The sequence below is a fragment of the Globicephala melas genome, chromosome 9, assembly GCF_963455315.2.
Source record: "Globicephala melas chromosome 9, mGloMel1.2, whole genome shotgun sequence".
NCBI lineage: Eukaryota > Metazoa > Chordata > Mammalia > Artiodactyla > Delphinidae > Globicephala > Globicephala melas.
The window spans coordinates 24,189,034-25,342,466 of NC_083322.1; the positions used below are offsets into that span (position 1 = coordinate 24,189,034).

General features: G+C 38.5%; 3 protein-coding genes, 1 non-coding gene and 3 pseudogenes across 9 annotated transcripts; 5 read left to right on the forward strand and 2 right to left on the reverse strand.

Moving 5' to 3' along the window:
• The first annotated feature begins 9,046 nt into the window (after positions 1-9,046).
• ZNF800 (zinc finger protein 800) lies at positions 9,047-58,308 on the forward strand. 2 transcript variants are annotated; one of them, XM_030853691.3, is made up of 6 exons: positions 9,047-9,699; positions 10,189-10,307; positions 15,381-15,476; positions 28,743-28,886; positions 31,061-32,753; positions 58,122-58,308. In XM_030853691.3, exons 2-6 carry the CDS (start codon positions 10,247-10,249, stop codon positions 58,306-58,308), a joined length of 2,181 nt encoding a protein of 726 aa, XP_030709551.1. In that variant the 5' UTR covers positions 9,047-9,699; positions 10,189-10,246. The 2 variants fall into 2 exon arrangements, with proteins under 2 accessions (XP_030709551.1, XP_030709553.1); XM_030853693.3 differs by lacking the exon at positions 58,122-58,308 and adding an exon at positions 33,980-35,738.
• LOC115851627 (tubulin alpha-1A chain-like) lies at positions 22,120-23,440 on the forward strand (annotated as a pseudogene).
• A 23,780-nt stretch (positions 58,309-82,088) lies between the features above and the next one.
• On the forward strand, positions 82,089-876,432 carry GRM8 (glutamate metabotropic receptor 8). Of its 5 annotated transcripts, none has more exons than XM_060305370.1 (11): positions 82,089-82,161; positions 135,797-136,619; positions 266,972-267,188; positions 460,417-460,552; positions 461,021-461,175; positions 462,253-462,390; positions 596,729-596,929; positions 731,263-731,399; positions 785,968-786,903; positions 869,133-869,379; positions 875,731-876,431. In XM_060305370.1, the coding sequence occupies exons 2-11, from the start codon at positions 136,110-136,112 to the stop codon at positions 875,778-875,780; spliced, it is 2,727 nt and encodes a 908-aa protein (XP_060161353.1). In that variant the 5' UTR covers positions 82,089-82,161; positions 135,797-136,109; the 3' UTR covers positions 875,781-876,431. The 5 variants fall into 5 exon arrangements, with proteins under 5 accessions (XP_060161353.1, XP_060161350.1, XP_060161349.1 ...); XM_060305367.1 differs by lacking the exon at positions 82,089-82,161 and adding an exon at positions 125,406-125,868 and having other exon boundaries at positions 869,133-869,434; positions 875,731-876,432; XM_060305366.1 differs by lacking the exon at positions 82,089-82,161 and adding an exon at positions 125,406-125,868.
• On the reverse strand, positions 224,942-225,513 carry LOC115851624 (chromobox protein homolog 3 pseudogene; annotated as a pseudogene).
• On the forward strand, positions 345,931-346,457 carry LOC115851625 (translation machinery-associated protein 7-like). Its single transcript, XM_060305378.1, has one exon. It carries the CDS (start codon positions 346,209-346,211, stop codon positions 346,401-346,403), a length of 195 nt encoding a protein of 64 aa, XP_060161361.1. The 5' UTR covers positions 345,931-346,208; the 3' UTR covers positions 346,404-346,457.
• Positions 385,126-385,634, reverse strand: LOC115851622 (ATP synthase F(0) complex subunit C2, mitochondrial pseudogene; annotated as a pseudogene).
• LOC115851972 (small nucleolar RNA SNORA43) lies at positions 671,890-672,023 on the forward strand. The gene has a single exon (XR_004038987.1). It is a non-coding gene; the product is annotated as a small nucleolar RNA SNORA43 (small nucleolar RNA).
• Positions 876,433-1,153,433: the final 277,001 nt, after the last annotated feature.

The window sequence follows — 1,153,433 nt, forward strand, 5'->3', positions numbered from 1 at the left end:
CAGCGGCCACGGCTCACGGGCCCAGCCGCTCCGCGGCATGTGGGATCTTCCCAGACCAGGGCACGAACCTGTGTCCCCTGCATCGGCAGGCGGACTCTCAACCACTGCACCACCAGGGAATCCCCCAGACTGTCTTTTTGATGGTACAATATCAAATACAAAGCCCTTCATGACTGTTGTTCAACCTGAATCACAAAACATTTACAACTTCCGATTTAGGATGAATGATTCTGTTAATATATAATAATAGGTAATCTGTTAGTCAGCTGGCCTAAAGAAATAGGTCTTAGTAACATTTTAATATTTACTTGGAAAAACCCAACATATTATTATTCATCATCTATTATTATGGCTTTCTAACTCGAGATGAAAACATGCTGCAAACACCCCCTTCCCCCTGCCCCCGTGCTTCTGTTGTGAATAGACCTTATAAGTCCATGGTTTCAGTCATCTCTCATGTGCTTGTCTTATGTGATTATCATGAAACAATACAGGTTTTTACTGCGTCACAGTTACTAGATTGGGAGCTCCTCAATAATTAGACTATAAACTCCAAGTAGGTAAGAACTTCCCAAATTATTCATGGATGTATTCCTAGAACCCAGTGCATAGGCACTAAAGAAATTTTTGTTTACTAAAGGGAAGAGACCTGGTCTTACTCATCAATGTATTCTCAGCTTGACATGATGTTTGGAATATTACAGATACTCAGCAAATGTTGGTTGAATGGATTTACTGATAATAAATTAACACCCAGGGTAATAACAAATACTTTTCTAACTTTTTATCATATAAGAGTAAACCAAAAAACAGCTTCCAGTTACATAATTGACCATAGTTTCTAATTATATTACAGTCAGTTCAATTAACTTTTACTCTCTTTAATTTTGCTTTGATAGTTTCTAAAACCTAAGCAAGATTACTGAGATCACTAGTTGAAAGGAGTCTCTATAATAAAACCATTGTTATCTACACACAAATTACTTATTCATAACAACAGGAAAAACAGTAACTATACGGTGGAGAAGCTGAATAACGTCTTAAACCTGTGATCAAGATTAATATCAAACATATATGCACCACCGTGTTCATTGTAGCATTATTAACGATACCCAAGACATGCAAACAACGTAAGTCTCCATTGATGTGCATATATATACACACAGTGGAATATTATCCAGCCATGAAAAGAAAGATATCTTGCCATTTGTGACAATGTGATGGACCTAGAGGGCATTATGCTAAGTGAAATAAGTCAGACAAAGACAAATACCATATGGTCTAACTTATATATGGAATCTTAAGAAAAACAAAAACAAAACAAAACTGAACTCATAGATACAGAGAACAGATTGGTGGTTGCTGCAGGCGGGGGGTTGTGGGGGTGGGAAGGAGTGAGTGAAATGTGTGAAGGGGGTCAAAATTACAAACTTCCAGTTATAAAATAATAAGTCCTGGGGTTGTAACGTATCGCGTGGTGACTATAGTTAATAATACTGTATTATATATTTGAAAGTTGATAAGGAGTAGATCTTAGAAGTTCTCATCATAAGAAAAAAAGTTTCATAATTCTGTGGTGATGGATATTAACTAGACTTATTGCGGGGATCATTTTGCAATATATACGAATATATTTGAATAGTTGTGCTGTACACCTGAAACTAATATAGCGTTATATGTCAATTATATCTCAAGAAAAAGGATTACTGGGAGTTCTCTGGTGGCCTAATGGTTAGGGCAAGCCACGTGGCTAGGTGCAAAAAAAAAAAAAAAAAAAGCCTATCAACCAGGCATTCCATGCCTTGAGAAAGACACCACATCAAGTATTACATACCATTCAAAAAAGGTAAAACTTCAATCTAATCATGAAGTAACATCAGACAAGTCCAAATTGACTCATTCTATAAAACAACTGGCCCGTATTGAACAAAATGTCATTGTCATGAAAGACGAAGAAAGGCTGAGGAACTATTGCAGGTTAAAGGAAAGCAAAGAGACACGACAACTAAATGCAATATGTGATCCTGGATAGGGTCTTAGATTGGAGGAAAAAAAATCCATAAAAGGCATTATCAGGATAACTGACAAAATTATAACATAGACCTTAGTCTAAATAAAAGTATCGTATCAGTGTTAAACTTGCTGAATATGATAACTGTATTGCACTTATGTAAGATAATAAAATCCTTGCTTTCAGAAAATACACACTGAGGTAATTAAGGATAAAGGGGCAGGATGTACATTTGAATCTACCCTCAGATGGTTCAAAAAATCAGATATGTATATGGATTGAGAGAGAGAGCAAGTGAGCAAATATGACGAAATGTTAAAAATTGGTGAATCTGAGTAGAGTATGGGAATTATTTGTGTTCTTTCCATTTGCTTTTAAATTTGAAACTATTTCAAAATTAAAAGTTAAAAAAGTCAAAGATGATATCTAAAAAAGGCAGAAATTGCTTAAAATACAATCCCATTTATTTGCAAGTTAAAAAAAAAGTTAAAAAAACCAACCAAACCAAAATAACCACCCCTCATAAAAACAAAAACACAATCCTGATGAATGGTTTTACATGATGAATGGTTAGTAGTTTCAAGTGTCCAGCTATGGCATATAGTCTACAGCACTACTAATTCTATGCAATAGTGGTTCCTTTAATTGTCCTCGTATGGTTGTTCTCTACATTGAAAATGAGTGTCCTATTAGGCCAGGGGCCTAATTAAACTAAACCAGTAAAATTGATTTTCCCCACTAAACTTTTTCTTATGATGTTTATTGCAAAGAATGAACGTTGTCATTATTTCTTCTTTAGCCCAATTGAAATGAAAATTTGTTCACTCAAGCCCATCTAGTAACTTTTAATTGTTGCCTATCGTGTGCCATGTAGTGGGCTAGGTGATGGCAAAACAAAAGAGGAATAAGTTATGATGTGTTTCTTGACGAATTCAGACTAATGGGAGAGTCAGCCATTTAATCAGAATGATTTATTACAGGAGCAGGAAAATGGAGCAGTTATTTGTCTGTGGGAGCTAGTTTCTCAGAAGAAGTGACATCTGAAGGATGAATAGGAGCTTTCCAGGTGGAGGGGAAGGATATTTATTTCCAGGTGTAAGGAGTAGCATGTGCAAAGGCTCAAAGCCTTGAAAAGTTCAATACTCATTTCTGATTTATGCCAGATGTAGTTCAGAGGCATTAAAACCTACGTCAGCTGCTTTAAAAAAATTTTTTATTGTGAAATATTATACACATTCATAAAAGTGCATAAAACATAACTATCAGCTTGCTGAATTATTACAAGGCAAATATACATGTAACGATCATTAGGTCAAAATCTATAAAATGGCCAGTAGCCCCCAAATTGGCACCCCTCCCCTCCCAGTACACTTCCCAACCTTCTACCCAAACCACTGTTCTATTATTTAACAGTTGCTTTAGCTAATGGATGCAGCCACATAACCTACAACTCTATCATCTCTCTCTAAAATTCCCTCGTGTCCCACACTCCCTCCCCACCCAGTTAAACTACTGTTTGCTTTGTTGATTTCTGCAAAGGGTGAGAAATCCAGCAAGTTTCTTTGGAGCATAAAGTTGTGAAATTGTGGGAGGGACAAGTATAATAGTAAGTATTTATTATTGTTATACCTGAACTGTGTTCCAGGTCCTTCTGGGCACTTTATTCATTCACTGATTTCCCACAACACTGAAAGTAGCAGACAGCCGAGGAAACTGAGTTTCAAGACAGGTTCTCACTTGTTTAGAGACACAAAACTCATGAATGGTGGAGATGGGACTAAGACCTAGATTTTTCTGGCTCCAAAACAAATGCTTTTTTTTTTTTTTTTCCAACACAGCTTGTGGGATCTTAGTTCCCCAACCGGGGATCGAACCCTGGCCCCCTGCAGTGGAAGCGTAGAGCCCTAACCACTGGACCACCAGGGATTCCCCATGTGCTCTTTCTACTAATGGTTTTTGTTGAGATTTGACTTCTTCATATGGAAAATGAGTAGTCAACAGAAATTTTAAATTGGGAAGTAATATTATATTTGTTTGGACTATAGTTCTGTTGATAGTGTGGAATAATGGAGAGAGGGAGAGATGGTGGTAGGGAGACCATGGAGGTAGTTATTGAAATGGTTCAGAGATGAGGTTTTGGACTAGAAGATTGATGGTGCCCACGGAGAGAGGACACTATTTTCTAGACTTTTCTGAGGTATAACCAATGGTGCTAGGTTAGACGCTGGGGATAAGTGAGATGAGAAACCTTGTACACAGGTAACTTGCATTATTTGAATCTCTGCATGTGCTCCTCTCTATGACTCCAAGGCCTCTACCTTGATAGCCTGAAGAGATAGCAACACTGTTGATTAAAATTTGGAAGAGGAAGAACAGGTTTCGTGAGAAGGTAGGTTCAGTTTGGACCCTGCTAATTTTGAGATGCCTGGGAAAATTCATATTATCTGCCTCCTGGGTAGTTAGAAATAGAGCTTAGAGGCTTCAGGGACAGGTCTGAGCTGAAGATAAAATTTTAGAAATAATCAGAATATATAATCCGAACGCATGTAACTTGAGGTATAGGACCTGGACTCAGACCTACGTTTAAATCTTAGGTCAAACACAAATTATCTGTGTCCTAATTTGTAAAATGGGATAATATCTAACCCAGGAACTTGGTAAGGATTCAGTGAAAAACCAGAAAGCACTTAGCACCTTGTCTGAGTTCAATAAGTGACAAAATTATCTTTAGCTATTATTATTAGATTATAATACAGACTTACGTATGAACATACTCCCCTATAACAAAAAACATTTTTAAAAATGGAATTCACTTAAATGCTATCTGAAATGCATTTGAATGGAAGACCTGTAAGGCATGGTTTGGTGCCGTGTCACATGGCACCATGGTACATGCTCTGTGTCACCTGGCCAGGAAGACCTAAGTGTGCTTTTAGCACCAGGAATGGAAACTTCAAGTCCATGTTCGGGGTGTGGGGTGGGGGGGTGGTTCCTAGTAGGTGACTTGCCTCCAGGGCAGCAGGTACAACCTACTCCCTACTGTCCTTAAAATAAACATCTTAGGGAAAGCATTATCATCCCTTTTCATATTATGTTGCTTGCTTAGATGTTAAGTTCTAGAATTGATAATAGATCAACAGTTTAATATTTGCCCTTCTAAATCAATTTTCCATGACACTTTCTAAACTTTCAGCCTCTATTTTGGTCCATAATTTGATTTGTAAATAATTATGTATTTAATTATTTGTGTTGTAAAATGCCACATCATAATCAAAGCTGGAAAAATCTGGACCGGAATATGTATGTCCTATAGGAACTATAAGTGCTTCTACTTGTTGTTAGGTTTTTATACTGTGTTTTAGAGAGATTTGTTTAGAACACATGGGAAAATCTTAAAGAAAGCAACAAAATGATGAGGAAAGTAAAGGAATCACTAAGGTTTATTTATACAAGGCCAGCAAATTGACCCACTTAGTTTAAAGAATTGGTCTGACTAGTGTTTCCTTGTTATGCTCTTCTTAAAGGCATCATCAAGCATTAAGAAAAAGAAAAGCAATCCAGCAGCTTTAGTTAGTATCATTCTTGAAATAATTGTATATTGTGATAGACTACATGCAAAGATCATCACAATAATTGCTTCCATTCCTATATGCGTATCCCTTTGAAATGTGACTTGGCTACTCCTCCCATCAAGGAGGGAAATTTAAAATATGGCACAAGTGAACTTATCTACAAAACAGAGACTCACAGACATAGAGATCAGACCTGTAGTTGCCAAGGGGGAGGGAGGGAGGGAGAGGGGTGGACTGGGAATTTGGGGTTGGTAGATGCAAACTATTACATTTAGAATGCATAAACAACAAGGTCCTACTGTATAGCACAGGGAACTATATCCAGTCTCCTGGAATAAACCATAATGGAAAAGAATATTAAAAAAAGAATGTATATATGTATAAAACGGAGTCACTGCTATACAGCAGAGATTGGCACAATATTGTAAATCAACTATACTTCAATTAAAAAAATTTAAAAAGAAGGGAAATTTATCTCCCAAGTTTCTGAATATGTGCTGACCTTTTGACTTTCTTTGACCAATAGAGTGTGGTGGAAGTGATGCCAAGTTTCTGCTTCAAGAGGTCTTGCAGTTCCCACTCTGTATTTGCTTGGCATGCTGCCACAATGTGAAGATGCCCAGGATAATATTGAGGATGAAAGGCTACAAGGGGAGAGAGAGGTCCAGCCAATAGTCAGCACTAGCTGCCATCCATGAGTGCACCCAGTCAAGCTGCCAGATGACTGTAGCAGCTACATGCATGATCCCAGACAAGGCCAGAGAGCACATAAAATAGCTTTAAGGCACTGATTCTAGGGTGGTTTGCTACGCAGTAATAGTATATATGTGTATGTGTGTGTGTGTGTGTGTGTATGTGTATATGTAATATATACACATACACACACTCACATATATATTCTCTAGCCTTGAAGATGAGGGAATATTTTTAAACTGTAAGAGGGTCTTAGGTTAATCATTAGGATGCACTTGCAGACTTTAAGGATCAAAAATTTCCTTAAAGCTGTAATGATGTATCACCTAGGTTGCTGCAGTGAACAACGAAAAGGGAAGACAATTTTTCTGTGATGGTTTGTGCATAGTGTTTTTAGAGGTAGGGTGAAAATTCTAGAAGATGTTCAAAGTCTCTTTAAACTCTAGGGCCCTGTGAAATTCAGTTGTGATTTCAGCAACTCCATTCCCGCTTCGTGAACTTGTACGTGGCATTTTAACACCTTTCACAAATGACAGGATCCACTGGCTCATCTTTCACATACAATGTGATCTAAAACAGCTGTGGTACAGTGTAGGCAACACAGTATATAGCCAGCATAACATAGTGACTAAGGTCATGAGTTCCAGAGCCATACCGTTTGGGTTCAAATGCTGGTTCAGTTGCCTATCAGCTGTAACCTTGATGAGTTATTTAACTATTCTTTGCCTCAGTTTCTCCCCCTGAAGAATGGAATGATAACAAAATCTCATTGAATTGTTGTTAGGATTAAATGAGTTAATGCTTGAGCTTAAAACATATTACGCAAAACATGTCAGATACTAGCATTGTTATTTTATAAAGGGAATGATCTAGGTCCTAGACCCAGTTCTGTTACTGTGTGACCTTCAGCAAATCAGTTAACCTATCTGGGTTTCAGTTTTCTGCCTATAAAGTAAGGTTTACTATGTAACTTCCATGGTTTCTTTTCCTCTTTAAAATTCTATGATTCAGGGTTCAATATTTGTTCTACCCACATGCACATTACAATCTTGTCTATAATTCTAATTTTTCAAAAATTGTTTAAAACTTATTCTATTAACAAGCAATTTTGAGGACCCTCTAGTAATGACCACTTTGAAGTACAATATAAATAATACTGCATTTACTCAGGAAACTAAACATTTTTTATTCACATCTGGTCAGCAAACATTTACAACTCTTACATATCCAAAGAGATGCCTTTTCAGGTTTATGAAAACTTAAAATTGTATATTCATTTTTTAAACCTATGATAAATTTGCTTATTAAAGTAGGAAAAGATCTTCCAAAAGTGAAGACAATATTTCACCTCAAATTTTACCAAAGATCTCCACTGTTAAATAAAATCCACTGTTAAGGGTCACGTTTAAAATTTTTTTCTATTTTTTTGCTTAAGCATATTACACACAATATTATAAAAATGTGATTTTTTAAATTGGCTTCATAACACCATCATGTGGACGTAGTTTATTTTACACTGGTTTATAAATTGTGGCATTTCATTTTAGTTTGATGTTTTGTATTGCTTCTTGACAATGGGACAGATAAAGAGATCAAACATACTAAGGTAACCAGTTAGTATGTAGAATGTACAGTACGTGGAATTCCTTTTAAAAAGTTTTTCATTTTCCTATCCTTTTCCTGTCACCCCTATAACCAAGCTGCTACAGTCCCTTAGGACCTATGCAAATGTTCCATTCAATATTTTTACAGTAACAAATTTATCAATTACTGGGTCTACTACAAACTTAACTTTTAATTCTGAAAATAGATTTCAGTCACTCATTTGTTTTTCCAAAAGCCTATCTACGAAACTTTGTTTTTCAGGGATCCGAAAACTGGCAAGCTAACTACGAAGTGGATCTTGGGGGTGGCGGGGGGGAGAGATGGAGATAAACAAAGCAAAGGGGCTTCTTCTGTCTTAAAATTTTCATATTTGCTTCTGGAGCAAGAATTCCATCCTAGGCGTTGGGGGAGAAGGCGGGGGAGGCGTCTCTCCTGCCCCCGAGCAGCGGCACACGGGTTTGCTGAATTTGACAGACCACTGCGATCTTGGGGGATTTTCCAAGCTGGAAGAGAGCGCCGATGAGAAAAAGTGCGTACAGCCCACGTGACCCAACTTCACTTTCAGGTGCCAGAAGCGGAGCGCAGCTGCAATCAATACCGATCTTCCACCAACTAGGTTGTATTCCTCCCAAGGACCTGCTAAAACCCCCGAAGTTCTGAGAGACACACTTCGGAAATTGTTGGGTTTAAAAAAAAAAAAGTTCCACTTGTACCATTTATGACAACTTTTTCGGAATCACCACGATTTACGGCTTACGCATTTGCCAAGCCTTTTCCTACAGTTCCCTCCCTTGCTTTTACAAGCCTCCCGTTTCGGTTCCACCGAAAGAAGAAAAGCGATAGCAACAGTTTGGTTGCCCAGCAGTCCGTCTCCCGGGCGCAATCACCGCACCAGGGGCCTCACACCTCTCGGCCCGCGAAGCCCAGGACTTCGGCTCCCAGTCCGCCGGGGACGTGCGGGAGTACGGCCGCTTCGAGACCCGGGCCGCGCCACCCGCCCCGGCTCCCTCCCCGCGCCCGGCCGCAGAGCGTCGCCACCCCACCGTCGGGGGCGCCGGGCTGGGCGCATGCGCGCGGCGCTCCCGGGCGTGCCGGCCACACTCCCCCCACCCACTCCGAGAGCTTGTCACTTCCTGCCCTCGCCCCATCTCCGTCCGGGGTCAGTCAGTCGCTCCCTGTCGCAGCCGGCGAGTCTCTGCTTCCCCCTTCCTACCCGCTCTGCGGCGGCAGCTCAGGCTCTTCGTGGAGGGGCAGACAGAGAAAGAGAGAGACTGACTTAATAAAGTTTCCTGAAACAACAACTATTACCAAAAGGAGCCCAAGGCGGGGGAAACCCCCATCCTTCCCCGCCCCTCTCCAAAAGCCTGAGGGACCGTCGCAGGTGGAGCGGCGCTGAGGGGAGCCGGGCTCCGGCGGCAGCCGTTGCCCTGGCAAGGGGCGCCTCGGGTCCTGCCCGCTCCGGTTCCGGCTCCTTCGGTGGCGGCGGCAGCGGCTGCGGGGCGGTACCTCCTGTCAACTGCCTGCGCCCGCGCGCCGTCAGCCCGCCCGCCAGCTCCACAGCGCGGAGGGACGCCGTGAGCCGCCGCCACAGCCGTCGCCTCGGGCCGCGGAGGGACGTGGTGAGCTGCGGCGCTTCCGCGTCAGCGCCGGCGGGGAATCTCTGGGAGCGCGTCTGGCCCGAACCCCGGTACCTTCGCGCGGTCCGGCGAGGCTGCGCCAGGTGGGGCCCGAAGCCGCCTCTCACGCCAGGCTGTCCCCGCGGCCGTCCGGCCTGCCTTCCTTCCTTCCGCCCGCCCGTCGGCCCGCCCTAAGAGTTCAGTAAGTTGGGCGCACTTGGTTGGGGGGACGGGGGTTCAGCCGGGGAGACCCTGGCGCACGTGCGTCGCGGGAGGGCGCGACGTGGGCCGGCCGCCGGCGGGAGCTACACCTCGGCCGCCCGGCCGCCGCGCCCCCCGCCCCACGGGCCCCGGCGCCGGCCGTGCCCGCTGCGCTCCGCGCCACCGTCTCCGCGCGCGCCCGCCCGGGAAGGCGAGGCCGCCACCGCCGCCGCCGCCCGCGCAGCCGGCCAGGCCCTTGCCCTGCGCGCCCGGGGCTGCGTTTCCGGGTAGGGCGGTGAACCTGTGCGGGAGTTCGGGCTGAAGAAGCCTTCGTGCGTTTTTCTTTCTCAGTTCGAGAGGAGGGTGCAGGGCTGTGGAGGGCAAGCGGAGGGCAAGCGGAGGGCGGGTGAGGGGAACGTTTCTGGAAAATGCAGCCAGAACCCCCCCAGGAAGTTCAGGCTGAGTGACGGGTTTGTGCTTCTTTCAACAGCCAAGCCGCAATGAAGAGCTTCTTACAGTGAAAGGAAAGTAGGTCGCGCCCACTGAAAATGCCTTTAAGGGACAAATACTGTCAGACTGACCACCATCATCACGGATGCTGTGAACCAGGTATACGCCTTTCTTCAGTTACTTTGCCCTCCACCAGAGCCGCTCTGCCTTCTGTTTTCTTTTAGTTCTCCTTACCTCCTGCCCAAGAAGACATTCCTAACTAAGCAGGCTATAATTTCCCCCAGCATAAAACCAGTTATGAAGCTAAAAGCTTGTACAAACAAGAGATCTCCCCTGCTTGATCTCTTAAAAAAAGTACTGCAAGTGTCACCTTAAATCTTTTCCACAAGATCAATTACTCAATCCCCTTTCCTTTTCTTTCAAGGCAGCCTGCAGTTAGTAGTATACCCTCATGTTCTGTGAATGTTTAAAACTGAAGAGAAAGGAAAAACTGGGTAGTAGAATACTGGCATTATTTTCGAGGAAGCTGTTTCATGTAAATTTTTAAAAACTAAAAGTTTCTCGTGCTTTGATAGTGCTTAGAGACAGAATAATGCTTAAACTTAAAAATGAGTTTAGTTTGGGCTAAGAAAAGTTTGCTGAAGTCAACTTGTTGGAAGAATCAGGTTTTGTTAAGTGGAACCTCTTAAAGAAATTTCTTGGACAGAGCACATTGTTGCAAAATCTGAATATTTAGATAGAATACATAAATATTTTTAGGATAGTTTGTTCAGTGGAACTCTTTTGAGTTGAATTTATGAAATGAAGAAGTTGCTTTTTGAAGGCTCATGAAGAGTATTACAACCCTTTAATAAATGTGATATATAAACTCTTAATAGTTTCTCTGCTTATTAGAAGTATGATGTGCTTTGTCACAAACATTTAGAGATACAGCTTAAAAAGGGAATCCTTGAATACACAGTCACTAAACCAGCTAAGGGCTCTTCTGTTACAGTTCAAAGGCAGTTGTTTATCATTATTTTTGACCTAAAAGTTATTAGGACTTTTTAATACTTTTGCTTGTTGTTTTGTTGGAGTATTTTAACTGCACTAATGTACTTGGTTTTGTCACAGTAGAGTTCATGTAAAGTAGAGTACTTTTTTTGTATAATGGGAAAAAATGGCAATGGTAAAAGGGGAAGAACTATTTTCGGAACACTTTGGTACACATGAGAATAAAATTTGTACTATGACCCTATCCCCACTGATTTGCTGAAAATAATACCTCTTCTAGTAAAACAGGCAATCCCAGGGTGGAATCCAGTGTTTATTCAACTGTTCCTGATCTACCTACCTTTCACCATCCTTTCTGCTGCATATTTTGTATCTTTGAAGTGATGATATATCACTTAACGTTTTGCCAAATGTTGAATGGATTTTGCTAGTTTTGAAGTACAAAGCTGTGAATGACTTCTTATACTTGTGTTCCACTGTCTTTTTATTCCATTTTTTTCTGAGAAGTCATTTGAGTTGCATTAGTTAATTAAATCATCATATTAAAACTTCTTATTTAGGAAGAAATTTATTTGGTCACTCATTTCTTTATTTCTTTGACAAATCTTTATGGAGCACCGGTTAGGGGCTAGGCACTATTCAAGGCAATGGGGATATAAGTGGTGAACAAAACAGATAAAGCTCACCCCCTCATGGAACGTTTGAGTGGGAAGAGATAGACGTAAGTAAACAAGTAAGATAATTTGTGACCATACCTTATTTATAAAGTATATATTCTGGTAATTAAAGTTTTCTAGATACTTTAATGTCTTTTTAAAGAGGTTTTCCAGAGTTGAACTTTTAAATATGTGTTGGAACTTTTCTGCTTTTTCTCCCTCATTAACACAAATTCAGATAAGTTGCATTAATTGAAAAATTTCAACTTTATTTTGCCAGGAACTTTTCCCATGCAACTTATTTTTCAGACTGTCATGTCAAAAGTGGTTGGTATTTCTTCACTTTCTTAGTTAGAAGTAGACACTTCCTGAGGATTTAGTTCAGTGGAAAGCCAAAAGTTTAACTTACGGGGTAGTTAATTGTCATTATTTCAGAGGAAGGTATGGGCCATTATTGAGAGGAGTATGTTATGGTAGTTTTAAAAAGAGGATGCCCTCAGATGGAGGAAAGACGGTGACATGATGTTTGAGAAGATCTTTTAATGAGCTGTCCCAAGAGGTCTGACCTCCTTTGGATTATGAACGATAGGTGAGTTCTGAATGAGAGCAGTGTGTTCCTGAGCAGGTTTTGATAGGATGGATCAATTTGTATTGAGGGGTGGTGTTATAAGTCTATCAGTGTATGTAAAATATTCTTAGTTATGTTTTAAGAAAGTTTTTTGTTAGAGAAATTTTCAGATGTTCAGAAGTAGAGAGAATGGTATAAGGAACCTGATGTAGCCATTACACAACTCCATCAGTTATCAATATGTGGACAAGCTCTTTTGATCTGTATTCTCCCCTCCCCACAGTTCCCTTCTCTATCCTCCAACTGCTCCCCTACTCTCTACTGTTTGAAAGCAAATCTCAGACATCATAGGTAGAAGGATATTTTAAGGGGCTTATTTTAAGGTAGGAGAGACTTAAAAAAGTGGGTGTTTTATTCTGGGAAGTGTGTTCTTGGAAGGATGTAAAGAAAGGTGTTAACTTCTGAGCGTTTGTGTTTTTTGGCTGGAGAGAGATGCTCCTTTTTTCCTGAATGGTCATGTAACCTGATCTTGGGAGGGATGTTAGGATATGTAAGAGGAAATTTTATAAAATACTAACATATAAAGTTTTTTTAGGATTGAGAGTATGTTTTCATGAAGAAAGAAAAGTTTCTTACAAGGGGACCTACACAGATGTGTATACCAAATGAATGTGTCCACTCATAACTGAACTAACCCTGGGGTTATTTTGAATGGTATCTCAGGATGTGTATGTATTCTGGTGGTACCAGTGATGGTTATGGGTAACAAAATTTTGCTCTAGCTTTAAAATCAGATGTTGTTATGTGGAAGTGGAAGTTAGTGTATTACAGGAAGTTTTCTGGAGCATATACCTAAATGAAGAAAGGGGGCTCTAAGGAGAAGTTTCCATTTTTTTCCCCCATATTTCTCCCTTATTCATTACTCTTTTTTTCATTCTTCCTTTCTAGAATTCTTGTCACTTACAGAGCCAGGCCTTCGAGCTTTTTAGTTCTTTAAAATTGTATAACTTCTACCCTATCTTCTGTAGTTGTTATTTTTTATAATCAGTTATTGGTTGTTACAGTGTACAAATACTGGAAAGAACATCTAACCTAAATAAATGATATCATCAGTCTACTTACAAACTTCTACTGTTGTTTCTCTAAGGGGTTGCATTCTACTTCTCTTAGATTTTGGAAAAGATTTTTCAGTTTTTGGTGTCAGGAAGGCAGTTGATTTGTAGATTATGATGATGATGGTGCTAGAACATTTATTGAGTCTTTACTATATTCCAGGCTCTGATATAACCAGGTACCTGCATTAGCCAATTTAATCCTCGCACAACCCTATGATTTGGGTACTTTTATTATCTGCATTTTAGAGGTGAGAACAGAGAAATCAGAGAGTGTAATTTGCCCTAGTGGTATCTAGTTATTGGTAGCAAAAGAATTTCAGCGCAATCAGTCCAGGTCTGGAGTCTTCTGTTCTTAACCACTGCAGTTAGTGCCAATGTCAGATATTCCCAAAATGAGTTGTATTTGTGTGTATGTTCTTAAAAACACCTCAGAGTTTCTCTTAAAATTGGGAAAATTTTGCTTAATGGAATGATTTGGTCCTGAGACATAGTTCCTCCCCTTTGTGTACGCTGAACTTAAGAGTTGAAACCAAAATGAGAATCTAAGGCTGTGTCTCTACACATAACCTAGCAGGCCTTATCAGACAGCTAAATGCTGTCCAAGCCTGGGCCCTGAAGCAGTAGCAGCACACATTACTGAAGTAACCCTCCTTATCTTCTCACACTGAGCAGATGATGGTAAAATATCATCTAGGTTAAGACGGTAAAACATTATAACATATTGAAAAAAAAGAGGTAATTAAAATGGCCAATTTTTCTCCACCACAACTATCTCTTTATTTGATATCTGATGGGAAACTTCAGTTTTCCTTTTCACTTACCTTGTTTCTTATTACCATAATCTTATTTATATTATATATTTATACTGCTACTCTGGGAATTTTGGAAAGCAGGCATGATATAGACCTCTGTATATGAAAATTTTTACTTTTACAATGGGAATATTATTTTTACTTATTATAAAAATGCTTACTTTCTAAAGTGCACACTTCCAAAAGCCCAGGCTAGTGAAGTGTGAGGCAGAAAGTGAAAATCACCCCTATAAACCCACCCTGATGGAAAGAACCATTGTTAAATTTCGTTGGTATTCCATCAGACTTTCTGTGTTTATATTAGCATTTATACATAGACACACATATACCTTAAATTTATTTCTTTCTGTAGCTACTGAAATATATATTAATATAATTGAGGTCATATTCTATAACCTGTTTTTGTTGCTTAGCAATGTAGTATTGACATCCTTTGTTGTCAGTACATGTAGACCTAGCTCATGCTGTGTAAGAGCCATGAGAGATTCTGTTGTATGGATATTTCATAGTTTATTTAGTCTGGTTCCTTTTGAGAGACTTCTAAGTTGTTTGAAATTTTTCTCAATTATTTACAGTACTGCAGAGTGCTGCAGTGAACTTTCTTGTACATCTGTCGTTGTGCACTTGACCAGTTCTTTCCTTAGGTAGTGGTTTTTGAGTTTTGCTCTCTTAATTGCCCAGAGAGCTGTACTAGATTGTCCGGAGAGTTTTGGAATGGTTTATGAGGTGTGGCTAGGTTATCATTGCCCTAGAATTTTGGTTAAATATAGTGGTTCCTCTTCAAGGGGAATAAAAAGGCAAACATGACTAATATGTACTAACTAACACCAAAATAGTAAGATCTTTGCATTTGAACTTAATGCATAGTCTCAGTAGCCTTAGTTTCACCTTGAATTGAGAAAAATTTTAGTTACATTTTTCCCATTATTTCATTTTGCCTTACAAAGATAATGGTGGAGTATATACAAAAAAGTGTGATTGTCATTAACATGATTATAGCAAACCATTGTTTTACTTCAATAGTAAATGATTTAAATAAATAACCCTTTTTTTGTGGGGATTGGGTTGGGTGTTTGTCTTCCATGTAGTTTATATCCTGGAACCTGGAGATGCTCCTTTGTTACAGCAACCACTACAGACATCCAAATCTGGTATTCAGCAAATAATTGAGTGCTTTCGATCAGGTATGAATGTTTTAGGATGTATTTTCAATCTTCACATAGTAGCTAAAAACTACCTAGAAATCCTTAGAAATAATTTTTTAAAAATAAAATGTATACATTGGTTTTCTTTACAGAATACTTTTGATTGTCATTTTTAAAAAGTGGATGAGTAAATATTGACTTGATAGAGATTCCTTTTCAGTACTATATATTATATACTAATTTAAAAAGTATTTAGTATGGTTTAAAGAAATATGTGGTATATTTGCTGGCAAAGATTCATTGTTATTTTTTGGCATGTTCTTTATAAACTCTCAAAGGACGGTAGTAGATTATACAGGGTCTTTATGAGCTTTGACAGAGTAGATTATTTACTCAGAATGTCTGAGATGTCCCTTGTTCTAGATTAATTACTTTATCATCTCTGTTTATGTGACTCACCATCTCCTACCTAACCCTGGAGTTTCAATATCTTTAGTAGAGCACAGATAGAAAAAAGATTATTCCAGCCCTGATATTTAGATATATTTGTTTAGCTTTTCTTTCCATTAGATTGCTATAATAATGGATATATAATAAGTATATTTGTGCAGTTACAATCCAGTGCTCTAAAGTAGGTGTTGCTCACTAAGTATAAATGGTTGAGAACTGTTAGAACTACAGTGTTTTGTAAAGTCTTAGGTTGCTGTGATTCTTATGATCCACTTGTCCACCTCTTGTGGATTTGGCTTCTCTGACATTGCAGGCTATTAAATCAAATATGAACAAGCAAACATACATGACTGATGGACACCTAAGTGGTGGGCAATTAAAGGGTTAGACTATCTTTTGTTATTATTTTAAAGCTTATTATATCATAATGAAAAATTTCTGAGATTCAAAGAAAAAGATAATTTATATGAAACCATTTGTTTTGTATTGAGAAATTTTTTGAGGTGCTTGTTTTTAAATCATTTTAAAGGGAAGTAGTATCTATTTGATTTACTTTAGGATTCTAAGAAATAGATTGTTCTTTAATCTAAAATAAATTTCTGAGTCTAAGATTCATTTCTTACACTTTTCATCTGTAGTCCTTATGGCATTGCTTTTATGTATATTTAAGTCAGTAAATATTTCGTGTATACCATATGCCTATGCTTAATGTTGGATGGTGGTATAACATATTTTACTGTGTTTTTTGTTGTTGTTTTTTACTTTTGATAATTGCCCTTGGTTAACAGAAATAAATAATACGTCAAATTCTCCTGTGGTAAATACAATTAAAATTTTTCTAATTAGAGGCAGTATTTAAATACATTTCTGGCATAACAGAAGAATGGTTAGTTTTTATTTGTAGTTAGAGTTTCTGTTAGCTACTTTTAGTATAGAGATAAAAATTCTTTTTGTTCTTTCTCATATCATGGAAATGAAGGTAATAGCTTCACATAGTCATATTCCTTGCTATATAGGTTTCTTTTTTAAAAATTCATAATTTGGGATTAACGAAGTTATTTTATACTGCTTCAGTTTATTATAGTGTTATTTGATTAAGAAGTTAGAATTGTTTCATTTATTTGTGCTTTGTCTTGTAAAAAATACCTTCTCAATAAGCTCCTGTACCCAAAATCTATATATTTTTTTAACTTTGGAAGGTGAATATTTAAAAAGGAAATTACGTGTTTTTCCATTGCACTGTGGTTGTATCTGTTTTCTGTGTTTATTGTTTCTTTGCAAAGCTGAAGGAAAGGGACTGTGAAATGGGTAATATGTTCTTTCTTAAATGTCCCTGGTAAATTTGCCTTCTGAGTTTTTTTTTTTTCCCCAAACAAATTTTGAAAATACTATAATTTAAATTCTCTAAGTACCCTATCATTTAAATTAGAGATGATTTAGAAATATGCTGAATGGTACAAAGAAACTAATTTTGGATTAAAAAAGGAATTCTTTTACTTCATTAGTGTATCTCATAGCTAAGTAATTCTAATTTCCTCAAGATAGTAATCTCTTACGTATCTGGATAATCTCAAGTCTCCTAAGGTAGCTCTTCTTTAGCACTGAGGTATTTAAGCCTTGGCTGACTGAAACCTTGAGAGGATGAGCTGGAAGTTGGGGCCTCATGACTTAGGGTCTAAGATCCCTTCTCATCCTGAGACTCGTGTAAGTTTCTCCCGGTCTCATTCTACTCCCAAGCAGCCCCTCAATGACTCCTCTCTTTCTAGACTCTTTCCATTACAGCTGGGTCACACACATTGCATTTAAAGAACAATCTTGGTGGTGTTTTGTATCTGACAGGTATTTGAAGATAGAACTTTGAAGTCTATGCTTTTGCTCTTGTTAACCTTCACAGGGTAAACCAGGTTGGGCAGTAGTAATGTGTTAGGATATCTGCCTTTGTCTTCAAGCTCAAGATAGTTGTCTTCAGTTCCGGTATCAGCTTTGCTTAAAGGATTCATGGTCTCCTGCCTAAACTGGGCTCTCTTTGGCCTGGTATTAATTCCTACCCAAGCTGGAAGTTCGTAAAAGGCTGAGGAAGGAGTTGACTCATTTTTTAGGTCCACCAACCCCATGTGTGCTGTACTGACTGCTTGACCAGTTTTGACTCATTTTCTTTGCTTCACACTTTAGCTTTTGCTTTGGACTGTTTTCCTGGCTTTAAATTACAAATACTTCTTAACCTCTAATCTCTCTCTATTTCTATCTGCTTAACTTGTAATCTGAATAGACTTTTCTTTTTGGAATAAGTTGTTTAAAAAAATAATAAAGAGGTATAAAAGGGTATACAGAAATACAAAAGTAAGTGTCTTTGTTCAGACAGCACGGCTACATGGTTTGTGTCTTCTTCTAGAGACCTTCTACACACATATGAGCATATATTCCTCACTTTCTTCCTAATACAAGGAGTAGCTGACTCTGCATAGTTAGGTATCTTTGGTTTTTTAACAGTACTTTCCACTGTTGTTTGACATCTGTCCATAGATAGATACCTCATTTTTTTTAGAAGGCTGCCTGTTTTGCCCCTACTTGCAGATTTTCTACTCTGAAATCCCTGATGGTTGGGTGACTTGAGACATGCTGTTTGCTTTGAATCCTGGCTTCAGGTACTACCTTGACTGTGCCCTGCCCTTTGCTCGAGCCTTTCCTTAGTTGTGTCAGTCCTTCCAGGATCACGTCTGTGACTTTTTGTCTTCAAATTTCCCTCGTATCTATTAACTTTTTTTAAGAAATAGTTGATTTACAATGTTATGTTAGTTTCTGGTGTACAGCAGAGTGATTCAGTTATATGCATATATTAATTCTTTTTCATATTCTTTTCCATTTTAATTTATTACCAGATACTGAATATAGTTCCCTGTGCTATACAATAGGATCTTGTTGTTTATCTGTCCTCTATATATTAGTTTGTATCTGCTAGTCCCAAACTCCCAATCCAACCCTCCCTCTATTAACTTTTATTTTAGCTTCCTTCTTTTCCCAACCTCTCTCCCCAAATGGAAACAAAATTTTAAATAACAAAAAAGGTGTACTTCCATGAGGTATTTATAAATAATTGATTAATTGAGCTTAATATTCTTTCTTAGTCGCTTAGTCTTCTGGTAGAGGCAAAGGAGCTGTGGAATGCCCTAAGGTTAGAAGCAGAAAAATGGGAAATTGTCCAGTATTCATAACTGGTCTTTAATATGAAGTTGACATCTTTTTTTGAATTCTTGAAATATATATTATCTCTTTTTACAATATTATACTGTTGATTCTTGAACATTCACCATGGGTGTGAACTGCGCAGGTCTATTTTTTGCAGAGTTTTTCAATAGTAAATATTACAGTATCAGACGATCTTGGTTGATTGAATCCAAGGATGCAGAAGTGAGGATATGGAGGAAGGGAGTATAAGGAGGACTGTAGGTTATATGCAGATTTTTGACTGTGCAGAGTGTTGGCATCCCTAACCCCTGTGTTTGTTCAAGGGTCAACTGTATTATAGAAAAAAGATTCTACCTGTAGAACACATTACTACTATTTGCAAGTAGCATCTTTTTTGAATCTTAGGGAGGAATAAATTGCAGTGAAAAATGAGAATTGGCTTTGTGTGATGTTTGCTATTGTCATTAATTAAATTTAAGTTTGGTCATTTACTTTCTTAGAAGAGTTTTTGTTTATTTTTTATTGCTTAAAGCAACATTTCTTGGAGTTAGTGTAAGCTATGACTGGATGGTGATACCTCTGTCCTGGAAGTGTGATTTATCAGAGATACATAAGATAGTGCCATATTATATGATGGATTTTTTGGGGTTTTTTTTTGGTTGATACATAGCAACTGTAGGAAGTTTTAAATCAGAGTGCATATTTTGGGAATGAATAAGAAAAATGTAGATTTGTTTTATTGTTCTTACATTCATCTTCAAAGCATCTCATCTGGGGCTGTGTTCCTAGGAGAGCAGCCGTTTATATTAGGGAATTTCTCAAGGGTGCAGATCATATCCTTCACTTCTCATGTCTTCAGTGAATAACATTGTACCTGGTATTTAATAGGTGTTCAATAAATGTGTGTAAGACTAAACGAAAGATTCACCAAGTAGGCACTAAAATAATTTTATTCTACTTATAAATTTATTGTAGTATGTGGCAGTGTTCCATAATTTAGTAATTTTTTTTTAACCAACCTTTGTAGGTGGTGGTTTTAAGATAACAATATCAGTTTTCCTAAGTTTTCTTACGTTAAGGATGATCAGTACGAAATTCCCTTCGTACTGGTCTTCGAACTCAGGAGGTATGACACGAGTTACAGATTTGCTTGCAGTGTTGGGATGATATTGTGGTTAAACAGTCATCCTAAAGAAACTGAGCTCATGTGTGAGTCAGCAATAAAGCATGCAGTATACTATTTAAAAATCATTATTGCTGCAACTTATCATTGATCAACATATCAGTATATTAAGGGAGAAAAGGAAAGTTTATCTTTGTCTAGCACTGAAGAGTTAGAATTAATATTATGTCATGTCAACTGACTGCCACCGAACCTAATGTAAAATTGAATATTGATTCCTTTTGAAAATAATTTTTTAAACATTTTTATCAGTGTATACAATGTGTTTGGCATTAATTCATAGCACAGGAGAAACCCTTGATGAGGTTTAACTAAATTTTATTGAGCATCCATTATGCGTGATAATCTGAAATATTCATTAATTAGTTAATTTCTAGGCATCAAAAGCTTTCCCTTTGGAGGGCTGGTTTTTTGAAAGATACTGATTGATGATCTATGTAAGCAGTATGTAAGCAGTATGTAGTGACTTCTAAGATAATTTAAAAACCTAAGGCAAGAAAAAGAGTTAAATATAGGAAAAGGAATAATTAGGGGTAAGGCAGCATGGCTCGCTCTCTCTCTCAGAGTTAGGAGTTGTGGAAGAACTTTTGTGGCTGTCTAGATGAACTTTTGCTGCTGTCTTGTCTCGTGTTTCAGGTTATAGAAAGTTTTAACTGTTGACAGAGGCACAGTTGGTTGCTGTGTCTAATTGTCAGTGAGCAAAGCAATCAGTTAAAAAGGTAGCTGATTAGAATAAAGCAGTTATGTCCCCATGGGAAACCAACAAAACCTTAAATGGTAACTGAAACTAACTTAGGGAGTAACTTTTGCCTGTATTTATGGAATGAGGGCACATCTTATTTTTCTCATTTGGAAAGTATGTAAGCAGAATTGGAAAATCATTCAGGTCCCTTTTTTGACTTTCTGGTCAACTTTACATAGACTTAATAGAAATCTTACTTATAGGGAAGTTTTCTGAAACATAGAGAAGGCTCTTCAGTATGTCATTTAACAAATGCCCATCAGGCCTGGTCCTGAAAGCTGGGAGTACAGTGGTGAGCATCAAAGATATCTTCTCTGTCTTCTTAAAGCCTCCAGTCTAATGGGGATACAGAAAAGTAACTAATTACAAGATAGCGGGGTTATGTAGTATAGATGTATAGGGTGCTCTGGGGAATATAGGAGAAGAATTTTTTTTTTTTTTTTTTGCGGTACGCGGGCCTCTCACTGTTGCGGCCGCTCCCGTTTTGCGGAGCACAGGCTCCAGACGCGCAGGCTTAGTGGCCATGACTCACGGGCCCAGCCGCTCCGCGGCATGTAGCATCTTCCTGGACCGGGGCACAAATCCGTGTCCCCTGCATCGGCAGGCGGACTCTCAACCACTGTGCCACCAGGGAAGCCTGAGGGAAAGAATTCTTAACAAAAAACAGGAGGAGTCTGAGAAGGCTTCCTGGAGGAAATGACATCTAACCTGGAATCTGAAGGATTGCTAGAAGTGAGCCAGACCAGGGAAATGAGAGAATGTTATAGGCAGAGAGAAAAAAAACATAGGTGAAGCCCTGAAAAGTAAGTGAGAGAGAATTTGGTGAATCCAAGGACCTGAAAGAATTTTGGTATGCCTGGATCAAAACAACTGTGTTTGTATGTGTGTATGTGCATAGGTGACGTGAGGGTGGTGGAGCATTTGTGATTGATAAGTCAGGCAGTTTCTCTTACATCGACTGCCTAAGAGTCGCGCTGTAAGAAGCAACAGCCTCTCCTCCTCCTGTCTGCCATCTGCTTGGCAGCCACAAAACAGCAGCTATCATCTCCATCCATGTTGTCCAGGCTGGTGTCCAGATCGGCAGTGTTTGCTGGGAGCTCTGCTACCTGGAACACGGCATCCAGCCCGATGGCCAGATGTCAAGTGACAAGACGATTGGGGGAGGAGATGACTCCTTTAACACCTTCTTCAGTGAGACAGGCACTGGCAAGCATGTGCCCAGGGCAGTGTTTGTAGACCTGGAACCCACGGTCATTGATGAAGTTTGCATTGGCACCTACCGCCAGCTCTTCCACCCTGAGCAGCTCATCACAGGCAAGGAAGATGCTGCCAATAACTATACCTGAGGTCACTACACCATTGGCAAGGAGATCATTGACCTCGTCTTAGATCCAATTCAGAAACCGGCTGACGAGTGCACAAGTCTTCAGGGCTTCTTGGTTTTCCACAGCTTTGGTGGGTGAACTGGTTCTGGGTTCACCTCCCTGCTGGTGGAGCATCTGTCTGTCGATTATGGCAAGAAGTCCAAGATGGAGTTCTCCATTTACCCAGCCCCTCAGGTTTCCACAGCTGTAGTTGAACCCTATAATTCCATCCTCACCACCCACACCACCCTGGAGCACTCTGATTGTGCCTTCACGGTAGACAGTGTGAGGCCATCTATCATCTGTTGTAGAAACCTTGATGTTGAGTGCCCAACCTATACTAACCTGAATAGGTTGATAGGTCAAATAGTGTGGAGCCCTGAATGTTGATCTGACAGAATTCCAGACCAACCTGGTACCCTATCCCCTTATCCACTTCCCTCTGGCCACATATGCCCCTGTCACCTCTGCTGAGAAAGCCTACCATGAACAGCTTTCTGTAGCACACATCACCAATGCTTGCCTTGAGCCAGCCAACTAGATGGTGAAATGCGACCCTCTCCGTGGTAAATACATGGCTTGCTGCCTGTTGTACCATGGTGGGACATGGTTCCCAAAGATGTCAGTGCTGCCATTGCCACCATCAAGACCAAGCATACCATCCAGTTTGTGGACTGGTGCCCCACTGGCTTCAAAGTTGGCATTAATTACCAGCCTTCCACTATGGTACCTGGTGGAGACCTGGCCAAAGTACAGCGAGCTATGTGCATGCTGAGCAACACCACAGCCATCACTGAGGCCTGGGCTCACCTGGACCACAAGTTTGACCTGATGTATGGCAAGTGTGCCTTTGTTCACTGGTACGTGGGTGAGGGCATGGAGGAAGGAGAGTTTTCTGAGGCCCGTGAGGACATGACTGCCCTGGGGAAGGATTATGAGGAGGTTGGTGTGGATTCTGTTGAAGGAGAGGGAGAGGAAAAAGGAGAGGAGTACTAAAGTTAAAATGTCACAAAGGTGCTGCTTTTACAGGGAAGCTTACTCTGCTTTAAACATTGAAAAGTTGTGGTCTGACCAGTTGATTTGTTCAAACATTTAGAGAAGAACTAACACCTATCCTTCTCAAACTCTTCCAAAATATAGCAGAGGGAGGACACTCCCAAACTCATTCTACGAGGCCACCATCACCCTGATACCAAAACCAGACAAAGATGTCACAAAAAAAACAAAACTACAGACCAATATCACTGATGAACATAGATGCAAAAATCCTCAACAAAATACTAGCAAACAGAATCCAACAGCACATTAAAAGTATTGTAAACCATGATCAAGTGGGGTTTATTCCAGGGATGCAAGGATTCTTCAGTACATGCAAGTCAATCAATGTGATACACCATATTAACAAATTGAAGGAGGAAAACCATATAATCATCTCAATAGATGCAGAAAAAGCTTTCAACAAAATTCAACACCCATTTATGATAAAAACTCTCCAGAAAGTAGGCATAGAGGGAACTTACCTCAACATAATAAAGGCCATATATGACAAACCCATAGCCAACATCGTTCTCAGTGGTGAAAAACTGAAACCATTTCCACTAAGATCAGGAACAAGACAAGGTTGCCCACTCTCACCACTATTATTCAACACAGTTTTGGAAGTCCTAGCCACAGCAATCAGAGAAGAAGAAGAAATAAAAGCAATCCAAGTCAGAAAAGAAGTAAAACTATCACTGTTTGCAGATGACATGATACTATACATAGAGAATCCCAGAGATGCTACCAGAAAACTACTAGAGCTAATCAGTGAATTTGGTAATTTAGCTATAAAATTTGGTAAAGTAGGATATAAAATTAATGCCCAGAAATCTCTTGTATTCCTATACACTAATGATGAAAAATCTGAAAGATAAATTAAGGAAACACTCCCATTTACCATTGCAACAAGAAGAATAAAATACCTAGGAATAAACCTCCCTAAGGAGACAAAAGACCTGTATGCAGAAAACTGTAAGACACTGATGGAAGAAATTAAAGATGATACAAACAGATGGAGAGATATACCATGTTCTTGGATTGGAAGAATCAACATTGTGAAAATGACTCTACTACCCAAAGCAATCTACAGATTCAATGCAATCCCTATGAAACTACCAATGGCATTTTTCACAGAACTAGAACAAAAATTTCACAATTTGTATAGAAACACAAAAGACCCCGAATAACCAAAGCAATCTTGAGAAAGAAAAACAGAGCTGCAGGAATCAGGCTCCCTGACTTCAGACTATACTACAAAGCTACAGTAATCAAGACAGTATGGTACTGGCACAGAAACAGAAAGATAGATCAATGGAACAGGATAGAAAGCCCAGAGATAAACCCACTCACATATGGTCACCTTATCTTTGATAAAGGAGGCAAGAATATACAATGGAGAAAAGACAGCCTCTTCAATAAGTGGTGCTGGGAAGACTGGACAGCTACATGTAAAAGAATGAAATTAGAACACTCCCTAACACCATACACAAAAATAAACTCAAAATGGATTAAAGACCTAAATGTAAGGCCAGACACTATAAAACTCTTAGAGGAAAACATAGGCAGAACACTCTGTGACATAAATCACAGCAAGATCCTTTTTGACCCACCTCCTAGAGAAATGAAAAATAAAACAAAAATAAACAAATGGGACCTAATGAAATTTAAAAGCTTTTGCACAGCAAAGGAAACCATAAACAAGGCAAAAAGACAACCCTCAGAATGGGAGAAAATATTTGCAAATGAAGCAACTGACAAAGGATTAATCTCCAAAATATACAGGCAGCTCATGCAGCTCAATATCAAAAAAACAGCCCAATCCAAAAACGGGCAGAAGATCTAAATAGACATTTCTCCAAAGAAAATATACAGATTGCCAACAAACACATGAAAGGATGCTCATCATCACTAATCATTAGAGAAATGCAAATCAAAACTACAATGAGGTATCACCTCACACCAGTCAGAATGGCCATCATCAAAAAATCTACAAACAATAAATGCTGGAGAGGGTGTGGAGAAAAGGGAACCCTCTCGCACTGTTGGTGGGAATGTAAATTGATACAGCCACTATGGAGAACAGTGTGGAGGTTCCTTAAGAGACTAAAAATAGAACTACCATACGACCCAGTAATGCCACTACTGGGCATATACCCTGAGAAAACCATAATTCAAAAAGAGTCATGTACCACAATGTTCGTTGCAGCTCTATTTACAATAGCCAGGACATGGAAGCAACCTAAGTGTCTATCGACAGATGAATGGATAAAGAAGATGTGCCACATATATACATGAAATATTACTCAGCCATAAAAAGAAATGAAATTGAGTTATTTGTAATGAGGTGGATGGACCTAGAGACTGTCACACAGAGTGAAGTAAGTCAGAAAGAGGAAAACAAATACTGTATGCTAACACATATATATGGAATCTTAAAAAAAAAAATGGTTCTGAAGAACCTAGGCCCGGACAGGAATAAAAACGCAGAAGTAGAGAATGGCCTTGGGGACATGGGGAGGGGGAAGGGTAAGCTGAGACAAAATGAGAGAGTGGCATGAACATATATACACTACCAAATGTAAAATAGATAGCTAATGGGAAGCAGCCGCATAGCACAGGGAGATCAGCTCCGTGCTTTGTGTCCACCTAGGGGGTGGGATAGGATGGGGGGAGGGAGATGCAAGAGGGAGGAGATATGGGGATATATGTTTATGTATAGCTGATTCACTTTGTTATACCGCAGAAACTAACACACCATTGTAAAGCAGTTATACTCCAATAAAGATGTTAAAAAAAAAAAAAGATTGATGAGTCAAGGTTAGCCCCAACTCGTTTTTTTTTGGGGGGGGGATGCTTACTGGGAATAAATATATACTCTCTACTGAATATAACTGTGTAACTGGGACTAAAGAAGAAATTGATACTGTTTTTGTTTTTTTATGGTTGACTGAGAGAACCTGATTTCGAGATGCAGTTTTACGCTTTTACAAATAACTTTATGTTGTACGTTCTAGTTATATCTTCAGTAGAATTCTTAAGCTAATCCTAGTTCAGATTATTTCTGTGTCCCTCTTCAATCCTTTTTAACTACCTTTAGAGGCAGAATTGAATTTGTAGTATGGGTCTAGCTGGTCTTTTAATTTATAATTAAAGTGCAGAATTTTCCCATGTTTTCTTCCGTCTGGTAACACACCCACCTACACTTACCGAGAACTATATGTAGATCAATTGGAGAGGTTTATCTAAAGTGTTTTTTTATCTTCAGCCTACCTCTCATAGTTTGTCAGTGACTTATGAGGTTAACTATGAACTAAATATATTAGCACTTTATTGCCAATGTATTTTGTAATGTGAAATAAACTAGAGAAGTGTGTGCGTGTGTGTGTGTGTGTGTGTGTGAGTGTGAACTTACTTTTATACAAAGTATAATACCCAAGCTATCCTCTGAATCTTTAAAAATGTGTGTTTTCTGATTTTGCAGTAGTATGGTCTAGTGGACCAAATTAAACCTTGAGTTGGATTGGGAAATAGTGGAAGTTATTTTTTATATATATATATATATATTTATTTTTTCTCAGTAGAAACCTGGATTTATAATTTAGTTCTTCTAGAATTTAGGTTCATATTTTCTTTCATAACTCTCCAAGATAGGTTTGGTTTGTTTGTTTTAAAAGATGAATAAACCAAGGTGCAAAGATTATATAGCCCTTTAAGGTCACACGACTAGGTGATAATCAAAATTGGAATCTCTAAAGACTTCGTAAAGTTCTGATAATGTGGTAATCTTGTTGCAGTAGAAATTTGAGGGCTGGCTTGTCTTCAAAATGATAAAATGCAACATGATGATTAATACAATAATTAAATATAAACAGATTGCAAAAGATTGAATCAGAAATGCTTAACCTTTATGGATCCTACAGTATTAATTATGCTACTGAGATGGTGTTTATTCTCTAGTAGTCTTGGAGCTTAATAGTCACGTGCTTGTTGAACTTAATGATGGAACACTGTGCACCTAGATAGTCTTAAGTATTTTTCAGGACGCTTTTTTTCCCCTCCTTTTTTTTTTTTTTTTTTTTGCGGTACTCGGGCCCCCCACCACCGCGGCCTCTCCCATTGCGGAGCACAGGCTCCGGACGCGCAGGCCCAGCAGCCATGGCTCACGGGCCCAGCTGCTCCGCAGCACGTGGGATCCTCCCGGACCGGGGCACGAACCCGTATCCCCTGCATCGTCAGGCGGACTCCCAACCACTGCGCCACCAGGGAAGCCCTCCCTTCTTTAATTTAAGTCAATATTATTATCATTTTTTGAGGAAACCAAAGGCTCCTTAATTAGTGAACACTGCAGATCACTTTTGTCAATTTACCTGCGTCAAAGACCTGTAGGAAGTAGTGACAGAAGATCTTGTATTTGTGTTTTATTTTGAAGATTTAAAGAGTACTTGTTGCTGTTTATTTTTTCTCTGCCTTTTGATCTTCCATCATAATAATGCTTAGATTCCATAGATCGGTGGCAATTCTTCAACGAATATTTATTGAGCATTATTAGAGCTGAACACTTTTTAGCTGTAAATAAGGCAGGCTTGATCTTGGCTGCCTTGGAATTTATAATCTAGTGGAAAAGACAGGCTTTAAAGTAGTAATTATATCAATATTTAATTTATTGCAATTAGGGTGAGTTTTTGAGGGAGAAAGGCTTTGAATAAATTTCTAGTGGTATTAAGAGACCTAAGCAAAATTCAAAACCGTGGACAAGGATTCTTTACTCTCACTGAATGGCCATAATCCCACGTTGCCCCAGAACCCGAAGTAATTTAAGCTGAATTTAAAAAAAGTCACAGACAATCCTGTGACACAGTTTTGACCTTCTTTAAGGAATCGGGGAAAGTGTATTACTCATGTTTACTTCCTAATGTGAAAGAGAGCTGGAAGAACCAGCCAAAAACTTGGGTTGGGGTGGCATTTAATTCTTCTGTTCACACTCCAGGTCTGTTGAATCAGAATCTCCAGGAGTGGGTCATGTACATCTTTATTCCTCGGTCATTGTGATGATCAACCAGATGTTGGAACCACTGTTAAGATAGCCCAGGAATTGTTTGGCTGCTGAATTAGAAAAAGACCATCAATTTCAGCTGTCCTAATATCCAGATGATAGTAGAATTTTGCTTAAAACTTAGTTTATAACTTAGTTCTGAGTATAGTATGGTAGACATTGGCAATGCCCGTATTTTGTTTTTAAAGAGTAAAACTGCACCTTTGGATTGTCAACAGTGGTTGCCCAGTTTAAAACTGCATGTTAAAGTTACCTTTTGTGTTAAGTTTTCTTTTCTTTTTTCCTTCAGGAACTAAACAACTTAAGCATATTTTATTAAAAGATGTGGATACTATTTTTGAATGTAAATTATGCCGCAGTCTCTTCAGAGGATTACCAAATTTAATTACCCATAAAAAATTCTACTGCCCACCAAGTCTCCAGATGGATGACAGTAAGTTTTATTCATATATTTAATTATGCATTTTGCTATGTATTCTTATACTACAGCTATACATTTATGTTAAAATAGTATCGATGTCTAGTTACAGATAATATAGTGATAGAGAATAAGGTAAAATACTTGACTCAATGTTATATTCAGTTTCTTAAATAGATATTTTAATATCAGTGTTTTTCATTTGGATTTTGCTAAAGATATATGAGGTTAGATTTTTGAGTATATTTGTATTAAAGTATTGGATATATTTGAATGTTTATATGGACTATACAGTTTATATCCAGGATTTTTGTAATTTAAAATATTAATGCTCGATGAGGGTGTTGGTATTTTTCCTCCTTACTTCTTAAAAACTTGTTACCAGATATGACTCATCATTTACTTAGATTCTCCTTAAGTAAGTGAGAAAGTTGGAAATAGAGCAAAGAATGAGTAAATGAGTTGATTTTTTTGGTAATTGTAGAGAGCATTAAAAAATACTTGTTGATCTTTCGAGTGTTTTCTGGGTCTTGATTTGAAGATCAGTTTTATTCTCAGTGAAGTTTATTAGATAAGTCATTTTATCAGAAATTAGATTGTGTTATGGGCTAACCTGAGATCTGAAATAGCTTTATGTGGTAAAGGCAGGAAGTAGCCTAACAAAGTCTTTGTGGAACCAAATGTTTGTTGAATTAAGCATATTGTCTCTTCTCTGTATGATTAAGTTGCAGTATATATAATGGTATTATTTTCTTGCTTTAAAGAATAATGTAAATTCCTTAAAATATTTTAATAAGTAATAGGTTACTTTCATTATTTCTTGTTCAGGGATTTAACTTTTGTGGACTTACAAAATATAGAATTTATTTTGTTAGCTTGATATTACAGTTGCATTATGGATTTTGTGCATTTTTCCACTTAACCTTTTTGGGATGGAAATGGCATGCAGAGCTCCAAATATCAAAAGTACTGCTTTAATTATTAGCATGAAGCTGATTTAAAGTATATTATAGGACATAGATGAAACAGAAATTTCATATTTGTCTGGAAACTTTCCCTACCACTGTTAAATCTTATTACACTTCTTTTTATCCTTGAAATATAAACGAAAAGGTAGTCTATAGAGATTAGTTTCAAATCTAACCTTTTAATTAAAGAACTAGTAGGAATTTAATTTTCTGGTAGTCATTCTTTGTTACTTTTTGGTGTGAAATAAAGTTTAGTTGAATTTTAGAGGGAAATAGATAAATGGATTTGCTGTATTATTGTGCACTGCAATACTTATTCTAGAAATACTTCTGTGAAAGTATAATTCTTCTTATAGATACCACTTTATCCATTTTAAAAAAGAAAGATTAGTAGACTAGAAGAGCTATGATGAGTCATTTCTTGATTTATAATTAGATACCAGATTTGATGCTATACTTGTAGCTAGATTTTAACATTTTAGGTAGAAACATAACCAGTGTTAGACAACTCTGTTACAATAGGAATATTAGGTTGCCTACAGATGGTGTAATTATTGCACAGATAAATAAAACTAGCTCTGTTTTTGGAGTTAATCTGTAGTTTTTAATCATTTGTTTTAATAGGTTGCCATGTTAAGAAGACATGTAATAGGACTGAATTTAGCAAACACTTCTATACATCCTGTCATTCATGTTTATGTATTTTCCTTCCGTATATAGGGACATTTTCAAATGTCCCTATACAATTAGATGAGATTATTTATTATGGATTAAGTTAATAGGAATGCTGTTATATTTTCTAAAAAAAGAATTATTTTTATATGTAGTAACATTCTTCATGGTGTTTTATCCATCTTGGGTTATGAGAACTTTGATTTGCCTTTGCTAGCCTAAAAATATGAAATACTATTTTTATTGTTTATTGTACCCATGTGCTTAAATATTTTATATTAAGGGCCCTTATTAAAAGTAACTCTTCAGATTGCATCTATTCCTTAACATTTGTGTACCATGATGAGATTGTAAATTAAAGCAAATTTTAATTTAATTAATACTTGTTTTTATACTCATAAAATACTGAGAAGTAGATAATGCTCTTGTAAAAATGCAAACCAGTAATATAATAAATTTTAAAATAGAGGTTCATAATACATTTAAAAATATTAGACGGCTAGAGCAGGCTAATTATTTCAGATTAAAATGTTGTTTTTTCCTTAACAGACCTTCCTGATGTAAATGATAAACAAAGCCAAGCCATAAGTGATCTCCTAGAAGCCATATATCCAAGTGTGGACAAGCGAGAATACATTATTAAGCTAGAACCCATAGAAACGAATCAGAATGCAGTTTTTCAATATATTTCAAGGACTGATAATCCTACTGAAGTCACAGAGTCAAGCAGTACTCCTGAACAGCCTGAAGTTCAAATACAGGAAACTAGCACTGAACAGTCTAAGACAGTTCCAGTTACAGACACAGAGGTGGAAACTGTAGAGCCCCCTCCTGTTGAAATTGTTGCAGATGAAGTTGCACCTACATCTGATGAACAACTGCAGGAATCACAGGCTGACTTGGAAACTTCTGACAATTCTGATTTTGGTCACCAGTTGATATGTTGTCTTTGTAGAAAAGAATTCAATTCCAGACGAGGTGTTCGTCGTCACATTCGAAAAGTACACAAGAAAAAAATGGAAGAACTAAAAAAGTACATTGAAACACGAAAGAATCCAAACCAATCCTCTAAAGGACGCAGTAAGAATGTTCTAGTTCCATTAAGTAGGAGTTGTCCAGTATGTTGTAAATCATTTGCTACAAAAGCGAATGTAAGGAGGCATTTTGATGAAGTTCATAGAGGACTAAGGAGGGATTCAATTACTCCTGATATAGCAACAAAGCCTGGGCAACCTTTGTTCCTGGATTCTGTTTCTCCTAAAAAATCTTTTAAGGCTCGAAAACAAAAGTCGTCTTCAAAGGCTGAATACAATTTAACTGCATGCAAATGCCTCCTTTGCAAGAGGAAATATAGTTCACAAATAATGCTTAAAAGACATATGCAAATTGTCCACAAGATAACTCTTTCTGGAACAAACTCTAAAAGAGAGAAAGGCCCCAATAATACTGCCAACAGTTCAGAAATAAAAGTTAAAGTTGAACCAGCAGATTCTGTAGAATCTTCACCCCCTTCCATTATCCATTCTCCACAGAATGAATTAAAGGGAACAAATCATTCAAATGAAAAAAAGAACGCACCGGCAGCACAGAAAAATAAAGTTAAACAAGACTCTGAAAGCCCTAAATCAACTAGTCCGTCTGCTGCAGGTGGCCAGCAAAAAACCAGGAAGCCAAAACTTTCAGCTGGCTTTGACTTTAAGCAACTTTACTGTAAACTTTGTAAACGTCAGTTTACTTCCAAACAGAACTTGACTAAACATATTGAATTGCACACAGATGGGAATAACATTTATGTTAAATTCTACAAGTGTCCTCTTTGCACTTATGAAACTCGTCGGAAGCGCGATGTGATACGACATATAACTGTGGTTCATAAAAAGTCATCCCGTTATCTTGGGAAAATAACAGCCAGTTTAGAGATCAGAGCTATAAAAAAGCCCATTGATTTTGTTCTAAATAAAGTGGCAAAAAGAGGCCCTTCAAGAGACGAAGCAAAACATAGTGATTCAAAACACGATGGCACTTCTAACTCTCCTAGTAAAAAGTATGAAGTAGCTGATGTTGGTATTGAAGTAAAAGTCACAAAAAACTTTTCTCTTCACAGATGCAATAAATGTGGAAAGGCATTTGCCAAAAAGACTTATCTTGAACATCATAAGAAAACTCATAAGGCAAATGCTTCCAATTCACCTGAAGGAAACAAAACCAAAGGCCGAAGTACAAGATCTAAGGCTCTTGTCTGGTGAGGAACAGTTACAGAGTTTTGCTTTTTTCCCCCCATCGAACTAAAAAAATCATTTGACCATAATTTATAGCTGGTTCCATTTTAACACATTTGCTTCCATATATCTTACGGCAGTGGGAACTGCAAGAGTAATGTGCATATCGCATTTACCTCTTCAGTGACCTTTATTCCAGTGGCTTGGGAACAAAAGTTAACTTCAGAACTTATCTTCCACAGGACAATGCAATATAGTTATAGGTAGATGGCACAGGGTCAGTGATTTCCTCTCAATGTTGTAAAATATATACATTTATATTGGCTTATGTTTACAATAGAAGTCTTCTGTTTAACTAACTTTGCACAGGTTTAATTTGATTCAGTGACTTAGTCTACTAATTAATACATTGTAGGAAGTTAAGTATATTAGAATGAATTTGTGAAGGCAATAATTATAGGAAAAAAGTCTTTTGAGGCACTGTAATTATTGTTAAATTAATCTGTGACGGCTAAATAAAGTGCTGCACTCAGAAAAAACAATCCCCAAATTGAATTTAGAACAATTAGCATTTATTATTTACGTTTAACATAGTGCTTCCAGGCAAAGGGGGAAACGATAAACAAAAGTTTGGGTTTATTTTTCCTTCTCCTTGGGAGTATGTGTTAGTTCCTGTTTTTTAGTTTTTACCTTTGGAAAAAGTGATTGTTTAGGTCCCTGATCCTCTTATTTTTACCTTTTTGTTTAAATAAAGTTTTGGTGATCATTTCAACATAGGTAATATTATTAAGGAGGTTTTTTTTTTTTTTTTCTCCTGTGGTTGTGTGTTGCAAGAAAAATAAAATTCCTATTGGGAAGAAAGAAAAAAATACTAGTTTTTTAGAGGGTTTTGGAACAAATGTAGATTTTTAAAATGCAATATGAACTAAGGAGTAGACTCCCTGTACTTGTTTTTGCAAGTCTCTCTATATTTTTAAAGTTTACCTTCAGTACCTGTGTCCCTTGTATTAATGCATTTAATATATTTAATTAGTATTAAATTAGTTTTGGATTCAGATTCTAAAGCAGTATACTTAGTTTGAGTGCTCAGTAGGTTAAATGTTGTGGTTTGATTATCACACATTTTTTTATTTGTGTGGAAAACTTGAGATGAAACCATCCTTTAGAAGTCATTTACTATTGTATTATTTTGAAAATAAGGTTTTATTGGTAAACTCAAAAGTGTTCATTTATTCCCATTTCTCCTCAGATAACTTCAAGTGATGTACGAAAAGGTTTGGAGTTCATTTTTGTGGAAAGACTTTAAATTGGTGTTAGAACCACTAAACATCTTCAAATGGTACTATGAGGAAAAAAAAAGAAAAAAATTTGATAAATATATGACTGTAACTGCTGTTTTCTGACTAAAATAATAACCATCTAACCACTTGTTTCTAAGGCACTGCCTCTTCCAGCACTTTCAAGTAGCTGTGACATTTTGTATTGTCATCACAGTCCATCAGCTAACCACCCCTGTGCATTTGGTCTACAGTTTCTACAAAAATGTTGCAAATTTTGTTTTCCAGCAGTTTGTTGATTAAGTGATCAACAATCTGAAGAAAATACCACCACTGGTGATTTTTAATTATCAAAGACTTTATAAGTTAGCGATTTTAGTTTTGTTCCACTTTATTTGGCAGAATTTTTATTGGATTGTACAGATATATAATTTCCTAGTGAGCGTATGTTAGGACCAAAAGACAAATCTCAACACATTATAAATATTTAGCCTACTAAATATTTGTAATTATTTTTACATCCATTTATTTCTAACTTGTTCTATAGCACTTAAATGTTTGAAAATTTCATTCTAAAATATATACTATAGGAAACTTCCGGTTCATTTTCATCCATGGATCATCACATTCTTCATTTGTAAACATCTGAGGTTTTTATGAAAATTAAACATTCCCCTATTTTTCTTTAAGTTTCATACAAAGCACTTTAATGATAGAAGCAACTTAATTTTTCAGTTTTTTTTTAAAAGACCCCGCATTTACTAATGTTAATATGAAGGTAATAAATAGCTTACTGCTATTTTATGGATGCAGACAATCCCTGCACAACCACTTCTTATAATACTAGTTTATTTCTTTACATATTGCTAAAAAAGGAAGATTGGGGTATAAACCCTGATTCTTTTTCTCTCCCAAGTAAAATCTTAAATGACCACTTTAGATAATATTTGATCCCTACTGTAAAATTTAGAAAATAATGAATTTTTGTCCATTTTTGTAATCAAGATTTTAGGGAAAACAGAAGTACATCTATCTTTAATGAAATACTGGACAGGTTTTTGTGTAATCAATATTTTGTACTTTTTAGGGAATATTTTATTTTTTAGTAATTTTTGTCAAATTATAATTTTAAAAGGTACAGCAGAGAATATACCATGTTTTTATATAGGTTCATCCCTGTACTTAGGAGGGACCCTGTCCATCTATATACTTTTTGTATAAAATTTTAAAATGTTGAAGATCCACAAGGTCATAATAAAATGCTTTCATAGCTAGAAAAACATTTACCCTTCCCAGTGCTTTGCACTAAAATATACTGTGAAAGGAAACTAGAAAGACTGTAACTGTTGCTGGAAATGTTCTATATTGAATGTACATGCTCTTGTTGGAAAAATGTACTATATGTGATGGAAATAAACCAGACTCGAAGTTATTTCAGCTAAATGTGCTTCAACGAAGGTGCATTGGTTGAAACTTAAATGTTTTATTATCAAATTTAAATTTATTCAGTGACTATGAGCAGCTACACTTGAAATTTATCCTGATAGTTTTATTTTTAAGAATTAGAGTAATAATTTCTCTTTAATTTAAAAACAGATTTACTTTTCCACATATGGAAAACTTGTACTTATAGGTCTAACTTTAATGATTAATAGTGTAATATATTTAGGGAACTAAATGTGTAGGTGTTATTTCATTTATAAACCATCTTCATTAGTTGCACGTTATTAAACCTGTATGTTTGACTTTTGCAAGGTGTTATCTTTTATGCATTCCTACACACAAGACATATTCCAAAGATATTTTCCAGACTTAGGTACCTATAACAAATGGAAAGATATGAGGATTCCTAAAAAGCTTGGGGTAGCTCTTTGCTGCAGCCTCTCTTGTGTATGCTGGCCTTTTCCTTTCTGCTTTACTTGTTAAATACTGTAGGGAAGAAAGAGAAATATCCTGATGGTGGTGGTGGAGAGCCCAATTGCTGCAGTTCCCTTACTTTACTCACCTGTTTCCACAGGACCTTTCACATACAGTTTGTCTCCACTGTCGTAACTTAGAGCCACAGAGCAGGAATTTAGGAGGGGGCATCAAGGGTTCCAAGGACTATAAAAATATTTCATCTGGGTCATAGAGAAAAAAATAGCATTATGTCAGGACTTGTCTAAATTAGAAGGGCTTAGAGAGATTAAGAATATTTTATCATAATAGCCAAATTAATGGATCATGGGAAGCATAGAGACTAAACTAGGACCAGTTAAGTAGAATGAACAAGTAAGAAGTGATTAGAAATTCTTTGTTCTTCCTATTCCTTTCTGGTCTTCATCCTTTTTGGTTTTATTTTGACTCTTGAGGTTTGTCATCTCAGAGGATCAGGCTTGAGGGTCTTGAGAAGAGGCCTAAGAAATTTGTGCCAGAAGCTTTTCTATACACAGGCTGTATAAGCAAGTATTTATAGTACTTTTTGTTGTCGTTGGGGGGAGTAGTGAAGCAGGTAAAGAACCATCAGAAACTCCTTATTTTATATTAAGACCTATTTCTGGCTACAAATTACATCCACTTTTGCTGCAATTTGATCAATTGAGAGTTCTTCTATAGAATTCAAATCATCTTCCTTCCTGAAGATACCTTTTATTCCTAAATTTGGTGGAAGAGGAGAAACAGTAAAAGGTATGGCTTGTGCTTCAACTTCATAAGTTTGTATAGTGCAAGCAAAAGCTGGATGAAGTATGGCTGATACTAAGCAGGTGGTTTTTTTTTTTTTTTTTTATGGCCACGCTGCCCAGCTTGTGGGATTTTAGTTCCCCCATCAGGGATCGAACCCTGGCCTTCGGTAGTGAGAGTACGGAGTTCTAGCCACTGGACTGCCAGGGAATTCCCTAAGCAGGTGTTGATTATAACATGCAGATATACCTTGAATACACAATAACCATTTTGGGGGTTCATGTCTCTTTCCCCTCTTTACTCCCTACTTCAAGAAGAAAACCTTGAATGTATACATTCTTGAGCAATATATAAATTATCCATCCTTAACTTTTAGCCTAGTTTTATATATATATATATATATATATGAGCCAAATTTTTGGTTGACACAGATTGCTTGTATTGTTGAAAAGTACCTTCACATTTTTTAGGAATATGTATTTGTTACATTGCCTTATGGTCAGTAGGCTGTTCTATTCAGTTTGCTTTAGAGAGCCTGTGGATGCAGTAGTGGGGAGTTTTGTGGTTTTGCTACAGTTTGAGGCTGCAGGTATAGAAAGAGGAGTTTCCCAGTAGGTATTATGGCAAGTAGGTATAGAGATAGAAGCACAAGTGAATATCATTTCCTGCTGTGAAGTTGTAAAAGATCTCTTTGAATAGCATGACCACTGAAAATGAGATTTGAAATGCTTCTAAAACTTCAGAAATTAGGTCTTCAGGTTTCCTGTAGTGGCCCTTGGAAATATTCTAGTTCCTTAGTTAGGAGTTTTAGAATTTACTTTTCTAATGGAATCCTTAGATTATCAGGATTATGATTCAGACACAGTCTCGTAGTTGATCAGTGGCCGAGCTCTAAGATATGGGCAGCATGATGTTGGCTGTGGTGTTAGACAGAATCCTTCTGTACTCTATGCTATTCTTTTTCTCTTCTCTGACTTCAAGAGCTAGCGGAAGCCTCAAGATTGAAAAGGAGTAAGGATCAGCAATCTTAAGTATGGCTGTTAGTTGTTTGGTTTCTAAGGCATAAAGCACATGTTAGATGGCAGAATAAAATGTGTTTCATTTAAAGTCACCTACAATTATTTTGGCTTTTCTAACTTTCTAAATTGCTTCCTTCTCTCTTATAATTTGTTTCTGTACCCTTTTTCTTTGACCTCAGTTCTGAGCTTCCAGCTCTTTCCTTTTTTCTCTTCTGGTTAATTAACAGATCATTAGTACCAAGATAGCTAAAATATTTTTTTGAGAAGGTAAGAGTGTGGAAAAACAGCTCATTTCTTCCTGAATCTTTATCATTCTACACTTGTCAGGTTTATTATTTATTTTGAAGTTTCTTTCTCTACATATGTTCACCACTATCATACCACAAACAGAGGGGAACATAATGAGCACCATAGGTGCATCTGGTTCAGAAAGTGCCCGGAGTTGGAGATTGTGCTGTTGTGCCCACTCAGCAGAATTAATTTGCTTGATTGTGTATTTTTGAGGTCAGGGACTATGTCTTGATAATTCTGTTTAGTGCCTAGCACGTTTTCATGTATATCCAGACACTAAATAAATGTTTGCTAATGATGTTGAAGTAAGTAGTAGCCTTTTCCATCTGAATTGTGCTGTCATACTCTTTGAGGCTTTGGGTCTTACTTTCCTAAACTTTTATTATCTCGATAGATTTAATTTATTTTAGAAAGTGCCACCAGTACTGAAATGAGAGTTTATGATAATAAAGAGAATTCTTAGTATTAGTTGATAGTAATTAACGTGTATAGAGTGCTTACTATATACCAAGTGCTTTGCTAATCCTTTATATGCATGATGCCCCTAATCCACCAACAGCCCTGTGGAGTAAGAACTGCTCCTTCATCATGCCCACTTTACAGAGCAGAAAAATTGAAGCTTAGGGAAGTTCAGTGGTTTACTCCAGTTCACATAGCTAGTAAATTATAGAATTGAGACTTGACACTAAGTCTGACCACAAAGCATGTTCCCTTAATCAGTGCACCTTATATATGCGGATTTTATCATTTGCAAAGTACAGTCACTACATTACTTGTTGGCAGTTTGGTGTAATGATCTGGAGCTAGATTCGTTGGTGAAATTTTTGTATCCACCATTTATTTCCTGTGTGACCTTGGGCAAGTTCAGTTACTTAAGCATTCTGTAAAATGAGAATAATATTTCTTACCTGATAGGGTTGTTCTGAGGAGAAAATGAAAAATACATGTAAAACAGGGTGGTCCTTGTCATGTTACAATAAACGTTAGATAGGATTACTATAAGTCATTTTCACAGTATAAATGTGCAACTTTTTATTACCTTGTAAAGTTAAGTTTAAATGGAAATGTGTGCATTAGAAGAGAGTTTATTGCTACGCATCAGATTTTAACTGCTGCTTTTGTGTTTAACTGGGAAATGAGGACAACCAACTATATTATTATTTGCCACCAATTTTCTTCTAAGCAGCTATTACTAGTTTATCATTCCTACTCAAGTTTTTCATTTATCTTGAAAAGGTATTAGGTAGTTTTAAGCACATTCATTGTTTAGGCTTTGTTTTTATCATTACTCCTTAGGACAACCCATCTGTCTTAAAATTCTCTTAGTATCTGTTCTATCACACAATATTTTGGTTTTGGTCATGTGTAAAGTTGACATGGAGCAAATATTAACTGAGTAACATAGTTCAAATATTTCTATGAAACTAAAGTAGATATGCATTACTATTTGAAAGCAAGCATTTGGTTGTGGAAAGAGTGGATTCTTCAGGAGAGCATTATTTGGGCTAAGTCAGGAATTTCTTTGGTGAATGTGTCATGAAGAAATAAGAAATGGTACTTTTCAAAAGTCTTGCCAATAATAGGCATTAGTGACAGTACTCCACATTTCACTTGAGGCCCAAGTACTGTTAAATTATCTACCAACAGGGTTTACCCGTACATCTCCCTGTTCTTGATCTTGTTTTTTTTAACCTTAAGATGACGATTTTAGAAATTTTTGTGTCTAGGGTTAATTTGCAACACCAGAGAACCTTTGTCCCTAGGTTTGGATGAACTTTCATATCTTGATCTGCAGATCAAGTGCTGGGGTCCCAATACCTGGGTTGTGTGGTTTCTTAATGATTCTGATACTCAAATTCTTATGTCAGGTATCTGAGCATGTTTCTGGCACACAAAACATAGTAATGTTTAAACAGTAGAATGAGGTGGTTGGAAAAAATAGGCAAACCAAAACAAAAAAAAAAACGCTTTGAATGCTTGAGCAATAATGACTTGCAGCCTCTCTGGGTGTCCTGCTCCTGTATAATCTGGTAACACTTTCGATGCAAGAGCATGTAATAATGTTATGTTCAGAGGAGAAATTATTACACAAAAATGAACACTAAATGCATAGAACTCTCTTTACAACCCAGGTTTTGAATATTAGTTTTTAATTCCTTCTATCCGTGGAATTATCCTGAGAATAAATTAGCTCTGAGAAACGGAACTGTTGCTTTTAGTCAGTCTTTCTAAGCTGTGCAAAAATATATTTTTTAAAAAGTTGAGACTCTTCTTGGCTAAATTGATGCTTTGGTAGACTTAAACCCCAAAGTACTGGTTGTGTCTGGTAGTTTTTATTTTGGATGGGAAGAGAAAGTGAGGAATAGTTTTCTTCTAAGAAAAAAAAATAGCCAAGTACTAGGAACATTGTGTGCACAAGTGATTGAATTACATGAAAAGAAATTAACTTTTAGGGAAAAGATTTTTATGTAGTGTTCTTGGGTTTTTGTCATATAAGTTGTTAGGGTCGTTCTGTATAAGCTTCTGCAGGAGAGTGGCCATGCCATTTTCATGCCTTTTGCTCATTAGATATTTACTAAGTTCCTTTACTAAGAATTAGTATTAGTTCCTTTACTAAGAATTACTAAGAATCCAACATGCTGGACATTTGTAGATGTTTGAGACTTTCTGAGCCTTATTCTCCTTTCCTTTGAATGGGCAGCCTTTGAGGACATAAGGTAGGCTCATGGGGCTGTCATAAAGATAGAGGGAACACGCTTAGTGAAATTTGTGAGTCGTCATCAATATTTATATCCTCAAGTTAAACTTTCCTCAAAACGTTTTCATGATTTTCCAGTTTGCCCTTTCTTTGCCTTGCTGTCTTGACTAGTCAGCTGTTGTTTCTTATGATTGTAAGTGAACACAATCACTTAGTTACCATGAAATTTGGATACAAACACACACCAGAGGAAGAAACTTTTCAAGGAAATGGTTTTGTTGCTGTAACTGCCCTGGATCTCTTTTCAGTTTCTAAGTGTATAATTGTAATGATATGAATTGTTAATTTTTAAGGTTTAAGATACTTCTTTGAAGGTCATTTCTTTCTAAAACAGTTAACTAGAGCTAAAGAACACAATGTCTTCAAACCACAGATTCTACAAGATGGAAGTAAGACCCACAGTACTTGGATTACCAGTCACCACCCAGCTTGCCATGCCATCTCATTGCAGGTGTGTGAGTGCATGTGTGCCCGTGATAGAGCATTGTGCTATGTGCTTGCTGCTGCGAGTGCAGGGTTTTAGTTGGTGTGTAGCTGGTCAAGAGAGGTTCGTTAGAGAGTGCTGTGTGGGGAACTAAGACAGAAGGGGCCAGGCCTTAAGGGAACCTAGCAGTAATTGTACAAACCGGCTTCACCATATGGATTTCAACCAGTTAAAGAAGCCGGAAAAAATAATGCAACTCTAGGGACTGGGTGTTGCCTTCTTAGGAGCAGGAGTATGGCTTCTCTGCTGCTATTAGCCCTTCTCAGACTCTGCTTTTTTTTTTTTTTAACATCTTTATTGGAGTATAATCGCTTTACAATGGTGTGTTAGTTTCTGCTGTATAACAAAGTGAATCAGCTATACATATACATATATCCCCATATCCCCTCCCTCTTGTGTCTCCCTCCCACCCTCCCTATCCCAGCCCTCCAGGTGGTCACAAAGCACTGAGCTGATCTCCCTGTGCTGTGCGGTTGCTTACCACTAACTATTTTACATTTGGTGGTGTATATGTGTCCATGCCACTATATCACTTCGTCCCAGCTTACCCTTCCCCCTCCCCGTGTCAGACTCTGCTTTTACTTTAAAAAAAAAGACACTAATTACATCATTTGATATCTTCTCGGTGTGGTTATGTAACTGCCTCATTATTTCCACTGCTTGCCTCTTCTGTGTCTTTCAAGTATTTTCTTTCTCCATATAGCTTGAATTTAGACTTCTGTAAGAGAAAATCTGATTGGTTCAGTTAGGTGCATTCTTGTTGGGCAAATCTCCCATGCTACGCCTCTTCGTAGGTTGCTGGTCATAGGTTGCTCTTCAGAGGTTGGCTGTTCCTGGGACAGGTGCTCTCTGTGGGTCCTGTCGTTGGTGATCATGGTAGCAGAGTCAGTGCCATAAAACATGGCCCTGGACCTAGTAAGAGGAATCTTTTGGTGCCAGTCTTTTAAAAGAGGGATCTGGATAGTTCTAGAATGTACTAATCTTTCCAGTACACATCATTTTCTTTCATTTTAAAGGTGATAGAATTAAAGGTAACCTGTGGGCTTGACTGTTCGTCAGTGCAGCACCAGTGATCCTTTCCATACTGAGAAAATGTGGGGAAGAGTTTTCTAATGAGCACCTGCAGTTCCTTTTCTGAACTGCCTGGTGCTGTTTCTGTCTTTGGCTTTGTAGATTCATAGGCAGCCTGAAGTTTTCACTCAAAAAGAGCCATTACATTTCCTGTAACAGCATATTAGGCCATTCTGTCAGTTGCTGTGATTTTCCAGACACCCACAATTATGCTGCACAATTTGAGTTGGTGATTTAGTGAAACCTTAAAGTATTGCTTCTGCTCTTGTATTTTCCGCATTTGGGCTTACTCTGCAATAGCTGCTTTATATCGTCTCATTCATTCCTTCAACGACAGGCACTACTGAGTGTTAATCATGTGTCTGGCACCATTCCATTCTTCTGGGAAAACAGAATCACACAGTGGTTAAAGCATGGGTTTTTAAGAATCATGCATACCTGAGTTCAGGTCCTGGCTCCTTTGCTTACTAACTGTGTATGTTGGGCAAGTTACTTAGTTTTTCTAAGCTTCAGTTTTCTTGTCTGTATAATGATGGTATTAGGAAATGCGGTATAGGTCGGTTTATTGTGGGAATTTATAAAAGTTTAATGATATATTGTATGTAATATACTTAGCACAATGCCTGGCTCAAGAGCTCAATAAATATGTATTAATACTGTTACAGTGATCACTAAAATTGCTATCAGTTTGCTGCCAAAATACTTTCTGGCACTTGCCAAATAGTTTCTGGTTATCTTGCTTTGCCATTTGATGTTCGTTGCCTTTTTGTTGGTATTAATCCAGCCATTTAAGGAAAAGTCAGATGTAACGTCTGTGATAAAGCCAAGATGGACAGCAGTTTATTAAGTTAGAACATATTATTTTATGGGTACTTAACCTGCTGCCGTTTTTGGCAGCACCTTTTGCTAATTGTTCAAGAAGTTGTTGAACTTTTTATGATGTAATTGTGCTTCCTTGTGATTAATGTCTTATAGAACAATGCATAGTTTTGAGTAGCAAAACTCAGAACAGCTTTCAGTTTTATTATTTTTTGTAAAAATTAGGCTATGGGTACAAGAACATATTCTGAATTTATAAGCAAGAATTATGTCTTCTCTTTGTATCACTAATGCCTCACAATGTACCTGGCATAAAAGAGCTAGGAGAATGTGGAAAGAAGGAGAGAAGGAAAGCAGCAACATTACATCAGTTATCTTTAGGCTTATATTAGTCCACAATATGTCTTTGCTTTTAAGCGTCTTTTCCCATTACCTCATCTTCTAATGTATATAGCTTCTCTACCTGTGAATTCCTCTTCGTTTCTATTGCTGATGGCTTCTGTTTCCTGACTTTTTAATTTGAGCCTCCTAGCTTCTGCCATTGCTACTAAGTAGTGGTGACAGTTTCAAATTCATGGGAGTGCTGTACTGATTGTATACCCTGGTAAATAATCCATAATCAGTTATACACTGGGTGTACATTTAGTGATTTTTGATAATTCTTTTTTTTTAAGACTTACCTTTGTTTAATTCATCCCTATTCAGTTCTATGAAATGCATCTCACATTTCACTTTCATATTCCACTCCCAGATCTAAACAAACTAAGCATACAATTGTTGATTGCCTCTTCTGTCATTTGTGTAATCTTAGGAATTAGAATTAGTTATTTCATTTATCCAATTCTCACATTGCTACTTCAGAACTTTTACACTGCCCTTAAAGCCTCCAGTCCTATTTTGCTTCCTTGATAAGAGGCAGCCTTGCCTATATCATGACAAAGGGTAGAAGACATTTCTTTATGCTCCCCTTCTGCATCACAGTTTTGTCTTCGGTTCCTTCTTTGGTTCTTTGAAGGAAGAAGTCCAAGTCCAACACTTCTGCCGTTGCCAGTCTTCTTCCTCAGACCTTCCTCCAACCGTCCTCTCCTTCCTCCTCCTCATCTCTGTCACCCTTTCCACAAACTTCTCCCCTCAAGACATGCTCAAATTCCTTTCAGCCAAAAGGTAAACTTCCCCTCCAGACTACCTTCAGTCTAGTTACTGCCATCTGTTCCTCCTTCCTTTCACTGTCAAACTTCATGTCCTCTCATACTGTGCTTTAGCACTAATTTCACTATACTGTAATTGTCTATTTTGTTGTCTCCTTTCTCCATTAAGCTCTTAGGAGACCTGTGCCTTGGTCACCATTGATTCCCCAGGGCCTAGGGTAGTTCCTGGTACATGGTAGGCATTCAATAAATATTTGTTGAGTGAATGAACAATATTGAGCCATGCCTATACCATTCACATGTGAACCATATAGTTTTTCCCTACCCCTACATTTCTATTGAGAGTTCACTTGAAGGCCATCAGTGACCACAGAAATGCTAAATCTAGTGCCTTCTTGCTTCCCATCATGCTTGAACTCTCTATGACCATTAATGCTTACAAAAATATACCTTTCCAAGATTTTCATGGTTACTTGTAACTAAGTCACTTTGGGCTGGTCTCAGCGTGGTATTGCATCCAAAAGAAACAGACAAGTTTCCAAATCTTTGGAAAATAATGAACTTTTTACTATTTTACAGAAATCTTCTAAGGAGATAGAAAGGTACAATTACGTTAAGCTCAGCAAGCTTCATACAAGTTCTCTTTGCTCATCTCTTCCCAGATCCTCATACAGCTTGGCAACTTCCCTCAATCTCCCTTCTGTAACATTTCCCCCAGAATCTTCTGTAAACTTCCTACCAAAACCTCTTGTCTACTTTTTTCATCTTCTGGTTCTCTTAACTTTGTTCTTTCCAATTTAAATCACTTTAGCCTCTCAGCTTCTTGCAGTTCTTTTCTATAACCTGTTATCCTATTCAGCATTCCAAAAGTCTAGGAGCATTCTCATGATTTCATCTGGTTTGTCCTTACCAATTTTCTTTGCATGATTTTACTTAATTTTAGAGCCTTAGATCATACACTGTCTTCTCCAGTGAGTATTTCTTAATCTGGGTTTGGCTGGGTTTCCCCCTTGTGTGTTTCTGTAGTGCCCCATCTATAACTATATTGAATTTATCTATTTGTGTCTCTCCCCATAGTCTGTAAGCATCTTGAGAACTCCTGTCTTTTCTTTATACCCCTAGCATCTAGCACAGTACCTGGAACATGGTGGATGTTGATAAATATTTCTTGAACTGATGGTCCTGTGAACTCTGATTCTTCCTCTCTTGCCACTGACTTTTATTTTATTTCTACGTCTTTAAATATGATCAGAGTTTCCTTCCTCCTTTTTCTTTTCTTTTTTTAATACTCTTACTGATTCCTGCACTCCTAAAGCATCACTTATTACTTCTGTGAAGATGACCCCAGACCTATTTTCTAGCCTGGCGATTCTGATTATTAGACCATTTGTTTTCAAAGTTACATGTCAAACATCTCCACATGGATGTTTCTCCATATCTTACCAGCAACGAAACTCAGTAAGCCAAACTTACCTTCTTTTTAAACTTGCTTCTCCTTTATTGTTCCCTGTTTCAATTATTCACACTCCTACCTTCTTGGTTACCTAGGCTAATTAGAATCCTAGGAAATACCTTGACTTCTTTCTCTCTCTTACACTCTTTACCTTATCAGTGATCAATGCCTGTTCATCCTGCAATTCAGTGTTTCTCACATTTGGGTCCTCCTTGCCATCTCCACCTTTAATAGTTAGGTTAGGACTATCTCTTATTTATACTACTGCAATAATCTGTTAACCGACCTCCTCTCTAATCTGTCTTCCATGCTGCTGTCAGAACTACCTACCTAAAACACAGATCTGTTGTTACTGTAGGTTCATTGCTTGACTGACTTACTCATTGTCAGGTCTCAGCTTAAATGTCACTTCTAAAGACAATCTAGAGTAGTCTCCCTTATAGTTCTGTTTCATGTTCCTTTCCATATTGTCATCGAATACAGTTTTTAGTTATGTTTATATTTGTGCATTGATTTGTTTAATGTCTGTCTTCGCACTGGAGAGATTTATGTAACAGACTGGGGAGAGTTATGTAGACCCTGTGCCTAGCACAATGCTTGGGACATAGTAGTCCTTAAAAAATATTTGTTGAATGAGTGGATCGATAATAGATAGCTTATCAGTATAGGAAAACAGGAGATAGCAAAGGCAGAAAAGTTACGGGGTCCTAGAATCTTCCTACATTTTCACAGACCTTGGTCTGTAGTTCTGGCCTTTCTGAAATAGTAATGGGCTTCTGCCTTCTGTCGTTTGCATTTATTTCCCTAAGGATGAGAGTCAACAATTATATTACCCCACACTCACATTAATGCTGATGTGACTGTAGTTGATTTGGGGGCTGTAGAGTAGTGGCAGCTAGATTTGTTGACCTGTTGTTAATACATAGGTGGTACCCTAGCCATGCAGACAAACAGGTATTTGCTAAGTTGACTTAACCCAGATTCCTTTTTAGCCTCTTGAGTGATGCAGGCCTTTGTACCACATGTTAATTAATGTGTTCATTACTTGTAGGACTAGTTGTGTTTGACATGAGGAATTTATTTGCCTTTTAAAGATTAAAGATTTTAATTTAGCAAACTTTTATTGAATGGAAAATGAAAGAATTATTTAAAAATATTATCTAGAAACAGATTAGTGAGTAATAAGCAAATTAATCTCCCTCTCCCTGTGGAGCCTGCTCAGGTTTCAGAAGTCAGAATTTCATCAATATTCTTGAGATTTCACTGTCTTAGGTTGACTCGCTTCATCCATTCAGTAGACATTTTGAGCTCCTGCTTTGTGTGAGGCACTTAGTTAGGTGCTAGGGTTACAGAGATAAGAAATGCAGTTCCTTTTCTCAAATACTGTGAAAGAAGAACATGTTACAAGGATACACAGAAGTGGAATATTAAGGCACACTGAGGGTTTAGTGAAGGCTTTTCATCATTCATTCATTCATTTTTAAGTTGAGTTTTGAAAGAGTTAGCTAGGCAGACAAACTTTCCAGGTAGGTACAGAGGACATGAGACCACATGTAGACCAAGGGAAGGAATTATGGCCGAATCAAGAAAGGTCTTATATACCAAGTGAGTAGTTTGAATCATATTTTCAAAATTAGGAGTAGCTGTTGAAGGATTTTAAGCCAGGGGCATCTGATAGCATTGAGAAGACTGAATTGGAGATGGGATAAGGGTAAGATTTGTGGTGGGGAAATCAAACAGAAACCAGTTTCAGAAATTTAAGAAGTGATAAGGACCTAATTTTAGGTAATGGCACTGAGGCTATGGAGATGGATACAGATACTATAATTATTTCAGAAGTGGAATTTCTGAAGTGGAGTTGAAGATGGCATCTAGTTTGGGCCTTCTGGTTGGGCAGGTAGGTGGTACCATTCTTCAAGGTAGGGATTAATTTGCTTATTACTCACAGGAGGAGGAACACTTTTCCAGGGAAGTGTTGAATTAAAGTTTAGACATGTTGAGTTTGAGGTGCTTGTGGGACATCATATTGGAGATGCTTAGTGTGAGTAGGATATACAGACTAGAGGTCAGGAGAGAGATTGCACAGGGGCTGGAGATTTAGGGATCATTCGTGTACCTGTGGTGGTTGAAAATGTAGAGATTACTGGCAAGAATAGAGTCAACATACCATACTAATTCTCACATTCTTTTGGTTTATTTTACAGTTTAGGTCAGTGCCTTCCTATTTCAGTTTTTCATTTGGGAAATGATGTTTAGCTAGCACCGGTTCTCCTCCCCACTGCCACTCCGCACCCCCATTGCAACGTATGAAATCTATAATATAGCATGTATTTGATACTACTTTAAGAAGTGCTAGATAATTAAATTGTAATAGTATTAGGCAATGTGAACTAATCCATCTTGTATTTTGAGGGCTTTTTCAAAACTCTGTAAGACCTATTTTTAAAAGATTATTTCTTTAAAAAGGAAATATCCTACTTTTAAAAATAAAACAATCAGTGTTCTTGGACTGAAGAAGATGTGTTTGTTGACTCCCATGGCTTTGGTCTATCCAGGAGTTGTTTGTGACTTAGTCCCTATGTCTCTGACTAAGGCAGAAACTATTTCTGAAAACTGGGAGGAAGCCATCTGGGTAAACTAATAGAATCTGACATAATCCATATGATAAACTTAAGTAATTTAGTATCCATAGCCAGATTCTGAGGGCAAAAATATGCTATTAAACATTGAACAGATTATTGAAATAAATTACAGTAATTTTACTTTGCCAAGCTGCACTATTTGGACTGGTGAATATTTAAAATAACAATGAAATGAAAACTAGGCCCTGCATTGTCATGTATGTTCCTGTGTTCCGCACTGGTTTCTCTCTTTTTACCTCCTTTCTGAAGGGAGAACCTAACAATAAAACTTTAGGTCTTGCCATCTAGCTAACCACTAGAGTTCAAGTAGAGATTTTTGTCTTCTTGGAACTGAAATGAAGCAGCCTGTTTACCCTGCCCTGGCCAGCGTATACTTAGGAGGGTATGCAGAATGACTTTTAAGAAGTCAGTCCTGCTTGGGATCGAAACCAATGATTTAATACTGAAAGTGTAGGTCTGTATACCATTTAAGCTATCCAACTTTTGATTAACTTTTAAAGTCTGCCTTTAAAGGGAAGAATTCCCAGGAGACTGTGTGTCAGGTTTCAATAGAGCAGATTTTATGGTTGAGTTATGAAACTTAAAACGGAAGTCAGTAATAGAAATGCTGACAGACTTGAACTAGAAGAGGATAACTATAATAAAACAACGTTTTATTATAATCTTATAATCTATAGTAAAATGAGAAAAAAAACTTAAAAGTTTTCTGTTTTAATGCTTTGAAAATGGTTTCATTTTCTTGTTATTTGAACTTTAAATTAATCAACAGCATAAACCTAACAACCATGTCAAAATAACACAGGGCACATTGCTATAGCACAGAATTATTTTAAATCATAAACTTTTAACTAACACCTGTTTCAGATCTTCCTTTTTAAATAAATTTGTTTCTAAACATTGATTTTTCCCTCCCCCCAGCAAGCCTCTGTATACTCATTCTCACATCAGTAAATCACTAAGCGATTACTAAAAAAAAGGTAATATGTGTATTTAGGTGTTTGAAGGATTGTAACAAAAATGAATGGTAGAGTAGAATTTTAGAATTTATATTTTCTGCACTGAGGACTTCATTTGTTTAATAACCTTCTTTATATTTGTTGATATTCTTTCTTGCCCAACATTTTAGAGATAAATTTTGTTTAGAAATTTCTTACAAGATTTATCAGTATGTCACCAATAACAACACACACACACACACTCATACACATACATGCACACTCTTTATTCATAAGATAATACCTTGAATATGTATCTTGCCAAAAGTTATTACATGGTTATATATTATTCGTTTAGCTTCACAAGGTTACTAGATCGTTGAGAGAGAGGTGAGTTTTTTTGACATTTTTTTCATGTAGTAAAACACACAGAACTCTTTCAGCAGACCCAACTCACAATCTTAATCAATGGAAAGGTAGAACCGGCACCTCTTGATTTCCTCATTTTGTTGTATTTTGGGTGGAGCTGACTCTTGCGTATGAAGGTTGTGATAGGAAATAATACTAGGTACTTGAAAGAAAATACTGGAAGAGGGTTGCCAAGCCTCCTGTATAGGTATGATTTTCTCATACTTCAGAGCCCTGCCCTATTAAAAGTTGTATCTAGATGCATATTAATCTTATATTTGAGCCTGTTCAGTCACTTTTGATATATCTCTATCATGTCATCACTTCTGTATTCTATCAAGAAAACTTGGCAACCCAATATTTGAAAAATAATTTCTGACATTTTTTTTGCCAAGTTACTATTTAAAATCAAACTGTGACTAAAACTAAATTTATCATCCTACTACCAGCACTGATTCCCCTTGCTGACTTTATTTTGTCCATGCTGTCATCATTTTGCTTATCACACAGATTTAAAGTGCTGTTTCTTCTATGAATCTATTCTTGGTAGCTCCAACCCATGGTGACCTCTTCCTCTGATGAACTCACATTTACCAGTTTTTTTCACTTTCATCCTTTTTGTTATTAATGCATTATTATTTAATTACAGTGTCCCCATGATTAGACTGTAAGCCCTCTGAGTCTCAAGACTAACAGTTTTGCTCTACAGCATGTAAGGTCATGAATGAATGGATCATCAGGCCTGTCCCCATTTTCTGTTCTCCAGATGTCAGTATCCTCTTCATGTCCTGTTTTTACTGGTCTAAACCTTCTGTTGCTCTACCCTTGGCTACCCTGCCTGGTCTGCTAGTATCTTGTGTTTATGAAGATTATGGATGATTTTTAGGAGGTTCTTGGGCTAATTTTAGGGGAATACAGGGGTGATTTTTCGACTTTTTCCTTATCCAGGATCCATTTTTAAACTCTACCACAAGATTCTGCCTCTTTATAATTATTTTTAATATTTACTCATGTATCAAAATATGTTTTGAGAGTCTGTATCTTAGAAGCAATAGTTTGTGTGTGTGTGTGTGTGTGTGTGTGTATAAAGAGGAGTAGCCAGATTATTATTTATTTATTTATTTATTAATTGGCTGCGGCTTGTGGGATCTCAGTTCGCCAACCAGGGATTGAACCCAGGCCACAGCAGTGAAAGCCTGGAATCCTAACCAACTAGGCCATCAGGGAACTCCCAGGACTAACCAGATTTTTTACTTTTGATAAAGAATAAAAACAAAGAAGAGAAACATTATCAAGTTCACAAACATGAATTTTCTTCCCAGATTCTTTTGCTTACTATGCTGCTTTTGTAGCCTGGTGGGAACAGAGCAGGCAGAGTATAAATAATTATAATATCATGTATGTAAGTCACTGCAAAGTCAGGCTTATAGTTATTTTATTTAGCCATCTGGTATATACATTTTGTATATACCTTCTTTTGAGCCAAAATTCTGTTGAATTGTAGATGGGAACTATAGAGATGTAGTATAACCTCATTTTAAAATGGAGAAAATTGAGGTAAGTGATTGCACAAGGTCAGTGAAGAAGTCAGAAATAGAGACCAGCTATCTCTTAAAGATTATTTTAGTAGGTAATAACATGTACATGTTAACAAAATTAAACAGTACAGAGAGATGTACTGTGAAAGGTAAGTTTTCTTCCCACCCCATCTCTTGGTTTTCTCATTCTCTTCCCCAGAGTTAAGAAGTTAGTTTCCAGTTTCTTGGGCTTTTGAGATCTGTTTTATGTATATATAATCATATAAATGTATATATTCCCCTTCACGCAAATGGTAGCATACTATACTGTACCTTGTTTTTTTTCACTTTTTAACATTATGTCTGAAAATTGTAGAACACAGATGTTTTTATCCCTTGGTCCATGAACTTTCCATTTTACTTTACTTCCTATCATTTAGACAACCAGTTTTAGTTAATGTGAACAAAGTGTTAAATTATTCTTTGCTTCTAGCATATCGTATTGAGTACATCATGTGCAACATAATGTAGTATTTCACATTTCTTTCAGAAAGAGAGCATGGTCATGGATTTATTTTATGATAAATGCTAAAGTGAAATGTACATAATAATTATTACTACTAGTTACCCAAAATAGCTGATTGGGATATTTTCTTTAATATATGAAAAAGAAATGGCAGGTGAAATTTTCAGGGAAATCATTTACTTTTAAACTTGTGTAAAAACTTGTATGGTATGTACAAAGCAGTTTAATATCTTAGTGCCAGTGACAAGCAGTGGTGTTATAAATATTAAAGCACAAATGTTTATTTTCTAATCTCCAAACTCATATGCAAATCAGAAAAAAATTTTCATTTGTTTCTCAAAACAGGTTTTAACTATGTGCTTTAATCTTCTTGAGATGACTCATGGTCATCTGCATAAAAATACACCCTTAATTTTGATCATTCAGGGTTTATTTTGGCTAGCTTCTCTGTCAATGCAATTATTGCTTTATTTTTCAGAGATTAATGGGGACTATTAAAACTGCTTGATTTTACATCTTTTGGACCAGCCTATATTACAAAAGACAAATCCATTAAAAAAAAATGTGAACCATACCAAATGTCCATGTTAAGAGTCATAGAGGCCAAGTACTTATACTTGAATTTTACTTTAGATAATTAGTAATCCTGCATTCTCCCTAAAGATGGCAGTACTTCTTCATGTATCATTTACTGAGTAATTCTGTTTGAAAATAGTATTAATTATAATTCCATTATTGATTGGAAAAAAGTTAATCAGACTAAAAGTATATTTTCATAATATCACAATAGTTAAAATTCAGTAGTAGAACAAATAAAATTGTATCCTTGAGGTTCATAGCATTAGCACAACTTTTATGTGTGTTATCCTTGACCCTGGATACAGGGTCTTAATGGTTCTTACTGCATTCTGACTTTGGAATTCTTGATGTGACATCATGAACTCAAGTCTTGTCAAGAATTGTGATAAGTCATGTTAGGACCTTGCTGTATTTATATAGATCTCGCCTGTAGAGGTATCATCAGAAAACAAAAACTGACAAAAAACCCCAAACAGAAACAAAACCCTTAAGTAACTGCGTATTGTGCATATTTTTGGATGTGAGAAATGTTTTAATCTTTATTCTTTGGTAAAAGTTTATATGTCCAAGTTCTACTCGAACTTTTTCTTTTTTGCTTAGGTGACTAATTGTTTTAATAAATGAAATAATTACTTATTGGTGCCATAAACAAACAAACCAAAAAAAAAAAAAACCACACAAATCTTCAGCCTTCTCTGCTGTAGAAACTAAGCTCTAAATTCACAAGGTAGTGCTCTGGAACATGGAGAAACAACTCTGTATCTTGTTCCTCCATTTTCCATTATTCCTGTTTTGAATTAAATGGTTCTTCCTTGCATGCATGTGTTTGAAATCATGTGGCATTGTAGTTTGAAGATGGTGAACAGCAAGACAGAGGGCAGGCTAGCCTCCCTGCTAGGCCTCACAAGTAACTTTCACATGGTCACTACTTTCTAAGGCTGGCCCTATTGGTTCATCTAGGGGCATTACTGGTTCACCTAGCAAGGTGACTAGGTGCTTGAGGACTGTGTCACTCTGACCAGCCTCATAGATACTGGTGTATAAATACAATACTACTTTTTAAATTTGTCATGAGATGTATCAGGGACACTGGCTTCTCATGTTTATGGTTCAGTGTATTTTCTCCCAGTAGGCAGATATACTAAATTATAATGAGAAGGTTTCTTGATGAGCATTGAATCAGCTCTTAGTGACCAGTATCAGCAAGCTCTGGTAGTATGATACATTCATCTTTCCCATAGGAATATACTTGCCACTCAGACCAGATATTCATCAATTTTCAGAGAATCCTTTCTCGTAGACCAGGATGCAGACAGATGGCCAGCTTTTGCTTTCTTGATTTCTTTTCTTACAGATACTATAGATTGTCTCCTTTAGCACATTTTTTTTCCCCATTAGAGTTTAATAAAATTGCACCAATGTATGTAAAACACTTAGCCCAATGCCTGGCATACAGTAAATAAATGATAACTAATATTAATAAATGTAACTGGTATTAAGTTCAGGTTACCTTGGTACTTGTAATGTCAAAGACAATCTTTTAAAGGGCCATTTCTTTAGATGACTGATCAATCTCATCTTTCACATTTTGAGGTATTTTCATTGTTTAATTCCTGATTCTTTTAACTCAATTGCATTTATCATTCATGTTGAATCCCTTTTGACTCTGCATGATTTTGCTACCATTTTGTTGAGATTTTGATACTTCTAAAATTTAAGTTTCTTGCTCCAAAATACCCCATTCCCCACAGTTCTTCTGTCTGTAATGTGAATCTGTTGGAAGAGATAATCTTCAAGTTACTGCTCAGCTCTAGGATATAGGTAATTTTATATCTTATTTGAGTGGATGACGTTGATTGTAGGCCTTTCCATCTAATCAGGTTACCTTAACTTCAAATCTGCTTAACTTCTTTCTCATAGAGTGTAAAGTTATTTTGAAAATGGTCTGAATCCTTAGAATAGCAGGTGGCCGTGGAACTGGGAGGCAATGATTGAACAATCCAGGGGTAGAGTTATGATGGTGGTAAATTCAACAGTCAACAATGGCATTACCGATCTGGTGAACACACACTTGACAAATCAAACTTCTTGTGTGAAAATGAGTACAGAACGGAATAATTGAGATGAGTTGATCTGTCACTCGGGCAACAATAAGCATTGTTGTCAGCCTTCTCCTCTCCATCCATCTGGGGATAAGTTTTTTTTTTTTAAGAATGGCAAAATAGGTTTAGGAAAACAGTGGAGAAATTGCTACAACTCTTTCTGGTGTTTGTAAAAATACAGATTATGGTGCATTTTTGAAGCTGGTGGTCTCATAACCACACTTTGAGGACAGTTATAAATAGTAAACATTGTGGGAGTTCATAAAAATGGATAGATCATTTCAGACTGCAGTAATCAGGGAAAGCTAATTAGAATGGCTGAGGGTCTTGAGGGACGGGCAGTGTTTGAATACATGAGAGGAGGGAGAAGACATTTTTTGATGGATGAAATGCCAAGAACAAAAGCATAGAGGTGGGAAATAATAGTGTATGTTAGGGGAGTGGAGAGTCAAGTAGTTTGGCGCAAAGTTTCTTAAATATGGCCCATGAAAGAGAATTGAGGCAGTGTTTGTCAAATGGTATCATTCATTCCAGGGTTGGAAAAAAATGGGCGCCATGCCATTTCCGTTCATCATGCAACTGGATAACACTACTGATGCCTCTCAGTGCATCAACCTTCACGTTTTCATGGGCTCTCTGGTGTCATCAACAAAGAATTTCATTTTAGGACTCTTTTTGGAAACTGGAAAGGCTGTCAATATCTTCAAGATAATATCTCTCCCTCTCTCTCTGATAATTATTCAGATGGCAGGAAAAAAATGATAGCACTCTGAGGTCAGATGTACACTTGTGATGTCAGGCATACATCATGGTTTTCCTGCTTTGATGAGGGATAGCCACATGTCATTGTGCCTCATTACTTTCCATGTCAGCAGCTGTCACCACCTTTCCAAGAGGTATTGCCAAGAAATGGGAACAGAACATGATGTTTTTCTCTACTAGACAGAAAGAAATGTTCTGCCTTTCCAGAGGTCTTAATTGAACTTGAAGGCAGAGGAAATAATGTGACTTGACTTCAACTTGAAAGCCTTAGAGGAATTTAGTGTTCTAGTACACAGGCTACCTTAACCTGACAAAGCATTCTATGAAATTCTGCTTTGGTTCTGTGTACCTTTGTGAGTCAAGGATTTCAACAATTGTTGCCATGGAGAAAAAGTTATAATTGATTATCCAAGATTATGTATGTGTTGCTGTGTCAAAGTCCATGTTACAATTTCAACTCAAGCCAAATCTCAGATCTACTACTAAGCAGTTAGAATTTTAAAATTTCTTTCAGGAAGTCACCAGTTTTCTTTCATGAAAAATAACAATGTGAGGGAGGGATTCCTTTCTTTGTAAATATTTGTTTTTGTATATTGCTTATGTTGAAGAAATCAGTTTCTAGTGCAGTGAAATAAAGTATATGGTGTATGCATTTCTGTGCATGCTTCTGGAGGACAAAGTCCATGTCTAAGCAGAATCTCGGACTATTATTTGATTCCCCTAAAAGGTTAAGAACTAATAATTTTGCTAGTGTGGAGACAATGGGACGCTCTGGATGAATTTGAGCAAAGGAATGACAGGAAATTAGAAAGTGCTCATTTGAAGGATATGAGAAGGAAAGCTTTGGCAGGACTGCAGCGTGATTTAGGGATTCAGGTTAGCCTTAGGGTTGGAGTTATCTGAATAATCTGAAGGTAATTTTCTAGATAGAACTTTTCAAAGGAAGGAATCTCATGTCTTTTTTTTTGGTTCTTAGTGTCTGAGCACAGTGAGACATAATAGGCACTCAAAAATGTTGAATTAAATTGAAATTGCTGTGTGGACAAAACCCTTATTTTACACCAAATGAAAGTTAGATGATAGCGTCCCAAAAATGTTCTTCTGTCTTATCTGCATTTAATACTGTTATGTTAAATCATTTGGTGTAAAATAAGGGTTTTGGAGAAACACTGCTTTATAAAAACCTCATGCACACTTTTTGTTTGAGCAGTTGGTTAACACAAAGTTTTGACCACTTAGGATTTGTTCTTTTTGTATATTTTATTTCTGATAATTTTTTTTACTACAGGTATGTCTCTAGACATGATCATTTTATCCAGTACCTGCAGAGGGAAGGAAACTTTTAGGATGGTGTGGTTGATTAGGTCATCATCTGTTTAAGCAGCATTCTAATAAACATCTAAGCTTGGATTTACTCATCATTAAGGAAAATCAATCTGACAACTCTGAGGTCACTTTGGCTTAAAATATCATTGGAACTTATGTATTAAATGGATCTTCTATCAGTTTAATAACAAAGCCCTGGAATCCCATCCCTATGTTACATTAGTATAATTTTATTGTCATCGTACACATTTTTCTGGAACAAGGTTTAGCAAAACAGATTCCCTTGGTATTAATGAGTGCTAAAAATTTAAATTTGTTATGACTGGAAGACCAAGATGTAAAGTTTAGACTCTCGTTTATTGCAGTATTTTAGTTTTGCTCCCACTAAGTTCTTTCAACTTAAAGAGCAAATTATTGAATACATTGTGAAAACATTGGTATTATCTAAAACATTTGTTCCAAAAGTATGGTAATTTTTTTTCGGAAAACTTTGTGTTCCTAAGTCTGTGGAGATTACAAATCAAATTAGGTTCGTTAGCAGCCCAGAAAGCTTTTTTTTTTTTCTTCCTGAAGTAGAAATGCTTAATAGAGTAAAATAAGGTATAACTTCACAGAAGACAGTGGTTTTGATTAACTGCATAACGTTTAAGGCATAAACTGCTCTGAAATACTGTGATTTACTCAGAACTTTTGAGGAAGATAAACTACTTCTGTGGACCATTCATTCATTCTTAAAATCTTTTGATGTCCACCACTTTGCTACACAATATAAAATATAATTTTGAATTGGTAGAAAGTTAGAATGGGTACATAAGAATGAACTAAAATGCCTTTTATTAAGTTACTTGATTTTTTTATTATAAAGATATGCTTATTGTATACAATTTGGGAAATATATAAATAAAGATTACCTGCAGCCTCATCACCTGAAGATAACCACTTAACATTTTGGAGTGTTTCTCTCCATTGTTTTATACATGTGTGGTGTGTTGTGTGTGTATACACATGTACGCACATAAAGTATACACACATCCCACCACTACAAATGGGGAGGAACCTAATTTTTTTCATTCTATTTAGTATGCCTTTCCATATGAATAGTTATATCCCAGCATTGTTTTAATAGCAGGTTAGTATCAACTATAAGAGAAAGACTATAATTGTATTTTTGGATATAGGATATTCCCGGTTTCTCCTTAAATTTTTTTTTCCATTTTCTTTGCCTGTTGTTTTTTGCTGTTACAGATACTGCACTGAATACCCCATATGAAATTTTTGCATGTGTTCGTAATTACTCCTTAAGGGAAAACTCTAAAATTAGAATTTCTGGGTCAAAGAGTATTAAAAAATTTAAGGGTTTTGGTACATTTCCCTAAATTTCTAAAAACGTGTATAATGACACTTCAATCGGATGCTGTTTTCCTCTGATCAACACAGGTTTATCTCCTGTGTTTACGTGACAGACAACCTGTTGGGCGGAAATGTGGCATCGCGCCGAGTTTGGGTTGGCGGCTCCTTGATTAGCTGGGAGGCGCCGGCGCGTTCGGCCCGTTTCTAACCGGCGTGTCTTTGTCTCTCTCCCTGGGGACCGCTGCCGCCCGTGCGGGCCGAAGCCTCGGGAAGCCGTCGCCCCGCAGTGCCGCCGCCCTGCGCCCGGCCGCCCCGGGGAGCCGCTGCCCTCCCGCGGGCGCCGTCACCACGCGCCAGGCCGCCGCCAGCTGCCGCGCCAAGCTCCGCGGCGGCGCCGCTCGGGAGCGCCAGCACGCCGCCCGCGGCCTGGGGAAGCCCGCGCCCCCGTGAGCGCCGCCGCCCGGCCGCCGGCCGCCGGCGGACGCTGCCGCGCCCGGCACAGCCCATACCTCAAGCCTCGCCCGTCGCGCCTCTCCTTCCCGCCGCACCCGCCGGAGCTCTCGAAGTCCACTCGGGCGTCGGCGATCTCCCTGGGGTCCTCAGCCATCGCAGACCTGCCGTCCCCCCGCGCTTTACCGAACTCTGTCCCACGCAGCCCCTCAGGCGGACCGTGTGCCTTAGGGCCGGCGGGTGGGGAGGAAGGCCTCCCTGCTAGTCGCTGCTACTTGCTGAGCAGCACTTCCTCATCCCGTCTGCCACAATCCCGGCTTCTCTGAGAATCTTGCCACTGGACAATACCATCCTCTTTCCCTCCTCCTCGTAATTTGTCAAGTTCCTAGTCAGCTTCTTTCATTATTAGTTCTTAAAAGACTAGCTCCCACATGAGTCTTCACCTCAAATCCCATCATTGGCAAGCTGGTGACCCGCACTGTCTGGAGTCGTGTGACGCATAACTGTGGTTAAACTTGAACTCCAACCTCCAGTCCACTCCTTGTAGCTTCATCCCCAATGACCATTTCTTCCCTTCGGAATCAGCCCTTGCTCCCACGTTCTAGACTGCCATCCCAGGGCATCCTCAACTGGGTCTGCGCTGAGGCCGGTGCGTCTCCTGGGCTACCCTTAGTCCATGACTGAGCACAGTCGGGGTATTAGTGAGACGCCGGGACTCCTCTCACGAGCAGCTTGGGCATGGGGACTCCTCAGCAGCCTGGCTGAAACTTTCTTAGAACCCTGCTGCATGCAGTCTAAGGCTCTTCTTGCCCAATTTCCCTCTCCTTTCCTAGGTGCCAGACTTGAATTATGATATGAAGACCCCGCCCTGCTCCTGATTCCTTTCCTTTGTCCTTCACAGATGTTCCCTCAATAAAACTCTTCTAAGTTGAACCCTGCCTTGGTGTCTGCTTCTAGGAGGACCTGAGCTAACACATTATCAGACATTCCACTCTGATTACCATCTTCCTATCCTCCTGGATCCCTTGTTCACTGACAGCTAATTCATTAACCTCATTTTTTCCAGTATTTATCAGCCTATGTTTTGGATTCACTTCCTTTCTTGTCTAGCCTAGATCCCATGATCCATCACTGTTATCATCATCCTTGAAATACAGTGCCCTCGGTAGTCTTGAGCCTCAGTTTACTTTCCTGGTAAAATCCCCACTCCAGATGAACCTTACCATCTCCTTCCACTGGCCTGACTGGGACAATTGGACATTTTCTTTAAGAAAAATCACACAACACAATCAACTAGTTTTACTTTGAATCAATTATCTCAAACCTCAAATTGGTGCTATTGTTCCTACTGTAGTCTTAGTTTCCCACTTCTAAAATGACTGTTTATACCTTTTCAACTCTCCTCAAATTTTCGGATCCCCTCCTCCCTGTTTACTTTAAATTTCCCTTGGAAAATAGAAGATGTTACATACAAACTTCATCTTCCCAGCACAAGACCCCTCCACCCCCAACCCAGCTAGCTTGGCAACCACCAACTTCCTTTTTGTGACTATGGAGGAAGTTGCAAAGTCCAGCCCCTCCTCTTGTGCTCTGGATCCCAACCCTTCCTGCCTTTTCATGGACTTTTCTCCTTAGCTTTTCCCTTTTCTTCTGCATTATTAATCTGTGTCTTGAATGGATCATTCTCATCAGCCTGCAAACATGCTCCAGTGTTTTCCAAATTAACCAAAGCTTCCCTTGTGCACATCTTTCCCATCTATTAGCCATTTCTCAGCTGTCCTTCATAACCAGACTTCTTTATGGAGTTATCCTTATAGATTGTCTTCATTTTCTAATCTTCTATTCACTTTTCAATTCACAATGTGACTTCCCCACGACCACTACTGAAAGTGCCCATTTCAAAGTCACCAGGCACTTCCATATTACCCTGTCCAAAAGGATACTTTCCTGTCCTCATCTTGACCACTTCCTGCTTCTTTAAAGATTATCTCTTCATATCCAAGACACTATTCTGTCCAGGTTTTCTTCCTGCTTCACTGTTCACTCCTAATGTTATGCTCTATCTCCCACCTAACTTTGAAAAGTTGAGGTTTTTCACCTCCACTGGGTTCCTCTTTTTTTCTATGTGCTTTCCCAGGAGGATCTTTTCCATTTCCATGGATTTAGATACTGGCTTTATGCTAATGAGTTACAAATTTATGTTTCCCACTTTGACCTTTCCTCTAAGTTTTAGACTCACATATCTAATTGCTTGCTTGGTATCTTCCTTTGAATGACTCAGATCTTTCAAACTTAACATGGCCAAAATCGAATTCCTCATTCTCACCCCAAACCTGTTTACCACATCTTCCCTATTACAGTAAAGAGTACCACCATACAACCAATTGCTCAAGCCAGAAACCTACGCATCATCCTAGATTCTTTTCATCTCTCCCCTACATCAGATAGACTGGCATAATATATCCATTTTGTCCCCCAAATAAATCTTTAATCTGTCTGCTTCTTTCCATCTTCAATGCCAACACTTACTTCTAATCACTATTTTTTCTCACTTGTTTATTATGACAGCCAGCCTACCTGTTTTCTCTGCTTCCACTCTTGACCCATGACCCACTTCAATACATTCTTCATAGAGTTGCAACAGTGACCTTACTCCTAAATTGAATTGAGTAAATTGTAAGATAAAATCTAAACCCTTTACCGTGACTCACAGAGTTCTGCGCAATCTGATCCCTACCTATCTCTCCAAACCTATGTTCCTCTCTTTATTGCTCACCATGATGTAGCCACACTGGTTCCTCCAACATGCCAAGATCTTTTCTGCACTTCAGGGGCTTAGTAAATGCTGTTATCTTTGCTTAAGCTGCTCTCCTTGGCTATCCTCTCCCCAACCACAACCCTTTAGATAACTTCTTAAATACAACATCTTAAAAAAGGCCTGCCCAGAGCATTGTTTGCAAATAGTCCTCACCTCTCTCCTATTTGCTATCTCACTTTTTTGTTTCTTTGAATTCCTTATCTCAATTTGTAACATTATTTATTTGTTTATTTACTTTTTATGTATGTGTTTCCCATATTGGAAAGAATGAAAGAGGCTGTGTCTGGATGTCTAGGTTCTTCCACATTGTATTCCTAGCCCCTAGCACAATACCTAACACATACTAGTTGAACAATAAATATCTGTTAAAGGAATAAATGAACACATTTGCTCATTTTTCTGTTGGGAGTTCACTTTTTATTGATTTGTAAGAACTCTTTATACATTAAAACCACTAACCACTAATAATTTGTTTATTCCATTTGCTGCAGATATTTTGCCGCTTGTCATATATGTGCCAATTTAATTCATGATGTCTTTGATATATAGAAATATTACATTTTTTATTTAGGTGAATCTATCTTTTCTTTCATGATTTCTACTTTTGGTGATATGTTTGAAAAACTCTTCTTCCAGCTCAATGTTATATAAATAGTTGTCTATTTTTTTAGTTTTAATTTTTTTAGATTTAAATCTTTACTCCAAATGGAATTTATTTTTGATATAGATGTGATTAAGGCTCTAAATATTTATTTAGTTGCTGCATCATCACTTATTGAAAAAGCCCTCTTCCACTGTTTTAAAAATTCCACATTTATCAAAATTAAATTCTTACATGTACTTGGAGTGGTTTCTGGATATATTAGTTATTTGTTTATTTGTTTTGTTTTGGTATCCTCTATTCCTGAACCATGTTGTTTTAATTATTGTCATTTTATAATTTGCTTTATTGTGTGATTAACTTTTTTATGGGGTAAACATTACTCTTCTTTTTCAAAATGTTTTCAGCTATATTTGTGCATTTATTCTCCCAGGTAAACTTTAGTTATAGTTTGGCCAGTTTCCAAAAGAAATTGGCATTTTGTTTAGAATTGCTTTAACATTATAGATTAATTGGGGGAAAATTGCCATCTTTGTAATAATAATTTTCCCATTCAGGAACTTGTCGCATGTCAAGGTTATTGAAGGCTTCCTATATATTTTTCAGTAATTTTGTAGGTCCTGCATATTTCTTGTTAATTATATTATTAGATATTTTATATCTTTGTTGGGATCATTTTCACATTATGTTTTATAACTGGTTGCTCCTTGTTGGGTCAAGCTATTGATTTCTGTAATTGGTAACTTTTCTGAACTCTTTCATTAATTTTTCTAGGTGATTCTCTTCTAAGTAGACAATCATTTGAAGTATAATTAATAGTAATTTTCTCTCTTTCTTTACAATATTAATACCTCATATGTTTAATATATGATGGTATTAATTTTGTTCTTATTCCTGACTTTTTAGGAATACCAGTAATATTTCACCAGCTTTTAATATTAGCTGTTTGATTGAAATAGAGTTCTTTATCAGGCTAAAGAAGTGGTCTCCTTGTTCAAGTACACTAAGCATTTTATTAAAAGTTGTTGTTGAATTATGTTAAACATATTCTGGGCACTAGAGAAGATCATGTGGCCTATTTTTATAATAAATTATATTACTAGATATCTCAATATTGGATTATTTTCTGCATGAGATGTATCCTATTTCATCATGGGTTTTTTTGTTTTCTTTTTCCTCTTTTAGTACAATCATGTTGAATTCAGTTCCTTACATTTTATTTAGGATAATTGCATTTATATTCATGAATAAGATTGGACTATAGTTTTACATTTTTAAATTCTATCTTAAACAGCTTCAAAAAAATGTTGTTCTGTACCCTAGATTAGTATAGAGTGTAGGAATTGCCTGTTCTTTGAAGGTTTGGAGGAACTCACCCATAGCACAGTTTAGGCCCCAAGCTTTTTTCAGGGTAAGTGTGTGGAAGATAATTATCTGAAAAAATTTAAATTTTCTTCTATGGTTTTGGCTTAGACAGGTTAACTACTATTTCTTGAGTATCAATTTAAAAAAATAACAGTTTTAAAGAAAATCATGCATTTTCATAGAATTTAAAAATTTGGGGCTTCCCTAGTGGCACAGGGGTTGAGAGTCCGCCTGCAGATGCAGGGGACACGGGTTCGTGCCCTGGTCCAGGAAGTTCCCACATGCCGCGGAGCGGCTGGGCCCATGAGCCATGGCCACTGGGCCTGCACATCTGGAGCCTGTGCTCTGTGGCAGGAGAGGCCACAACAGTGAGAGGCCCACATACCGCCAAAAAAAAAAAAAAAGAAAAAATTTGTTAGCAGTCCTCAACATATAATCTTATAATTGGAAATATTTTTCTCTATATTAATAGTTATAGCTCTTTTCTCACTTCTAATATTTTTAGTTGCATTTTTCTTTCTTTTTTTAGACTTGGTAGTCTTCTAAAGGAACCAACATTTAACTATTTTTTCTGTTTTGTACATCATTAATATAACTTTTAATCGTTTAAAATTCCTTCTTTATTTTCTTAAGTTTGTTTTGTGTTTTCTGAATATTTCTTTGTAATTAATGATTTAGTTCATTGATTTTTACTTCTTTCTTATTTAATAATAGGACACATAAGGCTATACATTTACCTCTGAGCACAATTTTGACTGCATCTCCAAAGTTTTTGTATGTAGTCTCTTAATTGTTGCTATTTTTAAAATAATGGATTATAATTGCTGTTTTTATTTCATTTTGACTGGTGTTATTTAGGGTAGTGTTGTGAGGTTTTTTTCCTTGTTAATTCTTATTTCTTTTTAATAAAGAATAAATTTATTAATATTTATGTTGCTATTTTAATAAAGAGGTAATTTTGATTGGAAAAAGTGAAATTATGTGTGAAGTTGAATTATCCCAAGTTATATGCAAGCATTATCTAGAGTTTCTCATTATGAGATCCTATCAATAGTGTTGACTAGTGGTGACTATACTAGTTACTGACAACAGGGATTTGGTATACCATTAGTGTCAATAATTTACTGGAATTGTGATTTCTATATAATATCCTAGTTACTCATGTAAAAGGTGTAAAAAGAGCTTTAATACTGTTTACTGCTTCAAAAATCCTCAGGTAATATGGAACTTAAATGATCATCTAATAATTAGAAAAACTCATTATCAAAGTTTATGAAATCCAGAAGGATTTGAAAATTGTGAACAGGGAGTTTGAAAATTTTGGCCTTGGGACAAGTTTTCTTTTATATTTGGAAAGATTCATTTTAAAAATATTTATTTTTATACTTACAAATGTAATTCATGTACCTAAATAAAATTAAAATTACCTATAAGCTATCAAGCAGTAAAAAAAGCACTGTTAACATTTTGTTGTATTTCCTTCTAGGACTTTCTGTACATCTCTTTTTTCTTTCTTTCTTTTTTTTTTTTGTTGGTGGAGAGGGACTCATGTTCTTTTGCATCTTGGTTTTGCTTTTTTACTTATTATTTGTTAGCATTTCCCTATGACATAAGGAAGTAGTGATGGTTGGGAATTAATTTATTTCAGTATTAGTAGCATAAGGATTGGGTTCTTCCTGCTGTGGTTTCTACTGCCCAGACTACTTGCTTTCCAAGCCTGGTTCTTGAAGACTTCCCTGATAATCTTCCATTTAATTATTTTATTTCTGTCACTTGCACTCAAGAACTCTGGCTGTTATAGTGATTTTGTTTTATTTGATTCATAGCATTTTCAGAATGCCAAGAGATATATTATGCATGTGTGTACAGGTGTGTGCTTGAGCACACACATACCTAGGCATACACACACCCATACAAGTTTGGAAAATGTCACCTACTTTATTTGCCTACTTGAAGATTCACAGGCCACATTCTTACATTAAAGGCTCTGAGAAGTTCTGCATTAAAGAAAAAATTTGCTTTAAAATATGTATTTCAAACATTTCATTACAGAATACTGTACTTTTTCCTGGTAAAACTGGTAATATTTTTTTATGAAATTTCATGAAACACTGATTTTGTTTCTTAGCTTAGCAACAGCTTGGTGGCCCTTCCTCTTGGTTTCCACACATCAGTATTAGTTGAACTAATACTGATTTAGCATATTGAATAAGTTTATTTTCTGGTGTCTCGTCTTGTGTGCTGACAAGTTAGTCCCAGCAAGGCCTAAGGATCTGATCTCAGGATTGCCCTCAGACCCAGGTAAGAGAGGCCCTTGCTTGGGCCCCACGCTTTGCAGAGCCCTGCTCTGGCTCTCTTTCGGTCACTCTTGAAGAGTCTGTGGATCTGAGGGAATATGCCCACCTAGACCCTGAGCACTCTTCTTTAGACTGCATTCTGGGTGCCTGGGATCCAGCATTCTCAATCCAAACAGCCTCACCTTCTAGAGCATCTTCTGGTCCATCCTATCCTGCCAGTTGAGTACCTTAGTCCTGAAGGGTGGCCAAAGGATGGCTATTTGCAGGGGTGTGATACAGCTTGGTTTTGCAGGCTGGGGAGTCCACATAGTTGCATGTGAGGCCCCTCACAGTGTGGGATGCAGCTGGGGGTATGGGGTAAGGACCAATTATGATTAGGCCACCATGTTCCAGTATGGGACACTGAGGAATCCAAGGATTCTTAACTTGAATGTGGCCTTCCAGGAAATTATGAAGGTATATATGTTATCATAGAACAATAGAACTCATTGAATAGTTTGTTGGCTTGGTTTGTAACTTTGAAAATATTTGGATGTATGATACATAAGCCTCTACTTTTCTCTTGTTCTGGCCCCTGTGAATATTAGGGGTGAGATTGGTGCTCAGAGGGCTAGAAGCAAACGTTACAGTCCTGGGGGCAGTGGCACATTGGAAAGTCTTGGGGCCTCGGAGGAAGGTGGCTGTAGGGGGCCACTTGGGTGATAGAGCCCTGGATGTCATGAGATAGGTAGATAGATAGATAGGAAGAACTCTAGGGCCTCACGGAGCCCAAAAGCTTGGCGTGAAGCACCAGGGCCTTCTGTATTTGAATGAACCACAAACTGGATGATGAGTATCTTAGCAGTGATCATGGGTCACAGTGGCTTAAAGACTAGAGTCCCTTACTCCAAGTCCTAGGCATTCCAGAGGCCTTCAGAATTCTGTACTCTAACAGTCTTGCAAAAACATGACTGACTTTGATATTTCCTCCCCACACACTGGTGAGTGGGAAGTTCAGAATCAGATTTAATTTTACTTAGAAAATTAAATAATAGCACATCTCTTATACCTGAGTGAAGTGGTATGAGTCACACGATTGCAATAAGTGCAAAATGGTGCAGGAAGAAGCACAGAATGTCTTGGAAGAGTAAAACAGAGGGACCTCCCTTGGTCTGGAAGTTCAGATTAAGTTTTTGGAAGAAGTAACATTTAGCTGAGGGACAGACAAAGAGCAGAGTTTTCAGGGACAGTGTTCAAGGGGGCAAAAAAGGGCACTGCAAGCAGGAGGGAAGACTGTATGGGGAGGTTGGAAGTGGGGGAGCACATGATGAGTTGGAACTGAATAAATGTCTGTGTGGTATGGGAGTTGAAAGCAAGATGCACAGTGTGGCCAGATAAGACAGGAGAGGAATACAGAGGCCTGATCACACAGGGCTCTGTAAACCATGCTGTGAATTTCAGGAAAACAACAGACCATGGTTTCTACCTTCAACGAACTCATCATGGTCTAGAGGAGAAAAAAAGTCTAGTAAAACGATAATTAAACACAAAGAGGTAAGTGCTACACTAAAGATATGCTCACTGTTATCTGGAATCCTGGGAAAAGGAGCAACTTAATTATTGCTGAGTGGATCAGAGAAGGATTTTTCAAGGACTTGAGTGCTTGAGTTGAAACTGCAGGTTTGAGTGGGAGTTTTCCAGTAAACAAAGAAATGTGAAAGAAAGAGAAAGAGAAAGGGAAGAGCAAGGGTAAAGACATGGGTGTTAGAAATCATTCACATGGATGGAAGTAGGGTGCATGCCTTGTTAAGAGCTTGGATGTTTTCCTTCAGATGATAGCAAGTCTTTGAAGACTTATGAGTTAGGACATGGCATGATTAGAAAGATCATTCCAAGGACAATGCAGAAGATGAGTTTGAGGGACATGAAACTGGTGCAGGAGGACATGGTAAAAATTTATTGCCATAATACAGGTGAGAAGCCGAGTTCCTGAAAGAGAGAATTGGTAATGGGGGTAGGGAGAAGATCAGAGGATGTTTTGGAAATGGAAGGAACAAACTGGTTTTCCCAGATCTTTGTGCCTTACTCTCACCTTGGCTTCAGACAACCAGTATATTAAAAATGGGCCAATCTGTGAAAGAAAGGAGTCTGATGACCCAATTACAGTAATGCATCAATGACTGATAACAGCTAGATGTCCTTTCTCAGAGGACTTTGAATTTAAAATTATACGTCTGGGAGTTCTCTGGCGGTCGTCTAGTGGTTAGGATCCGGCATTTTCCCTGCCAAGGCTGGGTTCAGTATCTGGTCGGGGAACTGAGATTCCTGAAAGCTGCTCAGTGTGGCAAAAAAAAAAAAAAAAAAAGTCTGAAAAAGAATGAAAAATGAATATATATATATAAATATAACTGAATCACTTTGCTGTACACCTGAAGGTAACACAACATTGTAAATCAACTATACTCCAATAAAATTTTTAAAAAATGCCTGGAATGGGCAATGAATGTGGAATGATGGAATTTAGATGCTTTGGATCTTGGTAGGGAGGTATTTACTGGGTGGGAAAAGGAAACAGAATCTCATTGCTCCTCTTAACATCAGTGGTTTTCAACTGGGGGCAATTTTGCCCTCTCAGCAGACATTTGGCTGTCTGGAGACATTTTTGGTTTTCACAACTTGGGGTGGGAGTGCTAAGGGTTAGAGATAAGGTATAGATGCCGCTAAACATCCTGTAATGCACAGGACAGTTCCCCTTCCCGCTCCTAAAACAAAAAATTATCCAGCTCAATAGGCAATATTGCCAGGGTTGAGAAACCCTGCCTTAAACCATGGCATGAGTGGCTCTATATTGAGACTTGCCCTATCTCTAAGAGTTACATAATTATTAGATTGAACAATCATGACTTGAGGGATGAAACCATAAAGTGACTTCTTGTCTTTAAACTCTTGCTTTAAAATGGTCTGCGGGGCTTGTTCTGGCCCTGACCCTGGATGAAAACGGGCCGATCTCATGAATTTTCTGGTCACTGTTATACAATGAAAAATGTCCTTTATTCATTTTAAACAACAGAGCACATTCTCAGTTCAGTAATTAAAATGTCTAGTCCCTTGTAATAATCAAAACTCCAAGTTTGACTTAAGAGGACAATGGTGTGGCAAGCTTCTTTCCCCTTTCCTGGTAGTGGTCCTACCCCTCTCCTAGCTTGTCCAACCTTGGGGTTGGAGCATAGGGTGGAGAAAGGGAATGGGGCCGGGACAGTTCTTAGTGAGCTGATAGTGTTGTGAGTTGGTGTGGAACTCGCTGGAGTGCCTGGCAAGTGTTTACAGCTGATTCTGGCTCCTTGGAGATTTCCAGGGGACCTCTCACCTGGAATTCCCTTCTGTAAGTTATGCACTTTCCTCTAGCTCAGGGCTTCTTGAAAAATCATCAGTGGTGGGACTTCCCTGGTAGTGCAGTGGTTGAGAGTCCGCCTACCGATGCAGGGGACACGGGCTCGTGCCCCGGTCCGGGAAGATCCCACAAGCCACGGAGCCTGCACATCCAGAGCCTGTGCTCCGCAACGGAAGCGGCCACAACAGTGAGAGTACCGCAAAAAAAAAAAAAAAAAAAAAGAATTGCTAATAAAATGAAATGGAAAGAAAAGACATACAAAAAATAAACCTGCATTTTAAATAATCACATTCTACAACAGAAAATTACTCTGTCAAACTGCTCTAAAATTTTCCTAAGGCTTATTCTCAATTTCTGTCCTTTTTCAACATTGTAGATTGGTCACAGTGTGTGCACCAGCACCAGTCCTGACCTCGCTCATTGAGCACTGATCTAGCTCACTGTTTGCTCCTTCCCTCATGCCTGAGAGATGTTGACGTTTGGCTTCTTTCTTCTGAGGCCTGTCACTCCTTAGGCTGCCTGAATATCCTTTCTCTCTCACTTGCGTTGCCCACATCATTTGGTCAATGGAAAACACTAGGAATCCTTTGCTCTGACTTGGTCTTGGAGCACAGACTGCCCAGTGGGGCTGCTTCTTCTGGCTCACCTCACAGCTGCTAGCCCGCAGGTATTCCCCAGGTGGGGCCGACAGAATTATGAGCCCTCCATCCCCAGCCCCCTGTAAGACATTCATGCCTAATCCCCAGAACTTATGTATATAATTGCTTTACATGGCAAGAAGGACTGTGCGAAAGGGAAGTGATTAAGTTAAGGATCTTAACATGGAGAGATTAGCTTGCATTTCCCAGGTGGGCCTAATGTAATCAGAGGGGGTCCTTATAAGTAAAAGAGGAGACAGGAGAGTCAGAGGTGTGATGACAGAGGCAGAGGTTGGAGTGATACACCAAACAACGTGGGAAGCCTCTAGAAGCTGGAACAGGCAAGGAACTTGGTTCTCCTTTAGAGTCTCCAGAAGGAACACAGTCCTGCTGGCACCTCGATTTTAGCCTACTGAGACTTCTTACCTCCAGAACGGTAAGATAATAAATTTGTGTTGTTTTAAGCCACTAAGTTTGTGATGATTTGTTACAGCAGCACTGGAAACTAATACAAGCAAGAGTCGGACCCAAAGCAAGAGTAGCCCAAAACTTGAAGAGACAGATAATAACTGGGTGCTCTCTCTTTTTTTTGTGGTATGCGGGCCTCTCAGTGTTGTGGCCTCTCCCGGTGCGGAGCACAGGCTCCGGACGCACAGGCTCCGGACGCGCAGGCTCAGCGGCCATGGCTCACGGGCCCAGCCGCTCTGCGGCACGTTGGATCCTCCCGGATCAGGGCGTGAACCCGCGTCCCCTACATCGGCAGGCGGACCCTCAACCACTGTGCCACCAGGGAAGCCCTGGGTGCTCTCTTTAAAGTCCCTCTACTTTGACTTATCAGTCAGATTTCATTTTCATTTTTTAAACAGCGTGGTGCTTAAATGCTTGACATAACTCCCTTTTAAGCAGCTTCATTTCTTGTTTGTGGGGGAAAAAGAAAGGACTAAAGCCTCAACTTTAACGGCAGTGCTTAATGACCAGTTTATCAGTTTTGAGCTGAAGGAAAAACATTCCCCAAATTACAAGCCTTAAATTTTGTAATTTTACTTCTATGCCGTTTTTTGGCAGAGTGAATTATTTCTAACTAAAAGGGATGTGCAATTAGCAATTTAATTTATTTGATTGCTTTGATGATTTTCTCTGACACTTTTTTTCATCCAAATACTGTAAAGTGCTTTGTAGAAATCAGATTTCATGCAAATAGTGTAATTAATCCTTCTTTGTAGGCTTTTGCTTGTAATGTTAGCAGAAATCTGAAAACGATATATGCAAACCCAAGTTTCCTACGATAAAACAACACTTAAGAGCAGTTTGCTGTTGTTTTACTTACCTGACTTTTCACTATCCTGTGGTATATGATTGTTTATCATTGTGCATAATAAGTCAAACACCATGGCCTAATGCTAATCTTCTGAAAGTACTTCAGCTATTGTATGGTTCTGTTTCTTTGTTTTGTTTTGTTTTTCTCAGTAGAAGCTCTGTTACTTAATGAAGGTAGACAGGTTCAGAAAGAAAGGACAGTGAGGGAAAGACTTAAGTTCACAGCCCTCAAATGTTCCCATTCATCCTTTATAAGGTAGATATTTGCTGACTACTTAAAATGTAAGATGGCATATTAAATTCCATGGAATGTCAGAAATTATTTCTCTTGATTAATTGCCCAGGAAATATCTCTAAGTAATTGGGTGATCATCCCCTTGAATATAACTATTCCCAGTAGTTGCCCACATCAGCACCATATCATATACATAGAATCAAAGAAACCGAATGAAGAATGAGAGATGTGTAACTTGAGAAAATCCATGATGAAAGGACTGATTTTCTGGCTGAAGCAAATGATTTAGAATAGTCAAACTTAAAAAAAAAATGTCATGCTTTCTTTAAAATTTTCTCTTTTAGTCCTCTGGGTTCTCATGTAAGTTGAAAAGATGATAAAGGAACTCAAAGAAGAGAAATGGTTTGCTTTTTTGAGCTGTCTCTGTACTGGGGCCCCCATCAAAGAAACTCAGTTCATTTTGATCAAATAAGCTAACAAATGAATGGAAAGAACTGAATTGAAGTACAAATGGAACGAGAGTGTTAATAGGATGAGCAAAAGACTGGGGCATGGATTGGATACATAATAGTTTTTGGCCACTGACACTAATCTTTTAATGCTGACTTCTTGGTTGTAAATAAAGTGGAATCCATGGAACTCATTTAACTCATTGTTCTTGGAAAACATAAGTCAATAAAAATGAAGCATTCATAACGAGGCATAGAAAGTCCAACTACAATATACATTGTGGTTGAAAATGGAAAGAAGGCTAATGTTGACAATTGGGAAAAACAGAATGAAACCTTGAATTCATCAGTTAGGGTACTGTTTATACTCTTTTCAAGACTAATCTTTCATTTGTTTTAGGTAAGATTTTTTCTTAATTACTTTGGAAACTTGGCGTAATTGGTAACATATCTGAATATCTACTAGTAGATTTGTATTTCACATCTTTTTATTGCAGATATGCAAGTCATTAATACTTTTCTAGGCTGCCACCAGAAACCATATTTTAAGTTGTCCCTTAAATTAAAAAAAAAATTTCTCTTTCTCATTAGAAGAGTAAACATAACTCTAAATAAGGTCCACTGTTATTTCCAGCAATGTACATTGGTGTTGTCTTTAAGCTTCAACCTACATTAAATGTATTCCCATTTTAGCTGTATAACAGGAAAGAGGAAATTTTAAAGATAATTTTCACTTATTTATAACCATGACACCTGAAATGACAGCTGAATCTGCTCTTTTCAGGGAGCATGGAGACTCACAGGAGGTGAGCCCTGGTACTTCCTGAAATCAAGGCAGTTCTCTCCAGAGTTCATTCATTTCTAGGTGAGTTGTTCCACTTTTGTTTGTTTAATTTACATTTTACAACCTGACATTGGTGGCAGTAGTGATGTAGTGTCCTTGGCTTTGCAGCACACACATGGTCACTGCTCTTCATACAGTTTCCTCATCAATCACGTGATGTACATTGTTGGCGCTACATGTTGAGTTTAATTTAAACAAAAGACAGTTAAAATTATCTTCAAAAACCTTGTCCTTTGTAGCATTGCAAAGCCTTCAGGTCTGTATCAAGTCATGAATATGGAAGGATAGGCTTATTACAGTTGTTAAGAAATACAACGTGAAATTTAGAAGGTAGAGGAGGGGAAAAGTATGATTTCCATGCTTGAGCACTTGGTAGTCCAGGCTAAAAACAAGTACACCTCACCCAAATGAAGGATGAGACTTTGTGTCTCCATCAGAGGCTTACTCTGCCAGATTGCTTACACCTGAATAAAAGAGGATATGTTAGTCTATGCAGCTTCTGCTCACAAACTTCCATGCTTGTGAAGGTTGGTTTCCAAGCCACACTGCAGCAGAGTTCACTGGTGTGGACAAGTTCTGTGAAGGCCCAGTAAGGTGCAGGAGAGCGGAGAGGAATGGAATGTGGAAAACACTGGTGGTCAGCCTGCTGCCTTCACGTGCCTTTCAGATGTGGGCCTTGCCAGACTCCTTTGGGAACGAAGTTTTTGGGGCTCTGAGGGAGCTGAGGATTGGCGGGGGGCGAGGGGCGAGTTGTTCTATCCCCCACAGGTACCAAATGATTCCTTGGTTACGACTGAGAACGTGAAAAATTCCATGTGGCAGTACATGATCAACATATGGGTTGGATGCTTATAAGAAATAATTATTTCAATAGTTAAAGAAAAATGTAACTCCAGGCATGATGGAAGCGGTATATTGGAAAGCTCATGTTGCTACAGAGAGAGTCCAGTCTGTAAAAGAAACTTGACAGAGTTTAAAAGAAAAGGTAGGATTGTCCTAAAATCTGTCTTGTCTGGAAGAAAGATGAGGTTGCTCAGAAGGTGGCCAGCTTCCTTAGGGCTCAGGAATAGGCCTAAACAGAACAATACACTCTCAATTCTCCATCAAGTTATTTTGGTTAAGACAATACATTTATTGATGAAGAAAAAAAAATGTTACTCTCCGATTCAGCATTGAAAGGTCATTATGTTCAAAGAAAGGCACAGAAACAGAGCAATAGGACATACATTTGATATTAATGAATCAGGTATTCATTGTTGGAGGAATAACTGCAATTCCATACTTTCTTGCAAAGCAAAACCAAATGCTCTACGGTACCTAAGAGAGGAAGTCCCCACAAACAGATGAAGCTGTGGTATGTTTCTTCCTCAGATATGTGCAGAAGAACTCTGTTTGCAGGCCAAGCAAAATCCCTGGAGGCAGAAAAATCACATCCTTTAGATGAGTGATAGAATTTTAAAGCAATGAGAGAAGCTGCTGGGGTCAGTTATGCCTGGTGCAGGCCTACCATTAAGGCATCAAACATGAATTTATCAGAAACTTCTTGCTACCTTTGAATAGAAACTCCTTAACTTCCAGCAACATGTGATTTTTGTTGAGGGAGAAAATCAAACTATGAGTTTAGTCAAAGTGGCAATGCTAATAAAGTCCAGGTGCTCTTTGACCATCTTGAAATTACACTGTCAAAGCAAAGGCGCTATAAAATATCAAGATCCAGTGACCACAGCTTATTTGACACCTGCCTCTAAATATAAAAATAATTCTTTTAATAAGTATAAGGTAAAAATTCCAAATGATAAGAAAGCAGTGTTATTTATTTCTTAGTAATACAGAAAAGAGTGGCATCTTAGGTTTTGTGAAATGCACTCATTTTTCTGGAATCCTGAGTCTAGTACAGTATCGGGCACCTTGGGGCACCCAGTAAGAGGCTATTGACTGACTGGATGAATGAATGGTGCAGTGGCCCCCGGAAATGGATGCACTTCTCATGGGCACTCAGGTGGGTTCCCTGCGGCTCGATGGATTCCTGTTAAGCTTTGAATTTGCTCCAGTTATTTCACATTCTAACCTAAGAGGACTTGTGTGTCTCATGGGAGGAGACTTAATTATGCAGAAGAAAGGAGAGGCCGTAGCGCCAAAGTGAAATCACTTTCTGTCCTAGCACCAGCCTTGGGATGTGGTACACCAGAAAGGTTAAAACCATGGCCTTCAGAGTCAGGCAAGTATGGGGGTACTGATGGCTTGGTGTGTGGCCTTGATGGAGCTACTGTCTTAAGTCTCAGTAGCTTCATCTATAAAATGATAATAATAAAGGAGTGCCTATACAATGGGGTCATGTGCTTAGCACAGCATCGGGCACATAATAAGCGTCCAGTGAATAATGCTATAATGAGCGTTAAAGACAGAAAGAATGACTGTTTCCCCCTCTAAATTATAGGAGGAGGAAATGGGTGGAAAATTACGTGAATAAATTTTAGTCACCGGAATGGCCAAAACTATAAAAACTGGCAGTACCAAAGGTCGGCGAGCCTGTGGAACCACCAGAACTCTTTTATGTTCAGTGTCGCTGGGGGCATAAAGTGGTTCAATTACTTTGGGAAAAAATCTGGCAGTTTCTTTTAAAATTAAACATACATCTACCCAATGACCCAGAAATTTCATTCCTAAGTATTTACCTAAGGGAAATTAATATACCTACCCCAAGACACGTAACTTGTACAAGTATCTTCATAACAGCCTTATGCATAATAGCTAAATACTGGAAACATCTGAGGTGTTCTTTAAGAGGAGAGTGGTCAAACTGTGATATATTACATACAACGAGATATTACTCAGCAATATAAAGGAATGAATTTCTGGTACTCAAAAAAACATGCATGAATCTCAAAAACACTGTACTGAGTAAAAGAAGAAGCCTTACATGAAAGAATACATAAAGTATGATGCCATTTTTAAAAAGTTTTAGAACGGGCCAAACTGATCTATGGTGAAAAAAACTCAGAGCAGTGGTTGCCTCTGGTGTGGAGGATGGGTTTTGACTGGAGTGGAGCCTGAGGCGACTTTCTGGGATGATGGAGTGTCCTGTACCTTGATAGGGGTTTGGGTTAGACAGGTGCATGCATTTGTCAACATACAACAAATGAATTAAAATTTGTGCCTTTCACTGAATGTAAACTTTATATCAAAAAGAGAAAATAACTATGAATATTGAACTCTAGTTGATGGTATGCCTGCTGATGTGTTAAGGAGTGAAGTGTACTGATGTCTGCAGCTTACTTTGAAATGCATCAGAAATAACACGGACTGATGGATGGGTAGAAGGATGGAGAGAGGGATCAATATCTTATAATGCAAATGTAGTGAAACATGAATTGTCAAATTTAGGTGGGAGTATACAGGTGTGTATTGTACAGTTATTTCACCTTTTCTGTATGTTTGAAAATTTTGAGTACAAAATGATAGGAAACTACAGCATCTTTACAGTTGCTCCCCTCCCTGGAGGTGGGAGATCAGGGCATTCGTCCTCCGGTTAGGCCTGCTACTCTTCTGTTTTCCTTCTTCCCACAAAGTTCTATTCTACTTCCGGTTTTCTACTTTCAGGGTTTGATTTCTGGTATTTCCTATGCACTCTGCAGCATTTGAATGCTCTAGATGGTCTGGCCTCTCAGCTTCTCAGGAACTGACGGCAGCTGTTTGGGTCACTTAAATTCCTGCCCTCGGCCCATCCCCCCTGTGTTTCCTGTGTCTCCGGAATTCTCCCAGAGCTGCCCTGCGCGGATGGGTCCTCTGTCCACAGACATCGCCTGAAAGGGCAGGTGGAGGGGAGAAGCCGGTACCCCCGGTTGCTGAGCCTATTCAATGCCCCTTCTTAACGATCGCGTGAAAGTGAGTGCTTGACGCTGTTATACGTGGCAGCATCTCTCTTTTTACTCTAGGGATTGGAATATGAGACCTATCTCACAAGGGGTATGGGCTGGGCTGTTATACTGGCTTTGTATAGTATAAAGAACGCTGATCTGGAAGAGAGGCTACCTGACTTCTCGCTCTGCTTTTTCTTCTAACTCTGCCCATACAACTCTGAATGAATCATTTTTGGCCTCAGTCCCTTAATCCGTAAAATGAGGGATTGGATTAGACACTGTGTAAAGATGGCTTCAGTCCTAAAATTCTGAGTCCAGGTATTTAGATCAATGACTGGGCTCAAATCCTGCCTTGCTGCTTACTAATTATGTGGCTTTAGGCAAGTTACTTATATTTTTTGAAACTTTAGTTTTCTTATCTGCAAAATGGGAATAATAATAACAACAATTATTTATCTCTTAGAGACTTCCTTAAGGATTAAGTTACATAAAGCATATAGAGACCTTGCACAGGTGTCGGCACATAGCAAGCAGTCCAATGTTAGCTGCTACCACTGTCACTACTACTGTTACTACTCCCTCTACTGCCCCTCCTCCTCTTCCAACACCAGCGTGGACTGGAAAGCTACCACAAATATATTTAGTTGTAAAAGTCCTCCAAAGGCTTTATGTTTCTTTTTTTCTCTTCGAATTTTACCGTTATTTTGTTTTTTTCAACTTAATGTTAGCTTAACTATTTTCTCTCCGACTTAGATTTTCCAGATATATTTGCAGTAACTTTAGGGGGTGCGCCCTTTTATTTTTTAGTGATATTGATTTTTCAGAAAGGATATCCTGTTGAAAATAAGGATCCATTTTAATTCTACATTCTCTTCCTGATCTTTCATCTTCTAAAGACAAAAATCTTCATATTCTTTCTTCTCTGAATCATAAGGACTAAACTGAAAAATCAGTTCTTCCTAAGAAGGGAGAGAAAGAGCTATTATTAAGAAGTAAAGAGGGGCATCCCTGGTGGCGCAGTGGTTGAAAGTCCGCCTGCCGATGCGGGGGACACGGGTTCGTGACCCGGTCCGGGAAGATCCCACATGCCGCAGAGCCCGTGAGCTCCGGGCTCCGTGAGCCATGGCCGCTGAGCCTGCGCGTCCGGAGCCTGTGCTCCGCAACGGGAGAGGCCACGGCAGTGAGAGGCCCGCGTACCGCAAAAAAAAAAAAAAAAAAAAAGAAGTAAAGAATAGTCTGAGGATGGCCTGAGCAGATCAGTGGAACCATCGGCGATATCATTCGTTCCTCGCCATAAACTAAGCCATCACCTCAGGCTGTTGCTGATGAACATCTGTCCCCACCGGAATCAATCCACGGAAATACAGGGAGGTACCTGTCAGCTTCAGCTCGTGGGATCTCTGGACCTTTCACTTTTCTCTCTTAAAAATCCCCAACAACTGAGAATATTAATCTAGTTAGATAAATGCAATTAAAAAATAATTCTAGCATAAAGCATGAACTGCTTTTAGCTATCCAATATTCTATACTAATTAGAAACATGTAACTAGAACTTTTAGAAGCCAGAGAGTACAACTTTTAACCCAAAAGATGAATCATATTTATAACATAAATAATAATAATTTTTCCAGAAAGCTAGGGATCTAGAATAAATGAGTGAACATAAGATAGTAGTGTTTAATCAGAAGTCCGTGATATATATAATCTTTGTCTTAAAGCAATCTGCCACATCTTCAAGGAACTTGTGGGAAATACAGGCACAGGAGACAAAAGTCTGCCAAATGTATACTTGTTACCACTTCTGCGCGAAACCCTGATGTAAAATCTTAGAGTGCAGGATTCATTTGGCTGCCACAAGAGGCAGCTATGCATCTAGTACCAAGCAGGCTGAAAGACTACTCCTTCTCTTAAGCTCATTTCTAAGTCTCAGGCCTCACCAAAATAGCAAGGCAAGGCTGGTTAGAGCAAGCCGGCCCCTGGACTCCTTGCTAGGCCTTGTCAGGTTTGCACGGAAGTTCCCTGGCTAGGAGGGAGGTTGCATTTCATCTTGGGAGTTACCCAGACCCCAAGTTTCCCCCAGTTCACTAGATCCAATTGGGAGTAAAGGAAACATGGGGCAGGGAGTGGAGATAAAGATGGTACCCAAGAGCCCCGTAGCTGTAGCTAGGCTGCTGGATCCTGAGTGAGACCTAATCCCATGGCCCACTGAGGGAGAAGGATTGCAACTAATGCTATTATTAATACAGCTCTGGACACCTCCTGAGCTTACAGGTGAAGACTCTCAGTGAATCTGCTTGGAAAGGGGCAACAGAAAAAGTGAAGCAGGGACAATTCCATCCCAACAACCTCTTTGCTTTGTTTTTTCATTTTCGTTGCTCCCCCAGGAACTTGAGAGCAATGGTGACAGTATTCTAAAAGGGACCCCAAGAAGAGCCTCAGAAGAAAATGCAGAACTTCTCTGACAATCAGTCTGAGAAGGCGATCTTCAATCAGCGTTATAAGGCTAAAAATGGCCACGTAGTATGTTACTTCTATTGCTAAGGCATCAGATTGGTAACATCAGCATGTTTTCTGAGGAGGCTGACATAAGTGTAACTTATATAGATTTATAAAAGCAACAAATATGAGATTTTTTCTTTTATAAAAGATTCAGTGTAGAGTATCTTTAAGAAACAAACTTCCCAAGTGCAGTTGAATCATTTTACATTCAGCTTTTCAGGAATAAATGTATATCACATATGACGAGAATTATTCCTATGAGACACTGTTATGGAAACATACTTTAGGTCTTGGTGAAAAAAACCTACCAGTAAATCAAAAGGTAAGACTTATGCGTTTCAGAGAAGTCAAATCAAAACTTAGGTTCCAATCACAGATACAATATCTAGACTAGTTTTCCTAGAGACATAGATCACCAGGAATCAGAATGAGGTGACCAATAGTAAGATTCTTTTGTTGAACCAGTTATAAAATGAGAGGGTTTGTGTTAGATCCACAAAGAGGACTGGTGACAGCAGAATTCCCATATTATTTTTAAATGCTAAGTCCAGTCAATCTTGTTTTTTGTTAAGAATATTAATGCCTTTTATTTTACTTTTGTAAAGTTATTTTATTGTTTGGCATGTTTATACTATTTGAGACTTTTATCAGAATGCTTACTTTTCACCATTAAGTAGGATACAATTTATTCTTTTTGTGTATGTTTATACTATTAATTTTATTGAATTTCTAAAAAAAAATCAGGATCTAATGCTTTTTTGTTTTTTGTTTTTGTTTTCTTTTAGTTAAGAAAATGTTAGGCAGTGTTTTTGGTTCCTCCTCACACCCACCACCACGCCGCGTGTCCTGCGGGATCTCAATTCCCCGACCAGGGACTGAACCTGGACCACGGCAGTGAAAGCGCCAAATCTTAACCACTAGACCATCAGGGAGCTCCCTGTTGGGCAGTTTTAATTAACATAATTTTGTGTACACCAGTTAAGTCAATAATCCCTTATTTGTTACCTTCTGCCCATTAGGCTAGGTAGTAGGGAAGATAAGACAGTCCCTAACTTCAAAGAATTTTAAAGCTTATTAAAGACCAAGCTTAAATATGAAACTAGTGTGGTTCACAGATGGGCTCTAAACTCACTTACTAGCTGTGTGACCTTATTTAACCTATCTATGCCTCAGTTTTCCCATCTATAAAATGGGACTAATTATGGTAGTTGTCTCATAGAGTTGCAAGAATTAAATGAGCTAATTTATTCAGAGGTATTAGACTAGTTCCTTGACATAAATAAATGCTCAATAAATTTTCACAATTATTATAAAACAATCCCACAGCACATTAGGCTAGCGCTAGATTATGTGAAAGAAGATGACATGAAAGGTCCTGAATTGTGTTAAAGCCACTGCCTGGGTACAGAAGGCAGTTAAACTACTCCTTTTCAGAAATAATCTACATTTTGCAGTTGTTTCATATTGTATTCCTCAAGTTAGATAGTACACACCATAGACTCCACACTTTACCTGATCACTCTCATCTTGGGAAAGGAGAAGAACTTGGTTCTTCAGTGGAGAACTTGGTTCAAGCCCCAGGACTGTCGTGATGAAGAAGCTCTCCCTGGAACACTGGTCATTCCTTCACTGTCACATTGGATACATGTGGCTGGGAACAGGTCCTCTGTTGTCTACCACAAATCTGGAACACAACTTGGTTACTAATCCCCTTTACTGTATTCTAGTTTCCTAAATAACTGTGTGTGATTAGGTTTCTCTAAATATTTTACCACAAGTTACTCTATGAGAACAGACAGGATAAAATAAATGGGGAAAGTCTACCGTTAAAAAGCAAAAGTCTGAAGTTTTACAAGGCTAAATGTCTCCTTTGAGGCTATGAAATTCAAATCCCCAGCCTGCAGCTACAAGAGAGGTGAGAAGCAGGGAGAAGGAGACATCTGAGAAATGCTTAATGAGTGTTTCATTTGTGGCAGGCATGATATTCACACAGTTACAAAATTCAAGTGGTCAAAAAAAATATATAGCCGTCTTTAGAACAAAATGAATAGGGGAAAGGTAATCTTGCCAATTCAAGGTAACGTCATCACTGTTAAATAGAGTCCTCCTTCCTCCTCTTCTCCCCTGGCTGTGATCTCCAAGGGATCTGCAAGGGATCCAAGGGATCTCCAAGGGATTAAAACTGGGGATTTGACTCTTTGTTCATGCTGGACTTGATGATGGATAAAAGAGAAACGGTTCTTGGTGGTGAAAAGATGGGGAACCACAGTTCTTGGCCCAGGGGAGATAGATAAAGAACCCATTCTGATATAAACAGCAAGGTCCTACTGTTATAGCACAGGGAACTTTACCAAATATCCTGTAATAAACCATAATGGAAAAGAATATCATAAAGAATATATATGCACATATATATGTGTATAACTGAATCACTTTGCTGTACAGCAGAAATTAACACAACATTGTAAATCAACTAGACTTCAATAAAATAAATTAAAAAAAAAAAAGACCGAAGGAACCCATTCTCCACACTTGAGCTAATAAAGCTGTGAGGGGGACTGAGAGAGCCACTGACCAGTAATAGAGGCAAGGTGCCTTCGGCTGGTGGGGTGGCAGGGGCGTCCTTTGTGCTATGTCTCACAAGAGTTCATTCAGAGCAGGGCAGATCTGGACCAAGAATCGAGGGCCACCGCAATGATCCCAGCTCAGTTCAAGCTCTGTTTACACCCATCAGACCTTGACACATGACCACTGGCTTCTGGGAAACAGCCCTGTATGGAGACATGGCCATAGAAGCAGGGTCTTTCTCAGCACAGGTCTGAGCAGTTTGAGAAACGGGGAGGAACAGCTATGAACAGAAGCGGAGCTTGTTACAGCTTCCGAGGCTCACTGAGGGATGTGTTAAATCTGCACGCAGGATAGAACAGGCAGCAGGCTGCTTGTGACCTTTGATCTCCTTCTTGCCTTTCGGAAACCACATTGCCAGAAGTTTCTTCCTCTGGATTAGGTTAAGACAAGACATAATCACCTCTCTGTAAGACCTCTGTAAGAGCCCAGCCTGAGTGCTGCTCAGCTTGCCACCTAGGTTTGTGAACAGCGTAGTCCTGCTTCCTTTATCTCTGTTTTCTCTGCTTTGTTCCTGCTGAACCACAATGCGCACAGCTGAGCTGCACTTTCTGGCCACACCACCTCCGCGCCAGCCTGGGAGGGAAGTGAACTTTGAGAGCTTCATTATTATCTATAATCCCAAAGAACTACAGAAACCCTGCTGCGCCGCCACTAAAGTTTGCTCTAGGACCATAACAGCCTTTTTAAGAAGATAAGATTAAAAAAAAAAAAAAACGGCAGAAAACCTATAATATTTTAACTATTGTTCTTTGCAATTTTTACTTCTATAATCTATGGAAACAAACAATAATAAGACTTTAAAGTTATAGCTAGAAGGTTAAGGTTAACCTCTTCTATCTTATTTAGGAATGCCAAGTATGTCATGAATCTCTGCAAGTACAACTTCCATATATTGCTGTCCTCTGAGTTCATGTCAGTGGAGTCCCTTTCTGGTGAGATGCCCTCATGTGGGCCTAATTTTATTATTCTGGTAACTGTATTTGTTTCCATGGGGAGGAGAGAAGGGAAGAGAACTAATATGCATTGAGTTCCTAATATGTGTGAGCTGCTGTGCTCATGTTTATTATCTCATTTATTATCCCCAACAGTTTTGACAAGTCTATGTTATTATGCCATTTTATACATGAGGAAAAGGGAACTTTTCTGGGAACTTACATGACTGGATCAAGGTAACACAACCAGTAAGTAGGGCTTGAATCCAGGACTGTCTGATTCCAAAGACACCTGTGGCCTTGGCTGCCCCAAATGGGCCAAACTTATTCCAGTGTATAGTGATACTTTAGCACAACTTTGGAAAAACATCAGTTTCCCCATTTCTACTTGATTCACAAAATTCATGTTAGCTCTCTCTTCTATTAGTGGTACTGCCCACTCATCCTCCTAAACCTCGCCAACTCTTATCTTTTAAAGACTAACCTAAGCCTCCACTTACAGCATACACGGTGTCACATCACACAGGTCTATGGGATTATCTATAAATGTCACCAAAGAAAGCTAGTAACACTTCTTTTTATTTTTATTTATGTACGTATGTATTTATTTATTTGGTTGTGCTGGGTCTTAGTTGCGGCTCGCCGGCTCCTTAGTTGCGGCACGTGGGCTCCTTAGTTGCAGCAGGAGGCCTCCTTAGTTGTGGCGTGCATGTGAGATCTAGTTCCCTGACCAGGGATTGAACCTGGGGCCCCTGCATTGGGAGCGCAGAGTCTTAACCACTGTGCCACCAGGGAAGTCCTGTAACACTGCTTTTTAGGTTTGTTTTTTAATTAGGTCACTGATGTTTCTATATTAATGGCTAGACTTCCTTCAATAATACCTCTTACACAATAATACCTATTATACAATAATACCTATTACACAACAATACCTCTTGAACATATTTTGTTTCTTCAGTGCAGCACTGATAATGATTCCCCCATTACCTAAAAATATTCACTAAGATCCTGAAAAGATACAAATCTGGAGACTTCTGGAGGGTCTTTCCTGTCCTCTTTTAATAGCTTAGAAAGAAGTTGCTTCTAGGATCCAAGACAGCTCCACAGAGGAGCAGGCCATCCCAGAGGCTGATGTCAGGAGAGTTCCCCTTTCTAAGAAGGCCATCACACCTACCATGCAGTTCCCATGATTTTATAGGTGTCTAGAGCTTTCCTGGCCCCTTTCAATGCTTCTATAACTAGGTAAAGGGGCACAGACACAGAGGTGTCCTTCATTTGGTGCACTTTCCATGGTGTGTCTGACTCTGCATGACCCAAGACTGTCTCCTTGCAGGATGGCAAGAGGATGGGGCTCATGACCTCTGCTGCTTCTTTGCCTGTAGGTTTTTCTTAAAAACCTTATTTTGTACTTACGTCATGTAGTGTCCATGCTCTGCTTTGACAGCAGATCACCAATGCAACCTTATCATTTAGATATATTCCTGTAATAATTTTAAAGAATATTAAAAGTTGCCTCATGAGGAAATGATTACAAGTACCTCACGAGACTTAAGCTGTGAAAGTTTTAACAATATTACATGTTATATTCTATATTGATTTAAAGTATTTCTACATTTTAATGGTATAAAAATGAACAACTACTCAAGCATAATATTATGAAAGAGTGAAAAATGGATGAAAGTGACAGTAAGTACAATTAATCTAAGTACATTGTACAGTGAAAAATTACCTAGCCCAAATTAAGTTTTGGGGAATTTTAAATTAGATTATTTCAAGCATGGCTTATTAAGAAGCAAATATCAATACAAATTTACTAGTTTTTATGATAAAATATTTTGTTCAATTTAACTACTTTTAATTTTTCATTATTTATTTATTGGGGCTCACTTTTTACTTTATTTTTTTTAACATCTTTATTGGGGTATAATTGCTTTACAATGGTGTGTTAGTTTCTGCTTTATAACAAAGTGAATCAGTTATACATATACATATGTTCCCGTATCTCTTCCCTCTTGCGTCTCCCTCCCTCCCACCCTCCCTATCCCACCCCTCTAGGTGGTCACAAAGCACCGAGCTGATATCCCTGTGCTATGCGGCTGCTTCCCACTAGCTATCTAGCTTATGTTTTTTAGTGTATATATGTCCATGCCTCTCTCTCGCTTTGTCACAGCTCACCCTTCCCCCTCCCCATATCCTCAAGTCCGTGTCTTTATTCCTGTCTTACCCCTAGGTCTTCATGACATTTTTCTTCTTAAATTCCATATATATGTGTTAGCATACGGTATTTGTCTTTCTCTTTCTGACTTACTTCACTCTGTATGACAGACTCTAGGTCTATCCACCTCATTACAAATAGCTCAATTTCGTTTCTTTTTATGGCTGAGTAATATTCCATTGTATATATGTGCCACATCTTCTTTATCCATTCATCCGATGATGGGCTCTTAGGTTGTTTCCATCTCCGGGCTATTGTAAATAGAGCTGCAATGAACATTTTGGTACATGACTCTTTTTGAATTTTGGTTTTCTCAGGGTATATGCCCAGTAGTGGGATTGCTGGGTCATATGGTAGTTCTATTTGTAGTTTTTTAAGGAACCTCCATACTGTTCTCCATAGTGGCTGAACCAATTCACATTCCCACCAGCAGTGCAAGCGTGTTCCCTTTTCTCCACACCCTCTCCAGCATTTATTGTTTCTAGATTTTTTTGATGATGGCCATTCTGACTGGTGTGAGATGATATCTCATTGTAGTTTTGATTTGCATTTCTCTAATGATTAATGATGTTGAGCATTCTTTCATGTGTTTGTTGGCAATCTGTATATTTTCTTTGGAGAAATGTCTATTTAGGTCTTCTGCCCATTTTTGTATTGGGTTGTTTGTTTTTTTGTTATTGAGCTGCATGAGCTGCTTGTAAATTTTGGAAATTAATCCTTTGTCAGTTGCTTCATTTGCAAATATTTTCTCCCATTCTGAGGGTTGTCTTTTGGTCTTGTTTATGGTTTCCTTTGCTGTGCAAAAGCTTTGAAGTTTCATTAGGTCCCATTTGTTTATTTTTGTTTTTATTTCCATTACTCTAGGAGGTGGGTCAAAAAGGATCTTGCTGTGATTTATGTCATAGAGTATTCTTCCTATGTTTTCCTCTAAGGGTTTGATAGTTTCTGGCCTTACATTTAGGTCTTTAATCCATTTTGAGCTTATTTTTGTGTATGGTGTTAGGGAGTGATCTAATTTCATACTTTTACATGTACCTGTCCAGTTTTCCCAGCACCACTTATTGAAGAGGCTGTCCTTTCTCCACTGTACATTCCTGCCTCCTTTATCAAAGATAAGGTGAGCATATGTGCGTGGGTTTATCTCTGGGCTTTCTACCCTGTTCCATTGATCTATCTTTCTGTTTTTGTGGGGCTCACTTTTTAAAACAAATTTTTTTAAGAGTTGAGAAGGATTGCAATAATAAATTCTTTCTCTATAACAATATTCATATTCCGTAAAGACTTGCTTTAGTTATTCAAGTGCTTTATAGACCTTAATGAATATGCTGTATTACTGTAGAGGCGGTCTGTGAGGGGAGAGCTTGAGACTCTCGGCATTTAAAGGGGCCAGAGGTTTTGTAAAGTGAATGGAAACAAAGAGATATGCTAAGAGGGGAAGGAGGAAAAGAGGGAAAGACATTTCATGGAGGTAAATTTAATATCTATTCAGGGTCGAAGTCATATTTGAGTCTCTCAGGGCTGAAAGTTGAGAATGCCGTCTCATTTTGATTGGATTATGTAGTACATGCGGTGGTGTGGCCTGGTGGGGTTGAGCTGAGGCTCTGAGATCAAGCAGACTTGAGTTTAGTCCCAGTTCCACACTCCTGAGCTGTGTGACCTCAGACAAACTCCCGACCCTTCAGGAGGCTTATGTAAAATGACAATGTTTGTGGCACCAAATTGGATAATACTCATAAATAGCTTAGCACGGTGAGTGGGCCATAATGAACCCTCTGTAAGTATGAGCTATTACCATTACCTGAGACCAAACAATTGGGCAGTCATTTAATTATACATTTAATATCAGCCTAAGACGATTAGCATGGAAGTGATGCCAATGAAAGTGATCAATGCTTTTGTGGCTTTACAGAAATGTGAACAGTTTCCATTTACATATACAAATGAATCTGAGGTTTTGAAGGCTCCGTGCCTGGGGCATTCTCAAGGATCCTGCCCCTCATAGATCATAAGGAACTCAGCGGTGACCACTGTGCTGAATCTGTGGAATCATTAGTGCCTGAAAAGCTGACATATAAAACACGTGTCTGAAGATGCTCAGAGGATAGAAGGATGTCATACTGAGGTAGGACAGAACCACTGAGAAAGCGGTGTTACCTTTTCTCACACAAAGTTTGATCACTTGAAGTTCAAATGGATGTGGGTCGATTTAAAATGCCTAGTGGCATCATTTAGCTGTTTCTTAAAAAGGCTTTTGAGGACTTGCCTTTAAGCTGTAACTTTAGAGCCTGTAGCCAAACTGATGCTTTCGGGGACTCGGTGTGAGTAATGTCCTCCTGTAGCTGGGGTCATAACTCATCAAATATTGCTCTAGTGGCCTGGAAGAGGCAATATATCTCTGAGTATGCACAGGGGATATACTTTAATGCCAGAGGATCTGGTTCAGTAAGCAAAAACATATTTAGAGCTTAAAATAAAGATCCCAGTGGGAAATCCACGACTGAAATACATTTCTAGAGGATCCTCCTCAGATTGGCTAACCGTCACCTCCCGAGGTGTTGATGCCACTTGTGCTCAGAACAAAGCTCTTGTGGGGACAAAATTATTACTGATTTTAATTTTTCATGAACGGCATTAACATCTTGGGAAAAGCATTAACATCTTGACTCCTACAGCAGTCAAGCAGCCACAGCGGTAGCAGTCCAGTCCTCGTGGTATGCGTTGTTTTTGTGTTGTTGCAGATGGCTACGACACACGTGTTTTAATGTATTTCTGCATTTTTCCATGAGTTGCCTCAAGTAATTAGTTTAGCAGGCTGTTGCGTTGGCTAGCATTTAACTGCCCTCATGATTCCTGGAAGTATTTGAAGCATGGGACAGGCATGGCCAGCCTAGCCACCTTGTTATTCTTCTCCCTACAGAGTGCTCAGACTTGCAGGTCAGTTAAGAGGAATGCTAACTTTTTAACTCACAATTTTTCCATTACATATACCTGATCACAGGGCTCAGGGCTATTACCTTAGGGGAGAGACTAGTGTCGAAGACAAATTCTTTTTTTTTTTTCATAACATAAAATGGTTTATTTTAAATTAAAAGTTACATGATTAATAAAATGCGAGTGATATAATTTAGGCTTTTTGTTGGCTACCTCTGTTGTTCTAGCGAGAGATTACGATGTTTATACTTAGTGATCTGGTTCAGACCTAGTATCATCAGACTTTGCGTCTTTATAGCCACAAAGATTTGTAAAAGATGTTGGACTAAGTCAGTCCAAAGATTTTGAGAATATCTGTTAAAGCAAACAGAAAAGAAATTCACTCAGTTTCTTAATATTCTTCAACTTGTAAGGAGAGACTGGCACTTTTTTTTTTTTAACATCTTTATTGGAGTATAATTGCTTTACAATGGTGTGTTAGTTTCTGCTTTATAACAAAGTGAATCAGCTATACATATACATATATCCCCATATCTCCTCCCTTTTGCATCTCCCTCCCTCCCACCTTCCCTATCCCACCCCTCTAGGTGGTCACAAAGCACCGAGCTGATCTCCCTGTGCTATTTTGTTAGTATATATAAGTCCATGCCGCTCTCTCACTTTGTCCCAGCTTACTCTTCCCCCTCCCCGTGTCCTCAAGTCCATTCTCTACGTCTGTGTCTTTATTCCTGTCCTGCCCCTAGGTTCTTCAGAACCTTCCTTTTTAGATTCTAAGTTCTTGACTTTGGACGTCCAGTAGTTCAATAATTTCTTGATGTTGATGGCAGAGTCAAGGATTTAAATTACAGAAGTCCAGGTTTTTGAAAGAGAAAAGGTATTTTGAGTTCCAGAAAGCTAAGAGACTGAAGGATTCAGAGCACAAAGTTCATACAATAGACAATAGACTTGGAAAGACAGCATGAGGGTGATAGCTAGTTCTTCTCCTAAAAGGATGGGTGGGAGATGCTGATATGATTCTAGGAGAGGGAATGCCCCATCCCAGTCTCCATCATAGACTAGTAGCAATAACACTAACCAACACACCTAGTACTTCCTATGTGCCAAGCATTATTCTAAGTGCATTACATATTTTGATTCATTTACCCATCTCAACAACCTTATGAGATCCCATTTTGCAGATGAGAAAACAGGCACAGAGGGGCAAGTGATGGGCCCAAAGTCACACAGTAAGTGGTACAGCCAGTGTTTGTACATAGGCAGTATGGCTTTAGAGTCCTTGTTTAGCAGTGACAAAACCCTGGTTGAGGATGATAGAAAGCTCAGCTTTGTTTGGAGGGTTCCAAGAGCAGGGAAGACCTTTGCCGTTCCTGGGTGAAACCTGAGTGCACAGCAAACCTCATGAGCACTTTGGAACAGCAGCAAAGCAGAGACAGTGGCTAGGCCAATCTAGGCTAGCAGGGATCTGACAGTTTTGAGTCTCCTGCATCCCAGAGGAGAGCCCACAGGAATTTTTATTGTCCCTAAGAGGACTGTGGACATAGCTGAGAGATTTGTGATGAGAGTTCACTGTTAACACGAGCAGCACGGAAAAGCCAGAGGCCATAGTGGACCCGTGCACAAGGGCAGGGCATGCTGTGGAGAGAGAAAGAGACCAGCAGGTGGAGTTGCCTTCACTGGGTGCCAGTGGAGAAGCTGCCTCACTCTCCAGTGCCATGACATGTGCAAACCCACAGACATTCACTGCCATCTCAAGAGAATGAAAGGGAAAGGGTGAAACACCTGAAATTGCTTGATTTTATCCATGAAATGATTGAAGAATCACTAACTTGAATTAACTTAGGGAGATTAACTTTTCTGCTACGGAGAAGAGCACGAGCTTGAGATTGAAGTTAAATTCAATTATAGGAAACGTAAAGGCTATGTTTTTGCACCCTTGCTTATTGGCTTGTAAAACTGTATTCAGTATGTCCTTCTACTGAAATCATGCACATTCAACACAGGAAGCCACCTTATGAACTTTTCGTCATGTTTTCAAATAGAAGGTGCTCCCTCTTGGGCCTGGATAGATGAGAAGGACTCTCCGATCCCTCATTTCACATTTCTAGTGCAGACACAGCTCCTTGAAAAGCAATTTCCACTCAACTGCATCTACTTTTCCGTGGTTCGGAAGCAGTTAAGGGAAATGAAGGACGTTTCGGTGCCAGTGTTATATTGGTTACCGATATCAAATTATTTCTGGATTAGAAACACTGTGGTCCATATTGTGGCAGTAAAAGTACTTTGCACCCGGTCTATGGATGAGGCTAATGCGTCAGTTTATAGACTTGTATCCTCTAGAGGGCCTTGTAAATCTATGAGCTTTTCCCAAGTGCTCTGTTTTACATCTGGATCCCTGAAAGAGCTGGAAAATCAAACAAATAAATGCACACGCATGCAAAGAGGTACCTGGTTAATTATGTGTTGCAGGAGCTAGCCATGCTCCCTGACTTTTTTCTGTTTCTCTCCTAAGTTTTTCTTTTTTTGGGGGGTGGGGTGGGGAGTTGAATTTTTGTCAGAGAAACAAGAGAGGCTTGCATTTTCTGAATAGAGGTGAACAAAGTACCTCCATAAGAACTGATCGGCCTTGAAAAGAAGTTTAAATGGCCAAAGAGGGTTTGAGGTGGGCTCCTAAGCAAAGAACAACCAGACTCTTATCACTGCTGCGGTCACTTGATATTTATTGAGACTCATCAATGCAAATAGCTCTGTTTGGGGTTTAACACATAATTACGTCTTAGTTTCGTTGCTAGTAAATAAGTGCATTTGAAGTCTTTTCTGTCAAAATGCTCTTCATGGAACTTAGGTGCCCGGTCCTTTGCTAAGTCAGCCTGCTGCCTGGAAGCAAGGGGAGGCTCCAAGTTGTTCTGTGATTCTGTGCTTCAGTTTCCTCCTCATTTTGCTAAAATGGAGATGATCTCTGCCACAGACACATATCAGAGAGATGTTAGGGTAATTTGTGAGTTATTACCTGAAAAGTACTTTAAGCATCTTAGGAGAAAAGAATCATAAAGTGTAGGCCAGCATTACTTGCACACTGCCAACTAGGAGAGATTTCATCACCTAACAGGCCTCCCTGGGAACATCCACTTAGGACAGGAAGTGGTGATTCACATGGTTCTGAACATAGCTCCCATTTTTTACCGTCTCCTCTTCCTAACGCTTGAAGCTGCAGGATCCAGGAGGTGCAGGCTCTCAGCCTGTGACATAATCGCAGTGTTTTACTTCTCTGTCACTTTAGAAAAGGTAATTCACAGGATTGCCATATGGAGTGAGTAACCAGGGTGATCGCAAAGCCCTGTGCAAATAAAAAGCGAAGCCCTTGGCAAATATAAGGCACATTTAAGTGAAGACTAATACTCAAATACATGCATTTTGTATGTGGAGATATGGGTATTTGTCTGTTCCACCCTTTATCTACAGGAAATGAGTATGTTGGCTGAAGGAAAGCTGTCTACAGCTCTTAAGACGACAGCTGTGAGATACTTAAAAACATATGCTGCTTAAAATATTTGCAAATGAAGCAACTGACAAAGGATTAATCTCCAGAACGTAAAAGCAACTCATGCAGCTCAATATCAAAAAAACAAACAGCCCAATCCAAAAATGGGCAGAAGACCTAAATAGACATTTCTCCAAAGAAGATATACAGATTGCCAACAAACACATGAAAGAATGCTCATGATTAATCATTAGAGAAATGCAAATCAAAACTACAATGCGATATCATCTCACACCGGTCATCATCAAAAAATCTACAACAATAAATGCTGGAGAGGGTGTGGAGAAAAGGGAACACTCTTGCACTGCTGGTGGGAATGTAAATTGATACAGCCACTATGGAGAACAGTGTGGAGGTTCCTTAAAAAACTAAAAATAGAATTACTATATGACCCAGCAATCCCACTACTGGGCATATACCCTGAGAAAAGCAAAATTCAAAAAGAGTCATGTATCAAAATGTTCATTGCAGCTCTATTTACAATAGCCAGGACATGGAAGCAACCTAAGTGTCCATCAACAGATGAATGGATAAAGAAGATGTGGCACATATATACATTGGAATATTACTCAGCCATAAAAATGAGCGAAACTGAGTTATTTGTAGTGAGGTGGATGGATCTAGAGTCTGTCATACAGAGTGAAGTAAGTCAGAAAGAAAAAAACAAATACCGTATGCTAACATATGTATGGAATCTAAAAAAAGAAAAAAAAATGGTCATGAAGAATCTAGGGGCAAGACGGGAATAAAGATGCAGACCTACTAGAGAATGGACTTGAGGATACAGGGAGGGGGAAGGGTAAACTGGGACAAAGTGAGAGAGTGGCATGGACATATATACACTACCAAACGTAAAATAGCTAGCTAGTGGGAAGCAGCCGCATAGCACAGGGAGATCAGTTCGGTGCTTTGTGACCACCTGGAGGGGTGGGATAGGGATGGTGGGAGGGAGGGAGACGCAAGAGGGAAGAGATATGGGGATATATGTATATGTATAACTGATTCACTTTGTTATAATGCAGAAACTAGCACACCATTTTTAAGCAATTATACTCTAATAAAGATGTTAAAAAAAAGAATTTGAATTTAGACATTAGGAACTGATAAATGAAAATAATAAAAGCAAGTTTAAAATTATAAAATAAAAGTAAAACATGCTGCTCCACATTTTGTCTGCTTAACGCTGCCAGATTGAAGATTTAAAAATGAGTTTCCAAGAATTTCCATGGCATTGCATATCCTTTTTCATAAAGGACACATTTATTAACAGTCTATTTTGACAAGCCACCTCTATGCCATGCCTGATATGGAAGATCCTCCCAAAAGAACAGTAGGTGAGCAGAGGTTTCCTGGACATGGAAGGATGCCTTCAGTCTACAGCAGCGACCACTGTAGTCCCAGACCTGTAACAGGCCCCCAAAGGTAGCACAGATCTGAATATTGTAAGTTGGCCAAACCATGGCTCATTCTCAATCCCTTTTTGGGGTTATAAACACAATAATATTTTCTCCATTGTTTTTCTTAAGAGTTGGGGGTACACATTATCTGCATTCTGGGGAGCTAATCAATACCTGAATGTTATGGTTACCTAGTAAATCCTGAAGCGCACACCACCATTGATAAAAAATAGGCACGAGCTTCCTTTGACTCTTCCAGTTTCCCCTCAAGTAAAGCCCAACGTCATCAGTGAAGATATTTTTACTCCCTAAGTAGGCGTATGTCATCTGACACATCATCAGAGTTCCAAAAAAGAGGTACTTTTGGGGTTAGTGTTAGGTGGAAATTCCCTGACAGCAGACTCTGGGAGGCCAAAGTCCCTCCTGGAAGGTCCAGGCCATTCCTCCTGCCTGGGTTGCCCTTGTTGGAGAGCTCCAGCCCTGAGCCTAGGAGGCGCGTTACTAAGCAGTCAGTCATGGCGACATCAGCCAGCAAGGGGTGAAGGAAATGGACTGGCGAGTGAGGAGGCAGAGGGGCAGGTAAACTGGGGAACTAACGCTGACAGCAAGATGTGATCAAATGTGAGGATGGGGAGAAGACCCTGCATACGGAGTGCCAAGATTGGGAGGAGGCATGGGTGCAGAGCAGGAGTGGTCCAATGAAAGAAACAGCCTTCAAACACGTTAGAAACGTGGCCAGTGGTGGGAGAGGGAGATGGAGACAGGGATGGGGACAGGAACTAAATTCACAAGTAAAATAAAAGAGAGACCGTTTCTTGGAGTCAAGGAAAACAATGTGCCATCAGCTATGGGGTATGATTAATTAAACCCTCTGCTCTGCAGTTCAATAAAAAAGACAAATGAAAACAACCTCAAGGATGTGGGATTCCAGCCGTTGAATCCTTCGCATATGCACCTATGAGTGTGCCCAGGAATGGGGATTCTAGATTCCCCTGATACATGCAAGAAGGAAGCAAGCTCTCTTGGACCAGGTCTTAGATGCCACTTCTAAGATAAAATAGCTTGAAATAGTCACCTTCTTTGTTCCAACCTATGCTTAATACTAAAACATTAGGACGCAGCTATTAGCTGCAAATCTATACCTGAACCAAATGGACCATGTGTAGGATTTAGACTAAATGACCAATCAGAGTAACATTTCTATTATTTTTGAGGTTTTAAATACCACCCTTTTTGAAGCTGCCTCAGATTGAGGAGTAATGGTGAAAACAATAATTAAAATCTATAAAACCAGGAAAGAGCAACTTTGTTAAAAGGAGTTCAAATGGCAGACAAAGGTCCATTAAATAACATATTAATATGAGTGAGCATATTAATCGGAGTTGGACCAGGATGGGATTCTATTCTGACATTTCATTTGAGGGTCTGAATCATTTTCCTTAATGTTTAGTGTCTTCTGAGATTCTTGGAGGACAAGAATCCATCTTCTTCGCTTTTTCCCTCTTTCAACTCTTTCTGTCATCACTTAGAACAGTTTCCCGTAGAATAATTTGGGTCCTGGACAAAGGTGGATAGGAATCAGAATAAGATAAGAGCCTTTTTTTTTTTTTTTTTTTTGGTGCTTAAGTTGACTTGTTTTTTCATTTCTTCCCATTTCAAAAAAAAAAAAAAAAAAAAAGAAAGAAAAGGAAACAGTGAAAATCATTCCGGTGACATGTGGACAATATTATCTTCTTTCACTTGAGTGATGGTCTCTCCATTTTCAGTTTTTGTTCCATCAAAAGTTGACATTTTAATACCAAGTGATATTTCCTCCCACTCTCTGCCATACAACTGGAAAAAGGTCTCTTTTTGCAAGTAATTTGATGGCCAACATTTTGTGAAAGGATATTGTATCTAACACAGCCACACATTTTAGGTATTTATCCATGCTTTTCTAAATCTGTGAGAAGCTAAAAGCAGTAATGTTTATGTTTTAATATCATAAGAAAACCAAACATTTAAATATAGAAACAGGGATTCGTAACAATTTCAGCCTGGAAAGAAGGAATTAGATGTTTCAAGCTTAAGGAGATCACCAGGGCAGCTAATTAGGTGCATTGGTGAGTTTGTACCCATGCTTGTCTTTCCAAAGACGTGCTATATGGCAGGCTCAGAGTCCTTGTTACACAGTTCACATGGGAGCCAGAGTTGGATGAGGTGAGTTAGTTTTTGTGCCTAATTTCTATCCTCTTTGTCTCATTAGAAAGATAAAAAACGTTCTTAACTCATTCCCTTGTTTTGAATTTCTGATGAAGAGCCGGGAACCTAGTTGAACTGACTTTTATATCACATACAGGAAAGGGTTTTGTGGCACCACAAGTGAACCTCCAGTGGGAGCAGAAGGCTTCCCCCCTTGAGGAAGGGAGCTGTGATGTGGACCAGGGCTGTAAGACACAGATATTGATTCGTGAGGGAAGTAATGTCATCAATGTCACCAAGGTGTCTCAGGCTACGTTTGTCATTAGGGGATAAGCTATGGTAGCTGGAGATCCCACCTGCCTGACTCTGGTGGCCTCTTGAGGTCACTTGTGTTATTTCTGGGGTTTTATGCATGTCTTTGGACTAGCCTGGCAGTGGTGGTCACTGCACCTTCCATTTGGATCGTCTCTATTCTATCTCCCATATGTTTCCACTGCTTCTGGGGTTCAGGAGTTCCTGCCTTCTTTTTTTTTTTTTTTGCGGTACGCGGACCTCTCACTGTTGTGGCCTCTCCCGTTACGGAGCACAGGCTCCGGACGCACAGGCTCAGCAGCCATGGCTCACGGGCCCAGCCGCTCCGCGGCATGTGGGATCTTCCCGGACCGGGGCACGAACCCGTGTCCCCTGCATCTGCAGGCAGACTCTCAACCACTGCGCCACCAGGGAAGCCCGGTCCTGCCTTCTTAAAGGGGCTGGGAGAATGGCCTCCACAGCTCTGAATGTTGCCCCCTGAGCCGGGTAGCAGCTCTGCTGGTCTGGAGCTACACCAGCTCTCTCTTGAACTCTTCCACTAGTTTCTGGCCCTTTCTCCCTCCGAGAATGGGGAGGAAGAGCAGGAGGCAGAGACAGAACAAAAACCTTTTACCCTTTGCTCTTTCCTCTTCTTTTCTCTTCTTCATCCTCCTCCTGTCTCATCATCCCAAGTCTCTCCCAGGTGGAAAATATAAATGCTATGCATAATGCGTACATATGGCAGAAACAAATCTTGGGCTGGGAAGACCGAAGGTTTAACTAAGAGGAGGGAGAGTTGAGGTTTGGCTGCACTCGGTGTTGGAGGCTCCACTTGGTCAGGTGAGAATATTGTCAAAATTAATAGGCACATAGATGGAGAATCACTGGATTCCATCCTCCACCTCCTCTCTCTCTGCTTCTCCTTATTTAATCTCCAGTGACCTCTGTGTTAGGATGGGCCTGCAGGAACCCCTTGCTTTGGTTCCCTTAAAGTTTTGAAGCCGAGGGAAACCAGGGAAAGTCTCTGGCTGGCAGATTGGGCCGTCTCCTCACTAGACCCGAGGAAAGCAGGTCTGTGTCTCTTTTGCTCAGACCCAAGCCTTGAATGACGGGGGCATCTCTGAGGCTCACACAGTCCAAGGCCGCCCAACAAGCAGCTCCCGAACTTGGGCTTTTGAGAAAAACAGAGCGGACGATTGCCTTTATGTCTTTGGCCGGACCTTCCCCAGAGGCCGGTGGCTACCACAGTGTCCAAAACACCTTGATGAGATCTGGCAGGTACAAATAATATCTCAGAGAGTATGTTGAAACTGTTTAAATAGATGTACTTCTCTGGCATCAAAGAAATGCTCATTTGTGGAAGGTCGATAGGCGCATTATTCTTAGCCATTTATACAAAGACTCCCAAGGGAAGATATCTACTTGGCAGCATTTTGGTGGAGCATCGTATTTACTAAATGATAAGAAAACAAAATTTCTTCTAAAAGCATCTTAGAATTTTTATTGTCCTTCCCTCAGCAAGAGAAAAATAGTATTGCTGGACTTGACGGCTGTATTGTAACATCCACAGAAATTATAGTTGGCAAAGAGCTTTCCAATACACCATCTTGTTTAACCTTGACAACAGCCCTGTCTTATGATGAGGCACAGGCCAGCCAAGGGCTTCGCTCAGGGTCACACAGACAGCAGGGAACAGAGCAGGATCATCAGCTTTCAAATCTTATTTCATGGTCCTTTGGTGGATCTTAAACTTAGAGTGAACTTGAACAAGGTGAATGTAAAGTCCTTAGCTCTTCCAGGCTCCGTAATTTGTCGCATCACCAGCCGTGATGGTTTTAGCCCCTTCATAGCCCTTTCCTTTTCTTTGGGAAATGCCCCAACACCTTTCTCATTGTTTTCGGGTTTTTTTCTGTGAGAATTTTGAGAGATTTCTATAATTTTGTTTTTGAGTTATTTGGCTATGAGTAACTCATTTAATGTAAAAGTTGGCAGTGATGTCTTAGCAAGCACCATGAATATGCTCAGGGATTCCCGCAAGTGAGAAAAATCTATCCTACAAATTGTTTTCAGGTACAATAAGGATTTTAAGTATGTTAGATTCAATAATTAATAGAACCTATGTAAGGCTATACATGCTAGACATTTTATTAAGCATTTGTTTTTGTTTTGCAGCATTTTATTCATATGTTTTTAGGGATTACGTATGTTCGTAGGTCTTCAAAAAGCATTTTCAGTTTCTCATCCATAAATTGGATATAATAATAGCACCTGCCTCATACGGCTGTTAATGAGATCAAGTCAATTTCAATTAATAAACTTAAAGCTCTCAGAACACACCTAGCACATCATATTCAATGTGATTAGTTAGTATTATTTTCCTATTAGACAAAAGAGCTTTCATTCTATACCTCATGACGGAACTAATTTATAGGGAGCCAGTAATTTCACAATTTGAATCCTAATGTAACCCATGACTACTAGTTTACACTGAATACCAAAATAATTTTGGAATATAGCTCTTAAGAAATGATACGGTTTAAGAGAAGAGACTATATAAAGTAATTCCAGTCAAATATAGCAACAGGATTAATGGGAATGTTTTTTTGTTTTTGTTTTTTTAATTTTTAAAATTTATTTATTTATTTTTGCCTGCGTTCGGTCTTCATTGCAGTACACGGGCTTCTCATTGCGGTGGCTTCTCTTGTTGCGGAGCATGGGCTCTAGGTGCACGGGCTTCAGTAGTTGTGGCTCACGGGCTCTAGAGCGCAGGCTCAGTAGTTGTGGTGCATGGACTTAGTTGCTCCGCGGCATGCGGGATCGTCCCGGGCCAGGGCTCGAACCCGTGTCCCCTGTATTGGCAGGTGGATTCTTAACCACTGTGCCACCAGGGAAGTCCGGGAATGTTTTAATGAAAGGCAGAAATCAACCCTTTCCAGTAGAGTAGAATAGAGTAAGATGATTAAGAACATGGATGTCTTTTCTCAAATTTTGGCTTTGAGTTTCCTCCCTGTGTGATCTTGGGTAAGTTATCTGAGCCCCTGAAGCATCCATTCCTTCATCCGTAAAATGAGGTTTTAATAGTATGTACATTGAGGGTCAGGGGAGGATTAAATGAGATGGTGCCAAAGCGCTCAGCCCAGGGCCTGGCACAGAGTGATGGTCAAATGTTGATGTTACAATCATGAGCTCAGGACAGGAGCCCAGAGACTGGTCCCTTTAGCCCAAACAGCCCTGATGCTCACTTACCCTCATTATATCCCCCAGACACCAATGTTTTGCAGCTCTTTAACAATCTTGCCTACAGTTGATATAAAAAATTTACATCTTCCTCTCCCTTTTGTCTGAAGTTCCAACACGCCCCTAGGGGTGAACCTCTATTTGAGAATCACTGGGTATTCTGCATATTTCTTCCAGCCAAGGAAATGTTGCCAAGCATTGGTTTGCTTTCTGTAGTTTCTATTATAAAAAATATACACACACGTATATATTTATATTTGAATGATATAATCACAATTTCTATAATATAAAAATATAATATTGAATAAAAATTTCAAAACTCCACAGTTAACACTTTCTGACTCTGCTATCCAGTTTGTCTGGAACATAGGCTCCCTGCAGTAGGAGACAAAGTACAAAGAATACAGTTTGGTTGGCCACAGGTTGGGAAAAAACCTCAAGTTTTCCAAGGCAATTGAGCAAAAAAACCCCACTCATATTTTAATGCATAACTAATATTTTCATAAGTCACTTGTTTGAATACTTTTGTCAAAAGTAAGTTATTTTCCTTTTAAGAGAAATATACCTGCCCTTGATAATTAAATTTCTATTAAGTACTTTTCTTTTTCCCTCATGTAATGGTTTTCTATTTCAACCCCAACTTCTTTTATTTAAATGTGAAATTTGTGAGTCAAATATGGCAAATGGTATAAAATACAAAATTATCTTTTAATTCATTACTCTACAGTTTTATTCATTTCCATAATAGGCTTCCATGGTGGGAAAGTACTGACTTTAAGTCAATTAATTTAGAAATGATTCCTATTTCCAAGACACAGCACTGGTTTTAACCTGTTCTGTGGTTCATCACTTTTATTTTATTTTTTATTTTTTTTAGTTTTAAATGGTTTTAATTTTTAAAATTTAATGGTACAAAACACTTTTGCTATCATGTTTTAGAAGTTTGCCTTTACTTTTCAAATACTCTGTTTTGTAAGAGCACTTCATTCTGAATTAATAATGCTTTTAAAATGTAAAAAAATGCCTTACTTACAGCCACGGACCATAGTTTGCTGACCCCTACATAAGACTTGAATTTTATAAGTGATAGATTCTCGGTCTCCTCTCGGGCCTCATGTGGTTCATCACTTTAAAGCGTGGGTACACCTCAAAGAAATTTTGAAAATCTGAAAATGGGGTAAAGAAACAGGGTAGAGATTGGTATACCACTGGGAGGGGAACTGGACAAGTAAAAGAAAGTGCTCTGAGAACGAGGAAACGGAGAAGTCAGGGCTTCCTGTAGTTGAGTGGGTAGAAAATAAAAGAATGTTGGCATTAGAGGCCCAAACAGCATAATTAGATCTGAATCACACAGGACATTGAGATTTTTAACCCATGTCAGTAGTTCCAGAAAACAACCAAAGGTTAAAAGTGGTTAATTGCTACAAGAAGCCCTCTGTGCTTAAAATTCACTTTCACATTGATCTTAAATATAAAAATACCCCTTAGCTCAACACTGGTGTGTTTCTGAGCCTTTCCTTAAAATATCCTAGACCATAGAAAGGTTATGTGCTCATAAACTTACCTGCAGATTTTACATTTATTTGCTTTATGCAACAAAGACTTTTCTGAAAAATGAGTTGCAAAATAAATTTTTATAAATAGAAACATTTTTGAAAAACACCAGAGGAACTTTCAACTTATAAGAACTCAAATAATAATTCTTTGATTTGGTAATTCTGTAAGCTCAACTATACTCGGTTTTAAAAGTAGGCAAAACACAAAGCAAAGTTATAAGAGCTCTGGGAAAACAGAGCAAGACAACAGAAGATTGTTTAAAAGGGTCACAGATGAGGCAGGGAGAACAGACTATATATATACTGGTCGGCAAATGCAAATATCTCTGTAGGATACACAAGAAACTGAGAATATCAGTTGCTTCTGGGAGGAGAAGAGGACAAATGGGGGTTAAGGATATAGGAGATTTTTCACTGTAAATCCTTTTGTATTACTGAATTTTGAACCATGTAAGTGTGTTACCTCCCCTCAAAAAAAAGATGATGAGACTGTCTTTTTGGCTTTGTGAAGAAACAGATCATTCTTTCATCTCTGTGTAACTGTTTTAGTTATCTATCATGTGCTAGCCACTGTTGTGGGCATTAGTTTGATCACAGACAGTCTTTCTGAGGAGGGAACTTGTGAGCTGGACCAGACTGTGCCAGGCAATGGGAGTATGTGCAGCACCTTCAGGGAGGAAAGGGTGGAAGGACAAACTATTTTGGGTGAGTGGCCACTGTGTGTGTATTTATAGGCACTTCTGTATATATGCACATCCCTCTGCCTTTGGTCCACTTCATCACTGACCCCCATCCCTGTGGATGGCAGGGTCAGCATTTCACCAAGATGCCAGAGAGCTGTGGACCTGTGAAACCATTTCTGGATTCTATTTTTTCACGGCCCCAGGGTTTGCTGTTCCGTGGAGCCCCCGTAAGTACCACAGATAACGCTTGGAAGGGGCGCATTAAGTTCCTCTCACAGAGGCAAGCCTGAGGTATTTCTCCCCCAGAATCAGAGAGACTGTCAAAAAGGAAGAGAAGAGATGAGAGTTTTGGCCTCATGCCCAGAATCACCTGTATGGATGCTACCTTTGCAGGGGGAGGGTGTGGTTCCCCCACATAGGAGGATTTTGGAGAGATGCAGTGAGACCAGGTGAACTATGAAAGTAGCTGGTAAAATAACGCTCAAGGTAGTGATTTTCTTGTCCCCCCATCATTATTATTATTATTATTATTATTATTATTTTTTTTTTTGTGGTACACGGGCCTCTCACTGTTGTGGCCTCTCCCGTTGCAGAGCACAGGCTCCAGACACGCAGGCCCAGCGGCCATGGCTCACAGGCCCAGCCGCTCCACGGCATGTGGGATCTTCCCAGACCGGGACACGAACCCGTGTCCCCTGCATCGGCAGGCGGACTCTCAACCACTGCGCCACCAGGGAAGACCTATTATTTTTTTTTCTTTACAGTAAGTCATAAGAGAGTCATTTGATTTTTTTTTTCTGTTTATTTAACAACTTATCATAACATGTCAGGTACTGTTCTAAATGCTTTCAGTTATTAATTCATTTTATCCTCTTAACATCTTTGCTGCTAGTCCCACTTCATTGACAATGAAACAGTCACAGAGTTTAGACAACCTGCCGTCATCACATAGCTGGTGGGTACAGAGCTGGGTTTCTAACCCAGGCACTTAGGCTCCAGAGTCCTGCCCTTATTGAGTATATTGGCAAAGGAATACATTTAAACATTAAACATTAAATCCTTTCCATCTCAAAGGATTTCCATTCAATTTGAATATTGATGCAAACACCCTTAGAAAAATAATTTGACGATAACGAGTGCCGGCGTTTAGATTACATTACAGTTATACGGGAGATAGAGAAGGAAGTTTATTAGCTTGTACGTTCAATCAGAAGATTTGACCTGGCTTAATTAAATTTTCCAGATGAATCCCAAAAAGGAAATGAACACAGGGTAATAATTGGTTGAACTCATTTCTTATTAGGTAAACATGTTAATATAGTGCAATTTTGTCCCTTTTGGGCATGAAGTTTTAATAGTAAAAACACCCATGAAGTTCACCATACAGTTCTCAGGGAAGAGCAAGCAAAAGGTGGAGGGCTCAAGGTGCCCATTCAGCAGCTGGGGGTTTATTCGTTCCGTTGGACACATTTTACCTTATTGTGCCGTTACACTTTATTCAGGCACTATTAGCGAGTACAGTGGCCTGTAAAGAAAAATTAACTTTCAATAAAGATATGAGCAATGAAGTGAAATATGGGAAGTTCATACTCTTGCTGCTAGGATCTCTAAAATGTACCACAAAGTTCTAATAGTAAAATTTCTTTGAACTGCATGATGCTTCCTGACAGGGCTTTCGTGGAAAAATAAAATGGGAAAGGATACCCTTTTGCCCTTGTTACCTGTTTCCAAACCTATTGAAGAGTGTGTGGTTCCTCCTAAATGCCTGCCCATTTCCTTCAAGCACAGGTCTAACATATACCATCTCTCACTTAACTATGCAGAGCTGGGAAAATGCATCACTTATAAAATCTTTCACTAGGGTGTCAAGTGGCCTGAGTTGTGTGTGTGTAGAGCTGAACTCTGATCTCTTGCAGCAGTGTAATGGCTCACGACTAGAGGTCAAGGCCTATTGCGTCTTCCTCAGACCCTGCTCCACACCCAGGAACACAGGTTTGCACCTCAGTGCCAGAGTAGGGTGGGATTTGGCCTGCGATCCAGGTAGAGTTGGCAGCAGCATTTAGGGATTAGCTTGAGAGTGTGCACGTGCACCCATCCACACACATGTACACATACACAACTCACATATACACACACACATACAATGCTCTCCAGAGACGTCATGTTTAAAGATGGTTTTGCAAATGTAGGAGAGCAAGTTGGTAAATTTTGTCCTGTTTTATAGTTCTGTTATAAAGAAGAATTACTGTAAGCCCAGGCAGAATCTATTCCTCTTGGAAAGGACTCATCTGTTAATACATGTTGGACTTAAGGTACTGTCTTAGGATGTATAATTGAAGTGCATCATCTCTCATGATAGGTAAGGAATCATGATGCTCTTGTCACCCCTCTGTTCAAAACCCTGCAGCTACTCGCCATTTCACTCTGAGTTGAAGCCAAAGTCCTCACGGAGGCCCACAAGGCACCCCTCCTCCCCCCTTGTCTTAGGGCCTTTGCTCCAGCTGTCCTCTGCCTGGAACATTCTTCCTCTGGCTCCCTCCGTCACCTCCATCAAGTCAGCTCAAATCTCACTTTCCTGAAGAAACCTGACACGACTTTCTTCCTCACCTCTGCTGTCCTGATCCCACTTACACTGCCCTTACTTTTCCTTTTTTTCCGTTATATTTAGCACTTCTATTTATTTTATTTATTGTTTACCATTTAGCTCCTCTTTCTAAAATCGCAAGCTCCATGAGGACAGGGATCCTTGTTCCTCTCTGATGGGTCCCAAGGGCCTAGAAGGAGTATTCGGCAGACTGTGGGTGCTCAGTATATGTTGAATGCACGATTGAACTCACTGAACCACCGCATCACAGAAACTATCTTTAGTTCTCTTCACAATCCCAAGCACTATGATTCCTGTTTTCTAGATGAGGAAACCATAGCTCAGACAGATGAAGTATCTCGTCCAAATAAAAGGAGTCACCAAGGGCCGGTGACAGGATGTGCGATGGGTCTGCCTGCCATCAGAGCCATGTGCTTTCTTCAGCGCCAGCATCACATCTTCTGAAATGGAATTATAGTTGATAAAAGCAGACTGAATTATAGTTTGTCATGATATGATGGAGGTAACCCCAGACAAGAGAAGCTTGTGTTTTCTTGTGATTCTAGGCTTAGACATAACCTTTTATGTAGTTTTAAGGTCTTTGGGGTGGAGTGAGGTTGAGGATCAGAGAGAGAGGGGATGATCCCAGAAAGCTGAATGACAACATCCTTGAATTTATATGTGAAATAAACTAACCTAGAGAAGAAGGGAGAGAGGGTAAGTAGATGTAGGTCAGAAAGGATCTGTTGTGAGCAATATGTGTTCAGTTTGGGTTTTATTTTTAGGTTCCTATTCACCCAACATCTCTTAAGATAGTGTCTTTCAAACTTGAGTGTGCTGAGAAACTTCCTGGGGAGTATGTAAAAATGCAGATTCCTAGGCTCCACTGCTTCTGGCATTTTGTCAATCTGTGGACCCAAATCTGCATTCTCAGCAAGTTCTTCTGCAATTTCAAAACAGGTGACTCAGAGATCACAGCCAGAAATCTGTCCCTAAGGTTTATAAGTGAAAAAAATGACCTTATAGAGACTTGTCAAGTCCCTAAAATATTCAATATCTCAGTTTTAATCTCTTTCCTCTAAAAAACGGAGGAGTCTGTCATATTAAGACATGCGAATGGGCTTAACAGTTGCTCCCTTAAGGAGCCTTTGCCATTTGGCTGGTTAGTGATTGGAGCCTACTGACAGGGTGGCGATTGAAATGCACCGTTCTTGGGTGCAACGTGCCTTCTGAAAATATTCATTGATGTGAAATGCAAGTGCTCTATAGCCTTTCTGGGAGAGCTCTCTATAATGAAATGTAACAGTTATTCTCACTACTGTAGTTAAGTTTAAATGCTAACGTCTTAAGCATCTATATCCCTAGGCTGATCTCCCAAGTCCCATGACCTATGAAGAGTCTAGAGATGCTAGGGCATTGAATCAATGCCTTTTACTGTATAGAAAAATCCTACTTTTTCTTGAAATCTCTTTGTTGTTACCACATAGGTGGGAGCTGTGCCTCAGTGAATATATGACTAAAATGAAGCCTAATCCATGAGTTTGCTAATAGTATTTCCCTGTTTACAGCTAAATTCTGCTTCAAATCCCACACATGCACTCTCGTTGCAGCTAAGGGTATGGCTGGCTACCTGTTTCAGGTAGAAGCTCATGGGTTTCAGTTTTAGAGTTATATTACTTTAGTTCAGGGTGAGATCCTCATTTTTATTTGTATTTATTTATTTAAAAAATAAATTTATTTGCTGCGCGCGGGCTTTCTCTAGCTGTGGTGACCCGGGGCTACTCTTTGTTGTGGTGTGCGGCCTTCTCATTGTGGTGGCTTCTCTTGTTGCGGAGCACGGGCTCTAGGTGCGTGGGCTTCAGTAGTGGTGGCACGTGGGCTCAGTAGTTGTGGCTCATGGGCTCTAGAGTGCAGGCTCAGTAGTTGTGGAGCACGGGCTTAGTTGCTCCATGGCATGTGGGATCTAAATCACCTAATCTTTCTCTAATGATGTGTCATGAAGATCTTTGATAATTTTTGTAAAAGGAAATCATGACTCTCACAGAAATATAAAATGAACGTTTGTATCAAAGGTTTTATTTAAATCATTAGTTAATGAGGGAACCAATAAGATGTTAAAACTGGTTCAAAGAACATTTGAGTAGCTATGCATTTATAGGCAATACTAAGATAAGTTGGTTAATATCCAACTGAGCCTTAACCTCTCTGGTTATCTATTCCACCAAACAAAAATCTACAAGTTAACCTCCATTCTGCAGAGTTGTAAACCGACCCAGACAATAAAAAGCCAAGCCCAGCATTGCACTGAAAGGCTTCTCAGTATTCTCTTTTTGCCTATTTCCAAGTTTTAGATAGCTTTATGATACCCTGGTATGTTTAGGTTTTCTTACCATCACCACTTTCTTACTGCCTAGGCTGCTTCTTCCACTGATCCTTTATTCCTCCTTTTCTTCCCCCTTTACTGTCTCCAATATATATATTTCCTTTTAATTGAAACGCTACTAAAGTTTTGTCTTGAGTGAAAGTGAACTGTGGCGTTTAATTTGTGACTTCCCTTCTAGGCCGTTGATACTCTCCTCTTTTCTTTCATCCGTCTAATCATCCATCCATCCAACCATCCAGCCTTCCATCCACCCTTCCGTCCATCCATTTTTCTATCCCATTTTTATTCATTTGTCCTCACATCTATTCAGCAAGTACTGCTGAATTCTAATTACAAGTGAGGCATATAGTAGGAGCTGTGGAAAATAAGATATCATATCCATGTCTTCTTTGAATTCAAGTTTATTAACTAGTCGGTGAGACAAGTCATCCATGAAAATTATATTACAAGAGTTATTCTGTTTGCCTAGACTCAAATATTTCAATCAAAGATTTTTCCAAATGCCTACCTCGTTATCCAAGACTCTAGCACCCTTCTATATGAACTATTATCAATAGAGAAAGTTATCACTCTGAAAGGAATTTGATTTTGAAACAGTTTGATTTGGAAATCTTTAATTTTGCCCATTGAGCTAACTGTCAATTCAACAAAAATTTGGAGAGTCTGTTAGTCCCTGGGAACTGTATGGGCACTGGGCATACATCTTCACAGAACTTTGCTAAAAGGCAAATCCTTTCCTGGGAGATATATCATTTTTAGCTGCTGGTAGTCATTTCGGTTTTAGTGTAGTGTACTCTTTGACTGAGATAGAGAATGTGAGGGTATTTGAGTACCCGAGAAACACAAAGAGGAGCTCACCTTGAAACAAGAAAATGAAGAAAATGGATGATGGAATTTCAGTCATTCTTAAGAATGGGGGGTGGTTTTGAGGGAATTAGTTATAGGTTGTTGTTTGGAGAGAAGAGGATTGCTTAGTTATTTGTTGGTTGGTTGGTTAAGGAGAGAGAGAGAGAGGAATAGAAGGGAGGGAAGGACATTACAGAAATTTCCCCATACCTTTCCATAGCTATCTGGGCCCTGACTGGGGAAAGGAAACCAGTGCTAGAAATGCAGAGGGTCTCATTGTCTCAATATAAATAGGCACTAGCCTAAACATGCCACAGAGGTTGCAAAATAAGTTACTTAGGAGCCATGTTTGAGAAGCCAGGTAGCTTAACCCTAGCTGAGGGCAAAATCTAGGAAATCCTATTTCCTTGTCTTCCCGATTAACATACAGCTGCTTTCAGCACTGCCTTATTTGTCCTGACACAGTTTAGTGATCTGAATAGTCCTCATAATGAAGAAATAGCCTGCATATGCCAAGCATTAAGAGTTTCCACTATTGTCCCTTTGTTAAAATGTTCATAATTTTGCTCCTGAAGGAGAGGGTGTGGTGGGCTGGGAGGAAGAAGGCTGGGGACTAAGGTCAGGTTCACTTGGGGAGATGAGAGTTAGCCATGTTTGCCAATGTGTTGACATCGCCTGGAATTCATCCCATTCCCAGGGAGGAGTCTAAACTGTTATAGATGCCACATCTCTTATTCATAGGTCTTGAAAATGAAACTGACTGTAGAAAGCTGTAGCTAAGATAATGCTGTGCTCAAGAGTAGGTAATCCTTAATTCATGCTTTTGGGAAATGTAAATAAACGGCAATATTCACTTTCTTTGTTTCCGTCATTTGAATGTACTTCATTTGAATGAGTTTAAGATGTTTGGCGAGAGAAATTTAAATACCCAGTAAATGTTAGAGCATTATTTAGTAGAAAACATATTATTATCTTAATCTGAAAAATATATTGAATAGAATAATCTACAAACACGGAGAAAAAGAAATCTGTAATACTGTAAACATATATACCATATATGCGTATCCAAAAATGTAACCCTAAACACTCCTGTCTGAGTGTTGGGTGGTGTGCCAACGACTGGACCCGGCATCAGCAGGCCAGCTTCTACTCCCATCTCCTCCTCTAACCCACCAGGGACTTTGGGCAAGTCCCTGCCCTGCTCTGGGCATCAGCTTCCTCACCATGTTTTTGAAAGATTTGGACAAGATCATCGCAACAGTTTTTCCAGCTCAGTGATTCTAGGTTTGGCCAAAATTTGAGTTCCTTAGGAACAACGGTCCTGGTTTTGCGGTGATTTAATTCTCTTCCTTCATTCTGAAGCAAACTTTTGGCTTCCCTTCCTGCCTTCTCCCCTTCCTCTCTTCTTCCTCTTCGCTTTTTTGTTTTCTTAACTCCTTTGCCCCCTCTCAAAGCCCAGGTGAGAGTGGTGGTCCTTGCTGATAGAAGGAAGACCCAAATCTCCTCCCCCTACACCTATGAACTTTTACAAAAGAAAATCTTAGACCTTACATGATTAATTTTAGCTTCTGAGATGAATGTGTGAGAATATATTTGTCTGAAAACAATTCCTCAGAAGGAGCCACCCTGGCAAGATGGCTGGTCCTGTCAGACGGTAAAATGACCACCTCTACACGCTTCTGGTTGGACGCGAAGACATGCTAGTATTGTCTGTCTATTTCGTAGGGAGTTTACAAAATCCTCACCTGATTAATTTGAACTTGAGCACAGCGAACTATCCGGATGTCTTTATGGTAGGACGCTGGGTGTGCCTGGAAGGTTTGCTGGCTTGAGGGGATGTTTTGGCCTTGCCTGGGGCTGGGGGGGGGGACAGGTGAGACCTCTCCTCACTTGTGGCAGCTGGAACACCATCCAGTGACACCCAAGTATGTCTGAGAGTCCTTTTAGTCAAGGCATGACTGTGACACAGTCCTCCTTAAACTGTGACAGTGACAGGATCACACCTCAGAGTGTAGCAGCTGGAGGCCTTTATACATGCATCTAAAATAGTATCAGAACTGAGGTAAAAGGTTTAATTTTAGGCTTTGAGAGCTAGGGTTTTTTTTTTTCAAGTCTGTTGTTGCTTATCACCTTCCCCTCCCCCCCAGTGCCCCAATGCTGCCAATAAAACTCTTTACTGTCTTTTGTCAGGATGTAGCAATATATTCACAATATAGATTACTGAAACCAGTAATCTTGGTGCTGCCGCGACCAAGAAGCCTGTGTGCAAGGCCAGGTCACTCTCCACACCTCCCCTCCCGGGAGCCTGTGCAGCCCGCCACTGCCAGGGTCCCGTGATCCAGGGACAACTTCCCCGGGAGAACGCACGGCGCGCCTCAGGCTGGTGCAATGTCACGTCGGCCTCTGCCGCCGCAGGCTCGCCCCGCACTCCGTGCCCCTCCCTCCCCCCGGCCTAAGGGAGCCAGAGCCCCCGAATCAGCGGCTCCTCTAACCCCATCCTGTCTGAGCGAAGAACAGGTGCCCTCAGGTGACCTACACGCAGAGGCGGGTCCAAATCCAAAGCTGAACCCTGGGAGCTGTGCGAACAAAGAAGAGAAAGGGAAATCTCTCTCAGCAGCCTCAGGAGCAGTGGATTAAAGCTCCACAATCAACCTGATGTACCTGCATCTGTGGAATACCTGAATAGAAAACGAATCATCCCAAATTGAGGAGGTGGACTTCGGGAGCAACTATATATATATATATATATATATATATATATATATATATATATATATTTTCCCCCCCTTTTCCTCTTTTTGTGAGTGTGTATGTGTTTGCTTCTGTGTGTGATTTTGTCTGTATAGCTTTGCTTTTACCATTTGTCCTAGGGTTCTGTCTGTCTGTTTGGGGAGTTTTTTGTATAGTTTTTAGCACTTGTTATCACTGGTGGATTTGTTTTTTGGTTTGGTTGCTCTCTTCTTTCTTTCTTTTTTTTTTTATTACTTAAAAAAATTTTTTTAACAATTATTTTTTATTTTATTTTATATTCTTCTTTCTTTCTTTCCTTTTTTCTCCCTTATATTCTGAGCTGTGTAGATGACAGGCTCTTGGTGCTCCAGCCAGGTGTCAGGGCTGTGCCTCTGAGGTGAGAGACCCAAGTTCAGGACACTGGTCCACAAGAGACCTCCCCGCTCCACATAATATCAAACGGCCAAAATCTCCCAGAGATCTCCATCTCAATGCCAAGACCCAGCTCCACTCAACGAGCAGCAAGCTACAGTGCTGGACACCCTACACCAAACAACTAGCAAGACAGGAACACAACCCCATCCATTAGCACAGAGGCTGCCTAAAATCGTAATAAGGCCACAGACACCCCAAAACACACCACGAGACGTGGACCTGCCCACCAGAAAGAAAGATCCAGCCTCATCCACCAGAACACAGGCACTAGTGCCCTCCACCAGGAAGTCTGCACAACCCACTGAACCAACCTTAGCCACTGGGGACAGACACCAAAAACAACGGGAACTACGAACCTGCAGCCTGCAAAAAGGAGACCCCAAAGACAGTAAGTTAAGCAAAATGAGAAGACAGAGAATCATGCAGCAGATGAAGGAGCAAGGGAAAACCCTACCAGACCAAACAAATGAAGAGGAAATAGGCAGTCTACCTGAAAAAGAATTCAGAATAATGATAGTAAAGATAATCCAAAATCTTGGAAATAGAATGGAGAATATACAAGAAACGTTTAAGAAGGACCTAGAAAAACTGAAGAGCAAACAAACAGTCATGAACAACACAATAACTGAAATTAAAAATTCTCTAGAAGGAATCAGTAGCAGAATAACTGAGGCAGAAGAATGGATAAGTGACCTGGAAAATAAAATAGTGGAAATAACTACTGCAGAGCAGAATAAAGAAAAAAGAATGAAAAGAATTGAGGACGGTCTCAGAGATCTCTGGGACAACATTAAATGCAACAACATTCGAATTATAGGGGTCCCAGAAGAAGAAGAGAAAAAGAAAGGGACTGAGAAAATATTTGAAGAGATTATAGTTGAAAACTTCCCTAATATGGGAAAGGAAATAGTTAATCAAGTCCAGGAAGCACAGAGAGTGCTTACAGACACATATTAATCAAACTATCAAAAATTAAATACAAAGAAAAAATACTAAAAGAAGCAAGGGAAAAACAACAAATAACATACAAGGCAATCCCCATAAGGTTAACAGCTGATCTTTCAGCAGAAACTCAGCAAGCCAGAAGCGAGTGGCAGGACATATTTAAAGTGATGAAGAAGAAAAACCTACAACCAAGATCACTCTACCCAGCAAGGATCTCATTCAGATTGGATGGAGAAGTTAAAACCTTTACAGACAAACAAAAGCTAAGAGAATTCAACACCACCAAACCAGCTTTACAACAAATGTTAAAGGAACTTCTCTAGGCAGGAAACACAAGAGAAGTAAAAAACCTACAATAACAAACCCAAAACAATTAAGAAAATGGTAATAGGAACATACATATCGATAATTACCTTAAATGTAAATGGATTAAATGCTCCAACCAAAAGACATAGACTGGCTGAATGGATACAAAAACAAGACCCATATATATGCTGTCTGCAAGAGATCTATTTCAGACCTAGGGACACATAAAGACTGAAAGTGAGGGGATAGCAAAAGATATTCCATGCAAATGGAAATCAAAAGAAAGCTGGAGTAGCAATTCTCATATCAGACAAAATAGACTTTAAAGCAAAGACTATTACAAGAGAGAAAGAAGGACACTACATAATGATCAAGGGATTAATCCAAGAAGAAGATATAACAATTGTAAATATTTATGCACCCAACATAGGAGCACCTCAATACATAAGGCAAATACTAACAGCCATAAAAGGGGAAATCGACAGTAACACAATCATAGTAGGGGACTTTAACACCCCACTTTCACCAATGGACAAATCATCCAAAATGCAAATAAATAAGGAAACACAAGCTTTAAATGATACACTAAACAAGATGGATTTAATTGATATTTATAGGACATTCCATCCAAAAACAACAGAATACACATTCTTCTCAAGTGCTCATGGACCATTCTCCAGGATAGATCGTATCTTGAGTCACAAATCAAGCCTTGGTAAATTTAAGAAAATTGAAATCGTATCAAGTATCTTTTCTGACCACAACACTATGAGACTAGATATCAATTACAGGAAAAAATCTGTAAAAAATACAAACACATGGAGGCTAAACAATACACTACTTAATAACCAAGAGGTCACTGAAGAAATCAAAGAGGAAATAAAAAAATACCTAGAAACAAATGACAATGAAAACACAATGACCCAAAGCATATGGGATGCAGCAAAAGCTGTTCTAAGAGGGAAGTTTATAGCAATACTATCCTACCTTAAGAAACAAGAGGGCTTCCCTGGTGATGCAGTGGTTGAGAGTCTGCCTGCCAATGCAGGGCACACGGGTTCGTGCCCCAGTCTGGGAAGATCCCACATGCCGCGGAGCAGCTGGGCCCGTGAGCCATGGCTGCTGAGCCTGCATGTCCGGAGCCTGTGCTCCACAACGGGAGAGGCCACAACAGTGAGAGGCCCGCATACTGCAAGAAAAAAAAGAAACAAGAAACATCTCAAACAACCTAACCTTTCACCTAAAGCAATTAGAGAAAGAGAACAAAAAAAACCCAAAGTTAGCAGAAGAAAAGAAATCATAAAGATCAGATCAGAAATAAATGAAAAAGAAATGAAGGAAATGATAGCAAAGATCAATAAAACTAAAAGCTGGTTCTTTGAGAAGATAAACAAAATTGATAAACCATTAGCCAGACTCATCAAGAAAAACAGGGAGAAGACTCAAATCAATAGAATTAGAAATGAAAAAGGAGAAGTAACAACTGTCGCTGCAGAAATATAAAGGATCATGAGAGATTACTACAAGCAACTCTATGCCAATAAAATGGACAACCTGGAAGAAATGGACAAATTCTTGGAAATGCACAATGTTCCAAGACTGAACCAGGAAGAAATAGAAAATATGAACAGACCAATCACAAGGACTGAAATTGAAACTGTGATTAAAAATCTTCCAACAAACAAAAGCCCAGGACCAGATGGCTTCACAGGCAAATTCTATCAAACATTTAGCGAAGAGCTAACATCTATCCTTCTCAAACTCTTCCAAAATATAGCAGAGGGAGGACCACTCCCAAACTCATTCTATGAGGCCACCATCACCCTGATATCAAAACCAGACAAAGATGTCACAAAGAAAGACAACTACAGTCCAGTATCACTGGTGAACATAGATGCAAAAATGCTCAACAAAATACTAGCAAACAGAATCCAACAGCACATTAAAAGTATCATACACCATGATCAAGTGGGGTTTATCCCAGGGATGCAAGGATTCTTCAATATATGCAAAGCAATCAATGTGATACACCACATTAACAAATTGAAGGAGAAAAACCATATGATTGTCACAATAGGTGCAGAGAAAGATTTCGACAAAATTCAACGATTTATGATAAAAACCCTCCAGAAAGTAGGCATAGAGGGAACTTACCTCAACATCATAAAGGCCATATATGACAAGCCCACAGCCTACATCGTCCTTAATGGTGAAAAACTGAAACCATTTCCACTAAGATCAGGAACAAGACAAGGTTGCCAACTCTTACCACTATTATTAAACGTAGTTTTGGAAATTTTAGCCACAGTAATCAGAGAAGAAAAAGAAATAAAAGGAATCCAAATTGGAAAAGAAGAAGTAAAGCCGTCACTGTTTGCTGATGACATGATACTATACATAGAGAATCCTAAAGATGCTACCGGAAAACTACTAGAGCTAATCAATGAATTTGGTAAAGTAGCAGGATACAAAATTAATGCACAGAAATCTCTTGCATTCCTATACACTAATGATGAAAAATCTGAAAGTGTAATTAAGAAAACACTCCCATTTACCATTGCGACAAAAACAATAGAGGACTTCCCTGGTGGCGCAGTTGTTGAGTGTCCACCTGCCGATGCAGGGGATGCAGGTTCGTGACCTGGTCCGCGAGGATCCCACGTACCGCAGAGCGGCTAGGCCCGTGAGCCATGGCCGCTGAGCCTGTGCGTCCGGAGCCTGTGCTCCACAATGGGAGAGGCCACAATAGTGAGAGGCCCACGTACCACAAAGAAAAAACAAAACAAACAAACAAACAAATAGAATATTTAGGAATAAACCTACCTTAGGAGACAGAAGACCTGTATGCAGAAAAGTATAAGGCACTGATGAAAGAAATTAAAGATGATACAAATAGATGGAGAGATATACCATCTTCTTGGATTGGAAGAATCAATACTGTGAAAATGACTCTACTACCCACAGCAATCCACAGATTCAATGCAATCCCTATGAAACTACTACTGGCAATTTTCACAGAGCTAGAACAAAAAATTTCACAATTTGTATGGAAACACAAAAGATCCCAAATAGCCAAAGCAATCTTGAGAACGAAAAACAGAGCTGCAGGAATCAGGCTCCCTGACTTCAGACTATACTACAAAGCTACAGTAATCAACACAGTATGGTACTGGCACAAAAACAGAAAGACAGATCAATAGAACAGGATAGAAAGCCCAGAGATAAACCCACACACATATGGTCACCTTATCTCTGATAAAGGAGGCAAGAATATACAGTGGAGAAAAGACAGCCTCTTCAATAAGTGGTGCTAGGAAAACTGGACAGCTACATGTAAAAGAATGAAATTAGAACACTCTCTAACACCATACACAAAAATAAACTCAAAATGGATTAAAGACCTGAATGTAAGGCCGGACACTTTCAAACTCTTAGAGGAAAACAGGCAGAACAGTCTATGACATAAATCACAGCAAGATCCTTTTTGATCCACCTCCTAGAGAAATAAAACAAAAATAAACAAATAGGACCTAATGAAACTTAAAAGCTTTTGCACAACAGAGGAAACCATAAACAAGGCGAAAAGACAACCCTCAGAGTGGGAGAAAATATTTGCAAATGAAGCAACTGACAAAGGATTAATCTCCAAAATTTACAAGCAGCTCATACAGCTCAATATCAAAAAAAGAAACAACCCAATCCAAAAGTGGGCAGAAGACCTAAATAGACATTTCTCCAAAGAAGATATACAGATTGCCAACAAACAAATGAAAGAATGCTCAGCACCATTAATCATTAGAGAAATGCAAATCAAAACTACAATAAGGTATCACCTCACACCAGTTAGAATGGCCATCATCAAAAAATCTAGAAACAATAAATGCTGGAGAGAGTGTGGAGAAAAGGGGACCCACTCACACTGTTGGTGGGAATGTAAATTGATACAGCCACTATGGAGAACAGTATGGAGGTTCCTTAAAAAACTAAAAATAGAACTACCATACAACCCAGCAATCCCACTACTGGGCATATAACCTGAGAAAACCATAATTCAAAACGAGTCATGTATCAAAATATTCATTGCAGCTCTATTTACAATAGCCAGGACATGGAAGCAACCTAAGTGTCCATCGACAGATGAATGGATAAAGAAGATGTGGCACATATATACAATGGAATATTACTCAGCCATAAAAAGAAATGAAATTGAATTATTTTTAGTGAGGTGGATGGACCTAGAGTCTGTCATGCAGAGTGAAGTAAGTCAGAATGAAAAAAACAAATACCGTATGCTAACACATACATATGGAATTAAAAAAAAAAAAAAAAGGTCATGAAGAACCTAGGGGCAAGATGAGAATAAAGACACAAACCTACTAGAGAATGGACTTGAGGTTACTGGGAAGGGGAAGTGTAAGCAGGGACAAAGTGAGAGAGTGACATGGACATATATACACCAGCAAACGTAAAATGGAAAGCTAGTGGGAAGCAGCCGCATAGCACAGGGTGATCAGCTCAGTGCTTTGAGACCACCTAGAGGGGTGAGATAGGGAGGGTGGGAGGGAGGGAGATGCAAGAGGGAAGAGATGTGGGGACATTTTTTTATGTATAACTGATTCACTTTGTTATAAAGTAGAAACTAACACACCATTGTAAAACAATTATACTCTAATAAAGATGTTAAATAAATAAATTCACACACACAAAAATAAAAACAGTGCAGTTAAAACTCAGTTTTTTTTTTAAACAAATAACCATTTCTTAATGTTCTAAACACAAAACAGAGAACAGGATATTCTATTCTGGAAGTATAACGTAATGAATATCCTTCTGTTCAGTAATAACGTCACTTAAGAAGTAAGGATTGAAAGAGAGATGGGAAGGAAGGAAGGTGAACAGAGAAAGGGTAGTGTTAGGAGACAAAGGTAGAGAAGTCAGGGGAAGGAAAGGAGAGAGAAGTGAGCAGGTCCAGGAGTTAGGGATACGGACTTTCCATGGGCCTGTTTAAACACCCTCTCAGTTCTGAGCAACCATTAATATGTCCTTGGGGAAAGATTACTCCTCCATCTCTTGTTTAAGTTCTCACTTTTCACATCCCCTTTTCTGGACCTGGACCTTCTCACCAGCTGCTGTTCTGGGCACCATTCCCTTCTCTGCGAGGTCTCACCACTCCTCATAGCTGTGTGCTGCCCTCCTGTCTGCAGCCTGAGTGTTCCCACCAGCCTGCACACCTGCCTCTATCAGTATTTACTTTCCCACTAGGAAAACTGCTCCCACAACTTGCCCCTGGACGTTCTCTCGGATTCTGTTTCTCAGAAAGGTGAGCTGGGAATTCCTCCCTCACTTCTAATTTAAAACAATAAAACTCCAGATGGCTAGAGTCTTTCCTGGAAACTTCATCTTCTCTCCTCTCTCCTTCTCTCCTTCCTTCTTTGATTCCTTTTCTGCTTTTCTTTCTCCCTTCTCTCAGCTTGAAATTGGAAAAAAAATATTAAGAAGTACAATAATGCTTCTAAACAATGATCATCTTTTTCACTCTTCTTTCTTCCAATAAAGTCACCACTAAGTATCTGAATATGGAAGAAGGAGAGAGGAAAAGGAGGAAAAAGGGGAAAATCAGACTGCTGTCCAGTACAGGCAGGAGAAAACCTTTAGCGTGCTGTGTGATCATCAAGAAATAAAAGAATCAAATTAAAGCTGTTAATCACTAGTTTGTTCTCTATATCTATAAATCTGCTGCTTTTTTGTTATATTCACTAGTTTGTTGTATTTTTTAGATTCCACATATAAGTGATATCATACAGTATTTGTCTTTCTCTGTCTGACTTATTTCACTTAGCATAATGCCCTCCAAGTCCATCCATGTTGCTGCAAATGGCACAATTTCATTCTTTTTTATGGCTGAGTAGTATTCCATTGTATATATATACCACATCTTTTTTATCCATCTGTTTATGGATAGATTGCTTCCATATCTTGGCAATTGTAAATAATGTGAATATGAACATTGGGATGCATATATTGTTTCAAATTAGTGTTTTTGGTTTTTTCAGATATACACTCAGGAGTGGAATTGCTGGTCATATGGTAGTGAATATAACAAAAAAGCAGCAAACTCACAGATATAGAGAACAAACTAGTGGTTACCAGTGGGGAGAGGGAAGCGGAGAGGGGCAATGTAGGGGTAGAGGATTAAGAGGTACAAACTATTATACGTAAAATAAGCTATAATGATATATTGTACAACATGGGGAATATAGCTAATATTTTATAGTAATTATAAGTGGAATATAACCTTTAAAAATTGTGACTCACTATATTGTACACCTGTAACTTATATAACACTGTATATCAACTATACTTCAATTTTTAAAAAAAGCTGTTAAAAAGCAATGGAATCCCTGCCCACTGTTGTTTCTCTACCTCACACACATGTGGTATATATATATATATATATATATATATATATATATATATATATATATATATATACCACATCTTTTTTATCCTTTCATTATTTAGGTTCTGTATCTTGGCTACTGTGAATAGTGCTGCTATGAACATAGGTGTGCATGTACCATTTTGAATTATAGTTTTCTCCAGCTGTATGCCCAGGAGTGGTCAGACAGAGAAAGACAAATACCATATGATATCACTTATATATGGAATCTAAAGTAAGACACAAATGAATTTATCTACAAAAGAGAAACAGACTCACAGAAATAGAGAACAGACTTGTGGTTGCCAAGGGGGTGTGTTGGTGGGGGAGGGATGGATTGGGAGTTTGGGATTAGCAGATGCAAACGATTATATATAGAATGGATAAATGACAAAGTCCTACTGTATAGAACAAAGAACTATATTCAATATCCTATGATAATGGAAAAGAATATTAAAAAAGAATGTATACATATATGTATAACTGAATCACTTTGCTGTACAGTAGAAATGAACACAGCATTGTAAATCAGCTACACTTCAGTTTAAAAAAGAACAGAAAAACAAAAAACAAAAAAAACAACTGCTCTGAGTGTCTGACAAGGTATAGAATGCATGTTTAAATCTCTGCAAGCTCCCTTGTATTAGGATCTTTAAAGCAACAACCGCAGACCCACCTGTAGGAGGTGGATTTCTAAGATGGCCCCCAAAGATCCCTGCATCCTGGAGTTCATGCCCTTGTGTAATCTCTCCCTCTCCCTTGAGTGGGGGTTAGACCTAGTGACTCACCTCTGATGAATATGACAAATATGATGGGATGTCACTTCCAAGATGAGGTTATAAAGACTGTGACGTCATCTGGCTGCACTCTCCCGCATTCTCTCTCACTTGCTCACTCTGAGGAAGCCAGGTGCCATGTTGTCAGCTGCCTTACAGAGAAGCCCATGGGCCAAGGAACTAGGGGTGGCCTGTGGCCAACAGTCAGCAAGGAACTGAAGCTGTCAGTCCAACATCCCCCAAGGAACTAAATTCCACCAGTGACCCCTGAGTAAGCTTGGAAGCAGATCCTGCCCCAGTCAAGTCTTGAGTTGGCTGAGACCCCAGTCAACACTTTGACTGCAGCCTTGTGAGAGAACCTGAGCTGGAGACTTAGGTGAGCCAGGCCTGGATTTCTGACCAATAGAAACTGCAAGATAACATATGTGTGCTATTTAAAGTTGCTAAGTTTGGGGGTAATTTGTTACACAGCAATAAACACCTAGTGTGCTACCTTCTAAGTTAACGTTTCCTTTAACGGGGTCCTCTTGATATCTCAATATACCTAGGTGGGTCTCATGATTTGCTTACCATAAGCCACATTTTGCACCTAGAAAATAATATTTTAGTAAGATTCTTTTGAAGTACCTGGGAAGGGAAAGCTGTGTTTCCTACAAGCACTAGAACACAATCATTATTCCTTCTCTACCCATCCTTCCTAGACCAGCTTGGTCCTATCTCTTCACAACATTCCCAGACTTGTAGAACACCCTATTCTGACCTATATAATTTGTTATTACATGTTCTCTATATGACTACACATCCGTCAGGCTGGATTGTATTGTTTTATGATGTAGTGACTGTGATTTCATTTAGTTCCCTGGACCAAGCAGGTAATTATGAGTTACTTGATTATTAACCTTGGAAAAAAATCGAGTAGTTTATGTGGACTCCTTATTGAGTTCGTGCTCGTCTGTATACTTGTGTTTGCTTATTCCTGCCTGGTCAGTTGATGACAAGTTTCAAAACAAGCCAAAACGTCCTCTCACTGGAAGTCTCGTGAAACTAATGCTCATTTCTAATGTCAAGATTATAACAAGAAGTTTTTTTTTTTAATGAATTGAAACCCATGTGAAATGTAATACAAATTGTTTTCTGGACAATAGCAACCAGTAGCTAACATTTCTATTCTTTCTGTTTGCCCAACATCGTTTTAAGTGTTTTTCTTGTAAGAACCCAGGTTTCTGAGATTCAGATGAAAAATCTAGTGAATAATTGAAGAATAAGGTTCAAATAATTTTTAAACCTAAGGAGCTGAAATATATAAATCAAATCATGTTAGGGGTTGGGTTATGCCCAGCAATTTTTACAAAGTGATTTTAAAAATATGATATATAGTAAGCTGTCTCTAGTGTAATATATTAGCTTTAGAGGGAGCTAAATTGCATGTGTGAGTGGTAGTAACGGTGGTGGTGATGGTGGTGGTGGTGATGCTCGTGGTGGTGTGGCTATTTCATCCTTTCCAAGGTTAACAGTCAAGTAATTCATGATTACTTACCGTATTCCCAGGGACCCAAATGAAGTCTGTTACTCCACCATAAGACAATACAGTCAGCCTGACAGATGTGCAAAAAGAAAGCATGAGCATATAAAGAAGTTGAACTGCATGGGTGATACTGGGTTGCTCCAGAAGGTTGGGAAGATTTTTGCGAAAGATAGGACTGAGTTGGTCAGGGAAGGACGGGTAGAGAAGAAATAATGAGCGTGTTTCAGTACTGGGAAACACAGTTTTCCTTTCCCAGGTAGTTCAAAAGAATATTTTTTTTTGATGCTTGAAGGAGGTTATATAAGAAGAAGTGAAAAGCAATTTCTCTCTCATGAGTGCAGTCCCCTTGGCTTGAAGGTGTCCTAGGGAGTGACTATTCTAGCACGAGGCAAACACCAGCGATGCAGAGGAGCTGCATTAGTTATCTTTTCCTTCTCTCCGGCCAGGCTATGGGAGGGGTAGGGAGGATTGGGCTTGCGAAGGATGTCAACGTGGCCTCATGCCTCTGGGTGCATAAATGTTGCTGAGGAAGGGCATGTGACTGTGCTCAGCTTGACCTCAGGTGGTCTTTAGAGAAGCAGGAACGTTTCCCCTGTGTGTCTCCTAGGTGAGTGGGAACAACCGTCACCATGTCCACTTGCTGACTCACAACCCTGGGTGAGATCTGAAACTGGACCTATAAACGGAGGGCAAGGAGAGACCAAAGAAAGAGGAGGCCCACTCCAGATTGGTAGGTGGCAGGTTTACTAAGCAGGGGAACATTCGAGGCTTGTCTTAGGCAGCTGTGAGAGGAGTACATCTCAGCATCCACTCGCCAGAATCTTAAAAGTTTATATAGAAGCCTTAACTGGGTTCGGTTACGTCTTTAGTCCAACAGGCTCAGCAGCACTTTACCCTCTCACAGCTACATTCTTGAAACGGCTGCTAGAATGGGAATAGGAGGCAGCTATACATCCCAAGGACAGGGGAGGCGGGTGAGGGATCTCTGATCGCCCGGGGTCAGCTTGCCGGTCAAGCAGTCATGTCCTTTTGATGACCTCCTCCAACACCACCTTAATAAAGTAACAACTAGGTACTGTAACAATTGAATCCTTAAATTTCAGTGACAGCACATGAAAGTTTCTCACTCACCTAACAATGCAGCATGGATGTTCTCGTAGGCAGGGAGCTTTCCTCAGCTTGGCCATTTGAGGACCCAGGGCCCATCCGTCTTGAGCTGCCAATCCCAGGACCATGGAGATCTCTGCTTCTGGCTGGAAGAAGGGGAAAGAGAGAGTGAGGAAGCGTTTTCTTCTTAATTTCCTTGGCCCACAAGTGACCTGATCATTTCTGTTCATTCTACAAGAAGTACATACATGACCCCACCTAGATCCTAGATGCAAGGAAGGTAGGGAAATGCAGCCCCTGTGTGTGTGTGTGTGTGTGTGTGTGTGCCACTTTCTGGTGACAAGTCTATACTATTGATAGGGGAACATGAATCTCGGTTGGACAGGTGGCTGTCTTTGGCAGACCCACATTACAGGTAAAATATTGAGGTGCATAAATGTTAAAAGTTCAAGATGATATGACTTGTTAATGGCAAAGTTAGGGCTGGAACTCAGCTTCTTTTTTTTCCCTCAGAAAACAGGGTGGAAATATCTGGGTATAAAAACAGTGGACAGCCATAAAAAGAAATGAAATTGAGTTATTTGTAGTGAGGTGGGTGGACCTAGAGTCTGTCATACAGAGTGAAGTAAGTCAGAAAGAGAAAAACAAATACCATATGCTAACACATATATGGAATCTAAAAAAAAAAATGGTGCTGAAGAACCTAGGGGCAGGACAAGAATAAAGACGCAGACGTAGAGAATGGACTTGAGGACACGGGGAGGGGGAAGGGTAAGCTGGGACGAAGTGAGAGAGTGGTGTGGACATATATACACTACCAAATGTAAAATAGATAGCTAGTGGGAAGCAGCCGCATAGCACAGGGAGATCAGCTCGGTGCTTTGTGTCCACCTAGAGGGGTGGGATAGGGAGGGTGGGAGGGAGACGCAAGAGGGAGGAGATATGGGGATATACGTGTACGTATAGCTGATTCACTTTGTTATACAGCAGAAACTAACACACCACTGTAAAGCAATTATACTCCAATAAAGATGTTAAAAAAAAAAAGAGAGAGAGACAGGCATTACAAAAGCATAAAAAAAAATGAAAAGAGTGGAAAAGAGAGGATAGGAGCTTCTGTGACCACAGACATGGGCAGCATGGGCCTCCCCTCCCTGGACTCCTATTTCTAAGGTCTGCCTCCCTAGGCTTTGCAAGTAAGTTTTTATATATTTAAATGTGCCACCTGCTGATTGCTTGTGAGAATGATTTCCTGAAAGCAGCGGGTTTCACATTTTAGTGAATGGCATCAGAATCACCTGGAATGTTTGCAAAACATGCAGATCCCCAGGCCCCACAGGGGCAGCTGGCTTGATAACACATTCTTTCTTGGCTCTGTTGCCCACTCCACTACTGGGCCCTCCTTCACCTCTTAAATAACCTACCTGCCCTTAAATCCTTGTCTCAGGTTGTGCTTCTGGGGGAGCCCAGCTGAAGCCAGCAGGATGCATGTACACTGTGCCATAGATTCCCCTCTCAGGAAATCCCTCCCCGTGGCTTCTGCATGCAGGGGTGAGCTGACGGTGCAGGGAGGGGCGCTCTGCTGTCATGCCCCTCACTGGCCCTGTCGATAGGTCTCACACGTCTGATCTTGCTTCCAGGAGCCAGGGCTTTCATAAACTGAGCAAAACCCACATGGTACACTCACCACTACTTGCAGATGGTCTAGTAAAAAACATATATGGATTGTCTGAGTTTCCAGAAGAAACAAATTGTATTCCCACTTTGCCCTGTTAGCTGTGCTCCATGTGGGAGCTTCACGCTGTCAGTATGCCTCCTGGGTGAGTAGCCTGCAAAAGTTTGAGTCTCAATGATTACCCCAAAGCAGGAGTTGTGGCATAAGTCTCCATGTGTAATGTGTGAAATACACATCACAGCTTGAGTTAAATGGACCCCAAACATATGGCATTGTTTTTTGCATTATCTAACACACGGGCAGTTTTTCACGTGGAAATCAATGGAAATCATTGGAAATCAATGGAAAAATGAGATTATAGGCAAATCTCCTTTGAGGATTAACTGTCTGGAAATAGATTTGGTGTGCATAAATATTTGGGGGTGGGATGGATGATGAGGTCAGACACTTTCCAAAGACACATTTCATATCGTGGTGGGGTAGCCCGAGGTGAGACCAGGCTGGTGACTCTGGAATCAGCTGCTGACACAGGCTGCAGCAGAGGGTGAGTGGAGCCCTGGGGTCTGAGCCTGATGAGTCCGGGCTGGACTGCCTAGTGTAACCATGTGAGTGTTCCTGGCAGGGACCAATGACTTGTGGAGACAGTCTCGCTTCCTGTGCCCTGATGTGGCTATCAGTCTGGCTGGATTCTGACCTGTATATGAGCTTGTCGCTTGCTCAGGGGCCACCAGATAAAGTCATTGGAAACACTCTGGAATATGTAGAATGAATTTATTCCGTATTGACCAGATTCCATGTCAGATTGGGATGATGGCCCCGTTCTCACTTTCAAGAGTTAAAGGTGATGTAAAACCGAACGTCAGAATTATACTTTTCCTAGGAGAGACCAATTCTGCTCATCTCTCAGAGGGCTGCACCGGAAAAGCCCACGATGTGCACGCAGGACCCCAGTTCTCTGCAGGTAGCGATCAGTAGGGGAAGGGGAAGAGCAGGCTCATTAGGCATTTCTCTCCTGAGCAGCTCACTCAGTCTTGTCAGGCCTCCAAAGCCACAACCGGCTGTGCTGTCCTTGTTCCTGAGATGGGCCCACCAGAGTGCCAGGGTGCTGCCCTCCATGCTCACCTGGGTGACAATACTCCTGGGGCCAGAGCTGGCCTCTAGCAGACGCTGAGGACTACGGTGCTGTCAGCAGCTCTGTGGGTACAGGGTACCTTTGGGTTTGCTCTGCCTGCCCTCTCCTTCATGTCCTTTTCCCCCCCAATTTTTTTTTTTTTTAAGAAGAGACATATGTTTCCTTCTTCCCTTCCTCCTTTCTTTCTTTCAATATTTATTTATTTATTTTTGGCTGCGTCGGGTCTTAGTTGTGGCATTTGGGCTCTCTAGTTGTGGCGTGGGCTTAGTTGCCCCGCGGCATATGGGATCTTTGTTCTCTGACCAGGGATCGAACCACCGGAGTTGCCTGCATTGCAGGACGGATTCTTAACCACTGGACCACCAGGGAAGTCCCTCCCCCCAAAGGTATTAAGGCACACATAGAAAAGGGTTTACAGAGGGACTTATTCACACACCTGCATTGCTCTGCTGAGCCAGATGGCGCCAGTCTGCAGTGTGTGGCGGGGGTGGGCTGTCTACTACGGACATCAGGCTGCTCAGCTTACCTTCACACTTCTGGGGGAAGACGGAGCCCTTCCAGTTCATAAGAAAGTTCCCCAAACTTCATGGGCAGGCATGTGACCCATGAGCCCTCCCAGCTCCATCTCTGTATCAATGAAGCCGCCTTCTCTGTTTGCACCTTCCCTGCCCCAGGCTGCACTGCCCCCTGGTCACTCCCTCAAGGCTGTGCTGTGCGTTCACAGTGAATTGAGGATCCCGGTATAAAAACTTGAGGACAGGGGATCCAGCCTATTTTATCTCTCCAAACTCTCCATCCTCCCTCCAGGCGGTTGCAGCCCTAAAGTCATGATTCTACAATCGAATAGCTAGCTCCTCATGTGGTGATGAGAGAGGGAAGGGAAAGGAATGCGAAGACATGGAAATGAAAGGAGAAGAGATCTCCTGGGTTGGAAACCTGTAGATTTTTTTCCTAAGTGACATAGGGCGAGGGTGGCTTTATGAAAGAGGAAACTTGGTACCCTAACACCAGCCTTGGGAAAAGCAACAGCCCCAGAGAGAAAGTGTGTATGGGGCTTGGAAGCCAGGGTGCTCTGATTTCTGGCTCTAGTGCTTTCTAGCTGTGTCTCTAAGCCTCGGTTTCCTTCTTCATCTGTAGAGTGGACTTAATAATTTTGATCACCTCAGAGTTGGTGTGAGAATGAAAGAAGCCCACGCCGGATAAGCAATATACAGAATAACGCAAGGTACCTGTCACGATGCTTATGAAGTTCATGATGCTTAGGAAGTTGGAATTCATTGCAGAGATGCGACAGGGGGTAGAGGGCCTGCCATGCACCGGGCCTGTCCTCCCCTCCTCCATCCTCCCCATCTCCTGCTGGCTGTCCCCCTCTGCCCCAGCGTTCCCACGCTGTCTGGGAGGTGGGGAGAGGCGGCACTCCCTCCCTGGCTCACCGGGCGGCCAAGGCAGGAGGTCAGGCCTGGGGCGCCGGCTGCAGTTGCGCGCGGCCGCCTCTAGATGGAACTTTCTCACCAACACAAGGTCGGGCGGGCCGCAGCTTCCCGGGCGCTGGGCGGCGAGCGGCTCCTTTCCTTCGCCCCGGGCAGGTGCGGGGCGCCTGGGCAGTAACTCGTGGAGAGTGCCTCTGGGCCGTGCCCGTCGAGTCCGGCGGGCTTCCATCGGTTGAGTTACCCCTCGGGAACCCAGGAGCTGCGTGGCGTGGGTCCCCAGGATTTTCCCGCCCCGTATCTGCAGCTGCTTGAATCAGCTCAATAAGATGCCGGTCACCGTGCCGGCCCGCGCCCCCTTCTGCGCAGGGCCCGCAGCGGCCCGATCTTCCGTCCATGCTCGGGCTGCGGGGGTTCTGTAGACTGCGCCCCGAGAGCCGCGGGCTGGGGGCGGGGAGACGATCGCCCGGTGCCGCGGGGCAGGATAAATGGCCGAGCGGTAGCGCGGCGCGAGCAAACTTTGCAGGGGAAGCGCGCAGCTGAAGGCTTTACTCTGAGCATCCCCAACAAGAAAGCGTGGGGCGGGACACGTGCCGTCTACCGTGTATTCTTCACGGTGACCCTTTTCGTGACCCATTGCTCACGAAGGCAAGCCCCGGGCTCGTGGTCCCGACTACGTGCTCCGGGTGGCCTTCGTGCTGCGCTTCCCGCGCGTGTCCCGGGCTCGTCTGGCAGTCGGAGGCGCTCCTCTCCTTCACAGCCTTACTCCTACTTACAGCCACCCGTACTTCTTCCTACCCTCCCCGCCCCACCCCCAGTCTTTGGGTCCTCCCTTTTTTTGTCGGGGCGGGGCGGATGCAGTGATTTTTAAAATCAGAACTGTTGACATTTCTGGTCCCCGCATCGCTGAGGGCTGATGTAGCGCGGAGGGGAATCCGCCGCCGGTCGAGTGTCCCTCTCCCTGCCCGTATCCGGGCAGAACCGAGACACCGAAATCCGAAATCCAGGGGCTCCCACCCCTCGGGGTTCCTCCTCCTGCTTTCCGAAGTGACTGGTTGGCGCAAAGCGATTGGCGATCCCGGGCGCGATCCCGGCCGCGGCTCCCCGCACCGCGCCGGGTGAATGGCCGCGGGCGGAGGATCTGGAGGCGCCGGGCGCAGGCCAATCGCGGCCGCCGGTGGGAGTATTTGTTATTCACATGGAAGAGACCTGGCGCCGGCTGGGCCAGCTCAGCCCCCTCAGCCCCGAGACCAGCCACAAGTGCGGCCGCGGTGCTCTCCTAGAGCGGCGGCGGCGGCGTTGGCGGCGCTGACATGGAGCTGCGGGCCCCCCGCGGGCTTCCTCACCGCGCCCTCTGTGGGGAGCAGGGTAAGGCTCGCCGAGCAGCGGAGAGAGGAAAAGAGAAGAGCAAGTGCCGAACCACAGGCAAAAAAAAGCCCCCATCCCCGAACTCTCCCCAAAGGCTGTGCTTGAGGAAAAAAGAGAATTCCCCCGTTTTGATTCCCCTTTTCGTTTTCTTCCCTAAAACCGTTCAGTGGACAACCAGGTGCACCGTTCCTTCCCAGATCACTTTAGTGATTTGCTTTTCCTGGGCACAAGTAGATGGCCTTGCACACCCGGGGTCCGGGAGAGAACTGGTGGGCGGAGGTGACGGGAATGAGAGGCGAGGGAGAGTGGGCACCAGGGGGCGAGGGGCTGGCCGGGCATCGGAGCTTGATTGGGTGTCTGTTGATTTTACGTCGCAAAGAACAAGGCAGCCACCCCTCTTATCTTCCCATGATTACATTCCAGTGAGGAGGTTCAGAAAAGAGGCAGGCTTAGCATGGAACTCCCAGGGCTTGGAGATGTGGTCCCCCAAAAGTTTAGTCGGCGAATGGGAGACTGAAGGGTGACGGGAAGGGGCAGGCGCGCCTAGGGTCCTCGGATGGGGCGTGCGGCGGCAGGATTGTAAAGCGCTCCTTCCGCGGATTGCCTGCCCCGTGTGACCTCCTGGATCTGCCCTGGCGGAATCCGGACTTGCCCCGCCGAGATGACGAGGTACCTCCGTTCCGCGAACTAACGGGAGGGATTTCCGAAGTTAGAGGCTTCCGGGATGAGTTGGGGTAACCCCCGCCTTCCTGAGCGTGGGGCTGGATGAATGTCTAAGCAGGATCTAGGGAAGATGGGGGTCGCGGGGGAAGCCGGGTGGTTTGGGGGTTCTCGAGACCCCACATCCCCACACAGCGTACGCGTGGTATGCCTGAGCTTGCGTTCCCCGAGTTAGACCGGCGAGGTTGGGGTTTCCGCGCCCCCCTTTTGCGGCTTTCAGGAAAACACTGGAGTTCCGTGTCCTGCTGGGGGTGGGAGGAGGAGTAATGGTCTCGGGGATCTTGAGTTTAAACGACAAAGGCAATGCCCCCGACAGCACCTCCGAAGCACCTACGGCCAGCGTGGCCCCAGTTTGGCTGGGACCCGCGCGGGGTGTGGGCGCTCGCGGCGGCCAGGTGCGGCGGGGGCGGAGGCGCTCCCTGCCCTGCAGCGCGCGGAGCCCGGATCCCCGGGCGCGCCGGGGGACTGGGGCGGCGCCGGAATACCCCGGCGGCGCGGGAAAGGCAAGAGGAACCGGGTACTTCTCCTAAGGCCCTGGCTCTACCCGGAGCCGGGGTTCAACAGACGAAGGAACAGAGAAGAAAAAGGAAGATGCGGCAGGGAAGAGGGGAGCGGGGGCGGGGTGAGTGGCTGCGGGCTGAGATAGAGGCAGAGGCGGAGAACCCTCTGAGCCGCGCTGAGAGCGAGCCCAGGGGCTCTGCAAAGCAGCTCGGAGATCCTCTGAGGTTCGTACAGTTGGTGAAAATGTAACAGAGTCCCCCGCCCCCCAAAACCCCGTCTGACACGCTTCCTCGGTGCACATGAAATGCGGAGGGGTGTGCGAGTCAGCCAACTGCGCAAGACGGCGCCCTCGACGCTTCCCTGCAGAATTGTTTCCCCCGGGGCCCGGGATCAGAGGGTGTCTGCGCGCCCGGGAGGGCAGGGGTGAAAATAGACCCACCCGCCAGCTGCAGAAGCCCCAAACCCTCAGTCCCCGGAGCGAGTCCCGACCGAGGAGGAAATGCCCTATTTGCCATTTGGGGGGTGATCCTTTCCCACAGACCTGACGGCGTGGGAGTCTCGCAAACATCCAAGAATACACTACCGTCTCGGCCACGACCGCGATTGAATACAAATCCTGCCAACATCAGAACTGGAAAACAGGGTTGGTGGTGGAGGTATCGATAAGGAAAATCATAAACGGGAGAAATGCATTCCGATGATAGCTGGTATTTTGCTTGAAAGAAAAAATAAAAAGAGAAAAAAGAGCCACCAGCAGGTAGATCTTGGATAAACAGTTTATTGCACTTGACTATAATTTCCATTTTCCGTTATGAAATTGTCAGTAATTGCAAATGGCTACAGAAACCACTTTAGTGTACCTTGGTCCCTTGCTTGTGAATAATGTCCTCAAAGATCTCTGTCGGAGACAGAACCAGCTGTGTGGAGTTCATTGCCTGTTTCTTGAAAATATGTGGTTTGATAATTTTGAAAAGCCTTACCCATCGGGGAAGATGAAGTAAGCTTTTTAAATGCAATTTTCCCATTTCAAAGTCAACTACAGGTTGTATCATACTTGAGATAAAGACAAAGAATTCTTGCTTTTAAATCAGGGATATGGGGAGAAATAGGTGAGGGGAGGCTCCCCAGGAGAGGATTTATCCAGAATAAAGAAAAAGATGCTGAGAACACAGCTCTGTACTGTTACTTAGGCTCCATTTGTTCTACTTGGTTTGTGCTAGCTAGTTCTGCCCTCCTGCTCCTTTTGCTAATTATTACTACTTAATAATGCTAAAAATATCTAAATCCAAAAGGAATAGATAAAAGGAAGAGTTGAGCTCTAATGAGTGCAGGAGAAAGTTAGAGGTCTGGAGAGATGTGCTCTTTTCAAAGTTGGCTGGGCAGGTTGAATCGGCTGCAGGGCTTGTTTAATTGGTATTTATGCAGCAAACAACCCGTAGACGTTCACTTTGGCAACATCTAGTGCCAATCATTGTGTAAGAGCGTTTCGCTGTCTTCAGGGCATGAGGCACAGAACACTGTATACATGTGCTCGTGGTAGCAATGCTTTTTTCCTTCCAAGTTCTTTTCTCACGGTCTTCCTCCTGTAGTTAGAATACTCAACAGAAAGAGGACTTTGCTTTAGTCCAGGGAATGGGGTTGCCCTGTCGCAGTGTCTTAAAAAGAAATGGTTGCCTGGAGTAATCTCTTAGCTGGACCCACAGCAAAGATCTGGCCATATCTCGATGCTTGTCAAATAGGCTGGCTTTTGAAGGTTCAGGAAACTGTTGCTGTTTTCTTGATAGAACCTGATTGGACATGACCAGACTCACTCATGTAGTTTGCTCAGGGGGGACAGCCACCCCATGTTGTGTGGGAGAAAAGGATATGAACGGAGAGCCAGCTGGATTATAATGTTTCCATCCCAAGGGGGGTCTTCTGTCTGCTAGAAATTTATATTTGAACTATCTTCCTCCCTTCCTTCCTTCCCCCCTCCTTTCCTCCCTCCCTCCCTCCCTCCCTCCCTCCCTCCCTCCCTCCCTTCCTTCCTTCCTTCCTTCCTTCCTTCCTTCCTTCCTTCCTTCTTTCCTTCCTTCCTTCCTTCCTTCCTTCCTTCCACCTTCCCTCTCCCTCCCTCCCTCTCTCCCTCCCTCCCTTCTTCTTTCCTTCCTTCCTTCCCTCAGAGAGTTCTTTGGTTTGATTGTTATTTCTACTTGGTACTTGGACAACTTGTGATGAACTCACCCACTGACTGAGGACCTTGAGCATGATGCATTTTTCTCCCAGGACCTGCCTTCTGAGTGGTGGGCATTGCCATGGGATGGATTTGAGAGGCTCCTGACTTATGATAACTCCCGGCTTTGGTTTGTTACAGTGCCAGTCTTAACCACTATTAGAGACATTTCTTTGGTAAAGAAATTATGGATCTCCTGGAAATGGTCTTATAAATGCAGATGTTCCAGTTGGGGGATGACAGTAATTCATCTTCAGGTTGTGATACCTGTTGATGAATTTACTCACTCCCTGGGGAGGGCCACGGTAACAGGAAACCAGCTCTTAAGGTTGTGACCTGTAGGACACATCAGCCGTGAGGGAGGGGGGAGATCCAGGTCTGGGGGAGGAGGGAGCAGGTGCGCAGAAGTGGGAAGATGTAGGAGAGGCTGAAGAGGAGTATGTGCAAATTATTGAGCACATACTTTTCCAGGCAAGGGTATCCCTGCAGATAGAAATCTTCTGGCTGTTTACTGGCTAACTTTTCTAGTGGTAATGAGCCGTAGTGGTAGAAGCTCTGCATCTTGTCCTGCATACAACTTAGGAAGGCATCCTATTGTCCTCTTCTCACTACAGAAGAATATCTTGTCACCACTTTCTTCAGAACAGAACTTTGGGTGCTCCAAGTGTCCATGAACTTCAGCTTTCCAGCCAGATGTTGATTTCCATTGACTTTTCCTCTTGTGTCCTTCTTTCCAGTTTTCCCTTTGATTTCTTGGACGCATGACTTGTTAAGGTCTGACCAGCCCTGTGTATGATGGGAAAGTGTTTTTTTAGGGTCTTCTAAGCACAGTACACCAGTAAAATATTTGAATTGTAGGACTGATTTTTTTTTAAATAAATTTATTTTTTATTTATTTATTTGTTTTTGGCTGAGTTGGGTCTTCGTTGCTGCGCCCTGGCTTTCTCTAGTTGCAGCGAGTGGGGACTACTCTTCATTGCGGTGCTCGGGCTTCTCATTGCGGTGGCTTCTCTTGTTGCGGAGCACGGGCTCTAGGTGTGCGGGCTTCAGTAGTTGTGGCACGTGGGCTCAGTAGTTGTGGTTCTCGGGCTCTAGAACGCAGGCTTAGTAGTTGTGGTGCATGGGCTTAGTCTCTCCACGGCATGTGGCATCTTCCCAGACCAGGGACTGAACCCGTGTCCCCTGTATTGGCAGGCGGATTCTTAACCACTGCACCACTAGGGAAGTCCCAGCGGGACTGATTGTTAAATGATAGTTTCCCTGTACATTCTTATAGCACTTGCCAGTTTATAAAGTACTTTGACATATATCATTTCATTTCACAACCGTAGGAGGTGGCCAGAAATCATTCCTCAGTTTAGAAACAAAGAAACTGATCCCAGGTTAAGTGACTTGCCCAGTGCCATGGAGTGAGTACTGGGGGGTACTTCTCAGAACCTAGGATGCCACACTCACAGCCCACATCATCAAATCAGGGTCAGCTTGACATTCTTCATGGTCTGCTGCACCCAAGGGGTGTGCGGTAAGGGAAAGAACATATCACAGTCCTGCATTTGAGTTCCGGCCCAAGATTTTAGACACATTCATATAATCTTTCTGTTTTTAGGTTCCTTATATACCAAATGGGGGCCGTGATACCAACCTCATTGGTGTATCTTGTAATGCAAATGAGGTAACCTGCTCCAGGCACGCTGTAGCGTTCAGTAAATGTTTGTTTCAGCCCCTTTCCCTCTTCTTATATGATACATACTATAAAAGTTGCTTCTCATTACTTTAAATGTGGTCTTTTTATGCAATAGCTGTGTTATTGAAAAAAATGGTGCAAATTGAATTCTAAATCAAATTGCATTTTTTTTGCCTCTTTTTTAAAAAAAAATATCTCAGATTGCATTTTAAATGCACGGGGGATTTAGCTATTTAAAGGAAACCTGTGGTGAATTTTTTTGTAATGCAAATAATCACCTTCTAATTTATCTGTTTAGTAAATTGAGCCTCTCATGTATCAGATTTTCTTAATATGGGGCCTGCTTGTAGAGAAGAGCTTTTACAACCCTCTCTCACCGATGGGGAAAAGCCACTCAGCTTGCAAACGAAATCATTTATTGTGTTCAGTTGGCAAAGCCTTGCTCTGGTGTTTTGAGCATAATCTCATATTTCCTTATCATTAAATAATAGAACCTCAGAACAGGAAGCTGGAAGACACCTTAGAGATTATATGGTCCATCTCACTCATTTCACAGATGAGGAAATGGAAGCACACAGAGGTGAAGTGACGTGCTCAGTGTCACCAGCCAGCGACTGTCAGACAAGGATCCAATTCCAGGCCTCTGTTGCCAGGGGAGTCTCTGTCTAGCCCATCCTCATTCTGTCCCCACCAAGATTCCAGGGCTATGCATACCTGTGGTGGCACAGGAGATGATAAACAAATAGGATGCATTTTCTAAAACAACCAAAAAGAGCTGCAAACGTGGGCTGTTTCAAGAAAAACTGCCGGATTTGCAATTTTGTGAATTGATGACGATATTGAGCTTAACCTATTTGTTAAAGAGCTGAATGGAACACAGCAGAGGGAGGCTGTTTGGCCTTTTTCTGAGAAAACGATTACAGTTCTTGGCTATTGCTATCCCTGTAAGGATTTTACCACACCGTGTCTTAAAAGCACTTGCCAGGTTGCTGGAGGAAGACCTGGTGACAGACCCAGATAGATCCCACATGGCGTGGTGGGTTTGTTCTCACTGGTGTCAGGCTGTCTGGGAAACCGGATTTGAAGCAGAGGGGTTTGGACAAACTACATTTGATATTCTCAACTCGTTGAAACCTTCAGAAATCACCCTGCCCGGGAAATGCCCCCAGATTGTCCCCTCCTAATTAGTTCATTATTTTTCTTAAAGAGCTAACGCTCAAAGATATGCACATTTCTGAAAGATTTCAGTGGAGGGGCAGGGCCTTCCCCCTTGCTTGTGCTGTCCCAATCAGCCTCTGCAGAGACTGGGGGCTTTCTCAAAGGGCAGGACCCACCTGGAGGTCCTGAGGGCTTCAACCGTGGTGCCGTTTACTAGCTGAGGGCTTTGGGCCATACTCAACCTCTTGGAGCCTTTTTTTCTCATTTACAAGACCTAATGATTGGTGTATGAAAATTCAGTGAGATTCTCTGTTAGGTGCTTGAGACTTTGGTTCAGAGAAGGTACCTAGAAGGTAAAAAGCAGCAGAATTCAGGGCCCTGGTCCTTGAGGAGCTGTCCATGTTCCTGGCCTTTCAGGAAATAGCTAGAGCCTGTGAGGGAGCCACTGACTCATGTCCCAGCTGGGGGGGGCCTGCTCCCCAGCAGACCCAGGCCACAGAGGTGGGTAATGGAAGTGCTAATGATCTACAAGGTACCCATTTACCGTGTACTTAGGACCAGCTGGGAGGGAATGAATGAACAGGAAGGGCTGAGCGAGAGCATTTAATGGTTAAGCCTCCTGGAAGCCCTCCGCCTGAGGGCTCAGAAATAGTGGAAGGTGTCTTCTCCCCTCAGAGGTCGCTTTCAGGAGTGTGGACCTCACGCCTCCTTGAAGAAGTCCATCATCTCAGGTGAGGTTTCTATCAAAGCCCAGAGGAAGGTCCGTTTGAGAGAAAAACTGATTTTAAATCAAGCACGGAACATGAAGTAGAGCTGTCTGGCTCGATAGCACAAAAAGGTCATTTTGTTAAAATTCATTGACGCCCACTAGGATGAGTTCAGATTAAAGCTCACAAGAATTGCCCAAGAGCAAGATTAGGCCCTGCAAGATTATGCGATGCCACCAGATTTATGTAGTTTTCTACAAACTTTCAAATATACGTTTCCTTAGAATTTTAAAGGGAAACTAAGCCTTCCGGTCATCAAGAATCTGATTTGTATGACAGTGTATCAGAGTTTGAAATAACTGCTGTATTTCGACATTTTGTAAGTAGCTCTGATTTTACTTTCAAAGTGACAAAAGTTTTCAGTAACAATCTCACCAACTGGGCAAATACGGAAAAAGTTGCTGTGCTTTAGTGGAAAATGAGTTGCAGACTAGCTTAGCAACGATCGCTCCTGTTTACCGAGCACTTACCCTGTGCCAGCTACCGCGCTTTCCGTGTGTGCCTTGTGGCATCCCTTTACAGACAAGAAAACCGAGCTTCAGAGCGGTTATGTGCCTTTAATTCTGTATTGCAAAGGAGGAAATTTAAGCAAAAATCCAAGTAAACTGCCCAGTAAATCCCAACCAAAATGGTACCTCTTGTTTTCCATTTAAGTGCATTCATCCCCTAAACAAGACTAACTCCTGTCTCTCTGTTATTTACTCCCCAATCTTTCCCTAACTTAAAGCTCTAAACAGACCTATGAGATGCTAAAGAGACTAAAAAGTATTGCAGACATGAATACCTTTAAAAGAAACTCAATTTTACTACCTCCAGGGCTGTACAACAAGTGGAACTAGGTTAATGCCACATGAGTAGCATAGGTAAGGATGATTTGTAATTAACAGACTGAGTTTATGGTCGTCTATAATTGAAAACCATTTATTCTCTGAAGTGTGTTAAGTACTTGGGAGGTGGCTTGAAGAACGGCATGTCCCCTTCCTTTTCCCCTTCATCATTTCTCCTTCGAGTATCCATTCATTCTGTGCTCTGCCAGAAAGGATACGCTCAGGGTCAGCCCAGCCCTGTGGACTTGGTCACAAGCCCTGAATTAGTCATCAGAGTTAATGAGATTTTACTGTCTTCTAACTGTTCTTCCTCGTGAAACTGTAAAGCACAGTCCTGCTTCTCTTAATGGGTGGTTGGTGTAATACATGGTCCATCACTTAAATGGTTTCATACAGAAAGTCAAGTTAACTTTCTAAGTGTTTCCTTTTGTGGAATGCCTGAGGTCAGGCTGTTGCCAAATCACAGATTTTCTGAGGGAGAAGCAGCTGCTAAGAGAATCACGTGTGCCGGAATATTAGTCAAGTCATGAGAAAAGTCAGAAAAGGACGAAGTATTTTGAGGCCGAATATGGGAAATCCAGGGCTTAGCGTGTGCCAGGAGGCAGGAAATGCTTGTCATAGGCAGATGAGGACTGTCCCAGCAGACTGGGCCATGGACTGTATTTCTGAGTGTGCTCCAGGTGTATACTCAGAAATCCCAGGCAGTGGGCTACAACAAGCCCCCTTTCCTCATCTAAAAGTGAAAAAAGTGCAGCTTTCTCTGAAGGCTTTTGGATATATGTTCAGTTGGCCTCTAGAGAGGCACCATCCTTTCCTTTGGGTTGGGGAGGAACGAAAATTTTATGAACTGGAAATTGAACAAGTGAATGGAAAGCACAACCAGATGTTGGTTGGCTAGGGTAGAGGAGAGTTGTCCAAATTTCAGGTTTCAAACCCATATGTATAAATAGGTGAGCAATGAACATTAGATTAACTATCCTACCAAAATACGCTGGTGCTGTTTATTCTCTTAACCGCATGTGCATTTCAAACATCAGATTCCCTTATGTGAAGTCAGTTCTTGTTTTCAGTTAAACCTCCACAAAAGTCCTTTGAAAGAATCTCATGGCATTCTTTAACAGTGAAGGTCCTAGAATAAAATTTTCCTATAGATTTGCTTGTAGATGTTTTCACTCTAGGTTATTTCTAGTCTTGATGAAATAACTGTTTTCCCCACTGAGTCTGACAAAATTAAGAAGCTCTTCAATAGACCTCTAGCTCTGATTTTCTCTAGTGATTCTAGGATCAAGAAGCGTTTGCTTCAGAACTGTAATCATACCCATTGCTTCCACTCCGACAAATTAATGGGAAACTCTGACAATGGTAATAGGAGTATTTTCACACATAACCTACCCTATGTGTTTAATTTTCAAGTCATTCTTTTGTTATCAGAGAACAATAAGATAATTTACACAAAATAGCCGACATTCTATGTTTAATCTTTTCACAAGCTCTAAAACTCATACATTTTGGGCTCCTTGGGTGGATTCCTTTCTCTTTTTTTGTGTGTGATTGAGTAATCACTTTTTCCCATTGGGAAATCTGAGGCACCAAAAATGTCATTAACGAATGACTGGCTTGTTGAATACATCACAGAAAACAGCCTTTCTTTCTGATTTTGTGGACGAAATTTAAATGCTAAATTCAGACAGCTGTAAAAAGTAAAAACAGATTTGAAAAGAACTCATGCCATCAATCTCGGGATTTTTACCTTCACAGAAATTGGATTTATTGAAATGAAATTGTACATAAAAATGCTTTCTGATTTGGGAGAATCAACCTAGTTTCTGATACGTTTCTGTTTCCCTTGCTCCACAAGTGTCATCAATCTCTCTGTTTAGCTGCAGTGCAGCCAGGTGTTCATTTGTCCCTAATCATAAGGGGACAAAAAGAATTAGTTTCTTACTGAATAGGGAAAATTAAACAATAAAAAAGAGGTCGGTGCAAACAGGGCTTAAAATATGAAAAATGTAGACCCTTTGAACTGAACCCTTTCTTTTTTTTGCTTCCGGCCTCCCAGGAATAATTCTGCTACACGGCTGACTTTAAGGATGTGAATTGGTGACCTCATCCCAACATCAGAACCTCAGCTGTTCCTCTAATTTTTGCATCATTCCAGGCAAGTTGACTTTATACGGAAATAAAATTGAACCTTGGGGTCTGATGGAAATTCACTGTGACATTCAAATCAAGAACACCTGCTGAAACCCACAGAGCCTTTTCCCCATGGGCCCTGATGGTAGCCTCCAGAAGGTACAGCCTCAGGTGGTCCCCCTTCTTCTGTGGCAAGAGTAAACTTTGGGTCTTGGATTGCAACACCACCTGTGGAGAAAATGGTATTCGAGGGAAAGCGATCCGCCTCGTGTCCTTGTTTCTTCCTCCTGACTGCCAAGTTCTACTGGATCCTCACGATGACGCAAAGAGCTCACAGTCAAGAGCATGCCCATTCCATACGAGTGGACGGGGACATCATTTTGGGAGGTCTCTTTCCTGTCCACGCAAAGGGAGAGAGGGGGGTGCCTTGTGGGGAGCTGAAGAAGGAAAAAGGGATCCACAGATTGGAGGCCATGCTTTATGCAATTGACCAGATTAATAAGGACCCTGATCTCCTCTCCAATATCACTCTGGGTGTCCGGATCCTCGACACCTGCTCCAGGGACACCTACGCTTTGGAGCAGTCACTAACGTTCGTGCAGGCTTTGATAGAGAAAGATGCTTCTGACGTGAAGTGTGCTAATGGCGATCCACCCATTTTCACCAAGCCCGACAAGATTTCTGGCGTCATAGGTGCTGCTGCGAGCTCCGTGTCCATCATGGTGGCTAACATTTTAAGACTTTTTAAGGTAGGTAAAGGCACTAGGCAATTCTGACCGTTGTGGAAAGACAATAAATTGTCCTGACTCCAGCTGCAGGTTTAAGAGGAAAGTGAATGTGGTGAAGATGCTCGTAGACCCTCTCAGGGCCACAGTTTCCTCACAGAGAGGCGTTTGTGTCTAGGTTTCTACAAGTGTTGATTTAGTTCCATTTTTAAAAAGAATGAATTGGATTAACTGTGACTTTTTTTTTCTGAACAAACAGAAAGGTGATAATTTCTATGACATGTTGGGTCCTCAGTATCTTGGGATATGCTATTTATTGAGGCTTATTTTAAAGCAAAGCAAGTGTTTTTCGAGGGTCTGATGAACTCTTAGCTCATTTATCAGATCAGACATTTCTATAGTATTTGAGATTTAAGATAATTTACTTGGTGAAATTTCTTTAACGTGGGATGCTGTGTTATGACAAAAGTTCCTGTGTGGAGAAATAGTATTTATTACCAATGGGTAGATGGGAGTGACACTCTGGGCTAGAAGATGGCCATAAAGTTGTCAGGTTTGTGATAGCTACAGTAGAGCAGAACCTCATTAATTCAGACTGCTCTGAGGCAGACTTAGAATAATTATAGGTAATTCTTGTTGAATTAAAAGTTCAGATTTAGCAGGATAATTTGAGACTTTTTGGTTTAGGTTGGATGATCTATTATCTATAGATTACATTTTGAATAAAATTGGCAAAATAAAACAACACATGGAACAATATTTTGAAAGCATAAAGTCCCATAAACATAAAGTTATTGTAATTCATCTTTCATTAACTTTCTCATTTTATTTATTAACATCCGTTATGTAGTCCTTTGTAATAGACATAATTTTAAAAATGGAAAATACTTTTCACTCTGATTTTTTACTCAACGGAACATGACTTTTCCAGCTTACTCTGAATTAATGAGTCTTCGTTTAATATTGTGAGAAGCTGTTTCTGTGCATATTAGATTTAAAAATATTAAAAGAATATGGAGAAGTTGGACAGATGACAGATATAGTGACAACAATGAACAAAGTGATGGAAAACTTACTTCAGAAAATAGAAGGGTTCGAATCAAAAGCTTTCCGCTTTGAAAGCTGTCTTGGGGGACCATCTAGTCCGGTTCACGTCTGTAACATCCCCCCAGCTTCTGTATGAATTCCCTAAGTTTGGAGGAGAGAATGGTAAGAGGCCCCTTAGTGACTATTTTCAGATGGATGAAATTTTCTCAGATGAGGAGGCTGCTGAGCAGGAGCTCTCTGTGTCTAAGGAGTGCCGAGGAGTCACACACAGGCGTCAGGGAATGCCTGAGATATCTGAGCCAGACGTTAGGAAGAGCCCCTTGGCAAGGAAGAGGACACAAGATTAAAATAGGCAGCCAAGGGTGCTCTAATTGTCCATCTCTGGAAACTTTCAAGGGAAACTGGAAAGTTGTTAGTGATTTCTCTTGGGCTAATTGACCCCTTGCCTGGAGGCAAGATTCAGAACCAGAAGCTCCAGGTTTACCCCAACATCCTGGGATCTTGGATTTCTCTCGCATCCTGATTCTGAGCCGCATGGCATTTTCGGCTCTGGGGTGATGTCCAGCTCCAGCCAGTTTCCCAGTTCTCTTCTCCTCTCTGACTTGATCTCCCTCCCCTGATGCTCCAAAGCATCTCTTTTCTGTTCTTAACTCATCAACACCCACTTTTAGGGAAGGGGAAACTTTCGTGAGGATCATCTCCCTCCTGTTACTCTCCCCTTATAAACTAATTCTGGTTCCCATCAATCCCATCGTAATTCCCGTGAATCCTGTCTCTTTCCTGGAGTCTGGTGCCAAAAGTGGGCAAGGATTTGAGGAGTGGGATGGAGGTGATAATTGCTCAGTTGAGGTTTTCAAAACTTGTTTACATTAATTTTGCTACAGAATCAGCTTATCTGTAAAATGGGGATGTTAACACTGTGTTAGGTTGTTGGATGATTTAATGAGATAATGCAGGTGAAGGATTCCACCAGGACCTGACCGTGTCCTTCGTCTGCTTGGGCTGCCAAAGGGGACCTCGGGCCAACTGAAGGGTAGGTTTTGTTTTTATGCATTCTAGACCTGGCTTCTCTTTACTTTGTTCTTCTCTCACTGACTGGCCAATTCTTGGGTAACTCTGGAGGGACCTTATTTGATCATGTGGGAGAATTACAATACCATTGACTCTGGGCAGAGTCCAGGGCTATAGGTCAAGTCTCGAGACTGTGGTCTGCACATGAATGGGGCTGCCACCCTTTACCAAAGCACAGGGACTGGGTGACTTTTAGCCAGGAGGAGATGTTGGTTATGGTAGATGTCATGACTAAGACCGGTATGCTGGCCTGGAATGAGCATTGAATATATGGAAGCAGATATATTTATGAACCAAATAAGCGGGGCTTGAAAAATCTGTCTTTTACAAGTAAGTGAGAAAATGTAAGTGGTCAGCCCATCTTCCAGCTGAACCTGGAGCCACATGACTGTGAATTGATAATTACAACTTAATCGCTGTTGTGCCACTTTAGTTTACTTTGACGATTCACATGAGACCTCCAGCCAGCACTCCACACTGATATTAATTATGAAATGGTGATGGTCACTCTTGGAATAGAAAACGTTTCACTTTATGTGTGAATATATATTCTGTTTAAACACATATGCTAGGACTGACATGAAATATTAGAATAGTTATCAAAGGAATGATTAGCAAATTAATGCTTTGGGGATTCGCTTACCGTTCCATTTTGAAAGATAATAATTTGATTAAACAAATGCTATGACCTGAATAAAATTAAACATTTAGGACAGTTTTATGGCGCTTGGGCCCCTCCAGGACAGCATATGACCCATAGTATCTAAAACGATGGCTGGATATCAGTATAGCGCCACTTATTCCTGGATTAATGGAGTCACAGAAGGTCGAGCATCTTGGTTTGGAAAAACACAATTAACCTTGACCATGAGGGATGTAAACAAGGTCTTGATTAATGAATTTACTTATTGTCCTGCTCAACAATAAGCATTAATTGGGGTTTTTAGAATGTAGCTGGAATCTGTTTAAAATTGTATGGAAAATATTTGGGCTGAAATCAGAAGTAGTCTCCAAAGGTCCCAGTTCTCTTTTTCTGGACAGTCCTGTTAAAGCCATGTGTTATCTGCCTGGGCTACATTGTGAAGGAGACAAAGTCCCCCAGGCATGCCCATCTTCCTCTTCCTTCAGTCTGGCCCTCCTGTGCCAGCCTGTCCTGGCCTCGTAACCCTCTCCATTCTCCTGATTGAAGCCTTGTTTCAGGAAAGGAGCTATGCATGTGTTGTCAGTCATCTGCATATAACATGTCTGTGTTTAAGTCAGAGGAGGATTCTGTTTTCCATGGGATCGCTAATTGTGGTGCAATGAAATGATTTGTCTTTGTTAAGGGGATTCAGGCATTGGGGGGAGGTTCATTTAGCCCCCCAGATCCTGCACCTTGTCGGCGTGAGGGGCAACTCCTCTGCTGTGGTGTATAGCTGGTCCTGCTTTTCTCTAGAGGGAAGGAATGTTGCCCTATCCTTGTTTCTCTTCCTATCAAAGCTCAGGGGCAAATGGTAAAATCAGCCCTTTAACTTCAGCGGAGAATTCGGCAGGGGGTGGAGCCAGACTTCATTGTGGGGTGGGTGTGGGGCGGAAGCTGGCCTGTGGCCTCGCCCCTTGGGGCACTGAATGCCATACTAAACCAGTGATTGTCAACCCTGAGTGTGGGCGGGGCTTACACCCTCTCTCCTCATGCCCTGGAGGGGGGGGTGTAGGCTATCAAAACTACCTCAGAGGCTTTTCATGTGACAGACACAGTGAGTGAGTGTGTGTCTCCCAACCCCCTCCCTAGAACCATTTTTACTGATTGAAGTATCTCATTTGTCAGGTGTGTTGGGAGTGAAAACAAGTTTGAGAGTCACAGAACAAGACTTCAATGATCTGAACTTTTTAGAAGCACTACACGCAGCCTTGACACACACACACGTACACACACACGTGTCATATATGGGTTAACATGGTGGCAGAGTGGTCACCTAGGTGACTGTTTAATCCCTATACCAAGTTAATGGTTTTAGATAACAGTAGAATCGATTAGGATAATGTGACCCATAACTGCAGAGTAGCAAACCCAGAGAACCCAGAACTGCTCCAACCTACATGAAGGTTAATATGCCATTTCAGTGGCTCCTGTGTTGCAGACAGACCAAAGAAAAGAGGGGTCCAGCTCTCAGATGGAGACTGCTTAGTTTGAAAAGAATTAAAAAAGAATGAGAGGGCCTTTTGGAAATGTTGACTGGGAAGCCCATAATTTAAATTTGTTTTATAAAGCAGTTTCAAGGAATTTGCATATGTTTTATAAAGCGCTCGGATTTTTTCCCCTTTCTAGAACATTTCCACCCCTCTCTTTTAAATTAGAGCAAATCTGTTCCTCAAAACACTAATCATATGTCTTACTTTGAGCAAAGATTGAACATTATAAGTTAAAAATAGCACATTGATAGTAGGAGGTAACACATATTGATGTCCACATAGATGCATTGGGGTTAGAAAAGGACAGTGTCAGATATAATTTCTCTTTCTCATGTTTTTCTGGTGAACTTTACCTAGAGAATTAATTTTCAACTCTTGAAGGATGGGGTTTAGATAGTCTGTGGTGTATACTTCCCAAAGCAATCAAATAGAAATCCACGTGTGGATTATTCTATAATTATCTAGAATTACTTCTAGATAATTTCTCACCATGCGGAAGTGTCCTGGTTATAAGTGGCTAAAACTGACCTTCATGTTAAGTAAGTGAAGTACAGTGAAGCATCCCATTACCCTGGATGTGCTCGCCTACCTGCTATGTTTACAAAGATATATTTTCTTCCAAGAGACTCTACTAGTTGCAGTAACCATTCCCACAAAGCCAAGCATTTTGCGAGTTATTTATTGCATACAATGGGCTTTCTTAACTGTAAACTCTGAACAGGTATATCTGCCGTATTCAGGCTCATCTAGTTAGATGGGCAGAAAAATGAGCCCAATCAATAAACTCAGCAAGAGGTAACATTTCACGCTTAATCTTATTTGATGGCAAACAGACAATGGAAAATTGAAAGATAGATTCCTTTAGTCAATGCTCTGCTCCTGTAGCAAGCTCTAATTTAGTTTTGTAAAGAGCCTATTCACCTCGGACGAGAGACGATGGATGGTCTCTCTTAGTGGACTTAAGTTGGGGTAGAGGGGGAAATGGGCATGGCCCATGGTCACTGACACAACTCGAAGCCATAGAGACACGTAAGTATGCAGACGTGGTCATGCCACTCCTCTTCTTAAAGTTCTAGTGGCCGCTATTTCTCCCAAGATGAAGGTCTACCTCCACTTCGGGAAGTCTTTTCTTACTTCTCTCCACTACATTAAGTTTCTTTGTTACATGTAACAGAGCTCCACGAGGGCAGGATGATATCCATGATAACCATGAGGGCATATATATCTTGTTTGTTGCTGTTATCTCCAGCACCTAGTATGGGCCTATCTGGGAACCCAATAAATGTTTGCTGAATAAATGAATGAATGAACCATATCTCTCTGCCCCTTCCACTTCCTCCACCTCCCTCACCCCAATCCCAGATATTGGAAATAGTAGGTGTTGGGTAGATAGAACAGAAATGGGATTTTGTGTCTTTTACTTTTGTACTCATTGACAAAAAGGAACAGAAGGAAGGAGAAGGGGAGAAAGGACAGGTGGTATATTTTGGGGGTTCCTATATTTTCATGTGCTGCCTCATTTTCCTACCAATTCACATTTTCTCTAAACAGATTTTTAAGATTAAAAATTAAATAAGTAAAAGACACGAGCACATTCTCATTTTGAAAAGTCTAAGCAATGAATAAGTAAATAGTGTAAAATGGAAAGAGACCACATCCAAACACATATCTATTCGTGACGTCACATACATACACAGAATTTTATTAATAGATATGTCTTATGGCTTTCTTTTTCATATAACAATATGCCTGGGAGAGATTTCCATGTTGGCTAATATAGATTCATCTCAGTAATTCTCAACCCTAGCTGCCTGTTAGCATCACCTGGATAGGTTTCAAAAAAGCCCAAACCCTACCCAAGACCAATGAAACTGGGGTGGAGCCCTGGCATTGGTATATTTTAAATGATCATTAGATGATTCTGTTATTTGTCCAGGGCTGAGAACTGTAAAACTTTAACTGCTTGGTTTTTAACTATATGAAGAGAGCATCATTTATTTAATAAATCCCTTACTGATAGGTTACTTGACTTTGATTTCTTAAGGTCATTTATCATTTGAAAAAAAAGTGAAAACAATGCTAGAGGCATTCCAAGCACTATTAGCTCTAGAGTGAATTTTGGTCTCATAGAGCCCCTTCTTGGACCAACAAAGGGGCTGAATTAATGAGTTACCAAAAACACCTTGCTATAAGGCAGACTCACGTGATACAGGCCCACCTCACAGGTGTTGCCTCTTTATGACATGCAGTAACTTAGAACCAGTGTAGTGGTCATGTGCTCAGACCATTAAAGGAGCATCGTGACTTGTTGGGTGAAGCAGATTTTAAACTTGGTGAATTTAAGTATTTCTTACTTTCCCTTTTCCTAACCTCGAAAGGTCTGACATCCTACAGTGAATACTGAAGACCTCTTAAGACGTTACGTAGTGATTAATGCCTATCTTTTGAGTGTTTTAAATAATAAGTTTGTTTTAACTAGCGGCTATGAGTGAGGAGAGGGAAGAGGGGAGAGGCAATAAAGGGGGAGGGGAAAAAAGGGTTATTATGGGATTATATGAAATCGTGTGTGAAACTTTTGAAAGTCGTAAAGCACTATAGAATTTAAAGAATCTTTGATCCAATTTAAATAAATAAATAAATAATAACGAGGTTGTTTTGAAAGTAGTGAGGAGTCTTTCCAAGAGAATGGCTTGTGACAGTGCTATACACTTTTTTTTTTTTTTTTTTTTTGCGGCACGGGGGCGTCTCACTATTGTGGCCTCTCCCATTGCGGAGCACAGGCTCCAGACGCGCAGGCTCCGGACGCGCAGACTCCAGACGCGCAGACTCCAGACGCGCAGGCTCAGCGGCCATGGCTCACGGGCCCAGCCGCTCCGCGGCATGTGGGATCTTCCCAGACCGGGGCACGAACCCGTGTCCCCTGCATCGGCAGGAGGACTCTCAACCACTGTGCCATCAGAGAAGCCCAAGACTTGATTTTTTTTTTAAAGAGAAGTTTTAGCTTACAGCACAATTGAAGACGGCAGTGGTTTTATTTGGTTTCAGGACTGGTTTCTTCCCAGACTCTTCAGAAGATAACTTTTTACAACCAACAGCTGTACTTTCTGCGGGAAGACTTAGCATCCGAGGGCTGCCCCTGGCTCCTGCCCAGTAGCTCTCAAACTCTAGCATGCATCCAAATCGCCCAGAGGCTTTGTGAAGCGTGGAAGCTGAGTCCGCACCCCACCCCCGCCGGCAGAGCTTCTGAGTCGGTAAGTCTGGGTTGGGGTCTGAGACCTGGCACTGCTAACGGTAACCGGGTGATGCTGATGCTGCCGTTTCGCAGACCACACTTTGAGAAACTCTGCTCCGTGCAAATCGTCCGCTGGCTGACTTAGCAAGTCAAAGTACACAAGACAAAAATGAGGTTGAACAATGTTCTGTCTGGCAGCGGCCTTTTTTCTTTTGATTCATGCCTGGTTGAATTTCTGTTCTTATTGGTCATAATCACAGCAGCTGCTGTATGGATCTATTTTTAATTGTGTGCTCTTTTGGAAGTTGTGTTCCTTATTAAATAATGTGTGGCTCAGGAGTGATGGTCAGCAGAATGGTCACTTGAACAGGGTTCCTAAAGCAGGGTCACTCAGATGGTCACTTTGCCTCATTTTTATTACCTGTGACAGTGGAGCAGACCGATTTAAGAAACCTGGACTTAAGATACACATTGACAGGGGATTGAGAAGAGTAAGTGACGAAAGAGGCTGCGATTTGTCTCAGCTACCAGCGATTTGTCTTCAGAAACCATGACAGCTACCTCCTGATTTCCATTATGCAATGAGATTGCAAATAACATTCCACAGCAGTCTTAATCAACAGAGGGTCACAAGAGGCCCTTTACCCACAGTGGGGGAAAAGGGCCTATTTACCCATTTAATTGGTAAAACACATTCTCTGGCAAAAGACAGAGACATCTCTTTCAGCTGTAATAGGGACTTTCCCTATCTCTAAGCACCGTTAATAACATAAAAATATACATGTAATCTTCATGTATTTTAAATACATAATGAGCACCAGGCTGGTGGGGTGGGAAGGGGTCCAGGTATAGCATTGTCCAAAGCCACCTTTATCTGTTTCCAGAACGAGGCCAATCTCTGCTGCTTTATTTCATTTGGCCCAGCAAGCTGATAGACATGTGTTTTCAATGTTGGCCATTTGTCTCCTTCCAAGACTCTCCCAGGCTCCCTCTGTGCTTGGGGAGGCTGGGTTCCTTGGTACAATGTTGCCCCAGATCTACTGGTTAGGCCCACCTTCGAAGTCATAAAGTGCCACCCTGGGCTCCCATGGGATGTGAGGATGGTGATGTATTCTTGCTCCAGCTCACCCTTGCTTCCCTTTACATGAATCGAGAGTGAATTCTAACTTTTATTAGTGTTTGTGCTATTTCTTACATTTTAACTTTAAGTATTTAATATTGTGACAATTCTATGTAGTAGAGTTCTGAAAGTGATTTGTCATCTCAGCTCTGAGACTGTTTGCATTTATATTGTTTAGAGAACAAATGGCATATCATTCCTATGCAGATATATTGTAGAGATATTTGTGTCCTATAGATATTCATCCTCAGGAGCTGTCTTTTCAAATTATAGATTATTGTAATATTTATCTAGTGGTTTTTGATACTCTTTGGAGTAGAACAGATTAATGTGAATTATATGAAATAGGTCAGGCTTTGTAGTCAGACTTCTGGGTTCAAATTCTGATGTAACACTTATTAGCTATGTTACCTTAAGTACACTAGTTAATCTCTCTAAATCTTAGCTTTCTTTTCTGTGTGTGTGTGTGTTTAAATTAAAAAATTTTTTATTGGAGTACAGTTGATTTACAATGTTGTGTTAGTTTCAGGTGTACAGCAAAGTGATCTAAACGTTAGCTTTCTTACATCTGAAGAGTAGATAATGATAGTACCTCCTTCATAAGGTCTTAAATGAAGATAAGGTAAAGTGCGTGAAGTCCTAAGTAGGATCCCTGATACATAGTTGTGATGATGATAGTGAGGAGGGAGATGTTGACGTCCACGTTAGTAGGATATTCATCTTGAGTTAGACCTCTACTTCAGTACTCAAGCGGCCATACTGATTTGCCTTATTTTGTAAACAATGGCAGGTTAGCATTAAAGATGCTGTCACTGACCAAGAAACAATGCAATCAATAGGTCCAAATAGGCTCTGGCATGGAGCTAAGCTGTCTCGTTTGCCTGAAGGCCAAGCATGAGACTGGGACCTCACCAACCTCATGCTCCAACCAGTTGAGCTAAGGAAGCAGTGGGCTTCTGTTCTTTGCAAATCCATGTCTTAGGTGGTAAGAGTCAGTTTTGTTTAATGAACAAACAGCCAAGGGAAAGATTGGATGACCCAAAGACAAGCTGTGCTAAATTTTAAGGTTGTATCAGCACGCAAAAGTGCCACTGGGGTTCAGTTGTGGAAAACAATGAAAACAACAACAAATTCTGGCTCCTTTGGACTCTTTCCCAGTACCCCTGGTTTGATGGTTAAGAGGTGAAGCCGTGGTGTGGACGAGCGGCTGACTAACCCTCAAGGCTGCAGGCAGTGTTTAAGTCTGTCTTTTGGGTTGGAATTCCCTTTCTTTCTTTCTTTTTTTTTCACACACACACACTGTATTTTATTTTTACAAGAGATAAATAAACTGACAGCAAGCATTGTAAATGGATGACCACAACAAAAGCAACAGTGATTGCGATGACCAAACAAGAAACACACTCATGCTATGTCATAATATTGACATTCAGTCCTGGAATCTTCCACTGTAACAGCTCCTTTACTTTGCAGTGAAAATTGATTTGTATATTTTTTGCCTCTGAATCCTTGTGGGATTTTTTTTTTTTATTCAAACAGAAAGTCACAAAAATAATCATCCTCATCAGTTCACTCAGTCCCATGTAATTAATTTTTTTTTTTCATCTTGATCTTTTGTTAGTGAAATTCCCTTTCTTTGCCATGTTTGGTACAATGATCCAATGTAGATGGAAACATAGGCCCACTGTGGGCAAAGAACACTATCCTTTTATTGAGGGAATACTTTTATGGACTACATAATACTTACACCCATTACCTTCTGATACAAATGTCAGAAATGGAAGCACTAAAAAGATTCAGAAGTACTTTCTCTAGAAGTCACATTCATTTTTGGACAACCAGAAAAATAGTGGGACTAAACATATAAAACTTTGACTAACACTAGGACCTCTCATGTTCCACCTGTTGAAAATATAAATAATTCAGTCAAACATATCAATTATGGCCTGGTACATTTTCATTTTAATCAAACATGGATAGTTTACTGAAATGTGAAAAGACTCCTCAGGGAAAGAGAAGTGGTATTTATTTTTTTTAATTTTATTTATTTTTTTATTCAAACAGAAAGTCACCAAAATTATAATCAGCCTCATCAGTTCACTCAGTCCCATGTAATTAATTTTTTTCATCTTGATCTTTTGTTAGCACTTTTATGAGTTTATCACTTTTCCATTAGAGTTCTGAAAATGCTTATTCATTCAGTTCAGCAGTACAGTCAGTTACCAGAAACCTGTACTTGTCAGAGTCTTTTCCATGCATTCCTTGAAGATGAAACCCTTTTATAGGAACATATTTGCAAAAGCATCAGAGTACACCCAGAACTGTCTGTAAATGACAAAAGACTTAAAAATGACCACGGAGAAGTGGTAGTTTTGCAATGCAGAATTCTGCCGTCTTTGCAGGAAGGACAGAATCCTATCACAGTGTTACTTGCTGAATAGTTCTTGGTATTGTTCTTTGACCTCAGTAAGTGTGAAAGCTCTTTTTTTCCCACCAAGACAAGCAGAATACGGTGAAGAAATACCAATATATTACCCACTTATTCTCGTTCTTTAACTTAGCAGGTGAACTAGGTACTAGCCAATCCCCAGCAGGTGTTTGGGTTTATTCAGCATCCTGGAAGTATATGGTGTTTGACACTCCTGGGGATAACTAAGCAATAAATAGAAGATTCAAAGCTTTTACATCGCTTAGAATCTCATTGGGGAGAAATCACTAACACATATACAATAGCAACGAACAGTATAAAACGATGTGATAAGGCTGTGATATGGTGCCAGGGTTTAGAAGAGAGGCCGACTTCACCTGAGGAAGCTGCAGCTATGAGTCGAGTTACCCGTGGTAATGTGGGATCGGCCTGGGCCTAGAGGGATGGGTAGGAGTGTATAAACCAGAGGCCAGGGGAGGAGAAGGGCTCTTCCAGGTGTGGGGAATCCCAGAACCTTTGACCTGATGCCTTCAGCTCCGTGAAGACGGAAGTAAGTGGAAACCTTATTTCTTCTGCTTAGCATCTCTCTGCTATGGCAAAACTTCAAAGGGCCCCTTTAAGAGTCTTCTAGGAGGACTGAAAACGGGGAGGGTTGGAGGGTTATGTCCCGAAAGTCGGGACCTCAGTTAAAATCCAAGCAAGTGGGTACTGAGCATCCAGAGGCCAGAAATCTAAGCCCTCTAGTTCAGGGTAGGAGTAGATACAGGAGGTGAATTGCTCTGCGATTCAAGCAAGGAGCTAGTGGACCCCAGAGAATTCCTACCCCCAGCCCCCATTTTTGCACTTTGGAAATCCATGTAGCTTAAGATCAAAAAAAATTTTTTTCATCTGCCACCTGCCTATCTTGACTGTTTATACTGTTCTCATTAAACATAGATACACAATTAATTGCTGAGAGAGAAATTAAACGCATTATCAGTGAATCGATTTTATTTGCCTCAATCCAATAAGGAAAGCCAGTGTTCTCGAGAGGGTCACAGCTTCTCCTTGCTGTCTTCTTGAGCCTTGAGTAAACTGGGAGTAATCATATCTGCACTTTCTCCATTTCACAAAGTGGTAATAGATCTCAGTAAGGTAAAAAAATTTGGAGAATTTACAATATTCGAAGTGTAAAGAATTTTGAGTGACTTGGAAATAGGTTCTGTATTGAAAATGGCATAACTGCTTATTTTTTTTCTTCATGCTGTGGTACTTTAACTTGTAATTTCTACTCTCCTTACCCCACCGATTTAAATGGGAGCTCGATGGGAGATGTTTTGTTGTCTTTGAAACCACTGGGTTGGAATTTTAAATCCTTGGGTATTTTTTTCCCCTCTGCCTGAGGAGAAAAGATACCGGAAATTCCATTTTTTAGTTTGGATTACCTCGTTTCATTTATATGCATACAGCTAAAGTACCTAGTGAGTTTTGCATGTGTGTAACTTAATATTTACAGGTAACACCTTGATGCAAGTAAAATAGATTAAGTGGAGAATATTTTCCCCACAGTATCCTTCTCTAACAAAAATAAGATAACCCAGCACCACTCCTTAAATGAATGCCCCATCTGTCACCTCCATGCTGATCTGAGCCAACACGGTCCTGAGAGCAGTGCCCGGCCGAGGGTCTGCATGTGAAGCAGGGTGAGTTTAAGCACATGCTGGGAGAATCAGGATTTTAAGCTCCAAACTTGTATTTACCCTTAAGTGTTTCTCTGAACTATGAGGAACTAAAATGAAAACCTGTCTTTTTGGACTGTAATTACAGTTAAATTTCAGCCTCACCTGATCAGTGTCAGGCATAGAATGTGATAAGAAGAAATTTAGTTGTTAAATCAGTGATCTAAAATACTGTAGTAGTCCAAGGTTGATGAATAAATATTATTTTAACATCTTATTTAAAACATTTCATGGTGTTTAATAGCATCAATATTTCGTTCTAGTAAAGTGGTACAAGTTTAGGATTTGACGTGAAAGAAATGTAAAACCTATAAATAATGCTGATCACGTCTACATGATGAGAATTACCCTTAAAAAGCTATGTCCAGTTAGAAAACTGATCTTATGAAGGAAAAGTACACAATTTTGCATTGTACTTTGTTTTATATAACTCAGTTAAATTCAGTAGAAGACTTAACACCATTTTAAGATATCGTATCCACTAATAAACATTTAAAAAATGTTTTGGGAAGCTTGGCACAGAGTAATTTATTTATTATTTTACAGTTGTTTTCCCTAGTTCCCCAAATACTTGGCTTTGTGGAACCTCAGGGATGGAAGGCATTTCTGAGATCGTCTATTGAAGCCTTTCATCCAAAGCAGAATCTCATCTATTAAGCTCCTTAATACTTAGTGATTCAGTGCTGCCTTTTGTACCACTTAATTGTGTTTAACATCCATCTCCACTCAATCCCCCTGTAGAGAATAATGCTCTTGAGGGCAGGAAACATGTCTTACTCATCTTTATGTCTCTGAGAGTACCTGGCATGGTCCTTGGCACAGAGAGGTACGAAAAGAATGCATCCTGACGATGCATTTAAACACTTGATGCTAATAATCTCACAAACTGGCCCACTCCGTTTTGTAATGGCATTCTTTTTTTTTTCTCTCTTCTGACTTGAAATCTTCTTCCCCCTTGAGCAGTTTTAGGAATGGCTTTAATTCCGTAAGGGATGTGGAAGCCCACCCAGTCATTTGGAGGGTGAGGCAATCCTGATGCTCAAGGTGGGAACAGAGGTCATGGTCAATCACTTCTACCCATTGGCCCTGCTCCTGTCTTCTGATGCGTCTCTTTTTTTTATGGGACAGTTCTTCAGATGTTTGAAGGTCCTGGTTGTCCTGAGTCTTGAGTTCTCCAGGCTAAAAGTTTCTACTGTTTAATCTGCTCCTGACAGTAACAGCATAAGAGCTAACATTTACTGAGAGCTTCTTAAATGCCAGCCAGGCATTGTGCTAAACACTTAGCATGCCTGATCTTATTTGATCCCAGGTACAAATCCATCAGATAAGTATGGTTTTCAGATGAGGAAATGAGGCTTCCCTAAGCTTCCTTACATAACTTAGAAAGTCATAGTCAAGCCATAGTCATACCTTGGTCTGACAGATGCAAAAGCTCATGCTTTCAACCACTGCTTTGCACAGTCTTCCATACAGTATGATTTCAAATCCTTTCTGTTATGGTTTCTTTCCCCTGAATATACTCCTGTTGTTAGTTTAACCCTACTCTAAGTGAAATTCGTTTTTCCTTGCCATTCTAAAAGATTGCCTTTGAGCAGGGAAGTTAACGTGGAGGGCTTCAACTCTCTAAGCCTCATACTCTCAGAGTGGAAGTGGCCAGGATGGCAGGTGGCCTGGCCCAGCACATCCTCAGTGGGCAGTGGCCTGGATATAAGAATGGAGTCTGACCGCCATGACCCCGTGTGCCTTTCCTGCTCCTGGGAAATGTTAGGAAACGTGTTCTCCTTCAGCACTGTGGATGGGAGCTTCCTACTGCACCAGATGTTTTTTGAGGAGGAGGCTGGATGGGAAGAATTTGTATTTTTACAGATGGCCGGAGCAGTTTATGTATCAGGAAGTTTTCCATGGAAGGACTAACACATCCAAAATTGTTCTTTGAAGTTAATGGCAGGATGTGGTGAAACTACTTGGACCTCAGGAAAACACAGAGACACTAAAACAAATGCATGTGGTTTGTACCTACTCCCTTCCCAAACTAAAATATGACCCATGACAGCGTTTCCTCAACACACGGGATCAATTTCTAGATCAGATGGAGAGATGATACAATGAACATATTTGTGTTAAGGTTCCTTCCTTTAGTCCTCATTTCCACTGAGTCTAGTCTAGAATGGTCGGCTGGAGATGTTGGGACCAAAGTTTGTATGATATTATCAATGTCGGAAAAGCAGACGACTCATTTTCACATACGTGAGGAGAGACCAGAGTTCTAATCCTATTTCGTGTACCTTGGCAGAGGAAGAGAGTTGGGTTTTTAAAGCCACTTTTGGGGGGTAGACTTGGTGAGCAGCCCCAGGTGTCCACCGTTTGTCCAGCTGCTGTGTGTTTGCTGTCATCCTACCACCCTCATTTTTCCTCTGTTAACCTGCCTTGTTATTTCACCCCAAGGCTTTTTTAACCCGAGCTAGAATGGATTTAGCCCTACAAACCTTTGCTTTGAAAACACTTTTGATCTTTTTAGAGTTCCTGTAGGTTTTCCTGTGAGATAAAAATAGCTCTTTGTACCTTTTGTTTCCATGGTAATGGATTCCAGGACTACCTTAGAAAACCGCTAACTTCATGTGCCAGTGGGAAGTTGGAGCGTGATGGTCTAATACAGTAAACACCAACCCACCTGTATGAGGAGAGAAATACCGTAGAACCACGGTCAAGACATGATGTGACCGTATATATTTTTACTGCAGTCAGCGGAATTTGGAAAGTGACTCCCGCATTGCAGGCAAATGGCTTGGGAGCGTTAGCATGAAATTTAGTGTTCACTAATCAGCTCAAGGCGGAAAGAGCCAAATTAACTTGAGGCATTGATTTCAAATTTAACAGTATTTAAAAAGCCGTGAAACCCTGTTTCTGAATTTTCAGCAATCTTCCAGAGTTTTCCAAGTTGCCAGGCCTGCTCTTGGGAAGTCAAAGGAGGATGTAGGTGTAGGAGAGCCTTCCTTGAGCTGTTTGCCTTTCGGTGAAAGGAAGATTGTATCCAGAAACTCAAGGGAATCTACCTGGTATTGTCTTCAAATACACCTTTTAGGAACCTGGGATACAGACCAGAACTCAGTAGAAAAATCTATTAGAGTTCGCTAAAGACAAGGCAAACATAAACAGCAGAGATTTTGGGGGGAAAAAATAGAACTACTACTTTTATGAAAAGCCTTAGGTTTCTGAGTTTGTGGAAGGAGAAGGAATAATTAGATTTTTTTGGGTCAACTTCGACTCTGCCCCTACAACCCTGCTCTTCGTTATCTACCTCCTAAGGGAGAAAAGCAAGAGGAAAGAGAAAAGACAAAAGGAAGGAAAGACGAGGGGAGAGGAGAAAGGAAGATTGGAGGTGTGTGCCAAGCTGATTGTGCTTATTTGGAAGGAGAGGATGAATCCGAGCCCCTTTTTTTTCCTAACGTGGATTTTAATATTTAAAATTACCGGTGCCATCATCGAGAATATTAAGATACTTTTATGCTGAACTGATTAAAATTACATTTGCAATAATGAATGACATGAAATGTACACATATCATCCCCAGGATATTTGTACATTTTTCTTTTTTTAAAGCTTAAAAATAATAAACAACTGTAATGGAAGGTTTTCAGAAGCATTCTTCTAAGAGACACAGGGCCGGCAGGTCCTATGAAGTGGTTTACCGTAACACTGGGGGCTCCCCACCTGCCTGGAAGGATTCGGGAGTCCTGCCTCTAATACAATGAAAGGGAGGTTGAACTGCACTGGAACTCAGGATTCATTTTCTTTTTAGTATTTCTAAGACTGAAGATGCCTGTGAAAGTAAGTCTTTATATCTGGTAGGGAGAGTTTACCAAGGCTGCCTCTCTGAACTCAGCTCATTTCTTTCAGCATTTGGGGCGTGGCCCCACATGACACACACTTGCTTCTTTCCTCTGTCCAAGCTGCATCCAACCTTCATCAAAGCCACCTGAATTAATTTTTTCCAGCAGTATAGGTTGTAGAGTGGGGCTTTTGGCTTTTGTAACTGGCATGTAAATATACCATACTCCCCCTGCAGGGGGCCTCCACTGTGCTGAAGGTTAGCGGAGACCCAGCCCCGGGCAAGGAGCCCCTTTGGGTGTGCTGGCAGGTCAGCCTGATGGCTTTGACAAGGGCCTTCCATGATTGTCAGTACGAACGTCCCCAACCCACTGTAATTCCTGAGGCAAAGCTCTGTGGAATTGCCTGGAGGGTTCCTCCCCTTGGCCCTGCCCCAAAGGTACACCCCTGAGCAGCAGGGAGACTGCTCTCCTCCATGAAAAGGGTCTAGTTAGCTCGGGAGTAACTCTGGCATAGGAGGTGGAGGTGCCTCTACCCACCCCCACTCCCTCCTCCTCAGTCTCTCCTTTGCCCTCTTCCTGCTTCCCTGTGGGCTGCTTGAACATTTTATAGAATTCCATTTTGATTTATCGGTTGTGTGGTTTTTTTAAAAAAATTAATTTATTTTTATGTTCGGCTGCGTTGGGTCTTCGTTGCTGCACACGGGCTTTCTCTAGTTGCGGTGAGCGGGGGCTACTCTTTGTTGTGGTGCGCGGGCTTCTCATTGCCATGGCTTGTTGCGGAGCACAGGCTCTGGGCTCACAGGCTTCAGTAGTTGTGGTACACGGGCTCAGTAGCTGTGGCTCGCAGACTCTAGAGCACAGGCTCAGTAGTTGTGGCCCACAGGCTTAGTTGCTCCACGGCATGTGGGATCTTCCTGGAGCAGGGCTCGAACCCGTGTCCCCTGCATTGGTTTAGGGTGTATCTCTTTATGTAGCTTTTTTTATTGGTTGTTCTGTGTATTACATTTATATACAGATGATTTATCACAGTCTCCTAGGGCTGACATTTTACCAGTTCCACTGAAATGTAGAAACTTACCTCCCTTTACCCTCCTCCTTTTATGATTGTTTTAAATATTTCCTCTGCATACCTTGAAAACCACAATAGACAGTGCTATGATTTTTGCTTTAATCATAAACTAAATTTAGAAAACAAAAGAGCAGTCAAGTCTGTTGTATTTTACCCATGTTTTTGCTCTGTCTGTTCTTTCTTCCTTCCTAGTGTCCCAAGACTCCTTTTATCTTTTCCTTTCTGTTTAGAGAGCTTCCTTTAGCCATTCTTTCAGGGTAGGTCTGGCAATGGATTGTCTTAGTTTTCCTTCTTCTGAGAGTGTCGTCTCTGAAGAATATTTTCTCTGGATATAGAGTCCTGGGTTGACTGTTTTATCTTTTAGCGCTTGAAAAATGTTGGGCCACTTCCTCCTGGCCTCTTATTACAAGTCCTGTATTATTCAAATTGCTTTTCCCTTATAGTTAATGCATCATTTCTCTCTGGCTACTTTTTTTTTTGTCTTTGTTTTTAGTTTTCAGAAGTGTGACCATGATGTGTCTTGATATGAATTTCTTTGGTTTGCCCTGTTTGGTGTTCACTGAAATTCTTGAATTTGTCTTTTTGCCGAGTTTGGGAAGTTTTCAGCCGTTATTTCTTCAAATACTTTTTTGGGCCCACCCTCTTTTCCCTCTCCTGGGAGCCAGAAGACCTATATTTTAGATCTTTCATTATAATCCCACAGGTCTCTGAGGCTCTGCTCATTTTTTTCAGTCTACTTTCTGTTTAATTTCTATTCTTCTATCCACAAATTTATGGATTCTTTCCTCTCTCTGCTCCATTTTGCTGTTGAGCCCATCTCAATGGCAAAATGGAGTGAGAGCTTTTTTTTTTTTTTTTTTTAGTTTCAGTTATGGTATATTTTAGTTCCAAAATTTCCATTTGGTTCTTCTTTCTATCTTCCCTTTGCTGAGAATTCCTACTTCTTTGTCATATCGTTCCAATTTTTCATTTGTTTCAAGAAAGTAATTGCTCATTGAAGCTACAGCACTCTGGCTGCGAGAAGGAGGGGTGCTTGGACACTGCTCCCTACATGAGCTTACCCGACACTCCTGGGGATGGTTACTGCTGAGTGTGGGTGGTAAAGTCCTGAATCTCCACTAGGTTCCTCTGACAGCTCCTCAGCTGGGATTGCACCTGGAGGAGATGAAAGTCCACTCTCCTCACTCAGGCGTCTCTGACATCATCCTGGAGGGGGTGTTGGGACACCTCGGTAGAGTCTATGCTCCTGTCTAGGCCTTTGCTGGTGGGGTGGCGGTGGGACTGCAGGTTTTTCCTGTAGTATTTAGCTGGAGTAGAGTGATTATTATCTAAAAGTTTTCTATCTGAAAGGGACTAGGCTGCCTCTTTCTTGGCTCTTGGGTTAGAGACAGGAGTTCTTTATTTTTGTCTATGACTGTTGGCATTTCCAGGTTGCTGGCTTCTCCAGTATCTAGTCTGGAATATATGAAGAAAAAAGAACATCTAGGAACTCACCACCATGTCATTCCTTGGGTCCTGAGGTCCTTAACTTTCTTGACTTCTCTTACCTTTTGGAGTTTTGCTGTGTTTGTTTTAGATGAAATGTCCCCATTTTTAGTTATACCCATGGGAGGAAGACGGAAGAGTATATTTACTGCATCTTCCCATCAGAGCCCCCTTTGATCCTCATCTTTATCCACCCCAGTCACCCTTTATATTGCTTCACTTTCTCAAGATCAGAGAATGTGGTACAGTTTCAAGAACATAAATAATTGTATAGGAAGCTTAGCTTGGAACAGGCATTACTGCAGGGTAGAACCAGCCTCAAATATTGGAGCAATGGCAAGCACAGTTCGGGGAGCTGGCCCAATCACACGTTCTGTGGTTAGCTGAACCTGGGTTCAAATCCTGTTTCTACCATGTAATTGTTACATGACATTGACGTATTATTTAGCTTCCCTGAGCCTCATTTTCCCTACCTGTTATGAGGATTAGAAGTAGCATATTCCTAGTGCCTCTGGCACATACTAGGTCCTGTAAAAGAACAGCTATTATCGTTACAAAGAAGGTTATAAATTCTCCAGATATTTTGTCAATAATCTGACCTTTGCCAGGAAGGAAACACGTCCAAACTCAGTGAGGATGCTGTTTTTTCTAAACAAGTCATAGTTGAATAAGAAGCCCCAGAAATGATGTCTTCCCATCCCCAATACTGCATCCGGATGAGAGCATCAGTTAGAACACGGAGCAAGCACAGTGATTCCTCTAAGGAAGTGGAGTAGAGTCATTTCAGGGGCAATGGGTAGCTTGTTAATGCTGTGATGAGACCCCCATTCTCTGTTTAAAAGATTTCGCACTGCAGGAAGCAAGTTAAGGGACCTTGGGGGAGGCTTCTCTCCTCCCTAAAGAGAACCGGAAGAATGACTCATTGATTGTCTTTTAGGCAATGTTCTGCTGCTGATAACTGCAGTATGATTGTTTACTGACTTCAGAATATGTCTTTCAGCTTCTGTTTCCAAGTCAGGTGAGATCTAGGATGGCAGGAAGGAGGGGCTTGGTGCTATTCCCTGGGGAAGGGTGGACTTCTAAGCTGAAAGGGACAAGGGAGCTCTTCCTGGCTGGCTGAGCACTGGATTTCATATTGATGGGCTCTGGATAAAGACAGTCCATGGAGGCCTTTGGACCACTGTGGGGTCTGAACCAGGATGCCAGCTTGGAACACTCATGGAGAAGCACAGCATCAGGTTCCCTAGATGTAGATGGGGATTCTTATGCAAGTGACTTATTAAAGAGCAACCTCAGGAGAAAGAATGTAGTTTCAGGTGAAGCCTAGTGTCAGCTTGATCCCATGGGGTGCTCTGTAGCATCCACTGAATTAGAGTCTGTTCTGTCTCAAGGCAAGGAAGTGGGGATTTTGTATCCTTGTACCAATCAGTCCTGAGCTAGGGACAGCCTAGTCCTAAGTTAGGGATAATTCCCAGGCACCTTTGGTCAAGGTGGCTCTATCACCCAAGGCCAGTTCTCTGGAGAAGGTTATAGGTGTGAGGTTAGGAGTAGCATTGTCAGCAGCTAGAATAGGGATCCCTGGGAACACGAGCAGGGCTCAACAGGGTCTATAGCCCCAGGCTTCATCAGTGGCACCAAGTGAAAACCATTGGCTTGGGTAACAGAAGGCCTGGCTAAGTTGCCATGACCTTGAGCAAGACATTCAATCTGTCTGCCTTCCATGCAAAAAAAAAAAAAAAAAAAAAAAAGGATTGGCACAGATGGACGCTTAAGGCCTGATTGACTCAGGTGAGTTGCTTGAGAACGCTGGGTCTAGTAAGACCTGGGCCTCCTGGCCTATGGCCCACAGAGACCTCCAACAAAAGCAAAGAAGGCAACCGCGAGGTCATTGTCATGTGGCCTGAAGCCCAGAGGCTTCCTTCCCTTGGGGGCTGAGGACTAGAATTAGACCCACATAGGCCTAGGGCTGGGGCAGAAGGGCTGCATGGCTTGGTGACCGAGGGGATGGCAAGAAGGTCCACATCAGGGACTTAGTCTAGACAGAAGATTCTAGGAGGTACCAAGGGTCTTTGCTCCTTGTCTAAGTGGTTGCAGTGGGAATCTACTCTAGTTAGACGTTTGGATAAATGTGTTCAGTATCTGGACTTCAGTTCCTTCAATTCTGTAAACTTTTTCTTGATTTTAATTCCATCCATCTCATAAGAGCCCTTTTTGTAATAGGATTGCGTTATTCATAATACTTTGCAATAATTCTTTGACTCATTATTGCAGTTTGTGCCCTGGTCAGGGGCAGAGGCAGCTGTTTCTGTATTTTCGTATGTTTCATGTGCAGAAACTGGACAGCTCCAGGAGCAGCTGGAGCGGGTGAAGGTGGAGAACAGTGAAGCCTCAGCCGCGTTGGTCCTGGGGCTCTCAGGATAGTGAAGTTCCTCCTTATAATTCTAATTCTAATTTAAACAATTAAAAAAAATTTAAATGGTTCCTTATTCATAAACTTGATGCAAGTTTACAACATTTACTGTCCATTGCCAAGTGAATCTGCAATGAAAAATAAGGTCCAAAAACCCCTCCAAAAACAAAAAACAAAAAAGCATGCCAGATGTGTAGCTGTCAATCTGCTAGGCATCAGGATATTAAAGAATTCAATAATGTATTCAAGATTTAGCCTTAGATTTAAGGAACTTTAATGCTTTAAAGAATTCTGCCTTGTCACTTGTTATCTGAGCAACTGGCAATCAGAACTTTATACAAATGTAACCAAGTGAACAAGAATGCCAGAAAAATCTTTTCCTACGGTCCTTTTAACCAAAATAGAAAAAAAATTAAACATAGTAATGCAGAAGTGCCAAGCCTCTTGGATGTGGTTTACAAAGTTAAAAGCTGAGTGTTAAAGCACAAGAAACACTTCTGAACTTTGTAACTGGTTTCTGCAGAAAAAACTTCTAATTCAGACAGTTTCCTTCTCTAGGATGGAGGTTTCTAATGAGAACATTTTGTTGTTATATGACATGCATCATATTTTGCTCAGCTGCTCTTGTTGAAATAGTTGCATAGATTCAGTGTTGGTCCCTGAAACTTGTTTGGTGTTTCAGAAAATTATAGGTCACCATGCATCAAAATAAACTTCTGAGGAGGTCCCTTCTTTCATGCAGAACTTTTGATTACAAAGCTTTTACCACTCACACTTTAGCTCATACTGGACACCCTCCCAGGCTAGAAAACATCATCACTGTAGAGTTGGATCTCAGGTCAAATCAACTGGCTTCACAGCAGGTTATGGAGGAAAGCTTGAGACAAGCATTTACTGTCTGGAGTTGGATGTTTCTGAGAAGGTTTCAAGCTTGATTAATTTACTGATAAAAAGACCAGATTCTTATGGGACCAGTGTCTTTTCCCCATTTGTTTAAAGCATTCTGCATCTGAGAAAGCTGCAGTCCCCTTCAGAGGGAGGAAGGTCTCAGCTTGGTACAGCAAAAGGCATCCTGTCCAGGAGTGAGCTGCCTGTTTGTGTGGGTCCTGCCATGTTTGGGTGTTGCTTAGTGGATTGGCTTTTCCAAAGGAGGAGACAATTTGCTGCGTGGTCAGCAGATCCATGGTCTGCGGGGCTTGTGCCTTGTGCACCTCACATGCGTCATCTCCTCTGGGTGGAGCTTTGGGGATGGACGTGGAAGCTCACAGGCACATCACTGGATCTGCATGAGGATAGTGTGGCAATGCTACTTTTTCTGCTGACTCTCCTTTCTCTGGGCTCTTGAAATATCTGTGGTCATAAATAGTGGCTTATTTAAAATTCTATGCGTGACTGTAAAAATAGTTTCATTTAGAAAGAAAAATGAATAATTTTAAGTACCTCCTTAGGAGATTTAGTAAAAACATGACTTACGGAATAATTTTTGCCACAGAAGAAGAAAAGCCTTCACTGTACTTCACTGTACTTTCAGTCTTGCAGTAGCTGACATTCTAAAGATGAGACTTCCTTCCCTGGCTGAGATGTCACCTGGACAGGTAGCACCATTCGCTACTAATGATGATTGATGGTAGTCAAAAAAGTTCTTCCGTGTCAAGAGGGCACTTGGAAGGCAGGTTATAGAGAGCAGTTCTCACCGCCTGAAAGCACTTGTTATCACGCATGCTTTGATGAAGTAACACATTGCCATTCTTGACATAATGAGAGCCGGGTTTCAGGAGTTACTTCTGCAACCTTCTCTTACCTGCCGAACTATAAAGACAAACTATTTTGAGGATTAAAGGATGGAATCCCTTTGTGCTTTGTTGAAGCAGAACTGAAAGGTTCATAATGACAGACAGAACCATTAGGAAGCCTGAAAGAAAAAGCAGCAGCAGGGCTGAAAGTGTTCTGTGTAGAAAGGAGTTGATGCCCTTTGAACATTTAAGTTCAAATAACGTGCAGTCCTTTATCTCCAAAGACCACATTACTGACCCACTGTTGGTAGAGCATGTGCTATGGGCTGTTTTCCAGCAGAGGGGATAGATTTTATTCAGATCTGTCTTCTCATGCTTGCCAGAGACCTCCTTAGGGACCAGTGACAGCCACCAAGGAGCCTGAAGGCGGGAGAAAGGGGAGGCTGGATTGTAATGGCTAGCGCTTACTGAGTGCTTGTGATGTGCTGGATTCCTTCTTAAACACTACGTGAATCACCTCAGTTATTCTTCACAACCAACCACGTTAGGAGGCAGGAATGCTTATTAGTCCCACCTTACAAATGGGGAAACTGAGGCTAAAGAACTTGCCCATGGCACACAGCTAGTAAATGGTGCAGCTGGGATTTGAACTCACTGAGGCCGATGCTGAGGCTGCAGCCCTTAAGCACTATATCCTGCTGCGGTTTAGTTAGCAGCTGGGAACATAGACTCTGGAGTCAGAGAAACATGCACTCAAATCCTGACTCCCCCCACTGACTGTGTTATGAACTTGAATGAGTTATTTAACATTGTTGGGGCAAGAAAAGAAGTCAGCCAGAGAAGCCTGCTACAGATCGCGGCACAGAATACGCGCTCAATAAATGCTAGCCGCCATTGTTGTTAGCATTTTGTTTATTGTTTTCATTTTGCCGGAGAACAGAGTGAAGCTAAGAGGTGGAAGCTTTCTACTTGAGGGTGCGTAAGAAAGAATTACCTTGACGTTCTTATTAACAGTACAGATTTCTGGGCCCCTCTCATGAGAGATTCTAATTCGGTAGGGTCTGGAGGAGTGGTGGATAATTGGACCCAGAAACCTTTATTTTTAGCAAGGACTTTAGGTGATATGGAATGGCTGGTCCACGGAGCCCACATTGAGAAGCTCAATGGTGTGGCAGTCACAGAACTGCCCTGTTCTTATCCTGGCTGGGCTGACTGGCCAGATGGTATGCATAAGGCTTGAAATGTACCCAAATCCAGAGCAGCATTTCGTAATTGATTCGTGCACTGGGCCATAGGCAAGCAATAGAGTGGCGCACAGACATTCTGTAGACCCTCTCTTAATCATTAAAAAACAAATCAACAAAAACAACCATCAAAATGAATTTATAATTTCTGTATTGGCAATTTTAGAACGTGCGCTGGAGCAAACATAGGAGAAAATAACAGACTTTTAGAGCTGGTTCTAGAGGTGCTGCAGCTGGAGGACCAGAGGGGGAAACAACTTGCTTAAAAATCACACAATTAATTGGCGGCAAAGTCTACGATAGGACTTTGATGTTTGGATACCTGGGCTACCTCTGGACAGGGAGCCAAACCTTGAACTCTTTTGGAGGTTCTGCATTCCCTGAATTTAGGGTGACAGCATAAAGGAAGCAGGAGTCTCTTACCTGCTTGCCATTCGCGCCTTTTCTGTCTGGATGCTGTTCTCCACCACATGCAGCCAGTAGCTGCCTACTCATTCTTCAGGGTCTTTTGTAAGCTGCTGGGACAGTCTGTCTGCCTGTCTCCCACAGTTGCTGCCACCAGAATTCATTACTCCCCCTTTGGCCACTACTGAACCTTAGGGCATTTATTGCACTTAATGGGGATTTGTTTTGCTACTTGTCTTATTTCCTGATACACAATTGGGGGCACAAGTGAAATCCACTCTCATTTTCCACACTTGCAGACATTGTTAACCACTTATTCATTTATTCTCATATGTGAATGGAACACCCACTATATACGCCAAGTACCTTTAGAGAATACAGGGAAAGCAAAGTATGGATTTAATGAGGAAATCCATTAGAAAAAACTAGATAATGTAAGTGACTGATATGTAATGTGAAGAAGATAGAAAAAGGGTGATGTGATAGATAAATGAAATAGTGGTGGGGCTTCTTTCGACTGGGTGGTCAGGGGAGGGCCTCTCAAAGGGTCTCTCATTTGAGCTGAGACCCAGATGATGAGACGCGGGATCCATATAAAGATCTGAAAGAAGAGTCTTCTAGACGAAAGGAAGAGTATGTGCCAATAAGCTAAAAGGAGAATGAACTCAGCATCTTTGGAGAACAGAAGGAAGCCAGTGTGAAGAGACGAGAGTAAGAAGAAGAGGGTGTGAGACGAAGACTAGGAGACAGGCAGGGCTGCATCTTGTACAGCCTTGGAGACCATGAAGGAGTCTGGATCCTAGTCTAGGGATGATGGGAAGCTAGTAGAGGTGCTGAAGCAGGAACGTGACGGGGTAACGTTCACATTTTTCACAGATCACTTTTATCTACTGAAGTTTGACTTGTGCTCAGATTCTTAACACAATACTCTAGACAATCTCTACTTATTGATCAGTTTGCACTTAAGGAAAAAAACAAAACTTTTAGGCACTCTTGCTAAACTCTTTGAGGATCAAGTTCATGTTTCAATCACTTTTGTATGTCTAACACTTTGTACTGTGCCTGGCTAAGAGTAGGTTCTTGGTGAATATTTGTTGTATAAATGAATAGTTTCTAAATTATTTTGTCCTTTGGAATAAAGAAGTAGCAAAGTTCTCTCTGTTGGGTGACCTTTTAGCGAGTCCACTAAGTGGTAAGTGGTAGCGTATTTTGAAAATGGATTGGTTGACATCCCAGCTTATTTCAGTTCACTTCAAACACTTTTTAGTTCTATAAAATTCAGATATAGCTAAGCTGGGAGGTAACAGCGGGGGCTTTGGAGAGGCAAAGTGATAGCCGTAATGTCTCACTAGCCTTTAAGCATCAGATAGGGAAGGCCTGATGGACTTCTGCCTCTGGTATCATGACAGACTGAGAGTTTTGAGAAACTCTCCTAATTATGCACACTGAGAAATGCTGGATATCATACAAATATGTGTAGCCAAGCTCATAAAAATTGAAGGTAGATCCATAGGGGCTGAAAATGAGGAGAGAGCTGACATCACAGTGGTAAGTGAGCAGTATGAGCTATGGGCTGCCTTGTGGGTACCTGAAGATTATAGAAACCCGGAGCCTTGGTTTTCAACTGCTGTAGAGCAGGGGGTGAGTGAGGGTAAGTGCGTGTCGCCCATTATGGGATTGGAGACGAGGTCTTGGGCACTTTAAGATGGGGAGTTAGGACTCATTAAGACCCTGCAAAAGCCAGGAGTCTTGAAGATCTGTACCCTCGATGAAAAGATGGACCAGAATAACCCATCTGGCAATGAAAGTTGCTATGAAAAGTTGTTTGTTCAAGCCTTGGCTGGGAATGGAGGAATTAAAAAAGAGTCTCTCCTGAGAATTTGGACCTCATGAGGATTTGGGGTTTAAATTTACATTTTCTACATATGCTGTCCAGGAAACCTCAAGTGAATTAAGATGATTCTAGCGTGGAAGAGGCTCAGCATGCCTGGCAGAATCAGATGAGGATCTTCTCTGGAGGAATGCAGGCACAGCCGAAGCTCTTTAGAATCCCCACAGATTGCGATCAGTCCTGAGTTCACAATAAAAAGTTACCAGTTACACAGAGTACACAAGCCATTAAGTAGAAACAAAAACCAGTAGAATCACATGTTCCAAGAACCTCAACATAAGAATGATCAGAGCCAGAAAATAAACTAAGTATCCTTAAAATGTTTATAGACATAAAAGACAATTTTTAAAGCATGGACAAGGGACAAGAAGCTATTAAAAATGACTAGGCAGAATTTTAAAAAGAATCAAGGTGAAATTCTGGAAATAAAGATTATTATATTTGAAATTGAAAAAAAGGATTTGAACCACCAAGTATTTTGTTTTGATAATCTGATAGAAAGTTAGAGTTTACAATATTCTTAAAGGAATACACATAGAAAGGTATAAAAATCCTAAGTGTAAAACCTTACGAATTTTCACAAATGAAATGTACCACATAACCAGTATTCAACTTAAGAAACAGAATGTTATCAGCATCTTAGAAGCCCCTTCATGTGCTCCTCTAGGTAAGCTCCCCACTCCAAAGGCAACACTCTCTGGAATTCTTTTCTTTTTTAACATCTTTATTGGAGTATAATTGCTTTACAATGTTACGTTAGTTTCTGCTGTATAACAAAGTGAATCAGCTATACTTATATACATATATCCCCATATCTCCTCCCTCTTGCATGTTCCTTCCACCCTCCCTATCCCACCCGCTAGGTGATCACAAATATCCTGAATTCTAATACCATACTTAGTGTTGCCTGTTTTTTTTTAAAAAATAATAAATAGATTTATATAGTATATACTGTTTTGCATATGACCTTTATCTCTCAACATATGAAAATAATAAAAAACATGAAATTCATTTATATTTTTCTATTATTTGTCGTTCGCTTCTTGTTATTTAACATAGTATTCCATTGGGTACATATACCACACTTTGTTGCTGATGGGCATTGGGTAATTTCTAGTTTTTGGCTATTACTTATCCATTCCTGTTGGTTTATATGTAGGAGTGGAATGGCTAGGTCCTAGAGTATACGTGTGGACAGCATTAGTAGAACTGCCTAACCATTCCCAACTTTTTCTAATCTAGGTGAAATCTTGTGTAAAAACACAACAAATAAAACAGTATTCAAAATGTCAGAACAAAACAAACATACTAATGAAATGGATGGATTAACAGATTAGACCCAGTGAAGAAAGAATCAGTGATTTGGAAGATAAATATGAGAAATTACCCAGGGTGCAGCATAGAAAGACAAGAGGATTGAAAAAGAGAGAAATCGAGACATAAAGTATAAAATTAGAAGATGCAACGTATGTCTAATTGAAAAAGGCTCAGTGGAACTGAGTTAGAAAGAGCCTGAAATGATCTAACTCAACATTATCCAATAGATATATAATGTGAGCCACACATGTAGAAAATTTAAAATTTCTATTATATATGTTTTATTTAACCCAATATATAAAAATATTTTTATTTCAGCAGGTAATTGATATAAAAATTATGAATGATATTTCACATTCTTTTTTTTATACTAGGTCTTCAAAATCTGGTGTGTACTCCTACACTTATAGACTGTCTTAATTTAGACTAGTCACATTTCACGTACTCTGTAGCCATACATGGCTAGTGACTACCATATTAGTGTAGATCTAACCAATGAAGGTGTATAGGGAAGAGAAATTGACTGAAGGTCACTAGGTACGTGGAGAAGTGAGCCAGTTGTAGCAGGAGGATGTGTTGGGAGGTTGGGAGGAATGTGGGTTAGTGTAACATCACAGTGGTGGCATCAAGCTTTGGGTTTACACGCGTTCATATCCCTCTGTACACTTATTATGCCCTTCAACATCCAGTGAGTTGTAAAATTACAGCTGTTGAGTCATTCAGAGCAAAATGGTTTAGTACTAGAAGAGAAATATATCATATCTGTTGAATTTACAGAGGTGATTTGGAAATTCAGAATTTAATTATCCTCATGCAAATTTGACCAGCAGCCTAAAGTGAGCATGTCTGACATTTACATCAAAGTTCACTGTGTTTATTAATAGAAGCAGGCAGGTTGGAAGTGGTTTTCATTTCTTTGGCTGTAATGATATGAAAACTTGACAGTGAATATAAGTAGGTTGTTACCTTGGTTTTTATGTCTCAATTAAAAGAGAGCACCAGGTCCTAGTGTGCTCCTATAACACAAAAGCTATGTTATCAGGCTCTGAATCAAATACCTTATGAACTTGACCCAAATAACCTCAGACTTCCTGGGAAATTCTATGTTTGGGTAAGATACATGACTGCAGTCAGTTGGGTCACTGTTGTAACAGCTTCAAAAGCAGTGAAGCAAGGAACTTGGAACCTCTGTCTAGCCTCTGCTATTTGAAAAGTAGTAATAACACTGCTATATTTAAAATAGATAACCAACAAGGACCAACTGTATAGCACAGGGAACTCTGCTCAATACTCTGTAATAACCTAAATGGGAAAAGAATTTGAAAAAGAATAGATACATGTATATAACTGAATCACTTCGCTGTACACCTGAAACTAACACAACATTGTCAATCAACTATACTCCAATATAAAATAAAAATTAAAAAAAATAGTTATAAAGTTGAAAATGTATTTTTGTCCTTAAAAATACCTCTTAAAGTGCTGTATTTATTTGTGTAATCATAACACTTTTTAGCCTGGCTCTGCCAGTCCAAAAATAGGGGTGTGACTATTACGTGAGGGAGACCATTATGTAAGGTTGGGATCTTTATAATGGAAAAAAATTCTTCTTTTTTCCCTTGGTCTAAGTATGAGACCGACTCAGCCAAATAAGCGCTGCCATTATGTTTGATTATGAGGCTAGCAGTGAAATTATTAGTTTAATCCAATTATCCCAAATACTGGCACATAGAGATCTAGAATGTTCTACTCTACTAACTTTGAGATACTCCTTATGTTGGCTTTCACAAGTTTATGAAACAGTCTCAGTCTAACGTAGAACTTACATCAAGTTGATCATCTTAAAAGGTATGTGAAGGCATATCCATCAGATGTTGAACCTGTTATTTGTGCCTATTATCTATGACGCCAAAGGGAACTATTCAAAGCCAATGCCAGTGTCCTTCTGGTGTCGTGAGATTGAGTTTTCTGGTGATGCTGAAGATCATCCGGTGGAAAGGACAGTCAGCCCTCTGTATCTGTGGGTTCCTCGGATTGAAAATATTCAGAAAAAAAATTCGAAAATTTGTTGGATGCAGGCAACTATTTATATAGTATTTACATTGTATCAGTTATTTTAAGTAATCTAGAGATGATTTAAAATGTTGGATTTCTCAGCTTGGATTTCTATGGGTTTGCAGAATGCTGAGGTGCTTTCTTTCTCTCCTGCTGAATTATGCACAGGAAGACTGTTGCTGAAGCTGGTCGGACAGGCATTTGAGGTACATATGCCTTGAAGTTTTTCTGAAGTTTGCTGTTATCATGGAGGCATATTAATTCCAAGGAAATAAAACTTCTCAGGATTACAGAAGATCTAGCTGTGGAAAATCCCAACATAAAAAGATTTTTATGTATATTAGAAAAAGATGACTTACTCAATCCAAATTTATTTAGCCAAGCCCACATGTATCTTGAGGCTACCCTGCTTAGGGCAGTTCTTAGGCAGGGAGAATCATATAGGACTATAGAATCGATCTTTCAGAATACAGAGGCTAAAAGTTTCTATATTGATTAGGAAAACCCAAGTTAAATGGATTAATAGTCTCAACTCAGCTGTTCTAAGAGATGACTTTACCACATTGGGGCAGGCATATTTACCACATTGGGGCAGGCGTACCAGAATGGTAGGGAAAGCCAGCTTCAGAAGGAATCATAAGCACATTGGTGGGACAGCATGACTGTACATCACCCACAGGAGCCATTTATTCTAACTCTGTAGGTACAGGTTGAGGAAGACGCTAGGATTTAGCGGTTGGGTGGAGAAGTACATTTGTCAGGAAGTCAAATTGAGTGGTTTAAAGACCGATTCTGGGAGTCACTCCATTTTCCTTGGTCTCTCCCGGGTACACATGTTCTTAAACTTTTGTTTGATTTTCTTCAAATCAAATAACTGATTCTGGTACTGATGTCCTATATGCCAATGGCTCTCATCCACCCATAGCTGGCAGGGCTTCCTCTTGGAGCCCGGCATCGAGCCTCATCAGGCTAGTCACTCTGATGGGGATGTAATCGCCTGAGATGCTGGTCATCAACTCTTCTGTTTCAGAAGGAAAAAGAGGGATCTGTTTTGTTCATAGGTGCCTGGAGACAGGTGAGAAGAGAGGGAAACACGTGGAGTCTAGCTGGAGAGAAGTAAAGGCCAGAAGAGAAAGGAGTAGTGTCTGTGAAAGACCACATAAAAGTTTGGGCAGGAAAGAACTGCAGGGCCCAGGTAACATTAGAAAGCAGGTTGAGCCTCCATCTTCCTCTCCTCACTGGCGGTGGACCCCAGGGGAGATTGACACCATGGATCCTCCTGTGCCCCCGGCCGAGTGCACTGGAGAGCTGCAGAGCAGCAGGGGAGAGGACGACTCCAGAAAGTCGGTGATCCTGAAGACATGGCAGCCTGCCAGGTCTCCACCTGGCTCCGAGGAGAGGCCTCGCAGAAAGGCCAGGGTGGAGGAACCGAAGTGGTTAGTTTTTGTGCTTGTTGGTTATGAAGCAGCATCTGATCGTCCCCCTGAAATAACTGAGGAAGACTTCAAAGGAGGCCTGAGTAATTCAGGCATGAATGGAAATGTGACTACATCTGTATCCATGGGCTGGTGAAACTTGCAATATTTGGAATATATACAATCCTTTATTTCTAAAATGGCTATGATTATGGTATATTTAATAGCATTCACACATGTGAGGCCAAAAAATTACTTAGCACTAATTTACAAATCAATCACAGAACTTTCTGCCCAGGAAGGAACTTTAGGAAAAATCGACTGCAACCCCCATGATTTAGAATCAGAGAGCAAAAATAGGAAGCGACTTAGCTCTGTGATATCGGGCATGTTGGTGGCAGTTAGGACTGTATCTAGAGCTCCCAGGTCCTAGACTTAACCATTTTAGAACAGAAAGGAAGAGGCAGGGGTGAAATAGAAAAGAAAAATCAGTAAAACATACGACGGACAACTTGGTTTTACATCAAGTTGGAATGCCAAAAAGTCACATTTTAACACTAGTTATGTACCAAACCCATCAGTAGTCCTCTAGTTCTCTGAACAGTACATGTGTACATTTAAGAAAAAGGTTCTGAAATTTCAGTTCTATTAGGTATCAATGTGAATCCTGTCTTTGATCACTGTATCTTTGGTGTCCCCACCCTGTAGGTTTTATAATGGGAGAAATTTAGTGGTGGTTGGTTTCCCTGTGGGAGGGAACATGAGTCAGCCCACTCCCAGCTCAGAGCCTTGCTCTGGCAACTTCCTTTACCTTAGATGTTCTTCCTCTAAATCATCCGAAAACTGTCTCCTTCTCATCTTTTAAGTCTCAGCTCAAGAATCGCCTCTCTTGAGAAACTGTCACTCCTCACCCTCCCTTCCCCAGGCTGGCTATCTCTATCCCACTGACTCTCAAATTTTGTCCCCTAAGAAACATTTACCGAAGTCTGCAGACATTTTTGACTGTCATGACTGGGGTTCGGGGGTGCTAGTGGGTGGTGGTCAGTGATGATGCTAAATATCTTATCATGCACGAGACAGTTCCCCACAACAAGGAATTATCTCATCCAAAATGTCACTAGTGCCAAAGTTGAGAACCCTGCTCTCACCCTTTGCCTTACCTTTGATTTTCTAACATTGTACCACAATCTTATTTGTTTACGTTTTTCCATCTGTCTTCTCCCATCCCACCCCCTTGAATGAAAGCTCTACAAAGCCAGGAACTGGGTTTTGCTCATTATCATAGAGGCTTCTGGAACAGTCCTGGGCATCGAGTAGTGCTCCATAAATGTGGATTGAATTGATTGAATGAATGGTTCTATCGCTACCACTGGACAAATCACTTACAGGGCCAGCTGTGCTACGGTGCAGCATTCTCATTGATGAAAGAAACCAAGGCAGAACCACCAGGGAAAATAGAATGGCTTTTTTCTTTTGGGTCTCATACAATCAGGATCAGCACAATTTTGTCTTTCAGAAAACCAACAAATGAAAAAAGGCGAGGGTTATTGAAAACGAGTGGGTCCTGCCTGTGTGACAGCTGTCGGTGTAATCCTGTGGCTTCTATGACAGTGGTTATCTAGGCTCACGGCAAAGGGGAATGGAAATGAAGCCATTTGTATGGGAGCTACATTTGGCAAAGAGTAACAACTTATTGATTCAGGCTGTCCAAGAAACCCATGTTTCTTTTCCATGTCTTTTCATTCCCAGTCTGGGTTGAATTGAAAACACAAATTCTACTCAAATGTATTAACAGCTCTCTAATGTAAGCTATCAGGCACGAAGAAATGAAAAGAATTATTTGAGGCACTCCAGAAGGCCAGAGTTTCAAGCTGGTTTATTTTACCTGATGTGTTATCAAAAAAGAAAGAGCAACGCTGCCCTAATGCCAAATCAGGGATGCATCTGTACCGTTTTCTCAATAGAACTGGATAATACAGAGTGAGTGCATCTAACTAGCAAAATGTGATCAGGAGCATCGTGGAAATAAAGACTGAAAAGTGCCTTAATGGCTTTAAAATTCGCAGATGGCAAATCAAGTAAAAGATCTGTTTATCACCCTCCGAATGCTCTCTGTAAAACGCACATCTGAGGGCTGGGAAGTTTCTAATGGCAGCTGCTGCACGTTAGGAAACCTCACTGGAATCCTTGGCTCTCGGAACCCAAGCTCTCCTGGTGTCTTGCTGCAGGATGGGGCAGCTGCTTTCCTGACCACACAGCTTCTGGACGCTAAAACTGAGAAGCCATTGTGCTTTGCCCGGAGTGTTTGAAAGCAAACATGAGAGCATCAGATCTGTATAATAATGCACTGGAGATTGTGATGTCATGTTCTAGGTTTCATAAAGTCTTGCATAAACAGTTTGATATAGAATATTACAGAGTAGTAAAAGCTGCTTTCTAGTGTTTGGGCTCTTTCTGTCTACAATTCAGTGAATGTGACATACATTAACTGCACAGCTCGGCTACCGCATTTATTTATGCTATGGAAATGTAACTTAATTAATGAACTCCATAATCAATTAGCACGCCAGTATATTTTGACCACTACTCTTATATTTAGCCTATGTTCTATTTTTAAAATATTTAAGTTAATCCCTCTTTATTTGCATTACTTACATTTCAACTGTTTTTTTTTTTTTTTTTTTGGCGGTACGCGGGCCTCTCACTGCTGTGGCCTCTCCCGTTGCGGAGCACAGGCTCCGAACGCGCAGGCTCAGCGGCCATGGCTCACGGGCCCAGCCGCTCCGTGGCATGTGGGATCCTCCCGGACCGGGGCACGAACCCGCGTCCCCTGCATCGGTAGGCAGACTCCCAACCACTGCGCCACCAGGGAAGCCCTCAACAGTTTTATTAAAATAAAATTTAAAAAATTCTGCAATCCAGACATTTCTTTTATAGCTATGAGGAGTTTCTGCTTTCTTTTTCCTTCTCTCCCTCTTCTGTCTCCCCTACTCTGTTTTCCTTTCTCTGTTAAACCAATTCATGCTTAGTTCAACCCTTTAAAATCCCAAATTTAATCACCTGATTTCTTAAAAATTTGTTATCTAATAAAAAATACAGAAATATACTTGATAATATTTACCTGTCTATAAAATAAATATAATTTCATTTATAACATGGATCTCTACTAGGTGTCCAGTTATAATATGGATCAAACCATGTCTCATGAAACATAATTTATGGTGAAAACCTGATGCGAGCATTTGGCCTCTAAGACAAGTGTTAGCTCTGTTTTCTAACTAACTTCTAAATAGCATAGGCCTAAAAGCTGTGGCTTCATTGAGCTTAAAAGACAACTCTGTCTGAAGATGAGGATTCTTGATCCTACCTCTTTGAATCACCATTATGTCAGAGGGATCTCAAAAGAAGAGAATGGCTGGGTAATTTTTAAGGAGTCTAGGATGAAACAGGGCATACTTGAAGAGGTTCATGATCTTATATAAATGAATGAGTGAACATTTTATTTGAGTAGAGACAGGCTTTGGAGTTATGTGAACTAGAGTCCAAATTCTGGCTCATCCATTTACTAGCTCTTTTTTCTTTTTTTAAACATCTTTATTGGGGTATAATTGCTTTACAATGGTGTGTTAGTTTCTGCTTTATAACAAAGTGAATCAGTTATATATATACATATGTTCCCATATCTCTTCCCTCTTGCGTCTCCCTCCCTCCCACCCTCCCTATCCCACCCCTCCAGGTGGTCACAAAGCACCGAGCTGATCTCCCTGTGCTATGCGGCTGCTTCCCACTAGCTATCTACCATACGTTTGGTAGTGTATATATGTCCATGCCTCTCTCTCGCTTTGTCACAGCTCACCCTTCCCCCTCCCCATATCCTCAAGTCCCTTCTCTAGTAGGTCTGTGTCTTTATTCCTGTCTTACCCCTAGGTTCTTCATGACATTTTTTTCCCCCTTAGATTCCATATATATGTGTTAGCATACGGTACTTGTCTTTGTCTTTCTGACTTACTTCACTCTGTATGACAGACTCTAGGTCCATCCACCGCATTACAAATAGCTCAGTTTCGTTTCTTTTTATGGCTGAGTAATATTCCATTGTATATATGTGCCACATCTTCTTTATCCATTCATCCGATGATGGGCACTTAGGTTGTTTCCATCTCCGGGCTATTGTAAATAGAGCTGCAATGAACATTTACTAGCTCTTGAATGACTTTAGCTACTTAAATTTTTCAGAGTCTATACTGGTAAAATGGGGCTTAGTAATAAGTACCTTGTAGGATTATTTAATAATAAGACTAGGAATATGTACAGAAAGTGCTTTGTTGCCTGGTACCCAATAGGCATTAATAGATGGTAGCTATTAGCAATATCTATTTGTAAACAAGTAAAATGGACTGCATTAAGAATCTGGAAAGTTCTGTTTTTGTGGTAATGTTTATAATATTTATGAGATAGAACTGATGATGTAAATATAATACACACAACACACATATACAAACACATACACGCACACACATTCTCAGCCAGAGTTTGCTCCTGAGACATCAGATTCAAGAAGGCATCTTTGAGCCTTTCTGCCTCTGGCTTCCCAGTGAAGGTACAGCTATCTAATGGCAGGGTCCGAATTGTACATTTTATCCAGTGCCTCATCAGGTACAAAGAATGTGCTTAACAGGTATAGAAAGGTTAAAGTATGTTTCTAAATAGCCTACATTTGGGACAAGGTTTATTCCTACTTTTTCTTTCTTAAGGTTTTGACAATTTCTTTTCCTTCCTTTTTTCTTATGAGTTGGGGTACAAGAAGAGATGGGCCTGGAGCAATTTTTCTCCACAGCCTCATTCACACACACACTGGGCAGAAGAAGAAAGGGAAAATGGGTTCCTGGGTGGGCCCTCAGAATTCCCATGCTTTTCTTCCAGGCATGAGGGAGTTGTTTCACCATTTCATCTTCTTGGCACTCACACAAAAGAAAGAATGGAGGTCCCGGAGGGTTACTGTGTTTGAAGCTATTCAAAACATGTTTAGGTATACTTTTGACTGTTCTTACTACCATAATGCTTCCTCTATTTTCACAGTTGGGAAAATATATGTACTTTATTGCAATATAAAGAATAACTACAACAAGCAATAAAACCATGGTCCCCTACATATGCTGTGATAAGTGACTCTGGGTCCCTCTGGGTCAATCCTTTAATCGGATCATGGAATCTCTGCCTTGACTGTCAAGGGAGTCATGGAATAAGACGGTTAAACATATTTTAGCAAATTCTGACCCTGAATAAGGTTAAAGATTTATTAGGAAGGTTTAATTGAGAGGGAAGCATGAAAAAGCATGGACTTCGAACACAGATACACTTGAGAAGATCTGCCTCTTACTAGCTATGTGACCTTGGGTGACTTATTTAGTGCTATTTTACGCATCTTTATAATGGGAATACAACCACTTACACTTAAAGTTTTTATATGGATCAGATGAGACAGTCCATGAAGCACTGAGAACAATATATGTCCAGCACAGTGTAGGTATTTGACAAAAGATAAACTGCCTTCGCCTCTTCCTCATTTTATTTTTAGAAAGAGACTAGTCACCCTGCCTGCCTGTCTCAGGGTGGGTATTTGCATTTGTGACTATCGAATGAGACAACATGAAAGCACTTTGTAAACTTAAGCACAGTATCAGTATAAACAATGGAGACAATCGATGTTATGATCCAGGATATGACAAAGCTGTGCATATGTTGAGAAGTTGGTGAAGATTCCAAATGAACTTTGACTACCTTTGAAAGTTACTAGTAATGGAGAGGTGAGTAGCTTTTGCACCATATATCTTCTGGGTCCAGTAGTGTTCCCCCAAATTCTTGTCTGCCTGGAACCTCAGAATGTGACTTTATTTGGAAATAGGGGTCTTTAGAGATGTCATTAGTTAAGGTGAAGTCGTACTAGACTAGGATGGGCTCTAATCTAATGACTTGTATTCTTATAAGAAGAGGAAACATATGTACAGACACACACAGAGAAGAAGGCCATGTGAATAAGGAGGTAGAGATTGGAGGGATGCATCTGAGAGCCAAGGAGTACCAGGAATTGCCAGCAACCAATAGGAGCCGGAAGAAGCAAGGAAGGATGCTTTCCTAGAAACTTCAGAGAGAGCATGGCCCTATGGACACCTTGATTTGAGACTTCCAGCCTCCAGAACTGTGAGAGAATAAATCTCTGTTGTTTCAAGCCACTTGGTTTGTGATATTTGTTACAGCAGCCCTAGGAAGTCAATACCGTATGCCTCGCTCTTTTTTATTGGTTAGAATTTTGCCTAATGTAAAATGATGTAAAGGTGTTGCTTTAACTTGAAAATAAAGCTTAGTAAGAGGTCTCAGAACTTCATTCAAATCCTGCTGCGTGTGGAAATTAAATCTGACATTATCTATATCTAAGAGCTCTCAAAGTATTGATTATTTTTGGAAATCCACCAAAGAAGTTGGGATGAACTCTGAGCTGGGGCAAAGCTTTGAACTTCTCATGAGTCAGTCCTATCTATTTGCTAAAGAAGTGAATGTACATAGACCAGAAAAGGGGAGGATGGGGTGGGGAAGGGGGAGCCTAATGAAACTTGGGAGATTTTCATAAGGGAATTATCACTTGTAGGATTAAAATCATGTTGGGGTCTTGAGCATGGCCACATAACTGGTCTGAGAGTTCTATTTTACTTCCCAGACAATTTTGGGCCATCATGTAGGCTGCAGAAGGCAGACAGGTTTAGTCTATGATTGTGTTAGCATTTTCACCAAGGGATTTTATTTTCTTCTTGGTGGACCCCACACCCCCAAACCAAGTGTAGGGTCTCCCCCAGGCCTCTGGTTATCGTTTGCTGAGTCAGTGTGTGGTTGGATATAGAGAATGGGCAACTGAATTGCATGGATACTTCCTGTGGGAATTGAACCACACATCCAGAACATCTCAATTACTGCTTCATTTTAACTCACTGTAGAAGACCAAAGAAACACATAGCGTTCGGTGAGGTTTAAATCTGTGTAGTCTTTCTTTGTTTCCCCAAGCTCAGCCTCACAGCGCCTGTGGTGAGTACGAAAGCTGTTTCTTTCTCTTCTCTAGGAAAAATGTACATGCGATAGTACTCCCCCATGTAACTTAAAGCACTCCTGGTTATTTGACCCATACCTACAAAGAAGCAAAAGCTGAAGTGAAATATTCTAGAAATCAGTAGTGTAATGAACCGAATAGTATTTTGTCTGCAGGCTTTTGTTCTTCCATTTAGAGGATCTTTCCGCTTACAATAGGTGCTGCCGTTTTTAGCGTGGTCCTCTGGCTAATTAAGGTCCTGTGCAGCGCTGGGACCTGGGCGAACGGGAATGACTTGTGTTTTTCTACGTGGAGCACAACTTTGCATCATTTGAAAGACTAGGCAGCTTGGTTTGAGACAAGCCTGCTGAAAGGTGGAGGGATGGTTTCAGGACAGAGTGGAAAGAAGTCCTATCCTCATGGGCCTCTGTTTTCTCCTAATGTGGCATGACATTTTAAAATCCAAGGCCGGAAACTGCCTGTGTTGGTCATCCTGGAGGGCAGAGCTACATCTAAAAAAGTGGAATCTGACTTTTATCGCATGCAATCTGTGCACATTACAGAGAGGAACACATCTGTCAAAGAAGGGACTCGCTAACTACTAGCAGTGGTTTCAAGGTAATTTGTCACAAACTTGCAGTAGGCCCGACTTTCTTCACCCATGACACGTTTGCATTTTATTTGAAAGCAATTTTAATTTCTACTTAATAAGCATTGAACGGGCTGTCCACTAGCAATCATCTTTTTTTAAATTTAATTTTTATTTTATATTGGAGTATAGTTGATTTACAATGTTGTGTTACAGCAAAGTGTACAGGTGTACAGCAAAGTGATTCAGTTATACGTATACATATATTCTTTTTCAGATTCTTTTCCCATATAGGTTATTACAGAGTATTGAGTAGAGTTCCCTGTGCTATACAGTAGGTCCTTGTTTATTATCTATTTTGTATATAGTAGTGTGTATATGTTAATCCCAAACTCCTGATTTATCCCATCATCAAAAAGTCTACAAACAATAAATGCTGGAGAGGGTGTGGAGAAAAGAGAATCCTCCTCGGGCTTCCCTGGTAGCTCAGTGGTTAAGAATCCGCCTGCCAGTGCAGGGGACACGAGTTTGAGCCCTGATCCGGGAAGATCCCACCTGCCGCGGAGCAGCTACACCCGTGCTTCACAACTACTGAGCCTGCGCTCTACAGCCCACGAGCCATAACTACTGAAGCCCGCACGCCTAGAGCCCGTGCTCTGCAACAAGAGAAGCCACCGCAATGAGAAGCCCGTGCACCACAACGAAGAGTAGCCGCCGCTCACCGCAACTAGAGAAAGCCCGTGCGCAGCAATGAACACCCAACGCAGCCAACAATACAATAAATAAATTTATTAAAAAAATAAAAAAGAAAATCCTCCTGCATAGTTGGTGGGAATGTAAATTGGTACAGCCACTATGGAGAACACTGTGGAGGTTTCTTAAAAAACTAAACATAGAGTTACCAGATGATCTAGAGATCCCACTCCTGGGTGTATATCTGGAGAAAACCATAATTCAAAAAGATTCATGCACCTCAGTGTTCATTGCAGCACTATTTACAATAGCCAAGACATGGAAGCAACCTAAATGTCCATCAACAGAGGAATGGATAAAGAAGATGTGGTACATATACATAATGGAATATTAATCAGCCATAAAGAAGAATGAAATAATGTGATTTGCAGCAACATGGGTGGACCTAGAGATTATCATACTAAGTGAAGTAAGTTGGATAAATGAACAATCATCTTTAAACTGGGTTAAGTTGAAAATCCATCAGAGAGGACGAAATGAAAGATAGCATATTTCTTGAGCGCCAGACAGCATAAGCCAGAGGTCAAGTCCTAGAATAGGATAACAACAACAACAAAAAAATGCACATAGCATCTCGATGAAAGAAGCCATAACAACAATAGCTCGCGTTTATTAGGGGCTTACTGTGCACCTGTGTGCCGGGTGCTTTACGTGAATGAGCTCCTTTGGCCGTACAAGGACATGTACCACAATTGCTATCCTTTTCATTTCACAGGAGATCGCTGCTCAGATTGGTTCAGCAACTTGACTAAGGCCACAGAGCAGATACGGGTTTCCAGTTCAGTGCTGTCTGGCTGCACACATTTAGCTCGTCGTGGCATAAAGACCTGCTGACTTTTGTCCCGTTTGCACGCATCAGGTTGGGATCAGTGCCTGAAATAACATAACTATTGCTTTAACAAATTAGCTATTTGATAGTCAAGAATGAAGGAAAACCTCATAAGGCTCAGATAAACAAAAATATCTCTTTCGGTGATTTCACCTCTAGAAAGCAAAAATGTAGAGTATGCATATGATTTGGAGTTTGGATTTCAAATGCTTTCTGCTAAAGAAATAGTACTGAGTCTACATGTGTCATTGCCCAGAAGAGAGAAATTTATAGAGCACAAACCTTTCCTTTGGCCACTCTCTGTGCCCCAAATCTTTTAATACTAGAGGCACCTGAAATAAGAAAAATGACAAGTGATATCGTCCTCTTTGTCTTATGCCGACTCCCTCTTCAGCTCTCCCTGTGCTCACTGCTTGGTTCCCACCGGTAGATACGTGATATCAAAGACATAACTGGCATGTTTTATTGTTTTCTGTCCTACTGTTTTCTCCTTTCTCTTTTTCTGACAGATATATTGCCTTTCTCATTGAGGGAGATGAAAGAAACTATTTCTGTTTAGTGACAGCAAAAACAAACGAACAAACAAAAAACCTAACAAAGCAAAACGAAATACACACATAAATCAATGAATTTTGAGTTGTGAAGCAAGTTATGAAAAAAGTATTCTTCCTTTGGTCACAACCCTCTGTCTCTCACTAGGATGTATGTAGAGACGGTTAATTAATGATTCCTCTGAGATAAAAAGCTTGAAATGAAAACCAAAGTTTTGGGCCCTTCTGATTTCTTTGTCAGTTGTCTCTCTGCACAAGTTGTTGACTTTTTGTGAAAATATCTTTAGTTTACAAGTAAACATATAAAATTAAGTAATTTTGCATTTGAGCACTTAAAAATTGAATTAGAAGCCCTTTTGGACATGGGTGGTAGTCCTGGGGATTTGTTCTAAGGAAATAATCCTGTGGAAGTAAAAGCAACCAACTAATCAAATAACCATCCTCAAATCCATATGCATAGAGGTGCTATTGTGATATAAATAAACAATCTAGAAACAACCTAAAGTATCAATAATAGCACATGAATTCCTAATTACAATAATTATTATAAAGCTAAACTTACAATATTTATGATACGTCAAGCACTCTTAATTATTTTACACATTAACTCATTTAGTCTAAACAAAAACCTCATAAAATGGGTATGATCTTGCAGATGAGGAAACTGGGGCACAGAGAAGTTAAGTGACTTGTCCAAGGTCAAACAGCTACAAAATGATACAGTTAACATTCAAACCCAGGCAATCTTGCTCAAGGATGTGCTCTTAAGCACTCACTTTATTGCCTTCAAATTATGGTAAATTAACAGACAGGTTATTAGGTTACACTAAAGATGCTAAGTATGAAGAAAGTGTAAAAATGTGGACCATATACAAAATACTGTACCAGGAACCTATAACTCTGGAATTTCTGAAGATGACAAAATCATTTGTTTTGCATCACTGATCTTAAGCTCCATAAAGAAGACTACCTATACATATGTAGACTACATATAAAATAACTTACACACATGCACACACACACACACGCTTTATTTTTCTATCATCTGTCAATTATCTATATCTATCTATCTCTATATTTAAACAGTAATAGAAGATGAACCAAACTTAAGGAATATATAGTAGGCTTTGTTATCAGTTTCCAGTTCCTCATTAACATATTGGTGATAAGACTTCACCAGTGTAGTTAAGAGAATATTTGTGTTACAGCCTATGTTTTCCTTCTGACTTGCTGCCTACTTCTTACTTCTGGGCCATTATTACGAAGTGTCTGTTTTTCTACCTACTCAGAGCTCAGTCTTTCCTAAGTTTTTATTTCTGATTTTTATTAAAAGATTTGTTTTTTGAGTTTATTTTGCACTCATGAGCAATAATGTTCTGCTGAGCATACTGTACTAGGCAGAATAATGCCCTTACCCCCAACGATATCCATGCCCTGATCCTTGGGGCCTGTGAATATGTTACCTTACATGGTGAAAGGGACTTTGTAGATGTAATTAAGTTAAAGGACCTTGAGGTGGGGAGATTATCTGGTGGGCCCAATGCAATCACATGAGTCCGTAAAAGCAGAAAACTTTTCCCAGCTGTGGTCAGAGAGAGCTTGAAGATGGACTGAGACATGTAGTGTTGCTAGCTGTAAAGATGGAGGAGGTAGGAACATGAGCCACAGGATGTGGGCTTCTGGAACTGGAAAAGGCAAAGCAGTAGATTCTCCCCCAGCTCCAGGGAGGAACACAGCCTTGCTAACACTTTGATTTGCTCCCAGTAAGATCTCCAGAACTGTAAGATAATAAATTTGTGTTGTTTTAAGCTACTAAATTTGTGACAATCTGTTACAGCAGAATAGGAAACTAATACGTATACTGACAAAGAATAATATTATGAAGATATTTTTGAAATCCTGTCTTCTCAAGAGAAGTACTCCATTGATTACCTATAGTAGATCAGATTGCATTATTTACAATTAATTTTACCAATGAAACAAATAAATCAATGTCCCTGCTCTAGTACCTTACATATTAATTAAAAAGTTGCTACTTTGTCTCTTAAGGCATTTATAAAAACAAAACCTGAACTGTACATTATTAAGGGGCTGTTTATCAGTGTCACTATTTCCCAATTCTTAATAGAGAAATTATACACTACCAGTTTGGATGAGGTAAAATGCCATTTTAAGCAACAGTTTGCCTTCTTTTTTACCCGTTTGCAAATCTAAACAAGGCTATTTTTTCTTTTTAAAATTTGATTGACCTTACTTTTTTCCTTTAAAAGATTGTTAGTTTAGAAGCTATTTTCTTCCATTCCTATTTCAATGCATTGAGCATTTCAATTTTGGGGGTGATTGCCCACCCCAGATTAGATTAAAATCATCATCTATCTCTAAAGGGCTCATCTCTTTTTTGGCCAGCACCTTGGATACCACATGGTCTTTAGTGATAGTTTTAGGACTCACCACATCTCAGAACCCTAGATACCCTCTCTGATGGCTTTGGCCCAAGGACAGTCATGCTTAATGCAGATGTTGGGATGTGATATATGGTAGATCCATTGACCACAGAGTTGACCTCACTTCTGGGACTTTTCACTATTACATGGAGTCTGATCTACCGCAGGTCAGAATGTACCTTTCCTCAGAAATAACCACACATGATAGGACTGAGTTGAACATTATTCTGCTACAAAGCAGGTGTTGATTCTGAATCCCAGGAGTAGCTTCATAAAGGGATTTTGTTGACTCTTTTCCAGAGGCCTTTATTTGCCTGAAGCTTGTCTTAATTATTTCAGAATTTTTGATTTTTGTCACCATAATATGCTGAGAATAATGGTGTTTCTTGGGCTTGACATGCAAAATTAGCATAATGTGAACTATAAAATTAATCTTCTTGTGGAGAATTGTGTCATTATCATCATCATCATAATTGCCCATTATTGAGAAGAAAAAATGTAGAGCCTCTCATCTATTTTTTGATTAATTAATTAATTAAGAGCTCTAGTCAGGAAGATCTCAAAGGAACATCAGAACCATTGTGAAGCTTTATAAGCAGAAGCAAACACAGTTTTTATCCTGTAGAAAGTTTAGTTCTGTTGGGGGCGGGGAATCACACTGAAATAGAAGATAAATGAATTCCATTGTAGGAACAAAGTCATTGATATATGAAATTTTACTGTTGTGAAATTTGAATACAGGGGGACAATATTCCAGGACAGTAAGGCTAAGTGGGCAGAATCAGGCTTTTCATAGGGTGAAAGCCTTGAATTACTTCTTAAGGAAAGTGATGTATTTTGAAATCAGAAAGTACATTACATTTCCTGATTTTGAAATATATTACAAACTACAATAATTAAAACAGTGTGGTACTGGCATGAAGACAGATGTATAAATAAATGGAACAGAAGAGAGAGCCCAGAAATAAATCCATGTATGTATAAGAAGAATGCCAAAGATATACAGTGGGGAAAAATAGTCTCTGCAACAAATGGTGTTGAGAAAAGTGGATAACCATATGCAAAAGGATGAATTTGGACCCTGATCTTGCACCATACACAAAAATCCACTCAAACTGGATTGAAGACTTAAACATAAGACCTGAAACTGTAAAACTCCTAGAAGAAAACATAGGGGAAAATCTTCATGACACTGATGTTGGTTATGATTTTATGGATATGACACCAAAAGCACAGGCTACACAAGGAAAAATAGGTACATGGGACTACATCAAACTAAACAAACTTATTCAAAGCAGAGGAAACAATCAACAGAGTGAAAAGGCAGCCTATGGAGTGAGTGAAATATTTGCAAACCATAGACCTGTTAAAGGGCTAATCTCCAAAATGTATAAGGAACTTCTACAACTCAATAGCAAAACCCCCAAATAACTTAATTGAAAAAATGGGCAAAGGACTTGAATAGACATTTCTCCAGAGAAGACACACAAACAGCCAACAGGTACATGAAAAATTGCTCAACATGACTAATCATCAGAGAAATTGAAATCAAACTCCACAATGAGATATCAACTCGCACCAGTTAGGATGGCTATTATCAAAATAACAAAAGATGGCATGTGTTGGGAGGATACAGAGAAATTAGAACTCTTGTACATTGTTGGTGAGAATGTAAAATGGTGCAGTCACTATGGAAACCGTATGGAGGTTCTTCAAAAAATTAAAAATAGAACTGCCATGTGATCCAGCAGTGCAACTTCTGGGTATATATCCAAAGAATTGCAGTCAGGATCTGGAAGAGACAGCTACACTCCCGTGTGTATTGCAGCATTGCTCACAGTGGCCAAGATTTGGAAACAATCCAAATGTCCATCAGCAGACAAATGGATAAAGAAAAAGTGCTGTCTACATACAATAGAATATTATTCAGCCTTTAAAAAGAAGGAAGTCTTGCCATTTGTGACAACGTGGCTAGACCTGGAAAACATTATGCTAAGTGAAATGTGTCACAAAAGAACAAATACTCCATGATTCCACTTCTATGAGGGATCTAAAATAGTCAAATTCATAGAAGCAGAGAACAGATGGTGGATTCCAGGGGGTGGGGGAAGGGTGAAATGGGGAGTTGTTCAATGGTATAAAGCAACAGTTACACAAGGTGAATGAATGATAGAGATTGCTGTACAACATATGCCTATTGTTAACAATAAGGTGTTGTGCACTTAAAAATTTAAGAGAGCAAATCTCATGCTAAGTGTTCTCAACACACATACACGCTTGCCAGGGGACACAAGCCATCTTTTGGAGGTGATAAATATGTTTATTACCTTGTTTGTGCCGATAGTATCACCATGTATGCATGTATCCAAACTCATAAAAATGTGTACATTAAATATGTGAAACTTTTTGTATATTACATACACCTCAGTAAAGCTGAAAAAAGGGAAAGTGATAAAGATGAATGAATGGAGTGGAGGTTGAAGCACTCATTGTGAGAAGAGCAGCAAAGAGATTTCAGCAAGAAGGACCAAGGCTGACGTGCGAGTTTTGTGCTAAGGACAAAACTGGGAGCCATCTACAATATCATTTTGATCCCAATAACTAGAATGCCTAATAATATTAGGAAAGTCAGAAGCAAAGCTTTATTTTGACATTTTAATATTCCATTTATCATTTCAATTGGGATCTGGGAGGGAAGGAGATTTTGACACCTGTGCATACATACCAAGTTGCATGAAAGTCCCTGGAAAAAGTGAATTGACTTGTGTTTATTAATCCTTTTGACATAGTCTCTTAAAATGACTTTCCTTATGTAAGTGTGATAAGGAGTAATTCATGCTGATTTCCCTGGATGTCTTGCCAAAATCAGTCTCATTACTTGGTATTCACATTTTCTATATCCCATATAATCAGTCTATCAGGAAAGCTAGTTAAATGAGGGAGTTAGGATCACTGGTTATAGATTAACCATCAAGGACTTTGTTGAAATGGGGCCATTTTCCAAGTGTTACTTATGTTCTTAATTTTAAAAATAGAATGTATCTGATTCTTGAGCAGGGATGCCCGAAAGCCAACAAGGGTGCCTCACCTTTTCATTATGGTGCAGGAGGAGCAAATTAATCTCTATGGCAATGAAAGTTAGAGGTTGGCTGGGGCTTACTTCAAAGTTTTCTACTATTATTTCATAAACTCTTAGGAGTGGAACAAATATTTAGAAGATAACCTAATCCAACTCCCTTATAATAACAATGCAGACATTAATGATGATAAAGCTACAGTTTACTGCCATCCATACACCAACTTACTTAATTTTTATCATAATCCCATGAGCAGTACTCTCATTTTAGTGATGAAGAAACCAAAGCGTAGATTGATTAACTTGTTCAAGGTCATACAGCAGGTCGATGTCACAGATGACGTTTGAACCTAGGTTTGTTGAACTCTCACTTAAAGCCCACATCCTTCACTATTATCCTCTACTGCCACATTATACATGGAGGAAACTGAGGCAGAGAAGAGCTAATTGCATTACTGAAAGCACAGGACTAGTCACTTGTAGTGTTGGGGGTAGAAGCTATGTCTTTAAGAGTCCTTGGAGGAACTCTGAACTTGTGTGTCAGGTGGTGGTATGAGCTGGTCTCACTCCTCCCTGGTTGCCCTCTCACACCTTTGAGGTGGGGGCTTGTGTGGCTTGCTCATGCTTCAAGTATAATTCATGTTATGCCAGGGATGGGCTGTTAATGCTCTTGGGGTTTTAATTAAGTTGTGTACGTTCTCCATTTCTGTTTTCTGATGCTTGGATCAATGATGGAAATGTTTTCTGAAAATGTATTTCAGAAAGAGCTTTTTGGATGACTGAGCTGTAACTTTTAGAGATGGAGAAGCTTATAGAAGCAACTTCCTAAACTATGATAGTGTCCTCCCACCCCCATCTTCTCTGCAAGTTGCAAGATGCTGTAATATTTAAGAAACTGATTATGAGGATATGATTCATAACCACTGTTCTTGACCCATAGTATTAACAATTGCTCAGGAAAAGCCACTATCTCACTCTTTAAGCCTCAGGAAGACTTAGAGCCTCTTGAAATGCCCTGGGATTGTGGCTTCAAATTAGAGTTGACTTGGGGATTTACTCTATCTAGCATTCACTTTGACATTTCGTCCGGAGGAGTTAACCCACTCAGGGATCCACTGATAAGCGAGAGTAGGTTTTGACTGAATTGGGTCTTTCAACAAATGATATGAACATTTCAAGCTTCACTGTAGCCTGAGACACCTGCCTGGGTCAATGGTGCAAATGCTTCCTCTTCAATTGATTAACTTATTGATTAACTTAACACTTCTGAATGGATATTGATAAGAGTTATGGCTTTTACATTATCATTTATGTTTGAAGGTTGTATATATGAAAACATTGTATTATTTTTGTAAGAAGAAAAATATTAAAAATATTAAAAGCATAAAAGACATATTTGTATTATACATTTTCTTTGAATAAGGCACAGTGTTAGCCATTTAGGGGCATTGTTGAATATATTGACATGGTTTCATCCTTGTAAAATGTATAGCCTATTAGGGAAACAGTGACTATTTACGTAAGTCTTATGGTAGATAGATAGATGGTAGAGAAAATGAAAGCTGTAATTTCTCTAAAGGGAGAGGACTAACTTTGCATTGGAGTACTCAGGGAAGGCTACGAGGTAGGAAATGAGTTGGACCTTAAAATATGGGTAAAATTTAAGTGTGAGAGGCTTGAAGGTGGGAAGTACAGGATACATTCAGGGAATATGTCGGTTAGTCTGGCCAGAGCAGGGACAGTATTGAGTGTTCAGAAGGGGAGTTGGGAGGGAAAGTGGGAGATGTGTACTGTCTGTGCTCCAGCCTGATACCTCTTCTCCAACACAAGGCTTTGGGAAACTTTAAGTTGTTCTAATAACATGAAGAATGTGAGGATTGCAACAAAGTCTCCATATTTGTTCAGCCCATGACCTCAGTACCAAGGGTTCGTCCTGTGCTGTGTGTCATATGAAAGGCTCCCTGGCTCGGTGTCAAATGTTTTTATGTCTCTCAGATTTCCGTGCCTTTGTAAGCCGGGATGGGCTCCCTGAGACTGGTGGTAAAGTGCAAACCTAGCAGGTGAAAGCAGATACCTCATAAATTAGCGAACAGGAGCGTCGAGAGCTTTGTTTGGAACAGTCTGGAATCTGAGACCACGATTTGCAGTATCTCTCAGAAACAGATTTTAGAGTTCAGCTCCGTAGGAAAGCCACCCCCCACCTCCACCCTGCCTTGGGAAATTGAAAAAAACTGCAAATGGACTAAAATTTAAATGAAGCTTTAGTACCTCTAACACATTTTGGTTAGCTATTCAAAATGATGATGCGTAATTTGGTAACATAAAACATATGTTCCTCTTTTATGCATTTGTTCTATTTATTTCCTCCAGGTTTTTATTTGAAAAGGTACTTCACGTGTATTCGATGCCCCAGGTAGTACTTCCTAATCAGAATATTGTGCAGATCTTTTCATGTTGAGTTTACTTGTGATGTGGCAATACAATAATAGTAGCACCCGTTGTTAAATAGTATTTTACAAAAAGGGGAAAGAAACGCGTTTTATCAGTTTGGTACCACAAATTGAAACATACATGCACAGCCATGAGTTTTAATCAATGTGACATAAGTTAACAGAGCATGGAAGAAAGAAGAATGGAAAATGGTGTCCCTAAATCAATTTAATATGGTAACACCCCCAAACAAAAAACAGATTGGGCCTCTTCAGCAAAACACACTAGAGAAACGAAGGTTGTCAGAGATTGCTCGCAGTATATTCATCAAATTTCAGAGGAGATTATCTGACAGAATGAAGTACAAAGTCAGTTATGAGAAATTGGTCCTCTTGGTAGCTAACGTTGAGAATATTATTTATATTAACAGGCAAAATAGGCTGGCTGTACACAGGCAATCATCTAAATTTTGTGGAGGTGGTTCTGCCCATAAATCTGGGTAATGATGGCGTATCTCTTACGGGACTCCATTAACTTATGGGTTAGCATAATTGTATTGAATCAGGGCAATGACCACTTGAAGATTTAGGCATCCCCGGTCTTCAACAACCAAAGAAACTTTCCAATTAACTATAAACGAATGTAACTTGAATATTGACCTCCTTTATATTCCTTAGATGCTCCAGGACTATTTCATTGCTGGAAGGTTAAGGGATGTGAAATTAAAGTAGTCTCCTTTTTCATATGATGAAAACAATGTAGGTAGTTAGACTGTCAAAGGCATTGAACCCAGAAATAGAGATTCTGATTTCTGCAGAGATGTAATTTCATTTCGACCTTCTTTTAATCTGAAACTTCTTCTGATATTGTAGAGTGAGTCTTGGTTCTAATGTGAATGAGTTGATGTTTCCAAAATATAAGCTTACATAATTGAATCAGATGAGAACTACAAATCTAGGAATCAGATATCTTTCTGCCTTTGTTTTGTCAAAACTGTTACGTGAAAGTATTTACTAACTTTAAAATACTGAAATGAATTTCTAATTTATTCATAATCTTTGTTATATCAGATAGGATATTTCAATTCTCTTTCTCTCCAAAATTTGAAAAATTTATCATTGTCATAGACTTACAAAAATGCTTAAAACTTTTATTAGCTCATAAAAATGTTTTACCAGGCCACTTGAATAAAGAACAACCAGAGAGGAAAGAAATCAATTCATTCTCAGCATAAACGTTACTTACCTCAAGCTAATATTTAACTAATTATAATAATAGTAAGCCTGGAGTTAAAAATAACACTGTCTGAACTAGGCATTTATTAGAAAAAATAGGCACCCTCTTTCAGATTGGTTTCCTAGTTTAAGACTTGCCAATATGCCTGGTTTCCATCTTTGTAATTAAAAATAGTGTAGTGTAGTTTTAATTTTTATGTAAATATATTTATTGTTATAAATATATTGGTATAAATAATATATATGTGGTATACACTGCATTGTTGGCCTCAATTCTCCATCTCTCTCTGTAGCATCTCTCTCTCTGTCATTTAATCTTATAGTCCATTTCCACCGAGGGTATATAATTCCCTGTCCCTAGTTTCTGCCACATGACTTGCTTTGACCAATAGAATGAGGTAGAGGGAAGGGCACAGTCACCTCTGAGTTTAGGCCTCAAGAATCCTGTGTATTTCTGACGGCAAGCCCCTCCTCCGTTGCCATGAGACCCTGCTGGTGGAGAAGAGACATATGGAACAGAGCTGAGTATTCCCAGTTGTCCTAGCCATGGCCAGCTGATGTCAGCCAACAGCCAGTGACTACAGACATGTGAGCAAGCCTAGCTGAGACCAGCAGAGACATCTAGCCAACGCCCAGCTGACCCAGGCATAAACAATAAGTGTTTATTGCTGAATGTTACTGAGGTTCTCGTGGCTGTTTGTTATGCAGTACTACTGTGGCAGTAGATAGCCGATAAAATACTTATGCTGATTTATTTTCAGAGGTAAAATTTGCTGGCTTGTATATTTCTAGCAGTGGGGATGTAGTTCTTTAAGCTGGTTGCTCTCTTTCTAAAGGTTCTCCTAGTAGTAAAATTCAAGAGCAGATTGATTGGCATGTGAGGTCACAGAAAGATGCTAAGTCCTGTAAAGTTCAGTAGCTCATGAACCTGACAGAGATGTAGTCTTTAACCTTGACTTCTTTTCAACTGCAATGACAAACTTTACCTCCCTCCCTTTCTTGCTTTTATTTTTTCCCTTTATTGCTCAGCAAATATTAATTAAACATTTATTTACTGTCTCCTATGTGTCATTGTGGGGCAACACAGACTAGACTGAGGGAGGGTGTGCAAAGTGCACTTTGAACCAATTAAGAAGAAATCATTTAGGTAAAGCATCAATTTGGGGCTGTTTGCTTAATATCTCCCAATATTTACATGCAATTCTTACAGCAGGAGAAAGAAAAAGGAATAAGCTGGAACTGCCGCACGGGGCAAAGGAGACAGAATTCTGCAGATCCTCTGTCAAATGGAATATGATGTTGCCCCTCCCCCTCTGGCCAATTCTAAATAAAGCCATTTCTCTGCGCTGGAGATGAATCACTGCATTCATGATAAGGCCCTTGAGAATTACCGTTGTTTACAGAAAGCATCACCAGCAGCAGGGTTTAAGAATACTCTCCAGTTAGAACACAAACACATTTACAAAGAGGAGTGATGGAAAATAGCTCAAACCTGCTTATGTGTGCAGGTCTTCCTAACGCACCCAGTGTACTCGCGTTAGGTACTAGGGGAGGACATTCCACCACTGCAGAGAGAACAGTGAGGGTAGATGTTTAACTGCAATCCAAATTCTTACAAAGTCACTTTCAAAGTTTCTAACTTTGATGGCAGTTTTGGATTTACAATACAGTATAAAAACCTGGGCAATGGAAACCATGAGAAAATAAAAGTTTATTTCACTACTTTGGAGCCTTAGAGTTTATATTATCATTTAAGACAAGATACAAATCAAGGGGATGAGAGTGTAGAGTGCTGATTGGAGAACTGTCAACTTAGCCCTGGTAGATTGATAGAGGAGGCTCTGCCAGGTCAAGGTGAATGAGTGTCCTCAGATTGGTCTGAATGGTTTTGATTTGACTCCCTGGATAAAGTGATTATTTGCTTTATTAACAAAGTTTGCTTGCTATTTGATAAGCACTGTACCAAGCTTGGCTGGAGGTGCCCTTGGTAGATTAGCTGGGGAGATTAAACACGGCAATGAGACCAAGTCAGAAAAAAATGATGTCAGCTGTAGTATATGTATAAATTAACAATAGTATCAGGCACAAAATAATAAAGCACAGACGGGAGTCAGTTCATTGAAGATAGCTCTTTGGAGGTGAGTGGGCCTTTGAGCAACGCTTGAGATGGAGGTGACTTGGCTAAGGGTGTATGACGAGGACTCCTGATGGGGTCATGTCATGGGCGTGGGGTGGGGGGTGGAAAGCATCTTGAGCCCAAGTAGCCCCTCGTCCTGGAAATCTTAGCAGAGCTAAGCTCTTCTATCCAGTGTTTTATTCCTATCTTTAAATAGGAACTTTCTACTGTTATATTTAAGAAGCAGTGTCATTTAGTTTACCTAGGTAAACCAAATTACCTAGGTTTGATTTTTGGCTCTGCCATTTACTAGTTGTGTGACTTGGGACATACTATTAATATCTGTGTCTCAGTTTTCTCATCTGTAAAATGGTGCCTCATCATAGGATTCTCATAAGGATACAGAGAGCCCAGTTTAAATACCCAAGTAGATGTGCTCAGACATGGTAACTGCTCTTACATGTCAAAAGCAGGGATGCTTTTTGTATTCCTAGAACCTAGCACGATGCTCTTCCCATTGCAGGCACTCGGTAAATGTTAGACGGATGTGAGAAGAATGGCTGACACCAAGGGGGCCAAGATCAGATGAGTTCAGTGGAGGAATAATAACATCAGAGCTAAAAGAGCGTGTCGATTTTGCTTAGTCCCATTCTATTATCATTTTTACAGATGAGAAAACAGGTCTGAGTCCATTCATGTTAACCTGGGCCATTTGGATGGGGCAGATAGGAAAATGATATGAAGATAATGTATTGGAGAAAAACGGGGTTTGGGTGTAGAGATGAAAGGAGTCAAGGAAGTGAAGGGAGTGAGAGAAGAAACTGTGGGCTCCTTGGCCTGTGGCAGGGAGACCTGACACAGAAGGGGCTGTGAAGGCAGAATATACCCAAGAATCACACAGAGGAAGGTCCAGGAGTTCACAATTCGGAAGGGGGAAGATGAGAACACCAAATGCAGATTTATGACCAGGGAGTTGGTGCCAGTTATGGCCCATTAGCTGATGGCTTCAGAGGTCATCTGGGTGCACTGCCATTTGCTATTTGAACGGAACACCATAAATTTAATGTTCTGACTTCTGGGGTTGGAGACTCACTCTGATTTTACAGATAGACCTGCAGTTCCTTTTTGAGTTTAAAAGAGCCACTCCTGCTTGCATTGACATGAGCATTCTTCCTTTAAAAATAAATCCTCTCTCAAAATAGTTTGGTCTTGGCAATGGAAAAAACAGAAGTGCGTATATATAACATATCAGGGTACATGATGTTGGGGTTATTGTAACCTAGACGTTTTGCTATTGAATGGTGTTCTTTTAAATAGCTTGTACTTGTCTTTGTCAGGAAACATGACTTGGAAGGCAGTTCTGAGCTCATTGATAAATGCGGATTGTGTCCTGACTGTGTGTTCTCAACTACAGTAGGACATCAGCAGATGTGTATTGAGCAATGGGCTAGAACTGGGAATAAAGAGATGATGGAAACTCTCCTCTTGATCTCACTATCTGATGGGAAAGACAGATGTATTAAGAGGGTCCTCACTGAATTGTGCATCACTTGCTATCTCTTGGTTGTGTGTGACTATGCAAGCCAACTGCAAGTTCTTGAGTTGACATCAGTCCAACTGTCAGATCAGATCTCTAGGCATTCCTGTACTTCTCAGATTCCCTCACTTCATGAAGCTTTTCCCAAATGAAGCCCCCTTGTCTAACCTTCTTTCATGCCCACCACAATCCCGTGATATTATACGCTATGTACAGAAAGCGAGAAGAACAAAGAGGAAATCATAGCCAGCTTGTGGGGTCGGTATTTCCACAGAGGAGGTAAATCCTATTTTCCCTTATTTTGTATAAGTTAGAAGATCTATTTTATTAAAACTGAAAAGTCCTTGTCAGCAGTTAACATATTTCATATTCTCTCTTTGTGTCCACACGTATTTTATACCTGTATCAATTAGGGTCTAGGCAGGTAACAGATGGGGAGAAATAAACAAATGGACTGTTTCAAAGATGTGGGCAGGGTGAAGGGAAACTAACAAGGGCTGGTGCAGAGCCTAGAATGATGCCACTCATATAAGTGAAGGCACCCCTGGAGGGGCTGTGAGAGGTGGCTGTTTGCCAGGAGCTGTGGTCTCTGCTAGAGAAATGTGGGCGTTGTCCACCCACAGCATAGCTGAGAGGAAGCTAAGAAAATACTACTCCCGTCTCACTCTCCTCCTGCCTTCTGCTCTCCTGCAACTTGGTTTTCATGGGAAGTCATAGTGATGGCACCCTTTAATGCAGACCATAAAAGTGAGACCCCTGGGGCAGCATGGAGGAGGTAGAGTGTACATTTCTTGGTTAGAAACTTCATATGTGGACATGTCTAATTAAGACATAGGGCCATTTCCCCCTTCCCTCCAAGACAGTAATAATGAAATGTATTTCTGATTTATAAGTTATCTAATTGGTTTTCTTTGCCCAGATATCTTCCCTGGTTATCTCTTTAGCCATCGTTTATACAATTTCCACGTCTCTGTTCTCCACATCATCCCCTTCACTTGTCTGATCCGGAGCTCTTTTTGTTTTATGCTGTCATAGCATATCCATCATTCATTCTACTATCTTCTTGCTTACCTGGTTTCTGATGAGAAATGTGCTGTATTTCTTAATCTTGTTCCTCAATAGGTAAGGTTTGTTTCTTTCTTTTTTTTTTCTAGCTTCTTTCAAGATTTTCTCATTGTATTTGGTTTTCTGCAGTTTGAATATGATATACCTAGATGTGGAAGGTTTTGGTGTTTATTCTGCTTGGTATTCTCTGAATCTCATGGATGTGGTTTGGTGTCTGTCATTAATTTTGGAAAATCTGTCACTATCATTTCAAATATTTCTTCTACTCCCTTTTTTCTTCTCCTTCTGGTATTACAATTCCATATATATTGCACCTTTTGAAATGGTTCCACAGTTCTTGGATATTCTGTTCTTTTTTTTTCCCCCATACTTTTTTCTCTTTGCGTATCAGTTTGGAAAGTTTCTATTGATATAGCTTCAAGCTCACTGGTTCTTTCACTGGCCGTGTCCAGTCTACTGATGTGCCCATTAAAGGCATTCTTCATTTCTGTTAGTGTTTCTGATTTCTAGAATTCCCTTTTGATTCTTTCTCAGAGTCCATAGCTTTGCTTACATTACCCATCTGTTCTTGAATGCTGTCTGATTTTTGTATTATAACTTTTAACATATTAATTATAAATTATTTAAAATTCCCATGCGATAGTTCCAAAATCTGTGCCATATCTGAATTTGGTTCTGATGCTTGCTTTGTGTCTTCAGACTATTTATTTCTTGTCTTTTAGCATTCCTTCTACTTTTTTGCTGAAAGCCAAACATGGGTCAGGAAAGACATCAGGAAGTATTCGGGTAGTTTTGTATGGTGCATAGGATTTTGACATGTGGAGTTAGGAATGGATAATCTGGACTAAAGTATTATAACAAAGTTCAGTAATTTAAAAAGAGGGAGATTTTAATACTCCCAAATGATCCTGTTTGGCTAAAATGAGGGAATAATAGGAATAGTAGGGCAGAGTAGGGTAGTAGTGGAAGTTATGGCTGGAGTACATTGAGGGCTCAATTTATAAAGGGTCTTGAAAAACAGGCTTAGGAATCTCTATAATGTATCCTTGCCTCCTTGAACAGTTACAGATTTATACTTGGGTAGTTGAAAGGGCAAAAATCTGGGGTTGAAGGTTGGGCTAATGGCAGTGTCAGCAAGGCAAACTGGAGGGGGCTCCATTGCCCACCAGGCAGTGATGAATATGCACAAGGTGTCCACTGCCTTATCTTCTTTCTCAAGGAATTTTTTTCGCTTCTTTTAATTTTCTTTGCTATAGAGCTATATTTCTGATTTTAAGATGGAAATTATAAAAATCAGGTTTTGTTCTTTTTAGTAATATTTAGAAATTTGTAATACAGTTAGTGCTGTAAGAATAACCCATCCTTTGGAAAGTTTGAATAGGAATGGAGATGAGATGGAGGGGAGTATTCTAGGATTTAAGTGCTGATTGTGGTAACAAAAGCCACCCTCAGGACATATCTTCAGGAGGGTTCCGTCCATTTTACCTTTCCTAGTGGGTTTTAAGCTATCGCAGGCTTGTGGTCTTTTATTTTTTTCTTTTTTTTCAATGTGAGTATGTATTCCTTTGGATCTTTTTATTTTTTTTTACATCTTTATTGGAGTATAATTGCTTTACAACGGTGTGTTAGTTTCTGCTTTATAACAAAGTGAATCAGTTATATATGTACATATGTTCCCATATTTCTTCCCTCTTGCGTCTCCCTCCCTCCCACCCTCCCTGTCCCACACCTCTAGGTGGTCACAAACCACCTAGCTGATCTCCCTGCGCTATGCGGTTGCTTCCCACTAGCTATCTGTTTTACGTTTGATGGTGTATATATGTCCATGCCACTCTCTCGCTTTGTCACAGCTTACCCTTCCCCCTCCCCATTATCCTCAAGGGCTTGTGGTCTTACTTGTCAATGTTCTTCTTCCCTTTTGAAATCTGCATCTCCTTCTGGGTTCTTTCTACTCTATTCTATACAAACTTGCTTTAAGGGAGGTGTAGGACACTAGTCATTTACACCTTAGTATAAATTTATTAATTTTCCCCCTGGGTGTAATAACTTTATATTGTAAGGGTCAATCCTTACTGTACAATTTTTCTCCATATTAACGATGTCAAGGCAACAGTGTTTGGTGGGGAAACTTTGTGGGTGGTAGAGTCAGGATAAGCTTCCTAGTGTCTTCAAATTATATCAGATAGGGAATTTGTGGTTAATCTTCATGAGTCTTGCTTGGATGGAAGCTGTCAAGTGTGGAAAAGAGGCTGTTCTATTACTCTTGATACAAAACTCACTGTGCACCCATAGCTGATTGTCGTAAGGGATAGAAGACATTTGTAATTTGAGCATTCAGATCTGGGCTTCTGAAGTATGGGTTGACACTGGGAAATTACCAGCTCAGAGCTGTGAGCACTGGCAAGATACTTGGTGTTAGCAAACATCAGAGAAGACTTTTAAAACACATTTTCTACATTGCTAGGAAATAATGTTTCTTATATTTGTTCATTCCTAGCCTCAAATTCAACTTTCAGTGGGAAGGGTGGGTAAAAATTGGTACCCAGCTTGGTGCTTTTCATCTTGCTTCTGACAGTGCTATCCTTGGAGGATACCTTAAAAAATAGTTGAGAAGTTAAAGGTCTTCCATTGTGACAAAGAAATGTTTAGAAGTTTTACTGCCAGAAGATTTAAGCAGAATGAACGTAATAATAGTCTTAACAAAACAGAGTTCAGGGACCAAGAGGTCCAATTAAGCTACCAAGAGGCATCCTTCAGTCACCTTTCCTGTGGGAGAGGGTCAGGGACAGGAAAGGGCATACCGCCTCAGATGTTTGATCAAAAGTCATCTTCCCAATGGCCAATAACTACCCTATTTAAAACTACAACTTCCTGACACTCTCAATCCCCCATAACATGGTGCATTTATCATTTTCCCCATGGCACTTAATTGCTTTCTAACATACTACATAATTTACCTGTGCATTATGTTTGTGCTTTCCATTACAACATAAGCGCCCACGGGGCATGAAGCTTATCCCAACTGTATTCTTAGTGCCTAGATGAGAACTTAACACAATGCTGGATATTTACTAGCTATCTATTGAATGTATGGAGGAGTGAATACGTGGATGAATGAATGCACATCATAGTTGTCCTATTCCCTCTTTCTGTACCTTCCTAGGAGGTATTTTCTTTGAGCTGTCCTAGAATCCACCACACTAGGCCAGCTCACAATTTTGATGCAAAGTTGTGTTAGAACTGAGTGGTAATAATCCAAAGGTAGACCTGCTTTTTTTTAGTTGGTTTGACTATTGTTCTTAAGTTTTCTGCAGACAGCAACCCCCTTTTGGCCTGCATCTTAGTCAAATTTCCTACCTTTTTTTCTAATACCTTTGGCATGCCCTGGAAACACCAGACCTTTTTTTTAAACCCTCAGTCTGTAGATTTTCAAAAGGTTGTTTTAGAGTTAGTGATTTTCTCCTTTAATAAAGTAAACTTTCAATTTCATTCAACTCGGCCCTGCAGATCATAATTTTTAATCCAAACACAAAAGGAGAAAAAAAAAATCCTTTCCTTTGATCAGGAAAAAGTATGGTCTAGGAGATTAAAACACGTCAGTCTCACCAGAGGCTACTTGAAGGTGAACCAATATTAATTTTACCATGCCATTTAAGAGGAAATATCAAGATCCTTGTGTTAAAGAAAACCCCTTAAACTAGAATAATGCAGCATATTTTTATGAAGCATATTTTTATGACGGAAATTTCTGTATCAGGATGTGAGAGAGCAAAAAGCTGGAACTCTCATGCATTTTTTCTCCTCTGTGATATTTTTACTTGTGAGATAATGAAACTATTTTTATTATTGCTAAAAAGAAAGCAGTCTTCTCTCTCAGGTTAACTTTTTTCCTATTTGGAACATTCAGTGTTGCCCACGCCAGAGTACCACCTGCACAGACGGTAATGTGGTACCTGGGAAAGTTTTGTGTACCAGCCCATCTTTGGACGGTGGCTCCATCCTAGCGCTCACGTGGGATGTGCAACCGGATGAAAACCAAGCCGATTCCGTGTGGCCCTCATTCGTCACAACTTCAGAAAGCAGGAACATTAATCCGAGTTGCTGAGTTCCTGGTGAAAAAAGCCTCTAAATTTATGTGGTCTGAAGTGAATTCCTCAGAAGTTCATCTTAAGCATTTAATTTCTTGGCTTTTTGTTTGTTTGTTTGTTTGCAGTACGCGGGCCTCTCACTGTTGTGGCCTCTCCCGTTGCGGAGCACAGGCTCCGGACGCGCAGGGTCAGCGGCCATGGCTCACGGGTCCAGCCGCTCCGCGGCACGTGGGATCTTCCCGGACCGGGACACGAACCCGTGTCCCCTGCATCGGCAGGCGGGCTCTCAACCACTGAGCCACCAGGGAAGCCCTTAATTTCTTGGCTTTTTATGTTTTCTTCTCTTGACTGACTTTGGGCCCCATGTATGAAGGAGAAGGAAATAAAAAATCACAGCAAAGGAGCAAAAGGTAAAGAGGAATATTCAGATACCCAGATATTTGCCTGTGTATATTGGTTCATGAGGGGAAGAGTCCGGGGACTCAGTATTAAACTGTCCACTGTTATTTTAATTAGGTAGAATTAAAAAAATTCAATCCATTAACTCACTTACAAAGGTCTCCTAAGGTGACAATTTTCATTACTAGAATTTTTTTCCCCTTGGTGGAAATAAGCATAATGTTTATCTTCCTGAATCTCCCGATACTTCCGGACACAAATCCTTGTTTTATTAATTCTCAGATGCTGAAATTGTCAGAAAAATAATAGTGGGGCTCTTAGATCATGTTACTTCTTCTTTTTTTTTTTCCCATATGTATTGTCATTTTAATTCACATCCGGAGAGGCAAGATTTCCTACCCATAGTTTATGAATAAGAATGCAGATTAAGGGTGTCTGTGTAATTTACTTGAGATCACATAGTCAGGAAGTACTACAGGGTAAGTCCAATTCTTATGGTTTCTTTTTTTAGGTCTTTATTGGAGTATAATTGCTTTACAATGGTGTGTTAGTTCCTGCTTTATAACAAAGTGAATCAGTTATACATATGTTCCCTTCTCTGAATCCTCCACTCCTATCAGTGTAACCTTCCTCCTCTCCCTCCCTCCAAACTCACACCAATCCCCAGGGCCTGGCAGCTTCCTTTGGAATCGCCTCTCCTTCTGGCTATAAATGGGAGTGAAGAGACAAAGAAGAAAGAGTTAAAAAAAAAAGCAGAAGAAGGTGAAAGAATTCAGTGACAGTGACTCTGAGAGAAAAGGATAAAACAGGTGAACAGAAGCCTGAAAGCAGTTTAAAGGTGTAATTCAGACTGGAGATGATTTCTTAGGAAACAATTAAAGGTGAAGAAATTAAAAGGCCGGGTCTGTGAAACAGTGGCAAGAGAAGAATCTGTTAACAGTGTGAAGAAGTTGTGATGACAAAGCACTGTGTTTGAAAAATGAGGTCAATATGAAAAAGACAATATGGGAAGGTGATCACATGTAAAACGGCAGTTGAAGACAGCTTCGGAATGGCAGCTTAGGTCCAGAATGTGAATTTGTTCATTAATGGGTCTACTTATCCAGGGTGGGATTCTGGATTATCATTACTACTTAGTTGGAAAACACAGACTTCCCAAACCTTTGCAGTGTTTTTGATATTTATCTAAGAGATTTTTCTCTGGCAGTGAAACTGGTTTAAAAACTAATTTCAATATGTGTCTATTCATCAAAATGTCACCTTCTTAGGCCATTCCAGACCACCTTATCTAAAAATAATATCTCCCATTGTTTTTACTCTGTTTTAGTTTCTTCATAGCACGTAGCACTATTTGAAACCTTAATATTTATCTGTTTAGGTGTTTATTATCTGTCTCTTCTGCTAAAAGGAAGCTTAAGAGCGCAAGGTTTAATTTTGTTTACTGTTGTATCCTCAGGTCTTAAAAAACCAGATACAAAGTGGAAGCTCTGTATATATATTTGTTGGATACATGATCATTACCGTAGCTAACACTGATTAAATGCTAAGGGTCAGCCAATCCCAAATAGACTCCCATAACAGTCATGCAAATCCCAGCAAACACATCCTGTCATGAGCTCCATTTTACAGCTGATAAAACTGAGACACTGAGGGGGTAAGTACTTGTCCAAAGTCACCCAGTAACTGGTGAAGCAGAGATAATAATCCTAAAAAGGAGAGTTCATTTTGGGCCAATAGGGTCAAGACAGACTTTAAAGAAGAGGTAAACTAAGCTGAGTTTTGAGATGGGTGAGTTTTGAACTGGAGAGGAAAGGGCCAGGAACTTTATGTTAGTATGAGGAGGAAAAGCATGTCCAAGACAGCTATAAAAGAAAATTTCCATCAAGATTTGCAAAAAGGTACATTGTGAGATAACACTGGAGAGTGCATGAAGGCCAGTCTGAGGCTGAAGGTAAATAACTTGTTCAAGTATTAAAATTAAAAAAAAATAATCCATAGATCTTTTCTGAGTCTGATTGAATTGTTCTCCTAATCAAGATGAATTAGTGAGATTTTACTGTCTAGTTCCAGTTCAGAAATGACCACGAACAGATTATTTGGGGCCCTTTTTATTTATTTATTTATTTATTTTTTGCAGTACATGGGCCTCTCACTGTTGTGGCCTCTCCCGTTGCGGAGCACAGGCTTCAGACGCGCAGGCTCAGCGGCCATGGCTCACGGGCCCAGCTGCTCCGCGGCATGTGGGATCTTCCCAGACCGGGGCACGAACCCGTGTCCCCTGCATCGGCAGGAGGACTCTCAACCACTGCGCCACCAGGGAAGCCCTTGGGGCCCTTTTTAGTGACAGCTCCAGGCAACATTATGTAATGGGCCATATTCGTCTTGCTGACCGTTGTATATCAGCTCCTCCTCTACCCCTGTATCAGTTCAGGTCCCCATGGGAAACAGATAGCACACCCCAAAGGGGTGATTCAAAGGAGGTTTTTCCCATTAAAATCTTTTTATGATGGAAAAACGTAAACGTGTACAAAAGTAGAGACAAAATTGTAAAGGAGACCCAAGTACTCATTTACCAATCTCTTAGCTTTGACAGTTATCAACTCATGGCCAAACAGGCTTCATTTAAATATCATTTTATCCCTACATATTTCCGGATGTATCTCTAACAGATAAAGACCACTTTCAAAAATAATCACGAATATCATTATCATGCCCAAAGAAATGAGTATTTCCGAAGAAAGTTGCTACTGCAGGGCAAATTTACCAAGGGTTAAGGGTTGGTGGAATTAAGCAAGGGTTGGTGAAGTGCCCAAGGGTTAGCTACATGAAGAGCTACTTTGACCTCTACCCAGGCTTGAAGAGTTTCCTGAAACCCACGGAGACCTGGAGCTGGAGGACAGGTTTACCTGGCAGGAGCTGTAGCCTTGGGCAGAGAAACACAAGCACTGCCAACCCAGCAGGGAGAGAATGGGGGCTATAAGTATCCCAACTTTACTTCCCTCCTACCTTCTCAGCCTTGGCAAGTCCTTTCCATTGACTAAACTCAACAGGCTCGTATGGTTCGTAGAAGTCAGCCGCCCAGGCACACAGCACACAGTGGGATGGAGAAGGATAGAGTAGATTTGGAGCTGCAATTCCCTCTTCCTAGCACCACCCATGTGTTTCCATGCCACACCTTCTTCTAAGGATGCCTTGGAGGCTTGCCTTCACCGCACTGTACCCCAGACCCTGGCTCTATCACTTTGGGCCCCACCCACTACCTACACAGCTAAAGAAAATAATCTCCTCTGTCAACACTGATAGAGTTGGGAGTTAGATATCTTGGTAAAGGAACACCTTTCCTTTTTCCCTTTCCAAACCATTCCTATCTTCAGCTGATCTTGATGCTATGAAACAAGAGCTATATTTCAATATACAAGCCTCAGACATTGATAAATCATAAAGATAAAGCATAAGGAAACTCCCCTAACTGCTTTTCGAATTTGCTTTGCTTTGCTGTGTTCTAATTAGGTTTAAAATATTTAGATGAGAAAAAGTAGTTCTGGTTCATTTAAGATAAGCCTCCAGTAAGAGGCAGTTTGGAGTTTACTGTTGGAAGCCAGCAGGGGTTATACAATGAAGAGTCTAGTTAAGTAAATCCTTTTACTGTTAACTCCCTAGTAAGACAGGAGGGAGGAACCGGAAGAATGGTTAGTCTAAAAAACAGAATAGGAATTACTTTCAGTTAATACTTGGTTACCTAGGCAACCACTCCGAGACTGGAAGAAAGCCAAAGTCTTGATTGGATGAGAGACCTGGGGTCTTCCTTTCTGTATCTTTCTCTTCTGGTCTGGGAGAAAAAGGACCAGGAAGTAGGCACATAGGACAAAGCAAGTGGGGACCAGCCCTGATTGGAGGTATTGGTGAGAGGGGTGGTGACTTGGGGCGGGGGATGCCTCCCTGTTGGAGCTGAGGTTGGTGTACCAACAAGGCTCGGAGCCCCCCGAGGCTCTTCAAGTAGCAAAACCCACCCGGACCTCCTGCTCGTCACAGTGTGAAAGGCTTCAGGGCCGCAGACTATCTTAGTTCTTGGAGAAAAACAGAGATCTGAAGCTACAGAATTTTTACAACATAAAGGAATCTTATACATTATATATATATGTATGTATATATATGTATACACACACATATATATATATATGTGTGTGTGTGTGTGTGTGTGTGTGTGTGTGTGTATATAAAAACCTAACACTTTTATAGTTGAAGAAGCAGACCAGGAATGTTAAGGGCTCCGTCAGGAATCACACAGCTAATGATGAGAGTGAGTGATGAGAGGTATAGGTATTGCATTCCATCTGCTTTAAAGAGCCACATTTGAACATCCCAGGGACCAGAACTGTCCTACAGTTGATGTGATAAGAAGGTACCGAGTTCCAGTTGACTTGGTAACATTGTTTTTTCATAATGACATAAAATGATGGTCTAATCTAAGGTGATACCTTAGATCCGCTGAAATACGGTCAAGAGTGACAGGAGAATGCATCATTCTTCTGCGCTTTCTGTAAATATTTAAATATATTTCTTTCTTTAAATATATTTCCTTAAATATTATTATTATGATTGTCTTGTTTATTCACATTTTATAGGGATTAGTTATTTAATTTAATTATTTAAATTAACAGGTTTTTCATTGGTAGAAAAAGTACATTCAAGTAAAGACTGTATGTTTTCTTTCAGATATCAGCTGTTCACGTTTGGAGTAAATCTATCTGTTCTGCTTAAGCAGCATTACTATGAATACATGCACACACACAACACGCACCCACAATGCGGACACAGGGACACACATGCATTTCCCTGTAACCCAACGCTCACGTCAGCCCCCTTCAATTGCTGTCCTGACTATAGATGACCGAAACTGGGTGTCAGGGCTTGGTGATGACTGGGGTGATGGGAGAGTCAACTCGGAGGAGTGTGGGGAGGGAAAAACTTGGACCAGAAGACAGAGTCCGTCTCCCCCAGCTGTTCTAGGATGGGTCTACCTCTCCGTGTCTCACAGACCTGTTTCCTCCTTTGCTCTTCTTGTTTTTCTTCTTACTACTTCCCACCTCTTTCTTTTCTTTTCTCCTCTCAAAGGCCAAAGTACCAAATGGGTTGGGTGTTTTTGGTGACGATGGGAATGTTGTATGGTTTGTCATAACCCTACTTCAGGTTCATGGTTCTTAAAAATCTGTGTGGGAAGCTAAATGTCACAGTCGCATTTCTTGCTTTCATTACTTTTTAAAGAAAAAAATTATTTTTCTTTTGTACAGAAATCTCAAGTTCATTATAAAGACTACTTAAGCCAATCAGAAAAGTGTAGAGAAGAAAGTAAAAATGATGCCCTCAATCCCATCATCCAGAAGTAACCACCATGCTTGACTCTCTTTCTCCCATGATCGAGACCCACTTGTTTCTGCTAAGAAAAGGCAGCTCAGGCTTTGGCTTTTTGGGGGGGTTTGATCCGCTTTACTAAGTGCTGAGAACGTGACAGAGAGCAGGCAGGTGCAGCAGAGGTGGGGCAGTTGCTAGCTTGTCTGGATCCCATTTTCACTTCCGAGCCAGGTGATGCTAAATGTCTAATGCTTGTGAGGAGATCTCCATTCCCAGAAGGGGGTCCCCGCATGCTTTAGATCCTCCCCCAATTCATCCTGTAGCCCAGAGGCTTTTCTTTTGCCAGAGAACTTCTATTTTTCTCCCAGCGGCCTTTCCATCGCTCTCCAGAGGAGGGAGAAAAAAAAAGGGCAGCCCATTCAGCTTGCCTCTCCGCAGATTTATCACTAATGTGAGGACTCGGGATTTTACAGCTCCCCAGGGGAACTTGTGAGGGCTGTGTGTGTGTGTGTGTGTGTGTGTGTGTGTGTGTCTGGCAGGGGTGACTGAACCTTCTTACACCGTGCCCCTCTGCTGCACTCCAGAATCTTCTCTTTCCTCACTCACTGTTTTCTGAGGTAATAGCCTTAGGTTGTAGACTTTTCTTTGTTTGCCACGTGTTGGTCAATTTTTGTTTTCCTTTTTTCCCCCTAGTTATTATTTCATTAAGTTTGGGAGAGGGAAAAGACATAAGCCAGTTTATTCTATCATCCAAGCCCAGAAACACCATTGGCAGGTCCCCATGTCCAGTTTGGTGTGACTCTGGAAAGCTCGCTGATTACCCTTCTCTCAAGGATGAAGGGCAAGTATCTGAGAGCTATAACGCTGGCCGGCGTTTTGCCTAAGCAGAAAGTGTATACATGCTACCTCTCCTTTGCTGTGATATTAGATTAGTGTTTTCTTGAAAGAGATGTATGTTAATAGGCTTTAAGATACCATTTTCTAGTTTTCTCATGCTTAGCCAAGGCTTTTATAAAATCTCCCTCCTAAATATGTTCTTTTATGTTCCATTAGTGTATTTGTTCTTTAGTTTAGCTTTGCTTTCCGACTGTGGAAGTAAAGCCAATTTTCAGAATCATCTTTTATTTGCAAAGATAACAAAGTAGTATGCTTCAGCCTTTCAAGCGTGTTTTCTTGCACTGAAGTGCGATATCAGTCCTTCAGGGGGAAATCCAGCATTTGGATTTTGTTTAAATTTTAGAATGCTTTAATTTGATAAAGAGGCGAGTCCTCTCTATCTTTGATCTAGTTTCCACTTAAATAACATTAACGCTCATAAAAAAAAAACAACATAAAAATCAATGGCTCTGTACACAGGTACAGTAGGGGAAAATGCCTGTGGCAAAATGACTAGACTCTGATTTACTAAACGGGAAGTATGTTGAGGAGACACACACAGATTAATAATTACTACGGAATTTTTTAAGGTCACTTTTCAACTCCATCCTTTTTTTTCTCCCCAGAGACTTCAATGGTTTTCTACCCTTATGTATTCTTCCTGGCATGTTTGACAAGTGTATTAACAACATGCTATAAGCTTTTGTAAAATTGCTTCAGCAATGGTATACATTTAAAGTCAGTAGCGGTTTATCTAAAAGCTTTGCCTGTGTTTCTTTTCTCACCATATTCTATGTAACAATTAATTAGGTCATCTTTAAAAATAGATGCTGTAGGCTAAATTCAGCATACACTCAGACAGTGTTTCCTTTCCATTAATTTTCTGTGTTCACAAGTACTTTATCTTGCATCTTATTATCAAACAGTGACTAAAAGACTTAACTTAGATAAGTCATCTTAGAAAAGAGAACCTTGTGGATCAGATGTGTTCATAAAAAAATGACTTGAGGAATACCTAGCACAGCCAAAAGCAAAGGCTTCATTTCCCGTCTCTGTGTCCTGCTATAGCCAAGCAGCTATATGCCCTGCTCCCCTCTGCTGTCTACCCTTCCCAAACTTGAATGCAGGAAAGTATGTGTCTGCGTTATTTCCACACGACCTTTCTATTGTGAAGTGTGCTTTATGGCCTGTTGGGGGACCAAGATGACTGGTTTGGAGAGTTTGGTGTGCTGTCATCCTAGTTTTGGTTAGGGCCCTTCAGGGAGCCTGAGTCACAGATACAGAGACGGAAGGGGGACCACCAATTAGCTATGTATTGCCGCTACCTACAGCTAGAGGGTGCTAAAAAGATCAGAAGACTGTATTCAGCCATCCTTTGGGTATGGATGGGATGTCCCATCTTCGCCAAATGTCTGGACAACCACTGGATTCCTGAGTCTTCCCTGGGTCCCACTGACAAGAGAGTGGATAGGCACAGGGAGTGTCATATATCTGAACTGGAAAAGACAATCTGTGTCGAGCCTTCCAGAAACCTGTTCTGGGTGCCATCCCATGTCCTCTCCAGCCTGTCAGGCTCTTATCCCTGATCTGGCCTCAATGGCATACTCTCTTGAGATGGGGTAAGGGCATCTCTGCAAACAGCAGTTTTAGGGCTGTTAGACCTGACAAAGTCTCTGTTGATCTGTGCAAACTCTTTAGGTGCTATCTTTTTTCTATCTATTCAAATCGATGCCAGTTACTTTTATTTTCAGCCTCCAATCATCTATCATGGTGGTATTTGTTTGTTTGAATCAGATCTCAGGTCCAGAGAGTTAAGTTAATCATCCTCCTTAGTTTATAACGCATTGTCATCATTGATGGGTGCAAAGCCCTCTTCTTGTTTTATTTTCTTTCTCTTTCATCTTCTCTAATCACTGCTCCAATTCCCTTCTCTCCTTTAGCATTCACTCTGGTGTCTGATCTATGTCTTAAATGTATTGTGTCTTAAATATGTGTGTATTCTTGTTAAGTCTGCAGTGTTGTTTTGCAGTGAATGTGTTCTTAATGTCCATCAATGGTATCCGACTGTAAACCTTGGCCTGTTTTCTACTTTTATCACTCAGCTCGACCCACAACCAATTCCCTAAATTTCAGTGTCAGCAACAGCACAGGTGTTCTTATTTCATGCTACATGCTTGTTGTGATTTGGCTGTGGTTCTGTTTAAAATTACAGTAGTTATTGGACCTCCCACTAAATCTGGTTATGTGATCCATTAGTAAAGGAGAACATATAGTACTGGCCAAAGACAGATCCTAGCCTGTGTCACACCTGGTGGGTTTAAGGAGGGGAGGCCGGTGGTGTGCCCTGGCTTAGAGAGTTCATAGCACTGAGGTCTGGACTTGAATGTCACATTTGCTCCCTCTAACTAAGAAACTGCCCAAGGGAACCTCTGTGTGCCTCTGCTCTGAGTCTTTTCTCTTCTTACATCTTCTCTATGTTGGTTGTCTAGTCCTAAGCTAAGGCTGTGGAGGGGACAGGTACAGGGACCCTTCAGGGGCAGGCTACTCAGCCTGCACCTGCTTTTAGCCTCTGCCAACAGCAACCAGACCCCAGCTCTCCCCTGAGTTACCCCAGGATGGCTGCAGGGTGGGCTGGTGCTGCCGTTCTTCTGGTAAAGGGCAAGTAAACTCTCACAGAATAAAAAGAACGCAACTCGTACGCATACCCCCAGCCTATCTGTCCATACGTGGCCCCTCCCTCCTGCACACGGGCTGACATTTTTCTTCCACATGTGGTTACTACCAATCTTTTTCTCCTCAGAGTTTCTTCAGAGTCTTTATGTTCGGTCTTCAGATGCATGCACTTTTCTTTCCCTTTGTGGCTTCTCTAGGGTTGGGCCCAGGGAGGAATTCAGTAGCTCTTGCATGCTGGAAGTAAAACCTTTAAAGTTTACACATAGGTGTCATTATAGAGGAACAGTTATTTCACAGAATTCCTGAACTGTGTGGGCTAATACATGATTTTGTCGATGAGAGGTGAAGGATCTTAGTACATGGTTACTTCTTCTCAGAAATCTTTCTTATGACATGGCAACCCTATAGACATAGCTAATCCCTGCTAGAATTAGCCACTTCCTGTAACAGTGGGCACTGGTGGTTGTTAAATGCCTGTTAGCCATCAAGAGTGCCTCAGTCGTCAGTTTTCACCACCCTCCTCTCCTGTGCTGAGCCCCATGTTACAAGCTCAGGGACCCCTTGACTTTCTTCCAGTTGCACAGGTCATGCATTAAATTAAAATGAGCACAAGAAGGATTAATTCACTGTGTTTCTCTACCTCCTTAAGTAATCCTGACATGCGACTCCGGCCCATTTGTGTGCACGTTGGCTGAAAATTATGTTTATTGAGTGAATTTTGAGGACTCTGCATGACAAAATTTGTGAATAAAACTTCAGTGAACCAAACTTGCCATTTGGTTCTAGATAACTTCTTTCCGCTTTTTCCTTTTCCTCCCTCCATGGGCCAGCATTAGCACACCACACATCTACTCCAGTGCACTCAGTGGCAGTTTTTCCCTCCCCAAGGACAGATGGCTTAGAAAGACATTCAGCTCATGGCCGGGGTATACTCTTCTTTGACCTCCCTCATGTCCTTGTTCAATGAACTATTTTAGAAGAGATTTTATTTTCAATGATTGATGACAGTTATGTAAGATGAATCACAGAAAGAACTGCATCCTGTTTCAAGCAAGTAAGTATTCCCCAAACAACAGAGCTGTGATTTTGGAGTATAAAAGCACCAGAAATGCCATGCTGGGTTAGATCCAACCAAACTGGATGTATCCTGCTCGGTGCTAGGGCTGTGGCTAGGATGCAGGTGGCACTTTTGTGGTAAGTGAGGGGTGGGTGCACCTTGCCGACAAGGTAAATAGCTCTAATTTCTACTCAATAGCATGCTGGAACCATCATCCTAGATTATAGCTAAGTCCTTCTTGGAATCTACTTATATTTTCAAGTCTGTACCAATTAAAGAGTTTCATGTTTACCTCCTGCTGTGTAAAGTAGCATTCCCTTTTATTTGTTCTTCAGCCTTCAAGGGGTGCCTCTAATTCTAATACTCCTGAATTGAATTTGGAGAACGAGCAAAGTCTTATTTCTGTAACCCCTCGTGTCTTTTGTAGTATGTTAGGCATCTTTTTATCAATACCAACCTTCACATTTCTAGACTGTTTGAGTTAACAAAAGCTGATAGAACAAAGTAATCAGTATTCATTTTTTTCATCTTCATTATATATACGTATAAATATTCTTTTCTAGATTTTTTCCCATTATACGTCATTACAAGATATTGAATGTAGTTCCCTGTGCTATACAGTAGGTACTTGTTGTTTGTCTATTTTATATATAGTGGTGTGTATCTGTTAATTCCAAATTCCCAATTTATCTCTTTCCCCCTTTCCCCTTTGGTCACCATAAATTTGTTTTCTATGTCTGTGGGTCTATTTCTGTTTCGTAAACAAGTTCATTTGTATCATTTTTAAAGATTCTACATATAAGCAATATGATATTTGTCTTTCTCTGTCTGGCTTACTTCACTTAGTGTGATAATCTCCAGGTCCATCCATGTTGCTGCAAATGACATTATTTCATTTTCTATGGCTGGGTAATATTCCATTATGTGTGTGTGTGTGTATTATATATATATACACACCACATCTTCTTTATCCATGCATCTCTCAATGGACTTTTAGGTTGCTGCTTCCATGTCTTGGCTATTGTAAGTAGTGCCGCTAGTATTCATTTTAAAATCTATCTTTCAGAAGTTTTATTCAAAACCCAATAGTGTATATATAATAAGAGGTTCTGGAATCAGTTTAAAAAGAAAAAAAAAGATTTAGTCCATAGGTTGGAAAAAGGAGATAGCTAAGAAATAGCCATTTGTCTGCAAGGTAGGTGAATGGCAAGACTAAATTTAACAAACACTCACTGATTATCTTACTATGTGCAAGTCACTTTTCAAGTCACTGGGAGCAAAGGTTAAGTAAAGTGTGGTTTCTTCCAGGCCCACAGGTGTGGGCAAGGACTGAGTAGGGGTGGCCTTCAGTACTCTGGGAAAGACAGCTTTGCGGAGGAGGTGGCACCTGAGAAGGGAGAGGAGTTTATAATGGATGGGATGGGGAGAGAGACAAAGACCTTTCACTGAGAGGGCACATCCCGTACAAGGCTTGGATCTTAAAACAACATGGAAATACTTTGGAAGAAACCAGGAAATAATTCAGAAAAGCTGAAACATAATGTGCCAGGATGGAAGCAGCAAGAAGAAGCTGGAAGGGCTGCAGGTGTGGGCAGGAGCTGGATCCTGAGAAAGACAGCTAGGTTTGCACTATTTTTTTTCTGAGTTCCAGGGAAGAGTGCTCTTTGCAAACCTAGAAAGCTGTACTGTCAGAATGATGGGTTTCCTTCAAAGCTTTTCTCCTGATTCCAGCCTGCAAAGCATCATTTTCCTAGAGAATCAGGGTCGTGTGGTGCCTCTGCTGATTCCCTTGACCCTGTTTCTGGAACCCCGCTGCCCTCAAGGTGGCATTTGGTAGAGGTGACTGGGCAGCCATCTAACCTTCACACCCATGCTCACCGGGTCCCCTGCACTTGGACCTCTCCTCCCTTGGCCTCCCTTGGACCACTGACTAACCTTGAATACAAAGTCTAGGCCTCGGGTTTTCCTTCGTGTATGCATTGGATTTCACTAACAAGCCAGTTGTATTTTGCAAAGGTTAAAAAAGTCTAGCATTTAGTCTGTTTATAGTCAGACAATTCAGGTATCTGTCATATCTAATTAAAATCAAATTACAGTTATGAATAACTGCTTTGTGCCAGGAGCTGTCCTAGGTGCTGGTGACACAAAATGAATTATGGCCTCAGGAGTCCAGTCTAGGAGGAGAAATGGACAGAAGTGACTTGAGATGTTTGAGGCTGCTCTTACTTCATACTCAGCACCTTCAAATAGACTGACAGTTCTCGGCTTCCCGGTGAATGTGCCCTAACACCTCCACCGTGTCTATTTCCAATCACACTCTCTCCACCTCTCATCTTTCAACAAATGACTTTCTACTACTTCACAGAGAAAACAGATGATATCCACCTACAACCATCTCAAAGTCCCCCAGATCTTTTAACCGCCCTATAGCCAAACCCACCTTTGCTCTTTCCTTCCTCTTTTGGTGGCAAAGTTGTCTTTCCCATGAAAGTTCTACTCATGGTCTGGATTTGACTTTCTACCACATTCTCATAGTTCCTCGGTTATCAATTTTTTAAAAACGAATTTCTCTCTCCTTTACTGTTTGTCTGATTGCCAGGGACACGGGGATGGGAATTGCACTAGCTTGGCGTGGTGCTTGGATTAACCGTGATTTCCTGTCGGCAGAAGTGCTTCTGTGGCCGTGAAATATGCCTTTCCCATGGACTATAAATAAAATGAGTCCCACACTTGGGACTTTCAATGTCCCAAGCGATCCAAATGCTAAAGATACAGTATTTCACAGTAGGTTGTGCGACCTTTTATGTAATATATGCTTTAAGTAAGTGGGTTATGGTCTTGTGATTTAATGTGACCTAATATTCACATTGAGAAAACGGAAGGTGTTAAACTCCTTAAGAAACCCAAGAGCTTTAGGAGATTTTTGTAATTCATGCTAATAAGATTGACTGATTTGTTATTCTGCAAATGCAATGCCTATAATTTAACTTTGACTGACAAATGGTTCCAAATTGTTAAGAACATCAGTGTCATACAGGATTTGAACTCTAGTTCTATTGAACATGTCTGAAAAATAATTTTATTCATGATTTTCCTCTTTGGAAAATTTCTTCAGGGATCTTTTAATTGTTTTCTCCAAGTGTCATTAGCTGTGCTTCCAATTTAAAGAAATAATTTCTGTTTCATAATACCTATGTTCATTTATAAAAAAGACTCAAAAACAAACTTGCAAAGGAAAGTTCCACCTAAGGACACTCTAGACCACTTTCCCCTGGAATTTATTACTCTGGAGTTTGAATACAGAGATAAACTGAAGTCAGGTTAGAGAGTATGTAGATCCCAGTGGAATTTTCAATCTAGCTCAAGTGTCTTTGAAAACAGAATGAAGTTGTTAATCAGGTTGGTGGACTCTTTCCTTTGTTTTAGGTATTCAGTGATGACCATTTCTTTTTTTTTTTTTTGCGGTATGCGGGCCTCTCACTGTTGTGGTCTCTCCAGTTGTGGAGCACAGGCTCCGGATGCGCAGGCTCAGTGGGATCTTCCCGGACCGGGGCACGAACCCGTGTCCCCTGCATCGGCAGGCAGACTCTCAACCACTGCGCCACCAGGGAAGCCCAGTGATGACCATTTCTTGATTTTAGGGAAACCTGTATCCAGTGTTGTTTTCTTACTTTGCTGCCCTCGCCCTCTTTCTTTTGCTTACCACCCTCATCATCACCATCACCATCACCATCACTACCACTATCATCATCATCTTTGTCATAATTTGAATTTCGACACTGTGCCAAGTGCTTTACCTCCATTGCTTCTTACCCTCAGACCAGCCCTGCAAGGTGGGTATTATGCTTATTTAACAAGTGATGAAAACAAGAGTCAAAGAGATTGATGAACTTGTTCAAGTTTACGCAGTAAGTGGTAAAAGCCACACGAGAACTTGGGCCTGAAAGATTTAAAATATCTACCTTGTTCCCCTCCCATTGCGTCCATGTGTCCTACCAGTCTTCCTTGTTCTTGTAGTTTCTACACTATGTTTATTCACTTTTTCCCTAAGGTGATGAGAGGTGGAGGAAAGCTAGCAGTTTCCCTATTTTCAAGATTAAAAATAAACATGAAAATTCAGTAATTAGCAAGTGAGAAATAGTAAGAGTAATTTAAAAGTGGCCTAGGAAATCTGATAGTAAAACTTTTTTGATCTGCAGAATTAAAAGGCTTTGGAATGCAAACAAGAAACCAATAAACATTCATAATATAAAATACAACTTACATGTAATACTGCCAAGAGAAGAAAAGGGTAGTGTCTAGCTTTCTAAAGACCCCTCAAGGTCTATATTAGCCTGTCTTCAGGTTTGTCAACATGAACTAAATGGAAGCAGCTTTCCCCTCTATGTGTTTCCTATACCTCCTATCGCACTTTTTATGTCTCTACGTGTATCTTTAAAAGCCCAATAGAGAGCTCTAAACTCAGAGAGTCAAAGAACATGGGATGGCAGTGGTGATGAAGGGCAGAAGTTGCAATGTGACTGAACACCTTTCAGAAAATCGCCTGATGTATTTAGAAAATGTTGTTGATGACTTGTTAGTGTGATGTGGCTTTTCACCATCACCCATAATTGAGTTTTGGGGTGTTTTCTCTTTTATGACACAAGCAGATTCTTAGCAGGGTGCTGTGAGTGGGGAATTTTTCTGCAGGTGGTTGGTCTGGTCTGTCTACTAAGGGTGACCATAGCCTTTGGGTGACTGCGTTTATTATAGAAGTGTGTACAATGTCATTTCCTCTAGAGAGGCCAAGGCTGGAGAAGGGTCAGGGATAGCACAGACTCTGAGGACTAAAGTCGACCCCCCTGGGCCAGGCTGGGAGACCTTCAGTCTATAGGGTCTCCAGTGCTGCCCTAATGGGACCTGACCTCCCACGAAGTCCTCTGTACCACAGGGCCAGGTGGCCAACCTCTTAGCCATGCCGGCATATGCTCTTCTCCAAGGAAGGAAAAGTGTTTCGTTTTTGCTAAAACCTGATGCTCATTGTAATATATAGCAGGTACCAACTGGGAAGGGAAAAAACCACCTTGTTAAGACAGCATTTCATAATGCCAGCCTCCTACGCTCACTGTGATGGCCATCTTGTTTTTGAGGTAGGGTCTCCCTCCTTCAGACATGAGTGGGTAGTGATATCCGAAGGGCTTCTTGAATTCTGGATTTAGGAAGCCAACCAAAGGGTTAATTGAGAATGACTGAGTCCACACTATGTAATGAAGACCATACACTCTTTACTCACCTTGAGTAGAAGGAGGTGGAGAACAGAGGCTGAAGTAGGGCTTGGGAGCCAGATTGGTTTCGAGTCCTGTGAGGTCACTTTCAGTGATGTTTCTTGGGTTAATTTCACAGTCTTTCTGGTTTTTAGTTATACAATCTGTGGAATGGGATAATAACATTCATTGTCTATTATAGTTGTGGTTGAATGAGGTAATGTAGGTGGAGTGGTTCGTCTAACTCCTGGCACATCGATACTAGGCACAAATGAGCCAGTGGGGCTGTGATGTAAGTTTCCTGTTTTTCCCCATTGAGACTCGGGACAGTCCGCACCTTTGTCTTCTTTTCTGGTCTGGTTCTGATGACCCTCAGCCTCTGCTGGGTGCTCCTGTGTATCCATGTGCAGCTGTTCTACTGTCTGAAGGACGCACCCTGGCTTCAGGAGCCTGCCCCTGGCTCTGTGAGCCCTGCTATTGCAATGCCTTCAGTGTTAAGTACCAGTTCTTCATCAATTGGTTTCTAGGAAGCGATTTGTTCTTTCTAATCTGAGTCCTGTATCCTAGGCCTGTCTTCTTTCCTGTTTCACTGAGGCAATGTGAAGAGGATTTCAAACTCCTTTGGTAGAAAAGTTGCTTCCTAATGGATAGGTTTGATTGGGCAAAATTAGAGATGCTTGAATGGACAGTGATGTTACGGCCATTCAAGGGATATTCCTTGTAGATTATTTCATGCTGGGTATGGGGGAAGTCAGTGCTTCTCAAAGTTTGTTGTGCATACAAATCACTCCGAGGAATCTTGTTAAAATGCAGATTCCGATGTGGTGGGTTTGGGGTGGAGCCTGAGACTGCATCTCCAATGAATTTCCAGGTGATGCTGGTTCACGGACCATACTTAAGAGTATCAAGTGGAAGGGCTACATTCATGTGTTGAACACTTGAGTTCAAAGATGGGTAAGAGTAGATACATTATATCTTAGAACAACAGAGCTTTCTATGCTCCTCTGCACCAGTTTTCATTCACTTACTTTTTAAAGCTACATTTGGAGCACCAATAATATACAAAGCTCTGACATTCTTTCTCTGAGTAAATAACATAAAAATATATGGTAAAGACCTGACATGTAAGTGTGTAAGGGTTCAGATAAACGGAGAAAACAGTAAAATTGGATTCCATGAGCTAATTCGGAGACGCTTCTACAAAGAGGTGTTTTGAGCCCAGTTTGAAAGATATGGCAATTGAAGACTGGAGGATATTGGAAATATGCTGTCAGTGTACTTGTAAGGGGCGGAGGGTGGACTTAACCCCTAGGTTAAGAAAAGTGGGGAGGGGGACTTGTTTAAAGCTGAAAGCAAGAGAGAATTGCAGCTCATTTGTAGTTAACAGAAAAGTCACCAGCCAAGCTTGCATAGGGCCGTAGGAGAGAGCTTAACAATAAGTATTAGGAAACAAGATCTCTTTAAAATACACCCTCTGTTAGTGGGGCCTGTCAGAGGACCTTCATCCACAGCAGTAGGAAGGCAGTATCCTTACTCTCTGCACTTCTGCCAGGACACTTGAACTTCCAGCTTTGCCTGGTAAGGAGGGGAGGACCTTCAGACCTCTTGGGCAGCATCGATTAGCTCTCTCTGAGGTTTTCTGTGGGCTGCCCAAGTTTCATTCACTGGTCCATCTATTCATACATTCAATATTGTTGAATTGAGTGCTCAGTATACTTGAACCTCACATCAAGGTTGCGCTAAATGCATTGTGCTAATAGCAACAATAACAACTGCATACTAAGGAAGATTGCCTCTAACAGAGACAGATGCCTGCCGAAGGCCTTACATTCCAGGTAAACAATGGTGTTAGGTGATTACTTTCTGTTTGCCTTTCATTTCCACAAGCAAACTCATTTGTAAGCTGGAGACCCTTTCTTTGAGTTGAAGAGTAGCCAGGGTCTTCTTTAAGGCTATGGAAGTTTCTCTCAAGAGATGTGGAGATTGCAGAGGTTGGGTGGGGTAGAGAGTTACTGTACAATGAGTGACTCCAAAATTATAACGGGATTGTTGAGTAACTGGAGGTGAAGAGGGGATATTTTTGAAAAGAGGGGCTTACTAACCCTAGATATCTCCTGTTGGAACTGCTACTTCTCTTTGGTGAAATATCTGGGTAATTGAATTAAAATATTCAGTTCTAATCTTGTTGATGAAAAAATACAGATTTCAAGGAGACCATTTATCCTAATCATCATATCCCTTCAGCATTCTCAGCTAGGAAGAAACACTTGAACTTCCCAAAGCTGGAAGTTCTTGGGAAAAACTCCCCTCTCTTGATCTCTCAGCCTGTGGACGTCTCTGTCCCCCTGTCCTTCTCTGTCCCCCTGTCCTTCTCTACCCTGAGCCCCACTTCTTTGTCTGAGGCTCACTTTGCACTGGAGAGAAGCTGCCTCTTCCAGCCATATCTCTGGGAATTGTGTTGTCTTCCAGGAATTCCCCTGCAGGAAACCATGCAGAGTCTGTGATAGAGTCTGTGAATGTTTCTCAAGGTGAGTTTATCTTACAGATACTGCTCTTTTAAAAGTAGGGTTACCAGGGAATTCCCTGGTGGTCTAGTGGTTAGGATTCTGGGCTTTCACGGCCACGGCCCAGGTTCAATCCCTGGTTGGGGAACTGAGATCCCATAAGCCATGTGACATGGCCAAAAAAAGAAAAAAGAAGGAAAGAAAAGAAAATTAACAAGGCACGTGTGGAATCTAAAATATGACACAAATGAAATTACGAAACAGAAACATACTCACAGACATAGAGAACAGAGTTGTGACTGCTAAGGGGGAGGGTGGGGGTGCGGTGGGATGGATTGGCAGTTTGCGATTAGCCAATGCAAACCATTATATATATGTATAACTGAATCACTTTGCTATACAGCAGAAGCTAACACAAATTGTAAATCATCTATACTTCAATAAAATAAATTTTTAAAAAAGGAGGGCTGCCAGATAAAATACAGAACCCCCAGTTAAATTTGACTTTCTGATAAATAATGGACCATCTTTTAGTATAAGTATGTTACAATATGGGACAAAAGAGCAAAACCAAAAATTAATTAATGAATGAATGCCAGTCTGGCGACCTTGCTAGCAGGGCTTATTCTGTTTTCTTGACAGTTCACTATCTAATATCTTAGGCATCATTTGCTATGCTGTCGTTCCACTCTGCTACAAAGTGCTGAGTGGCCCACATTTATTTTCAAAACCAAAATGAATTAAATCTCATTTTGCTTTGAGAAATTAATAATGCCACTTGGGACAATTAGCAACCCCTTCTGTGTTGCAAAACCAGGGACAGGTCTCAGGAATCTATGGCAATATGAAAACTGGATTTCATGGAATTGGGTTGCCAAGCTTGGCAGAACAGCTTCTCTGGATTTAATGACCAAGCATGAATCTGTAACTGTAGTATTCAACCCAGAGGTACTTTAGTGCTATGTTTTTGCACAAGACATAAACAAGTGCCTTGAAAGACATAATTATATAGAGCTACACTGTTGGTTGCATACCAAGTGAAGAGAACAGGGTTGATAACACTGAGAAACTTTACTTGGAAATTTATTTATGGCTACGACATTGTGACCATATAAGTACATAAGAGGGAAACGTTTTTGATCATGGGTAGTTTGAGGTCACTGTTTTTGCAAGGAGACATATTTAAATTAGATTTAACAATAATTTCCATCAGGCTATTTACAGTTGAGAAAATTAATTAAAATGTCATCTGTTTAATTATTGTTTGTTATCCTTAATTAAAATGTTAACTGAGTACATTTGTATGTGCAGCATATTTAATATGTTGACTTTTTGACGAAGGCAATGACAATGTTATCTACCTTCTACAATCAGATGTTTAGTTGTTCACTTAAATATTTTGGAAGAGAAGAGATGAATATATTTAAGCAACATGGCAGCATAGATTGAAAGATCATTTTTCTGCCAGGGCTATAGATAGCAGATCTGTAGGAAATCAGCACCTGAATCAGCAGGAAGGAAATCTACCAGAAGTATGCATTTTGGTCTTGTATTTGCATGTGAGAAAAAGGGACAAAAATTAATCAGCTGTAAAATGTCCATTCAGAATGACATTTGTAAGTAAAGAAATTGATTATGAGGAGATGCACTTTAAATGTGTTTTTGCCTCACTAACAGAACAGGCTAAGGGATAGTGAGGACCTTTATATTCTTTTATATTGATGTACACTTGACCTTTTCATTTGACCAACATTTGAGACAGTTGTTAAAAACAACATATAGACCTTTGCTGCAAAATTGGTTTGAATCTTCTTTTGACAATGGTTATGATTTCTCTTTTCATACAAACTTATGGTACCGACCTTTGTTCAGTAAATAAACATGCTGGTTGTGTTTTGCAAAGCGAAGAGATCTCGTATATCAGCATTAAAACAAAATGGTTCCTTTTCAAATAAGTTATGAAGTGTAATGCTTTCCAAAAACATAAATTAGGCAATAGCATCTACTGTGCACCTTTCAGCAACTCAAGCAACTGGGGAATGAAGGGACAGATGATGGAACAGACATAATTCTCTGTCTTGACAGAGTTTCAAGTTTAATGATTGATTTCTTTTCCCCACCACCCAGAACTGACTCTTTTTTTTTCACAATTATAATCAAAGACTTTAATATTCCACTCTCAGTAATTGATAGTAGTAAGCAGAAAATCAACAAGGATACAGAACTGAACTCCACCAGCAACCAGCTGGATCTAACTGACGTTTATAGAATACTTCACTCAAAAACAATATACACGTCACTCAAAAACAAAATACACATTCTTTCTTTTTGTTTTTATTCCTGTTGGGATTTTTTTTTAACATCTTTATTGGAGTACAATTGCTTTACAATGGTGTGTTAGTTTCTGCTTTATAACAAAGTGAATCAGTTAGTTTTTTCTTGATAAACTCCAAGACGTTAATGCTTAGTAGAATGAGATGAGCTAGTGCTTCTTAGGAAGTAATAATCGTAAGGATAACAAATACATAGCGTTTATTCAGTGTCCACACTGTTCTAAGTGCATTGCTCATGGTATCTCATTTAACCCTCAAAATAACCTCCTAGGTAAATACTATTATTATTTTCATTTTACAGATGAGGGAACTGAGGCACGGTTTTCCCAAGGCTATACAGCTGTATATAAGCTTCATATAAATTGTGGGGCTGGTAGTTGAGACCACACATTCTGGACCCAGAGTCTGTCCTCTTATCCTCCCACTATCCTTATGGCGATTAAAAGGGGTTAGTGCGAGAAATGTCACAATATTTTGAGCAACCACATATTTAAACCTACTGCACTGAAGGAAGGAAAAAGTACTTGTGCTGACACTTCAGTTCTAAACCTAATGGTTTGTTTATTTATAGACTTTATTAATGATTATGAAAATAGTAAAGAATGATTAAGAGCAAGTCAGGGGAAGCAGAGGCTTGTAGAGTAAGTTTTCTGAGCAGAGTTTATATTTTTTTCATACATAATAAACCTTCTGCCCTTAATGGATATGCAGTCAGTCATTTTGTGGAGCTATATGGCATTTGTTAAAATTTTAGCTCTGCCACTTACTAGCTGAATGATCCTGGACAAATTACTTAACTTCTAGAAGCTTTAACATCTTCTCTTACAGAAGGCAGATAATAATTCTGCCCTCACCGGATCATTGTGAAGATGATGATGAAAGACGAGGCACATAGCACAACGTTGGGCTCATCCTGGAGAACTACTAAATGTGGGCTATGGCGGCTTCAGATTAAATAAGCAAATCATTATGTTGAGAAATATCAGATTGGACCCTAGTTAATACCTATTAGGATGTTTCTGAAGACATTTAAGGAGAATATATGTAGATATGTTGTTTAACGGGTTAAAGAGAATCTGCTATCACAATTTCGATGCTATGCCTGTTACTAGTAGTTAATATTTAATAAAAATATAAACAGAACTTCTCCACCTGTTACACTTCTAGGGGATATCCACTGAGAACTGGTTCATTTAGCTGTTTTCATTCCCTTTCAAGAGGCTTATCTTATCAGAACTGTGGGAAAGAAACAAAATTAAAGGGGAAGATGCAAAACAGCAAACAGAGAATGGCTTCAAGAAGACAGGCTTGACCTTGAAGGCGGATTTGCAAGCGGGGAGGGGGGATGATTTGGGCTATTCCTTCCACTTCATTCCTGTCTGGGGCTTCCCAGAGTGGCTGGGCAATTACTGGGTGGGTCTGTCTTGATGGAGTGGTAGGGAGGATGCTTGGGCACCTCTGTATTATAAATAGTGTCTTTCAAACTTAAAAAAAGTCTATGACTTACACTAAGAAATCCATTTTACATTTCTATCTAAAATGTTATGGATAAGCACCACAAGAATTTTTCTGTTTTAGTCATTGGTGTATCTGTCTAGAAAAGCACGTGGTGCATTGTAGGTGCTCAGTAAATAGCTGTTGAACTACTGTCTCTATCTATCTATCTGTCTATCTACCTATCTATCATCTATCTATGAAAAAAGTTTCATGAAACATTTTTACCGTTACTATTTGCTTGTAATGCATTCTGAAATTTTCTATTCCATTCCTAAAAAGGAAAAAATTGCAGTCAAGACCTATTAGTTAATTTCAGTGCATTCACTGGGGAGAGAGCCTTAATAGGTCATTCTTTCCAGTGCTTTGGGTTATGATCTGCAATTTGAAAAACACTGCTTGTCACTGGGAGCAATTGGCTTTATGTGTAAATAGGCTTGTGTCACTGAGACTTATCTTTCTTGCTGTCATAGTGCCTTCATTTAGCTTGTGTGTTTCCCTAGTCCATGCACTAGCTTGCCGCGGGCTGGTAGAATAAGCCGAGTAGTATTGAGGATTCTGGCCCAGCTACTGGGAAGTTCTGAAAGTATTTGCTGCACTCTAATGGGTCTTGTTTTTGTAAAGCTCATAAAAACATAATTTTTAACTGTGGGTAGTGCTATTGCCTAGCCAGGGTCAACGCCTGACTTGAATGGTTTGGACGCCTCTCTCCATAAAGGCAGAAGATTGGAAGGAGTGACCCGTTAAGTTTCCCTTCATAATGAGCAGACTTTTAGTCCCTGAAGATATTTAAGTGAAAATTAATTAGTGGGAGGATTTCGACACTTTTAAAGTCTTTTTATTTCTCATTTCTTTCTGAGGTATTTGTGCTTACGTTTTATACTTCCTGTAGTTATGAAGAAGGTGGGAGATGAGGTAAAGAAATTGAGGCAATCAAGCACTTTGATTGGAGTGAGAATTGCAAAGGGCTTTCCTTTCCTGAGAAAATATGTGGGAGTAAAAAGGATTATGGGGCTTCCCTGGTGGCGCAGTGGTTGAGAGTCCGCCTGCCGATGCAGGGCACACGGATTCGTGCCCCGGCCCGGGAAGCTCCCACATGCCGCAGAGCGGCTGGGCCCGTGAGCCATGGCCGCTGAGCCTGCGCGGCGGGAGCCTGTGCTCCGCAACGGGAGAGGCCACAACAGTGAGAGGCCCGCGTACCCCACCCCCACAAAAAAAAAAAAGAGGATTATGTACCCAAATGTAACGTTCATTGTGAGGGAGCACTGGAGATCCTGTTTCTGTTCGTTATCTAAGCTCCACCCCTTTCTGGGTGATGTAACTGGAAAAGCAATATTCTGGCTTAAGGTTTAAGTAAAATTGAGTGAACTACCTAGAAGAGCTAATCAAATATTAATTCCAGTATCCAGTCTTGGTCTGAGTGCCATAGCCTAGCTAGGGTAACAACCATCTCATGAGCAAAGACTTGGATCTGGACACCCCCCGCAATTGTGTGTGTGGGATGGGCACTGGGGAGGGGGCAACAGGGTTACAGAACGAGACTGACAGACTGAGGATTGTGTCCAGAGAGCTGATGAAGTCGTGGATGGTAGCAGCCTAGTACAGTCATTGGCATCTTGTAGGTGTAACAAGGTCAAATGAGCATGTGTTGATTGTCGTAGAAGCTCAGTGATGGCCAACATCAAAGCAGGTGATATTTGAAATTCCAAGGAGCAGACAAAATAATATTGGGCCAACGATTCCATGAGCATACAGATAGTCACAAATTCTGAGGCAGGACTGCAAGAATAATTTAGGGTCCTGGTTCTAGAGGATCGTGGCATCATGAGACCAATTATAAAAGTATAAGACACAACTTGAATTATCAACGTTGAATGGTGAGTGGGAACTTTGTTCCCAGTTCAAGGCACATACCTGGTTTTCAAAACTGGATCGCCAGGATGTGGTTTAATGACAGATAGTGGGAGTAACAGGAAATTGATTATGAGAACATTAGGCTAGTATCCCTCCTTGCCAAATCAAGATCAGTCCTTGAACATGTCTACACTACCAAACGTAAGGTAGAGAGCTAGTGGGAAGCAGCCGCATAGCACAGGGAGATCAGCTCGGTGCTGTGTGACCACCTAGAGGGGTGGGATAGGGAGGGTGGGAGGGAGGGAGACGCAAGATGGAAGAGATATGGGAACATATCCATATGTATAACTGATTCACTTTGTTATAAAGCAGAAACTAACGTACCATTGTAAAGCAATTATACTCCAATAAAGAGGTAAAACAAAACAAAAAAACCCGTCCTTGGTGCACTGTATATACTCAATAAATATATTATTATATAACTCAGAAAAAAAAAAAAGATCAGTCCTTGAGAGACAAAGTTGGAGGCGTGTCTAAAGCTGGGTGGAATTCAGGGGTCTCAGGTTGTCAGAAAAGGAAGGTGGAGAGATGGAAACCAGGCAGGGTCTGGCACTTGAGCCAAGGGAATTTTAATACAGTAACAATGCCAGAATAAGAAAGGCAGGCCACTTGGATGTCTGAATAATCATCAGAGAATCACAGAGACTGACAGTCACAGGGTATATGAAATATCTTTTAAAACAGTTGCATTGTAGTACAGAAGTATTACTTTTGCCTTTTAGAGACAAATGGGACAAATTGAGCAAATAGAGCAGTGATTCTTAGCTAGGGGTGATTTGCTCTCCCAGAGATAGTTTTTGGTTGTTACAACTTGGGGAAAGGGTTTGCTATTGGCATCTAGTGAGTAGAGGCCAGGGATGCTGCTAAACCTACCATGCACAGGACAGCCCTTCACAGCAAAGAATTATCTGGTCCAAAATGTCATTAGTGCAGACTGAGGAAACTGGAAATAGAGTAAGATTACTACTATACTGTCTTGATTGAATATTGAATTTGTATGAGCAATGAAATGTATTTCGGTGTGTAGATAAATTAGTTCTCCCTTTGTTGTTGGCAAACTGTGACTCTACCAGAGAGGAAGTATGTATAAAGGAAGTATACTAGGAGTATTTTGCCCTCAAGATTCAAGCAGAGTGGGGGCAGCCTAGAGAGCATCTGGACGTTTCTCTGTGGACCTGGGAGGGAACCTGCTCTAACAGCGCGAGTGGCCAGCTGTCCCAGTTGTGGGCTGGCGTCTGTGGGATCTTGTGTAGTGTGTTTATAAAGGTCACTTGACTTTGCCAGCCACTTTAAGGTCTGCCCTCTTTCTTACTTCTGATGGAAAGAGCCTAAAGTTAAGGACTTGTGTCTTTTTTTCCATGAACTTCTGCCCAGGGCCTCAGTCTTGATCTACTCTGACACAGGCTTTCCATGAGCTACAGAGATTCAGTGTGTACATGAGGCAAGATAATGGTGTTGAAGCACTTGCAGTGGGGAGCGCTGAGGAGGGGTTGATAATTATCTCAAGACGGTCTGGTACATTTAAAACAAGCAACGGATTCCAAAGCTGAAACTTAAATTCATTGTTCTGCAGTGAGTAAATATTGCTTGAAGAATATATGCCAGGATTATTTCTCAACCAGTAAGTCTATTTAGACTTCATTATCAGGCAGTTTGCTCATACTATGTCCTTTCTGATATTCAAGATGGTACCATGTTGATGTGACTATTGTGAGTTACAGTGAATGGTAGAGTTTGCCTCAAGGCCTGATGTACTCAGGTTACACTTTGTAATCTTTCTGGTGGGGAAGGAGGAAAATGAGCCCCTCAGTAGGTCTGTGAGACAGACTAGGCATCCAAACTGCAGTGTCCAGTCCATGGGAGAGGTTTCTAGATAACGCACCATCAAGTTATTTTCCCATTGTCCACCAAATCTGGGCTGATGGGCTGGAAGTCAGCACAGCAAAGTTGTTAAGAGTTTATGGAGCTTGAAGTCAGAGAAACCTAGATTGTGGGGTCCCAGCTCTGCCACTTAAGATCTCTAAGACCTTGGGCAGGTTGCTTAACATCTCTGTGCCTCAGTTTCCTTATCTGTGAAATGGGAAAAGTTGTTGTGAGGATTAAATAATACACGTGGCTCATTTGACAAAGTGCCTATGTCAGTAAGGACAAAATAAATGTTGTTTTTGTTATCAACATATATGTTGATATATGTAACAACATATATGTTACTGCTACTTGCACTGAACCGTCCATATTCTCCATTCCGATTTTCTCATTGTTAGAGAGAGTGAACTGAGAGTTGGGTTTCAGGTAGGTAGGGCTTTTGGACCCTCTGCAGTGCTTTCCCCACTAAAGACAGATGTTTTGCCTTTTTTCCTTTGGGTTTCTCCTTCAAATTGCCTTGGTTGCGTGTGGATGTGTGTGATACAAATAAAATTTAAAAATCTGTAGTGAGGTAGTTCAAATTCCAAGAGACAAAGACTTTATTCACCCAAACATTAGTTATTATGAAATGGAAATGTTGTGACTTCTATCAGAATTGTACTTAAACATTAAGTCACTCAAATCCTGGCCCTGGGAACAGTCAGATGATTGGGGATCTTCAGTATGTTTATAAGAACAAAAAGTCATGAAAAATATCTGCCAGTCTGGGCCCCATCCTGAAAGGCTGGAGCAGAGGTTTCCAACCTTGGGCGCATGTCAGGACCACCTGGAGGGCTTGTGAAAACACAGGTTTCAGGCTCCCTGCAGGGAACATAAAGGTTCTGCAGGTTGCTTACTTATTTGATGCTCTACCAGATCCAGTGAGTAGGAAAAGCAGTGGACCCTCTGCCCCCACTGCTTCTGCATCGGGCGGTTCAACCAACCACAGTTCAATTCATTTGGTTGAATCCGCAGATGCAGAACCCAGGAATATGGAGGGCTGACTGTACTGTGCCATTTATATAAGGGACTTGAGCACCCACGGATTTTGGTATCCACAGAGGTCCTGGAACAAATTCCCCACGGATACTGAGGGATGACTCTGGGTATATGGGGCTCATTGTATTAAAAACAAACAAACAAATAAAAAACAAAGAGAAAAATGTATCAAAAGGAGAATGGATGTGAGGTTGGGGGTGTGGGGTGGAATTAGATTACATGGTTTATTTGTTTGGAAAAGGTAAATCGAAGAAGAGCTTTGCAGTTGTGGACTGAGGGTATCACAAAGGTTCAAAGTAAGGGTGGTGGTACCTCTTCTGTGCTACTTGTTTCTGGCACACTTCGTGGAGAGGAGACTGGAGGTGCTGCTTAGACTTCTGACTGAGATTGGCCACCAGTTGGAGCAAGAAAAAGAGGAAATATGAAAATCTGAGTTGTACCAAATAGGTTGCTGTAATCTTGTCAAGTTGTTAAAAATTAGGATCTCCTTTTTGAAAAAGAAATGAGCTTGAGCAATTAGTGCAAACTCTAATCTGTAACTTTCCTATGGGCTTACAATCTGGCAAAAATATTTTCATTTCTTTCCTTTTTAGCAAAGAAGTGTAAACAGGGAATCTTTCCACTAGGCAGAAATCAGCTATTTAAGTTTTTACCCAGAAAGGTTGTTTCATTTTGAATCACAAAAAGAAACTCACCTGTGTTCGAGACCTACAATTCTATTTGTATCTTTTTTTTGAATATAAAACTATTTATTGACCACTGTTCACCACTATTTACCATAAAGTAAACAATATACAGTTGAATAACATTCTGATTACTACGAAGTTATGGTTTTTCCTGGCTTCTGCTGAACCAGTAACCCAAAATACGGAGAAGATTGAGCCTACGTGTAAGGAATGGGTTGGGGTAAAGTTTGAAAAAACATGCAGGTCAAGTTTAGATTAGAAAAGTTTGTTTACTCATTTATTCCTGCAGATCCTAAATTGCCAACGTCTCTAACCATCTGATTAGGTTTCCATTAACAAGTCTGAGACATTCCATGTATCGCAGTCTTTCAGTAAATACAGCACAGGGATTTCAACTTCTTATAAAGGAATGGTTTGCCAAAAGGAAGCTTTAAATGTCCATTTAACTAAGTCTTGCTTGGCTAATTAAAACATACCAGAATTTTTCTCGTTTTTTCATTTGGGTGTCATTTGTTGACAGTGATAACATTTTCCTTTCAGGGGTTTTGCATATAAAACTGCATTTATATGACGGTAGATATGGATGCAAATTCTGATAGGGCTGCTTTAAAAAATTATCTAATTTGGGGCTTCCCTGGTGGCGCAGTGGTTGAGAGTCCGCCTGCCGATGCAGGAGACACGGGTTCGTGCCCTGGTCTGGGAAGATCCCACATGCCGCAGAGCGGCTGGGCCCGTGAGCCATGGCCGCTGAGCCTGCGCGTCCGGAGCCTGTGCTCCACAACGGGAGAGGCCACAACAGTGAGAGGCCCACGTACCGAAAAAAAAAAAAAAAAATCCAATTTAAATTACTTACATTAATTTGCCTAATTAATTACAAAATTATTTAATTTGAAAGGTTAAGACTTAAATTTTCAATTTAAGTTGAACGTGATTTCTTATATTGCTTAAAATGATAGAATCCCAGAAACATGGGTTTATCCATGGCTGTGAAAGGCTGTTTTTGTTTTGGTAAATGTATTTAAACAATAACCAAAAATCCCCCAAACCATTTACATATGTATTTTATGTATACACATACAAAAAACCCCAGAAAGGTCCTTAGACATATATGAGTTAAATGCAAATTCTGAATTCTGATTGAGTAATGACTATGGAGATTTTCCCCAACATTTAGAAAAGCTGTTCTCTAATGCAGAGGAAATAATATACCGTGGTATCAAATGTTCTTTTCTGCTAAAGGAAGCAACTACAGAAAGCTTTTATTTGTTCAAAGTAACCAGTGGTACAGATGCAAAAAAAAAAACAAAGCCCCCCCCCAAAGACCCCAAAACCCAACAACTTCCCCAATACTACTTCAAAACGAACGTATCAAATTTGATTTTCATTAGAATGTAGTTATTTCTTCACACTAATAAATCAAAAAACCAAGACCCAGATTTTATATATATATAAATGTATATAAAAAGCAATGCAGACTATTATTGAGCTTCATCTTCTGGACAAGAATGCCAATAGTCTCTTTTCATAAAAAGCAATTACAATTTGAGGACACTTCATATTTGCCTCCTTTGCCATCACCAAGTCCGCCTCATCTGAATCTTTCCATTTCCTGAGAAACATGAATTCTCCGCTGCTGTCTGTGGCACCAGTTATCGCTCTGGGTCGAGACCTCTGGCTAAACCTCGTAGTTTATCAGCAGCATCTCTTTTCTTCTTTGATTTGCTATCATCAGATTCACTGTCAGGTAAAGATTTTCTTTTTGTTCCATCTTTTTCTTTACCAGCGTTTTGAGAATTAAGAAATGCTTCAGTCAACTCTGGACAATCTCAATTTTCTTTGGGTTCCCAAGTATTGTCTGCATCTGTAAATCCCTTCCACTTCAGGAAACACCCCACCTTCCCATTCACTACACGTCGGTCCAGTACTTTTTCTACCACAAATTCTTCAGGTTCTGCCTCTTCGACTTTTTTACTCTTTGCATTCTGTTTCTTTCCCGTTTTTTGCAATGTAGTTTTATTGGAGGCCATTTTTTATTGCAGACTTGAAGAGCTGTTATTCACTGCCTCTGAGCTGCTCTGGGTCCCAGGTCTGTGGTGTCCCAGGCCCTGCGCGCCTCCAGCCACATCAAGGTGGACGGGGCTGGGCTAGTATTTTTTTTTTTAATAACAAAGCAAATTAAATTTTTGGAATGGTACCCAGATGAACCCCATGATGGTGAAACAATGGGGGAACTTCAAGTTTCACATTTTAAATAGAAAATCAGCAGCTGATGGTTACAGCTAAATAAGGGTCTACCTATGTAAATTTAACAAAAACAGAGGGAGAAAGTTTAATAGGTTAAGAATGAGCACTTCATTTTTCATTTGACTTACTTGATAAAATATGTTAACATATATGAGGAGCCAGCTGCTCTCGCCAAACATAAGTAGCAGTTGACTGGTTTACACAATATGCCAGGTGTGTGTCAAATCCTGCAGTTATAGAATTGAATACGACACAGCTTCTGCCTGTAATGGTCCATAATGCAGAAAGGAGGAGAGAACATGAGCAGATAATGCCTGTTTAATGTGGGAAGTAGGACGTAGGGACAGCTATAGAGTGTCCACGTGGTATTATGCATGTACAGCTACATATCATGCAGTGCCTGATCATGGGATTGTGCTGGAGACGTGGCATGTGTGGTGTGTGTGTAAACTTCAACTCCCACAGCAGTGCTATTTTTATCCCCACTTTTCACATGAGGGAAACGAGGTTTCGCAAGATTAAGTTGTTTAAGATCAGGCAGCTAGTTTTTTTTTTCAGAACTGAGATTTGAACTTGGACATCTGAATGACCTTGAAACCTCTTTGCATTGGAATGCTGTGACTTTTACCCTCTGATCTAATTCTTGTATACTGTCTGTCAAACTGGTATGCAGTTGTTCATTTTTCCAGGTACATCTGGAAACCTCCTTAGATTGCAGATATTTTAGAAATGGCTTATATGTGATGGAGAATTTTCTCAGGAGTGAAATATTAAAAAGGAGAACTAGAACTCATAGCCCTCTCAACTGGAGCTTTACTGCGTAGTACACATTTATCTGGAGGAAGAAATGTGAATGTCCATTACATTCTCAATTGCAGACGCATCCTCCACGTTAAATGAATGATAAATTTGCTCTTTGTAGAAACGTCCATGCTTGTGTATGTACGTGTTTATAGAGATGGTGAGTTGAGTCTTAGGAGTACAAAGCAGAGGCTGACACATTTTTCCACAGTCCTGGGTAAGTTTTGTAGCTGATCTCAGGTCCTAGGATTTGAAAGCCTTGAATCAAAAATATATCCCTTTAGTGGAAAGAGAGAAGGCTCTGGTCTGCCACAACCTGCAAAGTTTATGTTTTAAATATCTTCACATTTTATGTTATAAACGTTCTGCTGGGCTGTGCTTTGTAACACACAGTTGAATGCTGCTCTTATGGATGTTAGCTTCCTTCCTGTAGGTAGAATGAATATGACATAATCCATTCTGCCATAACACAAACTATTTGAAGTGATGCTTCTGGCTGTTAAGGGTAAATCATATCTGTGGAACGAAGTAAGAGTTGGGCTGTTTGCAGTATATTGGATTTGCCCATTTCACAGCTGCATTCATTAAATACAAATTTGATGAAAGCTGTTCATATTAAATTTGATAACCCCAATTCTAGCAAGTTATACAAATGATAAAGCTCCTTTGAAAATTCTATGACATTTGTGTTATTTTTGTCTTTTAATAACTAAGTCATTTTAAAAGTAGGTCCCCTGACTTAACCATATATTGGTGGAAGCACTTCATAATTTATGACTCTTACTGAATTAATTTAGAATTCAGTGCTCTTATCTGATTCTGTCTTTATACTTTGACATTGAAGAAGCTAAGGTTAGTGAATAATCTTAGTTTTTCAATGGAATTCACCGAACTTTTGAGGAATTCCTATGATGTGCACAGCACTGTGCAAGATGTAGTTAGTTTGAATAGGAGAAAGAACTAATCCTCACTCTCTAGAAGTTACTGTCTACCGAGATAATAACAGGCAAGGGTTCTGTGTTGGATATTTCCCCTGTTATTTGTCAGAGAGGGGCAACCTCCTTGGAGCTAGCCAGGTGGGAAAAATGGCCTATCTTATCATATTTAAATTTTCCTTGGGAATAAGAACAACAATTCTAGATGAATGTAAAAGAGTATCTTTGCCTAATACTTCCTAACGGTCTTATACTTGGTTCATTTTTTGAAAAATAAATTACCTATTCATTCTTTATCTCCCAAATCTGACTTTCAAAGTGGATAATTCTCATCTATTCCCTCAGTCCAGTCCCATCCAAAGCTGCAGAACAAAGTCACTTCTGGAAGGAAGAGTGGAGAAAGCTCAGTTGGAATTAGTAAAAAGCCTTCATTATGAATATTTTTAAAAAATATTTATTTGGTTGTGCCGGGTCTTATGGCAGGCAGGCTCCTAGTTGTGGCTTGCTGGCTCCTTAGTTGTGGCAGGTGAACTCTTAGTTGTGACATGTAGGATCTTGTTCCCTGACCAGGGATCAAACATGGGCCCCCTGCATTGGGAGTGTGGAGTCTTAACCACTGTGCCACCAGGGAAGTCCCGAATATTTTTTTATTGTGGGCAGGAATGCTTTTTTTAAAAAAATTGGAGTATAGTTGCTTTACAATGTTGTGTTAGTTTCTGCTGTACAGTGAAGTGAATCTGCTATAAGTATACATATATCCCCTCCTTTTTGGATTTCCTTTCCATTTAGGTCACCACAGAGCACTGAGTAGAGAGTTCCCTGTGCTATACAGCAGTTTCTCATTAGTTATCTATTTTATACATAGTGGTGTATATATGTCAATCCCAATCTCCCTTCATCCCACCCCCTCCTTCCCCCCATGGTGTCCATACGTTTGCTCTCTACGTATGAGTCTCTATTTCTGCTCTGAAAATAGGTTCATCTGTACCATTTTTCTAGATTCCACATATATGCGTTAATATACGATATTTGTTTTTCTCTTTCTGACTTGCTTCACTCTGTATCACAGTCTCTAGGTCCATCCACATCTCTACAAATGACCCAGTTTCATTCCTTTTTACAGCTGAGTAATATTCCATTGTATATATGTACCACATCTTCTTTATCCATTCATCTGTCAGTGGACATTCAGGTTGCTTCCGTGTTCTGGCTACTGTAAATAGTGCTGCAATGAACATTGGGGTGCAGGTGTCTTTCTGAATTATGGTTTTCTCAGGGTATGTGCCCAGTAGTGGGATTGCTCGGTCACATGGTAGTTCTACTTTTAGTTTCTAAAGGAACCTCCATACTGTTCTCCATAATGACTGTATCAATTTACATTGCCACCAACAGTGCAGGAGGGTCCCCTTTTCTCCACACCCTATCCAGCTTTTATTGTTTGTAGATTTTGTGATGATGGCCATTCTGACCGGTGTGAGGTGATACCTCATTGTAGTTTTGATTTGCATTTCTCTAATAATTAGTGATGTTGAGCATCTTTTCATGAGCCTGCTGGCCATCTGTATGACTTCTTTGGAGAAATGTCTAGTTAGGTCTTCTGCCCATTTTTGGATTGAGTTGTTTGTTTTTTTGATATTGAGCTCATGAGCTATTTGTATATTTTGGAGATGAATCGCTTATCAGTTGCTTCATTTGCAAATATTTTTTCCCATTCTGAGGGTTGTCTTTTTTTTTTTTTTTTTTTTTTTGCGGTACACGGGCCTCTCACTGTTGTGGCCTCTCCCGTTGCGGAGCACAGGCTCCAGATGCGCAGGCTCAGTGGCCATGGCTCACGGGCATAGCCGCTCTGCGGCATGTGGGATCTTCCCAGACCGGGGCACGAACCTGTGTCCCCTGCATCGGCAGGCGGACTCTCAACCACTGTGCCACCAGGGAAGCCCGAGGGTTGTCTTTTTTGTCTTGTTTATTATTATGAATATTTTAAATTTAGTTTTGTTATTTTCAAACATCTGTAATAGCTCAAACAATGCCTAAAAGGAATTGCTTGGAATTTTTTCAGTTAGAGATTTCTGTGGACCTGCTTTGATGAACAGCTAAAAAATTGATTTATAATTAGTTTTACATAATGTTCACATTTATTTATATGGAAATGGGCATGCTTAGACTTTTCAAAATAGTTTTTCTCTTTTAAATGGGTTAAATACTGTTTTCTAAAAATGGTTCCAACATATTAATTTACTGAGTAAACTTCTCCATTAAAGAACGAATGACAAATACATAAACCCCAACACAACCAAGCATCTTCTTAATCTGAATCGGTGATTTTCTTTAATACAACAGGTAGTACCACTGATGAGTTAAATGTAAAAATCCCCTTGCCTATTAAATTTTAATCACATTATATTTCTAAACTGGTCATACATTTAGTATTAAAAAAAATTTTTTTTCCTGAAGTTTGTAAGAAATGTTAGCCTGTTACAAGGTCTTTGTGAAAGTTCAGACCTATGTGTAACAGACCCAGAGGAAAGCTAGCTGAAATTTGGATAGACTCTTCAATTAGCTGAAATATTTTATATATCTAGAAGATTTATATCTTGCCTGCATTTTTTTAACCTATTGTATGATTCCATTTATGTAAAATACAAACACAGGCTCAAGAAGTCTCTGTTGTGAGGCTTTGCACATGATGCTTCGCCTCCCTGGGAAACTGTCCCCCCCCAGCCTGCTGCCCTGCTCTTCCCTGTCTACTCATCCTGCCATTCTTTTGCCTGCATTTTATAGTTAAGAGCTTAAAGTTGTTTCTTTTTTTTCCCCATAGGTAATAAAATGCTTATCAGTTAACAGACCAGGAAATGTCATGAGCGTTGCTCTGACAGTTATAAAGTTTCAAAATATTATGGTAACAAGCTGAATAATATTGCATTTTATTTTTTCTTCTTAAAATTGTTTTGACTTTTTTTATAATGCGAATTCTATTACAGCTCCATTTACCTTTGATAACAAATGTTTTACTTTATTCTTGAAATAATCCCACTTGGTTCTCACACTTCCTTCATTGAATCACAGCAGGTTTTTTTTTTTTTTTTTTTTTTTTTTTTTCCCTGTACGCGGGCCTCTCGCTGTGGTGGCCTCTCCCGTTGCGGAGCACAGGCTCCGGACGCGCAGGCTCAGCAGCCATGACTCACGGGCCCAGCCGCTCCGCGGTATGTGGGATCTTCCCGGACCGGGGCACGAACCCGTGACCCCTGCATCGGCAGGCGGACTCTCAACCACTGTGCCACCAGGGGAGCCCCACAGCAGGTTTTAAGGCTAAATCAGGCCCATTGGAATTTATGTAGTGGTAGTTTGTCAAGTTGAGGTGGTATTTCATGGAGGTGAGATCTGTAGCAAGATGTGATTGTTTTAAATTGGTCTTTGAAGTGTTGAACAACTTTATCTATTGCAAAGTTGTAGATATTTTCTCACTCATTTTTTTCTCAAGAAAGGAAACTTTCTGTGAGTAAATGTACTTAGCAGTGAGTTCTTGATTTTCCCAAAGCCTTCTAGATAGTCATCTTTTCCCTGCCTGCATGTCTCTTCATATCATCTTCCTTCTAGGCCTGTCTGTCTCTGTGTTCAAATTTCCTCTTTTTTATAAGTACGCCAATCAAGTTGGATTAGGGCCAACCCTAATGACCTCATTTTAACTTTAACTTCCATAAAGGCCCTATCTCCAAATAAGATAACATTCTTAGGTACTGGGAGTTAGGACTTTGGATCTAGGACTCCAACATAACTTTTTTTGAAAATTAATTAATTGATTTTTGAATATTTTAAACTTTTTATTTTATATTGGAGTATAGCCAATTAACAATGTTGTGGTAGTTTCAGGTGCACAGCAAAACGACTCAGCCATACATATACATGTATCCATTCTCCTGCAGACTCCCCTCCCATCCAGGCTGTTGCATAACATTGAGCAGAGTTCCCTGTGCTATACAGTAGGTCCTTGTTGGTTATCCTTTTTAAATATAGAAGTACGTACATGTCAATCCCACAATCCCAAACTCCCTAACTATCCCTTCCCCCACTCTTCCCCCCGGTAACCATAAGTTTGTTCTCTAAGTCTGTGAGCCTGTTTCTGTTTTGTAAATACGTTCATTTGTATCATTTCTTCTTAGATTCCACATATAAGTGATATCATATCATATTTCTCTTTCTCTGTCTGACTTACTTCACTTAGTATGACAATCTCTAGGTCCATCCATGTTGCTGCAAATGGCATTATTTCATTCTTTTTTATGGCTGAGTAATATTCCATTATATATATGTACTGCATCTTCTTTATCCATTCCTCTGTCGATGGACATTTAGGTTGCTTCCATGTCTTGGCTATTGTAAACAGTGCTGCAATCAACATTGGGGTGCATGTATCCTTTCGGACCATATTCTTCTCTGGATATAAGCCCAGGAGTGGGATTGCAGGGTCATATGGTAGTTCTATTTTTTAGTTTTTTAAGGAACCTCCATACTGTTCTCCATAGTGGCTCTACCAATTTACATTCCCACCAACAGTGTAGGAAAGTTTCCTTCTCTCCACATCATCTCCAGCATTTATAGTTTGTGGATTTTGGATGATAACCTTTTTGACTGGTGTGAGGTTATATCTTATTGTAGTTTTGATTTGCATTTCTCTAATCATTCAGCATTAGCGACGTTGAACATCTTTTCGTGTGCCTCTTGGCCATCTGTATGTCTTCCTTGGAAAAATGTCTATTTAGGTCTTCTGCCCATTTTTTGACTGCGTTGTTTGTTTTGGTGTTATTAAGCTGAATGAGCTATTTGTAAATTTTGGAGACTAATCCTTTTTCAGTCACATCATTTGCAAATATTTTCTCCCAATCTGTGGGTTGTCTTTTCGTTTCATTTATGGTTTCCTTTGCTGTACAAAAGCTTTTGAGGTTAGTTAGGTCCCATTTGCTTATTTTTGTTTTTATTTCCATTACTCTGGTAGATGGGTCAGAAAAGATACTGCTACGATTTATGTCAGAGAGTGTTCTGCCTTTGTTTTCCTCTAGGAGTTTTATAGTGTCCGGTCTCACATTTAGGTCTTTAATCCATTTTTAGTTTATTTTTGTGTATGGTCTTAAAGAATGATCTAATTTCATTTTCTTACATGTAGCTGTCAAGTTTTCCCAGCACCATTTGTTGAAGAGACTGTCTTTCCACCATTGTATACTCTTGCCTCCTTTATCATAGATTAATTGACCAGAGGTGTGTGGGTTTATTTCTGGGCTTTCTATCCTGTTCCATTGGTCTATATTTCTGTTTTTGTGCCAATACCATACTGTTTTGATGACTCTAGCTTTGTAGGATAGTCTGAAGTCAGGGAGCCTCATTCCTCCAGCTCTGTTTTTCTTTCTCAAGATTGCTTTGGCTATTCGGGGTCTTTTGTGTCTTCATACAAATTTTAATATTATTTGTTCTAGTTCTGTGAAAAATGCCATCGGTAATTTGACAGAGATGTCATTGAATCTGTAGATTGCCTTGGGTAGTATAGTCATTTTGACAGTATTTATTCTTCCAGTCCAAGAACATGGTATAGCTTTCTATCTGTTTGTGTCTTCTTTGATTTCTTTCATCAGCGTCTTATAGTTTTCAGAGTACAGGTCTTTTGTCTCCTTAGGTAGTATCCAACATATCTTTATTGGAGTATACCACATATCTTCTTTGGGAGAACACAATTCAGCCCATAATAATCCACTACTTTTTTTTAACTAGATACATGAAGACTGTGCCTATAGAATTCAAAATCAACTCAAAAGTAGTTAAGTACAGTAATGATTCATGACTACAATGAATGTTTGTTGTTTTAAGCCACTGAGCTTTGGGCTGGTTTGTTACACAGCAATAGATAACCGATACCATGATCATGCAAAAGCTTGCTCCAGAGATTTCTCAAAGTTTAGAGGAAAGGGATCAATGTTTCTGTGCTACTGTATATTACAAATAAGGGAAATTTTACAAACAGCCTTATTGAGGTATACTTGACAAACGAAGAATTGCACATGTTTAATGTGTACAAATTTTTTTAAAAATAAATTTATTTATTTATTTTTGGCTGCATTGGGTCTTCGTTGTTGCACACAAGCTTTCTCTAGTTGTGGCGAGCGGGGGCTTCTCATTGCAGTGGCTTCTCTTGTTATGGAGCACGGGCTCTAGGTGTGCGGGCTTCAGTAGTTGTGGCACGTGGGCTCAGTAGTTGTGGCTCGCGGGCTCTAGAGTGCAGTCTCAGTAGTTGTGGCACATGGGCTTAGTTGCTCTGCAGCACGTGGGATCTTCCTGGACCAGGGCTTGAACCTGTGTCCACTGCAATGGCAGGCAGATTTTTAACCACTGTGCCACCAGGGAAGCCCTAATGTGTACAATTTGTTGAGTTTGGACATAAGTGAACTGATACCATCACCACAGTTAAGGTAATAGAAATATCCAACACTTTCCCACAAAAACAAAAACAGACAAACAAATGGGACCTAATGAAACTTAAAAGCTTTTGCACATCAAAGGAAACCATAAACAAAATGAAAAGACAACCTACCGAATGGGAGAAAATATTTGCAAACAGTGTGACTGACAAGGCCTTAATTTTCAAACTATACAAACAGGTCATACAACTCAACAACAAAAAAACAAACAACCCAATCAAAAAATGCGCAGAAGACCTAAATACACATTTCTCCAAAGAAGAAATACAAATGGCCAATAGGCACATGAAAGGATGCTCAACATCGCTAATCATTAGAGAAATGCAAATCAAAACTACAATGAGGTACCACCTCACACTGGTCAGAATGGCCATCATTAAAAAGTCTACAGATAACAAATGCTGATGAGGATGTGGAGAAAAAGGAACCCTCCGACACTGTTGCTGGGAATGTAAGTTGGTGCAGCCACTATGGAAAACAGTATGGAGGTTCTGCAGAAAACTAAAAATAAAATTACCATATGAGGGCTTCCCTGTTGGTGCAGTGGTTGAGAGTCCGCCTGCCGATGCAGGGCACACGGGTTCGTGCCCCGGTCCGGGAAGATCCCGCGTGCCGCCGAGCGGCTGGGCCCGTGAGCTATGGCGGCTGAGCCTGCGCGTCCGGAGCCTGTGCTCCGCAACGGGAGAGGCCACAACAGTGAGAGGCCCGCATACAGGAAAAAAAAAGAAAAAAAAAAATTACCATATGATCCAGCAACCCCAGTCCTGGGCATATATCTAGACAAAACTCTAGTTGAAAAAGATACATGCACCCCTGTAGTTCATAGGAGCACTATCCACAGTATCCAAGACATGGAAACAACCTAAATGTCCATCGACAGAGGAATGGATAAAGACGAGGTGGTTAGCAGGTGTAAGCTATTATATATAGAATGGATAAAAAACAAGGTCCTGCTGTATAGAACAGAGAACTATATTAAATATCCTATGATAAACCACAATGGAAAAGAATATTGAAAAAACAATGTCTATATATGTATAACTGAATCACTTTGCTGTACAGAAGAAATTAACACAACATTGTAGATCAACTATACTATAAAACTATACTTTTTATACTTCAATAAAAAAAACAAAATAGAAACAATGGGACAGAAGCAAACACGGGGATTTTCACAGGCTGAGTTCAGGAGCTCAGATGTTAGTGTTTCAATCTTGTTCCCAAGCCAATTTCTACTTTTTGTTATTTTTGAGAAATCTTGTCTTGAATATGGAAGGGGGTTCTGGTTAGGGATAGAGCTTTGGAGAAGAGAGGAGACTAGAATTAATGAAGGTGTGGCATGATATCTTTTGTTTTTTGTCCCTTGCTTGGGTTTGACCTGACAGAATGCAAGTTGCTCTATAAGACTTTGTAAGATTCTAGGTATATCTAGAATCTGCTTAGGACCCCAGCTGACACAATGGGACCCTGAGTTGGTCCTGGAACCTTGAGAGCGTGGTTCAGGAGTATCAGGAGAATAGAGACATTGGCTTTCTTGAAGTGGGTACCACCACAGGGGCATGAGGGGTGAGCATCCTTCTAATGGCTTTGTGGGCGGAGCTGGATATTCACAGGTGTGAGCCAGTACAGAAGGGAGGGCAGGGCAGTTGCCTTGGGCCACTTCAAAGGCAGACTGAATTGTGGGCACCCATGAGACTTTTCTTTGGGGACTTCTCAGAGTGTGGTGCCAGGACCAGCCGCACTAGCATCACCTGGGAACTTGTTAAGAATTTAAATGCTTAGGACTTTCTCCAAAGTCATGGGAGCATGTTCTAGTGTAGAGAGAGTGGGAGAATTAATGCATTGGGCAGAACCCTCAACCAATGGAGTAAGAAGTTGGCAAATAAATGCCTCAGACTCCTGTCATTTAGAAGGACAATTCCAAGGTAGACTTTTTATAGTTCCCGAGGATCCCCTACAGAGATCCAGATCCCCACAGTGGTAACCAGGTAGTAATACATCCTTTAACTTTTCCATCTCACATTCCCAACTCCTTCTTGCTTTCTGGAAACAAGCTGAAAAAACTATCTGCACACAAGTTCTTCTCTCAGACTCTTTTTGGGGGATAATAATAATAATAAACCAATAATAATAATGATACCCACAAACACATGTGTTGGTCTGTGAAAATATTCTGATTTGTGCTAAGTATATGGGTTCTAAAAAGTATTTTTAAGTTCCATGCTGCACTGAGGAGCTCTATGGGAGGGACATAGGATCTCTGTCACCTTGGTGAATGTCCACTGTTGCTTAGGAAGAAATAAACTCTCTACAAAGATACCGGCACAGAGGAAAATAACTTCATTTATGGCTGCCAAGGGTAGTCTTTCAGATTGATTCTCTCATTGGTTTAGCTTCCTGTGGCCGGGGAATTAAACCCCCTACTATGTGCAATTTTCACTTACTGAGAAATTTAGTCTCTTGGCAAGCTGTTCCTTGGTGTGTCTGGATAAGGATGAGAAAGGAAGTCTTTGGCAGTTTAGCACAAGTGTTTGGGAATTTGATTTTTGGTTACTGTGAATACTTAATTTTATGAGTGCTGGAGGAGGTCATGGAGAGGATGTGACCACTGGTCGACCTGTGAGCTGGACTCAGACAGTTGGAGGCTTTTCACTTCCTCCTCTGTCTTTGTAATGGACGTCTGCCTGCTGTTCCCACACTAGGAGCTCTTTCAAGGATGCAGCCTTGAGAGATTGATGTGCTATTGAGACCATCTGGACTGAAGACATGTCTGAACCCCATTAAGGCCTCCATATAAACTTTTAAGATTCTAGCATGGTGCAGATATCTACTTGTCTTGCAGCTGCTCAAGACAAGCCTCATATGTAAGTTCCCTTTCTTGCTAAACCTGCCACCTACCAATTTGGAGTAGCCTGCATCTTTCTTCGGTCTCTCCTTGCTCTCCATGTATGGAGGCCAGTTTCAGATCTCGCCTGGGGAACTCCGAGTATTGTGAACCAACAATGAGCATATTTTTTTCAGTGTATAATAAATTGATTGTTCAAATTATACTAAAGAACAGGGAGTTTGGTTTTATGCCCAGCAATTTAGTTTCTCAAGGATATTGAATACTTTTGCTTTGATGTGGGGGAAAGCAGTTCAAAGGAAATGAATATCTTTTTCATAAAGTAAGGCTGTTAGCTAATAGCTGCAGCAGAGAAAGGTAAATAAAAGCATTGTCTCGTTTATGCTTTGACTGAAAGCGTAATAATTTTTTTTGGTTTATACCTATGATTCTATAGATTTATCAGAGATGTCAGGACTTGAAAATGTTGATTTTACCTGGGTTCCTGCTATGAAATACATCATGCATGAATTCTGACGTACTTATGGTTTTTATATGCATCATTTATTTCTAGGAAGATATAATTCCAATATATCAGGTCAGACATGGTAAAGAAGGAGTTGTTTTGAAGTCATATGATTAATATTAACAATTCAGTTATTACAGGACTTTAATTCACGTGGGTTTTTTCTTGTTTGTTTTTTCTTTGTTTTACTCAGATATTAGCTGGTGCTCAGCCTTTTTTTTTTTTAATAATCTTAGTTTGGTTGCACCATGTGGCACGCAGGATCTTAGTTCCCCAACCAGGCTTCCAACCTGCACCCCCTGCAGTGGAAGCGCAGAGTGTTAAACACTGGACCACCAGGGAAGTCCCTATTGCTCAGTCTTTTGCTGGGTCTTCTGCTGCGGGAGCTGCCATCCACCAGCTGACTGGGGAAGAAGAAATTCTCAATGAAAATATAAAGGAATGTAGACATAAAGGATATAAATGGCAGGAAAATTTTTTCCTGCTATTCTTAGGGAAGTTATATAGTATCATGGAAAGAATGTGGTCTTTGAAATCCAACAGATTCTAGCTTAAACCTTAGCCCTTCATCATTAACTGTTTATAATCAAAGGACAATTATTTAACTTTCTATGCCTCAGTTTTCTTACCTATAAAAGAGATGCTATCCGCCTAAGAAGATTGTTACAAAAGTTAGAGGTAGTATACATAAAGTGCCTAGGAGACTTACAACAAATGGTAAATATTATTACTGTTACTTTACTACATTGAAAGGAACTTTCAGAGAAAGATCACTTTGGTCAGAGCGAGTGATAAACCTTGTACTTGGTGGGCAGGTTTCCAGGCTGTATAGATATAGTGGTGTAAACAAAAATGACTCAGCTTGAAGGTCTTGACATGGGACTTTCCTCCAAATAGCCCCACTGACTTTATAATATGATATTCAAACCTGGATGATTTTTAGGATATTTAGAAGAACTGTTTCATGTCACCCCAAAGCAGTGAATATGAATTTTTAAAAGTGGTTTAAGGTGATTCTGATAATGAGTCAGCTTTGGGAACCACTTCTTAACATTCAGACCCAGCTCTTGCAGACCAACTTTGTGCATTATTGGGTGAATAGCTACAAATTAGTCTTAAGACCTTTTATCTTTAAAAAAAAAAAACTGTTATGCTTTTCTGCTCTGAACAAAATTAATGTAATATCATCTAAAATCCAGTCCATGTTTGAGTTGCCCAAATTGTCTCCAAAATACCTTTTATGTTTGGTTTGTTTTAATCAATATCCAAACAAGGTCTACATGTTGCATTTGGTTGATACGTCCGTTAACTCTTTCTTCTTTTTTTATATCACTGATTTGTTGGAGACACTGTGATTTATACTTTAGAGTGTTCCGCCTTTTGGATTTGATGGACTGCTTCTCATGGTATTTAACTTGTTGCTCTATCCTGTGTTTACTATAAACTGGTAATTTGATATAGAGGCTTGATTAGATTCAGGTTCAATTTATTTTCAGTTTGTTATATATATTTTATGTGTTCAATTCACAGCAGTCATTATTCTTTTTGATGAAATTTGTCCCATCTTAGGTCAGTGGGAATTTCATCACATTGGCTCCAGTGTCCTTTGCCAAAACACTAGTAGCTCTTGAGAACGTTGTTGCTTTCTGGCTCAATAAGACGTCCCAGGTTCATCTTTCTGTATGTCTAGAATCAGTGATTCCTAGAAGGAGCCATGCTTTATTTCAGTGGGGAATGGTATTTAGAGACCACAATCTGAGTGCCAGGGGAGTTCATTACTCCTGCATTGTCATTGCATTTAGCAATTTCCGTAGATAGAGTTGGGAAATACATGTTTAAAAATAAAAGAAATCATCAGTGTGCGTTGACATTTCCAATTCAAATTTAAGGTTACAGAATATTTACGTAATTTGTTTGATTTTATATTTGTATCTCTTTAGTCTTGGGCTGGAAATTTGAAGGCTTTCACCCTGACCTGTGTAGCTGTGCTGGTCCTGAGTGTCCCTGCTCTTATATCCTTTCTTCACCTATCCTCCGATTTGCCCTGTATTACAGGAGGCTGACGCCTACAGTCTGCATTTCCTTGGCTCCCCTGTCAGCTGGCTTCTGGTATATCTTTGTCAGTGGGGAACACTGGTAGGAAGTTGGCAGATGAGAAGGGGAGAGGTTTCAAATTATTTCTCCCCTTCCATCTTTGCTTTGAAAATCATCTGTGGCAGTGGCCATGTCTCCTCTGAAGGCTCAACTCCCATGGGTACTGGCTTGCCAAGGTTTCAGCTTTCATTGGGTGACCCTGGCCCCTGGCTCTGGTTCTACCACCTCGCTCCCCCTTCTCTCTATATGCTAGTGGCTTCCTCTTGGTGCTAAGCTCCGGGTTGTATCACTGTTCTCTGGGTTTTCACCTCTCCTGTCACCTGTGTAACGAATTCCGTATATTATAGTAGCGCTGCTTTAAATACTCAAGTGGCTTCTACTATATGGTTGGACTCTGATGCTTAATAATAATGTTGCTTAATCATTGAACATATTATTTTACCAACAAAGTCTTATGAATTTTTGACTGATTGGAGCTTGCAAACTGAATCCTGAGAGTCATTACTGTCATTATCACAAGTCATTTATTTACTTAATTAATTTATTAACATCTTTATTGGAGTGTAATGGCTTTACATTGTTGTGTTAGTTGCTGCTGTATAACAAAGTGAATCAGCTATACATATACATATATCCCCACATCCCTTCCCTCTTGCGTCTCCCTCCCACCCTTCCCACCCCACCCCGCTAGGTGGTTACAGAGCACTGAGCTGATCTCCCTGTGCTATGCGGCTGCTTCCCACTAGCTATTGATTTTACATCTGGTAGTGTATATATGTCCATGCCACAATCTCACTTCGTCTCAGTTTACCCTTCCACCTCCCATGTCCTCAAGTCCATTCTCTACGTCTGCATCTTTATTCCTGTCCTGCCCCTACGTTCTTCAGAACCACTTATTTTTAGGTTCCATATATATGTGTTAGCATACGGTATTTGTTTTTCTCTTTCTGACTTACTTCACTTTGTATGACAGTCTCTAGGTCCACCCACCTCACTACAAATAACTCAATTTCGTTTCTTTTTATGGCTGAGTAATATTCCATTGTATATATGTGCCACATCTTCTTTATCCATTCATCTTTCAATGGACAATTAGGTTGTTTCCATGTCCTGGCCATTGTAAATACAGCTTCAATGAACATTGTGGTACATGACTCTTTTTGAATTATGGTTTTCTCAGGGTATATGCCCAGCAGTGGGATTGCTGGGTCATATGGTAGTTCTATTTTTAGTTTTTTAAGGAACCTCCATACTGTTGTCCATAGTGGCTGTATCAATTTACATTTCCACCAACAATGCAAGAGGGTTTGCTTTTCTCTACACATTTATTGTTTGTAGATTTTTTTGTTGATGGCCATTCTGACTGGTGTGAGGTGATATCTCATTGTAGTTTTGGTTTGCATTTCTCTAATGATTAGTGATGTTGAACATCCTTTCATGTGTTTGTTGGCAACCTGTATATCTTCTTTGGAGAAATGTCTATTTAAGTCTTCTGCCCATTATTGGATTGGGTTGTTTGTTTTTTTGATAGTGAGCTGTATGAGCTGCTTGTGTATTTTGGAGATTAATCCTTTGTCAGGTGCTTCATTTGCAAATATTTTCTCCCATTCTGAGAGTTGTCTTTTCATCTTCTTTATGGCTTCCTTTGCTGTGCAAGCGCTTTTAAGTTTCATTAGGTCCCATTTGTTTATTTTTGTTTTTATTGCCCTTTCTCTAGGAGGTGGGTCAAAAAGGATCTTGCTGTGATTTATGTCATAGAGTGTTCTGCCTATGTTTTCCTCTAAGAGTGTTTGGCCTTACATTTAGGTCTTTAATCCATTTTGAGTTCAGTTTTGTGTATGGTGTTAGGGAGTGTTCTAATTTCATTCTTTTACATGTAGCTGTCCAGTTTTCCCAGCACCACTTATTGAAGAGGCTGTCTTTTCTCCATTGTATATTCTTGCCTCCTTTATCAAAGATAAGATGACCATAGGTGCATGGGGTTATCTCTGGGCTTTCTATCCTGTTCTGTTGATCTATCTTTCTGTTTTTGTGCCAGTACCATACTGTCTTGATTACTGTAGCTTTGTAACATAGTCTGAAGTCAGGGAGCCTGGCTCCTCCAGCTCCATTTTTCGTTCTCAAGATCGCTTTGGCTATTCGGGATCTTTCGTGTTTCCATACAAATTGTGAAATTTTTTGTTCTAGTTAGGTAAAAAATGCCACTGGTAGTTTCATAGGGATTGCATTGAATCTGTGTATTGCTTTGGGTAGTATAGTCATTTTCACAACATTGATTCTTCCAATCCAAGAACATGGTGTATCTCTCCATCTGTTTGTACCATCTTTAATTTCTTTCATCAGTGTCTTATAGTTTTCTTCATACAGGTCTTTTGTCTCCTTAGGTAGGTTTATTCCTAGGTATTTTATTCTTTTTGTTGCAATGGTAAATGGGAGTGTTTTCTTAATTACACTTGCAGATTTTTCATCATTAGTGTATAGGAATGCAAGAGATTTCTGGGCATTAATTTTGTATTCTGCTGCTCTACCAAATTCATTGATTAGCTCTAGTAGTTTTATCGTAGCATCTTTAGGATTCTCTATATGTAGTATCATGTCATCTGCAAATAGTGACAGCTTTACTTCTTCCTTTCTGATTTGTATTCCTTTTATTTCTTTTTCTTCTCTGATTGCTCTGGCTAAAACTTCCAAAACTATGTTGAATAATAGTGAGAGCGGGCAACCTTGTCTTGTTCCTGATCTTAGTGAAAATGGTTTCAAGTTTTCACTATTGAGAACGATGTTGGCTGTGGGTTTGTCCTATATGACCTTTATTATATTGAGGTAAGTTCCCTCTATGCCTACTTTTTGGAGAGTTTTTATCATAAATGGGTGTTGAATTTTGTCAAAAGCTTTTTCTGTTACTATTGGGATGTTCATATGGTTTTTCTCCTTCAGTTTGTTAATATGGTGTATCACACTTGATTGATTTGCATATATTGAAAAATTCTTGCATTGCTGGGATAAACTCCACTTGATCATGGTGTATGATCCTTTTAATGTCCGGTTGGATTCTGTTTGCTAGTATTTTGTTGAGGATTTTTGCAACTATATTCATCAGTGATATTGGCCTTTAGTTTTCATTTTTTTGTAACATCTTTGCCTGGTTTTGGTATCAGGGTTATGGTGGCCTCGTAGAATGAGTTTGGGAGTGTTCCTCTCTCTGCCATATTTTGGAAGAGTTTGAGAATGATAGGTGTTAGCTCTTCTCTAAATGTTCGATAGAATTTTCTTGTGAAGCCATCTGGTCCTGGGCTTTTGTTTGTTAGAAGATTTAAAATCAGAGTTTCAATTTCACTACTTGTGATTGGTCTGTTCATATTTTCTATTTCTTTGTGGTTCAGTCTTGGAAGGTTGTGCTTTTCTAAGAATTTGTCCATTTCTTCTAGGTTGTCCATTTTATTGGCATATAGTTGCTTGTAGTAATCTCTCATGATCCTTTGTATTTCTGCCATGTCAGTTGTTACTTCTCTTGTTTCATGTCTAATTCTGTTGATTTGAGTCTTCACCCTTTTTTTCCTGATGAGTCTCGTTAATGGTTTATCAATTTTGTTTATCTTCTCAAAGAACCAGCTTTTAGTTTTATTGATCTTTGCTATTGTGTCCTTCATTTCTTTTTCATTTATTTCTGATCTGATTTTTGTGATTTCTTTCATTCTCCCAACTTTGAGGTTTTTTGTTCTTCTTTCTCTAATTGCTTTAGGTATAAGGTTAGGTTGTTCATTTGAGATTTTTCTTGTTTCTCGAGGTAGGATTGTACTGCTGTAAACTTCCCTCTTATAACTGCTTTTGCTGCATCCCATAGGTTTGGGGTTGTCGTGTTTTCATTGTCATTTGTTTCTAGGTAATTTTTGAGTCCCTCTTTGATTTAGCAGCATATTGTTTAGCCTCCTGTGTTTGTACTTTTTACAGTTTATTTCCTGTAATTGATATCTAGTCTCATAGCATTGTGGTTGGAAAAGAAACTTGATATGATTTCAATTTTCTTAAATTTACCAAGGCTTGATTTGTGACCCAAGATATGATCTATCCTGGAGAATGGTCCATGAGCACTTGAGAAGAAAGTGTATTCTGTTGTTTTTGGATGGAATGTCCTATAAATATCAATTGAGTCCATCTTGTTTAATGTATCATTTAAAGCTTGTGTTTCCTTATTTATTTTCATTTTGGTTGATCTGTCCATTGGTGAAAGTGAGGTGTTAAAGTTCCCTACTGTGATTGTGTTACTGTTGATTTCCCCTTTTATGGATGTTAGCATTTGCCTATGTATTGAGGTGCTCCTATGTTGGATTCATAAATATTTACCATTGTTATATCTTCTTCTTGGATTGATCCCTTGATAATTATATAGTATCCTTCTTTGTCTCTTGTAATAGTCTTTATTTTAAAGTGTATTTTGTTTGTTATGAGAATTGCTACTCCAGCTTTCTTTTGATTTCCATTAGCAGGGAATATCTTTTTCCATCCCCTCACTTTCAGTCTGTATGTTTCCCTAGGTCTGAAGGTAGTCTTTTGTAGACAGCATATATACGGGTCTTTTTTCTGGATCCATTCAGCCAGTGTATGTCTTTGGTTGGAGCATTTAATCCATTTACACTTGAGGTAATTATCAGTATGCACATTCCTATTCCCATTTTCTAAATTGTTTTGGGTTCATTATTGTAGGTCTTTTCCTTCTCTTGTGTTTCTTGCCTAGAGAAGTTCCTTTATCATTTGTTGTAAAGCTGGTTTGGTGGTGTTGAACTCTCTCAGCTTTTAGTTGTCTGTAAAGGTTTTAATTTCTCCATCAAATCTGAATGATATCCTTGCTGGGTAGAGTAATCTTGGTTGCAGGTTTTTCTCCTTCATCACTTTCAGTATGTCCTGCCACTCCCTTCTGACTTGCAGAGGTTCTGCTGAAAGATCAGCTGTTAACCTTATGGGGATTCCCTTGTATGTTATTTGTTGCTTTTCCTTTGCTGCTTTTAGTATTTTTTCTGTATATTTAATTTTTGATAGTTTAATTAATGTGTCTTGGTGTGTTTCTCCTTGGATTTATCCTTTATGGGGCTCTCTGTGCTTCTTGGTCTTGACTGACTATTTATTTTCCCATATTAGGGAAGTTTTCAACTATAATCTCTTCAAATATTTTCTCAGTCCCTTTCTTTTTCTCTTCTTCTTCTGGGACCCCTATAATTCGAATGTTGGTGCGTTTAATATTGTCCCAGAGGTCTCTGAGACTGTCCTCAATTCTTTTCACTGTTTTTTCTTTATTCTGCTCTGAGTAGTTATTTCCACTATTTTATCTTCCAGGTCATTTATCCGTTCTTCTCCCTCAGTTATTCTGCTATTGATCCCTTCTAGAGAATTTTTAATTTCATTTATTGTGTTTTTCATCATTGTTCGTTTGCTTTTTAGTTCTTTGAGGTCCTTGTTCGATGTTTCTTGTATTTTCTCCATTCTATTTGCAAGATTTTGGATCATCTTTACTATCATTACTCTGAATTCTTTTTCAGGTAGACTGCCTATTTCCTTTTCATTTGTTTGGTCTGGTGGGTTTTTACATTGCTCCTTCATCTGCTGTGTATTTCTCTGTGTTCTCGTTTTTCTTAACTTACTGTTTTGGGGGTCTCCTTTTTGCAGGCTGCATGTCTGTAGTTCCTTTTGTTTTTGCTGTCTTCCCCCAGTAGATGAGGTTGGTTCAGTGGGTTATGTAGTCTTCCTGGTGGAGGGGAGTGGTGCCTGTGTTCTGGTGGATGAGGCTGGATCTTGTCTTTCTGGTGGGCAGGACTGCTTCTGGTGGTGTGTTTTGAGGTGTCTGTAAACTTATTATGATTTTAGGCAGCCTCTCTGCTAATGGGTGGGGTTGTGTTCCTGTCTTGCTAGTTGTTTGGCATGGGGTGTCCAGCACTTGAGCTTGCTGGTCGGTGAGTGGATCTGGGTCTTAGCGTTGAGATGGAGATCTCTGGGAGATTCTCGCTGATTGTTATTACGTGGGGCCAGAAGGTCTCTGGTGGTCCAGGGTCCTGAACTCGGCTCTCCCACCTCAGAGGCTCAGGCCTGACACCCAGCTGGAGCACCAAGACCCTGTCAGCCACACAGCCAGGTATGTGGGCGGTTTCTTGCCTTTTGGGAAGTCTGAGGTCTTCTGCCAGCATTCAGTAGGTGTTCTGTAGGAGTTGTTCCGCATGTAAATGTATTTTTGATGTATTTGTTGGGAGGAAGGTGATGTCCACGTCTCACTCCTCTGCCATCTTGAAGATCCCACAATTCATTTATTAATCATCACACTGTGGGTATCATTTCATACATTTCTACTTTTCTTTTTTAATCATAACTGTTAGCCTTTGTCGAATTATACTTCCCCTCTGGCTTCTGGATCTGCCATTCCCACAGCTATGACCCCACTTCAGGCCATTATGAAAGCCTCCTTAGATTTTGCAGTAACTTCACAACTCTCTCCCCACCTCCAGTCCCTTCATTCTCCAGTGTATTTTAATATATCCTGCCAGGTTTAATTTTATAAAGCACAGCTCTGATAATGTCACACCATCACTAAGAAAGGAAATCTCCTGTGGCTGCCCCTCACCTACCAAATTAAGCACCAACTCTTTGTACTGGCCTTCAACATTTTCCACAAAACATCCCCAAACTTACCTCTGTGTTCAGTCTCATCCTACAAAGCATGCTTCAACCTGTTGATCCATTGGCATGGAAGATCCTTGGAAGTAAGAAAGTTACCTTTGACTTTGCCATGTGGGCTGTGCTCTTTGAAATGTCTTGTGGAGAGACCAAGTCAAATTAGGTGTAAAAGTAGTAAAGAACTTTGGGTGTTACTATCATAGAAAGTATTCCTTCTGCATTTATGAGATATACTTTTTCTATCTAATAAAAAACTTTCCCTCATTCACTACTTAATTAGTCTGAACTACCGAAAGGCAAGTTAAATATTGATTTTTTCCCCCCGTTTGTTATCAAGTTTTAGTGTAATGATTCAGTGTCCAGCTAACTTCCAGGGGTGACCAGTGAATTTCTGAGTAGTATTATGAATTCGTGCATCATCATATACTTACATTCATTTTAGTTATTTTCCTTCTTGATGCACGTTGTCCCATGCCAGGTAATGAATCCATTTCTTTTAGATTTTAGAACATAGAGATGACAACGAATAAGCCATTAAAGATAAAATGACATTCACCCTTTATAGGCTTATTTATTTTAGTCTGAGCTCTGGGTCCCTCTGGACTCATTTGAGAAACAAAATGGTAGTGATTAAAGAAACTTCTTGTTCTCAGTGAAGGTCATTATTGACACTTTATTTTATTGTTTCTGTAGGCTTCCTTGGTCTTACTTTGTTCTTTGTTGTAGGCTATGTTCATTCATTTATTCATGTTTGTTGACTCTTTTAATACTAGGTACTGGGGACATGACGCTGAATACGATGGACAGCACTACTGATTTTTTTGTTGTTGTTTTCTTGGCTATGCCAAGTGGCTTGTGGGATTTTAATTCCCTGACGACCTGGGATTGAACCCAAGCGCTTGGCAGTGAGAGCATGGAGTCCTAACCACTGGACCACCAGGGAATTCCCCAGGGCTACTGTTCTTGTGAAGCTGAAATCCTACAGGAGATACAGACATTAAACAATAAATTACACAAATAATAACACAATTCCAATAGAAGTGGGTGTTGTGGAGGAGAAACTCAAGAGTGTTATAAGCAGCTGTGTCAGGGGGTTCTGACCTGTTGGAGGAAAGGGGCAGGGAAGGTTTCCCTGAGGAACTGCTGTTTGAGCAGAGATCTGAAGGATGAGCAAGGATTTAGGTGAAGGGGGTAGATGAGCACAGAACATAGCAAGTGAGAAGGGCTTAAAAAGAGAAGAAACATAGACCCTTTGAGGGCTGAAAGAAAGGCCACTGTGGCTGGAGTGTGGAGACCTAAAGGATGATTGAAACAGTTTGGAGATCATGTAGGGAGCAGGCCACACAAGGCCTTCTAGATCATGGTAACGATGGTACAGTTTTTTAAATAGAGGGCTATCATAATCAGATCTGCATTTGGCTGGAGAGTGGGAAATACATTAGGAGGACACAAGAGTGTCCACACAAGAGATGCCACCAGAGATCCAGGTGAGAAATGTCTGTCTTTATTTCAGAAAGTATTCCTTGTTTTAAAGTCTTCTTTGTCTAGTCATAGCTATTTTAGCTTTCACATGATTAGTATGTCTATGGTATATATATATAATTTAATATTTTATTTATTATTTATTTATTTATTTTTGGCTGTGTTGGTCTTAGTTGCGGCACACGGGATCTTTGTTGAGGCATGTGGGATCTTTCGTTGTGGCACGTGGGCTCTTCCTTGCGGCGCGCGGGCTTCTCTCTAGTTGTGGTGTGCGGGTTTTCTCTTCTCTAGTTGTGGTGCACAGGCTCCAGAGCTCGTGGGCTCTGCAGCTTGCGGCATGCAGGCTCTCTCGTTGAGGTGTGTGAGCTCAGTAGTTGTGGCACACGGGCTTAGTTGCCCCAGAGCATGGGGGATCTTAATTCCCCAATCAGGGATCGAACCTGCGTCCCCTGTATTGGAAGGCGGATTCTTTACCACTGGACCACCAGGGAAGTCCCTGGTATATATTTTATCTTCTTACTTCGAACTTCTCTGTGCTTTCATATTAAAGTGAATTTCTTTTTTTTTCAGCTTTATCGTTGTATAATTGACAAATAAAATTATAATATATTTAAAACGAACAAGGTTCTTAGTATTTAGCAACAGAGTCAAGGGGAAACTTGTACAGATTTCTGGAGCTTTTTCTCTGCTTAGCTGCCTCTTCTCTGGTTCTTTGACCTACAAATTACTGTCACTTCAGTTTCTTTGAACTCTGTTTTCTCAACTCAGTGGGATCACCTTGTTTGGTTTGAGATGTCCCTCCCTACTCCACAGTCCAGAAGGTGCCTCTGGCAGAAAGCCAGGGCAGTCAGAGGGCTCACATCATTTGTTTCCCTTTCTCAGAGATAGCAGTCCTGAACTGCTTCTTGTCTAAAGTAGTTATTTCATGTATTTTGTCCAGTTTTCTAGTTGTTTACAGTGTGTGTGTGGGTACATCTAGTCCCAGTTATGTATTTATTTATTTTTGGTTTAAATGATCTGTGATTAGAACACAAAATAAAACACGTGTAAAATAGAGATTCGACCAACATGGTTGAATAATAATTTTGATGTAATTGAATCCTATTTTTCATTTCTTGCTACAGAAATTTTTTAACTACATCTGGGAATTTTCTAGAAATTTGTGAAATGCCTCTTTTCTTTTTTAACAACTTTATTGGAGTATAATTGCTTTACAATGGTGTGTTAGTTTCTGCTTTATAACAAAGTGAATCATTTATACATATACATATGTTCCCATATCTCTTCCCTCTTGTTTCTCCCTCCCTCCCACTCTCCCTATCCTACCCCTCTACGTGGTCACAAAGCACTGAGCTGATCTCCCTGTGCTATACGGCTGCTTCCCACTAGCTATCTATTTTACATTTGGTAGTGTATATATGTCCATGCCACTCTCTCACTTTGTCCCAGCTTACCCTTCCCCCTCCCCGTATCCTCAAGTCCATTCTCTAGTAGGTCTGCGTCTCTATTCCCATCTTACCCCTAGGTTATTCATGACCGTTTTTTTTTTTTTTCTTAGATTCCATATATATGTGTTAGCATACGGTATTTGTTGGGACCTAATGAAACTTAAAAGCTTTTGCACAGCAAAGGAAGCCGTAAACAAGACCAAAAGACAACCCTCATAATGGGGGAAAATATTTGCAAATGAAGCAACTGACAAAGAATTAATCTCCAAAATTTACAAGGAGCTCATGCAGCTCAATAACAAAAAAACAAACAACCCAATCCAAAAATGGGCAGAAGACCTAAATAGACATTTCTCCAAAGAAGATATACAGATTGCCAACAAACACATGAAAGAATAGTCCCAGTTATTTTATCATGGCTAGAAGCTCGAGTCTGTGCATTCAGTTTTGATCATGTTGAACTTAAGGTAAGTTTGAAATTTCTAAGTGGAAGTCCATTATCCAGTTGGTGTTAGATTTGCACTTTAGAGAAGAAATCTGGGTTGAAGAGAAAAATTTGGGAATTGTAGTAGTATGGATGGTGAACAGAGTCATAAGCATAATTGGATGTTATCACTTGTGAGAATGAAAGTATGTGAAGAAAACTGGGCTTTGGGTCAGGCCTCAAGGAACTTCACTTTCAAGTCCCAGGCAGAGAAAGATGAACTAGAGGGATGACAGAGAAGGAACTTCTAGAGAGGTAGGAGAAAACCAGGAGAGCCTGTTGCAGAAGCCAGGGAAAGTATTGTTAAGATTTTCATGATAATGATTGTCAAGATTTTAATGATGCTGGTTCAGGTGAAAGAAGGACTGAGAATTGGCCATTGGATTTTATGACATGAAAAGTTTGAGTGGCCTTGCCCAGAGCAGTTTCAGGAGAGCACTGGACAGAAACCAGGTTTAATGATGAGGAGACAGTGGGAGGTAAGACAGTAGAGAGGTTAAGTTTAGACCATTTTTAAAAGTTGAGTTGTAAATGGAAGCCAAGAATTAGCTTGAGAGCTGTAACTGGATGAGAATATCAGAAATGGTTTCATTTCTTTTCTTTTTTAAAAAAAGTTTTCATTTTAAATAGGGGAGCATTGAGTGTACAGAAATGCTGGTGGGAAGGACCTGGCTGAGAGTATAAGGTTAATGATTAGAGAGAGAGACAATAATCTATAGTATCAGGAGCAGAAAGGCTGCTGCACGTTCAATTCATGAGTTGAGACTTGACATTACATAGAAAAAGTGATATATCTTCTCGCAACAGAAGGAAAGGAGAGAAAATGGGTGCACAGGAAGTCAGGTTTGTTGATTTGGTGGTGGGAAATTGAGAGCTATCTTTAACTGATGGCTTCTACTTCTTATGGAGAATGTTTGAAAAATATGTGTCCCATATTGACATAGATCTGAAGAACTTTTGAAGAGAATTTGGTAATGTTTAACCAGAAACAATGGACAGAATAATGCAGTTAAGTCTGTGTAGGCCCAGACATTTTAATTACAACATCTGGCTGATGATTAGTCATGAAGGGACTCAGTGACCCAGAAGACTAGAATGGATGGAATGAGACTGTTACTGAATTCAGGTTTAGCTGCTCATGGCTCAAGAATCCAATACTGAGAGACAAATGTTGGGTGAAAGGAAAGATAGCTTTATTGAGGAAGCTGGCAATTCTGGGGAGAAGGTGGACTCGTGTCCCAAAGAACCAACTCCCCACTGCTGCTCAGTGGGCAAGAGGTTTTAAAGGGGAGTTTCAGGGGTGCACAGGTGGGTTGGGGGGGTCCTATGTGCAGAACAGCACAGTTAGCTCATGTGTTGGTCTGATCAGCTTCATCTTGATTGTTTTAAGTACAGTTAATCTTCAATCCCAGGGTTGGTTTGCTCCCTTTTCCGTGAGGTGGGTTCTTGGAATTGTGCAAGATGGAGCAGCTTATGTCATGGCTACAGTCTGGTCATCACGTAGTTAACTTCTTCCACCTGGTGGGGGTTTCGGTGTCTACAAGACAGCTAAAAACTATTCTGATATGGCTCAGAATATTATCTGTAGCCCTTGAGGAGGAACCAAAGGTCCTTGACTCTGTTTAATGGCTAAACTATTGTTATTTTGTCTTGCTTTACTATTTTCCTTTGTGTCTGTATTTTCTTACTTCTCTGATTAAATTTATTCTTTGGAACTTGGGAGTTGGGGAGGGGAGGTCTGTCCTAGGAAGGCCCCATAAGGTCTTGCTCAGTTACAAGACAACCCTGAACCAAGTCTCCACCAGTCCAGAAAGATGCCTGCCAGATCATTATGTCAATGGTAGCCCCTGAGCAAGGAAGGAGAGAAAACAGTGGCTTCTTTGCCTGTTCCATCCTCTGCTAGAGGCTCCCATTTCTCTCCTCTTTCCAGCTTTCTTTCCCTATTTCTGACATTCAGTTCTCAAGCCTCACTGCTGTGTCTATCCATCCTCTTCTCCTCAATCTCTAGCTTTATTTTTCTAATTCTGGTTTCTCATCCAATCCTTAACATTCTTCTCACTCTTCTTGATCCCTCTCCTGAAAATAGTGTCTTCATTACTTATTGAAAACTTCCCCCCCATATTTCAGCATTTCCACATCCTTATCTTCTTGTGTGTTTGTCCTCTTGCTTGCTTTTTTGTAGCCACCTTGAGTCCCACTTGTTCTCCCACTCTATATTTGTTTACAAAAGAAAAGTCTACATTTTCAGTATGCAGTTTCAATTTGAGATTGATTATATTCTTAAAAGCCATCTGAGCTGCTTTAAATTTTCTCAAATTTTATTCCTTAGAATGGAAAAAAAAAGGGCATCTAAAGAGCAGTATGTAAGTCTCATCAAGTTTGAGGTTGAAATGGTATTTTTTTTTAAAGACAGAAGTGCCTGAAATGTTTTTGTTTTGTTTTTCGCTTCTTTTTTAAAAAGCGGGGCCAGTGATATTTACATATAGTCTGGCAAACCATTATGAAAACATTTACATATTTAGATTACTTAGAAAAGGAGAAAGAATTGGAAAAACAGTGAACGTCTTCGTATCTCTAAATTATGGTCTATGAAAAAGGATGTAGCTCTGCATAAAAAGAGAAAAGTATATTTTCACTTAAGCACCAAAAATGTGGGAAGATTTTGAGAAGTACTTTTATCAGGTAGGCTGCAGATATTAAAAGCTAGGAATCTGAGTTGTCTTACTGTGACTAGTAGGCAGTTAATCCACAGCACACCTGGATCATCTACCATGGACCAAGTACTTTCCTAGCATCTGTGAAAGGATACCAGGGTAAACCCGAGCCTAAGCTCTCAAGCCAACCCTCTGATAGGGAGTAGGCATTAGGAATACATTTGATCTTCAAAACTCAAGTGCAAGAAACTTTTTTCTTCTGTATCAGATAACTCTGGCACTGAGCCACATTGACTAGGATGTTAAGAAATTCAATCACTGTCATATTTTGGGCCTGTACTTCAGTGTCCAGTGCTGTGGAGGTGTTTGCTGTAGAGACGCTCACTGTAGTCCCCATGGGCTATTTAAAGGTGGTGACTCCAATCCTCCCATGGCAAGAATAGGAAAGGGGCTTCTTTGATAAGGTTTCTGGGTTCCTGGGCACTAGGAGGGAGCAAAATGGAGATCTCTATCATTCTGAGTCCCAGATGAAGCACCTCTCTCTCTCTCCATTTCCATTTCCTCCTCTTCAAACCTTGCGTGATCCTCTTTCTCTAGATAATTCAGCTGTACAGTCTCTGTAAACGAAGGCTTCTGAAAACAAGGCGTGTCTATTCTCTAGGGCATACAGGCTTGATCGCTCTTGGGGAGGGCACAAAAGGGAAAAAAAGGAAAAAAGTTTTTTCATGGGTCTTCTGAAACAACAATAATTAGATTTAAAAAGTCTTAATAAATTGTCATGCTGCATATGAATACTATGGGAAACATTGATAACAAGGTACATTGCATCGTATATTTGACATTCAATCATGCAGCCTTTGTCAAATTTTTATTTTTCCAAAACTCATTACTTATTTGCAAATAAGTAAGAAACATATTTAAAAACCTCTTACTGACTCAATACCGCCGTGATGTATTCACTGGTCTATAGATTTGCCAGGACACTAAAAATAAACTTTATGCCAAAATTTCATGCAAGAATTGAAACACAGTACTCTTAAATATAATTTTTGAGTAGTTGGATATTTTTGAAAAGAAATGTCTACCTGTAAGGAGATGTTGTTCACCTTAGGGGACGGGAACATCGGTTCAAGGCACCACCTTCTTCATCAAGTGAACCTAGAGAGCGCTTGTATATCTACCCGTGATGGCAACATCAGATCTACCAAAATCATCCTTGCAATTGATGCATTTAAATCCCTCTGAGCATGATATGGAAAAATTTCAAAAGAAGATATAGGGCTGCTGAGTACACATTCAATGCTTTAGACTAGAGCAGTACTTCTCCAACTTTATTGTTGGAGCACTACCTGGAGATCTTGTTAAAATACAGATTCTCATTCAGTATGTCTGGGGTGGGGCCTGAGGTTCTGCATTTCTAAGAAAAGCTCCCAGGTGATGCTGATGCTGTGGGTTTGTTGACAATGCTGAGCAGCAAGGTTGTAGAGACTCCAGTTTCTGTAGTCAGTGCTGATAAATTGACTTTTTTGCAATGTGAATGTATCTTTTATACCAAATCACATGGATACTTTTTTTTCCTTTCAAGGCATTTTGTACCTAAATTTAATTTTTGAAAAAATCTTCATTTGTGGTGGCTAACCTGACCAATGAAAGATAAAAGAAAGATGAGGGCCGGACAAGGTAGACCAAAGTCATGCATTGTGTGCTGTAGATGGAACACACCCAATGCTGTATAGACAAAAACTGTTACAATGAAGTATGTAGTAGTCACATACATTTGGAGCCAGGCTGATGGGCTTGCTGTATTTTGAGACCCTTGGTGCACCAGTTGGTTTCCAGTTTATGCTGCGGGAGAGATGGCAAGTTTTGGATGTGTGGTTTTGACATACCAGTTGGACACTCAAGAGGAGATTTCAAATAAGTAGAACTTGGGTGTGGAGCTCAGCAAAGAGATTTAGTCTGGATGTATAGTTGGTGGGGTCCAAGCTCCAGCTGAACCATGAAATATGACCCCGAGGGAGTTGTGTATGGGACCAGAGGAAGTAAGGACAGGGAACTATGGTTGCTTCCTCAGAAATGTGAGTGCTCATGGAAGGCAAACCTACTAGAATGAACATTTAAAAATGGACTTGAGGTAGTGGAGGGCAGAGGTGCTTAAGAGATGAGTCAGGAGTCAGACTGCCTAGATCTGAATCCCATTCTGCCATTCACAAATTATTCAGCCTCAGAAAAGTTACTTAACTTCTTCAGATCTCAGTTTTCTCATCTGTAAAATGGGGACAGAGCATGTAGCACAGTTCTTGGCCAATACAACATGTTAAATAAATGTTGGCAAAACCAACCAAACACATGAACACACATACATGGGCACACATAGTGTTTCATGAGTTAGGTGTGCAGATGGGATCTGACACATAAAGGAGGTTTGTCAAGGGCAGTAAGCTGGCTTTCTCAAAAAAAGATTGTGGGTGGGGCAAAGATGGGCAGAAAGGCTAATCAGTCCACTTTGGGGAAACTTAATGTGATGCCCTTTGTATACTAAGATGATGAGATGATGTTAGTCAGGCGAACGTGGGCTTGGCACATTCTCCAGTGTGGAGTGGAATAATGGAATCTGAGTCATTTACATTATTTCATCTACGGTTCCTCTTATCCAATCATGGCCATTTATGAAGTTGGCTATTTGTTTTTTGGATACGGAGTGGTTTTTCTTTTTCCTGTGAAAATGGAGCTCTAAGTAAGACCTTTAATCTCATCTGTACCCTCTTGTAACATACGGAATTCACCAGCTTAGACAACATCAAGGAAATGAAAATTTCCAGTGGTATTTAGTATTCAGAATCAGTACCTGGAGGATGCCAGCTGGTGGATAAATAGTCAGTTGGAGACCAGGATATCAATCAAGGTGGATAATCACTGAAAGTCCAAGAAATCGTCAACTGAGAAACTTATTTGCACAGACAAATGTCCCTATCAAATTCTGCCTTATTTCTGGGATTCAAATCATGTATTATTGAGTGGCAAAATGCCAGTCTAAATGGAATATTTGCTAGATTAAGTTTTATTGACTTCGATTCATTGGTTATAATTGCTAACTTTTTATTCTTTAGTGTTTGAGTGCTGTCATGGTTGGGGGGAAAGTTGAAACACAGTGGTGATTGCACAGCAAGGAAATCAGCAGAAGAGGAAAATTAAATGCTAGGTGATGGTTTGAAGTCAGCAGTGAAGGGAATGAGTTGGGGGAAGAGTTAAATTTTTAAGTGATTTAGCAAGTGATGCTAAGAAAGTGCCATGCCATCATTGGTTTTTCTAATATAACAAATCATAATTGATCATTTTTTTTGTATTCATGTAAGAGAACCTCGTTACAGAAAATCTTCGCTGTCCTAAACAACTCATTGCAAAATTCTCCTTCCCTTTTGTTTGAAAGAATACTTAGAGATAGATTTCACTTTGAAATCCCAAGCTGCTTGAAAACTTTGTTGAGAACGTATCAGAGAAGTATCTTTTACTCTGAAATGCAGTAGAATCCTGGCAGTAGTGGTTAGAAATAGTGAAATCAGGGAGTGACATTCTCCAGGTCTCTCTGGGATGCTGGGTCACTGAGCACAGTCTTTAGAGGTGGACAGATCCGTTTATTTCTCTTTCCTCCTCCTGAGAAGTGCCGAAAATGTGTATCATCTTGAAAGCAAAAAAAAAAAAAAAAAGCTAGATTATTCTCCTGGGTCAGTTCTAACCTGCTTCTCATGTCTTTTGAAATACTATCCCAAAGCTTTCACTGTCTGCGTAAAAATGAAGAGAGAGTTTCTTTTTAGTTTTCAATCACTTTTTTTTTAAACTTTTTAAAGGAAACAAATATTTGAGCTTATAAGTAATATTAAGTATACATTTATTTTTTCCTGGGTTCTTGTGTTAAAGTTGTTTCTCTTCTATGGGCTTAGTTTCTGCTGGATTCATTCATTCTTTCATCGTCCACCTATCCATTTATTTGTTCATTCATTCCGGACCCCTACAAACCTCAGGATCTATGAGAACATGATGCAGTTGCCTGCTGATAATTACATAGTTATTTTCTTAAATAGTTCCGGTATGAGAATCCCAGTTAGGCATACGCTAGTTAATAGTAGTATGTGTAAAAAGCAGGGGAGCAGTGGTCTTTGCTTTAATATTATTCCGCCTTTAGCAAGTTTCTAAAATTAAGTACCTGTCAGTCGACTGCCCCTCCTACTCACTTGTACACATTGGGTGGTTTACACATTTGAAGGAAGGCAATCTGTGGCTGGTATTCCATTTCCTGTTCGCCCTCATTTTTCGTGTGTCAGCTTAATGCCATTCCTCAGGGAAGCCTGCCCAATGCCCACCCCCGCCCCCCAGATGAGTTACTCTTCGCAGCCTGTGCTCCTTTTTCACAGCAGTCATCACAAGTGCTGTTCAGTGTTTATTTGGGTGATTGTTTATTTAATGCCTATCTTTTCCATCTGACCATATGCTCTGTGAGGGTGGGGGGAACCATGTGTTGTCTATGGCCCAATTCCCAGAGCCTGTCATGGTGTCTGGCACATAGTGTGAGCTAATTTGTTGAATGAACTAATCAAAAAGTAACCATTAAAAAGACATTAAATTTAATGTAACCACTAATCAGAAAAAGTGTGCATATTGAATTAACCTTTTTCATCTGTGTGTAATACTGCATAGGTACTGGTTATCATTTCCTAGAAATTACAGCATACTGAAGTGTGTGGAAATTAGAAAAAAATACGGTGTTCACTTTTTTTTTTTATAAGGGAAAATTGAAGATCAGGAGAAACCATAAACTAGAGGAACTGTAGAACTAGCTGGAATATTAAAGTCCCTTCCTTAAAAATTATAAAAAAATAAAGGTTTTAAATTCAACTTGCTATTAGAACTTTTGAATGTATATACGCAGGGTAGTTAGGCTTAAAAACTCCCACATTGCTAGTGATTTGATAGATTATAACAACTCTTTCCCCTAGGGGCTGCTGTGCTTTCTCATTGTAAAATGTAATTAGCAGATGTAAAGAAAGGTTTATTAATCTTATAGGATATAACTATGGCTGTTTATATGTAAATTCTTTCATGTTCACGGATTGCTTGTCTTTCATTTTAAATAAACAGGTTAGAAGTCAAATGTCATTACCAATTTGATTAAAATCATTACAATTCTTTTTTTTTTAACAGGTCACTACTTATTTTATTTATCAAAAGGTAACGCTAACTTAATTGGCCTAGTTTTAGGGTTGGAATTTCCAATAGCCAAACCAAAATGTCTTAGTGTAGATGTTCTGCCAAAAGTATTTGAAAGCATCAAGTTATAAAAAGAAAAAAAAGCAAAATAACATAGGAGACTGGATATCTGCACCGCCATCCGTCGGTTTATTTAAAGTGTCTAATGATCAATGATGAAAGAGGCTGGGGATGGGTAGCTTCTGCTCGCCCCTCCCGTTTACCTTCTCTCTTGCGCTGTCTGTTCACTCTCCTGGGAGGCAACTCTGTCCAGACAATGTCAATAGGTTCTTTGGCCCCTTGGTTTCCTGTGGATTTGGTCAAGGGGAGAGCCAGCAGGAGGTCAGGGAGGGCAGAGTTTGGGATATAATTTCCTGGATCCCACCCTGTAGTGTCGCCAGGGGGTGGCTGTGTCCCTCCCTCTGGCGGGGGTGGGTGGTCGCTGCTTCTCTCAAATGATTTCTGTCCGTGACTCCTTCTGGTTTCTGTAACTCCTCCTTCCTCTGGTTCTTAGGGCACAGGGGTGGCAACTGACCCCTTTTGACTCTACTTGACTATGGCTTTCCACTGTCACTCCCTCTATACTACCCCTGCCTTGAAAATAGACCCCTTATTAACTCCCCTGAGTTACCTGAATTCAAGAGTGCCCTTGAATTCAGGTAACTCAGGGGAGTTTTCTCCCGAGTTTTCTTCGCTTCCCAGACTCATACAATACCCTTGAACAAGTGGTGATAAATGCACCCTTTTAAAACTCAGTAGAATACATCCAAGTGGATCATGTGAAACCCAGAGATGACATTGTAGTGTAACATATATGTCTACTTTCAGGCATACATACATATGTACAAAAATGCATTATTCATCTTTTGAAGAAAGTGTACCTCCTATGACTTCGTGTTCTTCATATTTGCCTCTGAAATTTCAGATTCACCATCAGCAGCAAACCCTCTTTGAATTATTTATCTGCTAGTGAGAATGGATTGACCTTGTCTCATCCTTCTCTGGTTGGCTCTGTTATGGGTGCTGTGCGTTTGTGAGAAGGAAGTTTCTGGTGAGAGGTAAGGTCTGTATCCTGGATCATAATAGAATTACACTTATGACCTTAAATGTTCTAACCATTGCTCTATACTTAGTTGTGTTAACTGACCACAGGCCCTTTCACTGCGCGTGTATAATTAGATGTTGCTTTCTCTGGATGAGCTGATGTTGCGGAGAAGGATAATGTTACGGTACAATGAAATCATTCTCTCTCTCCGTGGCCTCCACAATTTCCCGTTTCAATAGACCACCTCTCCTTTTCTCTTGCTAAACCCCACAGTGCATCAAAACACAAAAACTTGGGTCCTTCTCTGAATCAACGGTGGGAATTCAACTGAGAAGAGAGTCATGGACTAATTTCACATTTGGCATTAACTTATACAAACAGGAAATTTACTCTCTGTCCACTGTGTGGATTTCTTTGAGCAGGTCTTGGTTTGGGAGGGGAATAGTACTTCAGAAACAAATTCAGGATAGTCGTCACTCTTATTATTACTTCACGCTTTAGCCCCATGTTCCTTTCTCCTTTTCCCTCTCCTTATTCCATTTTCATGAATCTGAGAGGAGCATGAAAGCTCAGGGTAGTGTGAGGAGGGGAAGGTGTGTGCTGAACATTGACTTCTAGCCCCAACTCCTCATTTTTATCCAATTTCTAATTAAATACTCACGTTTTGCCGCAAGCAACTAGTAGTTTCAATACCAGAGAGCAGTCGAATTTGAAAAGACAAAGTTAATGGCTGTAATCATTATGCTTTTCTGGACCTGGTTCTGCAGTGAAAACAAATCCATCCCAAGACCAGGTGGCAGGAAGCTATCATAGCGATGGCTGCTGTTGCTAAGGCCAGCATCACTGAAGAAGTGCTCAGACAAGCACTACCCCCTGAGGAAGAGCATGGCTTCAAGCTGATCTTTCACTGGGGAAAACCAATGATGATATTGAAAAGCACCAAGAACCCAACCCGCCAACCTCTTCTACCATTAAGGTCGACAATCAATGGATGAGGTTTTTGTAGAGATGAAAAAGCACAAAAACCTTTTTAGTAGGAATTGATGGTGAAGATGTGTGTGGCTCAGGTCTTAAATTGTCTTCTGTCTGCAAATCTGTCCTCAGATGTATGTGAGTTTCTTGCAGGAAGGCTTACGTTTCCTATGATCCTCAGGGGCTTCCTCTGAGCTGTGCTTTAGGGCTCATTGCCTGTCAGGGGTGTCTTGGCTTCCTATGGGATCCTTGGCAAACCAGAAACTGGGGAAAATGGACACGGGATTCATGTCACTTTAGGCAGATGTGGAAAGTTTCAAACTTAACGTAGTATTTTAATGTGCAAACAGTAGGGAACTTTAAAGAGGCACCTGGGGTGGAATTGTAATCTTCTTGGGCCATGAAAGAGTATTTAGGGTGGTAAAAGTCTCTCGGCCCCTTTGCATCTCAGTAACATCCCATCTCACCCTGTCAGTCGTGTGGAGTTAGATTCAGTGACTTCAACAGGGAGAGGCACAGTCTACCTGAGGAAGCTGTAAGCACTCTCAGCTCTGTCTAGAAAGTGTATGAAGCAATGGGCATGAGGCCTGGGGAAGAAATAGGGCTTGGCTGGGCCAGGGAACAGAAAGGAAGCCAGTCCACTGAGTCAGGTTAGCAAGGGGAAAAGAGGTCAGATGCTGAATTGCAGGGTCCTGTGGAAAGAGTTTTAGGCTTTATTTTAAGATTATTGGGGAAATGACTGAAGGGCTTTCAGCAAGATTTTGGTATTACCTGATTATTATTATTTTGTTTAAGATCAGTTTGGTTGCTGGTGTAGAATGGATTTGAGAGGGACAGGAATGGAAGCTGGAAGACCATCAGGTGGTTTCAGGAATCCAGATACCACAGTGGGTTGGACTAGGTCAGGGCATGCCGTTTTGTTCTACCATCCCTACGGCATGGCCTGAGATGACTTGCTGAATATTAGATTATGTCTAAGTTCTGGCCAGTAGGAAAGGGGGAGGGGCATGAGAAAGGCCTGCTGTCTCCCTTTAAGGACATGTTTTCAGAAGTTACACTCACCGCTATACTAATGATCATAGCTGCAAAGAAGGCTGGGAAATGTAGTTTTCTTCTAAGTGGCCAAGTCCTAGGTAAAAGTCTGGGGTTCTATCTGGAAGAAGTAGAAAACAGACACTGGAGGACAATAATATCTGCTAACTACTATTTAAAAAGAAAAAATATATATATATGTTTGTTTTTATCTTTAACAAAATAGCTAAGAAACTGTACATGAATTTCTTTTGAAATAGAACTAGGTTGAGATCTAAGTTAAACTTTTGGAATATATTAGAGTATGTCAGTCCAAGATTCACAGAATACCTAGCTAATGCAGATCAAGTAATTAGTTTTATTAAGAGCTGGGCAAACACCAGATAACTTCCCAGACACATGGCTGGATTAGAAGGGATCCAGCGTGGACCTGAGGCCGAAATGGGGCCTCCTACTCCTACATCACATCTCAAGCTTGGGACCCGCTTCTGCCTGCACAGAAGACTTGACGTCTCTTATTCAACCAGTGGCATGGACTTCATGCTCTCACTCACCTGTTGTCAGTAGAATATGGAAAGCGGTGGGCTTCTGTCCCAAGAAAGGAGACCCTACCTGTTCTTCTTACCACACAGGGAAAAGAAACAAGCCTGGGCTGTGTGTGGGCAGGTCAGAGAATGAAGGCAGAGCATTATCCACTCTTGCCCAGTAAGCACGGAACTCTGACCTCTCGTTCAGTTTCTCCTCCCCTTTGGGAGAATACATAAGAGGAGGAGGTCTGGGTAGGAAACATGCATTCTGGAACTCCCCAAGAGGGATTAGGCTGAGGGTAGGAATCTCTTCTTTTATAGACTGAAGTGAAAATATAGTGGGAGAAGGAGCGGGTTTTTTTTCGAACCAAAACAATTATCAGAAAATGGAAGCTCAAGCAATTTTTAAAGCAGGGTATGGTGATGGGTATCTTGAGTCGTGCAACTGATTGCTGCAGATATGCTTTATCTGGGTAATGGAAACTGGCCATATTTTAAGCACACATCATATTCTTATGAAACCTCAGCACAAGGAAAAGAAGAAATGGGAAAAAAAGGCAAAATGACAGGTGTTTCCAAATGGTGCAATTTGATGCCTTAAAGCGCTGAACCAAGAAAGGGAAGGGAAACATCCTGTAAGTACAAGTGATGGAGGAGGCTTGGGAGGGAAAGTGGATGGAGAAGAGCTAGGAGGTTAAGGCAGGGCTGAGGGTGGGGAGGCAGGGCAGCGATGTCCCTTCTGCAGAGACCTGGAAGAGTGGGTGGACTGGTAGGGTTCCGGCACACTCACGGGATAATAGAAGAGAGGTGAATAAAAGGACCATTTATAAGGCGTGGGCACAGTTAAAGTCCCAAACCTGAGATGGGGAGAACTCGGGAACTAGCAACCGTGGGAAGACCTGAAGGGCCACGGGCAGTGACTCATCATGGGAACCTGGTGAGGGCCTCAGCTGCGGATAAGGACTCAGGTAGAGAAACACGGAGTGAGGGCTGTGGCGGGGGAAGGAGATGGGGACTTCACTACTCCCTTCTGTCTTCTCCTGCCCTCACATCTTCTGTAGGTGCCTTCCACGGGCCAAATTCAACTGAAAGCCTAAAGTGAGGGAGCCCAGGTGAGACAGTCACAAAGCAACCTCCTAGGACATACAGCAAGATGGAGAAGATCGAGAGGCACAAATGGAGAAGAGCCCACATGACATTTTGGTGGAATGTAGGGTAGGGGGCCATGGGGAAGAGGCTGTATCAAAATTCCTGCCGCAGTTTGAGTAATTAATTGCCTCCAAACATTCATTGAGTACTTGCTCTATTAGGTGCTGATGACACCAAATAAATCAACAGAGACCTTGTCCCTGAGGGGCTCCTAAGCCAGCACACAATTGTGGTTATGATGACAGATGATGGAGGCTGCGGGACAAGGGGCAACAAAAGACAGCTCTGCCTGAGAGTGTTAGTGAGAGCTTCCCAGGGAGGAGGGGGTGGATGGATGGATGGATGGATGGATTGATTGAAGTACAGTCTATTTACAATGTTGTGTTAGTTTCAGGTGTACAGCAAAGTGATTCAGTTATACATATATGTATCTATTCTTTTTCAGGTTCTTTTCCCTTATAGGTTATTACAAGATATACAGTATATAGTTCCCTGTGCTATACAGTAGGTCCTTGTTGGTTATCTGTTGTATATACAGTAGTGTGTATATGTTAATCCCAGACTTTGAGCTGGATATTGCATTTGTGCAGAAGACCACCAGGTGGAGGAGAGGGGTCTCTCTACACAGAGAACAGCGTGGGCAGGGATGCAAGGTGCCATCAGGGTATGACAGCAAAGGCTTGAAGTTGGGAAAGAGGATGGGACAGAATCCGACACCAGGGCTTCAGGAGCCAGACTGAAGAGTTGGGATATTATCCCTTGAATGGGCAAGTGGGACTTAACAGAGGCTTACAAAGAATGTGACATCTTACAAAGGATGAGCTGAGGCAGAATGCATTCCTTAATGCCTCTCTTCTTGGTACACTCTCCTTTTCCCTCTCATTTCCCTCTTTACTTCTATGCCCCATCCACTACATTTTTTTTTTTTAATTGTTGTTTTTGTTTCTAGTAGCTGAAACCTCCAGGGTGAAGGGATTAGTTAGGATGGATTCAGTGTAGGGAAAAGAAAAAGAAACATTCCAGGTTTAAAAATAATTCCCACTTTAGTTGCCAGTAGGAGTTTAATTTGAGGGTAGTGGAAATATTGGGGATACCAACACAGAAATTAAAATACTGAATGAGCCAATGCTTAGTGGTCGACCACAATAAACTAAAAATGAGATGCGACTCCATGACAATTTGAAAAGTCTTGAAATATGCTCTGTATACCCTGGTGTCTATTATTGTAGGCTGAGACATAGCAAGAACTGAACAAATGAAAATACAAACACATACTCTCACGTTACTTTTCCGCACATTGATCCGCAAAGAGAAAACTCTCCAAGACTTTGCGGAGAAAGTCCTTTACCTAATTATTCAAACAATCATTTCTTATCTGCACTTTTATTTTATATACACTTTACACCTGTTTAATTAATCCTACACATGATGCTGACTGCTAATTAAACAGCCCTGAAAGTGACTGACTGAAGGTAGTAATTTGAGATAATTAGTTTTGGTTTCAAACACTAGATTTTCACACTTTGTGCTCATTTTTAGAAAAGGGTGACTCATTATTATAGGCAGGGTGGGGGCTGTGTAGGGCATTTTCCTGCTGGACTCTGGGCAGCTGAGGAAGTGGGAGGATTATTATACATCCAAATAGGACAAGGAAATGGTAGAGTGCTGTAGAATTTGCTAGAGAATGCTCCCCATCCCCTCCTACACACACACACACACACACACACACACACACACACACACACACACACACACACACACACACACACACACACACAGAATCCCTTCCAAAATGAAGGTCACGGGCTTCTCTGGTGGCGCAGTGGTTGAGAGTCCACCTGCTGATGCAGGGGACATGGGTTTGTGCCCCGGTCCGGGAAGATCCCACATGCCGCGGAGCGGCTAGGCCCGTGAGCCATGGTCACTGAGCCTGCGCACCCGGAGCCTGTGCTCCGCAACGGGAGAGGCCACAGCAGTGAGAAGCCCACGTACCGCAAAAAAAAACCAACCAAACAAACAAAATGAAGGTCAGGCTCATGGATCTTTTTCATGAGAACATAGAAATGAACATGCTCTTGATCTCTGGGAAAGTTTTACCTAGTAAAGTGTAGACCTCACTGAATCATCCATTGTCTCTTTCCCTGGTCCTCTAGAAGCAAGCAAGAAAAGGTAAAAAAAATCCAAGATTTGGTGTGTGGTTAGAGATTTGGACGGGTGTCCTTGCTAAGTAGTTATCTGCTACAAAGACACAAAGCCTAATCAAGGGAACAGTCTATCAAGAGATGGCTGGTGTATCTGGCAGAGAAAGCGAAAGGGCAAAAAGGAGGCAGGTCGGGACTAGTTTTCATGATCCCACAGTGTTAACAGGCAAGTTATTTTGGTCCTACCGGAAGAATTGGGTGTGAAATAGGCTAAATCATTTTTTGTAGGCAATATAGATAGACACAGGTTACACAGAAGCGGAACAAATCCTGCAGCACCCTGGAGAGCTCCAAGCACATTCCTTTACTTCTCTTCCCGGGGCAAGGAGGCTTTCATGTCTTAGGATGTTCAATGTCACTTCACTGGCTACCAATACGGAGTAGGACTCTAGACCTAAGAAAGGTTTGGATACAGATGTTGAGGGTTTATAAAGGTGTCAGGAGGAGAGTCAAAACCTCCTTGTGGCTTGGGAATCATCTGGCCAGGGAGTGATAAGTGATGGTTGGATCCCAGAGTGTGTAGCCCTGTTTAGGAAGATGGAACGGCAGCTTCTTTGACATCAGAGCACTGACATTAGCTGCAGGATCTGATGGAGAGCAGGATTAATGGTTTTATGTACAAGTCAAACCTGCATCTTCAACCAAGCAACCTGAGTTAGTGCATCGTGGAATCATTTTGACCTCTGAACTTTCACAACACAGCAAGGCAGCAGAGGAGTAACGAGATGCACATCTCTTAAACTCCAGATCCCACAGTATTATTGCCCACTTTTTAGTTGTTTTCATTCATCTCACAGGAACCTCAAAAGAAACAAATCAAAAATTGAACACATCATTTTTGTCTTCCAGAATCTCTCTTGTTTTTCTGTCTTGGTAAATAGCAAACATCGTCTACTCAGATACCAAAGCCATAAAACTGAGAGTCAGTACACATTCTTCTTACACATTTCCTTGTCTTTTAGATACTTACAGCTTCTACACCCTTCCTTTTTCCACCTGCCACTGCCTTATTTCAGTTTTTATACTTTCTTACATAGATTTCTGTAGTAGTTTTCTAACTGGTTGTCCTGCATGTAGTATGGTTTCCCTTTAGTTCAGTTTATCTCTAAGCATAGCGTGAGTCCACCTGCATCAGATTCTTCTGGAGGGCATATTAAAATGCAGATTCCTAGATCTCTAGACATACTAAGTCAGAATCTTTGGGAATGGGGCTGCCCAGGTGGACACTGAAATTTGAGGGTTGCTACTCTCCCCACTGCTGCCAATGTGATCTTTCTAAACCAAAAATTTGATTATGTCATTTCCTTGGTTACAATCATGCTGTGGTTCCCCATGGCCTTGGTAATAAAATCCACACTCCTTGTCATACCTGACTAGCCCTTCATCCTCTGGTTTCTGTCCAGCTTTGCAGTTTTCCTTCCTGACATTCCCCCCTTGGTATCCTGCATTCCCACCATGTGAAATGCTGCAATACCATACCATGCCCTTTCTTTTTTTTTTTTTTTTTTTTTGATGTGGACCATTTTTAAAATCTTTATTGAATTTGTTACAATATTGCTTCTGTTTTATGTTTTGGTTTTTTGGCTGCAAGGCATGTGGGATCTTAGCTCTCCCACCGGGGATTGAACCCTCACCCCCTGCATTGGAAGGCGAAGTCTTAACCACTGGACCACCAGGGAAGTCCCACCATGCCCTTTCTTGACTCTATGGCCTTGGACATGCAGTTTCGTGTGGCTGAAATGTCCTTCCTGGCCTATATGCCAGATTTCCTGCATCTTCCATGCTCCGTCTAGCCTGCATGTCCTTCTGCCATACTTCTTTAACATCCCTGTATTCTTCTATCCTAGCACTTTTCACTGGTAGAGTAAGAGTCTTCACTTGTTTATACGAGTGAATATTGCATTTCAAACATTTTTAGGGGTAGATTTATGGCATGCAGTTAATTTGTTTCTCAGCTTGAATTTATTTAGGAGAAATGACATACGATCTCTAATTTTGAATATCTTCTAGCAATTCACCCTTTTTATGTCAGAAAATAGTCTCTTTTCCTAAAGCAATTGTGGTATGGATTCCTGTTTTGTGATTTTTCTTTTTTGAGGGTGGGAAGGCTGGAAAGATGTTATAATTAAAAGATACATGGTTAGCTATTCCCAAATCTTATTGTGGTATGTAGTGATTATATCAATAAGCAGTGGCTAGACTTGCAAAACTATATATTTAAAATACTTTACCAAAAATATAATCTTAAGGCTGAAATGGTATCAAGCATAAAAATAGCCTCATGTTAAATTCTCTGTTCATTATTATGTAGCCTTTATGTCCTAAAGCCAAAGATGATTTCAGAGGTGACTTTTTCTGAAGCATGTATGTACATTTCATGTTCATTTCTGCCTCATTTCCACACCAGAACTTATCATGTACAGAATAAAAAAGCAACAAAAACAAAAAGCACAAATGCTTTGCTTTGGCTTCTGAAACAATGGGACCTGAACCCAAACTAAATCCTTTCTTACTGTTTAGAAATGTGCTTTGAAAGAAAGCGAGTCCACAGACCCTTATAAAATACGTTCTAATTAAATTGGTGGTCATGAAACCATATTTTGGCTGCAGGCTGATCTGTCTAGGTTTCTGGTATCGCTTTGGCTATTTAGTCTCTTGTGTGACGATCCATCATTTGACAGCATTCCTCATGGGTTGAAATGACCTGTCATTTGTTTCGCAGATACCTCAAATCAGCTATGCATCCACAGCCCCAGAGCTAAGTGATAACACCAGGTATGACTTCTTCTCTCGGGTGGTCCCCCCTGACTCCTACCAAGCGCAAGCCATGGTGGACATTGTGACGGCACTGGGGTGGAACTATGTGTCAACACTGGCTTCTGAGGGCAACTATGGAGAGAGCGGTGTGGAGGCCTTCACTCAGATCTCGCGGGAGATCGGTAAGCGTATATTTATCAGATTATCGCATTTGGAGATGACAGGTTGCAGAAGTCTGAGCACCCCCAAGAGCTCTCTGATCTGTATGGGATAATTAGAGCTCCTAGAGATACGTGACCCAGGCTGTCCACTCTAGGGGGAAGCTGGGTTTATTATAAATGATTTTGTTGTTCTTGGTCTATCAAGGTGACACTTTGGTGCTAATTTAGGAATTAGAGCTCCTGACTCAGGCGAACATTTTTTAAAGCTGTCTGTTTTGACGAGGGACTTCGCTGGCACATTAGAGCCACTGTAAATTTGAATAAATGACATGCTATTTGATTGTTCTAGATGGAGGTTTACATTAGCGAGTCATTAAGTTTTTTTAAAAAGGCAGTGGAATTTAACATCCAACACTAGAGGGAATTAACACTGGTAATCATCTTAAAACAGTACTGAAGTAGCCCCCAAGGCTATACATAAGCGATATTCTTATTCTCATATTTCACTTTTTGAATTTTTATTCTTACCTCAAACTCTGAGGTAAGGGCAAGATGTGAAAACTTGGTTAAAACAGGGTGCTCGTGAACTCTGTCCCCGGTTTTTTCAAGGTTCTCATCCAAATCTCTGTAGGCGTTTTACTACGTGTATGTTTAACCATGAGGCTTACACTGCGTGGGAAAACCAGAAAACAAAAACAACTTAGGGCATAAATATTATTGCTGACTGGCCAACAATATAACTTTGTGGATGAAAGGAGACATGTTACCATTACTTAACAAATGCTATTGTTCTTACTAAGAATTACTGAATAAAATTTGCATATTTTTCTATAAAAGTAATAACAATGTTTTGTCGAAAATTTAACGTGCCCTTTAGCTGTTTTTGAGTAATTTTGAGCTTGCAGGAAATTATATTGATAATTTATTGTTTTTCTTAGAAGCTTCAGTGCAGGAAAAGACCATGGGAGTGATTTGGGCTTATTCCCTAATTAGCAAAGACAAAGTTATTGGAATAAGGTTTTCTCTCGAAACACTTGAAGATGCCTGCGATCTGTTCTTCTGCATATAACAGAACATGGAAACTTATTATACATAATATTTGGTGTGGTTAACATTTGTTCCAGTGCTATGCTGTTACAGAAAATGTAGAAAAGACCTGGTTTTGTTGGAAAGATTGGCTTAATTTATTTAAGGGACAACTATTCATTCCTGTTGTGGCATCCATGATGCCATAATCTGTGCTGTTTGGAATTTTAATTTATATCACTACTGCTATAAAGATGATTCAAAACATTCAATTGAACTTTAAATGAGGGTAAATTACATTACCTTCTTGGAAAAGAATCCCAAGTTTATCCTTAGGAGAAATGCCCACTCAAATGAAAACAATAGCTTCTGAAAGCAGGGTTAATGCATTATTTAAGCAGCTGATGTCGGTTCTCACCAAAGTGGTAATTCAACGACAGAAGGAAACTAAATAGAGCATGTATTGAAATGAGAAGTTTTCTGCAGTGATCCTATACATTCTCAACTATAGGGCACATTTTGTGTGCACGAAACAGATTACTATGAAAAATTCAGTACAGGACATGAGTTGCCAGTTGTTGAAGCATCTGATAAAATGCATTGTTCTAGAAGTTAAGTGAGATCGCAGTTTTACTCTTCTTACTAAAAAAGAAATATTTTGTTTTCACTTTTAAGGAGCATTGCTCTTCTTAGGTAACTGTCACCTAAAAGGATTCAGACGATACCATTAATTATTGCTGTCTCTATCTTAGTCATTAGTACGGGAGAAAATAATTTTAGTGCCTTGTGTAGGATGCTCTTGATAGAGCAACCTGTTTCTTCTGTGTTGATCCTTTCAGTATTCTGTGACGTGATTGGCTTTCCATTCTATTTCAGTTCTCATTTATCTGGGGAATGGAGGAGGGCTGGGTTGTCAATTAATATGCAGAATACTGAAAAGGCCAAATTAGTACCACACTAGAGTATGCCATGGAATATATTAAATATCAAAATCATCCCTCATTTTAATGACAAAGATTTTATCCAGAACAAAAATAGCTGAAAATGAAACCTTTTACATGACAGTGATATTAATGGGAATGGCATAGGGTAGCAACTTAACCCATTCTGAAATGATCTGATGCCTCTAATGAAAATTCATTAGTTCTATAACATTTGCTCCTCTTACTACGACGTTAAGACATCTCTGTCAATGTGTTACTAGTGTTTTTAAAAATCTTAGTCTCTTGACTGAGAAGGAGAGCATACATTCATTTTTTGGAGTGTCTGCCTATTAATGAAATTGTATATTTTCCCGACTCTTCTAAATTTTCCTGGACTCTGTTCAGGATTTCTCTCTTCAAGAACGTTGATTGCCAAGAAATTTCAGTGTAAATTGAGGCTTCCTATGTTTTGTCTCTGATTAATTCTGACAGATCATAATGGAATGATAGTGAAAGGAAAATCTGTTTAGGGATACAATGCCTGTACGGTTTGTTTAGAACGTTTTTCATTTTAACAAAATCTGAGACGTGGGGAAGTGTCCTTCGTGAGTCTTGGAGAACGAAGTTTATGAGTGAATGATGGTCATGAACACAGATGCCCGTGATGTCTCTTCTCTGGTCGGGATCCTTCTCAGGGAGAGAGGGACAGGAATTATTTGATAAAATAAGACAAATAGCCCCTTGATATCCTAGCTGTTATAATCTCAGCCCCTTGACTATAGCATTTTTATTGGAGAAGTCAAAAGAAAAATATTTGGGATCAACAAATAGCACAATTTGACTGGATCATAGTTTGTGTAGTGAGGTATGGAAGACAAAACTGGAAGGCTTTGTGACAAGGACACATAGGTGAGCACTTTACCTCATAGGATAGTAATTTTATCCTTTATTTTCTAGACAGTGGAGGAAACTACCGAGGAGAGAGGGGTCTACTAGGATATGTATTTAAGACTTTGCTAATGAGAAGCGAAAGATGGGGAGACCAGTTGAGAGGCCTCTGTAATATCAGTCTTAGCCTCACATGGGGTAGTGGTAATAGAAGTGGAAGAGGGAACAGACCTGAGAGGCACTTGGAGGTGGAGTCTCTGGAACTTAGCAATTGATTGGAATTAGAGGTCGAAGGTAAGAAAAAAATGAAGCTTGAAATTCTGAACCTGGGCAATTGGGAAAATGCAAGTACCATGAATAGAAAAGAGACAGTGAAGTGGAAAGGTTGGTTTGGGGTGGGAAGCATAGTTTGGTTATGAACCCAAGAAACTGTCAGTACTGGTACATACCTTTGTGGAGAAGAGCAGCAAAGAACATTGATCTAAAGCCAAGCCAGGAATTGAGCTATAGATCTGAAGCTCATTCAAATTGATAATTGAGGTGGGAAGGGTAATTGCTGAGGTAGAACATGTAGTAGAGTGTGAATTAAAGGGGGTGGAAGATACACCCTTGGGGAGAAACTTTACATAAAGGTGTGGGATGACAAGCATTGGTGAAGATGTAAAGGAAAGGGAAGCCTTGCACACAGTTGATAGGAGTGTAAATTGGTACAGTCATTATGGAAGATAATATGGAGTTTCCTCAAAAATTAAAAACTGAACTACCACATGATCCAGTGATTCCACTTCTAAGTATATGTCCAGAGAAAATGAAATCAATATCTTGAAGAGATATCTGCACTCTTGTGTTCATTGTAGCATTATTTACAATAACCAAGATATGGAAACAAACTGAGTGTCCGTTGATGGATGAATGGATAAAGAAAATATATGTTAAATGGGATATTATTTAGCCTTAAAAAAGAAGGAAATCCTGCCACTTGTGACAACATGGATGAACCTGGAGGACATTATGCTAAGTGAAATAAACCAGACACAGAAAGATAAATACTGCATGCTGTCACTTATATGTGCTCTCACTTATAGGTAGAATTTTAAAAAGTCAAACTCATGAAAGCAGAGTGTAGAATGCTAGGAGCTGGTGGGGGGTGGTAGGAGAAATGGGAAGACGTTAGCCAAAGGAAATAAACTTTCAGTTAAACAGGATGAATAAATTCTGAAGATCTAATGTACAGAATGGTAACTATAGTTAGTAATACTGTATTGTATACTTGAAATTTGCTAAGAGTTGATCTCAAGTGTTCTCACTACACACACACACACACACACACACATACAACTATGTGAGATGATGGAGATGTGAATTAGCTTGATTGTGGGTAATTATTTCACAGTGTGTACATATATCAGAACATCATGTTGTACACCTTAAATATATACAAGTTTTATTTGTCAATTATACCTCAAAAAAGCTGGAAAAATAAAATTAGTATAAATGAAAAAAAATGAAGATTTGGGAATAATGGGCTAGATTTAGTAAGGGAAAGCTAAGAATAGGGCAGAGTGTTCTCTTTTCTCTTCTCTTGATGGGTTTGTGGCCATGGGAGGGCTCTCAGTCTTCTTTGACGTTTTCCATGATAGGCGATGGTAGGAGTTCTTGAGGAAAAAGTCAAGGTTATTGAGCAGATATTCATAAGAGAACAGGAACTTTGCCAGAGGGCACAGCTGAACGTGTGTGGTACAGTGGCAGAGAATCAAGGAATGTCCCTGAGAGCGCGTATATTAGGGCTGCCATAACAAAACACCACGAACTGGGTGGCTGAAAGCAACAGAAACATACTGTCTCACAGTTCTGGAGGCTAGAAATCTGAAATCAAGGTGTCGGCAGAGCCATGCTGATTCTGAAACCTATAGGGGAGAATCCTTTCCTGCCTCGGTAGCTTCTTGTATTTGCTGGTGATCATTTGTGTTCATTAGCTTCATCCGTCAATCCAGTCTCTGCGTCCATCATCACATTGCTGTCTTTTCCCTTCTTGTTTCTGTCTCTGTCTTCTCTTCTTATAAGAATGCCAGTCATATTGGATTAAAGGCCCCACCCTACTCCAGTATGACCTCATCTTAGCTAATTATATCTGCAATAACCCTATTTCCAAATGAGGTCACATTGTGAGGTACTTGCTGTATCTTTTGGGGAGACACAATTTAATACCCATAACAGGGGGTGGTAGTGATGAAGGGTGTACTTAGGGAGATAACTCCCAGTGACAGGGATGGGAGGTCGACCAGGAGGACAAACAGTTAGCAATAAAGATGAGGGGGGTGCTCTGTAGACAGAATTTGGTAGCGGAGCAGACCATAATATAACCAGCTCAAAAGTTCCTTTTGAAGTGCTGCAGAAGTTTACTCTCCCAGTCTTGACTACTTGGGTAGATGAGGCAACCTAATGGATGACTCAGGGTTCCAGACGGGGGTGGGCGGTGGGATCCTTGTGTCTAGCTTTCCCAGGATTCTAAGTGGTCAGGAGCCTCCTAGTAGGATCACAGTGGACACTCCCTCTACAGTGGTGTACCGGCTGTTCAGCCTCCCTGCTTTGTGTAATTCCAAGCTATTGTTCTTTTCAATGACACCTGGGAAATTTTGGACATCTAGAGTCTTTTCTGGCCTAATTTATTTTTATTTCCCCCTTTGGTCTCTTTTGGCTTGAGGGAAGGGAATAGCTTAGTTGCTGCTGGTGGTTAAGACTTCTCCATCACCTATGTTACACATCCTCAGTTGTTAGCACCACAGTCCTCTATGTCTGTCTTGTTTTAATGCTTTGATATGATGTTTTCATTGATATTATAATAAGAAGGTTAATAATACATACCCATGCTTTTCTGTCATAAGCTCTGGAACTTGTAGTTTGTGACTCAATAAATGACTTCCTTGAGGCTTTAGACAGATTCTTTCCCTTCTTTGTCTTACCTTATTATATTATTTAAAAAAGAAGACAGGATAATAAATGTTAATGCTGCCAAGGGGCAAGGAAGCTAAAGCTTTATCTTTGAAGATAAAAGGAATCTGTGATAGCATTTTATCTTTTCACTGTGGATTTGCACAGTATGGCAACACACCTCCTTTAATCAGTCATCGTGTTTATGAATGCCTTATTGAAGATGACAGGCCTGCGAGTCGTCATCCCACACATTACAAGGGGCAGAACAGACCTGATTCTGTCAAATCTACCATACGTGACTCTTTTTCTTCTAATTTGCAAATGCTGGAAGCTTCTGACTATTGTCTGACGTGTTCAGAATCTTAAAATCTCAGACTTGGAAGGGATCACAGAGGTCTTTGGATTGGCACAATCTGTTTGAAATGTTAATGCAATAAATCAATTTAATTAATTCATTTTTGTGTGTATGAAATGACCGACACTTGCCAAAACATTTGATAGTAATTTATTTTCGGTGTGGGTCAAGAAATAAAGTAAGGGAAATTTCATTCCACCTCTACAATGGAAAAGTGTCCTCTGATCATTTTAAGCTATCTCAGTACAGTTTTAAAATAAAGCGTTTTTTCCTCTTGGGTTATAAACGAGAATCAAGTTTCTATTAACTGCAATGAATTTGCTTCAAGAATAAAACAAAGTATTTTAAGTGAGAGAAAGAAAAAAGTACATAAAAAGCAGCTTTTTCCCATAGATGTTCATTGCTTTGGAAAAATGACTTCCAGCAGGCAAAAATCAATTTGACAAAAGTATTAATGTTGTAAAATACTGTGAATGAAAGGAAACATTTTAATTCAATTGAAATTTTTACTTTATGTTCCTACAGCTGACTTCCACTGATAGCACATTTCAAGTTGCAAATCATGTTTAATTAATATTAACACCAGGTAATTGGCAAGAATAACTTCAAAGGAGGGCTGAGGAAATTGCAAATTGGAACTGCAGGTGCAGCGATCCTGCGGAAGCTTTATAGGAATCCAAAGAAAGTGTATACGGTTTTGACAATTACTGCCGAACTTGATCAAATGGAACATCATTTCAAAGCCGTTCTTCATTCTGGCCTTGCTTAATATTTAGGGCTTAGGAACTGCTAAGTAGCAACAGCTGCTATTAATGTGAAATGGCAAATAGCATTCCATAGATGCTTTTAAACCTATGATTCTAACGCCGTAGTTAAGTATTTAGTAAACAATGGCAGTTTGATGCGGTGGAACACACCTGGGAGTCAAAAACGTGTCTAAATCCCCCTTCTTCAATTATGAGACTTTGTCTGAAGATTAATTTCCTTGTCTATAAAATGGTGGCCCTCTGCTCAGTGATCATCGTGTGCTAGAATACTTGTGAAATGTTCTTTATAAACTCTAAAGTGCTATTTGATATCAGGTATTACTAGTGAAAGGAATGGGGATTATACAGATTTTTTTTCCAGAATGTGTGGCAAAGCTGTAGATTATTATGAAGGTGGTGGATGTGCTGCCAGTGTGTAGGATACATAGCCAGGGAAGGCTTTGCTTGATTCATTAATTACCTTCAAACTTAGTCATATTCTGCCTGAAAGATCAGAGAGGAGATTTTGAGTGGCTCCTGACCGCCTACCCTCTCCGTTCTCTTTACTAGCCCTCCACAACTGCTGTGGTACATCTTCTACCCTGTCTTAATCTTGTCACCCCTGGCTGTTGAATATTGCTTATGGTGTCACCAACAGTTGTGTTTGCTTGGGTCTGATTGTTCAGGTAGCACATTGTTCAGATATCAGGACAAGCTTGAGGTACCTTGCCTCATCCTTAGTGATGTGCTCTCATGAGTCCCTGAGCTTAACCCTGTGGATTCACTTGCCACTCTGATCGTAATGCCAATTTCTCTGTATACCTCTTCCTCCAGAATGTGTTTTTCTCAATGGAAGGACACTCCCCTACCCCAACACCCAGTGCAGTGCCTGGCATATGCCAGGTGTTTCATGAATTTCTGTTGAATGACCATTGTCACCAATTCATGGCTGTGTTGGCGCTGTGAGCCTAGTGGTCAGGCTTCCTCAGGCTCTGGGAACCGAAGGGCAGAGATGGTCCCAACAATGGCCTATGCATTTTCTTTGCTAACACGTAACCTATATGGGAAGCTTTGGTCTTCCACATTGTTGAACCACTCAGAATTCAATTTTTTATTACTGGAAAATACCAAAGCCCGTAATCTATAGGTTCAGCCCACCCTGGATTCCCTCAGGCCAAACAGTGCTGGGGAGTGGCTAAGAGCTTCTTATCAGCTGGGTTTGACTTCCAGATCTGTCACAGCTTAGCTATAAGACCTTGGGTAAATTACTTACTCTTGTTGTGCCTCAATGTTCTTATCTGTACAATGGGGATAGCAATTGTATAAGAATCAAAAGAAATCATACAGAACAACGTGTAGCTCGAGGTAAGTGGTCAACAACTGCCAACTCATATTGTGTTAGGCATCCTCGCTGATGGGTGATCCAGGGTTGTCTTATTGCCCAGAACCTGTGCCCTGTTAGCTCAGTGAGCGAATAAGAAAGCAGAGTGAGGCCTACATAAGAGCTCAAATAAAAGCAGCCAGTCCTCCTCATTCCTAAAACTTGCTTTGTACCTCCTAGCAGAGACCAATCCTATTATTATTTTTTCTTAGCATGACTCATATACTACATAGAATAGTGTTGGCACCTAGTTGAATGCATGAATTAATTAAATGCCGGTCAGCGTTGGCTCACCAAATATGCTTTCTCCTCTTCCTTTTGAGCCTTCTATATATTAACTGACTCAGCCAGCATCTATTGTGTACCCACCATGGATCAGGGCATCCTTGTTCTAGGCTTTCAGGGTCTAGAGATGAATCACGGCCTCTGCTTCCTAGCTGGTTACTGTATCAGAGGATACAGAGATGTAAACAAACTCTTTCAAATGAATGTGATCATTGCCTTCATGGAGGCATCATTCAGAGGCATTGCCAAGAACACAGTGCCCAAGAGAGGGCATCCTGCAGTTCATGTAACGAAAAGACCTGCCATGAGGCAGTGGAGGGTGACAGTTTATGGACCCCAAGCTCAAAGGGAGTATGCTGTGTGATGTGAGTGGAATGAATTTAGGTAAGTTCAACACAAGTTCTTGAGAAAAAGAGACAAAAAAATGCATGTAGAATATGATGCCAACTTTGTAACGTGTGTATCTGTGAACATATAGTTTTGACAATCCTCATTTCTTGATGTATGGATGGATACCCAGATGTGTCCGTCCATAGATAATCGGTGTCTGACTTGCTCTACGGCTTTAGCCCCTGTTCCCCCCGGTCACTCCCACCCAGCATCACCGATGCCCTAGGCAGCAGTTTCGGTTTTGTTCAGTTCCCGAGTCTTAATCAGGGCCAATAGTTTGTCCTGACCTTAGCTTACAAGTTTCTGGGCTTTGGAATGATTTTGCCAAGACGGACCCTGTACCTGGTGGTCCCAGGGTGAGCCCTGAGCTCCCTTCTAGGTTGCAGCAAACTTACAGAGCTGTCTCACCCTGACTCTGGATCCCTAGGAGTGGGGCTCTGCCCCAGACTCTGACCTCTGAGGTTGAACCACGACACACTGCCTATTCCTTGTCAACTCTTTCCCCTGACTGGGTGGAGGCATCTGGTCCTCTGCATGATTCATGCACTTGTTGAGATCTGACTATGCGTGAAGCCATTGAACAGAGTCCTGTCTATGGGGTCCCTAGTGTGTGCGGGGGTCCTGACCCTGTCTAGCTTGTTGTCTTTATATTTCTCACATCCTTTTAGTGTCGTATCCCTAGAATAAAAGGAGTTCAGTCTCAGAGGATGGTTTGAGTTTCTCTCTCAGAAATTCCCATTTAAATGCTTAGGAAGGGTCAGGGTATGTCATCAACAGGGTTGTCCCAGTTTTGAGTTATTCTTTTCCTGCTCCCTAACTCTTATTGCCAACTGTATGAGTTTCCTAGGGTTTCTGTAACAAAGTACAACAAACTGGGTGGCTTAAATGACACACACACACACACACACACACACACATATATATATATATATATATATTTTTTTTTTGGCTGGCTCTGTGGCTTGTGGGATCTTAGTTCCCTGACCAGGGATGGAACCTGGGCCCTAGGCGGTGAAAGTGTGGAATCCTAACCACTGGACCGCCAGGGAATTCCCACATAAATCTATTGTGTCATGGTTCTGGAGGCTGGAAATCCGGGATCAAGGTGTCAGAAGGGGTGGTTCCTTCTGAGGGACCCACCCTAATCCAATATGACCTCATATTAGATGATCTCATATAAGTATGACCTCATCTTCATTAATCATATCTGTAATGACCCTTCATTAATTACATCTGCAATGAAAATAAGGTCACATTCTGAAGTACTGGGAGTTAGGACTTCAACATGTGAATTTTGAGGGGGGGACACAATTCAGCCATAACACCAACCCTAACTGCTGGATTGAACCCTGATTCGTGGAGTTCTGTCTGAACTGAACCCACATGTGCCCCGGTTCTTTAGGTGGATTTGGGGCCCTGGACTCCCCTGTGTCTCCTGAGGCCTCAGCTTCTGTAACCAAGGTAGCCAGCCCCGTTTCCCCTTGTCCTTGCCGGCTGGGCTCTGCCTGCCTCAGAGCTGAATGCCTGCGTCACGGCAGGCGTGTGCTTCTCCGCCTGCGCTTAGCCCCAAAGAAATTGCATTCTTTCATTTCCCTTTCCAAAGTCATTTTCTTGTTCAAGCTCTTCTGTTTGGAAACTCCAGCACTAGATGAGCGTGCCATCCGCACTTTACTGTGTTGATAGAACATAATATAAAAACATCTTTCTGCAGAAATGAAGCAACATCAGAATCCCTTCCTGTCACTTTTTGTAGGTGCTAAAAGAGTTGGCCTGAGAATGAGTGTGTTTTCCCGCTTTCCGTCATAACTTATCAACTAAGCAATAATTATGGTTTCCTTGAAAAGAAATGGCTCAAGAATAGTGCAATCAGGAAGGTATAAGATGAATAGTTTATTGGAAAAGGCGCCAATTATTTCAAGGGTCACATCCCTTGGCAAAACTGGGCCACATGGTCCTTCTGCTCTAACATCTGTATGTTTGACAGATCCCGGGCTTCTTTCTTTGCTTCTTTGCATGCTGCCTGGTCAGAGGCATTTCATGATTCACTGGGGACTCCACAAGGGGAAGGCAGGGGAAAGGAGGCAAAATGAAACTCGAGTCAGCACATTTTGTTTCCTGTTAACAGCTCTGGGAAGAGGTTTGGTCGAGAAAGGAATTTTAAGTAATGATTTAAACATATCTCTGGCAGTTCCACTAGTGAGAAAAAAAATGCCTCGTGTAGCAGCTCAGACCTACTTCTGAAGCAGTGGCACACAGGGCCATGTGACTCAGGGGCCACATGTGCATCATGAATCACCGCTGGCACCCACATAATGGGCAATTAAGGGAAAGAGGCAAGTGCAGAGTACATTGTTAGCCTATTGTGTTTAGTATCGTGGAGGGCAACCACTGTGCTCCCCTTCAGAATGGGTTTGATGTGACTGCCAGGAGGAATCCTAGGGTGGATGGGAATATTCATGGGAGTTGATGTGACACTTCATTCAAGAAATATTTGAGCACGTATTGTACGTTTGGGCCCCCTTCTAGGAGGTTGGGGATATGGCACTGGGTGAGTCCAACCTGATTCCCGCCCTTGTAGGCTTTCCTGTCAAGCTTACGGTCTTTACATTTCTCGTGTTCTTTTAGTCTCCTACCTCTGGGCTATGGGAACTCAACCTAAGCCTACAGTGTGAAATGCCTCAGACCGAGAGTCCATGAAAATAACGAGAGAGGGTCTGTAACTGTCACATCAACAACTTGATCCCTTGGGTGTTCTGGAGATACCAGAGTTCAGTCCATGTCCATGGCATGCTGGGTGAAAGAATACATAGTTGAAGGAAAAGTGTGCCTGTGTGGGCACACAGAGGGATAAATCTGGACTTAGGAAGCTCACCGGGTACAGATGTTTGGGAGCAACACCAAATGCAGGATGGGACAAGAAGTGCATCTAGCCCTGCAGAGCATAGATCAAGAGATTATGGTTCTGGGTGATAACCTGAACCGACTGCCCTGTGGCAAGAGATCCGCTCACGCCACATCTCGGCCCGGAATTCCTGTCCTCCCCCTACGTAGGTCTGGTTTACATTTCCTTATCCTTCAGTTCTTGGATTATTTCCAGGAAGCCTTCTCAGATCTCTACCTTCTCATCCTCCCAGACAAACGTAAGTGAGGTTTCTCTTCTGTGTGTTCTCTCAAGTAAAAAACCAATCCAGACTTAGACAAGGAGAGGCTTTATTCAGAATTAAGACGATTGCAAGAGAGAGAAGACTTGAATTCAAAAATCCACAAGTATCGCAAAGTCAAAGGGAAGAAGGGTTTTCTTTTATATGGTAGGTAGCGGTAAGCAACAGCTTAATAGAAACTTTTAAGGGAAGTCTGGGTCGGCAAAGGGGAAATGACCAGGAAAGTGTCCTGCTCTGATCAGCCGCTTTCCAGAGGCAGCTGATAATGGGGACATGGTCCATTTTCCAGTGCTTGCTCAGATTTGGGGGCAGACAGAGTTCAGGGGCATGTAGGAAGGAGAGAAGCCTGAGTACACTTGTGTCGAGACAAAGTAGCGGGTGAGAAGTGGGCAACTGTGAACCCTTGGTCCGTTTCTAGGGAACCATGAAGATATCTTACCACTGTGGATTTTAATGACTTCTCTCTTCCTTCGGAGGTGGAGAGCATACCTTATTTATCTCAAGTCCAAGGAGGAGGTCGTTGGAACCCCCAATCGATAACCAGTTGGTCAGAAGTACAGGTGATAACTCGGGCTTGCAATTGGCATCTGCATTGTGGGCCAGGGGTGGGGGGTAGTCTTGTAGGACTGAGCCCTCAACTTGTGGAATCTGATAGTCTCTCTGGGTGGACAGTGTCAGAGTTGAGTTGAATTGTAGGAAACTTGTTGGTGTCCTGAGAACTGCTTGTCGGTGTGGGGAGCCCCTCGCCAGCACTGGAATTGATATCAGAGCCTATTAGTCTTTGTATAGTACTGTAGTTGCAAGGTCTAGAAGATGCTCTAAAAATGTTGAATGAGTGAGTAAATGAACACACAGCAGGTGAGTGAATCCTGGCAGACAGGACACCAGGAAGCAGGTAGTTTGGAGGAGGAGGTAGGTAGATGGACAGGCTAGCAGTCCACATGAAAGTGCTCAGTGGAAGAGGGTAAAACCCTGCCCAGGGTAAGAATTCACAACATACCTGCTGTTACTTGGGAGGCATGGGGTCTGGGGGCATGGCTGGGTCTACAACAGGAAGTTGCATGGGAAGGAGAGAGAACCAAGAAACCAATTCAGGGCCAGGATTAAGTTGGGAAACAGAAGCAGTAGCTTAAGTAGGTGACAGCGAGTTTGATGCCCAGATGGCTAAACTTGATTCGCAGAACCAGAACCAGATGGCGGATCTGCACTTCCGGTGGGGCAAAGCTGAGTTAAGGGCTAGAGCTTTGCTAGGTCTGACAAATAGGGGGGATGCAAAATCAGAAAGGAGGTAAATATGCTGAATGTACTATTCTCCTTTCAACTGGCTTTGAGTCTTCCAGGTGTATAAGTGTGTGATGTGTTTCATGACTGCAAGATGTCCTAAAGGTATAGGGTTTCTGATGTTTAGACTCATGACTCCAGGCCCCGAGGAGCTTGTTCATTGATGACCCTTTTGACAGATGGTCGATGTCCATGTGAAGTTGGACTGTGCTAGGTGCTGGGAATTCACAGCTCTGGTCTCTGGCCTTAAGGGGCTTAGATTCTGATGGGGAGACCGATTTAAAAAGAAAACAAGTAAACAAACTAATGATTATAAATTCAAGCTAAAAATTATGAAGTGTATCTTATTACGAAAGGAATAAGTGTGTGTTTTTGATTTATTTGAGAGATATCCAGGAAGCCAGTGTGGCTAGAACCCAGCAAGGGGCGGGGCGGCAGCACAGGAGGTGAAAAGCAGTCAAAGGTGTGATTGACTAGTGTCATAGGTCATGGCAGGAAGTGTGGATTTTATTCTCAAGCAATGGAAAGTCTTTGGAGGGTTTGGAGAGTGACATGGTACAATTCAGGTTTTAAGGGGATCGTGTGCAAAAACTGGATTGTAGGGATGGAACCAGAATATGAGTTAGAAATTTCTTGGGGTTGACTTGGACTTGGGTGGAGGTAAAGGCAGGGAGGTGTGTGACTTGGCCTAGGTACAGATAGGATCAAAGTCCCAGGCCTGGGAAAATGAGGTGACTTGATGCTATGGGGATCTAAGCCATTGAAGCAAAACTCCTTTAAGACTTGTTGGTCAACAGCAGGGTGTGTCCTAGAGCCCTTAGACTGGAATGGGTGTGTCCCAAGTGACAGTATGGTTCCCTTAAATGGATGATTCAGGGGTGGGAGATCAAGTGAATTATTTCCTGGCAAAATTTCACTCCAACTGATGCTTCAGTGAAAAAGAGTTAAAATGGTAAGTGTCTCCCAGGTTTTTGTTACTTTTTTTTTTTTAAACAAAGTCCGCTAGAGACCTTTATTGCTCTTTTTCCTGTGTTCTAGGAGGACCTGAAGTTTAGAGTTTTCTTGTTAATTGTTCTGAATATTTTCCTCTTAACTCATTTCTTGTTGCTTTTATACTTTTGTGTTACTGATTCATTTGAAGGCTCATTAATCATTATGCAGTTTTCTGAACATTTTTATGCTTTCATAATACAATGGTGATTCTGGAAACACTTCTGAATCCACATAGTCCAGGGTCATAGAAATGGGTGATTTGACATGTTGGCCTCTAAAAATTAGGTTTAGTGCAACTTTCATTTAAAGTATGTATAACTGTGATTTGACCTAATTATTTTTGATTTGTAAATTCCAACATACACCATATTCTATTAAATGTGAATGTTTGCTTTCCAAAGTCTCTCTCTCTCCCTCCCTCTCTCTCTTTCTCTCTCTGTCTGTCTGTCTTATTGTCCCCAAGTCCAAGATAATTCATTGAAAGGAGAGGGAACTATTAGTGCTTACTTTGTATGTACCATATAACTGAGTTTTCATTAGGCTATGAGGCATATATTATACCTATTTTACAGATGGGAAAACTAAGGCTCAAAAAAAGTACATAACAGCCCAAGATAACCTAATTAATTAGTAAGTGGTAGCATGGAATATAAACCCAGAGTTCTGTGGCTCCAAAGTTCATGTTCTTTTTACTGCCTCTTGCTATTTCTCTTTTGAGGTTACAGACTTTGGTTTCTGCAGTCATGTTTCCCATCCTTGTCCTGCGATACTGTAGGGAGGACAAAGAGAACATGCTCTTTCTTTAAACAGCCTGATTTCTTGCCTTTCCCTCCGTCTCCCCTCACCCGTTGTGCTTTTGTGCCTCGTCTTACGACCTGAGCATTTTCTAATGCACCTGCGTGGATCCTCTTCCCTTTTCTGGAAATGCAGCATCCCCAGTGTCTGCCTGGAGCTATTTTCATACTTTAAGACCCAGCATCAATGATACCTCCTTAGTGAAACCTTCCTAGATACCCAGAAGGGGTTAGCCGAGCTCTTTTCTGCAATTGCAACCCTTTGTACACGTCGTTAGTGAAGAAAGTGTTGACCTGAAACACTTAGAAGAAAAATAGACATTCTTCCAGCAAAGATGGGTTTATTAGGGATCAGCAGGGCATTGCAATTTGGGGTCTGCAATCACGGTGAGCCGCAGGCAAGTCCCCACATGGCAAGGGAAGGAGCAAGCTTTTATAAAGGGGAAAAGGAAGTCGGGAGGGCGCTGGTAAACAGAGTCCACGGCTTTTCATTGGCTGAGTCCTTGCCAAAAGAGGAGACTTTCTTCTCCCTGTTGGGCTCTGCTATCCTCACAGGGCTTGAGAGCTCCCCCTTCTGGTCTCCCAACGCTCTTTAACTGAGGTTCCTTTTTATTAACTTTTTTACAAAAACATTTATTTCACTGTCTTGGTCAGGACTCAGACTTAAGCCAACGAGAAAATTTGGGGTTCAGAAACTTAAAAAGTCTAGGAGTAAATCTGACCTCAGGTTGGCTTAGCTCCACATTTTAAAATGAAGTTGACAGGAATGCATCCTGTTCCAGCTCTGGCTTCTGCTTACTTGCATGTTGGCTTTATCCTCAGGTTTCTTCCACGTGATGGGAAGAGGGCTGCCAGCAGCTGTGGGCTTGTGTACTGCCAGCTTAGCAACTGTATTCCTTTCCTAGAGCTGCTTTAACAAATCACCACACTGTGTGACTTGAAACAACAAAAACTTATTCTCCTGCCATTGTGGAGGCGGAAGTCTGAAATTAAGGTGTTAGCAGGCTTGACTTCTTCTGGGGCTCTGAGGGGTAGTCTGTTCCACGCCCCTCTCCTGGCTTTCGGTGGCTGCCAGCAATTCTTGGCATCCCTTGGCTTGTGGCTGCATAACTCGGATCCCTGTCTCCACGGTCACATCACCTTCTTCTCTGTGTGTCTGAGCCTTTTCTTTTTCTGTCTCTTATGAGGACACTTGTCATTGGATTTAGGGCCCACTCTCATCCAAGGTGACCTCATTTTGAGTTCCTTCCCTTTGTTAAAGCTGCGAAGACCTTTATTCCAAATTAGGTCCCATTCTGAGTTCCAGACAGTTATCTCTTCTGGGGGGATACCTTCAACCTACTAAGGCAACTGTAGTGGGACGGGTGTGTTTCATTCCCATTGGTTCCGGCAAAGGCCCAGACTTGGCTCCACCAAGTTGGGTTTCAGTCCATGACTCAAGCAACCACTTTGGTCTAAGGAAGGCACGGTTCACAGTGGCCAGACATGGGTCACATGCCCTCTGGAGCTGAGGAGAGGTAGGTGGGGAGAGGCCCACTTGAAACAAATGGTCAAAGCCACAGGGAGGGATCATGCCTCAATGCTAAATTAAGATGCTCGTCTAGAACAAGGAGAAAAGCCTGCCGGGCAGGCAGGCACTGTGCATATTGTGTGCTGTCAGCCTGTCGACTTCTGTGCCTCCCGCCTACACCGTGACCTTCTCAGGGTGGCAGCAACCTGGTCTTATTCATCAGTGCCTGGGGCATGAGAGCGCTCTATCAACATATGTTAAATTGTTACAGTAGCTAAAATTTCCCTGAAAAATAAGATTTAAATGTAGCCATGAATCATAATATTTGTCAAAAATAGTTTTGGCCTCTATCTAAATGGTAACAAGCAAAGCAGTTTCAAGGACAAGAAAAGGCTTCTGTTGAGTGTTCTCCTCTACTTTGAAAAGGCTCTCCTTTCTGTCCTGCCTCTCTTTTAGCCAAGTGTGTTGGCAACCAGAGGAAAGAAGCCAGGGGCTTCACACTCCTGGAGGGTGTCCACGTCCACCTCCCCAGCAGTTATCTGTGGCAAGATGCACGCTCCCCCCCCCACCAGTGGAGTCCCCTCTGTGAAAATAGCGCAGATCACACAGTGGCCAAGGAGCTGCCTTCCCAGCCATGGGTCAGTTCTGACCACTAGCTGACTGGACAACCATCAGAGGATCCCAGAGCCTAAGGAAAGAACTAGTATATTTTGTTTGGCTGTTTTAAACATGGCTGAATTCTCTATTTTCAAAGAAGATATTTTAGTTCTTTTTATGGTTTCTAAATCAAGGAGTTTTTCTTTTCTCCATTTAAAAAAAAAAAAAAAAGGGATTCCCTGCAGGACTGTCAGGAAGCATGGAAGTCTGTGTTCTATGCGTCTTAAAGGGAGAAAGGCACTCTGGGAAAGCCCCGTCATTGAGAACTGACTTAAAAAGTGTAAATGTCATTGGTGTGTTGACTGTCCTCCATAGTGCCACTTCTTTATTTTTAAAATGCAGCTCCTTTATTTTAAGCAAATTCTTTAAGCAACGTCTTTATTATTTTTTTTCTTCCTACTGATTCTTCACTTGTGATGGTCTAGCTCCCCCCACACCCTCCTCTGGAGGATAGCTTGGCTTCAGACTCTTAGTCCTTTAGTCACTTCTAAATATATGAAAAGTCTCATTTTAGTTATTAAAATGGCCAGCCCAGTGGAATAAAACTGAATTTCAGCCAAACTGAAAGTTTCTCCCCTCCCACAGCTTGGAGCTGCTTTTGCCTGGAGCCCTGCAGTGGGGAGGGGTAGGGCTGTGGCTGGCAGCTGCTCCTCTGCCCCTTTGTCCCCTTTGTCCCCCCCGCCCCAGCTGCTTGGGCTTGCTTTAACATCTTGCAGCAGTTACCAAAGCACCGACACATGTATGCCTGGTGTGGGCTGGCTGCAGTATCCAGCCTTGATTGAGGGTGTTTTCTCCTCTTTTCCCCACTTATATTTTTCCTTGGAGAAACTTTGGTTTCCTCCCTGGCTTTTGGCATTGGGCCCTCCATTTGGGTCAACATATGCTTCGGGTCTTGATCTCAGCAGCATGAACTTGTGAGTTCAGCTTTTCTCTCCCCTGCTTGTAAGTAAAAAGCTGGAGGTAGGACTTGATTAATGACGGGGGAACAGGAACAGAGCTCTGGTTTCTTTTATTTATGCTACAAGAGGAGCTGTCCGGAGGTCACACTGGATTAGGCGTACTGCACGTTGGCTACAGACAAGGCACTGTGATAGGCACTGGGGAGGGACGTAAAGAAGGACGTGACGGGACAGTGACCATCACATCGCTTAGAGCCAAGATGAGAGAAAATAATTGCTCCCTAGAAGTACAGGTCATGAGCTGTGTGAGTGCAGAGGATGAGACGATCGGTTCCAACCAGGAGCATTCCCCTTCCTTAAAAGGGGAGGCACTGGGCGAGGTAGTGAAGGAAGAGGAGATGCATGTAGGTGGAGACCTGGGAGACAGACATTAGCATTTCAAACTATGTTTCACAGAGCTAAAAATTTTCATCGATAAAGGCGCAAGATTGCTTTGAAATTCTCAATTATAAAAATAAAAGTTTGCCTGCTTCCTGTGGCATACATGCCTTTATTTTTCCCTTAGTTCAATTTTATGACCAAGAAGGACCTGCTCCGTTGATGAGGTTTATATTTCTGAGCTCCCAACGTTCTTGGTATGCATTGTTTTGTCCCATACCTTTTCCACGTCCATGGTGATAAAGATTTGTCACCCTGTTCTTACTCTGAAACATTCAGTGGTCTGAACGTCATTGTCATAGGAACGGTGGTGTCTCCTTCACTGGCCTTCAGTAGCAGTGATTCCTAAACAGGGACCAGGACGGGTGGGTAAGTGAGTGACCGGACAGAAACATTTCTTAATATCCTCAGACCTGGCCAAGGCGACTGAGGCTTAGAACCTCTGTCTCCCTCAACAATTACCTTCTTTCCCTTTGTGTATCTTTAATATGACACAATTACGGCACGGCTTTGTTTTAATGACTTATAAGATATAAGGTTTATAATAACCTCATCTCCCCCAGATTTTCAGTGGTCTTGTGTTCACTGAGAACCATAAAGCTTGTCTCCTCTGTAATGTTGGTGCCTTGTGGTTTCATGTCTTATTTATTATAACAAACACAGACTAGCGTACGCCCAGAAGTCCCCAGTCTCCTCTCACGGTTCCGGTACTCATGTGCACAGCTGCTGGGGACAAGAAGATGACAGTTCAGCCTATCTCCTTAAAAGAATCCATCCCCTAATCTGTCTTGTGTCTGAAAATCCTTTTGTTTGCAAGTATCTTGAAGTGCAGCTCAGTCTGCCTCTGTCCTTTTTCACTGTTGTAGCCATCATTTCTTCCTTGGTTACCAGTTCTCCTTAGCGGTTGGGAAACATTTTTTTAACTCTTGAAAAACAGCAACAAAAAAAATCCTATAATCTTTTGCAAGGAAAATGGGGCTGCTTTTTATTTCTTGGTACCTTTGGTGGTTTCTAGGCCCTGTGTTACATTATGAAATGATAGGCCCTTTTTTTTTTACTAAGGGGGAAACCACAAATGTGACCTCTAGAAGGTCATGTTTATGCTAAATACATTTATAAAGTACCTGATCTTGTATATCCAGGTACTATGTTGTTAAGTGTTCGTGAACACAGCACTGTCTCCCAGGAATTTATATTCTAGGGGGGAAGTTACTTACAGTGGTTGGCAAATTCTCTATTAAGGCTCTGGGAAGGCAGGTATGTAGTACTTTATTTTGCCCAGATCTCGGGAAACACTTTCACAAAATGATGATTTTGAACTGATTTGGGGAGAAAGGGAGCTGGCATTTGAGGCAGAGGGGAAGCAGCATTTGCCAAGAAAAGATACGGCAGTTTTAAGGGAGTGCAATTATTTTTGTAAGGGGGCGCTGCAGTGAGTGTAGGGGTTTATTGGAGGGATGACAGGAGATGAGACTGGAAAATAAATGAAGACAGGACTGTAAAGGACCTTTTCACCAAACTAAGGAGATAGGTCTACTGAAGGATTTAAAATAAGGCAGCAGCATGACCAGATTTGTGTTTTAGGAAGAGCCCTCTGACAGTAGGTTGAACAATGGGTGGAGAGACTCAATCTATCTGTAGGCAGCAAGATGAGTTAGCAGGTTATTGCAATAGTCCAGGCAACAAGTTACAAGGTCTTAAATAAAGCTGTGGTTGTGAGGATGGAGGTGAGGTGATAAATAGGAGCACTGTTAGGAAGTAGAATCAATAGATCTTTGCAAGCAGTTGGAAGTACAGAGTGAGGAAAAAGGAAGAGTCAGGGATAACTCCCAAACTCCTGGTTTGGACACCTAGGTAGAGAATTCTGTTGTTAACCAAAATGAGAAAAACAAAAGGAAGTGTTTGGCAGTGAACCAATAATTTAAAAAATATTTATTAAGTACCCCATTGTGTTGAGTGCACAGATACGATGGTCAATTTTATATGTCACCTTGGCTGGGCCATGGCACTCAAATACATGGTCAAACATTATTGTAGATGTTTCTGTGGGTTTGTTTTTTTTTAATGTGATTGAGATTTTAATCAGTGGACTTTGAGTAAAGCAGATTGCTCACCCTGAGGTGGGTGGGCCTCACCCAATCAGTTGAAGGCCTGAATTGAACAAAAGATCGACTTTCCCCAAGCAAGGGGAAATTCTGCAGCAGACATTCTTCAGGCTTGAACTGTACTATGGGGGTGGGGGGAGGTCTTTCATGGATCCCCAGCCTGCCGGTCCACCCTGCAGATTTTGGATTTGCCAGCTTCCCATACTGCATGAGCCAATTTCTAAAAATTAATCTCTTTCCATGTGTTTCTACATCCTACTGGTTCTGTTCCTTTGGAGAACCCTGACTATACAACAGGCTTTGGGGTCACCCTGCATGGCTCTGAATCCTGTTCTAGTGATCTCACTATGTGACAACATTAGTGACTTCTCGGAGCCCAACTTGCCTCATTTGCAAACTGAGAATAACGATATTCTTCACTTCTGTTGTTCTTGTGATGATTAAAAGAGAAAATCCATGTAAAGTTTTAAGCTTAGGATCTAGCAGGCAGTAAGCTCCTAATAAATGTTTGCCATTATTATAAACAAGGAAACATTTACAGATTAGTGTTAATGACTAATGACAGCTCAGATTGTTACCTTTCCCAGGAGGGATTTAGTGACATTGGGGATCAGAGTTTTCCATTAGAAGAATTAGCCTCTTAGCTTAATGCTTTGCTCATTGAACTAATAGGTAAATATGCGTTGAACGGTTGAATTACTTCCTGGTACCAGTGAGGGGGATCAGAGAAACACAGTGGGTTAGAAAGGGAGAAACAGGTCCAGAGAGATGCATGACTTAGTAAAGGTCGTAGAATGAGTTAGTAGAAAGTCTAGTACCAGAACTCAGATGTTCTGGCTCTTGTGCCCTTCTCTTGGAGCAAAGGGCATCTGCCCCCAAAACCACACTGTGTGGCCCATCTCCAGGCTGCCAAGTCAGCCCTTGCAGAGCAAACTATGTTATACCCTTCTTTGTGTAGCAAAGTATAGGATAGTCATCTGGCAGCTGGTTTGGTCCAATCCTTAAAGGGCTTATTCCTAAATGGACCAAAACATGTAAAGGCATTAGAATTTTTAAAAAAATAAAAATATTTTCAGGCTTATCAGCCTATGTGAATATGGAACAAAAGAAGACAGAGTCGTATATTTTGTTCTCTTTCTTTTCTGGTCCAGCCACTTGCACATGTAGGTGTGGTCAGTGTGGACACACTGATTCTTTGTTTACTCTCTCTCAATCCCCTGTCATTCGGCCTCTTTTCTACTCATTCTTGTGAAATTACTCTCTTGGAGTCTGTCTCTCTGAGGCCAAGTCCAAGGCCTTTACCAGCCCTCTTCCTTCTTGACCCTCTGCATCTTCCGCTGCGGCCGATATCTTCTTCTGGAAACTGTCTTTTTTAATAGCGGGCAGAGCTCCTTCTGCTATGTTTCCCTCTTGGCACCTTTATCTCCTCCCACCCCAGTGGTAATGTTTCTGAAGGAGCTGTTCTTGGCAATCTTGCCCAGGTTTTCACTTTGAACCATCATCTGTGTGTTGATGACTCCCCAGATGAGATGTTTGTCCTGGTGTCTCATCGAAGCTCCAGACTCAATCTCTCTCATTGATATTCACCCTCACTCTCTTTCTTCTTCCCCCTCCTCCCTCCCAGTGTGGGCCAGGCACAGAACTAGGTAGAGGGGTTACATATGAAGACCACAGGTTTTGCCTTCAGAGCGCAGGTTAGTGGAGGGGAGAGATGGGTGTTGACTCACACAATCACAGCAGTTCTAACAGTTTGAAAGTGCAGATGAAGGGCTTCCCTGGTGGCGCAGTGGTTAGGAATCTGCCTGCCAATGCAGGGGACACGGGTTCGAGCTCTGGTCTGGGAAGATCCCACATGACACAGAGTAACTAAGCCCGTGCGCCACAGCTACTGAGCCTGTGCTCTAGAGCCCGTGAGCCACAACTGCTGAAGCCCGCGTGCCTAGAGCCCGTGCTCCACAACAAGAGAAGCCGCGGCAATGAGAAGCCCGTGCACCACAACAGAGAGTAGCCCCTGCTCGACGCAACTAAAGAAATCCCGTGTGCAGGGACGAAGACCCAACACAGCCAAAAATAAATAAATAAATAAATTTATTTTTAAAAAAAAAAGTGCAGATGAAGATGTGCGTAAGATGCTGGGGGAGCAAAGGTAAAGTAAGATCACAAATGCTTAATTCTCTCAGGGTAGGGGTGATGCCAGGCTTGGTTCCGTGAAGCCAGTATGAGTTGAACTGTGAAGAATGAGAAGGCGTTAGCCAGGAGAAAGGGCTCTAGGGACTACCCTGCACAGTTGCACAGGGATGGAGAGGCACGCGTTTGCAGTGGCTGGAGTACAGGCTACATGGAGTGTAGGGATGGAATAAGTAAGAGGGAATAGGCTTGGAATATGGGCAAAGGCTAGCTCAGAAAGGACCTTCTGTGCTATTCTAGGGTTTTGTTGTTTTTTTAAAACTATCTGCTCAACATCTCTAATTAGCATTTCATTGTTATAATCTCTGTGACTGAAATGATCTTTTACTTCCAATATTTCTGTTCACCACATTAAATTTCAGCTAATGAGGGGATACCTAGTGGTGGGTGTTTTGCTTACAGAATGAGTTCATTTCTGGTAAAGGGAAGAAGGGCTGCTTTTGCTAGCAAGCCTTGGACCCAATCCAAAACTGGCTTAAATAATAAGGGCATTTTTCTTCTTCCATCACGAGAAGGTTGGAGGTATGTCAACTCCACAGTTGGTTATGTCAATGTCCAACTAAGGCAGCATGGGTTCTGCTCTGCTGTCCTTAGAAGGTGGGGTTTCTCGTCATCCTTCTGCCCTCATTGTCTCATTGTAGGAGGTCCAGGTATCACATGCAGATGGCAACATCTATAGAGAAACAAAGGGAAATTTCCCTTTACAAATATATCCATTTTTTTAAGAGCAATAATCCTTTTTCAGAAACCTCCAGAAGAAACCCCCCTCCCTGCAACATGTTTTTTTTGGCCAGAATTCTGTCATAAGCCTATTCCTAAATCAGTAGGGAAGTGGAAGCACAATGAGAGAGTTAGACGATGCATGCTCACTGGTGACAGAATTGCCACACAGGGACAAGAATTGGTTTGGGGTGCGGGGAGGGTTAGTTTCTCATGCTGCTATTAGAAAGTACCACCAACTTAGGGGCTTAAAAACAACACAGATTTATGATCTTATAATTCTGGATGGCAGAAGCTCAAAATGTGTCTCACTGGGCCAGAACTGAGGTGTCAGCAGGGTTGTATCCCTCTAGAGGCTCTAGGAGAAAACCCTTGCTTTTTTCCTCTTCTGGAGGCTGCCTGCATTTCTTGGCTTATGGCCCCCTTCCTCCGTCTTCAAAACCAATAATGACCAACTGAGCGTTTTCAAGATGCCCTTTCTCTTTCTGATCTTCTGCCTCCTTTTCCCCATTTAAGGAACTTTGTGATTCCACTGGATGTACCAGGATAATTCAGGATAATCTCCCCATCTGAAATTCAGCAGAATAGCAACCTCAATTCCATCTGCAACCCTACTTCCCCTTTGCTGTATAACCAAACATATTTACAGAATCCAGAGATTAGCATGTGGAAATGCTTAGGGGGCCATTATTCTGCCTGCCACAGGGACAAAAAGACTTAGATGTTACAGCGGTTCATGGTCCTCCAAAGGGCTACATAAACAGCTGTACAGTATATCTGTGGTATTAAAATATCATGGGAGGAGTTTGGGGAGTATTTGAGTAGAAACACGTCTACAAAGATTTCATGAGGGGACAGTGAAAGAAAGAAGGTTGAGAAATACTGAGGTAGACTAATTAAACCAAGATCTACCAGTGGGGCACGGGAGGGGCCATTGTGCCCCGAGGCAAGTGGCCTGTGCTACCTGAACAGTCCACTGGCAAGGGGGAAGGGGAAATGGCTGTTGGGTCTACAGGTAGGGAGGATCTGCTCCAGGGGAGTGACCTGAAGCCGAGGCAAGAAAAAGGGTGATCAGTAATTGGACAACTGGCAGAGAGCCCTTAACTTTGGCGGGGATGAAGCCATGAAAAATCCAGATGGTTTCTGCCACCGTTTCTTCTGCCTCTCCAGAGGCAGATATATTTTTTTAAATTTGCTTTCATTTTATCTTTAAATAAACAAAATGATGCAGTATCTTATCCTTAGAAAGCATCAAAGTTTGCCACTGGCTTTAAAAAAATATATAAATGATGTTGCATAATACTTCAGTTGTGCTTATATATGTCACCATTGGACGGCTTGATGTCAGAACATTTGGAAGACGAGATCAAAATGGTTGATTAGAAATGTGATAATGAAATTTCCTATTTCTTTCATACATGCTTTTCTTTGTATGGGTATCGTTTTTTTTTTCTTTTTCACTAACCAATTGTTTATCTAGAAGTTACCATTAGAAATTCCATTACTTCGTGAACTGCTCACAAAGCCTTGGAAAATTACTGCTAATTCTAAAATAATTGTACCATTTACCATTACTCAGTCAGGAAAAATGGGCATTTCTGTATGCTTTTGCAATATTTAGATAGGCTGTTACATCTCTTCCTTTAAAATAGTCCTGATTGCAATGCAAATTGCAAGCTGTGATGCCCTCACTAAAAATTGGAATGGCGACAACTTCGTCTGGTTGATATCCTGTGTTGACAGCGGGTGCTTCTGAGAGCTGTGCTCAGTCATTGGGTCTCTTCACTAAGGGGACCAGCGTGTGGTCTTTGCAACTAAGGCTGGACTTTGCATCATCATATAGTCATTCCCGGGACACACGTGCCTTCTCTATCAGGAGTTATGATTGCCCTCTGCTGCCAATTGTCTCCACCATTCTGTCAGGCTTGGTACTGAGATGGGGGAAGCTGCTCATTGAACACTGAATTCAGTTCCACAAACAGTATTAAACGCCTGTTCTATGCCAGGGTCTGTGCTGGTGCGGGGGCTAAAAGGCCTTGATCTAATGTCGCTGGACAGCTGTAGTCTAACAAAATGGATGAACGACAGGACGGTGGTGCAGAAGTGCCGTGAAGGCACAGATGGAGGAGTGGAAAGAAGGATCAAGGAAGTCTGCAAAGAGCAGATGATGTTTCATCTGCATCTTGTTAGTGCAGCGGATTAAGAACATGCTATTTTAAATAAAAGCCTCTTTCTAAGGTGGGCCGAAGGAATTTGGATAAGCCTAGAACTGCATTTAAGAATAGAACTTGCGAGGGCTTCCCTGGTGGCGCAGTGGTTGAGAGTCCGCCTGCCGATTCAGGGGACACGGGTTCGTGCCCCGGTCCGGGAAGATCCCACATGCCGCGGAGCGGCTGCGCCCGTGGGCCGTGGTCGCTGAGCCTGCGCGTCCGGAGCCTGTGCTCCGCACCGAGAGAGGCCACAACAGTGAGAGGCCCACGTACCGCAAAGAAAAAAAAAGAAAAGAATAGAACTTGCAACAACTAAGTTTCTCTGGATAAGAGTTCCTCAACCCCATGACGTTTGGGGCTGGATAACTGGCTGTTGCGGAAGCCTGTCCTGAGCACTGTGATGTTTAGCAGCATCCCTGGTCTCCACCTTCTAGGTACCAGCAGCACCCGACTCATGACAGCCCAAAATGTCTCCAGACATTGTTGAATGTCCCCTGGGTGGGGGGGAGAATCACTGCAGCTGAGGATCGCTGCTCTAGACAGTAGGTTGAGAATACAGAATCCCAAATACCCTAAAAAGAGAAGGAAGGGATAACAAGAAAATGGGAAAGAAGAGGAAAGAGGAGTCAGGGAGAGGGTACAAAGTTAGGTTAACGAGGAGCTTACCTTGCCAGTACAAAGATCGCTGAAGGAAGGCACTTGAAAAACAGGCATGTCTGCTGGCCAGTTTGAAGTGATTTTCCTTGTTTCATAGGAAACAGCTTCACCCAAAGCTTCTCGTACACAAGGTGGTCTTCTGTGAGCGGTTTTGTTTTGGGTGGGAGGCTTTTTTTTTTTTTTTTTTGCGGTACACGGACCTCTCACTGTTGTGGCCTCTCCCGTTGCGGAGCACAAGTGCCGGACGCGCAGGCCCAGCGGCCGTGGTTCACGGGCCCAGCCGCTCCACAGCATGTGGGATCTTCCCGGACCGGGGCACGAACCCGTGTGCCCTGCATCGGCAGGCGGACTCTCAACCACTGCGCCACCAGGGAAGCCCTGGGTGGGAGTTTTTGAAATAGATTTGACTTCCACATACAGTGTAGAACAGGAAAGGTCACATTTGCCCCAGTAGCTAATCTGTAACTGGAATTATTTGTTAGAAGAGAATTTAGGATCATAGGTAACCACAATGCTAGAAGCTGCTCCAGAAATCATAGCAATCTGGGCACAGTCCATGAAGGTACACAGAGAATAAAATGGAGGTTTAGGCTAATACAGTTGAGATCTCAAAGGGGGAGGAGCACCTCTGGTTGAGATCCGGTTTATAGGGGAGAATGCACCAGTTAGAAGAATATTACTTATGAAGAGCCCTAGCATTTGCCCAGAACACCAGAGGGCCAGAGTGAGCACGTGTGCACTCCTAGACATCTGCGTGCTCTAGTTGCAGCCCAGGTGCCCTGCTCAGCACAGACACACACTTACACACACACATATGCATGCTGCATTAAAGATCTGGTCTGGGAAGCTAGTATGGACAGAGAACAATGCAGAAAAGCACAGGCTGTCTAAAGGGAGAACAGCACATGCATACAACGTGCGAATAGTGGTTGGAGCACTCGATGGGGGGTCAGGAAACAGGGCTTCTCCCAGTTCACCCTCTAATTCTCCGTGTGACCCTAAGGAATCATTCCCCCTCTCATATAGTTTCTTCCTCTTTAAAGACTTTGCTGGACTAAGTGTTCCAACCATAGACCCTTCCTGTTCTAACATCCTATGAATCCATAAAAAACCTGAAGTGTAACTGGTGTGACTCCGGTTGTTCACTTGGATGGGACATCTGTTTATAGTGCCTGAGCCAGACCAGCTCAACTAATGTCAAACCCACATCTGGGAGGGACACCAGGGCCAGACCTGGAGCGAAGGACCCCATGACAGCCTGAGGCTCCCATCAGCTACCCGACCTCGGGAGGAGCCCTGCCACATCTTGCTCTTCAGGGACTCCTTAAAGGGCGTTAAAGTCAGGGTGCTGTTGTAGGAGGAAACAGAAGGGACACGAGAATGCAGTAGCCTGGGTGTCCTAGAAGCTTCCTAAAGCTGCTTCTGCCTCGTCTCCTTGTGGACACTCTCTGTTCTCTCTGTTTTCCTGGGCTTGGAGCCACACCCATTTTACTATCTATTCACTGTTGATAATGATGACTCAAAAGTGGCCTTCTGCTCTTGAGTGCCTGACTGTTGGCTGTGCTTTCAAGACGGGTTTGAACGTGGAACAGAAGTAGAGGATTTGTGTTCCTGTTGCATATTAAAGCATTACAAGTCTGTTTGTGCACAGAGCAGAGAGGATTTTTAGGCCAGTGAAACTACTCTGTATGATGTCTTAATGGTGGGTGCAGGTTATTATACATTTGTCCAAACCCAAAGAACGTCCAACACCAAGAGTGCACCCTAATGTAAGCTATGGGCTGCTGGTGATGATGTGTCAGTGTAGGTCATCAGGTGTAACCAGTGCACCACTCTGGTGGGAGTTGTTGGTAATGCAGGGGCTGTGCACGTTGAGGGCAGGGATATATGGGAAATGTCTGTCATTTCTGTTCAGTTTTGCTGGGAGCCTAAAACTGCTCTAAAAAAATGAAGTTCACTTTTAAAAAGTCAAGTTGCCTTTATTTTTGGTTTCTTTCGGCTTTTCCATCCCTCTCTGAGACGCAGAGCTGTCTTAATGAATCTTTTACCACGCTGTGGGAAGTTGCTTACCAATTTCTGCTTTAATGCAGCTGTTGGACACTCAAGCTGTCTGTTAGCCAAACTGGCTTTCCACGAACCACCTTTTCCAAGCTTCTGTCTCTTAAATACAATGTTTTTGACTAGACTAAGCATACCAGTCTTTTAACACTTTTAAAGCATGTATTTGCCACCATACAATTCGATTCAATAAATATCTTAGCACTTTCTCTGCAGAAGGCCTTCTGCTAGGTGCTTCTGGGTTGTATAAAGATGACAAGAAGCTATGCTGCCCTTTTCAGTTTGAACTCCAGTGGGAGCTTAAGAGGTAAGTGTGAGTGGGCCTCCCTTCTTCAGGATCATACCTCCAGCCCAACTGCTGACTCTTTGCATGCCTGCCCCTCCTCCCCCAATAATGGGAAGAGTCCCCTTGGCAGTTGCTTCAAAAACAGGACAGGGGGCTTCCCTGGTGGCGCAGTGGTTGGGAGTCCGCCTGCCGATGCAGGGGACACGGGTTCGTGCCCCGGTCCGGGAAGATCCCACATGCCGCGGAGAGGCTGGGCCTGTGAGCCGTGGCCGCTGAGCCTGCGCGTCTGGAGCCTGTGCTCCGCAACGGGAGAGGCCGCGGCATTGAGAGGCCCGCGTACCACAAAAAACAAAACAAAACAAAACAGGATAGGACTATGTTCATAAACTAGGTTCAACAAGTTCTTAGCAGGCTCTGTAGGTCACTGCTACCCTCCTCCACTTACTCCATCTGAAAACCAAGAAGGTAGATTTAAATCATGGACAATGGGACAAATAACCCTATTTATTTCTGGTTTCTCTGTTTTTGTCATACCACTTCCCCCACTGCTTTCCAATGAAAACAATATATGAATGCATTTATCCAGTAAATATATTATTGTATTTCCACCAATTAAAAAAAAAATTATTTATTTATTTTTGGTTGCATTGGGTCTTCATTGCCTCACGCATGCCTTCTCTAGTTGAGGTGAGCGGGGACTACTCTTCGTTGCGGTGCGTGGGCTTCTCATTGTGGTGGCTTCTCTTGTTGCGGAGCACGGGCTCTAGGTGCGTGGCCTTCAGTAGTTGTGGCACATGGGCTCAGTAGTTGTGGCTCGCGGGCTCTAGAGCGCGGGCTCAGTAGTTGTTGTGCACGGGCTTAGTGGCTCCGCGGCATGTGGGATCTTCCCGGGCCAGGGCTTGAACCCGTGTCCCCTCGGCAGGTGGATTCATAACACTGAACCACCAGGAAAGTCCCATTTCCACCAATTTTATTTTAATCCATTCATTTCATTTTATTAGACTACTGGTACAGCCATATTTTGTGCACTGTGGTCCATTAGCTATGTCATAGTAGGGACTATCTAATTCGAATGGATTTTAGGCTTAACTCCAGGTAATGCTGCATTTTACTATGGAAAACAATATTTGTTGCCCATGATTTCTCATTTTAGGGGTCCACAATCTGTAGCTGGGCAACCTATAGATTGAACTTCAGTCTTACCTGGTGAAAATGTACGAAGCTGGCTGTCACCATTCCATTTCCCACCTCTGCCACTAGATCTTTCCCAGCAACATGACTGTGGGCAGTGTTTCCTACCCCAGCAACCTCGGGAAAATAAAATAAGCCTTCATACAAAATCAGTAGGGACCCTCACATTAGGTGTGGCTATCTGGGGTAGGAAATACACCTGTAATGCTGAGAGTACAATGAATTTCAAGAATACACGAAGGGGGAAGCTGGCTTTCTGTTGGAACACGCCACCGGCAGGGCAGGGGTGCTATCAGTAAATGGGACACTAACGAGAACCCGAAGAGTATCCGGAATTCCAGAATTTCCAGTGAAGAGATCAGGGTATAGCCTTAGACAGAGCTTGACTGTGTCAGTGGATTCAAAACCATGGCAGGCTCGAAGGTACTAACGTTCAAGAGAGGAAGGTGCCAACAGATGATGGAATTAGTGTGATGTTTAAAGGAGGGAGGAGAACATGTAGAAGGCGGTTAGTGTATATCCAGCAGTGTTAGGAGAGAGGGCGAGTAGGTAGGATGGAACCTTATGGCCCTATGGGCGAGGCAACTTGTGTAATGGGAAAGGATGCTTTACGTTATCTCAAGAGGCATATCCCAAAGCCATGTTTTCATTTCGAGTGATAGTGAAGTGTGTGAGCATTGATTAGTGTGAGCCAGTTCCCAGGTGTGTGTCAAAGTTGCTGGACGTACAAAGCTGAGGATCATTGCTCGGAACAGGGCAAGTGGGGACATCCCAGAAGCTGTGTCCCCAGAGGAGGAGCAATACTCTACTTCATTCCCTTTCAACACACACATCTGTGACCCTCTGCTGTCCTTGTCCTTTGCCTATATTGCACAATTTCATGCTCAGATGCGATGCGTGAATGAGAATTGGAAATGTAAAAAATGGACGATGTGGAATTAAATTTTCATAAATGGCAAAAAGGCTGAGTCTTACATGGAAGTCCCCAAAGCCTTCCTGTACCCCACTAATGGTGCCTGTACTCTGGATCATAATTAATCAGAATATTATTTTATTTCTACCTTCTATTATTTAAAAAGCCCAATATTATTTGGAATATCTGATGAATGCAGCATACTATTGTATTGCCATCTGGGCTTATCATCTTGGGCTTCCATTTCCAAGTCTTATTGAACCAAACACATTACAGCAATTTGTACGTGAAACATTCCAGCGTCACTAAAACTTCTATAGTCCTGAAAGCGCAAGTTAAATTAAAGCATATGCCTTTGCTTACTTAAGGTTTTATTAATGTTACAGTCCTATCTGCAGAAGACTTTTCAAGGACAAAGATTCGTTACAGAAACTTCAAATTATTTAAGAGCTAGTGACTCATACTTGACAGGATTTTCTGTCTAGTTAGAGGAGCACAGTTTTACCATGTGCATAAAAATGTGTGAGGGAGACGTCATGCTTCAGAATCTGGGCTGGGTCTTTCATTGGGTCCCTGATCTGGTGGGTTACTCCTTCCCCATGACCACGGAGAGCCTGGGTGGCTCATAAAGTTTGAACTCAATGCTTTCATGCTGCTTCTACCAAAACCAGTCTTTGCTTGATCAGCTTTCGTTTGGCTTGGGGAAAACCAAACCAACCCGCCTATGCCATGAGACAAAATAAATTCCCTTGGCCCATACTTTTGCCTCTCCTGAAAGAGTAAGTGGAAACTTCTAAGCTAACAGCAAACTCCGAAGCCCTTTGAAAGTGTTCATCTGCTCAAAACCCATTCCCATCGTAAGCATCCTGAGCAGCCTTCCTCGGGGTTTCACGGGTGGGATGCAGGCCGTCTTTCTCTGTGCTAACTCATCTACCCCCTTTGGATTCATGGTCCATTACTCCGTTCTTCCTGTTCATGTGGTCAGACTGACCCAGAGGCAGGCCTCCACCCTGAAGGCCTTTTGTGTGGCTGACGCTCTTCAGCTGTTAAGTGATTTCTCCCCCAATAGGTCCCTCCAGTCCCTAGAAGTGTTATCCTCTGCAAATGTTTTCTCAGTGGCCTGGAAGGCGGTGATATTTGTTCCTGCCTCTTGGGCAGAGGAAGGCTGCCTTCCTCCAGCTGTGGCAGTGATGAATGACTGACTTCTCTCTCCTTATTCCCCCTTCACTTTCCCTCCCCTCCTCTTGGAGCTGTCTCTATAGAATACTACTTTTTGAAGCAATTGGTGGTCTAGCTTCACCTCCCTTGGTCCCCTGCCAAAATAAAAGAAAGAAGCTAGAAGAGCATCTGACTTTACCTCACCCTTCTTCAAAACCCGCTTAAAAATAATGTTTAAGGTTTAACATGTGGGCTGGAAAAACACCTAGAGCTTTCTACCTTCAATTGTACTTTTTACCTCTCTATGAAACATTCTTTGTGTTTCTTTATGTTTCAGGGTAGCTGTGTGTTTTATTCATTCAATCTTGCTGAATTAATAATCATTTGTTGGGTGTCTATACATGTGGTGATACATGTGGTGTTGAGCCAGGAGCTAAAAAAGAGATATGATAAGAGGATTCAGCATTTAGTAGGTAGGACAGGCAAGAAACACACATAAAATCCTTTTGAAACAGTACAAGGAAGCATATAATTCGGTTCAAGAGCAAATGATACAGATATAAACGCTAAAATGTTTCTGAGTAAAGGAGACCAGTATAATCTGGAGTGAGTGGGAAAAAAAAAATCCGCAAACACAGGGAGACCTTGGAGAGTCTTAGATGCTGGGCTCAGGGGATGTACTTTATTCTATAAAAGTGGGAAACTTTTTGGAAGTATGTGAGCATCCTCAAAGCATCTTGTGGGAAGAGATGAGCAGGCAAGAACTCTTTGTGGCTGTGAAGGAAGTGGTTCCATAACATGTAAATTAAAAGCCTGTTCAGACAGGGAGAGCCTTTTGAGACTTTCAAATCAAGTGACAACGAAGGAGGGAAAACGCTTGCCGAAGCCCAGAGGGTTGGTTGGGTAGACATAGATCGTACAGGGTGATGTTTGAGGGGACCAGGTGTTGAGCAGGTGAGCATGGAAACCGTAGACAGAATGGGGGATGCCAGGTGAAAGCCGTGGAAACAGCATAAGCCTCAGTACATCTCGATGACCAGAGTGCCAGCACTGAAGACATCTTAAGAACTGAGACATCAAAGGGAATGGAGAAAAACTGATGAATTCAGGAGATATTTATGAGCAGTATCCATGGCATTCCACAGCTGAGCATGTGGGAACAGAGAGGGAAAACCCTCAACAGTAAGGATTTTCTATTTTTACCAGATTTAGTTTCCATTGTGGGGTCTGATATTCAATTTGAAATATCTTGAACAGAGAGAAGGCCAATGTGACTTATTTCTGTCCAAAGAAAAAAGGTATAGAAAAAGTCAACCATGAATCTCAACAGTGGCCATATTTTAATCTACTAATTTGAGTTCTCTTTTGAGTTACAGTGTTTCGCATTATCTCTGAACTGACCTCTACAAATATGAAGAGGAATAGGAAAGACTTCTGAGTTGCCAGGCTGGGTTGTTTCCATCTAGCTTTTGATCTGTTCCGACTAATGAAGGCCCCATCAGGGGCTGGTAAAGGAGGCTTGTTGTGGGTGATGCAGAGAAGGTAGCTCTAAATGGTCTTAAATTAATATCTGTTCACCTTCATGCTTGACTTTGACTGAGCCTAATGGCATCAATGCACAAAGAAGACAGGATGAGGTGGTCTTCAATCATTATCTGAAAGCCAAGTCTGTAAGAAAAAAGTCCAGTTTTAAGCTCATTAAGGGATACCGCTGAATACTCTAGGATATCAAATCAACCATTGAAAACCTTTGAAAGTTGAGTTGAAAATGAGAACATTTTTTGAAATCTTTTTAGATTCAGTTTTTGAAGTGAGTAAAACTCAGAGCTTTAAAAATTTTTTCCCCAGCCATGATGAAGAGAACATTAAAGGCCATTTGCTTAAACTACTTACGTCAAGTCTAAGAAGTTAGTTTGGAGAAAAAAATGTCCTTGGCAGTAATGTTATTTTCTGTAGTATAGTAAGTGTGATTCAGAGCCTGAAACTCATAGGAAACACAGTCTACAGATCCTGGTATATGGATACATTGGGGGGTAAAACCAAGGTACCTATTATGATACATCATTGAATGCTATTGGAACCTCAAGAAGTAATTAACTTGTCCAACATCTTTTTGGTTAGGATTATAATGTTACCCAAAAGGAAAAAACTTCCTTTTCTTATACAGTTTAATGGCTAAAGAGTGTGGGCTTTGGAGAAAGATAGACATAGGTTCAAGCCTTATCCCTGCTGTTACCAACTCTGGGACCTTGGGCTACTTTCTAAGTTTTAGTTTCTTCATCTGTGACATGGGGATAGTCATAGTTTCTACAGCCCAGAATTATTGTGAGTGTTCAACTGTATCTCTATCTATCTACCTACCTATCTAATGTGCTTGGGTTAGTCCTGGCATTTGGTAACAGTTCTTAATTTTCAGCAATAATAAACATCAAAGTTAAGGAAAATAATCCCTGTGCTAGCTCCTTTTATCCAACAAGCTCCTAGGATGGATCCTAGTTTCCAGTGACTTGGAAAGTCTTTACATGGACAAAAGGTATGAGAAGAATTATTGACTGTATTGACTTTTACACACTATTAGGAGAGGACTCCCGATTTCTGTCATTTTTATTATTGTTCAAAAATGGTGGTGAACTCTGTTATCATCCACTTGATACTTGTGTTGGGGATATAAGTAAAAATCAACTTCAGAGCTTTTTAAATGTAGTCTTCATCCTCCTACCTGAAAATCATGACTTTTACTTAGAGGACAGTCAAATCCAGTGAGGTGTTCAGAATGGAGCTTGTTGTCTAGAACGATCCCTGTGTAGAAACAAGCTTACTTGTAGATGGACACACACATAAGTGAGGAGATGAATTGGATCTCCAAGTGCATTTTAGAACTTTTCAAGTACAAATATCAGGTTGTCTCTACCAGATATCCATTTATTCTGATAAATGGTATTTTAAAAAGACATTTCAATTTTGAAGGTTAAGATAAATGTAAAAGACAAAGAAAATGACCCGAATTACTTCCCATCAGGCTGCTGCTGAGATTGTTAATAAATGGTGATAATGAACAATTTTTTCCAAATTTGAGTGACCTATTTGTTCATTTGCAGACAGGATATTGGCAGGGAAAAAAGAAAGGAAAATTACTAACATTTGTTGAATATCTACCAGTGTCAGACGTAGCATTCTCCATTTGTCATCTTATGTCATTCTCACAAAAGCCCTGCCGATTGTGAGCTATGCTGCCTATTTTCCAGATGACGAAAGTTTGTCTCGTGGTGATTATGAAACAAGTCAAGATCCTGTATTTACAAGTAGAGTAAATGGGTGCCCCAGTCATGACACATGTGAGGGAATGTTGTCTCCTTTAGTGAAAACGTATGAGTGTTTTGAGTGTCACTGATGTGTAGTTCCAAGAGAGGAAACTTCTGGTGGGAGGAACTGAATGTTGACAGTTCTGCTTTCCCCTTGGGGTTCTCTCATCATCTGCTCCTCTGACTACACAACCAACACCCAGACCCCCAAGTCATATTCTCAGGTTCCGGTCTTTGCAGAAAACAGGATTTCCTAAGCACGAGGGGGAGGTTTCTTGATATTGGTTATAACAGGTGCAGCAGTGTACTCTGGCTGCCTGTGGAGAGAGTGGAAAAGAACTCCGGTTGCCTTTTAATGAAAAGCGCTTCAGTATAATAGAAACTCCGAGTGCAGACACCCTATAACTCTGGTGCGGTCCTTATCTCCTTATGTCAGTGCTTCAGGGGGAGGGCTATTCTCCACACCCACATTCAAGTCTGAAGCGGTGCCTCTGGGTTTAAATGAAGGCATAAGAACAGCTGACCCATCAGCCTAGCAGAGGAGCACAAAGGGAAGCTGGGTGCGGGGACTGGGCTTCCGGATGTCTTCTCCCCATGTTGCTCCAAGCTCTGTTGTGTGGGACCATCTGTGCCCCAGCTGCAGACTCAGCCTGTCTCCAGCTCTGGGGCCAATCCTGTCCTCAGTGGGGCAGTGGGGTGGGTCTTAAAAGCTTTCATACTCTTGTATTAAACCAAGCATGGCATCAAGGTGTCTAGTCCAGCTCCAACCTCGTGTTCTGGCTCCAGGGATGCAGCTTTTGCCCTGTTCCCAGGAGCGAGTTCTCCTACATATGTGCTCCAGTTCCAGGGGGAGGTTTTCCCTCAACCTGAATCTAGGGCAACCAACCTGGTTTGTCCAGGGCTGTCTCAGTTTTAGCACCAAAGGTCCCATGTCCTGGGATATCTTGCAGTCCTAGGCATTCCAGAAAGGTCAGTCACCCTACCAGCCCCCACGTGGGTAACGTGGCTAGCATCCCCATGGCACAAGGCCTGGCACGTTTCTTGTTTCTTGTTCAGTTTGAAGCCTCAGACTACATTGCTGCAATACTCTTTGGTTGTTGCTGAGTGCGTTAATAAACCGAACGTGGCATTCTGGCTGCAAGTTCCCCTAAAGAATGTGATTTTGCTTATCAAAGCACCCACATCTTTTGAACACGAATTCTAAGTGACTAAAATTTCAATTCATTAAAGAGTACTGTTAATACCACGTATTTTGGGACGTTATCCTTGACTAATATGAGGCGGGAGGAAGGGGTGGGGAAATCTCATGTTTGACTATATTAGGGTAAATGTTTTATTTAGTGGGAAAGCATTCTGCTCTGTTGTTTGCTTTCATTGGTCTAAAGGGATCAGATGTGTACAGTTATCTAACTATGTGCAATTATAAATCATATCTCCCCCTGTTGTTCTCCCTAAATCACAAGTCACCTTTGCTGGAGCTTTGTCTAAAAGCATGTTTTATGTGATCCTTAGAGTGTTATTTGTAAGTAAAACAATAATAGCGATTGAGATGAAAATAAAAATTATTGTAACAAAATGATTTACTATGGAGCTGGTAAAGAAGGGACCTGACATATTCTAAATTGGATGGAGTTTACATTTGCTATAAAAGAAATGTCAGTTTTTTCTAATGACACTTTTAATTGCTTGCATCTAATGTGGGATAATATCCTTTAAAGCAAAGGGGAGACATTGAAGCATAATGAGGAACTCTCAAGAGCAGATTATAGAACTAAAGCATAGCTTTTATCCATCATAGGCAGTCTTGGCGAGAGAGGGAAGGAGAGGGAGGAGGAGAGAAAGCTAAAGAGAATATTCCAGATAGTTTCTCAAATCAAGCTAAATACTGAATGGGCAAAACGAACTCTCACAAAATTAGCTTACAGTGAGGCGAGTCTCCTTTAAGAATTTGAAATAAAGAGTAATTCTTTTTTTTTTTTTTTGCCGCTCCGGTGCGCAGTCTCAGTGACCATGGCTCACGGGCCCAGCCGCTCCGCGGCATGCGGGATCTTCCCGGACCGGGGCATGAACCTGTGTCCCCTGCATTGGCAGGCGGACTCTCAACCACTGCGCCACCAGGGAAGCCCAAAGAGTAGTTCTTGATTGGGTAGAAATCTGTTTGCTGTTTACATGAACTGTCACATGGCAGGAATCATTTTACGCAGAATAAATCCAGCACCTGTTATTACTAGATGTGCAGCTTCCTTGGCTCACAGAGAGGACGGATATGTATTGCAGAAATGCTTGCAGGTGATTTGGTTCCTGAGACAATGAGCATTCTCCCTCTGGAAGTGGTAGCTTATGATGTTCCTTTAGCAGGGACTCCCGTGAGAACCCCTGGCCACTGGTGGCAGGCGGCCAAGAAACATGGAGAGAAGAGCTGAACCATGGCATGGATGGGTGTGGGAGCTGCGTGCGGAGCACAGCGACTGTTTTAAAAAGCCATTGGCATCAATGTTGATCACGCTGCTAGAGAATTGTGGGTGCTGAGGACAGAGCAGATATTTTGGGGGGAGAATCTCAGTGCCACCACTAAACAGCTCGGCAGCTTTAGGCAAATCACTTCCCCTCTCTGTGCCTGGTTGTCTTCACCTATAACATAGGCTGGGTTAATATTACCTCTCTCCCAGGATTGTTTTGAGCATCAGATGAGATGATGTCTGAGAAAGTACTTTGTAAACTCTTAAATGCTACACAAAGGTTAACTATTTTCCCATAATGTGGTTTATAATTGCATGTGTTTAGGTATCCATGAGTCACAACGTTACCTCCAAAAGTTAGGGCCTGATAGAAGTTGTTCTGTGACACAGATATTAGTCCTCTCCCTGGGTAGAAGCATTATAAAAGGTTAGCACTACATTAAGTAATAGATCTATTGCTCTACTAAATTATTCATGATTATGTGTTCAGTGAATGATCAGTCTGATTGAAAAAATTGTCAGGTGTTCTCAGGGCTCTGGAGAGGAAGCTGATAAATGACGTAAGGTTTCTTCAATGGGATGACTTTGCTACTATTAAAGATTAAGAAAAGCCAATTAATGTAATCTCTGTGAAAAAAAATGTCATCAAGTTATAGTCTGGAATGTTAAAGGAATTATCCCTTTTTGAAGATTTTTTTTTTTTTTAGCTAATCAAAGCTTTTCAGTAAAAGTTTCAGAGTGATGAATGATTTCAACCATTTTCTGAAGATTAGTTTTTTGAGTACAAAAGAGAAAAACCTATTTCTTTTTCATAAGGAAATATGTTAATTTTTTGTTGTTGTGACATGAATAAATGAATGGGTTTGGTGAATTTTGGTTAGGAATTTTAATAACTGTTGAAAAGTTTTGTGTGAGCCTCTTTTCGGGAACCAGATGCCTGCCCCCTCATCGCTATCTCTGATTTCTCCTGTGGCTCCGGAACCTTGACAGTGACAATGAACATGAGAATCCTACTTGGGTACCCTGTTGTCATCTCAAACTCTTCACATCTAAAGTGAAACTAATTTCCTTCTTCACCACCTCCATCACCACAACGACCTGACATTCCCATTTCTGTCAGTAGCCCAACATTCTTCCCATTTCTCTTGCTGAAACTTTTTGGAGTTGTATTTGTCTTCCAGTACCCTCCAATATTTCTTTTAACCAATATCTTCGTGAGTCCTGACTTTTATCCTGCTGAGAATATCTCTGGTTGGAGCCCCACGTTCCCTGCCACCGGCCTAACCCCAGCTTTCATGCTCGCAGTGTCATGGCACCTCTGACTCCAACAGATGGCTTCCTCCAATTCCTCCTGAATCTTTCCATAATACCTCTTTCATTAGACTCTCTCTTTCTTTCTTTCCTTCTTCCTCCCTCCCTCCCTCCCTTCCTTCCTTCCTTCCTATTTATGTATGTATTTATTTATTTTTTAACATCTTTATTGGAGTATAATTGATTTACATTGGTGTGTTAGTTTCTACTGTATAACAAAGTGAATCAGTTATATGTATACATATATCCCCATATCTCCTCCCTCTTGCATCTCCCTCCCACCCTCCCTATCCCACCTCTCTAGGGGGACACAAAACAACGAGCTGATCTCCCTGTGCTATGCAGCTGCTTCCCACTAGCTAGCTATTTTACATTTGGTAGTGTATATGTGTCAATGCCACTCTCTCACTTTGTCCCAGCTTCCCCTTCCCCCTCCCCGTGTCCTCAAGTCCATTCTCTACGTCTGCGTTTTTATTCCTGTCCTGCCCCTAGGTTCTTCAGAACCATCTTTTTTTTTTTTAGATTCCATATATATGTGTTAGCATAGAGACTGTCATACAGAGTGAAGTAAGTCAGAAAGAGAAAAACAAATACCGTATGCTTTCTATTTATTTTTATCTAAATTTATTTTTCAATTGAAGTATTGTTCACCTACAGTATTATATTAGTTATGACTTCTGTGTAAAGAGCAGTAGCTCTCTAGTGTGTGCTGCTTCAAGCCCAACTCCTCTCTCGGTGGAGCGTTTTTCTGGTCATGTGATGTTTCACCAGATTTGCTGGGCCTCTGCCCCTGCACACCTGGGCTTAACCAGTTCAGCCACCTGCCTATTGCTTGCAGCTCTGATTATCTGAATTACTTGGTATTAGCCTTTCCCCTGCAGGGAACTTGGGAAAGGCCAGAAGGAGTGGGGCAAGAAGGTATTTCAAAAGTACAGGTTCACCAACCCCCAACTTCAATTCGTGCCTCTTTTATATGTATACATATAGCTGATTCACTTCATTGTACAGCAGAAACGAACACAACATTGTAAAGCAATTATACTCCAATTAAAAAAAATGAAAACAAAAAACCCAACAAATTGGTAACTCGATTTGTGCCTACTCACCTAGAAACTGCAGTAAAATGATAGTAAGTTGGGATAATTTTAATATAACAATACCCAGCTCATAGAGGCACTTAAAAATGTTAATATGTCTATTGGTAAAAAAACTGTTGAGCTATTGGGTTAATTCAAACAGCTGAAGTTTGTAGTTTGTACTCATGTTCCTCTTCAAGAGCATTAAGGATGTGATTGAATTAAATAGCATATGTAAAGCTCCAAACACAGTTTCTAGCAGCTAGCAGGTCCTTAATAAATGGGAGTGCTTTCACCCTTCCCTTTCCCTGAATTCAGTAATTTAAAGAAAATTATTCATGTAGATAAATAAAATTTAAACTCTTCCTATGAGCTGTTTTGCTCCAGTTCATGGGAATCTGAAAAGTCCTCAAGAAGTTGAAGAAAAGATTTGGGGGTAGGAAGAATGAGTACAGGTGTTTGTTACACCTGTCTCAGATATAGGGGTAGGATATACCTCTCCAGGTAGGCATAGAATATGAAGGCAGACAGGCTCATGTGAACACTTCTAAGCCCCTACTCCCGGGGCCCAATGCATCATTATATAACTGAGACATATTTGCAGAAATGGGTTCCAGTTTGAGAAAGCTAGTATTGAACTTGTAAAACAGGCAAGTTATGGGTGATTATTGTACTGCAAAAATTCTTTGCTCTAAAAGGTACAAATCAAGTAAAAATTTTTTTCCACATGTATCTGTTGCATAAAATAAATTCTATCTGGATGAAAGGTACATTAATACCCATCTGAATAAATCTGCAAAGACAAGGAATTTTTGTTTTTCTTCTGGAGTTGGAATTTTTAAAAAAGATATACTTAAAATTCTCAAGGAAATAAGTCTTGAGAAATTCATTAACTCCATAGCCTACTGTTGTATACATTTGAGTTCCTATCTTCTGCAGATCTTTCCCCTCATATTCTCTATATTTTATTTCCTAAAATGTATCACTTATTCAAGTTAAATTTCTGACTACATTTTGTTTATTTACTCTCATATTCATGATAAAGTTTTATATGTTCTATACGTAAGAAAGAGTGGGTATTTAGAAATTTTCTTTTCTCTCTCATCAATTACTACTTATTGCATGTCTTCACAGGAGTCTATGTGCTAATTCTCTGCTTTTTATTATTCATTTTATTAAGGTAGATATGTTAATGAATATATATGTATGTATGTGTATATTTGACATAGGTTAAAAACCACATTTAAAGATTTCATCAAGGTTTTTTTTTTTTAATTGGGGTATAGTTGCTTTACAATGTGTGTTAGTTTCTGCTATACAATGAACTGAATCAGCTATATGTATACATATATCCCCTCCCTCTTGGACCTCCCTCCCTCCCCCACCCCCAATCCCACCCATCTAGGTCACCACAGAGCACCAAGTAGAGTTCCCTGCATTATACAGCAGGTTCCCACTAGCCATCTATTTTACACATGGCAGTGTAGATATGTCAATCCCAATCTCTCAATTCACCCCACGCCCCCTTCCCTCTTTCCATGTCCACACATCCATTCTCTACAGCTACATCTCTATTCCTGCCCTGCAAATAGATTCTTCTATACCATTTTTCTACATTCCACATATATGAGTTAATATACGATATTTGTTTTTCTCTTTCTGACTTACTTCACTCTGTATGACAGACTCTAGGTCCATCCCTGTCTCTACAAATGACCCAATTTCATTCCTTTTCATGGCTGAGTAATATTCCATTGTATATATGTACCACATCTTCTTTATCCATTCCTCTGTTGATGGAAGTTTAGGTTGCTTCCATATCTGGGCTATTGGAAATAGTGCTGCAATGAACATTGGGGTGCATGTGTCTTTTTAAATTACGGTTTTCTCAGGGTATATGCCCAGTAGTGGGATTGCTGGGTCATATGGTAGTTCTACTATTAGTTTTTTAAGGGACCTCCATAGTGTTCTCCATAGTGGCTGTATCAATTTACATTCCCACCAACAGTGCAAGAGGGTTCCCTTTTCTCCACACCCTCTCCAGCATTTATTGTTTCTAGATTTTTTGATGATGGCCATTCTGACCCGTGTGAGGGGATAACTCATTGTAGTTTTGATCTGCATTTCTCTAATAATTAGTGATGTCAAGCATCTTTTCAGGTGCCTCTTGGCCATCGATGTGTCTTCTTTGGAGACATGTCTATTTAGGTCTTCTGCCCATTGTTTGATTGGGTTGTTTGTCTTTTTGATATTGAGCTGCATGAGCTGTTTGTATATTCTGGAGATTAATCCCTTGTCAGTTGCTTCATTTGCAAATATTTTCTCCCATTCTGAGGGCTGTCTTTTCATCTCATTTATGGTTTCCTTTGCTGTGTGAACGCTGTTAAATTTAATCAGATCCCATTTGTTTTTTTATTTATTTTTATTTTCATTACTCTAGGAGGTGGGTCAAAAAAGATCTTGCTGTGATTTATGTCAAAGAGCATTCTTCCTATGTTTTTCTCTAAGAGTTTTATAGTGTCTGGCCTTACATTTAGGTCTTTAATCCATTTTGAGTTTATTTTTGTGTATGGTGTTAAAGAGTATTCTAATTTTATTCTTTTACGTGTAGCTGTCCAGTTTTCCCAGCACCACTTATTGAAGAGACTGTCTTTTTTCCATTGTATATTCTTGCCTCCTTTGTCATAGATTAGGTGACCATAGGTGAGTGGGTTTCATCAAGTTTTAATGAAATAATTGCTGACTTCCAAGAGGATTTGTGTATATCTAGCTTAGATATGACATTTTAGAAACTTGTTTGAAAACTTGCCTCTCAAGATCATGTACTTTTCAGAGCGATGAAGGCAAGTCTTTTGGGGTTGAAATCCCCTAGAGTTTTTATTCTCTTGTCATGTCTAGTTTTTAAACACCTCTTGAGGATTATGGCAGCAGTAGAAAATACCTAACAGTGGCTTTCATATGGGACTGAATGTCAGAATATATAACCACGTACCATTGACTAGGCTGAGTCGTTTCTCCCATAGTATATGAAAAAACAAATATTCTTCAATGCCTATTTTAAAAAAGTGAACCATCAGTAGGGATTTTTCTAATCCATCTTTACGTACATATCAGAAATGAAGTTAGGGAGATCTTTGTGGCCAGTCAAGTGCTTTCAAGAAAACACAAGTGACTTGGATTTCCAATTTTTATTTGGTTAGGAAGAGAGAATAACATATTTAGCCTCATGGAAGAAAACTCTCCTACAGAATAAGTCTGCTGAATTGATGTAGTATATTTCAGGATCATCTAGAAGCTATTTGTAATTATGATGGATTATGGTGATCTTAGTGTGTGAGTCAGTGCCCCTCAAAATAGCATTTACATGAACGGCTCATGTTGAGAAAATATCTACAAAAGGATTAATTAGTCTAATACTTTGGGGTCTCCCACATGCCCATTTAAAAAATTTTGAGTCTGGAATTTTTCTCTCCTCTGCCTACTCATTTTTCAAGATTCAAAAACATGCTACCTTCCCTGTAGTATCCTCCTGGCAACTCCAGATATTCGTTTCCTGTCTTATCATCATTAGAGGCCTTAGCGGATTGTCATGAAATCTGTTGCCCACCTGTCATCCTTACTGCTCTGTGAGCTCCTCAAGGTGACACTGCTTCTTCTGCTTGACGTGAGCCCTTGTACCTAGAACAGTGCCAGGCACATAGTGACTGAGTTCATGAATGAGAGGTCATGCCCTGACAGTATGCACAAACAAATGTCATGTTTAATGAACTGGTAACTACAATGTTTCGGGAAGGGTTTATAAGTAAATTCAGAAATGTTCAGGTGTCGTTTGGATAATGTCTGGATGAGATGTGTCTCATCCAGATGTCCCACGTTTATAATGGATGCTGACATGGAGACCCTGTTCATCATCAAGGCTCTGATGGCCAGAGGCCCCCTATCTCAGTTTTCAGCACTCCTTCCATCCTTAAATGTTTCTAGTCAAAACTATTGACTGTCTCCGCCTCCTGCTCTCCCATGACTTGCTATTTCAGAATATTATAGAAGAATGTGGAGGAAGAGGAAAAAGAATTGGAAGAATGTGGATGATGAGGACAAGAAATGAGGAACCAAAGAGTTAGGTTTTGTTTTTTTTTCCCACCAGCCCAAATACGATCCTATCTTATGACCTGAAAAAAGGGGAGACTAATATATGTAAACATTTCTCTCTCAAATGGGATTTGGGTGTCATTGGTTATGGGGCAAAGCAAGGAACAACCCATGAAAACCATCCCCATAAACTCTCTCTTGTAACTTTCAAACATGGCTAATTTGAGATCCAGGAAGTTTTAGGAGACCAGGAAGTAATTTGTGAAGTCCGCTGTTCTCTCCTACTTACCAGGAGTGTTGACAAGAGCAAAGGAAATCTTTTAATCCCTTTTGCCCTTCCTGGGGCCAGGCTGATGAATTTAATTTGATGATATTATGCCATGACATTGTGTCAGTATGCGATGATGTGTGTGATGGCACAGCGTCATCACGTGGTGACGCAACATCATGACGTAAAACGTCACAACGCCAATTAAAGACGTGACTCCAGGAAGGTTTTTAAATTGAGCAACAAATCTGCAATTATTTGAGTAAGGGCTTGAGATATAAGGCAGTGAGGCAACCGAATTGTAAATTACAGTTTAGAAAATGCTTTTTTGCATGAATTATGGCTCTTTTTTGTATATGGCTTCTTCCAGAAGTTGTAACCCCTGTTCTTTAAAGGCAGGTTTAAAATAAAAATATAATTTCATTTAAAAGACTGCTCCTATCAGAGGTTGTACCTCTATTAGTTTTCTTTTGTCTGTGGAATATGAGTTGGTGCTAAATTTAAATATAATTTCAGAATGAGATTAAGAAAATATAATCTCTTAATTTGCATATTTGTTAAAAATTATTTAGTACCTCATAGAGCTCCTGATAAAATGATTTATAATTGAAATTACATTGTAACTAATACCTTTTGTAGGCATACATTTCATAATAATAATCTTTCACTGAGATTCTAATAATATGAAAATGTTAAAAAGGAGAAATGAATTGCAAAATATAGTTTACTCTGTGTGTGTGTGTGTGTGTGATCATAAGCAAGCTTTTAGCTATTCTGTGCCCCAGTTCTACCATTTAGAAAATGAGGATAATGCATTTTTCCTGATTTTTATAGGGATATCATATGGACAAGTTATATACTGTATGTGAATACTCTGTGTACTCTTTGGAACAAATGTTGTTATATAAATCTAGGGCACTATTAAATACCTTCTCCTGGGATACGTAAACTCTACTTATGAACTTGAAATCGACTAGGGAAAATTTTGGTAAGTTCAAACTAAGATGGGTTTCATATTTGATATTTCATCTTAACTTTTTTCCTGATTGATTCATTTATAGATTTATGTGTCCAGAAATGAATTAGATTTATTTCTGATCTTTAACGTTTTGGTAACTCTTTCTGTCCTGTAAGTGTGGATTCAAGGTGTTTGTTTTTCACTGGTGGAGGGAGCTTTACAACCCACATCAAGGAAAATATAATTTGAGCAAAGGTTCAGAATTCCCCCATTCTCATGTAGTTTTGGCAGTTCACAGTCTAGAGAATACTGAAAAAGGCTGAAGTGCTACAAGGGTTCTTTGCTGATTCTAATTTCAGTGGTGAAGTGAAGAGATTGTTTGTTGTCTTAAAATTCACACTTGCTTCCTCACTCCTTCTATAACTCCAGTAAAAATGTACCAAAATTCTGTGCCTTCTGAAAGGGATACATGACTTTTTGATGGCGTTTGAAATGGTGGCTGATTACTTTTGAATACTCAAGCTCCACTGGTTGGCAGCTCACATCTGCAGCAGAGAAAAACACTTAGCAAATTTGTGAATTAGCTTTGGTTTACACATTAAACAAGCAAAGTAATTCTTTATAACTTTAACCAGCAGGCTGTGTCTTGATTACAGGATATTGGTGCACATTAATAAGTGGAACTATTTTTCAATCTTGCCAGTGCATATGCATTTCATTTGCTTGCCTTTCGTATTTCCCATGATGTACCAGTCTTCAGGACCACCTACGTAGTCTGTAGGGCCCAGTGTTAAAAAATTAGTAAGATTTTACTGTATAGCACAGGAACTATATTTGATATCTTATAATAGCCTGTAATGGAAAAGAAGCTGAAAAAAATATATATGTATAACTGAATCACTTTGCTCTATACCCGAAACTTACACAATATTGTAAAACAGCTATTAAGACTTTCAAGACATTGAGAGTAGAGCATTAAAGCAAGTGCACAGCCATTCTGAGCACAAGGCCATTTTAACTGCGGGGCCTTGTGCAAGTGCGTAGGTCACATGCCCACGTGACCCTGCCAGTCATGCTTTTGAACAGCACTGGGTCCTATGTGCTGACTCACAGTTTCTATAATTTATGGCCAGTTTGTGTGATCTCTAGCTTTGGTTGGATTCTTTCAGGTAAGTTTCAGACTGCTTATAATACTCAATTTTATCTCTCTCTAGATTATAATTACTTAGTTTTGGTTAATAATGATCTATCCTCATTTCTTGCTTATCTGTAACCAAGAAGAACTCAAAGCAACATATCATCAAAAAAGTCCCTTAATAACTTGAAGTAATGGGGCTTAATTTAAACTTGGGTACGGTCTAGTTCACCCGAAAGCTGAATTTCTTAGCATTGAGAAAATTAACTTTATTATTTTCAAGTTTGTACAGTATTCAGAATAAGTGCTGCTAACAAGTACTTACAACTGGTAAGTCTTACCTGACTCAAGGTGAAGAATGGGTCATTAAGAAATTGGAGGGCTTCCCTAGTGGTGCAGTGGTTGAGAGTCCGTCTGCCTGCAGGGGACGCGGCTTCGTGCCCTGGTCCGGGAGGATCCCACATGCCGCGGAGCGGCTGGGCCTGTGGGCCATGGCCGCTGAGCCTGCGCGTCCAGAGCCTGTGCTCCGCAGCAGGAAAGGCCACAACAGTGAGAGGCCCGCGTACCGCAAAAAATAATAATAATAATAATTAGTTTATGATTTCTGTACAAAGAAATCTTTCCAATTTCTTTTTTTTGTTTGTTTTTTTTGCGGTACGCGGGCCTCTCACTGTTGTCGTCTCTCCCGTTGCAGACGCGGCGGTTCAGCGGCCATGGCCCACGGGCCCAGCTGCTCCATGGCATGTGGGATCCTCCCGGACCGGGGCACGAACCCGTGTTCCCTGCATTGGCAGGCAGACTCACAACCACTGCACCACCAGGGAAGCCCATAAACTAATTATTTTTAATGGTGTGTTTTCTTGACTTTAGATGTAAGGCCAAGCTTTCCTCCCAGAATCTTGTTTACACTAACAATTTACTTCGCAAACATGTTTTCCCCTAGAGATGGCAAACTTTGATCCTATTCCCCTCTGAATTATTACAAATTCCAAATAGTAGAATCTGGACTTATGAGACTTTGGTGTTTATTCCACTTTGACAAGAATCATATTTTCTTTATATATGTGTGTATGCGTATTTGGGAAGTGGGTGGGTAGCAGATTTAACTTCAGACCATATTTTGCGGAGACTATTAGCAACAAGAGTAAGTGAGTAAGTCTTTAACAGTCACTTTTTTTCTGGGCAACTTGTAGATTGTTAATTCATTTTCCTTCAGGTTTGCATGGGGATCTCAAAATTCACTGAGATGAAACTCCCTCTGATGTGTTCCCCTGTACAACATCCCACCAGTAGACTGTTTAGTTTGTTACTGATCTATCTAACATGGGGAAACTCGCAATCTCATCATCCTGTACATAATTTCCTTGATATGCCAAGTTACAACCTGTTTTCTTTGAACCTGCTAATTCTCATTTGACCTCTTTGGGTCCTTCAGAGTGTTTAAAAATAGCTATCATATCCTTCTTTCCTTCGGACTAAACAGATCTTTGAAAAAAATTTATTATTACTTTTTTTAATGTCTCTTCATCTGACATGGGACTCTTCTGGTGTGAGAAACTGAATGTCCATTTTGTCCACATCTTTAAGTTTCAACACCACTTTGTCTATATCTTTAAGATTCAACATCACAATCCATATGCAATATGGAAGTAAATTACCAGAGCCAAGAAGATTAAGCCGATGGCTCCACTTCTATGAGATACTTTTCTTATTTCTGTTATTGCAGAAATGTCTTATTTCTATTATTGCTACAGGTGGCTCCAGCTTTCGGGTAGTCATATTGTTGATTCATATTGAATTTACTATCAACCAAAGTTCCTATGTCTCTTTTACGGTAGCTGCCAAACCATTTTTCTTTAAACATCCTGTACTTAAGTTTATTTTTTGGATCTTCAACTTATTTCTGTTAAATTTCAATTTGTTTGACTTGACTCATCGCATCACCCTGTCAAATCTATTTTGGTTTATATAATCCATTTATTATCCCACTCAATTTTTTGTCATCTTCACATTTTAGGACCTTGCTCTCTGTTCATCTAAACCACTGATAATATTTCAGAACAGAAAAAGGTCAAGGACAGAACCCTGCAGCATGATTCTCTGTCCAGGTTGAGATTCTTTTCTTAATCACTAGCTCTTTATTTTTCTCTCTCTTTTTTTTCATTAAAAAATATTTATTTATTTGGTTGCAGCAGATCTTAGTTGCAGCAGGCAAGCACCTTAGTTGTGGCTTGCAGGCTCCTTAGTTCTGGCATGCGAACTCTTGGTTGCAGAATGCATGTGGGATCTAGTTCCCTGACCAGGGATCAAACCCAGGCCCCCTGTATTGGGAGCTTAGAGTCTTAACACCAGGGAAGTCCCAATCACTAGCCGTTTGAGTATAGCTCTTGATCTAATTACTGGTTGTCCTAACATCCAGTCCACATTTCTCCATTTACTCCATTTGGGTATGAAAGGGCCTGCCAGATGTTTTGCTGTAATCTAATGCACATTACTGGCTGCATTTTCTGACCAGACTACTAGTCCCCTCAAAGAAAATTATGAAGTTAAGGTATGTAACATTATATATTAAGAAGTTTGGTGAAGATAAAATAGGTACCACAGGTAATTCACAAAGTCAGTCACCCACAAGGTAGGAAAAGCCAACTATATTTATCTAAGTGAGAATAGGGTCTAGGTGGGTCCCACTGACTAATTCTCATTCTAGGCTTCATTATTGTAGCTTTGTTTTTCACCACCAGAGAGGCATATCCTCATAACAATGAATAATAGAAGATGTCAGGGGACTACCTGAGTAAGAAGTATTAAATTGTAGGTAAATGTTGAATGGAGGCTGGAAGTTGTTAAAGTGATATGCAAGGTGAAGCTCGTAAAAAGCTCGTTTACAAAGCAGGAGTCTATCTTTGGGGTATTAGTATTGTTGCTGAAATGGGCTAAGACAGACTTAGAATTCTGACTGGTATTTAATAGTACTGTGTTCCATACCAGGTAGGGAGTATCTGCCTCTCAGAGTTGCTGTAAGGATAACGAGAAATTGTCATAAGTACCTAACATAGTCCCTGGCATAGTATGAGCTTAATAATTTATCCTATTAATTCAGTAAGCATTAACTATATGCTGTTATGTAATAGTGACTGGGCAATTTTTTGTGCAATAACTGAGCAGTGTGTATTTTTCCTATCTGTTGAAATATATACATTATATATAAATAAGTAAATATGTATACACACATACTGCATTGGGTCTAGCTGGAGTCTACATGATTCATGAATGACTTTTTCACTTTTTAGCCAAAAAGTTTGAAAACTTAAGACTGAGACTATATATACAAGGCCAGAACAATTGGTTTATTTGGTCATTCCATAGAACCAAAGGATTTCAGAGATTGGAGGGACTTTATAAACAATAAAGTCCAATCTGTGCATAGCATAGATTATGAGGCCAAGAGATGATTTCCCAAGACTACTACATCTTAGAGTGAGAACCAGATTTGCTTGTTTTTGCCTCATAATCCTAGTCAGTCAACAGTAGATATGTTTCCTGCCATATTACACAGAACAAATGCCTCAAAAGGGGCCTGGGACCCTCAAACTTGTGATTTGGTGTCACAAACCCTGAAGCGGAAAATGCCATCTCAACCTGCCCGGCTGATTTGAATATGCAAACTAGTAAAACTTAAAAAGGTATGACAAATCTTGGTGGTGGGTATACTTTTTTGTGTATTTGAAATATTTTATAGTAAATAATAAATTAGTTAAAGTTGGTCACTCTTCGTAGGCATAGTTCATCAATATGATGTCCATGTTACTGGAATATTGATCACATTTAAAGGATCAACAAACAAACCTATTTGGAAAGGGAATTGCTCTTGTAAGGCAAAACTTGAGAGAAGCTCAAAAGAATCCATGGAAAATGAGAAGCTAAGCTTTCCTTTGTGGAAAAAGTCAACTACTTAGTTGTGTTGAATCATATCTGGTGTCAAAATGGTGGATGAGGATGTGGAAGTGATGTCCAAAGAATAGGGATAAAGCAGTGAATGTCACTGTAATGCTGATTCGAAATTCTCTTCAGCTTGGTGAAATCCATGCTTAGGGATAAGATTCTCCTTCAAGGAAAGGTTGCTTACAAATTTGAGGTATTTTCTGAATCCCACACAGCTTGTCTGTGTGCCAAAGTTTTCCGGTTTTATTTTTACTCTTTTTGCCTTAAAAATATATCTTAGAACACAGGTTCTCTGATTCCTGCTTTGTGATATGTTATTAGTGTCCATCCCAGTTGCTGAGGCAATTGTAAACAGGGGGCTATTAGGGCAGACATCCAGACAATGACCAAGGCCTGAGAAGGCTGCAGCCTATGTATAGAGACCAAAACAGCAAGGGGCTGGGGATTTTTCCCTTTGAGAACAAAAATGGATCGAGAATGAATTCAACCTTCTCTATTTTGCAAAATGAGGAAACTGAGGGCCCGAGAGAGAAATATAATCTGTCGAGTGCCAAAGATCTGTTATCAGAGTTGGCCTTAAAACTCAGGTAATTTCATAGCAGATTCCAACTGATTTTTTTTCTTATCAAATTTTTAATGAGCTATTTCATGTATACAAAAAAGTATGAAAAGTAATATAAGAAACACCAGTGTACCCATTCCCCCTCACGTCAAATTTAACTTACTGCTACATTTTCTTTAGATTTTTTTTTAAGAAATAAAATTGATGAAGCCCTGTTAGTATACATCCCTGGTCCCCTTTCCTCTTACCATCCTTCTCCAGAGCTAACTCCTGTCCCGAACAGGCTGCTTGTCATTCCTATGCTTGTCTTTATGACTTTACTACATGCAGACGTGCCACACATAATACCCAATATTATTCAGCATGTTATAAACATTGCATAAACATTATCAAGCTCTGTGCATTTTTCTAGAACCTGCTTTTCTGGCTCAACATAATGTTCTTGAGATTTCTCTGTGCTAAAACGTAGCTCCAGTTAATTCATTGTAACTTCAAGTGGCATTCCAATGCACAAACGTACAGCAATTTCTCCATTCTTCTCTGTTGATAGGTATTCTGGTGAGTCCTGATTTTTTGTTATGAGAGACAAAGCCGTGGTGAACATTCATATATATCTCCTTTTGCATTGGTGTGAGTTTCTGTATGTCAGAGTTTCCCTCCTGGTGGGCCTGTGAGAGGGTGATAGTGAGGTGCTCAGGCCACACTACTGAACAGGGCTTGGACTGGTGGCTTCAGGCCTCTGGCAGTTTCATCCTCTTAACATGGGGCGCTGTGCAGATACCATCTCTTTCTGTGTTTGCCTGAGATGTGCAAAGGTTGGGAAGAAACGTGTTAAGGCAGTGGCTCTTAAATATTAGCATGCATCAGAATCACCTGGAGACCTTGTTAAACTGATTGCTGGTCCCTCCCACTCCTGAGTTTCTGATTCAGTAGGTTTAGAGTGGGACCCATGTATTTGCATTCTAACAAAATCCCAAGTGACGTTAATGCTCTTGGTCTGGGGACCACATTTGAGAGCCACTAGGGTATATATTTAGGAGGTGCATAGGAAGTTCCAACTGATTATTCAAATGCCTTTGCATTATTGTGAAATGTTTGATCGTAATTAGTATATTATATAATCTAGGATATAAGTTAAAAATAGAAATGATACGATTCTGTAATCGAATAGCTTGGTATTTGCAAGCTTTTGCCTGAAAGGATGATGAAGAGCATTTCATCATGCTCAGAAGCAACTTCACCTTAACTGTAAATTCTGTATTCCCTTTTGGGTGTTTGGAACCAGGAAGAAGGCTTTAAAAAGACAATTGAGGGCTTCCCTGGTGGCGCAGTGGTTGAGAGTCCGCCTGCCGATGCAGGGGACACGGGTTCGTGCCCCGGTCCGGGAAGATCCCGCATGCCGCGGAGCGGCTGGGCCCGTGAGCCATGGCCGCTGAGCCTGCGCGTCCGGAGCCTGTGCTCCGCAACGGGAGAGGCCACAGCAGTGAGAGGCCCGCGTACCGCAAAAAAAAAAAAAAGACAAATGAATGAGAAAAGCAGTCCTCCCTTCCTTCTCCTATTATCTTTATGGTGTAATCAATAGGTACATCACCCATCGCCAAGGAAGCAAAGCAAAATGGGAAATGTTATGATGAGAACATTGTCAGCCCTCAGCAAAGACGTAAAGTAATCAGAATGTTCTTCTCTGTGCACCTTCTTTGGTTCAGTTGCGTCCCTCCTGAGGTCCATCCGGTTTCTGTCTCTTCTGGTATTCTGAGCACCCAGTTTCAACGTGGGTGTTGAGGGGGTTTCGTACACAGTACCAAGCAATTCTCAGGACACCAGCTGGGTGTCCTACAGTTCAATTCAAATCTGACACTATCTACCTGGAGATAGATTCCGATTCTACAGGTTACGGGCTCAGTTTCATCAAGACTAAATCCCTCCACCCACCCACAATTTCAGACATCAGTTGCAAGCCCAGGTTGTTACCTGTACTTCTGACCAACTGGCTATAGATCAAAGATTCCCACGACCCCTTCTCTCCTTGGGTTTGATTAATTTGCCAGAGTGGCTCACAGAACTCAGGCAAACATTTTACTTACTAGATTACTGGTTTATTATAAAAGAATATAACTCAGGAACAGCCTGAGTTGCAGGAAGAGATGCATGGGGCGAGGTATGGGGAAAGGGCACGGAGCTTTCCATGCTGTCTTCAGGTGCACCATGCTCCTCAAATCTCCATGTCTTCGCCACCCTGGAAGCTCTCCAAACCCCATCCTTTTTGAGTTTTTATGGTGGCTTCAGTACATAGTCATGGTTGACCAACTCATTGGCCATTGGTGATTGAACTCAGTCTCCAGACCCTCTTCCCTCCCCAGTGGTCAGGAGATGGGACTGGAAGTTCCAACCCTTTAATCACTTGGTTGACTCTCTTGGCAACCAGCCCCCATCTTTAGGTACATCCCAAAAGTCACCTCATTTACATAACAAAAGACAACTTTATCGCTCTCATCAGCGTCTTAGGAGCGCTGCACCAGAAATGGGACGAGGACCAAATATGTATTTCTTATTATAAATCACGGTTTCACACTGTTCCTCCTCCTGCACTGCATTCAGTGCTCAGCCTTCTCTGGAAAGTTCTGCCTTCAGAACTTTTGTCTTTTCAGAACTTTCCCCCTGCTCTTCTCAGAAGACATCTGTTTCTTTCCTTCTGCAGGAATGACACTCTTCTTATACCTTCAGTAAGAAGGGGCCAAGGACATAAAATCTTTCACAAGCAATGATTCAGGTTGGTAGGGAGAAGGGGTGCTGAAGCTGACGTTCACCCCGACCTCCCTCCACCCCTAAGGGATACTTGACTCGGACTCACACCTGGGCCAAAGCAGCGCTCCCATCGTGTCCCCTATCTCAGTGAACCGCCCTTACATCCACCCAGCTGGAAAATGAGGGATCATCATTGCCTCTTTCTTCTCGCTCATCCCCCCTCCACAGTCCCTGCTGATTTGAATCTGTCACCTTTGCCCACCGCCCTGCTTCCGGCTCCGTCCACATCCCCGCAGCCTCTCATCTGGATGATTACGACAGCCTCCTAAAGTGCTCTCTATTCTTGTTCTGTTCTGATTTATTCTTCACAGAGTAGGCTGACTGACCTTTAAAAAATGAGAACTAGACATGTCACTCCCTGGCTAAAAATCCCCCTAGTGGCTTCTCTTTGCGCTTAGAGTTAAATCTGCACTTTTTAGCCTCACTTGACCGGGCCCCTGCCTGTCTCAAGCTCCACTTCATGCAGTCCCCACCCTGTCCTGGTGGCCAGTAGGCACACCAGACTGCTCGCTGTTTTTTCCCCCAAGGCATTGGATTCACTGCTGTATCAAGCCCTTCACACAGGTTCTTCTCTTTACTTGAAAAGTTCTTTCCTCCTTCACCTCTTTGCACTTCTCTTTGCTCAGTTGTCTTCAGTGGAGCTGAAACATCCCTTTCGCGGGGCAGGCTTCCCTGCCATCCTCTCCTATCACGCTGGGTTTGGCCCATGTTAAGAGCAGCCCTGCACCCTCCCTCCTCCTTCAAGGCTCTCCTAATATTTTTATTTATGTATGTATTGTTTGGTTTCTCTTGAGGACTATAAGTTTAATGAGGGCAGGGGTCCTGGACTTTTTATTCTCAGCACCGAACCCCCAGGCCCTAAGACGGTGCCTAGGGAACACTCAGTAAATGTAATACATGTCTGTGGCTGATTGATTTAAATCCCCGACTGCATTTCTGTGTATTGATTGTACACACACGCACGCACATAGACACATTTAAACTTCTCAGCATCATTTACCTGTAAACCTGGGTCAGTGTGGCTGGTTTAAAAACTCACCAAGTGTCTCGAGATCAAATTTGCATGAACTATTTTTGTGTTGCTTTTGTTTTGTGTTGAGTGGCTAGAGCCACCCAGTTTGTCACTGAAGAATAAATAGAAACATTTCATTTAGCAAATCCTTCTATCTGACTATCTTTCTTACCAGTGATATTACAGAAGACAGCATTTCCGGTGTGCAAGATGGGAATTGAACTTGGGAAGGTACCTGTCAGTTGGCAGATTTTAAAAAGAAGACTCAGCACTCAAGTGGTGAAGTGAATTTTAAAGAATACATCCTGAGACTCTATAGGGGAGTAGGAACATAATCTTGAGTTTCTCATTTCTAGGGCTAGTGTAAAAAATCGCCAGGTCCTGAAGTTTATTGGAAGCAAACTAATATTTGCAAATCTAGGTTTAATTTTTTTTTGATAAGAACAAAGAACAAAACCTAGGAATCTAGACCTATAGCATCCAAGCAGTTTTTAAAAAGAAATGTGATTTATTTAAAAGGTTAGGAATCGGGCTTCCCTGGTGGCGCAGTGGTTGAGAGTCCGCCTGCCAATGCAGGGGACACGAGTTCGTGCCCCGGTCCAGGGAGATCCCACATGCCGCGGAGCGGCTGGGCCGGTGAGCCATGGCTGCTGAGCCTGTGCGTCCAGAGCCTGTGCTCCGCAACGGGAGAGGCCACGGCAGTGAGAGGTCTGCGTACCGCAAAATAATAAAATAAAATAAAAGTTTAGGAGTCAAAAATAACATATGATTAATCTAAAATCATGAAACTATGGAAATAACTCTAATGTCCTATATCACTGAATATATAGAGGTTATTTATGAAGCACTTTCACATAGCAAAGTCCAAGTCGGTCTGACTCCAGATACCATCCTTTGACCTTGGACAGACTCCAGGTTTGAACCAGCTATGCCTTCTGGTAGCTGTGTGACCTGGCAGGTTATCCTTTTGCAGTCTTAGTTTCCTCATCTATAATAATAGTTGCCACCTCATCCAGCTGTTGGGGATTAAATGACATGAACTCTCCCTGAAGAATATCATGGCCCCTGAGATGGCCTTGCAGCTTCTACGATGGTCCTCATCACAATAGCCAGAGTGATTCTTTTTAAAATCAGGCAGATCACTTAACTCCTCTGCTCGAAACCTTTCAGTGGCTTCTCATTTCCATCAGAGTAAGGCCTACCAGGGCCTCCACCCTCTGGCCCCTATAAGCTCTCTGACCTTAACTCCTGTTTTCTCTGCTTCATCTGTCGCAGAAACACTGGCCTCCTTGCTGTTCCCTGAACACATCAGGAACACTCTGGCCACGGGCCTTTGTGCTCCATCCCTACCTCTTTCAAGGCTTTGCTCATGGACCTTCTCAAGGGGACCTGCTGACCACTTTGTACAGCACTGGACTCGTGCCCACTCTCCGACCCCCCATGCCCTCCTCTATCTACCCTTCTCCTCTCATGTATTATTTGCTCTATTTTTTATTGTTTGCTTCCCTCTGTTAAATGGTGAGCTTCATGAGAGCAGGAATCTTTGTTTGGTTCACTGATATATTTCTAGCACCCAGAACAGTACCTGGTGTATAGTGTTCAGTAGGTATTGGGCGAATGAATGAATTCAGAATGAAGTAATTTAGTACAGCATCTGGCACATCCTAGGCGTTGAAGAAACGTTGGCCAGTTTTCTTTTTGATTTAATGAGAGGATGAGATTTTGCATTGCTTTTAAAGAACATATAACAGCAATTTAAGAAAAAAGAATAAGAGAAGGAAAAGGGAAAAAGGAAAGGGGGAAGGAGAGAGAAGAGGACAGAGACCCATGGACATGAGAGATGGTAGAGGGATCAGAGATGAGGGAGCTAGAAAAGAGATTTCTAAAAAAGCTGCTTTGGCCTGCTTCCCTGCTTGTTCCCCAGACCCTCAAAGTAGAATGAAAGTTGTAAGATTTAATATGGTGTATATCAGGGTGGGCAGACTTCTGTAAAGGGCCAGACGGTAAATATTTCAAGCTTTGTGGGCCATTTGGTCTCTGTCAACTACTCCACTCTGCCATTATAGTTTGCAAGCAATGTATGTAAGCAAATGGGTGTGGCTATGTTCTGATAAGCTTTTTCTTTTTTTAGTTTTATTTTTCTGCAAAGCAGGTTGTCTAGTTTGCTGACTTCTGGCCCAATTTATATTGTTGCTAAATATTCAATATAAACCACAGTGTAGGGATTAAATGAAGGAAAATCTAAGTATCTATATCAAGACCCAGTCATGATAAGAACTAACATCAAACTAGGAATGCAAGGGGCCTTCCTTACCCTGATAAAAGAGTATCTGACAAAAAATTAAGGCAACATAAATCTTAAAGGTGAAACTTTAGAATATATCTGTCAAAGAGAGTAAGACAGGAATGTTCCTATTTCCTGCTCCACTTATCATGATACTGTTAGTCCTGGATAACATACTAAGACAAGAAAGAGAAATATTTACAGGAAGAAGGAAGAAACTCAATTTGTTATTTCTGGTGGGTTATATCATTATTAAAATGAATTTGAAGATTATCTACAAACTATTTGAACTCACAAGAGAGTCTGCAAGGCTGCCAGATATAACATCAATTTATGCAAATTAATAATATTCTTATAATAATAAAAGCTAACCTTTACATTGGATTATTATGCACCAGGCATATGTTAACTTATTTACTTCTCACAACCACCTTATGAGGTAGCACTGTTATTATTTCCATTTGAAATTTGAGAAAACTGAGTCACAGAGAGTTTAAAGAATTTGTCCATGGTGACAGTTGGTATGTGATGAAATTCGGGTAAACTGACTCTAGAATTCGTGATAATGCTTCTCTTCCTCTTATACACCAGAAATAGAGAAATAGCCCATTAAAAATGTAATAGAATAAATACTTTTCATGATATCAACTAAAACGATATGGTCCTTTGGAATAAACGTAAGAAAAATCTGTAGAATCATTATGGAGAAAATATAAACATTACTGAGAGATGAAGAAGAAGACGTGAATAATCAGTGAGATAACATTATGTTTATTTAAATTCACATATTCGATGTTTCAACACTGCAAGGTTGTGTTAATGGTGTGTGTGTGTGTGTGTGTGTGTGTGTGTGATATTTGACAGATTCTAAAACTCAGATGCAAACGTAACATTGCAAGAATAGACAGACAATTCTGAAATAAACAAGTAAAAAGGAAAAAACCAAGGATTTGCTTGTATATTGATCTATAAAAAGGTTTTAGCACATGGCAAAGTTTGGAATTTGGAATTAGCACAGGGATAGACAAATATATCAAATAGAATATGTAGCTTGACAAGGTGCTCACACACATATGGGACCTTGGTATATGATGGAAGTGGGATTGCCTATAAGTACAGAAAGAATGAATTCTTCATTGTTTTTTGTTGTTGTTGTTAAGAAATTAAACTAGGTCACTGCCTTACACCATTTATTTTTACTTAAGATGTATTCAGGAGCATAAGTGAAAAAGAAAACTTTATAACTGTGTGTAGGAAATACAGTTGTAACACAGATGATAGATAAAGATGTTGGAGGATATCTTTATGAAATCAGAGTAAGGAAAAACCAATGGATTGGACTACTTGAAATTAGAGATCTGAATGACTAAAGACCCCATGACGAGTGTAAAAGTAGGCCACATCCTGGTAGAAGATATTGACATAAATGTCAGACCAAAGACTCCTTCCCAGAGGTTATTTTTAAAAAGGCAAATAATAGTCAAATAGAAAGATGGGCAAAGAATATGTCCCACATAGAAGAGGAAGTCCAGAGAGTCAGGACATGTATGAAGATCAGTCACACTAGTGAGTAATCAGGGAAATGTAAATTAACAGAAAACTGAGATACCATTTTACTCTTATCTGATAGGAAAAAGAAAAAAAAACCCTGATAATGCCAAGTGCTAATGAGCAAGTAGGAAAGCAGTGAGAGTGAAAGGTGGTCAACCTCTTTGGAGAGAAATTTGATAGTATCTCGTACGGTTTAATGTACACATATCCCATGACCTAGTAGTTCTACTCTAGGTAAATGCTTTAGGGCGACTTTTGCATATGTATACAAGGATTTCATGCAATATTGTTTATAATTTCAGAAACTTAGGGAAAATTCCAATAAACCTTAACATAGAAATGGATAAATAAATTCTGAAGTATGCATAAAATAGGTTATTCTAGAAGTTAAATTAACTGAATTTCTATTACTCATTCAACAAATATTGAAGGCATTGTTTATATGCTCAGGATACATTATGGAATAAAACAAAAAAATCCCTCTATTTCTTTTGCAGTCTAATGGTGAGAAGGCAACGTACTATAAACAAAACGAATGAGTAAATATAATAGCATGTTCAAAGTTGATAAGTGCAATGGACCAGATTAATCAATAGTAATAGATTTTGAAGTCATACATTTGAACTGATAAAAGAGGATTTCAGGAAATAAAACAAAAATCTGAAAAAATCCCCTGTAATACTTACAGGTACATAGAAATGGAGTAAAACATGAAAATAGTACTGAATATGCAGACAGAGAGAGGGAAAAATGGGATTCAGGAAATATAAATTACTTCATCTGTAACTTTTTTAAATAAAAAAAATCTGAAGCAAATATGACAAAATATGATTTTTAAATTTTGGATGGTGGATACATAGGTATGGCTATATTTTCCCTGTGCTTTTTGGAATATTGAAAGAAGTGATTGAATAAGAAAATGCCCAACTCACAGAAGCAGACAGTGAATGTGAGACTTTGCTGCTATTATTGTGATATTGTTCCTATTTAATTCTCTGCCCACAGTGGCCTTACATAACCCTCAACCTACCTGACTCCATTCCTGGCTGGACTTTGCCACTGAATTAGCTCTACTGCCCTACTTGACAAGAAGGAATTTGGCATTTTGAGCCAAACTTTGTTACTTAAATTAAACTTTGTTACTAAAATGAAACTTGCTTGTTTTTTTGTTTTGTTTTGTTGTTTTTGGCTAAACTCTAGTTCTAAAGAGCATCTGCAGAGAGACACTGCATCATTTAGGTAAATTGCTAGTAAAGGATTTGTTTTAATTACTTTTAATACCTAAAGTGTACTAGGACTTTTAAATAGACTGCATTTGAAGGTCCACGTGGAGAGGCTGATATGTCTTTTTAGGCTTGATTACTCCAGGGCAAAGCATGTTAGCTACCCAGGTGGATCTTCCTTCCCTACAGCAGGCAGGTAGAGTTAGGGGGACGGTGGGTTCCCCACTCTTCACTGGGGGACGGGGACTCTCCAGCCCATGAGCTTGCTTCAGCTTCACAGGTGTGTGTGTGTGTGTGTGTGTGTGTGTGTGTGTGTGACAGAGCTACTGCTTGCCTCTCTACTCTGAGCAAGGGGCTTGGGCATGGCTCAAGAAAGTTAGGTCCCAAGAAGAGTTTAAAAGCATAAACTTAACATGGCATGTGAAAAGGATAAAGAACAGAAGTCAAGCTTGTCTTGGGTATTCTCCAACTCCCTTTTCAGGGCTCCGTGCCCCTCATCTCCTGCAACTTCTTAGCCACTGCTCTTCTAGAAGCCCAGTGCCTCACCATGCCCTGGCTACCCAGCTTTTCCTTCAGGTGACTCCAGAGCCACCTGTCTGTCATGGATTTTGTCTTTAAAATTATTCCTTTTTCCATTTGCAGCAACATGGATGGACCTAGAGATTGTCATACTGAGTGAAGTCAGACATAGAAAGACAAGTATCATATGATATCGCTTATATGTGGAATCTGAAAAAAAAAAAGTGTACAAGTGAACTTATTTACAAAACAGAAGTAGGATCACGGATGTAAAAAACAAACTTATGGTTACCAGGGGATAAGGTGGGGAGGGATAAATTGGGAGATTGGGACTGACGTATACACACTACTATATATAAAATAGATAACAAATAGGAACCTGTTGTATAACACAGGAAACTCTACTCAATACTCTGTAATGACCTATATGGAAAAAGAATCTAAAAAAAAAGAGCGGCTATATTATATGTATAACTGGTTCATTTTGCTGTACACCTGAAACTAACACAACATTGTAAATCAACAATACTCCAATAAAAATTGAACAAACAAAAAACATATCTTGTACAACTTGTATGAAGAAATATAGAGCTACCTCATTTAATTTAAAAGAAATTAAAAAAAATTTTTTTAAATAAGTTTATTTATTTATTTGTTTTTATTTTTGACTGTGTTGGGTCTTTGTTGCTGCACGTGGGCTTTCTCTAGTTGCAGTGAGTTGGGGCTTCTTAGTTGCGGTGGCTTCTCTTGTTGCGGAGCACGCTCTAGGCGCGCGGGCTTCAGTAGTTATGGCACGCGGGCTCAGTAGCTGTGGTGCACAGGCTTAGTTGCTCCGCGACATATGGGATCTTCCTGAACCAGGACTTGAACCCGTGTGCCCTGCATTGGCAGGCAGATTCTTAACCACTGTGCCACCAGGGAAGCCCAGACCTACCTCATTTTATAACATGGTTGTATGATGTTTCATTGTGTGGATATGCTGTATTTTATTTGATTAGTTCCTTTTTGATTAACATTTAGGTTGTTTTCAGTTCTGTGCTATAATAAACAGTGCTTCAATGAAAAAAAATTATTCCTTTTTCTTTCCCTTCGCACAACCTTATCGCCCCTCAAACCTTCCCACTTTATCTCAATCAAAACTATTGCGCCTCTGTGTCTTCGCACCTGCCATTTCTCAGCTCTCCCGTCTAGATAGAATACGTGTCCTTGCTTTCTGTTGCTCCACTCCGCCAGGCTCAGATGTTGACCTGTTGTGATCCCATTACTTACGCTGCAGCCACTTATTCTTCCCTGTCTCTGCTCTGGGAGCTCTTTATACATAAACTCTATTACCACATCTCACACTATTGATACATTTAAGTTCCTCTTTAATGGTAGAGAATACGTTTTATTCATTTGTGTTTCTCTGGCACATAGCATAGTGCCTGATCATGAGTACTGAATGAATGAATGAATGAATAGAAACTTCTGTTTTATCCATATCAGGAAGAAATCTGAACTGAGATGATACAGGTTTGCAGCCCTGCCCTAAAATCTGCTGATCCCAGCCTACTGTCTGAGCCTCATTCTTGTTTCCCCACTTTTGGGGTTGACTCTGGATTCTGGGGATTTCAGAAGAGGCTCCTTGTAACTTTCTGCTCTGGGCGATTTACCCCCTCCTTTACCTGACCACAGACATGCTAATTATGATCATTTACAGGAACTACTTTCATTTATTATTATCACTATAAAACTCTATAATTCAATATGAGGGTCATTATTTATTCCTCTAACGTGAATTGAACATCTACTCTCAGCCCCTGTGCTAGGTATTGGAGATAAAATGATTGAATTTTCATGTTAGATGAACTTGGTTGCATTTTGGACTTGATTGGAAGCTGACAAATTCTCCATTCATGCAAGCTTGTTTTTTATCTTCTTTTCCTCCCATAGCCTGTTAGACAGCTCACAGCATTAAAAAAAAAAACAAAAAAACAGGCATTTTGATTTTTCCATCCCAAGGAAAGAAGGCAGGATCAAAAGGTATGGGGTTGAGTGAGTCTGTAGCATCTTGGGGCCAAACCTCAAACACTACCTTTGATCTTCCCACTCCAGGGTCAGCCAAGCTAGGCTGTACCACCTGTTGTTCCCTGCTTTGGAAACTCCTCGGCAGGGTCATCACTATCTTTATTAACATTATTAAGTCCGGTAGCTAGCCTGTCTTTTCACACATAATAAAGAGACCATTTGCAGGACAGTTATCCACGTGGCCAGAATTCTTCAGTCAATGGAGTCTGACTACAATGGTTTTTACTCTACGGAGCCTGGAACAATATTTGTTTCTGAAGGCAAAAGAGAATGTTCTGTAGCTTCGTGTGATAACCACATTGGAAAACTGTCTATGGGCATTTGTGTTGTCTGATTGGAAAGTCCTTCCTGAAATGTCCAGAACTGTGGAGGCCTTCCAGTGTGGACAGCCATGAGAATGCACTACTCAGATTTCTGGATGTAGGGAGTATAATAAACTGACACATTCAATTGCTGTGCTCTGAAATCCATCACTGATGCTGCCTGTAAGCAGTTCTCAGCCAGTGACTGAGCATGGCAGGGGTACCAAAGCAGCCCATTCCCGGGAGATATCGGGCTCTTCTATGGTTTTGCCAGGCTTGCCTTAGATCTGCACTATAGCCTCAGACCTTCCATTCACTCTTCCTTCTCTTTCTCCTTCACTCAAGGTCAGACCAGCTTTACTCCCAGCCTCCACCAGCTCCCTCCTCATTTCCTCTCATAGGAGTATTCGTTTGCTTGGGCTGCCATACAAATACTACAGTCTGGATGGGCTTAAACTATTTATTTTCTCATAATTCTGGTGGCTAACAGTTGAAGATCAGGGGGTAGGAAGTGTTGCTTTCTTTCTGAGGCCCCTCTCCTTGGCTGGGAGATGACATTTTCTCCCTGCATCTCCATGTGGTCTTCCTTCTGTGTCTGTCTGTGTCCTAATTTCTTCTTCCTATGAGGACACAAGTCCTATTGGACTAGGGCCCATCCTAATAATTTCATTTTAACTTAGAGACCCTTTAAGCTCTTTAAAATCCTTTTCTGTCTTTAAAGATCTCCAAACGCAGTCACATTCTGAGGTATCAGGGCTTAGGACTTCAGCATGTGAATTTGGGTTGGGGGGACACAATTCGGCCCATAACACCTAATAAGTACTTTTCACATTTAATCCTGTCTTGGTGTTTGCTTTTTGGAGGACATGGATCAATACTTCCAGCCTCCCCACTGGTCTCACGGAGTTCAGAGAAGCCTCCAGCAAGTAGAGGGAGAGCTCTCCTTGCCCACGAGAAGTTTTGGTGAGTTCCCAAAGTCTTCAGCATTAACTTAGACTTTCAAACATTTCATTCATTTTTGGCATACACAGTATAGTAAGTTTTGCTCTGATTATCATGATTAGAAGAATTTACTAACAACTGTCATTTATTTTAGTTGTTATCTGACCAAGTATAGTCATTAGTAGGCTTAAACCAAGACGAAGAAATACCTTTCCTCAACCTACTACTTTATTTAAGCAAGGAATAGAAAGTTTGGTTGTGTCACCCACCACTGGTGATTTTATTATTCCATTTTTATAATAAATTATATTTCATTATTTAAACTTTATAGGCAGCTTTATGGCTATTGAATTTTTCATTGGCTTTTAAAATAAGGAACAACCAAGATACGAATGTATATTTCTATGGGTAAATAAATAAAAATAATGTTTTAAAGTTCTTCTTTATAAGAGTTCATTCAAAGCTTACCTTCATTATAATACAGTGGGAACATTAATATGAACTAAAGCATTCTTTAAAATCTTGAATATTTTCTACGTCACAGAAAACAATTCTTTCCTGCCTGGACTGGCATGACCTTCTACCATATTCTTATCCTAGATTTTCTTTAAGACTAAGTTCCAAACCCACTTTCTTCATGTAGCCTTACTTTGGCTGCTTGTTGCAAGTCACCCCCATTTTTCTGTAAATCGTGCGTACTATAACCCTCTCACATGTTGTCTTGGATTTTTCTCCAGTGGTCTCAGATACAACCACTATGCAAGCTGTAGTCTCCGTAGCGAGATTATCAATTTCCAGGCATCTCTTGCTGTGTTACTTAGATGATAAGGGAAAAACAAAGGATTACAAGATATGGTTCCTGTCACTGTACCCCTTAATGTTGGAAATTGTAAGCAGCAAATCTTGAGGCCCGATTGACAGAAAAAGACTTCTAGCATGCAAATCAAATGCCATTTATAACAAAATTAACGATATATATGTATACTGCCATCCTAGTTATTTTGCATATGGTAATTAGCTGTACATGGTAAATATATTTCGTAGATAACTGTAATTGCCATTTCTTTTACAGAGTCAAACCATGTTTTCAGTTTTTCTTCTCTTCATGAAGTCTTAGGTATATATTAAAAGCATCAGAGTTGGCAGATTTTGCTGATACTATATATAGTGTAATGTTAAACACACGTACACCAGCTGGAATTCAGCATCTGTCCAGCCATGCTTCCTTGGGAGTCTTGTGCTCTGTGGGGCTGAGACACTCTTCAGTCTCTGCCTCCGAAAGCTCCTCAGTCTGCCTCTCTTGTCCTCTCATTCGCAAGCCTCCGATAACCCCTGCTCCTTGCTTACTTCTGTCCACCACTGAACTTGTGCGGCAGCAAAACTTTGGGACCTGAGGCCTGGACTAGTAGACCCAGCAGAAAGTCATACTTTGAGAAAAAGGAGGCAGGTGGGTCGCTGGGAGGCCAGTTAAGGTTGTGGCACGAAGTGGGGCAAGGACATAGCAAGAGGTTCTGAAGGGACCATTATTTCACAGTCTTTGGGCAGAAAAGGCAGAAATGGAGGTGGGGGCTTTGGGGGACTCAGATGGGTGGGAGGCCTTGGTAACGGGGCTTGGAAAAATCCCTTCTGTGGGGCTTGCAGCAAGTCCTGAGAGGTGACTTCTGAAGTCTTGTGCATTCACTCAAGCAAGGCTTTATTCCCTGCAATCCATGGACCAGGACCCAACTTCAGATATTCAAGAGCTCCTGGATATGTGTTCAAGCATTTTCCGCGGGATACTTTTCTGGAGAGAAAGATCTGTGCTTTTAGCAAAGGGGTCTGTGACTCAACAAATGGTTAAAAACCATTTCACCAACTTGTAGAATAATGTTTAAAAATCTGTTTTTTTGAGCTGATGATGTTGGGGGAGAGATAGAGAAGGGCATGAAGCGCTAAGAGTTGGCACTGGGGAAGGTTGAGAGAAGCAGAGGGATAAGCAGTATTCCATCTCCTCTCTGAAGGTTTCTCCGTCTGTTTATTTATTTTAAATTAAAAGCAGGGGGAAAAGGAAAGTAAATGTGAGTCATTAAATGGAACCAGGGACAAGATTAAGATGGCCATAAAACCTGTTTACTTGCCTGGGATGGTGACAAATTCAGCTCTAACCAAAAACGGAAAACTGGTTGTTTAAAAATGCCATAGGGTCCATAAGAAAAGATAAGAACAATTGCTTTGGAGAAGTTCTGTCCTTGGTACTGAAACCAGACAGGACTGTCTCCCAAGCATCTTAATGAAGGGGATTCTGCAATGTAACCGTGTCCTCACAACCTCCTAATCGTGGACCCATAGTCGAATCCCAAAGAGATGGCTGACTGTCAAGTTGCCATTTGGCTTGGTCAGTAGTAGAGACAGCTCTGCGGCTCTAATGGGTTCATACTGTGAGGGTCCAACTGCCTGATTCCCTGTTGCTCTTGCTTGTACGTGGCCAGTAGAGTTTCCAGCATGTGGAGAGTCTGCATGCCTCAAGCAATCCTGTCAGATAAAGGATTCTTTCCACCTAGTTGATGAGGCATTGGGTAGCTATATGTTTGTGTTAAGATTGTAGAGTCTATGTTAAGACTCATATTTATGCCTTAACAGTTATGCTAGGGAAAGGGTAAACATCTTCCTAGGAAAGCTGATGAGCTTTGGTTAGAATATATGCCTGAGTAGAAAACTACCCCACTTCCACTAAGAAGGATCCAAGAGAGATTTCCTATCTGTATCATCATAACCATGCTCCTTAACTTCTCCAGGCCTGAGTTTTCTAATATGTTAATGTCCTTATGAGTGAAATAAAGCATAGAACACTGGGCAACTGTTAGTTGTCATTTATTATTTAATTAATCACCAAAAAACCCTGCAACAGCTGGACACAGTTTAAAAGATGTACTGGTCCAAATCTCAAAGAGTTGAATAATCTTTGTTGTAGGTGATACAAAACATATACTGATGAATACCGAGCAAGCCAGCAGATTGTAATTGAATGCTCAGATATCTGGGGTAAACAGTAGAGGAAGTCAGAAGGGGGAAACATCTGTCACATTGTCAGGGAATGCTTCGTGGAAAGCGTGGCCTATGAAATTGGAAGAGGGAAAGGCTCAAGTGGAGAGAACAGGGTAGAGAAGGTACCCTGATAGGTAGGCATGTAGAGATGGGAAACTGTGCAGCGTCTTTGGGGGAAACACTTAACTAACCTTTTTTATAGGGCCCTCTACAAAGGATGAGACAAATAATGTTTAGGGATTAAGAAATGGGACAAATTCGATCACCATCCTCCCCCCCGGCCCCGCCCTCGCCGCCCCCCCCACTCCGCCACCCAAGGCAGCTTGCCAGTAGCCGTGCTATTGACTCATTCCCCACACTATACAGATCCTGATAACTCAACTAGGTGGTAGAAAATGGAGAGGAAGCCTCCTGTGCCCTTTGAGCAAAGAGCTCAGTGTTTAGTGAGGGAGGTAGACTTGTAACTAGGTAATGACCCTGTAGACTGTAGAGATGGGAAGTGAGAGTTGTGAGTGACTGCCCCAAGTGGCCAAAGGAGACATGGGAGAGCAGACGGGATACAGCAATGTGACCAGCCAATCAAACATGCCAATCACTCGGTTAATGTAGGCAAATAACAAGGGCTTGAGTAAATGTTTCACTGAATTAACTGGTTGCTTGAGTGCATCAACCTAATCAAATGTTTGCTGGCATCATATAGACACAACCTTAACAATGTAAATATTATACTCCCTTGGCTTTGAAATGATTTGATGGGACTGGCCAAGGAATCTGAGCTCCTAGTGGTCTCCAGCCTTGTTTTGACTTTCTGCCCATGGTGAGAAGAGAATTGTTTTTTATGGACTATTATTCACTGTCTAAAATACAGCTCTGCAAATATTTCCAACATTGACATTAATTCTATGATTTAGAAGGATATATTTGAAATCTCTTTTTGAAGGCTGAAGTTCTTTGCCTGGCTCTTCACTGGAAACTGATCTAAACCAAGCTGCTTTAGTTTATGACCATAACCACCTAGGTTCTGCTTTCAAAGCTCTGCAGATTTTTTTTTCCCATGCCCGTCCTATCCAAGCACTTTTAAAATGACTGGAGTGAAAGTTCAGAGTTTTACGGGCTTTCTTACAGTAGTGCTAATTTTAGGATATTCAGTTCTTTTCCAAAAATCCAATTTTGTCTCCATGATCCACTCTACAGCAGTGTTCAAGGTTATTCGAGGGATGAAGTGAGTGCAATTTTGCTTTTATCCCCTGGAGCTCGTACTATGCACCGCACAGTGAAAACACTGGATTTATGGAAGGTCAGGGATGTACCTCTGTGATGTAGATTGCGTAACCAATTTTGTAATCTAACTGTGCAGCCTCCTGGTCTGAGCTTGAGTCAACAGCAAGTACACCTATAAACCTTGCTATTTTGGACTTGGTAGGGAGAAAGACAGGAGAAGGAGCAGGGAGAATTAGGGTTAGGATAACAGAGTGACGATTGATTGTACAGTTGGGATAGTGGCTTTACCTGTTAAGTTTATTTCAGGGGCAGTATGCCTGTAGTAGGCTCAGATTATAAGGTCTCTAATATGGGCTTTTGTCTCACTATCTTTGCGATCACGTGATCAATTCAGTGACTATAAACTCAAATGCCTCTGGAGGAGGGACCAGGTATGTAAATGTATCGCATCAGGCCAGTTGTGATACAATAGGGAATAGTAGTGCTTGTGGCAAACTGGAGAAGGTACACTCATTTGCGTAGAACAATTAAGGCTTTTGGGCAGGCTGATTTTGGCTACTGAGCATTACCAGTTTGCAACTACTGAATTAAAGTGCATGAGAAGAAACTATATTTATATGTAACTGCTGAAGAGACGTGCAAATTAATTATACAGCTATGTCCCTGTGTAGTTTGCCTTCTGTGTCCATCTCCGATTTGATTAACAGAATGAGGAAACAGTGGATAGGGACATTCCATCTTGGAGATTCAAAATTTCCATTCTCTCAGAAAACTATTCCATTAAACCATGGCAATGAATCTTCCAAGATTTAAGTTTTGTGGTATGTCTTCTAGACAGCATAATTTGTGATGCACTGTTAGTACTTATGGGGAAATAACTGAATAGATTAAAAGCAATGTGTTTACACATGTGATTTTAGCTTTCATTATTAATGGAGTCTATTCTTTTTAATGTATGTGTCCAGAATTTATATGAGGGAGAACTATTCTGTGGGTCATCAGTACTATACTTCCTAACACTTAAAAGTTGTGGTTTAGTGTTTAGGAAAGTCCCTTCTAGCTAGAGGTTTGTGGGGGAAATGGGCACGCTTTTTTTCATACTCACTAAAATGCCATGATTATGCACATGGGTTTCGGAAACAGAAAACCCAAGTTCCCAGGTTTAAATTCTGGTTCTAGCATTTATGGCTTGTACAACCTTGGGCAAACTACTTCACTTCTTTGATCTTGAGTTTCTTCATATATAAAATGAAGTTTTTATAAGGCTTCAATGAGGTGGTGCAGATAAAATAACCAGATCAGTCCATGGTCCATAATAGCTGTTCAGTAGATGATTAGATATTGCTATTATTACAGTTACAATTAATATTATTAGAGATACAAGTGTTAAAATCTGATACAAGGGCCATGGAGATTATTTGGAGTAAGTCTCAAGGATGATATAAGGCTTAAAATATAGAACCCTGGGGAAAAAACTGGAAAAAAATAAAAGGTTTAAGATTCTTAGGCCAGAGAAGGTGAGGCTGAAGAAAGAGTATATTGTTTTTCTATTGGATCAAAGCATATGTTACTCAGTTCTATAGGTTAAAATAATTTGAAGTTGACATAGAAGAATATTTTTACAATTTTTAGGTGGGGAAAACATTGTTTAAAAAAAGTCAAAAGACAAGGAACAGACTAGGAGACAAAAATCACATACATATACCAAACAGAGAGTTAGTGAATATAAATAATCTTTATGATCAATTAAAAAACACATGCAAATAGCATGTGTCCTCACATGGCAGAAAGAGATAGAAGCAGAGCTAAAACAAGTTACCCTATTGTCAAAAATCAAGAAAAGAAAGACCTTAAGGCAATTTCTAAAGACCCACTGATTAGGGATATTTAGAATGGCCTTTGAGAGAAGTTTTGGATAAAAGCTCTCCAGATTGTACAGTAAAAATCTTCCCCAGTTCAGCCTTCGGTAGAAATAAAACAACAAAAAGCAAAAGCAAAATTTAAAAATAGAAAACTCTTATCCTCCTTATAGAAGAAAACCACAGCTATTTCTCTCATCCCCTCTCATACCCAAATCTGGATGCCGTCCAGTTTGGGAAAAGTGGAGTTCTGAGAAGGGAATGGATGATTTGAGGGCTAACCAGTCTTTTTATATTTTCTTAAATTTCCCATGTTCATGCATAGTTACAGATTTGAGCTATTTATCTCCAGTGGGAATTACGATTGCTATTGATTTTTTTTGAGTACCCCAAATTGAGGCCGTAAACGAACCTTTCCAAAGTACAGGGCTTCGATTTTCTTTAAGGAGCATTGCTAGAAAGATGGCAGGAAGACTGTTCTTTGGTGGTGGCCTGCAGAACTCAGCTCTTGCAGAGAGTGCATCCTGAGTGGGTGAGGAGCAGGGGTGGAGCAATGCCTTTCTGAAATGCTGCTAGAGGCCAGTAAACCAACAATGCAAAGGAATTGAATGTGATAGGTTTGCCAGGCAGGAATCTTGGGGCAAGTAGGGATGCACGATTAGGTGAAATGCCAAAGGAAAAGTGTGAGAGATCTGTTAGAGCATGTCTGTGAGGACTAAGTTCCTAGCAGGAGCCCAGTGATGTCAAGAAGGGCTCACAATGCTGGACTCTTGAAACTGTAGCTCTGAAAATGCTGGACTATAAAATTTTTTTTCAAGATTTAAATTTGGAATAAGAAATAATGAAAAACTAGGCTCTCTAATTAGAGAGGATGGTATTATAGGATAGATTATGGAGAAAAGGAAGAAAACTCAATCTTAATTTTCTTCTATTTCATCCTTTCCAGCAGAACAAATAATCTTCAAATTGGAAAAGGGCAGGACAAGTAGTATAAATAATATGACCGGGCTTCCCTAGCGGCACAGTGGTTGGGAGTCTGCCTGCCGTTGCAGGGGACACGGGTTCGTGCCCCGGTCCGGGAAGATCCCACATGCTGCGAAGTGGCTGGGCCCGTGAGCCATGGCCACTGAGCCTGTGCGTCTGGAGTCTGTGCTCCGCAATGGGAGAGGCCACAACAGTGAGAGGCCCGCATACCGCAAAAAAAAAAAAAAAAAAAAAGAAAAGAAATAAAAATATGACCAACTAGTTAATTCCTGCTATGCACTGAATTATATCCCTCCAAGATCCATAGGTTGAAACCCTAACTCTTAGTGTAATGGTATTTGGAGGAGGGGTCTTTGGGGGATAATTAGGTTTAGATGAGGTCATGAGGGTGGGGCCCTCATGATGGGATTAGTGCCCTTATAAGAAGAGATGCCAGAGAGCTTGCTCTGCTTCTATCTCTTTCTGCCATGTGAGGACACATGCTATTTGTAAGCTAGGAAGAGAGTCCTCACCAGAACCCAACTGTGCTGGCACCGTGATCTGGGGCTTCCAGCCTCCAGAACTGGGAAAAAAATAAATTTCTGTTGTTTAAGCTACCCAGGCTGTGGTATTTTGTCATGGCAGTCTGAGATGATACAATTTCTAAAAGAGATGAGGAGGTAATAGAAGAAAATCTAGGCATTGTCAGTGCTCTGGGCTCAGACATAGGACTTCCCCAATACTAAAGGAATGTGAAGATTTGACACTGGAAATGGGGGGGCAGGTTGGGGATGTTTTGCAGGCATTTATGGAGCTTAAGAGGAGCCTGAAGATGGAAAGGTAGCCAGATTTTCAAAAATGATATAAAGAATTTTGAAAAATTAGAACAACCATATCGATGTTAATCAGGATAATCTGATAATTTATAAAATAATTCACTAGTTGTTTTTATGAGGAAAGGAAGCAAACTATCTATATATCATACTAACATAAACATACCTTCAAGAATAAGGTGATCTTATCTATAGATCATGGGACTGTTGTAGATGTCATATTTTTATTTCTCCAGAGTATTCTTTTTTATAAATTTATTTTATTTATTTATTTTTGGCTATGTTGGGTTTTTGTTGCTGTGCGTGGGCTTTCTCTAGTTGAGGCGAGTGGGGGCTACTCTTCGTTGCGGTGCATGGGCTTATTGTGGTGGCTTCTCTTGTTGTGGAGCACAGGCTCTAGGCGCGTGGGCTTCAGTAGTTGTGGCTCGCAGGCTCAGTAGTTGTGGCGCACGAGCTCTGCGCCACAGTTGCTCTGCGGCATGTGGACCTGGACCAGGGCTCGAACCCATGTCCCCTGCATTGGCAGGCAGATTCTTAACCACTGCACCACCAAGGAAGCCCTCCAGAGTATTTCTTAAAAGCTCTAGAGTTTTATAAAAACAAAGGTGGTGGCAGGGATTAGAATGTGGGCTGCAAGAGGGCAACATTAGGCAGATTTAGGTGGATTTGCAGTTGGGTGAGCGGCCATATGCAGAAAGTGCCAGTCCAAATGGATGTCCCTAGAACACCCCAAGGCTCTGATTTGGTTCCATTCTCTGCAGGTCACTGAAAACAATTGTCTAAGTGAAGACATTGCAAATGTGTTTGTCATATTGCAGGTAATAACAACTTGAATACGTCAGTAGGATATCAAGATTAAAAACAAACCTCCGGAGACTGGAACAAAAGGGCAAAAACAAAAGGGAGAAATGTTACAGAGCTAAATGTAAGATTCAACATTTACATGTGAAAAAGTCACTTAAGCCAGTGTAGGAGAGGAAGGTGTGACATTTGTCCATCCATAGAAAGGAATCTGAGGTCTGTTGACCATACATTTAACGTGAGCCAACTATGTAGATCCTCTGCTGAAAAAATTAACCCCACACAGCAAATACCCAAATCCTAATGCAAGTGCAGCTGCGTTAACAGAAAAGGAGGGTCCAACTCTGAGGAAGTGCTAGTCCGACTGCTTATCACTGGTAGAGCACTTCTTAAACACGCTATTAGTGCTTCAAAGAAAGGCAACCAAGATGGTCAGTGCAGGTCTGGAAACCATGGGGCATGAGAACCCTGGAGAAGAAAAGGAGTCAGGGTCATCATCTCTATCTGGGAACATTTGAAAGGGATGCTATGAAGAAAAAAAAGGGGTTATTCTGTTGTTGTATTGGGCAGAGATACATAAAATGGATAAACATTCTCTTGATTTCAAACCACTAGGGCTCCTCAGTATGTAATGGGCTTCATTATGATGTAACTTCTTGTTTTAGAAGCGTTCAAAACAGGATTCACTTAACAAATCTTTAATGAGCACCTACTAAGTATCCAATGCTTTTCTGGGTGCTGAGGGTAGACCGAGATGGTGGAGAGTAACAAAGGAGCGAGTTGAGACCGACAGAGAGTAAAGCATTACATGGCAGTGGTATTTTCCCCCTTAGTCCTGGAATTGGAGCTTCAGCTCAAAGCTGAGGACCTGAAGAACTCAGTGCGACTCTGTGTTCAAGGTGCTGCTAGCCCCTGGAACAGCCCTCCTGCAGTGCTTCTGAGAGGCACCAAATAAGAACGAGCTTTACCACTACACCCACTCTCACCAGCCAATGTAAGGAGGCTGAAAGTGGTAGGAGTCAGCATTTTGGCGATGCCTACTCAGAGCTTGGCTATTCCCTTCCCTCCCTGTGACAGAGAGGTAGGAGGGCCTTTCCCTTGCTTGGAGCTAGGTGAGTAGGGCTTAGAGTGAACCGACCCTGGGGCTGTCTCCAGAATGGTGGAGTAGCATCTCATTCCCTGGTAGAATCTGTAGGTCTTTTTTGATGCTGTCTCTGGAGTAGAGCAGGAGAATTTTTGGAGAATATTCGTGGAGCCTAGCAGTGAGGCTGCATCCCTGACTTCTCTCTAAAGAGAGTAAGAAGTGAGTATTTGATCTGTACCCTTGAAGATGAAAGGACATGTGTCTAAAGGCAGAGCCCAGAGGTCCACTGGAAGAATCCAGGACAGGGGAGCGTGGTGTGGCTGGGGAGAGGGGGCAGTGTTTACGCCATGCTGGTTAGTGGCAGCTGATAAGATGGGGAGCACGAAGCCTCCAGTAGTTAGGTTGGCTCCACTTGCAGTATTTGGGGAGTAGCTGGGTACAGGAACTGCACCAAGTCTTGGGGCTCTTAACTTGGGAAAAGGCAAAGGTACCGTGGCTGCTCTCCTGGAAAGGTAGGGGGAAGAGTGTTTCCCTCAGAAAACCCCACTTCTCATCTCAGCAGATTCATTAGAACCATCCTGAATCACAGTAAGACAGAGAAAACCTTTACCACCAATGCATGTCCAGGCACATAAAAAGTTCTCTTCAATGATAGTGGCGGAGGCTGTGTCTGTGTGTCTCTATGAGAACTCTCTGCACTTTCGGCTCAATTTTGCTGTAGACCTAAAACTTCTCTGAAAATTAAAGTCTATTAAAAAAATGATAGCTTATCTGACAGGAGGCTCCGTCTCTCAGAGTTGTCGAGGATTGATATGATTTTAATTGCTGAGTGAAAGCAGCTATAGCCGTTTCTACTGAGAGCAATCCTAGCTCCTCTATTTTTCAGAATTACAGAGGTTTGGCTAAACAGAGATAATAGAGTTTGCTCCTGGGCAGCTATCTTGTGGACTGTCTTTGGAAAGGATATTGACTGCCACTGAGCTGTACATGACTTGCAAGAGAAAAAAGAGGTAAATGTTGAAGGTACAGGAGACTCAGAGAAATGTTTACATGTATGCCCGCCGCAGCCCTGGGGAACATACCAAACGCTTAACACATGGTTGCTCATGTGAATGAATGAACAGATGGACCGGTGAACTAAAGAGGACTCTTATTTTATTATTATTATTATTATTGGCTGCACTGCACGGCATGTGGGACCTTAGCTCCCTGACCAGGGATCGAACCTGCATCCCCTGCATTGGAAGGTAGAGTCTTAACCACTGGACCACCAGGGAAGTCCCTAAAGAGGAGGCAGCTCTTGATCCCTGAAGTAACACATAGTGGAACTAAAAACTCATGCTCTGGTGGGGAGGAGGATGGGGGAAAATGCTGTCATACTCCAAAAGTCAAACAAAATAGGAGAGAGAAAGAGAGAGAGACTAGCTTCCTTCTCCTGGGTGTGGTGGGTGAGACTGAGGTTCTCTGAGAGTCCAGTGTCTGGGAGCAGAAGAGTGAGGGAACTGAAAGAAAGAAAAGTGTGTAAACATAGTGGATTTCACTCCAGTCTCTCCCATAAGACCCTATGGTCTAGCCTGTGATGGGGGCAGGGAAGAGAGTAGCTTTGAATTAACTTTGAGATGAGTAGTATTTGCAAATGAAGAGGCTCAAGTCTTAAAGACCAAAGTGAGACAGCTCTCAACCACGGGTGGCTGAGAAGCTATGGATTTGGGCCAAGATGCCATACAGGACCGATTTCTTCTCGAGAAAGGGGGATTGACATGGCACTGTTAGGGACACTCTTTCGTATTTATATCCCAGTAAGTGGAGATTTCTCCAGAAATTGGTTACATAAAAAAAGAGTCATAAGGAGAAGTGAAGGAAATACAATTGAATGGGTACTAGAGCCAGACGGGGGTGGGGGCAGTGGGATGGCAGGACTGAGATGCTTTTCTAGGCATGGGGTGGGGGGCATAGCCCTGAGGATGTAGGCTTTGAGCTGAAGAGTTTGTGGGAAGAGATAACAGGTAGTGAGCTTTGTAGGCAAAGGCAACAGCAGGTGCTAAGGCCCTGAGGTGGGAACAGGCTTGGACAAGGCAAGGGACAGAAAAAAGGACAGTTTGACTGGAAGTGGGGAAGACATGGCATGAGACAAGGTCATGGATTAGTTCCTGGGAGGCGTCATGCCCACAGGACAAAGTTGGGTTTTATTCTCCGTGTGAAGTTAAGTTTTTGGAGGGTTCATTCAGGAGAGGGATGTGGTCTGATGTATGTGAGATGACGTGAGTGCTGTGTGGAGAATAGGGAGAATGAGGGCAGGAGTGGAAGCAGGGAGACCAATTCAACAGCAACTCTCTCCATTTTCTCAGTTGAAAGAGACAAAAAAGTATTAAATCTCAGTTGTTGGGGTCATCAGTAATGATGATTAGAGAAAAGATCAAGGAAACACTGGAAACTCCTGCTGGCCAATGCTGGATAGGTCACTTTCTTTCTCTTTCAGTTCAATAGCACTTGTAAAATAATTGCTATTAAAATATTAACAGCTGCCATGTATTGAGCGCTTACTCTGTGCCACCCTGTGCTAGGCATGTTAATTACTCTTACGTTATTTAATCCTCACAAGAATATGCACCAGAAATGCTGTAGAAGAAATGGCAGCTGTTAATAACCAAATATAAGACTTGACAAGCTATCAGCTTAGTCAAGCAAACGTTCAGCCATGCAGTGATTTAAAACCAATTCCATATTTGACTAAATTCCATCTTTGTAAACAACTACTTTATTTACAGACTTTCGTATCAAAAGGAGCACTTGACATATTCTTCTCTAGTTGCAGAGATATTTTGAAGTCACAGGCATTGTCAGGAATACATCTCAGAAAAATTACCAAATCATTTTCTAAAATGCCCTTCAGATGTTATGGGTTTTAATAGGCTGAAATGTTATGGTATAGAGAAAAAACACGCTGGGACCCACTCTTTATGGAGGACCTTGCTTCAATAAGCAAACAAGATTCCGTGGAGCTGTGCAAACGTTGAATGAGGGATGACCACGGATTTAAATTGGAAATTTTTTGTCAGCCAAGGAGAGTTTTTTGGTCTGTCTCCATGAAATCAATTTTACAGGTTTTACTTGATGAAATGATCAAAGCCTTTTGCTTCTGAGCAAACATTCCTTCGAAATGTAAAATTAATAGTTTAAAACTTAAAGGAGAAATAATCATGGTTTTAGATTTCAGAAGATGACCAGTTATTGTGAATATTTGGAAAGAGAAATTTCTGATTTAAAAACACGTTTCCAGGCTTAGAAATTAACTTATCTTTTTTCTGTATAGGTAGAAAGTATTCTCAGTGTTTGTCCCCTTTGCACATACTATGCCATTCTCCAAACAGCATGAGGGTTGTTGGCACAAACTGATAATGAAGACTTAAAAATATGTTTTGCAGGCTTCCCTGGTGGCGCAGTGGTTGAGAGTCTGCCTGCCAGTGCAGGGGACACGGGTTTGTGCCCTGGTCCGGGAAGATCCCACATGCCGCCGAGCGGCTGGGCCCGTGAGCGATGGCCGGTGAGCCTGCGCGTCTGGAGCCTGTGCTCCGCAACGGGAGAGGCCACAATAGTGAGAGACCCGCGTACCGCAAAAAAAAAAAAAAAAAAGAAAAAAAAATATATATGTTTTGCCATAATAAGAAACTATAAATAATTCATAAACATTTATTTTTTATTCTAAATAAAGAAAAAATTCACGATGAAAGCAGAGAAAGCCTGTTATGAAGAAAATAGTTTGTAAAACCAAAGTAAGGCTGAAACATAAAAGAAGTATTCCTTCTGAGTATTAGAAAAAAATATCCTTTAAGTGAAATTGTACAACTACTCAAATGGTTGCACATGCAAAAATAAGGGCACAGGTGGGTTTCTAGAAATCAGTTAATATTTTTATATCTAATACATTATGTTATTGCCATGAATTGAGTGCCTACCTCATGGCAGGTTTTTTGCAAGGCACTTAAAAACATGTTTTCATATTATAGATATTATTATTCCCGTTTTATAGATGGGGAAACTGAGGCTTAGAGAAATTAAGTGGGAGAGTTAGGTTTTGAACTCAGGTCACTATACTACACTGCCTTTTAGGTGTTATAAAAAGCTGTAAAATTTAGGTGTTGGTGAAATAAAAATGTATAGAAAGGTGTAATATTCTTGCAATAAAATCAGTGGGATTTTATTGACTAGTAAAAATGCCTCGGTCGCTAATGTCTTTTTTCCTGGTTCACATGCTGCTTCCCAAGAAGAAATGATCTTGGAAACTGATTTTGATCTATTCTTGCTTGCCTTTTTGCCAGTGACCAAATCCTTTGCTCTCCCCTGACCCCAGGACTCCCCTCCCCCCCAGCCTCTTCCTCTCTCTTTCCCATGCCAAAGGTGGGTGAGGGTGCTTTGGGTTGGGTAAAGAGTCATTATAGTATTTTTTTTCATTTTTGTATTTTATATTAGAAAGTGTCATTTGCAGTAGAAACTGTATTCTATACTTTAAATATATTTTTTAACATCTCTTTTGGAATATAATTGCTTTACAGTGGTGTGTTAGTTTCTGCTTTATAACAAAGTGAATCAGCTATACTTTAAATATTTTTTAATGAATTAGAGTTTGGACTAATCCCCCAAACATCTAGAAGATCCTTATAGGTTACAGTGGAACTATACTTGAAGAACTACTCCTTCAAAGATTACTTAGAAATCAGATATTTCCCATACAGTGATCTATGCATCCATAATAAAATTTCTGTTGGAAAAAGAAAAGAAAAAACATCAATGCAGAGTAGGATAATAAGTGGTATTATTCTAAGAAGATCCAAACACAGTTTTAACTATTAATTACTATCATGTTTGGACTGTAAGCCAGCTAGTTCCTAGACAGAAAAGTTAGAACTCGTAAGTGCAATTTTAAGCTTGTTGCCAATTATTAATTGCCCAAAACATAGGACTTAGGTTTGGAGGACAAACTTTTATCAGATTGAACTCAATTATAAGCTGGAATAGAAGGAAACAACAAAATCTTCCAAAAGCAGGGGAGAGAAAAATGGTCCATATCTTTTCATTATATTTTGCAGTATTTGTTCTAATCTGAATCTAGTCTTGTACTTCCTACCTTAAAAAAATATGGTGGGATTTAGTCCATCAAACTTAATAACTAGACATTATTAACTGTGGGGCTAAATTCGTCTATTTTCTAAAAATGTTTTTGTGTGAATAGCCGACGTCTCTGTGTTAAAATACCATGACAGCCGCATCCGGTGGCAGGGTCTGGGGAAGGGGCGGCAGGTGCCATGTCGGGCCGCAAAGGTGGCAAGAAGAAGCCCCTGAAGCAGCCCAAGAAGCATGCCAAGGAGATGGACGAGGAAGATAAGACATTCAAGCAGAAACAGAAGGAGGAGCAAAAGAAACTTCAGGAGCTAAAAGCGAAGGCCGCTGGGAAAGGCCCCCTGGCCACAGGAGGAATTAAGAAATCTGGCAAAAACTAAGCTGTTCCTTGTGCCTGAGGCAATGATGATCCTTAGTTCCATTCCTGTTTAAACATCTGGGCTAAACATCTGGATTCCCTGCCATAACATCTGTTGCCACCTATAGCTAGAATGAAATGTTGTCTTGGAACCTATTGTACATTTAAGAATAAACTTTTGTAAAAAAAAAAAAAAAAACATGACAGGTAATAGATTTTCTAGAAAAATTATAAGATAGATGTTGCCTTTTTCGAAACAAAGTCTACTTTGGGATATTTAATTTAGGTATAATTTCACAGGGTTACCGCTTTGATTTATTGATTGAACTGTCCAAGCAACCGGATTGCTTCACTTGTTTCTTTTACACCACCTACAGCTATAGTGACTAAATTGACTCATATGCAGTTGACCTGCTGGACGTTAGTATCACTTAGTTGCTACCTTTATTAGCAGAAAAAGAAAAATTACCAAAGAAAGAAAATAATTTAAGAGTTTAGGTTTGGCTTATTATATTTCTTAGAAGTTCATTTCTTTGAAGAAAAACATTTCCCTCTGCTGTAGCTCTCTGGCTTGAGGTCCTTAAAGAAGCAGTTGGTGAGGTATGGGAGCCCTGAGCCTGGAGCTGAGGGCAGGGTTTTGTTGAAACCTGGCCATGGCACCCTAAGAGACTTCAGTCACTCAAAGACACTTCAGTCTCTTTGTCTCTCTTGGTCTCTGTCTCTGTGTCTCTTCTTTAAATAATAACTGCTGTATTTACAATACTTGTGAATGTGAGTGTAAGTGGCTTTCTCCTGTAGCAGCCTTTGAAAAATGTGAAGATATTATTCCTCGTAAGCATTTAGAACTAGAGTTGAAAGACAAGAAAGTGTTGGCAATTGTACATCACACAATTGCTTATCTCTTTTCAATAATGTTCAGCACAGTGTACATTCCCTGAGGAAGCTCTGTGGAATTGCCCTTTCTTCCACTTAGAAAGAAAGCTTTAATTCCTTTCCTGTATCTACTCTGAATGGTAATTGGACATTGAGATTCTTATTTCATGATTTATCATGATGATTAGGGCAACAGAGAAATAATACAAATTTGGCCACTCTAACATAAAATAAAATGAAACATCCTCTGAATAATTATAGGGTGACAATAATGATTCTCCTCTCCCCCCCTCACTCCTCTCAACGTTCCTGTCAGAGAACGAATGAGGCAATGCATTTGTATTAACAAACAAATGAATTGACATTTTTGAGACTGGCCAAGGAAACGTTATCACTCATATTTCCTGCAAGAAAAAGAAATTAATTCTCAGTATCCATAAATATTGCTACTGTTTTTATCACTAGGGTCCTGCTTATAAATGTTTTGTTCTCACTGTCCCTTGCTTGCCAGACTGCCCTTAAAGGAGTGAAGTAGTCAGAGAGATGACTCATCGGGGAGGTGATGGAGACAGGGAGAACTGAGAGGCTCTCTGCTTTCCTTGAGGAGATATTTGCTTTATCTCTGGACTGGTCCAAGGTGAGGGAGACAGACAGCTGTGGGGCAGACAGCTGTGGATGTAAGGGTCACAGGGTGATGGGAGCAAACATATTCATCAGGAAGCATCTTCCATTCTTAACCCTTTCTGCTCAGGGCTGTACCCAGGCATATCCACCACCCCACCTCTATAGGACAAGGAGGCATATGTACGATTTGGCCGTTACGTAATACTCAGTCTTTCAAAAATGGAAACGGTCCTTAAAATATTCTTTTTATGGTCTGCATGATATTCCAAAAACGGGTGCAAGTGATTTTTACCACCCTCTGTATGTGGATAATTTTTGCTTCAGAATTTAAGGTTCTGTATGTTGTATCTTTGCTTCAGAATTTAAGTAGAAACCTTCATGTTATGCTTAATTAGGTTGGGATCTGTTCTGTAGGAACGGATTTTACTAGCTTAATGAAAATTCTTCAAATGCAGTGCAGTATAGGAATGGGCAAAAGAGAAAGGAGATAATATTTGCAGAGGGCTTATAGTCGTGTAGACCTTTGTGTGGACTGTTTGTTTTTAAAGGATCTCATTTAATATTCACAAAATGTAGGTATTCAGGAAACCAAAACTCAGATAGATTCGGTAACGTGCTTCAGGTAAAACAGCATGTTCTAGAGATAGGATTGAAATCCTAAGGGTTTGGGCTTCAAAGCTGCATCAGATTGGGCACACTTTACAGTAAAATTTGTGCTACAGTGAACAACATTGTAGAATGTGCCAGCATAATGATTCTTGATCAGGCTGGCCAGAGCTGACTTTACAATACCCTTCAAAGTGGGAGCGTCATGACAAATCAATGTGTCTAATTAGGGAAAGGAAAGTGTGGGAAACCTATTTATGCTTTAATAACTAAAACAGCACTGGTCTCTCGCCAAATTGACATACATTTTTGGAATCAGAGACTCTAAGATACTCCTTAAATGCTACTTATGATAAATAATGCCATTTAAATGTCCACCACCTGCTACAGCACATGGCTGAGTTCTCAGAACATTTTCATTTCTTCCTTAGATAGTCTTGATTAATGTACAATGATGGAGAAAGTTTTTTTTTTTTTGGAAAATGTTATGGGGGGCTTCCCTGGTGGCGCAGTGGTTGAGAGTCTGCCTGCTAATGCCGGGGACGCGGGTTCAAACCCTGGTCTGGGAAGATCCCACATGCCGCGGAGCGACTGGGCCCGTGAGCCACAACTGCTGAGCCTGCGCGTCTGGAGCCTGTGCTCCGCAACAGGAGAGGCCGTGATAGTGAGAGGCCTGCGCACCGCGATGAAGAGTGGCCCCCGCTTGCCGCAACTAGAGAAAGCCCTTGCACAGAAACGAAGACCCAACACAGCAAAAACAATTAATTAATTAATTAATTAACTCCTACCCACAGCATTTAAAAAAAAAAATGTTATGATGTGACAACTAGATGTCTTTTTTTTTTTGCGGTACGCGGGCCTCTCACTGTTGTGGCCTCTCCCGTTGCTGAGCACAGTCTCCGGACGCGCAGGCTCAGCGGCCATGGCTCACGGGCCCAGCCGCTCCGCGGCACGTGGGATCTTCCCGGACGGGGGCACGAACCCGTGTCCCCTGCATCGGCAGGCGGACTCTCAACCACTGCGCCACCAGGGAAGCCCAGATGTCTTTAAATATACCAGTTTTCTGTATAAGCTAAACAGTTTCCAGGGGATAACTTTTACAGTTCCAAAGCATTATCCTGAATAAGGTAGTATTTATGTTATTGAAGAGCTTGATTATCCCATGTATTTGTGGCACTAACAATGTCTGTGTTGTAAAATGGGACTGGGAATAGTTTTTGATTCCTATTTCTGTCCGGGTCATCATCTCTACTTTGATCACCTTTAAGAAGATAACGCCCCTACTTTGATCGCTTTTAACAAGATAACACCCTTTCCCACCCCACTACAACCCTGGGTCAATTAGGAATTATATTTGACTGCAGGTCACAGAAAGTGGTCTACCTTGGCTTACCCAAATAAGAGTTAGCTTTTCTCACATAACAAAAAGCCCATAGGTAGAGAGTCTGGAATTGGTCCAGTGGTTCCAGGATACCCTCAAAATTCCAGCCACCCTTTATGTTCCAGTGTTCTGTCATCCTTAGTATGAAACTTACAATTGCTTCACATTGCACGATGGCTGCTTCACTTCCAGACTCATGGTGTCATTCAAGGTAGGAAAAAGAAAACCAGGTGTCACTCAGGAAGGGCCTGTGTTGCTCTTGCAAAAGCAAAACTTTCTGGAAATCCCCAGCAGCATTCTGCTTATGTCTTACTGCTCAGAACTGTCATGAAGTCAACCGTCAAGGCAGTCTGGAGAAATGAGTATTTTAGCTGGGCTCACTGTCACCCTAAAGAACTTAGGGTTCTATTAGTAAGGCAGAACTGGCGAGTAGTTTTGGGGTAAGACAGCTGTGTCCATGCTAACCCCAACACCAACGCCAGCCCTGAACTGTCCCAAGTGGCTTTGGGATTAGAGTAGAAAGTGCAGAGGAAAGAAGAAAAGGAGGCTTCTTCAAGGTCGCCAGTGGCCTCTTTATAGCTATGCACTGTGTGTTTTACTCTTCTCTTCCTTAGTGTTGGGGTATCTTTGCTCACTCTGTCTTTGGTGATCACTTTCTCTCTCTCTCTTTTTCTAATTACTCATTTGCCAGGTAATGTCATTTCCTTAGAGTAATCATCCCTGACACTTCAGAAAGATTAGACAGCTCCCTTTTATATATGCCCCCAGCACCTGGACCTGTTTTTTTTTTCCTTCTTTTTGGAACACTTATCACAATTATACTTACTTATGGGAGCTGGGGTACAGATTTTTTATTTGTTCAATGTCTTGCTTTCTTTTCCACCAGACTGTAAACTCCCCCTAGGCTATATTCTCCCTCCCGTCTGTGTCTAGCACAGTGCCTATGACAGAGTAGACCCTCAATAAATATTTGTTGAATGAATTAACAATGAATGAATAAATTTCAAGGCTCTTCTCTCACCTGCTGTTCGTTCTTTTCTTTAGGCATCATTTTTTGTCCTCTTCTTCCATTCTAACTTTAAACATTCTCTAAGTGCTCTCATACATATTTATCCATTCATTTATATTTCTTTTTTTTTTTTCTGTCCATGTCTCTCTCTCTAGATTATTCTTCCTGTCTCTCAGATAGGTATTATCTTTACTCAAACTCTATATGTCCACACCAATTCTCTTACTCAGGTATCTGTATCCCACTTCCAGTTGCCTGCTACTTTTTAACCAGAATGCCTTTCCATTGCCCTACACCCAACAAGTTTCAAATGACCTTCATCAGACACACATCTCAATTTTCTAGTCTCAAAGTGATGACACCTTCTTCTAGTTACTTGAGCTTGAAAACTTTGTGTCGTTTGTGGGATCATTTATTTATATCATTAAGTTGCATTTTCCTTGGCAAATAGCTCTAGCTGTTCTCTATTCTTGTTGCTGCCACCCCAGTACACAGTGTGCAGGGTTTGTGGGTACTGGTACGTGTGAGGTGGCAAGATGAAAGGTGACGGGGTCAACTGACCAAATGCTCCCAATCAAGAATGAGGCAGAGCTGAGGCTTTTGCCAGTTTATGTTGCAGTATACTCTTTTTTTTTTTTTTTTTTTTGCGTTACGCGGGCCTCTCACTGCTGTGACCTCTCCCGTTGCGGAGCACAGGCTCCAGACGCGCAGGCTCAGCGGCCATGGCTCACGGGCCCAGCCGCTCCGCGGCATGTGGGATCCTCCCAGACCGGGGCACGAACCCACGTCCCCTGCATCGGCAGGCGGACTCTCAACCACTGCGCCACCAGGGAAGCCCTGCAGTATACTCCTTTAAACACCAGTTCTGGTGCTCATGACTCGTGGCACAATCAACTTGATAACCTGGGATTACTGTGCAGTAAAATTTGAGAGGACTTAGCTACTTAAAATGGGGGGGGACATTTTATGATGGTAGGTATGGATGACTTTTGCAGTATTTATAAAAAGATCACAAAATGGTATTAAAAACTGCAGAAGTATAGTAGCAGTAGTAAAGCATTTTGTAAAGACATTAGATATTCCCACTCAATTTCATGATGCAGAAATTAGTGGAAATTTATTAACATTAATAGGTATGAAATTTAGAAAAGTTAGCACAGTTGATTCACAGATTATCCCATTAATCAAGATGGCCATTTTTCTTTTACAGGAAGATAGTAAATCATATGGATATATTGTATGAATAAATGAATACAGCAGTGTATCTATGAGGCCAGAATGATTGATTTAATAGTGACAAATTTTGATACTTTCTGTTTAGCATTTGCAGTCTAAAACTCTATTAGTTGTTGAAAAAACCCCTAGTGTTTGAAAAAACTATAGGCAAGCAAAGTTACATTTTAACACGAAACTTTTCAAACCATTTTGTGAAAGGATAATTTCTGCATCGCTTTAGGTCGATTGGCCATGCAGTATGCAGGAATTTAGTGAGCACTTCCACATTACCCTGGTTGTTTCCTACAGAGAATGTAAGGTTATTTAGGATTCTTTGTTTGAGAAGGAGGAAAGTTTATGATATAGTTCATTTTTTAGTTCATGGCTTTTGTCAGATTGAAATTCATCTCTGCACCATGTTGTTCTTTAGGATATGTTCTTTTGATAGGTAGATGTTTAGGTATATAGGGCACAGAGGCAAAGCAACACAGCTGCTATCAATAACAGGCTCACATCACTCTTAATTTCCCTGATTTTATACCTTTTCCCTTGCTTTATCATTCAAGTATTCATTTGATCGTGGGGATTACATACAGAGAAATGTGTCATAGACAGGATCTATGAAGCAATGTTTTCCTTTCCAATTTATTTCAGCTAATTCTGGTCCCTTTAATGTATCTAGCATTGGGATGTAGGAATTAAGGCATGTTTAGATTTCTGCCATAGTCTTTTTCCCACAGGAAGAGTAATGCTGGAAAAGGAGACCAGAGATCTATATTCTATTCCCCTTTATTGGTGGATATATTTCATTTATTGCTTTTAGAGATTCTTCTCCTCTGGACATTTTCATGGTTTTCTCCCAATAGGATAGAATAAATATTATTTGGGTTTTCATCCATCATAATAATAAAAAGCTACTGTCATAAGGAGAAACTTGAGGCTTTAGAGCTGGTGCAGCGTTAAGTCAAAAATCTAAGCTTGCGGGCTTCCCTGGTGGCGCGGCGGTTGAGAGTCCGCCTGCCGATGCAGGGGACACGGGTTCGTGCCCCGGTCCGGGAAGATCCCGCATGCCGCGGAGCAGCTGGGCCTGTGAGCCATGGCCGCTGAGCCTGCGCGTCCGGAGCGTGTGCTCCGCAACGGGAGAGGCCACAACAGTGAGAGGCCCACGTACCGCAAAAAAAAAAAAAAAAAAAAAAAAAAAATCTAAGCTTGTTTTTAATGATAAAAGCAGTGAGTAAAAGGCATGCAAGAGCTACAAAAAAAAAAAAAAAAAAAAAAATGTGCCTAATCTTTTTCTTTGGATTTCACCTTCATGGATGTCTTAAAACAAGTGGTTATAATTCAGTTCATCAATTTGACTAACATGATTCAAATTGGTTGTCATTATTCAGTGATAAAACTGAGTAAGTTCTTCCTTTTTTAGCTGCTTGGGCTGGTGTGTTTTTATATATCCAACTAACCTCAGTACTGTGGTATATGTCACTATAAGAAAATAGGAAAATCAGCTCTATCAAAAAGGTACAGTAACGACCAATATTGGAGCTAGTAAGTTCTGTTTATATGGAACTTTTTCTTTCTCTACCATTTTTGTGGAGGTAGAAGATCCTGTGGTTATTAGAGTGGATAGTGGCCAACGTCGTGTTTTCATTGTAATATGACATGAACCAGAGCTAGAAGCGGTCAAAGTTCAAATCATGTCTGTTGTTGAATGGCCTGTATCTTATGGTTGGAAGGCAGTAGGTGAGTAAAGAAAACGGTTTTGAAACCATAGGAACCTTTTGTAGGTTACCTGCCTAGTATCCACCTTCCTCCTTCCTTTTTCCCACCTAGACCACTAATTTCCCAAACATTCCAGTTCTAGCCAATCAACATTTTGTAACCCTCTGGCATAGAAATTGGTCTCAGGATGATCATGTGACCTGATAGGAGGAGACAGGTGTTGGAGAGTCAGAAGGACTCTTCTCTCTTCCTTGGGTCTCTCTCTCTCTCTCTCTCCCCTTCCTTCCCTCCCATGTCAGATGTGCAGGAAGTATTAAGCAGCTTTCTTGCTACTGATCAACAAACTTTCAGTCACAAGAAGGCCAGTTGTAAGGTGAAGCTGACACCTTAAGTGGTAGAAAGAAAGCCTTCTCGATGATTTAAAACCATCTCATTTAAAAACTGGTGGTAACACTAATTTAAATGCCTATTATTTATTTTTTATTTAAAATTTTTCTCATCCAAATTTTGAATGTGATGCTTTTAAAATCAATAATAACAGCATCTATCAGCTATTGAGTTCTTACCATGTGCTAAGCATTGTACCAGATACTTTATGTGCCTTAGTTCATTTAACCTGCAAAACCACATTATGAGGTAAAAACTACCATCTCCAAGTACAGATGCGGAAGCCGAGGCACCAGAAGTTTAAGTTGCTGGCACAAGGCACACAACTAGTAAGTGGTAGAGTCAGAATTTTTGTCCCAAAGGCCATGCTTCTACCCTACAAAACCATCCATAGCCAGACCTTGAATTTGGAGAAGACTATTCTCAAGGTCATTCAGGTCTTTAATCGTGAATAGCCTAAAAACAGCCCTTTGAGGTCAATTTTGCAGATTTCTGAGGCCTTAGAGGAATTAATGTCTTGGTCATGGTTGCATAATAAATGGGACGAAAAAGGCAGTGGTGATGTGGTAGGAAATAATCTGGCTCTTTGAACACAATTCATCCACTGTGTGAGGTCGGTGGGCTTGGTTTCTGCTCTGTCTTCCCAGTATCCCTAGGCATCCTGCTTTTCCATCTTTGACCTTGTCATCATCAATTACTGTGTTCTGAGAGCCCAGATGTTGCCTTGTCGGATTGGAGCCTCACTCCACTCTGTGAGGAATGATCCTTTACGTTTCTGTAGCGGCCTGTAACTCACCAAGGTCTTCTCATCTGTGATCTCACTTGACCCTTTCAACCACCCTAGGAGATGGACTGTTATACTCATTTCCTTTACATCTTAGGTGCTTAGATACCACTTTGCTTTCAGTTAATTTGCATTTATTAATATGTTGCCTTAGAAGTGATTTTTACTTCTGTCTTACAAATGTTGCTGAACTTGCAGCTAAACTATAAGCTCCATGAGAGAAGAATTGATTATGAGTTTGGTGTGCTTGACTTTCCTTCAGCAATGCCTCCTGTTGGTACAGAGTGTTTTCTCAGGGAAAAAAAAAAAGATAACTCATTAATATCCAGCACTGACTTTCCAGAGCTGATTGTCAAATATTCAGAAATTTTGTTAGCTGGTTATTAAATTGGTAGTTTGAAATCTGTGGTGGGATTATTTTATAGCAGGAAAATTGGCAAAGGCTACGTAGCAAGGCTACCCTCCATCTACTCCCACCGTCAGAGAGCCAGTTTACAAGGACATCGTTGTTTACAAACTTTCCTTTGGTCCACAGACAACTGCTCTTCTTTATCCTTTGTAAATTAGCTAATGGCCATGACCCAAATGTCTTCACCGGGGAGAAGGTAGAGATGAGAACACTGAGTCAGTCTCCATGTCTTTGCTGTCCTGAGGCTCTGAGCAGAAGATGACAGTTTCTGTTCACTGTAGAAAGCAACTACAGAAAACCGTCAGAGAAAACTTGATCAGGAAGCCCGGAAATGGCATTACCAGGAGTCTGCCTCCTTTCCTGTTCCATCTGTGTCTCTTTCCATCCATTCTTGATTGAACCAGTAAGCTGGTCAAGCTATGCTTGGAGGGATCTCAGAGCCTGTAAGAGGATGGTTTGGGTTGCCGGTAAAAGAACTCCTGATTAAAGTGGTATAAACCACAGGAATCATTATTGTTTACTTAATAGAAAGCCTGGAAATAAGAGGCCCAGAGTTAGTTCACTGTCCTATCAATGGCCTCAATGATTCCAGGCTGTTTCTTTTTCCCTCTCTGTCACCCTCAGTGTGTGAGTAAGTGGTAGTTCCCCTTCTGGCTGTAAGAAGGCATCAGTAGTTCTAAACAGCAGGAAGTTAATTCACCCCCCAAACCCTCAAGGATATCCTGGATTTGTGATAGGAAACCCTTGTTTGTCTCTCTCTCTCTCTCTCTTTTTGGCCGTGCTGCATGGCATGTGGGATTTTAGTTTCCCGACCAGGGATTGAACCCATGCCTCCTGCAATGGAAGCATGGAGCCCTAATGCCAGGGAATTCCTGTTTTTTTTTTTTTTTTTCCTGAAGGAAAGACATTCTCTAACCTTAAATAGAGGGTTTAAGGAATAAAAGGGAAATGGTGCATCTTAACGAATACTAAAAAAAGCCCTTTATGGTAAAAATAATTTTGAGGTATTCATTTCCAATTAGCAGGATTCTCCAGTGATTCTATGTGATGAGAAGTTAATTAAGGAAACCAGCAACCCAAGACCATCATAGAAGCTGTAGGAAGAACTAAAGGAAAAATATCGCAAGAAGAAAAAGCAAAAGCGTTCATTGTAGCATCTGAGGCAGTAAAATGCTATTTAAGTGGAATTGAAGACCCAAATGGCTGCAGTTATGGAATATTGCAAAATTTTTCACATTAAGGAAAAAATAACAATATTTTTACTTTTGTAGGAAGCAAAATTAAATGAAGCTGCCACAGGAGATAGGATATCTGAAATCATAGGAATTAGTGAGCACCCCTGTCCTGAGGGGCTTGTTCTTTGTTTCCCATTGCTAACACAGTACCTGAGATACCATGTGAGTGTTGACTGAGAAGAAAGGACAGGAAATGATTCAGATAATAGAATTGTGCTACGGGGGATGGGGGGTGTGTGGGATTGGCCATGGAGGAAGGAGCCCAGGCACGTTATCAGAGCCGAAGTGGACAGGCTTCAGATGGAGTTGAGGGTTACTAGTGTTTGGACCGGTGTTTCCCTCATTTGCTGCAGCGGGAACAGAACTGGCCCCAGAAGCTGGTGAAATGACTGCCAGGGGCCGAGACCTGCAGAGCTGGATCACTGCGCCCTCATTCCCTTGTAGGACCACCTTTCTGGCTCAATCTCTTTGACACCAAATATTACCTCTCCTTCCATACTATTGGGTGAAATTAAGTAATGAAATGGTTAAAGTGGATTCACAGGTGACTGATATTTGTATTGAATGGCTTGATTAGTTGTTTTATAATCCTTTTGGGGAAAGTTGGGCAGTTGATACAGATGTAAGGCTGTATTATCCACAGTATTCATGCCAGTTACATCATCAGCTTAAAATGCATTGGGAAGGCATCCCATGCCATGATGGTACAGAAAATACTGTCACACAGAATGCAGGGTATGAAGAAAGTCTTGTAATCTTTCTTTAACATTTTTCTGTTTTAAAATAGTGAAGTGTGAGTACATATGGTACAGAACTTTTTTTGGAAATCTGCCTTTAGTGCATCAGAAATGAAAATGTCCTTTAAGCCTTAAACATCAAAATCCATTTTCATATTAAAAAACTATCACCCTTCCTTAGAACCCAGTAGATTTGTTTTTTTCCTGTAGGAGAAATCCTCACAGGCTTCAGACACAGAGTAAAGGGGAAGAAAAGAATATAAGTTCAAGTAGTATAATAAATATATTGCAACATCACAACTCCATTCATCCTAAGTGAGATGTATAAATCTAGTAAAATTGGAAGCATCATGTTTGTGAAGGATAGCAGCTTCCTTCCACCAATTTTAATTTATATAATTAAGCCTCAAATCACATGTGGGTTTTCATAATAAATGCATATTTTCAAGTTAGTACTGTGACTTTATTTTACTATTTTTTTTTAAATTTTACTAAATTTTGAGTCTTTTCCTTTCTGGGGCAGCATCACCTCTTTCACAAAGAATGTGTGAAAGGCCAAGTCTGCAGTATTTTATAAACATTGCTGTGGTCGTGCTGTTTTGTATTCCATGAATTTGCTATTGAGTTTCATAGAATCTGACACTCAAAGGAAATGTCTCTTAAATATTACCTCTGGCTGAATAATACATTGACTTTTTTTAAAAAAGGCAATATGTGGGGCTTCCCTGGTGGCGCAGTGGTTGAGAGTCCGCCTGCCGAGGCAGGGGACACGGGTTCGTGCCCCGGTCCGGGAAGATCCCACATGCCGCGGAGCGGCTGGGCCCGTGAGCCATGGCCGCTGAGCCTGCGCGTCCGGAGCCTGTGCTCTGCAATGGGAGAGGCCACAACAGTGAGAGGCCCGCGTACCGCAAAAAAAAAAAAAAAAAGGCAATATGTGAGAAAATGAAATAGTATCTAGGACAATAAGTAAAATTCAAGGACGGTAATAAGTAATGATGAATGAGATGCTAATCTCCTTGAGTTCAGGATCCTCCTCATCTTCCTCCTCCTCTGCATTTTCCTTGTTCTCTTCCTTTAATTACATCCTATACAGCAAGTGACTTTGAAACTCATAATGACTCAAAAAAATAGCTTTTGAATAATGAGTGGACACATAAATCTTTTTATCCTTCCCTAAATCTGGCTTGCCATGTCGGAGGTAATGAGTGATTGATAAGCAGTTGTTTTGTTTAAGATGTTTTATTTTTTTTTGATGTGGACCATTTTTAAAGTCTTTATTAAATTTGTTACAATACTGCTTCTGTTTCATGTTTTAGTTTTTGGCCCTGAGGCATGTGGGATATCTTAGCTCCCTGACCAGGGATCGAACCTGCACCCCCTGTGTTGGAAGGCAAAGTCTTAACCACTGGACTACCAGGGAAGTCCCGATAAGCATTTGTTGAATGAGGTTTTTGAAGTACAAACTTTTTTTCTCTAAGGCGTGCAGTCTTACAACTTTTGAGCTTGTACTGTACTGAAGAAGCAGCTATTAAAATGTTGTTGGATAAAGGTTTCAATGGGCCCACTTTAATAGAGGAGTCATTTCGAATTAACACAATGGTTTACAAATAAATACTGGGAAAGAGATTGAAATTAATTTGTTCACCCAAGTAGATGGTTTTCTTCTTATAGTTTTGTTCATAATTTTTTAATGTATTTGCTTTTACGTATATTTACTTCCTAACATCTAACCATTTTTACCACTTCCATGATTTTTAGACATACTTTCTTACCACCTGTACAGTTATTACTCCACATTTTCCTTAAATTGATTCACTTTGCAATCTAAATTTATTTAAAGAGAAAACTTTATATTAGTACTGTGAATAGAAAACCAGTATCCTCTCCTGAAAACAGAAGGCATCTATAAAAATAAATATAATGTGATGAAAATGGCGTTATTAAATTTTAGCCAGCTTCTGTTGGGAGAAAGACTGAGCCTGATTTAAATGTTTGAGGTTGTCGAACGTTAGAGAAGAGTAAAAGACATACAAACGCCAAACTGAGCCTTTTTTTCTGGCCATGTTATAAGGGTTGAAAAAGAATCCAGAGAAGAATAACTTATCTCTACACTGAGTCAAATATAAACTTCAACCAAGAAAAAAAATCTAGATTTTTTTTTTATGGTTCCAAATTAGTGGGGCTGTAATTTGTGAAATTTTAGGGCCCTATAGTTTTTGTGATAAAGTAAAACGTTCTCTTTATCTTAAACTTTGTTTAAAACGTTTGATTTAACACATACAAAATTAAGAATATAATTTAGAGTGAAGCTTCCGTTTTCCTTCCGTGAATTTATTTCCTGCCCTATGGGTCATATAAGCAATGTTTGGGTGTTCTATGAAGGTACCATATGCTGAGTCGGGTTTATACTTTTTATACCATTAATGTTTCATAGGGAATGTCATTCTAGATAGTGTTCATGAAATTACGATACATGCATGTGTAAACTTTATTAATACTTTAGTGTCTCACGGAACTAACTTAGCAGAGAATAGGTCTACTTGTTCAAAATTCGAAATTAATGTAGTCATAGATAATGAGTTTTAGTATGTAAGTTTTGAAATACTTCATTCTTTAGCGATTGCTTTGGGCTGGTTATCTCAACATTGATAAAGATCATTTCAGGTCATAACTGACACACAATCAGATTGACCCTCTTGATTGAAAGAATTGATTTTCTAACAAGTAAAGTAATAGTCTATCAATTCAGTCAAACCCCTGGTGGTTGGTCACTTTAATCAAAGTCAGAGTGATTTTGTGCAGAGATGGGAAAGAAAACTTGTAAGTTCCGCATCATTGGTTTCCCCTGTCAATTCAGGAAAAGCTATGTGGCTCAAAACTCAGCCTGGCAAATTTAAATAAGGAAGAAGGCAAATGAAAGACAGGCTTTAGAAATTTCAGCCATGATGATGACATGTGTTATGTAATACTTTCTAATGAGAGTTTCAGAAGTGATCTATCCCAGTGTTATAGGTAGAAATACACTTGAAACACTGAAAAATCAAAGCAGTTGATCTTTAACTGCTTTTTCTGGATGAGCAATGGATATGTTCTTTATTTATGCCACATAAAAGGCAACTTAAAAATATATGGAAAACACTCTTCATGACAAATGCTTGATGCTTTATAATAGCTGGGAACAGAGGCTGTTTTTAAAGTGGCCTTGAAATTTTTGAATATTGTTTTTGTAACTACTAATTGATTTTAAGATAATATTTAAATTAAATCAAGCAGAAATGCTTTTACAAACAAAAACAAGGTTTAGTAAATGTTTTACTTTTAATAGTCAATCTGAACAAACACTGAGAGATTAGATTTCAACATAAAACATAAATAGTTTTAAATAATTTAGAGAACAGCACATACTTTTCACAAATGCATCACAGATAATTTAGTACCTATGTCCTGAAGCATGAGGAAGAATTTTAATAGTGCTGTATTTATAAAGATGAATTTGCTTTAAAGTGTGGATGGTTGAAATTTTGGCCTGTTTTTCTTCTCCTTTCACATTTTTTTGGTCCAAGCTTTTCTAAGATTTTCTAGAAGAATCCTCCTTTGAATCAGTCAGATGCAAGGTGGAGCGAGATGAAGGTTACAGTTAAAATCCTTCCTATGTATCATGTTAATGTTAAAAGGTTATAGTCAGTCTTAGCTAGATATTTGGGCCCACATGAGGAATTCCAAACAGAAGCCATTTACTCTTTGTTGCATACAATCGAGTACATCTTTAAAACCTCTGCCTAAAAATCAAAAATGGAGATGACTGGTAGGGACCATAACTCTTAGATTGACTTTCTTTCTTTTCTTGTCTTTCTTTGCTTCATTGTCTTTATAATTTCAGGTCAAATCCAAAGAAACAATTAATCCTGACAAGGAGTGTGGGTGATCTTCAAAAACTGAGTGATTCCTATAAATTAAAAAAAAATCGACATAGTGACTCCTTCAGGTATAAATACAACATTTTATGGCAATGTAGGAGCCTGGCAATGCTCTGAACATTCTTTGTTAAATCTGCAGAAGCTACTAGGAGTTAAGGACTTTAGCTTTGTTATAATGAATTCTCCGTTGGGGCATCTTTGACTTCTGAGTCCTATAATCTTGTTGAAGTTGCTTAAGCAATAGCTATGTGTATGGATTTATGTTAAGGAGGTACTTGATAACAAGTTTTTTAAGACAGAGTTTCATTTGGCATCTTTATAAAAGCCATGAAAAAGCTTTTCTTAACTATGATTATAAGAAAATTATCTTGGCCTTGAGCTTTCTAAGAATGCAAGAAATTATTCTCCTTTATTAAGATGTTAATTCTTACCATATCACCCTACGGTTGTCTGAAAGAATTCACTAGTGATAAAACATGGCTAGAAGTCAAAAGTTAATAGTAAAATTAATGAAAAAAGTTATTAATATAAAGTAAAGCAGAGTGATGGGAAGAATCAAGGATTCTTCCCTAAGGGGTAAAATGTTTTCTTACGGGAGGATTAACGTATTTTAAGAAATAGAGCATATAATGGTATTAGAAACTCTTATATTTTTACCACCTGTATTGAGATAAAATCTCTCCTATAGTCATGAGTGATCAATATATTCTCTATTTTTTAAAAAGTGTAAGTAGAAATTAAACAAAAATGCAACCCATTCTCATAAGTGAAAACAACTGCTGTATCTACCATACAAACCACAATTTGTATTAATTTCATGTACCAATAGTTCTGAGATTATCTGGGGGAAAATGATGATCCTGGAAAGAAGAGAATGAAGAGTTTGCAGCTCTCCATCTTTGCTAGAGGGAGGAGTTGGAATTATTTCTCTCTGAGATAGAATTTTAGGGAAAGATGGGATTTACTTTATACCAAGGATCCCAGTGTCTCCCCTACTCTAGGTGACACCCTTAGGCTGGCTGAATACCATGAAGGTCTCTTAATAAGAAAGAAGGAAAGACTCGTCACTGGTGAGGCATCTCCACAATAAATTTGATTCCAGAGCTTCTTAAAGAACTAAGGTTATTGTATTAGTCAGCGTACTTCAGAGACACAGACAAATGGACTTTATCCATGTCTGTCTGTCTGTCTATCTATCTATTTATCTATCTATCTATCTATCTAACTATCCATCTTGTAACAAGATATTTGTTTAGAGGAATTGGCTCACAGGATGGTTATAGAGGCTGAGAAATCCCAGGATCTGCAGTCTGAGGGCCTGAGAAACATGAAAGTCCATGGTGTGAGTTCCAGCTCGAGTCTGAGGTCCTGAACACCAGGAAAGCTGATGGTGTAAGTCAGCCTGGGTTTGAAGACAGGAGGAGACCCATGTCCCAGCTCAAGATTATCAGGCAGAGAGAGTGAATTCTCTTACTCAGACTTTTGTTCTCTTCAGGCCTTCAACACATCGGATGTGGCCCACCCACGTGGGGGTGGGCAATCTGCTTTACTTAGTCTGTCAATTCAGATGTTAATCTCACTCAGAAATACCTGCATAGTCACACCCAGAATAATGTTCAATTAAATATCTGGACTCCCTATAACCTATTTAGCTTGACACATATAATTAACCATCACAGTTATGCTTTAACACTTATTTAAAATTTTCATGAAGATTTTTAGCACCTAGAAGTCACTGGAAGTCTCCATCAAAGGGAGAAATGGGGAGGCTGAAATGACAGGGCATAAAAGCAGCTACGTTTGGGGCACTGCTACGTTTGGGGCACTGCTACATCTTTCCATGACGTGACTGAAATATGCCTGTTCTCATGGCAGAGAAGCTCTAAAGGTAACAGGGGCCCTGATGAGGGTTGTGTGTGCATGTAGACAGCGATCAGGCAGCATGAAGGTGCCGGACGCCAGTGGGTGAGGGAGAAGGGACATTAGAAAATAGGACAGTGGTTCAAAAATTCTCAGGTCGAGCATTGCCTACATTGAAATTTCACCTGGTTTACTCTGTTGCCACATGGAAGACAGAGTAATTGTCCTTTAACACTGTCAGAAACCTGCCCTCCCCAAGCCAGCAGTGAGCTAAATCAGCCAGGTCGTTTCAGCAGGCAAAGGACATTCATTCATGTATTTATTCAGGAAGTATCTCTTGAAGGCTTTCTGTGGAACCAATACTGGTTTTGGCAGGTGCGGGGATACAGCAGCAAATACAGCAGAGTCCCTACCTGAAGCGGTTACATTCTAGTGGAGAAGACATCTAATAAACATTGTAAAGTGTTATGAAGAAAAGAAAGCAGAATAAAAGAACATTGAGTGATGGGGAGGTGAGGTGGGGGGTGTCTTACACAGACTGGTCAGACAAGACCTCTTTGTAACAGTGAAGTTAGAGAGGATATCTGAGTGATGTAAAGGGTCCATTCATGAGAAGATATTAGGGGAGAGAATTCTAGGAGACAGCATGTGTAAATGACCTGAGAGAGATGGATATTTTGTTTTTGGAGGCAAGAAGACAGGTGTGGCTGGGATGGAGTGATCTGGAGATGAAGTCCAAGTGGTAGGTACAGGCCAGATTATGTGGAACCCTGTGAACCATGTAAGGAGTTAAATTTCATCAAGAATCAATGGATAGATACCAATTATAGTTTTCAAAAAGGGAATAACACAATCTAATCCCTGTTTTTAAAAGTTCAATTTGACTATTAAATGGAGAATAGATACAGAAGGTAAAAATGGAAACAGGGAGATCAGTTATTAAGCACTGCAGTTGTCTAGGTGAGAAATGATGTAGTTTGGACAAAGGTGATAGCATTGGAAGTTATGATAAATGTTGGACTTGGGATATTTTGAAAATGAAGACCACAGAATTTGCTGATGGCTTGGAGCAGGGTGGAGGGAAAGGGATAATTAAAATTATTTGGTAATCAAAATTATGAGTAATCAGTGATTACACTTAGATTTTTGTCATGGTGCTGGTAACTGAGATGGACGTAATTGGGGGGAGGTTCAAAATTTGCGGAAGATAGAAATGAAGAGTTTTCCTTTAGCCATTAGTTTAAGAGTCTATTAGACCTCCTAGTGGAGATGTTGAAGAGGAAGCAGTAGGACATCAAGAGTTGTGAGCTTAGGGCACAGGTAGGAACCTGGAAGTAGAATACAAAGGTTAGAATATGGAGTATGGGGACTATATAATATCTGTGTGGTCTGGTAATATTTAGCCTATTGGTAATTATATAATGTCATGGAACTAGATGAGATTATCTAGGAAGAAGTAAATATAGAAGAAAAGAGAGCCAAGGACTGAACTCTGGAGAATGCTAACGTTGAGAGAAGGAGGAGCCAGCAATGGAAACTGAGAAAAAATGCCAAAGAATTAAGAGGAAAACCAGTAAAGCATCCTTCACTGGAAGCCAAGCGAAGCAAGTGTTTCAAGAACAAAGCTATTATCCATTAAGTTAACACTTTGGAGAGGCTGAGTAATTTGGAGACAGATGTGGCAAGATAGAAGTTTTTAATGACCTTGATTTGAGCAGCTCCGTGGGAGTGGTGGAGACAGAGCTTGATTGGAGTTGATTAAAGAGCAAATGGGAGTAAGTGGAGACACTTTTTCCCAGAGGAGAAGCAGAGAAATGGGCAGAAGCTGGAGGACATATACGGTCAAGGAAGTTTGGTTTATTTGTTTGCTTTCAAGGTGAGAGACTTTTTATAACATGTTTACATGCTGATGGAAACGATCCAGTTAAGAGAGGGAAAATGAGGAGGGAGCAGAAAAGGAGGGTAGAAGAATTTCAGTAACAAAATTTCTCAATATGGGAGAAGGAATGGAATCCAGCGCACTGTGGAGGGTTGGTTTAAATGGACCAAGGAGAGGTCATCCATTGTATCAGGAAGAAAGACAGAGTGGATGGGTCCGATGCAATTAGGTTGGAAGATTCAGTGATAAGAAAATGAGGACTTCTTTTTCTGATTGCTTTTCATTTTTCAGTGAACTACAGATCAAGGTCATCAGCCCAGAGTGAGAGGCAGAGGGAGGGCAGAGTGTTGAGGGTTTGAAGTGAGAGGAAAAAATACATAAAATAAATTTTTGGTAGAGTAGGAAAATGAATTTACTATGAAAGATAGAAGGATGCTGACGGGGTGTTTCTTGAGGTTTATGGTCATAAATTTATTTTTAAAAAATGAATAGTTTTCTTAAAATTATTTCTTAAAACTTATGTGAGATCTGGTAACTCAAGTGTGTGTTTTTCTCCAGCCACTTTCAGGTACTGGGGTGCAAGTGGGGAGCAGATAGGTTTTGGTTTTTGCTAGGTAGATAGGTTTTGGTTTTCTCTCAGATACTTTAAATTAGAGACAGATAGGCAAAAATCACTGAGTAAAATTCTAATTTTAGAATTAGAAAGAGAGAGAGAAAGATAGAACAAGACATATTCAAGTTACTAAAAACAGTGCCTGGCATAGTGGAGGAGAGGTTTCCAATGAGCCGGTTGCTAAAATTCTAAGTGAAATGCCAAGAGAGGGATTGGGGAGATAGTAGATAATTGTAAGAGACTCATTGCAAACAGAATTGTGCTTGGCAAAGTCTCTTAGATCTGAAACTTAGTGGAGATATATCTGGTTAAGATAGTTCACAGCCTGGCCTTAGCGAGTTCGAAACAATATCATCACCATGACTGTCAATTAGCTTACAATTTTTATTTTTTATTTTTAGTACTTCTACCATGCAAAGCCCTGCATTATCTGTAACGAAGAGAAAGCACAGTCCATGTCTTCGGGGAATTGACATTCTACCAGAGATCTGGTAGAAAAGATAATTCGATGTAGAAAATGATCCAGAATGGTTTTGTTGAGTAGTCTGTTTTAGTGGGAAAGCAACAGGCCCACTAAGTTGTTTCTGTGCTCTCCTAAACTGGAATGTAAATATTTATGGAACACAGACCTCTTTTAATCAGTAGCACAGTTGGGTCTCTACAAATATGGAGTTCTCCTTCAGATACTTCAAATTAGAGACAGATATCAGGAAAAAAATCACTGAGCGAAATTCTAATATATCAGATATAAGCAGATATTCCCAAGAATTCACGTATATGATTTGTGATCAATACAAAATGAATGATTTTTCTCTTTCTCTTCCTCCTTCTCTCCTTCTTCCTCTTCTTTTTTTGGTAAAGATTAGGTAACAAGAAAAGAGATAAAATAGTGTCTTGCAGATCCATAGTCTCTTTCCTTTCTCCCTCCCTCCCTCCCTCCCTCCCCCCCCTCCCCCCCTTCCTTCCTTCCTTCCTATAATGAGTTTTGCTTTTGTTAAAGTAGCCCAAGTTCATTATAAATATAAAAACAATAGAAGAAGGTACAAAGAAAAATGTGATTGCCCACCTCAAATTCCACCTCCCAGAAATAATCATTATAATTTTGACGATTATCATTCTAGAAATCTCTCTATGCTTATGCGTGTAGGTAGAATAATAGACAGCAAGAACTGATAACTAAGTTGTTGTTCTTCATCCTTGAACTTGGGGGAAAATTTGTAGCCAAGGTCTTTCTTGCAGATGATCACCACTTATCAATGTTTCTTGGAATTGCATGTGCCCTTTCAATATACACATTTATTTTCCCCTTAATTATCAGAGAAGCTTAGCTGCACTATATCTTTGAATACTTTCTCTGTTGCATTTATTGTGTTATCTACCTTCTATATATGTTACTTTTTTTATAATTGTGTTAGGTTTTGTATCTTTTCTCTGCCTTTACTTGATTTTCTCAAGTGTTTCCTCTAGTGAGTAATTTAATTTTCAACCTTGTCTATTCAGTTCTTTGATCCTGCTAATGTGTTTGTTATTTTATTAATTTAATTTATACCGACCATCAACTTCTTTCCTTACTTGTGCAATCCCTTTTTCTAAAACTTATTTTGAGTTCCACCATCTGGTTTTGAGCTTGTTTAATTGAATTCATATTCAAATAATTTATTTTGTAGATTAAAGCACTCACAACGAATTTTCTTTAAAATCTTTCCTAGAAGTTAAGAGCCACTAATAAAAAGAGATGCTCTTATCATTACAATTATTGATTGGATTCACCTAGTTTGAATACCTTTTCTTAATAATGAAAGTGGTTTTAAAGTCCTTAAAAGGAATTACTGAGAATGGGAGGCCACACCCTGCAAAATAAACTGTTTAAACTGAAACAAATAGTTCATTAGCTTAGGCATATATAAAGAAAAATCTATAAATAAATTACATATAAGCATGACTACATATTGTTCGGGGGTTAACTGTCAGCTTGACTCATTAAGGTGTTCGTGAACCCTTAACCGTGAGAGGCTAGGAGGGTCTCTGGCTAGTTGTGATTGATCCTCTCCTGTTGTCATCCTTGTTCCCTTCCATTTACTGATCGTCTTCTGCATCGCATGTTGACCCAAGTGGGCTCATGTTGGACTGGTCATTTTCAAGACCAAAACCAGGCATAGTCGTGGAAATGTTTCAGTCTGTCTACCTTTGTTCAAAGTTAGACTTTGACATATTGCTTCTCCGTGAACTCAATTTCTGTAGTTTAGTTATCTGTTCTGTTCGACACTACACGGTTACACGTAATATGGATTGCTCCCAAGAGGTGCAGCACTCTTCCAATGCACAAGTTGCAAAATTTCCTGGCACAAAACGTCTTCCCCTTCTTCCACAGTTGTCGAAGACATTTTATAGACTTTCTGCCTGTGGATGAGAAGGGACTAATTCCCCATCTGGATACCACCTGTAAGAGTTCACACCTTTTCTCAGAAGAAATTTAATCGATAGCAGCAAGCTATTTCATGTCTTTTTAAGCAATCCATGCTGCCATTCTCTAAGAGTTAAGTATAAAGATTCTTTATGGGTTGTTTTCCTAGGATGTTATTATTTATAGAATCAGTGCCATTTGTATTTAAAATTTGTTTAACAGAAGCAAAGTCAACAATCAAATATATATTTCCCCATGCAAAAATAATCATGTTGTATCTTCATGAGGGACTGTTTGAAGAAAGTATATAGTGACTAAAGTGACTTTGATTATGTATTTTGGTTATTATCTAGCCTGTCAACTCACTCCAACCTAATTGGAGGAATAAAAAGTCGTGTCTGTGGCAAAGCAATGAAACAGTGAACCCATTAAAGCAGTGTTTCTTAAATTATGTTTGAAGACTATCTACACTAGAATCATCAGGGAGATGTTAAAATGCATATCTTTGGACCCTAATTCCAGGCCCATCAGAGACCTCTGAGGATTTGGTTAAGACCATGAAGTGTTTGAGAACCATAGTATTAGTATTAGAAGTTGCCTGTATGATCATCAGTGAAAATGAACTTCACTAAGAAATTTAGAGAACAGGATGAATTTTTATCTGTGCAAAGAAAATATAAGCCACCACTTTAGTTATGCTTTCAATGTTTTAAAATCATTTCTGAGCTATCTTCAAGGTGGGGGATGGAGAATTAGTGGGCTCTCCTGGTTAGGGAAGCAGTGGAAGTGACAAAAATGCACAAACATCTAATCGTTCACAGATAAAAAATGCTTAATTATTAAAGCATATACCTTCTGGAGAGCTGGCCATAGCAAAGGTTTCCTGAGTCCTGTCTCAAGTACCCACTGCCAAGAGCAGCTGTCTTCTTCTAGGAGGAAGATGCACCATCGTCTTTCTCCTGGCTCTCGAGCTGTTGACCTGGGATATGTACACTGCTGGTGGAAAAGAATGTGGACATTTCCCAGCTGGGCATGAGGGAGAGCTCGCCCCTGAGTCTGCCAGTGACTCGGGAGTCTGTTTATTCTGAAATTGAATTTACACCCACACTTTAGCTTACCTGTGTGTGAGCTTGGCTGTATTGCTCTGACAATCCATTTCATCACAGCTTCAGCAAGTACATGATGTGATTCAGTAATGGGTGCAGGTATTTATTTCAATTTTTTACACCTTTATCAAAGTATAATTTACATGCAATAAAATGCACCCATTCTCAGTATAAAGTTCAATGAGTTTTGACAGATGTATGCAACTTTGTAATCACCATCACAATCAAGTTACAGAACATTTCTATCACCCAAAAACGTTCCCTCATGCCACTTTGCAGTCACCCCCCTCTCCTACCAGCCACAGTCCTGGGCAAACACTGATCTGTTTTCTGTCATTTTTGAATAGTTTTGCTTTACTGGAATTCCAGATAAATGGAATGATATAGTATGCATGTCTTCTTTAGCTCAGTAAAATGTTTTTGAAATTTATCCATGTCGTTACATGTAACAATAGTAAAATAGTCTATTTCTTTGTAATGTTAAGTGGTAGTCCATTGAATGGATGTACCACAATTTGGTTATCCATTCACTTATTGATGGATAGTTGGCTTGTTTTCCAGTTTTGGGGCTACTATGATTAAATCTGCTATGGATATTCTTGTAAGGTAGGCATATAATTTAATCAGTTTTGGGATTAATGACTTAATTTGACTTAATTTGGGATTAATGACAAAATTAATTTGGGTCAAATGACAGATGTATGTTGAACTTTATACGAATCTGCCAAACTATTTACAAAGTAGTTATACCACTTTACTGTCCCACCAGGATTGCATGAGATTTCCATTTGCTCCAGTCTTTTAATTTTTAGCCATTCTAATGGATTTGCGATGGTATCTTAATGTGGTTTAAATTTGCCTTTTTCTTTTGACTGATGTAGTTATGCATTTTTGGATGTATTTAGAGGCCATTTGTATATCTTCTTTTGTAAAGTGTTCAAACCTTTTGAAAAGTTTTTAAAATGGGATTTTGTTGTCTTGTTATTAAGTTCTGAATACAAGTCCTTTGTCAGATATACCTGCACACACAATTCATATATATATATGAATTCATATATATATACATACACACATTCATATATATACACATATATACATACAAATGAATGTGTACGTACATTCACGTATATATGCTCATATATACACAAATATATGTGTCTATGTATACGTGTGTATATATATACACATATATATAAACATTTCATCCCAGTTCCTCCCATTTTGGTGCTTAACTTTTTATTTTCTTAATGGAGTCTGTGAAGATCAGATTTTAATTTTGGTGAAATTCAATTGATTAATGTCAGGTTTTTGCAAAGTTTTCTCCCTTTGGAAGATTTATCGTTTGGGTTTTTACATTTAGGTCTATGATCCAGTTTGAGTTAATTTGGTGTATAATCTGAGGAAAGGTCAAAGTTCATTTATTCGTGTGCATATCCAGATGTTCTCCACCATTCAATGAAAATACTACTCTCCATATTGAACTACCATGGTACTTTGTCAAAAATTAATTGATTGTATATGAATCTATTTCCAGACTCAGTGGAGGAGACTCTGTTCTCCTCCATTGATCTGTATATCTACCCTTTACGAAGAGTACACTATCTTGATTATTGTAGCATTATAGTGAGTCTTCAGATCAGGTAATGTAAGTCCTCCAACTTAGTTATTCTTTTCAAAATGATTTTGACTATTCTAAGTCCTTCACATAGTCATGTATATTTTACAATCAACTTGTTTTCTACAAAAAGCTTCCTAGGATTTTTTTGTAAATAATTTTCTTTCCTGTAATAATACATATATAACGTAAAGTTTGCCATTTTAACCATTTTAAGGTATAAAATTCAATGACATTAATTACATTCGTGATATTATGCAACCATTGCCACTACTTCTGAAATTTTTCATGGTCCCAAAAAGAAACTCTGTAGCCATTAAGGAGTAACACTCAATACTCCCCAGCCCCTGGTAATCTCTAATCTACTTTCTGCCTCTATGAATTTGTCTATTCTAGGCATCACATATAAATGGAATCATATAGTATTTGTTCTTTTGTGACTTATTTCACTTAACATAATGTTTTCAAGATTCATTCATATTGTAGCATGCATCAGAACTGCATTCCTTTTTATGGCTGAATAATATTCCATTGTATGTATGTACCAAAAACATCTTACTGAGCAAAAGAAGACATGCATACTATATCATTCCATTTATCCAGAATTTCAGAATAAGCAAAAGTATTCAAAAATGACAGAAAAATTTATCCATGTCATTGCATGTAACAATAGTAGAATAGTCTATTTCTTTCTAATGTTAAGTAGTAGTCTACTGAATGGATGTATCCCAATTTGGTTATATATTCACTTATTGATGGATAGCTGGCTTGTTTTCCAGTTTTTTGGCTATTATGAATAAATCTGCTATGGACATTCTTGTAGGGTAGGTATATAATTTAATCAGTCTTGGGATGGTTGGGTCAAATGACAGATGTATGTTGAACTTTATAAAAATCTACTGTAGTAAACATTGACATGCAAGTATGTTTGAGTACCTGTTTTCAATTATTTTAGCTATATATCTAGGAGTGGAATTGCTGGGCCATATGGGCCTGCTTGGCTTTCAGTTGAGATTGTGCTGAATTTGTAGAACAATTTGGAGTGAATTGATATCTTAATCTTAACAATGTTAAGTCAACTGACCCATGAACATGGTATATCTCTGTCATAGTGTGGGCTGGCTTAACCAAATACCATAGACTGAGTGGCTTAAAAAACAGTTTTATTTTCTTACAGTTCTGTAGGCTGGGAAGTCCAACATCAAATCAGTAAAGTAGATGTAATGCTGATGCTTCTTTTTTCTTGACTTGTAGGCAGCTGCCATCTTACTGTGTGCTTGCATGATCTCTTGTGTGCAGAGAGAGAGAAACAAATTCTCTCATGTCCCTTCTGTGAGGGACATAAGACTAATTTCATCATAAGGGCTTCACCCTCATTATCTCGTCTAAACCCAATTACCTCCCCAAGGTCCCATTACCAAATTCCATTACATTGGGAATTAGGACTCCAACATATGAATTTAAGTGGGGGTACGCCTCAACTACTTCCTTATTTAAGACTTTAACTTTTCTCAGTAATATTTTGTAGTTTTAAGTATACTTCTTGTGCACACATTTTGTTAAATTTATTTCTTAGTATTTCATGGTTTTTTGATGCTATTGCAAATGTATATTTGTTTCATTTCCAATTTTCTGTTGTTTATATATAGAAATACAAGTGATTTTTGTTACTGATCTTGTATCCTGCAACCTTGCTTAGTTCTAGTGGCTTTTTTTTTTTGGTAGATTCTTAAGATTTTCTACATACCCAATACCCAGACAGGTTGTCTGTGAATAAAGATAGTTTTGCCTTTTCTTTTCCTATCTGTATGCCTGGTATTTCCTCTCCCTCCGCCCTTGCTTTATTTCACTGGCTGGAACCTCCTGTGTAAGGTTCAATGGCACTGATATAGATAAACATCCTTGCCTTGTCTGCAGTCATATGGAGAGGACATGCAATCTTTTACCATTAAGTATGATATGAACTGTAGGAAATTTAATTCCATTTTAATATTTGTAACTAATATGATCAGTTTATTGGCTACACAGGCTTTTGCCTTATCCAGAGTCTGTAGTCAGTGATGATGGTAGCTTCAGGCCCTTTAATTGTGTTTCAATTAGAGCAGTGCTTATTTACCTGTGTTACATATGATAGCTGCTACATAACATTTTATTTTCCAGATTCCATGGCTAAAAATAATTTTAAAATTACTGGCATAACGTCATGCTATTGACTTTTTTTTTTTTTTTTTTGCGGTATGCAGGCCTCTCACTGTTGTGGCCTCTCCCGTTGTGGAGCACAGCCTCCGGACGCGCAGGCCCAGCGGCCATGGCTCACGGGCCCAGCCGCTCCGCGGCATGTGGGATCTTCCCGGACCAGGGCATGAACCCGTGTCCCCTGCATTGGCAGGCGGACTCTCAACCACTGCGACACCAGGGAAGCCCTATTGAATTTTATTGATGTTCAAAGCAGCTACTGAACCCTATGGATGAAAACACTATGTACTATGAAACTTGATTTTCCTTGAAGTAGGGCGCATAAGATAAATTCCTAATGGAATTTAGTACCAAGACCACACTTGGAATTAGTATATAAAAGTATTACAGATCTGCTATATATAGTCATGAGAAATTGCTTAATCAACTATATATCCATTTTCCCCTTAGTCTTATGGAAGCTCAGAGCTAAATTTTGTGCATAATCACATCAATGATGACTTTTATATTTGCACCCACTTTTCCAGCGCTTTGGTATGTTTTGATTTATTTTCATCTTAATCTATTTATGTCTTTTTTTGCAGGTCATTTGAAATCCTATTAGAAAGGATTTAGAAGTTTAAATAATTATCTCTTTTTAAATTAATAAAAAAGCTACTTCATAAAAGGACCTACCTTTTAAATATTTAATTGGAATAATATCTACCTTTAAGTAGCTTAATGGAAAGCTATAAATGGAAAGTCTCTAGGCTTAGGAACACTATCTTTTATTAGCCTTGTGAGATAAGCTTCCAAAGAGAAACATTGGGAATGATGATCTCGTTGAAGTGAAACTGAAATGCTTGTGACTAAAACAAAGGAAAACAAAACCCAGAGACCTGTTGTTTTCTTCAGTGATCCAAGAGAAATTGTTGAATATCCTGAAAATAACCTAATAAATGAAACACTAAAGATTCACAATGACTCAGGTTTCTGGGTGAGGTGGGAAAAGAAAGTTGGGGGTGCCTGAACCAAGATGGCGCAGTAGAAGGATGTGCTCTCACTCCCTCTTGTGAGAACACCAGAATCACAGCTAGCTACTGGACAATCATCAACAGGAAGACACTGGACCTCACCAGAAAAGATACCCCACACCCAAAGACAAAGGAGAAGCCACAAGGAGATGGTAGGAGGGGCACAATCACAGTAAAATCAAATCCCATAACTGCTGGGTGGGTGACTCACAGACTGGAGAACACTTATACCACAGAAGTCCGCCCACTGGAGAGAAGGTTCTGAGCCCCATGTCAGCCTTCCCAACCTGGGGGTCCGGCAACGGGAGGAGGAATTCCTAGAGAATCAGACTTTGAAGGCTAGTAGGATTTCGTTGCATGACTCTGACAGGACTGGGGGAAACAGAGACTCCACTCTTGGAGGGCACACACAAAGTAGTGTGTGCATCTGGAGCCAGGGGAAGGAACAGTGACCCTGGGGGAGACTGAACCAGACCTACCTGCTAGTGTTGGAGGGTCTCCTGCAGAGGCAGGAGGTGGCTGTGGCTCACCGTGGGGACAAGGACACTGGCAGAAGAAGTTCTGGGAAGTACTCCTTGGCATGAGCCCTCCTGGAGTCTGCCATTAGCTCCACCAGGTAGGTTCCAGTGTTGGGTTGCCTAAGGACAAACAACCAACAGGGAGGCAACCCAGCCCCACCCATCAGCAGTCAAGCAGATTAAAGTTTTACTGAGCTCTGCCAACCAGAGCAACAACCAGCTCTCCCCACCACCAGTCCCTCCCATCAGAAAACTTGCACAAGCCTCCTAGATAGCCTCATCCACCAAAGGGCAGACAGCAGAAGCAAGAAGAACTACAATCCTGCAGCCTGTGGAACAAACACCACATTCACAGAAAGATAGACAAGATGAAAAGGCAGAGGGCTATGTACCAGATGAAGGAACAAGGTAAAACCCCAGAAAAACAACTAAATGAAGTGGAGATAGGCAACCTTGCAGAAAAAGAATTCAGAATAATGATAGTGAAGATGATCCAGGACCTCGGAAAAAGAATGGAGGGAAAGATCGAGAAGATGCAAGAAATGTTTAACAAAGACCTAGAAGAATTAAAGAACAAACAGAGACGAACAATACAATAACTGAAATGAAAACTACACTAGAAGGAATCAATAGCAGAATAACTGAAGCAGAAGAACGAATAAGTGACCTGAAGACAGAATGGTGGAATTCACTGCTGTGGAACAGAGTAAAGAAAAAAGAATGAAAAGAAATGAAGGCAGCCTAAGAGACCTCTGGGACAACATTAAATGCAAAAACATTTGCATTATAGGAGTCCCAGAAGGAGAAGAGAGAGAAAAAGGACCTGAGAAAATATTTGAAGAGATTACAGTTGAAAACTTCCCTAAAATGGGAAAGGCAATAGCCACCCAAGTCCAGGAAGCGCAGTGAGTCCCATACAGGATAAACCCAAGGAGAAACACGCCGAGACACATAGTAATCAAATTGGCAAAAATTAAAGACAAAGAAAAATTATTGAAAGCAGCAAGGGAAGAACGACAAATAACATACAAGGGAACTCCCATAAGGTTAACAGCTGATTTCTCAGCAGAAACTCTACAAGACAGAAGGCAGTGGCATGATATACTTGAAGTGATGAAAGGGAAGAACCTACAACCAATATTACTCTACCCGGCAAGGCTCTCATTCAGATTCGATGGAGAAATCAAAAGCTTTACAGGCAAGTAAAAGCTAAGAGAATTCAGCACCACCAAACCAGCTCTACAATGAATGCTAAAGGAACTTCTCTAAGTGGGAAACACAAGAGAAGAAAAGGAGCTACAAAAACAAACCCAAAACAATTAAGAAAATGGTAATAGGAACATACATATCGGTAATTACCTTAAGCGTGAATTGATTAAATGCTCCAACCAAAAGACACAGGCTTGCTGAATGGGTACAAAAACAAGACCCATATATATGCTGTCTACAAGAGACCCACTTCAGACCTAGAGACACATACAGACTGAAAGTGAGGTGATGGAAAAAGATATTCCATGCAAATGGAAATAAAAGAAAGCTGGAGTAGCAATACTCATCTCAGATAAAATGGACTTTAAAATAAAGAATGTTACAAGAGACAAGGAAGGACACTACATAATGATCGAGGGATCAATCCAAGAAGAAGATATAACAATTATAAATATATATGCACCCAACATAGGAGCACCTCCATACATAAGGCAACTGCTAACAGCTATAAAAGAGGAAATCAACAGCAACACAATAATAGTGGAGCACTTTAACACTTCACTTACACCAATGGACATATCATCCAAACAGAAAATTAATAAGGAAACAGAAGCTTTAAATGACACAGTAGGCCAGATAGATTTAATTGATATTTATGGGACAGTCCATCCAAAAACAGCAGATTACATTTTCTTCTCAAGTGCACATGGAATATTCTCCAGGATAGATCACATCTTGGGTCACAAGTCAAGCCTCAGTAAATTTAAGAAAACTGAAATCATATCAAGCATCTCTTCTGACCACAACACTATGAGATTAGAAATGAACTACAGGGAAAAAAACGTAAAAAACACGAACATTTGGAAGCTAAATAATACGTTACTAAATAACCAAGAGATCACTAAAGAAATCAAAGAGGAAATCAAAAAATACCTAGAGACCAATGACAATGAAAACACGATGATCCAAAACCTATGGGATGCAGCAAAAGTAGTTCTAAGAGGGAAGTTTATAACTATACAAGCCTACCTCAAGAAACAAGAAAAATCTCAAATAAACAATCTAACCTTACACCTAAAGGAACTAGAGAAAGAAGAACAAACAAAAACCAAAGTTAGCAGAAGGAAAGAAATCATAAAGATCAGAGCAGAAATAGAAACAAAGAAAACAATAGCAAACACCAATAAAACTAAAAGCTTGTTCTTTGAGAAGATAAACAAAATTGATAAACACTTAGCCAGACTCATCAAGAAAAAGAGGAAGAGGACTCAAATCAATAAAAGCAGAAATGAAAAAGGAGAAGTTACAACAGACACTGCAGAAATACAAAGCATCCTAAGAGTCTACTACCAGCAACTCTTTGCCAATAAAATGGACAACCTGGAAGAAATGGACAAATTCTTAGAAAGGTATAACCTTCCAAGACTGAACCAGGAAGAAATAGAAAATATGAACAAACCAATCACAAGTAATGAAATTGAAACTGTGATTTAAAATCTTCCAACAAACAAAAGTCCAGGACCAGATGGCTTCACAGGTGAATTCTATCAAATATTTAGAGAAGAGCTAACCCCCCTCCTTCTCAAACTCTTCCAAAAAATTGCAGAGGAAGGAACACTCCCAAACTCATTCTATGAGGCCACCATCACTCTGATACCAAAACCAGACAAAGATACTACAAAACAAGAAAATTACAGACAAATGTCACTGATGAATATAGATGCAAAAATTCTCAACAAAATACTAGCAAACAGAATCCAACAACACATTCAAGGGATCATACACCATGATCAAGTGGGATTTATCCAGGGATGCAAGGTTTCTTCAGTATACTCAAATCAATCAATGTGATACACCATATTAACAAATTGAAGAATAAAAACCATATGATCATCTCAATAGATGCAGAAAAAGCTTTTGACAAAATTCAACACCAGTTTATGATAAAAACTCTCCAGAAAGTGGGCATAGAGGGAACCTACCTCAGCATAATAAAGGCCATATACGACAAACCCACAGCAAACATCATTCTCAATGGTGAAAAACTGAAAGCATTTCCTCTAAGATCAGGAATGAGACAAGGATGTCTATTCTCACCACTATTATTCAACATAGTTTTGGAAGTCCTAGCCACGGCAATCAGAGAAGAAAAAGAAATACAAATCGGAAAAGAAGAAGTAAAACTGTCACTGTTTGTGGATGACATGATACTATACATAGAGAATCCTAAAGATGCCACCAGAAAACTACTAGAGCTAATCAATGACTCTGGTAAAGTAGCAGGATACAAAATTAATGCACAGAAATCTCTTGCATTGCTATACACTAATGATGAGAAATCTGAAAGAGAAATTAAGGAAACACTGCCATTTACAATTGCAACAAAAAGAATAAAATACCTAGGAATAAACCTACCTAGGGAGACAAAAGACCTGTATGCAGAAAACTATAAGACACTGATGAAAGAAATTAAAGGTGATACCAACAGATGGAGAGATATACCATGTTCTTGGATTGGAAGAATCAATATTGTGAAAATGACTATACTACCCAAAGCAATCTACAGATTCAATGCAATCCCTATCAAATTACCAATGGCATTTTTTACAGAACTAGAATAAAAAATCTTAAAATTTGTATGAAGACACAAAAGACCCTGAATAGCCAAAGCAGTCTTGAGGGAAAAAAACGGGGCTGGAGGAATCAGACACCCTCACTTCAGTCTATACTACAAAGCTGTAGTAATCAAGACAATATGGTACTGGCACAAAAACAGAAACACAGATCAATGTGAAAGCCCAGAGATAAACCCACGCACCTATGGTCACCTAATCTATGACAAAGAAGGCAAGGATATACCATGGAGAAAAGACAGTCTCTTCAATAAGTGGTGCTGGGAAAACTGGACAGCTACATGTAGAAGAATGAAATTAGAACATTCCCTAACACCATACACAAAAATAAACTCAAAATGGATTAAAGACCTGAATGTAAGACCGGACACTCTATAAATCTTAGAGGAAAACATAGGAAGAACACTGTTTGACATAAATCACAGCAAGATCTTTTTTGATCCACCTCATAGAGTAATGGAAATAAAAACAAAAATAAACAAATGGGACCTAATGAAACTTCAAAGCTTTTGCACAGCAAAGGAAACCATAAACAAGATGAAAAGACAACCCTCAGAATGGGGGAAAATATTTACAAAAGAATCACCAGACAAAGGATTAATCTCCAAAATATATAAACAGCTCATGCAGCTCAATATCAAAAAAACAAACAACCCAATCCAAAAATGGGCAGAAGACCTAAATAGACATTTCTGCAAAGAAGACATACAGATGGCCTAGAAACACATGAAAGGCTGCTCAACCTCACTAATTATTAGAGAAATGCAAATCAAAACTACAATGAGGTATCACCTCACACTGGTTAGAATGGGCATCATCAGAAAATCTACAAACAATTAATGCTAGAGAGGGTGTGGAGAAAAGGGAACCCTCTTGCACTCTTGGTGGGAATGTAAACTGATACAGCCACTGTGGAGAACACTATGGAGGGTCCTTAAAAAACTAAAAATAGAACTACCCTATGATCCAGGATACCAACTACTGGGCATATACCCAGAGAATACCATAATTCAAAAAGACACATGCACCCCAGTGTTCATTGCATCACTATTTACAATAGCCAGGTCATGGAAACAACCTAAATGCCCATCGACAGACAGATGGATAAAGAAGATGTGGTACATATATACAATGGAATATTACTCAGCCATAAAAAGGAACGAAATTGGGTCATTTGTTGAGATGTGTATGGATCTAGAGACTGTCATACAGAGTGAAGTAAGTCAGAAAGAGAAAAACAAATATCACATTGTAACGCATATATGTTTAACCTAGAAAAATGGTACAGATGTACTGGTTTTCAGGGCAGAAGTTGAGACACAGATGTAGAGAACGAACGTATGGACACGAAGGGGGGAAAGCCGTGGGGGGGTGGTGGTGGTGGTGTGATGAATTGGGTGATTGGGATTGACATGTATACAGTGATGTGTATAAAATGGATGACTAATAAGAACCTGATGTATAAAAAAATCAGTTAAATAAAATTCAAAAATTCAAGAAAAAAAAGTTGGGGGTCACTGTGAGCCATTTCAGTCTATCCTTATGCTTGTGGAAGTAGTTTATTTTTCTGTGGCAATAACCAGAACAAAAACATTTTAATCATAGTGATTATAGTACCACCTAATGTAATCACACATGAGTGTATTAATGCTAATTGTAGATGTCTTGACCTAAAAGATACAGTGAGAATTATTTTATAAAACATTGAATTCTCTACCACCCTAAATATTTAATTTTTTTATATGCAATGTTTTGGGAATAAAGACACATTTACTTTAAAAACATTCCTGTGTCTTTATATTTTAATATTAGTATGTACCTTTAACATTTGAGAGTAATATTAAAGTTCTGCTAATTACGTGGATTATTTCATATTTCTCACAATAATTCGCAAAAATTCTCTAATGGCAATTACACTTATGTCCATTTCACGGATGAGAAACTGAACTTAGAGACGTTTAGTAATTTGCCCAAAGTCATAGTTAGTAAAAGGTAAAATCAGGATTTAAACCGTACCTGCCTTAATCAATGTCTGAGTTGGAAGGCATTTGGCTGTAGCAGTGGCTTACACAAGCAAAAAGTCTTTTCCTCGCATCGAGTGTTCTGAAAGAAGGAGACTACTTGCATTGGTTTGCTTGCATTGCTCGATAATGCTATTTTATCCTCGGTTTCACTGTTCCCAACAAGTTGGTTTTTCGTTTTCACATTTTTTTGCTTCATGGTTGCAAAATGCAAAATGCACAATGCAGGCCCAGACATCATATGTCCAAGACAGGAAGAATGGGGAAGTGGCAGTGCCAGCCAGAATTGTGTCAATGGGCATCCTCGGCTGCAAGAAAAGCAGGGAAAGTAAGCAAAAGGTGACTGGGGCCTGGGAATTGCTCTTTGGCTGGCCAAAGAGTGCCTGACACAATAAATATTTCATCATGTCATTGCTGTCAGGTTGTAGTGGAATTTGATTATGTGTAAGTTTTAAAAGTGGTGATTAAAAGAGGGAGAGTGAAAGAGAATATTTCACTTCTCTTAGAAGTTTTCATTCAATTTTCCATCAGAGAGCTTTGGGATACTCTTCTCTGCCACCTCCTTGCCCCATTTTTGCAGTACTGTATTATCTTTCCCCAACATGCCCCTGTAGTGGATACAGTCATGTGTATCCTGTCAGGGTGTGGGGATGGCAAGAAAGAGGGACGCGAACCTGGACCCTGCTCTAGCTTACGGTTTAGTTGGGAGATAAGGCAAACATTCATTATAGTAGAAAGGGTACAGGACACCATGATGAGAGGTGCACATTTCATATTATAATATTATCAACGTTATGAAAAGGAGATAAGCTTGAATAATCATGCACTGTTGAGAGAATTTAAGCTGGTAACCAAGAAGCAGAGTTATAATTTATTATTTTGTTAACTTCTAACTTAATAATTAGAGTACCCCAGAAGATAACAAAAAAGTAAAAAACCAAAGCCCAAAATAAAACGGTATCAGGGATGAACAGTTAAGAGAATGAAGGAAAACTCACTGAAATGAGCAGCTGTTAGTAACGTTAGAGCTTGTCTTGGTGAATTAATCTAGTTAGTTTCAAATCATTTTGCTTTAAGAGCCCCAGTATGATCTCTGCATCTAGGTAGGGTTAATATTATAAGGGTAATTACCAAGTGACCATCTTAATGTCTGGTACCTCTGGAAATTTTTATTAATGGGATATAATTTTATAGGCTTGAAAGAGGTTATGTGGGGTCCTTTATTTAAAAAATCATATATCAATGTCTGGTCTGTGCTGGGAAATACATCCAACCCCAGAGCCATAGAAATCACGGTTCTTATACTCAGGAGCTTGTGGTCCAGGGGGGCCGGTCTTCCAATGCCCATTCAGCTCTCTTATTTTATGGACCTACAGCCGATCCTATTTAAATGCCAAAGGCAATTTGGCTGTTTCAGTGAACTGAGTGATCAAATTAGGCAAAAATGCAAAATGGACAGTTAATCAGAACAGTCCAGCTACATGTGTGAGCTGACGCATACCTACATATGTTCCTGCCATTCAAGATAAAATGTAGATTTATGTATGTCAGTTAAAATGCTGCTTTCGTCCCATGAATACGAAGAACTCACTATCTACTGTTGTTAAATTTGACAAAGTATCTGGAAATTACTAACCCAATTTAAAAATACGGTTTTATTGGCAGAAAAATGATTCCTATAAGTACACTCAATAGAGTGCCTGGCACTAATAGGTACATAATTAACAATTTGACGAGTGAATGTTCCTGGATGAAAGCAAATAAATCACCATCTCTCTGCAGAACTTTATTTTCTAAGAGTTAGTAGGACTCTTCTAACAAATCCTTACGCTTATAAAGAAATAGACATTTTAGAAAAGTTATGGTTTGTGTTGGTTAATAAGTCTAGTTAGGTTCAAATTATTGTGCCTTAAGAGCTTCTATAGCAGTTTTCCTAGGAATGCTTAAAGTGATATGTGAAAGTCTTCTCCTGGTGTATCTAAATCCTCTGTTAAACTGACAAGTTGTTTTGATGTCCTTTGCACAAAATGACATAACGTCATTTCTTGTGCAGAGCAATGTGCTGGCTGGCGGTTGTTCGCTTGCTGTGAGGTTTTGATGGAAGTGTTTTGTTATAGTAGCTTGGTATATATTCCTCGGCTTTCAGCTTGAAAAGCTCAGTGCCGCTGGGCTGCCACTTCTTCAAATTAGGGACTCCAGTGTCTTTCACATTTTGAAATCTCTATGCCAAGAGGAAAGTGGGCCATTCATTTACCTGTTTTTCTGCAGTATCATTTCCTTCAAATCCCAAGCCTATTTCCACACACTTGCTAATTTAAAAAAAAGGAATGGGTGTCTACTCCCGTGGGTAGAGGAGAAATCTGTTTATGACAGGTGTCAGAACTTGATCAGAAAGTTATTTAACTCTTTGGCTGCTGGACGATTTATAACGATGTTTTATCTGCACAGGTGCATGTTCGAGATGTACCTGTGAAAAGATGTACTCCCTGCCCTTAAAGAACTTGGCATTTAATATGCAGAAATCGTGTTAGGATCTGCTATAGGAGAAGGCACAGAGCTGGATGGTGCACAGCAAGAGGGCACCTGGGCCGGTGTGTTGGGGAGCAGGGAGACCTTGGGTGCCTGTGTGGAAGCAGCCACAAAATGATTTCAGATATGAAAGCGAAAATGTTATACTTTTTTCACAAAATTAAAAGCTTTAATATTCTTAATATTGAAATTAGATTCCAAATATGGAAATAATTTTGAAGATGGAGAGGCAGCCTGGCAGAGTGCTGAAGAGCTCAGACTCTGGAGCCAGATTTCTAGGTTTGCATTCTGAATTTACCATTTATTAGCTCTGTGGACTTGGGCAAGAGCCTTAACCTGTTTATGCTGCAGTTTCTCTGTCTGTAAAATGGAGATCATGATACTACCTAACTCATGAGGTTGTTAGGAGGATTAAATGGATTAACATATATAAAAGGCTTCGAACATAGCAAGTACCATATGTGTCTGTTAAGTAAATATTGCCATAGAAATACAGAAGGGTTTAAGCACAATTATTTGCCTGTGACCTGTGATATAACCTATGTCTTCTGTACTCTTCCAAGTCAATGAAATTAATTCTGGTAGCCTGAAGCTCCTATAAAATGGTATTGAGAAGTGGGTTAAACATTGATTGGCTATGATCTCATCTAGTGAAATTGCTTATGCATGTTAATGTATATTGTATTACATGTATGTATGTTAATAATTTTGAATATTTTTCAAGGGATCTTGAAAAATATAAAACTAACAAATATAAAAGTCTACAGATGGACTTCCCTGGTGGTCCAGTGGTTAAGACTTTGCCTTCCAATGCAGGGGGTGTGGGTTCGATCCCTGGTCGGGGAGCTAAGATCCCACATGCCTCACAGCCAAAAAAAAAAAAAAAAAACCCAAAAAACCTAAAACAGAAGCAATATTGTAATGAATTCAATAAAGACTTTAAAAGTGGTTTGCATCCAAAAGAATGTAAAAAAAAAAGTCTACTGAGTTTCTCAGAGTCTAGTATATTTATGATAATAGAAACTAATTATGAAAAAGAAGGAAAAAATGTTGGACTTTAGTTACTTTAAGCATCAGTTAACCTGTATTAGAGACATAATACAACTACAAGAATTAATTTAACTGCAATAAAATATGACAGAAAGATACATTTCCTTTCCCTTGATTGCTAGAGCAAGTTATGATAATAATAAAAGAGACTTGAACTTTCTTTTATACATCTAATCTTCATGAAAAAGGACATAGATATTTTTGAAAAGGTAACTAGAACATTCCAATAAAGAATCTTTCATTAGTTCTGCTTCAATTCCTAATAAACTCAAATTGCAGTCATGTTCTTTGGGCATGTAAAATACATAGAAGATAAACATTTAGGTTTGAAATCACAATAAAGTAATGAGTTTGCTCTTTTTATTTGTTATCCTCCTGGCCAGTGGTGAAATTATTAATCACTACTAGATCCTGTGTTCAAAGGCTGGGCTGATTTTAGTTTGTGGGTGTTGAACCAAAAGTTGCCTGTAGAATGTCAGTCTGTGATTAATTCAAGCTACTGAGCTTTGGATCCTATGGAAAAAGGCATAGTGTAGGCTTCAAATGGGTGTAAAGGAAATGGGAAAGGTATACACAATTGGCTGAAATAGTTTGCTTGTGCTTCTTAAAACTCCCATTTATGTCAGTGAACTCAGTAAATTATCTCTAGAAGCTTTTTTTCTTCCTTCCCTCGTGTGTGTGTGTGTGTGTGTGTGTGTGTGTGTGTGCACGCACGCGTGTGTGCTCTGTGGAAGAAGAGTTTGGTGGAAACTTGGGAGGAAGATAATTAGAAAAATTTTAACTAGATAAAATGAGGAGACATATGCAGGTACATAATAAGTCATAGGAGCCAGTGGTATAGCAGCCTGAAAAATCTAAAATCATTTTCAGAGACCAAATAGGTTATTTATAATATGTGTAACTGAAAAGGTCACTTTAATAATAGAATTATTCAGTTTTAGCATTATTTTTTCAAAGCAATAAGTGCATGAAAAAGAAATTTGATTCTATGATATTAGGGATATTAGGGAGCCAAGGTGGGTTCGTAGGTAGGGTAATGACAAGCTATAATTTTTCTTATTCAAACAGTGTTTATTTGTCTTCCCTCTGTCAAACCTTGAGTCAAACACTTTTCCTGGCCTGCTTGGGAAGATACAAGGAAAGGAACATACAGAGCAGATGAGATGTGGAAGAAAGAACGCTGGGAGACGGAGATAGCTCTTTCACATGGCAAAAAGGATGAGAAAGGCCATCATCAGGCAAAAGACCCCCATGGTCTCCAAGAGGGCAAAGCCCAGAATGGCATTAAGAGCAGAACTGTTGCTTCAGAGAAGAATTCCTGGCATAATCAATGATGAGGCTCCCAAACACAGTCCTAATCCTAGCCCCAGAGCCAACCCTCTGACCATGGCAGCTCCAACCTCAATGAACTTGGCTGCTGTGTCAATGTTCCTTGCAATGGCGCCATTTTGGAAGCTGCTGCTAGGGATAAGTAAGGTCAGGGGGCATGGGGCTGCCAAGCTGCTGAGGCTCTCATCTGTCAGCGCCACCTCAGAGAGTGGTTGGCTCACCAGCTGAGACATGATCCTGACCAGTGAGAGGATGGAGATGAAGTTGGGGCAAGCATATGTTTTCTGGGGGTGGGGACGTGGCAAGAGCTGCTCCCAGGGCAGAGAAGACAGAGAGGGGCAATGACAGACTGTTTTAAGATTAACCATGATTTAGTGTACATGATCAATTGCAAGGAAGAGAAATTGAGACATTAAACCTTTTGGGGAGGTTGCTTTAGTAATCCAGGTATGAGTAGTGACAGCCTAGATGGTATAGCCCACTGGGAATAGAATAAAGATTTTAGTTCAAGAGACAGTCTGAAGATCTAATGACAAGGTGAAGAAGCTGGAGGTGGAGGTCTTCCAGGAGGGAATGTCTAGTAGTTTTTGCTGTACTATTTGGGAATAGAAATAGTTAAGACTAGCCACACCTAAAAATGTGATCACTGAAACTATAAAGCCTGGAGAACCCTTGATGATGGAATAAAGCATACAGAATTAACTGTGGGTAGACAGTTAAATGAGAAAAAGGCAGAAAAAATAGTAAAATAGTAAACAGTACTGTGGAAAATGGTTATTTTGACAATTTAAAATAATTAGTTTCAAGTATTTTTGTAATGGTATCTTTCTTTATGAAAAAAATCTTGATTTATGATGGGAACACAACAAGCTCTTTTTCCTCAAGAAGGGACAAAGTTAAATAAAGCTTTGAAATCAGAAGTCTTAAGATGAAAAAAAAAAAAAAAAAGCTGTCGGTAGAAATTCTAAAGAAAAAAGGAGACTGAACAAAACAACAGTAGATTCAAGGAAATCCTAAAACCATCAGTGTTTGCGCTATGAAGACTGTCAAGGGAGAGCAGGCTGGTGACTGGAGGGATGGGCCCACTTGAATGAAACAAAAATTCCTTGTTGCCATGGGGCTGAAAGGGAGATACACTAGCATTAAAATTCAAAACTTAGGGAGTTCACTGGTGGTCCAGTGGTTAAGACTCCGTGCTTCCACTGCAGGGGGTGTGGGTTCGATCCCTGATTGGGGAACCATAATAAGATCCAACATGCTGTGCGGGGTGTGGCCAAAAAAAAGAAAGAAAAAAATCGTTAACTTAAATAATCTTTTCCATTAGCTGTTTACCTGTTATTGTTGGTTTTTCCACTAGAATGACAGCTCCATGAGAGCAGGTACATATCTGTTTTGTTCATGGTGATATATCCAGCAGCTAGAAAAGAAACTGATAAATATGTGTTGAATGAAGAAATGAGTAAACAGTGTCACACTCTGATCTTTAGCAGGGGATGAGTCTGCCCAACTCCAAGAAGAAAGTTGGCCAAAGTCAAGAACAAAATGGCATCCTAGTCACTGGCCACATGTGGCTATTCAGCAGTTGAAATGTGGCTAGTACACCAAGGAACTGAATTTTAACTTTAACTTTAATTTACTTAAAATTAAATTTAAATAGCCCTATGTGGCTAGTGGCTGCATTGGACAACACAGGTGTATAGAAAGACTTCACTCATTAGGAAAACCTGCCTCCTCTGGGCAGATGTAATCTGTGTGAGAGCAGTGGCTTTGTCAGGAACTAGAATCAGACTGGGACTTGTGAAGGAATCAAGGATCAGCTTCTAGGGCTATTTTTAAAAATTAATCTGTAGCCCAAGGGACAGAAAGAGTCTGCCAAACTCACATGAGGTCCCAGGTCACTTCACCAGGAAAGGAGACCAGAGAGGTATTTGGGGCCAAATCAGTGGTAATAAAGTTGTGCTTACTCAGTGTCTTTATGAACATGTCTGTTAGGAAATTCACTGTCTGTGAGAGAGATCTCTGTAGATGACTAGAATGAATTCAAGATTTAGGGATTTTGGTCACTTTCGTTGTGACACGATCAACAATAATTGCATTCAATCATTAAAACATGGACTAGGCATATATGATAAACTCATAACAAGCGCTCGAACACCCAGGAACTCACAGTTTGGAAAAGCAACATCTTTGAATATTAAAGTATAGCAGAGAGTAAAAAGTACTTATATATGTAAAAATATTTATTAAATTAGAGAAACATTTGTCATACTTATACTTACCTAATTTATGTTAGATTTTGGAATGGTCTACTGTGGTTTTTGTTTTAGCAGATTTACCTGCTTAGTTGTAGCTTGCTTGGGCAAATATTAGAATTATTCTGATTTCCTTGAGCTTTCTGTGACTGGGCCATGGGAGGAAGAAGGAGTTGTTCAGGAGTGTGTTAAATTGGCCTTGTATTCAGAATTCACCCAGTAATAATACGTATCAATATCATGTATTGAACTGTGTGTAGGAGCAGATGTTTGGCATGTTTCAGGCTGCTTTTGGGAATAGTCTCTACTGAATAAAGGAAAGTACAGTTCACATCCATTCATGTAATTTATGAAAGTGAATAGGGATTTCGCACAAAGAAAGAATGCTAGATGGACTATTATATTTAGCAAGATAAAGCACGCTGTGCGCAAATTCCCAGAGTCAACCGGTATAGAAGAGGACAAAGAGATATTAATACATTCCTGGGGAAGGAGATAATCAGTTCTCTAGAGAGCAAACACGTGGTTCTCTTAGGATTTCCTGAAGGCTTGGTTCCCGTCTCCAGGCTAACCATTTGTTTTCATTGTTTTTATTAGAGAAAATCTTTTGCAAGAACTTAATTTGCACCACAAGAAAATGTTTGAATATTGGAATATCGGGGCTGGGAGGGACTTCCAGAGATTATCTAGTCCTATCACCTATCTGATGCTTGAATTAATTTTGCAAAAGCTCTGCCAAGGATCTTCCAGTCAGGGCTCCAGTACATCCTGGAGAGCGTGGCCAGTAGCTCCATCCTTGGAGAACTTCGACACTGAGATATTAGTACAGAATCTAATTCTGCTGCTTTGTGCCTTCCATTCATTATCTTATTTGTAACTATTGGGTCCAAACAACAACACCTCCAATTCTTTTTCCCATGAAAGTCCTTAGGATATTTAAGCATAATTATCGGGTCTCCAAGGCTAAAGATGCCTGATTCCTTCAAGAATTCCTTGAATGGTGCTGATTTGACACCATCGCGGATCACTCCTGAGTGTACCCAGTTTGTCCATCCATACTTATACTGCAGTACGTCTAGGATGGTCTGGGCTGCACAGAGACAAATGGAGTTTTTCTTCTTTTCATATAGATTCTCTCCTCTCCCTCTTTTCCTCCTCTCCTTTCTCTTTCCCTCCTCTTCCCTTCTTTCTTCATCCCTCCTATTATTCTATACTACACTTATTCATTCATTCAACAAACGTTCTGTTTACTGTTGATTCATATTAACCTTTCTATAGACTAAAATCTCTAAGCCTTAGCTGCATGGATTGTTTCTAAGCCATTGCTACTGTCCAGTGTGTACAAAACAATTGTCCCTTTGGACTTAATCACCTCATTTTACATTTATGTCTATTACTTTTCATCTTATTGGATTTAGCCTTTGTTTCTAACATGTCAGCTTCTTTCTTGATCCTGATTCAGTCATCCAACATGGTCACTGGCCGGTCTACAAAAGTTATGATGTCCTCTCCAGTCTCATCCAGGACATTGACGAGAATGTAAAATGTTGAAGCAAATGGAACCCAGGAAAGAATCCTTCTATGATGTTGGAAACCTAGAACCAGGTGGATGTTACTCTATTAATTAGCACCCTCTGGGTATAGCTGTTGAAGCTGTTACTAATCTGCCCTAATATTCATGCACTCAGCTTCTCCTTACTCCATTTTGTCCACAAGGATAAGTTGAAAGATCTTCTAAAGGTCTCTCTCAAGGTGATGTGTGCTTGGTCTCTACATTTTCTATAATCCCAAGACTTATACCAAAGAAGGAAAGGGCGTTTGTCTGTTATTCTTCCCTCCTGAAATTGTTGTGTCATCCTCTCTTTAGCACATTTCTTCTTAGGCAAGCAAAACCTTTTGATTCCCTAACAGACATACAAGACTGAGAGAAGGATATTGGAAAAAGTTGAACATTCAGATTATTATTAGAAATGGCAAGGCATTTTATGGGAGTGCAAAACGTAAGATCAAAATGCTTTGACTGTCAAGTGAGATCCACTACTTTCTGATCAGCAAAGAACTTGAACTAATGGATGTTTTTGTTAAAACAAATCAGAATCTTCAAAACTCTGCTAATGCTTATTTCTTAAGATTTTTCTTATGTCTTCCAAAGAACTGAAAATACTTCAAATCATCATATACACTGATATCATGAAAATTTAGGAAGTTTATGCATGTTTTGGTCAAAATAGATAAAGTACACAGAGAATTCTTTAATAAAGATAAACCCTTGTGGAAAGGTGTATGCAAATGAGCGAGTTGGATGTTACAGTGGCAGATGGGATTGAAGAATTACAAGACCAGTCTTTGTCTTTTTCTTTGGAAAATAGGGGTGGGGTTACATTCATTGTGCAACCCAACCGTGAAAGACAGAATCAATTGAACAAATACTGTCCTCTATAGTAAAATAGGAATGAATTTTCTATAAAGATATTGCTGCTTCCTCCTCACTTAAGTTGACAGATATTCTCTATGACCAGTGTGACTGTGTCTAAGATGTCCTTATTCTGGTGACTGTGTTTTATATGAAATTATATTCTACATGTGCAGTCATTTAAATTATGTAGACATTTTTGTAGAGTTTCATGATATCTTGTATTTCCTATTCTGTAATTAGAAACATGAAAAATTTTCAACATCACAGTTTTAAAAACATCATTTTTGTAAACCTTTAATATATAACAATAGAAAGGAATTTAATATGAGCCCGGAACAAAAGAGGTTTCCAAGGTACAAAAAAATTTTTTCGGAAGTATAGATTTCATTGGTTGTTTGTGTTTGTGTGTGTGTGTGTGTGTGTGTGTGTTCCTAATACAGTGAGAAAATGAGAAAATCGTCTATACTAGTGTATTTTAAAATTTTAATTATCATTGCTATAGTTTGTCACTATTTGAACCTTCAAAAAATGTTCTTGATACTCTCTGACTTACATCTTATGTTTGTTTATCCATCTGCATTGAGTATTTGCTATCAATTCCATCCATTAAAGGAGCAACTGGGTAGTGACAAGATAGGAAAGAGTTCAAATGAAATTTTCATTGCTGGAAAATTGCAAATGCAGCTATGATTTTATTTCAACATTTCACTGAAGATTTGCATTCTTAGAATTTTCAGAAGCTAAAATGAATATTATTTTATTTTCTCGTTATAATTAACTCATGTGCACGGAGACTACCAGAGGCCGTTTATTGAAGTTATTAGAAATCTTGAGGTCCCAAATAAAAATGTCAGAAGATATTGCCCTGTTCTATGTTGCATTACAGACAGATGCACTTCCTGTGGGTGAGAGCATTAGTATTAACGTTGAAGGAAGTTATGTGCTGCTCCTGCCTTCACACAAAATTCCTAGAGTGAAGGGAAATTGCAATTACCTATTGATAAAACAGTTATACAAAATCAGGTTTTTTTTGCAACACTTTACAAACTGCAGTTTAAAAATCAAGATGGAAAACAAAAATTTACTACGGCAAGTCCCAGTAATGTGACTTCCACCACCCTCCCTTCTCCCCCAAATGTAAATCATGGTTTTTCCCTTAAGAGTCTCCCCAAGTACTCCTCAAATCTCAGCATTGGAATTCATGTTTATGAAGGAAAAACTCTCTTGGCCTGACAACTTCCTGATCTGATTGGCTCTATCAATGGACTTATTTGTTCGCATTATGTGGGGAAATGCTATCCAATGGGAGAAGCTTAGAGGGTGCATGCTATCAAACCAAGATGAAATATTTTTGTTTCATTAGCAGCCTAGGGAATTGTGTGGTGGATTATGATATTAGGCTGTGTTGTAGTTCTAAGGATGGGGCTTCCAACCTGTGGGCTCTCAGTTTCAAGGCATCTGAACTTTGAGTCCCCCTTGCAGCTGCCACACTGACTAGGTTAGTGTTTTTTAACCAGAATTGCACGTCACAATAATCTGTGAAGCAAGCCCAAATTCACCTCTGTACCTACTGTATTTTATCAATCCCAAGATGCACATTTTTTCACGTTTGCTCATTTCTGAAATCTGGTTGCTCTCACTTTTCATTAGTTTAGTCATGGTATAATTGCAGAATTTTCTTTCTTAGTGGTACCTAAAATAATGGTGCATCTTATAATCAATGGCATCTTAGTAGTTAATGAAATATGGACTATATCAGAATCTTTGAGGGGGCAGGTATTGCATTAATTTTACAAAAGCTCTCCAGGTGGGTCCGATGCACACTGCTGGCTATAAATACACTGTACCAGCTTTGGCCTATTTCTCCAATTAACAATAATAATAAACTGATCACTGCCATGCATTGATTTTTCCCCTGCCAGGCACTGGGCTAAGCACAGTCCATATTTTCATCTCATTTTATTCCCACAACAAACCTATTGGATAAGTATTATTGTCCCCACTAAATGGATTAAGAAACTGAGGTTAAGAGATGAAGTCATCTGCCCAAGGACATAAAGAGTAGAAGAGCAGGATATGAGCCCAGGTGAGCTGACTCCAAAGCTCTAACCATGACATTATATAGCAGTGGTTCCTGAAGTGTGGTCTGCAGACCAGCAGCATCAGCATCCCCTAGGGGCATATTAGAAATGCAAATTTTAGGGCCCTACCCCAGATGTAAAGAAACTCCGAAAGCGGAGCTCAGAAGTGTGTTTTAAAAAGCCCTGCAGGTTATTCCGAGGCAGCCTAAAGTTTGAGAAACATTGTTATATAGCATAGGAGTCTCCTACAATAGGGATAGGAGCCATTGCTAATAAAGACAGGACCTAATAAAGTTTATTAGCTAGCTGGCTGGCTCATATTTTAATCCTAAAATAATGCCATATTTGCAAGGTTGACTAAGCTTTTAGTTGCTTAATAACAAATAAAATTGCATTTGCTCAAATGTGCTTTAATTATAGTTCCCAGTAGGCGAACTATGGTAACAAAATATACTAGGCTCTAATGCTTTTTGCATAATGAGCGTAGTCAAAGCGTTTAACATGAATGGATTATAATTCCCCATATTAGATGGGAAAACTCTAGAAGGACCACATACCTTTCTTGGGTCTGACCTCCTCTTGTTCTCAAATCTTAGTCTAATCTTATTATTTCCTTTCTTCAAAACTACAGAATACAGTATCTTTGTTCCTGAGAGGAAAGGACGAACTAACAAGATCCCTCTTTGTATTATCCTGGGTTGATAGATTGGTTAAAGCTAGCATTTGTAATGCAGTCAGAAATAAACAGTTTCTGAACAAAAGCTGCCTAAAAAATTTAGCTGCAAAACAAAGAACTTGCTTTCGTGAAAAAAATTGATTGACATTAAGGTATTAAGCATTCCAAAAGGATAAATAAATTTGATTCCAAGGAAAAAAGGCAGTTTAAAAAATAATATACCAAAGAGACAAAGTGCAGAGATGCCTGGTGAATATGATTATGTCTACCCAACATCAGTACAGCTATTTGAAAAACACAACATTCAAATTGTAATGTTTTTGCTCTGTGTGCTGCAAAATAAGCAATTTGATTGTTCTTTTCCCACTAAATTGATTGGTTTTTGAATGCATTATTTGACCCACAGTACTGTATTATCCGTGGCATTTGCCAGATGACTGAACTAAGTAGATGTCTTATTGTTTTTTTCTAATAGGCATGTATGGGGATGAAGATAGGGATAATTGGAAAAGAGGAAAGCATAGCGTTTGGAACTTGGCAGTGGAGATTTTAGAAGCGTGAGTGGTCTTCAGCAGAGAAGACCTGGTGTTTGGCTGCAGTGAGCTGCAGGCCCTGTCTCTGCCTGCATAGGCTTGTACACACTTATTAGCACAGATTAGTGCCTTATAAATAAGGCAAAAGTGTCCGGGGTCTTGTTCCAAATCCTGAAATGCCCCCTTTTTGGTATCTGTTTGCTTGGCCTTGCAATAGCAGTCAGCCAATCTAAGCGATTTGTCACTCATAACAAGAATGCAAAGGAAGACCCAAAAGTGGTAAATGTGTTTGGAAGTCATTGTAGCTAAAACCTGACGGAGTTAGAGGATTGATTAGACTATGACTGACACAGACATGCTTTACTGACCATGATTTAATGGCTTCACAATTTTCTTTTCATTTCTGGAGCGTTTACACACTTCTGAGTTGCCTAATAGATGAATCTTAGACTATGGCATTATACTATGATGATGGTACAGTGGTAAACTCATAGATTACCTCTAATGGATATTAAAGTGGTAGTTTCTCCACGACCAATACGTGTCTATAAGACACTTCATAAGCTGAAGTCATAAAACACATTTACTTCTGCCTATGAATCCTGTGCATTTATAGGTGTACATTTAACTATGCATGAATATTTATATTTTCACACACATGAACTGGGATTTATTGTAAGTGCTGAATATGGAAATTTAAAGTCATGGAGGCTTAAGGCAGATTCCTCAAGACCTACTTTTGCTTGATTATGATTTATTAGTTTAAACTTAACCAGTTGTATATTAATAGTACTGTTCTCTTTGAAGAGAAGACTATTATCTCAAAGCTTTTTAGGACAATATATGAATTTTGGACCTATTTAAGATTTGACAAATTGAATTAAAGAAATAGTATATGAAATATTGTAAGTTTCAAAATGTGAAGGCTGCTCTCTGTTTTATGTAATTGAACATTTTACAATGCTTTCAGGCATTGTTAGGGACATATTTGTATTTGGGGACAAAAGGGAGAGGATAGTCTAAAGAAAGATGAAAATGAAGAAGCAAGGCCTGTGTAATGCATCTGAAATTGCTGTATGTTTTTTTCCCAAGGAGGGTGGATTTAAGAGGTTCACAGATAACCTTAGCTTGTGGAATTCTTATTCTGGCACAGGTCACTGTTATCCACTGAATTTGCAGAATTATGTGGGTTATTTTTTCACATATATATGAAATAAATATATGTGAATAAATGAAGCAATGCTAATAACTACCAGAAACTCATCTCACCATGGTCCCAATGTAAGATGGTCCAGGTTTTCTGTGTCTCAGGATAAGGTGAGTCCAAAAGCAGATGTAGTGTGAAGGAGTCTTAGGGACCAGGGCTCTGTAAGTTTTTTCTGCCCTGGGGAGATTGGAGTGGTAGGGTTGGACCGTACGAGTGACATTAAAACATCACAATGCAAAGCCAACAGCCCCAGTCTGAACAATGTGTGTTCCCCCCTGTCCCCACCCTTGTCCCTGCCCCATGACTCTTGTCCTTCAGAGCAGACCAGAGTCACTCTTGTTTGTAGCTCTCAAAGGTAATTCTATTTCTCATTGACTTATTTTTTTCTGAAGGTCTAGGGAGAGCCTTGGGCAGCGCAATATTATTTCTATTTGTCCAATTAGCTTTGTTTTACTTAGGAAGACAAGTTTACTAAATCAAAACTATTCTGGCTGGGTCATACTGACCAGTACAATAGTATCTCCAATTATTTCGCTATTAGAACAAAACATGTTCACTCCCTAAACCCTCAGTGTAGAAATCGTGATATATGTTTCTCTCTTTCAAGGGGAGGTAATAATATTGTTTGTAGGAAAATTTTCAGGGCACAAGCTGACACCTTGTGTTGGTTCCTTTTCCTTTTAAGGTGACGTAATCACAAACAACTTTAAGAAATCTCTGTACTTCCTTACTTGGTGCATAAATCTTTTCTATTATTCTTTTTTTAAATTTTATTTATTTACTTATAAATTTTTATTGGAGTATAGTTGATTTAAAATGTTGTGTTAGTTTCTGCTGTACAGCAAAGTGAATCGGTTATACATATACATATATCCACACTTTTTTAGATTCTTTTCCCATATAGATCATTGCAGAGTATTGAGTAGAGTTCCCTGCTATACAGTAAGTCCTTATTAGTTATCTATTTTGTAGATAGTAATGTATATAAAAGTTGAGGCTAAAGATGTTGAGTATTTTGGCGCTTGCTTTGATTCTACAAGGTGCCATTTCCTCTGTTTTAATCTAACTTGAGCAATATTTTTGAGCGCTAAGTGCCACACATAGTGCTGGTGGCTGGAAATAAGAAACTGAAAAGACATGAAATGCCCTCAAGCAGATCACAATCTTTCAAGAAAAAAATCACTCAGTTTTGTGCTTATTTGTTGATATACATAAGCGTAATGAGAAGCTTGTCCACAGCATATCAGATGACACAGAGGGAGGGGTCATGTGGGTATAGTCAGGGAGGGCTTCAGGAAGGAGAAACATTCTGAGCTCATTTTTGAGCAAATAAAGAAATAAGGATATATCAGTCAGAAAAAGACAAAAAACTTAAAGTAGGGTGCAGGAGGCATATTTTTATTTTGCAACCACAGTAGAATATATGGTAGAAAACCTCAAAAATTTATCCTACTAAGAAGCATATCCGACAGTGGAAGGACAGATTCAAGAACATTTGTATTCATATCACAAAAAGGCTTATACAATTGGAATAAATCTGAAATACTATGCTTTTCTTTAAAAATAGAATTGAATAACTTTGATGTTTTAATACAGCACAGTAAACTAATTTAGATTCAGAGAGCTTCACTTGTGAGCATGTCAGTTTTTAAAAATTGTTTAGATAATGTATTGAGAATTTTAAATAATCTGTTAAAATCTTCTTTTTCTCAGCAAAGCTTTTTTTTTTTTTTTCTCCTCCCCAGATGTAGGGCAAAAGTAATTCTGCCCCAACGTCTCTCAGAAATTATAAAATCTGAATTAGTTAGGTTCTGATGAAAGAGGCTTTTATGACACCAACTAAAATGCCTTTCGGAAACTTCCTTATCGCCCTATTAAAAAAATACCCTCCACTCCTAATGTGATGACATTTACCAATCTCTACCAGCCAACACACGAGGAGCCTTTCATCAGGCATTATTGCTCATTCTCTCTCTAGTATCCTGTTGTATATTTTGTTTTACATTTTTATTTGCGTGGTTATCACAGCATTGGGAATATTTGTTGGTGTGTGTGTGTGTGTGTGTGTGTGTGTGTGTCTCACACAAGTTATAAGCTTTTTGATGTCACACACCATCGCACCCCCTGACATTTAAATGACCAAAATGACAAAGTTCATGTTCAACCTCCTCCATACTGTTTTTGACAAGTGCTTGTCAACTTTGGCTGCTCATTGCAATTGCCTGGGAGCTTTAAAAAATATTGATGTTTGGGTCTTACTCCCAGAGATTCTGAGTTAATTGGGTTGGGGAGTGGCCTAAGAATCAAAATTTATAGAGCCTCCCCAGGTGAGCAGTGAGGCTGAAAACCACTGATCTGGACCCATGCTGTCCAGTGCAGTAGCCACTGGCCACATGCGGCACCAAACACTTGAAATGTGCTAGTCTGAACTGAGTGTAGGTGTAAATATATACACCAGATTTTGAAGACTTAATGCAAAATGATGTAAAACGTATCTCAATGGTTTTTATATGATTACATATTGAACTGCTAATATTCAGATATGCTGGGTTAAATAAAATTCATGTACTTTATATTAACGCTTTAAGTAATGTTATGATAGAAATTAATCTCACTTGTTTCTTTTTGCCTTTTTAAATGTGGCTACTAGAAAATTTAAATTACATATGTGACTTGCATTGTATTTCTATTGAGCAGTACTGATCTAGATGATGTCTCTACGTGGAAGGGACAGAGATGTTTAATTAGCAAAATAAAAGCTTAATAAGTGCCTTCTGGCAAACTAATTGGTAGTGTTCATGTTTTGGACCATATTTGGTACAAATAGTTCCTCTTCATAACGATCTATATTTAAAATAATTCAGATTCAATTAATATTCATTAATTGCATGAGTTGTAGAAATAACTGTGCTAAGAAAGCAGTAATGCTCATGTCATAAATGGGAATAACTGGTGAATCAGTCAACTGTATCAGGTGTGTAACAATGCAATAGCACTACTGAAAATGAAATAGTCCCTTGAAACTGGTTAGAATAAGGGGGAATTGAGAATACAGAGTGTTATTTTTGTCATTACCATTGTACTATAGGCCAAGAAAAAATACTCTTAAACTGGAGTCTAGCTGGTCTTAACTCAAAAACCAAAACCAAAACCAAACCCTGAGTGAGTTATTTGGTTTGCATGCAGAAGAGATGAATAAGTTATTCGTATAGACATATGTGTTTATTTACGTATGTTTACAAAGGTTGGAAAGTGATATGTTGAAAGAGAAGCCAAGGTCAAAGATGTCTAAGGTTTTCATGAATGGAGAAATGACTATAGGATTGAAATCATTAGACAACATAAGCACCTTGAATACTGAGCGTGAAGCTCAGTTTGTGGGAAGTGTACACAGGAACGATTTGACGTGTAGGGCAAACCACTGGGCACAGCAAATATGTGGACGGCAGGAGTAAAAGACTTACTGTAGGCTTAGCTGATTGGGTTATCGTGGTGGGCAACATTTGCTGTAACCACAGGTATTCAAAGAAAACGACGTTAAGTGTTTTGAGCAAGCTCTTATTGAAGGGGATTGGTTAAAATTGGAAATTGCTAACTGTGAGTTATTAAGAGACACAGTGTCCATAAATCAATTAAGGTACCTTATATTCTGTTCCATTACCGGCATTCATTTAAACATAAACTACTGTAAGTTCTACTCCCAGTAGTACAGATCAAAAGTTTAGGCTACTTTCACTTATACTACAGTGTTTGTCTTTCGTTGGAGTAAAATGAAATACTTCTTTCTGTTTTGGTTTCCAACAAGCTTGAAAGGAAACAAATTTGTATTCAACAAATACCTCGTACTGTAATCTTATTTTTGCTTTGCTTCTCACACCTTGACCTTATGAAGCAGCATAAGGGCATTTTGAAAGCTGGGCTTTGGCGTCTGAGCAGACCTGTTTGCATATTGTCTCTCGTCACTTGCTGTTTGACCTTGGCCAAGTCACTTAACCTACACAAGCCTCAATTTGCCTGACCCTGATACCTGCCTCGCAGGGCCCTTTAGGGGAGGAAATGTAACATCCATTACCAAGCATATGGTAAGTCTTTTGAATATTGTTATTCTTCTTATTATATGGTTGAAAAGCATTCTGAGCAGGACAGATAGTTTTTGTGTAATCAAAAATTATGATGGAAACTAGTATTTTATATGTGAACTGTGTTATGACTACTTCTAGCCCACAGAGTTTGGAAGGGGGAGAGAGGGAGTACAGAGGAGAAGGATTGGGGAAGGGAGAGAGGGGGTACATGGTATCAGCAAGAAAGCTTCCCTGTTTATAGTTGGGGCCATGGGGGAGTTAAATTCCTCTACCGTGGATATGGAAGAATCTTTAAAACAAGAACAGATGAGTGAGGAGCTATAGCAGAGCTGGGTGATCCTCCTCTGATGGGGAAGAAGAGCTCAGCTGTGCTTGACTAGCAGATGTCCAAGCATAAAGGACGTGTACAAGGAAGTGCAAGCCGGGGGACAGTGCTTTCCTTCAGACTCCTGGACTCTATTAATGTAGGTCCTGATAGATAGTTTGTGGTCAGAATATTCCAAAGCATCTATCTTGGGGTCTGCAGAGTCTGAGACGTGTCAGAAAGCACCCACTGTGTGGTGTTCAGGGGCAGGGGCAGAGCCAGCACCAGCCTGCTTAACCAGAGCCCAGCCCAGAGTAGGGAGGCCATGGTGTTGGTAGGATCTGAATGAATGCACACATCCTGCACTTTACAGCCCCCATGAGTATCTGCATTGTGAACAATTCAAGCTAAGTTCTAGACAAATTAGAATCTTGTTATATTCTCTTATATGTGGTGACGGTGTAAGAGGGGAAAAGAGAATGGGAATCAATGATAAATTAAGCAAAGGGAATTAACTTCCAAAAGACAAGCCCTTTAAATGCCTCTCAAAATTTTGCATTTGCTTGTTTTACAAAATGCTTTGTTCAATGAAATGCAGTAGGTGAGGAGTTTCACACTTAGCGATTCTTTCTCCAAAGCCTATTTGGAACGAACCAGAACATCTTTCACTTTTTTTCCCCTAAGCTTAATCCTTTTACATAGAGAAAGGATTTCTGTTATCTTCATTTAGAGTTAGACTTAGATAACTAAGATCAATTGAACTTTGAGAGCGTTATACTTTGTCCTTTAGCTATGATAATATGGTCAGAACTGTCTTTATGAAAATGAAGAAAGAGCATTGTTTGATGTGTGAATATTTGCAAGAGAAGAACTGACTCCAGTTCTAGGCATCACATTTTTTATATGTCAGTCATCCATAATGATGAAGGAGGTATCTCCTGGAGGTGGGAATGTTGTTTGCTGAATTTTAAGTATTGCTAAACCAGTTTTGGGGGGGGTGGATCTGGAATATCCCTCGATGCATACAGAAAGTGCGAGTAGCAGGAAAAAAACAAAATTAAATGGTACCGTTTTCAATGTAGGAATAGTTTGGGTTTTAACATTTACTTGCTTGGAAGTGACATAGTCCAGTGCCATTCCTATATTTCAGTTCAATTCAATTCCTTTTTTAAAATATGTATCTGAGAAATATCATGCACAAATAATTTTTCTAGGTTTAGAACACAGCCAAACCTAGGTCTCAGTCTAAGACTCCAATATTTCCTTGCATCTGCCCAAAATATATCAAGATGATTGCCTCGACTTCTCCCCTGTTAGTCATCTTCTCTTCATGTATAACTTCACAAACTAAAAATAATTTCATTTTCAATTGTAAGCAAACATTCTAAGAACAGTGTTGTCTTTGGGCCAGAATAATGTTATTCATTAGTTTATTAATTTTCATTCTTGTTCTAATAAAATATTGTCTCTTTTTTGATAACTAAAGCTATGTTTTCTGTTTTCTACATTTCTTCAAAAGCCAAGACATCTCAATTATTTTCAGGGGGAGTATTTTCCATTTACTTATTTTTTTGCTTGAATCTTTGAAGAAGGCGGAATAGCATAGCATTGTATTATTAGTAGAATTGTCTTCATTTGTAAAGACTTCTGCTAACTGTGACATCATCTGAGTCTGTTTCGATAATGAAGAGGATGCATCTTTGCCGCAGATTTTGTTTCCCCCTCACTACCAGTTGCCAGGATCTTGTCAGAATAGAAAAATTGGAAGATTGATTGGTGTTCTTTTCTTATTCATTGATTTACTTGGGTTTCTGGCTGACTGATGTTTGTGGAGCTTCAGACACCGTGGATTGCGTGTGTGAGAAAAAAAAATAAAGAGCTCAATAATAAAAATAATGAGCACTACCATTTGTTAAATGCTTGTAATTTGCTAGTCACCGTGGTAAGTACTTTATACACATTATCTCTTTTAATCTTCTCAACAATTGGATCTTAAGGATGAAGAAGCTGAGTGTAGAGAATATTTAATTTATTCAATGTCATTCAGCTACGTGATGAAGCTGATTTCGACCTAGTTTTATATGACTTAAGAACTCAGACCAGATGGCTTCTGATAAAATTATGATTTATGATCGAGTTAAGTTTAAGATATTTGAGTCAGGCATTTCACTAGGCACCATGAAAGATGCAAAGACCACAAGAAGTTTAGAGATCTTTAGAGGAAAAAGACATGGACTGATAATGATTGTAAGCAAGTGAACTTTAGGATTTTCCGTTTTGCTAGAAATTTTTCAACACCAGAAAGTGTACCCTTTCCAAAGTGTTCCTCCAGAATTTGGGTCCCATGTCCATTGGTTCCATTGGAATATAACGCAGACAAAATTTCTATGACTTCCACCCAATCCCAGGACAATGTTGTCATCTCTCAGCTAAGGAATCAAAAGTAGTCTTTAAATGATTTTAAATTCACTTTTGTCAAATTTTGTCTGTAAGCACACCATCTTTCCCTCTCTCCCAGGCCCCTGCCAGAGCTTTAGCTCGGGGACTTTCCATCTTTGGTCTGGTCAATTGTAGTTTTCCTTCTTCCAGCCTTTGGTACCACCTTCTGTAGTCTGTCCTTCTTGCCTCTTATCCTGGCATTTTCCTCTCAATTAAACATCACACCAAGCCAGCCCTTAGAGCTCTGTGGATTCCCAGAACCTTCTGTATTAGAGCTAACAGCCTTCACTTTCCTTCAAAGTCTTTTCCCAGGGTTAATGTTACAATCTCACTGCCCTCTTCTTTCATCTTCCAGCTTTCTCCTTCCATCTGCCCACATTAAATTTCACTGTGTTTCAGAAGCTTATTAAGGAGTCAGTGAAGTAAATTTCAAGTCTAAATGTATGTTCCATGCAGGTCACTCCCTCACAGTTTTGATGACATCAGATGACTTTACTGAATGTACTTCTTCATGAAATAAACTGGGTCATGTTGACTATTTGCTGTTTCAGTACATGGGTTGAGGATGGGGACAGGTGGAGAAAACCCTTAATACAATAGACATGGCTCTTTTTATGTAGATTTTTTTCTTTAAGGGAAGAGATCCCATGGTTATCTAATCCTTTGGGGGACATGGAAGGAACTCTTCTATTATAGGTGTTCTACTTCTTTTCAGCTAATATTTGAGTACTTAACTAATTTTGTTCAGCTCCCTGATTAAGAGCTTCCTTACCTTCCAGGCACAGGCCCCTCTGCACCAGTGCGGTGGTCTAACCTCGTCAGGCACCAGAATCATCTGTGGAACCTTTAAGAAGTGTTCACACAAGGTCCCACCTCTGTGCTTCTGATTCTGTACTTTGTCACCCAGGGCTGAGGAAGATGCATGCATTCATTAGAAGGTCCTCCATTGCTAAGATTATTTTTCTTTTTCCAGATCTGTCTTCATGATTCATTTTCAGAGTTATAGTAGGCTCTGTTTTAAGTGAAGAATTCCATTATGAGAGAGAAGAAAAGATAAACTTTGCAAGTTTAATTAGGCCTAAGAATAAACTTTGCTCCTCGTGTGTTTGTTCTATGGTGAATTCTGACAAAAAGATTCATCTCTCCTCATCACAAGTTATTGATCCCTTCCTGCCATGTGCTTCTTGTTTTTCCCTGTTCATGTTCCTGCCAGGCTAATAAAGAAAATGTTAGGAAGTAATAAAGAAATCAATTTGTGGCCTCTTCAGTTACATTGTCATTTCGAAAGGGAATGCTGAAGAGAGCATGATGGGAATTAGCATTTGTTGAACTTCTACTAAGTGTCAGACACTATGCTTGGTGGTCTTGCATATACTATTATGCTTAATCAAACAACAAACTGAGTTAGGCATGGTTATTTGTCTTTTATAGATGAAATGGAGGCTCAGACTATAAAATAATAGTAAGTAATAGAGTGGGGTCCTTCTAACTCCACAATATATTTTTTCCTTCATCGTGTTTCCTCTTCGGAAACTTTCGAACCTCAGAGGTATTTATATCTTTCTCCCATTTCTTCTCAAAATAATACTAATAAAGCCCTAATTTTATAGTGATGAACTCAGATTTTATAAAATATTTTCATGTGCACATCTTTGTTCCCATTGCTTTAAAGTGCCATTTATTTTTAGGTAATTGATAATATCCTCAAATTGACTGAGTGTGGCCCTCTGTGCTGAGAAGTCACACATACATGTGCAAAGGCTGCTTTTTAATGTACTCGGCTCTCAACTTGACCGTCTCAAGTTCATTTTTAAAATTGCTGTTGAAGGGCTTCCCCAGTGGCGCAGTGGTTGAGAGTCTGCCTGCCGATGCAGGGGACGCGGGTTCGTGCCCCGGTCCGGGAAGATCCCACATGCCGCGGAGCGGCTGGGCCCGTGAGCTATGGCCGCTGAGCCTGCGCGTCCGGAGCCTGTGCTCCGCAACGGGAGAGGCCACAACAGTGAGAGGCCCGCGTACTGCAAAAAACAAACAAGCAAACAAAAATTGCTGTTGAAAATGGAAATGGGGTGACTAGAAGAGAGCTCTTATAATCATTGAGAAAATCCTCCACAAAAAATATCAGTGTATGCTCATGAAATTGACAAAGTTGTCAGACTGGTCTCTTATTAAGGAAATTAGGGGGAGAAAAGGAAAATGTTACGGAGATCTACATATTCTTTAGAGGTGGTGGCAATGTAATGTAGAAAAAATTTTCCTTCAAATGTTTGAATCTGGAGTTTATCTGATTAAGTAGGGAAAGAACCCCACTGGGATTTGTTAACAGGGAGACAGACTTGAATTGACAGGAATAATTAACCTCTTGGGGCTAGACAGAGAAAAAGGACTCATCTGAGTCTGTGGAACACCCTCAAATACCCATGAATACCAGTTAAAAAGAAAATGAATCATTTATGTTGATCCTGGCTCTTGGGAAAGAGGAAATGCTCTTTGGAAACTGCTGGTGTAACTGGAGACTGAGAACCACTTTTATTTATATAATTTTTACCCCTCTAGTCAGCAGAAAGAATGAGTTGATAGTGATTCAAACAAACAGTTTTCACTGAGAACCTTTCTGCTTTTTTGCATCCAGCCAAGAGGAAAATGTTACCTTCCAGCCTTTGTATTGGTGTTGAGGGGTTCTTAGGCGACTTCTTAAGGAAATGAAGGTGGAAGAGGCAGATAGGGCACTTCTAAGAGAAAGGCTTAAATATTGGCTCTTATCCAGGCATAGGTAATCTTGGAAAGGGATTGTCAACCAGCCTCTACACAGAAATATCTTAGCAGAGGTCACTGCCAATTCTTTTTTTGAAGGGTTTGTAATAAGTGTGTTCTTAATTTACATATACAGCTTTTCCTCATTTTTGTTTGGGTTTATCTCAGTTGTTTCACTCCAATTCTTCTGCCTTTATTCTGAATCGAAGTGAAAAATGAAATGTATAAAACATTGCAAGAACATTCGGTAAGCGTTCCTCATTCTGAAGCTTGACAGTAATTAATATTAAGGGATTACAGGAAAATCTTACAACGTAATTTAGTGATTCTCAGTTTATTCACAGACTCTTCTTCTCCCTCTACCTTGCTTAGCAAAGACATTTTCTACCTTTCGGATGAAATCTAAACTTATTGACCTGTTTGCTCTCCCAACAATATTTTATTCAGTACAAACAATAATAATAAGGTAACTACAATAATAAGAGCGAGCATTACCGTGCCAAGCACTGGGCAGGTTATTGGATTTACAACAACCCAAGAAGGAAGTTATTATTTTTATTATCCCGTTTTACAGATGGGGAAATACAGACATTAAATAAATTACCTGAGCCCCACAGTGAGGAAGTGGTGGATTTATAGAAAAATCTGAACCTGGAAGTTAAATGGTAGCATTATTTATCCATTTCTCAGAAGGGGAAGGGGAGATGCTGGACAAAATACAGGACACTCAGTTAAATTTGAATTCCAACTAAACAACAAATGATTTTTAAGGTATGTCCCAAATATTGCATGGGTTGTGGACATCATGTATTTTTATTTGTTAGATCTGGCAACACTAAGAACACTTGACTACTGGCAGAATCATTTTTAGCCAGAAATTTCACCGGAGCCCATCTACCTCCAGTGTCTTAGTACACAGATGAAGAAAGCCTCAGAAATCTTAAGATTGTCATGTTCCCATGACTGGCAACAAAGTGAGGCTTAGGGCTTTGCCATTGCTGCAGCTGGATTAATTCCTCAGCAGTTTTCCATTTGACCACCAGGTGAGATTTCCCCTGTTATTTCTAAGGGTATTTATCTCCTGCCTATTTTCTGAATTGTTGTCTGGAAAGCAAATCTTTGTAAACACTCTACCAATAACAACATGAGGAGATGTGGAGGCCGGGAAGGAGGAAGCAACAAGTCAAATTCCTGACTGCTCCTGTGTGCCCACGACACCATCCTTTCCATATGGCGTCTCCTTTGGTAGAAACAAGAGGCGTGAGTATGATGGCACGTATTAAATAGCTACTTGTCCTAGCAGTGTTTCTTTTAAGACCTTGGCCAGGGGGGTCCTATTTGAATGACGACTGTTGTTATCAGAGAATGAATAAACAGGAATGCATCTTATGAAGGAGTCATCCTTTTAGCAGATAGTAAATTAAAATGCTGTATATTTCACTGGAGTTCAATATTGGGTCATTTTCTTCAAAGAAGAGAGAGCTATTAATTAGTCTGTTGGTTGGAGGCTTCATTATACAGGCTTCATGCCCTCTGCAGTTGTAACAAACAGCTCCTGGGTGCTGAGGCCCTGACTGATTAATTTGCACAGCTGCCTCTTGATAGCTCTTCTTCTGACAGACACTTAAATAGGGGAGAATGGGATAGAGGAGTAGAAAAAAGAAAAAAAAATAACCTGGCTCTTTTCATGATGTGGGAAAGGAAATAAATACAACACCTCAGCAGACAGAAGTGAAATAAACTGCTTGAGTTGTCCATCTTAGCCATGGGGTTCTTTTAGGCTGAAAATCAAATGTACTAGAGGCTTTTCACAGTTGGAGTTGTAAACAGCTAAGAGATGACAAAAAGCTGTTTGAGGTCCCGTCTGTGGGAAAAATAAAGATGCCTCTGCTGCAACTGGAAAATTAAGATGGATTCTAGTTGAAGAATAAAAACTCCTAAGTGTGTCGAATACAAGGGACAGAAATGTTGATACAGATTCTTAAGTTATAACTATCCAAAGGTGGGAATTTTTAACCAAATTGTTTTCATGTTAGAGTTCCCCGCTCACCCCGCCAAATTTGGTCTTAACCCTCGAAAGAGATTTACTTCTTCAAAAGCATTTTCAATTCTGTTGGAGTAAAGACAATACCTTTTCTTTTCACTTTTGATTTTGAACTGATTTCAGAGGTAGAGAAAATTTGCAAAACTAGTACAGAGAGTTTCCATATATCCCTGCCCTCCCCTCCCCCAGTGTTAAAATCTTACTTAACAATAATGCAATGAGTAGAACCAAGCAATTAACATTGGTATCATACCAATAACTAAATTAAGTCCTCATTCAAATGTCACTGGTTTTTTTCATTAATGTCTTGTTTTTTCTGGGATTCTATTCAGGATCCCACATTGCATTTTGTTGTTATTTCTCCTTAGCCTCCTGAAATCTGTAACAGTTCTTCTTTCCTTAACCATTATGACTTTGCCATTTTTGAAGAGTATAGGGCAGTTATTTTGCCAAATGTCCCTCAGGTTGGGTGTGTCTGGTCTTTTCTCATGATTGGATTGAGGAAGCTATTTTTGGAAAGCATTCCACAGAAATTATGTTGTGTTCTTCTTAATGCATCATATCATGGGATTCATGATGTCAAAATGTTTCATTGGTAATGTTGACCTTGATCACTTGGTTAAGATGGTTTCTGCTGGATTTCTTCACTTGACAGTTACTATCTTTTCCCTTGCTGTTAACAAATATCGTGGAGGAAATGCTTTGAGATGATGCAAATCCTGTTTCTCTTCAACTTTCACCCACTGCTTTTTAGCATACGTCAGTGAATCTCAGTTCTGTAGCGGTTGTTACTATGGTATTTGCTTAACAGTGATTTTCTATTCTTCTCTTTCTTCAACATTTATAAATTGGAATTCTATAGCAAGGAAGAGCCCTCTTTCTCTCCCATCTATCTAGATAATTGATCATCATTTGATATAAAAACAGCTAAAAAAATAGCAGTTTTTATATCAAGGTGATGCTAACAGAGAGCACAAGAAAAAGCAAGAAGGGGGGAGAGAAAGAAAGAAACAGAATACATAAAAAGAAAATGAAAATTATCCCCTAATTTTACACTCCATTTATAGTTATTACAAAATATTGGCTATATTCCCCATGTTGTACAATACATCATTGTAGCCTATCTCCATTTTATTATGAAGATTTATCATTTTTTCCACAGTACTTTTCTTCCTACCAGAAGGCTCGACCAGATCATTTGGTCATTTCAGTCTAAGGTCTGATTAATCAAATGTAAAACAAAATTGAAAAAGCAGGTGGACAAACGAACCAAAAAAAAGCTCAATAAATTTGGGTGTTTGAATTACCTGGGTGCTCAACTGAACCAACTATATTTTTGTAAGTGTAACATTTGCCAAACACTTACCCGGAAAATACAGAGTTAAATTCAAGGAATCAATCCCTTGCTTCTTAAACCTTTGTTTATGATGTTCGTTTTAGTGGTATTACAAAGTGAGGGAATTAACCTCAACTTCAAACCCACAAAAACCCATCTTGATCTAAAATGCTCGACAGAAGTCTCCAAACTCCCTATCAGCCTGCAGTTCTAAAGGAAGAACTTCCATCATGACTATAGTTTGTAAAAGTCATCAGTAAAGTTTCAGAGTTTTGAAGAATTATTTGGGCAAAGCCTCCTTAAAGGTCTCCTTTGCCCCCTTCCTCTTTCCTACCCTTCCACCTTCCTCTGGCTTCAATATGCAAGAAGTATTTATTGCTGATCTCTTAATATTGTCAACATTTTAGATGGTGCTGAGATTAATGAAAATTTCCAGCAGTGTAGAAGATTTAACTTTATTTTCATTTTTTAATTCATGAAGGCAAGAAGTGAGTGGATGAAAATTCATCAAATTTCCCATCTAAAGGGACATTCTTAACCCCAGCTCAACTCACAAAACCACCATGAGATAGGAGGAATAGCGGTAGATATACTGTTTTTTTCTATATGAATTATACACCTGTAATATATATTTTGATTCTAATATTCTTTGCTCTTTTTGAAAAGAGGGTCTACTCAGTGGTAGAAGGAAGAAAATAATTTTTTAAAATTTTATTAGCTACTCCAAGAGTAGATCTGATCCTTTATGGAGTTTAGCATAAATATGCTTCCTTAAGAATGTAAGAAATGCTAGTATGGAACAGAGAAGAGGCCCTTTGAATGTAACGTTTTCTCTGTGGGATCTCTAGAGGGGAAGCAAAGGGATGAGATATTGAGGAAGAGCGTTTTTAGAAACGTCTGCCATGTTACAAACTCCTTTAGGAATAGTCAAGGTGCTTGAGTGCGTGATGCTAAGTGATAATAATCATCATCATGGATTGTGGAGTGCTTACCATGTGCTAGATGTGTGCTGAGTGCCTCACGTGTATCATTCATTTAATATATCCATGATACAAGGCAGGTGTTACTGTCATCTGCGTCTCGTAGATGAGGACCCTGAGTCTTGGAGAAGTGAAATAACTTTCTCAAAGTTACACAGTAAGTAAGTTAGTAAACCACCTGATGAGACTTAACCCAGATGTGTGGACTCCTACTTCAGTGACATCTGTGATTGAGTCTTCGGGTGTCTGGATTCCCTGGGGCCATGGTTTTCTTCTCAGCCTTTACTCACTGATCCAGCTGTGAGCAGCAGTGGGCTCTGGTCCTAGGCCTGGCCCCTCCAGGAATCTTGAGCATCTCCAAAGCCTTCCCCAGGGGACCAGGGTTTATGTGGCAAATGGCACTTTAGGCTGGAGGGAATGAAATCCAACAGAAACTAGTGGAAAGAGCAGTAGACATGTATTAGCCTCCCAGTGCTCTCGTTTCTGTGCTGATAATCACTTTTTTCTCTAAGTCATTAGCTGGGCTGTCTTGTCTCCTCTTTTATGGGGGCATGCTCTTATTGAAAGCAAGGATAACGTTGTCCTTTACCTGTTTACGGTCTTCTAGTGGCTCATTCCTCATCTCCTAGGCAAAAGTCAAAGCTCTTTTTGTTGCATTATTTATTCTTGCCTTTTTCTTCTTTCATGTCTCCTTACATTCCCAGCCTGCATCCTAGGTTCAAGCTTATCCAACTGCCTATAGTCTCCCAAACACACGTGTATGTGTGTGTTTTATTTAATTTATTTATGTATTTTTGACGTGGGCCATTTTTAAAGTCTTTATTGAATTTGTCACAATATTGCTTGTGTTTTATGTTTTGGCTTTTTGGCCTCGAGGCATGTGGCATCTTAACTCCCCAACCAGGGATCGAACCCGCACCCCCTGCATTGGAAGGGGAGGTCTTAACCACTGGACCGCCAGGGAAGTCCCATGTGTGTGTTTTTATTTTTATTTATTTATTTATTATTTTATTTTATTATTATTATTTTTTTTTGCGGTGCGCGGGCCTCTCACTGTTGTGGCCTCTCCCGCTGCGGCCTCTCCCGCTGCGGAGCACAGGCTCCGGATGCGCAGGCTCAGCGGCCGTGGCTCACGGGCCCAGCCGCTCCGCGGCATGTGGGATCTTCCCGGACCGGGGCACGAACCCGTGTCCCCTGCATCGGCAGGCGGACTCTCAACCACTGCACCACCAGGGAAGCCCCCATGTGTGTGTTTTAAATGTCTTTGCATATGCTGTGCTCTCTGCCTTTTCCTCCCATGCCCTAAATGCCTTACGGACTCCTTATTTTTCAAAATGCAGCTCAGTTGTCTCCTCCTACATGAAACTTTCCACGTCTCTTTAAGCAAAGTGAGGTAGTCCTTCCTCTGGATTCTCAGAGGATCCCACAAATACCTCTGCCTTGGCATGTGTGTTAGGGTTTGGCAACTGTTCCTTCCTTCTTCACTTCCACTGGACTGTGATCTCCATGAGGGCAATGAATTTGTCTTAGTACTCTGTGTTTCCTGAGTGCCTAGCAATGTCTGGTAAAGGTTCATTTAGTCTTGCTTGAATGCATTCACGGGTGGATAAGGAGTTAGAAAGCATAAAATTACAACTTACCCCGCCCACCGAAACACTGTATGGCATTGGTAAATTATAGGACCTTTCAGGGCCTTGGTTTCCTCATCTGTGAGATGAAGTTATTGACCATAATTTTCAAAGTCTTTTCCTTGGAGGACATTTACAATTTAGCCAGTTTAACAACGAGGCCATAAGGAGCTTCTGATTTTCAGCTTACTTTTGGCTGAAATCTTCACTTCAGTCCAAGTTTTTCAAATGAGTGATTTGGACTGAGAGAAAGGACATCAAAACCTGTGGAGACTGAAGTGGAATGAAAAGGTTGCTTTTATGATAGGAACGCCTTGGGGCTTGTCTCACTGTCACAGGATCATGGAATGTTCAGATTGGGAGGAATCTAAGAGAGAAGTCATTCAACCTCTTTGTTTCATTAAAAAACTGAAGGCCTGGAGAGTTTAAGCCACTTGCTCAGAGTCAGAGCACTCAGGTTTGTACCCCTCAGCCACACCAATCACTTGATCTGTGTCACTAAATCAAGATACAGAGTGACATTGTGCTCAGATGTGCTTTTGGGTCACAGTTGACTCAGTTCAGGGCAGACTTAGGGAAAGCTTAGAACTTTTGATTTCTCTCTCTATTCACATTGGCTTGTAATCTACTGCCAAATAGAGCACATGTTTATGAGCAATTTGCTGTTTGTTGTCTTTTTTCTTTTTGCAGAATTGATTAAAGAAGGTTCATGAAGGGTAAATGAAGGCATAGGGTACACCATGCTAGATCATATGATGAAAGATTCCACTTGCTTGCTGGGGTTCCCACTTCATAAAAGAAGAAAAAAGTATCTTCTAAATAAGAAACTGGACAGTGTGTGGGAAGAATAGAGCAAGTTTTGAAGTCAGACCCTAATGATGACATTAATGATAGAGGCTCGGAGTTGTTACATGTGCGTCTAGGTATGAGTCAGCAGGTCAACTTTGCTAGAATGGATGGACCTTTTCTCTACTCTTAAAAATCTCATATGTGGCGAATGCATGTGTTAGCTATTAAGGCATGATAAAACTACTCCAAAACTCAGTGGCTTGAAACACTAAGTAGTTATTATTGTTCATGAGTTGATGGGTCAGCTGGACATTTCTTCTGGTGTCAGCTAGGCTTCTGCAGTCACTGTGGGTCAGGTAGGCAGATTTGCGGATTTTGACTGGGTTCTTTTATATGTTTGGGGGTTAACTATCTGTTGGCAGGTGTAGAATAGCTTTGGTTGGGATAACTAGACTCTCTTTCACTTGGTTTTTTTTATTCTCCAGCAGGCTAGTCAAGGCTTTCTCTAGGAAATGTTAGCCCAGCTGTGGAAGAGAGGGAACAAGGAGAAGCCTGCCAGCCTCTTGATACCCAATGCGTACTTGGCACACCATTATTTCATTTGCATTCTATAGGCCAAAGCAAGTCACAAGGCCAGCCAGAGTCAGATGGAAGAAGATTATGAAGTTACAGGGTGAAGGCTGTAGATAGAGAGAAAGGTCATTAACCGGGGCCTCAGTGCAATCAATATATTACAGCATGTGAGCACATGTTCATAAATATGAAAACAATACAGAGTTAGATAGAGTAAAAGGGGAAAATCCCCTCTTGGCATTTTTCTTCTATCCTACTTTCTCCCCAAGGTTAACACTATCAAAAGTTCTCTGTTTTCCCAGGCCTATATGTATGTATGTATAATGTATACATATACTATCTTGATAGATATGAAATAACATCATGTCATTAGTCATTTTGCCTTTCTCTGATTATTATTGAATTGAGCAACTTCTCGTATGCTTATTGGAATTTGGGGTCTTATTTTTTTTTTTTTTGCGATACGCGGGCCTCTCACTGTTGGGGCCTCTCCCGCTGCGGAGCACAGGCTCCAGACGCGCAGGCTCAGCGGCCACGGCTCACGGGCCTAGCCGCTCCGCGGCATGTGGGATCCTCCCAGACCGGGGCACGAACCCGTGTCCCCTGCATCGGCAGGCGGACTCTCAACCACTGCGCCACCAGGGAGGCCCTGGGGTCTTATTTTTGGTGAAATAGCTATATGTATCTTTTGTTCATTTTTCCATGAGATTGTTTGACTTTCTCTTACTGATTGTTATAAATCCTTTATATATTCTTGATACTAACTCTGTATTTTATGTACATTCACTTATCTTCTTTCAGTCTGTAGTTTGTCTTTTAGCTTTGTTTAGTTATCCTATGGGTAGCAAGGTCAGAAAAAGTTTGGCTAATTTTTTTTTCTGTTTCCTGGAACAGTTTGAATTTAAGATGGGTAATGGCAAATAGCACTTCTAAATTTCTTTTTATTACTAGTTTAACAGCTTTAATCCTTTAAGTCTATTTAGGGTAGAGCTTAGGCTTTGCTTCAGGCTCTCTGGGCAGGGGTAGGGATTTTCCTGTCCTCTCTTCAAGGCCTGGGCAGCCCCAGTGGGCCAGGTGTTCAGTTCTCCACTGGGCCAAGATCCAAGGCCTGGCCTTCACAGCCCATATTCTCATAATACCCCTTTGGGATACCACGGCCCCAGTTCCTGCTTACATCCCAACTTTGACTTTCCTATTTGCTTATGACTCCTGAGAATCTTCGATCTTTCCTTCAAGTTCAGATTACATTATAATATTTATTTCAGTTGTATTTGCTCCAACTTTCCATGTGTTCGTAGTCTGAAGAAGGTCTGTATCTGCTTTCTCTGTCGTGTTGCTGGAAAGGCTCCACGGTTACATTCATGATCCTGATGAGGGCTGTTAGTGTCTCTTGGGTACAATAGCGAACCCGAGGATCTCGGTTTTATTTGCATCTAATAGTATTCAGACCAGGAAGGGGATCAGCTGAGCTATCTGGGAAGATACAGAAGGTATTAATGCACATTTTCAGATTAAGCATTTAGTGTTTAACTTTTGTCAAACTCACCAGTAAAATGAGTCCTTTACAAAGAAAAATATTAGGGCTATGCCTTCCTTAGACAAGGGAAAAGCTCTTTTGGCAAATATTTGACAAATGCCGAAATCAATCCATATATGAACGTATTAAATTTGTCTATTTATGCCCCATTGAACTCATGGCTGACTCACCTTCATTTGTAACACTTCTGTGAACATGACTCTATAAGCCTAATTTCAGCTGCCTTACCACATTTTACATAGGAGACCTCAACTAGAGAGGGAAAAACGGATAGGGTTTCACCTTGGGTTAGCCAAAGAGATATGCCACCCTGTTCCACACAAATGGACGCTGGCACCATGATTTAATGGATTTGAGGTGGAGAAGACGGCCCACGAGGCCCCAGACATCCTCTAACTTTTGTGTATAATGATCTGTTTAAGCCTTGTGCCAACCTTTGGCCAATAGCTGCACAACTCCGATCTTAGCCTTACAGCGGCGATCTGAGATTTGAACGTCTTTTAAATTCCTTGCCTCCCATCAGCTTCCAGCCTCCTCTTAGTGCCTCCGCACCTGTCTCTTTAGCATCAGCTGCAGCAACTGCTCTCTGCCAATGCCCTCAAGATCAGGCCCCTGTCCTGTGTCCCACGGTCCCTGGCCGCCCGCTCTGGATAGCAGAGACAGGGGAACACCTGACTCAGAGCCCTTAACACTCACTGAGACTTAATTCTGACTCTCCTGAGTGATTGCAAGTGGTCTGATCTTTGGATTCCTGAAAACTTGGTGACCCTGACCCCTAGTATTTGTCAGTTTCTTAAAACTTTTCCTGGCTGTCTGGACTCCTGAGGTCCGGGATTCCTATACACGTGCCAATCTGAGAAACTCTCAAATCTTGCTACTTAAAATGAGGTCCAAGGAGGACCCTTCAGCTTGGCACCACTTGCCAGCTTATTTACAGATGTGGAATCTCAGGTCCCACCCCAGACCTACAGAATCAGAAACTATTTTAACCAGATCCTGAAGGGATTGGTATGCACTGCTCCACTTGACTTAATTTCAATTCAGTGCTGGGTTTCATTATCAACCAGGGTCCTGTTTTTCAAAATATGTGCCCCACAAATGATGGAGATAGCCCTCTTCACCTGCCCAGTGAGTGTACTCTCTGTTTGATGGTCAGTGCTGATGAGTCTGTGTTCCTGATGGAAGTGTGGCTCCCACTTCGGTGTGTTAAGAGAAAGAAACAGAGGTGAGAACCACTGTACCTGCTTCTGACCTTGACCACAACCCGATCCTTCTGGGCTTCACAATGTTTGATTGTACCTCCCCAGCCCTGGTCGTGTTGGGGACTTGAGCTAGAACATTCATTCACATACTCCTCATATGGTCCACACTTTCTTCCCCCCAAACACACTGGGTAAACAACAGCACCGACCAAGGCATTTGGCTTATTGTTACGGAGCAAAGCAAACGTCCACTCACGTCAGGTCCAGGACCTTGGCCTTCTTAGCACCGACCTACATACTGAGCTTGTTATTGCGATGTTCCCCATCAGGTAATGAGTGCTTAAGCACCTACTGCTTCCAATTAGAGTGAACTATTGGCAATATGGTCTCAGCCCTCAAGCGACTTTTGCAGTCTGAAATGGGGAAATGATGTAAGGAAGGAAGGAAGGACAAAAGACATGTGGAATGAAAAAAATAATAGCATAGGGGCCTTCAGGGTGGTTGTCTTGACCACATGGTGACTATTTCATTACCAGGAGATTTTGGGTTTTTAAAAATAGACACATTCTCAATATAGTAACAAAGGGCTTCCATGCTGTTCTCTTCAGTTGGGAATGTGGGTGTTTGGAGGTTTCTTTGCTTACATAATCAAACCATTCAGAAAGCAGTTTTCTAACTTAACATTTTTTTTCCAAGATTAGAGGAATTACCTCCTCAATTTCACTACCTAGAAAACAATTTGTGAGTTCAACAGGCTTTACTAATTCTGTCAAATTTTTACTCCAACCCAGATGAGAAGTATTACAGAAAGATATGCCAAAGTGCATTTTAATTATAAATCACATGTAAACTTTTAAAGAAAAGGAAAGTTTTCACTTGACCTACATTTTTAGAAGAGATTATTTATACCCTGTTTGATATAAGATTGGAGGAACTTGACAACAGATTTTTTTTCTTCAAAAGAAATGTTTCTAGGTAGATCCAATGTTTGCATTTAATAGTGATTATTTGTAAATCTAACAAACTTCAGAGTTTATAGCTTTTGCCACCACTGTTGTATTTGAATGTTATCTTGTTTGCTAGTTTTCTGGACGTAAAATTAATATTTAAAAAATTATGTGAACTTGTCGTGCTGTAGTACAGATTCGATTCTTAGGAATGGTTCTAATTTGCTTGCTTTGATTATAGCAAGATCCTGTTCCAGAAGGTGAAGAATTAGAATTGCTTCTGCTCAGGTTGAAGAGACCCACTGGCTATGCTGTGTGTTCTTTGGCTCAGTGTTTCCTGAGCGCATGGCAAAGGTAGTGCAGGGTCCTGGGTAGCGCAGGCTCCATGGGTGAAGCAGGCATGCAGATTGCTGTCAAAGAGCTTGTGAGTGAGTAGGGGAGACAAAAAATTATGTGAACCATTTTAATGCGTGGTTGGAATTAGCTGTCACGGGAGATATAAAGAGAAGTGCTGTGGTTATCCAGAGAAAGAAACGGGAGTGAGGCGGTGAGGGAAGGCTCTGTGCAGGAGGGATAAATGGACTGGGTTTGGATAGATGGGTAGAATTTGAACGTGGATCACATTCCTGTGTAAATCCTGCTGCGGAGATAATGAACTAAAATGTGTAAAACTCTGAGCCTCATTATCATTGCCTTTGTCTCAAGGTGGATGCAAACAAATAGCCTGAAAACTGGCCAAGCAAGCAAATAATGATACACAAAGCCCCCTATTCAGTCATGTAATCTGCAATGATTACACAGTGGGCACTGGCTCTAGGCTGGGCTCTTAGCTGGGACAACCAGCCAGGCAGCAAACAATCCAACTGGACAAAGTCAAAAACATTCTCACAGGGAGAGAAAGAACAAAAAAATGGACCCAAATGACAATCATTAAAAAAGAGCCAGACTTCACAAGGAGATATTATGGCATAGCCAGGAGTCCTGGACTAAGACTGTGCCTACATGAGGCCACCCAGTAGGCTACTTCAGTTGGAGTTCCTTTTCCATCTCTTTTTTGATTTGTAGAGGTTCAAGGGCTCTTGTCTGCTTGGTGACAACAAAGACCATGGATTCTGGTCTTAGGTTTGCCACCATTAAGCAGTGTGGCCTGGGCCTACATACTCCCCTGGGGCCTGTGTGCAGAAGGGCAACGGTAGTGACCGTTTCATGAAGTGCCCACCAGATGCAGCCGAGAAGGTTCCAGGGACTATGGCATAAAGGAATGGAAGCAGATGAACCGTGAAGCCACGCAGCCAGCACCTCCACAGCAGAGAAAAATCAGCTTGGAAAACTGGGTCAGACTAGGGTGGTGACTATAATCAGAAACCTGCGGGAGGAAACACTATCAACATGTTAGCCTGGGCAAAATTGATTGTTTTAAAAATAAAGACGAAACAATGGCTTAAAGGAAGCGATGCTACACATCTTCTGCCCTGATAGAAATGGGGTGAAGAATTGGAATCTGAGGTGGAGGAGAAAAGGTTCTATTTTAATCCAGAAAAGAAAAGGCTTATTTTCCCTTCAGTTTCAAGCATGTTTTTTTTAGTTCCAGTCTTATCTACATGTTATGGGTGAAAGAGAAAGGGCCCTGCTCCACCCCCAGATATTGAGTTAGCTGATGACACTAATTGTCCCAGTCAGCTCCCTGAAAGCTAAGAGGGCATTTTCTAAATTTTAGTTTTCTAACTAAAACTTAATTTTAGTTCTGTGAAATCATTAAGTCTTGGAGGGTGCTGCGTGACACACACTGCTGTAATTATTGCTTAGCCAAGGCTGGCATGGTCAGGTTAGTTGGATAGAATGTGGCACTAATAAGAAACCACATCGAGAATACAATCTCTTGTGAAGCATTTAGCTTGACAGAGGGGAGAATGTATGTTTCATTAGTGCATCTCATCCCCAGACAACAGCCTTGCAAAAATAATGTTTTGGTATCGATGAAAATTGGGAGAGAACATGCTTGAGTGGCCAGTGGGATACATTAGTGTGATGAGGAAAATAGCACAAAGCGTGTGCCTGACAACCAGTGGGTCTCAAACTCATGTGAGGGTGTTATTGTCTTATATGGACAGCATTTTACTATTTTGTGTAATGGTAACTATACCAAAGAAAGTTTTCATTGTCTGTTCTCTGAATGCTTCCTGTATGCTAGACATTGTAGTAAGCATCTTGTGTGTATTATCTCAGTTAATACTCATAGCAATCAATGAACTGGACATTGTCTCCATGTTACAGATGAGGAAACCTAGTCTCAAAGATGTCTGGGGAGGGCTTCCCTGGTGGCGCAGTGGTTGAGAGTCTGCCTGCCGATGCAGGGGACACGGGTTCGTGTCCCGGTCCGGGAAGATCCCACATGCCGCAGAGCGGCTGGGCCCGTGAGCCATGGCCGCTGAGCCTGCGCGTCCGGAGCCTGTGCTCCACAACGGGAGAGGCCACAACAGTGAGAGGCCCGCGTACCGCAAAAAAAAAAAAAAGACATCTGGGGACATGCCCAATATCACACAATTAGGAAATAATAATTCAGAGACCTAGTGTTCCTTATTTAGGTAAGCATAGCACAGGGAAATGGGAGTTCTTTTGTTGTTGTTATTTATTTAAATTTTTATTGGAATATAGTTGATTTACAATGTTGTGTTAGTTTCAGGTGTACACAAAGTGAATCAGCTATACATATACATATATCCACTCTTTTTTAGATTCTTTTCCCGTATAGGCCATTACAGAGTATTGAGTAGAGTTCCCTGTGCTATACCGTAGGTCCTTATATTAGTTATCTATTTTATATATAGCAGTGTGTATATGTTAATCCCAATCTTCCAATTTATCCCTCCCCAAAATGGGAGTTCTTAAATCTAGAAGTTGTTTTTTTTGGTTTGTTTGTTTTGTTTTGTTTTGTTTTGCAGTACATGGGCCTCTCACTGTTGTGGCCTGTCCCGTTGCGGAGCACAGGCTCCGGACGCGCAGGCTCAGTGGCCATGGCTCACGGGCATGTGGGATCTTTCCGGACCGGGGCACGAACCCGTGTCCCCTGCATCGGCAGGCGGACTCTCGACCACTGCGCCACCAGGGAAGCCCTAGAAGTTGTTTTTAACAAAATCTGTGAATCTGATTTTTCATCAGTATATTTATTTTATTACATTAATCATTCATTTCATGCTAAGGTATGAACACACTGGTGTATAAATAAATTCCCTGACTGAGCTGCCGCCTTTCCTTAAAACCCAAGGCATTAAACATTTTGTGACTTGCCGACCTGAGAAAGAATTCAGTCTCAGAGAAGACAGAAGGTTAAGATGCCTGGCTTCTAATAGTGACCTTTTTACAATCAGGTGGTAATAATTTGAGATGGTGAAAGGTTCACTGAAATCTTACTATGAACTGGGTATTGCTCCGAGTGCTTTGTGCGTCTCATTTAATCCACAGGACATTGAAACAAGGGCAGCTGAGACTTAGACAGTCTAGGTAAGAGTTCAAGGTCAGACAGCTAGGAATTGGGGAGTTAGGATGCATGACCAGTCCATTTGTCTGCAGGATCAGAGCTCTTAACCACTTACATTTATTTCCTCTATACTATGTGATTACTTTTCTCATATTTGGTACTAAATATTTGGGCATGTGACCATTCATTTTTCAAGTGAGTTGCCCTTTCTTTATGGGATTTCTTCTTGACTAGATCAAGTGACCTATTATTACCTCTAAACTATTGAAATAAAAGATATATGACTTAACTTTACAATTTTTTTTAAAAGATAGAGTGTTTTCAGACTGAATGTGGTTTCACTTATTCACATGAATTTTCTTAGCTGAACTTTGATGAGGGCTACTGGGTTTCAGTGCACTCATTACTTCATCTTATGACCTCTTCTACTTTTTAAAGTGACAGAGTTTCCATTTCCTCACTTTTAGCTCATGTCTCCGGATATACAGTGTATACTTTGTCCTCAAATCACTTTTAGTTCTGGTTTTCTTCTGTATTAATTTTAGGGTCAGGCTTTGTTGCTATAAAAATGAGACTGCAATATATAGTGCCTCATGCAACACAGACATTGTTTAGGAAGGCAGTTCAAGGAGAGTAGCAGGCTTGACTCCAGGAGGTCACCCAGAGACCCAGGTTCTCTCTGTCTTGTTGTTCTGCACCCCCTATGGCACTGTTTCCACCTGTGTGCCCAGTGGTGGCACACGCCTTCACATCTGCATTCTAACTCACAGGAAGGGGGAAGAGACAGTAAGTTGAGGACAGGCAATTTCCCCTTATAAGCATGTACTCCATTCGTCAAAATCTACGTCCCATTGGCCAAAATCTAGTCATGTATCCATGCCTAGTCAGCTACAAGAAGGGCTGTGGAGTGCAGGCTTGGTCTGGGGGAGTTCACAGCTCTCTTGACCTAAAAGGACACGAGGAGAACAGACACTGGAGGTAATTAACAACCTCCGTCACAGTTTGCTCCTCTAGCATCCAGTATCCCTTCTCACCCTTCCTCCCTTGTGGAGGAAATGCTTACTTTCTTCCCAAAGGAGACAAACCAAGTTACTGCACCCAGCTGAGAGCCCAGGATCCCTGGGAGGGGTTCAGCTGCTATCAGGTCAGATGTGGTTCCAGCGACCTCTGCACTAAAACATGACTTATCTGCTACAATAACCCCAGTTGGAAAGTAGGAGAATGGAAAGTATCCAACTGAGTCTCATTAGCAGCAGTTAGCAAATTTTGCTGGGCAGGAAATGCTTGGCCGTCCTTGGCAGGCCTTCTTGGCCATCCAGATTTGCCCTCTGGGAGTGACCTTTTGCCATTAATCTTGGCGGCCCCTGTCTTTTGTGGCCACATCTGTGGTGAGTATTGAAGACTGTCCCTCCTTGGGAGCTGCTCTCATTTGACAGCCTGCTTTCTACTGCTGCAGGTTTGGGGACCTGAGATTTGCTTTAGTGATTGTAGGATCACTGACTTTGTCAGCTAGGCTTTTGTTTTCTTTGACAACACAATTTCCTTCAAAATTCCAGTCTGTGTGCTTCCAGTCTGTTCCATATGAAAGTAACCTTTGGCTATAGTTCTTAAGCTTGCAGATTCTAGCTTTTCACTTACTGGCTGCAGTGCACAGCCCACCCCTAGTTCTCTCTCTCAGTTTAAGGGCTTCTACCTTGATGTGCTCTGGAGCCATGGGCTTGTATGGGGAAGGTACACCTTTGTCATCTGAATCTTTGCAGCAGGGCTGGCTCCCATTGTGTGGCTCGGGATAATGTCTCATAGGAGGTTCTTGAAGTAGGCTCTGAGTGACTAGCTTATCTTCTGCTACTTGGAGAGGAGAAGCAGTTGGCTTTACTAGCAGGGGTCATGAGCTTTGCAGCCTGCAATATCTGTGTTCTTATCACCTGCCACCTGGTCACTAAGCCCCTGCCCGGTATTTTCAGTTTTGGTATGTACTGACCCTGCATCTAGGTAGCAACTCTATACTAGGACAAGCTAAGCTGCTATAACAAAGAGACCCAAAATACACTGGCTTACGCAAGATAGGAGTTTATTTCTCTTTCATCTGATGGTCTCCATGTAGGCAGGTAGTCCAGGATGGGTCAACACTTCTGCGCTACATCGATTGGAGACCAGGTTCCTTCTGTTTGTTACTCTGCCTGGTCCTGAGGTGCTGTCCTCAGCTTAGCACTGAAGCTGGAACACCGTCTCGTCCACATTCCAGATTGCGGGAGGTAGGAGAGTGGGAGACAGAGTGGAGGGTAAATAATGTCCTTATGGAAACTGAACCAGAAGTTATACACATCCTTCCCAGTGACACCTCACTGGCCAAAAACATACTTCTGTAGCCACACCTAGATGCAAAGGATACTGGGAACAGGGAGGGTGGGGTAGTGGACTCTAGTGGGGCAGCCACTATTTTTCTTTTCTGGATTTTTTTTTGTTAAGGTTTCTGCTCCCTTGAATACATACCCATGCCATGTATAAAATGAAATATACTTAAAAATTGTTTTAGCTTTATTGCGGTATAAATGACATGTAAAATTGTAAGATATTTAAAGTGTACATCATGGTAATTTGATATGCATATACACTGTGAAAGGATCCGTCCCATCTAGTTAATTAACACATCCATCACCTCACATATTTCTCTCTCTCTCTCTCTTTATTTTTTTGTGAGAACTTCTACGTTCTACTCTCTTAGCAAATTTCAATATATAATATAATGCTATCGACTATATAAAAGGAAATTTACTTTAAGTCTCTGTTTTGGTGCCACTGGCCAGGATTAAATCTCTGCTTTACGTGAGGTGAATCGAGCTTTTTTTTGTTTGTTTGTTTTAAACGCCTGCCTCTGGGGTATGTAGAAATGGGAGACAAGTTGGAAATCTGGGTCTAAGAGGAATTGGAATGAGATCTCTCTAAATAAAATTCAGGGGATTCTACAATCCCCCTGAAGGAAGAGGGATGAATGGTTACTGGGAAGTCAGAGAGTTCTTACCACAACCCTGCTGACTAATAACAGAATGAGGTTAAATGTGATGCGACTTCTGGCATTTTCTTAGAAACTTGTTCCTTCACAAGGAGTCTATCCACCACGGAAATGCTAGGAACAAAAAACATCCTCCTACTCTTTTTGATCATTTAGCTCTCTTCCTGTGTTCTTACAAATACAATGTGAATTGAGTTTTAAGGGGAAAAAAAACATAGGACAAATGATCAACTGCTTGAAGTTCAAATATCCATCATTTGTTGAGTTCCTTTCAGCCGATCACATCGTAATTCCATCAAGGGAACTTATTCGTGTGTCTAAAAAGGTATATTCGTAACTGATTGCAAGCAGCATGGTTTAGGTGATTTTCATCTTTTCTTAATACTGACAACGTTGCCAGCCCAGATGGAGTAATTCAGGCTTGTTAGGAGTCCTATGTGCATGAAAGCAAGCACGCTTGTGTTCTGTTGTATGAAGATGTAAAAATAATGAGCTGAGTGTCATTGCCTCAGCTCAGTCTCATTGTCTATTGCCTCTGATAGCACTGAGCTTGTAGGCAAAACTGCTTCCCAAGTTTATATTAGGGAACGAGGTTTATTTAAGGTGAGAGGAAAAGGAAAATACAGAAGAGTCATTGTACCTGGAAAAGTTACGATGCTGGGAAATACGGTTTGGAGGTTACATGCATGTATTGTTTTCTGATATGGTAGGTTCATCTGGGCACCTGTGAGCAGTTCCCCCTTTATGCTTGCTGAACTCTGTTTTCTTCCCCTACAAACACAATTATCAACATTAATTTCTGGGTTCATATGAGTGTACACGTGTGTGTCTTTGCTTCCCTTTCCATTCGCTGAGTCAACAAGTAGCTGCAGTTCTGATAGTCTGGCCCTTGTTCACCCCAACCTTGAAGCTTTTCTCCTCTCCGTTCCCACACAGCATCTCCTCGGCCTGATGATCTACTTTGCTAGGGTCTTGTCAGTTTTAGTTGCTGCTTTCCTGTTTGGGTGTTGAGACTTTCTGGTTTTGGTATGTCTGGCTTTCCCAGACCCCCTTGCTCCTGAGCAGGTCTTGGTCTCAACCAAATTGTGAACTTTGCCTTTATGCGCTCTTCTTTCTGAATCATTCTCAGTGACATCTCCCTCTTCAGTACAAACTCCTCAGGAGCTTAAAATGATCTACGACAAGCATGATGCTTCTTTGCAGTTTCCTGTTTTGTTTTTTTTTTAACATCTTTATTGGAGTATAATTGCTTTACAATAGTGTGTTAGTTTCTGCTGTATAACAAAGTGAATCAGCTATACATATACATACATCCCCATATCCCCTCCCTCTTGTGTCTCCCTCCCACCCTCCCTATCCCACCCCTCTAAGTGGTCACAAAGCACTGAGCTGATCTCCCTGTGCTATGCAGCTGCTTCCCACTAGCTGTCTATTTTAATTTGGTAGTGTATATATGTCCATGCCATGTTTTAAAAATGAGTGCAAATCTTGGATTCTGCAGCACAATTGATCCATTCTTTTAAATAAACAAATGATTTAAATTGAGGGTTAAAACATTTGCCTCCCTCTGCCTCAAATCTTCAAGTAAGACTTAATTTGCAGGAAAATAAGCCATGTTTATATGTGGCTTTGCACAACCTTTAGGCACTTGGCTCCAAACCTCCAGGGAGTCAAAGTTTTCTAGTTTGAGAAATACATATTTTCTTAGTCAAAGAAATTGAGCTCTAAAATTGGAATTTGAGTTTAAGGGATTAAAAAAAAATCCCTTTATTTTATTTTATTTTACTTTTTATTTTTCCAGCTTCACTGAAGGATAATTGACAAATAAAAATTAAATATAAAATTAAAAATAAAAATTCTATATATTTAAGGTATACAACTTGATGTTTTGAAATACATATACATTGCAAAATAATTACCACAATCAAGTTAATTAATATATCCATCACCTCACATAGTTACCATTTTCATTTCTTTTGGTCTTTTTTAAAAATTGAAATACAGTTGATTTGCAATGTTGTGCTAGTTTCAGGTTATAGCAGAGTGATTCATATATATATATATATATATGAAGATATATTCATATATGTGTGTGTATATATATATATATGTAGTTTTCAGATTCTTTTCCATTATAGGTTATTACAAAATATTGAATATAGTTCCCTGTGCTATACAGTAGATCTTTGTTGTTTATATACCATTTTCTTTTTCTTCTTTTTTTTGTAGTGAGAACACTAGATCTATCCTCTTAGCAAATTTTGAGTATACAATGCTGTGCTATTAACTATAGTCACAGTGCTGTATTTTAGATCTCCAGAATTTGTTTATCTTGCATAACTGAAACTTTGTACCTTTTGACCAACATCTCCCCAATTCCCCCTTCCGCCTGCCCCCAGCCCCTGGCAACCACCATTCTCCTCTCTGTTTCTATGAGTTTGCCTATTTTAGATTTTACACATAAGTGAGATTGTGCAGTATTTGTCTTTCTGTGACGGGCTTATTTCACTTAGTGTGATGTGCTCCAGATCTATCCATGTTCTTGCAAACTGCAGGATTTCCTTCTATTCTAAGTCTGAATAATACTGTATTGTGTGTGTGCATGTGGGGTGTGAGTGTGTGTTTGTGTGTGTATGTGTATCTTTATCCATTCACCCACTGATGGAAATTTAGGTTGTTTCTTGGCTACTGTGAAGGGAAAGGGTCTCTCTGAAGCCTAGGAATAATACTATACAAAAGATGACTCATAGGTCCGGTCTAACCAACAGTTCTAGTCTCCTGCCATGTCTTGTTTGACCCATAAAAGTGTAATTGCCTTCCTCATAACCTTAACTGCAGGCACAAAGAGCTGGGATTTCTATCCTTGACCCTCAAGGGGAACCTCATACTGTTTAGTGGTCTGTTGACTTTAATATCTCTAGTCATTTGAAGATACAATTTCTTTATATTGCTCCTTTCTCTGGCCTAGGAATGACTGGTATGTCCATTTTTAACTCTTGTGGTTTAATCTTTGTGTATGCCATTATTAAAATCAATTTTAGGGCTTCCCTGGTGGCTCAGTGGTTGAGAGTCCGCCTGCCGATGCAGGGGACACGGGTTCATGCCCGGGTCCGGGAAGATCCCACATGCCGCGGAGCGGCTGGGCCCGTGAGCCATGGTCGCTGAGCCTGCGCGTCCGGAGCCTGTGCTCCTCAACGGGAGAGGCCACAACAGTGAGAGGCCCGCGTACCGCAAAAAAAAAAAAAAAAAAAAAAATCAATTTTAGAAAGTTACAAGCATGCTGTGGAGACCCATCCCTAAACATTTTTACGAATGATTTAGAGCAGGGCTAGATAATTACATTTTGTGGCTGAAAGACTCACAGTTGGTAAGTTAGAGGAATTGACTCTCTCTTTGCCTTTCTTAAATATATACTAAAATTATGAATGTTTATACATTTCTAGTGTAAAATCATTTTGATAGCATAGTTGAGAGCTCTAGGGGATTTTGCCTCTGCCCACATTTTTCTAAATTTGCCTTCTTAAGTATTGGGAAAGTACTGGCTTAAGTTTAAGTCTGATACATAAGGCATACAAAAGGGCATACGAAAGGAATGCTGTCCTGTCCCTAGTCCCTTGAGAGCAAGGGGACAGAATGAATGTGTATCTACATATATATCAAGGGTTTGATGGGTGACAAAGTATGGAGTGATGATTTATTCATTCACTCCATATATACTCACTAAGCTCCCCCTACATCCCAAACACTGTGCTATGTCCTACAGAGGAGGTGGTAGATGCAATAGACACGGTCCCTGCTCTCATGGATCCAGTGGGAATGATGACATATTTATTGCAATGTGATTATATGCCAGACACTGTTCTGCCATCTTCACATGTACTAACTCTTGATCTTTACAGTACCCATTACGAGGCATGGGATATATTTACAACTAATGTGTTGGAACCAAGATTTGAACCCTAGCAACTATCTCCATAACACAGAGTGTTGGCTTCCACAGCTCCCTCTTACATAATCCACCAGTATGTACAATCTGTAAACTGTGATAAGTGCTAAGAAAGAAGAGTACAAGATGCTAACTGGGAGCAGCAAGGGATGTGGGGTTAGAGAAGAACACATGAAGAATGATGAAGTTGCCAGTTAAGTGTGAACAGAAGAGAGACTGGGCCAAGCGAAAGAGCTTGGTGTGTCCAGCTAGGCTTTTACCTGGCTAGAGTCAATTTCCAGATAACCCCAGTCCAATCATTAATCTCCACGCTCTTAACTATTTTCAAGATGCACTATTTGCTTGCATTGCCCTTAACACCTGAATGATTGTGTACAACTTAATTGAAACTGCTACTTTCTTTCATTTAAAAGCTTTTGAAGCCTGCCCTTTTTACAGTGTTTTCTTGAGAAGAGGTAGGGAAGTATGTTTCCATTAATTGCATCCTGATTGGGGCCAATCCACCTTGCAGCTCTGCTTGGTGTCCAGGTGTGATTCTGAGGGCTTCATTGTTGCAACCATGAGAGGATGGGTCTTTCTAAGAGATCGTGGAGGGGGGGGGGCTTCCCTGGTGGCGCAGTGGTTGAGAGTCTGCCTGCCGATGCGGGGGACGTGGGTTCGTGCCCCGGTCTGGGAAGATCCCACATGCCGCCGAGCGGCTGGGCCCGTGAGCCATGGCCGCAAAAAAAAAAAAAAAAAAAAAAGAGGTCATGGGACATAGTTCCTAAGGGAAAGTATCTTGAGCTTTTCACCATCAGCATCATGATCATCCTGGTTCTAACCCTTTCCTGGATAGATAATGGGGCTCCTGGAACCCTGACAGATCTCTTATTGCTTTTCCATATTGTTCAACTCTAGAAACTGGACTCTTTATTTCATTTCATAGCAAATCTAGTCTTAGTCAAACCGTTGAAGTATCCATATTTACCGTTCCTTCTTGCCTCCCCAATCCAAACTGTACAAATTCATTTCTGATAATGTTCACCCCTTCCTGAACATAGGGCATTCTCATTCTTTTTGAAAAAATGTATTTTAATTTGTAAGGCCTCTTCAAGAAGGTCTTCTTTGATTAACTCAATTCATTAAACTTTATTCCTGTCTCCAGGCATTTTTGTTTGCTGTTTACGTGCTATCCTTTGAACTCAATAATACAGCTTTATGCATATGCCTGCTTATGTTCTCTAGCCAGATGGTGTACTCTTCAAGGATGAGAACTGTGCCTTTTCTTTATAATTCTTCCACAGAGTCCTGTGTGTTGGCTGACTGTGAATACTCAAAAAGATTTCCTAAATAAGGAATTCAGTATCAATTCTTTATTAGTTGTCTGTGATTTGCTCTGTGTGGTGTCAACCTTGACTTTAGTTTGCCAACTGAAAATATGCCATTTATGTGGTATTAACTATGGATAAACAATGTGTTCGTTGATTGACTTTCTTACCTTCCAGTCTGTAGTGCTGGCGTGGAGAAGAGTTAGCCTTCACATACTTGGGATTTCCACTGTCCTTAAAATAAAAGCCCAAATGATGAAATGAACATAATACATTCTTTTTTTTTAACATCATTATTGGAGTATAACTGCTTTACAATGGTGTGTTAGTTTCTGCTTTACAACAAAGTGAGTCAGTTATACATATACATATGTCCGCATATCTCTTCCCTCTTGCATCTCCCTCCCTCCCACTCTCCCTATCCCACCCCTCTACGTGGTCACGAAGAACCAAGCTGTTCTCTCTGTGCTATGCGGCTGCTTCCCACTAGCTATCTATTTTACGTTTGGAAGTGTATATATGTCCATGCGACTCTCACTTTGTCCCAGCTTACCCTTCCTCCTCCCCGTATCCTCAAGTCCATTCTCTAGTAGGTCTGCATCTTTTTCCCGTCTTGCCCCTAGGTTCTTCATCACCATTTTTTTTTCATTTCTTAGATTCCATATATATGTGTTAGCATACGGTATTTGTTTTTCTCTTTCTGACTTACTTCACTCTGAATGACAGTATCTAGGTCCACCCACCTCATTACAAATAACTCATTTTCGTTCCTTTTTATGGCTGAGGAATATTCCATTGTATATATGTGCCACATCTTCTTTATCCATTCATCTGTTGATGGACACTTAGGTTGCTTCCATGTCCTGGCTATTGTAAATAGAGCTGCAGTGAACATTTTGGTACATGACTTTTTGAATTATGGTTTTCTAAGGGTATATGCCCAGTAGTGGGATTGCTGGGTCATATGGTAGTTCTATTTTTAGTTTTTTAAGGAACCTCCATACTGTTCTTCATAGTGGCTGTATCAGTTTACATTCCCACCAACAGTGCAAGAGGGTTCCCTTTTCTCCACACCCTCTCCAGCATTTATTGTTTGTAGATATTTTGATGATGGCCATTCTGACTGGTGTGAGATGATACCTCATTGTAGTTTTGATTTGCATTTTTCTAATGATTAATGATGTTGAGCATTGTTTCATGTGGTTGTTGGCAACCTGTATATCTTCTTTGGAGAAATGTCTATTTAGGTCTTCTGCCCGCTTTTGGACTGGGTTGTTTGTTTTTTTGATATTGAGCTGCATGAGCTGCTTGTCAATTTTGGAGATTAATCCTTTGTCAGCTGCTTCATTGGCAAATATTTTCTCCCATTCTGAGGGTTGTCTTTTGGTCTTGTTTATGGTTTCCTTTGCTGTGCAACAGCTTTTAATTTTCATTAGGTCCCATTTGTTTATTTTTGTTATTATTTTCATTTCTCTAGGAGGTGGGTCAAAAAGGATCTTGCTGTGATTTATGTCATAGAATGTTCTGCCTATGTTTTCCTCTAAGAGTTTGATGGTGTCTGGCCTTACATTTAGGTCTTTAATCCATTTTCAGTTTATTTTTGTGTATGGTGTTAGGGAGTGTTCTAATTTAATTCTTTTACATGTAGCTGTCCAGTTTTCCCAGCACCACTTATTGAAGAGGCTGTCTTTTCTCTACTGTATATTCTTGCCTCCTTTATCAAAGATAAGGTGACCATATGTGCGTGGGCTTATCTCTGGGCTTTCTATCCTGTTCCATTGATTTATATTTCTGTTTCTGTGCCAGTACCATACTGCCTTGATTACTGTAGTTTTGTAGTATAGTCTGAAGTCAGGGAACCTGATTCCTCCAGCTCCATTTTTCTTTCTCAAGATTGCTTTGGCTATTCGGGGTCTTTTGTGTTTCCATACAAATTGTGAAATTTTTTGTCCTAGTTCTGTGAAAAATGCTGGTGGTGCTTTGATAGGGATTGCATTGAATCTGTAGATTGCTTTGGGCAGTAGAGTCATTTTCACAATGTTGATTCTTCCAATCCGAGGACATGGTATATCTCTCCATCTGTTTGCATCATCTTTAATTTCTTTCATCAGTGTCTTATAATTTTCTGCATACAGGTCTTTTGTCTCCTTAGGTAGGTTTATTCCTAGATATTTTATTCTTTTTGTTGCAGTGGTAAATGGGAGTGTTTTCTTAATTTCACTTTCAGATTTTTCATCATTAGTGTATAGGAATGCCAGATATTTCTGTGCATTAATTTTGTATCCTGCTACTTTACCAAATTCATTGATTAGCCCTAGTAGTTTTCTGGTAGCGTCTGGTAGCATTCTCTATGTAGAGTATCATGTCATTGGCAAACAGTGACAGCTTTACTTCTTCTTTTCCGACTTGGATTCCTTTTATTTCCTTTTCTTCTCTGATTGCTGTGGCTAAAACTTCCAAAACTATGTTGAATAATAGTGGTGAGAGTGGGCAACATTGTCTTGTTCCTGATCTTAGTGAAAATGGTTTCAAGTTTTCACCATTGAGGATGATGTTGGCTGTGGGTTTGTCATATATGGCTTTAATTATGTTGAGGAAAGTTCCCTCTATGCCTACTTTCTGGAGGCTTTTTATCATAAATGGGTGTTGAAAAAATAAAAAAAATAAATGGGTGTTGAAATTTGTCAAAAGCTTTCTCTGTGTCTGTTGAGATGATCATATGGTTTTTCTTCTTCAATTTGTTAATATGGTGTATCACGTTGATTGATGTGTGTATATTGAAGAATCCTTCCATTACTGGGATAAACCCCACTTGATCATAGTGTATGATCCTTTTAATTTGCTGTTGGATTCTGTTTGCTAGTATTTTGTGGAGGATTTTTGCATCTATGTTCATCAGGGATATTGGCCTGTAGTTTTCTTTCTTTGTGACATCTTTTTCTGGTTTTGGTATCAGGGTGATGGTGGCCTCCTAGAATGAGTTTGGGAGTGTTCCTCCCTCTGCTATATTTTGGAAGAGTTTGAGAAGGTTAGGTGTTAGCTCTTCTCTAAATGTTTGATAGAATTCACCTGTGAAGCCATCTGGTCCTGGACTTTTGTTTGTTGGAAGATTTTTAATCACAGTTTCAATTTCAATGCTTGTGATTGGTCTGTTCATATTTTCTATTTCTTCCGGGTTCAGTCTCAGAAGGTTGTGCTTTTCTAAGAATTTGTCCATTTCTTCCAGGTTGTCCATTTTATTGACATAGAGTTGCTTGTAGTAGTCTCTCATGATCCTCTGTATTTCTTCAGTGTCAGTTGTTATTCTCCTTTCTCATTTCTAATTCTAGTGATTTGAGTCTTCTCCCTTTTTTTCTTGATGAGTCTGGCTAGTGGTTTATCAATTTTGTTTATCTTCTCAAAGAACAAGCTTTTAGTTTTATTGATCTTTGGTATCATGTCCTTCATTTCTTTTTCATTTATTTCTGATCTGATCTTTATGATTTCTTTCCTTCTGCTAACTTTGGGTCTTTTTTGTTCTTCTTTCTCTAATTGCTTTAGGTGTAAGTTTAGGTTTTCCATTTGAGATATTTCTTGTTTCTTAAGGTAGGATTGTATTGCTATAAACTTCCCTCATAGAACTGCTTCTGCTGCATCCCATAGGTTTTGGGTTGTCGTGTTTTCATTGTCATTTGTTTCTAGGTATTTTTTGATTTCCTCTTTGATTTGTTAAGTGATCTCTTAGTTTTTAAGTAGTGTGTTGTTTAGCCTCTATTTTTTTTTTTATTTCTTACACATTTTTTCCTGTAATGGATACCTAGTCTCATAGCGTTGTGGTCGGAAAAGATACTTGATACGATTTCAATTTTCTTAAATTTACCAAGGCTTGATTTGTGACCCAAGATATGATCTATCCTGGAGAATGTTCCATGATCACTTGAGAAGAATGTGTATTCTGTTGTTTTTGGATGGAATGTCCTATAAATATCAATTAAGTCCATCTTGTTTAATGTATCATTTAAAGCTTGTGTTTCCTTATTTATTTTCATTTTGGGTAATCTGTCCATTGGTGAAACTGGGGTGTTAAGGTCCCCTACTATGATTGTGTTACTGTCGATTTCCCCTTTTATGGCTGTTAGTATTTGCCTTATGTATTGAGGTGCTCCTATGTTGGGTGCATAAATATTTACAATTGTTATATCTTCTTCTTGGATTGAACCCTTGATCATTATGTAGTGTCCTTCTTTGTGTCTTGTAATAGTCTTTGTTCTAAAGTGTATTTTGTCTGATATGAGAATTGCTATTCCAGCTTTCTTTTGATTTCCATTAGCATGGAATATCTTTTTCCATCCCCTCACTTTCAGTCTGTATGTGTCCCTGGTTCTGAAGTGGGTCTCTTGTAGACAGCATATACACGGGTCTAGTTTTTGTATCCATTCAGCCAATCTGTGTATTTTGGTTGGAGCATTTAATCCATTTACAGTTAAGGTAATTATCGATATGTATGTTCCTATTACCATTTTCTTAATTGTTTTGGGTTTATTATTGTAGGTCTTTTCCTTCTCTTGTGTTTCCTGCCTAGAGAAGTTCCTTTAGCGTTTGTTGTAAAGCTGGTTTGGTGGTGCTGAATTCTCTTAGCTGTTGCTTGTCTGTAAAGGTTTCAATTTCTCTGTGAAATCTGAATGAGATCCTTGCTGGGTAGAGTAATCTTGGTTGTAGGTTTTTCCTTTTCATCACTTTAAATATGTCCTGCCACTCCCTTCTGGCTTGCAGAGTTTCTGCTGACAGATCAGCTGTTATCTTTATGGGGATTCCCTTATGTGTTATTTATTGTTTTTCCATTGCTGCTTTTCATATTTGTTCTTTGTATTTAATTTTTGATAGTTGGATTAATATGTGTCTTGGTGTGTTTCTCCTTGGATTTATCCAGTATGGGACTCTCTGTGCTTCCTGGACTTGATTAACTATTTCCTTGCTCATATTAGGGAAGTTTTCAACTATAATCAATTCAAATATTTTCTCAGTCCCTTTCTTTTTCTCTTCTTCTTCTGGGAGCCCTATAATTCGAATGTGGGTGCATTTAATGTTGTCCCAGAGGTCTCTGAGACTGTTCTCAATTCTTTTCAATCTGTTTTCTTTATTCTGCTCTGCAGTAGTTATTTCCACTGTTTTATCTTCCAGGTCACTTATCCGTTCTTCTGCCTCAGTTATTCTGCTATTGATCCCTTGTAGAGAATTTTTAATTTCATTTATTGTGTTGTTCATCACTGTTTATTTGCTCTTTAGTTCTTCTAGGTCCTTGTTAAACACTTCTTGTATTTTCTCCATTCTGTTTCCAAAATTTTGGATCGCCTTTACTATCATTATTCTGAATTCCTTTTCAGGTAGACTGCCTATTTCCTCTTAATTTGTTTGGTCTGATGGGTTTTTGCCTTGCTCCTTCATCTGCTGCATGATTCTCTGTCTTCTCATTTTGCTTAACTTACTGTGTTTGGGGTCTCCTTTTTGCAAGCTACAGGTTCGTAGTTCCCGTTGTTTTTGGTGTCTGTCCCCAGTGGCTAAGGTTGGTTCAGTGGGTTGTGTAGGCTTCCTGGTGGAGGGGACTAGTGCCTGTGTTCTGGTGGATGAGGCTGGATCTTTCTTTCTGGTGGGCAGGTCCACGTCTGGTGGTGTGTTTTGGGGTGTCTGTGGGCTTATTATGATTTTAGGCAGCCTGTGTGCTAATGGATGGGCTTTCGTTCCTGTCTTGCTAGTTGTTTGGTGTAGGGTGTCCAGCACTGTAGCTTGCTGGTCGTTGAGTGGACCTGGGTCTTGGCGTTGAGATGGAGATCTCTGGGAGATTTTCGGTGTTTGATATTACATAGAGCTGGGAGGTCTCTTGTGGACCAGTGTTCTGAACTTGGCTCTCCCACCCCAGGGGCACAGCCCTGATGCCTGGCTGGAGCAACAAGAGCCTGTCCTCCACATGGCTCAGAATAAAAGGGAGTAAAAAAGACAGAAAGAAGAAGATAAAATAAAGTAAAATAAATTTATTAAAATAAAAAATAATTGTTAAGTTTTTTTTTTAAAAAAAAGTTTTTTAAGTAATAGAAAAAAAGAGAAAGAAAGAAAGAAGAGAGCAACCAAACCAAAAAACAAATCCAGCAATAATAACAAGTGCTAAAAACTATACAAAAAAACAAAAACGGACAGACGGAACCCTGGGACAAATGGTAAAAGCAAAGCTATACAGACAAAATCACACACAGAAGCATACACATACACACTCACAAAAAGAGAAAAGGGTAAAAAAAAAATATATATATCGTTGCTCCCAAAGTCCACCTCCTCAATTTGGGATGATTCGTTGTCTATTCATGTATTCCACAGATGCAGGATACATCAAGTTGATTGTGGAGCTTTAATCCGCTGCTTCTGAGGCTGCTGGGAGGTGTTTCCCTTTCTCTTCTTTGTTCTCACAGCTCCCAGGGGCTCAGCTTTGGATTTGGCCCCGCCTCTGCGTGTAGGTCGCCGGAGGGCGTCTGTTCTTCGCTCAGACAGGTCAGGGTTAAAGGAGCCGCTGATTCGGAGGCTCTGGCTCACTCAGGCCGGGGGGGAGGGAGGGGCACGTAGTGTGGGGCGTGTCTGCGGCGGCAGAGGCCGGCCTGACGTTGCAGCAGACTGAGGCGCGCCGTGTGTTCTCCCGGGGAAGTTGTCCCTGGATCCCGGGACCCTGGCAGTGGCGGGCTGCACAGGCTCCCCGGAAGGGGGGTGTGGATAGTGACCTGTGCTCGCACACAGGCTTATTGGTGGCGGCAGCAGCAGCCTTAGCGTCTCATGCCCGTCTCTGGGGTCCGCGCTTTTAGCCGCGGCTTGCGCCCGTCTCTGGAGCTCCTTTAAGCGGCGCTCTTAGTCCCCTCTCCTCGCGCAGCAGGAAACAAAGAGGTAAGAAAAAGTCTCTTGCCTCTTCGGCAGGTCCAGACTTTTCCCCGGACTCCCTCCCGGCTAGCCGTGGCGCACTAATCCCCTGCAGGCTGTGTTCACACCGCCAACCCCAGTCCTCTCCCGGTGCTCCGACCGAAGCCCGAGCCTCAGCTCCCAGCCCCGCCCGCCCCGGCGGGTGAGCAGACAAGCCTCTCGGGCTGGTGAGTGCTGGTCGGCACCGATCCTCTGTGCGGGAATCTCCCTGCTTTGCCCTCTGCACACCTGTTGCTGTGCTCTCCTCCGCGGCTCCAAAGCTTCCGCCTCCGCCACCCGCAGTCTCCGCCCGCGAAGGGGCTTCTAGTGTGTGGAAAACTTTCCTCCTTCACAGCTCCCTCCCACTGGTGCGGGTCCCGTCCCTATTCTTTTGTCTCTTTTGTTTCTTTTTTCTTTTGCCCTACCCAAGTATGTGGGAAGTTTCTTGCCTTTTGGGAGGTCTGAGGTCTTCTGCCAGCGTTCAGTAGGTGTTCTGTAGGAGTTGTTCCACGTGTAGATGTATTTCTGATGTATATGTGGGGAGGAAGATGATCTCCTCCTCTTACTGTTCCGCCATCTTGAAACTCCTGTCAATAGATTCTTAAAGAAAGGCCCAACAACAAAGCCAAACCAAACAAAGTAGCCGACCTGCCAATGGACAAACAAAACAGTGTTTCAGAGATGTTCAGGGAAAGAGAAAAATCATTTGTAGCCATCCGTTGGAGATGCTAGAAAAATTCTTACATTGGGAGGGTTGACCTTAGATAACCCAGAAGTCACTTCCCACCTAAGATGCTAATGTAAAGTTTAGAGGCAAAATTAAAGAAGAGGATTAAAAGGAACGTTAGTAAGTGAATATAAAAATGAGGACTTGGGAATTTTTGTGAGAAGGTCAATAGTTATTTTCTGTTGAGTTAGATGCTGAGTGCCTTGTGATGCTTTCAAAACAACCATGATAAATTATTAAGTATTTGTAATTTATTACACATATCAGGGAATAATATATTGCAGTGTGAGCTGATGACACCGAGCAGTGCTGGCTGAAGCATGTGTCTAGATACTGCACAAGATTGTCTGAAAAGCAATGGGCTCATTAGTAACTCAGATTTTTGCATGAGACTGTGTTTTCCTTCTTATGAGTTTATTAGAAAGATTGTTGAGGAGACTGTGTTTTCCTTCTTATGAGTTTATTAGTAACTCAGCTTGTTGCAGGAGACTGTGTTTTCCTTTTATGAGTTTTTCTATTTCTAAGTAGAAAATGAAGATTTGTAAAGACACATTTACATTAGTCAAGTGTCCTGGTGAGACGTCTACCCTCTGAAATTATTGGGATAATCACCAGTGTTTTCCAAGTGTAAGAAATGAAGGCCAGAGCATGACTTCTATTTAAAACAGATGTTTTTTGAATTCTTGATAAATATATATTTGGGCTTTTGACTTTTCAGTTATCTATGTCTGACATGAAATGCTATTAATCTATTGTTTGTTAAGCTAGTTACAAACTACATTTTCTATTCTTCTCAGTGTAATTTTATAAAGAATAATTCACACTAAGCATGCAGAAGCATGCCTCAGGTAAGGATTAATTCATAAAGTCCCTAGAGATGACCATTTTTCATAGCATCTTCACAACCTGAGTATGTTCTTCTACTGATTCGAAGCACATCATTGAATTTGTTATTTGGAGGACAATAAAGAATACTCTTGCATTTTCCTTCCTAGCAATTATAGGAGCCCTTGTCATATGCTGTGGCGTGTTAGCTCTGTAACACCTTGAAAATCTTTAATTTATTTCACATCTTCACATCACTCCTGGAAATTATTATTATTCTCTATTTTAATAATGCTTTTCTTCTGAGCTATTCTAAATTTTACCTCCATTCTAATATGTTCAACATCAGCTCTACTTATAGACAAATTATTTCACTGCTCTTGAGAGCTTTCCATAAAACTTTAAAAGCTTCTATCCACCTGCACCAAGCAGTGTGCTGGCTGGAGAGAGGAGGAACGAGAGGTGAGGGGTGGATGAGTGACAGCTGGAAGAGGATGGTGGAGGCTTCGAAAAGCAGAACAAGTTCAGAAACAGGCTAGGGTGTAACCAAGAGCAAGATTGTGAATACAAAGTACCTGCCAGTTACAAGCTGAAAAGTAGGGGATCTTCAAGAATTCTGTCTGTGAATAGCATTTACTATGTTATGTTCACATGAAAACATTTAATAGTCGATAGGATTCATCAGCTCATAACTTACCTATAGTTTGTAACCTGTTAGGAAGTTGAAAGTAAAAGTGGCCATGCAAACGAAATAGAATAACCATTAGGCTGATAGGGTGTTGGAACTGGATTATCAGGAGGAAGGGAAAACTTGGTTGTACACCGTCTATTATTATTGGTTTAATGTTATGCTTTCCTTTGTCTGGGACCCCGTCTGAGACCCCATCTGACAATCATGAGGCAAAGACGTATCAGAGTCAGAAGAAGGACCAGCCAAGACCAGAGCAGTGCGTCCTTCCAAAAGACCATGTGTAGCTGGGGCGGGGGGTGGGGGGGGGACTGCTGAGCCCTTGGTTAATTGCTCACCCATTAAGAGCAATTTACTATGTATGTCAGGCTCTGTTCTAAGTGTTTTGCATGCGTTAACTCGTATCAATCCTATGAGGTCAGTACTGCTACTGTTCCCATTAAGGTGTGGAGGAAAATGAGGCAGAGAGAAGTTAAGTAATTTGACTAAGGTCACACAGAACTGGGTTTGGGCACAGGCAGTGTGGCTCCAGCGTCTGCATTCCTAGTCACTATCGTTCCCTGCCTGTCCAGTGTGGCTCAGTAAGGTCTTTACTCCACAGGAGCCTCATTCAGTTAAGTGAGGACATGGGGCCCTGATTCCTTTCTCATTGCCTCTGTCAACTCGGACTCCACTTTCATCTTCAGCTTCTATACTCCTGTTAAATAAAACACACGAAAGTACGTTATAAATTGCAAAGACCAATAAAAATATGATTTCATTTTCTCCCAAACAGGTAACCTTGCCCCTTAAGTCCTCTTCCTTCTTAAATTGAAAAGTTGTCTTATTTTTTAAAGCTTGTAGGGCTATAGAATTCTGCTCTGCCCCAAAGGGCACTAGCCACATGTGGCTGTTTACATTTAAACTTAAATCCAATACAATGAAAAGTGCAGTTGCTCAGTCATACAGCCACTTTGCATGTCGCTCAGTGGCCTCACATTGCTGGCTCCTACTGTCCTGGACAGTGTGGCAATAGGACATGTCCATCACTGTAGAAAGTTCTGTTGGGCAGCACTAGACAGATCACACAAGGTAGTATTTCCTTTCAAATGAAGCAACGTAGTAATTGAATCACTTTGGTATTGGAGCATCTCACTTTTTCATCACTGTCTTCATGCTTATAGAATAAATAGGACACCATGTCACCTCCCCTCACTCCTCTTGTTTATTTACTTGTCCCTTTAAACAAATACACTTGGTCCTGTTTCTTTTTTTTTTTCTCTAATTCTCTTGCTTCAATTCATTCTTCCATACTGAAAATGTGTGAAAGCAGCTGCCTGAGCCCATTAAATGCATCAACACCTTTGCCTCTGGGCAGCCTCCTTCCAGACTCACTCCCTTCAGACAGCTTTCCTGACCTGCAGGAGGACCTTCTGAGACAGCCAGCTTGGACCTGAGGCTCTGCATCACCCTTGCATTCAGTTTTTCCTTAAAAGGCATTCATATGCTATATATTTATTTGCATTTTCCCTACTATGTATTTGTTTATTATTAGGATAGAACTCACTTTTAATGCATATGTCAAAGAGCATCCAGGATTCTATTTAGTAAATCACCCTGGATGACCAATTTCATGTATCTTTCTGGCCATCCCGTACTTTAACAGTGCCTTGCACATTTCAACAGACCACTGGCCCAGTCATATGTAGCAGAAATTTAGTAGCAGCTCTCTAGTTTTTAAAAGTCAGAACAAACAGGATGGGCTGTTTGTTAGATACTGTCGCTGGAAGATATTGAACAGAGACTGGATCATTCACTCATTTATTAATTAATAAATAATAACAGACGTTTGTTCCCTATCACTAAGAGCTCACACTTTGCAGGGCACTGAGGATTCAGAGCTAAAGACACATCTTGAACCTGAAGGAGCCAATAGGCTAGCTGGGAAAATCAGCAGCTAAATAAGCAACTGTAATACAGTGGAATAAATGCTTAGATTAGAGATTTCTAATCTGTGTTGATGGAATTATGAATGACCAACCAACACTGAGAGGATGTGGAGTTAGGAAAGTCTTCTGGAGGAGTGGACCCCTGAGACAAGTCTTACAAGACAATAGTTGTCTAAGTGAAGGCTTGTAAGAGCATGGCCTTTGTGGATGTTGAATGGGTGTGGGGTTATTGGTGAGAAATGAGACTAAAGGCTGAGCTAGATTATGAAGAGCCTTGTATGCTATGTCACAAAATTCAGATTTTGTCCTGAAAAAAAAAAAAGGTGTGCTGTTGGAGTACTTAAGCAAGGAGTAACACTCACCATCGGATTAATATTTCAGACCACACACAATGCCAACCATTGAACTGGAGGCAGAAATACTGGAGAAGAGGTAATTGTAGTAATCCAGGTGAGGGCTAAGGAGGGCTTGAACTAAGGCCGTGCAGGGGAGACAGAGAAGAGCGGGCAGATTTAAGAGGGATTTGGGGTTTGAAACAGCAGGACTTAGTAACATTGAATGAGGGCAATTAAGCACAGTGAGGAGTCTAGGTTAATGGCCAGGTTTCAATCATAGATATTGCTGCAAAAATTTCTCCGTGGGTGCAGGACTAGGTTAAATTATATCTGTAGTTCTTTACAGGACTGTGGGTCATAATTTAAAATTTTATTAACTTTCAGGACTCCCGAAAACTTCCACTAATTATCATAAAATATAATAAAGTTAACACTTAACGTCTGCATAATATGGTGGTATATCCCTCCCTTTTCAGATATGTTAGCAAACGTTAAGCATCAAACACTCAACATTGGCAAGGATGCTGTATAATCATATTTTTAGTGTATTATTTTTTTTGAAATATAGTTCATGTACAATATTATATAAGTTACAGATGTATAATATAGTGATTCACAATTTTTAAAGGTAATCCTCCGTTTATAGTTTTTATAAGATATTGGCTATATTCCCTATGTTGTACAAGATATTGCCTATATTGCCTATGTTGTACAATAAGCTACAAATATATCCTTGTAGCTTATTTTATACCTAATAGTTTGTACCTCTTTTTTTTTAAATTGGGGTATAGTTGTTTTATAATGTTATGTTAGTTTCTATTGTACAGCGAAGTGGAGTTCCCTGTGCTATACAGCAAGTTCTCATTAGTTATCTCTTTTATACATATTAGTGTATATATGTCATTCCCAATCTCCCAATTCATCCCACCCCTGCTTTCTCCCATTGGTGTCCATACCTTTGTTCTCTACATCTGTGTCTCTGTTTCTGCCTTGCAAACTGGTTCATCTGTACCATTTTTCTAGATTCCACATATATGCGTTAATGTACGATATTTGTTTTTCTCTTTCTGACTTACTTGACTCTGTATGACAGTCTCTAGGTCCATCCACGTCTCTACAAATGACCCAATTTCATTCCTTTCTATGGCTGAGTAATATTCCATTGTATATGTGTACCACACCTTCTTTATCCGTTCATCTGTCGATGGACATTTAGGTCGCTTCCATGACCTGGCTATTGTAAATAGTGCTGCAGTGAACACTGGGGTGCATGTGTCTTTTTGAATTATGGTTGTCTCTGGGTATATGCCCAGTAGTGGGATTATTGGATCCTATGGTAATTCTATTTTTAGTTTTTTAAGGAACCTCCATACTGTTCTCCATAGTGGCTGTATCAATTTACATTCCCACCAACAGTGCGAGAGGGTTCCCTTTTCTCCACACCCTCTCCAGCATTTGTTGTTTGTAGATTTTCTGATGATGGCCATTCTGACCGGTGTGAGGTGATACCTCACTGTAGTTTTGATTTGCATTTCTCTAATGATTAGTGATGTTGAGCGGCTTTTCATGTGCCTCTTGGCCGTCTGTGTGTCTTCTCTGGGGAAACGTCTATTTAGTCTTCCGCCCATTTTTTGACTGGGTTGTTTGTTTTTTGATATTGACCTGCATGAGCTGTCTGTATATTTTGGAGATTAATCCTTTGTCCGTTGCTTTGTTTGCAAATATTTTCTCCCATTCTGAGGGTTGTCTTTTCATTTTGTTTATGGTTTCCTTTGCTGTGCAAAAGCTTTGAAGTTTCATTAGGTCCCATTTGTTTATTTATTTTTTTATTTCCATTACTCTACGAGGTGGGTCAAAAACGCTCTTGCTGTGATTTACGTCAGAGTGTTTTTCCTATGTTTTCCTCTAAGAGTTTTATAGTGTCTGGTCTTACATTTAGGTCTCTAATCCATTTTGAGTTTATTTTTGTGTATGGTGTTGGGGAGTGTTGTAATTTCATTCTTTTACATGTAGCTGTCCAGTCTTCCCAGCACCACTTATTGAAGAGACTTTTTCCCATTGTATATCCTTGCCTCCTTTGTCATAGATTAGTTGACCATAGGTGTATGGGTTTATCTCTGGGCTTTCTATCCTGTTCCATTGATCTATATTGCTGTTTCATTTGTACCTCTTAAGCCCCTACCCCTACAGTGACCTTGCTCCCCTCCCTCTCCCCACCGATAACCACTAGTTTGTTTTCTATATCTGTGAGTCTGTTTCTTTCTTGTTATATTCACTAGTTTGTTGTATTTTTTAGATTCCACACATAAGTGATATCATACAGTATTTGTTTTTCTCTGTCTGACTTATTTCACTTAGCATAATACCCTCCAAGTCCATCCATGTTGTTGCAAATGGCAAAGTTTCATTCTTTTTTATGGCTGAGTAGTATTCTGTTGTGTGTGTGTGTATGTGTGTGTGTGTATATATATATATATATATATATATATATATATATATACACACCACATCTTCTTTATCCATTCTTCTGTTTGTGGACACTTAAGTTGCTTCCTTATCTTAGCAGTTATAAGTAATTCTACTGTGAACATTGGGGTGCATGTATCTTTTCTAACTACTGTCTTTGTTTTTTTCGTATATATGTATATACCCTGGAGTGGAATTGCTGGGTCATATGGTAGTTCTGTTTTTAGTTTATTGAGAAACTTGCATACTGTTTTCCACAGTGGCTGTACCAATTTATACATTCTCAGCAATAGTGTGTGAGGGTTTCCTTTTCTCCACATCCTTGCCAACATTTGTTATTTGTGTTCTTTTTGATGATAGCCATTCTGACAGGTGTGAGGTGATATCTCATTGTAGGTTTGATTTGCATTTCCCTGATGATTAGCAATGTTGAGCATCTTTTCATGTGCCTGTTGGTCATATGCATGTCTTCTCTGGAGAAATGTCTATTCAGATCTTCTGCCCATTTTTAGTTGGTTTTTCTGGATATTGAATTGTATGAGCTGTTGATATATTTCGGATATTAACGCCTTATTTGCAAATATTTTCTCTCATCCTGTAGGTTGTGTACAATCATATTTGTATTGCTGGTAACAGTATAACTTGGTATACATCTTTTGGAAAACAATTTGGTAGTATGTACCAAAAGGAATAAAGCATATAAAAATATGTTCACCTGCCATGAAATTATATCAAGGATAGTCTTCAAAAGAAGAAAAAAGCTATGTTAAGGAAGTGTGTATTGCAGTGATACTTAGGCCTGTGAACTGTTGCTCATGCTCGAGAACAAGGAGCAGAGTAAGTAAAATTGCTTATATCAATTCCAAGGAAGATTGAATAGCTACGAAAATGATGACTCTCTGGACAGTACAAGGAACTCATGTGTGCTAAGACCTAAAGCACATCTTGCTAGTAACCCAGTGTTCTTTCTGCTGCTTCTCTTGGAATAGCATGGAAGAATACTAACAGTACAATGCTCAGTGGAAAACCAAACACAAAAAAGTATATGCACATTAATAAAAACTGATTATTATGGTTTTATGTGGATAAAGCCTGAAATATGTTGAAAAAAATGTTAACGCCAGGATAGTAAGCTTCTGGGGAGTATTCTTTTCCATGCTCTTCTTTAGCTGTTGTTCTGTTTTTGTGCTATGATGCCACGGTGATATTTTAACAATTATAAAAATAAAAAAATAACAAAACAGTTTTATTTTGGTTTCAGAATCATATTGTTTAGGTCTTCAGCTTTCCCGCAAGACTGCTTGTTATCATCCTTCCCAATTTAGAAGAGTTAGATATTTAATAATAGAACACATGTGCAGCAATTTTAGTACCGCATTCTACTTTCTAAAAATTCATTCAGCACAAATTTCACAGAAGCCCACCTACACTTTTGAGCGATTTAATTTTTCACTGTTTTATGCCCATGTTGTGCTATAGCACCCGTGGAAAAATAAACTGAATGCTAACCATGCTGCCGAAAATAGAGGAAATGTATGCTCGGAGCTCTGAAAGTGACAAACCAAGTGTTATTTTGGCTTAATAGTAATAAATGGAAAACAGGAAGAAACATTTGAGTTCTTGATGTTCTCTTATGTCACATCTCACCTGAAGCTATTCAGAAACATATCCTTTTTTTTTTTTTTAACATCTTCATTGGGGTATAATTGCTTTACAATGGTGTGTTAGTTTCTGCTTTATAACAAAGTGAATCAGTTATACATATACATATGTTCCCATATCTCTTCCCTCTTGCGTCTCCCTCCCTCCCACCCTCCCTATCCCACCCCTCCAGGCTGTCACAAAGCACCGAGCCAATATCCCTGTGCCATGCAGCTGCTTCCCACTAGCTATCTACCTTACTACGTTTGTTAGTGTGTATATGTCCATGACTCTCTCTCGCCCTGTCACAGCTCACCCTTCCCCCTCCCCATAACCTCAAGTCCGTTCTCTAGGAGGTCTGCATCTTTATTCCTGCCTTACCCCTAGGTTCTTCATGACATTTTTTTTCCCTTAAATTCCATATATATGTGTTAGTATACGGTATTTGTCTTTTGCTTTCTGACTTACTTCTCTCTGTATGACAGACTCTAGGTCTATCCACCTCATTATAGATAGCTCAATTTCGTTTCTTTTTATGGCTGAGTAATATTCCATTGTATATATGTGCCACATCTTCTTTATCCATTCATCCGATGATGGGCACTTAGGTTGTTTCCATCTCCGGGCTATTGTAAATAGAGCTGCAATGAACATTTTGGTACATGACTCTTTTTGAATTTCGGTTTTCTCAGGGTATATGCCCAGTAGTGGGATTGCTGGGTCATATGGTAGTTCTATTTGTAGTTTTTTAAGGAACCTCCATACTGTTCTCCATAGTGGCTGAACCAATTCACATTCCCACCAGCAGTGCAAGAGTGTTCCCTTTTCTCCACACCCTCTCCAGCATTTATTGTCAGAAACATCTCCTTTTCATCCAGATGCTATAGCCCCTTCCCTTTCCTTCTTCACTTTCCTCTTAGCCACTTTTTGCCTTCTCTCACGTAAATTGTGATCTTGCCTACCTGAGCCCCACAGACACTCACTGGAGACTTACTTTCCTGGAGGACAGTGAGCTAGCATTTATTTGCCTCTGGATTTGGTCCTCATGAAAGGCACTGGCCTCTTTCTCCCTCTGTTTCCTCATTAAGCTTCTCACGTAAAATGTCAGCTCTGAGGGCTTCCCTGGTGGCGCAGTGGTTGAGGGTCCGCCTGCCGGTGCGGGGGACACGGGTTCGTGCCCCGGTCTGGGAGGATCCCACATGCCACGGAGCGGCTGGGCCCGTGAGCCATGGCTGCTGAGCCTGCGCGTCCGGAGCCTGTGCTCCGCAATGGGAGAGGCCGTGGCGGTGAGATGCCCGCGTACCGCTAAAAAACAAAAACAAAAACAAAAAAAATGTCAGCTCTGAGAGGCTCCCATGTCCATTAATTTCCTTTGCATAAAGCTATGTCCAATTAGAGACTGATAAGAACCTGGTTCCTATTGACACCATCGACATCTAAGAAGATTAGTGAATATTTTTTTCTAAAATAAAAAAAGATAAATCACACAGATGTCATTTCAATAGGACAAAAAACAAAGAGGGAAAGAAAGGTAATATCACCCTTGTGAGGGTTATAGATATGAGTTGGTGGAGGGTGAGAAAAACCTGTTACCAGAAAACAATGTCATCACCTGATTTCACATAAATCACCACATCTGGGACACCTGTGACCCCCAGAGGGATGACAGTATAATCCCTGTTGCACAGTGATGATCGCAGGAGAAGAACTTAACACTTTGCGAGTTACATTGTTAGGTTGCATGATTGTTCACAATTTTATGCCCAGTTGGTGTTACAAAATCCATGAGATTTAAAATGAATATTTATTATTTGGTATTAAAATGAAGGAATGACTTATGGATCCAATCCCTTTTCTTTCTTTCACCCCTTGGATCCCAAATTCTGTGAAAACCAGGTTGTGGTCTCTCATCCCCCATGCCTGGTGCAGTGCTGGCAGGAGACTTTGTCCCCATTGTTGCTGTTTGCTTCACCTTTGTCTCCTGTGAGTGTTGAGTAGGGGCGTCTTTCACATAGTCTAAAGGGAGGCCACCCATTCGTGGTTGGAAAAGAAATCACTGCAAATCTTTTCTGGAGAACTATGACATACAGATTAGTTTCCAGTGCCTCCGTGTACAACATATATTAAAAATGTAGATGTATTCAAATCACAGATTATTGAAATCTGTGATTTATCCCCCACTTAGGACTCATCAAGTTTCAATTCCGCATGGATTAGCTAAAATTTGGCCAAGGAGTTCCTTCAAATCTCCTCATATCTTCCTGAAACCACCTTTGCCAAGGCTTCAAAGCCTAACTGGAAGGGTTTGGATGATGACAGCCTCTGGTATATTTCTCATTTCCGCCTCCTTCTCTTGTGAAGTATGATTGAGCACCTACCAAAGCTACCATAAATTCATGTGCCTGATAGAGAGAACACTAGAGTCACCTACACCAATGCCCTTGTCTGCACATACCCACCTCTGGGTGCCCGTGTGCTCCCCTCTACTCCGCAGCCACTTTGCCCATAGAGCTTCATTCCCTTGTGGTCCTTGAAATACTCAAATAAGATTACCTGGGTGACAATTATATCCTTCTGTGAGAGAACTCATTTTCTTTAACATAACAACAAACATTATTTTAAATTGCAAATAGTGTCCAGATAAAGTGTCAGCTGTGGTTTTGTTTAAATGATAGGTCTTTTTTGTCATTGAAAACAGTTACTGGTATATCTTTGGAGTTTGGGTAGGAAACACCTATGGACAGGTTAGCTTTAACTGAGATGAAATCTGGTGCTTGAAACTCTGGCAACGTGGGTTGTCATGTTGTTTGTATTAATTATTATTTTTGTCATTATGCATTGTTGTCCGGGTTTTGGTCCCAAGAAGATTAAACAAGCATCTGCAATGCCACCAAAAAGCAAACAAACAAAACCCCCAGTTAGGTAAGGTAACACAGGTCTAGGTGTAAACATGCAGAAACATCTTTAAGAGAAACCAAGTTACAGGAGAGGCTTCTCTTAACAGATAGAAAGCCATCTTTCAGCTCTTTTTCTTTCTTCCCACTTTATGACTATAAAAGGCAGTGCCCTAAGCACGCACTTTAACTGAGCGATTTCCTGTATAGTGCAACCAGGCTTAACAAAAACAGCAATCACACAGTCACACACCTCAGTCCTCCCACTTTTGAATCTAGAAAATTTGTTTTCAATTTCTTTAGTTGTTTTTTTTCCCCTGGTTTTTGTCTCCATTTTTCCACACAACATGTTTATGCTGCTATCTTGATTTTTTTTTTTTTTCTTTTGTGCTACGCGGGCCTCTCACTGTTGTGGCCTCTCCCGTTGCGGAGCACAGGCTCCGGACGCGCAGGCCCAGCGGCCATGGCTCACGGGCCCAGCCGCTCCGCAGCATGTAGGATCTTCCCGGACCAGGGCACGAACCCGTGTCCCCTGCATCGGCAGGCGGACTCTCAACCACTGCGCCACCAGGGAAGCCCTGCTATCTTGATTTTTTAACTTTCATCTTTCTGGTCTTCCTACTCTGGAAGATGATGACAACTCATACACAAATACACACCATACACAAATTGCACGTGCATGTGCACATAGACACACACTTCTCCAATCCTTCCAGCAGGATTGTATCGCCATTTTGGTCCAGTTAATATTCAGTGTTTATATTATCATGACTCTACACATGACATTACAATTGATCTAGATAGGGTACTAAAATAACATTTCTCTTCTATACACATTTTGTTTTTCCTGGAATTAATTCCTTGCTTTGTCATAAGCTTCATTTTTCTATGTATCTATTATGAATTCATCTTCAAACTCTTGCAGAACTATACATATTCTTTCGGTACATCCAAACACAGCAAATAATCCACCAATTCTGGTTCTTTTTTTTTTTTTTTTCTTGGAGATATTCTGGAGTCTTCCATCTTCCTGCTCTAACCTGGACTGGGTGATCTCTAGACGAGTTCCATCCTGTTAACTCTGACCTCACTTTATCATCACTTGGAGAAATCCCTTTACCTTCCCAGGTTGGATTACCTGTTACCTGGATTCGGAGTCTTCTCCTTTCTTGTTTCCTTCCTGGTTTGGATGCTGTACATCCTTCAGAGGCTTCCTAAAAAGGGCGCATGGAAGGCAAATCGTTTTTTGAGATTTCTGCATCTCCAAAATAGACTTTATTTTACTCATACATTTGATTTATAGTTTGGTGGTTATGTTTGCCTGGAATAAAGCTTATCTTTTCTCATCATTTTGAACGTGTTGCTCTGTTTTCTTCTGACCAGTGGTTCTGCCGTTCAGGACCCAGAAGCCATTCTGAGCCCTAACCCTTTTTCTATAATCTGTTTTCACTCTCAAGTGATTTTAAAATCTTGTGTGAATGTTCCTTCGTGTGGGTCTTTCCCTTCCTCATCCTTCTCTTTTCTTTTTGCTAGAAATTTGACAGGTGTTTTCAAGTCAAAAACTCGTGTTCTTCAGTTCTCAGAAATATTCTTTTATTTCTTTGGTAATGGCCTCTCTATTTCTTTTTGAGACTTCAGAGTTTGAATGTTGAACCTCCTGGATACATTCCCTAATTTCATGACGATTTTTCATTTGTTTTACTTTCTGAAATATTCCCTTGACTTTCTCTTATGTCTTATCTATTGAGGTATTTCTATCTCACTTATCTTTTTTAATATCCAGGAGCTCTTCCTTGTTCTCTGAATGCTCCTGTGTTTATAGCCTCCTGTTCTTGTTGCGTGGACAGAATGTCTTCTCTCTGAGGTTATTAATATTCTTGAAGTCATCTTCTGCTTCTGTCTTGTTTCTGTGTCCGCTGAGTTCTTCTCCTCTGTTTGGTGTGACATTAAGAATGTGGTCCTGGTGCTGTTTGGAAGCTTGCGACTTGTGGGTCAGGTTCCCTGACTGTGGCTTTACTTTAAAATGAGCAAGTAGACATGATTACCTAATTGGGAGACATCCATCAATGAGTATCAGTACGGTGTCACCCTTTGGCCAGTTTCTCCCAAGAAGACTCTTCCAGTTTCCTGCCTGGGAGATGAAAGTTAGGCAGCTGGAGTCTGGGTGCTAAGCAGGGAAGGGGGACCAGGACCAGGGGATCCCCATTCAGCATACAGGCTTTCACTTTATAGAAACCTGCTCAGTCCTTGCTGGGTCTGGTGTCCTTGAGTTCATCCTCTACAGTGACCCTCTGATCTTCTGTGCAGAGGGTCTGTAGTTGGAGGAAGACACAGAGATTTTCACCCAATTCTGTTTTCACCTCCACCTCTGGAGTCTCTGGCGCCTCCCCTCCTAGAGCCTTCCTGATGTTGGGTGGAGTGGCTGCTTTGTTTCTCTTCATATCAGCTGCATCCCCATGCCCTGAGGGCTTTCCTTTCAGTTTTTTTTTTTTTTTTTTTCTGCCTGGCAAGATCATCATGTGCTTTTCAGCTTTCCAAATATTGAATACATTTCTTTCCTGTTTTCTCCATTTGATACTCACCTCCATTTGATACTCAGTTGGATATTTGGAGGAAGTGGAGATAAATGAATGTGTTCTCGTTTCCTTGCTTAACCAAACTCCAGGCCACACAGCAGTTCTTTTTTGCTGCTCTGTCCTGTTAGTGAATCTTAGGGAACAGCGGGACAGGCAGACTTGGAAGGGTGCTGCATCAGGTGACCTGTCACCACATTCTGGTTTTTGAAAGGGGAGAGGGGGGAGTAAGAGAGGAGCAAAGAAAAAGAAGAAAAGGAAAGTGGAGTAGAATAAAGAAATGAGAGGGAAATTAAAAGATGAGAGGAGAAGGGAGGCTTATGGAATAGTGAAATGAAAGCTATTAATGGACAAATCTGCATGGATGTCTCCATCATGACTATGCTGAACCCCCTGTCTCATTTCCTTTTCAATCAACTGAGAAGGAATGAGAGTGCTTCGACAAACTGGTCTCTAGACCCAAAGCACCTGGCTGAGACCCTAATACCCTCATAAAAATTAGTTTTTAAGCTACCCAGGCTTCATAATTTTGAATTGAATAAATTTTCTTATGTCTCTTCTAGTTCTTCTCCTTTAGGCTTTTAAACAAGTGATTTATTGTATTTTACATGATATTCTTTCTATTTCCATATTAGAACTTACTTACATAATTCACAGTACTCATGGGAGGCAGTATATGTGTATATTCATAGAAATACAAAATGCTGAAATTCAAAGGAATCTTGAGGTCGTCCCATCAAGCACCCTTCTTTGTACAAATGACGAAACTGATAGCCAGAGAGGGTCCTACAGAGGGGACATGGGCATAATCCAATGTAGGAATGAGAAATTATATCATGGCTTGAGTGAACTTGTTGTTAGAATGGTAGAGCCAGTACGTCTGTCATACTATTCATATTTCAGGAATTTTTTCCCACAAGCCGAACTGCTTTTTATTTTATAGATATTCACTTGCTATAGTATATTGTTAAGATATAATGCATTTGTAAAGAGAATGAGTTTTATCTGGGAGTCACGGCATGAATGGATATTGTAGAAATTATACCATAGAAATTTATGAGGTAACAAACGGTTATCCTTTTGTCATTTGCAGTTCTGATCTGCAGTTTTCATTTTTGTGCTTGAATGATGTTAGGATTATTGAAAGCTTAATGTTCTTTCCTAAGAACACCCTTAGATAAATGATATAATTTAATGCAAAATGTTATAACATACCTGCTCTGTTCCTGTAACACCGCGGGTATAGACGTTTCTTGGTTTCAGTGAAAGAATGTTTGATAGTGAATCTCTAGATGATTCAGATTTTGCCTTGGCCTGTGCATTCACAGTTTGCAATAATAGGAATAAACTTTTAAAAAACTATTCTTGCAAGTTCTGACGTGTTTTAACATTGAAATAAACAAAGCCGTGTATAAACTGTTTGATTAGTTGTGATTAAAATGCATTGAACCCAACTAAAATCCTTGGTTCTTAGAACTGATGCTTTGTTCTAACCCTTTCAAATGGCCATTTTAATGGTTATTTAATTTTTTTTCTCTGTATTCCTTCCACTTCAAGATGTGTGGTCTGTTTCTTATTGTGGAAAAGTAAAATTAAATCCCCCTTGTACATAAACGCAAGGTATTTATTACATCGTATTTAAATTATTAAGGACAATCACATTTTCACTGGAAATACTGGATATATCTGATGACTGGTAGTTTCCATTAGAAATAGACTTTGCTGGTTTCTGGATGGCTAAATCAATCATAAGCTTACTTCTGCAATGTTTTCTGACTTTGTTGATCCTGGTGTGTCTGAATGTACCATACAGCTACTTTTTACGCTTCTTTGACCATGTATTCCTACGGTCACTGGCAGGAGCTGGTGAATCTTATTCATAGTTAACTAGATTCTGTTTTCTTGGTCCCATACCCCTAGGCTACCCTGCATTGTAGCATTTCTCACATGAAATTGTAATACTGTTTACATATTGTGTTATTTATTGTGAGTGCCTCAAGACCAGGGACTGTGGCTTCTTACTCATTTTTGTATCTCCAGACTTCAACAGAGCACTCAGCATATAGTAAGCACACAGTGAATGCTCCAGGAGTGTTGGTGGGCATGCCTGGGTTCATGTAGAGAAGAAGCCTGCAGGACACTCTTTTGAGAGGATGTTAATGAATGAGACTTTTGTCCAACCTGAACCAGAACAAAATCCATTTTCCTAAGTTATTCGGTCTTGATGGTATAAAACTTTGGAGTTCGCATTTTGGTCATACTACCTTACCTGTTGATGCTGTTTAATTATTTATATTGAGGAGTTTTAATGATCAAGGGGACAATTATGAGAGATAGTAGCAAAGTACAATGAATATACTTGGCTACTAGGATAAGGGTCACAGGTCTGCACTTGACTCCTTCCTAGCTGTGTGACCTCGGGGACAGTTTCCTCAAGTTTATGATGTTTACCTTACATATTCAGTAGCACTGAGATATTATGAGGGTGAAATGAGATATTAAAGCATGGTGAACTAGTATTCAATACACTATATTATTATTATTATTTTCTATTTGTTCTAAATGGGTTTTTAGTTAAGGAAAAGGTAATAGAGTTAATTTCTTTTGTGTATGGGGAGTCTTGCTTCTCAAGTTACTAACTGCCTTCTATTTTGAGTAAAATCTAGTCTAAAATTTATTTTAACAAGAGTCCTTAAACTCCTACCGTGCAATAGCAAAAGCTCAAGTGACTCAATTTAAAAATGGTCAAAAACACTATATTGTAAATAAACTATACTTTAATAAAATTTAAAAATAAATAAATAAAAATGGTCAAAGGACTTAGGTATTTCTCCCAAGAAAACATACAAGTGGCCACTATGTACATGAAAAGTTACTCAATATCACTAATCATCAGGGAAATTCAAATCAAAACTACAATGAGATATCACCTTGCACATGTTAAGATGACGATTATCAAACAAACAACAAAATATAACAACTGTTGTCAAGGATGTGGAGAAAATGGAGCCCTTGTACACTGTTAGTGGGAATGTAAAGTGGTACAACCACTATGGCAAATAGTAGAGCTTCCTCAAAAAAATTAAAAAGAGGACTACCATATAATCCAGCAATCTCATGACTGGGTACTTAACCAAAAGAATTGAAACAGGGTCTGGAGGAGTTATTGGCATTCCTGTGTTCTCTGAAGCATTATTCACAATAGGCAAGATATGGAAGCAACCCAAATGTCTATTGACAGATGAATGGATAAAGAAAATGTGGAATACACATAAAATGGAATATTATTCAGCCTTAACAAAGAAGGAAATCCTACTATGTGAGACAACATGGACAGACCTGGAGGATGTTATGCTAAGTAAAATATGCCAGTCTCAGAAGAACAGATGCCGTATGGTTCTACTTATGTGAGGAGTCTGAAGTAGTCAAACCATAGATGCAGAGAGAATGGTGGTTACCAGGGGCTGGAGGAAGGGGAAATGGGAAGTTGTTATTCAATGGGGGTAAAGTTCCAGTTATGCAAGAGGAATAAGGTCTAGAGAGCTGCTGTACAAAGTAGTGCCTATAGTTAACAGCATGGTATTCACTTAAAATTTTGTTAAGAGGATAGATCTCATGTTAAGTGTTCTTACCACACACACACACACACAAAGGGGACATGAGACACAAGGAAACTTGGAAATGATGGATATGTTTGTTACCTTGATTGTGATGATAGTATCATAGGTGTATGCGTATGTCCAGACTCATCAAATTGTATGCATTAAACATATGTAGGTTTTTTTTGATATATCAATTACACTTCAGTAAAACTGTTAAAAATTTTTTTAAAAAGAGTTCTTTAACTGTACAATGGCTTGCTATAAAAAACATGTCATTTTACTCTCCTCTCTTTTTAGTTCTATTTGAATCCAAAGAGTTAAATATATAATTATATTTTTAACTTTTATATGCCTCAAACACATAGATCAAATCTTGCCATGGAAAATTATTGTGAACTGCCTACAGAAATACTACAAGTACTTGCATTTGCTTGAAAGATGGAGTTTTTAAATGCTTTTGGTGCTTTATTTTTGTTCTCTGAAGTCCACTTCTTAGCTTAGTCACTGTTGTACGTTGGTTGTGGTGCAAGCCTTGCTCTGAAGAGTTATACAACTAAAGCAATAATGATCTTTCAGCTATTAGTTCCTTCTTCTTTAAATCAAGAATGTCAGCCCCCTTTGAGTATCTGTTAAAATGCTGCACTGAAAGCCAATATATAGCAGAATTCAGGTAATGCTGGTAAGTAGACGAAGATATTACTTGTGTAGAAGAATGTTCATAGTTTGCAGGCTCTGATAGCTACTGCTGAGATACTATTGAGAGTGTCCTATTTGCAGAAGGTATTTGGAAATGACTTTATGTTACATACATATATAACGTAGATGCAGAGATGCTTAGCCTTACCTGAATGATGGTATTTTTAATACATGGATATGCTTAGTATCTCTTTATTAGATCATTCTGCTACATCATGAAATAAGAATTTCTTGTTTATTCGCTTATTTATCACACATCCAATGAATGCCCACTGGTATCAGGCTTCACAAGACCCTAGGGATTTACTGAGATGTGAGCTCTGTGAAGTCAGAGACCTTCTCTATATTATTCACTCTTGTATACTCTGTGTCTAAAAAGTATCTGACCTGTAACAGTGCTCAATAAATATTTGTTGAATGATTGAAGAAGGGCGGATGCCACGATTGTCTACTCTCCCCCTCACTAATTTAATTGGCATGATTCTGTAATGAATTCCTCATCTGTAACTGAATTACTAATTTCTCATCTGTAACTGTAATGAGCTTAATCCTAAATCCAGTACTGTGTTTTTCCTAATCCAGAAGGGTGAGAAATTTAACCAGTGCTCACTTTGATTCTAGTGGTCATTGGCATGATGGTTTTTCCAAGCAATGGGCTAGAAAATATGAAATTTCTCTTTTCTTAGAGAGTTTATTCATATTGAGCATTTGAGCATTTACAGGGAGTTAGTTTTATCTTTCAAAACCTTCCTGTCATACTTTTGGCCCCAGTATCTGGGAATCCACTTTGAAATAGCAAACAAAACAAAACAAAAAAACAGACAAAACAAAATAAAAATCCCAAAACACTCCAAAAATAGTACTCAGAAAATAATTCATGTAAATACAAATGCACACAACACAGTAGTAAAATTTATTTAAACCTCATCAAGTTCTCCTTCTCCAAATGTTCCTAACTCCACGTTTGCTGTTTTGACCCTGAAGAGAATGGATTTTTTGCCCAGCTCCGAAGATACTTCTGGTGTGGATGGTCTGCCCTCTAGTCTCTCCTCTTGTTCTTTTCCCTCTTCTATTTCTTCCCCCAAGTCATGTCATTTCCCTTCTCACCCTCTCCCCACCCCCCTTCTTCTTCTTCTTCTTCCTCATCCTTTCTTTTCCTGAATTTTTCCCATCTACTGTACCCATGTCTCCTTAGACATTTCCAGTTTTCAAGAGGGGAAGAGGCAACACATTAGACGTTTAGTTCAAGTGGTGATGGGCACAAGTTTCCCTTCTAACGTAGAACCTTTTGTACTTAGCATCCCCGTTGACTGGACTTGCTAGTAAGAGTTGTTACTCTGTGTACATTTGGGGAATGAAATTTAAGGAGTCTAGAATTAATGTTATAGGTAAGTATTGCTTGGTGAAAGTGCGTTACTGTTTCTGTTTGGGGTTTGTCAATTTTTATTTTAAACAATTTACAATGAATGTGTTTTCTGAGGAAACAAATTAATCTGTTGAGTGATTATTTAATCTTTTCACAATAACCCATTGGGAAGATACTAGCATCCTCTCAATCTTTAGATTGAGGGACAGAGGCACAGAGAAGTCACACAACTTCCCCGGCATCACAGCTAGTCAGAGAAGGGCCGGGATTTGGAGCTAGAAAGTGTAGCCCCAGAGACAATGTTCATAACCGCCATACTGCTCTGTGCCTCTGAGTGGATCTGTGATGAAATGAGGGCATGTTAGAAAGCCTAGCATGTAGGAAACTGACCCTGTGAACCTGTTCCAGCCCAATCTGCCTTCCAAGCACGAGCATCTCTGAGTCACATGGAGACTGGCAGGAAAGGGGCTCTCTGAGCCAGTCCTCTCCCTACAGTCCTCTCCCTACTGCCACTCTTAGGGGACAAAGAGGGGAGTAGCAAGGCACTCATGCCCCTCCTGTACCAGGACTTTCATTCCCTCATTTCATTGCTGTTCAGTCTCTTTAAGGGTGAATTGGCATTTGATAGAGGAAAAAGCATAACAGGTTTGGTGGTGGTGGGGGGGGGGGAATGAGCACAGATTTAAGTGCAGTTTTGCTCTTTTAATGCATGTTGTTCAAGATAACACTTTTACTTCACTGCGATGTGTGAGGTAAATCTCTTTCACAAAGTGCACTTGAAGCTGACAAAGAGACAAACTTTCATCACACTGTATACTTTGCTGCTAAGTCCCAGATGTACACCACATAAGGAGGTGAAAGTACTGTTACAAAAGGCGTGATTACACTTGTTCAAACCTTAGAACAAATTTTACTGAACTACCACTAAAGGGCCAATTACATTAGGGCCAAATTGTCATTTTACTTATGTCTCCAGAAAGGTGGAAAGAAATGACGTCAAGAGTAATTAGGTTGCTTCCATGTCCTGGCTATTGTAAATAGTGCTGCAGTGAACATTGTGGTACATGACTCTTTTTGAATTATGGTTTTCTCAGGGTCTATGCCCAGTAGTGGGATTGCTGGGCCGTCTGGTAGTTCTATTTTTAGTCTCTTAAGGAACCTCCATACTGTTCTCCATAGTGGCTGTATCAATTTACATTCTCACCAACAGTGCAAGAGGGTTCCCTTTTCTCCACACCCTCTCCAGCATTTGTTGTAAAGCAATTATGCTGCAATAAAGATGTTAAAAAAAAAAGAAAAGAAAAGAGTAGGGCATAGAGTTGTGATATTGTGACGTATAATAAGAAATAGTATTTGGTCTTTATCCAGTTTTTGGCACGGAGATCCTAAAATACTTGGAATTTCCTAAGTGATGAGAGTGAAAAAGGTGTCTTTTGTTATGTTAAGGGATGACTTTAGGAAAGCCTGTAGGTAACCTAAGGTTGGGGCTGGTTGTCAGGAAGACCAGCCACAGGATTAGAGGGTTAGAACTTTCAGTCTCACCCCCCAACCTGCAGGGAGGGGAGAGGGGCTGGAAATTGAGTTCAACCACCAATGGCCATTTCAATCATGCCTATGTAATGAAGCCTCCATCAAAACTGGAAAGGATGGGGTTTGGAGAGCTTCAGGTTGGTGAACACTTGGAGATTCAGAGAGAGCATGGAAGCTCTGTGCCCTTTCCCCATGCCTTGCCCTGTACATCTCTTATTTGGCTGTTCCCGAGTTACATTCTTTTATAATAAACCAGTGATCTGGTAAGTACAATGTTTCTCTGAGTTCTGTTAGCCTCTCTAGCAAATTAATTGAACCCAAGGAAGAGATTTTGGGAACCTCTGATCTGTAACCAGTTGGTCAGAAGCACAGGTAACAAGCAGAGCTTGTGACTGACATCTGAAGTGGGGCAGGGGCTGGGCAGACAGTCTTGTAGGACTTGAACCCTTAACCTGTGGAATCTGACAATATCCAGGTAGATAGTATCAGAAATGAGTTGAATTGTAGGACACCCAGTTTTTGTCAGAGGATTGCCTGGTGATGGTGGGGAAATTCCTCACTCCCTAAGAATTGGAATTGGGATCGCGGCACTTTGAAGAGTTAACGTGTTTCTATTGTCTTTAAGAGAGGAACAAAAAAACTGGTTATTTGGTTTTGCTCATTGCTATTATTTGCAAGTGCATTCATAAGAAATAATTTAATAATAGTTGACTGACTATATTACATTCTCATTAGGGTCAATTATAAACAATCTCTTACGGTTAACCAACAATTTTGACCAATCACTTTTTTACCAATAGCTTAACCATTGATTAAATGGTAACTTTGTTGATTTGTTTATGTATCAAAACCATTCTGTCATGCAGATCTAACAAGTTATATAACCAGGGACTCGATTTGATTTACTTAGAACTTGACAGAAATTGTGAACCAACTTGAGACACTGGTCAATTGGGTAAGTGATGGAAAAGATGAAGAAAAAAGGCTAGTCTTGGAGTCAGATCTGACTTTGAACCTGGGTTCCAACCTCTTGCCAGCTGTTGACACCCCTTGTTTCTCAGTTTCCTCATCAGAAATGTGGTGATAATGCCAATCTTAGAGCGCTTTCGCTACGACTAGGGAGGTAAGAGTGAATGAGACTGGGAAGGAGTGATCACGTGTGTTGTAGAGTGAATGTAAAATGTTTTGTTCAACAAATGATCTTTTAATTATCACTAAATAATCAAAAGGAAAACATTGACACAAATGAGGAAGTCAGAAGATTCTAGAGAACAGCCAATTATAAATTCCTCCGTACAACATTCCTAAGCGCTAAGCTTTCAAAATTATTTCTTGCAGAACTGGGGACAGCTGTAGAATAAGAAAGTTAGTGTTCCTTGAATTGCACACAATCAGTACTCTTCCAGAGTGAGGTATGAAGAAATAGATGCAATAGACATGTGCTTTGATGGAGAGCAGCTCCTCTTCCTTCTCCCACCCCAGGAGTCTAAATCAAGTCAGAGAGTCTCTTTAAAAATTGCAACAACATATAATGAGTATTGAAGGAAGCACGTCTTTGATAAAGCCTGAATGTTTGACTAAATTTCATCGGTACTTTACCTCAACTCTAACAGTATATAAAGACCTCTTGTTCTCATGAAATCATTGGACTATTTGGTGGGGGGCGGGGGGGACTTGTCATTTATTACTGCAGTTGATCTTCTGCTATTATTTTTTAGCAGTCCATCGTTTTACATTCTTATCTGGCTTTTCTTATGTGTACATCTTGTCATTCAATTATAAGACTTTTTTGGACAGAATGGGAGACAATGTCCATAGCTCCGGAAATGCAGTAGACGATATGTGCTTTTATGATTGCTTATGAGTGTGGCTTCTTGACTGATGTGAAGACAGAAATTGTGAATTAGTTTCAAGGTTAAGAAAAAAATCCTAATCTTCTAACTCCAATTACCTGAGAGTAACACACTCCACAATTTAATAAAATATCTATAAGGCACCAAACAGCACAATGCCATGTGGTGCAGGATCTTCATAAGGATTTACTCAGCTGAAATAAATTAATTGTGCAGTCCCTCTTTCCAGGAAAATACCGATTGACCAGGCTGACAAATAAAAGGTGAGGTAAAGGAATAAAAACATATGAATAGATTATGTAAAATTCCAGCCCAACTCAGCTTTTTACAAACAAAAATGTTCACTAGATCTGTAGTAAATGAATACATCAATGAATTCAGACTAAACCATATGTCTGGATGGCATTGCCTGTTTGCCTCATCTGAAATAGTCATAATAAAAATTTTCTGGCCTTCATTTCTTCTGGCAATGGAGTCAGGATTAATCTCAGAATGATATTTTGGATATGACATGTCTTTAATAGGATCCTTAAGTAATCAGAGGAATTTTCTTAAAAGAGCAGTCATATTTTGAAACAGCTATTGTTCCCCAGAGAGTGTTACAGTTTGGGTCTTGCATTTCTGTGGTTACCTAATGCTTCCACTCACCACAGTTTTTTGTTTGTTTGTTTGATTTTTAAACACATTATGCATAGTCTTCAACTTAAGACTTTGTCCCCAAAGTTTTCTCCTCAAAATGTGTAATCACTTTTGTCCAGTCTCTTTCACTAGCTCCCTTCCCCTAGCTGGTGGGTTTTCTGAGAGCTCTGTCACTCACCTTTTCCTGTTGTTGATTTCAGTATTCTCTTTGAGTGATCTCTTCGTTCCCAACACTTCAACTTCTTACTGTATCTGCATCAGGCAACATTGTGATTACAACTCCCTTCTCTCTCCTTAGCTCCAGACTTACTTTTTCTCAGTTCGATGTTCCATGGGTACTTTGAAAACAACTTATCCTAAATCAAAATCATTCTTTCCTCCTCTCCAAACCTGTTCACCCTCCTGTGTTTCCTACTTGTTTAATAGTGTCATCACACAAACTGATCACCAAGGCCAAAACCTTAGAGTCATGCTTAATGGTTTCCCACTACCTCACTACTTAGATCCAATCAGTACAACCTAAATATATACAATTTTTATTTGTCATTCATGTCTCAATAAAGGTGAGAAAAATATTACAAAGCCCTACTGATTCTAACTCAAATTCTTACAGGTCCACCTGCCCCTCCTCAGTACCAGCAGCATTACCCTAGTCATCATTTCCCATTGCCTGTTCTGATAACCTCCTAACTGGGCTCATGGCCTCCTATTCTTTTCACTCCAGGTTGCCCTCTTACGTAATTCAATGGTCCTCATTCATTTTTCTCCCATGAAATGCGGCGGTCATAGACAAGACGTATTCCTATGGGCTACTAAATGTCAGGCACTTTAATTACACATAATCTTCTGCAGGCTGTGCATGCCATGCATGATTTGGCCCCCAAATTACCTCTCATTTTTGTCTCACACTTCTCTCCCCTTCACTCATTAACTCCACTGGCTCTTTCCTGCACTTTCCCATGTGATGCTCTCGCATTCTCTCTTCTTTCTGACCTTAACCAAGTGATACCAACTTTAGGGACACTTTTCCCAAACGTTCCTCAATCTAAATTAAATGTCCTTGCTCTTCCTCCTAGGACTTGCCATAACTTATATACTTATTTTGCGGGTTTGTTTTGCATTAAGCCTGTTTTACCCATAACATCTCTAAACTCTGTGAAGGCAAGGGCCGTGTCTATTTTATTCACCATTGTAAATCCACATGCCCCACATGGTATCTGACAGATAGTGGGCACGCCATAAATATTTACTGAACAAATGAATCAGTCATCACAACTATTCATGGCATATCAGTAGACTAACTAACTACAGGCTCTGTCTGTGGATTATGGGCAATTCCCACCCCTGAAGAGCATAGTGTAGGGTTAGTGAGGGTATTTCTGTTGCAGGGATAACTTTGGCAGTGCTCTAACTTATACAGAAAATAACCTTCAGTACTCTAGCACTGTTATTCATACAATATTGTCACGTATGTTAAATCTGATCACAACACACGGGACACCCCTTGTCTGGCTACCACATGGTTCTTCTTTGTTTGCCTACTTGAGGTTTCTTCCCAAAGTGCACAGCTCATCATGTAATTCTCCTGCTCATGAGCTTTCAGTGGGTTCCCATCCTTTTCAAGATAAAATCCAAATTCTTTGGTGTGTATAACAAAGTCATTGTCAAGCTGGACCTGTCCATTCTTTCCAACCTCAGCCCCAGCCAGTCTCAACCATAGGTCACGATCAAGCAAGGTTCTTTCATACCTTGGCTTCTACCAGAAATGTCCCATTTTTGTCCCTATGTTTATGTATATTTGCCATTTAAAATCCAGCTCTCTCAAGCACTTGAGTTACTCCTTCCTCTGTGCTCCCAAAGTGTGGTATATTCTCTCCATTCTAAAATTTATTACATGTTCCATGATAATTTATTGGAATGCCCCTCTCCCAGACTAGCTGGTAACTGCTGGATTAGACTACTCATTCCCAGTGTCCAGCCCAATGCATAGCATATAATGGCATCCAGTAATGTTTGGGTGACTGAATGCATTGTCAACTGTTTAGAAGAAAACATGCCTTTGCCTACTGAAGCAATACTATAAATAAATGATGATTTTCTTGTCAAGCGACTCAAAAAGCCTGCTTAAACCGTAATGCAGTTGAAACATCTTGCTAATATTGCTTTTTCTCCTAGTATCAGAATATGCTATAACTGTACCACTGAAACAAAGGAAACCTCCTTCTTCTCCTCCTAGCCCAGCCCATCGGCAGGGGGCAGAGATCTTTTCTAAACTTTTCTTTTTGGCTTCATGTTGCTTTAAAAGGAGAGGCCAAAAGAAGAGTTCTTGTCTTTTTCCATGTGAGTGGGACGGGATTTCTGCCATTTTGATTTTCATGGTGAAGATATATGTCAACTGAGGGTTTGTGTCTTGAAACTTGGCTAGTGTCTCAGTCTTGAAGACCACTTGTCTCGTAACATATTATGGTGCTGCATAAGAATCTTGCTGCAATACTATGAGCTCAAAAAAGGAAATTAACCTTAAAGGAAGTCTACTGATAAATAAAATTAGCAAAAGGACCTTCCTTCCTCACAGGTGGTCTCACCTATAAGACATACTCATACCTTTTATTAATCCAGACTCTTATCCTTGGACTTAGGTTAAATGAATTAAAAGAGCCTTCTTTCCACTCTTTCTCTCTTGTCCCACATTTTGTACACTTTGGTTTTTTTAAAGACATCCACAAAAATAATGTTTAAACTTGGAAAAAACCTCTGATGTATGATTAAGTTATTGATGTCATTTATTTGATACATATAATGCAAAAAAGTGATTGCTTTTAGTAGGTGAGAATGACAGATACTTTGAGAAACAGTATCCTTTACTGAGTCACGTGTTTTATAAAGTAGCTAACCTCATTAAGTGTGTTAAGTAAATGTCTTTTCCTAATCACTTTCTCTGTTTCTTTCTTTTTTTTTTAAATAGGTGGTGTTTGCATTGCTCAATCACAGAAAATCCCACGTGAACCAAGACCTGGAGAATTTGAAAAAATAATCAAGCGTCTGCTAGAAACACCTAATGCTCGGGCAGTGATTATGTTTGCTAATGAAGATGACATCAGGTGCTGATTGCTTTTCTTCCTCATGTAGGATCAGATTGGCAGCCCACATCCTTTTTCTGACATATTTCATGTTCAATGTAAAATCTTGTGAGATTTCATAGGAATTGCAACATTCTCATGCAATTACAGACTGCCTTCTGCTACATAGAGACAACAGCCTTCTAGTTTCTCAGTCCAATCTGTTTATCAAGTAAAGCCTGGGGACTGAAAGAAATGAGACAAATAACGATGATAAACAGAATGATGTGAATGAGGTTAAGGATAAGGCTAATTATCAGCTGCTGGAGTTAAAGTCTCCAATATATTCCTTTTAGGAGATGATAAGACTCAGGCAGTTAGAATGATTGACTGGTTGTTTAATGGTGACCTACTGAGTGTTTATGACTTCATATAGCTGGTCTTGTAACATTCACAAGTGTAGAGTTTCTTGGTAAATGTGGTATGTTTTATTTCTTTTTATTCCAATAGGAGGATATTGGAAGCAGCGAAAAAATTAAACCAAAGTGGGCATTTTCTCTGGATTGGCTCAGATAGTTGGGGATCCAAAATAGCACCTGTTTATCAGCAGGAGGAGATTGCAGAAGGGGCTGTGACAATTTTGCCCAAAAGAGCGTCAATTGATGGTAAGGATGCACTGTAGAGAATTTGCTTCATTCCAACTGAATCTAAACTCAAAAGCAAAATCAGGGTATCAGCATACGGTGAGATGAATCCATTATTAATGACTCGATAGAATTTTTAGGACTGATGGCAGAATGGTCAAGACAGTAACTATTTAACTCAACATATTGTATATATATATATATATTTTTATTAGAAAAGAGTACCCACTAGATATTTTTTTAGGGGGCACTGCTGTTGGCCTTGGATATCTCTGTGATGTTAGTAGTCGCCCTCTAAGTTTGCATATTTCCATGGGTGTATACAGTGGTTATAGCATTGTTGGAAGGAGAGTGCTTGCTTTATAGCAAATGAAGACATGATGCTGGCCTGGCTCTATGGGTAAATAAATGCAACAGCAAAGATGTGGAACATCTCTGAAAGGCAGTCTGTCTCCCAAATATCTTTTCCAATGATCTCGACAGTGATTGAAATTCCTACCTTTGCCATTATCCTTGGGAATAAGGCACTATTTCCAGGTGGTCTCCCTTCAGTGAGTTGGTTACCTGAGCAGAATGACACTAGCCCATTACCCATGACTCCAGAAGATTACATTAGTAGTGATTAGTTTATTGAATTAGCTGAAAATGGAACATGCGGGACAGATAAACCTTGAGGCAAGTAGAAGCACGGAAGCCTGGAACACTGACTCGTGCTAGGGGAGAGAGAGGAGAATGAGAAAAGTCTGAGTTGGTTTTGAATATTCAGCACGAGGTCACTGCTTGCTGCCGCTGGGAGACACAGAGGAGAGACAGAGGTGGTGCGGATGCCACCCAACAGGCTTACCTGCTGTGTACATCCCTAGAGTCAGGTGCCTGAATGGTGAATGGTGGGAGTGGAGATATTGTCCACTGATCCCCATTGACTCTTGCCACAAGGGAAGCCTTAATGCTGGGTTATTGGCTGCCCTCCCCCATCTGTTATACATATTTTTTCATGCAATGATCACAACATCATATAATATCTATTCAAAAGCTCTGATGGTATTTGGTTTTGATTTTGGACGAATATTAAAATCATACCTTTCTCCTTTAAAATAGGGTTCGATCGATACTTTAGAAGCCGAACGCTTGCCAATAATCGAAGAAATGTATGGTTTGCGGAATTCTGGGAGGAGAATTTTGGATGCAAGTTAGGATCACATGGAAAAAGGAACAGTCACGTAAAGAAATGCACAGGTAGCCACTTCAATGTTTTCCTTGGTGCATTCGTTTTATCATTATCTGAGAAATGAAGTTTTTCTATGTGGATAATGATGACGGTATCTTCTACTTCCTCACGTCTCTTGTTATAGTTTCTCAGTGGGGCTGAGCTTACATTGATCGTTCAACAGACTTAGGTGTGCTCACTGGTTCTTACAGTCAACGGACAAGTATGTACTGAACATGGGGCATGTGTCCAACACTGGGATATTTTAATTCTATTTAAGAAAACATTTATTGAGTGCCTACTTTAGGCAAAGTACTTTATTAGGTTTGGTGGGATACTTACAAATAAGCAAGATATGATTTTGCTCACCAGGAGCTCAAAATGTAGTGAGGATGACAGATCATAACAAATGGCTCTAAGATAGTGTTTTTCAACTATTTCAGTCCATGTTCCCCATATCTTGCACAGCTCTATCAGCTATGATTTTTTTTGATGCTCTACTTTCTATATCTTGTGCTGAAAACTAATAGTGATATTAAATGTGCATTTTTTGAGTGTTAGAATGAAACGTTTTATTTGCAGAAACATGATTATGTACGTAGAAACATCTATGGAGTTTTAAAAATGACTTAGAACTAAGTAGTACATTTAGGGAGATCAATTCAAGATACAAGGTCAATATAAACATCCTTTTAATCCATTTATATATATATATATTAGAAACTAACACATAGAAAATGAAATATGTACAGCATGATTAAAAAGAACATAAAAAGTTAGGGGTAATTTTAACAAAGACGCATAAGTCTTCTACACTAAAATCTTTTACACTGAATGAGCATCTTATAACCAGACACCCCTCCCTTGCTTACCCCTGGCCCGGACATTTTGATATGACCTCCTTGCCCGTGATTCACTTCCTTTGGAAATAGCTGTTCAAATAAGAGATGTAATCTGATAAGTGCTAGAGCAGCCATATAAATGGAGCAAGGATGGGGATGTGAAAATAGGGGCCCCCCTGTGGAGGATGTGACTTCCAGGAACTGGGGTAAGTGAAGTGAGGCAGAGTTCCTGCTCACAGGGCTTACATCTGAGTGTGAAAAGACAGACACTAAATACGTAAATGTATAAAGGAACAGAGACTTCCAGGTGCCTCGGAGAAATACAACAGAGTAAATGTGAAAAGAGTGACCAGGTGGTCTCGGGAGGGACGGTGGCAGTTACTGTAGATCGTTTGGTCAGGATGCTTTAGAGGTGACATTTGAGACCAGACCTGAGTGGCCGGTGTCGTCAGCCACGTGAAGATATGAGGGCAGCCCATTCTAGGATCCAGGGCAAGCCTCTTTGGTTCAAGGTACAGGTACAAAAAGGTCAGGGAGGCCGGAGTGAGTGAGAGTGAAGATAGGGAGTGAGAGGGGAAGTGAGGAAAGAAGAGGATAAAGAGACAGGCCAGCTCATGCAGGACCTTGGAGTTCTTCCTAGAAGCTCCAGAGCTGAGGAGTTGGGGCTTTATCCTACCTGTAGGGTAGAATTACATGAGACTTTTCATTTAAGGCACTGCTCAGATACCTGTTTCAAAAAGATTCCTCTGGCGGAAGGGTAGGGAGGGTTGGAGATCAGGGGAGAGAAAGGAGAAAGGTCAATCAGGGCCCATCCAGTAGCCCCTGTAATGGGCAGTCACAGCTTAAATGAGGTGTGCTAGTTAGGGGTGGAACACAGAGTGCAGAGATTGTAGTAGGTAGTATTTACAGTACACAGTGAGTGATTAATGCGGGGGAGATGGTGGTAAGTGATGGAGGTTCTGAATGTTAAATCTTTGACAACTAGGTCTAGGAGAATTACTTAACAGAAAGGACAGCACTGATGGTAGATGTGGAGGGACGACCCTGAATTTGGTTCTAAGCTCGCCTCATGGAACTCGCCAGCAGGTGGCAGCATAAGGTCTGGCACCCCACATTGTGTGCTGCACTAAAAATACAGATTAGGGAGTGGCAGGTGGAGACCTGGAAGTTAAAGACGAGGACAGAGAGGCAGTTGCTGAAGGAAATTGTGCAGATACGATGGATGACAACTTGAGCCTCTAGGGGATGAGGCAGAAGAGGAAATGAGCATTGCGGTTGGGGAAGGAGATGAACTGGGAGTCAGGAGAGAAGATGGGGTGCGCGCAGGTGGAGACTCAGGTTGAGAGGGCTGGAGACAGAGTGCGCACAGAAGTAGAGGAAAGAATGCTTTTCAAAGAAGTTTGACAGAGAAAGAAAGTAGATACGGTGGGAGAGCTTGAGAAAGAAGCAGGCTTTCAGAAGTTTCTTTAAGACAGGGCACATTTAAGCATTTTTTTTTTTTTTTTTTTGCGGTACGCGGGCCTCTCACTGTTGTGGCCTCTCCCGCTGCGGAGCACAGGCTCCGGACGCGCAGGCCCAGCGGCCATGGCTCACGGGCCCAGCCGCTCCGCGGCATGTGGGATCTTCCCAGCCCGGGGCACGAACCCGTGTCCCCTGCATTGGCAGGTGGACTCTCAACCACTGCACCACCAGCGAAACCCTCAGCATGTTTTCAGATAAACGTAGCAGTCAGAAGAACTATCAAGGGAAAGCGAAGTTAAATGTGGAGTAGGATCTTGACAGAAACTTCAGGGAGAGGCTTAAGAGGGAGGTGTTACCTTTCAATCATGTGATTTAATTGGGAAAAAGGGATACACATACACGTACATAAGCAGAGAGCAAAACAATCCTACGATTAAGTGTTAAATTTGGACATAGATATTGAGGAAGTTCAGAAAATGTATGACTGTAAGTTCAAGTAAAATTCAAAGCTTCATGGAGGAGGCGAGTGTTTGATAACAAGAAAGATTTGAGAAAGCATCCGAAATGAGGGCAAGGATGGGCCAGCAGAGAGTGGCATGGAGGTGTGTGAAGAACAGTGCAGAGGTTCATCTTATTGGAGAGGAGTTTGCGTGTCAATGAATAATGGGATATAAAGAGCAGGCAGTTTATAGAAAGGTTTGAAAGGAGAAGTTACACACAGAGTACCTGATGTGTTTCTCATTCAGGTATATGTTACAAGGTGCTTAGCTTTTGTGTGTGTTTTTTTTAACGTTTTGTTTTTAATTTATTTAATTAATTTATTTATTTTGGCTGCATTAGGTCTTCGGTGCTGCGTGCAGGCTTTCTCTAGTTGTGGCGAGCGGGAGCTACTCTTCGTTGCGGTGTGCAGGCTTCTCATTGCGGTGGCTTCTCTTGTTGCGGAGCACGGGCTCTAGGAGTGCGGGCTTCAGTAGCTGTGGCATACAGGCTAAGTAGTTGCGGCTCGGGGGCTCTAGAGCGCAGGCTCAGTAGTTGTGGCACATGGGCTTAGTTGCTCCGCGGCGTGTGGGATCTTCCCGCACCAGGGTTTGAACACACGTCCCCTGCATTGGCAGGCAGATTCTTAATCACTGCGCCACCAGGGAAGCCCCAAGATGCTTCGTTTTGAATTCTGAATGTTATTGTTTGATCATCCACATGTTTAGATCATATTAATGAAAATTTACCAGTTAGTGAAATGAATGAATTCCATTCTTTATATATATTTGTATATATGATATATATGTACATATATACTATATATATGATAAAATTAGCAATTAATCAAATAACTCTTTAACATACTGTTTTCAGAATCATCAGTTTCTCGAAACTCATATTTTCCAAAAAATTTTGATGTCTCCAGATGTTCTTTTAGCATTTGTTGATGGTGTATAAGGAATCCTTATTTCAGGCATACTGAACTGGGTTGCTGTATAATCCAGACTTGGTGGCATGTCTGCTGCATATTCCTTTGATTTATTTGGGTGTTGCTAAAATTGTAACAATCTGCCCAATTAGAACTACTTCTAGTGCAATGAAAATGGTGTTTACTCCAAGTGCTAGGGCAAATGCACCCTTATGGAATGGGGTCAGTAAACAGATTTTCATGCAAATTCCATTGTGAGTGATACTAAAATAACTTGTCCCTGGGTAGAAAATAAATAAAGAACGCAATATTCTAACTTATTTTTTTGGGAAACAGTAACACATGAATGTTTCCAGATGGTGAGAGAAGATACTTGTACCCCAAATTGCCATCAGCACCCAGTTTTTATCTCTATTTCTGGGAAGCAAAGAAGATGGTCAGCACGTTAATGGTCAAAGAGGAAATGTACGTAAGAGGAAAAACCTACAGGATATTCATGACTAGAGGTGTCCAGGGTTTGAACATTATATTTCCAATTTGCCCAATTCCACCTAATTCAGAAATGAATGTGTACAGTTGTGCGTGTTTCAAAATCTAGCCTTACAAGGTTTACATCTTAACCATTCACAATGAGTCCAAAAGTTAGAGAACTCTGAAAGTGGGATATCCACAGGTCCTTTCTGCGGCATTTAGAGCATCCTTTGTGGGTTATGTTTTGAGTCAAATTTTACATTAGGCGATGGTAATCTGTAAACATAATTGCATCCGTTGGGGGCAATATTGGCAATGTATTTACGTGGATAAGAGAGTGCTTCCAGCAGGCTAGAACTTCTGTCTTATCAATTTTCGGGAGATAGAATGTCTTCAAGCAGTGAGGAGCATCCTCTTCCTAAAATTAACTTGGTACAGTTTTTCTGAGATGATCTCCCCCCTAGAATCTCAGGAAAGCTTTCAAAAAGATGTGATATTACTGTTAACTTTGATATGCTGGCCGAATTCCAAAGTGAAGTAATTCCTGCCATCCACTTAGCTATTTATGTAGTTATTATTGCTTCTGCTGAGTTCTGAAAGCTACTACTACTTAATCCTACTTAAAATTCCCTTTGTCTTTCTCAAAAAGGAAGAAAGATTCTTTTATACTTGTTATCATTGTTGATGGGTATTATTTCATAGACATTTATCTGACCTCTTCTCTTTTCCTCCCTCCCTGTCTTCTCCCAGACTTAATGCCTTTCTGCTCCTCTCTACCCAAACACCCACACCCTCCCTTGAGGACTGTGGGTCTAACTCTGCTCTCCTTGTTTTGGCGCATTTTTTTTTTTTTTTTTTGGTACGCGGGCCTCTCACTGTTGTGGCCTCTCCCGCTGCGGAGCACAGGCTCCGGACACGCAGGCTCAGCGGCCATGGCTCAGGGGCCCAGCCACTCCACGGCATGTGGGATCTGCCTGGACCGGGGCACGAACCCACGTCCCCTGCATCGGCAGGCGGGCTCTCAACCACTGCGCCACCAGGGAAGCCGATGGTGCATTTTTTTCACCCACCTATTCTCCCACTCACACCTCTGCCTGAACTCCTCTTCCGCTGCTCCCCTTCAACATCTCGTTTTCTCTTTTTCCTGCTTTTCCTCTGATCAGTCCCTTACCTGACATTGTTTTGTCCAGCAAGACCCTCACTGACAGCAGAGAGTTTTTCTTTGGAGGTCTCAATTGAATTTTGTAATGGCCATCATTCATTCTGATTTCCTGTCTTTCCTAGTGAGGCCTCATAGTGAATATTGCAGGGAAACTTGAGCACGTGCAGAGCAACTGCTAATCAAAGGCAGTCTCTCTCTTGGGTCACACTGTGTCTTGGCCTTCATTTCTCCATCATGAATTGTAAATAGCTCTGCCCTTACCAAAACAACATTCTCTGACCAACCCTCAAAATCCGGTCGGTATAGCATCTTAAAACATTTTGCCTTGCTGGGCTTCCCCGGTGGCGTAGTGGTTGGGAGTCCGCCTGCCAATGCAGGAGACACGGGTTCGTGCCCCGGTCCGGGAGGATCCCACATGCCGCGGAGCGGCTGGGCCCGTGAGCCGTGGTCGCTGGGCCTGCGCGTCCGGAGCCTGTGCTCCGCGACGGGAGAGGCCACAGCAGTGAGAGGCTCGCGTACCGCAAAACATTTTGCCTCGTTCAACAATTTGTTCATTCGTTCATTCATTCTTCATTCACTTATTTATTCATTTTGGATAGCCAGCCTCGTGCCAGAGATTGCTAGAGACACAGACAAAGAGCAGATCACCTTTGCCTTCAAGTTGCTCACACAGACATATACACCATCTTAATGAATTTGAAGTGCTTTCCTTGTCTCGTGGGTTTGAATTCTCAGCCAGGAGGTTGGGGCACTGTTGCTTAGCTTGTGTACGGCTGACACTCAGACACTAAATGGTGGGGAGCATATGCTACTTGAAATGGCCTGTTGATTCTTATTTATGACGATAGAAATAGTGGTAATGGAAAAAAGCAGTGCTCAGATATGTTTCTTCCCACAAACAAGAAATTCTGTCACTGAACCAAATAGCAGGCTCAGTAATTAGCTTCTAAAAGGCCTGTCAGTTTACTTTTGGTGCCAGAGTAACTATGTCACTTTTCAGGTGTGACTCTCCCTCAACTTTTCCCTGTTTTGGGTGCCTATGAAAGGTGGAAGCTCTCACCCATTCACTCAGATTCATGGAGTCCATATGAGTGAACTGGGGGAGGGATCGCACCATTGGAAATGGTGATTCAGAATGAAAGGAAACTAAGATAACTTTCCCAGCATGAAAATGTGTTCTGTCCTACCCATTTGCTCCTTGCATAGAGAAGAAGTCTGTGGGGGACAATATCTTTACATTTGCACCACAGAGTGGCCATTTAGCTCGTATGCTCCTGTTCTTAACTTATTTAGGCCACTTCTGAGATTTCATACTGAATTTCAGTACATGAATTTGAGATGACAAATGGGCATTGATTTCAGACATACTGGATTTCAGAATTTTAGAGCTGGGACATAAAATCAGGATCCTTCTTTCATTTTGTAGATGAAGAAACTGGAACCCAGAGAAGTTTAGTGTATGGCTGAAGAATCACAGTGTTAGAGCTGCAGCTTGAATCCTTGTTTTATTTGAACTTATACTTTCATTTTATATCCTTGATTTATTTTACTATTTACTTATTTTAGAGTTCTTAACCACATAGTTGAAAAGTGTTTTTTTTCTCTTTATGATATTTTATGTATGACAGCAATGCATTATGAAATTTAAAACCACCAGCTATTAAGTGAAACAAAAATTGCACATTGGTTGTTATCTAATCCTATAGAAAAGAGTCTAATATTTTAATATCCTTCATGTTGATTTTCAGTGTGTATGTAGTATTTGTGAGTGGGTCTTGAACAGAATAAGGCTCTTCCTCCAGTTCCCTGGCCCTCCGCCATTTCTAAGGGTAGACCTAGGACTATATTAAAAAGAAATGACACAGACTTACTAGAGAATGGACTTGAGGCTATGGGGAGGGGGAAGGGTAAACGGTGACAAAGCGATAAAGAGGCATGGACATATATACACTACCAAACGTAAGGTAGATAGCTAGTGGGAAGTAGCCGCATAGCACAGGGAGATCAGCTCGGTGCTTTGTGACCGCCTGGAGGGGTGGGATAGGGAGGGTGGGAGGGAGGGAGATGCAAGCGGGAAGAGATATGGGAATATATGTATATATATAACTGATTCATTTTGTTGTGAAGCTGAAACTAACATACCATTGTAAAGCAATTATACTCCAATAAAGATGTTAAAAAAAAAAAAAAAGAAATGGAGAAACTATCAACCATAAGCTTCTATAACTCTTAAGTCCAGTGGCATTGAATTGTAGAATTCACTTTGCTGAATTACAGTTAGTTTGCCCATTTATTTATTCCCTTATAGGAACCTCCCCCCCCCACCATGTATTTTAAAGCAGTGCAGGAAGTACTGTAATGTATAATAGCACTTCTAGAAGTTCAGTGAGCACATAAATCACCTGCGAACCTGGTTAAATGCAGATTTTGATTTCATAGGTCTGGGGTGAGGCAGTCTACATTTCTGACCAGTCCCAGGTCATGCAAAGTCCATGGGCCCTGAGACACAACTGAGTAACAGGTGGGCATTAGAGTTAGTTTATAGAGATAACAGAAGTACCTGACATTTAATTAGCATAATAGATAGGCAGCTGTGCTAAAGATTACTGATTAAACTCAAGATGTCTTAAAGAAGATCATCTAAATGACTTTAAATTTTCAAATACAAAAATTTACAATCACTAGCCTATGTTATGTATACTATCTTCAATAAGTGTTTAATTAGTAAAGTATAAAGATATTGCAATGTGTGTGTGTGTGTGTGTGTGTGTATTTGTCTTCTCATTAGGAAATTTGAAAGTGGGAAGCTTAATTACTAAATTTAAAGAAACGTACACAGTTTCACCTGTATCTCTAAAATCTGCAAAGTAGATAGCAAAGCTTGCCATATCAGGATCCAAAAATATTCTGAAAACTTAAAAAAACTGCACTGTCAGTCATAAACACACATAGAGTAAAGGAGTTGGAAATGTCCATAGAGATCATTTTGCTCAGTTCTTTCATTTCTCGGTAAAGGAAATTGAGGCCCATCTGGCCTAAGTGAGTTGTCTAAAGCCCCATAGCTACCTGAAGGTGATGGTAGGGCTGAAATCTGACGTGACACTTGATTCTTTTCTTAATCCTTTCCTGCTCTGAAAGCCTTTCCCAGCGAGGGGCTGAGTTGCATTGATCCGTTCCACTATTTTTCCCTGGCATAGCCGCCTGAATGTTTTCATACATATACATACTTAGCCCATCTAGGGTTAAGTATTCCCTCTGTGTGAAGCTCCCTGACTTCTAAGGGGGTCACATTGATGCTCTTGGTCTGAGAAGCACTAATACTGCTGGAAGTGTGGAAGTATAAGGAAGTGACCTTGAAGAGTGAACTTTAAGTGTACATAAACTCTTACATTTTTCAGACAGTAACTTAAAACAGAAGGACATCCATTCTATAGAATCACAATGAATTTAGGAGTCTAGAAATCTATTCCTGTAAAATATACAATGGATTCTGGCATTAGCTTGATTGATTAGGGAGTCACACTTATCTCTGGAGAACATGATAAACATGATCTCTGGAATATTAGGCTGAAGGACTTAGAAATGGACAAGAGAATAAAAGCAAGTAAGTGACAGCTAAGCATTTTTAAGAACCAATTATTTGAAAACCCATAATAAAGCTCAAGCCAGTGAGAATGAGAGAGGGATTAGAAAAGTATAGAAACATTAGAAAAAATTGTCTTTCCCTCAAGGCTTATTAAACTTCAATTGAAGGGACCACTTCATTAAAACAAAGCAAAACAAAGAAAGAAAGAAAATACAGATGGCCCAGTATTAAGAAAATTTGATGTTCTTCCTCTCCCTCAGAAAACATACAAGACAGATAAATGTAGGGCCCAACTATTTACATTACAAAAGGAATATTTATTTTCTAAGAAATTTTATCTTGGGATTCCTTTAAACCCATGATATTTGAAGGAATTCTATGGCTACCACCATGACTTGATGAAATAAAAGAGATTTACACAAATTCTGATGAACACATACAAACAAAAAGAACTACATATTCAACTGAATAAGGAATTGGTTACATTAGGGCAAGGGAGACATCAGAGGAGGTGTGATCAGAGTTTACTAAGGCTAACTGAGAAAACCTTCTGGAGAGTCTTATTTTTTGGTTACTTGTAGCTTTTGTTAAAACTCTATAACATGCTAAACTTCTCTAGTCCTTCCCCTCAAGGAGCTTATATTTTATGAAAAAGACAGTAGTTAGAAAAGTGAAGATACTAGTCTGTAAGCTTCTAGTAGGCAGGACCTGTATCCTCAGGACTTAGCGCAGGCTTAGCATTCATTATATGTTTGTTAGTTAATTGGTAAAAAATGATGGCCAATAGCCCACTTGCTCTTCATTTGAATCGTGTAGCTATGATGATGGGGCCTAGTTTGGCATAACTTGGACAAGTATTTTAATTGTTGGAATGGCATTTTCAATGAAAGGAAAAGCTTAATACAAATGATCATATTAAAAGAGCCTTTACTGTAATTTAAGAATAAAATGTACTCTTCTGGTAGTTTATTTGTCTTTAAATTTCTGACTGCACTGCTAATATGGAGATGAGAATATAATTCTATAAACACATATAGTCCTGTGTCTTTCAGTTAAATCTAACTGGAATATTTGGTTTCATGATTATAAAAGCCATGACTCTGTAGTGTTGTATTTTTTTTTAATTATATTTATGCTATGTGGGCAGAGCATAGTATATATCCATACTACCGCTAATGTAACAGAATAATAAAAAGAAAATTTGGAAAATATGATAGAAAATGTCAGTTAAGAACGTGTTTAATAATTCCATTTAAGGAATAGTACTCAGCCATAAAAAATGAAATTGAGTTATTTGCTGTGAGGTGGATGGCCCTAGAGACTGTCATGCAGAGTGAAGTGGATCAGAAGGAGAGAAACAAATGCCGTATGCTAACACATATATATGGAACCAAAAAAAAAAAAAAAAGGTTCTCAAGAACCTAGGGCAGGACAGGAATAAAGACACAGATGTAGAGAGTGGACTTGGGGACTCGGGGAGGGGAAAGGGTGGGCTGGGACAAAGTGAGAGAGTGACATGGACATATATACACTACCCAGTGTAAAATAGATAGTTGGTGGGAAGCAGCCACATGGCACAGGGAGATCAGCTCGGTGCTTTGTGACCACCTAGAGGGGTGGGATGGGAAGGGTGGGAGGGAGAGAGACACAAGAGGGAGGAGATATGGGGACATGTGTATATGTATAGCTGATTTACTTTGTTATACAGTAGAAACTAATGCACCATTGTGGGGCAATTGTACTCCAGTAAAGATGTTAAAAAAATTTCCATTTAAGCATGTTTATTTGTTTATTTGTCTATCATTGGTTTTCTTTCCCCACAAGAACATAGGCTTCATGAAGCAGGGACCTTGTTTTGTTCTCTGTTGCATCCCAGTGCTTAGGAAGCCATTTGGCACAAGTAGGCTTCCTCAAAATACCTGTTGAATGAATGAATGAATTGAATCCAGCTTATTTATTACCTAATTTTCCTCAGGTACTATTAGATGTTGGGGGCATATTAGCGAAGGAAACAGAAATGGTCTTTGCCCTCATGAGGCTTATAGTTTGAGAAGATGAATAATTAAGTTGCGTCCCTGCAATGAAATGTGTTATGGCTGGTGAGTGGGAGTGCGTATCAGGGAGACCTAATGTGGCGTAGGGGAGAAGAGTGGTGTCCTTTAAGTTGAGACTAAAACATAAGCAGCATTTAGACAGGACAAAGAGGTGATCAGTAGGATTGTTATTTCAAATAGATGGAAGCACAAAGACCAGTAGGCAAGAGAGAGGATGGCGGTTTGAGGAAATGAACAAGTTCAGTAGGGCTGTGATAGAGAGTAGGGGGTAAAAGAGAAGGATAGAGACCTAGGAAAAGGATGGGCCATGTAAGATTTTATATGCCACACCAGGGAGTTAACATTTGTTTTGAAAGGCAGTGAACAGGCACTAAAAGGTTTTAAACAGATCAGTGACATGATCGGATTTCCATTTTAGAAAGATTATTCTGACTGTAGCATAACACTGGCAAGGTGTAACGCTGGAGGAAGGAGACCAGTTGGATATTACAGTAATTCCCCCAGGGATGATAGTGACCCAGGTTATGATGGCTGTACCGCACTGGGGTGTGGAGAGAAGTAGATGGATATATTTTAAGAGATAGATTTAGGATTTGGCAATTAATTATTTACTGAGTGGAAAAATCATGGATGACAACTTGATTCTTGGATTGGGAAATTGGGTCATTGGTTGAGAGAGTGTTCCTGACATACGGATGATTGGGGAAGAGGGGGAAGGAGAGGATGATGAATTCTGTTTGGGATATGTTGAATTTAAGGAAGCTGAGAGATATTCAGCTGCAGGTGTCTGGGAAGCAGTTAGTTGGTTATGTGAGTCTGAAGCTGAGGAAAGAGGTTTGCCAGAAATTATGTGGACAGCAAATTGCAGAGGGCCTGAGCCAGAGCTTGATGGACTCAGCCTTAGGGAATGTGTTGAAGGAGAGGACCCTGGAATTCTAGTTTCTCTATGAATTGTTTTCAGTAACCATGAGTGGACCCTCTAAGGTCATATTGCTGATCTATAGCCCTAGACCCTACTTCCCTCCCTAATGTCTCTGCAGCTACAACTGACTAGTCCAGGCCTGGGTGCTTGACCCAACCTGTACCACCAGAGTCTCTCCAAAGGGTATTTAGACCTGTAAGTGAAGGAGGAATACCATTTTCCCTTGGGCGGGAGGGTGTGTGGTGAGGCTGTGAGAGGTAAGGCTGGGGAGACTGTCAAGTTCTTTACTGTGAGGAGAAAGTTGGCCTGGGATAATGATATTGACATGTAGCCAGAACAGAGATGGCAAATGGAAAGAGTTCTGACTGTGATCAAAACCTTAACCATGCCCTTCCTGCAGGTATGTGAGATAGTTCAAGACCCTTCTAATTAAATTTTCCCATCCTTAGCTAGCAACCTAAAGACCAGACTAACATATGATAATAATACGTAGGAAGATTAGAAGACGTAATACACATAAAGTTTATTGCTTGCTACATAGGGAGTACAGCAGGCACTATAACCTATCCAACAGCAATTTCCCTTTCTGCTAGGCTGGTGTCATGCAATAGAATTTTCTGAGATAAGGACGGTTTTCTGTATCTATGTTGTCCAATGGAGTAGCCACATGTGGCTAACATGTGGCTGTTAGGCACTTGAATGCAACTAGTGCAACTGAAAAACTGAATTTTAAAATTAAAATTTAATTAGTTTACATTTACACGTGAATAGCTACATGTGGCTACTGGCTATTTTATTGGACAGCAGAGGTCTAGGCTGACAGACCTACAGAACAAGAATTTTATTTTATTTTATTTATTTATTTATTTTTTTGTGGTACGTGGGCCTCTCCCTGTTGTGGCCTCTCCCGTTGCGGAGCACAGGCTCCAGACGCGCAGGCTCAGCGGCCATGGCTCACGGGCGCAGCCGCTCCGCGGCATGTGGGATCTTCCCAGACCGGGGCACGAACCCGTGTCGCCTGCATTGGCAGGCGGACTCTCAACCACTGCGCCACCAGGGAAGCCCAACACAGATAATTCTGATTGGTCTGGTTCATTTATGGTGGTCCTGTCCTGTTTTGCCAGTGTTTAGTTAAAAGGGTAACTTGTAATATAGTTCTGGTCGATGAGATAGATGGGAAAGACTTCCAGGATCCTTTAGAGAGTGGGGAGTCTTTGTTCTTTTGGTTGTTGTTAAATTTGTAATTGGTGCTGGACCTGCAGCAGGGAAATCATGCTGAGGGTAGCACAATAGAAGAGTAGAAGGAACCTCAGTCTGATGAACTGCTGATGTCTTTGAACCTCTGAATTAACCAGCCCTGGAGTCCCCTTCCATTCTTGTGATATGAGATAATGATAAACCCTCTCAATCTGAAAGCCATTTTGCACTGGATTTTCTCCTATTTGCAACTGAAAGCATACTAACTAATACAATATATTATCAATGAGTGGGAATGATTTATTTAACATGACATGAACATGCCTCATTTTAAGAAGATATGACAAAAATTAAAATTCTAAGATAAATCAGGAGTTTAATGTTTCCAACACAGACAAATTGTTTATATTAAATGGATTTGCCACAGGTTTCTTAAATACTGACTTCCCAGTCAGTGAATATAAAATGTGATTTGATTTATTAAAATTAAAATGATATACAGCTTTTCAGCAATCTTTTACTGAGACATGTTTCTATATAAGTTGCAGAATTATGAAACACAAGTATTAGAGAATGCTCCTTAATTTGTCAAAATCAATTCGCCTCTGGGTTCTGTTAAGCAACATGCCCTAGAGCCTACCAACATGTTATTTTACAGATGGTGGGGTGTGCTACTTACCACCCAGACAGACAGTAATTTAGCTAAGCATTTCTCTTTGCAGTGTAAGTGAAAACCTATTCAAAGTGCTTGTAAGTTTATCAACTAAATCATAAGACCTAAGAGGAACTAGGTGTTTATTATGCTTCCTGTGTCTAGTAAAATTATCAGCCTCGTTGGTAGACATTCCAACATGCATCTTAGCTGTGTGATCTTGGGCAAGTAACTTAACCTCTAAGAATTCTTGCTAAATTAATTTTTCCTATCTCTAGATTTTGGTGGTGACAGTGGTGGCTGTTATTGGTATACAGACTTTTCACAAAGGCCATTCAATTGCTCTGTTTCTCCCTTATGTTACCAAAATGCTCTCTGGCTAAAACATTGAGCTTAAATGTAGAACTTATATTGTTTTTAGAAGTGGTGCTTATTTCTTTAAATAAGCTGAGTTAGGATGTGACTATTCATTGGGAAAGGAATTAGTATTCTGACCAATAGGTGATGTCATTTCACCCCTGTGTTACCTTCCATTAGCCCATTGGCCCACACAGAACCTATTAGCTGCAGGTTTATTTGCTTACATCACTGTGGTCAAATGCTTAGAACTGTAGTTTCATTTGGGAAAATGATTAATATCTTTCATTAAGGACATTACAATGCTGGTTTAGGATGACCATTCTCGCCACTATTATTCAACATAGTTTTGGAAGTCCTAGCCATGGCAATCAGAGAAGAAAAAGAAACAAAAGGAATCCAAATTGCAAAAGAAGAAGTAAAACTGTCACTGTTTGTAGACGACATGATACTATATGTAGAAAACCCTAAGGATGCTACCAGAAAACTACTAGAGCTCATCAATGAATTTGGTAAAGTTGTAGGAAACAAAATTAATACACAGAAATCTCTTGCATTCCTATACACAAACAACAAAAGATCAGAAAGAGAAATCAAGGAAACAGGGCTTCCCTGGTGGTGCAGTGGTTAAGAATCCTCCTGCCAATGCAGGGGACACAGGTTCGATCCCTAGTCTTGGAAGATCCCACACGCCACAGAGCAACTAAGCCCATGCACCACAACTACTGAGCCTGTGCTCTAGAGCCCGCCAGCCACAACTATTGAGCCCACGTGCCACAACTACTGAAGCCCATGTGCCTAGAGCCCATGCTCCACAACAAGAGAAGCCACTGCAATAAGCTCATGCACCACAATGAAGAGTAGCCCCTGCTCGCCGCAACTAGAGAAAGCCCGTGCACAGCAACGAAAACCCAACACAGCCAAAGATAAATAAATAAATAAATTTTAAAAAAGAATAAAATACCTAGGAATAAACCTGCCTAAAGAGACAAAAAACCTATACTTAGAGAACTATAATATACTGATTATAGAAATAAAGGATGACACAAATAGATGGAGAGATATACCATGTTCTTGGATTGGAAGAATCAATATTGCAAAAATGAGTGTACCACCCAAAGCAATCTACAGATTCAATTCAATCCCTATCAAATTACCAAGGACATTTTTTACAGAATTAGGACAAAAAATTTTACAATTTGTATGGAAACACAAAAGACCCCAAATAGCCAAGGCAATCTTGAGAAAGAAAATCAAAGCTGGAGGAATAAGCTGAGGCTCTCGGACTTCAGACTATACTACAAAGCTACAGTAATCAAAACAGTATGTACTGGCACAAAAACAGAAATATAGATCAATGGAACAGGATAGACAGTCCAGCGATAAACCCACGCACCTATGGTCAACTAATCTATGACAATAGAGACAAGGATATACAATGGAGAAAAGACAGTCTCTTCAATAAGTGGTGCTGGGAAAACACATAAAAGAATGAAATTAGAACACTCTTTAACACCACACACAAAAATAAACTCAAAATGGGTTAAGGATCTAAATGTAAGGCCAGATACTATAAAACCCTTAGAGGAAAACATAAAGAGAATACTCTTTGACATAAGTCACAGCAAGATCTTTTTCAATCCACCTCCTAGAGTAATGAAAATAAAAACAAAAATAAATAAACGGGACCTAATTAAACTTAAAAGCTTTTGCACGGTAAAGGAAACCATGGTTCCCGAAACACTTCAGAAGTCTTTCTGTGGGCGGTCGGAATATGCTGTACGTCTGTCTCCCACCCAGATCTCTTCCAGAAGGAATATCGGCAATGCTAGCTAAGCTGTTACATGGCAGCAACGTTCAGTTCTTTGCCAAGAGAGATCCAAGATTCCAAATATGCTGATTCAGCAGAGCACAGAGATGAAAACTGATGAAAGTCTCAGGTATCCATCAGAATATGTGATCATTTAAATAAGATTCAAATCCCACTAGCCCACAGAGAATCAGAGGACATCAGATGAGGAAGGAAGCTTAGAGGTCAACACATCCAACATTTTGCTGAGCTTCACCTCGCAGCCTGATGTAAAATGAGGACAGGGAGGGCACAGACACATTTTGGTTTTACTGATTCAGTAGAACTCGTGAAGGCTTTATTTGGTGCAAAATGAGGCTTTCTCATTGACTCTAAATAGGCTTATTAGCAGCACACAGAAGGATTTCCACCGTGATCTTCTTTTTGTCCCCAGTCAGAGTGAAGGCATAGGTCTGACGCAGGCTGATAGCTTGGAAGACAAAAGTACCAGCAGACCAGAGCCCAGAGAATGGGCTGGCTGCCAGGTCTGGGTCCAGCACCCTGAGGAGTATCATTTGTCTGAGCTACTTTTATGAGACAGAAGCCTTCTTTTCTGTATTTGTACCTGTGAAAGGCAGCTGTGGTGTAACTGATCAAAAGAAGCAGAAAAACAAATAATTCATACTGGTTTAGGATGCCCACCTACCCCTCCCTTTTTCAGGAGTCTTCATTTATATCTCAGCACGTGGCCAACGTTCTGGGAATTGTGGCTTAATGCATCCCAGAGGGGTTTCCTTAATAGATATGAAGGTTTAATTCAGTAGAACCCAGAAATCTGTTTAGCTTTTTCTCCCCTGCCCCATGACAGAAAATGTCCCTGTTACTGATTTCTTTGTGGGGTCATCTGCATAATCCCAACGGCTGACACAAAGCCCGACTTCAGTGTGCTGTGCTGGCTGCACGACTCACATCTTCCCCCGAGGGCTGCAGGTTTGATTAAATGTTTAAATGACCTTTTAGGACAGATTATTATGAGATTGGGCAAACAATTTGTTCTTCCAATTCTGAATAACTTTGGTGTGTATTTGGGGTAAATGTAGAGAGAGTTGGGAAGAGTGTGAACAAGATACTTGGGTAGTCCTTGCAGATGAGGTGGTGATGATGTTGATAATTTTGATATAAATAGCGAGTAACATTTGTCAAAAGACGGACAAACTCAACACAGTTCCTCATTGCCAGCTCCCTCCCTTCCCTCTCAAAGACAGACACATGTTCAATCACTGGTGACTTTCTAACCATTCAAGCGCTCCAGTGCTTCCCAAGGACCACAGCCCTGTGGTCAGGGAACTTTCTGCTGATGGCTCTCTGGGAAGCTCAGTACTATCTTTAACATGGCAAGTATAATTTGAGAGTAGATTTCCTTCAGGGACATCTCTAAATACTGTATGCATTTGTAAACTACACACAACCTCATCGCTCTGTATGTCCCTCCGGAATCTTATAATCTGGCCATAGGTTTCACTTCCTAGAGCTTAGTTATCTATCTCCAGTTGATTCTTTCATCTAACGCTAGTTCTTGGAAAAGAAGTCTCTCCTCGTTTGATTTTCAGCTGTATCTCATGCTCATTTTAGGTTCCCGATTGAAAACTTCCTTTTTTTGAGACACCCAGATGGACCACATCTTAGTCCACTGGGCTTTTATCATCTGGATCCCTTGAATGAGTCTACTTGGTTTGGACACATTTCCAGAATAATGCTTCTCTGTCCTTACAGAACGCAGCCTTCCGCTCTTTTGGCTTCCCCTCTTTTGACTCTGCTTCTCTAGTACATTCATTCATTGCAACTTAGAATAAACACTAGATAAATATCTAAGATTGAATTCCACATTTTATATGTTTTATTATCTGGGAATCTGGCTGCATAGAAACTATAGTCACTTAGGGATGGGAGGTATTACTCAAGAAAGTCTCCACACATATATATTTTGGAAAATGAAATTTTGACTCTATAAGATGAATTAACTATGACTTTTCTTCAGAAAAAATGTATTTCAGTGACCTTTCATTTATATGGCCATGCTATTAATCTGTTGGCATGAATGAATTCACGCAGCCTGCTCAGAAATTAATGGAGCCTGTTTATCCTATGGATTTTCTCATTCACTCCTTTTAGCTCTTCTTGTCTTCTTGGCAACACTGCTGACATCATAAAAGATGTTGCACATCCCACTGCTACAGCCTTTGCAAGTTTTTTTTATGATTATCACACATTTAGGGACTTGTATAGTACTGGATCTCTGGTCAAATTATTTTGAAATTGTAATACAAAATGGACAGGAGAAAACTGAAAATGTGCAGAAGTAGGCATGCTTTTCTTGGAAAAAACTGAAGTCAAAATAAAAAGTAAGAAGTATAAAATGTGTCTGGAATTTTGCTGCTCTATTTTCTTAATTTGTTGGTTTACGTACTTAACTGGTTGATCTCAAGTTGTGTTAATAGGTATGACAAGGGTCCATGTAAGTTCTGGCAATAATGTGGGGAAGCTCAGATTTGATTTTGCAAGTTACGTGAGTATGCAGAATGATCCTATCATCAAAGTCCCTGCCTTGTAAAACATGCTTTGGCATGTGTTCATGAGAGTGCCCTTGTTCTGGAACAAACCAATTGAGTAGAGCAGAACATCACTGTACCTGCACGGAATTACCTGGATAACTTTGTAGTTATAAAGAGTAAGATAAAAACTACATCATTATAATCACTCCATGCTCTTTATATGACTGAAATAATACTGTGCCAAGTGCCACAAAGAATAAGAAAATGCAGCCCTTGCCCTTCAGGAACTTTCATTTCCAAGGAGAAAAACAAGCTTGATTTTGGATTCAGATAAGAATCTTTATTATGATTACAAATTGGGTTTCCTTATTTTATTTCAGAAATGTTCCATTTGAAGGTGGAAGTTAGCTCGAAATGCACCCCCCAGCTCCCTGAAGATTTAAAACCATTCTTGAATTAGTAAATGTATTCAAAAATTAAAAAATCAGATTTGTTGTATGAAATCATCTAAACCTAATTTCTCTATTAAGACTATTTTAAGTTTACTGAAAATAGCCTTAATAGGCTGTTTTTTAAGTTTTAAGTTTCATATGCTTAAATGTCCCATGATTTCCTGCTACAGAAAACAATTTCCCTGCTGGTGTGAAAGACGTGGGCTCTTTTTCCAGCTTTTGATCATAGACCTCTAAGTACTGAGTAAGACAATTATGGCTGGGGTACTCCTCTGACTATTCTCAGGGTACAGGGAACAGGAAGGAGCAAGGTGGGACCGTGGACTAATCTTGGGTTGATTTTTTAAGTCTTTTGAGGTTGAACCTCTATTTTTAGAAGTTAGGACTTAGTTTGTGGTTGGATGTGTGCTTCTCAACTGTAGAAAGTTTGAGTTTATTTAGTTCTTCCCTTGATTTATTTACTGAGGCTCTTAAACTACATTCTGTGTCACTGTAGGAATATGGTGGAGGAGAGGGCAGTGGGTCCTACTGGGGTCCCTGCAAAGCCAGCCATGATGCTGCAAGCATCCCTCATAGATAAGGACCAAGACTGAGCTGCTCTGGTTTGAAGATGTTGGATGATGTGGGGTTTGTGCCAGAGTGTTGCTTCATCTCTCATGTTGAGCTCAATCTCAGCAAGGCCAGTTGAAAAGCAGGGTCAGCTTTGGATACAGAGGTATATAGTAAGTGGCTGCCCTCAGGACAGGACTTTAGGGTGTCCAGAAGAAATTCTCTTCTTGGAAATACTTCCCTCACCTAGTTGCTGATGAAAGAGCTCCAGGAATAAGACACAAAGCCTCCAACTTGTCTTACCTCTCTGTCTAGGGCAGATCTCCTTGCTATATGCCCATAGAGCACTATACTCACTTTTACATCATCACTCACTTGTACATTTCTGTACAAGTTGATGTTGATTCCCTGTTAAATTGTAAGCTCCAAGAGCATAAGAAGTGTGTTTTCGTTGCTCACCTTTGTGTTCACTCTGTCTGCCACTTAGAAGGCACTGGATAAGTATTTGTTGAGTGAATAATGATGTAAAAAAATACTTCTGTGGTAGGTGAGGCATTCATTAAGTTTACACTACAATGAAAGACATTTCTCCCCAATAGAACATGATCTCCATTTTCTCTATGTCATTTCTAGTTGCTAAATTGACTTTGAAGTTGAGAGATGGGGCTGTGACTCAGTATGCATAAACTCTTCAAGAAAGAATGTGCTTCATTTTCTTTTTTTGTCATTGAATAAGAATGAAAAAAGAATGATAAGAATGAAAAAAAGAGACAAAAGTGAGAGGCTTCTTAAGCTACTGATATCCAGTAGTTGGTTGGAAATATCGATATTTGTGTTGTTTGCCTTTTGTTTAGTTGCAAAACTCCTATATTTCTATCTTTGACAAAGTTTTATGCAATCAATCTGGATGCTCAGATTTTTTTACTTTGATTTTCTTTGTTTAATCCACTGCTGAATGACATTCAGCTTTTAGTTGTGGAAAATGTTTCCATGTCTCCATCTTTTAAGGAAATGTTCCTAAATGGCTCAGTCATTTTGAATACAGTTTTTTTCTGTTTGTTTTTAATTTATAGCACCAGTAAATGGTTTATATTATACTGTTAACTAGTGCTCATTGACGATCATGATTTTTAAATTCTAGGGAGCTAAAAGGAGAAATCACAGCTCATTTTATTACTATGCAGGATCTTATGACAGATATTTAATACTATTATTCACCCTTGATCTTTTCTTTGCTAAACTGTCTGCATTATCTCTATTCTGATTTTTTATTTTTTCATTGGATATACATATGTTTTTTACAACTGTTGTTTTTTAAAAAAACATGGTTGAGAAATATGTCGTTTTCCATCTCTCTATTGATCATCTATCCATCTAGCTATCTATCAATGTATCTATCTCTAAACCAAAATTTTTGAAACATATCTAACAAGTGGGTGTGGGATATATCAACAATATGACTTCAGATATGAGCTATTCTTGGTGAAAGGATTTATTTCATCTCTGTGACTTGGATTCTTCAACTTGGAATGATTCTGGCTGGGCCCTTCTTTTATCTGACGTTAAAGTTTTTGAATACACATTTGGTTGCTTCATACCCACCTGAAATGCAGCCTCATTGAAATATAGGTGTGCAATTCATAAAATTATATTTTTACCCTTCTTGATACATTAAAAAAAGCAGCTTTTTTTGTGTGTGTAGAGTTGGAAGAAATATTTATCCTGGATTATATTGTGAAGAGACTATTTATCCTGGATTAGTTTCTACAGATTAGAAAACTGGAATCATTTGGGATAACTTGTCTAAGGGCCAGAGAAAGGAACCAGGACCAGATATCCCATATATCTTTTTATCTTACAATGAATTGCTGTTGATGTGGTCGCCTAGTCTGAGTGATTTATGCATGCCATTCTATTTGTCTTTCTGGCATCAAAACAAAAGAAAGCCCAGTTTGTTTTCTTCTTCTTCTACCCATTGCATAGTTGAAGTGAGGCTCAATATTCTGTTGTAAATTCAGAATCAGTTGCGCCTGAGAAGATGAAGGGGACTTTGAATCAGCTATCTAATCCAAACACCTGAATTAGCTGTGTAATTATTTGTATGTGAAGCTTCTTGAGTTTTGCTGTGTTTTGGATTGAGGCCAATCAGAAATGACCCTTGAGTTCTGATTTTATCTAGTCAGCCTCTCCTTGGCCAAGGAGAACATTTGGGCAGAACGGTAATTTTTATTATCCTGTGAATGACTCCCATTAGAAATAGCTACCTGAGGCCAGCCTTCAGTTCTATTTTGATCTAATTATATCATAGACATAGCCTTTGGTGTTCTCTTTGACCTCTAGAGACTGCACCTGGGCACAGGGAAATTACAAATACTATTGAGGTCTCAGTAATGAGGATGCCATTTTATATACTTAGAAATAGATGCTTTTTCTCTGTGGGATGCCTGAGTAGGAAATTTTTATGGCTCCAAATGTAGCCACAACATTCAAACGTCAGGGGAGAGTCTCCTATTACAGAAATTCCCCTGAAACATTCGATCTCAGGAGGATCAAAGTGCACCCAGTGCAGACACTTGACCTCCTAAGAATAAAGCCTTTATCTCTCTTTCTATCTATCTTTCTATCTATTATTCATTTATTTTTATTCTCATAGCAGAGATCAGTGTAGAATCTTATTCCTTTCTAGGGAATTTTTGTAAATTCTCTCAGCTTTTGTGTTCCTTTTTCTAGTTGAGTGGAATTGCCTACATATTTTTATAAGCTCTCTCTTAGTATTCTTGTTTCTTATTATTTAAAATATTAACATTTTAATGAGAGGAACTCAAAAAGAGCAGACTACCCTCTATCTAACATCCTTAGTGATACAGAAATGACAGGTAGAGTACTTTATCATATTTTCACTTGCCTTTTTTCTTTTAATCAAAGAGGTTGAATTAAATATATAAAGCAAAATAAGCAAAAACCCAGAGCTGTAAATTTCGGGGTTAGTCCAACTACATAAAGCACTAAAAAATGTCAGATACAAAGCTGGATGCAAACTGACAGGGAGAAAAAAAATGTGTACTGAAAGCCCCAAATCAAAAGCAAAATTAAAATTTGTGCTGACCCTTCTCCCTTGGGGCTGCAGATGTCACTGCTGTCCAGGGCACCGTCTGTTACTGAGTGGGAAGGAAGAGAAATGGCATCCAAGTCACTAGTGTAAAATTAAGTCGTCTGTCTGCCAAGTCCTGAAGATGTCCTGCCATAGTTTTTAAGGCAAGGGGATGTGGGGTAGAGGCGAGCTACAAAGGTGACCACTAACATTCAGGGATTCCTATCTTTTTTTTTTTTTTTTTTTGCGGTACGCGGGCCTCTCACTGTTGTGGCCTCTCCCGCTGCGGAGCACAGGCTCCGGACGCACAGGCTCAGCGGCCATGGCTCACGGGCCCAGCCGCTCCGTGGCATGTGGGATCTTCCCGGACCGGGGCACAAACCCGTGTCCCCTACATCGGCAGGCGGACTCTCAACCACTGCGCCACCAGGGAAGCCCAGGGATTCCTATTTTTGATGGTTCATTCTTTTATTATAAGATGTTTTATAAGAGTCAGTTTATTATAAGACTGAAAATAGGACTTAAATTTTATTTATTTATTTTATAAATATATCATTAAAATTTTATTTTATTATGTATACACATTTATTTATTTTAAGACTAATTTTCATTGTGGGTAACAGTAGTTAGCACTTACTTAGAGCTTGTTGTGCTAGAGAGTTTATAGACTGTTTTTCATTTAATATTCAAAATAATTCTATAAACTGAGTGTTACTGTCATTTTAAAGGTAAGGAAGCTGAGCCTCTAAGTACAGTTGCTCAAAGTAACACATAGCTGCGACTTCAGGGAGTTCTGTAGCTGTTTCCTCACTCCAAATGCCGGTGATCACAGAAACTGCCACCCTTTAGAAGGCTGCAGTGAGCTGGGGACTGTGCAAGCTGTTCTCCACTTGCTGGGCCCCCATCCATTCTCCACTGTTCTGTGTCCTCCCTGCGTCCTGGGAAGCTGGCCTTTACAGCTTCCACACAGATTGCATGTCCAGGACTCTCCTCCCCTCTGTCTTCATCTTGGGCTTGGCCAATGGGAAACCTTAGCAAGATATTGGACGGTGAGAGGAGAAAGAGGTGGGAATGTTTCCTCTCCATGTCCTGTTTGACTCTGTGCCCTGGCTGTGGTGGTGTCCTTTCGGGCTTTCACTCCCTCCAGGCTGCCCTCTTCCATGCGTCCAGCTTTAACTGGGCTCCTGTGGAAATGCTACTCCTTCTCCTCTCTCTCCATTTCTACGGGTAGTACTGTCTTCTCACCACTGTTAGTCTCACTGTTGCCTCACCATCTTGTTTGCTCCTTAACTCTGTCTACACTTTGGTAAATAACTCCTTCATTAAAATCTCTTCATTTGAACCATCTGGGATGAATCTGTTTCCTTATGGGACCCTGACTGATACAGAGACTGATAGTACACCCATATGAAAATACGTCATAGACAATTTGCAAAGCAATTTCAAAAGCTCTAAATTAGGATCACTAACATGCCAAAGAGCACAGATAAGAAAATAAATTTATTTCATACAGGGCATGGCAGGTTTTTTTTTTTTTAAATTAATGGTGAATCTGCCTCAGAGAGATATGAGAGACTAGGATGGTGAGGGGTAAAGACTTTAAGAGTCTGTTATATACCAGGTTTCAGAGAACTGTGATAGGTTTTGAGCTTGTGATAAAAGCTGTCTTTGGGGAAGATTTTTCTAGCAGCCATTTGTAGGAAGAGAGGACGTGAGTAGAAAGGTTGGCATCAGGGAGAAGAATTACAACGCTTTTAAACAAGCCCGTGGTAAAGTGACGGGAGGCAGGTTTGCATAGTGACTGCAGGTATGATAAAAAACATGGAATGAAACATATCGAAGGAAACATCACTACTACGTGACTGCGTTCTTGCTTGTGTGATGCGTTTACTTTAAGTTGGTATAAGCTCTTCACATGCGGAGGCCCCATATGCCTTGATGTAACATTAGATCAAATTGCAGAAGTTAAATTTGGAATTAAGGCAACAGTTGGTTGTAGTGAATATCATTCCTGTGTCTATCTCTTGGACATTATGTGGAAGCACTTAAAGTTCTAAGAGGCTAATTTCAGTTCAATCTATTCATTTAACAATATTTCAGGTTTTTTAGTTTTCTGTTTCCAGTTGATCAGACTCCTCAACTTGAAATCCAAGGGCATTATAGACTTCAAGCAAATTGCTTGTGCATTAAGACTATTGAACTTGGAAAGAGTTATCCTGTAAAAGCCCTGTCATTGCTGAAACATTTTCCTAATCGTGTATTCCTGAATGTTTATTTGAAAATGTTCTCTTTTGGTGGGGAGGTAAATGAGCTGATGTGTATTGAGCTCTATCTACCCATTTGTTTATTTATTCATCTAATAAACATTTTAGGGAATAGTTATCAGACACATTTATGTTTTACCCAAGAGGTCTTTCATTTAATATTCAGCCATTCAACCATTTGGTCATTCATAGTGAAAAGGTCACAAGGTTAGGAATGAGGCAGGCCTGGGTTTGAAACTGACCTTTGCCACTTTCTGGCAGGGCAAATCATTTTTTAGGCTCCTTTTCAGATGAGATAAAGTAATTTTTGTAAAGAATCTGCGTGTGACTGAAGAAAGACACTCAAAGTAGGTGAGTTTAATCCTCCTATATCTCACTCCCAACTAACCTCAAATATACACAAAAATACACGAGGCTTGGGCTTCCCTGTGGCACAGTGGTTGAGAGTCCGCCTGCCGATGCAGGGTACACGGGTTCGTGCCCCGGTCCGGGAAGATCCCACATGCCGCGGAGAGGCTGGGCCCTTGAGCCATGGCCACTGAGCCTGCGCTTCTGGAGCCTGTGCTTCTGGAGCCTGTGCTCCACAACGGGAGAGGCCACAACAGTGAGAGGCCTGCGTACCGCAAAAAAAAAAAAAAATACACGAGGCTTAAAGATGAATATGAAGTAAGTGGAAGTATAGTACTCTTAAGTGTAATTGCAGATACAAGACAAAATGCAAAACTGTTTAAGTATATGAGAAAATTAATATAATAAGAAAATACAGCATAACTTTTCTTCTGTTATTTAATTGGTATAAAATTAATTCCTTGAATCTCACATTTTGTCGACAAATATGATAATGTATGTTGTGATATACTGCTTTGCCTTGAGAAGGAAAAAATAATTATAGCCATAAAACATTTAAGAAAATTCTAGAAAATAACAGTACTAGAATTAATTTTTTTGAACATTACATTTCCCAAATGCATTCTAAATGGCTTTCCTGAAGGAGAGAGAAAGAGAAAAAAAAAATCATGCAGATATAATTACAGATAAGACCTGTGCATATTATTAGTGGACTTAAAAATAATCATGCATATTCATAGCTAAATTGCTAATTACCGTTCCCAGAATTGTGTTTAATATCAGCAAGTTATTTTAATGGGGTTAGGGCGAAAACAATATGATGAAGATCTAAATTTGCAGCTATTTAACCAGCACTTAACCAGCACAAAACTGCCTCTCCCCCTCCCATAGACATTAGAATTAAGCCTCATTTTCATGTTTTTTAAAGAATAAATAGGGTAAGTATCAATAGAAAGCATTATATTGAGATATAACACTTTAAGTCTTTGTTGATTATTGATGAGTTTCCCTTAGGGGGTTTGAAAGAAAGGCTGATGGAACTTGGGGGCAAAAGTCATGGGCTAAAGTCCTATCGCTCTCACTAAATAGCAATGTGAACTTCAGGAGGCCTCTGAACTCTCTCAGCCTCTGGAAAATGGAGATAACATTTCCTGCAGAGCTGCCTTAGAGCTGTTGGGGAAATTATATGGAAATAAATTATGGCTGTCAACAAGTTTTATGAACTGTGAATTACCTGTTACATATAAGGCATTATTCACTATTAACTTATTCACCAGTGGAGCCATGTCTAGTATCATGAGACCTGTGGGGTGGACATTAATATGGAATGAGATGGAGGAAACAGTGTGTCCCTGGGATTAAGGGTATGAGTATGAGACCAACCCAGGGTGACTCAGGGCTCACCACTTCATGCCCAGCAATCACCCCCTGTCTTGAGGCCTTCATTTGGCCAATCACTTCATCATCTTAAATCCCGGCTTCCTTAATGTTAATATGGTAAAACACCGCATGTTTCATAGTGGAGTTATAAAGACCTGAGAAGCTTAGCACATTGAAAGCGCTCACTGACAGTTGACAAATATCAGCTTTTAGACACTTTAATATCTAATCAGGAAGAGCAGATATTCACACACCAATAATGACAGAACAGAGGGTAAGAGTGGTACAAAGAACTTCGGGAGTCCAGAGTAGGGCTGCAACACTTTCAGTTAGAGTGAACAGAAAAGATTTTGGGAGAGGTAAGTATTTAGAATAAATCTTGAAGAAAGGGTCCTATTTCAATAGGAAGAGGTATGGTTGGTGGAGAGGATTCCAGGTATAGGGAGTGGAATGGATTGAAGTTTAGAGGTGAGGAAGTCAAGTAGTCAGCTGTCTAGATTAGCACTGCCCAACAGAATCTTCTGCCATGGTTTAACTAGTCTAGAAATGTGTTGTACAATATGGTAGCCACTAGCCACATGTAGCTATTGAGCACTCGACATGTGGATGGTGTGACTGAGGAATTTTTAATTTCATTTAATTTTAATTAATTTAAAGGCCCTATGTGACTAGTGCTGGTCTAGACCATAGGGTACGTGGAGAAGAGTTTTGTGTGCTGAGGCCAAAACATTTTGTCAAATCTGGTAGAACTTAACTGCTAGACCAACATGTTTCGATTTCAAAGTGGAACTGAACATATTTAGAAGCTGGAGAAGCAAAAGAATTAATTAGCAAAGGAGACGCAAAAGCAACAGAGAGAGAAATTGGAAAACCAGGAACCGCTGAGGAATGGGTGTTGAAGAGAGGCTTGCCCTGCACTGTTAGTTTAGAGGCCAGCAGATACCAAGAAGTTTGTTGGACTTGGCAATTCAGAGATTATTAGTGATCTTCAAAAGAAAGGTTTCCATTGAGTCGTGGAGGTGAAGAGATTACTACAAGGGTTAACGAGTGAGGTATGTCAAGTAGGTGGCAACATGGAGCACAGTCTTCTTTTGAACTAGTTTGTGTTCCTAGAATTAAAGAAGAAAACATTACACACTAAATTAGTTCCGGTAAGTACCGTATAATCGCCAAGTAAGTGGAGTTCTTGCAGGCAAACTAGGTAGTTTCAGTGCCAGGTATGAAATTACAGTGGCTTAGATAAAATTTTGAAGCAATTCTACAAATAACTACTCTAAGTCATGATATTTTTAGGCCACATTGAAAACACTAGCTGAAAGAATACAATGTTGAAATCATAATCAGGCCCCTTGCCTAGTTTATATTCTGAGCTAAGGCTAGATTATCCTCATGCCCTTTTATTTATATGATGAAAAACTGTTTTTTTCTGACTTGCACAGCACAGATAGGTACCAGGTAGAGGGGGAGGGTGAAGTGTCCTGTGGATACCTCAAAGGCAAACCAAGGGCAGACATATTTTATACAAAGACATAGGTTTTCTTACCTCTCATGATTAAATGACTATAGTAAATCTCCCCTTTCCTCATTCGCCCTTCTGAAAATCACTTGGAACATCTGATAAACATACATAATCTTTTGCCCTAATTCAAGATGCTCAACATGAATCTCCAAAGGATTAGTTTGGGGATCTGCATTTTTAAATTAGCATCCAAGTGATTCTTAAGATCAGACTATTTTGGGACATTCTGATCTATTTCATTTATTCACCTTTTCAACAAACATCACTTGAGCAATTTCCATGTTCTAGGCACTCAGCTAGATACAGGGACAGAAACATAAATAGGATACACAGGTATCCCCCACTTTTCTGAAGTTGGCTTATGCCACTTTGCTTTTACAAAACACCTACATTAGTACCTGTTTTCCCTAAATGAGAGAAATCGGAAGAGGATTTTCGATTTTATGTAAAAAGGTGAAAATTAAAATAGTGTTCAGTGTTTGTTTTGCAGTAGTCTTATAGAGACAGGGTACCATCCAGTACCGAGAGTGACACCGCTGAGCTCCTTCCCTTCACTCAGCATCTCAGCATCAAGCTGCCATAGCTTTGAACTGTGTCTGTGAGCATCTGTGCTTTATCTCGATTGATTTTGTGCATCTATTAGCAAGATGTGTCCTAAGGTAGTTGCTTCTTCCCTTTATGCCTTTTCGGTTTATGAAGGGTTCATAGGAATGCTCTACTTTCAGATAGCAGGGGAAACCTGTAGTCTTTGGCCTCAAGAAATCATTCTGATTGGGGAGACAGTACATGCCATTGGGGAATAAATGGTTTGGTAGGTGTTCAAAGGGAGCATACAGGAGGAGCATCTCAGCCTGGGGAAGGTCATGGAAAGCCTTATTCGGGGAAGATAAAGCTTGAGTAGGGTGTCAAAGGAGATGTCAGTCAAGTGATGGAAAGAGAAGAATTCTGCTCAGGAAATGTCACATTAAAAGGAAGGAGAAAGAGTATGTTGGGTCTGGGAATAGCACTGAATTTAATGTGGCTGGAAAATAGGTTTCCCATGAGAGAGTGATTGGTGTGGCTAGAGAATAAAGCCATTGGCCAGAGCACAAAAAGGAGTTTCTAGTTAATCTCAAAGTGATGAGAAGTCGTTAAAGGATAATATAGGGTCATTGAGATTGGAGGTAGGGAGATCCATTAAAAGTTTAGTATAGTAACTCAGGTGAGAGGTGATGGTGTCTGACCTAAGGCAATATCCATAAAGGAAGAATGGAAAGGACATTTTGGATAAATCGTTGGTGATTTATTATGCATGGCACAACCAGATGATAGTTTACTTGATTCTTCTATTAAGATTGTCTTAATGAGATGAACTGGATTGCTGAACAATTTGTTGTGTAGATGGCCCACATCGTGCATTTTCACCATGATGGAGAACATACAATTGCTTGTTCATAGCTATAGTCACTGCTTAAATTGGACTTTTATTGGACAAAGTTTCCAAAATTATCCCACTGGTTTAGGACTATACCATCCCCAATGATGGTACAGAGGTTTCCACAGTTGCCTCTATGAGTATCTCAAACTCTGTGACTTCATGTAAGTGAGAAAGTGCTTGTTGTTTACTACCTATTTAAATTCTTCCTGGTATGCTGGCCCTTTAATAATTTGTCTTGTTTGTTTTTCCTTCTATGGTTACTTACAGCTGTAATACTATTTTAAAACGTATTTTATATCTCTTCTTGACCCATTCCAAGTTTAAATTACTATAAAGAATATGCAGATTTCCAGAATATAAGTATTCAAATATAAGTGAACTAAAATCATTTTTGAGATTTTTTTGACACTCACTAAAATATTTTAATATATCTTGAGTTGTCGTGAAACTAAGGTGCTGATTTATAGTGATAATATCTTTGGTGACTCAGGAAAAGAGGCACTGGACATCTTAATAAACAGTTTAATAGAATTCAAATAGACTACACCTAATTACTGACAAATAGAACACAAAGCATAATAAAATACTTGGCTACCTTACCATTTGCAGACATATTTCACAAGCTGGAACAATTTGAGGAGTCATAGAATTTGCATAAAATGTGTGGCAGTTAACATATTTTAATACATTGATTCTGTTTTGGAACGCCTTACCCTAATGGTTATGGTCAAATGTATTTCTGTTTATACAGTTTGCATTCACAGGAGGGAAGTGGGTTACTCAGGAGCACTGGTCTAGAGAAGCTGACTAAAGCCAAGGGATTTACGGGGAAACAGACAAGATTTGGGATCCTGACTCTTCCAGGGTATGAACCTGGATGAGCCTGTCTTCCCTCATTTGTAATGTGGGATAATATTGCTTACTTTACAGTAGGGTCATTTTGAGGATTAAATGAGATAATGCAAGTAAAACACTCAGTAGTGTGGCTGGCTCATATTATGCCCATGTCAACAAAAAATTAGTAGTCTATCTAAGAAACAAATGGAAAATTTTATTTAAGCCAATCTGAGGATTATAACCTGGAGATGCACATTAGAGGTCAAAGCACAGTTATATAGGTTTTTGAGACAAGGGCTTGTGTCAAGTGGCATATTATTGACAGTTTACACAATTCAGGTCTACACGTACAAAGCAAGTAGGTCATGGGTCATGGGACCCCTTACACGATTAGGGAGGAAGGTTATCTTCTAAGGAGTTGTGACCCTTTATGAGATTAAGACTGTTATCTCTTAAGGAGGTCTAATTAATGCAGATGTACAACACACACTAAAAGGGAGAGAGGAGGCCCAAACAGGCAAAGAAAAATTTTATGTTTAAATTTTTCTCATCTTGCCGTAAAACATGAATTTTATTTCATCACTCAGTATAAAAATAATAGCAATTACCAAAAAAGAGGAGTCAAGATTCTAGTTGCTGCTCAGCTACTAATTCATGATTATCTGGGACAAGTCATGTTTTCTCTCAGGGTCTGAGTCTCCTTATCAGTAAAACGAAGCAGGTGGATTGGATGAGTTCTAAATTTGGTGATCAGGGTTAGGATTTGATGACTAATATGAGTCACATCTGAATTTTTGCCGTCAGAAAATGTATCATTTAAGAAGTTTTATTTTACCCTGAGTCATGCACCCCTGCATTAGTATTGAGAATATATTTGATCAAAGCACATTTAGAAGCTTCAGGAAAGATGACATGTTGATTTTGAAAGCATGCTAGATATCCGAGTGAAGAATTCCATGAGGTAGTCAGAGATAAAACTCAAGGAGGAGGATAGAGCTTTAAAAAAACATGGAATTTAACAATGCAAATGACATGGAAGGAATGAAAGTGATTGACAACTCCTTAGACATAAACAAAGGAAAAGTATGCAGGCAAATTTCACATATATATTTATTTATTCATTTATTTTCTAATATTTGTAACAGGGATAACTCATTAAGAAATCAATGCTCAACTAGACTGTTTACTTAAAAAATTTTTTACTGTTAAATTTTTTTTAACATTTTTATTGGAGTATAATTGCTTTACAATGGTGTGTTAGTTTCTGCTTTACAACAAAGTGAATCAGTTATACATATACATATGTCCCCATATCTCTTCCCTCTTGCATCTCCCTCCCTCCCACCATCCCTACCCCACCCCTTTAGGTGGACACAAAGCACCGAGCTGATCTCCCTGTGCTATGTGGCTGCTTCCCACTAGCTATCTACCTTACGTTTGGTAGTGTATATATGTCCATGCCACTCTCTCACTTTGTCCCAGCTTACCCTCCCCCCTCCCCGTATCCTCAAGTCCATTCTCTACGTCTGCATCTTTATTCCGGTCCTGCCCCTAGGTTCTTCATTACCATTTTTTTTTTTTTTTTTTAGATTCCATATCTATGTGTTAACATACAGTATTTCTTTTTCTCTTTCTGACTTACTTCACTCAGTATAACACTCTCTAAGTCCATCCACCTCACTACAGACAATTCAGTTTCGTTCCTCTTTATGGCTGGGTAATATTCCATTATATATATGTGCCACATATTCTTTATCCATTCATCTGTTGATGGACACTTAGGTTGCTTCCATGTCCTGGCTATTGTAAATAGAGCTGCAGTGAACATTTTGGTACATGACTCTTTTTGAATTATGGTTTTCTCAGGGTATATGCCCAGTAGTGGGATTGCTGGGTCATATGGTAGTTCTATTTTTAGTTCTTTAAGGAACCTCCATACTGTTCTCCATAGTGGCTGTATCAATTTACATTCCCACCAACAGTGCAAGAGGGTTCCCTTTCTTCCACACCCTCTCCAGCATTTATTGTTTGTGGATATTTTGAGGATGGCCATTCTGACTGGTGTGAGATGATATCTCATTGTGGTTTTGATTTGCATTTCTCTAATGATTAATGATGTTGAGCATTCTTTCATGTGTTTGTTGGCAATCTGTATATCTTCTTTGGAGAAATGTCTATTTAGGTCTTCTGCCCATTTTTGGACTAGGTTGTTTGTTTTTTTGATATTGAGCTGCATGAACTGCTTGTAAATTTTGGAGATTAATCCTCTGTCTGTTGATTCACTTGCAAATATTTTCTCCCATTCTGAGGGTTGTCTTTTTGTCTTGTTTATGGTTTCCTTTGCTGTGCAAAAGCTTTGAAGTTTCATTAGGTCCCATTTGTTTATTTTTGTTATTATTTCCATTACTCTAGGAGGTGGGTCAAAAAGGATCTTGCTGTGATTTATGTCATAAAGTGTTCTGCCTTGTTTTCCTCTAAGAGTTTGATGGTGTCTGGCCTTATATTTAGGTCTTTAATCCATTTGGAGTTTATTTTTGTGTATGGTATTAGGGAGTGTTCTAATTTCATTCTTTAACATGTAGCTGTCCAATTTTCCCAGCACCACTTATTGAAGAGGCTGTCTTATCTCCACTGTATATTCTAGCCTCCTTTATCAAAGATAAGGTGACCATATGTACGTGGGTTTATCTCTGGGCTTTCTATCCTGTTCCATTGATTTATATATCTGTTTCTGTGCCAGTACCATACTGTCTTGATTACTGTAGCTTTGTAGTATAGTCTGAAGCCAGGGAACCTGATTCCTCCAGCTCTGTTTTTCTTTCTCAAGATTTCTTTGGCTATTCAGGGTCTTTTGTGTTTCCATACAAATTGTAAAATTTTTGTTCTAGTTCTGTGAAAAATGCCAGTGGTAATTTGATACGGATTGCATTGAATCTGCAGATTGCTTTGGGTAGTAGAGTCATTTTCACAATGTTGATTCTTCCAATCCAAGAAGATGGTATATCTCTCCATCTATTTGTATCATCTTTAATTTCTTTCATCAGTGTCTTATATTTTTCTGCATACAGGTCTTTTGTCTCCTTAGGTAGGTTTATTCCTAGATATTTTATTCTTTTTGTTGCAGTGGTAAATGGGAGTGTTTTCTTAATTTCACTTTCAGATTTTTCATCATTAGTGTATAGGAATGCTAGAGATTTCTGTGCATTAATTTTGTATCCTGCTGCTTTAACAAATTCATTGATTAGCTCTAGTAGTTTTCTGGTAGCATCTTTAGAATTCTCTTTGTGTAGTATCATGTCATTGCAAACAGTGACAGCTTTACTTCTTCTTTTCCATTTGGATTCCTTTTATTTCTTCTTCTTCTCTGATTGCTGTGTCTAAAACTTCCGAAACTATGTTGAATAATAGTGGTGAGTGTGGGAACCTTGTCTTGTTCCTGATCTTAGTGGAAATGGTTCCAGTATTTCACCATTGAGGACGATGTTGGCTGTGGGTTTGTCATATATGGCCTTTATTATGTTGAGGAAAGTTTCCTCTATGCCTACTTTCTGGAGAGTTTTTATCATAAATGGGTGTTGAATTTTGTCAAAAGCTTTCTCTGCATCTATTGAGATGATCCTATGGTTTTTCTCCTTCAATTTGTTAATATGGTGTATCACCTTGATTGATTTGCATATATTGAAGAATCCTTGCATTCCTGGGATAAATGCCACTTGGATCATAGTGTATGATCCTTTTAATGTGCTTTTGGATTCTGTTTACTAGTATTTTGTTGAGGATTTTTGCATCTATGTTCACCAGTGATATTGGCTTGTAGTTTTCTTTCTTTATGACATGTTTGTCTGGTTTTGGTATCAGAGTGATGTTGGCCTCCTAGAATGAGTTAGGGAGTGTTCCTCCCTCTGCTATATTTTGGAAGAGTTTCAGAAGATAGGTGTTAGCTCTTCTCTAAATGTTTGATAGAATGCACCTGTGAGGCCATCTGGTTCTGGGCTTTAGTTTGTTGGAAGATTTTTAATCACTGTTTCAATTTCAGTGCTTGTGATTGGTCTGTTCATATTTTCTATTTCTTTCTGGTTCAGTCTCGGAAGGTTGTGCCTTTCTAAGAATTTGTCCATTTCTTCCAGGTTGTCCATTTTATTGGCATAGAGTTGCTTGTAGTAATCTCTCATGATCCTCTGTATTTCTTCAGTGTCAGTTGTTATTCTCCTTTCTCATTTCTAATTCTAGTGATTTGAGTCTTCTCCCTTTTTTTCTTGATGAGTCTGGCTAATGGTTTATCAATTTTGTTTATTTTCTCAAAGAACCAGCTTTTAGTTTTATTGATCTTTGGTATCATGTCCTTCATTTCTTTTTCATTTATTTCTGATCGATCTTTATGATTTCTTTCCTTCTGCTAACTTTGGGGTTTTTTTGTTCTTCTTTCTCTAATTGCTTTAGGTGTAAGTTTAGGTTGTCCATTTGAGATATTTCTTGTTTCTTAAGGTAGGATTGTATTGCTATAAACACGCCTCGTAGAACTGCTTCTGCTGCATCCCATAGATTTTGCGTCGTCGTGTTTTCATTGTCATTTGTTTCTAGGTATTTTTTGATTTCCTCTTTGATTTCTTCAGTGATCTCTTGGTTTTTAAGTAGTGTTTTGTTTAGCCTCCATGTGTTTTTATTTCTTTCAGATTTTTTCCTGTAATGGATACCTAGTCTCATAGTGTTGTGGTCGGAAAAGATACCTGATACGATTTCAATTTTCTTAAATTTACCAAAGCTTGATTTGTGACCCAAGATATGGTCTGTCCTGGAGAATGTTCCTTGATCACTTGAGAAGAATGTGTATTCTGTTGTTTTGGGATGGAATGTCCTATAAATATCAATTAAGTCCATCTTGTTTAATATATCATTTAAAGCTTGTGTTTCCTTATTTATTTTCATTTTGGATGATCTGTCCATTGGTGAAAGTGGGGTGTTAAGGTCCCCTACTGTGATTGTGTTACTGTCGATTTCCCCGTTTATGGCTGTTAGTTTTTGCTTTATGTATTGAGGTGCTCCTATGTTGGGTGCATAAATATTTACAATTGTTATATCTTCTTCTTGGATGGATCCCTTGATCCTTACGTAGTGTCCTTCTTTGTCTCTTGTAATAGTCTTTATTTTAAAGTCTATTTTGTTTCATTTGAGAATTGCTACTCTAGCTTTCTTTTGATTTCCATTAGCATGGAATATCTTTTTCCATCCCCTCACTTTCAGTCTGTATGTCTCCCTAGATCTGAAGTGGGTCTCTTGTAGACAGCATATACAGGGGTCTTGTTTTTGTATCCATTCAGCCAATCTATGTGTTTTTGTTGGAGCATTTAATCCATTTACATTTAAGGTAACTATTCATATGTATGTTCCTATTACCATTTTCTTAATTGTTTTGGGTTTATTATTGTAGGTCTTTTCCTTCTCTTGTGTTTCCTGCCTAAAGAAGTTCCTTTAGCATTTGTTGTAAAGCTGGTTTGGTGGTGCTGAATTCTCTTAGCTTTTGCTTGTCTGTAAAAGTTTTAATCTCTCTATCAAATCTGAATGAGATCCTTGCTGGGTAGAGTAATCTTGGTTGTAGGTTTTTCTCCTTCATCACATTAAATATGTTCTGCCAGTCCCTTCTGGCTTGCAGAGTTTCTGCTGAAAGATCAACTGTTAACCGTGTGGGGATCCCCTTATGTGTTATTTGTTGATTTTCCCTTGCTGCTTTTAATATTTGTTCTTTGTATTCAATTTTTGATATTTTGATTAATATGTTTCTTGGCATGTTTCTCCTTGGATTTATCCTGTAAGGGACTCTCTGTGCTTCCTGGACTTGATTAACTATTTCCTTTCCCATATTAGGGAAGTTTTCAACTATAATCTCTTCAATATTTTCTCAGTCCCTTTCTTTTTCTCTTCTTCTTCTTGGACCCCTATAATTTGAATGTTGGTACGTTTAATGTTGTACCAGAGTTCTCTGGGACTGTCCTCAATTCTTTTCATTCTTTTCTCTTTAGTCTGCTCTGCAGTAGTAATTTCCACTATTTTATCTTCCAGGTCACTTATCTGTTCTTCTGCCTCAGATATTCTGCTATTGATTCCTTCTAGAGAATTTTCAATTTCATTTATTGTGTTGTTTATCACTGTTTGTTTGCTCTTTAGTTCTTCTAGGTCCTTGTTAAACGTTTCTTGTATTTTCTCCATTCTATTTCCAAGATTTTGGATCATCTTTACTATCATTATTCTGAATTCTTTTTCAGGTAGGCTGCCTATTTCCTCTTCATTTGTTAGGTCTGGTGGGTTTTTCCCTTGCTCCTTCATCTGCTGTGTTTTTCTCTGTCTTCTCGTTTTGCTTAACTTACTGTGTTTGGGGTCTCCTTTTTGCAGGCTGCAGGTTCGTAGTTCCTGTTGTTTTTGGTGTCTGTCCCCAGTCGCTAAGGTTGGTTCAGTGCATTGCGTAAGCTTCCTGGTGGAGGGGAGTGGTGCCTGTGTTCTGGTGGATGAGGCTGGATCTTTCTTTCTGGTGGGCAGGTCCACGTCTGGTGGTGTGTTTTGGGGTGTCTTTGGCCTTATTATGTGTTTGGGAAGCCTCTCTGCTAATGGCTGGGGTTGTGTTCCTGTCTTGCTAGTTGTTTGGCATAGGGTGTCCAGCACTGTAGCTTGCTGGTCGTTGAGAGGAGCTGGGTCTTGGCATTGAGATGGAGATATCTGGGAGATTTTCACCTTTTGATATTACATAGAGCTGGGATGTCTCATGTGGACCAGTGTCCTGAACTTGGCTCTCCCACTTCAGAGGCACAGCACTGACGCCTGGCTGGAGCATCAAGAGCCTGTCCTTCACACGGAAAAAGAGAATAAGGGGAAAAAAAATATATATATATCGTTGCTCCCAAAGTAAACCTCCTCAATTCAGGTATTCCACAGATGCAGGGTACATCAGGTTGATTGTGGAGCTTTAATCCGCTGCTCCTGAGGCTGCTGGGAGAGATTTCCCTTTCTCTTCTTTGTTAGCACAGCTCCCGGGGTTCAGCTTTGGATTTGGCCCCGCCTCTGCGTGTAGGTCGCCTGAGGGCATCTGTTCTTTGCTCAGACTGGACGTGGTTAAAGGAGCAGCTGATTCGGGAGCTCTGGCTCACTCAGGCTGGGGGAGGGAAGGGCACGGAATGCGGGGCGAGCCTGCGGAGGCAGAGGCCGGCGTGACGTTGCACCAGCCTGAGGCGCGCCGTGCGTTCTCCCAGGGAAGTTTTCCCTGGATCACGGGAACATGGCAGTGGCGGGCCGCACAGGCTCCCCGGAAGGGAGGTGTGGACAGTGACCTGTGCTCGCGCACAGGCTTCTTGGTGGCGGCAGCAGCAGCCTTAGCATCTCATGCCCGTCTCTGGGGTCCGCGCTGTTACCCGCAGCTCGCGCCCATCTCTGGAGCTCCTTTAAGCAGCGCCCTTAATCCCCTGTCCACGCGCACCAGGAAACAGAGGCAAGAAAAAGTCTCTTGCCTCTTCAGCAGGTCCAGACTTTTCCCCGGACTCCCTCCCGGCTAGCCGTGGCGCACTAACCCCTTCAGGCTGCGTTCACGCCGCCAACCCCAGTCGTCTCCCGGCGCTCCGACCGAAGCTCGAGCCTCAGCTCCCAGCTCCGCCCACCCCAGTGGGTGAGCAGACAAGCCTCTCGGGCTGGTGAGTGCCGGTCGGCACCGATCCTCTGTGCGGGAATCTCTCCGCTTTACCCTCCGCACCCCGGTTGCTGTGCTCTCCTCCGTGGCTCCGAAGCTTCCCCCCTTTGCCACCCGCAGTCTCCGCCCACGAAGGGGCTTCCTAGTGTGTGGAAACCTTTCCTCCTTCACAGCTCCCTCCCACTGGTGCAGGTCCAGTCCCTATTCTTTTGTCTCTGTTTTTTATTTTTTCTTTTGCCCTATCCAGGTTCGTGGGGAGTTTCTTGCCTTTTGGGAGGTCTGAGGTCTTCTGCCAGCGTTCAGTAGGTGTTCTGTAGGAGTTGTTCCACGTGTAGATGTATTTCTGATGTATTTGTGGGGAGGAGGATGATCTCCTCGTCTTACTCTTCTGCCATCTTGAAGCCTTCCCTCTAGACTGTTTATTATTAATTACAAAAGTTTTACTTAGAAGGCATATAAAAACTTGGAAACAATTTGAATTCCCTTGAATTTTTGTTATGATAGTTAGCAAATGTTTGACATATCTGTAATAGGTGAGGCCAATTGTGTTTTGAGAGCATTGTTGAATTTTGCATGTCTCAGTCAGAGAGCCTGGACATAGAATTCTGCTCATGACAGAGACAACTTTGGAAAATGTTGAGATCAGGAACAGAGAGATTCATATTTTTGGTTTATTTGTCCTCAGTTACATCTAGTTAATTTGAATTAGTGCATTTCTCTGCTTATACTCTGTGTTATACACAGTTAGAGTCTGAGTATAGAGTAGAGGTGGGCATTTAACTCTTGAGCTAGACTTCCTAGGTTCAAGTCCTAGCTCTGTATCATTGGGAAAGTTATTTCACTATCTGAGTGTTAGTTTCCCCAAGTGGGTCATGGACATAATAATAGTGCCCACCTTATAAGGGTTTGTGAGAGTTAAATTAAATAATATATACAAAACACTTAGGCTAATACCTAATATACAGTGTATAAGCGTCAGTTGGTTTTCCCCTCTCAGTTATTAAAGTAAGTTTTGCTTTTTCCAAGCCCAAATTTAAAAAGTTCTGTATCTTAAAAACAAACAAACAAAAAACAACTATGCTCAGTAGATTTGCTCATGTACAGAATAAAAAAAAAATGCAATGAGTGTGGTTGCTTTTGAATTGACTTGTCAATATCATCAAAAAGCCAGATAGAGTGCACTATGAAGATACAATTTAGGTTAAAAACTCCTCAAGGGAAAAAAACAAAGCAAAACAAAACTCCTCAGTGAAAGTTATCAAAGGTGAAACAATAGTGATACATGCAGAAGAGGAAAACTACACTTTATAAAGTTATGTGTGTGTGCATGCGTGTGTGTGTGTGTGTGTGTGTTTTGAACTGTAGGAGAAAGCCTAAATATCTAGCATAATACTAGACACTTGATAACTATTTAGTAGATTCTTTTCATTAATACAAAATGAATTTTAAGTTTTTTATAATCTGAATGCTTGATAACTGTGTTTAAAGAAAAAAGAAATTTCTCAAAAGTCATCTCAGTTTTCTCCCTCTGAAAACTCTGACATATGCCTGATGGATATAGATTTTCACTTTAAAAATTAAAGAGGGGCTCAAATGAGTTTAGTTATTTTCTTCGATGATGAAATGCTCCACGGAGGTGGACCAAGAAGAGTGATAAACCTTTGACGCACCTGTGTAATATATGCGGTACACTGCTGAGAATATCTGGTTCTGAGGTTTCAGTAGCAGAAAACCAACTGCAGAGAATCTGGATATTCTAGTACAGCTCTGACCTTAAATGTTTTACCCACCGAAAAGAATAATGCGCACTTTCAAAAAAGTTAACATGGTCCCAAAAGAAGGTGAGGGTTTTTTTCCCCTTTCCATACAACTTTAATTACACTGTATTAAACAGGTACTAACCCTAATCCTAACCCTAGCCCTAACTAGTATCACCTACTTTTAAAACAGAGGGCTCTTTAAAGTACTGCTACTTGAGACAATCTAAACAGTCTTAGCAGTGAAAAGAGTTAATGCTCCTAATATTCCTTTTGGGAAGTAGCCTCCACGGATGACAAGCAGGTCTGGACTGAAGAAGCTATGGGATGGGAACGGCTTTCTTCCTCCAGGATCCTAATCATGTGATCTCTTGCTTAGCACACTTGACCAGCATTTCAGAATGAAGAGGAAAAAAGGGAAAAAAACAGGAGAATAGGGAAAAAAGAGGGCAGAACAACCCTTAGAAGAGTTTGCTCATCTTCAGAACTAAAGGCAGAGAGTAGAAGTTCCCCAAGAATAGCAGAGTTGCTTTCCTTCCCTCCATCTTATGCAAACACAAAGACCAGGAGCAGAAGCAGTTTTTCATGCCAAGCCAAAGGCCAAGCTCCCAGGTCATTTAAAGACATAGACAGATTTACTCTCTGAGTGTCATTTGTTGTGGGCTGGCAATGCTGACAAATGCTTTATGCAAAGGATAAAGCATAAAGGATAATTTGGATCCATGAACATAATATGTCTTATGAATCATATGTATTAGAAGTATTTTAATTTTTCATTGTTATCAAACCAAACTTGGGTCTGCTCACCTAACATGCAGCAAAGCCAATCTACTGATACTGGGTTGTGGTGAAGGAAAGTGTAGAGTTTATTGCAGGGCCAAGCGAGGAGAATAGGCATCTCATGCTCAAAAGACTTGAACTCCCTGATGGCTTTTGGGGAAGGGTCTTTAAAGACAGTGTGAGGAGAGAGAGTCGCAGGGTTCATGATCAGCTCGTGCACAATTCTCTGATTGGTTGATGGTGAGGTAACAGCATAATGTTAGGGGAATCTCAGTCATCAACCTTCTGGTTTCAACTACTCTGGGGTCTACTTGATGGTGGTCAGCATACAGTTAGCTTTTTCCCCTGGGTAGGGGTTTTAGTATTTGCAAAATAACTCAAGGATATGACTCAGGATACTACCTGTAGCCCTTGAGGAGGAGCTAAAAGTCCTTGACTTTATTTTATGGCTAAACTATTATTATTTTGTCCTGCTTGGCTCCTTTCCTTTGTTTCTGCATTTTTTTTTTCTCTTCTCTGATTAAATTTGTTCTTTGGAACTCAGGGAAGGCCTAGGGAGGTTAAAGCTTTCCTACAAACAAGAGGTGGGGGACACAGGGGGGTCTGTGCCCAGGAAGGCCCCACAGGGTTCTCTCTATTTCATCATGATCAACCACAAAATTATCTATTTAACACTTCGCCTTTTAGTTAGTAATTCTGGTGTTTACTGTGGATAAGTATAATATCTATAATGCTTAGAGATGAATTTAATTTTACTTCTACAAGTCATTTTCTGAAGACAGTCATTCCTATAAGTTTTAATGCAATATACACAAAATAGTTTACTAACCACTTTTGTCACGTGCTGGCAACCTCTGTAACATCAGAATGTCTAGATGTTGTAATCTTAGGACTCATTTGTCCATTAGATACTCAGCAAAGTAAAATGAAATGCACAGAACATACAGGACAATGGTTAATCTTGTCTTATGGTGAAACTGCTGACATGGACCCCTCTGCACTGCCTTCTCCCCGCCCAACCGGTTCACACGCACAGGGCGTACTTCTCAGAGGTGGTTTGGCCAGTCCATTTCCAAAAGACAAATTTCATATGATTTTTATCAAAGGGATATTTATAAAATGTGTTATTTTACTGTCTCTAAACATAAATCAGGCACTTCATAGCAGCTACAAAGATTAGATATTTCAAAAAAGTACTTAGCATGGTTAACTGTCTATATAGTTGTGAGTAATAAAATGCACACATAGGAGGACGGGCATCATATGAAAATATTTCCGAAGTCTGACCAGTTTGGCATAGTGAACCACCATCCTGTTCCTCTTCATGGCCTTGGGCTCCACCTCCTCTAACCTATGAACAGACATGGATGTGGGTGATTCGTAGTGTCTCTTCTAGTGGTGGTCTAAACATTCCATTTCCGAAAGTCATTCTCAGAAAACATTTCTTTCCTAAGATTGTTTTCTTCCTTTTTCTTTCAAAAGGGCACATTTAAGATGTGGGATTTTCTATCAGATGTCAGAACTTCTTTACATCTAGAAGGCCCAGACGTAGCAAAATAAGACTTAAAAAAATTCAGCTTTACGGAGGTATAGTTGACAAATAAAATTAAGATATTTAAAGTGTACATCGTGATGATTTGGTATTCCTATACATTGTGAAAGGATTCCTCCCATAGAGTGAATTAGCACATCCATCACTCCACATTTTTATTTTTATGCATTTATTTATTTATTTTGGCAAGAACTTTCAAATTCTTTTCTCTTAGCAAATTTCCATTGTACGATACAGTGTTTTCTTTTAAAACGTTGGGGGAAACTTGAGAGCACCTGCTTCATATTATATATGCAGGCCTTCTATAAGTGGCCAACAAAATTTGCCCGAGGGTGGTGGGCACTTCGTGTGGGCCCAGTGGGGGATGCTGTTCTATCATTTCCCTCTTCCAGGGTCAAGGTCTGGTGGAATAGACTCCAACCATTTCCGCTTTCTGCTCCTTCTGGCCCCTTAAGGGGTGGGACGGGGTAGCATCTTGCTCACTAGGGGACAGAGGGGTCACCCCAGGCCCAGGACCTGCGTGGCTCCACGGCTTGAGACTGAGGTGGCCGAGCTCAAATTCTTTCTGGTGTCTGGGTGCTGCCTCTCTTCTCCGCCTGCCACGCCCCCCCGCCCCCCCCCCCCCCACCGGTGCCCTTTCCTGGAACGTGGAGGGCTCAGCGACTGCCCCAGGGCTGGAGCCGGAGCCCAGAGACCCGCGGGCTCTACAGGGGTGAGGTCACAGGAGGGCTGGGCTGCTGCTGCCTCAGGGCCTGGGCCTGGGCCTGGCCGCCCTGCTCTGGGCCCTCGGCTTACTCAGGCCAAGAGGGCCCCAGGCGGCGCTCCACTAATGACCACTTCTCGACTGGAACTCCTTTATTGTCACATTTCACTTTTTCTGATTAACATTTTAAGATGGATAAGTATCCTAGAGGTCCTGATTATATGATTTTTCTGCTGCAAACTGTTACTAAGATGGAGACACTTTAAAAATACTTTTAGATGTATTTTTTTAATTAATTTTTATTGGAGTATAGTTGCTTTACAATGTTGTGTTAGTTTCTACTGTACAGCAAAATGAATCAGCTATATGTATACATATATCCCCTAATTTTTGGATTTCTTTCCCATTTAGGTCACCACAGAGCACTGAGTAGAGTTCCCTGTGCTATACAGTAGGGTCTCATTAGTTATCTACAGATGTGTTGTTGATGGATTATGTCTCATGAATTCCATTTAAGATCGCATCCCTGGTTTGCAGATTGCATCCTTTCTAATACAGTATTTTGTCCCCCTCTGCTTGTCTTTGTCTCTCCTTTTACCACCTCGGTTTTCCTGTCCTCCCATCTCTGTTCGCTGGCTTTCCTCTCTTGCTTTCACTCCTCTCGTTTCTGTGTTAGCATTCCTACCACAGTCTTTGTTCCCCCAGACCCTTTTTTGACAGGGTCCTTTTTTCCCCCTCACTTCTCCTTTTAATCTCTCTTTCTGATATTGCAATAAATATAGAGAGAAATGCAAAGAATTACATACTGGGATTTACCATATTATAAAGAATTTCTGTTCTTTCTCCTTTGCCAATGATTCATGACTTGAAAATATTGACATCAGTTTCCAGATATTCATAAATGTCTCTAGTCAATACATATACATTTCAAATAAACCTCTAGTGGTTTTGGTGAGAAAGTGCCCAATTTATTTCTTTCATTTCTTGTAAATCACAGCAGTGAGAGTTTGGAACATGGCTGCATCGGGAGGTTGTAAGAAATCAGCCTATGCAAATGAGTTTTTTATTTCCTTAGAACCCCTCATACTAGTGACTCAAGTTGGTTAAAGCTGTTTAGTTCCTGGTGTTTCAGTACTGCCTCCTGATCGTGTATCAAAAGTACAGCAATGATGGTTTCTTTTAGTTCTGTTAACCATAGAAAAACATACACGCCTGGAAATATGTAAAAGAACCAATCTCTCTGAACTAAGACTTTATAATCCCATGCTTTTTAGAGAGATCAAAATATCAAAGAGGCTGGTGTCTCATACCATTTAATATAGCTGTGATAATAATTATTCATAGTGACCCCAAATCATGTCAATTTTTGGTCAGATCTTTAATTCCTAGAGAAGACCTTTCCAGGTGGTAGTCACCTTAAAAAATACCACTGTGCTCACACCATATGAAAAAGTAATTGAAAATGATTGAAGACTTAAATGTAAGCTCTAAAACTATAAAACTCTAAAGCAGGAGTTCCAGAAGTAGAGCATAGAAAGAATGAAGGAGAAGCAATAACTAAATATGTAACGATAGAGAATAACCCCGATATAAAGAATGAAACGGGTCCTTGGGCTCAATGAATAAGCAGGCCCACTTGGACACATCAGAGTGAAAATGGGAAATGCAGAGACAAAAGGAAAGCTTTAAAGATGCCAAAGAGAAAAGAAATTATCCATAATAGTTCAGCAATAAAACTAACAGCAGCAGAAAAATATTTTTAAATGTTGAAGGAAGAATAACAGTAGTTATAAATCTATACTCAAACTATCATATAAGAATAGAAGGAAATGAAGATATTTTATATCATTTAAGACTTAGAGAATTTGCCTCTTAGAGTCTTTTTGAAGGAGCTACTAACCTTAAAAGAAGAAAATAGATTCTACAAGTAAGCAATATAAGAAGCAATGATTTTCAAAAAGTGGCTAGCATTGGAAATAAAGTTCTCAACAACAATGATGTGTTTGAGAGGCTGGAATTAAGCCTTCCCAAACTCCTTGCATTGTTCAGAAGAAATATAAAAATATTAATTATCCTAACACATCATTTTATAATTATGCATGTTCAAAATTTAAGGTTAATAATTAAAAGAATAAAAGTGCAATTATAGCTTAGAAAACCCTAGAGGCATAAAAGGATGTGTGGTACTGAAAAGTTGATCAATCCAATGGGGGTGAGAAAAGGAGAAAAAATAGAAACAACCAAAAGGATGGTAAATAGGTAATGCAAAATACATTGGTGGAAATAGATGTCAAATATCAATAGTTACAGTAAAACTCAACAATTAAAACACAGAAAAATATCAGGTTAAAATCCATCTAAAAAGTGGCAGATTACCCACAGAAATACACTTACATGTGATTGTATATGTATGTATGCCTATGTGTACTTCTATATATGTCATATAATTAAAAATAAAAAGTGATATCCAGGCAAATTCGAGCAAAAAGAAAAAAGAAAGGTGGTATAGTCAATTAAAATCAGAAAAAAATAAATTTTATTGTAAAGTATTAGTAGATATAAAGAGAAATATAAATTAATAAAAAATCATTCATCAAAAGATATGACAATTATGAACTTACAGAACAAAAACCACAGTAAGGTGACATTAACAAAACTATAATCCAAATGGGAGATGTTATTAACACATCTCTCAGAAATTAATAAATGAATCAGACCAAAATATTTAGAAAGGATATAGAAGATTTAAATAACTCAATTAACAAAGTTGGTCTGACAGTTGTATATATAAGCACACACTCAACAAATGTGAACGTCTATTTTCTTTATGCATGGGAATTCAAGGCAGTTTCTTATGGAGTTAGAAGTGCACACTCTGGAGTTTCACTGACTAAGTTTGAATCTTAGCACCACAATGTACTAGGTGTGCTACATGGTTAAGTTACTTTATCTTGCTATGCCCCAGGTTCCTTATTTGTAAATTATAGGTAATAATAGTACTTATGACTTTTGTGAGTTTTAACAAGTTAAACATGTAAACTGTTTACAATAGTGCGTAACACATGGTAAACATTTAACCAACGTGAGTTGGTATTATCATTATATGATGCTGCAAAAAAAGTAGCACAAAATTCTATGAAATAATTCAATAAAATTAGGCAGCAACTATACAAAATAGCCCAAACTCTCCCATAGGGCTGGAAATTGAAAAATATGCCTCTAAATAATTAATGAGTTAATGAAGAACATAAAATAGATATCATACAATATTTATAATTGAATGATAGTGAATATAGTACTTATAATAACTTGTGGGATGCAGTAATGACTTAAAGGGGAGTTTCTAATTATAAATGTATACATTAGAAAATAATTCATTTGAAAATCAATGAATGAGGGTTCAATACAGGCAGTTAGAAAATAAACAGCAGAGAACCTACAAAGAAGTGGGAGGAGGAAAATCGTATGAAAAGGAGCACAAAGTAATAAAATGACAAACAAAAACAATAGTGGTATTACTAATAAAATACAAAGGATACATTTTTGAAAAGGATGTTAAAATAGGCAAGCCCATGGTGAAATTGATCATTGAAAAAGGGCATGCATAGACACATATAGGCAATTAGAGGAATAAAAATGGATAAAATTTCAGATCTAGTGAAGATTTTAAAATCCTGAGAGACTATTCGGAACATGTTATGCAAAATAACTTAAGTAACTTGCTATCTTAGATTAACCGAACAGTTTTTTAAGAAAATATAAATTTTCAATATCAACACAGGAAGAAAGAGAAAATCTGAATTTACTAATAACAATTTAAAATGTTAAGTTTATAGTAAGAATGCTGCTCTCTTCCTCAAGGATGCATGCCATCAGTTATTATTTATTGTAGCTAGGTCCTAGCCTATGCAATAAGACAAGAGGAACATATAGGGATTGGAATAAAAAAGAGCATATAGGGATTAGAAAATAAGTAACAAAATTATTGTTTGAAGAATATAAGTTTATTGTAAGAAAATTACAGACAGATTTTTTTTTGCTGTAGATCATTTTTAAAGTCTTTATTGAATTTGTTACAATATTGTTTCTGTTTTATGTTTTGTTTTTTTTGGCTGTGAGGCATGTGGGATCTTAGCTCCCTGACCAGGGATTGAACCTGCACCCCCTGAACTGGAAGGCATAGTCTTAACCACTGGACCACCAGGGAAGTCCCCAGACAGATTTTAGAAGTAATAATTTTGTTGGATATAAGAATTATTTAAGAATCCTTTTATGTTACAGAAACAAACAGAAATGTCATTACAGGTTTTAAAATTCAAAATGATTCCAGGAAGGTACCTAGTTATTAATTTATTTTTTGTACCTTTATTGCAAAATAGAACAGACATCTCAGAAACTGACCACATAGGAAGTCAAATAAATGGGATATTAAAAATCATTGTGGAGAGAATAGGCTATTGATTGTATTGAAGTAATTTGCTATAGAAATGGAAAAAGAAAATAAATAAATTTTGTTTTCCACATATATCTCTAAATCTGTCAGGATTTTTTGTTTTAAAATGTGAAACGTGAAACAAAAGGGGGAAAATTGATCAACTTGACTACAACAAAACAACTTAAAATGGCTATATATATATTAAAAGAAAAAGTTAAAAGACCAGCTACAGACCAAGAAATGATAATTGCGTTACATACATTTGAGTCTTTCTATACAACAAACAAAAGAAAACAAGACAAAAAACAAAAAGATTATGTTCCAGGCTATATAAATAACTCCAACAAATCAGTGAGAAATGAAAAACAACTTATGGAGTGGGATAAGACATAAAGAATAGGAACAGGCAGTTTATAAAAGTGGATAAGTAAAGAGCCAAATAAACATGAGAATGTTCAAGCTCACCAGTAATCAAGATAGTACAAATTAAAAAAAATCAAAGACATATAATTTTATACCCATCAGGTAAGAAAAATAATTTTTACAAATACCGGCAATATCAAACACAGGAGAGGTTATAGGGAATTGGAAACTCTTACACACTCTTACGCACATTGCAGGGAGAATACATTGGTAAAATCACATTACAGGGCACTTTAGCAATATCCAGTAATATCAAAAATTTACATTCAATACTAGTAATTCCACTTCTATGCATACACTATAGTAATTCTCACATATGTGCCCATGAATATTCATTGCTGTGTTGATTTTAATAGTGAAAGATTGGAAACAATATAAATGGCCATTTATAGTGGAAAGGATAAGTAAATTGCGGTATATTATATAAGACTTAAGATAAATAAACTAGATCTTCATTATCCACATTGGCCAAATCTTGAGAGCATAATGGTGGATAGAAAAAATAAAAGTATGGCACGATACTTTTATTCCTTATGAATAGATATATATGAGAGAAAACAAAAATATGGATGGGGAAGGATACACAGCAACTTCAGTATTGGGATTATGTCTGGGGAGGAAGGGGATTATAAATTCTTGGTGGTGGGTGTGTGTTTCATATAACCTTCTCTATGTATTTTTGCATGTTAGAAATATTTCAGATTAAAAAGGTCCCAGCCAGCATGGTGTCCTTATGAGATGCTGACATCAAACAGTGGGAGAATAGCTGGCTGGTGTGGAATAAGAAAGACATGTTTGAGCATGGCTGAAGGCCACAAAGGGAGAATTCACCAATAAAAGATTTATAATAATTGCTGCAGTCACAAACCATAGAACAACCTTAACATGTTCCCATATCAAATGGATGCTTCATTATTTATGTCTTTTCAGTTCTATGCTGATCTTCACAGGTCATGAGGACTAAAAGTGATTTTATTTTCAGAAAAGCAAAAGGATATCAATATATAAAATTATATATTTGAAAAAACAAAACAGCACAGATTTTTCTAAAACTGCAATATTACCCCAATATTTCCAACTTAAGATACATGTTTTGACCAGTAAATGTTATATAACATGGAGTAGAATATCTGAACTCATATGCTTGCAATTTCCATAAATATATCTGTTGAGGTTTTATTAATTCTTTAAAGAATGAGTTAATGTCTACAAACTGGGTAAGATATTAATACATTTTTTATGAGGTTATGTTTATGCTTTTATTATAACACTATTTGTCCTGTCGTCATTTTAATTAGTAGTTGTTTCTTCATAATTGATTATATTCTTTCATTTAACAAATATATCTGTATTGCTATATCTTATTTGAGGCAATCATCTTCTAAATAAAATTACCAAAAAACATTTCTTAAAAAGGCATAGATTCTTACTTATACATAGAAATCATTATATATCACAGTAGGACTACTGACTCTATTAATTGCTGTCATAGCTGAATTTTGTTTAAGAAACTTAGTTTAAGAAATAAATTATAGGGAAAAAAACATAAAAAACACAAACACATGGAGGCTCAACAATACGTTACTAAATAACCAAGAGATCACTGAAGGAACCAAAGAGGAAATTGAAAAATACCTAGAGACAAATGACAATGAAAACATGACGATCCAAAGCCTATGGGATGCAGCAAAAGCAGTTCTAAGAGGGAAGTTTATAACAATACAAGCCTACCTCAAGAAACAAGAAAAATCTCAAACAATCTAACCTTACACCTAAAGGAACTAGAGAAAGAAGAACAAACAAAACCCAAAGTTAGTAGCAGGAAAGAAATCATAAAGATCAGAGCAGAAATAAATGAAATAGAAAGAACAAGCAACTATATGCCAATAATATGGACAACCTGGAAGAAATGGTCAAATTCTTGGAAATGTATAACCTTCCAAGACTGAACCAGGAAGAAATAGAAAATATGAACAGACCAATCACAAGTAATGAAATTGAAACTGTGATTAAAAGCCTTCCAACGAAAAAAAGTCCAGGACCAGATGGCTTCACAGGTGAATTCTATCAAACATTTAGAGAACAGCTAACACCCATCCTTCTCAAACTCTTCCAAAAAATTGCAGAGGAAGGAACACTCCCAAACTCATTCTACGAGGCCACCATCACCCTGATACCAAAACCAGACAAAGATACTACAAAACAAGAAAATTACAGGCCAATATCACTGATGAATATAGATGCCAAAATCCTCAACAAAATACTAGCGAACAGAATCCAACAACACATTAAAAGGATCATACACCATGATCAAGCAGGATTTATTCAAGGGATGCAAGGATTCTTCAATATACACAAATCAACCAATATGATACACTATATTAACAAGCTGAAGAATAAAAACCATATGATCATCTTGATACATACAGAAAAAGCTTTTGACAAAATTCAACACCCATTTATGATAAAACTCCCCAGAAAGTGGGCATAGAGGGAACTTACCTCAACATAATAAAGGCTGTATACGACAAACCCACAGCAAACATCATTGTCAATGGTGAAAAACTGAAAGCATTTCCTCTAAGATCAGGAACAAGACAAGATTGTCCACTCTTGCCACTATTATTCAACATAGTTTTGGAAGTCCTAGCCACAGCAATCAGAGAAGAAAAAGAAATAAAAGGAATCCAAATTGGAAAAAAAGAAGTAAAACTGTCACTGTTTGCAGATGATATGGTACTATACATAGAAAATCCTAAAGATGCCACCAGAAAACTACTAGAGGTAATCAATGAATTTGATAAAGTTGCAGGATACAAAATTTATGCACAGAAATCTCTTGCATTCCTCTACACTAACAACAAAAGTAAGAAAGAGAAATTAAGGAAACAATCCCATTCACCACTGCAACAAAAAGAATAAAATACCTAGGAATAAACCTACCTAAGGAGGTAAAAGACCTGTACTCAGAAAACTGTAAGACACTGATGAAAGAAATCAAAGATGACACAAATAGATGGAGAGATATACCATGTTCTTGGACTGGAAGAATCAATATTGTGAAAATGACTGTACTACCCAATCTGCAGATTCAATGCAATCCCTATCAAACTACCACTGGCATTTTTCACAGAAGTAGAACAAAAAATTTTACAATTTGTATGGAAACACAAAAGACCCCAAATAGCCAAAGCAATCTTGAGAAAGTAAAATGGAGCTGGAGGAATCAGGCTTCCTGACTTCAGACTATACTACAAGGCTATAGTAATCAAGACAATATGGTACTGGCACAAAAACAGAAATATAGATCAATGGAACAGGATAGAAAGCCCAGAGATAAATCCATGCACCTATGATCAATTAATCTATGACAACGGAGGCAAGGATATACAATGGAGAAAAGACAGTCTCTTCAATAAGTGGTGCTGGGAAAACTGGACAGCTACATGTAAAAGAATGAAATTAGAACATTCCCTAACAACATACACAAAAATAAACTCAAAATGGATTGAAGACCTAAATGTAAGACCGGACACTATAAAACTCTTAGAGGAAAATATAGGAAGAACACTCTTTAACATAAATCACAGCAAGATCTTTTTTGACCCATCTCTTAGAGTAATGGAATTGAAAAGAAAACTAAACAAATGGGACCTAATGAAACTTCAAAGCTTTTGCACAGCAAAGGAAACTATAAACAAGACGAAAAGACAACCCTCAGAATGGGAGAAAATATTTGCAAACGAATCAACAGACAAAGGATTAATCTCCAAAATATATAAACAGCTCATGCAGCTCAATATTAAAAAAAGAAAAACAACCCAATCCAAAAATGGGCAGATGACCTAAATAGACATTTCTCCAAAGAAGACATACAGATGGCCAAGAGCCACATGAAAAGCTGCTCAACATCACTAAGTATTAGAGAAATGCAAATCAAAAGTACAGTGAGGTATCACCTCATACCAGTTAGAATGGGCATCATCAGAAAATCTACAAACAACAAATGCTGGAGAGGGTGTGGAGAAAAGGGAACCCTCTCGCACTGTTGGTGGGAATGTAAATTGATACAGCTACTATAGAGAACAGTATGGAGGTTTCTTAAAAAACTAAAAATAGAACTGCCATATGACCCAGCAATCCCACTCCTGGGCCTATGCCCAGAGAAAGCCATAATTCAAAAAGACACATGCACCCCAATATTCATTGCAGCACTATTTACAGTAGCCAGGTCATGGAAGCAACCTAAATGCCCATTGACAGACAAATGGATAAAGAAGATGTGTCACATATATACAATGGAATATTACTCAGCCATAAAAAGGAATGAAATTGGTTCATTTGTAGAGACATGGATGGACCTAGAGTCTGTCATACAGAGTAAAGGAAGTCAGAAAGAGCAAAACAAATATTGTATATTAACTCATATATGTGGAATGTAGAAAAATGGTAAAGATGAACTGGTTTGCAAGGCAGAAATAGAGACACAGATGAAGAGAACAAACGTATGGACACCAATGGGGAAGAGCGGGGTGGGGGTGGTGGGATGAATTGGAAGGTTGTTATTAACATATATACACTAATACGTATAAAATAGATATCTAATAAGAATCTGCTGTATAAAAAAATAAATAAAAATAATAGAAAAAAAGATGATATATACCTGTAGTGGAATAAAAAAAAAAAGGAACTTAGTTTAAGGAATAGCTCTATGTGGAGTCTAAAAAATACAACAAACTAGTCAATATAAAATAAAAGAAGCAGACTCTCAGATATAGAGAACAAACTAGTGGTTGCCAGTGGGAGGCAGAGAGGGGCAATATAGGCATTGAGGAGTGGGAGGTACAAACTGTTGGGTGTACAATAGGCTCAAGGACGTATTTTACAACACGGTGAATACAGCCAATATTTTGTAATAACTGTAAATGAAAAGTAACCTTTAAAGCTGTATATATAAAAAAAAGGAATTGTAAGGAAGCCCATGTGGCTCAGATCAAGTGGGCAAAGGTGATAGTAACAGAAGATGAAGTCAGAGAGTTAACGCGAGTGTGTAGATCATTAGTTAAATGAAAGACTAAGTCAGCCATTTTAAAAGCTTAAATATATGCTACAACATAGAGAAAATGAATTTACCATCTGGATATGAATCTAGGCTCCATTCTGGACTTCTGCAAAAATGGGGCTTATTGACCTTACAGGGTTGTTTTGAGAATTAAATGTAGTAATCCGTGGAAGGTATACTGCAGAGTGCTGGACACATATTAGTGTCCAGTAAATGTTAGTATTCCTTCCTTTCACTCCTTCCCCCAATTTATAGATTCTTTCTCTTCAGTCTGTAAGCGCAATGAGGCAGTTCAAATTGCTAAAGGAAGAATTTTAAGCAAAACCAGCAATGACCCAAGATTTACAGTGGAGGGAAATGGAATCTTGTTTTTCAAGTAAATATAAGAATTATTATTATTATTTTTTAAATTCTTAACAACCTTATTTTTCAGAGAACTGTAAATCAGATATAAGCATTTTCTTTAAAATTTCTTTTTTTAAATATCTTTATTGGAGTGTAATTGATTTACTATGTTGTGTTAGTTTCTGCTGTATCACGAAGTGAATCAGCTATACGTATACATATGTCCCCATATCCCCTCCCTCTTGCGTCTCCCTCCCACCCTCCCCATCCCACCCCTCTAGGTGGTCACGAAGCACCGAGCTGATCTCCCTGTGCTAAGAGGCTGCTTCCCATTAGCTATCTATTTTACATTTGGTAGTGTATATAAGTCCATGCCACTCTCTCACTTCGTCCCAAGTTACCCTTCCCCCACCCCATGTCCTCAAGTCTATTCTCTACATCTGCATCTTTATTCCTGTCTTGCCCCTGGGTTCATCAGAAAGTTGTTGTTTTTTTGTTTTTTGTTTTTTTAGATTCCATATATATGTGCTAGTATATTGTATTTGTTTTTCTCTTTCTGACTTACTTCACTCTGTATGACAGACTCTAGGTTGGTCCACCTCACTACAAATAACTCAATTTCGTTTCTTTTTATGGCTGAGTAATATTCCATTGTATGTGCCACATCTTCTTTATCCATTCATCTGTCGATGGACACTTAGGTTGCTTCTATGTCCTGGCTATTGTAAATAGTGCTGCAATGAACATTTTGGTACATGACTCTTTTTGAATTATGGTTTTCTCAGGGTACATGTCCAGTAGTGGGATTGCTGTGTCATATGGCAGTTCTACTTTTAGTTTTTTAAGGAACCTCCATACTGTTCTCCATAGTGGCTGTATCAATTTACATTCTCACCAACAGTGCAAGAGGGTTCCCTTTTCTCCACACAGAGTGCATAATGAATAGACTTCAAGGGACCCATGTATCATTTCAAATTATATGTAATTTTTTTGCATATGTGAAATTTTTCCAGATGTTTTGATCCAACCTTGGCATCAGACTCTCAAAAGTACCCGTGACTCTCAAAAGTACCCATGACCTCCTAAAATATTAATATGCACTGGCTCTTAAACATGAGTGGAAGGGCTTCCCTGGTGGCGCAGTGGTTGAGAGTCCGCCTGCCGATGCAGGGGACACAAGTTCGTGCCCCGGTCCGGGAAGATCCCACATGCCGCGGAGCGGCTGGGCCCGTGAGCCATGGCCGCTGAACCTGTGCGTCCGGAGCCTGTGCTCCGCAACGGGAGAGGCCACAACAGTGAGAGGCCCGCGTACCGCAAAAAAAAAAAAAAAAACAACAACAAAAAAACACATGAGTGGAATATCCTTCATAAAATAGTGTGTGGTATACAATCTGTTTAATGAAGGATATTCTATTTACTCCAATGTGATACCTTTCACATTGGATTAAACTAAGCCTTCAATTCCAAAATGCTAATTGCACATACATTAAAAAAAAAAGCTGCCTCTTTCTCTTCCCTACCATTAAAATGCAAAAAGCCTGGGGAAAATACAACTTATCTTGGTCAGTCAGTCTTCAGTGTAAGTTAGTTCACTGGGAGTGTAAGATGGTGTAATAAAGAGCTTATGACGTGGAGCTGGTTCCATTTTTTCAGATTTGGTCAGGACAAGCCTAGCTTTCGTTCATTTGTATAGTAAGTTTCAATTGAAAACCCTTTATGTGCCAGAATCTATACTAGGCACTGGAGCTGCTGTGGTGAATACGAGAAGTAAGCAAACAACCTGACAAGAAGATTTTTAAATCACAGGGATGGGGGTTTGGTGGGAGGTGGAAATGTGCTGGGAGAGGTGTGTGGCCCTGATGAAAACCAACTGAGCTGCTGTGAGAGAGGTCCTTTATGACGTGGTGGGCGGGGAAGGCCTCTCTCTAAGGGAGATGTTAGACTATCGGCCATGTAAAGAACAGGGGACGGGCACCCAAGGGAGAGGACCCAGCAGAGGCCTTGGACCAGTGGGAAAATGTATGCCATGTTCAAAGAATAGGGAGGGGCTGGTGCAGCTGAAGCATCCTGAGTGAGAGGGAGACAGGTAAGAGGCAGGACTGAGGGGCAGGCTAGTCCAATCATGCAAATACATATGGCCAGGGTTAGGAATTTGAGTTTTGCTAGGAGAGTAATAGGAATGAATTAAAGAATTCTGAGTAGAAGAGTGATTTAAGTGTGGAAATTACGACTCCTGTGACTCTCTGTGGAAAATGGATTGTAGTAGCCAATAGTGGATGCAGGGACTTTCCCCATATCCAAACCACTGAGTTATTATGTAAGTTCTATCACCACCATATATATAACAGATCCAGCCTCTTTGGCATTGGGGTCTGAGGGAAGGGGTTAATTACCAAGTTTTGGGCTTTAATAACTGGGTGAGTGGTAGTATTTTTTTTTTTAATGGAAAACATTAGGAAGGCTCTGATTTGAACGTGTAGAGGGTGGGAAATTCTGCTTTGCACATATTGTTAAACCTACTGAACATCCATGTAGTGATGGCATTGCATATAGGAGTCTGAAATGCAGAGGAAATGTAGCCTGGAGGTGAATATTGAGAATTGATAGTCTACAGTGGCATTTAAACCATGGGACTTAATAAGGCAGAGAAGCAAAGAGGAGCTGGCTAGTACCTCTCACCCGATGAGTTTTGCTCTGAAGGAAAGCATGGAAATGACAGTGTAGGTAGCAGTGGGTGTAAGTCAAGCCTGGGAGTTTTTTTGTTTTTGTTTGTTTTTTAAGATGAACTGTATTGGAACATTCTTGTTTGTGAATGGAAATGATCGATTTTTAGGGAGTAAATGATGGTGCTATGAGAAGATGGCTCATTGCAGTTTTCAGAATTGAGGCATTTCCTTTATCAATGGGTCTCACATTGCTCTATCTATCTATCTATCATCTATTTTTATGCTGAGTAGTTACAAACCCCACACCTTGACTCCCTTTAGCCGGGTAACTAAGTGGAAAATGATTGCTTATAAATGTAGCTGCCACCTCTGTCTGTAGAAGCACAGGCAATAACACCATAAGGCTTGGACAGAGTTCTATAGGCACTGAGAAAAGCAAAGATACCATCTCATGTAGTTGTTGTGGTAGTCCACAGAAATTTTCCTATTATTTGTATTTCTCCCCTGCCCCTTTTTCTAGAAAAGGCATGGTTTCTGTTTCATGAGTAATTAGGTAAATTTTCATGATCCTTGGAGTAAAGATCTCCCTGCTCACAGAAAGTGTACCTTGCTTTTGCCACAGAGCAAATGTACCATGTAATTACAAAGAACTTGCTTATCATTAAGACCTGTGCATCGGAATCTAGTTGGAGAGACCTTTCGCAAAGGAGGGGAAGAAAAGAATGCTTATTTTCCAAATACCATGAGATAAGAGCTAATGGATGCAACTGAGAAGACTACCTTCTAAAGGGCAGAATGAAAGAATGCATGAATCTTGTAGTGTGTCATGTTTGATGGGCATTCCTCATAACAAGAATTGCACAGCAGTGTAGAACTTGGCAACTTCTTCCCGATCTAAGGGCTTTGAAATTTCTTCATTGCCTGGTTTAGGTGGTGATGAGCATTGTTGTATATTTTCTCCCATTTCCAAATCCTTGCATAAAGAAGTCACCTCCAAGTGAGTTAGCTAAAATATTCCCAGGTTCAGCTACATCATTATGAATTTTTCCACTGGTCTTACTGACCTCTAAACTTAGTGGTATAAAGGAAGATATCACCATATAACAGAACTCATTCCTGAAGCTACCCCTGAAAAATTAGGAGAATAACAAGTAGATGCAGATGAAAGGCAAGTAGAAATACCACTGTTTTTCCTGTGAGTTTAATCACTTGAGCTCCAACTCCATATTTCAACTGCATCTACTCGGATCCTTCAGAAGGGATTGCTAAAAAAAAAAAATTGTGGCAATGTTATTTTTGTTATCTGATTTTTTAATTTATAGGCATTCCCTGCAGATATCACACTGACAGCAAATTTGTAGGGTGCTAATAAAAAGGATGTACTGGCTGGAAATATTTTAATATATGATATTTCTTAAAGTAATTACTCAAACTAGTAAGGTCCATAGCTATAACATTCTGTTTATTAGCCTGATCTTTCATTAATTATTTGAGTTCAGGCAAAAAAAAACCCCAAAAAAACAAAAACTGAGAGGGAATTTACTTCTGGGGAAAAAAAAAAGTGAATTTTAGCAATACTCGGGAACAGATTAAAAGAAGCTGGAGAAACTTCATACTTTTTAATCATTAAGGCCATTTTTCTCCTTTAAAGAAAGACTCTGTGTTCTCTTGTTCTGAAATGTTTTAAATTTCTTGAGGTCAGTGTCTGCATTTTTAATTCAGTTAGAAATATTTATTAAATATCTTTGATGCACTATGGAAGATACAAATTACTAACGTTACTCTTAAGGAATATTCACTTACAAATTAGCTCTAATGCAAGGTAGGTGACAGTCCAAGAGAAGTCCAACTACCTACAGAAGCCCAAAGTAGAGATAAATTAGTTTTGGATTAACAACTAAAGAAGACTTCAGGTAAGACACAGCACTTAAGAATGCAGTGAGTGTAGCATTCACATAAGTGTAGATGAGTAGAAGAGCATTCCTGAGAAATTCAACCAGTGATTCTCCAAGTGTGACCCCGGGACCAGCGTCTCAGCAGCACCTAGGAATTTGTTAGAAGTGTAAAATCTTGAGCTCTACCCCAGACCTACTGAATGAGAAACTCAGTGGTTCCGGTGATCTGCGTTCTAATAAGTCTTCCAGGCGATTCTGATGCATGCTAAAATTGAGAACCATGGGATTAAACTAGTCAAGTGAAAGTAAGAAGGTGGGAAAGATAAAGCCATTTCAGGGATAAAAGATATCTTTATTTTTCTGGGCTTTATGATAGAAGAGAGGCCATAATGAAAGAAAAAGGTGGGTTGGTATAATCTACATTAGGGACTTCCATGTTACGCTTTGGAGTTCTGGCTTTATTCCGTTGGCAGAGGGGATCCATTGAAGGCTGATGAGTAGGAGAGTGACATCAAACCTGATTTCAGCGATTCTTCTGGCATCAGAGTATAGGCTGGAGAAGAGATTACCAACAGAGAGTCCACTGAGGAAGGACCATTTAGGAGATTATTGCAGTCGTCCAGGTAGAAATTAATTATGGTGGAACTATGATGCCAGGGATGGAAAGAAATGGACTCCAAGGTGTTCTGACCCTTTTCTCAGTGGAAAACAAAGGAAAGAGGGAAGTAAAATAGAAATTAAATAAAGACAGTAAAAGGAAAAGATATAAGTGGATATCATTAATTTGGTTTTGGAAAATTTCAATTATCCTTGCAGATTTTGAGGTAGGGGTGTCCATGGGGCAATTGAAAATGAGAGTCTAGAGTTGCACTGTCCAGTAAGGCCACATATGGTTACTGAGCACTTGAAATGTGGCTGGCTCGAACTGAGATGTGCTATAAGGATAAAGTACGCACTGAATTTTGAAAGCACAAAAGATGTAAAAATATCTCAATAAGTTTTACATTATTTTTTGAAATGATAATATTTTGACATCAAAATATCTTGAAAGAGTTGGCTGTACATGCTACTTCTAATTTCTCTTCCTTATTCTCTCCTGAATCTACATCAATTATAATTTCCACCATTCAGCTGTCCTTATCAAGGTCACTAATAACTTCCAAGTTGCCAAATCCAATGATCAGTTCTAAGTACTCATCTTACTCGACGGGTCAAAAGTACCAAACATAGTTAATCGTTCTTATCTCCCCTTGGCTTCCAGGACAGCTCACATTCCTGGTCTAAATTCTGTGCCCCTAGCTGTTCTCAGTGTCCTTGACCGGTCCCTTTTTATTTGCAACATTTACATGTTGGAATACTCCAGGGCCCAGTCCTTAGAGTTCTTCAATTGTGTATGTATATTTACTCATGTCAATGATCTCCAGCCAAAGACCACCTGGAACACACTTATAGCTGAACAAGTTGGGTTTGTTTATTACTTGCTAGAGCAAGGAGAACCCACAGCATGGACAACGGTGAGGCGTTTAGTAAGATGGTGTTAGAAAGGATTTATTATAGGGTTTGGGATTTTGTTGGGTGACTTTGGGGAAGGTCCAAAGAAGTGGTAGTTCACTCTGGATTGGGTGCTGTCGGACAATTCTGTGACTGAGTATCTTAACAAACCTTACCTATAGTGACAGAAGACTGAGGCAAGGCTAAAGGTATAACTGGTAAAGAAGCAATTTGCTCATGTTAGACAGATAGGATATTTAGGGTTTTTTGTGGTTTGAACAATGATGTTTTGTCTCTGTTCAGACATAATTATGGAATGGTCGTATTCCTGTCTTGATCCATCATGGTCACAGAGTGGCCTTGTCTGATGTCAGTGTTCTATGAAGTTGTTTATGGTCAACAAGTGAACATCAAGGCCTAGGTGAGAGTATTGGGCTGGCTCCTGGAAATAAGGGGCTGCTCTTTTCTTTCTTCCTCATTGGGTAATCTCATCTAAACTCATGACTTTAAATTCCATTAATATGTTCAATATTCTAAACATTTTATGCATAGCCCTTATAACCACATATTGACATGAGAGCCCAATAGCCTTTGTCTAGAAGGCTTTTAAACTGAGCATATCTGAATCTGGGGTTCTGAAAGTCTCCTCCAAGCCTGTTTCTCATGGTAGACTTCTCCATGATGGTTTAGACAACTCTGTCCTTTGTAGTTGTTCAGACCCCAAACTGCTCCCTTCCTTGACTCTTACATACCTTATATTTCTCTTATATCCCAAATCTGGTATTTGGCAAATCCTATTGGCTGCACTTGCAAAATTCACCGAGAATCTGGCTACTTCTCACCTCTCCAGGGCTAACCCTCTGTCTGAGTCACCATCATCCCTCTCCTGGATTTTTGGAATAACTCCTAACTGTTCTCCATGCTTCTGCCTTTTCTCCACTTCAGTCAGTTCTCAACTTGTCAGCCAGAGTGATCCTGTTAAAAAGTAAGTCAGATCATGTCACTTATCTATGGAAAACCCTTCACTAGCTTCCCATCTCACCCAGCGTAAACACCAGTGCTCTTGCTATGACATCGTGATCTGGACCTTCTCTCTGAACACACTTCCTGCTACTCTCACCCCTACTCACTCTGCGTCAGCCACACTGGCTTCTTTGCTGTCCTTTGAACACCCTAGAAAATCACCCAGTTCCTCTGCATTGTCTCCTCTGCCCGGAATGCTGTTCTCTGTGTATCTCTGTGTATTACTATCTCTGTGTATTACTTCTTCATTTCCCACAGTGTTTTACTCCAAAGTCATATTAGAGTGTTCCTTCCTGACCTTTCTCTCTAAACTTAATGTCCCACATCTGACATTTCTTCTCCACATTTCTTGCTTTATTTTTTTCTCCTTAGCACTTTTTACTGTCTAGTATACTTTATACTTACCTGTTTTTATTTGTTGTTTCTTTCCCCACTGGAGTATAACTTCCACAGGAGCAGGATTTTTGTTTGTTTTGTTCACTGCTGTATAAAGAGTCTCAGTAAGAATTTGTTGTATGAATGGTATATTGACGTGCTGGGGACAGTGGACACTGGCAACGGGGGACCCAGAGGGGGTAGCAGCCTGGAAGAGCAGTCTGGGTCACGCCTCGCCCCTCCATGGGCTGGAGGTGTTGATGTTAAGTACTCTCAGGTGTGGTACTGTGGGTGGCACCGTATCCTCTTCCTGCTTTTATCCTTGTTTGTGGATGGAGTTAACTATCTCTGGCATGGGCTCAGGCCAGGGGAGCCCTATCCTTCTGAGTTCCTCTCCCTGCCCTGTGGAGTGACCCACTCTGGCCACTCCACGTGCTTGTTTCTAAGCATCACAGATCCTAGGCAGCCAGGCCTGGGATGACCCCCAACGCCTTTGTTTGAGATAGACATTGGTACGTGGCATTTTGTTTCTCCTTTCTTAGATATCATTAGACAGAAATTGAGCTAGGGAAATGGCAGAGTGTACCACTGAGGGAAAAACGTCTAAGATGGTAGCAGTTCTTCCGTCAGTAGCTTAAAGGGCCACAGATGATAGGGGCAGGGTGGCATGGAGTAAGCACTACTCATATTTTTTTCCCCATATTAAATTATCCTAGTTCCTCATTAATAAAAAGAAAAAAATGAAAAGAAAGAGCTTACAGTAAGTCGATTTATAGAACTGAACCAGAAAGATTAGACCTTGCTTTTGTACTAAACTGTGACATTTAATAAACCTTTTTAGAGATCTAAAAGTGTATTGAGGGTGTTTTCTTAAAACAATTTTCAGTTGTTGTGTTTGCAAAATCTGGTGTCACGTGGCTTATCCCTCACACAGTCCAGCTTGCATAACTAATCTTTGAACCGGGATATTTGGGCATTACAGAATTATACTTCTATATATTTCGATATTATATTTATTTGTATATATTTATACATTTATATATTTAAATACTTACATTTATACAAGACTAGATAAAATTCCACCTTCTTGAGTATTTTTTAAGTTTTGGGCTGACCCTAATAATGATTGATCGACATTTTTAATTTGCTGTTCAGATGACCTAATGGTGCTCCAGATAGTTTGCAAGTAAACGGATTGACTTTGCGAATGTCTGCATGTTTTTTCAAAGTCAAGACATCAGAGATGACAATTTTCTGATAGATGGAATGTTTTATAAATATAGACCTGAAGCCCGGGTTCTTGGAAAAGGATGAATCACCTGGAGTAGTAGCAGTACTACCTGCCTCCTCTGTTTCTTTCCGCTGTTTTAAGTTAAATGAACAGTGACGTTACTTGACTGGCCTTAGAGCATGAAAGATTCAGATCACTGCAGACAGTGCATGTTGGATTAGGCATCAGCTTTTCCCTTCATCATCAGTTACCTGTGTTTTGTTTGATCCACCTGTAATATGTAATAACAGATGATGATTTTTTAAAACTCTTTGTTCCCTTTACTGTGGCAAATTTCTAGCTACCTGATTTGTACTTACTTTAAGAGGCCCCAGGTCACAGTAAGAAAAGATAAGCCTCTGGTTAGTGGGCCAGACTTATAGAGGCCCATCTTCTAGAGACAGGCAGACAGTTTCTGACTTCACTTGTGTATTTTTAGGACTCTTTCTGGACCTAGAAAAACTTATAAGGTGACCAGCCTCTTTCATGCGTGGTCCATCCTGCATAACTAACCTTTGACACAAGCTTTACACATAAATAAATAAATAAAGGAAGGAAGGAAGAAAACAAGCAAGCCTCTGAATTACCTTTTGTGTCATTAAGTTTTTGAGTGAAGGAGCTTCATGTTGAATTTGAGTTTTAATAGATATCCAAAGTTTCCTTCAAAAATTCCTAAACCTAAAATATTATGCCCTACTACTCCGTAGTTTGCTGTAATTCCTGGTACCACATTAATATCTATATGACTTGGACAAATTAATTGATCTTCCTGAGCCCTAATTATCTATACAATATTCAAGAATTTTATGAAGGAGATAGATATGTATATACATATAAAATAAATAATACATTTTACATGTAGAATGTATATATTTAAATATTATATAATGTTGGACGTATAATGGGGGTACAATTAATAATTATTATGTTCATTTTTTTCCTAGGAGGAGTAGCAGAGGTAGTGATGATAGTCTCCCCTCCCCCAAACCCATCCATCCACTCCTACATTTTCTTCCATCTCCCTCCCTATAATATTCTAAGGGTCTCACCCTTGGCGTAAACCTCTCTCCAACAAACGCCTACCTTTACATGGCATTTTGAAGTCTAAATGTTCTCCATGAGAACAGATACTTCACTAGTGACAAATTAGCAGGAATAAAATAGTCGTAGCCAACAGGTACAATGTGGTCTTCAAAGCTTAATAAAGTAATCTGGATTATATTAAAGTCAATTCTCAGTTAATTGAAAACTGATTATTCATCCTAGCCAACCTCCATGCCCCTATCCGTAAGTGACCAATCACTATTCCTTGCCCATGGCCCAGAATGGAGGGGGAGAATTGGCAAGGTAGGGTAAGGTAGTCGTGTGGGTTCCGTTCAGGCCAACTTGGGTGTGAAGCCTGCATCCCACTTATTAGTTGTAATAGGCAAGTGTGATAGACTGAATTGTGTGCCCCCCACCAGATTCATCTGTTGAAGCCTTAACCCTCACATGGCTTATTTGGAGATGGGGCTTTTAGGAGATAACTAAGGTTAAATGAGGTTGTAAGGGTAGGTATCTAATTTGATAGGATTGGGGGGCTTTATAAGAAGAGGAAGAGAGAGAGCTTTTTTTCTCTCTCGGAGCACACGGAGAAAAGGCCATGTGAGCACACAGCAAGAAGGTGGCTATCTGCACACCAGGAAGAGAGCCTCACCAGAACCTGACCCTGCCAGCACCCTGATCTCAGCCTTCCATCCTCCAGCACTATGAGAAAATAAATTTCTGCTGTTTAAGCTACTCAATTTATGGTATTTCATTATGGCAGTCTGAGAAGACTAATACAGAAAGTGACTGAAACTTCTGCTCTTCATCAGAATAGGGATCATGGTAACACCTAAATCACAAGACCATTGTGAGGAGTAAAGGGCTGGAAATTTATGTAAGGGCTTGGAAATTTAAAGAAAGGAGCAAAGGAGTTTGAGCAACAGTATCATTGTCCAGATTTTTCTATGATTGCAAAGCAGATCTGGTTACATATACCTTATCCTATGAATCAGAGTCTCCCAGAATGCTTGTTAAAAATACAGGTTCCTGGACCCCACATTAGACCTAAATAATTAGAATCTCTCTGATAGGGCCCAGGAATCCAGCAGTTCAGGTGATCTGTACTCTTAAATTTAGGGACACTACCTCAAAGGAATGGTATGCCAATCAGTGTCTCTAAATGTTGTTCTATAAATGCTTACTGCCAGGAACTGTGACTAAATGAATTTACGTCAGTAGATGCCAATCGACGAGGAGAAGATTAACAGAAGTCTTATTCTGAAAGCTGCTATCAGAGTCTGCCTTGGCTATTGTTAATCTGCACGTGAATCTTTTAGATTTACCACAAAGGACAGGGGTTGAGTGCTGGCCATAAAATTAATTAAGATAATATAACAAGATTACTGGGTAATTTTACAAATGGCCATCACTTTAAATATCACTTTTTGATCAATAATATATGAGAACATATTGTGTTTGAGGAAATGAGCTAAAGGAAGGTGGTGCTCATATTTCTTTATCTTGTGCTGTCTCGAATAAATAACTAGTAGGTGAAGCTGACTCTTGTAGGCCCCGGGTAACAGCCAAACTAAAGGAAAACATCAGTGCTATTCTCTCCTCCGGCTCACAGAAATACTGACTTCTTTTTTAGAGACACTGAGCCTCATCTAAATGGTTAAATCTTTAAAAAGAATGCCAGATGCCCAGCAAATGGAAGTTACAATGCCTAATCCACCTCCTCACATCTTCGTGCAAGACAATATTTACTCTGGGTTATGTGTTTGCCCGAACAACCATAGCCCAGCTTTAGCTGGTGGGAGTTCAGCTGCATCTTTGCCGTGCGTGTTTGCAAGACGTTATGAAGAACGAACTGAAATTCAGAAGCTTTGTCAATGGTTAAAAATGTCTCACTAGGAAAGTATTAGCATTTGCACTTAAATCTCAGTTGGACTTCTATTTTTATTCCAGTTAATTTTAGCTCTCTTCTCTCTTCCTTCCTTTGCAAATGTAACCAATCTCACAAGCCATATGTGATAGTGAGTTTTGTTATTTTATAGCCCCATTTAGTTTAAATAATGGATTTATTCCTTACTGAGCTTCTGTGTACCAGGCAATGTGCTAGTTACTGAAGTCCAGAGCTGCCAAAATTGACGTTAAACAAAACAGGAAGGGGACTGATATTCCAAACAATACATAGAGCTTATTTGTTTTGAATCTGATGGAGTTATGTCAAGCATTATGTGTTATAAACAGTTATCTTCCTTTATAATATACCTGTAAGTCTCGCTATCATTTTTGTCATCCTTGAGCAACTGTTTGTAAAGTAAATGCTTTTACGTTTCTCTTCCAAGTCCCCCGTACATTTTTCATAATTGCATTAGTTTCCTATTGCTACTGTAATACATTACCACATACTTAATGCCTTAAAACAACACAAATGCATTATCTTCCAGTTCTGGAGGTAGGTCGGAAGTCTGAAATGGGTCTCATGGGGCTAGAACCAAGGTGTCAGCAGGGTTGCATTCCTTTCTGGAGGTTTCAAGGGAGAATCTGTTTTCTTGCCTTTTCCAGTTTCTAGAGGCTGCTAATGTACATTCCTTGGCTTATGGCCCCCTTGCTTCTTCAAAGCCAGCAATGACCAATCAAGTCTTTCTCATGAATGTTTGTGTTGCCCCAAATTCGTATGTTGAAGTCCTAGCTGCCCAAGTGACTGTATTTATAGAATTGGGCCTGTAATGAAATAAAGGTTAAATGAGGTTATAAGGGTAGGGCTTGATCTAGTAGGATTAGTGTCCTTACCAGAAAAGACAGAGAGAGCTTGCTCCCCCTTTTTCTCTCTCTACTCAAATGCATCGAGGAAAGTTCATGTGAGCACACAGCAGAAAGGTGTCTGTCTGCAACCCAGAGGAGAGGTCTCACCAGACCCCAACTCTGCTGGCATCTTGATCTTGAACTTCCAGCCTCCAGAACTGTGAGAAATAAATTTGTGTTATTGAAGCCACCCGCTCTGTGGTGTTCTGTTATGCTAGCCCGAGCAGACCAGTATACCATCTCTCTGATCCTGGCTCTTCTGTGTCCCTCTTCCCCGCTTAAGGACACTTGTGATGATATTGGGTCCACCTAGATGATCCAGGATAATCTCCTTTTTAAAATTTAGCTGATTAACAATTTAAATTCCATCTGCAACCTTAATACCCCTATGTAACGTACCGTATTCATGAGTTCTAAGGAGTAGGATGTGGGCATATTTGGGGAGCCGTTATTCTGCCTGCCACAATACATATTTTCTGTCTCTCTGCTTTCAGAGGTTAAGTGTTATTTACTCAGTCTTTTTCCTTTTGTTGCATCGTTTTGGGTGGGAGTGCTTCTTCTTTTCAGCAATTTGTGATTTAGAAATCAGTTGTTTGCCTTCATGGTCCTATAAACAGATTATAAAGGCCTATAGTGGTTTTCAGTAACCTATATCCTCTTAAACATCTTTTTGGCAACCCTCATCCTCATTTATCCTGGTATTCTTCTGTGTAAGGCTGTCCTGGTTTTCCTCCTGGGTCTGCTGCTCTGCCTTTGTAGTTTCCCTTTGCCACGTAGAACCTTTTGTTCTCTTCTGAGAGCATTCTTTTCTCTATTCCATTTCAACATAGGCAGATAAAATTACATTTAAAGTTTTCCTCCAGATTATTGCGGTCACTCTTTTTAGCAATAAATCACAAAAATGTATAATGACTAAGCCATTTGTTGGTCATATCTAACTTTTTTCTGTCCACGTAGGTGTGTGAGCTTCCTTTTTATATGAACTATCTTATTTATGCTTTCTAGCGACAATTTTTTTAAAGTAAAGACCACACTTCGTTCAAATTTCTTTGGTTGTACCTAGAATACGTTTTCTGTCTGCGGATCCACATTCTATTTAGTCATGGTGTCCCCTTAGGCTCCTCTAGTTGGTGACAGCTTCTCAGACTTCCCTTGTTTTGGATGACCTTGACAATTTGATGAGTACTGGTAAAGGTAGAGTCCTTCAGTATGAGTTTGCATCATGTTTCCTCATGATTAGACCGGGGTCATGGGTTTTTGAGGAGGAGACTATGGAGGTTAAATGCCATGCTCTTCACAGTGTATTAAGGGTGCATGCTATCAACGTGACTTATCAGTGGATGTTAACTCTGATGAGCTGGCTGATGTGGGGTATGTCAGGTTTCTCCACAGTAAAGTTACTCTCTTTCCTGCTTTCCATACTGTGCCCTTTGGAGGGAGTCACTGTGCACAGACCACACTTAACGAGTAGGCAGCTGTGCACTCCCTCTTTGAGGGCAGAGTGTCACAGAAATTATTTGGAATTCTGTGCAGGGGATTTCCCCCCTCCCTCCAACTTATTTATTTATTTAGTCATTTATTTTTATCAGTATTGACTCATGAACATTTATTTTATACTTTGAGTTATAACTCAATACTACATTATTGATTTTGTTGCTCAAATTGTTCCATCTTTGGCCACAGAAGTTCTTAAAGTTGGCTCCTGTGTCCCTTTGACATACCACCATCAGTTTGTTTTTGCGCACTTCCTTATTTTCTGGCATGACAAGATATCCCAGGATTATCCGGTATGTTTCCTGGCCATCACTAGAATAGTCATTTCTCCAAGGAGTTCTGGTTCTTTTCATTGGAGAATGAAATTAGAAACCAAGAGATGGGTGCCAGGGGTACTCATTGCTACTGGGGTGTTGTTAGTTCTAAACCCTTGCAGTCAGTGCACAGGGCTTGGAAATATACGGGTATACACTAACTGACGTACATACATATATCTATAATTATTTCTGTTTATCCATCTGCATTTATATTAAACTGAATGTGAGTTCATACTGATGTTTCAAACTGTAATCAATCACTCCATGGATCATTCTAGCCTCCTCCTCTTGCTTCTCTGTAACCAGTTTTTGGGGTCCAGTTTTTGGTGATTATGAATAGACCTGCTATAAACATTCACATATGCTTTTGTGTACATAAGTTGTCATATCATCATGGTAAATCCAGCAATTGCTGAGTCATATAGTAAGACAATTTTTAGTTTTATAATAAAGTACAAAACTGTCTCTAAAGTGACTATACCATTTTGCATTCCCACCAGTAATGAATGAGAGTTTCTGTTGCTCCACATTCTTGCCAGCAATTGGTACTGTCAGTTTTGTTTTAATTTTAACCATTCTGATAGGTGTGTAAGAGTATCTGATTGTTGTCCTCTTAGCCACATCTGGAAGATGTGCTATGCAGCTATAAATGGTCAAAAGAAGAGAAGAGAGAATGATGGTGGTGGTGTATATGCTTTAATGTGGATAATTAGTTTTGGGATAATCAAATTTTCTACATTGTATTATTTATTCCACTTATTTTCCAGGTCTGGACTCAATGAGAACATTACATTTAGGAAAGTGGGGCCTTTATAAATCATACTAAGTTGGAAATTTACTGTTATACATATATACACATGTCTTCATTTTTCTTTATCTATCTATCTACAAGTACAACTCCACTTACTAGTTGAGCAAAAAGAAAAAAAAAAGCATAGCGATCTAAGTGGTTAGCTATAATGGATCAAAGATGGCTGCACACGTTTTGTTACCCCTCTCATTGAGAAATGGAGTCTAATTTCATTCCCCTTGAATTTAGACTGGTTTTGTGGCTTGTATGATCAGTATACACATTGCAAGTGACATTCTGGGACTTCTGAGGCTAAATCAGAAGAAGCCTTATACCTTCTGTCCAGGACTCTTAGGACGTTTTCTCTGGGAATCCTAGACTGCTAAGTAAGATACCTGACTACTCTGAGACCATCCTATTGCAGAGACCACATGTAGGTGCTGCAGTCAGCTGTCCAGCTGAGCCTATGCTTCTAGCCATTCCCACCAAGATTCCAGAAATGTAGTGAAGCTGGCTTGGGCTCTCTGGAGCAGCCCAGCCACCTGCTGAATACCATCAAGTGGCTTCTGTCAATGCCTTATGGCACAGAAGAATTGCTCAGACAGCCTCTTCTTGAATTCTTGATCCATCAAATTATAATGAGTGATAAAACAGTTGTTGTTTTAAGAGATGACCAGAATGGTACCCAATAGCTTTCTAGGTCTGAAAGTGAACCACACAGTATGTGTTAAGGCTCATCCTATGAGAATTTACAGCAGCCAGAGAGCCGATGCATGCATCATTCTATTAAAAGGACTGCATTTTCAGACCCTGCCAGTGCCTTTAATCTTCACATACACCGCTGCTTACACAAAATGAAATATATCTTCTTTATTAAATTTCCACATCTTTCTCTGATAGGAGCTAGAATTCTCTAACAAATATTGACTATAAAAACAGAAGGTCTAATCTCATCTGTGACATAAAATTAGTGTATACTTTTCACTATTAAAATGAAAGTTCAATGAAAAATTATAATCTTCCTTTCAAAAATGAGTTGCCCTTGTATTCCCTTTCATTCATATTAAAAACGCACACAAAGCTCATTTTTTTCCCTCTGTGGAAATGTATTCATTAGCAAGTCATGCTATGATGTGGAATTTGGAAAAGTTTTCACAATGAAAAACCATATGGCCAAAAATTCATTTTAAAATAAAGAAGCTCAAAGTCACAGATATTGACACAACATGAGTGTCTCCTTGAGTCACCTGGTTACAATGACACACTGTAATGAACAAGAAAAAATACTCTTAAAAATAGCACTAAATTCTCCTCCAAGAAAAGATGAAAATACTGTCTCATTAAAGTGTTAAAAAATTAGATATTGTGAAGACATTTACTAAAAGATTCTAGTACAAGAGGAAGGAAATATAATGGGATCTAGTTAGTTTTTAATGAAAAAGCAATAGAACTAAACCTAATTAATTATGATAACTTGAATTGTGGATGACCTGCAGTTTAACTTTCTATTCTGGGGAACAGAAAGTTTTGCTTAAAAAAGTTGATAGTATAAATAAGACTGTAGCAGAAATGCTTAACTAACTTAAGGGAAATTGTTTTCAAGATCAGATGCTAATTCACAGGAAAATGACGTATTTTGATTCCTTCTTAGGTTTGAATTCCATCAGAGCAGATCTCAGATGGATGCCTGATGGGTTAATATAGTTTGATTTATTATCTATGGTGGAAAAAACTAAAATTGCATTTTAAAAAATGCAATATACCTCGTATAGGTATTTCCATCTGTCAGACTTAGTGAAGTAGTTGATATCTCTAGAAAGCTCGATATTGGGCTGATTGTCTGATATTAGAACCTGAAGAATAAGTATGTACATTTGGAAAAGGAATGTTTCTGGAACCTTATTCATAGGATAGGGAATGTCATGGTTCGTGAGAAAGTGATCCTGTGCATCATTTAATAAAGGACTGCTTGAGCTTCTCGATGAGGTTATTCGACGTCAGGCACCATTTCAGGTTAACTGGAACCATGTTAGTAACAGAGTCAGTTGCCAACTGACTCAGTCCTTAGCCAAACTGTGACATGAATAAAGTGTGTTTTTAGACCTATTAGCTTTCCCAGTGGTTCTTGCCTACTCCTCTGTCAAGGGTATCTACTGCCTTCCTGATTCCCAGCTCACTCTTTCCTTCTCCAAAATTTATAATTCTCTGTATCGGATTTTGTCAGCTAATGGAAAAATCATGTCTGAGTGTAAATATACTCAATGTTTTCACTTTTTAGCTATAATTGCATCATCAAGAAGAGCCGACTATTTTAATACCTGGATTTTCGAGTTAGATACACCGCACTTGAATCTCAGTAATTCAGTTTACCTTAGAGCAGTGTTTCTCAATATTCATATGCATATAAATCACCTGGAAATCTTATTAAAATGTAGATTCTTATTCGGTCATCTGGGGTTGGGCCTGAGAGTCTGCATTTCCAACAAATTAATAGGTGACGCTGTAGCTGCTATTCCGTGGACTGTACTCCAAGTAGCAAAAACCTTGACTGTGTTACCTGCCTCTGTTTCCTCACCTGTTACTTGAAAATAATGCCTAACCTCCTACAGTTGTTGCAGGTGTTGTATGAGTTGCCGTATGCAAGGTGCCTGGTACAGTTCCCTCCAAGAATCATCTAATGCACTATGGTAGTGGTGGTAGTAGTAATGATGATAATAAGAGTTTTAATAATACGTTGGAGAATTTCAGGCTGAAGGTTTTAGAAATAAGTTTTAGGTGTAGAGTCTTCCTTGGATACCAAACGCTGCCCTCAGAAGCAACCCATCAAACCACCTGCACCTAGAGCTTTCCCTGATGGACCCAGCAGCACCTGCATTGTTCCACAGTTGTCCTCCAATAACTTTCAAGATCACAGAGGCTTCTGAGAGATCATGTCTAGGCTTTGTGGTACAGTCACCACAAGATACTAGCTGTGAATTAACATTTTCTCTTATAGCTTGACTTAGATGTTTTAAGTGGAGAATTCAGGGGTTGGGGGAGACATGGGAGAGGGATTTTGTTTTATTTTGTTTGTTAGTATCTACAGGTCTGGAGAACTCTTTGAGTATTTCAGGAAAGGGAGAACTCAAGTGCAACTTTACAATGCTTCTAAGCATTAATAAAATTCTATGTGGGAAATAGAAGTACGGCATGATGTTCATTGCACCTTTATCTCAAGGGGTCTCCAAGAACTTAAGATGGAACCGTTTCTCTCCCCTTGGTGAGAGATAGTGGCTGGGAAAGGTTATGAACCACTTCTTTACTGTCTCTGGTTGCTTACACTACTCTGTAATTTCAGGAAACTCTGCATACAATTGCCTCGATGCTGAACAAGCAGAATAGAGAAACAAAAGAAGGAAGGTGATATGACCAATACTTGGCTGTGTCACTGGAGTCTTACTGTCCATGTTTTATTGGCTGATTTTTCAGGAAAACACTTTTTCTCTTGGGTCTTTTTTCGGTTTCAGATGCTATTTCTAAAAGGTCACTTATTTGTCATATCACTACTACTGCATATGAAAATGCAGAATTCATCAAATTAGAATAAGCTAAAAAATATTCCAGCAGTTCACTCAGTACACATTTTTAATATTATTTTTAAGATTAATATGTTTAACGGCACAGGTAGTATTGACGACTGAGTATCTGTCAAAATTTTCATTTCTGTGGCAATGGTTATCTTTCATAATCCATTTGAAATAGCCTTCATGGTCCCTTTAACTTCAAGAGGATATGGCTTCCTTCTTGGATTTTTTTAAGGGAAGCACTACAAGTCTTTGATTTTCTGCAGTACCGCTTGAAAGATGAAGATGTCAAGATGGATAACAGCTAATGAACTGAATGCTCAATAGTTCATCACCTTGGTTTTTCCTGAAACCATTTCTTGTCCTTGCTTGGTAAATTGAAATCACTTAATTTTGTTGCAGTACCTGACAGGAGTCAGATCCTCCAAAATATCCAGACAGAAGTAAATTCTTTCAGCATCACAAACCTGTTGTCCAGGACCGTTAGGCCAGTGGGTTAAGGTATATAAAAGAGGAGACCATGGTCATGTTTCATCTGGCACTGGTTGGCTCCCTTCTGATAAAAAGTGCTCTAGGACCATATATCCTCTCACCTTCTCATTTGAAAAAGGAACGAGGTGAGAATTGTGCATATATCAGCATAAATGGATCTCTACTCTTGGAAAAATAGCTCAGACAGTAAGTCCACTCATGATTGGCAAGTCATATCATTTTGGTGTATAAAGTGTGTTTCCAATTTTCATGTTCATTCAAAGGCATATTTTGTAGTGACGTGGATGGACTTAGAGTCTGTCATACAGAGTGAAGTATGTCAGAAAGGGAAAAACAAATACCGTATGCTAACACATATATATGGAATCTAAAAAAAAAAAAAAAGGTACTGATGAACCTAGTTGCAGGGCAGCAATAAAAATGTAGATGTAGAGAATGGACTTGAGGGCACGGGGTGGGAGGGGGAAGCTGGGGCGAAGTGAGAGTAGCATCGACATATATACACTACCGAATGTAAAATAGTTAGCTAGTGGGAAGCAGCAGCATAGCACAGAGAGATCAGCTCAGTGCTTTGTGATGACCTAGAGGGGTGGGATAGGGAGGATGGGAGGGAGGCTCAAGAGGGAGGGAATATGGGGACATGTGTATGCATATGGCTGATTCACTTTAGTTAGTACAACAGAAACTAACACAGTATTGTGAAGCAATGATACTCCAGTAAAGCTCTATTAAAAAAATAAGGCAGGGCTTCCCTGGTGGCGCAGTGGTTGAGAGTCCGCCTGCCGATGCAGGGGACACGGGTTCGTGCCCCGGTCCGGGAAGATCCCACGTGCCGTGGAGCGGCTGGGCCCGTGAGCCATGGCCGCTGGGCCTGCACGTCCGGAGCCTGTGCTCCACAACGGGAGAGGCCACAACAGTGAGAGGCCCGTGAAACGCAAAAAAAAAATAATAATAATAAAATAAAATAAGGCATATTTAAATTATAAAGTGGCATGTACCTTGTATTGTTTTCTAAACCACTGAAGTGGTTGACATAAATAGAACAACTAAGTAATACCAATTGTTTTCTTTTTATGTGACATCTTGGCATAAACTGTATTAAAGGAAATAGTGTTAATCGAGATTTTGATATACCTAATGCGGCATCAGCTTTACCTATAAATTACAAAGCATCATTGTTTGTTATTCACAGTCTATAATATTCCTTAACTACCAAGCTTTATTAGTATTAAATGTGAGGCTTTTCTAGATACATCTATACAGTGTCATATCAACTAAATGAAGACTATAATGGTCACTTAAACAGTTCTTTGGTTTATAATCTTGATATCATAAAGATAATAATACCTAAAGTTTGAATGGCACTTTCCAATTTGCAAAATGCTTTTGTAAATATAACCCAGATAAAATAGATAGAGGTTATGGAGTTGTTGCCCATATTTATAGATCAGAAAACTGAAGCTCAGAGAGTTAGATGACTTGTCTAAAATAACATAATTAGTAAGTGTCAGAAATGGGATTTTATCAATTTAACATCATTTATTGAGTATTTACTATATGCTCGTCACCATATGTAAACGGTCAGAAATCTTATGGTCTAATGAGGGAGAGAGAAATTCAATAAATAATTACACAGAAGTATTATAATCACACATGTTGATAAATGTTTCAAAGGGAAAGTAAAGTGTGCTCTGAAAGAGAATGGGTGCCTGATTAAGAGTGTGAGTTAGGCAAGGACGAAGTTTGAGGAGTGACGTGTATGGTCTGGGTCACGTGATTGAGGGAGAGCCAATGGTTGCCAAGGTTGGGAGGGGCCACACATATTAGAGATTGGACAGAAAGACAGCGGAAAGCACGTGCAGGACATTGCTGGGCATGTCACAGAATTTTAATTTCATGTAAGTTACACGGGAAGTAGGGGAACCACAGGTATTCTGCTTCCAAGTTTAGTGCCCATTTCCATCATACACCATCATTCTTTGGTTGTGCCCTCATAGAATTCTTATTCTCTTGTCTTTATTTGCCTAGTGTCTAAATATACTATTTTCCATATAGACTATCTGTATCTGGGAGTTTGATCTGTCGGTTGCCATAACCTGTGGCTCCTGCATTTTTTTTTTTTTAACTTTTGCAAAGACATAATTCAGGCCAGGAGATTAATATCAGGTTCTAAGAAGGCTGTGTTTAAATCTCTGTGAACTTCAGTCATGTGGAATTCAGCTTAGCTTTTGACATAAGTTCTTCATTGTATTAAACAAGTGGTTGCATAGTGCTTTGGATCAAAATGGAATGTGCTGACCAAAGAGGGAATTATTTTTTAAGACATGGGATAATGCCCTTGACTGTCATCTTTTTCTCTTGCCTCCATGCTCATTAATCAGTCCTAACAGCTTGTATCTAGATGTTGAACAAGTCTTTGGCTTTAAAGATGGCCTAACCCTTTTAGAGGTGAGTTTGTGTGTATGTTTTAAAGCAGAGAAATGTATTCACTTTGAAGTTGTTTGCTTTAAAACAACCCAGGCTTCTGTCTTTTGAATTAATTTACTAAAATTTTAGAGAAGCATTTAGGACACATAGATGGAATCATCCGCATAATTTTTGTTTTCCTGAGGGAATCTGTTTCTGTATCAAATGGCATTTTGAGACCAGTACTTACAAATCACCTGAGACCAAATCCAGAATAAATCGAAATCTTTGGAAAATTTCACATTTTCAAAGAAATTAAAAAGATATTTTAAAGATAACTATTCAATTTAATTTCAATAATAGTTAATCATTTATCATTACAAACATTTTTTATGGTTATCAAAATACTCCACAGTGTACCAGTGATAACAGTTCCTAGGCATTTGGAACTTGGCTAATTGATTTTTATTGTAGTTCCTGAGCCCTGCTTTTAACCTGGAATATTCCTGGTGAAATGGGGGAGATTTCAGTTGGTATCAAGAAGGTCTTTACTTTTAAAGAGTAGTGACCTGTAGGAATTAGACTTCATTTTCTACAGGCTTGTTCTTTTACTAAAGCATAGCTTGAGTAAATCCAATATATAAATAATTTACTAATAATCAGCACTGTGAAGGCATTCATTTTTCTTTTATTTGAAACATCAATAAGTTTCATATATTCATATTTGAAGGACAACTTGAACTTTTATAGGGAAATAGACTACACACTAAAAGTAATTTTGATTTTGTCAGCATTATAATTCTGTTTCTTTTTGTTCTTCCCTCTTATGCTTATGAACAATAATAGTTTTAAAAATCATCATAATATCTGTGTTGTGAAATACTTTGAAGCTGTTAATCTTATGATTTCAGTGTTTTAAAATTTAAGCCCCAGCAGTTAATTCTGTCAAAGCCTTGTCCATTAAGATTTTTTAGCTGACCATCCTGCATTATCTTTAGGACAACTGAGTTATCAGTTCTCCTATGACTTTTTTCTGGACGTTATTTTTTGTTTGTTGGTTTGAACCATTTATGACCATAGATTTCCTTTCATGTTTAGCAGAGAAGACAAATTGAACCAATAAATTTAAAAATATTGTATGTATTTAAAAATAGCCTCAAAAGTTTTTGTTCTTACTGTTTGTTTTTCCAAAGTCTTTTCCTTGGTGTCACACTGTCAGGGAGATGCCTTCTTGCTCAGGGTGAGCTCTCTTTGGCTAGACTGTTTCCATTGGCTTACACACTGATGTATTCCCCCAGTTGGCAGTCAGTTGCCTTCTACTGCCCCTCTCAAAATCCATCTTAAAAACTCATCTTTAGGTTAGATATGAGGATACTATCCAAGTTTTTCCTTTTTTATTTCTCTTTTGCTCAGAAACAGTTTTCCAAAGGTCATGGAAATGGCAGTGTGAGTGGGGATTGGGCGGTGAGTATGTCTACATTACTCAGATATACATTATTCAGCACCACTTTACTGACATTTATGTAGATGTGCCTCTGTTGGCACTTCCTGGTTCTGGCTCTTACCATTCATAGGACAGTCTGATCTCTGAGTACTTCCTTTCACCCCTCCAGGTATGGCACAGGGACCTGTGAGCAATCCCTTCTTTCCAAAGCTAATCTAGGGCAGATCTCTCACACTGTGGCCAGTGGACCTTTGCAGCAGAATTCCCTGGATTGCTTTTGAAAGTATTTCCTGGCCACCTCTCAGACAGAATGAATCAGAATCTCAAGTGTTGCAGGACTGGTGCTCTGCATTCCTCCTATATCTCTCCAAGTGGTTTGTGGACACACTATAGTTCGATGACCAGTATTGGATTGAGTGTTTGTGTCCTGCTCAGTTTCATATGTTCTAGCCATAGCCTGCAGTGTGATGGTATTAAGAGGGGGTATTGGGGAGGTAATTAGGCTTAGATGAGGTTATTAGGGTAGAGCCCTCATAATGGGATTGGTGCCCAGGTAAGAGGGGCAGACACCAGAGCTTCCTGTCTCCATCATGTGAGGATACCGCAAGAAGGCAGCTGTCTGCAAGCCCTCACCAGAACTCAGCCCATGCTGGCACCCTGATCTCAGACGTCCCAGTCTCCAGAACTGTGAGAAATAAAGGTCTGTTGTTTAAGTCACCCAGTTGATGGTATTTTGTTACAGCAGCCCAAGCAGACTAGGACAGCCAGGGTCCTAGGGAAAACTTCCCATATCTAGACATAAGAGGTAGTTTCATCTTTTAGGATGAGAATGAAGACCTGGGGTACAAAGAATGGTTACTTGGAGATTAGTTCTTGCATAGAGTTGCTGTCTCAATTTTTCTACTGTAGAGACTATTGTCTGTTATCAGGTGTCTTTGTACCCGTCCTTTATTACCCCTCAAACTGCTCCTTCCACAAGCTGCGTTTAGTGCAGAAAAGTTTACAAAGCATGTCTCAGGTGTTGGATTTAAACTCTTAAATGTCCTGATTCCTAGCCTGCCCTTGGCTAGCCAAGAGATTGTGTAAGACTCCTTATGTTTCTGCAGAGTTAACTAAATTTGCTTTACCATTAAATTTGAGACTATCATGTGACCTCCCAGTGTGCATTAAAATTAACAACATCCCTTTAGTCTTCAACACAAAATCATATCCTTTTTTTGGAGGTTCTGTAAAATTCATGAACTATCATTGAATTTTCTGAAATTAAAACAGCATGTTAACAAATGGCAGTAAATATGATTTCTGGGGTGATGGGGCCATTCAACATATGCTGTAGCTTTTAATTCTTGGTTATTATCATTAACCAGGGAATCAGTGCAAAATGCTTGAGAAAGCGAACTAATAGAAGAGCGTTTTCTATAAAATGGAAGTACCAAAAGTACGTGTTTCTTCCTAAGTTTTGTTGGGAATCATAGTCACATGGTGTGGAAAATTGAAAGTCTGCAGCCACTTTGCTCTTCCTTCTTTTACAATAAAGTTTTCATACTCAACAGCTTCTTAGTTAATATCAGGGCTATACTTGATGGTGTAACATATAAATCTAAGTTAAAAAGTGAAAAGTGTAGGTAAACAAATTATTTAATTATAAGTTAAGAAAAAAATAAGTTGTTATCTCAACTCAGCTTTATCATGTTTGATTGTATTAGGTTTCTTCTTGCTTTAACTGAATGGAGATTGAGTTTAGATACTGAATACGTAAATAAGTTTAAGAACAGTCTAAATATATTCAAGCAAGATGCATTCCAAATTATGATAGGTGGAAGGTGTTTGGATGCCCATTCCTTGCTTTATGAGATTATATGCTACAGCAATTATCCCTTCCAGTGTGAACCATTGTCATGACAGAGCACAGGAATCTGATCCACTCACTATGGCATTATTTTGGAATACAGTATGTTGTGTGTGTGTACCAGCTCCTGGACAAAAGAGAGGCAGTGATCTAGGTTTAGTCATGACTCTGCCCCAATCTTGAGGTTCTTTGGGCTTTTGGCACATAGTAGGTACATGACAAATGCTTGAACGTGGATTTATACAGTTATGAAAGCCTATACTTCTTATTGAGATGGCTTTCTCCCCTGCCGAGGAAAAAGACAACTACTCTACTAAACTTCCAGAGATGGAAACTCTTAAAACGAAATAGAAAAGAAGTTCAACTGTTCAAATATAGTATAACACACAAGGGATTATTTTATCTATGGACATTTCATTTGTGTGTAACTATTTCAAAGTTTTGATTTTTAAATCAATGTTTAAGTTTCCATTTTGTAAGTTTTCATTTAAAGGTACAAATTCAGAGTCTGTTCTTGGCCTGGTTCTCTCATTTTACAAGATCTTGTAACAGTATTTAAGTACACTTCCAAAAGCATAGGCTTTCTGCCATCTTCTGAGGCCGTTTGTGGCGAGACCTCTGGACTTGAATTGAGAAATCTGGTAATCTGCCACTTATTAGCTGTGTGACTCTGGACAAGTTGTTTAATGTCTCTAAACCTTAGGTTTCCTATTTAGTAATAAAGAAACAGTAATAAAGAACAAAATAGTAATAAAGAAAATAATAATACCTCATTAATTTGTTGTACATTTTAAAGGTCATGTTGTGTAATTGCTTTCTAAACTCTGATGCGGCAACAGACATGAAGGACTGCCCAAGTGGCCTTCCCAGGTTCTGCTGTTTTTAAACTAGTCTCATGAGAAAGAGGGGGCTCCTGGAGAGAGTTATGTAGTACAGAGGTTTTTATGACTCTATTCCTAATGCTCGTTCAGCTCACTTTGTTGTCTTCCGTAATTTCACTACATATGGATTAAGGAGGGAGGATACAATATGATGGGACTGCTAAGTCATGAAATCAGAAATATTTCAAAATATTTCTTAGTCTCTAACCAAGAAGGTAAATAAAAATCTTATATTCCATTTTTTTCTAAAAAAAGATACTTGCACTGGTATCTCAAGCTATATTGCATAGATAATTCTATAGGTTTGGGACAGGTGCCATTAGCAGTGCTTATTGTGACACACCAAATAGGGCGTCAGAGGCTGAGCCACAGGCTGTGGCCAGATGCAGCCCTTTAATGGGATGTGTTGGCCTGCCAACAGGCACAGCCCTTTATGTGGCAAGGCACCCTTCTCCCAGTCAACCACATGGGGAAGTGAGAGGGAGAGCTGGCATCATAGGACAGTAATAACTTCCTGGGAAGTAGATCAATGAACTTTTGGAGTCAAGGGTGTTCTATTGATCGACTTGTTCTTTGGCTCCTTTCTTTCCTCATATGTGCCTGTGATTTATACATAAAATATATTTTTTATTCATAACACAATGCCAAAGCCATGATTGAAACCAACTGTGCAACATCCCCTTGTTATTAATTCACCCAGACTGTCTGTCATTGGAGAACATGCAGTGACTCACTGAGGGATGGGCATTGGTGACCCCAGCCTGGGAAAGAATAACGGTCGCAGTGATGATGAGAATTTCAACATGAAATACCTTCCTTAGTCTTATGGAAAAATGAATAGAAGTATTTTTAGAAGTCCTTTTTTTAATATATACATTTATTTATTTATTTATTTTTGGCTGCCTTGGGTCTTCGTTGCGGTGCGCGGGCTTCTCGTTGCGGTGGCTTCTCTTGTTGCAGAGCTCGGGCTCTAGGGACACGGGCTTCAGTAGTTGTGGCGCACAAGCTTAGTTGTTCCACGGCATGTGGGATCTTCCCGGACCAGGGGTCGAACCCGTGTCCCCTGCATCGACTGGCAGATTCTTAACCACTGCGCCACCAGAGAAGTCCCGAAATCCTGCTTGATTATTTGTGACGTGCAATCTAAACAAATAAGGTGTTCTTTTTATGCACATAGAAATTTAAGACAGGTTCCCTTTTGTATTCCCCAGCCCCTGCTACACACACACACACACACACACACACACACACACACACACACACACACACACACACACACACACACACACACACACGATATAAATATATTCTGTCTAGAAATCCCGGAAACCCACCAACCACTAGCACTCTTGGTTAATATCCACCGTGCTGTAAGTGGTCATTGGCAGTGACCCAATCCCTTAGTCATTATCACTTTTCCTTAGGTGAGGATGGGGGTACATTGTGACACAGAAAACACCATTGAGGAGTTTCTGGGAATTGACTCCTTGAGAGATGGCAGAATAAGCTCAGAAATGTCGAGAGATGTACTGGAGAGGCTGCAGGACCAAACAAATAAGTCTCCTAATTCCTCAGCCATAATGGTAGGACAGTTTGCATCTAACCTGTAGTTCTCCAATGGCCGTACCAGAGGGCTGCTGACTAATGGATTGCTATAGCCTGTGTATGTAAGTCCCCAGTTGTGTGTGGCAGACCTCTGTTCTGCTTTTTCCTGTTTTCTTTTGTTTTTTCTCACTGCATTTGGATCTCATGTTTAAGATGAGGATAAACAAGATATGCTCATCAAATTTGCAGATGGGCAGGATGGCAAACTCAGGGCCTGGAATGCGGTTGCTTTTTAATTCTTGTATACTTTAGGTTAAGGTTTAAGCTGCTATATTAGAGCCTGCAATATACAAGCAGTTTTCTTTTAAGCAAATGAAGCTTAAATTGCAAGTGTAACTTCCATGCACATTCCGTTGGCAAGAACACGGCTACACCTTGTAGGGAAATGCAGTCTCTTCACCTCTCCACTATAAAATACAGTAGCCATGGCTCTGTGAGGCTGCTGAGCCCTTGAAATGTGGCTGGTCTGGATTGAGATGTGCTCTGAGTGTAACATACATGTCGATTTCAAAAACTTAGAGTGAAAAAAGAAAGCATGCCATCTCAAATGTTTTATATTAATTACGTGTTGACATGATCATATTTGGGATATATTGGGCTAATTAAGATATGTTATTAAAGTGAATTTCACCTTTTTAAAAAATTTCATTTAATATGACCAATAAAAACTCCAAAAGCACGTTCGTGGCTCCTATAATATTTCTGCTGCCTAGTGTTGCATCTAGCTGATGGCCAGGAACCCAGAGGAACCTGCAATACTATAGAAGAAGAGAAAATGGATTGAGGTGACAGCTAGCCCTCTATCTCACTACAGTACCTTCCGTGTCTCACAGAAGTTTAGTGCTTGCTCAGTATTTGTTGATTCCACGAATAATTGAATTACTGTGTTTGGATCCCAGAATATATCAGTCTTGAGTGATGGGCCAAATGCAACAGAGTGACATAGTGTGTCTTAAGTTTTATCTGTACAACTACGGGACTGGGGAAGAACAACTACAGCAATATATTTATATAGAAACTTGGGGACCAATGTGTGTCAATTATGGGATGTGGCCACCACAAAATCGAATGCAATTTTAGACTGCATTAATAAAAATCAAAATCTGTTCTTCCAAAAAACAGATGACGTTCTTGACCTACTCTTTACTTTGTTGAGTTTATAGCTATAGTGGCTTAGTAGGTTTGGGAGGTCCTCCTGAAATGTAAAATAAGTCTTACTTCACAAGGGGAAACTTTAGATCTCTGGTAGGATTGTTTGGAGGATATGTTCAGTGTATGACTCCTATAAGCTATTTTATGGAGATGTTTAGAATGCAGTGGTATATATGGCTATAAAAATTAGGAGAGAGAAGTGTGTTGAAGGTGTAGATGTGGGAATTGTCTGTAAATGGATGGCCAGTAACACCGGAGATGGAGCTGCAATTGTGCCAGAAGAGTGCATAGTTAGAAATCAGCACTGACATGTACAGGTAGGATATCAGAAAAGGAGCCAGGGGAGGGGACTGAGAAAAGCATCCAGAAAGGTTAGTAATAAATCAGGCAACTGTGGCGTTGTTGCTGCTGAGCACACGTGTCGAGAAGGAGAGAGTACTCAGCAGTGTCGAGGCTGCCATGTGGTCCAGGAGTAAAGGACCAAGAAGTTTTTTTTAAATCAAACAACTAGAGAGTTCTTGGTGTCCTTGATAAGAGGAGTTTCACTACACTGACAGGAAGTGAAGCCACTGAACAGGGGATCGCAAAGCAAGAGAAAAGAGATGAAGTGAGGTCACAGAGAGGAGATTAATTCTTACAAAAAGTTTTGCTCTGACATATTGCTATCATGAATCTCTTGATGTGATGTCCCGAGAAGGACACAATAAGAGATCTATGGTATCCTTGCTAAAAATGCAAGAAATTTTCAAATTGTAACCCTGAGAAAATAACAGACAACCCCCAAGTGATGGACAGTCTACAAAATAACTGATTAATTCTCTTCAGAAGTGTTAGGTCATGACTAGGGTAGACAAAGGAAGATTACAGAGCACCAAGAAGAAATAACAACTAGTTGCAGTGTGGGATCCGGATTGGGTCCTGTAACAGCAAAATGATGTTAGTGGAAAAACTGGCAAAACTTGTATAAGGTCTGTAGTTTAACAGTCTTGCACCAATGATAATTTCCTGGTTTTGATCCCTGTACCATGGTTATGCAATGTAGTGAACATTAGAGGAACCTAGGTGAGGGGTATATGGAAACTTTCTGTACTACTTTTGCAATTTTTCTCTAAGTGTAAAGTTAGTTCAGAAAAAGAAAAGTTTTAAGTTTTGCTCTGAAGGGAAGGACGGGGGTTGGGGATGATGGCTGGAAAGAATATGAGGCTGAGGAGGATTCAAAATTAGCAATAGTTGTGAAAATGATCGACAATATTTTCTAAGAGCTTTGTGGAAATTTTTCACTCAGTGTTCATAACTATGTGACGGAGGAAACGGCGCTGTTTTGTTGTTGTGATCCTACATTTTCAGATCCTACATTTTCAGGGGAAAAGGAGACATGAACAAGGTTAAACATGATCACAAAGCAGTAAGGGGCAGAGCTGGGATTTGAAGCTAATTTCTTAAGTCACTGCATTCAATACTGTCTTTGAAATTGGAGAGAAATTAGGTGTGCTTAAATGCTTGTTAGATGGGGAGACAGAGACAAGTCAAGAAAAAGAGGGAGTAGAAGATAGAGGATGGAATTCAGAATATGAGTGGAATATAGACTTGGACCCGAAGGGGGGACACTATGATAAAGAATAAGTAAAAAGGTAGGAAGTGTGTAGATGACTGGCTGGAGACTGAGAAAGTTCTTCTCAGTGGTTTTTAATTTCTCTGTGAAGTAGGAGGGGAGGTTGGAAGTTTGAAATAGTAGAAGGGTTTTAGGAGACCCAGTGTAGAGAAAAGGGGAGGGAGCTGGTAACGTATATGCAGGGTAGCCAGGGTGTGCTGAGAAGGAGCTGGTGAGACCACATGCCCGTGGTTCCATCATCTCTGCGGTGGACAGCTTTCTCCGGTGTGTTCTGTAGGCTGCAGACTGTTGAGTTTATCCAAGATGGAGTTTTTGCAGGGTCGGTGCCACAAAAATAATTGATCAAGGAAGAGAATGATGTTAAGAGTAAAATGGGTAGACTCAAATCTGACTAATGGGAATGGGGTGAAGACAGGGTGGGACTGATAGGGAGGAGTTGGAGCAGTCAGTGCATTTTTTTAGTTCATATTTCTCTGATAACTAGTGACTGGTGAATGCTTTCCATATATTTATTGGCCATTTTTATTTCTCCTTTTTGTATATTGTCGGTAACTGTCTTTTGTTTTTCCAGTAGGGAATTTTTTTCCTTTCCAGCTATTTATTTATTTATTTTAATTGAAGTATAGTTGATTTACAATGTGTTAGTTGCCGGTGTACAGCAAAGTGATTCAGTTGTATGAATGGATAAAGAAGATGTGGTATATATATACACAGTTGAATACTACTCAGCCATAAAAAGAATGAAATAATGCCATTGCAGCAACATGATTGGGCCTAGAGATTATCATACTAAGTATAAGTCAGAAAGAGAAAGACAAATACCATATTATATCACATATATGTGGAATTTAAAATATGACCCAAAAGAACTTATTTATGAAACAGAAACAGAGTCACAGACATAGAAAACAAATTTATGGTTACCAAAGGGGAAAAGGGTTGGGGGAGGGATAAATTAGGAATTTGGGATTAGCAGATACAAACTACTATATAAAATAGATAAGCAACAAGGGAATTTTTATTCAACCAACAGATATGTTTCACATATTTTTTTCAATTTTGTGGTTTGCATTTTTGTTTTCTTTCTGTAAGATTTTATTTGGACCTGTAGATCCATGTCATCCAAAAGAGCAACCATTAGCTATAAGTGACTATTAAATTTAAAAGTAATTTGAATTGTAGTTAAATTGATTAAAATGAAATAAAATTAAAAATTAAGTCTTGTGGTCTCCCTAGTTAAATTTGTAGTGTCCCGTATCTACGTGGCTAGTGGCTACTGCATTGGAAAGTGTAGCCAGGGGACATTTCCATCAATGCTGAAAATTACATTGGGCAGCACTGCTAGAGAATTATTTTTTAATTGGAAAAGCCGTCACTGCTTTCCTGATTGATGTCTGCCTTTGGAGTCATACCTAGGAAGGCCTTTTCCATCCTTCAACATAATATAAATGTTAATTTTTATTTTTTCTAGTATTTCTATAGTTTTTTTTAAAAGCTATTTACATTGTTTAATGTATCTGGAATATATGCTTTTGTATTGTATGAGCTAAAGTCTGACTCATAGTCTCTTCAAACTTTTTACCACCAATCCCAATAACATTAAATGAAGTTGAAATGACATCTTTTAATGGATACTGAAATCATTTAATGGATACTTAAATATTCATAGTTTATTTATTGAATATTATATTACTTTGATTTGTCCTTTGGAATCAATTTCACCTCAATGCGTATTTATCAAGGAGATAAATACAATAAAGACTAAGACATGATTTATAGTTTAGCAAGGAGGTAGTAGACAGAATAAATGTTTATAATATATGTGAGTTTATTGATAGGAATACGAGAAAGTCCAGTGTTATTTCAAAGATGATTAAAGTGGGCTATGTGTCTCGGGAGTTGTGAGGAGGTGAGGGTTAATGTGATGTGATATGTATGTGTGTGAACAGGAAGGGGGAGTGGGAAAGAGGAAGGAGGGAGGAGTAAGGAGAGGAAACATGATAAAGTGTATGAAAATAAATTGTGAAATAGTTTGTGTGTGACACTCTAGTTTATTAGCCATCTGAAGATTTGTTCCCTAAGAGGATAGATCTTCTGGGTTGTTCTGCCAAGCATCAATGACTGGGTGGGTGGACACAGAAGCAGGGAGCCCCCTCAGATAACCAGTCTAGTTATAATTCAGGCGAGAGCTAACGAGGGCCAGAACTAAGGCATTAGCGGTGGGCTGAATTAGAGAGACTTTTAGGAGATAGAAGTGACAGGAGTTGGTAATAATTGGTTGTGGAGGGAATCGCTGACTGAGTGATATTCCAAGGTCTACCTGCAGACTAGAGCAAAGCATGCCTCCAGTTCTGCCAAAAACGAATCAGTTTCCTGACATGGGGAAGCTGAATATTAGGCCATATGCCATTCACCTTATTACTGTCGTTTCCTTGTCAGAGTTCTCAGTTAACTTGGTGTGATTTCCTTCAGTTTGAGTATAGTTGGAATTTAGCTTCCAAGAGTGAATATCTTAATGCTGGAGAAAAAGTTACTTACCTTGGTTCATCATAATGCCAAGATTAATTCTGGTAAGAGTTGTGAAAATTCACAACTTTAAAAATTTTAAAGGAATAGCTTAGAGCATCTTCCCTCTTACAGAATTTATTTGAGGCACACCGAATAAGACAAGAAGCCTGGAATTATTATAGTTGAAAGAGTTGACATTTGATATTTTCTGTTGGCACTAAAGGCCTAAAAGTTAGTTTAATGACAACAAGCAGGAAGAGATTATCTTTGCATCCTTCAATTATATCTTCTGGTTGTTCTTCCTGGAAAATATTTAACAGAACAGTTAATGTTACTCACTTAAGATAATCAAGCCCTAAGTCAATACCACAGAAAATTAAGTTTAGATTTAACTGGTTGTAGAACATGCTTATACTAAGGAGCTCAAATTATAGCTCCTAAAATTTTTTTGGGGGGGTATCTCATTTAGAAGCCAATTTTATTGTTTGACAGGGGAAAATAAGACATTTCTGTTAATATTACATTGACTAATACATTTTATATTTAAGTTAAAAATGTCAGTTTTTTAGAAGTTTCTTCTTTCTTTAGCATCCTTTTTTCTAATTTGAAAAAAAATCTCTTTAGGATTTAAAAAATTTCATCATTGTTGCTATTTCCCAGAGTTAAAGACTATGATTCACTAGTTGAATTACCTCTGATTCTGTGTTTTATCCATAAGGCTTGTAAAAATTTTGGGATGCTGTGGTATTTACTATAGTTTGGGAAAAAAGATGTGTCAAGAGAAATGGAAATAAAAAGAATCTAATAAAATACTATATAGAATGAATCTAAGATATTTTCTCTTTATCCTCTTAAAGGGATACTTGGTGAAAAGGATACTTGGTGAAATTAAATCTTTTTCATTAAAATAAGTTATTGACTCATAAAAATGGGAACCCTCAAACAACCTCCTGTTCATCCACTCCCCTCAAATGTTTACTTCTGAAAATCAATTGCTCAAAACTGATGATGGCAGAAGTAGTCAGGATGTGTGTAGAGGATGATAAATGATCGGGAAGGACTTTTCGTAAATATGCAACCTACAGGATATTTTCTCAATTTATAGGTAACTGTACATCGATAATCTTCAGTAAATAAACTGAGCCTTACAAATGAATCAGACAAGCAAAAACTCATCATCCCTCAGGTAAATTATTTCTGAGGAAACTGGTAAATATTTTGAAAATATTTAAATGAATGTTCATGGCATTGATTTAGTGAATCGTCATATATATTTCCCATGGTATCATCTTGCTATAATTCCTCTTACTGTGTTAAAATGAACTAAATAGTAAATATTACACAACCTACTTTGGGTTGTTTGGATGTTAAAATACCAAGAAATTGAAAAGGAAACTCACCTAAGGTAGTGAAAATAGGTATTAATAGAGACAAAATTCAGTTCTATTCCAAATCTTCCATCTTGACAAAAATAGAGGAGTAATTCAATAACTCACCATTTATTTTTATGCACACCATTTAAAGAAAAGTGAAAATGAAAAAAGGAGCCCTAAATGTGTGGAAACAACCAAAGTGTGTATAAATCAATGTTGAACTTCTCACCGTATTAGATTCAAAGTACAAGCAACTGGTATTGGATAATGTTAAGGAATTTTTAGGGGTGATAATGGTATTACAGTTATAGTTTATGAGTGAGTCCTTATTTTTTAGAGATACATAATGGAATATTAAGAATGAAATTATATGTTGTTTGGGATTTGCTTCAGATAAAATAAAAGGGAGAATTGGGGGACTATGGATGGAAAAGATTGTCCACGAGTTGATAATTGGTGAAACTGGGTGATGAATATACGGATGTTTATCATATGTTCTGTGTACTTCTGTATACGCTGTATATATACTATGTATATAACCCACTGTATATGCAGTTCCTTAACATCACTGTGAGGTAGCAAATGGCAAGGCATGATTACAATCCAGATTGCAGAACTTAGCAAGTACAGGAAACCATCATCTTCACTATCACTGTACTCCCTGCTTATTGGCCACCTATGGGCCAGACAATAGGATAAATATGTTCCATATTTTGTCAGATTTAATCGTCACACCACATCCATTTAGGTAATATTTTGATGCTTAGTTTTCAGATGAGAAAACTGAGGCTTGGAGATATTAAGTAACTTTCGATAATATACATAGCCTGAATGGCAGAACTAGTAATTAGTAAGCTCTATTTCCTTTTTATGCTATAGGTATGCCTGCTAAAGTTTGGTGTGCTGTGCTGCCTATGGACAGTGTACAACTAGGTGAAAATAAATGAAGAAACTCAAATGAGAACAAACAAAGCTATTTCTACTGGGCTTGCTATATCTCCTGCTACCACCACTTGTATTTGTCAGAGACAGAGACAGGCAGGAGAGGAGGAAAACTTTACACTGAAAAACAAAACAAAACAAAGGCTCTAGGTAATCTCTGATTGGACATTGTTGACATCGACTAGTAGTGGGGCATCTTACGGGATTGGTTTCAGGAGCGTATTTGGCTTTTCTGGGTTGGTCCTGTGCTGGAAGGGAGAACAAAAATAGGGCAACTGGCTGAAGCTTTCTGTAGAGGTTATGCTTTGGTTCCCGGGCTGGTTACTACAGAGCTTGCGGGTCAGAGTTCTGTTGTCATATATGGCTGGTCACTATCCATTTGTATACTCTGTCTCTCACTGGGTATTTCTCTCACTCGAGAGAGGTTGGCCAATTCATGGGAAGCTAGAGATCCAGATCATTGCCACTCAGGGAATGTTTGTTTGTCTCCATAATCACTGTAGGCCAAGATCTTTAAGTTTATGTTGTTATAGCATTATGGCTAGCACCTGATAAGAGACTTGCTTAAATACAGATGTATTCAAGGCTCTAGATAAAGTGCAACAGACCAGCATCATGATCACCCTGACTACAACAAGAAAAATTAATAGTCCCTGTAAGATACTTTGGAACCAGGAACCCCAGTTGCCCAAATCAGGTAACGAGAACAAATTTTGTACAGCATGAGGATCACATTAGAGATCCAAATAGCTTTTTCTTAAGGCAAAATCTAGGCTTGCCTACCTTGTCTGCTTCATTGATCCACGTACAGCAAGCAGTATTAGTAATGGCACAGAGGCCACCAGGACCAGCAAACAAATCTAGAGCAATGAGATTGTCCATTACTGATTCTTCCAATGAGTTGAGAGTGTTGTATATTTTATGTAGGTTACAGATGATATTGTTAATAACTCCTGCTAGAATTAATGTTAAGTTTCTAACAGTCTTTTCTATTTGTATGACTCCTTCTGTTGGGAGCACTGCTCTGATTGTTCATATAAACAATGAGTCAGTGATTCTCCTAGGTAGAGTGCCTGAATAATCAAAGGTGGCCTCTTTTTTGGAGCTTGTGTTTGAGTTGGAATTTCAAGCCTTGATGATGTATAGAGTTAGGGTTCCTACGTGCAGAAAAGTCTCAGAATATTATTCCCAAAGTATATGAGGTGTCAGTTGGAGGCAAACATAACCAGGCATCCTGGTCACACAGGATTTAATAACCAGTAGGGGCACATGGAGAGCCATGAGAAATAGAGTTATGCATGACATGAGGTTGGAACCAAGGCCTTACATTAGCTGGATTATGTATTTAAATATCAATTACTATCTTCCAGGTATCAAGTAATTGGCCCATCATTCAGGGAAGATTATGAAATTCAAATTTAAAATTATTTAGGGTCTGATCAATAGATGGTAATCATTGGTTCTTTTTCTAGGATAGAGGGACAGTAGCAAAGTCACAGGTTGATTTATTTAAGGTCATTTGTCCATGTAGGTGCAAGTGGAAATGTCACTGGAACAATTCCTTATCATCTTATTTGATGAGACCAGGATTGCTCAGAGGTTTTTATCAGGAGATCTGGTTATGGATGGCCTATACAGTACTCTGTAAGATTGAAGGCAGTGGCCACTGTTTAGGAGAATCTAATAATGATATTAGAATGACTATGTTCTGATTTAACAATTATAATAAAGAGAGAGAAAAACAGAGAAGAGTGCCATTATGAGTAGATGACAAACTGGGATCTTTAGAAAATGAGAAGAATGGTTATAGGCAAGAAGATAAAACAAAACAAGACAGGAATTAGATAGAGGTCTTGATCTGATATCTTAGACAGAAGCTGCCTACTATCTGAGGTTATATCCCTTTTCTGAAGGTTTTGGGTCCACTCTCTATATCTGAAGACCATTTGCTTCTGTTAGATCTCCAAGAATCTTCAGTTTAACATCTCCTACTGAAGTAGCCTCCTAATTGTGTGGAAGAGTGAATGGTGACCCGAGGATTGGCTTCCTGGAGTTCCTCTGCTGTATTTTTGTTAAGCGTATCTGATAAGGTCCTTTAGAAAGAGGATTCAGAGCTGTTTTTTCTGATGTCTGTTCCAGTGGTTGGAATCTCATGGTTGAAGATCACGAAGAGGTTGTAGGAAGGCAGCCGTAACTTGTTGGTGATAAGACTGGGTATAACTACATGAGTCCTTTGCAATATTTTGTCATATCTTTGTGCAGCAGGTCTAGTATCAGAGGCACCTGAATGAAAGGGCCTTCAAGTGACCAGTTCCTAGGTAGAAAACCGTTATGTTCCTGAGGGACAGGTAGTGAAAGTAAATTTGGCTTCCCAAAGGAGGCTGGCTTATGGGTTTCTGAAATTTTTGTTAATTTTAGTTTAAAGATGCCATTGGTTTTTTCGGTCATTCTAGAAGATTGTGGCCGTTTTTGAGTAAGGGGGTAATGCCTTGCGGATTTCTTTTATAATGGTTCCCACAAAGTATGTGCCTTGGTCACTTGATATAAAAGTTAATATGCCCCATGTTAGAAACATGTAATCAAGGAGCTTTTTAGTGACTATGAAGGATGTAGCTTTTCAACAAGGAAGTGTTTCAACCCATGCTAAAAATAAACACACATTAAAATATATTCAAATCTGGTGGAGGATGGAAGTTGGATAAAACCATCTGAAGGTATTTAAGGGGTCCTTGAGGCTTTAGTTCCTGGCCATATTCACCTTTATAGTTTTTCCAGGATTGTGTTGTTAACAAGTGACACATAACCTGAAAATAGCCTCAGCTGTCTTTATAAAATTTCCCCAAAATGTTGATGTAAGCTAGTAACCAATTTGTCTGTACCATGATGAGTAACTTAATAGAGAAATTTAGCTGGTATTCACTTGAAATTATCTTGTGGCCCCCAAGCCTCCTTGTTGGGAGTGCCGGAGATGATCTGAGTAAAAGGTACAACCCGACTCTTTTCATTTTTCCTTTTCATGGACTTAATGTTGTTATTTCCTAATGGACTCTCTGAATCCCTTAAGGGATTTATCTTTTCATGGTTTAATTAGGATCATAACTTTGATGAGGGCTGCCTGTTTGGTAGAATGATCTGTTTTAGCATCTCCCTTATTTCTTTTTGCATCAACCTCAACCTTTATAATAGCCACCTAGCTAGGAAACATCTAAAAGTTCCTTAACTTGTCCATTTCTGATAGAAGTTCCAGCAGAGGTGAGAAACCCCTTTGGATCTAAAGCATTCAAAAGTCATGTACTATTCCAAAAGCATACCTGCTCTCTGTATATGTTTCTTCTCCAGTCTTTGGTGGGATGACAAGCTCTAATAAGCATAATAAATTCTGCCACCTGAGCTTATTTTAGCCCGACCAGAGGACTCTGTGCTGAAGGAGAACTTAAATTAGTGATAACACATCGTGCTTGATAACCCCCCGTTTTAATTTTGAGATATAATCTATCAACAAGTAACATTAGGTCAAGGTTCTCAATGGGAGCCTTTACTGAATCTGAGTGAGGTACAGAAAGTTCCTAACTTAGATAAAATAATCATAAAGTAATCCCACCTTCTGGCAGCGGCAGGACTAGGATTCTGCAGTGGTGAAGAGTAACGTGAGAAAAGAGGGAGTAGCAGAGTCTCCTGAGCAGTTAATTGACCGGCTAAGAATGTCGTTTGCTCTCAGTCAGTAGCAGTGCCGGTACTGTGTGAGGACCCATGAGATCAAGCAGGGAGCCTGGAACTAATTCAGAAGAAGCCTTGACAGGTTTTGCAGGGGCTGCTATTGCCTTGGGACAAGGAGGTTAAGCCTTGGCACCCAGGTCAAGGGTGAGGCCATACTAGCAATGGGTTTTTGATGCTCTCATGAGATTGAGTTAAAAACTTCACCTTAGGGCTTCCCTGGTGGCACAGTGGTTGAGAGTCCACCTGCCGATGAAGGGGACACGGGTTCGTGCCCCGGTCCGGGAAGATCCCATATGCCGTGGAGCGCCTGGGCCTGTGAGCCATGGCCGCTGAGCCTGCGCGTCCGGAGCCTGTGCTCCGCAACGGGAGAGGCCACAACAGTGAGAGGCCTGCGTACCACAAAAAAAAAAAAAAAAAAAAAACACCAAAAAACAAAAACCCTTCACCTTGTCCAGATCACTCATGTACAAATAGATAAAAGGGTTTTTTCTAGCAAAGGATGCCTAGGGAAAGGAGGCTTTTGAAGAGCCTTCTTCAGGTTATAGAAGGCTTGTGCTTGGCTTCTCCAAGGAGAGGATCTCTTTATCTGAGGCTTTAGCCAATTCATGGAGAGATGTTGCAATCCCAGGAAAATTTGGTGCCTATTATCTGCAATGTCACTTAAATCTAGAAATGCTCTCTAAACTGTCATGTTGTGAGGGGGCTAGGATAAGTTAGGATAGTCTTTAGTCTACCAGGGGAGTGTGTTTTCCACTTCATAGATAACTCATATCCTAAATAATGGACTCTGTTTTGACAAAACAGTAATTTATTTTGTGATACATTATGTCCTTTTCTGCCAAGGCTTAGAGCAAGTCAAAGGAATTCTTTGTATAGGCTTTAGTGTCCTCTGGAAAAAGTAGATCATCTACATACTGCATCATAACTAACTCACAAGAGGAGTTTAGATCTTTTAAGCCTTATTTGAGAATCAGGGAAAATAGAGAGGTTTTCCGTGAACCCTCAAGGCATGACTGTCCAGGTATTCTTGTCCTCTCCAGGTGAAGGCATAAAAGTATTGGCTGTACTGGTCTAGAGGCACACTGTAAAAGGTAGATCAGATATCCACCGCAGTGCAGCAAGTGACTTCATTGGAATCGTTGATAGGATGGTGTTTGGGTTCGGTACTACTGGGCAGCAAGGCATAATAATTTTGTTGATGGCCTTGGGGTCTTGAAAAATCAGTATCTTCTCTTGTTTGTTTTTTTTTTGCTGGCAGGACAAGTATTACGAAGGCTAGTGTAGGAAATGAAAAGGCCTTTGGATATAAGTCTTTTACCTGCAGACTCGAGCCCTTCCTTTGCTTCTGGCTTCAAGTGATATTGGGGAAGTTTGGGTAACTGGTTGGATCTATCCGAACTTTAATAGATTCTCCTCCAGTGATTTCTTTCTATGTCAATATTAGCCGTTAGTGTTAGGTACCAGGTTGTAACAAGCAGAATGATAAACCCTCAAAGATGGCCATATCCTAATCTCTGGAACTTGTGAATATGTTAGGCCGCATGATGAGGGGGAATTAAATTTGCAGGTGGAATTAAGGTTGCTAATCATGTAGCCTAGCAACAGGCGGTTAGCCGAGACTATCCAGGTGAGCCCAGTGTAATCACAAGCGTCCTTATAAGTAGAAGAAGAAAGCCTGAGAGATCTGAGGACGCCACACTGCTCATTTTGAAGGTGGAGGAAGCGGCCGGCCATGAGCCTGGGAATTTAGGTGACCTCTAAAAGCTGGGACATGCAAGGTAATGAGTTCTTGTCTAGAGCCTCTGGAAGAAATGCAGCTCCACCTCTCTAAAATACCTTGATTTTAGTCTCCTAAGACTCATTTTGGATTTATGGCCTCCAGAACTGTAAAATGATAAACATATACTGTTTTAAGCCACTAAGTTTGTGGTAATATGTTACAAAAGCGGTTGGAAATTGAAATAATCCGTGTATCAAGACCTCTATCAAGTATAATGAAGGAGACAAAGATGTGTCTATAGTGTTTACGACTTGATTATGAAGAGAGGAGTCCTCTGGAACCTCAAGAAATCGTCCCTCTGGTTTGCATACAATTTCATTTTCAAAGTAAGTCTCTCCTTATTCAATTTGGAGGGTAGTAGGATCACAGAGCGGGAAGAAATGTTTTTCATTCCAGGGCCCAAGGGTTTCACTTAAAGGCTAAAAGCCAGGGGAAACCTGTACATTATTTGAAATACCTACCACCTGTGTGGTATGTTTACTCTGAGGAAGAGGTTGAGCGAAAGTATACGGGTTAATGAAGAAAGAGTAGCTCTTGGATCCAGCAGGAGGTCGACCATCTATATTTATAGTAATTCATCTTGAGTGTTTAAAGGTAAGGCAGGGTATTGGGTACTTTTTCCTTTCTCAGAGCATCCTTACGTACCTGAGTTGAGGGAATTTTTTTCTTCAACTTGGCGTTTCTTTGGTAAGATGGGACAGTCTTTTTCCCAGCGTCCTTTCTTCTTTTGTGGTTTACGGTATCTACAAGTGTCCTTAGCAGTAGGTGATCTGTCGGAAAGTGGGCTGCTTAGCTGTTGGATCTGCAGGGCCATAAGTTTATTTTGGATCCCGTCTCATTTTTGTTCCAAACCCTTTCAAAATGTTCTGTAGGATGTTGTAATTCAGGTAAAGGGGGATTTTCTAATTTCTATTTATAAATTGGTTCCCTAACTTCAGGTGTAATTCTGACAAAATTAGATGGAAGGGTGGCTGTTACATCAGCACCTTTAACTCCCCAGTATTGCTGAAGATATTTTCTAGTCTATTCTGAAAATGTCCTAACGTTTCATCCTTTCTGTTTGCATGACTGAATTATGGCCCAATCAATTTTTATTGGAAATGTTCAGCTATGGTTTTTATGAGACCTTGCCCTACTTCTTCATCCGTTTTTGACTCGCAGGTTTATTGTGGAAAGAGGGATCCTGTCAGTCCCTTTTTGGGTGAGTCCAATCAGCTATTGCCATTTAGGGTTTAACATCTGAGGTGTTCTGACCAACATGTATTTAAGCTGAAATAAGTCAGGTATCCATGGTTCACATGTACTCAGAAGAATTCTAAATTCTTCTAGGAATAATTGCTAGTCTTGCCTGGGTTTAGAGAAATCCTTAATTATTGCTTGTAATTCAGCTCACATGTGAGATACCAATTTTAGAGTTGCCTGCATAACTGACTTTGGAGGCGATCGATCTGTGGAGGCAACTGGCACTTTAGGACCTTAGGAGAAGCACTGGGAAAGCAGAGGGGTCTGGACAAGAGGAAGAGGAAGGAGGAGATGAAGAGGGGCAGTTGGAGAGGGGGAAGAGGGGACCCTGGATTCAGGGAGGCAGTGGGGGACAAGGAGGACATGGATTTACCAGGGAAATAAGTCGAGCTTGTTTTTTTTTTTTTTTTGCTTATGTCTGTCAAGTTGCTCATTAGCCTTGGCCAAAGATTCTTTTTTTTTTTTTTTTTTCTTTTTCTTTTTTGCGGTATGCGGGCCTCTCACTGTTGTGGCCTCTCCCGTTGCGGAGCACAGGCTCCGGACGCGCAGGCTCAGCGGCCATGACTCACGGGCCCAGCCGCTCCGCGGCATATGGGATCTTCCCGGACCGGGGCACGAAGCCATGTTCCCTGCATCGGCAGGCGGACTCTCAACCACTGCACCACCAGGGAAGCCCGGCCAAAGATTCTTTTTAAGAATTTTTGGAGCAGAATTTCACTTGAAGGCCTCTGCACACCAATTAAGAAATGCTGCGCATTGGGCCTGAGAAATCTTGTTCCCCTTTTCACTAAGTCACTGCTGAAATGAACAATTTTGTTCAAGTCAAAATTTCCCTGTAGTGGCCTCTGAAGGCTCAAATAACCTTTGAAGTTATGCCATTTAGAGAGAGATGCCGGAGAATTAGGAGTGTACTGAGAGTACGTAAAAGAAGCAGGGATTTTTCTTGGAGGAGAAGATTTAGACTTGATGACCCTGTGAGATCTGACGATGATCAGCCAAAGGTGACGCTTGTGTACTTCATGTATCAGACCCCCAACTAGTTGGTTGCCTATAAAACAAAAAACAGACGTGACAATCTCTGCCTCCTGGCAGGCAGAAAAGTGGAGAGAACTCTCTCTCTAGACCAAAGCCAAGCTCTCAGGACAGAAAATTGAAATAGAAGCAAGACGTCATTCATTTTAATCGGCGACTTACAGCAAAGTTTGTCCAAATGGAAGCTGGTCTGATGAAAACCTGCAGACTCACTGGTCTGTGACACTGGCTCTGACAACAGGCTTCTGGGGTCTGTGCCTGTGTTCTAGCCTGTGATGCTCCTTCACAATGTTGTTAGGTTGTTAAGTGGTGTTATGATAAACAACACTTTTAGACAGCACTGCACAAACAAGCACAGAAGAAAGCACAAAGGGATGAAAAGGAATTGCCTTCTGAGGATGTCAAACAAATGGGAGCTGATAGTAAAACTTAGGTACCAAACAATAAACAGCTGAGGAACTCAATGAAAAACAGTTCAGCTGGTACTGATTTACTGCACCTGTATGGGCTCAGTAAGCCACAGGTAGCAAGGCACGAGGGATACCCGTGGGCAACGCCCCTGATGAATCAGCAGAAGTAGGCAGTGTGGACGGTACCTCAGTGGAAAGTTCAGGAATACTGTGGAAATGACAAAGACTACCCAAATGAGAATAAACGGAGGTATTTCTTCAGAGCTTGCTCTAGCAAGGGGGTCAGCCGTAATCATTTGCATTTGTCAGAGACTCAGGCAGGAGGATGAGAAAGCTTTATACTAAAAAAAAAAAAACAGGTTTTTTTTAGGTTTTAGGTTTAGGTTTGCTCTGATTGGACATTACTGGCATGGAGAAGCTGCAAATAGGCTGTCTAGAGGTGGGGCATCTTATGTGACTGGTTTGGGAGCATATTCGGCTTTCTCTAATTTGTCCTGATTTGGAAGCAGAACAGGAACAAAAAACAGGAAACTGGCCAGTCATTGACTCGGTCAAGTTCTGATCTTTCTGGGCCAATTTGTGCAGCGGTTGTGGTCTGGCTTCCCAAGCTGATTACTGCGGGGGTTATGGGTGTGAGTTCTGTTGTCATTTATGGTCTGGGCATTGTCTGTGTACTCAGGCTCTCAGATGGAAGGAGAGTATCAGCATAGGTTCATGTCAATTATCAAGTGGTGGGAGGACCATAGTCTAGGCCAAAAATTCACTCCTACCTTTGATTGACTGATTGACTGAGGGTGGTGGTGGTGGAAGGGGTTCCTTGTAGAATACTTTCTAGCAGAGCAGGACAGAGCTGGCTAAGATTCTAAAAGACCCACAAACTGTTAATAAGCCTTAGCATAATAGGATAGATCTTGATAGAAACTTGATTCAGTCCATTCCATCTCCTCTCCCGGGTTATAAACACATAGAGGCAGTTCAGCTACCACTACCAAGTTGCTATAATGCAGCCCTAAAGAGAGGGTCACTATTTCCAGTTCAGGCTGCAATATTTTTGGATTGTAAAACAGAACGGTACATTGACAATGAGGATAAAATGCAGGTGTCTTTGTTGAATGGATTGTGAAATGGAATTACAGTTGAGCTGTGACCGGTAGATAAAAGGGGAGGGGAAGTTTCTGAGATCAGTAGGTTAATGACATAACATTTATTCGAACTGGCTAACTAACCTGGCCGACTAAGGCAGGAGAGTAAACTGAGGAAAGAGGGAAATGGAATAGAGTTGGAGGGGATTTGTACAAAATAAAATGCTTGTGTACAGTCATTTCAGTATGTCTTGGTCATGTTTGGAATATGTTTAGAAAGATTAAAAGAAGAAATGACCCTGCTAAGTGAGAAATTTGTTAAAGGTTTAGAAGTGGAAGGGGGAAAATAACCCCACTTATCTGCCAGACAGCTTCAGGAAAAGCCGTGGAGCTGGTAAACCAGGCCAATATAAAAAAGCATTGATAAGAGCTGTAATTGCAGAATGCGGCAGAGAGGAAGTTGGAGAGGAGATTGAAATCAGTTTTAAAAGGGAGCGTGCACACCGTTGCTAATGTGGCAGCCTTGTCCTGCATCCTTTGTGATTAGGGTGGGAAGAAGCCAAGGTGGGTCAGTGGCTGCTGTTTTTCATCTGAACTTTCAAACAGAGGGAACGGTGCTCAGTCAAGGACTTATCGTGAGTAATGGTAATAGAGCGTTAGTGAGGGCTCACTATGCTTCAGGCACGGTGCTTTAAATGTAGCACTTTATTTTTTATTATTTTTAAACATCTTTATTGGAATATAATTGTTTTACAATGGTGTATTAGTTTCTGCTTTATAACAAAGTGAATCAGTTATACATATACATATGTCCCCATATCTCTTCCCTCTTGCGTCTCCCTCCCAATCCCACCCCTCTAGGTGGTCATAGAGCACCGAACTGATCTCCCTGTGCTATGCGGCTGCCTCCCACTAGCTATCTATTTTACATTTGGAAGTGTATATATGTCCATGCCACTCTTTCACTTTGTCCCAGCTTACCTTTCCCCCTCCCTGTATCCTCAAGTCCATTCTCTAGTAGGTCTGTGTCTTTATTCCTGTCTTGCCCCTAGGTTCTTCATGACCATTTTTTTTTTTTAGATTCCATATATATGTGTTAGAATATGGCATTTGTTTCTCTCTTTCTGACTTACTTCGCTCAGTATGACACTCTAGGTCCATCCACCTCACTACAAATAATTTCGTTTCTTTTTGTGGCTGAGTAATATTCCATTGTATATATATGCCACATCTTCTTTATCCATTCGTCTGTCGATGGACACTTAGGTTGCTTCCATGTCCTGGCTATTGTAAATAGAGCTGCAATGAACATTTTGGTACATGACTCTTTTCGAATTATGGTTTTCTCAGGGTGTATGCCCAGTAGTGGGATTGCTGGGTCATATGGTAGTTCTGTTTTTAGTTTTTTAAGGAACCTCCATACTGTTCTTCATAGTGGCTGTGTCAATTTACATTCCCACCAACAGTGCAAGAGGGTTCTCTTCTGTCCACACCCTCTCCAGCATTTATTGTTTGTAGATTTTTTGATGATGGCCATTCTGACTGGTGTGAGATGATACCTCATTGTAGTTTTGATTTGCATTTCTCTAATGATTAGTGATGTTGAGCATTCTTTCATGTGTCTGTTGGCAATCTGTATAGCTTCTTTGGAGAAATGTCTATTTAGGTCTTTTGCCCATTGTTGTATTGGGTTTAAACACGTATTCTCTCATTTAATCCTAGGAGTCAGGTGTATTGTTAACACCATTTTACAGATGAGGATACTGAGGTTTAATAAGATTAAATCATCTGCCCAAGTTAATGGTGAACAATTTAAACCCATGGCTTTTTGACCCCCGGGCCATAGCTCTTGACCATAGTGGTCAGCATCCTTACTTAGGGATAATTAAGGACTCAGTTTACTTGGTTGTGGGGGCCATGGTCATAGAGTGATGTTTAAATCTCAAGAACTAGAATATGAAGGGCTGGAAGAAACACAACTAAGGCTGTGTTTTAGAATGTAGAAGAATATAAATTCCGGTTATGGAATTTACCAAAAAATTGATTAAAAGGTATTGGATAACTGGGAGACTAAAAAATTCCTGTAGTTTTCTTTTTTTTTTCAACTTTGAATTTGAAAATGAAACCTCACTTATAATCTTTCCATAGTACTTATACACATTGATTGCTAAATGTTCCTACTTTTCTCTAAGTGCTGGAATCTTCACAAATACTTTTTGTATTTAGAAAGAATTAAACATTTTAGGGAGACTATCTAAGGGACTACCAATGGTTTGTGCCTGGAGGCTGGTACCTGCTCAATTAACCAATGTTGCCATCTGCTGGTAGCTTCTCTGAACTGCAGGCACAATGTTCCAGGGCCCTTACTGGTTAGTAGGAGCCTCAGGGTTGGCGTCCTACAGGGAAACGAATCATGACACCACCAAAAATTTACAATGAGAAGTCAAAATAATTTTGGACCTCATGAGCACCAAGAGAACCACCAACTTATTCAAAGAGGATTTTTATTTAGTAGTAGGGAACTGACCATTTGGAAACCTTTCCCTTTGACCTGCCTCTATTAATATCTGCCTGGATCTCTCTTTCAAGGTTAGTATATCCTAGCAAGAGCTACCTGAAAACCTGTGCCCATACACTAAATTCAGGTTCCCCAGTCTAAAAGTGTAATTCACATGATGGTTTGATTATGTCAACAAGCAACATTCTTCCTTCACGTGCTCATAGTCACCATTCCCTGCACATTTTGACCTTGGTGATTTCAAATGACAAAGGTTTTTCTTTTTGAATAAAAAAAAATGTTATGACTTTATCCTGGTTTCCAGCATGGCTTTTAGTGATATTGTCATTTCTGCTCCAGATTTTGAGGAACATGGGCCATGTTTAGGAGAGGCTGTCATTGGAGGGGTTAAATAGGAGTTCTGAAGAGATGGGAGGGAGGCCAGATGCAGAGATGGGCCAGAGAAGTCGTAGAGGGGCGCCCACTCATAGTTCTTCTACCATAATAGGGGAAAATCAGAGCTATCACAGTCCTTTGAAATCTCACATAAATAAGTATATTGGTCCGTATTGCTTACATTAACCAGATGAAGCATTAGGAGACTCTTACTTGCTAGAATCCCATTGTAACTCATGTTGACATTTAACTCTATATTTCCTCGAATAGTTGAGAAAGTGGACCAAGTGATGGAATGTGAATTAGAGCAAAGGAGACACCACCACCAGTGCCTGTCTTCCCTCTGTAATAGTCACTCTGAAAGGATGGGCCTCTCCACTTAACAAAACAAGAGGGAGCCTCTTCTGACTAGTTTGTATGCTGGGTCCTGCTCTTTCCCCATCCTAAAATTGTAAACATTAATTTATTTTAAATTTTAGCCAATATGTATTATAATAGCTAACACATACATATTATAGAAAATTATATAATACAGATAAGAAACAATTTAATTAATAACTCATTAAATACCACCTAGATATTAATGCTGAATATTTTGGTGTCCTATATAAACATGCATATCATTCTTTTCATTTTACACAAAATAAATTGTAAGAAAAAATTACCATGTAGTCACCTGCTTTATTGCTAATATAGCAATATATCATGAGCAACCTTTAAATTAATAATTATAGATTTAGGTAACAAATTTTTATGATCACAAAGTATTTCATTATACATGTCCCCTATTGTTGGTTGGCTTTAATAAGCAACAGCCTTACATCTAATTAAGATTTATTTCTACAAGTGGCATTGCTGTGTGAAGCATGTACACATTTTTAAAGTTTAAAAAAAAATATTAGCCATTTGTCTTCAGAAAATGTGACTCAACTTATGCTTTCACTAGCAGTGTGTGGGGTATTAATAGGTGAACAATATAGTGTTATAGTGTCACTTCGATTGGTATCTGTTTGGCACAAATGAGGTTGAACAATTTTTGTATGCATATTGGCTGATTGTATTTCACTTCTTAAAATATCCTTTTTGTAGCCTTTGCCATTAATTTTTTTTACTTATTTCAAGCATTTCTCATTTTTTTCTTATCTGATTTATTTCAAACAGTTTTTTTCCTGATACATACAATGTTATATCTTTTGTTCATCATATGTTGCAAATATTTACCCAGAGACTTACTTGCCTTTTAATATTGCTGGTAAAATATGGCTTTTTTGCACTTAATGAGTTTTGTATTTTTATTCCATTAAATGTATTAATCATATTTTTAAGGTTTCTGACTTTGGTATCATGCTTTTAAAAGTTCTTCCTTAAGTCAGGGCATATTTGCACTCTGTTTTCTTTTAAACAATTTATTAATTTTTACGTTAAATTTGTTAATTCATCTAGAATTTATTTTGAGGTACATTTAAGACAAATATTTAACACTTTTTTCCCCCTAAATCATTGACTGGAACACCACTTAAATGATCCCAGGGAGCTGGATAGTCTACAAACTTCACGCACTTCAAGTACTGACTATCCTCTGGTGGCAGACTTGGGATGATGTGAACAGCAAGCTCAGAGGCCAGTTAAAGAAACAAATCATCATGTAGTGAGAGAGACAGAAGCATTAACTTTGTATTTAATGGTCCGCATTTCTCTGTCATTAAATATAAGAAGAATTACTATTGATGAACTGGGGCATAGCTACATTACACTTATACATATTTAAATAAGAAAAACAGGGAAAAAATCTCTTGAAGGCAGTGATTTCATAGAAAGAGGAGTGAGAAGGAAGGCTGCCTGGTGTGCAGATGAGGGATTTCTAAGGGGAACCTAGAATGCATTAGGAAAGACACTTTGATGAATGACAGAGGCTGGTCTCCTTCCTGGGTCTGTACAAAGCAATGCATTAGGATATGATAAGATTTGTAAGGCTTATGGTTTTTAAGGTACCAGAAAATAATTTGGTAAGGTAGACTCTTGTCAGCAGCATGAGTTATAATTATCATCATGGCCATCATCTACAAAAAAAAAAAAAAAATCAGAAACAGTTTGCAAGTTAGAGCTCGTATTTGAGGATGATCACGTCATTGAACCTGAGAAAAGAATATGTCTGCTTTCTGATTTTGTAATGTGAGATGATTTCCAATTCCAGGCATGTCTTTTGGAGAGACATTAGGGTTCATCTCTTCCTTTCCCTGGCTTCTCTTTCCTTGGGTTGGGAAGGGGGAGACGACTCGATTCTGCAACTTCGGGCTGGTTTGCCTCAAATTCAGGTCTGTCTCACTCAGGTTCTTGAGCAACTATCAAGGAACTAAGTAAACCCAACCTTTATGGAGCAGGCTGGATAGATGAGGAGGTACAACCAAGGTACTAGTAATAATTCTTATTATTATTATAAAAACAACAGTAACCATATTTATGGAACACCTAGTGTATGCCAGGCAATGTTCCTTGTACTCTACAGAAGCACTGTTCTAGCTACTAGCAGCTGAGTCTCCCAGCTGGGGCATCTGCCTCCTACAATCCAGGGAAGGAAGATAAAAGGATGGAGGTGCTACCTTTGGATGAATTTCCTAAGTGCAAAGAGGGCTCCTTGATACTTTATCCATCCTATGTTCTTATGTACCAAGCTAGGAATCAAAGAGGGAGTTTTAAGTTGCTTTGGCTAACCCTACTGCATAGGCACAATCATGTATACATTATTGTTACCATCCTTTGAATGATTGCTGCTTGTCCCTTTACCCTTATATCCATCCTGCCCACCTGTATCAGATTAATGTTCCTCAACTACTTGGTAGTTGCCATCCTCTTATTTGTCTCAACCCAGATGTTTGTTGACTTTGGAGATTCCTGAGCTCACCGTTAGCTTTAGTACCCCGGGTGATTCAAATAAATACAAAAGCAGTGCTTCTTTAGCATCCATGTGTGCAAGAATCGTATGAGGATCTTGTCAAAATGCAGGTTCTGACCCAAGAGATCTGAGGGAGTCCTGAAACTACATTTCTCTGAGCTTCCACAGGGTGTTAGTGCTGCTGGTCTACAGATCACACTTTGGGTAGAAAAGGGCTAGAGTGTCTACACTAGATATTCTGGCATTCTAGTCCTTCCATATATTGGACCTCTTTTCAGCTCTCCAGATGACGCCTACCTAGCATCTCTGAGGCAGTCAAAGCTCCTCTAGCATCTCTGAGGCAGTCAAAGCAGTGTCTGGAATGTTCTCCAATAGAGCCGCATAGATTGAACTTTTGCTCCAAGGTTTCATCACTGCCATTCTTTCTCATTCCCATCGGCAAAAACAGATCTTTCTTGGAGGACCTTTCCGGGTTAGGTCACGGGTAAGGCTCTTTCCAACAGCTCCAGCCCTCCGAAGCCCCCTGACCTTCTGTGGGAACATAAATCGTCTGCCCTTGATATTGTGTCAGGGACAGTAAGCCCTCTGACCTCACTCTGGGATATAGGAGGAGCTCTGTTAAGTTCATCCAGGCTGCTTTATTTTCCCTTGCTATCAGGCAGGAGTCAAGGTTGTCATAGAGCCAGCACAGCCCTTTTTCAAAGCCAAAGCTCTCTTTACCATCCCTGCTTGATGCAAAGGATACCCATCCCTGTAGTTACCTCTGACTTGAGCTGATCATTCAAATTAATCCTAGCAGTGGGCAGGGGGAGCCCATTGAAGTGACCCCATCCCTATGAGGTGGGCATAATCACATCTGCCCCTCTCCCCAAAGGAGAGGAAATGTTCATGTTTTTACTCAGTTTTCCTTGGCCTTACACTTCCAGGCTAACTTGTGTGGATCTGTATTTTCCCCGTCGGAACATTCCTTGATGTCTTCATTCCATCTTGGTAAGATGCAAACGCCGAAGCCTCTCCCCTAATCCTTAGTTACGCACTTCAGATCTGTCCTTGAGTCTGTGAAGGTGATGAACGCTACACAGTGGGAGAAAATGCTCTAAAATATTAATCCTGATGTAATGCACGGCAAGTTGAAGACAGTGCACTTGGCACTGTGTAAATCTGGAAAGAAATTCTGACACATTCTGTGATGCAGAGCTTAGAGTATTGTGATGTCACTTGGTTCTTCCCACAGAGCTGTTTTCTTCTTGCACTTCTTTTCTGGAGATGTAAATTTATCCCCAAAGAAGACAATCCTGAATCTCTTTCAAAGGCTCTGTCGGTGCTTAGCTGTACTTCTATGCATTAGACTTGCCCAATATTGATCTCCGTATTCTTACTTTTAATGTGGATATAAAAATATATCTTTAGGTAGTATCAGGCTTAAACCAGACACAAGTTTACATCGGTATTTAAGGTAGAAGAGGAGGGGCAGCAAATTTGGAATGCCATTGTTGTTTTACACTATCTTAGTGCTACTTACGGATTTTGGAATAATATTTCATGTTCTAAGAGTAGTTTTTATCCAATGATTAGACATTCACTTTTTCAACACTTTTCCCCTAAATCTCTTAAGGTCAAAAATCATGAATAAATCCATGCTTGAGAGACTGAAAGGTTTTAGCTTCAGAGAGTTGTCAGTAGACTTCAAACTGGAGCCGCCTTTCAGCTCTCTTACTTGCACATCACTTGCTGCAGACTAATGAATATATTCATGGACCATAGGGCAGGGCTTGGTATTTAGAGGAATATAAAATTGTGATTAAAAGAAAAAAGTTAAATTCAGTCATGAATGTTATTTATGATTGACTATTTTAAATAAATAGGAATATGTGTGGCTGTACTTTTAATTCCAGGTTAAGTGTAAAAAATGTAAATAATAAATGACAAATCATAAATGATATTCTTAGGCCATTCAGTTCAAGCCATCTTTACTAATGCTAATCACAACACAGATGAAGTATTTATAAAAATTAAGAGGTTTAGCGTGATAACTGATTAAATCCTAACCTTTATACTGACAGAAAAGCTAGGGGAATTATAAACTGTGAAAATCTCAGGGATTAATGATGTGCAATTCTGATAATAACTCCTAGGGTGGGGCTAGGAAACCTCCAGATTTAATGACCATTTCTATGGTCTAGAATGCAGTTTGAACTTTTTTTCTCAGTAAACAAATGAGCATTTTTAAATGTCCTATTTAATTCTCCCACTCAAGGGGAAAGAACAGAGCACTCCCTTTCCTGAAGGCATGTCTTGAAGAGAAGCAAGATGGTGAGCTTAGAGCAGGACTGGGTCTAGAATTCATCTGAACCCTAACTGATCCTCCAAAAATGTTTCTTGGAATGATGAATACTTATTTGCTGATAAAGAATATAATATCTATGATAAGAGAGTTATTCTTTTTGAAGTTTCCTTTAAAAGGAGAATCCTAGTAAACTGATTCTATGCCATGCATTCAAAAAGATCAACCTGCTAGTGCCTTCCTAGACCCAAAATGGAAAAATGGGCACATTGTGAACCTCAGATGAGGTGGCGTCTTACACACAGTTTATTTTTAACTTAAAGGAATTTGGTGTGTCAACACAAAGTCAGCAAATTCCAGTTTGTTATAATTATTAATGGGAAACGCTTACCAGGAGCTTTGTTAAATGATCATCTTAAACACTGCCATTGTAAATACCACCAAATCCTTCGAGACATGTAGGTTGGTGTGATGACCGGCTTGCCCAGTGTATCATTATTGTCGCAGGTCAGTAAAGGTCATTTCAATCATCTGCTGGTCATTTTTATTTCCTTCTTTGATAAACACCACACTTTGAAGAGGTGGATTAATAATTACCAAATCTGGAGCTATACTCATAGACAGCAAGATAACTTTAAAATTCCATTTTAAGTTGCTGGCTGATAGGTGTTTCCTGGACATACACCTTCTTAGGACATTTTCATGGAATTTGATATGTGGACAATCTTACAGAGATAAACTTGAGGAAAAAAGCTTAAAATGGGCATGTGCCTTTCCTGCATTGATTTTTCTGTGCTCTTTCTTCAATTTACAAAGGTGCATTCTCACTAAAATTTATTAGCCCCTGAAATCATTTATCTGATTAGAATTCAGCTTTATGTAAATGTCGATCTTTAAAATTTTAACTCATTCACGTTGAGAAAGCTTGCAAGCTGAAATTCTTTTAAAGATAATGCTATCGGTTCAATGGTAATATATTCATCATTTTAAAGTATTGGTATTTATAGTTTAGGTTAATGTTTTAAATTTGGGGTGACTAATGAGAGAACTCTACAGAAATTTTAGGGTTATTTATCAATCTTACTCTATTGTTTCCACTTCACCAGCTACAGTAACATATTCAATAATCTTAATCTTCTCCCTCACTGTGTAAACCTGTGAATGATTTTGCACCTGTGTTTATTCCATCAGGATCCCCATTTGGACAACTGGGTAATGTCTAAAGGCTCCCAACCTTTTTCTGAGGGGAAATGGCATTACTTTTCAGCTGCTTTATAAACAGCAGATAGTGAATATCATTGAAAGACGTGGCTGTTATCCAGGACTTTTCTCTTGCTGGGAATCCTGGGGATCTGGAGAGGGGTTTGTGACAGTAGAAGCCAGTTTACCCATTAGGAAAGAGTTTAACTAACCATGGAAACGAACTTCTTGGAGGCCCCCCTTTTATGTAGTATCTTCTAAGAGAATATTTCAATGTAAAAAAGATAGATTGTTCCACATGTGAAACCTGTCTTGCCTTTTATTTATATTTATGTACCTAATGTAAAATTAGTCAACTCTTATGAAATTTTTGGGAAAACAAGAGTATATGAAGTAGTCAAGGATGGGACAGATATTCCTCTTTTTTAGCCTGCTTTTGAGCTATATTATCTCAATTCTACCCGTATTGCCTGCGTGTTTCTGTAGAGTTTATATTCCAATGTCTTTAAAGCCTTGGTTTAGAATTAGTTGTTTTCAACCTCAACTGCCCAGTTGACTCAAAGAGAAGAAATTTTGTGCTGAGGCTCCATAACTCAGATTGCCAGATTTATTAAACAAAAATATAGGATTCCTAGTTAAATTTAAATTTCAGATAAATAACAAGTAATTCTGTAATATAAGTTTGTTAAATAAGCATGTCCTGAATTTTATCTGGCAACCTTATTTATAGTATGTGTGTGTGTGTGTGTGTGTGTAATTTTGTGTCTCATTTATTGTGTAACTGAAAATTTGTGCCTCTTAATCTCCCTCCCCTATTTCTCTCTCCTGCCTACCTTCCTTCCCTCTGGCAACCACCTATTTGTACTCTGAATCTATGACTCTTTCTGTCTAGTTATGTTTGTTCATTTTTTCTGTTTTTTAAATTCCACATATAAGTGAAATCATATAGTATTTGTCTTTCTCTGACTTATTTCACTTAATGTAATACCCTCTAGGTCTATTCATGTTGTCACAGATGACAATATTTCATTCTTTTTTATGGCCAAGTAATATTCGTGTGTGTGTGTGTATACTACATCTTCTTTATCCATTTATCTATTGATGGACAGTTAGGGTGCTTCCATATCTTGGCTGTTGTAAATTATGTTGCATTGAATGAAGAGGTGCATATATCTTTTCAAATTAGTGTTTCCATTTTCTTTGGATAAATACCCAGGAGTGGAATTGCTGGATCGTGTGGTAGTTTTATTTTTAATTTTTTGAAGAATCCTCACACTTTTCCATAGCGGCTGCACCAATTTACATTCTCACCAACAGTGCATGTGGGTTCCTTTTTTCCATATCCTCACCAACACTTGTTATTTCTTGTCTTTTTGATGATGGCCATCCTGACAGGTGTGAGGTGATATCCCATTGTAGTTTCAATTTGCGTTTCCGTGATGATTAGTGTTTTTGAGCATCCTTTCATGTGCCTGTTGGCCATCTCTATTTCTTCTTTGGAAAAATGTCTACTTGGGTCCTCTGTCAACGTTTTAATTGGGCTTTTTTTTTTGGCCTGGGTTGAGTTCTGGCCATTGGTGTTTTTATAAGTTCCCCAGGTGTATATAATGTGCAGTGACTTGGGAATTATTGGCTAAGAATAACAGTGTTTCTCAAACTGTAGTGTGCATAGAACTCAACAGCAGGGTTTGTGAAGATGAAACTTCTCAGTTCTTCCTCTCCCAAGTCTAATTCACCTGGATGGAGTTGAGGAACCCAAACAAGTGTCCTAGTTCTGTTGCAGGTGATTTGTGGACCACACATTGAAAACTCTGTTTTAGGGCATATTAACAAGCACTGATGTTTCTTAAAAAAAAATTAATCCTATGCTTTTATGTTATTTAAAGAAAATCTCAGAATAATAAAATCACAGGGTATAGCATAACACGCTGGATAAGAATGAATACTTTATTTTCATATATTAGGATAAGTGATATGGATTAGAAAGATGTTTTTCAGAAGAAAAAGAAAAATCAATGTGAATTGTGTTCTGTTGTTTGCTATCATTTCTTATGTTACAAGTTAAAGACATTTATCTTCTGAATTGGAAAGCAAGTCTTTGCGATGACTTTGTATGTTAACTTTAAGGACCCTGCTTTGCTAAAGGACTCTGATCTTCGGTAACTAAAGAAAGTGACCTTAGGGAGGCACTAAACCTGGGGAATTGACACTAACAATTTGGGGTTGGTTGTAAGCTCATGCTGAGCAAAATGTTTATGAGAATGCACTCTACAAGGTTAATAGGCTGATTTTCTTCAAGGTTATATACTAGGAAAAATAATGTAGACAACTAATACTGCTAGTGCTGAGGGCTGCTTTTTGTTTTTGTTTTTCCATTTCTTATGTGGTTTCAGTAATAAAGAGAGCAAAGACATTCTTATGTTAGCCTCTTTGTTTTGGTGATTTCTGAGTTCCAAATCGATATTTTTTCCTAAGATTTAAAAAAAAAACACACACAGGGAGATAAATATTATGCCTTATTTTCAAGATCCATTTAAGTTGATGGACATCTATACTGCTGTTAATGATCCAGTGTAATTTCTTATGGGTGTGATTTGCCCCATAGCTATTGATGCATTACTGATTAATCACAAAGCCTATTTTATATTAGTAAACATTTCTGTGTGGGATCATTGGCCCCAAATCCCTTTCCATGGTTGTTTAGGTTGTGTGGTCTTTGGTAGGTTGACTCCTTTTGTTCCAGTTTTTCTCCAAATGTGGAAATATCTTAGGCAATACTTTCTTTCTCTACTTACAACTGCTTCAGCAAAACTGAACAATTACTATTTGCTTTTCATTACAGACATTTACTAGTTAATCAATTGCATCAACATGTCTGAATAGTTTGTGGTATTCTGACTCTGTAGATTAAAAGGCCACCCAATCTGAAGAGACATGTTATGATTTTCAAGTCCTAGTTCTATCGGCTTTCACTTTGCGTCCGTAAGCTCTGTCACTGATACTGGTAACTCAGGTTTACTGTGGCCACAATGACTTCACATTCATTTATTTTGTTGTTAATCACCTTATGTATAGGAAGTTTTATTTGGTTGCTCAACATTTTTTTTAAATATGTTTTTTAAAATTGAAGTCTAGTTAATTTACAATGTGTTAGTTTCAAGTGTACAGCAAAGTGATTCAGTTATACATATATACACACACATATATATTCTTTTTCAGATTCTTTTCCATTATAGGTTATTATAAGATACTGAGTATAGTTCCCTGTGCTATCTGGTAGGTCCTTATTGTTTACCTATTTTGTATATAGTAGTATCTGTTAACCCTATACTTTTTTTTTTGTTTTGTTTTTGCGGTACACGGGCCTCTCACTGTTGTGGCCTCTCCCGTTGTGGAGCACAGGCTCCGGACGCACAGGCTCAGCGGCCATGGCTCACGGGCCCAGCCGCTCCGCGGCATGTGGGACCTTCCCGGACCGGGGCACGAACCCGCGTCCCCTGCATCGTCAGGCGGACTCCCAACCACTGCGCCACCAGGGAAGCCCAATCCTATACGTTTTTAAATTTGGTCTTAAGAGTTGTATGGATCATGCAAGGCAGGGGTCATTATTAATTCCATTGTCCAAATCAGGAGACCATGGCTCAGAGTTTTAAGTGGCATGTGCTGATCAGTCTGTAAGTGCTAGAAATGTCCTTTGAACACAGACCTTCTGACCTGTAGTGACCTTTCCACTCTACCATAACCATCTTTTATTAGACCAACCAGGCAAAAGAAGATAAAAGTGCAGTGGGAGGGTAGCTGTTACCAAGGAAACCATTACTTTAAATTTTAAAGTATGGATCAGAAAGGAAGTCGATAAAGAGGGCACTTTTTATTACAAGTAGAGAAATAAAACAACCGAGTGAAGATTTGAAAGCTGACTGGTAGAACTATCATGCAAAAACTTCACGCAGCAGCTTGATTATGTAGGATACACCCTTCCCAACTTCTGCTTCCGGGAGGGGAAAGGAGGTGTAGGGGTTTAGCATGAAAGTCAAAGAGTATTCTGCAGTACAAGTTATATTGCAGGGAAGAATGTGCTGTAAATTCTATGGAGTGGACCTCAACAAGGAGGAAGATGAGAGAGGGAGTGAGGAATGAAGAAGGAACTTGCACCTCCTGTACCAAGAGGCAGTGCAGGAGGGCCCCGGAAAAAGTAGGCACACGGGCAGTGGCCAGACATCATGTTGACAGCTGGCAAATACTGCTCTGTTTCCCTCAGTCACCGAAACAGCTTTGACAGAGTCAGTGTACGGTTCGTGGCTGGAATGGTAAACTCACCTGATAACTTACATGGAGGGCTTTTTCAAAAAATCAGAAAAACAGCTTTATTGTCTAGAATGATGGATGTGTTTTAGGTTGAAACTCTTTGAAATGTAAGGCCTGTGATAGTCAAGTCAGGGAGACAAGCAGGTTCAGATTAATTATGGATTAGAGTTGAGAGTAAGGTAGAATAACTACACCTAGTTGCTCACAGTTTAAACTTTGCAGTGAATCAGAATCCCTTTGTTAAAACACAGGTTGCTGGGCCCCAGTCCCAAGTTTCTGATTCCATGGAACTGGGGTGAGACCTGACGACTTATTTTCTAACAAGTTCCCTGACAGGCACTGCTGCTGGTGCCCGTCCAGGGTCCACACACTACGTTTAGACGTCACCTTGATTACTTTGGTTTCCAGCAGCAATGGATATTGGTAAAAGGAGAACACAGCCAATCACGGTGAAGTTTTTAAATATTCTCATCAAGGAAACATACTGCTCAGATGCGGAAAGGCCACCGTGTCTGGAGCAACCTGAAATTCCCCTGCCGGCCTCCCCCAGTTCTCTGTTCCTAAGGGACACACTGTGGCCATGAACCTGGCCCTCCAGACTACCATCCTGCCAGACGCTAGAAATTATAGCAGCATTTTGCACGTGCCACAAGTCTTTTAAGTCGCTCCTCTGGAAACATTTCATTTATAATCTGTGAGCTTTCTTTGAAAGGGTGTTGACAAATACCAGGCACTCCTAATTTCTGAAGACAACTCAGCATCGTCTTACACTGCGTTGAGGAAGATCATAGAATGCTCAGGTGTGCTATTCAGTACCTCTGTCTCCATCTCTCCATCTTTCCAAAAAACCTGTTTCCCTGCAAATACGTGTTCAATTTCAGCACAGTGGTTAATGGCCTGATTAAAATTGACGTTCATCTGTTTTAGAGTTTTTTTTTTTTAATGGGATTCAGTTAACCACTCTTATGGTTCTTTTACCCACAAGCTGCACCCAAGAGGCTGTTTTTCACCTGATGGCAACAAATACTAATTATCAGCAAAATACTTTGAAAGATTGTGTAAGGGCTATGCTTTTGAACACAATCCTGTGAATGGGCAGTAGACATTACAAGTCAGTTTCTCCTTCAGGGCTCCTACACAAGGAGAAAAGGGAATGCCCTCCTGCTTGATTCTGTACTTGAATGTATGCAGAGCTCGACGTGCGAGTCACCTCCTGGAGTTGGCAGCCTCCCTGGTTACAGCAGGACTTAAACAAAAAAACCTGGTCTGGGAAAGTTGCCTCAGATGAAACAATACAGACAATGCTTTACATTAAAAATATGAATATAGTACAGAAGGTAGAAAATAATAACACTAATAGTAAATGCAAGTCCAAGTAAATGTAGACAAAGCTGGTAGCAATGAAGATATTCAGTTATCTAAACCTGAGATCTCAAATTAAGTCCTTTTGGGCTTCCCTGGTGGCGCAGTGGTTGAGGGTCCGCCTGCCGATGCAGGGGACACGGATTCTTGCCCCTGTCCGGGAGGATCCCACATGCCTCGGAGCGGCTGGGCCCGTGAGCCATGGCCGCTGAGCCTGTGCGTCCGGAGCCTATGCTCCGCAAAGGGAGAGGCCACAACAGTGAGAGGCCCGCGTACCGCAAAAAAAAAAAAAAAAAAATTAAGTCCTTTTTTAAAAAAGTAAGAATGTAGTAGTGGAGTGTTTAAGAACTGCACGCTAGACTTGAATATCTCTCTTTCGGCTTCTCTCTCTCTTTAGTAACTGCATGTAGACATGTACCAGTCATTATCACTCGGGTGCATTCTTTGGGTGGGGTCACACTCTATTTTAATAAGCCGGCTGCTGCAGGATGTACGTTTATTCCAACAGATGCTTGGGCTCCACTTAGAACACCAGAACGCCGGCACTGCCATTTATCAAATGGCACCCTGGTGATCTCAAAGAGTTAATGAGAATCTCAAACTTCCTACTTGCTCCCCCGCAGGAGAGGCATCTGACTCACATTGTGCAGTCTAGCAAAGCAGCTGGCACCCCCTGAATTCAGGTCAAGTCTTCCTACTCAGAGCCCGTTCTCACCTGCCGAGTCTCCATTCTTTCCTGTCTTCCTGTCTGCATCTACAGTTTATGGGGCCTCACTGCCGCTCTTTGCCATTCACCTTCACCTGTTGGGACTCTGAACCATCCTCGCCATATGTTCCTTTCTCCATTAGTTCAGCCCTGACTCCAGAGGTAGCCTGGCTCTGATCGCCTTGGCACAAGCATCTGAACACATAGCTAATTCACCTCTAGGACTTATAACCGTAGTTTTTAATGAAAAGAAACAATCTTTTAAATAAAATGCTGATACTATGGTTTAATACAATGACAAATACAACTGTGTGAATAAATACTAATGCAAATCCCAGTACCCAACATTTAATTTAAAATGTAGGTGTGAGGTATATTATCTCTTGCATCCTTATGAAGCTACAGAAAAGATTTCTCTTTAGGAAGTACAGTATCTCCATATTTATTAAATGAAAAGAAATCTCAATACATATTTTGATTATGCTAACGATGTGCATTTTTGTTGTTGTTTAAAAAAAGGTAGAATTTCATTGACAATGCCTTTAAGGATATGCTGTTACACAGACTGATTTTAGAATTAAACAGGTAGTGAATTCCATACTCTGAAATGCCAGTTAGAAAAAAGATTATTCAACTCTTTAAATTAATTAAGAGAGCGTTTATGGTCTTCCTTTTGCAGATAAGTTGATCTCTGAGTCTGTATGACATAATCTATATAGCAAACCTTCTCTAGAAAGTCACTGTATAAAAGATGTAAATGGTTAGACTAGCAGAAGGCAACTCACACTTTCTGTTCCACTAAGATAAAATAATTTTAGCAAGCCATAATATTAGATGATATCAACATATTTTAGAAAGAGCATGTTTCATGTTTCTTTAGGCTTGTTATTTGTTACAAATAAGAAGCTACTTTTCTGCTGATGCTTAGTTTTAATTATATTTTCAACCTGTGTTATTTGTCATGCTCTATGAGGTTTTAACATTAAAAAAAAAATTAGCTTCTTTGGAACATTAACTTGTACATCTGGTCTGGATGCTGGTGCTGATGAAGGGAGAACTTTGGAGTCCCCATCATCTGTCAGGGCAATGAAGATAAAAAGCTTCAAGGCACCATAAATTTATAACATGGAAGCTGACTGGGAGTTTCTTGCTGTTTCTTTATGTGTTGCCTTGTTTGCAGGGCCATAATTATAAACTGATTACAGCCAGAGAAAAGATGCTTCCATTGTTCTCCTCGCTGAATAGTAATTACTCTGTGATTGTGTTTCATTGCCATTTTTTGTTCTTGTTAGTCTTTTGAACATGATTAGGCTATCTTAGATTTCGGTATGGCTTCTGGCAACTAGGAGATGCAAAATAAGTGTAAAATATGTAAGATGTTTATAGTGATTATCTTACTGTATGTTTATAAATCATACTGTGGAAAAACTAAGTGTTTACTAGAAACAAAGCATCTTATTTTTCTGTCTGTATTCATTTGTACCATGTTTGATGCTATTCCCCTTTGCTCTTCTACTTCTCTTTCTTCCTTGTCATGTAGGTGGTTCAGAAAAGGCTGTTTCAAAGTTAGAATGCCATATGTTACAAGATTTTGAATACGATCGGGATAACATGAAATCTATTTCCATGTGAAGAGTAGCTTATATTTCATTAAGGCTGCATTTACATCAGCTGAAAAGCAGAGCTATCGACAGTTTTTTCCTTCTGTCTCTGAGCTGATTTATCTTTTTGTTTTAAATTGACCAAATCGACCTGAATGATGTCTCACAGGCATAATCTGTGAACTCATTTCCTAGAGTCTAGGCCTGATTAGTCTAAATGCTTTCTTGGTTTGCTACTAATTGCATGTTTAACTGTATACTTATGCTAAAGCCCATTTAAAGGGTAAGATAGAATTCATTCTTCATGTCCTTTAATGTAATTGTATTTTATTTTACCATTGCAATAGATAGGGAAACCAAATTTTCCCACGTTCTAAGGCCTAAGAGATATTTGAGTGACTCTGGGAAATGGGAATATTCAGGAAGATTGTAGTATCAGTAGGATGGAAAATGTTGTAAAGCATGTAAAATTTGGAGTACAAGGAATAAGATAAATATAAAGGATATCTTAAAGAGACTTTTGAATGATAGATTAGCCATACATTCTTCAGATGACTTTTGCTGTTTTTGTTGGTTTTGACCAAAGATTCCCTGGAGAAAGTAAATGGAGCAAGTGGATTTTCTAATGATACTTTGAAATAGAAAGAATTAGGTGGGGATTTCCCCCTCATCTTTAGTCATTTGTATATGACTCTCAGCTGAGATCTTTTAGCTAAGAGAATGAAATTGATTATAAAAGTTTTAGGAATTTCTTTGAAAATTAGTGAAGCTACTAAGAATTATATTTCAGTAGAATTTACCTTATTTGAGGAAGTTGCGTAATTGAGGTATGATGATCTACAAATATGTACAAGAGATGAAATCGAATACCCAAAAACAGAACTAAAAGGCCTACCAAATTATTAAAGCACACAGGTCTGTGCCACAGCCAGTAAAAGCTGGGGATGATTATGAAGAAGTTAAAGAGCAAAACATAATAAATAGTGAATTATTTAATAAAGAAGATGAGCTACCACTTGGAAAATTGATCAAAGTGAATAGAAAATTCTCTTTGTCAATTTGTAAATATAACAGGAATAAAAGATTTTGATAGGCTGTTTTTTTAAATTAGATTGAGAGGAAAAGATAGCACTTGATTTGATAATATTTTTTCTGTGTTGGGCCTCTCACTGCTGTGGCCTCTCCCGCTGCGGAGCACAGGCTCCGGATGCGCAGGCTCAGCGGCCATGGCTCACGGGCCCAGCCGCTCCGCGGCATGTGGGATCCTCCCAAACCGGGGCACGAACCCGCGTCCCCTGCATCGGCAGGCAGACTCTCAACCACTGCGCCACCAGGGAAGCCCTTTTCTGTGTTTTTTAAGAGTGAATTTTTACCTTTGAAGAAAGGTAGAATTTTTATTAACAAAGTATGCAAAGGTAATGTTTCTTAAAGCTAAATGTGTTTACATATTTAATTTCAGTTGACTAGTATCCAATAAAAAAGGAATACTGTAGGATTTGGCTGAAGTTATTATTACTTCCTCCCCTCTTTTTGTTGACTCCTGGAAATCTGGGAGGAGGATCATTCCTGGGATAGTAGTTGAAATAAATGGCCATCTAAATTGGCTATTCTTTCCTACACACAACATGCTGATAACATACATTCCAGAAGTGAAGGCATGTTAACAGAATATACTCGGGGTGGTGACACCTTGAACATTATCAGCCATTAATATCTCTTTGTGAATCAGTTTATCTTGCTGGTATCAGGCACTTGTGGTAGGGATGAAGGGACAGGAGCATGGCTATTTAAAGGAGAAACATGATCAAGAACTACAGAAGCAAGAGGAATTGAAAATGAACTTAGTCTCCCTCATAACTTGGTTAGACATAGCCCCTAACTGTGGGGGCAGAAGAGAGCCAATATTGTGAGCAAAACAGCATTTGCAAATTGAGAAGGATTTACAATTACTCCATCTGTGAACTTAACTGAGAAAGAGTTTAAAACAGTCATGCAGGGCTCCCCTGGTGGCGCAGTGGTTGAGAGTCTGCCTGCCGATGCAGGGGACGCGGGTTCGTGCCCCGGTCCGGGAGGATCCCACGTGCAGCGGAGCGGCTGGGCCCGTGAGCCATGGCCGCTGAGCCTGCGCGTCCGGAGCCTGTGCTCCGCAGCGGGAGGGGCCGCAGCAGTGAGAGGCCCGCGTACCACAAAACAAAAAAAAAACAAAACAAAGAAACAGTCATGCAGTTCACAAACACTTTGTCACATTAATCTGATTTTTGCTCAATTAGACCAACACATCCAGTTGATCGACAGAAAGTCTATACATGCTAATTATAATAACTAGAGAGCCTTTGAGTCTGTTTTACTTATCATATTTATTATTAAGCCATAAGAATGTGGGGTAGAACATAATTGGCTATAGGATTGTACTTAGAAAGTAAAGGATAAGAGGTTGCCACAAGAGATAGCCAGTAGAGGTAGGGCGTAAATCTGTTCATAACTTTTCATTATGTGGCAGAAGAAAGGACCCTTTGATACTGGGATTACTAGCATGGCAGGATGGGAAATAGGGTACATTTACTGAGATGTTACCATGTGCATGGAAGTAAAATGACATGAAAATAAACATGGTCCCTGCCTTTGTGGACCATTAGTGACACTATCTTAAAATAAGATAGGATACAGAGATGATTTTAGAAGCAACAAAAAGAGGAGTGCCTTGAACAGATTTCTTTTTCCTTGTTTATTTTATAAACAATTGACTTATCTGAAGAAAACCAGAATGTCCATTAATTCAGTGGTACGTAAAACTAGAAAAGGGGTACTTCGGTTGAAGGGTACTTTAAACTTAAAGGTATAAAATTTATAATTCTAAAGTCCTTACACCCTGTGAAAAAGGACACAAGAAATCGTAGCTTCCATTTGATTGACTACTTGTAACAACACTTTGAGGTACGTGGTCATTTTCCCCCATTCACCAATAAAGACACTGAGACCAAGAGAGGTTAAGTCATTTGCCATAGATCACAGAGCTAGTAAGTAGAGGAATTTTTATTATAAATTTTGTATTTTTCCTACTGTTCCGTGCTACCTCGTAAAAAGACTGGTACAATTAAAAGTCAAAATGTGGTAAACTGTCCTTGGGTTTAGACACAAAGAGACAACGGGTGTTTATTATTTAGGATTATATCCAGCTATAAGTAACAGACAGGGAAAATAACACTGGTTTAAAGAGGCCAGAGTTTTATTTTTCTGTCTGGTAAAATGTGGAGGAGGCAGTCCAGGAATGGTGCAATGGCTCGGCTTTACTCAGGACTCGAGGACCTAATGCTTCTAGTTTGCTACTCTGCCATCTCTAGGATGTGGCTCTAATTCCTCCTGGTTCCAGATGGCTGGTGGAGTTCCCATTATAACATTTGCCTTTCAGGTGTCAGGATGGAGGAAAGTTTGAAAAATGATAGGGACAAAGGGCAGATGTCCATGTCTTTATTCTGGTCAACTCTGTGCCCTGATAAAAATCATGAGTTCTAATACTATGGAAAAAGTGGTGAGCTAGTATTGAGGTACAACTAACGGTCTCTGCCCAGATAGCCTTGATGTGTGGTTGGGCTGAGAGACAACTTGCAGGAGTCAAGATGTGAATGGAAATGAGGAAGTGGGAGCATAAATACTCTTTTAAGAGCCTTGGCTTTGAAAGAGGGTGGTTTACCAGATGGCTTCCGTACCCGAGTCTGTCTTATTCCTAAAATCATTTATTGAAAAACTATCAGAAACCTCATTAGTGAGCAGAAATAAATCCATGCATATATGGTCAATTAATTTATGACAAAGGAGCCAAGAATATACAACGGGGAAAGGACAGTCTCTTGGTGCTGGGAAAATTGCAAAATGCAAAAGAATGAAACTGGACCACTATCTTACAGCACAAACAAAAATTAACTCAAAATGGATTAAAGACTTGAACATAAGACCTGAAACCATGAAACTTTTAGAAAATAACATCAGCAGTAAACTCCTTGAGATAGGTTTTGGCAATGGTGTTTTGAATCTGACACCAAAAGCAAAAGCAACAAAAGCAAAAGTAAATAAGTGGGACTACATCAAACTAAAAACCTTCTGCACAGCAAAGGAAAGCATCAATAAAATGAAAAGGCAACCTACTGAATAGGAGGAAATAATTGCAAATTATATATCTGTTAAAGGGCTAATATCCAAAATATATAAAGAACTCATACAACTCAATACTAAAAAAAAAGTCTGATTAAAAAATGAGCAGATATGAATAGACATTTTTTCAAAGAAGACATACAGATAGCCGACAGGTGTGTGAAAAGATGCTTAACATCATTAATCAGGGAAATGCAAATCAAACACAACGAGATAATACTTCACACCTGTTAGAATGGGTATTGTCAAAAATACAAGCAATAACAAGTGTTGGTGAGGATGTGGAGAAAAGGGAATCCTTGTGCACTGTTGGTGGGAATGTAAATAGGTACAACCACAATGGAAAACAGTATGGAGCCTCCCCTCAAAATTAAAAACAGAAATACCATATGATCTATCACGTCCATTCCTGGGTATTTATCCAAAGGAAACGAAAACAGTAATTTGAAAAGATATACGCAGCCCCTTGTTTATTGCAGCATTATTTACAATAGCCAAGAAATGGAAACAATCTAAGTGTCCATCTATGGATAAATGGATAAAGTGATTATAGAATATTATTCAGCCATAAAAAGAGGTAACATCTTGCTGCTTGGGACAGCATGGATGGACCTTAAGGGCACTGTGCTAAGTGAAATAAGTCAGACAGAGAAAGGCAAATACTGTTATGATCTCTCTTAAATGTGGAATCAAAACAGCAACAACAACAAACTAAGGTCACATATAGAGAACAGATTGGTGATTGCAAAAGGCAAGGGGTGGCAGATGGGAAAACGGGTGAGTTTTTTGTTTAGTTTAAATAAATCAAATAAAAATGTTTTGAAAAAAGAAACTCATATATTAAAAATTGCTTCTCATACAGAAGCTGAACACACAAGACTGTCATAGGAAGTCAAAGGCCAAATGTTTACCAGGTACTTAGAGTGCAAGTGAGACAGGTCTATTCAAGGGCCTGGTAGCAGGTTTGTATCTTAATCTAAATCCATTTGCTGTACCTGGGCACATTCTTCACTGTTTAGACTTGAGTTATAAGGAAAAAACAAGACAGTTTGAATAGACACAGTTTGGAGTCTTGGCTTTACAGCTTACTATGCCTGTGATAACAGGCAGATTTTTAACCTGTCTGAGACTCCGTATCCTCATCTAAAAAAATGGGAAGAATAATAAAACCTGCTTCATGGAGTTATTACAGGGATTATGTAAGAACACATGCGCCTTGTCTAGTATGGACGCTGGCTCACAGTAGATCCCAGTAAATCTTATGTCTTCCCCTTAGCTTCTAAAAAGAAGGCTGTTTATGAAAATTTGTACACTTGAGCCATTATGTCTACATGTTTCCTTTATCATATCTCCCTGTTTTCTACTCAAGTCCTTGATGCTAGTAACATAATTTGGGGAGTAAAAATAAACCACTGAGAACAGACTCCAAAAAGCAGATTTGTTAGAAATAAATTTAAAGTGCATCTCAGGCTATGATTTTCACATTGGTTCTAAATATATCAAATTTCTATTTATAATTTTCTTACAAAATGTGTTTTGGTATTTAAAGCGTATGATGAAAGTTTAAAGATGAAAATATTTTCAATTCTTTTTTGCATTTGCATGCATTGAAACTTTAAAGATGAAAATATTTTCAATTTTTTTTTTTTGCATTCGCATACAGGGGTAATTAATGGGAGATTCCAACTGGTCAGGCTCCATCTTTCCAGTTGAAATCAGAGGTGGTTGCCAGAACAGACCCTTGGTGGTTATAGGGCCAGAATTCCACCTTTGTCTTGGAAAGTTTACTAGGTCCATGTAAGAGTCACACTAAATCATGCACTATAATTTAGTTTATATGTAATGTTGGAGGAAATCCCAGTTTATACTAGTAAGATTTTTTTTTTTTTAAAGATGTCAAATCTACTTTCTGTTGTAAATTCCTAGTCAAAAGCCACAATTTTTGATCTTGGGCAACTGTGTGTATAAGTTTGGCTTAATGAATACTGGTGTTTTATTGATTGTTTAGGAAGGGAAGAAATACAGCCACAGGCGTATTATGAGGGGGTTGAAATGAACACTTACCTCATCTTGGATCTGTTGTTTCAACACTGTCTAATGCAGTTAGTCTCAGACATTCTGTTGACTCTATTATGGAAATTATCCTGCCAGTCCGAGTGGAGAGAAACAAAACACCCCTACCGATTCCATCTTTTGTGTACATTTACTTGAACATAAAAATAAAAGGCATAACTTCAGTTTATTTGACAAGAGCCTTCCCAGTTGTACTTTATTATATCCCATAATAGTTTCCTAGAGTGGCACTTCATAGAATATTAAAGCAAAGGGGATGGACGCTTTACGCACAGCTAATTGGGATTATGTTATTGGTGTAAACCCTTCTTTAAAAAGAAACTTGATGTGAGTTGTTTTAACAAACATTGATACTCACCCAAGACGTATTTAGGCACCATACTATGCCCAGTGGGTGTTCAGAGGAGGCAGATCCGGCCACCGTCCTTCATGAGGTTTTAGATTATTGGAAGAGAAAATAATATTTAGAAGCAGGCTGTAAATCAAGGATGATGACTGAAAGATGAATCCTGGTTATTCATTAAACACAGTCTGCAGCGTCTGTGTTTACTGATTCCTGGTGAGGACTTGGAATGAGTGGATGGTTTGCATCCCTGAAGGTGTCTGATGGAAGCAGAGGCTGATTGAATTAATTGGAAGGCAACATGAGAGGTCATCTTGTCTGGTCCCTGTCCCAGTGAAGGATGGCATAGAAACTCTCCCAGACAGATTGCGACCTGTTTTAATCAGCCACTGGCATTATACCTACGCCTGTGCTCTGACCCCTAAAGCTGGGAAGAGAAGTGAAAAACCCAGTCAGTCACCCAGAGGATGGACCACATTGTACAGAGGCAACGATTGTTTTCCTTTTGCATCTGGGTGGTCCAGTACCACAGAAAGATACCCTAAAATTTCCATTTTAAGGGTATGCATATTATCCTCAAAGTACTTCAGATTTTCTTTTTTTTTTTAATTTTAAGTTTCTGTTATAAAATCCTTTGCTTTTATATTTTTGGCATTTTCAACCAAAAGACATGGTTCTCTGAATGTTGTTGGTTTCCACTGATACTCCTATTAAGTTGGCGTGAGAGAGAGCCTTACCATAACTCACACCTTCTTGTTATTCATTTCCTCCCATAATTCATTTAACTAATTCTTTCAAGGCTTTTAGTTCCGCACGGGCAAACTCATTTAGTGAGTCCCTCAAGTTTTACTTATCCTCAATGGAACTCAATTACAAAGGGAGAGAACGTGAAGCTGGAAAGAGGAAACATGATATAAAGGGAAGAGTCATGGAATTAGATGGTTAAGGTTCTATCCCTGGCTCTGCCTCTTCATGAGCTGTCAGACCTGGAAAAATCACTCAGTGTTCCTCTACCCTAGTTTCACCATTTGTAAAATAAGAAGATTGGACTAGGTCAGTGAGTTTCAATTTTTTTTGACTTCACTGCAGATTAATAATTTGTTGTATATGGCAACCCGGTAGACACATGCCTTGCAAGTGAAACAAAAGTTTCAAGAAATAATTCATCCTGTTCCTATATGTGATGCACTTGATTTCTATCTGTTTTCTTTATTTTAAAGATATGCTGTTTGTGACTTACTACATTGATTTGAAGAACCAGTAATAGGTCATGTCATGAAGTTGAAAAACATTAGATAGGATGATTTTTAGGGTTGCTTTAGCGTGAGCATTCCTCTTTTATTAATTGCAAGTTATAGGTCTCTTCTATCACTGGACCTTCGCTATTACTGTCACCCTGCCTTTTGTGCTTCCCCTGCTTCCCTTTCTCACCTAATTCACTCCTGTTTATCCTTTAAATCTTAGTCCTAGTGTCATTCCATGACATCGGGGACTAGGTGAGTTTTGGTTTGCCATTGTATCCAGCTCAGTGCTTAATATATCATACAATGATGAATGATGATAGATAATAAAGAAGATAATAGCAACATCCCCTTATATATTCCTATTTCAACAGACTTCTGCCTTATATATATTAACTCATTTAATTATGACAACCCCAGTGGGGTGAGATACTATTATTATCCTCATTTTATGGATGAGGAAACTGAGGCATGAGATATTAGGGGACTTAATCAAAGTCCCATAAATAGTAAATGGTGGTGCTGAGATTTGAACCCAGGCAGATTGGCTGCAGGGTGGTTGTTCCTAATCATTGAAGTACATTGCCTTTATCATGCTTATTGAATGAGTACGTGAACATATATCCTGGGTTTATATTGTGATCTCTTCTGTTTGTGTAATTGGAAAAGTGTTGCACGTTATAGAAGGTTAAATATTTTATAGCCCTACATAACAAATAATGGTGTCCATTTATTCACTATGTAATGCACAGATGCTCTACATTATCTCAATGCTCAAAACAACTATGCAACATAGGTATAAATTCCCATTTTCTGAGTAAAGAATAAGAGACGCAGAGGCAGGGTCTCAGATTTTCATCTGTCTGATCTCAGAGCCCATGCTTTTTTGCATTTTTCTTGTTTTGTAGAAGACAGAGGACTTAATCTGGGCCTTCTTGAATGCATAGAGTTTAAATAAGGGGAGAAGAAAATGTTGAGCATTAAAAGTGAATTGAGATTTAGGAAGTATACCATGAATAACCAATTAAAAATCGAATGAAAAAATTCTATTTTATAAAGCTTGAAAACACAAAATATTGAGGTATTACTTAAAAAGAAATGAGCAAGTGACATATATTTCTGAGGATTCCAAAAGAAGATTGGAATAAGTGGAGATCCTGTGTCTCCAGATGGGAACACTGAATATTGTAGCTATGTCAAGTCTTCTGCCACTAACTTTAAAAATTGATGCAATTCTAATAAAAGCTTCAATTTCTGAAACTAGTTTAAATAATTCTAAAGTTTATTTGTGAGAATAATCAAGAATTTTAAAAAATAAGAGTACGGATAGAATTTGTGTGAACAGATGGTACAACCTATAGAATTACAATATTTGTGAAAAACGGAGTATTGGCATGTTAAGAGACAAGCAGACTAGAGCAGAAATTTCACATTTATATATCTAATAATGTATGCGTCTGATACGTGTTAAAAGTGACTTTATGTAAATTAATGGGGAAAAGAACGTTCATTCAGTAGTCTGGGAGAATAGGTTCACAATTTAGAAAGCATAAAGTTAGATCCCTACCTTGCACCAAATATCATGTTGGGTATCAGGAGTTAAATGCAAAATCCTGAGTCCATTAAGTGAGCTATATATAATACAAGTGCTATAAAAACCATGCTTTCCTACAATACGGGGAAATTCTCACTATAGGTGAAGTGAATATTGTATATTTTAAAAGTATATACAGAGTTATCTTAATTTTTATAAATAGGGAAAGAAATGCTGTAAGGCAGTAGACCAGCGTGCAAGTAGTGGTTAACACAATGGGCCAATAGATATTCTCTATTTTCTTCTTTATATTGGGCTGGCCAAAAAGTTCCTTTGGCTTTTAAGTAAAAATAAAAGACACATTTTTCATTTTCACCAAGAACTTTATTGAACAATGTATTCACTCTTTTGTTCCAATACCTTCTGCCATTTTTCAGGCAACTTCATAATTCCATCTTCCCAAAACTTTTTATCTTTTTGAGCAAAGAACTGTTCCAGGTGCCTTTTACAGTCTTCCAGGGAATTGAAATTTTTTCCATTAAGGGAATTTTATAAAGACTGAAATAAATGGAAATCTGAAGGTGCAATGTCTGGTGATTACAGCAGATGAGTCAGAACTTCCCAGCCAAGCTGTAACAGTTTTTTGCCTGGTCATCAAAGAAACGTGCGGTCTTGCTTTATCCTGATGGAAGATTATGCGTTTTCTGTTGACTAATGCTGTACAGTTTTCATCCAGTGCTGCTTTTAGTTGGTCTCATTGGGAGCAGTACTTGGAATTAACCGTTTGGTTTTCCGGAAGGAGCTCCTAATAGAGGACTCCCTTCCAATCCCACCATACACACAGCATCACCTTCTTCGGATGAAGACCGGCCTTTGGTTTGGTTGGTGGTGGTTCATTTCACTTGCCCCACGATCTCTTAAGTTCCACATTATTGTGCAGTATCCACTTTTCATCGCCCGTCAAAATCTGTTTCAAAAACGGAGTGTTTTCATTATGTTTAAGTAGAGAATCGCATGCAGAAATACGGTCAAGAAGGTTTTTTTCAATTAACTTATGTTGAACCCAAACATCAACGACATGAATATAACCAAGCTGGTGCAAATGATTTTCAGTGCTTGATTTGGATATTTTGAGTATATCGGCTATCTCCTGCGTGGTATAATGTTGATTGTTCTCAATTAATGTCTCTATTTGATCGCTTCCACTTCAACTGGTCTACCTGACATTGTGGAGCATCGTCCAGCGACAAATGTCCAGCACAAAACTTTGCAAACCACTTTTGACATGTTCGATCAGTCATAGCACCTTCTCCGTACACTGCACAAATCTTTTGTTGAGTTTCGGTGGTTTTTTTTTTTTTTTTTTTTGACATTAGAAACCTTTTTTTGAGTGAGACAAGGCAAACATGGGATGAAAATATTACAGGATGAAGGAAGGCTGAGGAAACCAATATAATTTCTTTTTCCTCTGTGGAAGAATGAGCCGCCCAAATGATGAACTGAAACCACTCCAAGATTACTATTTATACTTAAAGCAATGTAAAAAGCAAGGTTTTAACCAAAAAGCCTGTATCTGGCGTTAAAAAAAAAATTACGTCTTTTGGATGGATCGGTTGCATTTTTACCTTCCTTGAAATAATAAAGCATAATATGCCGAAAACATTTCTTTTTTCTTCCATTTTCAATATTAAAATGGCTACACAAAAATTCACCAATTTTGATAAGGTTTTTTTTTTAAATGCACGCTGATGTGGCAGCTGTCACATACAATCTAACAAAATTGTTTCGAATGAAGTTAAAGACAACTAAGCACTACTAGAGAGCCATCTTAGGGAAAAAATGAAGGAACTTGTTGGCCAACCCAATACTTTTCCCCTCACATTTCTACAAAGGCTGTGATTTACTTCTGTAACTGGAAAAAAAAATTTTTTAAGGCAAATCCTAAGCCGTATCATAGGGTCTGCAATGACAAGTATAACATATTTTGGAATGGAAGGTGGGGCATTAGAAATCCTACCCACTGAAGGGGGAATTATGAAGGGAAAATTTGAATCCTCCTTCAATGGAGGAACTTTAATATGCTTTAAAGAGAAAAGCTGTTCTCTTAACTATGAACTCTACTATTAAGAGTTTTACACACTATTTTCTATCAAAATTTGTCTCTAATGTGTATGATCTAAGATGGTTATGTAGAAAAATGCAACTGTTTGAATTTAATCAACTGCGTTTTCTTTGGGGACCTAGGGATATACCTATGAAATGACTTTCTCTTCTGAACATCTTTCTTTTAAACTGGTAGTTTTGCCTGAAGATACACTCTTAATCTTATTTGCCACTTACCTTAGGTTTTTCAGTGTTTTAAAAGCCCTAGGACATTGCATGGAAAATGTAACTCCTGAAGGGGACGCCTGGCACCTGCCGGGAGCATCTTCCATTTCCTGTCAGGCACAAAGGAGAGAAGTTATTGTGGGCTACTGTAACACTCTTCACTGATTGATTTACAAGTGTCTCCTGACGTGTCCTCAGGCAGCCAAGAGCCTTCAGTTCTTGGGACTACATTTAAATTACAGAAGAAGATGGAGAGCAGGTGATTTTCAGCGGGAGGACCCTTCTCATTTTCTCTGTTCTGTGTAAATAGGTAAAACCAAGGCTCAAGCTAGTTGGTTAGTCTAATACATGTATTTACAGGTCCTTGAGAAAGCCTACTATAGAATCTATGAATCAGGACCTTAGGTGTCGAATTCTCTTTTGAGCTTGACGTTATTTTCCTATAGAAATTCTCTAGACATATAAATATACTCTCACTCTCCAATGCTAAAATACCCTTTTTAATTTTTATAAATATAAAGTTATAGGCCTTATTAGCTTGGATTTCACTACAAATATCCAATCATCTTGCTTATGAGTTTCAGCCATTTTATGCCAATTTTATCTCAGGTGTGTGGTTGAAATTCACAAACAAAAATTTTCTCTGTAGTTCAGGAAAATGCTCAAAATGTTATAGAAATGTATTCCCCCCCTTTTAGCATTTCAATGTAGATATTGTCATTTGTTAATATTTGTTAGTATTTATTAGTTACTATTTTTGTAAAAATATGTATTATTTTATAATATTCTTTAATCCCTGCTCCACTGCCCTCTTTAAAGTTTCACACACACACACACTCACACACACACACACACACACACAAACACACAATCTTTATACTTAACTAGGAGACAAACAAATCATGGATACAATGACTGAACGTTAAACAGGAGTTCGAAGAAGTGAAAGTTAAGCCCGAGCTGGAAGAATCAAAGAAAACTTCAGGAGGAGAGGAAGTGAAGCAGTAAATGGCAGAGGTTTGGGGTCAGGCTTGACTTGACTGTTTCTGCCATAACTGTGTGATATTTGGTAAATGATTCAACTTTTTGAGTCTTAGTTCCGTTATCTTTAAAAAAAAAAAAAAAAGATGAAAGGAGTAATAATAATTTACGATCAAAGAGAAGCTATCTGTGAAGAGTCCTGCCCATTTTAATTATTTGTGTCCTCCCTCTTCCCTTTCATGTCTTCATAATTGATTTTCCATAAATGATTCTTTTAACCATTGGATAAAAATAAAAAGATAAATGAAAAACATTTCTCCTTTGTGAGGAACCAGATTCGATATATAGCTCAAGTCTAAGAATAATGAAAATGTAGTGACGCAGTTAATCAGTCTGAGAATTCAAGAAGAAAAATCCAGGCTGACATTTGGTTTTTGTTTTCTTTTTTGTTTGTTTTTAGTGCAGAATTTCCAGGTCTTGGTTACTGGATAGTCCTAGCTATTTTGGAGAATTGAGTTTAGTGGTATTTGTTCAGTCACACCCTAATGCAATCTTCAAGTGATCTTAGTGTAAGAAGGAAACAGAAATAAAAGAAGCTGCCCTAGAATCTAGAATTTTAGAACTGAAGGGACCCTGATTGATCATCGTGTTCAGTCCTCTAACTTCTACTGAGAAGTAAATAAATGCCAGAGAGATCATGACTTGACCAAGGACAAAATTCAGTTGGTCACCGTGTTAGAACTGGAACGTAGGTCTTTGAATTCTCAAACCACTGGTCTTAAGGCAGTACCGCATAAGGTATTTCACTCCAAGGTGGCATAAATTATTGCAGTGTTATAAATAAATAATCAACCATATCACTGTTATATGATTACTCTAAACAGTTGGACCTTTATTCTTTAAATAACTCAACAAATTTATATAAAGTTTATATTTTGTTAGAGGATACAATACTATAGAATCTTAAAAATCAGTCTTTTTAACTGCCATAAATGGAGGCTTCCTGTTCACCTGATTTTCCAAATTCTGTTAGTGGTGCCAATATTCTACTACCTATCCTCAAAACTGCTGAGTTGTTGATTGCCTCCGACTCCTACTCTCATATTTAATTAGGTATCCAAGGACTGTTAATCTGACATCTGAAATACATTTTCTGTCATTCTTTTTCTTTTCCACTGTTTCGACCTGTTGCTGCCCTGCCTCCCAACCTGTATCTCTACCTTCAACTTATGTTTGTTTCCATTTACTTTACACATAATTCCCAGAAATAATTTTAAATACCAGTATTGGCTCTCTGTTTCCAACCAAACAATATTTAGTACTTAAACCTAGCATTTAATATGCTCTTTGACTTGATCTGAGCTGTTAAATCGAAAATAAAATGATTAACTATCACTACTGCAGCCGAATTTGAGTTGACATCTTACTTGAAGCTTGGAGGTTGAGAAGGAGACCTCTGGGAAGCAGTGAAGAAAGGTACAGAGTGAACATCTAAGTGAAGTCCCGTGGTTTGAAGATCTCAGGTTATATTCAAGGACCTGAAAGTGGAGAAGAGAGAGGTAGGGTGCTACCAGCAGTTGAGGCTGGAGAGATGGGGACCCTGTCTTGGAAGTCCCTGCGGGCAACCTTTCCAGTTGAAGAACTAGGCTTGGTGAGGTTCAGGAAAGTGTCCCGGGCCTGTTGAGTTGTGCAACTGGGATTTGAATGCACGTCTGTCTGACTGGCCCGTCCTCTTCTCCCGTGCCGGCAGCCTCCTTTACTCAGTCTGTCCTTCTGCCTTACAGGGCCCATGTTTTCATCCCTCTGCGGTTTGGGAGGTGCACACATCTCCTTTGCATATCCTAGTGCCTAGGAGATATTCCTGAATTACTGAACACGCTAATCTTTCTTTTCCATCCTCCCTCTACTGTGTCCTTGAACCCAAACCAGTTTAAATTCAGTATAAGATGACTTACGTTTGCTAACCTGATAGCGATTACTTTTTAGTGTGAAGAGCAGTTCTTGGCATCATTCTCAAGCGTGTAAGAATTTTACCCTCTCTGCGTCACTACATACATATGCGGTATCGGGAAAGCTCAATGCAGGGTGTGACAGTCTCATCTCTGGTGTATCAAGGAGTAAGGCAGATGGAGTTTTTGTGGAATTCAGAATGACTTTTCTATTTGGTCCTGTATGCGTAAATGTGTTTATTCATAGCAACTGACAAATTCTCTCCTTCCCTCTTACCATCCTCCTCACAGCAACTGCAAGAAAATGATTGAATTATTTAAAATACTTGCTACATACTTAAGAAAAAGTATGGGGGAGCTAAATAAAGAAGTCATTTTTAACCTACAAATTTAGAGTGTGGGATTATTTCTACTACCTGGTAAGACTGTAGTAAAAAATTCAACCAATTGGATGTTTGCTTTCCTGGGAATAAAAGGGCTAATTTGACTTACATTTTTTTCCCACTTAATTGACCACTGTTTTTTTAGATCATCCCTGCAGTAACATTATGAGTTTTATAATAATTTCAGGAAAAGGAAAATAGCCCCTAGTATCTCAGTTTATAAAACTAAGCTATCTTCTGAGAAATGAGAAATTCTTAGAAAGCAAAGCTCAAAAACTATGTGTCAGTCAAAGAATTTAAAATTCATGTCAGGTTCATCTTAGGAACTCACATTATAAAATATACAGCACTTTGCAAACTTGAGTAGATTTGCTTTTCGCTAAGAAGGAACAAAACCAAAAAAGATACACCCTGATGTGCAGAAGACCTTAACTGAGGTCCATGTGGTATTGCTCGGACCAATAAGAATTTACTGTGTGTTCCAGGGACAGAGATGCTGTCAGGGTTTTAGATTTCATTAATGAAAACATAAAACAATCTTGCTATAAGATTTATGAGGCTGACTTCGTCTCCTACCACACAAACTCTTAGCTATATGTTGTTAATTTTAAGCTATGCACTAAAACACATCACAACTTTACAATCAGTGTTTTAAATGGATGGCTGACATACAGGCTTTAACAGTGTTTAGCACTTTGTAGCAATACAGTAAGGCTAACTTTAGAAACGATAGCATAATGAAATTTTACAGGCAATTAAGTTGATGATTCACTGTCAGCTTCCTAAATTATTCTCTTAGATGATCAAGGGAAGCAGATATAGGAAGTGAGGGGCAAACTCTAGATCCTGTAAAATCTTAAGTGTCATTATGTTTGAAGTTTTAGGAAATAGAAAAATACCTTGTCTAAACAGCCTGAAAAGAAATCAGATAATTTCCTTTTAAATTTAGAAATGGTAATAGTGATCAGTCTTTCAGTTTGTCACCACGTACATACATTGATTTATGAAAAATGTCTTATAGTGTCCATTGACTTGTGTGGCAATAGTTACTAGAGAGCCTTATGAACTTTTACTTTAAAAGAAAACAAAGTTGTATATATTTAACCTTGACTCAAACTAATTGTAGTTTAGAACTAGCAAGGAAATAAATAGTTTGACTAGTGAAAATTTACATATTTTCCTTTAATAAGATGGTGTGGTGTTTCAGAATTAATATAAATCCATTATACATGAAGGTGGAAAAATATTGGGGAGGAATCCAAGGAAGAGTATGTCTATTAAGTTGGGGTATCTATATTAAAAGTATATCAGGAAATTGTTGTATATAACTTTATCTCAGTTATTGAATGGTCAGAAATATCTTACAGACTTCTAGGAGGTTGCAGTAGCATTAAAATAAAATCCTAGTATGTCAAATTCAGAACATTTGGGGATAGAGTAAATTTAAAAATATAAAATATTCATACACATCTAGCTTGTCCATATATCCCATGGATTGTGGAAAATTTCCAAATGTCTTAAGTTCTCATGGTCATTACTTTCTTTGAATCAATTTGGCTTTGCCATTTTCTGCCAATCCTATGCCTGCTGACCATACTCCTTTAGTAATGGAGACATGGAATTCCTCTTTTTTCTTTAAAGTGTGTGTGTGTGTGTGTGTGTGTGTGTGCACGTGAGCATGCTACAGAAGAGTTTACAGAGCAGCAATACGATCAACATAACCTGGAATATGAGTGCTATAGATTGAATGCTTGTGTTCCCCCCCCACCATAGTCCTATGTTGAAACCCTACTCCCTAATATGATGGTATTAGAGGTGGGCCTTTGGGAGGTCATTAGGATCAGATACTGTCTTGAGGGTAGAGCCCTCATGAATGAGATTAGTGCCCTTCTAAGAGTCATAAGAGAGCTTGCTTCCTCTCTGCGTTCTGCCATATTGAGGATGTAAGAAAACAGCCACCTGCAACCCAGAAGAGAGCCTTCACCAGAACCTGTCCATGCTGGCATCCTGAGCCTGGAAGTCCAGACTCAGAGCTCTGAGAAATAAATTCCTGCCACCCAGTCTGTGGCACTTTGTTATAGTGGCCTAAACTGAATAAGACAGTTAGATATCTATGACAGTTCTATCTAAGACAGTATCTATCTAAGACAGATATCTAAGACAGTTAGATATCTCTGTTTTGAAATTACAGAGTATTCATGTCGTCAAGTTGGGAGATTCTGATTCATTAAGTCTGGATGGCACTGCAGAATCTGTACTTAAGAAGATAACTAAGATGGGAACAACTGCTCTGGGATGCCTAGTCTTCCTTTTCAGTTATCAAGTTCAGTGATGCAAAATAAATGAAACACAAGGATCTCTCCATATAGACCTAGGGACCTACCCTCAGTGTAGTTATTTCAGTCTTTTATCATCAAGTTTCCCTCACCATTTGCCTCCTTGTTCATAAGAAACCATGCTGGTCTGCCCAGGACTGTCCAGGTTGTGATCCTACATCCTGAAAAACTCCTCAGTCCTGGACTAACCAGAGCCATTTGTCACCAGATAAGGTCTTTAAAGATATAACTGAATGTTGGTTTCTGCGACCACTCATCAGTATTTATTTATGAATTGTCTATTTTGTGGTTAAAACTATGGAAAGCTGAAAGTGCTGCTTCCATAGGTTACTTGGTGATGTTCTGCACATACACAGTACTGTCCTAGGATCCCCATATCCGCATGGATCTTAGCTTAGATCACTCAACTAAGGCAGGTTGAAAGAGACAGTATACCTTTTGGCACCTCAAAGAGGTTCTTTGTTAGAAATGCCTTCTCTCTTTGTGTTCCTAAGCCTGCCAAATCCTCAATAGGAGGTTTTAAGAAAATAATAATGTAATTCCCTACAATGATAGCCTGGTTTTGGATCTTATGAGTTTGATATGGAAGGAGACTAAATAGAAATATGGCATGCAATTGGAAATGTGGGTTGGAAGTTAGGTGACAGTAAAGTCCAGAAAGCTAGATTCCACAATGAATTAAATTGATGCTATAAGTTGATCTAATGTTTTGGACTCTATAATTAAAATTTTGGATTCCAGTTTCTATTTCTAGACCCTACCAATAGTAATAGTTGAGAATGAATGGATTCTGAGGTTGGGAAAAATAAAAGAGGACTCAATCTTGGGGAATGGAATGTTGAGTCATCAAAAAAGTCTGAAAAGGTGTGTTGAAAAGGGAGGAGCAGAATTTAGCATCACAAAAGACTGCAGGGAGTAGAGCACCAACAAACAGCATTTAAAGGGTCTGAGTGGAACAAGTGATTGAGACCAGAGGAAAAAAGGTTCAATGATCTGATTAATGAAAATGAATGAATTGACCACTACATTTGTCTAGAAGAAAGTCACTGGTTTTGTCAGAGTGTAAAAACCCAAATATAAGACAACCATCTTAATTCACATCTCTAAATTTAGAGGAAATATGCATTTTTGTGAAGAAAGGAAATATTTGTTGAACTTAAAGACTTTTATTAAAGTTTACTAACTGACATTTATGGGAAGATTTAAAGTGCTTGCTTTTGGTCTCTCCCAGTGGTACCAGATGTATAAAGTTTGTGGGAATGTGGAAATGATAGATCCTTTTCGATCTCCTTAGTAAGTCCTCAATGTCCTACCTGTCGTTTTTTTTCCTTGCATGTCCAACATTCTTGCCATCTACCCCATTTTCCTGGAGATTGAGAGAATATTGGATTTCAATATCTGAGACCTGGCAGTGGTTCCTGTGTCTGCATTGTGTGTCCTAAGTGAATTTCACCTCCACAAACTGAGTTTCCTCATCCTCAAAATGAGAATGTTGGATTATAACTAATTATACACCATCTAACTTTTAACATCAATTTTATCTTCCATTTTTAATTCTATGTTTCTGTTACATGTTAAATGATAAAGGCCAAGCTAAAGGTAATCTCCAATGCCAGTTCTCAGCCCTAAATATACCTAAAAACAGGTACAATTATTCTGAATGACATTCATTTTGAGAGCTCTACATCTTTTATCTAATGTACAGCAAGATGACTATAGGTAACAACACAGTGTTGTATACTTGAAAGTTTCTAAGCAATTGGATCTTAAAAGTTCTCACCACAAGGAATAAAAAAGGCAACGATGTGAGGTGGTGGATATGTTAACTAACCTTATGGCGGTAATCATTTCACAATATGTATGTGTATTAAATCATCGTGTTGTATTAAACTTACACAGTGTTATATGTCAATTATATATCAATAAGCTGGAAAAAATTAAACAATAGAAACAAGTAAAAAGTTGAGTTCAAGAAGAAAATAAATTGAATGATTCTTCTAAAGATAAGCAGTTCATTTAAGGAAATACTGTCATTTAATATTTACAAAAAGAGCTCCCAAACAGAGCACATTCTAAACAAGGACAGACGTGGGATGGAGGGGGAGATCTTACTTTGGGCCACTTATTAAGTGATGCCGTTGGAGCTAAGGTGGTTGAGAAGAACAACAGTGTACACATTTTACTTAAAAGATCAACGCACTACCAAAATGCTAGGTAATTACCAGCATGTACAGTATAATAGAGCTCATAAGGTAGAAATGAAGATAATGAAACTATATGTCTTTTATTTACTTTATATCATTTTGTTGCTAATAAAATAGTTTCTGTTCTTTCACAATAAAAAATTCAATACTCAGTTTAAAAACCTGACTCAGTAAGTATAGGACTAAAATAATCAGGAGTAAAATCAAATAGTTTTGTCTCATTTCTGTGTGCCTCCAATGATGAAAATCTTAGCCCTCATGCCAAATTTTTAGTGAAATCTAACCCCAGTTGATGGTTTCCCTTTTCTTTCACAGGCCTGGAGCGAATTGCTCGGGATTCATCTTACGAACAGGAAGGAAAGGTCCAGTTTGTAATTGATGCTGTGTATTCCATGGCTTACGCCCTGCACAATATGCACAAAGATCTCTGCCCTGGATACATTGGCCTTTGCCCACGAATGAGTACCATTGATGGGAAAGAACTACTCGGTTATATTCGGGCTGTAAATTTTAATGGTAAGTCACAACTTTTTTTTTTTAAATCTAAATCCTTTAGAAGGGACAGGGTGTGTTTTTTTCCCCCTATATAGAGTATACTCAAGCAGAGTGGAAAGTACAGGATTAGAAGCAGTTCCCCTTTTAATCAGAAGTGTGAGTTTTTCCACCTGCTTTTAAATCTCAACCATATTTTTTTTGGTGCTACCATTAATCTGCTGAAAGAAGCAGAAGTTAAAAATAAGCCTCTATCAATCAAAATATCACTATTTCAGAAGTAACTTAGGAGACTCATTTGGAACCACTGACAACAGATTAGATTTCTTTGAAAATGTTTTGTTAATGCCGTTATTAAAGAAGGAATTGTAGACATTTTGTTTTGAAACCTATTTTAAGCATTTTAAACAGTAAGATGACTTGAGGAGAGTGGATGATTTGGAGCTGCTGTATATTTTTACATTCTAAGAGTGCCGTGTTAAGTTTCTGCATCTTCTTTTTCATTGTATTTCTTTCAATGATTGGGTCAGTTTGAAGCAGTGAGCTGCATCGTGTAAGGCAGAATTACATACAATCAAGTGTAGATGAGATTTGCCTACTGCAGAAGCAGAAATGCTGCTTCGGTGAGCGTCACAAGAAATTGGTACAGCATACACTGGCTTCATAGTGTTCGGCTGAGAATAGCCAAATTGCCTGTCTCAAGTGATGGAACTATTGAATTCTGCTGTTCTTTCATGAAAGCAGTAATGGTTGCTGCCCATGACTTTGACCGTTATTTTCAAATGAAATGATAGAATGCTCTGAGCTGTCTAATTCTTTCTGTTTGGCTGTAATCCACACAATGGACATGCCTCCAAGCAGGACGCATGGCGCTGCACTGTCCATCATAATACACTCCAGTGACCTCAGCTGCCAGCCTTTCTCAAAACACAAGGTCATCTTCAATTTAGAATTCAAGTGGAAACTTCTTCTTTTGCTTTGTTCAGGCAACATGAGACACAATTTGGTTTACATTCGTATCCTCTTGAATTTCACCAGAATTTTGGTGAAACATTACATAACATAGTTCCTTTTGTTAAGAATATAAATAGTAAGGGGAATTTGAAAATAATTTTCTTACAATTATTAAATGGAGCGAAAGAGGAGTGTTACAATACAAGTGTTATAATACAATACGTTATTTACCCTAACATGACGTTGGGGAGCACTTTATTTATCCAAATTGCTAAGAAGTGGGAAGAGGAATGCAAATGAATATATTTTTTCATTAACTGAAGCTCATCTCCAGAAGACAGGGAAGTCTTTTAAAGAAACACTGGATTAAAGTATTCTAAAGTTGAATTATCAATTTCTCTCTTAACCATAGACCTAACCCTTCCTTGATGATTTTAATTATTATACTATACTGTAATATAATGATGCCGTTAAAGACTACTGAAAAAGTCATAATGTCTCATGATTATTAAGACAATTTGCCTCTAGAGTCCAATGATTTTTGAGTTCTTCTGACCACTTTTTATAGTTATATTCCCCTTCTACATTATCAGACTACTGTTGCTGTGATTGTTTTTTGGACTGATCCCTTCCATAATTTGCTTTTTTCAATCTACCACGGACACAGAAACGCACATAAAATTTCATTAACTTAGTCAAGCGATATTTATTGAGCACATAGGATGTGGTAAGCATTATGATAGGTACTAAAGATATATTACTGTTAAAAAGAGTCAAAACAGACATGTTTCTTGGGGAACTTAGATATCAATCAAATAAGCACACAAAGGTGTAATCATATAATCCGCAATGAGTATTGAAAGAAGAGGTGTGTTGGACTAAAAGTTTATAATAGGGAAATATGTCCCTATTCTAGGGAGTTAGAGACAGCTGGAATCTGGAGATGAGGGTCAGAGACAAGGGTAAAGCACTAGACAGGACCAGATAGATCCTGAGATGTCTTACAGGTCATTCTTAAGATTTGTTCTTCATCTTGAAAGCAGTAGGAACCCACTGAAGCATAATAGAACTGTGTCTGATACAAGAGTAAGTGTACTCCGGATGAGGACCATGGAAAATACATGAATTTTAGTGTATGAACTTAAAAGAGAATCTCTCTGAACTCCTTGGAGATTTATTTTGCAAATAGCTTGAAATTTTTCTGTGTCCCAGTAGCTGGTAATAATAGTACGGTTATAATAATAGGGTAGGGAACCTGAGCATAAGCAGATTATCATGGGATATATAATTTGCTTTTCAGTAATTTTCAGGATGTTTATCAATTTTTTGATTTCATTATTGGCTTACTGTTAGTATTCATTTATTATTAATACCTTGCCTGCTTCTGATAAAAAAAGGCACATAGGGCTATTCAAGTAGAAGTACACCATCAAAACCATTGAAGGGGGAAGAAACAAATTTGGTAACCAGAATGAAGGACTACGTTAAGTTCTGAGCTTCCTAAGCGCTAAAATATAAGGGGACATTCAATGGAATATATGTTACATTACATGAGAGAAGCAAACTTACCTATTTCTAAGGAGAGAATGAATTTTCTTACAGCCTAATAAGCAATGTTTTTAACAAAATTTTACTTGGGAATCTGGAGGGAAACAAAGGCCTGCCTTTTAGGATTACTTTTATTGCTACCATTTGAACAAAATGCTATTTCTATAAATTTTTTAAATGCAAAGATTTATCAAAAGAAAAACATAAAATAAAAAGTTCAGATTTTTCAGGTACTTAAGCAACAATGTCAATTCCTTACTCTGGTGTGTTCTATAGGCAATAAAATATTAATACTGTACATCTTGTATAGAATCAAAGATTCTTCTGTTGCCGTGAGAACCTTATGCATCATAAAGAAAAAGTGTTGGACAGAATTCCAGAGATGTCTCCTTACTTTCTCTATAGTTGAGCAGGGCAGTGTAGGCACAGCGGCATACTAATCAGGGTTGTTTGACTGTAGGTAACAGAAACCAACTTAAGCTTGCTTTAAGCTAAAAGGAACGATTTATGAGGGTGTGTCAAGAAACCTCATGGCAGACTGTAGAAAGGTCTAAGAAAAGAAGTGGTTATAAGTACTAAAACCTCTCAGAAATCCAAATATCCCTCTGTCTGCTTTGTTTGGCTCTCTTTATATTGGTTTTCTCTACGTCTAGGTCCACAGGGTAGGTAGCAGGAGACCATCTACATTTCTAGAATTTAGTTGCTGTTTGTTCAGGACATGTGCTAAGATTAACATATATGTATTTTAGGTCCCAGTTCTAACTTCTTGGAAACTTGAATCTCATTAGCTAAACTTAGGTTGGATGTCAGACCTGTTCCAAATTATCAGTGGCAAGGATCAAGTAAGTACAAACTTACTTGTCATGAGGCACTCCCAGCGGGTGAAAGCGACATGGGTGAAAGGGACATTTAGGAAGCTTCTATCATTGACTTAGGGGGAAAGTTTAAACAAAGTGAGCAGAGAGGTGCAAACCTGAGAAAGGGGTGATGCCGTGGTCTCTGAATCTCTTTGCTTCTCTCGGTGGGTGAATTTTTGTTAGGCTAGAGGGCACAATTAAAATCATATAGAATTTGTGGGAATCTGCGAGAGGAATCAGTTTTGGAATTATTTAATGCAAACAAACCTTCATGCTGTGATTGAATTCCCTGAATGAAGCAGCTTCCCTAAACTCACAGTGAGGTAGTGGTCTAACCATTTCAATGCTCAATATTCTAAGAAACATACCTAAACACTTGCCTGATTACAGAGACTGATATAGAGATGGAATTTAGCAGCACTTCCTTTTCTTTAGAAACCTTATTGATTTTAGGGACTTACTGCAAATTTTCCAAATATCCAATTTTGAGAGTCTCTGAACACTGCAGACGGTTTTAAAGCAAATTTCTTCACGTAAAGTACCTTTAAGCTATCTAAAAGAAATAAATACTGCTTAATATTAGGAAGTGCATTACAAATTCACTAAGAAGTCAAATAAGACAATGAAAAATATAAGATTCTGTAAAAGCATTTGATTAAAATATAACCCTCATTTCTGTTACAAGTACAAAACAAACTAGAAATGGAATAAATGTTTAACGTGATAAGCACATCTCTCTCAGCCTATGACTGGTTATATATTTATAGTTATTCCTATTACAGAGCTGGATTAGTCCTATTAGCACTATTATTAATATTCTATAAATTTTAACCAATGTGATAAAACAACAAACAAAAATAAGAGATTACTACTAAAAAGGAAAAAGTATTATGGTTATTTTCAAATGATTTGATCTCAAGACAATAAATTGAAAACTAGGAGTACTTACTTTAAGATGATCAAATATAAAATTAATATTAAAACATTAAGAACTTTCCTACATACAATGTTAGAAATCATTGACAATTATGGGAAATGAGACTCTTTTCTTTGCAAAAATATATAGAAAATATCTTTGAATAAATTGAGCCAAAAATATTAAAGACATATGAAGACAACTTTATTGAGAGACATCCCTTGTTTGTAGACAGAAAAACTAATTAGAGGAAACATGTTAATCTTTTCTGAATTAATCTGTATTCGGGCTTAGTATAGTTCCAACCAAAATGACAAAGGAGTATTTTCTGGAATTTGAAATAATATTTAAAATTTTAATTGTGAGAATAAATGAGTAAAAATAACTAAAATGATTTTGAAGAAAAAATATTCCTACCAAACAGTTAACATTTAAGCATAACAATCAATCCAGCATGGAACTATTACCAGAACAGACATATGGTAAATAGAACCAGATAGAAATAGCCAGAAATATCAATATATAATAATAAATCAGTTTGTACATGTATTTGTATATACACACATATGAACTTATGATGTGATAAAGATGAGTTAGAACTCAGTGGGAAAGTAATTTTATTCATTGATTATCAATTTACAGTAAAATCAAGTGATCATGATTTCTCCCTATAAGAGAGTATAATCCATTTGGAATTTATTTTAGAGTTAGGTGAAAAGGAGAAGCAAAAAAAAAAAAAAAGAAAATATAGAAGATAGAAGATGGTTCATCTTTTAGATGGAAGGATTATACTAAAATATTCTAAACACTGAGGTCTCTTCCAGCTCTATATTCACTGCAGATTATTTTAAAGATAAAGGTATATTTTTAAAACATAGATGCCTATCAGTGTTCTTACTGTTGTTGTTTTTTTAGTTGTTTATTTTTATTTTTTATGAATCATTCCTTTAGCCCACATACATTTTATTGAGAATCTTACAAAGTATCTAATAAAAGGGCTCTTTGCCAGGCATCAAAAATACAAAGATTAATAAAATGTGGTTCTATGAGTTTTCAGATGTCATAGCTTAACAGAGGAGAGACACAAACATGTTACCAACAATAATTCAATTTGATAAGTGATATGATAGAGGCATGGGCATGGCATGTACAAACCCAACGTAAGGCTGAGATTAGGAAACTGCATAAGGGAGACTCAAAGAATACAACACAGAACAGGTGACATCTGATTTAAATTACAAATAGAAAGTGACATTTCTTTAGGTGGACAAGATGGGAAAAACTATTCATGGCAGACTAAACAGTTTAATAGTAGATGGAAGACAGGCAAGAGTACGCGTTCTGAGAAAGTGAGCATCCACGGTGTAAGAATTCAAAGGAGTGACGTGGGAGCCGCCTGGAGATGAGACCAGCAACGTGAACTTGGGCCTGGTTAGAAATCCCTGCCAAACTCTGATGTTTGACTGTGACACAGGGAACTGAAGCTTTCTGAGCAGGACAGTGAAGTGCTAGGATTTGTGTTTTAGAAAAATAACTATGGCAGCAATTTGCAGACAGGAGGGAGAGACTGAAGACAGGGATGACAAGTTAAGAGACGGTTCCAATCATCTCCAGGAGAGAAGAGTGCCTGAAATGGGAAAATGAAAGTACAAATGGAAGGTAAAGAAGTGAAAGAGGGAGGAAGGGAACAAAGAATCATTTCAGTGCTGGCTCTGTTCTAGACACTGTGCTTTGATTAGAAGCCAGAAGGTTTTGAGACATATCTTTACTTCCCCAAATGATCTTTCTTTGTAACTGTTTGTGACAATCCCATTCCTAGAGCTAATTCATTATTTTTGTGTGTGCATAAATCATTTTTATTTAGTGTTTTCATTTTATTTTTTTAATTTTTTTTTGGAGTATAGTTGCTTTGCAGTGTTGTGTTAGTTTCTGCTGTACAGCAAAGTGAATCAGTGATACATGTACATATATCTACTCTTTTTTAGATTCCCTTCCCATTTAGGTCACCACAGAGTCCTGAGGAGAATGTTTTAGCATATATACCATTGATGAAATTGGCTTGACACTACTTTGTTTTATCCACCTTTATAAGTAGAAAATGAGACATAAAATGCCAATATATGGAAAAACTGACATAAAATGTCAACTGTAGAATTTATGATGCGTAATATCCTTGTGACTAGATATTACTTATTTGGTAAATAGAGATGGAGCAAAGTCAAATGTGATGAAGCGGTTCTATGTTAACCTTAAAGATAAATATTCTTTTTGATAATTACCGTATGTGAAATAAAATTTAGAAAATCATTATTAATAATTTGGAAGTACATTATATAATTTATGCTTGATGATAGAGGTTTGCAAGTCATGAAGTAATTCCTGGAAATATTTTTACATTTAAAAGAAAGTGAACGGCATGTGTAGCGATATTGAATTTGTAGAGATAAATAAACAGACTGATTTGAATTAGGTAATATTTCAGTTTCTGATTAAGGAAACTTCAGGCTGCTTATAAAATAGCAATCCTACAAATGAAGCCATCATGAAATTTAGTAGCATAATTATACCGGCCTCTTGTTTTCTGAGTAAGTTGATAAACTGGGGGAGTTTTTTTTTTTTTAATCTTTATTGGAGTATAATTGCTTTACAATGTTGTGTTAGTTTCTGCTATATAACAAAGTGAATCAGCTATATGTATACATATATCCCCATATCCCCTCCCTCTTGCATATCCCTCCCCCCCCAACCTATCCCACCCCTCTAGGTGGACACAAAGCACGGAGCTGATCTCCCTGTGCTATGCAGCTGCTTCCCACTAGCTATCTATTTTACATTTGGTAGTGTATGTATGTCAATGCTACTCTCTCACTTCGTCCCAGTTTACCCTTCCCCCTCCCCTTGTCCTCAAGTCCATTCTCTACATCTGCATCTTTATTCCTGTCCTGCCCCTAGGTTCATTAAAACCTTTGTTTTTTAGATTCCATATGTATGTATTAGCATACAGCATTTGTTTTTCTCTTTCTGACTTACTTTACTCTGTATGACAGACTCTAGGTCAGTCTACCTCACTACAAATAACTCAATTTCCTTTCCTTTTATGGCTGAGTAATATTCCATTGTATATATGTGCCACATCTTCTTCATCCATTCATCTGTCGATGGACACTTAGGTTGATTCCATGTCCTGGCTATTGTAAATAGAGCCTGCAATGAACATTGTGGTACATGACTCTTTTTGAATTATGCTTTTCTCAGGGTATATACCCAGCTGTGGGATTGCTGGGTCATACGGTAGTTCTATTTTTAGTTTTTTAAGGAACCTCCATACTGATCTAAGTTTAATTTCTTTTATAGTCATGAAGAACAAGGGCTTTCACTTCCTCCCTTAATATATAAAGACTTATGTGTGGACCAAGATGGAGCCAGCATCCTTCAAAGCTTCAGGCAAATCAGTAGAGTTGCCTTAGTTCTTCCTTGGATCCCACTCAACTTCACCCACTGCACTGGGTTTCTTTTACTCCTTCTTTATTCTTGTAATTCATGAACTTCATCATGTGCCAAAAATTAGGGATAAATGATAAGCAAACCCCAGAAACAGATGGGATGCCATAGGCTCACTAACTGTGGGTTAAGTGTGGGCATTAGGTTCAAACCAGGGATGCAGCAGTGAGCCTTGGATGAGGGATGGGGACAGAAATGAAGGAGCAGAGAGGATCTGAGGTGGTGGGGAGTTTCTGCAGGAGTTCACATTTAATGTTTTGTATTTATCATAGTGATCAGAAACCCAGACTTTATACTCAGAGTTTGAATCCAGTTTCAGCACTCACTGCTTTGTGATCTTGGTCAGGTAACAGAACCTCTTTAAATCTTTGTTTCCTCATCTGTACAATGGGGATGTTAATAGTATATACATTTTAGAGTTCCTGTGAAATCTAAATATAAGGTGATAATATATAGAAAGTACTTAATAAGTGATGTACTGTATTATATGTGGAGGATATTTTATCAATAGAGAATTAATGAAGTTAGTACTTGGATCACCTTATAAAGGTGATGAGATGAGTGGGATGGGACTGAGAGCTTGAAAACAAGACACAAGTTGGAAAAGATGCTTCTTCCAGGGCACCAATCAACAAGGTTTCCCCAGCAGTGTCAGCTTCTTAGATAAAGGAACAGAAACGTGAATATTTTCACAACCTTCTCAAAGTACATGGCAAAGTATATTGATATTGGCATCTGATGAGTCTAGTGTAGATCAAATGGGGCTCATTCTCTCCCTGTTTCTTCTGTTTCCTTCAAAATTATGTACTTTTTTAATGAAAGAAAGTATTTGTTAGAATAGCTCCCATGTTATTAAGGGTAATTATTTTCTAGTGATATTTTGCTTCAGAAAGAATCTACCCGAAAATTATAATGGAGACTTGATTATTATTCTCTTTAAGGTTATTAACTCTTATAATTACATTAAAGTTTAATCAAGAAATTAGTTTGAAAGTGAAGGATATGAATGAGAAAATTATTTTTAATTCAGATGCCTAATTGTTACACTTTGGGGATTTGGGTTTTGAATGTATTAAATTTGGCCTTTTGAATGTATTAAAAAAAATGACTATAAAATAACTTTTGAACCATATAAACACCTTTGTAGCTAAGTTAAGGGAAAATTATCAAATATAATTTTTAAAAAAACTTAGAGTGTATTTATAGCATTTATTTGTATATGTCATATACATCCATTCAACAAACATTTATTGAACGTTTGTTATGTACCTGAACTGTGCTATTTGTATTTTGTCCCTCTTCCAGTTCTCACTTCTCCTTTTTCTTACTTCATATTCCTTTAGATATTAAACTTCTTTTCCTCTTCTTTTGTCCTCTTTTCTTGCCCAGTGTTTCTCTACTTGCTCTTGTGATCATTCAGTAATCAAGATAGCAGCAGTGGGTAAGAGTATGAGCTTTTGAGTTGAAACAGAGATGAACTAAAGTTGTAACTCTCGCACTTAGGTGAAGAGACCTTGGATAAGCCACTTAAATTTTATAAACCTCTATGTTCTCACCTTTGCATGGGAGTAATAATCATACCTACCTTGTAGTGTTATTATGAGCATTTAATGAGATAATTCACAACTCCTGGCAATTGTGAATAATCAATGAATGACAACTATTATTTTTTCCTCTACCCCATGACAAGAGTAAATCTTCTGCATATGTTTACTGGGTTTCAAACATACACACATAAATACCCCCCCAAATACACACTCATTCACATACGTTCCCTTACACACCTTAGATTCCAAAGCATCTGATAAATTTCTTAAAATCAGTAATATTGTGTTGTCTGAAATTAACTTCTTATTTCTTCAAGGCTTAACTCATCTATTCTCAAGGTTGAATAGGCTTTTTTTTTCACTTTTTCTCTCTTCTCTTTTAATCACCTTCTGAGCCCTTCATTTTTTATTAGCACTTATTAGGAATAAGAGGACGTAAAGCCCATTCTAATCCATTTTGCCTTGAGTAAAATGACCTGATAGGTAAAGAGATGGAGGCTGCTGCTTGAAATAGTGTTCACGGAATGTGTACGGGAGTATAATACACCTACTGTGTTAAGAAACTTGTTGGAAACTCACTTAGACATGGGCTATAAAAGAGACATCTATGACTTGTGCAAAAAATTTAGCTGAAGGTCATTGTTTGCAACCGGCTGAACTAGAGGAAACTGTTATACCAGTGTACAGCCCACTTGAGTTGTCCATGCCCACAGAACAGAGAAAAGTGGACTCTGCATGATAGAATTGTTTAATAGCCGTAAGCCCTATCATTTAAAAAAGTAATTCAAATAAAAATGACAATGCACATTTTGGCAGGCAAAAGGGATGTGGTACGAGTCTCCCAGAAGGATATTTATCAATTCCTACCTTACTTGTAATCCTTAATCCTGCTTAAGAAAGCTCTAACTTTCCTCCGATCTTACGTTTTTCTTTGCCGGCTGTCTAGGTTATATAGACGTCCCTATGATTTATATTAGCTCACTGAGAAATTCTAACCTGTTTAACAATACAGCCAAAAGGCCATTCCTCCCAGCTCCTTTAAGCTCTCTTAACTTCCTTTTCATTCTTCCCTGTCCTTATATAAACCACAGGCTTATGTAAGAATGTATATGCCCTCATCTCAATTCCCTCTTTGCTTCAGTCAAAACTTCATGAAATGAAGAACCATGTTTATGGCCTTTTTTTGACTTTTAAAAAAGTATAACATATATATAGAAAAGTGCAATAAGTCTACAGCTCCATGAATTTTTACAAACTGAAAACACCTAACTCAGTATCCAGAACAGCCAATCAAACCCCCAAATCCCCAACTGGCACCTCAAAACCTTACTGTGCTCTTCCAGTCAGTATACCTCTCTCTAGGAAGTCACTGTCCTAGCTCTGAACAACACAGACTAGGGTTGCCAGCTTTTGTGCTCATATAAATGAAATTACATAATCTGTACTCATTTATGCCTGGCTTCATTTCACTGTAATTTTTGATAAAGAGGAAGGAAAGCACATTCCCACCATTATCTCTCTCTATTACCATAAGATTCAATTATTTAATTTACTTTATTACATATTAAGAATTTAATTTTTAAAGCCTAATGAATTATTTTATGAAATAATAACATTTAATATCTATTAATGAGGTTTAAAATATATGAAAAATTTTAATACAATACCTACAATTTCTTAGAAAGTGATAAAAAATATTACTTCCAATAATATTCTCATCTTGGTCATGTTCCCATCATTTAAAAAAAATAATAGACTGTGTCTTTTAGAGCCATTCTAGGTCCACAGCAAAGTTGAGGGGAAAGTACAGAGAGTTCCCATATACCGCCTGACCTCATACACACAGCTTCTCCCACTATCAACATCCTGAATCAGAGTGGCACATGTGTTACAGTTGATTAACCTGCATTGACACAACATTGTCATCCGAAGTCCATAGTTTACATTAGGATTTTTGACGTGCATTCTATGGGTTCTGACAAATGTACAATTATATATATATATTTCACCTTCCAGGAAACAGCATTCTCATAACTGTTTCAATTTTAATCAACATCATGAAAAAATACTCCTAATTCCATCAGCCTCAGTCCTAGGCACTAAAGAGAAGGAAATTAGGCTCTTCCAGCTAGTCCTCTAGGATAATTCCCAAATACCCAAAACGTCAGTGTAGAACTTAGCAAAAGGATTTTAGCGTGTAATCCTTTTATTTTTACCAGGAAAGAAAACACATTTGCTTTCCTTACTTAGCTATCAATGACAATATGTCAGAGCTGTCACACATTCTAGAGCCAATAAATTCTAGAGGGCTCAGAGGCATTTGAGAAAACAGCAGTGTTCTAGATTGCACGTTGCATCCATTTCTGGAAATAAGTGACATCTGATTTTTCTATCCCCATGTTTATCTTTTGAAATAATATTGGCCTTCTGTAAAAAAAAAAAAGCTTCAGACTGACATTTCAAGAATTAGTTGAGTATATCTTTCTGATCCTACTATATATGCTTTAACCCAAGCCAAGGAGAGAACTGATACTTTTTATACACAGAAACTAGCTTGTGGTGAAGGAGGGGGAAGTCATTTTTCCGTTGTTAAACACTGTAATTAACTAGTAGTTTGGGGTGAGAAAGTTTTTCTTTTCTTCTTAAATACGGTCTATCTACATAGGCACAAACTATCAGATATTGTTAAAAAAATAATGAGATTTTTATTGCAATGTTTGCATAATACTTTATACCTTTACGGGTGTGCTTCATCAGTTTGAACCATCTTAGCCTTTAAAGTTGGCTGTAAATGCAAAATTTAAATGATACTACTTTGGGCGATTACATGCTAATATATGAATAAACAAATACGATTTCATATTGGATTTTTTTTCTTTTCAGCGTTACTTGAAGCCACCTTTTGGCTCTTGAGCATGATAGCAATCTACTTCACTGGTATTGAAGCAGAAAATAACCAGTTCATAAATTTTCTAGCAACCTCCACACACAAAATGTTTATAGAAATAAAGTAACATATTTAGCAAACTCAAGGATGGTTTCAGCTGAGCACCTTTAAGTCCTGCAACAGATCTAAGTAGAAAGTGAATTTCTAATACCAAGAGCTTTTAAGTGCATGAGTGCACACACACACACAGACACACACACACCCCTCTCTTTCTATAGAAATAGAGGAAGTGAATAAAAATAGTAAAATGATGGAAAGAAAGGATTTGTTTCCTTGCCAATGTCTAGGTAAATTTTCTAACTTTACGGAGACTGAGTAAGAGTAGAAATTTTGAATCGCTTCATATCTCTGAACAGGGACTTGGATAAACCAAATGACATTTGAGCTTGTGTTGACTTTGGCTGGCATTTACCGAAAATGTTTTCAGAGTCAGTTCACTACCTATATTATTTTATTATTTTTTAATCTTAAGAATTCATAAGAACAAGAATCAGAAATGTACCGAGTACTGTGATCAACATCTATCTTCTTTACTACATTCTTAGACCACCATAATTTCGCCATGATGTGGTTGCAGATTAGTGTAATATGCTATTTTAAAATCTTAGCGATCTACTGCAGGTTTTAGACCCTCTGGAAAGGCCCCGTTGTGAGTTTAGGTGATCTGTGGTCCCGTTTGATAGCCCAGTGGCTGTGCTAGGAGATTCAACCTAACACAAAATTAACCCTGTGTATTTCAAGAGTTCTTTGACATAATTTCTGACTAGCCTATCCATCTCTATCATTTGATTTGAATTAGTGATAAAATATTAAATGCCATTATTCAGTGATAGTTCTCTAAGATTTTAAATACATCCCTCTGTGGATAAGGGAATATGATTACTTAATCACTGTGATTAAAAAGACTTTTCATAGTTTCCTGGCAAAGACAATGATGTCACAAATACAGATAATTCTAGGGTGGGTTCAGATCACTTCACTTAAAATGTACAGCAGGAAGGGTCAAATAAAATTAGCTCTATGCTGTTTAGGAAAAAAAAAAATAATTGCTGAAAACTTCTGAGTATTGTTTTCTGTCATCATAGACTCTGAATTGTCAAAATCCTATTAGAATTTTAGGTAAAAAATAATCTTTTCATTTGGGATTTATATTCAAACAAATGTGTATGTGTAAAGATGATAAGCCTCTAATAATCATTCCCCAAGTTTTCTTATTTTGTGTCTCAGTGAAAGATTTCTTTTGATGATAAATTTATCCATATTAAGTCTTTTTAGTGCTAATTACCTTGAATTCCACCGTATTACAATAACAATCCCAGGCATCTTAATGCTTTTCACTTTAAAGTACTTTCATATATATTCTCTCATTAGCCCTAACAGTCTTACGTGGGAGGGCAAGTAAGTAGATGTTATTACGCCATTTGACTACAGAGATGTATAAAAGTTAAGTAATATATTCAAGACTTGGAGATACTGAATCAAGGAATTGAGACTAGACCCAGAATTTTCAATTCTATGTTTAGTGCTCCAAGTTTCAAAGGAGCTGAGATAGGATATTGCTTTGAAGGTAGCCTATTAAAATTGCTAAATCTGCATACATTCATCAAGTTATTCATTCAACAGATTACTACATGCCTACTATGTACTAGTCTTTATCAGGAACTGGACCCGCAATGGTGAGTAAAAGACAGTCGCTGCCCTCAGGAAGATGCAGTTTAATAGGGCAAGCAGTCAAGTACCAAACAACTACAAAATGTTAAGTATTACAATGCTAAAGTAGAGAATATGGTGGAAAAGGGAGAGTGGGACTGTAGGGAAGATGGTGAAATCATCACGAAGGTGGTGATATTTAAACTGAGACCCGAATTATATGAGAAGGATAAGAGCCTAGGAAAAAACTGGTGCAAAAGCCTCAAGACAGAATAGAGATTTGTGTCACTATCATGCTAACTGCCTCCCTTCTGTCTCTGGAGTCACAAACCTTTTTACTGAAAAGTATGCTATTTCCTGAAATTCTTGAAATGGCACATTATCTTGTAAACACTTTGTAGAGACCCATGGAAGCCCATGCAGCTATTCTCATAGGATTTATGGTCCAGGTATGTCCTCCATGTGAGCCTGCACCACACCCCACTGTAGTTGGGAAGTACCAACGTTTTTAAAAAGGTTTTCTTTGAAGTTCACGCTGTGAACATGTTGCTACTGAACGTTGAAGAAATATTTTGTCTTGCAAATACTTCCCAGATTATAACAGCGGCAGCAGGGGAGTATATAGCACAGCAAACTACATCAGATAATAACTAGTCACGTTTTAATTTTCAAAGATTTTAACAACTGCTGTGGGCTTATGGGAAAATAGACGCTCTCCACTCTGTATCATCGAGTGTTCCCCAACCCCCGAGGAGGAGGTTGATTTGGATGGGTCAGATGTGAAGTTTGCCTGCTGTGCTCCTGAGAAGGGGTCATCTTCTGGCTAAGAATGAGTGGACAGGGCTATCATTGGAGCAGTCCCTGAAGGAAGAGCGATAGACAGGAGCTGGGATGCTCTCTCTAAACAGGCCAGGCCATCTAGCTTTGGCACTGTGGCTGTGCTTTCTCACATGTGGCCACTGTCCAAAGATCACTGTTTTAGTCTGAGAAGGCCTGGGGCATGTTGGCTTAGTTTGACTCAAAATTGCACCCTGCTTGTGTAACTGGTTCATTTTCTTAACTAACGTAGAGACAAGGAACTCTCCATTTTCTCCCCTGGTTTATGAAGTTCCACCACGGAGTTTGAGGCCAAAGTCACAGCTAAGAAGCAAATCAAATCAAATCATAAAGTACTTTCTTTTGCCTTCTTTATGCGTATGTTTCCTTGGAGGCCTCCATAGGAGGATTGGTTAAACCAAGACAGGACTTGGGTATACCTAGTTTTTCTATCCAAATAATATATTCAACGCAAGTCCTTTAAAGAGTCCCAAATTGAATTTAGGATACAATAAAGTACATACATACATTTATAATGCAAACACACATACATTGATATAGAAGGTTGTAATAGGTATAAGAAATATCATCATAGGACAATCTTTAATTGACCCCTCTCTGTTGTAATATAAACCAGAAAATTAAGAATGCAGTGATAACAAGAAAAAATAAAGAAGCCACCCAAAACTGAGAAGCAGAGGATGGCTTTTCTGTTGAGTTTTGAAATTATAGTTGAGTGCAATTCTTGCATTTAAAATTCCAGTTTGGCATTTTATTCAATCACATTGGTTTCACTTCTTTTTTCTGGAATTTTCAATGGAAAATATGAGGCTGATACAAATGCTAACATTTATTGAGTCTGTATGATGTTCCAGATATATTTCTAAGCATCGTTTGTGTACTATCTCGTTTAATCCTCAAAACAATCTGAAGAAGCAGGAACAGTTTTTATCCCTGTTCCTGCAGATGAGGAAACTGAAACACATATTTAGTTCACTTACCTAGTCAAGTGGTGGCACCAGGGTTTGAGCCCTTGAAGCCTTAGCTCAGAGTTGCACACCGAATTACTATGGTGATTACTGTGATTATGGTAATTACTATGTTAATTAAGGTATACCACCTCTGATGATAAGTGCTATTGCAGAAGCAGGGGAAAACTTGTTAGTGAAAAAACCATGTGTCTAAAAGAGAAAACAAAGAACCTTTATAATTTTGATAGAACACTGGGACTCACAGAGTCAAGTTAGTTCTCTGTGACTACACAGATAATGTGAAACAAAGTGCAAATAGCAATTGAGCAGCAAAAACCAAAAGCAAGTTGTTTCCAAGAGTTGGAACACAATGAATATAACAAATACGAAGTCAAGGTAAATCTTTTGAAAGCTCATTACAATCATATATGAGTCTTGTATATTAACACCCATGGGTTTCTTGAGGCTGGGAAGTGGGCATTAAGCTTCCTGCCAGCCCAGTAATTTTTACTTAGTGAGCTTCATTGAGGTAAAATATACAGACAGTAAAACCAACTAGTTTTAAGTGTACAATTTGATGTGTTTTTTATGAATATATACAGTTGTATAACCACCACCACAGTCATGGTCTAGAACATTTGCATCACCTCAAATGCTTCTTCCTGCCTCTTTTCAGTCAACTCCTTCCTCACAATATCATTCCCTGGAAGCCAGTGGTCTCCTTTCTGTCAGTATGTTTTTGCTTTCTTAAAAATTAATATGAATGGATCATATATTTTGAAATTTTTGTGTCTGTTTTTTCCACTTAGCATAAAGTTTTTGAAATTTACCCATGATGTTGTATTTATCAGTAGCTCACTGCCTTTTTTTTTTTTTTTTTGCGGTACACGGGCCTCTCACCGTTGTGGCCTCTCCCGTTGTTTAGCACAGGCTCTGGACGCGCAGGCTCAGCGGCCATGGCTCGCGGGCCCAGCCGCTCCGCGGCATGTGGGATCTTCCCGGACCGGGGCACGAACCCACGTCCCCTGCATCGGCAGGCGGACTCTCAACCACTGCCCCACCAGGGAAGCCCTCACTGCCTTTTTATTTTCATGAATATATCACAATTTGTTCATTCATCAGTTGATGGAATTTGGATTATTTTCAGCTTTTTCCATTATGAAAAGAGCTTCTAGGAATATATAAGTACAACTCTTCGTGAGGACATATGCTTTTGTTTCTCCTGGGTAAACACTTGGGAATGGGATTGCTGCATTGTATGGGAAGAATATGTTTAACTTTATAAGAAACTGCCAAACTTTTTTTCTAAAGTGACTGTACCATTTTGCATCCCTAAGAGCAGTGTATGAGGGTTTCAGTTACTCCATTCCTCTTCAACAATTAATATTGTCAGTCATTTTAATTTTAGCCATACTAGTGGGTATATAGTGATTTCTCATTGTGGCTCTAATCTGCGTTTCTGTGATCACTAATCATCTTTGTATATTTTTTCATATGCTTATTTGCCATTTTTATATCTTCTTTGATTGTCTCTTCAAATCTTTTACTCATCTTAAAAATGAATTGTTTGATTTCTTGTTATTGAGTTGTAAAAGTTCTTTATTCATTCTAAAAACAAGTTATTTTATATATGCATTTGTATATGTATACAAATATATAATATTTGTATTATAAAAATATTTTCTCTTTTTATTTTCATAATGTTGTCTTTTGATAAACGTTTTTAATTTTGATGAAGGCCAACTTATCAACATTTTCTTTTACTGTCCTAGCTAAAATAATCGTGTCTAACTCAAGATTACAAAATTTTTCTCCTGGAAGTTTTATATTTTTACTTTTTACATTTAAATATGATCAATAGAAATGCAATTTTAAAATACGGTATGAAGTAAGGGCTGGTTTCATTTTTTAAAATATGGATATCCAATTGTTCTCCTAACATTTTTTTTGAAAAGCTACCCATTTCCTGTTGAATAACTTTATACTTTTGCTGGAAGTCATTTGAACACATATGCATGGGTCTATTTCTTGAATCGTGATCTTGTTCTATAAATTTATAAGCTTATGATTATGCTAATACCACACTGTCTTTGATTACTATAGCTTTATATTAGGTCTTGAAATAAGGTAGTACATAAATTCTCTTTGTTTTTATTTCTAAAAATTGCTTTGCTAGTCTATGCCTTTTTTTTTTTTTTTTTTTTTTTGCGGTACGCGGGCCTCTCACTGTTGTGACCTCTTCCGTTGTGGAGCACAGGCTCTGGACGCGCAGGCTCAGCGGCCATGGCTCATGGGCCCAGCCGCTCCACGGCATGTGGGATCTTCCCGGACCGGGGCACGAACCCACGTCCCCTGCATCGGCAGGCGGACTCTCAACCACTGCGCCACCAGGGAAGCCCTAGTCTATGCCTTTTGCATCTACATATCAATTTTAAAATCTATTGGTCAATTTCTAAAAAAAAAAAAATCTCCTGCTCTGATTTTGATTGGAATTGCATTGCATCTGTAGGTCAGTTTGGAGACAACTGGCATCTTAACTACATTGTCTTCCCATCTGTGAACATGGTTTTTCTTTCCATTCATTTAGATATTTTTAAATTTCTCTCTACAGTATTTGTAGTTTTCAGTGTAAAGGTATTGCACATAGCTTGTTAAATTTGCCTCTAATTATTTCATATGTTAGATAGTCTTGTAAGTGCAGTTATTTTTAAATTTCCATTTCTAAATTATTGCTAGTAGAAAATTGATTTTTATATGTTCACTTTCTATAAAGCAACCTTTATTAACTCATATTTTAGCTATTTTTTGTAGTTTCCTTAGGCTTTTCTACATAAACAATCATGTTGTCTGCAAAAACAGTATTACTTCTCTTGCCAATATGTATGTGTTCAATTCTTCTTCCTGCTTTGTCGTATTAGCTAGGACCTTCAGTACAATGTTGAATAAAAGTGGTAAAAGCAAGCATCCTTCTCTTTTTCTCTGTCTTAGTCAGAAATAAGTCCATCTTTTACCATTTAGATGTGTGCCAACCTGGATAAATATAGAAAATATGAGTGATATAAACTAGCTGCAGAAGAGTATAACATATGATACAATAAAACATAATATTATATAAATAATACATATTATATACTTTTAAAGACACAAACATGTATATAAAATGAATAAAAACATACATAGAAATGATAAATACCTGGGATAGTGGTTATCTCTGGAAAGCAAGGAGGAGAGGAAGAGGGGTTGGGAAAAGTTCATAATTCTTCAGTTGTATTTGTGTGGTTTTATTAGTTGAAATAAAACTGAAGGAAAGAGAAAAGAACAGGTAATATTTACACAAAGGAAGGAAATAGGAAGAACTTCATAGGTCTTTAATTAGCATCATGAGAAATGTAATCATAAAGAAATTGGAAAGAATACTGTAAATATTTTTGTTGGTGGGTAATGAAAAATATGATTGGTTAATATGTTGGCATCAGAATATGGATATTAGTGAAATAGAATAGAATAATTTAGATTTGATAGTGTAGGCAAAAGGGAGACATTGTAGTTTCTTGCTGTGCTACTAAGCCTTTATTTCTAGTAAGTTACCATCAAATGGATTATTTGGTCTTGATTATAAAATCTTTATCAAAGCAAAACAGTGAAAACAATAACAACAGCTGACTATAGACAAGTAATCTGTCTCTGAAAAAGTAACATCAATACATATGATTATCCTCTTGTAATCAAGTATAGCCATACTTTGAAGGTTAGCTTTTATCATTTTTTTCTAATTCACAGGGATTGGGATATTTTGAAAAATATGACTCAATTCTTCTACATTTTTCTTTTGATGTTTTCCATGGTGATTATTTTAAATAATCACATTAAAACTCATAGTATTTTATGATAAGGGCCTCTTTGCCACTTCAAGAAGCAGCACTTCCTCAGCTTTCTTTAGGGAAATGAATGTGTGCAAATAATAGAATTTTCAGAAGATGTAAATTTACTATCTATTTCTGAGTTGCTAATGAATTAAGTAGAATATATACTGAATATATAAAATATATTCTGAATTGCTTTTTATTTTGAGGATGACATTTAATTTACTCTTTGGAAGGAGAAAAGCACAGAATAAGAGGAACAATCTTGTGAAAATTCAGTTTACAGGAAGAAAGTCAATCATGAGTTAGGGAGAATAGGTTTATAAGCAGAGGTTGTACTATGGAATAGAATCAAAAAGGAATGAAATTTCACAGCTATGGTTTGCCATTACAAAAGTTAAAAAAGTAGCTTTTCATATTTTATGCTTAGTGTTAATATTAGGGAAGAAAACCCAAAGCATACGAAGGTAGTAATTACCATTAATGAGTATATGCAGTTTAGTGAATGATTTCAGTTTTGGACCATTTAGAGCTCTTTGTGGAAAATCCAAGTGAAGATATTTATGAGGCAGCTGGACACACCCACACAAAGGCACACAAAGACACATACACACGAGTTTCAATGCAGAAGAGAGATGGGAATAAATATATCAATATATCACTATATGGACAACAATGGAAACTGTAAATGCTCTGATGACAGGACCCATGTCTTATGTTTTTGTTTTTTCCCATTGCACTTGACCTATAGCAGGGACTGAGAAATGGTTCTTGAATAAATGACATAAAGATCATTGAATCTGTATAGTGAAAAATTCCAAACTCAACAGAGTGAAAAATAACATTGCCAGAGAATTTGTATTTTTTTCTTTCAAATTATGTAGATTCCTAATGTATTTTCTAAATCAGCAGTGTTCTCAAACACTTTGGTCCCAGCATCTTTTACACTTAAAATTATTAAGAACCCCCCAAAGCTTTTGTTTATATGCATTGTATCTGTTGATTAGCCATATTAGAAATTTAAAGAGTTAAAAATTTAAAACATTTATTTATTAATTCATTTAAAAATAACAGTAAACCGATTACATGTTGATGTAAATAACATTTTGATGAAAACAACTATTATAAAAGAAGAAAAAAATTTCTGAGAAGAGTAGCATTGTTTTACATGTTTACAAATCTCTTTAATTTTATGGATTAATAGAACATAGCCTGCTGTCTCATATCTTTTGCACTAAATCTGTTGCAATATGAAGTTTTAGGTGAAGAATATTAAAAAGTTCGGTTTCACACAGATACATAGTGGCAGGGAAGATTATTTTAATAGTATTTTCACATTATCTTTGATACTACACCAAAACTTGACAAATATTTTTTCATAAAAGATGATTCCAATATAGAATCTGAGACTATAGCAATAAACTTAAAATCCGTTGGTCTATGTGGTTGTTTGATTGAATCTTTTAACTAGGGAAGATTTTGAAATTTTTGGATCATATTGGTTCATTGAGTTTATATATCTGTTTCAAATATTGGAACATTTTATTATATAATAGCAAAACATAACGTTTGCTAATATCACCACCAGTATAATCAGAAAAGTGATCAGAAAAGCCTGATTAGATTTGTGGAAGATTTAAATTTTCCAAAATATTAATTTTCACTCGAAAGCTCAAGTTCGATCATTGGCCAAAATTTCTAAGTTTTTCTTTAGTTAACAGGTTTATTTTGTTCATTTTTGTGAAAAAAATCTTCCACACACACAAGTCTTAATAAACGTAGTTTATCTATCAGTAGACTTTTCAAGTAAAAATCACGTGCCGTCAAAAAGGTGGCTAGTTCGGCTCACAACTGAAATTATTGTTTAATGCTACCCCCGACCCCTCCCCAAGTCAAGCATCATCTGTCAGTCTGTAACAGAAGTGCTTCTGTCAGTCTGTAACAGAAGTGCTTTACGTGCACTTTACATTTTATCATACAGGATATTAAGAAGATCTTTACTCCAATCAAGATTTTAAAAATCAATAGATTTTACTGCTTCATCAAGGCTATTCTCAAGTGAAACTAGCAATTTTTCTTTAACTGCGAGTGTGTAGCCGTGGAAGATATACTGACACCTAGTATAGTTTAGCTCCTGTGCCTTCTTCATGGTAAGAGGTCAGCAGTTTTACCCACCATCACTTTTTGTTATCATCAGGGCAAATATCAACATGGCGGGAGAGACAGATACAATTTTAATATTACTATGAAAACAGTTTTCACCTGGTGGATCACCTGAAAGGGAACACCAGGGCCCCGTAGGCTACACTGAGAGACACTCTTCTGAATAATATTTCTCCATAAGTACTGTTGTGTGAAGGAGGAAGAAAAAACTATTGTAAAAACGTACAGGCAAACTATACTGTTACAGAAGCAGCTCAAATAATATTTCATTTGAAAATGTCAGTACCCTCACTTGGTATAATTTCTTTAAGGAATACCAAGGTAGAGAAAATGTTACGTTTGGCCATGGCTGGATTTCCTCTCTGTTTTCACTCCAGGTATATATATTCTTTCTTCCTTCCTTCCTCTTTCCCCATGCTCCAACTTTCTTTCTTTCTTTCTTTCTCTCCCTTCCTTCCTTCCTTCCTTCCTTCTTTCCTTCTTTCCTTCCTTCCTTCTTTCCTCTCTCTCTCTCCCTCTCTCACTTTCTGTAAGATTATGATTGAAATCTAATTTAGTATAGTTTTAAAAACTTGTCAAAAGTGTCAGTGTAGGTTTTGATATGAAAAGTGAATAACTTTAATAGCACATGCACTGAAAATTAATTTCTGTTCCTGGGACATTACCCTGACATTCAAATATTTAAAAATGAAAATGGCAAAGGTTTTATTGGATCTGCATTACAGTACATTAAACTATAATATCTCTATACGGGAGAATGATTTTTTAAACTGCCAGTTAGTTGCATCCTTTCACTGAAATTTTACTACATATGTCCCAGGCTCAGTTTTGCACTAGTCTATTTTTTTCAGATATTAAAGACTTCATGCTTTATTTTTCAGGGCACTGTTTCATTTAATGTCTGCCATACACTGAATTAAAGGCATCATGGCAGGAACCACGTGATTGAGACAAGTTTTGCTGTGGGCTCCATCCATGGCCGTGGCAATCTGCAGTGGCCCCATATTATTCCAGCAAATTTGTGTTGAATACCTACTATATGCAAGACAGTAGTTCAGCCTCTATGGGAAAAAATAAAGATATGTAAGATAAACTCCCATCAGAAAACTTGAAATCTAGTGGAGAGTCAAGTTTTATAAATTAAATTATTAAGATCTATCAGAATGAATTAGTAACTAGAATTAATAATGAAGGTATACACAGGTAATTGTTTTGTAGGAGTGCAGGGAAAGACGCATTCTGACTGAGAAACTTAGGGAAAGGAGAAATAGTATTTGGTCAGATCTTGTGTGAGTTATATTTTGCTGGGTGATGATGTGGTTTGTAGATTACATTCCGGGCAGAAAGAAGGGCAAGAGTGTAGACACTGAGGAACAAGATACTCAGTGTGTTTGATTAATGGCGAGTTGGCAGTAGGACACAGTGGGAGAGGTAGCTGGGAAGGGTGGTCTTTTTAGTAGTGGCATGTGTGGTTTCGGTGGAGGCTGTGATTAAAAAGCAGAGGGTCATCTTTGAAATGCTAACCCTAGGTCTTTTTCTCAGATTTATTGAGATAAATTGCGTAAGTTTAAGGTGTATAGCATGATCATTTGATATATGTCTGTATTGCAAAATGATGACCACAGTTAGGTTAATACATCTGTTGCCTCACATAGTTTTGTCTGTGTGTATGTGTTGAGATCTTTAAAATCTCTTTTAAGAAAAAACTTTCAAATATACACTACAGCATTGTTAACTATAGCCGCATTACATCCCCAGAACTTACTCATTTTATAGCTGGAAGTTTGTACCCTTTGACCACATTCACGTGTTTCTCCCCTCCCCTCAGCAACCACCAGTCTACTTTCTGTTTCCATGAGTTTGTTTGTTTGTTTGTTTGTTTTAGATTCCACATATAAGTAAGATCTTACATTATTTGCCTTTCTCTTTCTGACTTACTCCACTTAGCACCAGGTTTCATCCATGTTGTCATGTATGGCAGGATCTCGTTTTTAAGGCTGAATAATATTCGATTGTGTGTATATAGCACATTTTTTCTATCCTGTCATCCATCAGTAGACACTTAGGTTGTTTCTATGTCTTGGCTATTGCAAATAATGCTGCAATGAACGTGAGGGTGCAGACATCTCTTTGAGATAGTGATTTCATTTCCTTCAGATATATACCCAGAAATGGAATTGCTGGATCACTTACTAGTTCTATTTTTAATTTTTTGAGGAACCTCCGTACTACTTTTCACCTAGGTCTTCTTAAAGTCCCCCTTCAAACTGTCCTTCTTCCTTGTTTCTTCAGTCTTTCTGATGGTGTATGGGTTTCTGAGCACGTTCAGTGTATATGGTTTCTTCTGACATTCAACCTGCAGATGAGGTTTAAAAATGAGAAAGTAACGTTTACAAATCCTTTACTGGGCCAGTTTCATTGCAGAGGTTTAACTTAAATCCTTGCAGCAGTCCCAGTACGAATAGCAGTAATGCATGCGTTACCTCATTTACTCTTCCTCACCCCTCTCTAAGGAGTCTCAGAATCCCAATTTATGGATGAGGAGCTCAGTCTTAAAGAGAAGAAGGTGGCAGAATTGGGATTTGAATCTACCCTTAACTGTCAAGCTGTACTGCTTCCCACAATCTCGTGGAAGTGGCTCCTATTATTATATTCCTTATTTATAAATAAGGAAACTAAAGCACAGGGAGATTAAATAATTTGCCGGTATTCATTTACTTTCACAAATGGCAAGCTGGGATTTTAGCTTCTATCTGCTGTGCCCCCAAGGCTTTGTTCTTTTCATGACATCATGCTGTCAGCTTGTGTTGGACTGGTCTGATTTCCCAAGGACATTTCAGTTCTCTCACATTTGGGACGAGATTTGCAAGAAAAAGAAATCCTGGCCTGTTCTTAGGGTAAGCGGAAAGAGAGCAACTGATGCTTAGAAAATTGTGTGCCCTTGCAGGCATATTAAGTGCATCTCTGAAGTAAGCAAATCTATTGTATGACAGTCCTCTCAACAGAAGACCAAATGTTTGGATGCAGACTTCTTCTACTTACAGATAGAGGGTGTTTTTTTTCTTTTTTGAAAGTAGTCTAGCAGCCCCGTTAGAATCACCTTGGGAACACCGAACACACACACACAGACACAAAACAAATATGTTCCTGGAATTCTGACTCATGAGGTATCAGGTGGTACCCAGTCAACTGTTTTCGAAAAGCTTCTTGGTTGAGGCAGTATAATGCAGTGGTAAAAGGCTGGGTCTCCGGAGCCAGATCTCATTGGCTTTTTCCCAGCTATGAAGCTTTGGCAAGTTAGGTAGCCTTTCTGTGCCTTAATTCTTCATCTCTATTTGAGTTCCCCATATACTATGATTATTATGTACAATCTGGTTTTGAGAGACACTGGTCTAGAAGAAAGATATCAAGAGATGGGTGAGAAAATTCCGTAAATCTAAGGTACTATTTCCCTAGTTTTGTGAAGAACAGGATAATTATAACTGAATAAACCCAGGACAATTCTATCGTGGATCGCACCTATATTCAGTGTGCACTGTTCAAATATTACAGTGAAACAGCATAAGTTTAAACCTATTAAATTAAAATCAGGGTGATGTAGATGTATGGAATACACTGAAGTTCATTCTTAAAATGTTTACAGCACAAGTGCTTAGTAAGCACATGAATATTGTAATCCAATTGCATGAGGGGCGTTTGACCTGATTAGATGAACAACACGACAAATCTTAATTACCTCGCAGCATATATTTGTACACAGTCACATACACAGCTTTTCCTGGCAGTGAATCTCTGTTTAGCAACACTTTCATAGACCATTAGGACCTTGGAGCTCCTTAAACCCTGATGAATTTTTCCTTTTTATGGACAAAGACATTGAATCCCAGAAAGGTTAAGATGACTTTCTAAAAACCTCACACCTGGTTAGTTGCCAAATCAAGGCGAGGGGTCAGATTTTAAAATCTTTTGTTCCAGTCCAAACTACAGTAAAACTAGTTTTCATTAAAGTAGTTCCAAGAATTCAGACCATTCACTATGCCAGACTGACTGGGAGTTGTTCAAAAGAAAAACCGGCTGTGGAGTTCTCCAGACCTTAGTTGAAAGGCTCTGTCATTTACTGGATGTGTGGCTGGGGTGTATTACTTAGTTTTACTGAGCTTCGGCTTCCTCTTTTCTGTGAATTCAGATTACAGTAAAATTGACCCTTGCCATTCACGGGTCTAGCACTCATATGTTTCTCCATTTGAGAGCAACTTCCAAGTTCCATGATGGGTAGCAAACCATGTGCTTCGGAGCAGTGAATTCCTTAGCTATTGAGTGAGCATAATCAACTATGCAGATTTTCTCTTGAAGCTATACAAATCTCTATTTCTTTATAAAGAAATGAGCCTGAAAAGAAAGTCAGCTGCTGGTGACCATGCTGAAAAGGAAAATAAATGAGAGGAGATCTAATAAAGTGATGTTTCTTAGCAGATCGAAGGTTGGGGTATACTAAAGGGTAGCATGTCAAATTCTCTACTGAGTCAGGTCCAAGATACGACTAGTTCTGCCCTAAGGTACACATACAGAAACTAGAGAAAGTGCTTCCTAAAACTGTTTTAGTAAATGCTGTCATCTTTGCAAAACAACTTCAAGAAAAGCTTTAATGCAAATTGAAATGTAGGTTACACTGTGAAGAGATGAACAGGAAATAATTGAATTAAACATGAATGTGGTTTTAAAGACCAGAAGCTTGCATAAAAAGGTCCATATTTGAAAATTCAGCTATTTGCAAGAGTATTGAATATTTTGCTAACAAATATAAGACTCTACTGTAACTACTTAATAAAGTGGTTACGAGGATCATGTGAGATAAAAAATCTAATACATTTAACATATTGTCTAGTATATGCTATGTCAATATTAATAATAGTAGTAATTTCTCAAGTTAATCTGTACAAGTAAAGTTTTACCATTTGGCAAACATGTTTTATACTTGCTATCATTTTCTATATAAAGGATTAATCAATTACCCTTATTGGTTTTATTTATCACTAACTCTTAACTTACCCCACTTTCAACTTCTCGCTTTCATGGCAAAAGTTATTAAGATCTTATGTGCTTTACTGGAGGAAGATGTTAATCGGGTGGTAAATATTTAGCCTTACAATTTTTTTTAGTATTTTCGCAAAAATTTTCATTACCCACTATTACGACTGGTTGACGTGCATGCCTGAAACAACATGAGGTGACAGGACTCCTCTGTCAAAATCTCCTGTGGCTAGAGGAATCTTTCAGCACATTTTCATGGTCTTTCAAATGAAGAATTGCTGAGTTCAAGTCAGGAATAATAGAGTTTTCCTTCTGAGCCTATGAAACAAAGAGGTAGTGTAAGTAATTTGTTCAAGGTCATGCAAGGAGTGCTTCTTTGAGTCGAGACTTATAACTTGGGAGCCACATTTTGTGTCAACCATTAACACAAAGTTCCCTGTTTAGCAGTAAAAGCTTAGGTTAAGAAAGAAACGGTTTTTTTAAGTATGCTTAAAGTACCTGCATTTTATTCAAGCATTTTTATTATTCAAGCGTTTTTAAACAGCCATTGATCTTTTTGGCAAAACTAATTCTGTTTGACTCGATAAGAGTTATATCCCAGCGCATAAAAAATGGCCCATGTTAACAGTCACAGGTCATATCAGCTTGTGGCATGGTGTTCAGTGGAGCATCTCCTGTGACTGATACTAGCTCAAGTCTTATGAAGCATCTTTAGTGTTCGGGAGCTGAGTAAACAGCATGCTAATTGTGTGACTGGCTGTTTCATCATCCTTAATGTTGCCTAGCATTTATTTATGTGAGCAGTTTGGAAAGGTGCTCTGGGATCTCTCAGGGTGAATAATGCTATATAAATGTAAGTCACCATAATTATTAAATATTTATAGCTGATATTAAATTAGAGTTAGAAACAAACATTAGTAAGAACTGAAAATATTTATACAAAGGGGTTATGGGAGAATTACCAGTCTAAAAAGGGAATAGTGAGAGGAGATTTCACTAGGAAAACAGAGGAAAATTGAAAATATAAAGCTCTTTGGAAGAATTAATCTAAAACACTAGTGTTAAATGTTAGGTGACTAAACAGAACACCATGATCTTAAAGGAAATATAAGATGCAATGAAGTGAGTACTGGTAGGATAAACTTTGCTTTGTGTGAATGGCATGTATCTGTACCAACATGATTTTGAATAACTTCGGAAGGAAACGTCAAGGTGATTCACTCTAATTCCCAACGGCTGCTCCTGCTGTTGACACTATTTATTTTAAAATTTGACATCAGAGTAGAAACAAAAACAAAGTTTATCTTCTATTCCATTAAAACTGCTTGCAAAAGACTTAATTTCTGGGGGCTTCCCTGGTGGCGCAGTGGTTGAGAGTCCGCCTGCCGATGCAGGGGACACGGGTTCGTGCCCGGTCTGGAAGGATCCCACGTGCCGCAGAGCAGCTGGGCCCGTGACCCATGGCCGTTGGGCCTGCGCGTCCCGAGCCTGTGCTCCGCAGCGGGAGAGGCCACAGCAGTGAGAGGCCCAAGTACCGCAAAAAAAAAAAAAAAAAAAAGACTTAATTTCTGTTTGAAAAGGATGTTGTCAAAACATGCATTGTGGAATAATTAGATGTGATAATGATTATTTATTTTAAAACCAGTGGTTGATATGGAGTATGTCTGCATCGTTCTTTTCTTCCTTTGATAAAGTATTAGGAAAATTGGTCCCCACTGCCCATTTCCCTCCATAGCCTTCTGGAGTCTGGTTACTTCTCTCTTCCTTTTTCTTCCTACCACTGTTTCCTTCAGTTCTGATTTCCACATTGCTAAAGGCTCTGAACATTTGTCTTGTTCATACTAAATGACCTCTTTGAAGCATCTGAAACACTTGACCTTCTTGGAGTTCTTCTTCATCGACCTGTTTAGCTCTCTTCTCCTCATCTGTTCCTCTAGTAATTAAGTATTTGTAGTTTGCTTAATGCTCTCCTCTCAGTTTAGAGTTTCCCAGGGTTCTATGCTGGTACCTCTGTTCTTCTTTCTGAGTAACATCCCACCTTCTGCCCCCGCCCCCCATAACCTTGACCACTCCCATGACTTCAACTACCTCTTTGTACAGTTAAGTCCTGTATCTCTGACCAAGACCTTTCACTTATCCAGCTATATTCTGCATGAATCCACTTGGATTTTGAACTCATTAAGTTCAAAATGAAGCTTACCATCTCTTACTTCAAGTTTATTCCTTCACTTGAATTTCTCATCTTAGTGAGTTAAATGGCATTCACTTAGTACTCCAAATCAGAAATCCAGAGCCAGTTTAGGTCCCTTTCCCTATGTACAGTTTTTCACCAGTACTGAAATATATTCCAAATCTGTTCTCCCCCTTAGATCTCTCCTACCTTAATTGAAGCTGTTAAGGTTTCTTCCCTGGATTATTGCAACGGCATCCCATTTCCCTCTCTGTAGTTGTCTCTCCTTTCAGTGTATCCTCCATAGAATAGCCAGAGGGCTTGTTTTCAAAGCACTTATCGCATGATATTTTTCTCTCAGAGTCATGCAGTGGCTCCCTGCGGCTTTCAGCATCAGGGAAAATCCTTGGCTTTAGCACATCTCATCCTTCCTGAAAAGGTTTTTATTCTCTCTCTACCACATGTGCCCTTTACTCTGGCTATGCCGGACTTGTGATTCTGTAAATGAATCATACCACGTCACATCTTTGTGATGACTCATATGTCATTCCCATTTTCTGGAGAATTCTCCCTCCTGTCTTTGACATGTCACCTTTTCCTCATCCTATTTCCCAACTCAGTTCAAAGGTCACTTCTGGAAAGACTTCCCTGACTTGAGCCCATCCTCATAAGCATTAGATTGGTTTCCATGCTCCTCCTCCATGTCCCTTAGTCAGTAGGTAATACTCACTAAACTGTGGTTGAATTGCTAATTTACTTGTCTGCCTCTACCTAGACTATAATTTTCTTGAGGGCAGGGGTCATGACTTATTTGACTTTATATTATCATGGCTTGGTTCAGTGCTAAGTTAAGTACTGTTCAATAAATATTTTCTGAATAAATGAAGAAATTAATGGGCCTTGGGAATGGCTCTTTTGTAAGTCTAGCTATTGGTCAAGAAAGGAATGGAAAAATTGAACACCAGTGAATATTTAGTCTAGAGTTAAATGTAGCATGTGAGCGTTATCATTAGAGGGAAAATGAGAAAGACTATATTTTATTGAAGTGGTACTAAGTTGGGACATAATTCTGAACCTTTAAGAAACTCGACAGCATTGCTGTAATGACAAGATTTTCCAATCAGATAAATCTTTGGATATTTAGAAATATGAGCATGTTTGGTTTCTTACAGGAAAGCTATTTAGAATAGTGACGGACCACACTTTTTCATTTCTATTAAGATATTTTGGCATCATGTAGCCTCAGAGGATAAATAGTAGCAAAGGTTAGAAATACTTAAGACACTTTATTCCCTAAATAATAATGAGAGAAGCACAAAATCATCCAGATTGCAGTTATAGACTCGTTGATGCACATAATGAATGACCTTGTCCAATTACAGGATGGATTGAACATATCAAACATGGAAATGGAAACGCTTTTGCTTGGTTCAGTAGGTTATGTTTACAAAGTCTAGAACACTGCTGATCCCTATTTTAGAGGGTTATGTTTATACAGTTTAAGCAGTTGAAAATTTCAATAGGTGCATAGTTGTAAAGATGTTGCACATTTCCAGTTAGTGAGAAGAGCCCATAATATGTTCCCATACATTCACACATGTTGTAAATTAGGTTAAGTTTCCGATCTAACCCAGCATATTTTGGTGGAGTCCTTCCTGGCCCCTGGTTCCCAAATAGATCACAGAACTGCTGCTGCGGTTACCCATACTGAGTAGAGCAATGCTTGATATGTGAAGATGTTCAGTTTGTGCTGAACCCCAAGTCTTTGGACCCAGAGCTTACATCAGCCTGCTGGAAGAACCTAACATGAACAATCTGTGCACTTCTGTTTAACGTATTATATTCAGATACTGGGCTCTTCTGGTTCTTGAATTGAATTTAGCATTGGCGTGGCTTCTTTCACATGCAGGGAAGGAAGGATAGTGCCCACGTGTCCCTGTTTCTGCCTCCAGTTTTTTAGTGATAGAACCCATTCCCTTCAGGTGCACGAGTGGGATTCACATGGTCTCCATCTGTCTCTTTATTCAGTGTCTCTCTTTTTTCTTGTGTTTAGAGCTTTTGAATTATCGGTACCATCTAAAAAATGAATCTTTGCGTTTTCTTGATTTGGGTATACTGTGAGGATGGGATCTTTACAATACTAAACAGCTTTTTATTCTGAAAAATATATAATTCATCAGAATCTTGGTAATAACACGGTGTCCTTTGTAGATGAGGAAGATGACAACACTCTGTTTACTTGCTCAATTATTTTCTTAGGAAGAATTCTTAGATGTATAATTGCTACCCTTAAGATTCTTGACAGATGTTATCAAATTGCCCTTCATAGTTATACAGACAGTAGTAGTGGATAAATTTACCTATCTTCCCATACATTCACCAAAATTGGGTATTATTAATTTTTCATCTTTATCAATACCAGAGGTAAAATTTATTCTATTATTTTATTTTATTTTTAAACATCTTTATTGGAGTATAATTGCTTTACAGTGGTGTGTTAGTTTCTGCTGTATAACAAAGTGAATCAGCTATACGTACACATATATCCTCATATCCCCTCCCTTTTGCGTCTCCCTTCCACCCTCCGTCTCCCACCCCTCTGGGTGGTCACAAAGCACCAAGCTGATCTCCCCAGGCAATGCAGCTGCTTCCCACTAGCTATCTATTTTACATTTGGTAGTGTATATATGTCAATGCTTCTCTCTCACTTCTCCCAGCTTATACTTCCCCCTCCCCATGTCCTCAAGAGTCCATTCTCTACATCTGAGTCTTTATTCCTGTCCTGCCCCTAGGTTCATCAGAACCTTTTTTTTTTTTTTTTTTTTACTTTAGATTCCATATATATGTGTTAGCAGACGGTATTTGTTTTTCTCTTTCTGAGTTACTTCACTTTGTATGACAGACTCTAGGCCCATCCGCCTCACTACAAAAAACTCAATTTCGTTTCTTTTTATGGCTGAGTCATATTCCATTGTATATGTGTGACACTTCTTTCTCCATTCATCTGTCGATGGGAACTTAGGTTGCTTCCATGTCCTCACTATTGTAAACAGAGCTGCAATGAACATTGTGGTACATGACTCTTTTTGAATTACGGTTTTCTCAGGGTATATGCCCAGTAGTAGGATTGCTGGGTCATTTGGTAGTTGTATTTTTAGTTTTCTAGTTTTTAAGGAACCTCCATACTGTTCTCCATGGTGGCTGTATCAATTTACATTCCCACCAGCAGTGCAAGAGGGTTCCCTTTTCTCCACACCCTCTCCAGCATTTATCTTTTGTAGATTTTTTGATGATGGCCATTCTGACTGGTGTGAGGTGATACCTCATTGTAGTTTTGATTTGCATTTCTCTAATGATTAGTGATGATGAGCATCCTTTCATGTGTTTGTTGGCAATCTGTATATTTTCTTTGGAGAAATGTCTATTTAGATCTTCTGCCCATTTTTGGATTGGGTTGTTTTTTTGATATTGAGCTGCATGAGCTGCCTGTATATTTTGGAGATTAATCCTTTGTCAGTTACTTCGTTTGCAAAAATTTTCTCCCATTCTGAGGGTTGTCTTTTCGTCTTGTTTATGGTTTCTTTTTGCTATGCAAAAGCTTTTGTTTCATTAGGTCCCATTTGTTTATTTTTGTTTTTATTTCCATTTCTCTAGGAGGTGGGTCAAAAATGATCTTGCTGTGATTTATGTTATAGAGTGTTCTGCCTGTGTTTTCTTCTAAGAGTTTTATGGTGTCTGGCCTTGCATTTAGTTCTTTAATACATTTTGAGTTCAGTTTTGTGTATGGTGTTAGGGAGTGTTCTAACTTCACTCTTTTACATGTAGCTGTCCAGTTTTCCCAGCACCACTTACTGAAGAGGCTGTCTTTTCCCCATTGTATTTTCTTGCCTCCTTTATCAAAGAAAAGGTGACCATATGTGTGTGGCTTTATTTCTGGTTTTCCTATCCTGTTCCATTGATCTATATTTCTGTTTTTGTGCCAGTACCATACTGTCTTGATTACTGTAGCTTTGTAGTATAGTCTGAAGTCACGGAGCCTGATTCGTCCAGCTCTGTTTTTCTTTCTCACGATTGCTTTGGCTATTCGGGGTCTTTTGTGTTTCCATACAAACTGTGAAATTTTTTGTTCTAGTTCTGTGAAAAATGCCATGGGTAGTTTGATAGGGATTGAGTTGAATCTGTAGATTGCTTAGAGTAGTAGAGTCATTTTCACAATGTTGATTCTTTCATTCCAAGAACATGGTATATCTCTCCATCTGTTTCTATCATGTTTAATTTCTTTCATCAGTGTCTTATAGTTTTCTGCATACAGCTCTGTTGTCTCCTTAGGTAGGTTTATTCCTAGGTATTTTATTCTTTCTGTTGCAATGGTAAATGGGAGTGTTTCCTTAATTTCTATTTCATATTTTTCATCATTAGTGTATAGGAATGCAAAAGGTTTCTGTGCATTAATTTTGTATCCTGCTACTTTACCACATTCATTGATTAGCTCTAGTAGGTTTCTCGTAGCATCTTTAGGATTCTCTATGTAGAGTATCATGTCATCTGCAAACAGTGACAGCTTTACTTCTATTTTTCTGATTTGGATTCCTTTTATTTCTTTTTCTTCTCTGATTGCTGTGGTTAAAACTTCCAAAACTATGTTGAATAATAGTGGTGAGAGTGGGCATCCTTGACTTGTTCCTGATTTTAGAGGAAATGGTTTCAGTTTTTCACCACTGAGAATGATGTTGGGTGTGGGTTTGTCATATATGGCCTTTATTATGTTGAGGTAGGTTCCCTCTATGCCTACTTTCTGGGGAACTTTTATCATAAATGGGTGTTCAATTTTGTCAAAAGCTTTTTCTGCATCTATTGAGATTATCATGAGGTTTTTATTCTTCAGTTTGTTAATATGGTGTATCACATTGATTGATTTGCATTTATTGAAGAATCCTTGCATTCCTTTGATAAACCACACTTGATCATGGTGTATGATCCTTTTAATGTGCCATAGGATTCTGTTTGCTAGTATTTTCTTGACGATTTTTGCATCTGTGTTCATCAGTGATATTGGTCTATAGTTTTCTTTCTTTGTGACAGCTTTGTCTGGTTTTGGTATCAGGGTGATGGTGGCCTCGTAGGATGAGTTTGGGAGTGTTCCTCCCTCTGCTATATTTTGGAAGAGTTTGAGAAGGACAGGTGTTAACTCTTCTCTAAATGTTTGATAGAATTTGCCTGTGAATACATCTTGTCCTGGGCTTTGGTTTGTTGGAAGATTGTTAATCACAGTTTTAATTTCAGTGTTTATGATTGGTCTGTTTATATTTTCTATTTCTTCCTGGTTCAGTCTCGGAAGGTTGTGCTTTTCTAAGAATTTGTCCATTTCCTCCACGTTGTCCATTTTATTGGCATAGAGTTGCTTGTAGTAATCCCTCATGATTCCTTGTATTTCTGCAGTGTCAGTTGTTACTTCTCCCTTTTCATATCTAATTCTGTTGATTTGAGTCATCTCCCTTTTTTTCTTGATGAGTTTGGCTAGTGGTTTATCAATTTTGTTTTTCATGTCAAAGAACCAGCTTTTAGTTTTATTGATCTTTGCTATTGTTTTATTTATTTCTTTTTCATTTATTTCTGATCTGATCTTTATGATTTCTTTCCTTCTGCTAACTTTGGGGTTTTTTTGTTCTTCTTTCTCTAATTGCTTTAGGTATAAGGTTAGGTTACTTATTTGAGATTTTTCTTGTTTCTTGAGGTAGGATCATATTGCTAGAAACTTCCATCTTAGAACTGCTTTTGCTTCATCCCATAGGTTTTGGGTCATCATGTTTTCATTGTCATTTGCTTCTAGGTATTTTTTGATTTCTTCAGTGATCTCTTAGTTATTTAGTAGTGTATTATTTAGCCTCCATGTTTTTGTAGTTTTTACAGTTTTTTTCCTATAATTGATATCTAGTCTCATAGCATTGTGGTCAGAAAACATACTTGGTATGATTTCAATTTTCTTAAATTTACCAAGGCTTGATTTGTGACCCAAGGTATGATCTATCCTAAGAATGTTCCATGAGCACTTGAGAAGAATGTGTATTCTGTTGTTTTTGGATGGAATGTCCTATAACTATCAATTAAGTCCATCTTGTTTAATGTATCATTTAAAGCTTGTGTTTCCTTATTTATTTTCATTTTGGATGATCTGTCCAATGGTGAAAGTGGGGTGTTAAAGTCCCCTACTTTTATTGTGTTACTGTCGATTTCTCCTTTTATGGCTGTTAGCATTTGCCTTAGGTATTGAAGTACTCCCATGTTGGGTGCATGTATATTTACAATTGTTATAACTTCTTCTTGGATTGATCTCTTGATCATTATGTAGTGTCCTTCTCTGCCTCTTGTAATTATCTTTATTTTAAAGTCTATTTTTTCTGATATGAAAATTGCTACTCCAGCTTTCTTTTGATTTCCATTTGCATGGAATATCTTTGTCCATCCCCTCACTTTCAGTCTGTATGTGTCCCTAGGTCTGAAGTGGGTCTGTTGTAGACAACATATATACAGAGCTTGTTTTTGTATCCAATCAGCCAGTCTGTGTCTTTTGGTTGGAGCATTTAATCCATTTGCCTTTAAGGTAATTATCAATATGTATGTTCCTATTACCATCTTCTTAACTGTTTTGGGTTTGTTATTGTAGGTCTTTTCCTTCTCTTGTGTCTCCTGCCTAGAGAAGTTCCTTTAACATTTGTTGTAAAGCTGGTTCAGTGGTGCTCATTCAATGTGTATTTTGTCAGATGCCATTTTTTGTCACTGACATGAAAATATATATTTGTTCTTTATTAGACATTAGGATTTTTATCTAATAAAAATCTGCTTTTATCTGTGCATCAAATACTCTTTATATATGATGTATTATTCTTTTAATATATTACTAGGTCTAATATTATTTAATTTTTAGTATTTTATTGAGGAATTTTTGCATTCATATTTATAAATGAGATTTAGTTGTAGGACTTTTTAAAATAAACCTTTTTCCTAGCAAGTCCTTTTTTTAAATCGGAAGAAACACTGCTCATTGCCAAAGATATAGGCTGACATCATAATACGTTATATATTATGATGTCAGTTTCATGTGTATTATATATAATAATGTGAAGAAAATACTTTAACAAAGTAAAAGCAAGAAAAATCTGTACTCCATTGATCTTTTCTTTTCTCCCATTAGGACAATTCAGTGAGTGTTAGAAATATTCTTTAATAATTCTAATGTTTTTATTTTACTTTGTTCATCACAAAGACATTGCCCTTTATAAGATAATTAGTGAAGGAGAAAAAAAGGACAATCACTAAGATAATTTAAACATAATTGTCTGTATTATGTTTACATAATAATTACATAATTATGACAATTACATAATTGTCATAATTTAAACATAACATGCCTTCAAAATAAATTGGGTTATTCTTCACTCTTCATTCTTAAGAAAACTTTTATTTTCCATTTCTTGAGATTTTGGTTTAGAAGAGAGTGATTCATTGGAAACTAGAAAGCTCCTATGTGAAAAGGCATAATTCCTCATTTTAAAAAAAATTAAGGGTGATAAAGCAAAAAGAAAGTACTTTCCTCATACAACTATTTTTCATGTGTAGGTGTGCTATAATATATTTGACCAGGCTTTCAACTAGGCAGAAATTACTAACTCAAATGAACTGCATAAAGTAGGATGAGTCAATTTTTAAAATATATTTTATAAAGCTCTCTTTATGCTATATTAATAGTTTTTATGAAACAGAAGAAAAATATGTTTTCTTCTTTCGTGATTCGTCACTGTAACTAGCTAGAGAGAATGACTTCACTAATATACATTCCTTTAAGTTAGGGTATGGGTAGATTTTCCTACTAACTCAAAGTGATACTTATACAAGATGTAAAGTTCAGGAGAATAAAAATAATTTGTTCACTGGAGTCTTTGAATTTTTCTTAGATAACTTAGAGATAGTTGCTATTGCTCTGAATAGATACAGAAGACTTAATTACATAATTTCTTAGATTTCTTAATGGGTCTTTTAATTTTTACAACAGATGTTCTTTTACACCTGGTCTTTTATCATCCTTAATAACCTGCCTGCAGTTTTTCAGTTACATTTTAAATTAGTTTATTTAAAATTATATCAAACATCTAATGTGGTGAAAAAACATATGATGATATTTGTTCTGGCTACACACTAAATTTGGTTTATGACTGTATAAAAGGAATAACTGCTGACACTTTAAACTAATTAGGGTTTTGGTAGTACTTTTATTCTGACGGATTGTCCTTATGGTAGCTTCCTAGATTTTATACCCCATGGCAATTCTTCTCATATCAAATAAAGTTAGTTCCCAAATAGGAAATGTATATTATGTCTTATTTAGAGGAAGCTTTTACAGCGCTGCAGTATAAAAACTTCATTTAAAACAACAAAACCAAAAAATTCCATTCTTGAGGTACAAACGATGTACCTAATTGATTACCTAGAGTTATTTTCTATTTTCAGATATTTATTAGAGAAAATGAGAAAATAATATATTCTCGTCTCTGGGAAAGTATTTGTATTCATAATTTACATGAATATATATGCATTTATCACAATGCAATGATTATCATAACGATGGTACGTATCGTAGTGAAATATGCAAATCTGAGTGTTTCTACTGACTTATTACTGGTATGAAATTGTGGAATATGAGAGTATATTAAATGAAGAAATTTTAAGTAGAAGTTTTGGGATGCCTAGAAATAGTCCATATTGATAATAAAATGTCAGAGAATGCCTAAGTTCAAATGAGAAATTTCTGGAATGGATTTTGTTTCTCTCCTGTTTACTGCCATTGGGAATATCCAGGCAATGTTCTTTCAATTTCTTTTTTTTTTTTTTTTAAGATTTTTTGATGTGGACCATTTTTAAAGTCTTTATTGAGTTTCTTACAATCTTGCTTCTGTTTCATGTTTTGGTTTTTTGGCCCCGAAGCACATGGGATCTTAGCTCCCCAACCAGGGATCAAACCTGCAACCCCCTGCATTGGAAGGTGAAGACTCAACCACTGGACCACCAGGAGAGTCCCTCAGTTTCTTCTTATAACAAGTTTAGAAAATTAAGGGTTAAAGAAGTATTGGAAAGGGAAAGGTAGCTGGTGGAAATAGAAGTCGGGGAACCCATAAAGTCATTCTTCAAACTAGAGATGATTCAAACCCCAGGGTAAATATTTAGGTCAAGTTTAGGTCTATACTTAACCTAGTTACACAGCAAGTTCTCAGGATATCCAGTGTTTCTTTCACATCTTGCTGATAATGGCCAAGGTATCAGACTAATCAAATGTGACCTCAGTGTAATTAATCAATCCATATTAAGCCTTACCATCAGTACCTCAGGAGAGCACACAGTTAAAGAATGATCACATCGTTTTTACCCTCACAAATTTCTTTCCAATTGACAAAGTTAGTTTAATATAAAAAAATTAATCTAAAACCTCCATTATTTGAGGTCCCTTTAAACAAATAATTGTATTTGAAAACATATTCTTAAAATAATAGTTATAATTTAATTAAATTTATAACTTTTAGCCACGTTCATTACTAAAGTATTGTGGTGTTTATCAAATGATTATATACAAGAGGAGAGACATTGTACATCATTATCGAAAGGTGAATTTGATAACTAAATTAACTATGTAGCTACTACCCCCAAATGTGCATAGTTAATAGATAACCTAATCCCTTTTGTGCTCTGTACGTAAAATACCTCTGTTTCCTTAATTTTCTAATTTAATTAATAACCTGAACATTATACTACTTTTGGTACTTTAGAATAGTATCTTTCTCCATATCGAGCTTCATATTTAAGCAGGAACCAACCATCATACTATTTCTTCCATTATCTCTTCTCTTTTAAAACTTTTGTGGTAACTTTGTATCCTGTCTCCCTCTTGCATGGATACACAGGTTAATGCCCCTTAGCTACTCCATTTTTCATGCTCAAAAGTTTTCAATAGGGCTTCCCTGGTGGTGCAGTGGTTGAGAGTCCACCTGCCGATGCAGGGGACACGGGTTCGTGCCCCGTTCCGGGAGGATCCCACATGCCGCGGAGCGGCTGGGCCCATGAGCCATGGCCTCTGAGCCTGCACGTCCGGAGCCTGTGCTCCGCAACGGGAGAGGCCACAACAGTGAGAGGCCCGCGTACCAAAAAAAAAAAAAAAAAAAAGTTTTCAACAGTTCTGCATTATTTACAAAAAGATTCATAAATTTCCTGGACTGACATCCAGAATCCTTCATGATCTACCCAAATTCACTTCCAAATTTACTTTCCAATAACTCTAAAGCGACTCTTGTATTTCTAATCCAACTGTATATTTACTGTTGCACAAATTGACCTTATAACTTCCCATATTTGGACCTTGGCTTAGGCATTTTCCAACGTCAAAAGTGCTCTTATTTTGTATTCTGTACCCATGTAAGCCTTAAGCTTTTTTTCAAATCTCTGCTCAAGCTCTATAGCCTTCATTATATTTTCTGCTTCTAAATCAGTGCTTGCCAATACCATTTCTTTGACACATATATGGTTTATGTGTGGATCTATTTCTAATCTTCTCAACTACTTCCATAAGCCTTAGATCATGATCTGAACTGAATAGAAGAGACTCAAACATTTCTCTTACATTATTGCTTCCTTATTCGTAAGTCTTTTTACTTTTGATTCAGCTCTCATTTGGTCTAGCTATTCCGTTTTGTTTTTCCTACTGAACTTTCTCAGTAAAAAGATTGTCTTCCTAAACTCTTAAATATTTGAGACTATATTTCTCTTCCCTTAGCTTAGCTGGGTATAAACCCTTGAGTCTCGGACTTCTACTCCAGAACCTTTATATTTGTTACATTGTCTCCTGACATTTAATGTAGTGGAAATATCTTAGAACAATCAGATTTTCTTAACCTTAACTCTCTAGAAGGTCTTGTGTTTTGCCTCAAAGCTTGAGAGACTTTTACTTCCTTATCCTTGTAATTCCAAAAGTAATGGCCAGAGCACGTTTAGGTGTGAGTTGTTAGGGGTCCAGTGGGATTTCAGGGCCTGAATTCTTCTCTCTGAGATCTTGGATGAGGAAAAATCACAAAAGAAACAAGGTCATCACATGAAAACTGATGCATCACTTTCTTTGGGGCTAGTCCAGCATTTGGTATCCCCCAAATGTGGAATTTCTAAACTGGAATGCACAACTTATTGGATGGGACTTAGTGAAGTTATCTGCTTACTTGAGTCCACATATCCAGCCAGCCACAAGGATGATGGCATCCCCCAAAGCGCCAAGCTCCAGGAGTCCCCTACCACATAGCAGTGGGAAATGAGCACTTGGGCAGGCTTCTTCACTTTTAAGGCACAGGAACCCCCTTCTCCCATTAGTAAAAGAATGTCTTGGGTTCCCTCCAGACAGATGAGTGCCTGCCTTTTTGTGAAGAGCTATGAAGTGGATGAAGAAAGTGGAAATGACCCTTTGCATGCTTAGGTCCCCTCCCCCCTTTCATTTAATGTTGAACCTATTCTTCCATTGGTCATTATTACATTCCTAAAGAGAACCTTGGATTTCTTCCTTAGGAGCTCCTAAAATTCTTAGCTTTGATTTTCGTTCTTTGTCCTCCATATTCATCATATTCACTCCGGTCACTTTCACCTCCTTGTCTCTTTTCTTTATATTCTGGAATAGCTTCTCAAGTCTGCTTTGATATTCTTAACAGGATTTTTCTTCATGTCATTTCAGGCGCTTACTACCCTCTAATTTGAATTATAATAGAATGGCCACATATACATTTTTATGGGTCTTTATTTATCTCATCTCCCTTTTCTCTCATACTATTGTCCTTTTATTCATCTTTAAAAATTCGTTCCATAAAGTATTCATTAAACATGCATCTTTTACCAGGCATCGTTCTAGATACCAAGATACAACAATGAATAATACAATTAATACTTGCTGAATGCTTACTGTGTTCCAGGTACCGTTTTAAATATTTGCTTATATCAACTCATTTAACCTACCCAATTACCCTATCATGTAGGTTTCATAGGTTGGGTTCCCTCAGAGGCAAACCCTTAGGCTAGCATTTGAGGGGGACTAATTTAGATGGGAAGGGATCTCGGGAAGGACTGGTAAGGGAGTGGAGAACTGAGACAGGGAAGGAAAAGAGGAGAAGAAAGTCATTAGCAGGTGTATGGGCTGTGGTTGCAGAACTCTGGTGTAGAGCTGGCTTCCGTTGTTCCACCAAACAGGTGAGGAAGCTGAGATGTTTATCTTCAGACTTTGATTCATCATAGCGTGGAGACCATTTTAACCCCTTGGCACTTCCGGCCTGCCCCACATGTAGACCGGGTATCCTCTCTGGGCCAGAGGATGCTTTTTGGCTGAAGACTGTAGTTGCTGCAATGGGAGGCCATCTGAGGGCACAAGAATCCTAAGTGTTGAGGGAGTGAAGCACTAATACCGTTGGCTACAGTTAGTACCAAATGAGAAAGATGAAGCAAAGGTGAAGCAAAGAGCGGGTAAGTCACACAGCCAGGAAGTGGTAGCTCTGGGGTTTGAACCCAGGCCCTTGATCACTAAGATAGACTGCCCTTGTGCTCAAGTGCTGTAAAGACCACCTACTTTAAAGCAGGGTAAGGTAATGAAGAGTAAAGGAAGTTGCCGTTTCACAGGAAAAGCCTTTCTGAAGAGGGCACCTGTGAACAGAAACCTGAATGAGGTGAGGAGGAAGTGAGCATAGGGATAAGCTTAGGAAAGAACCTTCCAGCTTGGAAAGTGTCTGGAGTGTTTAAGGTACAGCAAGGAGACCAGGGCGGCTGGAACAGGGTGAGTGCAGGGAAGAATGACAGGCATCCAAGGGCCATATCATGTAGGGCCCAGAAGCCCACGTATGACTTCCTGTGCTTTCGGCTCCTGTATCATTAATGCTGTTGCTTCTTGTCTCCTGTTGAGTCTATCAGTTTTCTAAGATGTTCATCAAGTTCCTCTACTGAAAGGTTTTCAAAGTCTTTTCCTATGACTTTTCAGAATCAGGTTCTTTATCCTTGTGGATTTGGAGTGTTCTCCAATGGCACCGTGTGTTTTTATCTACTTGTTTGTGCATTTGTGTAACAGCAGCAACCTCTCCAGAGCCAGTGTGGGTGTGTTGCTTCTGTGTGATTCCTTCTCTACTCCTTTGCTTGGTCTTTCACAGACGGAAAAGACAGTGGAGGAATGCACAAAGCTCCAAGCCCAAGCCCTGTCCTAGTAGCAAGGAGGCTTTCCTTTTCTGTAACGTTACTTCTCTGCACTGGGATCTCGTCTTCTGCTCCCACTGTGAGCCAGCCAGTTGTGGTGCATGTTTCTTCCAGAAGTAAAGGGGAGTTAGTGGCAAACAGCATCCCGAGCAGTACTGCAGGCAAGGGCACAGACAGGAGTTCTCTGGCAGGGTCTTGGATCTGTGAAGAGGATCCCTGATGGCGGGGGTGGGGTGGGGTGCAGGGCAGTGGTGGCAGATTTAGATTGTTCCTGTTGCTTCAAAAAGCAGTGGCTCTGCAGTAGACAGCTTCTCAACAATTATTGTCTTCCTGGCATTTCTTAAAATGATATTCACGTGCACAACCCACTTTTCTGTGTGTCTACAGGGGTTCGTGCAATTTCTAATGTGATAGAGGTGACTTCACCCTTTCTTTCCAAATTTGTGAATTGTGTCAGAATGCAAGCACTAATGTAATTTAGGTGTAATTGTGTTCAAGTGTCTATAAAATATTGGTAAGAAACGACTTTCTATACACCTCACAGCTGGTCTCAACGCCCAGTTACTCAGTTTCAGGTGGTCAAAAATCTATCATGTCTTAAAGGTTATGGAGTCTAGGAAGGCAGACATCAGAGGGAGGACCTTTGGTCCGTTGGCATAATTTCAGGTGAGTAGGCAGTCTCTCTCCTGGGCACCCCACTGGGAATGGGAATACTCTTAAATCCACTTTAAGCCATTTAAAAATTTGCTTCAGATCCTGGAATTAGCCTTATTGTTAGTACTTTCTTTAGATGATATATTTGCTTTTCACTTTTTCTTAGTGTTCATAGTTAATTTAGTGGGAGATTAGAAAAGTGTATATGAGAGACATCTACCTAGATGACAATTTATTTCAGAGTTTTAACTTGTACCAATTTAATAAAGTTTTATTTTTCATTTAAATTGCTTTAGATTCAAAAACTATATTTAAACACCTATATTATTCTGAGGCAATAAAATTCTGAATCAGATATTGTTTCTGTATTTATATAGCTCATATATTAATTTCTGAATAGCAACGGTTAGAGTTCTTTTAAAAGTATGTTCTTAATGTACCCTCATACCTCATACTCCAACCCACAGAATTTTATAGAATATTTTAAATACTGTCTTATCGAACTTATGTATTGATACTCATTAACATTTAATTTTATATATGTCATTGTGTATTTAACTATTTTACTTGAATACATTTAGGTACTAGCTAAAATTACTTGATTTTTGTGATTCAATAATTATATATGTATGTATATATTTCTATAGTTATATTATTAAATAAAATATTTAACATATAAATATATATACATGTTTACTAATAGTATAAATAGTACTTAAAATACTATTTGAACCAGGAGCGGGCCGTACTGAGTTCTTCTGTATTCCCCCTTCTCTTAGCCACGTTATTAAGCAACATAGGGATTGTGGACCTTTAACAGGGGTGGGGTAAGGCTTGGAAGGGACAGACAGGGCCTCCTGCTGCTGTTCCTGAGGTCCTGAGCATCACCGTCAGGGGCCTAATGCATGTACTTTGCACCCCAAGTTTTAAAGAGAGATGCCCTGGATTGAAATATGCATGGGTCATATGTATTTATGCATGTGATAATTGACAATCTAAATCGAAGGTGGCACAGACAGCAGATCGCTGTCTTTGATGACTGAGTATAATGAGATTACTCCTAGAGAGGCCAACTTTGTTGAAGATGTAAATCTGGGGGTTTGTGACTCGCTTCGATCTGCCTGGCTGTTGATAACTTGTAGACTCCAGTTGGCATGAGTGAACATCTGCTCTTACTTCCTTTACAATTCTTTTTCACAGCTTGTACCTCATCTGCGAGAACCCACAGACTATAGGCTGACATGAGGTACTGTTTCTAGCTACATGTAAGAATGTACATCAGTTTAAGTAACTTTGGATATCTTTTTATTTCATTTCCTTTTCTTCCCCAAGCCTCATTATATGCTGACATTGATTTTTCACTTCTTTTTAAAGTGCTGCTTAAAATTTTGAAGATGGTTACAGGAGACTTGTATGAAAACAACCAAAATCCCCAACCATTTTTTTTCTAAAACAGATGCTTATTATGCATGTGTGCATATTTCCAGCTTCCCCTTTTCAGGCACATATTTTAAAATGTGCTTTAAGCAAGCGTGTCTTTAAGTTATACACATTTACATTCAAAAAGGAGGCAAAATAAATGAATCATCATGAAGCATTCCCGAGATACACGTATTTGTTAGGATAACCAATTGTTGTAATAAGCAACACCAGAATCTCAGTGGGTTAACATGATAAAGGTTGATTTCTTTTTTTTTTCTTATTTGTCATCAATTTTATACACATCAGTGTATACGTTGTCAATCCCAATCGCCCAATTCATCACACCACCATCCCCACCCCCCCGCAGCTTTCCCCCCTTGGTATCCATACGTTTGTTCTCTACATCTGTGTCTCAACTTCTGCCCTGCAAACTGGTTCATCTGTACCATTTTTCTAGGTTCCACATACATGCGTTAATATACGATATTTGTTTTTCTCTTTCTGACTTACTTCACTCTGTATGACAGTCTCTAGATCCATCCACATCTCAACAAATGACCCAATTTCGTTCCTTTTTATGGCTGAGTAATATTCCATTGTATATATGTACCAAAAGTTCTTTATCCATTTGTCTATCGATGGGCATTTAGGTTGCTTCCATGACCTGGCTATTGTAAATAGTGCTGCAATGAACATTGGGGTGCATATGTCTTTTTGAATTATGGTTTTCTCTGGGTATAAGAAAGGTTGATTTCTTTATCGATGCTGTGGTCCAGTACAGGTTAGTGAGGCTGAGGGAGGGCACTCTGCTCCATGCATTCATTTAAGGACTCAGATTCCTTTCACACATTGACTTTGCCATTCCCTAGGGCCTCACGGTTCCCTTCTGGATCTTTGTACCTGTCTAATCAATAAGGGAAGAGAGAAAGCATGGCAGATCCAGCAGGAGATCTTTCAGAGGCAAGCCTGGAAGGATCATGCAACACTTCTGTGCAAATTTCATTGACTAGAACTGTGGTCATGGCCACACCTCACTGCAAGGGATGCTGGGAAATGTCATTGCCCACCCAGGAGGAAAGAGATACTGTCTGGGGAACAACAAGCTAGTCTGATTTGTCTCATTAAAGAGAACTCACTCTAGTGGCTGAGTTGGATCCCTTCCTCTAACCTGAGAGTAGGTCTAGTGAATGAAGGGTAGCTCCTAGCAGAGTAAACATAAGAACACATTCACAAAATCCCCTCCCACACACACCTGTTCAAACCTGTATACCCTCCATGTAAATGTGAATTCCTGGAGGCCAGAGGTGGTCTCTTATCTATAGGCCCTTCCTTTAGTAAAATTAACTGTTTTGGTTTTTATTTTTCTTTCTTGTTATCATTCCTGATCACTTGTGTTTTTTACCCTGACCCCAGTTTCTTCAATGCTCTCACTTTTCGCCCACCGCCCAGAACTTTGGTAGATGTTAGGAGAAAAACAATTTGATTAGCTGATTTGCACTGAGATATAGTTAATTGTAAAATTCTCTTTAACTCCCAAATGTAAAATCCACCTGACATTCTCATTCTTACTCCTTATTCAGATATGTTATAGTGCCCCCTAGACCACTGTTTTCAGTGTAACTGTACTTGAAGTGGCCCACACCTGTGAGTCCAAAGTTGCCCAAGTGTTGCTGTTAATGCAAACACTGGTTCCCTTCATCTCTTTGACCTGTTGTTATCCTCTTGTTAAAATTAGGCTCTTTTGGTTTCCCTCTGAGCATTAATAACTGCAAATTCCTGGGCCATTGTTCTGATTCGGTGGCATTCTGACTTCTAGTATCTGTGGGGCTCTTTAATGCTTGGCTTATTCTTTAACCCAGATCGGTTCTTGGAAATCCATTTCCCACCCCTGGTCTATTCTGGTGGCTTCCAGTCCCAGAGCTGGGGTAACTTTTCAACTGAAGACAGTAGTTAACAACAAAAGGGAGTCATCAATTGATAGAAATTTAAATATTTATTAATGATTTATTTTCTTTATTTTTTGGCTGTGTCAGGTCTTCGTTAAGGACGTGGGCTTCCCTCTAGCTGAAGTGCGCAGGCTTCTCTCTAGTTGAGGCGCACGAGCTCAGTAGTTGTGGCATGTGGGCTTAGTTGCCCCATGGCATGTGGGATCTCAGTTCCCTGACCAGGGATCGAACCTGTGTCCCCTGCATTGGAAGGTGGATTCTTTACCACTGGACCACCAGGGAAGTTCCTGATAGAATTTTTTAAATGAAGAAATGTAGATGGTTTCATGAAGGAGGCATAATTGTGAAGAAGATCTCTGCCATGCTCCTTCACACCGTATCCTTGACTACCACCAGAAGTGTTAGATTTGCTTTCATCTGTCACTTACCTAGCCCTAGATAAGGGCATAGGGAAAGGAGGGTTCTTACAGCTAGCCTTTCAATTTCTATCTCTTTCTGAGGAGACAGGGAAGCAGTTCTTTTAATAAGGCGGCAAGTGTGCCCAAAGGAGGGCCTACAAGATGGGCAGCCTGACCTAACTTTACTCATCCATACATCATCCCAATTTCAATCTCCACATCCTTGTGAAAAGGAGGCCTGACTCTTCACACACTTAGGCTACTAGAGACTTTTGCTGGAAAATGAAGGAAGTTCAGGTCCTAAATGTTCCAGTGATCTTCAGATAGATGTCAGAGATCATCGATCATACCTCATTCTTCCTAAAACTAATTTCAGAAATTCCTCCCTCATTCTAATTTCCTTAGACCCTCATCTCCCCCACCAATCCCAGCCCTTAACCTGTTCCTTCATGCTGTGAGACTATATCAGGGACCACTCATTGTCCATCAGTTTATTCTTTCTTCATCATGGGCACAGGCTAGACTGTATTTCCCAGCTTCCCTTGTATGTAAATGTTCCCATGCCCTGAGTTCCATCTTCTGCCTGAACTGACCTTTGCCATGTGATGTAATACAGTCACAGTTTCTGGGGATTAGGATGTGGACATCTTTGGGAGGGGACATTATTCAGCCTACAAAAAGCACTGTACCAAAAAGCACTGTACCAAAAGTTGGGTGATAGCTCTATTCCTAAGGATTTTAAAGTCCGCTTGAGAGAATAATTAATGATGCTGTGATAGAGGCAAATCACAAATTAGTATTATAATACATTAGAAGACTGCTCAAAACAGACTGAAGACAAAGAGAGAAGATATTGTCATGGATGCATTATTAGTTGAGCTTGGTTGATTTAGTGAGAAAAGGTAGCATTAACTAAATATAACCAGTGGCGAAGAGTTTGAAAATTATCTTGAAGGCCCTAAGAATCAACAAAGGCTTTTCGGATTGTACGGTGACAGGAATAGTTTAAAAAGATCATCCTCATAGCCCTATGGAGGACTGATTGGAGAGAGATAAGCCTAGAAGTAAGAAGATCTGAAATGCTCTGACAAACATCCAAGCGTGATGATGGGAGCAGTGGCAGTAGAGACGGAGCCTGGGGCATATTCGAGAGCAATACAGGGATAGATTCTACAGCACTTGGTAATTCTTGGCTAAAGGAAGGAGAAAGAAAATAGGATCTAGGATAGCTCATTTTTTAAGGTGACAGAAGTGTAATAATTAAAATAAGTGTAAGAGGAGGAGCAGGTCTGTAGAGAGAAAGTCTGTTCTTAGATGTGTTGCATTGAATTTCCCATGGGGCATTCAGGTAGAGGTCCAGTTGCAAATAAAATAAATAAGTGTGGTGCTCAGGAGCAAACTTAAGGAAATAGTTTAAGTGCAGATGTGATGGTCCAGTGCCTTCCAATGGTTCCTGATACCCAGTCAGAGGCATAATGTTGTCAGATACACATGGATCGGTTACCCACTCCGTCCGAAGGTGCTTCTCCTAAGGAGGCCTTGGGTACCATTTAGCCTTTCAAATCTATGATTATTAAGTTTGGGCCTAGCCCATTCCTCAGAAAAGCAAACAACAAAAAAATCAAAACAACAATAAGCTCTACAAAATGAGGTGAGGATTAGAAGTGGAAAAGAAAAGAAGCTCCATTACCGATATTTTCTCTTTAAATGTTGGAGAATGGGGTAGAGGGCAAAAAGAGGAAATATTTGACAGTAGAGTTTAATGAATGTGTGGAAAAGTCTTGTTCACGAGCGTGTCTCTAAATGAATGTTCATTAAATGAAAGTGGATCATCATTCAGAGGGGAGTGCGTGACAGGACAAGTCCAAGTAGAGAGAGACGGAAAAAGAACGAGAGGAAGAAAATATATTAGGCCAGCTGAATGCATTGTGAAAGTGAATTGATGATGTTGATATTTTGATGGACCTAGGAAACTATCTTTGAAGTCAATTCCAAAGAGGAATTCCAGTGACCACAGCACCAAGGAAGTGTTTAAACTTCCAGGGGGTCACAAAAGGACATGTTTCTTTAGATGCATTTATTATAGTAAAATGGGTACAAAAATCTGTTTCATTTCTTTATAACCTTAATGTGTTCATTTTTTAAAAGCTTAAAGGAGAAAGCAGTGCTTTACTGCTGGCTGCACTTTACTATTCTAAGGCAAAGCGCAGGGTATGAATGAGAATTGAAAAGATTTTTGATTGTATAGATTTGGGATCAGACCCAAAATTGCGTGCCTTTGAGTTTGATCACCATTCAAGCCAAGCTGAGGCTTTTGACATTGTGAAGAAATAGTGACAGATCAAAGGATAAAAAGAAAAATCACTGCAGATAAAATTCAGTTCACACATTTTAAAGGCAGGTATATCCTATATACCACCGGGGTATAAGGTGAAGCTGTTAGTGCTGATGAGGTGGCGGCTCAAGAGAGCAGAAAACATTTTATGTTTGGATGACAGTAGAATGACCAACACACTGATCTTTAATCCCTGTGTTTGCTAGAGGGAAAAAGTGAAGGAGGGCAGCAAAACAAACACTCACAAAGCAGTTTACCAAAAAGCCATTTGTAAGCTTGGAGTCTCCTCAAACTTTTCTTAGAGATGAAAATTCTACCCACATCCAGTGAAAATGTTGTTTCCCTTCATTTATAAAAATAAAGAAATACCTTTGGTCAAGGCGGTATTACTATATTATATATATTAAATTCAGTTTTATATAAGATAGTGATATGTTTTTCCTAATTTATATTGTAACCATCCATAGTTTTATGTTTTATCAGCATATTCCTTATAATCAAAAATTACAAAATCTTATAATTTTAAAGGTGGTAGGATGTCTTAAAAATCATTTAGTTATCTTTCTATGTCATCCCTTTTAAATAATCATACAGTGTGACAGTTTGGGTTAAAAATCAAATTTTGCTTGCTTTATAGTCACATATAGTGCCCTTGTCAGGAAGTAATCTGTCATAAGAATGACAATGGCTCTACTCTCCAGCTACTTATTTCAGAGATAACTTTTGAGGATCAAGTGAGTTAAATGGAGGTAAGGAAGGATGAAAAAGAAGAGAGAAGGAGGGCCTTCAAGATGGCAGAGGAGTAAGACATGGAGATCACCTTCCTCCCCACAAATACATCAAAAATGCATCCACATATGGAACAACTCCTACAGAACACCTACTAAGTGCTGACAAAAGACCTCAGAATTCCCAAAAGGCAGGAAAATCCCAATGTACCTGGGTAAGGCAAAAGAAAAAAGAAAAAACAGAGACAAAAGAATAGGGATGGGACCTGAACTTCTGGGAGGGAGCTGTGAAGGAGGAAAAGTTTCCATACACTAGAAAGCCCTTTCACTGGCAGAGATGAGGGTTGAGTGGGGAGGAAGCTTCAGAGCCATGGAGGAGAGCGCAGCAACAGGGCTGCAGAGGACAAAGTGGAGAGATTCTCACACAGAGGATTGGTGCCAACCAGCACTCACCAGCCTGAGAGGCCTGTCTGCTCACCCACTGGAGCAGGTGGGAGCTAGGAGCTGAGGCTTAGCTTTCGGAGGCAAGAGACCATTGTTACGGGGTGCACGAGGAGAGGGGATTCAGACCACCACCTGAAAGAGCTCCAGAGATGGGTAGGAGCTGTGGCTATCAGCACAGACACCAGAGATGGGCATGAAATGCTAAGGCTGCTACTGCAGCCACCAAGAACCCTGTATGCAAGCACAGGGCACTATCCACACCTCCCCTCCCATGTGCCTGTGCAGTCCGCCCCTGCCAGGGTCCCGTGATCCAGAGACAACTTCGCCAGGAGAACACAGGGCGTGCCTCAGGCTGTTGCAACGTCATGCTGGCCTCTGCCGCCACAGACTCGCTCCACATTCCATACCCCTCCCTTCCCCCCAGCCTGAGTGAGCCATAGCCCCCTAATCAGCTGCTCCTTTAAACCCCTCCTGTCTGAGTGAAGAACAGATGCCCTCAGTCGACCTACACACAGAGGCGGGGCCAAATCCAAAGCTGAACCCAGGGAGCTGTGTGAACAAAAAAAAGAAAGGGAAATCTTTCCCAGCAGCCTCAGGAGCAGCAGATTAAATCTCCACAATCAACTTGATGTACCCTGCATCTCTGCAACCTGAATACACAATGAATCATCCCCAAATTGAGGTGGTGGACTTTGGGAGCAACTGTAGACTTGGGGTTTGCTTTCTACATCTAATTTGTTTCTGGTTTTATGTTTATCTTACTTTAGTATTTAGAGCTTATTATCGTTGGTAGATTATTGATTTGGTTGCTTTCATCCTTTTGTTATACATATATATTTTTTTTTCCTTTTTCTCTTTTTGTGAGTGTGTATGTTTATACTTCTTTGTGTGATGTTGTCTCTATAGCTTTGCTTTTACCATTTATCCTAGGGTTCTGTATGTTGTTTTTTTTTTTTGTTGTTTTTTTGCATAGTTTTTAGTGCTTGCTATCACTGGTGGATTTGTTTATTGGTTTGGTTGCTCTCTTCTTTCTTTCTATTTTTTTATTACTTACTAATTTTTTTATTTTTAATAATTTTTTAAATTTTATTTTATTTATTTTTTAATCTCCCTTTTCTTCTTCTGAGACATGTGGTGGACAGGGTCTTGGTGCTCCAGCTGGGTGTCAGGCCTGAGCCTCTTAGGTGGGAGAGCTGAGTTCAAGACATTGGTCCACCAGAGATCTCCCTGCTCTATGTAATATCAAACAGTGAAAGCTTTCCCAGAGATCACCATCTCAATGCTAAGACCCAGGTCCACTCAACCACCAGCAAGTTACAGTGCTGGACACCGCATGGCAATCAACTAGCAAGAGAGGAACACACCACCACTCATTAGCAGAGAGGCTGCCTAAAATCATACTAAGTTCACAGACACCCCAAAACACAACACCGGATGTGTCCTGCACACCAGGAAGACAAGGTCCAGCCTCATCCACCAGAACACAGGCACCAGATCCCTCCACCAGGAAGTCTACACAACCCACTGAACCAACCTTACCCACTGGGGGCAGACACCAAAAACAACAGGAACTATGAACCTGCAGCCTGCAAAAAGGAGACCCCAAATGCAATAAGTTAAGCAAAATGGGAAGACAGAGAAATATGCAGCAGATGAAGCAGCAAGTTAAAAACTCACCAGACCAAACAAATGAAGAAACAGGCAGTCTACCTGAAAAAGAATTCAAAAAAGAATGATGGTAAAGATGGTCCAATATCTTGCTAATAGAATGGGGAAAATACAAGAAAAGTTTAACAGGGACCTAGAAGAGCTAAACAGCAAACAAACAATGATGAACAACACAATAAATGAAATGAAAAATTGTCTAGAAGGAATCAATAGCAGAATAACTGAGGCAGAAGAACAGATAAGTGACCTGGAAGATAAAATAGTGGAAATAACTACCACAGAGCAGAATAAAGAAAAAAGAATGAAAGGAATTGAGGACAGTCTCAGAGGTCTCTGGGACAACATTAAACACACCAAACATTCGAATTATAGGGGTCCCAGAAGAAGAAAAGTAAAAGAAAGGGACTGAGAAAATATTTGAAGAGATTATAGTTGAAAACTTTCCTAATATGGGAAAGGAAATAGGCAATCAAATCCAGGAAGTGCAGAGAGTCCCATACAGGATAAATCCAAGGAGAAACATGCCAAGACACATATTAAACTATCAAAAATTAAATACAAAGAAAAAATATTAAAAGCAGCAAGGGAAAAGCAACAAATAACATACAAGGGAGTCCCCATAAGGTTAACATCTGATTTCTCAGCAGAAACTGCAAGCCAGAAGGGTGTGGCAGGACATATTTAAAGTGATGAAGGAGAAAAACCTACAACCAAGATTACTCTACCCAGCAAGGATCTCATTCAGATTTGACGAAGAAATTAAAACTTTTACAGACAAGCGAAAGCTAAGAGAATTCACCACCACCAAAGCAGCTTTACAACAAATGCTAAAGGAACTTCTCTAGGCAGGAAACACAAAAGAAGGAAAAGAACTACAATAACAAAACCAAAACTATTAAGAAAATGGTAATAGGAATATACATATCGATAATTACCTTAAATGTAAATGGATTAAATGCTCCAAACAAAAGACATAGACTGGCTGAATGCATACAAAAACAAGATCCGTATATGCTCTCTAGAAGACACCCACATCAGACCTAGGGACACCTACAGACTGAAAGTGAGGGGATGGAAAAAGATATTTGATGGAAATGGACATCAAAAGAAAGCTGGAGTACCAATTCTTATATCAGACAAAATAGACTTTAAAATAAAGACTATTACAAGAGACAAAGAAGGACACTACATAATGATCAAGGGATCAATCCAAGAAGAGGATATAACAAATGTAAATATTTATGCACACAAGTTAGGAGCACTTCAATACATAAAGCAAATGCTAACAGCCATAAAAGGGGAAATCGACAGTAACACAATAATAGTAGGGGATCTTAATACCCCACATCCACCAATGGACAGATCATCCAAAATGAAAATAAATAAGGAAACACAAGCTTTAAATGATACATTAAACAAGATGGACTTAACTGATATTTCTAGGACATTCCATCCAAAAACAACAGAATTACTTTCTTCTCCATTGCTCATGGAACATTCTCCAGGATAGCTCATATCTTGGAACACAAAACAAGCATTGGTAAATTTAAGAAAATTGAAATTGTGTCAAATATCTTTTTCACCACAAGGCTATGAGACTAGATATCAATTACAGGAAAAAATCTGTAAAAAATACAAACACATGGAGGCTAAATAATACACTACTACTAAATAACCAAGAGATCACTGAAGAAATCAAAGAGGAAATCAAAAAATATCTAGAAACAATTGACAAGGAGAACACAATGACCCAAAACCTATGGGATGCAGCAAAAGCAGTTCTAAGAGTAAAGTTTATAGCAATACCATCCTACCTCAAGTTTATAACAATACAATCCTACCATACAAACAAGAAACATCTCAAATAAACAACCTAACCTTACACCTAAAGCAATTAGAGATAGAACAACAACAACAAAAACCCAAGGTTAGCAGAAGGAAAGAAATCATAAAGATCAGATCAGAAGTAAATGGAAAAGAAATGCAGGAAATGATAGCAAAGATCAATAAAACTAAAAGCTGGTTCTTTGAGAAGATAAACAAAATTGATAACCCATTAGCCAGACTCATCAAGAAAAAAAGGAGAAGACTCAAATCAATAGAATTAGAAATGAAAAAAGAGGGGTAACAACTGAAAATGAAGAAATACAAAGGATCATGAGGGATTCCTACAAGCAACTATATGCCAGTAAAATGGACAACCTGGAAGAAATGGACAAATTCTTAGAAAAGCACAACTTTCTGAGACTGAACCAGGAAGAAATAAAAATATAAACAGACCAATCACAAGCACTGAAATTGAAACTGTGATTAAAAATCTTCCAATAAACAAAAGCCCAGGACCAGATGTATTCACAGGCAAATTCTATCAAACATTTACAAAAGAGCTAACACCTATCCTTCTCAAATTCTTCCTAAATATAGCAGAGGAAGGAATACTCCAAAACTCATTGTACAAGGCCTCCATCACCCTGATACCAAAGCCAGACAAAGATGTCACAAGAAAACTACAGGCCAATATCACTGATGAACATAGATGCAATAGTCCTCAACAAAATACTAGGAAACAGAATCCAACAGCACATTAGGAATTATACACCCTGATCAAGTGGGGTTTATCTCAGAAATGCAAGGATTCTTCAATATATGCAAATCAGTCAATGTGATACACCATATTAACAAATTCAAGGAGAAGAACTATATGATAATCTCAATAGATGCAGGAAAAGCTTTTGACAAAATTCAACACCCATTTATGATAAAAAAAAAAAAACCTCCAGAAAGTAGGCATAGAGGGAGCTTACCTCAGCATAATAAAAGCCATATATGACAAACCCATAGCCAACATCATTCTCAGTGGTGAAAAGCTGAAACCATTTCCACTAAGAACAGAAACAAGACAAGGTTGCCCACTATCACCACTATTATTCAACATAGTTTTGGAAGTTTTAGCCACAGCATCAGAGAAGAAAAAGAAATAGAAGGAATCCAAATTGGAAAAGAAGAAGTAAAACTGTCACTGTTTGCAGATGACATGATACTATACATAGAGAATCCTAAAGATGCTACCAGAAAACTAGTAGAGCTAATCAATGAATTTGGTCAAGTTGCAGGATACAAAATTAATGTGCAGAAATCTCTTGCATTCCTATACACTAATGATGAAATATCTGAAAGTGAAATTAAGAAAACACTCCCATTTACCATTGCAACAAAAAGAATAAAATACCTAGGAATAAACCTACCTAACGAGACAAAAAACATGTATGCAGAAAACTATAAGACACTGATGAAAGAAATTAAACATGATACAAACAGATGGAGAGATATACCATGTTCTTGGAATGGAAGTATCAACATTGTGAAAATGACTATACTGTCCAAAGCAATCTACAGATTCAGTGTAATCCTTATCAAACTACCAATGGCATTTTTCACAGAACTAGAACAAAAAACTTCATAGTTTGTATGGAAACACAAAATATCCCGAATAGCCAAAGCAATCTTGAGGAAGAAGAATGGAGCTGGAGGAATCAGGCTTCCTGACTTCAGACTATACTACAAAGCTACAGTAATCAAGACAGTATGGTACTGGCACAAAAACAGAAATATAGATCAATGCAACGGGATAGAAAGCCCAGAAATAAACCCATGCATGTATGGTCACCTTTTCTTTGATAAGGAAGGCAAGAATATACAATGGAGAAAAGACAGCCTCTTCAATAAGTGGTGCTGGGAAACTGGACAGCTACATTTAAAAGAATGAAATTAGAACACTCCCTAACAGCATATACAAAATTAAAGTCAAAATGGATTAAAGACCTAAACGTTAAGGCCAGACACTATAAAACTCTTAGAGGAAAACATAGGCAGAACACTCTATGACATAAATCACAGCAAGATCCTTTTTGACCCACCTCCTAGAAAAATGGAAATACAAATAAAAATAAATAAATGGGACCTAAAGAAACTTAAAAGCTTTTGCACAGTAAAAGAAACCATAAACAAGATGAAAAGATAACCTTCAGAATGGGAGAAAATATTTGCAAATGAAGCAACTGACAAAAGATTAGTCTCTGAAATATACAAGCAGCTCATTCAGGTCAGTATCAAAGAAACAAACAACCCAAACCAAAAATGGGCAGAAACCTAAATAGACATTTCTCCAAAGAAGATATACAGATTGCCAACAAACACATGAAAGGATGCTCAACGTCCGTAATCACTAGAGAAATGCAAATCAAAATTACAATGAGGTATCACCTCACACCGGTCAGAATGGCCATCATTAAAAAATCTACAATCATTAAATCCTGGAGAGGGTGTGGAGAAAAGGGAACCCTCTTGCACTGTTGGTGGGAATGTAAATTTATACAGCCACTATGGAGAACAGCATGGAGGTTCCTTAAAAAACTACAAATAGAATTACCATATGACCCAGCAATCCCACTACTGGGCATATACCCTTAGGAAACCATAATTCAAAAAGAGTCATGTACCTCAGTGTTCATTGCAGCACTATTTATAATAGCCAGGACATGGAGACAACCTAAGTGTCCATAAACATGAATGGATAAAGAAGATGTGGCACGTATATACAATGGAATATCACTCAGCCACAGTCATAACGCAGAAACAAAACTGCGTTATTTGTAGTGAGGTGGGTGGACCTAGAGTCTGTCATACAGAGTGAAGTAAGTCAGAAAGAGAAAAACACCGTATGCTAGCACACATATATGGAATCTAAAAAAAACAAACCGTTCTGAATAACATCGGGGCAGGACAGGAATAAATACAGAGACGTAGAGAATGGACTTGAGGACACGGGGAGGGGCAAGGGTAAGCTGGGACGAAGTGAGAGAGTGGCCCGGACATATATACACTCCCAAATGTAAAATAGGTTCTAGTGGGAAGCAGCTGCATAGCACAGGGAGATCAGCTCGGTGCTCTGTGTCCACCTAGAGGGGTGGGATATGGAGGATGGGAGGGAGACGCCAGAGGGAGGAGTTGTGGGGATATATGTATGCGTATAGCTGGTTCACTTTGTTATACAACAGAAACTAACGCGCCATTGTAAAGCAGTTATACTCCAATAAAGATGATGTCACAAGAGAGAAATGTAAAAATTTTCAAATAATTTTTACATTGTCAGAAATTTATGATGGAAAGAACTCTAGGGAAATTTGCTTGGTGAATTATAAGCACAAATTTATAGTTATTATAATTCTAAGAAAATTTGAAAGATTCCATAGTATTTGGAAAGATTTTAATCAGTGATGATGGCTTCTTGGAGGGTGAAAATGATTGTGAAATATTAATGTGCTAACCTATAACTGTAAGTACAATTAAAATTATGCTTAATTGGAAAAAAAAAAGAAATGTGAGTCCATATTCCTGAGGGAATAATACATTATGGAGAGATCACTAACAAATAGCTTTTGCAGTATTCTAGGCAAAACACTGTTAGAGTTTGATACATGTTTGGGGGAAAGATTAAGAAATTTGTTCTTTATCTCATCAGTCTGAGTTTATACACTGTTGTAATTTGACCCCATCTGTAGCCTCCATTTATTTGCTGCAAATTCATAGTCAAACTGCTCAAATGAATTGATTACATATGCAGTATCCTCACACTCATCTCCTATTAAATATGGAAACTGCATAATTTCACACTCACTACTTGTTATAATCACAAGATACCGCCATACTACAAAATTCATTGAATTATTTTTTGTCATCTTATTTCACATCTAAACTGCATATGACTAAGTTGACCAATGATTTATTCAACAAATGCATTTTTCATTCAATAAACACATATTGAGCTTCTACTATGTAACATTCATTACATTAATATGTTTTACTGGGTATACAAAAAAGACATGAGACTAGTGATTGAAACAGTCATATAAATAAATGAAGAATTTCAACTGAAATTAATTTTATGAAAATTACTGGGAACTCATTTTCTCAAGAGAATCAACATGTTTATCTCTTGACTCTCATCACATCATATTCTCCTACATCCCTGGCTGCTCTTGACATCTATCTATCTACCTATTTATCTATCTATCTATCATCTTCCATCCATCTATTCATCTATCTTATTCAAATCACAAAGAGTTCAAAGGTAATAGGGAATAAGAAATTGGAGGCAATGAGTATATAAGTAATGTGAAAGAGAAGAGACTGGGTGAGAGGATTTTAAAAATGTTTTTAAAGAACAGTGGATATTTGATGTACCATTGAGGAGGCAGGGGAAAGGGAAGGATTGAAGATGCAGGAAAAGAAGTTTACTGTTGATAGAATAAAGATATAGGCGAGATGAGAGACTGTTAGGAAGGGCAGAGGTGAATGGATGCTTCATTTTATAAAGAAAAACACCTCATATTCTGTAATAAGAGGAAAGATATCAAAGTGCTAAATTTTTATTTTATAACTATAGTAATATGGTATGGTAAAAACATTAATGGGTAACATTAGGCAAATGGTGACTGCAGTAGAATTATAATTTAAATTAATAATATTAGAGCAAATACAGTAACAAATAGATTTTAATATATTTTCCTGTTTAAAAGATGAAGCTGGTCTATGAAAGTGTCTCATATTCAACCCTCTCTGCAACAATGCTGTGAACAGCTGAATTCAAAATACTCAAAACAAAACCCACCCATTCCCATTTTAACAAAGATTGTATTGACAGATTAATTTTTTTCAACAATTTTCTCAATAATTCTTAAATATCTCAGATTTCATTATCAATTCTGAATTTTTTTGTATTGATTGGTTGATTAGCTAGGTAACAATAAACTCTATATTTATTTTTTCCTTCTTTTGTTTTATATCTGTTGTTTCCTTCTGTGCGTGCATACACTTGCGTACACACACACAAGCACACACACACACACTGAATCCTTTCCTAATTTCTGAGGTTAGATGTTTGGTCCATTTATTTTCTTTCTTTATCCTTTAATGTATAACACATTTAAAGCTATGTATTTATCTCCAGGTATAGATTTTATTATAACAAGTTTATTTTTATATATAATGTAATTTGTCCTCAAAAATATTGTCTGTAAATATAATTTTATCTAATCTATGTAACAATAGTAGTTTAAGGTAGTTTAAGTAGTGTAAGCATTCTAACTCTTTCATCTACAAAGGGTTAGAGTACTTTTATATATTTATTTTTTTGTTTCATCATAATCTAAGAACGTCCCTGAGTGATGTCTGCTTTTTTTCAAATTTATATGCAGCCTAGTTTATGATCATACTTTGCATTTTTTCTAAGGGAATTTAAAGTAATTATTCTTTCTACGGTAAAAACTACCTATATGTGAACATTTATAAACATGCTCATCAGATATGCTTATCAGAGACAAATGGTAATCTCTTAGTAAAGTGATATTTCTTTATGCAACTTTGTTATTTATACATATTAATATATACCTTATTTTTGTTGTATTTTTTGCTTCTTGTATAGGTTCTCAATTCATACAGATTTATGACTATTATCTTTATGATGCTATATATCCTTACTTTAAAGGTACTTTTAATACAAGTAGAATGCATTTTAATTTTGCCTTTTAACTCAATCTGATAATATCTAACTTTTAATTCAGTGATAAACATAGTTTCATTGACCTAACATATGTTTGGTATTATTTGTTTATTATACATCTTTTTATATTTTTGTCATTTTTTTTGTTTTCTATTATTTTCTTTATTTCTCTCATCATATGAATCATATTTTTTTAATTAATTAATTCATTTGCTCTTATTTTTGGCTGTGTTGGGTCTTCATTGCTGCGAACGGGCTTTCTCTATTTGTAGCGAGTGGGGGCTACTCTTCATCGCGGTGTGTGGGCTTCTCGTTGTTGTGACTTCTCTTGTTGCGGAGCCTGGGCTCTAGGCGCGCAGGCTTAAGTAGTTGTGGCGTGTGGGCTCAGTAGTTGTGGCGCAGAGGCTCAGTAGGTGTGGCTCGCAGGCTCTAGAGTGCAGGCTCAGTAGTTGTGGCTCACGGGCTTAGTTGCTCCGCGGCATGTGGGATTTTCCCAGACCAGGGCTTGAACCCGTGTCTCCTGCATTGGTAGATGGATTCTTAACCACTGCGCCACCAGGGAAGCCCCATGAATCATATTTAATTTTATTTTCCTATTGAGTACTAAATTTTATTGGTATGAAATTATTTGACTGTTGAACAAATAGGAGATCTAGATTTAAATTATCAAAGTTAAGGGAAAAATCAATACTGCTTTCCCCATTACATGAAAAAGATTTTAATTGTTAATTTTTATTGTACTCTTTTTCAATTAACACAGACCTGTGAATAATATTTTTCAGAAAGGGTATATATGAGGATATCTTTTTTTTTTTTTTTTTTACAGCTTTTTTTTTTTTTTTGCGGTACGTGGGCTTCTCACTGTTGTGGCATCTCCCGTTGCGGAGCACAGGCTCCAGACGCGCAGGCTCAGCGGCCATGGCTCACGGGCCCAGCCGCTCCGCGGCATGTGGGATCTTCCCGGACTGGGACACGAACCCGTGTCCCCTGCATCAGCAGGCGGACTCTCAACCACTGCGCCACCAGGGAAGCCCTGAGGATATCTTTTTTATTTTGACATATGCTTCCAAGTTTGGGTGAGATGCAGCCTTCTTTGCATACATTCTGTATATCCTTGCCTGTTAGTATTAAATATTAGAGAGATGGATAAAAAATAATAATACATTTAAAAAAGACATAAAGAGAGAGAAAGAAAGAAGGAAGGAAAGAAGAGAGAGAGGGGAAGAGGGAAGGAGGACGAGGAAAGAAAGGGTATGTTTATGATGTAGAGATACATCCACTCCTTTTCTAGAGGTGTTATAAATTAGGAAGAAGTAAAAATTATGAATGTTGCTTTAAAAAATATCACGTTGGAATTTAGAGAGAAGTAAAGGAAGAGAAAAAGTAGAACTTGCTAAAGAAATCAGTAAACACCTTGTATTTCTTGATTTCCTTTTTAAAGACTCAAGATTGCCTTTTATCATAACAGCTGCTGCTTTGAAGGAAAGAAAAATCCACCCACTCCTCAAGTCTCTATTTGTAATTTCCCAGCTCCCTGGAGGCTGGTGAATTGTGTGCATTTTTCCAGAGGAAGATTGCCCAGCTAAGTACTATGGTGGATCGCAGCCTGGGTAGACTTGAACTATCACAAGGCCTTCCCAATAACACACCTCTGTAAGTTCTCTCAGTGGTTCCAAGGCCCTTGTATCTTTCACACATGGTGACTGTCACAGACTGTAATAGTGTAATTTCATGGGAACGAACTGAAGGCTTGACGAAAGCATTTACAACCTTCTTTATGCCTCCTTTTCCTTTTAGTACCATACCTGAACTGTGCCTCCCGGGTTACTGGTATTTGATCGCAGTAGAATTCCTATGGGATTAAAACCATTCATACTGATGAATACTTTATTGAATAAACATTTCAACTTTGACCACTTAATAAAGTTTAGAAAATAAAATCTATATTTATTTTATGTTAAAAGAATTACTTTCAAAATATGCCTCTTTGTTGCAAGGACCAATAAGTTAAAAATGAGTAATGCCTACTGTGACCATTTATTGACCATGTGCCAAGAATTATGCAAAATGATCAAATATATTATCTCACTTATTGATTTATTTTTCACAGTAACTTTGTAAAGTGCGTGTCACCCACTTTATGGGTAAAAAAATATCTGAGGTTCACAGAGGTTAAGTAACTTCCTAAAACCTCCTACCTTTTAAGTGACTAGTCTAGGAATTGGACTCACATCTTTTGACTCCAAAAGCCAGGTATTTACATTCTCTCACAGCATATAATATTGATTATATGTTCATTTTCTTTTGAGGTGGAGAAAAGTAAGATGACCCTAGAAAGTTAAACATTTTCCTTGAAGAAGTAGGGAGTAAGATCCTTTGCTTGGCAAGTGCAGCAAATTTCTCCATGAGAAATGTCTTTGAGCATCTGTAAAAAGTTAATAATTGTGGTGAGAGCCCAAAGGAAAGTAAATGGCACAAATGTATAATGGTATAGTCACCAGAATCCTGTAGCTCTCAGTCAAGTCTGGACAGGGAAGAGGTAGAACACATGAACAACAGAGCTGATTCCAGAGACAAACAATTCTAGAGATTGGAAATGGAAAGCAAATGGAAAATCTAAAGTTAGCGTCTGGTTACGTCTACATCTGACTCTCAGTGGCCATGATGCCCTTGCAAAGTAGCCAATGGAGACTACCCTGACAAGTCCTGACCTCCACCTCTGACCAGCAGAGGAACTCACCAGCAGAGGCAGAGCTCATCATTGCAAATTCTTTTACCTGATTCATGGCAGGTTGTGGAATTTCTGAATCAAAACCCAAAACCTCTGTGAATCAGCTCTTTTCCCCTGTTCCAGAACCTGATTCTGAAATAGTCAGGTATGAACACATTTGGTCCCTGAAGAATGCATTTTTTTAAACTTCCCTATATGGAGCAAGTTTAGCCTTTCCTCTGGAAAAATGAGAAAACAGAAATAACTCGCTGCAATTCTGAAAGGCATCACTGTTCAAATTAAGAGATCCACTCAACTATGTTCTTTTGAAAGAGTTATTTCTAGAAATAGAAAACAGTTTTTAGATAATCATAAATTTTTGTTCTCAGCATGGTTTCTATGTAAAGAGATGTTTCCATAAAATTCTTCAGATATTAACCAAAAGAACTGCTAACTTAAGGTCTATTATTAATTTGATTAAATAATTGCTTTGTGAATTTTAATTTTTATAAACGTAGGTTGGTAATATATAATATGGGGTATAATATATAATATGGGGTAAAATTCTCAGATATTCGATGTCACAATCTTTGAAGTAGAAGTAAAGGCTATATTGAAAATATGTAGAGAAAATTGTATTAGAGACAGCATGGTTATTGACCTGCTTTATTTTTCTCAATTGTCTCTTTTTGAGAAAACCTGTTCACAGCTGTGTATCTCAGCCAAGTTTGACCTGCTCTCCCAGCATAAAGGAGGGCAACGGTTGGCTGTGTCTATGAACTCTTTTACCCCTGCCACTCACGTCCCTGGACGGCTCACACTAATGGTACATGCAGGCTCCTGTTTGTCCCACCAGCTTCCTAGGCCTGGGCCTGTCAGTCATGCTAAGGCTTTCCATTTCCGGTCCCTAGAATTATTTGTCTCCAGGATCAGGTCTGTTGTTCACACTTTTGACCTCTTCCCTGTCCAGAATTGGATGAGAGCTATAGAGTTCTGGTGACTACACCATTATACATTTGTGCCGTCCACTTTCCTTTGGGCTCTCACCACAATTATTAACATTTTATACGTGGCCAAAGACATCTTGGAAGTGGCCTTAAGTCTTTTTCGTAATCAGCTGCACTTCCCAAGTGAATGATCTCACGCCCTACTTCTTTAAGGAGAATGTGTAGACTCGCTAGGGTCTCCTGTAGTTACTTTTTTCCACCTCACAAAATTTTTAAAGAAACTATTATCTTTTTCCTTCTCCCCTTGACATGTTTATTGCCGCTCTTCTTTGATGGAGGAGGAGCTCAGTGGCCTTGTTTGGAGAATAACCCCTGCACTCATGTTCATGATCCTTCCTCTTCTCTCTCATGCTTTCCTCTCTCAATTGCTGCCATTTCTTTAGTCTCTCCCTCTTCACTGATACTTTGTCTTCTGCCTACAAATGTTCTCAAATATTCTGTCTGTGCATGAGAGTAGAGTGATACTTTAAAACACCCTCAGGGAGAATGAAGTTTCTTGGCTTTTGAAGTTTCTGGGCACAGATGGAATAGAAGATGCATTAGAAGTTTTGGACCAGAGGGAGGAGGTGAGAACCAACGTTCCATAGGGGCATTTAAGAAGGGGTTACTGCATCTAGATTTTTTGATGATGGTCATTCTGACTGGTGTGAGATGATATCTTATTGTAGTTTTGATTTGCATTTCTCTAATGATTAATGATGTTGAGCATTCTTTCTTGCGTTTGTTGGCAGTCTGTATATCTCCTTTGAAGAAATGTCTATTTAGGTCTTCTGCCCATTTCTGGATTGGGTTGTTTGTTTTCTTGTTATTGAGCTGCATGAGCTGCTTGTAAATTTTGGAGATTAATCCTTTGTCAGTTGCTTCATTTGCAAATATTTTCTCCCATTCTGAGGGTTGTCTTTTGGTCTTGTTTATGGTTTCGTTTGCTGTGCAAAAGCTTTGAAGTTTCATTAGGTCCCAGAAACAATAAATGCTGGAGAGGGTGTGGAGAAAAGGGAACTCTCTTGCACTGCTGGTGGGAATGTGAATTGGTACAGCCACTATGGAGAACAGTATGGAGGTTCCTTAAAAAACTATAGATAGAACTACCATATGACACAGCAATCCCACTACTGGGTGTATACCCTGAGAAAACCATAATTCAAAAAGAGTCATGTACCAAAATGTTCATTGCAGCTCTATTTACAATAGCCAGGAGATGGAAACAACCTAAGTGCCCATCATCGGATGAATGGATAAAGAAGATGTGGCACATATATACAATGAAATATTACTCAGCCATAAAAAGAAACGAAATTGAGCTATTTGTAATGAGGTGAATGGACCTAGAGTCTGTCATACAGAGTGAAGTAAGTCAGAAAGAGAAAGACAAATACCGTATGCTAACACATATATATGGAATTTAAGAAAAAAAATGTCATGAAGAACCTAGGAGTAAGACAGGAATAAAGACACAGACGTACTAGAGAATGGACTTGAGAATATGGGGGGGGGGAAGGGTGAGCTATGACAAAACAAGAGAGAGGCATGGACATATATACACTACCAAACGTCAGGTAGATAGCTAGTGGGAAGCAGCCGCATAGCACAGGGAGATCAGCTCCGTGCTTTGTGACCACCTAGAGGGGTGGGGTAGGGAGGGTGTGAGGGAGGGAGATGCAAGAGGGAAGAGATATGGGAACATATGTATATGTATAACTGATTCACTTTGTTATAAAGCAGAAACTAACACACCATTGTAAAGCAATTATACTCCAATAAAGATGTAAAAAAAAAAAAAGAAGGGGTTACTGCAAAAGTGGGTAGGTCACATCATGAAGTCATACTTTCTAGCAGCTCTCACATTCGGGACTCTGAGAGAATGACGTGGGCAGACACCACAGGGGAGTAAAAGATAGTATAGAAAAACTGTGGTTATTACAAGCCTAACTGATCTCTTTCTAAATTTCAGTGCATTTCTGTAGAGAAATAACTTAGCTGTCAAATACACTTCTCTGGGTAACTTCTTTATAACTCCACATAGTTATGGAAAATACTGCTGCCAACATGATTTTTAAATTAGGCCAATTAGACTGAAAAGTCAGGAGTCTAAGACGGACTATATATAAGGAAGGAAAAAAAAACTGTTTTAAGAAAGAGATCAGGCTAGCCTTTTCGAAAGGAAAAATAAATACATTTATTAAATTCAAATGCCTAAATTTAAATGTGTCCTAATCTAATTCAATTGTATCACATAGATTATTATTAAACACCTACTGTGTGTCTAGCTATGCTAGAGAATGCAAATGTCTGGCTTAAAGTTAGCCTTCTATAAGTGGATACTGTCATTATTGAATTACTTTTGCTAGTTTTCTGAGTTCCATAAGGTCAGGGGCTGTGCCTTTAACGGTTTGAAACCCCAGTCCTAGTGTAGACTAGGGTGTAGAAGACACTAAATAAACGGTTGTTGAAGGAAAGAAAGACCACTAAGATGACATATTTACTGGTACTCCATTTCCCCCAATACACACAGCTGATGGCAGTCACAGTTTGCTTCTAATGCACACCCCATGTACCATTAGAATACTCATTTTGTTTCCACTTTGCTTACAATTCTGACTCCTCTTTGAAATTCTAAAGGTGAATATAGGGACTTTAACTTTTAATTTTTGTAATGTCTAATACATAATAATAGCCATAGCCTCTTTGGAGAGATGAAAGTTAATCTGCCTTTGCTGCTCTGGTGAGACATTGTAGGTTCTTGACTATGGGAGGGTTGTGACGTTAGTAATGTTTGGGGAAGATTTATCAAGTAATTGTGTAGAAATGGATTGTTATGAAGAAAGACTGGTGATAGGACTGCCAGGTAGGCACGAGGTAACAAGGACCAAGGTCTTAGTGAGCGTTTTATTGACTTTTGCAGTTGATACGGCAGGTATTGGGTATGGGTGAAGCATCTTGAATAATGGGAGTCTTTGGAAATAAGGATCTGAGGAAAATGCACATAATACTTTTTACAAGCAGACTTAGAGTGGTTTGTACTCTCTCTGTCAGTTACTATTCATGTTAGTCTTTTCTTTAGTATGGAGTTTTAGAAAAGACAAAAGATCCTGTATCCTGAGAGAATGTTGACCTACTGTGATGATCAGTTTTATGTGTTAACTTGACTGGGGCACACAAGGAGTCAAGGTATTTGGTCAAACATTATTCCCGGTGTTTCTATGAGGGTATTTTTAGACTTACACTTAAATTTGTAGACTGAGTAAAGCAGATTGCCTTCCCCAATGTTGATGAGCCATATCCGATCAGTTGAAGGTCTGACCTTCCCATGAGTAAGAGAGGATTTTTCCTGCCTGAATGCCTCTGAACTGGGACATTGGCTTTTACCTGCCTTAAGACTTGAACTGAAATATTGACTCTTCCTGTATCTTGAGCCTGACAGCCTTTAAACTGGAACTCCACCAGTGGCTGTCTTGGGTCTCCAGCTTGCTGACTTGGGACTTGTTGAACTCCATAATTGTTGGCTCATAAGTGCATGAGCCAATTCCTTATAAAACTCTTTCAATATATATATTGAAATACATACATACATATATATATATATATATATATATGTATACACACACACACACATCCTATTGGTTCTGTTTCTCTGGAGGGCCCTAACTAATCACCTTCTTTATACATTTTCCCAGTGTAATAGGTGATTTCTCTCAGGTTCACATGGATATTAAAACAAAAAGAAACAACACTTGATATCACTTGCATATTCTTTCTACTAAATACACTGTCAATGACATTAAAATTAATACCAACCCTTGCAATTTTGTGTTCTCTCCTATCTTAAAATAATGGAACTTTTATCTAAAATTCATTTCCTAGTGATATATTTAATGATTGCTTGGATCTTCTTTACTTGCATTAGGTTTTAGCAAACCAGACAACATGTAAAATAATAAGTAGTTTGAAGTTAACATAGTGAAATTTCCTAAAAGAAACGGTCCTTTGGTTACTTACTGCCATCCCTAAATATGCCAAGATCTTTTTTTTCTTTTTTTTTATGATGAATACTTTCATCTTAAAGGTTGAACACTTAAACATTTTGGAGCTCTCCCATATTTTCAGATAGTGAAATCCTAAAAGTTTTGTACGTTTCAATGGCTGTGAATTAAAATAACATTGATGATAAAATGCTGGTTTTATATATATACATGTACGTATACATACATACATACGTATACACATACATTCATGTATACATACATATGTATATATACATAACATAGGTGTGTCAACACAGATATCTGTATGTATTCTCCCTGTAAAGATTTCATGCATGCAAATACACTTAGGTGGAAATAAAGCATACTTTCAAAGAATGACTGATATAGCCAGTTTTCAATATTTAATAATTATGAAAACAACTACCACCACAATGACGTTGATAATTGTGATGATAAAACGTGCATATGGGATGGGCAAGTTTACACAACAACAAGGAGATTGGCATCGTGGCACATCATAGCTAATGATGTCGTGAGTGTATTTGTAAAGAAGAGCAAGTCAGCTTCTCTAGGTAGTTATCAGAGAAAATTGAGAAGACTGGAGGTTACTGTCTCAGGGTCTGTGTTAGAAGTATGAAGCAAACATGCAGTAAGAGGCTTGTAGATGACCAGAGAGCCTGATTTAGTTTTTTGTTGATGGTAACTAGGCAGGAGAGGTCCAGACCTTACTGGATCTGAGGAAGTGGTCATGAATTTCAGAGAAAACACAGGGGAGGTGGTAGTAGGGTTAATAGAGTGGAACTGCCTATGGTCTATGATAATAGCCAACATAAGAAATGGGCGCTTGGATGTGCTGTGCTCAGAGGGTTTTTTCCTGACTCTTGTAGTAAAAAAAATTTGACCTGGTTCAGATGAGGGTCTCCAGATGGAAAACTGTTCTTTTATAGACTCTTATTTACAACCTCTCCTTGACATAGGCTCTTAGATGTCCAGTTAGCATCTCAAATTCAAGTTGTGCAAAAAAATTCTTGATGTCTTAAACACAAACTTATTCTATCCCAAGAGTTCCCATTTCAGTGAATTGTACAACATCTATCCTTTGATTCAGCTAAAAGCTGAGGACTCACCTTTTTTTTTAAATTTATTTATTTTATTTATTTTTGGCTGTGTTGGGTCTTCGTTGCTGTGCATGGGCTTTCTCTAGTTGCGGTGAGTGGAGGCTACTCTTTGTTGTGGTGCACGGGCTTCTCGTTGCTGTGGCTTCTCTTGTTGCGGAGCACAGGCTCTAGGCATGTGGGCTTCAGTAGTTGTGGCACGAGGGCTCAGTAGTTGTGGCTCACGGGCTCTAGAGTGCAGGCTCAGTAGTTGTGGCACACGGGCTTAGTTGCTCTGCAGCATGTGGGATCTTCCCGGAGCAGGGCTCGAACCCGTGTCCCCTGCATTGGCAGATGGATTCTTAACCACTGTGCCACCACGGAAGGCCGAGGACTCATCTTTAATTCCTCCTTTCCCTCTCTGCTGCTGCTACTACTACCATTGCTATCACTACGCCTACTACTGTCACCACCACTACTGCTGAAACAGCCTCATAACTAGTCTTCCTGCTTTCTTTTTCTACAAGGCATCCAGAGTAAGTTTTTAAAACTAGATCATGCCTGATTGAAACTCTTAATTGATTTTCCAGTATACTTGGGAAAAAAAGTCTGAACTTGATCTCACTGGCATAGACCTTATCTGCCTTCTGCTATATCTCATCCTTCCCATTCCCACCTGTTTGTTCCAACACCAATGATCTTTCTGTTCCTTGAACGTGCCAAGCCCTTTTCCAGCCTCACTACCCTTTGCACCTGCTGTTCTCTCTGCCTAGAATTCTCTTTTCCTGGTTTGTCACCTGCCTCCTTTTCATTCTTCATGTCCTTATCACTTGCTATTCTTCAACAGACAGCAGAAACCACTCCATTTTTAGCAGGAAGGAATCTCACACGATAGATTAGTGCTTACAGTTTTTTGGGAAGAGCTCCAGATTGGACCTTCAAGGGTGAACCCAAGAACACCACCCCAGAACTGGTCCACCAGCACTGCCTCATCAGGAAGTGGGGGAATCAGGAAACCACTGTCCCAACTTCTGGCTTCAGGTTGTACTGCTGTCACCATGCCACAAGCAGGGCATGGGAGATGGGCTTGTCCAAAACATACCAGGAGATACAGGCAGCCCACTTATAATGATCACTGTCCTCTGGCAGACTCACTTCTTAGGTTGTCTCAGAGGGGTCCAGATTCCGTACCCTAGCCTACTTGGTTACTCTGTTTGCTTCTGTCATCTCCAATGGCTGGGATTACGTGGACTAGAAGCCATTTTCTACTGCTGGTGGTATTTCCAAGACTAAACAGAAGCATTTCTCACAAAACCTGACCATTTGAACTCAATTCTAGATCGTGTAATAATAAAAATCAAAAGCAAGACTGTAGTGTAAGTTTTCCAATACCCTTTTAAACAGGCTACTCAGAAGTCACTGGGAGAGTTTACTAGAAACACAGATTTATTTTTTTAATTCCTTCCTGGAAATAATGAAGTCCTTGGTGAAGCTCAAGAATCTGTTCCTTATAAAAACCACCAGTGCCTCTGGTACATGGTTAGATTTGAGAACCAGGAGACGAGAAGTATCTTGAGGTCCCTTCCATATTTTGTATGATAATTCATAAGTACCTTTTACATATATAAGCAGTGGTATTAACTAAGGTAAGAGCTATAAATGGACCTGCAGTGTGAACTGACAGGTCCACTGTGCTCCTACGGTGCTGCATTGCATGTGGTTGCAATTCAGGGCAGCCCAACCCAACACTCTGAGCCTGCAGCTGGGAGCGACTATGACTAACTGATTCCCATACTAGCTGACTCATTGCATTGCTTCCTGTTTCTCTTATTGTAGTTTAAAATGTTTGCCTTGGAGAGCCTAGCGCACTGCCCAGTGCATTGCAAGTGCTTGGTAATTACTAGTTATATATACATGTTTATTAAAAGAAGGAAGGGAGGGAGGGAGGAAGGGATGGAGAGAGGGAGCCTGGAGTTCTTAGAGGCCCCTTTACCACGCTTATCAAATTATGTAATTTATTTCTCTCAACTTTTTAAACTCTAAAATGTAGATTATGATAACTTTTAAATTATAGGATTCTTAAGAGAATCAATTGAGCTAACGAATGAGAACATGGTAAGAAATATTTAAAAGTGAGCTCTAAAAAAGATTACTTGGCATTCTTGCAGAAATAGGTTTTCTTAAAAGTCAATCATTAATTGCTAGAATGTAGAGGTATGAGGTACTTGATTCTGATACAGTCTTCAGCTCTATTTTCTTTGAATTGAATTCTTGGATTCCTGATTTCCTTTAAGTCCAACATGATTTCTTTCAAACACTGAACATGAAATGGCTTTTTATGTTCATTAGTGGTCCCAATATCGTGCAATTACGGTTGTTCTGTCTGCTCTATACCAACCTCCCACATATTAAATCGATTTATAAAGTCAAGTGGGTGATTAAAAGGACACTATGAACTATCTGAACAGAGTGTGCTTTGGTTCTGATGTTCTTCTATTTCACTGTGGACCCAACACCAGTTCAGTTAATGTACTCTATCCCCTTATGCAGCGATGCTTAGTTACCCTGAACAGATGTCACAGTGCCTGGAAAAAAAAATCAGTTTTCCAGTAGACGCAGATCTTATTTCTCTGAGGAATACTTTCCATCGCTCTCCGTTGAGCCAGTATTTATCATTGCCCTGAAACATATGCATTGCAGCTAGAAGGATACAAGCAGCTCAGGCAATCAAGCCCCCAGAGGGCTTAGGGCACTTCTGGGGCACCCTGGCTCTTTATCTGGAGCCTGGAGGTGATTTTTTGACACACATCGAAGGGATAACCTCATCAGACACTGAAAACGGCACCCTGGAGTCTGCAAAAACCTTCCAACTGCTTCAGATGCAGAAACATAAAAGTCAAATTCAAAATGTAGTAGAAAAATGAAAGGAAATAGAAGAGGAAAAAGGTGATAAAAAGAAATGTATGAATTGCTTTTCTAGTTAGCCGTCTTTGCAAAGTCATAGGGGGTGTGTTTTGTCCATTGAAGTCTAGAGTCCTTGGGCATCTAATGAAAATATGAATTTTCCAATTGCTTTCCGTGTTAAATTTTTGAAAGCAACAGGATTGACATCTGGCATCAATCCAGCAGATACAAAACAGCACGACAGAGCTCTTACAAGCTTATTTTTCTTGAATTCGATCCTCATAAAAGCAGCACAGTTACACTTGAGGGACAGTATGGAAAATGGCTTTGCCCTGAATTTTGATAGCACTGTTGAATCTTTAAATCTACTGTCATTTCGGTTATTCTATCATTAGTCTTTTCCTCTGAAGTCCTTTGATGGCAATCGTGTTTTACAGATGAACCCATTAATTCACTGGAACTTAAGTGATTAGCTATGCTTGGCAGTCAGGTGCAGAGTTAAGGTTAGATAAAAGTCCCTCGGGTTCAGGTGATTGCTAAGCCTTGAGGACAGCAACCAGACATTCAGAAATCATCCACCAGCATCTCCCACAGCATTTAAAAGAAAGTTTATTTACCATTACAGAAAAAGTGCTTCTGAAGATTTTAAGGATCAGGTTGATGGGAAATATATGCTTTTCTCCTCAGAAGCTATGATTATAATTCAGGGAGAATTCCTTGAAGTAAAATGTATTCCAATCTGTGCGATACACACATAATTAATAATTTGGTAAATATCTATTTCACTTGCTAATGTTCCAGACACTGTGGTAGGCTCCACTGGGGTTACAAAGATATGTAGCCCATAGAATCTGACCACATTGATCAGTTAATTCATTTCTTCATTGTTTTATCCATTGATTTATGATAGTCAATAACTGTTTGATAAATTAAAGAAAAAATAGCTTATCAGGTAAGGCTGGATGTTGTAGGAAGCATCAGATGGATAAAGTATTAACAGGCAGATAAGTCTGGGTCATTCCAGGTATAGAAAAATAACATGACACTTTTCCTTCCCAAATAGATCCCAGAGGTGGAAAAGCATTACTAAACATATACTTAACGTTTAGTGAGTAGCACATACCCTGATATGCCTGAAGTGTTTTGTGACATGGATGCAACTGAAAAATAATATAAGTTAAATACTGATAAAATAATACAAAAGATAAGCATTGCTTTTGTTAATTTTCCTGCAAATTTATGTTTATTTGTTAGTTTTCCTTCAACGGGGGAAAATAGAACAATTTATTATATCTCAATCTTTGTAACATACTCCTCTAAATAAAATTACAACAAAGAGGAAGCCACTACATACACTTTAAAAATTCCCCTTCCGTTCACTGGAGGAGAAAAACAACTCTTAAGATTAATTGTGAGGGTTCCAGCAGAGTATCGCCTAATTAGAGATGACCAGAGAAGCACCAGCCTTGGAGACTCCTTTAATTTGACAGCCTGGTTACTTAGCATGTTTGAGAAGTAGTTCTGCAATCCATTCCATTAGTATCAACCTCTGGAACTTAGCTCAAACAATGGTAGGGCACGAAGGAATAACTTGCTTCTCCGAATAACAAACATTTACTGCATTTGCTTGCATTGTTTTTCACCCTTTTAGTAGATATTCTATTACTAAAATAAAAGAACTGTTTTATGGAAAAATTGCTCTAAGGTGCAGACTGTGGTGAACTTGGGGATCCAGCCATTGCAGCCTTGAGTATAATTTCCACCTGAAGGTTGGGTAAGAGCGTTTTTGAAACGATGTGGGCAGCACTTAAGCACTGCTTCTATTATTTTCATCAAACAGTTTTTAATGCTTCTTTGTTCTTCCGTTGTTGAAGCTTCACATTAGTAACTGCTGATTGATGCTCAGAAGAGAGGAGGATTGTGGGAGATAAGTATGGCATACTAATTCCTCTAAATTTGGGGATGGGAAAAAATGCAGAAAGATGTGAGGAAATGTTATAAACATTACAAAAGATAAAAAGAGTGATCTGCAGAGGGATGATATGCTGATGTGTTACCAGACAATAAAAGCTCTTTCCTTCACTGTCAGTTCCTAAGTGGAAACTCCCTTAGTTCTGAAGACCTTTACTAACTTACCTACATCGGTCCCCATCTTCCTCTCCTTCCCTCCAGCCCCATCTCTCCCTGTGCTTCTCTACCTTCCTGCTCCCAAAGCCCTCCTTCCATCGCCAGCCCTTTTTAACCTAGAAAGCAGATATGTTCAAGTTTCTTCTCTCATAAAAGAAGAGTAAAAAGAAATAAGGACACCTTCCTTGTGTTAAACAACTAGGTGGGAGGAACTCTTTTCAATGTATACATATGTCAGATTACTACAGTGTGCACTTTAAATATCTTACGATTTTATTTTTAAATTATACCTCAATAAAGCTGGGGGGAAACCCACAAAACACACCTTCTGTAAACCTCCTGCCCAGCTGAGGACTATCCGATCTCTTTCAATCACAGCTTCCTTTAAGGAGCCAGGGCTTCCGGGTTTGGCCACTGCATCCTGTACCAGGATAGGTATTCCTGATTTTTCTTTTCCTCCAAGGTGGCTCTATGTGGTGGCATGCCACTGGTACTGATGCTGCCTTTATTTAATATTTTGATATTTTGTTCATGAATTTCTGCCTTAATTTTGCTTTAATTTTTTTTTCATTAATGTAGTATTTATTCTGATTACTGAGTTTTTTTGCCCCTTAATATTTGCATCCAATTGAGTGCCTCACTCACCTCACCCTAGTCGTGGCCCTGTGTTTCCACCAGGACATTTGGTCGGTAACTCAAGATAGTTGTATCTACCTTGAGCCAAGTCTCCTCTCACACTGTTGCTCTCCGTTTCTGTGAATGTCATCACGTTTTACCTGGTTGCCAAAGCCAGAAATCTAGGGCATCCTGGACCTGCCTTCACTCTTTCCCTTATCCCCATCTCCTTAACCATGTAATCAACAATCATATTTTGCCTCCTTAGCTCTTTAATATCTTTCTTCAGAGTAAGATAAGACCCTCATAATTTCTTTCCTGAATTGCTATAATCGTCCTCTATTTGTTTTGTATTGTTATGTCCCCCCCATCCTTCCCCAGTTATATGGTTGCAGCCAGAGAAATCGTTCTAAAATGCAAATCTGATCATTCCCCTTGACTACTTAAAATCCTTCAGTACCTCTCCACAGCCTAGGATAGAATCCAGAATCCTTAGCAAGACATATAAGAACCTTAATCATTTGGCTCTATTAAACCCTTCATTTCCATCTTCTGCCACTAACCAATTAAGACCTTTGCTGGAGTGCTTGCAGGGCTGTAAGTGGGCTATTTCCTCACAGCTTTGAGCCTTCTAGTGTGCTATTCCATCTGCCTGAAATTCTCTTCCTTTAAAATTCAGTTCGTAGGTCACCGTCTCCAAGAAGTCTTCCAGCTGTTTACAGTCTGAGCTAGGCATCCATTCCGTCTGCTCCCTATCATTTAGTGCTTCCCTCTCATAGCTTTTATACTACTTACTAGTAAGTCTGCTCGCCATGCCATGAGCTCCTTGGGGGCAGGGACTATATCTTTTAACCCTTTGTCTCTAGTGCATGATACAGTTCTTGGCACAAAGTGGGTATTGCCCAAATTATAGAAGATACCAGTCTGGCGATCATTTTTCTTCTCTTATTTTATTTATAAGATAAACAACATTTCCTTTAAAAACATTTTCATATATTACTAACCTTGTATTGGGGTAGTTCATGATGTGTTGTAGTGGCCTAGAATTTGTTATTCTTGAATATAGACACCTCAATCCCTCCCTACCCTACCCTACCCGCTCCTGGAGAAGTTACCCCATCCGGCTAATCCTAGTAGGAACAGAGATCCTTAAAAATCATGACTTTTTCTGGGTGGGTGGGAGGGAGGGGACGCTGCCCTGCAGATGCTGGACCTGCCGGCATCATGGGTACAGCTGCCCTGCTGCACCTGTGACACTGGGGCAGAGAGGGAACAGCTATTTCTACACTCAGTGCTCAGAACAGTGGGCACTAAGAATGGTTTGTAGCCGGACATTGCAAAGCAAACAAACAAACAAAAATCATGACTTTACATAGGAGATCCATGAGGCAAGCCCAGGGGTGCAGGCAAAAGCTAGAGTTCAGCATCAGACAGGACCATACAAATTCTGTTTCTCATTCTTAAGCTTAGACCTCCAGATACAAGACTTTATCAAAGCAAGAGACCATTGTTGGCCAGCTTAAATGCCTCTGGCTTAGGAGCTGGACAGAAATTGCATGGACATCTAGTCTGGGCAAGGATCCTAGAGGGGCAAACATATCTCAAGGGTCTGATTGACCCAGATCAATACAATTTAACAGCAACTGTGTGACAGCATCATTAACTCTAACTAGGTTTGCCTAAGCAGAATCCAGATGAGACACAAAGATCTAAAAATAAAATAGTATATTTCAACACCCAAGAGCTTTCTTGATCACTTTAAGGCATGCTAAGAATTTTCCATAGATATGACAGTTACGAGGCAATTAATGGAATACTTTGCAAATCAATTGCAGAAAAAGGAGAAAAAAATGAGTAAGAAACAGCTAAAGTAAAAAATGAAACTGCTATAAATATAGATAATAGCTTCCATTAAAAGTGTCTTCCAACATTGGAAAGTTTAATCACAGTTACACTCAGATCGTTGGTTACACTCTATTTCACAGCTCTCCAGCTTGGGAAAATCTATGCACCATTAAACATGATAGGTTCAATGTTTTTTATAATATCTGGTCAGCAGTGGAAAATTTTGTTAGCTAATTTTATTAACAAGTTTTAGTTTCATTTAATTTTAACAATAACAAAAAGCAAGTACAATTTTTTTTTAAATCCGTAGACAACCTTTAAAATAAGATTAGACTGGCCTATGCAAAAGTAGATCCTGGAATATAGTAGAATTGAATTTCTGGAAAAAAATAATGTGTTTTCCTATTTGAAAAAGACAAGTTTAACTTTTACCTCAAGCCGTACACCAATATAATCACAGTGAGATCAGATCAGGGTCTTACGTGTAGTAGCCAACCATAAATCAATTATTTAAAAAATGTAGATAATGCATATCTAATCTGTAGAAGAGGAAGAATTTTTCTAAACTTAAAGGAACTGAGGGAAAAAAATCACATAGGGAAGTAATAGATTTAACTAAATAAAAAGCTTAAACACTATGAACAAAGTTAAGGAGAAATAGTGGGGAGAAAGATTTGCTTCAAATATAAAAGAAAACATTAATGTATTGAATATTTATAATGGTTATACAAATTTCTAACAACCTCCCTCAGAATCCTAAAATATCAATCAACAAAGAACATATTGAAACAATTCACACAAGAAACTGCACTTGACTATGAAAACAATTAAGCTTTAGAAGTGATCGATTAAACATAACTTGAGGCATCATTTTTCACCTATTGAATTAGAATATATATGCAGGAGAAATATTTTGGGTTGATGAGAGGGCAGAGAGATGATAGTGCTCTTTTATATGTCTGGCAAAGAATTAAATAGGTTATAAAATAAAGAAAACTTCCTGGAAAATAACTTGCCAGTTATTCTCTTCTTACACTTTGGTTCAGAAATACCTCTTCCAAGAGTTTTACGCTAACAATCTGAAGTAAAAAGTATCTGTGTGTGAAGATTTTTGTTAAGGCTTTTACTGTTAGAAAAAATACACAAATGGCAGTAAAATGGAATATAATACAGGCATTAATATTACAGTAGTTTAATGAAAAGAGAACATCCTTTTAAGTATAAAATGCAAATCCTATACATGGTCTGATGGATAGGATATACATATACCAAAAGACTGAAAGAAGAATGCTGGTCTGTTAAAATGAGTGTGTATGGTTGGTAACTTTATTATTAATTACTATTGTTTTCTTGTATTTTTCTCTATCTCCTTGATTTTCCAAAAGGGGCATTTATTATTTTCAAAATCAGGAAAATAAACATTGCTAATAAAAGGATTCGGTTGAAAATGGATCACAAGGGAGTAATGTTAATATAACACTTCCTATTATTTACCAACCTTCAATAAATTAGCAGATTCTTTGTACCCATGTTGACAATTTGGTTTCTTGTCTTGTCACTTGTTATTCCAGTCAGTGACTACTGTGATCTTTAGGGGAGATGCCATATCTAATTAACATGAGTGAAGTTTAAGGCAGTTATTAAGTTATTTACTTCTCCAGACAACTCTTCCCTGTTGAGGGCTTGGGTAGTGGAGCAAGGGGAGGGGAACACCATTCTTTGTGATAATTTCATGAGGGGTGGTTAAATAAACCAATCATTAGCTACAAAAAGAATTTGCCCATAAAGTATGACCTACTAATTTGCTGATCGTGCGTCTGTTTTACAAGGTTGATATTTGGAAGGCGATTATTTTACTTTTGTGGGATTTGACATTTGTTAGGAATCAACTCCTGAAAGAATAATGCATCTAAAGTAACCTTAACTAAATTCAGAGTTAGTAAGGAACTCTTCCATGGTAGGGAAGAGAAAACTTGCAGCTGTTGTTGTTGTTGTTGTTAGGACAGTGTAAACTCCTATATTCTGCAGTTAGGAGAAGCAATGGAAGTAGTTTTTGAGATTCTGAAATATTCTCAGTTTATTGCTCAGGGCCACAGTATTTTCCCATTATGTGCTGCTGGAAGAGTTCACCCTTCCCAGGATGGCATATTGAACACATCTTCCAAGTAGAGAGTTATACTGTGTCCTGAAGACAGACAGCTCCCTTCCCAACACTTTTTTTTTTTTTTTTTTTTTTTAAACACAGGTCACCCAATGTTGCCAGCAAGGACATAGACAGTGGCCTTAGCAGTCACTATCCTTGGTGGGTGACAACTAGAGGCCTTTGGGACTCAACGATGAGGCATTTCCTCACCATTCTGTTTACCTCTTACTCTACAGCAAATCTGTGTATCTGTCATTACTACAGAGTTTGATACAATTATAGCAAAACTTCAAAGATTGCAGTGTGAAAATTTAAATGCTGGTTCTCAGGGGTGTCTTCTGACTTTAAAGATACAGAGAGTGTTGGTTAGGCCTCCCACTCCTCTGTCAAGGCCCTCCTCCCAGGGAAAGCCTGACGTCCTCTTGTGATTAGGCAACATGGTCTTTTCCATCCCCGCCTTTCACTTTTGGCTCCATCTCCTCCCAGCCTGTTTCTCCCTCCCTCAGAGTACCAGGGCTCTTGTCTTCTCTCCATCCTACCCCACAACTGCCATGGAGAAAAGCTGCCTACATTCCTTTACCCTCAGATCCAAATATTAGTTCATTTATAGTAAGATTTCCGTCATTCTTGGTTCCATTTGCATTTAAAAGGCCCCAAGGGTCTGAGTAGTCTACAGGATTAAATTCTGATAGAGTAGAATTCCTTGAGTTGTCCGGAGAGTCCTGTGGGGATTGGTGCCCCTTCCTATCCAACTGACTCTTTTCTTGAACAAGGACGCATAATGAAATTGATCAGCTCCACTCTTACTCTCCTGCTCCCATGCTCACCTTCTCCCTTCCCAGTCTCATCTCTACAGGTACACAGGCTGCATCTCAGTGGGCCCAAGTGGGATTTCATTTCTCCAATATTGTCCATAACTGAAGTTTTGGTCCTTCTGGCCAGCGCTAGTAGCAGTAGCAATAAATTCAGAAGCAGCTCCAACACAAGAATTTGTCTTTGCTTTGACTGCCTTATTTACACAATTAGAGCTTATCTTTTATTGTTTCCTCTGGCCAGCTTCTTTATAATAACCTACTTTATAGAGAACCTCCCACCTCACAGTTCCCTGTCCTTGTCATCTTAAACAGAGGAAAACGGACCCCCCCAAATTATATTCAATCAGTCCAACAATGGCGATAGATACATATATCCTCTCAGAGTTCAGTCATATAGCAAGAGTTTTACTCCTGATAATTCAGAGACTTCTCATATATTTGGTATATACATAAATTGTATGTATATATACAAACACAAGTATTGAGTTATTATTACAAGTGAAAATACAATCTACAATTGTTAGTGGGATAAATTTGCAGAGGTAGATCTACTTCTGGCCAGTCCCTCCCTTTTTGTAAATATCCTTTCCAGCCACACTACCCCCAATCACACCCCACACACACTCTATTGTCATTCTCTATTTCATTATCTTGAGGGTGGTTTTATTGAGGCCAGAACCATGACTTATCATTCAGTTGGGAAACTGAGGCTATTTAGTTTCATTCTACCCATAAGTAAATTTTCTTCTATTAGTCATATAAAATAGACCCTGTGCTAAGTATCTTAAACACATTATCTTGTTCCGTCATCACAATAACTCATTACTGTAGTTGGCATAGTTCCTATTTTACAGGTAAGGATATCAAAACTAAGGATGGTTGTTACCTGTCTCAGGTTGCTATTGTGCAGCAGGGCTCAGGGAGAATTCTGTAGAATCGCATGGTCAAGGAATTGGCTTTATTGGAGAATCTTACAGGCCGATGTCAGTAAGAGAAGAACATGCTCCTGGAGGCTCAACATCCCACAGAGCAGTGGGTAAGGAGCAACCCCGTGCTGGATACAGAGCGGGCTTATGTTCTAGTGGAAGAACATTGCCCTAACTGAGGCCAGGGTATGAGCCTCTTGTTAAGATAGTGCAGATATATTGTTTTGGATGGCAGGCAATCTGCATTTAGTCGTCAGCAATGTGAGAAAACCAGCTGCTCCACATCTGGGCACCCTGGAACCCAGGGCGAAGTGGTAGCCCCTCTTCTGAGAACACTGTGACCCTAACCCTTGGGAAAAGTGAGGGCTCCAACTCTAGCTATTTTATTGTTCAGGTGATTGAAAGAGCATTTAGGGTTACTTTTTGAAAATTCTGCTTCATACCCCAGTCACACAGGTTGTAAGTGTGTGTGTATTAGGTGAATGCAGAATTTAAACCCAGATCTCTGTGACTCCAAAGCTGATATGCTATCCATTGCCTATAATACTTAACAACCTTCTATTTTCTTCTTCTTTATCCACAACTTCTGAAACTCTCTTTCATTGCCATCCCGCTCAGCTCTACTTCGCCACAGGATAACCACACATCTGCCCTTAAATCTTTTTTTAAAACCACAGGGAATATTTATTTTAAGTGAAAATATCCTTCTAAATCTTAGACACTCCTTTTACCTTTTCTCAATGATACCTAGGGTTCTATTGATCACTGAATAGATGATGAATAGGCCTTTCTTGGGAAAGTTTCTTCATCTAAAAGTACTGCTCTCTCTTGCATTTATAGGGCGAGAGAGGAATCATAGTATTCGTTTGCCTTGAGACTCCCATTCTACCACCACTAGAAAATTACCCTTCTTTAAAAGTCCATGCAGTCCGTATATATTAATGCCACTCTCCCCCAATTCTTGTTGGCATCATTTATTCCCATTTTAAATATTGATTTTTCTTGATAACTTCAATTGCTAAACATATAACTTCTCCCATTATCTCCTCATTAGTTTTGAAATTAATCTGAGCATCATATTGCAACGATTTTCTTAATCCTAATAAATTTTCCTTCCAACCCTGTTCAGCTACACATTGGCATGGGTATATTTAGGACCTCTGTGTTATCTGGTGTGTTTTTTAGGGTTCTCCAGGGAAACAGTACCAATGGTATATATAGAGAGAGGTTTATTTTAAGGAATTGGCTCACATGATTTCAAGGGCCGGCAGGTCCAAAATCTGTAGGGCAGGCCAGTGAGCAGAGACCTGGCAGACTGAAAAGGGTTGAAGTTATAGTCTGGAGTCCAAAGCCAGACTGGAGACAGAATTCCTTTCTTCTCTGGGGAATCTCAGTGTTTCCTCCTAAGGCTTTTTACTGATTGGCTAAGACCTGCTCACATCATGAAGCATAATCTGCTTTACTCAGTCTACTGATTTATACATTAATCACAACTAAAAATTACCTCACAACAACATCTAGACCAGTGTTTGATCAAACAGCTGGACCCCATCCCACAGACTATTCAAGTTGACACTGAAAATTTAATATCCCATTTGGTATTTGGTATGGTTCTGCCTTTGAGATTATTAATGACACTCTCCTGGTTTGATTTTCTTCCTGCTTCAGGGGCCACTCTTCAACTCTTGTCTCATTGTTCCTTTTTTTTTTTTTTTTTTGGATAGCTCCTTTAAATATGGCTACCAAGATTTGATCCTTTGCTTTTCTATTACTCATTCTTTCTTCGCAATCCCATATACTCCCAAAGTATCAATATCACCTGTGACCCTTAGATTGTGTTCTCTTTCGCTTTGTTCTCACTTCCTTCTACTCATGAGGGCCCCTTTAATTTTCTGGAAAATATGAACGTATATTTTCAAGATTTACCTTCGTATGACATTTTTAGAGTTCCCACTCCTCATAGGTTTAATTGGCAATTCTTCCTGTGTACTCTAACGGTACTCTGAATATATGTCTATCAGAGAACCTGCCACAAAGACTTTAATATATGTCTCCTATTGGATTTAGTGCAGAGAGTTAAAAGGCAAGCTACAGAATGGGACGGGACATTTACAATATACATAACAATCAAAGTGCTTGTATATAGTCTGGAATACCTATTAAGAAAAAAAGTCCTACAAAGCAATGAGAAAAAGGCAGACAACCCAATAGGAAAAAACCCCACAAAACAACCACGTAATTTGAATATATACTTCACAAATTAAAAAAGTTAAAATGATTTTAAATTCCATTAATAAGCTAGGAAATTCAAGCTAAAACCACAATAAGGTAGTGATATCTACCTTATCTACCTTTTGAGAATGGCTAAATTTGAACAAACTGAGACTATCAAGTATTGGTAAGGATGTAAAGCTACAAGGATTATCATATACTGCTGGCAGGAGTATAACTGGCTCAACCGCTCTGTAAACCAGATAGGCATTTTCTCCTGTGTTTGAAGACATTCATACGGGCCAATCTACCCGTTCCATTCTTAGTTATATACTCAATGGAAATACACATCCATTTGTAGCATGACATATATAAAAGAATGTTTATAACCATAATGTGTGTAATAGCCAAACCAGAAATAACCCAAATGTTCATCAATGCTAGCATGAATACACAAATGATAGCGTCTCTATATAGTGAAATACTATTCAGCAATGAAAGCAAATGAATTACACATAACCATAACAGTGAAGGTAATTCTCATAAGCAAAATCAAAAGTAACCAGGTAGATAAACTGATTCCATTATATAAAGTTCAAATAGGGAAATAAGAATGTTTGATTTTATTTACATAAAGTTCCAAAAAAACCAGGCAAAACTAAACTAACAGGTTTAAAAGTGCACATCATGCACATTTAAGTGGAAATGATAAGAAGTAAATCAAGGAAAATATCGTCAAAGTGGTTACCTTTAGACAAGAGGATAGATTCGTGATTGGGAGAAGGTACAGAAGGGTCAATGATGGTACACGGGGTGGAGAGCAGTTGTCTGAAACTGCCAGCAGTGCTCTATCTCCTGACCCATGTGGTGATTACCCAGTAATAATTCATTAAAGTCTATGATTAGGCTTTGTTCAGTTTTCTGTATGTGTATTATATTTTATAGTGAAAATCTCTCTATCTATAGATATATAAAGATGAAAACAGGTAGAAGTGAGCTGGTGGGGTTGTAGGGTGATAGGCACCCTGACGGGGACGAGGCAAGCCAGTGATTTCTGGCTCGTTTGTCACATGCTTTGGGGCTGAAGGAATTAGTACCACATTAGTCCAGATGTCATGTATTGTTTTCCACTGAGCTCACAGTAGAGAAAGGCAATCAAGGGTGACAGGAAAGTGCTGAGCTTTTAGACTTCAACAACCTGGGACTAACACAGTCAGGCTAACAAGAATGCACAGGACATAAGGTGCATGGGCTCCCAGTTCTCAAATGAGTAGAAAGAAAAAACCAAACAGGCTTTCCCAGACATTCTTTATCCACATAATCCTGAGAACCTGCAATATTGGTCACATTTGACCATGAATCCATCCCTCTTGTCATGGATCTGGTTCCATATTCTGGAAAGCAGCAGAACCTCTCCAGGTCAGACTCTTCAGACGCTGCCCCTGCACAGGGCACTTAGGGCGTGTTTTTTTTTTTTTTTTTTTGCCGTACGCGGGCCTCCCACTGTTGTGGCCTCTCCCGTTGTGGAGCACAGGCTCCGGACGCGCAGGCTAAGCGGCCATGGCTCACGGGCCCAGCTGCTCTGCGGCATGTGGGATCCTCCCAGACCGAGGCATGAACCCACGTCCCCTGCATCGGCAGGCAGACTCTCAACTGCTGCGCCACCAGGGAAGCCCCTACTTAGTGGGTTTTGATGCCCTGGATGGAGTTGCGGTGCAGTTAAAGTCTGACAGGCCTACAGACAGGGGGACCACCAAGCCACCTTCTCCTGATAACTTCAGTGTGTTGCTTGAGGACGCCTCTGCCCGAGGTGCAGAGCTCTGCCCCTCTCCCTAAACCTCATCTATCAAAGCGAGGAGGGGGATATTCTCTTCCATAGCATCATGTCAGAAAGAAACAAGTCATAGCAAAAATCACTGGGAGCCGGGTGGTAATACACAAAACAGGCCATTTCCCCAAGCTGAGCCCATGTGCCAGGAGGGACTCCAGCATCCGTCACAGTCCGCTGACACTACCTCCACTCTTCCTTCAAGAATCAGGTGCTAAGTCCATAATCTCAGCCTAGATCATCCACTCCATTATGGTGGGTGTGCTCAAAAGGACTCCCTTTTTTTTCTCTCTGATCTTCTCTTTATCTTCTTTCCCTCCATCATTGCCCCACTCCCATCCCTTCTCCTTCCTTCCCTTCTGCTCACCTTCCCTTTATCCACATATACTTACGTGCCAGGCACTGTGCTAGGCAATGAAGAACACGGTAGCAAAAAAATGCAACACGTTCCTTCTTTCATGAAGGTCACAATTTCCTGACTCCTGGCCTTAGTGTGGATTATCTAACAACCTCAGAAATGTTTGAATAACTATCTCACAGAAAAGGGAATGCAGTCCAAATTTATTTTCTTCTAGGGGGACTTTAATCTACTATTAACTCATAATTCATAGTAAAAAGAGCAATGGAAGAGAAGGACCCGCCCAATCACCTAAAGACCATAAGTCTTTCCAACAAAAGCGACTAATGTCTAGGCCCTTGCCTGGGCCAAAATACCCTGTTTGTGTAATATCTATCATATGTAACATATTTAAAAAGCTTGGTTTAATTAAGAAAGGAACATTGACTTTTAAAAAGTAAATACAACACATACTTGACATTTGATAAGTTCTACGGATGAACAGTTAAGTAGAGATATGAGTGGAGGGAGAGAAGTATCAATAGAAAAGGGAGAAAATGACACCTTAAAGAAGAGAAGAGAAAGGCTTACTAAATTCTGAAATGTTTTCACACTTTATATTGAGAGCTGAAGATAGTGATTACTTTATCTCTGCCCTTTGAAAGTCTAATTAATTGTTTAACAGAAACTTCAGCTCTCCAGCTGCTCTCATCTCAAACAGAGACTTCACTGGGGATGAGTTAACCACAGCACCAAACAGGGTCCAATAGGAGATAAGGCGGCAGCACAGACCAGACCAACGTTGACCTAAGGCTGGTTGAATTTAAATTAGGACCTTGCCTGGGTGTTTTTCAATCCCACAATAACCCAGTTGTGTTGGAGTGGAGAGTCGGATAAAACTGAATTAAGCAAACACGGAAATCCAATCTCTCCCCTGGGCAGGAGTCCCTGCTTTTCTTTTCACCATTCTTCTCACCACTGTGGTCTGATCCTTCAGTATATCCTAGGGCAGGGATCACACTCTTTTTCAGTAAAGGGCCAGATATCCCAGCCTTTCAGGCTAGACAGTTTTCTTTGCAACTACTCAGCTTTTTCATTGCAGCCCTGAAGCAGCCAGAGATAATATGTAAATGAATGGGTGAGGCTGTGTTGCAACAAAACGTCGTTTACGCCAACCGTGGCAGGCAAGAGGAGTGTGGACCATACTTTGCTGACCCCTGTCCTAGTGACTAAGACTGACAGCCTTGAGTCCCACTTAAAGCTGTCGTTTACGACATTTATAAGCTTCACCAAGTCTCAACCTCTCTCGGTAGCTATTTGCTCATCTGTTAATTGGGGATAGTAATGCCTGCCTTACGGTAGCGGGAGAATTAAATCGAATCATTTATAAAAACTGTCCAAACACTGTACCTGATTCATATTAAGTCTTCAGTAAAGGGAAGGTGTCTTTAATAGTCACTCACTAATTCATTTGTCCCTTCATTCATTCCATGAGTTCGCAGACATTTAGTGAGTGCCTATCATGAGTTACATATTTGGTAAGGTTGGGATACCAGAATAACGTCTATCCCTAATCTAAGGACTCACATAGTATAGGAGGGAAAATGAACATGTGAATAAGCATTTATAGTGTAAGATCAGTGCTAAGGAAGATACCATAATTCAAAAATGCTTTGAAAACTAGGAAGGGTGCATCTAGTTTAGCTGTGAAGCTTCCTGGCTTTGAATGATGCTCTTTACACTTAGAGCCGTTGAAAATTTATTTCTCTGTATTGGGTTTGGGATAGCTCATAAAATCTAAGTAGAACATATTCATAAAGTGGGGAGAATGGAGTTACCCATGAGAATCGACTAAAAATAATGAATGCAGGGAATGAAGGAGAAAGGGAAAAAATAATCTCCAAGGTTAAAAAAATGTGTCTTTGTGGAATAACTGCCTGGATACTAAACTTTTTTTTTTTTTTTTCCTGCGGTACGCGGGCCTCTCACTGTTGTGGCCTCTCCCATTGTGGAGCACAGGCTCCGGACGCACAGGCCCAGCGACCATGGCTCACGGGCCCAGCCGCTCCGCGGCATGTGGGATCCTCCCGGACCAGGGCACGAACCCGTGTCCCCTGCATCGGCAGGCGGACTCCCAACCACTGTGCCACCAGGGAAGCTCCTCAACCATTTTTGATTCGAAATATGGATTTGAGGAAGGGTCATCATTCAAGCTAATGAGCCCCTGAGCTTACCATCTGAGAGGGATCTTCCTGTATCTGCCTCCAAGAAGGCAGATGTATGTATCTAGCAATTGAAAGTAAAACACAGGTCAGCATGATGCCTGGAAATCTGTGTTCCCGGGAAAGAGGCAAGGGCCCTGCTCTGTCATAAGTGATTGCTTCAGGAGGAAACTCCTAAAATCTCCAAATCTTTGAATTTCAGCCAAGCTTTTCTTTTCCTTGATAAGGAATAGGTGCGCAGATAAAATGCGTGCACAGTACCTTCCGTCCAGTTTGTAATCTCACGTGAACGCGTCACTGTGAGGGGTGCATCTGTAGCTGTGCAGTCATCGGGAGAGCAGCTCTGGCGGACTCAGCTCCCGTGATGGGCAGATGACTGCAAGTGGGCAGCAACTTTCAGGGGCTGTGGACATAGATGGTGGACAGCTGTCTGAAGGGGGCAAAGCTGGTGGAGAAGACAAGCCTGCTGCCACAGAGCAGTAGAGATCACCTTTGGTTAAGTAATGACGTATCTGATGGGGAACCCTAAAATAATGGTGTGGGCATGTTGTCAGGGGCTGGTTGTTCTGCACAAGGATGTGCTGAAGATGAGGCATAATCAACATAGGAGTTAAGAAGTCAAAACACCGGCTACCTAACCTTTTCTTTTCTCTACCTGCTCACTGTTCCTTCAAATACTTCTAAAGTACTTATGTATTAGTTCCAGAATCACTTCTCAGTGAATTCTAAAGATAAGTGAGTTTTTTTCTTGTCCCAAAGCAACCATAGAAGCGAACGAGGCAAAATATTGTACTGTAACTCAGACGCATGTGTGTTTGTTTTGTGTGTGTGTGTGTGTGTGTGTGTGTGTGTGTCTGTCTGTCTGTCTGTGTGAGGGTTTGTAGGAATTACTAAGGGTAAATTGATAACATAAAGAGGAACAAACATTCCAGGTGTCAGATGTCTGTGCTCTTTTGAAAAGCACTGAGGGTGTTGCTCATTACCATGAACGGTACCTGAATATTAACAAAAAGTTAGAAGTAACAAATATTTGCAGAATGGGTTATCCCCTTGCATCTTCCTAGGCAAAGCACACTGCTAATAATGTTAGTTGGCAGTACACCAGGGCAGATAGACAATGATAAAATGGGTATATTAGGGGCAAACAGCTTACTGACAAGAGTTCTAAATCTAAAACACCCCTTCCTTAATTAGCTTATTAAATAGATTGTATCGTAAGGCACAGAAGAGCAAGACCTCACTGTCAGAAAGAAATAACTGGAAAAATATACACACAAATATTTAATGTATGTATATTTATTGCATTTCCTCAATTCTATTATGATTTATTACAAAATAAATTTGATTAAGAATCATTTTTTTCTGGACCTAATAGGTATTAAAGATACATAACAGCTAAAAAGCAAGTTCCAGTTATTTGGAAACTTCAGTATGTGGCAATAAGTGTTTCTTGATCAAGGAAATGTGTGTTATATATATATATTGTTGGCACTCTTGTTGAAGGACGAGCACACTGGCCAGGCAAGGCTAGAGGTGAGCTTATAAACTAAGTAGACAGTCTTCTACTGACAATCTCATTGTCAGTGGGCAATAAATAACCACCAGTAGGGAACTTGCCAGTGTATAGTAGAGGGTGTGCCTCTCATGCTATAAAAAACTTTGGTTCCAGTTCCAGTTGTGCCTCTAACTGGCTATGTGACCTGAGGCAAGCCTTCTATACAGTAAGTCCCATCTTTAATTAGACCCTCTGAGAAAAATAGCCCCTGGCTGTATAGACGGGGTTTTATCACCCTATTTTATACTCTTTCAGCATCTCCTACTTCTCGCTTATAGAATTATTACAATTATAATTCAGTTATTTGTATAATTATATATTAATTACACAATCTAGTGTGGATCTCATTCATCACTCTCTCCAGCTTCTACCTCAGTGCCTGGCATATGGTTGATGCTCCCATTATATTTATTGAGCAAAGAAAATTATTTCACTCTCTAGGCACCAGTGTTTCCATTAGTAAGGTGAGAACATTATACTAAAAGATCTCGGCAGAGCCCTTTTCACCCTAAAATCCTTTGATTAACTTTATTTTAATGTATCCTCATTTAAAATTTTATATCAGAGGAAATTCTAGGTTTCAATGATAAATTGTTTGTTCATGCATCCAAAAATAATAGTAGGGAAAGATTTCCTCTAATATGCACATTATATATGGTAATTTTAGAGGTATAAAAATTAGCTAGTGAACTAATTTTTAAAAATGGACTAGCAGAGTATTCTCCATTGGACTCTAAGCCCCTTGAGGGGAGGGATCACGCTTTACTCATCTTTTTGATTCTAGTTTCTAGCATAGGCCCTGGCACGCATCTCTATTGAATCAATAAGGGAGGTTGAGTGAATAAAGTAGTAGGAAAATAGAAAGAAACAACCAAAGTAATGGAGAGCTTTGTAAGCAGAAGTCTCAGGAATTTGAAGGAAAAACAGGACTAGATAAACGTAGTCAGGTGGGAAGCATTCATGAGAATGAGTTACAGAGTATCAGACACAGACATTTCTGATTTTAAAATCAGTTTTCAAACTGTTAGTTACAATCGTATTTTTTATCACCTGCATTTAAGACAGTGGAGGAGACCTAGTGCTTGATGGGAGGCCTCTCCACCCCCACTGTGAGTCAGTTTTGAAAAACTCTTTCTATTCCTGAAATTGAGATACTAGATGCAACCGTAGCCAGGACCTGAGTGTCAGTCAAAAAGAAGGCAGCAGACGCACACTGAAGAGGCGTAAAGTTTTCCAGGTGCCTGAGTACCTCTTAATGGAAGATCACTTACAAAATAAATGTTGACGGGTTTTTTTAATCTTTTTTCGGGTTGTGTACTTCTAAGGAATGCTCTCGGTTTATCAGAAAGAGGAGACACACTGGTTTAAAAGTGCCTTAAGAAGCTCAAATAAAGATATTTCCTTCGCACTATATTATTATTTTTCCTCCCCTTGCCTGGAGAATCTTTCAGAATCAACACATTTTTCCTCCCAACTTCATACAAATGCAGCACTCAATGGCTCTTTAGGGATGAAAAGCTGCATTTACTCAAGAATTTTAATAGGACCAAAGATACTTCAAAATCAGATTCCTCCATGATATTATTTGATTATTTTCCTTGAAATCAGGACACCAGTCTATATCTATTTATCATTATTAACATGTAAAAGATACTGCTTAAATATAAAAAACAAATAGGAAGAGCAGAAGTCAATATCTTTTTTTAGATCTATGTAGCTCCTATGCCCAGAAGCAGTTTTCAAAGAGAAGTGATCAAATCACAATGTTAAATATGAAATCTTAGTGTTGTGCATGTTTTGGTTTCATCAGTGTTGCTGCTTCAAACCAATGACACCCACTAATACCTTTACCAAGGAAAAAATAAATCAGTAAGTCACTTAACTGGTTTGATTTTAATCATCCCTAAATTTCCAAGGCTTATCCTTCCAGGGCGTCCCACTTCCCACATTCATGTCATGACACCCATAGAAAGTGATGACATTTACACGGCTCCCTGGGACAAAAAGAAGAGGCTGTTTGAGCCTGAGGGGATTGGCCTGTAAGCTCCTTTCCTCTTCTCGTACCAGGGCATGGACCTGAAAGCTTGACCCACATCCATCCATGCATTTACAGCACATCAGTGGCTTTAGATCTCTGGCTAGCCATGTGACCAGAACTCCGATTCATTTATTTTTTTCTTTTTCGGTTATTTGTCCTGACCCAGGTTTTGCACTCAGTCACGTACTAACCTAATGACAATTGCTAGATGACTTTCACCTATGTAATTTGGGTAAACGTTAAGCGACTGTTCTCTTTGCCATGGTAACTTGCTCAGAACAAATGATGTTTCCTCCTGTCTGGGGGTCATGTGACCCTCTTGAGCTTGTCAGTTGCACCTCTCTCCTTTATTGTATTTATTATATTAAATTCTAGTTATTTTTTATTTTTTTTATTGTGAGTTCTTGGGCACCAGCAACTACATCTCATTATTTCCTCAGTACCTCAAAGTGCACAGCACCTGGTAGATTTCCTAGAAACCTACATTTGATTCACTCAACAGTCTGACTGAACATAACTGATGTGAAGCTGGTACCACTGAGATGCTTTGAATATAGATGCAAACTTATAGTTACAGATTTGGGGACATAAGCACCCACTGCAGGAAGACAATGTACTTCCTTATTTAAATGAGAAAGAATCCCAAAGAGATCACAGAAAATGCTGTCACCTGCATTTGAGGATTATGACTACGGAAAAACACACTGCCTTTTATATCCCTCAGTCATTATGACACAGACAACTACAGATCCCTCCGTTGCTATTGATATTTGGGGTTTATCAAATCTCTGGTAAGCAGCACAGTAGAGCTGGAACATGGATTTTGTTGAGTCTGAAGCATGAGTAGGAGAAGGAAGTAAATGGGAAGAGGCCGGCAAGTCGAAAGATGGAATAAGAATCAGAAGAGACTGAACTGTAGTGTTTGAGTTAGGTAGAAATGATGTTCAACCGGAGTGCAGTTTATAATGCACTGAACCAGTTAATAGACTTGAGGACAAAGGTCTATATTGATACACTGAAGTTCTTTATTCACTGTGCAGTATCAGGGAAGAAAGCTAATAGAATGCCAACTAAGATTAGGGGAAATATTAATAATATGTAATACTTCTCCAGAGCATCTCATAAAACCAAAGACACTCTGAGTTGCAAAGTATCTTAGAGGTCATGCAGTCTACTTTTCCAGCTAATGTCTCTTTAAACTTTTATGTTTAAGACACACTTCTGAGCGTTAGAAATTGGATGGTTTAAAGCACTCAAGATAACTACTCTTTGTGTGACATTGTAGAATGTGTCCCCTGTCCTGCTACATATCATGGCTACCTTGAAGAGACGTACCTTGCAAGACAGCCCTGTATATCCTGCAAGTTCATTATCTCCCCTTTGAGATCTTTTCCTTAAACTGACCACAAAGGGCATGAACTCTGCTTCCAACAGCAGGTATATAGGGAGGCAGAAGTCTAACAGTCTACCCTTGTTGCTTCTTGTGGCCACATGTGGCTCTTGGATGGGTCCTGACCTCTGCCACCATGATGCCCTTGCCGGTCTGGATGCTGTCACAGCCCAGTGGTACATAGTGCTGTTTAGCTGCTACCTATTATTACTATTGTTATCATTATTATTTTAGTGATATTATATCATATATACTGTTATATTATGAATATATTTATGTAATTATTATATCAATAATTATGATTGTTGTTGTTATTTCCATTATTATTTGTTCACAGTCCTTTACCTCAATCCCTTGAGGCCTGATGTTTTTTGAAGGTCTTATTGGATTTTTATTTAAAAGGCAATATGGACATATTATGTAATATCCCCAGTGGGGCATAGGGCAGAATCTCATAATTAGGTACATTAATATTTTTGCAAATAACCATGTGAATACTCACATAAGTTGGAGTAGATAAAGACAGCCTCTCTCTCCTTGTTTCAGGTTAGGATTTGGCAACAACTGAGTTAAACGTATTTTGGTTTTCTACCTTTTTGGATTTTGGAACTGCAAAGAGCTGAAATTTTGTGTTATTATTATCGATATTGTATTTGTTATTCTTTTTGAAAATGACTGTTACAGTTTACTACCCCAATTATTCTCTGCCTGGCTCCCAGTTTGCCACTATCTTGCTTAAGCTTGAGGTTCCTGGGTAGAACTTGTTACTTTGGGTGTGATATGCTGGGCTCAGAGTAGAATTGATACATTACCCTCTTGATGTTGATATTAATGCTTTTGTAGCCAAGTCACCACACTATGATTTTCAGTCAACAAAACCTTTATTTCTTTTTCATTTGTATTACTATATAATCTCACGTCCTCTCTTGTTGTTTTTGTCAGCTGGTTTCTGGAAAATAAATTTCTCCCTGTGAAATTGTTTCTCCCCATGAAATTTAATTTTTAAGTCTTGGCCCATTTTCTCAGTCTGATGAGATAATTTTGGATCCTGACTCTGACATCTCAGTATCTGATATTGCCATGCGTCAGATGTAACTTTGATTAGCATGTCTTAATCCAATTTGGTGAGAAAAATATTGAAAAGGACAGTGCCAAGAGCAGAGTTAATGTTGCTCATTAGTGAACTTTAGTCAACATTATTTGGAATAGTCATTCAGCCAATTAAAATCCATCAAATTGTATGACAATTTGTATTTCTACCCTTGTCTATAAGAATATCAAAAAGATCTTTTCTGAGGTCTAGTTAAAATCCACATTCCATCTGTCAACAGCTGTCCCATGGCAAGTACTAGAGTAGCCTGAAAACAGAAGGAATGAAGGTGAATCTCACCTAGTTTAGTCTTTATGAAACCATGTTCCCTCTTAGTGGTTGCTTGTTCTCTCTCAAAGTCATCACAAAATCTGTACGGTAATCTGTCCCTCTGCTTATCAAGTCTATAGTCTTTGGTCAGGATATAATAACATATTCCTTCTTTCCACTTTTGAAAATCAGAACATATGCTCATCTCAACTTTCATGGTACCACTTCCATTCTCCATAGATTCTCAAAGATGACTGAAAACAATTCAATGTGAAATACCTTTCTGATATATGTTAAAGATGACCATATCATTTATCATCCAAGTAAAGCTATTTTTAAAAGAGAAGGGAGGTCCATTAATAAGTATGGCAGAAAGGCAGGCATAAACTGGGACTATCTTAGGCAAACCAGGATGTTCACCAGTAAGTTAACATGGCTAAGAGTCTTTGATTCGTTCAGAATTAGAAAGCACCTGTTACGGTCTCCTCGCCTGGCAAGCTTCATGCCGGCATTGGCCCTAACCATCTTTAATCAACATTTGTCTTCCACTGCAGAAGAGAATAAGTAGAGCAGCACCCCACTCTCTACCCCAAGCATTCACTAATCATTCCCTCTGGGAGGAACAAAGACATTTGCCTTTTTCTGGCCCTTCTGGATCTGAATGGCATGTAAAAAAAAAAAAAAAAAAAAAAAGGAGGAGGAAGATGAGAAGGAGAATATATTTTCTGCCATATATATATATATTTTTTCAAGTCAGCTTATTATGTGCTTCTGCATTTCCGACTCTGTATTTTACAAATATTCTCTTCTTAACTCTTTGCCCTTCTATCGAGTGCACAGATTCTCATGAAATTTGATGCCATCACAGATTCCTATTGATCTTTTTAGATATGCCTTCCTGCCCTTTTCTTTTTCCTTTTTAAAAATTATTTTCAGAAGAAAAACTGAAATTTCGTTTTGTATAGCCTAATAAACCTCCTGAGCTTTTTTTTCCCTTCCAGAATCTCAGCCATGGTTTCATCCTTCCCTTTATCAGGACCTTTGGAATGCTCCTTTCCTGACTTTTATACTCTGGCTAAACTTAACATTCCTCTCACTAGCTCTCAGGGGCTTTAAGATGTCATAGACACTTTTTCCTATGGTTTTTGTCATTTTCACACTCCCAATCTACTTGACGGCCAGAATTAATTTGAAAAAATAGCACTTTTCCTCATCGTTTATTCTATGTTTAGCATAATTTATACATTTCTATTAAAAGATCCCTTTTCAGTTTTCTTTTCCTTTCAGCTTCCCAATCCCTGGAGTAGGTAAAAAGTACCCAAAGAACCTATTATGAGATGTAAATTTAGAGTAATTTGGAAAACCTTAAGGCATTTATTGTGACATAAAAACCAAGTAGAGTAGGTATGTGGGCATGACATTTTAACAGTCAACAGTGATCTACCAAAACGTATGCTTTGCACACAGAACCCCCAAAGTAGGAGATGGGGCAGAAATCAGGCTGCTGTGACTTGGGAGCTTTCTCTCATTCAAAGGGCACATATTGATTTGAAGCAAGTTGCTAGGGAGCTCCTTTTTTGTTCTTATGTTTCTGTGGGGGGGCGGATTTTAAGTTTACTCTCTTGGAAGGAGCAGTAGGACAGTAACACTTCTGGCACTGGTCTTCCCACTTCATTAGGTTGCTACTCCGCAGGAATGATGACTGATCAGATAGTGAGGCGGGTCAGACTCACAGCCACCAACCCATCCACTGCAGGGCAGAGACATTACCAGGAAGAGCTGGCACTTGGACTGCCCATTCTCAGGCTCTGCAGGTGTTTGATTTCTTCTTCCTTGAGGTAATGGCTGGAGCAGTATCAGCTTGGGTTGGCTGACCACAGTCCTGTGATGAATCAGGATTCCGTGGGTCCTGGGGCTAGGTTTGGGAAGGCTCAATGTATCCTTCAATCTGGTCTTTACAAAGATGCTTTTAAAGCCTGATTGTTTTTAAACAATTGATACTGACCTTTGTACACTTATACTCTACTGGACAGAACCCAGGAGGTGATGAGGGTTCAGGTAAATTTTAAACAGAAAAGTTCACCTTGGACTTTCCCTGCAAATATTAGAGGGAGCCCTAAAAGCGTTCTTTAGAGGAATGGCATCTTCATATACTTTTGTTAATTTCCTCTTGGAGACTTAACCAGAAGTTTTGGCAGCTTGGTTAGTCAAGGGCATTTTCTGAAAAAAGAATAATTATGGAGGGGTAATTGCACTAAAAGTAATTAAAACATTAGTCAGCCATACTGATTTTAATATTGTAGCAGCATTGCCGTACTATTCAGGCAGATCAATGGACTTCAATAAAAAGTCTAGAAACGTATCCAAACACCTGTAGTCATTTAGTATATAATAGTGGTGGCATTTCAAATTAGTGGAACACAACATGCATTATTCAAAATATAGTGTTGGGACGAAGTTGGAAACATTTAAATTTAAGTTCAGTTTTTATTGTATTCTGCAAAGCGATGTTCATTTGTAGTAGGGAGTTAAATAATCTCTAGAGTTCATCGGGTGTTTATTATATTCCAGGCACTAGACCATGTACATTACGTGGATTATCCCACTTATTGCTTTTAAGTGTCCTACCAGGTAGATGCTACTGTTAATCATATTTTATGACGAAGAAATTAAAGCAGAGATCAGATTACCCCTCAGATCAGTGGAGGCAGATTAGAGCACAGGGTTAAGGTAAGGGTTAGGCATAGCTTCACAACTCCAAGCCCCAAGCTCGTTACACCTTGAAAGAACTACAAGACACCACTGGTGAATATATATGTGTGGTTTTAGCATAGAGGAGATCTTTCAGAACTTGACACCAAAAACAAAAACCAGGAAGGAAAACATTTAACTACATACAAATTTAAAGCCTCCTATATGTCAGAAATACCATAAATGACATAATGCCATAAATGAAATAAGACAAATCAATAAGAAAATACCATAAATGAAATAAGACAAATCAACTTTAAATATGTATTCCAGAGGATGGATTAATATATTTAATATAGAGAGCTCTTTTACAAAGCTTAATACCTCGGGGAAAAAAATGGACCGTAGACTTGAAGGCCATGCACACAAAAAATGCAAATAGTCCAAAACATGAAAAATGATCAGTCTCATCAGTAACCAAATAATGCAAGTAAAACCAAAGGTATTAATTCATAACTTTATTTGAAATAGTGGTAATTGGAAGACCTAACTTTTTGATTTCAGGAAATTTATTAAAAGTAATAGAGTTCCATGCAGCCTTTAAAATAATGTTTTAAGATTATAATGAAATGGCGAAGTACACAATGTGTTGACAAGTAAAAAGGAAGTTTTAGGGTCCCAGTTTTGTTCATAAACAAGGCACAGATGTAACAAAAGAATAAAGCCGTGTATATGTGATGCACGAAACTGTTGAAAGTGGTCATCTCTAAGGGGAGGGTTTAAGGTTGAACAGTTCTCTTTTTTTAATCGTTTCCCCTATGTTCCAAATATTCTGTAATGTATATCTGTCATATTTATATTCAGGAAAAATATATATATACACGCATACTTTGTGAACTAAGGACTGAAATCCAGGGCCACTTCAGAGTATTATTTTCCTTTTCTAGTTATCTTTAGTTTACAAAACTCAATCACATACACGTTCTCATTTAACAGAAACTCAACCCCAGGTAGGTTCCCACTACCACTTGTAATAGCTTAATTTTCCATTCAACAGATTTGGGGAATACCGTAATTAGTTTCCAAAAACTTCATTATTGGAATTCCTGGCCTTCCTTCTTTACTTAAATGTATTCCTCCCCTCCAGTTCTTTAGAGCACATCATCCATGGCTCCCCTTTTGTAAAGAACCAAAGTATTTTACTACAGTTGATCTAGAAGGCAGCCTTCATATTGTACAAAGCAGTCTAGTAACCCAGTGCCCAGGTCTGAAGCATCAGATAGACTGTGGGCAGAGCTAACAGGTGATAGGTGTGCTTCAAATGTATCATCCCCAAACTTCCGGGATTAGATGACACTCTCTTGGGTCTGACAGTTTCCAATTCTGTTCTCTGCTCATCCAGTCGTGATCATTGGTTCCAGTCGCTAGTTCCTGTCCTTCTTTGTGATTCATTTTACTTCCTCCCTCATGTCCAAGAGCAGGCCATTCTCTTTATATTCTCTCTGGTCCCTGGAAAGGCATGCCTTATCCTTTTTGGAATCTGGGTTCACCACGTTTAACTTCCACTGGGAATGGCCTTCTGTGGCTCAGTGAGCCTTAACTCAGCCTGTGGCTTGTGAACTGCCTGCTAACATTGTGTGGTCTCGGCAGTATTATGCCATCACCTCCATTGAGCTGAATCTCACCTGTGCTTCCTGCCGGCTTCTCTTTACTTTCCTGCCTTTTTTTCTCCTTTTGAGTTCATGCAACCCTTAAAAGCTCTAGTTCCATTCAGTTCTTTCTCAGCAGACAGACTAGCCTCCAGGTCATCAAGCTATTGTTTCTTCTCAAAAAATTAATATAACCAGTAGCACCTCTTGACTTAATTTTAGGTCGTTGTTTCCTGCCTGAGAGAAAGATCTGTAGACAGATCTATAACAAAGATCAGGGAGAAGTTTTTCCCGCTGGCTGCAGGCCTTCCTTCCAGCACCCTTGCTGTCAGCCTGTGTAGGTGCTTCTTCTGCTGGTTTTACCCATCTCACCCCGCTCTGGACTGGATGGTTGGTTCACTAATTAAATGACTACATTCAAGGGTTCTGATGCGTTCCCAGCTCAGACACTATTGCATTATGTGTACACATGCATATCAGTTTCATTGAATGTATAATTCCTCACTGTTAGGTTAAGCGAATATTTCCCCCCTATAGCTAGTGGTCCTGTGGTCGGTGGAGTTCACGAGTTCTGAAATTCACAGATGCTGAGGGTGATAGATGCCTGGAACTATTATCCATGCTCTCTGATTCAAATTTTTATATTCATAAAAACATTAATTGCCCTAATAATTAGTAAATGTTAGAAAATGTTAGTAAAATTCTACTAATACAGTGCAGTTGTTTTCTTGTTTATAAGGAATTGTGTGTAACATTATTTTGAAAAAAAAAGTAGTTTTACTGCTTAGAAATTATCTCAATGCCACTGGTCTATTTAATGTCAAGAAAACATTTTAGGCTCATTTTTATTTCCCAAAAGGTTGTTTTTGTTTGTATAGACACAGTCTGACTCAATCTACATGATACCATATTAACTACTTGATGTCTTATTTTCCTTATCTAAAAAAATTAGAGATAATACCTCATGGATCTGTCTTGAAGAATAAATAATGGAAATCATTGTAGCAGTCAGTAAATATACATTGCAGTGTGAACATACTGAATCACAGCCATGCTGCATAGCCACAGTATGGCTCATGCACATAGCCATACTGTGTGCATAAGCACTTTTCATTTGGGCTCCTTGCTAATGCATTAATCCGTTGGCAAAGGTTAGACCCTGCCACCAATGTCAGATGTGGATGAATTTGTTTCTTTAAGTACACATTGCCTTCAAAGGCAGTGCTACCAAATGTAAAATAGATAGCTAGTGGGAAGCAGCCGCATAGCACAGGGAGATCAGCTCGGTGCTTTGTGACCACCTAGAGGGGTGGGATAGGGAGGGTGGGAGGGAGATGCAAGAGGGAGGAGATATGGGGATGTATGTATATGTATAGCTGATTCACTTTGTTATACAGCAGAAACTCACACACCAGTGTAAAGCAATTATACTCCAATAAAGACGTTAGAAAAAAAATATTTTAATAGTAAACACAGCTTGTCTGTGAAAGCAACCGTCTCTAACAACTAAAGGGATTCCCCATCAGTCCCAGCTGTTACCTGTGACCCCTTCTCATGGCTGCTCCAAGATGGTGACATGAAGAAGGGTCAAAGTTATTAGATCCCTTCCCAACTGGCATGCCGTTAGATGCCTGAGGAGATCAAGGCTGGTCTTAGACTATGCCCATCCTTCACATCCCTCACTGTTTTGACTGCCAGAGGGGGGACCAGGAATGAGGCATAGTCCCTCACAACTCATTCTGATTATCATGGCCACCATTAGCCCTTATATCACTCTCCAAATCCCCAAAACTTTGGCATTTAATCCCCCTTGGCATTGTTTTATGGTTATTATTTCTAGTTTATATTTTGTTACCCCTACCTCCCTCCCAAAAGGAAAGTCAACACTAAAAGTTCAGTGGGCAGTTCCCTGACTTGGATAACTATGTGGTAGACTACTAAGGATAGATTTTAGTATTTATATTACATTGCCAACAATGGAGAAATAGCTGAACACAATATTTATTTTCTGCAATAGGAGAGAGTACCAACGTTAGCCCAATTTCTGTGCATTTCTGTAAACATAGTTTTCCTGGCAGGTGATTTTAATGCTATGTTACTCTCTGGTGCCGTGCTTTGGAAATATATCCATCTCGGGATTCAGCTAAATCACACGTGGATAGATTGATAAATCCTATAGTGATTGAGCAAAAGAAAGTGACTTCTTTAGGTTTGGACCAGCTATTTAGTTTCTGTTATCTGTGCATTTTGGATATTATTTGATAAATCAAAACACCACCACAGATTCAAGTGCCTAATATATATTTACAGTAAGATATTCCAGAAAATGTTATATTATGTGGTCATTGAAGGATAGTATATCAGTCAGGGATAACCTTGGTTCCAGATGAGTAACCAGTAACTGAGACCAAGAAGGATGAGGTGTTTAAAATTTTGCATTTTATTTCATAGGATTATGGGATGCAACTGGGATCTCTTCTCATAGGAGAGGGGGTTAGTGAATTTCATGGTACAGAACTCAGCCAGATGTTCTAATAGACTGAGCTCCAAATATAATATTAAATGAATGAGTGAACGAATATTAAGAGCTGAGGATATTCTGATTGTCTTTATGATAGTATGAAAGTTAGGAAAAGCACATTTAAGCAGAATCAATATTCTGTCTGAAAAACATAAGCCATGTTGCACCCTCCCTTTTACATATCTCCCTTTTACATATCTCCCTTACTTTTCCTTTTCTACCCTCATTTTCTCAGTCTGTTTCTTCAGGTCACTTCCTGTGTTTGCCAGAGCCCTTTCCTCCTGTCAGTGATAATTAGCATCAGTTCCCTGTGGCTCTTCCCGGATTTTTTTTTTCAACCGAATAGTCATTTTTTTCTTAAATGTTTCCTACTGCTTTAAATTCTTCATTAAGTGTGATTAAGTTTACCCAAGGCATAAATACCTGTAAAACTTTCTGAAACTTAATCATTTGATTTGCCTGCTCAGCTTTCCTAGTCTTGCCTAGTTTTAAGACCATTACATCTAAAATTGCGCCTGGGAGACGGTGTGATCACAGAGGGCAAAAGAAATGATGGCATTGTTAGTGAAAGTTTAATGATGAGTTCCGCTGGAAGAATCTCACACTTCAGTGTTCTTTGTGTGTCATGCTGATAAGTGGCTAATAATTTTAAATGCCCTCATTTTAGGTTTAATTCATCAAAAACACGGTTTTCAAGTCAACGTAAATACTGGGTACAAACTCAGTCTAGAAGAAAATTAACCTCACATTGTCCTTTGTAAACTTCGTTGCTTACCTCAGCAAGTCTCTTTGATTTTTAATTCTGTAGATGATGATTTTCTTAAACCTGCCATAATTTTTCTGATGAAGAAGGTAGAACTGAAGGTTGATCTTCAGGATGAAGTATTCCATTTTTTTTTGCAATTTTTAGAACCTGAAGCCAGGAGAGGTTAAATATGCAGAAATGGATAGTAGCAAAGCCAGACCAGAACCAAGGGATTTGTCTGTTTTTGGAGTCTGGCTATACACTGGTTACCAGGGACATTCATTATAACCATAAACCGTATTGTCATATCAATTGGTCTGAAAACCACTCTTGTCACCTAATGTCAACTCAAGTCCAGATGTAGAGGAAGTATTGGAATACACATACACCTGCTTAGGGCTCTGGTTGTTATTAGAAATGATTATAGAGTTCACTTTAGTTCAGATGGATGGTACTTTCTCTTGATTCTAGGGAAAGTTGTAACCCTCTTACAATCCTGCTATATGAACTCTAAGACTATGTATGCCATTGTGACTTTTAAATCCAGCAGTTGTTCATAGTCAGTGTTACAGGGTCTACTGAGAATCATCAAAGGGAATGTTTTGCATCATCTGAGATAGTCCTGGGTCCAGCTGTTTCCCCTTCTTCCCCACAATGGATATTACCAAAATAAGCTCTGTTACTACTTCTGATAAATGGAAATGTAGATTGCTCTTTGATTAGAAAGCAAACAACCCTACTGAACTGAACTATATTAAAATAAATACCAAGCATATTCATGGGTATTCTTGTTACAGATTGCCCTAGAATATTATTTTTACTTAGTTTTGTTTATATTGAGGTTTTCATATCCAACATAATTCTTTTTTTTTAAAATTGTAAGCCATAGAGGCAGCTCAAAAGTGGACTGCTTTGATATGGGTAAGTACATTCTCTGATAAGGTTTTATGCTTTTAGGAACTGTAATTCTTATCTACGTAATCAATGTAATTGTCTCCTTATTTCTGTTGGGGTTCCCTTATTTAATAAAATTTGAGATGAAATTAGTTATTTCATACCATTGGAAAAGAGTTTGATTTTCTTATTTAACAAGTCAACTTATTTGGCCATTTCATGATAAGTGGTTTGCATCTTTCACTCTGATTGAATTACCTGTTTTGGTTGAGTTCACCCCTCCACCTCCTGTACACACCCCCGCTCCTGGGGTGATTGTAAGGGGTTGCAGTAGAGATAAATGTCATAAAACCACATTGATATCACATGTGTCTCTTGACCACTTTTGAACCCTTTTGATTCTTACATATTTTAGAGAATTCTCCTTAAAATTCAAAACTCGCTATCCCTCAGGGAGTCCTTATTATGCTTCAGGACCCCCACTGAATTGTAGGTGAGGTCAGTGTTGCTGTGACTAATCACTAACTGGGGCACGTGTGTCACTAGGGAGGTGTGTCAAAGCTAAAGTGACTCCCAACCTTGGGAAGAGGGAGGTACATAGAATTGCTCTTAAACCTCTAAAATAAAGAATGTAAGCCCTCATAAGTGGTTCTTCCTCCTTTGTTTCTGTCATCACATCTAGATGTTCACATTTGGGATCCACAGCTTTATACACAGATGAAGATAGTATGATTTACTTAATATGAAATGCACCAAGCTAACGTGGCTTCTAAAAGCCTGAGGCCATCTTCGCACAACCATTTTGAAAGTAATTTGCCAATGAAGTCCTCAGATTATATTGTCACTGTAGGGATAACCCAGGAATAATATAGACCTACGAAAAGTGCTTCAGTAACTATGGTGGGAATACAGTGTTTCCCTGAATTTTCCTTCTAAGGATTACGTCATCCTAATAATCACGCTTTGGACATTACAATCATTGTTCAGCATTTGTTCATTTAAAAGTTTGTTTAAATCCTAGTATTTTTTTCTGTTTGTTATTTGTATGTTTGAGATAATAGAGTTTCAAAATACCTGACTTGTTAGTATCTACCAATTCATCCCTGGTCCTGAAGCATAAATGCATGTAGTCATCTGAGAATATAGGCAGGTTGGGCTTTTGGTTTGGGGTCTTCAGCTATCACATTAGTCCTGTTTGACAGTCCCATCATTCCTGCCCTTCTATTTAAAGCTGTGACAGGAACCACATAAAGGAAGGCCCACAGACTGCAGAGCAATCGAGGGCATTACCATTTGAAATGATTAATTCAAATATTGGACAGATGTTTTTGAACAGTGACTCTGTGTCAGGTGCTACAGTAGGCATGAAGCATTAGAGAGAAACAAATCGGACTAGTTATCATCCTTACGAAAACCAGATAAACAGGGAATAGAGAAAATTAAAAATCGCATCAAGAAATAGGTAGTTTCCAAGTGTGATAAGTGACATGAAGGAAAAGTCGAGCATGACTCCAGAGAGTATAGTCAGAACTAATTCTTCACTGACGTTGGCAGGATAAGAAGGTGTTTTCAAAGTTTGACATGAGGTCATGCTGGCTTGGCAGAGAGAGGAAGCAGCATGTGTAAAGGTCCTGATACAGAAAACCCCTTCTGTTTTAAAGAGGTGAAGTGAGGTCATAATGTAAACTAATGTACATGTAAAGCCTCGGTCAGAAAGAAGAGGTTAAGGAAGCAGTAAGAGATGTGATGAACTATGAAGGCAGGGTCCTGAGCAATGACCGGATTGTGTGGAGTGGGGTTGACCTTTAATGGAACAGACACTTTCTCTACTTTAGCTGGAGAGATGGAGAGGGAGGGGTGGGTAAGAGACCTTGAAAATTCAGCTGTGGACTAAAAGCAGGGGCTATGCTTTAGGACTTCTATGTTTTTCTAGTGAAGTATAGGATAGGATCATCAGCAGAGGCAAGAGGAAGGTGGGGACAACCCGAGACTTAGTAGAGGGGAGAAGACAGGCAATATTTGTTGAAGACAAATAAGAGAGAGCCAGCTGACAGAGAAACGTGGAGAGATTTGCAGGCAGTGCTGAAGTCTTTTGAATGTTACTGATCATGAATTTAAAGTGATACTAAGGAGATAAGTTGCATTATCCCTCTCACTCCCAGAAAGATATTTTAAAACTATAATAGATTGAGGACTGAATAAGCCTTGTAGCAGAGAGACATCAGCATCCTCATAGAGAATAACTCTTTCCTTTGGGAAAATGCTTATCTGTTGCGCCTTTTTCTGGGCGTGATTCTGTGGACCCTGGTCGTGACTATCACTGTACAAAACATATGGTTCACACACTGAAATAGATGCTCCCAGTTAAAGGCAAAAACAGAAACACACAGGTAATTATAGTGCAGTATATGAAATGTGACTCACTAGAGACGGCTGGGTAAGCTTTCTTTCTGAAGTTCTTCCCTCAATTCCTTTATCCTATATATACTCATATATACTCACTAGCCAAGCATCCAGGCTAGTTCCCTCATCACTTTGAGGAATTCATTTACTTTAAATGTATAGAGGTATCTTTTGAAGGTACATTAAGTATTTGGCACTCAGTGTAATGTAAACATATGGTTAAATAAATAGTCCCAGCTAATCTCCATAGAGGAAGAAGAGTAAGAAAAATAAGGAAATGTTTCCATTGTGTTATTTTTCCGTTCCCCAGGGTAAACAAAACATTTTGCCTTGATTTAAGTATTTAGCATAAGAAAACGATCCCTATAAAATACCTGTGAAACTGAAACTACTTGTGAAATCTGTTCACATTTTCATTTACCAAGTTTCGTCATCAGGGCATAATGCTTTCTTTAACAACCAGCTGTTTATCTTGAGAACGGCATGTTAAACTGGAATAATTCACTGTGTTACCAATTTTTCTTTCCCCACTGTGGGAGTTAGAAGGCATTTGGATATTGGCTGTAACATATCACACTTGTATGGTATATACAGTGTTGCAGAATAAGGACGATTCAGGCAACAGACAACTCCAAGTGAAGTACCAGCTATACACAGAAAACCAGTCGTTATTTCCATGAGATTTTGATGAACAGGCTAATTTTCAGAAGGAGAAAAATTATCCTCCTTTGCGGCATGGCTTATCTGCTTAGGGATATATCATCTATGTCCATGGGAAGCACTGCCATATGGCCATGGCATCAGACACTTTTTATTCTTAAAAATTAGATCTTTAGAAAAGCCAAGGGATGATGTGAGTTCTCACACTTTGCCCACATTCCTTCCAAAACTTAACCAGATTATCATGAAAAAAAAGAACATTTTTTGGGTGAGGAATAGGCTGCTATTAATATAATTGGAATGATTTATGATTAAAAATTTAAATTTCATGACAAAATGTATATCATATTGAACTTTATTCTAAAAATATTATTATTTATTCTAAAAATAAAGTTCAATCTGATTTATTCTCAAGCAGCCCTTATGGCCAAGTTTTGGAATTGTAACATTGTTCCAAGATACCACCTAATGTAAGATTCACAACTGACTTAATAAGTGTATTTCTGGAAAAAAGAAAAAAGAAACACTACATTAAATGTGCATTGTGTTTCTCCACCAATCTCACTTTTCTATAAATTCATTCAATTGATTTCATTTGACTAATTTCTTTTGTATCACAGCCAACATTTGGGTCTAAGCCTTCCTCGTATTCATGGTCTACATATTTTACATGACTTTGACCTTTGGCAGCACAGTGACTACCTGCTCTCCAAAACCCGTGCTTATAATCATGACCTCTTTACCTGCCTTAGGACTGACAAAATAATTTTGAAGCATATCTAAAAACACCAGTTTTTGTTTGCATTTCCGATTTGGTTGAATTTACAGTTTTGATTTTTCCACAATAGAAGTATGTATTACTGGATATTAAACAGTGTCTTTTGAATACCAACCAGAAGCTTTTGACATTTGCTGAGTTTTAGTCACTAATGAAACTCTATGGGTGTATGGAATTTCTCTTAGTTTTTCAAATCCTATGATATATCTGAAGATATTTGACAGTTTTTATTGTCTTTAGTTATCCTTCTTCATACGTTTTAAGTGATTTTTAAATTTGAATAACTATGCATACACACATACGTACGTATATACATATACACACATACATACAGTTTTATTTGCTTGTGTATATCTTTCTTTCTGAGAAACTAGAAAGCACTTGATTTTGGACTCGAAAGAAAATACGAGAAGACATTTATTCCCCTACAGTGATACATTGCCTCAAACGATATTAATAATAATGACAGCTAATATTTATGGAGTACTTCTTGTGTGCCAGGCATAATCTCTAGCATTCTAATCAGCATTAACTCACTAAATCCTCACACTGACCTCCTTGTCACCCCCATTTTATAGATGAGCCCCAGGGGATGAAGTAAGTTCTCCAAGGTCACATAGCTCCCAAGTGATGGAACCAGAACAAGCTTCTGATTCTAGCACCTGTATTCTTGACCATTAGCAATACTGCCTCTAAAAGAAAATGTACTTCCTTCAACTCTACTTTTGTCTTGTTTGGTATAACAACCCTTTGCTTGACTACTATATCATGACATCATCTTTTTGTTGACGTTTTAAATCACAACTAGAAATAAAAAATTTAAAGTTCAATCATGTGTAGTGCTGCCAGTGAAAACACCTTCACTGTGGTGACGCGTGGATGAGCATCAAATACCTTCAACAAAAGGTATTTGTGCAAGTTTCTCTTAATAGTAATTGTAGAACACATACTGATTTAACAAATGTTAATATGTGGGAAATGTATGCCTTAGACTCTAAAAAATGCAGTAATAATAATTAAGAGCTACAATTCATTCATTGCTTTCTGCGAGTGGCCAATAATGTTAGTACCTGCCCAGTATCCAGTCATCACGTCCATTTTAATACAGTCCAGTTTGCCTTTGAGGTAACAATATGCTCACCTAACCTCAGACTAGAGGTGGTCCTGTGACCATTCTGGCCAGGGAGGTACAGCTGGGAGTCAGAAGCTTACGGTCTGGGGAGGGGTTTTTTTCCTCCATATAAAAAGGAACATTTTTGCCACAAGAGACATATATTCCAGTTCCTTGAACGTGTCTTGCCTTCGTGCTTCAGCTCATGTGGTAAACTCTGTTCATTTCACTTCCCCGAGTCCCACCTACTTTTCTGCCTCAGCTGCAGAATTTCAGGTTGTGGTGGAAATGTTACCGAATCTAAGCTCATTCTGCTTCTTGCATGACAGACCAGTAAATTGGGAGACCAAGTGTTGGGACAAGGAATGATGACTTTATTTGGAAAGCCAGGAGTCCAAGAAGATGACAGACTAATATCTTAGAGAACCATCCTACCCAAGTCAGAATTCAGGCTTCTTTTATACTGAAAAGGGGTGGGAGTGCGGTTAGTTGTTGCAAACTTCTTGGTGTTGGAATCCTTTGTTCTTGCAGCTGTCCATGTAGGTCAGGTAAACCTCAACAAGACACATGTTATTCTGTTCTGCAACTTTTTATCTCTATATGAATGGAAAAGTGTTATACCCTTAAAGGTCAGAGCCTTGAGAATGAGCTATCTTGTATATTTCAGGCTATAGGCAACATTCTTAACTTGTAGCGAAAGCAATAGAATACAAAGGTTAAAGTAAAAGAAACAGATCCAATATGGAGTCAGATTTGTTCTTCCCGATTACAGAAAGAGGCCTGGTGAACAAATGATCATGGGTGTTTTACTTTTTTTTTTTTTTTTTTTACCAAATCAATCATCTTGCTAAACGTTATTTATTTATTTTCTCCCCAACAAAGTAGTAATTAAAACCATCTACTCGTCAGGAATGTGAGGATTAAATGGAATAATGTATGAAAGCCGCCTCTCATGGCACCTGGCACAAAACAGCAGCTTCTTAAAGACACTTTCTCATGTATACACTCAGCAGAAATGATCTTGCTGTTTCTCCCCTGAGAGTTACTCTGTACCATGCTTATCCCATGTCTCTTACTATTTTTTATGTCTTTTGATTAATAGTATCTGTGCCTTCATTACCAAATAAAGGATGCTTCTTGAAGCCACAGGCCCTTGCCTATAGGATTTATGTTTTTATTGAACTAAAGATATATGTTGTGAGCAACATGGATGGACCTAGAGGTTGTCATACAGAGTGAAGTAAGTCAGACAGAGAAAGAAACATCATATGATATCACTTATGTGCAGCATAAGAAGAGAAATGATACAAATGAACTTATTTATAAAACAGAAACAGACTCACAGACTTAGAGAATGAATTTATGGTTGCGGGGGGGAGGGATAGTTAGGGAGTTTGGGATTGACATGTACACACTGCTATATTTAAAATGGATAACGAACAAGGACCTACTGTATAGCACAGAGAACTCTGCTCAATATTATGTAACAAACTATATGGGAGAAGAATTTGAAGAAGCTCAGATACATGTATATGTATAACTGAATCACTTTGCTGTACACCTGAAACTATCACAACATTGTTAATCGACTCTACTCCAGTATAAAATAAAAAGTTAAAAAATATATATATATATATATGTTGTGAGACTTCCAGTTTCCAGTTCTGCATATAAGGAGCTTGGAAGTCAGCACTCTGCCCTAGGAACAAGTAAAACGCTGAACAGACTGAAAAAGCAATACTACTTCTACAAGCCATAAGAGAGAGGGGGTTATAGGGTAGAACGGAGGCACCAATAGGCACATACAGGAATGCAGGCAGGCAGGACTTACAGTATCAGAGGCTTAGGAATGGAAACCACTGCAGGAACCAGGGCCAGGGTAGGAAAACCTGAACTGTAATCGATAAATCGCTGGAGATGCAGTGTGGAAAATTCTGAGAGTTAAAAATTCTTGCCGGAGCAGGACATAGGGGAGGCCCGGCAATTTTGTCAGATTTACCTCCAGGGGCTCAATCAGGTCTCCACAGTAAATATGAGAGAAAATTTTCTTTGTGCTTCTGGCAGAGGGAGGGGAAAAGAAACGATTCTGAAATATGCCCGAACACTCTGTTATTAACAAGGCCTGCCCTCAAGGGAAACTACTTCACCAAAACCTAACCTCCTGGGGTTTTGTCAGAGACTGACTGACCTGGGGAAAGGAAACACACAACCCCAGCCCACTGGAGCCATCCTGTTCGACCTAAGGAAAGAGAAAAAAAATGGAAACACACTTGTGAAGTTCACGGTCCAGAGGCACAGGCTCACTAAAAAACTGAAGCCTAATCATAGGACTATAAAATGCTTCCCCTCCCCCTGCATCTCACCACCACAATACTAAAGGCCTGTTTACAATAGTTCCTTTTACATGTACATGAGAGCTAGTACATTGTGTCTAGCTCTCAAGAAAAAAAATCACAAGGCATACCAAAAGGCAAGGAACACAATTTGAAGAGACAGAGTATCAGGACCAGACATGGCATGAATATAGGAATTACCAGGCAGGGAATTAAAAATAACTCTGATTAATATGCTAGTGCTCTAATGGATAAGGCAGACAGTGTGCAAGAACAGTTGGGAAACATATAAAAGATATGGTAATCCTAAAAAATAATCAAAAGGAAATGCTAGAAATAACAACAAAAATAAACACTAATGAATAATGCCTTTGACAGGCTCCTTAGTAGACTGGAGATGGCAGAGGAAAGAATCTTTGAATAGAGGATATATCAATAGAAACTTGCAAAACTGAAACACAAAGAGAACAGACACTGACAAAAACAGAACAGAATAGCCAGAGACTGTGGGACAACTACAAAAGCATAACATATGCTTAATGGGAATACCAGAAAGAGAAGAAAGAGGGATAGGAACAGAGGAAATATTTGACAATAATGCTGGAGAATTTCCCCAAATTAATGTCAGACTACAAATCACAGATCCAGGAAGCTCAGAGAACGCCAAGAAAGAAAAATGCCCCCAAAATCGATTTCTAGGCATATCATTTTCAAACTACAGAAAATTACAGATAAATAAAAAGTCTTATCTCCAGAAACCATGCAAGCCAGAAGGGAGGGCAATGAAATATTTAAAGTTTTGAGAGGGGAAAAAAATACCTCCAACCTAGAATTCTGTACTCTGAGAAATTATCCTTTCAAAGTGGAGAAATAAAGAATTTCTCAAATTGAGGGAATGTGTTGCCAGTAGACCAGCCTTGCCAAGAAATGTTAAAATAAGTTAGAGAGGAAGAAAAATAATATAGGTTAAAAACAATCTACAAAAAGAAAGGAAGGACATCAAAGAAGGAATAAATGAAGGTAAAATAACAACTTTTATTTTTCTTATGCTTAATTGATCTAAGTGATAAAGTTTGTTCAAAATAATAATAGTGACAATGTATCCAATTATGGATGCTTATATATGTAATATGTATATATGTATACATATATAGACACAGAAGATACATATATAAACATACATTTGTATCTATTGTGTGTGTGTGTGTGTGTATATATATATATATATGAGTGTGTGTGTGTGTGTGTGTATACGACTTTAGACCTTAAGCCAACCCGAATTTATTTCATAGATTTGCAGATTTTTTTTTTGTTTGTTTGGGGCTCAGAATAGTGGATGGTCAGTTTAAAAGTTTTTAAAGAGATCAAGTAAATAGATCTAGGCTAGAGAAACTTTGATAATGTATTTCCGTTGCCAACAGAGCAGTATAACAGTATGATTCTAAATGAATTATAAATTGATGTTGACTATGCAGTTTTTTTTTACAGTAATGAGTAATAAGTCAGTCGATATGGCATTTTATGGTGCATTTACACCAGTTTTCTTTAAAAATTGCTAACAGTGATAATAGGATATACTGATCCACACTAGAAAATGAAAAACCCACTTGGTTAGAAGTAATTAAACTCTGTGATGACACATTCCCCAGCAGGATATTTTTCTAGTTATTATTATGATGACGGGTATGAAAAGAACTAAAATATAACTCAGGGCCTCTCTCTTCTTCATGAGCCTTCCTCACCTGTATACACCTGAGATAAGGAAGGTGGGAGCAGGAGAGAGGGAGAAGGGCAAAAGGAGGGAGGAAAGGTGTGTAGGAATGTTGTTCTAGAACAGTTCTCCAGTTTCAAAGATGACAGGCATGGTAAGGAGAGTGAAAAGAGGGAGTAGACATATTGGTGAGAAGTCAAATCAGAGAGGTTTACTCAACTCAAAAAATTACAGAAATCATACGTGTGCACATCTTAATACATATTCTTATCGGTCCACAGAAAGAGATACACAGAGAGACAGACCCAAAATACAAATACACAACTTTATACAAAAATCGATAAATATGCATTGATATTAGAAGAGTTCATCTCCTTTCAGACATCAATCCGTCCCATTCATGTGATTCTAGAAAACAGACTAGCTTGGTTTTATCGCAATTTGAAATAATATTTTCTTCTTAATTATCCTGGTTAATTCTCACAAAACACTTTTGCCCCCATGACAGATGGACTTCTGAGCCAATCATAAATGTCTTCATCTCTCATCCTCACCATCCTGTCAAATAGAATCGCAGCCATCAATTGCAGAAAAGGCTATCTTAGGTTCCAATTAATTTTATTGATAGGTTACAAAATTCTTTTAAAAGTGTTTGTTTTTTGTTTTTCCCTAAGATGTACTCTTCTGAAGAGTACTTAGGCTCTAAGTGAGGCAATTGGAAAGACTTCATATCCCACTTTCCTTCAACTACTCTTACAGCTTGTATGCTCTGGTTATGTGTTAATAGTTTTCTGACATCTGAAATCACAGCCCCATTGAGCCACATGGAGTGCTTTTCTCTCATAGGGATTCAGCCTTAAATACAGATGGGCTTGTCGGCATGGTCTAGATGACATTTTTGTAACCCATAATGTTCTTCAGCAAGACGTGGTTAATGATCCTTCACTGATATCATCCAACCAGAGCGCCCTGGGTTCCTGGCGGAAGGTCGTGTTCACATCATAGCTTCTGAGGCTGCGCAACACAAAGCTATTACTGTAGGAACTGGCTAATGAAAATCTAGGTGTTGCTATTATACATTATTTGTTTTATCATGATTGGTATTAATATTGTCTCCTATTTGTGCCCTTGTCTTGCTACTTTAATTTAGCCCAGTTTTACCTTTTGCTTTTGTTTTGTTTTGTATTGTTTTTTAATTTATTTTATTCAAGTATAGTTGATTTACAATGTTGTGTTAATTCCTGCTGTGTAGCAAAGTGATTCAGAATATATACATATATATATATTCTTTTTCATATTCTTCCCCATTATGGTTTATCACAGGATTTTGAATATACTTCCCTGTGCTGTAGTAGGGCCTTGTTGTGTATCCATTCTATATATAATAGTTTGCATCTGCTAATCCCAAACTCCCAGTTCATCCCTCCCTCACCCCTCCCTCCTCCTTGGCATCCACAAGTCTGTTATCTGTATCTGTGAGTCTGTTTCGTAGATAAGTTCATCTGTGTCACATTTTAGATTCCACAGATAAGTGACATCATATGGTATTTGTCTTTCTCTTTCTGACTTACTTCACTTAGTATGATAATCTCTAGTTCCATCCATGTTGCTGCAAATGCTATTATTTTATTCTTTTTAATGGGTGAGTAATATTCCATCATATATATGTACCACATCTTTTTTATCCATTCACCTGTTGTTACCTTTTGCTTTCGGAATGCCACTCTTCCTAGGCTTGGAGGGAAAGGAATATCCTCCTGCCAGTGCCTCCTCTTGCTTGACTATAACTCCAAAATGACCTAGTCCTCCTGGAGACCGACTTCCAGAAGGTTTATTGACCCCTTACTAATGTAATGAGACTATTCAGAAAACTGTCATGGAAGGTACAATGAAGCCTGGATATAATCCTATGGAATACCCATGACACATTGTCTCTAAGTCCCTTCGATTTGTCTCTACTGTTTTTGGATTACTCTTCTCTTGGCCTTTGGACCCTACACTGCTGGAAATAAATTCAATAAATGTCTCTTAAGCATCTGCTTTGTGTAAGGCACGATGGCTTCTGATGATAGGGTACATCCTTACTTCATACAGTTCGTAGTATGTGAGATAGTAGACGTCCTACATGGTCAGTAGTTACACTTCCATGCAAAATTAAATAGATCTAATAAAGAGAGAGGCAAGCAAAGGGCTAAAGTTATTTCCAAATGGCAGGAAAAAAGAAAGCACCAAGGAGGTGGCGTTCGGACAGGAACTTGAAAAAGGTTAGGAGTTTGATAGCAGAAGAAAAGACAGACATGCATTTCGGGTTGTTCAAAAAACTTCAGCCATTTTGGGAGAGCGGATGCTGCGCCAGGGGTATCTAGTGTGTATGTTGAGTGGCTAGAGTAGATTGTGCAGTGGGATTCAGTGGCAAGTGAGATGGAAAAGGCAGTGAGACCAGATTAGTGTGCAAAGGTGGGCATGGGGGTGCTTTCAATGCCAGCTAAACAAAACTGACCTTTATCTGATTGGCAGTTAGGAGGCATTCTAGGTTTGTTGTTGTTGTTTAATATTTATTTATTTATTTGGCCGCGCCAGCTTTTAGTTGCAGCAGGCGGGATCTAGTTCCCTGACCAGGGATCAAACCTGGACCTACTGCATTGGGAGCACGGCGTCTTAATCACTGGACCACCAGGGAAGTCCTATCCTAGGTTTTTGAGTAAATGATTTGACTAGTGTTTCAGAGCCATCACTCTGCTGGTTGGAGGACCACAGAGACCATTTCGAAAGTTCATGGGCTAGATCAGGTTTCAAGGGGGTACATTCAAGGGACTGGAAAAAAACAAAGATACATGGGAAATTTTTCAGAAGTCAAAGATCATACTTCGTGAAGAAACTGAGATGAATATACAGGGAAAGAATGAGAATAACTCTAGAGTGTCTAGACTGGGATGTTGCTGACTTATTAAGGAGACTAGCACCTAGAAGTATAGCAGAGACGCAAGACAGACTACGTGATGAAGCAGGTAAACGTCATCCCAGGCACATGCTAATGAACAATACCTGACAATTCCTCTTCGATCCCGCTGGCAGTATTTATGACTCTCCATCTGGCTCTGTAGTGCCTTCTGTATGTCTGTCCATACATGCTCACCCAGGCTGCCTTCCGATACTCTGAATTACCTTTCTGAAGAAACCTGCTTGTTCATATGCATCAAACCATCAGAATCTTGCACTGATCGAATTAACAGATACAGTTTTCTGTGCCGATGTATAAAAAAGTTAGTAGGTTAACCTGCCAGAGCAATACTGTTGCATTTTACACATAACCTTCTGCTTAATCTAAATAATTATGCTAATAGTAGGAATTCGCTGCCTTGTGCTGGAGCAGTAAGAAGATTTCTGGAGGCGTCTGGGTCACATAAGATGTATTTCTTCTGCTTCTGGATGGAGTTGGCCCTATACAGAGCTGTAACGGGGGGAAGGAAAGTATTAAAATTAAACAGTGATATTTAGGGAATCCAGGATTATAAGACAAAACAAAAAATATATTTTAGCACCTAATACAAGTTTATTTTCAAAAGGTAGATGTATCATTTCTTTCAAAATATAATAGTAAACGTACTCATGTTACAGAAAAGTCTTACATAAAATGCTCTTTTAAAATTTTTTACAAAGTGTACTTCCATCCTGAAAGAGTATTGATTAAACCAAACTTCAGGAGTTAGGAAGAACAGGGGGCTAATTTGATCACTTCTAACAATGACCTGTCTTTATGGAGACTTCCCATTTCTTTCCCAGGTGCTTCCAGGTAAATTTGCATCAGCAACCTTCCGGGGGATAATTGTTCATGTTGGGTACTTCTGTAATAGGAATAATGTCCCCTCCTGCTGAAATGCAGCCACCTTAGGGGCAGATGGTAATGACCTCTTGAAAGAGCGTGGACTGCTGTAAACAGATTAAGCATAGAAGTGACACAGATTATGAGAGACTTTAGGGGACTTTGAGGCAGCTAGAACACAATTACCCAAATTACATTTGGCTTAAACAACAGGCTAATGCTTCTTTTCTAGCCACATGTTTCAGAGAGACATTAATGTTCTATGTTGTAGTTTTCTGTACAAGGAAAGACAGGCATTTTTGAGCAAAGCAACAGTTTCTAAGCCGTTATTGTATTTGCTTTTTGGGTTTTTGGTATCTGGAAATATCTGAAGTCTTTATTTATTTGTTTATTCTTTTATTTGTTTGTTTAAAATTGTGAAATGTACATAACAAAGTGTATCATTTTGATCATTTTTAAGTGAACAGTGGCATTAACTGCATTGGCAGAGCTGTGCAACTCTCACCACCATCCATCTCCAGAAGAGTCCTTATTTATTTTTGTTCCATAGAGATTTTAGTTTATTTGATTATGTATACTTAAAGAACTGTGTTTTTCTTTTTCTTTGGTTATCACAGCCTCTTTCCCCCCAAATTTTGTGACTGTTTCAAAAATAGGTTTTCAATTCACAATGTGTTTCTCTCAGGGAGATAAATCATACACCCCACTATTCTCAAAAGGACTGACATCTCAATTGGAAAAATACAGGAATGCTTGGCTTCTCCAACACCGTGTTGCTAATGCTTTAACCAGAAGCCAGTTAACAATTATGGCAATTCCGAGTCAACAGTATTGAGCTGACATCCTTATGTTTCACAGCAGCTTCACAGGGGGCTGCTTTAAGAGCAGTTTTAATTATCCCAAATGTTTTGAAAATTCATTTATTCCTTACGCCAATAAATACCCTTTTTTAGATTATCTGTGCTGTGCTACACAAATGCACTGAGAGAGAAGGCTGCAATGATTGTGGACTAGTCAACTGCCGTGGTGTTTCTTTGGGAAAGACCTTGGGAGGAGGGATCTGGCACGTAGATGGAATTTTGGAGCACACCTTGATCAGTCCGTAAAGCAGAATAAAAAAAATCATCAACAAGCTATTTGGTGTCATGACCCCTTTGAATTTTAGATTAAAGTACTTGTTCTCTCCAGAATAATGCATTTTCACATGCACCCTGTTTACTAACTATTGCAGGTGGTATAAACATTTCATAAAGCTCTTTTATAGAGCCCTTAGAAGTCGGTGGAATTTAGGTTAACCATCAGTGATGTGCAGACGTGGAGATGAAAAACTTTCCTGATTGTCTTGTAACAATACATTGTTAAATCTGTAAGCTTTTGCTACTCAAAACATGGTATGCAGATCAGCAAGGCTGTTATCACCTGGGAGCTTGTTAGACATGTTACAGATGGAGACATTTTGACTCCACCCCAGACCCACTAAATTAGAGTCTGCTTTTGAAAAAATATCATGGGTAATTTGTGTGAACATTAAGCACTGCACACAAATAGGCCAGAGAAAAAAGTGTGTGTGTGTGTTTGCATCCTAGAATAATTCTTAAGGCTTTTTCATATTATATAAATATTAGCAATTATTCATAGGCACTGCCATTTGGATGTAAAATTCCTAGAAGGAGATTACTCACATCAGAATTTGAAATATTTGTTCACTTTGACACAGCAAGCCCAGATAAAGAAATTTTTTAAAAAGCAGACTATTAGACAAAGTAATAAGCATGAGATTTTTGGGGGCAATATTGTTATATGGCCAAATAATTGGCAATGATATAAGTATCCACCACTATGAAATTGGTTAAGTAAAATATGGTAGATATAGAAACAGAATAAATGTATAGCCAATAAAATTATATTAGTGATCGTTATATATTGACATATAGAGTTTTCCATAATTATTGTTAATTGAAAAAGGAAGGCTTTAAAACTGCATAGATAGTATTATATCATTGTTTCTTTAATAGATAGCTGTAGATATAATAGGAAAAAATGTAGTTCAAATAATAACTATTTTCACTAAATTATAGTAGGATGATGGGCCAATATTCATTTTTTATTCTATCTTTCTTTTGCTTATCTTGACTTTCAAATTTTTTACGATAAATATGAATATCTCTATAATGAATATTTTGTTAAAAATAGAAACAGCATTGTTCTCCAACACTAACATTCAGCTCATTTCATCTGGTATTTGACAATATTCTGCTTCCTCCTATTTTCGATGATAAAGGTGGTCAATTACATGAGCTTGGTTTTGAAAAGGCAATGACTAGATGGAGCATATCTTATTGGGTGTTGGCCCTTGGATACAGTTTCCTTCTGTATACTCAGCAGACTAGACTATGGACCAAGAAAATGTGAACACTAATTTTTCCCCTTCCTCAATGAGACAATCTGATTATTGGTTGTTGCCAGGTAACATTACAACTTATCCTTTAGATCTGGTATAACTGTTGCAATAAGTTCATTTTCACTGAGAAGCTGAGGAACTTTAGAAACTAGTGTGACAAAAGTTAAATGTAATGAAAAATGAATAGAAAGATGTGTCATTACAAAGGCATCCAAGTTTTTAAAGCTACTTTCCACAATTGTGCTTTTGTTATTTTTTCTAATTTCCCATTTTGTATTTGAACTTAATTAGGGTATAAGAACAAATTAATTAATTATGGGGTAGCTAACAGATATAGATAGAATTTCTACAGGCTTTCAGATGACTGAAAAGAAAAACCAGACCAGAAGTATGTCTTCTGATTTTGTTTTTCTTCAGATACGAGACTTGAAGGGTCTTGCTGTCTAGTATCTATTATAGACAGTATTCTCCTAGGCTATTCTCAGGACTACAAAATACAAAATATATATTTTACATAAGTTTCTGAGGGTTTTTTAGTCATAAAGTTTAGTGCTTCTATAAACTTCTGAGAGCTCAGTATCTGGAGACATTTAAATAAGAAAGCATAAAACATTCAGCAATTTCAAAGGAAGAAAAACAGAGCTTCATGAAAATTCCAAATAATAGTTTTGTTATTACTATTTTCAGACATTTGTTTGGGAACATTTAGAACTTCATCTTACGAATTAAAAAAAATTTGGAGAGCTATCACCATTAATCTGGGATGTCCAGCTTTCTAAAAGAGGAATGCTTATGGTTTTGGTAGTGAATTTTTAAAAACCACTTTATTGAGGTGTGATTGACATACAAAACAAAAAGCTGTACATATTTAATGTATACTGCTTAATGAGTTTAGAGATAAGTATATACTAGTGAAACCATACCACAGTCAAGGCCATAAATTTATTCATTACCTCCAAAAGTTTCCTCTTGCCCCTTTTATTTATTTATACTTTTTGCAAAATTATTTTGTTTGTGTGGTAAGAGGATTTATAGGAGCTACGCTCTGAGCAGATGTTCAAGCATATAATGCAGTACTGTTTTTAAATTGTTACTGAAGTATAGTTGATTTACGATGTTGTGTTAGTTTCTGCTGTACAACAAAGTGAATCCGTTATACAATATACATATATCCACTCTTTTTTAGATTCTTTTCCCAGATAGGTCATTACAGAGTACTGAGTAGAGTTCCCTGTGCTATACAGTTGGTCCATATTAGTTATCTATTTTATATACAGTAGTGTGTATGTGTCGATTCCAATCTCCCATTTATCCCCCCCTCCCTTTCCTCCTGGTAACCATAAGATTGTTTTCTACATCTGTAACTCTGTTTCTGTTTTGTAAATAAGTTCACATGTACGATTTTTTTAGATTCCACATATAAGTGATATCATATGATATTTGTCCTTCTCTGACTTATTCACTCAGTATGACAATCTCTAGGTCCATCCATGTCGCCGCAAATGGCATTATTTCATTCTTTTTTATGACTGAGTAATATTCCATTGTATATATGTACCACTTCTTTTTTTTTTTTTTTTATATGCTATTTTTGTAGACTTTATTTTTTGGAGCAGTTTTAGGTTTACAGAAAAATTGAGCAAAAAGTGAAGTCCCCATTTATTACCCCTCTCCCTGCTGGCCCTCAGTTTTGCCTATTAGTAACATTTTGCATTGGTGTGATATATGTGTTATATTCAATGAACCATTATTGATACATTATTATTAATTAAAGTCCATAGTTTACATTAGAGTCAACTCTTGCAGTATTGTTAACCAAATGCCATATGTTATACATTAGATTTCTACAACTTATTCATCTTGCATAACTGAAACTTTGTACTCTTTGACCAACACCTCCCCATTTCCCCCATCCCCCTAACCCCTAATAACCACTATTTGACTCTCTGATTTTATGACTTTATGATATGTAAATGCTTGTCTGTATTTAGGAAGTCTAATATTATTTGAGTAGAGGAGTAAATTAATTATTTAATCATGTTATTATTACAGTGAGTGAGTAAACTCATGGTTAAGCTGAATGACATTAATTTAGAACTCTGAAAGGTGCCCCTGTAATCCCAGTGTCATGCAGTGCAATGAAGGGATCAACTTGTCTCCCTGTATGTGACGTGATGAACACATACATCACATGTATTATGCATGTTGACATGCTACTTTACTAACTGTGCTAATTCTAGTGATATGCCAGAGTTCTCAGGTAAAGGTATTTTTTTTAATGTGAGATTCATAACAGGAAATAAAAAAATATATTCCTCAGAGTTTATCTGGTGTAAAATTTTAATTTTGAAAGAATATATTTGGTAATGTACTGAAATTTTAGTTTTATGCACAGAAACAAATAATTACATTAAACCTCCATGAAGCTTGGTCTTCAAAGCTCAGAGTAACGGGTTAGTTGGGTTTAATGTTTTTGATTATTACATATTCATAATTTTGGCGGTAGTCAACAGATCAATTCTCAATTAGCTAAATATAGAGTGAAATGCAGAAATTTGATATTAATCACCACTATGAACATAAATAGCTATAAGGCATTAACTCCTTTCAAATGGAAATTCATGTTGACAAAAATGAAATGTCACCTTGTTTAATTTTTTTACACCCTTAATTGATTATATCAATGGGAGAAATAGATTTTTAGTTAATTAATTTTTTGGTTGAACAAAGTTATTGATTTATTCTACTTTTTTATAGACATGGCACTGAGGGATGGGGTCTATGATAATTATTAACATGATTTTTTAAAAATGTTATATCTTTTAATCCTCCAGCTACCTTATGATGTAAGTGATATTCACCTCATGCAGAAGAGGGAACATATGCAGTGACACTTTCTCAGTGGTCCATGAGCTATGGCATGATTGATTCTAAAGCTTTGCTCTTTCAACCACTAGACCCTTCTCCCTTTGGAGAGATGTCTGATCCTGCCACTCATGTTCATTATTTAACATTCCATCATTAAAAGTCAACATTAACAACACTGCTTTAAAGAAAGATAAAATCACTAAGATCTCATGGATCAACTTAAGTAAAGGGTAACCTTATGTTTGTGTATATCCACAATGTTCAGCAAGTACTAAGGACTCAAAGCTGGTTGATGATGTTGGTGATGATGTCAATGGAGACAACGATGAGGTACGATTGCCCTGGAAGGGCAGAAAGGCCAAGGGGGGAAAGTTGACGAGGGCCAGGTTCTAGGTGACTAGAAGGACTAGGTTGGGTTAGAAAGCAGCCTGCGATACTAATTTGGAGCTTGTAGTCAGTAGCAAATATGAGAGGCAGATCCCTATAGGGGTGTAAATCAACACTGAGATTAAATAGTCTGGAGCTGAGTTTTGAAATGCAAAGGTAACAAGGAAAATGAGAAACCATTCACAGCTTGTGGAATTAGGAAACCCCTTCAGTTGATGAATGAAAAGGAGGAAATAGGCAAAGCCTAGAGAAATTCCCAAGGTAGGGTCAGATATTCCTTAGGACATATTTTTTGTGGTGCTGTGACCTGGGTAATGGGAAGCAGTTAAAAAGAGAGAGAGCTGCTGATGTCCTGGGCAGAGAACTAACTTTTTATGTTCACAGACATATTTAGAACCACTTTAAAATACTTCTATTTGCTCTTAATTCCTTAATTAGTTTTTTAACCCAGTGTGTTTCCATAAAATAGAACTTTAAAATGACAACAGATTGTTTCTCTAATGATCATGAATAATACACCCACTTCTCTTTTTAAATGGAACCAAGAAGTTTATTCCTAATTAAAACTAATTTCTATATAGCATTCCAATACAAAACTATAATAATTAATATACCAGGAAATTTTTATAAACATAGATTTAAAACATATAGCGTTATTCTTTCCTATACTTTTGATCCATGTACTAGAACATATGAGAAATTGATTGTTTGTAATTGATGTAAAGGCTAAACTAAACTAATTGTAAAATGGAGACTTAAATCCCTTGTTAATATGGATACTCCTTATGAACCACATAGTTATTAAAAAGGAAGTTATTTTAATACACATTTTTTTGGATATGGAGCTTAAGAATTCCTAATGCTTTTTAGGAAAAAAAATGTGTTTTTAGCTATTTAAAGGTCTTCAAAAATTAAGATTAAATTATACAAGAATATCAGTGTAATGAATACTATCTCAACCATTTGTTTTAGTACAAAGTTGTTTTCATTTTAACCAAAAAGATTTTGTCATTCAAGAGTTCCGAGTATTTGCAGACCCAGGCCCAAAGTGTATAATATCAAAATCTTCAGAAACATCAGTGTTAGCTATCATTAATTATTCAACATACACCTCCATTTTTTTTCAGGTGCTAACATTTTTTAGACAAAAATGCAGGAATACTATTGGGGATCTTCTCAGAGATAAGCTACCCGACTGACCTGCGCTGAACTCATTGGTGAACTGCAATTTTTTTTTTTTTTTTTACAGAATCAGAGTAACTTAACCAGACTCTCCCATATTACTTCTCAGTTGTGTAGGGGAGAACATTGCTATCAGCAGACTCTGAGAGCTACTTCTCTCTCTGCTAATATCTGTGTGTTTTAGCCATTGATATGAAGTGTAGATTTTACCAAAAGACACCTTATTTTTTTCTTCCAAGGTCTTTACTATATTTTAAAGAAAACACAGTTTTTTGGTTTGGGTTTTTGTTTGTTTTTTAATAAAAATAAGACATTTATTTCAGGAAATAGAGAAAATAATAAAGAAGAAAATGTAGGTCAGTTTTCATTTCACTGACCAAAGATAACTTTTTAGGTGCTTATCTTTCAAAATATGTACTTACATCCTATTCTTCCTATCTATCTATCTATCTATCTATCTATCTATCTATCTATCTATCTATCTATCTATATCTATCATATGTCCATTATCCATCCATCTATCATCCACCTACATTACACATATATAATATAAAATGAGATAATGTTATATGTTAACCTGTAATTTTAAAAAATTGAGACCTAATTCACACACCATAAAATTCATCATTTTAAATTATACAATTTAGAAGTTTTTAGCTTGTCCATAGGGTTGTATAACCATCATCACTATAATTCCAGAATGTTTTCATCACCCCAGAAAGAAGCTCAATGCCTATTAACAGAACCTCCCCATTTTGTCCCCCATCCAGCCCCTGACAAGCACTAATCTACTTTCTGACTCTATGGATTTGCTATTGTGGATATTTCATACAAATGGAAGCATACATGACCTTTTGTGACTGGCGTCTTTACTTAACATAATGATTTCAAGGTTCATGCCTATTGTAGCACATATGATTCTTCTTAAAGCTGAATATTGTATGAATATATTATATTGCATTTTTCCATTCATCATTTAGTGTCTTTAGGATTGTTTCCACTCTTTGGCTATTATGAATAATGCTGCCGTAAATCTGTGTGTACAAGTTTTTATGTGAACATGTTTTCAGTTCTCTTGGGTGTATACCAAGAAGCGGAATTGCTGGATCATACAGTAACTTTATGTTAAACTTTCTGAGGAATCACCAAATCCTTTTCCACAGTGGCTACACTGTTTTACGTTCCCACCAGCAGTATATGAAGGTTCCAATTTCTCCACATTCTCAAAAACACTTGTTAATTTCCATTTTTGACAAATATAGCCATCCTAGTGGGTGTGTGTAATCCTTCTTAAAGTAAAAGTATACCATGGAATCTCTCCATAATAATAATAACTATTTATATTATAATTTTAATGGCTATATCATTATATTCCATTGTATGGATGTGTCATTATTTATCCATGCCTTGATTGATATATGTTTACATTGTTTCTATTTTTTATTTAAAAAAAAATAAGTTTTTTTGGTATTCAGAAACTTTAAATTTTATGTTGTTAAAATTATTATTTCCTTAGTAGTTTTTACTTGATGTCATGCTTAAAAAGCCATTTATCATTTCACGATTATAAAGATCTTTTTCTATAAATACATCTAGGTCGTGTGCAACAATAAAAACTTTCAATTCTTTTTTAAAAATTTTTATTGGAGTATAATTGATTTACAATGTTGTGTTAGTTTCAGGTGTACAGCAAAGTGAATTTGTTATACAAATACATATATCTGCTCTTTTTTAGCTTCTTTTCCCACATAAGCCATTACAGAGTATTGAGTAGAGTTCCCTGTGCTATACAGCAGATTCTCATTAGTTATCTATTTCATATATAGTAGTGTGTATGTGTCAATCCTAATCTTCCAGTTTATCCCTCCCTCCCCCTCTTACCCCCCCCGCCCCCGGTAACCATAGTTTATTTTCTACATCTGTAACTCTATTTTGGTTTTGTAGATATGTTCATTTGTAGCCTTTTTTAAGATTCAACATATAAGCGATATCATATGATATTTGTCTTTCTCTGTCTGACTTCACTCAGTATGAGAATCTCTAGGTCCATCCATGTTGCTGCAAATGGCGTTATTTTGTTCTTTTTATGGCTGGGTAATATTCCATTGTTTATATGTACCACATCTTTATCCATTCCTCTGTTGATGGACATTAGGTTGCTTCCATGTCCTGGCTATTATAAATAGTGCTGCAATGAACACTGGGGTGCATGTATCTCTTTGAATTATGGTTTTCTCCAGATATATGCCCAGGAGTGGGATTGCTGGATCATATGGTAGCTCTATTTTCAGTTTTTTAAGGAACCTCCATACTGTTCTCCATAGTGGCTGTACCAGTTTGCATTCCCACCAACAGTGTAGGAGGGTTCTCTTTTCTCCACACCCTCTCCAGCATTTGTTGTTTGTAGATTTTTTGATGATGGCCATTCTGACCGGTGAGGTGATACCTCCTTGTAGTTTTGATTTGCATTTCTTTAATAATTAGTGATGTTGAGCATCTTTTCATGTGCTTTTTAACCTCAATCCTTTAAATTTCTCTCTGAAGACAGGCTTGACCATATCTTCTAGTTTTGAAATATATTAGTATCTGTTAAATAGTACTCTATAATTTTAGTTTTATTTCTCTTTGACTTAAGGATTAATTAACATGAGTACTTAATTGTTTTTTCTAAATCTTTAGGAGTTTTTGATGTTTATCTTCCTTAGTCTTGCTTTAACATTTTACTCTCTTTAAAGCTTTAGTTAAAAATTTCAGATTCTTGAATAGTGGTCAGAGAATATGAATTGAGAGTTCTAGTTTATGGTAATCATTCATATTTTATTTTTGGCAGAAAATAATTTTTGTAAGTATTCGATATATATTTGAAATAAAATATATTATTTAGTAGTTATTGTTTTAATCCATTTAATGGATCAGCCTCTAAAAGGGATATGTGAAAGTCAAACTACACTTTTTAAAAAAATTTATGATGGTTTTTTTACTTACATATTTCAGTGTTTCTTTTGATTATGCTCCACATTGTTATGCATGCAGTGTTGAATAGAAACACCTCAAATCACCATGGTAACATAGACAAGTCACATTTATCACAGTGGCATAATATACATTGACAGTTTGTGTAATTACAGAAAATCAGATCCATTATAAATAAATGATTTGGTATCCTTTTTAATTCAATATATAAATTATTGTCAGAAATGAGTAGATCTCTCTAGTTTGATATTTTATTTCTTTAGACACTTTGACATTTGTTCCTATAGAATTATCTGTATTTGACTGGCTTACTGTAATTTTGCAAATATTAACAAAATATTAATTCCAAACCATATTGAAAGGCTGTGTGTTTAATGATATTTCAAACAATGAATTATCACAAAGGCATGCATAACCCAAGATAAAAGAACAATCTGATATTGAGCAAGAAATGAAGTAATAACTCAACTGGTAAGAGGTGAATTTTAGCTTTATTTTACTCTTCAGAGAAATCGTCATAATAAAAAGTGAATTAAGCTTTTTGGCTTAAAAATATAATGTAATTCTAATCCCAGACATTATATTTTATAAACTGGGAATTCTTACAGAAGCTTGACTTGTTCTGTTTGTGACCTATTTTGTTTGGGTTCATAGACCCTTAGGAAGTATTTGTATTCTCCAAGGGCATAATAGCAGAGCTATTTTATAATTTTTAATATATCTCTCTTTTCTTTTTTTTATTCATTTTTTTCTCCCTTTTCTTCATTCTGCTTCCTTACTTCCTTTCTTCCTCCCTCCCTCCCTTCTCTCTGTCTCTCTTTTTCTCTTTTCTCCTCTTGGTTCCTTGGCTAGTGACACATGCTCATAATTGTTCTATGCAAGGTCCATTTTCATCTATTTAATTAGTTATTTAGTTATTTGGTTGTTTCAAAGAACGTAATAAGCATCTATGAAAATACTCCCCTGTCCCTCAAAACTAGAATTGTGATAAAAAGCTGTATCCAAACATGTATTTCCATCACCAACCCATTCTCACATTACTCCCAAACAGTCAACATTGCTACCTTTTAAAATAGATTTGTCTTGCATATGTATTCCCAAAAAAGCACACAAATTTTTAAAATGTTAATCATTTATACCTTTGTAAAATGTATATTTGGTACTTTCGTTTTTCACTTAATGTTATATTGCTAAGATTCATCCAGATTTATGGCTGTCTCTGTAGTTCATTCATTTTGACTGCAGTATAATATTCCATTGTGTAAATATTCCATATGCCACAATTGATTTATTCACTCTCTTGATGGTATCTGGGGTAATTCCAGGTGAGTTCTATAAAACTTTCAAGGAAGATATTATTACAATTTTACACAAACTCTTGCAGAGAAAAGAAAAAAAAGGATTATTTTCCAATTTATTCTATGTGGCCAGTATAACCCTGGAACCAAAACGAAAAGGAAATTATAAGAAAGAAAATTATAGTTCCATCTCACTTATGAGTATGAATATAAAGATTCTAAACAAAATATTAACTGATTGAATCCAGCAGTGCAAAAAATATTGAAACCAAGTTGGATCCATCCCAAGCTTCCATGACATAACTGAAAAATGTATAAATGTAACTCACTATAGTAACAGATTAAAAGAAAAATATTTTGTCTCAAAAGATGTATAAAATACATTGCTAACACTAAAAATATACTCATGATAAAAAAAATCTAGTACATGTAGGATAAAAGGGACTTTCCTAAATTGATAAGAAACACCTACAAAATGCCTAGATCAAACATAATCCTAAATGAAGAATGTGGGAAATATTCTTTAAAGGTTAGAAGAAGTATAAGAATGTGCACTATTGCCACTTCATGTCAAAATTGCATTGAAAGTCCTAGATAGTGCAGTAAAAAAGGAAGAAAGAAAAAGATTGGAGGCATAAGAATTGTTAAGGATAAAATGAAATTGTAATTATTTGCAGTTAACATGATTCTTTACATAGAAATTAAAGAAGTTTTAAGAATTTATAGAGATAAATCCTTAAGTATAATAAAAAGAGTTTCACAAGGGTTTTTCAACCTTAAAACTACTGACATTTTGAACTAGATAATTCTTTATTGGAGGTGGATGTCCTGTGCATTGTAGAATGTTTAGTAGCACCCCGGCCTCTTCCACAAGTCACCAGTAGTTGCACTCCCCCAGCGGCAAAATCCAAAAATGTCTCCATACATTTCTAAATACCCCTGGGTGATAGAATCACCTCTGGACTGGATAAAAGAGTAACACAAAACAAAACAAAACAAAAGCAAACAAGCAAAAAAACAACCTTCAGCTGAATTCTCTATACTAGCAGCAGAGTAGTAGATAATATAATTTAGGCCACCATTTACAATGGCATCAGAGAATATTAATTACCTAGGAGTAAGTCTACAAAAAAATGGTTAAGTGCTGTGGAAAGAAAATTATAAGACTCCATTAGATCTTGCAGAAGAAGATCCAAACAACCAAGAGACAACTTATGCTCATGGATAGGAAGATATTATAAAGGTATCAAATCTTCCCCAATTGATTTATAGATATTATATATTTTCCAATCATAATCTAAATAGGATTGTTCAGGGAACTTAAAAAGATGGTTCTGCATTGTATACAGAAGAGTCTAAAGCAAAGACAAGTCAGAATACTTCTGAGAAAGAAGAATAGGGAGTGGGGGCTTGCCATACCATTATCAGTCTTATTATGGAATTTAGTAATTTATACAGTATGATGTTGGGTCAAAGAGAGACAAATGAATTAATGGAATAGGAGGGAAAGGCCAGAAAAAGACACATTCTCTATGTAACAGGTATAAAAGAGAAGCATCTGTCTAGTCATTCAGAAAAGGGGAGTAGTGCTGATAAAATGATAATCAGTATAGGAAAAAGGTGAATTGTATACCGACCTCACACCATAAGTCAACTGTGGGTAAATTAAAAATGTGAATGTTGAAAGCAAAATTTTAAACTTCTTAGTAAGCATTCATTATAAAAATTAATAAATTTGACAATTTTAAATCTAGATGGTAAAAGCATCTTTTTTTCTTTTCCAGCAACACATTGGACTAGATAGTCAGAGACATCCTCCTGGTACACAGCAGATTTGAAAAAGCAAGAATATATGTACACACACACACACACACACACACACACACACACACACTCTCACACTTTCATAAAGGTACTCATAAATGTAGCACTGTTAGAAATACAATGATTAATTAAAACTTATAATGGAAGTTATATATACAAATAAAGATCTATTAGGTATTAAATACCCCCACGAAGGAAACAATAAAAGGCTGAACTTGCTCTAGATAAAGAGAGGTTTTCTGTCAGGAAATGAAAATATACTGAGATCCGAGGATTGCAACACATTTCGGTTTGTTCCCAAATTCCTCTTAAAATGTATTACTTAATATCGCCTAATTATTACATATTCTTTCGCATTTCTTTCCTTTAAACATTTGATATTTTTATCATCTCTTCGGTCACTTTTCTTATAAGAGATTTTATTTAAACCTCTTAATTCATCTGCTTCCCTGAAATGTGCATCACTAAATAATGGATTTTTTCTTATTTTAAACATTCAATTAGCTTATTTGAGTACCATCAGTACAATTACAGGTTGTATTTCTACTTCTCAAATTGTGCTATTCATTCCTGATAATGACACTTTTCATTCTTAAAACACCTTTAAGGCAAGATCATAAAGACATTTCCAGAAGAGAAAGTACAATTGTCAGTTCAGTTTCTTCTCAGCGTCCATGGCTCAAGGGCCTAGCTGCTCCGCGGCATGTGGGATCTTCGCGGACCGGGGCACGAACCCGTGTCCCCTGCATCGGCAGGCGGACTCTCAACCACTGCGCCACCAGGGAAGCCCGTCAGTTCAGTTTCTTGATGGAAAAATCAAGAAGGAGGGTTGGCTGAGAGAATTAGAAATGCCATTCAACAGCATTCCTTGTCCTATTTGTTTCACACACTAAAATAATCAGATAAAGAAAACCATTTCAGATTCTTTTCCCTTATAGGTTATTACAAAATATCGAGTATAGTTCCCTGTGCTATGCAGTAGGTCCTTTCTATTTCTATGCAGTAGGTTCGTTATCTATTTTATATTTAGTAGTGTGTGTGTGTTAAACGATGAGAAGGAGCCCAGCCATGCAAAGATCCAGGGGGGAAGAGCATTGGAGAAAGTGAGAAGGAGAGAGAGAACAAGAAACACCAAAATACTGAAATAGAGCAAACGTCATGTGTTTGAGGAACGGAAGGATCCCAGGGTGGATGAAGTATAGAAACAAGTGACTGGAGAATTAACAAGGCCTTAAGGGCCGTGATAAACACTTTATGTTTTATTTTAGTGAAATGGGAAGCCACTGCATGATTTTAGGGAGAGGAGCCGTCTGACTTGATGTGCGTTTCACAGTATCACTCTGGCCGCAGGACGGAGAGTGGATTGTTGTTACCACTGTGAACATAGATATGGGCTAGGAGTTCAGGGAGAGATCACAGTAGCTTGGACCAGTGCAGAGAAGAGGAAATGGAGAGAATGGGGAAATTCTGGATATGTTTTGGCGACAGGACCTGTTAATGTCTTAGATGTGGGCTGTTTGTTTGTTTTTACCACTGGGGCAATTTGAATTTTATTTTAGGATCTTATCTCCAGTTCTGGCCTCCAGTGAGCCATGGGTCAGACTTGGATGAATCCACACCTTTTTAGGGGAGAAACTGTTGAAGGCGGGGGTGGGGAGTCGGTCCAGTTGAAATTGAAGTGGAGGCCAGATCAGAAAGGCTCAGCCATGGACTTCTTCCCCAGTGGCTGGAGGGTTAGAGCAATAACTGCTGAAATCATTAGTCTTTTAGGCCTGCACTATTAAATAGGGATGTGGCTATTGAGCTTTGAAATACAGCTAGTCCAAATAGCAATTATCTGTGAGTCTAAGATACACAGGAGTTTGAAGATGTGATATATAAAAAAGTATAAAGTATCTCATTAATGTTTGTATATTGTTTATATTTTGATGTCATAATGCTTTGCATATATTGGGTTACACAAATGCTTTAATGAAAATAATTTTCTTATTTCTTTTACTTTTTAAAACTTCTTTGAAGAACAACTTTATATTTACAGAAAAATTGAGCAGATAGTACAGAAGGTTCCCATGTTCCACACTTCCACACACACAGTTTCTCCAGTTATTAATGTTTTGTATTAATGTAGTACATTCGTTACAATTAATGAACCAATATTGATATACATTGCTATTAGCTAAAGTCCATAGTTTATGTTCACTCTGTGTTTTACACTTATATGTGGGGTTTTAACTTAGGTTTTTGAATTGATTGAATGGATAGACAGCCCTCAGCTCCTTACTAAGAGGAAAAAGACTGTGGGGAACGTGTTTTGAGTGAGGACTGTTGTGTCTGGATATGTAAAGTGTAAGATGGTTATCAAAAAACCAAGTGGAGATACAGTTAATTGGTAAGTCTGCACTCAGGGCTAGGTGTATACATTTGAGACTCATCAGTGGAGGTATGAAGTTACATTTCAAATTAACATGGTCTGACGTGTTAATGGGAAATAAGAAAACAGAGTGAGGACAGCTCACTCAAAAAGTTTTATTTTACTGCTAAGGAGAGTAGATAAATGAGGCAGTAAGGTTAGTAATGGGATTTGCTTGCTTGCTTTTTTTTTTTTTTAAAGATGAGAGCTATGAGAACTCAGTTGTAAACTGAAGGGACCACTGCAGACAGTCTAAATCTGCTGATGTAAAAGAAAGAAGATAACTGTGAGACAAAGTGCACAGAGAGTGAGAGTGAAGGGGGGTCCTAGCACTAGAGGAGGAATACGCCTTTGATTGGATGAGGGACGTGTGTTTCAGCAGGAGGGAAGCGATCATATGAGCATAGATGCAGGTAGGCTGTAGGTTTTGTTGGGGAGTGAGGAGGGGGTCTTTGTCCTGTTGCTGCTTTTCCTCCGTGAGAAAGTCTGAGACAAGCTGAAGCGACGGGGAGGAAAATGTTGGATGTGTGCGACATGAAACTGTTAGTCATCCAGAGTGGGGGAAGTGGATTCTGATGAAAGTTGCTATTTCCTATGGCATTTGGTCAATGACTTTAATCTCATATATTCATTCTTCTTTTAAGGGTGCTAAAAATGACTAAATTAACTGATTGTATTTTTACCTTTCTTATTTTTTCCTGCTTACCCAATAGCACAGGTGGTTATGAGAAGGAAAAGGGATAGTTTTGTAGCAAGAAAGAGAAATGAAAGTAATAAACATGACAATACACTGAGTGGCTTATACTTATAAATATATTTATATCTAATATTTGCACATAAAGGTGAATGAATTACTCTTGCATTGCCTTTTGCATTGTGGAAACAAGAAAATGTAGATCAAGGGAGCATAAGTGTAGGCAGAGAATGGATAATGATGATGGTAGTTTTCACATATTCCACACCTGTTGTGTGCCAGTCACATAGTAAGTGCTTCCCATGCATCGTCTCATGCAGCCCTTGTGATAGCCCAGGGAGGTTGGGGTTATAATGTTCTCTTGACAGTTGACAAAACAGGTTTTTGGAGAGTAACTTGCCCAGATTACACAGGGAAACTGGCAGAGCCAGAAAGCAAATGCCAGTCCCTGAATCCCAAGCTCATAATCTTCCCCAGAACAATATTCAACAGAGCCAATATTTTCAAATAAAATCTTCATTGAATAGGTCATTTTTACTACAAAAGCACGTTGGAGTGCTTGACATGCCTAGTAACGAAAATACAGTTTTTTCCATGCATTTCATATTGAACAGAAAATATCCAAAGTGATATATGGACTCTGAGCACAGTATCTGACTAGTAAAAGTTACCTCCACCTCCATGTTGTTTGTTTCCATTTCTCCACTAACCCACATTGATTAAAGAGTATGTAAAAAATTAGTGCACTTCAAAATTTCTGAAATAACTAAAGTCTAGAATGGAAAGAAGCACAAGAAAACTTGCTGGAGCATAATTTACTATATATATATATATATATATATGAATTTAGCCTAACAAAATATATTTCTTACTTGTGTTGTTAGTAAACCATAGTACATTGATGGATATATCGAGACGTTTGTCATTTCAATTTTTTTTCTGGACAAAATGCCACTTAATTCTGTTTTTCAGGGTGCCCAGTTTCAGTACAAAGGGTGATCATTCAAATTTCTACTTGTTGAAATTAATAAACGACATAGCCTCTCATGGTTACTCAAGGGTGTTCTTTGTTACGTAGACCACAGTACCAGGGCAATTACTTGAGATAAGCCAATATGCAATTGAATCAGTTCTTTGTTGAAAGGGTTGAAGTAATTCAACTGCAAGCCTAGCCCAAGATCAGAAATCAGATTACTAAAACAAGTTGCAAGAGTGGTTTCTAACATCACACTGATAACAGTGTAAAAGGGACTGTTTGGTCCCTTCATTTGTGAACATAAAAGATGAGAGCTGATAGAAGTGAAGTTCATAATGCTATGAAGAAGCTGAATATGGATTTGCTTGGAATCGTTCGTGGGTGCCTCTTTCACGCTCTACTGTAATTTATTGATTGCACACTCAATATCAAGCAGTCTTTGGTGCCGTGCCCACAAAGATAAGAAATGCACTCTGCCTTTATTAAGGAGACCACGGCCTTGTGAGGAAGGCAGAGGGTCCAACCAGTACTGAGCACGTAATAGGCTCTCAATAAATATCTGTTGAACGAATGTTTTGATCAGGAATGGGGATGGATAGTACAAGTGTACAGAGAGCACTGAGTGCCATGATAGAGAAGGACAGGACACGAAGAGGCACTTGGGTCCCTGCTCCAGATTTAGAAGATAAGGATCCTTATAGGTGTGCCTTTAAGACACATCTTGAAGGAATTATATAGAGAAGAAAGGTTAGGATAAAGGAGGAAGTGAACTTATAGAAAATAACATGCGAAACAGGGTCGTGAGAAAGTGCATGGTGAATTTAAAGAACTGGATTTTAGGTATATTTGGCTTTGTGTTAGTAGAGGAGAGCAAGGGTTAGAAAGGGTGACTCCGGAAAAGCCATACATGCTCACTGAGAAGTCCTTATGCTCTCATATAGACCCTGGATCTCAAACACAGCACTGCCATAAAACAATAAGGGAAATAAGAGTTAATATTTATATAATGCTTACTATTTACTGAAAGGTTTCTGTATGTTGATTCACTGAACCCTCATATCCCTCTGAGATGGGAATTACAATTAGCCCATTTTAAAAATGAGCCAAGTGAGGGACAGACAGATCAAGTACCTCACCTGAGATCATCTATCTAAGAAGTGCGATGACCTGGCCCCCAAACCCACATTTCCAGTGTATTATACTTATATATAGTATGTATACTTTAGTATATTGCCTCTTGGTGCAATGCCAAATTTAGTGTAACTTGCTATTAATAATTATATTGAAGTATCCAAGTTGGACAATTATGTTTGTGGTAATACAGCTCTCATTAGCTTCCTTTCCAGTATACCTTCTTGAGTTGGAGAAAAGAGAGATAGAAACAGCTAGCACACTACGAATTATATATAACTCAGAGTACATTCATGAGAATGTGTTACACAAGTGACATTCTCCTAGCCTGGGTATCATTATGGTAAAAAAGATCGGGATGCTGTTGTAGGAGATACGGAGCCATTCAGTGAGGAGTATGACAATATTGGGGAATTTAGTTAGACAAAAGTAAATAATACTTTATTCATGGAGTATATGACATCAGAATTTTGAAATGGTATGTAAATGTCAGGACTTGTTGATGATGTTAATGTGAAATTCATAACTGATGTGTATTTTTCCATCCAGTAATCTCTTACCCATTGAATTTCCATAATCCTTTGTCTAGATATTACTTAAAAGAATGTTTAATATCCTGTCTATTACTCTACACTGGTATGCACTGAATAATGAATCATCATCATCATCATCATAATATTTAATTACCACCGGCATTGTTCTTTGCAACTATTTGTTTAATTTTCATAGCAACTCTATGAGTGTTATTATTACTCCCATTTTACAGATGAGGAATCTGAGGATTTAAAAGTTAACCTACTCACATTCACTTGGAGTTAGAAAAGGTTTTGATCCGTTATAGCACGTGGGTTTCCACTTGAGTATCTAAGGAGTAGTTAAGATAGTGGTTGATTGGAGAGCTCCTATTTTTTTCTCTAATTCCCTATTTCTTTCTTGATTTATATATAAAGTCATTTCCCATGTGAACTAATAATAATAATTTAAATGCATATAGATCTTTTGAGACTTAAAAATATGTTCATCTTTATTTTTTAAGTCCCTATGTGACAAGTAAAGAGAGTACAGAAGTTGTGAAAATAAATGCAGAAGCAAAGTGAGCATGAATGTGAGCTCTTGACTCTCAAAACAGTGCTCTTTTCTCCATGCTGTGCTGTCTCTTGTGTCCTTAGCAGTTGTTTGCAGATACCAGGCATCTTATCAGAGACTTCACACTGCATTCAAATTTTAGGAAGATTCCAAAGAGGAATGTTTTAGACTTTTGTGATTATTGGTTTTAGTTTAAAACTCCGCAGGTAGAATAAGGAACTCATTATAAGATGGAAATATACAGAGCTGACATGTATAACTATTAGTAGTATATATTTTGGGGGAGTAAACTATAGAAAAGAGATAGCAAGAACGGGACAGTTTCTAGTATAGTATAGAAATTAAATCCGGTATACGGTGAGAAGAAATTCAGGGAAGGGAACCTGCAGAGAGAAGATTGGCACAAAGAAAAGGGATTGATGTTAGGCGAATTTGTCAAGACAGTAAAGAGTAAGGCAAGAAGATGAAGGTGTGGGCTGTGGGCAGCCTCCAAAGGCTAGTAGAGAAAAGGAAATTCTATATAGAAAGTGAGGCTATAGATGGAACAAGAAAACATTGCGGGTAGTGATCCCTTTCTACTCTTAAAACCTGTGATTATGTAAAAGTTAATGAGAGAGAAAGTAAAAGTGAGCAGAAGCTGGTAAGAGAAAAAGATGAAAGCTTCTGGGAGAAATGGAAGGTTAGAAAAGATGACATTTCTTGCATCCTGCTGCCCCGCCAGTACTGCACTATCACAGTGAATTGAGGGAACTTTTATGATCTGAGCGGAGTTGGGACTTCCCAGCGACCACTGCGTCACCCACTGAGAGGATCCTAAACGTAGCCCACATGGATAGACTCTTGGGCAGAGGTAGCCAAAGCAGAGGCTTAGAAGGGACTTTGAATACGGCAATTGCTTCAGAGTGGAGTTCAAGTCAGAATAAAGTAAAACTCTAGGGAATCTGGCTGCGACGTTCTCCTGCCACATGTTGAATTGCTGTTCATAGTTCATATTGTACAATAGCTGTTACGCTTCAAGGCGTTTACACTCTTCTCTATTAACTGCCGTTCTCCGTAGCCACTATTGGCTGTCCAGCCTATCAACTTCTATTTATTTAACTGTTACGTTTGTCGCCTAACTTGGATTCTCATCATTTACTTTCTAACGTGCGTAACGAAGCACGTCTTCTTCCTGAAAGTATGTCTGGGCTTCTTTTCATGTCAGAGATATTATGCTACCAAGAATGACCTTGTATGGATTACTAGCTGCATAGCTCTTACTATGCACAATATTTTTTTATCTACCATTTTTTTCTTAGAAATAAGCCCAGTGGTCTATCTCACTGAAAAGTTAACGTTGTTTCCTAAACATTTATAGGTAGTGCTGGGACACCGGTCACTTTTAATGAAAATGGAGACGCTCCTGGTCGTTATGATATCTTCCAGTATCAAATAACCAACAAAAGTACAGAATACAAAATCATTGGGCACTGGACCAATCAGCTTCATCTAAAAGCAAGTATCAATATAAACTTATACTTTATGTATATTGTTCTCAAGGAGAGACGCTTTCCTTTTAAGTGATATAACATTTGTTAGAATTGATCTTCTTGTAAATAAGTTTTCAGAAAATGTATGATTTGATCCTTCTTCAACTTTAAAATGTTATGAGAAGTCTTAAATGTCTGTAGAGATATTTACTCTCTGCAGGGATTTAATGAAAGATCTCATTTTCTTTTAAGTGACTAAATACACATTTAGGGAAACTTTATACTTTTCTGAAAGGCTCAGTTGTTCAGACCTTTGTACAGTGTGTGTGTATGTGTGTGTATGTGTGTGTTTTGGGGGGAGGGGTGACAAACTGTGCCATGAATGACAAAGTCGGTGCTTAATAAGTGTGCTTCACCTTTGCTCCATCATAAGTTGAGATCTTGCAGCTCTGTCTGCTGGATGGAAGTCAATCATGATCTGTACTTGCATTACCTCTCTGAATCACAACATCAGAGAAAATTAATGTACCCCAAAGAGATGTTCAGTTTTTTAACAGCCCTTAGGGCTGCCAGCTGTCCCTGTCCCCCTGGAGAGCCATGAAGGCCCAAGGCCCACAGATTTTGCAGTTCCTACAAGTGGCCACGTGAGGAGAACTTGGAGAGCCCAACTGGAAGCGAGGTCACGGGGCAGCGAGGTCGCAGGGCCTGGGGCTGGTGCCAAAGGCAGTTGGTCATCTGCCTGCCCAGTGTCATGCTGTGTCCGCCACCCGGGGCTCTGTTTCCTCCTGCTGGGACCAGGTGGGGCTGGCACGTGGGATAACAGCAGGAGGAGAAGCTCTGTCAGATGAGTCTAGCTGGCAGGCAGCTCTCCAGAGGGGCTATCCGAGGGAAGGGGTCTTTGGGGACACTGGGGGCGCTGTCTGTTACCAGCACCCACTAAGCATAAGGGGCTCCAGAGCAGGAAGCCCGTCCTGAACTTGACGGATAGGGAGGCCCGGGAAGTCACAGGGCATAGGGCAGGCAGTGGCTGCATGAGGAGGGCACAGGAGTGGTTGGAGAAGCATCTGCCTACCACGGGGTAAGGAACCATTTCAAAATTTAACAGCCTGTGGTGCTATATCTATGCACGCTGGCTCCTTCTGGTCTAGACAGACAAGGAGTGTGCTCTGTGGTCGCAGCTAAGGATCAGAGTTCCTTCATACATGAACATTAATGTTCATAATACATTCTCTCATACATCTGTAACACTGGACTGTTTACAGGAACTGAGTGGCCGAGGAATCTCTACAGCAGCAGTGTTTCCCCTGTAGGCAGTGAGGTGCTTTTAAAATGTGTCTAATAAACCAGAAACATACTCTTCTACTGTTATATTGTTCTAATGTGTATTTCACTCTTTCCTCTAGTAAAAGTACCTCCTCTTCTTGATTCTCAAAGCTACCGTAACACTGTGAGGGCTGAGTTCATTTCGTAAATGAATACTTTCATTTCCTAGCTACAGCTTATCCTAGCTGGAAGGTAAACTCTTAAGACATACATGAGGGTGGGGAGAGAGATTATTCTTGCCTGTGTGTGTTTTCCACGTGTGTATGTGCTTTCTTGTGTTTGAACCCATTCGAAAGACACCAATTTGGTGTTTTTAATACATTTTTCACTTCTGTATGTCCAAATATAGCCCCTGAAGTGCTATGTTTATGCAGCACCAGTTACCGTAGTTCTCAGAAAAGAAGCAATAATGAGAAATAAGGAAACTAGGATATTTATGATTTATTGTCTCTGTAATGGCTTCCTGATAATTGTCACAGCTCCGCTTTCAGTAATGCACAAAGACAGCTCATATTTGCAACTATGGTTGTACTTCGTAAGACCACGTGTCTACACCTTACTACATGTAGCAGCCTGATGAAACCCTATCCCTTGTCCTGCAACCCAAACTTATGGAAACAAAGCTTTGATAACTCTGTGGGTTATTGATGCCAATCTGAAAATCAATCGCTCCTTGGCAAAAGCCCTTTTGACAGTGGACCTCTGTGAAATAACATAATTAAACACAACAAAGAAAATTTGATATGGGTTAAAATAGGGAAGCTACTTTTTATCTGACTTTTATGAATGCCAGACTGCTTACTATATTCTTATGATTAAGGATTTAAATAACAAAGTTCAATGGTTGAAAAATACGTGCATTAATATATAATATGAAGATACCTAAAATAATTATATACACAAGCACACGTACACACACACACATCTCTCTCTCTATATATATTTATTATAAAACTTTATGTTGAATCTCAAGCTCTTTTATGTACATTTACAGTGCATGAAAAGTTTTATGTTTATTATTGTGTTATTGCTCATAAAATACATCAAAACGATTTGTAAGAATTATTTCTCATGCATGATTATAATCGTTTATAACTACATAGCCATGCTAGCTTTACTGAAACAGAGAGAATCAACTCTCAGAAAAGAGTGAATTAGTTTGTGAAGACAGGTCATACGTCAAGGGTTGAATTCTGAATTTTATCAGGACAAACAAAATGTTTCTCCTTGGGAACAGGATTAGTCATCTGTTTGGAGGTGGAGTAGGGGTTCCTTGGAAAGTGACAGATTTACTGAAGTTCTGCTTAGATCTCAGGCAAGGCACCAAACAAATGCTTTGCCCCAGTTTTGTCATCTATAAAGTAGAAACATTAATAGCACCTACCTTAGATGGTTGTAATAAGAATTAAATGAAATAATACAGTAAAGCCGTTAGTCCAGGGCCTGGCCCACATGACATCCATAAACATTACCTATTATTAATCCAGTGTCTCATGATTCTGTGTGGTCAGTGGGAGACCTGAGAATGAGTGTGGTGAGTAGAGAAGTGAAGGTTCTGTCAGAAGAGGCACTTGAGTTTGCTTTAGCAAGTTCAGAATACGTTCACTTAAAGTGGGGACCATTTGTCCCTATAGCCCATTGCCTGCCTTTAATATTGGCCTTAATACTTTAGCAAATCTATCTGCACTTACAAAGTAAACTTTATTTAATATAAGTATGTAGTTTCTTTTCCTGTGGTAGCCTGTGGCTAGATATTGTCACCTAGGTAGTTATTTTTGAATGGATTGGATAAATTCATTCTGTGCACATACTGCATGCTAAGTGCTGGGATTAGAGTGAAAATGTGAACTCTGCTCTCAGGGCGCTCGCAGACTGGAAGGATAGATGGACACTCAAACCAACAATTCTAGTGCAGTGGGGCAGGCCACAGATGAAGTTATGTCCGTGGTTTTGCACCTGCAGCCCAGAGACAGTCCCCGAATCTGGCCTGACTGCTGACGGGAGTTGTGATGATGGCAGCGGAGGGCGCTCTTCCCCATGTACTCCATCCCTTCTTATTCTCTTAAACCAGATTTGCAATAGATTTCACACTCTCAATGGTAAGCATTTATCAGCCAGTTATTGGATTGAATTTGGCTTATTTTCAAAGAGCCAGTTTTTCTGACTGAATTCAACCATAGGATAAGTTTGTGCACAGAGGGTGCACGATTATGCATATATGAGTGCAATAACTTTGCCCTGAATATATCTTAGTGGAGTGAAAGAAATTGTAAAAGTAGGTTATTCTTTGTTTGTTTTTCCTGGAAAATCATGAGGTGTTTTATTTCCTCAAAAGCATGGTCTTCATTGTTCTAAATATTTTTTTTTCTTTTTTATGGCACTAACATATGTTCTTAACTTAGCAATTACAATGAGTTAGTATAACTGTTTATTTTGATTTCGGTTTTTTATTCAGTAATCTCAGTCCACGCATGAAGGGCATATTGTCTACCTGAGAGTGAATTTGAACAATTAGGCTTCTCCGTTTTGTGAGGCTTAACCTCTCAAGAGGCAGGTGGTCCTTATTAGTGATTACAAAACGTACTGTAACCTAGAGGTTCAGAGAAAACAGCGGAGCCTGAACTGCAAAAAGAACAGCCATCTGCTACTTCGAGTCCGCAGGGAGAAGGTGTGTGGAGGCTACCGGATGGGCCTAAAATAACTGAGGGCTCACTTTTCTGTACTTCCAACCAGAGCTACTCTTTCTAGATTACTGTAAGATGAGGCATAGTTTTTGCTTGTTTTGTTTTATTCTTTTTTTATTCAAATAAGTAATTTGAAGATAAATAAAGATAGTAAAGGATAATGACTTCATAAGAATGTTTCATTGTTAGCAGCATGGAGTCAATTGGAAAGGGTGATTTGAAGGAGAAGGGCTTCATTTAATTTTGTGTGGGGCCACTCCATAGATGAAAGTAACTCTTGACCAGGTACTGAATTCTGACCCTCAGTTTTCTCATCTGTTAAGTGGGATAATAAATAGGCTTACTATGAAGATCAAATGCATTGGTATTCCAATGCACAGTGGTCAAAAACAAGACCTCCAAGTCAGAAAGAAGAGTTTTATGTTCCAACCTTCCATTTCTGAGCCTTGGGCATGTTATTTTACCTCTTTTAGTCTCAGATTCTTCATCTGCGTGAAACAATCATAACTACTTCATAGAGTTATTGAGATAATTAAAGGAAATTGCATATCAAAGATCCTAGAACACTGCCTGCTACATATTCAGTGTCAAACCAATATGGCAATAAAAATTTTGCTTTGTTTTGCCAGGAAACCCAGCCTATTGCAGAGGACCTATAACGGGTATTGCAATCTGAAATGCCATCTATGAAAAGTCTTTTCGGCCTCTATCTTGATGTTCTGAGTAGGGAGTAACTGTAAAAAGAGTTACACTATGATAACTCGTCTGTGCCCTATATAATAAACCCCAAATGTTTATTTTGGTATGAAAAAAAAGTGGGCTTCATGAGTCAGTGCTTTGGGGACAATCAGAAACTCAAGCAAGCTTTCTGATTTAGTGCATTAAATCCGTCTTTTCTATGAACCTCTAGTGTAGTATTTATAACATGATATTTTAATTGAATATATGTCTTTGCCTGCCAATGGTCAGGCAAATACATGCTATACCAGGGGTTCCTCAACCTGCTTGAAATACAGAAAGAGAAAGTTTCTGAGTCCCCTCATTTGCCTCATGGTTATATTGCTTTGGATAAACATCAAAAGTTTTTAACCAAAACCACTAGATTCCCTAATGTCACACAGGAACAGCTTTTCTATGATGAAGGGTATTGAAATAGCCTTGAAGCAAAGGATGGAGTGAATGGAGTGGAAACAATATTCGAGGGGACGCTTGAGCCTTTATTTGCCTTGACTCTTAGGAGCCATGCGTTTCCTTTGCCTGTTTCCCCATTGCAAAGTTGCCTGCATTTGCAAATGCTCTTTCATATGATAGTCAGTGCATAAAAAAGATCATTCACCCTATGAGACAAGCAATATATAAAGCTTTTCCCATCCTACAAAGTATGAATGTGAAGTCAATTCTCCGAGACCCTTTACTACATTCCAATAGGACTTTAAATGCCGCTCTATCTCCTGCCTTTATATTCTATTCAGACAAGGTCTTTTTTGGCTTCCTTTCCTTGTAACAAGATGATCAGTTGTCAAAACTATATTTTTGTTCACTAGATGCAAATTTATTCTTTTCAAAATAAGTCACTTTGGGGTCAGTAATTAATTTGTGTTTATGAGAAAATAAGCATTTGGTAAATTCATGTTTTTGACACATCAAGCAAAGCCAAGGTAATTAAAGTTTAACTACGTTCTTGCTAGTACAGAGTAGGGGCTCCGTAAGGACTTGTTGAATATGTCATGAACGATATGCCGATATTTTCTAAATGCTGACTTCATATGGACCCCTGATCCGAGATTATTGATGAGGAAGTTGACTTGTGCACAGATCATTTATTCAGTGACTGCTCCCTGCTAGGCAGGATGCTAAGCCATTGAGGAGTACAAGGTTCAATAAAATAAACTCCCAGATAGCAAATGGTTTACTCCATTAAAGGTAACAGTACACTTGAATAATTATAATAAAAGCATACTTAGAAGGTACAGATTAAAGAACAAACTATGAATTAAAATATGTAATGATTACCTCCAACTAGAGGGACTGGATAAAGTTTGTTGAATTCAAACTGGATCTTCAATTACTTTGGTGGCTAGAAACGGTTGGAAGAGTGTGTAGGCCATGGCAAAAGCATCCATCCATCCATACATCCTTCCATCCATTTATCTATCTATTCATTCCAGAATAAGGTGCCTCCAGTGTCCATTGCTCTACACAGTGCTGGAATGATTTAGAGGTGCTACAGATTCAGTCCCCATCCCTGAGTTGGGAGTGCACATCTATTGGATGTGCAGGCATATCCCGCCTACAGGGTGTAAGTTGTAAGTTCATTGATGGAGATGAGGAATGTTGACTAGGTTTTCATAGGGAGGTGGAAAGGGGCACAGTTTATTTAGGGAATTGAGTGTGATCCTGAGCTGCCAGTACAGAGGACTATCTGAGCAGAGCATATCATGCAGAATGAAGAAAGATGGCTTAAAGCTAAATTTTATAGGGTTTCAAAAACTATTAGAACACAAGTTGATATTCTTTAAGCTACAGTGAGCTTTTCGATAGAGACATTCTCAGCTTTACACTTCAGGGAAACATTTTGGGCAGCAAAGTGCAGATTGGCTGGAGAAGGGGTCGTTCCATTATTTAGCAGAAGCCATAATTAAGAATTAATTTCTTTCTTATTTTACCTAATTGTTTGGCAGGTTCTTTCCGCCCTATCTGTCCATCTACTTGGTTTGTGTTTTGTTCTACAAAATATTTAAAAGGACTTACTAAGATACACTTATCATAGTAGGAAAAACAAACAAACAGTAAATTAGGAAGAAAGGATCAAGGGAGTTGATAAATTTTAGTTAGTAGTCGAGTTTGATTTTCTTGACAGTAATTATGGCCAATAGATTTATCTAGCTGTTCAGTAGAGTCAGAAATAATCATGCTGCTATTTTAAGAACATACAAAATTATGCCATATAAAATGATTTAATCTGATTAAGAATTCAGAAGCTGGATTCAATTATCTGGATCTAGTTGGAGTCAGATTCCCGGGGTAATCTAATAGTATCCAAGGAATCTAGTAGTTCATCAGGGAAAATACAGGTGGGGCACTAATAAAGCTATTATTATTCATGAAAAATAGGAAAAATCGTAAGTGCTTAGTTATTTTGGTAAATAATGAAAGTGACACAGACAGGGAAAAGAAAGCTAAAAAAAATAATAGAGGTCAAATTGGAAAAAGCAAATCAAAAATACAATGCAACTAAAGAAAGACGTAACATAAAATGGAAAGTGCCTCTTTATACCAACACCAAAGAAGGGCAAAGGAGGATGGTGACTCTAGACGTTTATGGGGATAATAAAGCAATAAAAATGATAAATGGTATTTTAATCCTTACTTTAACCTTGGGAGGAGAAAAATAAGTGCAATTTTGACATGATGAGTAGTATCAGTAAGGTTACAAACATAAAGTGATAATGTAGGATAGAGGAATAACTGGGAAAAAATCATTTTCTTATGGTAGATTTACTAAACTAAAATATATGTGAACCCTGTATCCTAGGGTACTTTTGAAAGGCTCAGTGGACACATCAGTGTTATGTAAAATCTACAACGTACAAGAGAATTACAGGAACTGAAAAGTATTATATATGAATAAAATATGTAGCTTCCAGCTGTAGATGGAGGTCAGTAGTTGATAAGAGCATGAAACTAAAAAGAAAAACGTTCATATGTCTGTTGACTGAATCAAAAGTTTAACAGACATCTTTCCTCAAAGCTTTCACTGTCTAAAGAAGGAAAATGGAGGCAGAAGCTGAAATCCTCCCAAGTCCCTATTCCATTTTGTTGACGTCATGGATCCTTATCTCTAAGTGAAGTTGCAGAAATGTGCAATTGTGCATAAACTCAGGGGTAGAGATGTAAAATGGTGTTCTTTCTTAAATCCATAAATAAATGACAGAAGGATATAACAAGGACACAGAAAGGTACTAAATTTGACTAGTATTTGATTGCTTTTATCAGTTATAAAATCATTTGGAATAAAACATTATTTTGAGATAATTGCAGATTCACATGTAGTTGTAAGAAATGATAAAGATTCCATGTCTCCTTTATTCAGTTTTCCCCGCAATGATAACATCATGAAAAACTATGGTGTAACAGCGCAAGCAGGATCTTGATATTTATACAGTCCACCGATCTTTTTCATATCTCCTCTTGCACTTATACATGTGTATGGGTGTTTCTATGCATTTTTGACCTGTGTAGGCCCATGTATCTACCACTGTAGTCAAGATATAAGACATTGCCATCACCACAAGGATCCCAAATTGTCATTTAATAGCCACACCCACATCCTACCCAGATGCCTCCCTTCAGTGCCTGGCAATAACTAATATATCCTCTATTTCTCTAAAATTGTCATTTCAAGAATGCTGTGTGGATGAAATCATATTGTACGTAACCTATTGGGTTTGGCTTTTTTCACTCAGCATGGTTCCCTCCAGATTTATCCATGTTGTTGTGTTCCTTTTAGTTGCTGAGTAGGTCCATGGTATGGATGTTACCAAACTGTGTTTAGTTATTCACTCTTCGAAGGACTCCTGAAAAATAATTATGCATCGACCTGCTATGAGCATTTGTTGAATTGTATGTAGAGAGAAACAGCAGGGAAGAGTGATGTCTCGTCTCAGAACTGAACTAAATCATTTTTATAAGATAGTTTTAGAAGTTATATTTAACCCTTTAATATAGAATATTTTTAGAAAATAAGAAAAGGAAACTTTCTTGCTGCAACATACACCTCAGATCCTTCATAACTGGCACAGTGACACCTTGGCTGCAGTGTGCTTAATTACTATAATCGCAGCAAACGTCCCTAAGAGAAAAGTTCTCATTTAAAAGTAATACCACCTGGATCTATGTCCTCTTAACGTTATAGTCTGTGAAACCACACCTATGTTCCTTCTGATCGTGCTTCACTTTTCCATCCCTTCTGTCAATATTACACTAATGTTGCTGTCTATGACACTAAAACCCAACTCTCAATGAGTTTCCAGGACTTCCTCAAAGTCATCCCTGTCCTGTATTTCTTAAGTTGTTCTCACACTCTGCTAGGCTTTGCTGTATCTAGCTCTCATTTGACTGCTTTTGTAGCTGTCAGATCTGTTGGTACATGCATTTTTCTGCATTCAGGCCATGTTTTTAAGATTCCAAAATTCAGACATGATTTCTAGATTAAGCCACTATAAGATCTTTGAGACTACTGATCTAAAATTTGTAAAATTTTTAAAGGGAACCGGCAGGGACACTGCAGTTGGCCTATGCTCTATAAATCTCCTAGCAGGAACCGACTTTAAGCTTGGCAACTGTGAATTAAATCCCTTAATTATCCTATCCTTAAACTAGTTTATCAAGGAATCAGCCAATTTTTATAAATGGTCTCCATAAAATATTTGACAGGGGTGTGATTTCATGTTGTTCAGGGCACACACGGACTTGGAGGACAGACCCTGGGAGGTTCTGCATGGTGTGGAAAGTGTCACTGGAAACTAGGAAACTTGCTTTTCCCCAGACCTCTCATTCATCCTGAGATAGGTTTGTGCTTTATTACTTAATATTTGGAGCCTCAAGTTCCATGTTTATAAAATTAGGAATTTAATGTAGTTATTCACTAAAATTTCTTCCAGATCTATTATTCTCAGATTGGATACTTCAGATAGTTAACATACTTCAGTTATGTTGGATGTATTTTTCTGTTTTTGTTTACTTGTTTTTTAGATTTAAAAGTTTAAGCCCTCCATCATTCAACTATACAGAAGTGATCCTACGGTGTAAACCTCACTGAACAGAGAGCTTCCTTATGTGATTTTTTTTTTTCAATTTGGGATATTTATTTTAAAGAAGCATGGCTACTCATACCCTATGAAAACTAAAACCAAAATGGGAGAGGTTAATAAAGACAACTTAGGTATTTTGCTACCTTGGTTTTAATAGAAATGTAAAAATTGTTCAAAATAGATATTAGTTTTCTTTTGCTCTCCCAGCTGCATGTTTTTATAATATACTTTGAAAAATAGGACTCTGCTATAGGGGAGCTAAGTTGATTCTGTTAGTTAGACTGAATCCAAACATGGCTAAGTAGAAATGACTAACGTGATTTGAGAAAAGCTAGTTTATCTCTAAAAGGAGGGATAAGTCCTATGTTTGTGAAGAATTAGGGGATGTCATGGTAGAGAAGAAAAGGCCGCATATGAGCAATAAATGTGAGCTCGGCTTATTTTTTCTCCTATAAAAAGAGAAAAATAAGATGCTTTCGGAACTCCTGCTGTGCTGTCAAAAATTGGGTTGCATTCAGCCTGTGACATTGAGGCAATCAGACTGCAGCATTTATTGCCCTCTTACCTCATGTACAATCAATAGTTTTATAGTCAGAGGCAGAGGTATTGGAACTCAGGCACCGTGATCTCATCTCAAGTCTGCCTTCATCACAGACATGAGCTTATCCACTTCCTGAATCTCCCCAGAGTTCTTTCCACTCTTTATCGGATTTTTACATATTTGTATGTAAAACTTCTCTCCTGAGAGAAGAAGTTCATACCGTTCTACTACCCTTATGACACAGCTTCCCACAGGACAATTTGGTTCATTTTTCTGCGAGTTTATGATGACTCTGAACATTAGGAGATAGTAGTCTCTTTTACAAAAAAAAAAAAAAAAAAAAAATCAAAAACTGTTGGAAACCTGAGGCTGAAATAACTTCCAAAATGATAACTGTGGCTCTTGTCCAAGTCAGCATTTTTTCAAATGCCTTCCTCAGAACACTGGTTCTGCAGAATTTTAAATAGCTGCTACATGTGCACACAAAGGCCCTCTGGTTAAAAAAGCTTAGGGAATGTTAGGACAACTGTTTTTGTTTTGTTTTCCTGCAAGAATTTGGAGACCCTTTAATATACTAATGTACACCATAGCTGACTGAGACATGGGCATTGAATGTAATGTTTAATAAATTGATTTAACCACGAATCCTTTTTTATTTGAAGAACATTTTGCGGAACTAATATTCCTTGAAACTTACTGTGGAAAATGTTGGCTTAAGTTGACTCTTCCACCTCAGTTACATTTATTAACTCATTTAATCTTTGTCACATCCCTGTGAGTTAGATACTCTTAGAGTGGCCATTTTATAGAAGAGGAAACTAAGGTTAACAATAAGTTACTTATTTAAGTTCACTTGGCTTGTGGAAACATAGATGAAATTCACAGGCATATATATCCTACTCCGGTGTGCCTGCCTTTAGGAATACTAAAGAAGTAGAATCAAGAAGAAGTTGGTGAACGGTTGGTTATGGGAACCAGGAAAGGTGGAGCTCATGATGACTCTTTGAATGATTTAGTGAACAAATTCAGAAGCTATCAGGGCTGAGCTTGTAGTTCAGCTGACAAGTTATAGACACTCTTGGTGTACCCCAGAAGACAGGCAAGAAAAATTTCTTCTCCTTGAATACCAACTACTTTGCCATTCCCATAAAAACTATAAAACTAGTTGGCCAGTGGTGACACTTTGTACCAGTATCTGAGCGAAGCCTTGTTATAATGTCCACTGCCTGCCATAAGCTTATTAAAGTGTCACCACTCCAGAATAGAGGCTGACACCAGTCAGCACAGTTACAGGTCTGAAATGTTTTCTCAGCTAGGAATTGAAGCTTCCTATTATATCCTGGCTCCTGTTTTACAGAATCTTCTTAAAGATCAAGAGTTTTGTATGTGAAAATACTTTGTAAGCTTCAAAATGCTATAGAATTGTTAGCTAGCTATTATTTGTGAGGGCCATAATCATTTTGTATAGAGAATAACAGCCACACAAAATCACATTTAAAAACAACACAGAACAAAATTTAAAAATCTCAACTTTGTCATTTTCCCATTTGGGAGAAGTTTTGACATACATTGAGGTAAGAATAAAATTAGTCAGAATTGGATTTGCATACATTACTACAGAACTGAACTTCTAGTATTTAGTTTCCTCTGATTTTTGCATCTTTTTTTTTTTTTTTGGTGTGTGTGTGTGAAGTGAAATCTTTTACCTTCCCTTCAAAAAATAACTTTTCATACCCACCTCACATAAGAATGTCCATGGAAAATTCTGGTACTATAATTGGCACAAAGAGTAGGTTCTCAGTGAATGTGGGTTGAATCTGAAAAATCCTCTCCTAGAATTGTCACTTGACCATTCGTCTCCTGGGTAACTTGAGATGGGAAGGGATAATGTGTATTTTTTCTTTAAGTTTAATAATTGTCCTACAGCTGATATATAAAATCAAATACTAGAAAAATTAGATAACTGAATTAAAGCTCCAAATTAAAAATGGTAACTTTCCACGAACGTGTCTTTTTGCAGCCTTTTAGTAGGCTATATTTATTGGCATATAAAAGATAGCTGCTTTTGATAACTGGAGCCCTCACCATTCAAGAGTGTACCTCTAGACCGTGGCAGTCATCTGCTACTGCCCCCTAGTGGCTGCCCCAAAACTGATCGGATTCTCTAAGTGTTGAAGAAGAGAAATGAGCAATGTTCTGGAGCTCCGTGGCTTCCTCTGCCCTCCTCACCACCTGGCACATATACAGCTTCACCCATGGAGCAGCAGACACACTAAGCCAAGCTGTATTCATCTCCACACCAGTTGCTCCTTCCTCATACTAACCACCCATCTCTTCTCTGCCATCCCTTCTCCTCCTTTCTCTTATTCCCATTCTTTCTACAGGATGCTAAGTGGTAGCGGGATTGAGAGGCTGTACCCAGAGGGATGCAGGATTCTGGCCGAACTGTGTCCTCCTTCCCATCTCACTACTTTTCTTTCTTTAACCGAAAAATTCTTCCTATGTCAGGAATATATGCAAATACATCATTTCTTTTAGCTTCAAAGCAACCGTTTATGATGATATTGCTGTTTATATGTAACAGAAACAGTATGTCTAGTTTTCTCTTTACAGAGAAACATCTTTGTTGTCCATAATCAGGTCTATGAATGAAGGGGGCATCAGGAATCATTGAAATAAGCTTGACTGATTTACACTGAAAAGATCAGAGAAAGAAATGAATATATCTAGCAGGTCAGAATGAGCATAGAGAAAGGAGCATGGGCTGGTTTGGTGGGAGATTTTGAGAGGGAAGAAAGAAGAAAGAGAGAGTCTTTCAGGTAGCTGCAAGTTGCAAAATTTACAGAGAAAGAGAGAGAGAAATGAACGCTTGAGATCAAGAGACCATCCATGGAAGAAAGCTTGCTCAGGAGGGATGCAAATGATTTTAAGAAATTGTGCTTGGTTAGATGAGTTACATAGAGATTCATCCTCTGGAATTACTGAGAAACTTCAATGAATATTTAAGTTGCTTCCAAATTATTATTTGGATATTTAGTCACTATGCTGTAGTGTCGTGAGGCAGTGAGTTTTCTGTGGTTATAGTATTTCAGTGTAAAGTGTCATACCTAGTGTTTTTTTGGAGTGCGTCATCACCTAGAATGTAGGTTAGAGTGAAAATTTCAGTGTTTTACAGTGTGGAAATTTTATAGAAATTTCTAGATGACTAGATGTTTTCTGTGGTTGTCCCTGGAATACTATACCAGATCTGGAAGGAAACTTTAGCTACTACTCTGAGATTAATATAATGGTTTGGGATAATCTACTATTTGGCTTGTATTACTTTTTTAAAAAAATTAGTATTGAGTGAATTCACTAAATTGAGACAGCGTAGGACATTCCTTTACATACTGCAGATTAGAAATTAGCTTTTTAACCTTACCTCCTAAGATAACAAATATCTTAAGAAATGAGGGACCATTCAGAATGGAGGCCTGGTGGTAAATGACAATTGAGCGGGATGGATGTCCCATCCATCAGTGATCCTGCATATCTACTCTTTCAGCACAATGTTTTCATATCATTTAAAGCTCATAAAATTCAAATTACTTGTTGTCTCTGGGTGTTGTATCTCCATGGGGTTCGCTTTGGGCAAACTGGTTTCCTTTGAAGTCCCTAGCGATATATTTTAGGTTATGAATTTTCCGTTTATTTTTATCTATCAACCTATGAGCCTCCGTTTTCTATTTTTCTGGCATTTATTAAAATTCTTGTCTGTTGGGCTTCCCTGGTGGCGCAGTGGTTGAGAATCCGCCTGCCGATGCAGGGGACACGGGTTCGTGTCCCGGTCCAGGAAGATCCCACATGCTGCGGTGTGGCTGGGCCCGTGAGCCATGGCCGCTGAGCCTGCGTGTCTGGAGCCTGTGCTCCGCAACGGGAGAGGCCACAACAGTGAGAGGCCTGCGTACCGCCAAAAAAAAAAAAAAAAAAAAAAAAAAATCTTGTCTGTTGGTTACAACTCCCTTTGCATTTTGTGTAATTACATAGTCTCTAATGACTTTATTCTTTCTTACACATCTAGACTTTTCCTACAGAGGGGTTCTGAAGGGATGGCCAGCAAATTCATGAGCCCACTTCCCAACCTAGATCAGCAGTGTCAATGTGGTTTTGAAAGTAACCTCATGAAATGTTATCTCACTTGTGAAGGGGGAAATTGCCTATTAACTGTGTAGATTATTAGATTTAGAAAAGAAGCGGCAGACAGAATCTGGCCATAACTTATGCTGCCAACATTCCAAATATATGTTCTTAAGACAAGATTTTGTTGGGGTATTTATGAATGAATATAGGAATTAACTGGACACTGACTTTCCAGGAAGAGTTCTGGATTGTGTTTTTGCTTTTTCACATCCTGGTAAAAGGGAAGTGTTGTCATGGTAACTCTTATGGGTGGGAGTTGTTGGGGAGAATGTCAGAGAAAGCTTCTTACGTTTTGGGTTTTTTTTTAAATTTTATTTATTTTTTTTATACAGCAGGCTCTTATTAGTTATCTGTTTTATACATATTAGTGTATATATGTCAATCCCAATCTCCCAAGATCCTTAAGTTTTTAATAGCTTTATAATTTAACATCAGTGGTAAAGAAAGGTATTTTTCACGAGCTGTTCAACCTTCCAATATATGGGTAATAGGAATAGCTCTACTAAATTAATGATTGTTACCACTTACAAAAACTTCTTCAGAGATTTCTAGTCCTTGTCAGTGGGCAGGTTGCTTCCTAGGAGTGTAGGAGATACTTTGAATTTCTAATTTCTAGTTTATTTTATATTCATACAATGAAGTTGGCTATTACAGCTGCAGTAGCTCAATGCTTTGAGCCCTGAAGTTATAATTCAAGAAATATCCTATCTGACAGATGTCTAGGACTCCATGCTTACTGATGCAAGGATTTTTTGTCCAACACTGTTCTATACTGTGTCCCAGTGAGGGAGTGCAGGTGAACTGAAATCAAATATAAAATGACTGAAGGCCAGAAAATATGAATATATGATGTAAAAAAGTGACATGTAGCAAAGTACTAATTGAGAAGAAATGAGATGAGAAAGAAGCAGGTAGGGAGAAAAAGCCAATAGCAACCAAAAGTAATATCAAGTTACTTTAGGAACCAAGGATATTGGGAAAACGTGATGCAGTCTAGAGCCAGGGAAGGGTTAAGAGGAAAATCGGAATGTTCTGCTCTTGAAATCCAAGTGAATACACAATACACTCACACTTCAGGTGACTGTAGAGAGAGAAAATTTTGTCCTGTGGGGGTAGGTTGTTCTTGGAGCTCTGATTGAAAACTCTAAGTATATTTAAGGACTGGAATTTGAAAAAGGATAACTTGTAAGATTGATATTGTCTAGATTGAAAAACTGGCAGTGCCTGTAATTTGCCTTTCTGTATTCAGCTTAGAGTCCTAACACTTTGCAGCCAATGATAGAGTAGATTTTCCTTTCTACATGGAAGAGACTACATTTTGGGATAACTTATGTTGTTGGGGGGTGTGGAAGACACACTTTATACACATTACCAGGAGAAACCACTTGGCCCCTTCCATCCTCACGGTCACAGCAGAGCTGACCGACACTAGCTAAGAAAATCTTCCTCCTTATGAGTTCTCCACCTGATTTCATTGAAATTTTGGTAACAAATGTTAATACTACCTGGGAAGTACTGGTCTGTCAGGATTTGATTGGCAGCTCTGATCTGAATACAAAGTGTCCCTTTCTTCTTGAAAGAAGAATAAAATTTAAAATAAAATTGTTTCAGCATTTTTGTTTCCTTTTGAGGAAGTTCAGTATATCTCGGAACAGAAATTTCTCTACTTGGAGCCCGTCATGGTTGTAAATATCCAAGTTGGAAAGTACCTCTTTGCAAACAATATCTACTTGGCACTTTTGCCAGCTTCATTGTAGGGAGCAAATCAGGGAAACATTTGCTTTTGACTATGTTATGTTAAGACACAAGGCAAAGCACGGAGCTGAACTCCCTGTGCTGTGTGGCTGCTTCCCACTAGCTATCTGTTTTACATTTGGTAGTGTATACATGTCCACGCCACTCTTTCACTTCGTCCCAGCTTACCCTTCCCCCTCCCCGTGTCCTCAAGTCCATTCTCTACGTCTGTGTCTTTATTTCTGTCCTACCCCTAGATCAGCTCAGCGCTCTGTGTCCACCTAGAGAGGTGGGATAGGGAGGGTGGGAGGGAGACACAAGAGGGAGGAGATATGGGGATATATGTATATGTATAGCTGATTCACTTTGTTATAAAGCAGAAACTAACACACCATTGTAAAGCAATTATACTCCAATAAAGATGTTAAAAAAAAGAGACACAAAACAACACTAGATTAAGAAACTCCTCTGTCTTTGATGGCCCACTGTTTTGAGAGAAGAAATAACAATTTCCTTATTAGATACTTGTGACTCTTTCCTGTGTTCTTTTGCAGCAGCTAGACTTTGGGGAAATAAATTTTAAAAGAATGATTTTAAGAAGTATGATAGTGTGAAGTTTTGAAGAATCATGAGCATGGGGCTGGATCATTAATGTTTAGCAGTGAATTTGCAAAGACATTGTTCTCTGGTTTCTCTTCAGAGATTACAAGCCTTGATTCGCTCTTACTTCTTGATTTCCCTTTCAATACTATCAGCCTTGATAGTGAGTTTACATTTACTTAGCCTGTTTCATTCTAGCTAGTCATGATTTTTGTCATGATCTCCAACTGATTAAAGAGCTACAAACAGTTGTCCTGATATTGAAGCCACCAGAGACTCCAGTGTCACCCTTTTTAAAATTTAATTTTCATGTTATAAAAATCCTATGGAAGAATAGTTCCATGTATTTTTTTTAACCTGGTTGACATTTTTAACTTTAGGGTAGACGTTATTAACTGAAATAACGGAAAGCATTGTACATTTTAATAATAATTTACAGCAGACAGCAAATTGATGATCTGCAAATAAATTTAGGAGACTAATAATTTACCCCAAGTTCTGCCGTTTTTAGAGTCTTCTAAAATTTGAAATTACGTGAAGTTAAAATAATAGTCTGCAGTGAGACAAGAGACAGAGAGGGAAGGCCATGCAGTTTTTGTGGAGGAGTGTAAACCAGGGAAACATATATTTTGTCGGCCAATCAGATAACCCTAAATTGTTTTTTAAGATTGACATCAGCTCTGAATCACCTATGTTAATAGAAAAGAATTTTAAAATTAAAAAAATGAATCATCTAGAAATATTCTATTTTTTAATATACTTTTTTCTTTACTATCAATGTAAATGTGAATGTATTTGATATCATGAAATTCACAAAACTTTAAACAGAGTAATAAATTCATGGAAAGGTCTGAGTCAAGAGACGACACAAAGTTTTGAAGCTTCCCTCCTTTTTTGCCTTCTACTCGTATCTGATCTGTTCTTCGTTCCAATTTTGAGACCCTCAATCTCATCTAAAACAACAGCCAAATTTCTTCCTTTATCGCTATTATAACTGGGTTTATTAAATGTTTAATTTATAGGGGGACTAAATAAAACATTGCGAGCACGTCCAAAGGAGGGCCTTTGGAGTGTGGAGTTCTGGAGTTTGGAGGTAGGGCCCTGGGTGAGGGTGTGTGGGTGGGGTTTAGGCCCAGCGTGGTTGGAGGGGGTCTCCGAGGAGGTCTCCGAGTGTAGAGGTAGGGCTCAGGGTGGGGTATAGCGGCAGGGCTCGGGCCGTGGGCGGCAGCAGGGAGGCTCCGAGGGCAGAGAATTAGGCCTGGGAGCCCAACAGACTCCCTGGTGCCTAAGTGGACAGGGAAAGCGTTGGCCACCGTTCACTTCCATTCCTCCGTGCCACCCCCCACGGGCTCCCCCAGGGTCTCCCCCATCCCTTTTGGACCCCTAAACGTGGGTGGGTCCCACTGGGTGTCGGAACACCTCCCCTCCCCCAGCCACCCCTCAGGGGTGCCGGTCCTGGAGGTCCGGCCTTTATTTTTGCTCCCCCTTCTCTCCCTCCCGCTCCCTCAGGACCCGCATGGCTGGAGGGGGCCTAGGTGGGCAGATGATCAGGCCAGGGATCTCAGCAGGTTCCTGGGGGCCCAACTGGTCAGGGGAAACCTGGCCACGCTCCCATTTGATCCTCTGCCCGCCCAGTGGTTCCCCAATTTACCCCTTCGGGCGTGGGATCCCTCCCCCTCCCCCAGCCACCCCTCAGGGACGCCAGTCCCATCCTGCCTCCACTTCTCCTCCGCCTTCACTCCCCCCACGCCCCACGTCCTACCCGGTTGCTGGGTGTGCCTCCCGTGTCCTTAGGTGTCCGTGGTCACCCTCCGGTGCCTGGTAGGTGCCCTAGTTGTGCGGAGACACAAATTCCACGTCCTCCTAGTCTGCCATCTTGACTCTGCCCTACATGTTAGTTTTTAAGGGAGTAAATCCTAAAGGTTCTCATCACAGGAAAAAAATTTTTTCTCTTTAATTTTGTATCTATATGAGATGATAGACTTTCACTAAACTTACTGTGATAATCACTTCATGATGTATGTAAGTCAAATCATTATGCTGTACACCTTAGAATTTTTCAGTGCTGTATGTCAATGATATCTCAACAAAACTGGAAGAAAAATTCGTGAATACATAAATAAGGGAATGGAGGCAGTAAGTCCAACTGATTGCAGTTTAGAAGTCCAGTATTTTATCTTCCAATCTACTCTTTGAAATGGATATTGGATAATATGTACGTCTTCACTGGGTTTATTTTTTTTTTGAGATGCATATTTTTCTCCTCTGACCTATAAATGTATTAAATACTACTCAAGGATTTTCTAACGTTAAACCTTTTGAAAAATAGGAATAAACTCTCTTGGTCTGGAAGAGCAACTCTTTTTGCATTCTCTAGGAGCTGTTCCCCAGCTGAAAGGCAAAAAAGGGCTTCTCCCCACTGTGCATATGGTGACCTGCCATGCTAAAGGAAACTTCTTTTTTTAAAAAGCTTTTTTAAACCGTTTTTTCCTTAATTTCTATTTTTTTCTTGTTTTCTTTTAATTTGTATTAATTTGTTTTTGTATTTTGGCCATCCTGTGCGGCATGCAGGATGGTTCCCTGATCAGGGATCGAACCCGGGCCTCCACACGGAAAGCACCAAATCCCAACCACTAGGCTACCAGGGAACTCCCTAAAGAAAACATTTCTTATTCCAGCTCTCATCTTTTTCTAGTAAGAATCAGATGGGATAGTATCATTTTTTTTTTCTTTTTTTGGCTGTGTTGGGTCTTCGTTGCTGCAGGTGGGCTTTCTGTAGTTGTGGCGAGTGGGGGCTACTCTTCCTTGTGGTGTGTGGGCTACTCATTGCGGTGGCTTCTCTTGTTGCGGAGCATGGGCTCTAGGCTCACAGGCTCAGTAGTTGTGGCGCATGGGCTTAGTTGCTTTGTGGCATGTGGGATCTTCCTGGACCAGGAATCGAACCTGTGTCCCCTGCATCAGCAGGCGGATTCTAAACCACTGCACCACCAGGGAAGTCCCAACTACATTTTCTTTAATTTGCTTTTTTTTATATCAGAAAAAAAGAGAGCGAGAGAGAAAATTTCCAACTAAACTGGATATCAAGAGTTGTATCTTTTAGAACTTTAGGGTTCAATTTATCATGCTTTCAAAAGTTTGCACAAGGCATACAACAAAGGCCCTCTTTCTGAGTGGGCCTAGCAATTTACCCTAGGGGCAAAAAAAGAAAAAAAAATACCCTCCATTATTGCTTTTATTAGCCCCTGAATATTAGCCCCCAGTTTTTATTTTATACTGTGTGGGCTCAGGTAACCCTGTTGGTTTCCTTTAGTATGTTTAACTAATATTTCCTGAGCAGCAGAATTATGTGCCCTGTCTTACATTACCAGACAGGGGAAGCATTCCCTAGTGAGACATAATGTCTTTCCTGATAGGGATAGAATAGGATAGTTATACAGGTAGAAGTCCCAATAGGGGACTATACATAGAGAGGGAAACCTAGGAAACTTTGGAAGACCACTGTAAGTTAATGATCACGCAAGAAAGCTATTGGAACATTGTGTAAGGAAGCAGCCTTGCTTAACTATAAAGCCATAAATAAAAGCACGAGATATGCCCAAGGCCATCAGGTGGAAGAAAAATGTCACCACCTTTCTACTGATAATCCTAGTTTGACCTCATAGGGTCAGACACTCTCCGGCCTGATACGAAGGAGGAACTAGTGATGTAAGCCTCATGTCTACTCGAGGAAGGCGATCTTTTCCCCTCCCCCTTTCCTTTGACTATAAAATTGTATAGTCAGAGCTCCCTCGCCTGCCCACATGCATCTCTTACAAGTGTCCTATATTAATAAATCTACTTCTTGCCTAAAGTAAATAAATAGATAAATAAAAAATAAAACCTTGCCTACTTCTTTTCCTGTTCTTTAGAAAAGTTGAGTGCAGATTCCATAGCTTTCTGATAATTTTTTGGCTATCAAAATGAATCCAGCATCATTTAGGGATGCAGTCTCACATATCCTATTCAAAGCTCTACCCCTTACACCCCCAGTGTAGACTAGAGCTGTTATTTTGGCCAACTGAAGTGTGAGTGAGGGATTGTGGGCAGGGATGGGTGGGGGGAGGTATTCAAGGCTGGTGCTCTCTTCTTCAACATCTTATTTCCCTCTCTCTCCAGCTGGTGGGTGGCAGGCAGAGAGGAGCAATAGGTGAGACTAAGTTCATCTGGAGGCTTGTCAGTAGTGGGGAAATATCTCTGACCTCACTCTGGTTCAGTCTAGCCCCGTCTGCTGGTGACCATGACTGACAGGTGGTTTCCAAATCAGTAGTTGGTTTGATCTCTTTGAGTTGAGTCACCTTCATCCTCACAATCCCCTTTGATGAGAAACCCTTCAGAAAACAGCAGCCATACTATCCCTTGGCCCTTTCTGTTGATCAAAATCTCCAATCAAAGCTCTTTGACTAGGAGAGATGTCTCATTGCTTGACTCAGAGGCTGCTAGAAAAGCCTACATACAGTACCTGCCTGTTACCTAACTTCTACTACTAAATCCTCTTTCCCATCTCCAAGGTCCTGGAAGCCACCCACTATCCCTAAATATAACCAGAATCATCACACTTTTAACTTTGGACTGGATGAGGCACTTTACTGTTATCATTTTTTGTCCCATTGGTTCAGGCTCCTCTAGCAAGTCTCCAGGTTTGAGAACTCTCTAGCAATAAGCACTCTTTGTTGACATACAGCCTCGTACATGTGAGGACATATATCAGAAGATTCTTAACAACTATCTCACCATCCTTCTCTCTAACGGTAGCCCCAACATCCACCCAGAAAATCTTTTCGTGCAGATATCAGTGGTCTCTGCTAGTGGTTTGGTTGGAGAATCCTCATTCTGAGGAGGGAAACCAGTAGCCTGTACCATGAATATTGCCCTTTTAATAAGGCTGGTAAGCATCAGATGGGTGCCTTTGGATGGACGCCCTCCCCATCAATTTTCTCCATATGTGGGTGAGGGGTGGGGGTTAGGGTGGGATGGGGAGATGCATCCTCGAAGTGGGGAGCTTCTAATGCATCTTGTTTGGCCATCAGGATAGCTCACTGACTCCTTGCTAGAATGTAAATCCAAGCAGTTTGGGGGCCGCTCTTCTTAGACCTTTCAGCTTTGGGTTTCTACTTAGATTTCAGGGTCAAGGAAAAAGTCCCACTCAACATTCTGTTACGTTATGATTTCTTAGTATTTTCAGGGGCAGCATGAGAAGCAATGAGAGTTGCTGGCAAAATATGCTTGTCTTAACTTCATAGGGCAAGCGGCAGGTCTGATATTATAAACAGGGGACTTAAGAGTGGTTCAAAATATTAAGAATTTTAAAATGCCATTGATGTCATAATTAACTGGGGGTGGATTATAATGCCTGTGGTTCATCACATTCGAATGCCTGTGGATTCTTCAGGGTTGAATGCCTTGCAGTATAACAAGGGGAAGTACATACAAGTACCAATAGGGCTAAGTGATTGCCACATTCTTTATAATGGACTTTAAAGCTTAAAAACATCATATCCAGATACTGTACAATGGGAAGTACAGAGGGTTTTTTTTACTTAAAAATTTATTTATTTATTTATTTATTTTACAGTACATCCTTGTTGGTTATCTGTTTTACACAGTGGTGTGTACATTTCAATCCCAAACTCCCAATCTATCCCTCCCCTCTTCCTTCCCCTCAGTAACCTTAAGTTCAGTCTCTAGGTCTGTGAGTCTGTTGTACTGACACATTTTGAGTAATAATTGTTAGCCACTTACTTAACCATACATTCCTTTATTAATTCTTTGTTTTAGCCATCTTTTTGACATTTAGATCTCACTTAGTTAAAGCTTTTGTTTATTTTTAAGGTAAGTTATACCTAAATTTCAACTGCTAATTTAGATTCTTAAATTATGTGCCACATTGAAACTGCTTATGTAGTTTACATTAACAGTATTTCTTCAACATTAAACACTTGGTATTAGATTTATTTGGATTTAACTCAATACAGTAAATATCCCTCATACCAGGACACCCTGGTCAATTAAGACTCAAAAAACAGATTAGAAGGCTAACCAGTCATTACTAGTCACCCATGGTAGGCAGTTCAAGAAAAATTGGAAGTGAGCACATTCCTTTTGCCTTAAGAAAATGACTGAGTCTTGGTGATACCTTTGACATAAATGTAATCTTTTCCCGTTTCTCTTTATCAAAAGTTTCATTCCCAAATACTCCTATATAAAATGTTACCCAGCAAAAGTTTTATATAAAGTTGAGTTTTAGTATTGAAACTCCATTTTCTTACAACTCACATTAAGGAGAGGACTTGGAGAAGCTCACATAACTTCACAGACTACTACTGTAATTAAATTAAACACACGATTGTCACTCATTCGTGTATTTTGTTAATGTTCCTGTTTAGCCAGCTTAGTAAATGCACATTTTATTGATCTTCATTGAATAGCTGTACCTTCCTCATCCTATTCCTAAATGCCATCAATCCCAGAATTGTTTAATCCTATCTCCAAAGCTAGAATGCTAATACTTCAAAATGGTACTTGCAGAATTATTGCTTCTTTAGAGTATTTTTGGTCTTCTTGAAGAAGCCTGTCATAGAAAGTAATCTATTTACCATATCAGATCTAACTACTCATCACACTGTGTTCTTATCCAAAAAGGACATATATTGACCGGTAAATTTCATCTGTGGTGTTTTTTGTTTTTGTTTTGTTTTTACATTGTACTCTTTGGTATTTTGCTGGTTCATTTCATTTCTATGCAGAGATTTCTACTTATTTATTGACTAATTTATAAGTAACAGTGGAAGGCTGACTAAAAGTATTTCCTCCTGCTGTTCAAAATCTCAAGATGTAAACAAACATCTTTCTAAAATTTATGAACCAAGAATACAGTCGTTTTTACATAATTTTTCTCTATTCCTTGTTACCTTTCCATCAAATAGGTCAATGTTATTTCTGGGTTGTTTAAACCAGATGGAATATTAGCAATTCATTAAATTAGAAGCCTTGTTAATAACTTGACTTCTAGTTAAAAATCAATGATTTAGGGACTTCCCTGGTGGTCCAGTGGTAAAGAATCTGCCTTACAATGGGACATGGGTTTGATCCCTGGTCAGGGAACTAAAATCCCACATGCTGCGGGGCAACTAAGCCCGTGTGCCACAACTACTGAGCTCGCGAGCCTCAACTAGAGCCTGTGTGCTGCAAACTACAGAGCCCATGTGCTCTGGAACCTGCGCACCACAACTATAGAGCCCACGCGCCCTGAAGCCCATGCCCCACAACTAGAGAAGAGAAGACCCGCATGTCACAACTAGAGAGAAGCCTGCACACTGCAACAAAAGATCCCACATGCCTCAACAAAGACCCTGCGTGCAGCAACTAAGACCCGATGCAGCCAAAAATAAATAAAATAAATAAATAATAAATAAATCTTTTTAAAAAATCAATGATTTACATAATCACTAATATAGACTAAAAATTATATGGGTTTGAAAAGTTCACTGTCCAACATTTTTATGTTCTTTCATCTGAAATAGAAGTTCAGGGATGCCTTTAAATAAAATGAAGTAATGGCAACATAGGATATGTGTTGCTGCTGATACATAAGTAGAGATCAGCCTTCTCCTCTGACAAAGCAGCTTTCTATCTTTGGGTTAGATTTCAAGTGGCATTGCATTTGTTGCTCCAGCTTCCTCAGGTCATAAAATGATCATGTCTGTTGACGCAATTACAGATGCTGCTATTCAAGATCGGAGAGTGATTGAAGAGAATTTCAAAGAGAAAATCTAATAGATCCAGTTGCAAATGGACACACATGTCACTTCCAGAGGCATTACACTCACTACTCTTACACTGAGCCTACACAACAGGGAAAAATAAGATTGGAATTTTCAGTTCCAATTTAAAATAATGGTTTACAGTCATACCATGTGGGGCCCTGCAAGTCCCAATTAATCCTCAGATAATCCTGTACAGTTGGGAGAATTCACCAAATCAATTGAGCATTTTTTAGTTCTGATTCTAAACACACACACCCCACCCCGCCTTGTCTCATTATACGTTGTTAGGCCATGTAAATGGCATTTTAGAAGGAACTGAGTCACAAGACAACTTGATCCATTCAAGAATTATCCAGCATAACAGTAACTGAGATGGAGTTTGAATCTTGTTAAAGTTGAAATTCTTCAATTAGTGTTGGAATTACTTGTAACTGATACTTCCTTCAAGATCAGCGCTGGACTTATTTTGCTCTTCCAGCCATCTGTGACCCATTCCCTTGTGCGCCGTGCAAGTTACTCACAGCAAGTACACACCACGATTTGCTCTGGCAAAACACAAAGAAGGCTGCCTTGCATCAGGACTAGGCCCTCTTCACTAAGTGGCAATAGGGCATCTGAGCCTGGCTTTGTCACAAATGATAGTTTTTCTACTTATTTCCTGTCCTTGTAGCACTGGATCCTGAATATTACCCAGTCTCACTCTAGTACAGCTGCCTTGGTCCTGTCTTAAGATTGCAGTTTTCTTCTTAAAAATATCCTACAGGGACTTCCCTGGTCGCGCAGTGGTTAAGAATCTGCCTGCCGATGCAGGGGACACGGGTTCAATCCCTGGTCCAGGAAGATCCCACATGCTGCAGAGCAATTAAGCCCATGCGCCACAACTACTGAGCCTGCATTCTAGAGCCCGTGAGCCACAACTACGGAGCCCGCATGCCACAACTACTGAAGCCCGCACACCTAGAGCCTGTGCTCCACAGCAAGAGAAGCCACCGCAGTGAGAAGCCCCCACACTGCAACGAAGAGTAGACCCCACTCGCTACAACTAGAGAAAGCCCGTGGGCAGCAACGAAGATGCAATGCAGCCAAAAATAATAAATAAATAAAATAAATAAATTTATTTTAAAAAAATCCTACAGAGAAGGAAATCATCAGCAAGGCACTGGCGAGGTCTGCTGTGCCTGCCAGTTCGTCCAGAGATAGTGGACCAGTGAATGTCACAGGAAAGGATACTTGATCCCTATTTTGGGGAGCAGCCTACCTGCAAGCAGCTCATTTTTCAGGGCAAGAGCAGAGCTCTATTTTGCCTTTTTCTTTGTGTTTCTAATTTATGCTGTGCTCTAACCCCTCTCTCCAAACCAATACTTATTATTATATCCATATTTTTTCATGTGTCTTTACGGCTTCTAGATAAAACTAAAGATACCAATGAAGGGGCTTCCCTGGTGATGCAGTGGTTAAGAATCTGCCTGCCAATGCAGGGGACATGGGTTTGAACCCTGGTTGGCGAAAATCCGAGATGCCGTGGAGCAACTAAGCCCATGAGCCACAACTACTGAGCCCATGTGCCACAACTACTGAGCCTGCTCTCTAGAGCCTGTGCTCCGCAACAAGAGAAGCCACCACAATGAGAAGCCCGCGCACCACAACAAAGAGTAGCCCCCGCTCTCCGCAACTAGAGAAAGCCCGCACACAACAACAAAGACCCAATGCAGCCAAAGATAAATAAATTTTTAAAAATAATAAATAAAGATACCAATGAAGAAGGCTTGGCATTTATGTGTGATTCGAGAAAGAAACTAAGGACAATGCAACAGAAATAACACTCTCTTTAGAGACAAAATATTTTTTAGGAACAAAAAACACATTTCATTTATAGTCTTTTTTTGTATCTTTTTTTTTTAATAGTCTCAAGCATGATTGATGCTTGCAAGGCTGGAGTTGCCCTCTGAAAATGAGGAAAGGCTTCTAACTAAAATTTGTAAAAGCATGTACCATTGTTTTTCAAGAGAACTGCTTCTCCATTATAACTTTAGCTGCATTGTCATCCCAGAGCCCTATTTTGAAGTTTTACAATATAGGTGCCAATCTGAAAACCACAAAACAATAACTTGATTTTTAACTGTTTGCCTGACTTTGAAAACTGAAATTATTGAAACATGTCTCTGCTTTCCTGAGTAATTTTATTTCATGGATACAAAGTGTTTTGTCTCTCACTCAAGTAACTTTAAAGACAAAGTGGAATATTTCTCCAACTGTATGTATCTAACCTCAAAATAATTTGTTATTCGGGGAAGTAAGGACAAGAAAGCACAAGCTGTTTTTTTTTTGGTATTTCAGAGATGAGAGTATGCTCACTTTTCAACCAGATGTGTTTGGTGTTTTGGAGACAGAGCCATTGTACTTTATTTTAGTATTCTGAGATAGACTTTTCCTTGCCATGTCCTTTTACAGCAAATAAAATTACTTTTCATGGGAATTACCAAATTTTAAGCAGAGAGGATTCAAACGTAGTGTTCAAAGTGGAATTCATTCTGAGACCATTTGTATTCTATCCTTATTTTACACTTGGAGGAAAAAAATATTCGGGCATTTACAGCCATACAAATAAACAAACATCAAACATAAAAACAAAACAAAGCTATAAAAGCTGAACAACAGTAACAAAATGCTAGTAGAGCCTTCATTTAATAATCTGAAGTATCAAATATCAGAAACCCTCAGAATAATTTGCCTTGAAGTTAGTACAATAATCAATTATAATACTTAGAAAAACAATGGTACATATAAACAATGAATCAATCATTTGAACAGCTGACAAGATTATGGAATAGAGCAAGTTTGTGATAACTTATTTCCAATAATTAATGGATATAGTCCTACAGAGTAGTTTATGTGTGACAAGACAGGGATTCTGGTTCAGAGCTGTTCCCTGCATTTTGTAAACTGGTAGTGGTAAAGTAAGGGAAATCTAGACAGACCCTGCTGCCATTCTGCCGAGCTCTTAATCCAAGCTATGAAGAGCATCTCTTGCCTGAGCAATTCATCTGGAGCTCCTTTCGTCATTTGCCTACTTTGCTTCTTCACATCTAGTTGTGGATACCCTGTGTGCAACGTGGCATGGTGTCATGGGATTAGGCTGTAAATTGTAGCTTAGTCTGCCCTATTCACATGGACCAGATTAAGCTTCCCATGAATCTATCAAGAAGATAAATTGCATCTGTGTTGTTCTACTGGTGTTTCTGTTCTAAATAATTTTGTTTATGTTTTGTTTTTAAGTGTTTCCTTCAGTTTGGAGATCATAATTTATTCTAACTGCTCTCACCCCTTCATTTTGAGTTGTAGGCAACACATTCTTCATTTTCATGATGCTCTTCTGAAAATAAGAGCAATCTATGTCCACAACTTGAAATCTCAAGTTTCAATTTATTCTTTTCTTCTTATATTTATTCTATTATTCTCCAAACAAGAAATAGAGAATTGTTTAGGAATGTCAAATATTAACTGTGTTGTTCTTAAAATATTATAAACAAAGTTACATAGTTTAGTGCCTTGGAAAATAACACATAGGACTATAAAGAGGAAGACTGAAAACATCAGAAAAGAAACACATAAAAAAATTTTAATTAAATGTTCTATTCTGATTTCCTTTTAAAAGCAGAAAACTATTTTTAGCTTATGTCATACCAATGTGCTTTGTCTTTTTCTCATTCTTTTCTCCCATGCCATTCTTTTGTCTGAGTTATTCTTTAGTGGTTTCTCCAAGACTTAACTTTACATGTTTTGATTTTTGTCTTCAAAATTTTGGGGTATTCTTGAGTCTGAGTCCGGATTACTAGGTTGGAGTGGATGTATTAGAGAGTTGATGTCGGGCTTTGGGAGAAAGACACAGTCTATCTGTGGAAAGCAAAGTACTTCATTGAGATTCATTCATTCATTCATGTGATAAATTCACTATTTCAGAATTGGTTTTGGTCAAATGAAATATTGTTTCAGGGGGTACAAGGTAACATTTTAATATTCCACATCCATTTTTGACAAATGAAATGACAAAAAGGATATTTTTTAGAGCTACATCACCAGCTTAACAGGTATACAGAGATCTCTGAATAATAGAAGCCATTCAGTATTAAGTAAAAATATCATTGTGCTTATTTAATATCACCAAAAAGAAAACAACACATAGAATATGTCAATCACACAGTAATGAAACTACAGCAGTGATATACCAGAGCTATACCTTTTCTGGAAAAAAATTTTATACAGAGAATAGAACATTTGGTTTTTTTCCCTAAATAATTTATATGTTGTTTCTTATAGTTATTTTACAGTAGGAAATAGAAAATAGAGTATCTCATTCAAGCAGCAAGTAGGGGAGATGTCAGGTGTATTTTGGGAAGAGAAATAGCAGCAGTCACAATGACAGGTAGAGGAAGTGGATAAGTGAAGAGGAGGGGGTCAGTGGTAGCTGTTGAGTACGATGCTTACTGTGCTATCAGACTTACCCTGTTCTAGGACATTTGTATGGACTCATCCACTGAGTCCTCAAAAAATCATTTGAAGTAAGGTAGTACTGACCTGTTTTCACAGATGGGAAAACTGAAACTCAGAGAAATACTTTTAGTAAGTTATAAAACAGTTTAAACTCTGATCTGATTCCAAAACCTAATGTTGAATCTGACAATTTCAAAATCCCTGTCACGGCTGGTTCTTATACTTGCTCTGTCTCTCCGAGTTGTGTTTTTTGCCTTTTGCTGTGTCTAGTGATTTTTTCTTGGTAGTTGGATACATGTGTTGGGTAAAATAACTGCTCTACAAAGGCATTATTATTGTGGTGGTAAAGTGGGGAGAGGGGAAGTGTTGTATATGTAACTCCGTGATTAGATCTCGGTCTTTTAACGAGGCTATGCCTCTGAACTGTGAATTCGTAAGTGTTTCTCTGATATTTATTTTGAGAACCTAGTTGAGCTCCTGGGAATAAATGTCACAAGTTGTGAGGGCCCCTGTGACTAGGTTCCACTGTAGTTCTCTTAGAGTTGTCCACACTGAGCCTCCAACAACTACAGTTCAGGTTTTCCTACCCTACTACTGGCTTCTACAGTGGTTCCTGCTAGGGAATCTCCTCCTGCAAACTCTGACTCCCCCTATTCGCTTTTTTGTCTCTCCGTTCTCGGGCAAAGCGATACTCCCTGTGTCCTCACGTCTTTTAGGGATCTTAGAACTGTTGTTGATCTCTCAATCTGTTCACCTCTTTACTTGTTAGGATGGAGTGGCAACTTCCAAGCTCCTTACATGCAAAGCTGAATAGTAGTATTTTGGTAGCCAAAAATGAAAACATGTTTTCCTAGGCAGAGACAAAACAGGAGTAAATAGAGAAAGAAAGCCAAAATACATATTTCAGAAAAATGAGTTCAAAAACTGAGCAAGGCATATAATTCCTGAATGGGCATTTTATGTAACACTTGAAAGGCAGATTGGGGCAGAGGGTCTGAGGGCTTAAAGTTAGGTTACCAATTTTTATTGGCTTTTTTTTTTTTTTTTTTTTGCTTTGTATCATTGAGAAATAATTGTAATTTTCTATCAGGGAAGGGAACGAGTAAAAGAGGAGGTTCAGAGTATTTTTATCCAGCCCTGATTTGTATGTGAAAGACAGATTAGAAGAGAAAGAACAGCCAGTTGCAAGCCCTTTATGGTGGTCAAGGAATGGCATTATGATAAATGACTGCAGTAGGGCTGGACAAAACATTGGATGGATGAAAGAAAAAGATGTATATAGTGGCTGATACTGGCTATGAAATTCGATTGAACAAAATTAGAGAAATCAAGAAGAAAACTCCTTAGGTCAGATGACAAATACGTTTTTAGACATGATGAGCTTTATTTCTCATACTTTGGTTCTGTCTCATGGTGCTTGGTCAGCAAGTCATGGGAAATGTTGTAATAGCAGGCGGCTAATAAGATCAGGATTGAAGTAGGGCAATGATGTTTGAAGGCAGGGAATAGTTGGGATGTCTGATGAAGTCAGAAAACATTAAGGATAAAGAGTTAATCCCAGCAAAGAAGAGAGAACCAGCATTCATGATAGTAGGAGAGAAAGAATAGTGATAGGGTTCGAGATGTCAAGAAAGGAGGGTTTAAAAAAGAGATGGACTGAGAAGAGGTCATTGGATTTGAATGCAGATGCTTTTCTCACATAATATTTAAGTTGAGTACATTGCAAAAGCTAGTTTGCACAGGGATCGTGGTGCAGAGGGCATAAAACATTGTTTCTAAAGGATTGGTCAAGAGAGAAAGAAGAGGAAGAATACACCAGCTAAAGAATACAACTGTCACAGACTATTTTCAAGGTCTGGGAGTCAGGGTATATTTATAAAGCAATAGAGTACTATATTACATTATATTTTATGCTATATTATTACATACTACATAAGACTTTCTTATTTCTCTCCCCTTTTTTGGCATCTATAGTTATATCTATAATCTCAGAATTAAGGCTGTATATTTGAGTTTTACCCTTTTTTTCCAATTTAGACCTGCCAGCTATCTGTAAATTTTATTGGCTATTCCATAAAAACTGTTCTTTGATGCTATTTTAAACTAATTAACCATTATTCTGTCTCCTAAGTCATGAATGTGTGCTTTTATTATTATTAATTTCCCCTCTACTTTTCTTAGTTTTATGTTATTTTTGCCTAGCTTCTAGAGTTGAATACTAACTTTGTTTATTTTTATTATTTCTTATTTTATAATAAAAGCATTGAAGAATACAAATTTTTGTTCTAAGTACAGAATGCTGTATGTAGCATTCTCATTATCTTTTATTTCTAAATGGCCCTAATTGTGGTTTTGACTCGACTTTTTGAAGAGAGTTATTGTTTAATTTCTAAGTGGTTGCATTTTTGTTTATGACTTTAACTTACTTCCAGTTTTACTAGAAACTGTCATCAGAAAATGTGGTCTAAACAAGGTTGGTTTATTTTACTTTAATCTGTTAAGAATTTCTTTATGACCCATTTTTAAATACATTTTCTCTGAGCTCTAGAATTTGCCAGTTTATCATATCTCTAACTTCTTTTTTTTCTTGTCATTGTTTGCTTTGTTGCCCATAAAAGCACATGCAAGTTATATTTTCATTGAAACCTAGGGGTTTTGGATCCAGATGATTGTGACTGTAATTTTTGGTTTACATTAAATATCATTTTAAACTATTTTTTAATTATACCCAGCTTTAAAACTAGATTTACTCCCATTTTGGTAGATTTCACGCACATTTCAATGATCATGGTCCCAACTTTTATATTATGATTCCATTTCTGGACTTCTCAAGTTGCTGTAATTTTCAGCTGACTGGATTACATACTCAAGCAAATTTATTCTGATAAAGTCTTTTAAAAATATTCTTTTTGTTGCAATAGTAAATGGTAGTGTTTCCTTAATTCCTCTTTCAGATTTTTCATCATAGTGTATAGGAATGCAAGAGATTTCTGTGCATTAATTTTGTTTCCTGCTACTTTACCAAATTCATTGATTAGCTCTAGTAGTTTTCTGGTAGCATCTTTAGGATTCTCTGTATATAGTATCATGTCATCTGCAGACAGTGACAGTTTTACTTCTTCTTTTCCGATTTGGATTCCTTTTCTTTCTTTTTCTTCTCTGATTGCTGTGGCTAAAACTTCCAAAACTATGTTGAATAAGAGTGGTGAGAGTGGACACCCTTGTCTTGTTCCTGATCTTAGTGGAAATGGTTTCAGTTTTTCACCACTGAGAACGATGTTGGCTGTGGGTTTGTCATATATGGCCTTTATTATGTTGAGGTGAGTTCCCTCTATGCCTACTTTCTGGAGGGTTTTTATGATAAATGGGTATTGAATTTTTTTTTTTTTAGAAGATGTTGGGGATAGGAGTTTATTAATTAATTTATTTATTTTTGCTGTGTTGGGTCTTCGTTTCTGTGCGAGGGCTTTCTCTAGTTGTGGTAAGCGGGGGCCACTCTTCATCGCGGTGCGCAGGCCTCTCACTATCGCGGCCTCTTGTTGTGGAGCACAGGCTCCAGATGCACAGGCTCAGTAGTTGTGGCTCATGGGCCCAGTTGCTCCACAGCATTTGGGATCCTCCCAGACCAGGGCTCGAACCCGTGTCCCCTGCATTAGCAGGCAGATTCTCAACCACTGTGCCACCAGGGAAGCCCAATGGGTATTGAATTTTGTCGAAAGCTTTTTCTGCATCTATTCAGGTGATCATATGATTTTTATCCTTCAGTTTGTTAATATGGTGTATCACATTGATTGATTTGCATATATTGAAGAATCCTTGCATTCCTCAGATAAACCCCACTTGATCATGGTGTATGATCCTTTTAATGTGCTGGTGGATTCTGTTTACTGGCATTTTGTTGAGGAATTTTGCATCTATATTCATCAGTGATATTGGCCTGTAGTTTTCTTTTTGCAACCTAAGTGTCCGCTGACAGTTGAATGGATAAAGAAGATGTGGCACATATATACAATGGAATGTTACTCAGCCATAAAAAGAAATGAAATTGAGTTATTTGTAGTGAGGTGGATGGACCTAGAGTCTGTCATACAGAGTGAAGTAAGTCAGAAAGAGAAAAATACCATATGCTAACACATATATATGGAATCTAAAAAAAAAAAAAATGGTTTTGAAGAACCTAGGGGCAGGACAGGAATAAAGATGCAGACATAGAGAATGGACTTGAGGACACGGGGAGGGGGAAGGGTAAGCTAGGATGAAGTGAGAGAGTGACACTGACATATATAAGCTACCAAATGTAAAATAGGTAGCTAGTGGGAAGCAGCTGCATAGCACAGGGAGATCAGCTCCATGCTTTGTGACCACCTAGAGGGGTGGGATGGGGAGGGTGGGGGGGAGACGCAAGAGGGAGGGGATATGGGGGTATATGAATACTGAATACGTATAGCTGCTTCACTTTGTTATACAGCAGAAACTAACACAACATTGTAAAGCAATTACTCTCCAGTAAAGATGTTAAAAAAAAATTGTTTTCTCAGTGAAGGCATTCCAAAGTCTAGTCCTCAAATGTGAAAGAAAACTTGTCAGTTTATTAATTATGTGATCATGAGAGTTTCTCCTAAAAACGTCATACTTCTTTTTATTCTGCATTTGTGTTGTGGTGGAAATGTTTGAGACTATCCTTAGTTTTACTTTTTGTTACAGATTTTTTTTTATCTTGCTTGATTTGTTTTGAGCTTTTCTTTAATCTTATACCTCCCACCAAAAGTCTTATGTTTTATCAGTCCCTTTCACGAAGTTTGCCCTTCAATCCATTTGCATAGATGTTTCTTCAGCAGAGAAATGTTTTCCTTCCATATATTTTTTATTATATTTTTCCATAACAGTTGTTTTGGTTTCTCTAGAAATGTTAGTTGTCCATAATTATTCTCATAGTCTCCTTCTGTTTTCTTCCATTTTTTCTATTACTGTTTCCATCTCTGCATTTTTTTTCTCAATGGTTTGAGAAGCTTTACAAGTTGGTGTCTGTACAAGAATGTGATTTTTGCAAACTCTTTCCTTCCCTTCAATGCTTCCTGTGTGGATTTCCAGTGGGCATTTCATTTTTAGCTCTCCTGCACTTCTCTGTTTCTTATTTGTCTTACTTTACTATCAAGCTTATTAACTTTTCATTTCAATCTGTTTTTATTTATTTGTACATAGGATTATAAGAAGTACATTGGTCTCACAATGCTTGTTTGAAAATGTCAGCCCCCAATATATCTGTCCTTGTTTTCAGATGACCAAAGGTGACTACATTCAACTCCTTGTTTCTTGATGTGTTTTACTCTGTATTTCTAAATAACTTGCTTACACTTACTTTCTACTTCTTATTTTTCTGCTATGTCAGTTTGTGTTAGCTTCTCACTATGGAATATGAGGAATTATCTCCTTTATACCTGTCCTCTGCCATTACATTTCCTGTCCCATCATCCTCCCAATATAGATAAACCATAACTTACATTTCTATGTAGCTAACAATCATCATTTACAAAATTGTTTGCTTGCTTAGTGTTTTGTTTTGATTTTGTTTTGCTTTTTATATACTTAAAACCAATTCACTTCCAAATTTTTCATCAAAAGACATCTGTTTAGGGCTTCCCTGGTGGCGCAGTGGTTGAGAGTCCACCTGCTGATGCAGGGGACACGGGTTCGTGCCCCGATCTGGGAAGATCCCACATGCCGTGGAGTGGCTGGGCCCGTGAGCCATGGCCGCTGAGCCTGTGCGTCCGGAGCCTGTGCTCCACAACGGGAGAGGCCACAAGAGTGAGAGGCCCGCGTACCGCAAAAAAAAAACAAACAAAAAAAACAACAAAAAAAAATCTGTTTAACTATATTTATGTTCTTAGAGATACCTCTCCAGGTTCTCCAATTTAGATTGGTACGTCTCTAAATAAAGGCAAAGCTTGCATCCCACATCCCACATCCCAGCATCTTTCATTACCATAATTCAGAGGATTTCTTCACATTTCTTTTGTGCTGCATCTTTTGTTTCCTATCATCCAGTTTCCTCTTCCTTCATTTATTCTTTTATTTAGGTACAACATATTAACTGAAAATTTCCTTAGACTGAAAATGGAAGATACATTTTTTGGAGAACTTCCATTTATAGAAGTGTCTTCAGGGGGACTTCCCTGGTGGTCCAGTGGTGAAAAATCTGCCTTACAATGCAGAGGACACGGGTTCGATCCCTGGTCAGGGAACCAAAATCCCACATGCCATGGGGCAACTAAGCCCACATGCCATAACTACTGAGCTTGCACGCCTCAATTAGAGAGCCTGCATGCCCTGGAGCCTGCGAGCTGCAAGGAAGAGCCCACATGCCGAAACGAAAGATCCCGCATGCATGCCTCAGTGAAGATCCCTTGTGCCACAACTAAGACCTGATGCAGCCAAATATAAATTTTAAAAAATTTAAAAGTGTCTTCATTTTGATATTATGCTTTAACAAAAGATTGCCAAAATCTAGGTTGGAAATCATTTTACTTTAGAATTTGAAGACACTATTTCATTATTCCCTGGCTCTCAGATTATTCTGATCCTTGATTCTTTGTAACTTTTTTTGTTTTTTTGATCTCCAGAATCTTTTAAGATCCCCTATTTGTCTTCATTATTCTGAAATCTCAACAGGATATACCCTACTATGTGTATAATTTTTATTGATTGTACTAGACACTCAGTAGGACCTTTTACTCCAGAATGTCTTATCCTTTTCTTCCAGAAATTTTTTTTCTTTAATAATCCAAATGCCCCATTTTCTTTTTCTGGAATTATTATTTAAATCCCGCACTGATCCTTTAATTCTTGCTGATTTCTTTCTCTATGTCTCTTTAGTCTATTTTCTGGGAGATTACTTCAACTTTACCTTTTAATTCTTCTACTGATTTCTGTTTCTGAAATTATAATTCAGAATTATAAATAATTCAGTTATCTAGAATTATAATTATAATTAATGTAATGTAAGTATATTATTAATTATAATGATTTAGAATTAATTTGTAAGAGTTATTTCATGATCTATGAACGTTCCTTTTTTTTTTTTCACAATCTTCTTTAGTGAATGCATTTTTAAAAAATCTCTGAAGGTATTAATTATTTTTTAATGCTTTCCTCTCCAGGCATAGCCTTTATTTACTTAAATTGCTATGTTCCCTCTACTTGTTTGATTTAATGCCTATTGTTCATGGTAAATATTTTCTTCATGCCCAGTGACCCTTGGATTCCACTCACATCTAAGAGTGCAGGGAAAATCTGATCAACAGCTCTCTGTACATGTGTGTGTTTGTTGACAGTAGATGTCACTGGGAAATCACCTCACATCAGAATGTTTAGATCTTCTCTTTTAGGCTGATGTATCTAAAAATCTCCCGAAGATGAATCTTCAAATCCTCTCCTTGGAGGGTGTAAGCAAGGCTGGTAGTACTCTTTGAGCCAGGTAGGGGAAGAGGACTGGAAAACACAATTCACCTTTTGTATTTTTACTTACCACAACTGATGTCAATGTGGTACCCTGATCCCAAATGTGCCAGGTGTCCTGCATCCAAAAGACTCTATGTTTTTACCTTCTCAAGAAAGTAAATCTCTAGTCTTCTGCCAGGTTGGGGGAAAGAAAATGGCCCAACTTCACTAATGTCAAGTATTTGATCCCATAATTTTAGTCTTGAATTCCAGTCCGTTCTTAATTGCCAAGCTCTTAGTGTGCCCAAACATTGCTTCATTCATTTGTATATTCCTAGTACCTACCCTGTTGATTATACTGTTGTTGCAATTCATGTTTTTGAATAAATGAATAAATAAGTTTTTTATAAATTGAGGAAATTCTTAGCCAGATATGGCTGATTGAAAATGTTTCTCTTCTGATGTCATAGAGCTCCTTTTCTTATATTGTTGCCTTAGTTCTGATATATTTTTTGTCACTTCTGTGTCAGAATAAACGTGTTAATATCATGTAGGCTTTCCCTACAAGTTTGAGACAGTTCACAGTTTTTATGTCAGCTATTGTTCAAAGTTCCACATTCTAATCACAGTCTTTACACTGTATTTCAATAGCTTTGGTTACCATTTGTCCTATTAAACAATGCATAGAAACAAATAATTCTGGTGACTATTTGTGTGTCTTTGTGAGGCATATTCCCCCAAAATGCCGGCTGTGGTCTCCTCTTGTACCATTCAATTTCTCATTCATCTCTGTTCTTTTCTGTCTGGTCACTTTGCTCCAGCTGTATCCAAGGGAACTTCTTAATCTCTCTCAATCTTTCTATTCTGTACCACAGTCTGTGGGAAGAGCCTTTAGTCTCTAGGTTTGGGGCTGGAAAGTGACATCAGGTTCTCTCCTTCTTTCAGAGGTCATTTATTTTTATGACATGTCTCAGTTGTGATAGCTCTATTTCTCCCTGGCTGCAGGAGCTTTTTTTGTTCGTGTTTAGCAGTTTCCCATCTATCTTTATGTGGGTAGAATACAGAGTCATGCAATCCCTAGGAATTCAGTACAGAATTGAGATTTTTTTTTTTACTGGGTGTCTTGTTTTTTTAATTCAAATAAGGTATCTTATTTTTGCACATATTCATTTAGGATTAAGTTATAAATGCCTTTCAGGCAGGAAGAGTGCCATTTAGGGTTACTGTGAATAAAGCATGCTAAATTGATACAATAACCTTTTTGGTGCTCTTATATGGAATGAAATAGCTAGAAGAATCTAAGCTGGAGACAAGGTTTCACTCTAATAACTAAAAAGGGAAAGGAATCCCTAGGATGAAGCATACTGAAACCATTAAATAAATGTTTATCTTATCCTAAGGTTTTTACATTGGGTCTGGTGTGAAAAAATCCTTTAAGCAAATTATTACCAAATTCTTTTGATTCTTCTTTCTAACCCTGTTTTAAACTCACCCATTCTTTTCCATTCCCAGTAAACTGACTGTCCTGGCCTCACTCACTTTTCTGCTCTTGTCTAGGGCCTCTCCTGTTTGGGGCCACACTCCTTTCATTGGACTATTATTTCAAATGCGTTGTGCCTACTCCACTGTCTCCTATCTTCTCTGCTCCCTATTCTGGACTTTCAGTCAGTTTAAAATTTTTTTCTACCGTCTATCATGTCATGCACTGCCCTGGGAACCAGCAGGTACAGGCAATAAAATGCTGTGATTGGGCGTGTGGCTTTAGGCCCCCTCCATCACTGAGTAACTATGTGATATGAGGCACGTTACCTACTGCTCCGTGACTCCTTAGACAAAATGGGGTAGGGTCAGGGGTACCTAACCCACAGGGTTGTTATAAGCATTTAATGTTCATTACTTAGAACAATTCTGGCACATAATATGCCCTCAGAAAATGTTAGCTATTATCGTCAGCATCATCCCTCTTTATGTTCTGTTTGCTTAGCAATATAAAGTGTCTTTCCACTGGAAATAAGTCATTCCAAACTCCTTTGTCTATCTTCTCACGTTTTGAAGGTATTTACTTCCTATAAATTTCCATAGATTGAGTTAAATATACACTGAGTGATATGGCTAAGATTGAAATAGACAAGTGTTTTGTATTGAACATCTATTAAATTGTTCAAAATATCACAAAATGCTTTGTAAAGAATTATCTTAGTTTCTGCATGCACTTATAAATCAACATAGTGTAGGAAAAATAGGAAATGTGAATAATTTAAAGGGATATCCTAAGAGTTAACAAAATTGCCTGTAGAGAGTATTACCCCTGAGCTGATTTTCATGTTATTTACTTCTACTTATTAGCAATGAAGGATCTGCTTAACTGAATTTAGTCATCATAAAATACTGGCACAATATATATAATATAGCTATCATATATGACATTTATGTCATATTTTAAGATTTAAAATTAAAATATGAAAGCTTTTAAATAATATTCAGAAAAGATCTGACATACCAAATCATCCTGAGAGGTTAAAATAGTTACTTTTATAGTAAACATTCAGATGAATTAATCTTAAATGAAAAGCTTTTTTTAAAAAATTAATTAATTAGTTTATTTATCTTTGGCTGTGTTGGGTCTTCATTGCTGTGCGCGGGCTTTAGTTGCGGCGAGCAGGGGCTACTCTTCGTTGCAGTGAGCAGGCTTCAGTAGTTGCGGCACAAGGGCTCAGTAGTTGTGGCTCACAGGCCCTAGAGAGCAGGCTCAGTAGTTGTGGCGCACGGGCTTAGTTGCTCCGAGGCATGTGGGATCTTCCCAGACCAGAGGTCGAACCCTGTCCCCTGCATTAACAGGCGGATTCTTAACCACTGCACCACCAGGAAAGTCCCTTAAATAAAAAGCTTTTATCTAAAAAAATTATTTTGGTCATTTAGAATATAATCATGAACATAGTAACACAAGTTGTAGCTCAATGCCTTTTGAGTTCAAATGACCACTCTTTATAGTATTCAAATTATAACTTTTATGATAAATTTAACATGAAGGAAAAAGATTAGTCTGTTTCAATACTATGGCTACAAATACCCCGAGCTCCCGGGATATTTGCATATGCCGTGTGTTGGGGTGCAACCTAGCATAGGGTTAGTGCATCCCACTCACCAAAAATATTGTAGGTCTGACTTCCTATACTAGTCCCCAAAATCAAGTGTCCCACAACACACATTCCAACATCCACACTGGCAGATGCCACCCTCTCCAACCTTAGAGTCAAGGGCAGAAGGCACTAGCCTAGATGCTTTTCTCTGCATAGAGCTGTGATGTGAGAAGGCGCATCTCATGTGGCAATTACCAGGAACTGACATTAAGAGCTGAGAGTGGGAAAATTAAAGCAAGAAACCACAGATCTGTATGAAATCCAAAGACCGTGGTTTTGCTTGTTGCTGCTGACATAGTTTTATTAGCAGAGCAGCTGTATTTATTATAGGTAGAGAGTGGGTACCTTCTTTCTAGTGCTGCCTCTCAGTCCTAAATCAGGTATATGCAGAGTTTCTGAGCACCTTTTACATTTTCCATTCACAAAACATTTTCACAGATGTTAACTTGTTAGATCTTTCCAACATCCCTATAAGGTGTGTGTCAGAGTACATAGCCTCCCCAAAATTAGCTTCTTGGAAGGTATGGTTAAAATAATCTAGAGACCACACAGATTTAGGAAAGAATAAGTTTACTACCATCCTACTCAAAACCCTAAATAGAGAGTAGTTATATATTTGGAGTAGTAATAGGTGTGCTTACCACACATTCTACTTATTAATCAACTTATGTTTTTTTCAAACATTGAATTGCTACTGAATCCTATGTCTTAATAAAGGTAATGGGAGGTGAAACTATCTGTCCTTGAGATTACTGTGTTCTCGGTCCGGTGCAGAAATGGATATGTGAACAGATAGTCACAATATAATGCCAAAGAGTTATAATAAAATACATAATGCAATCCAGGGGAGGAACATACCTACCCGACTGCTGTAGGGTCAGTCAGAGAAGACTTCACAGAAAAATTAATTTTTTTGTCATGAAGGCAACCAGGTACTCTCGATTTTCAAATTGTATCCTCATGAAATTTGACTGTCTTTGGGCACCACTGACCACTTCCTCTTTCCTGAAATTATCTGTTTGGCTTCTTGGACCTTGGACCAGGTTCTTCCCTGGTTTCCATCTGACCGTATTTTTTCATTCTCCTTTACTAATCTTCCTGTGTCTGCTCCTTAAATTTTGCTCTTGCCATGCCTCCTTTGTGTCATCTTCCCTTCACACTTTCCATTGTTTCTGTGGGTGAGAATTTGCTAATACATATTCATGATCTCAACTGCCTTGCATATGACTGTGCCTTTGAAATCTTTGCCCAGGGAAACTTAACTCATGAACACAGATCATGTGTTCATCTGATTCATGAGCTTCCTGGCTTGGAAGCTTTGCTGGGGCTTTGAATGAAGGACACCATCACCTGTTCACTTGTTCTTCCATTCCTTCTTCATTCATTCAACAAATATTTATTGATGGCCATTGCAGGGTAGTCGTCACATTAGGCTCTGGGATGCCACACACCAGGCTCTTACTCTCCTGAGGAAAATAAATTTAAATTGGTGCTTGGCAAAGTGTGGTTCACTAATTACATGACAGAATCACTGGAAGAAGAAAGACTTCTTTAAAAATGCCAACTAGAGAGACCTTCAAGACAGCGGAGGAGTAATATGTGCACATCAAAATCCTCCCCACAAATACGTCAGAAATACATCTACAAGTGGAACAACTCCTACAGAACATCTACTGAACGCTGGCAGAAGACCTCAGACATCCCAGAAGGCAAGAAACTCCCCACATACCTGGGTAGGGCCAAAAAACAAAAGAAAAAACAGAAACAAAATAATAGGGAGGGGACCTGCACCAGTGGGAGGGAGCTGTGAAGGAGGAAAGGTTTCCACACACTATGAGCACCTTTGGGGGTGGAGACTGCGGGTGGCGGAGGGGGGAAGCTTCGGAGCCGCGGAGGAGAGCACAGCAACAGGGGTGCAGAAGACAAAGCGGAGAGATTGCCGCACAGAGGATCAGTGCCGACCGGCACTCACCAGCCCGAGAGGCTTGTCTGCTCACCCGCTGGGGCGGGCGGGGCTGGGAGCTGAGGCTTGGGCTTTGGTCCGAGCGCAGGGAGAGGATTGGGGTTGGCTGCGTGAACACAGCCTGAAGGGGGCTAGTGCGCCACAGCTAGCCGGGAGGGAGTCCGGGAAAATGTCTGGACCTGCCTAAGAGGCAAGAGACCATTGTTTCAGGGTGCGCAAGGAGAGGGGATTCAGAGCACTGCCTAAACGAGCTCCAGAGAGGGCGCGAGCCGTGGCTATCAGCGTGGACCCCAGAGACGGTCATGGAATGCTAAGGCTGCTGCTGCCGCCACCAAGAAGCCTGTGTGCAAGCCCAGGTCACTATTCACACTGCCCCTCCCAGGAGCCCATGCAGCTTGCCACTGCCAGGGTCCCAGGATCCAGGGACAACTTCCCCGGAAGAACACGCGGCGCACCTCAGGCTGTTGCAACGTCATGTTGGCCTCTGCCGCCGCAGGCTCGCCCCGCATTCTGTACCCCTCCCTTCCCCCTGAGTGAGCAAGAGCCCCCTAATCAGCTGCTTCAGACCTAGAGACACATACAGATTGAAAGTGAGGGGATGGACAAAGATATTCCATGCAAATGAAAATCGAAAGAAAGCTGGAATAGCAATTCTCATATCAGACAAAATAGATTTTAAAATAAAGACTATTACAAGAGACAAAGAGGACACTACATAATGATCAAGGGGTCAATCCAAGAAGAAGATATAATAATTGTAAATAGTTATGCATCCAACATAGGAGCACCTCAATACATAAGGCAAATACTAACAGCCATGAAAGGGGAAATCGACAGTAACACAGTCATAGTAGGGGACTTTAACACCCCACTTTCACCAATGGACAGATCACCCAAAATGAAAATAAATAAGGAAACACAAGCTTTAAATGATACATTAAACAAGATGGACTTAATTGATATTAATAGGACGTTCCATCCAAAAACAACAGAATACACATTCTTCTCAAGTGCTCATGGAACATTCTCCAGGATAGATCATATCTTGGGGTCACAAATCAAGCCTTGATAAATTTAAGAAAATTGAAATGGTATCAAGTATCTCTTCTGACCACAACGTTATGAGACTAGATATCCATTACAGGAAAAAAAACTGTAAAAAATACAAACACAGGGAGGCTAAACAATACACTACTAAATAACCGAGATCACTGAAGAAATCAAAGAGGAAATCAAAAAATACCTAGAAGCAAATGACAATGAAAACACAATGACCCAAAACCTATGGGATGCAGCAAAAGCAGTTCTAAGAGGGAAGTTTCTAGCAATACAATCCTACCTCAAGAAAGAAGAAAAATCTCAGATAACTAACTTAACTTTATACCTAAAGGAATCAGAGAAGAAGAACAAAAAAATCCCAAAGTTAGCAGAAGGAAAGAAATCATAAAAATCAGATCAGAAATAAATGAAAAAGAAATGAAGGAAACGATAGCAAAGATCAATAAAACTAAAAGCTGGTTCTTTGAGAAGATAAAAAAAATTGATAAGCCATTAGCCACACTTATCAGGAAAAAAAGGGAAAAGACTCAAATCAATAGAATTAGAAATGAAAAAGAAGTAACAACTGACACTGCAGAAATACAAAGGATCATGAGAGATTACTACAAGCAACTCTATGCCAATAAAATGGACAACCTGGAGGAAGTGGACAAATTCTTAGAAAAGCACAACCTTATTAGAGTGAACCAAGAAGAAATAGAAAATATAAACAGACCAATCACAATCACTGAAATTGAGACTGTGCTTAAAAATCTACCAACAAACAAAAGCCCAGGACCAGATGGCTTCACAGGAGCAATCTGTCAAACATTTAGAGAAGAGCTAACACCTATCCTTCTCAAACTCTTCAAAATATAGCAGAGGGAGGAACACTCCCAAACTCATTCTACATGGACACCATCACCCTGATACCAAAATCAGACAAAGATGTCACAAAGAAAGAAACTACAGGCCAATATCACTGGTAAACATAGATGCAAAAATCCTCAACAAAATACTAGCAAACAGGATCCAACAAGACATTAAAAGGATCATACACCATGATCAAGTGGGGTTTATCCCACTTGAATGCAAGGATTCTTCAATATATGCAAATCAATCAATGTGATACACCATATTAACAAATTGAAGGAGAAACACCATATGATCATCTCAAAGATGCAGAAAAAGCTTTTGACAAAATTCAACACCCATTTATGAAAAAAAAACCCTCCAGAAAGTAGGCATAGAGGGAACTTACCTCAAAATAATAATGACCATATATCCCAAACTCACAGCTAACATCATTCTCAATGTGAAAAACTGAAACCATTTCCTCTAAGATCAGGAGCAAGAGACAGTTGTCCACTCTCACCACTATTATTCAACATAGTTTTGGAAGTTCTAGCCACAGCAATCAGAGAAGAAAAAGAAAGAAATGGAATCCAAATCAGAAAGGAAGAAGTAAAGCTGTCACTGTTTCAGATGACATGATATTATACATAGAGAATCCTAAAGATGCTACCAGAAAACTACTAGAGCTAATCAATGAATTTGGTAAGGTAGCAGGATACAAAATTAATGTACAGAAGTCTCTTGCATTCCTATACACTAATGATGAAAAATCTGAAAGAGAAATTAAGGAAACACTCCCATTTACCATTGCAACAAAAAAGAATAAAATACTGAGGAATAAACCTACCTAAGGAGAGAAAAGACCTGTATGCAGAAAACTATAAGACACTGATGAAAGAAATTAAAAATGATACAAATAGATGGAGAGATATACCATGTTCTTGGATTGGAAGAATCAACATTGTGAAAATGACTCTACTACCCAAAGCAGTCTACAGATTCAATGCAATCCCTATCAAACTACCAATGGCGTTTTTCACAGAACTAGAACAAAACATTTCACAATTTATATGGAAACATAAAAGACCCCTAATAACCAAAGCAATCTTGAGAAAGAAAAACGGAGCTGGAGGAATCAGGCTCCCAGACTTAAGACTATACTACAAAGCTACAGTAATCAAGGCAGTATGGTACTGGCACAAAAACAGAAACATAGATCGATGGGACAAGATAGAAAGCCCAGAGATAAACCCACGCACATATGGTCACCTTATCTTTGATAAAGGAGGCAAGAATATACAATGGATAAAAGACAGCCTCTTCAATAAGTGGTGCTGGGACAACTGGAAAGCTACATGTAAAAGAATGAAATTAGAACACTCCCTAACATGATACACAAGTATAAACTCCAAATGGCTTAAAGACCCAAATGTAAGGCCAGACACTATCAAACTCTTAGAGGAAAACATAGGCAGAACACTCTATGACATAAATCACAACAAGATCCTTTTTGACCCACCTCCTAGAGAAATGGAAAGAAAAACAAAAAATAAACAAATGGGACCTAATAAAAATTAAAAGCGTTTGCACAGCAAAGGAAAACAAGACAAAAAGACAACTCTCAGAATGGGAGAAAATATTTGCAAATGAAGAAACTGACAAAGGATTAATCTCCAAAATTTACGAGCAGCTCATGCAGCTCAATATCAAAAAAACAAAGAACCCAATCCAAAAATGGGCAGAAGACCTAATTAGACATTTCTCCAGATAAGATACACAGATTGCCAACAAACACATGAAAGCATGCTCGACATCATTAATCGTTAGAGAAATGCAAATCCAAACTACAGTGAGGTATCACCTCACACCAGTCAGAATGGCCATCATCAAAAAATCTACAAACAATAAATGCTGGAGAGGGTGTGAAGAAAAGGGAACCTTCTTGCACTGTTGGTGGGAATGTAAATTGATACAGCCACTATAGACAACAGTATGGAGGTTCCTTAAAAACTGAAAATAGAACTACCATACGACCCCAAAATCCCACTACTGGGCATATACCCTGAGAAAACCATAATTCAAAAAGAGTCATGTACCACAATGTTCATTGCAGCTCTATTTACAGCCAGGACATGGAAGCAACTTAAGTGTCCATTGACAGATGAATGGATAAAGAAGATGTGGCACATATATACAATGGAATATTACTCAGCCATAGAAAGAAAGGAAGTTGAGTTTTGTAGTGGATGGACCTAGAGTCTGTCATACAGAGTGAAGTAAGTCAGAAAGAGAAAAACAAATACCATATGCTAACACATACATATGGAATCTAAAGAGAAAAAAAAAAAGGTTCTGAAGAACCTAGGGGCAGGACAGGAATAAAGACGCAGATGTAGAGAATGGATTTGAGGATATGGGGAGTGGGAAGGGTAAGCTGGGACAAAGTGAGAGAGTGGCACGGACATATATACACTACCAAATGTAAAATAGATAGCTAGTGGGAAGAAGCTGCATAGCACAGGGAGATCAGCTCGGTGCTTTGTGTCCACCTAGAGGGGTGGGATAGGGAGGGTGGGTGGGAGACGCAAGTGGGAGGAGATATGGGGATATATGTATATGTATAGCTGATTCACTTTGTTATACAGCAGAAACTAACACACAATTGTAAAGCAATTACACTCCAATAAAGATACTAAAAAAAGTGCCAACTTGAGGTTCCTTTCCAGACCTATTAAATTGTAATATGTAAGAACTGGGACCCAGTGAGATGTATTTTGTGTAAACCCTGTAAGAGATTCTGAGGAACATAATTTAAAATGCAGAAAATCTCTTATTCAAATAAAAAGAAAATCAAATAAATGCATAATTACATACTGTAAAATTGCCATTGAAGAAGACTACAAGGTGCTGTGTGTTGTATAATAAGGGATTAAGGAGGGTTGATACCTAATTACCTGGGAGTTAGGCATGGGGAGGATCGTGCCTGGCCATGTGGTTCATCAGACATGATGTTGAAGTAAGTGTAATGCTAAGGATGACTCTCAAACACAAGCTTGGATGACATTGTTTGGTTCCTCTTTTTTCTCTTGCCACCCTTCTCTCTATTTTCTTCACTATATCTTAAATCCAGACCATCTTCTTCATCACCACCTCTTCTAACGGTTCACAGGCTCTTGTTTTGCCTGGAATCATGACATTATTCCCCTATTTCTTATCGTTGCCTCTGTATCACTCTTTTCCCTGATATCACAGTGATCTCCAAAAGAAAAAAATATATTTTTTACATATTTATATAAAGTTTTTTTTTTTTAGATGTTGGGGGTAGGAGTTTATTAATTTTTATTTATGTATTTTTGCTGTGTTGGGTCTTCGTTTCTGTGCAAGGGTTTTCTCTAGTTGTGGTTGTGGAGCACAGGCTCCAGACGCGCAGGCTCAGTAGTTGTGGCTCACAGGCCTAGTTGCTCCGCGGCATGTGGGATCCTCCCAGACCAGGGCTCAAACCCGTGTCCCCTGCATTAGCAGGCAGATTCTCAACCACTGCGCCACCAGGGAAGCCCTATATAAAGTTTTATATTTATATTTTACATGTGATCACGCATTTGGTTAAAATCCTTTAAACATCCTCTATGGCCTTGAGAATAAAGTCTGAAAACCAAAACCTGGTGCTGCTTACAACATCCTTCATGCTCACTGCCGTTCTTTGGATTCCTGTCACCATTGCCTTTCATCTGGAATTCTAACAGCCTCAGCGTGTTTGGTGATTGACCCATATCTAGTCTTGGGTTCCTTCAGTCTTCTACCTTGCAGCGCAGCAATTCTTCTAAACGATAAAGCTCATCATCCCTATCCTTGTTATAACCCTTCAGAAGATCCCAGCTACCACCTTCAAGATAATAACCAAATTACTCTCAGTGGCTTATAAGGTTCTTCACGATCTAGCATCACCTCTGTTCCCTAGCTTGCTTCTTACCAATTCCCCCAGTGCTTTTATTTATACTTTTGCTATTCTTTATACCTTTAGTTTCTCCAGTTTGTTATGACTTCTTACCCGTGAATCTTGATGTCTTTTTTTTTTTTCTTTTTTGGCTTGAGATCCCCTTCCCTGGTTTACCTCCTATACATCCTTCAGGCTGCTGTTCACACATCCCTGAAGCCTATGCTTGGTGGCCCTGCTGGATCCTCTTTTAGCAGTACCATTTCCTCACCCCTTTTCTTTTTGGGGAGTTTCATACTGAACTGTGACTGGCCCTCTGCTTATCTCTTTCCCCACTTGCACTGTCTCTGGAGGCCAGCAACCATGTCTTGGTCACTGTTGAATCCCCACATCAAAGCTTGTCTAGAACATGCAATATGGCTTTTTATATAGCAAATGAAGGACTGAGTATAAATACTTCCTGACTGTATCAACACAGTTTGCATATTTAAAAACTAACAGCTTTACTGAGATAATTCAAATGCCATAAAATTTGCCCATTTTAAAATACATAATTCAGTGGCTTTTAGTATATTCACAGACTTGTGTATCCATTACCACTAATTTTAGACCATTTTCATCACCTCCCAAGAAATCCTGTACCCTTGAGTAGTAACTCTATTCTCTTCCCTCCTTAGCCCCTAGCAGTCACCCATCTACTGTCTGTCTATGGATTTGCCTATTCTGGACATTTCATATAAATTAAAATCACACACTGCGTTTCCCTGGTGGCACAGTGGTTGAGAGTCCGCCTGCCGATGCAGGGGACACGGGTTCGTGCCCCGGTCCGGGAAGATCCCACATGCCGTGGGGCGGCTGGGCCCATGAGCCATGGCCGCTGAGCCTGCGCGTCCGGAGCCTGTGCTCCGGAACGGGAGAGGCCACAACAGTGAGAGGCCCGCGTACCGCAAAAAAAAAAAAAAAGGAACAAAAAAACCACACACTATATGGTCTTTGTGACCGATTTCTTTCACTTAGCATATTTTCAAGGTTCATCTATTTTATAGCATATAATAGTACTTTATTTCTTTTTAATATTTGGTTGAATAAAGCGCATTTTGTTTATGCACATTTGGGTTGTTTCTGCTTTTTTGCTCTAATGATGCTATGAACATTCATGTACAAATTTTTGTGAGAACATATGTCTCCAGTTTTCTTAGGTTAAAATTACCTAGGAGTGGAATTGCTAGGTCATATGGCAATTCTGTGCTTAACTTTTTGAGGAAGTGCCAAACTGTTGTCCAAAATAACTGCACCATTTTACATTGCCACCAACAATGTAAAGGGTTTTACTTTCTCCACATCTTCAATAACACTTGATACTGTCTGTATTTTTTAATATGACCATTCTAGTGGGTACTATGGTTTTGATTTGCATTTCTCTTACGACTAATGATGTTAGACATCTTTTCATGTGCGTATTGACTACTCATATGTCTTGTTTTGAGAAATGTCTCTTCATTTCTTTTGCCTATTTTTAATTGGATTTTATGCCTTTTTAACAGTTTAATTCTAAGAGTTTTAAAAAATAAAATCTGGATATAAGTTCCTTATCAGATATATGATATGAAAATATTTTTGTCCACTCTGTGGGTTGTCTTTTCACTCTCCTAATGGCATCTGTTGAATCACAAAAGTAATACTGATGAAGTCTAATTTATTTATTTTTATTTTGTTGCTTATTCTTTTGGTGTCATGTCTTGTCCCAGCACCACTGTTGAAAAGACTGTTTTTTCTCCATTGAATTTTCTTGTCATCATTGTCAAAAATCAATTGACCATACATATAAGAGGTTATTTCTGGGCTCTCAATTTTATTTCAGTAATTAGTCTATCTTTATGCCAGTATCATGCTGCTTGATTACTACAGCTTTGTAGTAAGTTTTAAAATCAGGAAGTGTGAATCTTCCAACTTCACTCTTCACTTTCAAGATCATTTTGTCTATCCTGGGTCCCTTATACTCCCATATGAATTTTAGGATCAACTTGTCAATTTCTGCAAAGAAGCCAGATAAGATTTTAATAGGGATTATGTCGAATCTCTTGATCAGTTTTGTATTTCCATCTTGGCAATGTTAAATCTTTTGATCCATGAACTAGGGATTTCTTTTCATTTATTCATTTCTTTAACTTTCTTGAAATGATATTTTGTAGTTTTTAGTTAAAAAAACTCTCGCACTTTACTTGTTAAGTTTATCCCTAAGTGTTTTATTTTGATGCTATTGTAAATGAAATTTTAAACTGTATTTTTAAATAAGAGTAGTCTTTGCATTTGTACAGGTTATGTAGATCTGTAATATCATATAAAACTAGGACTTCAATCTGAGAATCATCTCACACATGCTATCTTTTCAAAGGACACTAAACCTACTTACCACTTTGAACAGAAGTAGAAAGCTTTGCATGGCCCAAAGGAAAGGATGAATATCACTGAAGCAATATATATCTATATACAAACATATCTATATATATGAATGTGTATACTAATATATTGAGAAACTGTACTTTGAGTTGCATTATCAAATTAATTGTGCAATGTGTAGTCATTCATATGTGAATCGTATGATTCACAAAATATACCAAATTTTGACATTTTAAATACTCATGCTAATTAAGTGCACTTGTTAAAACTATTGACTGTATGGAAATTAACGAGTAAACCTTTGAAAAGATGCCCAGTTTCACTGGAAATGTTTGCATGTACAATCTGCTGTGACATAAGTCAGATGAAGCGTTGGGTTTTTGAATACTGCAGTGGCAAACTAGTCACCACAATGATTATAATACTATGCTTATTTATAGAGCAAGATGAAAAGAGCTAGTTAAGGACGGTATGACTAGATATCAATTATCTTTAAATGTTATATTTAAAATTTTCCCACATGTATAGTAATCGTAACATTGAACATACCACTTAACATGTGGGAAAAACACTGTAATAGAGGTATTAAATTGAGCGAGAATTTTGTAGTGAATACTGGAAATGATTAATTATAGTGGGGCATTTAATTGGGAAATATTCTTGTAGTCCTTTTTTTTCAGGAGTTATTAAAACTACACAGAAGAAAATTGTTCTATAAAAAATAATGTCTTTAATTTATGAAGCATTACTCTAGGTTGATTGGTCTGGGAAGATGAAAGATGAAAAAATGTAAGCACATTCACGCAGAAAGTTTTGGTTTTGTGGTTGCTGGTATATTTGTCTGCAGTAATAGTAGAATTTGACAGCAGAAGCCAGCTGATGGCTCACATTCTATGAAATGTACTGGATTGGAGCCTACAGAATGAATCACTATTGGTGAACATTGTCAAGACAGGAATGGGCTATGGTTTTATCCCTAGAAGGTCTATCTATATAACTGTCATCCATTTGTTAGAACACATGTTTTAGACAGAAAACATCCTAATATCAGAATAATGCCAAAGGAGAGGAAGACACATGTTTTAAATGTACGGATATGACTTCTCTTTTTACGCATTATGAAAGATGGTATTATTTGTTAATATAGCAAAGCAAGAGAGCTGAATGATATTTGTTGATGCTTTGTAGTACAGCTGTGAAAAATAGGAAGTTTAATGTACTCTCAAGTAGTAGTAGTTTTTTGGTTTTTTTTTTTTGCGTTATGTGGGCCTCTCACTGTTGTGGCCTCTCCCGTTGCGGAGCACAGGCTCCGGACGCACAGGCTCAGCGGCCATGGCTCACGGGCCCAGCCGCTCCGCGGCATGTGGGATCTTCCCGGACCGGGGCACGAACCCGCGTCCCCTGCATCGTCAGGCGGACTCTCAACCACTGCGCCACCAGGGAAGCCCGAGTAGTAGTATTTTTAATTTAGCAACATATCCAAAATAAATTATGTGTCTCAGATACTAATGTATTTATAAGATCCTGACTCAAGTGTTCGCTACTTGTTCTTCCTTGGGGTGGATATTGGTTGGTTCCCAGACTTCAACTATGACATCAAAACACAGTACAGTTATACATAAATAGATTCCTTGATGAAAATGTAGTCATGTATGTTTAACATGTTTACTGAAACATACATAAATTTTCTCCATTATATTAAGAAATGTAACACATATGGCTTGACTATACCGTTTTTACTAAAGAAAATTTACAACTGTTAAAAACTTGTGGTATTTTTCATTATCTTATAACTTTAATTTTTATTTATGAAAAACATTTTTCCACTAGTTCAGTATTCAGGAAACTGATCAAGAAAATATAGTACTTAGCTTATAATGATGAATATTTATCCTCTGTAATGAGGACTATCAGATTTGGATATATTTCTTTGTTAATAAGTCTTATTTCCTTATAGAAAATAAAGTGTATTGAGAATTAAAGAATTAGACATGTGGGTAGACAAGCTGACCTTTAAGGTCTCTAGCAAACTTGAAGTTTAATGTTTCTGAGATTTTTTTTTTTTTACTGCCTTTTTTTTTTTTAACAGTAACATTATAAATCTATAGAAGCCCCAAAGAAAATGCAATTTTGGTTTTACAATAATTAGCTTTGAAACATAACCTTCACAGAGAGTATTTTATTATCTTATATAAGAGTCCATTAGGGTATAAAATCAATATTTTAGCCACTCAAGTGGAGCATTTCATTTTTCTCAATATTTTTGAGAGAAGCCACTTTCAATTTAACTTTTTTTTCTTACCTAATGGAATCTTATACATAAATAAAATAACTTTTCTAAATCATTAAAACCTAATAGAAAATTAACAGGGTTATGATAGATTGCTTTTCCTTTGTGGTGAAGAGACAAGGTAGAGCTAATAGTCTTGAGTGCCCTTAGGACACATGAATTACCATCTACCTTCTCAAGGGAGGATATTTGAAATTAAACATGCATGAATTATCTACTCCACCTGGGGGAGATCTGATAGCCCTCAGCAAGTGTTGAACTTCGGGGCTACAATTCTCTGCCCTCCACTATTCACCCCACATTCAAGAAAGGCAAGCATCCTTTAGCAATAGATCTATTTATGAGAATAAGCTCAGTCACATAGTTCCCCAAAGGGAGGCAACCTTAAGAGTGATGATAGAATATTGCTGACACTAGACACTTTGGGGCATGTTTTTGGTATAAGATAGTTGTCACTACCTTCTCAGTAGATTCTCAGTAGACTACTCTACTGGTGGTGGTCACAGAATGGGTCAGTAAGCTTAATTTGAGCTGCATTAGTTTCCTATTGCTGTGTAACAAATAACTCCATATTTAGCAGCTTACAACAATAAAACACTTATCATCTCACACAGTTCCTGTAGATTGGACATTCAGAAGCAGCTCAGCTGGGTTGTTCTGGCTCAGGGTCTCGCACGAGGTTGCGGTCAAGGTGTCAGCTGGGGCTGCAGTCATCTAAAGGCTTGACTGGAGCCAGACGATTCACTGTCTAGGTGGCTCCCTCACATGCATGGCAAGTGGGTGCTGACTGTGGGCAAGAAGCCTCAGTTCCTTTCCATAGGGCTGCTTGAGAGCTCTCATGACAGTCTGGTTCTCTCCCAGGAGTGAGCAGTCCAAGAGAGAACAAGGCACAGGCTAAAGTGTCATTTATGACCTAGCCTCAGAAACCACATGCAGTCATTTCTGGAATATATTATTGTTTACATAATTCAGCCCTATTTAAAGTGGGAGAGGACTCCATGAGTGCATGGTTCCAGGAGGTAAAGTTATTGGGGGCCATCTTGGAGCCAGACTATCACAGCAAATGGTAATTTTTCTTTGGGGTTTTTATAGAGCTGGTCTTGGGAAAATAAGTTTTTTTGTTTTATTTTTTTAAACATTCCTTTAGCTCTTCTCTCTGTGCCTCTTTGAGCTGTACTTTATTTCTAGAAGCCAGTACTTCCAAGTTGACTCCTCCTTCCTCAGGGGTGCCCTTCCTGTCCTTCCTTGCTCACAAATTCAATAAATATGTGAGGACAAATTGTGTGTCAATCACTGTTTGTTCACATCAGTGAACAAAATCCTTCCATTCATAGAGCTTACCTTTTATATAGTAGTAGCTTGTCATAATGAGTTGTCTCCTATGATCCATAATTTCTGGTTTGTCCTGTTAGCATTCTGTGGGATCTGATGCTATTTCCAGGTGATAGTGTCAGAACTGATTTGACTTGTAGGACACCCAGCTGGTGTCCAAGGATTGCTTGGTGGTGTGGGAAACCCCACTTCCCTTGCCCCCTCACGTTGGAATCGGGTCCAGAACCTTTAGTAAACAAATTTAAGGAAAGAGGTCAATGATTGGCAAAATTCCCTTAAAATAACAAGTTTGTTTTAATAGAGGTATTCTGTGATCTAATTCAAAAGAGTACGATGGAACTTTAAGGGCCCGAAGCAGAGAGAGATCTCAGCAGGGGAACTCGCTCATTTGTGCCAGTTTCACTGCTTTAAGCCTACTTTTGTTCAATGGAAGACATAACCATCAAGCTATCTCACTCAGCACGGTCTTTTCCACAATGTGAAAATGCAAGAGTGGGGGAATAAGTGAATATTAAGCTTAAACAGGCAAAAACATTAATATGAGAAGTGTCAGAGATTAAAGTAGCTAATTTTGCCATTTCCTTTCAAAATTGACGCAGTGAGGTTTGAATTTCCCCAGATATGGTGGAAAGACTTGGATCACCATTTCTATGTGTGTTTATAGCCTAGCCAGTGTTTCAGGGACTCTGGCATTTATATCTGAGCTTAGCTCTAACACGTTTTTCCATGGGACTTATTTTTTTTTTTCTGTTTTAAAACTGTTTGGGCCAATAAATCTTTCTCCACATGTCAGATTGGTCAACACCAAGGAGGTAAATGGAACGTAATGACACTCATCAAGTTGATGATGTGAATGATTTATTGGAGCCAATCATTTAGCACTTTCATAAAGTCAATATTAGGGAAAGAAACTCTGGGCTCTTATTATGGTAAACTGTACTGTCAGCATTCAGTGACTTATTACAAACCTGTGGCTAGGATTAGGATATTATAAATGGGGGACAAATGGAAGGCTCATTAATATTTTATACCCACAGGTGGAAGACATGCAGTGGGCCAACAGAGAACACACTCACCCGGCGTCTGTCTGCAGCCTGCCCTGTAAGCCCGGGGAGAGGAAGAAAACAGTGAAAGGAGCTCCTTGCTGCTGGCACTGCGAGCGCTGTGAAGGTTACAACTACCAGGTGGATGAGCTCTCCTGTGAACTCTGCCCTTTGGACCAGAGACCAAACATCAACCGCACAGGCTGTCAGCTCATCCCCATCATCAAACTGGAGTGGCATTCCCCCTGGGCCGTGGTGCCTGTGTTCGTTGCCATTTTGGGAATCATCGCCACCACCTTTGTGATCGTGACCTTTGTCCGCTATAACGACACACCTATTGTGAGGGCTTCGGGACGCGAACTTAGTTACGTGCTCCTAACGGGGATTTTTCTCTGTTATTCAATCACCTTTTTAATGATTGCAGCACCAGATACAGTCATCTGCTCCTTCCGACGGATCTTCCTAGGACTCGGCATGTGTTTCAGCTATGCAGCCCTTCTTACCAAAACAAACCGAATCCACCGAATATTTGAGCAGGGGAAGAAATCCGTCACAGCGCCCAAGTTTATCAGTCCAGCATCCCAGCTGGTGATCACCTTCAGCCTGATCTCCATCCAGCTCCTGGGAGTATGTGTCTGGTTTGTTGTGGACCCACCGCACATCATCATTGACTATGGAGAACAGCGGACTCTAGACCCGGAGAACGCCAGGGGAGTGCTCAAGTGTGACATCTCTGATCTCTCGCTCATTTGTTCACTAGGGTACAGTATCCTCTTGATGGTAACTTGTACTGTTTATGCCATTAAAACAAGAGGAGTTCCAGAGACTTTCAATGAAGCCAAACCTATTGGATTTACCATGTATACCACCTGCATCATTTGGTTAGCTTTCATCCCCATCTTTTTTGGTACAGCCCAGTCAGCAGAAAAGGTAAGTGGCAAGAAATGCATTGCCAACCCTTTTCCTGGATTTAACTTCTTCCTTTAGGATGCTTTCCCTTCTTTCTTTTTGGTTCACTTATATTCTCTCAAGAAGCTTCAGTGTTTTATATATATATTCAAGGTCACTTTGCTCTGAATATGTGTTGACTAAGGCTGATTTTCCATGAAAAACACTTTAATGTGTCCTCCTTGGCAAGGTGGAAGATTGACAGAGCTCACATCACTTTCTGGGTCCCTTTTCCCAGTTCTGTTATCGACTAACATAACTGTTGTTTTCCAAACGTTAAAAGAGGAAGGGAGAAAGGGCAGACATGATTCACAGGGCTGAGCTATTCCAGAGGTTTCTCAGTGCGTGACAAATGCCTCCTTTGCCGGTTCTAATGTTACTCTCAGAAAAAGCTATTCCTTAATAATTATGATGGTTTTAGTCACAGAAGCAAACTGCAACAGCAAAAACTAAGTGGCTTAATTCAGTCTGAACCGTCGTACTATTTCTCTTTAGCTCCCATTCTTCTTATTTTTCCATATGTGGAGGATGGTGGTGAGGGATGAAAGAAGCAGCAATGGGCGATTATATAATGCAGTTTATATTTTTTTAGAAGTTGAAGATCAATTGAATTTCCTGAAATAATTTTCTTTTGTTACTAATCTTCCATTAACTTCACCACACAAAACACTGCATGTAAAGAACATCTGTGTGTGAAAGGAAATACATGCTGAACTGGATGTATGAGTTTCTATGTATAGAAAAGCAGAGAACTAACGTTAACCATGACTTTCAAGGTTTGGGTGGTGTGATGGAGACAACCAGCTTGAAAAACAAAGGCAAATGCTACCGTTCTAAAGGGATAGCTCTTCAGCCCTAATGTGCATATGAGAAAGTTCTTCTCTCAGAGTGAGGATGTAAAGATTATTCCATCCTCCATCATCAGAAGTCGTGAGGAAGTCAGAACATCCGGGGGGGGAGCATTATATTCCATAGGTTCTAACATTCCAAGTAAGGTCCCACATGACTCTTAAAATGCCAACTAATTCAGAGGAAAAAATACTCAACAAGGGCATGGAGAGCTCATTAGTATGAGCATTCATCCCTTACTCGATCAATGTGGTCTTCAACTTTGAAAGCCAAAAATGTACTTCAGCAAACCTGCTGCTGAATAGAGCAAACTTGCCATGGGTTCCAGACCTGTGACCTTTCTTGACTTGAATGGCCTGATGAAAGTCCACGAATATTTTACGTAGGACCATGTTCATGGCGGGAAAATAAAGTAAGACAGTTTGGGACACGAAACTTAACCACTAGAAAACATTATATCTTGACATACACAGATGGGAATTTATTAGGATCAAACTTGTAAATTTAACATAGGAAGGGATGTGTCGCTCAAAGTTTATTAGGTCTGTTTTGACATGGTTAGTTGGACTAGTCAGGGAAAAATATTGTTTTTCAGTGTCTAGAAATGTCCACATTATGTGAATTATTGATAACATCAACCTAACTGGTACTTGTATTTGTGTTTGAACCTAGAACTGTCTTTTTTAACATATTGTTTTATCTAGAGAGGGCCATAGGAAGTTTATTTTGTTTTCTTGTGGATAACAAATATTTAGCCAAACAAAATCTCCTGAGTTCTGATATCTAACTCCCTTTTCTTTTGTTTTCTCTCCCTTTACATTTTATAAAAGACAGTCTACGCTTACTTTTCATGTTGTGACGTCAAGGATCTGGGGGAGCAAATATAAATGCTAATAAGATGTTATTTCTATTCAGGGAACTCTTTCAGTGACTCAATTTTTAGAAGAAATTTTTAGAATAAATAAAATCGTGGTCCTACATCAAGCTATTGGGCGCCTTCGTAGTAATGCAAACATGCATCATAGTAAGTTTTTTTTAAGGTAACTGAAAAAAAAACAAATGACCATTGTCTCTCAGATAAGAACTCTGCAGCTGTCCCCTGAGGAGCAGTGATGGAGACAGTAAGAGTTTCAGGATGAAATGGACACATGAATAAGCCAGGGCTGGAGGCTGCCCAGTGCTGGGCCTGTGGGAGCTGTACATCCATCTGAAAACCTGGAGTGTATGTACATACTTATCGGTGTGGATCTATCAATGCCTCCAGAGAGATGACTGAATGCTAGCCAGAATTCTTTTTTCTTTTTTAGCTTTGTGCAATCAAAGTAAGTCAGAGAAACACACTGTAAGACAGATTTATAAAATATGTTAATTGGAATTTATTTGTATTCATGATATGATTGAATGTGGAAATGAGTGAAGAAATCAAGAAGGAACACTAATTCTAGGAATTTTCAGAACATTGGAAAGTGCTCAAATTATGTAGTTAGGCTTGGAGTTGCCGAATTTAGACAAGCTTTGCATCAAGAGCTATTATTTGATAAGTAGCTAAGATTTGCTACTGAAGTATTTTGTGTAATACACTTATGTGTCATCCTAACACTTCACGTTAAAATTTGCTTCCTGCTATTCTCTGTCAAAGTATCTTTAATTACTCAAAACAATACACAGAATGTTTGAGAGTGTTTATTTTTTCATGTTGCTAAAATTATTGACACAGATATTAAAAGTGAATACAACTTTTATATTTCTAAAGGCAGGCTTTCTCTAAGTTTTATTGACTTTGGAGGACCAAAGAGCTGGTCAGTTCTACATTGTCCTTTATAATGCTCAGCCAGTTAACCCCACGTTATCAGCTTGAAGTGTGTGCAGCAGTCAGGAGGCACACACAGCCATTAATTCAGCAGATCCTTATTGAGCACTGTGTCCAGCATTGTGCTAATTACTGAACCATGTCAGTCAGTATCCCCGAGCCTTCCTTGTACAAAGGCGCAGCCGGTCTCCCAGCTGATGCTGCCTGATGCCTGTCATCACCAGCAAGTGCCAGGTTCCAGGGCAGGAGAAGATCAGGCTCAAGGGCAGGGGGAGATGGTGAGGAGTCAGATGTGAGACGAGAAAGCGAAGAAAAGAACTGTGCATCCTGTAACTATGCATCAGTGACATAGAATTTATAACATGGAAGAGCAAAATTTCTTCCAGTATGCATTTAATTATGTTTCATGGAGTCATGTCTACAGGAAAAAAACCCATCTAGCCACACAGGTCTCTTTGAAATTACAAGGGAAGTAGGAATAAAAAGTAAAATTAGTTGAATAATTTAGACAGATGTTTTAGAAAACCTCTGAGTAAAATCAAGTTATAAAGGGACATTTGTAGCATTCATGAGGACAGACAGCTCTCCAAAGTATGTCTCCATCCAATGATAAAACACCACTTAATTTTCCCACATTCTTTTTTTTCAGATTTCAAAATCAAGATGAATCATGTTTTTTCCTATAGATTTTAATGACATCATTTATTAGCTTTATATCTACTACGGCATTTTACTAACTCATAGTTTAAATGCACTTTCTTTTTTCCTATAAAAAGGTGGTGTGAAGGAAGGGCAGACACGCTGCGGCACAGACAGGGACCAACTCAAACTTTCCTAATTGGGTTGAAAAGACAAAAAGTTAAAATATAATTAATGTAATAGTCAGGAAGAGAATCCCCAGGGATGGTTAGGGGCTGTTAGGATGGCAGAAATCTCTTAAATACATATCTTACCATCTCTAATTGGGTTCATAAAGTCTAGATAATCAGACAAAGGTTATGACACTGCCAAGCTCCAAGGAGCACCGTGCTTCAACCAGAGCATAGGATGGAAACAAAACAAAACACCCTCAAAACGGACAAGAAAATAAAACTCCAAACTGTCAAGCACCCCATATGTCCCAAAACAGCCTTTCTTCTTTCACCTTCTGGATAAGTCGTGTAGCCTCTATTTAGTAGCTTAAATAAAAAACCTGGAGTTATCTTAGACCCCTCCCTGTACTCACACTCACCTCCTCTCACCTTCAAATGTCATCCTGTATCAGTTCATGGAGGGTAAGCCATGTTTGTCTGATATATATCTGAATGAATGCATCTCTTAACATAGAGACTTTCATGTAATATATTCTCAATAAATACCTATTGAATGAGTAAATAGAGTCCCTTGCACAATAATGACATACTATAATAATAAAAATCCTTATTATTTAAGTTAGAATATGGCATAATGGTAACCTTATATAGTCATCATATTGTGATCCCCACTGCAACTTTTTTTTTCTGAAAAATAAGTTTTCTCCTTTGAATGATGGGCCAAATACATTTCTTTTTAAAAATTTTGTCAGTATCACTTATTCTGATATAGGACTGCTAAATATTTAAGGAGAAATATGAAAAAGAATTCTAATAGCTGTCCTTAGTTTTGTCTAAAATATACAAAACAAAGGAGAATTGATGCTGTTTTCCAGGTGCTTTGCCATGTCAAAAGTATCTCCCTTATTCTTTTTATTATTTATTTATTTATTTTGGGCTGTGTTGGGTCTTCGTTTCTGTGCGAGGGCTTTCTCCAGCTGCGGCGAGCGGGGGCCACTCTTCATCACGGTGCACAGGCCTCTCACTGTCGCGGCCTCTCCCGTTGCGGAGCGCAGGCTCAGTAGTTGTGGCTCACGGGCTTAGTTGCTCCGCGGCATGTGGGATCTTCCCAGACCAGGGCTCGAACCCATGTCCCCTGCATTGGCAGGCAGATTCCCAACCACTGCGCCACCAGGGAAGCCCTCTCCCTTATTCTTTTACTCTGTCAATTATAAGGTGAATGAGTGGAGTAAGGAAGAGCATAAGCTCTGGAGTGGGAGGACGTGGTTCAAATCCTGCAGCTCTGCTAAACTAGCTGAGAAAATTCAGTTAAGAGGCTAAATTTGTGCAGATAGAAATACATTTCCTGGGGAATGCAAACTCAGATATAAAGCAGCATAAACATTTGCCTGCCATCTGTGCCCAGCCCTATTCACAAACTAAAGCAGACTTGAGTTCATACCATTTAGGAAAGGGCAGGAAGATGATTGACTTAAAAAATCCTCTCGTCTCATTATGGTGTATTTTTGTATTAATAGATACCTCATGGTAGTTTTGCCGAGAGTTATATGCTATGAGTCATGAGGCATGTTTAGCACATAATAGGCAATCAATAGATACTGTCTGTTATTACAATTAGGCTGTGTTTCACGCGGGCAGGGATCTTATTTTATTTCGCTCACCATCATCTCCTTGACACCTAGCATAAAACGGTGCCCGGAATGGGTTCTCCAAAAATATTTGTTTAATGATTGAATGCATTTAAAATTATCCAGATAATTGCATCAGTTTCTCCAGCCGTCTGCGGAGCATCCCAACCAGACATGTTTTCGCAAACACAGGGGCTTGCCTGAGGGTAGAGCACACAAGATTACAAAAGTTAAAGATGGAGACAAGAATCTGAAGGACTAGGTAGAAAGAGAAGAGAGTGTTGTTCCTGAGGCAGTAATGTAACTGCCTCCATATACTTAGCAGAAAATACTAGAGGAGAGGAAAGTGTCATCAGAAAGCAGTTGCTGGAATACTTGGGTTAAAACTGAAAAGTTGAATAACTCTAACAAGAGTTGTGAGAGGTAGTTCTGAAAACAATAATAAAATCCCTGCTTTAAGGATGAGAAAAGAACAGCCTGAAAACCTGTGGTAAGAGTGTCAATATAACCTAGATAGCAATGGAAGTAATTTTCAGAAGAGATCAGACCACCCATAACTGTCTCCTAACTTTTCTCCATTTCTGTGGAAAGGAGGGAAATGGAAACAATGATCAGTAACCATCTTGTGTGTCTGTAATTGTTGTAAACCTTAGAGCGTTTTCTTTCCTTGTTCACTTACAGTCATTTGAAGCTGATTCCTTTAAAGGAATCTCAGGTTACAGAACTATTTCAGGTATTATGGTGGATTGTGTCCAGGCAAGATTAATCATACCAGCCTGTTACAATCAACTCTGGAAGGAAAAACCAAATAAAAAAAGGAAAAAGAAAAAAAAAACTGGAAAAGAAAACATTTATAGGATCTAATTTATGCACTCAGTAAAAATGATATGCTTGTGAAGGTATAGAAGAAAAAAATGAAATTAAGGAGATTCTAGGGCACAGTGTAGGCAAATCTGTTGAGTAGCTCTTCTAGAGAAGGCTGCCTTAGCCAGGCTTATTACTTTTTTCCCTTTGTGTTACATATTACTGCTGCAGAATATTACCAACTTACACATTTAGGGCAACCCTTTGGGGGGATGCCTATCTAACTGGACAGCACAAAGAAATGTTTGCTCCATGAACCTTGCTTAGATTCCATGATCCCACTTTTTGGGGGCTCAGATGAAGCTGTGTGGTCTGGGGATACTTGAAACATTTGGTGAGATTGTGGTATTTGCACATTTCTCTCTCCCTCTTTAATTGAAATTGAATTTACAAAGGATTTGAATTTTCTATACCCAGGTTACAATAAATTAATCAATTAGACAGTTTAGATAGTCAACCTGGGAATTTAGTCCTAGAGTTCACATATCTCACTAAAATGGTTTGGCCTTCTTAATATCTTTGAAATGCTGTAAAACTAGATTTGATTAAGACCAAAATGTGAATATCTTCTGAGACATAGTGACCATGACTTTATTTCAAAATGTTTAGCAGGAATACCATACAAATAGACTTACTTTTTTTCTATATAGGCAGAATTTGAATGACATCCCAGACTGTTCATAGTACAGAACACAGTGACTAATTTACTTATGTAACTTCAAATTGCATTTTCCATGATTCAGTAGCTGCTTATATCTCTTGGAGCACACAGGGTGCCAGGAAGAGCAGATTGCAAGCAAATAGTTCCTTTTGGCTGTAACCATATATACATTTTTAGGTTGGGAAATTTTTTTTTAAATCTCTAAATACAGTATCACATGGATTAGTACCACCCATCCCAAAGTGTAGAGAAATATTTAACCAAATATTAGTCTAAATTCCAGGCCATTTAAAATGAGTGCAAAGCAGATTTATTTGCATCATTAAAAGAAATATAAAGAATACTTAGTCTGGCTTCTGGTTCAAGATACGGGCTGGCACAAACATATATATCGATTGCCTCTAAGGTAATAATGAAACGAAAAGAAGAAGGAAAGAAAAGGAAAAGAAAATAAGGGAAGAAAAGGGGGATGGGAGAGGGAGAGAAAGGGAGGGAGGGAAGGAGAGAGACAGAGAGAGAGGGTCATTATAGGCATAGCTCGGAGATATTGTGGGTTTGGTTCCAGAACCCCATGATGAAGCAAATAACACAACGCAAGTCACAGAGATTTTTTTGGTTTCCCAGTGTGAATAAAATTTATGTTTATACTACACTGTAGTCTATAACTATGCAATAGCATTGTATCTAAACAAATGTACATTATTCAATTTAAAATACTTTATTGCTAAAAAAATGCTATCATCTGGAGCCTTCAGAGAATCATATCTTTTGTCTGGTAGAAGGTCTTGCCTTGATTTTCATTGCTTCTGGCTGAGCAGGGTGAGGGCTGCTGAAGGTTGGGGTGGAGCTGTGGAAATTTCTTAAAATAAGAAAGCACTGAAGTTTGCCTCATTGATTCACTCTTCCTTTCAATGCTGTTTGATAGCTTTTAACTCGGGGTAGAACTTATTTCAAAATCAGAGTCAATCTTCTCAAACCCTGCTGCTGCTTTATCAATTAAATTTATGCAGTATTCTAAATCTTTTGTTGTCATTTCAAAAATCTTCATAGCATCTTCACCAGGAATAGATTTCATCTCAAGAAACCACTTTCTTTGCTCACCCATAAGAAGCAACTCCTTGGCCATTAAAGTTTTAACATAGGATTGTAGCAATTCATTCATCTCTTCAGGCTCCACTTCTAATTTTACTGCTCTTGCCATTTCCACCACATCTTCAGTTACTTCCTCCACTGCAGTCTTGAACTCCCACCCCAAGTCATCCATGAGAGTTGGAATCCACTTCTTCCACACTCCTGTTAATGCTGATATTTTGACCTATTCCCATGAATCAGGACTGTTCTCAATGGCATCTAGAATGGTGAATCCTTTTCAGAAGGTTTTCAATTTACTTTTTCCAGATCCATCAGAGGAATCATTATCTATGGCAGCTATAGCCTTATGAAATATATTTCTTAAATAATAAGACTTTGAAAGTCGAAATTACTCCTTGATTCACGGGCTGCGAATGGATGTTGTGTTAGCAGGTAAGAAAATAACATTAATCTCCTGTACATCTCCATCAGCGCTCTTGGGTGACCAGGTTTATAGTCAACGAGCAGTAATATTTTGAAAGGAATCTTTTTTTTCTGAGCAGTAGGCGTCAACAGTCAGCTTAAGATATTCAGTAAGCCAAGCTGTAAACAGATTTTCTGTGATCCAGGCTCTGTTGTTCCACTTACAGAGCACGGCTTCAGAGTAGATTTAGCATCATTCTTAAGGGCCCTAGGGTTTTTAGAATGGTAAGTGAGCACTGGCTTCAACGTAAAGTCAACAGCTGCATTAGTCCCTGACAAGAGAGTCAGTCTGTGCTTTGAAGCTTTGAAGCCAGGCATTGACTTCTCTTCTGTAGCTATGAAAAGTCCTAGATGGCATCTTCTTCCAATATTCTCCTTAAACCTCATAAGCCAACCTCTGCTAGCTTCAAACTTCCCTTCTGCAGTCTCCTCACCTCTCTCAGCATTAATAGAATATAAGACAGTTAGGGTCTCACTCTGGGTTAGGCCTTGGCTTCAGGGAATGTTGTGGCTGGTTTGATCTTTTTTGGGGACCACTAAAACTTTCTCCATATCAGCAGTTAGGCTGTTTAACTTTCTTATCATTTGTGTATTCACTAGAGTAGCACTTTTAATTGCTTTCAAGAACTTTTCTTTTGCATTCACAACTTGGCTAATTGTTTGGCACAAGAGATCTAGCTTTTGGTCTCTCTTGGCTTTCGACATGGCATCCTCACTAAACTTAATCATTTCTAGCTTTTGATTTAAAGTGAGAGACTTGCAACTCTTCCTTTTACTTGATCACTTACAGGCCATTGTAGGGTTGTTAACTGGCCTAATTTCAGTATTGTTGTGTCTCAGGGAATAGGGAGGCCTGAGGAGAGGGAGAGAGTCAGGGAACTGGCTGGGCTGCTTGGTGGAGCAGTCAGAACACATACATGTATCGATATAAGTTCTCTGTCTTATATGGGTGTGGTTCGTGGTGCCCCAAGACAATTACAATAGTAACATCAGAGATCACTGATCACAGATTATCATAACAAATAATAGTGAAAAGGTTTGAAATATTGCAAGAATTACCAAAATATGACACAGAGATATGAAGTGAGCAAATACTATTGAAAAAACCATGCCAACAGACTTGTTTGATGCAAGGTTGCCACAAACCTTCAATTTGTAAAAAATGCAATATCTGCAAACTGCAACAAAATAAAGTGCAGTAAAGAAGTTACGCCTGTATATTTTTGGAGCCAACAGTAGGTAAAACAATTTGAGAAAATCCTGAAAAATAAAGGTGGAATGGGCCTGACTTACAGAGAAATTAAAAGACGGAGAGAACAGCTCAAGAGACATAAATGATTCTTACTATGAAAATACCAAATAATTTCTAAACCTAAAGTCAACATGAAGACTTGAAGCAGGCCTTGAAGTGACCATCAGGAAAATTATTTAAAGAGCTGAATTTCAAAATAGCTGGGCCCGTTGGTCCCCTCGCTTCTCCCTTCTGCTCTAACCTTACGTGTAGAGAGAGTTTAGGTTAAAATTACAGAATTCTACTCTAAAGAACAGGACTTATCTGATGGTGAGATTATCTTATGCTCCTAGTGTGGGCACAAGGCATTTGAAGGAAAACAGCAGAATTTGAAGTAATTTTATTTCAGACAGCCATAGACAGGTGGGAAATAGGAAATGCAGTTTCTATACAAGATAGAACTATAATAAATTTCTCCACTCTTAGAATAAGTTTCTCCAGGGGTGGGTCCCCAGTCTGCTTGCTTGCCTGTATCCATGCATTGTTAAGAGAAGCCAGTCAGATGAAACTCACTAATTTACACAGGTCCATAGTCTGCCGGTCCATCCGAGGAAAAAGTACCCCACCAGTAATCCTTATCAATCAACCTGACCCTTCAATCATAATTATACATCAACAACCAAAGATGTCATGAGAGCTGAAGAAACCCAGTAGCGTAATTTAAAAAGACAAACACACATACACACACACAATAAAAACAAAGCCAGAGGTGATTCAGAAAATGTAAGAGAATTTTTTAAATAGAATTTTAATTAGCATCTCTTCAAGAAAAAATTCAAGAGAATATTGAACATACACACACATATATATAGGTGGTCATGGAACAGACCAATCAGAGAATAAGAAAATGACCCTAGTAATTAAAATTATGAGCGTGAAAAGAAAAAGCTGAACATCTTAAACATGGGGTGGCTAGGGCTAAAGACCAGAGTGATGATCTGCAGGATAAAATAAATAAAAGGTAAAACCAAAGAGAAAAGTGAAAAAAAGAAAATATGAGGCACATTTAGAACACATTAAGCTAGACCCAGGATCCCAACATATATCTAAAAAACATCTGAGAAGAAGAAAGAGAACAAGAAGGGGGATAAATTATCTAAAAACAAACAAAAAAAAGTTTCACAAACTGAAGACAGGCAGCTCTTAAAACTGAAAGGGGCACACATCTTAGTAAAATTTTACTAACCAAGAGAACATTCTATGAGTTTTTTTTTTTTTGGTTGGGGGTTGGGGTGGGACTACTCCTATAAGGAATGAAAACTGGACCTCATCTGCCTCCCTGGATTCTAGAAGGCAATGAGCCAAGACTTTCTGAGGGAAAAGTAACACTATAAAACCAGCCAAACTATCAATCAATGTGAGGCTAAAAATGAATGTGGCTCAGAAAACCTGGTGCCTACGTAGCTTATCTATGAATTATTCTAGGTATAATCCAACAAAATAAAAAAGCATATCTGATATGAGATGGATAACATTGGCAATCGCATATGACCTAGAAAAAAAAGAAGAACTTTTAAAACCAATTGTAAAAGATATATTAGACCCTAGTGTCTAATTACCCTTTAAAAGGCAGGATTTTAATAATTATATTTATCCCTTCTCTGTGAGTCCAGTCATGATACTTGGATGAATCTGAAGGGAATAATATTTAGTAGCCATAATACTGAAATTGCTTTCTGTATTGGTCTTACACTTAGAAGGAATCTAGGAACAAAACACAGAAATGTTAATTTATCCACTGAAGTGAATGTAAATATTATAAACTTGATAAATTAAAAATAGTATTAATATAATTTTTAAAAAATTGAGAGGTGCTTAAGGATGGGCAATAGAGAGGGGAGTTGTGTAAGGACCTCAATCACTCACCTTTTACTGTGAGTAGTCAACAAATATAATCTAAAATTGGTAACTCAAGAGATATAAGTGCATTATTTAAACAGCAGCAAATAAATAACTAGATATATAAAATATATAGATAAATAGATAAATAAATAATAAAACCTGTTCAAACTTGTTAACTCTATAGAATAGCATTAGGATATAGGGAGACTGGTGATGCAGGGTTTTAATTTTATTTAATACTTAGGTTTTATTTTTTTAATAAACTAATCTATAATAAAAATAGAAATCATTGCATATAGAATGGTTTAAGTGAAAGTCTCAGGAAAAATTTTCTAAGACAACATGAATATACCTTCTCTAAGGGACTTTGGCTGTGTAATATGTACTGTGAGAAAATCTTTTAGATACAGAAATGGGTGAGTGATTTTGAATTTGTTTAAATGACTCAAGATCTTTGGTTGTCACAAATGGTTTATGAATTTCCTCCTCTTTAGGGTTAATGCCATTACTAAATAAATAATTTTTAAGGGTCACAATTTAATTATCAGCTGGTGATTGCATTTTGAAATGCTTGCTATACACAAGGACTTTTGCTTGGTGCTTAGAAATATGCAAAGATGAGTAAGAAGTTGTTTAGGGTCAAGTACGGAGCCAACCCAAGCACATAGAGGTCAGGTACAAAGCAGAGGAACATAATGCAGGCGAAGTGCCTAGAATGAAGTCTTGGGGCGAGGGATGGAGAAAGAAGGAAGGGAGCCTGTCCTCTTGAGAGATTGAGAAAGTCTCCATGAGGACGTGGGGATTAAATCGACCTCAAAGGGTAGAGAGAAACAGATGGAAGCCATCTTCCAGGCAAAAGGAGCAGTGGGTTTAAACTTTCAGAAAAGGGAAAGTCAGGGCATTGTGTGTAAAATCTGTGACTGAAGAGCAGTTCTGAGTTTGACACATCTCAGGGAGAGCTGGGTGACCATATGTCCCGATTTGCCCCGTTGTTAATAGCACTCCTTTTACTCTGAAAATGTATTTCCCAGTGAGAGCAATAAATTATATGGTTATCTACAAAATAAGGCTCATCAGATAACTGGCAGCCATTCGCCATGGAACTTATGCCAAGTTGGTACTTCATTTGTGAGGGACTTGAGTACATTTGAATCTTTCTGAGCATGGCTAGATTCTCAACACGGTCCCATTTTGTGAGATTTCTCTGCCAGTGGTGAGTCAGCCGAGTTGTCGTGTGCAAGGATAAGCAAAAAGACGATGATAAGATTATTGAAGAAATACAGGTGAGAAATATGGGGGCTTGACTTGTGGCAGTGGAAAGAAGAGACTCATTTCCAACTGAATTGGGAACAGAAGACAGAGTGGGAGGTGAGGTGCTTGCACTGTGTGGTCTGTGTCTCTGTGATTTTGAACCTTCTCTGTGGCTGCCACAAGGACTCTATCTAATCGGACTTCAGGAAAGAGCCCGTACATGGCCGCTGAGCCTGCGCGTCCGGAGCCTGTTGCTCCACAACGGGAGAGGCCACAACAGTGGGAGGCCTGCGTACCGTAAAAAAAAAAAAAAAAAAAAAAAAGAAAGAGCCTGTAGCTTTCCCTCTGGTCTGGGCTGATGGAGAGAAAGCAATTCTTTTAAACTGCTGATGACTGCCTGTAGCCAAGTATGGAGAAGGATATTGGGTCCTAAAATAGTAAAGTTGTGTAAAAATCAGTGTGTGGATAAAAGCAAAGGTAAGAATACAAGGACAAGAAATATCTAGTAGACTATGATTTTCAGCAACTCTGCTAACGAATATTCAAATGAATTTTGATAGTGGAAATAAAAAGTCAAGCTCTTTATTAATAAAAGGAAAATCATTTCTTAATGATTACGACTCCAACTTAAATATGTAAGCACCGTTGCCATTATATACATTTGGACATTAGACAGATTTTATATTCTGGTAATCCTGGGCAAATGTTAGGGTAATCTTGATTTTCTCTGCTTGTCATGGTCGTGACCAAATTCAATCAATATTTTTTTCCTTATTATACATCTTGTTTTGTGCAACTTTGGGCACCTTTCATATAAAATTAGAATAAATCAATTTTCAGTTATATTGTTGTTTCTCTTTAAAATCATTTTTAAAAAGTCATGTATTGATTTCTTAAGGTAAGCTGCAAAGTTCTGCATTTTATCGGTGTTCAGAATCTTATTCACAGGTGGTAGTTTTGAATCCATCAAATCTTACAATATTAATTGTAGGGTTTTTTGTTTGTTTGTTTTAAGGATGACTTCAGGTTCTCATTTTGAAAAAAAAAGCTTTTTAGTTCAAAAATTGCAATCAGTTGAATGTTTTCATCGGAATTTTAGACTCACCGAGTTATTTGCTCAGTCAAGTGTATCTACAGAAAAATGCCAAGGAATGTGATGTTTTCTGCTGTCTGTTGGCCCAGATTCTGTAAAATACAGCTCCCTATATAACCTCTGTGAGTATATACAAGCACACACATTTCACACACACCTATACATACAGCCTTGTAAAGAATTTCATGTTCTCAGGCAAGATTAAATGTCACGTGTTTCTCCTGCCAGCTGTTTTCTCTAAAATCCTCATTCACACAAATTGAATTGAATTGAAAATAGTGTTGGTAGATTGTGAGCCTGTCATAAAACCACAAAGTATTTACATCAGCAGGCAGCTTATCACGGTAGCACTGCCCGCCCTTCAACAAAACACTTTCGCCATGCTAAAACATCCGATCACACCACAATTTAGTGAACATTTGGTCATATTGCCTACTTATTGTTAAGAACTGACAATGACAAGCAAGAAATAAATAATTACATTTGGAATGAAAAAGAAAAATGTGTGTAGAAGGTAGCACGAAAAGAGGCAATGAGTAGAGGCACCGTAGGATTATAAAATACCATAGGACTATAAAATACATGTCTCCAAAGAAGGCCCTCAAATTACTTATTTCTACTTTGCTTATTATTTTACAGCGTATTTTATATACAGAACACGCATACATTTGTAATTGCTAATACATGTAGCTTTGCACCCCTCCACCCTCATCTGCTATTTTCCCCTCCCGTATACTCTGAGAAACCATATTGCTTTCAATCTCTTTTTGTTTCTTGTCTCCTTGATCTCATCTCCCTTCTCCTCAGCTCACCTATGAGTTTGGCCTTTCTCCCAGGCACCCCTCCCTTGAAGTAGTCATGGTTCAAGTGGCTTCCGCTATAAATGCTACACTCATGCTTTTCACACTGCTTTCTTAATCCCTGCACTTTCACGTGTACAAAGATGTGCAATTAAGCAATCCAGAACCGAAACTGTGAAATTAAGATATCTGAAACCAAACTTTATCATATTGGAAATAGACATTATTTATTGAATGCCTCGTGTGTGCCAAAAACCAGGCTAAGCTTTTTTTGTATAAACGATCTTTCATCTCTAAGAGATGAATTTTACAGAGACAGGGAAATTAAGTCAATAATTCTTACATTCATACTGCTACTATGAGGTAGACCTGGGAAGAACCTATCCCATTTGACTACAGATCTCACACTTTTAGCAGCTACTTTGTATTTCTCCATTATGCTTAATCTGCTTAATCTTTAATTCCTCCTTTCTATGAACAGTATCTCTGTTTTTTAGAGATCCAAACTTTCAAGTTAACATAGACTTCCTCTTCCCTTTCACTCTTATTTTTTCTTTGTCAGCAAATTATAGTATTCATTTGAAACTTTTCTTGGACCCATCCTTTCCTTCCCACTTCCAAGGTCAATTCCCTAGTCTAAAGTCTGGGCTTCTGTGATGATGCTCGTTGCTCTTTGCTCCTCAAGAATGTCTTCTGGATTTCTGCCATAAAGTTAGTCCACACACTTCTTCTGCTTTGTTGATTTTTAGATATTTTCTCAATCAACCAATTTTTATTTAGCACCTTCACTCTGCTCAGTGCTGACAGCATTGTTTGAGCCCAGTGTGGCCTCATGGAGCTTGAATTCTGGTAGATTTTAAACTGATAATTATAGAATAATTGCTCAATAAATATTCTTATAGGTGTTATCAAAGATGCTATGAAGGTTTCTTAAACTAAAATGATCTCTTATTGACAATTAGCTCAAACCTAAACTTTGTCTTTCACAGCCCTTCACTTAACTGAACCCAATTTTCTTAGCAAATCAACCAACCTGTGAATTGTCCTCTAACTTACAAAACATTACAGATTCTGAACAGATATATACTCTCTCTGGACATCCAGAAAAGATGATAATCATAATTCTTTTATGATCTTCCTGACTCTTACTGCTCGCTAGCCCCACAGTGCCTGACAAAGTACATTGCAAATAGTGCTCAGCTAAAAAGGTTTTTGTTGAATTAGATGAACAGGAAAGTGGTAAACATTTTCAAGGCAATTCTGAGTCAATGTGTGCCAGAAAGTGAGTTTAAACAAAAATGGGGAAAATAGTTTGGATGAAATGGTTCTTGTCCCATTAAGGTCTCCGTGGCCTTGATAAAGCGAGTTATCTCCTCCTCACTTGTAAAATAGGGCTTGACTAGGTGGTCTGTCTTCCAGCCTCACTTGGAATGTCAGAGCCTAGGGAATGTAATTACCTCCAGGATATTTGATTTCCTCACAATTTCTCTAAGACCTTGTCTAATTCTAAGATGCTCTTGTAGAGAAAATTGCCGGCTACATAGGAAATGGTCAACCACTCAGAGATATGACCTAATTTTAAGCAAATGCACATGAAAATTATTATGCATATGTAGAGAAGGATGCAAATGAATGCAGGAAGCATTTTAGAAGATAAATGTGCTTGAGGCAGTCAGCAGTCTCATAAGCCATAAGCAAGTGCGCTAACATAGCACGATACAAACGTGTGATCCAGAGTCTAAATTACTTTTCCAAAAAGCCCCGTGGGGCATGTCCTCACACCATATGTTTCTTTCAGTTTTACTGAGATATCTTAGGCAGGAAAATGAGAAAGGCACTCAGTACTCAATCCCCCACATTAATTTCTAAATTTCTTTCCTCTCTGGTTGAAAGAAACAGATATATAAGGTATAGCTGACCACAGACATTTCCTAGTTCATCGGATTTTGCTAGTTTAGCTAGCTTTTCTTTGGCACAGTCTACTCGTCCTTGCTCCTAGTTTATCTGTCAGATTATTTCTCCCTTGCTAGAAATACACGAACCACTGGCTGGAAGACTTTAATGTGACCCCAGAGTAGTTAATGTGTAATCTCTTGTTAGAGACTGATTTTGATTTCACCTCACATTAGTGAGTTCGTTATCCCTTCTACCACATTTTCCTTGTACCTGTAGTCCGTGTAGTGTCATAAATTGCTCTGCCACAATGCCTTATGAAGAGAGAAGGAAATTACGTCTACTAAGCAGCCCTCTCATGACAAATTATAGAATGTTGGTAGCAAGAACCAGTTAAGTTCCCTTATATACATTTGAATTTTTCTCTCATTTGATTTTTTTCCCCCTAATTTCATCCTGGACCCTGAGAGAAAGCTGGTGCTTTAACGTCCTTTTGTAACTGGAAACAAAAGTTATTTTCTTGAAAAGAAATTAATTCTAGTTTAAAACTTAATTCAAGCATGATAACCATGTAGGTTCTTTTCCTGTTGATTGAGAACCTTATAAGGCAAAAAGAGAAATACGTATTTATTTTGAAAAATAAGGGCCATATTTCTAACACGCAGAACATTTTAGGATCAGTTGTAACTGACGACGAGGTGCAATAGTTATACATTGCACACTATTTTAAGTAATACCATGAGCAGTTGAATTGTGTTCGGTCTAATTGCATGGAGGCAGCATGGAGTAGTGGTTACAAATCTGGTGGACAAATACTGGTTCGGACAAGTGCTCTGTGCTCCATATGTGTACTATGTGCAGCATACGTTATCCTCTAAGCCTCAGCTCTCATCTGTAAAATGGGGATACCAACAGTATTTAGCAGACGAGATTAGACTGTAATATAAGAGTACTGCTTCCTATAATTCCAGTGTTGGTGATGGTGGTGATGGTGAGATAGGGATCCTTCCTTTCCTACAGCCAACCAACCTGAATGGCTTTGACGTTCTCTATCTTCTAGCTTCCCTACTTTCTGTGCTGATGCATTTGGGAACTTGAGACATTTTGAATTTATATTCTTGTTATACAAATCTACCCTAACTATAGCACCCTATTCTTTAAGTGTAGACCTAGCCCCAAACAGACACTAAATGTTTCACAGTTTCATCTGCTTTAGTAGAGCTTAATTATTTAATATCAATTATGATGTGATTTTGTATTAAAAGTAAAATTATTTTTATGACTTTTTTTTGCGGTACATGGGCCTCTCACTGTTGTGGCCTCTCCCGTTGCGGAGCACAGGCTCCTGACGCGCAGGATCAGCGGCTATGGCTCACAGGCCCAGCTGTTCCGCGGCATGTGGGATCTTCCCGGACCGGGGCACGAACCCGTGTCCCCTGCATCGGCAGGCGGACTCTCAACCACTGCGCCACCAGGGAAGCCCTATGACTATTTTTATGACTGTAATACAACTCTAAGAAGAGGAGGAGAAGTTATAACACTTGCATATAAGTTTTTTTTTCCTATTCCCTACACTCTAATAATATGTTCATCAGAAAATACTCTTAAACTGTGTGATTCTTGAAAACTTGCTATGTTTTCAAGACATGAACAATATATTTTCTGAAGAAAAACAGCCTCAGTTTAATGTTAATCAATGGGAAAATGTATAGTGAAATTCACTTTAATATCATTTCTAAAACATATCTTAGATAAAGTTAAGTATATGTAAGTCATGACATTTTTCAGTTTGAACTCCTTACATTATAAATTCCTAAAGCATGGCCTCTTTTTCACATTGTTTCACATGTCCTTTCTCAGAATATTACAGTAATTTAAAGCTATGCTATATGATCTGGTATTTTACCAAAGGGTTCTCATTCTCATCACTCCACTACTGATTTCATACTCTGTATCAGGAAGACGCAGGTGCTTGCTCAGTATAGTCCCATGTGCCATAACAACACGCTTCCTACTTAATCCTGTTAACCAAATATTTATTTTCAGTCATTTAAAAATCTGAACAAACTTCATCTTCTATTTGAAACCATTCTGACATCGTTAATTGCATTCGATTTGGGTTTTAGTTTCCCGCAAGAGGTCTTACCAGATGATCCTACAAATTCTCTTTCAGTTCTCCAGAGAAATAATTCCATTTCCTCTTTTAGTTCAGAGTTTCCTCCATTAGTGTATATTTGAGTGAAGCGCAACTTACCAATGAACTCAATTGCTCATTTTTCTCGATAACTTACATTCCCTTTTTCATATCTTATTCCACAACTCCAGTATTTTGCCTTTATTCTGGAATAGTTGGTCCCCTTCAAGTCATCTCTCCCATTATTGAAATGAAATACCGCATGCATCATAATGTCAAAAGAAGAGCTCTGTATTTTAAAATATAATTTTATCATAACATTCTGAAATCTCAGTGCCCTAGAATAGTAAAGCAAATTTGGAATTGTTAATATGCATAGAAGGAAAATTATTAATATTTATAATATTAAAATATTCTGTTTCTGTGTGGAGTGCTGATAAGCAAAAACTATTCCATGTTACATCTCAACTCAGTAATATAATAAGTCATCATTTCCCAAAGTTACTTTAAAAAAATATTATTAGGGTAGGGTTGCCAGCTTTATTACATAAAAATACAAATGTTCAATTAAATCTGAATTTCAGATAAACAGTGAAAAATTATTTTGTATAAATATGTCCTGTACAATATTTGTGACATCCTAAAATATTACTCGTTGTTTATCTCAAATTAAAATTTAAATAGGTGTCCTGTATTTTGTCAGGCAACTCTATACTAGGTTGATAAGACTAGATTTATGAGATGAATGTAAATAACAAACAAAAGGTTGAAATCTTCAAATTCTTTGCTATAAGAATTTAATACAACTTTACGTATATATTTAAGGCATAAAACTTTAATTTACAGTGCAAATATAAATTTAAATGATAAGAAAAGATATATCAAAATAAGCCAATGTGCCTTGGATATATGGCGTAAAAGTTCAATGGCTAATAATTGTGGTAAACAGAATAAAGGCCTCTCAAAGATGCAAACATTCTAATCACGGGAACCTGTGAATATGTTATATTACATGGCAAAGGGGAGTTAAGATAGCAGATGGAATTAACATTGCTAATCAACTGACCTTAAAATAGGTAGATTATCCTGGATTACCTGAGTGGGTTCAAGCATACGTATTTAATGCATTTAGGTCGATTGCGATTTAATGTGGACCAACAAGGTCTCTAAATCTCCCTCCACTCGCTACCCACTTTCTCAATGTTTCTACTTATCTTTATTTCATAACCTAGAAACAGGTTTCACCCAAGTTCACATTCATTTATCAACTTTGAATGTGTGGTTTGCATGATCAGGATAAATGTTTTCTCATTCTTTTATTTTGCTCCTAAAGAGTGCAGAGTCAGCATGGAAATGGCCAAGGTTTCCTATGCCTGTGTTGCAGCTATAGATTCTGGTGTCTGCAGCGCTGTATCACGAGCTTTGGGCATCAGGCAGAGCCATAACCTGATAAGCCAGAGCAGATACTGGATGGTAGAGTTCTGCACGGTAGTGGGCCTGATGAATACAAGCACTAAGAGGGAGGCACAAGAGGCTGGAGTGTCGTGAGTTGAGGCCACGTGTTGAGGGATTGGGCATGGCCCAGATTGGCAGATAGCACTCTGTCAATCATGTTCTCCTACATTACTGCCAGTTAATACTAGGTTTTATTTGACCCAACCTGTTAGCTGAATAATATGGAGATCTGTACTGAGCCTATAGGTTCACCTGCACAAAGTAGCCACCAGCCACAGATGAGAATGTGATTGGCCAGGAGCTATCTTATTCCAGCTGCATATACAGTTGATCAGGCCCATCTTATTCTCTCACTTATTCTGGGAAGGGGTATAGTGGCTTGGAGACCATTATGACCCATTTTCTACCTCTCTGCTTTTGGAGAAGAGAAATGAATGACTCCCAATTCTTTGCTTCTCCCATCCTCCGGTATTAGTTATTAATCCATATGGAGAAAAGTCCTTCTTTAACTTTTCACTTCTGTGGCATTATCAAGATCCTTAATCTAGAGATTTATCTTCTTATACTGGCTTTTTTTTTTCCCTTTTCAGCATCTCAAATTTTTGTTTTAACTCAGTCTTTTCGATGTGCTCAACTTTCTTCTAGATCCAACCCCATATGTGGTCTTGCCACCAATTTCTTACCCATTTATTTCTTCCTTGGCCTTGTTGGCATTCTTATGTATTTTTTTTAACTCACAGCCAAAGCTGAGAAATTTCCCACTGGGATATCCCATTCCATAAACACTTAAAGTTTTACTACATTGACTGAAAATTATTTCTCTTATTAATTATCCACATTCTTTTGAATGTTTTCTAAATTCACATTTGTACGTTCCTTGGCCTTTGCCCACATTTAATTTCCCACTCTTCCTCGAATCTGATCCTATAACGCACAATTAACACAGTTGTCCACTGAGGCATTTATTGTTCATCTTGATACTCCTGTGGTGGCCTTATGGGAACTTACCCTCAACGGGATAAAAGGCATACCACACAGAGCCATTCTCATCACAATCCACTTGGAGGAAAGACAGATTCCACAAGTATTTGTCTGGTCGTCTATGGATTTGTTCATTCTAAAATTCTCAAGGAGAAGTCTTGCTAAGACCACTTAATTCAAATCCGCTTTCCCGTCATCATGTCAGAGTTCATCGTGTACATCATTGACTACTGGAATTTAACATTGGATAAACCAGGAAGTGGTGGGTGGTCATATTGTAGCAGACTTGAATGGACAGCAAAGCCCTGAAATAAATACTAAGCTTTCCACTGAGCTTGCCTTTAGTGACACCTGAGTCTCCCTACATCCATGGAGACCATGGCAGCTCCTACGGGCAGTGTTGATCTTCCCATGCCCCACGCCCTAACCAAGGAGGACTGCTTGTGGGTGTCTCCATAGGAAAAAAGGGGAATTTTCTCAATGTGTTGACATGTATGAATTTTAAGAATATCTCTATATGGCTTTTTACCTGTTTCCTTCATCAACACTCTTCAACCATAGCTATGTAAGAGGTTCAGGTTTGGAGGATATGATACTAATGAGTCCAAGGCCACAGGCTAAATCTCAGATTAGACTCTCATGAAGATTCTCAAGGTAGTCATGTCTAAAGACTGGCTGCAAACTTTGGTCAAAATATTTCGTAAATATGTATCAATGTGAAAAAGGGGACAGTGAAGGAGTATGTCCAAATCAGTGTCAGCATTGCGAGGTATCTTAAAACTCACTGAATTCAATTGCCTGTCAAGAATTGATGCCAACCGATGTATGTCCATCTGATGTCTGGACACCTCCGGTGACTAAAAGCTCCTTATCTTTCAAGCTAATTTATAGCAGTTGTCAGCGATGACTCTAATCCTTTCCTTAGGTTGAGTTAAAATGTATCTCTATTTAACTTATACTGATGGGATTATAAAACTTCAAGACTAATTCTCCATCTTCCAGCTGGCAATCAATTAATCCTTTACATATCGGAGGACAGCCACCACCATTATTTTGAATTTTGGTTTTATTTTAAATGTGTTTATTTCCTTCAAAAGTCCTTCACATATACTCTGGTTTTTCCAATTTCACATGTTCAGTAAGTCCCTTTTGAAAATCTTTTGACAAGAATGACACACAGTATGGCAGCAGAGATCAGAATAGCACAGGTCACTTATATCGGGGAGCTCTATTCCATGAATTTCCTAATGAATACTCAGATCACATCAGCTTTCATCTGGAAACTGTATCAACTCTTGAATCAAACTGAGCTTATTTTCTACTAGAACCCATGTCTTTTTTAAGTGTATTGCTGCTGATCCATTTGCATAGTCTTTTCCTGCATTTAAAGTGCTTCTGTATATCTTAGGAAAGAGTGTAGAAGGGCTTCTGCTTTCTGCCAAACAGGTCGTGCAGCAATAGATAACTATGTGCTGCTGTGGTGGCTTTGTGATTGTGTCGGGAGTGTTTCATCTGTGTCCTTCTTCTGGCCAGGGGACTTCAGTGTTGCTCCATCTGAAATCTGAATATCTACTCTTCTAACTCTGTGTTCGTAGTAGACCCCAAACTACCTAATTTGACACCATAGCTACATTACAGCCATCAGAGCTCATCTTTTACAGGTACTGCCAAACTGAAGCTTGTATGCGTTGGTATAGAACAGGGCAGAAGTAAGGTGGAAAATGAGGAAGTAAATTATCCTATAAAATATTTAATATTAATTGCCAACTCATTAATCAGACAAAAATATTAGAGCCAGCCAGCAGTGCCATTTCCCCCCACTTCTCTGGAGACACAGCGTCTCTTGTGTGGATGAGTGTTTCCTGCAGAAGAGTTTTCAGTTGCCCATGGGATGTGCCAGAAGGGGTTTCCCAAGATGAGGTCTAATACCATGGGGTCCTGGAAACTAGGCGCTCCTGCTGGAAGCAGATCTCCTGAGGCCCTACCAATGCTCAGAGGTCAAAATGCTAATAACTCTGCTTTTGTGGGCTTGCCCAGGAGATAGGCTTCTCTTTGGCCCTGGATACTATCTTCCTTTTACTTCATCCAACACAATTCAGTATGCATGGGCAGCCAAGGTTTTGCAGTTGCTGTTGTTAATATAAGAGAAAATATTCTAGGAAAAAATATAGCATCACAACAGCTGAGTTTTGGGAATTCCCTGGCGGTCCAGTGGTTGAGACTCTGCACTCTCACTGCCGAGGGCCGGGTTCAATCCCTGTTTGGGGAACTAAGAACTTAGATTCCCACAAGCCGTGCAGCGAGGCCAAAAAACAAAACAAATGAGTAGTTGCAGCTTCCATATGCAAAGCTGTCCCTCCCAATACACAGCACTCTGGTGTCTTGTGGTAAATCCTGAGAATGTTTACGGCCTCAGGGCTCTCCTCTCATTATGAAATCTTCTAACCCTTGGGGGGTCTGTGCCTAAGTTTAACTTCCAGAATGGGTCTTCTGTCTTCTCTAGGACACATTTCAGGATCAAGGGAAGTCTTTGTCTTAGCCTCAATTTTTAGCTTTGTCTTAGCCTCAAAGAAATCTTTTGCTTTACACTGTTATCATTCCCTTGAACTTTGTGTTCTATTCAAGAAGCAGGAAGTTCACGCCGCCACTCTACTGACCATGGCCCGTTGATGCTCCTCCTTGGTCGCAGATCTGACTGCCAGTCCTCCCTGCCTTTTATGTCAGGGCACTCAGCATCATTCCCTACAGTCGCTTATCATTTAAGGCTCACCTTTCTACTTCAGAACCTACAGCTTTAATCCCACGTTCTGGTAGGAACTCTGAAGTTTCACAGATACCAGTATTGTATATTGGCATACAGAAATATTGTGATTTCTTCAGAAGGGAGAGCAAACATTCCACCCACAATAATTTTAAGATGTTAAACTAGTTCCTGAGTTGTTGCAAGGATTGAATTGGGGTAAGGACATCAACAGGCCATGGAGACTGCCCAGGATGGGTGATTCTAGCTGCGCCTGCCTAATGCTTAATCTCTCTTTATAGATGAGTAAATTCAGGCTGATGTATCTTAAAAATGCCAAGTTAGGGGACACTGTGCTAATGAAAAGGGCCTGGATTTGAAAGATAGATGTACCCAGGTTTGAAGGATGGCCCCTCCAGCCACAGTTTTACCTTAAGCAGCTCATGTACACAACACTAGCTGCACCCAAGTTGCCTCATCTTTAAAGACCTTCATAAGATTGTTATGAAAATGCATGAAATAGCAAACATAAAGTTCAAACACAGGTAAATATGTAACTAACAGTAACATTTCCCGTGTGCCCCCATCTTCTATCCACATACTCTGCTCCTTCTTTTATTCTGGGGGTATGTTGACACTGTGCTGCTCTTTGATTCCTTCTTCATGCTGAAATTGGCCATAATCACCATTCTCATTACTTACTAAATTCCTTCTATGTACCTGGTGTTTAATATTACCCTATGTCATGCATTCTCCATGGAGGCGATATTGGTCCCAAGCGTATGTAAATTGGTTTGGAGGGCAGTACTCTCTGTACGCATAAAGCGCTAATATGCATGTAACACATAGAGAAATACACAGTGTATCTGGGGTATTAAAATTTCATTGTGAAGATTAGAAAAAAGTGTCTAAAAAGACTCCTTGAGGCCAGTAATATGAAAAAGGTGAGAGGATACTGCTCTATGTAATTACAGAACCCCAGTTTCTCCTGCAACCATCCTACTAGGTCTATAACAGAAAGCTCAGAGGTGAAATGACTTGTCCAAGGCTACAGAGTTAGTGAGTGATAGGCATATAAGTGAAACAGATCTCTGGGCAATTTTACTTCCCAGAGGGAGAGGCTGACAAATTACAGATATTACAGAAAGAGCAACTGCAAGAAAATTGCCCCCACTGGACATTTCCTAATTTAGAAAAGTCTGCTAGCACCTGAACGGAAGTAGCAGGTGTGCCCTGGTTTCACAAGAGTGGAACTATTGAAACTTTTGGATCAAAACCTCAGAGAACTCTTCTCATAAAAGCACAAATGCAGCCACCAATACTTCTTGTAGTGGAAGAGTCAGAAGGCCTGGGTTTAGTCCTGTCTGTGCCAGGAAGGTGTGAAATGTCGCTTATCCTTCCTAGACCTCAAGTGCCTAATCTATAAAATCTGTAGATTTTCCCTTTCTCTCTCCCTCCCTCCCTCCCTTTCCTTCCTTTCTTCCTTCCTTCCTTTCTTCCCTCCCTCCCTCCCTCCCCTCCTTTCCTTCCTTCCTTCCTTCCTTCCTCCTTTCCTTCCCTCCCTCCCTTCCTTTCCTTCCTTTCTTCCTTCCTTCCTTCCTTCCCTCCCTTCCTTTCCTTCCTTTCTTCCTTCCTTCCTTCCCTTCCTCCCTCCCCTCCTTTCCTTCCTTCCTTCCTCCTTTCCTTCCCTCCCTCCATCCCTCCATTCCTTCCTTTTTTAATACCAAAACTCCTCTTCACAAGTGAAATCTCTTGTGAGGTAACCATTGAAGATGACGAGGCAAGGCTCTGGCCACAGGGCCACTCCAGCTTGCTATCCCCACCCCAGTAATCATGAAGGACCTTAGAACTCCTCAGCCCTGTGGAAGCCAGTTAGAAGACCACCTAATTCAGTCCCTTCAATTTTGTAGCCTTTGGCTTTGGACTTGGACTCTAAAGGGATGACTGAGTTGACCAAAAGTTATTGTGCAAACAGTGTTGCCACTGTGCACATATGCCTGGTCAGAAATGGGATATTTTAACCACTAGTCACCTCATGAGTGAGTTTTCATTGATACACACACATAGAAACACATACATGTAGATTTAAATATTGGCTTACAAAGCAGAAAGTTATGAGGACGTTTGATGATACGCATCATCAGGACATTTGTCAACAGCTGTCACGTGAAAGGGCTGGGCTGATCTCCACACGTTAGTTTTCCATATGATTTAACTGAGGGTTGATTTCTTTTGGAACACAGCTTTTGGCATTTTAAGGAGCCCTAACGAAGAAGACTGGATGACAGAATCACTTAAAACTTGTATTACTCTGCAGGTCCTGTCTGTTCATACACTCCTTTCTCCAGCTTGGGGACCTCAGTTATTATTCTGCTTTTAAGTGTGTGGTTAGCTGGCTTCTACTCCACATACAGTTAATTATCAAACTTCGACTGAAAAATTATCAAGAACTTTGGATGTGTCAGATCTCTTCTGGTTGCTGTACGATCACTGCTGCAGTGTTAGTAGCATCCCCCAATTAATGGATTTTAATCTGCTCACCCCACTTAGTGTTAAGATCTTTGGATCTTCTTCATTCCTACTTACATTTCTGGTCTCTGACTTTGCCATTTAGGTGTGAGCCACCTCTGGCTTGCTTTTGGTTCTAAAGCCCTCCACCGACTGACCTCTGCTTCCGAGGCCACAAGTTTTCAGATGTCTCACTGCGTCCTGCTTGTGGGATTATCATATTCTCACTTCTTTCCTGACCTTTGGCTTAGAGCCACAGTCTCTGCCCCAGGACTGTAGTGCAATTTGCAAATGTTTTATTATTAATGGGCCATATCCATTTGAAAGAATTCCCAGTTATATAATATATATATTATATATGTAATTTATATATTATATAATATATATATATATAGGTCACATTTGTTTTGTTTAATTGATTTTTTTACTGAGGTATAGCTGATTTACAATGTTGTGTTTGCTCCAGGCATACAACAAAGTGATTCAGTTATACATACATATATATCTATTTTTTTCAGATTCTTTTCCCTTATAGGTTATTGCAAAATATTGAGTATAGTTCCCTGTGCTATACACACAGGTCCTTGTTGGTTATAATTGATTTTTAATTGAACGTTTTTGTTATTCTAAGAAGCCCATTAGTAAACGCTCACAAGAAATTATTTATGCTGTGAACTGAGCACACTTTCACCAGCAGTCATCTATTTTAATCAAGCATATAGTATTTCCCAGTGTTCAGCGTTCTTTGAAGGGACGGTGTTTTGTACGTTCTTAAACCTTACCTTTTGCGATTTTAGTCACCTAGCTCAGCAGAGGAGTAACATGTTTTCAAGAAAAGTGCAGTTTGAAATTCTGAATTTTCAAACAGTGGCAGTGGCATTCAGATTCTATTTTTGAAGGCTTCTTGAGTTGTTTTTCTTTCCTTCTTTCATTATTTTGTGTGTGTGTGATGCACACAAAAAAAGGGGCTCTTTGAAATAAAGGAAAACAAAGTAGAGTATGAGTTTTCTTGTCTTCCCCAGACATTTCCTTCAAGAGGACTTACCTAAGGGTTTGCAAACAATTACTGTGCTACTTCCTTGTACTACTGGTTTATATTTATTTGTTTAAAGAGATAAAAATGTAAATTATGAACAAAATTACATATTTATATATAATATACAATATATAAATATAATATATAAATATATAATATAATGTGGTAGATTAAGGGGTTATTTAAGGTGCCCCCCCAAATCATTACAATCAAGTGTAAGACATTGACAATTAAGCTGCATGTGATTTGCAGATATTCTCTAAGATTGTTTGAAATGACGTTTAGTTTCCATAATACTAAGCAGCAGGCCCATCTGTTTGAGCTGAGGGTTAGATTGCTTCTTTAAAAGGTGATCACAACAGATAGAACTTTCCATCAAAAGACTTGTGAGTGTATGAGAATCACAATCACGTCCTCTCTCTAGGTTCTAAACCAATTGCAAGATTAATACAGTTATAAATAAGTAAGAAAATGATCGTATTCTTACTGGTAAATTAGGTTGGAAAATACAGCTGGGATCTGAGAGCTGAACTCTGGCTTCCTAACACCCCGCCCTTCCCCAGTGGCCATCAAGTCTGGTTCTTTTTTTTTTTTTAACATCTTTATTGGAGTATAACTGCTTTACGGTGGTGTGTTAGTTTCTGCTGTATAACAAAGTGAAGCAGCTATAAGTATACCTATATCCCCATATCTCCTCCCTCTTGCGTCTCCCTCCCACCCTCCCTATCCCACCCCTCCAGGTGGTCACAAAGCACCGAGCCGATCTCCCTGTGCTATGTGGCTGCTTCCCACTAGCTATCTATTTTACATTTGGTAGTGTATATATGTCCTTGGGACTCAATACGAGAGCAAGCGGGCCTGCAGCGCCGAGACTTCCCCTGTCAGTCATGCCGTGGGAAGCCGTTCCTCATGACAGCAGTTGCAGAGAGAATAATGTGCCTCCTACAGCCAGCTGATTCCAAAAAGAGAGCCTGGAAGTAGCTGAGTTGTGCGTTCTTAGTGCCTTTGCCTAATCTTATCCATCAGATAAATCACTCCCTCTTCCAGAGGGAGCCATAGGGGAGGTGTCGGGACTAGATAGAGATTAGCGAGGCCTCCATATAGAGTTGATGGTGGAAAACTTTAAGGTGGCCATCATTATTCCAACTTAGAAAACGAGAAAGCAGCCTGATAGAGATTAGAGACTCTGTCAGTGTCACGGAATTAGTAACTGATGGAGCAAAGCTTTAGATGTTCCATTCAGCGAGGCTGCTGTTGTCAAAAGCGGCACAGCTATAAAACGGTGCTGATGCAAACATCTGCTCATTTTCTTCTCACACGGAGGCTGCCATAGGGTTTTTGTGTTTTGGATTTTTTTGTAACATCTCAAACCCATCTTCTGCTAAAATCTGTACTTCGGGGAAAGATGATCATTACTCTCTTAGCATATTCTTATGAATCTTCTGGTACATGCTGCTCTCTTCCTTGTCTGGCAGAAACTTCAGTCAATGTCTCTGAGCCAGGGTTACCCTAGTGTTATGGTCACTGTTCTCTGCTCTGTCCTCCCCTCCAGTACCACTCCTGCCCCGTCTCACCACATGGCAGATAGCCTGTGCTCCGGATCTGATCACGGGCTCCCTGTCTCTCCTGCTGTTAGTCAAGATGCAATTGCATTTAGTAACATAGCCTCTGGTTTCTTAACGTCAGATGCTTTTCCATCTCCATTTTCTTTCTTAAATATATTAAGATAATTAGCTTTTTTTTAACAAGGCAGAGGGGATTTCACAGTAGAACAATTTCATTAGGTGAAAATATTTCATCCACTCTATTCTAATAAAAACATAAACAACAAAACCCTCAAAAAGCTTCTCCAGCAAAATCAACCAACTAACACACATTCCCAATGCCCTCTTCCCTTCCCCATACATACTGGTGCCTATTCTGATATGTTTCACATTTCTTCTAGCACAGATATTTTTATGGACTTTGAGAAGCATCTCAGGCACTATTCAAGTGGTCACTAAAAGCATTCATTTGTGATTTCTGTGTGTGTTCCTATTCTGACAGACAGATATTCAGAATTCTAGCTTGTATATCAGCTTTGCCAAGGAAAAGGTGTCCACCTGACAGAATTACTCAACTTTGAGATTTGCATATGAGGAACACCTATCTATAAATCTGTCTACATCTTTACCTATAAAATCAATGATTGTCACATAATAAAACTACCTAAGTTCGATATATGAGTTAAATCTAATTTTTATGAAAATAATTCTAGTTTGTTAAATATTACCATATAGTTGCTAAGATCAAACCATATTAATAAAGAACTAGCATGGGGTGAAGAGCAGGAGAAGGCTTTAGGAGGCAGTAAACCTGGGATGGACACTGGCTGTAAGGTCCTCTGTGTGGCTTTTGTCATTTAGCCCCTGCATAGCTCAAATTTCTTCATGATTGAAAAGTGAAGAATAAGATCTGACTCATTGGCTGTGTTACTTTAAATTAAAAGAAGAATGAATGTACAGTTCTTACCACAGACCCTGGCACATAAAGAGTGCTTCATTAAAGAGAATTATGTAATTATTGTATAATTAAAACTATACAATGAAAGAAAGGATAGTTTATCTTATTATTTCTCTCTAAAGTCAACTTACCTATTTAGAAGCCAATTCAAAAAGACAAACAAACAAGGAAACAGGTCTTGTGGAAACATATATAATCCGTATGGATGAGTCAAATAATCTGAAATTTATTGAAGGCTAGACTGGAAACAGAATCTTTCCACATCCACTGATTTATTATTTTCTTATATTTCTAAAGTTATTTTCAACCTTTATCTTATCTTATCCTTTCAATAGTCCTTCTGATTGTTAGCCTTATTTTACAAATAAGGCAACTGTTGCTAAGGATAAATAAAATATATTGACCAAAGGTTCATGGACGCTACAGGACAAGAATAAGGAGGAGAATCCACATGGCTTTCATTTCTCGTTCATTGTCATTTGTATGACACCTCATTACCTCTAACAGTATGAAATTTTGTGAAAGTTGTTAAGTTCTTGCATTTATATTTACATACTTATAAAATGCAAGTGCTCTAAATTTGTAATACTTTCTTTAAGCTGAAACTCCTTGAAGAAGCACATAAAGTATTTATGAAAACTTAAATGACAAAAAACAATATCCATTTCATTGTTCTTGTCTGTGAAATGAAGTTAATAGGAACACACTATTTTAGGACTTGCTTACTTTTTGAACATTTACAATAGTGCTGAATTAAGTTTCATTAAAATAAAACAAGAAGATGGGCTCCATTGAGAAATGGAGTCTACAGAGAGGGAAATTACGATTTAGTGAAATGGTATATAATTTCATGAAATTCATAAGATGGTACTAGTGCTTGTAGAGCAATGCTTTCTTTTGAAAAGTCAAAATAAGCCAATTTGGTTAGAGACGTATAACCTCAGACTTCACGATGGATAAGGTAAATAACGGACTTAACAAACTGCATATAGGAGTTATTCAACTCATGTTTGCAATTATTGAGAAAACCGCCATAGCATAGAAAAAATAGTGTAACGTTAGAGTTAAATGGTCCAAAGATAGACTCACATCTTGATTCTGTTATACATTAGCTGTACAGCCTTGGGCATATTACTTAATCTCCCTGAATTACCATTTCCTTATCTTTAAAGTGGAGACTTCCCAGCCTTCTCAGCCTTCTTCCAGGATTAGAGATCATCTACATGAAGAGTCTAGAATGTAGTGCATTTTCCGTAAAAGATGATGATCTTGTGTGTTTGGATTTCTCTGAAAGCAGAAGGCTGAGACAGAGACTTGAACGCAGACAGTTGATTTGAGCAGAAATACTAGCAAGGAGGAATGAGAGAGCATGGTAGCGAAGAGTATGTTTGGAGTCCATGAGGGCCCCATTCCCACTGGGACCTCTGAAAACATCACTACCTTCCCTATTTATCCACCTTCATAAGAGGAGGGACCAGAACGTTTGTCCACTGGCATAGTTCCTATTCTGTAAGGATTTACTTTTCTAACTTCATGTTAAGAAATGTCACAACTTATACCCTTTTTGACAAGGTGCTGTGATTATTGACTGCAAAAGCTCTCTGAGGCTTCAGTTTCCATTTTAAGGCTTCAGGATTTTATGTACAAGATGCAAGCCTCTATTCAGCAGAACACTGCTACCATTTTCAAGAGTCTAGTACTCAGCATGGGAGAAAAGTGCTCTTATCAGGGGTCTGGCTGAAGTGAAGGGGGTGGTCACATTAGAGAATCTGGGTAGGAGAAGAAAGAGTAATTGACTAGGACACAGCATGCTGTCAAGGCTAACTTCCAGAGAGACGAGGGTTGCAGAAGATGAGGGTAAAACTATAAAGGGAGAAAGAGAATTCTAAAGTTTTTTTTTTTTTTTAACATCTTTATTGGGGTATAATTGCTTTACAATGGTGTGTTAGTTTCTGCTTTATAACAAAGTGAATCAGTTATACATGTACATATGTTCCCATATCTCTCTCTCCCTCCCACCCTCCCTATCCCACCCCTCCAGGAGGTCACAAAGCACCGAGCTGATATCCCTGTGCTATGCGGCTGCTTCCCACTAGCTATCTACCTTACGTTTGGTAGTGTATATATGTCCATGCCTCTCTCTTGCCTTGTCACAGCTCACCCTTCCCCCTCCCCATATCCTCAAGTCCATTCTCTAGTAGGTCTGTGTCTTTATTCCTGTCTTACCCCTAGGTTCTTCATGACATTTTTTTTCTTAAATTCCATATATATGTGTGAGCATACAGTATTTGTCTTTTTCATTCTGACTTACTTCACTCTGTATGACAGACAATAAGTCTATCCACTTCATTACAAATAGCTCAATTTCGTTTCTTTTTATGGCTGAGTAGTATTCCATTGTATATATGTGCCACATCTTCTTTATCCATTCATCCGATGATGGGCACTTAGGTTGTTTCCATCTCTGGGCTATTGTAAATAGAGCTGCAATGAACATTTTGGTACATGACTCTTTCTGAATTATGGTTTTCTCAGGGTATATGCCCAGTAGTGGGATTGCTGGGTCCTATGGTAGTTCTATTTGTAGTTTTTTAAGGAACCTCCATACTGTTCTCCATAGTGGCTGTACCAATTCACATTCCCACCAGCAGTGCAGGAGTGTTCCCTTCTCTACACACCCTCTCCAGCATTTATTGTTTCTAGATTTTTTGATTATGGCCTTCTGACTGGTTGAGATGACATCTCATTGTAGTTTTGATCTGCATTTCTCTAATGATTAATGATGTTGAGCATTCTTTCATGTGTTTGTTGGCAGTCTGTATATCTTCTTTGGAGAAATGTCTATTTAGGTCTTCTGCCCATTTTTGGATTGGGTTGTTTGTTTTTTGGGTATTGAACTGCATGAGCTGCTTGTAAATTTTGGAAATTAATCCTTTGTCAGTTGCTTCATTTGCAAATATTTTCTCCCACGCTGAGGGTTGTTTTTTGGTCTTGTATATGGTTTCCTTTGCGGTGCAGAAGTTTTGAAGTTTCATTAGGTCCCATTTGTTTATTTTTGTTTTTATTTCCATTTCTCTAGGAGGTGGGTCAAAAAGGATCTTGCTGTGATTTATGTCATAGAGTGTCCTGCCTATGTTTTCCTCTAAGAGTTTGATAGTTTCTGGCCTTACATTTAGGTCTTTAATCCATTTTGAGCTTATTTTTGTGTATGGTGTTAGGGAGTGATCTAATCTCATACTTTTACATGTACCTGTCCAGTTTTCCCAGCACCACTTATTGAAGAGGCTATCCTTTCTCCACTGTACATACCTGCCTCCTTTATCAAAGATAAGGTGGCCATATGTGCGTGGGTTTATCTCTGGGCTTTCTATCCTGTTCCATTGATCTATCTTTCTGTTTTCGTGCCAGTACCATACTGTCTTGATTACTGTAGCTTTGTAGTATAGTCTGAAGTCAGGGAGCCTGATTCCTCCAGCTCCGTTTTTCTTTCTCAAGATTGCTTTGGCTATTCAGGGTCTTTTGTGTTTCCATACAAATTGTGAAATTTTTTGTTCTAGTTCTGTGAAAAATGCCAGTGGTAGTTTGATAGGGATTGCATTGAATCTGTAGATTGCTTTGGACAGTAGAGTCATTTTCACAATGTTGATTCTTCCAATCCAAGAACGTGGTATATCTCTCCATCTATTTGTATCATCTTTCATTTCTTTCATCGGTGTCTTTTAATTTTTTGCATACAGGTCTTTTGTCTCCTTAGGTAGGTTTATTCCTAGATATTTTATTCTTTTTTGCAGTGGTAAATGGGAGTGTTTTCTTGATTTCACTTTCAGATTTTTCATCATTAGTGTATAGGAATGCCAGATTCCTGTGCATTAATTTTGTATCCTGCAACTTTACTGAATTCATTGATTAGCTCTAGTAGTTTTCTGGTAGCATCTTTAGGATTCTCTATGTATAGTATCATGTCATCTGCAAACAGTGACAGCTTTATTCCTTCTATTCCGATTTGGATTCCTTTTATTTCCTTTTCTTCTCTGATTGCTGTGGCTAAAACTTCTAAAACTATGTTGAATAAGAGTTGTGAGAGTGGGCAACCTTGTCTTGTTCCTGATCTCAGTGGAAATGCTTTCAGTTGTTCACCATTGAGGATGATGTTGGCTGTGGGTTTGTCATATATGGCCTTTATTATGTTGAGGAAAGTTCCCTCTGTGCCCACTTTCTGCAGGGTTTTTATCATAAATGGGTCAAAATTTTGTCAAAAGCTTTCTCTGCATCTATTGAGATGATGATATGGTTTTTCTCCTTCAATTTGTTAATATGGTTTATCACGTTGATTGATTTGTGTATATTGAAGAATCCTTGCATTCCTGGAATAAAACCCCCTTGATCATGGTGTATGATCCTTTTAATGTGTTGTTGGATTCTGTTTGGTAGTATTTTGTTGAGGATTTTTGCATCTATGTTCATCAGTGATATTGGTCTGTAGTTTTCTTTCTTGGTGACATCCTTGTCTGGCTTTGGTATCAAGGTGATGGTGGCCTTGTAGAAGGAATTTGGGAGTGTTCCTCCCTCTGCTACATTTTGGAAGAGTTTGAGAAGGATAGGCATTAGCTCTTCTCTAAATGTTTGATAGAATTTGCCTGTGAAGCCATCTGGTCCTGGGCTTTTGTTTGTTGGAAGATTTTTAATCACAGTTTCAATTTCAGTGCTTGTGATTGGTCTGTTCATATTTTCTCTTTCTTCCTTATTCAGTCTTGGCAGGTTGTGCATTTCTAAGAATTTGTCCATTTCTTTCACATTGTCCATTTTATTGGCATAGAGTTGCTTGTAGCAATCTCTCATGATCTTTTGTATTTCTGCAGTGTCAGTTGTTACTTCTCCTTTTTCATTTCTAATTCTATTGATTTGAGTCTTCTCCCTTTTTTTCTTCATGAGTCTGGCAAATGGTTTATCAATTTTGTTTATCGTCTCAAAGAACCAGTTTTTAGTTTTATTGATCTTTGCTATCGTTTCCTGCATTATTTTTCATTTATTTCTGATCTGAATTTTATGTTCTTTCCTTCTGCTTTTTGAGGTTTTTTTGTTCTTCTTTCTCTAATTGTTTTAGGTACAAGGTTAGGTTGTTTATTTGAGATGTTTCCTGTTTCTTAAGGTGGGCTTGGATTGCTATAAACTTCCCTCTTAGAACTGCTTTTGCTGCATCCCATAGATTTTGGGTCGTCGTGTCTCCATTGTCATTTGTTTCTAGGTATTTTTTTATTTCCTCTTTGATTTCTTCAGTGATCACTTCGTTATTAAGTAGTGTATTGTTTAGCCTCCATGTGTTTGTATTTTTTACAGATCTTTTCCTGTAATTGATATCTAGTCTCATGGCGTTGTGGTCTGAAAAGATACTTGATACAATTTCAATTTTGTTAAATTTACCAAGGCTTGATTTGTGACCCAAGATATGATCTATCCTGGAGAATGTTCCATGAGCACTTGAGAAAAATGTGTATTCTGTTGTTTTTGGATGGAGTGTCCTATAAATATCAATTAAGTCCATCTTGTTTAATGTATCATTTAAAGCTTGTGTTTCCTTATTTATTTTCATTTTGGATGATCTGTCCATTGGTGAAAGTGGGGTGTTAAAGTCCCCTACTATGAATGTGTTACTGTCGATTTCCCCTTTTATGGCTGTTAGTATTTGCCTTATGTATTGAGGTGCTCCTATATTGGGTGCATAAATATTTACAATTGTTATATCTTCTTCTTGGATCAGTCCCTTGATCATTATGTGGTGTCCTTCTTTATCTCTTCTAATAGTCTCTATTTTAAAGTCTATTTTGTCTGATATGAGAATTGCCACTCCAGGTTTCTTTTGGTTTCTGTTTTCATGGAATATCTTTTTCCATCCCCTTACTTTCAGTCTGTATGTGTCTCTAGGTCTGAAGTGGGTCTCTCGTAGACAGCATATATATGGGTCTTGTTTTTGTATCCATTCAGACAATCTGTGTCTTTTGGTTGGAGCATTTAGTCCTTTTACATTTAAGGTAATTATCGATATGTATGTTCCTATTCCCATTTTCTAAATTGTTTTGGGTTCGTTATTGTAGGTCTTTTCCTTCTCTTGTGTTTCTTGCCTAGAGAAGTTCCTTTAGCATTTGTTGTAAAGCTGGTTTGGTGGTGTTGAACTTTCTCAGCTTTTAGTTGTCTGTAAATGTTTTAATTTCTCCATGAAATGTGAATGATATCCTTGCTGGGTAGAGTAATCTTGGTTGCAGGTTTTTCTCCTTCATCACTTTCAGTATGTCCTGCCACTCCCTTCTGGCTTGCAGAGTTTCTGCTGAGAGATCAGCTGTTAACCTTATGGGGATTCCCTTGTATGTTATTTGTTGTTTTTCCCTTGCTGCTTTTAATATGCTTTCTTTGTATTTAATTTTTGACAGTTTGATTAATATATGTCTTGGCATATTTCTCCTTGGATTTATCCTGTATGGGACTCTCTGTGCTTCCTGAACTTGATTAACTATTTCCTTTCCCATATTAGGGAAGTTTTCAACTATAATCTCTTCAAATATTTTCTCAGTCCCTTTCTTTTTCTCTTCTTCTTCTGGAGCCCCTATAATTCGAATGTTGGTGCGTTTAATATTGTCCCAGTGGTCTCTGAGACTGTCCTCAGTTCTTTTCATTCTTTTTTCTTTATTCTGCTCTGCAGTAGTTATTTCCACTATTTTATCTTCCAGGTCACTTATCCATTCTTCTGCCTCAGTTATTCTGCTATTGATCCCATCTAGAGTATTTTTCATTTCATTTGTTGTTTTGTTCATCATTGTTTGTTTCATCTTTAGGTCTTCTAGGTCCTTGTTAAATGTTTTTGCATTTTGTCTATTCTATTTCCAAGATTTTGTATCATCTTTACTATCATTATTTTGAATTCTTTTTCAGGTAGACTGCCTATTTCCTCTCTATTTGTTAGGTCTGGTGCATTTTTATCTTGCTCCTTCATCTGCTGTGTATTTTTCTGTCTTCTCATTTTGCTTATCTTACTGTGTTTGGGGTCTCCTTTTTGCAAGATGCAGGTTCGTAGTTCGCGTTGTTTTTGATGTCTGTCCCCAGTGGCTAAGGTTGGTTCAGTGGGTTGTGTAGGCTTCCTGGTGGAGGGGACTAGTGCCTGTGTTCTGGTGGATGAGGCTGGATCTTGTCTCTCTGGTGGGCAGGTCCACGTCTGTTGGTGTGTTTTGGGGTGTCTGTGGACTTATTATGATTTTAGGCAGCCTCTCTGCTAATGGGTGGGGTTGTGTTCCTGTTTTGCTAGTTGTTTGGCATAGGGTGCCCAGCACTGTAGCTTGCTGGTCGTTGAGTAAAGGTGGGTGCTGGTGTTGAGATGGAGATCTCTGGGAGTTTTTCGCCATTTGATATTATGTGGAGCTGGGAGGTCTCTTGTGGACCAGTGTCCTGAAGTTGGCTCTCCCACCTCAGAGGCACAGCACTGACTCCTGGCTGCAGCACCAAGAGCCTTTCATCCACACGGTTCAGAGTAAAAGGGAGAAAAAGTAGAGAGAAAGAATTAGTACAAGTAGGAAAGAAGGAAGGAACGAAAAAAGAAAGAAGATAAAGTAAAATAATATAAAATATAATAATTATTAAATTAAAAACTTATTAAGAAAAAAAACAAAAAACGGATGGATAGAACCTTACGACAAATGGTCGAAGCAAAGTTATACAGACAAAATCTCACACAGAAGCATACACATACACACTCACAAAAAGAGGAAAAGGGGAAAAAATCATAAATCTTGCTCTCAAAGTCCACCTTCTCAATTTGGGATGATTCGTTGTCTATTCATGTATTCCACAGATGCAGGTACATCAGGTTGATTGTGGAGCTTTAATCCACTGCTTCTCAGGCTGCTGGGAGGTGTTTCCCTTTCTCTTCTTTGTTCTCACAGCTCCCAGGGGCTCAGCTTTGGATTTGTCCCCGCCTCTGTGTGTAGATCGCTGGAGGGCGTCTGTTTTTTGCTCAGACAGGGCGGGGTTAAAGGAGCCGCTGATTCCGGGGCTCTGCCTCACTCAGGCCAGGGGTAGCGAGGGGCACGGAGTGCGGGGCAAGCCTGCGGTGGCAGAGGCCAGAGTGACGTTGCACCAGCCTGAGGCCCACCGTGCGTTCTCCCGGGGAAGTTGTCCCTGGATCACGGGAACATGGCAGTGGCGGGCTGCACAGGCTCCCTGGAAGAGGGGTGTGGATAGTGACCTGTGCTCACACACAGGCCCCTTGGTGGCGGCAGCCTTAGCATCTCCCGCCCGTCTCTGGGGTCTGCGCTTTTAGCCGCGGCTCGCGCCAGTCTCTAGAGCTCCTTTAAGCGGTGCTCTTAGTCCCCTCTCCTGAAGCACCAGGAAACAAAGAGTGAAGAAAAAGTCTCTTGCCTCTTTGGCAGCTCCAGACCTTTTCCCGGACTCACTCCCGGCTAGCCGTGGTGCACTAACCCCTTCAGGTTGTGTTCACGCAGCCAACCCCAGTCCTCTCCCTGTGCTCCGACTAAAGCCGGAGCCTCAGCTCGCAGCCCCGCCCGCCCCGGCGGGTGAGTAGACAAGCCTCTCGGGCTGGTGAGTGCTGGTCGGCACTGACCCTCTGTGCGGGAATCTCCCCACTTTGCCCTCCGCAGCTCCGAAGCTCCCACCCCCGCCGCCACCTGCAGTCTCCGCCCATGAAGGGGCTTCCTAGTGTGTGGAAACCTTTCCTCCTTCACAGCTCCCTCCCACTGGTGCAGGTCCCGCCCCTATCCTTTTGTCTCTGTTTTTTCTTTTTTACTTTTGCCCTACCCAGGTATGTGGGGAGTTTCTTGCCTTTTGGGAGGTCTGAGGTCTTCTGCCAGCATTCAGTAGGTGTTCTGTCGGAGTTGTTCCACTTGTAGATGTATTTCTGGTGTATCTGTGGGTAGGAAGGTGATCTCTGTGTCTTACTCTTCCGCCATCTTCCCCTCTGCCCCCTTTTTTGTTGTCTTGATAGTAGCCATTCTACTGGGTATGAGGTGGTATCTCATTCTGGTTTTGATTTGCATTCCCCTAATGATTAGTGATGGTAAGCATGTTTTCACATGCTTATTGACCATTTGTATGTCTTGTCTGGACAACTGTTCATACAAGTCCTTTGCCCATTTTTGAATCAGGTTGTTTGTTTGGTTTTTGTTTGTTTGTTTGTTTTTCCCCCAATATTTTAATTTGAAATAATTTTAGACTTACAGAAGAGTTCTAAAATTAGTTCAGAGAGTTCCCATATGCCCTTCCCCTAACTTCTCCTAATGTTAACATCTTATATAACTATGGTAGAATTACTGAAACTAATAAATTAACATACTAAGTAAGCTACCAACTTTATTCAGATCTCAACCGTTTCCACCAATATCTATTTTTGTGCCCAATAGCTAATCCAGGATCCCACTTTGCCTTTAGCTGTCATGCTTCCTTAATCTCTTTTTAAAATTTTTTTAAAAATTTGTATTTAGGTATAGTTGTACAATATTACACAGGCTTCAAATGTACAACATAGTGATTCACAATTTTAAAAGTTATATTCTATTTACAGTTGTTATAAAATATTAGCTATATTCCTTGTGCTGTATAATGTATTCTTATAGCTTATTTTATACATAGTAGTTTGTACCTCTTAATCTAATACTCCTATGTTGACCTACCCCACTTCCCTCTCTCCACTGGTAACACTAGTTTGTTCTCTATATCTTTGCTCCTTTTTTGTTATATTCACTAGTTTGTTTTATTTTTTAGATTCCACATATAAGTGATATCATACAGTATTTGTTTTTCTCTGACTTATTTCACTAAGCATAATACCCTCCAAGTCCATCCATGTTGTTGCAAATGGCACAATTTCATCCTCTTTTACGGCTGAGTAGTATTCCATTGTATATACATACCACATCTTCTTTATCCATTTGTTCATTGATGGATACAGGTTTCTTCTGTATCTTGGCTGTTGTAAATAATGCTTCAATGAACACTGCAGTGCATGTATCTTTCTGAATTACTGTTTTCGTTTCTTTCAGATATACACCCAGGAGGAGAATTTCTGTATCATATGATAGTTCTATTTTTAGTTTTTTGAGAAACCTTCATACTGTTTTCCACAGTGGCTGCACCAATTTACATTCCCACCAACAGTGTACAAGGGTTCCCTTTAAATCTGTGATACTTCCTCAGGCTTCCTTCAACTTTAAGGACACTGAGAATGTTGAACAGTACTTGTCAGTTACTTGTAGCACTTGTAGACATTATGTAAAATATCCCTTACTTTTCTCTTGACTATATTAGATTTATGCATCATTGGAAAGAAATTAACACAGGTAATATGCCCTTATCATTGCATCATATCAGGGATATTATCAGGGATATGATGTCTTATGTAATATGTAGAGATGTGTAGTAATATGTCTTATTACTAGTGAATTAATAACCTTGATAATTTGATTAAGGAGTTTTCTTCTGGGTTTCCCCACTATAAAGTTCCCATTTTTTCCCACTGTAATTAATAAATCTTTATTTGGAAGAGATGCTTTTCTTAGTTTTCTTAACACATATTTGCATAGTCTCAAAGTATCTCCCCCAAATAAATATTTAGCCTTCACAACTGAATGTTGCCTGCAGCAATTACTGCTGTGACGTTCTAAAGATGATTTTCTATTTCCTTCATTCCTTCTCCATTTATTAGCTGGAATTCTTCTTTAAGGAAGAGCTGTCCTTTCTCCTCCACTTATTTAGTTATTCAGATATTTACATGTCTCCTCTGAGTTCATACTCTTACAGCTACATGCAACTCGAGTATGATAATGGAGAAAACCAGTAATTTTCAATGGGTATTTTAGTGATTGATACCATCACTGAGAATACTTAAAACAAATGTAGTTCCTTCCCCACACCCTCGCAGGTTGTTTTTTGATGCCTCATGGTTTCTGATACGTCACAGGTCCAAAAGTTATTGGATGGGAGGGAGGAGAGGTGAGAGGGCAGGAGAGGTCTTACCTGGCTGGTACTGTTATGAGCTGCTGTTCCTACTCTGAGTTGACTCATTTCTCATCGGGCATCTCATCGGGCATTTATGTGGGATCTTCAGAGTTCCCCATCACTAGAAACATCTCATCCTGACTTTATGTCATGAGAGTTGCCTCTTCAGCCAACTACCATAACTACTTGGTAGGTGCTTACCTGTGGGCAGGTGTCCTCTGTGGAGACATTCTCTTGGAGTCCCATTTCTTCCCTTTTCCGTTTAGGATAAAATACCTTTAAGGAGATTTCAGAGCAACTTGCCTTCTCCCTCCTATTTCTTCTTTCTCTCTTTGCCCACATCTGGCTTACAAAAAAAAAGAAAAAGAAAATGTATTCTTTACTTCTTCTGGTGGGAATTAATAACTTCTTTAATTCTAAGTGTTTTCTCTGGTGTCAAAGGCCCATTGGGTGCCAGTCAGGCATCACTCTTCTGTCTCTCAAACTGCAAGGGAAACATAACAATTTTTCTGTGTCGTCTCTTACACTAGTCTTACAGGAGGTGTAGGAACTCTCCCCTAGCAGGCCAGCAGGGACAAAGCTATAGAACTGGAAGACAATTTTCCAAGAAAATTGTCTATCCAACCTCTGGTCCATCTCTCGACCTTTTCAAACTTCTTTTGAGAATGAAGATGGGTGGTCAGCTAAGTATTAAAAATATATACAATTTTTGAACATCTCCTTTACAAATTCTGTTTAGTTGTAGGTCTACATTTCACTTTGGAATGTGGAAAATAGAATATTCCAAATTGTCCTAGGACAGCAGCTGAAATTGATTGGGCTCATTAAATGCGTCAAATGTTGCTGAGAGATAAATCAAGATAAAAGTGAGAAATGGTCATTTGGATTTGGCAACATGGAGGTAAACTTGCAAAAACAATTTTCATAAAACCTGACTGGAGTGGGTTCAGGAGAGACTGAGTGGAAGGCAAGTGGATTCAGCAAATGGAGACAACAGTTGCACTGAATTTTACTGTAAAATGATGAAAGCAAGTATTTTTTAATGTTTGGAAATGAGGGAATTACAGGAGTGTCATAAAATGGGATATGAGAGCCTGTTTCTATTATAAGAATAATCTAGTAGAAGTGGGAAAATTGATAATGTAGGCGAGAGAGGGGAAATCATCAGAAGTGCTGAAAGGGGAGAAAGAGATGGAATTTTGTGTACAAGTGGTGAGCTGGCCTTAGTAACCAGAGAAAAGACAGAAATGATTATTATAGAAGCCAGTAGGTTACTCAAAGTGGTACAGAAGTGTGTGGAAGTTCTCTAATTGTCTTTTCTGTCTGCTCAGTGAAATAAGAACTAGTTATCAGGGAATTCCCTGGCGGTCCAGAGCTTTGCACTCCACGCTTCCACTGCAGGGGGCACGGGATCGATCCCTGGTTGGGGAACTAAGACCCCGCATACCATGTGACACAGCCAAAAAAAAAAAAAAATAGACAAAAGCTAGTTATCAAAAGAACGTGAGGAGAAGAATGGGTATTGCATGAATTAGTCATGTTTTTGAAAAATGGGATAGTGAATTGAGGAGGACAATCTAATAGAATTGAAGGCTAACTGAGGCCCAGTTGAGTATTATTATTAACAATTTAAAATGAGGTTAATTTACAACAAGCTCACTCTTAGCTTTCCAGTTGGTACAGACACAGAAGCAGCAGTGAGTTATACTTAAACCAAGTTGGAATTATATTTTCTGAACACAAGCAATGACAGGAGAGAGGAACAGGGAAGTAGAGGATATTTTCAAAGCAATGCTCTTAATGATAGTGATATCTAAGACAGGTAAGGAAGGAAGAGAGGAGTAAGAGAGGACTTCAGCACTGGTGTTTTGGAGGAAATTGTAAGGTTGAAGAATTGTTGACATCGGTACTGAAAGGAATAGGCTTAAAAGAGTAGGCTTATCAGACAGAGCTTAGGATGCTTGAAGTTGAGACTTTGGCAGGTGTGCAGTTATTGTTAAAACAACTGAGATGCAGGGCATGATTACTGCAAGTGATGAATGCAAGAAATTGAGAGGCCATGGAATGGGATGGATCATCAATGTAGATGGTGATATCAGCAAGAATCCTGGAATACAGAGAGAAATAATCAGTCTGATAAGTCTCCAATATTATATGAATGATACATTGTCCTTTCTCTTATTATTTGGCATTTTAATTTTGTTTGCATCAGTTGTCTCTCTTTGATTGTAGGCAAGTGACAGGGGAAGATATTGAAATTTTATGGTCAACCCCACATATCTGAAATGTCCTACAACACTTTACAGTCTTTATGGTTTCTGAAGCAATTTCACATGCACTATCTCATTTTGTTTTCATAGCTATCTAGTGAGGCAATTAGAGATAGCATTGTTACAACAGTTTGATAGATGTGGAAATTGAAGTTTGATATTATTAAATCATTTGCCAAAGTTGGTATGGCTAGGAAATGACAATGTTCTTTCATGGGAACATATTCCACATGGATATGTTTGAGAATGGTAAATGGAAGACATTTATTAAGTATGAAAAGTCTTTACAGGCTTCCCTGGTGGCGCAGTGGTTGGGAGTCCGCCTGCTGGTGCGGGGGACGTGGGTTCATGCCCTGGTCCGAGAGGATCCCACATGCCACAGAGCGGCCGGTCCCGTGAGCCATGGCCGCTGAGCCTCCATGTCCGGAGCCTGTGCTCCGCAACGGGAGAGGCCACAACAGTGAGAGGCCCGCGTACCGCAAGAAAAAAGAAAAAAAAAAAAGTCTTTCTTTGTGTGACCATTTTTATGCAATGGAAATTTATGATAAGAAAAATGAATTATTTTTAAATTTTGTAACACATTTTAGTTTAGTTATAGAATATACTTTCAGGAAGATGGTGGAAGAGTAAGACTCGGAGATCACCTTCCTCCCCACAGATACACCAGAAATACATCAACGCGTGGAACAACTCCTACGGAGCACCTACTGAATGCTGGCAGAAGACCTCAGACCTCCCAAAAGGCAAGGAACCCCCCACGTACCTGGTTAGGGCAAAAGAAAAAAATAAACAGAGACAAAAGGATAGGGACAGGTCCTGCCCCAGCGGGAGGGAGCTGTGAAGGAGGAAAAGTGTCCACACACTAGGAAGCCCCTTCGTGGGTGGAGACTGTGGGTGGCGGAGTGGGGGAGCTTCGGAGCCGCGGAGGAGAGCACAGCAACAGGGGTGCGGAGGGCAAAGCGGAGAGATTCCAGTGCAGAAGATCGGCGCCGACCGGCACTCACCAGCCGAGAGGCTTGTCTGCTCGCCCAACGGGGAGGGCGGGGCTGGGAGCTGAGGCTCCGGCTTCTGTCGGAGCGCCGGGAGAGGACTGAGGTTGGCGGCGTGAACACAGCCTGCAGGAGGTTAGTGCACCACGGCTGGCCGTGAGGGACTCCGGGGAAAAGTCTGGACCTGCCGAAGAGGCAAGAGACTTTTTCTTTCCTCTTAGTTTCCTGGTGCACGAGGAGAGGGGATTAAGAACGCTGCTTAAGAGAGCTCCAGAGACGGGCACGAGCCGTGGCTAAAAGTGCGGAGCCCAGAGACAGACATGAGATGCTAAGGCCGCTGCTGCCGCCACCAAGAAGCCTGTGTGCGAACACAGGTCACTATCCACACCCCCTTCCGGGGAGCCTGTGCGGTGCGCCACTGCCAGGGTCCCGGGATCCAGGGACAACTCCCCCGGGAGAACGCACGGCACGCCTCTGGCTAGCAACGTCACACTGGCCTCTGCCGCTGCAGGCCTGCCCCGCACTCCGTGACTCTCCCTACCCCCCAGCCTGAGTGAGCCAGAGCCTCCGAATCAGCTGCTCCTTTAACCCCGTCCTGTCTGAGCAAAGAACAGACGCCCTCCGGCAACCTACACGAACAGGCGGGGCCAAATCCAAAGCTGAGCCCCTGGGAGCTGTGAGAACAAATAAGAGAAAGGGAAATCTCTCCCAGCAGCCTCAGAAGCAGCGGATTAAAGCTCCACAATCAACTTGATGTACCCTGCATCTGTGGAATACATAAACAGACAACAAATCATCCCAAATAAAGGAGCGGTGTGGATGAAAGGCTCTTGGTGCTGCAGCCAGGAGTTAGTGCTCTGCCTCTGAGGTGGGAGAGCCAACTTCAGGACACTGGTCCACAAGAGGCCTCCCAGCTGCACATAATATCGAACAGCGAAAATCTCCCAGAGATCTCCATCTCAACGCCAGCACCCAGCTTCACTCAATGACCAGCAAGCTACAGTGCTGGACATCCTATGCCAAACAACTAGCAAGACAGGAACACAACCCCACCCATTAGCAGAGAGGCTGCCCAAAATCATAATAAGTCTACAGTCACCCCAAAACACGATGTGGACCCGCCCACCAGAAAGACAAGATCCAGCCTCATCCACCAGAACACAGGCACTAGTACCCTCCACCAGGAAGCCTACACAACCCACTGAACCAACCTCAGCCACTGGGGACAGACACCAAAAACAATAGGAACTACGAACCTGCAGCCTACAAAAAGGAGACCCCAAACAGAGTAAGATAAGCAAAATGAAAAGACAGAAAAACACACAGCAGATGAAGGAGCAAGATAAAAACCCACCAGACCTAACAAATGAAGAGGAAATAGGCAGTCTACCTGAAAAAGAATTCAGAATAATGATAGTAAAGATGACCCAAAATCTTGGAAATAGAATAGACAAAATGCAAGAATCAGTTAACAAGGACCTAAAGATGAAACCAACACAATAAATGAAATGAAAAATACTCTAGATGGCATCAATGGCAGAAGAACAGATAAGTGACCTGGAAGATAAAATAGTGGAAATAACTACTGCAGAGCAGAATAAAGAAAAAAGAATGAAAAGAACTGAGGACAGTCTCAGAGACCTCTGGGACAACATTAAATGCACCAACATTCGAATTATAGGGGCTCCAGAAGAAGAAGAGAAAAAGAAAGGGACTGAGAAAATATTTGAAGAGATTATAGTTGAAAACTTCCCTAATATGGGAAAGGAAATAGTTAATCGAGTCCAGGAAGCACAGAGAGTCCCATACAGGATAAATCCAAGGAGAAATACGCCAAGACACATATTAATCAAACTGTCAAAAATTAAATACAAAGAAAACATATTAAAAGCAGCAAGGGAAAAACAACAAATAACACACAAGGGAATTCCCATAAGGTTAACAGCTGATCTTTCAGCAGAAACTCTGCAAGCCAGAAGGGAGTGGCAGGACATATTGAAAGTGTTGAAGGAGAAAAACCTGCAACCAAGATTACTCTACCCAGCAAGGATCTCATTCAGATTTGATGGAGAAATTAAAACCTTTCAGACAAGCAAAAGCTGAGAGAGTTCAGCACCACCAAACCAGCTCTACAACAAATGCTAAAGGAACTTCTCTAGGCAAGAAACACAAAAGAAGGAAAAGACCTACAATAACAAATCCAAAACAATTCAGAAAATGGGAATGGGAACACACATATCGATAATTATCTTAAATGTAAATGGACTAAATGCTCCCACCAAAAGACACAGATTGGCTGAATGGATACAAAAACAAGACCCATATATTTGCTGTCTACAAGAGACCCACTTCAGACCTAGAGACACATACAGACTGAAAGTAAGGGGATGGAAAAAGGTATTTCATGCAAGTGGAAACCAAAAGAAAGCTGGAGTAGCAATTCTCATATCAGACAAAATAGACTTTAAAACAAAGACTATTAGAAGAGACAAAGAAGGACACTACATAATGATCAAGGGATGGATCCAAGAAGAAGATATAACAATTGTAAATATTTATGCACCCAACATAGGAGCACCTCAATACATAAGGCAAATACTGACAGCCATAAAAGGGGAAATCGACAGTAACACATTCATAGTAGGGGAATTTAACACCCCACTTTCACCAATGGACAGATCATCCAAAATGAAAATAAATAAGGAAACACAAGCTTTAAATGATACAGTGAACGAGATGGACTTAATTGATATTTATAGGACATTCCATCCAAAAACAACAGAATACACATTTTTCTCAAGTGCTCATGGAACATTCTCCAGGATAGATCATATCTTGGGTCACAAATCAAGCCTTGGTAAATTTAACAAAATTGAAATTGTATCAAGTATCTTTTCAGACCACAATGCTATGAGACTAGATATCAATTACAGGAAAAGATCTGTAAAAAATACAAACACATGGAGGCTAAACAATACACTACTTAATAACGAAGTGATCACTGAAGAAATCAAAGAGGAAATAAAAAAATACCTAGAAACAAATGACAATGGAGACACGACGACTCAAAATCTATGGGATGCAGCAAAAGCAGTTCTAAGAGGGAAGTTTATAGCAATACAATCCTACCTTAAGAAACAGGAAACATCTCGAATAAACAACCTAACCTTGCACCTAAAGCAACTAGAGAAAGAAGAACAAAAAAACCCCAAAGTTAGCAGAAGGAAAGAAATCATAAAAATCAGATCAGAAATAAATGAAAAAGAAATGCAGGAAACGATAGCAAAGATCAATAAAACTAAAAGCCGGTTCTTTGAAAGGATAAACAAAATTGATAAACCATTAGCCAGACTCATCAAGAAAAAAAGGGAGAAGACTCAAATCAATAGAATTAGAAATGAAAAAGGAGAAGTAACAACTGACACTGCAGAAATACAAAAGATCATGAGAGATTACTACAAGCAACTCTATGCCAATAAAATGGACAACCTGGAAGAAATGGACAAATTCTTAGAAAGGTACAATCTGCCAAGACTGAATCAGGAAGAAATAGAAAATATGAACAGACCAATCACAAGCACTGAAATTGAAACTGTGATTAAAAATCTTCCAACAAGCAAAAGCCCAGGCCCAGATGGCTTCACAGGCAAATTCTATCAAACATTTAGAGAAGAGCTAACACCTATCCTTCTCAAACTCTTCCAAAATATAGCAGAGGGAGGAACACTCCCAAACTCATTCTACGAGGCCACCATCACCCTGATACCAAAACCAGAGAAGGATGTCACAAAGAAAGAAAACTACAGGCCAATATCACTGATGAACATAGATGCAAAAATCCTCAACAAAATACTAGCAAACAGAATCCAACAGCACATTAAAAGGATCATACACCATGATCAAGGGGAGTTTATTCCAGGAATGCAAGGATTCTTCAATATACGCAAATCAATCAATGTGATACACCATATTAACAAACTGAAGGAGAAAAACCATATGATCATCTAAATAGATGCAGAGAAAGCTTCTGACAAAATTCAACACCCATTTATGATAAAAACCCTCCAGAAAGTAGGCATAGAGGGAACTTTCCTCAACATAATAAAGGCCATATATGACAAACCTACAGCCAACATCGTCCTCAATGGTGAACAACTGAAAGCATTTCCACTAAGATCAGGAACAAAACAAGGTTGCCCACTCTCACCGCTCTTATTCAACATAGTTTTGCAAGTTTTAGCCACAGCTATCAGAGACGAAAAGGAAATAAAAGGAATCCAAATCGGAAAAGAAGAAGTAAAGCTGTCACTCTTTGCAGATAACATGATACTATACATAGAGAATCCTAAAGATGCTACCAGAAAACTACTAGAGCTAATCAATGAATTTAGTAAAGTAGCAGGATACAAAATTAATGCACAGAAATCTCTGGCATTCCTATACATAATGATGAAAAATCTTAAAGTGAAATCAAGAAACACTCCCATTTACCATTGCAACAAAAAGAATGAAATATCTAGGAATAAACCTACCTAAGGAGACAAAAGACCTGTATGCAGAAAATTATAAGACACTGATGAAAGAAATGAAAGATGATACAAATAGATGGAGAGATATACCATGTTCTTGGATTGGAAGAATCAACATTGTGAAAATGACTCTACTACCCAAAGCAATCTACAGATTCAATGCAATCCCTATCAAACTACCACTGGCATTTTTCACAGAACTAGAACAAAAAATTTCACAATATGTATGGAAACACAAAAGACCCCGAATAGCCAAAGCAATCTTGAGAACGAAAAACAGAGCTGGAGGAATCAGGCTTCCTGACTTCAGACTATACTACAAAGCTACAGTAATCAAGACAGTATGGTACTGGCACAAAAACAGAAATATAGATCAATGGAACAGGATAGAAAGCCCAGAGATAAACCCACGCACATATGGCCACCTTATCTTTGATAAAGGAGGCAGGAATGTACAGTGGAGAAAGGACAGCCTCTTCAATAAGTGGTGCTGGGAAAACTGGACAGGTACATGTAAAAGTATGAGATTAGATCACTCCCTAACACCATACACAAAAATAAGCTCAAAATGGATTAAAGACCTAAACGTAAGGCCAGAAACTATCAAACTCTTAGAGGAAAACATAGGCAGGACACTCTATGACATAAATCACAGCAAGATCCTTTTTGACCCACCTCCTAGAGAAATGGAAATAAAAACAAAAGTAAACAAATGGGACCTAATGAAACTTAAAAGCTTTTGCGCAGCAAAGGAAACCATAAACAAGACCAAAAGACAACCCTCAGAATGGGAGAAAATATTTGCAAATGAAGCAACTGACAAAGGATTAATCTCCAAAATTTATAAGCAGCTTATGCAGCTTAATAACAAAAAAACAAACAACCCAATCCAAAAATGGGCAGAAGACCTAAATAGACATTTCTCCAAAGAAGATATACAGATTGCCAACAAACACATGAAAGAATGCTCAACATCACTAATCATTAGAGAAATGCAAATCAAAACTACAATGAGATATCATCTCACACCAGTCAGAATGGCCATCATCAAAAAATCTAGAAACAATAAATGCTGGAGAGGGTGTGGAGAAAAGGGAATCCTCTTGCACTGTTGGTGGGAATGTAAATTGATACAGCCACTGTGAAGAACAGTATGGAGGTTCCTTAAAAAACTACGAATAGAACTACCATATGACCCAGCAATCCCACTACTGGGCATATACCCTGAGAAAACCGAAATTCAAAAAGAGTCATGTACCAAAATGTTCATTGCAGCTCTATTTACAATAGCCCAGAGATGGAAACAACCTAAGTGCCCATCATCGGATGAATGGATAAAGAAGATGTGGCACATATATACAATGGAATGTTACTCAGGCATAAAAAGAAACAAAATTGAGCTATTTGTAATGAGGTGGATAGACCTAGAGTCTGTCATACAGAGTGAAGTAAGTCAGAAAGAGAGAGACAAATACCGTATGCTAACACATATATATGGAATTTAAGAAAAAAAATGTTATGAAAAACCTAGGGGTGAAACAGGAATAAAGACACAGACCTACTAGAGAATGGACTTGAGGATATGAGGAGGGGGAAGGTTGAGCTGTGACAAAGCGAGAGAGAGGCATGGACATATATACACTACGAAACATAAGGTAGATAGCTAGTGGGAAGCAGCCGTATAGCATAGGGAGATCAGCTCGGTGCTTTGTGACCACCTGGAGGGGTGGGATAGGGAGGGTGGGAGGGAGGGAGACGCAGGCGGGAAGAGATATGGGAACATATGTATATATATAACTGATTCATTTTGTTGTGAAGCTGAAACTATCATACCATTGTAAAGCAATTATACTCCAATAAAGATGTTAAAATGAAAAAAAAAAAAGAATATACTTTCATATTGTTTCTCTCCTGTCCTTAAACACTAAGTGTTTTTAAAGAACATTTAGTAATTCCTGAGCTGTCAGTTATTGTAACGCAATATGTTATTAAGAATGTACATGTTTTTTAAAAGGTGCTAGACTAACTATTCTTATGAATATAGGTATATAAGAGCAAATAAAATACAGGGAGCAAGTATTCAACAGAACATTAAAACACTTGCCTTATGATCCTCTCAATGGATTATGAAAAAAATCCATGAAACTTTCAATATCTTTTCTTTTTTAAAAGAAAAAAAAGTCTGAGAAAACTGATAATAGAGAAATGCTCCCATTTTATAATGAAGCATATGTATCTAAAACAGAATTAGAATTATTCATAATGATGAGATTCTAGACGCATTCTTTACAAAATCAGCAACAAAATAAGGAATACACATCCATTTTGTTTATAATTTTTCCAGAAATTTAGGGTAATGCAATTAGACATCAAACAGGATTAAGAGTTCTAGTTTTTGATAAGCAAGAGGAAAAGTATCTTTTAAGAGGAAAAGTATCTTTTTTCCCAACCATCCTATCATATCCCTAGAATATCAAAAGACATCAAATAAATGCATCTTATGTTAATAAGAAATTTCAGAGCACAATACAATGACTAGACACATCATGAATAGCAAAATAAAATCAATTTTTCTTGTATCCTAACAATAACCAATTAGAAAATGTAATGAATAAAAAATACCCTATTTATAATGGGACCTTAAAATCCCAAGAATAATTCTAACAAGAAAGCATAGTACCTATTTTAAGAAAACTACAGGACTTCATTGAAAGATTGAAAACAAGAGTTGAATAAATGAAGTGTGTAGACAGGAAGAAAGAGTACAAAAATGCCAATTCTTAAATTAACTGAAATTCATTAAAATCTATATCCATTTATAACTTAATTATCAAACTAAGAATAGAAAAGAACTACCATAATCTGATAATGAGTAGTTCAGAAAAGGCAGCAAATATATACTTAATGTTGAATTATTCAAAATGATTTCTCTGAATTTGGGAAAACAACAAGAGTGCCCACTATTGCTGTTATTAACTATGGTACTGGTGTTCCTATCCAGTGCAAGATAAGAAGAAAGACAAATAAAAGGCATAACGTTTAGAAAGAAAGGAAAAAAACCTATTATTTTCAGATGACATAGGTATTCCAAAAGAAACTACAGATGTGATATTAGAATTAATAAGTAAATTTAAATTTAAAGGTCACTGTATACAAGATCAAAATATAAAATTAACTATATTTCTATACAGAAGCAATGAATAAATATAAAATGAAATTTTAAAAATAAACCATTTATGATAACATAAATATTAAATACCTAGAAATAAATCTAACAAAATAAATACAAGATCTCTACACTGAAACTACAAAATAATATAGAAATATATTAAAGAGGACCTAAATAAATGGAAATATATAAAACATTCCTGGATGGAAAAGACTTGATTTTGTAAAGATATCACATCCCCAAATTGATCTATACATTAATGCAATCCCAATCAAAATCCTGGTAGGGGTGAGTATGTGTGTGTATGAATGTAGATGTATTGGTGTATTTGTATGGAAATTGATATGGAATTGTAAAGGACCAAGAATATTGAAGGCTATCCATCTAGCTAGCTATCATCTATTTACCTGTATCTTAGGAGTTGGTTCCGTTTCTCTGGTTGAATCCTGACTAATAAATCCATAAATATTTTGGACTAAATAAATCCATTCCAAGAATAATTCTAAAGAAATGTTATATTTGAAGTAAACATACCTGAGAAAAGATATCCATAAATATGTGGAGGAAGTGTAAGGTATACAGTAAGCAGGAGGTTATGAGGGGCTAAAAGTTCAGGCTTTGAAGTAAGGATAGAGAGTACAGTTTAATTTTAGATAATATGTCACCAAATTAGAAACAAAAATCTAAATATGTAACATCAGGATATTATTTTAATATATGTTGTCAACAGAATTGAAATCAGGTGGCTATTAAAATTAGATTAATAAATCTGGAAAATATCTAAGAGGTACTTTTAACTGTCTATGGTCAAACACTTAATATTCACACCATTCTAATTATGGAAAACATGTATTCATTTAAAATAATATACAATTTATTATACTAAATGTACCAACTGAATGTTCTTGCTAAAAATGAGTTAATGTTCCAAAATAGAAATTAGTCTCATGGAAAGATTATAATTTCCTAAAATAAAAGGAAAATATTTGGTAACAAATTGTATATCTTGTGGCTCAGCAAAATTCATCAACAATTGGGCATTGCTGAACGCCTGAGTTCATATTGCCTAGTCTTGCAGTAAATGTAAATAAGCATGTAAAGTAGATTATATACATATTAATGGACTGAATGCTTATAATGTATAGTTCTTTTGAAGTAAGATACATTTTATAAAGAAATTTTTGTTGACCTTATAGAAATATATTGATAAATGCAAACTAGCATTCAAATGGATTGCAAAATTAACAGTAAATAAATAAATACATATGTCTATGGTATATATTTGCAGAGCTATTCAATTATTATATTCTTAAAGTTAAAAATTATGGATTTAAAAAATTTGTTTTATAATTCATTAATTCCTCTATCAAAGACAGGAGTAATTCTCTATGACGGCAATTTGTTTCATTCTTTGTCATGTTCAAAGAGTCACACAAATCCTTCATATTTCTCTGAATTTGGTTAATAAGGGATAATGAGTGAATATGGTTTGCTTAGTTCACTTCACTTCATCTCACTTCCTATCCCATTGATCTCATTTCTATCCTTTCATTAGTTGTTGGTTTGTTTTTAATGACACACACATATACATTCACGCATCTATAAAAGGAAGACTGTGTCTCCTTTGATTAAGTGCCACTATTTTTTTTCATATTATAAAAGTAATTTGTCCATATTTTAGAAAATTTTAAACATGTAGACCAAAAATCCTGAAAGAAATAAACATCACTCATGATTCCTCCTCATATGAACAATCAGGGTTAATGTTTTAGTTTATTTCCTTCTAACTTTGGCCTTAGAGATCATAGTATAGATACAGTTCTGTCTCAACATACATTATTCTTTAAATTATATTGTTTCCCATGTCATTAAAATTTCTGCATAAATATCAATCGTGGCTGTGCTGTGATTTCTGTATTCATTATATTTTTGGTCCCTGGGCTATGCTAAATTTTAATTTTTAATAAGTAATTCCTAATGAACATCTTTGTGAATAAATCTGTCCAAAATATCTGATTTTTTATTTATTTTAAATAGAATATTTTTTGCTAATGAGACATTTCTGGCTTGAATAACAATAAACAGTTTCACTAAAATTTTCTACTTTCCTTCATATTTTAAGCATCGATGGCAATAAGTTTTCTTAGCAAGGAATGGGTAGATTTACTTTAATTAATTATCCATCTTCTTTTATATTCTTCCCTTGAGTTCAATGAGGTTTTCAAAATTTGTGGAACTTTGCACCCTCTCCTTTTTAGAGTCATGGAATCACGAATCTGGTTAAAGGGAAGTACACAGACTCCGAAGCCAGATTACCTGGTTTGGAATTCCAGCTGTGCCACTCACTAGCCCTCTGACCTTGGGCAAGTGGCCTAACATTTCTGTGCGTCATTTCTTTAACTGTAAAGTGGGAATAAACATAGTACTCCCCTAAAGAGTTGTGTGAATTCATATAAAGTGAGAAGGCCTGTAGAGTGCTTACAAAGATCCTGGTACATAGTCAACACTATTGTAAAAATGTACTTTATTTATTATCTCAGGTTTTTTGGAAGTTTCCTCCCTTCTAGTACTCAGTCTTTTTTGTTTTCTCCAGTCTTTATGGCAGGAAAGTCTTACTTTCCCCACCTTGTCTAAGGTTTTCTGAATTCCTAGCTGGATCATAGTCTCGGCTGGATGACCAAATCTTTTTCTCTAATTACCTCTTTGGTTTGGTCGTGTTGTTTCATTCTTCTTGCCCATTATCAACACTTCATGAAAGCAATATGTCCCCAAACACCTTATATTTGACAGACAAGCTGGAGGCAGAAATACTTGAGGGAAGATATCAATCCTGAATAAGATTAACACCCAACGGTACTTTCAAAACACTTTTTTATACATTATTCACAATCAACCCTGTTAGTTTATCAGGTCAGGAAAAAATGTTTCCTGTTTTCCATATGAGAGGAAGGGACTCATAGAAGTTAATATATTACCACATCCAGGGGTGACAAAGTCAAGCATTCAGCATTGGTTTTCTGACTCTGTCAATAGAATGGCCTTTCAAGTTCATGAAATTGAGTCTCCATAGTATATTAGTCAGCTTTTACTAGTGTGTGCTGCTGTAATAAGCAGCATAAAAATCAGTGGCTTGCCAAAACAATGCTTTATTTCTTGCCTGTATTACATGTCAGGGATTACAGTTGCATTGCTGATGGACAGCCTCCATCCGAAAGATGCTATTCTACTGGCCAAGAGAAAGAGCAAGGACTAATCACTCAATGATGCTTAATGCTTCTGCGTAGGCATGGTATACATTACTTCTGTTGACAACTCATTGTTTAAAACATATCACATGATGAACCTTGGCAAGGATGGGATGGAGAAGAAAGCCCTTCCCCAAGAAGTGGTTCCGGAAATCATACAACAATGGGCAAAGATGTGTAATCCTATTATAAGGAAGGGCAGAGTAAATAATCGAGGGCAATAATGTAGTATACCACAGAAATTCATGAATTGAAAAGGATACAGGGGAAGGTCTTTGCAGTAGAAACAAAGTATAAACATTAAAAGAAAAAAAATGGATACACCAGAAATACATCTACACATGGAACAACTCCTACAGAACACCTACTGAACACTGGCAGAAGACATCAGACCTCCTAAAAGGGAAGAAAACCCCCACGTACCTGGGTAGGGCAAAAGAAAGAAGAATAAACAGAGACAAAAGGATAGGGATGGGACCTGCACCAGTGGGAGGTGCAGGAAGGAAGCCCACACTAGGAAGCCCCTTAGCGGGCGGAGACTGCAGGTGGTGGAGGGGGAAAGCTTTGGAGCCGCGGAGGAGAGCACAGCAACAGGGGTGTGGAGGGCAAAGCGGAGAGATTCCAGCACAGAGGATCAGGGCCGACCAGCACTCGCCAGCCCAAGAGGCTTGTCTGCTCCCCCGCCGGGGCGGGCGGGGATGAGAGCTGAGGCTCGGGCTTCGGTCGGAAAGCAGGGAGAGGAGTGGGGATGGCGGCGTGAACACAGCCTGCAGGGGGTTAGTGCGCCACGGTTGGCTGTGAGGGGGTCCGGGGAAAAGTCTGGACCTGCCGAAGAGGCAAAGATTTTTTCTTCCCTCTTTGTTTCCTGGTGCGCGAGGAGAGGGGATTAAGAACGCTGTTTAAAGGAGCTCCAGAGACGGGCGCGAGCCGTGGCTAAAAGCGGGGACCCCAGAGACAGGCATGAGACTCTAAGGTTGCTGCTGCCGCCACCAAGAAGCCTGTGTGCGAACACAGGTCACTATCCACCCCCCTGTTCCGGGAAGCCTGTGCAGGGCTTGCCACTGCCAGGGTCCCGGGATCCAGGGGCAACTACACCGGGAGAACGCACGGCGCGCCTCAGGCTGGTACAACATCATGCCAGCCTCTGCTGCCGCAGGCTCATCCTGCACTCCGTGCCCCTCCCTCCCGCCCGGCCTGAGTGAGCCAGAGCCCCTGAATCAGCTGCTCCTTTAACCCCATCCTGTCTGAGCAAAGAACAGACACCCTCCAGCGACCTACACACAGAGGCAGGGCCAAATCCAAAGCTGAGCCCCTGGGACCTGTGAGAACAAAGAAGAGAAAGGGAAATCTCTCTCAGCAGCCTCAGAAGCAGCAGATTAAAGCTCCACAATCAATTTGATGTACCCTGCATCTGTGGAATACCTGAATAGACAACGAATCATCCCAAATTAAGGAGCTGTGTGGATGAAAGGCTCTTGGTGCTGCAGCCAGGAGTCAGTGCTGTGCCTCTGAGGTGGGAGAGCCAACTTCAGGACACTGGTCCACAAGAGACCTCCCAGCTCCACATAATATCAAATGGCAAAAATCTCCCAGAGATCTCCATCTCAACACCAGCACCCACCTTCACTCAACGACCAGCAAGCTACAGTGCTGGGCACCCTATGTCAAACAACTAGCAAAACAGGAACACAACCCCACCCATTAGCAGAGAGGCTGCCTAAAATCATAATAAGTCCACAGACACCCCAAAACACACCACCAGACGTGGATCTGCCCACCAGATAGACAAGATCCAGCCTCATCCACCAGAACACAGGCACTAGTCCCCTCCACCAGGAAGCCTACACAACCCACTGAACCAACCTTAGCCACTGGGGACAGACACCAAAAACAACGGGAACTACGAACCTGTAGCTTGCAAAAAGGAGACCCCAAATACAGTAAGATAGGCAAAATGAGAAGACAGAAAAACACACAGCAGATGAAGAAGCAAGATAAAAACGCACCAGACCTAACAAATGAAGAGGAAATAGGCAGTCTACCTGAAAAAGGATTCAGAATGATGATAGTAAAGATGATCCAAAATTGTGGAAATAGAATAGACAAAATGCAAGAAACATTTAACAAGGACCTAGAAGAACTAAAGATAAAACAAACAACAATGAACAACACAATAAATAAAATGAAAAATACTCTCGATGGGATCAATAGCAGAATAACTGAGGCAGAAGAACAGATAAGTGACCTGGAAGATAAAGCAGTGGAAATAACCACAGCACAGCAGAATAAAAAAAAAGAATGAAAAGAACTGAGGACAGTCTCAGAGACCTCTGGGACAATATTAAACGCACCAACGTTCGAATTATAGGGGCTCCAGAAGAAGAAGAGAAAAACAAAGGGACTGAGAAAATATTTGAAGAGATTATAGTTGAAAACTTCCCTAATATGGGAAAGGAAATAGTTAATCAAGTTCAGGAAGCACAGAGAGTCCCATACAGGATAAATCCAAGGAGAAATACACCAAGACACATATTAATCAAACTGTCAAAAATTAAATACAAAGAAAGCATATTAAAAGCAGCAAGGGAAAAACAACAAATAACACACAAGGGAATCCCCATAAGGTTAACAGCTGATCTTTCAGCAGAAACTCTGCAAGCCAGAAGGGAGTGGCAGGACATATTTAAAGTGATGAAGGAGAAAAACCTGCAACCAGGATTACTCTACCCAGCAAGGATCTCATTCAGATTTGATGGAGAAATTAAAACCTTTCAGACAAGCAAAAGCTGAGAGAGTTCAGCACCACCAAACCAGCTCTACAACAGCTGCTAAAGGAACTTCTCTAGGCAAGAAACACAAGAGAAGTAAAACACCTACAATAACGAACCCAAAACAATTTAGAAAATGGGAATAGGAACATACATATCGATAATTACCTTCAATGTAAATGGACTAAATGCTCCCACCAAAAGACACAGATTGGCTGAATGGATACAAAAACAAGACCCATATATTTGCTGTCTACAAAAGACCCACTTCAGACCTAGAGACACATACAGACTGAAAGTAAGGGGATGGAAAAAGATATTTCATGCAAATGGAAACCAAAAGAAAGCTGGAGTAGCAATTCTCATATCAGACAAAATAGACTTTAAAATAAAGACAATTAGAAGAGACAAAGAAGGACACTACATAATGATCAAGGGATGGATCCAAGAAGAAGATATAACAATTGTAAATATTTATGCACCCAACATAGGAGCACCTCAATACATAAGGCAAATGCTAACAGCCATAAAATGGGAAATCAACAGTAACACATTCATAGTAGGGAAATTTAACACCCCATTTTCACCAATGGACAGATCATCCAAAATGAAAATAAATAAGGAAACACAAGCTTTAAATGATACATTAAACAAGATGGACTTAATTGATATTTATAGGACATTCCATCCAAAAACAACAGAATACACATTTTTCTCTAGTGCTCATGGAACATTCTCCAAGATAGATCATATCCTGGGTTCAAATCAAGCCTTGATAAATTTAACAGAATTGAAATTGTATCAAGTATCTTTTCCGACCACAACGCTATGAGACTAGATATCAATTACAGGAAAAGATCTGTAAAGAATACAAACACATGGAGGCTAAACAATACACTACTTAATAGTGAAGTGATCACTGAAGAAATCAAAGAGGAAATAAAAAAATACCTAGAAACAAATAACAATGGAGACACGACGATCCAAAACCTATGGGATGCAGCAAAAGCAGTTCTAAGGGGAAGTTTATTGCAATCCAAGCCCACCTTAAGAAACAGGAAACATCTCCAATAAACAACCTAACCTTTCACCTAAAGTAATTACAAAAAGAACAAAAAAAACACCCAAAGTTAGCAGAAGGAAAGAAATCATAAAAATCAGATCAGAAATAAATGAAAAAGAAATGCAGGAAACGATAGCAAAGATCAATAAACCTAAAAGCTGGTTCTTTGAGAAGATAAACAAAGTTGATAAACCATTAGCCAGACTCATCAAGATAAAAAGGGAGAAAACTCAAATCAATAGAATTAGAAATGAAAAAGAAGTAACAACTGACACTGCAGAAATACAAAAGATCATGAGAGATTACTACAAGCAACTCTATGCCAATAAAATGGATAACCTGGAAGAAATGGACAAATTCTTAGAAATGCACAACCTGCCAAGACTGAATCAGGAAGAAAGAGAAAATATGAACAGACCAATCACAAGCACTGAAATTGAAACTGTGATTAAAAATCTTCCAACAAGCAAAAGCCCAGGACCAGATGGCTTCACAAGCAAATTCTGTCAAACATTTAGAGAAGAGCTAACACCTATCCTTCTCAAACTCTTCCAAAATATAGCAGAGGGAGGAACACTCCCAAACTCATTCCACGAGGCCACTGTCACCTTGATACCAAAACCAGACAAGGATGTCACAAAGAAAAAAAACTACAGGCCAATATCACTGATAAACATAGATGAAAAAATCCTCAACAAAATACTAGCAAACAGAATCCAACAGCACATTAAAAGGATCATACACCATGATCAAGAGGGGTTTATTCCAGGAATGCAAGGATTCTTCAATATACGCAAATCAATCAATGTGATAAATCATATTAACAAATTGAAGGAGAAAAACCATGTGATCATCTCAATAGATGCAGAGAAAGCTTTTGACAAAATTCAACACCCATTTATGATTAAAAAAAAAAAAAACCTTGCAAAAAGTAGGCATAGAGGGAACTTTCCTCAACATAATAAAGGCCATATATGACAAACCCACAGACAACATCGTCCTCAGTGGTGAAAAACTGAAAGCATTTCCACTAAGATCAGGAACAAAACAAGGTTGCCCACTCTCACCACTCTTATTCAACATAGTTTTAGAAGTTTTAGCCACAGCAATCAGAAGAAAAGGAAATAAAAGGAATCCAAATCGGAAAAGAAGAAGGAAAGCTGTCACTGTTTGCAGATGACATGATACTATAAGTAGAGAACCCTAAAGATGCTAACAGAAAACTACTAGAGCTAATCAATGAATTTGGTAAAGCTGCAGGATACAAAATTAATGCACAGAAATCTCTGGCATTCCTATACATTAATGATGAAAACTCTGAAAGTGAAATCAAGAAAACACTCCCATTTACCATTGCAACAAAAAGAATAAAATATCTAGGAATAAACCTACCTAAGAAGACAAAAGACCTGTATGCAGAAAATTATAAGACACTGATGAAAGAAATGAAAGATGATACAAATAGATGGAGAGATACACCATGTTCTTGGATTGGAAGAATCAACATTGTGAAAATGACTCTACTGCCCAAAGCAATCTACAGATTCAATGCAATCCCTATCAAACTACCACTGGCATTTTTCACAGAACTAGAACAAAAAATTTCACAATGTGTATGGAAACACAAAAGACGCTGAATAGCCAAAGCAATCTTGAGAATGAAAAACAGAGCTGGAGGAATCAGGCTCCCTGACTTCAGACTATACTACAAAGCTAGTAATCAAGACAGTATGGTACTGGCACAAAAACAGAAAGATAGATCAATGGAACAGGACCATACACAAAAATAAGCTCAAAATGGATTAAAGACCTAAATGTAAGGCCAGAAACTATCAAACTCTTAGAGGAAAACATAGGCAGGACACTCTATCACAGAAATCATAGCAAGATCCTTTTTGACCCACCTCCTAGAGAAATGGAAATAAAAACAAAAGTAAACAAATGGGACCTAATGAAACTTCAAAGCTTTTGCACAACAAAGGAAACCATAAACAAGACCTAAAGACAACCCTCAGCATGGGAGAAAATATTTGCAAATGAAGCAACTGACAAAGGATTAATCTCCAAAATTTATAAGCAGCTCATGCAGCTTAATAAAAAAACAAACAAACAACCCAATCCAAAACAGGGCAGAAGACCTAAAAGACATTTCTCCAAAGAAGATATACAGACTGCCAACAAACACATGAAAGAATTCTCAACGTCACTAATCATTAGAGAAATGCAAATCAAAACTACAATGAGATATCATCTCACACCAGTCAGAATGGCCATCCTCAAACAATCTAGAAACAATAAATGCTGGAAAGGGTGTGGAGAAAAGGGAACCCTCTTGCACTGTTGGTGGGAATGTAAATTGATACAACCACTGTGGAGAACAGTATGGAGGTTCCTTAACAAACTACAAATAGAACTACCATATGACCCAGCAATCCCACTACTGGGCATATACCCTGAGAAAACCATAATTCAGAAAGAGTCATGTACCAAAATGTTCATTGCAGCTCTATTTACAATAGCCCAGAGATGGAAACACCCTAAGTGCCCATCTTCGGATGAATGGATAAAGAAGATGTGGCACATATATATAATGGAATATTAGTCAGCCTTAAAAAGAAACGAAATTGAGCTATTTGTAATGAGGTGGATAGACGTAGAGTCTGTCATACAGAGTGAAGTAAGTCAGAAAGAGAGAGACAAATACCGTATGCTAACACATATATATGGAATTTAAGAAAAAAAAATGTCATGAAGAACCTAGCGGTAAGACAGGAATAAAGACACAGATCTACTAGAGATTGGACTTGAGGATATGGGGAGGGGGAAGGGTGAGCTGTGACAAAGCGAGAGAGAGGCATGGACATATATACACTACGAAACATAAGGTAGATAGCTAGTGGGAAGCAGCCGCATAGCACAGGGAGATCAGCTCTGTGCTTTGTGATCGCCTGGAGGGGTGGGATAGGGAGGGTGGAAGGGAGGGAGAGCAAGAGGGAAGAGATATGGGAACATATGTATATATATATAACTGATTCATTTTGTTATAAAGCAGAAACTAACACACCGTTGTAAAGCAATTATACTCCAATAAAGATGTTAAAAAAATGTCAATTTTTCATCAACAAAAGGTGAAATGTAAAAATTATAACAGTATTGGGAAAAAAAAGAAAAAATTAAAAATAATAGACTTTGGAAGTAGTTTACCATGTGAGAGAAGAGTTCTCAGGTATAATTCTGTAGTTTAATTTTTTTTTTCTTAGGTATTCAGAGATAGTTGTTTCCAGTGACAAAGAAGTTGGTTAGGGGCAGTGTCAGATATAAACTATGTGAGGGAAAGAGGTCCAAAGAGAAAGCTGTACATCAGGCACAAGTGGTAAATTGCTGACTTAGGAATTTTAGACTATTAATCTGACAGCCCAACTTCCTTTCGTAAGTGCTGAGTTACATAGGCTTCCTTTCCTGTAAACTCCTTCAGGTACTGAAACCTATATAAAGTGCCTGAAATGATTCTTTCTTGAAAATGTAATAGAAAACCCAGCTTGATTCTTTCCCTAACCAAAGACCAAGGTGACTGAACCTAGGAATAAATTTAATGGCTTGGGATTATATTTGACAGATTAGACACTTCATCAGAACATGGTAGTGATGCGAATCAGGTCAATTGTTACAATCTATCTGAGGATATTGTAACTTCGTTTTTCTGCCATAGCCGTAAACATTATCCTTCACGCTGCTCCGCCATCACACATTAGTCAGAGGGGCAGAGGAGCATTTGTACTGTGCAATACAAATCCATTTATAGAAAAATAATTCAAAGCATATGATCTGAGTATACAATTTTATTTCCCACTCAAGCAACAGTCTGAGACTTTCTGATTGGCTGCTCCCTTCCATGCAGTGACTCAGGAACCCCTATTTCTTGTATCCTATAGCTTTATCAGCCTCATTATCATAAATACCCAGTCAACAACAAGGGGGAATATTTCTTAGTTTCTTGTAATAAATTTTGTGAAACACTTTTTTTGACATTGGTCATTTTTGTTCACATGATATTGGTTGAAGACTAGCCAAATGGCCACACCCATTCTAGTCAGAGTGGACTGGCCGGTCAGGCACTCCCCAGAAACAATTCCATGCAATGGAAGGAGGGGCACCCATTTTGATACCCCTGCCACACCCATTTTTCCAATAAAAATGTCTGTTTTTTTCCCATAATCTTCTCCTTGAAAAGCTGTTTTATTTATAACTTTGCTCCTAAAGTTGCTTGGTAAAAATAGTAAAAGAAAAAGAAGTACAGGACTATTTTTTCCATAACATTAAAAGAAAGTGTAGAGAATGGATTTGAGGATATGCAGAGGGGGAAGGGTAAGATGGGACGAAGTGAGAGAGTGGCATGGACATATACACACTACCAAATGTAAAACAGCTAGTGGGAAGCAGCCGCACAGCACAGGGAGATCAGCTCGGTGCTCTGTAACCACCTAGAGGGGTGGGATAGGGAGGGTGGGAGGGAGACGCAAGAGGGAGGAGATATGGGGATATATGTATATGTATAGCTGACTCACTTTGTTATAAAGCAGAAACTAACACATCATTGTAAAGCAATTATACTCCAATAAAGATGTTAAAAAAAAAAAAAGAAAGTATACTGAATTCTATTTCCTCCATGGCAATTAAAGTTTTCACTTGGGTGTAATTATTCTGAAGACTGAAAGCATCAATAGTTTGAACATACTTGGAGTTCAGTCTATCAGATTTACCAGTGGAATAATTTATCCACATAATTCTCTACTCCTACTCCTAGGAAAAAAGTTTCAATAATAACATCCAGATGGTCCTCAAACTTAAGAATGGTTTATGTTCTAAAATTCTGTTTATAAATTAATTTGCAGTCTTACATATGGCGATTGTCTTTATGCCATCCATTAAAAGCCTATTTAACCTATGATCTAATTTAGATACAGGACCTTTGCTATAAAAACTGTAGTAAATATTGTTGTTGTGATGTTGGTAATTAACATAAAAACCTAGGAATGAAAAGTTGTTTTCTGAATATAAAATGTTTAATTAAAAATGTTGACACTATAATGTATAAAACAGCTATTGTTATAACTGCATGCACTTTATTTGATAATAGCTGGCTTCATTTTTTTATTATTTAGGAAAATACAAGTTATACTATTTAATACTTGTATTTTCACATTTGGAAGAGTTGACATTCTATCACAGTGAAGTATGGTCAAAGTTAACAACCCCAGTTTTTAAATACTTGGAACAAGTCATAACGACTTTTATTTCAAAAGATGCTTGTATGCATTTACATTAATTCTGGTACCTTAATAGTGTGCCTGGTAAACTCTTTCCATATGGAAACCTGCATTATGTGAAATGGGAAACACCCATCCCTCCTCGATTTTAGCTTTTGGAGTGCATGGGCAACAACAATGTTGACGTCACTGTGGCCTGTGAACATAACTCTCTATTTATTATAAGTGAAAAGTGGAATGGCTTAGAGGAAAATATGAGATACTGTAAATAATCTCTTACCAAAAAAATAACATATTAAGCCAGAAGTATTTTACAGAATTTATAACAAGAAGTGAAAACAGTATTTAAGATCCACACTGCAATCATGAAAGAGAGTGGCTGAGATGGAGTAAAGGACATCATTGGAAATGAGGAGGTTAAGGAAATGATAGATCAGGGGACTGGAGCAATCATGTACACAGATATAGAATTCATCCACATCGCTTGGGATAGAGAGCACGACTGTGGGCCAGGACCAGAACGTCCAATGCATGAGGGCAAATGATGGCAGAGCAAGCGACAAGGATATGGGAGGATGTGCAGCTGAAGGCTGTGATAGCTTAAAAGGCAGGACATTGAGGAAAAAGATGAGTCTATAATGATCCAGAAGCAGCAAATGGGAGTAAGCAATTCCCCATCTTCATTACCATCCATGAGGAATATGGATTCAGAGAATAAAAGCAACCATCACTTAAGACACTGCAGAGAAAATAATACTTTTAGGAAGAGAGAAGTTTCAGTTGAGACCACAGGGTGGAGGCCGGGAGAAGAGATTGGGGATACAGGGGAGTTTATGTGGAATAGGAATTACAACCACTCTAAATATACAGAATGGATACACAACAAGGCCCTATTGTATAGCACAGGGAACTATATTCAATATCCTGTAATAAACCATAATGGAAAAGAATATGAAAAAGAATATATCTATCTATCTATATAACTGAATCACTTTTCTACACACCAGAAACTAACACAACACTGTAAAACAACTATACTTCAATTAAAAAAAAGAATATTTAATGTCAGAGCTGCATTGCTTTGGAAACGGACTGATAATTACAGGAATAATCTAGTGGCTGTAGTCTCAACGGAACAACATGGGCCCCAGCAGGAGAAGACTCAGTTACATACCAACAGGTCGGACCATTCAAGACCCACGCAGTGGTCCAACTGACCTGTGTGAGGTCAAAATGGGTCATCTGCATCCAGTTTATCATTGAAGCCTATTATGGCACTAAGCTCTTTGGAAAGAGAGAAATCTAAAATAAGCTCTGGGTTCAGTATCCCAGGAGAGTTAGATACTGGGGAGTTCTAATTGATTCTTGGCTCTAGAATATGCTTTAAAGTTTCTTGGTTCTAGCCTATGCTTCATAAGTCTCTTGTTCTGAGAACTTGTATCATTTGCAGGACTACCAGGACCATAGTGTGAATGTCAAGAAACGGCCCTGGGGGCCGGATCAAACTTTGTGGGAGGGACCTTGGGTTGGTCTCTCATAGAGGATTGTACAGAGGTTCTTCACCTTCACTCTCTGCATTTAGCCTCTTCAGGTGCCTAGCCGTGGTAATCTTAAATCGCTGCTACATGCTTCATTCAGAGTATGTACCTTTGCTAAAGATGGATGAGGTTTTTCAGCTTCAGGTGAGATGGCAGAACAGCCAAGCTCTCTTTCACTTTGTAGAGTTTATACCTGTTAGAAAAGGACTTCTTAGCTGTGACCTGCTGAAAGCATGTTCCGCTTTTCACTGGTTGGGACACCCATGACTTCTTTAGTCTGTGATTGGTGGGTGTTTCAATGTCTTGAACCTATTTGAAATAATTGTCTTTTCCTGAAAGCTCTCATTACCACATAGAACTGGGTCTCCAATGTGACGGAACTGGGCACTAGAACCGGGTACTAGTGCCCATATGTGTGATCAGTACACTGCTGTAGCAGATCACTGGTCTGATATGGGCAGCATCTTCACCATGGCTAGGCATGATGACCTGGGGAAGTCAACATATGTATAGGTAAAATTTTAATTCTCCTGAAAGCTTCAGACATAGCTGGCATCCAGGAAGACCCATGTGTCAATATCAGACATGGTAGCAGACAGTTGCACAAAGTAAAGCAATATTAGGTCTCAGGCTTTTCATCTATAGAAACCTGGCTACTTTGACCTTCATCTGTATTTTCTAGAAGCACTAGTCCTGGGAACAAAGATGTCCCTATATAGATTATCTCAGAAATGGTGATGTGATGAGTCCAGAACTGCCAAGCAGGTACATGACAAGAGTAGGTAAAAATATTGACGGGGCAGAGAAGTCATGGTCCCTGAGTTACAGAAGATGCTATTCATTAGGGTCTGGAACACAGAGAGGGTTATGAGTCTTTGAGGCTGAGTTGAATGTGGATTTGTCACCCTTTCGGATAGAGTTACATTTATATCCTCCCCAACTCACCTTATCTTAGGGCTGATCTTAGTAAAGGCGTCACTCATTATAAATATTCATGCTCCCCAGAGATAGTGCACAGATAAAGGGGGTGAGTGGAGATCCTGCTTCACCACTGTATCTTTTCAGCACTTGGGAGAAGGAGGCTCTTGGCCGTGTTCTTTCTTTCAAATAGCAGTGAGGCATGACGGGAGATTTAGAGGAGATTGAAGCTGAGAAAATTTGTTTCTGCCAGTATATCTCATGAGCACTTGAATCTCTAATTCTGAAAGGGACTGTAAACTTTCCAAGGTCTTAGGCCCTACCTAAAACAAGAGCAAAAGCACCAAAGAAGTGCAGATGTACATATGTCACTAGGTGAGAGGTGGGAACACAATGGGAACTGGGGTGGGCACTTTCCTTATTCTCACTTCACCCAAGGGCATAGTGCAAGCAACACTGGCTCTTTCCTCAGTGCTGGGTTACCATCCTTCTGTCAATAACGTACTACCTTTCTGATTTTTTTCCCCCAAGGTTCTCAGTCTATCCAGTATTTTTTTTTCCTAACCTCTTATATCTATTTACAGGGCAATAATGCATTTTTTCTAGATGTGTAGATTTAGTGACATCAAGTTATACATAATTTGCTCTTATAATTTGAAAATCTAATTTGTATCTATATTTATATCCTCTTTATACTTTCTATGTTAATTAGTCATGTTGTATCTCCTTTTCTAAATCAAATATTACCAAATGTGACTTGGTTTTGTTAGTTACATCTGCTGGCTTTAGCTTTCTGTCTCATTCATTTCTTCTTTTATCTCAGATATTTCCTTTCTTCTACATCTACTGAATTTAATTTTTTTTTTACTTTGAGTAGTTTCATGGTTAATTTTGAGACTTACCTGTTTCCTAACATTGCCGTTTTAGATTTAAATTTTCCTTCAAGCATTTAGGTTGCATCCACCGTTTTTCACAGGTATTGTTCTCATGATTGTTCATTTCTAAATAGTTTGTCATTTCCTTTTAAATGCAAGTTGCTTATAGGGGTGCTATCTAGTTTCCAAATAAAAAACAATATTTATTTATTTGTTAATTTTAATTCTAATTTGATTGCCTTTTGAGGGGAAAGAATGTAGCCTGTAAGTTCCCTGTTTTCATTTTTGTTTTTGGGTAATCTAATGCATGATCGATTTCTGTGAAGAGTCCATTAGGTCTTAAAATAATGCAATCAAAATGGCAATCTTGTTATTTGAGTTAAACTATTTTTAACCTTAATTTTATATTGTATGTTTAAATTTAAACCTGAAAAGATGAATTAAAATCCCTCATAATGATTATGAATTTGTCCATTTCTTCTTGTATTTTTATGATTTGTTGCATCACACATTGTGATAATGTATTGTTAGTGATCTATCTACATAGATAGATGTGTTCTTTGTATAACTTAAGATTTTATCTTAAATTCTATTTTGTCCCATAATAATATTACTATTCCATCTTTCTTTGTGTTTACATTTTTCTGGTACATCTTTTCCAGTTACTTTATTTTCAGCCTTTACATATAACTTTCTCCTTATTAGAATCACATTTAAAATCCAATCTGATAACCTGTGTATTTTTTAAATGGGGAATTTAATTTATATCATGGAAATCACTGGTTTGTATTTGCCAGTTTATTTTCTATTTACTATACTCTCGTGTTTCTGTTCTTTTCCTTTCCATTTTTTTAACTGATCAAATTTTCATTTTGTTTCCATTTTGATAGTTCAGAAATTTTAGGTCTTATTTTAATTTTTTTAGGTTGCCCTTAAATTTTAAGCATATACTTTAATTTTTTTTTTTTTTTTTTTTTTTTTGCTAAGGACATCCAGAACTAGTTTACTGGTATATTTTGTTGACTTTATACCATGTCTTGTCCTTTTATTTTTGGTCAGCCTTGTGAACAGTTTGTTAATTTTACAGTCTTTTCAAGGAATTTTTGGCTTTGTTGATTTTTCCCTATTTTGCATTTGTTTTCTATTTTATTGACTTTCATCTTTCATCCTTATTAGTTCCTTCCTTCTATATTCTTTGGGTTTAATCTCTCTCTTTCTCTTTAGTTTGTGAGATGGATAATTATAACAAAATTTCTTCTTTTCTAATATAGATGAAGCCTGTTTTAGCTGCACCCCATGACTTTTAATATGTTGCCACTTCATTTTATTTAGTTCAGAATAATTTCTGATTTTCACTGTCAATTCTTCTTGACTTATAAGTGATTTTGGACTGTGTTGTTTAATTTTCAAATCTTTGATACTTTTCGTGTTACTTTTGTTATTTCTATCCTAACTCTACTTTCTACCCTTCTTCCACATTAGTCAGATTACATACTCTGTATTTCAATCCTTTGAAATTTGTTAAGACTACACAGAATATGGTCATCTGATACCTTTTCTCTGTGCAATTTTATAGATTATGCTCATTCAGTTTTTGAAAATTCTTGGCCAGTATCTCTTTAAGTTTTTTTCTTTTTGTCTACTATATATTGCTTCTGTTTCTGAAACTCCAAATTCATACATATTCAAAATTTTTATTACGTTTTATATATTTCTAATAATTTTGTTCTGTATTTTTAAATTCTTTATTATCTCCAGGCTTCAATATGGATATTTTCTACAGATCTATCTTTCAATTTGTTAGTCATGTCCTGAACATCATCTAATCTGTTGTTAAACTCATCTATTGAATTCAATTATTATATTTTTCTGCTCTATAATTTTTGTTTCAATTTTTAAATATATATATGTGTGTGTGTGTGTGTGTGTGTGTGTGTATATATATATTCCAGTTCCTCAGTTAAATTCATTATCTTATTATGTATTTTCTTCAATACATTTATGTTCAAGCTTTTGTAAACTTCTGTCTGAGAAGTATAGTATCTTGATCATTTGTGACACAATCTTATATACTGGGTTTTTTTTTTTCCCTTTCCCTTTGGTTTTGGTAATTTGTTCTTATGTTGGACCATGTTTTGCTGGTAGCTGGTAATCTTTTATTGAATACCTGACATTGTACATTTTAAAAATGTAGATTTATAGATGTTGCCATTTTCCTCCAGAGAAGCTGCAGTTTTCTACCTGTCTACAGTTAAAGCAGAGGCATTTCACCTTGACATAATCCAGGATTGGGATAATTTGAGACTAGGTTTAGGCTTTCTGTGGGTTTGTCCATGTTTGATATTTCATTTATCTTGGAGGATATCCCTTCAGATATATCAGCTAAAAGTCCAAGGTGTTTATAATTACCCATCCTCCTTAATTGACACAAATTCCAAATTTTGTTTCCCAAGCATAATGACACTGCTTAACTTTTTAGCCTCTGAATCTGGATTATGTTTGATTTTTTTTAGTCTGTTGCTCCCTCCCACTTAAGGTACACCAAAGTCTAAAGAAAAAAAAAAAATTGGTGTAAACCTCAGGTTCACTTGTCTGTAATACCCTGGAATCTTGGGTCCTCCAGTCCTGGCTGCACTGGTAACCCTGAATTCCATTTTTTGTCTTCCCAGCCCCATGAGACTGCTGAAAAGCATGTCTAAAGATTTCTGCCCTCTAACACCCATGCGATGAATCAGCACACTCCCAATGGATAAAAGCAGTGAAAAATGCCTGACTCACATCAGAGTGTGAGTGTGAGTGTGTGTGTGTGTGTGTGTGTGTGTCCTAAGATCTTGGCCCTCCTGAGTCCTGGCTGCTTTGATTTTTCTCTGATGCCTCCAAGCAATCGTTTTTTAAATTTATGATTCTTTTATAGCTATTCTCAGTGGGTGAATTGGTTTGATGACAGCATAGCCAGAATGAGAAATCCTTCATCTATTGAGATTTTAATTTTAATGATAAAAAATTGTTTCTATGGTATTTATTTGATACTTTTTCTTTCAGAAGTTTGTGAAGATAATTATTTTTATCTCTAACGTCTTCTTCCACTAACTCTAGTGGACCTATCTTCTTGGATTTTTATCCTTCTTTTTGATGCTTCTCTTTTACAGTGTCAGTTTTCTCTGAGTATTTGCTAATTCTTGGTGTCTTTTCATCTGTATTTGTGAATCCCAGTTTGCTTGCCTACTGTGTTGTCAACAGCCTGTCTCTCATGGCTGTGGAAATGGAGCAGTGCCTATGCAGGAACAATGTTCCAGCAATTTGTCTTCTGAATGTAGGGAATCCTTGTCCCTTCTGGTGGTCAGTGGTTCTGTTGGGTACTCCTCTCCTCTGGCCAGTGCAAACCTGGTGCTAAGTATCTTCATTTAAAAAGATGAACTTATCAATCTCTTTACGTCTGTATTTCCAGCTAGATGATTCTGTTAAGTTCAACAATATATAGTTCTAAGAAAGAGCTTCTCCAGGATCCACAATGAGATTTCTTTTCTTCTTTTTTGGATTTTTTTTTTTTAATGAGGAAAGTAGCTGATGGATAACAGCAATCTAAAGAAATCCTCTGAGTTCTCAATTAAACATTAATTCAGGTGTTTTAATTGAGACTCTGTTATTTTTAAGAAATCTGGCCCAACTCTATTAGAAAAGGATGATTTTCTGACTTGGTAAGGATTCAAGTCATATTAACCCTGCTCTTTCACATCTCTGTATATCTATGGGAGCCATATGGTGTGTGCTAAAGATATGAGCTTTTAAGTCAGACAAACTTCAGTTTAAACCTCCACTTTATCCTCATGAGTTGTGTGACTCTGAAAATATTGTTTAAGTTCTCCAGAATGGACCCATTCCTAACTTACAGGATTACTGTGAAGGGTTAATGTCCATAAAATGTTTGGCAGTAATGATGATACCTGATCCTCAATAACATTAATCTAGTTTTTCATAGTTCTGGACACTAGAAATCTGACATCAAGGTATTGACAGTGTTGGTTTCTTTTGAGGCCTCTGTCATTGGCTTTTAGATGTCCACGTTCCCTCTGCGTGGTCCTCACAGGGTCTTTTTTTGTGTACACACATCTCTGGTGTGACTTTGTGAGTCCTAACCTCCTCTTCTTATAAGGACAACAGTTAGATTGGATTAGAGCCCACCCTAAAGACCTCATTTCAACTTAATTATCTACATAAAGACCCTATGTCCAAATACAGTCACATTCTGAGGTACTAAGGGCTAGAAATTGGACGTGTGAATTGGGGTGGAGGGAGGGACCACAATTCAGCCCATAATACCATTACTCTTGTTCTTCCTGCATTAAGTAATAACACCAGGAAAAAATTAGTATTTATACAACATCTTATGCCTCCACAAAAGTACCTGCACTGAGGTACTGCTTTAATTCTTTTGGCTTTAGAAAGTGTTGTATAGGAAGTATCCAGTTGAACAATGATTCAGTACCTTTTCAAAAACTATGGTTGAAACTATTTCCATAATGTTACCAATTTCCTTTAATAATACAACCTACATAATAACTGTCTCCTGAAATTTAAATTCCAGCAAACCTTCTGTCTTCAGACAGTGATAACTATAGATAGATGATAGATAGATAGATAGATAAATAGATAGATAGATATACAGATCTTCCTCAACTAACTATGGGGTTACGGCCCCATAAACCCATCATAAGTTGAAAATATTGTAAGTCAAAATGCATTTAATACACCTAACCTACCAAACATCATAACACATACATTAGCCCACAGTTGGGCAAAATCTTCTAACACAAAGCGTATTTTATAATAAAGTGTTAAATATCTTATGTAATGTATTGAATACAGTACTGAAAGTGAAACAGAGAATGGTTGTGTGGGTACAGAATGGCTGTAAGTGTATTGGCTGTTTACCTTCCTGATTGCGTGGATGACCCGGAGCTGTGGCAAGGTCATTGCCCAGCATCACAAGAGAGTGTCCATACCACATAACACTAGCCCTGGGCAAGATCAAATTTCAAAATTTGAAGGATGGCTTCTACTTATTGAGTAGCACTTTTTCACGATCACAAAGTCAAAAAATTCCAAATCAAACCATCCTAAGTTGGGGACCGTCTGTGTGTGTGTGTGTGTGTGTGTGTGTGTGTGTGTGTGTGTGTGTGTGTACAAACCATCCTAAGTTGGGGACCGTCTGTGTGTGTGTGTGTGTGTAATTACACAGTTCTTAGATAAATTTTGTTCTTGTAATAATTGTTTCTTCTCCTTTTTTTATTTCTAAAAAAATTTTAACTTTTATTTGGTCTCTTCATGTAACTATTCTCTTTATTATATTTTGTATCTGTTCAAATAAATACTTTGAAAATTATAATAATTAAAGGTATCTCCATTATTCTTATTCTTAGTTTTGACCATACTGTTGAAAAATGATAAAGGGCTAAAAGGTGGCATGGAAGCAGGAATCCATGGAGGGAAACATGGAGGAAAAATAACACGTAAAGGAGGAACTGATAAGCAGTCAACAGCAGATGTTTCATATTCATTTGCATACGTCACGGTCGAAAACATGGCACCATTGTGTGAAACACTGTTTTTATTATGTTTCTATAAATAATACGGAGGATAATTGAAAACTGAAGACTACATTTTATTTAATAATGCCCTACTTTGAAACACCTACTTTAAGAAATGTCTATGGGGCTTTAATAGAAAATTTATTTCCTGGTCCAAATATTAAATATCATGTATATTTAATTATAAATACTCATTATAAATCTAATATCTGTCCCACCATATTTAGAGGATCTTGAGCTTCCTTACACTTGTCCCTTCCTACCCTCAGCAGAGCTGATAGTTCACTTATTGGTGTATGCTTTATTATTCTCTGAAGCTGGTTTCCACCATTCTCAATAGGTCCAAGGTTAAGGATTCAGACCTCACATGTGAACCAGCCCAGTTCTGCATCCATAGTCTTCGCCCTTTGGTTTGACTCTTCATTTTGCTAACATGTGTCCTGGCTAAAAGGGGCCAAAAGGGAGACAGCAAATGGATCAGAGCAAACCCGTCTCCATCTCCACTAATGAAAACACAACGTAATGTCTCTGACCTGCCGATGGGTCAGCAACCCTACAATTTCTACCTGACACGAGGGACACTCAGGATTGTGAGTTTTTTCCAGAATGATACTAGACTATGACATTTTGAATGTGTTTCCTATAAGCATAAAATATATTTCCTTATGAACAAATATTTTGTGCCTATAGTTCTATGTGTGCACGTTCCTTATCAAAAAGGCTAAAAAAGGTGTGGCTGATGTTGAGAGAGCAGTACCGTTATGTCTTTACTGTGTGAGGAATGGAGGAGGATTCAGAGAGAGTAAAATCAAGGCTAATTAATAACAGCAATAGCTGCTGTTGATGATTACTGTATGCCAGGTGCTGTGACAACATTTGACATACATTGCCTCCTTAAATTCATTTAGTTAAGTCTATGGACGTTTATAAATAGTGTGAGTGCCTTATCCTCAGTTGTACATTTCTTAAGTGGGGGAGGGATGCAGGGCAGAGCCCAGAGCTCTCATGTTCCCAAGTGGAGGCCACTGACTTTTAATTGTCATATTTATAGTTTAAAAGGTCATCATGTTGGGAATTCCCTGTTGGTCCAGTGGTTAAGACTCCTCGCTTCCACTGCAGGGGGCGTGGGTTTGATCCCTGGTCCGGGAACCAAGATCCCACATGCCGTGCGGCAAGGCCAAAGAAAATGATCATCATGTTTATCTATCCAGGAGTTTCTGTCCCAGCCTGGGTATTGATTTGAAGGGGTATGGGGTCCTCAAATTTTCATAGACTGTCTAGCTTTAGAATCTGATTTATTGTTTTCCTCTTGAAACTACATGGGTTATTTCCTTTAAATGTCAAATTCAAGAGTAAGGATCCACACTGCCTCAAAGACCAGAAAATTCACGTATTCAGGCAATGTTCTAGGTGTTGAGTTTATAGCAGTGAACAAAACAGGTAAAAATCCCTGGACTCATGGAATTTTTATTCTAGTTAAGGGAAAGAGACAATATATAAATTAGTAAAATATATAGACTTTTATGCTAGAAAATAGATGCTGAGGAGTGAAATAAAGCTGGGGAAATAAATGCAGGTGGAGGGATGGGGGGTACAATTTTTAATTTCATGTTTAGGAAAGGGTGTCATTGAGAAAGAACCATTCAGAAAGGAACACTTCCTGAACGAAGTGAAGGGTCAGTTCATCAAATATAAAAGCCCCAAAGCAGAAGCATGCTTGGTATCTTCTAAGATTAGCCAGGAGGCCAGTGTGATGAGAAGAGAATGAATGAGGGCAAGAGTAAAGCCAGATCAGTTCAGAGGACCTTGTAGGCCATTATAGGGACAGCATCAATGTGAAGTCATTGTAGAGTTTTGAGGGTAGGGGTGACTGAACCCAATTAATGAATAATGGGATTAAATTCTAGCTACCTGTGTTAAAAATCAATCAGATGATCAGATAGAAGAGAATAAGAGCAGAAGAGGAGAAACGTATAGATGTCAACGGGACATCTATAGTGAAAATCCAAATAAGAGATGATGTTGGCTAGGACCGATGCAGTACCAGTGGGGGAAGTGGAAAATGACATATATGAACAAATTTTGGAAGTAGAGTCAACAGGATTCAGTCACAGATAGAGCGTAAGAGAAGAGTCAAGGACAATTTCTATTTGTTTTCATCCCAACAACGGGAAAGATGGACTAAAGACAAGGAAGACCACTGGAAGAAGAAGTTTAGGAATGAAGATGGGATTCAGGTGCTTGTTAGTTTTGGATCGTATATGTCAGACATCTAAGGGGAGCTACCCAGAAGGCAACTGAGTTTCCTGAGGGAGGCCTGGAATTAGTCAGCATATAGTTTTTAAGGCAGGGCTACCTACATAACTTGTGAGGCCCAATGAAAAATGAAAATGTAGGCTTCCTTATTCAAAAATTATTGAGAATTTCAAAACCCTGACAGAAGAACATTAAACCAAGCGTGAGGCCTTTCTGAGTGAAGGAGCCTGTGTACAGGCAGTGCGCCCAGAAAGCTGGTCCTGCTTTAAGGCCATAAATCTGAATGTTATCATCAAGAGAGTAATGTGGCCAGATAGATAGATAGATAGATAGATAGATAGGCAGATAGATATCCAAGGACTGAGTTCTGGGATACTTCAAGGTAAAGACGTTAGAAAGAATGAGGAGGACCCCTCAGAACTGACTGAGAAGGAGAAGCCAGCAAGGTATTTGAACTCGACAAAACAGAAACAATAATAAAATGTTTGATATGGACTTGGGATGGTTCATTAGTATCCAGGCTCATCCAAAGAGCTGGTGGGGGTGCTGTGTGTTATCGCCTCTGGTGTCCCATTGCAAGGGGAGTTTTATTAGCTTGGATTGTTTCATGATAGGTTGATTTGAGGCTTTTACTACCCACAGGGCAACTCCAGAGTTTCTTTGTAAACTTCTCCATCTTAAAAAAAAAATTGTTTTAATCACTTCTAGTAATTAATGAGATTTTGAAATCCATTGGCTGAAGCCCTTCTGAAAAGCAGAAGATCCACTTGTGGAGGCAGGTGACACTTTGGCGGACACACAGATGAGGGAATAGATAACAGAAGTAGAGAAAGGCAAAGGCAGGCTTTAAGTGTAAACGTAGGTTTCTCACTGGTCAGACTGTGTGAAGCAGACAAACGGGACCTGGCTGACTGCAGCAAAAAGTGAGATGAAACCATCCAGGGCAAGGCAGACAGGAATAAATCATCTGTTTCTTATCACATGGCACAAATCCGTCTGGGGTGTTAGGTTTCTTAACAGGTTACATTGGTTACACAGGGGTTGAAAACTCACCAGCTTGGATATCTGTGGAGTTCTGTGTGCAGGCAGCTGGTTGAAAGTAAGACTGACCTTTCTCCTGGAGTAATATAATCTCCTCCCTCCTTACCCTTCCTAGAGTCTTTAGTGATTCCAGGCCAGGACCTACGTCCAGTAGACCCTGGATGTGCACAAATGACTCCTGCAGAGAATGAAGAGGAAGCTGTAATGGTCCCAGAAAAGATGTCATGTTAATATGCTCCACTGTGCCATCTCCTCCCTGGCTTAGCCAGAGATCATTTCCGTCTGCTTCACTGCATGTGACTGCTTCAGCCTCAAAATGTCCAGCGGCTGTGGAGGCAGAGGAAGTGACAGGCTATCAATGGACATAATAGAAAAGATGCTCCTCTTCCTCTAGGTACTAATATTTTGGAGTGACAAGGGGCAGAGGGTGGGGCATAAAAGAAGGATGGAAAAAAGAAGGTTACATTAATATATCCAGTACCACTGTCAGCATCTCTCAGTGGATTTATGTTGGTTACAGGGAGTTAATATAGTTTCCTCCTAATATAGTTACAGCATTCTGGTGAACTGTAACTTTGATACAGAGAACCAGTGCACTATGCTATTCCCTATCAGCAAATAGGAGTTGACTTTTGGGCAAAATCTTATTCTGCCTACTTTGAAGTAAGATTACAAAAGCATTTTCCTTGACATCATATAGTGAGAGCAGGGCTGTCAGCTCTTCACTAAACTGTCAACTTTGGATAACTGGCTCATAGGCCCCTCTCTTATTCTATATACCTGGAAGGACGCTTTGTTGGCAGCCTTTTAGATTCAAAGTTGTAGGGAAAATAATCTTTGTTGAGCTACTACTGTTTTGCACCTTTGAGACATTTTATAAAGATTATGTCATTCCACCTATAACCCTTCTATGAGAAAAGTATTATTTTTGCCCATTTCATAGGTAATAAATTAAAGGTCAGAGAGGAAAATAAGATCTCACAACTGTTCAATTGCCAGGGAAGTTTTATTAGAGTTCAGATTGTCACCTGGTGGGTCGACTAGGGGCTTTTTACCATCCACAAGGCAACTCCAGAATTTCTCTGTAAACTTCTTTATCTTTAAAAAGAATTTTAAGTGGCGGTGCTGGAATTCAAGCTCAGGTCTGCTTGAACATGTTTCTTCCTTATATGGTTCAAGTAATTAGAATATTCAACAGGTATAAAAAATCCATGCGTTTTTTGGAAACAAGTGCTCATTTTCAATCTTTTAATATAATCTTTCCATTTCTTCTTAAATATGGGAGATACTGAAAATCCTGTAATCCATGATGCTAAGAAATTAACTTATCTAGAAGGACAGTAGGTGGCATTTCATTTCTTTGCTTATTTTGCTCTTACTGCTTTCATTGAGGTTATAATATATACGAAATTTTTATTTCATTAAATATTCAAAGAGGAAGTTCAAAAACTCAGTCTACTCACAGTCTGAAGTCCTGTAACAAAGCCTTGGCCACTATAAGGTTTTAGATTTTAGGGTATGATTTTTGTATAGATGCTTTTTATATATTAAACCCACATTAAAATTTTTCAGAAGCTGTTGTAAGAGAGCACATAAGATCTGTAATTTGCAATCACAGTGTCTAATGGAGGGCTTGGAACACTAAGCATAGTACTGTTTAATCCTAATGTCTATGTTTATTATATCTTCTTTTGAGTTGGCTTGCTAAGAGGATAGACTACAGTAATATATTTAACGTGGAAACTAGCATTCCAGAATCTTCTTCATGCTTAATATTTAACAAAATCAAGTTTACTATATATTACAGAAATTATTCTGAATAAGGGGAGAAAATTATCACTTACATTTATGGTAGTGGATAAAATTTATAAGATTTTCAAACTAGAAAGGTATTTATGAATTATCTGGACTAGTATTATATGTTTTAGCAAGACCAACAGGTTAAGACATATAAAAAGAACCCAGCTAATCAATGTGGATGTTCCCATCATTTCATGGCTATACCTCTGGAGGGTTTTTTTTTTTGCAGTACACGGGCCTCTCACTGCTGTGGCCTCTCCCGTTGCGGAGCACAGGCTCCAGACGCGCAGGCTCAGCGGCCATGGCTCACGGGCACAGCCGCTCCGCGGCAGGTGGGATCTTCCCGGACCGGGGCATGAACCCGTGTCCTCTGCATCAGCAGGCGGACTCTCAACCACTGCGCCACCAGTGAAGCCCTTGTTTGGTTTTTGTTTGTTTTTTAAGTTAAAGTGACTTGGCTGGGTCTGGCTGGGACAAAACTGATGGTTCCCTATTTGAGTGGCTTTGGAATATTTATGTGTGGTTTGCATTTGGCTCTATCCTTTCCTTATCATTACATCCTTTCTCTGCAGCCCATTTTCTGCACAGCCTTTCTGCAGCAATGCTAGCTGGAGAATAAGTAGGAATTCAAAGAGGATTAACTATTGTATAAGAAGCTTATGAGTATTCATAATAATAAGTTGCTTAAAACTAGGTGGCAAAACTTAGGGAGGTTCGTGTGGTTTAAAGGCACATATTCACATTTTATCAGGACCTTCTTAATTGCAGCAGATTAGTTCTCTCAAATTTAACATGAGTTTTCACTCGTTGGCAGGTAGCCTGAGAGGTCATGGCATGTAGTAATTTATCACTTTGCCGAGGGACGTATCTGAATCACGTCTCTACTGAGGATGGTACACATGAGCCCAACCTAGAATCTGGATTCATACCTCATCTCTTTGTGTTTCTTACTTAAAATGTCATCAACCCTGATGTCCATTTGACAGAGTGGAAAATTATGGAAAGCATATTCTGTATGATTTGTGTAAATTAAGGGTTTCTTGAAGGTCTTCATATACTTAAAAATAATGAGTGGTATCTGAGTAATTATTGTGTGATTTCTTAGAGGTATATAAGAAGAAATGTAGATTACAGACGCTAGGGAAGTTTATACCCTGGTTGTGCATTTTTTATGAATTATTACAAAGTTCATATAAATTGTTATAATCACATAGTTATACATTAGCAAGTGCTCCATTGTATTTATTTTTTAATGCACTAGTGCTTAGAAGTAAAATCAGGACATTATAATCAGGATTTATCATGGAGGACTTCCTGGAGAAGGTGAACTTTGAAACAAATCGATCCTAAATATCACCTTGTTGAAGGGTGTTCCCATACTCATGATAGGGTCTTAAGCAAAGGACAGCCTTAGTGGTAGATAAATTGAACAGTAAACTCAGTAATCCACAGGATATGATTTTTCAGACAAGGACAGTCTTTTTACTAGTGCCTGAAGTTCTCTTCATGTTTCAGACAGTTTCTCACCTCAAGGCTTTGTCATCTGTTAAGAGAAACAGTCTCCCCTAGGAAAAGGAAGCCATAAGGCTGATTCAGACATTTACTCTTGAAGGTAAATATATTTCGAGTCTTTATTAAAAAGGACACAATTAATTTGGGGATTGCTGGATGCAATCTGACAACTTTACATTTTCAGAGGTATCATTAGAATGAACAGACATTAATGTAGAAACAATAAATGCTGGAGAGGGTGTGGAGAAAAGGGAACCCTCTTGCACTGTTGGTGGGAATGTAAATTGATACAGCCACTGTGGAGAACAGTATGAAGGTTCCTTAAAAAACTACAAATAGAACTACCATATGACCCAGCAATCCCACTACTGGGCATATACCCTGAGAAAACCATAATTCCAAAAGAGTCATGTACCAAAATGTTCATTGCAGCTCTATTTACAATAGCCCAGAGATGGAAACAACCTAAGTGCCCATCATCGGATGAATGGATAAAGAAGATGTGGCACATATATACAATGGAATATTACTCAGCCATAAAAGGAAACGAAATTCAGCTATTTGTAATGAGGTGGATAGACCTAGAGTTTGTAATACAGAGTGAAGTAAGTCAGAAAGAGAGAGACAAATACCGTATGCTAACACATATATATGGAATTTAAGAAAAAAAAATGTCATGAAGAACCTAGGGTAAGACAGGAATAAAGACACAGACCTACTAGAGAATGGACTTGAGGATATGGGGAGGGGGAAGGGTAAGCTGTGACAAAGTGAGAGAGTGGCATGGACATACATATACTACCAAACGTAAGGTAGATAGCTAGTGGGAAGCAGCCGCATAGCACAGGGAGATCAGCTTGGTGCTTTGTGATCGCCTGGAGGGGTGGGATAGGGAGGGTGGGAGGGAGGGAGATGCAAGAGGGAAGAGATATGGGAACATATGTACATATATAACTGATTCATTTTGTTGTAAAGCAGAAACTAACACACCATTGTAAAGCAATTATACTCCAATAAAGATGTTTAAAAAAAACCCCACTATGCTGAGCAAAAGAAGCCTGAAAAAAAAAAAAATCATGGAGATGATAAAGGGATCCCTTCATCATCTTAAAACATGGCTACTTTGTAACCTCAGCATTCCAAGTTATTTGGGAGAAATTATATTTTCAGCTCAGGACATGAAAAATGTAAACAGATCAAAGGTTTTATTTTTAAAGAGGTGAAATATTCATACAATGGAATATTATTGACTCTTTAAATAAAAAGAAGGAAATCCTGCCATTTGTGACAACATGGATGAACCTGGAGGACATTATACTAAGTGAAATTAGTCAGATACAGAAAGACAAATACTGTATGATCTTACTTATGTGTGGAATCTAAAATAGTCAGACTCATAGAAGCAGAGAGCAGAATAGTGGTTACCAGGGGCAGGGGAAAGGGGAACTGGGGAGATATTGGTCAAAAGGTACAAACTTCCAGTTATGCAAGATGAATATGTGACTACAGTTAACAATAATGTATTGTTTACTTGAAATTTGTGAAGAGAGATCTTAAGCATTCTCACCACAAAAGAATAAAATAAAATAAAATAAAAGAAAAGAATGAAAGAAATAAAATGGTTACTATGTGATGGATATGTTAATTAACTTGATTGAGATGATCATTTCATAATATATGTTTATCAAAACATCAAGTTTTGATAAAACCTTAAATATGTACAATTTCTATTCTTTGATTATACCTCAATAACACTGGGAAGAAAAAAGATTAAAATACTGTCATGTTTGTTTTCATAACATAATGAAAAGAGCTAAAGCACTGATTTTAGGTTTGACTTTTTCAGTTCATTAACCTCTAGATTGCAGGAAGAAAAATCTTCCAGAGAGACTTCTCTTTGTAAGTACCAGAGCAGTCAATTTCAGTGAAACAAGGATAAGGAATGAGCACAGGGGGAGAATTTTTCAAAATGCAGATGTCAGGACCCATCCCCAAAGGGCATATTTCAGTCTTGGAAGGAGGAAGTCTTATATGTATTTTCTAAAAGCACCCACATTTATTTTGATCTGATGCAATCATCTAGAAACCCTCTGGAATTATCCTTAGGAGGGCTATTAAAAAATATCAAGCCCTTATGGCATGCTTGTGATGTATCCAATTTGGAAGCTGGAATTAAGTAATTATGTGAAGATGCAAACACTCGCATTATCCAAGCAATGGTGTGCAATAGTGATGATCTGGACTATTTCACTCCCACTCTATTTCCACTATATATAATTTACCTTCTAGGTTAGGTTTACTGTTGAAAGAATAACATTTGATCTTGTGATACCTCCCTGAATAAGGTTTGTGTGACATAAAATGTTAGTCTTTTGCTAGATTGATTTTGCTCCCTTCCTTATATATGCTTAATTATAATCTAAAGAGGAAACTAAGCTCCATCAGCTTACTTGTTTGTTTTTGTTTGTTTTAAAAAATTGGGCTTCATAAACAATACAACTTTACCCACATTTGCAGGTGGGGATAAAGGAACGTTTCACTATAATTAAGGGCAGTTTTAATAAGTGCCTTCTAATGCACTGTTAGCAGAGAAGCTGGAATAATCTCAGAAAACGGTTATATTATTTGCTTTATCTTAGGTCAGGCTTACCAACATTGATTCTATGTTTTTTTTCCTTCTTCAGATGTACATCCAGACTACAACACTTACTGTCTCCATGAGTTTAAGTGCTTCGGTGTCTCTGGGCATGCTCTACATGCCCAAGGTTTATATTATAATTTTTCATCCAGAGCAGAATGTTCAAAAACGCAAGAGGAGCTTCAAAGCTGTGGTGACAGCTGCCACCATGCAAAGCAAACTGATCCAAAAAGGAAATGACAGACCAAATGGCGAGGTGAAAAGCGAACTCTGTGAGAGTCTTGAAACCAACAGTAAGTCATCCGTAGACTTTCCGATGGTCAAGAGTGGGAACACTTCCTGATAGATGTACGTTGAACATTCTTCTACTGGTCTTGGGGACTGTGCTACGTGGTTCCAGGGGCCTGGTGGTACTCGCACACCATGAGACCATCACAGCAGTTAGAACCATTTGGTTAGAACCAAACGATTTCAAGGCAAGTGGCTCCTCTCCAGAGCATGAACATAAACACGAAATCTCTTTTACAAAGTGTGACGCTCGAGTCTCTCTTTTGAGGCATTACAGAGCTTGAAGCTTGGAACTGTGCTCCATTTATAAAATTATCCTTTAGCTCTTAGGAACTACTCTCCAATCTTTTTCAGTTCAATACTGGTCGCTCTTTACAGAATTGATAGTTAACTAGTATTTATAAAGCATGCTACCAAAGATCTTACACAAATAAATGATACGTTATTCAGATATTTAGGGAAATGAGAAAACTAGCTAGCTAACATGTTAGGTTAAGTCATAGTCTATATTTGTTTCCCCAACGTGGTCCCCTTCTTTGGTTTCCCTTGATTTCCCTTCTTGGATATATTAAGATAATTAGAGCTCTCCTCTGAAAGCCTCATGACCCTGAAAACAGGACCCCTTCTACAGCCACCACTCCACTTTTCCTTTCCTCACCTATGATCTTCTCTAGACTCATCCCTGAAGAAGCACATAACAACATACTGGTACCAAACTAAGCCAGTAGAGTTTAACTGAGCTGTTCAAGTCCATCTTGGACTCTATGGAAGAGTAGCAAATAGACTGAAGTTATGTATTGCAAAATACCAGAAAGCTGAATACAGTGAAAAAAAATTATGTGTGTGTGTGTGTGTGTGTGTGTGTGTGTGTGTGTGTGTGTGTGTATAACCTATACATTACGAGATTCTGTATATGGTTCAATATAACACAGGCATTAAGGATAAAACCCTACGCAAAAATGCCCTCTTCCTCTCGGATTCTGCCAGGAGGCTGTATCTCCTTTTCTCTGTATCTCCTTTTCTCTGTACTTTTGACATGAAATACAGAAAAGACTGAGATGACTTTATCTGATTTAATTATTATAACAACTTATAGTCTTCACTAGATTCACAAACCTTCCCTTGCATCAAGAGTTCCAGATGAACACTGTCTACTCTAATGCCCCACATGCAGAACTATCCTTAGAAGATAAGTATGGATTAATTAAACCAATTGGCTTCAGTTACTATCAGACTTCTTGGAATGACTGGCCAGGTCCTCTAGGAAGATGACCTTCAGCTCGTAAATATCAAATTTAGTTACTTGTAGAGAAAGAAGCCTTTTAAGAATTTCACAGACATTCCCCACATATTCATTCTTCTGCAAACATGAAATCTTGAGGAAGTGCAAGAGGAGGCACAATAAGGATGGGTTTTGGTATCAAATGGTTACAATCATCTCTGATTATAGATAAGCAATTGACTAATGGTGGGGCTATCTGGGCTCCTAGCAAAGGTTGTGCTGTAACTACTCTCAAAGGCATCAGTGTAGAATGCTTGTGATTTCAGGGCAGAATTTTATTTGTTTCTTCTGCCTTGAAATCATCAGTGCAGGAAGTTAAAACCTAATGTAGGATGCCAATAAACTACTTTTGGCCAGTGATACACTTTGAACACTGGTACTTCTCAGTATGACTCACCAGAGTCTATAGTTGTACTTGGTTTTTAGCAGCAATCCAGAAAACCTTATATAATATGGTTGCACATGGAAACAACCAAATGTACACTGAAATAAATACCAGTTATCCTGGACTCACCTCTGAAATGTGGTAAGGAAAAAAATTAATAAACTTTTTCCACCGCTTTAAAAAATAAGTTAGTTCCCTGAAGGGAAAATGTGCTGTATTGACAAAGACTAATCCCATGCTATAGAAATAAGTCTCATACATTTTGTTTTCCTTTTATTATTTTCTGTTGCTGTTGAAATGGAAATTTCATAGCATGTGTACGTTTCCCTCTTTTCTCTGAAAATAAGAATGAAAGATTACAAATGTGAAGGCTGTATGATGGCTAAGCCTGTAATATTTTGGAGGAGTTGAATGCTCACCTTTGGAAGGTAAAAGAAAGTTAAGAAGGTGAATCAAGATAAAGTCAATTATGACCTCAAAGAAGGTTAAATTGTACTTCGGGGATTTTACTGTACTATTCATCTTTTACAGGAGTGGTTTGGGTTGAATAAATTAGGCTCAGATGAAGTGATTACAGTTTACACATTCAGGAGAGACAGAGTAGGAAATCCTCACACATCCTTCTGCAATCCCACTCCTCGTAACAGTTGTTAACCTTTGTTCACTTAAGGACTAGCTACAATGTACCCCTTGTGTGCTTGTTCCCTTTACCAAATGCACCAGTGGTTTGAATGGAAAAAGTAAAAAGTCTTCCAAAATCACAAACTCTCTAAAACTACCAAAAACTTGAAGAGCCTAAATGCAATATTTTTCTTCTAAAAGTGTGTCTTATGTCTTTAGAAGTATAATTGAATATTGGAAAGCTTTTGCCATTCAACTCTCTGTAACTAGTACCTTGCCTCCTCAGATTTAAAATACCTCCTTTCAAAACCGGTGGAGCCTATTCTCAATCAAACCAGGACTAGTTAATCCACTGGAACAGTGTCCATGTTGCCGCATCCTCATACTTTCTGTTACCAGACTTTTGATAAATCACCATTCCCACAATGACTTGACAGTGACGTACAGGACAGTGTTTTGTAAACTATAAACCACTATATAAAGGTAAATGTATCATTGCTCCCATGAAAATATAGATTGGTTTGTGAGTAACAAAAAAAAAGACAAAATTCAAAAACTACGTTTTTAGCATCCCCTTTTTTAAAGATTTTTTTTTTTTTGATGTGGACCATTTTTTTTAAAGTCTTTGTCGAATTTGTTACAATATTGCTTCTGTTTTATGTTTTGGGTTTTTGGCCCCGAGGCATGTGGGATCTTAGCTCCCCGACCAGAGATCGAACCCACACTCCCTGCATTGGAAGGCGAAGTCTTAACCACTGGACCGCCAGGGAAGTCCCTCCCTTTTTTTAATATGTGGAGGATTTTGATAATTATGGCTACTATGCTACATTCAGGATTTGTTTTCTGACCAATTAATTGTATTTATGATATGCATGCAATGTTTTTCTTTCATAGCTATGGAGTTCTACAAGTCCATCATTCTTAGAAATTTCATCTTAAAGATAACTTGTTAATGCCAGAAATTCTGATCACATATTTAAGGAAAGCTTCTAATGGTACACAGAATAAATAAAAGCAATGTGAAGCTAGAAGGGAGACCAAATGACTCCATGTTAATGACTGAATTTGCAGAATACTACATTTCACACATAAAAAGGTCAAGTGTTGTTTCATACAAGTGTGGAAAGAGAGTTAGAAACAAAGTGGGTATATATGAATTTTATCAACGGTACCCAATTAACGAATGCTGTAACACGGTATTCCTTAAGCTCTATTCATGCATAATTCATGAAAACAGCTGCTTCTGGAGGTAGATCTCCTTTCTCTAGCTTATGAACACAGTGTGGTGTGCACCGGAAATTCATTGTTGCTGTATTCAAGCCTGATTTTCACATAAGCATATTCATCAGCAGAAGTATTACATTAGCTTATATGTACATCTCTGATCCCTTTTGTTCTGCAACGCTTCTGGGATAAAGGTAAAAGTATCACTGCTGCCATGAAAATATGCAGACATACCTCGTTCTACTGTGCTTCACTCTACTGCATTTCCCAGATACTGCATTTTTTTCAAAAGTGAGCATTTCTGGCAACCCTGCATTGTCAGATGATGGTTGGCATTTTTTAGCAATAAAGTATTTTTCTCTAATTTACGTATGTACATTGTGTTTTTAGACATAATGCTATCACACACTTAGACTACTGGATAGTGTAGACATAACTTTTATAGGCACTGAGAAACAAAAAAATTTCATGTGACTTGCTTTATTGTGATATTCACTGTATTGCAATGGTCTGGAACCTAACCCACAAAATCTAGATTGGTCTGTGATTAATAGAAAAGATAAGACTTAAAATTCAAAAATTCTATTATTTTAGCATCCATCTTTCTTTCTTCTTGGAAGAAAAAAAGAAAAGGGAAGATTCTTGCAAGATATCTGCCATTCACATCGTTTCAGTGTTGACTAAATTATGTTTCCAAAGCCTTACATCCTTTTTCTAATCAGAAAAATTAAGATTACTTTCTTTCTGTAAATTATAGTCTTAGTTCTCAATAGAATTCTACATCTTTTTCCCTGGAGGTTACTTCTAAGAGTTCAAACAATGAAATAATTTCTAAAGAGCTTTAGAGTCTTGAAGTTGGAATGATCCTTGAAGATTAACATCTGAATATCATCTTCGTTAAGGTCTTTAGGCTCTTGTTCCTCTGTTACAACCATAATTTTTCTTTCTAGCTATCTGCAAATTTGGTAGATATTTCTCACATTTTTAGTTACTGTTAAATATACTGAATAGGGCAGGAAGTTGAGCAATCTTTTAAAGGGTCGTTTTTCTAACTCATAATTTTTCTCCATCTTGTCTACAAAGATCATATGAAAGTCTTTCAAAAGCATAGTTGAAGCACAGATTTCATTTTCTTAGAATACATTTAGAGGCATAAGAGAGCATTATATAAATTAGAAATAAAAAATAAAGACCATAAAAATCACTGTGTTTCACTTCACACCAAACCAAAGGTAACAGACACCCTACCTTTTAGAAGCATAAATAGAAAAGTAGCATTCCATATGGACTCTCTAAGACAACAGCCATTCCCCACAAATCTACTGTGCCTCCGTCCTCACAAAAACATAATGTTGTGGATTGTGGACCAGTGATGAAGCTGAGGCCCCATAACCTGGTTCAGTGACTTTTTTTCACTCATTTTGTAGAGAAGAGAATGCAATTTAAAACCAAGTCTATTGGTGTATAACAGAAACTAACACAGTAGTGTGACGCAATTGTACTCCAATAAAGATCTATTAAAAAAAAAAGTCTAAGATCTACTTCCTTTCCACTGTCCCTCAATAATAACCTAATGTGAGCAACATAGAAAGATAAGCAGATATGTCCCACCTGTTTTTGGCATGAAGCTCATAATATTCAATGAAATAAAAAACAGCAAAAACCTCTACAGCTAGCACTTCCTGGGCTCCCTGTATTAATTTTAGTGACTGTGGACTTTGTCTGATCCTGGTCTGTGGTAAGAACTTGTCTGGTCAATTACCAGTATTCATGTACACTACAATGGAATGAGTCTAACTGCCAATTATTTCGGAGAAGAAACTTTACAATTTCCTTATTCAATGTTCAAAAGTAAATTATTCTTTAAAAATCTGTTTCACCCTGAATTGGATTTATATAGTGAAATACATACGTTTTGCACTTTTTCTTCTTTCTTCTTATGCTTTTTCATTCCAGAGTTCCACTGAAAAAAATAAGATATCACTTTTGAATTTTAAAACAGATTTATTCCGTCACATCTTTCAAAAATACGAAGTAATTATTTGGATTTAGATTTGTATTTCTGGAAATTTAAGTATGAGTATACTTAAACTTAGAATATTTTCTAAGTTTAGACTTAGAAATATTTAGAATTAGAATATTTAGACTTAGAATAGACTTAGAATATTTTCTTGTTCATACTTTTCTAATAATCTTACAATAATGGGTTTAGTTCATGATAAGTTCCTTCTTTGAGTCTTTATTTATTTTTTAAACATCTCCATTTGTATCCTTTGGATGAAACCAGACCATAAATATGTGTTGGCAATACACATTGATATTGTACTGTGTTCACTTCTAGAGTCTAAAAGTACTATTTTTAAATGGAAGATATATTCATTCTCAAAGCATGACTAATTATAATGACTAACCCTTTCTTGGCCATCAAATCAGACTCAAAGAATTGAGGTCTTTAACGTGGGTTGTAAGAAAAAATTCTTTTTTCATTTTGCAGGATAGAGAATTTCATCTGTTCTTTCATTTTTTATATTGTAAATCTGTTAGTCAAAATGCACATTTAAATTGAATTTCACCTAAATATATTAAAGAACAGGGCATTCACATTTTTAGTTTTCTGCCAAATGTCTACACTATAAATGAGACTAGTGGTTTTATAGATTAAAAATTCTGCTGCATTTTTATTTCTACAATTGTTGAAATCCTACTACACTGTTTAAAATAATAAGTAACAGGTTGTAAAGACCACATGTCATAAAAAGTCATTGCAATATTTGAATTTTAAAATCATTTTAACAAACTAATTTATTATTCTGTACTATAATTTGTCTTAATTTGTCTTAACAGCTTCCTCTACCAAGACGACATATATCAGCTACAGCAATCATTCAATCTGAAACAGGGAAATGATACAATATGAAGAAATGTGGTATGCGATCTTAAACAATGAACGTGACACCACCAACACTCACTCCTGGAGATCTCTGTAGACTACAATCAAATCAATAGTCAATCTTGTAAGGAACAAAAAGTAGCCACAAGCCAAAAGTATCAATAACAGGGAGTGAAGAAACCCATTTTATATAATACAACCAATGAGTGTCAAGCTAAAGTATTGCTTACTCATGAGCAGTTAAAAAAAAAAATCACAAAAGGAAAACTAATGTTAGCTTGTGAAAAAAAAAATGCTGTTGAAATAAACCATGTCTGATGTTATTCTTGTAAGTATTTTTCTGTGATTGTGAGAACTCCCGTTCCTGTCCCACATTGTTCAACTTGTATAAGACAATGAGTCTGTTTCTTGTAATGGCTGACCAGATTGAAGCCCTGGGTTGTGCTAAAAAATAAATGCAATGGTCGACGCATGCAATTTTTTATACAAATAATTTATTTCTAATAATAAAGGAATGTTTTGCAAATGTTGAGAGTTGTTTCGTTCCAGTTTTAAAGCCAGGGAAAATTCTTTCCAGTTGGCACTGCTGCTGTTATTTAACTGCTGCTGTAAAAGCCCTGGTGTGCCAAGAAACTACTATTTCCTCGAGGAATGTCTTTTTGTACGTTTGCGTGTATGTGAAGAACACGGTCTTTCATTTCTCTAAGAAAATATTATTTGTGTAAGATTTTTGTGAATATTTCAAGATTTATGTGGTAGCTTTTCATAGTAATTGCTTCTTTTATGAAGAATCAAGCAGTAGCTTGAGGTCAATTGCTTCAGGTATCGTAATTAACAAATGATGAGTTAAACTTGGGAGAATGTAATCTGAAAATCACCATCTAAAAGTATATCCAAGTGTCACTGAAATTCTCCTTTTCTAAGCTAAACATTTGCAAAAAGAAATATTCCAAGGTGTGTAATACTAACTTTTTCTCACCTGGGTCTAGTATGCACTGAAAGCAGTGAAGTAACGGGCCTTACCCAATACACTCCTTAAAGCACAGAATTAGCATATTTATTCCCTTGGCATCACTAAAGAAACCACAGTCCAGATAACATGTCAGAGCTTTCTTATTTTCCAAATGAAAACATTCATTGGTTCATAGAACAGTATCATTAAAGAGAGAGAAAACAGGGAGCCTGTGTCATGCTAATAAACCACACTAGGATGGGTAAGAGGAGCCTGTTAAAGGCTTTCAAATCTGCTCCCATTTTCGTCCTGGGCGCCTCCATTCTACACCGTCCCAGACATCCATCAAGTCAGTGGTTCTCTACAATCATTTTGTTAGTAAATGTTCTCTCTGCTGAGTTAGCTTGGACAGCTCATTGCATCCCTTATAGATACAAAGAGCTACCTGTGCTCTGTAGCTTCAACCCAGATATTGACAGTCACTTTATTTAACACAGAGTTGAAGTAGCATAGCTTAGGCTCCTTCAGCATAGAGCAGCATTTCCTAGATTCCAACCCAGACAGAGAGCTACATACAGAAGGAAATAGGTACTTATTGGCCTCTTGTTGAGTTTCTCCTAATAGTTATTTGTTGTTTGTAGATAATATTTAAATCAAGAGTGAGAGTATTGTTTTCAAGTTTTCAGATTATCTGAATTACTGATACATACAATCCTGTAATCAGGATCATAAACCCACCTCTGGGTGTGCCTTTCTAGATAAGACCTAGTTTAAAGTGAAGGAAACTCATAACTGCACATTTAGCATATTTTATTGTGCCATGTAGCTCAGTACCAATAGCCATACCAAGAAAAGTAATTATAATTGTATTTTTATTTTTAAACTGACAGTTCTCTTTGTATTGGAGATTATTAGTCATTTTAAAGATTTTTTTTAAACTAGCAAGTATATACATGTTTGCTTGAGAAAAATGCTTGAATTTTACAAGGCTTGCATTTCATTCAGAGAGAAATTCAAGTACATATTCATATTTTCATTTACTAATTGACTTTAGTCAGGGTAAGTGGATACAACAGGGTGATTATGCGAGCAAAGCTGGCTTTCAGGCCAAAGGTGGGTTTTTATTATTATTACTTTTTCTTCTAAGGCTTTAGGAAGAAAAATAAAATATCAAGCAAAATTCATGACGTTTCAAAATTGTTCTTCCTATTACAAACTTACCAATGGGTTTTCTTTCCTAAGTACTTTTATAAATAATTGATAATTATTTGGTGTTCTACAAAATCTTTTTAACTCATAATAGAGTTGAATAATAGTCCTCATAGATTTACATACGCCAATCATCCTTTATAACATTATCTCAGTGGGAGATTTTCTTGATGAAACTGTCACCTTCCCCAGGCAGTGGGAGGATAAATTCCCTCAACCTCTTACAGTAGGAGCTGGAGCATTCTGACCTCCGCTGTGGTTATTTTCTCAGGGATTTTGCTGAGGGTTCAGGAGATAGTTATACATGCTGGGACAGTGTGGGGAGGCATCCTGTAAGGAGAAGGATTTAGCATGTGCCAGTAGTGGTTCATAAGTCCCACGCTTTAAAACTAACTGCTGTGTACTGTAGATAAGCAAATGCGAAGTTACAGGGAAAAAATATAGTATTATAGTCTTTAGAATCGACCTTGTGTTTTATTCTGGCCAAGAAATGTCACATCTAATCTCAGCATGCCAGAGGGAATACTAAAAATGTAGCCTAAGGTAATGTTCAGCAAATGCCACTAGTAGACAATAAGCGATATATCAGTGTGACCTTGGGCCAACCAAATCTGACCTCAATTTTTTTTAAAAAGTTAGCTTATGCTAGCTAATATCTAAAGGCACCTAAATCCACGATGGTTGATCTGGCACAAACTCATTTTATTTTTAAGGAAAACTAATCATAAATGTAAGCTTGAGGGAAGACCGTTGGAACATGAATAGGAACTAAATGATTAAGCTTTATTTTTAGTGTTTATCAGAAACTTTTACAGAAAATTTAACGTTTCAGATGAACAGGATTTTACTTTTCTAACTCAAATTAAATACCATGTTACAGGAAATCTCACTAAGAACAGAAGTTTGTGTCATCTTATTTCCTTCCCCTTTGACTCTATATTCTCTATTATTTAGCAATGACAGTGAAGAAAGAATATCATCAGTTTTCTACATTATGTTAGCCAACACTGATATTTTATTTATTTTTATTTTTTTGAGTCTATCTTTTATTTTTTACATCTTTATTGGAGTATGCTTGCTTTACAATGGTGTGTTAGTTTCTGCTTTATAACAAACTGAATCAGCTATACATATACATATATCCCCATATTCCCTCCCTCTTGCGTCTCCCTCCCACCCTCCCTATCCCACCCCTCTAAGTGGTCACAAAGCACCAAGCTGGTATCCCTGTGCTATGCGGCTGCTTCCTACTAGCTATTTTACATTTGGTAGTGTATATATGTCAACGCTACTCTCTCACTTTGTCCCAGCTTACCCTTCCCCCTCCCCGTGTCCTCAAGTCCATTATCTATGTCTGCGTCTTTATTCCTGTCCTGCCCCTAGGTTCATCTGAACCAATTTTTTTTTTTTTTAGATTCCATATATATGTGTTACCATATGGTATTTGCTTTTCTCTTTCTGACTTACTTCACTTTGTATGACAGACTCTAGGTCCATCCACCTCACTACAAATAACTCAATTTTGTTTCTTTATGCCTGAATAATATTTCATTGTATATATGTGCCACATCTTCTTTACCCATTTGTCTGTCAATGGACCCTTAGATTGCTTCCATGTCCTGGCTATTGTAAACAGGGCTGCAATGAACATTGTGGTACATGACTCTTTTTGAATTATGGTTCAAAAAGAACCATAATGGTTCATAATATGGTTCATAATATGGTTCAAATCCCACTACTGGGTATATGCCCAGTAGTGGGATTGCTGGGTTGTATGGTAGTTCTATTTTTAGTTTTTAAGGAACCTCCATACTGTTCTCCATAGTGGCTGTATCAATTTACATTCCCACCAACAGTGCAAGAGGGTTCCCTCTCCAGCATTCATTGTTTGTAGATTTTTTGACGACGGCCATTCTGACTGGTGTGAGGTGATCCTCATCATAGTTCTGATTTGCATTTCTCTAATGATTAGTGATGCTGAGCATCCTTTCATGTGTTTGTTGGCAATGTGTACTGATATTTTATTTATTCAGCAAGTGGATGAAATGACATTCTTAAACTCTATTATGCAACCTTACCAATTTTTCTCATTTCATTTATTTAATGTCAGTGTTTCATCTATCTTTTACAATAAAATTGCTAAAAATAACAATAAGGTTGCATGAAAGGATGAATAAGAAATAATACCAAATTATAGAACATTCTAATCATACAAAATAATGTTTAGAAATGCTTCTTTTTTCTTTTATTATGGTTCTCCTTTAATGGAGATATGAATAATGAAGAAACACTTGGCTTTAGCTAGAAGAAAAGATTTCCTTAAGAAAAAATGAAGCCTATGAATGTTCAGAAACTTGCTGTCATTCTTGGAAAGTGTCATATTATAGTAGCAAAAAGAAGAACAATTATTGTTTAAAAAAAAAACTATTGTCTATGTTCTATTTCAGTTTTTTTCTCACAAAAAATTTTTTGTAGCATAACTTAATGATATTATGACTTATGGGTGCCATTATTTTTTATTTAATTTAACCCTTCATTGGGACATTCAGAATATTTTTCTCTCTGTGGAACTTAGTGTATTATAAATGTAAAGCCTTGTACTATATTTTGGCTACTTTCAGAGTGATAAGGATAGAGGAAAAGAAATTTGACCTATTAAATATTTTTCTAATTGTGTAATGCCTTATTAAGTAGTTTTAGCAAAAATAACTTTCACAAATAACTTGTTACAAAGTCATGAAGGCCAAGCATGGATTGGGACCTATTAAAAAATAAGAATCGGCCATGTAATGACTTGGATAGGAGGTAGGGGTGATGTGGTTATAGAAAACAGGAAAGGCAAATCATCCATGTGATGTATCAGATTTTGAAGTAAGCATATAAGATTATTTACCAGTGAACTAAGTTTCATTAGGTAAGTTCACTAGAACATAGGATGATCTTGAGAGCTAATGAAAATTATCAGAATGTTAAAGTACCATTCTGAAAGAGTTAAAAATATTGATACAACTTTCATAAAGAGGTAAAATGAAAAAGTCAAGGAGTTTATTCAATCCATTTATTAATTAGGGAACCAGTAAGATGTTAAAACTAGCACAAAGAGCATTTGAGAAGCTAATGATGTATATAATATATTCAATATATAAATAAATATTGGGATAAATCAGAGGATTAGATATAAAACTAGTTTAGTGTCTTAAGGTGTAATAAACAGTAAACTTAGAGGTTATCTCTTCCATTGGACAGACATTATTTGAAACTACTGGATAAAGTTTGACAAATTAACCCCTGTATCTACAGAGCTATAAAATAACCATGTTGATAGAAATTCAAATGTAGCACTGTGTTGGAAAAAAAAAAAAAATCACCATTTTTGCCTATTTCCATGTTTTGGATAATTTTTCTAAGTTATATTTTATTGTTTTGTTTCCCCTAATGTCAAGCACTGCATTTGCAGTATCTGAATAATAAACATCACAAATGTGCTTAAAATCATATTAAGATAATCCAAGTTAGTACTGGAAGAGCTCTGGGATGGGACTGTATTTTAATTATTCTGTCCTATCTTTATTCTTTACTGTGTGTGCAATTCAGAGGCTGGATTGAATAAGACGATACGGAGGATAGATGTGAATAAGTGTCTAGCTGCCTTCCGCTAACAGTTCCTTATCTGGCAGTTCCACAAATAATCTGTGAAAGCCTGACTTCTTCCTTTTGTCCCATAGGTATTGTCATCTCTAGGGGGTATTTCGTCTCCCTTTTTCTGTAGTATATTACACTAAAAGGGCAAATTAGTTTTTCAAGAGCATCCCCAAAGATGACAAACCATGGATAATTTATCCCATATCCATGCATATCTTCTAGTTGTCCTTGGCTATTAACCCTTGCCCACCCCAACAAGGCCTTTTCTCAGATCCTGCCACTGGCATCTTCCAGGCAAGAGAATCAAGAATGAGTTCTTCCCTGTCAAAGGGCTGCAGTTGGCAAGGGGAGAGGTATGATGAATAGAGCTCTGCTTTTCTACAAATATCCTAGAATTTACGAACGCCCATGTACCCCCTCACTTCAATTTTCTGAATGGCGTACTAGTAGCATTGGAGCTCAATAAGAATCTTCACTAATCTGGAAGAAGGAAGAAAAAGCACCCTGTAGGAAGCAAAATTATAAAATAGAGGAGACATGGTTTCTGTACTTATTGTTTTTCTCATCATGTTCTTGAACTTCTCTGTACCTCCTGAAGATGTCATCCAGTTGACTGATAGCCTCTACATACATTCTAGGTATTCAGAGGTCCTCTTTTCCCATTTTCCATTTTTGGACCCACTAGTACTTTGCCATGCTCCAATGCCTCAATCCCAAATTACTTTTCGATGTCAAAGTTGTCCCCATCCCCAATACAGATATCAAATAGGCATATCAAAGGTCCCTAGGGAAGCTACTACAGTTGGATTTTAAGTAAGAAAACATATATTTAAGATAGTTTAATTATTCACTTTATTTAGAATATTTACTGAGGACCAGCTATGTAGCAGGTGTTGTAGGCGCTGAGAATATAACAGTGGACAAAAACAACGACAGCAACAAAAAAACCAACCCTGGTCCCCAAGGCATTTATATTTCTGTGTGAGAGATAAATAATAAACAAGATAAATGTGTAAATATAGAGTATGTAAGATAGTGATAAATAGTGATGAGAAAAATAAATAAATCAGAGAAAATGGATAGGAAATAGGTTAAGAAGTAACATTTGTAGAGTACAGGGTTGAAATTTTAGGTAGGGTAACTAGGGAAGATGACATTTGATTAAGAGCCTGAAGAAAAGGAGGGATTGATCTATACAATGTCTTTGGGAAGAGAATTCTAAGGCAGAGGGAACAGGAAGGAGACAGATCCTGAGGCATGAGCATATCTAGAGCAGGGTAAGGTAAAGGGGAGGAGTGGGGTGGAGAACAAGATCTTGAAGGGCCTTGTAGATCACTGAAAGAACTGGAACTTTTACCCTGACTGATGGGAGACCCTCACAGGGTCTTGAGCAAATGAATGACATATGGGTCTTAATTTTAACTGCATCTTTATGACTTCTGTAATGAGATGAGATTAGCCTCAAGGAGGCAATGGCAGAAATACAGACACTGGTTACACACTCTTGGATGATCCAGAGTAGACAGGACCATGGAGTGGGCTGAGTAAGGCAGTGGAGGTGATGAAAAGTGGTTAAACTCTCTCTATATTTTAACAGAAAATTTTACTAATTTGCTGATGCATAGATGTGGTTGAGAGAAACGGGTGATTCCAGGGTTTTCTACTTAAGTAGCTGAAAGGATGGTTGCTATTTATGGAGATGAAGTGACTGTGAGAAGAATGAATTGAAGGAAATATAATTCATACTAAAGTATGAATGTCCAATGTTTCTTCCCTCTCAGGCTCCTTGATTTGCATTTTTAAAGATGCATGGATCACTAACCGGAATAACTCTAGAAATCCTGGGATAAATTTGGTGACAGGAAATACTTTGAAAATGAGCATTTGTTCCCCCTGCAGTATTTCCAGCAGGGTCTCAGATCATCTCCTGATGTCACCAAATTCTTCTCTCTTCTCTAAACTTCCCCTTCCAGGCTGAACCCTGAGCTGACTTTTTTTTTCTTTCCAGCTTCTCTCAATAGCATTTATCTACCTCCTGAGGTCTATCCCAGTTCTTTTACAGTATTTTAAATTTTGTTTGATTATTGTAGTCATTGTTGATATTGTGTTGTTGTTTTCCCAGGAATGGCCTGTGGGTCTTTGGATCAACTTTAATCTGTAACTTTCTGTTTCCTTGGCTTCTGAGTTATTTTAAAGTGAATAGTGCTCCTCAGAATCTACCCCAGGAATATTATTTTTTACCCCCAATCTTTTATCCCAATCAAAACTCTTTGTCCGAGGTCCATTTCCTTCTTAAGAAACATATCTATCTGCCTGAAATATAGAATAAGTAAATAAAGGGAATATTGCCTGAGATCATAATCAATATTAAGGGGCTGCATGAGTATAGTACTTTAGTTATGTTTTCTGCTAGTATACAAGCTCCCTGTTTCTCAAGGGCTTGCTTTTTAAAAAATTCATTATTTAATTCATTCAATCATTCACTTATTCTTTCAGTAAGAACAATGTGAAAATCATATATTATTTCTTGTGTGGAGATGCAAAGAGCTTACAATCTGGGAGAGATGATAAGTCACCTAATGATAATAGCTACTACAATAATTATAATAAAAATTATAATCACTAAGATTATGACACCCTTATATCAGACAGCTTTCTAAGTGCTGCAGTGGAACAAATCTTGCAGTAGCCTTGTGGGTTTGGTATTATCATTACCCCTGTTTGTAGATGATGAAACAGACAAAGATTGATTAGCTAACTTGCTGGAGATCATATAGCACCTAGGTGTGGAGCTTGTACAGAGCTATGTATTGGAGCGAACGTGTCTCCTGAGAGGACACAATACTACAGGGGTCAGCTGGAATATTAGGCACAAGTCTATTCTTGTTCCTGGAATCCTTTGATTTAGCATTTGATATTAGTGTGTCATATCTGTTCTTGGAGAGCTATCCATCCTTCCCAACTCTGGGAAATGTATTCTGATGAGGGATATTGGATAAATTCAAGCTAGTGCTAACTTTTTAATTTGCTTTAGAGTTTTAATTTTTATCCTGAGTTGCCTCTAATGTGCAATTTTTACTGTTATCCATGTACATCATACGACCAGACACAGAATGTAGGCCTTTTTCTTCATGGTTTATGATCTGTTATATCTCATTTGAAAATTTTCAAATACTATGAAAGAAATTGAAAAAAAAATGAAAAGACCACTTGAGGGGTGTATTTACAACTTACTGGTAAGTTCACACAAATCAACCTAGTTTTATAATTGTTATATACAGGGTAACTTTATTCAGAAGTTCATGCAAATCATTTGTAAATGTGTTCTTATTATATTTTTAGGTTGGCAACCCATGATTGTTTCTTTCACGCACAAGTAGTTGCTTTAGTAATTAGTGCATGATCTCCTTCCTAAGATATAGACATTATTATGATAATGTCTTACAGACAGAAAGACCAAAGCTGAAGATTATTCAAGTTCAGTGTCAAATCACCCATCACTAATTGAGCCAAGAATAGAAATGTACAATCCACAATGCTGGGGTAACACCCCTTAGGCCAAACTGAGCCCAGCCATCCTCTTTCTGTCTTTATCAGTGTTATTACCTAGTGGCTATTTACTAGACCCACAACCTTAGCATTGCCATTAGCAGAAGTTGTCTATAGTCTTGGAGTCTATTACAGTAGAAACTCTTGGCAGAGCAAAAGGCGAAATTGGCAGAGACCTTGCTGCATTTTCACTGGCAGGTCCAATCTTCTAGGTCAGAGGCGAGGGAGGAAGTGTTTGGATAGTCAGTTGACAAGCACCTTTATTAGCACTATACTGGATCCAAGGTGCAATTTAAGACAAAGGTTTTTCAGGTGTTTTAAAGCTGTAATAGTCTGAGTCCTATCCAGTTTTCCCCTACTTCCCCCACGCCTCCCCCCAACACAGCAACATTTATGATGACTTCTAAGAAGCAAAAACTAGACCAAGTTTGTGTTATGTAAAATGGAAATTTTAAATTCAAAAACTGTTATACCTGTTCATGCGTTGTAACTGGAGTTTGAGAATATGTGTCGTCTATCAGCAGGCATCTGAGACCTGAAATAGATCTTTAATGGGGCCCTAGGGCTGCTGGACAGACACGATGATCCATAATGGCTTTATGGAGTAGGTCAGTGAACCAGAACATAGATGGTTGATGTGATTGGCTTATGAAGAAGCTATAATAGCCTACTGTAGAAAAACCCTCACTTTTCAGAAAGTATCTATACCAATTTACACAGTAGGGATTTTTAACTAACAGTGACAGCCGTCCCCCACAGAGGAGTTATCTCTTTACTAATAACCAACGAGAGAAGAATCTGGCTGCTTCAACATATTTAATTTCTGAGTGTATTGACTGCATAGTATTCAAATATAATTACCGTATTTATGGCGCTCATTCTACCTACAGAATATAAAAGTGGCATATTTAATATGAATAATAAAGAGAAAATGTCTTCTTAGTATATTCCTTATTGCTGTCAGCTTTAGAAATTCACAAGTGTGTTAAAATACATTTTAACTTAATTTTCACCATTAATACATAATAATGATTCCTTCTTTCAATCATTATATGTTCTGAGGTTAGCATTAGAATCCAGGATGAAATGACTCATGCTGAATTAAGCTAAATAAATATTTAAAATCACTTCGAGCGTGACAAAATTCAGCCATACTATGGAACTGAAATATTTAATGGAGGTACTTTGTTGAGAGGTTGTGCACAGGTCACCAACATAGCTACATGCTGATAAAAGATTTTTCTTGGACTTTTTAATGGCTGGATAAAATTTATGTATTATTTATTAGACTAGAGAGAGCTTTTCTAATGGAAAATTGAGCAGTAAATATTCAGAGTATGTTCTAAAATTGTATAGTTTTAGGGCTTAATTTAAATACTGTGAATATGGTACGGTCCCTCTACCGACTAAGCTGACTGGCATCATATTTTGAAGCATAAAAATACAAAAAAAGAGTCTACACTGTATATCAGTAAATGGTGACAATTTTCTAAATTAAAATATGTAAAGCTTATATAAATATACATGGGCAATTCATTTTACAAGATAAGCAAGAAGCAAACAGGGAGCTCAGTCCTTGTGTTTCTACCACACATTTATGTTACCATTTCATCATGCTCAGCATCACAGAAGGACCATTTAAGAGCTGGCCTTTAAAAACAATCTATAAATCTGTAAGTCTAAAATTAGTTTAAAATAAGTCATTTAAATATCCATAAATCTGCCTCACCTCTCTTCTCTGATTAGTACCCACTAACGCTAGATATTTACTTTGATGGTCAATAGAACACAATTATTTCAGAAATCAACTAAAATGAAAATTCTTTAAGGATAGGTTTAATCCAAAGTTTCTCCAAGAGTGGGCTGAACACCACTTGTATCAGGGTCCATAGGGATGTGGTTTAAAATGTAGTTTATGAAGCCCTGCTAGAGGCCTATCGAATTCGAATTTCAGGGTATGGGTCTTGAGAATCTGCATTTTTAAATGAGTACTTGTGCTCAGTATGTTTGCGAACCATTGGATTGGAGGGATGAGTTGGAGAAACTTTCTCCCATAAATGGTCCATGATACACAGTGCATTTCAGGTAGTTTTTCCTGTCAAATTTTACTATTATTTAGCCTCAATTCTATAGGTTCTTCATACCATAATATAATTACTTATAAGTATATGAAAGTTTTAACTGACTATGAAATTACAGTAGAGAGTTTTAAATGGCCAAGACCATATATAGTTCCTATATGATATGAAGAATCTACCTTGGCTTTTTCTTTGATCTAAACGAAAAGTCTTTAACGCACCTTTAATAAATTTACTTTTTTTCTATTTAATAAATTCAAGGGCCAATAACATGTACTTCTCAGTCTGGCAACCTAGAAAAGACTTCACTCTAATCTTACTCTACTCACCACTCCCGATTCAATCAGTAGAATTGCATATAAACATGCACATGAATAATAGGGGTCATTCTCCCACCCATGTTTTGGTCTTGTACCTTAAGCAAGGAGTAAAAAACTAAATAGATATAATTTATCATGCCATGGGTCCCTAGGGAGTAGTAAATACGGCATGCAAAATTTGTTCAATTTGACTACTGGCTGTAACAGTAATAGACAGTGAGTCCACTTTATGGAAATTACTAATTACTCTTTAAGAATTCTAAAAATGTCATCTCTTATCGGTCCACATTACTGCCTCGTGTTATCAAAATTGTCGTTTTTAATGGTCTATGGAATGCATTTTTGCACAAATAAAAAAAACTTATGTATTCATGATGTCTTTTTTCCAGCACCTTGCCTCTTTGTGACACAGGATGAAGACTAAACAACTGTTTAAACAACTTCTCTGTTGAGAAGTCAGATCTCAAAAACCCTCTTGAAAAGGATCTCTTTTCTAGTTGACTAATTGGATAATGGTGTGTTGTTTGGCATGCCACTGTCTTCTCAAAAATGCTAACAGTTGTCTTTTCACTTAGGTGACTAAAATGCAATAACTCACTTTTTGGAGGCAACGGAATCTCATTCAGCATTAAAATAAGCATAGTGTTCAGAATATAAGAGGGAGAGTTTGTCACATCCCATATTAATCAGACCAAATCTTATAGGTTTCTATCTGGGGTCATAGTTGAAGAGAAATAGTAACAAATTAGACTATAATTAAATGAAAATGACTTGAAATCATTATACGGTAGGATTTTTGGAAAAGAAAATAACGAATTACGTACGTTAAGTTAAAAGAGAAGACTTAAGTAAAGAGAAAATGCAAAATAACTGACTTCAGATTCATGGGCTGTCCTTAGGATTGAATTTGGTCAAATTATCAAGGCAGATTGAAACTGCCTTGCAATATGACAAGGTTTCGGATGGGAGTTAAATGACCATCTCTAAGAAATGATGTGCAGAAGTTTCTTGCTTTAAATCATAAGGTGCGACTAGATGACCCCCCGGCAATTATGGGCTGAGTACCTGCAATGTGCCAGCCATCCGGCCAAGGGCTGCAAAGAACACAGAGAAATAAAGACACCATCTGTGGTCTCAACTGTGATAGATGTTAGAAGAAAAGCAAAATATCCCTACAGAGTTTCAAAGTTGGGAAACATTTCATCTCTAATAATCTCTGATTTGTGGGTGCCTTTTGAGATTTATCATCGTACAGTTTTTAACATTGCATTGAGTAAGATAAAACAAGGATTCAAAATTTGTCAACTCTAAGTAACCTGGAACCAAATCATCATGGATAGCAGAGAAGTCCCCTATGACTCTAGCAAGTATACCCTGACCACAGAGACTGGTACTGGTAACTATGAGTGGTTGTAGGTGTTTCTAAAAAGCAATAAAAAAATTATCTGCTCAGGATGACTAATCATGTATCAGCCTGAAGCAGGTCTCTTCCAGGTATACATGTGTATAATTCACTGATAAATAAAAACAAGCATTGTGAAATGCAAATATGAACATGTTAGAACTTATCTGAAAGTCTCATTAATCTGTATTTTAACAGCAAACCATATTAATTACCTTAAATAGTTGTCTGACACTCAGCCTAGTATAAATTTCAGGTTTCTGGAAAGGACAGCATTTAAAAGGTTTGCCTTTTTTTGGTTTTGTTTTCTTCTATTCTCTTTTCATTTTTTAAGTCTGTCATTTCTGCACAAAGTGTCATGAAATGTTTTTGGACATTGTCACGTGGCTTTTATTTTTATCACGACGGATAGAACTACCCATGGCAACCCAGGAAAGAGGGAGACAGAAGAAGATACCTTGGCCTAACACTCCTGCCCTCAAATCTCCTATGGTTGCCTCCTACTGGCTAAACCCAAAGCAGTGCCTGGCTGGCTTCCATATGGGTTAGCCTACCAGGCACAGGACAGAGTATTAAAGATAGGGTTTCTAGCGAGGCAAATGGAATAGATCAGGCACACATACCTCATATGTACAAGGCTCTCTTCTATGTACGTGGGGTACAAAGATAAAGGAACAGTTTCTGCCTGCCAGGAACTCAGACAGGTAAAGAGGTAACTTCAAACTGGTGAGCTGGGTTGGAGGGTATTATGTGAGAAGCAAGCCTGGGAAGCTCGGGGATAAACAGGAGGACCTAACCTACAGTCGCTTCTTCCTCCTCTGGACTGTCAGTGTTTCCACACATCCACACTTGTCACAAAGACAGGAGAGAATAAAGATGAAACCTGTGGAGAAGCACAGAGTTTCTAAGTCCCATCTATGCTTTCACAAAGCGCCAGGTCCGGGGAGGTTTTTCTGAACACAGCTGATTCTGTACACAAAGGAAACACATGCTCAACTTTTTAAAAGTTGATATTTTAATATCTCAGGCCTAAATCTACTTTTTAAAACAGCAAAAAATGAGAGGAGAAAGAACAACGCTTTGTTATTCCGTGAGTCAAGTATACATGATGACAGGTTTGCCAGGAAGAAAGTTCTACTCTCTTTTACGTTAGGAAATGACAAGACAAATATTTCATGCAGCAGGACTTTGTTTTTGTTTTAATTTCTAGATCTTAGACCCCTGACCCCAGAAACATAAGGGCTCCAGCTTCTGTGAGGCTACAAAACAATCATTTAGCCTTTGGGCCTTGACTGCTTTATCTGTAAAAGGGAGGCAGTAAGACTTTCTATCTCCTTCAGAAGACCTTCATTTTGATAACTAGTAAGAAACAAATAACAAAATGTTTTGAGCTCCCTGGAGGTCAGTTTTTAGCAACTAAAAACAAAATATATCATATCCTGTTGAAACTGCCCTTGAATAGGAAGAGTGCAATTATCCAGCGTTGCAATGGATTGCAGTGTCTGTGAACATCTGGATTTTTATAAAGTGTGTCTTTGGAGCCCTAAGATATGTGGACTATTTACAAAAGTGGACTAATCTCATAGAAGAGGTAAGCATGATACACTCCTCCTGTTTCTACAGCTTTTTTTTTTTTTTTTTGTGGTATGCGGGCCTGTCACTGCTGTGGCCTCTCCCGTTGCGGAGCGCAGGCTCCGGACGCGCAGGCTCAGTGGCCATGGCTCACGGGCCCAGCCGCTCCGCGGCACGTGGGATCTGCCCGGACCCGGGCACGAACCTGTGTCCCCTGCATCGGCAGGCGGACCCTCAACCACTGCACCACCAGGGAAGCCCTCTACAGCTTTTTAACGTTGTGCTAGGGTCAGAAGGATAAAACTCCTTTTCCCTTGCAGTGTCAGTCACCAGCAACGCTGCCATTTGTAAGTGAGGGGATGAAGACAGACCTTTCTCTTCTGGGGGAGAATCATTAGTGTCACCTAATTTAAAAAGAGGCAGCAGATGTGGGAAGCAGCACTTGTTGTTTCAGGCAACTGAATTTCAAATCCATCTATGCCAGTAGGTGTGATAATAAATAAATCTTCTCAGGTGTCTCATTTACGAAATGAGACCCACTGAATCAGACCCTCTAGGAGTGAGGTCCAGGCTGCTGTATTTTGAGGAGGCCCCACAGGGAACACCAATGAGCAGCCCATTCACAGATGTGTTCCACTGGAGCCGTGAGGACCAAGGTCCCAGCATTAATTCTCTGTTTAGGAATTGCTCTTAGGCAGCCTCATATCTTTTCTCCATTGCCTCCTAAGACCTCCAATTCAACCTTAGCTCCTCCCTGCCAAAGAAGAAAGTTCGGTCCTGTAGACCTATCATCAACACTGCAACCACCACCCCAGGCTCTGCCTCTCCCATATAGGCACGGGGAAAAAACGATAATGTCGTGTCATGGAGGGTGGTTCTGATTTCTTATCTCTTATAGGAGTGGCTGGTTGGCTTGTTTCTGTTTTAACCAATATCCTCGACTCTGAACTACAGTTCAGGAAATAAAAAGTCATAGGATCACCAATGTAGAGTAGAATTAATGAAAGATGGCAGCATGGGAAAAAGAACAGAGAATAGAAAATAAAAGCAATATTTGGGTCCCGTTCTTGGGCACCATTAAAAGATTATCTTAAAGGCTGCATTTGGTCAGGGGATTCAGAAAAGCTGGATCTTGCCCTCAACCACAACTGCTCCTCTAAGAGTTCCCTGAGAATATAAACACACATATACACATACACACAAACATGACAGAGCCGGCGGAGAAGCTGAGACAACTTATTGTTACCAGCTGGAGTTTGGACCCTACATTCTAAAGCAAGAACTAATGCAGTTATTTTCCAAGTATGGTCCTTGGACCAGCATTGTAAGCATCACCCAGAAACTTCTTAGAAACGCAAGTTCTCAGGTCCCACACCAGACCTACTAAGTCTGACATTCTGGAATGGGGCCCAGCAGACCGCATTTTAACAAGCCCTCCAGGTGATTCTGATGTGCCGCTCAAGTTTAAGAACCACAGACTTAAAGGAACAACATAAACCATGGTCACTGGCTCTTCCTTCTCTACTTTCCCCCAAAGTCTATCCCTGGTCCTTGGTTTTTAATTCAGAATGGGGGAAGAGGCAGACCCACACTTAGAGGAAAAGGAGTGAGAGACAGAACAAGAGAAAGCATTTACTTCAGGGACGCTAGAGGGTTGGTTTGGGCTGTCTGCCCAGAACACCAAGAGGTCTTGCCAAAACAGGGCAATAGCTATTGGATTGACAGAAGAGTGCTTGGGATGGAGACATGGATGTCCCTGGTTATCTAAAAGCAGATCCACAATTGTGCTTAGTGCAACAGCATTTTTTCTTTTTTAACACCTTTATTGGCGTATAATTGCTTTACAACGGTGTTAGTTTCTGCTTTATAACACAGTGAATCAGCTATACATATACATATGACCCCATCTCTCTTCCCTCTTGCATCTCCCTCCCTCCCACCCTCCCTATCCCACCCCTCTAGGTGGTCACAAAGCACCCAGTGGATCTCCCTCTGATATGCAGCTGCGTCCACTAGCTATTTTACGTTTGGTGGTACATATATGTCCATGTCACTCTCTCACTTTATCCCAGCTTACCCTTCCCCTCCCCATAACCTCAACTCCATTCTCTAGTAGGTCTATGGCTTTATTCCCGTCTTGCCCCTAGGTTCTTCGTGACCATTTTTTATTTTTTAAGATTCCATACATATGTGTTAGCATATGGTATTTTTCTCTTCCTAGGTCTGAAGTGGGTCTCTTGTATTCAGCATATATATGGGTCTTTTTTTTTTTGTATCCATTCAGCCTGTCTGTGTCTTTTGGTTGAAGCATTTAATCCGTTTACATTTAAGGTAATTATAGATATGTATGCTCCTATTACCATTTTCTTAATTGTTTTGGGTTTGTTATGGTAGGTCTTTTCCTTCTCTTGTGTTTCCTGCCTAGAGAAGTTCCTTTAGCATTTGTTGTAAAGCTGGTTTGGTGGTGCTGAACTCGCTCAGCTTTTGCTTTTCTGTAAAGGTTTTAATTTCTCCATCAAATCTGAATGAGATCCTTGCTGGGTACAGTGATCTTGGTTGTAGGTTTTTCTCCTTCATCACTTTAAACATGTCCTGCCACTCCCTTCTGGCTTGCAGAGTTTCTGCTGAAAGATTGGCTGTTAACTTTATGGGGATTCCCTTATGTGTTATTTGTTGTTTTTCCCTTGCTGCTTTTAATATTTGTTGTTTTTATTTAATTTTTGATAGTTTGATTAGTATGTGTCTTGGTGTGTTTCTCCTTGGATTTATCCTGTATGGGACTCTCTGTGCTTCCTGGACTTAACAATTTCATTTCGCATATTAGGGAAGTTTCCAACTATAATCTCTTCAAATATTTTCTCAGTATCTTTCTTTTTCTCTTCTTCTTCTGGGACCACCAATAATTTGAATGTTGGTCCGTTTAATGTTGTCCCAGAGGTCTCTGAGACTGTCCTTAATTCTTTTCATTCTTTTTTCTTTATTCTGCTCTGCAGTAGTTATTTCCACTATTTTATCATCCAGGTCACTTATCCGTTCTTCTGCCTCAGTTATTCTGCTATTGATCCCTTCTAGAGAATTTTTAATTTCATTTATTGTGTTGTTCATCACTGTTTGTTTGCTCTTTAGTTCTTCTAGGTCCTTGTTAAACGTTTCTTGTATTTTCTCCATTCTATTTCCAAGATTTTGGATCATCTTTACTATCATTATTCTGAATTCTTTTTCAGGTAGACTGCCTATTTCCTCTTCATTTGTTAGGTCTGGTGGGTTTTTCCCTTGCTCCTTCAACTGCTGTGTGTTTCTCTGTCTTCTCATTTAGCTTATCTTACTGTGTTTGGGGTCTCCTTTTCACAGGCTGCAGATTTGTAGTTCCTGTTGTTTTTGGTTTCTGTCCCTAGTGGCTAAGGTTGGTTCAGTGGGTTGTGTTGGCTTCCTGGTGGAGGGGACTAGTGCCTATGTTCTGGTGGATCTTGTCTTTCTAGTGGGCATGTCCACATATGGTGGTGTGTTTTGGGGTGTCTGTGGACTTATTATGATTTTAGGCAGCCTCTCTGGTAATGGATGGGGTTGTGTTCCTGTCTTGCTAGTTGTTTGGCGTAGGGTGTCCAACACTGTAGCTTGCTGGTCGTTGAGTGGAGCTGGGTCTTGGCGTTGAGATGGAGATCTCTGGGAGATTTTGGCCGTTTGATATTACGTGGAGCTAGGAGGTCTCTTGTGGACCAGTGTCCTGAAGTTGGCTCTCCCACCTCAGAGGCACAGCCCTGACGCCTGCCTGGTGTACCAACAGCCTGTCATCCACACGGCTCAGAATAAAAGATAGAAAAGAAAGAAAGAAAGAAAGAAGAAGATAAAATAAAATAAAGTAAAATAAAATACCGCTATTGAAATAAAAAATAAATATTAAAAAAAGTTTTTAAATACTAATAATAAAAAAAACGAAAGAAAGAAAGAAAGAGAGCAACCAAACCAAAAAACAAATCCACCAATGATAACAAGCGCTAAAAACTATAAAAAAAAGCAAACAAACAAAAAACAAAACCCAAAAGAAATGGACAGACAAAACACTAGGACAAATGGTAAAAACAAAGCTATACAGACAAAATAACACACAGAAGCATACACACAGACAGTCACAAAAAGAGAAAAAGGGAAAAATATATATATATTGTTGCTCCCAAAATCCACCTCCTCAATTTGGGATGATTCGTTGTCTATTCAGGTATTCCACAGATGCAGGACACATCAAGGTGATTGTGGGGATTTACTCCGCTGCTCCTGAGGCTGCTGGGAGAAATTTCCCTCTCTTCTTTGTTCGCACAGCTATTGGGGTTCAGCTTTAGATTTGGCCCTGCCTCTGCGTGTAGGTCGCCTGAGGGCATCTGTTCTTCGCTCAGACAGGATGGGGTTAAAGGAGCAGCTGCTTTGGGGGCTCTGGCTCACTCAGGCTGGGGGGAGAGAAGGGTACGGATGCGGGGCAAGCCTGTGGCGGCAGAAGTCAGCATGACGTTGCACCAGCCTGAGGCGCGCCGTGCGTTCTCCAGGGGAAGTTGTCCCTGGATCATGGGACCCTGGCAGTGGTGGGCCGCACAGGCTCCCGGGAGGGGAGGTGTGGATAGTGACCTGTGCTGGCACACAGGCTTCTTGGTGGTGGCAGCAGTGGCCTTAGCATATCATGCCCATCTCTGGGGTCTGCGCTGATGGCTGCGGCTCGTACCCAACTCTGGAGCTCCTTTAATCAGTGCTCTTAATCCCCTCTCCTTGAGCACTAGGAAACAAAGAGGCAAGAAAAAGTCTCTTGTCTCTTCGGCAGCTCCAGACTTTTCCCTGGACTCCCTCCCGGCTAGCCGTGGCGTACTAGCCCCCTTCAAGCTGTGTTCACTCCGCCAACCCCAGTCCTCTCCCGGCGCTCCGACCAAAGCCTGAGCCTCAGCTCCCAGCTCCGCCCACCCCGGAGGGTGAGCAGACAAGCCTCTCGGGCTGGTGAGTGCTGGTCGGCACCGACATTCTGTGCGGGAATCTCTCCGCTTTGCCCTCCGCACCCCTGCGGCTGCGCTCTCCTCCGTGGCTCTGAAGCTTCCCCCCTCCGCCACCTGCAGTCTCCGCCCGCGAAGGGGCTTCCTAGTGTGTGGAAACCTTTCCTCCTTCACGGCTCCCTCCCACTGGTGCAGGTGCCGTCCCTATTCTTTTGTCTGTGTTTTTTTCTTTTTTCTTTTGCCCTACCCAGGTACGTGGGGATTTTCTTGCCTTTTGGGAGGTCTGAGGTCTTCTGCCAGCATTCAGTAGGTGTTCTGTAGGAGTTGCTCCACATGTAAATGTATTTCTGATGTATTTGTGGGGAGGAAGGTGATCTCCACGTCTTACTCTTCCACCATCTTGAAGCTCTTCGCAACAGCATTTTTGAAAAAACTTTGTTACCCTTTCTTTACATTCAGTTTATTCTGTAATGTTGTTTTCCTTTACAGTGATCCGTGAATGAAACACCATAATCTCTAAGTGTGTGTGGCTTCTAAATATCTTACTCTTGTCTTAGAATAGAGGTGAGAGGAAAGAAAAGAAAGAGTGCACTCAGGGGGCTTGTGGGAGATAGCCAGCAAGTCTTCTCCCTTCTGGGCCTCAGGCATTGACTGCCTCCTGTTAATATCCATGTGTGGATATTAACACATATATGCTGTCACCATGATCTTTTTGCTCCACATTCAGTGCTCAGTGCTCTAATCTGTATTCTCAACCCTGAGTAACACATGATCTCATTGGGGAGGGAGGCTCTGACTAGGAATTGTTTTAATCCTTGGTGAGAAGTCAGATGTATGAGTGAAGGTCTCGAGCTCCCCCTAGAGGTGGGCACCTTTTATGTTCTCAGGTAGTCAAAACTAATGTAGCTTGTGACATTGCCAAAACAATGCTATTCCCAAGCCATAGCCACAGGTGGCTGTTCAATTTTAAATTAATTAAAAATTCAGTTCTTCAGTCGTACCAGTTACATTTAATGTGCTCAGCAGCCACAAGTGGCTAGTGGCTGCAATACTGACCAGTGAAGATGCAGAACATCATTGCACAGCTGGAGGTGTTAGAGGGACAGTTAGGGGGTAAGGGTGTGGAGATAATCTAATATTAACGAGAAGAAGTCCCATCCTAGGGAAGTGACACAGTGACATATAGATGCCAAGTAGCGTATTCAGATACAGAACAAACGCTTCTGAGTCGAAGGGCAATTCAACGGAAAAAGGCATCCTGCACCCTAGGCCTTTAGGTGTTTCAGAGACACAGCTTTATAATCACAGACTCCTACGTGATCAACTTCTCTATGCTGCAGGGTTCTGCCGTATCATCATCCAAGAGAGCCACTGACTCTCTCTCATCACCAACGCTACTCCCTATGCTACTCTCTACACTGGTCCTTCCTTTACTTTGTAAGCCAAGACCCTGATCATGGGTAATCACAATTACACAAACATAACTAAGAAATAGTATTAAATGCCTATTTAACTCTAGCTTATTGTATTCATTCCACTGTCTCTTTTCCCGGTCATTGTACCAATTCACTTTGTAAAGCAGGACTCATTTGCCTAACAGACACGGAAGGTCAGCCTATCTTCCAAGTTTCCTTCCAACCCTTCTTTCAGATGTGCACGGGAGGAAGGACAGGTGGCTGAAGAAGGGGGTTAACTTTATATGTAGAATAGTAAGCGAGAATCATTTAGCAAATACGAGTAGCTGCCTTGGCAGCTTTTTCTCTTTGCCTATTTGGCTTGAAGGTCTTTTATGAGCTCAACCAGTCCAGTCCAATTTACGGGATCCACTCCTGGAATAGGATGATTGCAAAGCATTATGCAGTGCTATATTTCTGAATTTACTTATCAGCAACTCTGTTTCCAAAAAGATTGAAGGGCAGTTTTTCTTGTAAATATTAACTGTTTGGGGGGAAACAAATCTATAATCATATAAGGGTTATAAAAATTACAACACTGTGTTCCCAAGTCACACACCCCATCAATCTCATTAACTTATAGCTATATATATTTTCCATGTTGGATTTATGCTACTTGTCATTCATATAGAGTACAACATATTTTAACAGCATGGTCCAGGAATTTATCAGATAAAAATAAAAAGAAGAATGCCTTGATCACTTATAAAACAAAGCCAACTACAGGTTTTAAATGTAATAGACAAAAATACAGCAACGATGACTTAGACAAGTTAGGGCATAATTCTGTACGTAAAACTGAGAAAAAGCAGACACACACATAGTAAGACTCCTCCAAATGGCACTAAATGGGAGACAGGATAATCACATCTGAGAGAAAATCTGAATTATAGAATATTTTAAGAATGCAGTCTTGTTATACCCGGAGAAACAACAATAATCATGACAATAAGACTAACTGCTTACAAAGTATCAACTGACCTCTTTTCATTAGCAGATTTTACTGCAAAAAGGATAGAAGAGGATTTCATTAGTTAGGAGACAGAGGGCTAAACCAGATGAACTTTCAAGATCATTTCAGATCGTGACCTATGATTCTATGGTCTGTAAGTAGCAACATCTAGTTATACAAAACTAATTAATGTGATAAAGTCATTAAACATAGTTCTTTCAAATGGGTTAAACATATTTTCTATAATACTCTTTATGTTTCACTTTTTAAGAGAGAGCATAAAACGGAACTACATAAAGACAAGGTCAAATGATAACATACTTCAAGTTAATGGAATCTGAATTAATACCACTCTTCTTGGATAAACATCTCCAGTAAGCATACTTGAGAAAGAAGACAGGTGGTAGAGTCCCAGCTCTGCTTCAACTGACTGTTTTACAACCTCTCTGACCTCCAGTAAGGGGTTTCAATCCTATCATCTCTGAGGGTCCCTTCCTTCTCTAACCTCTGCTGTTATATGCACAGTTTTGGTTTCCTTGCAATTTATGTGCAACATATGACATTAATCTAGAGGAATGAAGAGATTAGAGCCTATTTCTTATTGGACTGAGTTGTTATTTCTTCAAACCTAAAAGACAGCAAAATTCTTGTGATTTGCTTTCTATCACGGAAGACACTGGAAATTTCTTTGATAATGATTCCTTTTATATCTAATCTGAAAACCTTCATATTGGTCTTTTAATTTTATAACTCAAGAAAATAACACACAAAAAGTTCTGCAATATTCACAATTCCAATTGTCTTGCTGTTAACCTAGAGATGGTTTGTGGCAAGAGCAAGGCGAGAAGCCAAGGACCTTTCAGCCAGATGTTGGCAAGGTTGAATGCTCCTAAACATACATTTCCTGTGAAAAATCATAATGACAGATGACCAAGTGGGAAGTAAGGTTAATTCTTACATTGCCCAATATCATGGGGTACTTAACAAACAAAAGTCGGAGAGCTGAAAAAAAAGCATCCTGATTAATTTCAAGATTCAGCTGACTTCTCTGGAACTTCTATACCTTAAGACAATTTCTTTTGCTCCACGTTATAAAACAGGCAAGAAGTAGAAAGAAATTCTGAGAATAATACTGTAAGCATTAAGATTGGAGAAGTTATATACTCAATGTATATCCTGAGAGGCAGGTGACTGTTTTCATTTTGAGGAAAATGAAACAGCAGGTAGAGAAAATAAATTCATTTTAAGTAAAAATTGAAAGTATACCCACTGTCTATTAAGTATTCTGCTTTCATGTGTCACTCAATTGCGAGATTTTGGAGAAGATTGGACACAAATCACGAAGCCTGACTTCTGTGTTTTGATTGTTGGTCTGACTACTGACTGGCTAACCTGGTAAGATCAGTCCAAAAATGCAGTTAATTTATATATTTAGATCCAGAATACAATCCTCAAAATGTAAAACAGTGTTTCCAGCAATTTTATGACCTTTTATCGGACATTCATCATTCCAGTTCACTTCAGCATGTCTTGTTAAGATGGTTGCAAAACTTTGGGAATCTTGACTTAATAACAATGTCAGCTGACTAACAGCACAACTTCTCTAATTGGGAAGATCTGAAAAATGCTTTAACTTCAGTATGTGTGTCTCTCCATGACAGATCCCTACTTTCACCAATTTCTCCCATCCCTAACAGGCCTGTCAATTTTATAGTAGCTCTGACCCACTCCTTGTCAATGTTTATGTTTAACTGGATCAACAAAGGAAGTACGACATGCTGAAACATGGGGAAGAAAAAATAATAACAACATGACTTTGAGGATGAACAAATACCCTATTGATATTCAGCTGCAGCGTCTGAAAATGCTCACAGGACGTTTGGAAATTGCATTTCTAAATGTTATGGGCTTCGGGTCTCTCAACCATGTAATGAATATGTATTCTTTCTCCATTTATTTATTATTGGTAGAAACTGAGTGATGGACTTTTCCACTGATGCCCCGTCCATGTTTATTTTCTCATTGCTCCAGTCAGCATTGTTATCTGACAATGCAAAACAAGTTACATTTGGGTTGATACACACAGGCAATCCTTCTTTCAAAGATTTTTCATCTGTCACTATCATCTCCGCTAAGATGCAGAACAGGGAATGACAGAATGATTGGTTTTATTTGCATTTTTCTTTTCAAGATAAAATAACAAAACTGTGATGATTTCAAATGGCAGGGTCTAATGAAGGATTATAAATTATTGCCTAACGTGCCAAATACTTTGGACCAGTAGCTTGAAGTTGTGTTCTGAAGACTGTTTAGAATGACTGCTTGTCACAATCTCTTTCTTCATTTAAGAAAATGAACTGTTTCTTGAAAATATCATAAGACCAAAAAAAAAAAAAAAAAGAGAAAAAACTGCACAAAATAGCAAGGTCAAAATAAACTCAAGTAAAATAGATTATATAGTTCCCTTCACATTAGTAGCTCTTGCCAATACTACTTGTTGAAGCTATGCTCCTTTGTTTTCTAAAAGGAAAAAGATTTTTAAAGCCTGTTTTTTTTTGCTTTAGTTTTTCAAATGATATAGATTCAAACACAATTGCATAAGTCTGATAAACTCAAATGTATGTATCATCAACTCCTAACTGAAGGCTCACATGCTAAGAAAGTTGAGATCCAGCCAAGGAACCCACCAAATAAGACACCTGTTTCTTGGGCTTGGGTTGAACTGAGCAGGGGCCATAGGAGGCTGATTGGCCAAAGATGGTGTACTCACTCAAATATTTTGGTCAAAACTCTTCTTTGGCTATCGCAGCAGAATAATAACAATATTTTCAACCTAAACGTGAATATTGCTATGCAGAATCGTGTCAATGTTAAAATACAGCAGTGTGTTACCCTATCATTTTTCCTTCTACATGGGTTTCTAGATTAAGGAAGGAACCTCAAATGCTGAAGGCAGTTCTGTTTCCATAACCTACAAAATCTGACCTGATGGAGTCAACTACACACATAAACCTATTCCCTTGTTGATCTATGGCAGAGGCGAATACGTAGGAAGATTGATGTGACTGGTTTAAGACTAAATTATCTGATTTCAGTGAAAATAGTTTGGCAACCTGAATGAGCATCAGATTACAGACTCCGCTGATTTCCCCAATATTCCTGCCCCCTGCCAGAATAAAACATCTTTGACTATCAGTGATGTTAACACTGTCAATATTTATTCGTCAAAGCAGAGGGCTGCCCAATTTCTTAGCATCTTGGTGCTACAGATACAGCCAATCTAGATAGTTCAAGCAGAAGAAAAAAAACAGCTCTGGATCAAAGGTATCTGAATTTATGAATTAGATTATTGTGAATTCAGTAGATTCTGCTTTGCTTTGCTAGTGAAAGGCAAAATGTTACACTGCTTTTGGGAATAGTGTATGATTCTTGAAGCTATCAGTGGAGAAATAGCTGTGTCAATTAATTATGAATAAATGACTATAGGAGATAGTTTTTGCATTGGGCAACATATTAAGATAAAGAGTTAAATAGTTGAATAGTTTACAAAGCATGAAACTTGATCGACAGCCACATATACATCTGCTTTTGGGGCCTGAGATAAGGGGACAATGAAGTTTTCTCCTCTGATTACTGTGTAAATCAGGTGTGCCTGGCTCTCTGTTTCCTATTATATTCGGAAAGTGAGCGATGGGGAGGCAAGGGAAAAAGAAAGAAGGAAAAATTAGTGAGAAGAATAGATGTGACAAGAGGACAAGCAGAAGTGAGATACGTCTTTGAATAATTTTCATTCTATATGGAGAAACTGAAACATTATAATAAGACCTGAGAAATGACTTCTATATTTTTCACCCCATTTCAAAATACACGTACAGTTCAAGAACAATAGATAGAGAGGGATCTCCTGGCAATCATTTTGATCACTTCAATGGGCCATTGAAATTTTTCATGAAAAGGAACCATGATTAATGTGTGCCAAATCTTATATTAATACATTAAAGCTATGGTGATATAATGAGTTTTTTATTCTTTATAAAAGTGATTATTTATATATGTTAAACAGGAAACTAAGATGTTACTATGGAAATCAAAATCCCATGGAGTTGCCAAATTTTGCCAGGACAATTAAACAGCTCTAGAAAAGACTCATTTCTATCAAAAATAAAACAACATATGGTTTGCTCTAAAACTAGGTCTCTTGAAGCAAAACGGTGCTATGTAGTTAATGTTGTGCTTTTGAGGGCTATAAATCTTATTCTCCCTTAAATAACTTTTGTTCTTAAATTCTTTAAGAAAAGTCGCAAGTGCATTTACTCTGATCCAGCATGAGATAAGTGACTTTCTGACAAAGGGGAAAAAAAAATCAATGCAAGAGAGTCTTCTGAACAAACAGTGTTGGAACAATTGCATCAATTTCCCCCCCAAAATGAACCTTGACTTAAGCCCACACTCTACCCAAAATTTCACTCAAAATGAACCACAGATATAAATGTAAAGTGTAAAACTGTAAAACTTTTTTGAAAAGAATGTAGGAGAAAATCTTCATGACCTACTGTTAGGCAACAAATTCTTCAATATGATACCAAAGGCATGATCCATAAAAAAAAAACCCAATTATTGGATTCCCTAAAATTAAATGCTTTTGCTCTGTGAAAAAAGTATGTCAAGAAAATGAAAAGACAAACCACTGACTTAGAGAAAATGTTTGCAAATCACGTATCAGAGAGGACTCATATCCAGAATATATAAAGAACCCTCCAAACTCCACAGTAAGAAACCAAATAATCCAACTAGAAAATGAGCAGAAGATTCCAACAGACACGTCATCAAAGAATACATACAGATGGCAAATAAACATAGGGAAAGATGTTCAACAACACTAGCCATTAGTAAATGCAAATTAAAACTACCATGAGGGCTTCCCTGGTGGCGCAGTGGTTGAGAGTCCGCCTGCCTATGCAGGGGACACGGGTTCGTGCCCCAGTCTGGGAAGATCCCACATGCCATGGAGCGGCTGGGCCCGTGAGCCGTGGCCGCTGAGCCTGCGCATCCAGAGCATGTGCTCCGCAACAGGAGAGGCCACAGCAGTGAGAGGCCTGCGTACCGAAAAAAAAAAAAAAAAAAAAAAAAACCTACCATGAGACACCACTACATATATATCAGAATGGCTAAAATTAAAAAATATATATACTGATAATGTCAAATGCCAGTGAGGGTGTGAAGAAACTGGATCTCTCATATATTCCTGGTGGAAATGTAAATGATACAGCCACTCAGGAAATTAGTCTGGCAGTTTCTTTGTAAGTTAAACATATACTTACTATATGACCCAGCACTTTTACTTCTGGGCATTTATCCTAGAAAATGAAAACTTATGTTTATATAGAAATCTGTACATGAATATTCATAGCAGCTTTATTTGTAATAGCCCCAAACTGGAAATGACTCAAATGTCCTTCAGTGTGAACTGTTAAACAATCCGTGGTGTATCCAGACAATGGAATACTACTTGGAAATAAAAAGGAATGAACTACTGATATGTGAGACAAATTGGTTCACTCTTAAGGGTATTCTGCTGCCAGAACAAAAGCTAGTCTCAAATCACACATAGTGTATGATTCCATTCATACAGCCTTCTTGAAACGGCAAATTATAAACATCGCTGTTGCCAGGGGATAGGCAGGAGGAGGTAGGGTGTGACTATAAAGGGGCAGCACGAGTGAAGCACTTTGTAGTGATGGAACAGTTCTGTATCTTCATTACGATGATGGTTATACAAAGCAAATGTATGTGATCAACTGTCATAGAATTAGTTAAAAAGACATACAGAAATGAGTGCATGCAAACAATGATGAGACCTGAGTAAGGTCTGTAGCACAGTTTATTGTACTGTTCCAATTAATTTCTTGCATTTGATAATGCTCTATAGCTATATAAGATGGTACCATTGCAGGGATCTGGGTGATGGGTACACAAAACCTCTCTGCACTGTTTTTGCAACTTCCTGTGGGTCTGGGTCTATAACTATTTCAAAATTTAAAAAGCTTAAATAAAACATTCCTGGTCATGAGGTTAATAAAATGAATCAGAAAAAAAATGAAATGCACAATTAAATGAATTCCATTATCATACCAATACTTGAAATACTGGTACATATACTATGTTTTCTTCTCTCCTTCTTTAACTTGAGAGTGTAATGTGGGATGAGAAGATTTAATTTCAGGAGCTCATGGATTCTTACCTACACTATGGAAACTCAACTCCCAAGGTTTAGAAACTGTCTGTCTCTGGATTAGGATAATATTTTTGGCAGCTAAGTGACTCAGATTCATATTGCAGCCAGACCTCAGAGCATCCTCGTTCACACACTTAACTACATACTTTTAATATTTTATGACTTTGTAATTGTTACCTCACTCTTTTTTCTTTACTAGATTGTAATTTAGAAAACTGAGCTCATTCAAAAGACTATCCTATCAATATGGTGGCATTTAAGATAGAATCCTTGGTGTCTACCTTTCCATACAAAGTGGCCTATTTCATGGGGGCTGCAGGTTCCTGGAAAGCTGCCCTGTAGTATCCTCATCTCTCTGACACTCTCAGCATTATCTTCATGTTAAATGTCCCTGGTTTGTGATTCTGATCATTTTTCACTGAGCAGATTTCATCCCTGTAACTATTTCACCTTTCATCCTTTTAATTAGAATTAGATATGACTCCCAAATTAAGGGTTTTACATTGTTATCCTAAATACCCTTTAAGTGTATGTCACATAGTCCAGAGTACCAGATATTATAAATCACCTCCATTTCCAGCTTAATTCTGGATGCTTTGTTGACCAAGTGAGAATTTCATTAGAAGACCTAAATATCATAGAAGATGTAAACCATCCCAATGAATGGGTTAATAAAATGTCCCCACAGCTCAGGACAGTTTCATTATCTCAATCAAGTACTGAGTTCTTAACCTACCCTAACAGAATACAGCTACCTAATAGTCATGTCTATCTATCTACTTTTTCAAACCTATTTCGGTTATGATGAGTCATAATTTCTAGAAAGAACAAAGAAAAGTGATTTAATTTGTCTCACTAACCAGTTACATTACTAGCACCTTTAATAATAAAATGTCAATATTCTCTGTATAATTAATACATTAAAATTTCAGTACTTAAACCAGTAAGAATCCCTTGGTAAATGATGAGCTTCATCTAAGCAGACACGGTTTGTTCTTTTCATGTTTATTTTCTAAGTGCAGAAAATAAACCCACCAGAACCATCATTCCCATTCATTAAGCTTTTGTTGAATGAATACATAAATGTATGCATGAAGAAAATAAATGGTGGTGGCAGGAGTTTGTTCCCTGTCAACAAGCTAGCTATAATCTCAGCATGTCTTGTATAGAATAATAAACTACTAAATATGGTACAGGGTTTGGGCAAGATTGGCTAATTATTTTCTAGGGCAATTTGGGTATGAGGAAATGAAAGAACTAGCCATGGAGAGAAAAATTATAAATCCATCATAAATCTACAACAGATTGCTGGATAAGAAAAGCCTGAATTGGGCTATGTGTAAGCATAAACTAGTTTGAGAAAATCAATTTAAAAAATTAACTGGATATTTGGGAAGTATACTTGTATATAGTAAATAATTAAACATTTTAAACTCCTCATTGTTAAAATAAATGGTTCTTTGTACAATTTCCCCTCTTGTTATTAACATCATAGTTTCTTCATTTTCCTGATCTGGTTTATAAGAAATTTCTAATAATCGTGACACAGAAAGCAAATACTCTACAAATACTGTCCTATTATCTTTGCGCCTAATCTATTTGAGGCTCTCACAAATCGTGGATATGACATTCAGGGGCTTTGAGGACTTGGCCATCGCATTCTGTGCTAACTGTAAAAGAATTTCCAACCAAAATTTATTTCCAAATTTTGGATTAGAACCAATTAGATTCTGCCACTGAGTAAATCCCTACTTCATTTTCATGTAAATTGGAAAATTTAATATTATGTGGGATGGGCGCTAGTTCTAGATGACAAGACTACATATTTGGCTCTTTTCCAAAAGTATCTAAGATTTTAAATTAGTTGCACTTCACTGTCTTATGTGAAAGTTGTGGATGGTTTCTCTTTTTCTTTTTTGGAAGAAAGGAGATTAAGTGAACAATTCAATGTCGGGTGTATACAGGGCTTTTTTCTATGCTTTCAAATAATTAAGGTGCTCTGCACAATTCCCACATGGTGTTTTAAACGTGAGATTCAGTTAAATAACAAATTATCTGACTCATAGCTCCATACATTCCAGCAATATTCAACTAAAGTCAATTATGCATCCTGTGTTTTTCAAGTTTCCAACATATGGGGCTAAGGAAGGACACTGTCAAAACATCCATAAACTCAGACATGTTACTGAACTACACATGCAAGTTGGTTGGGAAATTGTCTACTGATTTCATTTGTACAACGATTAATTTTAGGAATAACCGGATACTAACTAGCTAGTAAATAATTTCTAATGTAGTAAGAGTACCATGGCAGGGATGAGATCCAAGATTTTACTAAAACCTAAATAGTTGTGGGAAAAACCCAGCAGCTCTAAAGCTGTCAATTTTTTTTTTTCATGTTCTCTAGAATACGACATTTTGAATTCAATTTTGAGAGCAGATTTTACCTTAACTTTGGGGAAGAAGGGAATGGTCTTCATAGGTCTTTTGATTTTCCAATGTAAAGGCCATTATCCTAGTCTGGAAGGGAACATTCAGCGGTAAGGATAAGCTGAGTATTGATGAATATATGCATAATAATGAAAAGTTTGTTTTCTTTTAGATGAAGTTGCATCTGTGGCACGGTTTACATTCAGGCAAATAAAAACAATGAAATAGCATAATACCATGAAGAAGAACGCCTGTTTTCTCACTAGGAATTTCAGAAATATAAGGGTTTAATCTTCAGGCAGTGTGACTTGAGAGAGGGGGGGCCTCCTATGTGGCTGGTGAACTGGCCTCTTGAAATCATGGTAGGCTTGAGCTGAGAGCCACATCCATCCAGTAAGACAACCTGTGAAGGTCCATGATTAGGAATATCCATTTCTTTATTCTTAATCTACTCTGTGCACTGCTTTATCTTTCTGTTATGCCCAAGATTTTGGTGAATTTTTTACTACAAGTGATAGCCAGGTGTGACAGTTTATTTGGAGAGCTAAGAGAAGGGTTGATGATGTCCTTTAGGATGACACAGTGTGGGAGAGAGACAATATCTGAACTTGACAGAATAGAGGACTACTGGAAGAGGGGAAACAAGAGGCCATCAGGCTGCATGTAACACAAATGCCCTCAAAAATAGGGGCAAAGACTTGGCTTCCTCTGATCAAGATAGAGGCAATTTGGGTATTAAAGGATCATCTCTTAAGACTGTAGAAGTTGAAGATGGGTTATGTAGGAATACCTAGCTAAAAGATAAATTATTGAAAATGAACTGCAGTGTTTGTTTCCCAAAAAAGTTCATTACTAAAGTGAAAAAGGAGCTAGTAGTTAATTGATGTTTAATAAATATGTTATTATTTATTAAGCTAAAATTTTTTTAAAAACAATCATGTTGAGTTTTGGTATACCGACATATGAAAAATACATTTTAATCACAAATGATATTATTTGTGAAACACAAATGCATGGAGTGGAATAAGTAAGCATTCTGTGATTAATTGATTCAAAGATTCAGTTTGAAGAGAATGAGTCTAAAGTATATCCTACAGAGCTTAAGGCTTTAGGACACCAGGGCTGTGCTGAGAAAAACAAAGCCAAGTGATTTATCAATCCTGTGAATTAGATTAATGCAGCCAGTCAAGCTGGATATTATGGGGAAAATCTTTTTATTTTTCTCAACAGCAAGTATTTTTGTCTGTAATTGTTCTTAATCATTCAAATAATTGCATTCGCTATCTTACTCTGCTTGTGTGAATGACTTTTCTTGAATTAGTTCATTTTTTTCTCTGTAGGTTAGGTATTTAATTTCTGAAGGTTTTCTACCATATGTCCTGTCTTTGCTGGTGGTCATCCAAAAATTGTTCTTTTCCTATAAAATATGTATCATTTCAGTTATCTGACGTTTTTTCCCTTCTTCGATGAAAATCTTACATATTTTCCTGTCTTAAATTCCACTTTATCGCCTCCATAAAATTTTCATTTTCTTTGCCTATACATTTATCTTAATTAGCCTTCAGATCCTTCAATTAAGTATATCTCCATCAATGTTTGCTGTGACCAGGACAAGTGGTGGATAAAAGTGCTATTTTAAGTAAGTATGAGTCAGATAACTGCAGCCCCAGGAAGGTCATGTCTTTTTCTCCTCCTTGAAAGTCCAAGGACCAAGAGAAGGACAAATGAAGTCATGAGAATGAGAGTTGTACTTTCATAGCAGAGGTAGGGTCCAGAGATGCTCCTCAAGTTCAATTACGTGGTCATTAGGAAAAGTCTTTTGTTGCTGTAATGATAATAAGATAAGCCAAGTGCTTAAGTAGCATTAAATGAACAGGAGATATTTATGGAGGAACCCCTTAGGTTTTGTTGAAATATATCACTTATTTTGAGTAGATTACAAGGTAGACTTATGACAACTCAATCATGCAGACATTTAAGGAAAAAGCGTCACTGCTCTAGTTAGGAAAATGTTTTAGCCTGGGGGCAGAAATAATCCAATACTAATAGTATTTGATTTTCCTTTTTCTCTTGTTTGCATGGAAATGGTGAGAGTAATAGAAAGAAAAGGTAGGGATGCTACCCCCTGCCTGCCCTCCCCCCTGGGGTCATAAAACTCTTGTAAGAGAAATTTCTCCCCAGATGGAAAGAGTATGTCATCTATAGAGGAACACTATTTCTCCTCAAATGGAAAGAGTACGTAGTCTATAGAGGAAAACTATTTCTGGTGGTAAAACATAAATATGTTTAGACATTCGCATTTATAACTTTTCTTAATCTAGATAATTTTTTGCTCAGATCCTATTTTATTTTCTCTGCAGTCTACGTGATTTGTTGACCCATCTCTACTTCTGTACTTTATAAGATTCTTGAAGAAATGTTGTTTGCTTTATTACTATAAATTGTAATTCTATAGCTTTCATGCATTTTTTCTTTCTTACAAAATAAAACTATCGTTCAATATATCCAGCTAACTCTCATTGTTCGTTAAAAGATAAGTATAAGTAATAGGGAGATACGAGAGAAAAGAAATAATACAGGTTTAGCAGAAACATCTTTTTGAATAGGAAACTGAGACCACGGAATTTTTTTTTTTTTTTAAGCAAACCCACCATCAGATTTTAAAGCTGCAGATCAGAAAGGATTTTGCCCAATCTCTCTTTTTTTTTTTTATTAATGTAGAAGTTGAAGCTCAGAGGTCTTAAAATACTTGCCCTAAGCTGTTGGATCCAGTACAATCAGCTGTAAGGTGTCTGCCTGACCTGAAGCTTAGCTCTAGAAGGGTGAGAAAGAGACAAAGAACTTATTGTATGTTAAACTTCAACCTGAACCTCTAGTAATGAGGACAGCCTCCTTTGAAGGTTCCAAACAGGGAATGGGGTCAAGACTTCTCCTTTTCCCTTGGTTACTTAATTGTTACTTCTTCCTGTCCCCAGACAATGCCAAGTGTGTGTGATAAGCCTTGACCCTCATATCTGCCTCCTTCACCACCCTCTGTACCATGCCTTAGGGCCAGATATAGTCTGTTTTTATTCTTTTTTTTTCTCAGCCTTTCACCTACATCTTAGCCTCCTTTTCCCTTTGATCAGGAAGCCTGGTGACCTCATGGTCCCAGACAACCACTTCATTCTTACTGGAGAACTCTGTGAACTGAGTCCTCCAGATTTAACCCTTAATGTACTGAATATTATCAAAGAAGCTGGAAAATCTCCTCTCAAGAAAATGTCCCTTGCTAGGAGGGCCATTGTTTCACTACAAAATCCTATCTTGAAGGCCAAAAGCGAAATATTACTTCATTCCTTACTCTAAGTATCCCTAGGGAAACTTAATGAAACCCTGGAAAGATGGATGCCTTAGATGAACATCAAAGAGAAAGAAATGCAGTAAAGAAAGCACATAATTTTCAAAATAGAATTCTGATCACATTTATTTTGTAAGTAAACAAATAATCCAGGAAGAAATCACTAGGGAGAGGTCTATTCCTAACACAATATTGCTGGTATTTACTGAACTGTATCAAAAACCTAGTAGAATCTCTAAATGCCATCAATCAGAAGTTAGCGTCCTCGTGGAGGATATATATGAACACAGATTACATTGGTACTGGAGTCATGCCTATGAGACATCAGAAAAATTGGGATTCTAATAGATTTGAAACACAGGTTGAGTATCCGGGGAAACTGAGAGGTGTCCTTCTACCTCAGAAATTGCATAACCTTGTACAGGGAGCCGAAACCTACTAAATGGATCAGCCGTCCGAAGGGGACTTGAGTGATTTTTCCCAGTCCTGTCATTTTGTGAGCCTCTCATTTTTACAACACTTACGGTAGAGACAAATTGCAAGAGAAAGTTCACTTAGAATGAAAAAAATCAAAGGCTGGCAATGACTCAAAGATGTTACGGTCTTGGCTTCACCCCTTCCTGGCCTTTTAGTAACTACAAGTAATCAGAGCCATTTTAAGGCTTTTATGAATGCTTCCATTATTTTCCTATGCTGTGTAATTCTAACTGTAGAAGCAAGATGTATTTACCTAATCCGTGGACTGACACACAGTAACCAATATCGAAATACAAATGAATCTTTGGGAGAACAAGGAAAGGCTTAATATGTGAGGATCACTCAACCTGTAGAGGTTTATCCTTTTGTGTTTAGGTTCTCTGGTCCCCTCAGGATGCCATCTATTTAATTGTTTTTTGAATAGCTCTAGTGATTTTAACAACCTTGCTTGTAGGGTTTTTTTTTTTTTTTCTATATTTTAAAGTGTTTCTAATTTTTTATGAAAAGCTCCTCTGACATTTGCTTTGATTTTTTTCCCCATTTCATTTCCATTTATGCCCTTACTCCATTATTTCTAGGACGTGGGAAACTGAAACTTCGGATATGATCAAGGCTATTAAAAGCATGTGCTTCTGTTGAAGCCTCTTATCATTTTGTTCTGGGTATTATCAGCCTCAGTATGGGAATAGAAAGGGGAAAGGTTAAAGTTTACCAGTGTACATTGCCCTTTGTTTTTATTCGCTTTCAAGAGCCTGGGAATAGTGTCTGTAATCCCAATGCACCCGAATAACAAAACTCATATCTGTGGATAAATTTGATATATGAAATGATATTGGAAATTGATAACAACAATAATGATTTGATAGTGAATCTTCCCAGCATTAAATTGAAAATAAGTAAGCCACTTTACATTTTTAAAATTAAGTAATTACAGATCATTGGCTTAATGTTGTTTTCTGATCCTATGATGTGTATGCTCACCAGATTTCAGCTGTAATTTGTTTAGCTTTGAATCAGGGACATTTTGTACCATGATCCATTTGACGCACCTAAATTTTACAAAACCAATGATTTAGTCTTTTTTACTTACGTAAGCAAAAGGTAATATAATAAAGGTGATCTGGAAACTTACCAGGAAAATAGGAACTGCACATTCATGTAAGCATCTTAATGGATATCTTATTATGATGAAGAGTTCAAAGAGGCCTGCCTTTAAGAGGCCAGCTCCTCTTAAATCTTGCAAAGAACAGCTTTTCCTCAGCTAACATTAAAAGAGATTTAACTATTTTAAGAGGTGTTAAAAACTTTGAACCTAGATATTAATCATTCAACAAATGCTTATGGAGCACCTAATATGTGCTAGTCTGTCTCTGTTTTGATCCCTAGAGATACAGAAGGAAAACTAAAGCAGGTAGTCAATCTGGAAATAAGAGCTCAGCTCTGGGTACCTGCACTGGCACCATGTCGCCCTGGATAGAAAGGGCCAAGAAAATAAAAATGGCAATTTCATGCTTTATTTCTAGGTGTCACCACGGAATTACTAACCTACAGAATTTATTTTTTTTAACTTTTAAAATGTAAGTAAGATACAAATACAGAAGAATATGCAATACAAGCATAGAGCTTAATGAATTATCGTAAGACCAACACCCGAGTACACACTATTCATGTCAAGAAACTGAAGTATGCCCAGAACCCCAGAAGGTCCTCTATGTGCTCCATCTCATTATAATCACTTCCCTGCCCACAAAAGTAGCCATTTAAAATTTTTTTATAGTAATCATCTCTTTGCATTTCTTTATAGTCTTATCACCTTGTTATTCTAGGGACTAGATCAGAGCTTTGCAAATTGCATGTACTCAATAAATTCCTAAACAAGTTAAGTCACTGAAGATGCATTCCTCAAGTATACATCCTTAGAAACTGTTTAATCTTTCCTGTTTATAGGGGTTTTTTTGGGGGGTTGGGGGGCTGGGGTGATTTGGGGATATGTCTCTTAAGTCACCATTATTCTACATGTTTTCCTTCCATCCTTACATTTTCTTACAATTTATTTTTTCAAAACATAGGTCCATCTGACCTGTAGTTTTGAATATGCCCATCCTTTCTATTTCCCACAATTTGACAGGTGATGCAGAGGTCTGATTAGACTCAGACTCAGTCCCTTTGGCAACACCGCAAGTTCTATTGTGTTCTTTCATTAGGAGGCACGTGCTATTCGGTTGTTCTTTTTTGTGATATTAGCAGCTGTGAATGCTATGACTAGATGCATTAATTTGATGGGAGTTATAAAATGGTGATATTCCATTGTTGCCATTTATTTTTCATTGTCTGGATGGAATAATTCTATACGTAGATGGTCTCCCTCAACTGTTATTTTGGTACCCAATCATATTGGTAAGGCGAGATAAATGTTTTATTTTTTTCCTTCTATTTCCCATTTCCCACAATGATGAATTTGTCCCCAAACACCTTCTGAAAGTAACTAATTAGTTCTTTTATCCTTTTTTTGCACCATTATCAATTCATGGATTTAAACATATTTTATGAGTGTCAGTCCGACTGGGCTGCTGTAACAAAATACCATAGACTGAATGGCTTCTAAAAATGTATATCTCACAATTCTGGATGCTGAAAGTCCAAGAGTAGGGGGTCAGCATGGTCAGGCTCTGGTGAGAGCTCTCCTCTGGCTCACAGACTGAGGACTTCTCGTTGTGTCCTCACAGGGTGGAAAGGGTAACATAGCTCTCTGGAGTCTCTAAGAGTACGAATTCCATTCATGAGCCTCCATACTCATGACCTAATCACCTCCCGAAGACCCCACCTCCATCACATTAGGGGCGTTAGGATTTCAGCATATGAATTTTGGGAGGACACAAACGTTCAGTCCATAAAAACGGATTTCAATTCATTGCTATTGCTATCCTTATTGGAGTTCAAATCGTCCTACATTTGACCTGCAGGAAACTTACTCATGTGTCTGGCTTTTGATGCTGTCAAATGGGATGATGAGGATGACTGGGTTATGTGTCTCTCCTCAGCCAGTAGGCTAACCCAGACATCATCAGAGTGGCTGTAGGGTTCCAAAGAGCCACAAGAGATGGCACACTTCAATGTGCAAGTATTTATTAAGTTTCTTAAGTCTCATTAGCCAAAGCAAGTCACATGGGCAAACCCAGGTTCACTGAGAGAGAACCACCTCAGAGTGGGAAATGGGATGAGAATTATTGGTCCATTTTTGCAAAGAATCTACCACATATCTAACTGTCTTTCTCTTAAACATCACATACTCTTTTAGCTAGATCCCTAAAGTATTTTTTTTGGCCTTTTCTATAAAACTCAGTAATTTTACCAGTTATAGCTCGTTCTTAGTCAATATTCTCTGGTATGCAGAGAATATGTAGTTTCAATTTTTTTGTTGTTAATTTAAAGGAAGTTTAATTATTTTTAGTATTTGTTTTCTCTTGCTTTGGTTTTCTTCTTCAGATATTCCTATTATCCATATACTAATTTTTTCCATGTATTTTCAATATACGTTTTTTTCTCCTGAATCATTTTCATCTATTTATTTCATTTTACTTTTTAATATCTTGTTTCTTTTCACAGTTTTCTTTCTCTGAAGTCATTATCTCTTGTGTTCATTTGCTCTCTCATTCTTTCTGATTTATTCCTCATTTCTGAACTTTTTCCCTTTATTTGTAATTCTTTTCTAAGTTCCATTATCTTATTTAAGAGTTTAAAAATTTTGATTTATGTCATTCTTTTATACTTTGTATCAATTTTAATTTTTTAGCTCATTTTGAGAAATATTAAGATGGTTTTAATTTCATGGATGTGTTTTCTATTTTCTTTTTTCTTATAGTAACATTGTATGGAATTTGACTACAACCCTTTTTGTTGCTTATATTTTTGTAAAGTAGTTCTCCTAAGCTTTTAGAGAGAGGTGGTGTTCACAACAGCTTTCTGAGATTTCATGGCTCCCTGTGATTTTCCCTTCTCTATCTTTATCTGAGTCCTCTCTTCCTTCCTTTCTGTTGTCCCCCTTGTGCTTAATTCTAATCATGTTCCAGAATTTTCCTCCCATTGCCTAGCCTTGTCCAGGAAGGCAGTTTGGGCTGGTCAGATTTGAAATCATAGGATCTAGACTGCTCCAGCTTTCACACTCTACAGCAAGCCCCTGGCATACCAGCTACTGGATTTATCTAAACCCCTCTTTGTAGAAGCTGCTGTTCTTAGTTTGGCATGACATGCGTTTCAGTGCAGGCATGCTGGCTGTTATGGACTCTGCTCTTAGATCTGTCCCATACCTCAGCCTCTTTCTGCTCCTTCCCACACAGATACTAACACACATGGGCATCTTGAGTCCGTGGGAGATGTTTTCCCTCCCACTCGTATTTTGGAGTTCATTGAGGATATATCATGTCACCTAGTTAATTGTAAATGTTGTACCTTGGTTTTGGGGTTTTGCTATTTGGTAACCCATTTTTACAAAGCGTTTTAGGGAGACTCACAAAGTATGCAGCGCCGTTGCCATGCTCTTTCCAGATTCCCTCACTTCTCTCATCTTTCTATTTTCCCAACTTCTCCATTCCCTCCTCTATTCTAAACCCCAAATCATCCAAAACTGCTATTCCGCCCCCACCCCCTGCCATAAGTTAATTCTTCAACCCAGCATCACAGACTAGGCACTTGAGGTCATAGACTATTATCTTGATTTTTAAAATATAAATACAAATTGATCAATTACAGATGCTTTCTTTCCACTAGCCAAAAGCACTGTGTACTAGATGCCCAATAAAAATTACTTTGGATGATTACTGACACTGTGTATGGCACTTTGGCATTTGGAAGTGTTATAATAGAGGATAAAAATTGGTTTGAATACCAGCATCTCAGGAAAGTGTTGATATTATATTTCCCAGACAAAATAGGAACTGGGACATGGCTTTCTCTAACTTAGCTCCAAAGTATTTGTTCTGATTAAAGAACATATAACAAAGAAAAAACTCCTTTCCCAGTGAACCATTTCGCAATGTTCTCTTAGTCACAGTTCCATTCCAATACAATGTGAATACCAAACGTGTAAAGCATGGCATGACAATAGGAAAACTTTATCTGGGTTAGGGACACATTGATCTTCCATAGTGAACTTTGCTCTTCTTTCCCTTTCAAAGGGCTGAGCTTACCCTAAAAGATGTAAAGTCTTAGCCTGATCCTCCTTAAGACAAGTCATAATAATCTGTACTAACAAGCCAGGCTTAGCATGTTATCTAAAACCATGGAGCAAAGGGAAACTAACTGGTCCATACTAGGGACTTGACTCCCATGAACACTATGCTCTAACAAACTGAACTTATTGAAATACAAGTGATTTTTAAAAGAATAATCAGAATAATATTTAATGCAAGAACTCATTACTAAAGTCATGTTTATTCATTTAAAAGTAAGTGACACATTTCTATACACACCAGGAGAAAGTGGTCCATGCTGAATTCTAATTAAGTATCGCCAGCCTCATGTTTATAGATAGTTTCATAATTCCAAAAATTGCCAGGAACCAGTCTTTGATCTAAAACCTATCAGCCTGCATTGAATTACAATCTAATTTGCTTCCTCTGTCCCTAAATGACCAGCTTGTGCTGTAACATGATCTTTTAATAATGTGATCTGAAGTACTGTTCAAACAAAATTTGATTTGTTTAATGAGCAGACACAAAAATAGTGCAGTAATATTTCTGTCTTGAAAAGAAAATTAAAATGCCTTCCAGCTGATGAAGTTGCCTTAGATATAACTATATTTCCAGTGTGCCAGCACCCAAGCAGTTAATGGTAGTGAGAATCAAAGGCCCAAAGAAAGAGGCCCTAATCATAATGATTTTATTCTGAGAGGCAAAACCAGGGCAAAGTCAAACATCACGTGGTCTTGTACTCTGTTTGAAACATGCATTGATAAAGCTGTTTTTGAAGTCAATATTTGTTTGCCTCGGTGTAATTATAGTCCTTTGGATATTTCTTGCTAATATGTGTATGTTTGTGTTTGGGGGAGGGAGGATGTATAGATGAGGAGTAACATTGCTATAACAAATAACTTGCTCTTTCACTCATAACGCTGTCATTTTTGCTCCCAAGATAGATACTTATAAACTCAATGACCGCTCCCTGTAGCAGCGGCAAAAGTTCCAGAATGGCTGAAATTGCAGGTTATGAAAAAGCTCATTGTGAATGACAGCAGGAAGGGTTCATGACTCATTGTAATGTCAAAAAGCACTGACCAGAAAAAGTGCCAAAAGGCTTAGGACTAAGTCCTAATACATTTATTTATTTACATTAGGGCAGTTTATATGTTCCCGGTAACCTGTACTCTTCCCGGGTATATGAAATTTCTTGTGCAACTAATTCACCAAATTCTATGATTTACTTTGCTCTTCTGAGCTAAGACATGTTCATGAAGTCCCTCGGTCTCATCAGTGACTATTCTCTCCCTTTAAGAAAAACAATAATTTACATCACTGTCACATTCTAAGAACAAGAATTCCTATTTAAGAACTTGATAAAAACCTAATACTTTAAGCTCTATATTTTGGATTATGTCCAAACTTACACTGAAGAGAGACTTATAGTGATATTATCCCTTTGACAATTGTCCCATGGATTGCCTTGGATGTTAAAAACTCAAAATAATGTTTGCTTACCTCAAGTTTTAATGTTTTGCTACAGATGTAATAATCGAGTATGACAAGAAATGAATTATAAATTTAAATAAATTAAATTAAACAAATTACTGAAAGCATTTTTTTCTAAAATTATCTATTATTCTATTTAAAATAGCATATTTAGCACCCTCAAAATTATTACCTCCTCCTCCAAGCACTCTGGGAACATTCACAAAAATACATTCAGTTTCTTCTAATTTCTTCCCCTATTACCACTCCCCTCTCTAAAATCATAAAAGGCCTCTTGTCTATCAAATGAAGTGGACTCTTTTCATTACACTTTTTATATTAATTCACACTATCGATAATCCTCTTGTTCCTCCATTTTTTCAACAAAAAGTTGAGAGCCCTCTCTGTAGCAGACAAGATTTTGGGTATTAGGGATAAAGTAGGGATCAAAACAAGAGATTCTCTGTCCTCATGCTGCTAAAGTCTGGAAGACAGGAAAAATTAATCCATAATAAAATATCAGATGTTGAAAAGTACTGTAAAGAAAAGTAAGCAGAGGGACTTCCCTGGCAGTCTAGTGGTTAAGACTCCGAGCTTCCACTGCAGGGGGTGTGGGTTCGATCTCTGGTCAGTGAACTAAGATCCTGCATGCCACTTGGAGCGGACAAAAAAAAAAAAAAAAAAAGCAAAAAAATTATAAAAAAAACAAAAAAAGAAAAAGAAAGCAGGAAAAAAAAGAAAAGGGAAAAATAAAGCAAAGTAAGGGGAGAAGATTAAACGGTATCTATGAGGGTTTTTTTCCAGCGCTATAATCTCATCTTGAACCTGAATTAAGTGAGGGAGTAAACGGGGTGAATATTTGGGGAAAGGTATTTTTAGGCAGCAGGACAAACAGAGGCTTAAAGGAAGAATGTATATTGACATTTTTGGAAAGTTAGCTGGATGGAGGGAGAGTGGCTGGAAATTAGAGCAAAAAGGTAGCTAGGAGTTGGATTACACAAGACCTCAAAGCCACAGTAGATTCTTTGCTTTTATGGTATATTCTATGGGAAGATTTCATGAAGGGAGAGGCATGATCATCAAAAGAAGTCGTTTCAGTCGCTTTGGCTGTTATATGGAGAGTCAACTGTGTGTGTGTGTCTGTGTGTGTTTGGGGTGGTGGAATGAGTATGGCAAAAGTAGAAGCTAGGAGACCAGGTAGAATATGATATCAGTAATCCAAGTTATTTATTATGATGGCCTAGACTAGATAAGAGGACCTAGTTTAGGAGAGGAACAGCAAGTGTGGTAAGAAGATCTGACTTCAGAAAATAGTTTAAATGTATAACTGAAGGACTTTAATGCAGTAGATGAGGAATGTGGAAAAAACAAAGAGACAACAGAGATAATTCCAATGTTTTTGACATGAGCAGCTGGGTAAATGTTGGTGACATCTATTCACATAGAGAAACTGAGTCAGAAACAGAGCAGAGGAGAATTGAGTTCAGTTTAAGATACATTTGAGTTTATTAGACATGTAAGTGGAGATATTAAATAGCGAGTTGGATAAAAGTCTTGAGTTATGGAAGAAGTTGGGTCTGGAATTGTAAAAATGGGAGTCATCAGTTTCCAAATTGTATTTAAAAGTGTGAGTCTGAATGGAATAACCAGTGGTTGAATGTAGATGAGAAGAGAGGAAAAGTGAAGAGGAGAGAAGAGGTCCCCAAATGGAGTACTGGCGAGAAGAATCCAATGAAGCCTACTGAAAAAGTGAAGACAGGGAGACAGCAAGAGGGCAATGATGTGTCCCTCCCAGAGGCCAAGTAAGGAAAGGTTTGCAAGAGTGAACCGTGCCAGGTGCTTTGAGAAAGTGAAGGAAGATGAACACTTAGAAAGTATCCTTGGATTTGCAATATGAAGTCATTCATGACCTTAACAAGAAAAATTTTATTCAAATGTTGGAAACAAAAGCTTGCTTGGTGTAGGTTCAAGAGAGAATGATCAGGGTTGTAATGAATAGCACTCAAGGAGATTTTCAGTTAAAAAAAAAAAAAAAGGAGAGAGAGGGAAATGTGGCAACAAATATTAAACTGAAGAAAGACCTGCCATCAGGGAAAGTGAGAGCTAAATTCTTGAAGGAAATCAGGGAGAAATTCCATGTTGTATTATCCATTTGGAAGATCTAGAAAGGCACACCCCAAGTAAAGCTGTGTAAATGACATATGGGTCCACTAACTCAGATCCATGGGAAAACAGAACAGGAATGAGAGGAAGACAAGTTGAAGCAGAATAGTCTATGATTTTTGCTTGGAATAGTTTAGGCACTTCGGTGATTCATTTTTATGGTTATAGGGGTTTATGTTACATAAGCATATTATGGTGGTTTAGAGATAGGAGGACACTTTTTTTACTGAATTCTTTTCCTAAATATTCTATTCCACTATAATAGACAAATATTGCTTCTAAACTGATATGTCTCAAATCCAAAATCATCTTTCTAATTCATTTTCTGAGTAACAGATGCCAATGAACAATTATTTGCTGGGTACCTACCACTGGAATTCCCACTGAAAATTCAACTGTGCATGCTTTAGAATCAAAATCATGATCTTCTTGAAATATGCCTTTGTTCCTCTCATCGCTCCTTTGTATAATAGTCCCTCCATTATTCCCAACACCCTGGCTTATAAACTTGACTTCCTTGTCTTCATTGTCTTACAGCCAATCATCTACCAAACTACCTGTGCAGTGGTCCCTACTTCCACTTCCCCTTTCCAGTTGTACTGCCAGTTCCTTAATTCATACCCTCATCAACGCTCACATTGACCATGCAATGCCCTCCTATCCATTTCCTATATTGCCCCACAATCTAGCCTTTCACACTGTTAAATTTTCTTATCATCCACCTGTATAATCATAGCACTTCCTTCCTCTTTAATTTTCTTGAATATCATTATGTAAGGAATTTAACCTCTTAGTGTAACTTTGAAGGTATTCAGTCATTTGGTTTCATCCTGATTTTGAAAGTAAATAGTTTTCTGGAAGGTTGGACAGCTGGGGAGTAGAGAAAGGAAACAAGGGATGCCAGGCACTGAAACTGCTTTTTCCTTAAAACAGAATATGATTTTGTCAATGTGAGCATAAGGTAAGAAAGCCCAGGTGTCTGTAATTTTTCCTATTGAAAGCATAAATTGATCGAATGCTTTTTTTTCCCCCTGAAAACTGATGAGAATCCAAATTATAAAAATACTGGGATAGGGCAAAAATGTAAGATTTCCAGATCTAAAATATTCCTAATTTTCTGGTACAGAGTCATTGATGGCAGGGTATCAACCCCACAAGTGACATTCTACAAAAGAAATGAGGCTATTGTAATTTTGTATTCTTTGCTTAAAACAATAATAATGATAGTAACAATAATAGTAATGAGGACCAATCTAAATTTATGGTTTGAATTTGTTATGCTGCCATAAGTTCATAGTCCATTCTGATGAGTTGTACCTATCCTGCATCAGTATATACGGGTATTCCCTGCTTTTCGAAAGTTCTGTTTATGCCACTTTGCTTTTACGGAAGACCTGCGTTAGTACCTGTTTTCACTAACTGAAAGAAATCCAAAGAGGCTTTTTGTTTTTACGCGTTTGTTTTGCAGCCAGCCATCCTAGAGGCAGCACACACCCAAAGCAGTGAGAGTAGCCCCGCCAGGCTCCTTCCCTGGGAACTACACTCAGCATCTCAGCATCAAGCCGCCATAGCTTTGAACTGTGTCTGTGACCGTCTGTGCTTTATCTCAGTTTATTATGTGCATCCGTTACCAAGATGTGTGTTAAGGTAACTGTTTCTTCACTTTACACCATTTCAGCTTACAAAAGTTTTCACAGGAACACTCTCCTTTCAGATAGCAGGGGAAACCTGTATTCTTTGTATCATACCTCTTAGTCACTGTTCCATTCTTCCATGTTTGCTCATGCTGTTGCCTCCGCTTTTGGTGTCCACTCCTTACTTCATATTACATTTCCCTTAAATTTCAAGTTTCCTATAAAACGCTGCTTCTGTTGTAAAGCCTTTTTCCTGCAGCACTTTGACATTCCCTCTATTCCTGCATTTATTTTATGTTTTCCTTGTGCAGAGGTTAACTGATAATGTGCCTAGGAGCTGACCACATCATCATTTCTCTATGCTCACAGCTGCTGTGGTCCACTTGCCTTACTCTGGGCAGATGATTAATTACATTTGCAATGGTGGGTTTTAATGGACCAGCATACATAGGAGCATCTTTCATTGCAATAGGATCCTTCTGGACAGGGGTTATCTCCCAAAGGTGAGATTGTGAAAATGTACTTCGGGGGATATGGGATAGTAATGATGAGGATAGTTTTATTTTTTAAACCATTTTAAAGTATACAATTCAGTGATTTTTAGTATATTCACAATGTTGTGAAACCCTCACCACTATCTAATTTTAGACACAAAAAGAAACCCTAAACCTCCCAATTCATCCTCACCTCTGGCAACCACTAATCTACCTTCCGTCTCTACGGATCTGTCTATTCTGGACATCTCATATAAATGGAATCATGCAGTAGGTGACCTTTGGTGTCTGGCTCCTTTCACTTAGCAGAATGTCGTCAAGCTTCACCCATGCTGCAGTACGTATCAGCACTTTCTTCATTCATTTTTATGGCTGAATAATATTCCATTGTGCAGATACAATTTTTAATCTATTCATCATTTGATGGACATTTAGATTGTTTTCACTTTTTGGCTATTATGAATAATGCTGAGATGAACATTCATGTACGAGTTTTTGTGTGAACATATGTTTCCAATTTTCCTGGGTATATACATAGGAGTGATATTACTGGGTCATACAGTAATTCTATATTTAACTTACTGAGAAGCTGCCTAACTTCCCCATAGTTGCTGTCCATTTAACATTCCCATCAATATATGATGGTCCCACTTTTCCACATACTTACTGACACTACCAACACTTGTTATTTTTTTATTTATTTTTTTAAAATAATGTCTTTTCATGTGCTTATTAGTCATTGTATACCTTCTCTGGAGAAACATTTATTCAAATCCTTTTTCCATTTTTAAATTGGGTTATTTATCTTTTTATTGTGGCACTCTAAATATTCTCTATATATTCAGGCCCTTCTCAGATACGTGATTTGCAAAGGGTTTCTCCCATTCTAATAGTTATCTTTTAATATTCTTGTGGTTTTGGTGTCACGTTTAAGAAAGTATTGCCTAATCCAAAGTCATGAAGATTTACACCTATGTTTTCTTTCTGTTTTGTAGTTTTAGTGCTTATAGTTAGCCTTTGATCCATTCTGAGTTAATTTTTGCATATAACATGACGTAGGGGGATAACATTTATTATTTTGAATGTGGATATCCAATTGTCCCAGTGCCATTTGTTGAAAAGACTATTCTTTCCCCCATTGAATAATCTTGGCATCCTTGTCTAAAATCAATTGAACATAGATACGTGGGTTTATGTCTGTAATCTCAATTCTATTCCATTGATATATTCATTTGTGCTCATGCCAGTAACACACACTTTTTTTGTTTTTTAATATGAGATTTAAAATTTTTTAAAAAAATTATTTATTATTTATTTATTTTTGGCCGTGTTGGGACTCTGTTGCTGTGTGGGCTTTCTCTAGCTGAGGTGAGCGGGGGCTACTCTTCGCTGCGGTGCACGGGCTTCTCATTGTGGTGGCTTCTCTTGTTGCAGAGCACGGGCTCTAGGGTGTGCAGGCTTCAGCAGTTGTGGCACATGGGCTCAGTAGTTGTGGAACATGGGCTTAGCTGCTCTGCAGCATGTAGGATCTTCCCGGACCAGGGATCAAACCAGTGTCCCCTGCATTGGATTCTTAACCACTGCACCACTGGGGAAGTCCCCACATGCTTTTAATTTCTATAGCTTTGTAGTAAGTTTTGGAATCATGTGTGAGTCCTCCAACTTGCTTCTTTTTCAAGGTCATTTTAGCTATTCAGGGTCCCTTGTATTTCCATATGAATTTTGGGTCAATGTTGAACAGGAGTGGTAATAGCAGACATTCTTGTTATTCCTGATCTTAGGCGGAATAACAGTATTCTGACAATTGCTAACTATTAACTTGAGAGTTTAATCTATTTACAGTTAAAGTAATTACTGAAAAGAACTTCCTTCTGCCAATTTGCTGTTTGTTTTCTCTATGCTATATCTTTTTCTGTTCCTTAATTCCCCCTTATAAGTATTAAATAGATATCTTCTTATCTATCAGATTCTCTTATTGTTTTTATATTATTTATTTTTGAGTTATTTTCTTAGTGGTTGCCTTGGGAATCTTAATCAACAATAAATTAACAGCTCTAGTTTGAATTAATACTGATTTAATTTTAATAGTATACAAAACTTTTTTTCCTATATATCTTGTGGGTTCTACTTATTCTCTTATGTCTTTTCATTTCAGCCTGAAAACTCCCTTTAGCATTTCTTGTAGGGAAAGTCTAATAGCCCTATAGTTTTTATCTCCTTCCCTTTTTGTTCTTCTGACAATGCTTATTTTGTCCTTTCATTTTGAAGGATAGTTGCTGGACACAGAATTCATGGTTGACAGCTTTTTTCTTTTAGAACTTTGAATATGTCATCTTACTACTGTTATGGACCCTCAAAATTCATATATTGAGACCCTAACCCCTAATATGATGGCGTTAAGATGTGAGGTCTTTGTGGGGCCATAAGGATGGAGTCCTCATGATTGGGATTAGGGCCCTTATAACAGAGACCCCAGAAAGCTCTCTTTGAAGACACAGTGAGAAGATTGCCATCTATGATCCAGGAAGCAAAACCTCTCCAGACACTGAATATTTGGGCACCTTGATTGTGGACTTTCCAACCTTCAGAACTGTGAGAAATAAATTTCTGTTGTTTGTAAGCCACCCCAGCTATGGTACTATGTTATAGCAGCCCAAACTAAGACAACGACCTTCCGGCCACCATGGTTTCTAATGAGAAACCAGCTGTTAATTCTGTTAAGGATCCCTGTATATGAGTTTCTTCAGTCTTGCTTCTTTCAAGACTCTTTGTCATTGACTTTTATCAGTTTTATTATGATGCATGTGGATCTCTTGGAGTTTACGTAAAATTTGTTGAGCTTCCAAGTTGTGTAAATTAATGTTTTTCATCAATTTTTAGAAGTTTCTGACCATAATTTCTTCAAATAACTCTACCCCTTTCTCTTTATTAATATTTGATACAGATTGTCACTAGCATTCTTACTCAGTCTGTATGTCAAATTCGCAGACCTGACATTTCTGAATCTAGCCTGTCACTTCATTAGTCACAGCACAAGATTAAAACAATGATAAACTAATCAGATGTGAACAGACGTTTTTTCTCTACATTCACATTTAAAGATAATATTTGTAACATGGATTTATAACATTATTCTTAAAATGTGCAATACCTTAAGTAAATATTTTACTTTTAGATATTAATTATCATATGAATTCATCATGAATAACAAGATACATTTTAAAACTAAGCATACAAAATAGGAATAAAAACATCTACAATAGTTTCAGTGGTTTTTTAAACATTAATGCTCAGTACAATACTTTATAAAATATCACTGAATGTCAACATAATGGTAAATATTTAGATGTCTTTTCTGAGAATTCTTAGTATTGAAAAAGAATAATCAGATATAATTGGAGAAACACTTGTTATTCCCTTCACAGTGAAACTTGTTGTAAATAATACACGAAAAATAATCTGATCTTAAACTAAAATGTGTTCTTTTATTAGAAAGTACTGCTAAAAGATACATAGAAAATATTGCTGAAGATTTAGAAAAGCAACTAATAGATCAAATTACCTAGTGTGGGAGTTTGCTATATAGTTGGATGGAAGAACGTATTTCTAACAAGTCTTACCTTAGGAAATTTGATAGATGATAAAATACTCAGATTATTGTTGTCTGTGCACCTGTCAAAAGAATATGCATTGGATAATGTTTCAACAGTAAATAATTCTTTTAATTAACAGTAAATAATTCTTTTAATTAATTAGAAAAAATATGTAAATGTAACCACCATAGACTGATTACCTTGACTTCAGTTGTTTTTAAATGAGTGGAAGACAACGTTGAGGAAGCTGCATCATGCATGAAATGCATTCATTACATTATTTATAGCCAAGCTATTAAAGCAAGGAGAATAACGGCAGCAGTGCACAAAATGCTTTACTATGTCAGTATTATTCATTTAAAAAATTAATACATAACAAACTCTTTACAATAGCTCATAATGAGAAGAGATGTGACCTTGAAGATCACAGGTATTACTCAGAAATGTGCTGCTTTGTCACAAAAACTTAAGAGTTCAGCTACACATTTTTTATTTTAGAGAAAAAAAGTTTTCCAAATACGCGGAAATTTTCGCATATGGTTTCAGGCAAATGTTAAAGGGAAAATGTGACCCTTCAAAGGACAGTAGCATTTTAACAGTGAGTGGGTAGTTTTTGAGTTTTTGAAAGAAACTTGGGGTATAGAGTAAACATTTTTGATATGGCTTCTCGGTGATTATTTCCATTACACAATTGTGTTGCTGAAAATAAATGTGTGTCATCTATAAAAATATTCAGATTTTTCAAACTCAGAAATAAAATTTTCTAACATATTTAAAAATCTTCCAAATGAATGGTTCCATGGTTGGTCAATCTACTTGTTAACAATATTAAAAGGCAGCATTTTCTTATCAGCTTAAAAGAAGTACTGGGTATTAGGGAAAATGAAATTTTACCAAATCAATTTCAGTAAAAACGTTGACAGAATTTGTGAGTGTGACTGAAATATTAATATCATGGTGTGGTAGGCACAGTTGACAGTACTTCTTCGGTTTGAAAATAACCTCATTATGACATCTTTTTTTTACCAGCAACAGTGATTAAAATCAGTTATTTATATAAACTGAACTAAGAATCAAACCTTGAATTTGTGGACTCAAAGAGCTTTACTAGATTTTCAAAATTACCAAAGCATTTTCTATCATAGTATCTGTGAGGGAAATGTTTTTTAAATCATTAATAAATAAAACAAAATTTGAAATACTTTATCTTTCTTTTTTAATTTATATTTTTACATATTTTATAATATATTAAATCATAAATACAATAGCATATGATTTATAAACAAATACCTAAGACATATTTTTTTAAATTATGCAAATCTATGTACTAACCACTGATTTGACTTTTGTTTTAGGTACTAATATTATACATCAGCAACTGAAATACTGGGTTCTCTGCTCTTAATTTAAACTATATTAAAGCTGCTATGAGGAATATTTTTATCTTCTCTTTATTTTAAATTATCCATTTCTGGGAAAATGCTGGAACATTATTTTATTTTTAATTAGATCATGGTTGTTTTTGACACATTCCTAACCTTTATCTGAGTTAGGATAGTGAGAGTTTTCTCATATCCTCCAAAATTAGTTCACATCTGGTCCCACTTTTTCATTTTAAGCTATCCAGAATTTATTTTGTTCCTCTGAAAATGGAGTTGAGTTGTAAACTATGCTGGAAATACGGGTAAGATAGCCTAGAATGAGTTGCATGCATATTCGATAGAGAATTTTATGTACCACAGTTAAGAGGACAAAAGCCAAGACAGATATTTTGCTAGGGTAATTGAGTTTGAATGGTAATTTCTTTTAACAATGTAACTTTGAATTTAAAAAGTCAGGGGCAAAATATTCTAAATATAATTTGGAGTCAGACTAGAATAGACAATAGAGGATCAAATTCAACAAAAGGCTAGTGTGAACAATTCCCAAATCTATAATAAGATAATGATTACAGTAATAGTTGTAGTTGTATCAGTAGCAGAAGTGTTGATGGTGGTTGCAATAAATAAAAATAATAGCTACTTGAGCACAATTTTAAACACCTTACATGTAATTATTCATTTAATTCTCACAACAAACCCAGAAGGTTGGTACTAAAATTACACTCATTATAGAGATGAGGAAACAAAGCTTAGAAATGTAAACAACTGGTCTCTAAACTCACATCTAGTAACTGGAATAATAAGGATTCAAAGCAGAAATTGTAGGCCAAGTCTATGCTCGTATCCAAAGTACTATATTCAGTGTTGCAGCAACGGGAGAGGAGTTATTACTCAGGATCAGATCCAGGCATACCTCAGAGATATTGTGGGTTAGATAAATCAAATATCACAATAAAGTGAGTCACACAAATTTTTCAGTTTCCTAGTGCATATAGCAATTTTCTTTACACTATCCTGCAGTCTTTTAAGTGTGTAGTCACATTACATCTAAAAAAAGTACATAACTTAAAAAATACTTTATTGCTCAGAAATGCTAACCATCATCTGACAATGCAGGGTTGTCATAAAACCTTCAATTTGTAAAAAACTCAGCATCTGTGAAGCACAATAAAACGAGGACTCACAAGACTCTACAGGGTGGAGTTTGGGATTAAAATATACTCACTATTGTATATAAAATAGATAACCAACAAGGACCTACTGTATAGCACAGGGAACTATACTCAATACCTTGTAATAACATATAATAGAAAATAATCTAAAAAAGAATATATATATATATATATATATTTGAATCACTTTGCTGTATACCTGAAACTAACAACATTGTAAATCAACTATATTTCAATAAAAATTTTTACAAAAGACTCTATAGGGTGTATTTATCTAAGGATTAAGTAAAACTCAAGGATGGTAAAGGAATGTATCTGCAAAAAAAGGTGCTGTAACATTCAGTTAACTATGGTGCTGGTTAATAACTGGTAAAAATTAATTTTGAGCATTATTTCCTACCATCCAATAAAGCATAACAGGAGAAAGAAAACACAGGCAACCACAGAGAGCCCTGAAAACTGTCAGGAGAAGTCCCCAGCTCTTGTTCTTCTTTGGATTATGAAACCCAAGATATATGTATGAGGCATGTCAGTTTCACGGGAGCCCAAATCTGAGTTTGCTGCAGAGTCTCTCACACTCATCTTATCAGGTAGCTAAAGCCAGGGTATAACTGATTAAGTCATTGGAAAACTATCAATCTATACTTCAGTATACAACATAGACACGCTAGTACTGCGTGTCTCCAGAGATGTTTCAAACTTTGAATAGCACAGTATAATTCACTTATCAACACATCTCATCCTTATCTTGGCCAAGGGTCAGTACCAGACTTCCGGGTATCCTGGATATAAGCATGGAGTTGCCCCAGTCAGGCTGTAACCTCCTCCTTACACAGGCAAGATAATCATGTTTTTTGATGGTCAGAACTTTACATTTTAGTCAATTTCAACATATTCATTTTTTCTTTTATAGTTAGAGCTTCTGTGTACCCTCCAAGAAATCTAGTGCTACTCCAATGTTGTGAAGACGTTCTCTGATATTCCCTTCAATGTATCATTCTGGAAACTTATAACTCTGGCATCTACGATTAGAGCTGATATTCACATAGGAATAAGATATTTGGATGGAGTGAAATAGGGAAAAGTAACTTTATTCTATATGGTTAACTAGTTATAGCAGCTTCTGTTGAAAATATTTTATTCTCCCATTTAACTGGCTGAGCACCTTTGACGAAAATTAATTGATAGTGTACGTGTGGGTCTACTTCTAGACTTTCTGTCTTGTTCCATTGATCTGTTTGTCTATCTTCACACCAGTACCACACTATTGTGACCATCAGAGATGTAGAGTAAGTCCTGAATTGAGCCGATCTAAGTCCCCAAACTTTGCTCTTCTTCAAGATATATATATATATATATATATTTTTGGGCTATTCTATATCCTTTGTATTTCCATATACTTTTTAGAATCAACTTGCCAATTCTCCCCTTGCCAAAAATAGCCTTTTAGGATTACAATGAAAATATAGAACAATTTTAGAATAATAAATATTTTAATAATATTGAGTCTTCTCACCCATGCACATGTAAGCTCTCTCCATTTACATACATAAAACATATCCTTCAACAGTGTTTTGTGGGTTTTAGGGTAGAGGCTTTGCATATCTCTACTAAGATTCTTTTTAATAATTTTGTTTTTAATGGTATTACAAATGATATATTTATACTTCATTTTCAATTTATTTGTTGCCTAGTTTATAAAGATACGATTGACTTTTCTATATTTACCTACTGTGCTTATAATTTCTAGTAGCTTATTGGTAGAATCATTAGGCTTTTCTACCTACACAATCTTATTGTCTCTGAATAAAGGTATCTTATTTCTTTCTTTTCAACCATAGGTACATATGTTTAATAACAGCATAAAATGTATATAATTTTATATAATAACACACATAATATATAATGTATATAATGCATACTATATATCTAATATATAATTAGATATAATACATTATATATAATTTAGGATATAATTTTTATATACCAGTACATAATATATAGTGCACTATATATATATATATACAATGTATATAATACTGTATATGCTATCACTGATATCATGTATATACTAATATATGCATATGTGTATATATATACAATTATATATACCATATACAATGCATATAATATGTGTATGACTCCCACTCTCTATGTATATATATATATGTACACACACTGGGCACTGATCTGACCTCCTCTTCTCTTTTAAAATGCAAATATTATGTGAGGGATAAGGTTCTAAAAAAGTCAGGGAGTTGTTTACTTTTCCTAAATGTAACGGTTGTATAGAATGTTCATTGCACAAGGGTCATGGAAGAGAGCTGCAGGAGAGTGGGGGCTGAAATCTGGCACATTCTCTAGTTATTGAGCCATGCATCCCAGCATCTTTTGAGTAGGGTTGGATTCTCCTGGATAAAATGGGAACTTCCTAATTCACAGAAGTCACCTCGTGAGTCAACAGTAAACATGTAGCTGAAAGAAGGCTTTGCGCAGGAATAGCTATGAAAGCTATGAAGAAAGCGATGGGCAGCAAAATAAAGGGGAAGGAGTACACTGAGCAAAAAATATCATGAAGACAAGTTTTCAGTTTTGCTCAATATACTTTCAGTGGTTATGGCCTTTATCCATTTTTCTTCCTTTGCATAATTTAAACCTACTATTTAGTGTAATATGAAAGTTTAAAATGTAAAGGACTATAGTCCCTTCACCCTTTAAATTTTTGTTGAATATCTATGAATACTATACAGCAAGATTAAAAAAATGAATAATATGTAGTTACTGTACTTGTATCACCTTTGATGGAACTCCTGTTCCTCTTCCTCAGCCATGACATTAGTTTGGATCTGACCTCAATCACCCCCACTCTGTGTTCCTGACAGTGACGTTAACTGGATAAAGCCAAACTCTCATATTCCAATCGCAGAGAATGGTTCTCATATAAAAATTTGACCCAGTTTGGGTAAAATAGACTACAGAAGGTGTTTTCTGGATATTTGACTTCTATGAGGTTCATTTCTTTTCTGGAGGAGCTGCTGGAAGAGATGCTTCTGTTTGGGTGGAATGTTGCAGAGCTACCACGAGGGAGCTTGGTTAGAGTGCCCTAGAAGAAGGTGTGGCCAAAAGGATGATAGAGAAACAGAACTGGAGCTCTCTTAACACTCTCAACTTATTTTTTTGTTTAATCCTAGATAAACTGAAATTAAGAACATGTGAATATTGGCATGTGTCAACTTATGTAGTAGTGTGGGAGAAAATAAGGCTAGAAAGTAAGGTTTGAGCTAAAAAAATAAATAATTTTGAATTTACTAAAAGTTTTCTTCTAAGCATTGTGGAGACATCTATGATTTTTTATGTGAAGAATAAATATTTTTATGACAAATGTCAAATTATATACCTCTGCAGTTGGACATAAAGGAGACCTAAATTTTGGATAGCTAACATCCTGGAAATTTTAATATGCAACACAGTCTCTGTATAATGATAATAAAAGGTGTAATCAATTGAACATTGTCAGTTAATTGCAATCTGAATGGTCCAGGATGCCATGCTTCTCGTCAAACTTAATTTGAATCTTTTTAAATGGTAAGGTTGGATTTTAGCTGGTTTGAAGTCTTCCCCAAAGCATGACTTTCCAGCTGAACTCCCTTCATCATGAACAGGAATAAAGTGATGTGCTTGACACAGCCAGATGAAACACATCACCATTGTACCTGACAGCCAAGAAATTTAAACTGACAAGAACCTCTTAGAAGAGTCACCGAAAAAGTGGACTTTGAACTGCGAGTGCAAACGATAGACGCTGGTTTGGCTTTGGGCATAACGGGGGGAAATTTTCCTTTTCTAAACAGCTCCTTTCTCATATGTCTATTTCAGGAACTAGGGTTTTTCCTCTTATTTACAGTTTCTTAGAGAGCTTTGCATATCCAAACTACGAAAAGGAGAAGCAGTGAACTAAAAACATGTATAGTGTTTATATAACCCATTATTTTGGCTTTACTTTCTATAATTAAAGACAAAGTTGATTTTCCCTGCTGCCTCAATGAGAATACAACCTGTTTCTCCCCATTCTTCCACATAACTCTAATTGACAGTACCACCCAGTCAGGCAGCATGTTGAAAATGTCACTTACTTCATTACCTAATCACTCAGCAAATTCAGTTGCTTGTACATGCAAATACATTAAAAGGAATTCATTCATTTATGTCCATCTCTCCTACTTTCTCAGTCCACATAATCATTATTTCTTAACTAATATGCTAATCAATATTTATGCTCACTAAGTATTTTGAGCTGTCTGCTTCCCGGGGCTTGTTAAAAATGTATTTGCCCACTCCGTTTGAAGTCAGGCATAGCCGTGTGACTTTCTTTGGCCCATAAAATGTGAGTAGAAATAATGTCTGTTACTTCCAGGTGAAAGCTTTAAAAGTCAATATATAATGTTCCATCTTTCCTTTTTATACCTTCATAGATAAGAAAGCTCAGAGATGGAGCTTCCCTCTGCCAGGTACAGGGAGAATGACATGGGGCAGAGCCCTAGTTGACCCTCAGTGGTCCTGTGACTCATTCTGACCAATGAAACATGAGCAGAAATGGCATGAGTCCCTTCCAGGCTGAAACTAGAGAGCCTCCTCTTTCCCTCTCTACTGTTCCTTCAAGAAATGACAATGGAGACTTGCCTGGTGGTCCAGTGGTAAAGAATCTGCCTTTCAATGCAAGGGACATGGGTTTGATCCCTGGTAGGGGAATTAAGATCCCACATGCTGCGAGGCAACTGAGTCTGTGCGCCACAACTAGAGAGAGAAAAAGCCGCACACTGCAACTAGAGAGAAGCCGGCACGCCGCAACAAAAGATCCTTCCTGTCTCAACGAAGAGATCCTGTGTGCCGCAACTAAGACCCAATGCAGCCAATAAATAAATAAATAAATATTGGAAAAAGAAAACAGAAAGAAATGACAATGAAACTGTATATTGAGTTGTCACCACCATATTGTAGCAATCTGTATCTCCAAGACACCTTATACCAAAGCATGAGGCCTAATCCACAATGAACTTTATATGAGTAAGAGATATACCACATAGTGATAAAACTTTTGATTCACCAGAGTGACATAAAAATTCTAAATTTGAATACATCTAATGAAATCAAAATATGTAAAGACAAAATTGATAGAACCATAAAGAGAAGTTGCCAAATTCACTACCGTAGTCATGCCGAGAATCACTTTAAAAACAACAGCATATATTAGTGACGGAATTGAACGTTGAACAGGAAAGTCAGTGAGTTTAATTTAATGCACCTATATGGAGCCCTGCATGCAACAATGAGAGAACCCACATTCTCCCCAAGCACGCAAGAAACACACGTGAAAACTGAGCATGTACGTGGTCATAAAGCAAGCCTCAAGAAATGTCAGAGATGAGTACCCTAAAGACTCTTGCAGAGCATGGGCAATAAAGAAAACATTACTCAACTGTGAGCTGGCTTAACTTATCAACTGTGAGCTGGCTTAGCTTAGAACCTTAAAAACAGGCGAGGAAGGATGATATGAAAGGTAAACAATATATACATCAAATTATTTGTAAACTCTTTAGCAAAATATGAAAACAACAAATCTAGGAACTTTAAATATCATTACAGCAATACAAAAGTGGTTATTAAAAAAAATTATAAATGACATTCATTATAGTAACAGACGAAAGGAAAATAATCTTACCTCAAAAGATATAGGAAAAGCATTCATGATTAAAATGCTTAGTAATTTAGAGAGAAAAGGAACCTTCTTAAATGTGTTAAATTATCTACCAATATTCTATAGCAAAAATGTCTTTACTGTTGAAAGCTTTCTCGTTCAATCAGTGACAAGCAAAGATATCATCTATCACCATATCTACTTCCTATTTTACTGGTGGCATCAGCAAATAATAGTATATAAGTTAAATAGACAGAAAAAAAAAGATACATGGTTAGTCAAGGGAAAAAAACAAGTCCAAACTGTCGTTATCTTGTATGATGGGATTCTTTTCATTAAAAAGATGTCAGTTACAGAACATTATTAGAATTAATACGTTTGGTAAGATGGTTGGATATAAGATCAAAATACAAAAATAAATTATATTGCTACCTACTAGCAGCAATGACCAATCTTGTCCTCTCAGCCAAATTCTGGACTTGCTATTCAGTACTCTGTTTATGATCCATTCTGCAATCCTGTGTTAGCTTTTCTATTGTTTCCCCAATTCTGACGTCAAGACATATATAAAAAAAAATAGTAATATTTGTGTAGCAACATAGAGCAAATGGGCAAGGCTGTTTCTGGGCAGAGAAAACCAGTCCAGACTCCTTCATGCCACATGCTCTTTCCTATTGATAAACCAACTTGAAGCTTACAAAGCGCATTCACAGACATTTCACAGACATTTGATCTAGCAGGTAGAAGTATGCAATCACCCCAATGAAGTTATTTTTAATAGATCTGATTAAAATGGTTATTACGCACATGTATACCTGTTATCTGATACACTCTCCTGCAACACAGCCTACTTAGAACTGATTGAGAAAGTTTATCATTAATTCCTATTATAATACTGAATTGACTCATAAAACCATTCATTTGCTCCTACAAATATCTTTCTTTTTGCCATGAATGTGAAAGACAGTGTTTGGACCAGGTACAATAGTTGTCTCAGTATGAATTGGGCTTGGGATGCTCTTTTAATCTCAAGACCTATAAGACAAGACTTCTAACTTCAGTATTTGGAAATATTAGGCAGTTTCAGGATGGAATGGGAAAAACATTAAGGTGTGCCAATTATTTGGGGATGTTTTCTATAAAATTTGCTTTTAAAAATAAGGCTGAACCATTTCCGTTTCAAACCAGTTTTTGTCTAGGAGTTTATAAATTTGAGTATTTCTTTATCTAAAAAAGTATATAATCTGTATCTTAATACTACTTCATACGCAACTTGGGGCAGATTAGAAGGATAAAATATTAACGTGGAAACAATCTACACACTCAGGATTCAAACTCATGATATTAGTACATCAGTTTTCTCCATCGTCCCTCCCACGTTTCTTACCATTCAAAGGATTTCAACACATGTCAGAACTTTTTGTCATCTATTAGGAGCTCAGCGACTCTGGTTTGCTTGCTTCATTTACCTGCTTATTTTTGGTCTCTATCATTATTATTATTATTTTTTTTTTGGGTACTCGGGCCTCTCACTGTTGTAGCCTCTCCCGTTGCGGAGCACAGGCTCCGGACGCGCAGGCTCAGCAGCCATGGCTCACGGGCCTAGCCACTCCGCAGCATGTGAGATCTTCCCAGACTAGGGTACGAACCCGTGTCCCCTGCATCGGCAGGCGGACTCTCAACCACTGCGCCACCAGGGAAGCCCTACCATTATTTTTAACAGTTGTCAGCATTAAACGTGATTTGCCACATCAGCCAATTTACACAGCAAGCGTAAAGCCTTTTGAATTTAACTTACAGTTTCTGGACTTCCCCAGTCACTCCAGTTTTGCCTTATCAGCATCATTTGACGTTTTGCCATTAGAGAGTTCTCATTGATTTTTATTGTTTTAAGGGAATAGAAAATAAAATAGGCATGTTCAATTAGATATGGCTATTCACTATTATACAAACTAGAGCACTTGTACTTCAATAGTAGCAATCTAGATCACTAAGACCTCACTATGCCGTGACAGATAATATAAAATAATTGGATTATTGATCCAACCTTTTTGATCCAAATTTTGATCCAGTTTTGGGAGGGCAACATGAGAAGAGACTATATGTACACCACACCCTTCAGGTTGTCCTTGTACTGCTCCAAATTATAGAATTTAACGTTGTGCTTACCTTTTATTTACTGTTTGATTTTACTTCTGAAAATGACAATTCAGACCACATTTCTTTTTTATACCAATATTTTTTTTTGGCTGCACTGCACAGCATGCGGGTTCTTAGTTCCCCCACCAGGGATTGAACCTGGGCCCCCTGCAGTGGAAGGGCGGAGTCCTAACCACTGTACCACCAGGGAATTCCCCAGATGGCATTTCTTGATGAATATCAAAACACTATACCATTATTCAGGAATTTAGCTTTCTGCTTGGACAGTAGTTCAATTTTTAGCACCATCTCTAGATTTTTTAGTAGGATTCAATATTTTAAAACTCTGAGCATCAAAAGAAAATTGCTTTATCTCCTTTATCACAGCTCAAAGGTATACTTGTTCATAATGGCATATTTCCAAAACTGGGTGAGGCATAAAACCACATAGATGTACTTTTTGGTTTTTTGACCTCAACACAAGCAGTAACAAATACATCCATTTAAAAGCAAGCGGAGGGCTTCCCTGGCGGCGCAGTGGTTGAGAGTCCGCCTGCCGATGCAGGGGACACGGGTTCGTGCCCCGGTCTGGGAAGATCCCACATGCCGCGGAGCGGCTGGGCCCGTGAGCCATGGCCACTGAGCCTGCACGTCCAGAGCCTGTGCTCCGCAACGGGAGAGGCCACAACAGTGAGAGGCCCGCGTACTGCAAAATAAATAAATAAAAATAAAAATAAAATCAAGCGGAATATCTCAACTAAATGTGGAAGAGCAAAGCTAAGATCATAAAAATTTCTTAATGCAAATACTTAATAAAACTGATATCAATTAGAAACACAAGCAAAAGAAATTCATTGCCAGTAAACTGATCATAACACTTCTAAACCATACATTTCAAAATTGTTAACCAGTGAAAAGCAGCAGTTTGGGTCAAAATGGTTTGACTTCAGATCCTTCCCCTTTGCCTACCTCTTGTCTCCCTGGATACATATTTTCAGAGCTTGAAGTTGTTACTAGGAAAGCACAGTCCTTTCCTGGAATGACCGTTGCTGATTTCCTTTATACCACTGGTCGAATGTGGGTGCGTGAAGTCTGGGAAAGGGTGAGGACGGCAGCCCTGTGGCTGGTTTCAACAAATCATGATTCTCTGTCTGGGACCAGATGCATCATCTTTAAAATCAAAATGAATTCTTTTAACAAAGAAGAGGGGATGTATGTCAGGTATGTAACTCTGTGTCTATCACACTTATTTTCTCTAAATTAGAGAAAAAGACTAAGGTGGTACCTTTAGCCCTTCTCTCCTCCTATTAGCGGAAATAAGAATAACTGCTGAGGAGAGATGGGGAAAACTGGAGAAATTGGAGGAAAACAACTAAGATTCTATTACAGAAACATAGGGCTTATGGTTCCACATGGAACTGGGGGGAATAATCTAAACAATATATATCTCTGTGGCAAGCTTTAAAATGAACTCCCTCTCTGCCTCCACCCACGCCCACACACCAGGGCCAAAAGATATCTACACCTAATCCCTGGAACCTTCTATTTCAGAACAGAAAAGGGTATTTTAAGTTAAGAATCTTGAGATAGGGAGATTACACTGTGTTATCCAGGTGTGCTCTAAATGCCCTGAGTTCTAAATGTGGGCAGACAGAGACTACACACATACACACACACACGCACACACACACACACAGAAGTGGAGAAGGCACTGTGAAGACTGAGACAGAGATGTGGTCATAAGCAAGGACTGCTGGAAGCCACCGAAGCTGGAAAGAGGCACGCTGGGCTTCTCCTCCACACTCATGAAAGCATTCTGAAATGAGCTAGCAGTATTTACCCAGACACGTGTAAAATATAACGTGCTATGTCAGCAGAGAAGCGCAAAGTCATTAATCTTTTCATTTCATTATTTTCCATTTTCTATCATAGGCCATTTGCTTTTATTTTACTGAGAACATGCTTTGACATTATGAGATTAGGCTTATGGCAAGAAAAAGAAGTGAAGAAAAGGAAGAAGACTCTTGAAAAGACAAATGCTTTCTTAATTAAGCAAACAAACTTCAGGTTAACATTTTGGTTAACATAGGTTAATGCCTTGTTACTGTTTATGCAACATGGCACTTTAAGGTCACTTATTACACGTTCATAGCTCCATAATATATACTTTAGCCTATATGTTTACCCTCATTTCACAAATGAAAAAAAACTGCTATGATATTAAATTGAGAGATTTAAAATCCTTTCACATGGTTTAATGATCTATATCTTTTCATGAGATATGAAAAATGTGCTTGGAGTGACATATTTTCCCTGAAGTATTATCCTTAAGCAATCATGTGTGCTCCAAGCTGTAGGGCTGAGATTAGCTTTAGTTACATATATATATATACATATATAGTAGAGTTCCTTTATTTCCCACCCTATCCTCAAATCCCTTTACTAAAACGTGAGATTTCTCTCTTCGAGCTACGTTATTTTAGGTGAAGTCTTGGGTCATTTGTTAAATTCAATAGTCTATAGTAGAAGGTAATACAATGAGTGTTATCAGTAAGTCAAAGGGTATTTAAAACTTTCCAAATTATACTTTCTGAATAAATAAATACGTGTAAATCTCAGGGTCCTGAATAGATTGAGAATATTTGTGGAAGGACGGAGTAAGGGAAAAAACAGAGAATGGTCGGTCAGCATGAAGAGAGAAAAACACAGACTATGAGGAATGGTCATGCTAAAAACAAGCTTCAACTCTTCTAAAATTTTAATGGCTATTCTAAAAACCAAGGGTAGTTCTGTAGTGAGTTGATAAGCATCTTTAAGTGTCATATAAAGATACCAACTGTAGGGCTTCCCTGGTGGCGCAGTGGTTGAGAGTCCGCCTGCCGATGCAGGGGGCGCGGGTTCGTGCCCCGGTCCAGGAAGATCCCGCATGCTGCGGAGCGGCTGGCTGGTGAGCCATGGCCGCTGAGTCTGCGCGTCCGGAGCCTGTGCTCCGCAACGGGAGAGGCCACAGTGTGGTGAGAGGCCCGCATAAAACAACAACAACAACAACAACAAAAAAAAAAGATACCAACTGTAATTGAAGTCCATTCAATAGAAAAACTGTGCAACACTACTCTCAAAACTGTGTAACAAAAAAAACACCCCAAAATTAATCTTATAGATTCCATTCTTTCCCATAAGAAAGAAATCTGTATTTTGGAGACTCTTCCCTGCTTCCTCGACATATATCTTTGCAACACACGCATCTGTAAGAGGCTTAGACTCAATAAATTTCATATCCTTAGAAATTAGGAAATGAGTGAGAATATTAGAGAATACTTGAGAGTAAGCTTTTAAAAAATGCTTAGATACTCAGAAAGATGGCTGAATAGTCGATCAAATTTATTCAAGCATACGTATGTGATGGATGTATTGATTTATTTTAAAATAAGCAAACATATTATCCACCTTGAATTGTAATATTGTTGGTTTATCAGACTACCTGCCTTTAAATATATTTGACATTTTTAGTTCTATGTACTCCCAGTTTATGTCAAAGAATAAATAGCTATGAAAGGGATTTTATATTTGTGAATGAATTTCTAAGATAATATTTAGATATAGAGATAGAAGAACGTATTTGGAAGTTGATATTTCGGAGTGAGCAAGCAGTTTCCCAGAAGTTTAGAGATCATGTTATATTTCTAATTATCTGCAAACCAGTGAAGCAGTTTAGATATTTTAAATTATTATTTCTTAGAAATCTGTACCCAAAACTTTGTTCAGAGAAACTATTGCCTGAGTGAAAATCAGAAAACTTCAAGTCTGAAACTGCTGAAATGACTAAGAATCAATGGAATATTCTAAATGGGGTTGTGTGCTGGTCCAGCCACAAGAGAACTGCAGAGGACATTCAGCTCTTAGGAGAGATGGAAGCAGGTGTAGAGTACGTGCAGAAGAGAATCCACAAGGAGGAACTGAGTGCAGGATAAAAGTGATGTTCAGGACCAAAACATTTATGAAGTAAATGAGAAATCTTTACCAAATCTAGTGGGAGGGAAATCTAACAAAGGACTAGAGATGAGAGTGAAGAATTTGGTTTGAAGAGATAATTAATGACTTCGGCAGACAAACTTGAGTTAGAGGAAAAGAATGGAGATAATCAATACAGAAGTGATTCCTTCTTTTACCCCTTCCAGCTTTATTGAGGTATAATTGACAAATAACATTGGGTAAGATGTACAACCTATTGATTTGCTAACCCTGATACACTGCAATATGATTATCACCATCACATCATATAAATACTATTTCTTTTTTGTGGCAAGAACAGTTAAAACCTACTCTCTTGGCAACTTTCAAGTATACACCACAGTACTGTTAACTATAATCACAATGTCGTGCATCAGATCCCCGGAACTTAGTCATCTTCTAACTGGAAGTTTGTACCCTTTGGCCAACATCTCCCTAATTCCTCCATCCCCCAGCCCCTAGTAACCACTATTCTATTTCTATGAGTTCAGGTTTTTCAGATTCCACGTATAATTGATTCTTATATAAGAGGCACAGTCTTTTAATAGACTGTATCATTATTTCTCAGAGAGGGAGAGAGACGAATAAAATAATCTACATGTATTGATAAATAATATTCAGTAAAATTTCATGTGTGAAAAGGTTGAATAAAGTTGATATTGAGACTATATTTGACATGCTTAAAGCACTAAATAAGATGAGTAATAGCTAGAGAGGAGGTATATATGAAATAATTATATTGAACAACACAATGCTCAATATTAGCTCTTGGCTACTTCTGAGCAAACTTTTTGCCAATATATTTTTCAAGGAATGTGAAATGCATTGCGCTTCTCCACAAGAAGGATCTGTATAAAGTCCCTGCTATTGCAGTGGATTTATTGTTATTAATGTCCCAAACAGAAATAGAGTTCATTTGAACTCCTATTTGCTCCTAAGTGAGACATCCAATCTATTTAAAACTATATTATGATTGAGTGGTCATAGCTGAGAGAACTGATTAGGAACTACTTCAACAAGGAAAATGAAGAACTCATTACTTTAATTTTCTGCTAACAGGCCTTCGGAGCCCTTTTAACCAGCACTAAGTTGTCATGGTGATAGCAAAAATTAATGGTGGATTGGGTGAGAATTCTGACCCAACTCTCTCAGGCAGCTAACAAGGTTATTGGGCCATAGAATTGGAGTCACAGCTTTTTTGAAGCTTACAAGGACAGAGATCATTTTTAATATTAGAGACTGAAAATGGAAGCGTTTCCTTGGCCTTTCTGAAAACTCTGAGTCTTTTTTCAGTGATCTTCAGTGCTTGAGTCTTTCGATTATTTAAGCAATTTACTGTGGTTTTTTTTGCGGGGATCGTGTTATGGCTCATTCAGTCTTTAGGCAAAGTCATTTATTGTGATGCCTCATGTCATAACAAAAACTACGGCAAATACTATTTCATTTACTTTTTAAACCCCAAGTTTATTCTGCATTTTACACGCAAACGACACAAACATATTCAGAATTGAAAGACCCATTTCCTCTTTTTGTCTCTTCTCTCTCACAGAAAAAGGTAAAAAATAGTTCATGGAATAAGATTAAAATTTAAACTATGTGCTCTTTTTAATTAAACACTTTTGCTGGTTTGAGTGGAATCTATGCTATCACATTTACTAACCTTCAAAATAATTTAGTAAATTGAGAGGTTAAGATGTGTTCTTGGTGCCATTTATACATTCTGTATCTGATCCTACACTGTAAGTATGGTTTATATAACTCACTGAGAATGGTTCAAAGAGAGTGATTTCTCTTAAAAGACCATTACGGTAAAGGAGATCAAAAGGGCTTAAGCAAAATCTGAAAGGATTTTCCCTAGAAGATGGACATTAGTGTTTACCTAAAGAAAATCAGAAAGATACATCCTAGTATAAGCAATCCCACCGTCCTATTGTTTGGGTCAAGCTGAGGGTCAATTGCACAAGCTTTGAATATATAAAGTATGTATTTCTTTTATGGGGGGCCTATGATTGACTATGATCCCTGACCTGTATCAGCAGCACACTAGAAGGGCATTACTGCAAATAAAAAGTAGCATTTTATTTAAGTGCTGGCTTATCCTATTGTAAAATTGCTGGGCTTGTGAAGTTGAGCAGGGCATGAGCACGTGCACGTATGTTGACACATAAAGAGATGCAGACTCCAAGGTCTAAAAGAGGTCTGTAGGTCGTACTAATTTCAATGACTCTAGTAGTGATCGCTTCAATCTCCAAAGAGACTGTCAAGACTCCTCCCCTGATCTGCAGCCTTCACAGGTTTTTACTGAGGTCTCATAAGGCCTCAGTGCTGATCGTCAAGGATCTCCATCAACCATTTCCACTTTTTACCTGCACACGCTTTTTATTTCTAAATTGTGTCGGCAAGGCCACATCAACGTCCTTTCCTTGTACTAGGCTCATTTATGCCTCTTGTAATCTTTAATAATATGTTCCACACCTTGAATGAACTTTTCTTTTCCCCTGAAAAAGTCATAATGATATTTTACTCATCTAAAATTGGACTTTGCGCAGCCAGCAACAGGAAACAAAATAAAATAAAGCAGTCTATTTAAGCCTAGCAGAATTTAGATTCACTTAAGGTGGAGCTCATGGCATCAGGGAATTCTTCTGAACTAGAAACGGATTTTTTCCTGTTTTTTTCAATTTCTTTTTTAATGTAACCTATATTAATTATAGAATAATAGCTTACATAGTAGTGTGTTAGAAATGTTTCCTTAGTACTTCATTGACATATAGGCGAAAGTTATTTAACAAGATGTGTTTTAAAACTCATTCAACTATAAAAAAATGGGATCATTACCAGTGATGTCACCTATTAAAATTTCATCTCCGTGACTGAAAGGAGACCATTAAACTTCAGCAACGATCTGTGATTTTGAAACATATATGCATTTTTTCCAAATTGTACTTTTAAAGTCTCTCAGCAAAAAAATAAGAATAAACAGTTTTTCACATTATTGATTACCACTGCAGTTTTAACATCTTTATGTTACAAAAATGTATGCAAGTTTAGAGTATAGAAAATAAAAATTACCCATAGGGAATTCCCTGGCGGTCCAGTGATTAGGGCTACGCGCCTTCACTGCTGTGGGCCCAGATTCGATCCCTGGTTGAGGAACTAAGGTCCCACAAGCCCCACGGCGCAACCAAAACAATTAAAAATTACCTATATTATTATAATTCACAAAAAAAAACACTGTTAAAATTTTCGCATGTAGCCCTCAGAAAGACAGAAATTCAGCTAAAATATATAGTTAAATTAAAATATGATAAACTAAATATGAAATTATTTATAATTTGTATTTTATGAAATTTTATAATATGTTATAAAAATGTGTACGTACAGACTGGTAATCAGTTTCTCCAACTTTATAATTTACGACCACCCTTACATACTGATACGCATACATTTATAATTTAAACAACTTCCTAGTATTTCACTGTATGGATGTATCATTATTAATTTAATTTGTCCTCTAGTTGAGGCTATTGAGTTTGGTTCCTTTCAAAGTAAATTGCAAGTAGCATGTTTATAGTTTATTTCTGTGATATTTACTCCTGTATGACACATTTCTACATGTGAAATTGCTTAATAAAGTTTTTGCTGTATTTTCTCAAAATATTTCCCAGAAAGTGCTCTAATATATAATCCCAATAGAAATGTACCAGTATTAACTTTTCACACAGTTAATAATACTCCTCTGCCTATTAGGATGGTTTATAATCAGATTATGTATATGGTCATTTCAACCTATAATCAACGTGACTATTTACTATGGTTATCAAAATTTAGGTATTTTCAAGCCTTTTTTGTGTATGAAATATTTGCATCAGTGTGTATTTTATATATCTACCACGTCTCAAGTAAGACACTGAATTTTAATTGAAAATACTTGATTCATGTTTAGAAGTGATTAAATTTACAATTAAAAAAGTATATCCACACATTCAAGCTGTTTGAAACATATTTAAAAGCTTCCCAATAACTGAATCAAGTATCAATTAAAATTTTTTAATTTAAATTAATTTAATTTAAATTAATTTCAATTAATATTTGGTCACACTAGCCAGATTTCAAGTGCTCAAGAGCTACATTTGGTCAGTGACAACAGTACTGCATGGCACAGGTCCTGGGTCCTTAGTACAATCGACAAGACCTACATGATCCAGCATCCTATAAACCCTGTGCCCTCATTTCTCACAGTCCTTTTCCTCACTTCATCCACTCTAGCCCTCTCGCTTTCCCACTCTTTATGGAACACTGCAGGCATCTCAGGACCTTTGTAGTAGCTATTCTTTCTGTCATCAAATACCCTTATGGGTTGCAATTACTACTTCACATCTTTGCTGATATGACCCCTTATCAGTGAGAGTTTCCAAAAGTGCTACTCCCTTCTCACTTCTTTATGATCTTTATTGGCTTTATTTTTCTCTTAATACTAATTTCCTCTTGTTATTATCTGTCTCTCCACTCTAGAATATAAGACTATGAATGCAGAGACACATGCTCCCTGTTGTATCTATCCTCAGTGCCTGGCACATAGTAAATGCTCAAATATTTGCTTAATATGAAAGCTCATGTATAATTCCTAATCATTAACAGGTCCTGTGTGTACGTCTCTGTGTGTGTGCTACCACTCTTTTTTTTCCTTCTCTTCCTCCTTTTTCCTTTATTTCTCATTATGATCATCCATCTTAAGAACCACTTCCCCCTAACTTATTTCTTACCATGCACCCTATTAGCTCTTCTACCGAACCCTAATTTTCATTGATGAGTCAGTAGATGAAAAACTTTTTCATTTCAAATATGGGCTTCATCAGACTCAGACATTTATATGCCTAGGAATTAAAAACTCTAGGCAAGGGCTTCCCTGGTGGCGCAGTGGTTGACAGTCCGCCTGCCAATGCAGGGGACATGGGTTCGTGCCCTGGTCCGGGAAGATACCACATGCCGCGGAGCGGCTGGGCCGGTGAGCCATGGCCGCTGAGCCTGCATGTTCAGAGCCTGTGCTCCGCAACGGGAGAGGCCACAACAGTGAGAGGCCCACGAACAGAAAAAACAAAAACAAAAACAAAAGAAAACAAAAAAACTCTAGGCAAGAGCTGTTTAGACCAAAGATTACAAAATGCAATGGCCCACAGTTAGTTCCACCTTATATATGAGGAAAAGTGATTTAAGACATTTAAGTACCCCTCATTTCTACTGTTAGACAAAAATCAGTTATTCCTAAAATAGAGCTTATCTGTGATTCTGGAATAGATAGCAATTGCAACCTCATGCATATATGCATTTTAGTACTGTTTACATAAAGAATACTTGGCTCTGAAGAGATCATATAAACTTAGAAAATTATATCAACAGTATTAAGTAAAGATCAAATCATCAATAGATGTATCAGTCATTTATCAATAAAAAATTTAGAGCATTTTTATAAATATTTATTATAAACACTGGCAACTTAATATAATGCAGATTTTTAATTATAATAAATTACTCATAATTACAGAAAGAGCAATCATCATTTTCAGAGAGCTCTCTTCTGTTTTGCTATATCTCCTACAACCGTCTTTCTGATAGGTTTCCACAGATAATGCAGACATTAAGAAAGTAAGTTTTAATAAAAGAAATACATTTAGCAACATTCATCATCCTAAAATAAATTTATATGTACCAATACATCTTGTGATACTGCAAAATTCTGTCCTCAGAGATAATCTTCTCATTTGCCTCTTTTGTAAATAGTATCTGTAGTGAGTACACCAAGTTCTCACCAGGGTCATGTCTTTCTAGGGCTACCACTGCCTTTGTTATTTCAGGATGAGTTTCTCTAATGCCTTCTAATTAAACCTCTATTTGAAGACTCTCAAGGGAGTCCGGTCTAAAGCTGTTCATTTGTAGTGAAATGGAGCATATGGAATATGTAATGTTGGTCTTGGTGTCCCTGGAATAGCTCACAATTTGCTTCGGGTTTGAATTCAAGATCCAGCTAAACTCTATTTTAACATTGTTCTTGAATAACTAGATTAAACAGAAAATTAGAATCGCACAGGGAATTGGTAGCCTGTATTATGTTCCTTGGCACTGCCCAGTTGGTTTCTAACGCACCCTTCCCATACTTCTCTGCCTGGTAAGCTTCCAGTAACCCTTGAAGATCCAGGACATTTCCATTTCCTCTGGGTAAATGGATCCAATTTTTACAGGCAGTGAGTCGTTTTTTACTCCGAGATAACACAGCCCTTTGCTCCTAGCTCTACATATAGCATTTTAGACACTTGTAATAATCTACTTATCTATTCCCACCAGGTACAAACCTACAAATCATCCTCCACGCCTTTTACTTCCTCCTTTCTCACCTAATCAGTCACCTAGTACTTTGCATTTTATATTCAGTGCCTGTGGTGGGCAGCATAATGTTCCACTAAAGATGCCTACATCCTAACCTGACTATCTGGCTATGGACACACACTTTAACCCTTTGTACTTCAAGTTCTTCACATGTAAACTGGGGATTATAGCAGTGGCACCTACTTAAAATAATCTTTCTGAGGATTAAATCAATGACATATATATACACACAGAAGAGTGCCTGGCAGGAAGTAAGCACTCAAAAATGCAATTACTATGAACTATAGTTCTTTACTTGCATTTTCTCATTTGAGTTTTGAAAACACTAGGAGGTAAGTATCAACATTATTCTCAATTGCAGATAAGGAAATTGAGGCTTAGAGAGGATAATTAACTGTGAAGTAAGTGTCAGGGTCTGGAAACATAGCAATCTGTCTGCAGGACATGTTGGTTTACATTACTTATTTGGATGACATATTATTCTTATTTAATTAATTTGGAATTTTTTTAAAATTTGAGATTACTTTTCCATATCAAACTGCTAAACATTTACATATGTAACAAACAGATCTCTTAAACAACTGACACGATTTGAAGAGGGAAGGACAGTTGTTAACTTCCCAGCATAATAAAGATTCTGAGCTGTTTACACTTAAGGAGAGCTAGATTCAGATCAAAAATACTTTCTGAAAAATGGACTCAAAGTGAGATATTATGAGTAAGTCTGATATTCCACTTCAAGTCTTTCTTGGGTTTATAGCATAGAAGAATCATGCATATTAAGAAGTCAGTAGCTTATATATGGTGAATAAATTTTGCAAGAACCAGATAATATATTTCTTTTAAATAAAGAGTAGTTGAGTGGACATTTAAGTAAGAAACTGAAATCGAAGTAAAATTATTCCAAGAAAAAAAAGAGGAGCTGGCCTAAGTACCTCGGGCCTATTATTTCTCAGAATTTGAATTAGTTCTTAATGAGCACATTTTACTTTATGTTTATGAGCTTCCATTTGGACACATTTATGCAGAATGTTCTAAATTTATAATTATGGCTAATGTGAGACTCAGCAGGTCAAGGACTGTAAGCTGTTTATTTCACCAATACCCTGCTGGCTCCTTCATTTGTTTATTCAACAATTACTCAGTACCCATTATGGGGCAGTGAGTAGTATCAGGTCTTGAGATACAGAAGAGACCATGACAGTAAAAAGGCTATCTTTATAGAGTTTAGATTCTAATCAGAAGCGATAAGCATTAAACAAGTAAATAAACAAATTATGGGTACATAATGTCACTTAGCGGTATCTGAAATAAATGACGATTGAGTCAATTATTGTAGTTTGCAGTTGTCAACCGCTTTACTTTCCCTATGTTTTGTGTGATCGCAATTCTGGAAAATAATTTCGGGAGGTATTTTTACTTTTCAGAGGGGAGACGTTGATAAGTCTGTAGATTAAACAATCTTCTCAAGCTTACAGAGTTAGTTGCCAACAAAAGCAGAGTGAAAACATATATCTTTAGATTACTCACAAGTCTCACGCAATTTTTATAATACTTATTTAAGTTACTTTTACATATAAAACCTACTGCAGCAACTTTAGTGGGCTATGTCTAGATGTACACCATGCTACTGTAAAAACCACGAGCTCTTCCAGCATGATAACATGTCACAGGAAATATTCAAAATCTACTCATAAAAATAATGAACTTTTTATGAGCCAAACGCAATTTAAATAAAAGTAGTTGGTAGCAAGAAAAGTATCTATATGTATACCTATACCTATATCATCTATCATCTATCTATCTATCTATCTATCTAACTTGTCCAGCACAAATACACTGTTTTTTGTAAGAATATCAGCTCAATTCCTTTAAAAGTTGTGTATAGTTAGCAGACTTCAACTTTCATTTGAAAACCTTCAAATTTTCATTTCAAACTCAAGATGAGTAAAAGAAAATTCAAATATCGACTAACTCTGAAAACCAACAAAATGCCCAAATCTCAGAGGAATTTCACTTACTGTAAATGATGCAAGTTGTTGGAGAAAAACTATTTGTGGCCTGCCTATGCTTCATCCATGAAAAGAGCAAACCACCATCTATAAGTAATACAGAAGAGACAATTTAGCTTTCTCCTACTTTCTCCTCACTAATTCATAGGAACCGATTTGTACCAGTCAGAAAGATGGGTAGTCCTCCCTCTATTACACGGAAAATATTTCTATGTTGCCTTTATTGTTTCCAGTTTTATGTCACTCCCTCTCAACATTCTGCTGCTGTAAGATTGTCAAACCTGTTTCCCCAGTTGCCTGCATCATGGTAGAGACTGTAAGCTCCCAGAGAGAGTCCACTATGGGCCAGCAGATATGCAGGAGAGGAGATGAGGAGTTCTGCCTACTAGAACTGGTTAAGGAAGTGATGCCACTGCTCCAGCTGTAAGTCTAAGAACAAGATTTGAATGGCACCCAAGTGAAAAAAGGAGGAGGGACACAGGCAATCCAAATTTCTCCCAGTTGGCAGATTCCAAGTGTGGTCAGAGCCCTTGTCTTTTGAAGAAAACTAAACAAAAAACTAAACAAAATGTGTGAAGCATCAGAAGAGAGTTACACAGTGAGAAGGAATAACATAATTCTAAAAAAATATTAGTAAGTTGATGAGTAGAAGAAACTTCAAAAACTGGTACCTGCAAGTTAATGAAAATGAATTATCTATAAAGCTGGAGCAGAGAGTCACAGGAAAATAATTACTGAGATAAAATACAATGGGAGGAACTTTTTAAAAATCCACAAAGTAAGAGGCAAGGGCAACAAAACTGAGATAAAAAGGGAATAAAATGAGAAAAGGAGTGAGAACGTCTGAAAGGAGTTGAAATCATGATGATGGAATTAAAATCTTCATTGGCAGCTGTAAGCAGCAGAATTGATTCTCAAAGAAAGTCGTCAAGGATTAGACAAGAAAATAATGAGAAACACCATTTTTACTTTGGAAGACAGAGAATAGGGATAAAAACAAGAATAATCCATTTTCTGGAGAAAGAAAGCCAAAGATTTGGAATGGAAGCAATAATCAAATTATGGTTGGAAAAATCCTAATGCGAATCACAAAAGGAAAAGAACAAAAATCACTCAAATGCTTCAGAAACTCCTCTCTGGTTTCCATGTAAAATCAATGGAAAAAAGTGATACATTCCCCTGCCCCTGCTCCAAATGTTATGTTTCCTGACACAGGAAAAAGCAGGTTAAATGAAAAGTTGTAAATTTACACAGGCACAGAAAGTTTTAAATTTAGGGCACAGAAATAAATTAAGACTGGAGGCGTTTCTGTTTGCGGGTAATGTGTGCGCTCTAGTGTACGTGTTTGTGCATATCTGCAGTAGGGAATGTGATTGGAGGAGTAGTCAGAATCTTGGAAGTATGCGAAAAGTTACATTGGTGTGCAACATCAGAACTCCAATGCAGGAGTTTCTAGATCAATAATGAACAAAAAAAGAGTAACTTAAGCTGATGTATTAGAAAAGTAAGAACGCTGTATGATAGGAGCTCTATTCTCTTCCTCTATAGTGTTTCTACCTTGCTTTTAGGCTACCTCTGAGAGGTTCCTTATTAAATGTTTCACTCTATCATGTGACTCCACCTACCTGTTCTCAGGAGACTGGGGCAGTGATTGCTGCCTGTCTCCCATATCAGCCACTGAAAGCTGGTAGGGGAGAGGAGGTTGCTCTGTGGTAGATACTGACTGGCATTTCTTATCCTCCTTTATGAAATACACAGAGAAGGAAGCCGACAGAAGAAAGGGCAGAAGCTAAAAGACAAATAGAGAAAATGCAGTAAACAGAAAGCATGCATCAACAGAGGTCGTAAAGCAACAGAAATCATGAGAGATAGATAAGAGAATTGGTTGGTAACACTGGTGCAGTCACCTTAGGCTTGAAAGGAAGTGAGAGAGTGGCTATCTGAACGCAAAGAAAGTATCTGTCTGGAGAGAGGCCACTGTCCAGCGCTGTGGGCTGTAGTGGACGGAGGCACCCAACCTACAGCAAACAACCCAGAATGGAGGGAGTGAGCCTGTGGGGTACATTCCTCATACCGGTGCTCGCTTATGTAGAGTAGAATACAGCTTAAAGCCAGAGGACAAGAGAGCCATTGATGCAGCATTATAAAGTAGGTCCTACTCCTAGGGCCCAGGGCAGGGGTAATTAAAAACAATCCAAACGACAACTCTAACCCAACATAAACAATGAAAAAGTAATGGATTTTTATGATGAAGATAAAATCTTGCAAATAAATATTTAGGTAGGTAAAACATGTTGCCTACAAAGGACTGGAAGATTAGTTTCATTGTCCCGTAGAAACACCTTTTCAGAAATTCTTAACTTGAAGATTAAGGTATGCTGCTTCAGGCAGCTCTTGAATTATAAAAGCCTTTGTTAAATTTTGCTACTATTTTGAATAGATAAACGCTTGTTTTCTCTGTAGGGGCCTGCACCTTTCATCAAATTCTTAAAGATGTTTGAAACCAAAAAATGTTCAGAACCACAGATCAGTACAAATTTGAGATGAAAAGATCACCAGCAAAGAATTTTATATTCTTGAGGACTGTTTTCATGTAAGATAGAAATAGAAAACAATTCTAGACATAAACTATTTCAGAAATACATGCCTTTGGTGACCTTGGAAAAACTTACTTCAGCCAACCAAAATATGAACCAAGATTAAAAGCACAAGAGGGCTTCCCTGGTGGCGCAGTGGTTGAGAATCTGTCTGCTAATGCAGGGGACATGGGTTCGAGCCCTGGTCTCGGAGGATCCAACATGGCGCGGAGCAACTAGGCCCGTGAATCACAACTACTGAGCCTGCGCGTCTGGAGCCTGTGCTCCGCAACAAGAGAGGCCGCGATAGTGAGAGGCCTGCGCACCGCGATGAAGAGTGTCCCCCACTTGCCACAACTAGAGAAAGCCCTCGCACAGAAACAAAGACGTAACACAGCAAAAATAAATAAATAAAAATTAATAAACTCCTACCCCCAACATCTTCTTTAAAAAAAAAAAAAAAAAAAAACACAAGAATACAGGGACTTCCCTGGTGGAGCAGTGGTTAAGAATTGCCTCCTAATGCAGGGGACACGTGTTCAAGTCCTGGTCTGGGAAGATCCCACATGCTGCGGAGCAACTAAGCCCATGTGCCACAACTACTGAGCCTGTGCTCTGGAGCCCACGAGCCACAACTACTGAGCCTGTGTGCTACAACTACTGAAGCCTGCACGCCTAGAGGCTGTGCTACACAACAAGAGAAGCCACCGCAACGAGAGACCCATGTACCATAATGAAGAGTAGCCCCTGCTCACTGCAACTAAAGAGAAAGCCCGCGTGCAGCAACAAAGACCCAACGCAGCCAAAAATAAATAAATAATAATTTTAAAAAGCACATGAATATAAATACAGTGAGAACTGCCGGCACCTTGATCCTGGACTTCCCAGCCTCCAGAACTATGAGAAATAAATGTCTGCTGTTTAAGTCACTCAGTCTATGGTGTTTTGATGTAACAGCCCAGGCAGAGTAAGACAGGACCCACACTGTATATAGTCTTCTGCAGGTTGCTTTTCTCTAATTATCATTGTTTGAAAGATAAATCCATGATTATATTCTTTCCTTTTGTGCATTCATTTTCACTCTGATACAGTATTCCATTAGGTACTATATTATATTCCCTTATCTATTTTCACTTTGCTGGTTATTTACATTGTTTCTATTATTTTCATATACAAATTGAAACTGTTATGAACAACGTTGTACATCGTTTTGTTGACAAATGCCAGTTTCATCAGTACATAGCTGGTGGTGGAGTTTCCATGTTACAGTGTATGCGTGTGTTAACCTTTACTAGTTTTTGCCAAATTGCACTGAAAAGTTAAAGATTCACCACATCCTTGTCAACACTTAGCATTGCCAAATTTTAAAAACTGTCAATCTATTAAGTGTGAAATGGAATTTCTTTTTTACTTCGATTTGCGTTTAATTTTCGCCAACATTGTGGCTAAACTTTTCATGTGTTTTTTTAAACCTTCAAAGGTTTTCACATGTTTGAATTTCCCATTGGCATCTTTGCCTAAATTTCTAGTCAATTATTTGTCACTTTCTTAATGATTGGTTGGAAGGGACTTCATTCTTTATTAAAAAATATCTCTAGTCAATTTTAACTAACTAAATTTCCATAAGGCGATCTTTTGCTACTATATCAGTGGTATTTAACCTCCTATATAAAAAGCTGTTTCCAGGCCACCATTTCAAGTATTAAAAACTTGAGAGAGGGGCCAACTTTTCTCATTCTGCCCCCTGTAGTCTGTCTTTTATAATCAGCACATCCACCACCACTGAGTCTGAAAGGAATAATGCTAATAAAAGGAGCAGAATCTCCCTCCCCTTTTTTTATTTCTCCCCTATGCCTGGTTGTAATGCAAATTTCTCTTCAGGCTCTTGTGGAATTGCTGACATATGATACGGGGAGACTTTAACAGCAGGAATAGGTCAATGAAGCAGCCCCTGCTATTCCTGCCATGTTTTGGTGGCCACACTCTAGCTCTTCCCCTCACCCCCTCACCCCTGATTCTCCTTCACAAGTGCCCTGGGGTGTTTCTAAGGCACATTTATTATTCATCAAATACCAGGGCTCACAGTCCCAGACTGGGGTGAAATCAATCGGCATGTATCTTCATTTTATATATTTTGCAAAGAGGCTTAATTTTATCCTTTAAAAAGCATGTAGGCTTTGTAGGATAATAATTTACACAATTCAAAATTCAAACAGTACAGAAGAGAACACAAGGAGAAGTCTCCCTCTCAGGTCTATGTCATTCTTCTTCCCCTCAGGCAACCATTATTAATGATCTTTCATAAAATTCTAGGACCATTTCTTTTTATCATTTAAAAAGAAGCATTAGCATTTTATTCACATGAATGTGTATAATGGAAGGAATATAATGTTCCCCAAAGATGTCCATCCCTAATCCCTGAACCTGTGACTATGTTACCTTACATAGAGAAAGGGACTTTATAGATGCGATTAAAGGTATGTACTTGAGATGGGGAGATCATTTTGGATTACTCAGATGAGCCCACTCTGATTGCATGAATGCTTAAAATCAGAGAACCTTTCCCAGCTGTGATCAGAGAGAGGTGTGACTACAGAGAAGGATTCAGAGTGGTGTGATGTTGCTGGCTTTGAAGATGAAAGAAGGGAACCATGAGCTAAGGAATGTGGGGAACCTGAAGAAGCTGGCAAAAAAACAGATTCTCTGGCCTCCAGAAAGGAATGTAACCCTGACAACACCTTCAGTTATCCTGGTGAGACCCATGCCAATCTTCTGACCTGAAGAACTGTAAGATAATAAATTCGTGTTGTTTTAAGCCTCTAAATTTGCATTTAATTGTCACAACAGCAGCTATAGAAAGCTAGCATAATACATGTACCTTGATTTTTACTTTTTCTCATTAAAAAATAAAATCATTTCATATCAGTACATAGAGCTTACTCAGTTTCAAATTTTTTTCATAGCTGCATAATATCCCATTATATCACTAAACCATCATCACACATTTTGAAGTCTTCTGCTATTTCAAATAAGACTACAGTGAATATCCTTGAATAAGTGCCAATTTTCACACACGTCAGTTAATATATGGGGCAAATCTTAAGAAATGGAATTAACCATTCAATGGGAATGTGTGTTTTACATTATGACTGCTATTTCTAAGTTAGACTCCACAGAAGTTGTTTCAATTTATATTCTATGTCTGAAAGTCCTGTTTCAATATACCTTTGTAAGTACAGTATGTTACTGAATGTTATCTACCTGATAGCAGATAAGTGGAATCCTAGTTTGAATTCATATATCTTTTGGGATAAGTGAAATTGAGAATCTTTTCATATGTTTAAAAGTTATTTGTATTTCTCATTCTGTGAATTTTCTTCCCTGTCTTTCCTTCCTTCTTTATTTCCTTCCTTCTTCCTCCCAACTGTTTGCTCATGTTTCTTCATGCTGGGTTGACGAAGAATTTCTCATTGATATATCAATGTTTTATATCTTCTAAAGAAACAAATTATTTTTCTTTTGGCTTTTCTTTGTCAATGTAAGTTTTTTTTTTAATGTATGTTTTTTTTAATGTAAAGTTTACCAAATTTTTTGTTTTGAATTTAGGGTTTTATTTCATATTTAGAAAATATTCACTAATATAGTTTTACTCTTCCATGGATTATTTACTATTTTTATGATTTCAGGATTCATATCTTTGACCTATTTTCTTATGCTGCAAGTTATCAAAGAACTTTACTTTTTCCAGAAGGTTACCTAGTTGTTCTAACACCATTTATTGAATATTCCACATCTGCTCTTAACATGCTTTTTAAAAATAATTTCCTTTAAAACCAACGTTTTCAAGTTTAAGAATAGACATATTGCATATACCTAAAACTTTTTAACCTCAATTTACATTAATTGTATTCCTATTTATTAAGCTCTTATAAAGGACTAATATATTTTCTGTATTTTTATGAATGGACAGATAATGTAATATGTCTTGGCAAGAGATGCAGTAGACCCCAATTGGGTTGACTGTCCAGCTAACATCAATTTATCCAGTGCCCACATCTGTCCTACGGATTTTTCTTTGGGAAACCATTCCTTTTCCCCCATTCTGGTCATGGTCTGATTGTACTAACAATCATGGTATCTTATCACTCCAGACACAGAGTTCAAAATATGATTTACCTTGGCTCAGTAACTGAGAGTAATTCATCCTCCTGGCAAGCTCTTCCTGGACCCACTCTCAGACTGAGAGCTATCACAGGAATGGAACCCAAGGATTTAAACTCTAGGACCCAAATTGCTTTTCCCTGTCACTTCCTCCCAGTATATTATTAGGGCACAGGAGAAAAAAAAAAAGCATCTTTCTTCTGTAATTTTGTTTCTTCACTTCCCTTCCCTTAATTGGGCTTGATGATCATCCAAAAATGCTTGATCAACCATCATAAAGAGACCTCAGCTCTTAGAGCACAAAACCTTAAGTCATCCAGGTTTGAGATGCAGAAAGATTTTACTCCCATCCTGGTTGGTGGTAGGCATTATTATTATTTTTTTTACTTCCTGATATATTTCCCACTTCCAGGAATGGGCGGAAGAGCTTCTCTAAAATAACAGAAAATAAAATACAAGATGAATTATCTGTAATTCAAAGCTGGGCACACCCATTGGTTTGAAAGCTTTCTTTCCCTCCCTGAAATCTAGGCGGATTAATCAACTCTGCATCCCAGGGACTTAGCATAAGTACAGAAAAGATACTCAGTAAATGTTTGTTTAATAAATGAGTAAATGCATAAAAAGCCCCTAGCTGGAATTATTTCCTCTGGGAGAAACTACCAGAGACGACTCACTGTCTTTTGCTTCAGTAGTTTTTTATACCATTCTCTGTTCCTAGCAGTGCCCCCCAGCCCCCTACCCCAGGAGATTTCCACTACATGGCTCTACCCTGTGATGATTCAGTACCTTCTTTTAGCTGTGTCTGTTCTCCACTGATTAGGGTACCAGTGACCATCCTGGGCCATGTTGTTCAAGCCATCCTGGATCTCTTTAATTAGGAGCCATGATTTCAGGAAGAAAGGCTAGAATAAAATTTTCTTATTTTCCAGAACTTTATTCAAGAAAAGGATTTTTCTGTCTTCTTTTGGGACTTTTTCCGGATCTGTTGTTTCCCTTCCTCAGCAGAGTAAATAAAACTTGGCCCCAACCCTTTGGCACTGCTCACTCCTCAGTGGTGAGGGAAACAGTCCCTCAGCTTACACTCGCTAGGCACCGAACGGTGATAAGGCGAGTAGAACTCTGGCCATAAGTTCCTGTCATTATCCTATGTGAGTATGCATGGCTTGGAGTGCTGCCTTCAGTACTATTTGCAAACAGGGACATTGGTGGGACGAGACTTGGGTTTCTTCTCTAGAGCCATGGATTTTAGCTACCCAGACAGCTTTTTCAAAGTCCTGGTCCTAAGTCTGTGATGGAGCCTGAGCTATGGGTTTGGAAAGCCACTCATTTGATTCTGATGTATATGCCTGGTGAAGTCTGGTTCCTGAGTGCTAATCAACTAATCAACTAGTTCTGACTTCAAGTATTAGTTTTGCCATCAACGAAGAGTTTTCTATCCTCAAGTCCCTTAACGTTTCTGACCCTCATTAATAAACTACAGAAAATATTGACCCTTTCCCAAATGTTTGTGAAGATCAAATGATATAATGCATAGCACAAGGACATGCAATAAATAAAGTTATTATTTTTATGTAGCTAAGCATGTGACTGTTTCAAAGGAGCAGACGAAAAGGATACCTATTCATTACGGTAGTGAACGGGAAGAAACATCTTTTAGAGAAAGGCAGGGCTGATGCCACTTCGAAATAGTTTAACTGGAAAAGCTTATTTGGTCAAAAGATAGTCTTAGAATGAAATCCAATAAAATACAGGCTAAGTCCATGGAAAGAACTATCAAAGAACCCAATGAAATTCAAGTTTTCTTTACCTAAGCTCATAAATAAGTGCTGAAGCTGCCTTTCTCCATTTAAAGTGCTTTCAGCTAAGACAAACGACCCAAATCCTTTTATTTTCCTTTAGTTGCCCTTAAATGAACACCTTAGTTATTTCTGACATCTCTAATCCAATCTGGAGTCCTCCATACCTTTGGTAGCTGGTATTTGTTTTCTCCAGAGTTTAATAGTTCCTGTCCTTCTAAAAGATGAATTCAGAAGCCCCTTCCAGATTTCTTACTCCTGCTTCAGTTCGGGAAATTTACTTCGAAACCCATGATGTTACCAAGCAGTAGACTCAAGCCCCTTCATTCATAAAAGGGATATAAGGCTGGAAGGAAAACCTGCCTCACTATTTTCCAACCAAGAGATGAAGCAACAATTATGGAATCCAGAGCTGGTGATAAATCACAAAATCTTGGGTTGTAACACAGAGGGCTGCCTTTCATGGTGTGACACAGGAAACGTTATAGGGCAATAACTTCAGGGAGATTCAGACGTAGGAATCACTTAGTAGTGTCACAAGCCAGAGAAGCCTATATTCCCCACCCCACTGCTGCAGCTTGGACGCGGAGCAAGCAGGTCAGGGATAGCAAAGCACAGACAAGAGCTGCCGCCCAGAAAGATTCTTCTCCCTCTACTAGCATGTGCCTATGTGAAATCTCTCTTTTCTTTTTTGAAGAGTCATGATATTTTAAGTAGTATTGTATCAATTAATCGGCAGTAAAGTAGCAAGCAGAGATGGAGTGACAAATATATAGCTGATCAAGATTATACTTTAAATATACTCTTAGCAAAGGCAGACAAAAGGCTGATACTTCTATGAATAAATGGGAAGCTCTAACTCAATGAAGCCACCTCGCTATAGATTAAATGGTATAAATAACAATACAGTGCATAGCTGAAGGAGAAATCAAATAAAAACATACAGTTCCCTAGTCACTTTTGGTTACAAATTTCAACAATTCTGTAATAATGAGGAATTAAATAGATGCTATATAATAGCTCAATTTTATTATGTGCGTGTGTGTATGGTAATTCTTTATCACATTCCATAGTACAAATATTTCCAATTAAATTTTCCTATTGCTTTAAAAAAAACCACCCCCAAAATACTTCCTCCAGTATTTGTATTTTAAAAATTGAATTGATATATATTTAAATTTTAAAATAACTCAAATTGTTACCTTGAACACACAAATTATATGTTGTCTATAGCAACACCATTTTTAAACCTTCTAATTTTTGTGTTTCTTCTTTTTTAAAAAGTTTTTAATCAAAGTAATACATCACATGGATATTGCTTAAAATGTTAAATTTATTCAATTTTTTAACAAGAAGTACTTGGGCTTCTACTGTGAGTTGGGTGATTTTTCTACACACTGAGAAATTCACTAATGAAAAAAAAAAAAAAAAAAACTCCTATCCTGAATGAACTTATATTCTAGTTGGGGCTCAGATGCTAGAGTTACAAGATCTAAAGAGAAAAATAAAATGAAAGAGGAAGACAGGACTGTAGAGCATGGGAGGAAATACAGTAGCAGTTACTATCTAGTAACTTAATTGTCTTTATTTAAAAGATCAAGCCCTCAATTATATTTTTTGCTTGCATATTTTGCTGTATTTTGATTTCATATACCCTTTCCAAAAATGCGTCTGTAATATATGATGATGACTTAGTAATTGGCTTCTAATGAAATTAACTTTTGCTTGCTTCTGGATCATCCCTATCTTCTCATCTTTTCATGGAGATTCCTAAACCAAAGGAGAAAATACTTCTCAAGGTTAATGGATTTCTTTAATTCCCCTCATTCACTGTTTAACTGTCTATTGTATACCAGACATTAGGCTAAGCCATGATAAGGCCACGAAAAACCTCCTGGCATAGCTGGCAAGACACACTTAGTGGCAATGCAGTATGATGAGAACCATAGTGAAGAAAAGCAGGAAGTTCCATTGAAGTAGAAAGGCAGATTAATAGGGATAACCAGGGAAACAGTATTTTTGAGAGGAGGGGAAGTCTAAACTCTCTGGAATGATGAATAGTTGTCTAGGCTGGAATCAGAGGAGGACATTCTAATCCATTCCACATATAGTTTATAAAGGCGTGGAGCAGTTCATTTCCTGGAAGCATCAGGAAAATTCCAATAGTTCTTTCGGAGTTTGAAACAAAGAGTTTGTGAAAGTCATGAGTTTGTTGGGAGGAGAGATAACTGCCAAGGACCAAAGATCTTGAAAACGTCAAAATTTCCAGGCCTTTGATCTAAGAACAAATGCTTTTGTTGCCCTGCCTTTCTACTCTGTCCTGTCTACTGAAAGGATGCCAGCTGCCAGCACCTGTGTTTCTTTGTTGGAAGGCTCTTTTGTCCCTGAAGCCTGCTTTGCCAGTGAGTACAGCAGGCTGAAAAGGTTGGGGAATTACTGCTTCCTGAGTTTATTGCTTAACCAACGTTCTTAGGAGTTGGTATTTAACTAGTACTGCTCCCTTGCCTGTATAGTGGGGCAACCCTGAGGAGCACGTTCTACACTAGTTCCCAGAGTTCCTGCAGCTAGGTTAAGCTCCAGTTCCCCATACTCAAATCCTCAGGAAGGGATGCCAGCGTTGACGATGTGAAGTGGGCATGCTGTGGTATCACAATTATTAAGATGCTCACCCAGGCTGAACTGTGTTGGGATATTGGTAGGAGATGCACTGTTTACATACCTCTAGTATTCGTGAAATATTGGGGCAATGGCAATTTCAAGGTTTGAGAAGTCAGAAGGTTGTTGTTAAGTGTCACTGAAACATTGAAGGGAAAACATGCGACTCAACTACCAACTCAAGGCATGGTGTGAAATCCAGAGGGTTTTGGGCACCATTAAAAGACGTATTCTTATTTTATAACCAGAGGGCAGAATGAGCTAAAACTTAGGTTTCAGATAAGATTGTGAGATTAGGGAATTTTCAAACAGGTCTGAATTTGGAGCCCTGGTTCGTCTTTGCTAACCTCAGGGCCTGAGACTGGGGATGGGAACATTGAATGGGTGTGGTTTGAACAGGCTGCAGTCTTAAGTTTAAGTGCCAACGAACATTTACCATGTTCTCTGGTAGAAGCGTTTCCATCCCTGGACCTCTAGTCTGATAAAAACTAAAGTTGTAAGAAAGGAAAGCACAAAGCCCTCAGGAGATTCACAAGGAGGGACAATGAGCTTTCCTCCTACATCTACCTTTGGTTCCAAACCCAGGTCTTCTAGTTATAAGGAATGCGGCACCTCTTAAATCCTGGTTGGTTCAAAGTATACACTGCACCTTGAGTGATCACATCCAATCCTCAAGCTAGCATTTCAAAGTATTTTAAGAAGGCATTCCAATATTCTATTAGGCTGGAAGTTTCTGGGACGTACGGTAGCACCAGTGGATTCTCTCTGGTTATGTGCCCATTGTTGAATGTAAAGTGGGTTCCTCGGTCCAAGGCAAACTTATGTAAGATCAAATGTCATTAGTCAGAGACTCTGTGAGCCCTGGGATAGTGGTGATGGCTGAGGCACTGAGGGCAGAGAAGATAAACCCCTTGTACCCCCTCAGATCCAATTTTGACCCATATTAGATTCAATCTGTCCTGTCAGTGGTACTTAAAGTTGGTGGTCACTCACAATTTCTGGGAAAATAAAAGAAAAAAAAAAAAAAAGAAAAGAAAGACTTACAAAAGGAACTGTAGCAGGGTAAGATATTATACCTGCAGCTGCAGTCTTTCCTGAGGAATTGATATTGATCATCTTCCTTCTCTGCCAGTCATTGTAAGTTCCTCTCATTTTTCACCAGTCCTCAGCTCTTTATCCCTGAGGAGTCTGAGCCCTTGATTAGCATGCCCTTGGGGATCTGTTGCTGCAGTTGGCCAGTTATGGTTACCACCAGTTAAAAAAGCACCAGGAAACTCCCCAGGGAATCAATTCCTGAGTTCTATACTCCATACAGGAAGCAAGTCTGCCACCTCGTGAAAATCAGGGACAATTACTACTACCAGTAATTCTGTTCTTCCTCTTCTGGTCTGCTGGCCTAATAAACCCACTGTAATGGAAATCATGCTCTCTCTTTAAAGTGAATTTCTATTTCTCTGCTCTTTTCTACTGTGGTATGATTTTATAATTTAGTTATGAGAAGATAATTTTATTTCCTTTATTTCCAACTATTTAAAAAGTGCCCTGCCGTCACCCCTATGTACAGGCTATAGTTCAGTATCACTGCAGATGTGTATGTATGAAAAGGAGTTGGCAGGACATAATTCTGGAGAAGGAATTAGAGAATAATTTGCAACGGAGTTTAGAGTTTCTTCAGTAGGCAACGGGATGTCTTTGAAAGATTTTTAAGCAAGGAAGGGATAAGTCCAGATACGAGACTTTGAAAGCTAATTACCATGGCTTGGAGGGTTGAGGCTGGAGGAAGTAATCAACAGGACCTCAGTGGTACAGCTGAGGGCCTGCATGAAGGACAACAGTGACTGGATAAAAGAGGAGAGGGCAGATTTGAGACACGTATTCCAGGAAAAATGATCAACTTTCATAACTAATCAGTTATGGGGTCTAAAAGGGAGGGACAGTTCTAACTGAATTGGACTTCCTCTTTTGGGTTAGGTACTGTCTAGTCTTATCTTAGCTTCTGCTGCTTGTCACTCAGTAAGCACAAAAATGACTCAAGAGTAGTCCCAGGACTCCAACGAAATGAGAAACCTGGCTTTACAAAATAGGACATGGAAGGATGTTACAGGCAAGTATTTGTTGAGGTAAAAGATATAATAAAGAGAACCATCGAAAAAAGGTGCAAAGGTCACACATTTTCTAAGGCTTTAGCTAAAACAGGTTTCATGGCTTTTGAATACATTCCCCATGTCTTAAGTATAAAAGCTTCAGCTATTGTTGGTAAGGAACATTTTTGAGGATGATTTTTAAAATGTGTCATAATTCCTAACCCTACCCCCATCACAACCACTAAAGAGGGCAGTATGTTAAACATAATAAAATAAATACAAGTTTATAAATATACCAAAATAATAAAATATATATAAAAGCTAAGAGATAAGCAAGTTAACTGTAACCAGCAGAGCAAAGAAGAAATTGCTGAGTTGAGAATGAGTCATCATTCCACACGTAGGATTTGTCAGGACAAAGGATGTGAGTGTTTCCTGTGGGCAGGATATGGACCACACAAAAGAGAAAGCCAGCGTGAGGCTGCCCTGAGACAAGCTGTTATATCTGAGAGGCTTGAAAGACTTTTGTGTTTAGAAGAAAGGAGGCAGCTGGAACTTAGTGTATGAAGTAAGTGTATGAATTCGTCAAAGCAATCCAAATGAATGAAATCGTTCATGAAGAGCCTGTAAATTACATATTGGAGAGCACCGACAATAAAGTGATGATAGAAGGTGGCTTCGGTAGGGTTAGGAGGACAACACAGACCTCACTCTAAGGGGAACATTAACAATGACACACCTCTCTATGCTTACCGTCCTACCTTTTCTCTTCACAGACAAGCATATCTTGAAAGAGCTGCCTGCAGTTACTACTCCTATTAATTTATCTATAAATCTCTCCTTGATCCACTCTGATCAGACTTTCCTCTACACCACTCCACTGAAAGCGCACTGATGAAGGCCATCAATGTATGTGCTGATGAAGGTGACCAATAATATGGGTGTTGCCAAATCCAGGGGTTACTTTTCTGCCCTCCCTTATGTGAACTCTCACTGACCTTCAACACAGCTGACTGCCCCTTTCCTCTCTTGGCATCTATGATCCCACACTCTTCTGTTTCTTTCTCCGATCTTGCTGGCTGTTCCTTCTGTCTTCTTCACGGGACTTACCTCCCCTACCTGAAATATAAACGTAGGAGTGTATCCAGGATTTGGTCTTGGCTACTTTTCCATTTCTGTTTATTCTTTATCCTTAGATAATATTGCCTAGTACCTTGGTTTAGAATGTCATTTATGTGCTAATGACTTCTTAACTGTATCTATAATAAGAAGTTGCCCAATTATGAACCTGATAGAGCTAGTTGGATGGCTAACAGGCATCTCAAACTTATCATATCCAAATCTTTGTTGTGGCCTCTCCCGTTGCGGAGCACAGGCTCAGCGGCCATGGCTCACGGGCCCAACCGCTCCACGGCATGTGGGATCCTCCTGGACCGGGGCATGAACCCGCGTCCCCTGCATCGGCAGGCGGACTCTCAACCACTGTGCCACCAGGGAAGCCCTCCAAATCTTAATTTGGGTTTGTTTGTGCTCCATCTGCCATACACAGTCTTTTTCTCCAGAGTCTTCCCGACTGGGCTTAACATCCAGCCAATACCCACCCAGTTGTTCAAGCCAAAAGTCAAGAAGTAATTTTGATTATTTTCTTCCCCACTCCATGTCATCCAATACATCCCACATTAAGTTCTGAGGCTTCTATATTTGAAATATATCATAAGTTCCTCCACTATTCACCATCTCAAGTACTATCCTCCTTGTCCAAAACCCCCCACAGTACCTTCGATGGGTGACTTCAACAGCCTTATACATACTTTCACACCTTCCACAAGCAGTTCCCCACAACGCAATTCCCCATCACTCACTGTACAATACACACAGCTTATAAATCATCACATCACATAGATCTTTTCTGACCACTCTGTCAGGAGTGGCCACCCACTTTTGTTACTCTGTATACCCACTGTATTTTTTGTTTATTAGTAGTATTTTTTCTTTTGATTATGTACTCTCTCCGCCCAGGGTAACTTATAAAAAAGCAGTTATGGCAATAACCTATAATGGAAGAGAATGTAAAAAAAGAATATATGTGTGTGTATCTATATATATATATATATATATAGATACACACACATATATATATAAATTTATATATATATATTAAACTGAATCACTTTGCTGTACACTGGAAACTAACATAACATTGTAAATCAACAATATTTCAAGAGAAATTTTTTTAAAAGCAATTACATTGTGTTGCCACTGACTAGAACAATGTGTGAAACACAGTAAATCCCTAATAAATATATGTTGAATAAATGAAAGATGGATAAATAATAGGAAAAAAAGGCAGTTTGTAGAGGATTAATGGCTATGTCAGAAATATTAATATTTCAAGACTTCATATTTGAAAAGGAGAAAAGAAAACAATAATGTGGAAATTTAAGGAGGCAAGGTAAAGAAAGCTTTGTTGGTTTTAAAGATTAACAAAGAACTAAATGTGTGTGAAGTTTATAGAGAAGGCACCAATGAAGGAAGAGATTAAAGATAATAAAATATAAACAATGAAACATGATCCTAAGATAATCAGGAACTACTGGATCAGAGCTGCTGATTCTTTTATTATTTTTTTAATTTATTGAATGATTTATTTTTAAATATTTTTTTATTTCTTAATTTTTTTAATGTAATATCTTTATTGGGTATAATTCCTTTACAATGTTGTGTTAGTTTCTGCTTTATAACAAAGTGCATCAACTATACATATACATATATCCCCATATCCCCTCCCTCCTGGGTCGCCCTCCTATCCTCCCTATCCCACCCCTCTAGGTGGTCACAAATCACAAAGTTGATCCCCCTATGCTACGCAGCTGCTTCCCACTAGCTATCTATTTTATATTTGGTACCGTATACATGTCAATGTTACTCTCTCACCTCGTCCCAGCTTACCCTTCCCTCTCCCCATGTTCTCAAGTCCATTCTCTACATCTATGTCATTATTCCAGTCCTGCCCCTAGGTTCTTCAAAACCATTTTTTTTTTTTTTTTGTAGATTCCATATATATGTGTTAGCATGCAGTACTTGTATTTCTCTTTCTGACTTACTTCACTCTGTATGACAGACTCTGGGTCCATCCACTTCACTACAAGTAACTCAGTTTCGTTTCTTTTTATGGCTGAGTAATATTCCATTGTATATATGTGCCACATCTTCTTTAACCATGCATCTGTTGATGCAAACTTAGGTTGCTTCCATGTCCTGGCTATTGTAAATAGTGCTGCATTGAACATTGTGGTACATGACTTTTTTTTTTTTTTGCGGTACGTGGGCCTCTCACTATTGTGGCCTCTCCCGTTGCGGAGCACAGGCTCCGGACGCGCAGGCTCAGCAGCCATGGCTCATGAGCCCAGCCGTTCGCGGCATGTGGGATCTTCCTGGTCCGGGGCACAAACCTGTGTCCCCTGCATAGGCAGGTGGACTCTCAACCACTGCGCCACCAGGGAAGCCCCTCATTGTAGTTTTGATTTTCATTTCTCTAATGATTAGCGATGTTGAGCATCCTTTAATATGTTTGTTGGCAATCTGTATATCTTGTTTGGAGAAATGTCTATTTAGGTCTTCTGCCCATTTTTGGATTGGTTTGTTTGTTTTACTGATATTGAGCTGCATGAGCTGCTTGTATATTTTGGAGATTAATCCTTTGTCAGTTGCTTCATTTGCGAATATTTTCTCCCATTTTGAGGGTTGTCTTTTCCTCTTGTTTATGGTTTCCTTTGCTGTGCAAAAGCTTTTAAGTTTCATTAGGTCCCATTTGTTTATTTTTGTTTTTATTTCCATTTCTCTAGGAGGTGGGTCAAAAGGATCTTGCTGTGATTTATGTCACACAGTGTTCTGCCTACGTTTTCCTCTAAGAGTTTGATAGTGTCTGGCCTTACATTTAGGTCTTTAATCCGTTTAGAGTTTATTTTTGTGTACGGTGTTAGGGAGTGTTCTAATTTCATTCTTTTACATGTAGCTGTCCAGTTTTCCCTTCACCACTTATTGAAGAGGCTGTCTTTTCTCCAGTGTATATTCTTGCCTCCTTTATCAAAGATTAGGTGGCCATATGTGCGTGGGTTTATCTCTGGGCTTTCTATCCTGTTCCATTGATCTATATTTCTGTTTTTGTGCCAGTACCATACTGTTTTGATTACTCTAGCTTTGTAGTATAGTCTGAAGCCAGGGGGCTGGATTCCTTCAGCTCCATTTTTCGTTCTCAAGATTACTTTGGCTATTCGGTGTCTTTTGTGTTTCTATACAAATTGTGAAATTTTTTGTTCTACTTCTGTAAAAAATGCCATTGGTAGTTTGATAGGGATTGCATTGAATCTGTAGATTGCTTTGGGTAGTATAGATATTTTAAAAATGTTGATTCTTCCAATACAAGAACATGGTATATCTCTCCATCTGTTTGTATCATCTTTCATCTTTTGTATCATCTTTAATTTCTTTCATCAATGTCTTATAGTTTTCTGCATAGAGGTCTTTTGTAGCTTTATTCCTAGGTATTTTATTTTTTTTGTTGCAATGGTAAACAGGAGTGTTTCCTTAATTTCTCTTTCAAATTTTTCATTGTTAGTGTATAGGAATGCAAGAGATTTCTGTGCATTAATTTTGTATCCTGCTACTTTACCAAATTTATTGATTAGCACAAGTAGTTTTCTGGTAGCATCTTTAGGATTCTATATATATAGCATCATGTCAAATGCAAAAAGTGACAGCTTTAGTTCTTCTTCACCGATTTGGATACCTTTTATTTCTTTTCCTTATCTGACTGCTGTGGCTAAAACTTCCAGAACTATGTTGAATAATAGTGGTGAGAGTGGGCAACCTTGTCTTGTTCCTGATCTTAGAGGAAATGGTTTCAGTTTTTCACCATTGAGAATGATATTGGCTGTGTGTTTATCAAATATGGCCTTTACTATGTTGAGGTAAGTTCCCTCTATGCCTATTTTCTGGAGAGTTTTTTTCATAAATGGGTGTTGAATTTTGTCAAAAGCTTTTTCTGTATCTATTGAGACGATCATATGGTTTTTATCCTTCAATTTATTAATATGGTTTATCACATTGATTGATCTGTGTATATTGAAGAGTCCTTGCACTCCTGGGATAAACCCCACTTGATCATGGTGTATGATCCTTTTAATGTGCTGTTGGATTCTGTTTGCTAGTATTTTGTTGAGGATTTTTGCAACTATGTTCATCAGAGATATTGGCCTGTAGTTTTCTTTTTTTTTGTAACATCTTTGGTTTTGGTATCAGGGTGATGGTGCCCTTGTAGAATGAGTTTGGGAGTGTTACTTCCTCTGCTATATTTTGGAAGATTTTGAGAAAGTTAGGTGTTAGCTCTTCTCTAAATGTTTGATCGAGTTCACCTGTGAAGCCATCTGGTCCTGGGCTTTTGTTTGTTGGAAGATTTTTAATCACAGTTTCAATTTCAGTGCTTCTTATTGGTCTGTTTATATACTGTATTTCTTCCTGGTTCAGTCACGGACAGCTGTGCTTTTTAAAAATTTGTCCATTTCTTCTATGCTGTCCATTTTATTGGCATCTAGTTGCTTGTAGTAACCTCTCATGATCCTTGTATTTCTGCAGTTTCAGTTGTTACTTCTCCTTTTTCATTTCTAATTCTGTTGATTTCATCTTCCTCCTTTTTTTCTTGATGAGTCTGGCTAATGGTTTATCAATTTTGCTTACCTTCTCAAAGAACCAGCCTTTAGTTTTATTGATCTTTGCTATCATTTCCTTCATTTATTTCTGATCTGATCTTTATGATTTCTATCCTTCTGCTAACTTAGGAGTTTTTTTTGCTCTTCTTTCTCTAATTGCTTTAGGTGTAAGGTTAGGTTGTTTATTTGAGATTTTTCTTGTTTCTTGAGGTAGGATTGTATTGTTATAAACCTCCCTCTTAGAACTGCTTTTGCTGCATCCCATAGGTTTTGGGTCATCAGCATTTCATTGTCATTTGTTTCTAGGTATTTTTTGATTTCCTCTTTGATTTCTTCAGTGATCTCTTGGTTATTTAGTAGTGTATTGTTTAGCCTCCATGTGTTTGTATTTTTTACAGTTTTTTCCCTGTAATTGGTATCTAGTCTCATAGCATTGTGGTTGGAAAAAGATACTTGATACAATTTCAATTTTCTTAACTTAACCAAGGCTTGATTTGTGACCCAAGATATGATCTATCCTGGAGAATGTTCCAAGAGCACTTGAGAAGAAATTGTATTCTGTTGTTTTTTGATGGAATGTTCTATAAATATCAATTAAGTTCATCTTGTCTAATGTGTCATTTAAAGCTTGTGTTTCCTTAGTTTCATTTTGGATTATCTGTCCACTGGTGAAAGTAGGATGTTAAAGTCCCCCACGGTTATTGTGTTCCTGTCGATTTCCCCTTTTATGGCTGTTAGCATTTGGCTTATGTACTGAGGTATTCCTGTGTTGGGTGCATGATTATTTACAACTGTTATATCTTCTTGGATTGATCCCTTCATCATTATGTAGTATCCTTCTTTGTCTCTTGTAATAGTCTTTATTTTAAAGTCTATTTTGTCTGATATGAGAATTGCTACTCCAGCTTAATTGTGATTTCCATTTGCATGGATTATCTTTTTCCATCCCCTCACTTTCAGCCTGTATGTGTTCCTAGGTCAGAAGTGGGTCTCTTGTAGACAGCATATATACAGGTCTTGTTTTTGTATACATTCAGCCAGTCTGTGTCTTTTGGTTGGAGCATTCAATCCATTTACATTTAAGGTAATTACCGATATGTATGTTCCTACTACCATTTTCTTAATTGTTTTGTTTGTTTTTGTAGGTCTTTTCCTTCTCTTGTGTTTCCTGCCTAGAGAAGTTCCTTTAGCATTTGTTTAAAGCTGGTTTGGTGGTGCTGAATTCTCTTAGCTTTTGCTTGTCTGTAAAGGTTTTAATTTCTCCGTTGAATCTGAATGAGTTTCTTGCTGGACAAAGTAATCTTGGTTGTAGGTTTTTCCCTCTCAGCACTTTAAATATGTCCTGTCACTCCCTTTTGGCTTGCAGATTTTCTGCTGAAAGATCAGCTGTTAACCTTATGGGGATTCCCTTGTAAATTAATTGTTGCTTTTCCCTTGTTCCTTTTAATATTTTTTCTTTGTATTTAATTTTTGATAGTTTGAGTAATATGTGTCTTGGCATGTTTCTCCTTGGATTTATCCTGTATGGGACACTCTGTACTTCCTGGACTTATCTTTTCTTCTTCTTCTTCTGGGACCCCTATAATTGGAATGTTGGTGCCTTTAATTTTGTCCCAGAGGTCTCTGAGACTGTCTTCAATTCTTTTCATTCTTTTTTCTTGATTTCTCTCTGCAGTAGTTATTTCCACTATTTTATCTTCCAGGTCACTTATCCGTTCTTCTGCCTCAGTTATTCTGCTATTGATTCCTTCTAGAGAATTTTTAATTTCATTATGCTGCTGTTCATCATTGTTTTTTTCCTCTTTAGTTCTTCTAGGTTCTTGTTAAACATTTCTTGTATTTTCTCCATTCTATTTCCAAGATTTTGGATCATTTTTACTATCATTACTATGAATTCTTTTTCAGGTAGACTGCCTATTTCCTCCTCATTTGTTTGGTCTGGTGGGTTTTTACCTTGCTCCTTCATCTGCTGCATATTTCTCTGTCTTCTCATTTTGTTTAACTTACTTTGTTTGGGGTCTCTTTTTTGCAGGCTGCAGGTTCACAGTTCCTGTTGTTTTTGGTGTCTCCCCCAGTGGGTGAGTTTGGTTCAATGGCTTGTGTAGGCTTCCTGGTGGAGGGGACTGGTGCCTGTGTTCAGGTGCGTGGAGCTGGATCTTGTCTTTCTGGTGGGCAGGGCCATGTCGGCAGTGTGTTTTAGGGTGTCTGTGAACTTAGTATGATTTTAGGCACCCTCTCTCCTAATGGGTGGGGTTGTGCTCCTGTCTTGCTAGTTGTTTGGCATGGGGCGTCCAGTACTGGAGCTTGCTGGTCTTTGAGTGATGCTGGGTCTTAGCATTGAGATGGAGATCTCTGGGAGAACTCTCACCGATTGATATTACGTGGGGCCATGAGGTCTCTGGTGGTCCAATGTCCTGAAATCGGCTCTCCCACCTCAGAGGCTCAGGCCTGATACGAGGCTGGAGCACCAAGACCCTGTCAGCCACATGGCTCAGAGGAAAAGTGAGAATAAAAGAAAGAAAAAATAATAATAAAATTTGAAAATTAAAATAATAAAATAATTAAAATAAAAAATTAAAAAAGGATTAAAATAAAAAAATAAAGTAGTAATAAAAAAAAAGAGCAACTAAACCAATAAACAAATCCGCCAGTGATAACAAGGGTTAAAACCTATACTAAGAGAAACAAAAATCAGAAAGAAGTCAGTCACAGACAGCAAATCCCAAGTCTACACTTGCTCCCATATTCCATCGCCTCAATTTTGGGATGATTTGTTGTCTATTCAGGTATTCTACAGATGCAGGGTCCATCAAGTTGACTGTGGGGATTTAATCTGCTGCTCCTGAGGTTGCACAGAGAAATTTCCCTTTCTCTTCTTTGTTCTCATAGCTCCTGGGGTTCAGCTTTGCTTTTGGCCCTACCTCTGTGTGTAGGTCATCCTCAGGCACCTGTTCTCCACCCTGACAGGAGGGGGTTAAAGCAGCAGCTGATTAGGGTGTTATGGCTCACTCAGGCCAGAGGGAGGGAGGGGTATGGAATGCAGGGCAATCCTGTGGTGGCAGAGGTGATGTTGCAACAGCCTGATGTGCGCTGTGTGTTCTCCCGGTGGTGTTATCCCTGGACCATGGGATCCTGGCAGTGGTGGGCTGCATAGGCTCCCAGGGGGGCAGTGTGGATAGTGACCTGTGCTTGCACACAGGATTCTTGGTGGCTGCAGTAGCAGTGTTAGGGTTTCATGCCCGTCTTTGATGTCCGAGCTGATAGCCACGGCTCACGCCTGCCTCTGGAGCTCGTTTAGGCTGTGCTCTGCCTTCTGTGGGCAGACAGGGAAGGAATCCCCTCTCCTCATGCACCCAAAATAATGGTCTCTTGCCTCTTAGGCAGTTCCAGACTTTTTCGCGGACTCCCTCCTGGCTAGCCTGGGCACACTAGCCCCCTTCAGGCTGTGTGCACGCAGTCAGCCCCAGTTCTCTTCCTGGGATCTGACCTCTGAAGCCTGAGCCTCAGTTCCCAGCCCCCACTCCACCAGCAGGTGAGCAGACAAGCCTCTCAGGCTGTTGAGTGCTGGTTGGCACCAATCCTCTGTGCGGGAATCTCTCCGCTTTGCCCTCTGCACCCCTGTTGCTGTGCTCTCCTCCATGGCTCCGAAGTTTCCCCTCCGCCCGCCCCCCCGTCTCCACCAGTGAAGGGGCTTCCTAGTGTGTGGAAACTTTTCCTCCTTCACAGCTCCTTTCCAGAGTTGCAGGTCTCATCCCTATTCTTTTGTCTCTGTATTTTTCTTTTGCCCTACCCAGGTATGTGGGGATTTTCTTGCCTTTTGGGAAGTCTAAGGTCTTCTTCCAGCATTCAGTAGGTGTTCTGTAGGAATTGTTCCACATGTAGGTGTATTTTTGATGTATTTGTGGAGAGGAAGGTGATCTCCACGTCTTATTCCTCCCACCATCTTGAAGGTCACCCGTCTGATGATTCTTACTGAAGGATTAGCCTCAGAAATGTGAAAATGTGGAAGATTCTGTCCTCCTTCCTCTCTTGCTTCCCATTTCCTTCCTTCCATTTCCCTCTCCCACCCCTTCTTTCCTTCCTCCCTTTTTATTCCTTTCATCTCTCCTTCTACAATTGCTGTTTTAGCACATCTATAGTATCAGGTGCTGTGAAATAGATAGGGGATTTAATCTGAATGAAAACAAAAAGCGAGATCTGATAATAGATAAGAAGAAAGAGAAATTGCCTTTGTGTCAAGGAAATTAGCAGCAGCATCCCTCATGTGTTTATTACAGCTACTCTATTCGTCACAAATAACTAAATGGACTCTGGGTGACTTAAGTAGAAAATGAGTGTGCTGAAATTGTGGGGGACATCTCACAGACCCTGCAGGACAGCCAGATACAGGCTATGGCATAAACCAAGCGAGGCAAGGCCAAGACAACATCAGAGCCAACGTCACCGATGACAGGTTGCCACTTCTGCAACTGGCATCGCCTTTAGTCATCCTTTGGTTACCGGACTCCAGCACTCTGAACGCTTGTCACCACAACATTGGGCTCTCCACTCCACTGTAGGACCACAAAAAAGTTCTTCACTGACACTTCCTTTTGCTTCACTCCCTCAAGAATCAAGACAAGGTCATGTAACTGGTTATGCTGAGGTCACATAGAAGCTGAGGGGAAAGGAATATCTACCCTCTTTTCAGCCTCCATGTGTGGCAATGTATCTGCTTCTTGTCCTCCTTTGGATACCCACACACCTGAGTATGAATTCTGGTCACCCCCAAAGTCAAATATTCACTAGAGTGAATTCCAGAAGAGGGAAGCTGTATGGTGTGGAAGTGACTCTGGCTCCCTGGGCTCTCGTTCACACCTCCGCCTTGAAATTTGTATAAATCAGCTATACTCTCCAGGCACCGTTCACTTATTTGGAAAACGTGGCTGTTGTTTTCATGTTTGCTAGCCCTTTCCAGTGCCAAGATTCTCCAGGCAGCATCTTAGAGCTAAAGAAATATATCAGTAAACCAAGTCACACCTGTTTGTAGCATTTTATCACTTATGACTCTTTTAGAAATCCCTTAGGGGTAAGATAAATCAGAATATCTTCACTAGATATTACAAAGATAGAAGAATACCAATGAGAAATGGTAAAGGTCAGACACATATACACTGGTCAGATGAACCGAAGTGAGACTCAGAGAGAAAAGGTGCCAACACTGGGGTTATGTTTATGCTCCTGAGAAAGAGAAGGGGAAAAAAAAAAAAAAAAAACCGCCAGGGGAACTAGATTTCCCTCTTAACAAACAGTTGAACAGAAACAGGGAAAATAACACAATATAAAAGGCAGGATATGTCAAGTCAACACAAAAATCAGCTGGAGGTAACTGGCTAAATACAATTCAGGTTTCCATTATTCCACAGAGATGTCTCCAGAGCTGGGAAGTTCAGGGAAGACTGGTACAGACTACAAATGGTGCAGACTCATCTTTGGAACATTATCATCAAAAGCCATTGAGAAAAGCATCAGGAACACTGCAAGTTCAGACAACCAGTATGTTTTTAAAAATAAGCGTTAGGAAAGTACAAGAAGGCAATGCACTAGAACTAGTTTTAGGTCTTTGACGATTTAAATAAATACACTGGAGAAGAAACTTAAGTTAAACCTTAAGTTAAAGAAGAAGATGGTTAAAATTGCATTTGTTCATAGAACCTGAGAATGTAACCTCTCATTCTGGTCTATAGACAAGTTTAAGTAAATTCAAATTGCATCTTTGAATTTATCTGAGACCTTACTGATATTTCCCAACATGACAGATGCTGATAATCCAGGAAAGAACCTTATTCTCCTTACACCAATTATTTGGGGCAAGGTATTCAGTTCAGAAATTGATAAGTAGTAAAACTGGTTAATGATGTACCAGGCCATGATCTTTTAGAGAAGCAGCTACCACCTCAGTTCTGTTACAAGATACTTATTTGATTTATAACTTGGCAAGTTATAAATCTGTGTATATTTCTTTATATTCAAAGAGTAAAAAGTCTTGTTAAATCCAGAGAGATAGGTATTCCAGGCAGTGTGCATTTTGGGGGGCTCTATTTACCCTTATGTCTTTCTTTTCATGATTGGGGAATAGCTAACACATTGCATATTTTTACTCATTGTCTATGATACCAAATTTTAGCAGCAAGAAAGAAGATTTTTTTTTTTTTTTAATAAAGAAGTATTTTATGATTGGACTAAGACAACCAAGCCTTTGGGAAATATCCTGTTATTCAACAGAACAGAGAGAGTAAAAATGAAGAGCTAAATGCTTTCATGGCACTTTGACCTTCCTGCTGGGGATCCAAGATGAACATGACCACACATGTCCTTCAATCATTACAGTCCAGTGGAAGACAGTGATGAGTTTTCAAATATCTTGAGAAGTAAGTACAATGAAGGGGTTTCCCTCAAGGAAAATGCCTGTAGACTAACATGGGAGGGACCCATCACAGTGGAAGAAGTCAACATTATTTTCCTAAAGGAGGTTACTCCTTTAGAGGACCTGGACTTTAACACAGCAATGCAAAAAGGGAAGAGCGTTTATCATGTCACAGTTGGTACTGCATAGCTAATTTCAGGCATCAGCAGCTCTTATAGTGCTGGTTCCTGCCTATCTGTCCAGTCATATATCTTGTCACTCCTCCCCTCATGTTCTACACTCCAGTCTCTCCTAACTCACCACACACGCTCACATCTCTTTACTTTTGCATATGCGAGTCTCTTAACCTTGAATAACTTCCCCATTGACCTATGACCCTCATAAGGCTATAAGCTCCCTGGGACCAGGATTTGGTATTTCATCAGCACATACTGCCATATCATATATACTACAGGTTCTTGGTAAGAATTTATGGAATACATGAAGAGATGAAAAAGGCAGTGTGCATAGTGGGTAAAATCAGGAGCTCTGGAGGTGCCCTGCTAAGTTTTGATTCCTATATCTTCCACTTAATCTCTGGATGATATTGAACAAGTTTTATAACCCCTCTGTAACTCAGTTTTCAAATTTATGATAAGATTTTCATGAGATTAAATGAGATAATACATGCAAGTCTTTTAGAACAGCATCTGACACATGATAATCATAACTGTTAAGTATTTGTAACTAAAAAAAAATTCTTCGATGGATATTTGTGGCAGAGGCAGTCATTATTCTCACATATTACATTGGTTTCTTGAATTTCCCAGTACCTTTACGGTTAGGCAGGGACATAGGAAGAGTTCTAACCTATGGGCTGTAACTAAAAAGCTATCATTCAACTCTGCATGCTCTCTGTTGTCCTGCCACAGAGATCACAAGGCTATGTTAAGATGGAAGAGCCACGAAACTCAAGCAGCCTGAAAAAAGATTGTGTTTTGAGATTTCAGGGTTATCGTTGCTGCCACATAAACTCACCCATCCTGACGAATTCAGGATTACCCTAAAGTCATACCACAGAGATGACTGCTTTATATACTAACATAACCTTGGATGAAAACAAGTGAGTAGGCAGAAACAGCAAATCAGCATCATCTACAAAGGCTGCAGGGATAAAATGGTGGCTGGAAAGAGGGGCTGTGTTACGGATAGAGGAAAGGAGGGAAGAGGGAAGGATGCTGTAGATTCAGTCTTGGTTCAGGTATTGCTGAAATCAGTAAGGTCTTTTCTAAGATTTAAAAAAGCCTTAAATAATGACCAAAGTGATATCACATTCTTTTATTTGGGGGGGTGTTTTTTTCCCCTATAAGCAAGATTAAAAAGTCAAAAATTTTAAAAAAAAAGTCAAAAATTAAAAAAAATAAAAATTACTTTCAGAACTATATTAAATTAGTAAAGACAAATAAGTCAAATGATTGCATTTTTTAAACTTTTTCTGGAAATAGGTAGACTTTTGTGAATGTAGGTGGATCACAAAACTCCTTTGAAAATTGGATTAAAGCTATGGAATTTTTCCATAGGGAAAGATGAAGTTGCCCACATAAACACACAATTTCCAGGAATCTTGGACCTAGAGTTATGTTGTGGGTTTCTCTATCAAATCCTGATTTGAACTATCCAGAAATATATTGAAAGAAATTCCCTAACTATTCTAAATGATCAGTTGGGCTACAGTTAATAACAGTATAAGTGTAGATGCACCACAGACACTTAAATTAGTATAAATGTTGTGAAGGGCAACTAGTCAATATTCATCAAATTGAAAAATGGTCATACTCTTTGTGCCAGCAATTTTATGGATAGGAATTATCTCTATAGATACACTTGCAAAATTATGCCGTGATATATGTTCAAAGATCTTCACTATAACTTTGTTTCTAATAGCAAAAATACCTGGAAATAATGACCAATGAGAAGAAAATGGTTAAGTAAATTATAGTACACTATAATTATAGTACACTAAGGGGTGAGTGTGTGTGTGTGTACTGTGAAGAAAAGAAAACATGTGAATCATATAACTCACATAGGAAGAACTCAGGAAAGTGTAACTTTAATTCAAAGTGCTTTGCGTGCGCGCGCGCGCACACACACACACACACACACACTCACCCCTTACAGGGATATCACAAACATCTTTCTCATAATTTTAGTTTATTGAGTGTAGAACAAGCACTGAAAACACAACTCATTTATCAAGTGTCAAATGAGAAAACAGCAAATCCAATTAATATACCATGTGGTATTTCTCTAATTGCTTCTAGATGTGTACCCTAAGTCCTTCCATGTCTCCAATTTCTCAGATACCAGCAAGCTATATTTGGCCATGTTGGCAGCTTTATTAACATAGCTGTTAGTGATGCTACGAAAGTATACTCATTTTCAACTGAGTCTGACAACATTTGATACATAGGCCATGTTGAAAATTGCAGCAGCTGGATCATTTTGAATCCCTACAATAGACAAATCTGTCAAAAACTCAACTACTCTGCGTGTACCTACACAGTCACAGGCGTGACTGACATTTTTTTAGTGATGCTAGGATCGTATCTCTCTGGGAGAGAATACCGATATTTATAGTAGACTTAAAAAATGCTGGTCAAAACATCCTAAAACCTAATAATAAATTTCTGTAAAAATATGCAGTCAGTTAAATTATTGGAAAATCTACAATGAATGGCTATTTCAGTTAAGATAATTTTGTTTCTAAAAACATTTTCTTTTATATTTGAGTATCTAATCGTGGTAAACGTGGTACTAACTGTTGTATGTTGTTCTAAAATGATTCCAAAATTTTCTTAGTAAATGAAATGTTCCAAGCAGCACTGAGGAGGTCAGTTGGCTAGAGCCTATGGACACAGAATTGAGGAAATACAATGACAGCAATTTTGGACTGGCATTAGCCTCTAGTCTTCCCAGCCATTGACACAAGATGGGATAAGATCCCAAAATGAGGTATATATCTGCATACTAAGAGTGGGTGAGGAGGACCTCCTTGGTGGTCCAGTGGTTTAAGACTTCGCCTTCCAACGCAGGGGGTGCGGGTTTGATCCCTGGTTGGGGAACTAAGATCCCGTGTGCCGCACAGCGCGGCCAAAATTAATAATAACAACAATAATAATAAATTGAAACTATTGAAAAAAAGAAGAGTGGGTGAGACCTCCCCTTTAGGATATCAGATCACAGTCTCACCTCTGTAAAATTCCTCTCCATGGGTTCATTTGCTGGACCGATTTCAGTATAAATCTGGCTGGGAGGTGAGGACAGAATAAAAGGTACTTAATCTGACACCTAAGTGATTTGTTGGACTTCTTAACAAGATGATGGAGTTGACAGCTCTTTGTATTTCATCAGTTGCCCAGAAAGTCTGAGGTGGAACTTGTGACAGTTAAACCACTTGCTTCAGGACTGCCTAATTTCTCTATGAATCAAGCCAATTTTACCTCTCCCACCATAAATTCCAAAGTCTTTTGTTTCATAGTATTCATTTCTTCTATTTGTCTTAGAAAGTAAATAACTTTGAGGTAGGTAATTACATTAAACGGTGTGGGATGTCTCAGAGTTTCTGATAATTTATTGCTTACTGAGGAAAATGTCCACCGTACTTACCAGGAACAGCTGTGCCCAAAAGCGAAGTGATTTTTTAAAAAACAAAATATTATGCTACCTAAAACGTTGTGGCGCCCAGATGATATTCCTCTCCTAGGATAATGGCAAAGCTCTTAAGGAAACGTACAGATAAGCAAATCTGTGAACTTCAAATTGCTGATAGTGAGAGCAAAAGTGTACATTGCAGCTAAACGGGAAGAATCTCTCTGTTCCTACACCTGGAGATTTCTATTAAGAGGAGTCACCTAAATGTTGGTTATACATAATTTTAAATAGGAATACAAATTACTGGGCTAAGTAGGTCTTCTGCAGGAATCGGTAGGTGATTTAAGAGAAAAGGAATTTCATTAAACACAAATTCTTAGTGCCTATCCAGTGGAGGGTAAAACTGACATGATTCAAGGATTAATTAAGCCATTCGGAAGTTCTTTTTAGTTGCTAAATACAGAAAAAAAAGATCAACCTAATCATAGGCAAACAGTCTAAGAAATAGAATTATCTCATGCTAACTCACCTCTCTCACTTAACGTCCAGCTACCACCGAGCAGCTGTCAAACACGTGCTTTGAATGATGGATCCTGCTCTTAGCAAAAAATTGTATTTTTCCTAAGTAATTGAAAGTATATTAGCTATACCTTGGAAAATTATGGAATTTCTAAAATTTGTATTTATGGGTACTCTAAGCTTTTGAGTGGGCTGAGAGTATCAGGAAGATTCTGGAGCTTGTTCCAAGCTTCACTGAGGTCTGAATTCAGATAATGCTAAGAGGTACTGACGGATACTACAGTCTAAGTCTCTTGTATAGCCTTGGGACGGAATGAAACCTCACCTTAAGCTAAACTGGACAAGATAACCCAGAATGTAGAAAAGTATTGAGGAGCAGATATGATACTAATTCCATGAGAAAACACAAAATCAGATAATAGTAATAATAAAGTATATGTATTGAGTGCTACATATTGGAAATTTCATATGCATCCTCTCATTGATCCTGATTACATGCCATGGGGTTATATGATATTTTAATTATTATCATTATTATTATTTCATCCATTTTATTACTGAGGAAACTGAGATTTTATACAAATTAAGAAAATTGACTAAAGTCACTCTGAATTTAAATGGCAGTGCCCAGGCTCTTAACAACTGTGCTTCCCTGAGCTATCCATCTGCTCAAAGGAACTTTACTAAGGGGCAAAAATAGCAAGAATCTGACTGAAAATTTCTGTAGCAGGGTCTGCTGCAGAGAGACTAAGTTGCTGAGAACTATCAATAGTAGAATTCCTTTGGTGGGAGCAATTGTTACTATGAAGCCTCAAAAAGCATTACTTAGAGATGATGCTAGTTACAAAGCCCTTAAACATTTGCTACTCTAAGTGTGGTCTTCAGACAGCATCTCCAACGCTTGTACACTCTCAGGGCCCACACCAATCCCGCTGAATCTGCATGATAACAGATCTTATGACTCTGAATAAGATCTCTAGATAATTCACATATAGATTAAAGTTTGAGAAGCACTGCCAATATCGCCCATAAAGTACTGCAGGGCATCACCTAAGCTAGAATGTTACAGCTTTATTTTCAATTTAACAAGATGAACTGGGAGTAGGAATTGCATATATGGGAATTTACTATTTATAGAAAGGTAATTATACTGGTATTAAGGTAGGACATTCAATTTTGGGATAAGGCAGACGGTGCTACCCTCTATGACAGGAGTTTATAAGACTGCTTGTGTACCACATGTGTGGAATTTAGCTGCCAATCCATGAGGTTCAATTCTGCCTGCTGAAAAGCTTCTCAGAGGAAGTTGATACCACAGTGCCATTTTAAGGCAACTTAGAGTTAATATTAAGGTACATCTCCATATGTCATCATGGAGCAGCCATGCTAAAAGGTAATCTGAATGGAATGTGGAATGAATGATCTTGTAATAACTCATGCAGACTGAAAGTTGATAGTCCCCATGGAGTCTAGAGAAATGAAAAGCTAGAAAGTAGAATCTGTCAATGTCTCTTCAGCACCATCCAGAGGAGAAGGCCTCATCATCAGTTACCAGAAATATTCCCTCCATTGGACGACTCTGTCTATTCAGAACAGACAACGTCTCACCAAATCTCCACTGCTAGGATACTACCCACAAACCTTCTTGTTACAGTCAACTATACCAGTCCTTATCAAACTATCTGTGGGGATGGATCAGCCTTTTTTCTCTCCATTCTATTTTGGAACAATAAATACAATAAAAAATAAATTACAGACAATGAAATAAAACGGGCATAAAACATAAGTTCATTTAAAAAGTATCATTAGATTTAATGATCCTCACTGTGGACCACATTCTGAGGAACACTTTTTCATACAACCCCAGATTATTCCTCCTCATCCTTTAAGGATTTTACCTCCTGGTTCTCTATTATTTTCTCCAAAATTGCTCCCGCCATGGCAATTTTAATATCCATGTAGGTGATTCTTCCAATAACCTTGACTCTTAGGTATCTGACCTATAATAATCTTGTTCTTGACTCTTCCTGAGACTTCCAAGTCTGTGAAGATATTCTAAAATTTGTTGTTACCAATATCTGTAATTACCTCATTCTCGGACCACTGGGAAAATCCCAGGCAAACCAGGATAAGTTGATCATCCTTCCTCACTGCCACGTGTAGCTCATCCATGGTGAGGTCAGAGCAAAAACTGAGAGTAGCCATTCACACACTTTTGCAACAATTTGACACGCTTGTTTTAAATATCCATTAAATCTAATAATAATAAACAATGAACTTATGTTTATGCCCTTTTCCATATTATTCCCTCTAGTACCTTCACTAAAATAATTTTTCAACCTGACAAGTAGCTACAATTCATTAGTTCTACCATCTTGTGAAATTTCAATTAAATTTTTATTTTTATTATGAAATACAGAGAATCAATGTCTCAATTTTGAAAAGGAAACAGTTGTATTTTTAATTGAAATGAATCCCTTGATCAGTTTTGAGATAATTCTATCATTACAAAACTGAAACTTCCCATGCCATGCTACATTCTCCATTTATTTAAGCTTTACTAATCCCCAATATAATACATATTTACTTAATTATTTTTTGATGGACTCTTAATCCACTGCAATGTAACATCAATGAAGGCAGCTATTTTTGTGTCTTGTTCACTGTTGTAATATGCAGCACCTAGAATTGAGTGCCTGACACATAAGAGACCTTCAATAATATTTGATCTTTCATTCATCCATTCACTTAAACAAGTTCATATGGGAGGAATTCTGGGATAAATGAGAAACAAAATCTGCTTTCAAAAATTCCATATATTTGGCTGACAAATGTTTAAACAAATAATTATAAGATGAAGTGTAATATGAAATAGGTTTGTACACGAAGTATTAAGGGAGCACTGAAGAAATACGCAGAATTCTGTCTGGGGCTGGAAAAACTTTGGGGAAGATACTATGCTTACTCTAGAGGGATAGACAGAGCTATTCCAGTGAGAGGAGAGATAACTGAGGGTGTGCTCTAGGAAGTTCAAAGTCCAGAGACACAGACCTTAGGGAGCCTGATCAGGTGCTGACTGGGATATAAAATGAGCATTATGGAGAGGCAGTGAAGGGGACTGAGAGACAGTGTTGCAAGTGTAAACAACCTAGAATTTTTTTCCTTTTATGTATGGAAATCATTGAAGAATTTTAAGTATGGAAGTGAAATATATATATTCATACTTTACGAAAGGATGAAATTGAGCATGACGTAGTCTAGGAAAGAACAAGTTTGAATTGGGACATGGTTTATAGCAATAGAGAAGACAAAACAGATTTCAACATTATTTGTACTTAGGAGGCATTAATGAGAGAACTGGCAAATGCATGGATTTGGGAGATAAGGGGAAAGAGTGAAATGGATGATGACTATTAGCTAAAAGCAATCAGTACCGTGACCAGGTCAAATTTAAGTTTCAGTCACAGCAATCAGAGAAGGAAAAGAAATAAAAGGAATTCAAATCAGAAAAGAAGAAGTAAAACTGTCACTGCTTGCAGAAAACATGATACTATACATAGAGAATCCTAAAGATGCTACCAGAAAACTATTAGAGCTAATCAATGAATTTGGTAAAGTAGCAGGATACAAAATTAACGCACAGAAATCTCTTGCATTCCTATACACTAATGATGAAAAATATGAAAGAGAAATTAAGGAATCACTCTCATTTACTACTGCAACAAAAAGAATAGAATACCTAGGAATAAACCTACCTATGGAGACAAAAGACCTGTATGCAGAAAACTATAAGACACTGATGAAAGAAATTAAAGATGATACAAACAGATGGAGAGATATACCATGTTCTTGGTTTGGAAGAATCAACATTGTGAAAATGACCATAGTACCCAAAGCAATCTACAGATTCAGTGCAATCCCTATCAAACTACCAATGGCATTTTTTTACAGAAGTAGAACAAAAAATTGCACAATTTGTATGGAAACACAAAAGACCCCGAATAGCCAAAGCAGTCTTGAGGGAAAAAAACAGAGCTGGAGGAATCAGACTCCCTGACTTCAGACGATATTACAAAGCTACAGTTATCAATCAAGACAGCATGGTACTGGCACAAAAACAGAAATATAGAGCAGGAGAACAGGATAGAAAGCCCAGAGATAAACCCACACACATAAGGTCACTTTATCTTTGATAAAGGAGGCAAGAATATACAATGGAGAAAAGACAGCCTCTTCAATAAGTGGTGAAGGGAAAACTGGACAGCTACATGTAAAAGAATGAAATTAGAACACTCCCTAACACCATACACAAAAATAAACTCCAAATGGATTAAAGACCTAAATGTAAGGTCAGACACTATAAAACTCTTAGAGGAAAACATAGGCAGAACACTCTATGACATAAATCACAGCAAGATCCTTTTTGACCCACCTCCTAGAGAAATCAAAATAAAAACAAAAATAAACAAATGGGACCTAATGAAACTTAAAAGCTTTTGCACAGCAAGGGAAGCCATAAAGAAGATGTAAAGACAACCCTCAGAATGGGAGAAAGTATTTGCAAACGAAGCAACCGACAAAGGATTAATCTCCAAAATTTACAAGCAGCTCATGCAGCTCAACATCAAAAAAACAAAAAACCCAGTCCAAAAATGGGCAGAAGACCTAAATAGACATTTCTCCAAAGAAGATATACAGATTGCCAACAAACACATGAAAGGATGCTCAACATCACTAATCATTAGAGAAATGCAAATCAAAACTACAATGAGGTATCACCTCACACCAGTCAGAATGGTCATCATCAAAAAATCTATAAATAATAAATGCTGGAGAGGGTGTGGTGAAAAGGGAACCCTCTTGCACTGTTGGTGGGAATGTAAATTGATACAGCCACTATGGAGAACAGTATGACGGTTCCTTAAGAAACTAAAAATAGAACTACCATACAACTCAGCAATCCCACTACTGGGCATATACCCTGAGAAAACCATAATTCAAAAAGAATCATGAACCACAATGTTCACTGCAGCTCTATTTACAATAGCCAGGACATGGAAGCAACCTAAGTGTCCATCAACAGATGAATGGATAAAGGAGATGTGGCAAATATATACAATTGAATATTACTCAGCCATAAAAAGAAATGAAACTGAGTTATTTGTAGTGAGGTGGATGTACCTAGAGTCTGTCATACAGAGTGAAGTAAGTCAGAAAGAGGAATACAAATACCATATGCTAACACATATATATGGAATCTAAAAAAAAAATAAAATAAAAATGGTTACAAAGAACCCAGGGGCAGGACAGGAATAAAAACTCAGATGTAGAGAACGGACTTGAGGACACAGGGAGGGAGAAGGGTAAGCTGGGACAAAGTGAGAGAGTGGCATGGACATATATATAGTATCAATGTAAAATAGATAGCTAGTGGGAAGCAGCCACATAGCACAGGGAGATCACCTCGGTGCTTTGTGACCACTAGAGGGGGGAATGGGGAGGGTGGGTGGAAGACACAAGAGGGAGGAGAAATGGGGATATATGTATATGTATACCTGTTTCACTTTGTTACAAAGCAGAAACTAACACACCACTGTAAAACAATGATACTCCGATAAACATGTTAAAAAAAGAAAGAGAACAAATAGCTATATTATAAAAAATTAATTAATTAATTAAAAAATGTTAACAATAAACATTAACCCAAAAGTAGTTTTCTTATATAGAAAAGATGCCTTTTAAAAAGATAATAAAGCACAAAACACCTAAGAAGAAACCTAACAAGAAATCTGCAGGATATATGCCTACATAATTTAAATGTTCATTGAGACATGAAAGAAAAATTTAATAACTAGAGTGTGATACCTTCTGCTTGCATAGAAATAGTCCCACCAGTTCACGGTAAATACAAATATAAATTGAACACATCTAAATAAATTGGTATCGTAACTCTCTATCCTCCTCTCTCTCCTCTTCCTCATTCTACTTCTTGATTTCAATCTGAGAAAAAGAAACTTCCTAACATTTGTGTGTATAAATAAATGTGTAAGGATGAGAAAAAAAAGCCAAAAAAGGTTTTTTGATGGTAGAGAACTACTCCTGTCAAGTATACACTAAGCTGTACTAATTAAAACCATGCAATAATGGCTTATGGGCTGACAAATCAATGGAACAGAATAGAGGACAAAAATAGAACCGTTTATATGGGATATTTAGTACATGATAAATACAGGTTTTCAAAACTCAGTGATGGAGAAACAGATTACTCAACAGATTGGATTAGGATAACTAGCTATGTGTTGAGAAAAAAGAGCTGGACCCTTACCTTTCTCAACAAAATAAACTCCAAATGATTCACTTTCAACAAAATTTAAAAAACAAACCAAAAAAGTGTTTACAATACATATGGCATAATTCTGTTAATCTATAAATAAGTATTAATGATTTCTTTTTTTAAAGTGAACAACTGCATAAAATGGGCAAAGGGTCTGGAATGCCAATCTTTCTCTCTCCTCTCACTCTCTCACACACACACACACATGTACATCATATAAATGACTAATAGTATACATAAAAGCTCACCTCACTTAATTAAAATATGCCAATAAAACAAAATTTAGCTGCTTCTTTACCAACTAGACTTGCAAATATTGTAAACATTTATAAAATTCCATGTTATTTAAAGCACGGGAAAGTCAGTACACCCTTTGCCAGAAGTGTATAGATGCTTCATACAATTTTTGTAGGGAAACTTCGAAATTTTTCAAAATATAAACTATATATGTCATTTGAAATGTAGTCTATGATAAGATTTACTCAAACAAGTGCTCATTAAATGTACAAGGATTTTCATTTTGATAGGGAGTGACAAACCTAAGTGCCCATTAAATGTACAAGGATTTTCATTGCATAGGAATGATATTGGGTTGGATGCATAAACTGGGCTACATAGTTAAGAAGCAGTACTATGGAGCCATTAATGAAGAGTGAGTTATAGCTATGAGTTTTGCTATAGGAAGATTATGCATAATTTTATTTCTAAGTGAAAGAAGCAAGTGGAGATCAGTATATGTAGTTTGATTACATTAAAAATAGCGTATGCACATGCTTTTTTATTTGCATATGCATGCAAAGAAGTGCTAGAAAAATGCACCCCAAACTGCTAACAATAACCACAGCTGACGAGAGGAATTAAGGCAGCAGTAGGTATAGGAAGGAGGCTTTCATTTTTTATTTTTATTATTTTAGTATTTTCTGAAATTTTTTATAATGATCATATATTACTTTTTAATAAAGACTACTTACTGTATAGTAGTGAGTTAAATGCTCTAATAGTCTATAGTTCTAACTGGATTTCCTAGCAATACAAATTTGGGATAAAATTAAACACATTCACGGGCTTCCCTGGTGGCACAGTGGTTGAGAGTCCGCCTGCTGACGCAGGGGATGCGGGTTCGTGCCCCGGTCTGGGAAGATCCCACATGCTGCGGAGCGGCTGGGCCCGTAAGCCATGGCCACTGAGCCTGCGCATCTGGAGCCTGTGCTCCACAGTGGGAGAAGGCCACAACAGTGAGAGGTCCGCGTACCGCAAAAAAAAAAAAAAAATAACAATTAGACACATTTCCTCCTCAACAAAGAATGTGTTTCAGTAGGCTGTTGAGCAGACCTGTTGTGAAGACACAGATAAATGGGACCGAGCAAGACAAATAACCCATCCATATGATTGCCCAAGCAACTCCTCCATATGACTGGCCTGCAGACTCAAGGGCTTAATTTTGTCAGGAATTTATTTATTCTGGAGATGGAAGTAAGTGATTAACATAACCCAACGTCGAATACTTACAGCAAAATTCTCTGACATTCTTCCTCTGGTTTCTTGCTCACCAGGCAAACTTTTTATTAGAAGTTGGCTCCCCAAGTACTTCTGCTTGTGTTGTAAATTAATAAATTCATATTCTCATTTATACTTCAGGCTCTGGAAACTTGATTAATGTGAATCTCATCCTTGGCAATTGACCCATTCTTGGAATGCTGACAAAATCAAATTTCTGAGCATATGGAAACGATCCTAGGACCTAGATTCTGGTGTCATTGCCAAGGCAAATGCTAACTTTAGAAACCTTTCATTTAGGTGAAACAGACTTTTGCTGAAAACAGCCCTTCTAACTAAAATAGCCCATTTCTAAAAATTATAACTATTATACAAGGCTTGATCCAAACCTTACCTCCTACATAAAGTCTTCCATCATCATAAAAGGTGACTTGCCTCTTCTAAATTTTTGTAGAAATTATTTCCCTCGTGCTCAGGCACTTATCACACATTGATTGTATTTTTGTTCATTGACATTGATTACATCCTGTACAAAATTAAACTACTGGTATATTTTTCTGCAATCAGTGTTATCTGGCATAATCTCTTACATGCACTATGGTTAGAGTTTAGTATATACTTGTTAATTTAAGCCTTCTTGATTGCCTTCTGCTGTAATCTTTCCTTCTCTGAACTTATTTCCTATATCACCATCTAAACATGTGCCTTATTACATTTCTTTCAGTTTTATTTTATACTATTAACTTTCATAAAGTGACTATCTTTCTTTTAGCTTATATACTATCTGGTGGTGAAAAACATTTATTAGTATATGTGAAAGAAATGCTTACTGAATGAATTTAAGCATTCTGTTGTTCTCCTTTACGTAACTATATGCGTAGTGCTTTTAACCAAGTAGACCCCCTCCATATGAGTGTTAAATGAACAGATACCCACATGATATTACAGAACCTCCTAATAGAAGTTCTATGAATTAGTGATTCAGGAATCTTTTTAGATAACTATCCTTAGCTTTGCTTTGAAGGGAAACAGAAAACTCCCAAGTGTTATAGGTTCACTCTAAAGAATGGTATTAAGTAGATGATAAGTGAAGAATCATTGCCCACCAGTATAATTGTTTTATTTATGTGCTCCCTGTCTGCTTCCAGGGTGAATAAAAATGTTCTGTGAGGTGACACTTTTTTTTTTTTTTTTTTACATATTTGCATTAGCTTTTGTTAATTAGCTTAATTACTGTGACCCAAAGCAACCCAGGCTCGCTTGAAGTGTTAGTCAGGTCTGGAATAGAGCAGGTAATGCCTTATGGAAATAATACCTCTTGTAGACTCTGTCTGGTGGTGTGCTCATTGTAGTAGTATCTGGGCACCTTGCTTTATAGAGTTTGGCTATCTCTCACCACATATTAAACAGGGTACAGAAATATAAAAGTGATGTGTTGAACCTGAACTAATAAAGCATTTCTATGGTAAGTGTAGGTCAGTTACTTCTAACATTCTACTTAGGAAATCAGTTCTCATATTCATTGCCACTTACCTTGAAGGTATTAATTATCAGAGCTAGAATGCATCTATAATAGTTACATTTCATGTTTATATTTGCATATATAATCTCTGTGTATTTCTATCCCTCATTTAAGGTATAAAGTCAATTCATTTCTCTAGAAATCTTCCTTTAATTCTCAAGTTCAAAAACTGGGAAATGTCCTATCTTATTCTTAGATATTTCTGTTACGATTTATTATTATTATTATTATTCTTTTCAAGGACTTTTCCTGACAATTCAGAAATGGTGGCCAAACTCGGAACATGCTGCTCTGGCTACTGCTATAAGTAACTTGTCCTCTTGAACGTCAACATGGCAAAGAACTGAGAGGCAGATGGCTATTTCATCTTCCTTAGAGAGGAGGACAGAAAATGAAACCCACAGTATGTGGGGCACCAGTGTGGTCTCCCCTTTAACTCCCTAAGGCAGTCTGCTCCACAGGGCTTTGTGGAAGACCACTGGAGTGGCTGAAGAAGGAACGGCGGATGGAAGCAAAAGGAGAAGACTGGGATAAATAGAGCAGCGTGGACCATTCCAAGTAGTAATTAATGACCCCCAACAGGAACTCAAGCACCTTTTCACTCCGCTCTCTTCTGTCCCTAACAGAGTGGTGAACAGGCCGCAAAACAGTACATCCCTGATTCTCTGGCTCTGGAGTAAGTGGCCAATGTGAAAGCCACAGAGTTATTTAAGGATGAAGGATTTGTCCAAAATTTGAGTTTGTCCAAGATTTTTTTTAGCTGAGTAAAAATGCTTTTTCTTAAAAAAAAACTGCAGACCAAGTTATAAAGGAAATTAGAAAGGTACAAGCTGTATGTGGTTCTAGGGTGCGTACACTGCACAGAGGCACCACATTTAAGAGTGTCATTTGTAACTAAAATATTGACTAACATAGATGAGTGCACGGGTTGATCTGAAGATTCCTTTGCTTCTAGGCTGTGCCCATTAAAGAAGAAATCTTCCCCATGTAAACCCACACTTGGACGCATGGCTGTGTTCACAAACCATGACCTGGGCTTCCAGTTAGGTTGATTCCTTCACTTACCTGATGTTTTTAAATGCTCTATAATTCCCATTTTCCTTACTACCTCCTCTTTCCCCAACAGACCTAATGCCAGCACAACAATCTGCTTATCCCACCTTGAGCTGGGGTGGCTGTGGTCTCAGACTTGCACGTCCATTGTTTCGTAGGTGACTGTGAGTTTAAGAGAGTTGGTACAGAAAACTCAAAAAGGTATCCATTTCTTCTCTAAATATATCTGTGTAAGCACTGGTATAAAGCGTGAATTAATGATCCTGCCAAATGAGTGAAAGGCTTCCTGTAAACAGATGCCTGAAACTAGGAATGGCTGCCTTCAGTGGTACCAAACAATCTGACTTTGCCTATTTGGTAAAGGAAAAAAATAGGCCAGTGGCTTGGCTTCATCAAAATTTCAGAACTGAGACCTTAGAGTCCTTTTAAACATTTCTCTCTCCTGTCTCTTACTTTCAATCAGTCTCCGTGTCCCATAAATTCTACCTCCTAAATGCTTCTCCAATCTCCTCATGCCTCTCCAATCCTACTACTAGAGATTTATTTCAAACCCCATCATTTCTTACGTGATTTACTATATTCATCTACTAGATTATTCTGTTTATTATCCATCTTTGTTTACTATTAGTCTCTAGCACTTGTCAGTAGGATTTGTGAGAGAGTGAGATGGAAGGAGACAAAGAGGAGGAGGGGGGAAAAGAGAATAAAAGCTTGTTCTCTTCTTCACTGTACCTCCAGCATGTGTAACATCGCTTGATGTGTAGTAGAGGAGCAAAACGTATGCTTGAACACTACGCATGTGAATAAATGAATAACGGGTTGTGTGCATGACTGGGTAGATGTATTCAGCCTACCATCCTGTAGGTTGCAGTTATAGTGATTTTTTGAAATATAAATCTAAACGTGTCACTCTCATCCTTGATTTACTCTGATTTACTCTGTGGCCATAAATATGAAGCCTACCTGATGTGGAATTTAAGAACATCTTTTAAGTCAGTTTTCACCATTCTTTCCTGTAACTAGTGTCTATCCCACTTTCAACCATTTGATTTTTTGCCCTTCTCTGAAAACAGTATTTTGTTTCTCATCTCCATGTCTACATGCATAATATTATTTTCAAATCCATTCACAGCATTTTTTTAGACAATGACTTCATGAAGGAAGTTGAGCATGCTACCTACCTCTATCACAGGACTATTTTTTTTTTTTTTTTTTGCGGTACGCAGGCCTCTCACTGTTGTGGCCTCTACCGTTGCGGAGCACAGGCTCCAGACGCGCAGGCTCAGCTGCCATGGCTCACGGGCCCAGCCACTCCGAGGCATGTGGGATCTTCCCGGACCGGGGCACGAACCCGTGTCCCCTGCATCGGCAGGCGGACTCTCAACCACTGCGCCACCAGGGAAGCCCCAGGACTATTGAATCTATTGTGAATTTGGTTCCTTATTGTCCTCCCACTTTGGAAAGTGAGTTCCTCCCAAGGTAAGGGTAGAGTTTCTGTGTGCGCACAGTCTTATACACTTCCCTGCTTAGTAGACATCTGATATATATTTACTGAATGAAAAAAAATGAATGAACCATGACACCCACCACGAAAGGTACACTGGTGACCTCAGGCAGTTGTATCAAGTTTAATTTGGGGTCGGCGTCTATCACTGGACTGAAAGTGTTCGCTTTTTCTCTTTTCCACTACCCAGTTATTTAAGTGGTAGTTTGAAAGTAAGGAAGCTGACAGCTGAGATTTGAGGAAGCTGAGATTTAATATTTTAACCTTGATTTAGATTGATAAATAAAAACTAGAGATATTTCTAACCAAGGTTTGGGATAACATGGACACAGGATTTTTCTCAGAAAATGGTATTTATTGTGCTTACTTGCATATATTTGAATTTGCACGTCTTACTCAAAAAGTACTATTGACAGTTTTAGGTGCATATTCAAACTACAAATGAATAATCTGGCTCTATAAGGATGTAGAAGAATTTGGCAGCACTAGTGTTTTCTCCTTACATCTATATGAAATTGGACCAGCTAATTAACTTCCCAGATCCTCAACTTCTTTGAGTGTCAACTAATGATAATAACATTTAATTCACAAAGTCAGTGATGATGATGATATTTATGTCATTTATTTAGCAATTATTATGTGCCAGCTTCTATGATAAGCACATGGTGTAACCTGTTTAACCCTCCAAACACCTGAATGAATAATCGTCTTCTTATGTGGCATAAAAAGATAACCACTTAAGATTTTATTGTAAGTGATCGGATTAGAGTACAGGTTAGAGATTCCAAAGTTATCCACTTGACTACTATATTATGACAAAACTTCCTATGACAAAACCTTCCATGCGTAGTATAACTAATTTCTAGGTAACTGTGCATATTGGGAAGAAAGTATTGATTTTTAAATAGAAGTCCCTCCTGAGAAGCTAATAAATATGATGCATTAATGGATTGTATAACTGTTCCTATCACTTCTCCTTGAAGAGGGCTATTACACTGATTTCTTTCTTAATTTACCATGGGGAGTTAACATTCTATTATTTATTCAGTTCATATACCACAATAACATAACACTATAAAAATAAATTGAAATATTCTGAGTAGAAGGCAAGTAATTAACATTATTTCAGCTGTGTTCTGCAGAGTGAAGGAATGTGTTTTGTGACTCAAAAACTCGGTTTCTAAAATCAGTTCATCTTCTGAAATGCAGTTGTGTTACTGACACATTTTTTTCTTTTTTGCTTTTGTTATTTCTTGAAGCACTTTTAACTGGTTATTTTTCTATCCACAGTGAGGGAAAGAGTTATGAAACATTATTCAAGGAAAAGACTAATACCTCCTAGGGTCTCTCTGAGGTACACTAAATTTTTACCATTTGCAATTTCTTTTAGTGTGGTACTATTTATGAATCAACAGCATCATCACTATCAACCTTGTAATTTTTTGAAAACTGTATGGATTCCATTTCAGTAGTCTACCCACACATGCTCCTGTACAAGGAGCTGTGGACAGAATGTGCCGCCTTGTAATGCAGAACGATGCTTACTCTAAATTTTTTTAGTCTAGGAGAGGGTGTGGGGAGGAAAATGAAGAAACTGAAGGAGAGAGAAAGGAAAATGAAAAGAAAGGGAAAAGTAGAATTAAAGTATATGCTTTTATTCTAAAGTATATCAGAAATGTTCATTCCAAAATCACTCCGTGAATTCTTTACTTCACTACACAACTTACTTTTTATCAACATTTTTTAAGGCTAAATCTATCAAATATTTCATTTTGCCATTTTGTCAAAAATGTTTCAAACCAAATATAACTGAGAAAAAATAATGGAAACTGTTTTCATAATTCCATTTAAGGAATAAAACATTAAAATTATAGTTGAATATCACTATCTCTCTACAGTCACATCAGAGCTAACTATACCTGTACATCAGTGAGGATAGACTAGATAATAAACTATGTCCCAAACCACAGTAATGTAAAAAAAACAACCATTTATATCTTACTCATGCTAAAAGTTCATGTGGACAGGCAGTCAGGGACCCAGAATAACAGAGTACCTACTATTTTGAACTTGGATAGCCATCATAGTAGTAAGAAAATTGAGATTTCTGTAGAGTCTCACACCAACAACAAATGCTTAACCTGAAAAGAAATTATGTTACTTCCACTAACAGATCATTGGCTGGAACAAATCATGTAGTCCCATTAACTCAAAAAGCATGAGAAAGTACAGACCTGCCATGTATCAGTACTTGAAAAGCATATAAACCAGAAATATTGGTGAACAGAAATAATGATTTTATATCCTGATGTTGCTGTTTATCTTTCTCATGCATATATGCATGTGCATTTATGTCCGCCCCAAATATATTTTATATAAATTGTGTTTTACCATATTTTTCTTCCTGAAACTTGTTTTTATTTTTGGTCATATTTATATCTATTGGCATTATCCAAAATGTTACATGTAGTTCCGATTTGTTCATTTTCACTGCTGCAAATTATTTCATTGTCTAAATAAATTGCAATCTTATTTGTCCAGTTTTCTTTTGCTGGATTTTTTTTCCGTTTTTGATTATTACATAAATATAAACAAACTTATACAACTAGCTGCATAACTATGTGTGTAATAGGGAAGAACAAATCTGATTCCATATTAGATCTATTCCATTTCCTAAAACCTTTGTGCTTTGTTACCTGTGCTTACATGCTGGCTCTGTACCTTTTGTTAAAGAATGTTACCTATAGCCTGAAATATACAGGATAGCCTATTCTCAGGGATCTGACCTTTGAATTCATTCACACAGAGATAAAAAGTTGTAGAACAGAGAATAACATTTGTCTTGCTGGAGATTTACAGGAGCACCGTGACCTGACCTACATGGACAGCTGCAAGAATAAAGGATTCCCACACCAAGAAGTTTGCAAAAACTAACCATGCCTCTTCCTTACCTTGCCTTAAAAAAGCCTTGTTGAAACGCTTCAAGCAGTTCGGGGTTTTGGGGGCACAAGCAACCTGTCTCCTTGTATGGCCCTGTGTTAAGCCGTTTACTGCCCCAAACTCCAATATTTCAGTTCGTTTGGCCTCACCGTGCACTGGGCACACAAACTTGTGTTCGGTAATGTGTAAGATTTTCTCCTTCCATATATAGTTTTCAGTCGTATTTTAGGGCCTTTTAATACTCACTACTTGCTATTACTAAATAAGACCAAATTATGCTTTAATCTATTTGGAAATGACTTTTACATACTTTGTAAGACAGAGATTCAATTGTAAAACTTTACATATAAACATCCAATTGTCTAGAAGCAATTATTTAATAATTTGTTCCTTCCCTATTGGTACTGATATAGTCACCTTGATCACATATAGAGTTTACCTACGGCTCTATTCTTGAGATCTTTATTTATCCACTGGACGATGTACTCTGTTTCCGTCACACTGCCTTCACAACACTTATATAATAAATTTTGATATCTACTTCTTCAAGCATTCCTACTTTGTTGCATTTCATCAGAATTACCTTGGTGAGGGACAGACCTTCAAGATGGCGGAGAGGTAACACATGGAGGTCACCTTCCTCACCACAAATACATCAGAAATACAACTACATGTGGAACAACTCCTACAGAACACCTACTGAGCACTGGCAGAAGACCTCAGACCTCCCAAAATCTGTGTGGCTCACCGGATCTTCGTGCTCTGGCTGGGTGTCAGGCCTATGCCTCTGAGAGGGAGAGCCAAGTTCAGGACACTGGTCCACCAGAGACCTCCCAGCCCCATGCAATATCAAATGGAAAAAGCTCTCCCAGAGATCTCCATCTCAACACTAAGACCCAGCTCCACTCAACGACCAGCAAGGTCCAGTGCTGGACATCTTATGCCAAACAACTGGCAAGACAGGAACACAACGCCATCCACTAGCATAGAGGCTTCCTAAAATCATAATAAGTTCACAGACACCCCAAAACACACCACCGGACATGGTCCAGCCCACCAGAAAGACAAGATCCAGCCCCACCCACCAGAACACAGGCACCAGTCTTCTCCACCAGGAAGCCTACACAAGCCACTGAAACAACCTTACCCACTGGGGGAAGACACCAAAAACAATAGGAACTACAAACCTGTAGCCGGCGAAAAGGAGACCTCAAACACAGTAAGTTAAGCTAAATGAGAAGACAGAGAAACACACAGAAGCTGAAGGAGCAAGGTAAAAACCCACCAGACCAAACAAATGAAGAGGAAATAGGCAGTCTACCTGAAAAAGAATTCAGAATAATGATATAGTAAAGATGATCCAAAATCTTGGAAATAGAATGGAGACAATACAAGAAACATTTAACAAGGACCTAGAAGAACTAAAGAGCAAACAAACAATGATGAACAACACAATAAATGAAACTTAAAATTCTCTAGAAGGAAACAATAGCAGAATAACTGAGGCAGAAGAACGGATAAGTGACCTGGAAGATAAAATAGTGGAAATAATTACCATAGAGCAGAATAAAGAAAAAAGAATGAAAAGAATTGAGGACAGTCCCAGAGTCCTCTGGGACAACATTAAACTCACCAACATTCGAATTATAGGAGTCCCAGAAGAAGAAGAGAAAAAGAAAGGAACTGAGAAAATACTTGAAGAGATTATAGTTGAACACTTCCTAATTATGGGAAAGGAAAGAGTCAATCAAGTCCAGGAAGCACAGAGAGTCCCATGAAGGATAAATCCAAGGAGAAGCAGGCCAAGACACATATTAATCAAACTATCAAAAATTAAACACAAAGAAAAAATATTAAAAGCAGCAAGGGCAAAACAACAAATAACATACAAGGAAATCCCCATAAGGTTAAGAGCTGATCTTTCAGCAGAAACTCTGCAAGCCAGAAGGGAGTGTCAGGACATATTTAAAGTGATGAAAGGGAAAAACCTACAGCCAAGATTACTCTACCCAGCAAGGATCTCATTCAGATTCGACAGAGAAATTAAAACCTTTACACCCATTAAAAGTCAAGAAAATTCAGCACCACTAAACCAGCTTCACAACAAATGCTAAAGGAAGTTCTCTAGGCAGGAAACACAGAGAACGAAAACATCTGCAATAACAAACCCAAAACAATTAGGAAAATGGTAATAGGAACATACATTTCAATAACTACCTTAAATGTAAATGGATTAAATGCTCCAACCAAAAGACATAGACAGGCTGAATGGATACAAAAACAAGACCTGTATATATGCTGTCTACACACTTCAGACCTAGGGACACATATAGACTGAAAGTGAGGGGATGGAAAAAGATATTTCATGCAAATGGAAATCAAAAGAAAGCAGGAGTAGCAATTCTCGTATAAGACAAAATAGACTTTAAAATAAAGACTATTATAAGAGACAAAGAAAGACACCACATAATGATCAAGGGATGAATCCAAGAAGAAGATATAAGAATTGTGAATATTTATGCACCCAACATAGGAGCACCTCAATACATAAGGCAAATGCTAACAGCCATAAAAGGGGAAATCGACAATAACACAATCATTGTAGGAGACCTTAACACCCCACTTTCACCAAGGGACAGATCATCCAAAATGAAAATAAATAAGGAAACACAAGCTTTAAATAACACATTAGACAAGATGGACTTTATTGATATTTACAGAATATTCCATCAAAAACAACAGAATACACTTTCTGCTCAAGTGCTCATGGAACATTCTCCAGGATAGATCATATCTTGGGTCACAAATCAAGCCTTAGTAAATTTAAGAAAATTGAAATCATACCAAGTACCTTTTCCGACCACAACGCTATGAGACTAGATATCAATGACAAGAAAAAAATCTGTAAAAAAGTACAAACACATGGAGGCTAAACAATACACTACTAAATAACCAAGACACCACTGGGGAAATCAAAAAATACCTAGAAACAAATGACAATGAAAACATGGAGACCCAAAACTTATGGGATGCAGCAAAAGCAGTTCTAAGAGAAAAGTTTATAGCAATACAATCCTATATTAAGAAACAAGAAACATCTCAAATAAACAACCTAACCTTACACCTAAAGCAATCAGAGAAAGAAGAACAAAAAACCCCCAAAGTTAGCAGAAGGAAAGAAATCATAAAGATCAGATCAGTAATAAATGAAAACAAATGAAGAAAACAATAGCAAAGATCAATAAAACTAAAAGCTGGTTGTTTAAGAAGATAAGCAAAATTGATAACCATTAGCCAGACTCATTGAGAAAAAAAGGGAGAAGACTCAAATCAATAGAATTAGAAATGAAAAAGGAGAAGTAACAACTGACACTGCAGAAACACAAAAGGATTACGAGAGATTACTACAAGCAACTCTATGCCAATAAAATGGACAACCTGGAAGAAATGGACAAATTTTAGAAAAGCACAACCTTCTGAGACTGAACCAGGAAGAAATAGAAAATATAAACAGACCAATCACAAGCACTAAAATTCAAACTGTGATTAAAAATCTTCCAACAAACAAAAGCCCAGGACCAGATGGCTTCACAGTGAATTCTATCAAACATTTAGAGAAGAGCTAACACCTATCATTCTCAAATTCTTCCAAAATATAGAAGAGGGAGGAACACTCCCAAACTCATACTATGAGGCCACTGTCACCCTGATACCAAAACCAGACAAAGATGTCACAAGACACACAAAAAAACAAAACTACAGGCCAATATCACTGATGGATAAAATGCAAAAATCCTCAACAAAATAATAGCAAAGAGAATCCAACAGCACGTTAAAAAGGTCATACACGATGATCAAGTGGGGTTTATCCCAGGAATGCAAGGATTCTTTAATATATGTAAATCAATCAAAGTGATAAAACATATCAACAAATTGAAGGAGAAAAACCATATGATCATCTCAATAGATGCAGAAAAAGCTTTTGACAAAATTCAACACCCATTTATGATAAAAACCTTCCAGAAAGTAGGCATAGAGAGAACTTACCTCAGTATAGTAAGGCCATATGTGACAAACCCACAGCCAACATCGTTCTCAATGGTGAAAATCTGAAACCTTTTCCTTTCAGATCAGGAACAAGACAAGGATGCCCACCGTCACCACTATTATTCAACATAGTTTTGGAAGTTCTAGCCACAGCAATCAGAGAAGAAAAGAAATAAAAGGAATCCAAATTGGAAAAGAAGAAATAAAGCTGTCACTGTTTGCAGATGATATGATACTATACATAGAGAATCCTAAAGATGCTACCAGAAAACTACTAGAGCTAATCAATGAATTTGGTAAAGTAGTAAGATACAAAATTAATGCAGAGAAATCTCTTGCATTCCTATACACTAATGGTGAACATCTGAAAGAGAAATTAAGGAATCACTCCCATTTACCACTGCAACAAAAAGAATAATATACCTAGGAATAAACCTACCTAAGTAGACAAAAGACCTGTATGCAGAAAACTATAAGACACCGATGAAAGAAAATAAAGATGATATAAACAGATGGAGAGATATACCATTTTCTTGCATTGGAAGAATCAACATTTTGAAAATGACTATACTATCCAAAGCAATCTACAGATTAAATGCAACCCCTATCAAACTAACAATGGCAGTTTTTACAGAAGTAGAACAAAAAATTTCACAATTTATATGGAAACACAAAAGACCCTGAATAGCGATAGCAATCTTGAGAAAGAAAAATGGAGCTGGAGGAATCAGGCTCCCTGACTTCAGGCTATACTACAAAGCTACAGTAATCTAGAAAGTATGGTACTGGCACAAAAAGAGAAATATAGATCAATGGGACAGGATAGAAAGCCCAGAGATAAACTCACGCACGTATGGCTACCTTTTTTTTTTTTTTTAACATCTTTATTGGGGTATAATTGCTTTACAGTGGTGCATTAGTTTCTGCTTTATAACAAAGTGAATCAGTCATACATAAACATATGTTCCCATATGTCTTCCCTCTTGCGTCTCCCTCCCTCCCACCCTCCCTATCCCACCCCTCCAGGCTGTCACAAAGCACCGAGCCAATATCCCTGTGCCATGCGCCTGCTTCCCACTAGCTATCTACCTTACTACGTTTGTTAGTATGTATATGTCCATGACTCTCTCTCGCCCTGTCACCTTATTTTTGATAAAGGGAGCAAGAGTATACAATGGAGAAAAGACAGCCTCTTCAATAAGTGGTGCTGGGAAAACTGGACAGCTACATGTAAAAGAATGAAATTAGAACACTTCCCAACACCATACACAAAAATAAACTGAAAATGGATTAAGATCTAAATGCAAGGCCAGACACTATAAAACTCTTAGAGGAAAACACAGGCAGAACACTCTATGAAATAAATCACAGTAAGATCCTTTTGGACCCACCTCCTAGAGAAATCGAAATAAGAACAAAAATAAACAAATGGGACCTAATGAAACATAAAAGCTTTTGCACAGCCAAGAAAGCCATAAAGAATGGAAGAATGGAAGAATGGAAGAAAATATTTGCAAATGAAGAAACTGATAAAGGATTAATCTCCAAAATATACAAGCAGCTCATGCAACTCAATATCAAAAAGACAAACAACCCAATCGAAAAATGGGCAGAAGACTTAAATAGACATTTCTCCAAAGAAGATATACAGATTGCCAACAAACACATGAAAGGATGCTCAACATCACTAATCAATAGAGAAATGCAAATCAAAACTACAATGAGGTATCACCTCACACCGGGCAGAATGACCATCATCAAAAAATCTACAAACAATAAATGCTGGAGAGGGTTTGGAGAAAAGGGAACCGTCTTGCACTGTTGGTGGGAAAATAAATTGATACAGCCACTATGGAGAACAGTTTGGAGGTTCCTTAAAAAACTAAAAATAGAACCACCATATGACCCAGCAATCCCACTACTGGGCATATCCCCTGAGGAAACCATAAATCAAAAAGAGTCATGTACCACAATGTTCACTGCAGCACTATTTCCAATAGCAAGGACATGGAAGCAACCTAAGTGTCCATTGACAGATGAATGGATAAAGAAGATGTGGCACATATATACAATGCAATATTACTCAGCCATAAAAAGAAACGAAACAGTTATTTGTAGTGACGTGGATGGACCTAGAGCCTGTCATATAGAGTGAAGTAAGTAGAAAGAGGAAAACAAATACCGTATGCTAACACATATATATGGAATCTAAAAAAAAAAAAAAAAGGTTCTGAAGAACCTACGGGCAGGACAGGAATAAAGACGCAGACGTAGAGAATGGACTTGAGGACACGGGGAGGGGGAAGGGTAAGCTGGGATGAAGTGAGAGGGTGGCTTGGGCATATATACACTACCAAATGTAAAACAGATAGCTAGTGGGAAGCAGCTGCATAGCACAGGGAGATCAGCTTGGCTCTTTGTGACCACCTAGAGGGGTGGGATAGGGAGGGTGGGAGGGAGACGCAAGAGGGAGGAGATATGGGGATATATGTATATGTATAGCTGACTCACTTTGTTATACAGCAGAAACTAACACACCATTGTAAAGCAATGATACTCCAATAAAGATGTTAAAAAAAATAAAAGAAGAAGAAAAAAACAAAACGAAGACATAGGTAGCAAAATGTACATTCACACCTTGCTAAGAAATCACAGAAGCCTAGAAACTTAAAGATGAAAGGGGAGTTCTTTGTTCTTGAAGGCTTATTGTTTCTCATTTTTTCCTAGATTTATTTATGCATAATTGACAAATAAACATTGTATATATTTAAAGTGTACATCATGATGTTGTGATATACATATACACTGTGAGATAACACTTCCACCATCTCACATAGTTACTCTGTGTGTGTGTGATGAAAACATTTAAAATCTATTCTTCTAGCAAATTTCAAGTATACAATACGTTATTATTAACTATGGTCATCATGCTGTACATTAGTTCTCCATTAGTTGTCTATCCTGTATAACTGAAACTTTATCCCCTTTGACCAATATCTCTCCATTTCTCCCAGCTCCACAAATAAATTTTTAAACTGTTTGTTTCTAGTCTATCCATTTATTGAGATTGTTATCATTTGAGAATCCAGACTTTGTGTGAGCAGCTATTCCCTCTTCCTAACACAGATCAGCCCAAAACTTGTCTCTTGTCCCTTAATTCATGTTAGAACCAAAGCTCCTTATTACTGAGATCAGCAAATAATCAACTGACATATCATTCCCAGTTTACCGTGCTTACTTTCTGCTTCCTATTCACTTTTCATTCATCTTGATGTATGTATCACTTTCTTTTGAGCTCTGATTTACCTTTGAAAGGTGAAGGGTATGTTGCACCCATAGCTTTACCATGTTTCATAATGGGATTTTAAAATGATATTAGTTTAGCCAGTTATTTCTGTAAAATAGTCTTGACATAACCTGGACAAGAGCAATCATAGTACCAGATAATTTGATTTGAGGATTGATAAGGAGGATGTAGAAGGAAGGGGAGAAAAAGGAAGGTATGAGTCAATTCCTGGGCTTTCCGCTTCTTGGCATTCACTCATTCATTCATTAAACAAATATTAATTGAAGCTTGGCTATCAAGCAACTGTTTTTAATAAGGATTCCCAGTTGGAGTTAAATCTAAACTGTTACCTGATAAAGGAGTAAGAGTTAATTAGGAAACTAAGGGAAGGAGAATTGGGGCAAAAAAAGAAAATTGCAGGTAAAAAGAAAGCATCTTAGGATTCTGGAGATTTTGAGGCTAACATCTCTATAATTACTTTATTTGTCTTACATAGCATATCTTTAGTATTTTTAATTTATTATTGTACTTTATTTCAAGAAATTCAGTACTCACTTATTTTGTTTACCTTATAATAATACCAAGTACTTTATGAAATACTGAAATGCATGCCCTCCCATTTGAGACTTACTGCCTCAGGGATTCAGTAGCATTAATTTTTATAAAGTTTCCTTCTTTTTTGCTCCCAATTACAATTAACAGGCAATTTTTGTCAGTTTACTTTTTAAAATATTGAAGTATGAAGCACAGGTCTTATATCAAGCATGTGCCTTTTAATTTTCTGACTGGATTTATACTTTGGTTATCTTTATTCGTATATTTTCTAATACATTTAGATGCATATGTTTTCCCCAATCCAAATCTACGCTAACGAACCATCACATCAGTCCTATAGATGCGTGCAGGCTTCTATTGCGTTAATTTTATCAGGAACTATATTTGCTCTTCATTTGGTGATAAAGCATCCACCCAAACCAGAGATTTGTTGCAACTCTCAAATGCAATGCAAACTGGCAGTCTCAGTGAACGCTTCAAGATGCTGTACTGGGTTTATGTCTCAGCCGTTGTACTCAAGTAGAGTACAGCCAACTCTGGGGCTCCATCTTTGTAGTAAGGCCTCAGAATAATTATTCAAGGAATGTTCCCAGTGTGTTTGGCTTAATAATTATACCGACAGTGTACAGGAGTTTGGAAAGCAATTTAAGGGTGACCGACAATGTATTTTCCTATTAAAATATTAAAGCCTCAATATGTGTATAAAGCAAACCACAGGAATTACTTTAACAGAGAATGAGGAAACCTTTATAATTATAGTAAAGGACGTAGGAAATGCTCTGAATAAATGCAGAGATATGTCATGATGCTCTTGGATGGTACAATTTGATTTTGTAACGGTGTCTGTTTTCATAAAATTAATTTGTAAAATTTTCAGTGAAGTTGTTTTGTGAAATTCGATAAACTTATAAAATATCCAGGGAGGAATAAAGGCACATGAACGGCTAACTAAAAATTTAGCAGAAGAGTTTACTAGATGCTGATGGGGAGCTGGTTCCTTAAACATCACTGGCTTCCTCCCTAACACTGTGACATAAGGAGACACTAGACTGAATACACTTCAAGATAAACTACAGGTGAAACTACGGAGGTAATAGAAGAAAATGGTAAAAAAAGGTCCTTGGGACTCCCACCTCTTCTTTCTCCTTCTCCCTCTCCTCCTCACTGTGTTTCTCTTCCTCCTTCTTTGGCAATTGATTTAGGCTACTTACAAAGAGAACTATAACACTTGCTCAATCCAGTTGCAGTGTCGATCATCACTGCATTTTCAATGAGTCAAAATACATGTGTTAAGTTGATCCTGAAGCAACAGAAGTCAGAAGCAACATATTTGTAAATGCCTGTTTCTATGCTTAGTCTTCAAAACTAGAATTTGATTTTTCCTTCTACTTATTTCATATAGTTCTCCTTATACAACTAGGTTGATTGTCTAAAATAAAGTGCAACAAAACCATCCTATTCACTTGAGTTTGGGTGTAAATTAAATGATTTATTCAGGAAAAAAATGAGCCCGAGGCCAATGTATAAATGATCCCGTGCTTTTTCTGATGGGGGAACATAGTCTCCGGTTATCTGTGGCAGTTTGCAGTCAAAGGGCATGAACAGAATGAATTAAATTTGTCCTCAAAGGAATAAACTTGTGACCTTGGCCTCATTAATTGTGGGGCGTGCTCTGAGTTGAGCTGTAACCTAAACAATTCAGAATTATATTCACATGCTAGAATACCCTGAGTATTTTTTGCACATCAGGAAAAATAAAGAATCCTGGTCTAGGTGCTCACTGCATATTTTGTGTAGAGGGAAGTCCTGGGCCCTTGGTCCCAATATCAACCTGTCTTCGGTGCCTTTCTCACTCTTCAGGATCTTAACCTTGGTTTACTCATCTCCTATACTGCCTAGTCACAGAGAGAGCTCAGGCTCTTGACTGTTAGAATTCAAACTCTGATTGAAGTCTCTTCCTTGTGTAGCATAAAGGAATGCTGAGTGATGGCAGCTCCCCACAGCAATGACAATCCAACCCAAGCGACCCCTGAAGCTGCAGTCCATCCCTGAAGCTCAGCCCCCACCTATTGAGGGCTTATAGCATTCAATACTCCATTGGCAACTATGGGGGCACTGTGTAAAGCTCTGTATTTAAACCATGCTTTACATATTTTCTACATTTGAGAAAGGTCTGACAGAGAGACTAGGAGTTTAAGACATAGTTCTATTAGGAAATCTGGGGGCCCTGTGTAAGTCATCTATCCTATCTGGGTCTCAGGGCCTAGATGACCTTGACGTTGCCTTTAAGCTCTGAGACTTCTGATTTCAAATTCAGGGGAAAGTCCCATCAATGTCCTTACAAAAGCGAAATTTTTCAAGATCTCTCTCAGAGTTTTAGACTAGGGATAAAAAAAACAAAACAAAATAAAAAAAACTTAAAGGGAGAACCTACTGCAGTGGTTGCTAAGGAAACCAGCTGCATAGTGATTCAGGTTATTAATCAGTATATCTTTCCATGTAGTCAGCCATGGTGGTGGAAATACCACCATTAGAGCAAAATTCCTTTTGATTGAACTATATATACAGTGGTTTCTGATTAAAATGCAAATCTTCATAGAGGTATTAATCTATTATTAGCTATTAACCATTTATTATATCAATTTTTAAGCACTGGGACAAGCCAAGTACATTTTGAAGGGAGCAAATGAAGGAGGGACGATATAGAATATGGCAAGTCTGCCTGGTAGAGAAAGATAAGGTGCAGCTTCACAGGAAGGAACCTCAGATAGGATGTAGCTTATAAAGATCTTAGGGACTCGAAGGGAAAGAGGCACCATGATGAGGAAAGAAACATGATAAAATCAGACATAGGAGAATACTGAGGATTACTTGTCGGACAGTGGTGCCCCAAATCAACATGCCCCATAAGGGGGGTGGGCAGATAGGAAGAAGAACAAAGTTCATTGCCTAAAATCCCAGAATATGTTCCCCTTTCATTCAAGGTGTTACAGAGCATGTTCTAGATACTCTGATCCTTGATACTGAGTTATTGAGATCAAGACACAGCAGATTGCTTAGTGTAAGAATAAGGCTACATTTCAACATGTATTAATATCACCATACCTAAGAAAGTTTTATCTATAGTGTTTGGATGAGAATACAAATGGGGAGTTTTAAAAGTAGCCATTCTTAAGTAGTCATTAAGGCAAAATAGTTTGTTTCATCTGGTTTTACTTTTTCCTAAAGCTACACTAAATACTTTCTATGAAAATTATTACACACACTGAGGTAGCTCAGGCACATTTCTTGGATTTGTGTTTCCCGGAACTAACAGGCTGTGGAGATTTGAAGGTTCTTCCCTTCTGTGACACATTCGGACAAATGTTTTTGGAGCATTTTAGTTAACTTCTTGAATTTTCTCTGACTACACCAACAATGTAATTTCTTAAAATGAAGCATTATATCAAAGAATAAAGTGACCCGATACAAGTTACTACTTAATTCATACTTGCATCCTCCTAGACAATCATACAGTGCTCTACGGTCTAATCAATTTAGAAGGTATAAATTTAGAAGGTATAAATCCAAGGCCTGGGAGGTTCATCACTAACAATGTGGCTGGAAATCATTAAGTGCTCTATAGAATACATAAACTTGGACATAATAATTTTCAAGTTAGGTAAAGATCCCTGACATATAATGTTTGGAATAAAACATCAAATCTATGTATTTGGAATACATTATAAACATGACAGTAAAATCTTAAAGTTGCTCCAGAACTTTTGTCTGCCTCCTGCTTTCAATAACTCCAAATTTTGATTTGGTTTTCTTCACTTGCAAGATTTCTTCCCTGAATTTCAAAATTGCTTATCTTGTCATCTATATGGGGCTATCTAAAAGACATCTTAAATAAGGCAGTCCTCACTTTGCTTGCTCTCAATATACACACATTTCAGTAACCATCATGTTCATGATGTCATGACTTATGTGGATGTCACTATGGGTCAGAAGGCATGCCTTGGTAGCATGTTTTTCATCTTCTGAAAAATGACTGCTTATTTCTCTGAGGTGTTCACCAAGAAAACCTGAAACAGAATTGTGTTTCATGTGTTTCATACATGTCCTATTCTATAAACACATCATGCAAATTTGGTGATTATCCATCTGAATGCTTCAAGTTGATTCAACAACTGAAAACGACAGACAGAAATCTAATTTTAATTTTGTTTTTACATTTGGGATATATTTCATTATACCTGAAACCCAAACAATGTACAAAGAGTTTTTCAAAGTATTAATACCATTCCAGTTGGTAATGTTTAGAAAAAGAGTTCAGAATGACATAATGATGTGATCTTTACAAATGTACACACAAATACACCTTATTTTATGCTCTCAGTGCAGGCATGTGTGTGTGTGTGTACATTCACAAAAATACATCAATTATTTTACTCACTATTTATTTATTCAACCAATCTGTATAAAGCGTTCACTCCTGGCAGATGGATGTGAGAACAGCAAGAACCATCTATCCATGTGGACATCCAGGTTACGGAGAAGAAGGTTGGGGTATCACAGGGCAGGGAGGATTAGACAAGCTAGCGATTTCCACTGAGGAGAGTATGACTACGCCCATTTGACTCTAGTGCTCTACCCAGCCTCCAGAGCATGGAGCAGTTTCATAAACCATTTTCATCATGAAATTCCCTGAGGATTCTAGCATCAAATCCTCTGTCCACTAGTCTGCTATTGTCTTGTGTGCAGCCACTCTTGGTGAAGGCCGTCCTTCTCCAACACCAGTAGAGGATAAGCTACAGATTCTTTACCTTTCCTTCTACTTCCTCCCTGTTCCATTTTTCTGCTTTTAATGTTTTCTTCTGGGGCAAAAAGTATGAGAAGGGGAAAACACAATAATGACGTATTAACGAAACCACAAAACTTCTGCTTAGGGTCTGTGTTATTTCTTAATTCACCCTTGGGGTAAAACTGTCTGCCATGGAGAGGACGTAAAGAATCATATTTGTGAAAATACGGCACTTAAATATTCTCAGTCCGTGGTTAATTTTCATATCCATCTCAAACATAACTTGAAAGGCAAAGTGAAATGGTGATAAGGTAAGGATTGTGCAGAGTATGAAAGACCAGGGCTTGAATCCTCACTGCTCTGCCTACACTCAGTGACGCTCTGGCAGATTCCTGAGCCTCTATAGTTGACAGTTTCTTTCTATGTATTAAGGAGCTAATGAATATCAAATACAGAAGAGGGAGGGATAGAGTTTAAATACAGAAACAGTTGTCAATAATTATTTGCCCTTCCCATTGAACAGCTATGAACATGATCTTTTATTTTCATATTATTTAAACTGAGAAATAAAATACAACAATGTTTACTGAAAATTTACTATGTTCTAGGCACTGGTCTTAGTGCTTTTATACAACAATCTGCTTCATTCTTGTAACAAATTTATAAACTAGGAACTATTATTATCTCTCTTTTATAGTCAAGGAAAATGAGGTATGTAGAATTGCAGGAATTTGCCCGAAGTTGAAAATCAGACAGCTAGAATCTGGCTCTCCCATCTCTTCTGCGCTGTTATCCACTAGACCACAAATCTCTTTACTAAAGCATCATATCTAAACATTTCTTTCACATCATCATTATATAAAATCTTAGGGAAAGATTTCCATCAAAATATGGAAGCAGTTAGTTAAAATATTCCTATCCTGGACAGTGTTTCAATGGAGTATTGTTGATGGGCTACAGGAGAAGGTTAATTCAAGAGATAAATGAAAAATTCCTAGTTCAGCTGACAACACTACCAAACTACACCAGACTACCAAATGTCAGTGAACTCTAACTGTGATCTGCTCCTCCCCAATTCCCTGCATGTCTGGATTTGGACATGATTAATTACTGAAGTTAATCTCAATGTTCACAAATAATTTTTATATAAAAAAGTGAGGGATTTTATTTAGAAAGATGCTAAGCACATATCTGTCTCATTAGGACTTAAAGATAATTGCATCTTTTATGTAGAAGGACACACTTCTTAAAAGAAATTTTAAAACATCGAAGAAAATAAAGGAAGATGAAGATCCTAATTTATCAGATCTTTGACAAGAGAGGAGAGAGAATTATTTATTGAGTAGTAACCATCCATCTTCCTATAGCTGGAGAGATGTGATGGGTGTGTGTGCATGCCTGTGTATGTGTGTGTTTGTGGGTGTGATTATTGGAGGTGAAGTGGGCTGGCTGTGAACTTCTTTAAACCCAGTCAGAACTGGTAACTCTCATAAGATCTCTCCAGCCTTTGGCCTGAACAAATTTCTCTCTGACCTAAGGCTGATGATTCTGATGATTGATTATACTTCTGTCCAGTAAGCTGTTAGAGGTGAGAGATGAGTCTCCCTGAATCCCTTATCATCTTACACTCTAGCTTTCCTTTATGTTTGGCACTAGCATTGTACTTTGGCCCTTCAGTCATCACCTCCACTTTCACATTCAGCGCTCTTACCAAAGGGTTCCAAAATGTCACAGATATAAGATATATGAACGTATGGAGGAAATGGAGACTCCTCAGCTCTATTTGTATTTACTTTAATCTTTCCAGTAAGAAGAGAGTGATACATGTTACTTTCTAGCTGGCAAACTACAAGAAAAAGGCAGTTTGCCACAGGAACACTATAGTATTTTTTCCAGAAAAATAAATGGTTTAACCTGTTGAGAAGCACCCTCTTTGCGCGTGTGCGTGCGTGTGTGTGTGTGTGTGTTAATGGTAAATCTTGATTTAAATAGAAGACTGGTGTTGATTAGTTTTCTGATTTACCAAAGGATTCTTAATATATACCCTAAGTACAAAAGAAATATTATTTTTAAGGAGTCTGTTTTACTATAACTTACGTATTTCAGTATAAATAGCACTTTCTAATTTTAGTGTCAAGTAGATTCTCAGTAATGATTGTTTGTGATGTATATAAAGTACCTACATTTGGGAAGAGGTTGAATTGAGTTATCTCCCAATTGTCTTTGCAGAATTCATGACATCTTTGTGTACTTCAGCAACCAAAGGAAGAAAAGTCAGAGATTGGTCTCTTCTTTCCCTTGCTTGTCATGGCAGTTCTGGCATTTCTCCTTCACTGGGTGTGGCTATCAGTTTCTTCAAGCTTTTAGGAGCCATTCTCACAGCAAGTTTGCAGTGTCTTCTAGGGTCCATATCAGGATGTTAAATTCAGATCTCAGGAGAGTGTTTCCATTTAATAAACTCTCCCTCATCTAACTTCATCTTCTTCCTGCCCTCTTTTTTTTTTTGCGGTACGCAGGCCTCTCACTGTTGTGGCCTCTCCCGTTGCAGAGCACAGGCTCCGGACGCGCAGGCCCAGCGGCCATGGCTCACAGGCCCAGCCGCTCCACGGCATGTGGGATCTTCCCAGACCGGGGCACGAACCCGTGTCCCCTGCATCGGCAGGCGGACTCTCAACCACTGCGCCACCAGGGAAGCCCTTCCTGCCCTCTTGCTCTAGAGCTTTCAGAATCCAGTCCCATACACACTCTCATGATTCCTGCCCTCACAAGTTGGCTGGGTCCTACAGCTCCTTCAGCATCTACTCCCATTCCCCCTTTAGCAGATTCAGCTCATCTCTGGCCATCTTATATTATTTTTTAACCACCTGATACATTTTACGAAACAGTGTATTTCCTTCCATCAGGATACTATCTGAGTTTACCATTAATGATAATTTTAAGACTACACAACTACCTTGTATATCAGTATATCATGGTATGTCAGTACTCCATTTGCTGCCAGGAAGGGACCCTCATTGCTAGGCAGGCAGTGTGTGACCCAGACCCAAAATTTCATCTTAGAATCTGTTTCCTTAACCACTTTCAGTAGCAACTGTAGCAGGTTGGGTTTCCAGGAAAACAGATTCCAAACACACATTAGCATGCAAGAAGTTAACTGATAAGTGCTCTTGGAAATAATACCTGTGTAGAAATGGAAGAGAGTGGAAATGAACAGAGTAGAAGATGGGCCATAGTGCAGTCACAACAAGGTCTCAGCTGACCCGTGGGAACCTTAAAGCTGGATTGGCCCATTAGAGTTGTCCCATGATAGGGCAATAAGTCTAGACCTTTACATTCTCACATCAACCAGTCACACCTTCAGGAAGAGTGTGTTTCTTTGGGGAAGGTAACTCCTCAGCAGAGGGCAATTAGCTGAGAGGACTGATATCTGAGATCTATTATCCAGCCTCTGGGGAATAATTCCTTCAGGCTTGAAGAAGGATCTGGATGGCAGTGCACAGCATCCATTAGGACCTGATCCATACTGCTTCTGTGGAAAATCTACAATCAACTTATTTAACTTGGATTATTATTTCTATAAAGACTGCCCTTCTTTCTATCTCCATATCACAAACTATGTATTATTTTCATGTACTGCCATATAGCCTCTACACTGAAGACAACCAAAAATTTCCCCCTGCTTTAGTTATCCCAAGTCTATGCATAATTTCAGAGAAGAGTCACATCTATATGAGCATATGTATTGAGAACAGATAGTATATTTGGAGCATGAAGCAGTATGCAAGTTGTACAATTTTCTCTATGGAAATTATAAGTACAGACACATTTTGGCTACTTGAGAATGGGCTCAATTAGAATTGAAGAAGTCCTTCCCCCCAGCCCCCCAATGAACAGGCAGAAATCTGGAGTCAGATCTTCTTTTGTGTGCATTTCTTCTATGCTGTTCTACATCTGGTCCTGTTATTTAGCAAGTAGTGTGCTGATCAAAATTTGTGATCTCCTTTTCTTACACAAAGTTTAGGCTTCTCTCTTTTTATATTTTGGTTTTAATTTATGTAATTTTGATAGTCATCTATTTTGTGGATGCTGTATATTGGATAAGATCCCAGTGATATCACCATGGTGCCAAGAGATATTGTTGAAGGCTTGAAAAACAACAGCTCAGAAAGAGAAGACAGAGATAAACACTACGCTTTTGTTAGAAAGTCTGTCTCTATTACATTCAACACACAGGAGCACACAATCACCCTCATCCATGTAAGCTTACTGATCAAAGATTAGCCTGTTAGTTAGAATCTTGATTTCTCTAAACATAATTACCAATAGCAGATGTTTACTTGTGGACTTATTTATTTTTAATTAAAACATTTTAATTATTATTTTTAGTTTATACTTTTTTAGAGCTTATTATTATTTATCTAGAGTTATTAGCTATTAACTCACTGATTAAGATGTAGAATACAACAGCAACAATGTTACAATGTGCATTTTTAGCTAGTATAATGAATAAAGGTGATTGGTTCCATATGCCTCAAATAAAATACTAAAAAATATGCTTTTGGCTATCACTTGGGATTAATTTTTTCAAAACTTTTTATGAGGTATCAGACTTACAGAAATTTGCAAGTAAACTAAGAATTCTCTTCATTCAGATTTCTCAAATGTTAACATTTTATATTTGCCATATCCTTCTCTATTATTGTTTATTATGTAAATCCAATTTTTTCTGAACCATTTGAGAGTAAGTCGCAGACATGATGCCCCCTAACTTTAAATACTTCAGTATGTCTTCCTATAAACTAATATATTCTTTCATATAACTGCAGTGTAATTATAAAAACAGGAAACTAACACTGATATAATACTATTATCTCATTTATATACCTTGTTCAGAGTTTACCTGTTATCTCAATAATGTCCTGCCAATTTATAATTATAGTTAAGTATAATTACAATTGCTTTTTCTTTCTTTAGAAGAGTAACATTTAGTTATGGGTCCTTAATACATAAAAGCTCTGAAAATGTATATTTTGTATTTGTGTGCATGTGTACTTTTCTCTGGGAAAGGGTCATCAGATTTCCAAAGAGGCCACTAACCTCAAAAAAATTTTATAGACCATTGCACTGGGAAGTAAGTAGGGGCAGAGGGGCAGAATGGGGCCCAGAGGCAGGAATACATGGTCTGTACTTGCTCAAACCTGGTGGGGATCTAGGCCACCAGATTCGTATGGTTCCCAAGGGTTGTGCCTGGTTCTGTTCTACTCAATAGGGCCCAAGAACAGATAGTATATGAGATATAAATCCTCAAGGCAAGGGTAAACAATGTATTTTCAGGGGCTTTAGAGAACAGATGTCAAGAAGCAATTAGACATTTAAGATACTGGGACATGTTAAGATACTTAACATTTAAGATACTGGGAGATAGGTAAAGGAAAAAGAGAGGGACCAGAAGAAGAAAGACAGAGCTTATTGGAAGTTGTGCAGGTCTGATACCTGTGAAGGAGAGGGGGAAGAATGGAAGAAGAATGTGTATGAAGAGTGTCAAACTGCAGCAGAATTCTAAGAAAATTTAGCCAGACCAGGTTGGGCAAGAATGGACCTCTCTGGTACTCCTGCTATGTTTTTACATTGACCGGAAGCAGCAAGTGATAAGCATGACCTTGGAATAAATACAACGATGCATCCACAGTACAGCAGCTGGGTCCATTAGCCAACTATGTTCCCTTAGCATCCGGTTCCCCTGTGTCACTATCTGAGGTACCTGGAGCATGCTAGTAGTTAACATGATAGGGGTACAATCAAGCAAATAAGGGGTACAAGCTCTCATTCAGGAGACCTGACAAACTACAAGTGCTCCATAAATGATAGTTGAATAAACATCACTATTGTAATCAATGTTCCACATGGGTTTCTAAGTGGTACAGAAAATATCTAAATCTCAATACTAACACTTTTACTTCTGTTAGAACATTTGAAGTCACATGCAATTGCAATTACATTAATAGGATTATAAGATGTCAGAGACATTATAGAGTTGACCTCAGTAGCTTTATTTTTAAAAAAAACTCTTCAAAAGTATTGATGATTTTTCTATTTGTTTTTGTTACTTTCCTTATATCAACCCAAACTTTATTTTTGCTTTTGTCACAACTTACATTCCAGTGAAAATACACATTTGAGCCTATGATCTAAATGTAAATGCAGACTTCTTTCAGAATTTGTGAATATTTTCCAGCTGCTTTGTGATAGGTAGCCAATTATGTATAATATATCATAGAGAGGAAGCAATTACATTCATTTTCTTGGGCACTGAGAAATTTGATAAGGGTGACAACACTTGGCACATTGAGCTGTGATAACAGTTAATTTTTTAAAAGGCATAAAATATAGGGCAGTTGAATTGCAGCCATTTGTCTTTAAATTGTTGGAAATTGCATTAACTTAGATGCTTTCAGATGACAAGAGGAAATGAAAAAATTAATTTAGAAATCAGTTCTAAATGCACAATGAGTACTAGGCTCATTCACTTAAAACAAAACACTTCATTCTACGAATAAACCAACTCCTGGAACCTAACAATTAGCTTCACGTGGGACTGGACCTTTGTGTAACTGAAGAAGGCAAAGTCTTCTCACTATGCATAAAGTTGTTTTACTGAACTCTTTTCCATTTAAAAATGATGCTCCTTTTCCTATTTTCTGCAAGGCAACCAACATCCACATTTCTTCTTCTTCTCTTCATTGAAATACTCTCTCAGGGAGATAGGTAAATTTATCAATACTCTGAGATACGTGAGTTACAATTCTAACAAATGCACAGAGTATTTCCATCTATTTATTCAGTGGGCATCTCTAATGGGACAAATGCTATACAATCTACTCGCTATACCATGTGTGCATTGAGAGCCACGTACTGGACACAGTAGTGTTATGAAAGGGGCTTCACATGAACTTGAGGTAGATTTGCCCTGTGGGTATGTTGAAATGGGGTAGGGGGGATACAAGTTAGTCAGAAGGAGTAGCATGATTAGTGATATGGAAGTGGGCACAGTGATCCACTTGGGAAATTATAAGTGACATGAAGTCTAGAGCAAGTGACATGGTAACAATGTCTCAAATTTCCTGGGGCCCTCCTAGCTCATACTTGCTGTTCTGGCATAATGAACAATACTCGCTTTTGGTCACGGATGTTCAGTTTGGACATTATATGATCACTGAGCATAGAAAAGATGTGAGAGAGATGGATGATGAGGTTAAAGAGATAGGCAGGGACTGTATTATGGGTACAGCAAGGCATTTGAACTTTCTCAGAAGGAAGTGGGAAACTTCTACTTTTTCTAAACTTAAAAAAAGTCAGAGGTCTAACAGCGAACTGTCAGGCATCAGTAAGATGGGGGAGGTTTTATGGCTGGATCACTTCCTAATAACATCAATCCACGCCATATATACTATTTCTCATTTCAAACACTGGTTTTCCTCTAGCTTCATCTATTTCCACATCTAAACATTAAAGCCTGGCAGCTTAGCTATGGGCTTTATTATTTTAAACATCAAGGTAAACAAGATTTTTTGGTAATATCTACTAAATAAAAAGGTTTCTTGTGTGTTTCAGATACATCATGGGAAGGATTATGCCTGAGTGAATTGTTAAAGAGCATTAGTAATGGCTTTAAACAACCATGGAGTATGTTATACAATTTTCTTTAAGAAAATGAAAATATTTAAAATAAAGAGAAAAATTAAAACCCATTCTCAAGATTTTCTTCCTTTCCTCTAAGGTGAAATTCTGCCAGTAGCCTGTCAGGTAAGCCTACAGGTCCCCTGAGATGAGGTATCCTAAGTCACCTCAGCAGAGACCATTCCTTTCCTGGATTTCATTAAGGCTCTGCTGTGAAAAATATCTTCTTTCCAGTGACTCCAGAGAGTTCACTGAAAGCTGTGGAAAATGAACAGGATAAGCACAGAGTAGCACTGATGATTCTGTAATAATTCCAGTGCTGTCTCATGGACTGCACACTGAGTTTAGTAAACACAGTTGGCTGATCCATGCCAGGAATTTTGCCGTAACAACCAAGTATACCTATGTGTACAGAGAACCAAACACAAGTGGGAAGAACAGAAAGCTACAAACATATTTACACGAAGAGAAATTCAGAGCTCATAATCAGGTGGAATATTAGGACCGATCTGTGTTTTGTTTCTTTGGGTATTATTATAGTACTTCATTTGTGCTCTCAGGCACAAGCTTTAAATTTTCTTCCATAAAATACATATTATTATGGTTTCTTTTACATAAATTATTTGCAATGAGATAAAGGCACATGTTATTTTGAGACAAATTCTGACTGTTCCTTGAGTAGAAGAAATAGGGCACAGAGAAGACAGGATAATGGTGGTATAGCACAAGTTTGAGGTCTGAGCTTATCCACAAAACGTTTCTCAGAGGTAAGCTGAACTGCCCTCAGATGAGCTGGTCCATTGTCAAGCTTCATTAATCCACATCCATCCACGAGCATCCCTTTTACTCTACACACTTTTGTTTGTGAATATTTTCTTTGCCTTTATTGACTATGTCCACACTGAAAGTAGCTTGTGTGGCATAGATTCCATAGAACACAAAAAAGGGGCTAATGAAAAAAGCGTAGAGACAGTTTCAAAAAGTGCCACAACATAATGCCGAAACTACACAGAGCCACACTCTATAAACAGAGTTAACTACTCTCAAAAGTTACCAGACATCACTCATTCTACAATGTCAAGATGAAATGAAGATAGCCTTCTTCCCCGGGGGCACCATGCTTAAAATATAATCATCAATTAAAATTACACACAAAATTATTAGAAATGTTAAACAAATGGAAAGTAATATTTGAACATACATAGCTATATGTTACCTTTAGAATGTAAAGGATTAATAGAAATAAGAAGAACACTAACACCTCTACAGAAAAGAAGTGTTGGGCTTCCCTGGTGGCTGGCGCAGTGGTTGAGAGTCCACCTGCCAATGCAGGGGTCACGGGTTTGTGCCCCGGTTCCGGGAAGATCCCACATGCGGAGGAGCGGCTGGGCCTGTGAGCCATGGCCGCTGGGCCTGCACGTCCGGAGCCTGTGCTCCGCAGCGGGAGAGGCCCGCGTACCGCAAAAAAAAAAAAAAAAAAAAAAGAGGCCCGCGTACCGCAAAAAAAAAAAAAAAAGTGTAAGGCTGATATAAGAAGAGAAACAATTTGCTAATAAGTTCTAAAATATGATAATGAAACAAACTAAAAAAATAGAAGACCAGTTTTCATCCATGAAGTCAGAAAAGAGAAAAATAAAAATAAGGCTGTGATGGTTAATTTTATGTGTCAACTTGACTGAATCATGGGGTATTTGGCTAAACATAATTTCCGGATGTGTTTGTAAGAGTGTTCCTAGATGGATGAGTTTAGCATTTTAATCGATAAGACTGAGTAAAGCAAATTGCCCTCTCCAATGTGGGTGGGCATCAGCCAATCTGTTGAGGGCTTGAACAAAATTAAAAAATAGGAAGGAAAAGTTCACTCTCTCTCTGTCTGTGTGAGCTAGGATATCAGTATTCTCTTGCCCTCAGCTTGGGATTGGGATTTATACTTTCAGACTTGGACTAGAGCTACACCACGGACTTTCCTGGGTCTTCAGTTTGCAAGTGGCAGATCACGGAATGTAAGAGCCTCCACAATCACACAAGCCAGTTCCTGATAAATTTCCCCCTTTCTCTCTTTCTCTCTCTCTCTCTCGCCTCCTCGTGTATCTTTCTCTCTCTCTCTTTCTCTAGACAAACATGACTAATGCAAATATTCAATGTTACTGAAGATGTAGTGAATTGGGCACTTTCATACGTTGCAGGAAGGAATGTGAAATAAAACATCTTTCATATAATAGTAAAGAATATGATTTTTTAATGGCATATCCTTTATCCCAGTAGTTATATCTTTAAGAATCTAAAGTGGTAATCAGAAATGTGTACCACTACAAATGTTAAAAAAAATCACTGTATTATTAGTTATAGATATGAAAATTTTACTAAATCAAAATATCCAATAATAAGAAAATCCTCAAAAAATAATCTTTCTATTCAATGAGAACCTTACGCTGCCATTATGCAGGCTGTTTTATGAAGATCTATATCACAGAAAGTTACTTAGAAAATAATATTAAAATAAAAAATAGCAAACTATAAAATAACATATGAAGTACAAACCAAGCATTAACTTAAATATAAAAGAGAGGAAATGCATCAAAACTTTGAATTTATGTTGATTAAAGAAATATGAGTGCTTTAAAGATTCTGCTTTAAAAATTTCCAAAATTTTCAGTTTTATATAATGTGTATATATATATATATAGTTTATAACATGAAAAATGTGGGTTAAAATAGAAAGCCATAGTTGAGACTGTTGTAGAGAATAGTTAAAATTATTAATAGATATTCCTAGAAGCCCGTAGGCTTCTGAAAAGTGCGTCTAAATTTAGAAGGAAGAAAAACTAATGGTAATCTCCTTGATGTTACTTAACTTTGCCCTTTTCTGGTTGTTTTTTCGATTCTTATTACTAAATCACATGTGCCCTATGTCATAGGTAATTCAGAATCTGGCATGGGACTTCAAACTGTAATACAGATTTTTACATTATTTTATTTATTCTACTAAATAGAATTGTCTACTTTTCTGATTATCCTAGTAATTCTTAATTTTCCGTAATTTGTTAATTTTGAGATAAGTTCGAAGACTTTGAGTCACAAATAAATGTTTAGCTTGGTATTTCAGCATAATTTTCATTCTATTCTTCAGATTCAATATTTTCTGAATTTCATCCACAATCTATAGAATTATATTGACTTTCTAAGGTATGAAGGAGCATAATAAGTTTTTTGTGCTATAAAAATTAGAGTCAAGGATAATGATACTTAAAACTATTGTTAATAAAAATGAATTCAAATTCCATTGCCAAAAGTGGAAAGTTTTAAACAAGAAAAGAAAAAAAAATCTTCAATCATTTATTTTAAAGAGGTCAGAAGTGACAAATGAATCACTGTCAGGGAGAAAATATTATGATGTCTAGAGAAAAAGTATCACCCAGAAATAACCATAGATTAATAGTTCTATTTCTCTTAAAAATATCCCCAAATGAATGACCTATTCATATTATTGAAACTTGACAGAAACACCCATAATAATATTTAGCCTCTCTTGTTCTGATTCTATATTCACAAAACAATTAGAATCCAACCTAATTTGGAGTTTGTATCAAATTCTCCATCAGAAAGAGCTGTGTGAGGATGGAATTATCCAAGTTAGCTTGCAAGTTATCAAATAATGAATTAGCACCTGGATAGGAAATTATTCTCTTGTGAGCTTTGCCTATAATAAGTTAGCTTCTCATGGCCATTTCAAACATGTATACACTGATATAATTAAGTACAGTGTAGTGGTTAAGAGGGCCAGGCTCTTGAGTCTGACTCTGTGTTAATAGGCTATCTAATTGCTACAAGACCTTGGGCAAATCAGAAGACAGTTTCTTTCTCTGCAGAAGAGGGATAATAATATATACTTCAAGTGGTTGTTATGAGAATAACAAACCGGAATAAATAAGTTAGCATATATAAAATTCTTAGAAAAGTGGCACCTGGTAAGTGCTCAATAAATATTAACTGTTGCTACTCCTAATACTACTTGATCATCTAAACTTGCTTATCTGCTTATCGTAACCAGAAAAAATAGCTTTAAGGATTCTCATCTTAAATAGCCTGTTAGTCTTACCAATACCTAAGCAAGTGGAATTCATGATGGAATAAGATCTCTACTTTGATAAAACCAATATTTGCTATTAAGCATCTTGCTTACACCAAGTTTAAATAATTATGTATAGTGATATATTTGTATCTAGTTTTAGTGATTAAGTATTTAGTGATATATGCTTTTCATTCTATAACCTAAGCTTTAACAAATACATATTCTTTGGCATCATCTATACACACTATATTTCTTTCTTACAATTAGAATAGCGATTAAAAGCTTACTGTATTACAATCTGAGGTCACTTCCATAAGATTGGCACTTGCTCAGTATTTTATCACAATGAAATTTCAGACAATTTGCTTTTAATTTATGGCAACTAAGATAGTATTCTATATTTCAAGCTTTAATTAAAGGTGTTTATCTCAATAAATGCCCCAAAATACACTCCAGTGCTTTGCAAAATTAACTCATTTCTTCCCCTAAGTGGGAAGTTTAAGTCAAAATGTTTGTTTCAGAAGTTTGGTGTCCTAATTATTCACGTTTCTGCTCTAAAAAACACTGAAGAAAGTTGCACTTCCTTCAAAATGTGAGCAAAGCAGTATCTCAGAGAAAGTTCATCAGTCACAATCCCAAGAGACCCCTTCCGTTCCACACAGATACCCAATCAGACAGTACTCTTTTTTTTTTTTTTAAACATCTTTATTGGAGCATAATTGCTTTACAATGGTATGTTAGTTTCAGCTTCACAACAAAATGAATCAGTTATATATATACATATGTTCCCATATCTCTTCCCGCTTGCGTCACCCTCCCTCCCACCCTCCCTATCCCACCCCTCCAGGCGGTCACACAGCACCGAGCTGATCTCCCTGTGCTATGCGGCTGCTTCCCACTAGCTATCTACCTTACGTTTGGTAGTGTATACATGTCCATGCCTCTTTATTGCTTTGTCACCGTTTACCCTTCCCCCTCCCCATAGCCTCAAGTCCATTCTCTAGTAAGTCTGTGTCTTTATTCCTGTTTCACCCCTAGGTTTTTCATGACATTTTTTTTTTCTTAAATTCCATATATATGTGTTAGCATACGGGTCTCTTGCAGACAGCAAATATATGGGTCTTGTTTTTGTATCCATTCAGCCAATCTGTGTCTTTTGGTGGGAGCATTTAGTCCATTTACATTTAAGGTAATTATCGATATGTGTGTTCCCATTCCCATTTTCTTAATTGTTTTGGGTTTGTTATTGTAGGTCTTTTCCTTCTTTTGTGTTTCTTGCCTAGAGAAGTTCCTTTAGCAGTTGTTGTAGAGCTGGTTTGGTGGTGCTGAACTCTCTCAGCTTTTGCTTGTCTCTAAAGGTTTTAATTTCTCCATCAAATCTGAATGAGATCCTTGCTGGGTAGAGTAATCTTGGTTGCAGGTTTTTCTCCTTCAACACTTTCAATATGTCCTGCCACTCCCTTCTGGCTTGCAGAGTTTCTGCTGAAAGATCAGCTGTTAACCTTATGGGGATTCCCTTGTGTGTTATTTGTTGTTTTTCCCTTGCTGCTTTTAATATGTTTTCTTTGTATTTAATTTTTGACAGTTTGATTAATATGTGTCTTGGCGTATTTCTCCTTGGATTTATCCTGTATGGGACTCTCTGTGCTTCCTGGACTTGATTAACTATTTCCTTTCCCATATTAGGGAAGTTTTCAACTATAATCTCTTCAAATATTTTCTCAGTCCCTTTCTTTTTCTCTTCTTCTTCTGGAACCCCTATAATTCGAATGTTGGTACGTTTAATGTTGTCCCAGAGGTCTCTGAGACTGTCCTCAGTTCTTTTCATTCTTTTTTCTTTATTCTGCTCTGCAGTAGTTATTTCCACTATTTTATCTTCCAGGTCACTTATCCGTTCTTCTGCCTCAGTTATTCTGCTATTGATCCCATCTAGAGTACTTTTAATTTCATTTATTGTGTTGTTCATCGTTGCTTGTTTCATCTTTAGTTCTTCTAGGTCCTTGTTAACTGATTCTTGCATTTTGTCCATTCTATTGTCCATTCTATCTCCAAGATTTCGGATCAACCTTACTATCATTATTTTGAATTCTTTTTCAGGTAGACTGCCTATTTCCTCTTCATTTGTTAGGTCTGATGGGTTTTTATCTTGCTCCTTCATCTGCGGTGTGTTTTTCTGTCTTTTCATTTTGCTTATCCTACTGTGTTTGGGGTCTCCTTTTTTGCAGGCTGAAGGTTCGTAGTTCCTGTTGTTTTTTGTGTCTGTCCCCAGTGGCCAAGGTTGGTTCAGTGGGTTGTGTAGGCTTCCTGGTGGAGGGTACTAGTGCCTGTGTTCTGGTGGATGAGGCTAGATCTTGTCTTTCTGGTGGGCAGGTCCACGTCTGGTGGTGTGTTTTGGGGTGTCTGTAGACTTATTATGATTTTGGGCCGCCTCTCTGCTAATGGGTGGGGTTGTGTTCCTGTCTTGCTAGTTGTTTGGCATAGGATGTCCAGCACTGTAGCTTGCTGGTCGTTGAGTGAAGCTGGGTGCTGGCGTTGAGATGGAGATCTCTCGGAAATTTTTGCTGTTTGATATTATGTGCAGCTGGGAGGTCTCTTGTGGATCAGTGTCCTGAAGTTGGCTCTCCCACCTCAGAGGCACAGCACTGACTCCTGGCTGCAGCACCAAGAGCCTTTCATCCACAGGGCTCCTTAATTTGGGATGATTGGTTGTCTATTCAGGTATTCCACAGATGCAGGGTACATCAAGTTGATTGTGGAGCTTTAATCCGCTGCTTCTGAGGCTGCTGGGAGAGATTTCCCTTTCTCTTCTTTGTTCTCACAGCTCCCAGGGGCTCAGCTTTGGATTTAGCCCCGCCTGTGCGTGTAGGTCGCCGGAGGGCGTCTGTTCTTTGCTCAGACAGGACGGGGTTAAAGGAGCCGCTGATTCGGAGGCTCTGGGTCACTCAGGCCCGGGGGTAGGGAGGGGCACGGAGTGTGGGGCGGGCCTGCGGCAGCAGAGGCCGGCGAGAAGTTGCAGCCTGAGGCGCGCCTGTGCGTTCTCCCGGGGGAGTTGTCCCTGGATCCCGGGACCCTGGCAGTGGCGGGCTGCACAGGCTCCCCGGAAGGGCTTGTGGCTAGTGACCTGTGTTCGCACACAGGCCTCCCGGTGGCGGCAGCAGCGGCCCTAGCGTCTCATGTCTGTCTCTGGGCTCCGCACTTTTAGCCGCGGCTCGCGCCCGTCCCTGGAGCTCTCTCAAGCAGCGTTCTTAATCCCCTCTCCTCGTGCACCAGGAAACAAAGAGGGACGTAAAAGTCTCTTGCCTCTTCGGCAGTTCCAGACTTCTCCCCGGACTCTCTCCCGGCCAGCCGCGGCGCACTAACGCCCTGCAGGCTGTGTTCACGCCGCCAACCTCAGTCCTCTCCCGGCGCTCCGACAAAAGCCGGAGCCTCAGCTCCCAGTCCCGCCCGCCCCGGCGGGCGAGCAGACAAGCCTCTCGGCTGGCGAGTTCCGGTCGGCCCGATCCTCTGCGCTGGAATCTGTCCGCTTTGTCCTCCGCACCCCTGTTGCTGTGCTCTCCTCCGCGGCTCCCAAGCTCCCCCACTCCGCCTCCCGAAGCCTCCACCCGCGAAGGGGCTTCCTAGTGTGTGGACACTTTTCCTCCTTCACAGCTCTCTCCCGCTGGTGCAGGACCCGTCCCTATCCTTTTGTCTCTGTTTAGTTTTTTCTTTTGCCCTACCCAGGTACGTGGGGGGTTTCTTGCCTTTTGGGAGGTCTGAGGTCTTCTGCCAGCGTTCAGTAGATGCTCTGTAGGAGTTGTTCCATGCGTAGATGTATTTCTGGTGTATCTTGACAGTACTCTTTTTCTCTCACATTTCCTGATAATTGCATTGAAATATCACTCACTTATAGTGTAAGGCTGTGAAGAAGAAAGGTAATTGCATGATGATACACTATGCTAGAATTGTGGTTCGTAATATTAAGCTTAAAGGAAAAGAAGTTCTAAGTTCATTCAAGCACACTGAAATGGTTAATAAGCAAAACTCTAGAGACAGGCATTACAACCTTCAAGATGGCAGAGGAATAAGACGTGGAGATCACCTTCCTCCCCACAAATACATCAAAAATACATCTTCATGTGGAACAACTCCTACAGAACACCTAATGAACGCTGGCAGAAGACCTCAGACCTCCCAAAAGGCAAGAAACCGCCCACATACCTGGGTAGGGCAAAAGAAAAAAGAAAAAACTGAGACAAAAGAATAGGGACGGGACCTGCACCTCTGAGAGGGAGCTGTGAAGGAGAAAAGGTTTCCACACACTAGGAAGTCCCTTCTCGGCGGAGACTGCGGTTGGCGGAGGGGGAAAGCTTCGGAGCCGCAGAGGACAGCACAGCAACACAGGTGCAGAGGGCAAAGCAGAGAGATTCCCACACAGAGGATTGGTGCCGACCAGCACTCACCAGCCCAAGAAGCTTGTCTGCTCACCCATCAGGGCGGGTGCAGGGTGGGAGCTGAGGCTCGGGCTTCAGAGGTTGGATTCCAGGGAGAGGACTGGGGTTGGCTGTGTGAACACAGCACAAAGGGGGCTAGTGTGCCACAGCTAGCCGGGAGGGAGTCCAGGAAAAAGCCTGGACCTGCATAGGAGGCAAGAGACGATTGTTTCAGGGTGTGTGAGGAGAGGAGATTCAGAACACCACCTAAATGAGCTTGAGGGACAGGCGTGAGCCGCGGCTATCAGCGCGGACACCAGAGATGGGCATGAAATGCTAAGACTGCTGCTTCAGCCACCAAGAATCCTGTGTGCAAGCACAGGTCACTATCCACACCTCCCCTCCCAGGAGCCTGTGCAGCCCACCACTGCCAGGGTCCCGTGATCCAGGGACAACTCCCCCAGGAGAACACACGGCATACCTCAGGCTATGGCAATGTCATGCCTGCCTCTGCCACCACAGGCTCGCCTGCATTCCAATTATAGCTACCGTCCTGTCCCTCCCACTGCCTGAGGGAGCCAGAGCCCCCAGTCGCAGATCCTTTAACCCCCTCCTGTCTGGGCGAAGAACAGATATCCTCAAGTGACCTACACGCAGAGGCGGGGCCAAATCCAGAGCTGAACCCCAGGAGCTGTGCAAACAAAGAAGAGAAAGGGAAATTTCTCCATGCAGCCACAGGAGCAGCAGATTAAATATCCACAATCAACTTGATGTACCTGCACCTGCAGAATACCTGCATACACAACGAATCATCCCAAATTGAGGCCATGGACTCTTGGAGCAACAGCAGACTTGGGGTGTGCTGTACATGACAGACTAGTTTCTGATTTTTATGTTTACCTTAGTACAGTTTTTAGCGCTTCTTATCACTGGTGGATTTGTTTATTGGTTTCATTGCTCTCTTTTTTTTATTACTTTTTAAATTTTTTGACTTTAATAATAGTTTTATTTAATAAATTTATTTTATTTATTTTCTTTCTTTCTTTTTTTCCTCCCTTCCCTTCTGAGCCCTGTGGCTGACAGAGTCCTCATGCTCCAGCCGGGTGTCAGGACTGAGCCTCGGAGGTGGGAGAGCCGATTTCAGGACACTGTACCACCAGAGAACTCCTGGCCCCATGTAATACCAATTGGCAAGAGCTCTCCCAGGGATCTCCGTCTTAACACTAAGACCCAGCTCCACTCAAAGACCAGCAAGCTCCAGTGCTGGACACCCCATGCCAAACAACTAGCAAGACAGGAACACAAGCCCACTCATTAGCAGAGAGGCTGCCTAAAATCATAATACAGTCACAGACACCCCAAAACACACCACTGGGCTCAGCCCTGCACACCAGAAATGATAAGATCCAGGACCATCCACCAGAACACAGGCACCAGTCCCCTCCACCAGGAAGCCTAAACAAGCCACTGAATCAACCTTATGCAATGGGGGCAGACACCAAAATCAATGGGAACTACAATCCTGCAGTCTGTGAAAAGGAGACCGCAAACAAAGTAAGTTAAACAAAATGAGAAGACAGAGAAATATGCAGCAGATGAAGGAGCAAGGTAAAAACCCACCAGACCAAACAGATGAAGAGGAAACAGGCAGTCTACCTGAAAAAGAATTCAGAGTAATGATAATAAAGATGACCCAAAATCTTGGAAATAGAATGGAGAAAATACAAGAAAAGTATAACAAGAACCTAGAAGAACTAAAGAGCAAACAAACAATGATGAATAACACAAAAAAATGAAATTAAACATTCTCTAGAAGGAATCAGTAGCAGAATAACTGAGGCAGAAGAAAAGAAAAGCGACCTGGAAGATAAAATAGTGGAAATAACTACCACAGAGCAGAATAAAGAAAAAAGAATGAAAAGAATTGAGGATAGTCTCAGAGACCTCTGGGACAACATTAAACACACCAATATTCGAATTATAGGGGTCCCAGAAGAAGAAGAGAAAAAAACAATCAAGTCCAGGAAGCACAGAGAGCCCCATACAGGATAAATCCAAGGAGAAACATGCCAAGACACATATTAATCTAACTATCAAAAATTAAATACAAAGAAAAAAATGTTAAAAGCAGCAAGAGAAAAGCAACAAATAGCATACAAGGGAATCCCCAAAAGGTTAACAGCTGATCTTTCAGCAGAAACTCTGCAAGCCAGAAGGGAGTGGCAGGACATATTTAAAGTGATGGAAGGGGAAAAGCTACAACCAAGATTACTCTACCCAGCAAGGATCTCATTCAGATTTGATGGAGAAATTAAAACCTTTACAGACAAGCAAAAGCTAAGAGAATTCAGGACCACCAAGCCAGCTTTACAACAAACGCTAAAGGAACTTCTCAGCAAACACAAGAGAAGGAAAAGACCTACAAAAACAAGTGCAAAACAATGAGGAAAATGGTAATAGGAACATATTGGTAACTGCCTTGAATGTAAATGGATAAAATGCTCCAACCAAAAGACCTAGACTGGATGAAGGATACAAAAACAAGACCTGTGTATGTGCTGTCTACAAGAGACCGCCTTCAGACCTAGGGACACATACAGACTGAAAGTGAGGGGATGGAAAAAGAAATTGCATGCAAATGGAAACCAAAAGAAAGCTGGAGTAGCAATTATCATATCAGACAAAAAAGACTTTAAAATAAAAACTATTACAAGAGACAAAGAAGGACACTACATAATGATCAAGGGATCAATACAAGAAGAATGTATAACAACTGTAGATAATTATGCACCCAACACAGGAGCACCTCAATATAAATGGCAAATGCTAACAACCATGAAAGGGGAGATTAACAGGAACATGATAATAGTGGGGAACTTTAACACCCCACTTTCACCAATGGACAGATCATCCAAAATGAAAATAAATAAGCAAACACAAGCTTTAAATGGCACATTAGACAAGATGGACTTAATTGATATTTATAGGACATTCCATCCAAAAACAACAGAATACACTTTCTTCTCAAGTGCACATGGAACATTCTCCAGGAAAGATCATATCTTGGATCAAAACTCAAGCCTTGGTGAATTTAAGAAAATTGAAATGGTATCAAGTATCTCTTCCGACCACAATGCTATGAGACTAGATAACAATTACAGGAAAAAACAAAACAAAACTGTAAAATATACAAACACAGGGAGGCTAAGCAATACACTCCTAAGTAATAAAGAGATCACTGAAGAAATCAAAGAGAAAATTTAAAAATACCTAGAAACAAATGACAGTGAAAACATGATGACCCAAAACCTATGGGATGTAGCAAAAGCAGTTCTAAGGAGGAAGTTTATAGCAATACAATCCTACTTCAAGAAAGAAGGAACATCTCAAATAAACAACCTAACCTTACATTAAAGCAATTAGAGAAATAACAACAACAACAAAAAACCCAAAGTTAGAAGAAGGAAAGAAATCATAGATCAGATCAGTAATAAATGAAAAAGAAAAGAAAGACATGATAGCAAAGATCAATAAAACTAAAACCTGGTTCTTTGAGAAGATAAACAAAACTGATAAACCATTAACCAGACTCATTAAGAAAAAAAGCAAGAAGACTCAAAATCAATAGAATTAGAAATGAAATAGGAGAAGTAACAACAGACACTGTAGAAATACAAAGGATCAAGAGGGATTGCTACAAGCAACTATATGCCAATAAAATGGACAACCTGGAAGAAATGGACAAATTCTTAGAAAAGTATAACCTTCCAAGACTGAACCAGGAAGAAATAGAAAATATGAACAGACCAATCACAAGCACTGAAATTGAAACTGTGATTAAAAATCTTCCAACAAACAAAAGCCCAGGACCAGATGGCCTCCTGGGCGAATTCTATCAAACATTTAGAGAAGAGCTAACACCCATCCCTCTCAAACTCTTCCAAAAAATTGCAGAGTAAGGAACACTCCCAAACTCATTCTATGAAGCCACCATCATCCTGATACAAAACCAGAGAAAGATATTGCAAAAAAAGAAAATTACAAACCCATATCACTGATGAATATAGATGCAAAAATCCTCAATAACATACTAGCAAACAGAATCCAACAACACATTCAAGGGATCATACACCATGATGAAGTGGGGTTCATCCCAGGAATGCAAGGATTCTTCAATACACACAAATCAATCAAAGTGATCCACCATATTAACAAGTTGAAGGATAAAAACCATATGATCATCTCAATAGTTGCAGAAAAAAGCTTTCAACATAATCCAACACCCATTCATGACAAAAACCCTCCAGAAAGTAGGCATAGAGGGAACTTAACATAATAAAGGCCATATATGACAAACCCACAGCCAACATCATTCTCAATGGTGAAACACTGAAACCATTTCCACTAAGATCAGGACCAAGACAAGGGTGCCACTCTCACCACTATTATTCAACATAGTTTTGGAAGTTTTAGCCACAGCAATCTGAGATGAAAAAGAAATAAAAGGAATCCAAATTGGAAAAAAAGAAGTAAAACTGTCACTGTTTGCAGATGACATGATCCTATACATAGAGAATCCTAAAGATGCTACCAGAAACCTACTAGAGCTAATCAATGAATTTGGTAAAGTAGCAGAATACAAAATTAATGCACAGAAATCTCTTGCATTCCTATACACTAATGACGAAAAATCTGAAAGAGAAATTAAGGAATCACTCCCATTTACCACTGCAACAAAAAGAATAAAATACCTAGGAATAAACCTACCTAAGTAGACAAAATACCTGTATGCAGAAAACTATAAGACACTGGTGAAAGAAATTAAAGATGATACCAACAGATGGAGAGATATACCATGTTCTTGGATTGGAAGAATCAACATTGTGAAAATGACTATACTACCACTGTGGAGAACAGTATGGAGCTTCCTTAAAAAACTAAAAATAGAACTACTACACGACCCAGCAATCCCATTACTGGGCATATACCCTGAGAAAACCATAATTCAAAAAGAGTCATGTAACACAGTGTTCATTGCAGCTCTATTTACAATAGCCAGGACGTGGAAGCAACCTAAGTTTCCATCAACAGATGAATGCATAAAGAAGATGTGGCACATATATGCAATGGAATATTACTCAGCCATAAAAAGAAACGAAATTGAACTTTTTTTTGTGAGCTGGATGGACCTGGAGTCTGTCATACAGAGTGAAGTAAGTCAGAAAGAGAAAAACAAATATCGTATGCTAACACATATATATGGAATCTAAAAAAAAAAAAAAGGGTTCTCATGTACCTTGGGGCAGGATGGGAATAAAGACGCAGACGTAGAGAATGAACAAGAGGACACAGGGAGGGGGAAGGGTAAGCTGGCACGAAATGAGAGAGTAGCACTGACATATATACACTACCAAATGTAAAATAGATAGCTAGTGGGTAGCAGCTGCAGGGCACACGGAAATCACCTTGATGCTTTGTGTCTACCTAGAGGTGTGAGATAGGGAAGGTGGGAGGGAGACACAAGAGGGAGGGGATATGGGGATGTATACATATAGCTGATTCACTTTGTTATACAGCAGAAACTAACCCAACATTGTAAAGCAATTATACTCCAATAAAGGTGTTAAAAAAATGATTACATGAAGTACAGTACACAATGTAATAACTACTCAGTATCAAAATATTGCTTATTAATACACAAAACAAAGTGGATTATTCTTTAAAATATTATGCTGAATGAAAGAAGCCAGACATGATAGCGTACATACTGTAAGTTTAATCTACAGTGATATAAAGCAGATCGGTGGTCTCCAGGGACTGGTGTTGGTGTAGAGAAGGGTTGCAAAGCGGGTCACAGGAACTTTGGGGATGATGGAAATATTTTATAACCTGATTGTGGTACAGTTACATAACCATACATTTTTCAAAATTCATAAATGGGTCAGTATGTAAAGTATAAAGTTTGATTTAAAAAAAAACCCTAACGTACACAGACACATGTGAATGCGCATACATGCATACACACACCTACATCTATTCACAATATAATAATCATACGCCTATTTTAAAGGCTTAAAGTCAAGTTAAAATGACTATTCAATTATCTGTGTTAATTATCTACTTCTCAGTATTAGGCGAGTGACTTGGCACAAATTACTTTTGCATAATGAGATTGCTTTAAACACTAGAGACCTGACCTTTTCCTATAAATTGCTCAATTTTGGAAATTTATTAAACTGCAGGCTAGTACAAAAAATCTCATCTTTTCACACATCAAATGATATTCGTGTGATTTTAAAGGTGCTAATGTCTATTAAAATAAATCATTTATTCCTTTCTATTGGGGTGAGCCATATAATATTACTCATATATCTTTTATATGTTGTAACATTTAAATATTCTAATATTTATTACAAAGAACCCATGTGTGTATTATAAAAAAAAAATCGAAACCAGTTTTCCACCTGTTTGACGATGGCCTAATGCAACATTCCTGCCATGATGGATGTGCTCTGTATCTGTCCTGTGTAATTTGATTCCCACTAGCCACATGGAGCTATTAACCACTTGACACGCTATGATGATTGAACAACTTAAAATTTAATTATTTTTAACTTTTAATTAATTTAAATTTAAATAGTCACATGTGGCTATTAGTTACCGTATTGGACAGCCAGACCTACTACCTGGAATGGATGAAGTTGGTAATTCTTTGCACTTACGTCAATCTACTGTCTTACATTATGGGGGGATTCTCTCTACACCTCCTCACTCTTACTTAATAGGATGAAATACTCACATGATTTAGTCATATTCTGAGCTTTTGTTAGAATAATTTTACATGGGCAAGATTATTCCACATTAAATTATGTCATACATGAGTATGGTGACCTCAGAGTCTTTCTCCACACTCACAAGGCAGATGGAGAAAGCTGAATCCAAATCAGCTTATTTCTCTCTTCTCTTACACAAGTTGTTAGGTGCTTTGGAGTTACTGGTACCGGTTAGTGTTAAGGCTTTAAGTTCGAGAAATGGTAGAAGCCCATTAGCTAGTGTCTAAACTATTTATTCTAGTTCAGATTACTGAAGAGTCCGATCTTTGGAATAATGGGCACTGGTTATTAATGAACCGTTCCTTATTTCCATTGCCTTTTTGTAAATACAGAAGGTTTTCTACCTGATAGTGGTTTGGGTTCCAAAAGACTGTTCATAAATTCTAAAAAATCACTAAAGAAGAATTTATCCATTTTGCCCCTGGATATTTTTAAACGAGGTACAGTCATTTTCTTAAATGATTTGTACTTTGCCTTTCAGAGTGGTTCTATTTTGGAATGTGTTATTGTTATGGAATGTTCTGTTGTCTCTTCTTAATTTTCATCATAATCATACCCTCACTGCCTTTGCACATATTGGAAAGGATGAGGTTAGTGGTGCCTATATAGCAATACATTCTCAGCACACCCATAATAAAGAAAGGATATGATATTTCTGACCATTTAGAGAAACTCTGATCATGTGTATTTTAAAAAGTTGGATTGTGGGTGTCGACTCTCTGCAGAATAGATGGGGCCATATTTATTTGTAATTCTAAAGAAATTACATTTTTTTCAGCTATAATAAATGTGACAAAAATCTGAGATTCAAAATTAAAATTCATTGGGGAATACATAGTTTAAGAATCTTTTTAACAATGTATATGAGCAAACTGTTAGAAGACCAGTGGTCTAGACCAATGACTAGCAAGATCTCAGGCTCCATTTATGGCATTTGTAAGCTGAGTTTACATGTAGGGAAGATTTGGTATTTCTATTGGCATTTGACCAGAAGGATAACTGGCAAAGTATCTGATCTTGGTATCCTGTTCCTAAAACCACTAAAATTTTATACTGATTTTAGATATTTAACTATAGCAATGATTGGTGAATGAAAAAAGAACATATAGAGACACAAAGGTCTCCAGAATGACAAGGTCAATCCAGCCCTCTCTGATATCTGATTAACAACACTGACCCATTCATGGAAACCACTGTTACATACTAGCGCTTAGTACAGCGCTTGGCACAGTGCGGGCATGTAGTGAAGGTTTTTTGAATGAATAAGTAATCCTGGACATTGATAAGATAGTCGACAATTTTTTCCTCCACAGTAAGACATACACAAAATAACTTGTACATGCACACACAAACACACATATCCTTGGGCATAAGCTTATTTTGCAATTTACAAAGACCCCATCAGAAATCTGATTTTCATTTTTGAAAATAATTATATATATGACTCCTTCTTCAACCTTGAAAGCTTCTTATTATTCCTGTATCTACCTTGTAGGAGAAACTGGTTTTGAAAAATATTTTTGCCTTGAGGTTTTCCTAATAGCTTATACTCCAGTTACAGGAAAATTCTGTTTCTTCTTCTCTAGTCACAGGAAAATTCTGAATGGTTTTAATAAAACTTGTCTGCTTTAGAGATCATATTGCCTTTTCAAATTTAGCTTCAGAAAATATGTGAAGACTGAGGATTACCAGATTCTATTATTTTGTTTGCATCCAGAATGAATATTTAAATTACTTGCTCAATACCTACCATTTTAATACTATTCCCTAATTCTTAGTAACTAAATTTTTCGCTAGATGTTGTTTTAAAATACTATAAGAATTAATTGATTTGCATTATACCAAGCATTTGTGTAAGACTGAGCCCTCGCTATGTAACAATTTATTTTTCTGTATTTCAAGCATCCCCACACGGTTAATGCCATCTGTTGTAACTACCAGGATGCTAACGGGCTTCTTCCTCAGTCTTTATTTACTATCTAAAATGAACACTTGCAAATGTGTAAAATTTATAAACAGAAACAGGAGACTCTATGCAGGATGTGCAAAAAGGGAAATCTCTTTTGCTCTTGTCTTCTTTTACGCACGATGTGCCTACTGTGTGGTATTCCGGAGCTCCGGGAACTCTGCGGATAGACCCTTTGGCAATTAAGCAGTAAGGTGATGATGAAGCCCATCATAATAACCTTGAACTACTAGGGTTGCTGATTCAACAAAGAAAAATTATATTTTGTTTGGTACTGGGTTAATGTCAAAGGTATTTACTTGAATTCTAGTGTTTGGAAATTTAATTATCTGCAAAATATGTACAGTTACTATTAATCGGGAGACCTGCTTAAACAGAACACTGATTAGCCACCGTCTGATCGTATCTGATGAAGAGAATGAGGAAAAAAATGGGTATGATACAAGACTCACAGATGGATTCTTTTCATATACCTGTGAGTCCAAAGATCTGCATCTTATGAGAGAGAGAGAACACTCCTGTTTACATAACAAACGTGTGTTTTGGCTGCAGTCATATCTATATTCCTCAGGCAATCAGCTGGGATTCATGTTCTGCCTTTGAATACCATTTATTATTTTCCTCCTTTCACTGCCATTGCTCCTCTGCCTGCCTCAAGGTAGAGGAAGGAGGCCGGCAGCTGGGAAAAGGAGTCCTTGCCCCAGCTCTGCCAACAACTAGCTCTATTACCTTCAGCAAGTGACTTTACCTTATACTTTACTTACACTTCAATATCCTCATGTAAAAGTGTGTTGGACTAGACCACTGTGTGGTTTAAGTTTTTGAAAAGCAGTTGTATCCTTAAAAAAACCTTACCTGAAAAAACTACACTCAATGACTGAATGGAAGGCAGATAACAGGAAAACTGCTCTGGGTTCTAGACTAAGTCTGGAGTCCTGCCCTCTCAGCAGCACATAAGGTACATCTGCAAAGCCCTAAAAACATAATTTTAGAACTAGACTAGATTTTCTCCAAGGTCTTTTTCATTCTTAAATATTATGATTCAGGATAACATGCAGAACAGTTATTAAACACTTGAAAAGGAAAGTGGTTGCAGTTAATGATGAAAACTGAATTTTACATTCACTGTATATTTCTTTTAGTTATACCTTGACAATACTTCTTGGAACACATAATTGAAAATTACTTGGTCTCTATAACCACTGGTTTTGGACTCAGTTGTGTTATCAAATGCTCTTTATTTTGGGGTTAAAATAATATCATTTCTATGTATTATTGAATAATATATTCTATTTTTTCATCTGTTAAGTGAGGAAAAGTGGATTAGATGTCTTCGAAGGTCTTTTCAAAGACTAGTAGTCAATTTTTCTCTGAATCGATGATAAATTTGGCCAAATTTAAGTACAGATTAATTGACTAAGGATTTTTCAATTAAAGTGAATTTAATTAAATCCATATTTAAATAAAATTCAATGAATTTTAGTAAGAACTTTAGTCTTCCTATAGCCAACAATTTGCCCAATCCTCTTTCTTTACCAAGTCTGTTTTACGACATTAGACCAACCAAACTTCAGCTGTTTCATTCATCTCCATACTCTAGACTCTTTCCACTGATAAAACCTACCTGTTCTCACAAGAATATTCTTTTTAAAGTAGTCCCATTCTAAAATCTCAGAAGGGCCCTCTATATTACCATTGCAGCTGATTGCAAAAGGAACCACAAAAGTAACCCTTCTCTGTGATCGCATTTCTTGAAATATGACTTTGTAATCATTCTCAGCAAGAGGTTAGTGTCTACAACCTGACCCCTTAATTCTGGGCTGGTCTTGCAACATATTTGTGTCTATAGAATGTAGCGGATGTGATGTTGTGCCAATTTCAAGCCTAGGCTTCCAAGATGTCTTGTTTGTTTCTGCTCTCTCTTGCAACTCTGTCACCTCCACGTGATCAAATCTGGACTAGCCTGATGGATAAGGAAACACACATGCCCCAGTTACCCTTGTCTTCCCAACTGACAGGTAGCCAATATTTGTGAATGAGGCCATTCAAACCAGGGAAGCCCAGCCTACCTGTCAGCTCATTACAGATGCATGAATAAGTCAAGCCACGATCAGCCAACACCACCCACTTTACCTGATTCATGAGCAACTACAAATGGTTGTTATTTTATGCCAATAAGTTTGGAGTGATTTTTTTATTTAGCAATAGCTAAAACCCACTTCCACTACCCAATTTTCTGTACTAAACAACTTTTGTCTGGACTAATATAAAAATATTCTCTTGCTCTGTCTCTAGTCTTCATATTCTCCATTGCATTGTCCCTCAGCAGTCTTCAAAATGCTGTATTCGTATTGATGGGAATGGCAAGGATTTACCAAGAAAAAGGCCAGATAATTTTAAGGGAATCATTTTCCACATCCTCTAATTCCATGGGTTCCTCTTCCCAAAACTGACCTGCCTGAGAATGCTCCTGTGATCAAGGCATCATGCTGGTTTTTCTTTCCCATGTCCTCTTCACAAGATGCCAATTCAAAACGTTGGTCTTGAGAAAAGGTCTTTATGAGCTGCCATATTTTTTTCAAAATACTTTTTAGGCAATATTTACACAAAAATGTTTTAAAACCACTGCATCGGGCTTCCCTGGTGGTGCAGTGGTTGAGAGTCCACCTGCCGATGCAGGGGACGTGGGTTCGTGCCCCGGTCCGGGAAGATCCCACATGCTGCAGAGCGGCTGGGCCCGGGAGTCATGGCTACTGAGCCTGCATGTCCAGAGCCTGTGCTCCGCAACAGTAGAGGCCACAACAGTGAGAGGCCTGCGTACTGCAAAAACAAACAAACAAAAAAACAAACAAAACAAAACAAAAAACCCACTGCATCATTGCCAACTGTGCTTCTTGGCATGCAAATATGACCACTTTTCTCTCTAGTTTAAAATACTTCAACAGCTTCTTATTATTCATAGACTAAAATCCAAAATCCTTGGCTTGGTGATCAAGACCCTCCAAGACTTAGCTCAACCTAATTTTCTGGTTTTACTTGCCTTCAGGAAACCTTGTTTTAGTTACACTGCACCACTTGGACCAAGGTGCCTCCTGAAGTTGGCTGCTATTGGAGTTAGGCTCGTCCTATCCTCCCAAAGAGACAGGGTGATGGAGCACCATCTTCCCTGATGATCAGGTTTCAAAGGGATCACGCCCATGTCCTTGAGAAAGGCAGTCCTGGGTTGTAAAACTGACAGGAGGCTTTAAAAAGCTTATATCTCAAAGGGGCAGAATTTACAAGTACAGTTTTCCAAAGTAAATGCTCTAAGGAAAGGGAGACCAGGGACCTGGAAGTAGGAAGAAGCCGTCTAAAGTTTGGTCAAGCTGAGGGAAACGTTAAGTCTACCTTGGTCAGTATAAAATAGTATTTTGAAATGTGACACCATACCAAGTTATCTAACAAAGCTTTAGAGCTGGTTCTTACACTAAACTCTCTTTAGGAAAGGCTAAGAATTTCAGATGTCATCTACTCCAAATTTTCTCCCAGTGTAGGAATTTCTTCTTGGTTGACTCTGAGAGTCAGTCATTCACAAAATTCTTTATCAGCTCTGACAATTAAAGTGATTATCTCACAAAGCAGTTATTCTATCTTTGCACGGTTCTAACTTTAAAAAAAAATATTTCAGTATTGCTTTATAATTGTAACACAAAGACTTCTCACTAGAACCTTCTAAGTTGACTATTCCATGAGAAATTAGACAAAAATAATGTAGTTAAGAAATCCGAGCTTCTATTTTCAGAATAAAATCAATATATTACCAGATACTAGTTTTCTTAATTTGGGAGCATATGTGAAGCTTATTTTTGTCAAAAAATAATTTGGTGATAGATATTTTAGGGGCATGTGAAGCAACTGTGGATAAACACTAGCTTTTATAATGCTTTAATATTTGATAATATATGAAACACCAACAATTAGCATAGAAGTGTCAAAATATTTGATAGAAATGTGGAATCATCACAGTCATCAGTGAAGTAACTTGCTGATGTTCGTTACACCTTAGTTTCCTTCATACATTTTTAGGCAAAAAAGCAAAGGCATCTAGAGAAATGTGCCAGGCTATAAAAATATGTTGCTGTTTTAATGTGCCTGAAACCTCTGTTTTAAACGCAGTTAAATTTGCCTGTCTATGAAGCATTCTTTTCCTTACCTCTGTCTGCCTCCTTGAAAAGACTTAGTAATGGTTATAAATATTAACTAAGGTCAGCTCCCCCTTCTCCATCGCTAATTAGCTGGAATTCCTAAGACTAGGTAGATAGCTATAAGCTCCCTTGACCTACCTGGGCGTCCCTTGACCACAGTAGGTATCACATTGAAACCAAGTGCCATATACTTTGGTAGAGTGAATGATAAGTAATGCAGGATGGGATGCTATGGTTAACTGGTAAGTAATGCAGGATGGGATGCTATGGTTAACTGGTAAGTAATGCAGGATGGGATGCTATGGTTAACTGGTAAGGTGAAAGTTACTGATAGGAAATTGATCTTTGAAAATTCTCTAAACCTTCAAAGACTGAAAGATAGTTCCATTTCTTCATTTGAGTACCAGGCCAATCAACTTATTTATAAGTCCTAATTTATGAAAAATACCTTAGATTTGCGAATCGTATGTTCAACACACTGAGATAACTGAAGGAATATCAGAGTTATGTTCTTCATCTCAGTAACTCTCAGGTATAACTGGGAGATGATGACTATCCACATTAATTAAATTATAATTTTCTCTCAGCCTCTCTCTGTCTCTTTCTCATACAGACACACACACACACGCGCGCGCGCGCAGGGCCATTGGAATTCACTTCTTCTAGGCTATGAGAATTGAACCCAAGATAATTCCCTCTCCTTGTATTAAATTATGCTGAAATCAAGCAAAAATAATTTAACTAATTGCTCCAGGAAATACCTGCTTCTAGAAGATAAGAGTAAGAACCAACTAAATGGATTACTTACCAAGTCTAATAGCTTCCTGATCAAGACTTGCCTCTATATGCCCAGCAATCCAAGGTTAGTCGTAAATGTTACCAAATTCTAACTAATTTCTAGTTTTGCAAGACCCCTTTAAGATCACCCAGTTCAGTCCCTAGAACTCTATAAATCCCTTGCCTTAATTTCCCTTTTGAGACTATTAAGACTCTGTCAAGGTTGTGTTCTCCCTTACTGTAGTAAATCTAATAAAATTAACTTGATCAACCAATTTCTCAGGACTTCCGCAGTGGTTCAGTGGTTAAGAATCCGCCTGTAAATGCAGGGGATACGGGTGCAATCCCTGGTCCGGGAAGATCCCACATGCCGCGGAGCAACTAAGCCTGTGTGCCACAACTACTGAGCCTGTGCTCTGGAGCCCGCGAGCCACAAATACTGAGCCCGTGTGCCACGATTACTGAAGCCCACGTGCCACAACTACTGAAGCCCACGTGCCTAGAGCCTGTGCTCTGCAACAAGAGAAGCCACGGCAATGAGAAGCACACTGCAACGAAGAGTAGCCCCCGCTCACCGCAACTAGAGAAAGCCCACACGCAGCAATGAAGAGACCCAATGCAGCCAAAAATAAATAAATTTATAAAAAAGTTAAAAAATAAAAATAAATTTCTTAAAAAAACAAACAAACAGATTTCTCTGGTAGCCTTTTTGAGGAGTCAACTATTGAGAACCAACTGTTTACATGATGTGCCTCTACCACATTAGAATAACTGAAATTCCAACCTCTCTTATTTTCCAAATATTTGTACCTAAGTATGTGGTATACCTTCTCCTAACTCTCCATGGTCTATTTTCATTCAAATTGTCTTCTGATTTTTTTTTTTTCAATTAACACCAATGTACACTGAAACCTCCTGAGACCCAAAACATTCTGATGAGGCCCAGACTCCTAGCTACCTATCTCTCCACTCCTTCACTCTCCCCTCTGATGAGCCCTGCTCCATGATGCTGCTATCCACTATACCTCAAAAATGCACCTTTCTTAGAAATTCCAGTTAGGGGCTCTGTCTGCCAGACCAGATCCAATAATTTAAGCCCATTTGTCATGGCTTTCCAGTGCAATTGTAGGGACAGTGTCCTTAACCACAACCCACTGATATCAGATGTTTTCCCTTTGCCTATATCTTAATTACTGAAGACCTAATTTTCAGCATTATTTATTATATGGATATGGTAGAGTTATTATAAATACAGATTAAATGGCATATTTGTATCAATAACCTGATACTACTAGTCTTATAAAATAAAGAACTACAGAACTTCTCCAAGCCTGTTTCCTCAGTTACGAAAGAAAAGAAATATTGTAAAACAGATTAAATGATATTCTACACGTGAGTGTATTTTACAAATATAAAGTATCGAAGATGTACTGTTTAGGTAGTAGTCTATCAGTGGGCTAGAATGCTTTCTTTACTACAAAAACACAAACAAAATTAATAACCCTGTGCATTTGGATTAATAAACTACCTAGATAACATGAGCTACCTTCTTCGCTGCAGACAGAATATGGGTATGTTCATACTTGATAACCTAAAGGAAAAACTTGAGTGTTCAATAACCATCTATTCAAATCTTCTCATCTAGGACCCTATTCCGCATTCTCCTGGCTCTTGCTTCTGACCTTTTGGCCACTGCCATGCTCATTAGCATCAGAGTATAAGCAAGAGGGAGGGATGTGAGCTGAGATAAAACTCCATTCTGCATGTGACTTCTTGTTAGCAACTCTGTAAAATATTTGCTAGCGAAAAGGCTTTACTTTTGCATTTATCCTCTCCTCATTCAGGAGAGGGCTCAGAAAGGCATAGGCCATAAATACTGAACTTTATGGTCTGTGTACTACGATATCAAATGGCTTCAAAGGGATAGCTATGCCAAAATGTGTTATAACTAGCATCATTAATTTCTGCCATTGGGGCTATAATTTTGACTGTTAAATCTTTGCCATTTACATGTACATAAGATAATATATATTTATGCATTATACATAAACAAAAATATGTGTATACTTCATACGTATATACTTCAAAGAAATGGAGCTGTAAGGTTAATTGTTCTAAGAGTATATGGTGCTTTTTTTGCTTTGTTTTTTCTTTTTTTTTTTTTGGTCTTAAGAGTAACAAAGATACTTAGCAGTCACTGTAGCTTAAAAAAAAAGAAAAGAAAAGAAAAGAAAAGAAAGAAGGAGAGAAATATGTAGGCTTACCGTTTCATTTCAGGCTGACCTGACCCTGACTTTCAAATTGAAATGGATAAAGACAGAAAATGGAAAAGCCCTAGACATGGTAGGGACTTCTTAAAAAAGTTTTTAAATTCTCCATCTTCAAGTGGCTAAAAGAGGATTTACAGTAAATAAGAGTTTTGATTCAGCCATTAATATCAAATGAAGCATCTTGGGAGGTTTACATAGCTGGAGGCATTATTCAGAGACAGAGCTCCTCACTGTTCCCTCAGGGCACACACTGTTAGCAATCAGAGGCAGTTAACAAGCTCTATGCTGTGTTCTCCCCTGGTTGCAGCTAGGGAAACTTAACAGAAGCTCTTCAAGAATCCCTTGATTAGAATTCTTCACCATAGTCCAGCTTGGAGGACAAAGGGCAAATTCACCTGTGACCAGGGCTATACACAAGAAAAAGTTTAGTGATTAAAAAAAAAAGTCTAAACCTATGTCTAAACCTAATCCCACAGAAACCCAGAGATTTACTAGTACACACCTCACATTCCTTTATTCTTTTTGGTTACGCAAAATAAAAGAGGCTCACTGAAAACAAACCTCCTCCACATCATTTTATTCATTTCGATAATATACAGTGTATAGTTATAACAATCAATTAACTGTAAACATTATAATTGCATAAGCGGTGTTTTAAGACTAGTAAATTTATTTTAGTGATTCAACAGTGAAGAAAGGTATACACATTCTCTGTCATGATGAGGGTCTCTTGGGCAATACTAGGAGGTCAGCACTTACTTTAAGGTCAAGGCAGCTTGAATGGAAGTGATTCTACACCTCCACGATCTATCAGGAGTGAACCCATGCTCCGGCTGCCCTTACCTGCCCTTCTTTGTTCTGAGAAGCTGCCAAGATGTTTGCACTATGTAATACTCAATGGGAGAAATCTAAACCAGGCTTTCAGAGACAAAGCAAGCAACTGAATTAAAATATACCATAAAGAAAATAAATGAGTCAAGCCACAGACTGGAAAAAAGATTCACATTACATTTATCTGACAAAGGATTTGTATTTAGTCTATATAATGAAATCTTACAGAACAACGTTAAAAAGAAAAACTACCCTCAAAGACAGGCACAAAATTTGTACAGATGTTTCAAAAAAAGAAGATAAATAAAAAGCAATAAGCACGTGAAAAATATTAATCATTATTAATTAGAGAAAGCAAATTAAAATACACAAGTATGGCTAAAATTAAAGACTGCCAATAACAAATGTTGGTAAAAAATGGAATGGCTAGAATACCCATACATTGCTAGGAGCATAAGACAGTATGTATCATTTTGGAAAGCTGGAAATTTCTTATAAATGAAACACATTTCTATGATATAATGCTTACATATCTACTTCTATATATTTATTAAAGAGAAATGATAATATATGTTCTCAAAAAGTCATATTAGCCTTATTTATAGTAGCCCCAAATTGGACATAAATATCCATCAATTAGAAATTAAATCAACAAACTGTGTTATATTCATACAATGAAATGATACTTAGCAATGAAAAGGAATGTATTACAGATGCACATAGCAACATGGATGAATTTCAATAACACTATCTTGAATGAATAGGAGTGGAATATGAATATACACACTAACAGTTATAGTTCAAAAACATGGTGCTAAGTGAAGCCTGAAAGTGGTTGCCTCTGGAAGGGGGTAAATGTCCCAGAAAGGAGCATGAGTGAAATCTCTAAAGTGATGGAAATGTTCTATATTCTGCATTGGATAATTTAAAACTTATTGAACTAATAATCAAGGTTTTTACATTTTATCATATATACATTTTACAAAAAAAAAGATGAAAGAAAAAAAATGATAGAAAATCTAAACAATGGCAGGAAAAAAAATACCCTTTGGCACATTTGCTATGTATTAAAATGTGTCCTCCCCAAATTCATTTGTTGAAGCCCTAACACCCAATGAAATTGCATTTGGAGACAAGGCCTATAAAGAAGTAACTAAAGTAAGATCATAAGGGTGGACCTCTGATCTGATGCAATTAGTGTCCTTATAAGAAGAGACACCAGGGAGTCTAATATCTCTCACTCTCATCACACATGCACAAAGAAGAGGTCACTGAGTACGAAAGGTCATGGTGGCTGCCTGCAAGCAAAGAGGAGAGAACTCCGAATGACAGCTACTTGGTTAGCACCTTGATCTTGGACTTCCCAGACTGCAGAACTGTAAGAAATAAATTGCTGCTGTTTAAGCTTCCCAGTGTGTGGTATTTTGTTATGGCAGCCTGAGCAGACTAAGACACCACCAACCTTACTTTTAGGAACTTGTTATAACTGACACATCCAATCATACAAAATATATCCACACATATACATGATGGTATTTATTGAGGCATTTTTAAAATAATCGCAAAATATTGGAAATAACCCAAATGTCTAGACATAAAAATAACTGATTGAACTATTTCACTTTCATGTAATACAGTACAATACAGTTATTAATAAACTGATGTTATTTCCAGTGTGTAGGTGTGCAGAAATGTGCTTGTGTTTGAAAAAACAAAAGATGAATAAACGAATAAAGTTTGTTGGCAACAGAGTGGAACACAGGAAGTGTGTGGAAGAGACATAGGGAGGAGTGACAATACACTGTGTATACATGTGTATATTTCTGAATAGTTATGTCTTCTCAAGCCACCATTTTGCTAAAGTTTTACTTAGTTTAGAAATAAACATAATCAACAGGGATGGTAACAAATATACATTTAAAACAAACAGATAAAACATGAAACTAACTGTATATCCACTTGATAACATAACCACATGTCAGAAGAAAATAACCTATTCCAAGTAATTGCAGTATAAGCTCAGTCTAAAGACAAAAAAAAGGAGAAAAACATCTTGAAGTGTACTTAACGTCTTTGCTGTTATCCAGCATTCTAAAGCTGTGTGTGTGTGTGTGTGTGTGTGTGTGTGTGTGTGTGTGTGTGTGTGTGTGTGTGTGTGTGTGTGTGTGTGTGTACCACTGGATTCAGCAAATGAGTAAATATATTGCTGCTCTTCAGAGTCAGGGTTTTCATTGTGGGAGGAGGGGGATATAACTAAGGAAAGAGGGAAGAAAAGAACGTACCCTGTTGTACTGGACTGAAATTTGAGGTATCAGGATGAACTAGTGATTTGAATATACATATACTAGCTCTGTTTTCTAGAATCTATGACACCCCTAGGCCAATGAGCACAGCTAGTTCCCAAATCTTGGTTTCTATCAACATAATTCCCTTACAGGATGATTCTAGGGTTGGGGAAGGGGAAAGGGAAGGGGAAGTGGAAGGGTCTGGGAGATCTTTTTGTTCTAGAAAGTAAGATATTGCTCATAAAATGATGGGGACATTTCAGAAGTACACAGGAGCCAGACTGTAGGAGTTCACACTGGCAAAATTAAAAAAAAATACACACACATGCACACACACATACAAAGAGAGGAAGAACATCAAAATGAGTAATACAATAATGGATTGAAATATGTTGAATTAAAATACAGTCCAGGAATCTATAGTGTTACTTTAAAAATGCTGTACACATATACACATACATACACACTTAAGTGGAGGAAGGAGAAAAGGTCTTCCTTACAGTAAAATGCAAAATAAGAAATGTAGAAGGAATAACAGAGTGAGAAAAACACCATTTTGCAACTTCTGTATTAACAATTGATTCACGTGAAAATCACACGTGGTTTCTAAAGATTCTGACACCAATTCCAATGTGTGTAGGTGTGTTCTTCTCCACACCATCAAACAGTTTTTCTGGTACCAGATTTGTATCCTACAACTCAACACAATTCTTATACTATTTGCTCAGACATAGCATCAGAACCCACAGGTTAAGGGCTCAGTTCTACAAGATTACCCTCCACTTCAGATATCAATTCCAAGTCCAGTGTGATACCTGTGCTTCTAACCAACTGGCTATGAATCAGAGGTTCCCACAGCCTCTTCTTTGGGTTCTATTAATTTGCTAGAGCAGCTCACAGGACTCAGGAAACCAGTTTACTGACTAGATTAACAGTTTATTACAAAGGATATGAAAGGATATGAATCAACAGTCAGATGGAAGAGATGCATAAAGCAAGGTATGTGGGAAAGGATAGGGAGCCTCCTTTCCCTCTCCAAGCATGATGCTCCTTCCAAATCTCCAGAACTAATATGCTATTTTTAGTGTTTTTCTCTCACTATTGTATTGCCTTTTCTAGAATTCCACATGAAATATGTACTCTTTTGTATGTGATGTCTTTGACTTAGCAACATCACTATCTTAACAATATTGAGTCTTCCCATGCATAAACACAATACAGCTCACCATTTACTGGCTTGGCCAAAAAGTTCATTCGGGTTTTCCATAGATGTTACAGAAAAACCCAAACAAACTTTACAGCCAACCTAATATTTAGATCTTCTTTAATTTCTCTTTGCAATCTTTTGTAGTGAGCAGACCATTCACATCTATCATTAAATATATTCATAAATATTTTGATGTTATTATATATAAATGAGGATGTTTTAACAATTCATCTTCTAATTGCCCATTGCTAGTATAGAAATATAATTAATTTTTATACTGACCTTATATCCTGCATCCTTACTAAATTCACTTATTAGTTCCAGTAATTTGTGGCCTTTTGTAGATCCTCTTGGGTTTTCCATACGTGATCATGTCATCTGAAAATAATGACTGTTTAAATTCTTTCTTCCCAATCATTTTTCATTTCATTTCATTTTCTTGCCTTATTGCACTGGCTATGATATTAAATAGAGTAAATAAGAATAGACATTGTTGCCTTGTTCTTGAAGTTAGGTAGAAAGAATTTAGTCTTTCATTGTTGAATATGATGTTAGTATTTAACAGAGATAAAGATGAGGAAGATTACTTCTATATCTAGTTTGTTACTGTTAAATTGTAGAGATTCTTAATTCTTTTGCTCTGAAGAGTATGTTACTGTTTCTGACACAATGAGTTTAATATTTCTTTAAGCCAATTTAAATAGGAGTTTTCTTTATTTAGAGGTGATAGGTTCTCGCTGATGTTACACATTTACTATAAACAAGTGGGCATAAATAATGTGGATTCTAGAAGAGAAAAATGTTTGAATCACTAAAGAACATACACTTATAACTTAACCAAGTTAGTTAATCCTTAGAGAAAACATACTTTTGGCTCACCCTTGTTTTTTTTGTGTGTGTGTGTATGCGTGTGTACCTGTAGGTACGTGTGTTGAGAAAATGGGTTTGTGGGAGAAAGGAAAGGACAGTATCCATTCTGAGTGTCATGAAAATTCAAGACTGGAAACAGAATTTTAAAAAGCACTTTAATATATACGCATATGTTAATATATACTTATGTCTACTAGTTATATATAATTTGTTACATGAAATTATATATACATATGTATAACGTGTATAATAATGTACTTGTGCTATATATTTCTAATGTGTATAGCACTAGTGTTTATAATGTACATAATTCAAATATTAATCTATAAAAACTTTTAGAATGTGTATATACTAGGTAGATTAATATAATAAAAACATGAAAAGGTGTAATGGAATACATAATTTGATTTTAGCCATATGTTTCTTCATTCTGTAAATATTGGAGGTATTGGCACAATGTAAAGGCCCCCAAATATGTTGATGTTTGAAAGGGGTTCCAATTAAGGTGAATGATACTTTGGAAAGCACAAGATTAAGCCTTTCTGGTTGTATTGTCTGGCTCTGGCAATACCATCCCCATACTCTCTCATATATAAATAACTAGATAAGCTCTTAAGTAGAATTGAAGCAATTATCAGCCTGTGAATAAATGCGACAAGTGTAGAAGAGGATAAAAAAGGGACAAGGTGCCCAGGCTTGTTTTAAAAGGCGACAGAAGAGAGGAAAGAGCATGGATTTTGCAGTCTGACCTAGCAACTTAGGACAAGAAATTTCTCTCTCCAACTTACAGCTTCTTTACGTTACATAATAGCATTTAAAATACTTATCTCCTAAAGGTATGCAAATTAAAATGGATTATATTATTACCAAATTATATTTAATTAGTGATAGTTATTTTATGACTCTAATAATAGGCAATCTACATTACAAATTAACAAAATAAAATTACAAGAAACAATGAAATATATTAAAAGAAGTTAGAGATGATAAAAAGCAGTTAGTTTCAAAGAGAACAAAATGGAATTTGTATCTAAATTAGGCTACTTAGATGGAGGCCTTGCTAAAATCTCAGACTTAGTGTATAAAGGACTTAAAGATTTCATTAATGATAATGTAAGAACAGCCATAATAATTTTATTATGTATTATATAAACAAAAACAGTAAGCATCCATGTTATTAGTTTGGAATTTAGCTATTCATTGCTTTATTAACATGCCTTTGCATCAATTATTTTTTTTAATAATGCAATAAAATATAATAAATACATGTGATTTATGCTTAGCAACATCCCACAGTCTCTGTGCACAAAATATATGTTAAGATCATTAATTTCAAGTCCAGTCCCAGGGGGTTATTCCTACGGTTCATGCCACCAGACAGGTGTAAGCATGAAGTATGGAGAAATTCATATCAGTGCAACTCCATCAGGGAGAAGGGATGATCAGAAACCAGGGTGGAAATCTGCCTCTAGGAACAGATCTGGAATAACCAACCCAAATTCAAAAACACAGCCAAAAAAGAGCAGAGACAGGCAGTTCAGCACACAGAGAGCTGTGATATGAAAAGTAGGTAAGAAGGGTTTAGTAGGCAATCTGGGTGACAGCTGAAAGTTTGACAGTTTTGTGGATAGTAATCATCTTACACAAATTTTCCCATGAGGATTTCTCTGCCAATGGTAAATCTAAGGTCAGAAGTAGATAGAAAGCAAATTTAAATCAGAATCCAAATTACAGAGAAGGAACATGACAGAAGCTAGTGGTGACTCCAGGTTCTAAACCAATAGGCTATGGTGGATGATAAAAAGTAAAGACAACGGTAATTTCAAGGAGAATTAGACACCCTGTGAAATGTGGTTAAAGATAGACACATTATAACCTGTGTGGCTGGCGTCAAAAGAAGGGTGAGTGCAGGAAGTACTGAATCTCAAGTAGGCACACTTAACTTTCTCTAGGCAAAGATGTCGACCATTCTTATAGGGGTGGATCTAGTTCATAGTTACATGTGTGAACACTTTCAGAAGAAAGTCATGATTCTATGGATGCTGCAAGAATATTCTCTGTTGAAGTTATACACTCCAGTTCTGTAGAATAGACATGTAGTAGATACATCACCTTTATTGCCCCGTTATAGTTTTCAAAGTGACAAGACAGTAGTATCCTCAACCCAAGAGAAATAATTTAATGCATTCCAATTTATGGATAAAGAGATAGAGAAAATTTAGAAGTTCTCTAGAAATACTTTAAGAGAGAAAATACTACCTTCTCATATCGATTCAAGTTTATGAAGAGTGGAATATTGCCATAATTAATGAGGAAGTTTTAGAATTATTTTTTTAAAGCTACATGTCATTTACATGTATTTATAGTTTGTTACTTTTAAGGGACGCATCAAACATATGGATCACAGCTGAGTAATTGAGGACTAGGTCTCAAGGATAGACACTGTTTTACATTGATGAGGTGTATAGAATATTTTTAGACTTCATGAAGAGCAGCAGATAAGCTTTCATTCATCTGATGACAAAACAAGGAGATATATTTGGATATTCTAACTTTGCATAAAGTGTGTGATCAATCCATTTCAGTGGAAAACATCAATTAAAACTGTGATTACAATCACAGTTGCTACAATGATGAAGGGGGTTCCATAAGAGATCTTTCTCAGGTATACAGCATGTTATGACATTTTGTGGAATAGGTATTTACTTGCTTTCTCAGCTTAAAAATTTAGATTACTCATCCATAACCCATTACACCACTGAAGATGGAGATTTATGTCTCAGAGCAATGCATGTTTTCTGGCAACAGACTGAAGAGTGACAGCAGCCTAGTAGACATTTTCACAGAAATGGTAACACAGAAATGGATTGCAAAGCACTTCTCAAATATGCAAAAAGCAATCTTCATAAGCTTACAAACATGACAAACCTACAAATTCTGGAATCGCATATAAAAATAACAGATCATGATAGAAATCACAGCTGTGTTTGATGGTTACAATTTTTTCTTAAATCTGGATAAACATGAAAAATACCTTAACCTTGATTCTACCCATTTTTTTGTAAATTTTAAGTGAAGAGACAGATGGTGGTCAAGAATGATCTATCGAGGGGCGGAGCCTCGGGCACTCCAGGATCGTGACGAGTTGCAGCAGGGATAGGGAAGGATGGGGGGCTCAGCTGCTTCTTACAGACACTAGGGAATGAAGTTGGACCTGGATCCAAAGCAGGCTCTCCATAACAACCAGGCCTGGAGGACAACAGCTGGCTGGAGGACCAAGCGGAGCAAAGAAGGCCGGCCACCCTGTGCCTTTGGATTGGAGAATTTAACCCATTTACAGGTAAGCCATGTGGCTGAAAGGGTCTTGGTGCTCCGGCCGGGTGTCAGGCCTGAGCCTCTGAGGTGGGAGAGCCAAGTTCAGGACATTGGATCACCAGAGACTTCCTGGCCCCGTGTAATATCAATCGGTGAGAGGTCTCCCAGAAGATATCTGTCTCAATGCTAAGACCCAGTGCCACTCAACAACCAGCAAGCTCCAGTGCTGGACATCCCATGCCAAACAACTAGCAAGACAGGAACACAAGCCCACTCATTAGCAGAGAGGCTGCCTAAAATCATAATACGGTCACAGGCACCCCAAAACACATCACCGGACGTGGTCCTGCCCAACAAAAAGACAAGATCCAGCTTCATCTACCAGAACACAGGCACCGGTCTCCTCCAGCAGGAAGCCTACACAACCCATGGAACCAACCTTACCACTGGGGGCAGACACCAAAAACTATGGAAACTACAAACCTGCAAAAGGAGACCCCAAACACAGTAGGTTAAGCTAAATGAGAAGACAGAGAAATACACAGCAGATGAAGGAGCAAGGTGAAAACCCACCAGACCAAACAAATGAAGAAATAGGCAGTCTACCTGAAAAAGAATTCAGAGTAATGATAGTAAAGATGATCCAAAATCTTGGAAATAGAGTGGAGAAAACAGACGAAATGTTTAACAAGGACCTGGAAGAACTAAAGAGCAAACAAACAATGATGAACAACACAATAAATGAAATTAAAAATTCTCTAGAAGGAATGAATAGCAGAATAACTGAGGCAGAAGAACAGATAAGTGACCTGGAAGATAAATAGTGGAAATAACTACCACAGAGAGGAATCAAGAAAAAAGAATGAGAAGAATTGAGGACAGTCTCAGAGACCTCTGGGACAACATTAAATGCACCAACATTCCAATTATAGTGGTCTGGAAGAAGAGAAAAAGAAAGTGACTGAGAAAATATTTGAAGAGATTATAGTTGAACACTTCCCTAATATGGGAAAGGAAACAGTCAGTCAAGTCCAGGAAGTGCAGAGAGTCGCATAAAGGATAAATCCAAGGAGAAACATGCCAAGACACATATTAAACTATCAAAAATTAAATACAAAGAAAAAATATTAAAAGCAGCAAGGGAAAAGTGACAAATAACATACAAGGGAATCCCCAAAACGGTTAACAGCTGATCTTTCAGCAAAAACTCTGGAAGCTAGAAGGAAGTGGCAGGACATATTTAAAGTGATGGAAGGGAAAAACCTACAACCAAGATTACTCTACCCAGCAAGGATCTCATTCAGATTCGACAGAGAAATTAAAACCTTTACAGACAAGCAAAAGCTAAGAGAATTCAGCACCACCAAACCAGCTTTACAACAAATGCTAAAGAAACTTCTTTAGGCAGGAAACACACAAAAAAAGGAAAAGACCTACAAAAACAAACCAAAACAATGAAAAAATGGTAATAGGAACATACATATTGGTAACTGCCTTGAATGTAAATGGATTAAATGCTCCAACCAAAAGATACAGACTGGCTGAATGGATACAAAAACAAGACCCGTATATATGCTGTCTACAAGAGACCCACTTCAGGCCTAGGGACACATACAGACTGAAAGTGAGGGGATGGAAAAAGATATTCCATGCAAATGGAAATCAAAAGAAAGCTGAAGTTATTGGTGATGAAGGGAGAAGAAAATAAAAGCTAGACAAGAAGAGAAATATTTTCCTTAGTCATACCTTGGTAGATTTTCTCTAGTTTATAACGTGGTAAATATGGAAATGTGGTAAATTATATCGGCCTCTCACTATGTATTATTTATGACTTGTTGCATATAAACAATTGCTTAGATTAACTATATTTAATTAATGTTATATTTAGTAATATAGATTTTATCATTCTGTATTAACCTCATTTGTTTAAATATTTTTCCACATCTATAGATATGACTGATTCAAAGTTTAGTCTCCAGTTAAACCTTGCTCTATTAGTTTCCAAGTCCTCTGAAATTTTTCTCAAAAAGATTCATAGAGTGGATAGAAATGCTAAAGTTGGGAGTTAAAGCCACAAAAAGAGTACAGGTTAATACTGACATGTTCTCATTTTCTCCCAACAATTAGGGTTATGAGGTCCTACTTGCCACGGCAGCACAACATTCTGTGTATCTTGGTGGAAAGTCTTACACATTCCACAAGCTGCTCTGCCCTGCACTACCTCATCTAGTCTCTCTCATCTTAGGCTGTGACTTACTTGTTCTTGTCCACATGAGGCTCTTTGATCTTAAGGTCTACATTACACCCGTTTTTGTAACCCTGAGAACTGTATAACTTGTGGCTTAATTGAGTTCTTATTTAACTGAGACATTTTAATATTAAAAGTATAATTTAAAAATCAAGAAGCTTGGAGATGTTAGGTAGGGCAAACGAGTGCTAATTTTTTCCATCTTTTATATCAGGAATTGTTCAACACTGTCCAAAAATTTTTAATGTAGTCAAAAGTAATTTTTACTTATGCTAAAAATGAGTTCAGCAAAAGTGATTTTCAAAAAAGAAGTCCAAGAATAATTCAACACATATTTACAAAGAGCCTATTCACCATGGTCTGAACTGCATGACTGATGGCTTTATAAATTGATAATGCAGGAGACACTGTGACAAAGTGGGTGTGGTGTAAACACTGCAGATGACTCTTGCCCTCTGCTCAGTTTTAGTCATACATTTTGATCATCATAGGAGAAAAGTGGAAAAATCCCCTTGTAACTTGATTTTTCATTTTATTGAAAATGACCTTGTGAGGATATCATATTATTCATATTGGGAAGAAAAGGCTTCTTTTCCATGTCAAAGGAGCTTAGAAAGCATGAAATTTTGTCTATGCTTTAAAGGTCTGCTTTTGTTTGGTTCATGCAAGAGCTGCACAGCTGTTTCAACTGAACCTGGATATGGAGTTTGCTGGAAAAATTCCACTTGCTAAATCAAAACAGGGTGATATTATTTCTCTGCAATTATATAACAATTGGAGATACAGAGATTTCTCTCAGCTTCAGGAGAACTGGCTCTGATGCACTAAAACCCACGAGCCAGTTCTGCAGGGTTTTGGCGTGATGTTAACCTACAAAGACATTTGTCCTACATCTTGCCTCCCACCCTGGATCTCATCCCAGCCTTTGGATTCAAGCTACCAAAATGTTCATTATCTTAAGGGAGATATAGTAAGTACAATGAAAAATATGTCCTACTGATGTCTTAAATTTTATTCTAATGTCTCTTGAGATAAAGAAAATCTTTCTGTGCCGAATTTTATATATACTCTTCCAGAAACACTGTGGTATGGTATAAATTATCAGATAAATTTGATTAGTTCATTTGCAAAAGACAAGTAGATCCAGATTGGTTTTGTTTTGTTTTTTACCAATTATGACTTTTCCAATAAGACTTTTAGGTAAATGGTTATTCAGCCTATGTTTTTATTCTTTTATTCACAATTATATATTTATTATAAAATCTAAATATACCTTATTTACTTTTTCACAAGATGCACTCAACTATTCTAACTCTGTATTCTTACAAAAGGATAAAAATTTGTATAAAAATAGGTATATGAAACAACATAATACAAGTCTTCAAATTCAGGAAATACTTAAAAAAAAAGTACCTTTTGACAGTATTTAGAATTCTCGTTTATTTTTTAGTAGAATTTTTGAAGTGTATTTACTTTTTTAAATGGAGAATCAAAAAATGAGAGAGAAACTGGACAAAAGTCATTTTTTTTTTCTCCCTGTGCCATGCTTTTATTTAGGACCTTTCATATTGTGCCTCTCAGAGAGTTTAATTCTGCAGAGATCAAGCCTCCAAACGTTTATTTAGGAAGAAGTCTAAGCTACTTTGAAAATAATCTTCTGTGTGCATTGGGACTGCATGCCTGATGTGAGATTGTTCCACTGGCCAGTAAGAAATATTTCAAGTCAGAGATGACTGTACCTTCCCCAGCCTTATGTCACTTTTGGGCCCCATCCTATACTCATAGGAAAATCTTAAAGTTTATGGTTGTCTATTTCTGTCACTTGGCAAGTGTGAAGAGTTAGGGTGTGCATGGAAAGGTGAGGAATAAAGGTTATAATTAAGAAGTTGAAAAATCCAGGCAAATGTCTTGCCAGTGTTTTTATTCTAAAACATTTTTATTTTTCAAATGGACTTAGGTAAAACCTTTGTACTTGGCATTATATGCACCAACCTCTGATTTATTTCAAATTAGAAATACCAGTTAGAAAAATGTACAACCCAATTTTTCATTTTTAATGATGTGCATATTTGTTAGGAGATGAAATTATATTGTTTTAGATAGCGGTTTTGAGATACCAGTGAGGAAAATGTCAATTGTTTCAGTTAGATCTAGAATAGAGTAGTTGTAACAGGTATAAGATTGAAACTTCTGGTGCTATGTTACCTTCTTCAACTTTCATATCTCCAGCCTTCTTCAATTTCATTTTAGTTTATGCAAGTTCAGGATACAGCTTCCACAGCCTAATTTCCAAATTGCCATCTATATGACTGGTGAACACTAGTGATTGGGTTAAATCCAGCATTACAACAAGCTCAGGGATTACAAATGAAGAAGTGTAGACAATTATGGAAGAACTGGGGAAGATATTTCAAGCATCCCTAACTTGAAAGTACTGAGTATTTTTTGTACTAGTAAGAAGAAGATCCATTATTCTTTACTATTTTAGGGGTTTTAGCATCTAAGTGTGGTTGTGTTTTGTCTTTCCCTAATTGAGGTAACTGCAATATATGTGGATGAATTATTTTTTATAACATTTCTCTTTGAACCAGAGAATATAAGGTAATCAGGCATCCCTGACTCCAGTCTTCTAGGGTATGGCCTGTGAGGATAAAGTCCAAAGGTGCCAGAAGTTTAATAACTCTTAAATAATTAGTATTGAGACATTTTATATATTTGAATGAAAATTTTGAGTATGGAGAATATAAAGGTAATATATCATTTGTTATTACTATCTATATCTATGCAAGATAAAATAAAATAGGTGGATATCCTGTAATTAAGAATGGTATTCTTTTTAATGATGTAGGATTATAGTGTTTTGATAATAAAATCAATATTTTATATATTATAAAAACATAAATAGCAATAACAGTTGATTTATCAAAACAGGCTTCTTCTATTGATGGCACATAAAAAGGAAATCTTTTAAAATGAAAAAATAGTTCAACACATTATAATTCTTCTGGTGTTCTCTTATTACTGAGACTCAAGAAAGAAAGGTGTATTATCAATTAAAGAACACATATTCTTTTCCTTTCAGAGCATTTGTAATTATATAAAACTACTGGTTCATTTTTGGCTTCCAAATGTGTAAATTTATCAGTGATAATTATCCTTAACATAATACAGCCTACTTATTATGATCAAAATATGACTCCTAAAGACACCTTTGTAATGAGGGTAGAGTGCGTTAACTCTTTTACAAAGCTGTCTTAAACCTGAAAGACATTAAAGCCAATACAATGTAAAATTAAGGGCTAGATAATCAGAAAAAAAAGAGCATTACTAACGTTGCCCAAATAGCAATTGTAAGCATTCCACTGAGGCTGTGTATCAAGTAGGAGCCTGTTCTTTATATCACTTCACTTTCAACAATGGATCTTACTAAATAAAATATGTTCATGATAGTTCCCTATAAAATCCTACAGAGAATTTTTTCTGCATAACATCAAATATTCTATTACAGAACCATAAATATTATTTTCATGAACCGTATATCTGACCTTGAAAATAAGGTCAGAATTCAAAGTTATTACATTTTAATATCCTGAAAGAATGCCAGGAAAATATATAGTCTCTTGTTACTGCCTGATTGTTAAATCTGATAGGGAAGTCATGAAAATAAATGTTGTATTGCATCACCAGAGCTTAAATGAATTTGCATGGGTCTAAAAAGAACCCCTCAGAAGCCAAAATGAAATGCAGTGAATAGCATGAGAGATCCTCTTTGGTTTGCTTCTGATTTTTATTTGTTTTCACAAGAATGGGTGTTTGTGGGGCAATTCCTGGGCATATTTCATACAAGGCACTGCTTGTGTTTGTGTAGAATAGAAATTAATGGAACAACAGAAAGAAAGAATATGGGTCACTGATTTGGTCTCAACTGCGTTAAGAGTCATAAGACTATTAATTGTGTGGTATACGTCTACATGTGTGCATATTACGTAGATTTTTGAAAAAAAAATCTACATGGTTCCAATATGTTTTTTTCTTTGATCACACTATTTGTACAATCTTATCATATATGATACTACTTTATGTTACGTCCCACTTTAAATAAGTGCAACCATATGAGATCTCCGTTGACTATAAAGAAGATGCAAAGTCCTCTTCTCAAAAATCTTCAGAAAACATAACATCATGGAAGTGGCCATTGTTATATCTTAGGCCTACCTCAAGATTAAAGGATTCTCTAATCCAATCACATGTACATAGATAAAATGCATAACATGTGCAAGTTATATGTAAGTTATGAAGCATAATCATGACTAATGATAAAACAAACATCAACTTTAGAAATAAAACATTACTCTTTGGTGAAGATACTGATTTCTTCCCTAATTCCATTCTCATGCTTTCCCCTCAGAGGTACTCATGATTTTGAATTGTTTCCTTATTTACTGCTGTGATTATCAGTTGTCACAATACATATATCCCTAAACAATATTTCGTGCAGTTTTACCTATTTTTAAATCTGATTTTAACATGGCATTATACATGTTATTAAGCAATTTATTTTTGTTCAGCCAACAGTACTTTTGTAAAATCTGTATATGTTGTTGAACAGCTTTTGGTCAATCTTCATCAGTGCTATATAATTATATTCCATTGTATGACTATGCTATGTTATATTTTATACATTATTCTATGACGGGTATTCGGGAGGTTTCCAGGTTTTTGATATTACAAACAATACCACTGTGAATATCTTCATACCTGTCTGTATGGGCATAGGTGTGGAAGTTTTTTCTAAGGTCCATACCTGTTCCATTTTAAAAGATAATGTCAAATTGCTTTCACTGTGTGCACATAGCATTTTTTCCCTCACCAGGAATGCTTACCAGGTCTTACAGCTTTATATCTTAGCCAATGTTTGGTATTGCATGCATGGGTAATAATACTAGATCCATTAAAAGTGCAATGCAACAATACAGAAAGTTGATTTATATGGTTTCATATTCTACAATGTAACTCACATTTAAGAAACTATCACTTGAAAAGGCTATAAAATATTCCTCACAATTCAAAATACTTGTGTGTGTAAGACTAGATTTTCTTCATAAGCATATAACAACAAATTAAATACAGAAGTAGACATAAAAATCCAGCTACCTATTAAGTCAGACATTAAAAAGATTTGCAAAATGTAAAATAATGCTATTCTTCTCATAGAATTTTGTTTTGAAATATATAGTATTTTCATGAAATCTTTTTTTATGTTAAAGGGTAGTAGACTTATTTTTTGAAAGACAGTGAAATATGTTTTTATTTCTGTTCATAATCTCTGTACATTATGTATATTTTAATTAATAAACTATTTCAGAACACTGTTTATAGAAAAAACTTTTCTAATAAATTAATATATATTTAAATTTTTTACAGTATTAATTTATAATAAAATATCAATAGATATAACCCATGAAAACAAAAGCTACTTTGCATCCTCAATAATTTTTTGTTTTGCTTTGTCAGCTTTATTAAGATATACTTTACAAAACTAAAATTTATCAATTTTAGCCATATAATTCAGTGATTTTGTCAAATGTGTACTGTTGTGTAACTATCACCACAATCATAACACAGAACATTTCCATCACCCCCAGAAGTTCCTTAATCTCCTCTATAACAGGATAGATAGTTTTGCCTTTTGTAGGATTCCATATCTTTTGCACTCTTTGCGTCTGGCTCCTTTCACTTAGAATGTTTTTGAAATTCATCCATGTTGTTGCATCTATTTGTAGTTTGTTCTTTTTCTTGCTGAGTAATGTACTATTGTTTAGCTATAACATAACCTGATTACACATATATCAGACGATGAACATTTCAGTTCTTTCTAGATTTTTGGCTCTTAAGACTATAGTTTCTAGAAGCATTCATTTGCACATCTTTGTGTGAATATATATTTTCCTTTTGGGTAAAAAACCTAACAGTGGAGTTTCTGGGACATATGGTAAATGAAATCATAACATTATAAGAAATTCCCAAAATGTTTTCCAGAGTGATTTACCATTTTGCATTCTAACTAGCAATGGATGAGCTTCAGTTCAAAACATCTTTCTCCAACACTTGGTTTTGTCAGTCTTTTTCATTTTAGTCATTCTAGTGTATATTTAAAAGCATTTTTAATTTCAAATTTACATTTTCCTGACGACTAATTATGTTGAGTATCTTTTCGTGTGTTTATTTGCCATTTCTCTTTGTGCTCTGGTGAAATATCGCTATAAATCAAAATTTTTATTGGACATTCTTGAGTTTTAAGGGTTATTTATATATTTTGGATGTAAGTCCTTCACTGGATATATGGTTTGTAAATACTTTCTCCCAGTCTATTCCATTTTTTTAACAGTATCTTTAGAAGGACACAAGTTTTAAATTTTGATGAAGCCTAAGTTACTTTTTGTGTTCTACTCAGGAAATCTTTGCTCACTCAAAGCCACTTAGACTTTCTTCAGTGTTCTCTTCCAGAAGTTGTGTTGTTTTCCCTGTTACGTTTAGGTCCTTGACACATTTAGCGTTAACTTTTAAACACTATGTGTGATAAGGCTGAGAATTTATGTTTCTGCATTATTCAGTTATTCCACCACGGCTTTTTGAAAAGACTGTTCTTCCCCATTGAACTGCCTCAGCACCTTTTGTTGAAAATCAATCGGTCATATATGTGTGTGTCTATTTATGGATTCTTTATTCGGTTCCATTGATCTACATGTTTTCTTGACATCAAACTATATTGTCTTGATTATTATAGTTTTCAGTATAAGCTTTAAAATCACAGAGTATAAATTTTCCAACTTTGTTGCTGTTTTTCACACTTGGTCTGTTTTAGATCCACTGCATTTACGTGTAAAATCTTAGTTTGTGAGTTCCTACAAAAAAGTTATTTAAATTGGAATTTACTTAATCTATAATTAATTTTGCGAACAACTATCATTTTAACAATATTGAGTCTTAGATCCATGTTTGTTATTATTGCTATGTTTATTTGTGGTTTTTAAGATTTCTTTGTATATTTTATTGAACAAGTCAGGCATATATTTTGTTAAATTTACCCCTTTAAATTTTTTCTATTTTAATGACATTTAAATGATACTTAAAATGTTTTAATTTATAATTTTTTGTTGCTGCAATATGGGAATTCAATAGATTTTATACATATATTGAACTTGTATCCTATAAAATTGTTAAGTACATTTTTTTAGATTTTGTAACATTTCATAGACGTAGGATTTTCTATATAGACATTCATGTCATCTGTACACAAAGACAGTTTATGTATCTTTTTCCAATTAAATGTCTTATTCCTTTTTCTTGTATTATTTCCAGTGCCAGGACCTTCAACACAATGTTGAAGAGGTGGTGAGAGTAAACACTCTTGCCTTTTTTCTGATCTTAGGGGAAAGGTTTTAGTTCTTCACCACTGAGGATAATTCTTTCCGTGTTGGTTTTTGCAGATGCCTGGGAAAGAGCCTGCATTAGTATCTCTGTGGTGCTGAGTCACTGGCTGGGAGTGGACCGTGAAAAATCTAGTCTCTGTCTCAATGAGATGATGGATTTCAGAGGCAGAAGCTGGGGCCATCATCAGTCCATCATGATCCCTGCAGTCAGAGATCTGAGAGCTGCAATCTGACCGTCACCTCAGATGGAAAATTTTGGGGAGGTACTTAGCATTCTATGATCTAATTTATATTTAAGAATCAGGACTCTGTGGAGAACAGATTATAGAAAGGCTACTGGGAGGTGAGGACATCATTCGGTTGCTGCAGGTGAGAGATAGTGATAACCTGAATTAATAATAATGGTGGATGTTGTAAGATTCGGGATAATTGTGAAGGTAAGGCTGCAAGGATTTCCTGATGCACTGGATGGAGGATAACAGATAAAGTAGAAGGTCAAAGTTAAATCCCTTTTTTTTTTTTTTTTAACTTGAGGTGGAGGACACTGGGGGATAAGTAGGTTTGGGGGCAACAAATCAACAGTTCGTCCTTGTACATGTAAGTTTTAAATGCTTATTAGAGATCTAAGTGGGGCTATTTGAAGGCAATTGCGTACATCGGCGAGAGTACACATCTAAGCCTCGTAGGCCTATCACAAATGAACGAACAATGATAGAGGATGTACAGCATTATGCCCTCCTGAGACCAGGGTAAGCACAGAAATGTCACCTCACAAGTGTGGATTCCAGTTTAACTTACTCTATTTTACTGAATACTAGTTTCATAACATTAATGTGCAGAAAAACTGAATGCAAAAAGTGACATCTAAGTAATATGCACAACCCCCAATTTTACAATGACCATTGTGTGAGGAGTTTGGCGAAATGTTTTTAAAATAAAAACAATTTTTTGATTTCCTTTGGCCATGCTCTGGTTTGAAACAGTAACGAAAAGCTATATAATTGTATTAACTATCTCAGGGTGGGATTTAAACTAATTTTAAAAAGTCCAGAAAAATCTGGATATTGCCTTGGCTACATTATCTCTATTTCAGCTGTAAAATGTTTTACTTGATCAATATTAAATTCAAGAATGCAAGGATCACATGGTATTTAGTTCAAGGGAAGACCCCATGGTATTGTGAAATGTACTCTCCTGCTTCAGAACAGCAGCAAAATGTTTTGTTGTAGCAAGTTCAGAAAAATAAACTCAAAGGGTACTTTAAATTCCCCTTTAAGCATGGCAGGATGGAATCAACAGCTTCACAAATGTAGGAATTGATGTAAATATGGAGATTTAAAGGCCACCATAGCACAGTTAAAAATTTAAATTAATGTCTAACTCACTTATTTAATGACAAATCACTTAGTAGATTGGGCAAATTTCCATGTGGCAGGTAAGAATACAAGACATTTCTTTCTGAACAGTATGCTAATTATTCTAAAACATTATGCACCACATTGCGTGGGAACACAAAGCAAGACTATTTTCTCCAAAAAAATTCAAATCCTGTAAGTTAGTGTTAGTCTAAGCCTAAAATATACTGCATTCTCATTTCCTTTGCTTAGTTCTACTTCAAGTTCACGTAGTTGAGTGCTGATGGATAAAATGTAGATGATTCCACCAAAACATTACTTTTATTGCCATGTATGATGATGCCATCATTTTTGTTGAAACACTGGAGTATTTAATGGATGCGGACAGTGGTAAAGCTTCATCACCCTAATATTATTTTAGGAAATCCAATTCATTTTAGGTACTTTCACATCTGTGATATCATTTTCACCCTTATAATAGACATCTGTGTTAATATTATTCAAGTTGTTAAAACCTATACTCATGTAATGAGAAAACTGAGACCCAAGTAGTTGAAGTAACTTTCTGAGGACATACTTCTATCCAAGAGTTGAATCAGTGTCAAAGCCAGAATTTACTGTTTCAAGTATGGCTCTGATTCCACTACACCACTTCCAACACTTCTATAGGGAAAATTTTCCATATTGTTATTAAGGTATAATTTTTATACAGTACATTTTTTTTAGTGTACGGTTCTGTTAAGTTTTGACAAACTAATGCATTCAAGTACCCAGCACTATAATCCACATGTAGAATAGTTTCATCATGTCTCCAAATTTCCCTCTGCCCTTTGTATACAATCCTGCTTTCCATTCCCAGTCCATGGCAACTGCTGATCTGTCTTCTGTCCTTACAGTTTTACCTTTTCTAGAATGTTGTATACACTAACCATATAGTATACAGCCTTTTGAAGCTGGCTTCTTTCACTTAACACGGCAGATCTGATATTCACCCATGTTACTGGTATAACATTAGTGCATTCTGTGTTAGTGCTGAGAAGTATTTCATCACTGAGTGTTTATCCATTCCTAAATTGAGGTACGACACTAGGAACATTCACATAATGTTTTGTGTAAAGAAATTTTTCTTCTCACTTGGGTAAAGATCTAGGAATGGAATTTCTGGATCAGATGATAAGTGTAGGTTTAACCTCATAAAAGACTGAGAAACTGTTATTCAAAGTAACTATACCACTTTATCTTCCCATCAATGACGTATGTGAGTTCTAATTACTCTGCATCGTCACTAGCACTTGGTACGGTCACTTTATTTTTAAAGACATTCTAAAAGGTGTGTGGTAGTGTCTCTTGAATTTAATTAGTTACAATAAAATTTTAATTGGCTTCCTGAAAGAGGCTGTGGGTAGTCCATATATGGAATTCTTACACTGAAATCTTTCATTTTAGTTTTGGAAAGTTTGGTTAAATGCCATGTTAATCAGTGATCGAAATACTGGGATTAAGTTTGTATTCCATCTTCTTCCCTGTTTCTATGGGTGTGTCATACATAAAATGGTTACCACACTGAAGAAGGGGAGAAAAAGGGTGGGACTTTCATAATGAACAACTTATATAACTGGATTTTGAATATTCGGGAAGTTGTCAAAGGGACTGTAGATTTTCTTTATATACATGACACATATAAATATAACTTACTCAAATAAGAATAGTTTTCCCTGACAATGAGGGAACATACTTAGGGAACAGATCTTAGAAAAGACTTCATAGGTAGACACATAAAAGAACAAACACCCACTAAAAGTTTCTCTTTTTATGAACTTTAAAAAGAAGATTTTTCTTTACATTAAAATCTACTAAGTTCTACTATTTGGGAATGGATTACCAAAATTTATGGTTGTATTAAAGGCTTGCAAATCTTGAGAGACATCTTAATGAAAGCATAGCTCATTATAATCCCCCAGAAGAGAATACAAAGAGAAAAACACTTTTAAAATTATCTTATAAAGAATTTCTTTAGGATCCATGGGGAAAAGTTTATAGAAAATGCAGTACAAATGCTATTAGCCACCTATTGAATTTTTAGTCTTGCATTTGTTTTGTAGTGAATACACACCAATAATGTAAGCATAACCCAAATCACTGTGCTTAAAGTAAGTCTTATACATATAAAGCATAAGTGTATGTAAATTATACTCGGGTTGACCATTTTTTGAAATATTTATGTATGAAGTGGCGTACAAAGGTACCAGAACAAAACAGGTAAAGAGGTGGAAAGTCAGATTTTAAACAAATGCTTATTTTAAATTTAGTAAGAGAATTAATACAAAAATGATTTTACCAAAATTTAGTAAAATATGACCGCCCACTCTCATAACAAAAACTGTATAGGTGATTTAAGACAATGTGTCACTCCTTTTGTTTCTAGAAAGTGCCAGGGTATGTATCTATGGGTAGGTTTGCTTTTAGTTGATTGCTTGAATCAGTGTTTAAAATTTTTCTTAAAAGAGTTATTATACGGGTGCACTCATAACTTTTATACTCAGTTCTATTCCGGTTAGTGCAATTGTGAAGGGGATAGCAGAGGGGAGGTGGTTTATCCTCCTGTAACAGAAGGGCTTGTACTAGAAGGCAGGTAATTTGACTTGCGTTTGTAGTTAAGAGTTTTGCTAAATTGTGTGAATCATCTAAGAATGGACTACATCTGTGTTTCTCTGATATCAGTTATTCACATATCATCTTCAAGATTTTCGTCATATCTATGTGTCATTTTTGCTATTACTTAATGAATATTATTTTGTCAACAGTTTCGAAAACTTATATTCTAACTTTATCCTCATCCCAAATAGTAGTAGCTATGAAATCATGAAATTTGACTCATATTTTTTTCTAATTCGGATTAAAATAAACACATTTTGCTTATATAAAATATGTTTGCCTATGAACAAACTAATCTCCCATATCACTAGTAATACAGCACGAAATTTGTTTCAACACTAGTATCTTTCCAAATTACGTTAAAACCTAATTGATATTATAAGATATTTAAGATTTAACTATGTAGTCTGTTATTTCAAGGAGTAAGTTATTTTTATGTGTTCAAAATAAGAGTCATAATAGAAAATAAAGTTTATATGTTTTTTATGTTCACATGAAATTACATGTGTGCAATAAAACTTTTTATTACACACGTTTTTTTACAACCTGAAAAGATGCTTAGGTGAGTGAAGAACAATTTTCCCAAATAAAGAATGGTTTTATAGGGTAACATTATATTGGTATTTCAATTTATTAAGATAAAACTTATCTTTGACACATTCTTGGAGAACGAGGGAATCCCAATTTTGATGAATTTTATTAATTAAAGATTCTCCATATTTTATGTATATTCAAAATCATTATTATGAGTACTCAAACTATTAATGTAACATACAGATTTCTAAATATGATCGTGAGCATTTTTACTTAACACCTAGTTTTAATTACTTTTATTTAGAATGCAATATTCTTTTGTAAAGCTTGTATTTTAATGAGAACTTCAAACTCTGTGAAATCTTAGGTAATCATTTTTTTTCCAAATCGCCACATAAAAGCTAGAACTGTCAAGGGGAGAAAAGATCATGAAAAACGTTCAGACATCCCTGGGAAGACCTGATTTTAATGCCTTAATAAATAATTGAGTATAACATAGTAGCCTTCAAATTTTACTTAGCACCACACTTCTAGTGCCACAGCTCCATCTGACCCTATAAAAATGCTGTCGATAGCTCTGTTTACTAGAATTTATTGCTACCACGATGGAAAGCCACAATGCTATGAAATGAGAAATGTAGCAATATGCAACCTCAAGCCCAATAACGTGGCTATATTTTGAAATCATTAAAATGAAGATGAGGTTACAAGCTAAAGACTGATTTTGTGATTGCTATTAAGATATCGAGTAGTTCTTAAAATATACATCTGGTGAGTGTGTATAAATAACTTGCATATTAGTGTCTTTTAAAACTGCTCTGATGGGAAGGGTGTTTTCTTCACCTGGTGATTTCCCAGTTATTTTTAAAATATTCTCTGATTCATCAAGTGATCAGATAAATTTCTGGTTTTCACTATTATGATTATAAATATATAGCCTTCTACATTTTTTTCACTAATTTTCAGGTGTTATACGAGACATTTTAAATGTTTTGAACTGAGTAATGTTCCCTTTATAACTTTTGGTATATATCATGCATCTGCTTCAGGTTATTGTGGGGCATTTCGTATCACTGAAATTTATGGTTCGAGGCAAACTTCTTTAATGGTGTATATTCAGCTGCACATGGTTAATATGTATATAATCTCTTTGATAGCTAAAATTCTTGATTTGTATTAACTGATTCTATCAAGATGTGAATTAAAACGTCTTTGTATCTACGAACATGTTCATTATCCATAGGACAAAGTACAGGCTTTATCTAGTTTACAGAAATACAAATCCATTGAATCATATTAAAATCTAAAATCTCAGAAGGGAATTTATTTTTTAGGATATATATTTCACACACTTCACACTTGATAGCCACCCTCTGTCTATTTAAAAAGGTTGAGACTTTATCCACCTCTGCTTCCTGCCTTTACTTAGTGCACATTAGTGGCACTAAATGGGCAAAGAGTGCCCTTCACAGACCACTTAGCTCACCTCCATTGCTCTCTGCCCATTGATCCATATAAGTTATATTTTTACAAAATGTTACGGAGAGGTGTATTATTTGATTTTCCTTACACTAGTTAGAATTGATGATATCATTCTGGGGACATCCTGACATTTTATTTCTCTTTTCACTCTAAATTGTCTCCACCACACCCACGGCTTCAACTACTATCTATATTAACCAAGGGCTTTCAAAAATAAAATGTTCTTTTCTGACAGTGCTTAAGCTACAGACTCTCTATTCTGCACTTCTCCTTTGGAGCAACTTAAACTTAGTATTTTTCTAAACCCACCACCTTCTCTCCTCAGCCTAATCTACTGCTGCTCCCCTGTTCTCTTTCTGAATTAATGGTATCCCGCTGCCCTTGAATCCTTTCTCTTTCCTGCACTAATGCAAAAGTCTTCCATTGGCTCCTCTGGTTTGTTTTGCATTCTTCAATTCCTTTACCTATACTACAATTGGAATGTGATCAATCTAAAACACAAATCTTAACCCACCGCTTACTACTTTAGGAAAATCACGACATTTTCAAACATCTATGGATTAAGTCCAACCTGGGCAATACTGGACACTCCCTTTCCCTGTTTCTCTTACCAGCTCTCTCTGCTTCTGGCTAGGCTCAGTCATTGGGAGACACTGGTTGGGGGGCGGGGGGGGGTAAGGGCAAGACTTGGAGGCACGTTGGAAGAAGAGGAGAAGTCAGGAGAGAAATACCTCTTCGTCTTTCAAATGACTGCAACTCCTTTGTGGTGTCAGCTGCCAATGTGATAGCCCTGACTTTGCTGTGGCAGGGGTCCCTCCTCTCTTTATTGGACCTCCAGCCCTAGGATAGTAATGATTTCTTTCAATGGCTAATCTCTGGACTACATCCCATTTGTTTTCTGTCCTCTCCTCTCCTCAATCACCTTTTGAATTAATTTGTTATCCCTCAATTTAACTAACTGGAATGAACGCCCTTTCACGGACTGAAACCTGCTTGATAAAATCTTTGGGCATCTCTCAAACTTATCTCAGTGGTTAAAAAGGATATGGAGTTTTGCGAGCCACATGTTCCTCATCTTTATAATCATTAGTGATCTTGGACAGAAGAGACTCTCGGAGTCTATTTTTCCTCATGTCAGTGTCTGGGAATTGTAATATCTGCCTCACAGGTTGGTGTGAGGATTAAAATAGAATTAGATAATTTGAGAATATGCTTTCATCACAGTACCTGGCACCTGGTAAACACTCACTACCTGTCAGCTGTTGGTTCATGAGGGCAAAAATGGAATCAGTGATATTTAGCACTGAAGTCCTAGTGCCTAGCTGCATATACCTAATAAATACTCAATAAATTTGTTCAATGAATCATCAACCTCTATATTTAAAAGATGCCCCTGTCCCTCCATCCTCAATGACTTTGTCTGAGGCCATCGTGTTCTCCTACCTGAATGACTGCAATGACTTCTCTACTGCTTTTCCCGCTTCCCATCTTTGAGTCCCCTCCCATCAATTAGAATAATCTTTCAAGTTAACAGATACCATCTATATATTTTAAACATTTTCCTAGCGCCTTCAAGATGAAGTGTGAACTTCTCAGCATGACTTATGTCCATTTTTTCTTCTGAATTCTTATCATAATGCTAGGCTCACATTTTTTTCCACCTTCTCCCTTGCTTTATGCTTTACGTGCAATTTCTCCTGTGAACTGTACATCCTTTTGCTATTATTTTATTTGTACTTGCTAATTGTTCTCCCAGGGACACTCTTCTTAGTTTGCAAGTAATCCTAACTTTGCTTTTACTCAATAACTCAGCTCAGTATATGACTTTCTACAGACTTTCCTTGAATCCCCTCCATGTGCCCCCAATGCTGTCATTTCCTGATTACATGCAAATCTCCCCCAGTTGATGGTATGCCCCTTTTATCTAGGTGTTTAGTATATTGGCTGGCATATAGCTGTCACGTGATAAATGTTTGCTTAATAAGGAATCAAGAAAGGGCTGAGACTGGGCTCTTACATAATGCCAAAAGATGCCTCTTTTCTAAGTAAATCAGTCTGTTAATCCACCTCTCTGAAATGGGTTATTCAACCAAATCTTCTCCCTTACTTAAATAATCATATGGAATCTTTCGCTGAAATTCAGATAAACTGTTTTTACCACAGTTCTTTGATATATTAATCTAGAAACCCTGGCAAAAAATGGTAATAAACCTCTTCTTGTTACTTGTTCCTAGTGAATACATTCTTTGGTCTTCATGAATTTTACTGCATTCATAGTGCTCACAAACTATCGTTTTACTAATTCACTTTAAAATCTTAGTTTCAATTATACAAGATGAGTAAGTCTTAAGGAACTGCTGTACAACACTCTGTGTATAGTTAATAATACTGTATTGTGCACTTAAAAATTTTTAAGAGGGTAGATCTCTCAAGTGTTTTTACCACAATAAAAAATAAAATTAAAAAAATACAAAATTAGCACCAAATTTCATTAGCTTTTTTTCACCCCATCTTCTTATTCCTTCTGTAATTTAAATTTTCTCAATATCTTTGAGAAAGTTTGTGATTTCTTAAGAGTAACTGACATCTCCTCATCTGTGTCTTACCACAATGCCTTGGAGTAAATTTGCCTTGGCAGTGAAAGTTAAACTCGTTTATAGCAGGGAAGTGGTCTTGCAAAATTTCTTTGCTTTTTTGGCTTTCAGTTATTTTTAATCAATGTTGATTTACACTTTAGTCCAAAGTTCAAGTCCTTCACAGAGAAGATTGATTCTAATCCTTGTGTTGTAGAAATGATGCATCCTGACTTCTTTCCCTGCCTGTGATACACACACACACACACACACACACACACACACACACACACACACACACACACACACACACACACACACTCTTGACTCATTTAACCTTAATATTGGAGAAGAGTAGTGGAAGACAACTTCTCAAATATTTTTCCTCATTAATGGCAATTCTAAAAATTATCAGAGGAGCAGAGTGCCAGTTTTTCCTTTGATTTTCCTTCAGTTTCAAGGCACTTATGAAAAGATCTAACAGACTGCTGAGCTAAGAAGTACTCACTGATCAAGAATTTCAGTGCAAGATCTTGATGACCTAAAATATGTAAGATATTTTTTACACCTATGTAGAAGAAATGAATTTTGCTTCTAGATATCACATGTGTGTGAATTGAATAGCTGCGAAAAATCTCATATCTTTCCTAGAGTGACTACATGCCTTAAAGAATGAAGATGTGAAGGAATTACAGGAAAATAAATATAAACAATACTATTGTCCTATATACTCTGGGAACTGCAAAATTTTGGGCATTCCGTAAATATTGTCGACTGACTAGAGAGTGAATTTCTATCAGTGCCTGGCAACGTAGTCCAGCTCGTTTGATTTACCAAACTATATAAAAAGATTACATTTAAATCTTTTTTATTATACATAATGCTTTGTTTTTTGTAAGCACCTCAAAGTTTTGCCATAAATAAATTTTTGGCTATAAATTTTTTCCAGGGAAAAATAACCAGCTCTATTTAATTTTCACTAGAGATAAATAATACCACAAAGCTAATTAAAATAAAATTGAATCAAAAAGGTTTTTAATGAATTAAAACTTAGTATAAAAGTGAATGATTCTCTGTTTGTTTTTTTATATGTTTTTTTGCACATGAAAAACCTGTATGTGCTTCAATTTCAGTAATCAATGGAATCAATATGTTTGTTTTATTGTCATATGTGTACCTCATGGTTGTGTCATGTTTAAGTTGGCAACTTTATTCTATGTTATTAAGGCAGTGTTACAGTTAAAAAGTAACTATCTGAGACTCATGGATCAATACTTTAAGTTGCCTTTGAATTGCATAGTGTCTCTAGAATGTGGGGATCATTAGAGAATCACCGATCTCTTTATATGAGTAATAGACAATGGAAGGCATAAATTTTAAATTATATAAATACTAAATATTTAGATAATTATTGCTCATTCATAAAATTCATTTTGTGTCTTCTAACAATCCTCATACTAGGACATGTATAATAATTATTAAGATTTTAATTTTTAATATTCAGATAAATTACAATAAGTCTATACCTTATTTGTTAATTTTCCTGATTAAGAAATGTTTATTCAATGTAGAAAATATGGATTACTGAAAAAGTATTTAAAAAATGAAATCACCAGTAATTCCACTCTTTAAAACTGATTTACAGGTTTAAAATATGTGTTTACTTATACATATATACACATGCACGCAGATATTACTTATATTGTAAAACTTTTTTAGGGACTTGACGTTTGAAGGTTTATATAATTATTATTTAGATATGTCTAATTAATTTTACCAATAATTTATTGAGTAACAATTAGGTACCTTGACATTAAGTAGCTCCAAAGGATGTCAAAAGTCATAACTTAAAAAGGTTTCCAAAGTCTAATGTTTTTTTAATGCTCTGGGGATAAGTACAGTTAAATATCTGAAAAACTTCCCAGAGGTGTTAATATGCTACTACACATTGCGGATTTCCAAAGGAGACACAATGCAGTGTTTCCCAACTTATTTTATCATGGAAGCCTGCTCTTGTTCTCCAGGATCATCTGATGTAGGCTTCTGGCCAGTTCTTCAAAGAGAGGTTAGATCCTGAGAGTAAATTGTTTAAATAATTGATTTAAGTGTTAGTGTGTTGTTCAGGCATTCTGAAATATAGTTTATCTTTCCTGGATAGACCAATATTTCGACTTGTGGTTGTAGATTTGGCTTTGGTTTAATTTTAGTCACATCTTTTTTTTTTTTTTTCCTGCGGTATGCGGGCCTCTCACTGTTGGGGCCTCTCCCGTTGCGGGGCACAGGCTCCGGACGCACAGGCTCAGCGGCCATGGCTCACGGGCCCAGCTGCTCCGCGGCATGTGGGATCTTCCCGGACCGGGTCACGAACCCGTGTCCCCTGCATCGGCAGGCGGACTCCCAACCACTGTGCCACCAGGGAAGCCCAGAATTTTAGTCACACCTTAACCACTAGTATTAACCCAGTATTGCTCCTGGTATGTATTATGAAAAAAAATAAATGTATGTTGATTATGTAAATATATAATAGTTATGATTATGAAGAGAATAATAATAATTATGGTGATAAGTAGTAGTAGGAGGAGGTTATCCTTCATTTAATTCACAAATACTACAGTAGGAATCATATATAATGTTATTTAATCTTCTAAATCACTACCCCCTTGGCATAGGTATATTTTCCCAACATACATATACAAAAACCAAGCAGCAATAATGCTTAAGTGGCTCCAAGTTACATGGACAGTAGCAAGGTTTCATACATATAATACAGCTGATTCTATAATTTCTGAGTATTTTTAGCTGCTATTTAATCATTATTCAATATATGAATAAATAGAAGGAACGTATATAGAGAGGTTCCCCAGCTATCCAAAAGTAGAGAGTTCCTATGAAACCTTTTTCCTATTAGTTACTATTATTGACTAGTAGATACGTAAAGTTATTCATCTATTATTTAATCATTATTTATCATTTATTACAATCTTAGTCCTTACTGTGCCCTAGGGACAATGTCCTTTAATTTTAAACACATGTACAATAATTAACTGTAATTTCCATGAATACTTTAATTTCTACTGCTATTATTTATGCTAAAGGCACTACAGCAATATAAAAAAATGTACTTCTAGAGAGACCCTATTCACTGGAAATAAATAGGAGAAGGGCACAGCACCATATACTTGAAATGAGAAAAAGGCTTTATATTCAGTAAAAAAAAAAAAAAAAAAAAAAAAAAAAATCTCTAAAGAGGGTTGGAACTAATAAATAGCTGCGGAACATTTGGTCAACATCAAAAAGCATAAAGGAGAAAATTACATGCTGGGATCCAGGGTCAGTCAATAATAGTTCAAATTCCAAGCCAACTATTTACTTGCTCTGTAATTTTGGCAAGGTTTTTGGTCTTTCTGGGCCGAAGATGAAAATTAAATGAGTTAACACAGGTAAAATGCTTAGAAGACTACCTGGTAAACAGTAAAATTCTATTTTAGTTACGAGGATCCAAAGATCATTACTTTCCTTCTAAAATGTATCTTAATTCTTGCCCTTCCTCCCTCCCTTTTCTCTAACTTCTTTCCTTTTTGTTCTCTCTCTCCTCACCTTTTATCTATAATGATATTTTGTAGTTTGCTTTTTTCAGACTGCTTATATAAAGTTTACATACATTCTTTAAAAAATCCTCTTGCGAATAAATAATTTTACATGATTTTAATTTTTAGTAAATGAGTAATATTTTAATTATAGATTAAATATAACTTAATTTATTAACTTAATTAACTTATTCAGTTCCCCTCCTCCTCATTCCATTGTTGGACATTAGCTTTTCCTCTTAATTTTTAATTACTTTAAACAATGCTGCAGTAAGTACCTCTGTACATGAATCATCAATACTTCTGTAGCATAATTCTGATGTGGAACTACCATTTCAAATATAGTTTGAAATTTGAGGCTTTCAATGTAAAATACCAAATTGTCTTCCTGGAATGTTACTGATTTGTACATCCACTGACAGTGTATGTGCATCCTACTGCTAGTCGAATATTGTGACATTGGAGAGAAACTGAATATATAATCAGACAATGGCCAGACCATACATAAAAATAGAATTCTGACCCACAACCTGCAGGAATCATCCTAGGAAGCCAAGCTACTATCTGTAAGTCAGACATGTTAGAAAGTCAGACCTCTATCTCTGAAAGCCAGTCTAGGAAGCCAAACAACAGCCCTGTAACAACTGGCCCTGAATGACGGGGACTTGAAGAATAACCGACAACTTTTCTAACTTTTGTCCCTGCTTCGAACTTAGAACCAACCAGAGAAAGCCAAATATCCACCCATAGCCTATCACGTAGGAAGACCCACTTCTAGTTAGCCTGCCCACAATTTCCCCATGCTAATAACCTCCAACGGGGCATACCTGAAGTCTTCTCTTTTGTCTACTGTAAAGCTTTCCCACTCTTCTGCCTGCCTTTGAGGCTCTGTCAAATGAAAGTGGCAGTGGCTGGATCCCTTCCTCCCTCCCTCCTTCCCCTTTTCTTTTCTTTGTGCCTCCTTCCCTCCCTCCCTTCTTTCCTTCCTTCTTCCTTTTCAGTGAATTCCAAAGTACACCTAACCAACCAGATTGAAGGACCACTGCCCTGCGGGTCTGAGTAGTATAGGGGAGACAAAACAAAGTCACAGTTCTACTCCAGTTATAGATCCAAAGTGCCTCCTTAACCGAAATTCTATCAGTTTGTGTTGCCCATACTGAAAACCATTTGGCTAGGGCAATAAAAAAGCTAAAGTACATATAAAGCCGTATTTCTCAATACCTCTCTGTTGCCTAATAGCTTAACACCATGATTTTTTTTTTTTTTGTAGATTTAGGGGTTTCTCTGGATTAATATTTTATTAACCAGTTTCACCTGTGCTTCTGTGATTACAAAAGTCATATATTTTCTCTGTAAAATGCCCATAGTTTACCGAAAAGCATTAAAAAAAAAACTTGTAATTCTATCATTCAGAGATAACAACTGGTAACACTTTGTTTTATAGCCTTTCGGACTTTTTCTATGCACATACATAGATATATGTATATTACAAAAATTGAATAATACGGTAATAATGCTATTTTCACTTGATCATCTTTCTATATCAAAACTATCATCTTCATGAATGGTCCCAATGAATCCTATTTTATGGACATGGCCCAGTATCATTAATGTGGACCCATCAAGTGATGGTGGCTGACTCCCTTGTTACAGAAAGCTCTGAATAAGTAAACTTTGCTGTTCTAATTTGTGCGATCTTTGTTTATTTCCACACTCGGTATAATTACTTTCATTTTTACTCTCTAAACAAAACAATGGCATTTATTTGATTGATATTTTTTATTTAAGAGTGAATGAGTATTTTTCATGCCATTATACCCTTTTATATTGATTTAACGTTTTCTTATTAATTTTTATTTCAACTGCATTAAATTAATACATTATAATTTTAACCTATATTTTGGAACTATTTTTTCACTGATACAAAAGAGACTTGTTTTATTTTGCTTATTCATTTTTAATATGCATTATATTTTTAGTAATATTTTTGGGATTCCTAGGCAGAAAATTCTATCACCTGCAAATAGTTGTGTTTATCATACCTTTAAGATACATTGGTTTCTTATCTTTATTCTTGTTATATTATTGTCTAGGTCTTCCAGAAAAGTGTTTTAAAAGTTGTGCTAGCAGCATTCTTATCTTGTCTCTCACCTAACAGAAATATCTTCAGAAAGTCACTGATGACTTTTGTGACATTTACCTACAGTTACTTTGAGATACATGCTGAGAAAGTACCCTTCTAGTCCTACTTTGTTAAGAGCTATTATCAGAAATTATATGTTTATCAACTATTTTGGTACCTCTGGATAGGACAAATTCATCCTTTGACCTACTGAAGTTGTAAAATATAATAATGGATTTCTTAATTTAAACATCTTTTGGTTCTTAAACCCTATTTGGTCCTTATCTGATGAATGTGGTGCTAAATAAAAGTACACAGCCTTGGAAATTTTATTATGTGCTTATTTTCCTCTAAAATTTAAAAACATGATATACAAGTCCAAGCAGCCCCTTTTAGTATTTCTCTTCCAAATCTAGTGTGCATTTGTCTCTCTTTCAACAGGAGTTATAGAATTTCAAGGAACAGTGGCAACATTTGGACAAAGTTTCACAGAAGTTGTCGATTTGTACTGGCTGTTCAATGAAATGATGGATATTCACAGAAAGAAGGCAGGAGAAGATGGCATGAAATTCTAAAGGGTAATTTAGGGATAAAAAATAGCAAAGGATGTAAGCAAAGACAGAACTCTGTTTTATATGTTCCATGAGCAACGATTAGATCTTTCAAAGAGGTCTAATGTAAGAGAAATTTATGAGAGATATAATTGGAAGAACAGATGGATATCATACTGAGTATGGTGTTAAATACGGAGGAGTCTGACTTTTATACAGTAAGTGGTTTCTGAGCCAGGGATTGATACACAAAACAATATTTGAGGATTAGAACTCCTGTGGTTGTGATTGGGCTGAACTATAGGAACATCATCTAAAAGGAGGGAGATCAGTAAGAAAGTCACTGCAAATAAGGGTGATTTTTACACCTTTGCTGTATATGGAAAATCTGATTAAAAACTTATCTTTTTCCTCAATAATATAGTTGTTTATAATTAAAATTTGTGCATCTTGGATAGTGGTTTCCTAATTTTACCCTTGAGTTCTTTCAAAACTCTTGGGTAAATGTCAATCGGCCTGTCAATTTATCTACATAAACAGACATTCCTAACAGGAGCCTTTAATTTTTTATCCGAATGTATGATGCCACAGAAATAACGTAACAGCTTACTTGCCACAGAGGAAATAGGGGTTGCCAGTATATTATAAATGAAATTAAAGACATTTCACATGATTATATAGCCAGAATTTTCACTTTATGGTAAACTGAGATTCTTTTGATAATGCTTTTCATGCTAAATATCTAAATATAGGAAAATCAAACATGATTTTAGTTAACAGCTCGTGAATGCTTCTGCTGTATGTATATTAGCACAGTGTGAAGCCATTCCTCAGAGAAGAATAGGCTTTAGGGTGATTGTCTTATCAGAGACATACTTTTCTTTGTAACTTTTCTCCTAACAGATATAGTTCCTTATTTTGAGAATGAAATGTATTTAATTAAAATTTTCTCTATAGAGCTTGTGTTGAGACTGTAGGCAATGTAGATCAGAATCTCTCCCTTACATTTAAGAATAAACAATCAGAACAGAAGAGAACACTTATGATATAGTCAAGGAAAGACTGTGTAAGGCACACATTTTATATCAAGTCAAGTAGTGCTTACCGGATGAAAGCTACAACCAATGAACTTTGAACATGTAAGAACTCACGGGGTATTGTTCACATGAGTTCTTCTTAGGAAACAACCAGATGATAAACTTCAAGCAAAAAGTTACTGAGGGGAGTCTCAGCAAAAGATCCAGATATATTTTACTGCAAATCTGAAACAAAGGTGCATGTAATAGTAACAGAATATAATGTAGATGTTATATATCCAGCAAGTATAGAAATAGCATAAATAATAATAATGGGAGTTGGCAGATGGAGTCAGGGGAATAAGGTAGTCAGTAGAATAATCTAGCTGATTGCCTCATATGTGATAACTCACAAATCTCATTGTAGAGATATAAGCACATTAACAGTACAAAGGTAAAGATGAAGAAAAATAATACTATTGATTAAATTGGATGTGAAAAGGGGGAAAGGGAGGAAAAAGGCAAAATCAATAATTATTTATAGAATAGGCAAGACATAGATATTGTTTAAAAGGAAAGGGCTCAACTATTATATTAAAACAACCACTAGAACAAAAATACGAAATTTCTTATATATATGAAGACTTATGCAAAACAAAAACTTAAAAGGAAAACATAACATCAAAAAATGTTAGTGATAAGAAGAAAACTGTCAGTAATATTAATAAATGTATGTGTTAAACTTGCCTATTAAAAGAAAAATAATTTTCAAGGTTGATAACAAAGCAAACCAATTCTATGTGGCTTATATACCTAGATCAAAGTGATTCCCAAAGATGGAAAATGGAAAGTTAGAAAAAAGCATCAACTGAAACAACAATAATGGCAATCTATAAAGATGGAATCTTACCCAAAATACTCAAATGGGAAAAATAGTGTAGATACCATCACTTATGCTTTTTCAGCTCTTGTAAGAGGACAAAAATGTGATAGATTCAGAGTGATGTCTCACTCGGGAATCGGGAAGTGCCACAGGAGTTTAATAAAACTTCAGATTGATGTTATAACAGCTGATTCTTCAGGTTATTAAAGATTGAATAGGCCTTTTGGAATGTCTTCCAAAATACATGCATATTGAAGAAAATGTAGAAAATACATTTAAAAAGAAGAATATAAAATCACTCATGGTCACTTTAGCAATAAATAGTATTAATTCTTAAGATATTATTTGTGATAATTTTTAGGTTATTATAAATATAAAATATATATAGAAAACATACAACACATACATACATCACATGTATGTTTTTTTTAAAAATTAGATAATGTTGAATATACAGTTCTGTATTTTACTTTTCTAATAAGGTAATAAACTGGACATTTTCTATTGCTCTCTAAACTTTATATTTTATAGGTGTACCATACTACCCTATCGTGAAACATTTATTTAAGATGTAATTTTTTACTTTTATAATATTGTTGGAATAAAGAGGCGCTTATATGAATCTGCATCTTTGATTACACCTTTAGAATAAATTACTAGAAATAGGATTTGTATATCAAGGTACGCAGAGATTTTAAAGGCATCTTTTTTTGATGGAAAGACTTTACTAATTTCCACTGTCACACACAGTGTATATTTGCATATCTTATCTACTATTTTTTTACATTAAGTTTAAGTATTTAAGAAGAGATAATTTCTGGGGTGGACGAAATGGGTGAAGGGGGTCAACTGTAAGGTAATTAGACTTGTGGTGATGATTGCTTTGTAGTGTGTACAGGTGTCAAATTACAATGCTGTACACCTGACACTAACACAATGTTTAAAAAAGAGATAATGTCATTCATTTTGAAATTTTAAATATATTTTACTTCTATTAACTGCATCTTTACTAGTGAGAATATTTTTCATAATATTAATTATAATTGATTTTTATTATTCATGGTAGTTAATTCTACAAAGTTGTTGTGAACACTGACATAGTGAATACTGAACCATTGCTCCCAGCGGGAATACAGAATTAGGTTCATGGAAGCCTGAGTTCCAAACATTTTCATCAACTGATCATTATACAATATTTGTAATGTATGCTTCTCTTTAAAGACACTCTTTAAAATATATATTGTTAGTTCGTTAACACTGTACTCAAAATGGCCAATAGCACTGTAACTCACGACTGAATGACACTTATTTAACACATGTATTCTCTCTGTATAAGGCACATCAGGTCTTCCTGTACTTAGGAACACTAGATAGCATTTCAGCACTTGGGAGCCATTTTACATAGTGAAATCACCAACAAAAAGCATAAAAATGTGAAAAATGTGGCACTAAATAGACCACGGAAAGGATACTTGTTTACAGTATGAGAGCTGCAACAAGAAGGTAGAGGTCAGCTTGTTTGACCTCAGCTAGGAATGTGTGCATTCGGTCACTCAAATTTTTCACTGTTCTGCGTATTCCATAAAAGACTGCAAAAGTGGGCTTCCCTGGTGGCACAGTGGCTAAGAATCCGCCTGCCAATGCAGAGGACACGGGTTCGAGCCCTGGTCTAGGAAGATCCCACGTGCCGTGGAGCAACTAAGCCCACGAGCCACAACTACTGAGCCCGTGTGCTCCAACTACTGAAGCTTGCGTGCCTAGAGCCCGTGCTCCGCAGCAAGAAAAGCCACCTCAATGAGAAGCCTGCGCACCACAACGAAGAGTAGCCCCCACTCGACGCAACTAGAGAAAGCCCATGGACAGCAACGAAGACCCAACGCAGCCAAAATAAATAAAATAAAATAAATAAATTTATAAAAAAAAAGACTGCAAAAGTGCCACAAATATTGACTTTACGGTTACAAATAAATTTTAGCAAGTAGGTGAATTCACAAATATGGAATTGACAAGTCATAATTAACCAGTTTTCATAATATTTTTCTTCTTTTCCAAATTATTTATGGGTCTGACCATGTTAAATTGGGAATATTGTCATCCTTCTGTATCTGCAGGGTAATAATTTGAGGACCCCCAAGGAAACCAAAATCCTTGAACGCTCAAACCCCTTACAGTTAGTCGGTCCTCCCTATCCTCAGGTTCAAAATCTAGGTGATGTGGAGGGCAGACTGTATTGACGTCATTCATTTATATAAGCCCTTTGCCTATTAAGAAAGCTAACCTTTTGTTATATTTATTTTAAAGTTATTGTCCCCTAGTGTTTTCATTGCCTTTCAGTACTTTCTCACAGTGTTTCTTGATACCCAGCCATTATAACTTTCATGGATTATTGTTCTATTCTTTTACCACTTTTTCAATTGCTATTGTGCTTTAAAAGATCCTAACCATCCTAGGAGTAAATAAATGGGCCCTTACATCATCTTCTAATTGGACGGTTTCTTTTTTGTTCGATTTCATAATTGATATGGATTTTGTCATTGTAAGGTATGAGATGGAAATCTATAATTTTGCTTCTTCTAACATAATTTAACCTATTGTCTCAGTGCCACTAATTCGATAACACTTTTGCCATACGGATTTATGAAGCTACGATATCTACTGTGCATTTGCTTTCTTTTGCTGCTATAGGAAATTACCACATATTTAGTGGATTAAATTAACACACACTTATTATCTTACGATTCTGTGAATCAGAAGTCCAATATAGGTCTCATTGGGCTAACACTAAAGTATCTGCGAGGCTGCATTCATTTCTGAGAATAGTCTGTTTTCTTGCCTTTTCCGGCTTCTAGAGGATGCCTGCGTTTCTTGATTCGTGGCCCCTTTCCTCCATCTTCAAAGCAGACAAGGTTGAATCAAATCTTCCTCATGTTGCATTGATCTGACCCTTCCATCACTGATTCTCCTTCTCTCCAGAGCCAGGAAAGCGTCTGTGCTTTCAAGGACTCCTGTGTTTAGATTGAGTCCACCTGAATAATCCAGGATAATTTCCCCATCTCAAGGTTCATAATCTTAATTACACTTGCTAAATCTCTTCTGCAACATAAGGTAACATGTTCATCCATCCTAGGAAGAAGTACACAGACATTTTTGGGAGGGGGGACATCATTTTGCTTACTACATTCTGGTAAGTTTTTTTTTTTGCATACCATGAGGCTTTCACTCTATTCTACTGGTCTGGTATGTCTACTCCTGCTATAATATGTTGAATTTTGATGATTTATATTACACTTTAATCTGGCAGGCCTTAGTGTATCATCTTAGCTTTAATTTTCAAAATGTTCTCATGTATTTATTTTAGAAACTATTTTACAACTAATTAAGTTCAAGAAACATTCTTTATATATTTAATTTGAATTGCATAGATCCTGTAAATTAGTACAAGGGGAACTAACATCCCTCCTACACACATCTCCATTCAATCTTTATAAAAATGTGGGTATAACATTTTTAAATTTCCATCAAATATGTTCCAAATATTTCTTACTGAGCTTATTCCTACTTATTTATTGTTGTTGATGTTGCATATGGGGATACTGTTCTATTTTCTAGTCTCCTAGATATGTAAGAAAATGTTGATTTTTCAATGTTTGAATTATCTCATTAATTCTAATAGATTCCAGTTAGTCTATTATATCATCAAACATTTGTTCATAATGCTAAGTATTTAGGTTGACATGTCATATACAAACAATATTTCATTTTTTCTAACTTTAGATGGTTAGATAACTTTAGTTATCATGTGTGGTTTTATCTACTTACATCCTAAACCTGCTGCGCATCCAACTCAAAACAATCTATCTAAATAAATACGATGTAAACCCTTCTCAACCAAAAATGGTAAGCCGAATTATGGATACTTTAATACTTTTAGCATCTGAGAATATATTATAAAAATAAATAGCAAGAACATTAATAAATAATACAATTGATGTCAGGTATAACATGTCTATAAATGCCTATCTGATGATTTTTCTCTGTCAATGCTCTCTTGCTAACGATTACTGGTTGAACAGGTAGTGCTTATTAATCACTGCATTGAGGGAGAACACATTCCTTGGGGAACCACTGGTTATCTTATTAAGAGGGTGTTAAAGAGGAGTTATTGTAGGATTTGGGCCTGTGTTGGTGATTTGGGGAAGGCTTTAAGGAAATGGGGTTTTACTCTGAATCGGATCATGTCAGGAAGCAGGGGTAATTCTACGATTGATCACTTTAACAAATCTTTTCTAGAGGGAGGAAAGAACAGAGTGAGACTAAAGTTGTAACTGGTAAAGAAGTAGCAATCACTCATCTTTGCCAAGATAGGAGGATATCGCTGTTTTCTGTCGTATGAAAATTGCTCAAGTTTTTTTCTGTGTTTAGATGTGATTTCTGAGGGGTCTTGTTTCTGTCTAATTCCATGATCACGGAGTGGCCTTGTCTGATGTTGATGTTTTATAAAGTTGTTTATCCTCACTCGGAGTACATGAAAATCTGTCTGTGAGTGTCCAGACAGCTTCCAGATGTTAGAGGCTACTTTTCTCTCTCATCACTGTATAGACCAAGACACAACAACATTACCAATCCCAAAGGGTTTGGTGTTAATTATGTCTGAGAGTGTTTCATTGTTATTTTTGTGTGTCTGAGCTTATCCATTTTAATTTCTTTTGTTCTGCACTATAGTTAATTATGGTAAATATATCCCTGAGATGTTTTTAATAATCACAGATTTAGAATGTCACACAAATTTGGAAATTTTTTCCTCTTGTATTCCACTAAGTGCAACCATTTGTAAATTCACTCTTGAAGTTCCCAAATTCTGGATTCAGAAAGACAGTCTGAATTTCATACCTCTGTGTGTGTGCATGTATGTGCATTACTAAATAAATAAGATAATTTAGATTGATGGTAGCTAAGTCTTTGACATATATAAGTAGTTATTGTGCAAGTCAATTATATATACATTTCCATAAATTAATTATATATAGACACATAAACATATTTCTTATCATATAGCAGATTTAATATGGCTAATGTGATATATATTTTGAATTAAGTAACATGTACCCTGCAATAAAACAGAATAAGAAAGTTTCCTCTCCTTTCAGCTCTTACAGAAGAATTTTTATCATGATGAGTTATATAAAGAATGTTTTAATAACCCACTCTTAATTTCAATGGAAACAAGCCACAGGAATTTTCCTACATAACTAAAATAGCCACTTAGATTTTTGTTTTTTTTAAATAAATGGATTGAAAATGGAAAACTGATCTAGCTAAACTACAATAATATTTACTAAATTATTAGACTTGGTAAGTCTAGTAATTACTAGACTTATGTCAACTGGGATCAAGTAGTCACTTTAAAATTTCGTAGGGCAGAAAAAAATAGCTACATGTTTTTCTGGCCATTTGCTATAGACTTGACAAACTGGGCTGGATTAATTTTCTCTTGTTGCTCTCCCTTGTTATTTTTTTCTTTCCAACTGATTTATTTTTTCCTCACATGATGATGCACATCTCTTTTGGAGTCATGATACATGTGCTTAACTCCTGTATTGCATATATAAGGAAAAAGGCACATCTGTATAGTTTCTGGTCATTTATGCTTATTATTTGGATACAATTAAACTGGTCTGAAGCAAAATTTCTTTTATTTTTATATAAAAATATATCTATGATTTTGGACTCATGTCTGTAAATTATTGTTCATTTAATTCAGCAGAAGTTTTTAAAAAGTGCATCACTTACATATTTCTCTTTAACATTACCTAGGAAATGCACCATATAAAGAATCAGAAACAATCCATTAAATAAAACCTTACCGGAGGTTTATGTTGCTAATTAGAATTGGACTAGCTCCACCCCAATCATTTCAAATTTGTAAACTCATTCAAAGGAAATGTTATCTTTAGAACAAGGGTGCAAAATGTGGAATATTTTAATCTTTTTGAGTTTTCATTGTGTTCTTGTTCAGAACATATGGGCTTCTTATGCATAATGGGAAACTAAAAAACTAAGGTCTCCCAGACTGTATATGACAAGTTCGACTAGCAGCTAGATCTCTTGTATCCTCTTCAAACAGACAAAGGACACTCAGTGTGCTAATCTATGAAGTAGTGGGGGAGCCATGGTAGCAGTCAAAACATGGAGAGAGTAACATGATCTTTATAAAAAAAAAATTCAAATTATAGTCCTAACTGGTTCCACGCAGGTTTTCTCAAAACGACTGCTGTCTCTTTAGTTTTGAGATCATCCGTCCATGCACAATCATCAACACTAAAAAGAATACATTTCATTACCCTTCCTTCTCAGAATCTCTATTCTCTGTCCTTCCAGAAATCTCCCCATCTCCCAGCTGTGGGGATTTTGGTAGATATGAATTCATGCAACTTAAATTCTCTTAAAAACTCTTTTTTTAGAAAAGAAAGAACAAGTGCAAGAGCCAAAGACAAAGAGAGCGAGCGAGTGAGAGTTTCCTCATAAAACCCCAGAAATATCAATTTTAGAATTGTACCTACATTCCATTCAATTTATTTTGAGGGAATGACTCATTTGTTCACATGACATTCCTAAGATGAAGAGAAAATGTGTTTTGTTACCTTTGGTTGTAGACAGGAGTGGGCATTGTGCGGTAACAGCTGGGATTGTGTAGAGTTTAAATACGATTTTATGATTGCCATGCCCATTTTTAGAGAAACTAAATAAAGATTTAATTCTTCAATATTAAAATGTGCTAAAATATCTTGATATTTATTCTTTGGCTACTTTTTCAAGCATCTTAAAGCATGCTTCATATACAGTATTAGACTAAGTGATTATTCAGATATAATTATCTCTTAATTCACTTGTCTATTTATATATTTATGGAGTTCGTTTCCAAGCAATCTTCAAGTAATTTTTTTTTCCTTTAAACTGTGTGAGGTATTTGACTGGAAGTTTTCAATCTTAGGTTTTTTGTCATAATTGTTTAGCAAATGGTCTAGCGTCATCATCGTCATCACATTATTAGTAGCAGTAGTAGTAGTAACAGTGATACAAAAACTAGCATTGTTATTTTGTGGTTTACAAAGAAGTTCATAATTGCCCTGTGAAAAATGTAAAATCCAATATTCATTAACATTTATTTTTTAAAGTTTCATGTAATTTCATTAATTTAAAATCTTATATTAATGGAACATAGTCAGTTTAAGGAAGTTTAATGTACAGCAATTTAAGGACAAAAACCAGGACCCAATTCTGTTTGCTTTTAGTATTTTTCCTATGACTAGCTGATTTTTACTTAGTTGCAATTACATGTTATACACATTTTTAAAATTTTGCCTTTTTAATTTATCATTATTTAAAAATCCTGCTCTCAAATCTCGAAAAGACCCTTTTAAGAAAGAAAGAATGCCATGATGATTAAGCATATTAAAGAAAACATTTCAACTAATCAACTCTTGAGGAATCATAAATTAATATATGATTTGGAACATTTCTTGCCTGTCAATTCTGTAAAACGATTTTTAAAGATAATTCCTAACGGTGGACAAAATGCAGAGAAACACGCTTTCTCACACATCAGTAAAGAGAAGGAGAATAAATGGTCACAACAGTTTGGGAAAGCACTGTGAAAATATGTTACAAGACTGTAAACACATTCATATTATTTAGCCCAATAATTTGACTCCCGGGAAACAAACTCAAGGAAACAAGAAAAAGACAGGCAAAAAAATATATATTTCAGTATCTTTTTAAAAAAGCATAAAAATTAGGAAATGGTGTAGATGTTGAATAAGATAAATATGATTAAATTACTTGCAGTCTGTTGCCTTGATTCAGTGTTACGCATTGATATAAAATGCTCACCAACAATATATTAAAATTATTTCTCTGTACTTCTCTTATACAGGCTCTCTTCCATGTTTTTGCTTTGTCCTCGATTTGGCTAATGTTAAAAACATCCAGAAGTAGAGAGTCTCTCTTCCTCTAATTGCTAAATGAAAGTCTAGGGCTTTAACTAGAAAACTCAACTTGTTTCTTCCTAAGCTAGTCTACCGTGTCAAGGAGGGGTGAGGTCTCAATCCCAGGAGCTTGTGAAAGATCAATACCTCCACAATGCAGGCTGGTGTATAATGGAGCCAGAGTATAATGAACGCTGATGATGCGAGCAACTATAGTTTTAGAAGAGAACTGGTGTTATGTAGGAGTCTAACTGCCACGTAGATGATCTTGTTTTATTTGGAAATTAAGGTATTTTTCTAGATTTTAACAATGTGGGAAGAAATAGAAAATATATAATTTGAAAATAAAATTGTAAAATTTATGTGAAAAGAATGGGTGTGGGAGTGGTATATGGTCCCTAGAGAGGCTGAGGAATATGAACATGGGGACTCCATTTAATGAAATCACCAGCATAGTAGTCATAGCCCTTGGCTGTGTATATTGGCATGTCATATACAACTGTGCAGCAAATGCATGGCTGGAAACTGCTTCCCATTATCTGGAAGAGAAGCAATCATCAGGAGAGCACATGGCAAAAATATGTGAAAATGGCAACACAGAGGCATAATTAAAGAACATTCCAGAAAATCTCTGAAACATTCTTACTAAACAGGATATTTCCTGTTTAAAACTATTTTCAAACTTTATGTAGATGAACTCTAATATTTTAAACATCATATACAGAATAACAGTAGAAAAATAGCTTTTTAAAATGGAGCTAAACCAAACACGAGGCATAAAGTTATACATGTCTGTATTTCAATTTTTGCACATATATGAAGTGTCTGGATTTGTATATTCTCCATTAGAAGGCCTTAAAGTCAAGATACAAATATATACTTGTTTAAAAATAACTTAAGTTTTATAGGGCATATCACAAACTCCAGCTCTATAGCCATGTTGGGTCTGTGATCTTGAGTCTGTGGGGCTTTGTCCTAGCTCTGCTCCAGGAATGTTTATGATTTTGGCAAGCTGACTTATTTCATTGTGTCTCTGTTTCGTATGGGTAAACTGATACAGCTGGACTGGATTATGTCTAAAATGTTTTCTGGTTCTACATGGCTATTGCTCAATAATTCTACTAAACACATAGTTCTTCCAGTAGAGCGTGCACATTTTATTCTGAAGTGTGTACCCATAAATACATGATAATTGATTTAACAAATATTGAGTTTCTAGTCAGCTGGGGCACTAGGGATGCAGTGGTCAACAAGAAATATGGACTCTATTTCTTTATTAGTGTACTATTTGAGATATAAGAAGGCGGTAAATTTATTTTTTTCTCCAATTTCTATCTTTAACCCTAAAAGAATAAGTTCAGCTTCCTACCCCTGGCATGTATGTATGTGTTAGGTATGTATGTACGTATGTGTGCATGTATACATGGGTGGTGGTCAGGAACTACTTCTCAAGGAATCATTTCAGCTTAATATCCCAGAGGAAGGTAGCAGCATGAAAAATCATTTTAGGTTCATAAATTGGAAGGCCACAGGCCCCATCCAGAATATAGATATGTTTTCTCTGATCCCATCATGCTTTAAAACATTTTTATTAACAGACAATATAAAGTTGGAAGATTTTAAGTAATAAAATATATTTCCAGTTTCTTTCATAAGCTAGAAGACTCAGCCAGTGTAACAGCATGACCTAATAGCTAGAGCTGGGTACACTAGAGGCGGTACGGCAAAGCCCCAATCATTAAGTTCCCCATCACTCACTAACGGATTATACTGGGTCCACTCTGCTTAAAAGATCTGTCTCTCATTGTCATTTGAGATTTGAATGCTAGCCTACAGGTCTGAGAAACTGCAAGTTCCTTAATATGTTAGGGCTCAGTTCAGTTAGGGATCTGATTTATAAACGTCAGAACCTAGTCTAACAAATTCAGCAAAAACTATTTGATAACAGAGAATAGATAGTTTTCATAAACTGTAGGAGAAGCCAAAAATCTGGCTTGGAAGCTATGCCACCAAGAACAACAGCCAGATCATACCTGTAGGCTGATCATGGGAGCTGTTCTCCTCCTTCTGCATGGGCTCCACATCTGACGCTGTGTCATGAGGCCTGCAGTGGTGTCGCTGGGCTTCTGGCACTACTGCAGAGAGCTTTTAATTTTTTGATAGCACACCACCACCCGCTCCAGCCATACTGAATCTGCTCAAGGCCACCATCCTCCTGTTACGTTCTTCTGAGTGATGCTTTGAAGGATTCTAAGCCACACACAAACCTATACTGTATCTCTAAGCAAGGCTGGAGAGGCAAATTCAGACTTCTACCTTGCTGAGGTAGGATGAACAAAACGGAAAATCAACAAAATATTGAAAGTGTCTTCAAAAGATACTTGGCATTTAAGGATTAAGGACTTGTAATAAGTGTGTATATGTCTAAAGGTATATAGTGAGCTGCCGTGGTAAAGATGAAATTTGAAACCACTTCTCCTGTGCCCGAATCCACTATTTATCCATGCCTCTAGTCTATATTTACAGAAAACTCTAATCCCAAGGGAACAGTCTGAAATGGTAGAACTTCCGGGTACTGTAGGGAGCTTTTTAATTTTTAAAATCTCCATTTAAAAACCAATATTTCTCAAAACATGCACATATTAACCATCCAATGCTTCCTGCATATAAACTCAGATAAGACTAGAAGACACCTGACACTGTTGGAAAACAAACCCCTAATGCATTACTATTAGGTCAGGGAAGGCACGTAATGGTAACAAGGAATGAAGTTATCTTCCTCTCTGTAGCACGGATATCTTATCCCAGGATTTATACTTCATGAGGCCCCCAAATATGTCCTCTGAGTATTACACAGCGTCATTTAATTTCACACTGAGGTCTTAGTTTTTCCGTTAGAAAATGAATTATTCTGATAAGTAAAAATAACAATGCACTTTAACTTTCTGTACCTATGATGATGGGGTAGATAGCACAGGATATAAAACTGTTGAAAGTAAGAATGTGTGTGTGCATTTTGAATGAGTGAATGCTTTTAACAACCGGCTTTCAGATCATCTGAACAGTTACAGAAGGCTGAGCTGAGATAGCTGCCACATCCTCAATCGTATTTTTTTTTTCACATTGTAATGAGATAACTAAAATGTCCTCCTTCTTTTGCCAAGATAAGTAGAGGTATCAATTATCTGAAATGTGATTTAATCTCTTTTGTGTGTCAGGCCAAGAGAAAAGAAGGGATGCAGACAGGAAAAAAACAGCTATAATCAAGAAATCATAAACAATTACATCCAGAGGTCTAGTCTAAGTAGCTCATTCACACTTTTGTTTGCCTTCGTCCAACTATATGACTTACAAAAGTGGTGCTTAAATGGGTGAATAAATGATCTTTTCACAAGCTGGAAGAAATGCGGCTTACTATCTGATCACTTGTCACTGCTCAGTGAAGGCCAAGGAAACGAGGGAGGGGGCAGAACAGCGGCTCAGAGAAGCGGGATCTGGAATAAAAGTGAGATTGTGAGACAGGAAAGAGCACCCAGGAGGGCCAATTGAGTGTCGGAGACCAGTCACTTCCTTGGCCTTATTTCATTACAAAATGTGTTGTAGGAGAGAAATGACTGAAAATGAATAGCCTCCCTTCTGTGCGTATTCCAGCAACCAGTCCCAGTTAGAAGTGTGTTTTCTTTTTCATTTCATGCACAGAGAATTTGTGAAGATAAGGATTCTTTAAGATATCACAGTCCTAATTCTTAGAATTATACCATTTTGAAATAAGCACATTGAGATAATAGCAGAGTACCTTAATCTTTCTTCTCTTTTGTTTCTCTTTTTCTGTCTCTTCCTCTACCTCCTATTCTTGCTCCTTCTTAGTCTGTCTCTGTTTCTCTCTCTTGCTCTCTCTCTCTCTCTCTCTCTCTCTCTCTCTCTCTCTCTCTCACACACACACACACACACACACACACACCTCTCAAGCATGCACCTAGACGCAACTAGCACTGCATAACAACAGAAATTGACAAATTGACGCTGGCTCTTTCGAATAAAAAGAGCATACTTAAATGCTTAAAGATGCCAGCGTACTTTATAACGTCTAGTACTGCTCACGGCGACTCTGACTATAGTTAAGTATATTGTAAGACTGCCTCCTGCAAAAAAATAAAAATAAAATAACCCCTAAGTTGTTTATCATCTATTGAGAAATCTATACCTTTTATTTTCTATCCTGAAAATCTCTCTTTAAATTACCACAGTGGCCCTTCATGGTGTATTCTGTTATTTAGTAGATAAACCTATTATGATCTTACAATATCAGAGCTGGGGTAAGAAAGCCTGCATAGACCATTTGCATAAGAGATCGAAAATAATTCCCTTTATTTTTGGAATAGTATGATGATATTTCCATAGTAAGCAAAAAAAAATGTACACCTGTGTATTTTTGCCCGGTTTAAAACCTGTCTCATAATCTCTAAACTTTTTGTATCTGGTAATGGAGGCTGGGGTTGGCAGTGGACACAAGGGAAATGCTGACACCAGAGGACAGTGGACAGAGGAAAGCATCCCTGGAGTCACGGTTGAGTGCACACAGGCACAGCAGGGTTGCTGAGCTTATGCCCTTTGCTGGAGCTGCACTTTTCTTTATCTCTGTAGCATTTCCTGTTATTCACCAAGTCACCCTTAAGAACACTCTTCTTGCTGGATGCAGTCCTTAGTTAGGTTCTCTCTATACTGTTCTGATTTCTTCATCTCCTTTTTACCTCCCAAGCCACTGTTTCTTACCTCCACTGAGGTCATTTTCCTTCTCTCTGTGGACATTTTATTGATGTTGTAATTGTACAGGCTTAGTTACCACCTCTCTTTAAATTCCTAATCGGTACTTTCATTCCCAACCTCCCTCCCAAGCTCAAGCCATACATTTCAAACTTAGAGTTCAGTTGTAAAGTAACTCCTCCTGTGGCTTCTGCATTTTGTTATTACTCTTGACCTTGAAAACTCAAATTATTCATTCATTATTCCTTCACCCTTAGCACTAACCCCTAAATCCAGTGAGTTGCAAGTCTTGTTTTATTCATTTTTAATATTTATGCCAGAAATCTCTTTGTGATTTCTATTGTTCTCATTCTAGTTTAAGTCTCTCATTTCCTGACACCTGGATTATTGTTAACTGGTCTCTTGTCTTCTGTCCATTTCACTGTTTAGTCCAACCTTCAGGAAATGACCACAATACTCTTTCTTAAGTTACCATTCTGATTACGTACTCAATCTTCTTTTATAAATCATCAGTAATTCTTTGTTTTACAAAAATATTTATCTAGACTCATCAAGTTGTTGAAAAATCTGATGTTAAAATGGACCGTCTTATAAGACTACATTTCAAGTCTCCTGTACCAAAATTATACTACTTGGTTTTCCCTGAACATGCTAAATGCTTTGATCTGTGCTGTGTCCTCTGGTTGACACGACCTTCATCCTTGTATGTTAAAATAATACATACTGTTCAAGGATATGTTCAAATGCCATGAAGCTTCCAGGAGTACTTCTTTAACTCTGCTTATCCTTTCTATCCTGTCTCGTGTCCTTTTATTTCTCTTTCTCTATCAGTGTATCCATGCCATTTCACCTACTAGACTATAAGCTTCTGCAGGAGAGTAACTATATCATCATGTCCAATCCTTTTCCTAGTAATTTTCAATAAGTATTTGATGAGTAGATTAATAAAAAATAACATAACGCATTTCCATATTAAAAATGAAGTTGTAAGAGAACATCTCTTAAAATCTCCACAAGTGTGGAGAACTGATATCTACAAATCACTCTTGATCCAAATGACCGTCATCCTTGGTTCTTTACCCACTGCCTCTGTCCTAGACCAGGTTTGAGGTTTCTCCTCATCCCCTTACACAAGCAAATAGGACAATTTCATGTCTCAGTTCTGGCCAGTACTTTCTAATTAAACTATAGTAATCCCTGATGCTGTCAAGTACGATCTAATTTGCACCTCCTCAATTACAAATGTTACCTGCTTTGGGACCCTAAAAGGGAAGAAAACTGTTATTTTTTTAGCAGCTACTCTATGCCAAACATTTCACATATCAGTTGACCTTAAATTTCCACTGCTATGTTATTATTATAAGATGACATAATAAAAAGATGCAAATCTTTCAAGTGATTCCTGAATTTTTTTTTAAAATCTGTGATTTCCCAAGACAACTTACTGTGAATACTGTTTCCCCAAGATGTTGTTCTTGAGTGATTGAGACAGACACAGTTGATTAGAGCTTTACCGAATAAGATTAGTTATATAAAATTAATGTATTTTAAATGAGTAGTAAGTTCTAGTGTTCTAGTAAACCCAAGCATGTGTGTTCAATTCAGGTGGAAGATGACATAAGGAATCTGAAAACAAATATGAGGCTATATTTCTATTTTTTAAATTTCTTTATCTTGAAAAATTCCTTTAGTATAGTTAGGAGGACATCCTTGAGTGTCCTTGATGTAATAATTCAGGATCAGTTATGATTGGGTGACTCTGAAATGCACATTTCATAAATAAGAAGCCTGCTTTGGTGAGGTGTCATGCAGCTTCTGAGTCCAAAAGAGAAAGCTACCAACAGCAAGGTCTTTATGAACAGACTGAATCAGTAAGACAGATTTGTACTCAGCATGGAAAGAACTTTAGGTCGCCAATGCTTATTTTCCATCATTCTTATTATATCCAGAAGTCAGTAATACCATCTATAGCCCCATCTTTACATAGAAAAGATATAATTTATCCGTATCATTCATCACCATCCTCATCATTATCTCTAGCTCATTCCACAACAGATTATTTCTCTGTCCAAACACTCTGTGAATGTTACAGCAATAATTTAACATACAACTGAAGGGGTTCTCAGTCTTGTCAGTTACTTCTGATTGCCATTTCTCTTAATAATTCAGTGTTTTCTGTCTAAATCAATTCCATTCTTAGGAAGTCTGTTTATCAAATTTTATACTTGTTTATCCCCCTCTAGCTCTGACTTCAGTGTTACTTTATTTATAGAGTAATATTTCAATTTAATAAATAAGTTATATACAAATAAGACAGTTCCATAATATTTGTGGACTATAGTTCTTATTTTCATGCTATACGAAGTACCCAACACATATTTTTTTGTATGGTTTTACTTAGTTTGACATTTTACACTTCAAAATGTGCCCATTAACAAATAAATTTAAAAGCAGCATTCTTAAACTTTGGGGATAATATGAAGAGAAAAATGCTATCACTTTTGCTGGAATTGAAGTTTAGACTCAGTATTACCACTACAATCTAGGTAAATATCAAGTTGACAACACGATGGTAGTTCTATCATGAGACCATTGACATGAGACTCCATGAAGTACCATATACCTCCCAGACTTGTTTCTGAGTCTATTACGGACATTTATTTTTAGGTGTTCTAGATTAAATATGTAAAACTGGGAAAGAAGCATGATCAAAGCCCAACCAGCAGAAGAAGTCACAACCTGGGATCATGAATGAAGAAAACAGTCTGGATATCAGGATTTTACAAATATCAGGCACTGGGATTTGAAGCTGTTTCTGCATCTCCCTGATCCCAGCATACTCACAAATAAACAGGCAAAGATCACAAATAAATGGGTAAGTGCATTAAAGTATCAACAGTGCTGCAAAAGTCAGAGACTAACATAACTATGCCAAGGAGAGGAAATAAGTTTTATTTATATAAATGTTATATATGACATATATGTTATATATGACATATATGTTATATATGGCATATATATGTTATATATGGCATATATATGTCCTAAAATAGAAGGTAATTCCTAATTCTTAAGCAATTGATATGAAGAGAAAAGTTGTAGTGAACTAGGGGCTTGAGAACGTTTTTAAGTGGGCAAGATGAACTTCCGCTGGTATTCCACTCTTTCTGATTGACTACAAATCCCTCTCCAAGGAAGCAGGCCCATTAAGAATATAAAGCACTCCAGTTCTACTCATAGGTAGGTAATACTCATGCGATTTTTATTTTTTATGATCGATTTCGTATTACAGATTTTGACCACCTCCTGATAATTGGACCCTGGCTAGGTGCAGCCTACATAGATAGATAGGCAGGAAAGACAATGTGATTGAGAACTAGGGAGCAACCTGTAAGAAAACAACTGGGGAGAAGAATTGCAAAAAGCATTCTAAATGGTAGAAATTTAATCGACCTATCATGGTCTATGAACTTTTTATTTTTCTAAATTATGTAGTAGAGCATGATTGTGTGGGGATAGAACAAGGGTGGAGTATGTATTTAGTGCAAAGAAGATTTGATATGCTGTGCCAACTCGTATGAATAGTAATATGATGAACCCTAACTAAACTGGAATTTCAATGGATGCAGAAGAGACTGCTTATTCATACAGTCATTAAAAATATCTATTAAACATCTCAATGCCAAGCTGTGTATCAGACATTAGAGAGCTAACAAGAAAAAGACACAACGCCTGTTCTCAGAGAACACACATTGTGGTAGGTAAAGAGGAACAGTAATATTTACCAATTTAGTATTTAACCGCTTATGATAAAAGTCTTATGTTCTAAGTTATGGGAGAGTTTGTGAAGAATAACTCAGTTTGCTTAGAAGCGTTATGAAAGATCTCAAGAGAAAAATATTTGGGTTGAAACTTATGAGGAAAATGAAAATATGTATGTGTGAAAGGCAACTCATTTTCTGAGAGGGTGTTACAATTTGGGTTCTCTGTAAAGCCAACTCTAAAACATACTAGCTTGCAGAATGTTTATTAATGGGGTGCTCTTGGGATCAAACCCTATGAAAGCAAAGGAAGGGAGCAGGACAGAGTAAAGGATGAAGTCCAAGTGTGATGGAGGTCCAATTATAGACTTAGCCTACTCCATGGGGAGCTCTGGAACTAGAATGGACGGTCAGGGTTGTTCTGAGCTAGGCTTTATACCTCGTGTCAATCAATCATTACATGAGTGCCACCCCATGAGGGGGCAGCCCCCCATAGGAGAGGCAGCTGAATTGGGACTGACAACTAAATGATGCTGCCAACCACACTCCCAGCAGTTGAGTTGCTGGTCCTACGTTGAAGAGGAATTGGAGCATATCACAATGACCATCACAGAGGTGATATGAGTGGAGACTTGAGCATGGTGGAGAAGGTTTGGAAGATGTTAATCAGAAAACCTGGATGAAATACACATTATAGAAGTGTCTGGGAAAATTGAGGGTGCAGTAGAGGTTGGTTACTATGCTGGAGATGTCAACTCCTGTCACCCCTCTGGGACAGCACCAGTGATCTGAGGAATTCTAAGTAGCAGACCTTGGGAAATGGTGCAGGTTTGTGAACAAGGAAATTCAGCAGAAATTGGAGGAGACATAAATGTGTCTTTAGCTGAGGGGCAATGACCCCTACAAGTTCTTGTGAAAAGCAAGACAATTCAATTTCCATGGTAACTATATTGCTAGAAACATACAATGGAGGTAGTAGGCAGAGTGATGACTCCTATAGAGACCTATATCCTAATTTCCAGAATGTTACCTTAGATGGCAAAAGGAACTTTGCAGATATGACTAAAGGTATAGACCTTGAGATAGGGAGGTGATCATTCATTATATGGGTGAGCCCAGAGTGATTACAAGGGTTCTTAAAAAGGGGAGAAGAATGCAGGAGAGAAGGTCAGAGTGATGCTATGTGAAAAAGACTGGAACTGTCAATGCTGGCTTTGAAGATATAAGGAGGCTGTTAGCCAAGGAATACAGGCGATCTCTAAAAGCCAAAAAAAGTGAAGAAACAGATCCTACCCAGAATATACTGAAAGGAATGTAGCCTTGCCAACACTTTTATATTAGCCAGATGAGACCGTTGTCATACGTTTGACCTACAGCATTGTAAGATAGAAAATTTGTGTTGTTTTAAGCCATTAAAACAATTGTTGGTAATTCAACATTATAAAAATATGGTAAAACAACATTGTGGTAACTCATTACAGCAACAATAGAAAACTAATACAGAAGATATATGTTAGAAATTAGGTCTTAAATTCAGCACACAAGGCAAAATTCAATAAGTCAACACTGACTTTGACAACATCTTATATGGCTCATATAGTAAACATAATCTGATTTATATGATCCTATAAATTAATCTTCATCTATAAATACATACTATATAAAATAATGTACAGCATAAACATTATATGTAATATATACATAAAAGTACATATGCAAAAAAGTTAGGGTACTTTTTAAAATCACATACATAATCAAAATTACATGAACTAATTGCATATATGATGTTCCAATCTACTTAGATAAAAGGAGATAAGAAAGACAAGAATATTATTGGAAGTGAGGTTCAAATACTCCCTTTGATACAGGTGAACGAGGCAGGAGATTACTTACTAGAAAGAAGTTAAAACATCAGAGTAGGAGAAGCAATTTGGACTTAATTCTGATCTCGTGGATTACTGATGAAAGGGTCTTATACTCTTCCTGTCTGGGAACAGGATTGCTTATAGCATTTGGCGCAGGGTCAAAATTCTGGGAAAGATTAAATACTCCATGGGATTTAGAGGCATGGCGCTATTTTCTATTTCAGGATCCTAGGAAAGACTTAAACTGCGTTCAGTACTTTAGTAAGTAATATACTAAAACTTCAGTAAAGTAATATCTTTGCTAATAACATAAGTTAATAGCATGAGATTATGTTAGCTAATAACACAATATCTTAGCTAATAATAACGTTATTAGCTAATAACAATAGCTAATAACATGAGATTAAAATTTGTAATTAACGCTATAACAAACCTATATTCTTATAAATTTTATAATATAAATTTGGAAATAAACTTAATTCCACTCTATAGGGACCATGATTACAGTGGCTAAAAATGAATCATCCACATAGTTTCGTTAACAGACAGCATGTTTCTCCCCGTTTTGTATCTCGAGAACCCAGAATAAACCGAGACTCTTTTTAAATGCAATAAGAAGAGCCCCATGCTTGAGCAGCTTCGCAAGTGCAAGAAAACAAAGAGTTCTGATTTTCCCCTTTTGCGAAACAGATCCATTTCATTCCATGAACTTTTCAGTGATGTAGAAAGATGAAAAAAAGACCTCATCTGCTTATCCTTGCAAATCCAACGCCAGACTAACAAGGTAGGGATGGGGGAAGGGAAGGAGGGAAAAGAATGCAACACTAGTATCTTTGGTTTGTTTGGGATTTTAATGTCATTACAGAGACGAGGCAAATATTCCTGGAGCTTAACTGTGTAATCCTACATGTGGTATATCAGAACGAATATATGGATTTTTGCACCATGACTGAGTAGTGCTTCGGTTTTTACATATTAAGGGACGAGAGGTGGGCATCACAAAGATGCCATTTAATAGCTAAGAAGATACAAACACAGTAAAATAAAAGTCCTTGGAATAAAGGAAACAATCGCAGTCATTACTCAAGACTGATTGCGGATCCACGACTCCAAACGGCATTTATGGATCCTTACAATTCACATTGCTGCAGAAAATACCCATTCCATCTCTTGGCTTCTCTGACCCTCCCTTCATGCCTGGCCAGCACATTAAAACTGCAGACACTTTTTATCTATGTTATTAGACACCCAATAAATATTTACACAGTGAATAAAGAAAAGAGTAAGTGAATGAATGACTTTACATATAATTTGTGCTTGGCATGACAAAGATGCTAAACTGTTCCAATGGTCATCTGACTGTAAAAATCCTCCACTTTTGACATCTCTCTCTGGTGATAAGTCTGTGTTGAGGGATTGTGTCCAGTACTAATTAAGGGTACTCCCCTCTTAAATGCTAATTTTTCAAAAAGGGATTCTTTCTTGGCTTACAGAACAGCTCACTTAAATCTTCTAAATTGGTTTGCTGGGGAAATGGCCCTGACCTCCTTCCCCCTTAGATACAGGCTCATGTTCTATGTTTCTTAAACTAAGGCTATGCTCACACCAGAGTAATTAACTAAGTAATTGTCCTAATGGGATTTAACCTTACTCTCGGTCTTCATTGGATGATTGCTCCAGTGTGAATATAATCTAATAAGTTCCCTAAGAAGGACTTAATCTTTACTTCCTAAAACCAAAGTCTACTGTGCTTTCCCTATATTTAATTTTCCTTATTAGAGATGTAATCAATGTTAAAAATAAAACACTCAAAATAGAAATATATGTTCCGGAAATAAGAGCTCCACTGATGACATCCTGCAGAGATATTTACCATTAAAAGTTTACAGAGCTTTCTAGAATTTCTTCTCTCTCCTTACACACATATATACACATATACATATATGTACACACACAAATATACATCATATGTAAAGATATACATATATATATATGTACATGCATACATACACAGGCATGCACACATAACAGACGTCTCTCCAAGTACCACTTGGTCCCATGGAATATAGTCAAGTATTGGCATAAGTATTTAGCCAAAACCAAGACCAAAGCCAAATATCATCACTGTAGAGTGAACTTCTATAATACAAGAATAAATTTTACTTAAGATAATTATTTTAACTTTATTACTAAAAATTTTAGTTATATACATTCAAATGTTTGAAATTATAATGCTGGAACAATAAATTCTCAGCACTATTTTATACAAGAGTGACCCCGTGGTCCTTATATCTTATTGATACATTTACAAAATAAAATAGAGGCTCAGTTTTACCAGATATTAGTACAAGTGAAAGATTTTAGTAGAGTGGGGTTAATTTTATTTTTTTCTAATACTGGTTTTCTTTTCTTAAAACTCTTCACATTATTACTGCTGTTATTATGATGTTGGTATTCATGATTTTGGAGATTTTCTTCCTTATAACTAATACCTTAAATTGAATTCAACAACTAGATTTTAAATGCAGTTTGTAAGTGTTAACATATTTCATATTATAGCATTGATGTAAACACATTTAGCATTTCAACAAAATAGAATTATGATATTTAATACCTGTTTTTCAGGATTGCATTATTATTGAAATAATTTAAATAGATTTATTGACTTGACAGGAATATTGTGTTCCTTCTAAAATTACCTAGTACAGGTGCTTTTGTATTATTCATACTAACAGTCAATCTATTTCATTATTTAACTATTTTAATTATTAACAACCATTTTATACAAATTAACGGCTTTTAAAATTATTAAGCTATTGAAACATTTTGCTTTTTCAATATTAAATGTACAACTAAACTCAATTATTTCATATATTTTAACATATAAATTACCTAGATTTTTTTACTCTAAGATAGTCCAGAATACTTATATTTTAAAAATAACATTTGTTGCTACTTCCCTAAATTCCAATATATCTCTATTTGTATAGATGTATTGTAGATATCATATGTATATATTTTGATATATTTAGATGTACATCCTGTTTACATATTTTATATAAAACATAAAGTAATGTTGTTTTTTATTTAGGAACTAATAGTTATCTTCCATCTTAGTACAGAGAGTTTATCTGTATTGGATATAAGATACTTTTTAGAACCTCCTCTGACAGACATGTAAGTTGTTTGCAATGTTTACCTATTGCAAACCCCAGTGCCTTGATTGTTCCTTGTAGTGAACATTGTTTTTTGCCCATCAAACATCCATTCTTCCATCTGCCTTCCTAAGAGAATTATAATTACGTTCAGAAATCCACTTCTCTCCTTTAAGACCCTCTGTCTCAGCTAAAGGCGACTATATTCATAGCCTGAGTGCATATAATTGGTCTAAAAGTAATCCTGATCACTTTGGTAGTGACTGGCTAAGCACTGGACCCATTTGGGCATGCAGAGATGCTAAGAGCAATTTCCTGAGAAAGTTCTTTGACATCCTCTGGGATACTTCCAGAAACCACTGTCCGTCTTTCTCTTTTTCTTTGGACTTTCCTATCATTGATATGAGGCTCAGGACTGCTATAACCTCACAGGGAGGGGGTCTTAGACAAGAGACAACGCAAGCTGGAGCCACAGGATATCTCAACGAGGACACCTGCACTACCTCTGAATCTCCAGTCATGTGAGCAAGTTCATTTCCTTTCTGTTTAAACCAGCTTGAGTGGGGTGTTCTGTTATTAATAGATAAAAACAAAGACATATTCTTTGATTAACTATGTGAGGTGTAGGATCAGGAAAACTTGAGAATAGGGAGTTAGTTTTTTCTTCTTTGCTAAATACCTAGCACTTACTAGGCTAGGTTATCTGGTGCGTAGCAAGTATGTGATGCATGAATGTATAAATTCCTACTCTACTCATGAAAGTCTTGAAGCAAAGCCCACAGAAAATTTAAAGTAAACATTATATTTCCTTCTTTCAATATTTTAATTCTTAGAATGGCTTTAAGAATCGAATATGCGTGTATACTTAGTGCATAGGTAAATATTTTTCTTGAAAGTTTACAAATGATAGCTTCCTAGGTTTTTGCACAGTACAAATATTTTCTTTAATGAAGAAATACCATGTCAACAAATGTGATGAATTAGTGATAGAAAAAGATGTATACCAACAGAAATGGATCATAATGTAACACATTATGTAAATCCTTGACATTTTTGTCCCACATATTTTATGTGTCTGTAAAAATTGCCCCCAATATGTGGGAATATATTAGCCTTTAGAGTTCAAATCATTTATGCATAGTTTTTAAAGAAAAATGTTATCATTTATAGACTCCCTCAAAAGAAAAAATCACAGAAGTAATCATAATCACATTGTTTATATGATTGTTATTTCTCCAACTAGTATCATAAAATCCCTTGAACTTTAGCTAGTCATCAGTGTTTTCCTTTAGAACTTCACAGTTGAGAGACAAATAAGATTCTTCACAGTTATTTTGGCTTTATGTTTACTATTCCTGTGCTTATTTTCCCAATGCTAGGAAAAGTTTAATTAGATCATTCCCCTGGCTGATAACCTCTAAAGGAAACTTTACAGTCATTATCAGTTCTACCCCCCTTTTTTTCCATATGTAATCTCTCTGACGTGGGGCTGCAACTTACAATTTATGATGAGTGATCATTTAATTGTTAGTGTTTTACTCTTATACCGGCATAAAATAATTTTTAAAGCTCCCCAATGATTCTGAAGTATAGCCATGTTTGAGAACTAATGTTTAGAGTCAAAAGCTGAAGTCCTCCCCTACCCAAATTTTGAACATTCAAATTATCTTTAATCTCAAAACTAATCTAATGCAAGAAACTACCTTCCAAATTAGCGAAAAACTCTTATAATCAAAAGTGTATTATTTGCTAATTCAAAGAAAATTTTACCACTCTTTAATTCACTGCACACACCTTGAGCGTAATCTGTTTTGTTGCCTGAAATGATATAGGGGATATATGTTTGAAATTATAACCAAAACTTACTGAATTGTGGATTATCATGGAAATGTTTACTTAAAATTCTGTCAAATGACAAAAAAAATGAATGAAACACTTGCTTCTTTGGTATCTTGCATTCCGTTCCGGCAGTTGTCTTAATTGGTCCTTCCTGTCTGAATGTTAGTTTTGATCAGTCCTGACCTGTCCTATCCACCTTAGTTCAGCTCTTTTTCTCAGTTTGGGAGGGCAGTTCGCTCTATCCTATGAGCCTTGGGGAGACTTCAAATAACTGGTTGTATGTTTTCAAGGTTTTGTCTCTGGGTGATAAAATAGGGGGAAGAGACATTTTCTCAGAGTTGGTCTGTCTTAGCAGGAGCTGTAGATAACTGAGAATGACAGCAGCTGGGCTACTGCTCTAATGGTGTGGATTCAAGCATAGCACTAACAAGATGTACCAACAACGGGGGAAAATAATCACAGGAGAATGCAGAGGTTTACAAATGCTGCTCCGACTGTGCTCAGACTTTGTCATTTCAAAGTGGGGACCCATAATGCTAATGTGTTCCCAGAAGAGTACACTAAGTTGAGAATGGTTGGGAAGCTCAGGGTACACTAGTAGTTGGTGATGGTGGCTAAGCTGGTAATTCTTAGTAATTTACTGCCTGAGTGATAGGGCTCAGAAATGAATGACAAGGCAACACTGACAGGTTAAAACTAAATCAATGTATATATTTTGGACACTGGCAAAATGATAATTATACAATTATAGAGTAAAAAGAGGGATACTGTTGCAGTGATATGACCTCATGAGAGACTTCCCTACACAACAGGGAATTTACATGGACCACATTTAAGCCTGCAATGTCGTTAATAATTTTAAATTGCAATTTGTAGTTTCTAACCATTTCTGCCCTTCCCGCCCTCCTCATCATTTATATTTAATTACGAAGAATGTTCTAAAAATATTCAAGAAAATCAACCTATGTTTAATTTAAAATTCTACACTGTTACTGCTCCCCACTGCACGAATCACACAAGGTCATTGACGGAATTACCCGCTGACTGTCATAGACTTATCATTGTCTTTTGCTATTTCTCAGGAAACAACTTACTCAGCAAGCTGCTTTTCTTTCTCGTCCTAGCAGTTGGTTTAAAAAGAACTTCGTTTTTCATAAATTCAGTTTTCATTTGATCATTACAATAGCACTGGTGTGAGACAGAAATATGTGCTTCTCAAAAAATGCTCCTCACTGGGCTTCCCTGGTGGTGCAGTGGTTGAGAGGCCACCTGCCGATGCAGGGGACACTGGTTCGTGTCCCGGTTCGGAAGATATCACATGCCGCGAAGCGGCTGGGCCCGTGCACCATGGCTGCTGAGCCTGCGCTCCGCAATGGGAGAGGCCACAACAGTGAGAGGCCCGCGTACCGCAAAAAAAAAAAAAAAAAAAGCTCCTCGTAGACATCGCTACTCTTTTATATGCAAATGAATACATGGGTAAGTGAATGAATGAATGAATGAGTGCTAGCAGTGAGGTTTCCTACTGAGGCTTCTCACATTCCTTAGAATTTTCATTTAAATCCACTGTGTGAAGGGAGTAATTTTTATGTTCAATTATCAGTTTTCTTTCCACAATACTAAAAAATTGGAAAATTTGGCAACAGAGTTTAGTGTGACATATTTTCCTTACTCCTCATAAAGTGGTAACATAAAATAATAAATACTAATGGTGACGGCAGCCAAGATTCTGGTGGCACTTTAGATACCCATAAGATGCATCGATTTTTTCTATTTTTTTTTTTACATCTTTATTGGAATATAATTGCTTTACAATGGTGTGTTAGTTTCTGCTTTATAACAAAGTGAATCAGTTATACATATACATATGTTCCCATATCTCTTCCCTCTTGCGTCTCCCTCCCTCCTACCCTCCCTACCCCACCCCTCTAGGTGGTCACAAAGCACCGAGCTGATCTCCCTGTGCTATGCGGCTGCTTCCCACTAGCTATCTATTTTACGTTTGGTAGTGTATATATGTCCATGCCACTCTCTTGCGTTGTCACAGCTTACCCTTCCCCCTCCCCATATCCTCAAGTCCATTCTCTAGTAGGTCTGTGTCATACCCTAAGAAAACCATAATTCAAAAAGAGTCATGTACCAAAATGTTCATTGCAGCTCTATTTACAATAGCCAGGAGATGGAAACAACCTAAGTGCCCATCATCGGATGAATGGATAAAGAAGATGTGGCACATATATACAATGGAATATTACTCAGCCATAAAAAGAAACGAAATTGAGCTATTTGTAATGCGGTGGATGGACCTAGAGTCTGTCATATAGAGTGAAGTAAGTCAGAAAGACAAAGACAAGTACCGTATGCTAACACATATATATGGAATTTAAGGGAAAAAAAAGTCTCCTATTCTTTGATACTTACAAAGACCCAAGATATTTTCTCAATCTTATGTAAATTGCTCTGCAAACACAGCCTCAAACTGGTTTTATATACTTGCAAAGCAATCACCACCTTTGAGTCTCCCTGTTTCATAAAGCTGGCCCCACCACTGAATACAATAGTAGTAGCTTTTACTAAGTGTTTAATTGTTTCAGATATAGATGATCCCATTTCATTGTCACAACAACTCGATGAGACAGGCACTATCATTATTTCCCCACCTTACAACTTAGGAAGTTGCAGTTTACAAATACCAAGACACTTGATCTAAACCACACAGCTAGCAAAGAAGTCAGAATTTGAACTCAGAGGCTTCCTTTTTTTTTTTTTTTTTGTGGTACGCGGGCCTCTCACTGTTGTGGCCTCTCCCGTTGCGGAGCACAGGCTCCGGATGCGCAGGCTCAGCGGCCATGGCTCACGGGCCTAGCCGCTCCACGGCATGTGGCATCTTCCCGGACCGGGACACGAACCTGTGTCCCCTGCATCGGCAGGCAGACTCTCAACCACTGTGCCACCAGGGAAGCCCCAGAGGCTTACTTTTAACCAGCATATTATACTGACACTGGCAATAGATCTATCATAAGCACTTCTAATATTTTCTCAATTGTCCTTTTCTGAGGTAAGTAGAAATACATTGAGCTCTTATTGAAAGCAGGCATATGAAATATTCATTTTCCATCAGCTATTAGCCATTATGAAATACTATGAATTTCTTATGAAAAGCAGTTTCTTTTCTGAAATGGGTTAATAAAACTCTCATTCAATTCCATGTTCTTAGAGCTTAGCACAGTGCCTGGAATGTGCTAAATACCTTATAACTGTTTATTGTTCAACTGCTGAGTTTAGATTAAGATTATGTAAGATAGGGATAGCAATATATTCAGCTTTGCATTCCTTAATTCATAAAATATTTATTGAGAGCTGGATACTGGCTGGATAGTGGGCAATGCGTTTGGTATGTTATCACAGAAAAATCAACCTACTGTACCAAGGAGAGAGAAAAGGTGTCTTATTTTTCTAAGTATTTTATAACCGACTGAATATTATTTGTACCTAGCAGAGGGGAGTGAAGATATTCCTTCCAAGATTTATCCTATACTTATATGAACCCAAATTTAACATACTTCTCAGGAGTCACCTGACTACTTGCAGTTAGTTAGTTTTTAGAGCATCTGGAGCTGGAAGGGCAAGTGTCCCCCTGAGAACCATTTACTTTGAAAGTTTAAAGATCACTGTGAGTTTACAGATAATTAGTGGTTCTTTTCTTGGCCAAACACACTCTTTTAAGCTGCATTTAAAGACCCAGTGAATCTTCCACAGTACTAGAAGATTCACTGGTTTGATAAAATACTCCATTTGCTACATCATACTCAGTTTAGTGATTTCTGGAAATTATTAGGCTAATAAATTTCAGATGCAAGTTGTGATATCCTAATTCTATTTGTCTTAAAAAGCAGGTGGTAAAATAAGATGTACAAATTTATAAGCTCTATTCTCACCTAAAAGAAGCTTTTAAGGATAGAGGTTCATTTAGTTTCTCATTTCACTACTTATTTACTGGTATCATTTTTCTAAGAAAAGATCACAAAAGTAAGTCACCTCTGGATTAAAACAGTGAAATAGAATGTGTAGAGTTGGACTTCCCAGGCGGTGCAGTGGTTAAGAATCCGCCTGCCAATGCAGGGGACACGGGTCCAAGCCCTGGTCCAGGAAGATCCCACATGCCGCGGAGCAACTAAGCCTGTGCGCCACAACTACTGAGCCTGTGTGCTGCAACTACTGAAGCCCACGCACCTAGAGCCTGTGTTCCGCAACGAAGAGTAGCCCCGGCTCACCGCAGCTAGAGAAAAGACAGTGCACAGCAATGAAGACCTGATGCAGCCAAAAATAAATAAATAAATTTATTTTTTAAAAAAGTCTATTAAAAAATGTGTAGAGTCAAAGGTGTCACACTTTCAAAGGTTTTTAAAAATATTTAAAAATTCTCATTCTGCTTCAAGTTGAATGTCATAAATCACCTTTCTTTCTTCTTGAATGTGAATTATCTTGGAGAGTTAAGGTTTCATTTCTACTTAGATCTATTACCTCACTACTGCTTGGTGATTCCTGGCATCTTGTGTCTGAGGCTTTTTTTTTTTTTTTGAGGCTTTTTTATTATCTTCATAATCGACCTATAATTTTTACATTTAGGAACACAATGATGTCAGGGATGCTGGAGTTACTGAGTACATAGAGTACCTGAGGGAAAAGCTCTAGTCTGTATGACTTAAAGAACTAGGTATACTGTTCATTCATATCACATTTACCCTAAAATGTTCCCTGTGCTTCCCCTTGTCAAACAATTTCCCTGTGCTTCCCCTTGTCAAACAATTTCCCTGTGCTTCCCCTTGTCAAACAATTTCCCTTACCCTATCACTTAGGAACCACTGATCTGTTTTCCATCCCTATATTTCTGCCTTTTCCAAATGTGATATGAATGGAATTATACAGTATGTAGCTTTGGGGGGTTGGTTTCTTTCACTTAGTAAAATGCATTTTACATTCTTCCCTAATTTTTGCTTGAATTCATACCTTATAAATTCATAGTATGTTATCTTGCGGATATACCACAGTCTATTTATAGATTGACCTATCGTAGATACCTTGGTTTCTTTTGTTTTTTGTTGATTATGAATAAAGCTGATATAAACATTCTCGAGCAGGTTTTTGTTTGGACATAGGTTTTCAAATCAGCTGGGTAAATTCTCTGGAATACAATTGCTGTACTGTATGGTAAATCTATGTTTAACTTTATAAGAAATTGCAAAACTATCTTCCAAAGTAGCTGTACAATTTTGTATTTCTACCAGCAATGAATGAGAGTTCCTATAACAGGTACTAGAACATACGTTCTAGACTTTCCTTTTCAGGCATTACAGTTGATGAGAAGGACCAGTAATGCAAGCTGACATAAGGAATAAAAATCAGGTCAAACTCTCGGGGGGGTATAAGAAATTGGGGATATAGGACAATCTGTGTTAAACATATAGATGCTCATTTCATTGACACATGCATAATACCATTTTTATTTATAAGTATTACATAATGAGCCAAGTTCAGTTGACAGTTTCTCCATGAAGAGATATCACTATCATTGTTTTTACTTTCTCCTAGATATTTTGACTGTGGACATAAAACAGGATTATTGTAAGCTTAGAAGTCTAAATAGCTTAGCAAAATTTAAAGATAATTAACATATTACTATATATTAAAGATAAGACTATTTTAAACATGCATGATACTAAAATTTTCTTTAGATCATGACTAATATAAATTAGATTATGATATGAGCACTTGGATTTGTGTCAGTCAAATCTAAGATCTAATGATAAATTTCTGTAGTTTTTCTTTTATTCCACTCTCACTTTTAGTAAACGCCTCTAATATGGTTACTTTACTCCATCAGAAGAGAAAAGCTGCAATATATATGAATTAAAATGTGTAATAATGTATTTTTTAAGGATATTGCTGATTAAGCTAAACTTCTATTTGTTTTAATCCTTATTGTTTATAAATTTCTGTAAGCATCTATTTATTTCCCTATCTTGTAGGTGCAGTATTTAATTTTATTTCACAAAATATCTTGCATCAATTCAGCATGTTCACTTTCACTTTTCGTTGTATCTTACTTTAGATGTGGGCAACAGAAGATACAGAAGTTGGGGCTACTTTTTTGCTGATTTCCTCATCTGTGAGATCCATAATGGTAGAAATATTTATCCATATTGTTCTCCAATATATCCTAGGCATATAGATTGGCACTTTACATATACTAAGCTCTCAATAAATATTTACTGAATGAATAAGTAAATGATTCTGGACTTTGCTTCATTCAATGCCGTTAATTGGCTTTTCCCTACTTTTACTAAAAATAAGAAAAGCTAGTTAATTTAGACTGCAAGTAAAAATGAAAGACTTTTATTTTCTCAGATAAATAAAAACTATTCTGCAAAAAAGAAATGACTGTGTACAATTTAAATTTTTATTTATTTATTAATTTGCTCATTTGAAGTCATTTATATGAATGCCTTTAATAATCTTTTAAAATTATCACTACGTACTAAAGATTATGCTTTGTGTTGGCTGGACAGAATAGCAAGTGTCTTAGGGAACTTATTCCTTAGTTCTTCAAACATGAAATGAAAATTGTTAAGAGAAATCAGAAAATCAGCTTTTTTTTCTAAGAGTAAAAGAAGAAAAGCAAATAATAGGAAAGCATAAGAGACTAAACAGGGAGGTAATAATAAGCAGACCTCAGGTATCAGAAATGACTTTGCCCCTTTGAAATCTAAGCTCCAATGCCTTTTATTCCATTTACAAAAAGGAAGTGGGGTCTAAACCTTATAATACTGTAAAGAAACTAGGTATGGGCACTTTAGAAAGTTTATCCACTTTCAGAAGTTGATAAATAGAATTAGAACAGTCCCAGACAAAATAAAATATACAGTACTATTTCTCCCCTCAATTAAGCCATCTTGTAACTGTGTAATTCTTCATGATTCTGTGCAGAATTTTATCCATCGATATTAACTAGATAAACATTTATTGCAGGTGAGTTAATGAATATTTGTTAAAGTAATAAGATCAACAATATTTTGATGTGATTATTACTAACCATAAGTTAGCTGAAAACCCAAAAGGTTTATGTGTCTTCTGAAAAAAAGTTTTTGTTTAATGTATAGCTGATAATAGCTTTACTTCTCCTCTTCATAGTCCTTTAAAAAGCTTTTTCAGTTGAGCAAAAAATTTACTGAAGTTTACTTTCCGGGTCTATGTTTGAAATGAGCTATCCTGCCTCTGATCACTGTACATCTGTGTGCCCTGCCTGGAGATGCTATTTCCCGGCTGTCCTGAGCCATGCAGAAACTTTGAAGTAATTATTCAGTGTTTGTTACAGTATCATTACATGCAGAGGTGCTGCTCTAGCAGCTGCTCTAGCTCCCCTTACAGCTTGTATTTCATACTATATATTCCATACTATTGTTGGTTTCTAGAAGTTACCTTAACTAAATGAAGTGAATCTTAAAAGTTGCCTTATTTTAAAAAACATATATATAAATGACAGTGAAATACACAGACATTAAATGAATGTTTTTATGAATTTTGATAAAAACATGCACTCATATAACCACACCCCAATTAAGATTTAAAAATATTAATTTAACCCCAGAAGGCTGTCTGTGTTCCTTTGAAAACCCACAGTCTCTCCTACCTCAGGGAACCATTTTTCTGATTTCTATCAACATAGATTAGTTTTACTTGTTATTGAAATTCATATAAATAGAATTATATATTATACAGTTTTTGTGTAGTTCCTTTTACTAAGCATGAAGTTTGTAAGATTTATCCTTGTGGCTGCACTTATTAGTAGTTTGTTCCTTTACATATTGTTGAGTAGTGTTCCATTTCAAGGATACATTATTCTCCTGTTGATGAATATTCAGTTGTTTTCAGTTTGTGGCTATGAATAAGGCTGCTATGAACATTCTTGGATAAGATGTTGATATTGAGTTGTTTGAGTTCTCTGTATGTTTTGGATATTACCCTTATCAAACATATCATTTGCAAATATCTTCTCCATTCAGTAGGTTGCCTTTTCGCTTTGTTGATGGTTTCTTTTGCCGTGCAAAACTTTTTAGTCTGCTGTAGTCTCATTTGTTTATTTTTGCTTTTGTTTCCCTTGCCTGAGGAGATATATCCAAAAACTATTGCTAAGACCACTGTCAAAGAGCATACTACCTGTTTTCTTCTCAAAGCTTATTGGTTTCAGGTCTTACATTTAAGTCTTTAATCCATTTTGTGTTCATTTTTGTGTATGGCATAAGAACGTCTATAGGCGTACTTCTAATTTAATTATACTGAGTAAAAATCAGATTTCAAGAGTGCTTTGTTGACTGAAGTTCTTCTCTAAGTAGCTAGTTTTTTAATGAAAGAATGGAAAGCTCTCAATTGAATATGTTTTCCATAATGACTTTTATACATTGCTTTTTAAAAGTCTTTCCTATTGATACTGCTATATATTGGATATTGCATTATTAGTCCCAACCTCCATCCTCAAATAACAAAAATTTGCTTTTGGAAAATTTGCCTGCTTTCTGTCTCTCATTTGAGACGAAAAATCTTTTTGATAAAAGTGGATTTACAGAGTGTTTAATGTAAACAGTATCTTATATGTAATGAAGTTCTACTACTTGTCCATTGTCCTGTGCCTCTTGTTCTATAATGAGCCACCAGGTCACATTCTTTTCACCTTAATTCCTTAACATCATCCTGGCCAATACAGGGATGACACGTGGAGACCTGACTTCACCTAGAGACATACAGCTCAATGCTAAAAAAATGCATAATAAATAAGGCCCCTAAGCTGACCAGCTTCAGAAGATGACAGTGGAAGGTATCAACTTACTTACCATGGTTTTTGTGAACTCTGAACCAAGTCTTTTTCTATGGCTTGCTGATTAGACCACCAATTATTTGGGGCACAGACTCAGGCCAACAGAACCTTTGGAACTGAAGGCCATTTATATGCTTGTTCTCTGTTTATGCTACACTTTGTGTTGGCTCTGCCTCCTGCCACTGATATCAAGGATGTGCAGACTGTCTGCACACTGAAATTCCTCTAATGGGTTTGAAATTTGTCATTCACGGAATTACTGAAAAGATTCCTTCTTTGTCACTGTCAGTATTTCAATTGCTTTCTGTTGATTTTCGTTAAAGTCCTTGATACTTTTCAATTTCTGCAGTCTTTCACAGCCACTCAAACATTTCTTCAAGATCCTTCTAAAAACCACAGAAGATCTCCTGCAGTTTCTCAAAATCTCTCAAGAGGCAGCACATGTACTCTTTGTCTGAAGTCAAACTCTCCAGAATTGCAGATTGAGATCAGAGCTACTTCTCTCTCAGGGGCTCAGAACGGCCCTATCTCAGATGCCCAAGGATGGCAACATTTTGATTTGTTGAGGTGAAGATACACCTGACATACTTTATATTCTGAGTATTAAGTTTTTCCTATACACTGTAAACATATGATTTATTTATTCTCTAAGTTCTCCTTGCATTTAACAACTACTTCACATTCTTTCTAGCCTGATGAATAGTCCTTCCTAATACAATCTGTCCTAACAGCAGATGTAATTTGACTGTGATATGAAGAGATCACAGGTGGGACTCCCTGTACCTGAATTTCTATCATATCCTTTCATTCCATCAATTTTGTTGTTTTATTGTGATGGTTCCAGAAGCTTTTCAATCTTTTTGAGGCATTCTTATTTAACGCAAACACACTCAGAAGGAGTCTCACCTTCTCTTATCATTATATCATAGTCAACTAAAATCAGTTTTAGAATAAAATATGAACAATCCAAGTTCTGTTGATTAAAAAGGAGAAGCATATCAAGAAAAGGGAAATGGGTGCTATTACAGCAGGTTCTGGAAAGCCAAGAATAATTTTCAACTGCACATTTTTCTGTGAAACCATTTCTGCTTCTATATAATTTTTCTATTGTCCATGTTTTGTTTTATTTTTGACCTGTGCAAATTACAAATTTCTTGAAGAACTGCCATGATTTTCTTAACTTGATTTGGATAGGGAAGAGCAAATTTTATTCTTTTCCTGACTTGTAAGAAAGAAAGAAGTAATGTAAAACAATGTGATCAGTCATTATCAGCTCCATTTAATAAGTCAACTTACATATTTACATTTCTAGAATTGTAAACGTTGGTGTTTAGAAAAGTCACCCTTTAGCAATACATATATCTCACTCACTAAAGAAAATTTAAAATGTTTTATGGGATCATTTTTATTGAGGAAGAAATATAAAAAATTCTAGTTAACTAAGGTTTTAATTGTGTGTGTGTGTGTGTGTGTGTGTGTGTGTGTGTGTGTGTTAGGCACACAGTACACATATAACAAGAACCTACTGACTGAAGCCATAGTTTTATAAACTTGAAACAGATGGCTACACTTTCACCAGTTGCAGATAAAGTGTAAAATCAAAGTATTTTCTAAGATCTGAAGATTCTGGCAAGTAAAAAAAAAACATCATTGCTTTTTTTAAGTAGTCACAACCGTTGATGTTTGTTCCCAATACTGCTTTCCCAAAATGTTGAAACAGTGTATTAAAAATATTTCCAAAAATTATGCCAAATTTTCTTTGTGAGAATTTTTTTTTTCCTGTGCATTTGCTACTATTTCAATGTTTTATATCCTGGACATGCTCACTAAACTTAGTCAATCCCTTTTGATGAATGGTCATTCACAGAAGTTGCTACTTTCTATAAATGTTATCATCTGATTCAATTTTGTCACCATATCCAACTTTTCAAAACTGTTTTATTTCCTGTCAGATCTTTAGCCATCTTGAATGTTGAGTAAAGTAGGATATCAAAATATCAAATCATCCTTTCCATCCGTTTTTATTTTTATTCTCTGGCAGTTTCTGGTAAATGAAGGGATTGGTTTTAGCTAGGTGAGGTTTTGCTTGCTTTGAAAATGAGAATTCTTGTGCAGATAATGTACTCATTTTCACTGAAATAGCAGCAATTGAAACACTGGACAACATACTGGAAGACACTATGACAGAGGTATTGTATTATATGGAAATAAATTCATTTAAAAAACTAGAACCCATTCACCCAAGCCATGGTCTCATCAAAGTAATATTTCAAACTTTGCTTAATTACTAGCGCCATGTTTTATACTTCCGGGCTATTTATGCACTCTAGGTATGTAAAAGTAATGAAGGCTAAGGGTCCACTTTAGATAAAGTACAAGAGCTGAAACAAATGGGCAGGAGTCACCTTCCATACAGCTGACCTGTTTTCTTTTTCCTAGTTGCATCAGATGAGCTCAGACTTCAGGCAATACCAAAATAGTCTAATGGATGTCATACGCATCAAGCACTTGATAGGTTCTGACTAACGCTTGTACATAGTTTAGCTTTAACAAGAATCTCATCTAACTTCTGAGTCTAACTGGGGGCGTTATAAATACATCATATATATTATCTGTATTTATATTTATCATATATATTTATCTATATCTGATTTATTATAATAAAACTTAATTCAACACAACTAATTACTAATTGTCATATTGTGATTCATATGAACTATAATATTTGGTCATTCAGATGACTCAGATATTTCTCATATATATTGGGTCTTCATCCACAGTTCCTGGCTCACAGCTCCTCAAACTTTGGAATTTCCTGAGTGATAAGAGCAGTGGGAGCATCTTTAGTTATAATATTTGGTCTCTTGACAATGCTTCAGACCCATGAAGGTGAAATGGGTTCCTTGTTATTCATAATAGGCCCCCTTCCATACAACTGGGTTTATACTAACAAGGTGATTAGTTCTCTTGGCACCTAAGAGAAAAGCACCTAAGGATTCAGGCCGGTTGCCAAGAGAACTAATCCTTCAGTCCCACCCCCTGATTTCTGAGGAGGGGAGCAGGAGGCTAGAGGTTTAATCAATCACCAATGACCCATAAGTTAATCAATCATGCCTATGTAATGAAGTCTCCATAAAACTCCAAAAGGATGGGTTCGAAGAGTTTCCACGTTGGGGAACCAGAACCCTTCACGTACTACAGTCCTGGGACCCACACTCCATGAGGACAGAAGCTCTTCTGTTAGAGATCTCGCTCTATGTATCTCTTCATCTGGCTGTTGATTTTTATCCTTTAATATCCTTGCAATAAGCTGGTAATCTAGTGAGTAGATGGGTTCCCTGAGTTCTATGAGCCTCTCTAGCAAATTAATGGAACCCAAGGAGAGACTCATGGGAACCTCCAATCTATAGTCTGGTGGTTAGAAGCACAGCTAACAACCTGGGCTTGCAATTGATCTCTGAAGTGGAGGGCAGTCTTGTGTGACTGAGCCCTTTACCTCTGGAATTTGATGCCATCTCCTGGTTAACAGTGTCAGAATTGAGTTGAATTGTAGGATACTCAGTTGGTGTCCTGAGCATTGCTTGATAGTGTTGGGGGAAAAACCCCTCCATGCATTGGAATAGGGTGCAGAACCCAAAATACTAATATTTATTGACTCACTGCTGAACGGCAATAAAAAATCTCAAATTGAAAGTTTACATTCTATTATTATTTAACAAGTACGATTATTCTTCCCTATTTACTTTTCTCCCATACATACCAAATAAAAGAAATTTCAGTTGGTTTAATTTTCAATTTTCATATAAGCAAAATGCTGGAGGAATTAAATAATGATGTTGGTTTGATTTGTCATTCTGAGGAACTATAATATGGCCCTTTGGTCTAACAGAATTTAGTTCTCCAAGTTTCAGAATACATCCTATTTACTGTCTTCCTAGCGTGCTCAAATAGTATGCCCCAATGACTCACGAGATTGTCATTATTTCTATGATATTTTATGTAAATGGATCAAAAATTATTCTGAATTAATCACTCTTCCATAGTTATGCTTCATCTTTTTGAACCTAGACCAATCTCGATTATATAATTTACGACTGTTCTTACATTATGTGGCTCAGTTAGTTAGAATATACCAAGAGAGAAACAAGCACAAGTTTCATCTCCATGAAAGCTAATTTGTTTGGTTCTATTCGCTGGTCTTTGACTTTTCACGAACTAACCATTTAAAGTAATTACTTTTCATAATAAACAGCTGAAGTGAGAGAATTGGTAATATGGTGCAATTCTACCCTCTCTATTGGAAAGGAAGAGAGGAAACTTGGAACATACTCTGGTGCCAATATCAAAACTTTCAGTAACAAAAAGCAACATATAACTCAAAAGAAGTTCATTGAATGCTTTAGTATTGTTTTGGTATAAGTTTAATTTCACTGACATCAAGGAATTTTAGCAAATGGGATTTAGCATCATGAAAGGATCCAGAGAGGACAGAAGTAACAAAACGCACTGTCATATTTAAAGTCTTTAAAGTATGTTTTATGATCAGAAAAATACCCCTTGCCAGTAATGTATACTTTCTCTGAAATTTAAGATTAGATTTTGATTACAAGTTTGAAATATCAGTTTATTTATATTTTATTTTATGGACATTTATATAATACATAATCCTTTCCCCTTAGGTAACTATTTGGTGAATTTGAATAATGTAAATAAATTGCACTGGGTTTTAACCCATGGGGAGGGGACTTAAAGCTTTCTGCTACTCTTCTCATCCTTCCACTTAAATTCTAAAACATTTTATATTGGTTATAAACTATACCATAGTGTATAATAATTTTTCATTATAATTGTTGGATTTCTGTATTTATACTGTTCTATTCTTTCTTCATATATTTTCTACATCTAATCTCACACATACATGTTTCAGGGTCTATCCCTTAATATTTACACTCAATTTCAACTGATCGAAAATTTAATTTAATTTTAATATTTAACTTATAGCCGTGCCTTTTACCTCTCTCTCATTACAGTTAGTATTTAATTCCTTCTGTTACCTCTACTTTTAAATCTTTTCTGAGATGCCAAAGACACCCTCCTGCTACCCACCTATGACATACTCAATACCTAAAATTAATAATTTTTTATTTCTTCAATGATTTTTGCAATATGGCCTCAATTTACTATCTGCAATTACAATCCAATCGTCTGCAACCTTATGCTCTAGTCCAGATGGAATTCAGTGGACTATCAGATGTATAAGATGCACCTTAGGCAGGATAAAGATGCATTATAGGATGAGCAGAGGGAGGCAGGGAACGGAGTACTGTGGGAGGAATCAGTTTTGAGCAGTAGGAAGACAAAAAGTACTAGAGAAACTCAGAACGTAAGAAGTTACTCTGAATCGGCAGTTACCTTACCCTAACCTTGCATCTTTGTGTGCAAACGTATCTGTCCCTTCAAAATTGATTCATGGTTTGGCATCTTCAACGTTGCTACCCAGATCATAGCTTTTTCTCTTAAACCACTTATGTTGGCACCTGCTGCTAGTCCCACCCTCCACCCTCCCCTATATTCCAGCTCCCTGCAATATGAAGATAGTCGTTGCTGGTCTCCTCCTCCCAGTTTTTATCTGTGCTGACAGCTCCCTCCAATCCTACTCTCTGACACAGCCAAAGTTGAACTCTGCCTCATAACTGCAACTACTCTGAGTTGAGATCCCATTGACCAACAGCTCCTTTTATTATCTGATTGTGCTTCACTTATGATACTTTCGTTTATTCTCTTTCTGTTGAAACTTTCTACTCTTCCGGTTTCTGATAGTATATTATTTAAATTTTGTTCATTTTTCTCTATCTTCTTTTTTCATGTTGTTTGTCTCATCTTCCTCTTCTTTCCTCTTAAATATTAGTGCCTCTTAGCTTTCTAAACTCTGCTCCATTGGCCCTCACTCGCTAAATAGTTCTTATGAATTAGTTAATCCAATCTCATGGATTGAAATATCACCTGTGGGTTTGTTTATGTCTTCTAACTTCTTGCGTATCCACATTATCGAGCTCAAACCCCTCCCTTCAAACCACTGAAACTGCTTTCGTCACTGTTGCTAACACCTTCTATGTCGCCAAATGCAGCAACTTCTTTTCTGTTCTCATCTTTCTGGGTCTCACGGTAGCATTTTCGCTCACTGGGCTTATCCGTTATTTTTGAAACACTTTTTTCTGGTTTTCTTTTGGCTTTCAGCCTTTTAAGCTGATGGCTACAACTTAGTTTTCTTTTCTAGTTGCTCTTCCTGTGTCCCGTAAATTGTGCATGCTTCAGGCATTTTTTCCGCGCCCTCTTTTCTTGTCTATATGAACTGTCTTCTTCATTGATCTCATTCTGTCCCATGGCCTTAAATCTCATATTCTAATGATATTCTAATGAAATATATTAAGTATGGAGCCAGGGAGGAGCTCAGAACTGAAAAGATAGATAGATAGATAGATAGATAGATAGATAGATAGATAGATATAGATATAAGATGATCTTTGCAGTTACATATGTTACAGACATGCTGGAACCTAACTCATATCTTCTTCATTCTCTAATCTTGGCCTCCCACTCTTCCCCATCTCAGTTAATGGACCTATCTTCACAGGTATTCAAGCCAAAAGATTCATTCTTGGGTCAGCTCATTCCTTCCATTCTCTTATTCGTCATCAGGTCCTGTTAGCTCAAGCCTCAAATATATATCTTGAATATTTCCACTTATTTCTATCACATAGTCATTACCTTGAGAAAAGCCACCACCATCTCCTGTTTGGTACATCAGACAATAATACTTTTCATCAATATCAATTTCCCTAACTTGGGGGAGAATATACATCCCTGCTCCATTGAAGTCGGGTTTGATCATATGGTTGCTTTAGCAAATGAAATGTAAGCAGAAGTGAAACTTGCCACTCCCTAGAAGTTTTAAGAGATAATTATGCTTTACCCTGTCTTTCTCCCTTTTGAAACAGTCATTGACAATCTATCAGAGAATGCATGCTTCATCAACCTGGATCCCAGCCCAGGGATGGTGTCTATGTACACAGTAACCTCAACAACCCACAGCAGAAATGCTGTGTGAGTGAAAAACAAACCTTTGTTGCTGGGAGTCACTGATACTCCCAGCAACAATCCGTTGGTGGTGGTGTTTATCACAGGATCGGCTGTGCTGTCCTGACCAGTGTAGCCGACTAAAGGCAATATGCCTTCAGCTGATATGCCTGCTTTCATGTGTCTCCCACCACCAATTCCCCTTACTACAGTTAGTGTCATCTTTTGAATGAACACTAAGCCATCACCCTTTCTTTCCCATTGTCTTTTCTTTTCCCCTAGAGTAGTATAGAAACTCTTTGTCATGGCCTCCATGGTCCTGCAGAGTCTGGCCCCCGCCTGCCTCTCAGACTTGTTCTCAAACCACTCTCGGTTGATTCTCCATGTGCTATGCTTGTCTTCATTATTTCCCTGGATAATGTTAAAGGTATTAATTAATGAGGGTCTCTGACTTTCCTGTTCTCAGTCTTCTCTTGGTTCCTCACATGGCTGTCAGTTTCTCATTCTTCGGGGATTACTCATCTCCCTAACGTCAGTTCTCCCGTTTCTGTGACCGCCTCATCTATCACAGTTTCCCCCAGCCCTTCCCTTTCCATCACACAGCAGTTCAGATTTTCTGTGGGATTCTGAAGGTAACATGAAATATAGATGATAAAATGGAAGCTTGCACACTTCCACGTATTTTTCTCTGTTAAGTGCCTAGGGGCTGTGGACCATGACTTTTCATCTCTGTATCTCTAATACTCACGACAATACAACAGACAACATACAGTAGGTGATAAATAAATTTGTTGAACTGAGTTAAATATTTCTATACATCCTTCCACTTTCATCTATGTCTGAATAGATTAAGGATAAAAACAGATAAGACCGATCAGTGAAGCTCCACAACAATTTTTGTCCTTGTGTAAATAAATGCCCTAAACAAAACTGCTTTCACTGCTCCCCATACACACCAAATGTCCTGGAATACTGACTGTTTCATATCATAATAATTCAAGTGCTGGGTCTACGCCACTTGATCAATGGTGTCATGTTTTCTAATAGGAAAAGGAGTTTTTCCTTTTTCATATTATTTCTAAATTTTCTTTTTGTCAAAGTAACAAATGCAGATGAAAAGATATTTTTTTAAAAAGCAAAACTTATAATTTAAAGCAATACACACTCATTTCATGTCTTCCCATCCTCAGGCCCATTCCCAGATAAAAAAATTAAACTATTTCTACTTTTATTTCATTTGCTGAGTACATTCATAATTAATATGGAAGAAGTGTGAGGCACTAAATAATCATCTTTCACAAAGGAGGTGGTAAGTCACATTTTCCTACCACTGCAGTATAAAAATAAATTGTTATAGATGTATTACTTGTACTGAACTTTACACTACTTGAGTTTATAAATATTCTGAGAGGAAAGCAATATAATGAATAAAAAAGTCACACAAAGTAAGAGAAAAAGATAAACACAACAAAATAGTATAATTCCAATGCTGAAGGCTTGAGATAAGAACAACTTTGGAAATCAAAAATGAATTTTTATAATAGGTGAAGTTCAAAAGAGATGATGTTCACTTATCTACACAAATGCCTTAAAGAAGCTTCTGTCTAGGAATCTTTAACTTTACATATATTATTACCTCATTTAATATATGCAAAAAATTATTAAGAATGTACCAAATGATGAGATGTGTAATTATACAAATGAGAAAACAAATTCACAGTCATTCAGTGACTAAGGAAACCCAGGAAATGGTAAAACCAGTCCACAAACTTAAGTGTTATGATTTCAGGTCTAATACTCTTCCATTATAATAGCATTGTCTCTGAGCTCTGGGATATTAAAATTGGAATGCATATTATTACCTTTTGTTTTTACTTTTATCATTTAACTGGCTAATCTAGAAATATGGAAATTTGGTTGGCATTCAAGTATGATTTAATTGATTCTATTGGAAAACTGCAATTTTTTAAATTTGTTTTCTCCTTGCTGATATGAACTACACAAGCATTTTTCTCAATCTCAACCAATTCTCAATTAAAAAAGGGAAAAAGACTCAGAAAAATAATTATATATTATATAGATGGGTACTAATGTTCAAGGGATTGTGAAAGAGAAAAAATGTGAATATACAAGATTCCTCCTCTAATTAGACAATTCACGCCTACTGTGTCCATAAATCAATCTGAATACATTCTTTTGCTCTTCTATTTACCCAGTATGTAGATGTTATAGCTAAAGAAATTTTCCTATCTTAGGGTAGCTATTATTTCAAACTTTGGTCTTTATGCAGTTCTTGAATATTAAAGTTAGTAGCAAAAAAAAGGAAGAGCTAAAAATCTTACAAATTCAGTCATGGAAAAAAATAGTGGATGATAGTTTATGCACTATTATACATATTAAAGACTGAAGGTAACTGCCAAACTCTGCACCTTGTATATAAATATCACACTTCTTTTAAAACAAGAAAACTGGTATAATCTAAATTGAGCTCTCCCCTAATTATTTTTTACAAAACAGTCCATCAGATATGAGAATATACACAAATTTTCTTTATTTAAAATCAAATGATAGCCACAGTAAATGTACAAAGGTCAACTTAACTTTTAAATAAATTTAGTAGCTTACAAAGTTTCAGATATGTTTACCACAATTAAGAACTTTGAGAAAAACAAAATACATTGCTACATATCCTTGCCAGGTCACCTGCAACAAAAGAATCTCTTTTCTTTCTCCTCTTATCTATAAGTAAAATATAAGAAGTACCTACTGGCTAGTCCAGAATACACAGCACTCTCTGCTCAGACATTTGCATTTAGAAGTTTCTTACGTTGTCACTTGTGACATATTTTGAGTAGTTATAGGATGTTTCATAAATTTATCATATTAAGCTCTGTCCTCCCAACTGAAACACAAACTTCTTGAGACCACTATTTTGTAATCTCTCAGAGCCCATCAAAATTCCTCTCAAAAAGGTGATGAGGTGATGAATTTGTTTCAAAAGAGCTAGAGTACTTTAATATCTCCCCATACCACAAAATAATGTTTCCTCCACCTAATTCGTTTCATTAAAAAGAAGATGCTGGATTTGAAATCAAGTTCTTAATAGTTTAAAATACCATTTATGTAAAAGCCACATACAGCCTTTATTTTTTTCAAAAAGGCTTGAGAATTTATTTTACCTTTATGCAATTGTTTTTAAGCATCTTTCCTTTTATATGGTGACAATTTTCTCTAACAATCCACATTTTTATATATAAAAAAGCAAAATTTTAAAGCATTTTAATACTGACCTTCTCAAAACCTATCTTCAAAGCTACTTATTATTTATGTTAACTCCCTATTGCCATAATAACTTTTTCCTTTACCAGGACACTATCCACTTTCAAAAGTAATTAACTGATATCATGTCTTTTACATAAATGAGATAATGCATATAAAACCCTACAAACAGTGACCAGTGTAAAGTAAAAACTAATAAATGATAAAAAAATTATGGAGTTCTAACCCATAACTTGACTGCTTAATTTCTTTCCCAAAACACTAAACTCCAGAATAGTGTCCAGGGTGATTGAATAATTTTTTTCTTTAAAAAAGTTTGAATAAGCACAAATTAATAATGCCTAGTTTACTGTTTCCAATTCTCCACACTCAGCATATTTAACCTGAATAATTTATGCTTTTAAAGCAATAATTATTCTTTCATTTGAGAATGTGAGAAACAAAGAGATCCATTTCTAAAACACCCTCTATTTTACTCTTGTAATCAAATCTAATTCTCTTTATGTACATTCAGTACAGAACATGTTTCCATTTTATCTCAGTGAATTCACTAAGTGGATGAGAGCCATTGTCTAAACACTATTAAGAGCACTAATGCCTTATTAATCAGTTGTGCATTTATTTTGTCCTTTAAAGTGAAAGATCAATTAATTGAAGCAGTAATAACATTCTAAATTGTTTTCCAACTGAGCAATGCTGAAAGAATTCATTTCCATCAAGTTCTGTGTTCATCCTTCTTGAACTGTCAAGTAGATTATGACGAGCTATATATCAAAGATATACCTATATGTTCTTTTTGACAGGTATTTGGAAAGCTTTCTTTCAGAAAAGAATAAAGATATCTGATATCTAGAGCTTGCTTTTCTACAGTACCTCCTTTTATTAGCAATATCTAAAGAGACAATTTAGAAAACAGTCTGTTTTGATTGACATTATTCATTGTGAGACTAAGGTGACAACTCAGTAAGCATGCCAAAGAGTTCTTAGATAATTGAGTTCTTAGATAATAGAGTCCTCCCTTAATAAGTTAGATTCTTTATACACAGGTAAGATATAAAATTCTGAAAAACACAGCACTCAGATACTTTTGCTTAGCTCTAATTGATCACATTGCCGCTTTGCTTGTGAATGTGGCTGGGGTTCTTGAAGGTGTTTAGCTTTGTTTTATTTTAAATTCATCAGTGGTATTGACTGAAAAAGAGCACTTTTCAAGGAATCAGAAAAAGTAAATTCAGTACTTAGTTGCCAACCATCTATCTTTATTGAGTCCTCTGTGTACTCCTCTTAAAGAAATTTGGACTTTAACTTCCAGTTAGAATGTAGAATAATGCCAATTTTTTTTTTTTTTTTTTGCTCACACAATAACAGCAGAAAACCCAGACAAATAAAAATCATAATTTTATCCTGGGCTGGCAAAGAACTCCTTGCCCCATTTTTCCAAGAGTGCCTATCAATCTAATGACTTGTTTGCTAAAAATCTGACTGCTAAGTGAGAAATCACAATGATTTAGCAGTCCTAACAAGTGGTTAGTGAATTCTATTAGTAATCCGTTTTATGGCTTGATAACCCACATTATGTTTATATAGACTTTCCCATACTGTAAAACACAAATTTGTATATATTTTCTGAGAGTGAAGGATACAGGGCAACCTACTGTCCCAAAATATAAGGAGACAATCACCTGCAGGGAAAGGCAGGTTGGAGCCACTTAACTGGGTAACCATAGCTGCACACTGATGAGAAGAATTCAGCCACAGTAGTTAACAAATTAGTGGAGGCAACTGTGAACTGGTACAAAATAAAGGAAGAACTAGAAGCCAAAGATACAGCAGAATTTGGACATTCTCCCAGGCTATCCTGTTACAGACTCCACCAAGTGGTCTCAAAAGCCAATGTGCTGAGAGGGCTGACTTCTGGTCAGAGACCATGCAAGCTAGAAGACATTGGAGTAACCCTTTAAAGTGCTGAGAGGAATTAAAATTCAGCCAACACGAAGTTCTTTACCCAGTAAAACTATGATTTCAAAAATGAAGCTGAAAGATAGACTTTCTTAATGAAACAAAAATCGCACTAATTCCCAGTAGACTTTTAACACCATAAAACTTTTAAAGAAGTTTTTTTCCCCTTTGGCCAAAGATTATGTTACTATACAGAAACTAGAATCTACACACACACACACACACACACACATAGATGAAAAACCATAAAAATTAAATAAATGAAGGTAAAATAAAAGGTATTATTTGATGTAAAAATATCTATTGAAACAAAAATAGCAATGTGCTATAGGACATAGCACAGATAAATTAAAATGTACAGCAACAATAGCCTACAAGACGGGAGGAAGGAACTGAGAATATACTGTAGTGAGAAACTCACATGAATCCACATAATAGTATTTGATGCTATACTATGATTAAATAAAGATGTCTACCAGTAATCCTAGCATATATGTTAAAAAACTTTAAGTTATCAGTAAAAAATAAGAAATAGAAGATAAAATGTAATCACAGAATAGTAAATTAACTTGAGAGAAGATAGAAAAAAGGATAATAGAAACAAAAAGAAATGGAACATACAAAAAGTAGCTAGCAAAATGCTAAATTTTTAATTCAATTGCTACAATAATAACTAAATATAAAGACTCTAAAATCAATTAAACAGCAGAGATTGGAGGGTTACATAAAAAAACTGAAGCCCCTAGTATATGCCACCTACGAGAAACACATTAAATTTAGATGTACTAAATTAGATAGATTAAAAGTAAAGAGGTCAAAAAAGATGTACCACACAAATAGTAACAAAAGAAAGCTGTAGTAGCTACATTATTTTCAGAAAAAGCAGACTTCAGGACAAGGAATATTATCTGAGATATTGAGGGACATGACATATTGCACAAATATACAAACCTACAATTATATTTGGAGACTTCAACACCCATCTCCTAGTAATTGACAGAACAAGTAATTATGAAATCAGTAAGTGTATGATGATCTAAACAGCATTATCATTCAATATGACCTAATTAGCATTTATAGGAAGCTCCTCCACACAACAGAAGAATACATATACTTCTTAAGTGCACATGGAACATTCACCAAGATCATATTTGGGACCATAAAAGAAACCTTAAAATGTTTAAGAGTAGAAATCGTATAAAATATGTTCTCATGTCAGAATTGAATTAAACTAAAATATCAATAATAAGAAAAATTATCTGGAAAATCACCATGTATTTGGAAATTAAATCATACACTTCTAAATAACAAATGGGTCAAAGAGGATTTCTCAAGAGAAATCAAAACATGCTTTGAACTGAATGGAAATGTAATCACGATGATACAATTAGGCAGTGCTTTTAGATAAAAATGTTTATAGCATTAAAATCTTGTATTAGAACAAAATAATCTAAGCTTCACCTTAAGAACCTAGAATATTAAGAGCAAATTTAATGCAAAGAAAAATAAAAGGAAGGAAATACCAAAGATAAGGGGAGAAATCAATAAAACTAAGAACAAGAAAATAATACAGAAAACCAATGAATTCAAACCTGGCTTCTTAAAAAGATCATGGACATTGGTAAACTTCTAGAGAGATGACCAGTAAAAAGAGGATTAAACAAAAATGGCTAATAGCAGTATTGAAAGAGGACGTTACTTCAGACCACACAGACATGAAAAGGAAAATAAGAGAATACTGTAACGACTCTACTGTCAGAAACTTTGACAAAATGGACCAATTCCTTGAGAAAACTACCATAACCTACTCAGGAAGTAATAGATAACCTGGATAATCTTATACCTATAACAGAAATTGAATGCATAATTTAAAACTTCCTGAAAATTAAATCAACAGTCCTTATGTGGTTTAACAAGAGAATTTTACCAAATATTTAAAGAAATAATACAATCTCTATTTAGTCTGTTTCAGAAAACAGAAGAGGAGGGAATATTTCAAAAAAAAATTTATGAAGCCATCATTAAAACTAGACAAAGACATTGTAAGAAAAGGAAACTACAGACCAATATCCTTCATGAATATGGACATAGACATACTAAACAAAATATTCTTATATTGAATTCAATCCTATTTTAGTCCTGCTTTCATAAGGTTGCTCACATTATCTCAAATGGAGATTTAGATAGTCCACGAATTCTTCAGCCTCTCATTTATCGGTAGCCTTCTGGGTTACTGCTAAAGATGATTAATTTTCTCTCTGATAGAAAGGGCACCGAAGTATAAATATTTCCATGGTTTTATATATGGGATAGAGCACCTCACTTTTCATTCCACTCTTATCAATTAATAACTATTAGAACAAAGTAATATTTTCTTTTACATTCATTATATATATTTTTCTTATCACTGGCTAAATTAAAAAAACACCACTTAAAAGCTGTCATTTATATAACAATGTCATGTCAAAAACTAGCCCTGTAAAATACAAACAGGTTTTTTTGCAGGAAAAAAAAGAAGGGTAATTTTTTGTCAAATACATTTGGATAAAACAAAATGAAGCTGGATTGCTGAGAGTTTCTAATGGGTTTCTCTGAATGTTCCAAATGCTTATGTTACATATAGTCTTTGCAATGTTATTTGACAAATGAATCATTTGTATCTATATACTAGTTTTTGTTGGTAATTGGAAGAAACCCAACTCAATGTAGATTAAAGAGGTGATGATGTATTAACTCATTTAACCAGGAAGTTCTGGGAGCTTTCAGGTACTGATAATTGAGGAGTTCAGATGCTATCATAAAACTGTTCTCTTTTCCACCTTTTAAAACTCTGTGACAATGGTGGCTTTTCAGGTGCTGTACTGTAACTGGCCAGGTCTGAGTCATGTACCTCTCCTGGTAAGTAAAAGCATCAACACCAATCAAAGCATATTGAACATGTTATGTATTAGAAAAAAGGGTTCTGTTACCAGATGAAAACAGGAAGGGGTTTTTGTTATAAAATAAACTTGAAGAAGATTTTACAATTTTTGTGAAAAGATGATACATTTTGAAGGATGAACATTTTTTCTAACGATATGTTGTACAGAATTTTAATTTAATAAAGTATACTTCTTAAGAAATAATTCAGAGTTACCTATTTGAAGTTGGAGCACTGCATGTTGGATTATGTTTCTTTAATAAAACAAACTGGTTTACTTCTTTTGCTGTTTCCCTACTGAGTTACGTTGGCAGAGCCTTGAAAGCTGAGTACTGTGATAGATGAGTACCATTCATCACCTAAACGATCAGTTACCACTCTTGGGCAGATCTCAAAGAGAAAACTCTTTATTAATTCTGAGAGGCGAGAACTCTGTTTTACCCATCACTCTAGTCTTTTTGAGAAGCTAGAAAAAAGTAATCCAACTTATTTACAAACCAATTTATTCATATGGGTGAACTGATTACTGCAAGAGCCTAATCATAATTGTCCTACTAAGCCTGTCATCTATTTTACCTGATTATTTTAATAAACTTTCTTGAAACATAACTTACATATTATATTCATACTTGCATATACTTCAAGTATTTAATTTTATGAGCTTGGACAAGTTTATATATTTGTGTATCTACCAACACAATCAATTACATTGTAAAGAAAAACAAGTAGGTTTCCAGTTCAAAATGGCAAGTGAGCATAAACATTTACTTGGCATCTCTTCAGAACCCTCAAGAGTAAGAGGTAAATCAAAAAAGGAAGAATAATTGGAAGGTATAGCCACACACAGATGACAGGAGCCTATTGAGACATGAAGCGAGCATCGAAGGCTCCATTTATGCCATCTGATGGGTTCAGTGGTAGACAGTTCCCTCAATACAGAGCAACTCTCTGTTTTTAGTTGCCCAAATTAAAAATCCTGAATTCTTTTTTGATGCTTCTCAAAAAAGCTTCTTTTTTGAGAAGATGCTTCTCTGTCCATCTGGATATCCTTGTTATTTCTACGTTCAAAATATACTCATAATCTAACTCTGAGAGGAAGAATATCAAGTTTCTCATCATTAAGTATGATGTTGGCTATAAAGTTTTTGCAGATGTTCTTTATCAAGCTGAGGAGGTTCTTATCTATCCTTAGTTTGCTGAGTTTCTACCATGAGTGCGTGTTGTATTGTGCAATGTTTTTCTGCACTGATGGATGTCAATGTTCAAATATTTGGGGATTTTCAAACTATCTTTCTGTTAATGATCTCTAGTTTAATTCCAATATTTCCTAAGAACCTACTTTGTACAGTTTCTATTATTTTAAATGTGTTAAGGTTTACTCTATAGCCTAGAATGTGGTCTATCTTAGGAAATGTTTCTTGTGCGATTGAGAAGAACAGATATTCTCCTGTTGTTAGATGGAGTATTGCTTTGGTGTCAAATAGGTTAAGTTGACTGATACTGCTGTTCAAGTCATCTATGTCCCTATGAATCATCTGTCTTTACAATCTATCAGTTACCTATGGAAAGGTGTTGAAGTCTCCAAACATAACAGCAGATTTATCTATTTCTCCTTGTTGTTCTACCAGTTTTTGCCTTATATATTTTAACAATCTTTTGTTAGGTACATACACACTTAAGATTGTTAAGTCTTTTGGAGAGTTGACTCCTTTATCATCCTGCTATGACCTCTATTCCTTACAAATGTCCTTGCTCTGAACTCTATTTACTATGAAATTAGCATGGCTAATTTTTTTTTTTTTTTTCCTGTTTTCCACAATTTTCTCTTTGGTCTTCTGGGTTTTGTTTTTCCATCCTTTTTCTCTTTGCATTTCAATTTGGGAAGTTTCTACTGACCTATCATCAAGGTCATCAATTCTTTCTTTGGATATAATCTGTTGATGAAGCCATCAAAGCCATTTTTCCTTTCTGTTACAGTGTGATTTCTAGCATTTCTTTTCTTAGAATTTCCATCTCTCTGTTTACATCATTTTATCTGTTCTTGCATGCTGTAGACTTTTTTCCATTGGAACCCTTAACATATTAATCATAGTTGTTTTAACTTTTTGTCTGTAAATTGTAACACCTGTGTTGTATCTGAGTCTGATTCTGATGCTTGCTTTGTCTCTTTAGACTGTGCTTTATCTTCTCTTTCCGCCTGCCTTGTAAATTTTTTGTTGAAAGCCAGACATGTTTTATTAGACAATAGTAATTAAGGTAACTAGACCACTGGTGTGAGGATTTATTTAAACCTGGCTAGGACTTCAGCTTAATGTTTTCAGTAGCTATGGGTGCCTAGCGTCCTTATTTTTGCCTCCCCTTTTGAGTTTGTTGCCCTAAATACTACTCGTCAGAGACAGTCAGTATCTTATAAGCTCTTTTAGCTGTAATCCATTATCATTATACTAAATTCTTGCTGATGTGGTAGTCAGGCGTGGGGAGAAACATTCAATAATTTTATGATTAAATCCAGTTGGTTAGTGAGCCTGTGTCTCAAGGGTATAACTTTCACAAGTGTTCCTTTAGTGTATACTTTTGCCCTCACCCCTACTCCCTTCCCTGGCTGCAGCATTCCCATTCAATTTCCTTGAAGCCTTGGGCCCTATTAACTACGTTTTAATTCCCTTCCTGCTCCTATCAGAACTCTGAAGAGATTTTTCTAGGTTCTTCAGTGTGGGAACCTGTTGGAATTCCTGGAAGAAAAACCCATGCCATATGGGAATTCCCCTTAGTCTACAGGCCCCCAGAGGTTTCTCACTCATGGTAGTCCTCAATCTCCAGCGATTCATGAAAGTGACCATTCTAGCATTCCTACTAGTATGTGGCTCTAGGGGTGTTTTCTCCATGTAAACAGGTCTATGCCGTGTCTCTCTGGTTGCACCTGTCTCTCCAGTTTTTTGCATGGTAGCTTGCCTTGTGACCTCAGTGCACCGATGGATCCAAGAAACATCACTGATCTTCAGTTCATTCAGATTTTTATTTTAAGGATAAGTTGATGACTTCCAATCTCTACATGTTAGAGCTGAAACTTGAACTAATTTTCTTAATGTAAAATAAACATTTTAGAAACTTGTCTAGTTAAATTTATTCCCTTCATCTCTGCATTCTCTTTTCATCTCTGATTTTTTTCCATTCCATCATTTATTTATTTGGGGGAATAATTCTGTTAAATACAGAACAACCAGTGTGAGCAAGTTAATTCCATTTCTTGATATTAATCTTTTCCTACAACCCCTATATACTCTGTTCTCAATCTTTTATATATAGAATGGTTTATCAGACATATATTACACTATTTATACTCATTCTTTCTTAAACATAGCTTCTGTTGGAGAACTCAGAATTATTTGTATTAATGAGTAATAGAAGTAAATAAGTATTTTTATTCCAAAGCTTTTTTTTATTGTTAGATGGTGCAATTATGTTTATAACATTTTTCTTTTACTTCCCTAATTATTTTTTATTTGTATATAGCACACAGTTACTGCTTATGAAATGAGAAAATATGTAGACAATAAAAACAATGCATTATAATGACAACTTTACTTGACTTCATGGAATAAAACCTTGAACACTGACAAATTTTTATTCACGTATTCTGATTTTTCTGTCCATATTTAACCCAAAGATTGAAATTTCATTTATTCATGTATAATGTATCAGGTTATAGGCTACTTGGGGAAAAAATACTTGAATGTGATGGTTTTCTTTTTACAGTCCATGGCTTGGTATCTTTCACACACAGATAGTTGATAAATATTTTTGTCAACTAAATTCTTATTTGAAAAATGCAGAATTCCCAGAACCACCTTGTTACTGAATTCATTTACACTAAACAATTTTTGCCTGTGTTGTGAATTGATATGTGTAACTCCTGTATTTCTTAAGGATGTTAATTCAAATTACAGGTCTGTATTGCCTTTCGTATGTTTAATTTCAGTCCATTCCATTTATTTTTATTGACAGAAACTACCTATTACAATCTATTACAGGTGAAGCCAACCATTTTTTTGCACTTTCCTTTTTATCCCTCAGAGAGTAATCCTGTAGGCAATCTGGCAGCAGCATTAGAAAATGCTATTTGATTGCACTTATCCTTTCCAGGTTACCATTATTATTACTATTATTTTGGAGTATCTAGAATTTATAAACTCATATACTTTGAAGATACTCTTTTTCATTTGTAGGGCAAGGGTTAAGTACATAGATGACTTTCTTCTTCTGATTACCATCAGTGTAATCAGATAGTTGATTTGTATCCTAGAATTAATGTATCATTTTATCAATGCCTAATATATTCAGAAGTATACATTTAAAAATCCTTAGAATCTTGTCTTCATTTTTATCTTTGCAAAATTACTGCTGCTATAGAACAGAGAAAATTGAGAACTGACCATGAATCTAACAAGTGAACTAAAATAAATGGAGCCTTATCCTTCTGAAAGTAGATGAAATGTAATATTCTGATATTTAAGTCATTTGACCAATTATTATTAGAATCTGCAAGATGACGATCTGATTGTATTGATTTCATAATCATTGTAATTTAAAAAGGAAACAGTACATGTATAAATCATTCTGCAGTAATTAAAAAAAAGATGGCTTTACAGTTGAATTCTAACAGGATCTTCTTGAACAATGGGGGAAAAATAATGGGAAAATAGAAAAGATAATTCCTGGAATGCTGATCACAGAATGAGAAGTCCATAAACTATGTTTTCAGTTTATGTAAATATTATAGTCCAGTTTTTAATTGATATTAGGAAATTGCTGAATCTAGCAGGTCTGCAATTAGTATTGTCTTACAAAATATAATTTATTCATTATCATCATTATCTCCAAATTACAGATTCCTACTTGATTTTACACACTACATAATGCTTAGACATAAATAGAAATTTATTAGATGGAAGTTTATTAGAAGTGAGTCTGTGAATACAAATATAATCTTGAGTGATGTAATAACTGCAAAAAAAATTACTTAAAAATTCCCTTTTATAGTTTGACCAGGACAGTTTAGGTTTCTTCCCTCCCTCCCTCTTCCTTCCTTCCTTCCTTTCTTTTGCTGAATTATTTAGTTAGTTACTGAATGTTCTTGTAATTTGGCTTCTGAAGCCTAGGAAATAACTGAGACTCTATATATAGTTTGAGTTTTGGGTTTTGTTATATTTTTTGTGATCAACAAAACTGCTGTTTTGAATCAGAGGCTAACCTTACTTTTCTATACCTTATGTTACCAGTGAAGGAAGATAATTTATGGTTTTTCTCCTCTCCATCACTATCTCAAATCAGATTTTATTCAGAACCAATCATGGTTTATATGCATACAATTATTCACATATTTACGTGATTAATTTCCTTCTCTGATACTAGATTGCAAGTTCTATGATGAGCTCTCTTTTTTTGGCTCAGGGTCCTGTTTGAATGTCCAGTGCCTAGCACAGGCCTTGTAGGTAACGGGCACTCAAAAATATTAAAATATTTAATAAATAATTAACTAAAACTAAATTAAATGCTGTAATAAAATCAATGATAATAAAAACTTTCAGGTCAGGTTAGATAATTCTCACAGAATTTAACTCATTTTACCGAATTCATTTATATTACAAAAAATGTAGAATCGCCATCCAATTCATTCATAACAGGGCTCAAATACTTCTCACTACCTCTTACTTACCCTCAGCCTTCAGTGTGGGTCACAATTTACACCTAAATTAACTTACTATTTTCTTATGGTTTTAAAGTATAACCCCAAAGAATTTAATTCTGCAAGACTCCAGATGTCATCACACTACAGACTTGGGAAACTGTCCCGTGCCACCAAGTGTTAAGTGCTACTTTGGCAAATTGTTGTGTGGATGAATGAGAATATTTTCTCCAAACACTGGTATCAATTTAGATCAATGCTGAAGTTGTCAGAAGTTGTTTTCCATAAAAAATATAAATTTGTTAAATACCAAGATAAGCACTAATTTAATACACTCTCATACCCAAACACAGTAGGGTTCATGCATTTAAAATTCAAACACAGACAAAGCTGATTTGGTTTTGGAAACTGCTTCAGTTCCTTAGAAATACTGGATTTAATATGAGAATGTGAAAATAAAATCACTAATAAGCATGCTGCCCTGGGAGGAAATGTTCAGTTTAATCAACAGAAGAGAAAACCAACTGATATTAAGAGACAAAAAAATAAAGTCATAGAGGATGACAGTCCTCTGAACCAAGAGAACATGAAAGATTAGTTATGGCTTCTTGAAGGAGTAGTCAAAGAAATTTGGTCAAAAAACATGTATATATAACTGAGAAAGCTAAAAAGGATATATGACAATCTTTCCACTGGTTGTAGAAAATCATGCAAATTGAAATTCAGTATATTTTACAATTCATTTAAGTGATTTTTAAAATGGCACTTTATATTAAAATATTAGCTATAATATTTAACAGTTAAATGTGTATTAAACAGTCATAAACAGTTATATGTGTATTTCTGGTGAAGTCACATGGACGATATTATTCGATTATTTAGTGCAATGTGTCAGCGATTTCTCTCGCTCTGGTGTGGTGGAGAGAAATACATTACCAGTACAGAACACTGTCATAAAATATTATCTGAGGACTTTTAGTTGTTGTTTTTGGTCTTACACATTATCTGTGGTGTATTAGTCACATTTTTAAACATCTTAAGGTTCAAATTTTTCTATAAATTAAGTCACCATTATATACAGTTATGAATATAAATATAAATCATTCACGGATGATGTAGATATTTCATATAATTATTAAAAATAAGTCCTCATATAGATACACTGAGACAAGCAAACCAATTCACTAGGGTTTTTGTTTTGTTTTCTTTTGTGTGTGTGTGTGAATAAGTAACCATTTTAGAATTTCTTAAATATTTCTCTAATTTATTTACTAATTAATCTAGAGAAAAAGTATAGCTCTAAAAATCATCACAGAATGTCTGGGAAATTATTAACTGACACCAAATCTAGGAATACATATACACACACACAAATATAAACATACATATATACACTGCACAAGCAATGCAGTGAACAAAGCAAAAGGAATTATTGTCCTGTTTAGATTTCAAATTCAAGGATTGTAATATGTACTCTTAAGGCAAGGACATATTGTGCTGACTCCAAACTAAATTTCTTTAGCTGATAGTATAAGAATGTGGCTCGTATTGATTTGTGTTTGAAAAAAAAATCATAAGACATTTCATTAAATGGATCCTAAAACAGTGAATTCAGGTACCACTACAGGTTTTATGTTGAAATAAATTATTTTAAGTATAAAGTTATTCTACAAAGCTGTTATGCTAGATCAATATTTTTAGGTTCATTATAGCCACACTATGAATTCAAGTAAAAAATAGGAAGAGACCATGGGCAAGAATCTGGTAAATGATAACAGTGGTAGAGATAAAGCTCCCAAATGTGGTTATTAGCAGATGTCATGTGTTACTCGTTTCAACGGCATTTTACATTTAACTGGCTAAAACAAGCCATTGTGAAATAAAGGATTTCTGGATTTGCACTTTGAGATTTTTATCATCACCACTGCTGTTAAACATGGCATCTAAAAAATGTGTCTGATTTAAATTAGGCATGTAAGGAAAATTAGGATTCTTGAAGCAGAGCCATTGCAAATCAATCTCTATAAATCTAAATTACTTGGTTACATTTTCACATATGTATTTCTATCTTAAGATAATACAATGATAAATGTAAATTCATCAAAATTACTTGGGGTGTAGTAGGGAGAACATAATATAATTAGACATAGATAGAACATTTATCTTCATTTAGTATCAAACATGGGCAAAGAACACATTATTTTTAAAAATATCAAAGTCACCATAATAAACTATACCTCTCCTTAAAGAAAAAGAAAAATAACTTTCGCTTTGAGATTTCTCCAATTAAACATTCATAAATAATAGCAATATAAGGTTTTTTCCTAACCTCTTTCACCTTGTCTTATCAAGTTGATAGTCTAGTCACCGACTGGATTAGAGCAGGAACCACCAGATGAATTAAATACCATGTGTGATAAAATGAAAGTCACAGTTATTATGTAGGAAATGAAAGGAGATGTCTTTTCCTGAAGAGTCTCAGGACTGTTGGCATAACAGTTTGCCTGTTGCTCTTTCTCATTTCCAATAGAATCCTGGGCTGTTTGAAACACACTCCGAGATGCAAGATCACTGACATATCCAAGGGGTGAAAATAATATTTCCAGAATTCACTGATAAAGCAGCAGCTACATTAATAATACAATGACCAAATAAATAACTGGTGTTCATAATTAAGCTTTTCCAACCAACATAAGGACATTGTCCTTACATTATCTGATCTCATTCCTCTGGGGCTGCAGCTGACTGTCACGTGACTAACTGAAATTCCACTGCATTGCTGACTGTTGGGAGACTACAGGGGAACCAGCCATTGTGTATTTCTATTAGACTAGCAGATAATATAAACATGACATAAAATAGGTTCTTATAAAACACATCCCATTAACCTCTGAAAGGTTCAGTATAATGAAATCATGAAAAATATTAATTTTATTTTTCTTCAGAAACTGTTTTACAAAGTCCAATGCCTGGTGAATCAAATACACACACACACACACACACACACACACACACACACACACACTCTTTCTCTCTCCCCCCCCCACACTTAAAACTGATTAATTTTTAAAATTTCACTCATTTTGAAATTGGCAATAAAAATCATCCCTCAAAATCTGACTTTTCTCTTATTTTTCCTGTTATTTTAATTTTGTCCAGTCTGCACCATTCATAGTGCTGGCTGTAAAGCTCATGTTTCATATTTAGCTCAAATTATGTTATATGCAAAGTTAGTTAAATGGTGGAGATAGGACCTCTGAACGTCCATTTCTCCACAAAAACAATGACAACACTGACAACAACGATCAAAATCAATACTTTTCAGAACTATGAAAATTAACCAAAAGCTTGTAACAATCCAGAGAATGGCTAAATCTCAGTAAAAAAAAAAAAGAAGGAAAAAAGAATTTTGTGGCATTTTAACTTATCCTATTCCCATACTTTTCTTCTCAGCTCAGTGGTAGCCTTGAAAACAGTTTTGTAAGTAAGGTAGCTATGAAACACAGGAACCTAGCAGTCACCATAAATGGCAAGATAGGTTTGGAGAGAACTCTCACCATTTGACATGGCTGGCAATTCCTTGACAAGTTCCATTATCACAATTTTGTTTTACTTCATCTGACTTAGAAACACCTTTGTTTGAACTGTGTTTGAACTGCCCTTTCTCTAGGACACTCGTTGAAAACAATCAGCAGCAGTGGTTTAACATCACTCTGAGCTGATACGTTACCTACTGGGGCTAACAACAGTCTGACCAAAAGTCTTAAGAGGACTAACTGAAAAGTAGCTTGGCTAAAGCTCTGACATAGTCTTGGGATTGTAACGGTCACATATAGGTGCAAGGCTGTGTGCATGTACAGGAAAGTACTGAGAAGAGCCTAAATTTTCACTTGTGGCTGACCTTGAGGGTCTGTGCAAGCAGAAGATGAAGGCTACGTTGGAGTTGTACACTTCCTACTAGAGCACTAAAAACATTCCCCACAGCCTGCAGAGCTCCCAGGCAAAGACTGGGAGACTTACTGGTTCAAAGTATTTAAAGATATCCCTATCTAATCACTGTCTGACCACTAAGTAATGAAGCAAGTCAGTGGCTGCACTTGACAAAGAATAGAGGCTATAAAGAATTAGTCCAGGAAGAGTGTTAAACAAATAATTATCATCAATAAACTCTTCAATGACAACAACAGCCAATGATAATCACAAACCCAAACGAATTAGGTAAAATATGATTTCCACGGATGCCCCATTCTATTGTTTAAAATATCCAATGTTCAACAAATAAAAACCTGAAATGCACAAAGAAACAAGAGTGTGGCCTATATACAAGGAAAACAAGAAAGCTGTTTCTGGGGAATCCTAGCTGTAGAATTTATAACAGAAAGAGTTTAAGTGAACTATTATAAATATGCTCAAATAACTAAAGAAAAGCATATCTAGAAAATTACAGGAGTATGAGAATGATGCTTCAACAAATAGAGAATAGCGGTAAATACAGAAAAATTTAAAAAAGAATAATACAGAAATTCTTGAGTTTAAACGTGCAATAACTGTAATGAAGAAATCACTAGAGAAATTTAACAGCAGATTTGAATTGGCAGAAGAAAGAATCAGCTACAAAGGATTAATCTCCAAAATATATAAACAGCTCATGCAGCTCAATATTGAAGAAACAAACAACCCAATCCAAAAATGGGCAGAAGACCTAAGTAGACATTTCTCCAAAGAAGACATACAGATGGCCAAGAAGCACATGAAAAGCTGCTCAACATCACTAAGTATTAGAGAAATGCAAATCAAAACTACAGTTAGGTATCACCTCACACCAGTTAGAATGGGCATCATCAGAAAATCTACAAACAACAAATGCTGGAGAGGGTGTGGAGAAAAGGGAACCCTCTTGCACTGCTGGTGGGAATGTAAATTGATACAGCCACTATGGAGAACAGTATGGAGGGTCCTTAAAAAACTAAAAATAGAATTACCATATGATCCAGCAATCCCACTACTGGGCATATACCCAGAGAAAACCATAATTCAAAAAGACACATGCACCCCAATGTTCATTGCGGCACTATTTACAATAGCCAGGTCATGGAAGCAACCTAAATGCCCATGGACAGATGAATGGATAAAGAAGATGTGGTACATATATACAATGGAATATTACTCAGCCATAAAAAGGAACGAAACTGGGTCATTTGTAGAGATGTGGATAGACCTAGAGACTGTCATACAGAGTGAAGTAGGTCAGAAAGAGAAAAACAAATATCACATATTAACGCATGTATGTGGAACCTAGAAAAATGGTACAGATGAACCAGTTTGCACGGCAGAAGTTGAGACACAGATGTAGAGAACAAACGTATGGACACCAAGGGGGGAAAAACCGCAGTGGGGTGGGGATGGTGGTGTGCTGAACTGGGGGATTGGGATTGACATGTATACACTGATGTGTATAAAATTGATGACTAATAAGAACCTGCAGTATAAAAAACAAACAAATAAAAAAGCTGTACTTTCACTTGAACTACCCACACACACACAAAAAAGGATCAGCTAACATGAAGATATATTTATTAAGGTTATCTAGTGGACCACAGAAATAAGGAAAGATACAGATGAACGAACACAGTTTCAGAGACCTGAGAGACACCATCAAGTATGCCAACCAATGTACAATGGGAATCTCCTAAGAGTGGAGAGAAAGAGGCAGAAAGTTTATTTGAAGACGTTATGGCCAATAAAGTCACAAATTTAGTGAATATAATTAATCTGCCCATCTACAAATCTTAATCAATTCCAATTGGAATAAACTCAAAGAATTATACACCTTGTTGCATCACAGTTGAACTGTCAAAACTAAAAATAGAATCTTGAAAGTAACAGGAGATAGTGACTCATCAAATATGAGGGACCTTCAATGAGAAAAACAGTTGAATTCCTTCCAGAAATCATGAAGACCAGAGGCATAGTATGGCAGGGTCAAATGGCTAAAGGAAAAAAAGACTGTCAACTAAGAATTCTATATCCAGTAAAACTATTCCTAATATATGAACAATAAATTAAGCTATTATCAGATCAACAAATGAGAGAAACTGTCACTAGCAGACATTTTTTATAATAAATAATGAGAGAAAAAAAATGAGAGCCCTTCAGCCTGAATTAAAAAAAAAAAAAAAAGAAAGAAACACTAGACCGTGATTCAAACCTACATCAAAAGAGCACTGGTAAAGATAACTACATAGTTAACTATTAAAAAGAGTATAGACATTATAATTCTCTTCTCTGATATAGAAAACAACTACATAAAGCAATACATATAAAACTGTACTAATGGCTTTATCATGTATAAAGATGTAACCTGTATGGCAATAATACTATAAAAGAGGGGAGCAGAGTTATATTGGAGCAAAATTTTGTGTACTATGGAAATTAAGTAGATGTTAATTCAAACTAGATTGCTTTAAATTAAGATGTTAATTATAATCCCCATGGGGATTACATTTAGGTAATTAGGTAACTTTAAATATAATAAAGGAAACATGGAATTAAAATGGCACTGTAAAGTTAGGAAATCAGCCATAAGACTACCTCACTTCTAACGCCAGTTGCAAATTCAGGGATCCACAAGACTACTCTCAGCTTGATAATTCACTAGAAGCCCTCACAGAACTCACCAAAAGCAGTTACACTCACTGCTACAGTTTATTACAGTACAAGGCTATAGATCAAAATTAATTACGGGAAGAGACACATGGGGAAGAGTCTAGGAGAGTTCCAAATACAGAGCTTCCAGTTCTCCTCTCCCAGCAGAGTCATGGAGAGCATTGACTCCTAGCAACAATGTGTGGCAGACAATATGCATGCATCACTGCCAACCAGGAATGCTCACTGGAGTCTTGGTGCCCTGAGTTTTTATTGGTGCTTTGTCACGTAGATGTGGCTGATTACGTGTGGCTAATCTTTGCCTCCAGCCCCTTCAGAGGTCAAGCTGATACTTCATGACCCAAAATCCTCACAATAAATCACATAGTTACTATCTTCTGTGGCTCAAAGTCCCCACATAAACAAATACACTATTATCAAACCATACATTCCAAGGGCTTAGATATTATATCCCAGGAACTAAGGGCAGAGGCCAGATCTCTCTTTAGGTAAAATTAATTTTTTTTCACACAATGTACTATACAACATCTATTTAACACAAAGGAAAGCAGTAAAGGAGGAAAAGAGAAATACATGATACAATACACATAGAAAATATATAGCAAATGGATGACACAAATATAATCTTTTCAGTAATTAAATGTAAATGGAGTAAACATTCCAATTAAAGGCTGGGGAATGGCAGAGTGATTAAAAACCATTACACAACTATATACTGTCTTCCAGAGACATACTTTAGATTCAAAGACATATAGATTGAGTATAATAAGATGGATAAGGTTATACCATGCCATCTGTAACCAGAAGAGGGTTGGTATGGCTATATTAATATCAGACTTCACTAATATCATAGTCTTTATGACAAAAAGTGTTACTAGAGACAAAGGAGATTTATAATAATAAAAGGGTCTTTAGGAAAACATAACAGTTACAAACAATATATGCATCTAAATGTGGCCACGTGGTTGATTCCAGTCAATAAGCTGTTAGTGGAAGTAACATGAGTTATTCCCAGGCAAAGCATCTATAAAACTGTGGCGTAAGTCTCCAGACATCTCACTTTTCTTTGTGCTGTAGAGGCCACCAAAGTTTAACACAGTGCGTTCTCCATTATTCTGGGCCTAGAAAGATACAGAGGAATTTGGCAACTCTGCTATTTTCTCTGTATGAAATTGGACAAGTCAATTAACATCTCAGAGCCTCAATTTCCTTGAGTGTAAGATACAGATAATAATGTTTGAATATGTATCTAAAACTGTTAATACTTTCAAAGTAAGATATGCATATTCAAATATATAGGTGATAAGTACCATTTTTAAGAAAATTCTGTGGCCATGTTTTCCCCCTTTGTGGAAACTCCTATAATTTTTACTTATCAATACATAGCAAGGCAAAAATATTAATTTCCAGCTTCCTCAAGTCTCAAAGTATCAGCTCTCTTACTTTAAGTCTACAATTTTTCTGGATACATGAAAAAAGAAGAAGAAAAAAGATTTTGAATCTAATGATGTCTAGCCCAAATTAAACCTTATGCAAGTACCTGAATGCACCAGCACACTTTTTGTGTTGTTTGTCTTAGCTCATTAATTAAAAAAAAAAATTTAATAGTATATATTGTGTGTCTACTGAGTGCAGAGTCTACAAGACCCTGGGCATACAGAGACTCCATCCTTTCCTGGTAAGTTTCACCTTCTAGAGGAAAGCAGAGATGGCAAATACTAAACCAAAAATCGTAATGGAATTTAATAGCCCTGTGATAGAGGTAAGCAATGTGCTCAACTTCCTTCAGGAAGCGAATGTCTAAAGAAGTGCTATAGATGTCTTTATTATGCATAACGACATGGAGATCGATAAAATGGTGTTTTCAGAGAAGGACAAAAAAAAAAAAATCAAAGGGTTGAATATAAGCTAAATACTGGTATGTGAAAGAGTGATGAAAACTGATGCAACAGATATTCTTAGATTCCACATCATGTGGGCTTCATATTTAAGGTCACGGAGTGAAAGATTTTAAGCTTAAGAGTGATGTGGCTGTATTTACATTTAGAAAAATCACTATGGTAACAGACTGTAAGCCTTCCAGTCATGCATGCAACCTTTCGTTCATTCATTCACTCATATATGTATTCAAAGCATGAGTGACTATTTATTATCTCTTATTGCGTAGCTCAATGCAACACATGATGAAGGTACAATAAAAGCAAAACAAGCATTCATTCTCTCTGTTCATCCTCCTCTCTCTCTGCCCCTCCCTCTCTCTCACTGAGCTTACTGAGAAGTACCAAAGACTGACTGTAAACAAGGACAGATAATAAACAATTCAGTAGATGAATACAACAAATTACATAAGAAATTATGACAGTTTGAATAAATCTTTAGTAGTAGTATTGCAGAGAATAGTAGAATTGGAGAATATACTGGTGGAATACTTTGGAGGTTGAAGTTTTGTGACATGGGGACAGATTGGAAGAATTCAGATACAACAGGCCGTATACTGTGTGATTCCATTTATATGAAATGTCCAGAACAGGAAAATCCACAGGGAGGGAAATTAGTCATTTCCAGTGGCCATGGGGGAGGGGAAAGTGGAGTGTGACTGCTAATAGGTATGGGATTTTGGTGGGGGGGGTAAATATTCTAAATTTAGATGGCAGTGATGATGCACAACTTTGTGATTATATTAAAAAACACTGAATTCTATACTTTCAAAAGGTGAGCTTTATAGTATGTGAGTTATAGCTCAATGAAGCTATTATGAAGAAAGAATGCTTTAAGATTGCTAGTGTTTGAATATAACATTTTAGGAATGAGTGTAATTATTACATATGTCTGCTGATTTTCCAGTATTATCACCAAATAACTCTTTAGGAAAAAAAATCTCTGGATCTTGAATATAATTCTTTTGTAAGTTGTCCTTTTCAAAGGAATGTCTTCAAGAGGACTTATGGCCTCTTGTGATTTGTCCTTACAGACAATATTTATTTTTGTTTTTTTAGGAAGAATAAAAGTATATAAATCCCCAAAGCTGGTTTTCAATTGGATGGTGATAAAACCTATACTATTTTTCTCCTTGCTGTGCAAATATTTTAAGCCATTCTAGCATGCTCTATGCAGTAATATTTCATTCACAATGTAAGATGATACCTGTCCAGAGCTTAGTTTTCCAAAGTTCTGGGTAGTCCTCCAAACTGCTATATATTTTAAGAACAAGTCTTTTATTAGAAGAGTTATGCTAATAATATTGAATTAGTTTGGGTTTTCTTCCCCCAAAATGAGAAAGAGATTTGGAGTTTTTACTAGCCTCAAAAAGTTATTTTCAAAGAAAGTGATATTTTTGCTTATATGCTTCAGTAACTTTAAATTAAGGCAGTGGGGAATTTAAAATGCTGGAAGAAAAGCTCAGCAAGAAATAACAATAAAAGACTAGCCACATGAAAGCACTGCAAGGGAAGCCAGTGGGATATAATTATTACTCACATTATTATGGTAGGTAGGTTATATGAGAGAGTGGTAACATCACATGGTAGGAAAGTCAATGAGGCCACGGGATGACAAATCATTAGGAAAAAACACATCATTTGCACCCGTTATTCTTTATGTATGTTTTTCACTTGAAGCACTGAAATGAAATTTAAATCAGTATTTCACAGGTGCCAATTTTGCCTTTATATAATATTTAGACCCTTAATTTTCCATAAAGTAAAAATTTGCTTAAATTACATATGAAAATCCTTATTTCTGTGACTGTATTGTTATGCACTTGTTCTAAATGCAGAAGTTTTTTTTTCTTATATCCATATACAGCAGAACCCAATTTTTTATTCATACTGAAATAATATAGGTACCATGTTTTAGAATAGAGAAACAGGGATACAAATGTGTAATATTCACATAGTAAAAAATGGACCTAAGTATTACTAACTGCTTTGAGAATTATCCTCTCACCATCCACACATAGAAAATAGGACAATATAAATGAACTGATGAAATGATAGTCTTCTGTCATTGGGCAACAGCTAGTGAATTCTGAAGGACAAGGGAACAAGAAAGGTGAGTCTCATACTTTCATGTTTGCCTCAGCTTACTGCCTAAGGCAGTTTCCAAATTTAGACAGAATAGAATGAAGAAAGATGAAGAGAAAATCTAAACCTATGGAACACCTTCACATGAACAAACATACATGAAATGGGAAACCGAGGAGAGGAGAGAGAGAAAGACGCAGGACAACATTACTTTACACCTTAAATATATACATTTATATGTCAATCATACATCAATAAAGCTGGAAAAAATTAGTATCTTTGCTAAGGATAGGCCAGGATAGAAATAATAACAGGAAATTAGTTAATGAGTTTTTCATCATTTTCTTTTGACACAGAGATCAGATGTGATCTGAAAATGGAAATATGTATCAAAAAAGTCTCTCTGGTAGTCTGGGTTTTCACTGTTTGTGCTCTTTTGGGTCTTTGATTCATCTTGAAACACAAAGTTTCCTGTGTAGAATTTATAAGAGCTGATGTGTCCTATCTTCTATCCCCTTAGCATCTGGAAACGCAACACAGGACTCAAAAGCTATTGTTGAGTGTAAGATTAGGTGATTAACAGTCACTCAGAATATGTGCCACTTCGTATCTTTCGTTGCTTGGAAGGTGAAGCTTTCCTATTGTAATGAAGACAACAAGCCCAAGGCTCGCTCTATTTCCAGCAGTGTGGCTCTGCACTGGAACTTACTTCTCAGCCCTCTGATATCTGCTGCAGGAGCATCAGGATGCCCAATGGATGGCTACTTGCATCTTGGCATCAAAGGGCAAAACCATGGGAGACAGCTGCTACCAGCCTCAACATCCTTTCCTTTCTGAGGATGAAAAACCAGCAGTAGGCATCTCGGGTGGCTTCCAGCCTCAAAAGCATGGACACGAACCCGGAACGCTTTGTGTCATCTTGGTGTGCAAAACAACATAAGGCTAAACAGGTACTGTTAATCTGGTAGGCAGTTGTTTCCAGTGAATCTTTATTTTCTGAAGTAAAATGAGGAATTAAAATTAAAAAAAAAAACTATAACCTAATCCAAGCTTATGATGATTTTCCCCTATGTTTTCTTCTAACAGTTTTATAGGTTTTGCTATTACATTTAGGTCTTTAATCCATATTGAGTTAATTTTTGTATGTGGTGTGAGGCAGGGGTCCAGCTTCATTCTTTTGCATGTGATTAATCCAGCAACATTTGTTGAAGAGAATATTCGTTCCCCATTGAATTATCTTGGCACTCTAGTCAAAGATCAACTGACTGTAACTGGGAGGGTATATTTCTGGATTCTCAATCTAGTCTATTGGTCTGTGTCTGCCCTTATGTCACCACCACACTTTTAATTAATAAGACTTTGCAGTCAGTTTTGAGAACAGGAAGTGTGAGTCTTCCAATTTTGTTTTTATTTTTCAAGTTTGGTTTGGCTATTCTAGGTTATCTTCTTTTATTAAAAATTTTTTTAATATGTAGTTCTAGTGGCTCTCAATTAGGGGTCATCTGTCCCCAGTTCCACGGGTATTTGGCAATGTCTGGAGACATGTTTGGAATCCTTATCTAAGTAGATAAAATAGTATCGTTTTAATCTACTGAATTGTTAAAGTATGAGTTGTCTTCCATGAAAGGATTGAGAAAGACTTGAAGCATCTGAACACATGCTGAAGACAGTGCAATTCCTTGATGATGGGCACAGGGGACTTTGTTTTGGGACACAATTTCGTTGACAGAGCTATACACATGACTCATCTCCTTTTTTCTCTTTATAGGCTACATCTCCACTGGATATATTATAGATTTAAATACTTGACTTTCTGGGTGTCTGGGGAGTTGGCAGTTCTGAGAGTAGGAGGTGGTAGAGGTGGCCTGGTGGGGGTCAGTGACCTCACTGCTGTGTGAAAGCAGTTGGGACTTGAGTCTCCAGAGGTTGCTGTAGTGCCCCAACTCCTAGAAGCCAGAGGAGCCAGCAGGTGGGTGTTGTAGGGGCAAAATGGTGGGTTGCTGTGGACTGGAGTTAAGGCCCTAGCCCTGGAATTCTGCCTCTTTCCCAGCAGAGAATCTGGACATTGCTGGTGCTAGCCCTGCAGCAGGCAGGCAGTTGGCAAACAGGGACAGCTGGCTATCACGCTCCCCGTCATCCTTTCAGACAGTGTCCCTCCAGGAGCAGAGGCTTCTGTTCAGAGGCACAGCCCAGGCACAAGGAAGGAACCACCCCATTTCTCATCAAGGGCTTAAATTCGGATGGCCCGGCCTCCTGCTCTCACAGTCCCAGCTCTCAATAAGGACAGATTCCTTGGCAAACTTCCATCTCCGTCTCCCACTGCCCCAGGGCCTTACAAGGTCTGGATCTGGCACAAGGGTCTAGGTGTTCTTCCAAGGGTGGAGGCCCAGCAGAGCTGGATACCTGCCCCAGGGATGCAGAGGGACCTCTCTGCACTCAGGAGTGACCATGATGGTCCTTGAGACCCACACTGCTTTTGGGTGTCAAGGAGACCGAAGTCTCAGCTTCCTGTAACTCTCTCAGCGTCAGACAGAATGTACCCCACGGCAGAATATGGGAGATCCTAGTGGCCTGCAAGCTTCCAGACCCTGCCACGTGTGGGGATTGAGGGGGTCCCAGACTGGTGTATCTTGGTGGGTAATCTCAGGGTTCTATTATTTCAGCACTTGGGATCTAGGCCACATTGGTCCATAATGCCTCCACTTCATGGAAGATGTTGTCATCTAGTTCAACTACAGGGTTATTCCTAATATACAAACATTATCATATTGTTCAAGGTGTTAGTCTGTGATTTGGAGGTCAAAGAAAGAGAGATCACCTTGAACTACAGACAATATGCAAAACTGTGTTTCCCTGCTCTCTTGGCAGAATTGCAAAATACATACTTGCTTTCATTGTGATGCACAACCTAATAGCAGCATTCAGAGATAAGTACAATACATTCAGATCCCAGCTGCATCCAATCATCAAAGGCTCCTGATATTTACCAAAAGAACCTGTCATTTACAAAATGAACAACTGGCTTATGTCAGTTTATAACAGCCGATTACAAATATATAGACAGTCATAAGAAGTGTTTCACTTGACAGTAAATATCTCTGCTTTCTATTTCAAGATTTTACCATAGGTTTTTAAAAAAGTATCAGGATTGTATCTATTTACATCTATCTGTAAATATGAACAGGTAAATATGAATAGGTGTAAATATGAATAGGCTAGGCAGCATAGTAATCATCACAAAGAGCTAATTACCTACAATAATAAATGGTGGTACAAAAGAAGAGAAGAGGAAATGCATAACAGATTCAATGGTAGGACTTTTGCTTCCAACCATGATGGACTAACAAAGACTGGATTGTCCCAAGTGCTTTAAAATACTAGAAAACTGAACAGTAGGTATGAAATTATGATTTTCATACGTGTGACAATACGTAAGACAGGTCTGTGATCTCTGAGTGAAGGGAAACAAAGGAAGTAAGTCTTGTGCAGGGAGGGGAAATGCAAACAGAATCCAGAGATCTTATTCTGTTGAAGAGATCAATATCAGAATTCAGGCAGCCTAATGCAGACAGAACTAGGGGGTGCAGAATACTGGAAAAAAAGGAGTTACATAGATATTCAAAGGGGCCTCCTCAAGTTTTAGTTGAGTATTAATATGGCTATATATAAAAATAAATTACACAAGGGCAGGGAGAAAATTACTTGACATAGTAGGATTATCAATTCCTGGAGCTCACACAGGGCTGGGAAGAATTTATCTTCCCATCAGCCAGAATAGAAAGACCTCCTAACCCATAGATCATGCAAGGTTTGAGAGTTATTAAATTAATAATGGGGCTTAATTATGTCCACAGTAACAGCTGATCTGTACTCACTCTAACAAATTTTAAAGCAAGCCTTAAAAGGATTCAACTGATCCAACTAATTTAATTGCATCCCAAGCTAAATCCAACACAATTTAGAGGAATACAACAAAATCCACGACTCAGATTTAAGATTCACAATGTTCAGCACTCAATCACCAATTACCAGGTGTATCAGTCAGTGAGTCAGTGTTCCACCAAAGGAGTAGAACCAGTAGGAAATCAACCTATTCTATATGTAATTTATTTATTTATATCTTCACATCTAGTGTTATATATAATAAATATATTTCACAAGGGATTAAATTATATAATTATGAAATCTGGCTAAGCAGTTTCTTCAAATTTGTCTCTACACATAATGCTGGAACCCAAAATTCCATAGGCAGGCAGGCAGACAGAAAGGGAAGCTTACAAACAGTCTGGGGTCCCATGTGATCAGAATGACACTCATGCCCATTCTCATTGCCTCTGACCCTAGAGACAAGGAAAATGGTATCTTGTATAATCCAGGACCATTTATCCCAGAGCTGACTACACACCGTTAGTCAGGAGTCAGAGAAACTGAAGGAATATCCAGGAGGAAAGGAAAGTCATTGAAGACCCAGCTGCTGCTTTACACCAACAGTGTGAGTCAGCAGATCACTAACAAAATGAGTGTGCCACCAAATGGTTCCTGTCTCCATTTTGCCCCCCAACTCCAAAATCTATAATATCTACTGTTGCATAACAATATTACCATGAACTTAGTGGCTTAGAACAACACATGTGTCTTCTCACTGTTTCTCTGGGTCAGGAGTCCAGACTTGGCTTATCTGGATCTCCTGAAGAGATGCAATCAAGGCATCAGTGAGGGCTAGTTTCTCATCCAAAGGCTCTACTGGAGAAGGAGTCACTGTCCCACTTGTGTGGTGTCTGGCAACGTTCAGTTCCTTGCAGTTGTCATATTAATAGCTTCAGGTTTTTTCCTGTCTTCTCAACTGGCGGGAGGTTATGCTCAATCTCTACAGTCTGACCATAGTTTCTCACCACGTGGGGCTTCCTAACATGCTACATGCTTCCTCACAGACCAGAAAGAGAGACAGAGAGAACTCAGAGAGAGAGAGACAACTCAAAGAGAGAGAGAACTCAAAAAGAGAGAACTCAGCAAGAGAGCTACCATTTTATGTAACATAATTCCATGTAAATAGTCATGTGTATCTTGTTACCTTGGCTGTATTCTACTGGTTAGAAGCAAACCACAGGACTCATCCACACGGACAAGGAGGAGATCACACAAAAGCATGAACACTGGAAAGTGGTGATTGTGAGGGCTACCTCAAGAGTATCTCTATCACACTGTACATGCAAATGCATAGGAAAATATGGTTAATAATCAGAAGGAAAAACACAGCAAAAATGCCAGATTTGATGGAGTTAGGAGATTAGGACATTTAAAAGAACTATTATCAATATTTACATGTACTACATATATTCAAATGGCTAGAGGAAAAAGTGAACGTGGCTATGACCAAGAAACAAGAAACAATTTTTAGGAGTTGTATGGTTTCAGGTCTCACGTTCAAGTCTTTAATTCATTCTGAGCTATTTGGGGGGGTATAATGTAAGCTAGTGGTCCAGTTTCATTCATTTGCATGTGGGTGTTCAGTTTTCCCAACACCATTTATTTGAGAAACTGTCCCTTCCCCATTGTATATTTTTGGCTCCTTCGTCGTTAATTAACTGTCCATATATATGTGGGTGTATTTCTGGGCTATTCTGTTCCATGTGTCTGTTTTTAATGCCAATATTGTACTGTTTTTATTACCACAGCTTTGTAACATAGTTTAAAATTAGAGAGCATGATGCCTCTAGCTTTGTTCTTCTTTCTCAAGATTGCTTTGTCTACTGGGGGTCTTTTGTGGTTCCAAAAAGATTATTTTTAAAATAGGAAGAAGATCTATTCTAGTTTTGGACTTTTTAGTAGGCTAAAATTTACTTGAAACATATTTGCCATTCATATTAAATTTAATTTCTAACAACAGAATCTCAGATTATTAGTATTACCAAAAAACTCCTTTGGAGAACATCCTGTCCACTAATATAATTCAAATTAATATATCCATTGCCTCTTTATCTTCATAAAATTGTTTCTTCAATTGATGTAAAAAATGTATGTATGGCTGGTTTCAATTTGTAGTTTAAATAACACTACATCTACATCTCTCTCTTTTTAAAAAACTATATTGTTATTATTTCTTTTAGTAGATGAGTAAGTGAGAATTCTAGAAGTAAATCATTTGCTCCTGCCACATGTTTGGGGAAAGAAATAGATTCAAATAAGTCTGTATGACACTGAATCCTGTGCTTTTTCCAGAACACTGTTTTACATCACTGCTATGTCTATCAAAGCAAAACAACTGTATAAATATGTTCTCACAAAGACAGTTACTTGCATGCTGTACAAGTATAAATGCTTCATATTTCCAATTAACATTGGTCCAGCAAACACTTACTGAGGGACCATAATGTTCAAGTATTACGCTAATTCCAGGAGTTCTGCTTTATGCCTTTGACTAATTTAGAATTTGTTAATGTCCAACTTAACTGCAGAAGTACCAGAATCATAAGACATTTTGAAAAATTAACTCACAACCCTCTTAAATAATTTAGTGGCTCATTACTTAATGGAATATCTTACTCAGCAAGGAAAATTTGATCAAATGAATCATGAGATAAGACATCATATATGTCCCATTTTCCCTAATGATAATTTCTAACACTTTAAGTTTTCAAATTCTTTTTGATTTCTTATTCTGATTATCTATGCTTTCAGTGAAATAAGATAACAAAAGGTGAAACTGAAGCTCAGGGCTATATGTGATTTGCTATCCATCACAATATACTTTAATGGTTGGCTAAACAAAAGTAAAAACCCAGATTCCATGGGCCTTAACCCAATGAGATTTTTACATTTATTCCACAGAGACATGATTTCTTAGGGAAATGGATCATCTTTTTATTAAAATTTCTTTAATGTCCCACAGGTTTTGCAGTTTTATATATACTGATAATTGAACTTGATTCTCATATCTAGGTTCAATCTTACTATGGTGTCAAGTAAAAAAAAAACTTCAATAAAGAACTTTAAAAAAGAAAATAAAACCTTACATCCACCAGTAGGTATTTCATTTTTCATAAATAACACTTTGGATAACTGAATTTATTTAATTTTAGACACTTTCATCATTCAAAAGTTGTCGTCTATAAATATCTAAACAAAACAAGAAAGTAGTAATATTTCTCTCAAGTCCTTATCTCAAACATGTCATAGTACCTATCAAGAGATAGCTACAACACTGTTTGACTATCACATTATATTTTAATGCACAGACTTTGGTATTTTAAATATAATGAATAGTCCTAGAATATTGAGTTCCTGGAATTAAATACCAAGAACAAGTATAAAATAGTATTTCTGAGATTTTAATTGTTAAATATTTTTAAGTACATAGAAAAATTCATTGATGAGTTTGACTTCTTATGCTTACAAATTTTTATTGTCATAAATTTCTTTTTCGATGAATAGACTTTTGAATACTTTGAACAAAGCATACACAAAGTTAGAGAATACATTTTGATGTGGACTACATATCTCTTTAAATTTTAAACTGTGGTAAAAATTACATAACATAAAATTTACCATCTTAGCCATTTTTAAGTGTGACAGAACCTCAAAGAGATATTTGTATACCTACGGGCATAGCAGCATTATTCACAATAGACAAGAGGTAGAAACAGCCCAAGTGTCCATTGATGTATGAATGAATAAACAAAATGTGTTATATACATACTGTGGAATATTATTCAGTGAACAAAGAAGAAATACTGTACATGCTACAACATGGATTAACTTTGAGGACATTATGCTAAGTGAAATGTTAGTCACCAAAAGACAAATCGTGTATTTTTAAAATAAGAATTTAGGACTTCCCTGGTGGCACAGTGGTACCAGGGGACCTCGGTTTGCGCCCTGGTCCAGGAAGATCCCCCATGCAGCAGAGCAACTAAGCCCGTGTGCCACAACTACTGAGCCTGCACTCTAGAGCCCGCAAGCCACAACTACTGAAGCCCGCGTGCCTAGAGACTGTGCTCCGCAATAAGAGAAGCCACCGCAATGAGAAACCTGTGCACCGCAACGAAGAGTAGCCCCTGCTCACCGCAACTAGAGAAAGCCCGTGCGCAGCAACGAAGACCCAAAGCAACCAAAAATAAATAAATAAATTTATTTTTTAAAAGAATTTAATAATATTATTTGAATGAGAAAAAAGTTTACATTTTCCACTGAGTTTGCTTTATGTTGCCTGAGATTGTGCAAGCATTACTGTAAATCCATTATTATGGGATTCTCAATTTAAGCCTATGGACGAAAGGCTTTTTACATACAAAAATAATTTGCTTTTTTGGGAAGATCTCATTAGGTAGCCAGTTTGTGATAAAGTTAAATTTTTGTTTATAGATTATCTGGTATTTGGCAATGAGGCTGCATGCAGCAAAACTCCTGGGGACTGTCCTCCTCCTGCTCTGAGGATTCCAGCAGGGGACGGGTGTGTGTGTATGTGCGTGCAGAGTCTGTAAACAAGTGATGCTTATTGGTCAATAAGTTCATTTGTTATAGTCCAATAATTAATGTCATGCCACTACTTCTATACTTTGCTCTACATTGAACAATATGTCACTGACATTAATGGACGTCTCACATTTTATTTTTGTAGACTGGCTAAAATAGATAGGCAACCTGAGGAATGAATTCTTTGAACAACCTGAGATGTAGACAACACATTTTTTGAACATGTATAGATTTTGAAAAGAAGATAAATATACAGAAGAACTGAAGAAATAATCTAAAGTTTCTACTGAAATATGGAGTGAGCAAAATTTTCTCTAAATCTAGCAAAGGGAAGATTTAATAGTTTGCTTCTCTTGTAACATGAACTTAGTAATTGTGTGAACAATATGTACTCTTAACAATCTGTAAATGCAGGTACTTCCATCAATGCATTCATTCATTCTCACGTTCATCAAATATGTACTGAAAAGCTACTTTATGCTAAACACTCTGCTGGAAACTACGTTTAGAAGGTTGCAAACCTCATGGAGTTTACAGGTTAGTAATCTATTATCAATATTGAAACTATTAAAAGAGGAATTAAAATGGCCCAACTGTCTCCATATAATGTGCTTCATGCGCCTCTTGATGTTACCCATAATTCTACTTGTGTCCATAAAAGAAAACTGTGACTTTATAGTTTTAGATGAATTTCAGCTCTAGCAATCTTTATCATTTTCCCTCTACTGGGGAGCTCTTAAGTCTTCTGAAGGCTTTATTTTAAGTTGCCAAATTTTCACACTGTAACCATCTGGTCTCTGTAGTCCAGATGTTGAATTCTCATCTTGAATGTCTAGCAATGGAACAGGTTGAGTGTTAATTCACTCCCTCTTTCAATGCACAACGATTCATCAGTAAAATGCTTATCCATTTCATGTTGGTGTTTCTGTCTTATTACTATTGTTGGGTTACTGCAGAAGACCTTTTATCCTAGGAGTTCTAAACAGATATGATTTTCCACCGTATGTGACAGAGCAAGAAACAGCAGGGTAAGTGCACAGAAAATGTATTGCAGACCAGGGAAGCAGAGTTCAATTCCTCATAGCACTTCTGACTCTGCTACATAATTATGCAGCGAAACTAAACAAGAGATGAGCCTAAAATCATTAGACACATGCTATGTAAGAAGAGTTGTTTGCTGAGAGTAAAACAAATCATTGATTAGATTTTTTGTGTGTGCAATCAACACTGGGTAACATTGATATTTTTGTTGTCATTTGGAGTTTTTTGTATATTTGTTTGTTTTCTTAACCATTTTCTTTTGTATCAAGGCAACCTTTTCTTGTAAAACCTAAAAGTAGTAAAACATAGAATACAATTAATATTTGTATAATTAAATTATCCTTTTCCTCAATGAAACATTCCACTGGGAAATTCTCCTCAGGTTCAGAAATGTTTTTGTTTAACTTTTATTTATAAAAGTTTTATAAACTTTTATTTGTATTTGTTCCTCCCCAAAATGAGGAACAAATGCATCATTATCATGACAGACAAAAAGTAAGAGAAACAACTGGAGGAAAAATACATTATTAATGGAATTCACCTACTTATTCCAATCTAAACCTTTATCAATCTCCTCAAGAACAGGATTTCAGATAATGCATAAAATTCCACCACTAAAACTAAAGCTAGAAGCCTAATTATATTTGAATATACCCTGTGAGATCTCTCCCATGACTTACTTTCCAGGGTATTTCTGCATTAATTTTTATTTATTATCCCTCTATCACACATTTTTATCTGAAAACATGGGAGAAAAAAATAATAAAAGAAAAGCAAACCTTCTTGAAAAGTCTTCCAGGCTTCATACATTTCACTGAGGAACTGGAATGCGCAGTAACTGGTAGCTTCTGTAAATATCTGCATTAATCAATTACCCTGTGCCTGACAACTTATGGACTGAAATAGCTCTTTTCACTTTTTGAAATTTGTTTCATCAGTTTATTTGAAACTTATGAGTCTAATTAGTATTTCAGAATTATATCACTAATTGAATCTTGAATATTACTTTTCCCAGAAGAAAAGGTGTAACTGTTGTTGATTATTATAAAATAATGATACCTAACAAAATTAGATATCAGAATATGAATACAGCTCTGGACGCAGTATGAATATATGAGTATATATGCTCAGGATGAAACGTCTCCATTCCTTCTGAATATTTTAAAACCACTATTTTATTGCTGAGGATCTGCTGGATGATCTCTGCTTTCATAGGTTAATGCATAGATTGGGTAATCAAGTCAAATACAAATTTGTCTGATTGGTCAGAAATGCTTCTGGTAAGGCAGCAGAAAATAATAAAGGCTAATATAAATAGCTATTACTTGAAGCACAAAATATCAGCTTCTCTTGACAGTCACTTTCTAGACTGGAGGGTCCTTTCTTGTGGGTCTTCACAGAGGCTTATATTGGTACTAAATCTCACTAAAATGAAAGAAAAATAAGGGCCCCGTGGCAGGGATAGATTTGGGCACTTCTTTTTAAAGGGAATGTGCGTGTCATCATTATAATCCATGGATCTGTACGTGTCTATTGATAGGACACCTTGCCATCTTAGTATGAATTTAATTTCAACACACTAGAGATTAAGGATAGTTTAGATGTTATCATTTACACATGGGTAATGCAATCCCCAGAGGCGTATCTATAACCCTTGTTGCCATCGACATAGTGTAGTGACGGAACCCACAGACTCTTGAATGATGCTGCTTTAATACAGAGCTTTGCTCCACCACTTGATCAAAGTCTGTAATCATTTTGTGTCTCAGTTTTCTCTGTTATCAAATTGAGATAATAGTACTGCCTGATAGGGTTGTTTAGAGAATTAAATGAACTTTGTATTTAAAGAACTCAGAAGTGGACCAGATACACGATATTTTATATGTGTTTTGGTTATTGCTATTATATATAACACCCGAGTTACAGCAGACGTGTGATTCCAGCTGAGCCACCTGATTCAGGCTCTGCCAATATTTACAATGCAGAGCTCACTTCAGCCACGGTGATTGGTCGAGTTGTGAGGGGGGACATATATTTTCTCTCTTTACAATCGTCCAAGTGTAGCCATAGCTCAAATTTGTTTAGGTCCCTACACTTACAGCTCTAGATTAAGTCATACAGTCATCGCCTTTATAATATAAAGCTTCCACCTGATAGCAGGTTCTCTACGAGCTGCCTCGCAAACTAGAAACCACATTATTCCCCCTAAATCCTTGGTTCTCGGTGTGGAGGACACACTTTCAGATCAGTTCTTCTAACTTCCTGGTGAATTTTGCCATAGGGAGCTTGCTGACTATTACCTACAGCATTATCTGTTAGGCCTGGGTTAGGCCAATAACCAAGTTACTTTAATAACTTTGAAATTCAAAGCAAAGGAGTTGAGAGTCTCAGCTCCTTTAACCTGGAGGCCTATATAAATTCATGGTTATAGATTGAGATTTAGGCGGGGGGCGGCGGGGGGGTGGCTCTGCCCATGACTGCTCAGCATCCAACTGTTAACATGGGTGTATCAAGGAAAGAGTAATAGGATTACATCCATCTACGAGGTCTTATTTCAGACCTCAGTTCATGTAAAAATATTTTCTTTCATCATACTTATTTTCTTTATAAAATATAGAAGCAATAAATAATCTTTCTACAAAAGATAAAATATACTGTACATATATAAAAATTATAATGAAAACATTTCAATCACTTCTCACTTCCAATCCATTCAAAGAGATGACATCTGAAAATTTTGTTTACTTCCTTCCATATGTGAATGTGTGTGTGTATGTATATACATATACAGGCAACCTTATGTGTGTATTTTAACAGTTTTTTTGTTTACTTGCTGTTTTCTTTTCTACAGTTATTTGAATGTTCAAATATTATATTTTGTGCAATTTTAATTTTAAACATATTTTGATATTTATCTTTCTCTAGTATTTTATTGATTTTAAGTGAAAATGGTGTATTTTGGTAATCTTTCTGCATAACATGGATCTGATAAGAAAATTCACATATTATTACCTGCCACCCCTCTTACCTTTCTCACATATTCACAAATCTTGCCAATAAAATATACAATATTAGATTCATTCAGGATTAGCACTAAATTTAGCTACTTTCTCTGCTGCCAACCCTTTTTCTTTATTAATTTATAATTTTAGTTCCTCATTTTGGTTTATCTTCAGTGTTCTAGAACAAATATTTGAAAAAAATACGTTTTGGGGAACATATAAAGTATTATTCCAATTTCTGAAGTCTCAAATATATGGGGATATCATTGAGGTGCCCTCAGGAGTGATGGCTATGTGACTGTTTACAGAAATTTTGGGTTATCATCTTTTTTTCTCATTAAGACCTTGTAAATACAATTCTACCATCATACGTTTACTAATGTGAGGAGGGCCTCAAGCTAGGATGCATTTTGTTCATTTATTAGTAACAACTTATTGTTCCCAATTGGAATATCCTAAAATGATTTGATTATACGTGACATTTTTAAATACTCTAGATTAGGTCTGAGTATCTGCATTTTAAAAACTTATTAATTTTGCTTAGTACAGGGTAAATCCTGTTCCTGTCTAATCTATTTCTGTACAATTAATGAATATTCTATTAAGCATAAAGTGAATCATCTCAATCTCTCCTTCATCTCACTCACTTCCCTGTTCATTGTATTGTATCAAACGTTCCTTTGGGCTCTAGAATAAATTTCTCATATTAGCCATTTAACTTGTTAATTTGATTTTCTGAGCTATCCATCATGTTTATTGTGTTCATCTTGGTTTTAAATTCAGAAATCATGTATTCCTTTAAGTATAACTATTCTGGTCTAACTTCCTTAATAATGTATTCTTGATTGATTTACACAAATGAAATGATTTCCTTAATTTTGAACCTCCAGATTTCTTATAAAAAATCTTTCAGTAAAAAAGGATTTTAGCTGGAGACATGACTCATTAATATTGTATCCACTTCATTTTATAAGGAAATACAACTCAGTTCTATATATTCTGAGCCGTTGCTTATCTGATATTTTCCCATTATATTCACATATGAAAGACATCTTGCCACAGAAGAAAAGTTTTGAAAGGAAGCATTTTATTTTACCCACTTTTATAACCTATCACTTATTTGCATAGAAAGAGCCCAAGCTGAGACAGATTTTGTTCTTCTGAAAGTAATTAGTCTTGGCCTGCATCTATGCTTATAAAATTTTGTTCACTACAGTATATACTTGATGTGACATTGCAGCATCCTTTCTCCTATGATCCAGCCACCTCTTTCGTGATTTTAAAAGTGGCTCCTCTCTGTAAACTGAGCAAAGGATTGTGACCTTTTCCTCAGGTGACCATTTCATCATCGTATTATCCATTCTTGCTTTTATTCTGGTTTTGGATATTAAGTAGTTTTCTAGTTTTGTATGTTAAGTAGGTCCTTTTTTGCTGCCTGCCCATCTATTTTGCTTCTGTAAGTGTTAACTGGTCTTTAACCAGCCCTGCTGTGTTACAATTTCTCCTACTACCTACCTTAGACTACAGAGGGGAGTTACCACTGAAGTTCTCAATGATGCTGGTTCCCCTTTGACCAGAAAATCCCAGATAGCCTTGGTGAATTATATTTTCTGTACCCTCTTGTAAAAAACAATCCTCTACTGGTTTTTCTGGTTTCATCCTATTTAAGTATGAATACTGCTCACAGCCACTTTATTCTTCCCATTACTGTATTCCAGGAAGCTCAGGCATTTACACTTCCCTCAGCAGGGCCACCATGTTTACAGGCTTCTAAGAGTCACCCTACCCAGCAAATCCGCTCCATTTTCCAGTCCTTTCCAGGCTATTACACCCTGTGTCCTGAAAGAATGCCCAGAGACAGTGAATCCTTGCTTATTCAGTATTATAGTTCAACCTCCTTGATCAAGTGTCCTCAATTCCAACTCCAAGGATAATGTCCTTGTTCCTGACAGTATCTGGTAGCTAATTCTTGTGGCTCTTCTGGTGTATATCTTTTCTTCCCTTACCAGACCCAGTATATGCTTGGATTTAACCCTAATTATCACTGCAGCACCCAAAAGAGGAAACAGGAGGAACTTTGGAAGGGCATCTGTTGCATTGCTCAGGAGAGGGCTTTGTAGCATTTCCTAACACGGTGAAAGCATTACCTCTTACTAGGGAAGACTGGGCTACTTCTGAAAACCGTTATTTAAGAGGAGTCACATAATCAGCGGCATCCACTTAGATGTCCCCAAGTCATGTTTGAGGGTTCCAGGTTTTCTCAATCAGGGTTCTGATCTTACCACAACACTATTACCTTAGATGAGCACATCATCCTTGGATGACACATTTCGGCATCTCTGTAGCTTTTTGACTCTATCAAATATTGTCTGATGGTCAGCTGTATCTGTTCTTCCACTCTATTTAAGCTCCCAAAGAGAGCCTTTGGTTCTCACAGTTAGCCTTTCACTCATATTCTGTCAGTGAATTTGCCCTAGTCACTGGCTGAGCCATGACTCATGCATGCATAGGGAGACTCAAAGAAGCACAGTTAAATTCAATTTGTGTAATTTGTGTTTGTGTAAGGGTAATGTGATTTGGATTATGAAGTTAGAGATAGAGGTTGACATTTGAGTCTAACCTAATTAATTGCCTGCTACATCAAAAAATATCAAAACTCCTCAGGGGAGCATAACAGACACAAAATTTCCAAGAATATCACCCACAATGTCCAGGATACAATCCACATGAAAATCCAGGCAAATATGACACACTTAGAAAAGACAATCAAGTCAAGATTATCTCCAAGGTTACCAGATGTTGGAATTAACAGGCAAGAATTTAGAGCAGCTATTAAAGCTATGGTCAATAAAATAAATTAAAATAGGCTATCAATGAATGAAAAAGTTGGAAATTAGCAGAAAATAGAAATTTAAAATAATCAAATATAAAATCTAGAACTGAATAAAATATCTTAAATAAAAGTATCTTCATGAGATTAACTAGAAAAAGTAGATGACAGAAAGTCAGTAAATGTGAAATTAGATCAACAGAATCTATTGTATCTGAAGAATAGAGAGGAAAATACTAGAAGAAATATGAACAGAGCTTCTGGAGCAACAGAGCTCTTGTGGAGCAACGTGAAACTATCTTAACATTTGTATGACTGGAGTCAAATAAAATGGGGACAAAGAGAATAGGGAAGATAGTGTTTGAAAACAGAATGTGCAGAAATTTCCCAAATTTGGTGAAAAATGGAAACTTACAAATTCAAGAACTTCAGGGAACCTAAGCGGGATAAATATGAAGAAAGTCATAATTAGAAGCATATGATCAACTATTAAACCAAAATTAAAGAAACAAAAATTTGAAAGCAGCCGGAGAAATAGGACACATTGCATCTCAGGTACCAAAAATTCTACTCCTTACTGATTTCTCATCAGAAACCATGAAAAGAGAGTGAAGGAGATCAAGACTGCAGAGTAGGAGGACACTGAGCTCACCTCCCTCCACGAATACATAAAAAAAATCTACCTGAGGAGCAATTCTCAAGGGAAACAAACCGGAGACTGGCAGAAAGACTCTTATACAACCAAGACAATAAAGAAAGATCCACGTGGAGTCAGGTGGGAAGGGAGGAGGAGCAATTATGTTGGGACTTGTGCTCCTAGGAGGGGAATTACATGGGCTCAGAGAGTCTCCCTGGCTAGTGAGTGGTCTGAATCACAAACTGGGCAATCTAGCCCTGGTGTCCAAAACCAGGAAGATGACTCCCCTTAGCTTGTTTGAAAACTAGTGGGACTAACAGGAGGCCTGTAAGAAACCTAGACTCCACTTGTGAAGAGCACACACATGCTTGCTTACAACCAGGAACGAGGTAGGAGACAATAGAGACCCAGCATTGCATCTGAACCGGTGAGGACAGCCATTACTGGCATTCACATAGTCAGCAAATTGGGAGTGGTCTGGAGCTGTGACTGGTGAGCTGGGACTGCACCAGTGTGTGCCTTGGCCTGCACTGGGCACCCACTCTGGCCCCTCTTGCTCCAGCACTGCTGCCCTCATGAGTGAAGGTACTGATGTTGGCAGTGGAGGAGAATGCACACATAGAGGGATTAGAACCAGCTCAGACCTGACTCTCAGGGCTTTGGCTCCAGCACCTTGGGACTGACTGCATCTCTGATAGGGCAGTGTCGGCCGCGGAGCAGAGAAGCTCCAGCTCACACCTGGCTTTGGACCTAGCCGCCCATTTTGGGCCCCACCTCTCACCAAGGTGGTAGCTGCCAACACACCCCAGGGGAAGACATATCCTGTGCTCACTTCAGATCCAGCTCTCTTACCAAAGCCACTGGGCACATGTAGGCTGCATAGCGATGCTTCCACAAAAGGACACTCCTTCAAGACCAAGATAGGTAACTGTTTCTCCTAATTTCATAGAGACAGAGAGAGTTAAGCAAAAAGAGAACACAGAGGAATTTGTTTCAATGAAAGACCAACAACAAAAATACCCTGAAAAAAACAACTAATGAAACAGGGATAAATAATTTACCAGATAAAGAGTTCAAAGTATTAGTAATAAGAATGCTAGTGGAACTAGGGAAAAATAGATGAACATAGTGAGAATTATAACAAGAAACTAGAAAATATTAAAAATAACCAGTCAGTGCTGAAGAATACAATAACTGAAATGAAAAACACACTAGAACAAATTAATAGCAGACTAGGTGATACAGAAGAACACATAAGAGAACTGGAGACAGAACAATATAAACTGCCCAAACAGAAAAAAAAAAGAAAAACAACTTAAAAACTGAGGACATTTTAAGGGACCTCTGGGACAACATCAAGCACACTAACATTTGCATTATAGGAGTCCCAGAAGAAGAGACAGGGTCAAAACTATATTTGATGAAATTATGGCTGAAAACTTCCCAAACCTGAAGCAGGAAACAGATATCCAGGTACAGGAATCACAGAGAGTCCCAAACAAGATGAACCCAAAGAGATCCAAACCAAGACATATCACAATTAAAATGGCAAAAGTTAAAGAGAGAATTCTAATGGCAGCAAGAGAAAAGCAAAGAGTTACATACAAGGGAACCCCCATAAGACTATCAGCTGATTTTTCTGAAGAAAACTTGCAGTCCAGAAGATAGTTGCATGATATATTTAAAGTGCTGAAAGTGAAAAACGTAC

Excerpts from the sequence above, each read along its gene's own strand:
- ZNF800 (XM_030853691.3), top strand. The coding sequence starts at position 10,247 with ATGCCTTTAAGGGACAAATACTGTCAGACTGACCACCATCATCACGGA. Across the intron at positions 15,477-28,742 it reads AATTGAGTGCTTTCGATCAG|GAACTAAACAACTTAAGCAT; the intron begins GTATGAATGTTT and ends TTTTTCCTTCAG. Across the intron at positions 28,887-31,060 it reads AAGTCTCCAGATGGATGACA|ACCTTCCTGATGTAAATGAT; the intron begins GTAAGTTTTATT and ends TTTCCTTAACAG.
- GRM8 (XM_060305370.1), top strand. The coding sequence starts at position 136,110 with ATGGTATTCGAGGGAAAGCGATCCGCCTCGTGTCCTTGTTTCTTCCTC. Across the intron at positions 460,553-461,020 it reads GCTAATGAAGATGACATCAG|GAGGATATTGGAAGCAGCGA; the intron begins GTGCTGATTGCT and ends TTATTCCAATAG. Across the intron at positions 869,380-875,730 it reads TGAGAGTCTTGAAACCAACA|CTTCCTCTACCAAGACGACA; the intron begins GTAAGTCATCCG and ends TTGTCTTAACAG.
- LOC115851625 (XM_060305378.1), top strand. The coding sequence starts at position 346,209 with ATGTCGGGCCGCAAAGGTGGCAAGAAGAAGCCCCTGAAGCAGCCCAAG.